The 904,009-nt window shown below is 33.0% G+C and overlaps 17 protein-coding genes and 1 long non-coding RNA gene across 36 annotated transcripts; 8 read left to right on the forward strand and 10 right to left on the reverse strand.

The window, feature by feature from the left end:
• Positions 1-10,915: 10,915 nt before the first annotated feature.
• Positions 10,916-51,751, reverse strand: w (eye pigment precursor family transporter white). Its single transcript, XM_085957843.1, has 13 exons — positions 51,128-51,751; positions 44,859-45,156; positions 42,922-43,160; positions 41,866-41,937; positions 41,567-41,746; positions 38,239-38,396; positions 32,750-32,930; positions 29,581-29,745; positions 28,710-28,841; positions 25,442-25,670; positions 13,588-13,693; positions 11,259-11,430; positions 10,916-11,164 (listed from the first exon to the last, which is right to left on the reverse strand). Exons 1-13 carry the CDS (start codon positions 51,206-51,208, stop codon positions 11,063-11,065), a joined length of 2,115 nt encoding a protein of 704 aa, XP_085813969.1. The 5' UTR covers positions 51,209-51,751; the 3' UTR covers positions 10,916-11,062.
• Positions 51,752-76,111: 24,360 nt separating this feature from the next.
• Pi3K92E (phosphatidylinositol 3-kinase 92E) lies at positions 76,112-109,720 on the reverse strand. Its single transcript, XM_085957840.1, has 18 exons — positions 109,085-109,720; positions 103,587-103,818; positions 100,546-100,775; positions 94,110-94,356; positions 93,393-93,592; positions 92,530-92,757; positions 91,987-92,186; positions 85,385-85,594; positions 84,457-84,663; positions 81,902-82,045; positions 81,399-81,523; positions 80,168-80,312; positions 79,890-80,078; positions 78,134-78,276; positions 77,883-78,034; positions 77,621-77,797; positions 76,459-76,578; positions 76,112-76,375 (listed from the first exon to the last, which is right to left on the reverse strand). Exons 1-18 carry the CDS (start codon positions 109,226-109,228, stop codon positions 76,247-76,249), a joined length of 3,222 nt encoding a protein of 1,073 aa, XP_085813966.1. The 5' UTR covers positions 109,229-109,720; the 3' UTR covers positions 76,112-76,246.
• Positions 96,524-97,655, forward strand: LOC147064628 (leucine-rich repeat-containing protein 23-like). Its single transcript, XM_085957620.1, has 3 exons — positions 96,524-96,690; positions 96,825-97,422; positions 97,503-97,655. The coding sequence occupies exons 1-3, from the start codon at positions 96,524-96,526 to the stop codon at positions 97,653-97,655; spliced, it is 918 nt and encodes a 305-aa protein (XP_085813746.1).
• An 8,622-nt stretch (positions 109,721-118,342) lies between the features above and the next one.
• LOC147064629 (uncharacterized) lies at positions 118,343-119,820 on the forward strand. 2 transcript variants are annotated; one of them, XM_085957845.1, is made up of 4 exons: positions 118,343-118,504; positions 118,964-119,075; positions 119,170-119,313; positions 119,549-119,820. In XM_085957845.1, exons 1-4 carry the CDS (start codon positions 118,494-118,496, stop codon positions 119,594-119,596), a joined length of 315 nt encoding a protein of 104 aa, XP_085813971.1. In that variant the 5' UTR covers positions 118,343-118,493; the 3' UTR covers positions 119,597-119,820. The 2 variants fall into 2 exon arrangements, 1 of the variants encoding a protein (XP_085813971.1); XR_015071907.1 differs by lacking the exon at positions 118,964-119,075 and having other exon boundaries at positions 118,358-118,504.
• A 3,096-nt stretch (positions 119,821-122,916) lies between these two features.
• Nsun5 (Nop2/Sun-like domain containing protein 5) lies at positions 122,917-130,858 on the forward strand. The gene is made up of 6 exons (XM_085957842.1): positions 122,917-123,112; positions 123,509-123,776; positions 125,340-125,599; positions 126,408-126,521; positions 127,940-128,114; positions 129,482-130,858. Exons 1-6 carry the CDS (start codon positions 122,987-122,989, stop codon positions 130,786-130,788), a joined length of 2,250 nt encoding a protein of 749 aa, XP_085813968.1. The 5' UTR covers positions 122,917-122,986; the 3' UTR covers positions 130,789-130,858.
• Positions 130,859-187,306: 56,448 nt separating this feature from the next.
• DCX-EMAP (Doublecortin-domain-containing echinoderm-microtubule-associated protein) lies at positions 187,307-267,254 on the forward strand. Its single transcript, XM_085957681.1, has 18 exons — positions 187,307-187,315; positions 188,976-189,512; positions 236,686-236,901; positions 237,724-237,840; positions 241,629-241,899; positions 243,714-243,852; positions 244,590-244,739; positions 245,967-246,138; positions 254,982-255,077; positions 260,074-260,211; positions 260,296-260,427; positions 260,543-260,671; positions 262,106-262,234; positions 263,255-263,546; positions 264,449-264,631; positions 265,666-265,761; positions 265,909-266,023; positions 266,765-267,254. The coding sequence occupies exons 1-18, from the start codon at positions 187,307-187,309 to the stop codon at positions 266,916-266,918; spliced, it is 3,075 nt and encodes a 1,024-aa protein (XP_085813807.1). The 3' UTR covers positions 266,919-267,254.
• A 10,005-nt stretch (positions 267,255-277,259) lies between these two features.
• LOC147064632 (zinc finger CW-type PWWP domain protein 1-like) lies at positions 277,260-283,875 on the reverse strand. Its single transcript, XM_085957682.1, has 5 exons — positions 283,771-283,875; positions 281,365-281,483; positions 280,861-281,048; positions 278,552-278,748; positions 277,260-277,706 (listed from the first exon to the last, which is right to left on the reverse strand). Exons 1-5 carry the CDS (start codon positions 283,873-283,875, stop codon positions 277,260-277,262), a joined length of 1,056 nt encoding a protein of 351 aa, XP_085813808.1.
• A 558-nt stretch (positions 283,876-284,433) lies between these two features.
• On the forward strand, positions 284,434-291,726 carry LOC147064633 (alpha-ketoglutarate-dependent dioxygenase alkB homolog 4). Its single transcript, XM_085957460.1, has 4 exons — positions 284,434-284,606; positions 284,721-284,939; positions 288,728-289,152; positions 291,403-291,726. Exons 1-4 carry the CDS (start codon positions 284,511-284,513, stop codon positions 291,614-291,616), a joined length of 954 nt encoding a protein of 317 aa, XP_085813586.1. The 5' UTR covers positions 284,434-284,510; the 3' UTR covers positions 291,617-291,726.
• A 161-nt stretch (positions 291,727-291,887) lies between these two features.
• On the reverse strand, positions 291,888-305,455 carry LOC147064634 (CD63 antigen-like). The gene is made up of 5 exons (XM_085957461.1): positions 305,276-305,455; positions 302,427-302,615; positions 298,388-298,558; positions 294,211-294,435; positions 291,888-292,293 (listed from the first exon to the last, which is right to left on the reverse strand). The coding sequence occupies exons 1-5, from the start codon at positions 305,351-305,353 to the stop codon at positions 292,099-292,101; spliced, it is 858 nt and encodes a 285-aa protein (XP_085813587.1). The 5' UTR covers positions 305,354-305,455; the 3' UTR covers positions 291,888-292,098.
• A 9,273-nt stretch (positions 305,456-314,728) lies between these two features.
• Tsp29Fa (Tetraspanin 29Fa) lies at positions 314,729-335,532 on the reverse strand. Of its 3 annotated transcripts, XM_085957475.1 has the most exons (6): positions 335,397-335,532; positions 326,621-326,812; positions 321,687-321,860; positions 320,219-320,461; positions 317,975-318,057; positions 314,729-315,132 (listed from the first exon to the last, which is right to left on the reverse strand). In XM_085957475.1, the coding sequence occupies exons 1-5, from the start codon at positions 335,463-335,465 to the stop codon at positions 317,998-318,000; spliced, it is 738 nt and encodes a 245-aa protein (XP_085813601.1). In that variant the 5' UTR covers positions 335,466-335,532; the 3' UTR covers positions 314,729-315,132; positions 317,975-317,997. The 3 variants fall into 3 exon arrangements, with proteins under 3 accessions (XP_085813601.1, XP_085813602.1, XP_085813600.1); XM_085957476.1 differs by lacking the exon at positions 317,975-318,057; XM_085957474.1 differs by lacking the exon at positions 314,729-315,132 and having other exon boundaries at positions 317,740-318,057.
• A 19,217-nt stretch (positions 335,533-354,749) lies between these two features.
• IP3K1 (inositol-trisphosphate 3-kinase-like protein) lies at positions 354,750-523,992 on the reverse strand. Of its 10 annotated transcripts, XM_085957469.1 has the most exons (8): positions 522,531-522,971; positions 519,137-519,223; positions 373,348-373,456; positions 371,388-371,538; positions 357,491-357,667; positions 356,730-357,002; positions 355,849-356,424; positions 354,751-355,380 (listed from the first exon to the last, which is right to left on the reverse strand). In XM_085957469.1, the coding sequence occupies exons 4-8, from the start codon at positions 371,496-371,498 to the stop codon at positions 355,315-355,317; spliced, it is 1,203 nt and encodes a 400-aa protein (XP_085813595.1). In that variant the 5' UTR covers positions 371,499-371,538; positions 373,348-373,456; positions 519,137-519,223; positions 522,531-522,971; the 3' UTR covers positions 354,751-355,314. The 10 variants fall into 10 exon arrangements, with proteins under 10 accessions (XP_085813594.1, XP_085813595.1, XP_085813591.1 ...); XM_085957465.1 differs by lacking the exon at positions 371,388-371,538 and having other exon boundaries at positions 522,531-523,992; XM_085957470.1 differs by lacking the exons at positions 519,137-519,223; positions 522,531-522,971 and adding an exon at positions 421,240-421,448.
• A 12,677-nt stretch (positions 523,993-536,669) lies between these two features.
• On the reverse strand, positions 536,670-554,355 carry LOC147064637 (uncharacterized). Its single transcript, XM_085957463.1, has 14 exons — positions 554,050-554,355; positions 552,236-552,471; positions 550,060-550,216; positions 549,483-549,622; positions 549,194-549,305; positions 548,891-549,113; positions 546,717-546,886; positions 545,372-545,560; positions 544,897-545,265; positions 543,537-543,917; positions 542,919-543,097; positions 540,514-540,763; positions 539,179-539,285; positions 536,670-537,834 (listed from the first exon to the last, which is right to left on the reverse strand). Exons 1-14 carry the CDS (start codon positions 554,081-554,083, stop codon positions 537,691-537,693), a joined length of 2,691 nt encoding a protein of 896 aa, XP_085813589.1. The 5' UTR covers positions 554,084-554,355; the 3' UTR covers positions 536,670-537,690.
• Positions 554,356-555,449: 1,094 nt separating this feature from the next.
• Positions 555,450-572,758, reverse strand: LOC147064638 (rotatin-like). Its single transcript, XM_085957683.1, has 18 exons — positions 572,595-572,758; positions 572,301-572,488; positions 570,550-570,749; positions 570,086-570,226; positions 569,804-569,996; positions 569,501-569,626; positions 567,989-568,234; positions 566,101-566,270; positions 565,306-565,516; positions 564,236-564,718; positions 562,976-563,120; positions 559,840-560,001; positions 559,543-559,661; positions 558,794-559,020; positions 558,007-558,152; positions 557,336-557,563; positions 556,423-556,697; positions 555,450-555,467 (listed from the first exon to the last, which is right to left on the reverse strand). The coding sequence occupies exons 1-18, from the start codon at positions 572,635-572,637 to the stop codon at positions 555,450-555,452; spliced, it is 3,321 nt and encodes a 1,106-aa protein (XP_085813809.1). The 5' UTR covers positions 572,638-572,758.
• Positions 572,759-573,089: 331 nt separating this feature from the next.
• LOC147064639 (spatacsin) lies at positions 573,090-601,280 on the forward strand. Its single transcript, XM_085957715.1, has 14 exons — positions 573,090-573,228; positions 573,312-573,488; positions 574,075-574,492; positions 575,612-577,443; positions 577,542-577,700; positions 579,583-579,783; positions 583,345-583,639; positions 587,379-588,323; positions 590,138-590,469; positions 592,041-592,595; positions 593,417-593,708; positions 595,333-595,762; positions 596,614-596,781; positions 599,237-601,280. Exons 2-14 carry the CDS (start codon positions 573,312-573,314, stop codon positions 599,313-599,315), a joined length of 5,883 nt encoding a protein of 1,960 aa, XP_085813841.1. The 5' UTR covers positions 573,090-573,228; the 3' UTR covers positions 599,316-601,280.
• Positions 601,281-603,020: 1,740 nt separating this feature from the next.
• LOC147064640 (diacylglycerol lipase-beta-like) lies at positions 603,021-675,523 on the reverse strand. Of its 2 annotated transcripts, none has more exons than XM_085957478.1 (14): positions 674,757-675,523; positions 625,344-625,439; positions 620,036-620,260; positions 617,506-617,618; positions 613,724-613,945; positions 610,669-610,818; positions 610,303-610,471; positions 609,264-609,387; positions 608,885-609,134; positions 608,710-608,802; positions 608,468-608,622; positions 606,447-606,599; positions 605,531-605,643; positions 603,021-603,907 (listed from the first exon to the last, which is right to left on the reverse strand). In XM_085957478.1, the coding sequence occupies exons 2-14, from the start codon at positions 625,436-625,438 to the stop codon at positions 603,736-603,738; spliced, it is 2,034 nt and encodes a 677-aa protein (XP_085813604.1). In that variant the 5' UTR covers position 625,439; positions 674,757-675,523; the 3' UTR covers positions 603,021-603,735. The 2 variants fall into 2 exon arrangements, with proteins under 2 accessions (XP_085813604.1, XP_085813605.1); XM_085957479.1 differs by lacking the exon at positions 674,757-675,523 and adding an exon at positions 636,487-636,533.
• Positions 675,524-691,359: 15,836 nt separating this feature from the next.
• LOC147064641 (uncharacterized) lies at positions 691,360-835,899 on the forward strand. Its single transcript, XR_015071877.1, has 3 exons — positions 691,360-692,701; positions 834,630-834,960; positions 835,394-835,899. It is a non-coding gene; the product is annotated as an uncharacterized LOC147064641 (long non-coding RNA).
• baz (par-3 family cell polarity regulator) lies at positions 750,624-894,502 on the reverse strand. 6 transcript variants are annotated; one of them, XM_085957489.1, is made up of 20 exons: positions 838,752-839,051; positions 837,407-837,782; positions 776,007-776,210; positions 770,767-770,919; positions 770,110-770,315; positions 769,822-769,947; positions 768,999-769,099; positions 768,018-768,220; positions 766,985-767,185; positions 766,509-766,778; positions 765,903-766,078; positions 765,421-765,572; positions 764,066-764,741; positions 763,336-763,514; positions 759,445-759,576; positions 758,765-758,882; positions 758,089-758,455; positions 755,336-755,400; positions 753,204-753,290; positions 750,624-752,306 (listed from the first exon to the last, which is right to left on the reverse strand). In XM_085957489.1, exons 2-20 carry the CDS (start codon positions 837,527-837,529, stop codon positions 752,168-752,170), a joined length of 3,678 nt encoding a protein of 1,225 aa, XP_085813615.1. In that variant the 5' UTR covers positions 837,530-837,782; positions 838,752-839,051; the 3' UTR covers positions 750,624-752,167. The 6 variants fall into 6 exon arrangements, with proteins under 6 accessions (XP_085813615.1, XP_085813619.1, XP_085813616.1 ...); XM_085957493.1 differs by lacking the exons at positions 837,407-837,782; positions 838,752-839,051 and adding exons at positions 790,451-790,726; positions 809,297-809,410 and having other exon boundaries at positions 750,624-752,303; XM_085957490.1 differs by lacking the exons at positions 837,407-837,782; positions 838,752-839,051 and adding exons at positions 790,451-790,726; positions 809,297-809,410.
• Positions 894,503-896,679: 2,177 nt separating this feature from the next.
• HINT1 (histidine triad nucleotide binding protein 1) lies at positions 896,680-903,649 on the forward strand. Its single transcript, XM_085957367.1, has 3 exons — positions 896,680-896,809; positions 897,158-897,269; positions 903,119-903,649. The coding sequence occupies exons 1-3, from the start codon at positions 896,693-896,695 to the stop codon at positions 903,274-903,276; spliced, it is 387 nt and encodes a 128-aa protein (XP_085813493.1). The 5' UTR covers positions 896,680-896,692; the 3' UTR covers positions 903,277-903,649.
• Positions 903,650-904,009: the final 360 nt, after the last annotated feature.

The raw sequence follows: 904,009 nt of genomic DNA on the forward strand, positions 1-904,009 counted from the left end.
ATGTATTCAAAACATCTTATCAGTAATTATTTACATGAACTACTTACCAAAATTGTACAATTTCATATTATTATATTGTTAGTTTGATTAAGTTATATAATTTGTTGAAATTATGTTTGTAGAACATAATGAACCAATATGTTTTGTTTAATTTAAATTAAATACATTATATGATTTAATTACGAATCCATTGGCTAGTTTAGTGACGTAGAGGCCAGACGCACTGACTGATTTCGAGGCCAACTATGGAAAATAACTATGATCGAATTTTAATGTTCCAATGAATCCATACATCCGAACAACGTATTATTTTTATTTTGTATTAATTATACAAACATAGTTTATTCGCATTTTATTAAATTTATTCGAGTAAACAGACTCTTTTTACCAATCATAACAGGTAGTAATTTAATTATAATTTTGCACTTTTTACTACACTTTACGCCTTTTTGCTTGAGTACCTCGCATAAAATTAGATCAAATGATATTCACTAATTGTATCAATATTGTAGTAATAAATAAATAAATAGATAATACATAATATAAGTACCTATGTAAAAAAATATTTTTAGAATACATTACACCACTGTCATCGTAGAGCTGGAGTGCAAAGTTGTGGCAACTCTACATCATTTATTACAGAATTATTCCTACAAATTTAGTATGTAAGGTACAAAGTATATTATCCCATATAAATCTTAACAGAAAAGTGCCTACTTTTTCCAGAAATGGATATAGACATATGGAAAAATGTAAGAATAACCCTAACTTCAACGTAGGTCAGTGGAGTTCAGTTTTGTAGGTACATACAATGTCATACGAGTGGCGAAGGGTGGAGGTAGGCAGTAGAGTTTCGCCATAAACAGTGTAATAAACTGTGTTCAATAACTAAGAATACAAATTGCAAAGATGTTGTTTTTTAAATTTAATCAAGCCCTACCCGAACCAACCAGCTTCTGCACATGTATCAATACGACCTTTGGTAGTATACCTGCGCTCCATATCGATTAAAATTAAATTTGTTGTTTGCGACTCCAGCTATTTTTTTCAAACTTAAGTGTCGCATTAGAGCTGTGTTCATTAGGTTATGGTTATATGAGATGTGCTACACATACAGTGCAGAGACATTGACATTTTTTAAATAAATGCGTACATATTGGTTCTAACATGAAATACGTCATATAGATAAAGAGCCATTTCCTATTAAAATTAATGGAAAATTGTGTATATAAGATAGGATTCTTGCTATTGTATATTATAACGTTTTTCCCCCAAAATGTTGGTTGTTTGACGTCAATCAACCAATCAACATAATTTTTATGTTTAAATCTTTCTCTCTTCACCGAGACCATAAATTCATCAATAAACTTCACCTGACTTGGTATTTTTTTTACTGTCTCAAAAATATTCTTACATGTAGATAACGTTGTTTTACTTTGAGACATCTAATTTATGTCCAAATCTGGTTGTTTTTATTACTTTTTGGTGTTCGTTTTATTAAATGTATAAATCATTTCCTGAGATTTTATCTTCGTCAAAATAGTGCCATTAGCATAAATCGCAAAATTTATGAAATATATTTAATAACTTAATCTAGGCTGTTTAATTTATTTTGTATTTCTATTTTTTCACGTAGCTACTGACATCGTCTTTTTATGACGGCATCCACCTAGAGCAGGGTTAGCAAACCTATGTCACGTCTGAAAATTTAGCAGGCACAAGATCGATTTACTTATTGTTTTTTTATACATAGTTTTTCCGGACTTTCCATTTATATTTCATCTTTCCATACACCTACATATTTTTAAGCTGACAATACTGCCATTGACATTAAATGTCAATGGCAGTGTAGTCAACAAATTTTGTTATCATTGGAGGTTATAATATTTGTTATTGGTGCTGATGACCTGAAACTCTTCATGGAAGTTGTCACCTTGGACGATTGTCGTCAACTCCAACTTGATATAGATAATATATTAGAATGGGGCAGACGTAACAAACTGGACTTCAATATTGAAAAATGCAATATTTTATCGTTTACCAGAGCCTCGCGAGTTTATTTTTCCAATATTCGATGCATGGCAGAGTTCTTTCGCGAAAACCATCTGTAAGGTATCTTGGCATTACGTTTGACAGTAAGCTGTCATTTAATGGTCATATTGCTATCATTTGTAAAAAGGCGCTACAAATGTTGGGTTTCGTCTTGCGTACTTCCCGGGTCTTTTCAGATGTTTCTGTATTAAAAATTCTTTACAGTTCCTTAGTGAGAAGCCGGATTGAGAGTGGGTCGATTGTTTGGGCCCCGCATCAGTTGAAATATGACCTTATGGTGGAGTGAGTTCAAAAGAAATTTTTGAGACTCCTTTATTTGAGGTTATATGGATACTATCCGTGGCTTTTTCCAACTGACTTTCTCTTAGGTATGCTTACATACTGTAGTTAAAGTGCTAGAAGATATCAATATTTGGCCACGTATTTTTTTCGACTTATACGTGGTGTGAATGAGAACTCTGCCATTCTTGGTAGTATCGACTTGTGTGTCCCTGATAACTATCTTAGAAATCGGGAGCATCAGTTGTTTGTTCTCCCGAGGAGCAGAACTAACCTGCCATTGGTGATGCCAATTGGGAGGGCAATAATTCTGTTCAACCAAATCGCTTCTGATGTTGATATATTCCATCTACGTGAAGATGAGTATAGGTGGACGTTATTTTATAAATTCTTAAAATATTGTCTGCTTAACTGATCCGGTGTACTTCCGTGTACCTATACTTACAATTTTTTGTATTTACACATTTATACTGTAGAATCTATCTCTTTTATTATGTACCTAATATTGTTTTAATAATATTTCGTTGTTTCTAAATGTCATGTTGTGAACGTCTTAAACTTATAATTTGTAATGTCCACAATATGTAAAATAAATGAATTGAATTGGTTACAATAATTATTACACCCAGCTGATGTTCGCCTTACCAAGTGTCAGTGAAGACAAGCGCATGCATTTTATTTTTTATTTCATTTTATTTAACATGGCTAGTGAAAATTTAAAAAAAAAACAAAAAGTATTAGAATCAAGCAGCAGAGACTTTCAGAGACTTAGTGGACTTAGGAGTATATATTTTGTATTCTGAGACAGTTGTATGTAGAACCTCGTCAGTAAAACGGAATTATGAGACAAACCATAAATCACTCCTTGAAAAAATCAAAGAAGAACAAAAAGAATCTATTGGTCGCGCCATTAAAAATAAAAATATTCAATCAACAACCCCAAAAAATGTATCAGCAGTCAGTCAAATATAACAGCTGGTTATTATTTTACCTGAAACATAATTGCTAAAAATGGAAAGCCGTTCTGTGATGGGGAATATATGAAAGAAGCGTGGTTAAAATGCTCCCACGATCTTTTTGAACATTTTTAAAACAAGGAAAAAATATCCAAAGAATAAAAGATATGCCTTTGGCTAAGAAACACGTTGAGAGATTTTAAACTATTTCAATAGAATTCTTAAAAAAAAAACATCCCCATGAAAAACTGCTCAGCACGTAAGATAACCAAAACATAATATTTGGAAAATTTTGGCACGCTCATGTAAAAAAAAGTTCGTTAACCCTGACCTAGAGGGATCCATCTCCACTATCGTTCGTAGTACTGATTCGCGACCACAGAATAGATTAATACTGAGTTCCTGTTCGCGACGCTTTTTGGTTTACGATTTGTACCCCCGATACTTGAATTTCATTCCCTATAGGAACAAGAGGGTTAAAATTAGTACCGATCTCCTTATCAAAGCAATAAGACGCGTTTTTACCTTAATATTTTTCCCCACACACGCGTTGTGTAGAAACAAAATATTAAAACATAAATTTGTTATTTTTACTTAGTCAATAAATCAGTTTTACCACATCAGTGTCCACCGTGACCATGAAACATTCAGCCTCTTATTCACTGTATTCGTCCGGAGTGAAAAGGCGGTTTGTTACTATAATATACATACTGATTTCTTTGGCCGTGAATAGAAACTTAATTTGCATTATGTAATAATAATAAAAAAAAATATAAATTAATAAAATAAATAAATTATAATAATATCGTTGCAGTTACATTTGACTATTACTTACTGCGTTATTGATTATTTTCATCAAAACAAATTTCGCAATTAAGTTTACATACTTATTTACGTGTACGTATCAATGATTACACAACAATACTTGGTGGAAAGACAATTTATAAAATCTCCCATTGATTGAAAGCACGAAAAATAAATTATAAATTACCAATGTAGTAGGTAGTTACCACTTTTATAAAACAAAATAAAGTTCAAGATACTATTTATTGTCATTTATTTTAGTTATTATCTAGTATTATCATTTTTTTTAAATCCTATAGATTGTGGATTTACTTATGGAGTTAGTGTCTGAAGAATAAAAGGGCTCTCGTAAACAAACACCCCTTAAACAAGTGGGCTTGTTCTTCCAAATTGCATCCCTTCATAATACAAATCTGCGTTCATGCATTGACGTCCCGTGGGGGTAGGCAGATTGAACGTCGCTTGGGGGCTGCAGTTACTCGAAGGGCGGCAAATCGATGAAAATCATTTGGAATATATAGATATAGCTACCTAAACTTAGTATGTAATAACGAAAATATCTTTACATTATAAAATTGAAACCACTGGTTTTGTCGGGTTCGCGATATCTGGTTTACTTTCGTTGCTCTTCGACGTCCTTGGTGACCAGAAAAGACACTTGCAGATTTGCGAATAATTAGTTTGATATGTTGTTAATAATGTAACCTCCAACACATCTCTTAGTTATTGGACTCAAGAAAGGATGATAAAAATAATGTATAAAAAAAATGAGGCGGCATTTTGGCGCTGCCTAGGGGCGGCATTTTATCTAGGGACGTCACTGCGTTCATGTGTCAATATTCAGCAGTTTTGTCATATTATACTGACGCGGCCATATTATGTGTTTGCACGTTGAACTGTACAAATTTGATTGTATGTAGGTAGTTAAAGTCCAGACTCTACTACTCAAATTTTAAAAAGGGCAATTATTATTATTGAAAATTCGCTTTTGTGTCATTGACATAATATCATCTGCTAGTGGAACTTTGAACTTATATAATAAAAAAGTACCAGCTTATTGATCGACATTTCTATGAAAGTGTTTTCAATTACACGTCCTCGCACAAATTTTGAATATATTTAAAAAATATAAAACCGTAAAGTTACTTTTATTCGTTTTGCAAAAATGTCGCTTGTACTATAACGCCGTCTACTATGCCATCTTAAATATTTCAATAAATAGATATATATAATTGCCGAACCAATAATCAATTGCAAAATTTAGAAAAATATACTAAATAAACGTTTTGCATAAAATAGCTATAGATAAGAATAAAGTTGTGTTGACAAACCAGATTCCATTATTGTGGTGAAATGTTCAAGGCCATAAAGAATTATCCATTTACTTTATTACACATGAATTATGTGTTAATAATTCGATTGATGTGGATTTTTGGGTTTGCAGGCTGTGTTGTCAATTGTTATTTAAAAAAAATATCATGCACATTCTCGTTTTCAAGAGATCAAAAATATTGAAAAAGAATTCATTGTTTCGTAACTGACAAATAATCCATACAACTAAAAATTAATGGGGGTACAAAATTTTCATCACTTAAATATTGTACCTAAGTTACATTTCGCACCCTCGCAACTAAACTGCCACAATCCAAAAACGTCAAATAGAGAAAATCAGCTTTGAAGTTTTTTGAAATATTTTTAGATATTGAATGAAGTTTTGACTTGAATTTGATGACTTAGAGACATAAAATTGTCGGTACATATGCTATGAACGATAGACAATGAAACGTAGTAATTAACTCAAAACACGTAAATTTGGACTTGTGGCGGTTAGTTGCGAGGTGCGATTTATTTTATTGCTACGTTACCAGTGTGTTAATTTTCAATCATAATATACCGTGTAATATTCTAGTATTTTTATGATAATTTTAAAGCTATTTGCGGTGTCAAAACAATCTAGATTTAACACCATGTGTTAGAAGCATAATTTTTAAGCTAAATACCTATTCACAAATACTAGATCGGCTTCCAATAGCATGCTAGTTTACTGGTAGAGTTACTACTATGGTTTCCTATTTGTGTTTTTCTTCTCTTGACCAGAGTGCATTAGTAAAATTATTAGTCCCTGGACGTTCGCCTTGCACAATTTTCCATCTACTACAGAAATATTGAGAACTGAAATACCTAACTAAATATGTGATAAACTTGTTAAACGTGTTAAGAATACGCTTGTATTTCGTTCAACTGCTCTCGTTGTATACACTGACACCCATTCAGCATTGGCGTATTTGAAACCGCAACACACACTATTGTATGTCTATAATGTGTGGCTCATTTTTGTAGGACACTCACACATTCAAAACCCTACGTCAAAATGTAGTGTATTGGGTTATAGCCTTTCAGAATTATATTTATTAATTTGTTCTGTGACTACAGCCCATGTTACGCTACATATTTATTAAAAATTCAATTTGATGACGAAATTGTACCCAACAAAAATCGAAGATTCTTGTAGGGCAAGTGATTTAGGAATAGACAGACATTATTGACAATTTGATAATAAACAATGCGGAGTCGGATAACAGCGATGATTATTATTTTCAGAACAGAATTGTGAATCAGATAATATGTCGTAATAATGCGCCATAAGTAATTTAATAATTCACATAGAAAGTAATTTTAACGATTTGCTACGTGTAATACGGGCTGCCGTTTTCGTAACTGACCGAAAACTTGAGAACCCACCTGAACTTGAAAAATGTTATGCTTATATTGTAGTTAGGTTAGTTAGTTAGTTAGGTAGGTATAACGTAAATGTATGAAAAATATCAACGCTTGTTATAATGAATCTAATTTAGTTATGTTAGAGCATAAATAATTTCTTATTATCTTTGGCATCCAAAAATATATACCTAATTACGAGAGCTTCGAATTCAAATGTTTGGATTGTAAAAAAATGGTATACATATTCCCATTTTACGCTATCAACATATTTAATGAACTAAATAGTGTACTTACTGGTGATAAGGACTTCATCAGTAGTTACTATAAAAACAAATATTGTATATTGTCTTACATAAAATACGAGGTAAATATTAATTTCGTCATGTTATTTCTCTATTCAAACATAGCGTTGACAGAAATACGACGCGTGTTAAGAATTATCACTTGCTGCTTATCAACTTGTATTCATGTATTCATCTCGCATATAAATGTTATAATTGGTTCATAAATTTACAACAAATTCAAGAGAAAAATGTTAAATATATTCATGCGATGACACTCTTTCAAATATTTGTCTTTAAGTTGAAATCTAAACCGTTTTGATATTTATTAACGCGCTAAAGTTGATCGATAATCACTTACTTACATCCTACATAATGGATGTCCAACAGTAGTTTCTCACTCCTGTGTCGATACAAAAGTATCCAACTCATGCATTGATTTACTATCTACGATAGGCTTTTAGTTAAATCCTCAGAAGTTTGGCGCACATACCTACTTTCATTTTTTGACGTTTCGTTCAGCAATCGGGCCAGTTCATTAGTCAGCCTATCGGTATTAGGTTGTAATGGTTGTATGCAACTAATGTGTTGTCGTTATTGCTAATATCACTAAGGTGCAGGTGAGCCAAACCTGAACGTTTTACCTTACACGAGATGTTTATAAGAGTCTGCAGATGTCCTACAAGATAATAGAGGTAAATTTATTTAATTTAAATAATGCATTTATTTGTTATTAATATAGGTACTAAAAATAGTGCCCACCACCACCCGTCATATATGCACAACCGTGGATATGCACGGCCGCTTTCTATGACGCTTTAAACGTGTCTGAAAGAAGTGATTTTAAGTGCTCATTCCGTCCCGAGACGGAGCCGCACGGGACTGATGCTGCAACCATGCACCGTAGTGCTTAAAGAAGAAAGTTAAGAAAGAAAATGTTTGTTTTTGGACTGGCTCTGCTGTCCGCTGACGTTAAGCGCTTTGTGTACCCGCATACTGAGTGTCACGAATTGAAATGTTTAAATTTTAGTCATACTCGTAGCATAGCTTTTATTCAAAAAAATATATTATTTAAAAAATAACGTCGCTCGTTTGAATTTAGGCACTCCAAAACCAAAATTCACATGTTAATTGTCAATGTATGCTTGGACCCAGAATATTGGCGTAATAGGTTGAACAAGAGGCCAACATCAATTTCTCGTAAAAACAATCTGTTAATACAACATCCACTGTGTGGGTGCCCAAGCGTTTTTTTACGATCGAACATGGTTTAAAAAATCCAAGTATAACATTAAATTAATATAAAAATTAATTAAAAATAAAAGCTACACGCTCTTCCCGTATAAGGAGAGCTAATTTTGAAAGACTATATATATACAAACTTCTTGTGTGTATTTTTCCCCTACTACATTTTTTAGTTTACTTGCATAATGATTATTCTTTAGAAATTTAATAGATACGAATCTCGCTTATGACGATTTGTATCCTGGATCTCAATTTTATTGATTTTAACAATATGTACGTTACATAACATAATAATATATTATCATGTAAAAAATGGCTAATTTACTATTGTCGGTTGTATTGGAGAAAATAATGTATAGTTTGCCACTTATATTGATTTGCTTTTTTGTTCGGTATAACAAATTGGTATCTTTAACAATTGATTTAATTCCAACAATTATTAATATTTCACGCATTAAATAATATATTTAGATATTATTATGAATATTTCTATGTACCATAAATATATTTAAAATGTATTTAAATTAATACAATATACAACTAATACACATCGATAGTAAGTGGGTTAAATATATAAAATCGTCTCTGTTCTGGCAGAACACACTAACTGGAGAATACTAGTTTTAAGTAATTTGACTTTGAAGTTGTTAAAATGTTTGAATTAATGGTCTATCATGTGAGTTTATTAAGTAATCGTAAAAAGGATGACTTTAAAATAAAGACTGTTTATTTATTAAGAAGGTTTCCAGACGGTAAAGTTTGAAAGAAGGAACATTTAGGTACTAACTCAATATGTATTTTTTTCGAATTAGTGTCTTCTGCCAGAACAATGACGAAATGTTGTATTTTATTTTAACAGAAATACCACTTTGGATTATGTTTAGTATGAAGTTTTCTTTTTGGATTTTTTTAGTTGTTATTTTATATTGACAGCGCATTTGCAATTCCTTTCGTGTATATAAAACGTCATACCATAAAAGGGAGGGGTCGAATGTAATTGATGGTTTGTAAATATGGGGTTTAAGAGAATGTATAAAATGTGACCGTAACATAATTTAAACAAGGGGGTTAAATAATTTGTAACGCTGAGTTGGGGAAGGGTGTAAAAAGATGCCAAAAAATGTCTGTAAAGTAATTTATGGAGGACCCCTAATTGCCAAAAATTATATACCTATACATACCTATAAACTATTATTAAGCATTTGTTTCGTGTAGAATACACATATAAAGGCGGTTCTCGTGGTGGCCTTTCATCCTGGAGCTCCGGGTTCGATACCAGGTGAGATCACAACATACTTAGGCGATTTTTCTCAAATTCTGGGTGTTCGTGATTATTTCACTTCTATTGCTAAATACACTACTGTCATTGAGCCTCTTGGCCTGCTGTAGTGTTAAAAAGATTATATGTTATATATAATTTTAATTTTAAAAATGATTTAAAAAATAGATCATAAGGGAGTTAATAATATAAACAACAAAAGTTTAATACGACAATTTATTGATACAAAAAATATAGATAAGTATATAATATAAATGTATTATATAATGTAAATTAAAATCTTAAATTACTTCACAATTTTGATTTTAACATCCAATATAACATATAGGACCACTCTATAAAAGTGATTTTAAAATTCTAAATGGAAAGTTTTAATTTGTCAAATAAAATTGTACTATAATTAATAGTTTATAATTTATATTAAGGTAAATTTAAATGTTTAACTGATATATTATTATTTTTAATAGACTAGAAACAATTTTCCGAATACAAATAATTATAATAGCCTTCTCGCACTTAAAATCTTGCTATGTTTTTTTTAATCTAATATACAATAATTTCATTATTTTATAAAATGTTGTTCTATATTTTAATCCAGAAAACAGCGTAATATTATAGTTTTCATAATAATTTAAAATACCTAACATTTAAGTTTTGAATTTATCATTAATATTATAAAGTATCGATGAACAAGATTTTTTCAAAAACATATCGAAGAATGACTAAGATTTTATTGTTTTGTAAAATATCGGTTTGTATAAAACATGTTATTTAATTAAAAAATGGACCCCTTTTTTAGTAGTACCTATTTAATGCGGCCCTCGTAAAAAGAAAGATTACTCATCACTGCTCATCACTATAAAGGAATAATTATTCTGATCTTTGAATGGATTCGGCATTTTTTTGATAAACAAAATTCATGTTTATGATTATTCACTATTTATTCATACTTGATAAATATGTATATAACGTTAAAGAAAGTATTTCAAATATAGCAAATAAAAAGTAATACGTCAATATAATTCTTCGCACATTTTGAAGTAATAATAATATATATAAATATATATATATACCTACTTACAAATAAAATATTGTGAATTATTGATTTGAAAAACGTATTCGGCAATGATTGGGAGTCGCGAGAGGGTTACGAGGGAGTGCCGAGAAAATGTCTCCCGTAAGCCCTGAATAGTGACTTCCACATCTCGCCCTGCCCATTCCAGTAGGCTATCCGATACTGATAATCCAATGCAATTAGGTTAACGTATTTTACGCTTTTGGCATAAATCATTATCGTCAATCGCAGATTATTATCATCATATTATAATAAAATGTATATAAACCATGCAACCTTGCGTTCAAAAAATCGATTCGATTCATAATGATGTTACGTCTTTGGTGTCGTAGTGGTCATTAAATTACTGTTCCGGCAGACAACGTCACGGTCACTCTTTGCGGTAAGTCCTCGAGAGAAGTGCCAAGAATGCCAGCAATCTGAATCCAATGATGAGGGCAATCAAGCAGAAGATGTCAAAATAGAAATCATCCTGAAACATATAATTAATGTAGGTACTTATTGAGTTTTTAACAAAACAATAATCCTCCAACAAGATGCCATACATATTATTATATTTGACATACCGGTGTGAAGTTGAGACTCTGCAGGACTATTTCACCAGATCGAGGGCACGTGGAATTTGAGCGGGTGCATTCAATTGTTCCCACTCCTTCCCATTGGTTGATCAGCAGAGCCTCGTTGCCGTATCTGAACCACGAGAGCTTTGACAGCCATTGAAAGTAAACCGGAACTGACCTATAATATTACACAAACCAAAAAAAAATAGAGCCTTTGATTATTTGGATCCTACACTTCGGATACAAATTATTTATGTGATTATACTCCTTTTTTTATTTATGGTGCAGAATTCCATATTTCTTTATTGTAAAAGTTAAGTACATCATAATATTATAACGGAGGATATAACAAATATATTTTTGTAATATGTTTAAGAAACATATTGATTAATGTATTAATTAAATTATGAAAAAAATGTCTCAAATTGTGAGCTTTTAATTTTTCGCCACGTGCCTCTGGTAAACGGGACATTAATCTCGGCGGAAAATTTCTTGGTTAAAATTAGAATGTACAAAATATACAACCACAAATATAATAACCACGATAACTTACTAAACCCGATACTTGAAAAATACATACTGAATTGGTTTGCGTCCAAAATATTAGTTTTATTCTATATCCATTAATTTTGTTTGTCGAGTAAATTATGACGGTTTTTCATTCATATCAGCGAGATTCACGCTCACAGAAATGTACGTTACCTCGCGTAAAAAAGTTTTACTAAAAAATAAGACAGCTTAATAGAAAAAAAATATATTGTAAAGATATATTGTATTCTTAGATACATATCGCCCACAACAGCCTAATGGTAGAATACTTGCTTTTAAAGCCATCTTCGTATTATATTTAGAATCCCGGAGCTAGACAAATCACGGACTGTGGATAAAGAACTAGGATTTAATTTATTGAAAAAATTGTTTATGTACCTAATTTGCCAATTTTTTTTCGTCAAGAGATTTCAGATTATAATGAGAGCGAATGCCGAATACTGATGAGGTAGCTTACTCATCAGGCAATTAAAAGATTTTAAAGGTTTGATATATGGAAACAAACCCAACTAATAAATAATTATTAGTCAATGATTTATATTTTTATAATGGGTCGTGTATGTAGTAGTATTTGACCTTACAACATTTCTTTCAAAACTAGTAGTAATTTATCTTGGAATGCTGCATAATCACGAAGCGGAATCGATTAATTTCAATAAATAAAAACAAAATAAAAATTAATTATTTAATGAAAAAGAAGACATCTTTATAGCACAGATTATAGATAAATAAAAACACGTTCATTCTTAACATGAAAAATATTTTAAATAAGCCGCATTTTTCTCATTAACATGCAAAGTTATGTAGCGTGTGTATAATCGCGACTATTGACGAAACCTTGTAGGTAATAATTATTAACTATCTTCATTCGTTGTAGGTACAGGTGAACTTAAAAAAATACCTACTTATTATTAAGTTTTCAAAATTTTTAATTAACATATAAATCACTTGGAGGAGCTTATAAAGAACAGAAATAATGGGAAGTGTGTTGCCTTCTTGGTGATGCTGTTTAGGCTTAGATATATATAACACTAAACACGTGTTAAAGAATATTATGTTATTTACAATAGTTGTGTTTGTATCATAATTCGCAATAATTTACAACATATTTTAATTTTGCTCCTCTCTTTTATGGGCAATTTTAACTTAAAGTCATGTAAATTCAGTCAACGCACACTTGAGTGCATGGTGACCTCAGTCTTGGGTAACTACTCCTGAGACATTCCTAGTCACATCAAACGTAGAGTTTCGTGATACGCCTGATTAAGACCGGCTGTGGTGCGGGCCGTTAACTTCAACGTTATATGGAATCTCTGATGAAATATATTCATAATTCATTTAATCGTCATAATTTGCCTAAATCTATCCACTGCTGTGTGAACAATTCCCCAAGCTGACACCACTCTTCGCGGTGTTATGCGTTGCGTTGCCACTTACTTGAACCTAACTATTTTGTCAATCTACCGGCGCCTAGGTATACATTTTGGACATCTTCTACGTATTGGATACCACTGGATGACTATATATTATTCATTCAGTTATTGACCTTTTATCGAAAAAATTGTCCAACATATTTATATTTGGGGTTTTTAGCGAGCATGCACCTCTCCATACCGTGTTCAAATTCATGTAGGTAGGTACATGTACAGATGTATGTCACACTGATTAAAAAACAAGATAATCATTAAAGTCCAGCTCAGAATATTACACAATATGTTAATTATTGAAATATTATTAGTAGGAATGTGTATATAAACCGATCAACGGTGAGGCAAACTTTACTTACGCACTATTGAGGAAGAAACCACCGAAGAGCATGAAGGGGATTATCACAGGGGGACCTATTGACAGCGCCATCGACACACTTCGACTTGCGCAGGATATCAAATAACCTGGGAAACAAACAGTGCACATAATAAAAATATATTATTTTTCAATCGATAAAACCTTTAGAGTGCATCTACATACCTATAGACATATGTAAAGAATACGCTGTCCTGCAAACACATTGTAGTAGGTATATTAAAAAATACAATTTTGAGTTAACTGTAAAACTTTTCAATGCTATATCTAATTTAAGTTTCACATTCAATTCACAAAAACTTCCATTGAAAATATACGTAATACACTGGAGTATACCGTAATTGCCGAATTAAAATATACATCTTCAATATAATTTATTTTATTGTAAATATTATATCGTACTTGCACTTGCTAATGTTTAAATAAACCATTTTTTATTCAACAAATAATTCACACGATATATTCGAATAACATACATAATTTGAACTTCTAAGAAATATATAAACACAAAAAAAAACTTTTTGAGACATTGTTACATTCATTAATCTTGTGAGTTATTCGTTGAATAAAAAAAAAGTTTGTTTCAGAATCATTACAATGTAGTTATACCACGTACACACTAATTAACAATGTACTTACGGTAATAGTTTACCCGATGGCAATTATATCGGTGTAATTTTTTTTTACCAAATTTTATATTCTTTTGAGCACTACAACGATGATGATGAGGCCCAATGACAGTATTGTAGTGAAACAGTAATATGTAATAGAAGCGAGAAAATCACAAATATTCAAACTACATGAATATGTATAGTGACCTCACCGGAAGCGAGCCTCGAGCCCCCGGATGAAAAGCTAGCGCCTTACGCTCTGGATTACGAAGGCTGCCAAATACTATACTCATTGTTTAGTGGATTGTTTTCCCGAGACTAAAATTATCTCAATTATTATCTAAAAAGTATGATTTTTCACATACAGGCTTAGTTCCTGGACGGCGATACAGTCGCAGTGACAAAGTCATCTATTGTCTATTTACCAAACCCATGCTGCTATTATACGGTAGCTACTTTACTAATGTGGCTGTGTGAAATCTTAGAGCCGTTTCACACGGGACACCTGTGTCTAGTGACAGGTGTGTCGACCGGCTGCATTTGCACATAACTGAATGGGCGCGTTCAGACGGGGACATACGAGTGTCGCGTTCATTTATTTATGTAAATGCGGCATCTTGACACACCGGTGGCTAGACAAAGATGTCACGTGTGAAACGGTTCTTATTCTTTCCCCTGCGTACCTACTGTACTTTAATTCTTTTGATATAGACACCCCCTCCCCTGAATTTAAAACAACTTTGCCGGGAAACATAAAACTTATTCATGAATATAAGTAAAATGTTACTGATTACTATGTTTAACATGATGAATAAAAACGAAATTATTAATATAACTGTTTGGTTTCTAGGACTACTAAAAGTACACATAAGCAATGAAAACCACAAAAATACCTGTAAGTTGTGATCCAATTAAACAAGATACGAGTACAGGTAATGGCGACTGTGAAACATTTTGTGGTTTATGTTTGGATCATATTTGTAAGTCCGGCTAGTCGTGTTAATCAGTAATACGGTTAGACAAGACAGTGTCAGATTACGGAAGAATGTGTCACATCATTTTACGTCTAACCAATAGATAAAAAAAACACTACTTGAACCGCCTATTATAATACAGAAGTCTTATAGTTTACCTGGACAATTACAATAAATATTTTGATATAAGTATTTTGAAGTATATATTGAAAATTGTAAATAATTTCATAGGTGATTACAAAAATATCGCACTGTTTTCATAAATTAAAAATGTATTGAATAATATTCAACATTGTACCGGTCTACCTATCTGTATTTTATTGAATGAATATTTTATTTTATAATAGTATCGTTAAAAAAAACTATCAATGATCTATGTTAAATTGTAATTTTACTCCAGCAATAAAATGCGGTAAATACTCACCGGCAAATTTCACATTTTTTTTTCGATTTCACGATTTTATTTATATTATCATTTTACTCATTTTAACAAGTATAAATTATTGTCGAGAAGCTAACGACGGTTGTGGATTTTGTCCAAAACGATCATCCGTATAGGAAACCAGCCAGGTTTTTTTTACTTATACCATACATTATTGATTATATGATCCCTTTTTCTCATTCCCGAGAAGATTACGAAACGGCCTTCGACAATCCGCACCTTTTTTTTTCTCTGTTGGATGTACATTAGATCTCTCCAAAGACCGTCGATATAATCAAATCCTTGCATGGGAATAGAAAATGACGTATCTGAATCGATGACACATATAGCGAGTTCACAACAAATGACGGATCGTCACATCATCTTCATCGACCCCATACTATAGAAGTCAATACCAATTGACCGAGGTAGAACTATTTCCATACTGTGAATCGGTGCAGCTAATATCGCTATGTTATTCTACAGTTATATCATAAATATTCAAGGTACAATCAACAGACTGCTTAATATGCAATAGCATATGTCTCGATTCAGAATTACTAGGGAACACAGAATTAATGGGAACTGAAATACCTCACGAGTGTGGTGTAACAGGCAACCGATATCGAGTGTGGAAGAGTATAGGAGAAACTTAAACACGTCTCAAGAATAGGTCATTCTAAGCTTTTCCTTCGTTCTGACAACTTCTCTCGGTTTATGGACTGACGCTCATTAAATATGTGTTTAATTTTCGTAGAACACTCACACATTCAAAACCCTGCTTCAAAATATAGTGCGTTGGGGTATAGCCCAGGGCTCGAAATGAACCGGAACGCACCGGAGCGCCGTTCCGGTTCATAAAATCTCCAAAATTATCGCTCCGTCTCGTGGAAATATTAATTTGACCGCCTGAGCTAGATATATCATATAATAGAAAATCTAATAGACTTATTTTTATAAAATACATGTACAATAATTAGATAACAACGTTAATATTTTCATAAAATTATCGAGCGTTCCGGTTCGTAAAATTTTCCATTTCGAGCCCTGGTATAGCCTATATGAATTTTATTTATTAATCTGTTCTGTGAGATTTACCCTTCAGTTATGGATTCACATCACGGGGAAAGGAACTTTGCAAAGAGAGCTAGCCATCCAAATGGAAATGGCTGGAGTAGCATACAACTCAATGGGACTCTCAATTGTATTCGGACAAAATCCGCCTGTTCAACGCTAACATTTTGACGGTGCTGTTTTATTGTAGCGTTTATGTAATCTTCTAACAAAGGCATCAATAACAAATAATTTGGACAGATACTTGACCTGGCGTGATATGACCGAAAGAAACGGGGAACCATGCAGCATTTCGCGGCCTTGCCATAAATAACTACTTCGACGTGGAATGATTTTTATTCAAGCCAGTGAGACGACTAAACGGCCACCAATACCATACGTAGGGTGTTGGTACCTATACGATGTAGCTACTCAGTGAGGTGCCTAGGCAAAGTGCTACCCTTAAGCACACTTAAGATACCGTCCCAATTCATTTTTTGTTACACAGTTTTTGCAAATCGGTCATTTACCTATTGTATTATTTCTTTTCGGCTATCTTAAACAGACAAATAGGCAACAATCATTATATTGACATACACGAAGCTTACTGATAATTGGTGCATTTCCACGAAATCTACTCTCAAACAGTGATAGTTTTAAGTACATGGAGGTTGTGGGATTTACGAGTTTAGACGTTTAGAGGAACTCTTGTGAAAATCTTGCCTGTGCGATAAACCGCCATTACAATATGTATGACACTGGAAATGGGCATTACAATAAAACAATTGTTATGCTTTCAGGAGAGACAGATTTTGATTCTTTCTAATGAAGCGACCGCATCGCCTGACCTAACCTAACCTGAAAATCGTCACTCTTACAAGGTCCCACGGGACACCACTGTAGCTACACAATGCTAACGAGACCGGAGAAGATGTAAGACGAGGCAAGACTGGAAAGTGACAAAAGATATTATATATTATGAGGCCTTATATCTAGAGAAACATTACTATGTGGGGATGGCGAACCTGTGGCATGCGAGATGATTTTGCATGGCACGCGAATGTTTCATGTTGAAGAGAAAATAAGTATTACTATTACCTATAGCTTATATTTAAAAAATATTTTATTTATAAAAAAAATTTACAAATAAATATATATTTACCTAAGTTGGTAGTTACTTACTTATACATATAATATAATATTAAAAAATAATGACGACATAGCTATGCGTACTTCCTTCGGTTTTTCATAATATGTTTAGGTACCAATCGATGCGGAAACGGAAACGATGAAATTCAGGCATAAATAATGACAAATCGCATTGTATAAAAAACTGCAGGCAAATCATTACGTTTAATGTAAACATACGATTGCATAGGTCGGTCCTTAGGATTGGGGAATTAAACATAAAAATATACAATCAACAAACCTTATGAAATTAATTATTGGCAGTCATTCAAATATAATAACTGCTTGTTATTATACCTCAAAAATAATCTCTAAAATGGAAAACCGCTCAATGATGAAAGAAGAATGGTTTAAATTTAAATGCTTCTACTATTACTTTGAGTAATTTTAAAACAAGGGAAAAAAATATTCAATGAATAAAAAATATGCATTCGGCTAGAAATACGGTGAAAGATAAAATATCAATAACTCGATTGTAATTTTTAAACCTTTTTAATCGAATTAATTATTTTTTTATAAAACTTAAAAAAAATTGCCATAAAAAAAACTGCTTGGCACGTCGAACAGTTGAAAAATATTTTTTTGGGAAATTTTGGCACGCGTACGTAAAAAGGTTTGCCATCCGTGTACTATAAGTAGGTACTTCACTAATATAAATGTACGTATCGATTTCAATCAAGGCGACATTGACAAAAAACAATAGCTTCTGTAGATTGGACTTGCAGATAAATAAACATTTTACCTGTAATAAATACCTGCACTACGTATGCACACATATTATACTGTAGGTGTTTTAATATTAATCAAGAATGTGAGTGCTATTCAAGAGAAAATGATTTTATTAACAATGTGACGTCTCAGGTTTAATCCACTGATATCAATACGATATGAAAATATGAGAATTATCTTGTCAATACAGCTTAGTTAGTTCAGCAAACCATCCAGTGTAGCTTTCATGCGACATTTTCCGAATGGTCGCGTGTTATCAAATACAACAATCAACAGAGCCGAACTATTGTTTTGCAATAGTCATATAAATAGTCCCAGTTTCCATGTGTATTTGAAAAGATTCTGTATTGCTCAAAATACCGCAACTTTTTTAAATTTGTGGAATAAATTTTATATATTCATTTTCTTAATCTAAAATAATACAAAGATTATTAATAATTCACATTTAAAACTAAATAATAGAAGAAATATTTAAAATGGATATTTTACGATGTACAACGATACCTACTTTAAATTATTAAGACGTCTCTTAAAGAAAAATTAAATTAATATCTATAAAATTCTCATCAGAATCAAATTGATATGTAGATTGGAGTACTGGGCCTTATCAATAAAGATGGAAGGAAGTTAGATATTTTTAAAATAGTGATGCCATTGAGAAGAGTTTTTGAACAATATACGACAAATATGGCACGTGGCGAGTACTCAATGAGAGTTCAAAGATCTTCCTGTCATCTCCCATCTGAAAGTAGATTGACTTCGGTGGAAAGGCGTTGTCTCAAGGATAGAGGACCTCCAACTCCTGTTCGTAGATCGGACCGTAAGGCTAAGTCTGGGGTGGTTGTAATAATGAAATATATATAAATATGTCTCTTGTCTACGTCCAGCACCTCGGAGACCAAGTTGTCAGCATATGATCTTGCAGCAAACATAATAATGTAGAGTGGTTGGATCCATCCAAGATGCACATTTAATTTTAGTGTCGATGATAATGATACTAATAATATATTACTGGCGAAAAAATAATGAGTTATTAAGAATGTTTTGTTCTCAATATCATTGTAGGTAATGAAATTTCGTGGTTATATAAATTTTAAATATCTACATTCTCAACAAAGACAATAAAATTGCAACTACGTTTAAACTAGGTAATTAAAACTATAATTCATTTACTATCTCGCACTCTTTTAATATGATAAATTCTTGCAGTGTCGTTATCGCTCCCGTTACAGGTTTGATGCCCCCGAAACTAACGTAGTGTCAGCTCTGTACCTGAATTCGACCCTGTTTCATCTGATGTCTGTTGATGTGAAACTATTTGCTGCTGGGTGTTGAGTGTTGAGTGGTGTCTTGGATTCTCAGATCTTTCTCTGTCTGGTGAGCAATGTCACAAGCCTCGCGTGTAAACGACACCATGCGAAGTCGTGGCGTGGGATTGCAAACGGGATTTACAATACGATAATTATATTAAAACAAAACCACTCCGTGAAATTACTTAAAAATTAAACCCATGGATATGAATATACGAGAGTTGTCCAAGAATAAAATTAAAGACCTTAATTATTTTAAAAATCAGGAAAGATTTATTTTTATAAAAAAGCATATGAAATTTTAGATACATATCCCCACTATTTTTCGACGTCATCTCCGTTGTGATCGATACACTTAGTGAGTCGTGGCACTAGGTCCTTGATTCCCTTGTCGTACAAGTCCGCCGCCGCGGTCTTCAAAAATGTTTTCACGTCTTCCCCCACATCCTCGTCGATCTCGAAGCGTTTTCTGGCGAAATGTTGCTTGAGGCGAAGAAAAAAATGGAAATAACTCGGCGCCAGGTCAGGGCCATGAGCATGATGATGGAGGACATCCCATTTGAATGAGTCCAAAAGGTTCACCTTAGCGCTTTTCACACGATTTTCTTTGTGAGCTTCCTTCAGCATTCTGGGCACCCAATGAGCACACCTTTTCATACCCCAATTTTCCCCTCAAAATCGTTTGTATGGTAGACGTCTGGAATCAAAATTACGAGCTCACGGACTGTCAGACAGCGATCTTCACGAAATTTATCATTGATTTGCTTCAACAAAACGTCACCAATTGAGGACCTTCTTCCTCTCCCCTCCTCATCATGAAGAATCGTTCTACCACTCGAAAACACAGTACACTACTTCTTGACATTCTGCTAGTTCATCACACTAGCATAATTGGATCTGAGACGATGATGGATTTCAACACGGTGGACTCCCTCCTGGTTGAGAAACCAAATGATTGAATGCCCCTCGCATTCAGCGGGATTCGACAACGGAGCGTCAATCTCAAACGGACGCAAAGGTCATACTGAAGCAGCTACCGAGCCGGCTCGCCACTCGTTCTGGAGAGGGAAGTCTACAGTACACGCCAGAACTTTGAGAAATAACATCCGCGTTGCCAAAAATGAATAAAGCTCTTTAATTCTTGGACAACTGTCTTATAATAATTAAGAAGATATTATTTTAACCTTTTTGTGTACGGAGAATCATTGATTCGTTTCCCCGAGATGGATTTAAATACTTCCGCGTGTGCATTTTTGTCTATGATTTTATAAACCACTCGCTCCTCTTCTCGTAGTCGTTACTGTAAATGGATATTAAGAGGTAAAAATTTGAACAATACGTAGCAATACACACCAAAACCATATGAATTTTTATCAGCCGCTTTCAGCGATTCAAAGATTTAGAGACGAGCATATTAATTTAACTTCATCCATTCGGGCATTTAACTCCATGCATTAAACTTCAGCATTTAAGTAGGCCACCATGGGTTTTTATTCCTAGATGCCTTTATGGATACCTCGCATTTGCTATCAAGGTTTCTGTAAGGACTTTGCCACGCAAACTACTCTACTTGATGCTAGTCAAATGAAAATTGAGCCGGCTAAGACAGATGTTAGATAGACATAGTTGAGATTTTATGATTTTTTCTATGTATTATTCATTAAGTATTCATGCTTTACAACAAATCCATCTGAGTGAGTGAAGCGAATATAATATAGCAGTAATTATAAATCTACAGTAGGTACCTATCAGTGGCGTGTAGTCCATAGATGCCGTAGATGCAGAGTATGCCCAGAAATAATCAACAAATATAATATATGTAATAATATAATATTATGAAGTTGAAGACATGTCTTGTGCAATCATGTGACAAATTTTACTTATATCGTTCCTTTTGTAAAGATTAAATTGTTTATATTATATAAATATTTTTAGATTAAGTATATAAATTCAGAACTACCACGCTGCAACACAAGACACGATACTACTTCATCGGCCACCCGCCAGAATGCAATATGTTACAAAACCCAAACATTTAGTAGGTGTATAATATATAGGTATTACAGCAGCATCCCTACAAGTAAAAGCGACCGAATAAATTGCAGTTCTTTAATAAGTTGCAATAATTTTAACGGCTGAATATATTAACGGCCTGCCGTGGAATTCGTGGTATAGCAAAAATTTAATTTTCATTAATATCAATTCAAGTTACCAAAATGTCGTAAAACGTGTGACATTTCGTATAGATCAGGCCTAGCAAGCTTGCAGGCCAAAAGCTACTTTTTATAATTATGCTGGTGACGCGGTCCACCATATATTTATTATAGTATAATATAAAACAGAATAAGAACTATGACAGTGTACTCGAAAACAAACACTCATAAAGAACATAAATTTAGTGCATTAATATAAAATAATATTATATAGTGTGAAATCTTGAACTTTTATTGTCTTACCCCCGTTTCGGACGGGACACCGGTGTCGCGCTCGTATATAATAAGGAGGCCATTGTATTCGAATAAAGGGGCCTTTGTATTATGTTTATGAACGCCCAGAGCTAATGAGTCAACGCATAATTTCGCGATATAAATTAGAACATAAAACTGGCTGCGGCCATAAAAACATGTGTATCGGCGGCTTGAGAATATAGCGGCCGACGGAAAAGTATACCATACGCGTTTTGAATCATTAGCTCGGGGCGTTCATAAACACAATACAAAGACCCTTTTATTCGAATACAAAGGACTCCTTATTATATACGAGCGCGACACCGGTGTCCCGTCTGAAACCGGCCTTACCGTCATTTAATTTTGAATATTTTGGTACATAATAATCACTAACTGCTACTTTAACTTAAATATATGTATTTGTCATTAAACACGTGGGTTTACATCCTCGGGCGAAAAACGATTGTAGTGATGAGTGATTTGAAGAACATTATTTTTAACCGAAGATTTATTATTTATATTTTCCGTCGTTGATGTATCATGTCAACACTTCTGAATAGTAACACAACATTAATAACTCGTAACGTAGACGTAACAATTGGTTATAAGTTATAATATATTGAATTTAATAAAAAACCCAAACACATTTCAAAAGCTACAAAAGTACTCACGAAAAATAAATTATTGTGTATCTGCCAATGCTGCTTGAATTGCCAATTTTCATAATTTGAATTTGATATAAAAATGTATTTCGATAACATTCTGAAAATAATTTTTCTTGAACGCGACCTAAATTTTGGCCTTACCTGGTATAGGTAATAAAATTAAAACCCACATCGGTATTTGCGAATTTTCTGAAATTTAAAGGTCACTAGTATATCGATAGAAAGTCACTTATTATATAACACATAATATGAGCTTTTACAAGGTTAGTTGGCAGGTTTTCAAATCAATTAATAATCAGAATAATTATAGATTCTTTGATATTGAGTGGCAAGTTATAAAATCCTGTAGTTTTTCTCTACAATTACAATATATTTTGGTAGTATACTCGTATATATAAATGAACTTCAGTAAAACATTAAATTAATTTTAACATTTTTTTTAAAGATTATATTTTTTTTAAACCTGGCAATCTTAACTACACATAGAGATAATAAAATGTGTTTTTTTTAATTCCATAATTTATTGCTATACTATTACTATACATATTATTACTATACATATTGCTATACATATTAATGATAGCATGGCCCCCACATCCCGAAGTCGGCCCTCAGGCTAGGATCTTTGGCGGACCCCCTACATATCGCTATTTTTTTCAATTTGTAATACACCTACTTTAATCATGAAGTTGTAGATACTCGATGCACAATAATCAAAAATTACATTGCACAATCATGTAATTTAAAATGTTAATGGCCATGACGTATAATAGCGCCGCAGGTGACTTTTTTTACTATTAAAACAAATTCGTGATGTGTGTTTATCTCACTCATCTGATCAACCTTCCGGGCCGCCAGGCTAGAATCCTGTTAGCCCCCCTTGTGGGGACCATGAATGATTGTATTATTGGAAATACTAGACTGTGACTACAATTTTTATGTGAATGCAAAAAGCTAATAATTTTCAGGCGATTTGTATTTTAATATTTTTATCACAAATACCTGTAATATATTAAAATCGCCATATATTAAATTCATTAACCCTGAATTATTTCGATACATAACATAAATTATATAATAATGTCAAGTACATTCCTATGTAATAGTAGATATAATACTATTAATGTTATGAATGTTTATTGTAATCTATTTACACATTATGTGTTATAGCATTATGTACACCTTAATTGGGAAACCCGCGAAGAACTTAAATTTGACAGTTTAGCTACTTTATGTAGAATAAGCCTAAAATAAGATTTTTATACAATGAACTGAATATTTAGATGACCAAATATTATACGAAATCACAAATAAAAATAAGTATGCAACCAAAAAAACAGCAATCAACATGTTTATTTTTAAAATATATTCGATGTAACCGATGCAGGTTGACTTTTGTACAGTTACAAAATGCTATCAAATAAGTTGCAAAGCAAAACGTTCGTGTCTGTACTAACTCTATCACCATATCTATATATCTATAACTCTATCACTATATCAAATTTTCTTTAGTCAAAACGTTTGTTTGATACATATAAGAAGTCATAATATATGCAGAGTCAGCGACGTGTTTAAGGATATGGAGGCTCGAGGCACTGGCAGAATTAAAGGCCCAAAACGGTAAAAAATAAAATAAAAATGACAACTACCAAATGTATCTAGTAAAAATATCAACGCGTCTCTTCTAGAATCACATCCTTATTCTTTTTCTTCTTCGACCATATCCGCCCCTTAGTTGGAGCATATGGACACTACGCGGCGCCTCCAAGAAGGGTATGACTTTAGGAGCAACGAGGAGATAAGGGAACGCACTAAGCAGCCTCTCATTACGCTGAGAGTGAAGAGGCGACGCTGGACCTGGCTCGGCCACGTGCTACGGATGCCAGAAGACAATCTCAACCTGGCTTGCCTGTTCTTCAAGCCGACCGGATCCCGGCGTTCTGGAAGGCTGCTAAATACTATCTATAGAGTGTATACGGCGGATCTACGGCATGCTGGTTTAACCTGGAACGAAGCAAGAAGACTGGCGAGGGACAGATATTCTTGGAGGTGCCGTGTGGTGTCCATATGCTCCGACTAAGGGGTGGATATCGCCGAAGAAGAAGAGTATTATATTGATAATATACCTAAACCTGATAAACGTTCTTGTTTCGTTGCTGATTTAAGGTAGTGCAAAAACTACACTCAGCCAAAGCTACTGAAACTGTTAACGAGTTTAGTAAATTGTCACTGATTCTTGACAGAAGTTTTGATTTGTTTTTTCATTCGACTACGCTTTAGTTTTGCGCCCCAACCTGGACGGTGCCCAATGTGGATGCACACCTCTTGTTTCGCCGCCGAATGCAATGTTTATCGGTGTAAAACACTATAATATATAATGAGAGACAAAAACAATATATGATTTAATATTCATAATAATAGGGTATATGTTTTTCTTACCGAATGATGTTGCGACCGTGGCCACAAGAAGGGTGATTAAAGCCGCAATGAAGAATCTAGGTTGGGCAGGGTTCATGCCAATCATGAAGTAGACTATAGTCGTGAAGACGATGGGAATTGCCGCAAATATTGGTGTATCAGCCAGCGTTTTGCTCAGGAAATACACGTCGGTCCTGTACATCCCTGATCGGTGTTCGCGGAGAAATATCGGCAGCTCGGAACAAAATACCTTTGGAAAGAAAATCAGCATTATGCTATCATAAGTGGTTACGTGTAAATTTTACGTAAAACATTTAACCGTGGTACAGTTCACCGTGAGCTTTCTTATCAGAAAGAGATGTTCGTACACTATACGGTCTCCAATTTTATTAAATTTAATATGAACATTAATTTCATTTTCATAGCTGCTTTTGGCAACATTCATGAATTCAAGAATGAAAACTTAACCTAACCTAAAAAATATTCAAGTATATCGGCTATTTTCAAAATTTGTTTGTTGCTGGCTTCCTGTAAAGTGTAAACCGACAAGAACCGTGTTTTATTCAGACATGAAATTTATGTCAGTATCGTACGACCCAAAGTGGTTGGATGATCTTTAATATACGGTAATATATTTCCAATACAATATTTCACGGTGAAGTGTGATACGGCGAACTGCATACGTACAAGTTTCCGGACGCGATCATAAGTATAGGTGCTTTAAACTTTAATCGATGAATCTATGTTGGTTAACTATTGGTTTGAGACGCACTAAATACACAAAAAGTTTTAATCACTGGATAGATTAATAAGATATAATTGCGAAAGCCAGTTTCTATTTACCAAGATTTTAAAAGTACGTTTGGCTTATGAGTTAATGACGATCTGGTTATTAAATGCAAGAAATACAAAGGCTTTTTGAATCTGTATGTAGTGTATTCTTTCTTCGTCTTTTGACCTGAAAATATTGTCATGATAAAAGGACGAATACACGATAATGGGTCAAAAATTAAATGCAAATGGTAATAAAAAAAATACAAAATTATATACATAGTTAGTTTGAAAAGTGCAGTACCACAGTTCACGATATTTCTTGAATGCTCTGTTTATTTATTTTTTTGCTAAACATAAGCATCTTCAATCGGAATAGTCAACATAATAAAATTCCATCTTTATCATATTATAATAAGTTGTTAATGTTTTACAAAAAACAAAAAATCACACTATGTAGAAATCTACGAATTTTGTGCAGCTTCTATTTTTAAAACAAAATAAAAACCGAACATAAAAATAATATTATTATCAATCATTCGCGCTTGCATTATTAATTGTATAAACACGGAAATAATATTATTTGATGAAAGAAAAATTTAACGAAATAATAGATTAAATTACATGAAAATTCTACAGTATGCACATTATTATATTATTATATAGTATTATGGCAGTAAAAATAAAATATTCATAAATATAATATTATAATGGCATTAGCGTGTTATATAATACATCTTTTCGGAGGTTATTCGCCTTGCAGTAAATTTATTTACATTGTTACACAACACGTCGTTTACCTTGTGTAAAGAGTTAATACCTGTCAGTTGTGGAAATTTTTAGAATAATGTAATTTAATTAAAATACAATAAAATAAAGTGTGCGTACTTAATCTACTACCTAAAGTCAATTTTCTATATCTATAGCATGTCACTTGCCGAAACGAATGTTCTATCTCACGTTCACGATGAGAACATAATATTATGTAAATAATTAAATACTATAGGTGTTTTCAAATAATATAGTAGGTATCCTATTTCTTACGTCCATTTTTTATGTCAAATAATCTGTGGAGGGAAAGCGACAATGATATTGGGGTTCGCGAAGTGATAAGTTATTCTATGGGTAGACTCGATACTCGACAATATTATTATCGTTACTCATAAAAATGACGTAATTACCACGAAAAATGTGGATTATGACCCGCATAAGTTACCATCACGTCACGTGCTGTCATGTGTTATCTCTATCACATCGTGACATCACGTGACGTGAGGGTGGTGTGTTCTGGCCATTATGCTAGAAAAACGATCACGTGAACACACGGTAAGTTTGCATCATGGGCATACAATGTGAAACATTGGTTTACATGGTATTTAGACATAATTTTATCCTCCTATCCCACTCGCACACTTTAAAAAATCCGCCAAAATGTATACAAACCATATTAACGTCACCTCACGCGTATCACGCCACACCACTAATCTCACGCATGATAGATATTTTTTTTCTATTTCAAGAAAAAATGCATATTTTGGAGTCACGTGCTCTCACGTATCTTTGATTTTAGTGGTTTGGAAAGTAGTCACAGAGGACAGATAGTTGACACAATAAATAGTTTATCAATTTTTACCCTAGACACCTTTAAATATTATGAAAATAATTTATTGGCTCCGTAAAAAATAAACTGAACTATATCGACACCTCGTGCATAATTAAAATATTGTAATGATAATTTTACCTCTTGATAATAACCAGCCTGGCCTTTTGAATGCAAAAAGCCATATTTTCATAGGTCTATAACCCTGGTTGATTTGTACTAAAATACAAATCCGGACCACTTTGCATATTCCAGTTTTAAGAGTCATTAGCTAGTTTTTTTCAAAATTGTTTCTATAAAAAACCAGCATCTCTCGAGGAATCCTTAATTGTGGATACCTACATACATTGACGGATTCCAATTCCGTTATTCTGAAAATCGGGATCTTGGCATTTATCGATACCAGAATACCGGTGTTTTAATCCAAAATACCAGTACTTTTGGTATTGAGACAACAGAAATATTGAAGAATAGCCATGTCTAAAATGACTAAGTCATTCGACAAAAGTGATAAACAACAAAAAATCCACCAAGTACATATTTATTTTGAGTGAAGAAAAGATTTAGGTTTCGGTTTTGGATGACACATTTTTTTTGAAGGAATTTGGTAAGAGCTAAAAATGCTCTCTATCGAATTCGGTTACTGGACAAATTCTTCTTTCATTGTTTGCGAAAAGTTGACGGCACAGAGAAAAGTAATATTGCCATGATGAAATGTTTTAACGAATACCGGTATTCAATATGAAATACCGAAATGCTGGTATTGATAGTTTTATTTGGTATTGCAATCCAGTATGCCTATCAGCGAATCATAAAATATTCAAAAAGTGCTATGCATGCTGCTGTTGAATATCTGTTTTGTAGAAATTAATGGATTTGTATGAGTGATTTATGGGGAAATTAATATTTTGTACTTACGTTTGTAACAGAAAAAAGATTTTGGAATGTCATATTTGTCAGGAATAGGAAAATGGCTCCGTTGATGTTCATGACACCATCTTGATTCAGTTTTTGGCCGAAGTAAATCACTCCAATCAAAAGCGCCACCATCTAATTGAACAATTAAATTGAATTTACAATCAAACGTAGTTAAGCAATAAATCCATAGTTCAAGCTACTTTTTCCATTTCAACCATTATTCAACCATAGTTTGCCTTTCGATTTCTTTATATTATTATTATAGTTCAAGATATAGGTATCATAAGCTGTTATCAGTAAGTCATTTAAAACATATAATTTGAAAACACTTTCTGTGCTCTGATCACTAAGCTATACGTGTATTATCTAATTGCGACAAAGTTAACTAGCGGTTTTAACAATACTCTCTGAAGTGCTTTCTAAATTACGTTAATTTTGTACTTATATCTTTTTATTAAAAGTAGGTACTAAAATTAAAAGATTTTTTCTAATGGTTACATATTTCTCAGAAGTGTTAAATACACACATTAATATTCCAAGAAACGTTCTTATTTTAAATTCGCGTTCATTTATATTTACCATATTCTAACATGTCCACGTCAATATTGATTTTGTTTATCTACGTAATCATATATGACTGCATTATACATACAAATGGATTCAATGAACTATTTAAAATGTAAAGGAATTTCTTAACTGTGTATAATTGGTTATCTGCTAGAAATAAAATATTGTGCAACTCGAAAACAAATATATTTTGGAGTGATACCCAAAAAAAGTTCCCCGACCCCTGATGAAATGCTATATCAATGTAGTCAGTGTTTTAATTTCCGTTATTACTATGTAACTATAAAAGAATTTTCGTACTTACAACCGTTTGTAATATTCTGACTTTCATAAGCATCGGTTCTTTGATAACGCTTAGCCAAGAGCGCCACAAAACGGCTCGGAATTGTGCCCACCAAGATGCTTTATACGGTGACCTTATTTGGTCTTGTCCTTCCCACATCACGTCGTACTCCCAGGGCATCTTCTTCTACAAATAAAGTAAACATTATAAAGAAACCATAATTTAACGACTTCCGGATCATAATTACTATTTTTTCTTCTACAGGGTTTTAAGCATTGCCATTTTCACATGCGAGAAAGTCAAGTCGTAGAGAAAAAATAATCATTTTTTTACCGCCAGTCCTCCAGTCATAGTTTTAAAATTCAATAAATAAGACGTTTTGTTTAATCCACGATCAGCATACGTCTTGTCAATCTTGTCATAGTATAATTATTGTGCAAAAAGATGAAGATTGTTTATACAAATATACTGATCATTAGTTGGTAGCAGTAGCGAAGGGTAGAGGTAGGCTGTTAATATCCGCTATAAATAGTGCCTAAACCAAACCATAATAGTTTAGGTATACTTTGGGCGATACGACAAAATTGTGCACACTTTTTCATTCATTTTTCTGTTTTCAGTTTTCGTTGAATTAAGAATACATATTACAAATGGTGTTCGTTAGTTTTTTAAAATTCATTAAACTCTGCTTAAACCAAACTATAATAGACAAAAAATATTATTCTATCTATAAAATATTCAAAAGTATATATCATTTAATTGCATAATTTTAAATATTTTATAGGTAGACGAGTATTTTTTGACCATTATCTATTATGGTTTGGTTTTCGCAGGGCTTAATTGAATTTAAAAAACTAACCGACACCATCTGTTGAGTATAGTCTTATTTCAATGAAAACAAATACGTATGACTGACATTGTTTAATGTGCACTATTTATAGCGGATCTTAACAGCCTACCTCCACCTTTCGCTACTGGTTGGTAGTACTGTATCTAAATATACCGCAGGACCCTTTTTCTGCTAAATGAGGCCTTTTGCGGTTTCCATTTTAAAATTGCTGAAGTATATTACAAGTTCAATTTTTAATGCAACATTAACGCGAAACCCATTAAACTTCGTTTTATTACATTTAGACGTAATACCTACAGCAAGTTTCTTCATCATATTTGACAATATGATGTTATAATTGTTTTGTATACATTATTTAACCGAGGATTCGTGCACGTGCTTGTGTAAAATAATATTTTTTAAGTTTTCCGCAGATGACAAAACGCACCTAACACCAGGTATATTGAATTAACTAGCCTCATTAGACTCACACACAAGCTGATAGCTAATCACGACTCCTGGTGAAGTCACAATATCTTTTTGTAATTTCCTCAAAGCCTGGGTGGGTGTCTACTGTATGTGATTGTTTCACGTCCATCACTAATTACAGTACTGTCATTGAGACTCTTGGCAGGTTGTAGTGTTATAAAGAATATATAATATGTTTGTACGAATATATATTAAGGGGGTACATGCTCAGCGTACGTCAAAATGGAGCTTTTACGCTATTTTCAAAGCATGATCCTGGACATTACTTAAACGTTGTAGATAATCTATTTACATAAATTTGAAGCCTTATTATCCTTTATATTTATTTTAAACATTTGATGACTTCATAAAGTATTTTTATTACATAAAATAGTATTCTTTTAAACCTCTCGCTCTAATGTTTTAGATTATAGTCATATTTCAGTACGTCGATGTGAAGTGGTGTTAAGATTTTGATCCCAAATTTGACAAGATTTAGGCATTTTATTATTCAAAAAATGGGCAAGATTTATACATTTAAAGACACTGATTATAAGCTATGTCTTTGACCATTCAAATGTGATAAACATTCTATGAATAATGTATGCTTTATAATAATTATTGACCTAAGATTAAGGTAGATTTTTTTGAAATACGCCATTTCTATTGGCATTTCCCAGTGGCTAAGCTACAACATACGGCCGTAGCCATCAATTGACAAACGATAAAAAATGAAGTAGGGAGTAAGATCATGGTAACGCGCATGTTTGAACATGTACCTAACCGTTTTTTTTAAACGTTATATGTTCAAACACGTGCGTTACCCATGATCTTACTCCCTGCTTCATTTATCGTTTGTCAATTGATATGGCTACGGCCGTATGTTGTAGCTTAGCCACTGGGAAATGACAATAGAAATGGCGTATTTTAAAAAAATACTACCTTATTCTTAGGTCAATAATTATTATAAAGCAAACATTATTCGTAGAATGTTTATCACATTTGAATGGTCAAAGATATAACTTATGATCAGTATCTTTAAAAGTATCATTAAATGTATAAATCTTGCCCATTTTTTGAATAGTAAAATGCCTAATTCTTGTCAAATTTGGGATCACAGAGATTATCAATATATATTTTTTTTGTAAATATCTCACTATAATAATGTCGACATAAATTTTACTAATGGTTTTATAAATGCTTTTAAAAATTAACAAATATAAAAAATCTTAACACCACTTCACATGGACGTACTGAAATATGACTATATTATAAAACATTAGAGCGAGAGGATTAAAAGAATACTATTTTATGTAATAAAAATACTTTATGCAGTCATCAAATGTTTAAAATAAATATAAAGGATAATAAGGCTTCAAAGTTATGTAAATAGATTATCTACAACGTTTAAGGAATGTCCAGGATCATGTTTTGAAAATAGCATAAAAGCTCCATTTTGACGTACGCTGAGTATGTGGGCCGTTAACTCATTCGCTGCTGACTATATAATGAGATTTTAATTAGAACCTTTAAAATGCACGTTAATTACATCGTTCGGCCGCCTGGTCATTACGCGCATGTGCGTCTTCAGCGTCCAAAGTATTAATATATTAAAATTTACAGAAAAGTGTTTTCGAAAACAAAAATAACTAAACCCCACTTTTCATCAAATTAAAAAATAAAATAACATAATATATTATTCCGTAATTAAATGTTATAATAAAAAACCTTAATCAATAAATATAATTATTAACACTGATATATTTTTGAAGCATTATTTTTTCTGCAGCAGTCTGTTGCTGTTCGTGTGGCCAAAAATATATGTATTTATGTTTAAGTGTGTTGCTTTCTTCATTACATAATATACATAAATATGCAATGTTATCCACTTACGTTTTTTGAAATTTGGACCTCAGCTTGTAGCGCTAACCGCGATCCAATGTCTGATTTGTGGAAGGCATCGCATATCATTTCTATCGATTGCCTACTGGTTTCTTCTTTGGTGGGTATTACAGCTAAAAGTTGGACAAAGAAATCGGCGGGATTGTAATTAACAGGACATGGTGCTCCCAACCTAAAAAAAGATTGATCATAATAATATTTTGAATGGTTCAAATAGACTATATGACGATCGGGCACATATATGCTAAGAGCGTTTTAGTGTCTATGATCAAATCTATGCCATTCTGACATTTATACATACATATTGTATGACAGCTATGACTTCATATTTACACTCTGTGACACCCTGTGACACAGGACGCCAACATAAGAAACTGGTTTTTCGACATATATATGACCGATCGTCATAGAGTGTATTTGAAGCATAGGCTCATGATTATCAATGAATGCTTCAAACGTCAGAACTGAAAACTGGTTATACGGTATTTCAAACATAGAAACACAAAGTATTTTAAGTAAATACATAAAGGAGACGTTTATTCTTGTATTAGTTTCATGATAACTATGCGATGATGTAACTGTCACTCACATAGTCATCGTGTATGGAAGCGAATCACAGACGATAACTGTAAACGCAACAGGACTGATTGACGCCTTTGAGATGAATATTCTGCGGCGAATATAAATATACCCGTAAGTAAAGTTGGAGTCTAGAAAACAATACCACATTCGTAAAACTCCTAAAGCTGAACTAGATAGGCGAATGCCAGAGAGACGAGTATCAAAAATATTCCTTGTTGGAAATTCAAGTGGAACCATTCAAGAGCGCTTTTAAATGTCAAAGACTAAAAAAATAAGGGTCACAGCTAAGGATTGCGTTGGCTAGATGTGGCGGAGGAACTCATCGCTGGAGTTGAGCTGAAGCGCCATCTAAAGGATGAGAAGAAGCAAAGAGACATTGCTATAAATAGGTTCCTACTCACCATTGAACTTATTTGATAACTTTTTAGATACGAGGGTGGGTCAATAATTCCTTAGAAAAAAGCATTAAAACAGTTTTTATTTTTGTATTTTTTTTTTATTTCTCAACATAATCTCCTTGGAGCTCAATACACTTGGTTAGACGTTTCTCAATTTTTTTTAAACCGTCAGAAAAATAAGTTTTCGGAAGGTCCTCAAAATAAGCATTTGTCCGATCGATGACTTCTTCATTTGAAAAAAAACGTTGTCCACTTAGCCATTTTTTTAAGTTTGGGAAAAGGAAAAAGTCACTGGGGGCTAAATCTGGCGAATACGGTGGGTGGTCGACCAATTCGAACTTCAATTCTTCAATTTTAGCCATTGATCGTAAACATGTGTGAACACGGGCATTGTCCTGATGAAAGAGGATTTTTTTCCTGTTTAAATGAGGCCATTTTTCTTCAATTTCGTTTTTTAGCTGGTCCAATAAAGATGCATAATAATCCCCTGTTATTGTTTTTCCTTTTTCCAAATAGTCAACGAAAATAATTTCACGTGCATCCCAAAATACAGTAGCCATAACCTTACCAGCTGATTTTACGGTTTTTGCCTTCTTTGGACATGGTTTGTCTTCGCAATCCACTGCTTTGACTGTTCTTTCGTCTCGGGAGTATAGTGGTGTATCCATGTTTCATCTACAGTCACAAAGCGACGAAAAAAATCATCTGGATTGCGTTGCATGAGCGGCAACAGGGCTTTAGAGGCAACCACCCTATTGCGTTTATTGTCGACTGTGAGCAAACGCGGCACCCATCTTGCAGAAATTTTTTTCATGCCCAATTTGTCATGTAAAATAGAAATGACGCTACCTTTTGAGATCCCTGTAACCTCAATTATCTCACTGAACTTTAATCTTCGGTCACTTAACACCATATCGTGGATTTTATTGATCATTTCTGGTGTAGTCACCTCTACAGGACGTCCTGAGCGTGGCTCATCCTTTGTTGATGTACGACCACGTTTAAATTCATTTAACCAGTTATAAATAGTTGCAAGTGAAGGAGCAGATATGCCGTGAACTAAATCCAACTCATTTTTTATTTCCTTTGCTGTTAACCCTTTTATATTAAAATGTTTAATAACAGCTCTAAACTCAATTTTCTCCATTTTCCATTTTTCCATTTTCCACAAGCAATTTTTTTTTTTAAATGTACGAAAAACACACAACAACCCGACCAATCTGATTGAAACTTCGCAGCATACTGAATCGGTAGTGCCGCTGCATGAAAACAAACCGCTTACAGTACTAGTCGCGCCACTTGTCGGCTTTTCTAAGGACTTATTGACCCACCCTCGTAGTATTTTAAAAGTTGCCTAATCGATGCATCTATGATGCAGGATTACCCACTGAATAAAATCAACAGACACCATTGATTTGAGCAGAGTTCGCATTCATACATATACTTAGTACACTTTGGTAAGTTATTCGCTTGAGAATGGTTCATCACGGTCCTCATCTAACCACTATATTCATGGTATCTGACCATTCTACCTATTTGTAAGAATAATTTCAAGTGCTTGATTGTACAACGGTTGGGTGAAGGCACGCTTCTCTCTGCCCACAATCACTTTACAATTTCAACGTTGTTATCTGTCTACAGTGCGTTATTTTCGAGAAGTTGTACCTATCTTGTAACTTACTACTACTAAGAACCTTTTGAGATATCAAAATAAACTCTATTACACTTAGGAAATATAATGTAGTCTATAATAGTTTAAGTAGTGCATATGCCCCAACTGATGAGCGCACATTGACTAAGACTAAGAGGAAAGAATAAGTTTTTTAGTTATAAGCTGAAAAAACGGACAGACAGGCACTTTTTCGTTAGTATAGAAAAGATAAATTATATGACAAGACAAACAATGACAGAATTATTTTGAAAACATCTCATGCATATACACACTAGAAAATCATTTTGTAGAAAAAATATGACACCCGACGGGACTTGAACCTGTATCTGCTGGATTCGCTCCAGTATGCTTTTTACAATTAAGCTACGGGCTTCTTACCGAACTACGACGATTTAACTAGTAGTTGTTACATGAAATGCTTATCGAATTGCGTTATAATGTTGGCTATCGGTTTTAGTATATTAAATTAAGGTAGGTATCAATTAATTCCTTAATAAATTCACTGCTGACCAGATAATAACTAATTAATTACCTCATTTAAATATCATGTTAATTATATCGAATGGCCAACTAATGCAAACGCGCCAGTCGCGTTGTCAGCACAAAATGAGTTAATTACTAACCGACGTCGTGGATCACTCCATTTTTTAGTTTTTATAACGTACTTAGACTTGCTAATAATTTTAATAAACTATTTCTTTTATTCAACGAATAAGACACAAGATTTGAGTAGTTCAGTAAGATGCCCGTAGTTTAATAATTGGAAAAGCATACTGGCGCGAATCCAGCAGATACAGGCTCAAGCCCGTCAGGTGTCGTATTTTTTTCTACAAAACGATTTTTTGTAGTGTGTATATGCATGAGATGTTTTCAGATTAAGTATATATATATATTCAGTATATAGAATGTTCTCGATATAGAATGAATAAATCTAGTGCCTTATTCGTTGAATAAAATAAATAACATATAAATAGTTTATAAAACTTTCATACAATCGATATATTGGCTTTCAAATAGATATATTATAACCGAATGCATAATGCATTACAATGAGAACTAAATTCAAAACGTTTAAGTCATTATTCGATGACAATAAATAACATAATGATAATGTCATCATCCTAACGTTTTTTTCGTGTAGGTGTGCATTATTAATCATTGAAACAATAAAAATATTCGTGATTTTCCACTTATGGATGCCTCGTGTTAGTTTATCAAAGTCGTATGTATTTGATACTGTTAGATATACGCATGTATTTAATGTAATCTTGAATATATTTAAATTTTAATATACAAGGTTAGAAGATTTGGTATTCAGTCAGACTACTTTTATCGAAAAAAAAATCTGGCACCAATTTAAGTCAGAAAAACTTTCAATATAATATGATAATAGCATTGTAAAAATGCAGGTATATTTCCCATATTAGAAAGTAATGTGAATCGGGATATTCGAACGACTTCGTGCATTGATAGAGCGACAAAGTTATAAAAAACCGCGACGATAACCTTTTAAATAAAAAAATAAAAAAATTAAATAAACAAATATATTTTTTAGAGTTTTCAGCTACACGTAATCGTGACCACATTCTAAAGCCAATAATGTCAACGTCGCGTAAACGTTGTTTGTCCTACAAGTGCACAACGCGATGTGTTATTTATTTTATAACAAAAAAAATGTGAATGACCTACAAAAAAGTATTTATGCAAATCCCTTAATCAATGCACAACCGTTTCATCAATAGAGCTTATTATTTATCTCTTTTCTAATAATAAGTATTCGCGGGTCGCACAGGGTACAAGAAAGTGTCGCGGATAATGATTTATTATTATATTCTCTCTCGAGTCTAGACATGTTATTATTTTGCTCTATATTACAAATTGAATGTAGGTACATATTTATAAGATAAAACTAAGTGCCAGACACTGCATGCTGGTAGCAATCGACTCACATGCATCACTATTATTATTTATTATAAACCATGCACTACGTTATATCGAAGGAAATATGTATACATCTACACACATGTACTATAATGATGCCCTATCTGCCGTTATAATGGGAATCAATATTAATTTCTTGATTACATAATATACTTAAGTATTTAAAATTAAGAAAATTCATATAGGTGCCTATTTTGTCTTATAAGATATTCGTGATTATAGATTTCACTTAGCTAATTATTATTTTTTTTACAATACGAACGTTAATTTTTTATTTAATGTTTACTTAACACACATATAATTTATATCGTCACCTCAAAACTAGAACTAGATAACTTTGATTTAGTCATTGTTGGGAAAATGAAATTTAAACGTTACTTGATTAACATGCTATAATTATTATTATTTAAAATAAAAATAGAAAATTGAGCTTGTCTAATTGGAAACAATTAAATAATGTTCAATTGTATTAAAAAATATTGTATATTTATTATTTATTTAATGCATTTATGGTTTTAAAGTTATCTAATATTTTCAAACATAAAATTAATACAGTTCCCATTAACTTCTGACTTACCTAGTTTTATCGTTTTGTAGATAAGACCTATCTCAAAAACAGTGAAAATCAAGTTATCTAAGTGTAGTTTTGAGGTGATGATATATATTATAAAATATATTCTGTAAAACCTTCCATTGGAGTTTAAAATTGGGTCGTAATTTTAGTAAAAATCCATTAATCTCCATTGAATAAATTAGAAAACCTACGTCATCATAATGACATATATCTAGAATTGTCTTACAAATCATTGTTCTGACTTGGCAATAGCAGATAGCAATAAATGTGAATAAACATAGACAGTAAATAAATTTATAAATTTACCGCTTACCCATTGAAAAAATCAGTTGCCTGATCAGGCGTTCCAAGAAATGCGACACGTCCTTCAGCCATCAGCAACAATTTGTCAAACATCCCAAACAACTCCGACGATGGTTGGTGAATTGTGCATATCACTGTTTTGCCTTGCTGGGCCAAGCCTTTGAGTACCTTACCAAATAAACATCACCAATTAATTTCGTAAGTATTACAATTAAAATTTTGTTTTAAGATGGGTGGCTATTGGATCCATGAGTCGCGAATTCAAACACTACGTCTGTAAAATGTAGATGTTTTTAATGGATATCTAGGGACAACGCATGAATCTCATTGGTTGAGCGAAAAGATAGCACGCATTCTAGTGTAAAAAAAAAACTTGTTACGTTACCTATTCGGGAGGCGACCATGATCCATACCGAATGTGAATGAGAATAACATAATAAACTTTTTTTTTTTATTCGACAAATAATTCACAAGATTTAAGAATGTAACATTCTTTCTTGAACTATTGGGCTCGAATCCGGTTGGGTGTATTTTTGTTATAATCTTTTTACATGTGTTTTCAATTTATGTATGTGAATAATATAGCCAGAATCGTGAAATACGGGGGATATAAACTAGCATTTTTCGTTATGAAAATAAGTTTAAATATATTTTGTAAGCACAAATATTATAAAATCAAATAATAAAGATTTTTTTTAATGTATTAGCTATTTAAATTCAATTCTTTTGTGAGTCTCGTGGTTGAGGGACGAAACCGCTGTGTTGGGGGGGGGGGGGGGGAGACCAGGAGGTGGATATGGAGAGTCGTCAGGAGAAGAGATGAGAAGTCGAGATTTGGTGGTGGTTGCTCCGATGGATCCAGGAGCGAGTTTTATTTGCAGTGTAAAGAGTTGGTACAATAGTAGGTATGTTACAGTGGTTATGTTACAATACTTATGTTATATATTGTCCCTAGGTCCGAACTCGTGGGACAGGAGCGACTTACACGAAGCTTACTGATCGGACGGAGATTATGATTGATACTAATAGGTATTTAAACTGAGCAACGAATCAACTATGACCTGCTAATTATATGCATGAATATTCGGTAAATTGCGAGTCATTGCTGATGAAGTTTGCAATTGAGAAATCTGCTGGCCTCTGCATTATTGCATTTCTGAGTATGCTGACTGTAGATGCGACTATTGTGCGATAGTTTAAATGATTTGGTAATTGTTATTACACTGTCGAAATAATGCTGAGAAGGCACGAAGTCATTGACCACTGCAATTCTAATCACAATTAACGTAAGGACAATGTCCCTTTTTTTAGAATTGGAAAAAAATATATCTTTCTGGTGGGATTTATTTAAGAGTATCAGAGTTACTGGAGTGTTCTTCTTGATATTTGCCTCAATTTATTTAAAATAACACTGGAGTTAGGGGTATATCTCGTTATATATATTTTTTAGAGATACGCCAGTGTTATTTTGAGATAGAGAAAAATAAATGTAATTGAACTGCATTCATAACTCAAAACAGCAAAATTCAGACTTACGTCAGTGCAGGTCTAGGGGTGCGACATGTATGTACTGACAATATTAACGCTTCGAAAATAAGTATACTGGTTTGAAAAATTATTTCAATAATATCGCCACAATTTATTATTTGCATTCAATAGAAAATGCCTTATTTATCTCAGGAGCGCTACCTACAGAATATGATACGTTCATATTTCAAAAGAAACATTTTTCATTGTTAATATTTTTTTTTTGTTAAAATAAATTTACTATAATAACGCCGATGAATAAAGTTTCTAATAATATAAAATAATTTTAATCGTAAGTGTGCAGCTATTTTCATATTAAGTATTCTGTTTGAGCATTGTATTGATAAAAGATTATTTACGGTGCAATAATTTTAACATGTAAATGATTATCGTGTGGCGATCATTAATTTACATAATATCATTATGTATTATGCATTCATTATATTTGCATAAATCGTATTTTAAATATTTAAGAAATACAGATTGTCAACACCTCTGTGATAAAACTATTTTGCATTCAATAAAAATTACACATGATTTAATGTAGTAGGTATTGGATTGGAATATTATACTAAAGAAACATAATATACATATTTTTAAATATCGAATTGCATCTAGCGGATTTCATAAACAATAAAGTCACAGAAAAGTATTGCCAATATTAACAGTGTTTTTAGATAAACCTCGTACGCATAGTTATTAGTAAATTTCAGCATAATTGGTATGGCACATTTTAACTGGTTGGCAAAGCGAATTGGCCGGAATCTGATGGATGAAAGTTTGAGTCCTAATCGGTACTATCCATTTTTTTTTGATAGGCATGTTTCTGCGGTATTACAAATTATGTACCTTTATAATTTATAAATAGATTTCACATAAAATAAATCTACAACATTATCATGTGAAATCATTACAAGGTTCAGTGTAGCTTGTAATCTGTAAGCTATAGTAATCACACCACTCAGCATTACAAGTGTGACACACTTTAATATTTATGTTTTGTTGTCAAAACAAAACCAGAAGTGGCGGAAGCGATTGTCAGCATTTCCTCAGTCATAACCTAGATCAACAGCATATATTATGATTTATTTAATTGTCACAACGTCTCTTGTAATGTATGGACTACATTTTTATGTATGATGATCCATAACTCGCCACTCATCATATGTCCGTTACTCCTCTACCACTCATATCGAGTCCGGTCACTCGGCACAGTCACCTGCTTAACAGTAGATCGGTAGTCGTCGCTACTTATATCGCGGCTCGGTCTAAGCACCTAGCTCACCGCGATCAAGACAATAAAAATTCGCTTCCATCTCCACTACCGCTGTCTCAATCAACTCATCACCTTCTCCCTCACTAACTTACTTACAATGTTTGGGGATGCAAAAAATGTATTCAAACATTAAAGTATCGACACTATTTGTCTAATATTTTGACACATTACTTCAGATGATATACTCGTTATACCGCATTGACACTTGAATCACACGATACTTTGGTTTTTGATAGTTAAAATTTAAAAAAAAAAAATGATCTTGTGATGAAATGCCTGTTTTGTGAGAATCTAATAAGGAGATAAGGGCGTCGAGGACAAATTACCTTTCGTAAGGATAAATACAAGTTCTGATAGATGTCGATATCAATACTTCACTTTACAGTACTTTACCAAATACCTATCGATATTCTTCATTCGATATTACACTACTTACTATACTATCTTATAAAATAAATTAACCATAATGGCAGTAATCCGAGTAATTAATGAAAACTATTATTATATTAATGTTTTTTTTTATATAAACACTTACTTGGATAACATTTAATGCCATAAAAGAATCCAGTCCGGAAGTAGGCTCATCACAAAACATCAATGGTGGATCTGTTAACACTTCTGACGCAAATGAAAGCCTTTTCATTTCTCCACCTGAAATTCCTTTCAGTCTGCCTGGGATACCAATTAACGTATCCTGACATTTTGTAAGGGCCAGCTAAAAGCACACCCAAGCGATCTTCGGTTAAAATAGTTTTTTAGGGCAACTTATTATTATAATACATATTGTCAATTTTTTGTTGTAAAATAGTTATTTTTATTACTGATTATACTCACTTCCGAAATTACACTATCCACCCGCTTTATTCTTTGGCTATATGGAATACCTCTATCCATTCGAACAAGTGCCTAAAAAGTTAAAACTTGTATTAAAAATTATATTATTTAAGCAAGTATCCACTGAGATTTAATAATTGAAAAATCTAATAATTTATTTGTAAGTAGTTAGATATTCATCAGATGAAAATAACCTCTGGAATTGTACGTGTTTGAAAATGTGTACGTATGCAGTTGGCCGTATTACAGTACACCGTGAACGGCTATATCGAAAATATACGATCGTATAGTATTTAGATCAAATTCATTTCTAAATAAAACACTTATAAATACGTAATAAAAACCACCGGAATACAAAGTTAGGACAGAAAAAATAGGTAGGTAAGTAAATTATAAATATATATTTATATTTTAAAAAAAATTGTAGGTACTCGTAAGTATCAAGTCATTCATACCTATCAAATATGTGATGTTAATGACAGCGTTATTCTCAGATATTTTATATCAACCAATATCAAATTAATGGTCTTGTTGAATATAATAAAATTAATAACATTGAAATATAAATGTCTGTAATGATGCTCGACGAACATTGCGTGTTTTTATCTCAATGCTATACGGCCATCTCTTTCCTGTAAAACAGCTCGCGGTGAACCAGATACGGTGAAATGTAAATGTAACCACTCTGACATTAAACACGAGTAGAATAATAACTATAGTAGTATAATAATTAGTAATTATTACTAGATTGTGCCTGGCGTAGCAATTTATTGAGTATAGCGTAGACTTTACTTGGCGCAGAGACTTACAACGTTATATAGTTTGTTAAATTTTCATTATTCCATTGATGTTCATAATATAATATTTACATATTTTTCGTAACATTTATTATGATAAACAGTTACTGTATAGGCGCCCGATCTCATTACATATAACAGTTTCACCTTTGCCGTAGATCTTCTATAGACGTATAAGCTCAAAATTATCAGAAAAAACTGACAACGAGAATTTATAATTTACAACTTTTATTTAATGAATAAAGGTTAATTAAAATACCTGAAAGATAAGATGCTCTCTAACTGTGAGGGTGCCAATAAACAAGTCATCTTGTTGGACGTATGCAGAAAGTGGTGTCAGTTCTTGAATTGAGACAGGGCGTCCGTTAAGCAACCTTGCACCACCCACCACTACACCACTGGCTGATCTGAACGTCAAAGCATTCAGAAGGGTAGTTTTTCCGGCTCCCGATGAGCCTATAATGGCCAGGATTTCTCCGGGTTTTGCTTCACCATTCGCTGTAGGCATAAATTTATTTACATTCTAAAGATATCGATTGAATCCATTTGATCCACTTTCAATATTAGTTGAGGATCAATTCCTAAACTAAAAAAATGGGCGGGCTAAAAATGTTCAGGGACTTGATTGCATTGTTGAAATCCTAAAATTCGAGCTGAGAAAGAACTTTCTTTGTATGCTAAAATAAAAATGATATACCCAAAGAGAGTCGCAAATACCGAGAAGTAAAAACATATTTTCGGTATTTTATCTAATTTATAGTCCTACGGAGAAATTGTACCCAGAAATGGACTGATTTTCTGTATGTAACTATTCGAAAAAGCACTACACAGTATGAGAGTCCACGTGGCCCCCACAAGGGTGGGACTGACAGGGCTCTAGCCTGGGGGCCCTGCATGAGGGTTCGACTAATTAAATGAGATAAACAGACACCACACATTTGCACTAATAGTCTTAAAATATTATCATTTCAAAATATGTGATGCGTGATGCAATTTGATGAGATATGATTGATTTAATTAAATGATAATTCACGTATCGAATTCTATTTTATAATAATGTGTGTTTCCTGACTAATAAAATTGGCTATTTATCCAATAAAGCGAATGGTCGCTTACTTTACTCTTTGAACTCTACTAAGAACATCAAACTGTCCTTAACCTTGGCGATAGGTAGGGGGGGCACCAAACATCATGGCCTGGAGGCCCGCTTCAGAATGTGGGGGCCATGGAGTCAACATCCTATGATACAACACAAAATGTATATGGTGAGCTGCTGTTCTCGTAGGAATATTGAGAAATACATAATGTTAATGATAATTATTATGTGTAAGTTGTACTGCCATGATAACGTTGCTAAAAACACTCAAGAGAACCGGCTGAGTGTGATATCCGCTGCAATATTTTGAAGTATTTTTATTACAGAAAATAGCAAGCAAGTGACAATAATAAAAAAATGTATAAAAAACTATCTATCAAGGTACACATTGAATGAAAACTGACTATACATTCTCGGCGCCATCAATCGATAGATTATAAATAATTAACAATAAATTAAGTTGAAACTAGAATTTCAACCTAATGGAATCTTTTATGATAGGCGGCATATTCAAGGTCAATCCAACTTAGACAGGCACATTGTATTGTTTGACGACTCTGAGATGTCACAAATTATACAACATTTTTGTCTTTCGTTATCACAAAGAAATACTCGATGTCCCATTCGCCGTGAAAATGGTGTTTTAGCTTCTTTTGGACACAATAATTTTGTTATCCCACTGTGCAAAGAGCTTACTGCCCGACGCGAAGTGGAAGCTGACATCTTCTATTTATCTCTCTCCTCCTGTAGGCCGCGAGTGTACGGATACAAATTAAATTATACGAGGTCTCACGAGGCTCCTCGTGGCAAATTTTAAAATTTCTTTTACGTAAGCCGGTTAAGAAAATAAAAATAAAAATTATAAATGAATGCTTTCCCTTCAAATTCTCAATGAGATCATATTATATTATTAGAGCTGAACGTGTGTACACGGTTTTTTTTTTTATATTTCCACGACTTCCAGTTAAAATTTAGACCTATTGTCTGATTGACCAAAATCCATTTCTCGATCGAAGCGTCTGACATGCCTGGTATACGATTTATGTGTAAGTATTGCATTATGACGTGAAAGTAGATACTTTTTTTTTAAATCAACTCACCACTTTTTAGTATCTGTTTTCTTTCTGGCGGCGACTGTCTTTTACTCTTGCGTGTGAACATATTAAAAAGACGATTCCGCCGTGCCGCAGGAGGTTCCGTAGAGAAGACATTCACGTCACTCCATGTGTATGTGATTTCCGATGAATTCCGAATGGGGCCGTAAGGCGTAGGCGCCATAGCACCATACCCCGATCGCCGGAACCCCGCATTGATTATGACCGGCTCCATCGTCGGCGCTTGAGTTCCCAGTTCAAAATCCGATCCATTCTGATCTCCTTGGTGTTCGAGATCTGGTGACTGTTAAAAAATAAAGTATAAAGCTTACTCCATGATATATATAACATAATTAATGCAACGTAAATAATATAACAAAAAGCGAGATTGGGAATACTAATATATCAATAACTTTTGAAAACAGTATTACAGAAATCTTAAAATAAATAGAAAATATAGGCACCCACGATGGATGAGACATGTCCTATGAAGTCGCGGGTCATAGCATCAAATACTGGGTCTATAAAACTTACACGTTGTTCCAATTTGTATTTAGATGGAATATAGAGTAAGTGGCTAATATCCATTTCTCTTTTTAAAAAATCCGGAAATTTCTTTATGAGGCGGCAAAAATCCACATCAGATAATGGAGTCAAATATTTGCCGCTTCCCTGCACCTGAACCACTCACCTGACCGAAATATATATAAGAATATAAATAATCGTAAATATAATTAAAATTACATATTTCAAAGTAATAGTATTAAAACTCCCGTAAAACTTTTCAGGTAAAGCCATATTTTTTCAACACAAAATGCGTAAGCCGATCGTCTGCGATTGCCCCCAATAGCGAAATGTAATTTTGGATCTTCTGTAAAGTCGTGGTCAAATTATAAAAACTCACATTTTTTGCGCATAACTCAATCTACTACTGAGAACATACGGTAATCATCCACCGCATCCACCCAACCGATCTTCGATTGTAAAAATGATCAACATTAATTTCATGATCGTGGACGATCAACGCTAACGATCGGTGTGAGAATTTGCAAGTGTAATTGGCCTTAAGATACTATATTCTTTAATAAAAGGAATCTTTGAACAAAATAATAACGAACATTGTAATGCAAATGATAAATTGACTAGTAATAATTTGAATGTGCAATATTACAACACTACTATGAAACAATAGCAATGTGACAGATTCAGTGCCGGAAGTCTCATACTAATCTCGAGATTGGCTTCCTAGTCATTATCATACTTTTATATAATATTATTACTGCTCTTATTATTATTGTCTCTATATCGGACCCTATGCGAGTTTTTTTCATACGTAATATCGGTATTACGTAAGTACTTCGTTTTACAATCTGTAAATTGATACCTCAATGAATGTCTAAGGCTTCTTCGTTTCGGCACGCGCCGTCAGACAATGTTATATTCAACATTCATGGACAATTTATAACATATTGGTTTAGTACTTACTTCCGCAAATACTCAAAAGTATTGCTGAACTGTACCTACCTTCCTTACCATAAAATCAACGTGAATAATATGTAGGAACATCGCATGATAACACACTGGATTCCCTACAGTCTAAGGCTGGGTTTGCCAAAATTGATTTTAGACAAAGAACCATTTTGTAATATGTTATCCATGTACAATATAACGGGACTACATACATATTATATCTTCAAAGAAATCCATGTTAAAAAATACTTAATCATATTTTTATAAATAGCTGAGATTGAAAATTAAAACTTACGATAAAGTAAAAATGTTTTAATATTTATGTTCTTTTTCATGGAGTGATAAACATAATATATAGGTTATTTATTCTCACTTAATTTTGTAAATATTTCGATAAAATATATAATTCGTGAGAACCTTGCTACATCCACCACCTTTCCGCCAGTTATGCTGACGTATACCGTCCTTAAAATTCAAATGTTCAGAGTGTCACAGGAGCACTATACCTAGTGTGTATGATTCCTATTATGATTTCATAATATGAATCTATATTTATATATTATTAAGCCATGTTCTTCAACTTCGAAACTTTTGTTTTAGGTTGTAGGTACTTGTTTTGTTTATGCGAATTATCGCGGACAATAATGGTCTAATAACGAGTTTTTTAAAATGAAATTTACCTACTCACGGCATACTGAACAGAGCGCTAAAACCGTAATTTAAAAAGAAATTGTCTCTATAAAGAGAATAAAACATAAGCATTAATGTTTTGTTTCAGAAAATATATAAATAATTACAAATAATTATCATTTTGTTATAACATAGTATATTTATCTGTGATAACAAAAAATAAGGCCACAATAATGTTTTCTATTTAGGCAATAAATATAAATAGGGTAAGTAATTAATGATATGATAATAACGAAAATACATAATAAAATTAAGTAACATGACTATAAATAATGAGCATTATCTTACAGAATTTTGATATCGACCCTTAAGTTGAGTCCACACATGCGGACTCAACTTTAGGTCCGTTTCAGACGGGACACCGTGTCGCGCTCGATATACTATAGGAGGCCTTTGTATTATGTTTATGAACGCCCCAGAGCTAATGAGTCAACGCGTGGCCGGTGCACTTTTCCTTCGGCCGCTACATTCACAAGCCGCCGATACACTTGTTTTTATTACCGCAGTCAGTTTTATGTTCTAATTTATAACGCGAAATTATGAGTTGACTCATTAGATCTGGGCGTTCATAAACATAATACAAATACCCCTTTATTCGAATACAAAGGCCTCCTATATTATATCGAGCGCGACACCGGTGTTCCGTCTGAAACGGGCGTTAAGTTCATTGACAATAAGAAATCGGCGATTGCCGCGCACACTCAGGACGATAATATTTTGCCTCGCTTGCTCGCATTATTTGTTAAGCTGATTCAATAATTTTATTATAAAGTAACTGCAGATGGCTTTGGGACTCGCAATGTTCCTAGAATACACGAATAGGGGTTTAGGGAAGATGTGTGAAGAAATATAAGCCGGGAAATGAACCACTCCGTAGCGGATCTGAAAAAGAAGATTGAGTCCTGTATGGGATCATACAGAAGGGAAGAATCAAGTCAACTTTCATATTTTTTTTACGTGTGAACGAACAAGTCGTAAAATAATAAAATTTGTATATGCGGGGTATAAGCAACAAATTAATGTAAATAAGCAATAGTAATGAATTATTAAGATTTACTATCAAGTAATTCCTGAATTCATTCAACATAATGAAAATAATATAAGTACTTACGTCAATTCAATAATATTAATAAACGATTTCTTTAATTCAACGAATAATTCACAAGATTTGAGATTGTAACGTTATTTTATATTGCCTACTAGAAATTTTTTTCCAATCTTGAGAAGTTGATAAAAGAAATATTTTATTAAATTATAGGCAAGTGTAATTACGTCATCACAAAAATTTAGGGTCCTTAATTATTGGTTCCTTGATTTAAAACACACAAACCGATAGCCAAAAATTAATGAAATTTGATAATCATTTAATGTAAAAACTACCAGTTAATTTCTTTGTAATTAGATTGGACGCCCGTAGCTTAAATTGGTAAAATACATTGGTGTGAATCCAGTGAATACACGTTCATGTCCCGTTGAACGTTGTATTTTATATTATATATAATATTATGTTGTATTTTCAAAAAGATTTTTTCTAGTGGGTATATAATATCTGAGATGTTTTCAATGATGTATGTTCAATAATATTAGTTATTATAATATAATTCGGCTAAAAGTAGCACAACTATAGATACTATATACATATTTTTTTGAAGTCATTGATAGTTTTGTTGTTTGTATAATAATAAAATTTATCACAAGTAAATTGAACCAAGCCAATATTTTATGGGTCCACTGCAAGACCGGTGAACGTTCAACTAAAGTGATTTTGAGATATCTGCATTTAAAAGTTTAAAACGGTTGCAAAAAAATACAGGTGTCGAGAAATAAATGAATGTATTTTTAATTTTTAAATATCATAATATTCCTATGTTTCAAGTCGGCAAAATTTCTTCAGGAACTGCAGCTCATTGTATTTTGCAGTCGATATCGGTAGTCTGTTGTTGTATGCTGGACCAGGTAGTTGGAATTCACCTGCATTTAACCTAACCTAACCTTTAAGGTCGACAGTTTGACAAGTTGACAACACTGACAGCTGAAATGGCGAGTAAACTATGGGACATTCAGTGGTATTCCTATGTAGACGCGTGACTCTCAGCAATCTAGCCGTGTGTCGCTTTTAGAAAAAGTCGTTTTTCTCAAAACTGTGAGCAATATTGGTTGGTAAAAAATGCAGAAAGTTGCCCTATAAACTAGGCTATCGAATGGCATACATAACTAAAAATAAAACATTCTGTGACAATCAACGGTCTTGGAGTGGACCCTTCATTTATATTTGATATCTAGCACTTACCTATATAATTTAAGTTATATTTAATTTTAATTTTTTTTAAATACACCAAAAATCTTAAATTGTCATAGGTACACACCATCTAGTGAGAATTATGAGCATTTCCACAAAATCTACTCTCAAACTGTGGTAGTTTTAGGAGGTATTGGTGCTGACAGGTTTGAAGGCACCCTTATAAAAAAATGCCTGTGCGATAAACCGTCAATGTAATATGTATTACAATGGATACCCTACGCCTACTCCCATGGAACGTCACTGCTCGCAGTGGTGTAATACTAGAACACCCGTCTCCGAAACCGTGGGTCGCGATCTCGAATCTCGCAGTTGGGTCAAATTCATTATAATGTTTCATTTTCATATTGTGTTATTCAGAGGAAGAACCATAATCTTGAGCGAGGGGATAACCACTTTGCCTCGTGAGTTTGCTCCGCATTAGTGCGAATATCTAAGGTGTGAATAATGCATCACTGTACGTGTCTAGGTAGATTATTCATTGACTTCCGTCAGAAGCACGGTTTTTATTTCACTCACGGAAACGGAAGTAACAGGCACTCATTCGGGGGTAGAAACAGCTTTAGGATGCATTGAGTGAAATATAACACCAAATAAAAACACATCATTGGCAACAACCAATATCGAAACACCTATATACCTAATGGTTTTAAAACAACGCTAGTTTTGTTTCAAAAACATTATAATGCACTACCGCGTAAACGCCGGTTCAATTAATACATTTATATACCTGTACATAACGATGAATTTATTATATCAGTAGGTAATAAGCAATGATACATTATACCTATTTAATTTTATTATTAGTATTCGTAATTGTAATGTTATGTTTTCATAATTAGTTAATGCAGTACCTATATTAATTTCTACCATTCCAGCTTGTCCTACGTGCCAATTTTCTATGGAACCTCAACGTACTATTAACCATTCTCTATCTACAGAGTGTGTATGAAAATTGAGTTGAAATTGTAAATAATTATCAAAAAAATGTCTGAAATTGCAAGCTTCGTATTTTTCCGCAAGGTGCCTCTGGTAGGTAAAGACATCGTCTGAAACTCCGCTTCTACTTAAGAAACTGCTAGCTGTGCCCGAGGTGGCTGTCCCTTCGCACATCCCTTGTTACGCCACTGACACACATCAACACATTGACAAAGAAATCGAAATATAGATGATAACTGAAAAATATTTTTTATTTTGTTGTTTTATCAAAATCTCGTTTAGTCCTTGTAGAATGTAGAGATTTCTCATGCTATTCTGTAATTTTATTGCCTGTTGATTTTTTCATTTTCTTTCGAATGTATTTTTTCATTATCAAAGAGTCCGCGGGCCGAAGTTCGGCGACCTCCTACACATATCATCATCATCGCCTTCTTTTTATTTTGGTATTTTATAGTAGGTATATAAATAAAATACCTGTGCGGGATAATAGAATACACATAAACACGTAGATATCTTCTTGTAGTAAGCTAGTGATAACATATTATGGAGTGGATGTACGTACACCTTGATATTACCATCGGATCCTTACGATGGATCAAAACGCAGGATACGAACTCGCATCCACGGCTTCCATGACAGGTACTACTCTACCATCTGCCTTACGATGAGTATCAAAAAATCTTTTATTTTTATGTGTATTATTCCCATTTTTTTAAATTTACCAGTATTGCTTCCATAGTGGATTTCTGGATGTAGGTAAGTAAGTATTCACCTATGTACCTACTTTAACTGTCGATATCAATTAATAATTAAAGCAAGATGCATTGAAATATAATAAACATGTGCATTATAAATTAATAATAATTATAATACTAACATGATTTGCACTGTAGGTTGCTCTTTGGTGCTCAGCCGATGCACTCAGTAAAGGTTCTTGCTCCTCGTTTCCAGCTGTCATATTGTTTTTATTAATTAAAACAACACCAATTAAAAAAATAGATATGTTTCAATCACACTGCACTATAAACATCTATGACATCGGCTAGTGAAACAATTTATAATTTTAACAATAAAACAACACTACGTATTAAAGTGAAATCACACCAGGAACTAAAAATTTTTATCTTGCTTTTCCATAATTAAGTCAAATATTTGCAGTCGTTGTCGTCACAATCAATCACAGAAAAAAGTTTTGTTATAAGTAGAACAAAGTAAATTCAAATGCACGCTTATTATGACAACATAATATTTAGAGATAATATTATAATATAATCTGGTCATAGCTTTTGTTGTGGATGAAATCAATATTTTAATCATTCATTGTTCAGAGGACATTACGTAACTGTATTTCGTTTTGAACAAACATGGCCACACTGCGTTTGAATTTCGTCGAACTTATTTGAATTTGGAATTTGCCCGCTCAAATACCGATTCAGATGGAAACTCGTGTCATGAAAAAGCGCGGTTTATTCGATCGTGCCTGTAGCCGGCAAGCTACTGCGGCCGTTTTTGATAAAGCGCTTTTGTCAATGTGGTAGAGGTAGGGGAAACTAACTGCGCTAAATAATGCAATCAAAAAGTAATTATCGTTATCATAATGAACATTAAATTAATGCTTACGTTCTATATATAAGATTTATAAGCTATAATATGTCACCGCTAAACAGTCAAAGAAAAATGCACAATAAAGATACATTTTTAAACAATATATTATTATAAAGCCATAATAATTAATAACAAATCCAAAAAATTAAAACTTTCGAGCATATCGCTATCGGGGGGGGGGGGGGGGCAAGGGGCCCTGGCACCAAATTATCAGAATGATTTTAAACATTGAAATTGAAAGCCAATAAATTATACCTTGGGCTTAGACAAATAAAAACACGACAAAAAAATGATTTGTAGTTCTCCAGCACCCTTTTTAGAAAAATTTCTTAGATTTTAATTTCTAACACAAAAATTTCGAAACAATAATGCCGGGTTTTTTTAGAAACCCAATCCCTAATGGAACTGTCAAAAAAATCTCGGTGTCCACCCGAATTCCAGAGTGGTGTAGGTCATGGCTGGGGAGGGCTGACAGGACTCTAGCCTGGGGGGGCGGGCTGTGGGGGGCCCGGCGTGTCGGGTTTGACCAGATAAGTGAGATAAACACACATCATAAATTAGTTTTAATAGTAAAAAAGTCGCCTGCGGCGCTATTATACTTCATGGCCATGTACATTTTAAATTATATAATTGTCCAATATATTTTCTGATCATTATGTGTCGATACTCGACAGCTCCATTATTAAAGTAGATGTATTAAAAATTGCCAATCATTCACTTTATAAGTACCCTTAATTGGAACTAAAACACAATTTGAAAAACGTTAATGTAGTGTTTCACACTGTCTTTAATTTTAGCGGTAGGTAGGGGCCCGCCAAATATCCTAGCCTGAAGGCCCGTTTCAGGATGTGGGGGCCATGGTGTAGGTACACCGAGTGCAATAGACAAAAGACCGATAAACGAGAAATTAGGCTCTGTTGTGTTGAGTAGGTTTGTGTATAAGTTAAATGCAATAATACTTTTTTTGTCCATTTTCAATTAATATTTTGGAACCTCAATATTAAAAAACCAAAAATCGACGATAAACATTCGGCGAAAAGAACGGCTACACCCACTATAGTCGGTGGTGGTGTAAATCAAAAGAACATTTTTTTCAGTGGAATTCGGCATACATATCGTAGCTCTCCAGACCAAGCGGGTAGCACAGCCGATATTATTTGAGTAATGTTTTAGCATACTAGGCACACATGTCCAGCACGATCGATGTTAGTCACTTCCAATCCGCCAGTCATTGTTGACACGCTCAACGGTTACCGCCACTATGCCTCCAATTTAATAAAAACTAGGAGAAACTTTACAAAAATATACCGCCGTCTATTGTGAAAATATGTAAAAATAATTATATGAAGAAAAACAGCCTAACGGTCTAATTTACATTCTCCTCTTTGGGCTCCCCCCAATATTAAATCCTGAGTGCGCCACTGGGTATCATCAATAATTATTTATTAATCTAGTTAGTAAAGGTTGCAATCCCGGATAGAATTTCAATTTCCGGATTAGCGGTACCGACCCCAATTTCGGGAATTGGGAGTTACGATGGTGGTGCTACTAAACTTATTGATTATCTTCAAATGCAATACGGTAACCTGTCCCCAGTACACGAATGAATATTTCACAGTTAATTAATGTATTGCGTACCATTTTATAACAGAGCATCTTTTACAAAGAGTTTACCCACAGAACAGATTAATAAATAAAAATGTAAAAGCCATCGCCATGGACCAAAGTTCTGAAGCAGGGTTGTTTATCGCCTGACCGCCATAAAAACCGATTAAAAAAACAGCGTCGACTGTTCCCAAAGATTGAAAGCACGTTATATGACATATTCTAAGTACCGACATATTATTATTAACTATTGAAAATATCATAATCGCATGTTTTTTCCACACTCGAGATATACCTGTTATACCACATCCAGTAGGGTACGCCAGTACGCCAAGCAACTGCGATCGAAATTCACAGCTTCGTGCCCCGGCCTCTTGGAAAAGAACGTAATTAAGGTGAGTCGGGGTAAGTGTGACATAAAATTCAATGAGATGAATTTCAACCTGGTTCATGATGAATATGTGTGTTTTAAACAGTTGAAAACGTTACCGTAGGATTTACAAAAGCATTACAATTAATATGTACATAAGGAACCCACTGTATTTCTGACTATAATACGAAATTTTAATATTTTTTGGTCACTAGTCAGTTTGTTACACTTACGCCAATATTGGGGTAAGTGTAACTAAATTCATCTTTATTCCAAAAGTAGTTCAAAACCATAACGTATTACATGCATAGAAAGGTAATATTTCATTTAATGGATATTGAGTCTTGAATTAAATTTACAGTTTATAATTTCAACAAAAATGGACTAAAACATATTTTTGAGGTAAGTGTATCATACTAATGTATGAAGCGCTAGTGATGTCCCGAAACAAAAACGACGTATTTTTTATTAACTAACGTATCACAGTTGACGGAAATCCGATGCAACTAACGAGTTTACTTTTTGAAAGATCATGGGAAAAACTTGTTATGTCAACATTATATCTGTGGCGTTATGGCAGAAGTTGATATGTCCGTTTTACCTTAGTTTACAGGATAAGAAATATAAACTTTGATAGGCTATTAAAAATCAGAATTAAAGGATATTCTTTTAATTCTTACACTAAGGCCATCCTCCCACGGCGCAACTGAAATCTGATGGAACTGGTTTGTGAAGGAACTCATAAACTGACCAATGTGATGCTTCGCACACGGCGCTACTGAAACCCAGTTGAAATAATAATCACATAACCTCAAACTATCAAACTGGACTGTCAGCTGTGTTGTACAAAAATTGACAATACGCGCGCTGCAGCGTTTACAATTATGTTATTTTAATTTTCCGATTAATATTTACTTTTGACGTCTCTGGTTGTTTTGGTTTTTACGATATGACGCTAGCGGCTTTACGAAGTGCTACCAATTTTGGTAAGAAAATATGATTCTTCACCGAAATCTAATGATGTTGGTACTACTGTTTTACGGTGACTGGAAACTTCAGAGACCGCGCGACTAGCATGTCGCATCTCTTCGCGACCGTTTTGAAGCTGAGAGATTCCAGTCTCGCCGTCAGCGAACCGCCATTGAAATACATTAGCTAGATACTGGCTGGAATTTTAGTTTCAGTTTCGACGGACATAAGTTGCGCCGTGGGAGGATGGCCTAATTGGTGCCTCACACATCTGGTAATTAACTAAACAATTGCACTTTGGTATAGTTTACATGGTTAAGCTGTAAATGGTGGTTTTGTGACAAAACATGTTTTGCCACCATATGCATAGTTTCACACCTCTTATAATGATGAGAAAAAGTTTGACATACCATAAAAATGAATTGCTGAATTTAAATTAAATTAGATAATTCGAAAGGAATTCAAAGTGGCAGCGTAACAGTGTAAAAAAAACAATTTTTCGAAAATTTACATTCTATTAGCACACAAAGTAGGTAATTACATCATATTTTATTATAGTGTATTTGAAAAATTATCGAAGTAGTCAGGCATGACATTAAAATATGTCAATTTGTTGTTTTTTTTTAATAAACCAAAAATTAAACATAATTAATTATTAGTTAACATAATATTAACTCTTTCACTGCTGAAGAGATAATGAGATTTTAATTGCCCCCTTTAAAATGCACGTTAATTACATCGATCGGCCGCCTGGTCATTACGCGCCGTGTGCGTCTTCCGCGTCCAAAGTATTAAGAACGTATAAAATTACTCATTATTCATTTAAATTTGATCGTCTTCTCCTTCGTCTTCGGATAAATCAACTTCAGGGCATGTGTGGCTTGTTTTTAAGCTGTTATAAAAATAATGAAATTCTTCATTTATTAATGGAAAGAGATCAATTAAATCTTTCTTTTTAAAAGGGTTAACAAGGAGATGTCCATCATAGCGCTTTTCTAAATATCAATTCACATTAATAGGTCTGCCTCTTTTACTTCGCCGCAAATCTAATGTTCTGAATGGCTCAGACTCTTCTAATGTGTACTTGAAACTAAAACCACCAAATGTTTTCTCGTACCTTATCCACCTTATTTTCATCCAGTTAACTTTTTGGCCGCCAACATCGATAGTTTTTTTTTTATAAGACAAGATCGGAAAATATTTGAAAAAGCCCAGAAATCATCTTTAGTCATCTCAATAACTGTAAAAAAAATTTTCCTCTCACTGTTCGAACAAATTGAAACCAGTCTTTGGGAACCATAATGGGAATATCACAAAGTTTTTTGGCCCTTTCAGTCCGAGAATGATCCACGTCACATTCCAATTGGGCGTGGCCAGGTAAAAGAAATGTCTGGTCAATTATTTCTATTGAATCGTGACAACTTGTTACCAGACTAAACATCGCAGCCATATTAATGTTACGGTTTTGGCCACCGCACGTATCCGAATAGGTTACAATTCGGGTGACACTTACTGGTAAATTTTTAATTTTTTTGTACAAGCATGACGCAATATCGTCGGATCCTCTTTTACCTATTGCTTCGTGCCATATGTAACATTCTGTGTTGCTTTCTACAGAGCAGTCCCTTATCGTTAAATTATATGTGGAAAACAATCGTCTGTAAAATGCTACGTTCGATGTTAGTGATATAGTCAAAAACCAAAAATCTGGTGTTCTGATTTTCTTCTGCAAAGATTATATCTTGTTTCTTTGTATTGTACCCTAAATCTGCCGTGATTTTATGACTATTGAAGTCTATTTCCAAAAGTTCGCGTTCGGCTTGAACTTTGCATAGTTTTAGTTTTAAGGAAAAACTGTCGCATGTTTTACAAGTATCAAGCTTAGGTTGCTTGAATTTGTATTCAGTTTCCTTGAAAACTATTTTGAACAAATCATAGGATCCACATTTAATATTGATATCTTGATCTTTCAATTTTTCATCTTTGAATAATTCATACATTTTTTTTCATATTTAAATGACTGGGTAGATATGTTTTAGCTGTGTGTTGACGTGAATAGTGACTCACATATATTTGGGAAACTTCTGAATAAACTCTTTCATACTCGTACATTGTCTTTCCGGTAACATTTTATTGAAAGGTTCGTGTTTTCCACGGTTGTCACCATCAGGTATAATATTACCTGAACTCTTAACCTTCTTGAGTGCTATATCTATTTTCCCATGAGAGATTCCTTAAATGCATTGATACGCCATTTTTTTACACACAACAATTCAACTACCGCTTGCCTGAACAAAATATGTAGCCGTAATATAACGGGAATGCTCTCCGCCATTTACAGATTTTCCTTTTCTATCTTCTTTCTTCTTGGCAATTGCTATTCCACTGCTGATGATCTGATTTTGTACATCCCTAGTTTTCGTATAAAAACTGTCAAATATCTGTTTTTGATCACGAGAAGAACACAACATGTGACATTTTTTTCTGCAACATTCATCTATTGGTTTGAATGTTTTAGCAGCGACCATATTCCCTTTCCGGTTTACATACTGCTTCCCTCGACACTTTAATTCTTGTTGCTCCTTACGCTTAATCGTTTTTTTTTTTTTTTTGACGAACCTCTAAGGAAGATGTTTCAATCGGCTCATTATGATTCCCTTCGACCACAGTGGCAGGGCTAAAATCCGTGTTTCGCACATCAGCAGAATCAAGTTGCATAGGTACGATGTTCTCCAATTCATTCGATGACTCTTCCTCTGAAGTTGGTAGTATGTAATCAATGTCTTCTACAGAATCATCAGAAAAATCTATTGTTTCCTGCCTATTGCTCCCAGCATTCTCACATATGTTGTCAATTGAGGATTCATTTTGTTCTGAAATGCAAAGAAAACCGCTATACGCATTCAAATAATACTTTATAAGTTTAAATAAATACTAACCATACGATTTACAATGTAAATAACGCAACAGCACATAAAAATATCCATTTTTATCCATGTTTACCATGATCTGTTGTCAAGTAGTGTCAAACAAAATTGGAGTTATGAAACAAAAAAGTTAAACGCATACAAATACATACCTTCTTTACAGCGCTCGAAATGGAAAAGTTTACGAACCGGAGCGCTCGACAAATTTTCTGAAGATATTTACATAGTCATCAAATCGTATGTGTATTTTATGAAAATAAGTGTGTCAGATTTTCTATTCTATGGCCTATCTAGCTCAGATGGTCAACATATTTTTTCCACTAGACGGAGCGATAATTTTACAAATTTCACGAGCCGGAACGGCGCTCCGGTGCGTTCCGTTCGATTTCGAGCCCTGCTTCTTTATCTATGAAGTTCCTTTTTGTCAATTACATTATCCGACGAGTTCGGTTTGAATACATGTTGTATGTTTTAACTTCTTTACAGTGTTTTCACACAAAAGAAAGCAATATTAAAGCATTGACAGTGACAACAGGTCCATTGTAACTGTGCAATGTTCACACTGATTCAAACTTTTCACAAAAAGTGTGAGTTGCCAGAAGTTGATAAGTATACATATCAAGTATTGCCGTCACATAGTATGAATAATGATGCTGTACTTGTGTGATGCCAAAAACGATATGTAACATAACATTTTTTGGCTTCTTATCCTTTTTAATAAATTGACATATCAAGATTGTTCACACGCTATATCTTTCGCATGGATAATGACTAACATACCAAATTTTGCCACCACATGCCGGGGAATATTTTCTATAAATTGTGAGAATAAACCCAAAATGACAAAAAATGGACATATCAACTTCTGCCATAACGCCACAGATATCCTTTGTGGACAATCTTCTAAATTCAGGTTGATGATTGTACTGTTTAATAAGACAAGTAGTTATAGTACCAATTGATTAAAAAAGGATCGCAAACTTTTTTGCGAACATATTCCTTATGGTTTTTAGCGTGGAACATGCTTTTGTCTTGACCACCCGGGCGGATTCGTTTCGAAAACATCGCACAGGCGGCGGCAGTGTTGCCAACTAAAATTTTCAAAATTCAGTAGATTTTTTGATTTTGTCCGGGTACTTCGTTTTTTAACGGTGGGTTAATATTATTTTCTTTAATATACTGTCCAATTAAGTTGAGGACTACTTTTTTGTGAGACATGCTTTTCCAACGTATGCAAATATTTTGCCAGAGATATTTCAATCTCTTTGGGTAATATTGTACTTTTGTTAAAACTGTCCTCTTTTCTTTCGTAAACATGAGCAATGATTGTAGATCGTGGATCCCGTATTTTCTCGCAGCTTCATATCCTGTCAATAGATTGTTTTTTTACACATTCAACTGTTTTTTGTAATTTTCCTTGGTCGTAAGCTCCTTTATCTGTATTTCGTTTATATTTACATGTGGGCAAAATGCACATTAATAATTTTCACGTGTAAGATAAGCACTTATTTAAAAAAAACTTATGTATTAAATTGAAACACATGCACTCTTCCGAGCGCCCACTTAGCTAATATAAAACTAAAATAATAAAATTATAAACATTTTATTTCAATTACGAACATTTTTTCGATCAATATAAATAATGCGTCGTGTCCCATCACTAGTTAAAATAATGACTATGCGAATTCATAGAAAATATATGGGGAAGTGTGACACAAAACAAAGGTGCACTTACCCCACGCTTTTACTTTCGTGGGGAAAGTGTGTCTACTCGATTAAAGCTTTAAAATGCTTAAAAACAATAACAACACGTGAAGCAGGGTATCAAAACACATATAAGGTGAGTTAGGGTAAGTGCGTCTATGGGGGAAGAGCATCTAGGTCAGTGTTGCCATATTTTGAAAGTGGAATTATAGTACAGAGCCTCCAAAATTATAGTATTTGGGGATAAAATATAGTACGCGTTGTCATCTGTTGAAAATAAAAATTTTCCCAATTTTTCATGGTCGGCTCGTTTTTTTTAGAAAAAATATTTCTTCGCGGGCCGCAGGTTCCCAATTTTTCATAGTCGGCTTGTTTTTTTTAGGAAAAATATTTCGTCGCGGGCCGCAGGTTCCCAATTTTTCATGGTCGGCTCGTTTTTTTTAGGAAAGATATTTCGTCGCGGGCCGCAGATTTCCAAATTTTCGAAGACCACTCGATTGCGAAATGGCAAATGCAAAATTATAGTACTTTTATATGAAATTATAGTACGATTTTCAAAATTATAGTATTTTGGGCGTACTGTACATATTTTATATCGTACATAGTACGCGGACCAAAATTATAGTACAAATACTATAATTATAGTACGGTTGGCAACACTGATCTAGGTTAAATAACTTTTAAATGCAATGAATGTAATTACTGCCGTTGATAGGAATCTATTAAAAATACATAAATGTATGCCAACACCCAAAGATGGCATCATAATAATGTTTGATGTGCCCAGTATGACAACTAAGAGTTTGACGTTCGTTTGAAGTCAAAAATCAAGTTGGACATGTTTTTTCAATCGATCTGTATCTCAACAATCTTTCGTGCTAAGAAGGTGATATTTGGTGAGTACCTTTGTTTAAAATTGTGATTTGTGTTCCGACTGTAAGATTTATGATTAATGCAAATGATTATGTTTTATTGAACTAGATGCACTTACCCCGCCAAAAATATATCATGGGGTAAGAGCGTCAGATGCTCTTACACCTTATTCTCTATTTTTTTGTGTGGACAAGTTTTTGGTTAGTGATGTTCCTTGAAATAAAAAATGTATTGAATTTCTAAACATTTTTTAATACAATCTCTAGATTCATACAGTACATTACTTAAAATATAGAGCCATAGATTAAATACCTACCTTGCAGTGCATATTACATATCGACATGACCGATTACTTCATGGAATAACACACCAAATCTAAAATGTTAACTTTTCAGTAGAGCGAAAACACTTTTCTTTTCTTTCAGAAATAGGAGCATCTCGGCCTGTATTATTGATTTATGGGGTCATACGTCACACTTGACTGTCAGCTTAAGAAGCAAGAAAAAATAATGGCACAATTTTAAAATTGCCTCCTGAAAGATGCTTGGGATGAATCATTGGTGAAATGGCAAAGACTACATACTCGTAGGCTCAAAACTGCCTAGACTTGACTACCAAATAATCAAAAACAGATGATAAAAAGGGAGGATTCAGCCATTTAATCGAAATGTTATAGGCTAAGACAAGTTTGACCCTATGATTGACAGTAAACATATGACGGAAACTCTAATTGATTATGAGCATTGTATTGATCAGGGATCATGTCCAATGACACAATCTGCGGATGAATTAACACATCAAAAATCAACAGATTCTTCAATTAATATTTGGCGAGGAAAATAACATACTTATTCAAGCACCTTCTACTTCTAATGAATGAATGACACCAGTGAAATCTACTAAACGAATACAAATGTTGGATTGTCAAATAATAAAACCGCCAGTAAGAACTACTGATATAAAAAAAAACTGTTGTTGCGGATAAAAAGAGAGGTCTTGTAAAATTTAAAAAATCAAGCAGCAGAAATAATAATTACTTATGACGATGTTTTGAACCGTCTGAAAACATCCGTTAACCAAAAAAATAGTTTAAGAAGATAGACAAAAATTCAAACAAAAAAAATAGTTTTTACAAAAACTAAGAAATTAAAAAAAAATCAGTTACAACCAGTGGATCAGACGAGAGTGAGTCTGAATGGAAATCCTCATCCGAAGAAGAAAATGTTGACGATTTTTATAGGTAAAGATCTTATATTCGAAGAAGATTATTAGAAGATTATTAGAAGAATTTGCTTGACGATTTTGAAATTGAGGAAGGGGTTGTAATTACTAATGAAATGTGGAATGCTCATATTTCATTAAATTCCACCAGTGAGTCAACTAAAAGAAATGATATACTTAAACCAAGAAAAAGTTGGGCGAAATGGGTGAATGAAATGCCTTGCGAAAAAGTGTGAAAAACATTTTATAGGAAAAAATATTAAATTGGACGAAAATAAAACTGTAAAATTTGTAAGAGAATCGCAACGGGACTGGTGATGCAACCTTGCACCGAAGTGCGAATGCATGATGTTAATTTATATGGCAACTATCAGAGTGACTTTAATTTGAAGAGTCGCAAGGGGAGTCGAGAGTGTCCCGCCCCCCGTACGCTCTGGCGAATTTAGTAAAGGCCGCAAAATTGGCCTCGGTTGCCACCATGTCCGCGTGTCCTATTGGGCCCGAATGGGGTCGGACCCGGGCAAACAACTCCGCTCGTTCAGGGCCCATAAGTCGACAGTCCCACAGGACGTGCTCTGCGTCCTGCTGGTCGTGTCCACATGAGCAACCCGACCCATGTCCTGCCAAACCAAACCCCTGCAGTTTGGCCGCAAAGTTTCCATGGCCAGTAATGAATTGACTAGTCCAGTGGGTCGGCACCAGTCTCCTCGTCATGTGTCTCACCGAGACATCTGGAAAGTATAGAAAAGTCTGGCGGCCCTTAGAGGAGGCCACCCATCTCGCCTGCCATGCCGCATATGCGGTCTTGTAGACCAGCTCAGATACAGTCTTTCTGTAGCTCACGCCCTCCACTCTCGATGGCGGTGTCAGAGGGACACCGGCGAGAGTTGTATTGATCCTCCTCATAATGCTCCTGTCCGCTAAGCAGAGCCCTCTTCACAATTGTCAGCGAGGCTTTGGTGTGCCACACGCTGGAGGCATAGCCAGCGATGCCCATGAATATAGCCTCGTAGGCGATTCTCAGGGCCCGAGGCTTTAGGCCCCAATTGTTGCCCGCCAGGCGAGAAACCTTCTGATAGGCTGAGTTGACCTTAGCCACAATTACTTTAGCATGCTTCAAAAAGGTCTGCTTCTCGTCCAGAACGACCCCCAAGTAGGTCACCTCTCGAGAAAACCTTATAGCAGAGTCGCCGAAGCGCACTGCGGGTGATCGCTTATTTATGTTTATCCTTGAGCTGCCCTTGAGGAGGATAGCTTCCGTTTTGCCAGGTGCAAATGCAAGCTTATTAAGCTTACCCCAGTTAAGGATTCTCGATAATGCGTCCTTAGCTACGCGCTCGAGTGTCGGACGGCTCGACGAGCCAACTAGTAAAAGAAGGTCATCAGCGTACGCGACGAGCGCGCAGCCCGGTGGCAGAGGTAACGTCAAAACATCGTCAAAAAGTATATTCCATAGCAAGGGGCCAAGCACGTAACCCTGCGGACACCCCATGGTGGTCTCCCTGTAAATCAATTCAGTGCTAGAGTCGTATATAACTTCCCTTTTATTAAAATAGCTTTGCACTAGGGAAAAGAGGTCCCCCGGGATCTGTCGGAGCCGAAGCTTAGATAGAATTAATGGCCACCATGCGGTGTCAAAGGCACCGGCTATGTCCAAAAAGAAGCCTGCCACAATGACTCCTTCTGAGTCCTCAACAAATTTCTGTGCAAATCTGATGGCGTCCTCAGTAGACTTGCCGGGTCTGAAGCCAAATTGCCTCTCCGAGTTAGGGTAGATTCTCTCAAGGTGGTCCTCCAGCCTTCTGCTGATTAACCGCTCCAATATCTTACCCAGCACTGGCAGAAGAGTGATTGGACGGTACACTTTTGGGTCATGCGGTGGTCGTGTGCTCATCTTAGGTATAATCCTAAGGAGACCCTTCTTCCAACAGTCCGGGAAGATGCCCCTGCTCATGCAGTCAGCATACAGCCCGACTATCTCATGAGGTGCTCGAAGCCACGCCCTTCTGGCAATCACATTGCTGATCCCATCAGGTCCGGGGGCTTTGCCCGCCCTGAGGCCATCAAAAATTAATCCCACATCCGACTGGGTAAGCTCAGGAGAATGGTGAGTCTCCAACGGCAAGACTGCAGATAGTCTTAGTTGACAGGTTCTGTCATCTTCATGTGCCGTAGGTATGTCCTGTGGAATTAGAGCTTCCAGCAGTATGGATGCAGACTCTGCGCTGTCCATCGCAAAGGTGCCATCGGGGCGCCGCATAGCCGCCATGACTTTACCAGGCCTTGAGCCCAGCTTTATCACGCGGAAAGGCGGTCCCCACGGATCATAGCCCCCCATTTCAGAGACAAAATCCCGCCAGTGCTTTTTCTTGGCATTATTTAACTCTTTTTTGAATTTTGCCCTTGCGGATTTATAAGCAATCTCCGTAGGTTCGTCATTACTGGGTAAGTCGTTCTGAGGTCTTCTAGCTCTTTGCAATTTTCTTTGGGCAAGTCTCATGGTCCTTCTCAAAGACGTCAGTTTTGGTATCCACCATGGCGCAAGGTTGGGTGGCCTCAGAGAGGTTCTACCTAGCGTGGACTCCGCAGTTTGAGTAATGAACGCAGTCATTGGCTCTTTGATGGAGATCGTCAGCCGACATGGCAGAGGCCAGTCCACCAATTTTGACGTCAAAAGCATCCCAATTGACACCGCTCGTCCGAAAGTGCCTGGGAAGTAGTACGCTCCCGGTTTGGCTCAATGGGGCCGCATCTCCCGCAACTCTGAACAAAAATGTGATCAGACGGTGATCGCTAGCCACCGCGTCCGTGTGGACCTGCCAGTCCACGGCGCGTCTGGCAACGCCACTGGATGTCAGAGTGACATCAATATGTGACTCACCATTTCTGGTGGAGAAAGTGGCCAGCCCATTAGGGTCATTTAGCACCGTCAAATCAAAGGCGGCCAAGAGCTCCTCGAGTGGCTCAGGTTTGTCCTTGTTACGTCTGGGCCCAGAGGGGGCCCAGAGCAAGGACTGGACGTTAACGTCCGCCCCAACAATTATCTGCTTGCCTCTGCAAGCATATAAGATTTTCTCCAGTTGTTTTGTACAATACAGGGTAGAAGAACTGTACTGAAAATACGCAGATATAACTGCAATGGAGAGCCCCCTGTTATTAGCAATCTCCGCCACCGCGAAGAGCTCATTGGATAGATGCGAGAGATGCAACACAGTCAGTGCGGTGTCAATTACAAATATGCAAGCTAGAGATTTCGGGGTAGCTTGTATGATACGGCCACCGCTCAGGCCCCGATTGGGACCAAAGGCGTATGGTTCTTGTATCATAATTATGTCCGTATTCTGATCCCGAGCAACCTCAAGCAGCTCGGCAGATGTGGCTCGACCTCTGCCCACGTTGATCTGAGCGAAGGAGATCATTGCGGACACTAATCAGTGCGGCTTCTTTCCTCCTCAATAGCGTGTAGGCGCGCGGGACAGTCGGGATCGGTGGCCAAGTGGCCGTTCGGCTTCTTGTAGCGCGTGCACGCAGGGCACTTGCCCGGTTCGTCAGCGGTGGGGCAGTCTGCTCTGTCATGCCCTTCTCTAGTGCAGTGGCCGCACGTTGTAACCTTAGCGTTGCAACCCTTCGCCATGTGTCCCTATAAGTGGTACTTTGCACACTTGACAACTCCGCAAAAGTCACGCACAGGGAACGAATTCCACCCCATGAAAAGTCTGCCATCATTAAGCAGCGCCTCTCGAGCCTTTCCCGGGATCGACATTATCATATGACAACGTTCGGTCTTCGGTCCCGCCTTGTGGCTCAGTTTAGTTCCAGCGTAACCCTCAGATGCAAGGCCAGACGCCTCCTGGGTATTGTTTATGATTGTCTCCTTGAGCTGTTCTTCTGTCGTCTCAATGGGTACATTAAAAATTATGACGCGGGGAAGCTTTCTCCCCGCGACTTGGGCCTTTAAGCCGGCCTCAGTCAGCCCAGGGGCAGCCATGAGCCGCTTAGCCTCGTCGTCACTTTTGGGATGCACGATGATCCCGCCTCCCCGGATCTTGCGTACCCCGGTGATGTGCACTCCCAAAGTTTCAGGCACAATAGTTTTCATGACCGCTTCCTTTGTGGCAGTCGATTCTTGGCCCTACTTAGTCGGATAAAACATCACCCCCGGCCTGGCGACAGTTTTCGGAGGAACTGGTGGCCATTCGGAGACTCTAGTTGGTTGAGCCTCTCTACGGGTTACGTCACTCCAAAGAGCCCTGGGAGGAGCATTAGAAGGAGCCTGGATGATGGCTCTCGTTAAGGAGGCACGATCCTTCACAATTGCCTTGTGCGCCTCCAGCTCTATCGCCATGGCCCACGTTTCAGTGATTGCCATCTCAAGCTCCTCGGCTACTGCGTTCACGGTTGCTCTGGCAATACGACTGTCCTTCTCGATGGTGGCAAGCGCCCTCTTGATGGCAATCGTCGCCCTGGACGCACTCTCCTGAGACTCAGAGAGAATACTCAAAGCCACGGGACTGATCTCCTCGCAAGATGCTGAGGCCGAACCAGCCCTTGCCCTTTGAAGTGGAAGCGCTCTGCTTGTCTTTCTCTTTTTCTTTCTCAGGCCTTTTATCCTTGACCTTGGGGGCCTGCTTTGGGTCACCAATACCCTCAGCCACGTCCGACTTCCGCTTCCTAGTGGACATTCCTTCCACTTGCATGGGGTCCCCTTTGTTGGGGTTGACCATGGCGCTAGGTAACACTCGTCACACGCCACTCACTCAACACAATTTATCGCACAATAAATATTATTGTTACAATAATTAGGTAACTATTATTAAATGAATTAAAAGTCACAATTCCCGGGAAAGTCCAAGGGGAAAACACACAAAAGTTTCACAAATCGTATTCCAAGGGCAGGCGAAGGTATTAGTAAAGAAACGGGATCAAAAACTTGTGAATAGCAGGGTCAAAATTGAAGATAACGAAAGCGAAATAATAGCGATGCAAAAACACGTCCGCACGGCTCGACAGTTCAGTCGCAACCCTTATTGGTGAACAGTCAATAAAAATTTCGAAAAGATATTAAGTACAATCATTTTAAGTTCAACATCAGCTTAAAGTTCATCTAGTCAATTTATATGCCGCACTTACCCTAACTCACCAAATTTTACAACCACAATGTGCAGATTCCTGTGTTTTAAAAAATAGTTAAGTAACAGCTACCATCTCACTTGTCGATCAAAATGTCGTCTGGAAAATAATCCATGTAGTCACCTCAAAAAACATGGTATCAACACCATTTCTGATTATTTTTATAAATCAGTGACTTTGTTATCACCTTTCCATAGACGGCATCATCCAATTTGTAGTAGATACTGAGATATCTTAGTAGCTACACTTACCCCGATTCACCTTACTATAACTGTGGAGCTTGTCCTTCTGTTAATTTGGGTCAGACAGGCAGAAGTTTTAATAATAGGTTTAAAGAACATAATTTGATTCATCGAAAACAGGTAGGTAAAGGCTATTTCCTAATTGTCATCAATATCCAAGCATCCTATGCCGTTTCTTCCTTTTTCATCCTATGCTATATTCTGGAGATGAATATTAGTTTTCCCAGTGACGTCCCGTGGATGTAGTTAGGTCATGCGTTGCTTAGGAACGGCAAATGAAGGTACAACTACGATCAATACAACAGAAGTGGTTTTCCATAAAACTGACGATGTGGTCGCTTTGTTAAAAATACCAACACCTTTATAGGTGCCTCCACACCAAACTTGTCAGCGCCTCAAACCTATATATACATACCTGTAATTATTACTGCTGTTTTGAGTAGATTTTGTAGAAATGCTGTAGTCATGACATTTTTTTTTTTTAAATATTCTTGTTGCATTTGTCTTTAAGATAATAAAATAGGAAGGAATTCACCTATCAATTCTGTGTAGTGTGCGAAAGGAGGAAGACATCTAACTATGCGAAGATCTAAAATCACTACTTTTCAGGAGAACTAGATAGGATTGATTTTTCAACCATTTTGTATGGGAATTTCAATGTTTCTGTGTAGAATTTAATAATTCAGAGATATTGATTTGACACATCATTTTTCTCATTATTCATTTGGCATATTTAACTCATTTTCCGTTTAAGAGTTATCGGCCTCTACTTTTACAATTTGAGAATAAAAATAAAAGGGGATGGCATTCTAAGTCTGCCCAGGGACATCACTGAGTTTTCCAATGATTTGTTTCCACCGTCGTTCCACTTAATTGCTAGATTGTCCCCCATCTTTTCACCTGGCTTTTTAGATTATGCTTTCTGGTCTTCGACGAACAATACATCTAAACAACTGAATGATGGATTCATCGTGTAGGTAATCAAAAGTATAATAATAGGTTTATAGATAATAAAAAGAAACAGATTAGATAATACTATTTTTATTAATATTGTCCCTGTAAATATTACAATAAATCTACACATAATATTTTTATAGAGATGACATGAAATGATTTTTTTACAAATGCTTATAATGTGGAAGCAGGGTTAAATAACTACAGATGACCATAATATGTATAGAAAATATTCATTAGACCTAATAAACTATGAAACCGGTGACTATCACTAGGTATTCCTCATTTTCTTTCGAGGATTCAAGAATTTCTGGTGGCCTACCATAGATAATATTGTTGATTCATTATGTTTCACAACGAAAGCATTTCATATTGTATCATATTGTCATATTGTATTAAAGTCCTCCTGAGGGACATAATGCATGATGCATGATGCAGCCTCTGTTTAAATGATTATTATGCAGATATATTTTTAAGCAATAATAATGGTTTGGGTTAGAAAATTTCGTGGAAAAAATATAAACATAGCAATGTAAATTAATTAGGAAAACGAATAACAAAATAATATCGTAAAGCGTGTTCAATAGATATTTTATAAAAGTGGTGTAATATTATTCGATTTTTCATATCATTTGCTGAGTATTGTTTGGAAACAATTTTTTGATTCCTAAAATATTATGCAATTTATGACAGTACAGTTACAGTAGTGTTGGAATTAAAAAATATGGATTAATTTAATTCCCCTAAAAAATATGAGTGTCCATTAAAAGGATAAAAATATCAACACGGGTTTTATTGAAAAACCTGGTAAAATATTTTTTTTGCCGCGATTATGTGTACAAGATTTAAAAATCAACTTTATTTAGGCCAAGTCATTATAACTATATTAGACGTCTTAAAAGGTTGGGTGGGTACTTTAGCCAGCTCTCGCATCTAAACTCGCCTCGTCTGCCGCACAGCCATAAATCAAACCTTCTAAGAACACTACTCCGACGTTGCATATGAAGACCGCACACATAGGCACATAGCGACAGTCGTGCGTAACCTCTCGGAAGACTCGAAAAGTGAATATATTCGGCGAGCCGGTATAGGAATGACATTGATCCTAGGTGTGCGTATGCGTTTTGTCGGCTTCGATTCGCAGCCCGAGACGCATGCGATTTGTTGCTAACAGCACTAGATTTTTTTTTTCAGACTAAAAAGTTGCATTCCACCAATGTGCGGAGCTCCATTTGGCAACGTGTGTTTTTGTGAATAACGATGACGTCACATCGACGTATTCGACACGTTGCAGACGAGACGAGTTTTGATGTGCGAGCCGGCTTGGTATCAAAGGTACATAAATATAAATATCAAAATATATCCAAAACAGAAAAATAGCTGAGACCATTACCATTTTCATGGAAATTTATAAGGATTAAGTTAATTTCTTTAATTCAATAACTTTGTAGTTTTAAAAGTAAAAAGAGAACAGATTTGGATCAAAATATCTAAGAAGTTGAAAAAGATCACAGAAATAATTAATAAAGAGAAAAGTGATACATAGGGGAACAGATAATGAATAAACAATTAATTGTTTCAAAAGAATACTGCAACAATTACATTAAATTAGCAATCCAATATGGCCCTGGAGTTTATACTGTATCAGTAAAGTGTTGATTTTACTTATTCGATGATCGCAAACGAATTGAATGTAAACGTTCAAATTAGGCTGTTTTTACTTGGGCGATGAGCGCACTGAAAGTCTTTACCGACCCGCTGTGCGATCATCGCATAAGCGAAAACACCACTTTGGATAAGTAATTTTGTGTTTAGTGTTACCGAAATATGTTAAATTTTATTTTAAATTAGTATAATTGTTTAAACGGTAGAAAATTTTCCTTTGAGGACATCAATATACTTTCAGAACATTGGAAGGTATTTGATAATGTTGAAAAAAGCTAAATTGTGTATACACAAACACTTTGTTGTAAAAAATAAACAAGTTATTACATTATAATGCTACTCAATTTAATAGATTCGTATGCAAGGAAAGAGGAACTAACGTGAGCGACACCGGCAGATCTTCAGTCCAACATTTCTAACAAAACTTACAGCTCAATAGAATTAATATGAACTTTAGACCTATCCGATTTCGGGTCTTTCACTATACACGAGATAGACATTGAATGATAAAGGAGACTTTATACATTGAAAACGTATCATCGATATAAAGTTATCATCTATATTTATAATGAGTATATACATACACATATGTCTATAAAATGGAGGCTAAATTGTGTATTACAAAGTACAAAATCATTGAATATGGGTATATTATCTTAATACTATATAGGCTTTTATTCGTGACAGTAAAAAAACAACTTGTACAGTTTATTTATACAAACGTTGGCCATACAAAAAGTTACAATATGGGCCCTACTGGTTATTCATGAAGATTGGTCGACATTTGTTTAGTAGAAGAGAGATATATATATATCATATTATATATATATATATATAAAGAGAGAGGGCGAGGGAACGACAATGACAAATGACAAATTTTTATAAGAAAGTATTCAAGCAAACGCCTCAAAATTATACAGATAAGTTACAAAATGACCACTTCTACATACCAATCTGTGAGGTTGCTACCAAAAATTCGAGAATAAATCCCAAGAAATAATTAATTGAATGAATAAATGAAAAATAGAATAGAATATTTATTTACATAGGTAAGGGTTTTTGGCGAAATGTAAAGAGGTTTTATTTGTTTTTGATGTGTGAATATGGCGCGAATATGGTGACACAGAAATAATAATGGAATTCGATTGTGGTAATATTATGCTAATTCCAAATGAATCAAACCAAAGATATTGATGAAAACCTTCTTCAAAGAGGACCTCTGGGCTACTGATCAGGTTAGCTACAAATGGCTTTGCATTTCAGGTTCAATTGAAGAGAACATCACACTTCTAATATGACATTTATTTGCCAGTTTGCAGGGCATATGAAACAACACATTGACATTATAATTTAATTGAAAAATCCTGTAAAATCGTCGTCATGCGGATAAATAAATAGAATAAAAATAATATATATCAAAAAGTGACAGCCATTGTTTGCATTTGGAAATCAGAAATGCCTACATAATGATGTTAATATCTGTGAAGTTTACCAACCGTGCATTAGTGGTAAATGTCATGATAGAAATAGTGTAAAAGACTCTTTCTATAATTATAGCAGTGGCGAAGGGTGGAAGTAGGCTGTTAAGATCCTACATAAATGGTGCACACTAGACTTTGTCAGTCAAACATACTTGTTTTCATTGAACTTACGACTGCAATGTGTAAATAGTTTTTGAAATTCAATGAAACCCTGCCTAGTCCAAGCCATTGTAGATAATAGTAAAAAAAATATTCATTTATCCATAAAATATCTAAAATTATGCTATTAAACTGTACATAATTTTAGATATTTTATAGATAGAAGAATATTTTATATCGATTATGGTTTGCTGTAAGCAGGGCTTAATGAATTTAAACAAATTAACCGACACCATCTGCAATATGTATTCTTATTCCAACGAAAACAAATAGGTATGACTGAAAAAATGTGCACTATCTTTATCAAATTGCCCATAGCATACCTAAACTATTATAGTTTGGTTTAGGCAGGGTTTAATTGAATTTAAAAAATTAACCAGCACCATCTGTAAATTGTATTTGTAGTTCAGTGAAAACAAATAAGTATGAATGACAAAGTTCAGTGTGCACTATTTTTATGTTGACCTACCTCCACACTCGCCAATGCTATATAGATAATCCAAATTATTTGGATCAAACGCATTAAATTGCACTTTGAACTTTTTTTTAAATATTATTATTTATGACATCCCACGAGTGTTTTATGAATGAAAATTATATACTATTTGATGATCGAAGAAAATAAAAATAATGATGTTAACAAATTTTGATGTTAAGAGATTCGTGATCTTTAAAATACGAATGATTCCTCGGTATATAAATACAATAATATCGATAAAAATTCATGTTTTACAATAATGGAATATGCTGGACTGTGTAATTGCAATAAGCCATCAAGTAAAAATCATAAATTTTAACAAAACATTACAAACAATTGACAACATTTTTAATTTATTCATGCACGGTCAATTTAATTTACTTACAATTCTTGTTATTTTGAGCTTAATTAAAGGAAATGTTTGACAGAAAAATAATACATTATACACAAGATAAGGGGCCAGCGAGTGTATGGGCAATGGGCATTATCTCATTTGAGGTAGCAGCTGTTGTTTGAGCAAAGTCTTTAGCTTTAAATCATCAATATTCATTTCGCGGCACGACTCTTCACATTCAACCAAATAAATCATCAATTGCGGAAGAAGTAAATTCAGTTCACTAGACTGCGTCGACATCCTTCTTTCACAGAAAGAAACAATAAAAATGGTAGCAAACTTAACTACAAATGTCTTTGTTTTTCATAAGCGTAGCGGAAAAGTCCCCGCAACTTAAATATTATACCTAGTTTACATTTTATATGCTCTCCGGACACTAGGGTGACCCCGTTCCGCAGATCGGTAGTATAAATATCTTATTATTATGCTATCATGATAACAATTGCAATCCATACAATAATGCGATTATTTGATGACACATCGGGAAGGAACTGTTGTAGACTTATCATTGTTTAATAATCTTGCGCAATCTCAAGGTCAAAATTGACTGAAATATGTTTGAAAATAATGACAAAAATCAATATGACACCGCAAGAAACACCATCAGCTATCCATTTAAAATTCCAAGATAGACGGTAAAATATTAGTTCAATCTTTAAGTGACATTTAATCAAATAAAAATATTTCAATAAATACATACTAAATTACATATTATATATGAAATATATTTTATTGCACTCTTGAATGACTGTGGTCAACGGGAAATGAATTAAAATAGGTTTTATACAATTTATAGAGCGGGCATGTCCGACTTCAAGTAGGCTGGGATCTCACCACACTTCCATTGTTATTCTTTAAATTAAACAAGCATATTATATTTTGCTGACGACACTGAGACTAGGGATTGCAATACCGAATGAAAATATCAATAAGGGTATTTCTTATTGAATAGGTACCGGAATTCATTAAAACACATAGATAAAAAAACAGGAGTACCAATCAATAAATATAGCAATTAAAATCTTTTTAAAACATTACTTTATAGCAAAAACCTACAGATTTTTAAAACCGGTATTTCGATATCGATAAATACTGGAATACCAGTATTGCAATTCTTATGAGGCGTTACAAATTATACAAAAACCCATGTCTTTCACCATCACAAATAGTCAATTTTCCATTTGTCGTAAAAATGATAAGCTTTGGTCATCGTCATACCATTCTTCCACATCCTACTGGGTGACAGTAAGAGGACTATGCCTCAGTTTAAGAGCGGGGAGTCACCTTTAATTCATGCCGTAAGCTGTCAATGATGCAATACGACGAGTTCATGTGGGCTTCATCGCGGTTAATTTGAAAATGACTTGCTTTTTCGTACAAGGTGGTTGTTAGTAATTTTGAACAATCACAAATACCCAGACTTTGAGAAAATCACATAAATATTGTGTCCTCACCGGATCAAACCCAGAACTTTCAGGTGATTCATTCAATCCATCGATCCCTCGATCCGGGTGGAGTTGCTAAAAATTAATTACTTAACTAAAAAAAATTAATTAACTAATTAAAAGATATTCCACCGACCGTCTGGTGCGGACGAATCGATTATGAAATTGAGAAGGCGCAATATATCGACAATCATCAGGCAATGGATAACCGGGAGTCTCTCGCCCAAAAATTATACATTTAGTCACATTTGTGAAAACAAATAAAACAAATTAATGCAAAGTATTAAAAACAAATATCACACTGACAACTCAAATCAAATCCGACAAACCTGACAAACCTGACCAGTTCTGTCTTGATGTCTTTCTTGACCCTAACACAAGTAACTCACTCCTCTCTTCATTGATTCATTATTGCTGTAACATTAAAATACTATAATAATAATAATAATATTAAAAAAAAACAATCAGTCCTTTAATGTCTATGAAATTCAAGCAGACATGCCTAATGATAAATTATAAAATCTGCATTAATAATGATTTATACACTTGCAACACAGTATGCAGTTAAGCCTACAGAAGTTTGTTATTCTGAATATCACGAATCTTATTTGAATACATACTTTCAATCGATGCAGTGTGCATGCATTGTGTTTAACCTAAACAATTACAATGTGTGAAATAATATACGAGACATACTGACACGATATCGGATATAACTTAACCACTATGAACACAGCAAAAGGCCAATACCACGGCTTATGCCTTATACCCATGCATATGACCATTTTCAAAGTGGGCTGCGTATCATTTAGATTCTTGCGATAATATTCAAAAATAATGCATTCATATCTATAATAAACGCTGCAGATTTTATCTGTTTGCTCGACATGGGTTACTTTGGTTATCACCTTATTATAGTATCTTCTTCCTTCTCTTTAGACGTTTTGAACTTCTGGAAAGAAGATACTCTCGTGAGATGATAATGGGCTCTGAAATGAGCCAGTCGAGGAGAAAAAAGTCAGTACTTTCGGTGATAACCCGATTACCAAAAGACACAAAAAACAACTGTGAAAGTCGGAAGCGATACATGGTACTCCGTTTACTCTGAGTTGTGCTAAAACCGGAAGTGTGCGATGCGTCTAAATTCAATTAAAGTAACTCAAAAATTGCACGCCTTCGATTTGGTGCTCGTATTCTACCACACAACGTGAATCATAGAACATATCTGACTCGAGACGAGCGAATTTTGAATCGCCTTTATATTCAATACTTCTTGAACTGAGGCTCATCGCATATCTACAGTTTATACATACAGTAATATCTTCTTGCCTTTCTCATTACAATTGACAGCTCGGTGTTACTATTATACCGCTCTAATAAAATGGATAAAAACCTTTCACTTGAAAGAATTATTGTGGAAGGAAAATATTTATGTCCGGTCATCGCATTATAATGCAACGTTACCACTGATCTGATCTGAAATCTCAAATCTGGCGGACTATACATACATACATATTACAATACACTTCGAGCTATTGTCTCTATATCGTTGTGATAAAATTATTAACAATGTTTAGTCTTACAGCTTTTTCTCTTAGCAAACTTAGAATAAAAATTGTGAAACTCAAAACATTATCTTATCTTAAGAAAAGGAATACATTAACAATGGCTTGTATCGGTACGAAATGACAATTTTCTTCGACGCAATGGATTTCGCTTCTCATTTTATGGTAACAATAGACTGCCGAGTGCAAAAATGTATGAACATAGTTGTTAAAAAATCTATTAAATTATTTTAAAAATTACAGACACTTTCCGACGCGAAGCTGTGTTAATGTTAATACATATTTTTATGAACAATTAAATTTAATCATTATCGCTAACGATTGATGTATAAATTATTAAAGTACTAACTACTAGATAAAAGCCCTTAGAAAATATTCTCCGAACATCAATCGAACTTAGTCAACTTCAAATATGCGGTTTCGATGACTTCCTCTCGTAGACAATGTAACGCTCAATTATATACAAAAGTTTATCCACTACAATAATGTTCATTCTCGCCTTCAATTTCTTTCGAAGGTTAATTATTACAAATATGTACACAAAACAAAATTAAATGTGTCAATCAGTCTAAATGCATACATAATTGGCATTAATTTGTTAACAAGAAAATGAAACAACATTCATCACTGGAAAATCTTGAAAAAATCTTTTACATACTAGTTTACAGTCAATAATAGAATAATCAATGTGCGTTAAGAGTCTCACTTAGCAAATTTTATCAATATATATTTGCGAATAAATTTGGTAAATTTGCAATATTTAAAAATCACATTGCGTCGACTGATGCCCATCATAGTACGTTTCGACGTATCACCGCAGCGGATACAAAATATACACGGAAGAGTCCACTCGCATCTCAACTATTCTAACCTCAAAGTGCGCGCGCGTCTACCTAAACATGATTTACATAATTAAATTTATTCTAGAATATAATTATTAGATTGAGAGTAATTACAGTCAAAGAGTAAGCGGAGATACATGATAATATTAAATACACTCTCTTATATATTCATACAAAACGCTTACGGACTAATGTTGACCGCTCAGTCGATGACGTGTCGCCGGCGGCAATCACAAAGTGTGGGATGTTAATTTAGCGTTAGCTTTTCAAGTGAAAACATAAGCACTCATGGTTTGCGGGAGGGGGTGGAGGGGGTATCTCAGACTGAGTTCACGTGCTTTCAGTAATACTTGACTGCGAGCAAATATCACTGCTTGTTGTTCTTCGCCATGTTATGCGACGCCCAGTTGAGGGAGGTCTTCCACGAGTTGCTCAGCGCCTCGTCGAACTTCGAACGGAAGTGTGCCAGGGCGTCTTGCTCGGATAAATCCAATACCTACGGGGGGGCATTCAGAAATTTAATAATACTCTATATACTTCAAACGGTGAAAGTCCAAATATTGAAAATTTAATACTGACCAGTGTTTCGCGGAGATAAGCTAAATCCTTCTCTGAACTCAACTCTGGAAGACCTGTCGATATCATCATGGCGAAAAGGGAAAGAAACAAGTATCCGTGTCTTCTTAAAATCGTAAATGCCTGCAAACAAATACGAAACATTAATACAATGTATCGGCAGAGGGAAGGTACTTGATGGAATTTAAATTTCAACTCTTAATTGATTTTAGTTTTGTACTATTCCAATTGGCTTATTTTTTGCAATCCGGGTTTCGCCTTTCAATATCTTCAGGCACTGTGCACACTCACCAATGCCAAATGCATACTGACAAAGAATACAATTAATTCTAGTTTATATATCGAGGGTATACTGACAGAAACCATTAACTCATTAAAACAAGTTCTGAGATAATCGCAAAAAGGACTTTCATTTTTTTTTCAAAGCGTTCTCCCATGTAGATTTTTTTATGATTTAAAAACATTTTTTCTACATTATAAAGACTAACCTTTATGGCAAACACAATATACGACATGTTACAAGTCCTGCATTTTGTATACACAGAACGCATTAGGTCATTATCATGCTTTCTATCAGAATAAAAAAGTAACAATGTGATTTAATAATGTTTCTATTTTCTCACCATAATATCCTATGCCTTTGTGCGTTTTACCAGGACGTAGAGCGTAAAATTGTATACATTTTGGCATTTAAAACAGAAAAACAGCAAAAACTGAAATAATGCGTTCTGTCAGTATACCCTCGATATTAACAATTATATTATTAACCCTTTGATAAGTATGGTCTTACATGTACAGTAAAATCAAAACGATAAAGAAACCCGGGTCGCTAAAAATTACTCAAACAGACGTAAACTTAAATTAATTAGAATTTAAATACAAAACATGTTCAACAAAACTTCTGGAAGAATATTTTTTAAATCAGTGGTAAAATTAAAATATTGTCTAATGAGATGAAGTGAAGCGGCGGGAGACAGGCGCCTGTGTTTATGTCAGTCAGTGTAAGTTACGATCTTTGAATGAAATACAGTTTCAGAGAATGGGCTGCAAATTTCCAGGTGTGCATAAGAAGATGAATTGAAAGGTTTCTGTAAGTATCATTGTCCACAATTTTGGGACATAAATGTTGATTGGATTAAACAAACTAAGAAACACGATATCATACAGTCTCGCAGTGTTTCTGGAAAATCTGAAACTCCAGAGCTTCTTTCTTGGCATCCTTTTGCCCTTTGTTGATGACATTCACAAAGTCGTGGGTCAGCACAAAAGGTACCCTCTCTCTGCGGAAGCCAAACTTTTCTTTGAAATGCCCCAGGATATGACCAAAGTCAATGTGAAACAACTGGAAGAAAAAGAAGCCATTTAAAAAATGTAACCTATATGTAGATTCACATCATCCATTTATGTATTAAGAAGTATAAATTTACCTGTCCACTTCTCTTCACCATGATATTATCTGAGTGTCTATCTGCAACGCCCAAAACATAAGTGGCGACACAATAGCCCGCGCAGCTCAAAGTAAACTCTTCGATCGCTTTATTCAAGCCCTCTTCTGTAGGATTGTGATCTCGTAGCCAATCTGTGACATCATGAAAATAATTTGTGTGAGTCAATTTAGAATTTATATAAGTAACCGGTAGCGATGCTTACGTTGAAAGAAAATCAAACACAAACTCACTAAGCAGTGACCCTTTCTTGAAGGGAGACGTGGCTGAAAAAATACCCTTTTCTTTTTGAATATTCGCAATCGTTTCAGCGTTCAGAACAACCTCAATCATGCCGACTCTGTGATCCATTGAGATGCAGCCGTAAGGATTCATTCTGTAAATAGAAAAACACATTAAACCTCTATATTATATGCATCAATGTTACAATATTGAATTGCATACTGGAGAAAAAAAGATCGATAAAACATATATGGAAGTATAAAAATGATATGGAAATAGTCAGGATAAAATACTGCAGTGTAGTGCATCAATAAGCACATAACTGATATGGGGTAACAATGTAAATACTTGCTGTACCACACAATAAATAGTATGAAGAGTTTAGACTAACGTACATAAAATGCTACAGATTAAGGTGGGCAGGTAGTGGCGCGTTTCCGTAACGCAACAGGATTCAATTGAGTCATCACAAGATTTAAAAGGGGGCCTCCAACATATAATAAATTATTAAAGTATACAAAAATTTTATTGTGAAATGATTTTTGTTTTAATAATAAAAAAATAAAATATTTTCCGTAGGAGTGCCGTAAAATTTATACTCAAACGAAAATAATAGAGGTGAGTAATATAAACATTTTTTTCTTTAATTACAGCTGAAATAATATATTTGCCTAACTGAATTTCCAATTTCTAATACCTAATTGTTTTTAACATTTCATAGTTTTTTATTATTAAACAAATTGTCTTTAGGTAGGTAGGTACCAAGGCCTGAATGAAAATGAACCATGAACCAAGTGCAAGTGAATAAGCATTTGGCACTCTTGTCTCCACACTACGCGTTCGAGTAAAATAGAATTTCTACGGCAGAATTAAATATTTTTCATAAATGACGGTAAATATGGTTTTGACTGATTACATTTATTTAAAAACTGCGAGCATGTGTTGCGGAAATTTATTGTTTTTTGGTTAAATATAAAGTTAGTGGTAATTATTTTTAGTTATTTTAGTAGAACATAATATGGTTAACTATGTTGTATTTAAATTTGGTAGCCGTACTGAGAAGCAACACGATAGTTTCATAGTTAAGTTGATAATAATTAAATTGAGGTTCTACTGTGCGTTATACGCAAGAAACACAGCATGTTGCTGAACAATAGACGCTGTCTATATTTCATTACTCTGAGGTAGGTTACCCATTTTAAAGTAGGTACATAATATGAATTTAGATTTCACTGTTAAATCATGATAAAATCAGTGACATCCCATGGGACTAAGCAGGCCATGCACTGCTTGGGGACAGGAAATTGAGGCAGATAATTCCAATATTAAATTATACATCTTTGATAGTACATAGATTCCTTGGACATAAATTTTATTAGTGAAAGTATATTATTAAGATATACTTATATTAAGTAGAAATTCAAACTTTTAAAATATGTATATAATTATTTATTTTAAAAAAATCAAAATTAATGATTTTTTTTGCTAAAAAACGCTTGGGAATTTTCACAATTATACTAGGCTAAATCGGGCGGGAGTAAAAGGGTCACCAATAATTCGCAATATCGATGAAATAATAATGTTTAGTGGAAGTATATGGCAACGAAAGACTAATAACTGAAAAAAGTGGAGGCAGCACTGAAAGACCTTCCATCCAGCAGAGGATGAAAACTGGCCGAGATGATGATGAAAAGTGAACGCATGTTAAATAAACAATTTTAATTTATTCAAGAAAAGTCTACATTATATTACAGAATATAAACATACCTAAAATCGTAACCTTCATTTTTCCATAACCTATCCATAATTCGTAACATTTGCAGAGCGAGCATGTCCTGCCTTAGATCATCGCCGTTCTTTAGAATAATAGAAATTTCATCTCCGAAGACGTCTTGGTTTTCAAAAACCAACCACAACGGACGCATTTTGCTGTCCATGACTCGGCATTTCTCCACCCTACAAACAAAACAACAAAGAGTTTAAGCTAAGTATATGAGAATATAAGACTATATTACCATAACTAATATCACAACCGTGGCACTCACTTGATACGTTTGCATTTAAAGCTGGGGTCGAGGGGGCTGGCCAATGTGCTCAGAGTCTCTTGTGAGTGTGGCTCGGCAAAATAGTTGGCCAAGAATGAACGAGCTTTGTAAACATCTCGCCTCAGGCGGACCTTCTCACTTGTACCTGAAGAGTTTCATAAAAATTATTATACGTACAGTAAAACACCGTCAATTTGAAATCGACGGGACCGAAAATTACAAAAAAATTCGAAATACAAAATATACAGTAAAAGTTGAAAAAAGTAGTTTATTTTTGTAGCAATTTTGTAACACTTTCTATTTCCAATACAATTTCTTTCAGATAAATATCAGTGGTGACTATTATGGTTCATTCATTTATTAGTGGAAATCGCTATAAATACATTTTGGCAAATATTTCGATTTATGGCAAATTTCGAATTAACCATATTAACAGGGTTTTACTGTTGTACTGGTCATATTATGAGACAAGGCAGGCTACTACTTGCAGTAATCCATCATTATTCACAGATTTTTTATATATCAATCCTTCATCTCATTTATCATCATACATGTGTACGCAAAGAATTCTCGATGTGTACTGTACAAAGTTCTTGTGCGGTAATATATTTAGATGTGAAAATCCAGAATTGAGATAGCATATTATATAATTACTAAATACATACAAAATATAGTCTCTGATGGCGGTCAATCATACCCATTCCCATTACATGGTTATATAAAAGCAATGTGTTCCAATTTAGGTTTTTAACTAGATTGTATGGCAATCCATTTCTTTTGCGGCAGCATCAAGTTTTGTGATTAGGGGTCGTCTATAAACGACATTACACGATTTTGAGTATTTATTGATCCTCATCAATTCTCATCATCATATTTTGTTACAAAGTTTTCTGTTACTCTGTTTAAATTATGTCATATTATTGAACCCCCTCCCCTGATTCGTTGAAAATAATTGATTTCATGTTTCCACAGAATATTTAATTCTTGGAAAAACGAGTTTAAACTAATGACATCACAAATCATCACATTATATCAGATCCCACAGCTTTAGTATGCTGTCATATATGGACGACCACTTAAAAGAAAAGGTGAAGGAATTCTTGAATTCCATGGTTGTGACAGTTTCTATCCGAGATACAGCGGATTTGAAAATCATAAACTCTCTGGAGGGGGCCAAGATCTGCATTGGGAGATACAATACATATAAAGTAAACAGTGAATTATTTCTTACCAATAAGTTTGACTAATGACTCAATTTGTCTGGAGAGAATGGGAATATGTTCGACACAGCCTCGGCAGTACGCTTCCAGGATCAAACCAAAACGAACAGACACCGAAGCCACTTGCATCTCGGACCTGCAAAAAAGACATCAAATATAAAAATACATATTCACTAGATTCATTAGTATTGGTGGGGGTTTTGAGTAACAAAGGGGAATACTGTTGCCAGACACCAGACGATACTATGTCATCCAATGTGGTTTAACTTTGTGTTTCACTCAATCGCAAAATTTTATCTCCATGAGAATTCATTTACTTAATTTTGAAAATATAAAAAAGTGAATTACCATGTTTGCTCCTAAGCAGAGCAATGGTTGTCAGCCATTCTACCAACCGATTGGTATTTTACATTGAAAAATAACATGCATGTACACGGACGCTCTACCAACCAGGCCACCGTGGGTGTTATTTAATTATTATGTTAATAAGATGAAATAATATCAAAAATATTACCTTAAATGCCAAAAGAGGTAGTGGCCGATCTTTCTATTGTCGAGAGCTCGCTTGAGAAGGAATTCAACCAGGTCGCACATGTAATAGGACTCGTGCTTTAACGCTTGCACCAGTTGCAGTAAATATAAAGACAGGTCCTCGTCACTGAAAACAATACCAGTAACAATGAAGTATGATTATTCTATTTCATTCAATTCAATTTGTTTACTTTACATAGCTTATGACATGAACTATACAAACTATTCATTTAAGACATTGACATTTAGATAACAAAAGAGAACATGTAAATACGAGGGTGGGTCAATAAGTCCTTAGAAAAGCCGACAGGTGGCGCGACTAGTACTATAAGCGGTTTGTTTTCATGCAGCGGCACTACCGATTCAGTATGCTGCGAAGTTTCAATCAGATTGGTCGGGTTGTTGTGTGTTTCTCGTACATTTAAAAAAAAAATTTGCTTGTTTACAAAAATGGAGAAAATTGAGTTTAGAGCTGTTATTAAACATTTTAATATAAAAGGGTTAACAGCAAAGGAAATAAAAAATGAGTTGGATTTAGTTCACGGCATATCTGCTCCTTCACTTGCAACTATTTATAACTGGTTAAATGAATTTAAACGTGGTCGTACATCAACAAAGGATGAACCACGCTCAGGACGTCCTGTAGATGTGACTACACCAGAAATGATCAATAAAATCCACGATATGGTGTTAAGTGACCGAAGATTAAAGTTGAGTGAGATAATTGAGGTTACAGGGATCTCAAAAGGTAGCGTCATTTCTATTTTACATGACAAATTGGGCATGAAAAAAGTTTCTGCAAGATGGGTGCCGCGTTTGCTCACAGTCGACAATAAACGCAATAGGGTGGTGGCCTCTAAAGCCCTGTTGTCGCTCATGCAACGCAATCCGGATGAATTTTTTCGTCGCTTTGTGACTGTAGATGAAACATGGATACACCACTATACTCCCGAGACGAAAGAACAGTCAAAGCAGTGGATTGCAAAAGGCGAACCATGTCCAAAGAAGGCGAAAACCGTAAAATCAGCTGGTAAGGTTATGGCTACTGTATTTTGGGATGCACGTGGAATTATTTTCGTTGACTATTTGGAAAAAGGAAAAACAATAACAGGGGATTATTATGCATCTTTATTGGACCAGCTAAAAAACGAAATTGAAGAAAAACGGCCTCATTTAAACAGGAAAAAAATTCTCTTTCATCAGGACAATGCCCGTGTTCACACATGTTTACGATCAATGGCTAAAATTGAAGAATTGAAGTTCGAATTGGTCGACCACCCACCGTATTCGCCAGATTTAGCCCCCAGTGACTTTTTCCTTTTCCCAAACTTAAAAAAATGGCTAAGTGGACAACGTTTTTTTTCAAATGAAGAAGTCATCGATCGGACAAATGCTTATTTTGAGGACCTTCCGAAAACTTATTTTTCTGACGGTTTAAAAAAAATTGAGAAACGTCTAACCAAGTGTATTGAGCTCCAAGGAGATTATGTTGAGAAATAAAAAAAAAATACAAAAATAAAAACTGTTTTAATGCTTTTTTCTAAGGAATTATTGACCCACCCTCGTAGTTACAGTGAGTACAGATAAAGGTTTGAACATGTAGATACCGAACCGAAAAACAAAATCGATTTTTATTATTCCTAAGACGTGTTATCACATTTGAATGGTCAAAGACATAGCTTATAATCAGTATCTTTAGAATTATCTTCAAATGTGGTAATCTTGCCCATTTTTTGAATAATAAAATGCCTAATTCTTGTCAAATTTAGGATCACAGAGATTATAAATATAATTTTTTATCGTAAATATTTCACTATAATAATGTCAACATAAATTTTACAAATGGTTTTATAAATGCGTTTAAAAATTAATAAACCTAAAAAATCTTAACACCACTGCACATGGATGTACTGAAATATGACTATATTCTAAAACATTAGATCGAGAGGTTTAAAAGAATACTATTTTATGTAATAAATATACTTTATGAAGTCATCAGTTTAAAATAAATATAAAGGATAATAAGGCTTCAAAATTATATAAATAGATTATCTACAACATTTAAGGAATGTTCAGGCTAATGCTTTGAAAATACCATAAATCCTCCAATTCGACCTATGTTGGGCATATGGGCTGTTAAGAGTAAATTTATGTTTTGTTGCATCTGTCATCCTGCCATGTTTATGGTGTTTTCTTGTTGTCTTTAAATTATCAGAGTTGATATTTGAAAATGTTAATATATGGGAAAATTCTCCACAAGATGGCATTAATATTAATGAAAGAATGATATTATTTCTTTGGGTCTTCAAATGTAATATTTTATGGAATTGACTAGTTGAGTGATTAATTGAGCGATTAATTGTCACAAACTAAAATACAATGCAAAATAACTTAATGCAGGTTAAGTTACAGTTACAACACCTTTTTTAGCTTTAAATTTATGCTTTTATATTTAGGTCTCTCTATTGCCATACATGTATTTCTTCAACGTCTTTGGCAAGTACACAATATGTAATAACCATTTCAGTCAGTCCATACCTGATATCTCTGAGGCAGTGGACAGCGAAACTCCTGACAGGCCGATCGGCATAGGCGTAGTCGAGCAATTCAAGTGCGGAGGCGGGCGCGAGGCAGGGCCAGCGGGAGACGAGAGTGGCAGCATTGGCCGCCTCCCCTCGTTCGTTCCACTCCACACAGAGCAGCAGCTTGGGCAGCACAGACGGACGCTCCTTGCAGAAGAAGTCTCTGCGAAGAAAACATGCATTGAGGCAAAAAGAATATGAAATACAACAATTACCTTATTCATATCATTCATTTGTGACTATCACCAAAACTCGTAGGACACATAAAAACCCCAGAGCCCTAACTAAAAGATAAACACATTTCCCTCAAAAATAAAGACTTGAAATGAGAATTTCGAATGACTATGTTGACCAAGCGAAGCGCAATATCAATAATTGCACTATTGTGGCTATGGCAATGTGAAAACTTTTGAGAACACTTCATACATATAACTACTCAACAAGATGAATTAGGTGATTGTCTTTGATTAAGAGTCGGCCGGCCAACAATGTAAATCACTTTACTCTCATGCGGTTCTGAAAATTTTAACAATGATAAAACAGAAATCGCCCGTCGACGCTTAAATTTAGTATATCATGTATTTGAAACATCAAAGATAAACCATAATACATAAGACTATGTAACTGAAGAATAATTTTGTGAACATGAGGAGAATTTCAGTGGAAGTGAAGATGGGATGGATTATAATAATGACGTGAAGTCCGTGTAGTTGGCATATATTTGACTGCGACAATGTTGAAGACGGAGAGAAGTGGAGCAAAATATAAAGTTTCACTTGTGCCACATACAGTCACCACACGCAATCTTATTTTTTTAACTTCTATTACAGGACTGACATATGTACTAACAATGTTGTAACCAATCAAAATAGAGTAGCAGTCACCTGAATGCCCAAATCTCCTTCCGTTCCTGTTCATGCATCTCATAGATGGGGTCCTTTTCAGCAATCTGCAGCAACTGCGTCATGTATTCGGCGGAGGAGGCCTCCATCTCCAGGCGGGAGTAGGTGGGCGATCCACAATCTGTGTTCTCCTCTGCGAACTTGCGCACCACATCATCCGAAGGGTATACCACTGTCAGTTCCTGATTGAAACTACACACAAAGTGGGAAATAAACATAATTAACAATAGGAAGGAGTTTTTTCTAAAACCTTGGAATTAAATTATTACGTAGCAAATATTAAAATTAAGTTAATTATTAATTACTTAATAGCAAACATTATTAATTAAAATTACTTTTAGAATTAATCATAATTAAACACATTGCGAACTGGGAATACATTGAAAGACATCACTTTAAAGCTAATCATCTCAGCTAAACAAAAATGTATAATTTATAAAATTATGAGATATTTGTATTTTCTGTATTTGAGGAGCTCGGGAGTAAATATTAAGCGACAAATGCTAAGAGGCTATTCACATTTTTTAAACAACCGAATTGAATGAAATAATAATACAAAACATCATTCAACTCTTTATTTAGGTATATTGAATAAAAAACGAAAAATGTGAAATACAATTATTTTAGAAAAATCAGTAGCATGATGTATGTATCTATCTTTATTTAAAGATTTGTTGCAAATATTATTTACTCGCAATGCGATGCAAATATCATCTAACTACAGTAAATACAAGCCGATCAGTGGTATGAGTTCCTTGTAGGGATTCTATTAAAAAAAAAATATATATATATGTATATTGTTCCCATCATTATACGAGGTGCCCGGTTCCAAAAACCGTTATTTACATTTTTTTTGAAAAATCGTATGAACAAAATCGAATGTGTTGCTTCAGGAGAATCGATCCATACATTTATTTCATTCCTAAAACCGCTATATACCACCATTTTTACTGTTCAAAAACATGTCAAAATCCGTTATATGCATGACCATCATGTTTCCAAAAACCGTTATTTGATAATCGTTTTATTATATACAAGTTGAGAAGCAATAAGATGATACTGTTCCAGAATCCGCCATATTCATCTTGTTCTTAGAAAACAAGACGTAATGACTTAATGATAACAAATTTCTATTGTATATATCGTCTCTGTTCTGGCAGAAAACACTAATTCGAAAATACTAGTTCTGAGTAATTTGACTTTGAAGTTTTTCAAATGTTCGAAATGATTTATCATGGAAGACTTATGAATAATCGCAAAAAAGACAACTTTAAAATAAAGAATATTTATTTAATAATAATGTCAAAATGAAAAATAAAGTTAAATTTAATTTTTTTAAGTTTATTTTCTTATTTGTTTATAAAAAACACTAATTTTGCCAGAAGAGATTTTGTATCTTACAGCGTCACTGATTAAACTAAGTGGTGTTTAGTGTTTTCTGCCAGGACAAACATGCCAATATTCTAAAACCAACTTTATCATTTTAGGGAACAAGTTAAGCAGGTAAAAAAATATAGGTATTTTATATGCATTTATTCATTAACATAGCATGATGTATAATAATATATTTACTGCATATTAAATATTTATAGAGCGTAGAGATTATACAAGTGTCAAAATGGTTTTATTTTTGTAAATTTATATAATTTAGACATTTTTATAATGGAAATTTTATATCTTTGCTTAGTGTTACAGTAGTTAGTTACAATAGTTATAGTATTTGATTATACATGTGTCAAAATGGTTTTATTTTTGTAAATTTTTATTTTTTAGACATTTTTATAATGGAAATTTTATATCTGTGCTTAGTGTTACAGTAGTTAGTTACAATAGTTATAGTATTTGATTATACATGTGTCAAAATGGTTTTATTTTTGTACATTTTTATTTTTTAGACATTTTTATAATGGAAATTTTATATCTGTGCTTAGTGTTACAGTAGTTGGTTACAATAGTTATAGTATTTACAACAGTACTTGTTAAAAAAAGACTTTTTTAAAAAATACTTATTACAATAAGATAAAAATAATAATATAAAATAACATTGACTATTTATCTAGGTACAATATTGCTATGTAAATCCTACTCCTCTTCATTGTCTGAGTCAAATTCTGATGGTTCTGGTACAGTGTTCATTACTGAAGATGAACTAGGCAAATTGTGATACCAGGGGTGTAGTTCATTTGGAATTATTTTCTTCTCACACATTTTCAGGAGGTCTTTCTTTTTATCTTCTGATATCAGAAGTTGAGTTGTATATGCCTTTTTTATAATACTCATTTGTGGTTCGGTACTTCTTCTTCCCCGACGATTTCCCGCTACAATTATTTGCTTATATTCGCTAACATAATCGTATCGGTACGAAATAATTCCAGGCAACTCTTTCTCATACTTTAAGCATTTTATTTTTAACCAATTGACTTTTTCGTTGGACTCATTGTGTGTTCTATTTTTTATGATATCCTTTGATAATTTTTTTAAGTCCAACATATCTGAGAATGCCATTTGAATTGCTTCATATGGCTCTTTATTATTATGGCGTTTTGACCGGCTTATTTTAAAAATATTTAGCCAGTCCTGAACGCTATAAACGTCCATGAATTTTTTTTGGTATTCTATTGCACTATGCATGCTGTCTGCTTCCATGTATGAATGGCCAGATTCTAAAAACTTATGTTCTATGACATGCACACTGGTGACAGACACTAGATGTAGAAGTATTGCAGAAATATGAACATTTCTGTTCTGGCCACCACAAGTATCGGAATACATAACGAGATGTGTTGTAGTTGGCAGAACTTTGTTTGTAATGTAAGAAGAAAGACACGAACCTATCTCACAAGCTCCTCGTTTTCCATCTACTTCACTCCAAGCATAACAAATGCCTCTGCTTGGATGACTTCCTTCGTGTATCGTTAGATTATACATATTTAGTTTTCGCATATAATATAATAATGATACTTGAGAGGATGGTATCTGGAGTACCTTTTGGAGGTCAAAGGTGATGAAGGCATAATTTTCATTTTTAACTGCCATATCTTTATCACTACGCTTCGATTCCTCTGCCGCCTCCTTTCTATCAATGTGTTCGTTGTATTTGCTTTCAATTAAAATTTTCTCCTCTGATGTGGCCTTTACGTAATTTGTACAAGTGATGCACTGATCCTTTTTGGGGTGGAAAAAACTCATATTGTATTCTGTACAAAAGATCCTCCTATATGTCACTTGGCTTACTGGTTGTCTTTGATACTCTGCACATAGTATTTTATATTGAGAAAACATCTTACTTATGGAAAGACCACTATCCAAGTATTTTCTTTTGGACAATGCCCTCGTGTAATGGCTCTCCATAGTTGGGTAGCTCTCAATATGACTTTTTATGAAATTTACGTCATCTAAACATTTTTTATTTAATGGAGCATGTGAACCTCTCCTATCACATCCGCCGAAACCACCTTGGCCATCTCTATACTTAAATGCATTAATGATAACAGTGTTAGAAATGCATAATGTCTTCATAAAAAAATTGTGGCATACTCTAACACTTATTTCATTTTTTTTAAAGTAATATGATTTAGCATTACTTCTGTGAGATCCTCTTACAGTCAAAATTTGAGTCTTTGGCTTTTGAATGTCTACATGTCTTATAATAAAATCTTTTTTACGTTTATATGATTCTAGTTCCCAGTAAATTTTACATATATTTTTTCTGTCGTCAATTGTAATTACATTGCTGCAATTGTATTTGCAAGTCGAGCAATCAACTTCCTTGGGTACTTTGGCGTTTCGGGATATGCCTTTTCTATCTTCGTATGGCAAGCATTTGCTTTTTTTAGCCTCTTCAATATTCCTTTTCTATGATGCTGGATTGCTTTTCTTCCAACGAGTGCTTGTATTTCCAATTTCACCTGTATCACTTTCTCTGTCATTTAATGAAGGATGTTCATTTTCTGTTGACAAAATAAACAAATAAATTAAGAGATGTATAGTCCGTTCATTAGTAGATATTTAAGATATAAATATCAATATGTTACTACCTTTGGTATCGTCAGGAATGAGAGTACTCTGATGTGAAATGAAAACTCCTTGAAATTCATCTAAATACATGTTATCCATATCGGCGTTGATTGGAATATTTTCATTCATTTCTGTGAAAAAAAACAAAATGAATTAGATAATACAATACATGGATTATTAATCTAATGAATAATAATTCATGCGCACTAAGTGTGTCTGTAAAATTACCTATTTCATAATGACGTGTAGATAAGTTTCCATTCTGATGTTGATGATGTGTATCGAATGATCCCTCGCTTTTAACTAAAACAATAGACCCCTCTGTTGTATTAACTTCACTGCGCGGCTGTACTGCATTATTGCGATCTGAATATTAAAAAATCAACAATTATAAAAAACAAACAAACTCGTGTGCGTCATAGTAAAAAAATATTATTTGAAGATATACCTGAATCATGTTCAAACGAAACATTTTTTAGTGTGGTAAAAGTGCCTTTCTCGACGTTTAAAAATTCACAAATATCGTCATCTGATTTAACACTGATCTTAATCGCTTCAGTTCCTGTAAAAATGAAATCAACACATTAACTTACTAAAGATACATACACTAATAAAATTATTAGAAGTTAGTAATGTCTTGAATCAAATAAATTTTGAGGTGGGAACTTACCTGACTGATGATCTGGACTCTGTTTGCACATGTGCATAATCCTATCAATGCATGTTTTATACATATTATTTGTCTTATATTTGATATTAAATATAAAATAATAAATGTATAAAAGGATTGTGTTGATTAAAAATAATATGTAAATGCAAATCACACTCTGTCGATGTGTCAAATTCAGTTGATGTACAGACCATAGACACTAAGTCGCTTGCCAGTACAATGAAATAAGCAAAAATGTTTCTGGAAGAAAACACTAAATCATTTAGTGGTTATTTCCAGGCAACATTTTGTATTTTTTCATTTAGTGCGTTTGCAAAAAATCGTTTTTGAGTAAAAATATATTTTTTAAAAATTAGTGTGTTTTTCCAGACAGTAGAGTTTGAAATAAGGAACATTTTGGTATAACTAACTCAATATGTCATTTTTTTGAATTAGTGTCTTCTGCCAGAACAGTGACGATATGGTTGTATCCTACAGCTGAATACTTTGTTAACTTATATAAGTTATTGTTATTACACTAAATTTATTAGGCATCCTACAGCAAGTCAAAACAAATAGTTTTAATACATTCCATTCTTGCAGTAAACATTTTTAATTGTTTTTGTGTGAATCACTTATTATTTTTGTATAATGAACACAGTTATTGAAACAATGCGTCCCATTGATTCCCATTACTGTAGAATTAGTCTACCAAATTGTGCTTGTCGTGTGATTTAAGCATTGGGAAACTTTGGAATGAGTAAAATAAATTACCAATTTCCGCCAATTTAAAAGTCAAATAGGAATATTTTAGAAACATTTTCATTATTGATAATATATCATTTAAGTCACCGGGAACTGACTTGTGCTCAGAATGTAGGTAGGTATATCATCAAAAGAACGCGTGAAGGGACCGTCATCAACATGAATTATTTCAAGATTCTAATAATTCTATATTATTTACTCATAGTGATGATGATGATGTTATGATTTTAGGTATATTTCATTTATAATATAATATATATAATTATTTTGTAATAAAATAAATTATAGTAGGTATACCTTGAAGTTGATTTTTCATTTTGCTTCCAAAAATAGTTATTTGTTACATTACAGTTCCAAAAGTCGCTATATGACCAATACTGTTCCAAAGTCAGTCTTTTGATTTTTTTAAATTCATTTATTGCTTAAAGTATTTGGAGTACATATGAATTTTGTTTTTAATTAAGTAGGTACTATATTGTTTTATACAATGAAGTCTTTAAATAATTTTTTCAGTTACAAAAAACAGTCAAAATCGTTTTTCTCGGTTTTCTCAAAAAGAGCAAAATGAAATAAGGCAGATTTTGGAACTGAACGCCTTATATGTATTATTGTAATAATTGTTAGTGATTGACCAAGACACAGTTTGATTTTATTTGAAATTGGCGCATTTTTAACAAGACCAACCTTCTTCTTGCGAAAGCGGTACCTAACATAAGTACTGCGACTTCAGGCGGGTACTTAAAATAAGGTTAGCTGCCAACCATCTGTGGTAACAAGTACCCAATATAAGGAGCAAAATAAATGTTATTTGTTCAGTTTATTGCAAAGTTATATTACTTTTATTTTATGTATAACGTTAATAATTAATTAATCTATTAATTTATGAAGTGTTTTCATATTTTAAATACTTTTTAATCCCCCGTTTATTGTGAAATTTTGTCCATCCAAGACTGTGCCCAAAACATATCCCACGTGTTCAACCTATGTTCCTTTATTCCTAAATCTGTTCAAAGCAATGTTGGAAAATAGACTTAGGTACCTACTCCAGTAAATCGCGAGTTAGCTCAATTGGCATTTATCATCAAATTGTCATAATGACACTTCACAATATATGTCCTCGAACCAGGATAAGGTGATTAAAAGTGTTTCTTACTCGCTGCATTCAATGGTGAGAGCCGCACACTTTTCGATATTGGGATTTGAGACCACCGTTCCCAGCGGATGCAGCAGATCTTCGTTCTGCATGTCTTCCGCATACGTCCACATGTACAGTGTCATGGCGCCACTCTTCAGGGCATTCTTATAATCATATACGGTAGTGTTGACCCACGCTAACGGATTTATGTATAATTCCTGTTGATTTCAAAGACATTAGCCACAAGAGAAGTAAGCAAATGACAAGATAGATAAATTACTGCTCCAACTAACTAACTAAAAGATAACTAACTCTTTGTAGCTGGAATTGAAGATTTCGATTTGGAAAACATGTGGTTCCAAGGGATGGGTAACACATGTCATACAGCTTGTGAAACACCAGATTTATTGCATGTAAATAACAAATTCGTGCCAGAACTTCTATAACCATTTATATACACACAATATCCGTGAAAAGTCTAAAATATCAAAGTGCAAAATCGTGATCACATATGAGCGTAAAATTTTTTTTCGAAAGAATTATAAACAAAATTATATTTACCTTATTCGAATCTTTCATCCGTCTGCTCTTGAGTCCCTTAGCAGTCTTAGATATTTCGTAAACTACGAAACAAATGCGCGCCATCCGCGGCATATTATACACTTCCAACGGAAATATGAGGACCTCCTTCCAACTGGCTTCTCCTTTGTCGTTCACCAGCCGCTCGCTCGTCTTCTGACATTCGCACATGGACTTCCCGGCGTGGAAAATTCCCGCTTGAACTCCAACCTGTAATTACAGTCAAACATTAACACTAACAAAGGTATGAAGGTATGTATGAACACTTTTACTTTTGTGTCTATTAAGGGCCATTCTACACGAGCAGATAAATTTTGCAAAATACACATGACTGTCAAAACGAGGGTAATCTGAGTGCGCAGAACACCACTGCTGCGAGATAAGCACTTGCTATCGCCTCACAAAGTGTTCCGACTGCCACCCGCTCCGAATACCTCCTCCTGCGATCAGTAAAACATTCATGTAGACAGGCTAATTATAAATAAATGGTTCTGTTTGATGGCGCGGTCGGTATTAGGTGAACCGCGGTGTTTTACCTGCTTATGTAGAATGGCATCATAGTGATCATTACATTAACGTAAATGTTCATATTGCTTGTACCGAGACAAGTGTCTGTGAGAGATGTTTGATTCTATTGTTAGTAGCATTTATAGCGTAACACCGGATGACTATTATTTGAAAGCCGCTTTTAAAATCCTTTCGACATATTGTTGACACAAATTAAATACATAAAAGTTAACTCAACAGTTTGTCAGAATTTATTTGACGGCAAGCTTTATAGGTTCATTTAATGTTGTCTCTACCATGGAAGTTATGGTTGCTTTGATAATTAAAACTAATCTTACCTCCACAGCCCTGGTTGTGTCAGTGTTAAGTTTGTGCACTCCCAAAATTGTGATAGCGAAGTTCTCATTGATGTCCCAGGCTGATATAGTTTTTCCCTTCTTGCGCAGAGTAAGCGTCGAAAAAGACGGCATAGAGGAAAAAGAAGGCCGCGTCGGTTTATCTTCATTGTGAGGGGTACTGTACAGATTCTCACGGTCCACTGTTGAGAAAAAAATGATAGTATTTCCTCGCTACAATACCTTTGGTCGACACTAATTCACCTACATAAATTATCATTGGGCCGAGAAGTAATACAATAACCGACCAGATGTAGCGTAAGATGTGGAACTTTTAATTATTCATCCACTACTGTCGAGTTATACAGTACTTATAATTGGGGGTTAAAGGACTAGGTGCTCTAAATAGGCCTAAAATGTTAAATATAACTCAGTTATGGTATAAAAATATAAAAACTTGACTACAGAACTCTATGTTCACTCTCGAAAAAGAGAGTATTCCATCAAACACTTGTACAAATATATGCGCATTCTTAAATCTGTACATCTGCATTGGCGGGGAATAATGCCTCAGTTCACAATTAGTGAACAGCTCCAATATATCAACATGTTTGAGATGCAAAGCTTTGTAAGTTTGAGTTGTAATTATTTGTCACATCACGTTATACGTCATGCTCGGTCAACTTCATACTGTCAGTTAGGTTACAGGAGATAACAAACCTGGGACACTGTCCACGGCCATGGTGACGACCGTGGGTACCCCGTCTCCCGCCAGAGTTTCTTGCACGTAAAGGAATTGTATAACTGGATGCTCTCCGATGATGTATTCTTCTCTGCCGCACACTTTCAGCACAAAATCAGACACTTGCTCCCCTCTCGTATTCAGAGTGTTGGCCTTTTTCTTGAGGATCGTAGAGAGCAGCTGCTGTGGCAGTATGGCATAGTGTACACTGAATGTGAAAGATGTCTGAAAGAAAAATAAGTACCCAATATGCAAACATTCTTTCTATATGCATATTATACATTTTAATTTATTTAAGTAAACAAAACATCAGGACATAGCAAATCTAAATTCAAGATGTTCACAATATTAGATTTACAATATAACAAATATTACCCTCACAAGAGAGAAGAAAATATATAGGTATAATAAAAAAAAACATAAGTACAATTTTATACAGAAAAATAAAATTTCCAAAACAAAATACATAGCATGTCACTGAAAATGTCTATGTCTTTGGGAAGCGCATTGACTAGTCTTGCAACCCTCGCTAATGGTGCCTGATAGGCTTGAAATGAGGAAATATGTATTTTAGTTAGTCACGTTAATATAACGTGATTTCAATTTTTGAGAACAGTCGACGTGATTTTTTTTTACTTGGGTTTTATGGCGGTCTGGCCATAAACTACCCTGCTTTCGAACTTTAGTCCATGGCGATGGCTTTTACATTTATATTTATTAATGTTCTGTGGTGAGAAACTAACGACATCTTTAAGTATTGCAGCGGTAACGTGTAGACTTTGTACATCCTATATACCCTACTAATTTTATGAATAGAATGTACATGTATAAAACTCCCTGACTAACAGACAGTCTTTGCCATCGGTCTCCGGTGTGTACGAAACAATGGTTTACGATGATTCAGCTGACCGTTACGGGTAGATTTGCCATAATTTGATTCTTCATTATCTTTTCACTCGCATATAACCTCTACATGCAAGTAAGCTTTTAGGATTCATCATGCGACAAGCCAAACCATTCAAGAATATGGGTCGATTATCTGGTTTCCTATAAGCCTATTTTAGAACGCGTCCAGAAGAAATTTCTTCGATGTCTTTATTTTAAGACAACTATTTTTTTTCGATAATTTGTCAAATCATTATTTTCCGACTGCCTTTCTACAAGGCACGCTTACTTTTCACTCTCTTGAATCTCGTAGATCACTTTTGAGACATTTTTGCCTGTTTTCGCGCGGGATTGGGGTTTGAGCGATGAGGCTTTTTGCGAGGGAATTTCCAATCCTGGTGTCCTAAAGAATTTGAATTTACATGCGCCTGTCAATTACCTACATGGTCGCAGCCATGATTTATTCTGGGTCGGAACCGTTTCCTCGTTTCAAGCATATCAGGCACCATTAGCGAGGGTTGCAAGACTAGTCAATGCGCTCCCCAAAGACATAGACATTTTCAGTGACATGCTATGTATTTTGTTTTGGAAATTTTATTTTTCTGTATAAAATTGTACTTATGTTTTTTTTTATTATACCTATATATCGAGGGTATACTGACAGAACGCATTATTTCAGTTTTTGCTGTTTTAAATGCCAAAATGTATACAATATTACGCTCTACGTCCTGGTAAAACGCACAAAGGCATAGGATATAATGGTGAGAAAATAGAAACATTATTAAATCATATTGTTACTTTTTTATTCTGATAGAAAGCATGATAATGACCTAATGCGTTCTGTGTATACAAAATACAGGACTTGTAACATGTCATATATTGTGTTTGCCATAAAGGTTAGTCTTTATAATGTAGAAAAAATGTTTTTAAATCATAAAAAAATCTACGTGGGAGAACGCTTTGAAAAAAAAAATTAAAGTCCTTTTTGCGATTATCTCAGAACTTGTTTTAATGAGTTAATATTTTCTGTCAGTATACCCTCGATATTTTCTTCTCTCTTGTAAGGGTAATATTTGTTATACAGACGTAACTATTGAAAACAGCATATTATTTAACACGTATAAGTTTATCTCATATTTTTCTACACTCGAGATCTCTATCTCTAGCTTGTTATACCACACCCAGTAGGGCAAGCCAGTTCCCATCAATTTTGTGTTCCCTGTTTCTCATGTTATAACTTCTATACTTACAAATCAAAGAATAAATCAATTACACTGTTTTGTGGCGATTAAATTACATGTTAAATAATAAAATAGAGTATAATACGAATCAGATAATATCGTTGCACAGACTGGCATTCTTTAATCGGAAATTTTAACTTCTGATAGGAAGAAACTTCGAATCTGAGTCTTGTAAATAATTAGAAGAGTTTTTAAATGTTCCAAACAAAAGAAAAAACCTTTATCAAATTTGACAGATTATTAATTCAACAAAAATCTCAAAGATAATGGATAATCAAAGTGAAGATGAGTTAAGTGAACATGTTGACTTAGACAATTTTAGTAAAGAATTGGTAACAATTGACAATGCTGCAACCATACTTTCTCGTATTCTAAGCAAAGAAGAAGCCGGGCAACAATTAAACACAATTGGAAAAACAGAAGCTTATAACAGGTAACTCTCATGAAAAAACTAATAAATAAAAATATTAATGATGCGTTATGCAAAGTCATGATTTATATCAACATCATTACGATAGAAATACTGCAATACTGACAAATTCTCATTCACAATTTTGTTTTTTTCAGCTATGCATATTTAAAAATAAGCATAGTAAACATGAATCTGACAAATATTGATGTGGTGGCGGAATTCAAACACTTGCAGTACATCGATGTCTCTGGCAATAATTTAAAGCTGGAAAACATCCAAATTCTCTGCACAATGAAATACGTGCTCTCTATTCAAGCGGACAGAAATCTCATCCGGTCGGCGTCGCTCGGTGAAATGCCATATCTTCAAGTGTTAAAACTTAACCAAAACTCAATCACAAATTGTGAAGGCATCAAGCAACCGCTGTTATTTCATCTGGAGTTGTCTCAAAACCAAATCGATAGCATCAAGTTCGATTGGCCTCTGGAGAATTTAAATTCACTGAATCTGAGCTATAATTCAATATCTACACTGAACGTGCTCGACTTTCAGAAATTGGACAGTCTGTATTTAGCGGAAAATCAAATAACTTCGTTGAACGGGCTGCAAAGATTGATCAACTTGCGTATTTTACATTTGCGTTCGAATCCGATTGACAATTTGGATTATTTCCATGAAGCGATGTCAAAACTTTCTTATTTGAACCTGCGATCTTGTAACATTCAACACAAAGAAGAATTTATAAAGCTCAGAGTTAGTGTTAATATTTAATTTAAATGCAGATTAAGGATTCCAATATGTTTTACAAATTTTGACACTTCTTTTACATCTAGGTATTAGGATCATTAGAAGAGTTGATAATAAAGGACTGTCCGATTGAAATAGAAATGGAAGAAAACAATACGACACTTAGAGAGGAAATCGTAGTGTGGATTAAAAATATTAAAAGAATAGACAAAGAAATTGTGACAGAAGACGAAAGGTGAATATTTTACATCATATTGAATTCTATGAGATAATTGAGAAAAATTAATGACTTATGAACAGCACAGCAGGTAACTTCATACCGAAGTTGAATGATTTCATATTTTCTAAATTTCCTTTTTCTACAGATACATTTACTTACATAAACTAAATTAATATGAAAAGATAATGGAATTTTAAAAAAATGTTTCACTTATTGCAGAAGTGTTGCATACGATATCAGAGAAAATCTCACACACCCTGATTTAAATGAAGACAACAATAACTATTGATCATTAATGTTGGATAAAAGAAACAAAGTTTTTACATAATATAATCAAGATAATCAATCGATTTTGTTAAAATTTTGTAAAGCAAATACTGACCTTTTCTTCTTTTATATTATAATACTTAATATTGTAACATCACCTATATCATTATGGACCTGAGAGTGCTGGTAAATCGTAAACGATGAAAGCAGCTTTTTGAGTTGCAGCAATACATAATAGGCTAGTTGAGGTTGGACTTGTGGTCATCATCCAAGTTAGGCAGCTGAAATTTGTCACCATGTAACCCTCAACCTCCCAATTAACCAAAAAAAGTTCAGTAATCCCGGGTTGAACACGACCTTTTCTTATTTGGATGTTTATGAAATATATCAAATTAAAAGCTAATGAATTAATAAATCTTTACCAACAGGGCTTCGAACTGTTTTTTTTTTATTTCAGTTTTCGTTCCTGTTCAATAAAAAAGATATATATCGGTTCGGTTTCGAAAAAATTACGGTTTTTCTGGTTTTTGGTTCAGCTCTGACTGGTTAATTTTTAAATGTTTTTATATGTGTTAAAAATATATTTTATACCATAATTTAGAACATTTTATCGTACTTGTATGATAGCCCAAAGCCACGCTCCGAAACCAATGGTTATGCTTCACCGCACGGCCCGTAGCCATGAATTTTTTTAATATATTATAAATTATGAGAATTATGTCGAGATGCATCACACGATCGTGAATAATTTCTTTGCGCCTTGAATTTGACACACATATGACCTACCTGCGACGACTGCATGACAACTGAAGTGGGGAGTAGGATCATATTAATGCGCGTGTACCGAACCAAAAAAAAACTGATTTTTTTTTCCCGGTTTGGTTCGGTTTCAGTTTTCATTCTGACAAAAATATCAGTTTTTCCGGTTTTCGGTTCAGTTCCGGTTCGAAGCCCTGCTTAACAATGTATATTTGAAAAAAGTTTGAAATTAATGATTAATCCGGATGAAATTTCGTAAAGATCAAAATAAGGAACTGAGCTGCCCCACAAAAGGCCCGGCACCACATAAAACGTTTCAGCTCACTACTTCAGAAGGCCACCAACCCATACATTGGTTTCAACCTAAAACTAGCCTATAAAAATGAATTCCTGTCATCGTTTTCATTTGTTATTTCTTTATTTGCCAATGATTTAAGGTGAGGTTGAACAAGATAATTTGATTTTTTGACATGACTGAAAACGATATGCTTTTCACCATCAAATGAATTTTTTGTATAAGGAACCATGTATTCTTCCTTCTCCTTTTTTCCTCGGTATTTCAGACCTGTTACAAAGGCTATTCTGAAGAGATACTGTGGTAGTGTATTGTCCGACAAGAAGATCTAGGCAATAACCGGAAGTCGCTAGTTCAGTTAAAAGTAGGAGGAGCTTATTAAGTTCACAGTTTTAACAAGTGGACAAATCGTCGCTAACCGGAAGGCGCTATAATCAAAGTGCGGTTAAAAATAGGAGGAGCTTGTTAGTTCACAGTGTTAACAACGTAGCCAAGAAGATCTTGTTGGACAGTACTGTACTGTACCAGCGTTACACTTTACTACTTTAACATAACAACAAAATATACAATAAAAACTAATAAAAGTAAAGTAAATCGGGGTGAATAGGAATGTTTTCAGATTTCATATTTAATTTAAATCTGGATGTCTGGAAATCTGGATATAAAGCTGGATGACTGAAAAGATAAATTCGCTTGCCAAAAGTTGTGTTTGCAATTCAGCAGAATGTTTTGGTGAATGGGAATGCTCATTATTCACTCGCTATCAATATTTTCCCAAAATTACGGTCTGTTCCAAGGCCTGAACAAAAACGATACATGAGTGCGAGTGAGAAAGTATTCGGCACCCTTACAATCTTTGCGACACGCGCTAGAGTAAGATAAAAGGTCTACATATCTGTGAGCTAGTTTCCAAAAGTATCGTCATCAAATCGGGGCGAAACGCTTCACAGAGCGTCGATAACTTGCGAGCTCGAGTTGCTAAAATTGATATTTTTTGTGTTAAACATAAAGTCAATGGTAAATATTTTTAGTTAATTAAGTAGAAAAGATGGTTCTGTGTGTTGTCTTAAAATGTGGTAACCGTACTGATAAGCAAGAAGATGATATTACGTTTCATAGGTAAGTTGATACATATTCGTGATAATTTATTTGTATTTTATTATATATTTTAATATCAGTGACCTAGTGTTTCTTTAAAATAACTTAAATTATGGATATCTTTACCTAATGGTTGCATTTTGACCGCTTGAAAATACTATATAACGTAAAAAAATAGAAAATTATATTTTAATTCTAAGCGTCTAGTGCGAGCACTTTGGGCGAGCACTAGCGAAATGGTCTATGGCCTCGAACATTTGTAGATGAATGCGTTAGCTTGCCCACAAACCAAACGCAAGGCACACGGCTTCATTTAGCAATGCAACGGGTGGCGTCTAGATGTATCTATAGTCTAAGGTCTGTTCCTATTTACCAGCACAACAGGGTGAATAGGAACACCAAATAAATAGGAAGAAAAAACTGCAAATTTTAATAAAAAACAGGTCATTGTGCATATAACAAAAACATAAAAGTAGTAAAGCAATCTTACCTCAGTATTTTCAAACTTGGCAATGAGGACAAAGTGGTTATTGGTGAGTCGGTTGGCCAGGGTCTGCGGCAGGTTGGGCAGGTTGGCGAGCCGCGGGGGGAACTGATAACAGACTCGCTCCATCCACCCCGCCGTCCGCCGCTCCACCGCCCGCTCCTCCCCCAGGATCTTCATCCGCATGCGGAAGTCGTTCACCTCCGAACTTTTCAGTGAATCAAACTCCTTCAGACCTAACATACAAATTTAACTATTGACAAAGTTACATGTTAAAATGATTCATCGTCACACTTTCTTTTACAGTCAACTTATTCGGCAGGTGACAATGGTGCAGGTGTTTTGCAAGTAACATTTGACCACTTACACAACATACGATACACACTAATACCGCAGAGCACACTAGGGGCTGCTTGGCTATACGTGGTGCGGGCGGTCCGTATTATTGCCATGGGAGATTCGGTTAAACGGCAGGTTCTGTGCCCAAGCCAGAGAGAGAGAGCCCACAAAAGGCGGTGTGAATTCATATTTGTGTATACTCAACCATCTCTGGACAGATTTTTAAAGTAAAAATCGCATATTGAATTTATTTTGTATAGTAAAGATGCACATATCCAAAGGGTGTCCCCGGTGCTTTGTGTTTGGCTGTGACATGGCACTACAATGGCGGGAGCGGTAGGAAATGTTGTAATTTCAGATGATGACTCTTACAATAATTCAATTTTTAGGTATTGATATACAGGCGGACCTCGACTTACGAACGTTCGACTTTCGCACAATTCGCTATTTCGCACATTTCAAAAAAAATCGTTTTTTTAAAACGTCGCGCTGGCCGTGGGGTTAAGATATCCGTGGGCGTGTCATGTTGTGCAATTTGCTAATTTTATTCATCTGAAATATTTCACCCTAAAAATTTATAAACATGAGTGAGAAACGGAAAAACTGCAGTGTTGATACGAACAAAAAGAAATCAAGGACTTATAAACTTCACACGACGTTCTAATTGCGGTGAATCTTTTTCTTCAATCGGACATTCGCATGATACAAACAGGTCTACTACGATATGTTCAATTTTGAAAAATAAAATTAAGGAATACATTCAAAATTGTGGAAATATATCTTTAAAGGTTGTTTCCAAAAGACACGGCATAGTTATGGATTAAATGGAAAAATATTTGTCATCATGGATCGACGACCAACATCAAAAAGATGTCCCTCTGAATATTTCAATTATTCAAGCGAAGGCTCTTAGTTTGCACAAAGATTGGAAGGCTAGATTAAAAGAAGATTCTAACACGATTTTTCAAGCAAGTAACGGTTGGTTTATATTAAATTCACTGGAGAATCGGCTGATTTTCGCGGAGAATTTATTTCCTCATTATCCAAAATTATTGAAGATGGAGAATATTCCTCTAGCCAAATATTTAATGTAGATGACACAGGTTTATTTTGGAAAAAAATGTCTAGTCGTACATTCTTATCTAAGGAAGAATCAGTTGCCCCTGGGCATAAACCTTCTAAAAACCGATTGACATTGCTTCTTGGTGGAAACTTGGCTGGTGATTTAAAATTGATGCCAATGTTAATTTATCAACCAGAAAATCCCAGAGCATTGAAAGGGAAGGATAAAGAATTGCTTCCAGTAATCAAATAAAAATAAAAAAAAACCTGGGTTTACTGCGTTAATATTAAAAGATTGGTTCACTTTACATTTCGTGCCAGCAGTTAAGCAATATTGTAAAGTTAATAATTTACCATTTAAAATATTTTATTTAAAATAAGAAAAAGAAGAGTGGCATACAGTTAACTCTTGATAACTTTTTAAGGGAAACACCCGCAAACCCCACTTAAACATGTCTCTTAAACATCTTATATTTACTTGATAAATACATATTTCAAAATACACACAATTTTTTTTTTTTTACTTCCCTCTACTTTCGAACATTCAACATTCGCACACCTTTTCAGGAACCAATTATGTGCGAAAGTCGAGGTCCTCCTGTATTTTATATGAAATGTTAATTTTCAGGATAAGAAACGAGAGAGCATCATAATAATACGACATACATCTTGCAGTGGCGACGGGTGAAAGTAGGCTGTTAAGATCTGACTTAAATAGTGCACAATAAATAATAAGTCATACGTAGAGTTGGGTATTTCCCGAGAAAATCTCAATCTCGAGATTCGGGATTTGCCGAAATGATGAAATTTTGAATTCTCGAGATTCGGGATTTCCAGAAAAGAATTCTCGAGATATCGGGAAGTTAAAAAAAACCTGTAAAAAATCCTAAAAACAGTGTCAGTGTAAAAACAGACAGATTCCAAAAAAATGTTTTCTTTTTTATTTATGTAAGATCAACAAAAATAGAAGTAGGAAAACAAAAAAAATTACTTATTTAAATAGAAATTCAAAAAACACAGACTGTCAATCGCATACGTTTTTGGGACACAAAGTTCCCTGATGTTGAAAAATTGCGCTCATTTTGAGTTGAAGTTGGCTTAAGTGTGTTAAATGCCCCGATCAGTCTTTGAACGTTTTATGTTTTCTGAGTACTTTTTTCATATAGAAAAATCGTTTTTTTTTCAATTAATATTTGATAATAAAGAAATCCCGAATCTCGAGAAAAGATTCTCGGGATCCGGGATTTCCCGAAATGTTAAAAATCTCAATTCCCGAGATTCGGGATTGAAAATCTCGAAAATTTCTCCAGAATTCCCATCGGGCAATTCCCGAAACCCAACTCTAGTCATACATATTAGTTTACATTGAACTAAGACTATAAATTACAGATAGTGTTGGTTAGTTTTTAAAATTCAATCAAACCTTGCGTAACCAAGCCAACACAACTGGTCACTAAATTCAAAAATGTTAGCCCCGAAGTAAATTTTTTTATTCTAAAAGATCGTATTATGAATATATAATGGATAAAAGTGGATGAATACATCACAATGCGACTAATTTCACCAGTAATTTCTTTTACGAATTAATTAAACCGTATTTCCTTATAGAAAGCATAAACAAACGTAAAGAAAACATAAAAATAAACCTTTTCCTATTAGGCGACTTATTTCATTGCTTAATGCTATGTCCCCCTCATTGTCTGTCCGCCGTTCGACAATCCTCAAGACACAGCAGTTGGGTTGCAGGTCACACAGTCGCTTACTCTCATCAAGTACACCTTCGATAACTGAGAGCGAGTTGATATATTCGAAGGTGTACGCCGACATGTCATGCAACATGCCGTAGAGTGGATATTTTGGCGCCGTATCCCATAGATCCTGAAAAGTTAATTGAACGATCAATTATAACATAATAAAATATTATACTCCTCTGTGGAGTACTTCTCAACATATCTCTCAAGAATATCTCAACTCGTCCTGCCTTTTCTTTGAACCAACTGAATTCCGGCATCCTGGAAGGCCGCTAAATACCATCTACAGGAAATCTGCAAGTACTAACTCCTGGAGCTTCCCTTGAGAGGGAGAGGGAGGGAGCTAAGAGATAATGTAAGCTTGTTCAGTTTGCCTCACTAGAGTATTCTACCGAATGCATCCGTAGCAATGCACTCGAGGCCCGTCCGGTTTGACGCTCTCACAAGAAGCGTGTTGTCAGCATAGGCCACAATCGTGCAGCGCAGCGGCAGTGCCAGTGACAGAATGTTTCAAACAGGATCTTCCACAGTAGAGAACCCAGGATAGTGCCACGAGGGCAGCAAGGGTCACCACGTAATATCGAGAAAGATTCCAACAATGAGGATTTTCCTAAAAAAATTTTACTGGGTTTTAAACCCAAATTGTCTCTTTGAGATTGAAGATTGGGAGTTTTCAGACAGGTAGGACACAGCTCACGATGGCCGACCGGTTTAGACGTTGGCTTATGTCATAGGTCCCAGATTCGAATCCTGGGTCTTCTTTTTTTCTTTTGACCATGTCCAATCCTAATAGGATCATATGGGCCATAACAGAGTGGAGGTTTGTATTAACAGATTTTATTTTTACGAGAAATGGATGTCAGCCACTTGCTCAACCTATTAGGACCATACTCTGACTCATGCACAAATTGAAAAACAATATGTGAACTTGCCAGACCCAGGATTCGAACCTGGGACCCTCGACACTATAGACCGGCGCTTAATCCACGCGGCCATCGTTTATGTTTAGAGTCAGAGTATGGACCTAAGCCGACTCACACATCTAAACTCGTCCCGTTTGCAACATGTCAAATACGTCGATGAGAGGTAATCCTTATTCACAAAACACATGTTATCTCATGGACCTTCGCAAACTGCTGGAATGAAACATTATAGCAACAAATTTCATGCGACTAGACCTGCAGGTCACTCGCCGTCAGTATTGCAGTTCTGCCTGCGCAAACCGCCTTCCGGATGCCATATGGCTGGCATCGGCAGAAAAGTAGCCCCTAGGGATCATGTCCGCAATTTCAATTACAATGGTAAACGGGTATTGTGGTAGCTTGAGTAATGTAGGGTAGGTGGGGCATGGCCCCCACAAGAGGGGGAGGTGGCTGACAGGTCTCTAGCGAGGGGGCGAGGGCTTAGTGGGGGGGGGTCGACCAGCTAAGTGATATAGACACACATCCCAAATTTCCTCTGATAATCTAGTTGTGTGAAACAACTTGATGTGATAATGATGTGTGATATAATTAAATGATAATTGACATGTAGAATTTTATTCTATTATTGTTATTAGTGTGTTTCCTGACTTAATCTGAATAAAAATAAGTATTTATTCGCATGTCACTTGGCTACCGGTTACTAAAAAACCGGGTCGCGATCAGTACTTCATATGATGCCGAGTGTCGACAAGTCAATAATTTTAAGTGGATTTATTTAATACAAAAAATCGGTAAAAATACATGGAATACCCTTAATTTTACATTGCGGAATCCTGGGGTTCGACTGAATACCATTTGGTAAACGCTGCTGCAGAGCATCATACTGCCCTTAGCCTAAGCGATAGGTAGAGGGGCCTGCCAAAGATTCTGGCCGGATGTGGAAGCCATGAGGCGAGGCAATGGATTTCGAATTCTTTGATGCCCGGCGAAATGCTCTATGCCAGAAAATTATTGTAGGATTCGAATCCTTGACGGTTTGCAGTAACAACACATCACTCCGATATCTCACAGAACTGACCACCGCAATAAAAACAAAATATCTTGTTGTCAGTCATTATTTTATATGTGAAAAAAATATACATGCTTGATAAAAACAACCAATGATTCATTAAAAACTAACAATGTTTTAATAATACAACATATTAGGATTAAAAATGAACTCACTATTTTATTTGTGATCCCTTATAATAAACAAGTTTAAAGTGCTGATATAATTTTATAATAATCACAACAAAATGACAAATCGAGGAAAATTTTTTGAATAACAATATAGTATTGCAGATAAAATGTGGAGGAAAAACATTGGGACATGCAATAAAATAGAAAGAAATAATTTTAATCATACTATGTAATCATTCAGTAGTGAAAATAAAGCTTATCAATATTGATTAAGGTTTTCCTCATAGACCTAATGTTGAGTTGTAGATTCAAAACAAAAATTTGATAATACTATTTATAATTACTACTTACAAGCCCAGATTATTATGACAATTCTAGGAAGGGTTAATTTTTATTTTTATATACTTACTCACCTACCAATAGTAAAAATAATTACTTAACATTTATCTAATAACCAATAATTATTTTTGGGACTAATATTATTAGTGCCAATAATAAGTAATGCATATAGATTAATTTGTATATAATTGAAATTAAGCAAAGTGACGTCTATGTAATTTCATTGGTTTATTCAACTGCAATCCACGTGATTGAAAAATATACGGTGGTAAGAAAATTATTCGCAATTTTAAATGCCTCGGCAATAAATTGCTTGCGGACATGAATAGAGTCGCTAGAGAGAGATAAATAGTGTGCAATAGGTAGAGATCTAATGAATAGTCTTAAGACAATTCAGACACGTTCGGCAATTTTCATCATTACCAAGAGAACGGAAATTGTTTGATGAGAAAATAAGAAATGGGAAATCAAAACCGTCTGCACATTAGTATTGATATTGAAATATGCATACACGAAAGTACCTACATCAATACAAAAACAATAAAAAACACATTCTATAGGGCATAGGCACATATATAAATTTAATATATTCACTTTTTCAAAAATGTTATTTATCGATGGGTATAATTTCATTTAGTGAGTTGCCACTGTCAAATGAAGGGCTCTTTATAGACAAATTAATTGTAAAATTTGTTACCTCCGGAAGATCGTCTATGACTGACTCTCTCAGAATCAGATGTATCAGATGGGTGGAGGTAGGCTGTTAAGATTCAATATAAATAAAGCACACTAAACTTTATCAGTCATACATATTTGTTTTCATTGAACTAAAAATACAATTTGCAAACAGTGCTGGTTAGTTTTCAAAATTCAAGTATTCTTCTATCTATAAAATATCTAAAATTATGTATGGTTTAACGGCATAATTTTAGATATTTTATAAACAAATATTTTTTTACTATTATCTAAGTACTATGGCTTGGGTTAGGCAGGGTTTAATTGATTTTTAAAAACTAACAAACACTATCTACATATTGTTGTCTTAGTTCAATGAAAACAAATATGTTTGACTGACAAAGTTTAGTGTGCATTATTTATGTCGGATTTTAACAGCCTTCCTCACCCTTCGCCACTGATATCCATATACAGTACACTTTCAGTAATCTGCCGCTCGATTATCCGACAACTACTATTTTTACTAGTTGAAAGCGCAAAATCAAGCTCTATAATTCGCCGGTATTCGATTTGTCAAATTCAGTAGTCCGCTGCGTACAAGTATACAACGCAGATGAGACGGGTTTATTTTGAAAACTTCTCTTTCATAAAACTTACGTTCATCGCGAAGAAAGTAATGTACCTCGGAGGAAAGTGCCCGAGGACCGCATCACAATAATTATGCTGTTCTCCAATGCAACCGGGACACACAAAATGAAGCTTTTGGTCATGAGGAACACCAGATATCCTAAGCCATTCAAGAATATCTGCCTCACTGGTTGTGTCAAGTGATTTACTGTTTAATATTTAGTTAATAAAGTTAGTTTATAAATATGTACTTATAGTTTAGTAAATACTTGATTTTGATTATAAATAAAACCGTAATTTGCTAGTACAAATTTCTCAAAAAAACTATTTTTACAAAATACTTAATTTTTACCATATTTTGTATGTATGCACTATAATCCGCCGCTTTCACTAATTGGACACTTGTCTCGTTTTTGGGGTGGCGGATTACTGAGAGAGTACTGTAATCATTGACACACGTTAGTCAAGTTCATCTTTCCCCAGCATCCCAAATTACACCTCGTCTATTGACAAAGCTCAAAAGTTTACAAATTGAGCATATCAATGAATATAGATGAGTCTTATTACTAAAAACTACTGGTCCATATGGACATATGTGCTGTTTTCAGAGCAACAGACATGCAACGAATTGCTTTCAGGTTTTAACTATAATGGGAAAACTAATCATCAGGTAAGTATATAATTTATACCTATACAAATTTAGGTATTTATTTTTCATATTGTGCACTTTACAAATTATAAATTCAAGACGTTCACAATATGACATAGGGAAAAATTAAAGAAATGTGTAACACTACTATAATAGCAATGCTTAGTAATTAACAATGTTTATACAAAATAAAAACTAGGTATGTACCTAAATAAGAAGAGCAGTTAGAAGAGTAAACAGTAACAACATAAAAAAGGGTATAGAAAGTAGGTACACTGAATGAATTATGTAGACCATATTGAGAATTTAGAAAACATATCCACCTGAACTCTTCTCATGCAAATATATTAATATCTTAAGTGATTTGGTTGTACAACACTGTGCTAAACCAATCCTGGTGACAATTTGCAACTTTACAAAAGACCAACTTTAAAAAAAATAATCTTGGATTCTACATATTTTTCATTAGCTACCCTACTAAGAATACTCCTAACTTCGTCACCGAATAACTCTTGCTGACACACTTTTGTGACACTGTAAAATTGCAGATGAATAACCCATTTATTATCATTTTTCTCATAATACCTATCCCTAAAGCCGTTTTGGCTTCCGACAGAATGTCAAATAATATCTGATAGTTATCGTATTCACAAAAGTTTTTTGGAAGTTGTGTGAAAAATGAATGAGGTCCTATTTATGTCAATTTTACCCAATAAGTAACTACCCACTTGCCCAGTTAGAAACATTACTTTTGATCAAGAAACAGCAAATAGCTACTTATAATCTCTACACAAAGTTTGAAAGCAAATTTTGAAATGTAGGTAGATATTTCATTAAAATATGTACACGCTGCTTTATTAAAAAAAATATCGTCTTATTATTATAATGGAATTCGACAGGATATCATAATAGTTATTCATTAACGATGTCAAATTTGCATATTTTCTAAAGGATATAAGAGATCGGAAGACTTTCTCTCACAATAATAATAGTGTACTAACCTCTTTAACATCGCGTAGAGTTGCATTTCTATTCGCCAAAAGAGGAATATAAGAGGCGTTTGGCAAAACGCAATGTAGCTCCACATTGTCCGGCGGATTTGCCCAAAAGTTGTAAGTAAATGGAGTATTTGGTGCAGGAACCATTGTACTTGTCTAGATTTGTTGCCAAACTTCAAAGAACCCACATTGTCGCGGATGCAAATTACACGTTCAATACGATATATGCTGAAAAAACGGTTCCATGTCCCATTTTAAGGATTAAACCTGGTTTAATCGACAAATATCCTTATTAGTCATTGTTTTTCACAACGTTGAATCATAGCATTTCCTGGTATTGTAAAAGCCAGGGTCAGACCCTGTCGGTTCAATTATAACTGTCAGTTGATACACGGTTTTAGAATGATGTGTAAAAAATACTAAACACTGGAAAATATTTTGAAGCTGTCGCAGCTTAAAAATAACTGCTCTAATTAATTGAAGCCCATGAAAATTACAAACAATCATAAAAAGTTATTACGTGCAACAACCATAGGCAACAACTGAAGTCTGAACCATCAACCATAGAAATGCACAAACAACCGACCGGTCCGACTAGCATCTGTATGGTCTGGTCTGTGGTCTGTCCTAGACATAGATAATGGTACGTTCTAGAGAGTACCTATAAAAGTTTCAGCAATAATTTGGTGTGTGGTTGTGGTGGCTAAAAAAAATTATAATATTATTTTCATAATTAATATAACATTGCTCAACTCTTTTGTGCTTATCAGTTATGGCATTTTGTTTTTGGGCTATGACAACGAATTATCCTTCCTTCTCATTCTTTCTAGATGTTTCATGTGGCTTTAGAGGCTATCCTCACGAATAAAATAATATGGATTTGATGGTATTGAAACTTACTTAAACATCTACAATATTATATTATCGACTAAAATACAACACTCTAGGAAATTGTAAAAGGAAATTCTACCGTGACGTGTGCATCTTATACCTCGTTTACACGTGCATGGATTTATTGCTTACAGTACGTACTTACAGTGACAAAATGCACGTACAAACACCTATTATCGTGCAAGTTGCATGATTGCATGCATGAATCAAAAAAGTTCAGAAGCTTCTGAATTTTCACGCGACAATTGGACTAGGTAGGTATGCGATATCTACGCCTGCGCAGTAGAACGGTAGTGGCGAACCTGTCGGGAAAAAACTAACTACACCGCGCAGACACTCATTTTGAGGTTAACAGATTTTCACGATCTGTCAAATAGTACCTAGGTACCATAAAATGACAATATCGTGTCTCGCTTACTCTTGAAGAATGATACATATCACGATAGTTTAAAATACACACTATTGGTATAAGTAAATCTATGCACGTGTACAGGCGCTATAAAACTATTATTATATATTATAGGTACTGTGTGTATGCTGGGGGTCTAACGGGGTAGTGCATGCGTACCACACGACACTGTATCCTGATAGTGTCGCATAGCCTCTCCTACTCAATTCCTATCTCTACCTCCACGTGGTGAACCCTGGAAACCTGAGCAACTACACCTAAGATCAGGTAATCAACCCTGGTGGAAGGTGTAGTCAGGGCTAACGGAGAAGGAAGAAATGGCCCTCCGAAAAGGGGGTTGGGCGTGGGGCTAACAACCTCATCCCGTAAAAAACACATTGTTACGAAACCACAACAACAGCCTCGGAAACCGGACACTAAACTCAGACAATCTGGCAAACGCTTTAAGGAAATATGATTTGGAAGCACCAGGAGCACTTAAACTCCTTACAGAACAACTCAGAAAATACCAATGTGATATTACGGCCCTACAGGAGATGCGATGGACAGTGACGTCCCTAGACAAAATGCCGCCCCTTCCTAGGCAGCGTCAAAATGCCGCCCCATTTTTTTATCATCCTTTCATTACTCCAATATCTAAGAAATGTGTTGTATGAAGCATGGCCCCCTCAACCTGAAGCGGGCCCCATGTTAGGATCTTTGCCCCCCCCTACCTATCGCTAAGGATAAAAGCAGTGTGACGCTCTACAGTAATGTTTTCCAAATGGTGTACGCGTTAAAATTGATGTGTATATTTAGTGTTTTTTTTGTATATTTTAATACATACACTTGAATTGTGGAGTTTTTGAGTATCGCTACACAATTATAAATTGTATTGTGTAACCTCATAATTTTAAATAATATCATTATTGAAGGAAAATAGCGCCGCAGGCGAATTTTTTGCTATTAGAGCAAATGTTTATCTCACTTATCGAGCCCGAGCCCCAGGTTAGAGCCCTGTCAGCCCCCCCCTTGTGGGGGCGGGGCCATGGTTTGGATACATTACTAATAAAATATACACCTACCACTAAGCTGAAACATACAAAATTAAATTTAGATATCAATAAATAAATAAGCGAATAAATATAATATTAGTTAGACACTTACCCAAATCACCAGAGTCTGAGATGCCATTTGGTTGATATGTCTGACACATTTGGTTTGTATCATTTAGTAATACCTACGCAGATGTATTATTTTCACACCATTTTTTCTATGCTATTATTGTACCCTACGACATGTAAACAAAATAATTTTCCTCATTATTTTTTTAATATAAACCAAAATTTAATCATAAATACACTATTAATTAATAGTCTCAACATTCAACCGTTGATGATTGAAATAAACTACAAATCCACACTATTATCAGCAAAAATATGTTTACAAAAAAAACGACTTAAAAGAAGGTATTGCACAGTATTGTATTCACAGCACGATAAATATGATATAATCTAGGTAGATACCTACTAGTGTACATTTTTATTACAATTAGCTGGTACTTAACGTAAATACTCTACACTATACTCTATAGCTGCCATGATAGTGAACATCACTTTGGGACTGGATTCATCGTAAGCAAACGAGTGAAACATTTAATTATTGGGTTCGAACCAGTCAACCCAAGGATCATGCGACTGCGAATAATTAAAGGAAGTTTCTTCAATTAATCATGTACTGAAATATGACTATATTCTAAAACATTAGAGCGAAACGTTTAAGAACACTATTTTATGTAATAAAAATACTTTTTGCAGTCATCAAATGTTTAAAATAAATATAAAGGATAACAAGGCTTCAAAATTATATAAATAGATTATCTACAACGTTTAAGGAATGTCCAGGATTATGGTTTGAAAATGCAATAAATGTTCCATTTTGACCTACGCTGAGCATGTACCCCCTTAATGTCAAATCGAATATACACAGTGATCGACGGACGAAGTCTAGCAACTCGTCTATTTGAGCCACTATACTTTTAGTGCTCAGCCGTAGTGGTTTGGCGGGCGTGGCGCGGCGGCGTCTTGCGAAACTCAAACGTATAACCGTGTGTAAAATGTTCGTAGACAGTGTCTTTTTTGGGGCATAATACACACGGTTATATGTTTGAGTTTCGCAAGACGCCGCCACGCCGCGCCCGCCAAATCACTACGGCCGAGCACTTATACGTTTGGGCAGCGCTCGAAATGGAAAATTTTACGAACCGGAGCGCTCGATAATTTTACAAAAATATGAACACTGTTACTTATCTAATTCTATACATATATGTATTTAAAAAATGACTGTGTTAGATTTTTTTATATTATATGACATATCTCGCTCAGACGGTCAAATTAATATTTACATGAGACGGAGCGATACTTTTGGGGATTTTATGAACCGGAACGGCGCTCCGGTGCGTTTCGGTCCATTTCGAGCCCTGCGTTTGGGTTTCGCAAGACGCCGCCGCGCCGCCCCGCTAAGTGCAAGAATGTAGTGGTCGCGCGGGGGCGGCGCGGCGGCGTCTTGCGAAACTCAAACGTATAACCGTGTGTAAAATGTTCGTAGACAGTGTATTTTTTGGGGCATAATACACACGGTTATACGTTTGAGTTTCGCAAGACGCCGCCGCGCCGCGCCCGCCAATTGACTACGGCCGAGCACTAAACCACTACGGCACTGCCAATTAGTCTATGGGCACTGCTATCCGACCGCCTTTGATTTCTGTTGTCCGTGGAAATCTTCAACGAAAATTCACAAAAAAAAAATAACTTTAACATTTGGAAAGTGGTTTTCAATATATTGAATGATTTCACAAATAAATAGATGAAATCACATAAAATAGTTTGTTTCACAAAACAAAAATCATAAATCACTCATTGTAAATATAAGTTCACTCAATTTTGACAACTGCACACATTTGTAAAATTGTTCATCACAAAGAAAAGGTAGAAATTCACAAATGTCAAACTAATAATTGTAGCAGCAATACAATTTATTAGAAGGCAATCGCAAAAATGATGCTTAGGTGTCAATATAATTAATGTTTAACGCAGTAATATAAATATGTGTATATTCGTGCTGCTATCGTTCATATATTATTTGATGTAAATCTACAACCAAATAACACCACCTAGGTACTTATATCTTTTTCGGTTCATCGATATAAATTTTGGTAAATGTGGCGCAGATGCCGTCATGAGATTGTATAAGTATCATTTTTGAACTAAACCTAACCTAGCCTATTCTAATGTAATCTAACCTAATATAACTTAACCTAACCTAACCTAACCTAACCCAACTTAACCTAACCTAACCTAACCTGACCTGACCTAACCTAACCTAACCTACCCCAACCTAATATTAGGTAAGTACCTAATAATATAATCTTAGATTGTGATAATGAAGTATCAAAATCTATGAGCATTTCAAATTTTAAATTAACAATTATTGGATCGAAAAACCTATGTGCCGACAGAAAAAGGTATTTATTATAATTGTTTACTGGAATAAACTGTTTTCGTAAAAAAAATCATAAAAGCTCATGACGGCATCTGCGGCACAATTACCTAACTTTTAATTAACGTCACTTTCTAAATAGGTATTTATAGTATTATTTGAATCTGAAAGTAGGTGCCTAATACATACTTATGTTTTGCCAAAATATTGTTTAAAATCATTAAACCTAATTTTCATAGTGTTTGTATTCTTTTATGCCAGCGCTCCATTGGCGAGCCAAAAGTCCGACGACAATAAGTCTTCAGATTTTTCTACGTTCTGCTACTGGCCAACAGACGTTCAACGAAACGAGTATATAATTAATTTGACGAGTAAAACAGTCGACTTTGACAGCATAGATAATATACGTATATCTGACAGTTAAATCGTGATGGCGTTAAATGATACCGACGTTTTATGTTTTTTGGGTTATTGGGTGGCAGATAATGTAATAACGAAGCAAAGGGTACACAAATACTGGGTGAAACATTGGATAATGAAACGAACGACATTATCCCACACAAATTTAATACGAGAATTGCGTTTGCAACCGAGCGATTTCCGCAATTATTTGCGAATGTCGGAGGATGTATACACAGAACTGTATAATTTGGTCTCCCCATTTATTAAAAAAAAAAAATACTATGATGAGGGAAGCTATTTCTCCTCATGATAGATTATGTGCAACCCTGCGATTTTTGGCTGCCGGCGGAACATTCACTGACTTGCATTATAGAACTGCGATTGGAAGACAAACTCTGGGCAAGATAATTCCCGAAACTTGCCAAGTCATCATTGACGTTTTGAAAGGAGAATATTTCAAGGTGTGTATTATATTATACGTCATCTAATAAAGTTGGGCAAATTTACAAATATATCATTAACAAGTACACATTGGTTGGTCTTATAAAGTGAACGTTTAGTGGATTGTTTTACCTATATAAATCATAGACGGCAACATCATAAGAATGGCAGACAAGATGCATTTGAGATAGGTATATATATAGTCACAAATAAGGCCATCGTTGACATGCTAAATATTCAATAGACCATTAGAATGCTGTACCTAGCCAGGACTCTCCATATAGGCTGTAAGCAAGCTGCTTAATTATTCCTGTTGAATGTATTGTAATACTAGTCATATTCTTCGAAAAGCAAGCATGGAATTTGATTTCTAAATGAGGCCACATAATAATATAGGTTTGCTAACATAGCTCAAATACTTACCATTTGTTGTATCGCTTAAGCTAAGGTTTATAGGCATAAAAACAAACAAAAAAACAAATATTTTTACAAGATATTTATTCATACAAAAAACATTAATTTATTATACCGGCTTTTGTACATTTTTGCTTAATATACGATAAACTGGTTGAGTATGAACAGTAGTTGCTGGCATTATTTTGTCACTTTGTCCCATAAAGGCAACTTCATGCATCAGCTTCTCGGCCAGCAATCTTTGTCCCTGTGACATCGATCGTAGTTTCATGGCCATCATTTTGCCAAAAACATCAAATTCATCTTCAGTCTTGCTTAGTTTGTCGGTGATTAATTCTAACACTTTGTTGGCGCTATCATTCGATTTTTTTCGTTTGAACGATGGGGGTTCTGGTGCTCTATTGAGATTCGACCTTGGAGTAGTCGACAACGTGGATGTTGAAGGCGAATATTCTATCTGTAAATAAAATGTTGATTATTTTTTGTTGCAGTTCCCTGATACGCACGAAGAAATGGAGACGATTGCAGAAGAATTTAATAGTAAATGGCAATTTCCAAATTGCCTGGGCGCAGTTGATGGGAAACACATTGCAATCGTGCCACCTGCAGGCGCCGGCTCCCACTTTTATAATTACAAACATTTCCACAGCATTGTTTTGATGGCGATTGCAAATGCTAATTATGAATTTATTTATGTTGATGTTGGAACAAATGGACGTATTTCTGATGGAGGCGTACTGAGAAAATCTGATTTTTTCAAACGTTTAGACGAAGGCAGATTAAAAATACCTGCACCAAAAAAACCTACTGCTAATTCTGATGCACTGCCATTTGTTTATATTGGCGATGAAGCCTTTGCATTACGTAACGATTTCATAAAGCCGTATTCACAAAGGCAATTAAATCACAGTAAAAGAATATATAATTATCGGACATGCAGAGCCAGGCGAATTATAGAAAATGTTTTTGGCATTTTAGCTGCTAGATTCCGCATTTTTCAAGCTCCAATAAACATGAAAATTGAAAATATCAATACAGTTGTATTAACTTGCTGTGTGCTGCACAACTTTCTTCGTCGCAAATCAACACATACTTATACTCCTTCTCATGACCTTGATAGGGAAAATCCTGAGACAGGTTTAATAGAGCTCGGACTGAGGTCACAGGACACCTTAGCGCCTTTGGAAGCAACGACTAATCGGAACTCGACTGCCAATGCTAAGAAAGCGCGAGGAGATTTCGAAAAATATTTTAATACTACCGGGGCTGTCACATGGCAAGAAAGTATGATAAGCAATAGATAAATTAAACCAATGTAACAATTTAGTTAAAATGTTTTACCTCAATACAATCTTCGTTGTTTAACGAGTTGGAGTAACTCTCATCAGGAGACATGTTTTCCAAATCGTCCACCATGCTGGATATTGAGCTCGATTCTGTAAAACAAAATGTAAATTGTTAAAATACAACATAATACTCAAACTTGTTTTTTATTATCTCTCCCCTAAGTACCCATTCCTTCATACGGTTAATATTGATATTGGTATAATTGGTGTAATCCAGTATATCGGGTATTTTCAAAATGTGTTTTCCGCTGTATTCCTCATAACCAAACTGTACCATTAATTTTGATTGATGATTGACGATTTATTGATTGTCTCTGAAGGAACCTAACTCGAGCGATTTTTGATTTTATGATCATTTCTTTTCTTCTTCTTTCGACCATGTCCGATCATAATATGGACCTCCACGGAGTGGAGGTTTGTATTGACAGATTTTGTTTTTACGAGAAATGGATGTCAGCCACTTGCTCAACATATTAGGTCCATACTCTGACTCATACACAAATTGAAATTCAATGTGTACTTGTCAGACCCAGTATTTGAACCTGGGACCCGACCACGACTCAATAAGCCGCGCTTCCACCGCCATGATCGTACCTATATATTATTATTTCTTACCTACCTCAGCAAAGAATAAATAATTTTATTGTGACTAGAAATGATTCATAGCTGTATGTTTTAATTGCTTAATAGTAGCTAATCTAATGCGATGTCACTTTCAGAGATACGACAATGTCATAGTCTGCACGTGTATAATAAATAGCTTTAAAGCATTCCCTCGTACCTATATATTATTATTATTTATTACCTACCTCGGCAAAGAATAAGAAATTTTATTGTGACTAGAAATGATTCATAGCTGTATGTTTTAATTGCTTAATAGTAGCTAATCTAATGCGATGTCACTTTCAGAGCTAGGTACGACAATTTCATAATCTGCACGTGTATAATAAATAGCTTTAAAGCATTCCTACGTACCTTCCATTTGGTCGTTCAAGAACTCCAAATTTTTATAGTACCACAGTTTGGGTAGATAAACTGCGTCTGTGCCGGCTCCGCTTCGATATGATGTCCTTACTTTATTTCTCTCCTTTCTGTAACCCGACCTCAATGTCTGTATTTTCTTTTTAACATCGTCGACCCTTGCCTGCGGCTCCACCTTGATTAAAATCTCCAAAAGTTCCGCATACGCCAAGGACTTGGCATCACGATTCTTGTATAGTGGGCTGGTCGTCTTCCACAACGATGGGTTGTCTTTAAAACAATTAATAAAATCTTCCAAGAAACTTTTCGAATGCACTCGTAGATCTACCATTGTTGTTATCGATGTGAGATGTCCGAACACTTTGAATGACAGTAAAATAATGATGGCGCTGTCGTCCGTCGGCATAGATATAAATAATGTGACGGTAAAGCGTGGTGAACGTACGAATTTCAGCGGCTCGGCGAGTAAAATATCAAACATGTTTGAAATCCAACGAGCCTGGTCTGCGGATTAAAAAGTCCGCAGACCTGGGGTGCTCCACGCGAAAAAAAAGTCCGAAGACTCCCAAACCAAAGCGAATATTCGCAGCGAATTCGCAACGCCCTCGCTATCGCTGTCGCTACCGCTTGGATTTGATGCGAATTTCGCGTTTGGCCCCACACCAAAGCGTCAGCGACGCAGCCATAGACTAAATAATTTTATTTACGCGCCAGATTTAAAATTGTAAATATTATTAATATTTTACGCCAATTATTCTATAATTTTTATGAATTAAATATAAAAAATACACGTACACTATAGCGCTTTCAGAATTGCTACAACTTTTACCCACTTTGCGTAAAGTGTATTTTAATTATCTGAAACAAGGTGGCAGCATTGGATGCAGCCATAGACTAAATACATATACGAATGTCAAAGTGACAGTTGTGTGTTGACAAAATGTACACGTCTTCTGAATGCTTATTACACGCTGAAGATATAATGAGATGGCGTGCGACAAATTACATCGACATTTAATATAACCTTACTTTATGACAGGGCAAGATTGCCATGGCTCATAGGTAAGATAGATTTACTCAGTTTCATAACTGCACATATTATAAATAAGCATTTACCATGAAGGGTTAACAGGATTTGAAGGTAATATGCTATTGAAATAACATGTCTCCGTTATTTGAATTGTAGGTTTTGACTATTTTGCGTTTCTACGCAGAGGGAGCGTACCAAAAACGGGTAGGCCAAGTCTTCTGCGCAATGAGCCAGGCATCAGTAAGCAGATGCATAGGAAACGTGTCCGATGCTATAATAGCAGTGCTTAGTAATACTTACATACAGTCGCCATACAGCGCTGACAGTCTTTAGTGTTGTGTTGATACCCTCTGATCAATTTATACAATATTACAATGTACATGTCATGTAACTAGAGTAACTGCGCATAGACACAACAAGTAAATTACCTACTCAATAAGAATTTAACGGGAATATTATTTTGTGTCGGTAAAAATATTTTTTAATTTCAGACTTCAAGAAAGGGCAGGTTTCCCGAAAATCATTGGGTGCATTAACTGCACCCATGTGCGAATATACCCGTCATACTTGGAGACTTTCAAAAATGAGCGCAGAAAATTTTCTGTAACTGTGAAATTCGTAATAAAATCTATGTTGTTTCTGATACATTCATATTCATTACGTATAATATCATAACATGACATTTATTTTTATGCAGGTATCTGACATGGACATTCTGGCAGTGAGTGCCAGATTTCCTTTGAGTGTTTATGACCAATTCATATTTAGTGGATCGTTGGTAAAAACTGAAATGAAACATCTACAGAACGACAAGAATTGGGAATTTTGTTTTATTAGGGAAGTATGTTAAACTTTACTTTACTATGGCAGTACCAGTAACAAATATTTTTGTTTGGTTTATATTCATCCGTATTTTGTATAGGTACTTCAAAGGAATCAAAATTTTGCATAGGTATGAATATGATATTTAATGAAACAGTTTTTTAATTATTTAAATCCTGATTTCTAATATTTTTACAACTTTCAGTCGAAAACATATTCAAATTAACAGACTGTGTATATTGAAATCATTCTAGTGCCACCATAGGCCAGCCAGACTCACTACACGGCTGCCCGCTGTTTGACCAGGGATGTGATTGAGTGTTTTTGGATAATGGACCACACCAGATCGCATAGCTACAGCAACAAGTGCAAGACCAACCGTGGCTATACATACAGTATACATGTATATATTAAATATAATTTATGTATATTTATTTATGGCTTATACACCGAAACAAAATATGTCACTTAACTGTACTTGAATATTTTTGCAGGATCATTCAATAAAAAATACTTGGTTTAGGTTAAGAAAGTTTTAATAATCATTTTTGCACAGAATACAAGAAAAATATTTATATAATTATTAGAATTACAATGAGCTTTAAAAGTAACACGATATTGTAATAAAATGGACAAATATGAAAAAAAATAACAATAAATTGTATATAGATAGGTAGACAGGGTTCAGATGATTCTGGCAGTGCAGGCGACTCATTTAGGTGTCAGTATTGTTACTTTCAAATGACAATAACACCGTTCCAATGTGATTCGGTCGTGCCAGAAGACTCTGTCCTTCCTCTATTTAGTAACCGGGCGTTTTACAACTTTAAATGAAAATTAAGTGGGTATATAGATAGTATATTTTTTCTAGTACAATATTATTTAATTAGGTGACTTTTTATTTCTTTATTACTTGAAATGGTGTTTATATGGTAGATGGATTATAATTGTTTTGAAATATAGTTATTTTTGTTAATTCTACTTTAACTGAGTCATTTACCTTGACAGCTGTTTCGGCACATAAACTCATTTTCGGAACATTCAACAATAATTTGTGATTATAAAAGAGCTACAGGTCACGTAGCAAATTAAATACGCTTAGTTATATAATAAATACGTACCAAATATATTACAAAATACACCACATACATCCATCGAATATGGTATATAAAATACAGATTCAAGTATCAAATAATTCTTGGATAAATAGATGTTTATGTAAGTATATGTTTTTTTAAATACTTACATGATACTGTGTTGTATAACATTTAAATTTATATTTTTGATTTTGATTTACATACTTAAATGTACCTACATAAATTTGTAATGTACAGTAGGTACTTAATTACATTTTTAACATTAGGAAATTACCATTATTCGATTCTATCCACCCGCCATGTCTATAATCACCCCAACGCTGGATAGAAAGAGACATCACACAAAATTGGCTGTTTGATAATAAATGGTAGTTTAAAAATATTTTAGAGTATGATTATGTCCATAGAAACAGGTTTTAAGTCATTCATATTTGTCCGAATAATGTGTAGCAGAAAAATAGAAATTTTAAAAAGGGTCTATTCAGTATTCACCCCATTCTACGGCAAACATTTTTCTTAATAAAAATAGGTACATCAATAGAGGAATCATAAAATGGACCTTGGCCCTCGCCCACGCCTTATTCATCCTTGTATATTATATTATCACACTTAATGTTTTGGAAAATTCATTAACATTGTGCACAAATGCCACTTTTGTTGATTGACACTTCACTTAGTTGATCTCTTTGTTCACGTGAAGTACAATAAAAGTATGTAGCAGCGAAGAACTAGAGACCGAAAATAGTAGAAGGAGCTAGAAGAGGCTTTCATCTAGCAGTGGAATGACCCCGACTGATGTTTATGATGAAATATTATTTTATTCCTGTTAATGCCGGGGGTTTCATTTTTAATTTCTTCTGGTGCTTTGTACCTACGTTGAAAGGTTGAAGATCTTTGCGAAAATTAAATTCATCACAAAGCATTAGTATATCTCCAACATCATTCAGGTAGGTATCCATGATGATAATATAATATTATGTACTTAGAGGAGGTATCTGACCTTTATATTTACATGCACATAAAATTATTAATCTTATTGCCTAATGCAGACCAAGATATACCTACCTACATAATATTACATGAACAGAAGTTTAAGAACATCTCAATTAAGTTTAAAATGTTTGTAGGTATACAAATTAATGTGAAACAGAAAACATTGGTTATGTTAGATAGGTACATGGAACATGTAGATATTATCTTGGTTCGCGGTCGGCACTGGGCAAAACCAGTTTATTAGCTCAATATACCTATACATAATGAAGGAAATATATACCTAGTAGGTATATAGGTACATAATATCGTTTTTGTGATTGAGGTCTCTTGAGATCAAAAAACAAACACAACCTAGGTATGTCCTACTGTAAATAACCCGATAGTAAGTAGTATGTAAGGTTTTTGGTCTAAAACCTTACAAAATACCACAATGACGACATGGAGTACCTACTTATCTACCTATATGTATATTATATCTTTAGCTACAATAGAAATGCTATGCTGCATAATGTTAGATGCAAAAAAATAATCTTAAAGACTAGGTACCTATCTAACCTAAAAAAATATTATCAACGAATATAACATGGGTATTTACGTGACCGATACCGAATATGATTGAAGTAGGTATTGTAAATGATACCTAATTATAACATTATTGATATGACTGCTCGAAAGTCGAAACCAAAACGTCAAACGATCGCAATAAGTTAGAACTGTCAGTGCACTAACAATCAAAGTTATAAAGTTTCTGTTATTAAAGGCTGTGTATGACGCAAATTAATATGTATTTTTTAAATATCGGGACCTTAGATTAAAGTTATTTATTTATAATAGCGTATTCATCCTGACAAAAAACTTTACATACTTTGGTTAGACAAAGATACCTACATAATATTATTATGACGACCTTCATACCATTTTCAACAATTTCCCTGCCAATTTCATCCCATATCTTATCTTTCTTTCTTATGTTTTGTAGTCACTGTCAGAGAAATCATAAAGGATTGGATATTTCCGGACCAACTCGATCAGCTGCTCAATGTCTTCGCCATTTTGATTTTACTAATTCCCTTGGCGAAATTGTCCGCCGCGAATAAATTCGCTGTCGACAGAGTTCCCGAAAATCGCAGCGAATATTCGCTGCAAATTCGCACTCAAGACGCAAGGCGGTCGCGCAAGCGTGCTCTGTCCCGTAAGCCAATACGAGCTTGATTGGCGAATAATTCGCTGCGAATATTCGCTTTGGTGTGGGGGAGGCTTTATCGTCTGACTTGCGTGCCAATGGAGCGCCGGCATTACGATTAATTGGTTACAATAGTAGGTATATTGATACGTGAAGACTACTTTTTCCTTAGTGCAAATCGATCATTTGAGTGTTGTAGTTGATTTGTGAATATCATCCATTTCCGATGTGACGAACATCTTTTTCAATGTTGTCAGCGCTTTGTGAAAACAGTCTATTCAATTGTGCGAATATATATTCCCCATCTTCAACTTGTCATCATAGACAATAAAAGTATATTATGTAGTCTATGGATAATATTATACTTTGACATGCTTGCTGTCTGATTTCGTACTCACGAGGTTTTTCGAGATTGGGAAATGTTTGAACATTCTGTTAAAGTTCCAAGAGTGTATAAGCTAGCTGGGAATATTATTCGCCAAGTAAAGGAAGAAGGTGGAAGCTTGAAGTCCCTTGTATTTCAAGAAAAAAACCAAAAAAATAACGTTAGTATCAGTCTACTTGTAGACATTACTATTATTAAGATAATATATTAATATTATTAACTCGCAAGCCAGTTTGTCTGTGTATTGAGATTTATGAAACTATTTCATTTATGTGCTGTAAACCATAGTTCACTAATATAGGAATAGTAGATACCACGGCAAATATTATTTTATAATTCTCCCAGCTTTTGCACATGCCTATTGATAAATTATTGTACTCTTATTTGGTTTTAATGTAGGTCTCCAAAGGCCACGATCACCAAGATAATATGGAATACTGTATCTTTACCTCTTGTTTCTGCCGTTACAGTGTTTTACTTTCAGTGTTACAAAATGTATGGTTACCCACATTTTTTGTTTTCCGCCAAAACTCATTGTAAAATTGTTACTTTTCAGAGAATACAAGCTCTTTTTGCGTTAGTTGTCGAAACAGTCAAACATGAAAGTCATTTAAATGACTTGTTCACTAAAACGGGCTTGCTCGTCAATGAACCCCGTCTCGATCCATGGCTGGCCCGAGTTCTTTTAACAGAAGTTCTATGGGGCAAACAAAAGCTTAGCGGAGAAAGCAAACCCGTCAAAATAGTCCTTCAGTATTTGGATCAATGTAAAAAGTTAACCGAGAGCCTGTGCGGAAAATTGCAAGAAGTCGATGTCAAGAAAGGTAACTAACACAATTTTTTTTTATTTTTTTTCAGAATCATTAACTACTATTAAACTTCTGAAACATGGAAACCAACGATGGAAATAAAGCATACCTTCCACCACATACCAAAGCGGCCGTCTGGGCGATCTCATTCCTTTTACTCTACAGTGTTGCCATGTTCACATTGCCGTTTGCTGCATTTTACGGAACAAAGCATAGCCTCAGAGAATATTTAGGCATTGAAGACTTTCGAAGTACAGTTTGGTCGGTTGTTGCTTCAGTGGTCATGGTTCACATTATAATTTTTGCGTACGCCTACCAAGGTTATTGCGAGAAAGAGTATGACGATGATGGAAATGAAATTGACCAAAGTATTTGTGAGCCACTCATTAATCACAGACTGGAACCAAATTTAAAAGAAGATTAAACATTGTATTATATAGTTCTCACGAAATTATCAAATGTATTTAAACAAATTTTATATTCATTCTGCGTGTTATTTGTATTTTATATTTATCAAAACTTGAACCACTTACTGGTAAAATAATATCGATGTTTATTATCAAGAGTACATTTTAATATTTTGCTAAAAAGATAAAATTTCTTTAACAAAATTGAAACTGGTCATACGGATATGTACAATAATAAAAGTACGACATATTTTATAAACACTATTTGAAGCGCGTAGTTTCAAAAGCCCCTAAAACGGTTTTTGAAAAATTTTGAGTTAGATATGTAGTTAGATGGATATTTTTGTGACCTATATGATGGCCTAAGATTGAACTTTAAAAAACGCCAAAATTCGTCAATACGTATGATCAAAAATGAGGGTAAGTTTCAAAACCCGCTAAAATGGTTGGGTGTGCTTTTCAAATACCGCTAAAATACTCTTTAGAATGTAACGAATTAAAAAATAAATACATAAAGTTCACAGATTTAAGAGATATGATTTTTTCTCATTTTTCTCAAAACTACCTAAAATCGTTTTTCTCATTTTTCTCAGAACTACCTAAAATTGATTTAGGGGCTTTTGAAACTAGGCGCTTCATTTGATCAATTTTATTCTTCCTATTATGAAACGGCATGAATGATTTGAATAACATTCCTATTTATACAATATTTTTGAATGAGTTGTGTGTTTGTCAAAGTAGATAGTAAAGTGTTATGTATATATTAGTAAAAACAATAAAGGAATTGTAAAAAAAAAGCTAGTTTGAGTTTATCGTTTAATCGGTACCATTCTCCCAAAATGTTTCTCCCAAAGTCTTTCTACAATTTGTAATACAGATTATTAGCACATTAAATACAGTTTGCTTAAAAGTATGACTGTAGAGATCGATATATTGGTTCTTTTCATTGCTCATATCCTAACAATTGTTTTGATTTCAATATCAGTATAACTCAAACTAAACTTATCAAAACTAATTGTTAAATTTCACGATACTTTATACTTAGTGGAAAATAAACTGGTAGATCTGACGAAGAAAAATGTACTGTATCATATTGTGAGCCTAACAGATTTAGTTTAACATATCTGTAAATATTCGTCTATTTTTGAAGCACGATTCTAAATATTTTCAGTCCTCAAACCTCGCTATATCAGGATAAATTCTCTTCACTTGACGGCCGCCGATGCTGTCAGAAATTTTCAAGACGAAGGATGGAATCTAGTGAGATGTACCTCGGGATCGTACGATGACTATCTGAAGCAAGTGGAAAATTTGGGGCAATACGATTTCTTGCCGGACTACCATGTTAAAGTTGTCTTTGCATTCGCTCCGAACACTCCATTTTATGATTGTCCTTTATACCACAATGGAGAAATTTTCCTCCAAGATAAGGTAATTATATACTGACCCAAATATCACTGGAGTTCAAAAATTGATAGTGAGATATTACTTGTGAAGTTTACACCATTTGGCTCAAGTATGTGTTATTGACAAATAATTATTTAGACTCTAACGTCGCCAAGGGTTTTCTGTGGGTTCGCCGGCTGGAACAGTAAACATTAAAAAAATATTGATTTTGAACCAAATCGCACCAATATGTTGTATGACTAGGTCCAATCAACAAAATTGACACTTTGAATAATTAGTATTGTGAAAGTATTTCTCTTATCCATAATTACGGCATATTTTATTTTCAGGATTATCTACTGATAATTACGGATATACTATTTTTACAAGGTTCCAACTGCATCGGTTTATACGATTACGACACGTTAGAACGAAAATTAACACTTATCACAGAATATTTATTTTAAATAATATAATTTTTACTTTTATTAAATTTTAATGTAGCCAGTATTCCCGATGAAGTACAAGAAAATTTCAACCATTACATTAAATATGTACTAAAGTCAAAATTATATTTTACTGAAAAATCTATTTTCTATTTGATCTATTTGATTTAATTTTTACACGTTAAAAAGTCAATGGTAATACCAAATTGAAAAAATACACATTTTTGTGAAATAATTTGATATGTATATTTTATATCTTTGATCAATTTGTTTTATTAATAATATGGGATCGATATACTGTACGCTGACATTTTGTATCATGTATTGAATTTATTGGTTAGCATTAAATGATGTAGTAAGTTATCTAATTGTTTAATGATAATAACGTAGTGGTTTTATTTATTCAGGCTACGTGTCTTGCTGCATTTCTTCTTTCTCCAACTCCAGGAAGCACGGTGCTGGATATGTGTGCCGCACCAGGCATGAAGACCACACATCTGGCTGCAGTCATGAAAAATGAAGTAAGTTACCATGTACATGGAAGCGGAAATGTTAATTGTATTTCATCGTGAACAACTGTAAAAACTTCAATATATAAATTTGACCACATTCTGTATGTTAAAAGTTCCTAATGGGAATATGGATACTATAGTGAACCTTGAAAAAGCTCAGATTGTGATTTCTTCTACTGAGCACGAATTACATTGGGTAACCTTGTCTATTGTTACCGTTATTATTTCTGATTGCTCTTGCATGAACCCTATGACATCGTTTTCTCTCACTCAGCATCATATGACTATGTCATATTTTCTGTCAAAACTTTCGAACTTCACACTTATGTGGTATGTTTATAATATAGGCTTGGTTGTTCTTTTTTTTTGAAAATTTCTCTTGATTTACAAATGCATAATGATATTGAATGCTTTGTCCCTTTTTTGAGGTAATAAGATTGTAATGCATTCGTCGCCACTATTAAATATAATTTAAGCACATCATGATTAACACAATTGAGGCGTCTAATTACAAAAAGCGACAAGTCCACAATTCAATATTTTCAGTAAACAACATTTCTATGTTTCAAGCTTCAATTATTTGTATTAACATGAGATTATTTTTTCCATTGTATTCTATGTCGAAAGTAGAACCAAATGGCAATTTGTTTCAGCCGATAAACTCTTAAATGTAATAAATATAGGCAAAATTAAATTGGATGTAGCGCTATTTGTATCTCATTTTTAAATTTATTCCGCATAAGGTACATATTTCCGTTACACTGTCATGAGTTTACCAGATGCTACAGAATGGGAGACGCCCTTTTCAATATTGAACGTTCCCTTATTGGTTGACTTAAACACGCGCGAAATCAACCAAGCTTTATATATTATGAAGCACGGACTTGGCGCTTTTTGTAATAAATCGGACTTAAAATATTTTTTTTCGTAGGGTTATGTTGCATTTTGGAATTTATAGATCAATACATATTGTGTAAAATTATACAAAGAATATGTGCGTATTTTTTTCTCGATTTTGACCAAATGTGGACTTCTCGCTTTTTGGAATTAGACGCCTCAATTATACTAATAATATTTTAATTGATTAATAATGTCAAGAAATAACCAAAGCACTTAGGGATTTCAAAGTATTGATGTTACAGTCATAATAGTGTTGGAACGAATAAGAAAATATATTCTGTCTCTATCTATACGTATAGTATTTAAGCAAAGGCAAACGGCCTATCTGAATAGTCTTGATAATGGTGTTACAACCGAAATAGCTATCGACAAAACCTTTTTTAAAAAAACCTGTAGAATTTAATATTATTTATATTTTCATTTCTTGTAAAATGGAATTCTACCAAGTAAATGCTAACTCAATTAATAATAAGATTGTATTATTTTTTTCTATTCAATTTTTCTAAATATTCTTTTCATTTATTCAGGGAACAATATACTCTGTGGAACAGGATGAACAGCGCTACAAAGTACTCTGTCAATTTGTTGAAAGTTCTGGAGCGACGTGTGTCAAAGTTCTAAACAAGGATGTCGCAACAATTAAAAAAGATGACTGCCCAAATGTGGACTACATTTTACTGGATCCCAGCTGTAGTGGTTCAGGTATAATTAATATTCATACATTTCATTGAAGACATTAAAAGATTTGTTAATGATTCACAACATTAAAATGACATGGTACAGAAAATATTTTACTAATAATTACAGTACAAGTCTGTATAATAATAAATCTGAACTCTCGTAAAAATAATAAAAGCTGTTTTATTTTGGAATAAGTATGTTTGAAATTTTCAATATTTATCCGTGCCTTTTTCTGATGTTCATACCATTGATAATATGTTGCGCCTAGTTTCAAAACCCCCTAAAACGATATTAGGTAGTTTTAAGAAAAAAAATGAGAAAAACTCATTTATTAAATCTGTAAATCGTACATTCTGAAGACTATTTTCGCTTAGCCATTTTAGGAGTATTTGAAAAGCACACCCAACCATTTTAGCGGGTTTTGAAATTACTCTGATATTTGATCATACTTATTGACGGTTTTTGGCATTTTTTAAAGTTCAATCTTTGGCCATCATATAGGTAACAAAAATATCCATCTAAATACATATTTAACTCTAAATTTTTCACAAACCGTTTTAGGCAGATTTGAAACTAGGCGTTTCATAAAATAGTAGTCAGGATTATAATAAATAATTACCTTTGTGAATCAGACAATTATTAATTTGCTGTGTAGTGTGTAGCCTGAGTATATACATGATTTCCTGGAAAATCTCGGAGAGAACATTAGAAATAAAATGCTCCAAATGTGACTTGAACTCTCAACCATGCGTTAGTTATGATTTCGTCTCTCATTAGCTGCAAATTTATATATTTTTTCGAACAGGAATGTTATAGAAAATTATGAATAAATAAATCACTTTCATTTTGAGCCAGTAAGATATTGAATTCTGAAGATATTGATAGTTTAAATCTCTATTATCCGTAGGGAATTGACAGTTTTTCAAATATCTTGAAAATATAATTAACAACCTATGTAACATGAAGATTTATTTCTATTTTTTAAAACTCATACTTTAAGTTGAAGGCCTGAGTGGACGGCGTTCGTCGGTTACGTGAGCAGCATGCGCAACTCAAACATATAACCGTGTGTGAAATGTTCGTAAACAATGTCTTTTTTTGGTTATACGTTTATAGTAGTTTTTACATGCCTATTATTTAAAGCAAAAATCAATGCTCTATTTTGTTTCAAGATGAAGCATATAGACCGCCAAAATGTTGAGTTTAATACACTTTTTTTTCTCGAGCATTGGGTTGGTTCTATGACCTCAGTCTGAGCACACATATTATTTGATAAAAAAAACCTTATTCGAATTCATCTCATACCGATCAGAAGGCAAAAATTTTATCCTCTGTCATGGTCAGTGCCCTTCTATGACTGGAATCTAAAAATGTTTTTTTGTTCACAGGTATCAATAGAGCGGAGTTGAATGACTTAGACTATGATCTAGATTCTGGGCGAGTTGGTAAACTGGCTGCATTTCAAGCCAAGCTCTTGCGTCATGCTCTTAATGAATTTCGGACTGCTACCAGAGTAGTTTACAGCACATGTTCTTTATATCCGCAAGAAAATGAAGAGGTAATAAAAGATGTCATTCGTAGTCATAAAGGCAAGTTCAGATTAGTATCAGTCAAAGAGCGATTGAATAACAATTGGAACAATGTTGGTGACGCCAAATATGATATCGGAGATAAATGTCTGTATGCCCGACCGGAATCCGATTACACCAGTGGATTTTTCCTTGCTATGTTTGAAAGAGTTTTGGACGCTGAAGGTGATAATGCAGAAATTAAAATGGAATTGAATAACAAATTAGAAATAGTAAATGTCAATTCAACTATTGAATCTTCGACTGGTGACAACAGAATAAAGAAGAGAAAAGATTCCGAGATTGGAAATGGGAAATATGAAGCAGATTGTATCAAATCAAATGTAGGCAATAGTGTTCAGTATATAACAAAAAGAGATAAAAAGGAATCTAACCTAATTGAAGAATGTCAAGAGAACGATGAAATACTTACAAATGAAATCTGTAAAAAGAAGAAAAAGAAATCTAACAGTCAAAGTAATACGTTAGATGGAAAAGATGTTGAAGAAGAATGTCCAACATCTAAATTGATTTTTGAAGATCAACAGAATGAAATTAACAAAACAAAGAAAAAGAAGAAAAAAGAGTCATCTGAGCAGTGTGCAAATACAAATGAATCGGAATTAGGATTGAAAAGAAAAAAAGACATAAACCATAAGACATCCAGTGAAGATAATCAAGATCTAAATATCAAAATGGACTTGGAAAATGTTGAGGTAATTAAAACAAAGAAAAAAAAGAAAACGAAATCTACATTTGACAATGATTCAAATATTGAACAAGAGTCATCGATGAATAAGAAATCCCAAAAAAGAAGAAATAATATTGTCATGGAAACTGATGAACGACCATCTGAGTCAGTTGCACAAGAAAATGACGGACTAAAAAAATCTAAAAGGAAAAAGTTGGCGAACACCGAAGGTGCAGAGATTGTTGGAGTGATCAGCGAGATCGATGTTTGTAAAAAGACTAAAACATTACCCGATGATGGTAATTCAGACAACATTAAAAAAAAGAAGCGTGATAAAAATAAATTTGTTGAATATAGTGGTGATGTTTTGGATGAAAATGTTCAAGTTGACAATCCAGAATCGTCTAAGAAGAAAAAGAAAAAAAAGAGTGTTTGAATTAAATTGTGAATATACCCTTCATATTTTTTATATTTTTCATACTCTTAATAAATTCTATTTTCATTGACATGTTTGTATAATATAATACCTATAATATGTCCATTCTGACTTACATCCAGTTATATCCTCTATTAGTGTTCCAACTTGATAAGTTTTTTTCTTCCATTGCTCTAAATTTGTGGGGCCATGTTATATTTTACTATGTGAAGCGCATGGAGAAAATTGAGTTTAGAGCTGTTATTAAACATTTTAATATAAAAGGGTTAACAGCAAAGGAAATAAAAAATGAGTTGGATTTAGTTCACGGCATATCTGCTCCGTCACTTGCAACTATTTATAACTGGTTAAATGAATTTAAACGTGGTCGTACATCAACAAAGGATGAACCACGCTCAGGACGTCCTGTAGAGGTGACTACACCAGAAATGATCAATAAAATCCACGATATGGTGTTAAGTGACCGAAGATTAAAGTTGAGTGAGATAATTGAGGTTACAGGGATCTCAAAAGGTAGCGTCATTTCTATTTTACATGACAAATTGGGCATGAAAAATATTTCTGCAAGATGGGTGCCGCGTTTGCTTACAGTCGACAATAAACGCAATAGGGTGGTGGCCTCTAAAGCCCTGTTGTCGCTCATGCAACGCAATCCGGATGAATTTTTTCGTCGCTTTGTGACTGTAGATGAAACATGGATACACCACTATACTCCCGAGACGAAAGAACAGTCAAAGCAGTGGATTGCGAAGGCAAACCATGTCCAAAGAAGGCGAAAACCGTAAAATCAGCTGGTAAGGTTATGGCTACTGTATTTTGGGATGCACGTGAAATTATTTTCGTTGACTATTTGGAAAAAGGAAAAACAATAACAGGGGATTATTATGCATCTTTATTGGACCAGCTAAAAAACAAAATTGAAGAAAAACGGCCTCATTTAAACAGGAAAAAAATCCTCTTTCATCAGGACAATGCCCGTGTTCACACATGTTTATGATCAATGGCTAAAATTGAAGAATTGAAGTTCGAATTGGTCGACCACCCACAGTATTCGCCAGATTTAGCCCCCAGTGACTTTTTCCTTTTCCCAAACTTAAAAAAATGGCTAAGTGGACAACGTTTTTTTTCAAATGAAGAAGTCATCGATCGGACAAATGCTTATTTTGAGGACCTTCTGAAAACTTATTTTTCTGACGGTTTAAAAAAAATTGAGAAACGTCTAACCAAGTGTATTGAGCTCCAAGGAGATTATGTTGAGAAATAAAAAAAAAATACAAAAATAAAAACTGTTTTAATGCTTTTTTCTAAGGAATTATTGACCCACCCTCGTACATAGGTACCTAAATATACCCGATCCTCTTTTTGTACGGTTTCAAAAAAGTAGCGATTATTTTTTATTTACACTGATTTTTTTGCTTTAACACTGTTTAAAAAAACTAAAAAGAATAAAAATACGTATGTATTAATACTGAGGGAAGACGATGAACTCACTTGTGATGATTCTGTTCAGGTCCTGGTATTTTGGTGGGTTGAGAAGACATCGCACTTCAGGGGTTCATGTTACTCATTTTATAAGAGGTACAGATATATATATTGATAACACAGATTTTTAATTTGAAAGCCTGCGCAGAGCTAGGTTTATTTACGGTTATACAAACATTGTCATTATATTTTTTTTTTTCTAGATGCCTTTATGGATACCTCGCATTTACTATCGAGGTTTCTTAAGGACTTTGGCACGCAAACTACTCGACTTGATGCTAGTCAAATGAAAATTGTGCCGGCTGAGAGAATGTGCCTTATTGAAAACTATTCTTCTACCCGCATCGGGTATTGCTAATTTGAATTCGGCCAGGGCCTATGAAACCGCCTTGCAAAAACCCTAGAAAATTCTTTGTAGCGCAAGGCGGTGGTGATTCTGATGAATATTTTGTCGTATTCATTGGGAACTGAGGACTACAATTTGTAGCTGAGTTTTTTCCCGTGGTAAAAGAAATGTCGCATAGGACTGATATTCTGAGCATATACTTATCCTATCTTATATGGTTGCAGTCACTGGATCTGAAAGGCATGAATCATCGTTATATGTCACCATTTATTATTTTTATCCTTTTTATTACATCAATACAGAAATTAAAAAGTGCATCTCTTCCGGCCTCGTTTGTCATGGTCCCCGGAAGGTCTCGAATGTCTGCATCTGCCATCTGTAATAAAAAGTTCAGGTTGTGCCGCTCCTTGCTAAAGATTTGACAATTTAGGAGTAAATGTAGGACGTCCTGGTCGCTTCCGTAGTCGCATGGACACTTTCCATCAGATGTTATTTTAAACCGGTGCAGGTATGCTTGCATGACTCCGTGACCTGTAAAAATCTGAGTCATCTCAAAACACAGCCCCTTATGCACCCTGACGTCTCGTGCTGCTGAAATCGAAGGTAAAAACTTTCGGGTCAACTCCCCTGTCGATGAGTTAATGTATCGTGAGTTCCATTCGCTTTTCACCATATCTGAAATTGTAATTTTCGCGTAGCTCAGAGGAAATTTGTCATAAGCTATCGCGGTCTTAGGTTCAGAGGTACCATGCCGAGCCAATTTGTCGGCTCTTTCATTTCCTTCTATCCCGGTGTGTCCCCTTATCCACTTGAAGTGCAACTTCGGGGTGGCGCCGTCTCAGTATTGCGGACTCGCTGTGAATAGAAAAGACAATTAGTAGACAAGGGATCTCCAATTGCTTGGATTGAGCTTTTGGAGTCAGAATAAATACAAATACTATGGTTTTCGGTGAGCTTTCGTTGTATTGGATCTGAGCCTGCCCACTCCAGAGCGCATTGGATGGCATAGAGTTCGGCCTGCATTACCGTACAATAGCTAGCAAGGCGGTACTTACGAGCCGCTATCTCACCGCCATTAATGTATGCCACAAACTCTGCACCAGTACCGCCATCAATTTTGCTCCCATCCGTGAAAATCACGTTTCAGGATAAGAAACCACTTCAGAAAATAGTCTAGCCGGGTGTGGCAGCCTTCTATAGTCCACCAGTTTTTCGTAAAGCCTATCGTCTGGCAGAAAACCTGCGAGGCCCTCCTCGCCCTTAGCTCTGTAAGTGAGAGCGATTTGTTTTAAACGTAAATCTAGAGGCATAAGTCCTGCTAGACCTTGCGTTGAATTTAGTGAAGCTGTGCGGTAAGCTCTGCATATTCGTATCGCTAGTGCACGCTGAACCGTATTGAGTTTTTTTGCTATGTTTTTCCGTTTGGCAGCTTCATACCATATGCTGGCCGCATACGTGATCATAGGCTCAATAGCACAAGTGTAGAGAATTCTAAGAGCTTCAGAAGATACACCCCATGTGGGTTTGGCCATTCTTGCTAGTTTGAGCGAAGTCACCGCTGCTCTTTTGCAGATGCTATCCGCGTGCTTCGACCAATTTAGTTTGTCATCGATTACTACCCTTAAAAGCTTAAAATCCCTAGAAAAAGATAGAGGTTGCCCATTCATCACCAGCGAAGGAGAAGAGACACGTCTCCTAGTAAAGAATAAGGCCTTCGTTTTCTCCGCGGAGAAAGACAGTTTGACCTTCCTTCCCCAGGCCTCGACGCTCTCCAACACGCTGTTAGTCATGGTTTCTAGAGAACCAAGTTCTTTGGATTCCACAATCAGCAATACATCATCAGCAAAGGCCTGTGTGTGTACACCATCAGGAAACGGCATAGAGAGAAGATCGTCAAGAACTATATTCCACAGGACAGGACCGCAAGACGAACCTTGTATGCATCCCTTTGATGTCTCTTTGGTAGCAGATGCTCCAGCATATTCAACGAAAACTTCTCGGTCAGATAGATAGTTTTTGATGAGCCTGAAAATGTTAGCGGGACAATTTTTAGATTTCAACTGTTGAAGAAGATATGGCCACTATGCGTTGTCAAACGCGTCTTTGATATCAAGAGATACCGCCACTACGAGCTGACTATCGTTGTTAGCCCCCCTGATTCTATCAATTGCTGCATGAAGCGCGTCTTCAGTACTCTTGAGGGGTGAAACCGTACTGGTATTCGCTGAGCAGGTGTTTAGTTTGAAGTTTCCAGGAAACTCGATTAATAAATAATTTTTCGAGTACTTTGCCTAACACGGGCAGCAATCCGATGGGCCGATATGACGAGACGTTAGCGTAGTCGTCCTTTTCCGGTTTGGGAATAACCACCACTCTAACTACCTTCCAGATTTTTGGAAAATGACCTTTTCGCAAACAGGCATCATAAAGAGCGACAACTATGCTAGGAACAGTTAAGAATGAATTGAGACAGATATCCGCCGTGAAGCTGTCGTGTCCCGGAGCTTTAGCTGGATTGAACAGCCTCATTGTTCTTTCGACCTCCTCGAGAGTGAAGTTCTCGTTGTCATCTTCCTTTGAAGGAATCGAGGCGGCATTTCGGATTAATGTCTGTTGCTCCGTTTCGTTCGCAATATTGTCGTCTGGAAAAAAATACGTAAGAAGAGCCTCTGCAGATTCGAGGGCCGAAGAGGTCATGCGACCGTTGATTGTCAGAGTTACAGGCGGTCTGAACGCCTTACTTTTGAGCATTCTCTGAAGACTAGACCATACATTCTCTTTTCCCTGAGCCGAGCAATGGCTCTTCCAGCTTTCTAATTTCGCTTCCGCAATCGCAGTTTCATACTTATTCTTTGCGGCTTCAAAAATCTGTTGAGTGAACGGCCGTCAAACCACGCCTGAATTCCGAAATTTTGTCCTTGCTGCTAGGCGAGCATTGAATTTATTACATTATTTTAAAACAACTCAACGGGGATTTTCGCTTTTACACGACAATCGCATTTGGGGGGGTAGATTAACTTTAGATATCTAACGGTACTATTCACTTTGTATTAAGTTCACGTCACAGTATTTCGATCTTGTGTAGCGGGTATCACACAACAATGTATGTCATTTATTAAGCAGGAGATTTAATTTTTTTCACTTTGTAGGGGAGTAAACGCAGGAAGTTAGCATTTTGAAGGGACATTGTCCGAGGCATCGCGCCTTACCCGGCAGAGGGGTCTCCGCAACTGTCTCACAAAACTATTTTTCAAAGGGGATCTTTGCACCTCGGGGTGGGGGATGAGAGGAAGTCGCTTGACAAACTTTCTTCTCGACAAAATCTTATGGTAATTTTTGGCCCGGGATCTTCAAGGCCAGATATCCTTTCCAAGAAAAAGGGGGGTCAGGTAGTTGTTTCTGGGTTCGAAGGCACGCTGAGAGAGCGCATTTCGTTTGAGAAGTATATTTTATTTTATAACATTTATCGGGGGGTTGCAAACTTTTGCAGGGCTAGTCATTTAACGTTGTCCTTAAATTTGTGGTTAGATTACTGATTTGGAATTTGAAACGTTCTCGTGCTAGGGGTTTCGTTTGGTAATAGTATGTACATATTTATCAAAAAATTGTGTTTCAATGGACTGCACGCCACTGGTGCATACATATTATGTTGTCACCTGATGCCGCCCAGATATACATACGTAAGTACATGGCGCCACTAGTCAGTCACTTCGTGTTCAATACGAGAGACACGGCGTGTGCTTCGGTGTCAGCGTCATTAAATATTTCCAGCGATGAGAGTGATTTTTCCCCAGGGAAAAACGGCAGTAAATGGGTACGTTTATTGTCAAGTAGCGACATTGAATGAATATATTTCTCTATGCTAAATTTAATTTAAATCGAAAACTATGTATTTTTATGTATAAAATATTTTTTATGTATAAATAATAAATTCTATTTATTTTTGAGTTCAAGAATTTCGTATTGTGAGTTGATTTTAAGTAATGGAACCTATCTACCATTTTTGTATGGGCACCTTATCTTTTTTTACACGGTTTTGTTTTGCACGGTAGTCTTTGGAACGTATCCCCCATGCAAAAAGAGGATCGGGTGTACTTGAATAATAATAATACTTTAAAATATGTGATTGTGCGATGCAATTTTTAAATTGTTTGTTGATACTCGACAACTCCATAATTCCAATGAATGTATTAAAAATACACCTTAATTTTACAGCATTCACCATTTGGAAAACACTACTGTAGAGCGTCACACTGCCTTTATTTTTAGAGATATGTAAGGGGGCCAGCCAAAGATCCTAGCCTGTGGCTCCTTGCCGTGCCATGCCGTATGGCGTATACCAGTGGTGGCGAACCTATGGCACGCGTGCCACTGGTGGTACGCAAGATGATTTTGCATGGTACGTGAATGTTTAATTTTGAAGAGAAAAAATATACCTTTAAGAATAATATATGACAGATCGCATTGTAATAAAAATAGCAGGTAAATACTCTTCAAGAATAAGCATTACGTTTAATGTAAATACATATATACTCGTAATTACATAGGTCTGTCCTTAGGATTTATGCGTCAGATATCGCACTAACCTCATTGCCTAATGAGGTTAGTGCGATAATATTATATCTGAGAAGTCGCACCGCCAACCTCTGATTTTGATTGATTTACAGCGCTTTACTGTAAATAGCCAAGCTAAGTAATATAATAACACAACATTTATTTTTTACCCACAAAAATAGTTGTACCAACTAAGAAACAAAAACTTGGTGGAGCTTGTAGTAGTAATTCTGGCAGTTTAAAAATTGGTGGACCGAAATGTATGGCGTAATTAAAAAAAGAATAAAGCTATATGTATGCTATGTTCTATGTGATATCTATAACATCATCATTTTTAATATAATTTTCTCCATGAAAAACTGCTCGGAATGTCAAACAGTCGAAAAATAATATTTGGGAAATTTTGGCACGCGTGAGTAAAAACGTTCGCCAACCCTGGCGTATACTATACGGTCATCTTTATAGCACCGAGATAAAAAAAATTACGCGTTCGTGGAGCATTACAGACAATAATGTTCCAATTTCATTAGATCCTAACCTAACAAGTAATCCAGTATATCAGCAATTTTCAAAATTTGTTTGCCGTGGCTTCCTGTAAACCGAAAAGCGTAATTTATCTCAGTACTATACGACCCAAAGAGGTTGGACGGTCTTTAATATACGACTATATATTTCCGATACAACATTTCAAGGTGAAGTGTGATACGGCGAACTGCATACGCAGTGACGTCCCGTAGGGGTAGGCAGATTGAGCGTCGCTTGGGGCGGCAGTGACTTGAAGGGCGGCAAATCGAGGAGAATTATTTGGAATACATAGAAATAGCTACCTAAGCTTAGTACCTAATAACGAAAATATCTTTCCATTAAAAAAATTCACTCACTGGTTTTATCGGGTTCGAGATATCTAGTTTACTTCCGTTGCCCTTCGACGTACTTGGTGACCAGAAACGACACTTGCAGATTTGCGAATAATTAGTCTGATATTTTATTAGTAATGTATCCCATACAACACATTTCTTAGATATTGGACTCATGAAAGGATAATAAAAATACTGTATAAAAAATGAGGCGGCTTTTTGGTGCTGCCTAGGGGCGGCATTTTATCTAGGGACGTCACTGTGCATACGTACAACTTTCCGGACACAGCGACACGGCGGTAACCATCCTTGGCGCGGCTTTGATTTTTGTTGATACCTTGATCAAATAAAAGCTCTGCCTCACATCGGTTTCAAAATGGCCGTTTTTCATAAGTGCTAGTCTACGTAGCTCCATCACCGATGGACTTTTCAACATTACGTCAGTTTTGCCAACCGAATGACTTCGCGAAAAATGTATAATAGTATAATAGGTACTGTTCGGTTATCAGGAATACAGCGGAAAACATATTTTGAAAATAGCCGATAAACTGGATTATTAGTTAGGTTAACCTAACCAAACCAAACCTAACCTAACCTAACCCAAACTAACAAATAATCCAGTATATCGGGTATTTTCAAAATGTGTTTTCCGCTGTATTCCTGATAAACGAACAGTACCGTATAATATTATAACTACAATTTTAAACAAGCCAAACATATATAATCTTGAAGGATTCAAAACGAAAAATGCTCTGTAGGTATACTATACAGTGACGTCCCGTGGGGGTAGGCAGATTGAGCGTCGCTTGGGGGCGGCAGTTACCCAAAGGACGGCAAATCGGAAAAGCAATGACACATGCATACCTAATTTAAAATTTATCCAAACATGTTTGCCAGTTACACGCGAGTTTTGGAAGTTGCCAGGTGTATTTTTAAATGTACCTATCTGAAACCGTAGACTCGTAATATTGTCTATTAAAGCAAAGATGGCATTTAAGCTAGATTTAGTGGTATACCTATATTTTGTTAGTAGTATCCATACAACACATTTCTTCGATATTTGAGTCATGAAATGATGAAAAAAATGTGACGGCATTTTGGCACTGCCTAGGGGCGGCATTTTGTTTAGGGACGTCACTGATACTATAGTTTTTCAAAATACTATATTTTTTACATGTTTGTATTAAAATCAGCATTATAAAAAGTGGAGAGTTAGTAGGAGAATTTGGTCTAGGACAAAGAAATGATCGAGGAGAAAGATAACTGCAATTTTGCCAGGAAGAGAGTATGGTTGTTTGTAACACATTATTCAAACTTCCAGCAAGGCGATTGTATACATGGAAATCCCCACAAGATGATGGCAATAACATTGTAAGAAATCAAATAGACTATATATTAATTCGCAATCGTTACAGAAATAGCGTAACATCTACTAAAACTTATCCAGGTACTGACATCTCATCTGACCACAATTCTGTTGTAGCTACAGTAAAAATTACATTAAAAAGATTACTGATGGAACCACGCGCAACCCAACGTGTTTACATTAATCAACTGAAGGATCCCGAAGTCAAACAACAAGTAAAAAGTGCACTGAACACAGAAATAGAACAAATAAAAACTTCAGTCATTACATCCTCTGACATAACAGACAAGTGGGACAGGATAAAAGATGTGTTCTCCTCCATATCTAATAATCAATTCGAATATAAAAGAACAGCTAAGAAGCAAAAATGGATGACAGATGAGATTCTGTCTTTAATGGACGAAAGAAGAAAATGGAAAAATAAAAATGAAACTCAATATAGGAGAATTTCTAATACCATACAAAGTAAAATTCGTACAGCTAAAGAAGAATGGATGTCCGACCAATTCAAAGAAATTGAAAATCTCCAACGAAAATACGATTCCTTTTATATGCACAAGAAGATAAAGGAGACATTGGGAATTACGAAAGGAACCTCATCAACTATCTTGAAAGACGAAGATGGGCGTATTATATTATATAGAAAAGAAGCTGACTCGTTGGAAGACATATATTGAAAATCTGTTTGATGATGATAGGGGACCTATTGGCTATACTTTTAATGAATGTGAACAAGCCCCATGCATAAATAGGGCAGAAATAATAAACGCAATACGAAATTCTAAAAATGGTAAAGCTGTCGGCCCTGATAATATTTACAACGAAATGATAAAATTATTAGAAGAAGATCAATTAGAAATTCTCGTTGATTTGTTTAATAAAATTTACGAAACGGGCATAATTCCCGATGATTGGTTGAAATCGACATTCATCACTCTACCAAAAAAAGGCGAATGTAAAGGAGTGCAGCGAGTTTAGAACAATAAGTTTGATGAGCCACATGTTAAAAGTTTTATTAAAAATCATCCATAATAGGATTTTTCGAAAATGCGAAGAAGACATGGATGACACACAATTTGGCTTCAGAAGTGGTTTGAGCACTCGCGAAGCACTTTTCAGCTTGAATGTTCTAGTGCAACGATGCCTAGATGTTAATGTTGATGTTTATATGTGTTTCATCGATTACGAGAAAGCATTCGATACTGTTAGGTTAGGTTAGGTACAGGAGAAAGGCATCGATGCAAGAGACATTCAACTGATAGCTAACTTATATTGGAATCAAACAGCGAATATTAAGATTGAAAACGAAATAAGTGGAGAGGTAAAAATTCGTCGCGGTGTAAGACAGGGGTGTATATTGTCACCTTTGCTATTTAACATGTACTCGAAAGCTATTTTCAAGGAAGCCTTACAAGGTAAATCGGTGGGTATTATGGTTAATGGCAAACATATTAACAATATACGATATGCCGATGATACTGTGCTGATTGCTGATAGTTTAAAGAGTTTACATCAACTGGTAGAAAAGGTTAATGCGGTCAGTAATTCTTATGGTTTAAAAATTAACCTCAAGAAAACAAAACTATTACTAGTATCAAAAACAGCGACACCAGACACCAACACAAATTTTGTCATAACAGCGAACCAATCGAACGTGTGACCCATTATAAATATTTAGGTACATGGGTCAACGAGAAATGGGACCAGTCTCAGGAAATAAAAACTAGAATTGAGATCGCTAGTGGTATGGACGCTAAACCAAGAGATGTCACGGAGACTTGAAGCTTTCGAGATGTGGCTGTATAGACGCATCCTCAAAATTCCTTGGACTGACCGGGTGACAAATGTTGAAGTTCTCAATCGAATGGGGAAGGACCGAGAAGTTCTACGTAGTATCAAAACCAGGAAACTACAATACCTCGGCCACATTATGAGAGGACAAAAATACAGCATTCCCCAACTCGTCATTCAAGGAAAGATCAATGGGAAGCGTAGCAGAGGACGGCGCTGCATTTCGTGGCTTAAGAACCTCCGTGATTGGTAAGAGTGCAGCTCCACCGAACTGTTCCGGGTAGCAGACTACAAAGATAAGATCGTCTTGATGGTGGCCGACCTCCGCTAGGGGATGGCACAATAAGAAGAAGATTATAAAAAGATGACATCACTGATTCCCGTGAAAATTTTGAAACTATTTGACGTACAGAGTGTACACAATTGACGCGGCGCATAACACGCTTAAAACATGAAGCATGCGCAAAACTAGGTACTCAGTGTTAAAACCAGAATTAAAATGTTGAAGTGAAGTGGAAGATGAAGTGAAAGAAAGATGAAATGTAATGTATAATAAGTACCCACATACGTTTTGAAAGGTCCGTGTCCCCCTTCGAATTTTAAATTTTCATTTCTGTAAATTTGTATTATAATATTATGCTAATAAGGTATTAATTACTTTGTGCATAATATTTCCAGCTAGCTGCTAGACGATCCAATGACATGAATTTTGGGAATGAACGGGCTTGTTTTACTTACTTAGAGACCTACATTAAATACGCCCTTTCTTCTTCGGACGAAATCTTCCATTGTGGAAAAGTGTTTTAAAAAGTTGGTGGCGGGTAGGGGAGGGGTAATTTAAATAATTACAAGATAGAAAGAACTTTTTATATACAACGTTTTTAAATTTTCTGTTGAATCATATAAACTTGACTTGACTAGCTTAAACTATCAAAAAAAAATACTTGATAGAAATAATACTGAAATATCAATTTGACATGTCATATTGATTTCCATAGTAACGCACCTGTATATTAATAATTTAGTTGCTAGGACCCCAGACCCCTAGCAACCGATAATGGTGTCGAAATAACTTTTCATACAAAACAAAATTAACTGAAAATGAATTCAATTCTACTTAAAGATGGCTAAAAGTATTAAAAAAATGCATTGGCATCGTGTTCTGATATATTCTAAAAGTTTCAAATGTCTAGCCAGTCGAGAAGTTAGTTAAAAATCGATTGCAAGATTTGTGCCGGATAAATAAGAATACGAGCTAAGAAAAACGTTGTAAAAAAATGTTGTAAAATACCTCGCGAACACCGCGGTCCCAACCTCTGTCGTAGAATTCAATATTGACAAGCTACACCACAAAGAAAACATAGAGGGATGTTCAGTTCAAATCATTAAATATTGAATAATTATTTAATTAAATACAATATGAAACTTAATACAATTAAAATAAATTAAACGTAGCTGTGAATGACGCTTAGCATATTATATTTTTTAATATAAATTAATTGTATTGGTGACGTCAATAAATTATGACGATTTCTTCGGAATTTCAGAACGTTTTTTTATGGTCCAAATAACTGCTCAATTTCATTTGTAGGTCAAGTGATATTATTTAAGCTCTTAACCTATCGATCTTGAGGGCTGATGCCATATTAGGTATAGTATTTTTTTTTAGTAAATCGAAAGTTGGCGGCCGTGCGTGCGGTTTGCAGCCAACAATCGGGACAAGCACGAAAAGGCATACTCACATGATTTTTTTTGACTTATAAGTAGGAAAGGGTCGTGAATAGGTTATACATATTAAGTAAATGAATTACCCACTTGAAACGTGATGCTGGTTCTAGGAAGTAGGTTTACATCGTTATATTTTAACACTAAAAACGTTTATAATTTTGCGAAACAAGTGGGAAAATTACAAGGAAACACTGTACTTACGTTTTATTATTTAAATTGATATTTTACAAAAAAAAATCAACGGTAAGTGTACCTATTTTATGTATTCATATAGGTAGAGCAGCAAACTGTTGGTAGAAATAAATTATATTTTAACATGGCAGTGTCACGTCACGATGGGGCAACCGGTGTTTCAGTATGCTTGGGGTGCCGAATTGGAATGCATCCATCTTTGATAGGGATATTTTCCGGGTGATTTCGCTTTAATTTTCGCCGCTGAGCTGTCGATCCGGTGGAGAGAGTTCTCGGAGGAAGCCACGACATAATATATACTAATATGTCACGCTTCGTTCTCATCATATTGCATACAAACAATTGTTCTCCAACAATACAACCATTAATTTATTGTGATTTTTATTACTTAGATAAGTTACGGCTATTAAGACATATTGTGCAGTGGTTCTCAATTTTTTTCGTCTTGCGACTCCCTCATGTAGTAGCCAAGTAGTCTGCGACTCCCCGCCATATTATATCAAAAGATTTTTTTTAATAGAATACGAAAATACATTAAAAATAATCATAAAACAAAATCATTCTCCTAGATTATTATCTATCTATATAACTAAATACCCGTGGAAAGATACTTTCTCGTCAATTGTATATAGGCAGCCAAAGCAATATTATATTGACGTGGTTTTGAATCAAAAATAACTTTGTTTCAAAACCATTTTGAAACCAAAAAATTGCGCTTTTTTATTTTTTCTCGACCCCGTAAATCGAGGGATGAGTGTACATTATTTTATAAATGAATGAAAACAATGAAATTTGTTTATTTACGCGTTTACGCTATAAAATGTATACATACATCATATATTATAATATACCTACTTACTTATATTTACACGGATATAGTAAATATTTAAAATTAGTGAAAACTATTCATTAGTTTGACAGCTTTTAATGACTGGGTTGTGTCTGCTTTTTCTTGGAAAGCATTGGAATATTTGGGTGCAGCATAGAGAGCCGCAGTTTCAGTAGATCCTCTAAATTGGATTCACTCCTTTGATACTCCACGGGATTTCATCATATTATAAATTTATATGTAAAAATGCACTAAAATTATATAAAAACAATCTAACATTTTTTATACCTAATAAACAAAAAGTTATATAGAAATAAAAGGATTTATTTTGTGAAATTTGGATTCAGTAAAAAGGCCGCACTTGAGGCTCGCACATCAGAACTCGCCGCATGCGTCTTACGACGAATTCCTCGATGTGACGTCATCGTAAACCAAGAAACAAACGTTATCAAATGGAGCTTCGCAGATTCGCCGTTGCAACTGCAACGCGAGACGATCCGCAGATGCAACATGTCGAATTTAATACAGCCTGCATGTCGTATCTAAAAAAAGTCGATTACGCGCAAGCGCACAGCCCGCGGCCATCGGCCATTTCTGTCTCTATCTCTGTCTACACTGTCACTGCTCGCTCAAGGCTGGTCAACGCGTTTGACGTTTGTTCATACAATCAACACAATAAAAATGGCAGACGAGAGACTCTCCGATGCGGCGAATGTCGATATCGCTAGACAGATGTGCGAGGTTTTATCAAGGAACACCGCCTGCCCGTTCCCGGAAGCTTTGATTTATGGCTCTCAGGCACACGAGGCGAGTTGCCGCAGATTTGTCACCCCCGCTTTAGACCATTTGGTTTTCGGGGTTGACAATAGTAGAAAAAAATAATAAACTGGTTTCCAATACAACTACACGTAAAATCATGTCTTCAAAGTTCTTAATATAGGGTATCTATACGACCTCTTCTACATAGAGTTTAACTTCTTTGTAGGTATGTAATACGTATGATATATATATCATGTTTTTTTTCTTTATTTATATATATATATATCATGTATTATTTAATCAAAACAATAGGTAGGTATTTAATTAATGATAATGATAAATACAATTCAAATTACTGGTTGAAAGAATGACCTACATAAGATAAACACGTAGTGTAAAATAAATTATTATCGCGATTTATTATTATTCAGTTAACTGCTTATTTAAAAATACACGAATTTATGTAACGTTCCTTAAAATTAATTACAAATGGGCACAGTTTGCAAATTTCACGCGTGTTAATATACCGGTTAGTGGGTACATAAATATAGATAGGGTCGGGCCTAGGACATTGGCCATACGACCGGCTAAAACAAATCAACAAAATTAAGTAGGCGAATAAATTAAACATTTGTGAAAAAAATCATAACCTCATTAAGCTATTTATTCATATTATGGTCAAATACACATTCTCATTTATGACGATGATGAATTTACGATGGCTTAATCTGTATCCAACGTGAAGGGACAAACAACTCTATACTAATGGTTTTGAAAGAAAGTTTTTGTTAATTCTACGTTATTTCAGTTATTTATGTTGACAGTTGTTTCGGTCTATCAACCCATACATAGAACGATATAAATATAACTAATTCTAAAAATGAAAATGGCGAACGTTAACGATACGCAAATCATGTTGGAAATACAGGACATATTACATACTCTATTTAATCGAGAGTATCTCTTAACCTAAGGGGGCGGGGGGCGATCCCTGATACAACACAACGCTCGATGAATCTTCACATACAGAAGTATATAGCAACAACTGACTGGTTCAAATGAGGGTCGAACCGAATCGAGACTACAGAGTATAATATTATCGGCATCCTGAAGTTATATTGGGTCCACTGGGTCCGATTAAAAAAGGTTATTCTACACCATGGCTTCTACGGTATCTAATTCTAATTGAAAGTCGGACGTGTTCATTGGCATATTGTCCAACCAATGCATCAATGTGGACAGATTGTGAATTTATTGTTACGTCTGAAAAAGCAGATTTTACTTATATGAAAAAATAATTGGTGTCTATAAGTTATCGAGTACTCACACATTGTACCCAGCATGAACCTTTCCATACCATACCTCTCGGTGTAACTCAAAGTTTCTAGACCTCTCTTTTCAGTACAACAGTTTCAGTAAGTACAGTAAAAATACATGTTTATCATGCACACGTGATAACCATGCCCTCAAGTCATTGAAATGAATCAGCTTGGAAGCTGTTTCACTATCACGAATTTGTGATTTATCGAGATTCGAAATCCGTCGTACGTAATATGCATTTGTTATTCGACTCTGTTCACATGAGGTTGCCAATGTGAATTTTGGGCATGAATGCATTTTATGGGTCATTAATTTGATATCAGTGATTATGAGAAGAATAGTGGTTGACTACTTAGATGCGCTGTTCAATATAAATATATTTATAAATTATTTACGTAATATTGTTGATCGTTTACGTTCAACCCTGTTCTTCAGTAATGGTTTTTTTGTTCTAGACAGCCCTACCGACCCGTTACTTGTAAATACATAAATATCATGATAAGCCGCCGAAATTCGAAACGACAGGTTGCTCTGAAAGTGGAAAATAAGGTCTCGCTTTAACATGCACGAGCGCGTTGGCACACTTCTGTTGGATTTTCCACAATTTTTCTTTCAGGCTGTTACCTTTTTGGGCGTTCGTTTGGACGTCAGTGTTGCTATACAACTTTTATTAACGGGGTGATTGGCCAATCTACACGCATTTTATTGAAGATAATCTGAAAACACCATATTTTGTATTAAATAACATTCGTTGTACTTATTGGGTTTTTAGAATAGTACGCTAATAAATGAAATGGTTGATATTTTTACGATTTCGTATGATATTGTTCGGATTAAATTATTGACATACTTAGAATAATGATAAGGAATTTATTCCAATATATTTATTGGAATATTATTTATTTACCCACATTTATTTTCGGTTATTGAACATGAATTAATTCGGTGCACTACTTTAAATGGGGATGTATTGGAAATTATATTACAAATATGTATATATTATATAAAATATTTTTTAACTAATTTAAAGATTCGTTCTCACTATCATTAGCCATATTTGTTGTGTGCCCATCTCTAGAGCCATTAGTCACGGGTTCGATCTGGGGGCTCACAAAAAATGCATGCTATTTTTTCAATGCGTTTTTGATCCAATGCAGGGACCCAAAAGGTTTAGCGAATGGCTAAAAACCATAGAAATAATAGAACGTACGTTACTTTCTGGATGTAGTAGTAACAAGATGTAGATCTCCAGTGTGAAGACATATGGGACATACTTAAACACGTGTTAAAGAATATGTTATTTTGAATAGGTAAGTACGAGTATGTATGCATTAAGATTAAAGTTAGTCACGTGTAGAGTTGGGTTTCGGGAATTCTCGAGAAATTTTTCTAGATTCTCCATCCCGAATCTCGAGAATTGAAATTTTTAACATTTCGGGAAATCCCGGATCTCGAGAATCTTTTCTCGGGATTCGGGATTTCTTTATTATGAAATATTAATTGAAAAAAAGATTTTTCTAAATGAAAAAAGTGGAGAGAAACAAAACGTTCAAAGACTGATCAGCGCAATTTTCAAGTTCAGGGAATTTTGTGTCTCAAAAGCGTACGCGATTGTCAGACGCAGCCATTGACAGTCTGTGTTTTTTGAAATTCTATTTTAATAAATAGATAACGTTTTGAATCATTTTTGTTTCATTACTTAAATAAAAAAAAACATATTGTCTTGGAATTTGTCTGTTTTTACACTAATTTTAGGATTTTTATAGGTTTTTTTTAATTTTCTCGATATCTCCAGAATTTTCGATAATTCTTTTCGGGAAATCCCGAATCTCGAGATTGAGATTTTTCCGGGAAATACCCAACTCTAGTCACGTGGCCGAAACGCGCATTAAATATTTGTTATATTTGAAGACGTTCCGGAGGCTTTTATTTCAAGAATTTTATGGCCTTATCGTCATTAATTCATGAAAAAAATTCGGCATCAAAATATTGCTATATGACGACTGGCTATACATTTTTATATTATTAATCTGTTCTGTGCTAATAATCATTTCTAACAACAACAAAAAATGTTCATAATATCACGTCTATTATATGGATGTCCACATGCTTTATTTAGGAATGAAAATGGTAATTTCATTTATTTAGTTAATAATTTATTCGTCAGAAAATCCTATGACCTACAACTACTTGGGTCTACGCCGCTACGCTTCTACGGCTCTACGGTTGTTGTAGGCCGGCGCGTAAAAGTGAGATTATGATTTTTTACTTACAGCAATCGTTTAAATTGTAACGCCAAATTTTAGTCACAGTAAGTACGTACTTTGAACTTATATTGTATATTCCAGTGGTATTCAAACCGTGCGCTGCGAAGCTGTGAAAATGAAACGTGCTTTTTTATCGTAGAGTATTAATTTATTATTGGTTTATTAAAGGTATTTGGAATAATGGAAGAGCTTGCTATAGCAATTAGTTAGTCAGGTTTGACAGAAGTATGTTATGAAGAAAGACTAAGGACCAAGAAGAGTGGAGACAGCAGAGTGAGGCCTTCATCCAGCAGTGCATCAAGACTGGCTTAAATGATAAATTATTACATTACCCATATAACTTTAAAATGTGTGTTATATATAATGTTATGTTCAAATGACATTAATTTTATTAGATGTTAAAAAATACTCAGGAGGTGTGAGGGTGTCATTTATAAAAAAATAACTAGCCTTTTCTAGAAAACTCATATTCATGAATAATACATGCAACACCGAGAAATCGTCAAAACAATTATTATTGTAAAACAATCTTTCCACGATTAATAACTCACGTGTTCCAAGAACTCTCTTCGACGTCACGTATAGATTAGCAAATGACGTCATTATAGCGTACTGTAGGCAGTTATTACATTAACTTTGTAAGTACATATATGAAAATACTTAAAATTATTGGCATTTTCATTAGTAGCCGAATGCTCTCAAATCAATAATCTTCTAATTCTATAGTATGGCTATCTATAACATTTAATTATGATTGTTATTTTATTATTATTATTCAATCAATTCGTTTTGTCTTTGTAAAATATTCGATTGAAAAATAATAAGAAGGACACAATAAATAAATTGTAGAGATATTGCAAAAAATAAAAATAAAGTACTAAAGTATTTTTTAAAAATCCCTCTTTTCACCAAGAAAATAATGATAAACAATTTAGTATTAAGTTATTAGTTTAATGGAAGTTTTTGTTGATTTTTTACAAATGAAAACAAATTTTGAATCCTGTTTCTATCATTAATAATAAGTTCATCTTTGACTTAAAAAAAAAATCTTTTTCATGTTTTTAGATACATATTTATTAATTTTGTTGGAAATATGTATGTATTGAAGATACTTTTTTTTTTTTTTTTTAAATACTATTATATATCTCAAATGTTAGGTATGCAGTGTTTTTTTTTTAAACTATGCGCACTTGCACCCATTCAATGATCTGCTTCTGAATTACCATGTTTATAATACTATCGTATAAAGTAGCCTGCCTTTTAAATATATCAATGAAGAAAAATAAGAGAACTTATGAAATATTTTTTTAATACATTTAGTGGACGATGACGTGCAAAGAACGATTAAAACCAACCCCGTTCTATAATTAATTTATGTATAATGTTTATAAATAATTTGAAATAGATTTATAATTAAAACAAATAATAAACGTTATATTCTTCAATTGTCTCTACAATTCAACGTGGATCTTGGCCGCCTCACGAACACGAACACGAAGAAGATTTTTTTACGAGAAATGGAAATTATCAACTTATATAATTTCCATCATCTAATACAAGGTCCATTATCTAGTCTAGTGTTTCTCAACCTTTTTTGTCCTGTGACCGCCCTTTGAATAAAATATTTATAAAATGATTTTTGTAATAAAAACTATTATACCATATTTTTTTTATTATTTACGTAATATTTAATAAAATTATAAACATGTTATTTTTTATTGTAATAAATTGACGTCTCAATTAACTGTAATCTTGTGAATAAAGTAGACTAGCAAGTTTTTTAATGTATGGTTGCAGTGTTGTCTCCCCTCAAGAGTTACTTATACAAAAGTTTTCTTAATATTTAACTTAGGCTCTTGTAGATATCACTTTGCAGCTCTATGCAATTATATATTTTGCACTTAATTTAATGTCAGCATCAATTCGCATCACAAGTGTAAAACCACAGTAATTGCAAATGCCAAAGTTTAATATTAGGGTTGAGCTCTCGGAAGGGTTATCGGTAGGAGGTAATAATAGTAAGATCAAATAAATGTATTGGACATAATATAAACTGTAAAAAACTTGAAGTTTCAGACTCTGTCACTTGACGAACAGATCATCGCTCGAAAAATTTCATCAGCCAATGACACGGAAGATGTATTTAAAAACCTAACGGGATATCAAGAGAGAATCAAGTTTAAGAATAACATGGTAACGAAAGACTAAAGAGCAAGGAGGAGCCTTCTTCTAACAGCAGACATAGAGTGGACTAGGTCAGTGGTCGGCAAACTCATTAGTCAAAAGAGCCAAATATCAACAGTATAACGATTGAGATTTCTTTTGAGAGCCAAATTTCTTATACCTTATATATGTAGGTACACTGTTAAACACTTAATATCAATTTCCTTCAAAAGTTTGGGGAAGTCAGGTTTGTATGTTGTTGTTTTTAATTTTTGGCACAATTCCAGGTTATCATCAATAAAATAACTTCTCAATTTACTCTTGATAAGGTTCATGCTTGTAAAAGATTGTTCGCATGAATATGTAGAACCGGAAAGGGAAAGTCCAGCAAACGCTAGTTTTTTCAACTGATCATATGAGTTAGGAATACTATTTCAGGTGTTAAAAATCATCATGTCTTCTTTCTCCAGGTCTTTCAAAGCAGACTATTTGTGCTGTGAAACATTTTCATATTTGTTTTTCTCCAATATGTCCATATCAGCACAGAGACGTTCAAATTTAAAGCTCCGTAATTCTTTATTTTTAAATCCAGCAATTGCATTTCAAGGTTTCCAATGTCAACATTAAGGGGAGAAAAAATTATTCCTGTTACCGTAGCATTAAGAGATTTTTTTAAACAAAGACTGACGTCGCTTTGCTGTTTCTGAATTCCTGAAACCTGTTGAGAAAAGCTTCTCTCTTATTTAAAATTGTTGTTTTGAAATTGGAAATGTCAATATCAGAATGATTTTCTTAGCAATATTTCAGCAGGCTTAGTTAGCAAAGATTCTCTTTCGAAATCTTGAGGAAACGGGGCTATTTTGTTTTCGAATGAAATAACTTCTAACATCGAAAAAATGTGTTTCCTTCTCCCTGCAGTTTACGATTATGCTGATTTAGATAAGACGTAACGTCTACCATGAAATATTTTTTTGGATCAACTGATCGTCCGTTATTTCTGGATAGTGAACACCTTTCTCAAGGAGAAATGCTTTAATTTCTGTTAATAAAGAAGCGAAATATTTTAAAACGTTTCCTCTTGATAACCGACGTACCTTGTTATGCAGCAGAAGATCTGCGTACTCACTATCCATTTCAACTAAAAAATCTTTAAATTGGCGATGATTAAGAGATTTAGCTATAATGGAGTTGACAATCTTAATCACAAATTACATAACTTTGCAAATTTCTTCGCATAAAACGCTTCTTGGCAAATGGTGCAATGGTAAGCAAGTATCTCGTGATTATTTTTTCTTTCAAAACAGTAACAAACCTTTTTATTATGCCGGTCATACTTTTCGCACTGTCTGTTGAAATTGACATAATTTTATCGAGTGGAATATGATGTTTTTCCATGCGCTCAATTACAGCATTTGCAATATCCTCTACACGTGCTTCACCTTTGAGTGGCAATAATCTTAAAAGTTCTTCTTTAAGACCAGTAGACGAAATAAATCGTACAAATTTGTGCTGTTAACATGACTCGTCAACTGCTATTGATAAAGCTGAAACCAATTTAAGTTTTTCGATTTGCTGGTTGGTTATATTCGAAGACATTTTGACTGTTCTATCTTTCACTATTTTAGTCCATACGTGGTCATTTGTGGCAGAGCCACACTTAAGGGGCCAAAGAGCCACATGCGGCTCGCGAGCCGTAGTTTGCCGACCACTGGACTAGGTGATAATGATGATGCATACAAAATTCTTTCAATAAAAAAAAAATCGGTCTTTGTACTTATGTATGCGCGTCAGAAGTTATACTTCTTTGGCGTAACAAAACAAAAACAAAACTTGTGATAACATAGATTCTTCGACTAGCTCTTAATTATCTTGTTAAATTACACACTCAAGAAAAAGGACCGCTTATTGAAACGCCGTTGGTTTATTTCTATACACTTTAACTTATATAATTATTTATCGTTGTTTTTATTTTTAAAGTAACAACTGACACTATGACGTTTAATAGTTTGTTTACGTAAGGAATTGCAAATGGCCGACAATAATAAATTCGCTGCTTAGGCAACGGAATAATTCTAAACTATCATAGTATACTATATAATCGTCACGATTGCAGTATCATACTGTGGCGTAATGGTAGTGCGTTCGGCTGATAAGCGAACACTCGGTGGTTTGTATCCAATCGTGTGCGTTTATTTTTGTGTGAAAAATAAATTATGTGTACATGTCACACGCCAAAAATACACTCTGATCTGATTTTCCAAACGCGCCCAAAGAGTCAGTAAATAAGAAATTAGCAGTGAGTTTTATAACTGTCGTAAAAATTAAATAGCTACCAACAATCATAAAACAATGAAATATAATCGTGAAAGTTTACATTAATAAAGACGTGCTACTTATTGTAAGTATCCTAAAATAAACAATATGAACGTACGATTTAATCTGTGAGTATTGAGTTCACACAAGCAAGGACAGACTTAAGAAATCACCAAACAATCAAACACAAATGTACACAGCAGTTTAAGAAAAAGGGGTAAATTATCGACAAACATGCGACATTAATAAATCAGCTCATAATAAGGTGGAAATCTGTTAAATCAAATATTTTTATGGATTATGCATAAAGCATTAATGCCTTTTCATGAAGGCATTTTTTTTCTTTATATTATTATATGATTCGGATTAAAGAAACTGCTCATTTTTTACGGGTGTAAAAATAAATTAACAGTTATTTGGAATAGTATTTCACAAATGAAATGCAAATAAGTTTTTATGTACCTGCTTATGAAAAATTGGGTTGAATAAAAATAATTATAATTATGTGGCACGCGCGTAGTGAATTGGGTATATACTTTTAACAATAGCTTATGCATTGAAATTAATTTCTCAAATCGAGGGAACGATTTAATTAAAAATAACCTCATGAAAAACACACAATACAGCAGTCCCGATTATCCCACCTAAATGAAATTAACCGGAAATGACAGGAAATTTGGAACTGCCGGAAATCATTTATTACCTATATTAAGTACTTATACAATTTATGTATTATAAAAACTACGTTTATTAGATATGTTGACAACTATTTCGGATTACTGTCCTTCTAAACTGCACGATTAAAAAAAAAACATGAATATAATCTTTTTTTCTGTCCGTGCGAGTGAGCGCCTAATTATTTTCGGTCTACACCATGGCCACACTGACTTCCAACAGATCATCACGGGGTCTGCGGTTTCCTCAGCGCCACATTCATAGTATCCCCACTTCCTGTTACTTTATTTGGTTCTGGTTATCATGATCTGTATGCATTAGGTGTATGTAAAGGCATCTATACGTAGCGCCCATCGCACAGAAATCTGCGGGCTGATCTTACCGATTTAGATACGCATAGGGATTGCAATACCGAACGAATGTATCAACACCGGTATTTCGGTATTTTTTATTGAATACCAGTAATAATACCGGTATTTGTCAAAACATATTATAGAAAAAAATAAGTACTTATCAATAAATATGACTATTAAAATCTATTTAAAACACTATTTTATAGCAAAATAAAATACCTTTGTAAATATGCATACATCATAATATTTTACAACTGATAATTTTTACAAATACAATAAGTCCGGGTGCAGAAAAATCTCTCTGAAATTCAACGTTTGTTGGATATACTATCAACGTTGGATCAATAGTTATAAAATAATTGGGAAATATTAGCCACGAATGTTATCTTTTTTTGTCTATGAGTATATTTGAGAGATTTTGTTTTTATATTATTTAACCTTTGTTAGTTTCAGTTAATATATTTGCATTTTGATAGCATAAAACTTATACATTAGATTTAATATATAATATAAGTAGTAGTAAGTAATGTCAAAATAACATTAATTTCAATTTCGAAAAACATAAATGTGTACGTCGTTGATTCTACAATACCTGCTATTAATACAAAACCAAATTGTTCAGGAGACAAATAAAACTGTTTTAAAAAATAAGTAAATATGTTTTTTTTTATATTAATGACCATGCCCTTGCTTTTTCGTAAAAGGTGTAGTCGGTTGACTATACAATTTGATGACATTAATAGTTTTACATTGATTGAATAATAATAGAAAAAACATTAAAAAGGAAGGAAATAAACAATAAACCTTGATTATTTTCATTATTAGCATATTATGAGAGATATTGTCAGCATCTTTTTGATTACATAACAGGTATTTCTTGTGAAAAAATTTTCATAATCAATTTTAGAAAAATGAAAACATCCATGAAAAAATATTATACATAGTATTTTTTAGTAATCAAGTTTATAGAAAATAAAATGAATCAATTAAAGAAAATACGTATGACAATCAAAATTATTTTCATAATATGTTTTTATGATAATACGAGGGTGGGTCAATAATTCCTTAGAAAAAAGCATTAAAACAGTTTTGATTTTTGTATTTTTTTTTTATTTCTCAACATAATCTCCTTGGAGCTCAATACACTTGGTTAGACGTTTCTCAATTTTTTTTAAACCGTCAGAAAAATAAGTTTTCGGAAGGTCCTCAAAATAAGCATTTGTCCGATCGATGACTTCTTCATTTGAAAAAAAACGTTGTCCACTTAGCCATTTTTTTAAGTTTGGGAAAAGGAAAAAGTCACTGGGGGCTAAATCTGGCGAATACGGTGGGTGGTCGACCAATTCGAACTTCAATTCTTCAATTTTAGCCATTGATCGTAAACATGTGTGAACACGGGCATTGTCCTGATGAAAGAGGATTTTTTTCCTGTTTAAATGAGGCCGTTTTTCTTCAATTTTGTTTTTTAGCTGGTCCAATAAAGATGCATAATAATCCCCTGTTATTGTTTTTCCTTTTTCCAAATAGTCAACGAAAATAATTTCACGTGCATCCCAAAATACAGTAGCCATAACCTTACCAGCTGATTTTACGGTTTTCGCCTTCTTTGGACATGGTTTGCCTTCGCAATCCACTGCTTTGACTGTTTTTTCGTCTCGGGAGTATAGTGGTGTATCCATGTTTCATCTACAGTCACAAAGCGACGAAAAAATTTATCCGGATTGCGTTGCATGAGCGACAACAGGGCTTTAGAGGCCACCACCCTATTGCGTTTATTGTCGACTGTGAGCAAACGCGGCACCCATCTTGCAGAAATATTTTTCATGCCCAATTTGTCATGTAAAATAGAAATGACGCTACCTTTTGAGATCCCTGTAACCTCAATTATCTCACTCAACTTTAATCTTCGGTCACTTAACACCATATCGTGGATTTTATTGATCATTTCTGGTGTAGTCACCTCTACAGGACGTCCTGAGCGTGGTTCATCCTTTGTTGATGTACGACCACGTTTAAATTCATTTAACCAGTTATAAATAGTTGCAAGTGAAGGAGCAGATATGCCGTGAACTAAATCCAACTCATTTTTTATTTCCTTTGCTGTTAACCCTTTTATATTAAAATGTTTAATAACAGCTCTAAACTCAATTTTCTCCATTTTCCATTTTTCCATTTTCCACAAGCAATTTTTTTTTTTAAATGTACGAGAAACACACAACAACCCGACCAATCTGATTGAAACTTCGCAGCATACTGAATCGGTAGTGCCGCTGCATGAAAACAAACCGCTTACAGTACTAGTCGCGCCACCTGTCGGCTTTTCTAAGGACTTATTGACCCACCCTCGTATGTTAATTAATTCTTGGAATCTGACGTAAACCGCAAATTGTCATAGAATAAGTGATGATCCTTTTCAATAACGTTTTTCAGCTCTTGGAGGTGACGATATTTCGCACCCCCAGTAAAATACTGTCGTAAGTCTGAAATGGGCGTTTTCGAGTTATGGATGTGGTTGGATTCGTATTTTTTTTTGCTATTTTAATAAAATACTATCGTATCTCAAACTCAAAAAGTGTCGGAGAGAAAGCAATTAATACAGTACATTACTTTCCGAAAACTGTTGAATAGATAATAAAATAGTGTTGTAACTAAGTTACGACAGTATTTTACAAGAAGCTTTCTAAAAAACTAAAACAATACTTTTCAAAAAAATACTGTTGTAACTCTGTTACTACAGGAAAATCTTGATATACAGCGTAATTTTCTCACTAATTGCATGGATATTATTGTTCCAAAGTATTCAAACAAAAAAAACTGGAAGCAGCAGAGGCAACAATTTTTGTTATCAACAATTAAATGGAAGTAAAATACAAGAAGTATGCAAAAAATACTTTATCAACACATTTGGGGTGAGTGAAAGGTACTGCTCCACTGCATGGAAAACAAGAGATCTTCTTTCCGGAACGCCAATTCCAGAACAAAGAGATCACAAAAATCACAAAAAAATTAGTGATGTTTAAAAAAATGATATAAGAGCTCACATTAAGTCTTTCCCAGTGATCGAGTAACATTATTTGCGTGCACAGACGTCCAAATTGTATTTAGATGGTAAATTAACAATTGTTGAAATGTATCGGTTATACAAAAAACAACAAGCTGACAGCAATATGCCATTTGGAAAAAAACACTATTATACGCATCTATATTTAATGACGAATTTAATATTGGCTTCTTTAAGCCTAAAAAAAGATTTGTGCGTTGAATGCGACCTATACAATAATTCTTCACCACCAGATGAAAAAAAACAACTTCAAGAAAAATATGAGACACATCAACCTGGAAAAAAGAGGCAAGGGATGAAAAGATCAAAGACGTAGCAGAGTCCCGAACTAATGGCCAAAATAGCGTCATTAATGTAGCTGTATATGATTTGCAGGCTGTTTTACCGCTTCCTTGCGGAAATGTGTCAACTTTCTATTATAAACGAAAGTTTGGCAATGTACAATCGTACAGTCTATAATATCACTGAAAATATTGCAAACTGATACATGTGGGACGAGAGTCAAGCTGCATGAGGATCCAATAAAATTGGTAGCTGTGTACTCGATTACAATGCATGTAAAAAATATCACCACAATGAGCATTTTATTTTTTACAGTACAATTGTGCCGGGCAGAATAAAAATAAATACATTGCTGCAATGTATTTATATGCCACCGGGAATTCACAAAAAAATACAACGATCTCTCATAAGTTTTTGGTCACCGGGCATAAACAAAATGAAGGCGATATCGTCCATTCTACAATTGAGCAGCAGAAAACCAGGGCTCTAAAAAGTGGACCAATATTTGTGCCCTGCCAAATGATTACCATTGTACAAACAAGTAAGAAAACAGGACAACCATACATAGTTAAACCCATGACGACAAATAATTTTCTCAACATGAAAAAACTAGCAGATGAAATCGGTAAAAATTACAACACGGATGAAAATGGAGAAAAAGTTTTGTGGCAGAAGATTAAAGTTATAAAAGTAGACAGAGACTATCCATACATTATTTTTTTTAAAACCAGTTATCATGAAGAATGTAGGAAATTGAATGTTCGACAACAGCAAATAGGCAAACCGTTACCAATGGATGGTCTCAATATATCCAAAGCATATCAAGAGTGGCCAAAAATAACGACAATTAAAAAGAAGGATTTGCTTTCCTCTGCACCGCTAAACATCGTGAATTTTATTATGATTTTTTGCTTCTCTTCCAAGTGATGTTTAAAAATTAAAAATCGTATGTAAAAAAATTATTTTCCCATTAAATTAAATAATTAAGTATTTTTTTGTTGTTTTGAACTAATAATTGTATTTTTCTTTTTTTTTTTCAATAAATCTTTAAAGATTGTACCATAACTTAATATTTTGAAAACCTTCCTTTACAGTGCCCAACAAATTAGTTGAAATTATTAGAGTGATGGTAGGGAAATTTACATAGAAAGTATTGAGTTGATTCAAATTTTTCCATGAAATTGTCAAATATCCTAATAAAATACAGTCGTAACTCAGAAATATTCAAATATCTCCGTTTGTATATGTTTTAGAGAAAAATGATGAATACAGTTGAAAATAGATCATGTTTTTCCATAAAAATGAGTAATAATTTTTACATTCAGACTTTTCCTGTATTTACAAAGAATATTTGAAACTTCAAATGGCTCTCCTGCAAAATGCCAATTTTTGACTTACTACAGTATTTTACTGGGGGTGCGATTTGGATGTAGAAATCGGTATATCCTCGATATACATTTTTTTAGACATGCTATTGCACATAGACATATTATTGCCTGATTTTCTTCGTTGAAAAAGAGGTAGCCATTCACTTGAATAGCACAAACAACAGTTGATAAAATCACCATTCGGTAAATATTTAAATTGACGAATATCATTGACAATAGGGTCTCTGGCTTTCTTGCCTGGTCTGAATGATGTGAGATTTGTTTGTAACTGATCATATTATAAAAAAACAATCAAAATTTAGTACTTTCACCTTGTATGGTTACTTCTGTTGTGCTAATCTCATCCATACTATGTAATCCGATGGTGAATTTATTAGTGGTTTAAAATAATGTTTTGATTATCGCATGAACACTGTCTGCCTCCATCATAGTGTGTCTTTTTTTCCAAAATCTGTTGATAAATTGTTATCGATTTTTTCTTAGCCATATCGTTAAGAGCACTGGCTAACACCTTACTGCGATTCTGGTAATTACATTCATCAAATATAAGTGCCACTTCTTTATAGCTAGGGGGTAGATTTTCTAAGTAATCCATAACGCATGACGTAAACTCGTTACTTGATACACCCCCATTTGCTTCATGCCATACGTACAATGTCACTTCTTTTTTATTTAATTCGTATATGGTGAAGTTATGAACTTGGAGTTTTTGCTTGTAATACATGGCAGAAGCGTCTGTTTTGGGGCACAAAAGTACACTTTGGAGATTCATTGTCAATACCAGTTTTTCAGAACTAGCAATCTCCTTTGAAGCATTTTTTGCAGCCCTCATTTCGTTTTTTTTTTATTTCATGGATTTTATATTATTCAGCACTTACCATACCAGTTTTAACCCTTTATAGGACAACTTTTTTTTTTAAAGATATGTGCTTAATTATTTTTTTTATGTATTCTATATTCATTTTGATGAACAGAAAAAATATTTTTTTTTTTGAAATGTATATAGTTTTTTCGTAATTATCGATTTCCCAGCGGTCAGTTTTCTGACCAGTGTCCATTTAGGTAAAAAAAATATTTGTTCACGGAATTTTTTTTTAATAATAAAAAGACAGTTTTTTTAGGAAAAAATTATAATTTCATTTATTTCTGTAATAATAATAATTACTTTATTAATTTTATAGAAGTTTCTCAAAATAATAAACATTTCTAAGGCCTTGTTGGCTTTTTCTTTTGTTCAGATAATTGATACGGCATAAAACACGGTATGCAAAGGGATACTTTGCAATTTGTTACTGAGCTGCGTATAACTTTCAGCGTAGTGCTGCAATAACCTCATCTACGAAGTGTACATTTTTCTGGATAATGATTTGAATTGATATCGTCAGGAAATGAAGGTCGACCAACCCTTTTTCGTGAAGTAAAAGATCCTATCAGCTGATCAGCCAACTTGTTTCTAAAGTGAAGATGTGTAATAGGTTTTTTTTAATTATCCTACACAGCTTCGTATTCTGTAATTCCTTCAAATAATCTCAGGAATGCGTCTTCACCCATGTCTTCAAGGTCTTTCGCACTAAAACCTCCGCTTCTCCCATTTTCCATCCTCAGACAATAAAAACAAAATTTTGTTCGGCAATATAGGCTTTTACTTATACATATAACATTCCATAACTATTTATTTCATTCTGAGATATGTATTTCAAAAAAATATTACAGTTTGAATGAAAACAAAAACAATTATTTTTACCCGCGATTTTTATGGAAAACATTTTTTCAAAGAATGACACATATCATCAAATAACTCGATAGCGACTAATTATCCACAAAAAATAACTAATAATTGTGAAAGTTCTCTATATTGTTATATGAAATTAGATGTATTGTGGTTTAGAAATTATTTTTAGTGTTTATATTATGTAAATCAAAAAGAGTCCAAATTATACAATTTGAGGTTAGATTTTCGACATGCCACTCAATAATTTGATATTATTTTACTATAACACATACAATTTATAGGTTAAATACAAAAAAACTATATATTTTTATGTATAGTAAAAATGTACATACTTTGTTTTCAGTAAACAAGTCACAATTTTCGAAAAACAAGAACTTAAAAACACTGTTGTTGAAAAACTGGCAGCTATCATGTCGCTAAATGGACACTGGTCAGATAACTGACCGGGACACATTTTTCGTAATATACTCAATATGTGCGAACTTCAGGGCGATTGGTCAGATTCAAGACCTCTGTGCATTATCTGAGAATGATTAAAATCCATAAGGGTGATTATAACTTGTAAAATTATAGAAATATAGACCTTAATGTTGCCGGTCTCAAAACTATCCGTTTTTCGCTTATGACCTATAAAGGGTTAAAGCTACAACACGTGTCGCACTGGTATTTTCTTGGATGATGTATAGAAATGTTTAGATTTTTTAAAACGCGTGTAAAAAGAGCTCTTCCAGCGAATGGTACTGTCATATCATTGCACCACTCTTTATATTATGTTAGATAAGAGAGAAATTTAATACAGACTCGACATAATTTTTTTTAGCAGATATTCGACAATAATGACTGGGAACTTTTGGAAATAAACAAGCCATTTGTTGGGTCACTACTGTGGTGTTCGATGTGTAGATTGAGGATGATGATAATGAAGTCTTCGATGTAGCAGGGTGAGATTTATTAGCAGCGTATCGGTACAATAGTATATTATACAATGATAGTTACGAGCTAAGTACTTGGATTCGAGTGACATTTAGATAAATTATTCTTCGTTATTTATACAATAAAAGTAATACATTAACATTAAATTCTATTACATAATCATATTGGACTAATTATAGAGTCAGCGTTTTAACTCGAGTAGCGAAATGAAATAGTATCCATTATTACAGTAAGTAAATATGATACCATAAAAAATGATTATTCGGCTAATACACCGTAATGATATAATGTGCTGTGATATGATGTAATCATACACCATCTCTAATTTCGCCAACCGACTTGCTGATCTAGCTCAGTTGTTTACTGGAAATGAATTCGCTGGGAATATATTACTGCAGAGGAATTTGAAACCTTTAAACAATAGATATTTGATCGCTATTACTCTGCAGCTACACATTCTTTAATTTTCTTGACTTTATTCCCAGATTTATTCTGTTGAGAAGAGACTTTAAATTCCTTTACTTCTTCAATGTCATTCATAGTGATATTCTATGTTATTATTCCAACCCAACGAAGATATGTGTCACGACCGAGAACCAATGTATTAAAGAAAAAGTTGCGGCAAACCCTTAATTTCTCATTGTCTTCGTTCATTAAAAATATGGAATATATAGAATGAAAGTTGTTCCATTATTTGTCTTTCTTCTTGTAATCGTATAAGGAACAGAAATTCCAATAATATATGCTTTTTTCTCCTTGCAAGTGGGTAGATTCAACCAAAAATTATTACAAATGGTTGTTCTGACAGAATCAGAAAATTTCCCGCGCATAAAGATTCGTCAGATTTTTTAAATATAGATGTATGAGCACAGCAATCTCCCACTTTTCTAGAGTTTTTTTCGCGTTATGTGTAATTTTCCCGTTTGAACTTATTCTGTTATAACCAACATAACACTTACCTTGAGCTCTTCTCGAATATGCTTTCTTTCTTTTCCCTAAAAGAGTGTTTTTTCGACGAGTTTCAACCGAAGGTTCCAACAACTTAGCTTGTTCTATAATATCTGAAGACACGGATGTCGTTCCAACATGTCGTTCTTGGATGCCAATATATTATTCATTGACGACCGTAGACGGATCATTATGTGTGTGTATAATATCATGTTGTTCATCTGAACGGAATGGTCCATTTAAAATATGAGTAAGTCCGTCGTCAGGGAGTAGCAATGTAATTTTAGAAATTCAACGGTATCTGCATCTGAATTTGTGAATTCATTTAAATTTCTATGAACATCTACGGGAGTTAAAATAAGATCTCTAACACCTAATACCGAAATGTATATACATGACTACTGTGATTACATTATGATGCACGTCGTGTACTGTCAAATGCTCTCATAGTAAGCTGCCGAAATCACCAGAACAACAATGAGGTAACCTCACGCGTACCATCGACACCCGCATGACTCAATGAAAGTTTTTTACCATTTTTTACATGTCTACATATTATTGTACACGCATGTCAAATTCGCGTGTTTTTTTGTTTTTAGCGGTTGGTTATGCATTTTCTATAAGAATGTTGTCCATTATCTATGGTCTGTAGGTTTAGTTCTGTTCAAATATTATCTATGGATGCAATATCGCAAGTAATTGTAACGTACGCACACGTAGAAACTGTTAAAATTAATTGAAATTAGCATGAATAATGAAAAATAATTCAAAATATTAATAGATTATGGTTGGCACTCTAGATCATTGAATTTATTGAGATAGTGATCGTTCAAAATATTATTCAGAATGACGAAACCATAGACTAAATTTGTCGCCTTGACAGTATGACAGCATGACAGTACGCCACGTGCATCATAATGTATTTGGACATTAAGCGATTAAGTGCAGCGCGCATGGGAGGAAGCATAGTGAGTGTTCAATTTGTGCAACTGCGCAACAAAGATACAAACTATTTCACATGCAAATTTACATGCGTCTGAGAGAGGACGTTTATGCGTTACAGACAGACATATCTCACCTTATCGCTTTTAATATACTCTTTCTTTATCCTTCTCTAACACACATTTACATTAATATGTTTTCATTCGCCTTAATCCTTTTAATGTATTGTTTTTTTCCCAGACTACGTTTACGTATGTATTCTGTCGTACCTTATCACTATTAATATACTCTTTCTACCTCTAATTCTAACACATATGTTTACGCACGTTTCCTTCCCGCATAGTTTCGTAGATGATATATTCTCTCCTTCTGCGTTACAGACAGCAAAACAGATAAATAAAAACACATACATATAATGCATAATATTATTTTCTCCCTCGATATTTTAAAGTTTATAAATGCATGTAAGTGTATGATGACTATATACTTATTAAGTATGCAACTATGTCTAGTATTGAAAGAAAACTGTCTCGATAAATAAAAATAAGCTATTTCCAAAAATCAATGAAAGTTTTTTTAATCGTTAACCTTCGCAGGTTGATTTTGATTGGTAAAGTGGCTTATACAATTATTTGAAACTTTTACTATAAAATTTAAAATGCGGCGGACGTTCATTATATTATCTACCTCGAGAACAAGACGATGAATTACCAAAACGATATATTTTTCAACATATATCCCTGATAGATAAATGCACTCCTACAAGAACGAACAAAAATCAGGCCGTTACAGTTGAGCGTGAGCTTTCTAAGACGGTAAGACTTCCGCGAAACGGTAGCTCTATAAGAATAATTGTCTCCTGTTATGGTTGTCTTATGACGCACGAACTCCACGAGAAAAAGTCCCAAACAGAACAGAGTTGCTTTAGCCTTAACCCTACTAGCAGATTTTTCCACTTTGAACTTTATTTAGAGGAAGTATTGAGTTTGGCTGCATCTATACTATTTTTAGACCCACCCTTTCTCTCCAGTCACCAAGCATAAAAAATACTGTCGCTTGCGTAGTAATTCCAAGTATTCTTATCAAAATTAGTACATACGGCCTAGCGTCATTCTAAAATGATTTCAACATTCATAAGATATATCTAGCGCCAATCTCGGACATATTATTTAAATTAAACTTTCAATTTTCTCACACATTTCTTCAGATGTTGGTTCCGTGGGTCGGCCTGTGTGTAAGTCATTTTTAACGGATGTTACAATAAAATATTGCTGCAAAATTTTACTTACAGTATATAGACTCCCTATAAATTAACGCAATGCGTTCATCAATCTCCTTTGGTTTCCCCACTCCCTTGCTATTTTCACCATTGATTTGACTGGAATTTCAAACCGAGCAATGATTGCCAGGTTTGCACTGTGTATACATACATAGCATCTCAAAACAAGTTCCAATATATGCGGATTTGTTTGTTTCATCGGTCTCATTATTTTTTTTCACACTGAGGTAGGTAATATAATGGATGCCCTACGTAAATCGTAACGTGACTACTGTCAGTTTATTTCAATTCGCACGCTATCAAATTATTGGTTTTGGAAATGAAAGCATTCATATGGCTTGTATATTTTAATGTTTAAACTACAAAGAATGCAAAAATAAAATTCTCTTTTTGTTGAAATTGTGGAAATTTTTAAATGAATAATACTCTCTTGTTGGTAAACGTAGTCGAGTAGCCTTACTCAGATGTGTAGGTTTTGATCTAAAATCTACATATTATACTAGACAGAATTTTTACTGTATTAATAATATACCAGTAGTTTCCAAACGTTTTTGTTTCACGGGTTTGGATAAAGATTTTTTCACCGGCCCCTAAAAATTAAATAAATAATGAAATATGTGAGCCTATTACGTGCAAAGTTTCTCAAATATTTGAAACAAACTAGATATAACTAACTTCGTTTCCAGTACCACGTTGAATTTTGAAAGATTTGGTTTTGTTTCAGTACTGCCGTTTCAGTACAAATTTTGTTGCATGGAAAAATGTTCAATATTCCGTGAACATTGAAACGGTTAGGTTTGGTTATGTCACGTACTCCAAATTTTGAATAGAGACATGGGATTTAAACCGTATAAAGTTCAGATAATGACACTTATAATAAATTTTTGTTTAACCTAATAAGCCTATATTTCCTTATAAAAAATGTTAGAACCAATTAGAGTACCCAATATAAATATAATTCACTGTGCTAAGAATATTTACCAATTACTGATACCAAAACTACACCAGTTGCATATTATCGACATCATGTTCTCCGTGCGTAATATTAGCAGTAAGGGAAGAGCAGTAGGTATACTGCGATGAAATTTTGATATCGGCTGAAGAAAATAACTTTAAAACAGAGGGTTAGAGCGGACCATTTTTTGAGTTGCTCCGCTCCAGCTCCACTTCAGGGTCTGCTCCGCTTCGGATAAAAAGTTTCAATAAGTATTGTATGAATAGAACAATATATATTATTCGCCATTTTCATTGTTAAAAAAGGTGAGGTATCACTCGGCAGTGTTGCCGAATTTCAAATAATTCCAGCGTTGCAAAGTGTCAAATATAATATTTTCATTGGATTTTAGGACGAAAATTTAATAATAATAATATTAAAACATCCGGAGCAGTGGAGTACTACACAGTTTTGGTGCTCCGGTTCCGCTCCTGCTCCGGGTAAAACCCAATTGCTCCACTGTTCCGTTCTCCTGCCCCGAGCTCCGCTCCAACGCTCTGCTTTAAACATCATGGACGTCGTGAAATGAAAATGTTTTAAAACTACCTACATTTTAATATACTTTTCTTATATCATTCGTTCTAAGTAGTGGTTATGAATAATGTACTTATTTAAAAATGGTATGCAAGAAAACGTGGAAGGTTGTTATAAATATGTGAAATTCGATTTGGGTACCTACTTAATTAGCACGCGGAAAATGTAACGCAATATAAAGATAAAAGAAAATACAACATCTACACGATATAGGCTGAAATATCCAACACTTCCGTGAGCAACTGTAATCATGAAAAAACTAAATTAAAAATAATTATAACGCCAGTACTTATGACTTTATATTGTATTTATTTTAAGTACTTTTTTAATGATACGTACTATCTTTTTAAGAAAATATAAGGGACGTCAATAGATGTGAAAAAATATGTTAAGGATGAAACAGTAAAATTTTAGATACTTTTTTTTTATTCGTGGTAGTACCCACTATTGATACCTTGAATCGAACTCCAATAAATGTTGATTGCCAATAATTTTTGTTTGCTTCTAGTTGCTATACTAGTTGTGTACTGTACTATAGTAGTTGTATGTACATCGAGCTACCTAATCTCGTCGTAATTAGGTATAGCGCAGGTAGGTCAATTGGTAAAGTACATTGGCAGAAAAGGAATGGGGGCGGTTTCGAGTCCCACCCGGCTTATTTCTAGTAGGTATATTTCTAAGATATTTTCAAATTATGTATAAAAATATTAAAATTAGAACAACGAGAAAATAAAGAGTTGACAATAAATAGATTAACATTATATAATTTGAAATATGTGTAAGTAAATGTGGCCATTACCATCAACATAATCACTCTGGATGAACGCCTAAACGAATCTATTGCTCTAGGACCTGTAAATTTTGTTATATTTGGCCTCCATGTACTTCTTAGGTAGGTAGGTATCCACTAGGTACAGGATGATTAGACATTTTTAGTGATTTTTATTCGAGATTTGTGCCCTGCCCATTTCCATCGGAATATTTTTATCAAACTCTACTAAGTATATCGACTGCGTACGCTTATTTGTTCATTTATTAAATTATTCCGTTTCGGTCCTTACGTGCTATATCTGTCATGCACCTCTCTACACCACGCTGTGCTATCTTCAGTTTCTGGATATCTGTTGAGAGATAAATACAATATGAAATTTGATTAGATGGCCTATGATCAACTTACTTTAAAGTTTCATCTAGTCATTATAATATTATAATATATATATAGGTATACCTATATAATCTTGGTTGTTATATTTTTGTACATGTTTATAGGGTAGGCTTTTAGCTAATATCGCATAGGTTTAACATGTAAGTACCTATGTATTTTTTGACATTTCAGAACCGGTGATTTATAGGCATCTATTAATTGGTATTAGGTAGTATGCAGCCAATGAGGTGACAACTGATTGGTATGGAACAATGAGGTTTTATATCGTTAAACCGCGGTTAAATGTTAGTTTGAGGCTATTGCTATATTGGTAAAGTCGATTGTTCGGATTTAAGTGGATGTGTTCAAGTTCCGCTCGATCTAAAATAAAATAAAGATTTTTATGTGTGTTTCTTGGGTTAATAGCAATTCCATTCCACTGTCAAAAATTATGTAATAGTATTGCCATGGAATAAAAAAGCTCTCTAACCGAAACGTCAAAGTCAATGCCTGAGGTGGCTGCCCTCCCCTACTTACGCCGCGAGTTATTATTCCAACGTAACCTAAGATGAATTATTTTAATTTTTTTTAATGAAACGTCCGAATAAATCATAGCAACCGAAAATTACATTACGTATCGCGGCGAGATTGTGAATAAAATTTCCATCAAAACTAAAATATTTCTCCATGAATATTCAGGCTAGCTATCAGAAGAAGGCGTATGAGGTGTAACCTACTTATTTTAATTTCCTACGTGAAACGGAATGTGGCAGTCGATTATTATTTTTTCTCTCGCCGGAGAACGATCCTGTTTTAGTTCACGAAACGCACGCAAGCACTCTTTATCTTGTGATTATTTCCGGAATAATTTAAATGCCTACCATATTTGTAATGGCGAAACACAGAAAATAAATAAAAATATATTTTTACACTTCGCTGGAAGGAGACATAAAGTGAAGTGCGATTTATATATTATGGCCAATACGCCACGAGCGCTGTATGAAGATGTTGAGCATGGCATGCAAATATACATGAAAATAGCGGAGGGCATTGAGATGTTTCCGAAATTTCGACCAGAATATATGATCCACACTTTACTATAATATAGTAAAATGTGAAAGTGTAAAAATATGAGTACTGTAACCTTTCCACTGTGGATTACCTTCCAATAAGCGACAGAGAGTTATAGGTTGTGATTTCATTTCAAATGTGGTCACGTGGTAAATAAATTTATGTATGGCGGAGATCCCGAACGTATTTTTTTGGAGAATGGAATGTTAACCGTAAATAAAAAAGGTAATCAATATGGTTGAATATTTTTCGAATAAAACAAAAATATATTGTTCAAATAAATTTGTTTTCCAGTTTTTATTTCGGGAGTGTTGTTCGATATAGACTTGCGAAAAAATGTTCAGGCAGTCGGGTTTGCCTTCCCTCTACGATTTAATCAAACTTTGCGTTTTCTAAAACCGCGCGAAATATGAAATTTAAAAATCAAGCTGACTGTTTTGTATGACTGTACAAGAAATGTTTTTTAGTTGCTGGTCGATGAAGCTTTAAAACATTGTTTCGGATTAAAAACGACCAAATCTGAAAACAGCCGAGGCTATAAAATTTAAATAGTAAATATATGGAGGAAAAAGTACGATTAATATGGTATTTGAGAAATATAGAAGACTGTGTCTGTTGATTTTAATCATGGTTGACAAAATATACGTTTTCGTTGTGTCAGTAAACAAATGAGAGCAATCCTTTCTAAAAAATAGATTATTCATGTGTTTTCTATATTATGTTAAATGAACTTGCTGAATTGTTAACTTCGTATAAACATTAATAGAATATAATGTGAGTATTATACAAACTGTTAAAATTTAAAATGTTGTAGTTCAGGATTTAGTTATCGTAGCTGCATAGTATGTGGGTAAGTACCTGTATTTCAATTTACTAGAAAAATGCTCGCATTATTTTATTCATTCTTGAATAAGCACAGAAATTTCTTGACGATGTTGAAATATAAATAGTTTTTGAATGAAATTTTCAATGCCTAAATAGCATTCCACAAAAACAATTAAATTCAAGGTTTTCTCTTTAGGGTACCCACATACCTTAAAAAAGTTTCTAGAACCAAGATGACAGTCATTAAAAAAAGTAAAAAGGCACTAGGTGTGGGGATTTAATTTATTTTTATTTTTGATTGGATTTTATTGTATTTATCATCGTCATTACTTGTGTTGAACTGTGGATCTGTGATAACTATTTAATAACGTTATTAAATAATTAAAAATTAAAAATATTAAACAAATTTTGTTTTTCCAAGATGCAGAACTAACCTGCCATTGGAGGGTAATAACTGAGGGTGAAGTTAGGTGGACGTTTTTTTAGTTTTTTTTTTTTTTAAGAAATGGTCTAGCAATTTACTCTATGTCATGGGTGGCCAACCTTTTCAGCAGCCGGGCCACCGGGCCACCGGGCCGCACAACTGATTTTTTTTATTATACAAAAAAAGAAATATATATTAATAAAACAAAACAAAAATGAGAATCAAACATATTTATTAGATTAGACTTTTTTAAATAATAAAAAATAAACAAAATAATAAATTTTAGTGAGAAGTTTGATTTGTGTGGCAGAACTAAGTGCATTAATATCGATATCGAGTGAGGTTGTTCCTACACGCAAATAGTTTTCCAAATGCACATCAGTGACTCGTGTTCTCACTCGGGATTTGATATGCTTCATCCGACTAAAAAGCTGTTCACACTTGTAAGTGTTTCCAAATAGCGAAGTCATCATTAGAGCATGTTTGTAAAATGCAGGATATTTCTCCTTGTCCAAATATGTTTTGTAAAACTCTTCCAAATCAACCTGATGGAATTTCTTCTTTAACTGTTCATCGCAACATATTCCACAATATTCCATTTGAAATTTCCCGGTAATAAATTCACGGAGAATGGCGTTGCAAATGCAGCAAAAAGCAGACGGTGCTTTGAAAATCTTGAGCCAATATCGAATCACAATTTGCGAAATTAACACAACTAGCGGCAGCATTTGATATTATTTTTATTTCCTCACTGCTCCACGGGCCACAAGCTGACACCCAGTGGGCCACATGCAGCCCGCGGGCCGCGGGTTGGCCACCCATGCTCTATGTGCTTTGTTTTACTCATATTACCCTGTATTTTATTCAAATATTGTTAACAATTATTGTTCTGTCGTAAATGATTTAGATTTGAAATTTGTCATGTTTAATTTATGTAAAATAAATAAATATGAATTCTAACAAGCTAAATTCTAATCATTTTTCCGCACTATAACTCTTGATACGTCTTGACCTCCTTCAGAAGCTTTCTTCATACCAAACGATTCAGTGCTGCTGCTTTGCATTTAGTTTGCTCGAAGATCGTTAAACGCGGCATAGCCCTACCATTTTAGTTTATTTTCTTGCCCACAGAGAGTGCATACATATACCACATTTCTAATGGCTTCTCTGGAACGTGGCTGATACAGCGCAGTCTTTGCATTTTAATATGCCACGTAATATTTTCATCCTTATAAAGTGAGAACACCTCGTCATTATACCTCGGCGCAAAAATATAAATTTCTTTAAAATCCCCAAAGTTTTTTCACGGAAAACTCCTATCACAGATATTCATCTTTTTGTCATCCTTTTTAGTAAGTGTCCAACATTTTGATCTATATTAAAGAGTTTCATAGAGAGGTGTTTTTGTTTTCTTTGAGAGGCCTCCGATATTCAGAAGTTTTTGGTTATCAAATTACACCTGTTAGCGACGTTGATATTGCGATTTATTTTATCGCTTGTATTATTTGTGCTGAAGACAAAGCACCCGTGATAAACAAATTACTCAAGTCTTAATATCGTTAAAAGATTTTATAATATTATTAACTATATACGAGATACGAGGGTGGGTCAATAATTCCTTAGAAAAAAGCATTAAAACAGTTTTTATTTTTGTATTTTTTTTTTATTTCTCAACATAATCTCCTTGGAGCTCAATACACTTGGTTAGACGTCACAAAGCGACGAAAAAATTCATCCGGATTGCGTTGCATGAGCGACAACAGGGCTTTAGAGGCCACCACCCTATTGCGTTTATTGTCGACTGTGAGCAAACGCGGCACCCATCTTGCAGAAATTTTTTTCATGCCCAATTTGTCATGTAAAATAGAAATGACGCTACCTTTTGAGATCCCTGTAACCTCAATTATCTCACTCAACTTTAATCTTCGGTCACTTAACACCATATCGTGGATTTTATTGATCATTTCTGGTGTAGTCACCTCTACAGGACGTCCTGAGCGTGGTTCATCCTTTGTTGATGTACGACAACGTTTAAATTCATTTAACCAGTTATAAATAGTTGCAAGTGAAGGAGCAGATATGCCGTGAACTAAATCCAACTCATTTTTTATTTCCTTTGCTGTTAACCATTTTATATTAAAATGTTTAATAACAGCTCTAAACTCAATTTTTTCCATTTTCCACAAGCAATTTTTTTTTAAATGTACGAGAAACACACAATAACCCGACCAATCTGATTGAAACTTCGCAGCATACTGAATCGGTAGTGCCGCTGCATGAAAACAAACCGCTTACAGTACTAGTCGCGCCACCTGTCGGCTTTTCTAAGGACTTATTGACCCACCCTCGTACATGCTGAAGTATAAAAAATGACGCTTTAATTTAATATGAAGTTAGTTATTATATATTATATAAAATTATTGCATAATAAAAATACTGATAGTGAAAAATCAATGATTTATTTGCAAAAATATATTGCCCTAGGATCAAGGTGTATGGATAGGTATGTAGGTATATGGGAAAGTGTTTCTCATAATAATATTTCATCGAGCTTTTCTAGCCAATGTAACTTAGTGCATACCTAATATAGAGGAAACGAGCTTTAGAGTCAATGATAAAACAGTCAGCAATAAAATTTCATTTACCATAATAAATATTCGGACCTCGGCGAAAAAACAATAAAGCTTTATACACTCAAAGATTTATAGTAACGAAGGCTTTAAAACGTACACATTTTATTTTAAAGTAAAGCACGATACAAAATAAATAAGGACCTATAACGTAGTCGTAATGGTACCTACATATTATATTTTTTTAATATTTGCTTGATTTAATTTAAATCATTAAAATGATAGTACCGACTAAATCATTTTATAGGAATATTAAAAATTAAATTAAAAAATAATTGAGGTCTATGGTGAAGAGTGTGATAAATACAATTATGTCACAATTTTATTTCAATCTGCCAAAAACTGCCAGAATCATTTCATATTTTTTTATTCTTTCATAATAATACAAATAAATACAGATAAAAGTGACGGTAAGATGAACTTTAGCTGCATTGTAGTAAGGATCAATTTCCAAACTTCACTAATTTGAATAATTCTACTTTTACCTAAAATAAATTAAAATAATTAGATTTTATAAAAAAAAAGAATTTATATAACCTACATTGTGAATGTATTTAGAATTGAACTTAACTTGGATTGCAATTGGGGTGACTATTACAAAATTTTGTCAAATGTCTACCTATACTTTTATAAAATAATATACCCACTGTTCTGGTCAGATATTGTATGGAATGATGTATCCTGTCGAGCCAGCAATGACTGAAGTAGACTTCTAGAGTTATTAGAAATTGTAACAAGTCTAAAGGACATACGTTATTAATATAACAACATAAATTAGCGCCCACGGTGGCCACGCGGCTTAAGCGTTGGACTATCACGCCGTGAGTCCCAGGTTCGAATCCTGGGTCTGGCAAGTACACATATTGTTTTTCAATTTGTGCGTGAGTCAGGGTATGGACCTAATGGGTTGAGCAAGTGGCTGACATCCATTTCTCGTAAAAAACAAAATCTGTTAATACAAACCTCTACTCTGTGGAGACCCATACGATTCTATTAGGATCGGACATGGTCGGGGAAAAAATATAAATCATTCGTTGTTCAAATTTTAAACTAAGCTCACTATAGTTAAAAAATAGAATGACATTTTTAAGTTTTTGAACGTCGAGCATGGACCTAATATATAGAGCGAGTGGCTAACATCCATTTCTCGTAAAAATATTACGAAACCTCTTAGCGAGGTAGCCAAGATCAACACCAGAGCCAATGAAAAAAATACAACCGTAAAAGTATATATTACTTATACTTACTATTACAAAATGTTAGCGAGTTAGTATTTTGATCGTCGTTCGTTTTTAATTATGATCACTGGAAGTAGTTATATATTTTGGCATCTACCAACAGCAAAAAAAGAAAAAGGTCATATTAAAAAAAAAGTATTTAGTTGTAGCCCAGTGAATTCAACGTAATTATCTTTAAAACTACCCGCCATCAATAACTGAAAACGTGTTCTAAATCGCTTATCTTGCCCGTACGTTTCCCTCTAACGTAAAAAAAAAGTATCCAAAGAAAATGTCGCAGTGACATAATAAATATGATAATATACACGGACCGGAAATCGGCCAATCAAAAACAGACTGACACGGAATCCACCGCACAGTTTTACGCCGAGCGAAGATCTGATAGGCGGAGCGATGTGGCCCACCCGACCAATGACAATCGCTTAGCGGATAGCGGAATTTTCCAGTCATTGGGTGCGGAAAATTTCACGGCTTTTCCGAGTCACATGGGACACTTGTTATTGATGTTATCATGACAACGAGGTTTTTATGTCAACACATAACTCAGCATATGTACCATGCACACGCCCAAAACAAATAACGTAACTTGGTTACGTTATCCAATCAAATAAGTTGAATCAACAAAATTACTTATCGTTTTATTAATAGCTGTCCTAGATATACTCGACGACAAAATTTAATCAATATTTAGGGCACGGCTTGTAGTTGTATACCTACCTACTCAGTTCAACAGTTTTGGCTATTAATTTATTGGAAACAAAATTTTGCTGTATGTAGCAATGTAATATAATCGATATCTTAAGTCATATAAATTGAACCATTATCAAAATACACAATGAAGCACAGCATACCTGTAAGTAACTAAAAAAATTGTCATATCATGATAAATTACACATATTCAAAGCAGATATTTTTGTTTGAAGATAATTATTAAGTTTAAAAACAATACAATTTAAATTACAAAATATTTGCTAGTCCTAAGTACTCACAAAATCTTACTGAAAAAAATCGGTAACTGTAGAGTTTTTTTTATCATGTTTCGAGTAAGACAGTCAGTAGCTGCGGATTACGTAGGATTTTCACTAGGGGTGGTCAATTTATTACGCACTCTTCCACCCCCGCGTATTTTATTGAAACCACTAAATTGGTACGAGAAGATATGGTCAAGTATTATTTTTATTGTCTTACCAAGTGCTTGTTATGGACACGTTTTGACGAGGAGTCTATCTTTGACGGAAATTATACTTGGTCTCATGGTTCATGCGTCGAATTTCTATGAGAATGCTGTTAAAAAATATCACATCCAGATGGTAAAATTCACATACTTCTTCAAGTAATTTATGAAATTCAACTGCGATGCGTAGGATGTTTTTAATCAATATGTGTATATTGTACATGCGAGTACAATTAAAAATTGTGTCATTTGTACATTAAATAAATAACCCAAATTCATATATTTTTTTATTTACGGTAATTTATTGGCGGAATAATAGTTATAAAAAACAACGTATTATCTTGAAATCTTTTCTTTTTTTCTCAAAAATATGATGTATCTCGTAATATGTCGTTAGTATTGCGAAGTACTTATTGCAACATCAATATTCGGAGAATCACTCTTAATAATAATAATAATATACGAATCACTTTTTGAATATCCTCCAAAAGTGAGAAAATTCTAAAAACCCACTGGAGGTGACCAATCCTTACCTCCCCTGCTGTTTCTTCAGCGCATGTGAGTTTTATTAATAGCAGTCATATATTTTTTTTAAAGTAAGTAGGTAATTATTTGTCTTTTTCGCATTAATCTTAATATTATTACTAAGCTATATTTTTTATTTTGAGAATTAACCGAAAAACATTAGTTAATACATTCACTGCTGACCAGTTAATTACTTTTTAATTACCACATTTAAATATCATGTTAATTATATCTAATGGCCAACTATTGCAAACGCGCCAGTCGCGTTGTCAGCACTAAATGAGTTAACTCTTGGTTAATTGTTGTAAAAGTATTTTTTTTTAATAATTGAAGTTAAAGCGCCTATACACCTGCATGGATTTACTTGCACCAATAGTATGGATTTTAAACTGTCGCAATAATAACTGTTCACACGTAAAAGTGCTGACTGTCTCCCCAATCTCCTTCTACAAGCGTAAGCGAGACGCGATGTTGTCATCGTGTGGTGTTATTTGACAGATTCAGACAGGTTCGGACAAGTTCATAAATAATAGGTAGATGTCAAAATATTCTGTGCGGTGTAGTTCGTATTTCTTCTGGCAGGTTCGCCACTTTCGTTCTTCTGCGCATGCGCACTGCCATGCAAGAACCAGGTGTTGCGTGAAAATTCAGAAGCTTCTGAACTTTTCGGATTCATGCATGCAATCTTGCAACTTGCACGATAATTCGTGTTTACACGTGCATTTTCTTTTTATGATACTATTATTACGATAATACACACTGTCAGCAGTAAATTCATGCACGTGTAGACAGTTTATAAAATTAAAAAAAAATAATTGAATTGCTAGTTATTTTTAATTGTTTTAAAATAACTCATTACCAGATTCGCGGGTAAAACATTTTCAGCAGATATATCCACTTAAAACGTTTATTAAATTACGATTCCCTGCTTCGAAAGATTAACAGTACCTAATGACAATAAATTGAGTAAGTATATATGTGAAATACAATATTTATTGGTAGATCAGGTGTAAATAGAACTATAGTCCTCTACTGATTATGATTTAGAATATTATATTTCTATTAAAACGATATTACACTCAATCACTTTTATGATATTATTTAGTGTAACTATGATATTGTTGTGGTAGGTAAACTTTTTATAACCAATTCTTAATAATGATAAAATTACTATACAACTGTTGACGAAACACTTACTACCAACTCGAAGTATTTATTTTCCCATTACTACGTAGAATGACTCGTATATATTCCACGTCATACGTTATACAAGTCGACGATTTCACAAAGCAGATTGCAGGTTTCATGATGTGTCATACTTATGGCGTTTCGCAAGCCTTGTAACTTGTATTATTACGTACAAACTGGCCAATTCACCTTAAGATTCCAGTGAATTTTACATTTAATTCATTCTGTAATCCAATAAAATAAAATTAATTAAATATATTTTTCACAAATATACAATATTACTTAAGTCGTTATATTTTATATTTAAAAGTGATTAATATAGTTTTATTTAACAAAATTTAGATGGTTATTTTAAAAATCATAAACGAAATAACTATGTGAATCCTAAAGTCTTCAGAGCTTTTAAAAAATGTAAGCTTTTTGCACGATGCTTTTCAGAAATTTGAACTTTACGAGTTGGTGGTAATCTGCAGCAAGAATTATTGCACTTGAGAATTTTATATTGCACCAGAGTTATTCCGTTTAAATTAAATTAAGTAGAGTATCAATGTAAATATTGTAAATGCTACTAGTGTAAAAACACCGATGGCGAACCTATGATATTCGACCATTTTTTTTTGTGTAAAAACTAATATTTTTGCATAATTTACTTTTAAAATAATTGAGTATATTATCAGATAAGTTCAATTTAATAAAAAATAGCAAAACCCTATTTTTACCACCTTTCGGTAAATGTATGACTGAACATAACTATTTTCGTCGATGAAATATTGAAAATAAAACATCGTCACGTAGGTGGGTCTAGGACGATTTGGCACCGCGAACTGGCCTCCGCCGATTGGCCTCCGGTAATTGGCCGCCGGTACAATCGGACGCCGGCCCAATTGGACGCCGACCCAATTCGACGCCGACCCAACTGGCCTCCGGGAGATTGGACGCCGCACAGTTGAATTAAATGCGCAAAGGAATAGACGTACGTTACGATTTGTTGGAGTAAATAAGCAAGTCAGTTTAATATGCTTCTATCTTCTCAGTAGTCGTACCTTATACATTTCGCGCTTGACACATTTTTAATATAGATTGAGAAAAATTATTATGCCTTATGATGTTTATTAAGGTGACGCATCAGTGAAACGCCAAATAATGTTCAACTGTACGCGCGACGAAAATTTGTACTTGCTTCGCATTCATTGAGAGAACGTGGAGTCAGACGCACGTCACTTTGCTGCGTGATGGCGACGGGCCAATTAATTCTTAAATCGTGTAAAGATGACTAAAAACTTTACCCATTTACTTTAAAAAGCAAACATGTCAATGAATATATTATTATTGATACTAATAGAATAATAAACAGAACATAAAATGGACGTATGTTGGATTTATATGAGAAATAATATTTCGTTTGACAGGCGTCATTCTCACCCGCGACCCGCAATCCGCACATCGCCTAGCAACGATCTTTTTAGACCGTGCCTCAACTAATGCATGGCCTTAAAAGAAAATAATTCTTCCCTCGCTAAAACTTAAAGATGTGCATAATCAATTAATTTATTGTCTATTCATGGGTACTTATTTATATTTACAACAAATATTAAAAATAATGTTAGATGTTAGAATGAAAATTACATTATATTTCAGCGTTTTATCGACTTAATATTATAATAAAGCTTAAACATGTATATTATTATGCATAAATGCGTATTTTAAGATAGTATGAAATTACAAACAAAATATTAAGTAAGTTATCTGCTAAGTATAAATGTTTTAGTAGTTTGATTGATAAACTACTTAGGTACTGGGTGCGGGACGAAATCTCGAAGGCCGAAATCCCGAAAGCCTAAATCCCGAAAGCCGAAATCCCGAATATCGAAATCCCGAACGCTGAAATCCCGAATGGCCGGAACCCCGAAGGCCGAAATCCCGAAAAATAAAAAAAATACAAACATCAATAATTGCGCAATTTTTGCAAGAGACACGAAACCCATTTTTTGTGGAAATATAAAAAAAATGTAAAATACAAATATTAATAATTGCGCAATCGTAAATTGCGCAATTTTTGTAAGATGCACAAAATCCATTCGTTCTACAAAATGGTCTCTCCTGAAAAAAATTGCGCAATCAGAAAAACCCATTTTCCGAAAAAATGGGATTTGCCTCTCTTACAAAAATTGCGCTCACGATTGCGCAATTATTGATGTTTGTATTTTACATTTTTTATATTTCCACAAAAATGGGTTTTTGTCTCTCTTGCAAAAATTGCGCAATTATTGATGTTTGTATTTTTTCATTTTTCGGGATTTCGGCCATTCGGGATTTCAGCATTCGGGATTTCGGCCTTCGGGATTTCATCCGGCATCCAGTACCTAAGTAGTTTATCAATCAAACTACTGAAACATTTATACTTAGCAGATAACTTACTTAATATTTTGTTTGTAATTTCATACTATCTTAAAATACGCATTTATGCATAATAATATACATATTTAAGCTTTATTATAATATTAAGTCGATAAAACGCTGAAATATAATGTAATTTTCATTCTAACATCTAACATGATTTTAAATATTTGTTGTAAATATAAATAAGTACCCATGTATAGACAATAAATTAATTGATTATGCACATCTTTAAGTTTTAGCGAGGGAAGAATAATTATTTTCTTTTAATAAACATCATCAGGCATAATAATTTTTCTCAATATATATTAAAAATGTATCAAGCGCGAAATATATAAGGTACACCTACTGAGAAGATAGAAGCATATTAAACTGACTTGCTTATTTACTCCAACAAATCGTAACGTACGTCTATTCCTTTGCGCATTTAATTCAACTGTGTGGCGTCCAATCTCCCGGAGGCCAGTTGGGTCGGCGTCGAATTGGGTCGGCGTCCAATTGGGCCGGCGTCCGATTGTACCGGCGGCCAATTACCGGAGGCCAATCGGCGGAGGCCAGTTCGCGGTGCCAAATCGTCCCATTCCCCACGTAGGTATAACATGTTGCATAGGATTATCTCCTCAAAAGTTTCCTCAAAAGAGGTCTCCGATTATATTTTATTTTATTATATTATATTATATTTCGATTACATTTCGATCATATTTTTGTAGTTGTTAAATAAATTGATTTCAGATAATCAAGAAATACGTATTTCATGGAATTGTAAAAAAAAACCATTTTTATGAAGTGTGCAAATTTATAAAATATACGTAATATTTTTTAGTAAATTTACAATAAACTATTGTTTCAAAAGCTATGTATTTTAGTTTTCCATTATATGTATCTGACACGCGATTAATTTTATTTTCATTACATATAATTTGACACATTGAGGTTCGTCATCCCTGAGTTAGACCATACATATTATAATAAAGCCGATAGTGTTTGTCGATAGTGGCACGTAACTATATTTTTATAATACACAAGCAATTAAGTAATTAATATCAGCATCATGATCAGCCAGAATATATCCACTATTAGATGAAGACCTCCCCTATCTCCTTCCACTTTTATCGGTCCCCAGTTCTTCGCAGTCACGTACATCTACCAAATTTTATGAGCTCATCGATTCTCGTCTTCTATGATTATCCGTCTCCTTGTTTCTTCCGGGTTATTCCCAACATAATATATATTAAGTTTTTGGAAATCTCTTATATTGACAGTCTATGTTTAAAACGTATATATTTTTCCAACACATTGATTGAACACTGCACTTTAGGCTTGTGTATACAGTGCCAGTTATGTACAGGGCGGTTATAATTATTAAGAAATTTAAATGTTATGTAATCAAAAAAGTCAATTTAATTACAGGTGCGATTACTATGCATGCATAAATTTCTATGGAGGTTATTATTTCAAATGATAAATGGATCAAAATACGTGATCTGAACAAAATCTGATACTGATAGCAGAAATATACAAGATTAAAGAAGCTTCACAATTCTTCACAAATAGTTTTATTACAACGGGGAGTAATATGGAAACGAGGAATAGAATAAGGCAGGGCTCGAAATGGACCGGAACGCACCGGAGCGCCGTTCCTGTTCGTGAAATCGGTAAAATTATCGCTCCGTCTTGTGGAAAAAATAATTTGACCGAATGAGCTAGATAAGCCATATAATAGAAAATCTAATACACTTATTTTTATAAAAAAACATAGAATTTGATAAATATGTGAATATCTTTAGAAAACTGTCGACCGCTCCGGGTCGTAATTTTTTCCATTTCGAGCGCTGGAATAAGGAAACCGATCGAATCGCTGTTTATGTAACCAAGCCTCAAAACCTGCCAAAGGTTTCTTTATAATGCTGTACAAATTATTATTAATGTCCTGGTAATTGCACGTTTCAGGGAATTCAATGTAGGTACCTAAATAAAAGGAGCGCTGATTTTACGGATATGTATATATTTTGTAATCATGTTTTAGTGCAAGGAAAAAGGATTGAGGAACTCCTCATAGGATATTCTTTGGGAAAACTGAAGAACTTTGCTTATAGGGATCTGGTGAAAAATCATATATATCTACTATCAGTATTATCAACTGTCATGCATAGAAAATTGCTAAATAGGGTAAGAAAATAAGCTAGATACCAGAAAAAATGCTAGATATATATACTCTAAAATATAAATTTAAATATACAAAATATAAAGAACGAAGTGCGTACTTGGCTGTATAAGAGTCGACATGAATTCGATGTTCCAAACTAGAGGCTTAGAAAAACGACTCGGTCATCATCCTCCATTAGAAAGGAGACCTCTAGAATTTAAACGATCAGTCTGTTGCAAATTCTCTACAAAGCTTTAACAAAAATACTCTATAACCGCCCATAAATTATGCTACGTGTAGACAACTCGTCAGATCAACTGAGAGAGCAAGCATGATTCATAAGAGGTTACATTTTAAATATATCATAATATACATTGAAGTTAATAGCGCCACCAAACCACACCTGCCTAGCATCACATCCGGTCTTAATCGGGCGTATCACGAAACCCTAGGTTTGAATGTGAAGCATATTTTTCTTTATGACTGGAAATGTCTCGAGAGCAGTTACCCAAGACTGGGCTCGCCATGCGCCCAAATGTGCTTTGGCTGAATTTTCATAATATCGTAATATACAGATTGTTATAGAGTTATCAAGAAAATATACTATTACTCTACCTGGGTTTCATTGATTCCATTATGAAATCTTCGATTATAGACGCCTCGTGTAAACAAGGAACCTCCTGGTACTCTATAAACAATCTCAAAAACGTAATATACAGTAGTGTAACAGCTATCGTAAAACTTTATTAACAGCATACTTCAGTAAAACGGCAAATAATTTTCAACTATAGGTGCGACGAAATTTCAGACTCGCTGCCAATCGGAGAGCGAAAATCGAGCTGTGAACACATCAATTTGTTTTGTGATGGTGTCGGGGGAATTAATTCTTAAATCGTGTAAAGATGACTAAAAAACGTTACCCATTTACTTGAAAAAGAAAACATGTCAATTAATATATTATTATTATTACTAATAGAACAATAAACATAACATTAAGAGCCGAGCCACACCGGGCGACTCTGGTCTCGAGACCAGTCGCCGAGACCAGACTGATGCATGCAGTTATATGTAGGATGCCACACCTGGTCGCCCAGTAGTCGCACAAGCAATAGAGTCAGGCGACCAGTAAAATCTCGTTCGTGCCCTCGGTCTGGTCTCCCAGTCTCTCTGGTATCTCTGGTTGGGCGATGGGAATGGGACGATTTGGCACCGCGAACTGGCCTCCGCTGATTGGCCTCCGGTAATTGGCCGCCGGTACAATCGGACGCCGGCCCAATTGGACGCCGACCCAATTCGACGCCGACCCAACTGGCCTCCGGGAGATTGGACGCCGCACAGTTGAATTAAATGCGCAAAGGAATAGACGTACGTTACGATTTGTTGGAGTAAATAAGCAAGTCAGTTTAATATGCTTCTATCTTCCCAGTAGGTGTACCTTATATATTTCGCGCTTGACACATTTTTAATATATATTGAGAAAAATTATTATGCCTGATGATGTTTATTAAAAGAAAATAATTCTTCCCTCGCTAAAACTTAAAGATGTGCATAATCAATTAATTTATTGTCTATACATGGGTACTTATTTATATTTACAACAAATATTTAAAATAATGTTAGATGTTAGAATGAAAATTACATTATATTTCAGCGTTTTATCGACTTAATATTATAATAAAGCTTAATTATGTATATGAGTACCTTGGTATCAAAGTGGGACATAAGCCATTTACAAAATTTTACAGGAGACTGGCAAACATGTGTGAAAAGTGACCGTTTTTCATATAACATACTAACTTTAAACTCAAAAATCTCTATGAAAACTACCGTTTTTGATACTTTTAGTGGATTTTTTGAAAAGAGCATCACTTGCACTACCATAATCAATTAAAACATGAATTTAGTGAGAGGTGGCGTATGTCCCACTTTGATACCAAGGTACTCATATTATTATGCATAAATGCGTATTTTAAGATAGTATGAAATTACAAACAAAATATTAAGTAAGTTATCTGCTAAGTATACATGTTTCAGTAGTTTGATTGATAAACTACTTAGGTACTGGATGCCGGATGAAATCCCGAAGGCCGAAATCCCGAATGCTGAAATCCCGAATGGCCGAAATCCCGAAAAATGAAAAAATACAAACATCAATAATTGCACAATTTTTGCAAGAGAGACAAAAACCCATTTTTTGTGGAAATATAAAAAATGTAAAATACAAACATCAGTAATTGCGCAATCGTGAGCGCAATTTTTGTAAGAGAGGCAAATCCCATTTTTTCGGAAAATGGGTTTTTCTGATTGCGCAATTTTTTTCAGGAGAGACCATTTTGTAGAACGAATGGATTTTGTGCATCTTACAAAAATTGCGCAATTCACGATTGCGCAATTATTAATATTTGTATTTTTTATATTTCCACAAAAAATGGGTTTTGTGTCTCTTGCAAAAATTGCGCAATTATTGATGTTTGTATTTTTTTTATTTTTCGGGATTTCGGCCTTCGGGGTTCCGGCCATTCGGGATTTCAGCGTTCGGGATTTCGATATTCGGGATTTAGGCTTTCGGGATTTCGGCCATCGAGATTTCGTCCGGCACCCAGTACCTAAGTAGTTTATCAATCAAACTACTAAAACATTTATACTTAGCAGATAACTTACTTAATATTTTGTTTGTAATTTCATACTACGAGTATCTTAAAATACGCATTTATGCATAATAATATACATGTTTAAGCTTTATTATAATATTAAGTCGATAAAACGCTGAAATATAATGTAATTTTCATTCTAACATCTAACATTATTTTTAATATTTGTTGTAAATATAAATAAGTACTCATGTATAGACAATAAATTAATTGATTATGCACATCTTTTAGTTTTAGCGAGGGAAGAATTATTTTCTTTTAATAAACATCATAAGGCATAATAATTTTTCTCAATCTATATTAAAAATGTGTCAAGCGCGAAATGTATAAGGTACGACTACTGAGAAGATAGAAGCATATTAAACTGACTTGCTTATTTACTCCAACAAATCGTAGCGTACGTCTATTCCTTTGCGCATTTAATTCAACTGTGCGGCGTCCAATCTCCCGGAGGCCAGTTGGGTCGGCGTCGAATTGGGTCGGCGTCCAATTGGGCCGGCGTCCGATTGTACCGGCGGCCAATTACCGGAGGCCAATCGGCGGAGGCCAGTTCGCGGTGCCAAATCGTCCTAGACCCTTGGGCGATCGGTAGAGATGTATGAAAACATATAACTATGTATTGAGCGCTGCCACACTAGGCGACCAGTCGCCGGCAGCCACGCCGCGGATAGAACGTATTTTTGCATACTTGCGTGTACATTCATTATTATTATTATTATTATTATTGGCTGCCTCTCTGGTCGCCGGCAAGTCGCCCGAGTAAATCGCCCGAAGAGACCAGTTGCGCGACTGGTCTCGAGACCAGAGTCGTCCGGTGTGGCTCGACACTAAATGGACGCATGTTGAATTTTTATGACAAATTATGTTTTGTTCTGCAGGCGTCGTTTGCATAATCTTCGCGTCGCCTAGTCACGATCGTTTTAGACCGTGCCCCAGCTGAAGTATAGCCTTAACAATTTTGCAAGTTTTCAATTAGCAATGGTGTTCGGTAAGGCGACACGATATCACCTTAACTATTCACGGCTACTTTTGTATTGACTGGGAGATTGTATTGTGATTTGACTGAGAGAACAGAGAAAATATCACTCATAGCAAATGCATCAGCCACCTAAACTTTCCGTTTGTGAAATACCTAAAAGATGGAAGACATTCACAAAGAAAGAAGACCTCCAGGATGGGGTGCAGAATCTTGTAAATAAAAACCGTCCAGTAGTGAGTTTTGGTAATAAAAAGTAATAGTAAGAAATAAAGGCTTAGAAAGTAAATAAAAATGAAAAGTTTTCTCTAGAACTATGTAGAGTCCGTCACGCAATGCTAATGTTGATATTAGTGGATACATTATAATACTCTATGTATAAAATAAGCACTGCCTAATAATGTTGCTAATTTTCAAAAATTAGGTCCCTATTTGAACCTAATTACGAGGAGTTAAAAATTGATTTGTTCCACAATGCTTTTGCGCGATAACATCGCGAGAAACGCCCGATTTATCCGGAAACGTGTAAACATTTTACGACTTCCCTCGAATATATTATTGTGTGTGAAGTGTTTTTAAAGTTAGCCTTAATGATCGGAAATACTAACCAAAAGGCTAATAACATTTCGCAAAATAAAAATTTATTGGATTGTTATTTTTCTGCGATTGTTATTCAGTTAAGGCTCCTTTCTTTAGCTTGGCGATAATGCACTTAATATTTAGCATTCGGAATGTGTTATTAATTAAATGTATTTTTTATTAACGTATCCTTACATAGGGTATGTAATATTATTTGTTACTTTTATCCCAGCATCCATTAAACATGTCTTAGAACCTGCTACATGACATGTCAACGTGAAATTAACATAAATTTAATAGCAACGTCATTAAATATTACGGAATTCAAGAAAATATAGTATTTTTCATTCTCTTGTTCAATGAATGATACACAAGATTTAACAATGCAGCATTTTTTATTAACCGTGTATATTTCGGAATACTTCAGATATTTGTAAATAAACAACAACGTGTAAGTTTTAACGAACGAATGAAGTATGGTTGGAATTTTCAATTTCCTTACTCAACCAATGCTACCACTTGCAAACCTGCAATGCAAAATCACTAATTTATTGTAAATAACCTTATCAGTAAACCAGGGGTCCCTTTTCGCTTCACTTTCGTAATATGTTTAGGCACTACCTGTATAGCAGAAGGTTTTTTTTAACCATCTTTAGAAAAAAGCAATATTTTATTCTAAATTGTATGTTTATAATGTGTTTATATAGATTATAGACTATTCGTGAAGATACAAGATTAAATGAACCTATATAATATATATTAATTTATAAATGAAATAGATATATTACCTAGGTACTTTACATTCTCGACAATACATTTAATTATTTTGACAGCTGTCACGTGTGTTTATCATAACTTTATCTATTTACTGATATAATTATTCGGTAAACGACCGTTATTGTTAGTATGACTAAGCATCTAGCCTGTGGACAGATTGATACTTGGATACTTACTTTCGATACAATATTGATATCAGGGGTCTAGGACGATTTAGCGCCGGGACAACTGGACGCCACGGAATTCGAAAATAAATAGACGTTAGGTACTTATAGGTACTTTAAAAAATATTTAATGTTATTATTTATATTTAAATGATTATATTATGATTTAATAGTTGGCGAGAATGTAAATATGCAGACGTAAATAATGATTTAATCGTGCATATGTTTAAGTTCCAACGAAAAAAGAGTTTTTTATTTTAAATAAAGCCTTAGGCATGGTGATTCTCTATCCGCAATAAAGAATACATTATGTTAAGAGTAAAATGAATTAAAACTACTAGATAGAAACTGGTTACAATACCTCGTCTACGTTATGTATACGTGTCTACGGCAGTGCGGCGTCCAATTGTCCCATTCTTGATATCAGGTATCGTTTTCATTCGGATATGACAGCCCTAGTTACCTATCTAACAAAACATTTGAAAAACCTTTATCCATATGTGAATAGGCAATTGAAAATAATTATTCAGTTATTTTTTAGTATAATATTATAAATACTTAATATTTAAATTTTTAATATTTATCGATATAAGCTTTCTTATCATAGTTCAAGTCCGTAAATATAATATTTTTGCATATTTCCAACTTGAAAATGCACATTTAAATAAAATCAAGAAAATAGTTTTTTTCTGTTGTTTTTAATATCTGCAATAAAAAGTTTATACGGGTATTATTTTATTACTTCAATTCATTAAGTCACTTAATCTAACGATTTCGATAAAAGAAAGTTTCTTACGTCGCGAAATGTAACACAAGTTAGCTATATAAGAAAACAACCTAAAAAGTCAAGGGTGGCGTTTTGTTTCAATTTGCCTTTATTTTACCAACGGACTCCACGCGCCGCTTTAGCGAAGAGTGAAATCGTGAGCTTTTAAGTAGGTTGGGGCTATTCAGCGAATTCGGTGGCGCTTATCGACGGCTGGAAAACTCGGGTCCGCCGGCTCGCGTCAAACGATATACTCTCATACCGTACCGAGAACCGACGCGGGGCGCAAGTCTCTCGAAAAACAAACCTCGCCACCAAAATAAGTGTGTCAAATCAAAACAACCGGACAAAATATTTCATAACTGATTACAACATCCGCCATTTGTCGCGCAATCTGTCAGACTTCGTTGTCTATTGGTCGCGCGTTCGATTTTTTTTCAATTTTAAGTTTTCCGGCGGGAAAACAAGCGTGAAAAGTTGTCGCAAACACGATGCATCCTCGCGCGTTCGGACACTTGTCGAATACTTTTTGGAAACCCTGCATAAAATGTAAATATTTCTCAAGAAATATTGCAACCAAAGATTTGTGAAGTGTCAACATTTAAATAATTGTATATTTTGTATAACTTTTAAAACATTTCTGTGATTGTTTATACGTGAATAACTATTGTGAAAAATAAAAGAATATAAAAGCGACAGACAATTTCTCTCTACAGTATTTGAACAATTTCAAGACGGATTTACATTCTTTCAAGATGGCTTTAGTGAGTATATTGTTTTTAATTTAATTTTACAATACATTTTTTTTAATAATTCTAAAATGATAAATACGGATAAATTATTTTAAAGATTTTATGCAAATGTTGCAACTCACTCGTATTCATAGTACAATAGGTATACTTTATTGCCGATACTATAATTCACTTTATTCTTGACAGTAAAAATATAATATATAGTTCAAAGCGAATAAACTATAATCCTTAGGATCACGCACATTTCCAGAATATGTAACACGTTTTGATACGTTCAAGGGGAGAAGAAAGAAAAATAAACGGGAAACATGGCAGTGTAGTTAAATGCGCCGCTATTAATTTATTTACATGCATAATGTAAAAAAGGCAAACGTCTCGCAAAGTAGGTCAGCCGAGTTCATAACCCTATATAGTTCGTAGACGCGGGAGTAAGGGTTGAGCGATTAGCATAAGATATGGTCAGCAATCGGGTGGTGGCGAATACCAACTGACGAAGGAGGTTGAATTACTGCGCATGTCACCAACAATGTCGCCAATTATTTCCCACCTAATTTCAAATATGGACCACCATACTATAAATTAAAATGACAAAGTAGGTTTTTTATACACCGACATAACAAATATTATAATGTTTCTATCTAGTCTTCTCATCAAAATATATTATAATCTCTCAATATGAGGTTTAATATATAATTATTAGTACAATTTAATTTTGATTTGATATTAAGTATGTAATTAAAAAAAAGTATCTTCGAAATAAAATTATTTTGTATTAGCAAAACAAATTCAAAATATTGGTTGATTTTTCCAATTTGTTTTCCAAAATTGAAAGCGCCACAAAGAAAATGTTTAAAAATTTTCAGTTTATACGAGTGAGTCGACACTCTCTGCCATCTATTGAAAATAGTTGAAGTTATTTTACGTATGTACTTTATCACAAACAACACTAAAAATGGGTTAAAAGTTTAATCATTTGGTAGCAAGAAAAAGCTTTGAATTTTTTGATAAATTTTATACGAAATAGTATTAAAGTTTTACGATTTGAAAAATTAAATGTACATAATTGGGAATACTTCAGATGCTTTTTAGAAAAAAATATGTGTACCTACCGAATTGGACCGTAACCCATAACCATCAACATCCGGGTGTACTTTGAAAATAATTAAGTGATGCAAATAGTTTATATATTTCTCTAATAGGTGTGAAATATGTTTCTGAGCTATCCAAATTAAGATTAATAAATAATGACCTTTTTGTATGATTAATTGAATAAAAAAAAGTTTAATTAAATAAAAGTTAAATTATTATAAATAATTACGATGCTTATCAATCTGGCAGATATATATTTTACTGTTTAATGACAATTGATATACGTATACTTTCAGATAGTAGGTAATAAAATAATTTTGAGTTTACATTCCACGTATTCTATTACAATTAAACTCTTTCAAATAACACTGTTATACGTACAATGTATTAACATTTTTATGGAATTTAAATCAAACGTTTATCTTTGATCAAAGAATGCTTTTGGGTTTTAAAAATTGAAATTTACTAAAATTTATCGTTTTAGTGGGATAATAAAAATAAATGCGATTTAAATCTGGGGCCGCGCCGCGGGTGGCGCTGGAAGTTGGAAAACATTCGCTAAGTTGTCGCCATTGTTGTTTAGGTGGCGTCGCGCGCGCCCTCTCGCCACGACAACGAGAGTCCGTCGAGCGTGGTCGGGATGGGCGGGGGCGGGGGAATGAACGGGCTGGCAGGACAGGAGGGCGGATCGCCGCCTTCTCCCAGTGGCGCCCGCGAGGTCGAGCCCGCGAGCCGCAGCCTAGACACGGACGAGGAAGAGGAGACCGAGCCGCGGACGGGCGGCTGGCGCCCTTCCCGCCCGGCGAGTCCCGCCCCCCCGCCGCCCGCGCAGAATGCCGCAGCCGAACCCTCCAGCCGGTACGCTAACCTCTCCTTCTGGAAGGCCAGGAAAGTCACGTTCTACAAAAATGGGGACCCCTTCTTCCCCGGCGTCGAGTTCCGATTCAGGCCTGGACGAGACCTGAGCACTCTCGGAGCCCTGCTCGACAGGTTATCAGCGCGAGTGGAGCTGCCGCGAGGAGCTCGTTATGTCTTCTCGCTGGACGGTGACCGGAAGATGCGTCTGGAAGAGCTGGAAGATGGTGCCTCATATGTCGTCTCCTCATACAAAGCTTTTAAGGTAAAGAAATTTTATTACTTATTTCTATATATAGATTTCAACTTGTTGATATAAACACTTTCTTTATATAAAAAATACGTTTATTAGAAAGATGTTAGATTCTCGCTTATTTAACTCTGTTGGTACATATTTTTAAAATATGACATAAAATTATACAAATGAGTCCCTTAAAAAGGGTTATCAATCAAACCCGTCTGTCAATTTAGCCAAATCTTACGATAACAGTGTTACATCAATTTCAATTATTTATTGACACGTGGGGGTGTGAAAATGTTCGATTAGTCAGATTAGTGGATAGCACCTGTGTGAAATATATTAAAATGTGTGTGAAGGTCGTTGTTACGACTTACTTTGGGAAAACACCGTCAGAGGGCGTTTTTGGCACAACTATCATACTTTACAGTTTGCATCCATTAGTGTTGTTCATTATAATAATTACTTTTATTAGTAACAAGTTATATATTATCATATTATGTCATATCGGGATTATTATGAAAATTATTTTTTTACGGCATATTTTATATAAACATAAATTTTCTGTAGAATAGAATGTTTGAACGAAAATAGTTTTTACTGAAACTGTCAAATATCAGTTATTTCTTAAATTGTTTTTTTAAATAATAAAAAAGTGTAGGTACTTACATACCAACTTTCAGAATAAACAGCCATGCTATGCTAATTTACGGAAATAATTAACTGTTGTTTTATTAATGATTATAATTTGTAGTTGGCTATTGATATTATAAGTTAATAACAGTATATTCGTTAGCAGTAAGTACTTTGGTCATTTTTTTTATATAAATTTGTAAAATTCATGAAAAGGGGTTAAAATTAGGTATTGTATGAAAAAAATCATAAATGCATATTTTGTTTATTAAATTGATAGATGGGCATTCTTAAACATTGTTTTTGAGTAAAAAAAGGAATAATTTATTAGTCACCAATTGAAAAATGTCCCGCTGAGAAGACGAAATCGAAAACTGCGGAATGAGTACCTAATACAATATAGTTTTACTTTATTTTCATTGAAGAATTTTACTTCAAGTGCAAGTTATTAATTGTTTAAGACCAATTCACATCAAAACATATATTATATTCTAGGGATGAAGTATTGGCTTGTTTATAAATACTTTCAAAGTTTAGTAGCCCCCTAAGTATATCAATATATTTAATTATTAAACATATCGGTATGTTACAATTATATAATTAGTAGTGAAAGATTAAAATGTTTTATTATAAAATATGAATTACGTTCATTAATTAATTGAATGATTATAGTATTAGTAAGTATGCCACTCAATGCAATAAATTGTGGTTTTATCAATGTTAGTATCATAAAATGAATATTGTAAAATAAAGACTTTTCTATTATTTTTTTTGATTGCAAATTAACATTACAAAAAAACCTTTTCATATATTTTTTATAATGCAGGTAAGCGGGAATAATACGTGATTGTTTTTGAATTATACCAGTAAAACGTTGAAAACGATATGGCCGACACCAAATTCAAAAACATGCTAATTATGTATGTCAAACTAATTTACATTTCTGTTAATAATTATGCGTGAAACTTTTGCGATACTGAGCACGTCATACAAAAATATTTAAACAAAAAAAGGAGTTCAATTTCATACGATACGTTTAATATGCAAATTTACAAAATGAGAACAATGGTTTTGAATTAAATCGGGGGGTTTAAATGCGCCAAAAATTATACAAAAAAATAAAAGGGGTTGAAACTTTGACCGTATATTCAATAAATTTTAACATTTTTTTATAATCTTTTAAACTCTTACTTAAATAATATTGTAAATAAAATAAAGTTAATAGTTACGTACTCACATTAAAAAATAATATGTCTACTCACGCATTTATAAAGTATTAAATATAAATGCAAATGAAAAATTGCCATTTTAAGTTCAAAGTTCATTAGCTTAAATTTATATTAGGTAGTAATTATAACTCTGTAAATCCATTATAATTGTGATCTACAACGTAAACGCCGGTTAATAAGTAATTATTATTGCTTTACCAATCAATATTGTGAATGCACTAGAAGATTAGTCGGTCTATTATTAATAATTGTTGTAAATATGAATATATTATACATTCATCGAAATTAAATTACTTACTTATATCATCGAACCTTTTTGAGGAATTCTTATTAAGCATTTTTCAACACATTGGACCATTGCGCCTTATCAAACATACACAAAGATATCAATAAAATGTTTAATCATATATATAAAGAGCCATTTTTTTATATAATAATAAAATTATAAATTAAAAATTATTAAGTAGTACAATCCATATGATAAAAATATCATTATAAATGATAATAATAGGCATATAGTTGTTAATAGTTTTAATTCAATAAGGCACTTCTTAATTTTTTTGAGGACAAAGTCTTTTCTCTCATTTGTTGGCTGAAACTAAAACTTTTGTTTGAAAATCATTTTTTTATTCTGGAATATTTTTATGTATATATTTAAGGAATTTTCTGAAAATATTTAGAATGTGTATACACAAAACATACCAAAATCGATTCATACCTATGTACACGCTCTATTACTTTTCTTTCGGCTATAGCGAATTGAGGTCAGTAGAAATCTGTGACACATATAAAAAAATATATCAATTACATCGAATAAAAATAATATATTACGTAGACAAATTATGTTTGGTACAATAGAGTTACGACACCTACTATAAATTACCTATAATACGTTTTTTATATAATTGAATATTGGATGTCAAGACGTGTATAAAATCAAAATGAAAATATTCCATATATAAAATATTGTATATTGAAACTATTAAAGTACATACTTTTGAAGTTTTCTTTTGTATTTTGTGAAACATATTAAAAAAAATATATGTATGCATAATATTATGCTTTCATAGGAAACACGCCATAAACTTGATCGTATCATTATGTACTGCCCTATATATGGAAAAAAATCTCCTTAAAATTATTTCATTGTGAACAACACTAGCATGGATTAATCCACTGCTGGATGAAAGCCTCTTCAAACTGATTATAATCCTCATGATTATGTGCGTTGCGCTGCCACCTAAATATCTTGTGGATTGAGACGATTTCGGACGTTTTGTACGACTACATAGTGAACTGATTTTTCTACTAAATTTGTTCAAAGGTTGCCTCTTTTTTAAAATACCTATTACCAAACTTTATAACTTCACATACCATTGTTTGTTCCCATATTTAATTATGTAGTGTTTTATCCTTGAGGTGCAAAAATGTCATATTATTATATAACTAATAATATACATTATACCTAATATTGTTAAAAATACATAGTACAGGGGAAAATTTAGCATGTGAACTGATATTATGGAATGGTTTTTTTACTTTAATTAAAACCGATTAATTTGAGGCATTTAAATATTAGATAGGTATATTTTATTTTTCACACAAGACATATGGCATAGTTACTTATGTAGGTAACAATAAAGTAGGTAAGTAAATAATTGTCAAGATATCACGATACTTTGTTATGAGGGGTGAAACACAATTTATTTACTTTATTCACTGACTTTTGTTGGGCTTAATTATTATTTTTTTAAATTTCGGTGTCGTAAAAGGTTCGGACGCGCCTAGGCACTCAAGGGATAGTTGCCGACTAAATGTTATCTTTTTCTTCAAGTAATGCGGGGATAGAAGTAACTGAACTTTTTCTGTTGCTTCAAAATTCTTGGGATACTTTATTTTGTTTTTGTACATACCGGTCTAGCATTACTCAATCGTTACGTTTAAGATTTATTATTAACAAATATTATTACGGGTCAAATATGTATTCCCCTAATTGTATTGATTACAGGATTTTTGATAAGATATGTAGGCATTTATTACGTTAACTTTTATCAGTACTTACTAATAAGTATCTATGTGTATAAATATGTTACTATAAAGTAGAAAGTAAGGTGCATATTATGGCTGAATAGTCAACCATACACAAATTTAAAATTCCGTCATTTATTAAAAAAATAAATTACACCGTAAATCGTAAATCGCAAAGCAACACTTGCGTTGGTATTTTTTTCCTACTGGCGCCCTTATTATTTAACAATCCGTCGTGAAATATCTACATATATACATGAAAATAATTCCCGAGTTTTTAGTGGCCAGCCAGTATACATTCGTTTACTTCATCGTATAATTTTCCGATAAGGCAGAGTAAGCCAACCATCTGGTTGCATTTACAAGATATGTCATAATTCAAGAGCAATATTTTCGAGTCACTTATGAACTATAAACAATGTATTACAGTGCAAATAGGTTCATTGAAAACATAAGTAAAGATTTTCAAAATTATCCTTTAAAGTATGAATAATATTTTAATGTAAGATTTTTCAAAATAGCTAATAGATTTTGATATATTACATTCCTCCTCTTTAGACAGTTGACGATATAAATATAATATAGGATATTCTTTGGTAATTTACAAGACAGAACAAAAAATAATAATTATGTACTTAATCTAATTTAAACAAATCTATATGACATCTAAACTTTTTGTCTATACGTACCTACTACTTACTTCATTCTGTCACGTAGCAGTATTGGAGTATAGGGCAAATACAAGTTCCCGCTACTTCCCTCGGTCCATAGCCAAATCTCAAGCCTTTATGAATTTTTTATTATTCAAATATTACCTAATAGTATATGAGTAAAAGGCAATATTATTGATAAACAAAAAAAGAAAATGGCGGGTAGTTTAGATTTTTTGTTGCTTACTTACCTATGCTAATGTTCTATTCAAATTAACACTAATTCTATGAATCTTTAACTCATGACAGTCTCGGTAAGTAAACCTAAGATCATAATTGGAAATTTACTAATAATCTGTGAAATCTACAAAATCATTTGGAGCTAATTTATTCATTGGATGTAGTAAAAATTTTAATTATTTATTTCCTTATTATATTATTAGGTTTAATAAATATCGTAAATATCAAATTATTTTTTAAATACCAATAACATGTCAACTCGATTTAACTAATACTATAGGTACCAGTGGCGAAGGGTGGAAGTAGGTTGTTAAGATCCGACATACATAGCGCACACTAAACTTTGTTAAAGGTATTTGTTTTCATTGCATTAAGACTACGTTTAAGATTAAGTTTGTTAGTTTTTAGTCCAGCATAGTAGATAATAGTCAAAAATTATTCGTATGTCTATAAAATATTTAAAATTACGCCTTTAAACCATACATAGGTTTATATATTTAAATTGAAGTAGGAAGTAAGATCGTGTTAACGCGCGTGTTTGAACATGTACCTAACCGGAAAAAAAAATCTTTTTTTTTAAACGGTACATGTTCAAATACGCGCGTTAACATCATTTTACTCCTTACTTCAATTATAGTTTGTCAATTTATGGCTATGGCCGTATGTTGTAGCTTAACCACTGGGGGATGACAATAGAAATGGCGTATTTCAAAAAAACACAACCTTATTCTTAGGTCAATAATTATTATAAAGCAATCATTATTCGTAGGATGTTTATCACACTTGAATGGTCAAAGACATAGATTATAATGAGTATCTTTAGAATTATCTTCAAATGTGTTAATCTTGCCTATTTTTTGAATAATAAAATGCCTTATTCTTGTCAAATTTGGGATCACAGAGATTATCAATATAATTTTTTATCGTAAATATTTTACTAAAATTATCTCGTCATAAATTATACTAATGGTTTTATAAATGCGTTTAAAAATTAATAAATGTAAAAAATCTTAACACCACTGCACAGTTATGTACCGAAATATGACTATATTCTAAAACATTAGAGCGAGAGGTTTAAAAGAATACTATTTTATGTAATAAAAATACTTTATGCAGTCATCAAATATTTAAAATAAATATAAAGGATAATAAGGCTTAAAAATCATCTAAATAGATTATCTACAACGTTTAAGGTATGTCCAGGATCATGCTTTGAAAATAGAAAAAAAGCTCCATTTTGACCCACGCTGAGCACGTCCGCCCTTTAATATAATATTAAATAATATTATTGATCCTGTAATAAACGATATATTTATGGCGTTTTAACTTCATAATATATAAACTGAATAAGGAATTATTAAATATCTTATAACAAATTCTTAAGGCTTAAGCGCCGGTCTATAGTGTAGGTTCCCAGGTTCAAATCCTGAGTCTGGCAAGTACACATATTGTTTTTCAATTTGTGTATGAGTCAGAGTATGGACATAATAGTGTTAAGCAAGTGGCTAACATCCATTTCTCATAAAAATAAAATCTGTTAATACAAACCTCCACTCTGTGGAGGCCCATATGATCCTATTAGGATCGGACATGGTCGAAAGAAGAAAAACAAATTCTAATCAATGTGTTTTAAATATGTATATTATTAAATTACTTACCTTACTCGGTCACTTTTCATTCGAATTAAATAAATCGAAAGAATAATATGGATTAATAATTAGAGTCATTTTTAAATATAGAAAAATATGTTCTCATTCCGTTGGTTTGCAACATCTGCATTGGAAAGCTCTGTGACGGTGGCTTACTCGTTAAATAGAAAATTCATTTATGTTAATTCATGCCATATCGTGTGTCCGCCTAGAAAATACGTGCATGAAATAACGATTTCTTACGTTCATAATGTCCGTACGTATACTAATACTAAATTTTAATTCTTTCGGCACAGATCTTTATGTATGTTGGCAAAAACGGAAAGAAAAAAATAATGCCTGCAATCCGTCAATTAAGTCAGTAAACTATATACAACGAAGCTCGCCATTATTGCTATATGTTACTAGCATGCATTTCTGAATGAGACTTGTATCTGAGTCTCAAGGTGGTATTGTAGTGGTTACATATTATAGTACTAGTGACATCTAGGAATACACACGAAAATATAGGAATAAAATAATAGTAAAAAGTACAACGTAAAAACAACAGATGTCACAAACAGTACTATCGGTAAAACAAATTTATTTCTTTATAACTCGATTCGTTAATATTAAATTACTGTTTGTAATATTACTGACTGTATGGAGTTACAAATTATATTACATCGGAAATTGAATGAGAAATAAATCAATACGATACGCTTTGTATTTATTTCTAAAATATTACTGTTCTTAGATCATCTAATAAAAGTTAAAAAAAAACATATCTTGGAGAGACCACCATTCAATAATGGATTTATCCAGTAGGAGGATGATGATGATAATTATATTCTATTCTGACAACTGTTCTGTCGAGCGCCATTGCCGCAAAAAGTTGAGAAGCTCACTGGTTTTTAATGCACTTAAAACCGCGTGGTAGACAGCGTCATAGATTCTTGATACTTCTAAGTCATCAAAGTCATCACCGCTCGTTATCCACCAAAACAAGCGACATATTATACTAAACATAAATTCTAATTAAGACATTTAAATTCAATAATATATATTCTCTATTGATGTGGATTTTGACAATATTTTTTGGAGGCATTTTAACATAATCATGTTATATTGCGAGGAATTATTATTATATAATTAAAATACCGCTCATCTTTACGACACAAGAAGCTACATGGTCCGTTATGTTAGGTATTTTATCACTTTTGACATAATGCATCAAGTATCCATCGCAGGTTCTATTATAAAGGCTTTGCGTATGGTTGCTAGAAGACTTCATAAAATAAAGAGTCATAAATCGCCACCGTAAAAACAGGACTGTTAGAATGTAATACAATCTAATTAGGCAAAACTATAAACCCACATTTAAGAAAGATTTGAATTAGACGTCATTGTATGGATTCGTCAGATATTTAAACTAATCTTTATAAAAAATAATTACAGTCCACTGATAGCTTAGCTTGATATATAAATCAACACGTCAGTGCATACATTATATTGTTGCAGGTACGAGTATGTATAGTTTTATATTATATTTTGAGAGAATTTAGTTTAAAACTTTGAAACAAAATGTACCTAGTCTTCTCATTTGAATATACACGATATTTTTATAACACGAATTTATGATAGAGATGGGCACTTCGTGAAGAATAGAGACTCAATAGTAATCAATCATACACACAATATATTATGTACAATAATCCACCATAATGTTCTAACTGAGTGCAATAAATTGTATAAATTGTAAGTAATACTAAAAAATAATGTAAGGTACAAATGGTGCAAATAGTTCAGTATACTTGTGATAATTACATATTATAATAATATCTGCCTACTATTAATAGGTAAATATGTAGGCATATAATATGTAAGTGACCTACAAGCTGGGACGTTTGTAGTTATTTATTACTTTTGCATGACGTTTACTTAACATAAATTAAACATTACTAAAATTGCAAAGAAAGTGTAATACATTCCGTATTATTCCATTTGGATATAAATTATATTATTATTCATTATATTGGCAACCCATGTTCCACTAATTCGGTGAATTATCGCAATCGAAATGGGGTCTCAGTTTTCAGACTTCGATTAGGTTTCATGGGCCCGTGTAGTTTAACACAGCGTTTAGACGTGGCCAATAAATCTGCATCGCGTGCCAACGAGGCACACTTTCGGCGCGCGTGCCGCGAGTTCACCATCCCTGCGCAGGATTATCAAGATTTACTCAATTCGCGTACTAATTCGATATACACTAGAGTATTTAAATTATAGTAATTGCATTTCTTTGTACAAACATTAATTGAATAACCTATTTGACATTGTTTTATAATTACTAATTAGTGTTCATACCTAAAACATTTTGTCGAATGACAGAAATAAAAGTTAAGGATATATTATTTAGTTTTATTTATTATACTACCATGTTAAAATTATTAATCCTAACTAACTATTAGATAATTAGAAGCTCTAACACTTCGCAAATAGACATACATAGTTGTTATGTGTTCAGCAACCAATATCCTTACCAACGACCCCCAATCCTTTACGTAGTCTAGTGGAAGGTGTATGTCGGTAATAAGAATCGGTGGATGTTATTCTTCAGTGTTGTTTATTCGTCAATTAATCTCAAAGTATAGTTACGTGCAGTAAATAAAAGGGAAAGAACTCAAAAAAGTTCGACCCGCAGTGAAACAACTCGGAGAGTAGAGCTGAGTTAAGTTTGAACAAGTTGAATGGTCCGAGTTGAATGTGATTAGAATCAATTACAATATTATTATAAATATGAAAAAGTAAGTAAGTAATATTAGTGACATTTAGTTCATGTACAAGGATTTATATGTGTGTAATAGCACTGATAGATAGGATGGATAAATTGTGGTTGATCAATAATATCGTCACCTCAATACTACAACTAGATAACTTGATTTTCACTATTTTTGAGATAGCTATTGAACATGATTCTACATTTCCTTCTCTACAAAATTATAAAACAAGATAAGTCAGAAGTTAATGGGAACTGTATTCATTTTATGTGTGAAATTATTAGATAACTTTAAAACCATAAATGCATTAAATAAATAAAATTATATATCTACAATAATATATCTTCATATAATTGAACATTATTTAATTGTTCCCAATTAGTCAAGCACAATTTTCCATTTTTATTTAAAATAATAATTATAGCCTAGATCTATGTTAATCATGTAAAGTTTAAATTTCATTTTCCCAGCAATGACCAAATCAGAGTTATCTAGTTGTAGTATTGAGGTGACGATATAATATTGAGCAGGTACATTACAATAGTCGAAATTACACCAATCAGATATTATTAACAATAGGATGGCGACAGTCGATGAATCAAATAAAAGATAATTTATTGTCATTGGGGAGATATCATAGAGAGGGAAATTATGGATACATAATACTGTAAATACATTAGTATAATATATACATATAATAACATGGCAACGGCAGAGCAAAAAAAATATAGTATATAAACGAAAAAGGAAAATATATAACGGAAAATAAAATAACAAAATCACAAATCTAGTCGTATAAAAAGTCACAGTAAAACCAGCAAGGATTCTGATTTGGCTTAGTATATGACTGAAACTCTTTTTTTGAAAACCATTGACGTCGTAGGACTTCACGATATGCTCCGCGAGGTATCGCATCTTCCATTACATAAGTTCATGTGATTGCTTCCAGCCACAGTTTAAATGTGTGAAATATAGTTTATTATTTTATATTTATGTATTTATACTAATTATGTTAAATATATTGAATAATTACGATCATGAACGTCTAACATATTATTTTATCATACAAATTAAACATGCATAGAAAAGTCAAAATAGCGTAGACCTGTAGAGCAGTATAACCGTAGAGCCTTTTCGTTCAACGTAGCAGTTAAGATACATAGCAGAAATACAATGTAGATGAATTGTTATGGAAAACTAGTGTTAATATATTATATTAGTTGATAAAAAATTATGTAGTTTGAATATTCTAATAAAATATTTACATATTGTATCGAACTGATCATATTATAGAATTTCATGCAATATTGAAAATTTATGGAAGTGCCTGCATTTTCGGACCAATTACTTATTTCTTATATGTGACACTGCTGAATTTATGGCTAGGTTTATTCTACAAGTTTCCGTTAGTTACCCGGAAGTCTTTCAGTCTTTAGTACCTAATTAAATCTTGACACTTTTCTTTGTAAGGTTCTCCCGGCAATTCGCGACTTCCTGATTGGCATGTCCATATAATTCTATACGTGGACATTATTGGCATTAGTACTATAATATATCAAGTATTTAGTTAATATATAGAACATTAATAAAAATAAAGAGTTTTGAATCTTGATATAAGAAGTATCTCACGATTATTACAACTTTTGCCTACCCAATTATCATTCATGGGTCCGCATATCGCGGCAAAATATTTCTCTACAAAATTCCAATTATTTGGAACTGTTATCTTAAGTTAACATGATGTTTTCCCCGTATATTTTTACGGTTTTATAAATCTTACTCATTGTTTTACTGTGTATACGCTTAAACTTAATTCCAGACAAGTGTGTAAGTAGTACGGGTTGTACGATATATTTGCGATAATGATCTTAATAATTGTTAATTCCTACTGGAAAGACATTGTATTAATTAAAATAAAACACAATAATACTATACTTATCCCACATAGTTTAAAAATCAAGACCGGTTCCGTCGTTTGCCATGGGACAATTTTATCATTTTTTTTAATAAATAAGTACTTATAAATTTAATTCTTTATCATGTACTTATTTAATAAATAACTATGTTTTTAAGATTTATTAGTTTAAATAGCTGTAAAATTTTATATTTCAGTTGGCAGTGTCCGATTGAAGTGGATGAAACTGATCCTGGTGATTAATAAACTATATGGAATAAGTCTATATTGTGTTAAATTTTAATTAATGCCAAAATTTTATGTATGGACTATTGTAATACTTTATAGCCATTTCCAACCCAATGGTTAACTAACTTAACCATAATATTATAAGTACAGAAAATTGGTTACGTACATTTTACTATTTTCTTGTACGAAAGTCGTTCGCAATAAACTTGACCTTTCAAAATTATAGCCGTTATTTATCAGATAGCCGTTCCAAAAAATTATGACGTAGGTAAAGAAAAATTAATTTAACATCTCTCACAATTTTTTTCTTGGTTTGCCATCCCCTATTGGAGGTTGACAACCATGAATACGGATTTTACTTTTTCATCTTTAAAATTTAAAAAATTAAAAAAAAAACAGTGCGAGATACAATAATGATATAAACACATTACCATCACATCACGTGCGTTAATGTGCTAGAGCTAGAATCATCAGAATATTCAGTAATAAAAACCTTCAAAAACACTGCCAATTACTTGATTTATGTCTACCTCTCATCCAAACCACACAAATCAAAGATGCGTGAGATCATTTCTCACAATTTCTACAGATTTTTTCAGGAAATAAAAAAGTTCTAACACACTTGAAATTGGTGATGTGCCGAGACACCCGTGAGATGTTCCTTAATATGGTACTGATAGACTTTGATTGATACTCTATTCATTTTGGCTGGGACCATCATTCTTTATAAGAGAACAACAACATTGTACGTGCTCATGATGCAAGCTAACCGTGAGCTCATGTGCTCTAACATGACGTATGGCACTGTGTTTTCAGCATAATAGTACTACATAAAATCATTAAAAATTATTACCGTGGAACAGTCAGGATAATATTATGTAATTACCAATTTGTCATAAATCAAAAAGAAACTGTACTTAGAAATTGCAGCAAGTTATTTTGCATAGCTTGATTTCTTTATCTCGTGTCGCTTGCATGACGCTATCAGAAAGAAATGGGGTGCAATTAGTTCGCCGACATGCCGTTTTTTTATTGCTGTGATATTAAAACTTCCGCATATACGTGTATGTTCTTTATTACTGACAGTTAATTCTGAAAAGTCATTTACTAGATTCTTTTTAAGTCACTACTAGGTATTTGTTCATTACATAATATTGAATCATGTAACTGAATATTAAAAAGCATCAAATAATTGATTCTAAATTACTAGTGATCATCATCACCATCATCATAAATGATTCAGTAACTCAGGGAGGGTTCTAGCTTCCTACAATAACTCCCTTTATCTCTCGCTATTCTAGGCCAATATCTTCTACGCTTATGTATATTTGTTGCCACCGTCCAAACACTGGAGTGTAGGCCTGCCAGTAGACCTCTGACCGTCCAGTATTAAATCCATGATTCCACTCGGTGGTTGAGGATTGTCCATTTTTCCTATATAGTCCGCGAATCGGAATCTATAAAGCTTAGCAAATGCGGATATAAATTCTTCTTGAATTGGAGAGGTTATAGAGCTTCAGGTTATGCCGAATAAACCGTTATATAATACGCAACAACTTTCTCTCAAATTCATCAATCACACGTTCTTCGGCCTTGGTGAGAGTCCAACACTTCGACCCGTATGTCGGTATTGGTCGGATAAGTGTATTATACATCAGATTTTTTGTCGAACGGGAGAGGATGTGAGACTTTGGCTAATTTTCTAGATCAAAGTAGCACCCGATTGCTGTTATGACTATCTGTTTTATTTCCTCGCTTATGGCATTGTTTTGGTTTTAACAGGGTACCGAGGTAAACAGAAGTATCGACATGCTCGAAGAGGTTATCGTTAAATCAGAGATCTACTACACTACTAAATTAAATTAATAGTGACGCAATTATTTATTAAACCACGTGATAGATTATTTTCAATCCATTGGTTAAACTTTTTTGTAATTTCGAGCTTTATGAATGAATGCACTCGATAAATTGCATAGCAGTTGAAATATTCGATTTTTTTTATTATTGTTGATAATATGTGCCTCTCATAACCAGGACGTTAATAATTAGTTAGAGATGAGGAAAAGAGGGCGTTAGAAGTGCGTTTCTTCTTGTGAGGTAGACATTAGTGGGAGAGAGTATATTATTATTTTATTATATTAGTAGGTACTACAATCTGATGTGGATCTTGGCCGCCTCAAGAAAAGGTTTCTTAAAATAGATTTTTTACGACAAATAGAGAATGACCACATGCTCAACGTATTGGGTCCATGTTCTGGGTTCAAACACATATTAAAAAAACACGTAAATTTAAATAATAAACAAACGGTATTATTATGTACGGCATATTATATTATTTTAAAAATATACATTTATAATAACTAATAAAAAAAAATAATTGCACTAAATAGAGTTCATGATTCTCTACGGAAAGAAGGTTGTATTAATAGTCTTTTTGTTGCACGGATTGAACTCAATCCATTGTATTTTTGTATACGATCAAACAACACACGTTAAAAAAATAACATGTATTTTTTTCTATCCAGTCGCGATATCGAACATTTTCAGAGACGGTTGGTCTACCAACCAAGCTACCATGAGTGTTATTGATAGTTAGGTGTAACGAAATATTTAAGGTACATTAGTTACTCAGAATTACGTATATGTAACTAAACAGCTTGGTTTATTCACTTAGGTAAATATTTGAAAAAAAATCATTGTGGGTATTAAAAAAAACCTTTTTAACACTACAACAAGCCTTGACGCTCAAAAACAGTAGTGAAATTAGTAGCAATGAAACAATTACAGGAATACTCCGATTTTGAGAAAATCAAATAGATGTACGTATATCGTATTGTCACCTCACCGGAAATCAAACACAGTGCCCCGGAGGAGTAGGCAGTGAGTGCATTATGCATCGGACTACGAACGCTGAAGGGTGGTGTAATATTATAATATCCAATTGATTGTACGCGATACGATATTGAGCCAAAATTAAACTGTTATTTAATTACCGTTTATTATTTAAAAGATATGGTAGTTTATTTTTGTATTCGGGAGGCAAAATATTATGAAAGGTTTTAAAAAGGTTTCAGTTTGTATTAGTAAAAGAATTGCTGGCATTGTAATTAGGTATATCTTGATATAATATCTCTTATATGAGTAGGTATACTATTTTATATTTAAAATATATAATTTACAACAATTCTGCATATTATTCTGTTATAAAATATGACGTATTGTATTTAAATCCATATAAGTATATAAACAATCGTACCTACATATTTATTGTAAATTAACCCAAAGTACAGGAGTGTCGCCATTTTGACAGTAGACTTTCCCGCCGCAATGAGCATCGAGATTGTTAAATGCTAAGTACGAAAAATCATGGACGCGCCCAGTGGACGATCGATGCCATAATCTTATTACCTATGTCATATAATTATAGTATAAAGTAAGTATCCATGATATACTATCATAAAATTTTATAATGAATAGTATTAAATAAAATTTGAGGAGATAATGACGTATATTATAAAATATATTATGTTCTAATAATATGGTAGATTGCTACATGGGGTAATACTGTATGTTGGAATATAGAAAATCTTTATATTTTCACTAATAGAATTGTATTTAAACTCATAAATAATATAAACTGTTTCAGAGAAATATTTAAATTGTTTTAAAAATAATTATAGAATTTAAGGCGATTTACTATTGCATATCATTGGGTAGAAGTCAAGCTTTGAACTTATCATTTTTCTCCTTCATTTATACATAAAATGAGGTTAAATCTAAACAATGGTCAGTACTAAATTCGTCCTTGAAGGTACCCTGGATTTATTAGAGGATCTATTTTTGTGAAAATGAAAGTAAAAAGATATATATTTAAAAAAATAATACTCACTGTTATTTGTGTACAAAATAGTATTATTTATTGAAAATTTAATAAATTTAACATGCTTAAGTCTATTGAACAGAAATAAACTTGGTCTATGTTTTTCAATTATGGACATTCTTCTTGTTTATGAATTTACTTGTCAGGCTTCTGCTAATTTAGGGCCCGGAATTATAATCATTCCATACACAATTCTGAAAATACTCATGAGAAAATATGTGACATCGGTTAGTAATTAAAGTACTTAATAAATACTTTAATTTAGAATAAAAAAAACCGATCGCCTACCGTAATTCAATTTGGAGAGCGCTTATGAGCATGTATTAAAAAGGCAAATAGTTAAAATTTGTCGCAATTAAGCATACCCAAGAGACGCAGGTTCGATCCCTGCCGGGTGTGTTACATTAAAAAAAAGATTTTTGTCTATTGGCTATATTTTTTCATGAGTGTTTTCAGAATTATATATGTTCAATAATTAGAATGGTACATTCTTAAAATCTCGTGAATTATTCGTTGAATAAAAGAAATAGTTAATTATAATCATGGCGTTAGTTTTATGGTACATTTATTCCTGCTAATAACTGAGAACAGTTCTTGTAAAAGAACTATCTATATACATATAGAATGTGATGAACGTATTATAATTACCAAGAAAGCATAATATTTTGAGGTTAATAAAAATGGTTCCATTAATAAAATATATTTAATTCGTTACCGATTTAAGTATTCGGATAATTATTTTAGTAGATTAAAATACATATCCAATAAAAAATCTAATATGGCGATAGACCTACAAAGTAATAATATATTATGTACTTAAATAAGTGTTAATGATAAATAACAAGTGTGAAAGTATTGTAAAAATGTAAACGATGACTAGCAAATTTCTTTTCACACGACTTGCATTCTCAACACTAATAAATATCGTGTCGTTAATGCAACATAATGATGCCACAGTATTCCTAGAAAGTCTTTCGATAACATTACAACAATCCAAACCGAATGCGTTGATTTTTCTTTGTTGCGAAAAATGAGGTCATGGATCGTAAAAGAGTGAAAAACTCGTGGCTAGTTAGAACCGCCGAGTCATAAATTCGCCGAGTTTTCGGTGAAAATATGCAAAAATAATATTACTTTGTTTTCTAGACAAAGTTGTAAGATTAATTTAATAATAATTGAGTTAGTGTATGGTTCCGTCGTAAAGGTCAATAAACTCATGGATTTGACTCGAAGAACTTTTTGATTACACATCGACACTGGAAATTTCAGTTATTGTAAGCAGTTAAGAAGAAAATGCGAAAGAAAGTTTTCGGGCTTCCGTATATTATTTATGAATATTGTTGCTTGTTTTTAAAGTTTTGTGTATTTATCTCGTTAGCTCAAAATTTAACTAAATGTCATTTTGCAAGGTTTGCATATATCTAAACACTGAAGTCTAGGAGTAGCACATTTCCAAAAATTATCTTGTCCAGTTTTGACCAAAAATGAACAGAATATGCATTTTTATTCTTTATTTAATAGAAACAATGCTTAAACTATTTTTTTGCAGACAGTATAACGGTTGAAAAACATCGTCCAATTTAATCATCTAGTCTTGTCCATCTGGTGGCCATTTTCAAATATCATCTTTTCCAGTAGTGAGTATTTTCAAATTTTAACTCGATACGGGAAAGTATATCAAGTTCCGCAAAACTTTAAAGCGTTTAATTGGAAAAGCTCTATAGTTAAACTATTAAAAGCACCCGCCCAATGGCACAAGAAAAAAATGGTTATTTTTTTCTATGTAGAGTTTCCGTATACGTTTTTTGTGAATATCACAAAACAAAACAAAATGGTCAACGTGAATTTTGGAAATGAGCGATTAAAATTTATACTGACTATACAAATATTGAGGATTAATTATTGTTTTGGCATGTCAAATTTAATATTCTAAGTTATCTACATTTTTTAAAAACAATCTGTTCTTAAAAACAAATATAAAACACGTTAAAAAATAAACTAAAAATATAACTACTCACAAAATAATATGTAATAATAATCTCGGATCCTCATTTTACATCGTTTCATTAATTGTAAATTTATCTTTGAATTTTTTACATCTTTTGATAAATTAAAAAAAAAAAATTATCGACCATGTCCGATCCTGATAGGATCATATATGGGCCTCCACAGAGTGGAGGTTTGTATTGACAGATTTTGTTTTTTACGAGAAATGGATGTCAGCCACTAGCTCAACCTATTAGGTATACCCTGACACACACAAATTGAAAAACAATATGTGCACTTGCCAGATCCAGGATTCGAACCTGGGACCCACGGCTTTATAGTCCAACGCCGAAGCCGCGCAGCCACCGTGGGTGTTAAATTAAAATTTACACTATTAATAAAATGTTTTCAGCTGCAAGCTTCATATTTTCCGTTTGGTGCCTCTAATGGGCCAAGCATTAACCTAATGAAATACTTTGTATGTAATATTATTAATATAACCTACACTCACAAGAAGCCCATATTATACTCACTTAGTATCGAAATGTTATATTTCCTTTTTACTAAATTTAGTTGAAGAGTACCATCTACGTTTTTACAAAAGTCAATTTTGTTAATATAAAAATAATAAAAGAATGCTTAGTGCCCGATTGCAATAAATCATTTACCTAAAAACTGGGCCCATAAATAAGCGGTGCTGCTTTTTTGTATGTAACGTTTTTAACGTTAGCCGTTGTTTTAAATCAACGCGCACCCTAAAAACCCATTTTTGATACGTTTTTCCTGACACACTGCCACCGAATGGCCTATTTTCCCGCGCACGCCATGTTTTCTTAAAAACTTTCATGTCAACAGCAATTCATTTCTAACTTCACGTCACGAGATTTCTACGAGAGCACATAAATATCACAAGTACCAAAGCCAGCATATATTTTTATTACTACCGATTTATTCGTATGGGCGTATAAAAGTTATCATATACAAACAATGTTGTAATGTATCATATTATTTATTTGCACCAACATGCAATACAAATAATATACCATTAATTATTGCATTATGTAAAGCACGAACAGATTTACAAAAAAATGACATACTTATACGTAATTCCTTATTTGAATATATATTTTAAAAACAATTTTATTTAAATCTAATCAATGAACATTTTATAATGCGTCAATAGAATAGTAGCGAACACTTCAACAGTCATACTTACGAAATTTCATCTTCATTACTGATTAACATTACCGCATTAAATAAAACAATATTGATGTTGTATAGATATATTTTTTTTGTTTGCCAAACTTCAAGCATTCGAGTCTCAAACCAAATATTGAATCACTACAAAGATAAGACTGCTGTTGGACTCAGTATCATGCTATCATATTAATATATTACAAATGTACAGTCCTATTTTTCTTGTATGGTGTAAGATAGTCTATAATATTCCTGTTTTCTTTGATATTTTTTTATTTTTATTATGTTATTTATTGCGTGATCGACATGCTTGTTTAAATTTCGAACGATTCAAATAGACATGAATAGTTTCGATATTCTTTTGCGATCAGATAGATGTCACTTATAAATAATCTTATATGGATCTGGGCCGTCTCATAAAGATGATTGTGTTAAAGCCGTATCCACATTAACAACAAGTTGCTGGCAACCTCATTAAATTTTACGATATTTATCATAATTTCTTAAGAAAAATTAAATTTGCTGAAGTTGCCAGCAACTTGTTGCCAATGTGGATACGGCATTATACTGCTCAACTTATTATTCTGGGTCCGAAACACATTTAAAGATACATACAATTAGGTAAATTTAACATTATTTATTTTTTTTAACACTTATTTTTAAATTATCGTTTATTGTCAAGTCTTCGCCACTGGTATATGATAGGTGTTAAAAAATGCTTAGTTTTTGTTACTGCAGGATTGTACATTTTTTGAACCAGGCTAAAGAAACAATTGATTTTGATGATTGCATTGATTTTTATTTAAATCTTAAATATATTTTATGCCTTTATTGTAAATTTTCCAAAAAATAAGCCTTACATTTGCACCGGTCTTTTGCGCCGTTCCAAAATGAATTCCAAAAGTTGATCCCAGATAAACATAATAAATGAAAACAGCGTTTGCTTCATTTGCTTTACTTTATGAAAAAATAGTTTTCAATACAATTATATCTGCATTGTATAATTGGGGTGGTTTCTTAAAATAATGAAAAACATTTTGTAAATCATGAATATCGATTTAGAAGACATTCTGATCATTTGGATGACTTCGTTAATTATTGATTATTATACAAATAGTACTTTGACATAATATACAAGATATTTTCCTCAGCAGTGGTTAAAAACTAATGATGATGGCAAGAGGTACCAACTTTAGAATATATTTTACCATTATTTTATATGGGGAATGGATGTCAGCATAAATTTTCTAATAGGTAACTAACGAGAATTTAGAAATTTATTTTACGCCTAGTAATATAAAAATGAACTAACCTTAATTTAGAGTGCTGTGTATGATGTAGGTATTTTTTTGTTTTATAAGGTTAAATAAATTTAGTACAGTCTTCCATTAGCAAATGGCGAAAATTCTAAAGATGTTTAAAATTAAGTCTGAGGAGATCTAAGATAAAACACTGCCTAGTTGCAATACTTTAAGAGCCTGTACTTTGTTCATTTCGATAGCACTTAGCACGGTTTCAAGTCATAAACTCTTGTTAGAACACAATCCGAAATGTATGTTATATAAATTTAATACTATTAGAGCGAAAGCACTTGAATTTTTTGGGATAGGCACTGCAGGCTTTTGCGGATAATTTGCAAATGGATGCCTACCGTATCACTTCCACTAACAATCATTTTACCGCATTTTTACATTAACGTTATGGGGAAAATGCAGAAGTCTGAGTTTTCGCTCGGTCACGAACTCGATCGGGAATTTATTGATGATTGCATTATGGCTGTGGCTAAGGGGTGTGGTTTGACCCTCATTAAAATAGAAAGTTGTCTATAACATATTGGTAATATAAGTGAAATTCTAGGTTAAGATTTAATTAACCTTGTCTGTGGCTAGAAAATTACCACACAGTATCGTATCTACCTACATCATTATCTAATACAAAAACTCGATCCAATCATTGATGGTTGAATATAATTTTTCCTTTTCTGTAGAAACTCTACAACTACTTTTCCAATCTATTTTTACTAAATGGTATTATATTACAATATTACATGATATTGCTCTAAAATATTCTTTATTACAAATATTTTAATTAACATGGCATATAATCTATCTTATATTGGAATGTTATATTAAGTTAAAGATAGTGCATGGTTTTTTATTTAACACGACACAGATTTTAATAAACCTGGAAACATTTGAATATTTCTTATTTTTCTAAACTATAGTACTAGTTAAATTTATCAAAATATTAGTTACGCTACGATTATAAACTAATAATTTTAAACTTTTAGTAGATGTCAATTAATTTCTCACGTTGTAAATGATTTTTAAATCTACCTTACGCATAGGTCGTGGGTCACTCAAAGAACATATGTTGTTCCAGATTTTGGATCTAGCCAATCTTCATTTTCGGAAAATCGTAGATTGGCCTCACGTGTGCCTACTTATAAATTCCGACATTCATGCCTAGTAAGCAGTGGTAGATCATTTACTTTACGTGGGTCGGGAGATGCGGGTTTGGCAACATACACATTTTTTTTCAAACATGTCTTTAATCCAGCCCACTCTGTGGAGGCATATTTTCTCTACACATGATTAAAATGGTATCTTATTATCTTTACATTATATTATCTGCAGAAACTACTGTAAATACTATTTTATTATAATATAATCCTTGCGTGTGTTCCACTATGTTATCTTTAAGTAGTGCTAATTCTAATTAAAATAATTTTCGGTAATACATTATTATCCTTGCTATACTTATTTTTATTATTTGAAAGTGGAAGTAAAAAAAATATTCGTAGTAAATTCATTTTAGATGATTTTTTTAGCACGATTTTTAGTTCTTTTTCAAGAATTTAAATGTTGGATAAAGCGGTTTAAAACATTATGTATAAAATATTCAAATTTATATGAGACATATGACCCAAATACATAAAATAATGGGACATGTTTTTATGACCAGTATGAGAAAATGTTGAGGTGGTTTAAAACAAAAAGAGGTAAATAACACCTTTTTGGGTACATTTATAAATATAATTGTGCAGCGAAATGTATACAAAATTATGGGCAAACTAAAAATAGGAATATTAAAAAACATAAATTATATTCTGAACGTATGTTCTATTGATCTACTTATTTTTGAAATATTTTTGATTATTTATTTCGCTTTTTGACCTCGCGACATAGTTCTAAACATAACATTAAATAAAAATCGAATTTTCTCACTGAACGCCCTTACTAATAATATATTCAATTTATGTTAATACCGAGCATTCATCAAGGCTGTTTTATTGTATTATTATTTTGTTATGAAAATCGCGCGAATTATATCATTTAACCCAAATCAAATGAAAACGTTTCAATAAACGTCAAACTAAAAGCCCGTGCGATTGGATAACAATACAATTATTCTAGTTGGTTGTATCGATAATCTCACACATGTTTGGCAAATGAAATCAGAAATGGGGTAGAATAGTTCACCTGCTAAGTGGATAAATTAATGGAAAGGCATTGCAGATAGATCAATATAGCATTTATTTTAATTGAGTGTCAAAAGTTTTCTTTAATATGTACCTATATGAATAATTTATATTGACTAATTATTGCCATTAGAGAATATGAATTTAAATTGTAATTAATTTTATTTTCTACTATTATATTTAAATTATTTGTTTTCCTTCTGGCATCTTCGGCATATTTAAATATATAATATTTCATGTCCGTTTATTTACCTAATGTCCGAAGATGCTGAAAGGCAAAACTCAAGGAAATATAATGATTTACATAAAATAATAAAACACTTAACTCAATTAGAACTTTCATGGACAACAAAAACCTATAGTATTAGAAAATTATAATAACTCCATTGAGAAGAAAAATTTGTAGAACATAATAAATACACAGGGTTTAATGAAATGAAATGTTTAATGTATTAATGATAGTTTAGTTAAAATATTGGTTAAAATTGGTTAAAAAACCAAATATTGGTTACGAACTTTTAATTAAAATGTCTACAAGTATTTATAATTCCAAATTAATTTGTAGCACACGTCGTAATACTTATATTCTAAAAAATATTTGCCAGAACTGCAATGAGATGAAAGTTGCAGTATTATTGTAGTAGTATTACAAGCTAAACGATCGAGTAAATTTAAAAAAAATAGTATCATAGTAACCAAAATAACGCATAAACGACAGGCCGTCATTGATTGTTTATTTAAAAACAAAGTATTCAATGTTGCCAAAGTAGGGTATTCATATTTTTAAAAATTATCAATTATATTATTAAAATTTAATTGAAATCATTATCCAGTGTTTTTCATTAAAATTTTTTGTATTACTCCCCTATATGTTATTATTTTCTATGATAATTAAATCACTTTTTATTGAATTAATAATTTCTAGCTATATGGTAGCTAAATATATTTCGCAAATAATGGTTTATGCGTCATGAAACCGCATGAAAAAAATCAGACATTTTATATGTAATAAACTCGATAAGAAGATGTTATCAAGTAATCATCATAACTACTCGTTGAAAGAATAATCATGGAGTTTTCAATATTCCTACATAATTTTGTTCAATTAACAGAAAATCACACAAAGCATGATGAATGTGTTTTAATGTATTTTGTATTAAAATCAACCATGAACCCTCCTTGGTCGACCTCTGGGAGGGACAGAGTGAAGGTCAAAAGGGTTCATTCTTTTACACTCGGCGGCAGAGGCGACTCGCACTTTTAATGTAAAATGTATTATTTGTCGTATTAAAATAATTATGAGTAATATTTAAGCAAAAATAATAATAATAATAAAGGTGGTAAATTTATCATTATAAATCTGTAAAATATTTAAACATTCGCAACACGCCACACATTAATCAGCTTTGATTGCTTTTATCTTGAAAATTTCTCCTATAGCTTCGCCAAGTTCGGCATTTGATTTGCAGTAAAGTAAAAGTATTTAATCAGTTTTTTTAGTTTCCATTTATTTGATATTATGCATTATTTTGTAGTAGTTATCCCAATAATGCACTTGATACTTGATTCAAAGTATTTTGTAGTGCTACAATGGAAATTCAATTCATACAATTTACTGATAAATTAATTTACAGGTGACTTATTCTAAACATACTCCAAATTTGGTTTTAGAATGCATGATAAATAATTGAAGGCTTTAATTTTATTTATATTTATTATTTATATATTTTATTTTACCATGTTTTTCTTAGCTCGTATTCTTGTTTGTCCGGTGGTTGTTTATCCAGTACAAATCTTCGAAACTCGATTTGTAACTAACTTCCCGACTAGCTAGACATTTAAAACTTTTAGAATATATCTGAACACGATGCCAATGCATTCTTTTAATACTTTTAGCCATCTTTAAATAGAATTGAATTCATTTTCAGTCAATTCTGTTTGTATGAAAAGTTATTTCGGAAGAAATCCGTAATACAATCCACCATTATTGGTTGCTAAGGGGGTGGTCCTAGCAACTAAATTATTAATATATACATGCGTTACTATGGAACTCAAAATGACATTTCAGTATTCTATATTTGTTTGTTTGCTGCAAAATAGCAAAAAAATGATTTTTTGACAATTGCTTTATTTGTCCTAAATTATTAATACATAGAGTTTATATGATTCAACAGAAAACTTAAAAACGTGGTATATAAAAAAGTATAGTTTGATACGTTGTTTTTATGACATTGGAGAGTTTTTTTTAATAATTTATAGTTTAAATATATTTTTATTTCATTTTAATAACATCGGTGTTTAACGTTCGAGCCTTTTTATACCAGTGGGTAACATTAAAAACCATACGATAGACATAAATAAAAAAAATCGATAACTATTTCAGTTTTTTCACTCCCTCCTTCCAGCGCATTTTAACACAATCACTGCTGACCTTTTAATTATCTTTTAATTACCACATTTAAATAACACGTTAATTATATCTAATGACCAACTGCTCTAAACGCGCCATTCGCGGTGTTAGCACTAAATGAGTTAATAGTATGTCAATTATTCGTCCCTTTCTGCTCTTTGTTCTCAAGCACGGATCATTTTCCTAACCCGATGCTCTGAATATGGCATGTCCAATTAAATCTCAGAAAATCATATGAGTGAATTTTAAATTCTGATACATGTGGCAAGCTTTATCCCTGATCATCCACACTCAATATTCACATGCGGATCTATTTAGTAAGCCGATGTTTTCCTTTAAATACGTCAGATTTAGGTACCACTTTCGATGGCTTTCATTAACTAAGTCAGTCTATTTTTATTGTGTTAATTTAATCACAATGAGTAAGTCAGATACAAAATAATATATTTAATACGTTTCATATATACTTTTAGATTCTTCTTCTTTCTTTTGACCATGTCCGATCATAATAAAATCATATAGATATCCACAGAGTGGAGGTTTGTATTAACAGTATTTTTCCCAAGAAATAGATTTTTGGCATTTGCTCAACCTATTAGGTCCATACTCTGCCTCCAAACAAAAATTGAAAATCAATGCGTAGGTATTTGCCAGACCCAAGATTCGAAAGATTAGAAGCTGACGCGTAAACCGCATTACAAAACTTACATTATTTATAAAAAAAACACTCGGTGATGGATTTATAAAACAAATTAAAATATTGTTGCTGTCATTCACATTTAAAATCCATTACGCACTGAAAAAATATAAATATATTTAAAAAATAATCTATTTTACTGTTGATTTAATTGATGTATTACGTATCACGTATTTCGATTATTGTCGCATGTCTTTCGCTTGTTTATTATAATTTGTAATGGATTTAAATATTACTTCAGTGAAATAATATGGTATATTATCATATTATATTCTATTCCATTGACTATGTGTCAACAAAATGGTCAATTAGTTTTTCTTGTAGTAGGCACTTGAAAATAAATATTTAATTACAAGCTATCACTGACTTATGTGCATCTTTTACCAACAAAGCACCCTACTTAGAATCGCCCGTAGACGCAAGATTTTATCGTAGCATAACCGTAGAGCTACATAGAAGCAAAAGCGTAGAGGCAAAAAAACAACACCGGTCACGTGTCGGCGGGAACAATTTCGATTGTTTCGAGAACTCGGTTGCTTAGTCATACACAAGAAAATTTAAGGAGGTTCCTTAACTTATCAAAGAAGAATACCATCAACTTTCGATAGATTATATCCTTCACCTTCAAGCCTTTTTTTATTTACGCTTGTATCACCATCATTAGGAGCATAGATCGATGGATGAAAACATTTAAAAGTTTATTCAATTCCTTTTATTTTTATACCATTGGCCTTTGAGTCGGTATTTTGGCTACTTTGTACCTCTTCATTGGATGTGATCAGTTACTGTAGTTTTTTAGTCAATTGATATCTATATCTGTTATTACATACGAATTTCCATTTTATTTTTGGTCTCTTGTTTCCTTTTTTATAATTATGCTTAAAAAGAATATAGTATATATTCTTTTTCACACTACACCAGGCCATGAAGTCTAATGACAGTAGCGTAATTAGTAATATAAGAGAAAAACAAATACATAAGCTTTGAGAAGATTACATGAATATATTGTGACTTCACCTTACGTACTAGACTACGAGGGTAGCATTGAGACAAAATATAAGTAATTTTATAGTTTATAACAATAATAATATTAATATATTTATAGTATTTAGTAAAAAATAAATTTTTATTTTGTCTACTTCTATCACTCTTAAGTTTGAAATAAATTAAAAGAAAAGTTTTATTTTTTCCCATTCCTATATTTTCAACTTATTAACTCAAAATAACAGAAACTATCCAATTTTTAAATGGTGTTAAATGTCAATTTTATTATTGGTGGAAATAATATATTGTATTATTATTAGTTTTATTATATTAAATAAAACACGATGTGTATGACTTATTTCACATAATTTAATAATCCGGTTTGATATAATGTCAATATCCCATTGAAACGGATGAAACCAGTTGATTAATAAATTGTATAGGAATAAGTACAGCAATAAACATAATAGTATTTATTTTAATTATTCTATATCAAATATAGTTCTAAAAAAAGTTGAATTATATTTTTATTTCATGTTCAATAATGAACTTTGTAATATAAGTATATTAAAAAAATGTTAAATGATAAAATATAAAATATAAATATTAGTTATCATGTATGTTTATTGTTATAACCAGTTGATTAATAAATTGTATAGGAATAAGTACAGCAATAAACATAATAGTATTTATTTTAATTATTCTATATCAAATATAGTTCTAAAAAAAGTTGAATTATATTTTTATTTCATGTTCAATAATGAACTTTGTAATATAAGTATATTAAAAAAATGTTAAATGATAAAATATAAAATATAAATATTAGTTATCATGTATGTTTATTGTTATAAATTTCAATAATATATATGATATTGTATCCTATGTCATATTTATTTGTAATGCAATTTTCTAATATATTTTCTACCGGTCCTAGCCCTAAATATAATGCGTTTGTTTTTTTCCCTTAAACAATCACCAAATATTAAGTACCAATACCTTCTGGCATTCATTAGAAGAATTTAGCAGCTGGTTTAGTCCATTAGTGGGTCACGCTCTACGAATTGACCAAAGTGTATATCCAATGGTAATTCGACGCATGTGCGCGGGCGTCCGCACGTGGATTAGACCCGTCCAAGGTTTTTGCAAGAATGGCGCGTGTTCTCCCCGCGAAAGTGGGCGGAAACCGGACGAAACGGCGTCTGATTACTATTTTCCCTTTATGATTTATAAGGGACACACGGAAATTACGACGCCGAAAATTGCCAACGCAAAAAACACACACGTTTTTATTTTGGCGGTAGAAAAAATAATTCGAATAGGTATTTTAATATTTTGTTTTTCATTTTGAAATATTTGAGCGTTCAGATTATCAATGAAAAATTAATCAACCATCACTTTTAATTCGAAAAAAAAATTATCAAATAGATTCATTATAATAATTCTGAAGAAAGAATAAGAAATTAATATATATCTCGGGCATTTCCTAATGGAGGTCGGCCACGATCAGGGAAGTCCTTTGCTATCTGTAACAGTTTGGTATAACTGGACTCATAACAATCACGAAGGTTTTTAAACCACGACATGTGGTGTCGTCCTTTGTTACGCTTACAGTTAATATTTTCTTGGATGACAATTTGGGGAATGTTGTACATTTGTCTTCTCGTATAATGTGTCTGAGATATTGTATTTTTCTAGAATTTAAACTATAAAGAACTTCTAGGTCCTTGGAATCACCGGTCAGTCCAATGAATTTTGAGAATTTGTCTATACAGTTATATCTAGAAAGCTTCAAATCTTTGTTATCCAAGATATGTCACGGATAGTTATGTTCTATTTTCAAAATAAACTGAATAACATATTTATTTTATATGAAGATAAATGGTATTTTTTATCAATTACATTGAGTTTAATATGTAATTATTGCATTTATATCTAAAAAACGATGCAGATAGGCAAAGTTTGCTGTTCTAATATGAAATATTTATTTTCCGTAATTGGAAATGCATCAGATTTATTTTAGCACTTACGATCATTTTTTTTTGTGATGGTTGTGTGATATTTATTGGCTATGCAAAAAATAAACTTCGACAGAAATGTCAGATAGGACATATTGCCGAAATACCCGCTCTATAGTTTTCTATTGTATCCCTTAGTTCTTCCAGTCCGTTGAAAACTCAATTATACCTAAACATTAACTGCATTACCTCTTTGGATGGTTATTTATTTGATGTTCAGGTACTCAAATGAGCGACACTCACATATTCTTTCACCGTTCTCAAAACGGAGGATCTATAGGTTGAATGATAAAAATTGGCAACTGGAAGTTGTATTTTTGCTTAATTTAATCATAATAATTCTCACATTATAAATATAAGGTAATAATTAATATCAAGGAGATTGTATTGTGAAATGAAAAAATAATTATCGGCAATTTGTAAAGTTTTAGCATGTCAGCGTATTATTATTAATATTAAGCGTGTCGAAAGAACTTGGGTTTACCTTGACAGTGGCGACAATTATTGTATAATTAATACTTACTGGTTTATATTGTTATATTAATTCATCTGAGAAAATGTATTAACACTTCTCCATCTGTTCGAATATTGAATTTATGAAAAATAGTTTATTTTTAATTTCATTATTACTAAACGCAATTGAATACATACGCTATCGGAATAATTAGTTTATTTTATTTGTTTTGTAGAAATTTTATTTTGTTTAAACTATTTAAACATTTAAATAAATAAGTATGAATTGTTCATAATAATAAACCTAATGGTAGAGGTAATTATTAAAAAAAATCTTACTTATGGTCAACTACTATACTGTAAAAATATTAAATAGAAAAATTTAATACTTAGGTATATTAATTTTATATTATAATAAATAAACATATAATATGATATTCTACAATTCAAAAAACGTAAAAAAAGTTCTATACTTCATTAAACATAAATATAATAATATGATTATAGGTATTATCTGTTAGTAGTTCAATAGAATTTTAAATTCACTCAGTCAATTATAATATGAGGTATTTAATGTAAAAATATTACCGAAAAAATAAACACTTCAACTTGATTTAGTTACAAACACTTGATATTGTTCTATTAATTATTACATACTCTGACCATTTCGAATTTGGAAAGTGTTTGGTTTGTACCAAAACTAATGCATTGATATTATTATACAGATAAAAAAAGCTACCTGTGAAATTACAGACTGAATACATTACATAAATGGGCAGTCAAATACACCGGAATATTTGAACAAAATTCATAAAAAGTCGTGTATATTATACGTATATAATAATGAAATCTCAAAACATGAAGCGCCAAGTTTCAAAAGCCCCTAAAATGGTTTTTGAAATTTTAGATATGTAGTTAGATGGCTAATTTTGTGACCTATATGATGGCCTAAGATTGGACTTTAAAAAACGCCAAAATTCGTCAATACGTACGACCAAAAATTAGAGTAAATTTCAAAACTCGCTAAAATGGTTGGGTGTGCTTTACAAATACCACTAAAATGGAAAGCCAAAATACTCTTTAGAATGTAATGAATTAAAAAATAAATACATAAAGTTCACAGATTTAATACATATGATGCTCTCTCATATTTCTCAAAACTACCTAAAATCATTTTTCTCATTTTTCTCACAACTACCTAAAATCGATTTAGGGGTTTTTGAAACTAGGTGCTTCGCATGTCGAAGATTTTGGCTTTAAACATAATTTTTCATTATACCGAGGTAGGTATATAATATTATTTCTATTTCTACCGATTCAAATACAATAAAAGTTTGCGCAATCGCCTTATCGAGTATTTTTTTAATAAACTGTGATGAAAATATTTTAGCTGGACGTGTTTTTACTAAGCTTTTAATTATTAATGTTTAATTTTGAAGTGAGAAAAAGTCTCAATTTCCTGAAAATACGGCTGAGAGTCATAATTTTAAATTGCTGAATATGGAATGTGTTTAGCACTAACATTAATTTATTGCCGCTGTGTGATATTAACGAAAGTTATTAGGGCAAGTTAGACTCTTGTAAAAAAAAATAGCACACACTAAGCGGCATCCAATCACGCCATAATAACAATAAAGTAATTATACTAAGGGGCCATTTTCCATTACACATATTTAAAAATGTTTTATTGGTGTAATATCAAGTGTTTGTTTTTTATTCTTCTAGTTTTCCGTATCGAAAAGCGTGAAATTAATAAGGTGTGACGTCTAGATGGGGTGTCTTTGTAGGTGGCACGCAACCCTTGCCCGCAAGTTGGGGGTTGAAATAGTGGGTGGAATAAGTAGGGGCTAGAACCGCTTAGGGTTGACCTCGTTGTTTCCGTATTTCAAGGTCTGCCGAGCCTCTACGTTTTACAGTGACGTCCTAAGATACACAAAAAGAGACAATGTTTAACCACATTAAAATATATTCAACTAAAAATTTCGTATAGTATGTTAGTTTAATTTTTATTTGACACTAAATTACAGATTTCATAATTTAAAAATCGGATAATTTTATAATGTAATGGAAATGGATTAAACAAATTATGATACCTTGTCATTTTTATATAAATAACATACCATAACTAAGGAAACTTAATACATAGGTTAATAATATAGTATTATGTCTTCTTTTTATATCTCTCAATTTATGATATATCTCCTAATATGTAGGAGATATTGTTAAATATGTGTTGTACCGTGAATCTCCAGAAATAGTCCTAGTTAGAATATGCCATCGGTATGGCGTATGCTCATTTGGGTCATTTTTTGGATTGCTCCCAGTAAGCGAACAATCCTCAACCTCCTCAGATGTTGTTTATATGTCAGAACATATGGCACAATTTCGGAGGTTGAAATTATCAATTACTATTATATTAGGCGCGTATTACTACCAATTCAAGGCTGTTTCTAGATAATTATTATGTCACGAAGTTCCGGTTATATGACATGTATGTAACCAGGATAGTCGCTTTTTGGATTACATCCAGTAGATTAAAAGCTTTCTTTACTAAGTTGATTTACCTCTATTTTTATTCTAAATGCCATGTTGTGAATGTCTTGAATTAATAATTTGTTATGTGCTCGATGTGTCTTTTTTTTTAAATAAATAAATAAAAATAAATAAAAGTTCTTAGCTCAACCAGTTTTTTTTTAATATACGTGGCACCAGCTGGCTCCACTTAATTATTTTTATTCGCAATAGCTTTCAGATTATTATTAATAAATTAATTAATAAAAATAAAGTAGGTTAATAAAATAAATAAATTATATTATTAAATATATATATTTTCTTTATATTAACCAACAAAACAAACACTTTTTATTTGTTTTGGCATATGTACTTCCCTACTTATTTTTTTGTAGTTTATTTATATTTTACTACTTTATTCGATTGATTTGGTTAAGATTATCACATACAATTTTATGTATTATACTCGTTGTTGATCGGCTATTATTTACAATCGAAAATCTAGATTAGTTCAGGTTAAGTATAGTAGATTTCAAATCTAGGTTAGGTATGTACCCATTTATTTTTTAAATAAACAATTCGATTATATTACTAACCCACTACAGTATTTTATTCCGCATACATCATTCGCAGGATGTTAACGTGCTGTGCGATTTATTGGGAAAATCGCGAACGCCACTGATATTATATATTATTTCATAATATCACACCGAAGTTGTCGAGTCGGCGGTACATTTCAGCTGCATTTACGAACAGTGCCGCGTGCTTCGTGCAGTCGTCGGGTCGATCTTAATCGAACAGCCAAATAAATCGAAATCGCGATCTTCAACCGAAAATTATTCACCGGGTTATCGTCGTCACTAAATCTACGTGTAAGAAAAAATACATCCCCTTGCGTAGCTTAACGTTTTTAATTGACGCTGAAATGTGTTCGCCTGAATAAATTAAATTAAATATTCTTGGAATTTGGGGCTTTGGTTTTGCATTTTAATAAGCAGCCATTATCGCTTGATTGTATTTTTTTGCATAATTTAAATCATGTGATATTTGTACTACTGGATGACTAACACACTTCTTATTACACTTAAAATTTAAATATCTTTATTTAAACAAAATAATTACCAATACTGAAAAATATATACCATGCATGGGTATAAAAAAAAAGAGAATTATCTCTTATTAAATTATAAGAAGGATGCTATCCTATCACTGGCTATTATAAATTTAATATAGAAATATTGAATATAACTCAATAATTTCACAATAATATAATCCATGATTGTAGAAGTATGTGTTTGGCAGTCTTTTGGTTTCTATTTTTTTTTATTTGGTATGATACTATGAGTACTTAACTAAATTTTCAAACAGAACTTTTATTCAAAATATACACACTTGCATCACAATCTGTTATTAATTCAATTTTTTTTATATTCAAGATTAAATAAATAAGATTTAAGAATGTAGCATTCTTAATTAAAAATAAATAACGAATGAGTTAATTTAAAGCCTTCGCCTGGTATTACTAACTACGTTAAAAATACGATATTATAAAAGTAATAAAACTTTACATAATATTGTAGTATTTAATATATGGTGACAATAGATATTCTGTGTTAAGAAATTCATGTTGATGAAAGATTTGAAGTAAGTACGTGAGACCTTTTCCCCATTCAGTTGTATATAAAACGTCTTTATGAATATACATAATATATATTATATATTATCATAATGCTATTCAAAAAATATTATTTGCTGCGTGAAGGAGCACACACGTCATATTCAGTAAGTTTAAAATTTGTTAGTTAATTCTTTAGTATATTAATTATATTCTTATAGTACATATACAATGTCTAGGTACGTATATTGTTTTCATGTTGTGGTCACGCGTGTTTTCTTAAAAACTCACACACGTTGGTGGTGGCATAGTTCACTGATTTCTCCAAATGACCTCTTTACGTTTCGTACTACTAACATATATTTTTAATAAGTTACATTTTCTATGTTAACAGTTTTCATGCTTGTGGCCAATGAAGGAACAGATTTATTTATCAATTGATCGAAAGATATTGTTAATTTCTCCAAAAGCTCAGTACTTAGGCCGTAAAATGTAAACAATCTTGGTTTTTGATAGCTTTATCATTTTTCAACGCTCGTAAAAAATAGTAGAGTATAATATTATGCTAATATAATATATTTACATTGTATAAATATTGGTACCAAAATAGAATAGAACGCTTTATAAATTTGTACCTATTATATTATTAATTTTAAATTTGATCAACATGTGTAATAACTGATGGGAAATTACTCCCTATGAAACAATTTATAGGTACCTACTAAATTTCAATACGTTTATTGATAACTTTTTAAAATATTCAGATGTTTCCGTTGTAGTATAATATATAAAACAACCAATATCTCAATAAATGTGTCACAATGTCTTCAATATATGATTTTTATGACTTTTAAACCATTTTTTCTACGATCTTTTTGAATTTTTATTAGAGTATATTGAAGTTTTGGTCAGCTGAGAGTGTAGTACCAGATTGTATGGTAATAAGTATAGATAATAGTAACTCTAATTATGTAATTATCACAAATCTAACAATACGAGAAATTTGATGTAGGGATATTCCTTTGGTATAGCACCAATGATATGAGAACGTCTACAAAAGAAAGTACAATTTAAAAATATGTTAGTAAATCTAAACGTACATTCTGGTTTAAAACAACTAAGATCGGTAAATCTTAAAATAATCAATAACTACTTATATTTAATTTAACTTAGTAAAAATTCTGGTATTCTCTTTCCATACATGAAGCTTATAAGATTGAGGATATAGTTAATAATTAATAGTAAAATAAATTTCTTTTATTTTGTTAACTGTCAATTCATGGTGGAACTGCATTGTATTGATGTTTTTATTTAATAAAACGAATACACAACAACTGAATACATTTTTCAAACCAGTCCAATCTATTATATAAAAGTGGAATAAGTACTACAAAAAAAATGCGTTTTATTAAATAAAAACAACAGTAAAATAAATTATATTTCGTCTAACTATACTAAATAGTTGTTTTAGAAAATAATGCTGTACTATTTACATATAAATATATATATACGTAATATTAATCAAAATTAAATTCATCTAAAAACTATGTGCTATTACTACATCAGAACAACTAACAGTGAAAATTAAATGATTTATGTTTTTAAATGACTATGATTTTGTTTCCAAAATATTTTGAATATGTGAAAATTTACCACCAAAGAAAACATTGTACATTTTTCAATATTCTTAGAAAATATTAACATAATTTGCGTTAAGCTGACGTAATGGCAAACGCAAAAACAAACGTGATTCATGAACGTTATTAGCGATTTGTCGAAGTACTCTACGGCGTTCAAACAAAACCACTCGAAGTGACCAAATAGCTACGGATTAAGGAAACGTATTATTTATCATCATTCTGGTTTCATTTATCACTTCGATATTCCGAAGACACGGCGGAAAACAACACAAAGAAGTTAACTCCTAGTGCGATTTCCTAACACCATTTTCTCACGCGACCGATCCACTAGCGAAATGCTCACACCCTCCGCTCTCTGCCAAGCATAATGAAGCGCCGAATATTAGTTATTTTGTTCAACTAATGATACCAATATCGAGGTGCCAAATATTAGATATTAATTTTAGTTATCTACACTCAAAGGAATTAATACTCCCGCGCAGTTTCAATACAGAGTTCAAACAGTATGAAAAATAGTGTTCCTGAAATGATCAATTGTCATCACTTGTGTACTGTATTGACAGTGATAGCAATGAATATTGGTGAATAACCGTAGAAACATAATATGTCTTAAATTCAATGTACCAAATGTTGATTTAACTTTCCTTCACCGCAATCCGAGCAGTGAGCTTTGCCGACTAAACTATTGATTCTGAGCTGTTTCAAATAATTTCATATATTTTAAATATTGTGTAGAATTCATTGATTTAAATTAAAATATATTGGCGATTTCAAGTGCTTTAAAACTAAAATTTGGATAGACCCCGATGTTATATAGTTAAAAGTCAAAGTTAGTATTGTTAGTAGGTACCTAGAATTAAAATTAGAAAATATGGTTGCATTAATATTAACGGAATTTGAAATAATATCTCAAAATAAACTCGTTATGAAATATCGCATAGATTGTGGTGGATGTGGGTTCAAGTCCCATTAGGTCCATTTTTTACTAGGATTTTCTAATAATTAGATATGTTTCTGGCGTTGTTCCAAATTATGTATCTTAAAATCTATTTTATTTAAGCTTGGACAGAGATGGTTACAAATCATACCTAGTTAGATAGTAAAAACTTGTGCTTACAATTTTATATGGATCAGAGTTAAGATTATGTGAATTCCAATACTTTTTGAAATCAAGACGTCAAACATTTCAATTTTACTTATATTGTAGAATAAAAAATTGTAGATGTTCTTTTTCATATAATGAAATGTGAGATCCTTAATTATTTATAACAACATTTATCATATTATTATTTGGATTATATCTTCAAGCTTAAGAAATGGAGTGTCGATTTGTAATAATGTTTTGCGCGCTATACCAGCGATTTACCACACTAGTTACTTGTATAATATCAGACATGATTCATAAAAGACAAGCGATAAAAACTAATCATGGAGAGTTGTAAGTTGTTTGTCATTGAATTATCGGTAATACCGAAACATTTTCTGCATGCCAAAGTTACATAATTGCCTGCAGTTTTATTGGCGTTTCCGTTTTCCATGTAGCCTCGCAGTATATGGACTTATAGACAGAGCTTCTTCGTTGCCAGTGCATCGAAAGTGTATCATTATAAAGCTGGCAAATATTTGAATGCACTACAAGCCTTGACACGGCGTGGCATATTGATTTGGGTTGGAGTGTTTGTGCCTAATTCCCTGCCGCTGACCTTCGCAGCTGTAAGAAAATGAGCGATGGCTGTTAGCTAAATGATTATTAATGTAGCTGTGTAAAACACACACGTGGAAACGGTTTCAGCGAGACGTACGGAATAATATTATATATGCAAGCATTAAAAGGATTTTTAATTAAAAACGTTGAATAGTAACCTTGCTTGCTTTTAACCACCGTTGTTGGAACAAAATTGGCTGATCGTATAAATAATTGAAAAGTTCCATAATCAAATATCATCAAGTTTTTTTTACTATTATTACATAATAATTAAGTGGTGAAAACACATTACTCATAACTATTAAGTTAAACGCTTCTTTTGTCTTTTAAAATACCTAGTTTAATTACAAGAAGTTGCTTAGTTGCAGCACGATTTATTATTGTATACAGTATACATGAATATTGACAATGCAGCATAAAAAACAGATCATATATACAAATAATAAGTAACAGAATTACCACATACCAATAAATCGTCGCTGCATATTCAATAAATCGTATGTGTCATTTGACACATTCTGAGATAATCGAAAAAAACTGTTTTAAAAAATAACTAAAAATATTTTATACATTTTTTATTTTTTTTAAATTCGACCTAAATATTTCACATGTTATTTGAGTTTGGAAAAACAAAAAAAAACAACTATTTCAACATAAAATACGCGATTTTCCGATTATTTTGCACATACGACTTATTCTATGCATCATTTTGTGCACATACGATTTATTTTATACTGACACAATTTGTTAGAATTCATACTAAAATAGATTCATCTAAACATTAGAATAGTGCATTTAAGCATGAACGAAAATTGTGTGTGATATTATTATAATATTATTGGTGTACCTATACTTATAAAAAATATTAAAAAATAAGTCACAGAGTAGTGGTTATATTATTAAGATTTTTTAGGAGAATTGTCTTTAACCAACAGCCCGACCTATTGGGTCTTCGCTTTCGATCAAACATACATTGAAAAAATAACATGCATATTTTGCCAGCCGAGGGATTAAACCCTCAACCCATGCTCCAGAAATTGACTACCTGTGGGTATGCTTATGTAGCAAAAGGAGCTTTGTATAATCATTCAATAAAAAAAACTTTTTGTGGAAAGATTTAGTAATTATTTTTTCACAAAAACATATTAATATAAACGAACAAGATAAGAAAACATTGGGCCGATATAAAAAAGTATATACTTAGGTAGTTATTAGAAATACCTACATTGTTACAGTTATAAAAATAAGAACAGGATAAAAATATTTTTTTATAATGTCATTCCGGTCGTCTTCCGTAACTAAATGGCACAAATATGAGGTATTCAATATTTTATTGGGTAGTTTGTGCTGACACCATTCGCCCAATATTTTTCTAGGTTTCACAGCATCGAGTACATTTTTATCATTCACTTTTCTGTACCCAATGTATGCCTCTCCTAACGTTCTCCTTATTTTATTTCGTTTCATCAAATGCGTAACAGGAATGTCCAACGACAATGACGTATAGTCCATACTGTTCATAGTATGTAATATTTCACCAGTATTTTCACAAAGCACAATATTAGTAGTTATTGTCTTCAGATGATGATGATGGAGGCATTACGTTTTCTTTTTCTGCTTCTTTTTATAATATTAACTCTCCTGAAGTTTCACATAGTATATCATCATCATCAGCCGGGGTCAATCCACTGCTGAATGAAGGCCTCCCCAAGCATTCTCCAACTCTCTCGGTCCTGTGTCGTTCGCTGCCACGTATTTCCGCCGAACTTTATCAGTTTGTCAATCCAGCGGCTTTTAGGGCGACCCTGTGGCCGTTTCGTACCCCTTGGGTACCATTGGATGACGGAATGTGCCCCGCCCATCTCCATTTCAGCTGTTTGGCAACGCCTATTACATCGCGTACTCTTGTCTGCTTCCTAACCCATTCGTTTCTCTTACGGTCCTTTCGCGTGATGCCCAACATGCACCTCTCCATGCCTCGCTGTGTGACTCTTAGCCTTTGGACATCTCTCGTGTTGAGGGTCCACGTCTCGCAGCCATACGTGAGCACGGATAGCACACATTTGTTAGAACACCCTACGCTTAAGACATAATGGTAGGTCACTCTTGAAGATACTATTCAGACGTCCGAAAGTACTCCATCCCAGCTTTGTTCTTCGAGTTCATCATGCATGCTTCCGTCTATGGACACCTGCTGTCCGAGATAGACGTAGCTGCTGACTTGCTCGAGTTGGGTGCCAGAAATACAGATAATCGCAGGGTCCGAAAAACAGTTCCTCATCACTTTTGTCTTTTGTCTTTGAGACATTTATCTTAGTATATAGTTTGATAATATACCTTTTCGCAGAGTGTGGGCATATTTTAAATTTCCTCTGGTTGATATGATGATGATGTAGGCATTTAGTTTTCATTTTCTGGCTCTTTTTGTAATATCAATTCTCCTGCAGTTTCACACAGTATGTTATTACAGTTTGATAATATACCGTCTTTACAGAGTGTGGGCATATTATAAATATCCTCTGGTTAATATGATGTTGAAGGTTGAGGATTAATTTCATTACATTGCGAGGGTGGGGTAAACGTTAAAAATATATCGTATTTGAAACATTTTTTACTTTACGTGATACTGACGATTCAGTGTCTTCAATTCCATTTTGTTGCCTCGAAAGAAGTAGGTACCTAATATTTTATACCCGCGACTCGATTCTTACCTACACCTTTATTAGTTCCTTGCATAAAATAAGAATACTACGTAATGTTGATGTATTATTAACAGTTTATATGTAAAAATAAAATTTTTCCCTAATTTGAAAAAAAATATTTAAATAATACTAAAGAAAGGCCACTACATTGTGATAAACATGACATAATATGTCCCGAGCGCTTCAAGAACATAATCTAAAAACGATGCGTGAATATTTTCACAGTATTATTGACGAATTAATGGATAATAAGGATTTTATAAAACGTCAATACGTAAGTATAATGTATTGTAAATTAAGTCTTTGAAAGATGATAAATAATAATCGATAAATTGTGATGTCTTTAGTCTGAAACAAAACCTTCAACGGCAACGAAGTCGATTTGTAGCAAACCCTCAAAATCATAGTCAGTGTGAAATAAATCGGATGTGCTCTACGGTAAAAAATTTGTGCGAAATGAAATGATCGTATGTGCAACATTGCTCACATACGACTAATTCAGATGCATTTTTAGAATAGCTGCACATACGATTTATTTAATATGGTATTCATGCTGTCTCAGATTTTTTTTTAAATATGAGCATACGTTCAGATTGTGGGGAAAAAAAATCCGCTTCGAGTGGTATCATTAACTCATTTTGACCAAAAACTGCACATAGGTCATATTGAATATGCAGCGACGAAATATAAAACTATTTCAAATATCCGTTTGTGAGGTATATTTTCTACGATTGCGATATATCTTGTATCACCCGAATACTTCCTAAAATTTGTATCTGTTTATTTATCATTAGCAAATTAGTTTTTTCAACATTACCAATAATATAATTTTGTGCGTATTTTTGTATTCATTTAAAAAAAATACACAACTTTATATTTTAACTGTGAGCTTTTGAAATTTTATAGAATTTGTATATCGTACTTACTAGGTAGTGTGTTTACCAATAATAAGATGCATGATTATTACTATTCAAGTCTGCACCATTCTTTTACCCATAATCTGGCAGCTTTCACCAACGGTAAATTTGTATTCGTGGCACGAGATTTACGATGTTCTGTCTCATTCTATGTTTACTAAACAAGAATAAACTGAATGGTAAATTAATATGATTACTGATCTCCGTAAATTGTATACGACAAAACCATTAAATAAAATATGTTACATCAAATGATTTTATTTACTTATTAATAACGCTCTGGGTATGATAAATAATATATTATATTCTATTGATAGCGTCATTTTATTGTATGAAAAAACTAATCGTATATTTAATTTTCTTAAAGTCTTTTATAGAATATATTATCATTTTTTATGGATAGTATTTATTAGTAAAATAATGAAGAAAATATAGCGCAATCACCTTGCTCTCATAAAAACACACATTTTGAAATCTTATTGAAAAATAACCAGTTATTCAACAAGAAGAGATTTTTTTAAAAACGAACAGCTACTTTTTTGAAAAACGTTTTTACCCAAAAGAAGGTGATAAACTTTTTGTTATTTATTCGATTGAATTAATTTTATCTATACTTAAACATTATCTTTCTAAGTAATTAATAGTCATTATGTTATCATGTTGGTGATCAAATAAAAAAAAATGCTTCCAGTAGATTTGATTGTGCTTGTGAGGAGATAGAGAGTCATTTGAATAATATAGCGATAAAGAATTTTGATTTAAATCCCAAAATGTCTTAAATTGAATTCCTCAAATTGTTTCAATTTAATCACCTAGATACCAAGTTTTAATTATACTAGCAGTTTAATTCAAAATAACACGTTTTAATACATACTCCTGGATATATAAATATATAATATCTTTTTAAGTAAAATATTAATACAATAATAATAGTAACATTATTTATATAACTTACTATATTCGCATTGATTTGGCAATGTATTGTTATATTAATACTGCGGGGAAATATTTGTAAGTATTTAAAAAGCTTTATAAAGCTCAATAGTAGTAGTCAAAAGTGTTGTTTTGTAACATAATATGATAGTATAAGGCCTTCAATCAGTTGAAGCGGGTTCGATACTCGCATGATCTTTTGTGTTTCATCCACAGTATGTACCCTATATGGGTTTGACAAATGGCTATCAGTTATTTGTCGTAAAAAGTGTGTTACTATTACATTAATATTAATATTATGTATATAATAGATAAATATTATCACAGTTGTATTATCAAAGTAATTTACTTGAATTGAAGTATCGTTTCGTTTTAATAAATCCAGTATTTTTTGGTCAAGAATTGACAGTTAACACCATTAAAGTAGGTATCGTTTTTAATTATTTAAATTGCCATATGATTCAGACAAAGTTGGTGTACACTGGATATGAAAAAAAATAATTGTATGCTATTACTATTAATGAAATTGACTTTCCAAAAATCTGTTCGCTGACAAGTTTCTAGTTATTCATTAAATCCATTAGTAATACTTGGTTGGGGGGGTCAAACCACTTAATGTATTCCACGATAGCATTCTGAATGAGCCCCACCCGCCGTGTGACATCCCCCCGCCTCACCTTACCGCTCGCCAAACGGCTAACCTTCAAAAATTACCACCCCCTCTTGGAATCCTACCCCAATGGCCTACCCCCAGTAGGGTTTTCTTAATCATGCATTATTAAAATTCTAAGCATCGCCCCGTCGACGTATCGCGTGTCGACCTGGCATGAGAATTTCGGCTCTCCGGCCAGTGTGCTGGGTATAATCGCAGAGGTCACAATCGCGAGCGGATCGCGGACTTCGACGTAGAAATTCGCAGCGCGCTTTGGAGAAAATACCAGGCATAGGCCAGTCATTTGGTAGTGAGGCGCCGCGAACGACGTATACCCACGTCGAGTAGTTGCCACCCACTACTCGAATACCAATACGCACGATTAGTATTATTGGTTCAATATTTATTATATTAGGACCGCGGCCGCGATTTACTAGTAATGAATTATTTATTTGCTCGTTTTAAAACACTTTAAATTTAGAATTAGATCGTAAACTAACAGCCGCCAACAATGCGGGGTGTTTTATATTGTTTTAAATTTGAATGTTTTGAGTTCGGTATGTATTTTTTCATTTTATGATCGGTGATTTTAAATTTAACTTTTATTGAAAACCAAGTAGAGAAATATTAACGTGAATATGCCAACAACCGATTTATAGCGAGCTAATTATTGAGTTAAAATTGTGTGTGATTTTTACTTAATACAAAAGAGTGAAAATAGAAATTGCCAATCATTTCAACTACGATATTTTTTGTTATAAAAGCTATTAACTTCAGCTTTGGTCTGACATGAACAAATATTTGTATAAAAATAGCCACTTACACCATTAGAACATACTTTTGTAACTAATATAATAAGTACATAGTTTGCCGTTTTAAATAACTCAACCAAATTTTATATCATATTTAAATAATAACTTTATCTGAATGACTAAAACGTATGTTTTAGTGCATACATAAAGGCGTTAACACTCGTATGAGTTTTATGTGTTAATAGTAAAATAACAAATAAAAAAATAGGTCAAGCATGCTAGCACAATATTAACATTGTTCATGATTTATTCAAAAAATAATATTACACATACCTTTCTTAATAATGTTTCATTTCTCGATGAAAAATAAACAATTCAAAACGCGAAATGTGATTCACAACTTTATAATGTTATTGTACTTTTTAAAGATTTAATATTGTCCCGGATATACCTTTGCAAATTTAAAAACAAAATGTAAAAACATGTACAAAGAGCTGTTTTGAAAGATTTACATATTGTATCCACACGAGCGTAAAAACGATTTAGCCGTGTTTACCGCAACTCGAGGTAGGTCGTCGCCGTTGACGTAGAGGCATGGGAGCTACGCCGTAGCAACTCATTTTATATCCATATATCTTATGTTTAAAGCATTGGCTAGACGTCATAACTTATGGCAAACGAAACAATACATGTGAGCATTAATTGCCTACCTGCTAAATGAGAAATATTTATTATCTTTAACGTTTAAAGTATCTCAAAGTTACTATCGAAGATTTTTAATACCTGTTACATATTATATTTGGCATTCAGTTATTAATTAAGCAGGTATTTTTGTAATACAGTTGGGAAATAATAACTTTTCTTATTTTTACCGTAATTTTGTCCATTAGAACGGTATAGTATTAAAAAGACTGTATTTTACGATATTTTACATATTGAAATGATTAAACACAACAACAAAATAGTATTGTGTGTTCAACATTTTTTTGTGCTACCGTTTCTGTAAAAATTGTTAAGGGGGGACATGCTCGTCGAAGGTCAAAATTGAGTTTTTATTGTATTTTCAAACCATGATCCTGGACACTCCTTTAACGTTGTAGATGATCTATTTATATAATTTTGAAGCCTTATTATCCTTTATAGTTATTTTAAACATTTGATGACTGCATGAAGTATTTTTGTTACATAAAATAGTATTCTTTTAAACCTCTCGCTCTAATGTTTTAGAATATAGTCATATTTCGGTACACAACTGTGCAGTGGTGTTAAGATTTTTTACATTTATTAATTTTTAAACGCATTTATAAAACAATTAGCATAATTTATTACGAGATAATTTTTGTAATATATTCACGATAAAAAATTATATTGATAATCTCTGTGATCCCAAATTTGACAAGAATTAGGCATTTTATTATTCAAAAAATCGGCAAGATTAACACATTTGAAGATGATTCTAAAGATACTTATTATAAGCTATGTCTTTGACCATTCAAGTGTGATAAACATCTTATGAATAATGATTGCTTTATAATAATTATTGACCTAAGAATAAGGTAGTGTTTTTTTGAAATACGCCATTTCTTTTGTCATTCCCCAGTGGTTAAACTACAACATACGGCCGTAGCCATAAATTGACAAACTATAATTAAAGTAGGGAGTAAAATGATATTGACGCGCGTGTTTGAACATGTACCGTTTAAAAAAAATTAAAAAAAAATTCGGTTAGGTACATGGTCAAACACGCGCGTTAACATAATTTTACTCCCTACTTTAATTATAGTTTGTCATTTTATGGCTACGGCCGTATGTTGTAGCTTAACGACTAGGGAATGACAAAAGAAATGGCGTATTTCAAAAAAACACTACCTTCTTCTTATGTCAATAATTATTATAAAGCAATCATTATTCATAAGATGTTTATCACACTTGAATGGTCAAAGACATAGCTTATAATAAGTATCTTTAGAATCATCTTCAAATGTGTTAATCTTGCCGATTTTTTGAATAATAAAATGCCTAATTCTTGTCAAATTTGGGATCACAGAGATTATCAAAATAATTTTTTATCGTGAATATTTTACAAAAATTATCTCGTAATAAATTATACTAATGGTTTTGTAAATGCGTTTAAAAATTAATAAATGTAAAAAAATTTAACACCACTGCACAGTTATGTACCGAAATATGACTATATTCTAAAACATTAGAGCGAGAGGTTTAAAAGAATACTATTTTATGTAACAAAAATACTTCATGCTGTCATCAAATGTTTAAAATAACTATAAAGGATAATAAGGCTTCAAAATTATATAAATAGATTATCTACAACGTTTAAGGAGTGTCCAGGATCATGGTTTGAAAATACAATAAAAACTCAATTTTGACCTTCGACAAGCATGTCCCCCCTTAATAGTTTAATTTTTACTGTTATGTTACCTATCACATGCGTAAAAATGTATGTAGTCAAAACCACATAATAAATAGCTCAAAAATCCTGAAATATTTATAAAACGGTTATTACATATTTGTAAATTGATTATTGGTATATTAAAATAATAGTCATTGTGATAATTTATAGAAAGAACTGACTTTTTTCATCGCATTAATCTAGTTGTGAAGTAAATTAATACTACGTCAATATCATTTGAAATATAGCAAAGGACACTATTAAAAGAAACTATTTTGAAAGGATAAATAGTATCTACGTGATTGTTGTAAAAGTGTATAGTTTCAACTATTACGGTAGTATTTTGAAGTAGTTTAAATAACAAAAAGTGCCTGAATTTAGTTTGAACTCCTGAGTTAAAAGTTCAGTTAAAATTGCAAACTTATATTTCGGAACGTTAGAGCTGGGCCTGTTAAAAGTTCTCGGCAGTGGCCGAAAGAGCAGACCGGTCTCTGGCCGAAGATCCGAGGGTCCAAGTATTACGCATTCACTGCGTAAGTCGCACAGTATCGACAGAGAGTGCACGGGCTCTGCGAAGGCTGTGGCGGCCTATTGGGAGGACGTAGGGGTCTGGGGGGAGGGGGCTGGACGCAAGCTGTGGCTGCGCGGGGAAGGGCCCGGCTACCGCCAGCCGGACCCGGAAGACGAGGACTTCATGATAGACAGTGACGAGGACGCCGCCTTTGTGGTTGTCTCGCTGCCTACGATGCAGCCTCAGGTATATCATGTGTGTATTTGGCGCAGGAAAAAATCTTTGTCGTGTTATACTACCCTGATATATTTTAATTATTTTCATGAGTGTTTTTTTACGCGGAAACTAATTTCTCGCGTTTTGTGCTGTGTGCGCCAGATACTTTGTGAATACTTTCATGTGTTTAATTGAAACGGGAGTCAGCATAATATTGTGATATCGTGTTATATTATAATATTAACCCGATACATTTTTAAAAACATTTTGATAATTCATATTATCTGATCTTAATTTATTTATTTTGAATAACAAGTGTTAGATAGTTTTGTTGATAAATTATTTTAAAACGTAATTTAACTGTTATCTGAAAATTTATCTAATGAAAATAAGTTTTCTGAGTTTTTCATTTGCTAAATAATAATACCTATAATTCATAGATTTGATTGTAAAATAAAAACAATGAAGCTTTGAGATGGTAACGTAATGTTTTATAGAATATATACTACTTCATTCCAATCAAAACATTGTGAGGATTTACCTAAAACTCATTTCATACAACATATTAGTGGTTTTTACAATATTTTTTTAATATTTTTTTTAACATGTCGAAGCTTGAAATATTTCTATAAAACATCTAACATATTATAAACATTATTTATATAAACTGTGTAGATAACACATTCTTTAATCACGAATTCAAAATATTTCAGTTTTTCCATGGCTGAGACCTGTTGAACATCAAGACAAACAAATGATCATAATATACCATAACAGACATTATTATTGTACTTCTTTCATATAGACCACAAATGTGACAAAAAAAACATTCATTTTATTATTTCATTCAACATTCATCAGACATCAACAAACGAGTGCATTTTTGTAAAATATTTGTTAATCGGATATAAGTGATCAATGATGGATCGCTGGTACTCTATGTGTACTACCTTATCAAATAATGTAAGTACATATTTTATCATACACCACAGATTTAGTTAAAGCAACAAAATAAAATAATACCTATACCATTCACTTAATTTTAAAGTTTTTACACAAATTATAACAAATAGTAGGACAATTATTACAACAACACATTTACAATTATTATTAATACTTTTAATATTTATAACGACAGTGAGGCATTATTATACAAACGGCTCCAGTTTGTATAACAGGTGGATTCGACAAACATATAAATAGTTTATAGTAATATTTGGAAAAGTTTTCATGGACGACGGACCACTAAAACTTTGTCAATTTTGTTGTGTTATCCAAGCACAAATCTGAATATCGACCGACTTAATTTACTTAAGTCACACTGTGTGTAGGAACTCAATCTTTTAGCAGATAGTGAGATTTATTGAGATTTTTACACTTAAGTCAATATACATTGAAATATATCGTAAAACAATAAATCAATTATATTGTAAATATATTAATATGGATTTAAAATTACCCTACAAATATTTTAATTAAATCAAACCAAAGTTATGTTTATTTTGCTATCACCAATCATCATGTCATATTTCAACTGATATTTATCATGTTCTATGTATTTATTGACAAATTTAAACGACATGTTTTTATCATTGATCGAGGGAGTAAGGATAACAAACAATATATATATATATATATATATATATATCGCCACTTCGATACTACAACTAGATAACTTGATTTTCACTGTTTTTGGGTTAGCTATTGAATATTCTACATTTCCTTATATTTCCTTATATATATACAACTAGTTTAGTCAGAAATTGATGGGAACTGTATTAATTCTGTGTTTGAAAATATTAGATAACTTGAAAACCATAAATGCATTAAATAAATAAAATAATATATCTACAATATTTTTTCATATAATTGAACATTATTTAATTGTTCTCAATTAAACAAGCACAATTATCCATTTTTTTTAAATAATAATTTTAGCCTAGATTTAAGTTAATCAAGTAAAGCTTAAATTTATTTTTTCCAACAATGACCAAATCAGATATATCTAGTTGTAGTATTGAGATGACGATATATAAATTGATATGACTTGACAACTGCATTTATATATTATATCCTCTTCACCCTTTAATTCTTTACTTAATCTTAACGGTTATTTATAAATATTAAGAAACATTATTATTTTTATCAACAATTGTACTTTCACTTTAATAATATGAGTGTGTGTCTTTTATTTTGTTGCAGGCTGCAAGTTACGGCAAGAAAAACGGCGTTTGGTATGGAGCTCCGGGCGCAGGTGGTGGCGGTGGAGGTGGAGGAGGAGGAGGTGCAAGCCAAGGATGGGGAAGAAGCACCTCCCGTAAGGCTTCTGTCGTCGAAACAGACTTACCAGCGCCGGGAACCAAACCTGGAGCTGGCCGCGTCATACGCATCATTAATAATATGGACCATTCCGTACAGGTCAGTTTTTTTTGTTGGCTAATAATTGTATTTGATACCCTCCCGTTATTTTCCAATTTTAGAGAAAAATACAATGATATAGTGAATGTCGGCTTTGACAAGTTGTACAAGTAAGCGTATATTTTTCCAACTTACATAAATCATTGGATTTTCTTAAAATTAATTAAATTCAAGTTTAATATAAATTATAGAGAGATTTACCTAGAAATTTTTAACATAGATTATACCTTAGGAATATATATTTTTTCATACTTCTTTACCACCCTTATTCGATGATCGAAGAACATAAAAAATAACCGCGAAAGTCTCAACCAATGTATATCCATGGGTTTAACAGGAAAATCAATCCTTTTAAATATTTACACTCTGCATAATATATCTTTGTCGCACAGATTATACGGAAAATAATCAAAGGAATATGATCTGGACTGCATTCAATTTATTCTTTCCTTTAAACAGTCTATATTATCACAAGTTAATATATTTATGTCAGCAAAATTTCATTATACTTTAAAAACAAATATATATATAAATTTAAATAAAATCTAACGCTGCATGTATGATAATAAATTAAGATATTATATTGTGTATATATTATATTGCTATCTATGATTTATAAAATTCATTCAGGTGATTTTATTATGATAAAAATCAAATCAATTAAATTAAACTAATCTATGATTTCCTGTATACGTTTGACCTTTCGAAAATTCATTCATAGGAATAATTATTCAAACTGTGTATTTATTCATAGTAAAAAAATGTGTAATCAATGTATAGGATGAGCTATCGGTTTCATAAAAAATATTTTATATTTGGCAGTGTCGAGTTTTACTCAACCTACGGACAACGCAACCGTTCGAAGAAGTTTTGGAGGATTTAGGACAAGTTTTAAAAATGAGCGGAGCCAAAAGAATGTTTGCTGTTAACGGCCAAGAGGTAAAGTAACATTATATTAATTATTATATTTACTAAGTAGGTACGTTTTACTATAGAGATTAACATAGAGTTAAAAGACTTTGCTCGACATTTTTATAAATAAAATAAGTGACGTAATTGAATTACATTTTTAAACTATTGCACAGACTAGTTGTTTAGCAAGCTCTGTAATAAGATATGGTTTGTTAAAATACTATATTATTAATTAAAATTGGTAATGAAAAAAATGTTATTAAAATAATGTAGTTAGGTACTCCCTAAACCTAGTGGTAATTTTCTATGAAACATGTAAGGTGGTTGTTTTGTCAGAAAGTAAGCAAGTATTAAAAACCTACACATATTTCACAGTCAGTTAAAGTATAAAAAAAATATCAAAACATAACTATTGCTATATTTGTAACACTGAAATCTGGTGTATCTAAAGGGCAATCTTTTCGCTTGGGGCCTCCAAACATGTCTGTGCTTGGGCCTCCGTGTGAATAAAACCATAACTTTTTATAGCATGTTTAAGAGAATATAATATGGGAACATACATAATTTGAAAACACTTCTGAGAAAATATATAACCAATAGAAAAAAATACGATACCCAGCAGGAATCGAACCTGATTCTCTCGGGATTAGCGCCCACGCACATCGACCACACTGATATAGGCATATTATCTAATTGTGACAAATTTTAACTAACGGCTCTTAATACTCTCTGAAGCGCTTTCTAAATTGAGTTACTATTAGCAATCGGCTTTTGTATTTTAAATCAACGTAGGTATTAATCACATTAATTACTAACCGACGTGTAGGCGCAAATCCCGAGAGATTAAAAAACTAATTTTTCTTGGTTATATTATATATATTTTCTCGGAAGTGTTTTCAGATTATGCATGTTCAATAAAAATAATGTTTCATTCTTAAAACTTCTGAATAATTCGTTGACTAAAAAATATTTAATTATATAATAAATGTGACTTTTTCACAGACAAATCACTTAAATAACATAAAGATAAATCGCAACCGTTTTTAATTATATTTCCATAATTAGCTGAATTTTTACTCTTTGACCGATTTCTTTTTTATACTAATACAGTTTCAATTTTCATTCGACTTTCTTTGTTATTAAATTTATGGGTTTCAGTTTTGTTGATTTCTTTTAATACAACAAGAACAAAATATTACGTAATTATATTATGAAGTAGAAAATATGATATTATTGGAAGATAGACCAATAATATTATAAAATATTGCATAAGCCAGATAAATTAAAAGTATAGATTCTTCAAAATTTGTTTTTCTCTATTTTTGAATAGATGAATAATTGATATTATATTATAATATAAACTAACCACTGTTTAGTCATCAGTGTGTATTATTTTACTAAACTACAAAACCTCAATAATATTATTTTGTGTGCGAAAGCAACTCTGATTTTAGATTATAATATGGGTTAACGTTTACTAAATAATTGATTACCGCGTTAGGAAAACCTCGCGGTTTTTATTTCTGTAATTAATTTATGCATTGACGACCAATTTAACGATATTTTCAGACGCTTAGTAATAATGTATTAATAATATTTATAAGTATGTAGCTACACACATATTGTTATTTAAAAATGAATTTTTACTACGCGAGTATTTGAACGCAAAAAAAGGATATAATTATATATGTATATAAGTATATTATTTAAATGTGGAGCATTACAAATCTTGATAATTGTCTTGAACAAAAACAGTTGACATCTAGTCAACTTTTAATTACCGTCACTTTTAATTAAAACGTTTGTCTTAAAATATTTGTTGGACATAATATTATAATGTCCGTGGAAGTTAATAAACCAAAATTCAAATTGATATTTGAAAGATCGTAAATCGTAATTTTTCCCCATGTCATTATTTTGAATATCTTCAATTTGCATTGTTCACTATCTAAAATGAATTAATTTTTATTTGAATTTTTATATATGTAGGTATTTGAGGTCTTCACTATTATTTTTTTAATTTAAATACTATTTTTTATTCTATAAAACTATAATAATATAAAAATATATAAATACTCCTATACAGTGACTAATAATATAATTATTCGCTTTTATACAAGTAGATATACTATTTAGGTCATTTTAGTGTGTATTTATTAATGATTGTGAAAAATAGCTTTAATATGCACGTTCAACTAAGTATATACGTTACCGGTGCCCGCATATGAATTTAATGATAGTAATTTTCTGAAAATTATACAATTTAGCATGCATTATGAATTTTTAGCGTTTTATTTTGTGTTGCAAACAGGAAAACACGTGAAAATGCGGTCAGTAGGGACAAGAAAATTCCACAGAGTTTTAAAATAAAATATTCTTGCCCCAGATAATTTTGAATATATTAATCTCAGACTGTTTATGAAGCCTCACAATATCGCGACGCGGCAAATTTTTCTACCATTTTTTAAAAAACATATTAAATCAGATTATTCTAGTTCCTTTGCATAAGTTAATAATATATTACTAATTAACTCGAGACGTAGTAGACCTACTGTTGATCTTGGTTTGATGAAAATCTGCATTATAATTATGTCGTACGATTGGTATGATTACACACTGACCTCAAATTTGGAAAATTTAATTAAAATCTGATTGAAATGTTTTTCTTTGGCATGGAAATCTCTATGGAACGATCTGTAATAATATGAAAATTGTAAACATGCGTGAAAACTTGACATTGTAACATTTCATATTTAGGTAAACGGCAAGTAACAAAAATAATTTTAGTTCAAGCAGCTATGATAAGTACTTATGTTTTGTAGAGCAGTAAATTATTTGCTAATATTTATTGTTGGCTTTTCTAATAAAAATCAATCTAGTTATCTTATGACCTGAAATATATTACAAAATGAATTAACAATAAACATTAAATGAGTTTTCTATTTTTTTGTAGTTTAACAGAGTATATAAACCAATTAAGTAATTATAAATATCTTTATAATACAATAGATACTGAGGATTGAACGAATATAAATTTAGCGGTGAGTAATTTGAGTAAATCGATTTCAAAGTTAAATGTACGATTGTAAATTCTACATAATTGTATTAAATATTCTGTGAATTAAACATCGTTCTCAAATAATCCACTATTTTTAACATGAAACAATTATTAATGATATATGTTTATATATAGTTTATGATTTTTTTTAGTGTTTATGACTTAAATTATATACATTCTACGAAAAGAATATTGTCATTCATGGGATTTAATCTAATGAGAGGAATAACATACGTCCAACTTTTTATAAAAGGCAGTTAGCTGTTTTAATATTGCTTCACGTACAAATGGGCTTGCGTTAGTGTGAAATTTTCTGCTTCTGACCTAATTTTTTAATTATATGTCACATACATAATAATATACGTTTTTGTTTATTCATCAGATCATCTTTATTATTAAAATTTTTATTATATCAATACCATTGTAGTTTGCCCCATCAGGTACTAATAAGTTAATATATTATGTACTAGTATTACATTATAAATATCAATATAAATAATGATTTGATGACAAGAACTCTTCATACAGAATTTTGAAATGTTACAATGGAACATTTACACTGAAATCAATTTATTCAACTTGGTTGTCATGCACTACCATTTAATCATCAACTCAACAATACTATTGTATCAGTTTATTTATTGAGTAATTGGTTTTTAAAATTTAGTGTTATATAACTGTTGTCATTAGCTTGTACATAAATTTTAAGGGATGCATGCGAGATGGATTATATTGATATTTACCTTTCACTTACTAGGTTCGTAGTTTTTCGCAACTACGCAACGAGTTTGCAGACGTGGAGACGTTCTACCTGGGCGTCGGCAGCGTCGGCGCCGGGGTGGGTGGCGGCGTCGGCATCAGCGGCGCGGTGGGCGGGGGAGGTGTCGCGGCGGGTGGAGAATCTCCTCTTCGAAGGTCGAGGTCTCGAGCAGCCCTCGCCGAGGACCCGCCCAGAGCGAGAAGAGCCCGCAGCAAAAGCCGCCCAAGAGTGCTATATGCGCCGGAAAGCGAAATCCTGAGGAGTTCGGGTAACTAATCGCTTCTATCAAATATTATAAAACTTAGAAAGTCTAACTTCTTATTACACTGAAGAAGACTTGAATCCACAACCATCGTAATACGAGCATATATTTATTTTTTCAATGTGATTCAAATTATTTATGTTCAATAATAATTATTAATAATCCTATTTTTCAAATCTTTTGGATTACTCATTGAATAAACAAATATATTAATTTTATTGGAAACAATTTTAAATGAGATGTCCTTGTAAAAATATTCAATCTAACATTTATTCAATAGAATAAAAAATATCTTACTGCATACTAAGACAATTTATTAGTCGATAACAATTTTCAGGAGAATAATTTAAAATTAAATTAACCACATATGAAAACTGTTGTAGGCTGGTTTTTTAATATTATTATTATAATTATTTAAAAATATGATAGTAAAAAATAGTTAGTTATAATTTTATAAAATTATTATAGTTTCTATTCAGAAACCTGATCCATTCTCTATAAATTAGCGATATCAAAAATCGCCGATCTTGAATATTATACTATTAGTTTTAGTTCCATAATATGTAATTATGTAATGAATATTAAAAAAAAGTAGTTTTATACGTGAACTCTTAGTACGTAACATAAGATATATAAAATAAACTACACTATTAGCTCAAAATAAATATACAATATTTAAATATGTTTATAATTATTTTAACTCTAACGAAACATAGTATAGCCAAACCACCCGTGTGAGTGAACGCTCTGTGCCGCAACGTTATACCCAGTAGATATACGGTTTCCGGTTTCCCCCTTGTCTATTCATTCAAGTTTCTGTCCCCGTAGCACTGCGATCGGCCAAAGATTAGGCGGGATTTTAACGTTCATTTTACGCGCGAGTTTTTATTATTATCTCGTTTTCACTTTTCATTTGTCAACAACATGAAATGTTTTATGGTTTATTTGTCTTTCAATCTAGGGTGATTAACCTTATAAATATGCACGATTGAGGTTCCTTGAAACGCAGTAGGTAGGTACCTAACTATACTATGAAATGCAATTTTTGCGTAAGATTTATATAGAATCATTAAATTTTATATTATTTTTATTCAAACAAACAATGATATATAACGAATACTGTGAAGTACCTAAATAATGTAATAGTAATTTAATACATTCAAGCCACAAATTCTTTTTAATTGTTTATACTGCTTATACTCATACTTTTAATATATTGTATAGTTTACTAATGTTATAAATAATATACATGTGAGTTTTAAATTTGTCTAACATATTTTTTTAAACTGTGACAGAAAATGGAATACGTAGATTAATTATATAAGTACTGACAATAGTATTTTTTTTATTTCTTAGAAAAAAAATGTATAATGGTATATTCATTGACGTGGTAAAATTATATGGTAGCTCAATACGTTTAATGTGGCAAAATAATTTAAATCCTATAAACATTACATCAAAATTAAAAATTATAGTAAAAATATTAAAATATAGTGGTAATAATTATTGTCTATCTATGTGGTAATATAATATCTATATTTTGATTTACAAATTCATTTGTAATCGATTTAAAAGTTTGCCTTTTATCTCTCGTAAAATAGTTATATGACATTAGAATTAAATAAAAAACATTTCATAGATGATTTTGACTAAACTGTGTAATAAGATTATTTAATTTTAAATAAATTAAAAACCTACTCACATTAATTGTAAGCATATAAAATTATAAAGCACTTTTCGGCAATTACTTAGGTAGGATTTAAATTGCATGATATTGATGTGTGTATTAAGACCAAATTTCGTTATCTTTTCTAATTTAGACTACACGCTTTTAGAAGTTTTAAAAGAGGAACCGGTTCGAATCACAATCCGGGGACTTCGAAGGACCTTCTATCCTCCCATTCATCATGCTCCTGTAGAAAACTCACCACCTGACAAGAAGCTGCAGTTGGAGTGGGTGTATCCTTTGATGACGATATTTCAACTCAGCATGTAAAAAATAAGTTATACCCTGTTTACACGTGCACGGATTTACTGGTGACAGTACATATTATCGCGGTCATAACAAAAAAATACACGTGTAAACACGTATTATCGTGCAAATTGCAAGATTGCATGCATGAATTAAAAAAGTTCAGAAGCTTCTGAATTTTCACGCGACAATTTGACCGTACAATATCTGCGCCTGTGCAGTAGAACGATAGTAATGACCCTGTCGGTAAAAAAACAAACTACACCGCGCAGATACTAATTTTGGGTAACAATTTTTTTACGACCTGTCAAATAGTACCATAAAATGACAACATCGCGTCTCGCTTAATCTTTGGCGAGACAGTCAGTACTTTTACGTGTAAACAGTCATTATCGCGATAGTTTAAAATACACACTATTGGTGAAAATAAATCCATGCACGTATACAGGCGCTATTAATCTATGTATGATAATAATACTTAAAAGTTTATAGTCTTTATATATATATATATATATATATATTTATTTATTTTACTTGCGTCACAGTGTTTGATCCAGAAATAAGACAATGGATTGAACAAATTACTAATATCCATTCTTGTAAACCATTCTTGTAAAAGATTCTCTCAATGCGGAGACTAGTATACTTAGGATTCAATTGGTAATTTACTTCAATATAGTTGCGAATAGAAACCAATCAACCTCCTTAAGTTGTGATAATTCAGTTATGGTTACCGAGGAACAGACTCCCGCAGGAATTTGTGGGTACTGCCGACCGGAGAACTTCTTTACTTCGTTGCTGCTGTCGCCATCATGTACGATAGGGATGAAGAAACACAACGGCATTACATTGGACACACTGAGGATATTCAATGGTCAGTATTTATTACTCGAATTGTCGCACTTTCAAAATATCTACTCATCAAGATGTAAAATAACTACAACGTATACAAATCTACTGAAGTGTTGTATTTTAAAATTGGTCGAATTTCACCTTTGACTTATAATTTATATAAAATATTTCGACTGCTAATTATCGAACTAAATGTCTTTCTTGTGACTAAATCAATCATGCACATTCAGAAATACTACTGGAAGTCATTAAATTTAAGTACAGTTTAATAGTGTTAATCCATTGACCTCTTTAATAGTCAATCATTCAAACTTAAAAATAAAAGAAATTAGTGGCCTTAATTAATATTCAGTGGAATTGAGGCGAAAAAGATTGATCATTTTAAATTTATGAAACCTATGATATTAAATTTTGACTTGAATACCTTATTAAGTTATATTTGTTTCAATCAATATCAAAACACATTGTACCTTATTTATTACCACTAATATTAATAAATTCATCTTAATATACACAGTATCTTGAAGTATATTGATATCAACAGATAATTATTATGTGTATTTTTATAGAAATAAGTACCTAAATACAATGCTAACTTAAAGAATGTATACTTACATTAAGTAGAGTATATTATATCTACTGAGTGTAAAATATGTATTTTAATCGGTACTGAATATAGTTGGTTTAGGTTTGCATTCATTTTGATAAACTGTGAATTTTGTTAGACAAATTCGACCTAGATTCACCAGATTTCGTACAGCTGTACGTACGTTACTACAATAGAAAAAGAATCATTTTAGGAAAAAAAAAAACACGACACCCGATGAGACTTGAACTTGTAACTTACCGGATTCGCGCCAGTGTGCTTTTTAAATTAAGCCACGGGTATACGACTTAATTACGACGATTTTAACTAGTAGACCTTAGAGGAAATGTTTATCAAATTGCGTTAGTAAGATAATAATATGTTAGTTTGTTTTCAAATTATGTGTGTTCAATATATAGAATGTTACATTCTCAAATCTTGTGATTTATTCGTAGAATAAAAGAAGTAGTGAATTATTACTAAGATTTATTTAATCTTTCAAAAAATCTACGAGCATTAATTATTCAATATCGTTTGGAAGCTTCACCGTAAATATGACAATCCTAATTCTTATTAGAAATCTGACCTAACCTAACCCAACCCTCCATTAAAACAAGTCGTCCATGAATGTCTAATTAAATGGGTATTTTTGTATCTTTTTAGCATGGAACTGCATCCTTCACGGGAATTGGTGGCGTCTGGTCAACGAGCTGGTAGGGGAAGAAAGACTCAAGCACATATTCGCATCTGGAGTACGGAGACATTACAGACACTTTATGTGTTTGGGATGGGAGAATTTGAAATTGGCGTCGCCGCCGTTGCATTTTCTCAGTTGGTAAGTAATTTAATTAGTTCGTTTAATAGTATTAGAATTTTATTTAAATAATTATGGTGCATTTATATTCATATTATTAGCTTTAGTAATATGAATATAAATGCACCATAATTGGTAAATTCTTCAAAAGAGGTTCATGTATACTTTTGTTAAGCTCTGTGAAAGAAAGTGTTGAAACAATGGAGTTTCTTTTCACGGTTTACACGGAGAAACTTAAGGATTAAACTTGTGGTAGTAATGGATGGTGGATGAAAAAGTCGTGATTTGGTGGTTGCTCCGATGAATGTAGGTAGAATTTTCAGCTTAAACAGTCGGTACAAGAGTATGTTACAGTTGTTATGTTACAATACTTATGATACTATTCCGAGGTCCGAGTCTCGGTAGAATGAGATATTGTGCGGAGCGATACAGAGACTGAGACAATAACAGACCGGGAACTTATATTCGAGTGACATGTCTAATGAATTATGATCTGCTAGTTATTGACGTACTCACAATAAAAATAATATTTAGGAAATAATTATTATAATTGAGTCAGCTACTATATGGAGTTTGCATCATCGGATATAGCTGACTTTGTGGAAAAATGGATATGGCGGAAATAATCATCGCAGTCAGCTATTTACTGGGCTTACCATAATTGAACACTACGGGAAATGGATATTACGAATTTGTAATTTCGGTTAGTTATTGAATATCGCTGATCAATATGCTAACACGGATTGAGTTGTTTATCGCCATAAACTCTCATAATAAAAAAAAATATCAGTTTTTCACTCGTCATAATTTGCCTAAGACGACATATTATATCGACTGTGTTTAGGAAAAAGGAGGTAACCCTCACTGAACAAATTTTACAGGAGAGGCAAAAAACGTTTTTTGAGAGTTTTTAGTTTAACATTTTTTTTTTAAATAGCCATATACATTGGGTGCATGATGATTGATGATTTGGTGTAATATATTTTTGATCTAATAATAATTAAAGAAGTTATTACAGAAAAATCATTAAAATTGTGGATAAATGCTTTTTTCCATAAATTAAAAATTAATTAATCTCAATTAAAACCTGAATTTAGATATTAATTCGGCATTTGTGGCTTACTTCCTTTTTATAGAATGTGTATTTAGTTGTATACATTGTTAATATCTAATAAAAGCACTTTTCGAAAAATTGAGGGTTACGCCCTTTTTCCTAAACACTGTCGATATTTTATTTTTGCACGATGTATGCAATATGAAGTATTCTGATTAAAAAAACATTTTTTTCAGTTCATATTATTATTATGTCTTCTATTTATAATACCTTCTATATAGGGGATTGAACGAAAGTCTAATAGCCTGTCCATATATACCTAGAAATTGCGGAGAACAAAAAATAAATAAACAAACAAACACGTATTTTCTTTGTGTTTTGTACAAAAATAGACACTTCCGAAGCCAATAATAATATTATATTTTGCGAATATTATTACTGTGCGTAAACCTGGGCACAGACGTAAGGCTCTCGTTAAAAGTTTTCAATCAGCTCCCTACCTATATTAAATGGAAAAAATAATGACCATGAGGTTGCTCCCGCGACCTTAATTATAGTATAACGTGCTTTTAGCCTGTTTTGCATACTTTTTCATTAAGTCACGTGCATAAAATAAAATTGGAGAAAATAACAGACCTTCATGCGCGACTCGATAAACAATTTATCGACATCGTTATCAACAATTTCTTAGCGTTATTAATTGTATAATTAGCCATCGAATTATAAAATATTAATGCATTTATTTACATATATATATACTAATACTATCATATCACTAATCACTTAATTGCATTATTTAATGTATATTTTGTGAGGATTATTTAAGTTAATCAAATCCTTATAGCTGCACATAATAATATATAGATATTATGATAAATCCAGGGAACTCAAATACCTAACGGGTAAGGAGAAGCAGGCAACTGTTCTCGAGTGCGGACGAATTCGGGATAAACTTAACTCATTTGGTGTTAACGCTGCGACTGGCGCGTTTGGAGTAATTGGCCATTAGATATAATTAACATGTTATTTAAATGTGGTAATTAAAAGGTAATTAAAGGGTTAGCAGTGATTGTGTTTTAAACACGTGTGAATAATACGTCGTACATCGAATACTGACAACTGCTCTCGGTTTATGCATTAATGCTCATTTAATATTTGTGTATTGAAGGTTGCAGCACACACTATAGCACGTCCATAATGCGTGGATCATTTTCGTAGGACACTTGCACATTCAAAACCCTGTATCAAAAGATACTGATTGGAATATAGCCTATCGGAATTATATTTATTAATCTGTTCTGTGGATAAATCAATATAAAAAACTTCTATATTTATACATATAAATAATCCATCCATTAACTGAAAATATAAAATATTTTTTATAAAAAAAACCTCCACATTTTCTCTCATATTTTTAGCAGTAAGAGATATTTTGTTAATATTTTTTAAATATTTAAAAATGATAAACTTCAGATTTTTGGCACGCGATGTTTTTCAACAGCTACCAGATGCCATTATAACACTGTTTTGTAAAAATATTTTCAATACTATATAAACGTACACATACAGCTTTATTTTTACAACGTTTTTCTTAGCTCGTATTCTTATTTGTCCGGTACAAATCTTGCAATCGATTTTTAACTAACTTTTCGACTAGCTAGACATTTGAAACTTTTAGAATATATCAGAACACGATGCCAATGCATTTTTTTAATACTTTTAGCCATCTTTAAGTAGAATTTTCAGTTAATTCTAATTTGTATGAAAAGTTATTTTGACACCATTATTGGTTGCTAAGCGGATGGTCCTAGCAATTAAATTATTAATATATTCGTGCCTTACTATGGAAATCAATATGAATGTCAAAATGATCAAGTACATATTTTTTTTGATCATTTAAGCTAGTCAAGTCAAGTTTATATGAATCAACAGAAAATTTAAAAACGTCGTAAGTATATAAAAAGTTCTTTTTATCTTGTAATTATTTATTATTTCTCTAGTGCGTATTATAATAATAATGTGATACTTACTCTTAGCGTTATAATAAAATTATTCATTTTAGAGATATTAGCGATTTGACACGACATTCATAATATGATACGTGCTCCGCATTACCACTCCAATGGTTGTAGTGCCATCAATTGTCGATATTAAATAATGATTTTTGGCTGATATTCAAACACATTTATGACACGTCATTTTCACTCTCTCTAAAAACTAACTTCTTTAAGAGTGAGCGAGACGCGATGTTGTTACTTTATGGTACTATTTCGTACTATTTGACAGCTGCTAGTGAAAATCGGTCAACCTGAAAATTCGTTTTTTTGCCGGCAGGTTCGCCAATATTGTTCTACTGCGCAGGCGCAGATCGAAAAAATCTTACTGCCACATAAAAATTCAGAAGCTTCCAAGCTTGTTTGATTCATCCATGCATTTTTCCAACTGCAGGATAATATCTACATGTTTACCCATACATTTTCTTACTGTCAATGCACGTGTAAACGGGGTATATTGTAGAAAACCCATTTTACTTGATTATTTTATGCTAATAGAAATGTCACATCATTTTTCGATGATTTCCGCTAATTCTAAATTTGAAAATATGCTGATACGTCAAATAAAATATAATCGGTTAGCGAAAGAAAACAAATGACAATCAGACTCCTATTAGTTTGGCAGATAAGTGGCAGTGTCGTGTTTTCAGATTATATTTTCGTAGTAATTAGTGAGGAAAAATGCATTTATTTCTCATTAAAACTACGTACACAAATGTGGCGATTTAATAGTTTTGTAGAATAATAATTGTGATTTGTTATATATAGATTATATAGAAAGTATTAAGCGACATTATAAATAATTTGTGGTGATGGATAGACAACGCGTTTTTAAAAGTGATATTATCTGTAATTATGGAAGTAATATAAATATTGTGGTCTACTCAAATTGAAGTAATTTGGGGACTCAAAAAATCGGAGTGAAAGTGCTAAAAAATAAAAAAGTGTCACTTAATACATTCACTGCAGACCAGTTAATTACTTTTTAATTACCACATTTAAATAGCATGTTAACTATAACTAATGGCCAACTACTGCAAATGCGCCAGTCGCTTTGTTAGCACTAAATGAGATTAAAAAACAAATTGCTGCGTTTTCAAAAATGTTTTAGGATAATAATAGGTGATAGCATAAAATTTAACTGTTTATTGGGTTGTTCTGTAAAATATCTGAATAATGTTTATAATTTCGTCATTAAACATACGTATACGTGTCTTTAGCGGATTAGATTTCTAAAAAGCATTTATCAAATAAGAATCTTTATGTGGGAGGTATATCAATCATTCGTAGAAATAAATTTATTTTATGATTTCGCGTAGACCCAGTTTACCAGACGTTTGAAATAAAATGAGGTCAGAAGAAAGGCATGTATTTCAACACCGTGAGCAGAACATAAATATTCATTCAAAAAGAAAAATATACCTTTACTCTAATTGTATCAAATTATTAACTGTTAAACTCGAAAGATTTTTTAATTATTAGCACGCATCTGTGCGTAGATAACAATTCACTGGTATTGTACAGGATATATTTTAAAAATTTATATGTCTTTTTTTTTCTTAAATGGCATAATATAATTAATGAACAAATTAATAGTTACGGTATCCATAATAATGTCAAAAATATTGAAGTCAATATTAAATGAGACAACGTTTGATTATGGTTTGATTACTCAATATACGTAAATAATTATTAAATTATTACCATCTCTCGTTTCCTCGGCAAACGTTATTTAAATCAAATTTGTTTATTTTATAAGATGTTATTTTGTCAAATAATATAATAATAATAGTATAAGTCAAAAAATAAATAAGAGATTAATTAGTATAAGAACGTGTTGCGAGAAATCAACCCAATGAGTAAGAAGGACATTATTGTAAGAAATTATAAAACAACGTCTACATAAATTCACCCTCGCATAAGTGAAATATATGTATATACAAAGCAATTTGATCGAACACTGATATTGTCCTCCCAATTATTATCACCAATGATTAGTTATATACTTTAGAAGAATCAACAGTTGATGCACAGGTATCAGAAACAAAAACAGTAAACGAAAAGCTTAAATTTATGCATTACGATAGAAGCATTAACGGCCCACATGCTCAGCGTAGGTCAAAATGTAGCTTTTCAGAGCATAACCTTGGACATTCCTTAAACGTTGTAGATAATCTATTTATATAATTTTGAAGCCATATTATCTTATACTATAGATACATCTTATTATCCTTTATATTTATTGTAAACAGTTGATGACTGCACAAAGTATTTTTATTACATAAAATAATATTCTTTTATACCTCTCACTCTAATGTTTTAGAATATAGTAATATGTCAGTACATCCATGTGCAGTGGTCTTAAGATTTTTTAGATTTATTAATGTTTAAACGCATTTATAAAACCATTAGTAAAATTAATGATCCCAAATTTGACAAGAATTAGGCATTTTATTATTCAAAAAAGGGCACGATTAACTTTTTAAAATAGGTTTTTTCGGTAATCTAAACAAAGATCTCTTTTAAAAAGAAAGCTAATTGGATAAAACCATTCATAATATTTTTGATCAGCTCTTTAAAAAACTACTTTTATATTATTATAGAGTTTTGTTATTAATTTCGATTTGTGTTACTAATGAGAAATATTTATGAGGTCATGGTAAGTTGATACACAATTATTATTAACATAATTGTATCTAATGCCATTATATAAAATATATGCAACTCATTTCAGTCCCGATTAAATTTGAACTTTCAATTTATTTCCTAAGGAATTACCCTACACAAAACAAGACCACCGCGTTGAACGATATGTTTATGGAAATATCAATCCTTGCATTTAAATTTATAATGGACTAATTTGGTGTATTTAATAACTTTAAATACATTTTAAAGTGTGCCATTTTGAGGGCACCGTGTGGGCAACAGGGTGGCTAGTTGACACGATCAGAATGTTGTGAAATACCCCGACATCACGCAAGTCGTGGTCCTAGACGTTTTACTTAGCTTTCTTACACATGAACATTTTCGTATATAATATAGAAGTGAAGTGAGCTTTCGACTTTGTGTATTTTAATAAATTATGAATATGTGTCGAATTTTCTGTTATAGTTTTCATTTAGCCTATCTCTTCTACATACTATTTGAATACCCAAATTAAATAGGTACTGCAACCGTAATAAATTATAGAACTGTAAAATATAAATAAAATAATATTTTTTTAAAGATATATATATACCTACCTAATATCAACGTTGTATTTTAAATATTTTCAGAAACAGAGAACCGCTATAAACCATTTTTAGGCATCTGAAAGTTTTTTTTATTAATTTTGTACTGATGATAAACACAAATAATTTTATTTTCGAAATAGTAGCAATTTAGAAGTCTTCAAAAAAACAGTTTTTTACGTGTACTAAAATCAGATAGGTAGCTAATTCAATTTTTCTAAGTTAATAATCATATTGTAAGTAGACGTCAGAGATGAATATGTAATTGCATATTGTATATATTTTTGATTAAATATTATGTAAATTTGTATTATTTATAGTCGATTGTAATATGTATTATCAAAATATTTAAATAAATATATATCCATAGCCTTCAAAATAATATTATATTTAGCAAGAGTATTTAATTGGCGTTTTTTGGAATATTATTTGTGTAAATAATTCATTGCAATATACCTACATTTTTCATGACATATTGCAGTAGGTATCAAATTAATATTATTTGATATTTGTAACGTAGGCATTTACTTATTTTTTGGATCGAAATAACAATAAATGACTATATTAACCACAAGATAAAATAATATGCCATATTACGAATATACAATATAATAGTGTTAATAATTTACTCATATTGCACCGCTACTGCACAGCGCAAGACTTTTCGTTAACCCCATGTCAGATGGGACACCCCCCTCTTTGCGTTTACATATTATGCATCCAGCTCCCAGGTGTTTTTTTTTTACATCGCTCTCCCTCTTTAAATTTTCTTTATCTTGGCGAGGAAATCGCTCAGGCACGGAATCGTGCTACGACCCCATTATAAATAACGTGCGACGTTTTCGGATCGCAGAAATGTCACCCACAACCGACGGTTATATAAGTGCCATAATTGGGCCAAAATCAATTTAAGAATATAATATAATCTTGACTATTAATTGGTAAATAATAAACCCCCTAACAATAAATTCTGTACATGCTTTTTGATGAGCCCCGTCAGAAGTATCAAAACCAAAACACTGCAATGGGCCGGCCATGTGACAATTATTAGTTTCAAGCACGGTCTCAAATTTAGTACACCAGTGAAACTATCCTATATACAAGGCGGCTATCGGCGGCTATCGATAGTAGTTTATCATATTTATATATTGACGCGGTTAATTGTTACAATAAGTTAACCGAGTAAACTGTCAAAAAGTGCTAACAGCCCCTTTCTTGTCGGTGTGGTACTTTTAGAGCGAGATATACAGTTTTACAATTTAGACGGCTAACTTATTGTAAGAATTATAATACCTCAATACATAAATATTATAAAGTGATAATATTTATCACTTTAGCCGTCAATAGCTGCCTTTTGTATAGAATAGACCCACAGAAGGAATACGAAGTACGAGAAGGTTGCGAATTCGGTACCTTGATGGCCTACAAAGAAACAGAAGTTATTGACCGAGGACTGAGCGTGAGGAGACATCTACTTGAGTAGGCTAAGGTCCACACAGGGATATAGTATCAGAGAAAAAGAACAATAAATCCAAACAGTATGTCATATAATAATATGCATATATTTTCAAAAGTCTATGCGACGAAATTTTCATTCTCAGATATCATCCTATTAGATGAATTTGTTCAACATATGAAGATAATCAGACAAAAAAAAGCACCAGCCTGTCTCTTGGTACGGCGTTTGCACTGCACATAAGGGCGCGATGCCCTTTCTGACGCATACAGAAATAAGAGTTTTTATAACCACTTATTTTGTAAAAGTATCTACCTACCTAATTAGTTTTTAGTAATATTATTTCAAACTTCTTTATTGTTTGAATTGTTTTAACCCATTATAAAAAGGTACAGAATTTTGATAAACCTCATAAACATAATATTATCAAACCAATAAATATTAAATAAAAAAAAAAAAAACAGATGGGATTTGAAGATTTTTCACTTTACTGGCGAAGGGTATTATCATTAAACTACTAGTCTAATTTAACTAACTGTCTGTCTTGCGAATAATTTCTGTTAATTACATCATCTGAGGTGTTGAAAATTACATAATATTATAGACACGACTTTGATGAAAGTTCTTTGTTATTTAAATCAATCATTTATGATATATTACTAACATGATATGACATTGCTAACTTATAGTTTATGATGTTAAAGGTGTTATTTTAAATAATATTTAGTTATTACATATTACATTGTGTGTTTTAATCGAGAGCGTGGACTTAATAGGTTAAGCAAGTGGCTAACATCAATTTCTCTTTCCAAAGATTGTAGAGCCAATTAAAAAAATATAATTAAATAATAATAAAAATATATAAAAAATAATATACTATTTTATTATTCAACGAATAATTCATAATATTGTAACATTCTTTATTGAACATACATATTGGCATGTTTCAGAGGTTTCTGAAAACTATTTATTTTCATTAAAAATAATATTACATTGCAAAATCTTTGCGGATTCAGACTTAAATATAAAATAATTGAATCAATAAATAATATTGTTTACGTTTTTTTCAGAATGGCGGCAGTTATGTCTTGGCAGTTGACGGAGGTCGGGAGAGTATTTTGTCGGTTTGGCAATGGCAGTGGGGGCACCTCCTTGGAAAAGTTGCGGTAAGTCGATATAAATACATTTAATATACTTAATACAAACCTGCAAATCGATGGGTTTGTGCACAAATATGGTAAGTCCATCTTTTAAATTTAGATATTGTTAAAGATGTTGACAAAAATCTGCACATCAAGCATTGAATACTTACATTATTATTTGACATTTCGCATATTGCCGTTTCAAAGCAGAAATTTGAATATACAAATGATATATAAATAAACATAGAAAGTTTTTTTTACCATGTTCGATCCTAAGATCATATAGACTTCCACATGGTGGAGATTATATTAACAGATTTTTGTTTTTACGAGAAAATGATGTTAGCTACATATTAGGTCCATACACTGAATCCAAACACATGTTGAAAAACAACATGTGAATTTGCTAGACCCGGGATTCGAACCTGGGACCCACGATATTATAAGCCTGACGCATAACCGCTCCACCATCGTGGGGAAAATAAAGATATTCCTAGTCAGTTTTATGTAAACAGAGCAACAGACTTCAAACCAGAATGCGAGCCGTCACTTTGTTTTTGGGTTGCCAAATAATGAACTTGTTACCAATCTGATCACACGTACAATCTTTCGATTCTAAAATCGAACTGCATACGGAGTTGTACAAGACGATCCACAGTCTAAATTCTTTAGTCGCAGGACATGTACATACACGACAGTGTCGTCTTTCTATTTTTTTTCCCTAGTGGTTGTATATTTCTCAGAAGTTTTTAAAATTATGTATGTTCAATAAAACTGATATATTTAACTCAACCTTAATGCTGTTGATGTAATTATAGTATATAATAATAAACGTCACAGCACTATTAAAATAAAACACCAGCATTACATTTATTTTCATATGATTTATTACTATGACAAAATGTTCACATTTTCTTTAGCAGAGCCGTGTGATGATTTTTATTTATCGGGTTTAAGAAAATCTTTAAAACACAAGTATAACAATATCAGAATTATATTACAATGCGATACGACTTGAGTTTTGGGCAATTTTATAAACAATAACAATGAATGACACTATATATCCGAGTATTCTGAAAATACTATTAAAAATAAATACTTACCTAAATATGTATGTGGACACATACCTACATATATATTTTTTTTAAATTCAGTAATTTTTAAATTAGCAAAATTATTTTGCTACCCATATTATGTTTGGTCAAGTATTTGGCCATTTAATACCTACATAATGGTTTGTAATTCAGAAAATCTACATAAAAAAATATGTAAGTACACCGAATGGGACATAAACTCATAACCTTTGCATTTTTCTAGTATGTATGAGGAAAAATCATGTATATTATTCAATAACGGATGCAACATTCTTAAATCTTGTGTATTATTCATTTGAATAAAAAATATTTAAATACATATAATAGGTATAAAATATACCCCCACTATTGTTATCGACGACCAAATCAATAACTAAAATATTTCATAAAGCATATTAATATGAAAAAATGCGATTACATGAATCGGCGTTGGAAAATGCAGATATTTTTTTTATGTATTTATTCACAGGGGCGTTGAGCTTGCCTCTGCTGACCGCAAGAGGTCATGGGCGGGTGTGCTGACGTCACTTGAACCCCTGCCCCTCTCATTTATCCACGCCATTCACTCACCCTACTGTATACACTTTCTGCAGTCATACAAAAGCGAAACAGTTTGTGGTGTTGAATTACAATAATTTACTATAATAAACTTTTCAGTATAATTGTAATTATTGAGATATTTTAGAGTAGGTACTTTTAATGTCAAGTTGTTTTGAAATTGCACACTTAGGTACGTATTTTTGTGTTTATCTATTTAATAATTGATAACATAATAACACAATTATTTAGGATTTTCCATCTATAATCTGATGTGCATCTTGGCCGCCTTCCCAAAGAACTTTCTTAATACTAAAAAGAGTTTAGAACATAATTTATGGGAAATCTTATAAACCTTTTATATTACAACATTCAACAAATCCATTAGAAAAGAAAACCACAAAAATAAACTGCAAGGCCTCCGTTTTCAATTTTCCTCAGTAGCCTCCGTTTTGACCTGGTGTATGCCTGAAACTCCTTCGGTGAAGGCATACATGCTGCATGCATGACTTTTTAACTTATCTTAACTCGTAACTGTATAAAAACTATTATTTAAGAGTTTAACAATAATTGGAAGCGTAATTACTTCAGTGGGGCCTTGGCAAATAAATCTATCTGCATAAGTTTAAAACCTGATACTAATAAATATGATTACAGCAAATTTAATTATTAATCTGACACATACCGTAAAAGTTGCAACTTATAATAACGACAGTCAGTACCTGCCTACATTATATGTTTCATAGTTATATAGTGAACCGGAAAATATAGCGAAGTAAACTGGTTAAATGCCCGAAACCGCTCCAACTGTTTGGAATGTATGGCCGATTATTGAATTTGCTTAATAATATTGTAGTATTGTTTTGCCTACTGGTGTGGAACTTACCCCCCCCCCATCTCGGATAACAAAACTTTTTTTGCGAATTCGCGTACTTTCTTTGAACAACAGGGGTAAAAAACACTATAAAATAAAATTATTAAAAGAGTATAATATCATCATAATTTGGTAAGTCGAAGGTCTCGGTTTCAAATCCCGGGTCTACCAGTTGTTGAACTAGATTTCTTTCTTTCTTCATTTTGAATAAGCATCTAGCTTGCAAAATTTCCATGTGGCATATGGCGTTATATCTAGTGATTTTCAACACCGTACACAGCTTAAAACTCCTCATAATAAAGCTAGAACATTATACCGGATTTAAAATCAACGTGCTGGTCTTACGTATTCTATATTATCTCACTAGGAAAAACACTAGGTGGCAGTGCCACCTGCCAACAGATAAATATACATTAATATATTCGTACGTCTTATAATTAATATACTAAATGTTACACAAAATGACGACCAAATTTTTTACCTGCATTCATTTTAAATTTTGAGATCGGTTCTATTAATTGTAAAATACTAAATTCTTTTTCATTCCTTGTTCTTGTAAAAGTGTTGTTTATATATTTTTTTTAAATGCTAATTTCTAGACACTTTTTCAAATTTGAAAAATCTGTCATTTTATTCTGCCATCTGGCTTATTTTCTTACCCCTATCTGGCCTGGCATATTTTTGTAAATGACTGTTGGCAACACTGGTTGTGATATGATAATTTAGTTCTTGAGTTTACTTATTTTTTTGAAATAGGCGCCCCACGCACACCACCCTCCCCCCACGTATACTACGCGATCTTGCGCAACATTGTTCTATCACTGCTCTAATTACGATACAAATTATTTGCTAAACAATATAGTATGACGTACGGATATTTATTTACCAATATCACTTCATCATACTAACACTTGACATTTACTATAAAATCCCCGCCTTGTTTGTCCGCAAACATTGAATATTAATTTAAAAAAGGAAAGTGTTACATTAAAACAATACACGATAACAGCGTGCATATTAAAGTGTCCTTGAGCGAAAAATTCGTGATATTTCGCAGGATACATTTTTGGCTGAAATTATTCCGCTCGACCTTACGCCGGCCGGTTACAATAAATACCTTTTAATTGTACGCCATTGTTGTTATTTTTTTAATATTCAAGAACGCAGAAATAATGTCCGCGCCTGAAAGAAGGTCGGATTTGACGGTTTTACGGGAAACGCCGGCCATTATGTTCGTGCGTATTTGCATACTTGTGCCACACAATTTGAAAATGGCTACATCACTACAAATCTTGTGTGAAAGCAAATGAATTAAGCTATGAATTGGAAGGACGTAAATTTGTATGATAATTATCAATTAATACTATTCTTAACATTTTATTTCATTCCTTTCGCTTCAAATTATTATTCGTGAATACCATCCATTATAGAAACAGACTGCCTAAACCACAATTTAAGTATACAATCAAAGTAGTTCAAGTTTAACCAACTTCATTAATTGTTGAATTAATTATAACCATTATTTTAGTATGTTTATAAACTTATTAGAAAAAATATTATAATTCCGTTAAATCTTTTGGCGTATTGAATTTACTATAAAAAATAAATGGCGCTTGTTAATTCACTAATCACAAAAAAGAAAAGTTCTAGTTTTTTGAGTAATTGACAAAATTCTTATCTTACATAATCCGCGTCCATGATGGCCGAAAGGTAACATGTCGACAAAGTCACATGCTATTTTTTTAATGTGTGCTTCCATTCATGGACTCATGGAGCATGCACCTAATATATTGAGCAAGTGACTAACATTTATTTCTCGTAAAACAAATCTATTGCGAAAACCTCTTCGTAAAGCGGCCCAAACCCAAAATCGGATTGTAGATGCCAATTCACAAAATAAATATCAACCAGAATTCTGCTAGCTCATACAGAGTTCAGCCAGAATTTCCAAAAACTTGCGGGTGCACTCAAATTAGGTGCAGAATTTACAAAAAGATTTATTGACACAAACGTATATCAATAATTACTATATACACGGTGAACCCAGTAAGTACGAGAACATCTAAGAACCGAAGTGTGCTCTGGAATTGGAGAAGACGTTAGAGCTCGGTAATATCTTAAAATTCTTGGAGAGAAGCCTGAACGATGGATCCCCACTCAGAGGAGAAAAGGCGATATGACGGTGGACTGCAGTCAAAGCCTAAAAGTATATAACAATAAACAGTAACCTAGACGTAAAGTGAAGACGATTGTCATTTTTTGACTCCATCAAATTCGGTACCCTGAGATTTTACACTACCTATCAAATTTGGATGAGTTGAGAAAATTTGTCTAGAATGTTGACAGACATTTCAAAATTTTACACAATTTTCCTTCCTCAAGGTTTTCTGCTGTTTGCTCAAACCAAAGGGCTTATAAATTTTCCCGGTTTCTAGAGTAAATGCATCCCGACAATATTTCAGAAGTGAAAGTAAAGAGTATCACTATTATAATATAATAATTGTTTACCTTTCAGACATTACAAGAGGAAATGGCAGGTGCTGCCTTCCACCCGCTGGATGATAATCTTCTGATCACTCACGGAAAAGGACATTTAGCCTTCTGGAATAGACGAAAAGATGGATTCTTCGAGCGAACCGATATAATTAAGCCGGTAACACTCTTGTTTACACTACATGCATACAATTACGTGCATTATTGGTAAACATATCCTCAATTAGTAAAATTTTGTTTTTAGCCATCAAGAACGAATGTCACTAGTCTTCAATTTGAACAAGATGGCGACGTTGTAACAGCTGATAGTGACGGATTTATAACAATTTACAGTGTGGATAGCGACGGTGCATATTTCGTTAGAATGGAATTCGAGGTAATTAATATAAACAAATATAAATAGTATATAATTTACAATAATACTATTTTTAAATTACTCTTTTAATATTTAAAACCTAATGTATATTTTTTACTCTATGTATATATTTCAGGCTCACAACAAAGGAATTAGTTCTTTGATAATGTTGTCAGAGGGAACACTTTTGTCTGGCGGCGAGAAAGATCGGAAAATATCGGCCTGGGACTCTTTACAAAACTATAAAAGAATTACTGACACAAAGGTTAGAATAATATCTTAAATGGAAATACGAATTGTTCCTTATTTTGTCTGAAATTGATACGTCATGTCACAATTCCCTCCTCTCCACACTACCCATAAATAATTCATAGATAAAAATCGTTAGTATCATTTTAGAAGGTCTACTTTAAATTTACATTAAAACAAACCACAAATCATCTTTTTATAATACTTATAATGTATGTACTGTAACTGTTAAATCGACACTAATGCGATGCGCAAAGGAAATCTTTCACATCTGACAATTTATATTCCAATTATTAATGTATCTATATCTTAATATTATAATATTAACATAATAGTTTGTGATCATAATCATACGTAATAATTCAATGAGCGATGATCGAGTACCCTTGTTTCAAGAACTTTATATTTTATGAGGCATTAATCCTTGATTGTTTTATCTTTTTTTTACGTGAATTTTGTTAAGCCATGATATTTTTCAATTTTCCAGGAGAACAATACTTTAATTAAAATAAGAACTTTCGTTTCGTCGTATATTTGTCACTAACTAAACTACAATAATAGCAAGATAAAAAGAACTTTTTATATAAGTACAACGTTTTTAAATTTTCTGTTGAATTATTATGCTTAATATGCTCAAACTTGTACTTGATATGAAGTAAATAAAAAAAATAAACAAACAAACAAATATAGAATACTGAAATGTCATTTTGACATTTCATTTTGATTTCCATAGTAACGCACGTATATATTAATAATTTAGTTGCTACGACCACCCCCTTAGCAATTAATAATAGCCTTTTACTTTTTACGGATTTTTCTGAAATAACTTTCCATACAAAACAGAATTAACTGAAAATTTATTCAATTCTGATTAAAGATGGCTAAAAGTATTAAAAGAATGCATTGGCATCGTGTTCTGATATATTCTACATGTTTCAAATGTCTAGTTAGTCGGGAAGTTAGTTAAAAAGAATTGTACTGGACAAACAAGAATACGAGCTAATAAAAACGTTGTAATAATAAAAAAGTAGTTGTAACTTCGTAACGGTTTGCCTAACTCAATAATAATATATTTTTGCAAAATTTTCCCTTACGCGTTTTCTTTTGGCAACCCTTGATTTAAATAATACAAAAATAGTATAATCAAAGCAAAAAATGCTGAAATGCTTTGCAGAAATATTGTTGTGGAGATTGAATAATATAATCGTTGGCAAGGACTTTCTTTCAAATGTTGAAAATTACTGATTCATAAAAGCTACACGAACCCAGCAATCTCCGTAATAAAATATAACCTACTTATTGATTTAACTCCACGTGTCGTAATTTAGTTTTATGGCGCCAAATTATTAGTACAAATATCCACGTTTCGTGTCGGCTTAAACAATTTCTTTTAGATAATATATTTTTTAATTTAATTATTATTAAATTCGTGTAATATTTCATGTTTTAGCTCCCAGAATCTGCAGGCGGCGTTCGTAGCATTTATCCCCAGAGGCCGGGAAGGAATGATGGAAATATTTATGTGGGCACAACTAGGAATAATATTATGGAAGGATCTCTGCAAAGGAGATTTAATCAGGTATAATATTTATTGTTTTGTAATATAGGATAAAAAAATAGTTATTCCTTTGAGCATATCGAGTTCACGAAAAGTATCGCAGAACATGAAATTGTGGGTTGTTATATAACGTATGAAACCTTTATATGTGGTTGTTTATCACTTCATAGATATTTCATATTTTATTTTTAGAAGGAGTCGGTATTATGTTTTATTTCATAGTAATTAATGAGAATTTATTTAATAACAGTTGTTGACACTATTAGAGTTTACTTACAGGGCTCGAAATGGAACGGAACGCACCGGAGCGCCGTTCCGGCTTGTGAAATTTGTAAAATTATCGCTCCGTCTCGTGGAAAAAATATGTTGACCGTCTGAGCTAGATAGGCCATAGAATAGAAAATCTGACACACTTATTTTTATAAAATACACATACAATTTGATGACTATGTAAATATCTTCAGAAAATTTGTCGAGCGCTCCGGTTAGTAAACTTTTCCATTTCGAGCGCTGAGTTTACATGTTTTTAAAGGAAGGTTTATATGCGAGGAAGGAATTTATGATTTACTATTGTTATACATCGTGAATAAATTTAGAACAGGCACCCGTTGTACGATGGCTCGAAATTACAAGATAGTGAATTTACGCGTGGTAAATAAGGGTTTGTGGAAAATTATTATCGGACAACTATATATCTGTTATTATAACTGATTGTTACAGTTGAAGTGAAATGCTATTTATAGTCGATATCGACTAAACAGCAATATTTTAATTAAAAAAATACATGTAATGTGGTGTTTTAAATATTTTCCATTAAAAAAAAATGAGAATTTATACCACTCTATCTACTGCATATCAAATACAAAATAAAATAGAGAGGGCCAAAAGAGATTTCGAAAAATACTTTTTCTTTTTCTCATTTTTTTTACTTTTCTACATTTCTTTACATTTTCATAATTTATTGATAGCCTGTCTATATGCCTTAAAATTTAATAATCAGCACATTCACTGTATAATATTAATCTGATACTTAATGTTCAGGTGGTATTTGGGCACGGTCGCCAACTACCGGGTCTAGCAGTCCACCCCGATGATGAACTCTTCGCGACAGCCGGTCACGATAAGAGCGTCGCGCTCTGGCGCCGGCACCAGCTAGTCTGGTCGGCGCAGGCTGGCTACGAATGCGTGTCCCTGGCCTTCCACCCCCTGGGCGTGGCGCTCGCTGCTGGAAGCTCTGAGGGCCATCTTGTCGTGCTCGCTGCGGAGACTGGAGCCGCCGCTACGACGGTCAGGGTCTGTGGATCTCCGCTCAGCTGTGTAGGATATAATCCATGTAAGTGAAATACTGAAACTATTTTCTCCCCCTCACCTACGTGTTCTCTTAACATTAACAATAGTTAAATAATATCAATCACATCTAAATCGTGTTTACTGATATTTTGTAAGGAAATGTTGTATTAAGACCAAATTTTAACGATTGTGATATTTTATTCAACCATGAAGTTCGCTCTAGCTTCCTAGCTACTTTACATACGATTCCAATCTTGAAGTATTTCATATTTTCTACTTCAATTTCAGACGATATAAACTACTTCTAAAATATGTGGAATTGTACGTGTGACGTTCATGTACGACCGATTTAAACTACATTAGTCAGAGCATGTCAGTTAATCGGTCATGCACCATCTTCCAATACTTCATGACTGACTGATGACGGCATTACTAAAATCTTACATTTTCATAGTCAGATGCTGTCTGAGAAACAATCACCATTTTTTATACGAATGCAACATACAACTTTTATGATGAAGATTAAAAAAGCTTAAATTACGATTGCCCAATACGTTAATTTTTCCAAATGACTCAAATACCTAATGACCTAAATGAGTTAATAAGTCAGAACAGATCATTACCTTTAATTAAACGTAATTATCTGAGTCACTACTGAGCCCAACCCAACCATGAGACAATATTAACTAAAACAATTTATTCGTTTTTTTCCGTAAACTAACTGGTGAAATAACAAGATTCGAGGTTTCACTGTGAAATTTTATCTGTAAGTTAAACCATCGTTAAGTGTCAACAATATGATAATGGAGTTGTGCTGCATGAGTTTTACACATAAGCCTCAAATTGTTAAAAATACTACTAAAAAACTATTTAAGGTTTGAATTTTAAATTTGAAATGTTCTGCCGAAACCAGCACATCCTAATTTAATTACATTTACTTTTCAGCTGGCGATATGATAGCCATAGGATCCCAGAACGGAAGCGTCTATCTGTTCCGTGTGACACGAGACGGATTCTCATACAAGAAATGCAATAAGATCCGAGGAACTCAGCCTCTCGTCCAACTTGACTGGAGTGCTGATGGAAACTACTTGCAGACTGTTACTGCTGATTATGACCTTGCTTTCTGTGAGTTAAACCATAATAATATGATCAGCGTTGCCAACTGTAATTAATAAAAATATGCTAGCTAGGATAAGATAAAATAACCTAGATGCCAGAAAAAATGCTAGTTTCTCACAAAAATTAAATATCTAGAAAATAGCATTGTCACAAAAACAATGAACAAACGATCTTATGTTAGATGAATATAAAACATATCCATAAAATAATAGGTATATAACTATCTATCTATCTTTAACGAATTTACATTGTACCTATTCATTATTGACGTTTTTTTTTTCTTTTAATAGTTTTAGATACCTACGAATAGGATAAATTATTTTAAATTGCAAGCTTTGTATTTTTCGCCAGGCGCCCTTGGAAGATTTAAAAAATTTTACAATACGAGAAAATATCAACATTTTTTCCTGTTTATATTAAAATTGTCGCTGGAAATAAAATTGTAAATTATCATTTCGAATCAATCGATTCTATCAAAATAGTGTACGGCATTGCACAGTAAAAAAGGTCATCATTGATAACGCCCACAAGAAACCCTGTCGCGCGCCAGTCTTCTTGCGTCATTCCAAGTCATACACTCTATGGATAGTATTTAGCGCCCTTCCAGGACTTGCCTTGAATAATAGGCAAGCGGAGGTTGAAGTTCTCTTCTGGCATCCGCAGTACGTGGCTAAGCCAGATCCAACATCGCCTCTTTACTCGCAGCGTGATGAGAGACTGCTTGGCTCGCTCTCTAAACTCCTCGTTACTCCTAAAGTCATACCACCGCACACCCAGTGTCCGTCTTAAACATCTGTTCTTGAAGCTCGTGAGTCTCAGATACCCCGCATCGACCTAAATGTTACTCCAGCCATTCCCATTCGGATAGCGAGCTCTCAGTAACTAGAATAATTGAATCAAGCTATCAATTAAATAATCAGAAACCAACATATGTTTTATCATATATTTTTTTTAATATTTTACATTGACAGACATTCTATTAGAATATTATGTAGGTATTGTTTATAATATAATGACTGTTATTATTTTCTTTTTTACAGGGGATGTCAAGTCTCTTTCACCAGAAAAGAGTCCGATAGCCATGAAAGACGTTAAATGGTACACTCACTTCTCAACTGTCGGGTTCCTTGTTGCAGGTATGAAGCATAGATATACATATTTGGATTTATATTTTAAATGTCAGGTGTGATCATGCACAATCATAATATCAATAGTATAAAGAATAATCTACACCTACAACAAATTTATTGTCATATTATTCTTCATTACATATTTTTCTATAGGAATGTGGAACAATCGATATTATCCGATGACATCTCTGATAACGACGGCGAGTCGATCTTCGGCGCATGATCTCCTCATCAGCGGAGATGCAGATGGCCATCTTCGACTATTCAGGTATATTTAATAATTATACACTCAACATACCTACCATACGTCATCACTAACAAAACGAATCTATTATTTCTGCATACTTCTAACTGTAAGCAATATATAGCATTATTAAATCTGTAAGTAGGTATTCAGTAAGTATATTATAGAATAATTATTAGAATTGATTAGAATAGCTACCAAGCTTAAATGTAACAATGGCATGGATTCTAAAATTTTAATGTTTTCGTTTATACATTTTTTTAAGTGATAGACTGTCAGTAGATAACTTCATGTTATTGGTTTTCATTATTGAATTACCATTAGGTACTGACTTAAATGAATGACTTGACTTATATTATTAATAATAACCTTTTTTAATCGAAACGTATCGTATGTGCTATATTATAATAATTCTAAAATATACAAGTGACCTGTCATTTTTGACAGTAAATTAGAGTGCAGCAGCTGTTAACCTACTACCCAAGCGAATTATATGTATATCGTATTATATTCCACTTAAATAGAATAAATGTTGCTGTTGCTTTATAATTTCTTAAAATAGTGTCAGTTTAACTCTCTCAGTATACCTACTCTTAGTCCTAACTCACCTTTTTGTTTTCATTGCCGACCCGTCGTATTTAATTCTTAACATTTATAGGTGTTCATAAAAATCTAAATATAACGTTGTAACTTGTAACCCCCTTGAAATAATATTTTGCTATGTCAATATGTTACACATAAATAATCTTTAATTGAATATCCTAGGTATCCCTGCGTGAGTCCAAAATCCGAATACACCGAGCAAAAAGTGTATAGCGGGCAGGTGGCGAGTGCCAGGTTCCTGTTCAACGATCGCGGTGTGGTGACGAGCGGAGGAAGTGACGCGGCCCTGATGCTGTGGGAGCTGGTCGAGGACTAGCAGACGGAAGTGGAGCGTCGCCCGCGCCTCTCCACGGACGCGTCCGCCTTCACAGTCCTGCACATCACCCACTGAAGGGACCTCAGTCCCGATCACAATTACCCGCCGACCGGCGGACCGAGACCGGGAAAAATCCCACGGTCCTAATCCGGGGATTTACCCGAGGCAATTTACTCTCACGGTGAGATAATAGAGAATACAAAATGCAAAGCTTACACTGAACGTATTATTCGCTCCGACACGGTAGAGATTTTGTAAGAATTGCAAAAGATTCATCGAGCCAAACCAATAAACAATATTTATGAAACACCCACTCCCTGATATGACCTTATTGAGAAAAGAAAAAAAGAAAAAAAAATCCCAATAAATTTGGAATTGGACACTGTTCAAAAGTTTTTTTTTCATAAATGTAATTTCTTCTTATATTAAAATTTTATAATATCTAAATTAGAAATTTTTGTATATCATTGTAGAAGAAACGAATAAAAATGAGTATCGTATTTTTGATTTTGAATTTAGACTTTGTTTTAAATGGTATATTATACCATCTTTCAAAGGTACCTACCTATATTACCATATTATCATAGATACTAGCATCATCAGTATCAACATTTTAATGTTAATAATTGTTAACATCAAAAGTATGTTTTCCCGCCAACCTATTTATTACCTTTAGCATATTGCAACTTTAAAAATATTTTTTTCCAAAAAAAGAACTTATTTCATTTTAAATAAATTAATGAATTAGAGAAATTTGTTACCGTTTATGAGTATGAAGCTTATATTATTTTATAAAAAGAAAAAAATAAGAAGATTATTGTAATAAAATCTACTACGTAGGTACAATATGGTGTTGGAAAGATCTGAGAAGTTGGTAATAATAATTTATTAATGTTAGAAGATAAATTTAATTATAATACCTATAATTAAATATTAACTTTAAAAATGGCCTTGAAAAATCTTGTAATACTATAGTTGTTTTCAGAATTCCCATATCTTAATCCTTAAAAATTATGTTTTCGTTTAATTACTTGCTATTTCCTTCATAATTAGCTGGCAAAATTCCAAATTAATATTATTTAACAAAAATATCTACATACTGCGCTGATTACCTATAACATGATAAATGAAAAAAAAACTACTAATATAATATTTGTCAGCCTACACAATATATGAAAAACTACTATATAGTTTCAAAAATTATTACGCATATTTTGAATAACCTAATTGTTGAATTATCACATTTTGAAAATTAATATTTTATATATTGTATTTTTAAAATCATATGAATGTCAATAACTTAGATTTTTTTTTAAATAAGTATGAGTATTAGGTATATTGAGTAAGATTTATTTGCAATAACAGAATATTGCCTTCTTAATTTCAATATAACCCTAAATTAACAGTGGCGAATTAAGACTTTTGGATACCCTGAGTGCAAAATTATTGTAAACTTTTTCTTTGATTAAATGTATGGTCGTCACAAAAATCTAAAACCGACCGTGATTTTTTCGGGGCTAATGAATCGCTATACTGGTGTCAATCACATTCATGGGCTGTCTAAGCTGTTCTAGGTTTTTGCGAGAAATTGTTGGTAATAATTTCGTAAATTGTTGGTAATAATTTCGTTTAAACTTGATTCACTATATTATTATTCAAGGCTTATTCACCCAGGCCAATACAGAAAAATGAAACGAGGACCGAGTCCATTTGCTCCAAAAAATATAACAGTAAAACAGACAAAACAATAATATGCAGTATTCGGAATTTTTAAGTTTATTAAATTTGTATGTTTTTACTTAAACCTTTGATGAAGAATTATTGTTCGAATAATAATTCGCAACTGCAAAAGAAATAGATACCAAACCATTTTTGATTTTTACTTTGAGCTAAAGGTAGTGACTCTATGATGCCAATATTTACAGAGTTTGGAGGTTATTAGCCAAAAATAAAATATAGAAATACTTGAAAAGTTAAAACTAGTCAAATCTACGCAAAAATTATTTTGAATAATCAATAAATTCAATGTGTTTTTACAAATCACATAATAACAATAATAAAAAACATTATAGTATTTATTTGAAAGCAATGATGGGTAGTTAATAAATCTATATATTATCATTATGATACATTAATGATGGGAAATTTAATGTTGAAGCCGTTTGAAACATCCCTATAATCAGTTATTTATTTTGTTCAACTTCTATTGAACTATTATCAATCCAGTGCCTACCTTAATGGATACTAGTAATTGAAAATTAAGTATTTTATAAAACAATGTACCACTATTTAAAAAAAAATTATAAAGATATTTATTAAGACCATAATATTCTAAAATAATATAAATGTATCTGCACTCTTCGTTAAAACAATCTAATTAAATATAAATTAAATAATATTGACACGTTTTAAAATGAATATGGCGGGCCATATTAACTCATGTGGTAGATTGGAGTTAAAAAGATATTATAATATACTATTATAATAATTAAAATTTTATAGACAGCGCCCCCAACATTGTTTTTATTTGTTGTACTTATTTACTAATTGGTTAATTAGCTCCTTTTTTAAATAATTTACATAAGTACTTAACTTCCTTTAAAAACTTTCGATTGTCGTATTATTTTCCTCCTCGTATCAATTGTATCGCTTTGTGTAAATCCTTTGGATCTTTCTATTATACCTAATATTATAACATATGTATTTTTAGTAATATTAAACTAGTGTATTTGAATTTTAAAAAAAACTGCCAATAGAATTATGTCACAATATCATTTCCGATATTATAATATGTAATATTCACTAAAAATATTTAGAATAATATAGCGAATATGTATAAAAGCCATACTTTTTAGGTATACCTAACTGTAGCTAAATAATAGTACGAAATCATTGCGGTTTATTTTATAAAAAAAAACCTATTTCAATAAGATAATAATATGTTTTGTTTATATGAGTATTACAATAATTGAAAAAAACTAATAATTGTCCAATCAGTTGTCCTCTTCTGTACGTTCATGATAAAATATTGCATTGTGAATATTTTATTATTTATAAGTACCCACTGAAAACCTATCTAATGAAAATGGCAGTATATTGCTATAAAAATATAGTTGTCTATATGAAAACTTACAGCAAGGATAACATCAAATCTACACAGTATGGTGAAATCCATTTTGCAATCAATGTAAACTATAAATTAATATGATAATTATTGTTATTGTTTCTGCCTAATTTGAAATGTTCCATTTGTTATCATTTATGATAAAATATCCTAGATTTAAGATTAAATTTATAAGTAGTCAGTGTTATTTTTGTTAATATTTGATAACCTTTTGTAGTTACTATAGTTTAATAAATTAAAAATAAAATTATTCAAATTAATCAACACATCAAAACATTTAAGTACTGCAAGATTTATAAAATTCTACGAAAATTTCCTAATGTCGCAATTTGTGAATTTGTTTGTGAAAATACATATTATGTATTATTATGTCACACTTGCATTTAATTTTTATTATTACAAATAATTTACAAGATTATTAATTTTATTATATGGGTACTAAAATGTATCAAGTTACTCGCCTATCGTGTCGATCTATCCAGAAGAATAACCTGAATTACTATCATTAAAACTAGTCTATTATAAAGATCATCTCAGATTAAAATGTACTCAGTTCTCTTTTTATGTGATTGAAAGAAATAACATCATATCATGACTTCAATTGAATTTTTATAATAGTAACACATATTTTAATTTTCTTTCTATAGATGTTATGCAGGTAATATAATATTATGTGCCTATACGCATTTTATTTAAGTATTTATTAGTTTTTTAATTGCTTAAATTACATGCCAGCAATAAATACCTATCTATATACCGTACCAACAATATTATGCTATTCAGGGGTGGCCAAACTTTTAACCACTATGAGCGACCTACTTTTGAAATTTTTGGCGGCGGTATACTAACATTAAAAGTTAAATTTAAAGCCAAAAATAAGTCTAAATTGAAAATAAACATTGATAATGTCAATACCAAGTTATTTTAATAATAGCAATTAATGATGATTTCAGACAAACATAAAAATAGTATGTAAATAAAACAAGATGTTCTTTTATTTTAGCAGAGCCGAAGGGAGCCGATTATAGCGGAATGTCACTTCTAAACAATGACATTATTAATGGACAACGCACTCAATACAGTAGCTAGCAAGTAAATTCGCGTATAGTGACGTTTGCACATGTATAGATAGACGTCACGCAATTTCCATTATGCGATATCACGCATCGGCAATTTATAGGAATATCACCTTTATTGTAATGGCGTTAGAACAGTGTTTCTTGTGTCAATGTTCATTTAAGCGAACCCGTTCGAACCGAACCATTCAGCAGACCCGAGAAAAAGCATCGGGAATCTATAGCAATATCATCTTTATTGTAATGGCGTTAGAACAGATTATGCCATTCGGCGGACCCGACAAAAAAGTGAGTGTCATTTTTTTTCCCAGATGCTTCGTCCATATTAATGTCATTGCTTCTAAAACCCGAAACGGCCACACACACGAGTCCGCTATGTATTGCGGCCGCCACGTGAGTTACCTACAAGTCAACTCTTGTTTTACCCGTCGAGTTTTAGAGAGAGACTGTCGTCGATAATCGGCTAACTTCGGGATTGTAGCGCGTTGTCTCTGTCGCACGGCTTGTCTCGCACGCTGTGTGAGACAGGCATCAGAGATGTGTACAGATGTGTATAGATATCAGACAGGCGGGCGACTAGGAATAGTTACGCGGTCGATCTTTTGGCCACTCCTGCTATTCATGAACTCTTTCCTCATCCTAATTTTATTGATTATTCAAATAAGTAAAAGTAGAAAGGTACACATTGGTCTCTTTTATAAAACTAATAGATACTATGCAATGTAGTTTACAAAAACGAGTTTTTTTTTGTTCTTTTAGAAAAATTATAAACTTGGTACTTGTAGGTGCAAATCATTTTTAATTTATATCAATATGAAAAAAATATGAATGTCACTCAAAAACGCACATGAGAATTTTATTGTATCACAAAAAAAATATTAGTAACACTAAACGATAATGATATGTATCACTTTTAAAATACTCTTCTATTCATATAAATTATAAATTATTAAAAATAAACATTTATTTCACTTCTAGTAATCACTGGTGTTTTAGTAAATCTATTACATTCCCATTCATTGGTGATGATAGTCATAAATGCTCATTATCCGCTCCCATGAGTTTGTCTCCATTCCCAATTCTACAGTAGGTACTTATTTTTGAAATATGTATGTACTCTTTCATTTGTTATATATTATCAACGTGGAATATGTTATTTGGCAGGACCAAAGAGGTAGGTACCTACCGTGAAAAAACAGGCAGCGTCACATAAATTTGGTCCATATAATATCACGACGAGGAGACTATGCGGACGAGTTTGCCGTTCTCCGTCCACCATAAACTAAAAATATACATACTAATACTATTATACCGTCGCTGCATATTCAATATATTGTTTGTGACGTTTGGCACATTCTGAGATAATCGAAAAAACTGTTTTAAAAAATAACCAAAAATATTTTGTTATATATTTTGAAGTTATACTTCCTTTGGCGCGTTTGGAAAATTAGATCAGAGTGTATTTTTGGCGTGTGACATGTAACGCATAATTTATGTTTTCACACGAAAAAAAACGCACTCGATTGGATTCGGACCACGATTGTTCTGTTATCAGCCGAACCCACTACCTTTATGCCACAGTATGATATTGCAATCGTGACGATTATACAGTATAACATTATAGTTTAGAATTGTTCCGTTGCCTAGGCAGCGAGTTTATTACTGTCGGCCATTTGAAATTCCTTACATAAACAAACTATTAAACTTCAGAGTGACAGTTGGTACTTTAAAAATAAAAACAACGAGAAACCATTATATAATTTAGTAATATAAGTTAAAATGTATAGAAATAAACCAACGGCGTTCCAATAAGCGGTCCTTTTTCTTGAGTGTGTAATTTAACAAGATAATTAAGAGCTAGTCAAAGAATCTAGTTTATCACAAGTTTTGTTACGCCAAAGAAGTATAACTTCTAACGCGCGGACATAAGTACACACACCGATTGTTTTATATTAAATTAGACAAAAATATTTGACTTGTTATTAAAGTCTAATTTATAAAAAAATATCACTATTTCAACGTGAAAAACTCAATTTACAGATTTTCAGCACATCTGCTTACTCTGTCCATAATTTGTGCACATAAGATATCTTCTAGACTCTAGAGTCTAGACTGACAATACTAGATAATAGACAATATTTTGGGATCCACATTAAAATGGGTTAACACTAATATTACAAGAGTTTATTTTACAATAAATATCTAATATTGTCTTTGTTATAATTTTAATAATATGGTGTATGCTTAATAAAATATTATAGGTAAGTACCAAAAAAATATTTTCTGCGCTACGTGGAGAAAATTATGGATGTCTACAGAGTGAAGGTTATATTCACAGATTTTATTTAGGATAATGGTTGTTACCCAATATTGTGTCTTCGCATTGGACCAAATAGATTGAAAAAACAACATGCATATTTTGCCAACCACGGCACTGAACCCACAACCCACTGCTCAGAAATGGGTGTTTGCCAACCAAGCTTCCACGCATATGGCTTTATACATCAAAATAAAATTCATTAATTGGAGACCGTATAGTAGGTATATGGTCATCTATTTCCGAGAAGAACGCTCATGGCGAACTGTACTACGGCGAAATGTTTTACGTACAATCTACATGTAACCTGTTAGTTGGACTTCTTACGAAACTTTAACCTACAGTAAGCAAAATAACAATATAACAGATGCGTATAGGTAGGTAGGCGCTGTTTCGAAAACATTAATACTTTTTTATATATAATAAAGTAGCCAGTTCACAGATCTCAAAAACAAACACCATCAAACGTCATCCAAAAAAACTATGGATTATACCAAGCCTTTGCTTTTATGTGTTATTAGGAGATTCGATAGACTTGGATACAGCATATCGATTTAAACCCTAAATTTAATACTTAAGAGACGGACGGCTCTGTTGCTGATGCAAAAATTTTATGCACTGTAGACAATGACATCATTGACTGTAGGACCCTAGTCGTCCAATGGGTAAGTTTCTCTCTCGATATACAGCTAGTATACAACATCAATTTCATAAAATCATGTTTCGTATGAATCCAAAATCTGTTTCTATAGAATATATGAATGAGGTACCTAAGTAATATTTAGCATTTACTTGAAAATGTTTAGAATTGACAAATCTTGAAAAAAGGTTGAGCGTCGTCCCCAAGCGTTTTACAGTTAAACCAGTGAATGTGAAGGTGCAAAAGATTACATTTCACCGCGCAAAGTAAAAAAAGTTTTATACAACTTTCGCATACTATTTATACAATATTTTTGTTCACGTACAAATGAATCTCAGTTTGGACTGGGCATATTCCTTCTCGTTCATGAAATTTATCTCAATTTCACAATGGCCGATATATTTTTTTAAATCTTCAATTTACATCATATTCATTACATTGTACTTACTTAAAAGAAAATTGCTGTAGACACATCATGATGTTTATGAATATATTATTATACTTGTAATAATGTCATTCATATGAGGTGACATCTATATCAATAATAATTAAATTGCATCTGACACGTCAAAACGCTATTTGTAGTTTGGAAGAACGGAAGAGGTGGATTTTAAGATTCCTAGATCGCAGTGATGGCACATCAGTCGCATATCGATCTCACGCTGTAGATCAATTCCCAATAGAAAAAAATATATTATAGCTATTGAATGCGCCATTGTTGTTTAGATACATACGATCTTAAAAGGAGTAAAGCGGTAGGTATATTATGGAAACTTGAGGGAATTATTTAGGAAATGTAAACTTATAAATAAAACCAATTTTGTTCACTTAGATTAAAAGTATTTTTTATTGTTATATAAATACTTAATAACCAAAAATAAAACTTTACTGAGTAGATAACTATATTAGTAATATTGTATCCAGTACGAATTTATATTTTGACATTTAAAAAGATAGTATGAAACCTAACAAATTCTTTTCTTTTATAATATATCTATTATAAACAAAACAAAACTATTTATTTTGAATTTACTATTGACAGTTTACGAGTTTAAATTTAAAATAAATAAATTCTAATTATATTGATAAGAACATATAATTTTAAAATGTGGTTAGAGAGGATGTTTTATTTTAAAATAATACATAAATCCTGATCATATTAACTAACCAATTTATAGTTTTATACACAATAATATTATTATATTTACGAACATTTTTTAGGATACAATTTAAGAATGCATATATTTACTTAACATAAAAATTATTAATGATTCTTTTAAAATAAACAACATAAACTATATATTTTTAAACTATCCGCACAACATGAATGACAAAATAACGTTATACTATTTTCATTCATATACCTTTTTTGAAACTACGGCCACAACAATTTACAAAGTATTTGGCTTAATATTATTTAAAATATAATAAGTAATATGATTTCACATTACAACACATAGATATTTTAGTAAAATAAATTTTAAGATGGGCTACATCCATCTACATCATAATCCGAAGAGTTTGCTTACACAATCACTGCTGACCTTTTAATTACCACATTTAAATAACACGTTAATTATATCTAATGTCCGAGTACTCCATGCGTGCCAGTCGCGGTGTTAGCACTAAACGAGTTAATAAGCAGGGGAATGGAAAAAGGTTAAATCGTTATTAAGATCATCTTGAGTAGACGGAACGACGGAGTCAGAAATTAGCAAGTCCGACAGGTTGCCACTATTTGCGGTCGACTTTCGGGCTGATCGTCGTAAAACAGCAACATTCAAATATTCTGAAATAAAACATCCATTATCATTGCTTAATCCAAGTAATATAAAATAAAATTGTGATAATAATCGGTTGAAGGATCTATAAGTTTTCATTTAGTTTTTTTTCACTTATGAAGTAGCAAGAACAGTAGAAACTATACAATTATCATAAATTACCACCAAATACATATGCTGAAGTTGACAAATATAATCTTAGTGAAACAAGATGTATCAATCATCAAGCTTATTGGACCTTTTTATCAAAATAAATTTTACTTGAACATATTATGTAGGTAGCCAAAATTGGTCTTAAATGCCCCTAAATAATAGCTCCGATATAAATACACCAAATAATTTAAGCTCGAGATAGAAGGAAGCAGTTAGATTTCCAGTCAAACGAGTATATGGGCGGTTGTATTGGTAACAAGTTCATTATTTTCTTCTTCTATTGACACCCCTGGAAACAAAATGGCGACTCGCTTTCCGGTTAGAAGTCTGTTTCTCAGTGTTTTACGTGATTATTAGTTTTTAAAATCATATTGATTTTTGCTGTCTACATAAAATTGACGAGAAAATATCATTCTTCGGGTGCTTACAGTTAAATTTTCTTATCTTATTTGTTGAATATCTACTTTTATACACCAATATGTGAGACGACGAAATGTCAAATTATTAAGTCTAATTTAATTATACCCAATCCTAATTTCAGTATTCCAGGCTTTTTTGAACGTAGGACATATCTGCAAATAGAATCATGTATGTATGTAATTAACTGATTTGAGTGACTTTGAAATCATAGTGGAATCCTAGCAAGGAATCGTTAGAGACATGAGCGTGCGCAGAAGTATTTTACTAAAAGTAAGTATTTTTTAAAAACTATTTTTTTTGTAGCCTAAAATATATTGTGTTTTCAAAACGTTTCTTTTTTGAGATTCACCATCAATCTAAAGTAAAGAAAGAAATAAAATTAAATTACATAAAATGTTCCTGTTTAAATAGAATACTAATTTATTTTTGAGGTGCTTTTATGCCTTAGTGTACACGGCCTGAGTGGACAGACAGCAATTGGCCGTGTGTGAAATGTTCGTAGACAATGCCTTTTTTTGGTTATACGTTTGAGTTGCACACGCCGCTCACGAGCCGCCGAACACTGTCCACTCAGGCCGTACACTTAGGGCATCCCTGCACATTGGCAAACTAATATCACAGTAGAAGTGTGAAATTCTTATCAAATGAATCAGCAATGCAGTTGCTTGTAACTAAGTTCATCAGTACAACAGAGGTTCTATTCATGCTTCAATTTCATACATTTCTTACAGAAGATGTTTTTCTCAACATATTTGAAATAAACCTTATTTTAACAAGTTAAAAGAATGTATTACCATTATTTTGTTTGATACATATATCCGTTCCTAGTTTTAGAGAGTTCCATCTGCCGTATCACTGTCGTAACTTATCGAAATATCAATAATTATCTCACCATCGGAATCATTCCTATCGATATCTGAGTCAGTCATCTCGCTTGATAATGACTCAACATCAACTCTCAACGGAGGCTGCATAGGAGCAGGAGCATTCTTATTTTGGAGAAAATCATCATCGAGTAAGTTTATTGAGGGTTCATTTATCGATCCTTTATATCGTTTGATGAAGGAATATTTCTTCAACCTCTCCATTGTTGTGAGACCGATTGCATTGTCGGCCATCTGAGTGGCTGCAGACAGACGCTTACGGAGTTCTTTTGGTACAAATGATGTTTTATGTTGTATCTTTTTTCCACAGTCTACATATGGACGTAATTTACTTGCCTCTATCCACCCTCTAGACACTTCTTTGTCATCAAAGAATGTCACATTATAATACACCTGAAAATAACAAAAAAATCAAATGTAATCAACTGAAAAACTAAAAAAACAACTGTTTACACACAAAAGTATTGACTGTCTCGCCTAATCTCATTCTCCAAGCGTAAGCGGGACACGGTGTTGTCATTGTATGGTGCTATTTGCAGGTTATGAAAATTCGTAAACGTCAAAATGCTCTGTGCTAAATGTGAGTATTTTTTCTGCCAGGTTTGTCACCATTGTTTTACTGCGCAGGCGCAGATATCGTGTAGGTACTTTTTTTGATCGATGCATGCAATCTTGCAACTTGCACGATAATACGTGTTTACAATTGCATTTTCTTGTTATAATAAACGCAATGTGATTTTTACATCTTTGTATGATAATCAGCAGATAAAAAATGACAACACTGCTTATTATTATTACTATTTTGACATAAAAGTGTAGACAGTAAGTTGATGGAGCGCGTCCAAGACATTACATTTAAGGCGTGCGCAAAACTACTTGATAAAAAGTACTTTAAAAATATTATTAAAATCATCATGAACACAAACAAGTAGCTACAGTAAATTCGAAATCGAAGGGACAGAAATTTGAAGAAGATTTAGGAAATACAAAATATATGGCAAAAACACAGAAAAACTAGTCCCAATTGTAAAATTGTTCAAAATCACTAAGTACAAATAGATTTTGTGAATTTTCGCAAAAGTTTCAATTTAAATGTTCGTATTAACGGGGTTTTACTGTAACCGTGAAAACAATCACGAAAAGAAATCAAGAAAAGGCAAGCGATTTTTCTTGACTAAGCCAAAGTCTACCAGGTGGGAAGTGGAGTTAATGTTGACTCTATTTAAATGGGACATTACTGGAATATCGGAGAATCCGTTTAGCCAGTAGAACTGCTCCGTGTCTGGACAGTCGTCAACAATAGCCGGCCAGTAGGGATAGCCGTGTATCTGCGCCCACACCACTGAACCCGCCGAGTATATCGAATGAATGAGATCTTCTTCCTCCTCGACTTTGAGTACACTTTCTCTTACATCGCAATGGTTGGCGGAAGTATCTGTAATGTCATATTCAACAATTCAATTAATTGTAATAAGCTTATTCACATGAAACGTGAATAATTGTAATTTGGCTGTTATATTCCATTGGTATAATCAGACATATCTAGGAATATGAATATATAAAAGTATTAATAGGTACATATTTTATTGCTAATAATTTTTCTCATTGTTTTTTTTTTAAATATAATTTAGCGATCAGTGTTTACCATTTACTAGCATTATTAATAATATAATTTAAATGAATATAGGTATTAATGTTTTCTCATTATTTGTGTGACGCAACGTCATTGGCTCTGTGTCTACATAATGCCTTGTTCGGACTGTGCCAGTGATTTAGTAAAGTAGCGAGTGATTTCATAAAAAACCGTGTCTGAACAGACAAATTTAGTCGAGTAGTTTAGTAAAATAGTCAGACAATCCGATCCATTTTATTCTATTATTTCGGGCGACTAGCGATCACCACCACCTCTCACTATATACTAAACAAGCCACAAAACAAGTCTGAACAGGCGAGCGCAGGCGAGTGCATTAGTTGTCGACTGCCGTAGGAATGGCACAGCGTTGAAACAAAGATTACTACTCGAAAAAATATAACTTATATTATTATACTTCAATGCGACAAAAAGTCGCGAACGTGTGTTGATAGATCCGTAGATAAGTGGCGATATTTCACAGAAAGCTTGTTGATATTGAGGATAGGTAAAGAGGTACACATTATCTTATAATTATTATATATATTATATTATTATATATAATTATTATATTCATTTATTATTCCGTTTAGGTACATTGTACACTCAGTATGAAGGATATTATGTCATGTCGGTAGGTAGTGTGGATAATTTGTTGATTAAAACTTTGATAAATAATGGAAATATTTCACAGAAAACTTGTTGTTATTGAAAGTAGGTAAAGACGTAGGTAGGTAGGTACACATTATCCTAGTGTTCATTAGAATAATTATAATTTATAATTATTCATTTATCATTCTGTTTATATTTTATAGTCAGTAAGGACAATGGAGCATAAAATCAGGGGCGGATCAAGTCAAGCGGAGGCCCTGAGCGGTAAAAATTTCGGGGGCCCCAAATTCAAGTTAGAAAAAAAGTTTTATACGTAGAAACACTCATTAATTTATTAACATAAAATATAACAAAGCTAATAGAAATAAAATAAAAAAACATGTTTTAAATAAATTTTCGTCTTGCAAAATCGTCAATTATTTGGCAGTGTCAATTCGGTTTAAAATTTCTTGCTCTATAAAATACACGTACGTGCAACCTGTTTATGGTAATATGAATCATTGATTTTGCTAGGACACAAATGTCGCATCGGTTTAATAAAGGTGCTACCTACATTCCAAGGCATTGAACAGACACTTAAAGTGCATCTTGTACAAAACACTAATAAGAGTATGGTTCGGAGACATGGTGCATGACTAAAGGCATGGAAAGAGTGTTGGGCTCATTTGAGTGGAGTGTGCTGCGTGGTATTTTCGAACACATCACACAGTTGGGTTGTAGACGAAGATACAATTACGAGCTGTATGCTTTGTACGTGGGCCCGCACATTGTACAGTCCATCAAATTGGGATACCTTAGATGGCTGGGCTATGTACACATGATGAACGAGTGAAGCGTGTCAAAGAAACTGACATTCCGGAAGACAAACTATGACCTGGTTGATCTCGTATAAGATATAAGGATAGTGTCGAGCTAGATGTAAACACCTTGAGTATCCTAAATAAGAGGGAGCTTTGGAGAGACCTATATGGAGGCAGATGCTGGAGAAGGGCAACACCCACATATGGTTGTAGCGCCAGGAAGAAGGACATGCAACCTGTCACAGACTTAAGTTGTCATATTTGCTCTAAGCGTAAGATTGCATGAGTGTGTTGGCCAAATCTCATGCATTACATGAATGACATTAATGATAAAGCAAAAATAATTATATAGAGCAATCCAATATTATTATGTGGCAGGTCAAAAATTCACTGGCTAAATAAAGCCACCGATGACTGCCATATGCTGGTATTGAATTAGATAGCGGTCCAGAGTTATTATAGTATTTCATAAGTTATTTCGTAGCGCGTACAATAATATTCTTACCTGGATTCATTTCGCAATACCATTTCTCTGGTAATTCTAGTGGGTCGAAAACATTCGCTAGATAGCGCCATTTATTGCAATCACCATGAGAACAATTGACCCAGATGCCGACTGCACGACGTCGCTGAAGCCATATCAGCCTCTCCTTGTGAGACAGTTTGGGGTTGGGCTGGCTTAATGTTAGTTTCCTGGAACGAGGCAATTTTTTTTTCTCATTTTTATATAGTCATAACTCGTAATGGTGCATAGCTATCAACAGACATATTTTAGATAAATTAAATATAATCAACAGTCACCTAAACAAAGAATAAATTAATATGCTAAGACTGATATGAATATCGTTTAAATAACCAAAATTGTTAAGCATCACAATGCTAGGTCCACACTACGATTTTCTTGATAAAATTCATCGGCAATATATTCCTGTCAATTCGACGTGATCGTGTGCCAGATAATTACATACTTAGGTATTGAGTGAAAAAATAAACATTGTATTGCTCTTACATAAATGCATCAGAGTAACCACTCTGACTGTTATTCCTCTTCTTTGCTTTGGGTTTTTTAACCTTCGAAGCGGAGAGTGATGTTTTCTTCTTGACGTTTGCTTTATTTTTCTGGACATACTGCAATTGAAAACCGAGCGGATTAAATAATTTTAGTCTAGCTGTACATAATATACTTTTAAATGAATATCCTATGTTCGTGTGAAGAATAAATTGTAAACACTGCGCTGTATATTTGAAGCATAATTTCGAAGATAGACCAAGGCAGACCCAAAATTGAGCGTAGTTATACGCAAAGCAGCCAGTCCACACAAACCTCAAACAGAGATAGAAGCACTTTTATGTAAATTGTGTTTCTTTAAATACACAAAGCCTCTGTATACTGTTTATACCTTTTGAATGATAGATATTATAAATATACCTATATGATTTTGTGTAACTTTTAAAGAGATAAAAGCATAAAATCTATGAAATTTTGGTGTTTTAGCAGTCCAGGCTGTCTTGTGCAAAACCGTTTTTTTAGAATGTTCATTCTGGAATGCAGCCAACTCTTATTTTTTAAAGAAAAATCTTTATTTTTGCATCTATTTTCTTTTAAAAAAACCTTCTAAGTTACTCTAGTATGGGAATTTTAAAGTTCTAAAAATAATTCGAAAAACTTGTAAATTATAAATTAATATTTAGCTGCCTGGCACTAATTTTTACATGAAAAATCTATATATTATATTATATATAATAAAATGAAAAACATACACAGTCAAAACTTTAATAATTACATAATATTATCATGTGGTTGCTTTATGCAGACCGAAAATGGCATATTTTTAAAACCCATTTATATGACATTGTTGTATGACAGCAGCTTGGTCGCTTTATGCAGATCGAAAATATCATATTCTGCGATTCTTAAAAAACTTTAAAACGCATTTATATGAGATTTTTGTATGATAGCAGCTTGGCTGATTTGTGCAGAACGTAAAACAAATCTGTGGGATTATGGAAATAACAATAACTCATTTTTTTTTCAAAATTGTGGCCTGACTGCTTTGTGTATAACTACGCTCAATTTGCCCTACCTGTTACGGAGCTTAAATTTTATGTTAATTCATCAAATTATTATTATGTTACTATATTGTATCATTTGTATCTATTATAATATGGAACCTTTTTTAAATAATAATAATTACTATAAAATATAAAACATAAAGTTTCTACTGCATTTAAAGGCTCCGAGACGACGAGCTGTAGACCACTGAAATATTTACTGAAAATTCCACGGCTAAAACGCAGATCATCAGAAGAAAGATTAAATGAATTTGTAGTTTAATTCATGAGATATTAACAACAATTTGAAATTTTCTATATAATATAATATATTGATAAATTAAATTGATAATCTCCACCGTTGATCCTTTCAATAATTCAATTGTTTCGTATAATGGACATGGATCGAATTTTTAAATGTTATGTTTTTTTCCTTCTTATTATTCTCTTTTTCTGTTCTATCTCAGATCACCCATATTACGTATAAATTTCAATAATTCATAATATAGATATACTTATATAGTAGATATAGATATATTTTAAAAGAATGTTATTTTTTTTGTCTATAATTATTCATTATTCTTCCTCATTTTTCTTATGTATTTTCTTTATAATATTTATGTTCTTCTTACTTTCTATCATGTTAGGCTTAACTTTATTGTAATTTATAGTATATGGAAACTTTGCTGGTTGCAATAACTTTTCACTATTCTATTTTAAAACATATTTTTGTAATCATAATGTAGCTAACTGTTTGTTTCCTTAATAAATAAATAAATATTGTTGTCAATATTTTAATTTATAGACATTTACCTACTTTATTTTATATTTCTTAAACAGTTGTTAACCTTGGTAAAGGAACAAAATTCTCCGAAGACATTGTTCGACACTAAAAATATTATGTATATTGATTTCAATTCAGAATTCGATGATTTCTCAAGTAATCAAGTATATAATAATAGATGACTATAATTACATATTATTTATGTGGAACCCCAACGTTTCCTTTGTCCTTTATTTAGAAAACCACACATTAATATTGTCGATCCGGAGAAAATATCTGTCACCGCAAAAAAGGTCTGCCTTGGAAAAATTTTGGGATTACAAACTAAAAAAAGTACGTAATTTAGGTTTTGCGAGATTTTTTTTCTTTTGGAAAAGCCCCTGGTTAGGAAAAGATAGTTTTACGAAAGAAAAGCTTTTTTTCTGGGCGGAAAAAATATTTTGGGGGGAAAATAGCGAAAGACGTAATAAAAAAAATGGAATGCTATCAAAAGCTCTCGAGACTTTAATTCTGAATAATTTTAACAGTTCACATCATGTTCAATTCAAGAATTTCACGGGAAAAATAATAGGTACATACATCTGGCTGACTAGCACCTTCCGTTGGTTCGAATGCCTCAGCGATCTGATGAGAATCGGCCTCTGTAGATTTTCCTGTTCCCGTTGATCTCGCCGATCTCGCCATTGGGATTAAAGGAACTTTCGTTTTCTTTATGCCATTCGAACATTCTTCGGTTCGAACAGAATTTGGTAAACATTTACCAGTATCCTCATTTCCTTTATGACTTTTAAACGGAATCACAAAATTGGGCATCTTCGCGCTTTCATTTAATGTTTTAACTTGATATTATAATATACTAGGTATGTTAATACAATGCCGTCCAAATGCAAACAAGAACAGAAAAATTATAGCAATGGTTGAAAAGATCCCGCCGATGAATAGTTTTTTTAATGCGTGTAAGGCTAAAACCAGCATGTTCAAGTATAATTACATGATATTATGTATACACACGACTATGTGCAAAATTTAATAAAATATGCATATTCAAAGGCATATTAAAAAAATATAATACCTAGATATTATGTAATTCTAATATTTATCCGTCAGTATTACTAATATTCATTGCTTCGTAGGTATAAAAAAATATTGCCTCAACTTCGATTCCATGAGAATTAAAAAAAAGTAATGTATAATGTATGGGGAAATCATTTTTAGGTGGTAAGGCAACATTTTAGGACTGTCATTCTTCCGTAGAGTAGAATCATTTTCCATCACAATATTTTTAGCTTTTAAGGTTTTGTAATAGGATTTTTAACATTATGAACAAAACACGGCCCTGTGGGTGCAAAGGATGCAGGACATGCCTTATTTGTGAAAGTGATTTTAATATTGATGGAAAAAAAAATTCAGAAAATGTATGTTTGCGATATAATTTCACTACTAAAAATAATTCCAAAAATTGAACATAATACACACTGTTGTTTGTTATTTATATTCTGAATTAGGACTAAGCGAATCTTTATTTTCAGAGGGACAATTGCTACACATATTGCCCTGAATGCAATATGGCATGGAAAGGTTGGGACATGAGCTCCATATCAGACCACCCTAATCATTCTGGCGACTCCATACGTTTTCCGGGTGTTTTTATACAACTGGATTTCATCACGGAAGCTCAAGAAAATACAATAATGAAAGGAATCGATGAAATTCCTTGGGATCTGTCACAAAGTGGAAGAAAAAAGCAGGTAAGTGTCCTTAGGTACTTCGTTTTAGTTATGTTTTGAATGTCTTCTAAATGATTAGAGGTTACATTATAGCAAAGTAAATGGATGGTATTACAAACTTACTTATAATACCAAAAACAATCAAGACAAATGAAAGGGCACATATTAATGACAAAAAGAAAATAAATACCCAAGTACGTCCTTTAACTTTTTGCATAATTACCCCTCCCCTATTAGAAATATTTCATGAAGATAGACTATTGCTAACTTTCTCAACTATGTAGATTTATCAGTAAGTAATCACATTTTTTTGTCTTATTAAGGGATGGATTATGTAACATAATCTTATCAATTACCTACTCAAAAACCGAAAACCTGTTTTCCAATCTTTTAGGTTATTACAACGTTTTTATTAGCTCGTATTCTTGTTTGTCCGGTGGTTGTTTGTCCAGTAAAAATCTTGCAATCGATTTTTAACTAACTTCCCGAGTAGCTAGACATTTTAAACTTTAAGGCATAAAGTCCACTAAAGCGGACTTGCGGGGCGCTTGCGCATATTCTATGTGAATCATCGAAAATACAACGTAATCAAATACGCCAGCGCACACTGGATTTGACGACGCATTGTGCCTGCCTGCCCCATGATTCATCGTTTTTTGGCTTCTCAGCGATTCGAATTAACGAAAATACAACGTAGTCCATTCATTGAACACGGCAAGCAAAATCACGCTCCTGGAAGCGTTGTCGATAGACGGGCGAGAAGCCATTATTTAATAACAGTGAACTCTTTGTTTAGTTATTGCGTGTCCGATATTTCGCTGGTATAATGATGTCATCGTGAATATTAATTACAAGCCACGAGAAATTTAATAATATTTTTATTGCTTTGTTATGAGAGACGCTGATAATAATAATTACTTTGTGCTCCTTGAGCCCCTTATTACATAGGTGAAGGGTAATGCGCGGGTGGGAGGGGGCCTACTTCGTAGAGAGCGCACCGAGCGCCGCGTTGGTGGGCTTTATGCCTTAGAATATATCAGAACACGATGCCAATGCATTTTTTAATATTTTTAGCCATCTTTAAGTAGAATTGAATTCATTTTCAGTTAATTCTGTTTTGTATAAAAAGTTATTTCAGAAAAATCCGTAAAAAGTAAAAGGCTATTATTGGTTGCTAAGGGGGTGGTCCTAGCAACTAAATTATTAATATATACGTGCGTTACTATGGAAATCAAAATGAAATGTCAAAATGACATTTCAGTATTCTATATTTGTTTGTTTTTTATTTACTTCATATTATCATGTACAAGTTTGAGCATATTGAGCATAATAATTCAACAGAAAATTTAAAAATGTTGTATATAAGAAGTTCTTTTTATCTAGTAATTATTTTTATAATTAGTTTCAACTAGGGTCATTAGGGCTAAGACATACTTTGCTGCAAGGTACCGCACCGCGTTGGCGCTACAACTTTCAGCACTGCACTGTGTGTCTTAGCCATAGGCATTCTACAAAGCTATCTTTTCTTCTTTGAGCCTTATTTATATTTTTATTTAAGATCGGTGAATAATTTACAGTATATATATTATGACTTATTTAATGTTATTATCCGAGTTATCATCATCGTCTAAATAGGGTGACAACCCGGGACAGGTTTTGGCTTCCTCACCTCCAACAACTCTCTCCCTATCCAAAGTGGACCGGTGAACTTTTGGCTTGTCTCTATTTCTGCTTTGCTTGACTAAACTCTTTTGACTAGCTTATTGTCTTTCATACGGTGCACATGACCTAAAAGTATGCATTTAATTTAGCGAATTTCATTATGACGTGTCAGCCAGGATTGGTACACTGGCGGATAAAGGTCTCCGGCTTTTTCCACTTTTCTCGGTCCATAGTTTTTTGCTGCCACATATATCTGCTGTACTCGGTGAGGTCATCGATTCATCAGGACGGCCTTGTAGTCTCTTAATACCCCTTGAATACCCCTGTATGAATGCATTTGTACAGCGGTTGTCCACTTACCTAGCATCATGTCAGGCACACTGCCATTGCCATGGGCTAGGCGACATCTATCACATCATTTTTGTATATTCAAAGAATAATTTAAAAGATGTATGAATATAAATTTCCTTATTGAACATGCCTAATTTGGAAAGACCACAGAAACAACAATTTGAAAAAATATAGGTGCCGGGCGGGACTTCAATTTTTAGCACTTTTTACCAATTTAGCCACCAGCAAGGCGGGTTCGAGTCCCAACTGGCAACTATATTTTCTAATGACTATATTTCGAATTATGTATACGAAATAAGAAAAAAATGGCAGGTAAAAATATTTATTCACGCTATCTCATTGACGTTATAATCAATCGAAATGCTTAGATTGCGTAAATCTGTGACAAATAACACATCTTCTTTTAAGGTAATACAATTGCACTATTGGTACTGCGTCCTTTTCCATTTGTTTATTTTGTTGTATTTTCATGTTCCAACATGGATTTTTCTTACATTAAGAATTTTCATATTTTACATTTCGGATGATACCCCAAGTATATGACAGTCATCTAACTGTTGAATTTTTAGAGTTAATGCCTAGTACAAGTGTCTTATAAAGCATTCGTTTAGTTTGACGAATTTAAAATATCTTCATAAATCGAAGTAGCATTAAATGCTACTATGATACAAATGATACAAATTTTGTTTGCTGACATGATTCACTTGTTATCTCCCTCTGTGATATCATTATGCCCGTTCACAAGAGAGCCATCATAGACTGTCGACTGTATCAATTATTATCTAAGTAGGAATAGTGATACGCGAGTACTTATACAATATATTATGACAGTATATTTGCGAACGAGTAATACACAGAAATGCATTTAATCAAAGCAGTGGCTTCCGTTATTTTCTAAAATTCTTTGAACTGGGTGTTCACTGCAAAAATTAGCACATTTAAGGGGGGACGTGCTCAGCGTGGGTCAAAATGGAGCTTTTTTTCTATTTTCAAGGCATGATCCTGGACATTCCTTAAACGTTATAGATAATCTATTTATATAATTTTGAAGCCTTATTATCCTTTATATTTATTTTAAACATTTGATGACTGCATAAAGTATTTTTATTACATAAAATAGTATTCTTTTAAACCTCTCGCTCTAATGTTTTAGAATATAGTCATATTTCAGTAAGTACATAAATGTGCAGTGGTGTTAAGATTTTTTACATTTATTAATTTTTAAGCGCATTTATAAAACCATCAGTATAATTTATGTGACATTATTATAGTGAAATATTTACGATAAAAAATTATATTGATAATCTGATATCTGAATAATGATCCCAAATTTGACAAGAATTAGGCATTTTATTATTCAAAAAATGAGCATGATTAACACATTTGAAGATAATTCTAAAGATACTGATTATAAGCTATGTCTTTGACCATTCAAGTGTGATAAACATCCTACGAATAATGATTGCTTTATAGTAATTATTGACCTAAGAATAAGTAGTGTTTTTTTGAAATACGCCATTTCTTTTGGCATTCCCCAGTAGTTAAGCTACAACATACGGCTGTAGCCATAAATTGACAAACTATAATTGAAGTAGGGAGTAAAATGATGTTAACGTGCGTGTTTGAACATGTACCTAACCGTTTTTTTTTTTTTTTTAAATGGTTTGTTGTATGAAGAAGCATCAATATCAAAGAAACCCATTATATGTACCTCCATATCTCCAGGATTACTTACTACTACTAAGTTGTTGATAATATTGAGGTGAAAGTGCTTACACATTTGAAATCATTTCCAGAATTTCGGCCCAAAGACAAATTTCAAGATGAAAAAATTAAAGATCGGAGATTTCAAGGGTTTCCCTGAGTTTTCCAGGTTCATTCAAGAAAAGTTCCACCAGATTCCTCTACTGAATAATTACCGCACAATAGAACAATGCTCCCTAGAATATGATCCCACGAGAGGTGCCTCGATCGATCCGCACATCGATGACTGTTGGGTTTGGGGTGAGAGAATAATCACCGTCAATTGTCTCTCCGACTCCACTCTAACAATGACTCCATATGATGGAGACAAGACCAAGTATAATTTGTCTGAATGCTCTACTTATAAGAGAATTGTTAATAATAATGGCCAGCTGGTGGATGAGCCGGAATCAGTTCCTGAACATTTAGAAGAAATTGTATATAATGAAGATATTATTGTAAGGATACCCATGCCTAGGTAAGACCCTCTTTCATTTCACAATCTATAATACCTATTTCTCATCATTTAAATTGTATTCGATAAGTGCTACACCAGTGGTGGCGAACCTATGGCACGCAAGATGATTTTCCATGGCACGCGTTTTAAGAGAAAAAAATACCTATAACAATAATAAATGACAGATCGCATTGTCTAAAAAATAGCAGGCAAATACAAGAATAAGCATTACGTTTAATTTAAATATATAATTGCATAGGTCGGTCCTTAGACTTTATGCATCACATATAATATTATCGCACTAACCTCATCAGGCGGCGGGGAATGCCGTGCCGCGAACCTCTAATTTAGATCGATTTACAATGCTTGAGACCACTGTAGTGAGAGAATGCCTCTTCTGATCGGAGCAATTCTGGTGTCAATTTGTGCGTAAATGACCAAAATAATTAAAACATAAAAAAGCAATTTCATTTATACCCACAAAAAAATGACTGCACCAAATAAGAAACAAAAACTTGTTGAAACTAGTATGTAGTAGTAATTCTGGCAGACAGTTTCAAAATTTGTGGACCGAAATGTATAGCGTAATTGAAAAAAGCTATACTTATGTGTGCCATGTTCTGTGAGTGGTATCTAGTATCATCATTTTGTTAATAGAATTTTTAAAAACTATTTTCCTCCATAACTGGTCGGCATGTCAGACAGTTGAAAAATAATATTTAGGAAATTTTGGCACGTGTACGTAAAAAGATTCACCAACCCTGTGCTACACATATATTGCAGTGGGTTAGTGCAAAGATATCCTTTGTCTAGTTTTTACCAAAATGTTATTATTATGTACACACAAATTGCCAGATTACATCATTAACCAGTAATTTGCGTTGAAATATTTTGTACTTCTTACTTGAGAAGATATTGTCTTACTCAATTTGTCAATTTTGCCTTCAATTTTGAATGGATTAGAATCATTAAATTTTGAGTATCTCAAAATATACAATATCTGTGCACTAAAAACCATTTTACACGTGCATGTAAAATGCTGCAGTTCACTCACTACCGACTGATATCTATCTACACAAAACTTTTTACTGCATGTAGAATTCCTCTAAACCAGCTCTATCCAACTGGCGGCCTGCCAAATTTCTTTTGCGGCCCGCGAGCTGTACAGCAAATTTTTCATCAAACATTGGGGAGCGAAACTTTGTCAGAAATAATATTTGACGTGAAATCTTCGGTGAAAGAAAATATAAAATTGTGTTCAGAATTAACCATCATACATTAAAATATGAATTTGCAGGAAAATAATTTATTTCATTTTGAATCTTGCAAAGAGTTCTATGAAGAAATGAAGGAATGTAATATAGAAGTGAATTTCGATATTTTTTTTTACCTAAATTAGATATCTTGATTGAAGATTTTAATACAAGATTTTCTCAATTTGATGACCTTAAGCTGAGTATTAATTTATTCAGTGATCCATTCAATATCGATATTAGCTCTGTTGATCCTAAATCCTAAAACGTAATTAATTTATGATGAATAAAAAATTTTACAAAAAAAAATTAATAATTAAATTATTATTAATTAAACTAATTGTTTTTATTATTTCTAATTAGGTATGTGTTATTTTATATAAAAAAATAACTTTTGAATTGACATTAACTAACTTTTCATTTACCTATCCTCTTTGGCCCTGAAATGTTTGCTAAAGAAAGAATGCCCGCGGCCTGAAAGAAGTTGGACAGCGCTGTTCTAAACCATTGAAATTTATTTATTTTACATTTAGTGAATATGACAAATTACACATTCATAGGAGAAAAAGAATAATAAAATTTCTTATTTACACCACGTAGTATTTGGGGAAAAAAAGTAGCTAAGTATATATGTATAGATTTCTTCTAAATTTTAGACTACACTATGTGAGTATATTTAAAAGAAAGTCAGTTGATCGAGCTACAGAGTCTCAAAAATATCCCTTGAGTCCTCCACCATAAGGCCGTACTTCAACTGATGGGAGCCCAGACAATAGACCGACCTACTCTCAGAGCTGCTTCGCACTATGGAAATATAACGAACTTTCTTGTAAAATAACGACACCGATTTAAATGATTTTTAAGTTATCTATATATAATACACAATATTATGTCAAGTCATTCATAAATTCGCTCATTATATACAATTAACTAAAATGTGTTCTACACCCAAAGATGGCATTGGAAAATTTGTCCATATTTACACCCACACTTATAGGTTTTCTATTAATGTTTACAGGCGGTCTTTGCTAGTTCTCTACGGCAATGCCCGTTACAACTGGGAACACTGTGTCTTAAGAGAGGATATTAAGGAACGGAGAGTCTGCCTTGCGTACAGAGAGTTTACCCCGCCTTTCTTGCCTGGTGGTGACTGGGAGAATGAAGGAAGTGAAATTCTAGATGCCGCTAATTCGTTCTGGAATCACTTATATGTAGATAAGGAATGCTTATAAGTCTTAACAATTTGCATTGACATCATGTTATGTATTTTACTTACAGTTATGTACATTTTTACAAAAAAAAATGAATTTTTTGAATAATAATACATTTTTTCAATTAAAGATTTTATTATTTTCATATAAATTACACTTTCAATAGCTTTAAAACCCCACTTCTTACACATCTTCTAGTTAAATAAATTTGTTTATTCAATATTTTGTATAAATAATAGTAGTTATGCTATGTATTTATGTTGAAAATTATCTTATAATATTTTGATCTCAAATAAAATGACACAATTTTTTCATCATTCATTAATAACAATTAAAATTTATTCATTTAACATAAATCTACAAAAACAAAAAGCAATAGTTATAAATAATATGGAGTAGCCAATAATTAATTAAAAAGATGAAGTTACTCTAAGACATTCTAAGTAATATAACACTAAACTTGGTATTATGATTGTAGTTTAATACTTTTTCTAATTAGATGATCACGAATCTGATGAGCCGATAGTTGGGACATATATAATGGGAGCTTGATGGTCAATCTTCTTAATCTGATTGGGCTCCATTTGTGTGTAAGCGTTTGCAATCTGTTCTCGGATTTCCCACTTGCGCCGTTCACGGTCTGATTTCGCCTGTCGGATTGTCTTGGCCAGCATCACGGAAAATATGATTCCAATAAACTGGAAAATTGAAATTGGAGTAAAACATCTCAATTTGATACAATCATAGCTATTATAATTTTTAAAAGCGGTTCATTTCTCTAAAAATAAAAGATATTAATTTTTACAATTCTGAGGTGCAAAATAATATATAATATATATATAATAATACAAGACAAATATGAATTTTGATGGATAGTCAATAAATAGAAATGTAATTTCAAACATAACCCTTAATACTATATTATAACAAACAACATGTACCACACCTTCTACATATTGGATACATGAGGTCCTACCCGACAGCTTTGACACATTATATAAGACTGACTTCCTAGTCATGGTTATTTTATTTATCATGAAGTTTTTGTACCATACATTTAATTAAACACTGGAAATACCACTCGCAGTCTCAATTGATGAACAGAGGTGGTTTTACTTAAAACATAATATAAGTCATTCGATCCATCGTACTATTCTCAAAGAGGCCCCTAAAATTGTCTGTAATAATATCTATTCATTTTATCTACGATAAACATTCGCAAGGTGATGAACATACAATATAAATTTCATCAAATTAATATCAATTTAGATTATGCACAAATTAGATCATGATCGATCAATAATCATTTAACAATATTGAAATCGGTGAATCAGGTAGACCTTGCGTTGCTTAGAGACACCATATTAAGGCAATGACGGTAATACATACAAGGAATGTACATCTTTCGATAATAGATTACGTAAATGTGATATTCTTTCGCATGCAGCAATGTTCCATCTTACTTCAATCATGGAAGATTTTATAATAAATTTAAAGAAGTTGTACTTCACCCACTATATTTGTGTTTATGGTATGCTACTGTATGTCTATTGCAGTAGCAAAAGGTGGAAGTAGGTTGTTATGATATGCCATAAATAGTGCACATTAAACTTTGTTAGTCATATGTATTTGTTTTTATTGAACTAAGACTACAATTTACAGATGACATTAGTTAGTTTTTAAAAATCAATTAAACCCTGCCAACCAAACCATAATATTAATACTATCGACCGAAGGTACTTGATGGAATTTGAATTTAAATTCTAATGGATTTAAGTTTTATACTATTCCATTTAAGTCGTTTTTGCGACCTGGGTTTCACCTTTCGAAACACCTCTCAATACAATCAGTGTGTTTGCCTTTGGTGAGTGTAGAGTGCGCCTGAAGATGCCGAAAGGCGAAACCTGGGTCGCAAAAAACGACTCAAATGGAATAGTACAAAACTTAAATCCATTAGAATTCAAACCATAATAGTTTTGGTATACTTTGGGCGATACGACAAAATTATTGAGCACAGTTTTTCATTCATACTTATTTGTTTTCGTTGGATTACAAATATTGTTGGTTCATTTTTTTAATTTCATTAAGCCCTGCCTAAACCAATCTATAATAGATATAAAATATTATTCTATTTATAAAATATCTAAAGTTATGTATGACTTAATTGCATAATTGTAGATATTTTATAGATAGACGGGTATTTTTTGACTATTATTTATTATGGCTTGGTTACGCAGGGTTTAATTAAATATTAAAAACTAACCAACACCGTCTGTAAATTGTAGTCTTATTCCAATGAAAATAAATACGTATGACTGACAAAGTTCAGTAAGCACTATTTATGGCTGATCTTAACACCCTACCTCCATCCATCGCCACTGGTCTATTTTAATTTGAAAAAATCAGTCTGATTATGCCATTAAATTTTAAACCAGGTTTTACAATTTATATAAAATCACTAAAACCACCACTGTTGATTGATATTAATTTTATCTAAACATCAGAATAGAATATCCATAACAGTTTCATTGAAAAATATACAATTCGGAACCAATATAAACATGACAAATATATACATAAATATATAATGTCACTGTAGTAAACTCAAAAATTACCTGAATAAAAGCGATTGTCATTGCCCCAGTGCCCAACAAAACTGAACTTTGAGCGATAAGTCTCACGAGGTTGTTCATGCATCCTGTGGTATAATAGCGTAACTCTCCAAATTCGATGACACCTGTTTTGTAGCATGACATAGGCAGGGTCGCATTATCAGCAGTTTGATTGGTAGCTATTATATCTTTCCAATCCATTGGGTCATCGATACCGCAACACTGGAGCTATAATATTCCAAGAATACAAATGTACAATAGTTATATTTATATCAGCGGTCTAATCAGAGTGACTTCGGTGGCTCACTAGTGAACCATCAAGGGTTATCAAGAAAGCTGTGGGATATTAATTTACTAGTAAACCAATTAAATCGTTTGAGGAACTGATCAATGCATCCTGAAACACTATGTCACAGTCAAGAGGCTATTACCTATTATAAATTTGGCAAATTACAGACAGAAGACGGAAGAGAGAAACTAATAAAATGCCAAAAAAAAAACACAAAAATGAAATAATACTAATAGAAAAATAAAATATACCATCCTTGTGTACCCAGACTGTATTTTTCATTAATTGATATTTTGGTGTGGTAACCATTTTTGTGTTACAGATTATTAATAATTATGGGTTACATTTTAAAATGTGTCAAACACACATTGAAAAATATAACTTGAATTTGAGTCAACAGATCCTACAGATCAACATGTGGGCGTTCTGCCACTATACTGTGGGTGTGATTTAAATAATAAATTAAGGAATGGGTATTTACCAGTGTTGTCAACCGTACTAATACTAAAATTTTATGCCAAAAATATGAAGGATTGATTCAAAACGAAAAATGTTCCGTGTTGTATAATTTTTTTTTTTTAGAAATACTGTAATTTTTAGACATCTGTACTAAATCAGTATAAAATAGATGGCAACGCCGATATGTACTAAAAACCCTTATCATTCGTATAGGTATTGTGGTTTTCAGTCAATAGGGAAAATATTGTAATAATAAAATTAATTTAATTAATAGAAAGCAATAATTGTACATTTGAATAGAGCCCCATTTACTTAAATAAAATATGTGGAATAGTTGTGGTTTCATTGTCTATTTAACACAATATGAATGCCATTGACAAGTTGATTAGGTAGGTACATGTGCATATTAATCAAAGATGTTGAAGAGATCCTATATTTTACGCAACATCAAGTGTCTATTATGCTTATACACAGCAGTTACTTATTTTTGTACATACTTTTTGTTGTTTTGGTATTTTTGGGAATCATAAATAGAAATTTCATATTAAGCATCATACCAACATTGGTGCTTTTGATGTGTACGTGACCATCTGCTCTAAAAATGCCCAAAATCAAAAGCAGCTATGTTTATAAATGATGTTTTATATGTGATTTCTATTTATGATTCTTCTAAGCATTGTGTTATTCACTTATTGTATTAGAAACCAAAGCTGTATTGCTCGCTGCGAAGAAAAACGTTTTAAAGATGGGCAGATGAGAAAAATAAGTTATCATTTATATTTAATAAAACCAATGTATTTATGGTAGGTATGCATAAAATTAATGTAATTATTTTTTTTTCCGAAGCAAAAAAAATTGAAGAAAACGGTGATTAATACAGACAACATATTTATATTTTCTTTCGTTATCTTGCATTAAACCCAGTCGGGGATGATACCTACCCATAGTCCCATAATATAGAGCCGCCCCTGGCAACATCTTTGATATTAATAGGCATTTTTGAACATAACATTAATTGTTGAGAGATAAAACATTTTTAATCTTATCATAATTGAAGCTATCTTAATTATTATTATAGCGCACAAAGCTTATCAAACATGTAAGGTAAGATAAATGCAATAAACATGTGTTAGGCAATTTGTGAAAAAGTACTAACTACAGTACTATCTCAGTAATCCGCCACCCCAAAAACCGGACAAGTGTCCAATTAGTGAAAGCGGCGGATTATACTACATACATACAAAATATGGTAAAAATTAAAACAGGTATTTCGTAAAAATAGTTTTTTTTTTGAGATTGTACTAGCAAATTACGGTTTTATTTATAATCAAAATCAAGTATTTTGAGATACCCGGGGTTCCAGCGGCTAGCTCAAGTGTGCATCGAACCCCGGATTCACAAAAAAAAAGATATAAACGATTGGAGTGTAAATAAAACACGGTCTTTCGTGCTCGTAACGTGGTCTTCTTATATTTTACATTTTCTTTACACGTTTACATATTTTGTTTTAACAATAAGTTTCGCAGGTCCGTACACGTTGAAAAAAGGACGCTCACTAGCTTTTTTTTCTTTTTCAAACTTCGCGTACCCACGCCATCCAACAAAAAGGACTCTCGTGATTGGCCAAATTTTATCGCGTGATGTTTTTTGATTTGACGAATCACGAGGACCACCCCGGCGCAGGCGCGTGGAAATTTGGACGTTGCCGGCAAGCGCGGCAAAATTTATTATATGAATACTTATATTTAGTCTTAAAATTATCTCTTTCATCCATCATCATTTATACTTTTTAAATTAAATTAAATGTATCTTAATTGCACCTCCGCCCAATATGTGATTTTCACACACCGGACGAAGGCCTTTACTTATGAATAAAAAATACTTACGTGGTTGAGCAAGGAATCAGATTAGATGTTTTATGAAGCCGTTTCTAGAGGTCAGGGTTACGTTTCGACTTATAGCTACTAAATGATTATTTTACACCGGGAGAAGCCCGCCTGTAACAGGGGTGTATCAATTTACTAAATTATACATATTTATAAGCTAAGTTTATTAACTAAATATTAAGCAGTAAATCACCTGACACAACCAGATGTTCAGTGAGGCAGATATTCTTGAATGGCTTAGGATTCCTGACTTTCCCTATGACCAAAAGCTTCAGTTTGTGTGTCCCAGTTGCATTGGAGCACGGCATAATTGTGATGCGGTCCTTGGGCACTTTCCTCCCTGGTACATTACTTTCTTCGCGATGAACGTACGTTTTACGAAAGAGAAGTTTTCAAAATAAACCCGTCTCATCTTAATTGTATACTTGTACGTGGCAGACTACTGAATTTGACAATCGAATACCGGCGAATTATAGAGGTTGACTTTGTGCTTTCAACTAGTAAAAATAACGGCGGATTATAGTAGTTATCGGATAATCGAGCGGCAGATACATAATATTATGTACCAGGTGGTGAGCATTGTGCCATTAATCCGAATGGTGTCCTTGGGGTTCGTCAATAAATTACGTCTGACTATTTTGGGTACCCCCACTGTCACATATTCTTAATTTAACCCTCCCCCCTATCCCGTCTATGCATTCGTTAAATAATAAATTGGTTTCAAATTATCGATTTCAGTAGGTATAATGTTCTCACGGATTGCATTCTCAGATAAAATGAGTTTATTTTTGTTGCAACGTCATATTTCCTATAAAAATGCCAATCTCTTCATATTATATCACTCTCACTGTGAGGTAATTTCTATCAGTATTATATCAAATAATATTTATAATACTGATAGAAAAAACTACAATGTTATTCAAATTGAAGTTCCATAATTATGTTACATGTCACAGAGAAATGGGAGAGGCCTATGTCCAGTGACGTCCCGTGGTGGTTATGCATTGCATAGGGGCGGCAAATGAAGGATCGAATACAAATATTACAACTTTTGGATGCGGTGGCGGTTTTCGATGAAGCAAACGATGCTGTCGGCTTCATTAGAAAGTATCGAGATCTTAGTTTATAAATTAATCTAACCATAAAAATCCTGACAACAACCGTTGTTGTATTGATATTGCATTGTAATAATATGTCATATTATTGTAATGGCGGTTTATCACACAAGCAAATTTTCTTCCGCGTACCTAAAACCACTACTGACTAGATTTCTCAGTCATGTCATGTAAATGTCAATGTCAATGTAAATTTGATGTATTTGTTTGTTTAAGATAGCCAAAAATAAATAATAATATAGGTAAGTAGGTACCCAACAAATTTTTAGACAATTTGAAACTAAAAATGAAAGGAGGCGACGTTCTAAGTCTGCTTAAGGGCAGCACTTTGCTTAGGGATGTCACTGCCTATATCCAGGAGTCGATGAAATTGGGTGAAACCGAAAAATAAACAATTTAATTATGATGAAGATATATACGTTTCTACTTACATTCTTTTGTAAGAAGTCCATTGCTTCCTTCGAAGATATGCTTGTATTATATGTTTCCAAATTGTATTTCAAATTATTATGGACGACCTCCCTAAGTCCATTCTGAAGACTATATGCTGATATAGTAGCTGCTATTTCCAACAAAAATACCAGAGACAGGAGAACTGCAAACTGAAAGGAAAATATGCAGACATTTTGTAAAAAATAATACACTAACATCTTCAAAGTTATATTGTGTACAAATTCTTCTTCTTTGGTGCTACAGTCTAGAGTGGAAGTTGCCCATCTCACCCTGCCCAGTTCTCCAGTCGATCACTCCTAGTCTAAGTCTCTGCATTGGCCATTAAGCCACCGAATTCGTTAACTAATGTAGTGAATAAGGTGATAATATTGGGAGGCATCATCATCATCAGAGCTACAAACAATTGTGACTCTTGGTCACCTCTGTCTGCTGCAAACTCCTTCCAATGTCTTGAATCTTATGCACTGGAGGTTTTCCGTGAAAAAAATCCCGGCAACATGACTATTGCTGTATTATAACACTCAGTGGCGGTTTATCGGGTTTACGGAAAATTCACCGTAGCCGTTTCACTCCGTCCATTTCACCGAAACATATAATTTTTTTATAAATTTATATATAAATAGTATTATGACAGTCATAATTTATAAAAAATATTGAAATGACATGCAACCATTCTCCTATTGTAATCATAATAAAATGGTTTAAAATTTTTCAACTGTTTTTAAACATAAATTAGGTATTATTATTTTGATTAGACTTACATGGCAACAATGTATCAGAGTTGCCTACTGGTGTGTCAAAAACGATTGGAAAATGTGCAGCAAGATGTTCTTGAGTAGGTTCAGTCAAATTCAATCATCTTAATTATTGATAAGCAAAGCTGTATCAAGATTTTATAAGTTGAAAGAAGAATATTTGATATCTACATTTTTATACAGCACATTATCGAATCATAATATTATATTTTTTTTTAAATAATGACAAATGGTTTAACTTGCTGATTGGGCCAAACGAAAAAAATACTAATATGTGGTATATATTATATTATGGTGTGTATACAGTCAATAAATTTAAACGTAAGAATATAGTTTAGTTAGGAGAAGTTAATAGTCAAGTGACAGTTTTCCAATGTTTTAGTAGATGTTATTTCCAACTCGTCTGCAATGAACGAGTAGTAGAATGTTCACTTCTGAAGTCGTGGATTTAAGCCGCCTCTCACATCTAGACTCGCCTCGTTTGCCGCACAGCTATAAATCAAACCTTCTAGGAACATCGCTCCGATGTTGCATATGAAGATGCGCAGATAGGCACCTAGCGACAGTCGCGCGAAACCTCTCGAAACGTGGGTATATTGGGATGCGACGACCGGCGAGTCGGTATAAGAATGACCAATTCGTAGGTGTGCCGGGTGTGCGTATGCGTTCTGGCGGCTTCGATTCGCAGCCTGAGATACATGCGATTTCTTGCTAGCAGCGCTAGATGTTTTTTTCAAACTAAAAAGTTGCATTCCACCAATGTGCGGATCTCCATTTGGCAATGTGTGTTTTGAGAATAACGATGATGTCACATCGATGTATTCGACACGTTTCTCATTTAAATTATATTAAGAAACCTCTTCAGTAGGACGCCAAGATCCACATAGCATTATAATATTTTAGCCTTTTTTACAGGAATAAGACAGGAGAATTGGTATAATTTCATTTCAATATTGTTATAAATTTTGATTGTTGTACAATAAAATTTAAAAATATTTTTGTGTAAACCCTCAGTGAATTGTCCTTATGGTGAATTGGTCAAAGTAAATAAATTGTCCATACACAGATGTAACGCATAGGCAAAATTTTCATAAGCGGCCTCCACACATCTAGAATCGCCACTGGTGTCATGACCCATGTGATGTTATATCACTTTCAACACAGTCCAACTACGTAGGTTTAGGTGTCCCATCCTTCGTTCTTTCTGGTTTAATGAAAAGGAGCCTCACGGGTGATTGGTAAGATGTCAGTATTCTATTCTTGAAACATGGCCTGCCCAATGATGTCGACATATGAGAGGATATAATACAGTGCCCAAAGACGCTAAACCAGAGAACACAGAATTAATTAATGGGAACTGAAATACCTAACGGGTCTGGAGTAACAGGCATCCGATCTCGAGTGTGGAAAAATATGGGATAAACTTAAACATGTGTCAAGAATAGGTCACTCTAAGCTTGTCCTTCGTTCTGACTGCGCCCGGTTTATGAACTGATGCTCATTCAATATTGGTGTATTTAAAGGTTGCAACACATACTATGGCATGTCTATAATGTGTATTTCATTTTTGTAGAATACTCACACTTTCAAAACACTGCTTCAAAATGTAGTGTATTGGGGTATAAGATATCTGAATTTTATTTATTAATTCTGTTCTGTTCGCTAAACCTTCCTCACAATCGTCACCGTGTGTCTTTTTCACATACAACTCTCAAGACTCTTCTCTATTCCTTTCATCAGTGAGTAAATGCTTCTAATAATATATTAAGACAGTGTTTCCCAAACCGCGGTACGCGCACTCTCATGGCTTCGTGAGATTTGAAATGATATGCGTATCGCACGTGTACTTTTTTAGGTAGGTTTTAAATAGGTGTAGTATGACAAAAAAAAATATATAACTCTCTCTGATAATGATAACAGATTGGCTGCTGAGAGACCTAAACAAATATTTAATACTTTTTTATATTGGGAAACACTGCTGAAATCTGTAATACTGTACTAAGAACATTCAATCGGCTATTTTGTAACAATATTATATTATGTAGTACTTACTACCTACATCATGGCCCCCGCAAGGGCGGGGGGGGGGGGGGGGGCTGACAGGGCTCTAGCCGGGGGGCGAATACAAAAATCGCGTAAAAATAGGTACACGAAACACTCTTAATTTTACCTCAAAGAACCCTGAGTTCCCTGGAATACCATTTGGGGAACACTAATGTGAAGCGGAAATAAGAAGGCGCACACAGATTGCAAAAAATGCGATGACATGTCTTACCACTATATGGAAGGATCGAGGAATTTCGATTGCCACAAAAATGATACTTGTGCAAACATTAGTGTTCTCGATATTTTTATATGGAGTCGAGTCGTGGACCCTGAATACAAGGGAATGGAAGGCAATTGATGCCTTTGCGATGTGGTGTTGGCGCCGAATGCTTCATATTTCTTGGACGGAGCAAACGACGAACTAGTCAATCATTCAAAGACTGCAGATAAAGGAACGGCTCTCGACAATATATTGTCTGAGACGAATTCTGCAGTTTTTTTGGTCATATTGTCAGGCGCGGACCGGACAACCTGGAGAGACTGGTGGTTTTGGGTGGACTCCAGGGAAGGCGAAGCAGAGGAAGAGCGTCTGCGCGCTGGAGCGACCAAGTGAAAGAGCTGACTGGTGGCACCATCCATTTTGCCCTGAGAGAAGCGGAAGATCGAGAAGGATGGAAACTCTTGGTCGCTCAAAGGATGACGAAATTCAAATGTGGTCACGATCCTCAGCCATGAGTGTACGACCAAGAAGAGAGAATGTAAAAAATTACACTGCCCTTCGCCTTAGCGATAAGTAGGGGGTGCACCAAACATCCTGGCCTGGGAGCCCACTTCCAGATGTGGGGGCCATGACCTACATTATATTGATCTGAAGATAAACACATAAACTTGTCAAATCGACAGTGAGAATATGTTGATATAAAGGAGGTATACCTGTTACTTAATATGTTATTTTTCTTAAAGATTCTTTGTACATTCAATAACCCATAAAGCATTATCAAGACAAGTGGATTGCTGGGACAATTGCCCCAATCTAAGGTTAAATATTGACCTTGTCCGCTTGCTTAGCCAATATTTTTTTTAATGAATTTTATTTCTTCACTCATCTTTGGACGGCTTTCATTCAACCGATCAACCACCAAAAACTATTCAGTGGTTTTTGCAGAATTTCATGTAGCGTACAGAATTATGTCCTACTGTATGATCTTTAGCTCACCACATTGACCATTGCAGTACTCTCTTTAGCGGCCCCGATGCATCCAAAGAACGAGACAAACAGCATGATCACACCAATGGCGATGAGTAGGCTGGCCGGAGAAAAATAGCGAACATGGATGAAGTCTTGATAGTCATAGTATATCGCGTATATAATTGTTCCAACTGATATTATTAGTGTCGCTGTCAACTGTAAAAAAGAAAGTCTTTAATGTGGTTTGCTTATAAGCCATACGATAGCAAAGTGGTAAGTACATAGGCACTAAAATGTAATTAGAGGCTAGATTTGTTAACCATTATTAATAAGCAATAGTACTATTCGTAGACCAGTATACAGTGGCAAATGCCACCATAGGCAGTGCAGTAGAATGCAGTTTACGCGAATTTGCATCACCATTTGGTTTAACTCTTAGCTACTTTTTACTAGAGTGTCTTCTTATTGGGCCACGGCACCGGCGTGACTTTGACACATCGTCTGGAGCCGGCATAAGAATATCGTAAGGCTTTCTAGGATTATAAAAGTGTAATTAGACGTTTTTTTAAATGGCAAATGTGCCACAGATTCTGATGATTGATGTGATTGATGTGATTGATTGTCAGCCAAAAATATAACATTTTGATACCATTAATTTAATATTAGTGTGGCAAAACAATAAAATGTATCCGGATAACGACCAATAATCGTATTAAACTGATAAGAAGTTAATCCTTTCTGCTGTCATACAAAGATCTTAACCCTGTCTAAGATCATTAACTTTTGTACTTACCAATAATTAGCTACAACATGAATTCTATACCAGTGGGTTTATTCTATACTTTTATCGACCGCTAAAGTGATAAATATTATCAAACTTAGGGTAGGTTTGTAATTAGTATTAGCATTAGCAGTTATTATAACAATTACAATGAGATGTTTGTAATTGTTGCAATAAGTGCTATATTTACAACAATTACAAACATCTTATTGTAATTGTTACAATATGCGCTAATACTTTGATACAAACCTACCCTAAGTTTGATAATATTTATCACTTTATCATTTTAGCGGTCGATAAGTATAGAATAGACCCACAGTATTATAAAATTATTATTGTACCATGTATTGTTACACGAAAATATTCATGAACTAGCCCAGTAGGTATTTGAAATGCGTACATGTCTATATGCATCCCACATTCGCTGTTAGGTCGATTTCTAAGTAAGCAGAATGAGTCAGTCTACTTAGGGATGGTTGATATGAGGGTGGGTCAATAAGTCCTTAGAAAAGCCGACAGGTGGCGCGACTAGTACTGTAAGCGGTTTGTTTTCATGCAGCGGCACTACCAATTCAGTATGCTGCGAAGTTTCAATCAGATTGGTCGGGTTGTTGTGTGTTTCTCGTACATTTAAAAAAAAAATTTGCTTGTTTACAAAAAATGGAGAAAATTGAGTTTAGAGCTGTTATTAAACATTTTAATATAAAAGGGTTAACAGCAAAGGAAATAAAAAATGAGTTGGATTTAGTTCACGGCATATCTGCTCCTTCACTTGCAACTATTTATAACTGGTTAAATGAATTTAAACGTGGTCGTACATCAACAAAGGATGAACCACGCTCAGGACGTCCTGTAGAGGTGACTACACCAGAAATGATCAATAAAATCCACGATAATATCCACCATAACACCATATTATGGTGTTAAGTGACCGAAGATTAAAGTTGAGTGAGATAATTGAGGTTACAGGGATCTCAAAAGGTAGCGTCATTTCTATTTTACATGACAAATTGGGCATGAAAAATATTTCTGCATGATGGGTGCCGCGTTTGCTCACAGTCGACAATAAACGCAATAGGTTGGTGGCCTCTAAAGCCCTGTTGTCGCTCATGCAACGCAATCCGGATGATTTTTTTCATCGCTTTGTGACTGTAGATGAAACATGGATACACCACTATACTCCCGAGACGAAAGAACAGTCAAAGCAGTGGATTGCGAAGGCAAACCATGTCCAAAGAAGGCGAAAACCGTAAAATCAGCTGGTAAGGTTATGGCTACTCTATTTTGGGATGCACGTGAAATTATTTTCGTTGACTATTTGGAAAAAGGAAAAACAATAACAGGGGATTATTATGCATCTTTATTGGACCAGCTAAAAAACAAAATTGAAGAAAAACGGCCTCATTTAAACAGGGAAAAAATCCTCTTTCATCAGGACAATGCCCGTGTTCACACATGTTTACGATCAATGGCTAAAATTGAAGAATTGAAGTTCGAATTGGTCGACCACCCACCGTATTCGCCAGATTTAGCCCCCAGTGACTTTTTCCTTTTCCCAAACTTAAAAAAATGGCTAAGTGGACAACATTTTTTTTTTAAATGAAGAAGTCATCGATCGGACAAATGCTTATTTTGAGGACCTTCCGAAAACTTATTTTTCTGACGGTTTAAAAAAAATTGAGAAACGTCTTACCAAGTGTATTGAGCTCCAAGAAGATTATGTTGAGAAATAAAAAAAAACACAAAAATAAAAACTGTTTTAATGCTTTTTTCTAAGGAATTATTGACCCACCCTCGTACTTCCAAAACATCTATTCTCGGAATGGATTCGATTAATACTTATATAATAGATAACACATTATTAAAAGCCCTAAAAACGTCATCTAAAAAGGAAACTTTAAAAACGATTAAGTAGGTAAGTATTTGTTTCTATTAGATTCCTTTACTTGATTAAAATCTATAGTTATAAAAAACAATTGAGACTAAAAAAAATATCTCCCAAAGAATCGATTTAATTAAATAGCACCCGTTTACAAAATATTGATGGACCGACATTACGAAAATTAAAAAAGAATAATAAAATTATGGTACTCGCCACAAACATCATGTTGATAGTCAAAAGCATGTATTTGATGCATTTCATCCCCATCTGAAGATCCCCCGACATTGTCATCACTTTTCCGAATGGCTTGTCACTTTTTGTGGAATATTTTCCGTCAATATAGGCACTTCAAATGTATAAAACGTCGAATCTGAAAATGTATTTTCTCCGTGTGTTTATTCGTTTTCCGCTTTATCAGCTATGATAACGATAACAGTCCATAGCGTAATTGTAATTCCACCGGCCGTTGATAACGATTGTTGATTAGATTAGGAGTATTTTAGCCGAAGACGAAGTTCTCTATTGTTCATTGTTTTAATATTTTCGAAACAGAGCCGGATAGATTTCTGCGCGGACACGGGCTTTAAGACGGGAGGGGGGGGGACCGACAATAATTAAAACTCTTCATTTTTTATGATTTAGTCCATCATCAACTAGGATTTATCCAATTTGTGGTAAACAAATCTTCACGGCTCTTTCCATTTACTTCGGGCCCTTTGACTGATTTTGAACCCCCCCCACGATAAAAGAATAAAATAAAAACAATTAATACCTACCAGTAGTAAAATATCGATGTATCTCTTTCCTATTCTAGAGTCACAATTCTGTCATCCTGTGACTAAAAATACATATTATTGAATATGACGGACACATAATAATATTATTAATGGTTTATTTTTTTGTACCAATACGTATCTGTTTAAGGGCCCGCTGAAGAGCCCGCCGTTCAAATATAATTCAGTATAAAAAGGACCTCGGCGTCGTAACTACGTCAATTTAAATCGATCTTTTCGCAAAAATCACTAATCATCGGAGATTTTATTTCAAGAAATATTATTATTATTACTGATAATTTCTGCCGCGCGGAGAATTATTATTATTTTATGAACACCTGCGAGATGAAGCCGATCAGAAAACAGGGCTGTCAAAATAATATTAAGCATTCATATTTTTTAAATGTTAATTTCATCATGGTTTTTAATCAAACCTGTGCAAGTACCTACGTACTGATAACTTGGGTGGATTTTGTAGCAAACATACTATTGATATATATACGGGTATATTATTATTATAACCCAATTCAAATTGAACATAGGTTGATACTCAAATACTATTATAGTATGTTTATGATTTCGAGAAAATAATACGATGGTATAATTAATCCATATCAATTATTTGAAAACATTACATTCGCACTTTGCACAAAATTACAAACACATTCGAAGTTTGCCGCACACGTACAGACCACGTGATATTTGTTTACGCAAAATCGTCGCTTTTCAAAATGGCGAATTTGATTACCAGATTTTACTGCGATGAATCAGTATGTTCCTTTTTGTCTTTTTTTATTCGTAGGTTTGTTTACTATGTACACCGAGAAATTTCCATTTATAAACTCGGAAACGATTTTTACAGAAGAGTTTTGGAATATAATGCAACCAAAACTGGAAAAAATTCTATCATGGGTGTTGACTTCCTGAATTAGCTAACCCCAGGATGCCACTACGTGAACCACAGTGGATATTAAGCCATTTCCACACTGGCAACAAGTTGCTGGCAACCTCATTAAATTTTACGATACTTACCATAATTGCTTAAGAAATTTTACAATAATTATCGTAAAATCTAACGAGGTTGCCAGCAAATTAACTTGTTGCCAGTGTGGACCCGGCATTAGATGCACAAAACTTAAATAATATATATTATAAATAAAAATTTAAAATTATAAATATATATTATGATTTATGTCTTCGACAGACCTGATGAAATAAATGTGAAATATGAGTCGGATCAGTCACAGAGCAAATTTATTAACACAAACAACTTTGACACGACCTTTTTATATTAACTAGTAGACCAGATATTATGGACCACATGTTAAAAAATCATATTTTCAATTCTCAAGGCCAATTCTGTAGAACGTCCTCTTTTAAGGCGGTGTCTTTACCTACCAGAGGCACCTAGCGGAAAAATACGAATCTTGCAATTTGAGACATTTTTTTGATAATTTACAATAAATATGTATCTGAAAACATTAAAAAGAAAAATATATTTTATTTTAAGTCAAAGATAAACTTACAATTGTAAAAAAGAAATAAAGTGTGAATTTGTTGAATTGGACCCCATCTTATTATATTTTATGGTCATATTTAAGTTTTTTTTAAATAAATATAAAAAATAATAAAACTATGAATTAGTTAAAAAAACTCTTAGGCGATGCGACCATAAAATACCTATATGTAATAATAAGTAGGGGGTCCAATTCAACAAATTCACATTTTATTACATTTTTTACAATTATTGTAAGTTTATCTTTGACTTAAAATAAAAAATATTTTCAGATACATATTTATTAATTAAAGCAGTTGAAATTGTAAATTATCAAAAAAATGTCTCAAATTGCAAGCTTCGTATTTTTCCCCTAGTTGCCTCTGGTAGGTAAAGACATTGCCTTAAGTGGTTATGCGCTATGCTATAATTATAAGCCTCTTTGATATTAGTTATGTTTACGGTAATATTGTATCTAATCCTGTTTGTGAGAAATACGCGTATTTTTATAATTTTGGTATAATTTAATAATAATTGCATGATTCGACCCCCCCCCCTTTTAAATCTTCTGACTAAACGATTGCGTCATCTGCGTCAAAGAAAATCGCTGCTTTTTGTTAGAAATTATAAATATCTTCAAAATATAAATAGGTATATTTTTCAATCAATGAAAAAAACAAGTGACGTATTAACTATTTCTATATGTTAATACTAAATACCGGTTTATTGCATAAGCAACATTTTCGTAATGGACCTTTAAACATGTCAGCGTCCCATATCTCCACGTAGCTAAAACTGCTACTGCTTCGGCTCCTTACAAAGCCGCTGAGTATTTTCATGGTAATTAACCATATTTATAAAAAAAACAATCTTGTAGTTACCTAAATTTAGTGCCTTCACTAATTGTTTCTAGCTAGGTAAGTACATAGTATGTAAGTAGTTTCCCATAATTAATCCACTCGTGGAGTGACGATGACATGTCCAATTCATTACATTTATATTTATAAAATATATATAATTTATTTAAACATCGAATTGACAGTAGGTAATCTATCAACATTTAATCTACAACCCTTGGCGGGTTTTGGCCTCCTTCAAAAACTTCCTCCATTCTGGACGATCCAGCGCTGATACTCTCCGGTCGCTTTGACCGAGCATTTTTAAATCTCCCGTGGCGCAGTCCAGCCATCTCAATTTCGTCCGTCAGGTCTTCTCTTGCCATCGGGGGTTGCTTACATAGCCCGCCTCTCTAGTGTATTCTCCAGCATTCTATGCATGTGGCCGATCCAGCGCAGTCTCTGCATTTTCATATGCCACGTGATCTTTTTGCCCCCGTAAAGTGTGTAATCTATACAAACCAAAAATAATGAGGAAATTGAATTGACCGAAACCGGTCCCCAGATATTAAATAAAAGTGGAATAAGTACGATAAAAAGATTTCGTTTTATTAAAATAAATTAATAATAATATACATATTTTACTTACGAGATTTTGTTTATAAGTTTAAATTCACCTAACCGAAAATTTTTATTTTTTTAAACGGTTCATGTTCAAACATGCGCGTTAACATCATTTTACTCCCTACTTCAATTATAGTTTGTCAATTTATGGCTACGGCCGTATGTTGTAGCTTAAGTACTGGGAAATGCCAAAAGAAATGGCGTATTTAAAAAAAAACACTACCTTATTCTTAGGTCAATAATTATTATAAAGCAATCATTATTCGTATGATGTTTATCACACTTGAATGGTCAAAGACATAGCTTATAATTAGTATCTTTAGAATTATCTTCAAATGTGTTAATCTTGCCCATTTTTTGAATAATAAAATGCCTAATACTTGTCAAATTTGGGATCACAGAGATTATCAATATAATTTTTTATCGTAAATATTTCACTATAATAATGTCGACATAAATTATTCTAATGGTTTTATAAATGCGTTTAAAAATTAATAAATGTAAAAAATCTTAATACCACTGCACATGCATGTACTGAAATATGACTATATTCTAAAACATTAGAGCGAGAGGTTTAAAAGAATACTATTTTATGTAATAAAAATACTTTATGCAGTCATCAAATGTTTAAAATAAATATAAAAGATAATAAGGCTTCAAAATTATATAAATAGATTATCTACAACGTTTAAGCAATGTCCAGGATCATGCATTGAAAATACAATAAATGCTCCATTTTGACCTACGCTGAGCATGTCCCCCCTTAAAGCAAATTCTATTGAAATCTTAACAAAGACACTTATTTTTTTGCCTATATAAAAATGTCATAGCACACCTCTTATCAAGTACTAATGAGTACCTACATTGAATGACTAATGATTATTGATATCGATTTTGTCATATCTACAATTAGGTAACATGTAAGATACTAAAATAATACCCTCCGCATTTTTTATGAAATTTGTGTAAGTAGGTATATTTATTTCACCACAGCTGATAATATTACCAACAAAGCAAAAACAATAAGAGATAAATAATATGTACCAATCTATTATTATAATATTTTTATTATGCAATTAATTTAACAATAGTACTTACCTATTATTTTAGGTGTTAGTAACAGTTCTCACCCCTACTTATAAATCTCTTATTCTTAATTATGTCATCCCCAGGGAACACAGAATTAATGGGATCTGAAATACCTAACGAGTGTGGAGTAACAGGCAACCGATCTCGAGTGTGGAAGAATATCTTAGACCATGTCCGATCATAATAGGATCATATGGGCCTCCACAGAGTGGAGGTTTGTATAGCTTGTATTTGTATAATATGGCATAAACTTAAACATGTCATTCTAAGCCTAATTCTAAGCTTATCCTTCGTTCTGACAACTGCTCTCGGTTTATGCACTGACGCTCATTATGTTGGTGTATTTGTAGGTTGCAACACACACTATTGCACTTCTACAATATGCGATTAAATTTTCATAGGACTCTCACACATTCAAAACCCTGCTTCAAAATGTAGTGGATTGGGGTGGGGTATAGCCTATCTGAATTATATTTATTAATCTGTTCTGTAGTCATCCCTTATCGGAGGTCTTTTTTTTATATATTTTTATACAGTAAATTTAGCCGACACTAATGTAATATGTCTGTAAAATCTTAATCTAAGACAAATAAAATATAATGTGATTATCGATACTTTACAATTTAAATTGTTATTCATCTTGATTTAACTGCGATCGTAATTCGTACCTATCAATGCAATCAGCGAATATAGTCTCTTTTGGTTTTAAGCCGGCTCGCACATCTAAACTCGACATCGTCTGCGGCACAGCCATAAATCAAACCTTCTAGGAACGTGGCACTGATGATTCATATTGAACCGCGCACATCGGCGCCTAGCAACAGTCGCCCGTAACCTCTCGAAACGTCAAAATATACTCTGACCAGTGACCGGCAAGCTTGACGTCTGTAATGAAGAAATGACCGACTTGTAGCCTGTGCGCATGCGTGACCCCAACACTGCCATCTTCGACTCGCAGTGTGAATCGCATGAAACTTGTCGTTTGAAACACTAGATGTTTTTTTTTCAAACTAAAATGTGCAGAGCTCCATTTGGCAAAGAGTGTTTTGTGAATAATGATGTTGTCACGTCAATGTTGCAGACGAGACGGAGATGCGACAGCCAGCCTGAGCCTCAGCATGAGACAGCCAAAAGCTAATCAATTTTCATGATTGTTTTTCGCGGCATTAGATCACAAACTACCGCCATCTGCCTGAACCGGTCTGACTCTTTACTCAATGTTCTTAGCAGAGACCCGCTCCCCTAAACCTGATAATATGGACCTTTGATTCATTTATCCATTTTTGTTTTTCTTGTTCTTTTTCTCTTCGTAATGCAATTAAGTCTCTTGTAATTAAATTATAATAAATATAATTAGTAATATTGAACCGATTGGAATTATTTGTGGGTTGGAATTATTAAAAGATATTATTATTGTATTTAATGTTGTCCTTTATTTCCACTTTATAACACAAAATCATATAACATATTTTTACTGGTATAAGCCCTTTACTGCATAGTGTCGCAAATTTGCGACATTTCAAACTATTTCGATATAGCCAATGCCATCTGTGTAAATTATCAAATACTATCCTTTTTCGATGCCTAGAAAACTGTTTTACCATAAACATCCTACTTTACCGATTTTGTTTGGACATTTCAAGAAATAAAGCATTTTTGCATTATAGTCCCTGCATTTCTGGTTTGACAGTTGACGAATTAGTATGTACGCAAAAATCCGTATTTGTAAATAAATAAAAAAAAATATACAGAAGATTGAAATTGGTTGAATAAAAATATCTACACATCAAATAAGGTGTGTACATTAGTTTTGTATAATTGTTTTCATTTGGTTTTGTATTTTGTCATACTAAAATGTAAGATTTCCAAATGTCGTAAATCTGCGACACACGCAGTAACATACAAAATTTAATGAAATTTTCGAAAAATATTTTTTTCATTATTTTTCCTTCATTCACAAGGCATTTTAACACCAATAAAAAATAAAATTTTTCAAAAAAAAAAAATCATGCAGTAAAGGGCTAATATAAGGTTTGAATATTACTATGTACAATATGTGTTTCTTGTTAGAAGTCCGACTGAAGAGTGTTGATACCAGATGGAAGTCTCCCACAGGAGACTACCTCAAAGGGCGGACCGAACCATCAACTTTCCCAGAACACCACAGCCTACGTCCACTCTTCGCGGTTCTCGGCCGAGCGGAGCCCGCCTCGAAATCAAAAATCGCAAATACGATAAAAATAAACCAGCCTTGACAACATACACCGTGCGTTTCTGTCCCCCACCCCCGCTTCTTGGCCATGACATTATCACGGTCTGCCATCTCCGCATAAGAGCGCTAGAAGGCCGGTGATAAGCTGACGCCGATAGCGTGGGGCTTGTGGGCACGATTGTGTCCACCGGAGCCAGCATCGACCCTGAGATACGCCAGCAGAGTGACTACAACTGTGAACTTTCTCAAACAGTGAAATATGCGAGTACTCACTCTACCGAGGGAGAAACACACGTTGGCTGATGGAAAAGACGACGGTTCGGTCGTTTCCCGGAGAGGTCGTTTGATACCAGATGGAAGTCTCCCACAGGAGACTACCTCAAAGGGCGGACCGAACCATCAACTTTCCCAGAACACCACAGCCTACGTCCACTCTTCGCGGTTCTCGAAGGCTGTAGTGCTCTGGGAAAGTTGATGGTTCGGTCCGCCCTTTGAGGTAGTCTCCTGTGGGAGACTTCCATCTGGTATCAGTGTTTTATATACTGGATAACTACTAGGCAGGAATAATATGGATGATGCAATAAACCAAAAAATGTAATAAGATTCAACATGTAAAATAATGAACTCAATATTGTTCCAGCCAGTCGAATCTACTGGAATGCTGACTCACCAATAGTTACGTAATTTGAATGGCACATAACATAACTATCCTGTTGGTTTATAAGTTTATTGTTTTTGTAGAATAAGAGAATACAGATCTCAGTTTGCCCAGGTCGGCTTGGATCGATAGAATTAATCAGACACGGCCCGAGCCCAGCTTACGACCTTCCAACATTCGTCTATAAATTAAAAGCAGTCTGGTGCAAACCACTACTGCCATCTGTCAAACATTTAGGTAAAGCCACTTGCCCATATTATAAACTTCTTTTGCAGAATACCACCAGGCTTCAAACCTCCTTAGACAGAATCGATTCGAGAGTTGGAAGGTGGTTTTGGGTAGTCGAGACCCTAAAGTTTCAACCAGTGGTTGTCTAAAGTGTAAGCTACCATCCTTGGACATTATTCAATTATTGTTCGTAAACTAAGTAATCTTTTCACTTTGTTTTTTTATAAATTATCCGAGATAGTTGAGGTACCGACGCCACATTTTATTAGACAAGAAATCAAGTAACCTATTTTCAAAGTATTGATTATATCCATTTTGTCTTTTAATGATAGCACGTACAACACATTTTCACTTACGGAGGTTGCTTAGCCAAAAGAATCTTAGCTTACACTTCTGCTGCCCTCTACCCACGATGGCCGCGCGACTTAAGCGGCGGCCTGTAGCGTCGTGGGTCCCAGGTTCGAATCCTGGATCTGGCGAGTACACATATTGTTTTTCAATTTGTGTATGAGTCCAGAGTATGGACCTAATAGGTTAAGCAGGTGGCTGACATCCATTTCTTGTAAAAACACAATCTGTTAATACAGACCTCCACTCTGTGGAGGCCCATATGATCCTATTAGGATCGGGACATGATCGGAAAAAATACCATGCAGAGCATTTTTGACGTTTACCAGCTTTCACAACCTGTCAAATAGCACCATACAATGACAACACGTCACGCTTTCGCTTGAAGAATGAGATTAGTGAGACAGTCAGCACTTTTACGTGTAAACAATTATTATTGAAATACACATTATTGGTGCCAGTAAATCCATGCACGTGTACGGGCGTTCTAAAACTATGCGGTGCAAGAAAAGTGGTTGAAAATGCCTTTGGCATATTGGCTTAGGAATTCCCAATAGACATGAAGGTAACCACAATTCTAATTGTAAAAACAACATCTGTTCTGCATAATTTTAAAATGGGATGATCAGTTTTTTGAGTTTTCAGAGGCACCGGAGCGTAAGCGAAGCTTTTATTAATTTAGACGACGATCCGAGACGGGTGGTGAGGTTAGAATTTTCTACTTGAGAAAAGTTTGTAGACTATTTTAGAGTTCTATAATAAATTACAGGTATAGCCGAAAAGCTCCTTCCATCTAGAGTGATCTTTGCATTTTCAGCAATAACCGTGAGGCACAGGATATGAAGAGTTTTTAATAAAACTTACCGTCACTACGTATCGAATATCATTCTCATATGTATATCCAATAAATTCAACCTATTATTATATATTTCAATACTCAATTGTTAAAATATAGCATTTATTGCAACAATTATATACATCTTATTGTAATTGTTACAATAAGTGCTAAAATGCTTTGATACAAACCTACCCTAAGTTTGATAATATTTCTCACTTTATCGGTCGATAAGTATAGAATAGACCCACTGAAATAGGTAATATGTTTATGACGACTATAATTTTCCCCTTATTTATCTTAGCTTATCTGTATTAACACACTTACCCTAATTTCACCAATCGATTTATTTAGGTATTTCAAAATGTCTAATACACGACCATCTGAAAGGTGCTACAGCCACCGCTGTATCCATCGTATGGTGTAGGAGACGATAGAGTACATCAGCTAGAACCGAAGTTAGCACCGCAAGGAGAAGACGAAGAATAATTATTATATATTATGCAATGTACCTACATATGCATGATTCGCTTTTGCAGTCGATGAAAGCTCCGATTAAAAAGTTCAGTTTGTAATAAAATAATTTTGTATTATATTCACATATCATATTCTGCAAATAGTAGATACAATAATATTATTTATATAATAATCCACTGATTGAATTAGGCACATTAGACAATAGTTATAATAATATAATATGTATAAATAGGTCCTAACAACTATAGATTTTGTACAACAATATTTTAAATAAATTAGTTGATCTGATATCACAATATGTTTAGTATATTGGTGACCACTTTTAAACCTATTATTTATAGAATACATAATAATGTCTCATTAAATCTATTTTTTGGCTGTTTAACGTTACAAAGATGTAGGTACCTATGTTCATACAAAATAACTACCACTTTCTTCTGATTATGCGTATTTTAGTTTCTTCGACAGATGACACGCGAAAATTATGCTCAATCCCTAAAAATAAAAACATTTGTTGAATTAATTAATATAATAATCCAGTGCAATATTCCAATAATATTGGTAGGTAGTTTAAATCCTGGTACATTTATCTGCCATTATTATAACAACCGAAAAGTTCTATTGTTCGGCACTTGAAATGGAAAATTTTAACTACCTACTTAACTCAGACCGTCAAAATATTTGTTCCAAGAGATGGAGCTTTAATCTGGGGGACTTCTTGAATTCAAGCTGTGCTCCAGTTCATTTTGAGCCCCACTATTATTATAATAACAGCAAAAAGTAAAAATAAAGGATACTTTATTACAATTGAGGCGTCTAATTCCAAAAGGCGATAAGTCCACATTTGGTCAAAATCGAGAAAAAAATATGCACGTATTCTTTGTATAATTTTACAAAACGCGACATAACCCTGCGAAAAAAAATATTTTAAGTCTCGATTTATTACAAAAAGCGCCAAGTCCGTGTTTCATATTATTTAAATATTGGTTGTTTTGCGCGTGTTTAAGTCAACCAATAAGGGAACGTTCAATATTGAAAAGGGAGTCTCCCATGCTGTAGCATCTAGTAAACTTATGACAGTGCCATGGAAATATGTGCCTTATGCGGGATAAATTAAAAAGTGAAGTACAAGTAGCGCTAAGTCCAATTTTATTTTGCCTATATTTATTACATTTAAGAGTTTATCGGCTGAAACAAATTGCCGTTTGGTTCTAATTTCGACATAGAATACAACGGGGAAGAAATCTCATGATAAAACAAATAATTGAAGCTAGAAACATAAAAACGTTGTTTCCCGATAATATTGAATTGTGGACTTGCCGCTTTTTGTAATTAGACGCCTCAATTAGTTATGGCAGCGGACATGGATTCACTCATTACAATGTTGTCACCCTTTTATGTTCATTATAGTATACTATTAAATATAAAAATATAATAATGGAAAAGGTTATACGGATTTTTTCTTATATTAAATATCTATTGTTCAAAATTATAGTATTATATCATTATGTTGCGTGACTCAAAATAGTAGTAGGTATATTATGTAATACTATTTGTTACAGTACGGTTGGCCAGACTGCTTCACTGACACTAAATTAAAGTGCAATGCGATTATAGGATTTGCAGTGATTAGAAGAACTAATCTTTGCCATTTTACTATTCCAATTTTTCTCAAGCGTGTCGCAATATTATGTAAATTGGTATAAATAATTTATTTGTAAAAAAATGTTTATATTTCTTACAAATATGTTTTAATAATTACATACGGTGAAAGGTAGAAGCTATTTTGTATTGTATTTCGTTTTCCTTAATACAAACTGTAAAATATAGCATTTTAAATAAAACTCGTTGGCAGAATAATATAATATTATTTATTATATTTTAGATAGACCGGAGCGCACCGAATCTAAGAGTGCTGATTTTTTTGTATAAACAGTTAATAAAATAATGCTGAAACAAAAAGCAGTACCTAGTGTCGTAAATTTAAATAACATGAATATAAAGAAAGCAGACAAGTAGAGGAAAAATAAGTATTTTGACAGGGATATTTTACAGAGGATGCGTGATGTAGTTGAATATTTTGATTTTATTTTTAATGCAATTAAATAATTACCTACTCGTGCCTTTACTACTACAGATGTTGTATTATTTTTATTACTTCATTAATTTGCCACCCATAAGCAATGCATGACTTGCCTACCCTCCCAAGACGGCTATAGATACTAATTATTAATTAATATCTACCTAATACTTTTGAAATAAATAGTACCTAATTACCTACACTTCAGATACGGGTCTAGGACGATTTGGCGCCGGTAAAACTGGACGCCACGCAATTCGAAATTAAATAGACGTTAGGTACTTATAGGTACTTTTAAAAAAAAATATGTAATATTATTATTTATATTTAGGTAAATTATTATATTATGATTTAATAGTTGGCGAGAATTTAAATATGCACACGTAAATAATGAGTTAATCGTGCATATATTTAAGTTCCAACGAAAAAAGAGTTTTTTATTTTATATAAAGCCTTAGGCATGGTAATTCTCAATCAGCAATAAAAAACATTATGTTAAGAGTAAAATTAATTAAAACTACTAAGTAGTAGATAGAAACTGATTAAAATTCCTCGTCTACGTTATGTATACGTGTCTACGACAGTGCGGCATCCAATTGTCCTGGCGTCCAGTTGTCCCATTCCCTCAGATACTTATCTTCGTTTGAAAAAGGTCTCAACATGTACTTTTTACACACTTTCAAATATTCTCGCAGAACCTGGTTGGGAATCACTGGTGCAGGTATTCAATTTTATGTTGTGTATTATGTTATAATAATATAATTTACCATTTAGTTTGCCAGACAAAGGGCAAGAGAACTTATTTATTGTAAAATTATTATTATTGGGTACTTTTGTATCTCTCCCCATTCCGTTTTTAAGACCTTTATCCATGTTCAACTATACCTACCTTAATTAAGGTGTTAACAATTAGTATCATTATCTATTATTATGCAAGTATTATATCTTATTATTATCTGTTATTATTAATGTATTTACCTACTATGACCATCCGCTGAGAATTAATAATAAAAAATTACACATACTTTATATACATAATTTATATTTTATTGTATAAACTACTATATTTTGTAGTTAGTAGTTAAGTATGTAGGTTACATTTCATTGTTCAACAATGTTTTTTTTACATTTATTTTGAAAAGTTATCGATGTAGGCATATACATTTCATTTAAATAATTATGAAGGAAAACGATGCTTCACAGTTATCTTACACAAAAACACTTTTTAAAATAATATTTTAAATATTCTGGTGGTACCTAGTTTCTTTTTTTTGTATTATTTAGGATGTTTCGAACTTTGTCCTCTTCGCTAGATGGCATGCGAAAATTATGCCCACACCCTAAAACAAAAACATATTCATTTTTTTAAAGAGTAGGTAGTGTTTATAATTAATGTAAACTTCTACCTACAGCGTTTTATGACTTTCCGTATAAAATCTTCCTGTGCATTTATTCCATACACAACGTTGCTATCGGCGGCTGTTGAGGGTAGTTTATCATATTTATAATATAAATTTATACTTAATACAATTTAAATCTTTTTTTTTCTTTCGACCATGTCCGATCCTAATATGATCATATGGGCCTCCACAGAGTGGAGGTTTGTATTAACACATTTTATTTTTACGAGAAATGGATGTCAGCCACTTGGTCAACCTATCAGGTCCATACTCTGACTCATACACAAATTGGAAAACAATATGTGTACTTGCCAGACCCAGGATTCGAACCTGGGACCCTCGACTCTATAGCCCGGCGTTTAAGCCACGCGGCCATCGTGGGTGTTGACAATTAAAATACTTCAATATATTATAAACTGTCTATCTCGCTATAAAAGTTAACACAGGCAAGAGAGGTGCTGTTAAAACATAGTACTTTTTGACAGTTCAGACGGTTAACCTATAGCAACAATTAACCGCCTCAAAACATAAATATGATAAACTACCCTCGATAGCTGCCGACATCCACAGATAGCATCCTTGTGTATAGAATAGATGCGCCGGATATTAATGAATACTATTGACTGAAGGTGCTTGATGAAATTTGAATTTTAATCAATTAGAATTTAATCCCTTGAAATATCTGCAACTATCGCAAAAAAATGTCTTTATTTTCGTAATTTACACATTTACAAAGAAAACATGTGCAATATGAAGAGGGTGTGGATAAGATAGGGGGAGAGCTGATAAAGTATATTATTCATTTATAAAATGATATGATTATGCAGCCTTGTCAACTTAACGTTTCTTGCTAAATTTTTGCATTTTTGTGATTAAGCTAGATTTTCTCGATAATCGGATATTCTGGCCATTCTATATTGTAATAATAATATAAAATAACTTACTAATGTCTAACTAAACGATTTACAAAATACGTAATATTAATAGTACCTACTTATGTGACATTATATATATTATGTAAGTATATAAATATTAATGATAATTGTACTACTCACTAGTCACCAAACAATAAACACGTGTTGATCCAATAAAAGAACATTGAATATTCGGTCTCTAGGCGTTTTTTTTAATTTTGATAACGTATAACATTTTTTGTTAATTATTTCTTACGCTGGTTGGTCTGATTGGTACATATTTTTGTCAACAATAGTTGGCAAAGCTGCAACTGTGTAACGCTCAGAACTATCTCAGAAGTATTGTGAAAGAAGTAGAAAAGTGTGAAAGGATCTTTGGAAAATCGAAAAGCGATAATTGTACCTATTTTTAAGTGAATAAGCGAATAAGCTATTAATAATTAACAGTATCTTCTATATATAAAGCCAAAATTAAAAAAAAACCCCTATTTTGGTCTTCTGCAGAGTTAAGATTTTGTCAAAAAAACTTTTAAATTAGGAATGGTTGTTAAAGTACCTACCCGTCACGTAACCTTGCAATTTGGAATAGATTTTTTTGATTTATTTTAATTATTTTGAATACTAAAACGTGAGTTAAACCAATCAGGCGCCTGGCATTTACTAATACAATCATACTGAGTACGTATTGCACACAAATCCTTGTCATTATGTGCAATTGCAAAGTTATGTGGAGGGTACTATACTTTTGTTAGCCATTCGTATTCGAAACCACATTTATAACGGTTGCCGTGGGAGCGTAATAATAAAATGAATACATTCTGGTTACACAACAATAAATATTATCAAAATATTGCTGTGAAGTTAACAGATTATTGTGTAATATTTTTTTAGGATGTAAAAGTTGGCACGGCAGGTTAAAAAAACAACAGCTCAAATTTAATATTATTATGTGCGGCGTTTAATTTCGCATAAATTGTTATATCTAGCCAACAAGAGTGCCTTTGTTATGTCATAACATAACGTTTGGGTGTACAGTGTACACGGAATTTCTGAAAGTAGCTCACATCCTTAATGAGTTTGGAGACCACTGGTGTATACTATTAGTTCAGTAGCTCGGCGCTTTCTCGGTATAATTAGCAAATTCGACGACAGTATTATGTGAGTAAATAAGCATATTAATTAGGTACCTGTATTATGCCAATGAGCAATCCGGCGGCTCCCAAACTGCCCGCATGAGATCGAATGAAATCTGACATTAAGTCTAAGCATCCTTTTTCAAAAACAAAATCCTTAGAAGTTATTGTACAATTTTTAGGTTCTATCGTGCCATCTTTTGGCTTACAGCACGACATCGGAAGTATACCATCGTGAAACGATGTGGGGTCTACCTCTTCCCAATTTTTCATCCCATTTATACCACAGCATTCAAACTGAAAAAAAAAATAGTTGAGGTACCGATGATTAAAATGGTGCATTGCCCTGGTGATCAACTTTAGTAAATCGACTTAAAACAAATATGCATTATTATTTTCAACATTCTGTAAATGTCTCATTCTCAAACGATCCATTATATTCAAAGTACATAGTTAGGAGCCAGTTGCTTTGATACGCGGGAGTCCATGAAATGTAATCCAATATTATTAATAAAATGCTTTTAACTTTTCGTGCAAAGTTTTTACAGTAAAAACAAAACAATGATGCATGCTTGAATCCTGTTTCACGCATAAATATGTAGGTATGTGGTGATGTGAAAACTGCATCCCAATAATATCTTATTTATATAAATTTAAAAAAATATTATTCTTTCTAACACTGCAACATGCTATGACTACCACTGACAGTGGTATAGTAGCAGCAGTGAAACAATTACAGAAACACAAAGTCACATATTATATTGTGACCTTACCGGAAGATAAAACTGGACTATGAGAGTCGCATTCATATAACTTGAAATCCTTTTTATTTATATCGGCTATAAATTTAATTTATCGGATATAAATAAAAAGGATTTCAAGTTATGCACATTTATATTTTTATAAAAATTATATAAGATATTAAATTTTATAAGAATTAGTGAAAAATCTAAACCACAAAAAATTGAAAACTTAATAAACTAAATTTTAATAATAAATATGACCATAAAATATAATGTAATAATAAGAGGTGACCTTGCAACGAATTCAAATTTTATTACATTTTTTTACAATTTTAAGTTTATCTTTAAATTTAAAAAAAATAAAAAATCTTTTTAATGTTTTCAGATACATATTAATTAATTAATACAGTTGAAATTGTAAATTATCAAAAAAAATCTCAAATTGCAAGCTTCGTATTTTTCCGCTAGGTTCTCTGCAGTATTTCTTTCCTCTACAGGATAACATTCATCAGGATCAGAATATGATTTGATCATTGATGAATCAAGTATACGGCACCTTGTCCCGATTTTACATTTGGAACAAATCTCTTAACTTGCCACGAATAGAAATTATTTTGTGTGTATGTTTTTTTCTATAATTTTTAATGCAGATGCCTTCCATTTGGAATGATGTTACGTTCCAAGTCCTACACAACCTGAATTCATTTAATGCTTCGTCTATATAATAACACCGATAAATTATTGTGATATCGTTTGTTAGAATTTTTTTAAAATCTTACATCCCTTTGCATGGTATCCCAAACAAATGCACTTCCTTTGATATCGGTAGTATACTCTGTCATCGACTTGTTGAGGGCTTTCTCGAGGACTTCGTATGTTCTTCCTCTCAGAACGTATCCGCTTATTCCACCAGCCAACTCCATAATGAATACCAAAATCAGCAAAATCGCAAACTAAAAACAGAAAAATCCATTTACTTACATATTTTTTATTTGCATTTATTTGGATCCAACTGACAGAATTATTTACAATGGTGTATGTAGTGTGAAAGTAGATTTATGTTCCTATTATTAGTAACGCGCCAAGGGTGATTGTCGCCCGGGTGCCAGTCCAAAATTTCCTCCCCCCCCCAACATAAAAAAATCTAGTGAAAATATGACAGAAGTCAAAGAAAATTCGAAACAATTATTTTATTATCATCATAATACTTATAACAAAAAAAAATATGACTTATTTATAATAATATAACATTCTGAATTCTAGTGTAAAGCGTTTATATATATATATATATATATTATGTATGTATTGGTGAAGCACAAAGCACAATTTGTAAAAAATGTATTTTTCATATGGATAAAAAATTGCGCCGTAGTCAATTTTTTCAAAAAAAATGCCACCCCCTGCATCCCGCCGCCCGGGTGTTTGGCACATCGCCGCTTGATGCGACACTGCCTATTATTGTAATACTCTTGTTTTCAGATTATTAATATTCAATTAAAAATAAAAGATGATAAGTAAATAATATAACATTGCTCAGTGGCGCACCCAGGAATTATTATTGGGGGGGGCCCAAGAAGGAGAATGTAAATTAGTCCCATAGGCTCTTTTTCTTCTTCATATAAATATTTTTACATATTTTCACAATACATGGCGATATACATAGGGACATTTTCAACTAGTTGAAAATGTTCCTCTGAGGCGGACGAAACCGGTCCTAATCTATTTAATAAAAGTGGAATAAGTACTAAAAAAAAATTACGTTTTATTAAATTAAAACAACAATACAATATTTATTCCGAATTCCACCGAAAAAAATGTTCTTTTGATTTACACCACCACCGTAGTGGGTGTAGTCGTTCTTTTCGCAGAATGTTGCGGATTTTTGGTATTTTAATATTTAGGTTCCAACATATTATTGTTGTTTTTATTTAATAAAACGCAATTTTTTATAGTACTTATTCCACTTTTAATTAATATATTAGGACCGGTTTCGTCCGCCTCAGTGGGACATTTTCAACTGAATACATTTTTTTTTTATTTTAAAACAATATTTTTCAAACAAAATTCAAAGCGGTAGAAATAATATAACAATAGGTACATAATAATTATCCGTCCAATAATACCTTCCCAATAACAGACTAATTTAAAACTAATGAGCTTGGACATTAATATTTCATACTACGTCAGAGGCATTGAACAAATTATTTAAAATATTAACAAACCACAAAATATGAAACAATTACACTTACAATAACATTAATATCAACAAATAATTCTAATTAGTCAAAATTAACAATAATTTTTTTTTTTTTTTATAAAAAATAAAATAAAATTATCAATTGAAGTGAGATGAAATAAAAAACAAATACAACCAAAATATGAGTCAGAATTCAATAAAAATAATAAATAATGTACAATATATAAAGTTATGTTATGACAATCCCAAATATTAAATAGGGTACAATAATGGAGAAGACACAAAATATAATTGATCATTTAACAAATTAGAATTTGGCAAAAATTTATACCTATTAATTTCTAGGATTTCCTGTTTATCCAATTTTATAGATTTCTCATTCAAATGCAGGATTTTAAAATTTTTACTGATATTAAAAGAGTGATTATTTAAACTTAAATGATTTCCAAAAGCTGAAGATTCATTACCATTTTTGGCACAGGCTAAATGTTCTTTGATCCTAGTATTAAAGGATCGTCCCGTTTGTCCAACATATTTGGCATCACAAGAGTCACAACTTAATAGATAAATTTCACTTTGGTTAAGTTTATCTAATCTATCTTTAGTATTCACCAGTATATCCAACATATTAATTGAAAATGGACAAAAAAAGTATTATTGCCTTTAAATTATACACAACCTACTCAATACAACACAGCCTTATATCTCGTTTATCGGTCTTTTGTCTATTGCACTCGGTGTACCTACACCATGGCCCCCACATCCTGAAACGGACCCTCAGGCTAGGGCAGTGGTCGGCAAACTGCGGCTCTTTGGCCCTTTGAGTGCGGCTCTGCCACAGATGCTCTCTGTCATATTTGACATGACTACAAAGAAGAAGCAAAGAAAATAGAAGAGGATATCCGTAAATGTAATGTTGAGTAGACCGAGACTTCGCGTTTATTCAAAACTTAAATGGCTTCCCGACCTGTATTTATGTGTCGGGAAAAATTGACGCATTCAAATAATTTAGAGAGATACTACAACTAAAAACTAGTAATTTTGCGCTAAATATTCTGTCGATGATGCAAGGAAGAAAGCAGCTGAGGAGAAGAGTCAAGAAAAATAAAGTTCTGTATTTAATTAGGTACTGAATAAAATCTTTCAACAATGTAAATATTGCAAGTTTTGTGGTTAGTAAAAAGATTTCCAAGAGAGGAAATCAAGAGTAAATTGAGAAATCGATTTATTGATGAGAACCTGGAATCGTGCTTAAAATTAAATCAACAACATACGAACCTGACTTACCCAAACTTTACAAGGAGATGCAAGGCCATTATTCACATTGAAATTGTCAGTCATTATCATGATTCAATTGTATGGATACCTTACTTACAATTTAATTTTTATTAATAAATAAGATCATTATTACGTATGATATTCAGTTTTATTCAGTGTACCTACCTATAATTTAATTAGGACTTTAACTAAACTACCTACGTATATAATTTAAGTTTAAGAAATTTGGCTCTCAAAAGAAATCTCAATCGTTGTACTGTTGATATTTGGCTCTATTGACTAATGAGTTTGCCGACCACTGGGCTAGGGTATTTCTATCCACCGCTTAGATTAAAGGCAGTGTGAAACACTACATTAACGTTTTTCAAATTGTGTTTTAGTTCAAATTGAGGGTACTTATACAGTGAATTATTGGCGATTTTCAGTACGTCATATACTTTAATAATGGAGCTATCGACACATAATAATCAGAAAATATATTGGACATTTATATAAATTAAAATGTTGATAGTCATAAAGTATAATAGCGCCGCAGGCGACTTTTTTTACTATTAAAGCTAATTTATGATATGTGTTTATCTCACTTATCTGGTCAACCCGACACGCCGGGCCCCCCACAGCCCGGGCCCCCAGGCTAGACCTGTCAACCCTCCCCAGCCATGACCTATACCACTCCGGAATTCGGGTGGACACCGAGAATTTCATTAAGGAACGGGTTTCTAAAAAAACCTGACATTAGTGTTTCGAAATTTTTGTATTAGAAATTAAAATCTAAGAAATATTACTAAAAAGGGTACTGGAGAATTACAAATCATTTTTTGCCGTGTTGTTTGTCTAAGCCCAAGGTATAGTTTATTGGCTTTCGATTTCAATATGTAAAATCATTCTGATGATTTTCATATTTTGGGGGGGGCCAAGGCCCCCTGCCCCCCCCCCCCTGGGTGCGCTACTGACATTGTTACAGTGGATGCGGGTTTAAGTGCCGCTCTGTACCTACCTACCGATGTATTGTCAAAAATATTTTTCTAGTAGGTATATTTCTGAGGTGGTACAATTTACATAGATAAATATATGAAATTTAATATTTTATTCTAAAGCTTCATTCACCAATCCCGGGACTACGTGGTCGACATCGAGAATACTAATAAATTCTCTTCGGGATTGCAATCCTAGTTTTTACATAAATATACTATAGAACGCAGACTTCTACATGACGTGTTGAGTATTGTTGATGATTATAATGTTGATTAAATATTATGATACTACGAAACAGTAGCGCGTTAAGTGACGTAGAGGCCCGACGCACTGTTCTTTTTACAAATCTTAAAACATACATTAGCAGTAAACTTACCTAAAAATTTAGTATTTGGCAAAATAGCTTCCATGATTTTTTGTCATCCGCTTTTTTCTGAATTATTTCGGTAATATTTTTTTATATGGCACGTGAAAATATCTCGCTCTACGACGCGTGAACGATGATCATAAATAAAGGTTTTTTATTATCAAAACAAATATCTTTTAACATTACAATTTTAGTATACCAATGTATTGTATGTTCGAGGTCCCATTTTAAATCGTGTAACGAATAAATAATTGAGTCATTTTGCATTACAGAAACGCGTACCTATCTGCTACGAACCAGCGTTGCCATGTCTTCTGAAATTTCAAGAAATCTACTGATACTTTGTAAACTGATGATTATTATTTTAATACTTGAAAAATGATTAACGCACGCCTTTTTTATGTATGACGCTTCTAATGGACAAAGAAAGCATTTTAACTCTACTCAAGAGTGCCATTTTTCCCACTGACATCATCATTGTTTATAATAAAATAATGTTATTTATTAGGTATTGTGTTACATATAAGCATAACAACATTAACAACATACTTACTAATCTAATCTAACATTTATCAACAAATAAAATCGAAGTTGAACAATTATTATTATAACAAGAGGTATTATTCAAAGGTTTACAAAAAGGGCTCATGTCTACTGAATAGTTTTATTGTTGATGATTTCATAATTATTATACGAACATATAATGAAGTGCACGAAAGTCGTTATCTCCACAATGTGAGTGTTCTTCATATTTTAAAATCATATCTAATATGGTATTGCATTTTCCAAAATCTACTGATTTTTTTTGTCAAAATCTACTGAAATTTTAAATTTTGACTTGGCAATACTGCTACGAACTGTTATATTAATTAAATAGTTGTTTTGATATCACTCACCGTTAAGGTCATAAAATAGCTTTCCTTGATTGCGCCACAGCATCCAAAGAAGGATATGATGAATATTATCACTCCTATGGCTATAAGAAGAGCTGGTACTGACGTGTACGCAGAATCCAACAAAATTGGCTGATACAGCTTATATTCACCAGCAACAGCAGCGCCAACTACTATCAGGATAATCCCACTGATCTGAAACACAAAAATAAAATATGCAAAACAACACTAATCCAAAGATTCTTCTATCTATACCATGCATGTCCAACTTCAACTTGTCTGTGATTACTATTCCGGTATCAATCTACCACAATCTCCTTTTGTGATTTTTCAACTTAAACAAACGTATTATATTTGTCTGAGAACACACGCATTACATACTATTAAATAACAACACTTGCTTTTACCACAACAAATAAATACTCAATGTACCATTCGTCGTGAAAATGATACGTTTCGATTCTGGACACTAATCGTAAAACAATTTTACTATTCAAAGAGCCTACTGCGCGAAAATGCTACGCCTCAATTTGAATTGTGCGGATTCACATTAAATGTGAAATAAATAATAATAAATTGAATCATTCAATACGAATTGAGTGAGATGATGAAGTCACACAAGTTTCCCCGTGGTTACAAAAACTACTTCCAAGTTGATTGACTAAATAAAAATAGGAATGGTTAATGCTTCCCCTTTAAAATCTCAATGAAATCATATTTAACTACATATGCGCGTCTATTCTACATACACGGCTGCTATAGGCAGTTATGGGCGGTTATCAAGGGTAGTTTATCATATTTATGTATCGAGCCGGTGAATTGTTACAATAAATTAACCGTATCAACTGTCAAAAAGTGCTATGTTTTAACAGCATCTCTTTTGACTGTGTTAACTTTTAAAGTGAGATAGACAGTTTTGAAAACTATTCTGTATACCTATAAAATTATTCTATATATTATCTATATATAAACTATTCTATAAAAATTCTAAAACTGAAAGTGGGCTATGTACGAGTAAGGACGTCTCCACGAGAAAAAATCAAATCTTTTTGACAGCAACCATCAAGCAGGTAAACACAGTAATATTTTTGAAAAAAATCTAGAATTCAATTATTCAAATAAGTATCAATTAATAATTACAAAAATTACACGTCGCCGCGCATTTTCGATAAAACCTAGATACCATAGAGTCAAGTAACTATCTCCGTCACCGATTCAGTATTATTCGAACGCGTTGACTTACTAATTAATAATGTCAATGATATTACCATATTAAAAAAAACTGGAATTGCGATGATAGTCCCACTTTATAATAATTTACTAGATATCGCGGCACGCTACTGTGCAGTCTATGTTCGACTCCAGCGTCTCTCAAACGGGTTCCATATTTTGTTTTTGTAAAACATTATTTTGACAAAGGAATTATTGGAAAAAACGAAATGTATGGTTTCAGACAGGGTGGTGATATTCAATATAGAGCTCAAAAAAGTCACCAGACACTCTCAAATCCAAACAATATTACCTATTATACGATAAAACCGTGCCACTCCTCGGATATGTCGATGATATAGATCCGACCCAGATCCAAAAGAGACTGCTTTTGCACTGGAAAGGGCTACCAAGGAATTGTACTCCAGGAACCCCATGAAGCTCACGATCAATGGCTACAAATTTTCTAAAGTCTATGAAATTATATACTCGAGATCACCTCAATACGAAAGCTGCCAAATAGTGTTAGTAGAAGCATTTATTACTCTGACAAATAAGCTCCATTATGGTTTTCAGAAACACTTCAGATCACAATTTCTCTCAAGAAAAACATAAAATAAAGTTATACAAAACCCCCATTAAGCCTATTTATATTAGTATATAGGTCGGAACGGTGGGTCTTTTGGAAAAATATAAGAGGGTATTGGACTTTCGGAGTTCGGAGTAAGATGCAAGAAAGGTGTCACGTGGCTAAGAAAGCTCAAATGGCGACTCCAGGGCATGCCGTCTCAAGAATGGAAGACAACAAACCACCAGAGGGCTCCTCTTCAACAGACCAGTAGGAATAAGAGAGACCTAGACTGCGGTGGTTGGTAGAAAGAAATACAGCATCCTTGTGGCCAAGGCGATGGAGGGAGCTTGTGGCAGACAGAGGTGAGTAGAAATGTTGGAATTAAAAAAGACTAGCCATCAATATTTCGATCTCACTTAATATTGTATTAGATGAAATGCTCCAACTATTAATTTTGTTAAGAGTCGACATACACGCGATAATTTAAATTTACGAGTATTTGTGTAATGTGATATGTCTAATACCATTTGCCCGTCGTTTTAAAATCATCAGTCACCAAATAAAGTCCACGTTAGAACGCTTGAAGTTCGTCAACAATTATTGTTGGAATATTTTCTGAATCATATATTTATATTATGTAACTGATCAATACATATTTTGTGAATTTCCAAAATTGTCTCTCTTCACAAAATTTATTTTTAATTCGATGATGAAATCTACTCATTGTGTCGTAAGTTACAACTTTGGATCTAAGCTGTGAAGCAAAATTATTTGTATTCTTTTCAAACACCTGCGCATCTATTCTATACACAAGACTGCCACAAGCCGCTATCGGTGGCTATCAAGGGTAGTTTTTCATATATTTACTAGCTGACCCGGCAAACATTGTTCTGCCATATAAATTATTTCTAGCACCAATCAGCACTTTCGGATGAACGGAATATTCAATATCTGCCTCTTGCTCGAATGCGAGACGAAGGAACGAAGCGGATATAAATGCTCGATGTACGTGTTGGCGTTGTCGGTCATTTGCGTCATGGTCGTTGTAGGTAGATACCATCTCGTTTGATTGCATCGTATCGCATCTAATCATATATTAGTATCTACCTAGTTTTGATTTTTTCTTATACTTCCATGATAAGGCTATAATTATTAAAAAATATCATTTAATCAGCATATATTTTGCAGAATATACATATTAATATTATAGATCAGTTCAGTGATCAGATGACAAAACCTGATAACTCGACTTTTTGACGAAATTGAGTTATCACTATATTCAGACTCCTCTCGTTGAGATCTATAAGATGACAAAACCCAATATATCGTAGACCCACTAGTATTGGAGTTATGAGCGTTGGCATTTTGTTATATCCCCAAAATGTTGATTTTCGAAAGTTGGCAGAAGCTTATAAAGCAAAATATCTGATGGCTAAGATGACAAGATGGTTGGAACTAACGAAGAACGAAGAACGAAGAAACAGCAGGATAAAGAAAACCCTAATAAATCTACTGGAGGAATACTCTCATAGGTAACGTAGTTTTAAAAATACCTCTCTCTCTCTATATACCATCAGGTGCAAATATTGATGCGGAAATCGGTGTAAGAATTAATTGTCCAGAAAAATCCGTCGAATCTGATCCTCAAACGTCAGTTAGTGGTGTTGAATTAACAGATACTACAACAATTCATTCTGACAAATTCATCACCAGCTGGCTTTCATGGACATGATTTAAGAGGAAGCCATCCACAAAAAAAATTGGTTGATGAACATTATTGATGGCATTTACAAGAAAGGGTCCAAAACACGAAAGCCATTACGCATGTGAAGATGTTCCTATTAAAATATGCTTACCAAGTCATTTAAATATTAAAATTATGTAATGGTGAATATAACACAATGAAGTTGGAAAGTGGAAGTGTGAAAACTGCATATTATTATGTATTTAACAAAACGGGTTTCAAATTCAATAAACCTTATTTAGATACATACGGCGATGAATATATTACAATATGTAAACGTTACAAAGAGGCAAGGAATGAAATCTCCAAATAACACAATGCACATTCCATGGGTGCACATAACGGTTATTACAGTAAATCAGGAGATAAAACTACAGCTAAGGAAAGATCAAACCAACTAGTTATAGTTGTTTACAACAGGTTCTACCATGTCTGCTATTATCCACAAATACTGTGTACTATAAAAGATTATTGTTTGTGTGCAATTTAACCATTAGAGAATGTTCTTCTCAAGTTTTCTCCGAAGGTTATAATGTGGCACAAGTCAACCGGTGTAGAGGTTCAAATGACATCGCATCATGTGTATTTAATAAAAGCATGAATCTTTCACCTGAAATCAAACACGTTGTCACATACTCAGATGCTGCAGATGGACAGAACAGAAATATTAATGTGGCATTTACTTATGCATTATAAAAAATACCTCGGTGAAGAAGCTGATTGACCAAAAACTTCTTCTATCCTATCATACTAGACTCGAATATGATAGTGACCATTCAAGAATAGAGATAGCAAAAAAAAGGTTGACGACAAGAACTTAAAAAATATGGTACTCCGGGATTGATTCCAATTTGTAAGAGTAGCCAGAGATCGGAAGCTGTTTGAAGTGATAATAATGTCCCAAAATCCTTTTTTTGCTTTTTAAAACTACTTACAAATTCACAAATTCATCGCAAATAAGATAAAGAAGGTAATAAGTTGAAGTTGTTAAAAATTAGATGGCTTTGATGGCAAGGAACTTGAGGGTAATGTAGACGTAGAAGATATTGTTGAGGATTAAAATTTAAAAAAATATATACTTAATGATTAAATCGTTTCTTTATATTAGTATATCTACCTGTAAGAACATACTTAATATTGAATTCATATTATTTCATGGAACGGAAAATTCTCATTAGGAATTATTTTTGCTACCCTCTGAAAATATTTGATGCCAGTGTCTGTATCAATATGTACCTATGTAACATTTTTAATTTGTGTCAAGCATTAAACATATAATATATTGTTAAGCTATTTATTGAAGTTTTATTATCCAATTACCTCACATATCATGTTAGCTTATCTTACCATATAATTATAACATATTGGAACATAAGATGGCTAAACATGATAACTTGGAAAATCTGGAAAATCTTTTTTTCTACCAAACGTGGGGAATCAAAACTTTGAAATACTTATTCTATATCTAAAACTCATTTCGAATACATCGTTACATTATATTATTTTCAAAAGACATATTCGCCAGAAAGATTCAAACAATCTCTAAATTTAAAACAGCTCTCCTGCACAATTAACAAAAGTGCACATATCAGGTTCTGTCATCTGATCACTGAGTTAGTATTGATGAGTAAGGTGAGTAGATACCATTTCTTCCAGCACACAAGAAGTAGGTGAGTTTTTTTATATCGTCGCTACTGCTGACGGTGTTCCCATCGCTTCAGTCGTATTGAATTTTATTTACAAGATGGTGCATTTATGTTGTTTCCACAAACTACGAAGAAAGTCATTATGTTATTATTAGGGGGCGGATTTATATGCAACAAAAAACATGTTACTTATATGCATGCACATAATATGCACTTAAAATCATTAAAATATGCACTAAAATCAAAGAAATATGCAGTTAAAAATTTACATTTTTTATGGAAAAAATTGTAAATACCCACTTCATCCAATATTACTTACTGATAAAAAATCGAATAACAAATTAATAATCTCAATCAATATACAATAACAAAAAAACACAAATAATCAGTATAAAGTTAATCAATTACAAATTTGAAATAGTTTGTTTACATGTACAAAATAATTGAATAAGTAAACTATAGGTACACAACTTTAAAAAACAAAAACGACACACAACTATTCCTAAATAGTAAATACTATTTACTGTTTTTTTTTTTGTCCGAAAAAAAGTTAAGTACAATATTTTTTGCAATATTGTGCTCTGGCATTAAATTTGTCCGCATATCCGTCAGTATTTTGTTTATATGCAGGAAACGACCTCTCAACGTCCACAGTGGTGTTGCGCAAAAATTAAGTAAAGGTGCCCTAGTTTTTTTGATAAATCCACAGCTCGGGGATGCCATTAAAATGCAAGTGCATCTAAACTATCTACCTACCTAATTTAGTTATATTTCGATAAAATAATTAAAAAAAAAATATATATATAAATGCAAATATCCTAAAATATGCATTTATTTACGAAGTATGCACTAATATCGCAAATATGCATTTATATGCACAGTAAAATTTTATTTTTGGATTCTGCGTCTTTCAAAACGGATTTCTGTGCATTTCTCATAGCTGTGCATACACCCTAACAAAACATGCAATAGCATATAAATCCGGTCCCTAGTTATTATACACCTTGCTCGAAAGTAACCAAACTAATATAATTCTAATAAACTATTTATTTTAATTCAACGAATAAAATTTCGAGCGATTGTTCCCTTGATTTAAAAACACAAAACCGAATGCTTAAATTAACTCAATTTAGTAAGCATTTCATGTAAAAACTACTAGTTAATTTCGTCGTTATAACATGCAAGTATTGGTAAAGTACATTGGCGCGAATCCAGTGATAACAATAATATGTTAATGTCCTGTCGCGCGTCGTATTTTTTTAAAAAAGATTTTCCTAGTAGGTATACCCATGGCCCCCACACCCTGAAGCGGGCCCCCAGGATAGGATTTTTGGCGCCCCCCCTACCTATCGCTTAGGCCTTAATGACTTGACGCGCTGCAGTAGCGTTTTCCAAAATGGTATACGCGATAAAATTAAGGTGTATTTGTAGCGATTTTTTGTATTTTTAATAAGCACATCCATTTGAACTATGGAGTTGTCGAATATCGGCACAGTTAAAAATTGCATCGTACAATCAATTTGAAATTATTAATATCATTGAAGTAATATAGCGCTTTTTTTTAAGCAAAATTGTGATCTGTATTTATCTCATTTATCGAGTCGACTCGCAACACCGGGCCCTTCCTGAGCCCGGGCCCCCAGGCTAGAGCCCTGTCAGCTTGTGGGGGCCATGGGTTTACCCATCTGACGTATTTTAAAATTATGCATGCTTAATATCATTCTATTCTTTCAGTTATTTTTTCGTTTCTAGGGCAAATTAGGTACCTATGTCAAATGGGAAATATAATTCTATGTGGGTAGGTACCTACCCTACCACCCATTAAATTAATAATAGGTGTTTGTTTTGATATTGGTGACACGTCCGGTCTTAGAGCGAATGGACCGATTGGGCCCAATCGGACCTCGCGCCGAGTCGTAATAAAAAAGCGACAAAAAACGATTGATTAAAGTTGGTATTTTTACTAGTTAAATATTTTAGTGAGTATAGGTACAACATTTATAATACGGGTCCCTAGTGCAGTAGAATCGTAGATTTTTGGGAAAATCGAAATCGCCATGTCCCTGATGAATTCAGGAACACAATAGAATAATTAATAACACATTCAAAATAAATTGGGACCATGGGAGATAATAATAGTACAAAACAAAATTGTTAATATAAAAGCAGCCAGTATTTTGCTGTCTTCCATATTTTTATCTGTTGATTAATAATTGTTGCCGAAAGAACTTCATTTTTCAATAATAAGGATTATTTGTCGATAAAAATGTTAGTAAAGTAGGTACCTATAATTTTGATTAGATAAGCAGTTTTGTTATATTATCAAAATACCTACATCGTAAACTGTTATAATATAGATAGTATATTAGGAAAGTATATCCATGCAGAATTTTTTGAAATGTTTTTCAACACACTAATAATACCTACTCCCTTGATATATTTTTGGAGTGGAAAATAATATACTTTGGGCCTTTTAGGGCCTCGCGTTTGCGAATGCCGGCCCTGATTGGTGAGCCAATATATTGAGTATGCTCAGCAAATCTACACCAGCCTTGAGTTGATTTTGATAACATTAAGACGTTTACGCACAACCTACATAAATCCAATTAAATGTTGTCTGGCAAACAGGTTAGCGATGTTTCGAGACCTTACGCATTTTTAATCTGTCGAAATTTTGTGACATGGCAATAATAACTCTTTAATTTGACAAAATACGAACTGATGTTATTAGCCAAAATCAAACACAATACCAACCTGCCGTATGTTTATTTACAATATAGGTAGGTACCTACATACATTGTTCATTGATAGTTTCACCGAAACAGGCATATTATTTTAGTTCTTGAAAATTATAATGTATTGAAATAACAATGAACGATTGCAATGGGATTGGTATAATTTGCCTAATAATGATTAGTATAATATGAATATGTAATAATAATAATGTTTGATGGTTTACTAATCGGAGCCTACATAGGTACGGATAATATTGATATGAGAACTCAAACGCGTAAATCCTCTAATTAGGTAGGTATTTCAAAGAGATAATGATTGTCGATTAATAATTTCAATTTGTCTATCAAAAATCCGGTATAAAGAACTACTAAATAGATTATTGGACGTTTTATAATTAAGTATTTATTAGAAAAGCATGTATTCATAAAAAAAACAACACAAAATAAGTTTATTGACTTTGTGAAATATTCATTACGTAGGAATGTAATCACCAAGAATTATTGGTTTTAAAACATGAATTTTATCGAAATTCGATTTCACGTAAGGTAATTCTTTGACCAAGAAAAGAAGACTGCTTGTCTTATAAACATTTATTAGTGGTATTTGTATATTTTCATCACGTAGATGTCGTAGATGTTATTTACAATCATTCGCTTTACTTGACAAACAGTAGTATCATGGTATTATTACAAATACACAAATATCATCAGTCACATACGGTGTGTTTTATAGAATCGATTGGTACTAGATATTATTAATTCAGCCAATTTATATTGATAGGTATATTGATTTTTATTATATTATGCAATAATATTGCATATTACATAATATTATATGCATAATATTATGTGTTTCAAAACGGTAGGTACTCACCACAAACAACAAATTGAACAGAAACAACATGTATTTGACACATGACGTTAAAAGTGACAATGTGCCCATTTTGATTGCCTTTATCGTAACACTTTTATGGTAAACGTATTAACACGACACCTGTGCAAACGCAACTATTTGAATCATTCTCGTCGCAATCAGCATGCAGCTTATCTTATCGCGCTCGTCAGCGATGGTAGGTACTTAAGCCACAATATTATTTTATTAGTGTATTGGCGGTTTCGCCAGCCATAATACTAAGTAGGTACCTAAAACCTAATAATCAATAATATTATAGACACTTCTGACAATACATTTATTATAATTTGCGTTCGTCAATAATATGCAAGGTTATAAAAAAATAGTGCAGTTTGGAGAGGTGTGATTGAAAAAGAAATAATTATTAATGGATACATAATGCAAAGCGTAAAAATCTCGAGTTAGTGAAGATATCGCGTAGATGGACAGGCCATATCGCTCGAAGAATTATTTATCATTGCTGAATATGTATATCTAATCATTCTTTGGTATTCAAGATAAGATCTGAAGGAGACCAAGAGCCCGCTGGATTGATGAGATAATCAAGTACAGCGAAAGGACGTGGCAACAAAATACTAAAGACTAACAAAGGTGGCATCAAGTAAATAGATTGATGCCTTCATCTACCATAGGATCGATAGTGGCTGAGATAATGATCAAATTCAATGGTTAACGTTATTTTGAAATTTCGCGCGTTTTTTTTTGTATTGTACGACGTTTCAAGACCCCCTTTTTAATCTTTTGACTAATTGATTGAGTCATCTGCGTCAAAGAAAATTGCCACTGAGGAAAACCACAGAAAACTCTATCTTGAAGAAGATTCAACGTCTTTGGTCATGATTCATTCTGCTATTAATAAATTGTAGAACGTAGGTATAGTTAGTAGGTACCTATATATAATTGACCACGTCCTGTGGGGCTAGGCAGGTCATGCGTTGCACAGGGCAGTACATAATAAAGGGCGGTGAATTGAGAACGAGTATAAATATTACAACTTTTGAGAGCAGTGGCGGTTTTCCATAAAGCAGACAGCTGATATTAGTATCGATATCTTAGAAATAATCGAAGAATAAAAACATCTTACTACATAGATGATTTGTAATAATTAATACTTATTGTTGTGGCGATTTATCTTACAGGCAAATATTTCATAAGGGTACCTCCAAACCCGTCAGCGTCACAGATCACGTAGCTACTACTGTATGAGACTAGGTTTCGTGGATACTTTAATTATTAGTAGGGCGGTGTGGATGGCAATTTAAGATTTTTGAAACTAATTATAAAAGTGGACGGTATTTTAAGTCTGCGTCACTGACCATCACTATCCCTACCTAAAATACGTCGCTTGCGAAATTTCATACAAAATTGGCGACAAGTTTTCGGCTCGCTGGGAGCATATAGCTTTACTTTCACTTTAAATCTGAATGCGGCTATATTATTATATTATGTATCTACACGTCACTACGACTACACACATTTGACGATAATAATTCCGGTCCAGTGTGTCGTTACGGTAACTGTAGATGTATGGATCTGCAAATAACTTATACCTATTATGGAAAACTGGAAATGCAAGTACATATCATTTTATTAATTAAACAATAAATAGGATTGTACGTAGGTACACTATACGTAATTACTGTCAATGGGGGGGGGGGGTGACAGGGCTGTAGCCTGGGGGCCCACGCTATTTTACTTAGAGAGTAAGTAGTGGTTGTGCGATGCAATTGTTGATTATTGTGTATATACTCGACAACTCCTTAAGAGGGGGCTCAAGAGAAAGAAATTCAATTATAATTTAGTATGAAAGGGACCTCGGCACGTAAGCACGTTAATTTATATCGATCTTTTCGCAAAAATCACTAATCATCGGAGATTTTATTTCAAGAAACATTATTATTATTAATATTGTCTGTCGCTGAACATTATTATTTGATAAATACCTGCACGTTGTCCGCCAATCAGAAAACAGGGCTATCAAAATAATATAAGCAGTGCTCGAAATGGAAAATTTCACGAACAGGAACGCTGTATAATTTTCCGAAACTAAGTACTTATGCTAATCCTTTCTTTACGTACGTACGTACTTTTGATATAAAAATGCAACAATAAACTTTAAACTTCTTACGTGGATCTATATTGGGCAGGTTGGTAAGGATTGTCAGCGCCGCAGGCGAAATAATCTTGTTTTAACAAAGTATACCGTCAAAAATTGTATTATTCTTTATTTTTACTTTATCTACCACTATAACCAGTGCATGATACCTCTACCACCACTCGTCACTGATTATAACTTACTGTCTCATTTGGGATAGATAAGTTTGTAATTAATTAGTCATAACAAACAACATATCCACATAAGTACCTTATAGATTCAAATTAAAAAAATATTTACGTACTTATAGAAAATTTTACAAATTCCATTTAAATACGAGCACAGAATATCAAACATCAAGAAATAGTATTAAAATAGTGTTTAAAAAATAAAGAAATAGTATTAGAAAAAACAGTAAGTGCCTACCTATACCAAGAATTTATAAAATAGCGTTCACATAAACTCGTTCTCACGCAGGTGGAATATACGATTATCCGAAGCGATTTGGTTGAACATAGTTATTTCCTGCCCAATTATCATTAGCAATTATTGCACCTTGGCAGAACAAACAACTTAGATTATCAAGAAAGTTATAAAATAATATATAATAAAATCAATACTAAGTACCAATAATGGCAGAGTTCTCATTTGTACTGGGTAGATATAAGTTGGAAAAAGTACGTAGCCTAAATACCTAGCTCTCTTTTTAACTTTCAGAATACAGTATGTAAGCATACGTCTTGAGAAATCAATCGGATAAAACCATGGATAGTATCCACTATCCACACAGCTTTAAAGGATTCTCAAAGATTTATTTTGAACCTTCTCCACTATAAGGGGCATAAGGCCGTACCTACATCTAATAAAAGTTTCAAGTCATCCAAACAACGTAAACATAGCATTATTTGTAATTAAATTACCAATGGTGTGTCATTTTCATTTATATAAGATAAAACATGACGGAAGGTGAAACTCAGGTTGCTAAGCGCGATTCTTATAGAATAATATAAAATTGTCATTAATTAGTACCTACTATATTCAACATTATAAGGACTAATATTGTATTGTATGCATGTTATGTTACAATGGTGATGCTTTGGTTACCATTATTGTAATATACATCTACCACCGTATTTATTTAATAATCTATGACTAACACCACCTAAGATAATTAGATGTCCGCACTGGACACATAGGTACCTAATTTGTTAGTACCTACTTATTCTAAACGATTCAATCTATGTTGTTTGTCCTTCCCTACTCACATTATTATTGCCATGGAAATGATAATAGGTACCTACATAGAATACAGATATTATGATAGCCGTACATTTTTATTAAAGGATATTCCTATATTTTTTTTAAACAAATTTACAAACAAAAATTAAGTAAAAGTTCTCTCCACACTACCTATGTATTATTTCTATTATTTTTAAAGTCACAAGCTACAATGCATGTAATAATAATTGTAATACAATAGGAACGTCCCAAATAAATAAACTCTGCAGAAGGCTATTCAATATTTTCTGCCCAAACCATCAATGGCCCAAACACATTTTTGTAGAAAAAATCATTCATTATTCATTGTGAAAATTGGGGTTTACGACTTATCATAAATATTTTTTTAACACAAGTCAAGTTGTTGAGATGATAATAATTATTGAATCACAGAACAGATGTTGCCACTGTATTGTCCACCGGAAAGAATTCCTAATGTTTTAGCAGATTTACACGAAGTACCTACTACGTAATTAAGCCTTCATTATTTTTATAAATATCCACAAAATTATCAAATTGTGCGTGTGGCCAGAATTATCTTAAATCAGTTTGGATACCAGCGACAATAGTATATAGGTATATATGTAATAATATAATTATGTAAAAATGGCGAATTTGTATCCCACAGGAAAGTACTTATTAAAAACGATAATTGTAAGGGTGATTATCCACTTAGTGTTACGAAGAAAAAGCGAATTTAACATAATAGACTTTTTAAAATATTATATTATAAAGCCTATTATAAGGAAAGTATTCATCCACAGGTAATTAATAAATAAATATCAAAGGTTAAAAATTCTCCTCCTGTAATAGTATTTTGGTTAATTCGCCATTTTTACAATACACCGACGATATAAAGGTATTCGTATCGCCTGCTGAGAATTTTAACTAACTTTTAAGAGAACAAATTGTTATTAAAAAATATGTTCAACACAAAGTTAAAATTAAAACACAAAACTTACCAGAAGCAACAAAATTCACTTACAAAAAAGTATACTCATCATGACCTATGGCAAATAAATGAATGAATGTAGTAGTTATATCACAAGATTTATTGTACTATAGTCGCAATTCAACAATAATGTAAATTACAAAACAAATGTAAACATCGTAAAAAGAGGGGTTTACGACACGTCATAAGCTTTTTTTAACAAAAGTTAATTGTTGAGATGAATACCATCTGTTGCCACTTCAATGGTTATTGGAGTGAATTCCTAATGTAATGTAATGTGGTTTTAGCAGATTTACACGAATTACCTACTACTTTATTATACCTTCATTATTTTTATAAATAACCACTCAATATCATTTTTTAAATGATCAAATTGTGTAGGTATGTGGCCAGCGTTACGTTACCTGCGACAAAATATTTTTCAATAGTTTCGGTTAACACGTTTCGCTTGATGACATTTTTGACCAACTTTTAGAACAATTTTTTATTAAAAAATCAAGTTAAACACACAGTTAAAATTAAAACACAAAACTTACTAGAATGTAGCAAAAAAACACCAAACTAATAATATAAACAATTTTGTTTAGAAACGTATTTATATCTTAAATAATACCAAATATTTTAAAAGGCAACTAATAGGAATATTATAGCGGATTGCACGAGTCAAATTATCAAACTTTTTTGTACTAATTTAACCATCGAAAACACAATTCATTCACCCGAAAATAAATGGCGGAGTAATAATTTTTGTCACTCCGAATAAAATAATATAATAAATTAGTAGGTAAGTAAATTAACAATGCGTAAGTCAAAGGCAAGATTGTATTGAGATTTTAAATGTTTCATCCTTTAGAAATTATTAAACAATGTATACTTTATTTTTTAAGAGTTTTCAAATAGTGTCAGCAAGGCACATTTTTTTGGGTAATAAAGTAATTTACGCTTGCAGCTGGTTGTTTCTTGTTATTTAGACAATGCATTTAGGCATGGACATATCGACACAAAATAAGAAGGTTGAAAGAAATTTAGGGATGTCATAATTTTTATTTTTAACCCTTGCACGCCCGGCATAACATAACTTCGTTAATTTTTAATTTTGAGAAAAACTTTAAAAGATACATTCATATATAATTATCTCAATCTAACGAACCGCAACGCAATTTTAAATGAATCCACGAGCCGGAACGGTATATTTTGGAATTCCACGAACCACAACGGCGCTCCGGTGCGTTCCTGTCCATTCCGAGCGCTGAATATAAGTATGTATTCATATTTTTAAAATGTTAACTTAATCATAGTTTTTAATCAAACCTGTGCACATACTGATAACTTGAGTGGATTTCGTAGCAAACATACTATTGATATACGGGTATATTATTATTATGACCCAATTCAAATTAAACATAGGTTGATACTCAAATACTAGGTATTATAGTATGTTTATGATTTCAAGTAAATAATCCATATCAATTATTTGAAAACATTACATTTGCATGTACATATTATAGTGTAAAGGTCAGATAACTGTTTACTTTGCAAGATAACATCAACATGTGTATATACTTATCTAAATGACGAATAACATTCATGAGTGAGCACGGCTGAAAGCTTGGAAATGTGTTTTTTTCTATTTCAAAATCTTTTAATTGTGTATTATTTTATTACAGATTCAAGATCAACTTCATATAACTAATAGAAAATACTGTTTGTTTCTACGAATAAAAAAAGATAGGAAGAAAGATGTGTACACATCACGGCAATCAGAAAGGCCGGCAAATATGACCGACAATGCGTGATACACAAACATAAAATACACAAAATTACAAACACATTCGAAGTTTGCCGCACACGTACAGATCACGTGATATTTGTTTACGCAAAATTGTCGCTTTTCAAAATGGCGAATTTGATTGCCAAATTTTAATACGATGAATCAGTGTGCTCCTTCTTGTCTTTTTTTATTCGTAGGTTTGTTTACTATGTACACCGAGAAATTTCCATTTATAAAATCGGAAACGATTTTTACAGAAGAGTTTTGGAATATAATGCAACCAAAATTGGAAAAAATTCTATCATGGGTGTTGACTTCCTGAATTAGTTGACCCCAGAAAAAACAGGTCCATGCCACTACGTGAACCACAGTGGATATTATGCCATTTCCACACTGGCAACCTCATTAAATTTTACGATACTAATCATAATTGCTAAGGAAATTTTACGATAATTATCATCTTGAGAATTGAAAATATGTTTTTTTTATATGTGGTCCGGAATTGTTGGTCTACTGGTAATATTCAAAGGTCGCCGACAATGCTTGTGTCTAAAGTAAACAATGATCTCTTAATTAAATTTAAATCATAAACACTGTCGAAGTGAAGAAAGTATGGGGTGACCAAAAATGATATCTTCTATTATACGTAAATTTTACTAAATTCAATTTGTTAATCAGCTGTTTGGTGGGAAGTATTGCAACCAATATGATGGATAGCCACGATATAAACTTAATAATATATTAATAACGTTTTAACCTGAAATTGTCCGAGAACTAAACATACGAAGGATGTTGAAATACATATTATCTACCTACATTTTTATTTCATGTGCTATCCAAAAAACATTATTAATGAATAGTATTTATTTTGAATGTGTAGGACCTATTACATAATTATTGAAAAAATAGGTACTTACATATTGTTTAATTCTAATGCATATTTTTAAAAACGTGGAATATAGTGATGTCTGTTTATTATAATAAGAAAGTGACTTTTTATTACTTACCCGATTGGTTTAAATTTAGTCTGACACTTTTACAAACAATTAACGCTACTTTACTTTTATCCTAGTGAAACAATAGGTATGTACAATAATTATTGTATTTTGTTGGTAAGTAAAGCCAATGCAATAAATAATTTACTTATATCAAAAATGATTATTAATGTGCAATTTTTTAAATAAAAAATATTTTTTTTTTAATTGAATGTTGTTTTTTAATAAAACGTTATTTTACAAAGCGACGTTTTTGCGTAAACAAATATCACGTGGTCTGTACGTGTGCGGTAAACTGCGTATATGTTTGTAATATTGTGTATTTTATGTTTGTGTATTACGCATTGTCGGTCATATTTGCCGGTCTTTCTGATTGCCGTGATTTGTACACAATAATATGTTCTTTCCTGACTTTTTTTATTCGTAGAAAAAAACAGTATTTTCGATTAGTTATATGAAGTTTAAGTTGAATCTGTAATAAAATAATATACAAGATTTTCAAATAGAAAAAAAACACATTTTCCAAGCTTTCAGTCGTGCTCACTCATGAATGCCATTTCTCATTTACGTAAGTATATACTTACAAATTTTGATGTTATCTTGCAAAGTAAACAGTTTTCTGACCTTTTCACTATATTATACATGTACCTACATGCAAATGTAATGTTTTCAAGTAATTATTATGGATTATAGACAATCGTATTATTTTCTCGAAATCATAAAGATACTATACTATTATTTGAGTATCAACCTATCTTCAATTTGAATTGAGTTATAATATATTATACCCGTAGATAGGTATATCGATAATCCACCCGAGTTATCAGTATGTACTGTGTTAATAGCAAGTTTAATGATACAAGTTCATATTCCGATATACCTACACCTACTCATATCAAAATACACTTCATCACATATTATGTGAAATATTTTGATAAGCAAATAAAAACAAAATACAAAAACGCTTGGAAATGTGTAATTACATATTCCATCTGTACAGTATGCTATTATTAACTTTCAATTATTTGTAACTCTTTAAAACGTAACCATTAGTTGATAAAACCAACACGAAAATCGTTACTTATTTGTGATTGATTATTAATAAAAAATATTAATATATTTTGAAAACCCTGTTTTACAGTCAGCCGATAGATGCGCAGGTGTACATGTTATTTGAGGCTAATAAGAATAAATCCATGAATGACAATAATAAAATAATAACATTTCTTGAAATAAAATCTTCGATGATTAGTGGTTTTTGCGAAAAGATCGATTTAAATTAACGTGCTTACGACGCTGAGGTCTGTTTACGAATGATATTATGATGTATAATTCAATATCTTTCTCTTGAGCTCACTCTTAATTCAAGCGGATGCAGGTATTCATAAACACAAAACATCGCTAAAATACACTGAATACCCTTAATTTTACCTCGAACAACAATTGGAAAATGCTACTATAAAGCGTCACACTGCCTTTAAACTTAGTGATAGGTAGGGGGGTAAAAATCTTTAGAACATCCATGCAAAAATGTGAAAATGCTGGGTGCCATGCAGTTGCATGTTACGCCTCTGGCAGGAGGTGCACTTACAAACTATTCATATCCACCGTTCCATTTTATTCTGTTCAAATTTTATTAAGGGGGGGCTGAAGAGCTCGACATTCAAATATAATTTAGTATAAAAAGGACCTCGGCGTCGTAAGTACGTTAATTTAAATCGATCTTTTCGCAAAAATCACTAATCATCGGAGATTTTATTTCAAGAAACATTATTGTTGATATTGTCTGCCGCTGAACATTATTATTATTTTTTAAACACCTGCAAGATGTACGCCGATCAGAAAACAGGGCTGTCAAAATCATATTATGAATTAATGTTTTTAAAAATAATGTTAATTTCATCATAGTTCTAATCAAACCTGTGCAAGTACGTACTGATAACTTTGTATGGTGGATTTTGTAGCAAACATACTATTGATATATATACGGGTATATTATTATTATAACCCAATTCAAATTTAACATAGGTTGATACTCAAATACTATTATGGTATGTTTATGATTTCGAGAAAATAATACGATGGTATAATTAATCCATATCAATTATTTGAAAACATTACATTCGCACTTTGCAAGATAACATCAAAATGTGTAAGTATATATTTATCTAAATGACGAATGACATTCATGAGTGAGCACGGCTGAAAGCTTGGAAATGTGTTTTTTTCTATTTCAAAATCTTTTAATTGTGTATTATTTTATTACAGATTCAAGGCCAACTTCATATAACTAATAAAAAATACTGTTTGTTTCTACGAATAAAAAAAGACGGGAAGGAAGATGTGTACAAATCACGGCAATCAGAAAGGCCGGCAAATATGGCCGACAATGCGTGATACACAAACATAAAATACACAAATTACCTATTTAAGTTTACCGCACACGTGCAGACCACGCGATATTTGTTTACGCAAAGTCGTCGCTTTCCAAAATGGCGAATTTGGTTGCCAGTTTTTATTGCGATGAATCAGTATGTTCCTTCCTGTCTTTTTTTATTCGTAGGTTTGTTTACTATGTACACCTAAAAAAACTAAAACTGGAAAAATTCTATCATGGGTGTTTACTTCTTGAATTTGTTGACCCCAGAAACAACAGGTCCATGCCACTACGTGAACCACAGTGGATATTAGATGCACAAAACTTAAATAAAATATATTATAAATAAAATTTAAAAAGTACAAAATAATTCATTGCGTCGACAGCCCTAGCGTCATTTTTTATACGCCCGCCAGTCGGATGTGCGAATAAAAAAATAATGTCTGTAGTGACTGTATGTTAATAATTATTTTTAGGCACTCATGCTATAAATTATTTCGCTCATTGGCTTTACATGCAATAATGGTACTACCTGCCACTTGTTTCACTAGTATAAAAGTGAAGTTGCGCAGACAATAAAAAGTCACTTTCTTTTTATAATAGGCAGACACTAAATTCTACGTTTTTAAAAATATTCATTAGAATTAAATACCTATTATTTTTAATACGTAGGTCCTAAACATTACAAATAAACACTATTCATTAGTAATGTTTTTTGGATAGCACATGAAATAAAAATGCAGGTAGATATGTATTTCAATATCCTTTGTATGTTTAGTTCTCGGACAATTTCAGGTTAAAAAGTTATTAATATATTATTAAGTTTATATCGTGGCTAACACATAATCAAAAAAGTTATCATATCCATCATATCAGTTTCCCACCAAACAACTGATAAACATATTGAATTTAGTAACATTTATTAGAAAGTACTATTTTTTGGTCACCCCATAGCTTCACTTCACAAGCTTCACTTGGACTACTTGGAGGGAGTTTATTGAGACAAACATTGGCGGCATCCTTTTTATATTAACTAGTAGACCAGTTATTATGGACCACATGTAAAAAAATCATATTTTCAATTCTCAAGGCCGATTCTGTAGAGCGTCACCTTAAGAATAATTGTCATTATTTCTTGATTTATTACTGTATTAGCTATTTCTGTATTAGTATTAGACATTATTGCTGTATTAGCTATTTGTGAATATCTTTATCCAGTGAATTATCTAAAAAACAGTCCCTATTGTTTTTCAGCAGAAAAATGATGACAATAGGTATCTACCCAATGATAAGATAAGTAGTGATTAAAAAAGATAATAAATTTAATGATTGACAGGAGTGGTTAATAAGTAAGTATGACTGATGAATGATGATAATTTATTATAAGTACCTACTGACTAAGAAATATAAGTACTGTATTATTTGAACTAGGAGTTACGTGATTTTCTTGTTCATTGTCGAGACCTCATGACTTACATTTTTGTGACTAGGTAGGATGATTTAGCAATTGGCTCGGTTTCTTCACTCCTCGCAGTATTCAGTAGCATGCAGGTCCTGTCCAGGGAACTCAGAAATAATGGAAACTGAAATACATAACGGGTAAGGCGATAGCAGGTAAACGACTCGAGTAAGGAAGAATTCGGGTTAAACTTACACCCGTGTCAAGAATACGTTTTACGTCAAATACTGAAAACTGCTCTTGGTTTATGCATTTACGCACATTTAATGTTGGTGTATTACACACACTATTGCACGTGCCTAATGCGTGCTTCATTTTCGTAGGACACACACATTCAAAACACTGCATCAACATGCGGCGTATTGAATATAGTGATACACCCCTGTTACAGGCGGGCTTCTCCCGGTGTAAAATAATCATTTAGTAGCTATCAAGTCGAAACGTAACCCTGACCTCTAGAAACGGCTTCGTAAAACATCTAATCTGATTCCTTGCTCAACCACGTAAGTATTTTTTTTATTCATAAGTAAAGGCCTTCGTCCGGTGTGTGAAAATCACATATTGGGCGGAGGTGTTATTAAGACACATTTAATTTAATTTAAAAAGTATAAATGATGATGGATGAAAGCGATAATTTTAAGACTAAATCTAATAAATTTTTCCGGCAACGTTGAAGTCTCCGCGCGCCTGCGCCGAGGTGGTCCTCGTGATTCGTCAAATCGAAAGGATCACGCGATAAAATTTGGCCAATCACGAGAGTCCTTTTTGTAGAATGGCGTGGGTACGCGAAGTTTAAAAAAAAAAAAAGTTAGTGAGCGTCCGGTTTTCAAACGATACGGACTGACGACTGTAACTGTAAAAAACTACAAAAATAACCTTGTCAAACTCAAGATTAAAATATATACCTAATACCAAGTTACGCACAAGAAAGTCTTAGTGTTTTATTTAACCACAAACATAAATATATCGTTCCTTTTTTTTTGTGAATCCGGGGTTCGATGGACACTTGAGCTAGCCGCTGGAACCCCGGGTATTTCAATAGCCTATCGGTATTCTATTTATTATCTGTTCTGTGGTCCTGTCCATCGGTGTAATATAAAATGAATTAGTGTCGGAGCACTGTCTACTTTTAATATAGACCCCCCAGATCCCGTATTTCTCTGTCAACATTTCAACTTTTCTAAAGCAATGAATTTTAGAAGTTTACCATGTGGTCAGTGAATCAATGCAAGAGTGGTAAGTAGGCTAAACAGTGTTCTTCCACCGGTGGTCCGCTGACCAGCGCCGGTCTGCAAGAATCTATTACCGGTCCGCGAAAGCTTTCACCATGCTATCAACCGACTATATCGCTACACGATTCGGGGAATTCGCATTATATATTAATCATCATAAGCCAACATTTAAAAGCGTTAGCTGAAAATTTTAATAAATATTTCTCTGAAAATTAAGATCTACATAAAGGCGGACCTCTAACCCTTGGATTAATAATCCCTTTTTGTAAGATATTAAATCATGCGCACTTGATCATAGTGAGAAAGAAAAGCTGATCGAGGTATCTGCTGATGTCACTATGGTGCCCAGAGAAAATGCAACCATTGTCTCAATTTTGGGTATCCCTTGATAAAGAATATTCATCTCTGAATTATAAATTCTTCGTAATTTTTTCGACCTCCTATTTATGTGAAAAGAATTTTTCATCTATGTCAGTAATAAAAACCAAACGGAGAAATCGAATGGATGTTAATGCAGCTCTTCGTCTCTCAGAAACAATACTGCAACCGTATATCAAATTTGCATCCAAACAAGCAGCAGCAGATGTGGCACTAATCAAAAGTTGTAATTTTGAAACATAAAATTTAATTAACAAAATTCTATCTATAATGATTATTATTTCAGCGAAATATTTCTCATATTATGTTCACCGGGCCGCGGGTGTTAAAAGGTTAAAGCACACTTGGCTAAGTGTTTGAATGGAAAATTGATATATTATATTACTTACCCCATTATCACATTATTATCATATGGAAACAGATTGCATGTCAGTGGCGAATGCTGCCTGTTGAATTAATGTAGGCTGTGGGTAGATAACTGAAAAAAGTACTAGGCTAGCCAAATTTAGGTTTAGGGCTTAAATTTGAATTTTATTTCATCTTACGTATTTTACAGATACATATAAAATAAATAAATCATAAAAGATATTTTATGAAAAAAGTGAGGCCGAACTGGGAATTAAACTTGCGCTTTGTTAGTTGCGCGTCCGGAAACATGTACGTATGCAGTTCGCCGTATCGCACTTCACCGTGAAATGTTGTATCGGAAATATATGGCCGTATATTAAAGATCGTCCAAACCTCTTTGGGTCGTATAGTGCTGACATCAAATTCATGTCTAGGTAAATAAAACACGGTTCTTGTCGGTTTACACTTTACAGGAAACCAGCAGCAATCAAATTCTGAAAATAGACGATATATTGTATTATTTGTTAGGTTAGGTTTTCATTCTTGAATTTTGCTAAAATCGGCTATGAAAATTGAATTAATGTTCATATTCAATTTAATAAAATTGCAGACCGTATGGTATACGGTCATCTCTTTCCGAGAAGAAAGCTCACGGCGCGCTGTGCTACGGTGAAATGTTTTACGTACTTACAATTTACATGTAACCTATTAGTTGGACTTCTTGTCTGTAGGCCACGAGACCTTAAGAGCATACATAAGTGAAACGGCAAATTTATTAGTCGCAGTACATACATATCACAAATATACATGCACCAAACGAAGACAATACTCCAATGAATCCAATAAAGTTTATTGACAGGGGTTGTCAACCTTTTTATGCCTACCGCTTACTTTTGCTTATTTTTCATGGTTAAAATTTCCTTACCGCCCACCAACAACGCTATATTTCAATCCAGTATATGGGTAAAAAAAATTCTAGAAGGAATTTAAGAGATTTGAAAAAAACAAGTATTTATTACTAACATTTTATTGCAACAAAAAAAGAGTGCGTGTACATATTATATTGAAAAAAACAAGAAATTTTAAAAATCAAATTCATTAACTAATGAGAACCTTGAGCCTGGTGCGGGAAAGGGTATTAAAATATCTTTCATTGTTTCCCACATTTTTTGATACAAACCAGGCATTTTTTTATTTTGCCAAAGTTTTTGGCTTCCGGAAATATTGAAAATATTTTTGCTCTCCTCGTCATATTTCAGTTCCGACAACTCTTCTCGATAAATTATATCAACCTCATCCAAATTTGCGGTGAAAGGATTTATCATCCAACCTCACGAAATATAAATGCTGAAGAATGCTTATCATCTTGATTTTTCTTAATTAAATTAAGTAATAGATAAATTTATTATTTTTACACTCTTTTATACCACTATGGTAGTTACCTGACAACACCTTATTTTGTATTCTACCATCTGTTGAATTCAAACTAAGTCTTTGGTTTAGATCTGAAAAAATGTTGTTACTAAGTAGTAAACTATTTTGCGCATTGATTAACAGATGTCTCAATATAAATATAATAAAATTGTTTTAACAATCAATGTTCATATTATCATAAAATCGCTTTAGATGCACCAACTATAAATTGATATTAAATTAGTTACAGGGTTTACCGTCTTTCATCCAACAATCTCCACCTGTGATACAAAATGGCCACTCATCAATCCGGTACTCGAGTACGAGTAGCTCGAGTGAGCAGATTTGCCTGCCTATTCTATGCCCTATGTCACTCTTCGCTGGTTCATGGTGCACAATGTGACAATGACTTACGTCCATTATTGCTTATGTTACTACTTTCTGTCCTGCTCTGTCGAATGATTTGACGATATAAACTGTGTTTTAGGATAACGGTTGTCATCCATCGGATCTTGCATTGAAATGTTTTACGTTTTCTCGTTATATAGAGCAATTAGTGGCGCGTTTGGATGACGCAAATTACTCAAATGATTCGTCAGAAAATTCAAAATGGGATGGGGCCTCCGAAGAGTTAAAACCAGTCACAAAGTTATTAAATCATATTTAAATTTTTAAAGAAGATGCGCATTTCTAAGAAACCGTGTGTGAAATATTACCCAAAGCATAACAATATTTATTATTAACATTATTATTTATCTTATGGGACCTTTAAATCAGTCAGTGCGTCGGGCCTTTATGGTTACTAAACGCGCCACTGAGAGCAGTGATTTCCAAATAGACGGTAAGTGGTGGAATGCAATCAGTGGCGTTGCTAACTCATCGCAAGAATATACAAAGCAATGGGGCCCAGCCAGATAAAAATTACTCTAAATCTCACGTCGATAGTTGTTGATGAATTTTCTATTTTATATTATCCTGTAATACAGTAAAAATATTGATAATAAATAAATAGCACGGAAATCTGTAAAAAAAACATTGAAAGAAAGCTAAAAAACGCTCATGGACAAAAAAAATTGGGTGTAAAATCTGTTGTCGGAGAAAAATTTTGGAAGGAAAAGTAATGAAAATTTATTCTCTACTTTGATTTTGGATGATTTTTGTAGCAACACTGAGGGGCCCCTTGTATGAATTTTGGACAGGGGCCTGCCTATAATACTTCTAGCTAGTACAAGTATGTCACTGAAAGCATGGGCACTGAAAGAGGTACTAGGTTGATCAGAAGGGGCAAATAGGACAAATTGACATCTCTCACCCCACCCTTAGTTTCACTGGTATGCGAGATTTTATTTTGTCTGTAAGCAGTGAAATTACATTCTGCTTGTGTAAAAACAAACTTGAATTTAAATGGTTTTTCACCTGTATGTATGTAATTGCATGTGTTTTAAGTGCATATACGCTCTGCCTTTTAAATGGATTTAAAATGCTGCTACATTCTGTTTGTATAAAAACAAACAGCAATTTAAATAGTTTTATAATAAAACCATTCAACCTTGAATATGCGCAGATGCAATTTCATCTAGTATGTTGCAATTAGGCAGGGCAAATATCATTATTGTCAAAGTTGCAATTCTTGACTAACACTTAATTACATCAAACCTATTGCATCCACGGCGCCACTCCGAGTAGGTCGTGTTTCTGTCAGAACTATCAATCACCGATGCTGTGGTATCTATGGTTTTAACATAATATGCATTTAACCAGAGTCGAATTTATGCTTGGAGGGGTCCTGTGTTAAAACATATTATTGCGGACACCAGAAAAACAGCTTTGATTTTGATGTTTGTTGCGTGTCAACATCTGAAATCTACAATGGCTTCCTATGTACAAATGTGTGCATAGTTAACATTAGGTACTTATGGTGGCATATTTTGATTTCTACAATATTATATTTTATAGTTACCTACTTTGGTCGAACTTTTGGACATTCCTTTTGTCGAGCATTTGGGCAGCTGACTGATTTGCCTTCAAGTTTTTGTTTTTCATAATGTTTTAATATTTTTAAATTCGGACCTAGAGGCATATACCAATTTGGGAGCCCTAGGGTACAGCCCATATTATGGTAAATCTGGCCGTGTGTTGAATGTACGTGCCAAATGACTGCATTGTACCATAAAACTATAAGATGAAACAGGTGGTACCAACATTATTTAGAACTTTTACCTTTATTTAAGATTCTATTACAATTACATTAATAAAAATTTTAATAATATAAATTTATTTAAATGGACATGTAGAAAACAGGGAATGTCAAAATTTCAATCAAAGCTAGTCTAATTCTATGGCCAGGGTGTAAAATATTTTTTTCTTTTTCAGTAGAAGCGTTTTTGTGACACCAGAAATTTAACAGAATGAAACAAAATTAGTTGTCATCCAATAACTCATAGGTCATCCAATGTTTCCATCCTTTCAATGTTTGGTGTTAAATTTGTTGCTGAGAGTAGCAGAGAGTTCTTCAAATTTGAATCAGTTATTCGCGACTTGTTTTGCTTTTAATCAATTTCATGGATGAAGATGCTTGTTCACATCTGTATGTCGATCCAAAGCGACATATAAAACTTTTCTTAGCTCTGGGAAATGTTCACAGGGTAGGTAATGAACACCAGAAATTAATTATGATCTGGAAAAAGCTCATCAAAATTCATTTTCAATAATGAATTTATTTTTAAATCAATCAGTTTCATTTGTATTGATACCAGATGAAGGTCTCCCACAGGAGACCACCTCAAAGGTCGGACTGAACCATCAACTTTCCCAAAACACCATAGCCTACGTCCACTCTTTGCACCCCCACTGAAATTTTCGACTTTAAAATCCGTCTGCCCCCGCCAAAATTCAAACAGACTGACACAAGCTACCGAAAACGGCCGTTCGAAGCAGCGCCGCCAGGAGACAAAGAAATCCGTCGGTAAAACAGAGAGGTTCGCGACCGACAGACCAACAACAGCGCCATGACGCCGCGTATCCCACACTTTGATGCGCGCGGAATGCTCTGTCTTTCGCCTCAGACGTCGAACAGCCAGCATCTCCAGCCAGAAAAAACCGCGTCGGCAACCCGCCGAGCCACAAGCATCTCCAGCCAGAAAAAACCGCGTCGGCACCCCGCCAAGCCACAAGCCTCTCCAGCCAGAAAAAACAACACGGGAGGTCGCCAAGCCACAAGCATCTCCAGCCAGAAAAAACCGCGTCGGCTGCCCGCCAAGCGCAAGTTCTTCTCGCCTCGGACGTCAAACAGCCAACATCTCTCTCGCGTACCACAGTACAGAGCGCCATACCGCCGCATCCGCCATTTTTGACTATTCGCGCATCACCCTCGAGCCAGCGGCGTACCTACGATCCAGCCAAGCCGTACATCCACTGCCGTGGCTATCAGCATCATTGTCTTCCTTAATTGCTCGACTTGGAACTTATAATAAACCAGCATAAACAGCCTACACTTTGTGTTTCTGTCCCCCACACCCGCTTTTTTGGCCATGACATTATCACGGTCTGCCATCTCCGCCTATGCGCGAAGAAGGCCGGTGATAGTATGTTACTAGGCATCTGTATTACATTTTGTTCACCAAGTGAAAATGGGTTTATAAATGCGAGCATGCGGTTTTCTTCTTTTCTTGAACGACTTTCAAATGACCCATGCAATATCTTGATTCTTTCAATATATTTGGTCAAATTGCTATTATCCACAGCACATTCATTCTGATTTCAAGTGTGGCAATTGACTCAAATCCTCATTTTCTGACTGAGAGATGAACAGTTTTAATTTCATTTTGATTGAACTGATGCTATGAGAGCACTCAAACTCAGTTGAAAATATGAAGATGGATTCAGTTATGGTGCCTACTTAAAAGGAATAAGTAGGCGCAGAGATTTGTAATCATTTAAATACAAATCATTAAAACATTTGTAATCATCCAATGCGCCACGGTTTGGCCACCACTGTGTTATACCTATTGAATGTGTTGAAAAGTTAACTCTACCATTGCAATTCAGAATGCATATTGAGTACATTCATATCTGACATTTAATTACTGCCGCATATAATATATTTACCATACATACATAATATAATATTATGTCTATTGGCAGTGGAGGCTTTTTTCAAAGTGCAGGAGTCGTTTGTTTCACCAGAAACTTCCAAAATCTTATTCAAATGTCTATTTTTCACAATTTAAGGCTTTTATGTAATAATAAATTATTAAAAAAATCCTTGCAGCCCAACGCTATTACCGTATGTTATTCAGTAGTGTATTCTCACACATCCTACATTTCGCAAGGGGGCCCACATGTACCTTAAATCACCACCGCCTAGTGTATGTTGTTGAAAAATAAATTTGACTTTGATTTCAGTATGGGTATTTCAAATTCACATTTTTATCATTGATGCTCATCAATTCTGCAAACGTGTCCACTTATTCTACAATCAACATGACGTCATGGCTACGGTTTAATTATTGTGCTGTATGCATTACAACGGACTGAAGCAGAGAGATATATACCTGAAAGTGAATCTGTAGTTCCACAGATCGCCGCTAATGATAAGTCGATAAATATTGAGAATTTGAGTCAATGACACGACAGTGTTAGAATTTGGCACCTACAATATAAGTTTGACGCCCACTATGGCTGAGTGGCTTACGCGTCAGCTTATAATGTTGTGGGTATCAGGTTCGAATCCTGGGTCTGACAAATACATATTATTTTTCAATTTGTGTTTGGAGTCAGAGTATGGACCTGATAGGTTGAGCAAGTGGCCAACATCCATTTCTTGTAAAAAAAAACTGTTAATCCTCCACTCTGTGGAGGCCCATATGATCCTCTCAGGATCGAATATGGTGAAGTAAGTAGTAGTAAGCAATAGGTTTAAGATGATTAGAGAGATCTTCAATTAAATTTGGTAGTATGTAAAAGTCTATAAGACAAGTCTAGTCCTATGGGAGATCGGGATAATAAGATACTTCATGAAATGTTTACAAAATTTTATTAAGAAACGACTAGAGTGGTTGTTTATAATTATTAATTATTGGTAATATGTGATACTATTACATACTATATATACATGTATTTCACATATTATTTATTGTTTCCTTTCTTCACAAACTAAATTGTTTACTTTTTAATGTTACCATTGAGAAATGTTCAGTTAAAATTTATAATAAAGCTTGACAAAGTAGGTGATTACAGACAATAAATACACAAATATCTTGACAGATTTTACTGATTGTTATAAAAATATGGTGTAATAATAAATTATACTGGGATATTCTTCATTGTTATGTTAGCTCCACGTGTCCAGCTGCTTCCATGAATAGTTTCCACCGGTTATAGTTCCTTCAAAACTGCCAAAAGCTTCCGACAAGTATTGTTTAACTCATTCTGCTCGGGCCATTTCATGCGATGGCTCTTTTGTATCTTCAAAATCAAAGAATGGATACGTCCGTCCATAATTTTATTAACTGTTATTGCTCATGCGTCAGTAAGCAATGGTATTTTTTACATTTACCCAATGTTTATTGCGTACTTTCGTTCATCGCTCAACGATCGATGTGGAATTTTTCAGGGGCAGGTGATCCAAATCTTCATTCTCCATTGCCTGGGAACAAAAGATGATGCAAAAGTTAGTACATGTTTTCTATGAATAATACGTTGTCAAAAGACATGACGTTAAGGGAAAAAAAAGAATTTGGTGCCTGATGTAAAGCGTATAAACTTGAAGACTGTGTAATGTGTGACACAGGATAACAAGGGCACTAATAATCAGAAATTTTACACAAGTCAGTATTAAGTGCCACAAAATAATAATAATTACTTAAAATATAAGATTCTGTGTCGACAGATGTTACTGATTTTCAAAGTAAACTAACTTTCAATTTATAAGATTATTTAAATGAGAGACATGGGTCTGTGGAACACACTTGTGGAGGAGACCGAATTCCGCTATCGGAGTAAAGTCGAGAAAGAATGAAGACTGTTGACATCTTATTATAACCATATAATCTCTTAATGCAAATTCACTACAGGAATAACAAATTTTACTTGAACTGTAACAACATGTACTCACCACTATAAGTCTATCCAGGCCGTATAGAAATCCCTCTTCGTAGTTCCCCTGTTTCCAAGGTTTTTTGTGTGTGACAGTGTGACCATCGGGAACAGTGCGCGTCTTGGCGAAGTCGATAAGCCATGCACCGACAGAATTCTCATCAAATATCATAAAGATGCTGCTGCCGACCACTTCGTGGGTCTTGAAATATTCGCACTGCTCGAACATTGACCGGATCTCCCTGAGCCGTTTGACGAGTTTCTGCCTCACTTGACCTCGTCCTCCCAGGAACTTGGCGATTGTCGCCATGACTTGCGATTGGGTTTTAACTTTTTTCAAATCATTGATGGGCGGTTGGCCTGCCATTTTTATTCCTTCGATTCTGAACCCCTCGCTGTTGGTGGAAGACTGCTGTTCTCGGAATTGCATGTAGCGCAGTTTGGTGACGGCGCGTGCTACGTGTTCGGATTCACTGGGAGCAGTCGGGTCTACGGCGATCATCTTCTCGTAGAGATCCGGGCGAGCTACTGTGTTGGAAACTTCCGATTCCAAGAAAGTTCTCGTTCCCATTTTGATATCCATCACATGAGGATCCTGAGAAATAAACGGAAAGTTCAATTAGACAATTTTAAAATAAATAACCTTAACTCCATAATGATTTCATAAGATAAATAAATATTATGATCAGGACTTGGATTTGTCCAATTAGAAAGAAAATATGAATTAAAGTTTTTTTTTTCCTATATTGATATTTTAATAAAACTACATAAACTTCCCAATCTCATGAAAAATGAGAGAAGACTACTTAAGTACTGTTATATAAAATTTGTATCTAATAAGAAAATGAAGTATTCCTTATCAATTAGATTAAAAAGTTTTCCATAATGACATCTTCTTACCTCGAATCCATATAATAAGTCCTGCAGCTCGATGAATCTGTCAGCCCTGTATTCAACTTCTCTGTAGTATTTGGGGACAACGTTTCGCATGTGGGGGCAAGAGGAGAGAGCTTCGTATGCGCATCGTTCGGCATCTTCTGCTCCGACTCTCCGCTTCCAAACGGTTCCAGGACCGGCTGGAGCCAGACTGTCGGGGTGCCCGGAAAGCTGGAACCATTGGACGCGGCCTTTCAACAGGACATCACTGGCGGGCGCTGTCAGCTCTAGGGCATTCTACAAAATTCAAAATAAATCTGACATTAATGACAATTCAAAATTCTCATTTCTCATAATTATTCAAAAGATGATAAGTATCAATAAAGTTATTAAGTAAGTAAGTAGGTACCAAAAACAATGTTAAAAATTCTAACTAAATTTAATACTTACATAAAATTAAAAAAGTTAAGCCAAAATTATGACAAGAAATAGATTAATGGATTATAGATTAATTAACCTACTCGTTACCCAGTAGAACTCCATTATGTTATTATTGATTATGGTCATTGGTCTAACAAATTAAGTTTTATTTATAATAATCAATAGTTTTATTTCTAATTTATAGCGTGCAGACATAACATTATCTAAATTCTTTGTTATAACAAATTTTATTGAAAAAATGATCTAGGTAGGTAAAAAAACAATTGCACTGTCACTAAATACCTATTGCATGAACTCACAAGGAAAAATCACTAAAATAAAAATGCGGGGAGGTGGGTACTTACAATAGCTAAATATTGTAATCTTTCTGATGGATGACTGGACGGCGAAGAGACGAGTCCGGGACTCGCTCGTCTCCAACGCTTGAGACTAGAAAGTGGAGAAGCATCTTTTCGTGGAGCCATCACTCCTGCTTGGGTTCTCCATTTGTCATTGGATTCACATTTTTCAGCAGAAGGGGTCTGTAAAAAAGAAAAAAAATACTGTCAAGATTTATGGAATTAATATACCTAAGTGGAGAAAATTGTTATTTTAGAACAGCTAACAATGACAAAAATGTTTGTGTTTACATTGTAATGAAAATCAAACACTGCATGGGTACGAGATTTAGTTTGACAGTGATTGGTGTTTGTTTAGATGTCATTCGACATTTATTTTATTTGAATGCAACCATAATGAAAATTTCTTAACCATAAACACGCAGGGCTAAAGTAAAAAAAATCAGAAAGATATTTCCATTTAATTTAATCTGAAATTATTTCAATAAAAAAATATCAAAATAAAAGTATTAATTTAATCATCGCAAGAATGAATAGCTACAATAATATTTATTTACGGTAGAATTTTCAAAATAAAATTTAGAGATGGGCCTACACCACGTTGAAGTAACGAGTACGGATAATCGAATACCTTTATATATATTTAATTACATTATTTTTCGTACCATTGCTTTAACTGAATATGTTAATCCTCCAGGTCCAAAACGGCCAACGACTGATTGCCGAGCCATGGCATTCAAAGTACTGGTCACAGTCATTTTTAATACGTAAATTTCACAAACAATAGTATCTCAAAACGCTTATCAGTCCACAATAATAACTAGCGAAATCAGATTGTTTTTTAAATGCAGTTAGTTAATTAACCACGATGTAATCAGTTTTATCACACACTTCCTTCCGCAGAAATAATTCACAATACAATAATTCGATAATAATTAGGTGCGAACACAACCGATGATAAAACTCAAGTAAAGCAAAGTAGGTAACGCAAGGCGGAAGACAACAGCACTAGCGAGTGACAAGTTCTTGACTGAATCCAACTGGGAACGAAGTGGGGATTTTAAGTAAAACGAGTCGTATGTTCTCGTATTCCACTTTCGCGGCAGCCAATGTATGACGTCAATGAAAGACGTGAAGTCGCGATGATTCCTTATATATTAGCAAGAAAATTAAGTATGTAGTAAGCGTGTGACAGGAGATACTTGAACCGCAATATCTGATAAAGGAGCCAATTTCCATCACAAGGGACATTTATTTACATTGCATGCGTAGACAAGAAATTGAATTCCAACACGCGTCGCAATTTGGAAGATTTAAAAACATTTTTCAATGTAATTTATTCTGATTAGGTAGGTATATCGATTTCATGCATTCGTGAACGTCATCAGTTGACACTATTTGAATAAGTAATAATAACATGTAGTAAGTAGTATTTAAGTAGCGATAAATAGAAATGCAGAAAGAGAATACACAATCCAGTTATGTTGGTACTATCCGTACTATCCGTGTTCACTAAGATATGAAAATAATCTTGATTTACAGTATCCTTTAAGAATGGCCTCTCCAACACTAGACCAGACCAGAACCAAGTTCAATAGTCAGGCCGCATCACTAAATTGCGATTTCCTATGATAGTGGTAGTCATTACTTGTCTTCGAATGATGCGGTAATAATATTAATTGAGTTAGCATTTACTTGGTAGAATTCCATTTTACAAGAAATGAAAATATAATTAATATTAAATTCTACAGGTTTTTAAAAAGGTTTGTCGATAGCTATTTCGGTTGTAACACCATTATCAAGACTAAACGGAAATAGCTATCGCCAAACCTTTTTAAAATCCTGTAGAATTTAATATTAATTATATTTTCATTTCCGGTAATAATATGTGCGCAGTAAATGAAGATTTTCGATCGTATATTTCGTTCATATTAAATAAGGTACTTACCTATTAACGTATTAGCAAGTTCAGTATTATAAAATAATCATCATTTTTGTACCATATTGCATTCGAAGTATAAGCGATAACTAGTGTTTTGAATTTGAATCAATATATTGATTCAAATTAATTGTAATCAAACCTCAACTAATATGATAACCATTTTGCATTATTGTGCTTAACAGCTATTATGGATGTAACTTTCACTAGGTGAGTCACATTTACCCCGCCAACGTACTATTTAATTGTTTAATATATAGCTAGTCGTTGATTCAACCGCGGACCCCTGTACTTTTCCGGGTACCTACCTACATATCCCATATCTAGAACCCCCACCCCCTTGTGTGCGGGCCTGGACATCATCAGTCACTATTGAAGTAAGTATGTATTTTAATAACGGTATTTATTAAAAACTGGTACCTACGTATTGGATTTCAACATTTAGGCATTCTGTTTTAGATTTGATACATTTACAAAGTAGGGGCAACGTAAACAGTAAATACTTGGGTATATGACAATTGAAAACAAAAAAAATGGCACAAACAAACGCTCGATACACGTATGTAAGTTTCCGCTTATGCGGTTACTGTGTTAGCTGCCAGCAATCTGCGACAATTTGCAGTGTGGTTGAAGCTTACATGCATATTATTAATTTATAATAGATTGCCTGAGAACTCATTTGTTAGGCACGTAAATAATATATGTTGTTATTTAGATAGATGTATCCTGCAGGTACCTAGGTACATACTAAAATTGAATATTATGTGCCCTACCTACTAACTGTGCAAGTAAATCAAAAAATATCAATGTTGCAGGCAAATTTCTATTTCACCGTCTCGATAAAATAATTCTGGCCTCCGACAAATAACTATAATATTATACCCATTTGCATTTCATACCATGATCGATTTTATTTTAAATCGATTTCTGTGATTAGCCGTCACATACGTGTAGAAGTTTTTCAAAATGCCAGTCACAGAACAAAACAAGTGCAGGAAGCCAACCGAGCTCCGCGTCATATAAAAAAAAATCTCGCAAAAGGTGAGGTTTCAACTGACGTCAAAAAACAGAAAATCGTGGTCCGTAACACCTTGACAACTCCAGTTACTAAAGAAACCAACGGTCTGTGGAGGCTTTGGTGCTCAAAAGATACATGATATGCGTAAGTATACCATTCACATCAAATCTGACTGACGTGCGCGTGTTATTGAAATCCGAATTAGAATTAATTTGTTTGTGTTTTGCATCTCAACTACATGTGTGAATTTTTTATGGGACAAAGAAAACATGTGTACGATGTACTGAGATCTTACCTAAATATACTTTAGGTACCTACTACGTGAGGACAACACTAAAACATTTTTTTATAACTTATAAGACTTTTGTAAGACTTACATAGTTAATAGATAATATTATATTAAACTATTATACGAAAATAACACAATTTTCGGAATATTTAATATATGAAACATTGTCACATGATATTTTTCAAATGTATAATAGGTAATCACGTCATATTTACCAAAACAGGACTAGTGAAAGTTCGAACTCTTCACCTAGGTGAGTAAACTGCTGAGGTTGAATGCTAAAGGCTGTGGTGGAGGAGGTCATGGCTCGAGTATTATAACAGTAGCACCATGGTAAGAATAGAGTGCAAAACGTTGCCACAATTGACATACGACGATGACGATTTTTCGTTACATATTCACTCCACAGGTAAAATTGCTGTAGGTACATACCGTGCATTAAAAGTTTCATTTCATTAATATGCGTATTTCCGAGAAGAAATGTAAATCTTTATGTCATCACTTATCACCATTCCAATTTCCTACGAAAACATTAATGGGTTGTTTAGTTATTGCATAGCAAATAATTAAAGTGTGTCACTTGCGTCGGATGATGAAATTAAACAACCCTTAATTGATTTTATAAAATTTGGCAGGTATGAAAGTTTCTACGTCACGACACGATATTAAAACATCATAAACAAACAACAATAAACAAGATTTCTGATCGAACGCAGAAAAAAATAATACCTATCTAAGTAGTGAATTAGCATAAAAATGTCTTTGGTTGCTATGGTTTGGATTACCTCAAGCTAATCTAACCATACATACATTTAAACTCAACTAGAAAACAAAATACATTTATAATAATTGTAGGAAAACCTAATACCAAAATGTATGGAAAAAAACAATAGGCTTATTCAATATTTATTAAGACTATTCGACGTTATCTTATCGCAATCATTGTATAAATAATTGGTAAGCAATGGCATTAAGGTAAACACACCATTTGCATAATGTGTTAATTGGTTTTAGAATAACAAATAATTAATGTAAGCATAGGTATTGAATCTAAGGAGAATAGCGCCAATTTATTTTAAAAGTATTTTAATATTGTTTGTATGTACTATGCGTGTTCATAGATGATACCAAACTACACGCTGCAAGTAACCCACCCTTGCATAGGTTTATAATAATTAAAAAAAAAAAAAAAAAAAATATCAATAACGCATGTTTGTTTGTCTGGTAAATGACCCGTTGACTTCAAATATAATATGAATAAAAGGTAATAATACAAAGAACACTTCGCAGTATTTACAGGCACTTTACTCATGCCTACACAAAAGATTATGCTTATCGAATGGAGAAATTATATTAATTTTATTATAAATAATATAGATGCCAAATCCTTGCAAATGGTGCAAATGGTAGTGAGTGTACATTCTAACTTCGAACGTAAGATTTAAAAAAACATGATTACGGTTTGTTATAGTGACGGATTGCAATTTGCAATACTTACTTAATTAATAGCGCCTGTAAACGTGCATGGAATTACTGTCGGCAATAGTGCTTATTTTAAACTATCATGACACAATAACTGTTTACACGTAAAAGTGCTGATGTCTTATGCACGCAATCTTGCCAGCTGCACGATAATACACGTTTCCCCATACATTTTATTACTGTGCACAGTAAATCTATGCACGTGTAAACGGGGTATAATATTTGTATTTAGATGGTATCATGCAATGTCTTTGACTTGTGAAAATGTTTCGTAGGCAGCGCTCGAAATGGAAAAGTTTACGAACCGGAGCGCTCGACAAATTTTCTGAAGATATTTACATAGTCATCAAATCGTATGTGTATTTTATGAAAATGAGTGTGTCAGATGTTCAATTCTATGGCCTATCTAGCTCAGACGGTCAACATATTTTTTCCACGAGACGGAGCGATAATTTTACAAATTTCACGAGCCGGAACGGCGCTCCGGTGCGTTCCGTTCCATTTCGAGCCCTGTTCGTAGGTCAAAGACAAGACGGGTATCCTAGGTCCTAGGACTTAGTTAGATGAAAGCAGTGGAGGAGGCTTAAGCAGCTAAGCTCAAAGATGTTGAAGAAAACCTTATTCTAGCTATATCTGCTTAGTACTTTGAGACAAACCCTAAATGAAAGTGAAACTGAAGAGATTCAGTGTTTACCTGCTGGTAAATAATAATAATTTAGAAAGTATCAATTTTTATATGTGACCAAATGATTTTTCTTTATTTAATTTATTTTATGACTTTACAGTAGGTATGTATATACTGTTAAAATCTAGAATATATATAAAACGGATTATGAAAATAGGTATCTATATAAAGGGTTGAGATTTGAAGGAGCAGGTACAAGTAACTAAATATAAGTACAAATTAATTAGGAGGCGCTTTCACTGCATACGACATACCTACATACGAGAAAACGGATTCATCCACGTACAATAACTGCGTAGTATGAAAAGTTATAAGCATTTTAATGATTGGACTACACGCCTTAAAATCTTAAAATATTAATTATTTTCATATAAACGTACGTAGGTACCTGTAGGTGCCTAATTTAAATGTTTTGTGACACATAATATTTACCATTCTAAACACTAATAAATAAATAAAAAAAATATTTTTTTGATGAAATAGTAATCAATAATAAATAATTTTGAGAATAAGGTCCCATTTACAAAAAAAAGAATGTAGGTCGTATATAGGATTTATAATCATATCTTAATTATTCAACTCTGGATGTTGATTTACCCAACATGGTCAAGTATGCACAATCTTAAATTTCTCTATTGTTTCTTTTAAACATTTTGGTATAATTTTATTGGCACCACTGACTGGGCTTTCTATCGAACGTTTTTGAAAATATATGCATGTGTTGGCGGCAATTGTAATAATTGAATGTTACAACACTACTGAACAAATGAATGGAAAATTTTATCGAAGTTGTCAAAAATAGTTGCCGAATTTATGAAACGGCAATGACCATTAGTATGGTTAAAAGATTCCACTCGTAAACAATACACTTAGTAACGTATTGTGAATATGACTTGCAGGCAACATAATATAGTACTAATCACTCGAAACTTCTTTCCTACAGCCATCTGGGCAACACTATTCAAATACTCATTAGTCGTTACTACTCATTACCAATAATAATTAATTGTACCGCAATGTAAGTATAAATAATAATCATTTACCCTTTGGCAATATCGCAATTTAAATGTTGAACACGTGGTTTATTCATAACCAGTTTTAATTAAATTAGGTAACCAGTTAATGTGATATTGTTTTCTAATTTCCTAAGGCTATAACATGATTTGGAAATTCAGAATAGGATCGTCTTGTGTAGAATATCATCATTCATCACCATTAGCATTATGATGTTTAAGCCGGAACAAATACCATTGAATAGGTTTACTACATATAGAACAGATAAACTATTTTAGATGGACGTAGGTGGGTACATACTAAAATTTTGATTTCAATTATTTCCAATGCCAAACAGCCTTCGACCGTTTTCATCTCATATTCTCGGTTGCACATTGACCATGAGCATGCATTCGGCCCTTGGTTTGGTCGTGTGTCTGATATAAATAAAGTGTCGATAGTAGCTATAAGTATATCGGAGGTTCACAAGTAGCCATCGACAATAATTATTACTGTAGATTTCAAAAATACACAGCATGTACCTATGTAGAGGAAGGACATGTTCTTCTGGCATTGCGGCCCCGACAAAATCACTTTGGAATTGTGTTGGTGCCATTTTAAAAGTAATGATACCAACACCTAAATGAGTCACCTGCACTGTCATAAGAATCTGACATCAGTCTACCCACGTGGGATAAGATTTCTTAATTTTGTAAACAAATAATAGCGATCGCCCGCGTTACTGTCGCCCTCGTACATGAGAAATACGAAAATAAAAAGCAGACAAATATTAGATATATTATACACAATGAAGAAATAAATTGATTCAATTTTAATATAAATTTTATCCACTTAGTTGTACGTGTGCGATTCGACAACGGCTGGATAAAGGCACGAGCCAATAAATCCTCAACTCATCTCACCATTCCACCGCTGCTATTTGACTACATTACCACCACGCCATGAATTGTTACAATATTTCGAAACCATACAATTACATTTTATTTATTAGTAGATAGGTATGTATATTATTTGGTACTTACCTATATAAATAAATTGTAATACTTGATAAAAAATAAATAAATAAAAAAGGTGACATATTATTACTAAATTATAATAATTTAAAAACGATTTCTAAATGATAAATCGACATTGGGATGTCGCGATATAGTATGTACTTCCTACCTGTGATGATGCTATGATTCTCATGTAAGATAAATCTATTTTCACTAGGTGAAGGCCAAATGCGCTGTGTCTGAGCACGCGTGGCCTTTCAATCCTAGGTCCCACGTACCTATGAGTATCTGCCACAGACAAATGCCATCTTCGCCAACAAAGCCTCGTAGATACAGTATTGCGTTTGAAGAATCTACCGACTTATTTACGTTTTAAATATACTATAATGACCTCCAGCACCTTTGAACAGGTGTGAACAGAGAAGACATGGAGCGAAATCAGTCTACAGCCGATGCCAGAATACAATTTCACACAATTAGTCAAAAACATAATGTTAAGTTTAGGTATTTTATTAAAATTTAATATAATGATTGAACAATATAAGATTATGAAATAAAGGTAATTGGCAGAAAATGGCAGCGAACTGGACCCGTGTCGTTAGGTATATATATATATATATATATATATATATATACCTATATAAAACTGAATTTAGAGTTTATTGATATTGCGTATAGGTATTTCGAATGCAATATGGTTTGACTGTAGATGGTCTTGGGTAGGTATTATACGATACACATAATAATGATACCTCGGGGCGAGCAACCCTGACGTGGCTTCGCTAGTTCAATCATACGTGAGATCAATGATAACGATGATGTAGGTATTGACGACTCCGGGTCATAAGAACAATAACGGGGTGTATAGAGAAGGGCGAGGTTTATTGAAGGGAAGTTACAGTTGTTAGATTATGATTATAGTGTTATAAAAATGTACAAATTCAAGTAACTATGTATGTAAAATGTAAATATACATTTTTCGTGGAACTTTTTCTCGCGTGATATCAAAAGTGGTAAGAATTATGGTAAGTAGAGCTGACGAATTGATTATAGGGATTTACGGATCCTCGGAAAATACCCTTATTCTTGTTTTGTTTACTCTAAATCAAGTCACTGAACTTGATTGGTTTATGGTATTTTGGATTGAAGTGGTTGTCCATGGTTAACACGAGTGATACAAGATAATAATATGGTAGATACTTACTAGCCTTTCAGAAATTATTGCGCATGGAATAATATTTTACCCGTTTGGAATATTTCCCGGTATTTTTCATTCATTCTAAAAATATAATCTTTTTCTTGTTATGATTTTATATAGGTATCTACTTAATTTTTAATCCAAATAATGTGTATTCAATAACGAATGTCACATTCTTAAATCTTATGTAATATTCAACGAATAAAGAATAGTTAAAATTTAGAAAGTGCAAGTATGTACGTTACAATTAAAATTTGGAGAATCCCGATGACACCTAGGAATCAAGTTAAAACCTTCATTTAAGATTACAAAATATGGTCGCTAATATAAACGGTTATAGGTAAATCATTCTACAGAGGCACCATAGGCGATTCGCGCCTGTATTGAATTCCTTGCGACAATGCCTATTTCAATGCTAGCAAACAATACCACTACAACTGCAAGCCGCATTTGCCGTACCCATGGTGCAACTGTAAAACGATTTACCTATACTTTGGATGCAGGTTTGAGTCCCGCCAGGTACAATATTTTTTTTTAATAGATAATCAGTGAATGTTTCTGAGGTTTTCAATCATTTGAGAACGGTAATATTTTACTCAGAAGTGAAATTTTCATTAATTAAATCATTACCTTTATTTTTGATTTTTTATTATGTATGTACATGATGAAGCCGCAACATAGTCAGGCCGCGACTCGTTAGGTATATGTCAAGGCTCACTATATTTAGGTCGCCGCACGAAACTGTAGACTTTGATCGTAGTGCTAGTTATCGCAAACACTTCGAATGCAATATGGTAAACTGTTTGCAGAAAATTATGATTGTTGCATAATATTGAAATAGATTGTATTAATTTGAACGAAATATGCAATCGAAAAGTTTTTTTTTATTGCAATCAGGTTACCTTACCGCATTGCATTTTAATATATTCAATAACTGTAAACATATTTTCGAATTTTGGGAAAATCTAATATGAACGATGTTTTAAATCGCAATCAAGAATCAGGCAAACATTAGATAATTCCTTTTGAAGTTTGGTAATGGTGATTTTAGTACCTTCTTCACACGGCATACTTCTTCTCCTCACAATGTCCCAAATCAGGCAAATTTTGGCGATCTTTCATGCATGTTGAAACACCGACACTGTATCGATAGACGGTACACATTTGCCGGTCGTGAGCCACACGACGAGTATAATAATATTAATAATTATCTCCTTCACAAAGTTGAGCACCACGTGACCACGTACATTCGTCCGAATTGTGAAAGTCAGCATAATGTTGCTTAGATATACCTATATCTACTTATGTCAAAGAAAAAAATGTTATAGGTAGTAATTCAACGAATTTAATAAGAAAAAATGGGTACGATATTTCATCGTATTTGGTAATTTATTATTTATACTAATTACTAACACCGTTTAGCAGGGATAACATTATCGATTTGTGTGCCATCGCATAAAATAAAATGTGAGTGATTTTTTGCCATCGCATTATGTTGTTTGTTTCGGAGCCGAGACCCTAGGGTAGTAAGTACCTCTACAGTCAACGTACTAATAGCTATATCAATAAATTAGTTTGAAAATAAAGAGTGAGATCTCTATCTACACTTCGAAGCTTTAAAAACGGCTGTTATTGTTACGCGTGTCATAAAATCTGATATGATAATAAAGTTTCCTTCAGAAATAAAAATAGCTGACCCAGTTTTGTTCTGAAGGGTTTTTGGATCAACACTATCATAAAAATAAATCCGTAATGATCTGACATAATTTTGAAAATAGGCCTACTTTTCCATATAAATAAATCACCACAGACAATGCTCAAGGCAGTGGTGATTTATTTAAATGGCAAAGACGTTGACATAAATGGTTACGGTGGACGAGTAGTTAAATGATTCTTATTTTAACCTTTTTTTGTATCAACATTATATTTCGATTCTCATAATATGGATTTTTGTACTATTATAATTTATAATAATTATGTGTTTAAGCAAACAATAATCTCTACGTATACTCACGGTCATGAAGTGAAGATCTATTTATTGTAAATCGTTACAACTGAAATATCAAAGTTGGTAATTTGCAGTTTGCCTAACAATACTCGTAGTATGTATAATGTATCAATAAGGAAGGACTTATGGATTTGTTTAAAAATACAATTTTACAGTAAAGCAAAAACTAAGTTAAATCTTGTATTTTGTAGTATTTTTTATAGTAAGTAATAGAGATTATATTATTCGGCATGTATTAGATCAGTGGTTTCAAACTTTATGCTACGCCTCCCTTTGTAACTCTCCGCGCCTCCCAGTTTGAAAATCGCTGTATTAGAATGTTCATTACTTTATAACGAATCTAATAACATTAATAAGTAATAGTAACAAGAAATTAACCATTTTTTGTTATAGAGTAGACAATATATTGTACATTATGTTCAGGCCGTGGCACAAAACTGTGCGTGTCAGTCGTAGTAATAGTTATCGCTTATACTTCGAATGCAATCAATACAAGTGATGATTGTTTCATATTGGGAAAATGGTGATTTGTTAATTATTAAATAATAAACAAAATGTGAAATCAAAAATCGTCATGTACCCACTGCATACATGTTAATACATTGCATTCGAAGTAATGCAATAACTAGCGCTATCATCGGAACTCGCCAACCAGTGCCGCAGCTTGACTATAGACAGACATACATTACGGCTTTGATATTGTATAAATCAGCAGAGTTGGTATAGAAAAAACGTACTCTTCACGTGTAGGTACGTATGTATTTACATACGGGTAAGTAAGTACCTATTAAAAAATCATTTCAATTGAATTCAACAAAGTTAAATTACGTAAAGGTGACTTATTACAAAAAATGCCGTTACCTGTAGGTATTACAGAAAACTGTAAAAAAATACCACATTCATTTACATATTATGACATATTATAGACATATTATGCATAGCCAAAAAAATGCTAATAAATAGACGTGCCATTAAATCTGTTGATGGAGTGTAGTAATGCTGATTTTAGCGTATTTTTGAGTATTTCGTGACTAAAAGGAAAACTATCTACATAATCACATTAAATGTGAATCAGGGATTCCGTTTGAAATAGTCACATTAAAAAACAATAATGGATAGCAACATTAGTTGACAGGTATATCTAGCAAATTAAAAAAGAAATTATCAGACAAATTATTATTATATGGTAAATAAAAACTGTTAGAAAACCACTCGGAAAGACGGCCAAGATTCACATTAGATTGTAGAGCCCAATGCAAACAATAATAATGACTATTTTGTACAAAAGGCTGATCATATAGTTTACCACAATGAAATACATCTGGTACAATGATTATAACCATTTTCTACCCGTTTTGTCCACGATCACCCGAATATTGATCGAAAACGTGTGGTGTGAATTATACCCACCAACATGGATTCAAAGCAATAGGCACGACCCGATCAGTGCGTATCTACTGTGGAAGGCGCGGGCCTTTCATCCGACTGCCTGAGTTCGACTCGGTGAGGTCACAATAATATTTATGTGGTTTTCTCAAAGCCCGGGTGTTTGTGATGGTTTCTTTTTTATTCTGTCATTGGGGCTCATAGCTTGTAGCAGTGATAAAATAATCAATCAGTAGTGCATTTCGTTATCCATTCACTGTAGGCATGTAGAAATCCATTAGAATGGTTTCAAAATAAAGTTTTTATCGATTCTACCATATTTAAGTTATTTATGTTGACAGCTGTTTCAGGCTATGAATCCCATCTTCATAAAGATGATAAAATAACTGAACTATTATTACATTCACACAAATTTTACATTTCAGACTCTATCGACATTATAGGAAGTGAACAATCGACATTAACCAGTATGTCTGTGTATAATGGACAGTGGTGTCTTTAATTTACGGCAATCTGGAAAACGAATATATTGTGTTCTTGTCGTTAGTTAATTTATTTTTGTATATACTATATATATACACATATAAAAACAAAAATGTATATAATATTGTACATATATTTATTTAGCTGTAATTAGCTAGTCTTACGGCAAGTATTATAGCCTAACAAATTGACTCCATAATGCAGAAGTTGAACTTGAATCAGAATATGCTCGAAATGGGGATGGGGTGGGTACGTACCTACAATGCTACAAAACGTAGAATATATTAATTAAACTAATCCACGTTTAATTATCTGGTCTATTTATTTTGCGTAGGAGTTTACAAAAATAATAAACATACTAAGGCAATATAAATTAGAGTAGATAGCTATCGATATTACCAATATTAATAAATGCTTAAGAGCGTACTTCAGTGAAACGGCAAATAGTTTTCAACAGTAGGTGCGACGAAATTTCTCACTCGTCGCCAATCGGAGACCGACAGTCGAGGTGTGTGCACGTTGATTTGTTTTGTCATGGCATCGGATGAAAATATTCTTAAATCGTGTAAAGATGACTAAAAAACTTTACGTATGTACTTAAAAAAGAAAACATGTCAATGAATATACTATTATTATTAGTAATATAACAATAAACATAACATTAAATGGACGCATGTTGGATTTTTATGACAAATTATATTTCGTTCGGCACGCATCATTTGCACAATCCACGCATCGCCTAGCCACGATCTAAGACCATGCCTCAACTGAAATATAGCCTTAATATATTTAATCATAGTTGTATTGAAAACATCAATGAAAATTATAATTTATCAGGTCATGGTGTAAAAACTTTTTGGCAAACAGCGCAAAGAAAACTGGTTCACACCCCCCACCCTTCACCCGCCCTCTCTTCGGACATTCCCACACGTGCGTAAGTATGCGTAGACTCTACGGCCTACGTAGTACTACACATATGCAATCATTTTCCCACGTGCGGACGCGCACATGATAGCAAGATATATAATATATAAATATATACAATTTAGGGAAGTTCCTGCAAATCGGCGAATATAATATAATTTATGTTCACTACCTGACACGCCGTACATTAATCGTATCATTAGGTTAACACAACACGACATCGTGCAAAATGCGTTTATTTATTGTAAAATTAGTATGTTTCATCCGTGATATCATGAAATTATTATCCGTTGCAACGTTGCATGGTTAATGTTTCCAATTAAAAAAGCTCTGAATCACTCTTAATTTCACGGTGTTTTTAGGAAGATTTGATTAGAATACAATTGAATAATCTATGGTTGTTACATTCACGTCTGTTTCTATACGCATGTACTGTCAATTGATTATTATTTTATTCATAGATATGTAGTACTAGAACTTACATTATTGTTGTTCTTCTTAAACCGTCGTAAATCCAAAAGCTTTTCATATTGATCCAACGCCCTGAGGTAGAACCTGGCTGTCAGTTTCTCCATACGTGCTGGTATGGTCATCGTTTGCGGCGATGGTGGATGACGGGCTTCACAAATGCCACTGCTCATCGTAATAAATCCAATAACAATCACAATTATTCGCAGCACAAAACTGAATATTATGTTTATTTTTGTTTCATGCACCAATTAACACAAACATGTCAAAATGTTTAAACCGAAATAGGCGCGTACGTCGGAAAAGTGATAAGAATTAATCGGACGAGGAAATGTTATTATTATAACCACATAGTATTAATTCAGAGACCGTTTCTAACGTGAAGCGATATCGATAATACTGTATTTTTTTCACATCGTTGGAAATGTCGACGACTCAAGTAGGCGGCCATACATTGACTGAGTAAAGCTAAACATTCTAGTATATGAAACTGAATCAAACGGCAGGCAGTGTTCGACTGGTTTTGTCGATTCGCCAAACAAGCGCATGCGCGTACCACGGGAAAGTAATGTCGACAATAATTAAAAGTAAATGTTTTACGAAAAGAGAACAGATTCACAAAAAATATGCCAAATAATTGCGAATGGCGGAATGATTTCGCTTGTCTTTAACGTCACGTAAAACTCGGAAAATCTACACAATTCTATTATCCTTGGACAGATAAACTTTTCCATTTAGATCTTGACCACGTAGACTTTTTATAAAATGACAAAATAATATAAAAATTTGGCATACTTAATGCAAAAATGCTTTAATCAAAAAAATGACAATGACTTTAATGATGTAATATGGCAGCTACGTAACATCATTTGAAAACCATAATCAACACTGTCTAAATTAGGGATGGCGAACCTATGGCACGCGTGTCACTAGTGGCATGCGAGAAGGTTTTGCATGGCACGCGAATGTAAGAAGAGACAATAAATTATACAATGTAAAAACGTTTTACAAATAAATATACCTATAGGCACTTAAGTAGGTAATTCTATAAGTATATTTATTTGTAAAACTTTATATGCTAAAACTATATAATATTAAAAAATAATGACGCCATGCGTATTTTCTCCGGTTTTTCATATTATGTTTACTAATCGATGGACAAACGGAAACGACGAAATTCATCCATACATGACAAATTGCATTGTATAAAAAATAGCAGGCAAATAATCCTTTGAAGAATAATCATTACGTAGGTCGGTCCTTAGGATCGGGCAATTAAAAATAAAAATATTAAATCAACAAACCTTATGAAATTAATTATCGGTAGTCATTCAATTATAATTTGCCTCAACATAATCTCTTAAAATGGAAAACCGTTTAGTGATGGAGAATATAATATGAAAGATGCGTGGTTTAAATGCTTCCACGACCTCTTTGATAATTTTGAATAGATACATGGAAAAAAATATACAAAGAATAAAAGACGTGCATTCGGCTAGAAATACTATGAAAGATGGAATTCTTAAAAACTATTTTTTGAGAAAACATTAAAATAAAATATAACATAAAAAATAAAACATTTGCGTCATAATAAACTCCTTGGCACGTCAGACAATCGAAAAATATTATTTGGGAAATTTTGGCACGCGTACGTAAAAAGGTTCACCATCCCTGGTCTACATACTACCAAATTCGACCGTGCTTCGTTAGGTTAGGTATCACTAAGGCACTCACGATTAAGGACCGTGAGCTCTTCATCAATATGCATACAATTATTGCGAATTCTAATTAATTTGATGATAATATAAGCCAGTTTGGCCTCGGTGTCTTATGTTTGTAATCGAAAACGGTGAAGGAGTTCGACATACCGAAATTAAATGGGTAACAAAAGATGGTGGTGAAACAGCCACCTCACGGAATAAAAAAAATATTAAACCCAAAACCAAGACGTAAAATATAAAACATAAAAAATACTTCTCGAGGGCATTGAATCGCTCTGCTAGCGCCAGCCAGAGATCTCAGCGTTGACCGCTTTTTTGCACGGACAGTCCGAGCCTGGATTGCCCTATCTTTTCTCGAGGACCTGGATAATAACATATGTTATATAGTTACTAGTTGATGTATGCAAATAATGTACGAAGTACACCAAGCTTAACCACCCAGAGCCCTGCAGATAAAAGTTATATAGGCACATCGCAGGTGCCACAAAATAATAGTAAACCCACACATACATAAGTAAAGTACATGACATGACACCAGAGGCGAAGGGTGGAGGTAGGCTGTTAAGATTCGACATAAATAGTCGACAATAAACTTTGTCAGTCATAGTATTTGTTTCCATTGAACTAAGTCTATAATAATTGATAGATGTGTTGGTTAGTTTTTAAAAATGAATTAAACCCTCCCTAACTAAACCATACTAGTTGTGGTATATTTTGGGCGATACGACAAAATTGTGCACACTTTTTCATTCATACTTATTTGTTTTCGTTGGATTAAGGATACGTAAATTACACATTCTTTTAAAATTCATTAAGCCTTGCCTAAACCAAACTATAATTGATAGATAGAATATCATTATATATACAAAATATCCAAAGTTATGTATGGTTTAATTGCATAATTTTAGATATTTTATAGATAGAGCAGTATTTTTGACTATTATCTATTATGGCTTGGTTTTCGCAGGGTTTAATTAAATTTTAAAAACTAACTATCACCGTCTGTAAATTGTAGTCTTATTTTAATGAAAACAAATTCCTATGACTGACAAAGTTTAGTTTCCACTATTTATAGCGGATATTAACAGCCTACCTCCACCCTTCGCCACTGCATGACACACTGCCCTCATAGTCACACAGGTTGTAGTTAATATTCACAAACGTAAAGAGCTTCATGATTGTTATTTTTGCAGTCGCTGTCAATTATTGATTGTAGGGATTTACGGATCCCTAGTGCAGTGGCGCACCCAGGGAGGGGCAGGGGGCCCTGGCACCCCCCAAAATATGAAAATCATCAGAATGATTTTACCCATTGAAATTTAAAGCCAATAAACTATACCTTGGACTTAGACAAATAACACGGCAAAAAATTGATTTGTAATTCTCCAGCACCCTTTTTAGAAAAATGTCTTAGATTTTAATTTCGAAACACTAATGTCGGGGTTTTTTAGAAACTAATGAACTGTCAAAAAATTCTCGGTGTCCACCCGAATTCCAGAGTCGTGTAGGTCATGGCTGGGGAGGGCTGACAGGGCTCTAGACAGGGGGCCCGGGCTGTGAGGGGCCCGGCGTGTCGCGTTGACCAGATAAGTGAGATAAACACACATCATAAATTAGCTTTGGTAGTAAAAAAAGTCGCCTGCGGCGCTATTATACTTCATGACCATGAACATTTTAAATTATATAATTGTCCAATATATTTTCTGATTATTATGTGTCGATACTCGACAGCTCCAGTAGATGCTTAAAGTAGATGTATTGAAAATCGCCAATAATTCACTGTATAAGTGCCCTCAATTTGAACTAAAATACAATTTGAAAAACGTTAATGTAGTGTTTCACACTGCCTTTAATATAAGCGGTGGATAGGGGGCCCGTCAAATATCCTAGCCTGAGGGCCCGTTTCAGGATGTGGGGGCCATGGTGTAGGTACACCGAGTGCAACAGACAAAAGTTCGATAAACGAGATATTAGGCTGTGTTGTGTTGAGTAGGTTGTGTATAAGTTAAATGCAATAATACTTTTTTTTTGTCCATTTTCAATTTATTTTGGAACCTCAATATTACATAACCAAAAATCTACGATAAACATTCGGCGACAAGAACGACTACACCCACTACAGTCGGTGGTGGTGTAAATCAAAAGAACATTTTTTTTTTCGGTGGAATTCGGCATAAATATTGTAGCTCTCTAGACCAGTGTTCCCCAAACTTTCGAGATCTGTGTACCCCTCGTCAAAGAAAAATGCATGTAAGTACTTTAATAACAATCAAAATATATTTATATTTCCCTTTTGTAGTACATAAACAAAATAATAATAAACGAAAAATAAATTCATTCATAATAAAATATAAATAAAAGTTATATTATAAAAAATAACATTCATTATAATCAATGAGAAGGATGAAATGTTTATGTTGAAACGACAGATCATCGTAATTTGGTTCCCTGGTTATTAATTTTAATCTGCGATGCGGTTCCACACCATGAAGTTGGAAAAGGCAAGATGTATTTCAGGAATTACTCTGTTAAAACTAGATACACATGTTGCATTTCAAACCTAAATGATTTTTAAGTACACTCCTTATATTTATTTTGAAAGAATCCGTCTGAAGCTAATAATTCCAACAATTGCTCTTCTTCCGCATGCGATAAACATTCCAAGCATGGATGTTGTATTAATGCTTGTTGCACCAGGCGCAGCCATAGCCCGGTGAAGCGCATCCCCCACCAAACCCTTCCCGTACCCCAGGGGGTACGCGTACCACACTTTGGGAAACACTGCTCTAGACCAAGCGGGTAGCACAGCCGATATTATTTGAGTAATGTTTTAGCATACTAAGTGCACGTGTCCAGCATGGTCGCTGTTAGTCACTTCCAATCCGCCAGTCGCTGATGACACGCTCAACGGTTACCGCCACTATGCCTCCAATTTAATAAAAACTAGGAGAAACTGTACAAATATATCGCCATGTATTGTGAAAATATGTAAAAATAATTATATGAAGAAGAAAAAGAGCCTATGGGACTAATATACATTCTCCTCCTTGGGCCCCCCCCCAATATTAAATCCTGGGTGCGCCACTGCCCTAGTGTATTGGCTGCTTCCAGTGATCACGACTGAAAGGGAATGACAACGACAACATTGAAAAACGTTGAGTTCATGTATTTATCACATGCTGTGCATTAAAAACATTTTGACATTAAGATGAGTCGGTAGGTACCTAACGATGCAACTCCGTGAAAAGTAGGTACTTTAAATCACTACGCCACAGGCCTGGTTACATGTTGCATTCCTTTTTCTAAATACTAAAAACGCTGTAAAAAAATTCCCTCCCAAATAGTCGAAGCCCTTTATCTAACATGAAGGTGAACAGGTTTTAGTAAAATAATATAATAATGTAATCTCATTAGTGTTAAGTTTTTGAATTTTATTACTACAATAATAATTATTCTTGAGGAAGGTAATAATAATAATAATAAACTAGCTGCCTGGACAATGTTTAGTGAATTAAATGTTACATAAAAGTGGGATGTTTTATTACAATATTATTATATCGTTTTTGATAAATAAGTTGATACATTCAATTATTTTGAATATCTTCTGCAATAACTACATAATTTTTAATTTGTTAGTAGTTTTTCTCACCATTTCCCTCCATTATAGACAAAAAGAAACGTGCAATTTTCTTCATCATTGATAACGTCTTGAATTTTTTATTATTAAGTGTATCAGCCCTTTCGCCTGCGACGCGGCGTTTATTCTCAAGAAATTCGCATAATACGAGTATACTATTATTGTGACTTGTGACCATACACTATCGTTTTCTTATAGTAAGTACACACGCACGTTCTTGCTCGATGGTTTCACGCTGATTCCAACATGTCTCAACGTGTGTACCATCTGGCTCGATGGTTTTTTGTTCAACATGGAACAAATTGCACTATCCGAAAAATATTGAAGGTCTGTAATTCTTGCTCGTAGTAATTTGAGTGAGGGAGTGAGGACGCACCGGCAAGGCTAGTGGGGCCTCGCTGTCGCTCGTGGTCGATGTCGTAGCGGTGCGACGGTGGCCTCACAGCGTCTTGTGTCGAGTTGCTCGACTGTGTGGACGCAACGACAAGCATGCTTCCAAGTCAACATACTAGATCGAGCAAAAGAGAGACTTAAGATTATATTGTCGAAATCTATCATTTTGTGTACTAATAATATAATAAGTCAGTAACTGCAGGTTTTCTATAGCTCAGCTATATAATCTGTGATACAATAACAGTTGTTAGAAAATTCATTATAATGAAATAAATTTTGTGCTAGTTTTTGAAATATGATATACTTACCACAGAACGGGTTAATAAATATAATTCAGATAGGCACTACATTTTGAATGTGTGGGTGTGCTTAGATAATGAACCACATATTATAGACGTGCAAAAGTGTGTGCTGCAACCTTCAAAAACACCAATAGTGAATCAGCGTCAGTGCATAAACCGAGAGCAGTATTATCAGAACGAAGGACGAGCTTAGAATGACGTATTCTTGACATGCCGTGTTTTATACCCCGTTTACACGTGCATGCATTTACTGCTGACAGTGCGTATTATCGTGGCCACAACAGAAAATGCACTGTGAACACGTTATCATGCAAATTGCAAGATTGCATGCATGAATCAAAAAAGTTCAGAAGCTTCTGAAATTTCACGCGACAATTGGACCGTGCAATATCTGCGCCTGCGCAGTAGAACGATACTTGAAAACCTGCCGGTAAAAAAACGAACGTCACCGAGACTCATGAGACTCAGAGGTTAACCGATTTTCTCGACCTGTCAAATAGTACCAATCAATGACAACATCGCGTCTCACGTACTCTTGAAGAATGAAATTGGCGAGACAGTCAGTACTTTTACGTGTGAACAGTTATTATTGCGATAGTTTAAAATACACACTATTGGTGCAAGTAAATCCATGCACGTGTTACAGGCGCTATAAGTTTATCCCATATTCTTCCACACTCGAGATCGGTTACCCGTTACTCCACATTTCAGTTCACATTAATGCTGTGTTCCCTGTGATATACCTACAATTGACTAGAGAAAAAATACTATTCATGTAAATGAATCTCAACCTATTTCGTTCTGTATTATGTTGATTGAGCTCAAATGTATTAATATAATTAAGAGTTTTTTTGCAATAATACTAATAATGTACGATGAGGAGACTAACTTGTAACATATTATGCTGAAGTACGGCGACGGATTTAATAAGTACCACAAAAAAAAAATCGCAAAATCCATCGAAATCGAAAGATAATATTGATACAGACCTACAAACTTATCTTAAGAATGGATGGGGAACCCGTATCCGGAAATTTGTACGTAATCAGTTATACGTAATGCGGCCAGTGTCCAATAAGTGTCCCACGATGAACTGCATACGTACAACTTACATGTAACCGGGGGAGCCTAGTCGAAAACTACCCAATCAAGACTCGCAACTGGACAGAATCTGACATTCGAATGACGTTTTCAAAATGGCGTCCATATGGTAGTTCGTAGTTTATAAGTTTGTAGGACCGTACCTTTTTGACGGCCCTATCTGTATCCGTAGACTAGACAATACAATATGCACATGATTATACCTACACTACGTAAGGAATAAATTAGAAAAGATGATTCAATAATTTTATCGGAAAACGTGAATATTACACATTTTAGCACATGAATTAGATTGGAACAAAATTTGAAATATGACTACATTTTATCAAAAAACCGCAACTACGTTTTCGTAAAATTTGTCACTCTATGTCTATACCACGAAATATAAAGAGGTAGTTATTGCGTTTTACTATCAACACAAAAATCTAAATAATATCATTATAGCCATTTGATATTGTATTATCAAAATTACCAGGTCCATATCAAGTGGGGATAAGAGATTTTTTCATCAAATAATACAGATTTATGACGTATATCCTCCTTAAACGTTTTTACTGAATATATTAAATTTTTTTTACATGAACAAGATAAATATGAGACTTCGAGGATACACTTATAAGAAGATTTCTCAAAATGAGTCAAAATTAGTATACTTGTGCAGAGGGCAAAACCTTCAATCAATATTCGGTATATTTTAACGGCCGCGTCATAATATTATCTTCTCTATTTCAAAGTTATTATGACACATTAATCTGATTTATTGCCAGGAACAACTTCAGAAACATACATATAAGAAAAAAATGTGGCGATCTAATACCCACGATAGCTGAGTAGTTTAAGCGTCGGCTTATAGTGTCGCGTGCCCTAGGTTCGAATCCTGGGTCTGGCAAATACACATATTGTTTTTCAATTTGTGTGTTGAGTCAGGGTATAGATCTATTAGGGTGAGCAAGTGGTTAACATCCATTTCTCGTAAAAACAAAAATCTGTTAAAACAAACCTCCACTCAGTCGAGACCCATACAATCCTATTAGGATCTGACATGGTAAAAAAAATGCTCTCCGCCTGGAATGCGATGGTCATGTAGCACTAGGTATAATTCTTTTTGGGATTTTGTTTTAATAATATATAATATATTTGTATGTCTGATTGTAAATTATGAATGATTATATAGTTAAGTATATATTATATAAACCCATTTGAATTTTTGACATATACGCATTTTAAAATGGGCGAAAATACTATTTGCGTCCGGCATACAATTTATGCGGACAGGCACCGGTTGGGAAACAATGTTTAAAATTGAACCCAGGCGTAGATTATTCTTACCGTCACGCAGTAAGCTCTTTAACCCATTCCAGACAGAATTAATTTTTCAGGATCACTTAAAAAGGCACACTGATTACTAAAATTGATATAACGCATGTATTATTCATTCAATTCAAATAAATCTTTTAAATATTTATAGGTTTTGAATTTTTCTATTAAGTATTTACATTTTAAGTAAACTTTGTGTATAGGTGGAATGAAAAAAGCATGTCAAATATAGTTTTTTGGGTTTTTTTTGCCTATTTTTATACAAAATGACATAGATAAAAAGTCCATGATAGAAGTAAATAATAAAAGGAAGATATAATAAAACTAGAGCTAAATATAATACTTTTCAAGATATTTAGAAGATGGATAGCCATTTTATGTTTTTTACTGTCTCAAACACCTCATACCTAGCGAACTGATCATTATTTTGACAAATTTAAATAAAAATAGATTTCATAAATCAAATATTTCTAAAAAAATATATTGGACTGTATATAACTAACATCATAAAATGAGAGCTACATATATTATTAAGTAATTTCAACTTAACCCATAGCTTACGGGCCGCAAAAAATTGTGTTTTTGCTAATTACTTTTCAAATGCAAATTAACACGTTAATTACAGAATTAATTAAAAGGGCCCGTAAGTATTGTGTTAAAAAAAATCTAAATATGATTATTTTTTTTTGATTTTCATCGTGTCCTGTATCCTGTAACACCGGCGCCAAATTGGCGCCGATAGGGCGCGATGGGTTAAGGAAAATAGTTTGACGCTAAGTGCAAAGAATGACAAGTGCTCAAAGAGAGCCCCAGAAGAGTTTTCTCAGGCAAATATAATTTGTTCGTTCAAATTTATGAATGACAAAGAGAGAGTGTTTGTAGTAGATCTCTGCCAGTTTTGATACTGTATTATATAGTTAATAGTAGATTACAGTATACCTAGGTACTTGAAGTTACATACTGGTGTTACAAAATAAATGTCATCAATTTTCTTGGCAGTAGGATAACTCTTGTAAAACTCCTGAGAAGATTTAAAGAAGTTTTTGTTTCTTTTTATAAACCAGTAGCTATTAAATTTGTAAGTCAAGTCCCGCGACGACGTCGGGAAGTAAATTTTACTTTTAAATTGAAACACTGGCGCGGGTCAAAACGGTTCACGAATAAGTGGATATACTTTTATTGTCTACGATTCACAGTCATTAGCCGCCAAATAAAACATTGTCGTGCGCACATAAATACAATAATTGAATACTGTGTGTGTAACACCAGTATATTAGGTTAGGTTAGGTTCCGAATATTAAATTAGAACGAATATGGAAAACGTACAGAAACATGGAAAATCTAAAATAATGTTAACTACAATTTTAAATGCATGACGATTCACGTACTACATACATATTATTATTACATAGTTTGCTTTGTAAACTCTGGTCACACAACCAGGGTCAGATTTACACTCGAAGGGGCTCTGGTCTAATACATATCGGGGGCCTCCTGAAAACAACGTAATTTTTTAAATAATCGCACCTTGTTTATCGCGGGCTAAAGAAAGAAAAAGGTATGAATCACTCAATTTATCTAAATATTCTAAATCAGGGGAGGGCAAACTTTTTGGATGGAGGGCCAAATTCAAGAATTCAAAATGACCGGCGGGCCGCAAGTAAAATACCATTTTTAGATATACACTATTTATTATTACGAAAAATAAACATTTCAAAAAAAAAAAAATGAGAAGAATGAAACTATTGTTTATTTTTTTTAATTCAGGTGTTAATTTTGTAGTTGATATTCTTAAAACTGCTTTTAAATGGGCATCGTCGATATTTGATCGTATAGAATTTTTATTGAGGTTCATGATCGAAAATGTTTGTTCACATATATAAATTGATCCAAAAATAACGAACATTTTTCTTGCATAATCTTTAAGTTGGTCGAATTTGTCTGAATTAAAAGCATTGTAAAATTTGGAGATTTCTTCACGACGATGCAATTCTCTTAAATCAGTGTCACACTGCAGATCAATAATCTCAAGTTGTGGGTTTGTCGGTACACTATCAATATCTATTGAAATCGTTGTTCAACGTAGAAAATAGTAGTTACATAGTGTGAGACGAGACGCAAGGAAGACGTACTGAGATAATACATTTACGAAATAACAAATTCTTCAAATTTTTCATCTATTGTCAATATTTTTTAAAAAATATATAAAAAAAGTTATTCGTAATCAGAAGTACAATTAATGATGGCGGGCCGCAAAAAAATACCCGGCGGGCCACATGCGGCCCGCGGGCCGCAGTTTGCCCTCCCCTGTTCTAAATAATAGGTAATGGGAGCGCATTATTATCGAGTGTTTGTAATAATAATAATGTGATGTATATTACGTGAATCGCACACGGGTAAAACAAGAAATGTCACAAAACCAAAAGTTGTCGTAATTAACAATTTAATTTTTGGACACATTGGACATTCCTAGTTTTTGTATTGGTGGAAAAGAACTAGTTTTTTGTATCTTTCGCGTAATACTGGTATTGCAATTTTCATCTATATCGAACATTTTAATGCAAAAAAATAAAAAATACCATAGGTAGATAGATACCATTACCATACTTAAGTAACTTTTCACTTTTGTGTGACATTTCCTGTTTTACCCTTGTACCCTTCACGTATAGGAAAAAAATAAGATTGTAAATGGAGCTTTTTTAAAAATTATCACCAAATAACCTTACTTCACCAACTCCGCCTGTAGCCATAGGATTCACCTAGGTTGCTGCCGGTCCCAAGCCCGGATGAAGGAGGAGGGTTCATCGTAGGGCTAATCACCCTACATGGTAAAAACACCAGATTACGAACACGAACACAAGCGCCTCGGAACACAGGACCCCTATCAATGAAAGACCCCAGCTACAAATTAAGGACAAACGATTTTATTTACACTGCGGAACTTGGAACATAAGAACAATGTTGCAAGCAGGAAAGATGGAAGAAGTTGCAAACGAACTTTATAAATATAATATGGACGTAACAGCTCTGCAGGAGATAAGGTGGAAGGACAGTGGCTGCATTAATAAAAGGAAATATTCTCTGTACTTTAGTGGAGCACTGAATACACAAGGGCGTCATGGAACTGGATTTATTATCAATGCTAATATACGGAAATCCGTGCTGGGGTTTGAGCCAATAAATGAGTGACTTTGTAAACTCGGAATAAAAGGCATATTTTATAATATTACTTTCATAAACGCCTATGCTCCAACCGAGGATGCAACAGAAGAAATCAAAGATAAATTTTATGACGACATACAAAGTGCATGTGAAGCTGTCTCAGCGCATGATGCATTAATTGTAATGGGAGACTTCAATGCCAAAATTGGAAAAGAACAAATATACGCAGAAATTGCTGGAAAACATAGCATGCATGAAACAACCAGCGAAAATAGAGAGCGTTTGTGTGGCTTTGCAGCGGCTAACAATCTCGTAATTAGTAGCACCTGCTATCCACATAAAATGATACATAAAGGAACTTGGAGAATCCCAGGAAGCACGGAGTGTAACCAAATTGATCATTTACTTATATCTAAAAGAAGAGCCACAACAGTTGAAGATGTACGCTCTTGCAGGGGGGCCAACTGTGATTCGGATCATTTTCTTGTGAAGGCGAAATTGAAGCAAAAAATATCAAGAGCTCAAAAAAGCGATGGAAAGAAAAGAATAAAATGGAATCTGGAAAAACTTATGAATTCAGACCCCCTGAAAAACTACCAACAAGTGCTAGATAGCAAATTACAAGTGACACCAATTACCGATGACGTAAATGATGATTGGGAAAACACTAAACGCTGCATAATAGCGAGTGCCACTGAAGTACTAGGGGAAAGAAAGGTACAAGCAAATAACGGCTGGTTCGATGATGCTTGCAAACAGGCAATTATAGAAAAAAATAATGCAAGAAAAAAATGCCTACAAAGAGAAACACGCCAAAATGCGGAAATTTATAAAGAAAAAAGAAAATATGCAACAAAACTCTGCCGTGAACGAAAACGCGAAATGTTGAGGAAAATGGTGGAGGGTATGGAATCTCAGAGAAGGTGCAATGAAACTAGAAAATTCTACAAAATTTCCGGGATCAAACTAAATCATACCAACCCAGAATGAACATTTCCCGAGACTTAAATGGAAAATTTTTAACTGATAAAGAAGATATCATGGCAAGATGGAGAGAATATTTCTATTCACTGTTAAATCATGCTGGCAATGAACAAGGAGAACATGACGATGAAATGGTATATCATACAGCGGAAGAAATCATTGAAGAACCTACGCTGAATGAAGTAAAGCAGGCACTAAGGGGGTAAAAAAATAATAAAGCTCCCGGTGTTGATATGATAGCTGCTGAATTAATCAAAAAGTCGACCATGTCACAACATTGAAAAAGGAAGCGGAAAAGCTTGGATTAGAAATAAATGCCTGCAAAACAAAATACATGGTATCCACGCAAGAGCAGGGTCCACCTCGAAATATCTGTGTGGAGCAGCAGGTATGGGAAGAGGTTCAGAGCTTCACGTACCTGGGCTCTAACCTAAACACACTCAATAAAACAACAGAAGAGGTGAACATACGACTCATAGCTGCTAATAAGTGCTTCTACGCCTGTAAGGGTCTACTGAGTTCGAAAATCCTAAGCAAGAATAGCAAACTGCTTATCTACAAAACAGTTATTCGACCAGTAGCTACCTATGGCTGTGAGACATGGTGCCTCATTCAAAGGGAAGAACATAAACTGGCCATATTCGAAAGAAAGATCCTCAGGAGAATTTTCGGGCCCACATTGGAAAATGGAAGTTACAGGATAAAAATGAACCGCGAATTAGAAGAGTTAATAAAACATGAAACGGTGGTAAATTTCTGTCGATCCCAAAGACTAAGGTGGGCTGCACACGTTGAGAGAATGCCTGAGCACAGGACGCCAAAAATCATGACCAAGTGGATCCCACAGTGGAAACGGTCTAGTAGGGGCAGACCAAAGAAGAGGTGGGCTGACTGTATCGAAGAGGACTGGAGAAAGATGGGGAGAGCTGGAGACTGGAGAGGAGCAGCCAGGGAAAGGAGCGTGTGGAGGACAATTGTAGAGGAGGCCAAATCCCGCCCCGGGATGTAGTGCCGAGAAAGAAGAAGAAAGAACCTTACGTCACCCTACAGGACGTATTTTACGGTCTTATTATAATAAAACATTTTACATCTGAGACGTATGTATAAATTTTGGTGGTAGGTACCTATATAGAACATTGTTTACTAAATTGTGAGATCTAATATAAATGAACAGAATATATATTTAAAAAATGTCACATTTATTCCAATTAAATAAACTATTTATTCCGAGCCCTGATTGTGTAATCAAGAAAACAAAATGAATACTGAAAGAAGAAAAACGAACACAGACAATAATTATGTATATTGATTCAACACCAATCTAATCATACGTCAATGACTATAAAATAAAAATACATACTTACCAAATATTGATTTAAAAAAAAAGTGTTGCTAATGTCATTCATAGGGTACACCGACCCTTTCCCATTGATGTTACCTTGTCCTCAAAGTAAGTCTTGCTACTTGAAATAAATCTATTGAAATACCTCGTATGAAATGATTTCAGTGAAAACTCCAGCTGTAATATTGCGTTAAACGCATAATATAATATAATAAATGATCGCGTACCACATAATATAGTATACGATCGCGTACCACATAGTCGTACCTATTAAAATCTTTAAGTCAGGTACAGACGTAAGTGCATACTTCAACATATTTTTTTTGCACAATTAATACAAGTTAGAATGTTAGGTGAACGTGTGTATGATAATATTTCGCAAGTCTTTCAACTGTGTAAATGTTTTTTTTTGAATTCCTATACCTACTATATACCAGTGGCGATGGGTGGAGGTAGGCTGTTAAGATTCGACATAAATAGTGCACAGTAAACTTTGTCAGTCATACTTATTTTGTTTTTATTATATAGTATACTATGGGCGATCCGACAAAAATAATGCATACTTTTTCTGTCATACTTATTTGTTTTCGTTGAATTAAGAATACATATTATTACAGACGGTGTTAGTTATTTTTTTAATATTTATTAAGCTCTTCCTCACCAAACCATAATCGACAAAAAGTATTCTTCCATCTATAAAATATCTAAAATTATCTATGGTTTAATCATTAATGAATGGCATAATTCTAGATATTTTATAGTTACATGAATATTCTACTATGGCATGGATTATGCAGGGTTTATTTGAATTTTAAAAACTAACAAACAGTAGGTAGGTATCTACACATTGCAGTCTTAGTTCAATGAAAACAAATACGTTTGATGGACAAAGTTTAGTGTGCACTATTTGTGTCGAATGTTAACAGCCTACCTTCACCCTTCATCACTGCTATACACTTACGTATGTCATTTCGTGTTCATTATATTTATGTTAAATAAATAAATTTAATATTGTCTTGAATTGTAGTTTCCCGGGTATCCTTTTCTGCTAACAATATCTTATTGTGTAAAAAGACTATCAACTATCACTAAGCAGAAATTAAAACACAGTGTATAATTATTTCGTTTAAAATTCTAATGTTATGTTGCTTATTTTTATTATAATACCACTAACGCATAAAATAAGTACTTACGTCTATAATGGTACACGGTTATATTCGTTACGTTGCCATATTTGCTTGAAAACATTAACTATTGTTTGTGTTGTTTCAACTGAAGACACAAAGTTCGTGATCATTATTATCAACGTATGTTCTGTTTGTAAAATTGTATGACTGACAAGCATTGAAGACGGCAGCAGAATAATGTAACGTAATGTTTACTAAGCCTTGTTTTTTAATACACCTGTTCAATTAAAATGTGTACAAATGTAGCGACATAGCAGATAATTTTAAATGAAATATAAGTGCACTGTCATGTGTAGTACGTAGTTTTAGTACCTACTCACAATATTCGCAAGAAAACTTGACAGTCTGTAATAAATAAATAAATAAATCAGGACATCATAATATCTACAACCAATTTATACTGCTTACATCCATGTCATTTAGTATGGCAAACCGAAATGGGAAAACTCTTAGCAAATTTTTATGGTATTTTCCATTTTTTCGGTGAAACGTTGTAAAACACTGAAGAAAATACATCACTGGACTAAATCTAAATCTCATGTTGTGTACGTCTTGAATTTAGATTTGATATGTCCACAATGTTTTGTATTCTTAACACAATCACTGCCTACCTTTTAATTATATTTTAATTACCACATTTAAATAACATGCTAATTGCATCTAATTGGCTGTTTAACGGGGACACGGCAGCCGTGTCGTCCGCGCCGAACGATAAATATCCTGATATAAAGTTAATTAACTTTGTACTATTACGATCACGGTTCTACGCATGCGTATTCGTCATACATACAATGTAGATATATAATCTGTATATTCAGATAAAGTAATTTTCACTAATATGCCATGCGTTGAACGCAATAGCGAAAACTGGGATTATTATGATGTTGTGTAAATATAAACTAATTATGGCAAAATATTATACTAAATAATTAAATTATGATAGAATAAAATATTATATAATATATTTAAAATAAAATAAAATAAATTAAATTACGAAAAAATAAAATATAATAAAATTAAAATAAAATACAATAAATTAAATTATGATAAAATAAAATATAATATAATTAAAATAAAACGAAATAAATTAAATTATCTTGTCATAAAGTCATAATAATAATATAATGCTCGCCCCATTGAATAGTTTTAATAATAATTACTGTCGATAACAGACTCTTGAGGTCCAAGCTTCTGTCAAATGCAACATTCCGGGTATACAACGTAACCGTGAAGTCAATTACTCTGAATGGGTGTGAAACCTGGAGCCAAACGGAGAAGTAGTATGGAGAAAAGAAGTAAAACAAGTACATATTCGAAAACAAAATTAGCCGATTAATATTTGGATCAGTTAAAGAAAACCATAGGTATGAATGCTGAACTCTGTGAACAAATTAAGCCCAATATAGTGGAATGAGTTAGACTTAGATGGACCGGCCACGTTGATAAATGCGATGTAGAGCTCTCCTTAGGGACTCCTGTAAGCACTCGGCCCTGGAGGAGATGGAGAGAACGTGAATATGGAATTTGTGACCGACTAGAAAAAGAAAGCTCGGGAAAGAGATTCCCGGAAGCGGGTTGTGCAGTCGGCCGTGGACCTGAGCGATAGGGCCAGGTTAACTAACCAACTAACTAGGTGATTATTGTCGATGAATTTAAACCCACCGTATGGAGTGTTTTTTTGGCACTGAGGCAAGTGGGCGCCCCACTGTCAAATGAAATAAATAGACGTTCGTTACGAATTTTTTTATGGTGGATTGAGAATTATTATGCCTGACACATTGACAATTGGAATGATATTATTATTGTTTTTTTTTTGATAAATGAAAATGATGAAAAATTATAGTTAAGTCGTTTTGCCCACGCCATTTCATTCTTTTTTTTAATTGCTAGCTAAATTTAGATAATAAATCGGCGTTTGCCGTTTACGACCTTCGGACACAACGTGTATTATTTAGTCGCGTACAATGTTATGCAATAAAACCTATTTTGAAAAAAAACTGAGGATTACGCCTTTTTTCCTTTCTACGGTCGATATGTATTTTAAAAGTAAGTACCTAAAATTCACGAACGTCTATTTATTTTCAAATTTCATTCGATTGCGTAGCGCCCAGTTGTCCCGGCGCCGAATCGTCTAGAGTCTAGACTCTAGACCCTTTTTTAAAATACATTTCAAAACAATAACTCATTTAAGTAATTCCTCGAATGTAAGATCGGCATATTATTTGGCATTATGAATTACCCGTGGCGTTGAATATATTTTTTCCAGAACTACGAGTATCAAAAATATATTGTCTTGTTGATAAATATTTTTTTTATTTTTTTTTTATTAAAATGTAGATACTATGGCAATGATTTCCAATCAGGTTCCGTGGAAATCTAGAACTCCGCGAATAGTGTCAGGCGTTCCGCTAAAGATTTTGGAAATAAAGGTTTTACGCGTACATTTAAGTATTCTGAAAATGTTTGTAGATTCGCATCAAACGCATCATTATTAATTATTTTAGAGACATCACATTATAAGCAGTGGCGCGTTTAGTAACGTAGAAGCCCGACGCACTGATTGATGTAGAGCAGCGATACTCAACCTGCGGCATGCGGCCCTTTAAGCTTTTATGTGCGCCCCGAAACATATTTATTATCAGGAATTTCGTATATCTTAAGATTCGTTTCGACTTTGACGCACAGATAGTGACACCCGAAGAGGATTGTCATTATGGTCCACATCAGATCTGGTATAAGAGTGTTGCTATTGCACACGATTAATTTTAAAAACACGCATAATTTTTAAAATCTCAAAAATGTTTTGTAAAAAAGGGAGGTTTTTATGATTTTTTTCGTCACACCAGTTAGTAGTGATGCGGCCCGCGTTGCTTTACAAATATATGAATTTGGCCCGAAGAAAAAAAAGGTTGAGTATCATTGATGTAGAGAGTAGATACCCCCCTAATTCCATCATTAGCTGATTCTTTCCAAATAGAAAAACCATTTATATCTATATATTTTTACTTACGTTATGTTGTTATAAGTTATAATATTATAATATTCATTAAAACATTCTAAAGTCACATTTCTATTCTAATTAGATGGGAAAATTTTATTTGTTTGCATGTCACTGACGTCGCATCGACGTAGGTAAATGTGGCAACACGTAATTAATGAAAAAATAAACAATATAATAGAACGCACTATTCTATACTACATCCGGTCTTAATCGCCAGCTCACGAAGCGCAAATGAGTGACGCGGGCGTCTGTGTTATTTTAGTTCCAGGAACGTCTCGGGAGCAATCACACAAAACCAAGGTCGTCGGGTACTAAAACGTTCGTTGATTGAGTTTTCTTTAAAATGCCCATTAATAAAGAAAATTTAGAAAATACAATCAGATTGAGACTACTAACTATCCAACGTTAATATCAGTGACATCCCATAATACAAAATAATATGTGGAAACGTTAGCCAAAAAAACATTTATTTTCTTCTTTTTTTGATTGCATCCATAAGTAAACATTTCGAATCGAGAAATTTTCCCGACTGGTCTAATGGTGGTACGATTCATGCAGTACATAAGCTCAAAATATGTATTTGCCTGCATTATTAAATGTATCGTAAGCCAAAGTTATAAGCGCTTTTTAGCAACGACCAGTGACAGCAGCGATGGGAAAAATAAATCAGCAATAGTGACACGATTTGCATTACTTTGGAAACATGAAGTTTAATCGAGTAAGATAGATTATTGTTTACTGTCACAACCAATTGACTATACAAGAAAGCGCACTATCAATTTTATTATAAGTACTGACACGCTGTCGAGTCGCTTCGCAATATCTATTGCTGATGACGTTAACGTTAATGTAATAGTAGTATTCCTAGCGATATATTTTTAAAGAATATTTATATTTTTTAAGAAAACAATTGATACCAACCTAATATGTCAAATTAGATGAAAAATTGCATTTTGTAATATATGATCAATTTCTTAAAATATGTACATATTATAATATACTTAATGATTGTCTTGTTACTTAATACGTTAAGAATCAAAGAAAAATAAAAAAAAATAGCTATGAAAGTATCTTGTAATCATGCATAATTAAATTTTATCAACAGAAAAAAGTTATATTTGAATGTCTGCACTCTGCAGGCAATAAAGCTATTAGAAAAAAATGTAGAAAAACTTGAATACAGTTAGCTACCGACCCGAACCAGTAGCTTAATTGGTTGCAGCAGTATTTCCCAGCCAGTGTATTGCAAAAATAACCCAGGCCGCGAAAATTTTCCGAAAACTATAATAAGCGTGTAACAATCTTAAATAAAACTCTCCTTCGCCCAGTTGAGTATTAACGTATTGACCAGAATACTGGGTACCTACATAGCAAATAAGATGAGAGAGATATGGACGTCTTTGAGAGGAAAGTTTTGAAAAGAATCTTTGGAACTGTTTAAGAAAGTGGCATTTGGAGGTCAAGGTACAATGAGGAGCTTTACACACTTTATAGAAAATGCAGAGACTGCGTTGGATAGGCCACGTGCATAGAATGCCGGAGGATATACTAGCAAGACGGACAATGTACGCAACCACCGAGGGCAAGTGAAGACGGCCGAAATTGAGATGGCTGGACTGCGCCACACGAGATTTAAGAATGCTCAGTGAAAGCAAATGGATAGTGTCGGCGCTGGATCACCCAGCATGGTTTCGAAGCAGGCTAAGACCCGCCAAGAGTTGTAGTGCCATAAATTATGATGATAATAAGCGCAAATATGTTATTATTTCAAGTAAAAAATTTTAATTTTATGATTTCGGTTTGTCGGTAAATCCTAATGAGTGTGTCGCTAACGCAAAAATGTTGAAAAATACTGGGTTAGAGCATGGCGAATGTACGCTACAATAAGCGACACACGTCTATGTTTCTCAGTAGCCCTAAGCTTTTTTTAGATTTTGTCTAATACCTAAGTGTATTTCCTGAGATATGTATTTGAAATGAAAAATGCTGCATTCTTAAATCATGTCGTACTAACAATTAACCGCCTCAATACATAAATATGATAAACTACCCTCAATAGCCGCCGATGGCAACCTTGTGTATAATAGAATAGATGCGCATAGGGAATCCAATCCCGAGCCAAAATTCTGATCCCGGGATTTCGGGAATACAATTTGACAATCCCGGGATCCCGGGACTGGTCCCGGGATTGGCATTTTTTTCCATTGTTAATATAAAATTTTTATATTTACAAATAACATTGATAAAATCGGTCAAAAATAAATCTAGTATAGTTTATACTATTTAAGACATTTATTATTAATATTGTATACGTTCAATCTTGGAAATACACAAGTTCAATGGAGTAAATAATATTTTAATATAAATAATAATGTGAATTTAATATGAGATTGCTGTTTCTGATAGTAAAAACATAATGAATGGATTAGCGAGATTTAAAATAGTAAAGCAAATAATCATGGCGTACTTATGGCCTTTCCGCATCATAAATCTAATTAGTCAGCCAAATATGAAACTGTCGTAAAACGTATGATATCATGGTAGAATTACTTTGTTAAAAGTACGAAGCATTGTTTTTTCCAATCTTTCTCATTTTTAATAATTCATGTGAAAAAATAAAATGAATCGGCAACCTACACATGGGTATAAATCAAACTTCAGTCAAACTCAGTTTATTTCTAATGTAGTTATTTTTTATTAAGAGTATTTTTTCCGTTTTATTTTCGCTTTTATTTTATTTTCCATAAAAATTGATAAAAAAATCAATCCCGAAATCCCGGGATTATGTTTATCAATCCCGGGATTGGAATCCCTAGATGCGCAGCATCAATACAATCGTTCCACCGCGCATTCGCACATTCAGAAGCCGCTAAACTTTTTGGATTCATGTATATTGTAGTGTTGCAACTTTCACGACAATAAGTGTTAACATTTTCATTTTATTGTCATATTCACAATAATAATCACGATAATACGTATTGACAGTAATAAATCTCGCATGTCTAATTTGAAATATTTTAGGAGTGTCATGTTAGTTTTCGGCCCAACTCCGCCGGAAAATCCGCCACTGCGTTCTATACCCGCATAGATACGATGAGATTACTTAGTAGTTAGACAATAGTGCGGACAACAATAGGCAATTAATTCTTTTATAAAAATAATAAACAATTATTATTGTACTTAGTTTTAAGCAGCGACAAAAAATAATGTCACTCCAACCAACACAAGACCACACAATACTTTTTGTCATATTAAATTATAATGTGTGGTTTACCATACACAGGACAGTAACGTATGTAGATAATCGATTTATCGGCCAACTACTCATTTCATTATTCACAGTGTACGTATCATTTATGGCTGTCATCTAATAATTTTCATTATTGAAGTGATATGAAAATCGCATTCAGAACAATAATAAAATTCTTGGTACCTACCTACTGTGTATGCTATGGCCCCCACAAGGGGGGGCTGATAGGGCTCTAGCCTGGGGGCCCCGGCATGGCGAGTCAACTAAATAAGTGAGATAAACACACATTACAAATTTGCTCTAATAGTAAAAAAAGTATCCAACGCGGAAGATATAACGAATATTATTCTACAATGTGCAGAAAAAACAGGCGTAAAAAGCTCAGAAGTTACACCTTCCACCAAGCTTTCGAAGGCAACATTGAATCTTATGGAGCAGAGAAGGAAAACCAAGAGCGATAGACAGGCGCAAAACGATATGGAGTTTTCATCACTTTGCAAAACCCTCCGAAGGAAGATTAGAGAAGACCTTCGTAAATTCAATGTAAACCTCATACAAGCAATTGTGAAAGCAGGCAGAAATTTAAACAAAAACAAGCAATGCTTGTCGATAGGAAAACGTCAAATCACAGCACTAAAAGCAAAAGATGGTTCTATCGTCAGAAATTGGGAACACTTGTTAAGCCGAGTTGAAGAGTTCTACAGCGATCTCTACAGTGATGACACTGACAATACGACTATAGACTTAGATCTTCAGAGAAATGGAAATTCGGAAGACCATACTCCCGAAATTACATCCTGGGAAGTAACCCATGCTTTAAATTACATGAAAAGTGGGAAAGCCCCCGGGGAAGACGGTTTAACGATAGATATCCTCAAAAAAGCAGGAAAGGATGCAAATGAAGTACTTGCACAATTGTTCACAGCCTGCATATGCAAAGAGGATGTCCCAGAGGTATGGAAAAATGCCAGCATTGTCATTCTTCACAAAAAAGGTGACAGAGAAGACCTAGCAAATTATCGTCCAATAAGTCTACTCCCTATTCTCTACAAGACGTTCACAAAAATTCTCTCAAACCGTCTGCAAAATGTACTAGACGAGAACCAACCGAGAGAACAAGCCGGATTTAGAGGAGGATACAGCACTATGGACCATATCCAAGTCGTCAGAGAAATCATAGAGCAGTACCAGGAATACAAACTGCCACTATGCATGGGTTTTATAGACTATGAGAAGGCGTTTGATTCGATAAAGAAATGTTCAATACTCGACGCACTCAGAAAACAAGGAATCCCTGGACGCTATATAAATATTTTCAATAATATATACAGTAGCGCAACAGCATCTGTAAATCTCCATAAACCATCGCGCAGATTTCCTATCAGCAAAGGAGTCCGACAAGGTGATACAATCTCACCTAAACTATTTACAGCTACCCTTGAAGACTTATTCAGGCAACTTGACTGGAATGACAAAGGGATCCCCATAAATGGAGAATACCTGAGTCATCTGCGCTTTGCCGATGACATAGTAATTTTCTCGCAAGACTCAGAAGACCTCCAAAGCAGAATGCAGGAACTCGCTGAAGTAAGCAACAAAGTAGGTTTGAAAATAAATGTAACAAAGACGAAAGTCATGTTCAACTGCTTTGCAGGCCAAAAAGAGATCCTCATCAATGGCACTCAGCTCGAACAGGTGAAAAGCTACATCTATCTGGGACAACAAGTATCTATAGATGGATGTATATTTGATGAAATTGCTCGCAGAGTAAAGCTAGGCTGGAGTGCTTTTGGCCGCCTGAATAATGTCTTCAAAAGTGACCTTCCACTGTGCCTAAAGCGCAAAGTGTTCAACCAGTGTGTGCTTCCCGTGATGACATATGCGTGTGAAACATGGACCCTAAGTAAAAGAGAGATCCAGAAACTTAGAGTAGCACAACGTGGTATGGAGAGGTGCATGCTGGGCATAACGCGAAAGGACAAAAAGAGGAATGAGTGGATAAGGAAGCAGACAAGGGTTTGCGATGTAATAGAGTTTATTAAAAGCCTTAAATGGAGATGGGCTGGACACATAGCTCGAAGAAGAGACAATCGTTGGACAAATCTAGTCATCCAGTGGTATCCAAGAAGTACAAAACGTCCACAAGGTAGACCTAGAGGCCGCTGGATCGATGAAATGATAAAGTTCTGCGGAAGTACGTGGCAACGCAATGCACAGGACCGAGAGAAGTGGAAGCAACTTGAAGAGGCCTTCATCCAGCAGTGGATAGATTCAGGCTGATGATGATGATGATGATGACTGATTATATTTTTAAATATCTGATAGTGCGATGTAATTTTGAATTGTGTCATTACTTGATAAATAACTCCATACTTAGAGTGGATGTAAGTATTAAAAATACACTAAATACCCTTAATTTTACCGTGAACGCCATTTGGAAAACGCTACTGTGGTGCGTCACACTGTCTTTAACCTTCGCGATAGGTAGGGGGGGGGCGACAAAGATCCTCGCCTTGGGACCCGCTTCAGGATGTGGGGGGCATGGTGTATGTATTTCACTTAATTTGATGTACCTATTGTGTTTACAAAAAACTGCATAAATTCAGTAAGTGAATTCATTGTACTTACTTGATATTAATGTTGTAAAGTGGAAAACAATGATAAAATCACAAACATTAATCCAATATGCATCAATACGTAAGAGACTAAGAGGCCATCCATGGACTCAAACCGTATGCGGTTTAGATCCATGTGCCATACTATACTTATGATTTTTGTTCATGAAAATATTATATTTTCACTCAATTTGTAAGAGGAAGTGTATGGTATAAACGGATACGTTCAGATGCTTATAATATACTTTGTGAAAATATATTTCCATGAACTGAAAAGATAAGCTTAGTATGGCAGGCGGTTCGAAACCGCATACAGTTTCAGTCCATGGATGGCCTATAAACAACTGCATTATTATAACGAAATATTTAGTTTTTGTAACATACTCGTACCATCCGCATTTACTATGTAAGATTCATACCACAACTAAATAACCCTGCAATTAAAGTAACCAAACCTATGTAAATTCATTCTGCCAAGTCTCCGGGGCGAAGGAATGAACACATCCGCATCAGCTTTTTTAAATTAATAATCGTAAAAACTATACCTATGCGTTTTGTATTTAATTGTCAAATCCATGTAAAAAAAATATAAGTTTGCGTTAGTAAATGCACCCAACGTCTAATTAGTGGAATCACGCTTAAGGTGATACATCAGTGAAACGGCAAATAATTGTCAACTATAGGCGCGACGAAATTTTGGACTCGCTCGCATTCTGAGAGAGAACGTCGAGCTGGAAACATGTCACTTTGTTTCGTGATGGCGACGGGCGTATTAATTCTTAAATCGTGTAAAGATGACTAAAAACGTTACCCATTTTACACCTCACACGTTACACACGTCAATGAATATATTATTATTGTTACGAATAGAACAATAAACAGAACATAAAATGGACGTATGTTGGATTTATATGACAAATTATATTTCGTTTGGCATTAGTCATTTGCACCTGCGACCCGCAATCCGCGCATCGCCTAGCCACGATCTTTTTAGACCGTGCCTCAACTGAGGTACAGCCTTAAAGGGTTGGGAGGTTACACAACACATTGATAAAACAACATACAAATTTCAACCAGTCGCCATGAATCGAGCTCGGACTTTCCGTATGCTAGCTCGCACCTCAATCAATTGCGCCACAAGAGGAAGTAGCAAACGGAATAATAACTTATAGTGAATGTTTATACTAAACAATAACATTAAAAGAAAAAGTAAACATGGCGATAATTTATCAGATATAAGATCAAATTGCAAAAATACCAATAAAATTTGCAAATTCCTTTGTATTAATGTTACCATAAAATTATTTTCCATATATTTCCATTATAGCCATAAAGGAACGATTAGATGGATTAAAACTAACCAAACAGAATCCGAATAATACAAACATTAGGAAAAACAGCATTGTTTTATTTGCTGGATACAAAAACACCTTCTGTGCAAACGGCAAACGAATATTTGCCAAGTATCTTATAAGACAAATAGTAGGAAAATGTTGAAGAAGATTTACTTTAGAATATTAGCAAGGGCTGTGGACTCATTATGAACATAATATTATATACAAAAAAAAACATGTCAAAAACGTATAGAATATCATTAGTCAATGAATAGTGTTAAGTGTCGTTTACTTCATTCCGACAAAGCAAAATTATTTTGAGTATTAATTATCTACGCAAACACGAAAGACTATCAATGTTACAATTCATACATATTATAATATTGTTTATATGTCAACTCTAGATTGACATATATTATGCGAACAGATACCATCTTAATAATATCTAAAATATCATTGCAATGTCAGTTAAAAAATAATTACAAGATAAAAAGAACTTTTTATATAGAAAGTTTTTAAAATTTCTGTTGAATCATATAAACTTGACTTGACTAGCTTAAACGAACAAAAAGATTTGTATTTGATAGAAATAATGCTGAAATGTCATTTTGATATTCATATTGATTTCCATAGTAACGCACGTATATATTAATAATTTAGTTGCTAGGACCCCAGACCCTTAGCAACCAATAATAGTGGATTGGATTACGGATTTCTTCCGAAATAACTTTTCATACAAAGCAGAATTAACTGAAAATGAATTCAATTCTACTTAAAAATTGCTAAAAGTATTTTTTTTTTAATGCATTGGCATCGTGTTCTGATATAATCTAAAAGCTTCAAATGTCTAGCTAGTCGGGAAGTTAGTTAAAAATCGATTGCATATTTGTACCGGATAAACAACCACCGGACAAATAAGAATACGACCTAATAAAAACGTTGTAATATATATAAATGGTGAAGCCTCTGTAGGTATAACCAGTGATAAAGCAATCTAATAATTTAGATTTACTATTTCAATTCTATTGTCGAGTTTTAATATTTTTACGATTTTAGGTAAATATTTAATTAATTATCAGGCAAACGAAATTAATAAAAAATCCAAAAATTTTGACTGCGGAAAGTCTATGTGTGCCGAAGTGTGTATTTTATAAGTAAAACAAAATTATATGAAATTTGACGACGCCCTCAGCTAATGGTGCATTGTAATCAATGTAATCATTTTGCAAATCCCAACATTGTGCTAATTCACCACCAATCGTTACCATAAATTGCCAACAGGAGTGCGACAACTCGGACTGGGTCCTGACTGGGAATGGGACAATCGCCGCCACTTGTACGCCTAGATAACTGAACGATTCTAATCTTGGCGCCAAGAGAGATGAATGAAATATATAAAAAAAAACATTGGACATTCAAGATAATACGCTAATTGAATCATTAGTACATTGTGGCTACTTCAAGATTTGAGTCGTAACGTAACATAGGTATATATTTTTCTTCACGAATTTCATTCATTTTTACCGGCGTTAACATGGCAATCGTCTAGCTAGATAGCGTCGTTGACTTATTCCAATAGCGAGTGACCACTCTCTTATTCGGTACCCACAAGTAAACGGCCGGTATAGGTAGTCGCACCTAGAGTTGGGTATTTCCCGAGAAAATTTCAATCTCGAGATTCGGGATTTCCAGGAAAGAATTCTCGAGATATCGGGAAATTAAAAAAAAAAGCTGTAAAAATCATAAAATCAGTGTAAAAACAGACAAATTCCAAAAAATATGATTTTTTTATTAATGTAAGACAAACAAGTAGGGAAACAAAAATAATTGAAAACATTACTTTTTAAAATAGAATTTCAAAAAACACAGACTGTCAATCGCTACGTCTGACAATCGCGGACGCTTTTGAGACACAAAATTCTCTGATGTTGTAAAAATTGCGCTCATTTTGAGTCGGCGTTGGCTTAATTGTGTTAAATGCCCCGATCAGTCTTTGAACGTTTTGTGTTTTATGTCCACTTTTTTCATATAGAAAATCGTTTTCAATTAATATTTGATAATAAAGAAATCCCGAAAAAAGATTCTGGAGATCCGGGATTTCCCGAAATGTTAAAAATTTCAATTCTCGAGATTCGGGATGGGAAATCTCGAAAATTTCTCGAGAATTCCCGTCGGGAAATCCAATCCCGAAACCCAACTCTAGTCGCACCTAGACAACAATTTTCGGACTGCTTCTTCTCTTTTCCTTTTTCTTTTTTTACCCAATTTCTATGCCTCCACCACCGAAATTAAAAAGGTGAAGGTATTATTATAGTAGACCATCCCTATGATAATGTTTTAAGTTACAAGAAGATGTGTACGTGACTTTGGTCAGATACTGGTCCGACAAGTTACTAGGAGCTAATGCTTAGTTTTTAACTGGTGTGCCCATGAATTTACCATACACATTAAGGGCCCACATGTCGAACGTAGGTCAAAATGGAGATTTTATGGTATTTTCAGAGCATAACCCTGGACATTCCTTAAATGTTGTAGATAATATATTTATATAATTTTGAAGCCTTATTATCCTTTATATTTATTTTAAACATTTGATGACTGCATAAAGTATTTTTATTAAGTACTTATATAAAATAGTATTCTTTTAAACCTCTCGATCTAATGTTTTAGAATATAGTCATATTTCAGTACATCAATGTGCAGTGGTGTTGAGATTTTTTAGATCTATTAATTTTTAAACGCATTTACAAAACCATTGGTAAGATTAATGTTAACATTATATAGTGAAATACTTACGATAAAAAATAATATTTTATAATCACTGTGATCCCAAATTTGACAAGAATTAGGCATTTTATTATTCAAAAAATGGGCACGATTGACAAATTTTAAGATAATTCTAAAGATGCTGATACAAGCTATGTCTTTGACCATTCAAATGTAATAAACATCTTTCGAATAATGATTGTTTTATAATAATTATTGACCTAAGAATAAGGTAGTATTTTTTGAAATACGCCATTTCTATTGGCATTTCCCATTGGTTAAGCTACAACATAGCCGTATCCATAAATTGACAAACGATAAATGAAGTAGAGAGTAAGATCAAGTTAACGCGCGTGTTTGAACATGTACCGTTAAAAAAAAACGTATTTTTTTCGGTTAGTTTTTAGAGATACCGGTAATATTACTGATATGAATATGCACATTTTTAAAGGTTATTTATTTAATTACGAATCGAATCGTTGATAAAATTTTTGTCAATCAACTGATATTTTATCTGTTATTTATATTTTATCTATTATTTCATTATATAAAATCGGGCCTCACGCCAGAGACGTCGGATTAGCATTAACGGTTACCTAGTTAAATTAATCTAATTGAATATTATAAAGTTTATGCTACCTGTAATCATCATACCTAATATGTAAAATAAAATCCGTTCTCCAACCAAGTTCTTGTTTATTGGTTTCGGTAAGTACCTACTTATTTTGATATAATAGAGTCTGTCATAATGCCATACATATAATTGAAGAATATATAGGTAATTAAGATTCCAGCATGTCCATACTTTAATGGTGGCACATGTTTTACCCATCGTTAGTCACACACGCAACATAATATTCACAAAGTTACTGCTATTTAGAACGGATGCAGTGACGTTGTGAATTTTCCGGAAATTCACATTTTTAAATGCGCACTTACAACAATGCTAAAGCAATAATACAATCGGTAATTTGACTCTCCATGTTGCAAATTATCAATCCGTTTTCGGCTTTGATAGATTCTATACTACAAATTTATCCTTCAACGATAAAATAATCAAAATTGAAGTTACGTGTGCATTTGAATAGTGTCAAATAATAACGTTTCTCCATCAAATAGGTACAAGAGACGCGTTCCCAATTCTTTATTCACGTGGTAAGAAGAGTGAATATTTTAAGTATTGAAAAATGAAAAAAATAATTATACTTATATTATATTCACTTTAACACTACAACAGGACTAGATGCCCGATGACAGTAGTGTATTTAGTAATAGAAGTGAAACAATCACAAACATACAGGCTTTGAGAAAATCACATAAATATATTGTCTCCTCACCGGGAACTTGAACCCGGAGCTCCAGAAGGCTAGCGCTTTACACACTGCACCACGAGAGCCACATGTTTAAAGTTAGTCGTAATACATAAAAATTACGGCTGTAGTTTTGATATTTTATGAATACACATAATATTATGATAGGAAAGTACCTAAAGTCCTTACAGAATCACAATCAAGAAAATTATCAAAAAAGTAAAATGGAGGTTACCTACTTTGAAACTTATAGATAGCCCATAGACCTATAACATGTCCGGTATTGCAGGTGCTCAGACTAATATTTTTTTTCAGTATAGTTAGCTGCTTACAACCCACAATGTAGATACATACATACATACTTAAAGTAAAATGTATTATTCTTCCGGATATTTGACTAATGTTGCATTAGTATTCAATTAACGAATGGCAAAGTGATTTCTTTGAATGCCGTACAATCGTTGATATTTTTAGATGAGTCGTAAAAATAATAAAATTGCATCAATATGCATCACATGAAAATGACGTAAGTACGAGATATAGGTAAGTATCTTTAGTAAGATTATTATAATTAAACTCAGTACTAACCTGTAACAATATTTATAATAAACAATTAACAATACTACAATATTATTGGTTCATAAATTTGTCCGGTTACACGTTACAGTGGCGTAGCTAGAAAATTTGAGGGAGTGCAAAAAATAAACACGCCCTACTTCTCCGTTTTTCTAATATTGGGTGCCAGGTAACGAAACTGTGAATTTACATCGTAGTGCTATGCAATTTTGTTAACTATTTGAATAAAGTGAAAATTGTTTCATATTTAAAAAAAATGGTACCTAATATGAATTTGAACAAAATATGCAATCGAAAATCGTCATTTACTGCGAACATATTGTATACATGTTACGCGACATTTGGAGGCAAATTGGGAGTATACGACAAATTTAGAAGTCTAGAAGAAAATTATGGAACCCAATATAAACAAAATTCAATGGATGAACCTAGGTGAGTTAGTTAGTAATGTTAAGAGCATACTTCAGTGAAACGGCAAATAATTTTCTTCAGTAGGTGGGACGTAATTTCGCCCGCGTTGCCAATCGGAGAGCAACAGTCGACCTGTGAGCGCGTCAATTTGTTTTGTGATGGCGTCGGAGGAAGTAATTCTTAAATCGTGTAAAGATGACTAAAAAACGTTACGTATTTACTCGAAAAACAAAACATGTCAATGAATATATTATTATTATTATTACTTGAATAACTATAAACATAACATTAAATGGACGCATGTTGAATTTTTACAACAAATTATGTTTTGTTCGTCACGCGTCGTTTGCAAAATCTGCGCGTCGCGTAGCCACGATCTTTTTAGATCATGCCTCAGCTGAAGTATAGCCTTAGCGAATGGATATTTCACATTATGTAGATCAACCAACACCAATTGATATAAAACCGTCTGACCGGAGGAGTTTTGCATGCCCAAGTTACGATAGTTAGATGCAGTACATATTGCCAATATGTAATATGTACACAAAAATATGTCAGACAGCGTGAGAAAATAAGCTAAATGTCAGAAAAAATGCTAGATATTCTAAAAAACAATAAGTCATAATTTTGAACATTGTTTTGCGAGATCAAAATATATACAAGTCACGCAATCAACAACACTTGGCCATCATTTAATATCGTATGTTAAATTTAATTTACTTGTAATATAGGTATTGCATAGAAGGTACAAGACATCAGCATATCGATTTTCAAGCAAATTGGTCTAATAGTTTAGCTCTTTTGTGAGACATTGTAAGCGATGTCGAAAAACGCTAGATTTAATGTCATACGCCAGATGCGTATATGCAAGCTAGATGCATGTTCAAAAATGCTAGCTCTGGCAATAAAACGCAAAGTTGGCAACGCTGGGTAGATGACGTAATAGAGGATGCAAAGGCAAATGACATCCTGGATTGGAGAAGTATATTAGAAGATAGATTGGAATTGGGCAAGGGCCCACCCGGACTGTTGCGCAAAAAATGATGAATATATTCCGAGTAAACAATCATACTAAGCACAGTAACGTTGTCACAAAGTTTCGGTCATGGCGCACAGTTAAATCTTAAACGGGGGATTTAATTACGCCAATAAACGATTTAATATCCATTTACACAATTACATATGCGATTGCACGTTGCAATATTGATGTTATGGCCTAATTAATATACTTAATCAAAAAGGTCTAATGTCGTGAATTATGACCGAGGCGCCATGTCGTATCATGACATTGGACTGTCTCCCATCTTGATTGCACCGGTTCAAGTCAGATCGGCTTCTAAAACGCCGTCACAATATACAGATAATAATGTAATAATACAGCCATTGTCAAGGCGAAAATAATAATGTACATTTCTTGTGTAACGTCGTCTGCAGTTGTAATACTATGTACCAACCTACTGCGAAGGACACAGATAAGAATATTTAAATTAATTTAATAGAATATATTATTATGAATGTTTTGTGACGTTATTAATGTTAATGTATATATGTGTAAAATTGTCTGGAGCAGTTATTGAGAACTATCCAAATTATACATACAAAAATCATCGAAATTACCATTAGGTAAAGGTTGGTAAGTGTGAACATGAGGCAAGTGTGAACACATATCATAAATACATAAATGGATTATAAAATAATCTTTGATAATTGACCTCTATCGTATTCTGTTGAAACAACAATTGGATAAATGAATCAACAATTCACACATGTATCTGCTTTGCCCCCCGTCACCAAAATATTTATATTCATCGACTGGCAGAAACACATGCGAAAGACAATTAAACATTAATCACGGAAATTTCCGGGTCCGGTATGATAAGGGTGCGTGCTCATAGAACTGCTTAATAATTCATCAGTAAAAACCAAGTGAGTTATTTTTTTTTAAAACACTTGTATAATGAACTTATGTGTAGTATAAAAGTCAAAACAGCTATAAATTCTATTGTTATATTGTGTAAACATTACGGAGAAGATTACGAAGGTTTACCGATCCGTTGATCGGATTTGTACAGGCTGGCTCAAATTTTCATGTTTTTCCCCAAATAAAATGTATCATTTGTTAAGATTCACGGCATTACAATATACATATTAAAAACAAGGGTGAAATCATATTAATATATAAGTATATGTATATATCATATGTATATAAATAAAAATACTGCATTGAAACCTTTGCCGCTACGACATAGGTATACTGCACTTCTACGGGCGTACGATAGACATCTAGTAGTTATCAATGTACTTAGATCAGGGAACACAATATTAATGAGAACTGGCGTACTCCACAGTCCACCACGTATGGAAAAGTATTTGATAAACTTAAGCACGTGTTAAAGAATATGTTGTTTTCAATAGTTATGTAAGTATCATAATATGCATTATAGTTTGTCACGTAAGAAACGACCGTCGGCGCGTTTTGTGTCCCTTGAGTTTTATGACTTAAATTAATAAAGCGAATCCTGCTTCAAAACCTTGGCCCATGGTAATTGGCTTTCACATTTCTATCTTATGAGCCTGTTCTGTGACTTACATAATATAATGGCGCTTATTTCACTTTTGTTTATAGGAAGAAGGGAGATTCGCAGTAAATTATGGATAAACCTGATAAAAAGTGTACCTCCGGGAAATTTACCTTCCGCGGACGTGAAGGAATTAAATTCAATATTGTGAGTGTGTTTGTGATTGATTACTAATTATTCTTCGAGGGTTGAATAGATAAAAATGGGAAAGTTACACGATCTAACTAACGATTGGCATAAAATATTAATCTTGTAATTTGGTTATTAATTTTTGTCCAACTAGGTATGTCTACTAGAGATGGGAAAACTGGTCGATTTTGAAGACTAAGTATACTTATTACCAGTATAAAAAAATACTTAGTACTGAAACTTGTTCCAAAATACTTACTAGTATTTGGAATACTACGTAGAGCGTGTGGCGTGCGTATGCGACAAAAGTTTCATACTCAACTGAAACTAAAACCAACTCCATATTAGTATTTGAAATACGTATCGGCTCAGGGAACTTAGACCGTGTATCGGCTTCTTTAGAATCGCTAAAAATACGCTGAGCTCCGCTTGTCGAAAAGTCCCATTTATGGTATTTTAGGTCATATAACAAGCCAAAGCCTGTGCGTCATCTCACCACTGTGCTGCGATACAAAATTTATGACCTATTTATTCATACATTCGAACGCAATAGACTAATAAATTAAATTATACCTATATTCAAGTGCTATTTCGTTCGCGCGCATTTAATGTCAATAGTGTTGAAAGTCTACCAACTAGCGAGTGCACAGAACAGCGACTCGCGATGATATCATCACAAGTTTTTTTTTGAATAAGTTTATTGGGCCACACATACTGAGTATGGGTAGTTTCATCCGAAACTTGAGTACACAAACTGATGCCAGTATTTCTGACTCACCTCTAATGTCTACTGTATATTGGAGGGGAAATACAGGATGCCAACCACATCCTATGGGAGTGTCTGAGTATGTGCTCCGAACGAGAGGAAATGCTCAGGTCGGTCCAACCAGCTGTTGGACCCATCGGCCCGTCCGACCTGGTTGCTACTACGGCCAATTATCTTGCTTTCAAAAAATTTGCGGCGTCTTACTACGGGCGTGAAGATCTTTTCACATAAATTTTGCTGCCTGTATGATTAGCTTCGTTCTTTAATTTAATAAACAAGTAGCTTCATTTTCTTTTTAGTAATTTCCATGTGCTTTTTCTCTCCCTGGCAATTTGCATTAGAGTAAACTCAGTCAGAGCTCACTTTGAGCGTAGCAATCTAAGTCTTGGGCATCTTCTCCCAGGACACTCCCAGGCCAATTCTTAGATGCTTCACATCACCAATTGATGGGTCCCGTGATACTCTCGATTAAGACCGAGGGTGGTACGGGGCGGGTTTGGTGGAGGGACTTTAACTTCACTGTATATTTACAATATATTATCTCTTTCTGCATACTTATTTCAAAATAAATGTAATTAGGTACTTAGTATTGTACTAACTTATCAGTTATCACTCATATACCTAGTATACTTGTGTAGATGTTTTGTGGTTAAGATATTTCTTTATTATTTTATTATTTCTCGTGTATATGGAATTGAAAAAGATAAACGTTTGTGACGACTGAAATAAATACCTACATACATTCAGGCAAAAGGGAATTTAAAAATGTGAGTGTAATTAGCATTTATTATTTTCCGGGTGGGCATTTCATTGAACCATCGCATGATGTCGTCTAGTTTTCAGACAAGCGATTGATTACACAGAAAACAAATTCTACGTCCGTGTAACTGGATGAAAAAAATAATAGGTATCTACGTATTATTTTTTTATCTACGTTGTGTAAATAGGGCACATTTCGTCTGTTCCAAATTATATTCGATATCATGTTTATATTCTAAAAAAGTGAAACTAAACAGGCCCTTTGTGTTTATATTTTTTAAATTTCGTAAACGTACATTGATATTATTTCGTAAATGAGCTTTTGTAAATACCACAGATAACATAAAATAACATTAAGAAAATAATATTCAATGTTGTTTGTTGAACATAGTCAGGTCGATAACATTTTCCAATCGGCTAAATAATAAATTGATTATACGATGGATTTAGTATTGAAAAATAAACCAGATTTATATCGGTAAATTAAATCTCATTCTGTGGGTATATATTAGATTATTAGACATCTACTTACCTGAGTCTATTATTCACATGAAAAATATATAAATTGTGCGAACAAAAATACTTACGAAACATTTTTATTTCAGTTTTCATAAAGAACAATAGATACCTACTACCTATAGCAGTGGCGAAGGGTGGAGGTAGGCTGTTAAGATCCGCCATAAATAGTGCACATTAACCTTTTTCAGTCAAATGTATATGTTTTTATTGAAATAATACTACAATTTACAGATGGTATTGGTTGGGTTTTGAAAATCAATTAAACCCTGTCTTAACCAAACCATAATGGTATTGGTATATTTTAGGCGATATGACAAAATTGTGCACATTTTTTCATTCTTACTTATTTGTTTTCATTAGATTAAGAATACGTATGACACATATTGTTGGTTCATTTTTTTAATTCATCAAGCTATGCCTAAACCAAACTATAATAGATAAAAAATATTATTCTATCTATAAAATATCCAAATTTATGTGTGATTTAATTGCATAATTTTAGATATTTTATAGATATACGAGCAATTTTTTACTATTATCTATTATGGCTTGGTTTTCTCATGATTTAATTGAATTTTAAAAACGGACCAACACCATCTGTAAAATGTAGTCTTATTTCAATGAAAACAAGTATGTATGACAGACAAAGTTTAGTGTGCAATATTTATGGTAGTTCTTAACAGCCTACCTCCACCCTTCGCCACTGACCTATAGTGGTTGATTATCAAACTACGTAATACATAACGGAAATTATACTTTACTTTTCATATCTCCACAGAACAGATTAATAAATAGAATTCTATAGCCTATCCTATACCCCAATACATCAGTGGCGAAGGGTGGAAGTAGACTGTTAACATTCGCCATTAATATTGCACATTAAACTTTGTTAGTCACACATATTTGGTTTTATTGAACTAAGACAACAATTTACAGATGGTATTGGTTAGTTTTTAAAATTCAATCAAACCCTGCCAAACCAAACCATAATAATTTTGGCTTTTTTTGAGCAATACGACAAAACTGCGCACACTTTTTCATTCATACTTATTTGTTTTCATTGGATTAAGAATACAAATTACATATTGGTATTGTTGGTTCATTTTTTTAAATTCATGAAGCCCTGCCTAAACCAAACTATAATAGATACAAAATATTATTCTATCTATGAAATATTCAAAGTTATGTATGATTTAATTACATAATTTTAGATATTTTATAGATGTATACAAGTTTGTATTTTTTACTATTATCTATTACGGCTTGGTTTCGTACGGTTTAATTGGATTTTAAAAACTTAGGTACCTACACCATCTGTAAATTGTAGTCTTATTTCAATGAAAACAAATACGTATGACTGACAATGTGTAGTGTGCACTATTTATGGTGGATATTAACAGCCTACATCCACCCTTCGCCACTGCAATACACTACATTTTGACGAAGGGCTTTGAACGTGAGTGTCCAAATGAACCACACATTCTAAATCTAGACGTACAATAGTGTGTGTTGCAACCTTCAAATACACCAATATTGAATGAGAGTCAGTGCATAAACCGAGAGCAGTCATCCGAACGAAGGACAACCAAATTCTTGACAAGTTTATCCCATATTCTTCCACACTCGAGATCGCCTACCTGTTACTCCACATCCGTTAGGTATTTTAGTTCCCATTATTTCTGAGTTCCCTGAGAATCTGCGACGCGTCGACCGCTCGGCCATCGTGGGTCAGTCAATCTCGAATATTTAGCAATAGCAATGGCTTCTACTTCAATTTTATTTTTATTTGTTTGTTGTTTTTTTACATGTACTATAATACTTTTACCTACTTAAACTGCACATTAAGAAATCTATTAATGAGTAATGACTATAAATAAAATATAGGAATGATTTAATGAATCAGTACTACAGGTAACGTAATATCTGACCATTCACGACATTTACGTCACGGTGGGAAAAGTACCTACCTATATCACCATTTTTGTTTAGACAAATTAATAAGTACATCTATTATTAATACTACTTAATTATTATAGATCCAATATTAACTATCAAAGTCACCACTTGCGTACGAACGTATTTTCCAAATAATTCGTCATTTATAACAATGTTAAATACATTAAAATAGAATCTAAAATCTAAATCGACGTGGCATCAATAATGTATTTTTCTTGTGACGCATGGCAACCCTGGTTACGTGCATTTTTCAAAACGGACACTGACCCTAGAATAGACCGGTCGTTCTAAATCCAAATTTATTGTCGATGAAAAACGTCAATGACCATAGAAATGAAATGACGTTATCATAAATTTAAGGGTCAACTTCGTCGCTCCAGACGGCGAGTAATTGAACTCTGCATCCGATTGTAATCCCAGCGTGACGAATTTCTGGTACGATCTATGGATTTATCACAAGGATAGCTACATGCTACACATTCTTCCATATTATTAAAAGTATCAATACTCTTCTTTCGATATTGCATCCTATCTACAGAATTATTATAACCTGGTATAATTTATAAAATGAAAAAATACTATACGGGTATGTACCTACATACAACATAATAATATAATAGTTCCAAAAAAAGCCTTTGCATTATTCCTACTTCATAACTGGTGCATTTCTTGTGTTTATCATGAAAGGTCGTCAAAACCTCAAATACTATAATTAGATATTATGTATCATAGAGCTATCATAAAATTAATATGCTGAGTGATTCTAACATGATTCAGATTCACAATATTATATTTTAACGTGGGGTTTATTTTATTTAATAGTTACTCCTATATCCGCTTGTCGAGAATACATTCGCCTGCGACGCACGATGTGGAGAAAGAATGATACAGCAAACGTCATCATAACTATATTACCGCGATAGTCATTCATTGCGAATTATATTGTTATAGTTTTACTAATTGGCTACTTTAAAATTAACAAAAATGCATAAAGTATAGTTAAAAATATAGTATTATTGAGTTTTATTATATATATATACCTAGGTACATTAACTATATTACAATAATATGTACGAAGATTGTTTAGTTAGTGAAAAGATATTATATTATGACGAAAACAATATAGTTCTTATTTCAAATTATTCTCATTTACTTACTCTATAAAATTATCTTTTATGCTAGAAGTACATTACCATCACGTCACGTAAAATTACGATAAAGTCAGGGCATGAGCAAAAAGTGTATAATGTCGTTTTACTTGATATTTAACAGATAAATTATGATCTCATGCCGTAGCACATTTTAGGCGAAAACAAATAGTGTCATTACTGTCAAAATTTGCCAAAATGTATCAAAAACACACAAGAGCAACTTACGCGTATCACAAGAGAGCAGAATTATTTCTGAGTTCCCTGTGTATCACGTTACCGTTACACCACCAACCTCACGCGTAATAGAACTTTTATTTTCTGGGAATGTAGGTACACATTTTCGAATCACACTCACGTATCTTTGATTTTATTGATTTGAAAGGGAGTGTAAAGGTTTTGTATATAACCCTACAACCGACATGTTATTGCCTGTGGTCATTTATAGATCATAGAAAATAACACAAACGGAAATGCAACAGTTGTCATCGAGCCTTTCTAAGACACAGTTGTCTTTCAGCTTTCCTACAATGTAGTCGACACGCCCCACTGTTCAGTGTCTCTCACCGTATCTAAATTCCAAATTAATGTAAACCTTTCAACTCAAACTAAAATACCAACATGTGTTTCTCTTTATCACTGCCGAAATATATTACCTATGTCACACACACTCACGCAAGCAACCTTCTGAACTTTACTTAATACTTTGATACAAAAGTTTGATAATATCTATCACTTTAGCGGTCGATAAGTATAGAATAGACCCACTGGTAAGAAAAGAAAAGAATTTCACCACCTCCAAAGGGCGACACTAGAGATTGGCTTAAGAGTAAATGAAAAAAAAAACTAAAGTCATGGTACAAAGCCGACAAAATCAGAGTAGGCTGGTGACACGAACAAAAACGCCGACCTTCAGTTAGTGTTTGTGGCAGAGTATGGTTTAACGACATAACTATACAAATCTAGCCTTGTAGTCAATTCTACTTCTCAATAGCCTTGCGACAACCTCACGACACGGTTCAGACAGGATATATAAGTCCCATGGTTCTAAACTATGGAAGAATCAAGAATGAAATGGTCAAAAAGACCATGAACAGGTAACCACTAGCGTAATCGTTTAGTATTAGGAAGTAAAATGTATGTTGTTAACCTTTTCTTTGTAAATGTAATAAAATTTTACGTAAAAAATTTCCGCCTCCGAAAATCAAGAGTGCTCCAGTGTAATTGGAACGCTGTGACCACAGACCTCGAGATGTCACACCGCGTAAGCTCAGCGCGATGTATTTTTTAATATAAATTTCCGGGAAATCTCCATTAAACTTAGAAAATAAGTTATGGAAGAGATTGTTTACGTAAAATTTAGCAAGTACATGCTTCAATAGCTTTTATAGCAATAATGGAAGTGTATGAAAATTGGAAAAGAAAATTGAATATTTATAAATTTATATACTGTATAATTGTGAATAAAGAATTTTTATACTAATTTTATCAATACAAGATAGAAGCTAACTACTGTTAAAAAATACTGTAAACGCGTACTTATATTTATAGACGCGTAATTATAATTATAAATTTTGTTAATGCTATAACTTGCTGACTATAATGAATATTGTAAAAATAACAATTGGAAAAGCTTAAGATTCTGGTATAGATGGGTTTCTACCCATAAACAATAATAAATCTTAATCGCATCCTAAGTAATAAAAGAATCAAATACTGCGACTAAAAATACAAATTGGCGTGTGACCTTGAACTTTAACTGAATTCTGTCCGACTAGAATTTACGATCCAGCTGTACTGGCTCGCGAGGTAAAAATAGATTCAAGGTTACATCCATATTACTATATAAAAGTCACTATGCAAGATTAAATAAGTTAGTAACTACTTATGTATAACATCTTGTTAGGATTAAGCATTTATATATTTAAGTTGAAATGTTAAGTATAATATTATAGTATTTTCTCGTAATAATATTCGCCCCAAAAGGTAGATATCGAATGAGAAAATTTCTGCGGCTCCAAACAGTTTTATTAAAACTTAGTAAAATTCTATTGGCCTAAAAAGGCCAAGAGTGGTGGAAAGGACTAGTACGTGGGTGTCAACCTTTCATTTTGACATTTTAAATTTAAAGACTGCCATTCCCTTATTTAGTACCCGAATACTTATTCCGATACCTCGTTGGAAAGCTAGAAACTTTCCCCTTCGTTTAAACACGAAAAATCATATAAAATCAACTATTTTGCTTACGTCACCCCAACTGCGCATTTAAGGGACATGTTCTAGAGGGTGCTTAAAACACCCCTATTAAGTCTTAATTTTGCGAAAATAAAGTAGAGTAAATTTAACCCGACTAAATTAGAAGATATCTCTATTAGAAAGTTGCCAGGAACGGGAGATATACGTAAATTCATCCCGTGAGAGAAAGATATACATCTGCTATCCCTTACGGACTGTTTCCTGTTAAACCTCTATCCGAAGGGTATAAAAGGCGACCACTTTTCCCGTAAAATCATTAGTTTCTACACTCTTCACCAGCGATCTTCAACAAGCAGCAGTCCTCACTGCAAGCTTGTGAGACATGGTTCTCAGTACATTCGCGATTCATACGTACCAGTAAGTCCCCTTCGACGGGCAAAACGTAGCGCGAATAACACGTATCTGTCGGTAGTGACGTCGGCCGCTAAAACGCAGCGCGAATAGCACGTATCTGCCGGTAGTGACGTACACGCGGAGTAATTTTATTTTTCATTACTCATCCTACGAGGTGACGTAATCGGGATAAATTACGCGATCGGATTTGTTTTATAAAAACAAATTAATAAACTCAGTCTGTAATAATAAATTTTACAAATCTTTTCGGGATTATAAAATAAATTTTTGAAACTTTACTAAGTAAACATAATCATAAAATAGATTTTAGTAAACAAATTCATAAACATAAAAACAAATTTTAGTAAATAAATTTGTAAACATTAAGCAAACCTTTTGTAAACAAGTCTGTAAACACAAATAAATATTTGTAAATACACTGTGAACATAAATAAACTTTATAAACAACAATAAAATAATTCTATTCTTTTATAAACCTAATACTGTGTGACCAAAGAATAATTCATATTTTCTTTCTTATGGGAAAATATTTCATGAATCAAAAATATCCAAAGAATATCTGCGTATACATTCTCTGAATTAGGTGTGACTTTTTGGGAACTTGTGAAAGATTTCACAGAGATCCTATAGTGAACAAATAAATAGTTTGCTGATACTTTAATGAGATTTAATTACGGGAACAATGACAGTTAACCTTATTGTGTGACCGTGAACTCTAGTACCTGAATAAATTCGGCACCACACCAGCTGAGAGTTTTATTCGGGAATTCAAAAGTTGTGATACTACAAAGGAGATCCGCCCCTCCTAATTCATCACTAGTCTCCTCAGTGACGGCCCGGTAGCATTATTGAGCTAGCCGTGAGCCGGGTCATGTCACTGGACCAAAGTTCCAGTTTTTGAAACCATCAATTTGAGGTTGTCAACCGGTTCACAAACCTGGGTTCCAATATTACAAAAGAGAACGAGGAACTGGAAGAAATAAAACCCCGAATAACCGCTGCAAATAAATCGTAGTTCTCATTGCTGCCCATATTCAAATCCAGAAATGTCCACAGAAAAACTAAGACCCGGCTCTATAAAACCGTCATACGCACAGTCGTTGAATACGGGTGCGAGTCATGGACGCTAAATATGAAAGCAGCTGAAATGGTGGACCGCTTTGAGAGAAAGATCCTGAGGAGGATATACGTGCCCACGAATGATGGTGGAGAGTGAAGAATTAGGAACAACATGGAACTATAATACCGCTTATACCAAGATTCAAAACTCTCCACCTTCATAAAACTCCAGAGGCTAAACTGGGTAGGCCATGTCCAGCGCATACTGTCACGGATACCGAAGAAGATCCTCGAAGGAAACCCAGGGGGAAAAAGGTCAGTGGGAAAGTCACGCACACGATGGGCTGATAACATTACAAAAGATGCCAACCAGCTGCTAAAGATCAGGAACTGGAAAAGACGTGCGGAGGACCGTTCCGGCTGGAGGACGACGGTGGAGGAGGCCAGGGCTCGACTTGAGCTGTAGCGCCATCGACAAAGAAGAAGAAGGGTAAGAAAACAACATCGTCATCCCCCCCGATAGAGCTACAAACGACAGGTTATTGACATAATGTGTTTATAGATTGTCAGTTTTTATTATTGAATACTCTGATGGTTGTAGCATATGCTTGGTATTAGTTCTCGGCAATTTCCGTAACTTATAAAAAGCACTGCTATACGTGATTGAAATATTAAAACTCAATGATATGGGAACAGGAAGCATTCATTGTATAGGGCCCTACTTTCAGCCGGATATGGTAAGAATTATTAGGAATGCAGGTCAACAAGCTAAGAATGCGGCAGATCTCTTCATACAGACATCGAGACACCTTACTACAAATTACAATGCAGGTATACTCCATGCTGGGCCCGCGGCAGAAATTTAATAAGGCAATTAAATGCATATTGAAAAGATTAATATGACCATCCCAACATATTTACAAGAATTTGTGTGTTTGATAGATTTCAGATTGATACGGATTATTAGAACATTTTTTGAGAGTGATAAGTGAAAATCAAAATTAGCATCTTTGTAGAAGATAATAATTATTATATTGGTTTCGTCCATTGTATGTGAAAGACGTGTGAAAATGACAATTTTAGTCTTCCAAAATTTCATAGATTTCACAGATTTTATAATCATTGCATATTTTTAAATTCTTACATAATAAGCAGAAAAATGAACTCTACCCACATTGTAATAAGAGTTAATTTTCAAACTGCGTTAATTTGTATACTTACGTCAATTTTATTGTAACTTGAATTATTTAAAATGAGATAATTCAATTATATGGGGTATTTTTAAAATCGACTTATTGTATGTACTTAATGAACTCTACCTACATTGCAATAAGGGTGGTTCTTACAGACTTTTATCAGATGTCTACTAAAGTAATTTGAACACGTCACGATGTGCGGTAATATAAAATAGGTAGCACTTTATCATACATAGACAGAACTCCAGGAAAAAGTGGTCCGGGTAGAAAGGGAATATCAGGACTGAAGAATTTAAAGCCATTCCAAAAGAACAATCTCATTGCTTAGGCATGTGTACAGAAAATAGTATTGAGGGAGGGGTTCATTTCTTTCCAAAAAAATCCATAATAGTTAATTATGCGGTGGGAGGCGTTGAGGTTAACAACATCTAGCAAGTGTCACTAGCTTACGCATTTACTCCACCTACTAGTTATAGCATCTCGTCGCTTCAACCGTGGAACTCCGCACTTTGCAGGGCACATTCCCCATACCCAGGCACTCACCGCTTTCTCTATAGCGATGAAGACCTGGTCTGCAGCTGTATGGTGCTTACATATCATCAACCTCGCAACCACAACGAGCATAATTTATTAGGATCGTTAGTGATAATTTGTGTTTTTTAGACATGCCGTGTCAGAATAATAAAGCAAACAATGGATGCCTCAGATGGTTGCACAAATTCATGAGTGCCACGGGTCTTAACTTGTACGTTTTGTAGAACACCTAGAGGACATTGGCTAACCCGTTGAGAAGGCTGTTCGACAGCCAAATCATCCGGGTCACGAATCACGATCCTCAGCCATGAAGTCCTGACGAAGAATAGAAAGTGGTAATATTCCATTCACAAAATTGTATAATATGTATTATGTTTCCTAACAAGTGAGAGTGGCCCGGAGCCGAAACCCCCCCCCCCTCTTGTCTACGGGTTTAAGTACGAATATATTTCGTATAACTGCATGCCAATGACATTATTAATGGACAACGCACTCAATACAGTAGCTAGCAAGTAAATTCGCGCATAGCGACATTCGCACATGTATAGGTAGACGTCACGCAATTTCCATTATGCGATGTCACGCATCGGGAATTTATAGCAATATCACCTTTATTGTAATGGCGTTAGAACAGTGTTTCTAGTGTCAATGTTCATTTGAGCGAACCCATTCGAACCGAACCATTAAGCAGACACGACAAAAAGCATCGGGAATTTATAACAATATCACCTTTATTGTAATGGCGTTAGAACAAATTATGCCATTCGGCAGACCTGACCAAAAAGTGAGTGTCATTTTTTTTCCAGATGCTTCGTCCATATTAATGGCATTGCTGCATGCCTTATAAAAAGTTGAACATTTCTGATGCAATGCATTCAACGATGTTCACCTTTCCGTACATGCCGTTATTTAGCTTTCATGCAGATTAATAATTATTCTGAACACGTGTTATAAATAATTATTATAAAACAACTTGTTTCGCATCTTTTAAAATTTTATCAGCGTGGTGGCTGATGAAACAAATTACAACTCACTTGTGCGATGTGAAACGTCAAACAAGGTTGTCGTTTGAAACAACAATCGATGTGTTAATTATAGTAAATGCGAGTGACATATAATTTAAACTGATACATAGGTATATATTTTGCAAAGCTATACACAAATCGGCTAGCAACGATAGTTTTTATATGTATGTATTGAGGCGGTTAATTAATTGTGACAATAAGGTAACCGTCTATCAAGTTTTACTAAAAACATAAAGAAATATAAATATTTTTCGTGTAATTTAGAAGGGTCATTAATTGCAAATGAGACGTCATTTACAGAATGTTGAAATTACAATCATGTATTTTGTTTTGATTTACTCAACTTGGTCACTAATGTACTTTTACTCGTTCACAATTGCAATGTTGTTTTTTTAATTTAAAATGTTATGAGACACATCCCGTAGAACACTTTGAATCGAAAACGAATAGTGTCAGTTAGCAAAATCTCCCAAAATGCATTATAACCAGACTAAGGTCACCTCACGCGTATCACGCCACGTCACCAACCTCATGCGTCATTATTGGCTTATCAAATTCTAATGATATTGATAAAAAGCGAACGAAAGGGTATCTTTTTCGATTTAAACCTATCGTTTGATGTATCAATACTAGACGGACTTTTATCCTTATCATTGTTAGGAATCGCAAGGGTATGCATGTATTTATAGACGACGAGCACATCATGGCCTTTGGTTGTGGGTCGGAATGGGAAAAATTAATAGGAAAGACATGTTGTAATAATTTACATTATGATTTATTTTTAAATCGGTTTGCCCTCCTTTACCCACATAAATATAATAATAGCGTGACTGAATCAGGGTTACAGTGGGCGAGAATACCTACTTACTGACTAAATTACTGAACTTGTATTATTAAAAGAAATTCTTTCACCACAAAATTTATCGTTTGCGGCTTAAAACGGAAGTAACGAAAAGTTTTAGCATGTGTGTAATGGAAATACAAATCGATGCAATGACACCACAAGAATTACATTTTTTATGTTTGGTTGGTAATCATTTGAAGTTAACCGCTTCTACGTCATGCTGTGCCGAAATACTTTCTATCATTGACAAACTTAACAGTGAATATAGTAGAAAGCAGGATCTAAGAAAAATAATTACAAAAGATATTCAATTGTCCGGATCCGTAAAGGTAATCGAATGGAATACGGAGCAAATATTTCTAGAATTTTACTTTATAAATTTCGGTAAATCAGAAGGTTAAAACAATGCTTGTTCTGTTCTATCCGGGTCAACATTCTAGCCATATCTCTCATTTTTTTTTTTAAATAAACCTGCAGAAAAATAGATTGGGCATTGATCTAGTATTTTTAATAGCTTTAAATCTTCAAAAAAAGTCATAGTGTGGAAGCATAGACACTAACGAACACGACTGAAGAAACGATGCTCAGAAAACTGGAAGTTTTTGAAATGTGGATGTACAGACGCATGCTCCGTATCAGCTGGAAAGACAAAGTTACAAATGGTGATGTAGAAGATGAAAAAGACCAAATAAATAAAAACACGAAAGTTGGCATATATTTTGGCCACGTCGTGTGGCATGCCGAGAGATATCAAATTCTGTATCTTATCATTGAAGGGAAGATCTCCGGTAAGCGAGGCCCTGTTACATAGAGATATCAAATAAACCCTGCTATATGAAAAACGTCCTTGGGGATTGTTTTGAAATCAGCACTTCATCCCTATTTAGTGTAGCGATAGACAGGGGGGAAATGGCCGAAATCATCGCCGATGTCCAATAAAGCAATATTGCACAAAAATAAGAAGAATACTACCCAATAGTAGTAATACACACCAGTGGCGCACCCAGAGGGGGGGGGCAGGGGGCCCTGGCACCCCCCAAAACATGAAAATTATCAGAATGATTTGAAACATGGAAATTTAAAGCCAATAAACTATACCTTGGGCTTAGATAAATAAAAACACGGCAAAAATCAGCACCCTTTTTAGAAAAAAATCTTAGACTTTAATTTCTAACACAAAAATTTCGAAACACTAATGTCGGGTTTTTTTTGAAACCCAATCCCTAATGGAACTGTCAAAAAATTCTCGGTGTCCACCCGAATTCCAGAGTGGTGTAGGTAATGGCTGGGGAGGGCTGACAGGGCTCTAGCCTGGGGGCCCGGCGTGTCGGGTTGACCAGATAAGCGAGATAAACACACATCATAAATTAGCTTTAATAGTAAAAAAAGTATTATACTTCATGACCATGAACATTTAAAATTATATAATTGTAAAAAATATTTTCTGATCATTATGTGTCGATACTCGACAGCTCCATTATTAAAGTAGATGTATTAAAAATCGCCAATAATTCACTGAATAAGTAGCCTTAATTTGAATTAAAACACAATTTGAAAAACCTTAATGTAGTGTTTCACACTGCCTTTAATCTTAGCGGTGGGTAGGGGGCCCGCCAAATATCCTAGCCTGAGGGCCCGTTTTAGGATGTAGGGGCCATGGTGTAGGTACACCGATCGCAGTAAACAAAATACCGATAAACGATAAATTAGAGTGTGTTGTGTTGAGTAAGTTTGTGTATTAGTTGAATGCAATAATATACTTTTTTTTCCATTTTCAATTAATATTTTGAAACCTCAATATTAAAAAACCAAAAATCGACGATAAACATTTGGCGAAAAGAACGACTACAATACAGTCAGTGGTGGTTAACCAAAAGAACATTTTTTTTCAGTGGTATTCGGCATAAATATTTTAGCTCTCTAGACCAAGCGGGTAGCACAGCAGATATTATTTGAGTAATGTTTTAGCATACTAGGCGCACATGTCCAGCATGGTCGTTGTTAGTCACTTCCAATCCGCCAGTCGCTGATGACACGCTCAACGGTTACCGCCACTATGCCTCCAATTTAATAAAAACTAGGAGAAACTGTACAAATATACCGTCGTGTATTGTAAAAATATGTAAAAATAATATACGAGGAAGAAAAAGAGCCTATGGGACTTATTTAAATTCTCCTCCTTGGGCCCCCCCCCGCAATATTAAATCCTGGGTGCGCCACTGATACACACATCCATCACTTCTAATGTATATGCATCTGAGGTTGTTTGTTCTAAGTTATTCATGGTTGTGTCACTTGTGTGTATTGTAAGCAGCATTGTAAAAATATAGAAAAAAAAAAATTCCATCTCTTCACTTCAATGAAATAACGCTATGTACATACTAGTATTTAAACTGAACAGTGGGTTATCTGAAAAAATACAACGGTGTAAAATCATTTTAATCCTTATCTCCATGTTCAAATAACACACTATCGAATAATATAGCTCTTTTTCGGACGAAATAAATATTTTTTTTTAGGAAAACATAATATTGCTAGAAAGGAAATCGACATTCGATTAACATCCGACATATGAATTTTCGGCTGAAAGCGGGGACACGAAACGCGCGGGAAACTAATAAGAGTGCAACTAACAGAACAGAAATATTGAGTTATCGGAAGAAAGGATAAACAAGAGAGAAAAGTCCCGTCGGGGTCACCATTTGTAGTTGTTTGGTATTTTAATTTGGTGTGATGTCCAAATACTAAGTTTAATTTTATATGAATACATATTTGATTTTTAAACACAAGAACAGTTTTTATGGTTGATTATTGTTTTATATATATTTTAATATTACGTGATAGTATGGTTTTATTATTTTTATAGTGTATATTATAGACAAACACAGTATGCGAAGAACGATTATTTAATTGAGAGATTATTTGTGAACTGCTTGATGAGAGGTTTGATCATTATCTAATACAGTGTATTATGATAAGTTCGAGCGAAGAGTACTTAATTATCTATAATAGATAGTTAGTTCTATTTTATGTTGATAGATGTTACTATACTAGAGAAGGTATACTATTTGACATTAAACAATCAGTGAATAATGAAAAGCACTAGTTGATAATGGAAAGAACAGTCTGAAAGAAAATGCGATGATTACGAATTCACGTATAAACTTAGACAAAATCAGAAAAATATGACGATTGATAATCAAATTGTTAATTTTTTTTTCCATTGGGAATCAGTGGTATATAACTGTAAAAAGTAGGCCATTTAATGTCTCAATTTCAAGTAATATATTAAAAACACACTCGTAAAACACAGCTATATTAAATTTATGTTTGGATTACAGACTTCTACTGCATTGCAGACTGGCGTTTAACCACTGCCTTCTTGAGTAGTTTATTAGAGTTAATAATATAGAAGGCAGTAATTGAAACATATATCGAAATTGGGGGCTGGTTTTTTATTCGTTACTATCAATGTGTATGATCACTGTTATCGTGTAGTAACTATGTTATTTTTATCTTTTAAGTTACACACTTTTATCAGGTTGCTAGGCAAACGTAAGTATGTAATACCAAATACTAACAACAGTAAGTAAATTTTTGTCTTATTTATTCAGTTGAATAAACGTATTTTTAGTCGGTAAATTTAACGATGGTGTCAATAAAACACCTTACTGCTGTACGCTAAACACCATCTTCCACTTCCGTTTATTTTTCTGATGAAATGATAACGTATTCTTGTTATATATATGCACAATGTTTTGCTGCTGAGTTCCTGGATCACACTCGATTGGTCTTATCGTGGAATCCCGGAGTATAAGAATTTACTTTTATAAGTGTTTTATTAGAATTCGCATATTGTTATTATCTAAAAATCTATAGGTACCTAACCGTAAAAGTGTGTTTCGTCAATACCTAAATCAGAATAAAAACATAATATAATTGGGTAAAAATTAAACTACGTGTATTCATTTTCTTACCATTCAGAGAAAAAATACATCTATCCTTTCATATTTTAAAAGTACCAAAGTTTATTATTTAAATGATGCATATTGTTTTTTTTATTTATTTAAAATATCGCAGACAATGTGTTATGGACACTAAAACAAATACGGTGACCAAAATTCACATAATTTCACGGATTTCGGGATCCCGGGGTGCGTATCCACGTAATCTGGGATTTTTAATTCCGTTCGGAATTGCACTTTCACTAACACCTACGTACCTACACAACTTAAATACATAAACGTGTTAATTAACGTAACTATTTTAAATACACTTTCTCACATTCAAAATAATAACATGTTATTCACTATGAATGTAGGTAGGTACTTACGCTGAATTGGAGCAAGCATCTGCCATAGGTATTTATGTGAAATTTAGTATTTTCTTTAAACTCAAAATAAACAAATAAAATCGCCGGCAACGTGCTTCAGGAAAGAAAATGCGGCACTATAATTTGAAATGTAAACATATTGGTTACCACATGCGTTGCTGTTCTCCTAATACAGCTGTGTGCTTAGAGCTTATAACGATAATCTTACTAAAGGATTTTCTGAGAACTTGTTGTTTTTAAAGTCTTTGATGCCACCACATTTCGTTTAATAGGAAGATTAACATTAATAAGCGATATATAAACATTCATTTAAGAGTAGTCAATTGATTACTGAGATTATATTTTATTTATAACAGGCTCGAAATTCGTCGTATATTATTATAATCTGGAAAAACAACCACAAGCAAGCAGCATTAGAAAATAATATACTTCCCCCATTTCCAGAGAATAATTAATTGTCTGTCTGCTAAATACCGGATATAAAGACAGAATACGAGAAAATTGGGATAAGTACCTGCCTACTAAAAATTTCAGCTTCATGGGTAATAAATAATATCCTTATACAAGCCCTAGATTTTTTTTAAACAAACATATTCATCAATCGCACTTTTCGGCAATTATATTTTTAGATAAATATAGAAAGAGTCTCTAGGTACTTTAACTTTAAGCAATTTCATAAAATACTGAAACAAACACTTCGTTTTGATAACCCAAAAAAAAATTAAGTAATCTTTCATAATAAGCTTAAATTTGTATACTTATTTTAACGGAATTGATATTTTTTTTTTTCACAATTATCTATCTAAAGTTACTAATCTAGCAGTTTTCTTACCAGATCTATCATTTTGAATAGGAATCTTGCAAAATACGCATCTTGCGTATGGTGCTAAATTTATTATTTTTCGATTCAGATGAAATTTAAAAAAAATCAGATAAAAAGGTTAGAATAAACAAAAGTTTTTTTAAGGTCAACATGCTTGCTTTTAATACCGTATATATCAATAGAATAATGTTACATACAATAATATGTAACTGATGCCCATATTTTATATCAACGCTAATTTTTAGTTGTACGACTTATTAATTGAAAAAAAAAAAATTTTTTCATTCTTCATTCTCTAGAAACCTATTGTTCATAATAAGTACGGTTTAATGTTAGTTTTTAGTTATTTTTAGAAACTCATTTATTTGCCAACTGGCCTATTTTTTTAGCCAATCTTTGGCAATGATAAGTATACAACATTGGACAATTTTATCTCTCTACCAGGTAAATAATACATATTCTAAATATATTTCACTAGCAACTTGGGTGTATCTTTGATCGAGTCTAAAATCTGAAAAATGAATACCTAAACAACCTTACAACGTTTTAGTTTATTGATAATCACAATCGATTCTTTATGTGTCAAGCGAGGACATTATTTTACGACTGTCATAGGACATGCATCTTAAATCAACTTCCGTCGTATAATATAACCTTTTATACAGGAAATACTCATCTTCGTGCGCCGTATTACTTTTATATAACTATCATACTCGTACCCATGCATAACAGTTAACAGTGTGATGTGAATACGGTGTCTCTAATTAAATAATTCCTGTGAATGACGTTAAAAATGACATTGTTAATGTATTGTGCGTCCAGCTCAATATAATTAGTTATGGACACGTAGGATCCGGATGTAGCTACCTACCACCTATTGTCTATGGTGGAATAGATTTTGCTACATGAGATGACATGACTAGACTAGTTAAATAATTTTAGCTTGTTCCTATTTCGAATTCATAAATTAAATTAAAATGTATCAAAGTATTGCCAGTAAGAAAATTATAAAGCCAAAGAGGTTTTATTTTTATTTCGTACCTATTACATGATAAGTATTCATTTTCTATTTCATATGCAACAACATAATATTAAATAAGGAAGAAGAAAAGATATATTTTTATTAAAAATTGATCTTTGAAAAATGTCAGGCAATTAGCTTTCAATTTCCTGAAGAAATAATAATAATATGTTGCATAACAATATTATTTCATCAATAAAATAAATTCATTGTTGTCATAATAAATGTATGGAAATCTAGGCATTTGCTATAATATATAATCGATTATTATAATACGAATATAAAAAAATATATGCACGCAAATAAATAGGAATGCATCAATAGGCAATTAAAACGAAGACATTACTACTGTAGCCTACTTGTAGCGATATTTTTTTGAGAACATAAAATTAATTTATTATGAAATATTAATAAATTTAATTATTATGATAATTACTTCAATTGTATGGATGCATAAACATATTTTCACAGGTATCTCAAGCATAATATTCATTAATTAATTAATTACATGCGAGAATGTTTAATAAATATTTTAAAATCTTGTTTTATGGCTATAAAATTTTACCTGAATAGAATATAAATATCTAAGTATTTCAACTAAAAAAACTATTTAATAATTCATTAGGATAAAAAATAATTCCTATGATAATTAATAAAATGTTGATCATGTTGACAGTGTTTAGTAACGACTAGAAAGCGTTGAATTAATTAGATAGATAAGTCAATGTGTCCTCGGGTTGTTGTTATTTCTAAATGGGTATTCAGCAGTATTCAGTAACGTCCCTAGGTAAATTGTCGCACATAGCCCCGTTTCGCGCGCTTAAAATTTCACGCGATTATTTTTTTCCAAACAGTTGCGATGGATAATGGATTCACTGGATAAAATAAATTCACATAACACTGAAGCGGTCTTTTCCGCGTCGTATCAGTGTAATTAACTTGCAGAATTAACCGCACTAACATGTAGTGCAGGATCCCATAGACTTTTCGTATACATAATATGCGGAACGCATTCTGACAATTGGAATAGGTTTTAGGGGTCATAAAGATATATAAAGTCGATGTTGCCAGGCGATATTAGCTGCCATTTTTTTTATTGAGGTTTTAATTTTTTTTCTTATAACCCACCAAAAATTGTTCTGAGTTCTTCAATAAAACCAAGACCGAATCAGGGATTGATTGAAAATGCAATAATTGTACCATGCCATCGGCATGGTCGTAGAACGGTTCGTCCCGTTTGAAAAAAATTAAAATAGCGGATAGTGCAATGTGTTCAAAATTATCTTATACTTATGCGCGTTAGAATTGATCAGTGACGTCCCGTGGGGGTAGGCAGATTGAGCGTCGCTTGGGGGCGGCAGTTGCTCGAAGGGCGGCAAATCGATGAGAATCATTTGTTATATATAGAAACAGGTACCTAAACTTAGTAATAGCGGGAATATCTTTTCATTAAAAAAATGAGCTCACTGGTTGGAAACAAAATGTATTAATTAACATGAAAAGTTCAACAGGAATGTAATTTTTTTCGAGTTTGCGATGTCTAGTTTACTTCCGTTGTTCTTGGACGTCACGTCCTTGATGACCAGCAATGGCGCGTGCAGATTTGCGAATTATATTTTAATTATATGTAGGTTATGTAGGTACACAATAACCTAATAAATGTATCCAAATATTTTTGCCAGTCACTAGCGAGTTTTGAAAATTGTCAGATCTATTTTTAAATGTATCCGAAACCGTGGACCCGCAATATTATCTACTGAAGTAGAGATGGCATTTAAATTAAATTTAGCGGTATGTATTTTGTTACTAATGTATCCATACAACACATTTCTTAGATATTGGAGTCATGAAATGATGGTAAAAAATACTGTATAAAAATGGGGCGGCATATTGGCGCTGCTTAGGAGCGGCATTTTGTCTAGGGACGTCACTGGAATTGATACTTGATACTAGACCGCTTATTGGAACGCCGTTGGTTTATTTCTATACACTTTAACTTATATTACTAAATTATATACTTAATGGTTTCTCGTTGTTATTATTTTTAAAGTACCAACTGTCACTCTGACGTTTAATAGTTTGTTTACGTAAGGAATTGCAAACCGACAAGGCCGACAATAATAAATTCGCTGCCTAGGCAACGGAACAATTCTAAACTATAATATTATACTGTATAATCGTCACGATTGCAGTATCATACTGTGGCGTAAAGGTGCGTTCTGCTTATAACCGGACAATCGGTGGTTCGAATCCAATCGAGTGCGTTTTTTTTCGTGTGAAAAAATAAATTATGTGTTACATGTCATACGCCAAAAATACACTCTGATCTGATTTCCCAAACGCGCCAAAAGAAGTATAACTTCAAAAATATTTAAAATTCTTGTATTTATATCCACTAAAGTTAAGGTGGTACATACGTTATCAGTGCTGCATGCGAAGAAATCTCCGTTCCACGAGACCTAAATCGAAAATTGTATTATTCTCTTTTCTATATCTATGTATAACAATACTTATTATTGACTTAGGGGCCCGATACATCGGTTTGCTTAAATTCCCTCTATAAGCAGACATGTGTATTTATTTACACGTAGTAAAAGAACGCAGTAAACCAACAACAATAATCAATTATTGATATATGTATAATAGTTATGCTTAATAAAGCATAACTATTTTACTTAGATTTTTAGCTATTATACGTAGCTTTGACAAAAATATATTATTTAGTGTGTGGGTCCAATATTTATGGTGGTAGGCGAAATATCTGTAGGGACGTTTTTACATGAAGTGTCAGTTCCAAACGTACTATAATTATTATAGCAGGTATCTGTACTATAATTTTTGTCAGCGTAGGTATGTAAGTACGATAGGAACTATGTGTCAGTGGCGCACCCAGGGGTGGGCCAAGGGGCCCTGGCACCCCCCAAAAATGAAAATTATCAGAATGATTTTAAACATTGAAATTGAAAGCCAATAAACCATACCGTTGGGCTTATACAAATAAAGACACGGCAAAAAAATGATTTGTAATAATTCTCCAGCACCCTTTTTAGAAAAATTTCTAAGATTTTAATTTCTAACACAAAAATTTCGAAACACTAATGTCAGGTTTTTTTAGAAATACAATCCCTAATGGAACTGTCAAAAAATTCTCGGTGTCCACCTGATTTCCGGAGTGGCGTAGGTCATGGCTGGGGAGGGCTGACAGAGCTCTAGCCTGGAGGCCCGGGCTGTGGGGGGCCCGGCGTGTCGGGTTTACCAGATAAGTGAGATAAACACACATCATAAATTAGCTTTAATAGTAAAAAAAAGTCGCCTGCGGCGCTATTATACTTCATGGCCATGAACATTTTCAATTACTTATATAATTGTGCAATATACTTTTTGATTATTATGTGTCGATACTCGACAGCTCCATTATTTAAGTAGATGTATTAAAAATCGCCAATAATTTACTGTATAAGTACCCTTAATTTGAACTGAAACACAATTTGAAGAACGTTAATGTAGTGTTTCACACTGCCTTTAATCTTAGCGGTAGGTAGGGGGGCCACCAAATATCGTAGCCTGAGGGCCCGTTTCAGGATGTAGGGACCATGGTGTACAAAAGACCGATAAACGAGAAATTAGGCTGTGAAGAAGAAAAAGATCCTATGGGACTAATTTACATTCTCCTCCTTGGCCCCCCCAATATTAAATCCTGGGTGCGCCACTGCTATGTGTGTACATTAAAAACAAAATAATGATCCGGTTCGTGGATTGTATGCGTACGAATACGTATTCCGTCGTCAGCGCTACAAGTACATTGGCTGCCAAGTAATTAGTAGCATTAGTAGAGGTAAACATCCTCACGCACATCATCGAACAACCGAATCATTGTTTTGTTTTTACTGTATTACTCCAAAATTACTATCAATTTTGAATTTACGCACTGTACTTTGAAAGGAAACACTATAATTTTGAAAATCAGAAAAGTACCACATATGTGAAAAGTACCACGTGTCAAAGTACACGAGAAAAAAAAGATCATTTCTATCTTAATCTGAAAGAAAATTTTTCAATTAGCAGCTCATAAGATAAAATTGTATTTACGTATAGTTCGTCAAGTGGGGTAGATACGCCGGTAAAATATATGTCAATAAAGAGGTACGCTAGTTTGCGAAATACTAGGGTACCTACCAGTAGGTAAATAAAAAAGAAATTCTTTTGGCATTATTGTGATATTTACACATGTGTTTCCAATAAAATAATATTACATTCTTAAATCTTCTGTTCAAAATTAAAAATTAAAAATCCAGTTTTGAATATAGAATAATCAATTAGAATATGCACTTATTTATTTATAGATAAACTGTAATAATTATTAGGTATTTAATCAATTAATCTATTGAATTGATAATGCATTATCAATGACGGAAAATATACATATTGTGGATAATAATATAATGATTGTATTTCAACCAGTATTAATATAACATTAAAAAATTACAGTGCTCTTGGGGTAAAGAAAAATCCTCTGTAATTTTCCTATATTGTATGTGACCCAGGGCTAGATTGGAAGATTCTGAATAGTAATTAATTATTAAATTAACACATGTTTAATTAGGTACCACAATTAACATAATTCGCAGATTTATAAAACAACTAAATATTGAGTTATGCGCTAAGTGGCCTCGTGCTATAGAGGTATTGTAATATAGTATAACCGGTATATTATTCGGGTTTAATATCAACCGACATCTTTGATAATGATAATAAACACCTCAATATAAATTCTTGATCATCCATACAATTATCAAAATATAGACAATGTAGTGCGACTTTTTTATTGTAGCTGCGATGTCAAAGCGGCGATATAACGAACTGAAAAGAATCACCCATTTTATTTCACGTACATCTCTGTACCCCGCCTCCTGTTTCCGTCAGTTTACACGGCATACAGTGCTGGAACGTGTTGGTTACAACTAGGGATTCCAATCCCGAGATCCCGAGCTATTTTCGATACCTATGAATCCCGGGATTGGTAAACATAAGCCAGAAGATTTCGGGATTGATTTTTTTATGAATTTTTATGGAAAATAAAATAAAAACGAAAATATAACAGAAAAAAAACTTTTAATAACAAACAACTAAATTAGAAATAAACTGAGTGAATGAAGTTTGATTTATACCCATATGTATGTTGCCGATTCATTTTATTTTTTCACATAAATTAATAAAAATGAGAAAGATTGGAAAAAAACAATGCTTCGCACTTTTAACAAAGTAATTTCATCATGATCTCATACGTTTTATGGCAGTTTCATATTAGGCTGACTAATTAGATTATGAAGTGGAAAGGCCATACACCATGATTTGCATATACTATTTAAAATCTCGCTAACCCATTCATTAAGTCTTTACTATGAGAAACAGCAATTAAATTCACATTATTATTAATATTATTTACTCATTAAACTTATGTATTTTCAAGATTGAACGTACTCAATATTAACAATAAAAATGTCTTATATAGTATAAATTATACTAGATTTATTTTTAACCGATTTTATCAATGTTATTTGTAAATATAAAAAAAATATATTAACTATGGAAAAAAATGCCGATCCCGGGATTGTCAAATTGTAATCCCGAAATCACGGGATCAGAATTGGATTCCCTAGTTACAACAAAGAAGTAGCATACACCTATTTTTGAGACATCTCATTTATTTTTCGTAAATTTAAATTTACAATCATACCCGATCAGTCTACGTTGTGTTTTGTGTTCATAATATTTTGTTACTACATATTATATTTTTCTGTCTGTTTATTTAGATACATATTGTCAATTATCATATTATTTTGTTATTGAAAATTCTCTTTCCATGTATTATATATAATATAAGTATATAATAATATAATATACATATGGGATTAAAGACAATATTTTACTTTCTGTCAATTCTATCTGTGTACTAATTTGTTTCTCAAAATAATAAATTGTAACTACAATCTAAGATTTGTAAATGTAAGCACAAATACGTCGAAGAATGCCGTATCTATATAGACGGAGTCTAAATATGCGAAAGTGAAGCTGCAAATATGATACTAAGAATAATGGTTATAAGCTGCAAGTTAGTTATCGCCCACAAGTGTCCACAAAAGCATTTTAATACAATTTTAGATTAATCAGTCAATAAATATGATGAATTGCCAAACAATGCTATAAAACTTTAATTGATCTTTTTTTTTTCTTTCGACCATGTCCGATCCTAATAGGATCATATGGGCCTCCAAGGAGTGGAGGTTTGTATTAACAGATTTTATTTTTACAAGAAATGGATGTCAGCCACTTGCTCAACCTATTAGGTCCATACTCTGACTCATACACAAATTAAAAAACAATATGTGTACTTGCCAGACCCAGGATTCGAACCTGGCGGCACCTCTCTGGGGTTTCCGCGAGTCAAAATATAATAAGTATGAGAAAAAGAATATGAAATGTGACTGCAGTTGACATCAATAAGCTAGACTTCGACAAATTGTGTAAAAAAATGCAAGCACACCCCAGTCACTAAATATAATGCAAGGGTAGGAGACAGCTGGGGAACGAGTTGATGCTAGTAGTGAGTGAATTACATTAATTTTATGTTAATTTTTTTTAATAAAAAATACAATAATTGTCTTTAAGGGCCCACACGCGCCACGTAGGTCAAAATGGAGATTTTATGGTATTTTCAGAGCATAAGCCTGGATATTCCTTAAACGTTGTAGAAAATCTATTTATATAATTTTGAAGCCATATTATCCTTTATATTTATTTTAAACATTTTTGATTACTGCATAAAATATTTTTATTACATAATAGTATTCTTTTAAACCTCTCGATCTAATGTTTTAGAATATAGTCATATTTCAGTACATCCATGTGCAGTGGTGTTAAGATTTTTGAGATTTAATAATTTTTAAACGCATTTATAAAACCATTAGTAAAATTTTTATACCTATAGTGAAATATTTACGATAAAAAAATATATGTATAATCTCTGTGATCCCAAATTTGACAAGAATTAGGCATTTTGTTATGCAAAAATAGGCACGATTAACACATTTTAAGATAATTCTAAAGATACTGATTATAAGCTAAGCCTTTGACCTTCTTTTGAAATAAGCCATTTCTATTGGCATTTCATTCCAGCAAAAGAAATGGCGTATTTCAAAAAAATACTACATTATTCTTATGTCAATAATTATTATAAAACAATCATTATTCGTAGGATGTTTTATCACATTTGAATGGTCAAAGACATAGCTGAATTTTATTATTATTATTAACTTATCTATGAAATGTTATACCATCATGTTGGTTTTCAGTATGGCTACCAAATTTAAACACGACATAGTTAACCATATTTTCAACTAAATTAATTAAAAATAATTACCACTAACTTTATATTTAGCACAAAAACAATAACTTTCTGCAATACGCGCTCACAGTGTTTGAATGAATGGAGTCATTGATACGACTAATAAACATTGTCTTAAAACTACTGTTTTTTTTTTAAATTCTTTAACATTTGTATATATATAATACTTTTTACCCGGAGCGGAGCAGACGCTGGAGCGGAGCTTGAGCAAGTATTAGGTCCCGAAGCGGAGCAACCCAAAAAAGTGTCCGCTCCAACCATGTCATTGGCTCCAACCCTCTGGTTTGTACAGCTTCGAAACTACCAACAGGTTTGTTTATGGGCACCAATTCAAACATATTGAAATCGTTCTGATATGCTATCAAAACTCACAATACAAAGAGTGCACAGTGATCCCTAGGTATATTCCAATTTATTTAGTGGACAATTTATTATATTACTCACGTTTTAAATATTTTTCTTTTAAATTTAGTTTAATGTACAGACGTACAGGATGTTTACACGCAGTAAGTAGGTAGCACGTAATAATCATTGCAAGCGCAAGTAATATTCTTTTTAACATTTTCTTTAAATATTTGTTGTTAAATTGTTGTTTATTAAGACTTTTGGATACATTTTTGCTGTTTTATTGAAGTTAAAACTATTAGACGTCATGTAAATTAGAATCAAATATTTACACAGATTGTTTTACAGTGGATGGCAACTTTAAGTTTTTAATATCTAAATTATAATTAAAAAAATGGTCTAAAATCTGTTAAAATAATGTTCCTTGTATGAGACCAATGCTTTTTTGTTATTAGGAAGAACGTGCGGTGACAACCAAGAAGTATATTAACACTCCCGTCACTGTAATGTCACCTTAGGTTAGGTTACCCAGCTCACTAAATTACAAATATTTCAGTTAATATGCACTCATCTTCATATTTTAGCTATTCCTAGAATCATCGATATCCCAATTAAAACGTTATTATTTTCAAATCGATAGCATTATCCAGTAAATACATATAATTGATAGATATCCGTCAGATTTAATTTATCTATAATAAATTAAAAATGCACATTAAAAATAGAGCATCACATTCCATTACAAACAAAAGATGATAATATTATAATCTAAACGTAACCATATGCGACAAAGAGAAACATTACAACAATACGACTTAATATTGAGAAACTATCACGACCGGACATCTTGTAGACTTCTTTGTAGATCTTTACAGATAAAACAAAAAGCATTATAATGATGACGAAATTATTACAAAAATAGATATTTTGCTTTTTATTACTGCAATATTGTCAATATCGTATGGTAACCTAAGTTGACATCGCCGCAATGGATGGTATTTTTGAGCATCGTAAAGAGAAGGTTAAGGTATGCTCTTATTATTTAGTAGATATAATTAGACAAAAATATAATATGTACAGGTTCAACTTTTCGTTTGATGTTCCACGTTAGGTACTAAGCAATTACGAATTACATACTTACCTACAACACAAATTTTAGTGATATAGCACGCTATACTAATAACTAATAACAATAATTATTATGTTTTCATAAGAGCCGACTGGTTTTGAGTTTATAAGCACTGCATACAAATATAGCTATTTGCGATACCTGCCTGATTACTGATTGGTTTTCGACGAATGACGCACGTAGATCAGGTGTAATTCAAGATTTACATATTTTTCCATGATTGTTTGCTTATAGATTTACAAGTAAGTGTGGAAACATTTTGGCTTTTTCCTACAAAAACACGTATTATAATTATAATAATAATAAAATTTAAAAGGTAAACACTTTGATAGGTGGGAAATCAATGGAACAGCCGAAAGGCGCTACCTACTTGAATATCATGTTATCAGTCGATTCACACTTGGAAGTCAAGGGTATACCAACAGTTACTTAAATACACATTAATTTAACTAATAAAAAGCATCATAATTAGTATGTACTTAAATAAAAAGTACAGATGTATAAAATATAATCATTCGTTTTCTTGCCAGTGAAGAGCCTCCGCTCATTACGACGGCCAGCCACTGACACACGACGCAACGGCTGGTGGGTGAATAATATAATCACACGCAGTCCACTTAGTTAGATTTTGTACTGTCTTTGTATGGAGAGAGAGGAAGCTGGATAAAGCGGAGACCGCTATGGAAGTGATAAGATGAGGTAATATAAGATACGCATGAAGTGGCACGGGGGTAAGAGAATATCGCTGTGCGTCGAAAAAGTTTGTTTGTTCCATTATAACTCAAAAACTACTGGACCAATATCGATGAAAGTAGACTATACAGATTATCGGTTACTTTTTTGATAAAAAATAGTATAATTCATTATTAGTAAGTAAATTGGTCGGATAGCAGCAGTGGAGTGGTGAGGTGAGCCATTCACATTCCATCCAAGATTCAGCCATTGTTGATCGCATGTGCTAAAAGTTATACACTGTATAGATTAACGTTTACTTTATTGTCACAAATTTAGTACAATTCATTATTAGTAGGGAAATTGCTCGGATAGCAGCGGTGGAGTGGTGAGGTGAGCCATTCACATTCCATCCCACATTCAGCCATTGTTAATTGCGCGGGCTCAGCCGAGTGTGATACTGACGTACCTACGCGTCTAAAGGCACTGACTGGATATGGATTGGAAATTGAACGGCTGTTAGAGGTGCGCGCGCCTATATCCAACCACCGTGTCGGTATTTCATTGATAAAATATAATTATACATTAAATAACTAATACATTATAGGTAAGGTAATTTAGAGTATCTACATAATATCATTATATATAATATTATAATGAACATAACGAAAGGAAAAATCCGCTACGGTTGAATACGATTGCATTTAGTGAAAAATTTAATTAAAATGGCATCAGAAAACAATCATTAGAAACGCACACACGTATTTAATGTACCTAGTAGTTGTGGAAAATATTCAAATAATTAAAAGCTATACCTAGTAGAATAGATACTAAATTTAGGCGCCTATATAATAAAATCTCATATCATCATTGTACCTCGTGATATTCTATATATAATCAATAATTATTTTATAACAGTCATGAAAATTTGTACGTAATTTAGTATGCATTTCCCGGTATATTAGCATATTTTATTAAATGTTTTCCTCGCATCACTTTCGCTCATTGGCACGGTGTGTATATGTGTAGCACGCGTGTACCAACTGTTTGAAGCTACGTTTCCCAAAGTTTTTCTTACTGTGCGCCTACACCACAAACGATAATTACATTAAGTACCTATTTATAAATGTATCTTTATTTATCTGTCTGTAACTCGGTGTAATATAGCGCGCGGACATTCACATACATACACACACTCCCACTCTGTCTGAGCAATGTCTGTTAAAAGTCTGACTTGACTAGTTCAAACGATCAAAAAAAAGTTCAGTTTTATTTATTATTTTTATTTATTTATTTATTAGTTTCATTTTAGTTTCATTAGTTTCGTTTTATTTATTTATTAGTTTCAGTATTATTTCTATCAAGAAATAATACTGAAATGTCATTTTGACATGTCATATTAATTTCCATAGTAATGCACGTATATATTAATAATTTAGTTGCTAGGACCGCAGACCCCTAGCAGCCAATAATGGTGTCGAAATAACTTTTCATACAAAACAGAATTAACTGAAAATTAATTCAATTCTACTTAAAGATGGCTAAAATTATTAAAAAATGCATTGGCATCGTGTTCTGATATATTCTAAAAGTTTCAAATGTCTAGCTTGTCGGGAAGTTAGTTAAAAATAGATTGCAAGATTTTTACCGGACAAATAAGAATTCGAGCAAAGAAAAACGTTGTAAAAATACAATGTTATTTAAGATGACTAATTATTTATTATAACCCACATAACCTAAGATGTATTATGATGTTATCGCATGTTATTAGCAACATTCATAATTTTTGTATGAAAACTTTGATGAGCACTAGATCAGATCATGATGTAAAATAATCAATTGAAAATTAAACGGTTTGACCTATTAGAGTTTATAGAACCATGTCGCTAAAGGCAGTAAGCAATAAAATAGTTCAATAATGAGCGATTTTCCCCACATTTATAATAGAATATTTTGATGGTAAAGAGATACCGAGTTTTGCATACGTGATGTATTTATTTGTTTCATAAAAGCAACGTTCAACTTAGATAATAATATATTATTATATAGCATTATAACACTGACCACGTTTTTAAAATAAAACCTGAAACTATATTATTTTCCGTCTGCCTTTCTACAAGGTATGCTTACTTTTCACTATCTTTAATTAATCTCGTAGGTCATTCTGCTCTTGAAACATTTTTGCCAGTTATCGCGAGGGATGGTTTCCAATCCTGGTGTGCTAAAGAATTTGAATTTACATGCGCCTGTCAATTACCTACGTGGTCGCAGCCATGATTTATTCTGGATCGTAATCATTTCCTTGTGTCAAGCCTATCAGGCACCATTAGCGAGAGGTGCAAGACTAGTCAAAGCGCTCCCTAAAGACGTAGACATTTTCAGTGACGTACCATGTAATTTGTAATGAAATTTAATTTTTCTGTATAATAATATTGTACTTATGTTTTTTTATTATATAACATATTCTCTTCTCTCTTGTGAGGGTAATATTTGTTATAATGTAAATCTCATATTGTGAACGTCTTGAATTTAGATTTGTTATGACCACAATGTTTTGTTTTCTTAAATAAATAAATATCAATCAATAGGTACATCATAAGATCCATAGACAGTACGTACCTAGTTTATATTATTATTATAATGCATCTATTAAAAAAGCAATATTGTGATAATTGCTTTATCAATTTTACAGTGGTGATTTTCTCTGAAGCAGATGACGCAATAGATTCGTCAGAAAATTTAAAAGGGGGGCTCGAAACCATCCAAATCAGTCATACAATTTTTATTAAATACTAGCTGAAGTACCCGGCTTCGCACGGGGTCGCTTCGTGGTTATATTTATCTTAGATATTTGAAAAATATTAAGAGGTAATTATTTCTTTAATATTAAAATATCTGTGTAATACAATATGGCAATATGAAAATAATTATAATAGGAGTAAAGGTCAAACATAAGAACACTAAATTAAAATCGAATCCAAAATATGAAAACGTTATTAATGTTATAAATATGTAATAAAAAAAAATCAAAATTGGATGGAACAAACAAACAACAAACTTTGTATGTTATATAATAATAATTTAGAAACTGCACACAACTGACAAAAGTTTCATCGCAATCGGATGAATGGTATAGGAACGCATACGAATAGTAGAAGAAGATGATTTTCTAATTCAGAAACCTTCGTGGGCATGCGCATGACAACTCACCAAAGTTTCATTGCAATCGGATTAATGGTATAGGAACGCATACGAATAGAAGAAGAAGAAGATGGTTGTACTAATTCAAAAACCTTCGCGGGCTTGCGCACAACAACTGGTCAAAATTTCATCACAATCGGATGAATGGCATAAGAACCCATACAAATAGAAGAAGAAAAAGATGATTGTAGTAATTCAGAAACCTTTGCGGGCAAGGGCACAACAACTCACCAAAGTTTCATTGCAATCGGATGAATGGTATAGGAACGCATACGAATAGAAGAAGAAGAAGATGGTTGTACTAATTCAGAACTCTTCGCGGGCGTGCTCACAACAACTGGTTAAAATTTCATCGCAATCGGATGAATGGTATAAGAACGCATACAAATAGAAGAAGATAGAATAGAAGAAAAAGAAAATAGTTGTAACAATTCAGAGACCTTTGCGGCGTGAGCACAACAGTTGATCAAAATTTCATTGCAATCGGATGAATGGTATAGGAACGCATACGAATAGAAGATAGAATAGAAGAAGAAGATGGTTGTACCAATTCAGAAACCTTCGCGGGTGTTGGCACAATTACTGACGAAAAATTTGTTGCAATCGGATGAATGGAATAGAAACGCATACGAATAGAAGAATATAGAATAGAAGAAGAAGAAGATAGTTGTACTAATTCAAAAACCATTGCGGGTGTTACCACAACAACTGACGAAGGTTTCATCGCAATCGGATAAATGGTATAGGGACCATACGAATAAAAGAAGATAGAATGAAGAAGAAGAAGAAGAAGATGGTTGTACTAATTCAGAAACCTTCGCGGGTGTAGGCACAATTACTAACGAAAATTTTATTGCAATCGGATGAATGAAATAGGAACGCATACGAATAGAAGAATATAGAATAGAAGAAGAAGAAGAAGAAGAAGATGGTTGTACTAATTAAAAAACCATTTCGGGTGTTACCACAACAACTGATGAAGGTTTCATTGCAATCGGATGAATGGTATAGGGACCATACGAATAAAAGAAGATAGAATGAAGAAAAAGAAGAAGAAGAAGATAGTTGTACTAATTCAGAAACCTTTGCGGGTGTTGGCACAATTACTGACGAAAATTTTATTGCAATCGGATGAATGGAATAGGAACGCATACGAATAGAAGAATAATAAGAAGAAGAAGATGGTTGTACTAATTCAAAAACCATTGCGGGTGTTACCACAACAACTGATGAAGGTTTCATCGCAATCGGATGAATGGTATAGGGACCATACGAATAAAAGAAGATAGAATGAAGAAGAAGAAGAAGAAGATGGTTGTACTAATTCAGAAACCTTCGCGGGTGTAGGCACAATTACTAACGAAAATTTTATTGCAATCGGATGAATGGAATAGGAACGCATACGAATAGAAGAATATAGAATAGAAGAAGAAGAAGAAGAAGATGGTTATACTAATTAAAAAACCATTGCAGGTGTTACCACAACAACTGATGAAGGTTTCATTGCAATCGGATGAATGGTATAGGGACCATACGAATAAAAGAAGATAGAATGAAGAAGAAGAAGAAGATAGTTGTACTAATTCAGAAACCTTTGCGGGTGTTGGCATAATTACTGACGAAAATTTTATTGCAATCGGATGAATGGAATAGGAACGCATACGAATAGAAGAATATAGAATAGAAGAAGAAGAAGAAGAAGATGGTTGTACTAATTCAAAAACCATTGCGGGTGTTACCACAACAACTGATGAAGGTTTCATCGCAATCGGATGAATGGTATAGGGACCATACGAATAAAAGAAGATAGAATGAAGAAGAAGAAGAAGATAGTTGTACTAATTCAGAAACCTTTGCGGGTGTTGGCATAATTACTGACGAAAATTTTATTGCAATCGGATGAATGGAATAGGAACGCATACGAATAGAAGAATATAGAATAGAAGAAGAAGAAGAAGAAGATGGTTGTACTAATTCAAAAACCATTGCGGGTGTTACCACAACAACTGATAAAGGTTTCATCGCAATCGGATGAATGGTATAGGGACCATACGAATAAAAGAAGATAGAATGAAGAAGAAGAAGAAGATGATGATTTTTCTAATTTAGAAACCTTCATGGGTGTGCATACAACCACTTGCCAAAATTTCATTGCAATCGGATGAATGGTATAGGAACCATACGAATAAAAGAAGATAGAATGAAGAAGAAGAAGAAGATGATGATTTTTCTAATTCAGAAACCTTTATGGGTGTGCATACAACCACTTACCAAAATTTCATTGCAATCGGATGAATGGTATAGGAACGCCTACGGGACAGACACACAGACAGACAGACATACAGACAGACAGACATTCATTTTTATATATTAGTATAGCCTATACTCTTCCCGCAAGTGCAAGCAATAAGTTTACAAAGTTTTATCGCAATCGGATGAACGGTATGGCCGCGCATTAAATACGAACAAACAAACACACAAATATTAATTTTTATATATTAGATTACCCAAAGCATAACAAAATACCTGAAATTAACATTAATACGATATAATACCTACTCGAATAGATACGTACATGTATATAAAAAAATAAACCACTAAACTAGTTACGTCTCATCACTCTCATCTACAATAATAAGTGTTTTTAGTTATTGGATGAGATTGTAGGAATAAGATATATTGATATTTTTACTAGGTACGTGTATGCATGTCAAAATATCCTGCTTGATACGGTTTGTTTTATTTTATTTTTATATCGGGCCTAAACGGCCTAAACTAACCACTAATAATTTGTGAACTGGGGAATAGGCATGATACAAATTGAGATATAAGAAGAAATTTAATATTCTGATGTAGGAATAAACATTGGTTGTATTGTAACTAAAATGAAAATAACCTTTTTTATCGCTTTTAGGTTACAATTTTATTGTCATGCACTTATAAGACGAAACTGAAAACCAGCGAAATGAAAATTAAACGTCTCACTAAGATCTACAATTATATTTTCTTTCCATCTGACGCTTTATTTTATTCAGAACAGTTCAATACAGTTGTTTAAAATTTACAGCGGAGCTACGGGATGCTGGTTTGACCTGGAACGAAGCAAGAAGACTGGCGAGCGACAGGGATTCTTGGAGGCGCCGCGTGGTGTCCATATGCTCCAAGGGGCGGATATGGCCGAAGAAGTTTAAAATTTAACCAAGAGTATCCAAGTATTTTGAAAATATTAATACGAAATACGGTCTCAACAATGTATCTGAATATTGTCCACAGTGGAAGAAAGTTTAGTAGGTAATACATTTTATATGAATAAATAAAATAAATATTGTTATTAATTGAGTTTGCATTTTCTTAAAAAGCTGAAAATCCATCGAATTCCAAAATAAACGATTTGTCTACAGTTATTAAGTATAAACCTCATAGAATGAGACAGGATCATCTTTTTTCATCACTTCGGGAACTGTTTTGAATAAAAACGGTTGTAGTAGATACCTATTATTTTTGGGGGAGAGAGATGTTATCATCTCATTCTATGAGTGAGTAGACAAGTCGTTTATTTTTGTAGTCTAAATAATGATATAGCTATATACTAAGCCACTAAGGAATTAACCTAATTTATATAATCACTTGTAAATATTATTTATTATATTCATAGAGTTTTCGATGTGTTTTGACAAATATTTAGAATTTATTGGGATATATTTATAAAAAATACAGTGGCTAATATCATAAAATAATTATATTAACCCATAACCTACAACCCAGGAAACCCAGAATTAATGGGAACTGAAATACCTAACGGGTGTCAAGTAACAGGCAGCCGATCTCGAGTGTGGAAGAATATGGGATAAACTAAAACACGTGTCAAGAATACGTCATTCTAAGCTTGTCCTTCGTTCTGACAACTGCTCTCGGTTTATACACTGATGCTCATCCAATATTGGTGTATTTGAAGGTTGCGACACACTAATGCACCACTATAATATGTGTTTCATTTAACACATTCAAATCCTGCTTCAAAATGTAGTGTATTGGGTTTTTAGCCTATCTGAATTCAATTTATTTATGCTTTGTGCCATAACCATTACGAACGCATGTCTCTTCGATATAAAATTATGGAAAAGTAAAATTTAAAATAAATAGGGAGGTACTAAATAAATAAATAAATAAGATTATTTGTATTCGATAGGTACCTAAGTATTTAAAATGTTCAGAAGCGATTATTTATTGCGGAGACATTTTAGGTATTCGAATAATCTATACTCTATCATATTATAGTATATTCATATTTTAAAGCCTGCTTATGGCAGATTAATACGTTACCAATACCAAGGCATCTATTTTGAAATTTAAATAAAAATAAATTAAAAACATGCTATATCCAGTATGTCTATTTTTAGAATAAAACTACACAATATCAATTTTATAAATGGCTATGATATGCTAATATGTTTTTTAGTCAAAAGCAGTATTTATCGGTTTAATTGAATGAAACGATAAACTCTAAAATCCAATTGAAAACAGACGTCATTCCACGGAGTGAATCTTATTTTCCATCCACATTGTAATAACATAGTAATTTTTAGAAAATCAAAGTTATTGGTAAATACCTTAATATTATTTTCAAGGATAAATTTAATTGTATGGCATTATGGAAATAGTATACTGATTGTAAAACGAATGTGGGCTGAATGCGGTGTGAAATGTGGATAAATTAAGAGCGTACATAAGTGAAACGGCAAATAATTTTCAACTGTGTGTGGAACGAAATTACGGCCGCGTTGCCATTCGGAGAGCGATAGTCGAGGTGTCTGCACGTCGATTCGTTTTGTCATGGCGTCGGATGAAAATATTCTTAAATCGTGTAAAGATGACTAAAATTAAAAAAGAAAACATGTCATTGAATATACTATTATTATTACGAATATAATAATAAACATAACATAAAAAGGACGCATGTTGAACTTTTATGACAAATTATATTTCGTTCGGCTTGCTTCATTTGCACCCGCGACCCACAATCCGCGCATCGCCAGGTCACGATCTTTTTAGACCATGCCTCAGCTGAGGTATAGCCTTAATGTTATGTCATATAGGAAAAAAAAACATATCTTAATAGGTATTAAGGTAGGTACGAGTATGTAGGCATATAATAATTAGATGTCATGATTGCACATTGAAGATTGTGACTGTTATAATGTTATAAATATCTATAATATTTTTTTTGCGATTTATTTTCGCACCATCAATGTTTATTTTTCTGATTTAGGTACATATTATTTCGATTTGAGCAAAAATTGAATGCATTTAAATGAGTAAGTATCGAAAATTTATTAACTATAATTCTGACCATCTAATCATTACACGGCGTATAAATAAAGCATACGCTAAGACCCAGGTCATTGGCGAAAGGTGTTAAAATAGGTTAAAATAGAGGGAGTTCCGGTGAAAATTGTTATTTTAACTTAAGTACTTACATGTTAATTTTAACAAACTCTTAAAGAGCGTTTCATCAATGGGTTCTGCGAAGAAAAAATTAGGGTTGTGCGAAAAAAAACACTTTTAAAGTGAAAAAAAATGTAGGATGTGTTTTTTCTGACACAAAAGATCTGAACTTGAACTTATAGAAGAATCACGGCGAAATTGGTGGGCTCCAAACATTCGCAATACAAATTTTCAACAATTAGGTACACTGGATAATTATTATAAGAAAAAAAGATGTCAAAAAAGGAAAATATTAGGTAGGTACCTACACTACGCCTATTAATACGTGGTGACATTTTGTATTTTTAGTTAATAATAATAAAAAAGGAACCATAATAATATTATTATCATTTAAGTAAGATTAAAACATTGCGAATGCACGGTGGCTTCATTTTATATTATATAAATATAATATAAAAGAGGACAAAATGACGTGCAGATACTTACCTTCTCCTGGAAACAAGCAACTTTAAATTAAAAAATAATAACCCTGAATCGCGATATATTTCGCCTGCGGACAATTGATTTTCTGTAATAAGTAGGTACCTACAATAAAAATATGTAATAGGTTACTTAATCTAAATTATTGCACAAAATATAAATGAGGTTCATGGCTAAATCTTATTATCTGCTCTCAAAAATGATTAATCTAACTATTATAGAGTTTGATTATGATATTATGTAGAAGCCGTCTGACAACGCGGCATTTAAATATCTTAAAAACAATATTTACGTAGATACGTGCTATAATTAATTAATTTATAACAGAGGTTTAAGTAACTACATTGCATTAATCTGCAGTTTTTTTTAAATTCATTAATAAAAATAATATTTCATTAGATTGAGTTTTTTATATACCTACTCAAGTATTGAAATTGCAAAATATATCTGATAATGCTCACTTGTGGACGCGATATTCTAAAATCAGCCCCTGGTCGAATTGAATCGTTTATATCGGATGAAAAACAAATTGAAATTTGGTTTTCTAAACAGCACATTTACGTCACGACTATCTTACCATAGATTGTGTTGAAAAATAATGATAATGTTATTGTAACCCCAGTCTAAAAATGTTTGAATTATATTCGAGAGATCTTGGTCACTGGCCTGATACGGAGTGAGGTGACAGTTTGGCTGACGCAAGTCATTTAGCAATTTCGGAGAGCTTTTTGTGATATAAGTACATAACATTTAAATAGAAATATGACTTGCTGGAATCTTACATAATGTTTGAAGATAAGATTAAATAACACGTAGATAAGCTACTTTAAGTACCTACTAAATGACGATCGAATTATTTTAATTAAACCTATCGGTACCTATCGTATTTATATTAAATCACTGCATTTATAATAATTATTTAATGTAGCTATATAAAAATAAAATACCCACTACACATTTTTACAGTTTTCTGTTTATAATAATTGCATAAAAAATAACAATTTTGTCAATATTAAGTAAGTAGACAGGTACCTACCTCATATTATGTTAAATAAACAGGTGGATGTTTTGTACAGCCAACCAACTATTCTATTTTTTCCTAACGGGCACTTCGTATCAGTCTGTCAGTGCGACTGCCATGCTAAAAATTACCTCATATTCAATCGATCTATGCCTCGGACATGGTACCTAAGCAATTACCTAAGCTATATTTTTATACTACTTAAGGCTATACCTCAGCTGTTGAGGCATGGTCTAAAATGATCGTGGCTAGGCGATGCGCGGATTGTGCAAATAATGCGTGCCGAACGAAATATGATTTGCCATATAAATCCAACATGCGTCCATTTAATGTTCTGTTTATTGTTCTATTAGTAACAATAATAATATATTCATTGACATTTTTCTTTTTCAAGTAAATGGGTGACGTTTTTTAGTCATCTTTACACGGTTTAAGAATTAATACCCCCGTCGCCATCACGTAACAAATTGACGTGTTCACAGCTCGACTTTCGCTCTCCGATTGACAGCGAGTCCAAATTTTCGTCGCACATTATAGTTGAAAATTATTAGCCGTTTTACTGAAGTATGCTCTTAAACGTATTTAAATTCAAAATTTAAGTATAAAGAAGGAATGACGGATTTAAATTTCGACATGTTTCATTGAGCAAATCTAATAATAGTATAGTAGGCGGCTCTCGTGTTGTAGTTAGTAAAGCGCTTGCCTTCCACCCGAGAGTTCTGGGTTCGATTCCCCATCAAGACGCAATATTAAAATTCATGTGTTTTTCTCAAAGCCTGGGTGTTGGTGATTATTACAAAATAACAACCACCTTGTACGAAAAAGCAAGGACATGGTTATTAAAAAACAGATTTTTGTGTGCATTTACCATGACCATACGTTGTGTTTTGATAACTTCGTAATTGAAACTGACATATATACCTAATGCATATTATGCAGATGGAAGCCCTCATTTATGCTGATGGCATAAATATTGTGGATTGGTATGTATTTGAATTGATGTATAGTAAACCAGGGTGTTAGATACATTATTTTCTAAACATAAGCATACATAATATAGTTTCTATGACCAATGGTTGCTGTTAAATCAAACATCGTTCTATTTTGGTAGTGTTTTGAAAATTGTATTTATTTATTTTCCATTGTGAGAGAGTATGGACATAATAATAAATAATAATATTACAGAAAGTAAATCATAAAACAATTTCTGTATTTCCCAAAACATTAAAATTCGATAAAATATTGATAATATGGAATTATCAATAAATAACTAACTGGCAACGCTATTATAGGCCATAGAGCTCGCTTTTGCGTCAATGGCCGTTATCAACATGTCAGTATAACATAACTTGATTAGAAAATTTAAAAATAATTAAATATTTTTGTAAAGCTAAAAATAACACTCCCTTTTTGAGATTAAACAAATATACCAACGCACATAATATGCGTTATTATTGTTTTAAAACATCAATAATAATTAAAAATAAATAAACGGTGACGCGTCAATTATATATAATATATAAACTAAAAGAGTAACAGTAACAAACTAAAAATGAAACAATATTTTTATGTCACTAATTTAATCATTTATTTATGATGATAACATTGATAACAGACGATGTGAATATAGTTTCATCAAAAACATGTCGATAGATATTTCGGCGTGTGAACCATTATTTATTCATTATTAATTAGTAACGTAATTATTAATAATTATATTACGATACTTGGGGCAACGTGCAGGAAAATATGAAGCTTGCAATTTATCGATAACTATTTTTTTAATTGTTTTATTTTAAACAATACGTGGGTGTCTAAAACAATCACAGATAATCATAATATATGTATAAACAACGTTAAGAAATGTGAATTCGTTAAATTATCCCATATTATAAATAATTATAAGAAGTTTCCTCTTACCTGTGTACTAAACATATTTTTGAATAATTCATAGTTTGTATTATTTTTATATATGTATTTTAAAAAACATCGAATTAGAAAAAAAATGTGTAAGTATAACTTCAAATACTTTTTCATTTATATCAAATCGAGCTTCAGTGTTGTGATCAATCTTCGCTGCATTAGAGAAAACTAAATTTTAATGATCAACATAACATGACCATAAAATAATAAAATGTAATAAGTAAAAAGATGGCATTTTTAACGAATTCACATTTTATAACTTTTTTGATAACTGTAAGTTAATCTCTGACTTTAAGAAATAGTAAATTATCAATAAATAAATATTGTCTCAATTTTCAAGGTTCATATTTTCCCGTTAGATGTCAAGGTCTGAACAAAAACGAACAATAAGTGCGAGTGAGTAAGCATTCGACACGCTTATATCTCCGCTCTATACTTTAGACTCGTTAGAGTAAGATAGAATTTCTACGGCTGAATTTAAAAACAATTGAAAACGTCGCCGGAAAAAAATGATTTGGCTAATTACATGCATTTAAAAACTGCGAGACGTGTTGCTGAAATTTATTGTTTTTGTGTTAAATATAAAGTTAGTGGTAATTATTTTTAATTATTTTAATAGAAAATATGGTTAACTATGTTGTGTTTAAATTTGGTAGTCGTACTGAGAAGCAACACGATGGTAGGCATAACGTTTCATAGTTAAAATGATAATAATAAAATCGCTGTTCTTTTTTTTCCCAACCATGTCCGATCCTAATAGGATCATATGGGCCTCCACAGAGTAGAGGTTTTGTATTAACAGATTTTGTTTTTTACGAGAAATGGATGTCAGCCACTTGCTCAACCTATTAGGTCCATACCCTGACTCACACACAAATTGAAAAAACAATATGCGTATTTGCCAGACCCAGGATTCGAACCTGGGACCCACGGCGTGATAGTCCAACGCGTAAGCCGCTCGGCCACCGTGGGTGTCTACAATACTCGCCGGTGTCCATCTGACACCACCGCAGAGATCCGAGGACGTTCCTTACAGGAAGACTGTAAGTGACATTGTGTACAAGACCGCATTTGCGGCATGGCAGGCGAGGTGGACCGCCTCCCCCAAGGGGCGGCACACTTACCGTTTTTTTCCAGACGTATTCTGCAGGCACCAAACTAGAAGACTCCAACCTTCGCACTGGATTAGCCAGTTCCTCACCGGCCATGGCAACTTCGCCGCCAGACTCCACGAGTTTGGCTTGATAATAGATGGGCCGGGTTGTACCTGCGGGCATGACCACCAAGATGTTGAACACATCCTCTGGGATTGCCCGCTTATGGAATTCGAACGAGCGGAGCTGTTTGCCAGGGTCCGTCCTCACACGGGCCCAATTGGTCATGGAGATCTGGTAGCAACCGAGGCCAACTTTGCGGCATTTGAGAAATTTGCAGCGTCGTATGGGGAGCGGGATAGTCCCGACTCTTCTGTAGACTCATCCATTTCAATTCGTGACACTCAGTATGCGGGTACACAAAGCGCTTAACGTCAGCGGACAGCAGAGCCAGTCCAAAAACAAACATTTTCTTTCTTAACTTTCTTCTTTCAGCACTACGGTGCATGGTTGCAGCATCAGTCCCGTGCGGCTCCGTCTCGGGACGGAATGAGCACTTAAAATCACTTCTTTCAGACACGTTTAAAGCGTCATAGAAAGCGGCCGTGCATATCCACGGTTGTGCATATATGACGGGTGGTGGTGGGCACTTTAACGTATGACGCTGAAATCGCTGTTCTACTGTGCGTTATACGCTAGAAGCTTCCGAAAAATAGGCCCTCTCTAGTCTCTATATATTACTACTCTGAGGCTAGATGCCTTGAGCATGTGCATTCAATGAGCATTTCAGCAATTCCTTTCAAACATCAGAATTTCCGAAGCGCTTCTTCCAGAGTACCAAGTAATGATTGGAAGTTAATATTATTATATTTATGTTTTATTTCCAAATACACATTGAAAATGAGCTCCGTTTAATGTTTTTGTTTTACAAATTTATCTCATTTCGGAAATGTAGTTCTCAAGATTAGCAGGTTAATTGTCTTCAATTAAGAATTAATCGGTTGATAATTTGCGCAAAAAATAATATTCATTGTCAAAGGTGGCATGGTGACAATTTCGTGACGAGGCTAATGGGCATATTACAATTATTATCATTAATAAATCATGAGTATATTATGAAACAAGACAGGCGAATCTGTGAAGTATTAAGAGTAAACAAGTTAATTGTTATCATTTAATTATATTTCATACAACAGTGTAACCAAGTTTGAGAAATAATCATGTGATTGATACATGATTCGTTTTCACTTTACCAGCCACTATCTGCGAACCATTGACGAGAGGTGGGGTCGATTTAGATTTAAAAAAAATCTTAATGAAGCAATGCAAGTATTATTAATTGATAAAGCAAACGACTCATCGGCCCTTGTGTATTTGAACGTAGTATCTGAGCCACAACTTAAAAAAAATAGTATATATCGTTAAAATTCACTTCAATTAAGTGGTATGCGCATATTACACACAGTATGGATCTTGTCCAGCAGTTTATCTGGGTCAGACAGACAGAAGTTTTAATACTAGTTACAAAAAAGAGGGAAGGTAAGAAAAACTGGCACGTGTATAATGATAATTTACATATTACAAATAAAGCTCAATCATTAGCATAAGATATTCAAAAATGCATGTAAAACATGGACCCTTAATGTAAGATAAAGGCCACTAAATTACCAATGATGTTATATAAATACTAACCACGGAGATACGGAATGCTGGTATGACGAGTCTAGGACGATTTGGCGACGGGACAACTGGACACCACGTAATTCGAAAATAAATAGACGTTAGGTACGTGTAGGTACTTTAAAAAAAAATAATATTATTATTTAAATTATTATATTATGATTTAATAGTTGGTGAGAATTTACATATTATGCACACGTAAATAATGATTTAATCGTGCATATGCTTAAGTTCCAACGAAAAAAGAGTTTTTTATTTTATATAAAGCCTTAGGCATGGTAATTCGCAATCCCCAATAAAAAAAACATTATGTTAAGAGTAAAATGAATTAAAACTACTAAGTAGTAGATAGAAACTGATTAAAATTCCTCGTCTACATTCTGTATACGTGTTTACGACAGTGCGGCGTCCAATTGTCCTGGCGTCCAGTTGTCCCATTCCTGGTATGACTATGCAAGAAGACTGGTGAGCGTCAGGGATTGTTGGAGGTGTCTTGTGGTGTCCATATTATGCGACAACTAAAGGGCGGGGGCCAAAAAAATCAATCTCTCTAGTGAAATAAATAATTAAGTAAATGACACTATATACCCTCTTTTTCTGTCATGACTTGGAATTGCGAGCGTTTTTGAAAATTAGTAAGTATAGGTAGGTACTTATACCCCGTCTACACGTGCATGGATTTACTGCTGACGGTACGTATTATAGCGGCCATAACAAAATAAAATGCACTTGCAAATTGCAAGATTGCATGTATGAATTAAAAATGTTCAGAAGCTCCGAAATTTTCACGTGACAATTTGACTGTGCAATATCTGATCCTGGGCGGTAAAACGATATTAGCTAACCTGCCGGTAAAATATAATCTACACAGCGCAGAGTCTGATTTTTTATGTTAACCGAATTTTACGACCTGTCAAATGGTACCAAACAATGATAACATCGCGCCTCGCTTACTCTTGAAGAATGAGATTGGCAAGACAGTCAGCACTTTTACGTGTAACAGGTTATTATCGCGATAGTTTAAAAGAACACTATTGGTGCAAATAAATCAAGTAAATAAAAATCAAGTTTATAACCGTAAACACCTGTCAAAATAACTCTATTTTTTAAGATTTAAACGGTTATGAAAATTATATTCTTAGGCTTACTTTCCTACAATAGTGATACTCGCCACCAACTATTAGTGATAAACATGTTTTTAATCGTAGGTGTCGTGTCGTCGTGACCTTAGATTTCCTAACAGACGAAATCAAAAAAATAGGAAAACCACAAAGCAAAATATGATTGTGAAAAAACTAAGTAGTATTTAGGTAGTCACTTTTAGCTTTCCAAGAAACTAAATTAATTGATGTCTCTGTTCGTGGTGTATCTCGAAGCATCGATAAATTTTAAAGTCGTCTGAACGAGCTGATAAAAATCCCCTAATAAGATTTTGCACGATTTTTATATCATTCTTGATTAATATTTTGTTTTTAAATTATCAGAGTCGTATGACATAATAATGGAAAATTACACAACCATTTTAATTGGGCTAACTTGAATGTAAAATAATAAATAAAGTTTTTGTCGAATGGAGCCTAATTATGTTTTTTTTAAATGAACATAATATACATTATTATATAGGTACTACCAACAAATAATATATGAATTCTAATGGAATTAAATTCAAATTCCATCAAGTACCTTCGGTCAATAGTATTAATAAAAATTATATATGAGTATCTACTTAACATAATATCATAATTATTAGATATAGCTATTCTACACGTTTTTTTTACATGGTGATAATAGAATGTGCAGGTAACAAAGCCGTTGAAACAAACTTTCTTGTATTGAGATGGAGCCTTGTATGAACTTCAAGTAAAAATATTATGATCTTTGGTCCTCTGATTAAGATGTATTTAGTTGAAAAATCCTGTAAAACCGTTTCTAACTGCACCCCAGTAAGTAATCACAATAAAAATTAAAAATAGCAGCCACTTTGTGAGTAAGAAAATTGGAATGGCAACTAACTAATGTTAATATTTGTGAAAATTACCAACTTAACCATGCTTCAAGCGTTTGCTAAATAATTCCAAATATCATAATAAATTATTTGGCCTATAAAGATTAATATAGGTAGGTACTATATTGTATCTGAATGATAATTATTTTAATGTAAAAAATGGTAGAATATTCATTTTAATAAGTTGAAAGATAAGTATAAAATATTTCTCCGTGGTGCTGGAAGCCTTGAAAAAATAGAAATATCTATTTGTTTTCTATATTGGAAAAATATATTTGACGAATTTGTTGCGGCCATGACATGGACTGCTGCATCAAACAAAGTTTATTTTCGCGTTCTTTCTATAAACAGAATATGGATAAAAAGACGTGCGTCATTACTTTAGGTATATAATGGTATTTATTGAGATAAAATGTGCTTTGATGATTAAAAAAATAAATATTGATCAATTTTAACAATTTTACAAAATATGTGCAAAATGATCAACACATCAGAAGGTGCATATGCATCATAATATATTATATATATTTTTTTAAATAAATATTTATTTTATTCAACTAATAATTCACAAGATTTAAGAATGTACCATTCTTATTATTGAACATACATAAGATGGTACATTCTTAAATCTTCTGAATTATTCGTTGAATAAAAGAAATTGTTAATTAAAAATTATGCATGTTCAAGTAAGTTGCACAGAAAATATTTTCAGGAAAGAAAATGGTGGGTAAACCTGCATTACATTCTAATTTGAAATTCGACATATCGTATATCCATTGAAAATACACGTTATCTGGAAATATCTATGGGCCATAAAATCAGCGCTTGAAATGGACCGAAACGCGCCGGACCACGGCTCCGTTTCGTCAAATCCTCGACGCTACCGTTCCGTTTCGTGCATTTGTTTTTATAAATGACGCACCAGGTCGCGAATCAATATAAAAACCGGGAGTAAACTGCACTGCTTATTTGTGGGAGATAAAGGAAGGAAAAATAATAATACCATTTTTAACAGTATATTTTGTAATAAATAGATTTTTTCGCCTGTAGCGCTGAAAACGTTCCCTGCACATATCTTTAGTAATAGTGCGTATTACATATTCTAAATTCTGTTATTGCACTTGTCCGTCTAAGGTAGAAAGGTAGGTATATAACAAAAAAACTCACACACTTAAAAAATTGGAAAATTATTCAATTTATTTATTTTACATATTGTGGACATTACAAATTATAAGTTTAAGACGTTCACAACATGACATTTAGAAACAAAGAAATATTATTAGCTTTATCTAGCGCTCCGGTTCATAAACATTTCTATTTCGAGCGTTGCAGAAAACGATTGAAAATAGGGTAATTTTTAGCATGCCATTAGCACAGTTGTATGACGGTTTGTGCCTTTAGAATAAATGAAAAAATAGTAGGTATCAATATGGGTTCAGCATTCGCTTATTATCGATTTAGCAATACGTTTGTATAGAAACACTATATTTATCTATGCTAGGAGCCTAAAGCTTATAATCTTTATCACCTACGTCGAATTATGTAAGTTTTTCCTTGGATTACTTTCAAATGATTTATATTTTTAATAAATCAATATAAACGACTATTTCTGCTTGATTTTTTTTTATTTGGGGGCCCCTTGTCGCCCATTAAAGTACCTTTGGTCTTGCGTATGTATATATTACACATTATCCCAACATGCTCAATCAATATTTTCTTAAATATATCATTAGATCTTCGTTTTCAAAATGTGCAAAACTGGGACTCTTTTCAAATAACCTCGTCCAGCGATCTCTGCATTCCGTCTCTTCGCTCGGTTGGACAATGGAATAGGAGAATACCATCTTCCGTGTCAACCCTTGATGTTTTTATCGACGATGATGAGCCTCTCCAATTCATCATTTTCCATTCTGCCTATAATATGACCAAAGAGCTGTATAACTATTCTGGAGTGTGGAACTATTCTATTTTACAACGTATTTCTTAGGTCGTATTCTTATTTTTCCGGTGGTTGTTTGTCCGGTACAAATCTTGCAATCGATTTTTAACTAACTTCCCGACTAGCCAGACATTTGAAACTTTTAGAATATATCAGAACACGATGCCAATGCGTTTTTTAATACTTTTAAACATCTCTAAGTAGAATTAAATTCATTTTCAGTTAATTCTGTTTTGTATGAAAAGTTATTTCGATACCATTATTGGTTGTTGGGGGGTCCTAGCAACTAAATTATTAAATAATATTTACGTGCTTTACTATGGAAATCAATATGAAATGACATTTCATTATTCAGTATTTCTATCAAGTACAAATTTTTTTGATCGTTTGCTAGTCAAGTCAAGTTTATAGAAAATTTTAAAACATTGTATACTTACCTATAAAAAGTTCTTTTTATCTTGTAATTATTTAACTTTAATTTCTTCCAAAACGGATACTCCACATTGTGTCAATATTATTTTCAAAAAATGTTTGTTAACATGGCTGTTAATACTCATGTAGATGTTGCAATCAATAATATTGCGTATTGCTGGATTTGTGTGCGGATTTAATACGATATACCTACTGTTGTTTTGTTGAAAATATTGGCCGTATAAAGATGCCTTAATGAGAAGTTTATTAATATAACTAAATATTTATCCTACATATTTCCTTCAATATTGAAAGTTGTGGTAATATTAATATAATATCTACGGTGGAAGTACCTACCAACTAATCTACCTACACTAGTGGCATGATTCATGCAATCATGCATGACTATCGTGAGATTTAATCTAAAGCAATTTCATAGTCGTGGACGTATTTTCAGTTTTGACATGATTTTGCAAACCGTTTACTGTTTGGGCGAAGCATTTTTCTCATAGAAATTCCTCTTCTCTGACGTCAATAGATATTTTAGCGTGTCAAAACAACTTTCTTAAGACTATTTCATAATGTTGGATCGGCAAACATTAAAAAAAACTGTTGGTGACAAATAAACCGCAATGACTTTTTATGACAAGTAACATTTCACTTCCTCGATTTGCAAACTGCAATCAATATAAACAATTATTTTCATTGTATTGTAACGTCAAGTCACAACCAATAAATTGAATGTATATGAATAAATTAAACATGAAATCTATAAATTGTCACTCATGTATAAATATTTAATTTAATTACAGAACTAATTTTCACTATAAAAATATGAAATAATAATGGAAAATAACACAATTAGGTCTGAGCACCTAGCTCACCGCGATACTCTGTACCGTTATCTTTTACTCTGATAATTATTAAGGCTATACGTCAGTTGAGGCATGGTCTAAAAAGATCGTGGCTAGGCGATGCGCGGATTGCGGGTCGCGGGTGCAAATGACGCATGCCGAACGAAATATAATTTGTCATATAAATCCAACATGCGTCCATTTAATGTTCTGTTTATTGTTGCATTAGTAACAATAATAATATATGCATTGACATGTTTTCTTTTTAAAGTAAATGGGTAACGTTTTTAGTCATCTTTACACGATTTAAGAATTAATACCCCCGTCGCCATCACGAAACAAATTTACGTATTCACACCTCGACGTTCGCTCTCCGAACGCCAGCGAGTCCGAAATTTCGTCGCGCCTATAGTTGAAAATTATTTGCCGTTTCACTGATGTATCGTCTTAATGTAACTCCCTGTACTCTGTATGAAGACAATAAATAACTACATCCATCTGCACTACCGCTGCCTTTATCACCTCATCGACCCCTTCACGATTGCTAAAAAAAATCAAATGCCATATATCTGAAATAAGGCTTCTTCTATTTATAGTCCAAATTCTTTGGGAACTAACTATAATAATAATATGTTTTTCCTTTCTCCTTATTTGTATTCTTTATCAAGGTACTCGTATTTATATTGTAATAAATGTGCTATATGTATTAAAGTAACACATTAATTGAAATTAATATAGCTAATTACGAGGGTGGGTCAATAATTCCTTAGAAAAAAGCATTAAAACAGTTTTTATTTTTGTATTTTTTTTTTATTTCTCAACATAATCTCCTTGGAGCTCAATACACTTGGTTAGACGTTTCTCAATTTTTTTTAAACCGTCAGAAAAATAAGTTTTCGGAAGGTCCTCAAAATAAGCATTTGTCCGATCGATGACTTCTTCATTTGAAAAAAAACGTTGTCCACTTAGCCATTTTTTTAAGTTTGGGAAAAGGAAAAAGTCACTGGGGGCTAAATCTGGCGAATACGGTGGGTGGTCGACCAATTCGAACTTCAATTCTTCAATTTTAGCCATTGATCGTAAACATGTGTGAACATGGGCACTGTCCTGATGAAAGAGGATTTTTTTCCTGTTTAAATGAGGCCGCTTTTCTTCAATTTTGTTTTTTAGCTGGTCCAATAAAGATGCATAATAATCCCCTGTTATTGTTTTTCCTTTTTCCAAATAGTCAACGAAAATAATTCCACGTGCATCCCAAAATACAGTAGCCATAACCTTACCAGCTGATTTTACGGTTTTCGCCTTCTTTGGACATGGTTCGCCTTTCGCAATCCACTGCTTTGACTGTTCTTTCGTCTCGGGAGTATAGTGGTGTATCCATGTTTCATCTACAGTCACAAAGCGACGAAAAAATTCATCCGGATTGCGTTGCATGAGCGACAACAGGGCTTTAGAGGCCACCACCCTATTGCGTTTATTGTCGACTGTAAGCAAACGCGGCACCCATCTTGCAGAAATTTTTTTCATGCCCAATTTGTCATGTAAAATAGAAATGACGCTACCTTTTGAGATCCCTGTAACCTCAATTATCTCACTCAACTTTAATCTTCGGTCACTTAACACCATATCGTGGATTTTATTGATCATTTCTGGTGTAGTCACCTCTACAGGACGTCCTGAGCGTGGTTCATCCTTTGTTGATGTACGACCACGTTTAAATTCATTTAACCAGTTATAAATAGTTGCAAGTGAAGGAGCAGATGTGCCGTGAACTAAATCCAACTCATTTTTTATTTCCTTTGCTGTTAACCCTTTTATATTAAAATGTTTAATAACAGCTCTAAACTCAATTTTCTCCATTTTTGTAAACAAGCAAATTTTTTTTTTAAATGTACGAGAAACACACAACAACCCGACCAATCTGATTGAAACTTCGCAGCATACTGAATCGGTAGTGCCGCTGCATGAAAACAAACCGCTTACAGTACTAGTCGCGCCACCTGTCGGCTTTTCTAAGGACTTATTGACCCACCCTCGTATTATAAAACATATCTTATAAATGTGATTTTTCAATTTGAAATTTTAAGCTAAGCACAAAATATTATCTTGCAAAAAAAACATTTTGTTAATTCAAATAAATGACGTATCTCAAAGAGATTGAAATCTCTTTGACATATCTATTATGTGCCAATTAATGCAGATCAAAACTACGCTCGAAAGTTTATATGACAAAATTAACATAACGTGGATATTTTGTGTGTATTGTCACAAGATGTTCAAGTAGTTACCTGCGCATTAAAAACCGCTATTTCTACTCATTGTCTGGAGCCGGCATCTAGCTTAATAATTATGTTACTACTTTCAAATGGTTTCATTTAAATGTTAAGTAGATACTAAAATGTTAATCTATTACTTATGTTAATTAATTTATAATTTGCGCAGTATAAAAAAATCAGGTTCAAAATTACTTTTATATTAAATTTATGAGAAATATTGGATTTAGTAATTCGAAGGCACCCGGCGCATTCTTATATTTAAGTTACGGAGAATCAAAAAGATAAGTAACTGAATCAATTTAGGACTCGTCTTGTTAATAATATATAAATGTATATCTATCAATAGTTGAGGATGCTTGAGGAGGTATGTAGTTTGTCATTGTACCGTACTGTCCACGGTACTGCATCATCACGGGTCTACAATTGAACAATTGAGGTCCAGTGGGTCTATTCTGTACTTATCGACCGCTAAAGTGATAAATATTATCAAACTTATGGTAGGTTTATATCAAATTATTAGCACTTATTGTAACAATTACAATACGTTGGTTGTTATTGTTGCAATAAGTGCTACATTTTAACAGCGCCTCTCTTGCTGCTGTTAAAATATAACACTTGTTGCAACAATTACAATCCACTTATTGTAATTGTTACAATAAGTCCTAATACTTTGATACAAACCTACCCTAAGTTTGATGATAATATCTATCACTTTATCACTTTAGCGGTCGATAAGTACAGAACAGACCCACAGGAATTACATCGCCTTTTTATGACGGCACCCATCTGGACGCATTTCAATCCACGCTTCCGATTCGCAACGCATTTGGTTTACGATATGTATCCCGGATCTACGAATTTCATTTCCCCATAAGAAAAACGTCAGACTCAGTATCGACCTTCCCATTGAATTAATTAGATGCTTTCTTTAACTCAACACTTCTCCCCGCACACGCGTTGTGTAACAGATTGTTAAACTTACTTAATTATTGTCACAATGCATCACTATTTCAAAATTAGTGTTTATCCTGACACAACACTCTTTCACCAAAAACATTCCACCCTTCTTTCCGGCGATTCTCCATCGTGTTTGATCGAAGAAAGAAGACAGTTTATTAGTAGATATTATATTAATTGGTGAACTTTCCCAATTTTAAGAATTAAGTACTTATAAGTATTTTCTTGCAATTAAATATGAACGGTTAAGCATGTCGCATTCATTATTAGTTTAGTTTTTTAATATGTAGGTTTGTATTCAAAAGTTTAGAAAAACTTCGATAATTGACCTACATCTACCTACCTCCCTACACATTTTGTCTCTATTCACCTTCCAAGTCTCTATTCACCCTCATTCAAGTTAAATAGAGACATCGAACAAAATTGACTGTTCTTTAATAACCTTAAAGGATATTTGAACAATATGTCCATAAAAATGTAGAAGGACTATAGAAAGAAGTTTTAAGCTATTCATGTTGGTATAATTTGGAGCAGGTATGCAGATACACAGTCGTCAAGGGAAAAAAGTGTCTCTATCCACCCCATTCTACGGTACCTATCGCAACCAATCGATTTCTGTATGATAATCCAATTGTTTTAACTGTTGAATGGAGACAAATTAAATATAAATGTTTATCTGCATAATAAATTGACAATTCAATATAATATGAATAATATGATGAAATGTGACGCAAATGATCAAATTCTTACAACAGTTAAATCTCTAAATATTATCAAATATTCCAGTTTAGGGCAGTTTTAACAGCGGTTTATAAAACGTGCTCATTTGTTATACGCGTGAGTCTTCTTGCATGACATTATAATTAAAAAAGAAAAAAATCCTAAATAATCAGTCCAAAAATAAATTTAAGTATTCATTAATTAATTACTCACGGAAAAATGTACCTACGAACTAAATTATTTAAAAGTTTCCGCCATGTTACGTCCAGGAATGTCCAACATCATACAGACGTTCAAAGTGTAAAAAAGTTATCAACATTGCTTTTCGTAGTAAACGTCGCAGTCGTAAATAAAAACACCTAAGTACCTACTATCTGTTATCATTTGAGGGAATGTTTGTTTTTTTTATATTTTGGGGGAAAGATATTTAAATAAAATATTTCCTCAATTATATCTATTTAATTAAATTACGATGTAATAAATAAAAAACGGGAAAATTTAATAGCCTTCGTATCTATTTCAACCCAAATAACACAATTACATAATTTTATTATCTATTATTGAATCTTTCAAATAATAAATACCCAATATTATCAAGCTGATAACGCGATAACTGTTTGTTTCTCTTGAAAGAAAGGTTCGTTAAAATCAATGGAACCAACCGTTCAATATGTGTATTATGCAGGATTTCACAGTTTCGATGACAATATACCACATTCGAACCGGAGTAGGGAAACAAAATTTTAAAAAAAATAAGAATGCGTAGATACTCCGATGAACCCACAAATTGCGGAAGTAGAGTTGAGGAAACCGGGGAATAATATATAGTGGTTTGTCCGATCTATACCTACCACCTTCAGTATTTTGGGAGCCAATGACGTGGCCAAACGTTTAAACCAGGGGTCGGGAATTTTTATTTACAAATATAAAGAGATAACATTATGAAAAATTAAAGAGTGTTCAAATTTAAAACATCTAATTGAAATCATATGTACGGAGAGTAGAGACTACAATTTCACAGTTGAAGGGATTCACACATTGGCGGTGTGTGAATTTATAGAGTCTTTCTCATTCCCAAGATTTCCCCGAGCTCTGGTATACACGAAACTCTTCCACTGACACGTCAGAAGAAGTATATAATGATGTTCGTAATTAACAAAAAAATCGTTGCAGAGCATTATACAAATAGAAGGTAAGATCTATCGCCGATTATCATTTGGAACGACTGACGTAAGTATTTTTTACGGTGCCTGCGAGTCAGTGCACTTTCAACAATGAAAAAATGCCCCAATCATTTTGATATCTAAACACTAAAACGATTCTATATTCGCACGTTAATTGGTAATGATATACAATAGGAATCCGAATATAAAGATCCGTAATTTTATACAAAGCATTACGGTTTTTAGGCACTATTCTTTCTTCCCATTTAACTGGCTATGGAATAATGATCTAAACACCCGACAGTAAATCCGTAGGTAGTGATATCGCCTTTTTATGACGGAATCCCTCAGGATGCATGTCAAGCTACGCCATCACTCGTATAGTCAATTCGCGGCGCATTTGGTTAATGACGTTTACCCCGGGTGACCTGAGGTCATTCCTCCATAGGAATAAATAGGAATATGAAAAAGTATTATAAACTTTATAAGTCATACTGTAAGTACCTCCATAAATCAGTACTTATATCATACTCAGTGTTCATCCTGACCATCCCCTCTCTACCCTAACGAATACATTCCACCATGTCGCTCCAGCGATTCCACACTAACCGTTTGTTAGCAGGTAACGGTTTCGGATCTCTTTCGCCTAGTAATGTTTTCCAATGCACGGTGTATTCAGGGCAATGATTCAAGGAATAAATCCAACGGGTTGAACGAATGGAAAATGATAAAAAGTCCGTTAAGACAACCCACACTCTGTGGATGTTCATCTTGGAGTGAATATGTTAATTTAATCATCACTGTCTATCATAGGCATCGTACATAGTTCTGCTTCAGCCGAAACGGGATTTGAACGGATTGGAAAAAGACATTCAAATTTAATTATCTAACTTTACAATACATCTGAAATTAATATCGTTTTTCCGGTGTTAATATTTGATTAACAAATGAAGCGCATACTAAAATCTCACGTACCGATTTACCTACATTTCAATTATTTAGCAATTGAAGAAATCTTCATTGTGGACTTTTTATTCTGTTTGTACAGTTCATTTCAAACTTGAAGAAAATACCATTGAAAAAGGTTTGCCAGATTTACATAATTATTTTCCCATATAATCGTAATATATACAAATAATTAATACAATATCTTCATCTGCTTTAGTTTATCTCCGAAAAATCAGTTATATGTTACAATTACAGTATAGTGATAAACAAGAGATTATTTATTATGAATATACAGGTGCTTAGTGAACATAAATATTCATTGAAATTAAAATTTTAACAGTGAATTTTGATTATTCTCGACAGTGCTCGAAATAGATAGTTTTACGAACCAGAACGCTCGATAATTTTCTGAAAATATTAAAGTGTGTTCATTTTTTTAGTTATATACCTACATTGGGCGGATAAATGCAACAACAGTCTATAACCTTCTGACATGAATACTGTTAAAAATTGACATGCATTGATAATACTGACCACCTTGTTTGAGATTATTTCTTAGTCTTTTATATTTTTCAATCTCATTTTTTTTTTCACAAACGGAGTAATAGGCCGGAGGGTTTCACAAACCGCAGCTGCGCTCCGGTACACTCCGGTTCATTTCAATCCATGATTCTTAACAAAAAAAAATGTTTAATAGTTATGGAAGATAATAATAATATATCCTATTTACAATCTAAGTTGGTTTTGTAACGAGAAAACATGGAAAGTAAATTTGTGTAACCCGCGAATAAGGAGGAAATCGCTCTGATTCATGGAAAATTTTCTTCCACTCCGTCGACGAAGTATAAATATGAGTGAAAAAGAAAATATGAAAATGTGTAGTAGGTTTTATGTTACGTAAAGGTAAATTAAATACGTATACACCCACCTAACAAGTTAAGGATAATAATAATAATCGTCAGCGGAGTTTCTTTAGATACGCATCGACTATGTGGTTCAATATTTACGGAAGGCATGTTGTGATTGTAGAGTAGAAAACAATTATTATAAAATGGATCGTATTGAATCCGTTCAAATTTATAATATTTTACTAATATTTCTATGACTAGTGGGTTATGTTTTCCCTAAAATAGGGGAAATGCTATCAGCTTGGCAGCCCCAGTCACAATCAGAGTATTGGAATGGAATGTAATGGCAGCATCACGTGATTCTTCGTAAAGCCTGGTGGGGATCCATTGACGTCAATGGTGACCTCGGCGACCGCAGGCGGCCAACTGACTTCCAGCCGCAGAGCTGAAGTAGTGTTGTTCCCCACAAAAAAATAATCAACCGGCTCTAAACCTAAAAAATATTCACGAATGAGCTATTTTTTAAATATTTTTTTAGGATGCAATCGTCTTTTTTCTATTCGTTTCTATCAATACAGTGTCAGTAACAATCAATATAAGTATATGACTGGTAATCAGGTATGTATCACTTTCTGACATAAAACAAGATGAAGAAAATACGCTGGTATGAATGTAGGCTCTGCCAGTGCGTCTCCAGTTTAAAATATTATTTTTGCAATGTGATTTTGTGTTGGTTACTGTATTTTTAATTCTGAGGATATTGATACAGTGTTATATACAAATAACCAGTGGCGGCTCGTCCATTTGCACTTCGGTACTGCAGCAAACCCAAGCAAATTGAGACAAATCTAATATTATAATATCCATAAATTTGCGCTTGCCGCGCATCGATACATTCAATGTCCAATAATATTATCATACATCGCGGTAGGTATGTTGCACAGTACCGATTTCAATAGAATATTCTCGAGTGAGCGAAGGAAGGGCGCGGGCAGCGGTGCTCGCAGCTGTAAGCCAAATCGGCACTGCGAATCAGACAGACCGATTTCAGTATTTCTCCGTTTCTGCGTCGCGCGTGAGCAGGCGCGCCACAGCGAGGAAAGAAATATAGCTATAATGATTTATTAACATTGTTAAAATTTATTTATGCAAGCAATTTATGCAAAGTTAGTTGTTTTAATTATTAATATAATTAATTATTTATATTTATTTTTGATGTTAATAGTAAAATATAATCCAAATAAACATTTATTTTTATTTTTAATCAACCGCAGCACCCCCAAATATCTTATCCACGAGCCGCTACTGCCTATAACCAACCGCATTACCAGTGAATGAATGATCAATGATACATACAGTGTCATTTTAGATAACTAACATAACCTCCGACATACGCAGAATGAGAGAGACATGACACAAAAACGAGTTTTTGCAATAATATTCAATAAACAACAACCGTCAATATAAATTAATATGGAAGACCTAAAGTGATTAGATTGGATTAGTAGTAAACACCAGTGGCGAGGGGTGAAGGTAGGCTATTAAGTTTCGACATAAATAGTGCACACTAAACTTTGTCAGTCATACTTATAATTGTTTTCATTGAACTAAGATTACAATTTGCAGATAGTGCTGGGTAGCTTTTAAAATTCAATCAAGCCGTGTCTAAATCACACTATAATAGTTTATAAAATAGTTCACACTTTTTCTGTCATAATTATTGGTTTTCGTTGAATTAAAAATACATATTACAGATGGTGTTAGTTAGTTTTTTAAAATTCATTAAGCCCTGCCTACCCAAACCATTACAGATAAAAAATATTCTTCTATCTATAAAATATCTAAAATTATGTATGTATGATAAACGAATATTTTTTACAATTATCTAACATGGCTTGGATTCTTCTTCTTCTTCTTTCTCGGCACTACATCCCGGGGCGGGATTTGGCCTCCTCTACAATTGTCCTCCACACGCTCCTTTCCCTGGCTGCTCCTCTCCAGTCTCCAGCCCTCCCCATCTTTCTCCAGTCCTCTTCGATACAGTACTTCAATACTTAGGATTTTCGAACTCAGTAGACCCTTACAGGCGTAGAAGCACTTATTAGCAGCTATGAGTCGTATGTTCACCTCTTCTGTTGTTTTATTGAGTGTTTGGATGGCATGGCTTGGATTTGGTAGGGTTTAATTGAATTTAGAAAACTAACAAACATTATCGACACATTGTAGTCTTAGTTAAATGAAAACAATTTCATTTGATTGACAAAGTTTGGTGTGCACTATTTATGTCGGTTCTGAATAGCCTACCTCCACCCTTCACTACTAATAGGTACAGTAGGTACGGACAGTACGGTCATAGTTTGGAATAAGACGAGGAATTGAAGATATTCCCTAGAATGAACGTGAATAAAGTTAAAAAAAAATATGGCAAGGGCGCACGTGTCGTTATGCGGAGTATTGCGAGGTTATTGTAGTTCTATAAATCGTCATGACTTTCATTTAACATGATGCTAATTACTGTGTTTAATAAAATATTTTTATAATTTATAATAAATTTAGAAATGATGCCGTCCGTATTATCAACGGGTTCCCGCGAACTGGTGCGAACCAGTAATACACCACTGAGCCGAAGTTAAACTGGAAGATTATTATCGCCTAACCAGCACCGCTTGTCACGTACACAACTGACTTTGGCCATATTATATATTTAATATATAAATTATTATTATTATAACACCTGTCAATTCTGCGACTCCATTATTTATATCACAAGTTTTACCAACAGACGTCATCATGGCATGATATTGATGTCTCTTATATACATAACTACATACATATCGTATATTATATTATTGGTCGAAAGGATGAACGACTGATTATGTTTGAAGAGTATTCAAGACTAGAAATCAGTAAGGTTCAGTTCAGAGTGTATACTTACCAGTAAAATTTTGGTAAATGGGACATGTACCGGACTTACTTCCACTTTCTGGATGTTATATCATCATCCTGTTCTAACGCGAGTTTATTGAATTTAAAACACTCCAGTTTAAAGATTACACAATTATTTGTCGAATATTGACTCAATAATAATAAATTGTATCCTGCAATCGCATGTTTTAAAATATCAATACCAAATTTACGCAATAAATTTGTGTTTATCTCACTTATCTGGTTGACCTGTCACGCCTCCCCTGAGCCTGGGCCCTTAGGCTAGAGCCCTGTCAATCTCCTCCCCTTTTGGGGGCCATGCACCAAATTAGATTAATTAATGTTTTTTATTTGATAAATAATTAAATATATACAACTAAGAGCAACATAAAGTGCAACCCGAAGTTATTGGTCAAGACCCTTCAAGCCAAGTATGCTAATTATATTTAATGATAACTTGAGTTGAAAAACTTTGCTCACCTAGATAGCAGTAGAAAATGGGAGCTGTACTGCGATAGCTTTGTCATAAATCCGAGGATATTCTTTATTAACCGAAATCCAGAAAATAGCCAGTGGAACATCGGCGAAGTTCAGTTTTAGCGTCCCGTCGTTTCTCAATTATTCAACAAATTCCTCTCGAATTTATAGGGGAAGCGCTTTTATAGAATGTTTGGCATTGGTTGCAAAAGGGTTTCGAATCCAGTCGTATTAATTGTAATGATGAAATTTCTTTTGCAGCAAAGTTAAATGTTTTTGAGACAGATGCAAAATTAATTGCTTGCTTTCAATGGTGGTCGGGTAGGTCTTTTGGTATATTTGTAGACATCCTTGTCTTAACTCCTTCTAATTTATCAGAGCACGTAAATATATTTTCATTCTGACCTTGCATTATGTTATTAAGTTCATGCAGGTGCTCAAATATATTACCAGCCATGTACGCAAAAAGTATTGTATAATATACAAAATTATTTGTTTTTTTTTTTGGAAGCAATGCACTGCGGCACACCGGTTGCAGAGCACTGACCTACAAGAAACCTATGGCACTAGACAAAATATGTAACTACCGTGCACAAAATATATTACATATCAGAAGCCGCCCCATGCCTTGTAGAGCAAAAAAGCAATTAATAATATTAAATAAAACTTTATTGTAATGCGTTTGGTGGGGTAAAATAGCGCTCCTTCAAGCAAAACCCAGTACTGGGGTAAACTAGAATTCCGATGATCAAATATGACAATGCCTGATAAAGAGAACTAAAACATAAACACAACTGTGATCACCGATGGCAATTCTAATTCAAATTAAACTACATATTTATATATTATAGTATACTTCCAAATTACAAATTCAAGACGTTACCAACATGACACGAAAAAACAAAGAAATATTATTAGGTTTTTTCTCTTGCAACAAATAAGAAATGGGGTAAGACTCGAACTTCATAATTGTGTACCTGTTAATATCTTTTGTAAATTTAAAATATAAATAAACACACATAGTCTCTCTTAAAAAAACGCATATTATGTGCTAATGTGTATCTAATGAGTTTTACCATTATTTGATTACGATTTCATCTTTACATTTTAAGATTGTCGAAGTGTATAATGTTTTATGACAAAAACGTAATAAATAATAACATGGTGTTACATCCTAAGTATTATTTTTGTTTGCAAGGCTCTTAAAGGAAAGGCCGCAAATTAGAGTCGAACCATCGCAAGGTCAGGTTTTTATTTGAGAAGTAAAATCTACATGCATCACTCAACGCGGAAATAGATAAAAAAATCTATTAGCGCCGCATTCAAATTAGGCATATTATCTACATTAGTGAAGTTGTAAAATTCGAATTAGATTATTTATGTATGTAGAAAAAACTTTTGTTTTGATTTTCGTGCCAATATATTTCCTATTTTTTTTACTAAATATTTATTATGAAAAATTGCGTAATTTTCTCAGGATTTTTTCGTTTATATTATTCTATTAAGGTACTTACTTACTTTTTCCTGTTTTTTTAACGTAATATAATCACACTACAATAATAATAAATTAATGTGAATCATGATTAATTATTGATTATATTTCAAAATTAGTAGGTATGTAGGTATATCATAATATCTATTTTTTTGACATCTTGTTGGCAATAATTATCGGATTTCTTTTTAAATGAATATATTTTTAATTAACTACCTATTTCAGGTAGGTATCAATATTGTTAACTTTATAGTAGAGATTCCCAGATTTACAACATGTACTTCATTCCTTTAAAACTATAGATTTTATGTTTATTATATTGCTCTTTTTATGTCCTGAACAGCCAGTGTGCTTTTCCTTTAGGGTGTTGGATGTTCTATCCAAACCAATAATTAGAAATTAACTAAATAATGGGTGGCATTCTCAATTATTTTAAGGCAACTCAATAATAAAATACAATATATAAAGATTACATTTAATTGTTATAATACATCATAATATTATCAGACCATATCAAGGGGGAGGATAGGATTAGCTGGCATGGGCCTGACATTTTTAGGGGACTCAATTTTCAACTCATGTTAGTACTGCTTAAATTATTATAACAATTTCCATGTTTATAAATTTCTGCAAGATGCACGAATTTCTTGCCATGTCAATAAAAAATATACGTAGCTAGTACACCAAGTGTCTTACTAGGTATACTATATTCAAAATGCATCAATTAATTGAGTTAAACACTGATCAATCACCGATTTAACTATTTAAAGTTTATACTATTAACTATTGTTACTGTAACCACCTATATTGTGCAGTTTTCATAATTTCATCGTGATAAGTAGGTACGTCAATTAAAAAAATATTATAATAGTTATCGGGAAATCGGAATTTATAAAATGACAATACAGATAATTAATATTGCTGAACGCAGTTGGAAAGTCACTAGTCACTAATAGGTCCTACACATTAAAAATAAATACTATTCATTAATAATGTTTTTTGGATAGCACATGAAATAAAAATGTAGGTATATATGTACTTCAACATTCTTCATATGTTTATATCTCGGATAATTTCAGGTTAAAAAGTTATTAATATATTATTAAGTTTATATCGTGGCTACCACATAATTGAAATTGATATATTGGTTGCAATGCGGCCCACCAAACAGCCGATTAAAAAATCGTATATCAGAAGACATTATTTTTTGGTCAACCCATACTTTCTCCATTTCGACCGTGTTTATGATTTAAATTTAATTTAGAGACCATTTACTTTTGACACAAGCATTGTCGGTAACCTTTGTATATTATTAGTAGACCAATAATTCCGGACCACATATAAAAAAATCATATTTTCAATTCTCAAGGGCAATTCTGTAGAGCGTCCCCTTAAGAGTTTTATCATTTCGACTAAATACAATCTACGCATCTCGGGCTTAGTTTAATTATTAATCTCATATTAAATTAATTAAAATTGAGTAGGTAGATACATATATTTCTACAACATTGTATCTAATAATATTATTAATAAATAAACTACGTAACTTTTAAACAATAAAAGGTGTGTCACAGGTAAGTACTAAAAAACAATAACACTCGGTATCGAATTATGCATAATATTTAACATTGTTTGGCCTTGAAGCATTATGAATTTATATTATACTAATCTCTACCTAGTGCGTATGGTCTGTAACGCTAGCATATAATTGAAACTCAATCCAATTAAAGATAATGATATTATTAGGTTTTTAATATATTTGACCTTACAGTTGACTTTAAAGTTTACCAAAAATAACCGACGTCGGGCATTTCATTGGTTTCAGTAATTATTTTTATTCCCTATTACAGAATAATCGATAGCTGAACTGGATGCTTGAATAATGTGATTGAAGATTGTCAAAAATGTCTTTTTTTCAACTTTTCTTTTATTCAACAAATAATTCACAAGATTTGAGAATGTAAAATTTCATATATAGAACATAAAATCAATTGCGTAATTATCGATTATCGTTTTTTGTGTTTTAAATCAAGGAATATTAATTGCCAATTACTAACCGACGCCCGGCTCTCGCCAAATATTTAGAGTTATAACGTCTACTTGAACTTGCTAACAATTGTCAATAAACCATTTCTTTTATTGAATTTTAATTTAGGTAATCCTTGATTTATAACATAACACAAAAACCGATGGTCAATAATAACGCAATTTGATAAGAATTTCATGTATGACCTACTAGTTTAAATTATCGTAAGTAAGCATGTATGTACTCGTAGCTTAATTGGTGAAAGCATATTGGCGCGATACCGGTGGATATACGTGTTCAAATCCCGTCAGGCGTCGTATTTTTTTTCAAATGTGATTTTTTTCTAGTAGGTAGGTATATATATAAGGTATTTTCAAGTTATGTATGTTCAAAAATACTTAAATACGTAAAAGGAAAGCTTTAATACCTACTGAATGGTACTCTTTAAAAAAATATCATATGACAGTATGAGACGTATTATGAGAATATAGAATACCTACAGCACAAGAAGTTGTTACACTAGAGCAGTGTATTTTGTTGTTCTCATATTTAAAATAAAAGAAAGGGACGAACTTATGCACAATTTTAGTTCTTATTATTATATTACGAATTTCAAACACAAATAAGTGTCATTATGATAAATAAAGTATCGACACATTTTTGATATCCCTGCAAACTATGTCTCAAGACATTAGTAGTGTTTTTAACTGTGTTAGCTGCCAGACGGGATGAGAAAAGACAAGATTTCATGGGGAAAAATCGTAGTAGACTCGAGACCATGTGGCCTTGTCCAGATGGCGCGATTTGACTCGCGCGTAATAAGTCGCGCGTTCTTCAGATACAAGTGACCTGATTGAGTCGTTCACATGCACTCGTGGGGTGTTATCTCTCGCGCGATAAGCGCAAGCGATCGCGAAACTCTCGACAATGCGACGTTTATAGAGATTTCAAAATTAATTACGACCGCATCGCGCTTGAGGCGAGAGTTTTTATGGTCATTCCAAAATAAATTACGTCACATAGCTTATACACTGTCGAGAAAACATCTTGAAAGTTACTCGGCCATACAAAAACCCAAAAGGAACTGTGTACTTATCACAAATGAATTGTCGGGCTTTCTTCCTATACTCTGTATGCCCATTCAAAATGTATTACGTCTCCTTACTTACTGCCAAATGAAATGCGTCATATGGACACGGTACATTTTTGGTACTCGCGCGTAAAGCGTCATCTGGACATGGTCTATGACAGAATAGTCTTTCTAGTGGTAATCATGAACCAGACTGACTAAGAAATTCCTGTCATTGATCGGAGTTATGTAGTTTTTTAAAGGCATCCACAAAATTTGTATACATTTTAAATTTACGTGGAAACATGTAAGAATTTTAAAGCTATTTGTTACAACAAAAATTGCCACATGCCAGATGTAGTTTTGCAAGTTATGTTCCTACTCAATAATGTAAGATCTGGCAAGAAAATCGTTAGGATGGTGACGTAAGGCCCTCGTGTTTCAAAGTCATGGCCCCCACAAGGGGGGGGGGGGCTGACAGGGCTCTAGTCTGGGGGCCTGGCGTGGTGAGTCGACCAGATATGTGTGATAAACACACACCATTTGCTTTAATAGTGAAAAAAGTCGACTGCGGAGTTATTTTTCTTCAATAGTGTTATTATATTAAAATATATGGTTGTGTGATACAATTTTTCATTGTGTGTCGATACTCGGCAACTCCATAATTCAAGTGGATGTATCAAAAATACAAGAAAACACTACTGTAAAGCGTCACACCGACAGGGGGGCCGCCAAAGATCCTAGCCTGGGGGCCCGCTTCAGGATGTGGGGGCCATGTTCAAAGTACTGCATAATTAACCTTAAACTAGTTTTCCGTTCATCAATCACAATTTGATGTCTGGATATTGTCATTAAAATAAAACTAAAACGTTTTTCCATGAACTTATTTATTACTTTATGAAATTGAAACGATATTTTGTTGACCGGCACATTTTTTTCCATTTCATTTCGTTTTTCGTGTTATCGCCATTATTGAGTTAAATTAATTAATGCTGTTAGTATATTTTAATTGATAAGCAATTGTTTCGCTACACATGATGATGTTATGTTACTAATTAGTTATTTTATTACGTGGTAATAAATGAAACACCTTCCTAACATTATTAGCATTTATTAATTATTGCATTATCAGATTTACATTAAAACAACAATGTAAACAGTGATAAGCTCATTGAAAAACAAGAAGACACACCTTCTGAATAACAATTGAACACATTCACATCCAGCGATGCTGATTAAGTGTATTTCTTGCCAGATCTAGCATACTTAAATAGGCATCTTGTTTGAAAAATACGTACCTGGTGAATAGCGTTACATTTAGCGTTCATCGAAAACAGCTTAAAATTACTCACCAAAAGCTAGAATATGAAGCAGATTTGTTTTAAAATCAACATGCTGGCATTTTTGTAGGTAGGTGTCTTATATTATTATCTAAACAATAACAATAATTATGTAATATGTATAAGATATTATAATTAAGTACTAACGGTATTTAAGCGAGCACCAAATTTTGTACATAGGTTAAGTTTTAATTGTGTTAAATGGGGTACTTACGCTGAAAAAATAAAAGCACTATTTAAAAAAGAGTACGTTCCTAGTGCTGTAGAACCAAGTATGTAGATACCTACTGAAATCTGAAATGTAATGGTACCTATCAATCGAAGATACTGGTCTTCTTCCATTTCACAAATGGCGTTATTAACATTAGGATGCTTTTATTTGTTGAATTTTAAATTCAGCGTAAGGACCTACCTCTAAACTCAACTATATTAGCTTGAATTCTGTATGTCCACATATGTCTAACAAGACTCACACTATTTGGTGACGGTGCCACTTACTTTAACTAGGCTAATTTAATGGCGACATCTTTGCATCTAACCGTTTATATCCTAAATAATTGCATAGCACCTAATTAAACTATAGCTAGGTATTGTAAAATTTACCTACATAATAAAATAATTGCATCCGATTTTTAGATTGATTTAATCATATTATTACATATTATTATTAATTATATTCAGAAAAATAAATAAATACTCAGCTACTTACTTAATACTTAAAAATATTATTACTCATACGGTGAATCTGCAAGATTATAAACATAGGTATATAATATTGAAATGATTTTCATTATTCATTCATAAAAACAAAATTAAGGAGGTAGATAAAATTGCAGAGGTATTTTACACGAACGTGAATCATCTAATGCAATAAAAATCAATTCGACGAAACTTATGTATATTTTCAAGAAATTATCAGCAAAGGCTGACTAAGTATTCGTGGTGAATCCATAATCACGTGGTGCAATGACGTACGAGTAGTCAAGAAATTATTATTCACAATATGCACAATGTGCAGTAGGTACGAACTGTTGGATAATGTATACGTGGGTAATCCTAATCAGTAATCACTGACTAATCACTAATCAGGTAATCACTAATCATCATCGATAACTTTTTCAATTGTCTGCTAATAAAAGCCTTAACAAGCTAGTGTCACTAGAATTATTATTAATTTCCCACCTAAATTGGTAGTACACATTTTGTAGATCTTTTACTGTCCAAATGTGTATTTATATCATAGAGGTATTAAATAAAAAGAGGGGCAAAGAATCGGCTTTCTCATACAACTGAATGAAGCAGGCCAACAATAGCCGAAAACTTACGAGAAATAGAGACGCGACAAAAGTAATTATGGGCATCACGTAGGATTTATTTTGGTCATTATAACGTAACCATATAAAATAATGTTAACGCGGAAATTTTGCCGCAACTTGATTACCAGCCCGCCTCACCATACCAGCCTTCTTCACCATAGTTTTATATAACCTGCCGCCCCATGATTTATATTATAAGAAAATACAGATGCATTGTAATACCGGGTCTAGGACGATTCGGCGCCGGGAAAATTGGGAGCCACGCAATCGCATTAATGTTTAATCTGCCTACCCCAGCGGGACTTCACCATGACGAATCTTCCATTGAAATTCATTTTGAACGATTTAATTATGTATGTCCCTATTCTAAGTAACCAGTTTTTTCTCATTGACTTTATAGCGGAATAAATATTACTTATGTAGATTCACACCAATGTTTAAATCTTAAGATTATTAACATTAACTATTCAATATCAAAAGTATTAGTATGTACAATTATTATTTTCAATGCATTCATCTTCACACTGCAAATGTTATTAAAAACTATAGGTACTGTTATTAAGTAAATTGTAAATTATACCTACATCTTATAGTTATAAGTTATAACTTATAACATAACTATAAGTCATCGTAAGTAAGTAATACGTAATTCTAATATAGAATGTGTGATGCTGTTATGTTGGTACTTACTATTATGATTAATAGAAACTATGAATCAACATTCATTATTATTCATAAATTAAATATTAAATCATATCAATACAATTAATTTAATCATTTTTGTAATGACGTAGATATTTTAATATAATTTGCACCTTGCAAATGACCGCGTGACACACCTCCATATTGATATCCTGCTCAATATTTCATTGATTTCGTTGTATTCCTAAAACATTTTCAGTAGATACTAATAATTGTCCATTTGTTTTACATTTTTTTTTATTTACATTAGTTTAGAAGGGTTTGCAGAAAATGTTGAAAAAATATTTGGCGTAGGTACCTACCTATATGTATTTCCAGACAAAACAAAATAGACGTAGGTATGTATATTATATATATATATTACATCTATAACCTCTACAACCTAAACCTGTTCAAAAACCCTCAAAAATAAGTAGATTACCTATACGATGATCGGTTTTTGTTTAATATGTTGAAGAAATTCATCTTGTAGGGAGATAGAGCCATAGTGAAAGTGACCTCTGTGACTTCTAATTCTGATATAAACTCTCAAAGTTCACCACCATTTCTTTCTTCCATACAAAATGGCACGTACGTCAAACTGAAACGTGGTTCAGTGATTTTCATAGGAAGGCTCCGTGTGAAAGAAGATTCCTTTGGGCAGTGATGTCCCTAGACAAAATGCCGCCCCTGGGCAGCGCCATAATGCCGCCCCATTTTTGTATACTTACAATATTTTTATCATCCGTGTTCGTGTCGTTTCTGGTAACCAAGGACGTCGAAGGGCAACGAAAGTAAACTAGACATCGCGAACCCGACAAAAAAAATACAGTCCTGTAATGCATTTTGTTTCCAACCGGTATTCGTTAAAACATATAGAAATATAAAAAAATAGTACCTACCTATCAATAAATATAGCTATTAAAATATATTTAAAACATTATTTTATAGCAACCTAAAGTACGTACCTAAATTTATTATGTTGACCTTTATAAATATGTATAGATCATAACATTGTGGAACTGATGATTTTTACAAATGTGATAAGTCCTAGTGCAGGAAAATCTTTCAATCTCGACGCTTTTGGATTTACTATCAACGTCGGATCAATAGTCGTAGAATAATTGGGAATATTTACCACGAATGTTTTCTTTTTTGAAAGATGTTTTTTTTTTTAGAATTATTAATAACCATGTCCTTGCTTTTTCGTACAAGGTGGTTGTTAGTAATTTTGAACAATCACAAACACCCAGGCTTTGAGAAAAACACATAAATGTTTTTGTCATGACCGGGAATCGAAATAATTCATCGCGAAAATTCTATAAGTACATTTGAGGGATTTTTCTTATTATAATTTAACTTTTGTCGGTTCCAGTCGATGTATTAGCGTATAAAACTTATACATTAAATTTAATATACAATATAGAAATAAGTAATAAAAAAATAACACTAAATTCATTTCGGAAAAAATAAGCGTGTCTGCTTTCTTAAAAGCTTCAAACTTACCGTAGTGCAAGCATAATTCAATGGAAACTGCCATGGTCCCCACATCCTGAAGCGGGCCCCAGGCTAGGATATTTGGCGGGCCCCCTACCCATCGCTAAGGATAAAGGCAGTGTGACCCTCTACAGTAGCATTTGGTACACCAAATGGTGTACGCGGTAAAATTAATGTGTACCTATATTTAGTGTTTTTTTTAATATTTTAATACATTTGAATTATGGAGTTTTGAGTATCGATACACAGTTAAAAATTGTGTCGTACAACCACATAATTTTAAATAATAACATCATTTTTTAAGGATTTTTTTTACTATTAAAGGAAATTTGTGATGTGTGTTTATCTCACTTATCTGGTCAACTCGCCTCGCCGGGCCCCCAGGCTACAGCCCTGTCAGCTCCCCCCCCTTGTGGGGGCTATGGAAACTGCCCTGCAGGCGACTAACTATTAAGTAATGACTTTTATGTCAGAATTTACAAGATTTAAAATAAATCGCATTCTTCATGTTAAAATGCTGCCTTTCTAACCTCGTCTTGCATAATATTGTTGACGAAAAACACTGGTGATTATTGATAACTAATTAAATATGAATATTACACATAGAGAGCTGTTACTTATACAAATTTTATTTTTATTTTCCATTCACAGTTAAAATAAAAATGTCATATAGTAACCAAAGTAACAATAATTGTATGTATGTATTAAACTACGCCTAAAGATCTATATGACAATATTTTTAAAAGCACAGTATTTAAATGTTCCTCCTTCAATTGGATTTTTCTGCAGTCGATCGATACGCATTGAAATGTAAATGAAAATAACATGTTAAGTAAATTAGAATATTAGACCAACAAATGCCAAGGCGAGGTATTGTTTCATGTACATAATTAAATTATAATGTATTTTTTACGTACGTAATAGTTACCGCTTGAAAATAATACTATCATCACGAGATATCATTTATTTAGTCAGCCACAGTCAGTGAACCGTGAGAAGGCACTCATTTGAAAGGAAATCGTGAAAAAATAATTGCCTTTCGATCGACATGATTATAATATTGTCGTTTCAGAACTAGACGTAGTACATATTGCAGAAAATCCTAGGAAAGATATAATATTACATCAGTTAGATTCGTGATTGTTTCAAATAAAATAACATAAAGAGTATGTCATTTATAATGTTTAATACATGGCTCGAAATGGCCGGAGCGTACCGGTGCGCCGTTCCGGTTCGTGAAATTGGTAAAATTATCGCTCCGTCTCGTATAAAAATTATGTTGACGATCTGAGCTAGATAAGCTATATAATATAAAATTGTACTTTATACACATACGATTTGATAACTATGTAAATATCTTCAGAAATTGTCGAACACTCTGGTTCGCAAACTTTTCCATTTCGCGCGCTGGACTTTAATATTAAAAGGTTGGAAAAGGACCAAATCAAAAATACGTTCTTGAAGAGTTCTGCAGTTTTGGCCACATAGTCAGAATGAAAAACAATAATTTGGAAAAGGATATCGTCAAGGGAATCATCGAGAGTCAACGTAAAAAGAGAATGTTGCTTACACGATGGTTCGAACGCTACGGGTTTTTCAATTCCTTCAGTTATGTGAACATTGGAAAGCAGGGATTGTTGGATATACAATATAACTTGGCCATTTTAAACGAACCACAATCCTCAACAATGCCGAACACGAATACAAAGAAGAATATTTTATGACTTATTTAACAATCATGCAACCACTCTGCCCAAGTTGATAGAGCGGTATATGAAATCGCAGGACGCCGGTTCTAGCCTGCGGCTGAATAAAAATGCATATTGTTTTTCCCATTTCGTAAAAATCTTCCGCTTCTGTAAATTCTAATCCTTCTATGTTTTCCATTATCAAGTAAATTTAATTAAAGCAGTTAATCCCTTTAAGTTAACTCTTTGAACAAACTACTAAATTATCGAATGGGCACTTTCTGCAAGTATGCATGAATATTTTGTTTATTGAATCACTTGGTCTATAATGATTAATATCAAAGTGAACAATGAAACAATGTAACAGGATCTTGTAATATTAGAAATATTGTATTAAAATATTATATTAACGTCATTATAATACGTGTTATGTCACGGCAAATCGATCATGCTTTGTTTTATTATTAAGGATATGCCAAGGATAAAAAAAACTATTACAAATACGGTGATATACCAACTGATAACATTAAATGTCAAAATATCACACCGACGTTAAATGTACCTACGCTGTCATGTACATATTCCTATTTATTTGTAAGTAGGTTTTACACTTTATATTTTTATGTCTATGTCTAGACTTTAGCAGGTAACGGCATTATTTGACTAAATGACGCAAACCGTTCCGTCAGAAAATTTAAAAGAGGCCTACGAAGAGTTAAAACCAGTCACAAGGTTATAAAATTATGTTGAAATTAATAAAAAAAAATATGCGTATTTCTCATAAACTGAGTGTAAAATATTACCCAAAGTATCACAAAATTCCTGGATTTATAATTTAGTAATAGCAAAATGTCGCACTTCGTTATTCATTTTGGCTATTCCCGCCATTGTCTCATCTGTGCGATTGTGCTTTTAATTTTCCAAATCGTTGCATCTCAAAATGTAATTGTCGTTATCTATTTCGTCCTAAGCAGATAGCTCGATTGTCTGGACCCGCGTTACAAACCGTTACACCTAACAGTTCGTGTCCTAAGATAATTAACTCTCGGAATACGACATAGCATAATAGTTATCACTTTTTAAATTAACTTCGGATTCAAGAGATATGTTGTAATAACTGGTAGTTTAGTTGAGTGTACTAGCAACATTTTTAGGGGAAAGCTGCACCTGAAAAAAACACCAAATTAGCATATAGTAAATCTCCACAGATAAACCCCTAAAACTTACCAAAAACACCCTAAAAGTCCACTTTTGGTCCTTTTAATGATTTAAATGCCATCTGTTATATTTTTTGTTACATTTTCTAGGCAACTCTTGTATCTCCATGATAATCATAAGTGCATCAAAAATGCACTAGTAAATCTAGTAAGTCCATTTAGTAAAAACACAAAAGAGAAAATCTCGTAAGTCCATTATCTATGGTCATTTTGTCTGTAAGAATATCAGTCGAGCTGTGTTGCGGTTGCTGCTCGCGTTAAAACTTATTAACACATTGTAGGTAGGTACCCACATATTTTAGAATATTTCTTGCGTCAATTTAAATCATTAGGGTGTGTATATTATATTTTTATAATTATACTATAATAATATAAATTTTATTTTTTATTGCATAATATATGCCTACATTGTTGATTTTGGATGATTGAAATATTTGAACGGATATAGAAGTTTTTAAAATCACTAGATGAAAAGATGGAGTCTCATTATTGTAGGTCATTAACTAAAAATATATACTTCCAGCTGCAGTGGACTTCAAAAGCAGAGCTGTAGGTATAAGAGACCAGGGACCACGGCATGCTCTATCAATTGCATCTTTCCACAAAGCCTAGGATAAGGAAAATATTTCCTTGTATCAGAGGATAAAATAATGAATGCAAGGTTTGCGTTGATTTCAGGGTAAGCATTAATATAATTCAATTACAATATGATCTCCATATTCAAAAGAAACAAGAAACAAGAGATGAGAAAATAAAAGACAAAACTAAGGAGAAGTATGTCTTTACAATGGACCTGCAGGCGGTATTACTCTGCCCTAAAAGTACGGTGCTTAGTCTGTATTATGACAAAGTTAGTGGTCCATATTCTTTGTGTTTTTGATTTTAAAAAATGGATTTTGCTTCTTGTGGAAAGAGACAGAGGGTGTATTAGATGGAGAAGAACGTGCAAGAATATTTTTTTAATTTATTTAGAATATAAGTCAACTGAGGCCATAAAATTTGTATTCAATTCAGATGGATGGACATACCAAAACAGAAATTGTATACTGAGTAACGTGCTTGTCAATGCAGCCTTTACTTTACTTTTCATACTGTTTTTGTGATACTGCATAGGTAGGTATATCAATTTCTTCTTTACACCGTTTCTTTGTTTTTAAATGTCATGTTGCGAACGCCTTAAGTTTATAATTTGTCATGTTTACGGTATGTAATAAGTAATAAGTAAATAAATTTGAAATAGCACATTTCATTATAAGTTAAGATTTATCAACGATTGCGATTGATTACCAAGATTGGCGCAGCTTTTTTCCTTACTCAAGCGACTATTTCTTTTTTTATAACGTTGCACGTTGTTTTAAACCAGGGGTAGTCAACCTTTGTATACCTACCGCCCACTTTTGTATCTCTGTTAGTAGTAAAATTTAAAGTAGGGAAGTAACTTTTATAGTAGTTTTTAAAACCACTAACGCCCACCATGAAAGCTGGAACGCCCACTAGTAGGCGCTAGGAACCAGGTTGACTAACCCTGTTTTAAACAGTTGAATAGGTACTTACCTAACTAACAAGCAACCAGTTTCATGAAAATTTATGTATAATCCAATTAATTGTTCAATTCTGTATACTAATAGTAAAAGCATACATGCAATCAAGCATGTCGTTCGGCGAGTATATAACCGAGGATAGATGCAGTCATATATTGAAACGGTGCCCAAAGGATAATTACTGAACAGACCCATAGTCGCCCTCGCAATAATACCCGCTTCATCGACGAACACGCTCCTCAAATATTCGTGCCAACGGAGAATAAGGGACTGAAAGTAGTTGAAGGAGTTACGGAAACCTTGATTCATCATTGGATCGACCCCGACCGATGATGATAATGATAAAGGTACACATATATTGTTTAGATAAGTTCAATGTTTTGAAGTCATTAATCATTAATCAAAAATTGCGGAAAACCATTAAACGGTTGTCGTAAATATAATAGTATTCTAGTAATCAGTCATTAATATTCTGGGGTTGAATGACAGGTATTGTATACATAAATAGTATATAGTTACCTACGTATAATACCTCGGTCACAATTAATAAGATGAATGGAAAACAAATTTATTTATCATTGATAAATCAGAATCAACCGCATTCGGCATTGTTATTGAATGAAACTCATTTTAGTCAATTATTTTTACGCTAACCACATTTTTCATGAATAAAATGCAGCACCTACCACAGAACATTACTTATTAACTTATTATTAATAAGAAAGACACGAAACAGCCAATCGCCATATTATATCAACTACGAAGGCAGTTTTAGCTTATGTGTTAATGGCGGTCAGGCCATTAAACACAAGAAGTCCATGAGAGTCCTCAAATATTCCCAATATGGAACGCGTGTTTCGTTTATGTGACAAACTTTAACGTAAATTATGATACAGGTACACGTGAACACATAAAATAACAAAGATATTCTTTAACACGTATTTAAGTTTATCTCATATTTATCCACACTCGATAACGTGCCACTTTCCTTATTTTTGTTCCCTTTTAATTTAAAATTAAATGAATAAAAAAGTATTTTTTATTATTAAAATAAAACCAGCATACATGCGTTAAAAAGGGAAGAATACATATTATTGAAACAATGTATAAATTCAGACTTTTTATAATTTGATTTTCGTAAATGTTGTGTGATAGCGACTCTAGTTACGAAACTAAAGTTATCTGAGAATTTGTTACATTAAACGCGTCATTCCATTGTTGATTTCTTAAGGGGGGACATGCTCGTCGTAGGTCAAAATTGAGTTTTTTTTTGTATTTTCAACCCATGATGCTGGACATTCCTTAAACGTTGTAGATAATCTATTTATATAATTTTGAAGCCTTATTATCCTTTATATTTATTTTAAATATTTGATGACTGCATAAAGTATTTTTATTACATAAAATAGTATTCTTTTAAACCTCTCGCTCTAATGTTTTAGAATATAGTCATATTTCGGTACATGAATGTGCAGTGGTGTTAAGACTTTTTTACATTTATTAATTATTAAACGCATTCATAAAACCATTAGTATAATTAATGACGAGATAATTTTAGTAAAATATTTACGATAAAAAATTATATTGATAATCTCTGTGATCCCAAATTTTACAAGAATTAGGCATTTTATTATTCAAAAGATCGGCATGATTAACACATTTGAAGATAATTCTACAGATACTAATTATAAACTATGTCTTTGACCATTCAAGTGTGATAAACATCCTACGAATATTGATTGCTTTATAATAATTATTAACCTAAGAATAAGGTAGAGTTTTTTTGAAATACGCCATTTCTTTTGGCATTTCCCAGTGGTTAAGCTACAACATACGGCCGTAGCCATAAATTGACAAACTATAAGTAAAGTAGGGAGTAAAATTATGTTAACGCGCGTGTTTGAACATGTACCTAACCGAATTTTTTTTAATTTTTTTTTAAACGGTACATGTTCAAACACGCGTGTTAACACCATTTTACTCCCTACTTCAATTTTTTTCAGATGCCTTTTTGAAAATGCATTTTTAATTATTGGAACTGCGGATTTAAAATTAAGACAACTAAATCATGAAAATTAAAATATTTCAAAATAACATTAAACACAGGGTGCATCTCTTCACAGAATGCACTAAATTAGGTAAATAATCACAGCGCAATTATTGTGAAACCAATGCATACACGCGCCAGTACATATGGATTCACATGCAGAAATAGTGTGTATTTTAAACTACCGCGATAAACACTTATTTTTTGCACGTAAAAGTGCTGACTGTCTCGCCAACATCATTCTTCAAGAGTCGAGACGCGATAATGTCATTTTATAGTACTATTTGACAGGTCGTAAAAATCAGTTAACTTCCAAGTGAGTCTGCGCGGTTTTTTTACCAGCAGGATCGCCACTATTGTTCTACTGGGCAGGCGCAGATATCGGATAAATCTCAACTGTCGCGCGAAAATTCAGAATCTTCCGAAGTTTTTTGATGCATGCATGCAATCTTGCAACTTGCAGGATAATACATGTTTACACGTGCATTTTCTTCTTATGGTCGTGATAATAGGTACTGTAAGTAAATCCATGCACGAGTAAACGGAGTATACTGCTCATGTTGAAAGTACATAGTTTGTGATTTAAAAAAACAGCAGGACATGTTGCGCGGAAAGTGGGTTGCAATAATAATTAAAACAGTTCTGTATATTAAAGAATGCATGGTCACCGTAATTATTATATACAATGAACGAATGTAACGAGATTGTTCAATTAAATTTAATTACACACATTTGATTCGTAAATTGGTTTGTGGCATGTCGAGATAATTTATTGATGTAATATGCTGTAATTATTCAATTGAAGGAAATATTGTCACAGTTTTAAACACCAGTTCTACATGTGAATTATTGTAAGTTTATTGCTGGTATACAATTTCATTGATTAAATTGAACGGCAGACACAATTAAAATTATTAAAAGCAACGCGAGCGTAGAATTAGAATACACATTAAAAATCAGGTTTACAGCGATTACAATTCTACAATTTAATTAATTAATAATAATAAGATATCTAATTATTGTTAACCTATGCTACGAGTATTAATAACTTTTTTCGATGAGTAAAAAAATATTTATTATTTAGCAATTTAATATATTTATAATTATTTTGCCCGCTACTGCGTAAATTATCAATGAAGTAACTAACAACTTGAGAAAACCATTTCACTCAAAGTATGAATATTCGCACAGATACAATGTTTCAGAAATGGCAAAATATGAAAGAGATTATTAGAAAAACACCTCTTGCTCATTTACAGACCAATTTTTATTTCCTTGAATCTTATTGCTCTACTAACGGAATGCCTCAGAAGTGAAGAATACTGATGTGTAGTTTTACTTTACATTACAATCATGCAGTAGAAATAGATTCTTTGGACAGTATGAGAATACTTTGACGATGAGTGCAATGAGTGTCTAAAAGAAGACTAAATCTCACCATTTTCCCGACGAATAGGAAACTGACTATTTCTTTGTGATGCTAAAAGATAAGTGTTGTTGGTTAATTTGGAATAGTTACCTCAGTGTCCTCAGGTAAATATAATACGATTATGAAAGTTGAAGAATGACATTGGGTAGTGTGGTAAATCACTGGCAGTTTTGATACTGTGTGGTAAGTAGACTATACCCAACTTGAAGTTGGACATGGCTGTTATAGCATAATATAATCAAAATAATATGAGGTTTACTGTGTTGTCATCTAGAGAAAAGTATATAATATATATATATAAAAAAATACCTATATAATTTGATAGTACATAGGTATTTACTTTAATAGTAGGTTATACTTTCATTTGTCCAGTTATTAATATTCTATTTCTGGCTCTACAAAAACCTTCAGGCAGACGTTCGAAAGCAAACATTTTCCATGTCATGGACGTAACGCATTGTTTTTTACAAAGCGCATTTATGGACAGGACGTATGACCTAAATTATAGACACAATACCATATTATTTTTCGATCCACTAGTAATTAATTACCTTATGGATCAAGCATTTTTACCGGCATTGATAATACCTATCTAATCATTAAATTGGTGTTATCTTCTTTTTTCTCATGTACATATGGCGCTATAGGTACTATAGTCATACGAATATGTCTACCCCTAGCTCTATAGTCTAGGAGCGGCATGCACAATCTAAGATTTCGATCCTAAGGATAAGTCGCCGAAAAGCATGACTTAACTATAGACAATCCTGAGTATAGAGTTAAGGAATCCTTAACCATATACTACTTTTGTTATGAACACGCCCCCTTCTGTATTACCATTTACCACTGACAGCTGCTGCTGTCAAAATAAATTCGCATGTCTATAAAACAGTCCATACACTCAAATTCATTTAACAATGTATCTCAATATGGATATTGATAGTATTAATTCGTTTGGCATGTACTTGCAGAATATTATTTTACTTTTATACACCAGCCCGCAGAAATACAAGATGCCAGATGATAGAATGACACTTGACGCTAGTGTTACCATGTTTAAAAAGTATCTTGCGGTGCCTGTGGAATCACGTATAATGACTTATAACGGAAACATAAGAGTATTAAAATTAAATATTAATATGTATTTATAGTTATTGCATTTATAAAATGCAGTTCTCATATTTTTGTCATCGTTTAACAATTATAAAATAATTTACCTAAACTATAGGAAAGAGAATTTTTAAATATGGTATTATTTTCAATAGAAATGATCTTAACTAAGGACAATGTTTCTGCATAGTGTTTTCTGCTAAGGAAATTTTAGTTATGACAAATGTTTCTGCATTCCGCTCTGTCTCTAGAGCGACAAGAATAATTATATAAGACAGTCATGGGGCATAAAAACAGTGGGTATGGTGCACTGCGTAAGGCGCTGACCTTTTACCCGGGAGTTCCGGGTTCGACTCGGTTAGGACACAATATATTTACTATGTGATTTTCTCAAAGCGTGGGTGTTTGTGATTGTTTGACTTCCTATTACTAAATACACTACTGTTAAAACGAGTGTCACCACAATATCTAGTACCTATACAATATTTCAATACCTACCTACAATAATAATATACCAAGTCGCTTTTTATGTTTTCGGGTGGTGATTTCATGGAAATCATGAAAAGTATCTACTGTGAAAAATTGTGTTTTTCGAATAAAGATCTTTTAATATAATTGGGTCTTAGCTCTGTCGCACATACAAACTCGTACCAACTGTAAAGCGTCAATTACATTGAGCTTTTTTACGAGCTGTTAATTGGCGAATTTAAAAGCGGGCGGTTCAGCTACTGCGATTTGATGATTACACACAAAACTTTCCATTCGCTGATAAGCCACAAGCCAGCGAGCGATTTTGACGGAACGTAGTTCGTTTTTTTACTGGGAGGTCGCTACGCTCTACTGCGCAGACAGTGTTGCAAACTAAAATTTTCAAAATTCAGTAGATTTTTTGATAGATCTACTGAAATTTCAGTAGACATGGCCTCATCTTTTGTGCCTCAATTTCTGCTTTTCTTTCCTTTCTAATTCCTTTTTGATAGCATGAGCTAAAATAACGACTCCCGCGCGAATTACTTCCGTCGACATTTTGAAAAGGTACTACTGATTGTATATAATAATTATATAATACTGTATGTAATGTATTGTATTCAACTGCTTGTAGTTATTTAAAATTAGCAAAAATGCTTGCCGAACAATGTTTCCATTAAACGTCAAAACGGTAAATTTCAAAATGAGTAGTTCGTTTTTCCCGCCACCAACGCTCTACTGCGCAGACGCGGTACGCCCACAAGCCGGCGAGTAGCATAAAGTTGACCGGCTTTCAACTTTTCTCGGTGGAGTGTTTACAACCTGCTTATTAGCTTGTTCGATGATTACACTGGGCGAATTTACAGGCAGATTATAAATTCGCCAATAAACAGCTCGTAAAAAAGCTCAATGTAATTGAGGCTTAACACAACGAATTTGTTTATGTGATTTTGGTGCCAAAAAACATCTGCTTGTCGCAGGTAGAATTTTAATGTTGCATCAGCGCATACGCAGATGCTGCTTTTAAGGTCGATCATTCGTTTCGGCTAGCCACGAGACGTTACTGTCCTAATATGTTCTCACCTGTGAGCGTGGAAGAGAGTTACAGCATTGTCGATCGTTTTGATTTATAAATAATTTCAACCAAGGTGTTTGAAATACTTATGGAGATGTCCTATATGTGCAAAGTCGTACAGACCCAATTGCCTGACAGTACTACCGCGAAGTGAGTTGCATAGTATTAGTATAAAACCTCAGTGGCTACAGCCCCATTTGAATGGAAAGCCCCGATTGCCTTTTGGCATAATGCGAAACGTCAAAACACAGCTATTATTGGTCAAAATCATTCTTTAATGTCAAACATTATTAATACGTCCCTACGTAAGACATGAAAAATTAGGTAAAAGTGTGTCATATTATATTACAATACCATCAATGGTTTCAACACTTTATCTTCTCACTCATATTTTTTATTATCTTTAAGGTTGGTATGCATAGAAAGTCTGTTAGAAGTTAGTCTGTTAGAGAAAGTGTGGGGCGAAATTGTATTCATTCATATTTAAATGATTTTTATCGATGGTGCCCATAGAACGCGTCGAGCGGGCGAAGTCGGCGTATGAAGTGTTTATTCATAACCATAATCACACGTCTCTCGCCGCGCATTACCCTTCACCTATTTAATAAGCGGCCCAAGCAGCACAAAATAATAATTATTACAGCGCCTCTCATAACAAAGCAATAAAAATATTATATTATTTCGGGGCTTGTAATTAATATTTACGACGACATTATTCAACCAGCGAAATATAGGACACGGAACAAAGAGTTCCCTGTTATTAAATAATTGCTTTTCGCCCGTCGATCGACGACGCCTCGAGCAGCATAATTTTGGTAGCCGTGTTCAATGAATGGACTTCTTTGTATTTTCATTAAATCGTATCGCCGAGAAGCGAAAAACGGTGACTCATGCGGCAGGCGGGGCGCAAGGCATCGTCAAGTCCAGTGGGCGCTGGCGTATTTGATTACGTTGTATTTTTGATGATTTACGCGCCACTTGTAGAAATTTTGCGCGAGCGCCGCACTCGCTGCGTCAATGGGCTTTATGCCTTAAAATGACAAATTTGGAACGTCATAAATTTATCACAAAAATTGCAACGGTAATATTATATTATAATATATTGAAATATTGTTTAATTCTATTAATTAGGTTTGATTTTCGTTCCACCTCGGCGATGTAGCAAAAAATTCGTATACGTATGCATGTACTTATATTACACAATATCTCAAAACTAGTCCAATTTTATTAATTATTTATTGGTGACGTCCCAATGACAACTTTAGTCGGAAGTTTGGTACATAGGCAAGCTTGGAGATATATCAGACAGTATTACGGTATATATAATTTGTTTCTAAATCATAATGAGGCTAATTGCAGTACTATGATAATCTAATGTTAGAATACACTGCATGCAAAATACAATTTATTGATGATTTACATTTTAAAGTATTTTAATCAATCAATACGTTTGTGTCTAAAACGTGTACAATTAAAAAAAATACACAATGTTATAATTTCACGAGTATCTAAAAATTACGCAAATGTGGCCGTTAATCAATTTTTAAATATCAAAAAATTTAGAATAAAATAGCAACACTGGATTACTGTTTGACAGGTGGTTTTAAAATGGAAGACGGTACGAAATTATTAGACAAAATGATTGCTTGTAAAATACGAAACATTTTAAACATTCTATTATAATTCTCGCCAACCAAATTATAAACATGTAAGTAAATAAAAGACTATACAACATCTTTTATAATTTATAGTGTCAGTCTAAGAATTTATGCTATGTCCCCGAAGATCTACAAGTTTTACAAATTCTATGACAGATACTTGATACCACGGGTATTATTTTGTTACAAAAAACATTTTTTTTGTTTACCTTAACGTCATCTAATCAGATTGAATCATTTCTGTGTAAATATAAATATTTTAATAAAACCGGTTTGTTTCCGTTACACCGCTTATTGTTTGATCTTTTTGATGAATCATGTTATGATGATATTAGTACTGATCGAAATATTTTTGAGTAAAGTCTTATTCATTTCGCGATTTTATGCGAATTTAAAGAAAAATATGTAAAGTTTTATTAGATGCCAATCTGCAACGGACGTCACAAGTCTGGCAGGATGTAGAAAAGGATTCTGTGAAAATTATAAAGATTCGCAAAAAACTAAACATGCGAGGCGTAAACATTATCACTCACAGCAACAGGCTGAAAAAACTTGTAGTAGGTATTTGATCAAGTCGGAGATCCCACAGGACAAGGAAGAACTTCCTCCAAATGGACGGGCCAAATGAAGAGTGCGAAAAATTTTAGTATTACAGGCTCCAGGTGCTACTGAAGGTTGTATGACGGGTAAATTGACGTAACGACCCTCAGTCATGATTTCCAGATGAAGAAGAAGACCTAAACAAAGTGTGGTGTGAAGGTACAATGTAACCGACAAACTTCAAAATGTAATATAGTGAGTCATTTCTAAAAAAGATTCGCCATGGCACCTCTAGAGTTGGGTTTCGGGAATTTCCCGACGGGAATTCTCGAGGAATTTTCGAGATTTTAATCCCGAATCTCGAGAATTGAAATTTTTAACATTTCGGGAAATCCCGGGTCTCGAGAACCTTTTCTCAGGATTCGGGATTTCTTTATTATCAAATATTAATTGAAAAAAAACGATTTCTATATGAAAAAAGTGGACAGAAAACACAAAACGTTCAAAGACTGATCGGGGCATTTAACACAACGTCGACTCAAAATGAGCGCAATTTTTGCAACAACAGGGAACTTTGTGTCTCAAAAGCGTACGCGATTGTCCGTGTTTTTTGAAATTCCATTTTAATAAGTACTTAATGTTTTGAATTATTTTTGTTTTACTACTTCTATTTTGTTTGTCTTAATAAAAAAAAATCATAGTTTTTTGGAATTTGTCTGTCTTTACACTGATTTTAGGATTTTTACATGTTTATTTAAATTTCCCGATATCTCGAGAATTCTTTTCTGAAAATCCCGAATCTCGAGATTGAGATTTTCTCGGGAAATACCCAACTCCAGGCACCTCCGTTATAATGGCCTCAGGTAAAGGAGAAAGCCATCTATGAGCGAGAGAAGGTGAATATGAGTTATCGTCACTTGCCGCTCACATGGGAGCGCTGTTAAGGGTAGTCAGATCGGGCCTCTCACCGAAGACATCTTACTAATATTACGCTTGCCTAGTTTCAGATGGTGCCCGAAAGCACCGTTGATTCACTGCCGCACGGATTCCGTCGCCATGGCTAACCTCCCACACATTGCAGAGATGCTACAAAAAGGATCTACGGACTACAGGTCACTAGTGGTAAAAGGCGTGGGAGTGGCGTTTGAGGGAAAGTTGTAATATTGAGCTTTCCCTAAGCAGGGAAGATGCAATATAATCATATAGCATCTATATTGATAGTATCTTATATTGATAGTATCAAGTAACTAAGTAGTAATAATATGTGGCTGAAAATGGATAATTCTGCCTAGATTCCATAGTACGAAGAATATTGCAAAACCGTGTTTATTACTTTGACCGATTCAACTAATGTGTAAATATTGCATTCGCATTGATTAATATAGATTGTTATTTGAAAGAATACAGATAGTTTTATGCAATTTTCATTTTACTTTCTTCTCTCGGTTTAGAGGGAAAATTAAAGGTTCAAACTCCTTCCATTAATGATGGAGCAATCGGAGCAATACGGTTTTTTTCTACATGGATTTATTGAATGAAATGTGGTGGTAAACAAATTTTGATGGTCTTTTTAATCGAGCATTACTTCTATTCTATACTGCAATACAAAAAATTTTTGCCCATGGCCTCCCACTGCCTTCGATAATCACAATAATAACAACAATGATTGTCGTGAAATTAGTTTCGTTTTGGCGCGCAAGACATTAACCCCAGGTGTGCTTGCAAAGGTCATCCGTGGGAGGCGTACAGCGTATCGAACTCGCGCCACCGGCGTCAAACGCTTCCTGCTCAGTGACAGCTGAAAGACACGCCGATGAATGGCGGGCAAAGCGGAAATACCAACTTAACCATACGAAAGAACCGACCATTTTTAATTACACGTTTATCATGCTTCTATTGTAAGTATAGCTGAACAGTCTGCGACCTCGCAAGAGGTCATCTTTCAATTAGCTATGGATATCGATCGGAAGTTATGTTATTAAATAAGCTGTTTGGTTACTCAAATAATTATAATAATTAAGGCTAGTTTGGCACACTAAGATGCGACTGATTCCGACTGGGTCTAGGTCATACTTCCGACATATATGTTAAGATGTTAACCCTAAAGTGGCGTTCCCATATTTGACGATGATAAAAAGAGAACATATTTCATAATTAGCAGCCGCCCCAAAATTCAGTGCCTTACGGGATCTCCGGGTTCGATTCATAGTGATCTCACAATACATAATGTGATATATTTTGCCACTGCAATTGAACACGTGGTAACGGTAACCCCAGCGCTCGAAATGGAAAAGTTTGCGAACCGGAGCGCTCGACAAATTTTCTGAAGATATTTACAAAGTCATCAAATCGTATGTGTATTTATAAAAATAAGTGTGTCAGATTTTCTATTCTATGGTCTATCTAGCTCAGACGGTCAACATATTTTTTCCACGAGACGGAGCGATAATTTTACAAATTTCACGAGCCGGAACGGCGCTCCGGTGCGTTCCGTTCCATTTCGAGCCCTGGGTAGCCCAATGATTGCTAGACCTCGATAATTTACCCCGAAATGTATTCATCTAATCATATGTATTAATAAACAAGAAAGTACCTATAGAGTAAATTACAAATAAGGAATATAGTAAGGGTACCATAATTCTTTCAAATAAATGAATGAAAAAATATTTTGTCAATCAACTTTACAAAATAGGATCATACAATGTTCATAGCGGAAAAAGAGGACATATTACGCATTATTCAACAAATTTAAAAAAAAAATACCAGACACAGACAATGACCTCAAAAAGAGGACTTGTCCGGGTAAAAGAGGACGTCTGGGAACCCTACCATGAAGAGCAACACTACATTTGAAAAATCTTTATTCACTCAATATGTGAGTTGTTCCAAGAAACGTAGTAACATTTTTGCCACTTCCTTGAGTGATTTTTTGCAGTTTTTTTAATTCTTAAAGGATGAGAGATCTGTCATGTTCAGAGATTCCACGCCTGTTTCAATGTTGAAAGTTTCTCTGCTGATTCTTCAGGCTCAGCTGGCATATCAGGAAATTTAAAATCGACAGATGTATGATATATTTGTATTGTATAGACATTTTCGCGTGTAAATTGTTGCCAGTTGCCATAGTGAAAACTGAACTCTTAGTTTTTCATTATATAGCCATTAATTTTATTTTTTTTGGAACCTTCATTAGGTAATAATAGATAAAAATTTTCATTTTTATCCTATTTACCCCAGTTTCCCGAACCAATTCCATTGAAACCGCTTTTCTAGATTTTTGTATTTTTTAACAACTCATTCATTGACGAACAAAAAACAATATCATTACCTACATGCCAGTGAAGTAATTACATAATTATACTATTTTATTATTAACGCATTAGACACGGAAGGAATCGATGGAGATGAAATAATCATTTGAACGCGTTCTTCGTGCCAATTTCTACCAATTTTAGTGGTCCAAGATTTTTTTTGACGTACAATGAGCCAAGGACATTTTTTATGACATCACCTGATTTGCAGTAATTTTAAAAACCATCAGTCAATTCATTATTTAAAAATAATCTCTTATAACACGTTAGAGGACAACTACACGACCTTTTCAAACGGATATTTTTTAAAATGCACACGTTAAAATCGTGCGTCTGGTAAAAACTACATGTTGTTTTTAAATGTGTTTGATCTAGGTTAAGGACTCAGTAGGTTGTGCGCATAGAACAGATAAATAAATATAAGTCAGATAGGCTATACCCCAATACACTGTATTTTGAAGCAGGGTTTTGAATGTGTGAGTGTCCTACGAAAATTAACCACACATTATAGACGTACATAGTGTGTATTGCAAACTTCAAATACACCAATATTGAATGAGCGCCAGTGCATAAACCGAGAGCAGTTATCAGAACGAAGGACAAGCTTACAATGACGTATTCTTGACGCGTTAAGTTTTTCCCATATTCTTTCACACTCGAGATCGGTTGCCTGTTACTCCACACCCGTTAGGTATTTCAGTTCCCATTAATGTGTTCCCTGGTTGTGCAAATATCAAAAACAATCACACCTCTCAAAGAAGAATGTTATCAATGATCATGATCAATATAACCTCCATTCTTTTGCTCCGTTCAGTGACGTCCCTAGGCAAAGTGCCGCCTTAAGCAGCTTTGTCCCACTCCCATTTTATTTTCAAATCTTCAAATTCGTTATGTACCGATTCTATTGTATTATTTATTTTCAAATACACCTAAACTTTTTAAATTATTGGTATACACACCATCTGCAGCGAATTGGATCATTTCCACGAAACCTCACAAACAGCGGTGTTTTATCTACGAGTGTGTGGCGCTGACAGTTTTGGAGGGACCCTTGTGAAAATGTTGCCTGTGAGATGAACCGTCATTACAATATTATGTATTACAATACAATAATAGTTATACTACTGCCATCATTTTGTATGCTATTTTTTAAACAATAATATCGATATTTTTGATGAAGTCACAGCATCATCTGCTTTATGGAAAACTATCACTGCTCTCAAAACTTGTAATATTCGACGCCTTTTATAATGTGGCGACCATATGCAACGTATGACCGGCCTACCACCACGGGACGTCACTGGCACTGATTATTATAAAATAATTAGGGAAGCAAATAAAGGAATACTATAATTGAGTCGAAATTTAACATAATGAATACTGTCATTGTCGATATCAAGTAGGTACTTCCACTGTGCGTAAAGCGCAAAGTGTTCAACCAGTATGTGCTTCCCGTGATCACATATGCGTGTGAAACATGGACCCTAAGTAAAAGAGAGATCCAGAAACTTAGAGTAGCACAACGTGGTATGGAGAGGTGCATGCTGGGCATAACGCGAAAGGAAGCAGACAAGGGTTTGTGATGTAATAGAGTTTATTAAAAGCCTTAAATGGAGATGGGCTGGACACATGGCTCGAAGAAGAGACAATCGTTGGACAAATTTAATCTAGTCATCCAGTGGTATCCAAGAAGTACAAAACGTCCGCAAGGTAGACCTAGAGGCCGCTGGATCGATGAAATGATAAAGTTCTGCGGAAGTACGTGGCAACGCAATGCACAGGACCGAGAGAAGTGGAAGCAGCTAGAAGACGCCTTTATCCAGCAGTGGATAGATTCGGGCTGATGATGATGATACAGAAATAGAAGAGGAACTGATCCACCTAGACAGAGAGATTACATTTACATTGTACGTATTAATTAATTTACCGTAGCACAGTTCGCCGTGAGCTTTCCTATCGGAAAGATTCTTACATACTATACGGTCATCTCTACGGCACCGAGATGAAATAAATACCCGTTGTTCGTGGAGCATTTTCATAGCCGATTATGACAAAATTCATGAAGAATAAAAACCTAACCTAACCTAACAAATAATCTATTTTCAAAATTTGTTTGCCGCAGGCTTCCTGTAAACCGACAAGAACCGTGTTTTATTTAAACATGAATTTTATCTCAGTACTATACGACTGCATACGTACAAATTTCCGGATACGAGACACAGATGCCTTCACCAAAGTAATTGCTAACGCCGGACACATAAAAGAGGAATGTCCACTTTGGAAAGTAATTTATACATATTTATAATAGTATAAGTTGAATGAGGTATTATTAATAATAGAGTCCGCAGGATGTCCTTGAAAAAAATGTGGCATTAGGTCAGTTCGAAAGTGGGAGAGGACGATTAAGAGATCAGATTAGATTTACAGGCTAACTCAAGACTGCAATTTCAATCGCAATTAGAAAAGTAGTACGGCAACATAGTAATTTAAACATCAATTTAACTGGAACTCTAAAAACGGATATGATAAAGGTAAATCGTTTTACAGTGGCACCATGGGTACGGCAAATGCGGCTTGCAGTTGTAGTGGTATTGTTTGCTAGCATTGAAACAGGCATTGTCGCAAGCAATTCAATACACGCGCGAATCGCCTATGGTGCCTCATCTGATCCTGTCTTGTCGAAGTTTCGGTTTCAGTCGGCCGCTTCAGTTTTGCATTTACGCGTCAGTTTAACTGACAGCTCGACTGAAACGGAGACTGATCGGACAGCAAAACTGATCGTTTAAAAGCACCTAATCTAGCCAATGCTAATAGGCTTAGGGATTCAATCTAATTATTACCGTGAAGCATGCTTAGTTCAAATTTAGTCGACATTTACGTATGAATACTACTAGTGAATAATATTATATAGATAGTGTATAATTGATGGAAATTTTATTTAAAAAAATGTTAATTTATTAACGTCGTACATAGTTATTTTTAGTAAAATTCATACATTTTTAAAATTTAAATTAAAAACATTAAAATTAAAATGTATTGCGAATTCTTTGCTTTGTTTGCGAATTACGATTCAAATTGTTTAAATAAATTACATAAATTTAAAACAAAATCACTTCTGATTACCATACATAAGTAAATCACACGAAAAACAGACAATGTAATTACATAATAATATGTATAAATAAAAGTTTCCAGAGACTCGAATGGTAATAAAACTAATAAACTAATTTATTTAATACAGAGCGTTGGAGCGGACCCTTTTTTGAGTTGCTCCCAGTTCCGCTCCGAGACCTAATACTTGCTCCGGCTCCGCTCCAGGGTCTGCTCCTCTCCGAGTTAAAAGTTTTAATAAGTATTATATGTATACAAATAATGTTAAAAAAATATGTAGTTTTAAAATAATCGTCATTTTCATTCGACAGCAAAACGTCTCTCATTATTTGCCTCTTCTGTCAAAAAAGTGAGGTTATTTATCACTCGGCAGTGTTGCCATATTTCAAATAATTCCAGTGTTGCAAAGTGTCAAAATATACTATTTTCATTTGATTTTAGGACGAAAATTTAATAATAAAAAAAAACATCCGGAGCAGTGGAGCACTACAAATTTTCGGTGCTCCGGGTAAAATACCATTGCTCCAGTGCTCCGAGCTCCGCTTCAACGCTCTGATTTAATACCTAACGTGCCTATGTAATACGTAATATACACTCAATCTAGGTACACCAAAGAGCTTGGAATATATCTAGAGAAAGTCTCATGAACTTTCAGTATTTCTGCGTTTTATAGTGTTTCTGGAAAGTTTATAATATCTGTTGAATTGCGAAATACAGATAAGATAGTATTTTGTAAGCAGGTAGAACTATTGTTTATAGCAACTGTCTTTGGCTGTTGATGTCTCGGACCATGGCACCGACAAGAGGGGGGCTGACAAGGCTCTAGCCTGGGGGCCCGGCGTGGATGGTCGAGCAAATACGTGATATGATATAGGTAACACACATCACAAATTTGCTCTAATAGTAAAAAAGCAATTTATTATAATATATATGTAAGTATATAAAAATATGTTAACATTAAAATACATATAGCGTTGTGCGATGCAGTTTTTGAGTATTGTGTGTTGATACTCGACAACTCCATAATTATCCAAGTGTATGTAGGTATCAAAAATACAAAAAATCACTAAAAACAGTGAATACCTAGGTACCTTTAATTTTACCTCGAACACCATTTGGAAAAGCGTCACACTGCGTTTAACCGTAGCGATAGGAAGGGGGAGGGCATGTCTCAGTCATGTCATGTATTATGAATTATGACAAATGTAATTATGTAATTGTAAATAATTATAGATATGCGTATTTGGTTGCATTATAACATATACGTAACATAACTACATTTGCATCGTAATATGAATGTTTTGGTTTCGGTACAAGTAAAAAAATGCATGATATTTTTCAATGTCTGAGCCAGTTCAAGGACCCAATGTGTTAGGTTAGGCGAATGTCAAGCAACAATTGCTCGTAAAAATGCCTATTAATATAGCCTCCACTATGTACCTAAACATCCAAATGCTCCGCATAGTTCAAGCCTAAGTTTTTCTAGTGGGTTAATGCATGAGATGTTTTCAAATTATGTATGTTCAATATAATATAGAATGTTTTATTACAATCTTTAAACATAATTTTCCTTTTCCTGAATCCTGTTGCTCGGGTGTTTCTTACCCCTAACAATATGATCATTCCACGTAGGTATAATACATAATAATTCAATTAAAATTGTGTAGAAATGTTTGAGGTTGAAAAATAATTATTTAAATGATACCTAATTCATTAGTATCAGTTTGAGCTTGACTTTCATATACATTTAGGCTTCATGAGTCCTAGATGATTTTCTTAAATGCCTTTGAGGTACACAGTACAATGATGTACAGATGCATATAAACAAGAGTATAGCGAAGGTCGTCATATCATCGGGGAATTCATGAAACGGTACTTACAATTAATATAAGCGGAGTATAATTACGTTTTTGCGCAAATCGTTACAATCAGTGAAAGGGTATTCCAGATTTAATACATTACGTGTATCCTAAATCGTGGAAAAGTTGAATTCCTTTAATCCAGGTCTGGGAAAACTTTTTGGATGAAGGGCCACATTAGAAAAAATATAAAATGACCGGCGGGCCACAAATAAAATACTATTTTTAGACATACCTACAATATTTATAATCATGAAATAGATATTTTAACATGAAATAAATGACTCTCTAATAGCCAAAAATTTAATGAGAAATAATTATTACAAGATAAAAAGAACTTTTTATATACAACGTTATTAAATTTTCTGTTGAATCATTTTATAAGCTTGACTTGACTAGCTTAAACGATCAAAAAAATTTGTACTTGATAGAAATAATACTGAAATGTCATATTGATTTCCATTGTAACGCACGTATATATTAATAATTTAGTTGCTAAGACCCCGCAACCTATAATGGTGTCGAAATAACTTTTCATACAAAACAGAATTAACTGAAAATGAATTCAATTCTACTTGAAGATGGCTAAAAGTATTTAAAAAATGCATTGGCATCGTGTTCTGATATATTCTAAAAGTTTCAGATGTCTAGCTAGTCGGGAAGTTAGTTAAAAATCGATTGCAAGATTTGTACCGGACAAAGAACCACCGGACAAATAAGAATACGAGCTAAGAAAAACGTTGTAATAAAATGAGACTGTTTGACATTTTTTTTAAATTTCATAGTTGAGATTCTTAAAAGAGTTTTTATTGATATTAATAATTGAAAATGTTTCTTCAATTAATATGTAGGTTGATGCAAAAATAACCAACATTTTTCGAGCAGCATCTTTTCTTCTTCTTCTTCTATCTTTTCGAAAGTTTTTCGAATTTGTCCGAATTAAGAGTGTTGTACAACTTTTTTCAGAAATACGATTAAAGTTCGCGGGCCCCAGATAAATACTTGGCGTAGTTTTCCCAGGCCTGCTTTAATCCAACAATATATATGTTTTTATGAACACGCCTGTTAAGGTATTGGGAAAATACCACTTATTCTCAGTAAAACGATCAGATGTTGATGTTGACTAATATTGTATGTAATAATATAGTTATTACGTTACAAGTGTGGACACCTCTAGCGTTTGGGGTTAACATACGGCGGAAAACTAAGTGTTGGGATTTTCATACAAGGATTGAGTGATAAAATGTAACACATATTTAATTACAGTCGGGTCCCGAAGTTAGAAATTATTTATTTTAACTTTACAACTTACATTGAATGCGGAACGTTAGCTAGGTGGGTGGCTGCATAAGTACATACATACCGATCATAACTTACAAACCAACGATTTGTTCCGAAGTTGGGCCCGAAATGTGCACACGTATAGGGATAATCTGATTTGACATAATTTTGAGTCGATTGGATATATTTTTTACCATTTAAAGTGTTTATGGAACATTATCACATCACGTACTCTTGTACAATATACACTATGATTCCATATTATGAAACTGTGATCATGTTGTATACCTAGTTACTAAAAAAAATATGTTTGCTTGACATTTTACTTACGGAGTCAACATCGGATAATATGACTTCACGCTTGACGATTTGAATTTGTAATTTGGCATGTAGGTACTAATAATTATGTTATATATAAATTTTATTTTTATAAATTTCCAAGGCAAATCACAAATCAACATATCTCAGAAAATCTTAATAAAGGCCATGAATCTGAATGTGATGATCTGATGATAAAGCTTTCAATTAGGTACTCAGAACATATATTATAATAAGTATACAAAATATATATTTTAAGGGACCATGAAAGGAAACGGCTATGCCACAATAATAATATAATATATTAATAAATTTGACGTTTTACTTTAAGAATATATTAAAAAAAAAACAATGGAATATCCCAAAATATGTACGGAGAGAGAAGAGCTGCTCCAGTCGGTTCAACCCGATGTTGAGTTCATCCGACCACCCGACCTGGTCGGCACAAAGACAATTTTGTGTTGTATTTAGAAAACTTGCAGAATCATATTATTTGTCAACATGAAGATATCTTTACTTATATTATGCGGCAATTAGTTGTTGCTTATATTATTAACTACATTCTTTTATTTGTGTATATGTGTTCCTCTTTTCTATGTGAATTCATAAGTTAAACCTAAATGTAAATTTATTTATAGCGTACTTCAATGCATGGCGATACCAGTCTTGAGTAACTGCTCCTGAGACATTCCGAGTCATAAAAATACTGATGCTTTACATCTAAAATGTAGGGGCGGATGTGATTTGGTTCTGGTTTAGTTCAAACTCGCCAAATGGAAAGTTTTCACCATCATAAAAATATAGTAAACCAGAAACAATAAGGTTCTTAATATTACGATTTTAAAATCGTTTCTACCTTTGTCACTCAGAATAATTATGTTTAAAATAAAACATTTAAATATCTAAATAATTAATTTAATCATACGTAAATGAGATATATAGATAAAACGACCGTGTTATGTTGTCAACAGCCATCAGATATTAATAAAAAAAAAGCATTGACGTCAATGGTTTACGTTAAATAATGAGTAAAAAATAATACAATCTGTAAAAAAATTGGGTCGCTACTAAGTTACTAAAATAAATTATAAATGCCGTATGATTCGCATGTCTTAAATAATAGTTCAATGAATTTATAATATTTTTCGAACAGAGTTGTTGGTTTCATCTTCCTACTTTTATCGTATTACTTCTGCCTAAATGCATCTAACTAAATTAATGCAGTGCTTTTCAATCGAGGTTGCCCAGAACTCTTGGGTTCGGCGTGCTGTACCAACGATTCCGCGAAAATTCAGAAAAAAATACGATGTGAATCTTTGGTTCCATGAATAAACAGAACATGAAGAAACAGACCAGCCAGGGGAAAAATACAACATTCATTTTTGTCGTATCTATTTATTAATTAAATAGTTATAAAACTTAAGTTTATACACGAAATATATATAAATATTTAGTATACATATATATAATCACAGCATGTCGGCAATTTGTCGTAAAAACCAGAAATATGTGTGTTGTTACCATTGGGTGTTGGATATAAGGGTTTCCTATCAAGATGTATGTTGATGTTGAAATGAATAGAATACAAAAAATATTAACTCGAAGAAGAGATAATCGCAGCCTGACGAAGACGTTGTATCGCCGAGATAGTGATTTTCTGCGGCAGTGCATGTCAACACGACGCACATGACCGATATTAATGGAATCAGCTAGGAAATACCTTCATCCAGAAGTGGATTGATCTAAGTTTGTTAGGTGCTATCCGCATAATTAATAATATTCCTTCATTAAAATTTCATCTTATATATTTACTTTATACATTCACTGAAATAAATGCAAATTTAAACATGCGCAATCGATTTAAATCTAATTAATAATAAGCACATTAATTAAAAAATCATTTTTCAAAAATATTTACATAACTAAACTTAAAGTAATTTATAGCGGCAATAATAATTATTGACTATATATGTAATTAAAATAAAGAAACCTGCTTATTGAATATTTTCCACCATATTACAATACTTCGCTATTTCTTTAAGGTTTTATATTTTTCAAATAATTAATTAATTTTACGCTTTGACGTTCATGGGTAATGTGTCGCCCTTCTACAAACCGAAAATTTCACCTCTTCCGTTTTTTTTTTACTAAACCGACCCTATTTAGTCTTTTAATACAATCTTGTCAGCATTTATATATTTTTGAGTCTTCTCCATACTTAACAGTAACGTTTTGTTTTATTTTTCTGTAATTTACCGTAGAATTAATTGCGTCTGACCAAAAAATGGACTAGGTAGTTATTGATTTATTCCCAAATATCATATACGTTATTTAAGGATTTGGGAATGACTTTCAACATTTAGTTGAGCATCGTTAATAGCGTTAAATTGAATTTATTAATACTTTTAATTAATAGGCGGCCGATCGATGTAATTAACGTGCATTTTAAAGGTGGTAATTAAAAAACCATTATCTTGTCAGCAACGAATGAGTTAATAAAAAAATATTCGAAGATTCATTCTCTTTTGAATTTGACGCCCTTCGAACAACTGCCGCCCCTGTGCGTAGCATAATCTGCCTGCCCCTACGAGACGCCACTGATATTAAGGGTTATTATTTCTTATTTATATCATTATTCTTTATTACATTTAGATACTTACACCATTTTAATACAATTAAATTTATTATTATATAACACCCTGTTTTTTTTTCCATAAAATCAACGTATGATTTTAGCAACTTTTATAACAGGTCATAGGTATTATTGTTATGATTTTTTTACCAATAAGGTTTTAGAGTCTCAATAATTAATAATATAAAATCATTACTGGGTACAAAATATTTAATACGTAATATTTTTTGTTTACGTAATACGTCATACAATGAATAAGAATTTAATAATGAACTAAAGAAATTATTTTATTATAAGTATTCAGAAATAATACCTAAATAATAGGTACTAAATTTAATCAATAGCTTTAGTAACTTTCCAGCTCAACATTCATAATAATATGTAGGTTCCATCATCGCTGAAAAAGGTTTTCGGCATAATCTTCGATTAAGATCGTCTGGAGGTGAATAAATTAATGTTGTCATATTAATAATTATGGCGATAAAATTAAGATATCGAGTAGGTATACCTGCGCATCTATTCTACGCACAAGACTGCGGTAGGGTAGTAAAGAATCCAAGTATTAGCACTTATTGTAACAATTACAATAAATTAGTTGTAATTGTTACAATAAGTGCTATGTTTAAACAGCACCTCTCTTGGTTGTGATAAATTTTAGAGTGAGATAGACAGTTTTGACAGTTCAGAACGCTAACTTAGGTATTGTAATTGTTACAATAAGTGTTAATATTTCGATACTTTCCTACCCTAGTTACCTGCCGTAAAGGCAGAATGCAGTCTTGTGTACTTATAGAATATATGCGCTGCTATAGTAAAATTACATTGTTCCATATCAGAAAAAAACATTTATCCATAGATACAAAACTTGTAAGAAAATTTGTACATGGCTACACTACAATTAAATCAGTATAAACACAATACACCTTGATTTATAACAATTATGTAAAATAATGTAAAGAAACAAAAAATAATTGTGATCTGATGATAATAGTCGATGGAAATTTTATTAATAAAAAACGTTATTTCCCCGAAGATTGTATTACAAAATGACTATATCTGGGTATAACCGTACTCGTACATGGACCCGAGAATGATTGATAAAAAAGCGCGTAAACAAAGCAATTAGAAAACCACAATTAATTTATAACAACACAACAAGAATAGTGTCATAATTCGTTAATTTGCAGGATTATTGTCATAATAATATCTAATAATGTTAATTGCGTGTTTAAAATGCATTGCATACAAAGAGATTTAACTGCTTGTCTAGGTCTACATACATCACGTTAGGCCAAAGTTCAGACCAATCGTCAACACGTTATGGTAGGTAGTGTCATGTTATTTTATAACATAACACACTAAGTCAAGGAAGTCTTTACGAGGGCAACACTACGCAAAAGTACGACCGGATCGCGCCTGCGCACGGGATAGTTTGTACGGAGTTCGTGACACTATTTCCGGCGCTATCGGAGCCAGCGGGCTTTTTACACGAAGGCGAAGCGGGAGTCGATCTCTCAGTCTTGATCGTTCGAAGGAAGCAGACGTCTTGGCCAGTTCCGGGCCTCGGGCCCTGGGCACAGGGCTTTCGATTTCCTGACGTTTTGGAGACGTGGACGATGGCCATCTGAAGGACGTCCCCCCCACGCCAGGAGATCGGAGGAACTCCACGGTCCCCACACGTTCGAAGACGCACTCCTCGATTCCGTCCTGGAAGGAATCGAGGGCAGCGAAAAGGCTGGAGAGCCTTTTGTGTAATCGGTATTTATTGTCATTTTATGTTACGGTCCACCGACCGAATTAGCTTTTGGGTTTTTGTTCTAATTTATCTAAATATTGTATCGCTTTAGGTGCTCGTGATTCACTTAAGTAATTATACATTTTTATACACTGTAGCCCGCAAGTTATCTTATTTATTAATATACAATTGTTGCAATTTCTCTACTTGCTTTTCATTTAATTATCCTTCACTATTGTCTCTATGCATCATCATAGAGTGGCGCTCAAACCGAGATATTTATATTTATTCCATATTCATTATGCTTTTTATTAATCTAGGAACCTACACGAATGAGTATAGTAACCGGACAGGTAACTGAGGTCTTAGAGGTAATAAGTCAAACCACCCACGACCCTGCATCCCATTTCCCCGAGTCTCATGCTTATTCCTATATCCCCAAACCTATCCCTATCCTATATCCCGTTCCTGATCCCATCCTTCCTAAACCCCCATGTCAAACCAATACATGACATTGGCACCCAACAAGCATCGTGTTTCTTTTTGAATATTTCTTTTCCAAAACACGATGACTTACCTCTTAAAGACTCGCAGTTATTTGTTTCGGATTATGAACTCGTTCGTTATTTTGTCCTAATTTGCTAAATTTTATTTGTTCCGATTATAAAACTTTAAATTTTGCTAGTCACGATTTCATACAATAATTGTTACCGTAACGGTATTTTGTTTTCAGAGTCATTAGTTCTAATTATACCGATTTTTGCCGGCTCACTTTTAAATTTTTTGGTTTACCGTCGTGGAGTTGCAAGCGAATCCGCACGGCGTGATTTTAGACGCACTTTGATAATTATTCTATTTCTTATAACTTATTAAACTTGTAAATTAATTAATGACAAATTAAAACGTATTATTTGCGTTATATTTTTCTTAAAATTTTCTGGTTCGGTGGTCGTAACTATGTGTGTTATATTTTTCTTATATTTATATAGTCTTTTATTGACTTACGCGGTACTTGCAAGAGACGGGAGACTAGTCGATGCTGTACGCGAAGAAGGACGGATCTAAATGATAGAGATCAATACGTCAATTTTATCATTGTCCTTGTGGAATTTATTTAATTTTGTGTTGTAAGCTACAATTATTCCTTCGCAAATTAATATTAAGAGTGTTTTATATGGTATACACCTAATTTTGAAATACAATTTGCACATTTATCATCAATACATATTTCTTCTATAATTTATGTGATACCCACATTATTGGTATGGAAATGTCAATATTTGGGCATCGGAATTTGTGTTAACCATTGATTGTTTCAGCAAAAAGTTTGTTTTATGTTTAGTATGGTGCTATAAGTGATTTAATAAAGTTCCAAAGGAGAAGGAAGGATGTCAAACTTGGACGAGATCGACATGAACATTTATATACCTACTGGATGACAAGAATTATTAACCTCAAATTTGACAGAACCATTGGATTGAAACATACTATGTGGATGTAACACCAAATCAATTGGACAGCTGGATGAACCTTATTATGGAATGGAGTTTACAAAAGGTCCTTTCGTTCCATTTCTATATTGTGAATAATTAATAATTTCTATATCTCGAATAAAATCATTATCGGGTTATTCCACAATTTAGTAGACAGTCGCGCTGTCATCGATTATTTGAGTGATATATTTTCATTCTTGTTAAAATTTGACACTAAATTATTCTGAATTCATTTCTTCTTAATTATTAACTTTCTATTCATTTTATTTTGCTATTACAATTAATTATTTGCGACGGTAGAATACATTTATTTCGGATAATATGTTTCTACATTGTTTTTCTTACTAGTTTGACAGTTCGATATTAGTTTTTCAAATCTGTTCTTTTTATAATGTAGACAATTGAAATTATTAATTTCGCGTTCATTATTGATAAAATTGAAGTAATCTTTCATTCATTAAAATAGATTTAGTCATTTTTAATTCCTATTCAATTATTCATATTTCAAATTGATTTCTGGTTAAAACTTTAAACGTCAAGCGCGCTTACATTTGCAGTCGATAGATGACACCTTCGTAGAATTTATTTGAAATATTTAATTTCAAGATTCTGTTCTTTCGTAAGAATGATTATTTATTATACATAAATATTTATTTTTACAGGTGAATATTTTTGATAAAATTTTCCTTCTCGTTTCCTTTATAAAACTTCCGTCTACATATTTTTTTGAATCAATTTAATTTTTTCTCTCCTGTCAATCCTTTCTAATTTAAAGACATATTTTTTTTAAAGCTTTTTGATTTCATTCTAGATGCTTTCACTCAACTATATGCAACTTTCCGTCCTCTCCTAATTTTTTTAAAAGCATATAAGCTAACATTAATTAATATTTTTAAATTCTTTTTTTCTCTTTTCAAATCCTAGCATCCGCTATTTATTATTCATAAACATTCAATTTACTTTCACTAAAATTATTAATTACATTCTTTTTGATTTTGCAATTTTTTTATATAAATAAATAATTATTATTTAAAACTTCTTTATATGCATTTAGAGTACATTTTAATTTTGAATATTCTCTTTCATTGAGATTTAAAAATTTTCTTTGAGTATTAAAATATTTTTCTTTCAAATACAATCTTGAATTGGATATTTAATTACATTTCCATTTGAAATAACTAAATTATTTTTTCTTTCAATTTAACTTGAATTTAATAATTGATTATTTTTTTTGCTTGTTCACCATGCTTATTTCAATGGGCAAATTTTTCTTTAAAAATGCTGATATTTTAATTTATTATCAACTATGTTTGAAACTTTTAGGAGTTGTCAAACCTTCATTCATTATGACACACACTCTGTCAAATATTTTTTCTTTTATTATTATGGAAAGGTGTGTTTCCGTGCTAGTCACACTCAACAAATTATTTTGAATTTTGTCAGGGCCGCATTTTAATAATGCCTATTTATTAATATTCAATTTTTTTGTGAAGGAATTTTTTACTGTTTTGTCTTTTGTCTATTACACACCTCAGATATTTATAAATTATAATTATTATTTTTGCTCTTTTACAAGCTTCTTTTTTGGATTGATTTTCTTTTTATCGAATTAATTATCGCAAATTTTATACATATATTATGTCATTGAGTAATATTTTCTATTATAAAATTCTATATTTCTTTATTTCAATTTCTTTGTGAATTTTTACTCACCTATGGTAAACTATTTCAGTTACTGACTTCTTTCCTGCACATGGCAATACACCCTTGTTCCGGTGAACGTCCATCGCAAAGGTGGTGGTTGCAGACCTTTCGGGAAGGAGGCCTACTCAATTCATACCACACATTCAGCATCTGGACCTACTTTTGGTAAACAAGCACAGTTCTAAATACTACCATAGTGCCAGGATGAGAGTTATGGTGTTCCCGGAAGACGCAACCGCTGTCTTGGCGTTTGGAAGGGCCTGTCAGTTTAGCTACCTAGTGATAAAATATCTATATTTAAAATTACCTACAATTGTCTAATTAAGTACATCGCGCTGGTGATCGTGTGATCTTTATTTATACCAGTTGCCTTTGTACTTGATTTTGCGTGACGGTTTTGTTTGCTATTTTTATTATATATTTTTTTTTATTGATTGTAGTGATTGGTTATACTTGTTCTGTCAATGTATCTTTGTCGGTACAGGCTGCGGGGAGATTTTATTATTATTTGTTGGCTGCTAGCTCCTTGGAAGTCGTGGGAACTGAAGGTGTCTCACTTCTGTCCGGTGTGTTTTAGTGATCCGGGGTGCCGAAGATGTTCCTCGGACGCGTCTGATTTTTTTTCTCTAGCAGTCAACCCTCTTGGTATTTGGGTTGAACTATCGGTGCTGAAGACGGTCCCGTTAGTCCCCTCTCTTTTTGGCGTTGGAATCTGCCGCTGATTGTGTGGATTCCACCGCACTCTGATGTTTATGGTGGTGAGTTGGCAGGCGTGATGCAAATAATAGAAGCGATCGTCTGTCAACACTGATGATGTTGTGCAGCGGCCTGGACTGTATGAAGGAAATCAACCTACTTATCAAAATTCCTTGAGGGAAGAAAGTGGACGTTATTATACGATCTCTTTAGCCTTTCATTTTTTATTTTTGCAGCCCCAACTTGAATGTCGGACCAGTTGCGAACCATGTTGTTCTTTAATTACATTTAGCTTCCGATGTGTTCATGGTTTCCTCGTCGTTGCCTGGTTTTCGTGTGGTGCTTCCTTAACTTCGTTTTCTAGCTCATCCGGATCAGTTCTCTTCTTGATGGAGCTCAAACAGCAAGGAGGGAGTTGTCTCGAGATGGCGTCTCGGGTTTGGCGGGATTGAGTTGGTCCAGAATCTGCGGCGGAGTATTTTAAGTAGTTAGCTTTAAGTGTGTATGAAAGGGATATGGCTAGTTTTGCTATCGCGAGGTTTTAGAGTAGTTTGAAGCAGAGCCGTATATTCTGGAACGGACGATATCTTGCTACACCATTGTAGACTTTAACGTAGTATACTAAAATCGATGATTAATTTTAATGTTATATTTTGTACTAGGAATTCTTTTCTAGCTTAGTTTCCTCCTTGTTCGCGTTATTTTATTTGTGGGAGCGCTGCTTGGGATCCGGACCATGGCTTGGAAGTCCATCACACGTCATTTGTTCTTTCAGGCTTAACAGAGAATCCACATCACAGCTGTTGGTTGTTAGCCACACTGTTATTTTTATTCAGATTAGACATCTGAAAGTAGTATATTTTAGTAATGTTCCTTTTAAATATTCGGACGGTGCTTGACGCACAGTATTTATTACTTTCCGACAGATACGCCCTCACGCAAAAGCAAACTGGTACTCATTGTTTATTAATTAATATGTTATTTGTTCGAACCAAGTTGGTGAATTTATTGTATTTATTATTATTTTTTATTATGTATACTTGCCAAAAACCACGGCATATACGATTGAGAATTTATATTTTTTGCTTTGTGCACTTTATAACTTTTGCCAACTATTAAAGGTTCATCTTTTTTTCAATAACTTAATATCATTTGAAATCAATTTATTAAATCATTCATTGATCTATTATTATTTTCAACTTAATTACTCAATGCTTATATTATTACTCAAATTATGGAAGCAATTTTAATTTCTATTAATTACTTTATTATATTATACTATCTCTGCAATTTTATCAATTTAATGAATTGAATTAAATTTCTGGAACCAAAATATTAATTCATTTATATACAATATATTAATTTATTATACCATTTTATATATTATTATCTGAGGTGCATTTATGTAAATTTTTTGGCTATTATTTCAATTTTTTATACTGATATCAAATCTTTTCAAATTAATAATTATTATACAACTCTTCCTATCCTTTTGGAAGCGATATTTAAAAACAATTTTTATACATTCTGAATATTGCAGTTTTACACTGCTGGGTTGAATCCCCACTATTTATTATGATGTGAATTATCTGTGATAAATTATTATATTTTATTTATTTATTTCCATGTACACGAGCTTAGGTGTTTTTATATTTATTAGATCTTTTTTAAAATTTATAAATTATTGGTGGACCGGTTAGGTAGGGTAAATCTACGAGACCTCTCCCAGCTCTTCACTCTTCAGCAAATAATCTTCTTCGTTTTTTGGATTCTTCATAAGCCTCTCCCTCTGTCACCAAATAACAGAGTGGAAATTTCATCTATATGTCTCCTTCGCTTCGCCTGTAGCCGCGCTATCTCTAAGCATGCCGTCCATGATGCCCAACCCCTGGGAGGATTGATGCTATCAGAAGACCCCCCCCGAGAAGTTGACAGTCGAAGTCCTCGCTATGGCTTGTCCTTCTCTTACCGAGGTTGGAGGTAATGTCATGTTATTTTATAACATAACACACTAAGTCAAGGAAGTCTTTACGAGGGCAACACTACGCAAAAGTACGACCGGATCGCGCCTGCGCACGGGATAGTTTGTACGGAGTTCGTGACACTATTTCCGGCGCTATCGGAGCCAGCGGGCTTTTTACACGAAGGCGAAGCGGGAGTCGATCTCTCAGTCTTGATCGTTCGAAGGAAGCAGACGTCTTGGCCAGTTCCGGGCCTCGGGCCCTGGGCACAGGGCTTTCGATTTCCTGACGTTTTGGAGACGTGGACGATGGCCATCTGAAGGACGTCCCCCCCACGCCAGGAGATCGGAGGAACTCCACGGTCCCCACACGTTCGAAGACGCACTCCTCGATTCCGTCCTGGAAGGAATCGAGGGCAGCGAAAAGGCTGGAGAGCCTTTTGTGTAATCGGTATTTATTGTCATTTTATGTTACGGTCCACCGACCGAATTAGCTTTTGGGTTTTTGTTCTAATTTATCTAAATATTGTATCGCTTTAGGTGCTCGTGATTCACTTAAGTAATTATACATTTTTATACACTGTAGCCCGCAAGTTATCTTATTTATTAATATACAATTGTTGCAATTTCTCTACTTGCTTTTCATTTAATTATCCTTCACTATTGTCTCTATGCATCATCATAGAGTGGCGCTCAAACCGAGATATTTATATTTATTCCATATTCATTATGCTTTTTATTAATCTAGGAACCTACACGAATGAGTATAGTAACCGGACAGGTAACTGAGGTCTTAGAGGTAATAAGTCAAACCACCCACGACCCTGCATCCCATTTCCCCGAGTCTCATGCTTATTCCTATATCCCCAAACCTATCCCTATCCTATATCCCGTTCCTGATCCCATCCTTCCTTAACCCCCATTAAATTCTTTTTCCATGACAGTAGTTAAGATCACGAAACGAAGACATCAGGGTGAAACGACCGTACTATGTTAGCTTTAGCCAGATAGATTCACCAGTAGGTATAAGTTGTCAACTAAGTAAGTGCGCCACATGCTAAAATTTGACATATTATTCAATACTTTTTATACTGTGATGACTGATGAGCTTAGTTCTATATTCGAACACCGGACGATTTATGATGGTACCTATATATATAGTGACATTCTGTAATTTGTATTAATGTGTCGGTGGTAACATGCTGTTTGCAAAAGGGCGTGCAAATATACCTGGTGACACGCTTTTTCCCTCCATCATAACGCTCCATCTTTGTCCCTCCAGTGGATTCGTGGCCATCGTTTGTTTAATCTTCTAATATATAAAAAATAATATTTGTGTGTTTGTTTGTTCGTATTTAATGCGCAGCCATACCGTTCATCCGATTGCGATAAAACTTTGTAAACTTATTGCTTGCACTTGCGGGAAGAGTATAGGCTATACTAATATATAAAAATGAATGTCTGTCTGTCTGTATGTCTGTCTGTCTGTGTGTCTGTCCCGTATGCGTTCCTATACCATTCATCCGATTGCAATGAAATTTTGGTAAGTGGTTGTATGCATACCCACAAAGGTTTCTGAATTAGAAAAATTATCATCTTCTTCTTCTTCTTCATTATATTTTCTTTTATTCGTATGGTTCCTATACCATTCATCCGATTGCAATGAAATTTCGGTAAGTGGTTGTATGCACACCCATAAAGGTTTCTGAATTAGAAAAATCATCATCTTCTTCTTCTTCTTCATTCTATCTTCTTTTATTCGTATGGTCCCTATACCATTTATCCGATTGCGATGAAACCTTCATCAGTTGTTGTGGTAACACCCGCAATGGTTTTTGAATTAGTACAATCAGCTTCTTCTTCTTCTTATTCTTCTTCTTCTTCTATTCTATATTCTTCTATTCGTATGCGTTCCTATTCCATTCATCCGATTGCAATAAAATTTTCGTCAGTAATTGTGCCAACACCCGCAAAGGTTTCTGAATTAGTACAACTATCTTCTTCTTCTTCTTCTTCTTCTTCTTCTTCTTCATTCTATCTTCTTTTATTCGTATGGTCCCTATACCATTCATCCGATTGCAATGAAACCTTCATCAGTTATTGTGGTAACACCCGCAATGGTTTTTTAATTAGTACAACCATCTTCTTCTTCTTCTTCTTCTATTCTATATTCTTCTATTCGTATGCGTTCCTATTCTATTCATCCGATTGCAATAAAATTTTCGTTAGTAATTGTGCCTACACCCGCGAAGGTTTCTGAATTAGTACAACCATCTTCTTCTTCTTCTTCTTCATTCTATCTTATTTTATTCGTATGGTCCCTATACCATTTATCCGATTGCGATGAAACCTTCGTCAGTTGTTGTGGTAACACCCGCAATGGTTTTTGAATTAGTACAACTATCTTCTTCTTCTTCTTCTTCTTCTATTCTATATTCTTCTATTCGTATGCGTTTCTATTCCATTCATCCGATTGCAACAAATTTTTCATCAGTAATTGTGCCAACACCCACGAAGGTTTCTGAATTGGTACAACCATCTTCTTCTTCTATTCTATCTTCTATTCGTATGCGTCCCTATACCATTCATCCGATTGCAATGAAATTTTGATCAACTGTTGTGCTCACGCCGCAAAGGTCTCTGAATTGTTACAACTATTTTCTTTTCCTTCTATTCTATCTTCTTCTATTTGTATGCGTTCTTATACCATTCATCCGATTGCGATGAAATTTTGACCAGTTGTTGTGAGCACGCCCGCGAAGAATTCTGAATTAGTACAACCATCTTCTTCTTCTTCTTCTATTCGTATGCGTTCCTATACCATTCATCCGATTGCAATGAAACTTTGGTGAGTTGTTGTGCCCTTGCCCGCAAAGGTTTCTGAATTACTACATTCATCTTTTTCTTCTTCTATTTGTATGCGTTCTTATGCCATTCATCCGATTGTGATGAAATTTTGACCAGTTGTTGTGCGCAAGCCCGCGAAGGTTTTTGAATTAGTACAACCATCTTCTTCTTCTTCTATTCGTATGCGTTCCTATACCATTAATCCGATTGCAATGAAACTTTGGTGAGTTGTCATGCGCATGCCCACGAAGGTTTCTGAATTATAAAATCATCTTCTTATACTATTCGTATGCGTTCCTATACCATTCATCCGATTGCGATGAAACTTTTGTCAGTTGTGTGCGGTTTCTAAATTATTATTATATAACATACAAAGTTTGTTGTTTGGTTGTTCCATCCAATTTTGATTTTTTTTTTACTACATATTTATAACATTAATAACGTTTTCATATTTTGGATTCGATATTAATTTAGTGTTCTTATGTTTGACCTTTACTCCTATTATAATTATTTTCATATTGCCATATTGTATTACACAGATATTTTAATATTAAAGAAATAATTACCTCTTATTATTTTTCAAATATCTAAGATAAATATAACCACGAAGCGACCCCGTGCGAAGCCGGGTACTTCAGCTAGTACTAAATAAAAAAGACTGGCTAAGATATTCCGGCATTTATAATATAATATACTTATATATAAACATATATTATATTCTATAAAATACTACACATTACAAGAGGCACAGTGACAGTAGTGTATTTAATAATAGAAGTGAAACAATCGCAAACACTCTGTTTTGAGAAAAATCACATAAATATGTTGTGACCTTACCGGGATCGAACCCGGAACTCCCGGATGAAAAGCCAGCGCCACACGCACTGCACCACGAGAGTCGCCGAGAGATAAAATGTGTTCTCAAAATGTTTACTACCTTGGACGTTGGGACTTGGCAGTGAGGTACCTTCACTCCACCCTCTCCCATCGTTTTTAGGAGTGCCGGAGCTGATAGGTATCAGTACATACTAAATTCAAATAAAATATACACAAAATATTTTTTTAATTTACATAGATAATATGCATGAGTTGAGTCAAATTTCATAACAAGGAACAAGGATCAATTTGATGAGCAATTATTAGTGCCTTTATTATTTTTTGAATTTAAAACAGTAGATACCTTCCAATAAACGTTCTAAAAGGTTTTAATTGTAGTCGAACCTTCATGTGTACAATATTTTACATTAATATATCACAAAACATCAAATGAGTTTTACATTTATTTATTTAAATAAAAAAAACATTGTGTACTATATAACAAGTAATTATCACGTGTACACAGAAAAAATGGCATGAGGGGTCCATTTCGAAAAAATATTCATAAGAATTTATTATTGATTTTTAAGGCGGCGGGTCTGGTGGCGTTATCAAAATCTAGCAGGCGATGCACTGCATTTACTCCGCATACTACTTATAGCTTCTCGTAGTTTTAACCACGGACCCAGTAATTTTCCGGGTACATTCCCCATATCCAGACACTCCTAATATTCCATTCGATTAAATGATTATGTTTGTTCCTGGGGAGAGGTCCAGACCGGAAAACTCCCTCCTTGTGTGCGCGCCTGCAATTTATGAATTCAGGATGTTCACATATTGACATTTAAATTTAAAAATAATAATATAAATGAGACTAATCTCGTAAGAGCAAAAGAGAAAAAAGGTAAATACTTCATCTTCACGTCAGTTTCCTGTTCGTAAATAACTTTAAATCTACATAACCTTACTTTTAATTACCATTTCTACGCTGGTTTATTCATGATCCATAATGTTTACATTTTGTCTTTAACTACATATTCAAACTTTAACGAGTGTTTTATATTTTATCTTAACCCATAATACGCATGTTTTGAATTTTTCTTCAGGTTTATACCTACCGACATTTTCGCGAAAAGAGAAATATAAGAAAATCGGTCTGCCGAGAGTTCTTCTGTTCATGGTGACACGATTTGAAGAGGCTCATCATTGGCAAATACACCGTGGACGGACGCAAAAGAGGGATGTCACCAACATGGTAAGACAAAGTAAATGAGCCTACGGCCTCTCAAATTGAGCCTTAAAGTTTAGACGCTGATATTGGCGTCGACAAATGCTAGCTTAACACCATAAGCCAGTGACTAATACTTGAAATTATGCTTGGAAAATATATGAATAACGTTTTCCTCTTCAGAAAATCCGCTTGCATTATTACGTCATTGTTTACCTGTTACAAATCGACTAATATGAATTATTTAGCGATACAGTACGTGAGTAGAATTAGTATCACCATTATTAACTATAAAAGGAATGTGGCTACGATAGACATGGCGGAACCGCTCCATGTTCCATGAATCATTTAACTAAGTACCTAGCTAACAGAATAAATAATTCACTCTAGCAGTATGTCAATCAATTAGTTCGATCACAGATATGTTGTAAATTAATATTCGCTCACAACATGGGTTTTCAACCTAACACTTATATTCTTGAATTGGGTAAATTTTTAAGAATGCCTGCATGAGAAGACTCCAAATTATAAAAAAAAATTGTGCAAGTCTGTTTACTTGAAGCCAGACGGGAACAGCGTCAATTTTCATAGCCGATTTCGGGAAAATTCTTGAATTTAAAAATGATATCCTAACCTAACAGATAATCCAGTATATCAGCTATTTTTAAAATGTGTTTGCCGCTGGCTTCCACTAATAGAGAACCAATAGTAAAATCTTTAGCAATCTAGTATGAAAAATATCCAAATTCTCTTCGTACAATACCTATGATTCTTTTTTATGATTTCGCACATAATTATTAGATGAGCGTTTTCATCTTCAACTTCTTGTATCTTTAGGGGATGCAGTACGTCAAATAGTTTATTTTTTCTCATGGAAAGAAGTGTTGCACATCTTTTTCTATGCTGATTATAATAACAATGTGTAAAAAATAGTATTATTTCTGAAAAAAAAACTAGAGTAGGTACCTACAATTTCTCGTTAGGAATACTTAACATTATAGTATTTTTGGCATATTTAATTATGCATTTTTCGCGGAATCATTAAATTTGGTTCGCGACACTGCCATGATTTTGGTGAAACTACGTGCGCTATTCTAGCACTTTCGTCTCTAAAATCGGCGATCATGCACTGATTTGAGGCAAGCCTTATGCATCATAATAAATTTGATTTGATTTGATCATCTGCTACACGCGAACAAAAAATGCACAAGTGTAGACATAGCTAATAGGCAGTAATACTTTGTTGATTCAGTTGAGATAGTGATAGATAGTTGTCACTGTGTCATGTGTGTAAGTAATATAATATTCGGTACTGTTCGGTTATGACGAATACAGCGGAAAACACATTTTCGACTGATTGAGATGAACGACTGATTGAGCACACCTGGTTTACAATGTTTACGTTAACATCGTTGACAACAGGCCATGACATTCACACTGTATGAAAAAACATAATAAGTATTATATTAAATTCTGTATCACGAAAACGGTATATTAATCGCGTGACTAACAAAACTATGTTGAAGTTATTGCTTTCCTTTCGAGGAAAACTTCAGTAGGTATATCAGATATTACGGTAAATTATTGACAGTATGTAGAAAACATAACTTCCTAATATTTCACTACATGTGTTTTGCGAGGGGCATTCAAACAAATATTCGATTTTTTGCCGGGAAAAATACGCGGACGTCTTGGGGCCAAGACACACGGCATGCATTAATTTCAATTGTATACATTTGGCATCAAGTAAGACCACGTAGTCACATGCACATGTCTTGGCTCTTAGCAGGGCTCGAAATAGACCGGAGCGCCGTCCCGGTTCATAAAATCCAAAAAATTATCGCTCCGTCTCGTGGAAAAAATAATTTGACCGTCAAAGCTAAATAGGCCATATTATTATAACAAAAAATCTAACACAAGTATTCCTATAAAATACCCATACAATTAGAAAAATAGGTTAATATTTTCGTAAAATTATTGAGCGCTACTTGCCTATTTAAAGGGCATTAATGTAGGTACTCACAAGACCCAACCCTAGAAATTTAATATAAGTTAGGAAACCGAGGTCTGCGTCTCAGACTTCACAAGGTGTCGAAAGGTGAAGAAAAGGAGAGAAAGGGAGAGAAAAAGTCGATTTCTCTTCTAACTGGAAAGACGATACAGTTCATAAGGCCTTAACCTTTGTCGATCGGTGGCGATGTCAAATTATGTCACACATAATTTAAAATAGGTATTTTATATGCACCTCGTCTGTTCTATATTTTAGCTACTTCATTCATTCACAAAATCATTCACAAAACAGATAACAAACAACTATAAGGGAGAAAACAAAATGTTCAACATAATACAACATGTCCGTTTGATCATGAGTGAATCAAAAGTAAAATTACGTGGCAACGAAAGACTAAAGACCGAGAAGAATTGAAATAGCGAGGAAAGGCCTTCATCTAGCTTTTGATGATTGTATAGGTATAATGTTAGTAAATCCGGCATTTGCACCTTAAATCCTATTGACATACCGTGAAATAAGTACGGTGACGCAATGTGAAAGGGCAGAGCTCAAAAAAGAATTTATTAATTAACAGTAAGTACCTACCTACCTATAATGATAATATATAATATTATACAAACTTATTAAAAATTGCCGCTGTGCGCATTTATTTCACAAATTATCTAAAATATGGTTTTGAAAAATTAAATACATCACTGGCACTCAGCTATTAGATATTATATTAAAATGTTACCAACCGAATGAAAGCCGCAGTGACGTCAATGAATCAAGGATATTATCAAAAATTCTTTCTTTTACGATATCAAATAAAAATTAACTGTGCGCATTTTTAAAGAATGGCCCCGAATTCTTTGATGAAAATTTTTATTTAAGATCTTAAGAGTTTTATAAGTTTTATAGCATAATATATTTTTTATTTGATTATCACGAATATAATGAGAAATACCTCGTCAACCACACGCTTTGATCGGCTATTGACTACATTAGACCAGCGATTTCCAAACTGTTATTAATGTAGCCACAGGTTTGCAGTTTGCAAATGTATAGTTTATAAAACGGCAGCTAGTTATAGGTATAAACATAAACTCCATAAAAAACAGTCATATAAAAGGTTTTTTGCAAACCTGTCTGAAAATATGGAGACTAATTTAATAATAATAATACATTCCTCACTTCTATACTATTGTGAAGCGCGCTGGCTATTTCGTGAAAAAATGAAATAAAAGGGTCAAATCCTAATGTTGAATTTTGAGGAAAATTTGTTTTGGAACGATAATTTTGTTGTTAAACTTGTCTATTTGGTTGAAATTTAAAAAAAAATGAGTGAATAAATCAATGCAAGGACCACTAATGCATTCACTGATTTAAAACGACAAAGTTAATGAATTCATAAAAAATTGGAGCTTTGGAAATGGAAATTACAAAAAAATAAGTTCGCCATGTTTCCACTTTTAAATGATTTCATCGCCAGATATATTGAAGCAAACAAAAATCTATTTACTGAATTCTTGGAAAGTTTGCTAATGCACTTTTCACATTATTTTATTAAAAGTAAAAAAAGTCGCCTGCGGCGCTGCTTCGTTTCACAACTATTGAATATGTGGTTGTGCGTTGCAATTTGATGTGATACCTATATGATGATTGATATACTTAAACGATAACTCCCGTATATAATTATTTAGGGAACTGGAATGGATTGACTACTATTAAAAATGATTGTGCTAATAAACAAGCACATTCGTCACATGAAAAACAAATTTATTTAAAAATGAATATAACATAAGTAGTAAAACCTTGTTAATTTTTATATATATTTTTTCATTCTTGTATTAGTACTTGGTGTCTGTATTATTTAATGAAATAAAGGGGGGGAGGCGCCAAGATTAGATTTTTTTTAAAAGAGGGGCATAGTAACATAAAGTTTGGAAACCACTGCATTAGACGATAACTATATGGAGAATGATGAAATTTGGTCAGTCTTACGTCAGCTTAAAAAGTAAGTGCCTACACAAAGATCAAGTTTTACTTTGTGAGGGGACTTCTTACTATCCACCAAGCTGATGAAAAATCCTACGCTCTGGCGGCATCCAAGCCATGTGAAGCGTATTTGCGTGACGATCGGTGTAAAAAAACAAAACGAAAAAATGTATTGCAAAGATTATACACACAATTAAAAGCGACAGGTTGTAAAAAATACGCATCGCTTCAAGATCTTGGAAGTTTCTGACTAAACGAGAGCTTCCTGCGATTCAAGGAAAACTGACATTGGTACCTCGGGATTTCAGCGACCACATACTCTGCATGTTACTGAATTCCAAGAATGGTAGAACCGAACAACAAAAAAGGTTACCCGAGTGACGATCCGTCATGAACAAACAGATGAGGTCCTGACGAAGAGGAAAGTCGTTTGTCGATGTTTCCTAGAAATTATTCATTGAAAGACAAAATTAATTTATACATTTGTGATCACGATCACTAATCATCAATAATTATTGTCGTTTACTCTCCATTCAGAGTAATTCAATCAGTACCCTCAGCCAGCTGTCATTATGTACTTACTTCATTACAATTTAAATGGTCATTGAGGATGACAAATGGTCTCTTCTATTTTGATTTGTTGTCGGCCAGTGGGCGCTATTCATTCATTCATAACAATCGTAACTCAGGCACACTTTTAATAAATTTATTGGATGAATGCATTTCTATTTGAGGATAACTTTGCCACTGATTAGAATGTGGGCTAACCTGCTAACGTAAACAGGGGTCGATTTAAACAATCGGGGGGCCCAAACCGCAACAACAAAATACACATTTCAACAAATTTTCAAAAAATTTGGCACAAATATTCGCACCGCATTTCATAAAAAAATTATTACCTACCTTATTTGTATAATTGAAGGGCTGGTAAGTAAATAATGTTAAATGACAAAAGATGCTTGAACATAGATACAGGTCACTGATTTTTCAAAAAATCGGGTTTCATACTTGCTTTAACAACCAAATTGGATAAAACGGGTCTAGGACGATTTGGCACCGGGACAACTGGACACCACGCAATTTGAAATTAAATAGACGTTTGGTACTTATTAGGTACTTTTAAAAAAAATATTCAATATTATTATTTATATTTAAAATATGATATTATGATTTAATAGTTGGTAAGAATTTAAATATGCACACGTAAATACTGATTTAATCGTGCATATGTTTAAGTTCCAACGAAAAAAGAGTTTTTTATATTATATAAAGCATTAGTCATGATAATTCTCAATCCGCAATAAAAAAAACATTATGTTAAGAGTAAAATGAATTAAAACCACTAAGTAGTAGATAGAAACCGATTAAAATTACTCGTCTACGTTCTGTATACGTGTCTACCACAGTGCGGCGTCCAATTGTCCTGGCGTCCAGTTGTCCCATTCCCGATAAAACAATATAATAAAAAAAATCATCCCTTTATTTATATTCAATGTTAAAAGAAAAATATGGCATTCTATTTTTTTTACAATCAGTACTTAGTCTATAAATCTCCTTAATAATATAATTATTTTATAATATTTAAAAATCTATTTCAATTTAATTTTAAAATCTAACCTACATCATAATTTTATATAATTAGACATTCTTCTTTCCACATGAAACAAAAATTTATGTGAAAATCTTTAGGGACAATAAAGCTGCTATCCTTGCTACGTTATGTAAGTTTTTTCGTGAAATTTTGTGAAATGATTTAAAGAAAATGAAGCATTTAACTATAACTATTTTCGCTGAATATTGTTTTCAGTGCGGGACTCTGTCTTGCGTGTACAGGTAAATCCGCCCCTGATTAAATAAATAACACGCAATAAACAGGAAGACCTCCACACACTGTTCTTGTTTGATATGGACATTAACTGTAGAGCTATTTACCAGTATTATTTAATAAATCTATTCTAAAAGTATAATATCCTGGTAGGTAGATATCTAACTAATAATTGTATTTATTAATACAATACATTTCAACCATGAATTGAAAGTTGACACAATTAAATAAATAAAGAATTTAATGTTAAAATATAAAATATTTGTTGTTTTTATTTAATAAAACGCTATTTTTTTGTAGTACTTATTCCACTTTTAATGTTAAAGTTGAAAATGTCCCTCTGAGGCGGACGAAACCGGTCCTAATCTCTTGATTAAAAGTGGAATAAGTACTACAAAAAATTGCGTTTTATTAAATAAAAACAACAATACAATGCAGTTCCACCATGAGTTGACAGTTAACAAAATAAAAGAAAAAAAATATAAAATATTATTTAAAAGTAAACATACTCTTGTACCGATTATTTACGCTGCAAATAAAACTCGCTCCTCCATCCATCGGAGCAACCACCAAATCTCGACTTCTCGTCTCTCCTCCTGACGACCTCTTCATCCACCACACCATGACTCCTAAATATATACTAGTGTTGCACTACACTTACTACGTTAACACGCGTTAATCTCTTTACTTGATAGCATTATTAATAATTGTTCTATTCAGCTAATTTGTCCTCGGAACTATTGTCACATAAATTGTTTATTTAAGGTGGTCATATTATTTGCTTAGTACCTACATTTCTTACTGAATTATTCCTGTGCGTCAGATTTAGCTTTTCTTGCTAATGTTATAATTCACTCCAAACAATCCACTCAGATTCATGTTTGAGGCCATTTTAATGCTTTTCTTGGCAATGGAAAATTTTCATTTATTCAAAGAAAATCTCCACAGAATCAAGTTTTCGACCTCATTTTTAGCGTTTCTTGACAATGGAAAAGTTCTAGATCCAAATTTTCGATATTGTTTACATCAGCGATTTCCAAACTGGGAGGCGCGAACAGTTTAACACAATTAATGTAGCCACAGGTTTACAGTTTGCAAATTCATAGTTTATAAAACGGCCGTTGGTTATAAACTACATAAAAAACAGTCCCATAAAATGTTGTTTGCAAACCTGTCTGAAAATATGGAGACTAATTTTATAATACATACCTCACTTATATACTATTGTGAAGCGCGCTGGCTATTTCGTGAAAAAATGAAATAAAAGGGTCAAATCATAATGTTGAAATTTGAGGCAAATTTGTTAAGGAACGATAATTTTGTTGTTAAACTTCTCTATTTGGTTGAAATTTAAAAAAAATGAGTAAATAAATCAATGCAAGGACCACTAATGCATTCACTAATTTAAAAAGACAAAGTGAAGGCGTTAATAAAAAAAAAGAGCTTTGGAAATCAATTACAAAAAAATAAGTTCGCCACGTTTCCACTTTTAAATGATTTCTGCGTTGATTTTTGTATTATTAGTAGATACATTGTTGACTATTTAAAAAGGTGTCTGTATCATTATTTAATGAAATAAAGGGGGGGAGGCGCTAAGATTAGATTTTTTTTAAAAGGGAAGCGTAGTAACATGAAGTTTGGAAACCACTTGTTTACATGTTACCAATTTATACTTTAGACATTAATTTTTTGCTGAACCAAAATCAACGTAAGGAGTTTTGTCTCCTGGGATTGCAATAAGGGGTGCATATTGAAAATTCTCAATTGCAATGTTATGTACCTCCAAGGCGTTGACAGATTTGAATTTTAAAATTATTTTTCCTCTACGATAAACTGTTATTGAGCGTTCAAAATCATATAATAGCTATTTTATCATGATTTTAAAATACCATGATTGATTTTCTTTCTCGTTGATATTGTGGTATTTACATGGGATTGTGAAAAATTACCATGGTTATAAAATGGTGACACTTTCTACGAATCTACCGCAGCATCAGCTGCACAGAACAGATTAATAAATATAATTCCGACAGGCTATACCTCAATTCCTACACTACATTTTGACGCAGGGTTTTGAATGTGTGAGTGTTCTACGAAAATGAACCACACATTATAGACGTGCAATAGTGTGTGTTGCAACCTTCAAATACACCAACATTGAATGAGCGTCAGTGCATAAACCGAGAGCAGTTGTAATAACGAAGGACAAGCGTATTCTTGACACGTGTTTAAGTTTATCCTATATTCTTCCACACTCAAGATCGGTTGCCTGCTACTCCACACCCGTTAGGTATTTTAGTTCCCATTATTTCTGAGTTCCCTGATCAGCTGCTTCATAGTAAACCGACACATCAAAATTTTCGGGTCTACGACGATTGTCGAAAATTTTATATTAACAATGGAAAAAAATGCCAATCCCGGGATTGTCAAATTGTAATCCCGAAATCCCGGGATCAGAATTTTGGCTCGGGATTGGATTCCCTAGTTATGGCAATAATCATATTATTTTCATTGAATAATGTCGTGTTGATGATCCCTCACCAGTCACCATTCAGCATTACGTCGCATGTTATAAAATTATATCATATGCAAATTCCCATGTACCTAACAACTAATTATATCTATATTTCTTACAATATACCTATGTATAATTATGTTTCTGACGCACATTGGTGTAAGTATTTATTTTTTTTGCAAGTCAAATCAATGGATTGCAAAAAGAACAATAAAAACTTCAATATTGATACCGACTACAAATAATTTTAAGAATTCAGTTCTGGAGAAGGCTCTCCAAAGTTAGACACTATACTATTAGCATACATATTATATATATATACTTAAACAAAATTTATTCATTTAACCACCTACATATATTGCAATTAATAATTCATTGATACTCGCTCTTAAAAAAATAAATAATTAAATTTTAGATAGAATTTAAAGACAATTATATAACAATACTTGCGTCTCGTAAAGTAGTATACACATCGGAGTTGGCAACATAATAAAAATGGCAACACGGAATAAAATTCTCCTAATAAAGTAATAAAAATGAAGCTGTTGTAATAACTTGTTACATTTGTTGTAGGGCTGTCAACTTTTTTCTGTGTAAGAAGTCTGGACTAAAATGAAAGACTTACGAATGCGCAGCAGCGAAGAAGTTTATGTAAATGGTTCCCTCCGTTTGGGGTGCTGACAACAGGACGTGACAACTCCGTCTTAACCACCTGAAAAATAAAAATCGAATGCTTCATTATAATGATTTCTTTGACTACTATTACAGAGTCCGCGTACCTTGTAGGGCAATTTTAACACGATTGAATCTGTTGAGCAAGGCTTACCTAATGGTATTTGATCAGGACTATTTACATATACCTACCTAATGAAAAAGAAGTGGCGGGCATATACCTACTCGTATTATTTTCTCAATAACACTGTCATAACTTTAGTTAGAGAGTGAAAATAATAATACTTATATTGCTACAATTTTACGAATAACCATTTTATTTTATTTTTGATCGAGCTCACTTTTTAAAAAGCAAGCAAAATTTCACGCATGCCAAGTTGTTCATAGTACATAGGTACTGTAACAGAAACGAGTAAGAGCAAAAACAACGTGTTTTATCAGAATTTTTAAGATTTATGAAAGAAATAGGTTGCCATTATAGATGTTCTTCTCCATTTTTTTAACGCAGGAATTTAGAAACTTTCGTTCACAATCAAAGTCAAGAGATTTTTTTTTAGCTCATTTAGCCAATATAATTGAGATATTTAAAAAAATCTTAGGCAGTTTAACTTAGTGACAATTTCTCGATATTGATGATTTCATCCCATTGATGATTTTTAGGCAAATGAAAATTTTTGAAATTTCGGAAAATTAACTTTTCGGGATTTGAGATTGGCCTTTACTGATTATTTCTTGAGACGAGATTTCTCGATCACAACCACTAGTCGCGGGGCGGGTCCTTTTTCAGCGTTTTCTTCCAAAAACTTCTTAAAGTTTTTAGAACGATGTTGTACATTTGTAACGTATCGTGTGTTATAAATATAAATTATCTCAAAAATAGAGTTATTGTTGAAAATACTATATGACCCACACAATGCCAAGCGAACGGCCTTAAATATAAGTAGGTAGGTACCTACTTGAAATAATAATTTCTTAGTAATCTCGGATAAGTATATTATTTGTCAATTTGAAAAAAAGGTAATTCTTGAGCTTGATGGTACATTTGCGTGTATAAAAAAATATTCCAGAGATTAAACAAATATTTTGAGTCATAATTAAACCAATATTTGAGAAGACGATTGACCCCAAATTGAATATCAGCCTAGGAGGGAATTATTAATATTTAGCGTAGGTATTTACAAAAAAAGATAAGATAATCTGAAAATTACATTCTTGCATACAAGCAACTAAAGAAATACATACCTAGATTATTATTATGTAGTTATAAATGTGTCTACCACTTACTACATAATAATATTATAATATATGTAGCAATGCCCACTATAGTCAGGCCGTGACACAAAACTGTAAACTTCTATGGTAGTGTTAGTGCTCATACTTCGAATGCAATATTATGGTAACATGTTTGTACAAAATGATTGTTGCGTAGTGAAATAAATGGTTATAACTTAACAAAATATGGAATCGAGCATCATCATTTATTGCGAATAGGTTACCGCATTGCATTCGAAGATAATCAATAACTAGCACTACGATCGTAATTTAAAATTCGGTGCCACGGCCTAAATATAGTCGGCCTTGGTATGTAAGCATGTATTACATGTACATATCGGAAGAAGCGACCACGAAGAAAGTATTTCTGCGCGTCTATTCTATACACAAGGCTGCTATAGGCGGCTATCGAGGGTAGTTTATAATATGTATGCATTGAGGTATTTTAATTGTTGCAATAAGTTAGCCGTCTACAGTCTACAGCTACACTGTCAAATCTCGCTCTCGTGCATAAATGTGCTTTGTATATTTAATAGATACGCAGGTGGATTTTGTTGTTATCGAAAGATGAATAATAAAGTTGTGGTAGAGGGGATGTACAAGGTATCTACATAATAATGGTAAGCACGAATTATTAATAAATTCTATTCTCGGTTTTTATCAAATAAAGCGAAAAGAATTAATAATAGCTACCTACACACTTATTAATTAATATCCTTTCCGCCAAAAGTTGAGCTAGGTATATTACAATTTTTGTTTTTAGTATGTACTGCTGATGTACCTAGTAATCGCACTCATTGAGACAGAATATTCATTGGTGTCGGCTAAAATTGCCAACCGCTGGAGAAGAATCACCTGCAGAATAGGAACAGACGAAACCGATAGGTACCTAGTTAAGTAATGAATCTAAACTATTAAATATTAAAAACACAATTATTTTATCCTCCTTTCTTCAATTATACGTTTTCTCATGTAGACTAAAGAATTTCATCATCCTTATAGGTAGGTACCCAAGGCCAAGATAAAATTTGTACTACCTACAGTAATAAAATTACTGTTTGTAATTTTTTACTGCTGCACACATGCACGGGCACAAACATTTGTTTGAAACACGCGTCCACATGTCCAAAAATTTCTATAAGTACAATTTATTGTTGGTTGGTTTGGACAGTCCACATCGTATAGGTTTGTACGCTTTCATCAAAACAATAAGAGCATGTTACAGTTAATAAAAAAAAAAAAAAATAAGAGCATGTGTTGCTACTTTCGGTAAAACAGTAAAAATTTCTTCTACACTACGGTTTCGCCATGGTTTTACAGGTATTGTTACTGTCGTTACCTACCAATCTATATAAGGTATATATAGGCATATTATACTGGTATTGGTTATTGTTATTATATTATAAAATATACATTTATACCTATATTATTTTTAACACTACAAAAAGCTATAAGGCCCAATGAAAATAGTGCAGGGAAACAGTAGTTGAAGCGAAACAATCACATAAATACCCAGGCTTTGACAAAACCACAAATACCTATATGAAGACCAGGTATCGTACCCTGAGCCCCAAGTGCTGTCTTCCGCCTGCGTGTTTGAGGTATGTTGTACATGCCTACTAAAAATCATTAAAATGGAATAAAATAACATGTACCATGCGTCTGGATTTCAATAACAAATATACCTAGTTAGGGAAATTTAATTTTCACTTAAAAATCCCTAGGTACCTACCTAATATTTATTATATTTTTTACAAATTTAATGGGCCGCTAATTTGTGATTGTTAATCGTTATTAGAATAAAAACAAACATTGATATTTTTTTAGATAGCGAAGAGGTGGTGGAGGCTAGCTTCTAGCTTTGTTTATTTACATTTACAGGTCGGCTGAATAATGTCAACAATTCGATCGAATTGCAACATTGCGATTGCAGCTGTCATTATTTATTTTTTGGAACTGTTTCAACTGTCAGTTTGAAAGAATGAACGGCATCACGCTCACGCTGGAATGCACTATGTCTGGATATTGTGGCCGATGACCGTTTCATTTGTGGTTATCTTTATCTACAGTCTTACATCAGTAGAAGTCTTCTCCAAAAATGGCGAGACGGAGTATTTTCTTGGAGGGAAGCGTGTCGTCGGACTCTCCATGCCGATGCCGCGTGCTCCGAATATCTAACTAAAAAATTGACACTTCACCGACACACTAATCACTCCAACACGAAAAATACAACTGAAGATTTTTTGTAACCAATCGGAGCGCCACATCGAATGTCAGCGCGCTTCTTTAATCTTTAGCACAGCCGTAAACCCAGGAAGCCGGCTTCAGTCTCGATATTAAGTTAAGTAATTAACTTAATTTACAAATATCGACGGATTACGTATCGCCGCAATTTACCAGTTCGTTCATTATTCTCGTCTGCCAACGAACTTAAAACATGCTAGATCTATACAAATGCTGGACGATTTAAAATTTAATGCCGCGCCGTTGTTAACACAGCTACAATACACACTATTGTGATAATAAAATGACGTATCGAAGTACAATACTTTTTTGTGCAGATTATCCTCATAAAAATTTCTACATAACCTCAAATACTTGTTTGAATAGTTAATAGGCTTCGTTAAATTTTCAAGCAGTTCTCTACAAAAAAAACTTGCACCACATGATTATTTTGGTATAAGACAGTTTACAGGAAGCCAGGCGGAAACCGCGCCAATTTTGGCAAAATTCAAGAATGAAAACCTCACCTAACTATTAATCCAGTATATCGGCTATTTTTAAAATTTGTTTGCCGCTGGCTTTATTTAAACAGACCACCAGAGAAACCATTATTTTATTATGTATACATGAATAATTGCTAACTTTTTTTAATATCTCTCTCACTAAAGCCTAGTCCAGACGAATATGCATTTGCCTGCATACAAATTATACATAGGTTTGTAATCTTTTGAAGTTACACAAACGTACATTAATTTGTTTGAAACTTCGAAACGCACATCCACTACCTGCATATCTATAGAATTAAACATAGTTTGGACAGACCATATTTGCACGTTTTAATAAAAACAACAATCCATATGACCACGCATTGCTACTTCCGGTGAAACAGTAAATATTTTCCCTCATACATGTATATACACTAGTTTGTGTCAATACATTTGAGTTGCCTAGAGTCATAACTCACATATTCCAAAAATTTAGTTTTGATATAATCGCAAAAGACCCCCAGAGCACTGTTTTTTAAGAAAAGTATTGAACTCCATTAAATATTAATGAATGAGTGAGTGAGTTGATTTGATTTACATTTTTTTTTAAAATATAAATTATGTCTTATGCGCCGGCTACACGGCAGCGACTTGCCTGTGCAAAAAAGACGGAACACTCTCGCGTGGTCACACGCCACAGATAAAACTGCGCAAACCTCATTACGTTACTACAGAAGTCGTCGTCGTGAAAACACTGTTTTTCGGAATCGCAGCAATGTTGTGTCAAGTGACAATTTGTTTTTGTCACAAGCGCTTTTTTATTGTTTATTGGTTAATAAAAGAGAAATAATCCTCCAGATCCAAGTGGACCAAACAATGGCTATTTAGAAGAAACATACACTCGCATATAAATCAGCATTTTTTGCTTAAATATAATATACTAGTGGCACTGACGTCCCGTGGGGGGTAGGCCATGGCCCCCACATCCTGAAGCGGGGCCCCCAGGCCAAGATCGTTGGCGGGTCCTCCTACCCATAGAGTTTCCCAAATGTTGTTCCGCGAGGTAAAAATTAGTATTCAGCGTATTGTCGAGTACCTACCTACATCTACTCGAAGTATTTAATATCGACAAACTATAATCAAAAATTTGTAGGTATTCCACAACCATATAAGTATTTTACACTTTTAATAATCTTGAAGTAAACTTGTGCCGCAGGCGACTTTTTTACTATTAGAGCAAATTTTTGATGTGTGTATAGATATAGTATAGTACGCGGACCAAAATTATAGTAGGTACGTGGTCCCAAAAATTATAGTATTTTGTCCAAAAATAAAATAGTAGTTAGCTACTTACTCATTATTTTCGGTTGAAAATGTATAGGTTTTTAATCATATCATATCATATCATTTCAGGTTAAAGTACAACAACGATGGTGTATATATGTCGTCAGTGCCAGCGCCTGATCTTTCAGATTCTTTCACCTTTTTCATTTCTTTGCGGTATGAGCATCTGGTTCAACCTCTAACGATATGATAATATTAGTAATATGTAATTGCAGTTACCTACATACACTACGTCATGGCCCCCACAAGTGGGGGGGCTGATAGGGCTTTAGCCTGGGGGCCCGGGCTTAGGGGGGCCCGGTGTGGCGACTAGCTAAATGAGATGGACAGAAAACAAAGAGACTTTATAAAATAGTCCGGGTTCAGCAAACCAGCGAGCGAGGGGATCCTGTTCATCTTGGCTTGCTTTGACGAACTGGTGCACAAATACCGGTAACAATAACTGAATGTGATTATTGGCGCTGTGCTACGGGTCTGTTCCCCGCTCTGAAGGCTTCAGAAGAGTTCTAAATCATTCGGCTGTCGATAACTATCTTAAAAAAGACTATTAGTGGTGGCAGAAGTTCGTCAGGAATCCTCCGGATTGGCGATAATAACGGTGATGCAGTGTCTATAGGTGGCAGGTTGAAACGGCGAAAATGGCGAAATCGTTTCAACGAAGGTCGCAGGATCGTATTAAAATCAAATCGGCGAGGGTGGCAGAACAAGGTGGCAGAATACAGTGACGGAGAAAAGTGGCGGAATAGTATCGGAATTATTTACTAGTATCGGAGCGCGAGTATGACTGTTCGCTGAATCGATATATTAATCTTCGAATATACAGCGGTGGATAATATTATTGCTTTATTAATAAATCAAAATAATTAATAAAAAACTGAAAATCATAAGATTTACATAAAAAATCTAAATAAAAAGAAATATGTATTTCATTGATTTTTCTCGGCAAATTTTTAAAAGTATCTTAAGCCAATAAACCCCACCATGAATAACTAAATACCATCGCATTAGAAATATTCAACAATTATTGGATTAAGAACAGTGACGTCCCATGGAGGTAGGCAGGTAGAGCGTTGCTTGGGGGCAACAGTTTCTCGAAGGGCGGCAAATCGAGGAGAATCATTTCGTATGTATAGAAATAGTTACTTAAACTTTGTAATAACGAAAATATCTTTCCATTAATAAATTCAGCTCACTGGCTGGAAACAAAATGTATTAATTAATGACTGTATTTTTTGTCGAGTTCGCGATGTCTAGTTTAATTCCGCTGCCCTTCGACATCCATGGTGACAAGAAACGACACCGTGCACGGATGGCACAAAATACTGTAGAAAAAATGGGGCGAGATTTTGGCGCTGCCCAGGGTCGGCATTTTGTCTAGGGACGTCACTGACTAGTGGCGAAGGGTGGAGGTACGCTGTTAAGATCTGTCATAATTGGTGCACACTAAACTTGGTCAGTCATACGTATTTGTTTTCACTGACATAAGACTACAATTTACAGATGGTGCTGGTTAGTTTTTAAAATTCAATTAAACCCTGCGAAACCAAGCCATAATAGATAATAGTCAAAAAATACTAGTCTATCTATAAAATATCTAAAATTTTGCAATTAAATCATACAGAAATATGAATATTTTATAGATATAATATTTTTTTTTATCTATTGTGATTTTGTTTAGGCAGAGTTTGATGAATTTAAAAAACGTACCAAGAATAATATGTGTAATATTAGGTATTCTTAATCCAACGAAAACAAATAAGTATGAATGAAAAAAGACCGTAACCGTCGACGAACTGAGCGCGGCTTGTTAAACTCTGTTTTGCGCAGTTAAAATTTCAAGCAAGTTTTTGGTTTGCGCTGTGTACAGTTTTGCCGTCCACACGCACGGATTTGCTACAATACTGTAGTGAAGCATGAGCGTGTGGCCGGCCTTTTAGGGCTGTAGACACAATACATTATGAGAAATAAAGCTCCCTGATTGGTTAGAAAGACCTTGGTGTCATAACTCACATTAGTCATTGAAAAATGTGAGTTATGACACCAACAGTCAACTTTTTCTCATGGAAAAATTAAAGTGACTTGATACCCAACAATTTTTTTTAATGTAGATTAATGCCTTTAGAACAATGACATATTAAATGGACAACTCACTTCATACCCGGCGCGCACGAGAAATTGTACATGAAAGTCATTCACAGATGTATAGGTAGATGTCACGTGACCATATGACGTATCGGTTTCCATTATGCGATACAAGCTTCGAGAATTTATAGTAATATAACCTTTATTGTAATGGCGTATTAGTGTCATGACTCATTGCGTTAGAAACAGATTCTCGGTTACTTACGACTTCTCGGAGATTAGACGCAAGTGAGCCCAGCGAATCACAGGCGACTGACTGTCCAATGGTTCCTGTCATTCAATTGCATTGAATAAGCATTCATCAATATCTTAAAATGGCATTTTATAAATAATACTAACACATGAAAAGTGATATTCCATCTTTCTTGGAGTGTTAAGTAGATTTTTTTACAATCTTTAACTAGGCACATTGGCATTTTATAACACAATAATAACGGTGGAGTCGAAACCTGACAGTCAGAAATTTTGTATAGGCAGACCCAGCGGTGTCGCCAGACCGCTTACAAGCAGAATGTTCATTTGAGCGTAGGATACCGATATTAAAATATGAATTTCGCCATCCGGCAGACCCGACTCAAAGTGAGTGTCATTTTATTTTCTAGATGCTTCGTCCATATTAATGTCATTGCTTTAGAATCATTTGGTATATTTAACTCAAAAAAGACAAAATTGCAAAATGTGAATTATGACTCTAGGCCAGGGGTCGGCAAACTCTTGGACCAAAAGAGCCAAATATGAGTAGCGGAAAAAAATTCGAGAGCCATACATATATTTTTATAAATATGATATAGGTATTTAAGTGAATTAATTACATGTTATAATTGTTGATTTATTGATTTCCCGAATAAAACTAACGAAATTTATATGTTTTTTATTGTTGAAATTATAAATATAATTTTTACAGAATATGAATTACAATTAATTTTCACGCATTCCTTAAAACTAATGTGAATAATGGCCTACCTTGCATTTCTTTTGAGAGTTTTTGTATGTTCGGTATGTAACTTGTAGTTTTTAATTTCAGGCGCGACTCCAAAAAATTCTCATCGGTTATTTGGCTTCTCTAAATGCTATTTATATTGTTCATGTTTGATAATGATTGTTCACATACATATCATGTAGACTCGAATATGAGTTCGGAAAACTATTCCATAATATGTATTAAAAATCGTAGTATCTACTTTATGTATCTTTTAGAGCGCCCCACTTGTGTTGTGAAATTAAATTACATTTTTCTCTCTCCAAATCCTCAATTTTGGTGGCAAGACCTACAAATTTGGAGCTCCATAACACTTTGCTTGTTAAATCCACCAATAAAATTGTATTTCAAAAGTGCTCGTGTCAATATCAAATGGAGAAAATTTTATTTTTCGATTTTTGTAATGGGCGGATTTAAAACAACAACAACCATACCTTTGGCATCAACCATCAGGGAGGAAAAATTAGGCTCGCGATAATGTCATTAAGTATATAATATAATAAGTGTACAAATAATGACAAAAAATAAAAATTGTGAATTTTGCAAAAGTTTTTGTAAAAATTTTGAATTGGGAATTTGGCAAAGAGCCGCACGCCAATACCTAAAGAGCCGTATGTGGCTCGCGAGCCGCGGTTTGCCGATCACTGCTCTAGGCCAGTGCTCCGCAACCTTTTCTCACCCACCGCACACGAAAGGTCTTCCCAGAATTCCACGGCACGCCAGACGTAAAACAATTTATACACCAAAACATGGACCCCCACATCCTGAAGGGGGACCCCAGGCAAGGATATTTGGCGCCCCCCCTACCTACCGCTAAGGTTAAAGATAGTGTGATACTCTAAAATAGCGTTTTTCAAATGGTGTTCGAGGTAAAATTAATGGTATTGATTGTATGTTTAGCGATTTTTTGTCTTCCACTTTTGTACATCCACTTGAATTATGGTTAGTTGTCGGGTTAAGAATAATTATTTGTTAAATATTGACACAATAATAATAAATTGTATCCTACAATCGCATGTTTTAAAATATGAATATGAGCGAGCAAAATAGCGACTTTTTTTTACTATTAAAGCAAATTTGTAACTTGTGTTCATCTCACATATCTGGTTGACCTGCCATGTCGGGCCCCCAGGCTAGGCATGCACCAACATTAGGTACATTGATTTATGTTTTTTTATTTGATAAGTAATTAAATATACATAACACACGACGAAGAACTAAATGTACATACAGTCGAACTTGGTTATTATGATCACGGAAATAGCGAGATCTCGGATGTAATGAGGAAACATTCGTTGACATTTTAGTTTATGATTTTCTCCAGTTTCTAACGAGCTACTTCTCGGGTATACTGAGCAACACTGTTAATGTGTCGATCGTTTAAAAACGACATTTTCGACCCTAAGTAATAAAATCCGACCAGGAAGTCAACTAGACCGATGCCGCAGGGATCGGTTACGTTTATGACATGAGTTAAGTGTCTACTATCTACAAGAAGATTTAGGCACTAGCCAAAGGCGCTGTCGTTGACTAAACGGGAGGAGCTTGTTAGTTCTAGAGCTTGGAAGTACACACTGGTTGAACACTTTGCACTTTAGGCATTTTCGAAGAAATTATTCAGGCGGCCAAAAGCACTCCAGCCTAGCTTTACTCTGCGAACAATTTCATCAAATATACATCCATCTATAGACACTTATTGTGCCAGATAGATGTAGTTTTTCACCTGTTCGAGCTGAATGCCATTGATGAGGATCTCTTTTTGGCCCGCAAAGCAGTTGAACATGACTTTATTCTTTGATACATTTATTTTCAAGCCTACTTTGTTGCTTACTCCAGCGAGTTACTGCATTCTGCTTTGGAGGCCTTCTGAGTCTTGCAAACTACTATTTATTGTTATCGGCAAAGCGTAGATGACTCACGTATTCTCCATTTATGGGGACCCGTGTCATTCCAGTCAAGTTGTCTAAATAAGTTTTCAAATGTAGCTGTAAATAGTTTAGGTGAGATTGTATCACCTTGTCGGACTCCTTTGCTGATAGGAAATGCGCGATGGTTCATGGAGATGTTGTTGCGCTACTGTATATATTATTGAAAATATTTATATAGCGCCCGGGGATTCCTTGATTTCTGAGTGCATCGAGTATTGAAAATTTCTTTATGGAATCGAACGCTTTCTCATAGTCTATAAAACCCATGGATAGCGGCAGCTTGTATTCCTGTTACCGCTCTGATTTCTCTGATGACTTGGATAATATGGTCCATAGTGCTGTATCCTCATCTAAAGCTCGTTCTCCTGGCTGGTTCTCGTCTAGTACATATTGCAGACGGTTTGAGAGAATTTTATCTTACTGGATTATTGGATTTGCATCCTTCTGCTTCTAAGGTAGGTATGGCATTTGCATCTTTATGCTATGCATATCTTGGACTAGGACTTTCATCTCTCTGCCACTAATAGATAAAGCCTTTAGCATGACGATTCTTAAAAAAACTCATTTTCCCCAAAAACGGAGTTGCATCCGTCTGCCTCTGAGGTACAGATATTATATAGACTATTACGTACTGTAATTTTTCTCTGTTAAATTCGAAGTCTAGTCCATCTAAATCCAGGTTTTACTGTATCATAATTTTTGAAAGAATAACTAGTTTATTCTTGGAAAAATAGAATTAAGTAGTAGTAATATAATATTCTACAACCATATTTTATTTTATTATTAATTTGTAGTACATAGTATGTAGAAAAGAATTCTGAAATAGTTGTAAAGAATTATCTTTTCTCTAAAGGAGAACAAAAACCTGCAACAGACACATTGATAAAAGAATCTTTATACAGTGATCAAATAATCGCTGGAAAACATTATTTCGATTGAGAGATTGTGGATAATGCAAAAACTAAACCTATAAGCCGACATATTCATTTAAATGTATACAGCACTTGAGGACCCTTTTTTATCTATGTATACTTACATAGCATATAAGACGCTGGATAGTTTTCCCTATGGTGAGCCTGTGAAGGAAATGCCGTGGTACAATAGTCTTGAAGATTATAAATGCCGATTCAGCAATCGAAAACCGACTCGCTTGGGTGATTTACTTATCGTTAGATTAATCCCTAAAAGTCTGCCACAACATTTTAACTATGAACCGTTCCGAACCAAACTGATCAAATGCAATTACCGAGAACGTAAGAAGCCACTTTGGTTATTTAAAAAGTTGTCCAGTAGTTATTTAATATTTATTTTAATTATTTGAGTATAATTGATTTTATAATAAATACCTTCTCTTTAGATATTTTATATTACATTATTATTTTTACATAATTATAATGCATAGAATATAATATGTAGTCATTGAGATTTTAACAGTTGAAAATGAATTTTAATAATTACTAAAAACTGAAAAACGAGTTTTTGATGTCAAAAAAATCAAGGAATTTTTTCTCTATCGTTGACAAAAACAACCAATGAGCTATATCTCGTTCTGGTTGAAAGTTATAATCTCCAATGTGATTTATACCTACCAAATTCTATGATGAAAATAACTCGAATGTGCACATCGGAGAAATTGTGCACCCACTCGCATGATTAATTGTGGCACATTTGAGTTATTCAAAAAAGTCATGCTAAAAGGTGACCCTCTAAGCTGCGACAATTACCGAGGCATTACGCTACTCAGTGTTCCGGGAAAGATTTTGGCAAACATCATTTTGATGAGAATAAGGGACCCAATAATGCACGTCCTCAGGAAAAACCAACCCGGGTTTCTACCTGGTCGAGCGTGTGCAGACCAAATCCACAACCTTCGATGTCTTCTCGAGCAGAGCCATGAGTTGAACAGTCCGATGGCTTGCTGCTTTGTGGATTATGAGAAGGCTTTCGACAGTCCGCACCGCCCCTCCCTCTGGATGATACTGGGAGCATACGGGATCCCTCCCAAGATCATTGCTATAATCAAAAGCCTGCACGAGAATAGCGAATGCTGTGTCAGAATTGGAGACACTGTCACGGAATGGTTCGGGGTCACGACCGGAGTCAGACAGGGTTGTGTCCTTGCACCGTTTCTCTTTATCATTCTCTTTGACTTTATACTACGGAAGTCAATACCACCCGACCGAGGCATACCTGTTACCCCCACGGTGAAGCGATGCTGTCCTATTCGACAACACAATCGAGGGCATTCAAGAGACAATCGACAGGTTGCATAACAACTCCTCTTGCGTTGGTTTGAAAATCAACGTCTTGTGCAATAGTACCTGTCCTGATCCAGATTTCCCTCTGATTAGCGATGGACAAAACATCGAGAGCGTCGACAGCTTCAAGTACCTGGGGGTACACATCACGGGAGATGGCATTTTGCAGAAAGAGCTCGCTATCCGAATGGGAATGGCTGGAGCAACATTCAACTCAATGCGAAATGTCTGGGACTCACGATTGTACTCGGTCAAAACCAAATGCCGCCTATTCGACGCTTGCATTCTGACGGTGCTGCTTTACGGTAGCGAATCATGGCACCTTACGAAGGCTCAGAGCAACCGTATACTGAGCTTCGAAAACAGATGTTTGTGACGAATACTGGGTGTGCGGTGGTATGACTTTGGGAGCAACGAGGAGATAAGAGAACGTACCAAGCAGCCTCTCATCACGCTGAAAGTGAAGAGGCGACGTTGGACCTGGCTCGGTCACGTGCTGCGGATGCCAGAAGAGAACTTTAACCTGGCTTGCCTGTTCTTCAAGCCGACCGGATTCCGGCGTCCTGGAAGGCCGCTAAATACAATCTACAGAGTGTATACAGCGGAGCTACGGGATGCTGGTTTGACCTGGAACGAAGCAAGAAGACTGGCGAGCGACAGGGATTATTGGAGGCGCCGAGTGGTGTCCATATGCTCCAGTTAAGGGGCGGATATGGGCAAAGAAAGAAATAAGAAAGAAGAAGAAATGTATATCCAATTTTTTACAGACTGTGCCAAATATACCTCCAATGTAAAAATATCCACGTTTAAAGCATTTTCTGCAAAACTTATGAACAAAATCTTTAATTTTATTATCCTAAATAGTGTAAATAATATTACTCCACTAAACTGCATTATTATTTATTTAATTATTATGTTCTAGATTTTTTGAAACAGTTTTTTATCTCCTAAACATGGTTTTGCCACATCGGAGGTAATTGGCGTGCAGAGACAATATGTAAATAGTTACATCACAATTTTATTGCTGCAACCGACAACTCCTCCATAGTGTTGTATGTAACACAATAAATGCATCATCAAGGCGTGAAAGACAATATATTATTGTGTTTTAAGAGTAATTTAACCTAAACATGCCAGGTTAGTTTTGGTAAATTTATATTTCGCGCAATTCACACTGCCAGCCGACAGAACAGTACACATGGACCCCGAGAGACCATTCAAACTGTTGCTCTTGGTCTCTTAGATACCTGTAGTCAGTTTGCTAATGTCTCTCACAAACAGTATTAGTGAAACATTAATAATTTTAAAATATAACCTTTGCCACTTTGTTGTTTTGTAGGCTAGGAGGAATATGCAACCATCCTGTAATTAAAGTAAACCAGTCTGTAATTAAGTATGTTGTAATGTTAAAGTTTTGATAAAAATAAATATGATCAGGAGGACTTCGACAGTGTATGAATAAATTACGTGTTATCATTTATTTCACCATTCCCACAAATGAAGTCACAACTCATAGCTTTCTGCTGTCTATTAAGGTAACCTAAATCTGAAGGTTACACTGGTTATCTACGGAAAATTCAGGATCTCAAAATATAACAAGACTAAGTAGATAGAAAGATCATTATCAGTTTTAAATTTAGAAGCACGCCACTTTATAGTTCACGTCATGATTTACTGTGAGATAGCATTACTCATTTTGAATGGGCATTGGATAATTATACATGTTAGAATTAATGAAAACAATATACTAGGTGTACGGTAGAGCTTCCAAACCGGTTTAAACCGAAACCAGGTAACTGCGGGTTTCTAAACTAACTGAAACCTGGTTAATTTTACGCAGTTAACCGGATAAATTCTTAGTAGGTATTTGTATGATGAAAAAAATAGAATTATGTAAAAACCACTGCGAAGCGTGGCATGACAAACATGAAATTTAACATTACCTACTAAATAATTATTTATCACCCGACGATTAACTGATAATCCCTCAGAGCAATATTGCTGAGGGTTGCTAGTATTATACCATAGTGGTCACTAATACAGCTTTGTAGAATGCAAATGGAATTTCCATAAATCTCACCGACTTCGCTTAAAAATAAAATTGAAATTGTAAGTACCTATACATAATGTTATTAAGTGTTATGGTATAAATACCTAGTATTATCAGTGATCAATATTTTCCACCATTTAGTTTAGATAATAGGTAGGTATTATTTTAAATAATTTGAATCAATATAATAATAATTGTACTATGTATGACATGCTGTCAGCTGTTTGTTAGTTAAAATTTTGTAATCCTACGTAAGTACCGAATTAATGTTATATGTTTTATTATGGCGATGGGATACGGGAATTGAAATAATATTTATTTCTCATTAGTATTTTTAATAGTACCACAATAACCGCGCGGCTTAAGAATCGGCCTATAGTGTCGTCGATCCCAGGTTCGAATACTGGGTCTGGCAAGTAAACATATTGTTTTTCAATTTGTGTATGAGTCAGAGTATGGACCTAATAGATTAAGCAAGTGACTGATATCCGTTTTTCGTAAAACAAAATCTGTTAATACAAACCTCCACTCTGTGGTACTGCCGCACATAGCATCGGTGGGACATTTTTGGTAGAGAAAAACATCTACTCGTAGCATGTATCAAATTTCACTTGTCATTGGGCGCACGTATAATAATGCACAAATGTAATATGTGCAGAAGCTGCTTTTTCATTAGTTTTCACTAGCTGCGTGACGTACCGGTATGGTCTCACCTGTGCGCATAGAAGAGAGTTGCAGCATTGCGCCCCCCTGTTTTGATTTATCACTTTCAATGTACGACCAGGCTTAGAGGCTCTCGTATTACTGAATGCAAAGACGGGTAGAACCAAGCCTTAAAAAGGCTAGCTGATAGTCAAATGATCCAAGTCGCAGTCCTTAATCATGACAACGAAGTAGAATATAAACTAAAACTTTTGATGCTTACTCGAGGAACCTTCTTTCATGACATTAAGTGGAATGTTTAGGTTAGTTTAGGACAATGTTTGCTATGCTTTTCTAGATCATTATCATCGATTGATTCATTGGTGGTCTAAAAGAGTGAATGATATGGATGGCCTTGTGACAAACGACAAACACTTGCACTATTTTATTGATCACTTTCGAACATTCAACTGAATCAACGCATAGTCTGGAACTGGCAACTTTTGCATTTCACAAGATTTCAAATTATCAAAAGGGTGTAAAAATCAAAATATCCATTATTAAAATAAATTGGAATCGTTTTATTAGTTTGAAAAATATTTAAATCTAATCAGCACTTACTTAATTAATTATAAACAGTCTCTTATTAATTCTATCAGTAGATAGTGAGTATGTTTAATCCAATTATTCTAATATTAAAACTTAAATTAAATAATGCAAAATTTTCAATAGTAATTAATATAAATTAATAATATTATTATAGGAATAGGTCATGCAATTAATTGATGACAAATATATCATGCTAGTGAATTGTGAATAGATCAATATTTCAAAACAATATCAAAATTGAAACAAAGATTAGTACAGGCTTAGAACACAGGTTGAATAATGAAACAGAAGACATTATTTAGAAGGTATTTAGTAGTAAATCAGTAGTATTTGGTATGTGACGTGATTATTTAACATTAATCGCATAGAAAATATATATGTATATTTAATTACGAGCATTTAATATGACTAGTAATAATTATTTATGTACCACGAATTTTAAAATAGTTTGAATATTTTTCTATAATTATTTAAATATATATGTTTCTTAAGTTGAAATAAGAATATATAAGAAATAAGAAGAATAAGTTAGGCATGTTCAATGAAGAATGTTACATTCTTAAATCTTTAATTCATTCAATAAAAAATAATTACCTACATAAATATAAATATTAACCACTTGTAACAAGGCACATTTATTTTAAAAGTTTGATATTTCAAAAAATATAGTTAAATTCATCACTCAATTTTATATTGTCGCGCTAGTTTCTTAAATTTCATCAATTTCGTATGTAGTTGTCATTTGTATGTAAGTACCTAGTCATCAAATGTAATATAATATTATTCCGCAATGATGACTGTCAAAGTTTGCACTATTCTTTTCCATTATCCATCGTTTATTTCCCCTCAACGTGTACTCTTCACCACTGTTATGTGATATACTTCAGAGCGAAAGCATGCTAATACAAATTATTGAGGGAAAACATCACGGTAGTTTGAATTGGTTAGCTTTGTCATCGGGACAACATACAGCTGAGTCTAAATCAAATACAACACATTGCTTATTTATTGAATTGGTGTTTTTTATGTAGAACTTCATTATCAGTCCGAGTCCATACGTCTTTGGTAGTTCTACATTTTTGAGCTGGAGATGTTGACAGGGCCTACGATGGCCGTGTGGCTTAAGCGTCGGCCTATAGCGTTGTGGGTCCCAGGTTCGAATCCTGGGTTTGGCAAATAAACATATTGTTTTCCAATTTGTGTTTGTGTCAGAGTATGGACCTAACAGGTTGAGCAAGTGGCTGAAATCCATTTCTCGTAAAAACAAAATCTGTTAATACAAACCTCCACTCTATGGAGACCCATATTATGATCTTATTAGTATCGGACATGGTTGGATGTTGATAGCCATTATCAGAATATTCAGTCCCAAATGTAACTTATAATTTACCTTTAAAAAGTAGATTACTATTTAGTCCCTAAGTTGAACATATAGATTTTAACAGAGCGGCATAGGTTATATTAAAAAAAAAAATAATAATTGTTAGCCATTTCCCTAAGAGCCGCCCGAGATGTAACGACTCGCGCGCTTCAAAGGTACAGGTTACCCAATTCAGCAATCTACATGCACTCGTGGCGTATTACTTCTCGTGCGCCAAACGCAAGCGCTCGCCATATTCTCGAGTACACGCGAGTTGAGGTACTGTAGTGGCAATTGTTGCGCTCGGTAACTACACGATTCGTCAGCGTGTGTGGGTGTGTTTTGTCAGTCAATCGGGTATGGACATTGTTTTTTGGAGCATGGAGCGTAAAAATGCATAAGCAACGCAGTATTTGGGCATAGTATACATTTCATACTCGGGCGTAAAACGCGGCGAGACACACGCCAACTGGACAAGCTCTAACCCATTAGGTCCTTGCACTGGACTTAACACGTAATGAAAAAAAATCCTCAAGCCTAACTTATGACTGCAGAGATGGGAGATCTACTGATACATATAAATAAAGATGTCACAGATAACCTTCTATATAGGTGGAGTCTAAACATAAAAATTAAGCAAAAAAGTCACCTCTGGTCTACAGTAAGTTAGCTACAAGCCACTCGCAATGTAGGTTCATTTGAAGAGAACTTCTTACTTGTATTACATTTATTTGCCAATTTGCAAAGCAAGCCGTCATGATGAGTAGATAAAGCCAATAATAAACATTTCAACATTATTAATCAGTTGAAACCATATTAAACATTGATAACTGCACGCGGGTAAGTAAATAGCGTAAAAAACTATGATGAATATCAAAAAGTGACAGCTATTACTTGAGTAAGAAAATCGGAAATGCCAACTTAGCTGTGTTAATATCTACGCAGTTTATCAACTTAACCATTCGTTCAGTAAGTGCATTCAAATTTGTAGTAGAAAAAAATAGTGTATACTCCTTCTATTATAGTCAAAATTCTTTGACTATAGATAATTAATATCGTATTTTAAAAACTTGGAATCAAAACAATTTGGAATCATCACAGTCAGTATTTTGTTAGCACTTCGTTGCCTAGTCGAAGATACTGTCTGGTCGACCAATAACAATAAAAAATAAATGTAATATGTAAATGCTTAAATATTATGAATGCAATTCCTAATTAAATGGATATCACTTTAACTACGTAAGTCATAATCTGGATTGCTCGTAGGGTCTCTTCTGACTCTTCAGATGTGTATTTTAATCGGTGCAAGCGGTTTATTAATTTTGTCGTCAATCCAGCAGTTCTCAGTGATAATTTACTCTGTAATAAATAAAAAATATAAATTTTACAAAAAGTTATCAATAATCTTCATTACCTATGTGAAGGATCTATTTCCAAAAACTGATATGTCCCATTTAACCAAAATCTAAAAAAAAATTATATTCTATAATCTATATCATCATTGATACTGAAATAATACATTGTACAGTAGAACTTCGATTATCCGGACTAATTTGGGATGAAGATGGTCCGGTTAACGAGAAATCTGGAAAATCGAAAAAACAAGAAACCATCTATTTAACTTCCAGAATCAACCTTTTCAATAGTAATTTTTGAAAAGTTCACTTTTTTTACTAATTGTACATTTTTCTAACAATCACAAAATTAATGACAAAAAAGGAATCCGGATAATATTGAGGTCTGAATAACAGAGGTTCTACTGTATATAAAAAAACATCAAGTGTTTTCTTTTGAATTAAACATGTATTCTTACAATTTATATTTATATTATAGTGTTTTATAAGTAGGTAGTCTTTATATTATCATAATATATATATTTTTTTTAGAATTATTAATAACCATGTCCTTGCTTTTTCGTACAAGGTGGTTGTTAATAATTTTGAACAAACAGAAACACCCAGGCTTTGAGAAAATCACATAAATACTGTGTGTCCTCACCGGGAATCGAACCCAGAACTCTCGGGTGGAAGGCCAGCGCCTTACACACTGAAAAAACTAATGTTAAAACCAAACATTTACGCATGAAATACAAAAATTTCGTTTACCACAAATATTCCGTTTTGAACATATCGGTTTTTTAAAATAAATTATTTCAGCTTAAAAAATTTTAATTCTTTTTGAAGAATAAAAGTATTTTACACAATAATTTGCACTGCCTCTTTGAAAAAAAATCTTTCTGCCAGACAACCATTCTTCAAGAGTAAGCGAAATACGATGTTGTCATATTTGATAGGTCATGAAAATTGGTTAACCTCAAAATGAGTCTCTGCGCGATGTAGTTGGTTTTTTTCCGGCAGGTTCGCCTCTATCGTTCTACTGCGCAGGCGCAGATATTAAACAAATCCAACTGTCGCATGAAAATTCAGAAGCTTCTGAACTTTTTTGATTCATGCAATCTTGCAACTTGCATGATAATACATGTTTACACATGCATTTTCTTGTTATGGCCATTATGATACATACTGTCAGCAGTAAATCCATGCATTTGTAAACAGTGTATAACAGATCGAAATCATGTAGATCTTTCAGATAAATTTCAGATTTATATAACATTCATGTCTACTTCATGCTAACAAAATTGTAAGTACTGCATATAGTACATAGACTCTACTACGGTGGGTAGTATTAACTGCGAGACCTCACCTTGTGATGATTTGCTCCTAAAGCCCAGAGTGCTCCGCACACAATCAATTGGTTTGATAATGAAGAATCTGTTGTGAGTATGCCAGACAACAATTGAAGAAATTCAGCTGTAAGTAATTAATTTTACATAAATGTTATAAGATATTTATTCCATCAGCATAATAATAAAAAAAAATATTAGCCAAACAACTGGCACCCAGGTTTTGGTTTCCGAATTGCGTAGGTTTCGATAGAAATTTACAAACTTACGATAATCAGTGTAATTTGGGATTTAATCCGTTGCAGCTGTTAGTAGAGTAATAACTTAAAATCTTTTAAAATATTTAACACAAAAATAGCCGATAATACATTACATACGGTTTTGGTTCGGGCAGTTTTGTCGGGACCCCGAACAACCACAATAATATCGTATAATATGTATAGGTACATATCATTACCAAACGTACACATATTTCAATATGACAATTTACAAAATATTAATTTTATGTGGCTACTTTCTACCACACTTCCAGAAATTCTATACACAAGGCTGCTATCGGGGGTTATCGAGGGTAGTTAATCATATTTATGTATTGAGGCGGTTAATTGTTACAATCAGATAACTGTCTGAACTGTCAAAAAGTGTTATGTTTTAACAGCACCTCTCTTGGCTGTGTTAACTTTTAGAGCGAGATAGACAGTTTAGATGGCTAACTTATTGTAACAATTATAATCCTCAATATATAAATATAATAAACTACCCTCGATTGCCGCCAATAGCAGCCTTGTGTATAGAATAGATGCGCAAATGCTGTAATACTAAAGTTTCATGTCGCCCTCTAGTATAGTCCAAACTCTATGGTGCCATCACTAAAATCCTAATTTATTTTTTTCTATTCCATACATCTCTCGACCATATCCGATCCTTATAGGATCATATGGGCCTCCACAAAGTGGAGGTTTGTATTAACAGACTTTGTTATTACGAGAAATGGATGTCAGCCACTTGCTCAACCTATTAGAGGTCTATAATAAATAATATCATATTATTTAATAATGAAATACGATAAAGTGTAGTAAAGGATTGTGCATATATATCACACCGCGTCCTAGTGTGGGAGAGGAAGTCTGGTATAATATGACAGAGGATAGAGGGGTTTAAATAAAATATTCCAAGATAAGGTATACTGAGATCGATCATTTTCAACAAATATTTTTTGTGGGGAGGGACAACAAGCGGAGACAGGGGTTTATAAACGTGACGTAATTTAGACATGCCAGTAAAATATTATGTCAATTATCCAAAAATGTTTGATGTCATTTATAGATGATCCATAAAACAGCATGTTTCTTTACCTGAGCCTAGCAACCTAGGACGGTTTGCAAAATTGAATGAGCAGTTTCTCAGCACCTCCAGCATGAGGCCATTCGATTGGTGAACGAGGGCACATAGCACGCCCATATGTTCACCCATTTTAAGTTGACCCTCGGGATATTGAGTCAGCACATTGATAAAACTCTCCCACATCACCTCCACCTGCTTCCAATGTGGTTGCCTCTTCGTGACAGCCGGGTGGATTTTATTCAAGTGGTTGAGTATTTCACTCTGAAATGAAACAGAAAAATTAAATTGTAACAAACTGAATTTGAGAGGCCTAGGATAAACAGTGTCGACTCTCATGTTCCTTTTCAAAATTTGATCATTAAAATGTACTATCTGGCATTTCAATTTTTTCAATACTGAGCATTGCAAGAGCGGTCAGTCTATCTTGGCCTATCGTATTGAGTAGAAAGGTTTTTATTCTTTTGAGAGTGGAAAAACATCTTTCACTTTCTACTGCTGTCATTGGTATGACGCAAATAAATTGGAGGACTTTGATCGATTCAGAAAATATTTCGTTGAAATTATTGCTGAGTAAAAAATGTAGAAGAGAAACTGCACTATTCGCGCCTTGCAAATCATCTCGTTGATAAAACACCAATAATTCATTTTTTAACTTGGTTATGTTTATTTCTTTTAACTGTTTTACCAAATTTACTTGACTTGTGAAAAAATTATTTTTAAAATCAGTGTAATTTTCTTTATTGAACAAATCGGATATAATGAGATGATCGTTAGATGTGAATCGTGCTTCCATTTCCACTAAAATTGTAACTTCAACTGCTACTGCTTGGTTATTGTCATCTATCTGTCGCTTTTTATGTCCACCCGCTGCACAGCTGGAATTCGGATTAGTGTTAGCTTCATTTTTGATTTCGGAAATATTTTTTTTTAAATTATCTATGTATGTTTTTATCTTAATAGCGTCTAAGTTTCTTTTTTGCATTTGTTCAAATAAAATTTGACAATGAGGCATTATTTTGTGAAAAAAAGTCAACCAATAAATTTAATAAAAGTGTTTTTTTCCAAATTATTTATTAAGTTTTGGGCTTGACTTAGGGTATTGGTGTCATTTTCTCTGTGCAGTATTGATTTTAAACACTGTAAAATGTCTTCTCGGTACAGAAAAACTGTCTCCACACATTTAGCATTGAAGCACCATCTAGTTGGAGCGGAGCTGCTTTCGGTAAACGCACTTTGACGAATTCATCTAAAATTTTCCTTCTTTTTGGTGATCTCGAAAAAACGACGGAAAATGATTGGACTGTGGCAAAAAAACAATTTCAGATCGGTGGTTGTGGTGGATGCTTTCTGCAGAACTAAATTAAATTGATAAGCATAACAGTGGATATACTGAGCTAGTGGAAAAGTTTCGCGGACTCTCGTCTGAACTCCTCCAGTTTTCCCACTCATTATGGCAGCTCCGTCGTAGCTTTGCGCTATTAGCTGTCGGGGGAGAACTTCCAAGATTCTCAGCTCTTTTAAAATTTCTTCTGTTAATCCTGTTGCCATGCACACCTCTGGATTTACAAACTTCCAAAATCTTTCACACACTATATATTGTCTTTTAAATATCTTAGAACGAAAACCATTTGCATTTTTTTGGAAATGTCTGTCGTTTCGTCAACTTGAATTGCTAGATAATTAGACTTTTTTGTGTCACATCTAATTTCTTCTTGAGTGACTTTTAATATTGAATCTAGTAATTCATTTTGGATAGTCTTCGAAATTCCTTTGAATGAAATTGACCTTTCTAAATGCTCCTTCAAAACAATATCTATTTCCTGCATGAACTTTATTAATCCACGAAATATACCAGGATTATCGGACTCTTTAGACTCGTCATGGCCTCGTAAGGCCAGCTCAAACGATCCGCAAAATTGAATGCACTTTAAAATTTTTGTTAAAATGAAACGATTTTTATTGATGGTTTCATTGTGATCAGCGATCGATCTATGGTAAGCGCTGTCTAACTGAATTCGTATATCCGTAGTTCCTAATAAAACAAAACTCATAGAATTATTTATGTGTGCTGTAAAATTGCTATGCTTTTTTATTTTTTATAATTGATCGCGCTGTGCGAGCGAACGTGAGACATGTGTATGGTAATTACACACACATGTACATAATAAACATTAGTGTGTTTTCACGTTGACGTTTTAGCTGATAATTATAATTATATATGACATTGTACATGTTATGTAGATTGTAAGATATTTATTTTTGGAGGGTCATTGACCATTTGACCTAAAGGGCCAGCCGCCATTGTTGGTAGTACAAAATTACTAAAGAAATTGCTCAAATTAACATGAAACCTACATAGCCTGTTGTATGGCATCACATTTCATAGTTCCGCAATGTATAGAAAATAGAGGCATACCTTTAGGATGACTGTCCTGCAGTGCAGATGGGAGCTGACATTCTGCAGCAATTTCAAACATCCCTGGAGCGTAGCAAGCGACCGAGTGCGACACAAGAGGTTCATTTCTTTACCAATGAGGTCTATTATCTCACATAGCAAAGAGCGGGGTCCAACGGTAACATGCATTGACTGGGTGGCTGAGAAATCAAAATATATCAAATTTTTGTATTCCAATGGTGAAGATTCAATTTAACGTTTATTTTTACATTATCTAGTAAAGATAATTATATTATAAATATAATATTATAATGTAATTGACACAAATTGTGTAAATTGGATTATTTTTTCATTTGTTAATATGTGTGGAAATGACAATGCAAGAAATTATTGCCATCTTTTATTAAGTGTGAAATTATTAGCCCCATAATCCTAACTAAATTTTGAATGAAAACAGCTACTACTAGCTTTGGTAAAATATAAAAAGATTCAGAAATTTCTATACAAAATTAATATGTAAACTGAACATAATCCAGTTTTATGAATTGCCATGTATCACTTGGTGTCTGTTGAACAGGTCTTTGCCACTGTTATATTCATTTGGTGCGCTTTTGAAATAAAATATATTTTATACTTTACCTTTCGGACAAGAGTTTGTAAAAACACAGAGCATCTGTATTGTGTGAAGTCGTAATTTATTAGTAGCGATGCACCAAGGCCACAGTTTATTGAGAGGAACTATGAGACTGCTGTCGACACATAAGTTTTTAGCGGTTGCACAGTTGCTCATAATGTTGCACAGCAGTTGTATAGTCCAATCCAAATGATTCAATACGGGATGATTGTTTTTGTTTTTTAAGATCTCCATCGGTTTCACAGTTGTCGAGAGGGTGTATTGTATCTTTGTCAAGTATTCTATTTGTAGTTGCACGAATCCTGAATCTGCAGCTAATATCTTTGCTTTTAAGCTCACTCCCAAAAGGCCGCACAGAGCCGATGCTACAAAATCGTGATTGTATTCTAAAATAAAATAAGAAACAATATTATCGTGTACCGAGTTGGAAACCTGTATTATTCATACTGGCAATACTTTCCATATGGCAACTAGGAACAGCGTGTATGCCAATTATCCATACCAGAGCACGCTACTTCCTTCGCAGCCTTCAAGAAGAGCAGTTCTCTTCTCACTCTATACTTTTACTTTTTTTACTTTACTATTTTTGCATTACATATTCTCACACGTGAAATTAATATACTTAACCAAATCATTGTTAACTTAAATTGGGATTCTAAATTGTGTAAACGCAAAGCCTGTATCTCGAATGAACAACTCATCTCCTATAATGAAATATCCCATAACCGTATTAGGATTTTGAGTTATCATCGTATGTTCTTCCTCCTTTTTTGTTTGACGTTGCGGGCTCCTTGCAGAAACCATTTTCAAGAGATAATGTTTTGAAGTATAGTGTTAGGCAGGGTTTCGAACCGGAACTGAACCGAAAACCGGAAAAACTGTTATTTTTGTCAGAATGAAAACCGGAACTGAACCGAAAAAAAATCGGTTTTTTCGGTTCGGTACATGTTCATTCACAGTCGTGTGACACATCTCGACATAATTCTCATAATTTATAATATATTATTTTAAAAAAATATGGTTAGGGCCGTGCAGTGAGGCATAACTATTGGTTTCGGAGTGTGGCGCCGGGGTATCATACAAGTACCATAAAATGTTCTAAATTATGGTAGAAAATAAATTTTAAATACAAATATGTAAAAACATTTAAAAATTATTACTCAGAGCTGAACTAAAAACTGAAAACTAGAAAAACCGTTATTTTTTCGGAACGAAAACCGGTACCGAACTGATATTTGTTTATTTGAACCGTAAAGAAAACCGAAAAGAAAAAAAATAACGGCAAAAATAACATTTTAGTTAAGGCTAACTTAACGTAGACATCACTGCATTTGGTCATTAGATTCTATAACTTGATAAACTCACCATATCCTTTTGTGTATAAACTCTTATGAGCGTAGAGGCTTTTATAAAGATTCAACAGTGCCATACATAACTCTTCGCTGAATACTGAACCATTTAATTTATCAGACTTCACAGATATATCACTGACTATTGGTATCCTTGGAAATATGCCAGTCACAGAAGCATATTCACTTTTATGTTTTCCATTTCCAGTATATAGATTAAGACTATCAATTTCTTCGTTCACTGTGTTTGTTCGGGAATTATATTGTATCTCTGGGATGGTTGTTTTATCTAGTAATGACTCCATACTGTGAATATTGTCAGTTTTTACTGTGCTTTGTGAACTCAGCATGTTTACTAGACAATACAAGGCTGATGGATATACATCTGCAAGATAATTCATAATTTAATTAACTATTAATCAAACGAGTTCGGAATACATTCTGTTTTAAAGAGAATAATCCTTTCGTTGTATGTATAAGTACATATTTACCCTTCATGCCGTGGTCTGTAACAGCTATTAAAACACTTTCGATAAGGGAAATAGCTCTGTCCTCGGATAAAATGCCCCAAAGAATTTTGAAACCTTTACTTGTTTCAATGAGACCGCCGAGTAAAAGAAATGTCCATTTCCACAATTCTGAGAGAGAGTTTGAAAGATGAGTGTCAGACAATCGCAAAGCTGAAAATAAAATAAAAAAATTAACATATCGACCAGTACCGTAGTGAGAGTAGTATGCGCAGATGCCGTTTCTTCCCATGTACAAGATTAATTTGTATATTATTCATGGTCGCGATCGCCGACAGTATTAACTTTGCTTCTGTCATATCTCATGTTATCTGCTTGCACTATTTAACCTTACTTATTATGAAAACATTGAATTTTTACGATCACTGGCATTTTATATCTTCTTTTTGACACGTCATAATGTATGAGACAAACTCATGGGCCATGATGGCCAAGTGGTTTAAGCATCGGTTTATAATGTCGTGGGTCCCAGGTTCGAATCCTGGGTCGAGCAAATACTCATTGTTTTTCAATTTGTGTTTGGAGTTAGAGCATGGACTTAATAGGTTGAGCAAGTGGCTAACATCCATTTCTTGTAAAAACAAAACTGTCAATACAATCTCCACTTCGTGGGATATGATCCTCTAAGGATCGAACATGGTGAAGTAGTAATAGTAGTATGAGACAAAACCTATGTAACCAAGTATGAATTGTTGTTCTTTTAAAAATTATTCGTATAGTACGTTATAGTATTATTAAGATGCACTTTCAACCTTCTCAGACATTCTGATTTCGTTGGGTGATATTTTGTATATGGTAATCACCACGAAATCGGGTGATCCATCCAGACATTTTGATTTTGTCAGTTGGTCTTCTGAAACAAAACTGATGGAACCTACTTTTTATTGAAAAACCTAAGAATTGGTAGCACACTAGCAGCAATGTTAGCTATTAATGTAAAAGATTTAGTATAATGTGGGCAAAAAGATGGCTAATGGAACGAAAAATAATATGTACATCTTGGCACGGATGTGCAAGTCTGACTGATGAAATACCACCCAACAACACTACAAACATCTTGATTTGGTTGGCACGTCTACAAACATGCGACACGCCCACAGATGTTCCAATACCAACCAAATTGACGCCACCGGCCAACAAAATCAAAACGTCAAAACAACTTTTTCATTAAGTATCGTATTTTATTATTTCTCCCTGAGTATCTCCAAAATGCAATAGAAAAAAATAATTCCTTTGTATCTTAATACTTAAATATTATTACACTTTTTTTCATGTTCATCTTCACTATGTAGAAAGGATTTACACAAACCTTTATAATCGGATCCAAACAAATCAACAAGTGCACTGAGACAATCCTGCGTGTCTATTAATATTGAGTGTACTTCATCAGATATGGTAATGGCTCTGTACAGAACTCTGCATACTGCCGTAAGCATGGAAATTTTTGCACCGTGTAAAGGCAATTTTAAAGTAATGCACCTGAAAATAGTTACTGTGATGAAAGCTCAACCCATGTTTTTTTCAATAATATTTCAAACAGGTATTCCCCGACATATAACATTTCACGCTTTTTTCATAATATTATGAAAGAAGTCAAAAAGTCTTTTCAAAATAATTACTTACTTACGATAAAAACGTAGGAACATAATTCAGTCATAATTTGAGGAATAGCTCTATTATGTTCAGATGAAAGCCATCATATGATATTGAATGCTATCGGTATAAACCAAATAGTTATAACTAGAGTAAAATTAGCCAAATTAACTTTTTATATTACACCATTTGATAGCAATTCCTCAATGTTTTTAGTGTGATTGAATTGGTAGTCTTGGAAAAACTAAAATTCTGTAAGTCGCTCTGCATTGAAAGACGGCGGCTATAAACTTTTGTTGATAATCATCCTTGGTGGTTTATTTTTATGTTTCATTATTACATATATGAAAATGATACACACGATTATTTGTGATTGTTTATTTAAATATTATAATAATCATGGTTTGGTGTATTTGGTTTCTTATCTATCTGTATACAATAATTAATGCGGTCTGTCCTTTCACAGGCAGTTGTAAACTACAATTGTATCACAATATGAATGCTTAGTTCCAGTACAAGTTAAACATTTTTGTATCAAAATTATCTACGTACATAATAATTAATAAAACAATACCCATATATTCATAACAAATTTAAGATTCATGGTTTTTTTTTACCAATATCTGTACATTTGATAGTTTATGGAATTTGCTGATACTTTACTGAGTGAATCTAATAGCGCCTGTACACGTGCACGGATTTACTAGCCGCAATAGTGTGTATTTTAAACTATTGTGACAATAACTGTTTACACATAAATGTGCGGACTGTCTAATTAATCTCGTAAGCGAGACGCGATGTTGTCATTTTATGGTACAATTTGACAGGTAGTGAAAATCGGTTAACACCAAAATGAGTCTTTGCGTGGTGTAGTTCATTTTTATGCCGGCAGGTTCGCCATTATCGTTTTACTGCGCAGGCCAGTGTTGCCACCTTTTTGTCATCAAATTATAATACGCGGCCCAAGAAATTATAGTATTTCGCGATATTTCGGCAAAAATATACGCAATGCTATCAATTGAAAATGTATAGGTTTTAGATTTCTCACAAAAAAATGCCGGAGAATTTATGATATACCGAGGAACTTTTTATTTAGGTATGTCTCTTCCGACCGAAATGCTTACCGGTGAATTCAAGAAATTTCATTTTAAATCAAAGTCAAAGGCTTTCCAACCTCTTTCGAACATATTTTTCTCAGATCGTCAAAATTTTCTTCTATTACGAAATTATAATACTTTTCATGAATTTATAGTACGGAAATATACAAATTTCAGTACTTTTGGCGTATTTTGTAATGTCGAAATTAAATCTTTATGATAATAATACATTTTTCTTCGATATTCAAAATTATAGTTTTTTAGGTGTACTATACCTTTTTAATATCGTACATAGTACACGGACCAAAAATATAGTACAAATACTATAAGTATAGTACGGTTGGCAACACTGGCGCAGGCGCAGTTCGTAAAAATCTCAACTGTCGCATGAAAATTCAGAAGCTTCCGAACTTTTTTGATTCATGCATGCGATCTTGCAACTGCAGGGTAATACATGTTTACACATACATTTTCTTGTTATGGCCGCGGTAATACGTACTGTCAGCAGTAAATCCATGCCCGTGTAAACCGGGTATAATGTTGTGTTGAAATACTTGCAGTTTTTGATTGCTGTAGGAAATAGTGTGACGATTGCTACAAAGAAATTCGCAATGTGAAATGACCAATTTAAAGATTAGTTTAAGAGTCCTTTTTTCAGTTCCACTTTCATATTTACAGAGGTTTCTTCAATATTATTATTAGTCTAAACTATGTAAGTAAATTCTACGTTAGATCATTATTTATTATACCTTTACTTTATATGTAAAGGAATCTATGAACCAAGTCTACATACCTGAATAATATCCTAAATATTTCCGAGTCATTAATTGTTTCCGGTATCTCATCATGATGCAAGAGTATGTTGTATATTACGTCAGCGATTGCTGTCAGTAAACCGACGGAACATTTTGGAGAACAGCTGGTTGACAATTTTAACGGAATGTCAATATCACTTTTTGACATGGCAACTTCTATGCAATCGCGATTTGAGAAAAAGTCTAGCGATATATTGTCACCTAAAATAAGGATTTGATAAATATTTTTTTTCTTTCTATAATGATGCATTAGATTTTAAATGTAGAATGTATCTTTTTACCTGAAAATAGTTCTTCATTCTCGTTTAAACAAACTTTCGTTATGGTGGCACAAATTTTGTTGTAGAAATCAGTATTGAAAATAGATTGTGAATCAAGGTTGGCTCGACAATTCTGTAAATTTAAATAGGAACAACTTATATTAATCTCAAAAAATATACGAAATAAATAAAAAACAAAACATAAACATTTCGAATGAAAAAAAAAGAGAAAAAATGAAAGATAAGAAAATTTATAGGCTTGAAATTATTACTACGTCATAAGAAATAATAAAATTATGTATGTATTGACCTTGAAGTATGATGAAGTTTTGTAAGCTAAAAGGTTCCCTAAAAGAATTGCTGCTTGTTCTCTTAGAAGACTAGCTTCTGTCAGATCTGTTAAGCTGTTGGTTGCTATCTCGAGAATTCCTCCATCGATTTCACTGGTTCCTGAATAAATAATATTACATAAAGCCGTCACAGTATAACATAAATAATTAAACACTAATCATGACATGTACTGAAATATAAATCCCAGCGCTGTGATGTCGGTCCTGATTTATGGGACTTTTATCGGAAGTTTTATAGTTCGGCTCTTTAGGCATATCTCAATTTTCAACAATTTTTAAGTTTCGTATGGTAAGTACTGGACATTTTACGTTAAGTGCAAAGTGACTAATCAAAAAATTCAAGAAATAAAAGATAGTTCAATACACATCTCCTGAAAACACTTTCTTATTAACATCGATGGATTGTAAATTTACTTGTGTTTGGAGTCTCCTGTAAAGTAGAGAAAAATGAGATAGGCATGTTTCTTTGACCCAAAGGGGCTGAGTTATTATTTATTATCTTTACATGTAATCATAAAAATAATATTATATACTTACTGTCATGTAAATAGATGACGTTTGATTTGTGGGTTGACAATCCTGACAACAATTTGAAAGACAGACTTCTGATGACAAGATGATGCGACCGATACCATAAAAGACATCCTGTTAACACCGTTTCTCCATCATCAGACATCCAATCCTCTGAGCAATACTAAATAGAAAACATTTTGATTAACACGCAATTTAACAATGAAAATCAATATACCTATTATGAACATGCTGATGAGACATCTACTCGAGACTCTAGAAAACATTCTAGAAAAGAAAGTTGGACAGAGTGGGACTTAAAATTACATTTTTCACTGTCCGTGTGAGTGCTACCACCCTTTAAACTTCTGATCCATAATTAATCGTAACGACTATGTAATGAGGTTTAAAATACCACCAATAGAATAGAAGGTCAGGCCATTTTCATTAATAAGAATCAACATTATAAATTTTTGTGTAGTTATATTCAATTACATAATATAAAAAATAATTTAATTAATAAAAGTCATTAATAACAATATTTTGAATAGACATGTTACTTACATAAATGGAAATCAAAAAATCTGTGGTATTCGGTTAAAACTATATTATGTTTGTCAAAAATGAGTTCAAATGTTTAAAGTATGGAAGTCATTAATACATTTTAAGCTGTTAAAAATCAATGTGGAATACTGCATAAGAATTAATATTTCATGTTGAATATAAATTGACTTGGTTGTTATTACCCATTACAACTGAATAAACAAAAAACTTACTAACTTAATTTTACTGGTATACGAGGGTGGGTCAATAAGTCCTTAGAAAAGCCGACAGGTGGCGCGACTAGTACTGTAAGCGGTTTGTTTTCATGCAGCGGCACTACCGATTCAGTATGCTGCGAAGTTTCAATCAGATTGGTCGGGTTGTTGTGTGTTTCTCGTACATTTAAAAAAAAAATTTGCTTGTTTACAAAAATGGAGAAAATTGAGTTTAGAGCTGTTATTAAACATTTTAATATAAAAGGGTTAACAGCAAAGGAAATAAAAAATGAGTTGGATTTAGTTCACGGCACATCTGCTCCTTCACTTGCAACTATTTATAACTGGTTAAATGAATTTAAACGTGGTCGTACATCAACAAAGGATGAACCACGCTCAGGACGTCCTGTAGAGGTGACTACACCAGAAATGATCAATAAAATCCACGATATGGTGTTAAGTGACCGAAGATTAAAGTTGAGTGAGATAATTGAGGTTACAGGGATCTCAAAAGGTAGCGTCATTTCTATTTTACATGACAAATTAGGCATGAAAAAAATTTCTGCAAGATGGGTGCCGCGTTTGCTCACAGTCGACAATAAACGCAATAGGGTGGTGGCCTCTAAAGCCCTGTTGTCGCTCATGCAACGCAATCCGGATGAATTTTTTCGTCGCTTTGTGACTGTAGATGAAACATGGATACACCACTATACTCCCGAGACGAAAGAACAGTCAAAGCAGTGGATTGCGAAAGGCGAACCATGTCCAAAGAAGGCGAAAACCGTAAAATCAGCTGGTAAGGTTATGGCTACTGTATTTTGGGATGCACGTGGAATTATTTTCGTTGACTATTTGGAAAAAGGAAAAACAATAACAGGGGATTATTATGCATCTTTATTGGACCAGCTAAAAAACAAAATTGAAGAAAAACGGCCTCATTTAAACAGGAAAAAAATCCTCTTTCATCAGGACAATGCCCGTGTTCACACATGTTTATGATCAATGGCTAAAATTGAAGAATTTAAGTTCGAATTGGTCGACCACCCACCGTATTCGCCAGATTTAGCCCCCAGTGACTTTTTCCTTTTCCCAAACTTAAAAAAATGGCTAAGTGGACAACGTTTTTTTTCAAATGAAGAAGTCATCGATCAGACAAATGCTTATTTTGAGGACCTTCCGAAAACTTATTTTTCTGACGGTTTAAAAAAAATTGAGAAACGTCTAACCAAGTGTATTGAGCTCCAAGGAGATTATGTTGAGAAATAAAAAAAAAATACAAAAATAAAAACTGTTTTAATGCTTTTTTCTAAGGAATTATTGACCCACCCTCGTATCATACAAATAATTTTAGAGATGCTCAACACGTGAAGTGTTATTTTTCGAACCTTTGATTTTGATTTGATTTTTGACTAAAACCTACCGAATATAGAATTTTTTATAATTACCTGCTGTCCTTTATTATTTTCAAGTGATATTCTAAGCAAATGATTGAGTGTCAGTAATGAATTCTGGACGAGAGCAAAGCCTTTATATCCGGTGTAGCCGTTACCAATATACGACAGATTGATAACGTGTGCCAAATTTTTTACAAGGACTGATTGTAATTCATCTTTATCTGTCAATCCGTGATGGCTGGTATATGTCAAATGAGACAAGCATTCCACTATCTGTCCAACATATGCTGTAAAAACATGGGTAAGTACATTTATTTATAAATATATTATTTAAATATAAAAACTAATCAATCAACAAAGGGTGCCATATCTTATTTGTAAGGTATCGTACTTGCATGCGGAAGTGTCTCAGTGTAAATCACAGTTGGATTAAAAATTTCGTGTTTCATTGAGGTTTTAGTTAAATGTATGCATGGATCTAAACCAAGAACGTCTACGATATTTCTCTCTTCCTGTAGCATCCTTATGCTTCTCCTAATACAGTTTCAGGGAAAGTCATGGCGCCAAATGTTGTAAGACTGTGTAGATACGTTTACAATTTGGTGATCAAATCCTAAATCTGAGAGTGGATGTATTAGAAGCTTTGTATAACCAGAATCGTTAATAATATCGACTGACGGTACATGATGGGAATTGAATTCAAATTTATTATAGATTCCATGAGAATCAGTTTTAGTGAACCAGATTTCACCTTCTGGCATCTTCAGGCTCAACCTGTGGTTAACAAAATAATTTAAAAAATCACATTATTTATGTACATAACCTTTCCAATATCTAAGCCATTCCTTTAGATTTATAAATAATGTAATTTTTACGATGGTTTATTCTCTATAAACCTTAACTTTTGTCACTTTTATACATACTTCATTCGTATCAACCTCGTTGATAGGAATTCCACGGGACGGAAAATCGAAAAAAAATCGAATTACGAAATATAAACTGTATGGGGGGAAAAATAGTAAAATTTTGAAAAAACAATTGATTTTCATTAATTTCATTTACGATCATAGATGTGCCTACCAAATTTCCTATATAATTCTTTCAAATTAAAATCTGTGCAAATATAATGCAAATACAAATATAATCCATTAATTGAAGTTACCAAGTAATGTAGGTAGGTATTTCATAATTATAAAAAAATACGAAATATTTTTGATTTTTCCAATTTGTCAACACAATTGTTTGGCATTAGTTCTCTAGTAAAATTATGTGAAAATCCAATAAACAATTAACAATTAAATACCTACAGCTCTGAAATATGGAGTTATTGTTTTTCCTTTGAGTGGGTGCAGTTGTGCCACTGATGTGTGATGGGTCATAGAATGTCAGGATTATTTTTATTACCTTCATTATAATTTATGATGTTTTAAAAAAAGTCTGTCACAACTTTCAATGACTGACTCATGAAATAGTGTACTTTATTACGATTTATTGAATAATTTTCTATGCCAGGACTCTGAAATCGTTTCGTATTACGAAATTCGAATTAATGTATGCTTTTATATGAAAATAATGTTAAAGGGACTTTTTTTTCGCGAAAATTTCGATTTACGTTGAATTTCGAATTATCCGTGTTCTAATTAACGAGGTTTTATTGTCTGAAGAATAGAGTCTGAAAGCAATTAGGTCATTAAGCAAGAGTCAGGTGGTTAAAACTGACTCCTATAAAACAGTATAAGACTTTTGTAAATTACAATATATACATTACCATCGTCAATGATAAATGTGTGTATTAAATGTTGAAGAAAATCTCTGCAGACTACATATTATTTAAAACATATTTAATGTCATAATATATTAATTACCAAGACTGTAGAAATTGTACATGTCAACTTCCATGAGACACTGCGTCAAGAATTCGGTGACATTGCCCCAGGATAATCTTCCACCTCTCTTTGACCGTCTGTCATGAAAATTTACATCCGGTATATTGTCACACAGAATACAACATTCTTTGAGTAAGTTCAGAATAGTCTGTCGCAATTGGGAAGGGATCTCATCATGACTGTCGGTCCAATTCGAGTCAGAGGGGGTGTATTTTAATAACGATGTTATTCCTCGGGACGTTTCCGTTACTGATTCAAATATCCACAAACTGATAGCGGGATCATGGCAACCTGTAATTTATTATTGCAAAATTATAAACAAAAATAAATGGATTAAATAAATTGACCAAAGTTTATTACAAACGTTTGTCATTTATTTATGTCCCCGCTAGACGTGCGACGTTCATGTACGACTGATTAAAACTACATGAGTCAGAGCCTGCCCGTTAATCAGTCATTCACCATTTTCTACGCGAATGAGTCATGACTGACTCATGACATCATTGTTAAAAAGTTATGTTTCCATAGTCAGTCAGACTGCCTGTGAAACAGTCACCAGCTTTTATGCTAATGCAACATACAGTTTCATGACATCATAAGCAAGTTTTCATGATTCATGACTTCATGACATGATTGTTTCTTCGTAAGTAAGAAGTCAGGAATATTAAAAAACTCGCAAGTTAAAATGCTATTGCGCAATACGTTAATGTATAACTGACTGAAATACTTAATGACACAAATGAATTAACCGGTCAGAACAGATCATTACCTCTAATTGAATGAAAGTCAAATTACCCATCTGCAAGGTATACCTGTAAGCTTTTTAATAAAAAAAAATATACACACCTACACGTGATAATGAATGTAGAAATGTCGATAGAAACTTTGTTACATTCAGCAAGAGCAAGGAATCCTTTGGACTTGCTGGTGGTGAGGTTAGAAAGCGATTTAATGTGCTCCGCAACGGTAAGGACCCAAAATCACTCATTCCTCGTCCACTGTCGCACACCAAAAGTACATACCTGAAATATTTATAAAAAGTAATATTGTAAATTATGATAATATGTACATTAATTATTTTAAACCGCTCTTTCTTAATTATGACCATGCAAACTATAAGAGATACGGATAAAAACAACTAAAAGGCACCAATGAAATGACCTGAGCAAGGCCTGAAAAAAACGAACCATAAGTGCGAATGAGAAAGCATTCGGCACGCTTATATCTCTGCAAGATGCATTAGAGTAAGATAGAATTTCTACGGCTGAATTAAATGTCACCGGTAAATATTGATTTCAATGGTTACATTCATTTAAAAACTGCGAGCATGTGTTGTTGAAATTTATAAAGTTAGTGGTAATTATTTTTAGTTAAGTCGTTCAACGCTGCAACCGCACCTGACACGTAGCAATTAACATTAAATGTGGTAATTAACTGGTCAGCAGTGAACGAGTTATTAATTTAGTAGAAAATATGATTAGCTATGTTGTGTTTAAATTTGGTAGCCATACTGAGAACTAACATGGTGCTATAACGTTTTATAGTTAAGTTAATAACAATAAAATTGAGGTTCTACTGTGTGTTATACGCGAGAAACACGGCATCATTTTGTCGAACAATAGTCACTCTCTTTATATTATTACTCTGAGGACATGAGTAATGTTGATTCCTACTTTAAGTGGATTTGTTTTAAGAACCACCTATATGTATTATACTTTTTAACTTTATTATGGCATCATCAGGTTTATATTTAGTATATTGTATAGTTATTTAATCAAATTGGTAATCATAATAATGGTGTAAGTGTGGTGTGGTCAATGACATTATTAATGGACAACGCACTCAATACAGTAGCTAGCAAGTAAATTCACGCATAGGGACATTCGCACATGTATAGGTAGACATCACGCAATTGCCATTATGCGATATCACGCATCGGGAATTTATAGCAATATCACCTTTATTGTAATGGCGTTAGAACAGTGTTTCTAGTGTCAATGTTCATTTGTGCGAACCCGTTCGAACCGAACCATTCGGCAGACCCAACAAAACGCATCGGAAATTTATAGCAGTATCACCTTTATTGTAATGGCGTTAGAATAGATTATGCCATTCGTCAGACTCGACAAAAAAGTCAGTGTCATTTTTTTTTCCAGATGCTTCGTCCATATTAATGTCATTAGGTGTGGTAGATGAAATCATAAATTAATATTAAATGATCCATGATTGGACTTATCCAATCAAATCATCTGTTAAAATATTTATACTAGATCGTTTTGTATGGATGTTAAATTTCACTTTTTAATTTTCAATTTCACTACAAAACGATGATTGGAAAGTTTGAAAAAATACTTGCCCGGTAAGAATATCAAGGGCATTGTTGACAGCCATGTGCGAAGATGCATTCTGCACCTGGTAGAGAGCAGACACACAACCCTGAATGGGACACGTCGCCTTTAAAATGCTGAGATCCGAGCTAGTCATCATCAAAGTCTGACTGAATGCTTCGGATTCAGACGGTTCGGGAATGTACGGCCACCGGACCACTTTGTCGACTCCGCCGTACCAAGTTACTGTCCAATGTATTCGCAAGTAGCTGCTTAAAGATGGATCGCTCATTAGCCAATCTGTAGATGAAAAATACAGTTCACAAATTCAATCCATTTTATCATTCAAAGAAAGAGTTTGGACTATATAATAACTTGACAGAAACTCATGAATTTGTTCTATTACCATACATGATGACGATATTTTGACAATGTTTTTAGTGTGATGGGATTGGTAATCAGAGCTAAATGTATCTTTTGTATGGTGACGCATTGAAAAATTGTAGCTATAAAGTCTTAATCCATAATCACCGATCTTTAGCGGCTTTTTCATATTTTGTTACTATCATCATCATTTTTGGCACTACAATCCTTGGCAGATCTTAGCCTATTGCAAAAACTTTTTTCATCATGAACGATTAAGTGCCGCCGCCACTTGTTTTGGTCAAGCATCTTTAAATATCTCATGGCGCAGTCAGCCTCCTCAGTTTGAGCCGTCATGGTTTTCTCTTGTTCTTAGGTGACACATGTAAGTCCACATTACTGGTAACTCCTAAGTAATTATGTGTATGTGGCCGATACAGCGCAGTTTCTGCATTTTCATATGCCACATGATCTCGTCGCCCCCATAAAGTGTGTAAGTTCCTTATTGTACTTTGACGTCCACACGCTATTTAGTTTTGTTATTATTCAAGTGACTGTGTGAGATATCTTCTTACCTTTACTTTCTTGTCTTCTATGCGAGCTGTATTTTGAATGAGAACTACATTTAAAAGGTAGCTTCAGTCTGGTAACAATACAATGCGGCAATGACAATTCGCTGAAGACCTGTTCATCATTTGAAGGCACTTCGCAAGTATTGACAGTTACTTGCGCAAGTGACAGTAAGCACAACACTTGAGCAGCTGAAGTGGTGAAACTCTCATCATTCGGGAACAACAATAGTGCTGAGAACAAAAAATACATGTACTTCACATTTATCTTGAGGAAATCTTTTTTTTTTAAATTATGGTGGCTTTATTAATAATTTTATTGAATGTTTTCTACTAAAACATTATCAATCAAGTAGGCATCTTCTTCTCATACCACCCCCCATCGGAGGTCAGCCACCGACCTTCGCTCTATCACCCAATACCCGGAGCTGTATTCCTACTAACCACAAATGCGGTGTCGTCCTCTGCTACATTCTCCGTTGATCTTTCCTTAGATAACAAGTTAGGGAATTTTACCTTTGTCGTCTCGTAATATGGCTAAGGTAGGAATATTATTAATTGTCACTCTTTATTCAAACAGGTATATAAACACTCAACTAGGTTTCAATTTCTAGCTAGTAATTTTGTTACGAAATATCATACAAATCATTGTCATAATGTAAAATAAATGCCCATACCTCTGATTATATTAAGAAGAATGTCCTGTTGTTCTGAAGCCCAATTTCTAAAACTGGAACTGCTGTAACATAAGCTGTTTAAGATCGACACACAGCTCATTGCCGATTCTGGAAATGTTGTATACTCAAAAGAGGTAAGGGAAGCCCTGAAAAACAAATTCAAATATATATATTATTTTGAAAAAACACTTTCTGAGAGAGTATATTATAACCAATAGAAAAAATCTTTTTTGAAAAAAAGTAAGTCACCCCGACGGGGAATCGAACCCTGTATCTCCCGAGTATACGCCTCATCCGTCGCATTCATCCATTATGCTAAGGCGTGACATGCTAATAGCGACAAATTTTAACTATTGGTCAAAATTTTCTATTGGTTATAATATACTCTCTCAGAAAGTGTTTTTTCAAAATAATATATGTTCAATAATCAGAATGATATATTCTTAAATCTTGTGAATTATTCGTTGAATAAAAGAAATAGTTAATTATAAATTCAAATATATTTCAACACCCATAAGATAAGAGCATATTGATTTTTTTCATTATTATTCATGAGTATTTTTTTGGATAGAAATATTAGGTATATAAATAAATGTAATTTGGTTGTAAATATTGGTCTGTTACATTTCGAATTACCATTACCCACCAAGGATCAAAAAGTAAATAATTTATGGAAATATTCATTCCTAAGCCACTCACTTTGCTAAAACTTATGTCACCTATATTAATATAATAACGGTATGAAAGGAATATGTATGAATATGACATATTATATTTATGCACTTACTGTAAATAATGTGTAATAATTTTACGACCACCATTATCGAGGAATGTTTTGTGCAGTGTCGGTTGTTGTAGCATGACCGCCAATTGTGCAAGAGCAGATCTTCGAAAAGACGGATCGACTTCTGGTAAATTTGGTCTCTCTTCTGCTCTACTGCTTGTCTGTTTACTTGATGGTTGAGATAGAGTATTGATTTTCAGTACGTTTAAAACTTGCAGCATTGCGCCTTCCTATGAAAATAAAAGAAACCCAACTGTTGAAACGAAGCATTAAAAAGTGATCAAGAGACAAAAAATAAAATGAATAAAGACGTAATCATTGTATCAGACTTTTTTGAGAATAAGAAGAATTTAACATTCTTAAAGCTTGTGTCTATTCAATATTGAATATAAGTATAATGATGTCATAAGATAAATTTGGCTTAACCGACTAACGCCGTCTATGAAATCGTGTCAGTAACTTTTGTAAAATTTACTTTGATTTAATTACAAAGCCGGCCATTATAACTTGGCAATTATGGTAATACCTCATAGTGTGAATATGATATATAATTTGCATGCATCATAGGCAGGTCAATAGCTCAGAGAATAGAGCAGTCACCCGGACAGTGAAAAGATGTGAGGTTCGACTCCCACATGGCCAAACTTTTTTCATAGGATTTTTTATAATAATATGTATATTTTACGAGGTACATATTTCCAAATTATATATTTTCTATAATAATATAGGCATATTGTAATATAATCACTAACTTCATAAAATGATGGATCACCTATCTTGGTGACATTAAAATTCTTCGGAGTCAATTGTAGTGCAGAGCAAAGTAAATCTGGTCGGATGCAGTCTTGTTTTGGTAATAAGTTTTCCGAGCCTGCAAAAAAATAACAGCTTTAATAAAAATAAATAAATGCAAATATACTTTATTTTTTCAGGTTTATGAGATTGATTTCAGTTTTAAATATTTTAGTGTTACACAACCTCTACGATGTTTTTTATATATATAAATATTATAGCAATATGTTATATAACATTTCCAAACAATGACATACCTTCCAAACGACTTAGAAGTTTGACTAGATTATGAGATCCTTCCATTTGCGCAGTGAAACATTTTGTGAAGAGTAGTCTCACGTTTCCCCGAATCAAATCGACAAGCGGGATCAGCATGCATTGTCCAATTTTCACATCCAAAGTCTTAATTATTGATTTTCCTGTAATATACCTACAATTTATATCGTATTCGGTATTTTTTAAATAAAACAGGACTTTTAACAGTAGGGTAGATAATCGGTTACTTAACACTTCCAGCTTCCACCAATGTGGTATACTATAGTAGCCAAGCGTTACGAACTTCACACACCACATTGGCATATTTAGACACATACAAAATAAATTCTAAGTGCAATTTTTGTTTTAAAGATTTGTCACGATAAAATAAATACAACGTGTTTCATATTTTTTCACAGATGCCAGTCAATTTAGAAATTCGTTTTATTTGAATTAATTTACATATTGTTCACACTTTTACATACATATTTTTATCTGTGAAACTCTGCGGCACGTTTTGTGTTGTGTTTATATGACCTCTCACTCAGTCAGATATATAATTTTTTTAGTACAGTTACAAATGAGATTCCAAAGTGGCAGCAAATCAAGTGAGTCGCATCGTAAATAGTACTAATATGGTCAATTGAAGCGCCTAGTTTCAAACCCCACTAAAACAGTTTTTGAAAATTTTTGAGTTAGATATGTATTTAGATGGATATTTTTGTTACCTATTATAGATGGCCAAAGATTGAACTTTAAAAAACGCCAAAAACCGTCAATACGTATGATAAAAAATGAGGGCAAATTTCAAAACCCGCTAAAATGGTTGGGTGTGCTTTTCAAATACCCCTAAAATGGATAAGCCAAAATACTATTTACAATGTACGAATTAAATAATAAATACATAAAGTTCACAGATTTAAGGAATATGAGTTTTTCTCATTTTTCTCAAAACTACCTAAAATCGTTTTAGGGGTTTTGAAACTAGGCGCTTCAATTCTTCCTTATTTTTTTGAAATCTTTGGTGGTTTTGTGTATATGGTGGATATTACAGTAATAACTGTACTTGGTAGATTAGTGAAAATAGATGTTAAAAAATTGATTGAAACATAAAACGATTCAAAAGTTAGATAATTTATAATTTTACAATTAAAATTTTATAATTGTCAGTACAATAAATTCATGACATATAAAGGTGTTCCGTTGCACAGCTAAGGACGTAAGTCTAGTTGTAAGTCGAATTTAAAAAAACATAACAGTCAAGGTTGGTGGATGGAAAAGTCATATTATGGATGAATAATCGAGTAGCCGAGTATCAAAATAGGACATAAGCCATTTACAAAATTTTTCAAGAGAGTTGATGCTTTGTTTCGAATACACAGAAAAGCAATTTCAAAAATATTTTTTTTACTGAATAATGTTTGTGAGTAGGGAATCACACATCATACATTATTTTTCATATATTGATATTCTTACTACATAATTTAATTGTTTAAAAATGCTTATGTCCGCTTTTGATAAGATAACAGGCAATTGTCCGCTTTTGAAACCGATGAACCTGTAAGTGTCCATTTTGAAACAATGTTTTGACAAGGTCAGGGACCATAAGAGATAATAAAAGGTGGTTCAAGTTCAGTTTTTTTTTTTTTTTTTTTTTAAATGATATAAAGTAGGTAAAAATATAAAACAAGTTAATATTAAAGTAGCAATTCAATGATTGCATCATCATGATCCATTAATTATTATCAATTATGGTTTTGTACCACGGCGATGATCGCACTGTGAGTGTAAAACCAAGACATCTGCAAAAGACATATTTTGGATATATTAGGGTTTGAAGTCTTCGTTTTGTTAGGAGAAATAGAATTTCTAAAAAAAAAACCATAATATTTGGTTTATATCTACATTATATTGCATGTTCTTTGAGTTACTTCACTTTTACATTATCAAGTTCACGACTTTTGCAGTTATTTTGCATTTAATCTCGAAATTGAAAAATTTGCAGATGCCTTGGTTTTACACTCACGGTGCGACATTTTGGGTAAGTAGGGAAGCCTTTTGATGAATACCTAAAAAAGTAAAAAAAAAGCTATCAGTTTTAAGACGCATTCAAATAAAACCAAATATAAGATTCTAGTTTAAGGAGATTAGGTTTATGTCGGTATTATTTATACAAAAATAAGTAGATTTTTTTGCATTGCTTAATGTCTTTCATACCTATGTCGCAAATTAATTGAACCACCCTCGTTTACCGGACATGTCGGGTGAACAAAATGGTAAGGTTATAAAATCAAACTATAATACGACTTTCAACTAAGACAACACTTAAATTTTTAATCATATTCTTCAAAATAATTTATTAGTGTTATTTACATGAGAGTCGAGGTTCCAACTATCATATTTAACTAAGAAAACTTTATTGAAAAGATGAAAGTTTTGTATAAACATTATAAGTGAACAGACTTACTTTGACTTCTTTTCTTTTGCTCATTTCCACTCTTCAGGGTTGGCTGTCCGCTTGTGAGTATTAGTTATTTCTATATTAAGGTGTCTTAACCAATATTATCCTTCCAAAACTTCAGAAAATCGCAAATATCTTTATAAAACAGTCGGCGAACTATCACTTTCGGCGGTTCGCATCAAAAAACGGCCGCCATGGCACTTTTAGTGACGCTTATGTATGGTAAAACGTTTTGATAAATAGACAAGTAGTAAGTGTCCGCTTTTGAAACAAAGGACAAACTTTAACAAGTAAATTCTTGTAGTAACTGTCCCTTTTTGATACATTTATTTAGTTATTCAATAACATAAACAGGTATACCACCATAATCAACCAAAATATACTTTTTGGCAAAAGTGGCGTATGTCCGTCTTTGATACTAGACTACTCAATTTTTATTAAGTGAAGCATGCAAGCGGGTATTTTGTAAAAGCCCAAAGGAGAAAGAGAACAGAGGACTTTTCCTTCAATATGATAATAGTGTCGGGGCCAATGCTGGGTGTATCAGAATTCAGGACCGGGACAGGACAGGATTCAGGGTGGAGATAATAGTTTGGAATGTAATAGATACTTGAGGACGCGAGTTGCGGAACTAAAGATTTTGATCAGAGCTTATGTTCAAAAATAGTTTGACCTACCAAATATATCATCATGAGCAGCATATGCGTGCAAATATGGTAAAGCTGGAATCAAGGCTTCCAACAGAATCGACCACGTCTTATCTGACATTAATAGTTTTCCGCGTAGCAAATGCTGCAATATTTCACTAGCCAAGTATTTAATCTAAAATAAATCAAAAACACTTCATAAATTTCTCATTCTCAAATCATTTTTAAATAATTAATTTTGATTTTGACATTGCCAATTTTCTATGTACTTATCATTGAATGCAAATTAGTATCCATCAACTCTATTCAGACAGCACTCAAGTCTAAAATCAACAAAAATAGTGATAAAAATGGTATGACGTATTCCAAGAGAACCATCACGAGGTGTAAACTGTCAAAAGTAATGATTTTAACGGCATCCTTCGCAGCCCCGCTAACTAAAGTAATATTTTTTTTGACCATGTCCGATCCTACTAAGGTCATATAGGCCTCCACAGAGTGGAAGTTTGTAATAACAGATTTTTTTTTGTTTTTTACGAGAAATGTATGTTAGCCACTTGCTCAACCTATTAGGGACATATTCTGACTACAAACATAAATTGAAAAACAATGTGTATTTGCCAGAACCAGGTTTCGAACCTGGGGCCCACAACATTATAAGCCAAAGCGTCAAAAATAGAGGACAACAATTATTATAACTTGAGTTGTGGCGATTTGGAAAAATAATACTACTAGCGTTACTGTACTGCAGCCCTCAAGTTACAGTAATAGTTGTCATCCTACACGACCACGAGCTGTCAAATGTGATTGATTAAGTAAAGTATTTTCAACTAATTACAAAAACAATATACCTTTGTACAATATTTGTATGATATACAATGTAATACATACAAAGCAAATGTGACATAATATTATAAATGTGATATTATGTGACAGGGTGTTAACATGCAAATTAGATTTATCCACCTTGTATACAGAATTGATTCAGAAGTTATTCGAGTTATCTTGGATCAAGAAAAATATTGAAAAGAAGTTATGGAGTTACTTGTTGAAATAGAGCTGCGTAAAAGTATTGCCATTAAAACTCTACAAAACACAAGCACTTACCAAGTGGATTTCAATAAAATTATGTTCACTAAAGAAAACATTATAAAATGTGTCAATATTTTTTTTCAAATAATATAATAGGCAAGATCTACTAAATTCTTTTATTAAACTTCAAAAATAGGATCATTTAAATTTAAAAAAAAACAGAAAAAATATTATTCCAATATACATAAAAATATATACCTGTTCTACATCAGACGATAGACCATAACAGCATATTTCAATCAAAATCGGTGAATCCAGCAAAAAGTTAATAGACATTTCATTGTAGGTCGTTGAACTTTCTGCGGATTTGAGATTTCCACCGAGCACTTCGGATATTATGTCACTGATTTTGGAATAAGTCGAAACCCGCACCCAATCAGAGCTGTGAGCCAAAAGTGAAAGAGTAATCTCTCTTACATCTTTCATGAGCTTCTCATTCAACTTCCACTTGAATATCTTCATGGAAAACACGTTAAGAGCTTGAATAATGATATTTTCAGCAGACTGGAACTCCAAAGCGAGCAGTGATTCTTGGATAATACCGATAATTTTATATGAATCACAAAGAGTTCTATAGTTCTGAAGAATATTTATTGATGCATCGAAGCTTTTACAAATTTTTACAGCATTCTGATACATTTTGAGCTTTTCTTTATCCTCCAGAGTTTTATTTTCAAAGTTCTGTAAACGAATGTTTATCATTATATTGTTTGATTTTATTTAAATTTAATATGAAATACATATTTTATACAAAAGACTTTAACATTCTTTTTATTAAAAATACATGACTCAAAACAGCCTCGGAACCCCCAAGTGAAATTCAAATACACCATGTTTACTTGCCAGGAAAATGCTTTATCGATCAAAAGTCACACAGAGATCAGAGAGAAAATATATTTCTGAATAATGTTATTATAATAATTATTGCCATCAAACAAACTGTATTTTTTTTTTTTTGAATTTTGCAACATGAAACTAGATATTACATACCTACAAACTTATCTGAAGAATGGCCAAAAATGGAACTACGAACTACCATAAGACGCCATTTTGAAAATGTCATTCATTGAAAATGTCAGATTTTGTCCAGTTACGAATCTTCATTGGGTAGTTTTCGATAGTGGCTCCCCCATCCCATTCTTCAGATAAGTTTGTAGGTCTGTAACAAATTTCAATAGTAGACAATAATAGATCATAATACATGACATCAATAGACATTACACATTTAATGACAAACCATTGATGAAATATTTTCTAAACCCACTTACCTGTAATACTTCCATGAGTTTTTCATGTAACTTTGAATGTAGAATTGAACAGGAAACATCTGGCAAAGAATTGTTCAGATTTGAGCTGAATGTTGGAGGAATAAATGGAGCACAGTTACACCATTTTGCTAAGTAAATGCAAAAAGCAAGTAACCGGAGATATGTCACTCTGTATAGATCCTCAGTCATATCAGACATAATAAATGACAATCTATAAAAATAAAACAATACCCAAACAATTAGACCTCTTCAAAGCAATGCAAGATGGTTTATAAATAATTATTAAAGTAGTAGTGAAAAAATTTCAGCTTTACTAAAAGCGTATTAGGAAAATAATCAATTTTTGAAATCATCCAGTGTATTATTTGAATTTAAAAACCACATGGTTTCTCAACGAAGAAAATGAAAGAGAAGAATTAGGAACCCAAAAAGACCAATTTGGATATTTTCTATAATTGAATGCGTCCCTAAAAGGGGAAAACTGAATTCATCACCCGCTAGGGTCGATTCACTGCCGGATGAAGCTTCCACTCTTCTCGGACCACAGTATTTGTTGCCATTGATATCCACCGAACCTGGCGAGTTCGATGCGTGTGATTATGGGGTCGCCCTGTGGTCATTTAGTGCCCCTTGGCTAGCACTGTATGACTGCATTTTTCCAGTGATCGTCCACTCGCCGAGTGACACTCCGGCCCATTCTCATTTCATTACAAAACAATACTTTATTTTGAGATTTGTGATAAATTATGTAATATTAAATTAGTGAGTACCAGAAATAAATCAGCACCATTTTACCTATATCTATTGAGTACATCTCCACATGACCTAAGAAGTATCACTGTCTTCTGTATAATTTCTTGAATAAATTTATGTGGATGTCTCTTCTCTCTAATTGGATGTTTAACAGTTTTATGTAAAATCTTTGCCAGTTTAAAACACAGTGTGAGGGCAATGTTTATTTCTTTCTGGAAATTAAAGATTATTGTATATTATAATGGTACACTTTTTCATTATGTTTATCTTAATTTATGTTTCAGTTTTTATGTACATATTGATTTAGTCTTTTTCAATTACAGGAAATTCTGTATTTCTTATAGCATGCTTGTCCAACTTCAAGTAGGCCGTGATCTACCTACCACCCTTCCATTGTCATTCTTCAACTTGAACGAACGCATTATACATTATTTGGTTGAAAACACTCAGGCGGCGCTAAAAATTAAACAAAGCTTGTCTTTTATTATCACAAGGAAATATTCAATTTTCTATTCGACACTCATCGCACACATCGTCAAACTATTCTCCTAAGAACCTCTTGCATGACGGTAAGGGTAAATTATGCCTGAGCTTAAAGTCTTGGGATTTACATAATATTCTTTTTCTCTCACTCCTACAATGTGTGATGTAATTAATACAAATCAATTAATATGAGGTGGCAAAGAATTCCTCGTGGTTAATTTGAAAACGATATTTACAAAAGCTGGAAATAAAAATAGGAATGGTTAGTGCTTTCCTTTCAAAATCTCATTGAAATTATATTCAATTACAACTGAACATACATGTTTTCTACATTTTCATGACTTAATTTTTATGGACCTATGATGCCTGCCTTTATTGTATGTACAGGGCTAGTTAGTAGTTAGAGCTAGGACCCATGGCCCCGACAAGGGGGGGCGGGGGTCGACAGGGCTCTAGCCTGGGGGTACGACCAGTTAAGTGACATAACAGACAGCACAAATTTGCTCTAATAGTAAAAAAGTCGCCTGTGGCGCTATTTTACTTAAAAATATGTGACTGCAATTTGATGAGATATGATTGATAAAATTAAATGATAATTCACGCGTCGAATTTTGTTTTATAATAATGTGTGTTTTCTGACTAATAAAAATTGCTATTTATCCAATATAGTGAATGTTCGCATGTTACTTGGCTACAATAAAAGGCAATTGCGATTTCGAGTACCGACAACTCAATAATTTAAGTGGATTTATTGAAAAATGAAAAAAAATGCTAAAAGTACACAGAACACGCTTAATTATACCTCGCAGAACCATTGGGTTCCACGGAATATCATTTTGGGGAACTCTACTACAGAACATCAAACTGTTCTTAATCTTGGAGATGGGTAGGGGCCCCGCCAAACATCATGGCCTGGGGACCCGCTTCAGGATGTGGGGGCCATGGCGAGACCCGATTGGTGCGAGAGGTCCCTGTAAGCCTCGGTTATATTTCCCCCAAAAATGGTTAACAGCAGTTTACTTAAAAATGTATTTTTTTTAACAATTTACTGGATAATAGATACATAAATAACAGAGCGACTAAAACAAATAGAGATCTTATTTTTCTTGCCTTTTATAGGAAAAATCAGAAACATTTTTTTCAAATTTTAAATTCTTAGCTGTGTCATTAATTGTGCAAAATGTTTCCTATGACACAAGGCCCGATAGGGCCTAATCGGTCCAATCACACTAACTAAAACCAGGCCTATGTATGTACACACAAATCATGAATCTGATTCATATCTTTTAATTTTCATTAATTAGTACGTAAATATTTAAATTTGTCACAACTACAGATGACATTCACAAAATATCCTGTTAAAATAGGTAATAGATTCAGTAGTATGTACGTAAGAAGCCAATAATTACGATCTGACATTGATATGTGAATTAAAACATAACCATACCATAGAAAACATGACATCCTTTTTTTCAGTTTTGGAAACGAGTGATGTTCCTTGACCCAATGCGTTTATGACAGAATAAATGGCATTGAGACAAAATATCGGTAACGGGACTTGTTTTAAAGTATTATTCGGGTGACTGTAATTATTTCCGATCATCTTTTCTTTTTCAGTAGGAAGTAGATATTCTGGTAAACTTCTGTCAAAGTTGAGATGACCATCGTAATCCGTATCACTGTATTGAATTTTCTAAATATAAAATAAAAAAAATTATACATGTAGTAATTACAGTTTTGAATAAACAATATTATTATAAAAGCAATAAACAATATATCTAGTGGGGTGAAGGTGAAATGAATGAAATTGAAAAATGTGATCTCTAGCGATATCCTTGGGAAACTGTTCGTTTGATATCTCGAGACAGGCAAAAATGATGGCTAATTATTTGTCAATATGAAAATTTACATTAAAATTTTCAGTATGATGGAAGATTGAAAATGTACAAATTTTCTCATACTTCACAGTGTTTCCAGTAACTCCAGATTGCAGTCATACGACAATTCTAGCAATATATGTGGCATATATATACTGGTTGGTTTATAAGGCAAAAAAACTCCTCATAATTATCTTGACCCCCAAATGCTATTTATTTTTGTTATTATACATAGTTATACATACCTAGTTCATGTTTTTTTAATATTGAAGTCTTGATATTCATCACAACTTTATTTAATTTTAATGAAACAAATTATAAAATATTTTTTATAGTTATGTATAAAGAATAATTCACAAAATTTGAGAATGTAACAATCTATTTATTGAACATACCTAATTTTAAAACATCTACTAGAAAAAATGTATTTTTGAAAAAAATACGGCGCCCGACGGGACATGAATCTGTAACCACTGGATTTGCGCCAATGTGCTTTTATTCGTTGAATAAAAGAAATAGTTTATTAAGAATAGGTTTATATGTACATATATCTATACTATACAAAAATATAAAAAATTATTATGACAGTGTGGTGTTAGCTAGTAAGTGTTCGTGACACTATTGGTTGATTATCTCTAGTCTGCTGCGCGTTTCACTCAGAATGGAGTATGTAATTGAAATACAAGAGCGTAGAAAAGAAATGGAATTTCAGTATCAATTTGAGAATACTGCACAAAGTGATTTCTAAAAGGGTACCGACGGTAGATCTAGTGGGAGCGTGTAATTTTGACTGATAATAGCACATGTAACTTAATGTTTAAACGGCTAGATTAATTTATTCTTTTTACCATGTCTGATCCTAAAAAGATCATATGGGCCTCCGCAGAGTGGAGATTGTTTTAACAGATTTTTGTTTTTACGAGAAATGGATGTTAGCCATTTACTCAACTTATTAGGTCCATACTCTGGTCCAGATAACATGTGAATTTGCCAGACCAAGGATTCGAACTCGGGACCCACAACATTATAAGCAGACGTGGTAAACATTCGGCCATCGCGAGCGATTCATATTAAGCACTTACTTTGCAATGTCTGAGAGAAGGGTCATATAGCTGATTGATTCTTCTTTTCAACGCAATAGATAAAGACAGCAAAGACTCCAATGATAAAGTACATAACTCTGAATTGTTCACCATTCCAATGAATTCCTAAAAAAATCAATAAAATAATCAATGATAACCTTTTTTCAAGATATGTTCCAATTGAAAAAAATACTGAGAATTGTGACCCTAGGGTCAAGATTACTAACAAAAATGTGCCACAAAGTTATAGTATCCAATTAAATAAGTGAATTGATAATGAATGTGCACACATTCCAGACTTACTTTGATAATAGCAGGCCTGTTAAGAAATACTTCGGGTGGAAAATCTTTCAGCAGAATATCTATAAAAAACCTGCCGGAACGATTAACTGCCTGCCCGATTCGCAGAGAATCCTGTATCAGTGAAACGGTGTGCATGTCAGAATCACAAAGTTGACACCATGGCAAAAGATATATTTTCACACCATCTTCTGATCTGAAATATCAAAATGTCGTATTATTGGATACTCTTTTAACATAATACTGCAATCGTGACTGTTTATTATGAAGGGTAAATCTTCTTACAAATCAAATGATGAACTTTCTAAATTATTCCACATGTGTACTGATGAAGGGTTATTTATTCTGTAGGTTTCACTAACTTTTGAGTTACTTCTTCTCACATTTGGCTCACTCTCCGTAAGATCCACATCTATTACATCAGATCTGTAATGTTAAAACACAAATTATAGTGGAACCATGAATATGCACAGATGTGATTTATTTTCATACGCAGAAATTAGGCAGGGCTAATGTGATTATTGTACGGTTGATATTGTCGACTGCAGTTGCATCAATCCAATTATATCACTTTCTCTTACTCGGCACCCATCCGTCTATGTTTTGTTTTATGCCAAAACTATTGAACCTCACGGTAATGTGGTATGTTTATAGTCTAATTATGATAATCTATCTATGTAGTGGCAATAGTTAGATATAGAAATTTAAAAAAAAAATAGATATTATGTTGGTAAAATGTTGTCACTCACTCTAAGCTTACGGGCATATTTAGTCTGGGAATGCTCACGCATTGGTCATCCACGTCGATGACACCCGATCGCTCTACAAATTGAATAATATCATTCACCATCTTTAAATGCTGCAATGATACAATCTTTTTAATCTTGTTTAAATCTTCTAGAAATATTTTAACGCCAACGTGTTTTAGTAAAGTTCTGCCACAAGGTGCCTGAAAAGCATAATGAGCCATTATGAGTATGTAATCATATTTATCTGTGATGGACAAGTGGTATAGTGTTCGTTTACGAAGTTCGTATTCTAGATCTGGAAAATTCCCTTGTTGTTTTTCAATGTTAGCTTGGACCCAGGTTACAGACCCAACATGTTGAGCAGGTGGCTAATATCCATTTCTCATTAAAATAAAACTGTTTAAAAACCTCTTCGTGAAGCGCCCATGAACCATATTGGTTTGTGAAGCCACTGAGCAGAAGTGTTATTTAGTGACGAAAACAGTTTTACGGTAAAATATTTAGATTAAAAATTTTGGTGACAAAAATACATTGAAAAGGGTGTTAACCACAGAACAGAGTAATATATAAAAATGCAGAAGTCAGTCTCCATAAACCGAGACTAAAGTCAGTTTTGGTTTATGACAGTCAGGCCATAAAATGCAAGAAATACAAAGCCTGTTGGACATCTTTAAATATTACCGATATTTAATGCGCATTTTGTTTACATGAAAAACTTTAATGCAGACGAAAATACATGTATTCAAATTTATCCCATATTCTCCATACTCAAAAATCATACTATCTTACAGCGACACCCGGAAGGTAACCCACTTCCTTCATTTTTGTATTCCATGATCAGCGTTGTCGACTTAGCGTTATTCTTGCTAGATCTATCATTTTTCAATAGGCATCTAGCTTGCAAAAAATGCATCTAGCTTATGCCGTTTAATTTTAAGTTTAGTTAACAGCTTTAAATTTGCTGAAAATAAGCTAGACATTTAGTTTTATTTATTCAGATATTATTTATTAAAGGTATGTCGGTACTTGAGAAATAAAACAACACAATGAAACAATAGGAGCATTCTTGGCCTTATAGTGATACAATGGTATCAGATATTATAATTTAATGTGTGCTTAGGCATGTGGCATTGCATTGACGATTATCGGGGATTTCACTCACTGGTATTACCTAATTATTACTTATTGTTGGTTGTCAGGTTAATTTAACTATTTTTTGTCAATTTTGAAATTTCTGGAAAAATGTGGTGTGAATTTTTTGTACTTTTTTTTCGATATGCAAAAAAAAGGTATTGAAATTTTATTTTCTAAAAATCTACACAAAATAAGTAGGTACAGTGCGAAATCTTTATGGTGATAGGCGGCAGCTTGGAGAACTACATCCCCGGTCCTCTCGTTTTTTAGTACTTTCAATACTTCGAAATCGTAAACCATAGACAAGATACAACACGAGCGCCGCCGCCAGGTCTCACATTAAAGATTTCGCAGTCTAGGTACCTATATATTAGGTATGATAACTTTAGATATACATATTTTTGGTAAACTTCGGTTATGGGGAAGCCGGGCGGGAACTGCGTTAATTGACATAGCCGATTTTGACAAAATTCATGAATTCAAGAATGAAAACCTAACCTAACCTAAACTAACCCAACCTAACAAATAATCCAGTATATCGGCTATTTTCAAAATGTGTTTGCTGCTGGCTTCCCCATAACCGACTTGTACCATATTTTTTAACAAATATACTTTACCTTTAAAACAAACAATATTGTATCAAGGACTTGTTTGTGGTAATCCGGACTATCCAAATTAAACCAATTCACCAATAAATTAAGTAACTCTTTAGTCCTCACAAGTTCGTCGTCGAATGTGTACCCACACTTTAACTTGGTGAGTAAACCATTTAAAGCTCGCTCTCTTATTTCCTTAATGTTATGACCTGAAATATTAAATAATATCATATTATACCTACATACATTATCAATGGAAGGATTTTAGATTGATGTTTTATTGAATTACAGAAAATAAATATTATATGTACATACCTATTTTATAAAGGTGCACCGCTGTTATATAATTTTCAGACATATTTGCGTACTAGTGAACCTACATTAAATGAAATAATTAAAACATGTAGTATTTTTTTTCAAATTTTAAATTAACGTTAATGTCAAAATCAAAGTTTACAGTTTGTATCCATAGACAATTTAGTTTTGGTTTCGTTTCAGTGCTGCCATCTTAATCTACGCTGTCGAACATAGATAATAAGATATACTCGAAGGTGTCAAAAAGGTACCTATTAAAATTTTGAAAAGAACTGTACGCGGAATACTTTTTGTTTTGAATTTGATATGGCTTGAAAAGACTAATGAATGACATGGATTTTTGCAGACTTGTTCATATTATATTGGTAATAATATGCTCCATACAGCTAGAGATAGGTAGGTAAAGTAAAAAGAAAAAATGCATAATAAATAGGTCAAAATACTTTGACGTCCATAAATATGATTTATGTATTTTTACAGGCAACATCGATGTTTAATGTTTATGTCAGCTGAAAATGACAGGTTCGAGGTTCATGTCATGAACATTTCTACTGAATCATAACAAAGAGTGATAAAGTTAATCCTATCAATTACATGATTTTTAAAAGCCTTGACGGCTTCTGCGTTTTACGAGGTAATTTATTGGCGTTATATTCTTGATTCAGCTTTAGTTATATTGGAATGTATTTAATAAGGTGTCTTTTTTACAAATTATAGATGGAAGGTCTCACCCAAAACGAGAAAATAGTATGGTCTTGTTGGGAGACTAAAACTCCTCGCGAAGTTGTGCGAGAAGCAGCTGCTAAAGGAACGCATGTCAACCTGGCCTATCGATTCCTGCAACAGAAACACGCATGGGATCTTAACACCACTCAAGAATGGTTTTCTGCAGAGGTTAGAATATGCATACCTACCTAACTCTAATTTTATCATTTCATTGATTTTTAAAGCATCTGTAATAATATAATCTATTTTAAACCTGTATGCGTTTGTTGTAAAAATGCAATAACTACATAATATAAAAAAATATTGAGATTATCGCCCATTTTGTAAAAATGATCCAAATATTGAAATTTTATCTACTAATTATACCAATTTACCATAGAATAGTAAGCCTATCAAAATTGGTGATGTAATTTCTGTATTTTATGGAGATAAAAAATAACATCGCTTATTGCAATTCATTTTATATATAGAAAAATAATTAAAGGCACAACAGGTGTGCTGTCTGCGTTGAAAGGATTAAAGACAGCATGTTGGAAAATCCCTTCACTATACTCGATGTCTATTAAACATGTCTATATGCCCATCTACGATGTAATATATATATATATAACATATTGACTCAAAATGCGTAATGTTGCCATAAGAATGTATGTTAAACACCACCCGTGCATATCTCATGACATATTACATAATACAGATGTAGTCGTTGTCTAATTTTTAATAAATCAGTATAAATATATATATATCATTTTAGGTCTTTTACTGGGTGCTGCAATTATTATTACGGAAGCAGTATTTCAAGGCATCCCATGTCCTAAACAAGATCAACATCCCCCCTCACAAGCACATGTTGGGCATAGCGCAAGAGTCTTTGGACGACACTCTTCGTGATTACATAGTGGAGCAGCTGAACAAGACAGCTGATGACCTGCGGAAAGATTGCCCTGATGTGTGGAAGCTTTTCATCGACCATTGGAATTTACTTAAACTGCTGAAGAAATCTTTCGAAATGGACGAAGGCCGTCAGAAGCAGAATAAGGCGTTCGGTATCGGAAGAGATTTAATTGTCGTCACCTTGGTAGATGTCAACTGTTTGAGTATAGAGAAAATACAGAAATATCCAGATGATTGGAAGAAAAAAATAGCGACATTTTTATTTTTGGATACCTTGGGTAATGCTTATTCCAATTTATTAAATTAAATGAAATAAAATTAGACTAATAATAATATAAATGCCAAATTTCTAAGCATTTAGCCAATTTAGTGTACATTAATAAATTGTAATTAGCTAATGTTTTAAATTTTTTTTTTTCCGACTATGTCCGATCCTAATAGGACCACATGGGCCTCCACAAAGTGGCGGTTTGTGTTAACAGATTTTGTTTTTACGACAAATGGATGTCAGCCACTTGCTCAACCTATTAGGTCCATACTCTGGCTCATACAGAAATTGAAAAACAATATGTGTACTTGCTAGACCCAGGATTCGAACCTGGGACCCACGATGCCATAGGCCGACGCTTAAGCCGCGCGGCAATTGTCTATGTTTTAAATAGGTAGTTCTAATTCAGGCACCCACAGTGGCATGGTTGGAAGAGTTAGGCACAAAAATAGATGTTGTTCTCTTCAATGTGTGTTTGATCCAGTGCGTGGACCCAATGTTTTGTGTGAATGGCTAACAACTATTCCTCATAAAAGAAGTTTGTTAACATAACCTCCACTCAAGAGCAAATATGGGAATTTACTTAGTTGAAATTCTAAAATTAATTTCTACCAGTGAACAGTATGTACTAATTTTACATTATCAAAAAGATTCAGATAATTTGATTCTATGCATAACTAATTTCAGAATTACCTTTTTTAATTTGTTATAGTATTTTATATTTCAACCACAGTGGCTTCACTGGAAGGGATTCCGTCTCGGAAGCTGTGGATTAGTGTTCCAAATTCGGTGTCTCCAAAATTCACATGCTGATTTTATAATGTGTGTTCTAGATCGAGAACACAATACTTTGGATGGATGACTGACAACTATTCGCCATCCAAAATAGTCTGTTAATATAAGATACACTTTGTAGAGAGAGGTCTATGTGCTTCACTTATAAGCGAAAATGTCAATTTACTTTTTTTTTATGATTTAAAAATTGGGGTGAAGTCTTAAATGTACTCATGATTCAAGATTTTTGCTACAAGCTTTATAATGTATTCTATACAAAATAATTTATACCTGTATGTGTATGTAGGACAATTTCTGTGTGAATACAATATTATATTGTATCATTTATTTACAGATTTCTCGATTGCAGTATTTCTAAATGGGGATTTATTCTGGAAAACGTTACTGCAGCAAAATAAAGCTATATTATTAAAACGATGGATCAGTGTTTATTTTTCAAAAGATATAAATGTTGATCAGGACTCTGCCGCAGAAGATTTCACGTTAATAAAGAAAGATCTCAAATCGCTAGAGAGTCCAAACATGCTAAAGCAAATTGACAGTATGTTTTTGACTTGGCCTATAACTCAGGAAATGATAAATTTTGTCAGCGGTTTCAATTGCTTTGATTTTACCAGGCAGTGTATATACGATACCCTCTGCTCATACGGGTATATCATTAATGAAGAACAAACCGATATAAAGCTTCTTCTTCAGCGTTTGTCCAGGACTTACAATCTTGGAAAAACTGATCAAATATTTTCGAAACCCAATTCGATAATAAAAAAATCAGATTTCAACAACATGTTGGCTAAGTATTGCGTGGAAAATAATGAATATCAAGCTATGACTGCGTGTATCGATGATACTCTTCTAGAAAAAAAAATCTCGACAGATGGCTCTTCGGCTACGCTTAATTGTTTAGATTTATGGCAACTATTCAAAGCTACTATATCAGAAAAAGATGTGACAAAATATCTTCACGCAATCTATGAAACTTGCAGACATCTTTCCAGAGGGGATATGAATAAATACCTCTCTGAAAATCCATTTGTTGTTGTAGTTATGTTGGTATTTGCCAATGAGAAAGCCTTATTTGATATATTTAAAAACGACAAAGTTTTACAAATACAGAATATAACAATAGACTTGGAAAAGCCAATGCAAAATAGTTTACCTCATTTATATTCAGTATTTCAGCGATTTAATGACAATGCTTTGATTATAGAAAATGATGTGAACGTTTATCAGTTGTTGGCTAACTTCAGAGGTCTAGATATATCTAAAATATTTGAATTTCAACTAATTGACCAGGTAACTAGAATGAGAAAGTCATCTGATAGAATGTCACATATTTCTGTTGACAATAAAAGTGTGGAAAGTCTTGATACGCTGGAAGATATGCCACACTTCGGTAGTCAACAATTAGTTAGAAAATACGGCTACGTGCGAAGACTCAATTACATTTATTATTTAAAACAAAATAGACCATGTATGGCCAGTCAAGCTTTGTTTGTTGAACAATATCAAAATTTCAGTAGACGAAATGTCAAAATGATAAAAGATGCCTGCATGAACGCTCACGTGATGGCCTTACAAAACTGGAAAGACGCTATTGTAACGGCGTCGTGCATTTCATTTATCTCGATGATCGGCTGTGATTCAATAAAATGTCGGACACACATAGCAGCCATTACCTTAATCGCATCATATTTAGAATCAATATCTGATCAAACGGACATCAATAAAATGGCAATGACTTTGGCAAGAAATAATTCGGAAAATACATTGGAGATTCTACAATTATTGGAGAGAGCAGTTTTTACAAATATAAGCAATAAAAGTAATAATATGAAGCCAAAAACTTTATGCATAAGTCATATTCTGCACGAATGGCAAACGGTTGTAAGGTTTGCAACTCTACATAAGCTTCCTCTACCTGATACTCAATTGAGACATTTTGTATCGGAAAATCTTTGGATGCCATTTCTGCTGTTTGGGGATGTATTCAAATATCCCATCCAAACGATGATCACTCTGAGTAGAGGCTTTTCTCACAACAGTTTGGTTGAACATATCCAGCATGCCATATCACATCAGATCTTAGATGATAGCCACGATTTGACTGACTCTATGAAGTCACAGAAGGATGATAGGAGGCCATCCCGGGAAAGTTCAACGGAAATGGTAATTCAGTCACTTCATAATGTTTCAATTTGTAAAATGATATTATGATAATTTGAAGCATCTAAGATCATCTTACCATGTATGTATATGTGTTTTAGTATTCGTCGTATACTAAACCAGAAGACTTTTCACTGATGGGGGATTTGTGGGAGGTTATGGCGTATTGTCATGGTCCTGAAGACCCACCCGGAGCACTTTTACGAGCGTCAGCTACTCTGCAGTGCCCGCTTTTGGCCCTCTTGGCAACATGTTACGAGGTAATTTTTCAAATTTAAGACCACTGTATTAATGTTCATCCTACTACAACAGTCTCTCTCTCCATCTCTCTCTCAATCAACTCTACAATATTATACTTTATTCATGGTAGTTAGGTATGTGTATTTCTATTTTTTCCATATGTAGTGGCTTTGTTCGAATCTTTTATAGGTACCTTATAACCAACGTTCCCTCTGATTGTTCTATTATGTGTGCGGATGTGACTGTAAACATGTTTCATTTATTTATTTTATATTTTACTTGAGTAAATTAATTGTTTGCCTTTTTTATTTTTCATAACATTTTTTATAAGTCGATAACATGTAAATAAGTGTTAAAGTTATAATTATATAATATATTAGAACAAGAATTTTAAACTATCGTGACAATAACTGTTTACACGTAAAAGTACTGACTGTCTCTCTAATCTCATTCTTCAAGAGTAAGCGAGACGCGATGTTGTCATTTTATGGTACTATTTGACAGGTTAACCTCAAAATTAGTCTCTACGCGGCGTAGTTCGTTTTTTTGCTGGCAGGTTCGCCACTATCGTTCTACTGCGCAGGCGCAGATCGAAATAATCCCAACTGTCGCATGAAAATTCAGAAGCTTCCTTGCAACTAAACTAAGCAACTTGCATGACAATACGTCTTTACATGTGCATTTTCTTGTTATGGCCGCGATAATACGTACTGTCAGCAGTAAATTCATGTACGTGTAAATGGGGTATAATTTTCACAGCTGCTGCCAGCAGTCAAAGACAAACAAAAGAACATCAATTTAAATTCAAATATCCAACTTTATCTTAAGGGCGGACGTGCTCAGCGTGGGTCAAAATGGAGCTTTTTTTCTATTTTCAAAGCATGATCCTGGACATACCTTAAACGTTGTAGATAATCTATTTATATAATTTTGAAGCCTTATCCGTTATATTTATTTTAAACATTTGATGACTGCATAAAGTCAATAATTATTATAAAGCAATCATTATTCGTAGGATGTTTATCACACTTGAATGGTCAAAGACATAGCTTATAATGAGTATCTTTAGAATTATCTTCAAATGTGTTAATCTTGCCCATTTTTTGAATAATAAATGCCCAATTCTTGTCAAATTTGGGATCACAGAGATTATCAATATAATTTTTTATCGTAAATATTTCACTATAATAATGTTGATATAAATTATACTGATGGTTTTATAAATGCGTTTAAAAAATAATAAATGTAAAAAATCTTTTTTTTATTTATTATTACAGCGAGAGGTTTAAAAGAATACTATTTTATGTAATAAAAATACTTTATGCAGTCATCAAATGTTTAAAATAAATACAAAGGATAATAAGGCTTCAAAATTATATAAATAGATTATCTACAACGTTTAAGGTATGTCCAGGATCATGCTTTGAAAATAGAACAAAAGCTCCATTTTGACCTACGCTGAGCATGTCCCCTCTTAATGTGTGTTTCATTTCATTCAAAATTTCATAGCTGGAAGGAACTAACAAACATACTTTGTATGTAAGTTAGAGGCAAAGTAAAATAGAGTAAAACGAAATAAACCAGACTGGACTACCTGTTTTAAAAACTAAAAGGAATGTGATGCCAGAGACTGCTGATGTGTGTTGTGTCTGTTAGTCTCGGTGTTGCCAGTCATATTCGGGATACCCGCTTAGGAAGTTTTCTTCTCCAACTTGTGCAGTTAGATAGAAGTGATCAAAACAGCAATGCTAATAACTTGTTACATGCCAAATATATTTCCATAAACCTAAACCTTATTAATATTTAATTTAAATCTTTGACTCTTAATAAAATTGGTCATTGCTTAACCGCACTCAGTTTTTTTTAAATTCTATATATTGTGACGTGATTATATTGCTTCAGCCTGATGCAGTAGACACGTGTTGGGCTCAATGGATGCTCAGCAGTTTGGGAATTACAAATCCTGAAGTTGTATTCAACGTGGACCGCTGGGATACATCCGACATGCAGCTAACTGACGAGATTGTCAAAAACATTATGGAAATATGTTTACAACGAGGATACTACACCACACTTTATAACTCATTGACAATATTTTATCGAGTAAGTAAACTACCTAGTTCTAACTAAGTATTAAATTATTTATCAATTATTTTGGTCGACATATATCATATCGACTGTGGAAAGGAAAAGGGGCGTAAGCCTCAGTTTTTGCAAAGTGGGTTTTATTTGTTATTAGCAAAGTATTCAACTCAATACATGGTATGCCCAGAGGATTTAAGCTGCAAATGACGAATTATTATGAAAATTTAGCTTTTAGTTTTTAGAAATGAAGGGCGTGTGAATTTTACGTCCAGGAAAAGGGGCTCAAACCACATCAATGACATTATAAGTCGTTTAAGCAATCTTTTGTGGTAAGGAAAAGGGCGGTAAGCAACTTAATCCGTAAATGTATGAGGATAATGGCAGTTTTACTAAACGCTGACGGCCGGCTGGCTCAGGTATGAACCATAATGAAGATTAAGCCACCTAATAGTTTCGCTCGCTCGTTTGACAGTCCAACACGTTTTTCGACACTCTCTCCATTAAAATTCATTTAAAGTATACTAATCCAGTGAAAATGGCAATAGAAAGAAGTTAAAATATTCTTAAAATGTGTGGTGTTAACATGGATGGAATAAACAACACAAAGAAAAATGGTAAGACCTTAAAATTACGTCTTGAAATTTTTATGCCGCACAAGTGAAGCGTCATCGTTAATTCTCTGTAAATTGTTATAAAACATTATGTTACAACTTATATTGTGTCTTAATCATTGGTTAATGATCTCTTGTTCATATTAGATGATAAAATTAATAAAATATTTGCTATATTTACTTCAAACACCGCCGTGCGGTTTATAGGTTATGTGACATGTCAAACACAATTCTAAACTGAACTTGGTCCTATGTACACTTATATTTACGATTAAAATCATTGTAATGGACAAAAATAATAAATAAATGGAGGAAATGAAAAAATATTAAATAAACACCTAGTGAAACACTATAAAGAAATACATTCCCAAGAATTTAATTAAAAATAAGTGTGAAAAAAGGCTATTTGCTGCGTAAGTCCACTGTATTTTATGAATACGACATTTGAAATTGGTAAGGAAAAAGGATGTTACCATCATTTTTATCGGTTTTTCTCTAATAACTTACGTAATTAATGTCAGATTGGGAAAATAATACACCAAATTATTAATCATTATGCACTTTAAGTCTGTGTACCGTAAAACCCCCTAACTTCGCCCGGTTTTTTTAACAGAAATTCGTTTTGCCACCAAAATATCCACCAATATGAAGTTTTATAGATCTTATGTAATGCACAATGATAGTGTTTAATTTTATTTATATTGAAGTAATACCCTTTTCATACTAAATAATACAATAAATCACATTTTTTTATATAGACGAAGTTACGGCACGATTCCCTAACTTCGCCTAATGTGTTTTAGTAGGTACACTAAAAAAATATTGTCTATGGATACTCACGAAATCTATTAAAAAATAGGCTTAAGCAAATTCAGGTCTTATGCTAGAGACAATTTGACATATTTTAAAGAAATATCTACGTTGGCGAAGTTAGGAATCACTTCAATGACTGTTTCATACAACCTACCAATTTACGCTAGGGCTGCCAAAACCCAAAGCATTATAGTATCATTTTTATGTGTTGATTTACATAGTAAATTTTTAATAAAGAAAATATGAGAAAAATTGCTAACTTGTGATTCAAAGTGATGAATAGTTTTTAGTCTAAAAACCATAAAAATAAAAAAAAACACATTTATTTCAAGAAAATCGTTTTTTTGTGACAACCCTAAAGCCAGGGTAAGTGTAGGAACAAGTAGTTCACAAAACATAGTCTGACATTGCATAGTCAAATAATTGATGTTTTATTATAAATATCGGAAATCGCAAGTTATATTTGGCAAGCAGACTATATCACTATATTATAGTAAAAATATGAAGAACCTACCTCTACAAGATTCGTAGAAATAAGCAAAAGTTCAGAGGTATTCCGAAAAAATCTCTTCAAACCGGACTCGAAAAAACGGTACTAACACAAACACGGCGAAAATAATGGCGGTTTGAAAATTGTGTGGTGACAGGACGAATATTATCTTTAAAATCGCATTAGTGGCTTAAAGTGGTGCGATAGTAAAAACATGAGTTTTTAGTGTTTAATTGATTTAGGTGAAGTTAGGGACACTTGACGAAGTTAGGGACACTTGGCGAAGTTAGGGGGTTTTACGGTATATTTTTTATTTTGATTTTGACAGAAAATCATTGAAAAAACGTTTTTTGCTCCTCCTGTAAAATTTGCTTTGTGTGGATTACGCCCTTTTTCCTTTTTACAGTCGATATATTAATTAAATGAAATGAAATATATAGTATTTACCTACCTAATCTATTTAATTTATTGATAATCAGGATCAGTTTCGTCTGCCTAGAGCGCTTGTGCCCAACCATAGATAATAGACGTTTGCCCAACCCAATGGTTTGCAACCCCCCTGACAATCCTTATGAATATGTTTTTTTAAATTTTTGATTATGGTGTGTCTGTTTCTCTAATGTACAATGGTAATTGAAGATAATCACACTGACTTATGACTACTACACCAGTAAATTTTTGACAAATGGCGGCTTCGTTGGAGATCTCTATGAGTTTGGACTTGTTACCCAACTAGGATGTCCATGTGGCGGAGAAATACTAGTTTGCAAACCATATCTTCTAGGAGTTACCCTGAAATGTGTACCAAAAAGAAGAACTGCGTCAGTCTTCAGTCTAAGTCAGTCTAGCAAAGAACATCAGCCCATTGCTTTTTAAAAATTGCGGCGTCTTACTGCAAACATGAAGATCTCTTCACTTAGATTGTTGGGCAGTGTCATATTAGTTTATAATTTATTATTTATTTTTGTCTGTTCTCTGTGTTTCTTTCTCCGATGGGTATTCTTAACTTAAATATTATGTAAAATCAGTCAAAGCACGCTCGAGTGTGTGGTGACCTCTGTCTTGACAACTCCTGAGACATTCCCAGGTATAAACAATTGGCGATGTTTCATATACAAATGCAGGGCCTCGTGACACGCCTAATTAAGATCTGGTGTGGTATGTGGCGGTTTGATTTGGAGTGTCTATGTTTGTGTTCTCGATAATTGACCATTGTTAATCTGGCTAATTTTATAAGCTGAATTACATGTTAATCTTGAACTACCTAATTGTGTGATTTTACTTTTCTGTTAAGGAAATTCTCTGAATTCTGTGTTTCATGACTAATTATTATGAATTATTTCTTTTATTCAACAAGTAATTCACAAGATTTGAGAATGTAATATTCTTTATTCGAAATTGACGCATTTCAATATTTTATGTAAAAACTGCTAGTTAATTTTGTTGTAATTGGATAGGATGCCCATAGCTTAAAGCATATTGGCGCGAATCCAGTGGTTACAGGTTCAAGTTCCGTGTTTTCAAATGATGTATGTTCAACTATTATATTGTATTATGTTTCTTTTATGTTACCTTGTTCATTTATTTCTTTCGTGGGGTTTTCACCTTATATCCGCCCTTGCAGGTTGCAGTTACTATCCATTATAAAATATACATAATTTTCAGGAGAGTCCATTATGCATTTTAATGAGTGTCATAATTGAGGTGACAAAGAACTATGAATTCGGTGAGGAAATAACGGAGCTGTTGCGGACTTTCAATAAGCAATGTGCACGGAGAGCATCCGTAGTGGGCGGGGCTGACGGGGCTTGGCTGTCGAGAGTGCTGAGGCCGCGGTTCATGCAGTCCGTCTCTGTCAGCCTCATCAAAATCGCGCTCACTCATGGGTTGAAGAGTTCATCACACCAAAGGGCGTTTCTACAGTGTCTTTGTGATTCACAATTTTCAAATAATTTAATGGGTAGGTTATTTTTATCGGCTAAATTTTATTTCAGTTTCATAAATTTTCATCCGTCATTGAAATTAAATTGTATTATCTGCTGGTTTTGACCACATTGTAAAATTAATGTTTACTACATAGTAACAGAACATCCACTTCTGAAGCTGTAGGATGCTTATAATAATGTAGATGCTAATAAATCTCACACTTGGCTAGTTTACATGTTGTGGAAGAAGAAAAAACTTTAAATTATTTTCTTGCGGTGATGCTGATAGCTAGACTCTACAGCAGTATTCTTTAATCTTTTTTGGTTGGCGAAATCTGGATACCAGAGAGATAAGAGAAAAGTGAAATGTGAATCAATATGCAGTGACATACGTTATCAAAGTGCTGCCCCTTACTATCTGTTGTCTCAAATGTTATGTACACAGTTACTTTCTTCATTTTATTATTTCTACAAGGGGTACATGCAAACCCGTTGTATTCATCGAATATTTTGATACCCCCTATGTAGGTATAAGGTTGGAACTGCAAAATGGTAACCTTTCAGTATTACGATTTCAATAAATTTTAATGACACCACAACTTTAATTTAAATGCTGGCATTATAAAATTTTAGTTATGCCTATAAAATATTGATTAAATTTTGTTTTTTCCACCAAGCACATCATTCATATCATGTTCATCAAGTCAAAATATCCAAAAACGTAATTACGACCTTTTACGTAGGGGGTGTCGATTTGTGGACACAATTGTATCACAATTTTTAATGTATTGGGTACATAATAGTGTTGCAATACTAATGTTGAGAAAAAGAAAGTAAATTATTCTCACAATCAAATCAGTCGATATTAAACCTTTCAATGGAGCAGTACATAATTCGACTGTGTTTAGGAAAAAGGGCGTAACCCTCGGTTTTTCGAAAAGTGCTTTTATTAGATATTAACAATGTATACAACTAAATACACGTTCTGTAAAAAGGAAGTAAGCCGCAAATGCCGGTTTATTATCTAAATTCAGGTTTTAATTGAGCCTTAATTAAGTTTTAATTTAACGAAAAAAGCATTTACCCTCAATTTTAATGATTTTTCTGTAATAACTTCTTTAATTATTATCAGTAGATCGAAAAAATATTACACAAAATCATCAATCATCATGCACCCAATGTCTGTGTCTATTCTTTCATTAATATTGAACCAAAATCGTTCAAAAAACGTTTTTTGCCTCTCCTGTAAAATTTGTTCAGTGTGGGTTACGCCCTTTTTCCTAAACATGGCCGATATTATAATCTCTCAATTGAATATTTGTTTCACGCATAACGTGTTTGTCCGCAATAGACATCGGGCCCCCAAGCTAGGATCTTTAGCGGGGCCTCCTACCTATCGCTAAAGATAAGGGAGTGTGACACTCTACAGTAGCGTTTTCCAAATGGGGTATGCGGTAAAATTAATGTGAAGATTTAGTGTTTTTTGTGTATTTTAATACATGCATTTGAATTATGAAGTTGTCGAGCACCAATACACAATTAAAAATTATATCGTACAACCACATAATTTTAAATAATAACATTATTGAAAGAAAATAGCTCCGCGGGCGACCTTTTTTACTATTAGAGAGAATTTGTGATGTGTGTTTATATCACTTATCGGGTTGACTCGACACGCTGGGCCCTTCGTGAGCCCGGGCCTCCAGGATGGAGCCCTGTCAGCCCCCCCTTTGTAGGGGTCATGCATAAAACTACCAAAATAATAAAGTCATACTATCATGTAAATTTTTACAATACTACAGTGTTTTAGTAGCAACGTTCTTGTCAGATAGAAAGAATAAAATTACAATCAATATGAAGGTTAACAAACATAAAATAACTTTCATTATCGATAAATGGTGACCCCTTCGTTTGCTTTAAATATTTTATCATCTGCACAGAATTGACCATCAAAGTTGTATTATTCTCATTGCTTCCTTAATTCGCTGCTCCCTTACAACAACATTGTGCTCCAATAACGCATGATCAACCTACCTCCACCAGACTTTACTGGCGATGATGATGACGTTTGAATACATGACTATAATGATTATATAATATGATTATAACACTTCAATGTAAATCAATACTTTGCTGAAATTGTAATGTTATGTACATACAGTCGAGCTCGATTATTACGATCACGGATATAGCGAGATCTCGGATGTAATGAGGAAACATTCGTTGACATTTTGGTTTATGATTTTCTCCATACATTCACTGTTATAACGAGCAACTTATCGGAATTTTCAAATCAAATATCAAAATTTTCTTAAAACTGTTAATGTGTCAATCGTTTAAAAACATTTCGACCCTAAGCAATAAAATCCTACCGGACAGGATGCCGCCGAGATCACATTATGTTTATGACACTAGTTAAGTGTCTAAGTACCTACCTAATTGGTGTTTTCGCCGACAAAATTGTTGAAATGCTTGTTTCAGGGATTTTTACGATGGTTTTAAAAAAAAATATTTTCGACCTTTTTTTTTCTTTTCCTACCATTGCTCGCGATGTTTTAACATTGTAATAAATCTAATTACATGTTGTCGTATTGACTATTGGACTGACAGTGATTCATGTCTGAGCCGTACTTGAATTGGTAGAATAATTTTAATGTTGTCTGATGTAAGGCGTAAGTGGTGACATCGTCTTTGATTACATGCTTCAGGACAGCTGCCACAGTTCATTTCCTATCAATGAAGGTCGTAAGCCATCTCCTTCCATGAATATCTTCCTCTACCGACTACCTGCCAATATGTATACCGATTATAAATAAATAAGAAATATTGGCAGTCGAATTATACTAAATAAAATATAAATATTTGTTGATGTGACCGTATTATTTATCTTTGTAATTTTGTTATTGATGTTTATAATATCGATAATGTTTGTAGGTCAATGTCTGTACATTGATTTATTATGGATGCTTTGAGGAAATATTGTCACGAACTTGCGGGCTATACAGCGATATAAATTATTTTATAGGTAATTCATGATGACCTGTGACTGTATATTCTACAATCGGTCAATTAACTTTATATTATTTGGGTAACATTCCATTTTACAAAATGATAATGTAAATTACATTAAATTCTACATGTTAGTTTATAAGTCTACAGCTTTTTCAGTTGTCACACCATTATCAATGCTACAGAGGTAACCGATTTGACTGTGCTTAAGTCGGTACTTAACTCTCAGTATTACAATATAGTATACTTTGCCACCATATTACCATAGTTTATTTCACTTTATTCATTGATTTATATGGTGACAGGGTATTGATTCACTTCACATGGCAAAGCGAATCATTCACAATCAATCAATCAAGCATTAACATTAGTAGATAAATATATGTAAGTAAATTATTCAATGAAAAACCACATTATGTCTCCGCCACGCCCTATGGGGTAGGGGATTTTACATAATGCGATAATTTGTGGCAAAGGGATCGCCAAACCGTCAAAGAGTAAACTCATATTTTTTCTGAGAATGACATTATATTCCAAAAATACAGAAAATGATCCGATGTCATTTATGGACGACCCCTTTGGTAGAAGATTTGACGGTAAAAGACATCATTTATCTGTGTTGTCTTGATAATTTCGTGAAACTGAAGTAGCTATCGACTAATAAAATTATTTCAATCTAATATAATTTATATTATCATTACATTATAGTATTGTACCTACTGTGCTGTCGATAGATTAATATTTCTTTTTTCATTCTATTTTCAGTTCCTTGTCCAGACTTTAATATGTTATCGATGCTGTTAAACATTTCGATGGAATGCAACCTCATTGTTGACCTAAATGACATACTTGGAGAAAATTCTAAATCTGCTCTGCACGGTTATATCGATAATCTCATATGTAATCGTAAATTTGATGACGCACTGCGTTTCGCCAACTCTTGCAACATTTCAAATGACAGTATACTCATCGCCGAATGGACCGAGAAGCTGAACACGCAAATGAGTTCGGAAGAAAATGACAGTTCCGGTAATTGGTTACTTAAGTTTTGGGCACAGTGCAGCCGAGCTTTCATGCATGCCAATGTTAATCCTGAGGCGACAGCGCAGTTTATGATGAAACACCGCAATGATGTAACTGACTCGTATCAAAGGTTCTACATTCTACGCTTTATCTACGGATGGCTTGAGAAATCCACATCTAATACTCTATCTGAAACAGATTCAGATAAAAATTTAATCGAATACGAAATGTGGACAGTCTATGTATCATGCGATTCAGGAGAAAAAATTCAATTACTGAGTGTGGATGCCACTTATGATTACATTTTAAGTAAGAATTTTGAAGAGGAACCTCAAAATGATTATACTTCCATTATTAATAACACGTCAGAATTCCACTTCAATAAACTATTGAGAGAAATCGAAGAAGACTCTAAAGTAGAATATATGACAGTCGGACGGAAAAGTTTGAATGTGGAAGAAGCCGACAGATGGCACAGGGGCATGTCGAGATTGCTGGCCAACGATCTGGTGCTGGAGGCGTGGCGCTTGAGCCGGATGTTTGCGGCCCCACCCGACCATGTGCCTCGACCCGTTTGCTCTTTGCAGCTCGTCGATGCTTGTCTCCGATTAGCGGAAGGATCAACCAGGCCGCATGAACTGCCTGTGACAATACACTCAATTTTTCCATCACGCTCTTGGATGTCAGGTAATTTTATAATAAATTCACTACCTACATTTACTCTATCTAACATTAACCTTTTTACTGCCGGTAGGTGTATGTATGACGGTACCTTGTACGCTGCGAATTTTATTGCAAAAATAAAAAAATTAAAACCAATTTACATTTCAAGTGGTAAAAACGAATTCTGTTTCAATTTTGAGTATGTGATGATATTCCCAATATATTATGTCGTTGTCTGTTCAACATATATGTATCTTTAAAATAATTGATTTACGTTAGTAAAATCCCGTTTAAAGCGGGACGTCCAAAGACGTCATTTTTGTATAAGCGGCGTTCTGTTCACAGAAAAGTTCACGTCTAAAGACGTCATTGGCAGCCATCCGGTTATTAACTAGTAACTTATTTTAGCACAGTACCAAATTCCAATATTTTCTGTGTACTGAAGACTATTGGACTATATCAGGGTTGGCAAACCTTTTTATATACGCGTGCTAAAATTTCGCAAATATTATTTTGTGACTGTCTGACGTGCCGAGCAGTTTTTTATAGAGAAAAAATGAAAAATAGTTATGAAAATTCTATTTAAAAAAGTTCAAAAAATATAATTGAGTTCTTGAGTATTGCTGTATTACTTAGTTTGGCTCTTTACCCTCAAACTAACGCCAGAATTGCTCCGATCAGACGAGGCATTCTCTCGCTACAGTGGTCTCAAGCATTGTAAAACGATTGTAAATCCTGTTGAGGTCAGTGCAATAATATTATGTGTGACGCATAAAACCTAAAGACCGACATATTCAATTTAAATTAAACGTAATGCTTATTCTTGAAGAGTATTTTTTATACAATGCGATCTGTCATTTATGCATGAATTTCGTAGTTTCCGTTTGCGCATCGATTGGTAAATATTATTAAAAACCGAAGAAAATACACACTGCTAAGTCGTCATTATTTTTTAAAATTATATAATATACTTTATATTTCTTTGTAAAACTTTTTTTTTCAGTTATATCTATTTTTTTTCTCTTCTACATAAAACATTCGCGTGCCATGCTCAAATCATCTCGGGTGCCATAGGTTCGCCATCGCTGGACTATATCATTTTCTCGAGAGTTCTAAAATATTTTACCAATGTTTTGTGAACTTCCTATGAAGATTTCCATTAAGATTCAAAGTCGATAGCATTATTTGAAGCCTTTCTGACAATTTTAAAGTTGTTTGTGGTATTGAAAAACAGTAAATCAACCATACTCATGCATTCTCAAAAACGCTAGATCTGGTAAGAAAAATACTAAGTTCGCAACGCTGCATCTGAATCTCATTTTTTTTAATGATATAGTCTTGTTAAAAAAATCCCGAATTCTCGAGATTATTGATGATTTCTTGAGAAATCTCAATCACAATCTCTGGGTGTATGTAGGTGACAACATATGAATATCCATAGGAAAAAAACCACAGTCCTCAGCAGAAAAGAGTATCCAACTCACATGTATAAAATGGAAGTGATTCAAAAGTTTTTAATGATCAGCTTGAAATGCTTGGAAATAATAATGATCCAGTGGTTGTACTCAAATAATGCTGTCAACAATAAAACTAATTTTTTTTTGTTTTCATGTCCCTCACTGTTGAGGATTGTGACTCCTATAAAATGTCTTAGTTATGTCTCCAGTGATTCCTGCATAGCTGACGGACGGTATAGATTACTGATATGAACTATATTAACACTTTTTAAATAATTCACAATGCAAGAATTGTGACAAAAATTTCCCAACTTTATTAAAATATTAAACAGAAAATGATTGAATGGGGATTAACGATTAACAATACCGTTTTCTTTGTAGGTGCAGAATCGCAGTGCTCTCATGACAGTTTCGAAGAATTGGTGCTGATACCCGACAAAAACGAAGAGTTTGCAGAAGACGCCGGTCAGGTGGCCGGACGGCAAGAAGCTGACTGCCTCTCGGCTCTGGAGGCCCTGGCGGTGAAGAGCGGCTCCAGGATCGCCAAGCAGGTCGCCAGTTACTATAGAATATCGTTGCAGATTGGTTGGCCTTACGAGAGAGTGCTCAAGTACGAAGGGAATCCGCTTGACCTGATTAACTATTTAAGCGGACACGCCAGGATGCCATTGGCGAAAGTCGTCTTTCGCACCTATAATATTCCTAGTGAGAAGGTATGTTTTGTACAAATATTTTTACAATAAAGTAATTCTCTTATGCAACCTACGGTGGTCGCGCGGCTTGAGCGTTGGACTATCACGCCGTGGGTCTCAGGTTCGAATCCTAGGTCTGGCAAGTACACATATTATTTTCAATTTGTGTGTGAGTCAGGGTATGGACCTAATAGGTTGAGCAAGTGGCTGACATCCACTTCTCGTAAAAAACAAAATCTGTTAATACAAACCTCTACTCTGTGGAGGCCCATATGATCCTATCAGGATCGGACATGGTCGAAAAAAAAAAAAAAAAATTCTCTTATGTAGACATTAAAATGTTACTCCAGTGTATTGGAATTTTTTTAAAGTATAGTAATAAATTGATTTTTTGGCACATCATTTTTGTAATGTTTGATAAGATATGTAAGCATTCCTGTAAGAATCAGACGATAATATACATCCAAAGAGATATGTAACCTGAAAAAAAATTAACACACGCAGTCAAATCTGAGGACTTTACTGCCCAAACAACATACAACCGTGTTATTATGACTGAATTTGTGCCCATGGTAGTGTAGAGCAGCGGTTCAATTTTGGAAGCTAACACCTCAATATTTGGTTCACAGTTTGAAGTTTTTAATTTCTCATAATGTCTCATAACACTTGAAGTAGGTACGTGCTACAATTATTGCAAAACACAAACAACACGTTACTTTTTCTCCTTGTCAAATGCAAACCATAATTTATTTTCTAATCGTCTTGAAATAGTTGAATTTGTTTTGGGTTTGACATTTTTTCCGATTCTAGCCAGACATAATATATTTTTACTTATTCACATGATCTTGGTTGCTGCCGAACACACACAGACCAATTTATGTACATATGTACTGTACATACACACAATAAGATGCACCAGTCGCAACTGACTGGCAGTGACTGCAGCAGCGCTCGGCTGGAATGATCATAGAAATTTTGCTATATTCCCATCTCTTTCTTTCTCGTCACCCATCTCACTCGCGGCACAATCCGACCGACTCAATTAGTGTCCGCAATCATCGGCTCGTGAAACGGCGACCACTGTACCATCACATAATATTACGGTACAGTTTTTAAAGTACCAAAAATTTTGAATAAATCGTCATTTTCGAGGCGTGCCACCAAAAATCCTTTTGCGTACCACCTAATAGCACGCGTGGGATAGGTTGCCGGGCGTTGGTGTAGCCACTGCAATTTTTTGATTGTATGAAATATAATAAAACTACAAAGATATGTATGACTATAATACTCTAATCATTACACTCAAAAAAGAATGCTTTACAACCAATATTTGTCTCACTGTAAGTAAGAATGATAAACTATGCATAGTTTGAATTTAAGACACCAAATAAGTATATTTAATTATGACAACACCACTCATGTATTTGCATCAACAGGAAATTACAGATCTTTTTGTAAGTCACAGCTATAGGTAAATTCTAGTAGGTACTTTAATATGAAATTTCATATACATTCAATATACATAATATTAGAATTTAATTATTGGATTCACTAATGTACGTAATAATTTTATGTTATTGTTTTTGTTACAGATTGTCGAGTATCTCTGCACTGAGATCGTAGGCGCTGTAGTATCGCCGCATTTAACAAAAACATCCACGTTCCGGCACAGAGAACACTTTCACAACACACTGTGGGGATATCCCTTGGATTCAGACTTTGAGATGTTTTTAAATCTGCGCCCGGATGACAACTCAACGTTGGGACGATTAATTTTAGAACATCTGAGTGCCTTTAGAAAATCATATAAATCAGACGGTACACCGAGTATGCGCGCCGAAGAAAAAGTAGAAAATTTTGAGACAGACAATATCGATTCTGCTTATAATGATCAATATGATGACATTGAAGATGAAGTTCAAAGTCAATATAGCACCGATACTGCAACTTCTGGAATGTTCGGTAAAATTCCATTCGACAGCCAGTCTATTGTGTCTGGACAGTCGAGCATCTACAGTTATTCTCGGAGAACGAGGGATAAGAAGCCTCATCACGATGTTATTTCTTGCACAAATATTCAGATAAGTCGGTCAGTGAAGATAAATATGAAAGCTATTGTAAAAGGGACAAAGTTGGCTAGCAAACAGGTACATATTATATGATTAATAGTATCGCCTTCTTTTATATTGCAGATACCGCATTGAAGAGTTGTAATAATAATAAGTCAAATTCTTTTTCATAAAGAAAATAAGAAATTAAATAAAAACATTAAATTAAACCAAATTATTATTTCTTATTTTATTGGTTTGTTCCAGCAAATCAAACCAAAATGGACCAAACCAATCCAGTTTGTCAGATAGAAGTGGTTTGACAGAAAATGCGATTTTCAACAACCAATTAGTGTTGCTAGTACCCAAAATTAATTCATGTTTTTCCAGCATTAATAACAGCAACACAATGTCAATTTTCCAACCAATCACATGAAAATTTAACCTACTATAGCTTGTTGTCAACAAAAATATGGCTGTATTCATTTATTTTAAATGTATAAATAATGTTTCATGAATACCTTCCTTGCCAAATCGCCCATTAAATGGTAACAAAATGACAATTTTTTTTTTTTTGTAATTTTCATGTCGACATAAAATTTAGACAACAAGCAAATATGAATTTATTGAGGTAAATTGATGGGTAGTATTAATTTTTTTTTAAAACCATGTCCGATTCTAAGAAGATCATATGGGCCTCCACGCATGACCTAACCGGCGCAGTCTCCTAATCTCGATTGATTGAACTGCACTGCAATCTTCATACAGACCATAAGTGTTAATGTTACCATCCCTGATTTGCCCATAAGGTTTTTCTTTCTATTGATGGGGCATGGGCTAAAAGGGGTTATAATTTAATTTAAATCAACAGAGGCTATAATTTATAAGAGTGGTTTGTTAAAATAGGTTTTTACTTCCAGGTGAATATCATATCAATAGAGCTTCTAGTGTTAGCTCACGAATGCTTCTCATCGGTGTGTGACACAGAAGGGATCGCGACGACTCTTCGCTCGGCGCAGACCCTCACCACATATTTGCTGTCAGCTCGCTCCTGGCGTCTCATGGTCCGTCTGCTAACGGGAATGGCTCGCTATACTGAGATGGCTTACGTCTTCCAGATGCTCAAAGACAACAATCAATTTGAATTCTTGCTTGGCCAATTCGATTATATGTTGGGACAGCATCAAGATAAAATCACCAACTTCAAACAAGGTAACATGCAATATTTCTATGTTAATGAGAATGGTGCCTTTGATAGATCTAAAATTAAGAATTGGGGGTAAATTCACCTTTTAGCCAGAACAATATGAGAACTTGGTAGATACGAGCGTATTGATTTGACGGGACACCGGGAGAATTGCCAATAGGCTGATGAGTCCTGAGTGAACTTATTATTGCTAATTTTTTAAATGCAAGTCATGAATAACACAACAAATATTATTTTGGAAACACATTGGTTCATAACATAAGCCGGCTCGCACATCAAAACTCGTCTCATGTGCAACGTGTCGGAATACGTAGATGTGACGTCATCGTTATTGACAACACACACTTTGCCAAATGGAGCTCCGCAGATTGGCCGAATGCGACTTTTTAGTCTCGGACTGCGAGTCAGTCAGTACTGACATTAGATGTGCGTGGTCTTCATACGCAACACCGGAACAACGTTCGTAGAAGGTTTGACTTATGGCTGTGCGGCAGGAGGTCAATTCTCGACTGAAGCATTATGAAGCACAAGTGACCAGTTGCGCAAACTTTACACAACTTGCTTCAACTGTAGCATATTAAAAGTCAACCGCTGGGTGTCACTAGGCCAGGCTTTGGTAGTACACATGCTTTGACGGTAGGGGCGCTCGCAACTCTCCGTTTGACATAATAAACGTCAGATTTCGTATCGTACGTAATATTGGAGAAAGCTGTTGATCTATTGTTTTACATTTACCACTTATTACCACATATTACCGCTAAAATTATTATTTCGTGTTTCAATTCTCATTTAAGGATGTATTTATTGTGATTTTGTAATACAGAAACACACATGTTTGTTTGCAAAATACAACGGAAATTCCGTGTTGTAATCTTGTTGTAATATTGTTATATTGGAGACGTAACTAGCGTGTTTAAAGATTAATTGGTTACGTACTTCAACAATGAATGATTTATTCATGCAACGTTAACGGTAAGTACTGATTAAATATGAAGTCATTACCAAAATGGATAAAAATGTTATTTAATTTCCATGTCATTGACAATAGTTCCGTCTTGACATGTTTACTTTCTATCTTACTCTAACGCATGGACATGAGGTATAAGCATGTTGAATGCTTTCTCACTCGCACTTATATACCGTTTATCCGTTTCACTCGAAGCTCTGTACACACAATATCTCCTGTAAAACTAAAAATTTTACGAGCTTCAGTTGAAGCGGTTCGGTGACGTGTTTTGCACTGCTTCATTCAGGAATTGTCGTCCAGGCATGGCGAGTTTTAGATGTAAGAGCCGGCTAATATGGTGTTTTGTGTAGGAAATTATAGGTAAATCAAAAATATTTACTGGTCAGCTCGGTGGACGCACTAAATAGTCTTCCGTCATATTGGTGGAGATTATTTTTGGACAAATAACAAGTTTCAAAGCAATCTTTCACCCCAATCGTTAAAAAAATTGATCGGGCTATAGTAGAATCATCGCTCATGATTCAATGAAAAGATTCAAACTGGCATTTCTCAGTGTGAGTTGTCGAGTCTGTTTGTATTTGGGCATAACAAAACCTTCACATTATCCTTTAGTAGATTCTTGACAAATACTAAATCCATTAATGAATTTAATTCTTTTATAGGTCTTCTTGAGTTCCTTCGAAAACAATGCCCAGGCGATACCAAAACATATTGCCTTGTGGCCCATCGTTTTTCCATGTACACTGAAGCCGCCGATGTGAAAAGAAAGCAGGTAAACGATCTCATAGTGTCCCTGACGCAGATGACCCTGGACTCCATGCAAGCTTTGAAGAAGCGGGCTGCTCAGCAGCCGGAATGGCTCATCTTGGTGAACGGCGACAGCACTCGCGTGCTGCTGGATAAGGCCCTCGAACACTGCTCCATGAGCGCCACTTTCTATGCGGAGGGCGAGTGCCTGGGTGCCGCCAGACAGATGGCTGGCCTGGCCCAACTTATTGCTCTGCAAATAGCGCTGCTTTCTAACCCTCCCACCAGACTTATATTAAAACTGAGCCAACAGAAGATGGTGACTGTTATCGATTCATACTTGAGGTAAATTAAAACTCTTCATTAGTGCTTCCAATCATAACCACAGTTTTTTACAATGTGCATCCTCAGAATTAAAGTAAATCTATGAAGATATCTTCGTATATATAAGGCAGTGGCGAAGGGTGAAGGTAGACTTTGGAGATCCCACATAAATAGTGCACACTGAACGTTGTCAGTCATACTTATTTGTTTTTATTAAACTAAAAATACAAATTGCAGATGGTGATGTAGTTAGTTTTTTAAATTTCAATTTTTGATAATTGTAGTCTAATTTGATTAATTTTCAATTTACATAATTCTAAGCTAAACTTTATATGTACGTATTTTGCAATAAAATTTCATAAAATACCAAGATGGCAGCCAATTTTGGATTTTAATATAATATCAGAATCACACAATTGTGAATGAAATTAATACCGACTTAATAAAATGTGGTTACTACTAGCCCACGACTTCGTCAATGTGAAATTAGAAAGAAAAAGTAGACAAAAATACATTAATGAATAAATTGACTGATTCGTATGATTATTTTTTTAACGCCCTTCACCTCATTGTTTTGAAATATCGAGAATCGAGATGAATGTCTACTAAACCGGTACTGATGATCTTTGCAAGTTTCATCAATATTGGTCTAATAGTTTTTCAGTTATAACCGAACAAACAGACACTCCAAGTGTGCTATAGATTATTTATTACAGGAAGAAGTCGTGGGTGGACCACTAGTACTTAATTCTCATAAATTATTTGGTATGTATTAATTGTTCTCGTTTTGTTGTGATTCTAAAATATTTACTTTTATTTTTAAATATTGACCGACATTAAACTTAATTGTTAAAAATTATCTTCTGTTGTAGCTTTATGGAAGGCCTTGTCTATGCTCACGCGAGTGACGGGGGAGGTGGAGGATGGATCACTCGGTGGAGGGAGCTGGTTTACCAGAGGGCTTTACGAGGAAATGACACAGCCTTTATTAAAGACATTGCTACTCATCGACCGGACATGGCTTGCTATATAGTTGAAAGGTATAAGAATTTCATACATCCATATTGGTCCTATTATAAAATGAAGCTTAAGGGTCAAATGCTGTGATATCCATTATTTAGCCAAAAATCGGCCACATAACGAATGACTCTCTGAACACAATTGCAGACTTTATACAATTTATGTTTCATACACTGAAATCAATAAAATATAATATTGGATGTAGTTTACTTATTTCCGATAAAGAAAAATTGTTTTGAGCACCCATGATCTACGCAAACGCAAAAGATGATCAATATTAAAAATGTGACTTATTATATTGTTCAAACTATTGAAACTAGTAGACATTTTTTATATGCATCTGCTGATGTGGTTTTGCCAATATAGCAATCTCCCGATTATCCATGTGCTGATTATCTGTGCATGAATTTTTTTTTTTTTTAAATCGCTCCGCTTTCCAAAACATGATGCTAGTTTTCATGTTTACGGGTCCTATAAGTGCCAACGTATCACAATCATGTGCTGCGACAACGTGGTGCACACAAACGTCCATCGACCAATGGGAATTCGAATATAACGATATAATAGCTCTTAGGAAAATTCTAACTGATATTAGAAAATCATTAAAAGATTCCTGCAAACAAACCAAAATCACAGATTTTCGTAATAAATAATGAGTATTAAACATGTTAAAATAATTGTCTGCTTTAGAAATGTGTATGAAGTATTTTAAAAAGAAAAAACCATAGTTCGGATTATCCGTGTTTTTCGTTTATCCGTGCCGCCTCTCCCCACCATTAGCCCGGACATTGATTTGATTGACCTGAATTCAAGAGATAATGTATCCGCACCGTGTACAATTCAATTAAAAGCAACGATTAAATTATTTCAAGTTTATATTAACTATTAATGTACACGTATTTCAGTTATGTTGTACAGTTTTCATACTTTTACATACCATTATATTATGTCAATTTAATAACATTTTTTAAATGTAAGGTAAATCGAAATTTAATAAATGGCAACAACTATGTAGCATTTCAACATAACTCTCAATTATACGAGTTCATAATTAGTAACGTTGACATCTTTGTATTGACCCTCAATCTAAATGAAAGTAATTTTTTTTCTACAAAAGATTTAATTTGCAGTGAGCAATAGACGAAACTGTAATGCGCAACGTTTTGGAAAAAAAGTTCCAGGTCGCCGACATTTTACATATTGTAAATCAGTGGTAAAGTGTGTTAAGACTAATTATTTGTTTTCATTGAATGAAGATTACAAATTGTAGATGGAATTGGTTAGTTTTTTTAAATTCAATTTAACCCTGCCTAGATCTAACCATAATAGTAAATTTGTTTTCATTGAACTAAGAATGCAAATTGTAGCTAGTTTCCAACCAAACCATATTAGAATATAAAAGAATATTTTTTATCTAATACAGTGGTCTCCAACCTTTATGTTACTACGCCTCCCTTTAAAAAAAATCTAATCTTGGCGCCTCCCCCCCTTTATTTCATTAAATAATACAGACACTTTTTTAACACACAAGTTTTTACTATTTACTTATATCAAATTCATTTTTTAATTAATTTTTTTTTCATGCGACGAATGAGCTTGTTTATTACCACAATCAATTTTAAAAGAAGTCAACCAAATTCATCATCGTTCATTGACAAAAATTAATGGATTCTATCATGAGCTCCACATAGTGAATAGGGCCCACAGGCCAGGATCTTTCACCCATATATTAAAAATATTTAACAGCTCTGAAACAAAGCGAACAAACTCTGAAACAAAACAAGGCGACTTTTTTTACTATTAATAAAATTATATGAAAAATGCATTAGCAAACTAACCAAGAACTCAGGAAATAGATTTTTGTTTGCTTCAATATATCTGGCGTAGAAATCATTTAAAAGTGGAGACATGTATTATTGTTATATTATATTAAAGAAATCACGTCAAAAACAATTTAAAAAAAAAATATCACACCCTGCCTACACGCTTCAGTTGACACTTTAGCTACGAGTGACATTTAAATTTGAGGTTATTGTTTTCATGCAACCAGCGGTCGTTTTGTGCATTACCGAAACAGAGCGTTTGCAAAAGCGCCATTTTTAAATTTCTCCGCTCCAAATATTTTTTTAATAGGATTTAAATATATGTATTATATATTAAAATAAACATTCATGCACTGAATTTTCACTGTTACGTTAAGATATGAACTTTTATTTATTTGTAGATATTATGGTATAAAAAATAATTTATTCAAAAATTTTGGCGCCTCCCCTGGCAATAGATCGCGCCTCCCAGGTTGGAAACCGCTGATCTAATAGTTATTATGGTTTGCTTTGCTTTAAAAACTAACCAACACCATCTGTAATTTGTATTTTTATGTCAGACAAAGTTGTGTGCACTATTTATGTCGGATGTCCCACAGCCTTCTCCTTTTATCCAGCTATTCTCAGCCAATATTTATTCATTTTATTTCAGATACGAGCATGAAAAAAATCATCGAAAGACTCCTCAAACCGAAGCAATCTTATCAGAACTTCGCGCCTTTTTTAAGTAATTATTTTTATTTTTACATGTATGTATTAATCAAAATATTTATTTCTCTCTCACTGACATTATTAAATTTATTAGTATGTACGTATCATGAATAGTAATAGAATAGTAAAAGAATAAATAGAGTAATCAGGTCTCAATATCCAACTTCTCCCCTCAAAATCTTCTACCTCATTAATCTCTTTCTGTCTACCATTATTAATGTGTATGGCTATTGATCGTTTACGCCAGTTGTTTTCTAACTATGATTTTATGGTGCCGTTAGTGTAGGATGATTCTTTCACTGCGCTTTAAAAAATTATGTTTCGAGCCCAGACATTTTATTATAGCTTAAACGAACCAGCCACCGAAACATACGTATCTTTCAGTGTGATTATGCATCAGCGCATTGAAGTACAAATGTGAAAATTGCTTACGTCACACAATTTTAATACATATATCACTAATATATATTTTTAAGGTTTTTTTTTTGTAACTGACGATGTGTCACAATGATTTTTTATATTACTTTAATATCTATTAAAAGACCTGTATAATTTTATGTCTTTTTATAATATCTGCTATCTCCATAAATATGAAATGATTCAATAATTTTATTTTAATTGTTACAAAGAAATTAAGTTTTCTTAAGGAGTCATACTATATAAACGCCGGTTCCATAAAGTAGTTCTCTATATTGGTGAATATTTTGAAAATGTAATTCAACGTTGACAGCAAATACTATGTCAACTAGATCTTCCTTCTTAACCAGCTTCCACATCAAAACTCGTCTTGTCTGTAACGTGTCGAATACGTCGATGTGTCGTCATCGTTATTCACAAAACACATGTTGCCAAATGTTAGTCTGAAAAAAAAACTACAAATCGCATGCATCTCGAGCTGCGAGTCGAAGACGCCAGAACTCATACGCACACCTACGAATTGGTCATTCCTGTAACGGCTTGTCGGTCGCCACATCCAAATATAATATATACGTTTCAGGAGAACGCGTGACTGTCGCTAGGTAGATATGCCTTCATATGCTACATCGGAGCGACGTTCCTAGAAGATTCGATTTATGGTTGTGCAGCAGACGAGACAAGTTTAGATGTGAGAGCCGGATTAGATGTATGAATATAAATGTCGCTGTGTCGAAAAAGGGTTTATTTAGCTGAGAGCAAACATTGGTCAGAATATAAAGGGAGTTGATAATACACTGTACTGTATTATTGTTTTATTTAATAAAACCCAATTTTTTTGTAGTACTTATTCCACTTTTAATCAATAAATTAGGACCAGTTACGTCCGCCTCAGAGGGACATTTTCAACTCTGAGGCGGACGAAACTGGTCCTAATTTATTGATTAAAAATGGAATAAGTACTACAAAAAAATTGCGTTTTATAAAATAATACAATGCAGTTCCACCATGAATTGACAGTTAACAAAATAAAAAAAGAAAAAACCACTACTGTGCCGTAGTTTAGATGTGAGAGCTGGCTAAACCGTACTTTGGGTTTGAGTGACTAATATGATGGCATAGCTTGTATATTCTTTATGTTAAGACTCGATTGCTATCTGAAAAATTCAATAATACTAAAATGCAATAATTGTGTTCTGTAGAAGGTAATTGGTAGATATATAAACAGTAGATATGTTATGAATGTATATTTTTTTAAATAAGAATAATCAATTACTTATGTACTTTGACAGAATAAATATATTATTATCTCCAAATATAAATAGCTATTTCCTAAAATTAGATTATTGTTACCGACAATAACATATTATGTTCCTTTTTCTTAATGACAATTATTACAGAATATATTTTAGTTTCCAACAGCTTTTGGTTTTTACACTGTCTTCAAAATATCTAAATAGTAGAAATCAATATGGAATTTATATCAATTAATGAATTAAAATACAATATTCATTTTTGTGATGATTTTCTTCTTGCATTACGAAATTTTATTGAAGTGCAGGGTAATTAATGTAAGCACGAGTTGTCAAATATTATGTTTTTATAAATTCTATAAATCATTTTAAGTAAATCTCATGCGATTTTTAGATAAATCAATACAAATCAAGATCTTACAATGTGCTGTAGATAAATTTACAATTTACAATATTTTTTGGTAATTATGATAAATTACCTCTTGTGATATTTGAGAATTTTTAGCAGAGTTATAGCTGTCATTTTTGTAAAATGAAAATATTATTCATGCCAAAAGTGATATTGTGATATGAGAAATATTATTTGTAAGTGATCATTATATTTTTGTATAATCATAGATAATAAGAAAATAAAGAGGTATTATTATCTTATGTTTTCCGTTTCATTTTAATACCTACCTATCTTACCTTATAAACTTTACGTTACTACGCCTCCCTTTTAAAACAATCTTATCTTGGCGCCTCCCCCCCCCCCCTTTACACAAGGTGCCTTTTTTCTACTAAACTGGCTCGATATATGGATTTCATCGCATGTAATGCAGAAAATTCCATTTCGCATAAATATGATGTTACGAATGGTAGCAGTACCTACTTGTATTGCTTTTCTTGACAAAGTATTATATTATTCTTCAGTTCGGTTCATCCAAAATTGAACAAAGGTTTTTGTTTCCATATAGCCATTTTTATTAGTCAGGAAATACACTACAAATAATTATAAAATAAAATTCTACATATGAATTATCAAATCACTCACACCACACAATCACATCAAATTGTATCACACAGACACATATATTATAAAATGTTAATATTCTGTAACCGAAACAGTGTCGCAGGTGACATTTTACTAATATAATGAATTTGTGGTGTGTTTATCTCACTTAACGGCCCCCAGGCTGGAGCCCTGTGGGCCCCCCTCTTGTGGGGGCTATGCACAATAGTATAGAAATGAGGTGTAATAAAATTAGTCTCCATAATATCTTCATACAGGTTTGCAAACAACCTAACTTTTATAGGACTGTTTTTTATGTAGTTTATAACTAGCTGCCGTTTTATAAACTATGCACTTGCAAACTGCAAACCTGTGGCTACATTATTGTGTTAAACTTTTCGCGCCTCCCTTTGCAACAGTCCGCGCCTCCCCAGGGAGGTGTGCGCCCCCCAGTTTGCAAATCGCTGCCTTATGGAGAAGAAAGTTCAAAAGAAACCATCCCACACTTCATTAAATAAGTCAAATTCTTATACAGAAATTCTAAATTTTCAATTATTTTCAAAATAAACTTAAAACTAATTTTAAGTATAACTATTATAAATTGTAGTGCATTTAAAATAAATACTATACAAAAACAAAACAGTTATCACACATTGTTGGATTTTGTGGGATAATTCCTTTCTGCACATCACCCTTTATTGTGATCATCACTTTTGCCAGATTTAGTATTTTTTACCAGTCAAGTAGCTTGCAAAAATCGCATCTGACAAGTGACGTTAAGTCTAACATTTTTCATTTCACGACTAGCTTTATAAATTTTATAAAAATGGAAAATTTTTTCATAATTAAATTCACCGATTGTGTTGCCATATCAATTTCAATTGAGGTTTTCTACAATGAAATATGATACGGCATTATTTTTTTTAATTTTCTCAATATCCAGCAATTTTTCTTGTCTCATAGCTTTTCTTACATCATCTGGCATATTTTTAACGTTGGCATTGAGCGTTAGCAACACTGATGGTAATGGTTATGGTAGAAGTTGCAGATAAAAGTAAAAAAAAAATACATTTCTTTGTTCTTTAATTATTGTATTAATAAAAAACAGTCTATAAAAGTAATTAAATATTGGACTCGAATATAACATGTTATTTCCATAAATCCATTTATATTGTTACTAAACATGGTACAACACTTGCATGGTAACCCTTGCAAACACGATAATAAAGAGATTCATGTGTTTATAAATAAATAAATTACAATTTTGGTGTCTCGTTATAAACAAATATTTTACTATACATTTGGCAAGTTTTCAAATGCGCTTTGAACGGAAATAGTCAGAATTATAACATCAGTTTGATTTATCATAAAACATTTAAATACATGTCAAAAAAAGATGTACTTATGTTTTCACCTGGCAACTTATAATGTAATTATTATTTTATTTTAATTAATCAAAACCATACAATAATATAGGTTTCTTAAGAATAATGGACGGAAATGTTTGTTCTAGCAACACTCTCAAAAATATAAAAACACTTATCACACTATTTTTTAATAAAATTGTCATTATACTATTAACTATATATAACACCGTATACTTTTTAATTAGCAATTCGGTGCTGAGAATACTATTATTATATCATAGATTTCTATATTTATAAAAAAAATCACAGCTTTATTTTTGAGCTACACAATAAATTTCATTCAGCAGTATTTAATCAGTTTTTATCGGTTCAAGGAACTCTTCATCTTTCGAAAAATACCCGAGATGAGGATTCTTCACATGTGGGTGATTTGATATTGTTGTCTCTCTAGTAATACTGTTTCTAACGTGTCATGCACGTGGTTCGGAAAATGGTCTAATAACATTTTGGGCATTACGGATAATTCAATGAAGTCTTCGGGACACGCCCATCTCATTTCGTACGTGGGCTCGTGGATTTTGACTTTCCTGTAACAATAAATCATGTTTAATATATAGATATACAATAATGTATACAAGTTAATGGCCATAGGTAAGAAATAAAACCATTTGATTATTCTGTATGGCGTTAGGTATGTATGTAAAAAGAATAGAAAGGAAGTTATAATACAAAGAAGGAATGTAATGTGTATTCAGGAAGAAGAAAAAGTTGATCAAAGACCAGACACCGTATAAATATCGTAAATGACTTATTTTGTTAGACATTGTATGAAAGATGTATAATAGTGGCGAGGAGTGGAGGTAGGCTGTTGAGATCCAACATAACTAGTGTACACTAAACTTTTTTAGTAATAGTTTTCGTTGAATTAAGAATACTTAATAATACAAATAGTGTTAGTCAGTTTTTTAAATTCTTTTAGCCCTGCCTAAACCAAACCAAAATAGATACAAAATATTCTTTTATCTATATAACATCTAAAATTGTATATGATTTAAGCAATGCCATAATTTTAGATATTTTATAGATAGACAAATATTTGTTTACTCTTATCTACTCTTATTATTAGTTTGGTTTGCACAGGGTGTAATTGAATTTTAAAAACTCACCAAGACTATCTGCAACTTGTAATCTTAGTTCAATGAATTTATTTTTTATTTTATTTATTTATTGAACAAATTTATATCAGATCTTAACAGCCTACCTCCACCCTTCGCCACCAATGTATAGGTACTTTTATCATTATTATTCCCTATCTTTTCTTATTTCATCACATCTTATCTTATCACATAAAATATATTAACACTATAACAGAGCTTAACCATATTATTGCAAACATCATCATTTTAAAATTGAGAATAAAGCCATATTTCGGTGACTATAGCACATTTAAAATTATTCTTTCCTCAACATGTACTTGCATTATACATTTAATTTAATTATTGTCTAATATTATATTATGGTAAAATATATGCGGTAACCATTTCATTGGAGTTTGCAATTTACTCGTAATTAGATATTGAGAACATAATATTGTATCCTGTATTTATGTTATGAATGGACCTAAGAAAACAATATATTATCAAGTATATTATAATATCATGGCAATCGTAGATTCAAAAATCAGATTTCATAAAAGTGTATTTGCACCATACATCTCAGATAATAACATGAATTTCAAAAACTTTGGAGACGTTTGAGTTTATTTACGCGTCGGCGTCATGAGTCTCATGGGTCCCAGGATCGAATCCTTTGTCTAACAAATACACATATTGTTTTTCAATTTGTGTTTTCAGTCAGAGAAAGGAGCAAGTGGCCGACATCCATTTCTCGTAAAAACAAAAATCTGTTGATACAAAAACTCCACTGTGTGGAGGCCTATATTATGATCTTATTATGATCGAACATAGTCTAATATAATAATACCTAATAATAACCAATTTTCAAATTTTATGTATCAAAGGAAGACTTACTGTAAAATTAATCAGATTCACTACACGTGATTATTAATTTAACTGTTAAGATACATAGAACTATTGCCGGTGTAACTTAAAAATGCAACAGGTATCTACCTAGCTGAGATAAAATGATTTTAATCATTTCTTCACACCTTGATGTTATTGCTAAAAAAAAATCAGTTAAACTTCACTTACTTTTCAATCCCAACTCTTTTTCTTCTTACAATATGAAGAATTCTTCCAGGGCTATACAATCTCACTTTTGAAAATCTTCTTAGAAATACATTCCTCGACAAAAGGGCAGCTTCCTGCAAAAAAGATTATCCAAATTTATTTACACATTTCTTCATATTGACACCGTTGCCTGCTAAAATAACTATTGTTGTTGATGATTGGTTCAACAAACATCACGGACTACCGAGCGCTATCGGTTGCGTGTAGAGTTGGGTATTTCCCGAGAAAATCTCAATCTCGAGATTCGGGATTTCCCGAAATGATGAAATTTTGAATTCTCGAGATATCGGGAAATTTAAAAAAACCTGTAAAAATCCTAAAATCAGTGTAAAGACAGACAAATTCCAAAAAAATATGATTTTTTTTATTTATTTAAGAAGACAAACAAAATAGAAGTAGGAAAACAAACATAATTCACAACATTACTTATTAAAATGGAATTTCAAAAAACACGGATAATCGCGTACGCTTTTGAGACACAATATTCTCTTATGTTGCAAAAAATGCGCTCTTTTTGAGTCGACGTTGTATTAAATGTCCCGATCAGTCTTTGAACGTTTTGTGTTTTCTGTCCACTTTTTTCATATTGAAAATCGTTTTTTCAATTAATATTTGATAATAAAGAAATCTCGAATCCCGAGAAAAGATTATCGAGATCCGGGATTTCCCGAAATGTTAAAAATTTCAATTCTCGAGATTCTGGATTGAAAATCTCGAAAATTTCTCAAGAATTCCCGTCGGCAAATTCCCGAAACCCAACTCTAGTTGCGTGTCCATAAGATTATGTGAAACTAAAATGGTTAGATAATTATTTTATTTTAACAACACACCTTGTACACATCCATAGAAAAGATTAACAGTAATATAATTTACTTACACTGGACACTTGAAAAGTCCCAACCAGAGGAGACTCTTGTCCGTTTTCACTTGACGTGCTCTCCAAATCTTCAGGATCTCTCCACGTTGACTCCAAGTCTCTGGCGGGTACTCCAAAAAGTGCATAGCCAAATCCGTTGAGCATTATTCGATACTAAAATTAATGTAAAGCGTAAAATTTATTTATAAACAAAGAATTAAAAGTATTTTCTAGCTTTAAGCAATATCCTGTGTCTTAAAAAAATTACAATTTTGTTCTTGTAATTGTCAAAAGTCCTATGGTTCAAAATCTCATTTTTTTGGACATATTATGTACTTAATCATCAAGTGGTACTATATCGTCATACAAGAAGCTTGATGAATTTGACCAAAAAGAGATGGTGAAATTTATAAAATTAATAGATAATCGAACATAAAACTGCCTTTGACATAAAGCACTCCGAATTCACAACAACTAACAACAGCGCCGTCCCTAAATACGACAATTGTTTGAATGGAAATACAAATAGGTACAGGGTCGAGCAGAGAGGTGTCATTAATAATAAATTAGATACAAATTAATGATGTATGGACTCTAATAATTAATTATTATTTCATTCATTATGTAGTTTTTAAATTCTAACGGATTTAAGTTTTGTACTATTCCATTTGAGTCGTTTTTTTGCGACCCAGGTTTCGCATTTTGGCATCTTCAGGCACTATGTGCAGTCACCGAAGTGCAAATACACACTGACAACGAATACAGTTAATTCTAACTTATGTAATACAATAATGTAGGTAAAAACTTTATCACCTTGGTACCTATTAAGTCAAGGATCACAATAAAAAAATATAAAAAACAAATTATAAATAGTTGAAGTGTTTGTAAAAAACCCCTATCACTAATAATGCAATCAATAGGAGTATACATCATACAGGATATAACAATGGGCTATTAGAAAAGGAAAGTTGATAATTCAGGATAGGTAGGCTTTGCAACTGTGCTCTAATATTTCTTGGTAGAATAATTTATAATCATTCGTATGACTGTGAGGTAATTTTGCACCATTTTCAATGTCAAATAAAGTACCTAGTAAATATATTACACAAAATTAAATTTGACATATTGCCATTTATTTATATCATTTTAATGAATCAAATTCTCTCACTAAATTATTAAACATACTAACTAAATGTGTTTTTCGTATGGTTAGATCAGTACGGTAAAAACGAAACAATAATGCGGTCGGTCGATAGTGTGCGTGCTTATGGGGAGCCGTGATAAATGCCTGGCAGCCGATGACCGCGTATTCGTACGTATACGTACATAATATACAGTCGACGAACCGCATCATTGTTTCATTTTTACTGTACATATGTATAAATTGTGTGAAATTACCCATAAAATATGTTTTATTTTGTTAGATTTTGACCAATGTTTTTGGAAATAGACACCTCAACTAATAGTTTAAGGGATAAGGGATCCTGAATCGAGAGAAGATTTAATAACCAATATATTTTAGTTAAATACATTGGACCATTGCTGACTAAAGTAGAAAGCCGATACATTCACAACGACTGGTCCTACTTTTTCCGCCCCTCCCGTTGTTGTCTATGTATGAACTGTCATTGTTCTATAGAGTGCTCATATTGACGTGTCTGTCGTGTTCACACAGGGAATGGTTTGATTTGAATAGACAAGTTACATGATAAATAATACACTAGCATTAACACACCTTCTACAAAATATGTAATGCATAGATCAATGTTACATATTTTTTGGAAACCGATATTACCACCGATTTTGTGTGAAGGACTAGTCTGACTTTGACAGCTGATGAATAACAGAAATGTACCTAAATTATTTGTAAATAACACTGATAGTTAATATATTTGATTTGAGAAATTTTTTAACTTCAATTTTAAAGGAGAAAGGGTGATCTGATGTTGACAGCTGAAAAGTGGACCACTCGTTGCTTGAGCAAAAAGTTATGCTCAGGCTTTATTAATCTAAATATGGCGGTGATTGGACTCGTTCATTACCTTGGGTAATTTAGTTGCGTGTATGGTTTGCATGACTTTTGTTCTGAGGTTTTCCGCACTCTCAACACTCAACCGCATCACGAGGTCATCTCCAATTCCAACCGTGAAAACAAAACTTTCAGTGTAACGGGCTGCATCTCTGCTCAAGATTCCAGCTGAAGAATTTAAAACAAACATTTAAAAAAAATATTCTATAATATAGAAGAAATAACGTGATTGTTTAATTGATTTGTAATATGTACCAGGAGTAGAGAAAGCGTAGACTCGCAAATCGGGATATTTTGGACGGAGTTTTAAAGATAATAATACTGCCACTCCAGCACCCAAGCTGTGACCTGTAAATAACAAAATAACATAATATAATAAAAGTTTGAAAATCTTACAAAATAAAATATATTGTATGTATGTATAATTCACCTGTTACAATTAGGCTGTAACGGGGGTATTGGTAGAAAGCTCTGTCTAATAATGCATGGAGTTTGTGAAGTATCTTATCGGCTCCCATGGCCATGCCTTTGTGAGCTGACGTATCCGGCGGAAGGCCTTCCGCTTCGAACCTCTCAGACCCTGCCGTCAGATCTGTAAAGATGTCCCGCAGCGACATCGATCCTCTGATAGCTACCACTATACTCTTGGTTTCGTGGTCAGCTATCACACAAAATGGCAACTGAAAGATAATGTAATAACACAATGTCAATTTATTTTGCATGATTTTTTATTACAAAAATAGTAACGTGTACTTCTGGCTCGTCTTTTAGGATATTATAAGTATGTTGTTTAAAAATGTATTACGTACCTCAAAGACAGAATTTTTGAATGATGCAAATAATATATCCTCAGATGGCAATCCTGCCAAATATTGGACTGCAGCCAAATTGCACATACAGCAGTTGTCATCAGTCACCACTCTTGATTTTGGCCTGAAATTAAATATAGTACATTTAACAACAATAATTAACACAGTACCTATTTATTCATAACAAACCAAATTTAATATAAGTATTATACTGCAATCTATCATTTTCAACAATTTCTTTTTTTTAATGAATGGGGGAAGTTCAAACATTTTGATGTTCCTACCTAATTTAGACAGTTGGGAAAAAGATTTTGTGATGATGTCTGACGATGGAGGAGGGTGGGTCAAAATACCGAAAATTTTACCATATATGGACGATCCTTAACTTAGTTCAGTGGATTTTTTCTGGGGCTGTTCAAAAGCCATGTATTTTATAAAATTTTACGTTTCATAATCTGAGTCGCTTAGAATCATAACTCACATATTCCAAAAATCAAGTTTTGAGATAATCGCTAAAAACCAACAGAGCACTATTTTTTGTAATTAGAAGAACAGTATTGAACTCCCTAGAATATTAATGAGTGAGAGAGTCGAATAACTTCTTTTTTTTAAAATATATATAAGTACCTAATACTCCTAACGTTGCAGACATACAGCATACTATGAGAAATAGAGCTCTTCGATTGGTTAGGAAGGCGTTGGTGACAAAACTCTATTCTTTGAAATATACGACATATTACACCAACAATGAACTTTGTCAACGATTTTCACATGGTTTAAATTGACTTTTAATACTCAACTATTTTTCGGTATATAGATTAATTCATTTAGAATCACTTGGCATATTTAACTAAAAAACGACAAAATTGCAATATGTGAGTTATGATTCTAAGCGACTCAATTCTGTAGATATGATATTACTATGAAAATATTTTAGGCAAATTTTTATCTGAACACCTCTCCCATAATGGGATGTAAATATTATATTATGGATCGTAATGGCCACTGATTTTAGTTTTCAAATTTGTTGATTCTTTACCTGCAACATCCACAGCAAGTGACGTATCTTGCCAATTTGCAAATACCCGTAAAGCAGTTAATAAACATGGCGTATGGCCAGCCATAGCACGACGTAGAAAACTTTAAAAAATGAAAAGCTGCCTCCAAGTTCATCCATGTTGGCACCTCTGAAAACACCTTGTCGATATCTAGAACAGAAATTATACAGAGTAAATTGAAAGAATACTAAATACTTAAGAAAACAAGATACTTTCTATTACAATAGTCATAATAATTATAATAAAATTATTAATGTTAATATTACTTGCAACAACCCTGCCGAAATCAGGAGATTATATTTTGTCATATTGACTTGTATTTTAATCTTTTAGTTAAAATGAATCACCTGTTGAATATATTGGTTCTTCCTCGTTGATCATTTGTATTCTCCTCATTTCCCTGGTCTCCCGTTTCTGCCTAACCCTAAGCAAAATGCAGCCCGCCATAAAATCTGATGGTACCAGGTCAGTAGTACGAAAAATTGCGCTGAGTAGAGCTGAAATCAAATTAATTTGATAGGTAGGTAATTAATTAATTAAATGATAATAAACATCAGTAAAAGATTTAAAAAAAAAAAAACGCGAACACGTCGAGTGCGAATTTGTTATATTACGATCGTTTTTTAATAATATGTTTTTGGTCCCGCACTTATTTTGATATGCACCACGTGCCAGGAATCGTCAATAGAATCACGCGCATACGATCAGATTATTTGACAGATATCGAAAAAAACATAATAAATGCAGATATGCCCAAACAGTAGCACAAACTATGTACTTACCTACATTCTTATTTGCAACGTGGAACAATATGAGTGTTATGTTTTTCAATTTATTTCAGAGTTATATTATTTTTATTTTATTAATAAACTAGTGTTTTCATAATATTATTTTGAATTGTTTTGTTTTTTATCGAAATTTCGCTTATCGCGGCCGTGTCCAAATCACATCCCGGGCAATCAACATTAACTGCAAATTATAATTGATATAGTTTTGTACTATTCCTTTTAAATCATTGTTATTGCGATCCGGGTTTCGCCATGCACACTCAAGTCACTCGCCAAATGGAAAAGTAAAGAATTTACATAGCAGTTTTGCAGAAACCTTGATGAAGTAGTATAATTTATTATGTTTGTGACACAATTACTAATTGTGTTGTTTGGTATCAAATGTGGAACTATCCTGTATATCAGGATGGTGAACACTTTCATGCTTGCGTGCCAAAATATTCGTAATAATGAGTGTCGTGCCAATAGCTAATATTGGACGTAAATTATAAAATAGGAACCACATTATGTGTATATTAGTAGTATTAATTGATTATTATAAATTTGGGTAAATATGTACATTTTTTATTTCTGCCCCGCCGTCTCCATAAAGTGATAGGTATTAAAATTAAAATAATAAAAAACAATTTTAAATGCGATGTTTGTTATTATGCAATAATATGACACACATTGGTGACATCTCAATTAAATGCGATGTTTGTTCTTATACAAGAATCATTATACAAGACTAGTTAAACATCATTAAAAACTGCAACAAATAGATACGATATTTCTGACTTTACAAGTATAAGGTATAACCACCCATAAATACAATGCTGGTGAGAAAACTGATGACACGCGATTTACATCAAATACTTTGTTTTATTGGAAATTTAACAACTTAAACGCTCCAGTGAAAATCTATTAAATGCGACTGTCATGCATTTACAATTTTAGAACCCAAAAACATTTACCGGTGACAAACCATTTCAGCCAAATTGTTGTTCATATTACTACAATGACGACAGTCCGGTCGACCCAAACGCCATATTATAATAATTATTGTGATGAAGAATAGCCAATATTTTCTTGTAAAAATGCAAATTTATTTTATAAAATTGATTTCATCTAAGATTTATTCGCGTGCCATAGGTTCCTGACCGCTGATATACATATATAGGATAGTTCCACGTTTGATACGGGTGGTCTCAATTGTCCTATGTTCATATTATAAATGGTATTGGGTAATTATTATTTCTTAAAATCATATTAAGCAAACAATGTGAAATTGAATGCATGAAAATTCGCAATAATACAATAAAATGTTATTGCAAAATTGTGCATGAGGCTGAATTATTGCAATAGCAAATATTTACTTACACGCTTTGTCAAGCAAATTATTGCTAATGGGACAATGGCCCAATTTGGTTGGTCAGTAGTATAATCAAATCATAAATGCCATCATTACAGTAATTTGACTCTTCGCGGGCAAGAGAGTGTACACCAGCGGATTTTATTATCGCAGCTAAAGACTTTTGATTACCATATAATAATTTATACCATCTGTATTTTTATCTCAGTACAACCCTTGGCAAATAAATTTCAGAGATGCTTACTACGCGTGAATCGGCAATTTGAAACTACTTACATATAATAAATTAATTAATTAGCCTTAGTAACCCTATCTCAGGGGGGAAATGGCCAGTGGGAAAGTCACGCACACGATGGGGTGACAACATTACAAAAGATGCCAACCAGCTACTAAAAATCATGAACTGGAAAAGACGTGCGGAGGATCGTTCCGGCTGGAGAACGGCGGTGGAGGAGGCCAGGGCTCGATTTCAGCTGTAGCGCCATCGAAGAAAAAGAACCCTTTCTCAGCTTCACTTTCATATATAAATGCGCAATCTTGTAATAAAAGTATTTACGATTTATTTTTATAAAAACGAATTTCCACAGAGCCGATATTATATTAGCAGACTTTATACGAGGAATGAGTGTTAGCTATTCTCCCAATCCATAAACTGGACCAAACACAGATTTCTAAACGACATGTATTTTTATCACAAATCGGTATTAAGCCGCATTTAAGAGCATTTGAATAATAAAAGTCATCATTCAAATGAGTCAACCATTAGCAATATACTATATTAATAGATTTTATTTATTTTTTGATGTTGCAATAACAATAATTATAAGAGGAATTTCAATTTTCGTTCAACCTAAAAAATGACGTAGTCTGAGTAAAAGTATCATTTGCATTCAAATATCCGAATAAAATCAACATCAGTAAAAATTAGATCTTGCGATCGACGACTAGCAGAAGTCAAAAGCTAAGTCGCTTGTATGAATATCACGTCTGGACAAACATGTATTGTATTGTTTGAAGGTGTGTTTGGATCCATAATATGGTTATAATAGGTTGGTGAAATCAGAGAATTGAGGGAGTAGTGGTTGACAACCCGATTTCAACTACACTTCCGATTTTACAAGTAATTTCATATAAATTGCCGAAAAAGTCCCTTTGTATCCTCTCTTCTATCTGCTTCCCTACCATGAGTGAATTATTATGTGTATATTGTAATAAAGAATATAGGTACTTAAATTAAAAGATCATAATCAGTGGAAGTGTAACCTGCAACCTGTTGAAAAGCTTCGTCTCCATATTCATCCTTCTTCAAACAGCAGCACGCCCAGCGAAACCTCCTCGACCAAAGGCCTGTCACCTTCTTGTGGTGGCGAGACTGACTTGGAGTATCCAGGATCTCGCCGTATCTGACTGAACCCAGAGGATCAAAGACTATGAACAGCCCGAATATCGTCAGGGCGAATAATACCCAGTTAAAGACGACGATACCTAGAAAATTTAAAATATATATATTATTAGAGAATTCTCTAAGATAAGATTGTGGCAGTTATGCAATTGAGTCTGTTTGACTTTTGGATTTATTTTTTGATTTTATGACACTATCGCAAACTGGGTAACCGGACAAAACAGAACATGGAGAAACAGAACAGTGACAAAACAGAACATCCAGTGGAAAAATAAAACATTCATTTTTGTCGTATATATTTATTAATTAAATACTTAAATATATTTAATAATAATCACTGCATGTTGACTAGTTGGCGTAAAAACCTCAATGTATCTGTTTGATTTTGATAAGTATGCACAACTCACACACATAATTATTAAACTCATTATTTCGTTGTACCTAGTCACCCAAGCATTTATATATTCAGCTTGCCGGCAACACCGAGTTGAGTCCGTTTAATTGAGGCTTTCGCGAATGCAGAAATTATATAGGTAATTTGATTTTTTACGGCATATTGAAAACCTGTGTACATTAAAAATTTATACACTATATACGACAATATCAATTTTAAATGTTATATTTTTTTTTGAAATGTCATAGTTTTGTTTATCGCTGTTCTGTTTATTAATGTTCTGTTTATTCATGGAATCATCGCAAACATTATAATTAAATAATATATACCTACCTAAAAAAATTCTAGTAAAACTAAATACTCACGAGATCAATAATTATTCTTTCAATTGAACTTCAACCAACCAGCTTTTGAAAATCCACTTTTGAAACGAGTCCAATTATGTAGTTTTTTTTAATGTAGGTATTTTGTTTGTAATATATTATTATATTTGTATATTGTTTCTAAATATTGTTCGATATCTGTAATCTGTAACTTGTTATACAAGTAACTGCTATCCCATTTGACGTCATTGCAGATCTTGTTATTATCTATATTTTAATGTTTGTAAATGTCCTTCAGAATAAAAGTAGTTTGTTCAGATCACGAACACTGATGGACAATAATAATTAATATATGTAAATGGGTAGGTATGTTCAAATTGGTATTTTAAATTAAAACCACAAATAATTATTCATGTTGACGCCAAAGGTGGTGAACCTTTTTATACTTAGGTGCCAAAATAAATTTAAAAAAATGTACCATGGGAACACTAACATAGTGGGAAGTAGGATGCATTCTGGGCGAGTTTGTAAAAAGGTTTTAAATTTCGTGTGTGGAAAATGTGTGATAAACTTGTCTTAAACATGTGAATATAATTATTACAATATTAAGAATGTCCTGCAAATTTCCTCCTAACGTTTTTGCAACTATGTGGATGGATTACGCAGTGTATGCAAAAAAATATAACATATTGAGTACCTACTATGAATCTATAATTATGTTATTATGGTAGGTACTATTGAGCTTTATTTTATTAATTTTCATACAATTTTAATATTTTATTTTATCTATGGCCCCCCTAAAATTTGATGTGCCCCCCGATTGAGAAACGGTGGTGTAAAAGACTGAAGCGGAGGTTGGGATATAAATATGTATTTGATAGTGCGAGAGATTTGTAGTTCCGTAGATCGTAGATATATTCAAAACATCTACCAATGGCTTTACACGTACATAATAAGTGTACGTATTAAATAAAGTTTGAATATTATAATATAATGTTATTTCAAGATGAATTCGTGTGTTATTCTGGGGTTTTAAGTGGATAATAAGTGTTTCATTATGTTGGCATCTACACTACAAATTACGTATTCTTGTGAGTTGAAATGATTAGAATAGATACATTACTTAAGTATGTTCGTACACGTTTACAGTATTGCCAACTTCCATTGACAAAAATATGTCGGATGGGATAAGAAAATACGATAGTCGGTAGAAAAAAATGGTAGATATTCTTATAATTAACAAACATCTCTAGAAACTAGTAAAATAAGTCATAATTTTAAATGTTTTTTTGAAAAAAACAAACTATATTGAAGGAGAATTAATTGTTTCGCAACTAATAAACACCAAAATCATGTAACCAAAACATAATCAGGTACGAAATTTTGTCTTCACTTAAATATTGTATGCTACATTTTTAATTTATTGGTGTGATGACATATTTACAAGAGGTTGATTTTTTAAGCAAATTAGAGAAAAACTCTAGTTTTTTTTATGAGAACTTTTCAGCTGTTTTCGGTGTCTAAAAATCTTAGATTTAACTCAATTCGTCAGATAAGTAAGTATTTTGCAAACTAGTTGTTTATTATAAATTCTAGGTCTTGCAAGAAAAACGCTAAGGTGGCAACACTTCATTTTTACCTACTTTGTGATTTGTGAACAGGATGTGAGCACGTTGTACAAAATTGCAATTTTGCAAGATGGTTGGTCACCTTAACAATTAACCGATTGATTATAAAGTGACTCTTTAATTAAATAAATTCATCATCTGATCATTAAAATACAAACTGTTTTGAACAGTTAGTTGCTGGATAACTTCGTAAGCATCACAGTTATGAATACGCCTATTAATTGTTTTAACGATGATTTTCTTCTAATGAAAAGAACGTTATTTTCACCATAATTTAACATGAATAATTTATAATAAAATACGTAGACAACTATATAACTGAGTGTTCTTGGAATGAGGTTCAACCAATATCGTTTGGTACCTGGCACTGCCACATACAATATATTATGTACCTAGAAAACGAGGTAGGTATCTATAACTACGGAGAATATATTGACACTCTGCAACAATATCTAATCCTAATTCAATAATTAATATTTACAGTGCCCGCAGACACGGTCTTTAACCACAGACCACAGTCACCCTTGGTCACGTTTCCCAAACCGTTTGTATGGGACGTTCCCACGTGCCGTTGCCACTGATATTCCCTCTTATCCCGCAAATTATCATGCTTCACCCATGCACATTTTCGTGTGCATCCTGCATACCCGGACAATCTGCGATTTTCATGCCGTGGTACTAAATTGCTGATTACGATAGTAGTGTTAGTTATCGATTATCTTCGAATGCAATGCGGTAAGTTCGCAATAAGTAAAGATTTTTGATTGCATATTTCGTAAAAGTCATTTCACTGTGCAACAATCATTATTTTCTACAAACAGTTTACCATATTGTATTAGAAGTATGAGCAATAACTAGCACTACCATCAAAGTTTACAGTTTCGTGTCACGGTTTGACTATATAATAATGGGACTTGACGCTTTCGTACTAATAAATATACACTTAGCTTGTGGATAAAAACGCGTGTAGGATGATCATTTCCTGTTAGTTGTTGCCAGCGGTGCATTTATTTGACGGAAAAGACGCAATCGATTCGTCAGAAAATTTAAAAAGGGCTTCCGAATTAATTTAAAACAAGAAAAATATAAATGGTTTCTTCTATAGGTATATGACTTCCCTTCGAAATAAATCCATTGAATAAAAAAAATCAACCTGATGAACTCATCATATATATTCTACGAGTGTCATATACTATCTCAGTAAAAATACTTTTCGATACTATTTTTATGTTATTATCAAATGTAGGTAACATATTTTAGTTGTCCTACATGAGTTAATTAATTTATTATTTATTTACCTTGTATAACGATTTTGGAAAATTCGTCATCTGGCGCACAGGGGATAAGTTTGCAAAATATCCATACAGTTCCCATGATGTTCAACAAGATTTCTGGTATGATGAAGGCCACTCTAGAAAATAAAAGATAATATTTATTGAAACTAAACAGTCAGTTGAATCTCCGCGGCTTAAAGGCATCGTAAAATAACATAATCCATGCTTAATAACGGTGTCGTGTGCAGGTGACGACGAGAATTAGGTAGGCACATATTTGTTACAATTCAAAAAAAATTCAATTCGACAAGATGACCAATTGAAGTGATCCAAAACACAAGTTTGTAGAGAAAAAAAAAGATTTGATTAAGTGTGCAGGATTCAATGATGTGCTTGAGAATTCTACAATCTTCTTTCTCGCGATTCTTGAAAAAATATTAGCTATATTTTAGAAAAAAAATGACATACTTATATATTTAAGTACCTATATAAAAATTTAGGTTTAGGGAAAAATTAACTGCTCCAAAAATTTCGTTCTGAAGTGATATTATGTATTTTTACCACGTTTTTTATTAGCTCGTATTCTTGTTTGTCCGGTACAGATTTTTTCTTGTGCAGTACAATTTTTTTCTTGTTTGTTCAAGATTTTTAACTAATTTCCCGACTAGCTAGACATTTGAAACTTTTAGAATATATCAGAATACGACGACAATGTATTCTTTTAATGCTTTTGTATTTTTTACTTAATTCTGTTTTATATGTTTCGGAAAAAAATCCGTTAAAAGTAATATTTACTACTCACTATTATTGGTTGCTAAGTGGGCCCTAGCAACTAAATTATTAATATATACGTGCGTTACTGTGGAAATCAATATGACATTTCAGTATTCTATAAATGTATTCAGTATTTCTATCAAGTACAATAAAAAGTTTTTATTAATACATAGAATTTTCAAGTTTATATGATTCAACGGACAATTGAAAAACGTGGTATATAAAAAGTTCTTTTTATCTTGTAATTATTATTATAAAGCTAGTCTCGACTGAGCCTTATTTAGCTGTACATTTTATACATTGTAATTTTCGTATGTTTAAAAATAACACATAAGTATTTATTATTTCCACGTTGGCTTCAACCATGTGGTATTTTAATTTAGAATAAGCTTTGTAATTGATCAGCTGGAAAACCTGTACCTCAATTTAAGCAAAAAAATACAAGAACAAGAAACCTAAAAACCGATCTCAAATCAATTCCCTAATTCTTGAATCGAATCAAAAATCGAAAAACCTCGGCTATTAGGTACGCATATACTGTATTTATTTATTTGCCTTTCATATTTTTAGCTATTTTATCAGAATGTACTATGAATCGACTGTTATGTTGTTATGTATAAATGGGTATATTTTTAGATATAAGTATGGGTTGGTTACTTTACTTCCTTTCATCACAATACAATCAAAATGTATAAACAGGCAATTGATAATAAGCAATATAACAATTACCATTATTTAACTACTCCTACTAAACGTGAATAATATTATATCAATTAATTATTGCCGGTAGCTTATTTTTATTTAGTTATCACTGTTATCACGTTATCAGCTATCAGGATGATTTCGTGTTCCTTCATAATTATATCGCCAAAAAAATGACCATAGCCGTTATATTTGATTAACAACTTGATTATTGATTGAAAAGGCTTCACTTGACAAGCAATAAAAGGCATTAATAGAATACATCGAGTACACATAGATAATTTATTATTGTACATAATTGAAGTACTTATTCTTATTTTATACTACGAGTATTACCAATACTCCCTAATCAATTATTCAATTCGATATATTCATTATCTGGTTATCATAATTCGTTACTATTATAGTTACTAGTTTACTTATAACTAAGTAAAGCAAGGAAAGATTCTTCTGGCATTGCGGCCACGACGAAATCACTTTGAAACGGTGTTAGTGTCATTGCCTACACTGCCACAAGAATCGGACACCATTCAACGCGTTTCGTTTTTTTAAGGTTGTTTGTATAAATATCTGTTAACAATGTCTTTCTGAGCGAAAAGGCCGATATTATGGATTGTTCAATTGTGTTTTATTTTAATAAATAAATAATTTAATCATCATAATTATTACATTTTGTGACGACCATTTTTTTGAAAATAAATAATTAAGAGTCGCTTAATTTATTTTTAAAGGGGTAAAATAGGTAGGACAAGAAGCTGTCAGACATATATCTGAACTCTGTTCTGTAACGTCTGGAAGTGTTGTCAGGGTAAATCAATCATTTTTAGTGACGCCAAAAAACGAAATTATTTTATTTAAAACGCATTTGCTATTATTTCTTATTCATACTTTGGTCATTTTAAATTTTAAAATGCGCTATCATGCTTGTTGAATTTAAAGACCACTGCTCTATATTGTGGTGATCACTGGAGGGCAGATAAATAAAATCTCTCTCCAAAAGTAGAAGCAAAGTTTCTCTTAACGTGTTGTTACCTATATTTTAAATAATTAATGTGATAGTGACAAGAGATATTATTACTTGATAGTGAGAAGCGGTGCCACATATTTCCTGGAGTCCGTGTCTGTCATAGTGCCTTTTGAAGAGTTGCAGGCCAGCGCCCCCAGAAGCACCAACAGGAAGCCTTGGAGGGCAACCACTCCACCCAGGTAGACACGGACGAAGGTGCCGCCTGACCAGCCATCCACCGGGCAGTTCCATGATATCGGGAACGTCACTTCGCATGCTAGGGCCGTAAGTACTAACCTATAGAAAAGAAGCCATTAATAATAAATCAATTTGTTGAAACACAGTTAGGTCCTAAAATAGTTATTATTGAGGGTTTTCTAAGCTTTTTCAGGGTGTTCAAATGAGGGGATGAAAACAGTATTATGGATTAGATACAAATTTCTTTGAATGAAATTTAGAAGTACCTATTGAAAAGCCCTACACCCACGATGGTCGCGTGGCTTAAGCGCCGGTATGTGGTGTCGAGGGTCCCAGGTTCGAATCCTCGGTCTGGCAAGTACACATATTGTTTTTCAATTTGTGTATGAGTCAGGGTATGGACCTAATAGGTTGAGCAAGTGGCTGACATCCATTTCTCGTAAAAACAAAATCTGTCAATACAAACCTCCACTCTGTGGAGGCCCATATGATCCTATCAGGATCAGACATGGTCGGAAAAAAATGGTTAGGAAATCTTACTTATAAAGAAAGCACTCCAAAATGATCTTCACGAAAAACCGTTAAGTATTGAAAACGACATAAAAATATAAAACGGTAAGTAGTATGAAGACAGTTTATTTTTTGTATTTCTTTCACTTTTTCCTCCATTTTCCACAATCTCGTAACCAATTTCGTCTTACAATATTATCTCATTGTTGTGTTTACCATTGAATACGTGTATTAAATAAGGCTCTAAGTACCAAAATAATAAAAACTGACATTTTTATAGAAAAATGTTCTACACACCAACGTCAATAACTTCAAATATAGTCTAAGTGCCTCAAGCAAGTCAAAAAAATACAGCAAAATAATTAAACCTGTCGACGTTGTAAGTCCGTTGGCGTGTTTTATTTATAATGGTGTAAGTAGCACTGCAGTGGTCAACGGCATTCAATATAAAATAGCTGACGATGGTGTGTTGACACTTGCGAGTTCTTAATACCTAAAATTATAGAAGCTGCCGCGATTGCTTCACACTGTAAAACTACATTTTTCAAAAGGTCTGCTTCATGAAATTTTACTGCAATGACTCGGTATTTTGTAACTACAGGCAATACTACTTTTTGGTACTTAGAGCCTTATTTAATACACGTATTCAATTATATATATCAACATATTGTGTTTCCCCGAAGAAATGACAGTAAATAAAACCATAAACTATCGTCATCAATCCACTATTGAATTAAAATATTCTTAATGATTCTCCGTTATTGTTTATTCGTGATCTTGAATTACGACGTATTTCCGCCAAACTTATATCACAGATCCGGTGAGCTGTAGGACGCCCCTTTGGCCACCTTTTACCGATTAGATATACCACTGAGTAACCGAATTTGTGAAGCGATTATTTCGTCGTCAACAAACATTTATATATTATTTTATATTATCTTAGTTTGAAAAAGTCCCTCTGAGGCGGACGAAACCGATCCAGTTATTTAATAAAAGTGGAATCAGTATTATTAAATTTTCGTTTTTATTAAAATGAATAAATAATTAATAGTCGACAGTTTCAAAAGTTTCTATATCCCACTTAAAGTTGTATTTTATTTGAGTTTTAAGATCCAATCCAAAATAAATTGCAATTAAAAAAAATGTTTCATGAATATGACGAAAATATTGGCAAATAATAGGTAACTTCGTGAAATAAATATGTCCACTGAGTTTTAGTGCAAGTCTATTCACATTGCCTGTATACTAGAGATGGCCATGACCTAACACATTTAAAGCATTGTCACCGAATGGAAATAGTCATATATATTAGTTAGCATATTTGTATTGACTTGTAGAAGAATATTTATTTTCCCATTTATTCGTGCGTTCTTAAAATTTGAAAACACAACATTAATGATAATATTATGGGAAATATTCTTCTACAAGTCATTCAGACAGTGATAAAACCATAAATAACAATAAATTGGTATCTATCTATACAAATATGCTAACTAATATATATGACTATTTCCATTCGGTGACAATGCTTTAAATGTGTTAGGTCGGTAACCGGACAAAACAGAACAGTGACAAAACAGAGCATGACAAAACAGAACATGACAAAACTGAAAATGACAAAACAGAACAGTAACAAAACAGAACAGCCAGGGGAAAAATTAAACATTAATTTTTGTGGAATCTATTTAGGTTTGGTTAGGTTAGGTCATTATTTCGTTGTACCTAGTCACCCAATCATTTTGAACATATTATATTGATTAAGATGAGATATCCAAAGCTTGCCGGCAACACCGAGTTAAGTCCCGTTTATTTGACGGTTTCTAGCGATTAGGAATGCAGAAATCAGGTATATAATTTGATTTATTATGGCAATTTCAATATTAAATTTATATTTTTCCTGAAAGGTCATAGATATTATATGTATCATTGTTCTGTTTTGTCACTGTTCTGTTTTGTCATGAAACCGTTTTGGAGTAAAGTCAATGCACTATATATATGCACTATTGAAATAAGACTGTATGAAAGAAAAACGCTGAAACTTTATGATACTTTCTTTGATAAATTGTTACAGAACAACATAATTATTGTATACGTATTCAAAGATAACACAATAAAATATTTAAATAATTCTTAATTGTTGTATATAGCTAATAATTATAAAATTTGTCTGTTGGTAACATTGATAGTTGGTAATGACTCAACATAGTTTTGTTTTTTAAATATTCAACAGCACGATATATTTTTCTTAATAATCTTACAAATTATCTTAAATAAATAATATTATCATTCGTATAATAACCTTTCCCACGTTTATGTGGTAATTATTACAAAAGTATTTTCGTAGATGGTAAATATTATTATGTTGCAAAAATGTATTCACATGTGGCTTAAAATACAGACAATTACCACATATTATTATTATAATACATAAATAAAACAAACGAAATAGTAAAGTACTCATGAGTCGTGATGAAAAGAGTATACACAATCAAAATTATTACACCATGATCATTTTATCAAGATTACAGAAATCGCGAAAAATATTTCGGTTTTGAACTAATAACGAATCGTTGTTACTAATAATATCCTAGCGTAGTTGGAAAATCGTGTTACATTTGTGTTGGATGGCGACACAGCTCATAAATTAAAATCACCGCTGGCAAATATCATTCTTAAAAGTACTTCTATCAAAATTTTACTTATATCCGACACCTAACGCTTGACAGCCATCTGAATCGGAGGTACAATGTTTTCCGATTTGTCGTTAACGACTCAGTCGACTATCGGTGACAGATAAGTCCACGATTACCGAGAACATAGAAATCGTCAAACCCTAGGGGCGGCAGGTTATATGAAAGTATGGTGAAGCAGGCAGATTATATTATAAAAAAGTATGGTGAGACAGGCTGGTAATCAATTTGCGGCAAAATTAACGTTAACATTATTAATTCTATGGGTACGTCATAATGACCGAAGTAAATCCTCCGTGATGCCCTGCATTTTTTTTTATCGCGTCGTTATTTCTCGTAAGTTGTCGGCTATCGTTGGCCTGCTTCATTCAGTTGTATGAGAAAGCCAATTCCTTGCCCCTCTTTTTATTTAATGCCTCTATTGTTAAACCAGTGTCCGGAAATTTGTACATACGCAGTTGGTCGTATAGTATTGAGATCAAATTCATTTCTGAATAAAAAAATAAATAAAATCCTACTATCAATAACGCTGTCATTATTATCAGATATGTGATACCAATCAATAGAAAATTTATGTTCTTATTGAATCTAATGAAATCTGAAATCTCGTAAGTACATTATACGGCCATCTCTTTCCGGTAAGGTCACATTTAACTGTGTTACGGCGAAATATAGTACGTAAATTTGCATGTAACCCGTCAACCCAACTGTCACCGATCGTCTATTTTGGTCACGACTTCAGGTAATAACCAAACTTTACAATCGAGAGCAATCGATGTAGACGATCGTGAAGGCGATTGGGGAGACTATCGACTTGAGAGTTTGACAATGTGATTTGAGTTTAAGGGTACCGTGAAACGAAAGTGTTTCTACATACTAACTCAAACTACTGCCCTAATCATATGGAGGACGGAACAATTCCGATCCCTCCTTAGATTCATTTCCGTCAACTCCTTACTCCTCTGTTACGGCAGAGTTGCAGTACACGGGTACAGATGACACTGCATGTCATTAAAGATGGGTTTGGGTCGAAATCCCGGAGGCCGGAATCCCGAAGGCCGAAATCCCGAATGCTGAAATCCCGAATGGCCGAAATCCCGAAAGCCGAAATCCCGAATACCGAAATCCCGAACGCTGAAATCCCGAATGGCCGGAATCCCGAAGGCCGAAATCCCGAAAAATAAAAAATTACAAACACCAATAATTGCGCAATCGCGAATTGCGCAATTTTTGCAAGAGAGACAAAAGCCCATTTTTTCTGGAAATATAAAAAAACGAAAAATAAAAACATCAACATCAATAATTGCGCAATCTCGAATTACGCAATTTTGCAAAAGAGACAGACCTCATTTTTTGTAAAAAATGGGTTTTTGCAGATTACGCAATTTTTGCAGAAGAGACAATTTTGTAGAACAATTGGATTTTGTTTCTCTTTAAAAAATTGCGCAATTAATGTTTGTATTTTTATTTTTTCATGTTTCCACAAAAAATGGGTTTTGTCTCTCTTTGAAAAATTGCGCAATTATTGATGTTTGTATTTTTTTATTTTTCGGGATTTCGGGCTTCGGGATTCCGGCCATTCGGGATTTCAGCATTCAGGATTTCAGTATTCGGGATTTCGGCTTTCGGGATTTCGGTCATTCGGAATTTCGGCCATTCGGGATTTCAGCATTCGGGATTTTGGCCTTCGGGATTTCGTCCGACACCCATTAAAGATAAATGACGGCAGAGCAAGTCAAGATTCTTTTTTATTTTCTAAAACTATTTCTTTAAGCGCCAAAGTGCATAGTTGCTACATTTAGTCCCGTGCAGCTTCGTTTCGGGACAAGGAAGTGTGACACTAAAATATTTTCATTTTGACACTTTTACAGCGTCATGGAAGGCGGCCGTGCACAAATCGCGGCTGCATATACATGGCGGGTGGAGATGGGGTAACTCAAATCATGCCCTAATTTAGATATTGTTGTGTTTATTATATTTACCATATGAATCGGAATAGTAATTCGAAGATACTCGGAAAGACCAGATCATCGGACGCTGCAAGCCATTTTCTCCCCAGCAGACGAAGTGCGGGCATCCTGGAAAAGAAAATAAGAATTTCATTACTGATAACAAGCTTAAGCAAAAAGAAAGTCAATAAAATAAATGAGGAATAAATGCATTTAGGATCTACACAATCATATCTCCATATTAAATAAATAAATACAAATAAGTATGGTGCGATTTAAAAACCTAATCAGATCGTATTGGTCAGTACATTATCTAGTGACTTTATGTGATTGATAATCTAATTGTTCGTTGTATAAGTAGATATATATAAATCGTCTAATGCTTCAAATACACTCTATGACGATCGGTCATATATATGTCGAAAAACCCGTTTCTTATGTTGGCGTCCTGTGTCACAGGGAGTCACAGAGTGTAAATACGATGTCATAGCTGTCATACAATATGTATGTGTAAATGTCGGAATGGCATAGATTTGATCATAGACACTAAAACGCTCTTAGCATATATGTGCCTGATCGTCATATAGTCTATTGCAAATCTGTTAAATAAATCTTATAGCACAAGTGCAAAACTTAATAAAAATTAGCCTGGTATTACTGATGGAAAAGGGGGAAGGGTATCTAATAAAATAAATAAAATACTTCTATATTGCGCATATAAATTTAATGGCCGACGCATTGTTGTAAAATAAATAATGTATACTGCCCAATGTAATGACTGTGTGTCTATAACAATGTAATAAAATAGTGCCAATAACAAATTACACACGGAGTAGTGAGGAGCGTACTACTTTAAGCCCTCTCTACCCTAGTAACATTTTTTTTTTGTTTTAATTATATTTAAATCACTTGTATTTTTTTTATTAAATACTGAATTGACATAAGATTCAACAATGATAGATTCTTATTATTGAAAACAATTAAAATTTTGAAACACGTCAGAAAGGGTACATACTTATTAGAAAAAAAATCTTAGAAAGCAAAGGTAATCACCCAAATAGTAAAAAGATGTGAGGTTCTAGTTCCACTTTGTCCACCTTTTGTTCTTTGATTTTTCTGATGTGTTTCAAAATTTTGTGGTTATTATAAAATGTTTTTATAATCGGGTAGGTACATATATTATTTACGGACGTTATTGTATCCAATTATGGTAGGTACTAGGTATATGTGGTCAATATCATGGATGTATTAATTTAAACTCCAAAACAAATTATCCAAATTATAATTTTCTATGTCGTCGTATTTATATTTAGACGTAAATAAGTCACGTAAACTCTATTTGACGTAGTCATTCCTACATAATTATTATGATATATCAATAGCCAATAGGAAACTTGTTACGACGAAAATATAATACAGGTAAGTACTCTTGGTATTGCCAAATCATCAGACATTACAATATCTGTATTATTTATTACGATCCCATTATCTAAGAATATACATTCTTACGACAGCAAAAATCTGTGTGCGAAAGACAAGCTGAAAAACCAGTTGAATTTTCCAAATTAACCATTATACTTGAAAAACCAAAAAAGAAAAAATCTAATCAAAGCTTCTGAATTAGTAAATTTCGTACAGAAATATAAACAATCGCGATTTTTTTTTCTAAAACCTGGTTTTACTGACCAATTAATTTTCATCATTGCACACACAGAAAAATACGATTATAAATAGTATTACGTTTAAAAGGAATTATTTTAAATGCCGACAACTAATTATACATAATTATTATTATCGAATAATGAAGTGTATGTATACTATACTTACGTTTGATTATTTGGATTTGAATAAAGAAAGATATTCATGAAAAATATGAATTTTATTGTGCATACCAATTATGTTAAAAAATCAATTGTTTTTAATGTAATTATGTAATGTTAGTTGACCACCATGCCTAGTTTGATAACGTGAATAGATTTTATATGGACTTTTAAATCGGGTAAAATCTTTTCAATATTTCTATATTTCAATCAAAGAAGTTTGTATCTAATACATAATACTGTTTTCATCCCCTCCTTTGAACACCCTGAAAAAGCTTAGGAAACCCTCAATAATAACTATTTTCGTCGAAATCAATTAACTAGGGCTACTGTGATATTAGTTTTTATTAATTAAATGAGAATTGTGTATAATATACAGCAGGGAGTGAACAGACTATATGTGATAATTCACACAAGTTCTAGAAATGCAATTAGAGGAAATTTCGTAATATATTTTTGAGTGGTTACAACGTGTTTCTCCTTCTTTTCTCAACGTTTTGGACTCGTTGCAGAGACTATTCTCTAAAGATAATGTATTGAAGTGTACTGTTAGATGTATGAATGTGAACGTCGCTGTGTCGAAAAAGGGTATATTTAGCTGAGAGCATACGTTGCTCAGAATAAAAAGGGGATGATACTATACACTGTACTGTGTTAGTCATCACTACCAGAGATACCCACCAGATTTTATGTTGGATTTTGCCGATATTTTTTTTCATTTTTAAATAATGCCCATCTTTTTTATTAATTTTGTCAGGTGTGATTTTTAATAACCCCTTTTACTAAATACTAAACACATCTTTGCTGCTTAATTCTGGCTTGTAATCTTGAGCACAAATATCAAATTTATGACCTGTGTCCATTAATTATTTGGAAATCACTGACATTTTGTAGTGTTTTGATTATTTAATTTTTCTAGATCTGTTGAAAGATGGTTACAATTTCGTCTGGAAGATCATTTTAAGAGATTGGATTTTTTAATGTTTGACATGACACTTTTCAGTATGTAAGTCTAAAGGTTAGTTTGCATTGATAAAAGGATCTGATTGATTTAGCAGATACGTGAGATAGGTACTACGTCACGCGTCAGTCACTGGTACAACAAGAAAATACGAGATGCGTTGTCTTGTTACCTTATATGTATGTCATCATTAATCATGTCTAAAATTATCTTTAGATACTCATCATTATTCCACTTTCAAGTCACGGAGGATTGCAAGTCTTATCTCCATTCATGAACCTTTAAGTTGAAATCCGGATAGTGACTACTGACTACTATCCAAATAATGGCCCATGATGGACGACCATCTCAATATAATATGCATCTGAACCCGTGGGTCCCGGATTTGAATCCAACATCTGACAAATTGTTTTTTTATTATATATTTGAATCGGGACTATGGACAGTTTAAGACAATTGTTCAATTAAATTCTCTTTTTAATAGAAAACGTAAACGACCGATATTTACATCAGATTATAGAACTAATGACAGAATATGTAAAAGAACGTCAGTCTCTGGGATCAAAGATGCGGGCATGGTAAAACTTCATACAATTTTTTTAATGCATCTTTGTTCTAAAATATTTGACTAAGAAACCAATGAATTGAACGAATTTGTTACAACTTTTCTTTTTCAAAAAGTTTCGTAATTAAATATAAGCTTTACAGGAGCCCATTCATGCTTGGAGGCTTATAGTGCCGGTACACGTGCATGGATTTACTTGCAGCAATAGTGTATATTTTAAAATATCGTGATAATAACTGTTTACACGTAAAAGTGCTAAATGTCTTGCCAATCTCATTCTTCAAGAGTAAGCGAGACGCGATGTTGTCATTTTATAGTACTATTTGACAGGTCGTGAACATCGGTTAACCTCAAAATGAGTCTGCGCGGTGTAGTTCGTTTTTTTACTGGCAGGTTCGCCACTATCGTTCCACTGCGCAGGCGCAGATACATAACAAACCCCAACTGTCGCGTGAAATTCAGAAGCTTCCGATTTTTTTTGATTCAGGCATGCAATTTTGCAACCTGCATGATAATACAATATGCTTACACGTGAAATTTCTTGTTATGGCCGCGACAATACGTACTGTCAGCAGTGGATAAATCCATGCACGTTTAAACGGGATAAGTATTAGTTCGTGAAAATAGTGTTTTATTTACGTACTGTATATATATCAATATAATTATCATGCCTGCGAACGTTTCAGTGATATAAAACATGACATTATGGTTGTATACTTATTAAGTGGATATAATACACTGTTCGTATATTTTGTCACGCGAAGGATAGAGTGGTAAGGGCATTTTGTTCACAGCGTTAATCAAATGTATAGTCACCAGTCTCCAACATGGACTCAATAAATGAAGTAACAAAAATAAAAACGCCACAGGCTTTCCTCTTTCAAACAGCAGTGCAAACTAAAGAATAGAAAAGCCGAGGATAATGAAGTAAACAATTCAGATCATCGGTGGCCACAATCCTTAAATACATGACTAGGTACACAAGAAGTCAATTACGATTTTCTAATTATTGTTTACTACGTTAACATCTGGTTTCAAACTCATGCCGTTAATTATATTGTAATGTGCCATTTTAAACATCTGGAGGGTATGATAATTCCTAAGCTAATTTCCAATTTCAGGATTATGAGATTTGTGATCTGGGATTAAATAAAGACAGAATATTAGTACAAAATACAGCTATACTCTTTACAACAATTTTCAGGATTACTTTTATCGATCTTTAAACTACTTTTAAGATTACGGTACTATCTAATGAAATGACTGACTCGTGTAAAACCGCCATTGTTTCAACTGTCAATTCATGGTATAACAAAGAAAAATATAAAAACTCCAACTAGAAAATTTTTATTAGTATTTATGTTGAAAGCAGTTTTTATAGATCAGCTGTATATTTTTTCCACAGTCACAATTTGGATAAATATTATAGAGAAAAATAGTATTTTCATAGAATTAAATAGATTTTATTTTGTCGATTATTAAAAAAAACTCACATTTCTTTTATTGAGAGTGTTATTTATGAAAAAAAATCAGGAATTTTTGTGTTGTCAATCCCGAGATTTGAAACCGTAGACGAAGAATACAATAAGTACCCTAATCAATGACCATGAAAATATCGCCAGAAATAATTTTATCTATAGGACTACTTACCCGTAGATAATATTATACAACACTCCTATACTCTATGGCAGTGCTTCTCAAATTTTTTTATACCACGGTCCCCGAAATCAGAAAAAAATATCCCCAAAAATTTTAGTCTTCAGTAACCAACAGTAATTTATTTACCATCAATTATTATTATACGTACATTTTTATCATGATTTTCTAGATCTATTCTTTTTGTGTCACCAAAGTTCCCTACAGAAAAGCAAATCATCATGAATTTGGGAATCATACCGATATCTTACAAAAACCATTAACTGTGCGTAGTTTCTAATATCAGTGGATTCATCGAGTTGTATTGCAAATAAGGTACTCTGTTTAATGCTAGATATTAACACGTTTTATGTTTTTTTCTTCAAATACAGAAATATTTCACGGCTCCCTGGCAGGAGGTCCAGTCCCCTCTAGGGGGCCGTGCCCCTCAGTTTGAGAAGTACTGCTCTATGGCACGCGTGTCAGAGGTGGCAGGTATGAAAATTCAGCTGGCACGTGAACGATTTACAAATTCAAATTTTTATGTATAGCATTTCCTGGCGACACTTAGAGGTTACAATAATTAGTTATTAGATCCAGCGAATGTTCGCCTTAGCGAGTGTCAGTGAATACAAGTGCGTGTATTCTATTTAATTTAATAAATCCTATTTAACAAAGACAGTAGAAATAATAATAAAAAATATATTAAATTTATATACAACGTTTTTAAATTTTCTGTTGAATTATTATGCTCAATACGCTCAAAATGGTACTTGATCCCAAACAAACAAATATAGAATACTGAAATGTCATTTTGACATTTCATTTGGATTTCCATAGTAACGCACGTATATATTAATAATTTTTTGCTAGAACCACTCCCTTAGCAACCAATAATAGTCTTTTACTTTTTACGGATTTTTCTGAAATAACTTTCCACACAAAACAGAATTAACTGAAAATGAATTGGATTCTGCTTAAAGATGGATAAAAGTATTAAAAGAATGCATTGGCATCGTGTTCTGATATATTCTAAAGGTTTCAAATGTCTAACTAGTCGGGAAGTTAGTTAAAAATCGATTGCAAGATTTGTACTGGACAAACAACTACCGGACAAATAAGAATACGAGCTAATATTAACGTTGTAAAAATCAAGCAGTAGAGCCTTTCAAAGATGTTGGACTGAGGAGTATGGCGTGATTAACGAAGGCAATAAAAGCATTATATATTTTGTATTTTGGGAGAGCTATATGCAGAACGTCAGTAAAGCGGTATTATGAGACAAACCATAAATCATTCCTTGAGAAAATCAAGTAAAAAGACTTTTTGTTTTATTGATCGGACAATAAAAAATAACAATATTCAATCAACAAATAAATTTATTGGCAGTCATTCAAATATAACAAGCTATTTATTATTTTACCCCAAACGTATTCGCTAAAAATGGAAAACTGGTGGTTAAAATACTCCCCCGATCTCTTTGAAAACAAGGAAAAAAATATTAAATGAATAAAAAATATATGCTTTCGGCTAGAAACACGATGAAAGACAGAATCTCAAGAACTGAACCAATAATTTTCAAAACTTCAATCATAAAAACACTTTTACCTCCCTTTTCCCATGAAAAACTGTTCGCCATAGGAGCTCGGCTCGGAAAAATAATATTTGGGAAATTTTGGCTCGCCCACGTAAAAAGTTCGCCAACCCTGCTCAGTATGATCTTGTATAAGATAAAAAGAATGATATATATATATCATTCATTACACATACCTACGTTAAAGATTGTAGATAGGTAAGTACGATGCAGATTGCAATCAACATAATTACATTTTGATTTTGATTGCATTTTACGATATAAACTTTCGTTGTATAGATAAATATCTATATATAGTATATGTATCTACCTACATAAAAGCAGTGGTATAATTTAATAACGGGAAACTCTATGGTATAAAGTTATTTCATATTTTCATATGGTATTTCATCGCTACGCTATAACATGAATTCACGAGACTGTAGGTTCAATTCCTTTAAAGGAATTCATGCTGGGAATTTCATATATGTACTCAAAAATGAAAATGTAAGTACATCGGGCTAAAAACAAGATTGACAGTACGAATAATATAGCATTTTTCAGATTTTGGGATCAAATATCTATAAATCATTATTATATTCCAGTATAAAGAAATCACTTTCCACTTAACCAAAAATGCTTCCATAAGAATTGAAACTAATATAATAATATAATTTGCATATCTATTATTGACGACGGATTATATTCATGCCTCCCACATCCTGATACGGGCCTCAGGTCAGAATATTTAGCCATAACAATTACGCCAGCTGAGTAACCGAAAAATCGATAACATCAAGAAAACTCAAAGATTGGTACCCAATTACGAAATACCCAATCGATTTCGAATAAACATTCGTACATTATTATATCCAGTGGCGGCTCATCCATATGCACTGCAGAACTGCAGCACCCCCAAGCAAATTGAGAAAAGTGTAATATTATAATATACATAAATTTATGTATATTATATGAAAATATCAATATTATTTAAGCGTGCTTAGCTTGCCCGCTCACCGATACATCCAATAATAATTATCGTAACCGCAATGAAAGTGATGCGTCGCGTGATTTCATGCAGTATCATTTTCGATAGAAAATGCTCGAATAGACGAAGGAGGGGCGCGGGGAGCGGGACTCGCCGGTCAGAGTTTAGTCTGGTACTGCCGCTTATGCAGTATTTTCGTGTTGCGAACGTTGTCGGATACAGCGGCGCGAGTCGCGACAAATGTAGAGAGCAACTAAAAGGTGATAGACCTTATTTCAAGGAAAAAAGACAGAAGAATCAATTTAATAATGAAATAAAAACATTTATAATATTCAATTTTAATAATTATGATTTTAATAGTGAAATATAATCTAAATAAACATTTATTTTTATTTTTAATCAACCGCAGCACCCCCAGATATAATATCCACGAACCGCCACTGATTATATCTCCGTAAAATACCATTGTCCAATTTACACCAAACCAACATAAACTGTACGATCAATCATGCATAGTGATAGTACAATGAAAATACCAATACAAAAAGAATTGAATGGCACCCGCAACAAAAGTTCAATAAGTGAGACGTAGTGATAAAAAATTCTGTCATTTTTTAAATGTTTAATGTTCGGTAAACCTGTCATACTGTCACGTGTAAAAAGTATATTCAACTATATTATGGGTATAAGTTTATTGGTATATCACAAGTAAAACTCAACTGTTAAAATATTATGATATATCCCAACTACTACACAATATGACATATGAATACATAATATTATTGTCTTGGCTCATTCATAATTTAAGTGGCAATATCATAATAAATGTTATATTAGTATCTATTGTGCTACTATAGACAGATCAATTTGAATGAATTAATAATTTTGTTGCACAAATGGAAATAAAAAATAATATGATATTATTAATAATAACTAGTGTTATTTAATTATATTATGTACAATAATTGTGTGATATCAGTAGCTGACAAATTGATTTAAAATCTATGTACGTGAAACTAGATAAATATTAGATAATTAGAAACCAGTTTCACGATTGTAACAATAGAGAAAAATAATCCAAAATACGTCGTCTATCCGTACATGATAAGGGATAAGATATTACCTAAACGTGTTGATTTAATAAAATTACTCATTAGGAAGTTATGACTATTGGATTTGTCTATTATTAGATATTAATGAATAGTATACACAATAAGATAGGATAGAAACATAATATGTATAAGTACATTATCGAATTTATCAATGTTTACATGTTACATTATTATATCGAACAGATTTCTGTAAGTATATCTGCTACGGTAAAGTGTGGGGTTGCTGCCAAAAATCATTAAGTCGCTAATTTAGATATTTAGTGTTAACAAGGGATTAAATTATGTCTATATATAAATAAGCATGCTAGAGAAAAAATCAACGTCATCCGAAATATTATTAAACATGCACATAAAGTACAAAGAAATTAGCAATACGCCTGATTTTACAGGACATGTCAAACTTTCAAATTGCAATTACTCCATAACATGATTTCGAGACTTATCAACTTTCAGTAGTAACACCCTACAAAGTATAAGATTTAATAACTTTTATTAGTAGATATGTGTGAAATTCATGTCATCTTTTACACACTTGTGTGGAATTATTTAAATTATAGGTACATCTGTAATCAATTTGACTTCAAAATTAATGGTTAATTGAACTTCCAAAATATCGAGTTGTTAAAGTCAAAAAAGCATAAGAGACACTTTGACAAAAATGAGTTAAAATGATAAGATAAATGCATGGGTACTTACTTATTATAAAATAGGGGTTGATATTTTAATATTATTGTCCATGTCCGCGTCGAAATTAGTGCTTAGCCATTATAAAATCATATTTTAAATTGAAAAATATATTTTCTCTATATTCCTCCATTGAATATTTTGACATTTATTGAATTTTAAAGAATGTTTCTTCTTCAAAATCACTTACACAATACACAATAGTAAATATATAACAAATATTGTTTTTTTATATTACGAGTAAATTGCATATTCTAATGGAAAGTTTACTGAATATTTTGTTTGTGTACCTACAAAGGAATTTATAAATAAAATTTTCGGTGCACGTGTTGACAAAATAATTGTAAATTCTAATTGATTTGATTTTTGTACTATTCCATTTGAGTAGTTTTTTTGAGACCCGTGTTTTGCCTTTCGGCATCTTCAGGCACTATGCGTACTCACCCTTGATAAATACATACTGACAACGATTACAGTTCTAATAATATAATAAATTAGTACAATGAAATAAGATAAAAACCAAATTTCCTACTAAGTCAAGGAGCAATTAGAATTTAATTTTAAATTCCGTCAAGTCCCCTCGATCGATAGAATCGATTTTCTAAAAAAAAAAAAAAATGAACAAGAGAACCATGAAAATCTCATTCACGAAAATACGGCTTTAATCACAATTTAAAACGACGTTTTTTATAATAATACTATTATATCGTAATAATTTATTTATGTGATCGTAAAATGTTAACTTCTAGAATTATAAAAGACCGAAAATCATAATGATATATAAATCTTTCCTACAAAGTCTACAGATTTTTCAGGCTTACCTCCCAGATTCTTCATTTTCGACTAAACTTAATTCGATAACATATGCTAAAATTTACGACATCACGTAAAAGATGCGACATGCAATAAGTCAGCAGATATAGATGTTTTCTTACATATTATGTACAGTCTGTACACATAAGATTATTGAAGAACTGAACATTATTTTTTTGTAAAATTGAGATAATTATGAAGTCAAAATGTATCTACACAGATTCTTTGATATTGAATTCCGCATTTATATTGACTCGTTTAATTACTTGTTGAAAAAACACAATATGTAGTCGGCTGACATTTATGTAACATAAATTTAAATAATTATACATTTCCCCTCTGATATGAACTTTGAGAGCAAAAAGAAAATCGAGTTTTGGACAATTTTGAATGCGATCTTCCATGTTTATACCTATAATTAACGAATTCAGCGGAAGTAATTTGAGTCTTCTTTTTGCTTATTTACATTGCATTATGGTTAATTTATAATATTTAAGTATTTTTTTTTCAATTTATCATCCTTAAATATCACATTTCTACATCTGCGAATCTATTCTATATACAATGCTGCTATCGGCGGCTATCGAGGATATATAGTTTATTATATTTATGTATTGAGTTATTATAATTGTTACAATAAGTTAGCCGTCTAAACTAAACAATCAAAACTATCTATCTCGCTCTAAAAGTAAGCACATCCAATAGAGATGATGTTAAATTATAGCACTTCTTGACAGCTTAGACCGTTAATTTATTGTAACAATTAACCTCCTCAATACATAAATATGATAAATACTCTCGAGTCTCGATAGCCGCCGATAGCAATTTTGTGTACAGAATAGATGCGCAGATAATAATATATTTAAAATAAACATGAAAAATAATAAGACAATCACACAAATTAGAATGTCACACATAAAACAATTTAATTTATTATTAATATATTTATTATAGAATAAATGAAAAAGGTAACACTTGATATTATTATGTATCTTTCAAATCAATTTAAAAAAAACACTACGCACCTTGCTACGACATGCACCGGCACTTTTAATTACGATGACACTGATCATATTTTTTTTATTTGTGCATGTCCATTCTAAATAAAATATGTCACTTTAGATAATTCAACGGCTTCTCACAATATTTAAATTCAACAGATAAGAAGATAATGTAGTAACGTAATATAGATTCAGCAGTATTCAATATTAATTAAGTTGATTTGTGAATTCTCGTGACACGTGTGTGAAATAATAAATTAAATTCACTCGATTGTTAACTTTATGCTATGTCGGGCAAAAATAATATTGAAATTACTTAATATTGCGAATTACTTAGTTGGTCTATTTTGCATGTAAATTATTGCCAATGTTTTAATTCAAATATGCTGAATATTCATTATTTAACATCAGCCGATGTTATTTTTTAGTACGAATTCAATAATCCACAGTTTTTTTGCAACGTTAATATTTTCAAGAACAGCGCTGTAAATGAGGTTGCATTAAATTTAACGCAGCGATTTTTAAACTTTTTGCGTCTTTGATCGTCTCAGACTATGCAGAGGTTATTTATAACAACAATAACTAATACACCTAAATATTTTATCATAAAGGTAAAATAAATTAATAAGCTATTTTTTAGTATTATTCAACGAATAGGACACAAGATTTAAGAATGTAACATTCTATATATTGAACCACATATTTTTTATGCACTATAATCCGTCGCTTTCACTAATTGGACACTTGTCTGGTTTTTGGGATGGCGGATTACTGAGAGAGTACTACGTTAAAGTGCCCACCACCACCCGTCATATATGCACAACCGTGGATATGCACGGCCGCTTTCTATGACGCTTTAAACGTATCTGAAAGAAGTGATTTTAAGTGCTCATTCCGTCCCGAGACGGAGCCGCACGGGACTGATGCTGCAACCATGCACCGTAGTGCTGAAAGAAGAAAGTTAAGAAAGAAAATGTTTGTTTTTGGACTGGCTCTGCTGTCCGCTGACGTTAAGCGCTTTGTGTACCCGCATACTGAGTGTCACGAATTGAAATGGATGAGTCTACAGAAGAGTCGGGACTATCCCGCTCCCCATACGACGCTGCAAATTTCTCAAATGCCGCAAAGTTGGCCTCGGTTGCTACCAGATCTCCATGACCAATTGGGCCCGTGTGAGGACGGACCCTGGCAAACAGCTCCGCTCGTTCGAATTCCATAAGCGGGCAATACCAGAGGATGTGTTCAACATCTTGGTGGTCATGCCCGCAGGTACAACCCGGCCCATCTACTATCAAGCCAAACTCGTGGAGTCTGGCGGCGAAGTTGCCATGGCCGGTGAGGAACTGGCTAATCCAGTGCGAAGGTTGGAGTCTTCTAGTTTGGTGCCTGCAGAATACGTCTGGAAAAAAACGGTAAGTGTGCCGCCCCTTGGGGGAGGCGGTCCACCTCGCCTGCCATGCCGCAAATGCGGTCTTGTACACAATGTCACTTACAGTCTTCCTGTAAGGAACGTCCTCGGATCTCTGCGGTGGTGTCAGATGGACACCGGCGAGTATTGTGCTGATCCCCCTCAAGAGGAGGGTGATCGATCCTCTGACTTGGACGTGCAGATCGAGGGGTAGCACCCCCGCGAGTACGGCAAGCGCGTCAGTAGAAGTTGTGCGGTAGGCTTTGGTAAGCGAGATCAGCGCAAGTCGCTGCCCGCTTAATAGTGCGCGTCTCACGAGAGTTAAGGAGTTTACTCGAGAATGCCAAATGCTGGAGGCGTAACCGGCAATTCCCATGAAAATTGCGCCGTATGCAACCTTAAGGGCTCTAGGCTTAAGTCCCCAATTGCTGCCCGCCATTCGGGCCATTCTCTGATAGGCCGAATTGGCCTTAGAGACGGCCGTCTTGGCGTGGTGAACGAAAGACAGCTTGTCATCAAGAATTACTCCCAGATACGTAACCCTTTCGGAGAAACGCACTGAGGTCTGGCCAAAACGAACCGTGGGCGGCCGTCGAGTTATGTTGACCCGAGAACTACCCCTGAGGAGGACAGCTTCCGTTTTGCTCGGGGCAAAGGTCAGCTTGTTCAGCAACCCCCAATTAAGGATTCTGCCCAAGGCGTCCGTGGCTGCACGCTCAAGTGCCGGTCAGCTGGTCGCCCCAACAAGCAGGAGCAAGTCGTCGGCGTACGCAACGAGCGTGCAGCCCGGAGGCAGTGGCAGGGACAGAACGTCGTCAAACAGAATGTTCCACAGAAGGGGTCCCAGGACGGAGCCCTGGGGACACCCCATGGTGGTCCTCCTGTGAATCAGGCTGGGGCCGGAGTCGTAGGTTATCTCCCTATTGCTGAAGTAGCTTTGAACTAAGGCAAAGAGGTCCCCGGGGATCTGTTTCAGCCTAAGCTTTGCCAGAACCAAGGGCCACCACGCAGTATCAAACGCGCCCGCTATGTCGAGAAAAATCCCGGCAACGAGGTCCTTGCCAGAGCTCTCCACAGAATCGATCACAAAGCGAATCGCATCCTCGGTGGACTTTCCGGGTCTAAACCCAAATTGTCTTTGCGAGATTGGACAGTTTTCCGACAGGTGGGACTCAATCCTGCTGTTTATCAATCTTTCCAATATCTTCCCGAAGACGGGAAGGAGCGTAATCGGTCTATACGCTTTCGGGTCACAAGGAGGGCGACTGCCGGCTTTGGGGATCACCGTGAGATGACCCTTTTTCCAGCAGTCGGGGAATATGCCACTACTCATGCATTCTTTGTAGAGTTGCGTGATCTCGTGTGAGGCAAGAGACCACGCCCTTCTCGCTAGCGCGTTATCTATGCAGTCAAGCCCCGGGGCTTTGCCAATCGGGAGGCTGGCAAACAGGATCCCTAGCTCGGACATGGTAGTGGCTGCGGATCGCGGAGTGTTTAAGGGGAGCAGCGCATAGACGCGAAGCTGCTGAAATCGGTCGTTGTCAATGTCGAGCGACTCGTTGTCCTGCGGGATAAGAGCATCCAACAGGACTGTGGCGGACTCTTCAGAGCTATTGGTGAAAGATCCGTCGGGGCGCCGTACCGCCGACATGACTTTTCCGGGCCGTAAGCCCAGCTTCATCACGCGGAAGGGGGGGCCCCACGGATCATTGCCACCCATTTCAGTGACGAACTCTCTCCAGTGCACCTTCTTAGCCTTACTGATTGCCTTTTTGAACTTGAGTCTAAAACACTACATTTTGACGCAGGGTTTTGAATGTGTGAGAGTCATACGAAAATTAACTACACATTATAGACATGCAATAGTGTGTGTTGCAACCTTCAAGTACACCAATATTTAATGAGCATGTGCATAAACCAAGAGCAGTTGTCAGAATGACGGACACGTGTATTATTGACACGTGTTTAAGTTTATTCCATTTTCTTCCACATGCCTGTTACTCCACACCCCTTAGGTATTTCAGTTCCCATTATTTCTGAGTTGTCTGCATTGAACATACATAATTTGAAAACACCTCATGCATATACCCACTATAAAAAAAAACCATTTTAGAAAAAAATACGACGCCCGACGGGACTTGAACCTGTAACTATTTTTTTCCGACCATGTGCGATCCTAACAAGATCATATGGGCCTCTACAGAGTAGAGGTTTGTATTAACAGATTTTTGTTTTTACGAGAAATGGATGTCAGCCACTTGCTCAACCTATTAGGTCCATACTCTGACTGAAAAACAATATGTGTACTTGTCAGACCCAGGATTCGAACCTGAAACCCACGACGCTGTGTACCATCGCTTAAACCGCGCGGCCATCATGGGAAACTACGCCTGTAACTATAACTGACGCGAATCCAGCGGCTACAGGTTCAAGTCCCGTTGGATGTCATATTTTTTTTTCTAAAATTGATTTTTTCTAGTTGGTATGCATGACATGTTTTCTAATTATGCGTGGTAAAATAAATAGAAAAATTTAAGTTGTAAACTTGGGAAACCATATTGTAAAAAATATTGTTGAATAAATTCTCAATGGTGTCTGACACAGGGCTACCATCCAAATTCTAAAGCTAAAGGTCCGCAGGATTTGGAGGTTGAATAATAACCCATGGATCACCAAACTTAAGTTGAGGCATTCAGTTTCCTCTGTAGTTAATGTAATAAAATCGGTACTGACCTCAGAGTAATAATATAAAGATAGTGGGTATTATTATATGTGTCGCTAGATTTCAAAATCAGCCAAATCCATAATATATGAATAGGAGAAAACAGCTTTTTGTTTTCTCAAATACACAGTCACAAGGGTGAAAGTTCATATTATTTTGAGTAAAGAATATTTAAAATTAATAAATTCCACATTTTGATAATGCAAAAATGTTAGAAAGCAGTAGTTTTTCAGCAATTCACAAAAAAGTCAAAAATACCTAAAGGTGGACTTGGCTGATTTTGAAATGTAGCGACACATATATAACGCACAGTAGAACCTCAATAATTTATTATTATTAACTAACTATGAAACGTTATACCATCATGTTGCTTCTCAATACGGCTACCAAACTTAAACGCAACATAGTTAACCATATTTCCTACTAAATTAATTAAAAATAATTACCATATTATTTACCTAACACAAAAGCAATAAATATCAGCAACAAGTGCTCGCAGTCTCTAAATGACTGTAGTCATTCAAATCAATATTTACCGGTGACGTGTACAAAGATATTTAATCCAGCCGTAGAAATTTTATCTTACGCTTATTGCAGATAATAATATATAAGCGTGCCAAATGCTTTCTCACACGCACTCATGGTTCGTTTTTGTTCAGGACTTGGTACTGACTCAGCCAGTGTCTGAGATGATCCAGGTTTGAGAAGCTGTCCCTTAAGGCAGGGCCGTCAGACTTTTCTATACTTTCCAGATGTCTCGGTGAGACACATGACGAGGAGACTGGTGCCGACCCACTGGACTAGTCAATTCATGACTGGCCATGGAAACTTTGCGGCCAAACTGCAGGGGTTTGGTTTGGCAAGACATGGGTCGGGTTGATCATGTGGACATGACCGGCAGGATGCAGAGCACGTCCTGTGAGACTGTCCACTTGAGCCCCGAACGAGCGGAGTTGTTTGCCTGGGTCCGACCCCATTCGGGCCCAATAGGAAACGCGGACATGGTGGCAACCGAGGCCAATTTTGCGGCCTTTACTAAATTCGCCAGAGCTTAGGGGAGCGGGACACTCTCGACTCCCCTTGCGACTCTTCAAATTAAAGTCACTCTGATAGTTGCCATATAAATTAACATCACGCATTCGCACTTCGGTGCAAGGTTGCATCACCAGTCCCGTGCGGCTCTGCTCGGGACAAAATGAGGGCTTAAATCATTTGATCTGGCACACGTAAGGCATAAAGCCCACCAACGCGGCGCTCGGTGCGCTCTCTACAAAGTAGGCCCCCTCCCACCCGCGCATTACCCTTCACCTATGTAATAAGGGGCTCAAGGAGCACAAAATAATTATTATTATCAGCGTCTCTTATAACAAAGCAATAAAATATTATTAAATTTCTCGGGGCTTGTAATTAATATTCACGATGACATCATTATACCAGCGAAATATCGGACACGTGATAACTAAACAAAGAGTTCACTGTTATTAAATAATGGCTTCTCGCCCGTCTATCGACGACGCTGCAAGAAACCGTGTTCAATGAATGGACTACGTTGTATTTTCGTTAATTCGGCCGCTGAGAAGCCACACAACGATGACTCATGGGGTGGGCGGGCACAATGCGTCGTCAAATCCAGTAGACAGAACAGGGAGAGAAGGCAAAGACGTATTTGAATGTTGACACGCGGTATTGCTGCTTGGTAATATTTGCTAGTACTACTAAATAAAATAAACTACAGGTATCGGTAGTTATCTACGCATTTTTAATATTATTATAATGATTACATGTAATATTTTCTATGTTGTCAGTAATGCTATAACTTTTAAATTATACCCACGTAAATATTATAATTTTGTTTCGACCTTGGGTCAATTATGTACAGACAACACGAAAGATAAAGCCAAACAATATAAGTAGTTAATTAATAACAAGTTGTTATCGGATAGTTGGTATATACATAATAACATTATCTACCTACGCAGTAACTAAAAACAATAGTATTAGTTAAACCTATACGATCAAAAGAACTATCAAATATTATAACTTGCGTAAAAATAACTAATGATAAGATAAAATTATAAATAAATAAAATTTAAAATTGAGAATTGAGAATTGATATACAGTTAACCATGGCTCCCACATCTTGAAGCGGGCCCACCTACCCATCGCTAGGGTTAAAGGCAGTGGGACACTACATAATAGTTCTAAATTTTGTTTCAGGTAAAATTAAAGGTGTTCGGGTATTTATAGCGATTTTTTTGTAGTGTTGAATAAATCCACTTGATTTATGGAGTTGTCGAATATCGACACACAATAATTAAAAATCGCATCATACTAGATATTTTAAAATGTTAAATTCTGCAAGCAAAATATTTGTAATAAATATTTTTCTTCCCATTTTCCTCACTTATAAGGTCGACCCGTCTCGCCGGGCCCCCCAGAACCTGGGTCCCAGACTATAGCTATGTCAGTCCTTCCCTTGTGGGGGCCATGGTTAAAACATACCCTCCAGTGTCCACGCCGCCCCAAGTGCTTCGTTTCACCGGACAGTGAATGTATTAATATGTCTTTGGATTTGCATGCTCTTCCGCCGTTCAGACACTCACCCGAAAGAGTTTTTTAACTAACCGACGTCCAATCATTGACACCATACAATAAGAATATAATATAAACCACGCCTTAGACAGGAGCGAAATATAAATTTCTCTTAGTCCGATGCAATAGCTAAATAATTGTGCACTTTTGTATAAAAGCATGAAATTTGTCATGATGAATAGGAATATTCTAAGAGTCATTTTTAATATATTGAGCCACTTCAAATTTTACCCAATACTAACAGTGTAAGCTGCGCAACGATCATATAGAAATAAATATAATATCTATGGTATTTTGTATGATAGATACTCAGTTTTATGGTTTTTATTAAATTAATGTTTTTTTCTGATATTTATTTTATGTGAATATTTTGGATTTCAGTAAGGATGTGCCGCGTCCGCAGCATCTATGAACCGCACACCACTGGATTATAGGGATGGGTTGCTACTGGTTGCTACGCTCAAACTGGTCTACGATTTTTGAAGCAGAACATTGCTTACAGGAAATCTTCACTTTCTCATAAGACGCAGAAGTTAATACTTCTCGGAAAATCGCATCAGGTGGCCAAAGTATGCTAGCTTTTAGTCCTATCTTAAGTTATTTCTTTCTCCCCTAGAAGTTGTTAGATGTGTATACCTATTAGATACATTTAAGTTATTAGAGACACTTATATTATTATTTCAATAGCTTTAAGTTCTTTTATCGATGTTTATCTAAGTGTCCAAGAAGGACCGAAAACACACTTTACCATACGCGTTAGCTCTCTTCACTCTTCTCGGTACCTAGCTCTTTGCTGCCACGTACATCCACTGAACTTTATGAGTTCGTCTATCCAGCGGGTTTTCGGGTATCCCTGTGGTCGTTTAATGCCCCTTGTATGTCGACATTTGTCCAGCGATTATCCACTCGCCAAGCGAAGTATATGTAGCCCATTGCCATTTCGTCGTATACTCTTGTCTGCTTCCTTAACCATTGGTTTCCTTTGTGATCTCTACGCGTTATTCCCAACATGCACCTTTCCATGCCACGTTGCGTCACTAATAATTTTTGGATATCTCTTACATTAAAAGTATATGTTTTATATGCATTGATTTCGTGAGCGTTGGTAGCATACATTGGTTGAACACTTTACGCTTAAGACACAACGGAAGGTCACTCGTGAAAATACTATTCAGGCGCCCAAATACACTCCATGTCAATATGGTTCTGATAACAATCTCGTTATACATACCACTACCGTCAATTGACATTTGTTATCCAAGATAGAAGTAGTTGTTGACTTGCTCGATTTGAGTGCCATTGATTAGGATTGCTTTTGGTTCAGTAAAGCAGTTTATCATCATCATGTATATACCTATAAATAATATTTTTAAGCGTTAATAAACGCACATTTTTACACGTGCTTTTACTATTTATTTTTTCCACTTTGTTTTCATATATGAATAAACAACTCAAAAAACCAAACCAGTTCAATAAGGCTTTAAATTCTAATGAAAAAAATATTAGTTATACATACTACATATTAAAATATGTTTAATCCCATGTCAATATGAAATATATATCCGTAAATAGTCGGCCTAAAACACAAACAAGTTGTTCACTCACTTGTCACATTTATGTTATCATTAGATTGCTTATCGATAACCATTGTTTTCTTTGAGGTATTGAGGATTGAACGAATACAAGTAACTGGTAAAACAGTTGAGTAAAACAATTTTTAATTTAAATATGCGATTGATTCTACTTACATAATATCTGTTATTATATTAATCTGTAAAGACTATCTATTTTTATTACTATTTCACGAAAAAACTATTAATATTTCTATAATTTAATGAAGGACAAACCAAACTAAAAATTATAATAATATTTGCTTACTATTAAAATAATAACTACATTTTATAAAATACACTTTTTATAAAGTCCCTAAATCACAATGTTAGGTCAAGAATACAATTTTTACTTCTTTTCATAAAAAGCAGTTAAATGCTTTTCAAACTTTCCAATAATGCCAGACTAATAAATTTATATGAGGTGTTGTGAAAACTGATTTTTTAATTACATGTCACCATAATTTGTTTAATCCCTAGCACTACAATAATTTTTAATTGTCTGGAATTTCTAAAGTAATTTACAAAAATATATTTCCTTGGAAAAAGTATATTTATAAAATATCGATAATCATCATTCATCACTCTCCTTTTGATCAGTTATAACCTAACAGAAATTATAAATTTTACTGAGAACGATAATAGAGACAGGTTATAGGTACTTATCCTGAAACCATATAATACACATATTACATTATTAAAAATTGATAAATCTCTATTCCAAAATACTTAGTTGTTTTTAACACAGGACAATCTAATCTGAAAATGGGGAAATTAAAATAATTACGATACACCCTTAGACAATGATCAACGGGGTGGCCAAGTTATTTGTTGTTACAAATAATATAATTGAGAACTACCAAAAAAATCTCATAATAAATTAGCAAAGAACGCATAGTTATGATTTTAACCATATTATGTAGACTTAGGCCCATTTCATACCGGACACCGGTGTCGCGCTCGTATATAATAAGGAGGCCTTTGTATTCGAATAAAGGGGCCATTATATTATGTTTATGAACGCCCCAGAGCTAATGAGTCAACGCGTGTCCGGTACCTTTTTCCGTCGGCCGCTACATTCTCAAGCCGCCGATACACTTGTTTTTATTACCGCAGCCAGTTTTATGTTCTAATTTATAATGCGAAATTATGCGTTGACACATTAGCTCTGAGGCGTTTATAAACATAATACAAATGCCCCTTTATTCGAATACAAAGACCTCCTATATTATATACGAGTGCGACACCGGTGTCCCGTCTGAAACGGGCCTTATCGATGTTCGCAGATAATATCTTAATTGTGTGGTCTGATTACCGTTTAAAAATATGTACGAAAAACCAACGTTACTGCGTCTATTATATTAACAGTTAAATACATAGTAAATTATTAACTACTGCATATTACAGTATATTTAATGGAAAAGCTACGGTCAACTGATATTAAGCAAGTAATCATATTATAACTGTTTTAATTTTAAACTTGGTGTAGAAAAATTTAATACGTATGGATAATACATGGTATAAATCCGATATAACAATAAGAAAATATTCATTCAATTAACATATCATTAGTCAGACTAGTTATAAAATAATATAATATAAGTGCCTAAATAAATCATTTTTAATCAGATAGTTTTATTGAATTGTTAACATAATTTTCTTTGTAGACCATAAAAATTTACTTCAAACAAATACATAATAACTTAATGTATTTATTTTAATCTAGTGTATTTGTTGTATTATGCTAGTAAAATACAGTAGCTAGTATGCTATTAAAACCCTCTTCGCCTCTACGCCAAACCGTAGACCTTTCAAAATGATTTCATACAAACTATAACGATTCCTTGATTTAAACCACAAAAGCCAGTCGCCAACATTAGTGAAGTTTGTAAGGCGCTTCAGTTACATGATTAACTATTATTTTTTTAGATATGATGTAGGTGGCTAAATTTGTAAAGCACATTGTCTGTAACCCGATAGATACAAATTCGATTCCTATTTCACGTCATATTTTTTCAAGATATAGTTTATAATATGGTGAATGTGAATGACTTCCCAATTAAAAAGCCTCAGTTTTCGAAGGTTTTTTGTGCCGTATGAGGTATTGAGTTATTGTGATGAAAAATTTTACATCTTCCGTGTATGGCATATCCATCACATTTTCTTGACGTGGTATCGTAAAATTAACATCTTTTCCACAGTCTACAAAACCATATTGATGGGAAAACGGCTTAGTACAGAAGATTATGTCCGAAGGAAACTGTCATCTCAAATTCAAGAGAATTCTATCGCACAGGAATTGAAAATTAAAAGGATAGCTGGAAAAACATATTATTTTAAACATTCTTAAAATACCACATTATTTATGAGATAACCTAATATACATATTAAACAAATAACAATCCAACAGGTATGACGAGTTCCCCATGAGAAGAACGAGTACGGCGGCTTGTTTAGAATGGAATTAGCCAAGTCCTGCTTGTCCACTTGCAGCTAATGGTTTGCAAATCATGCAACTTTGCGCACACAATACCTACAGATTGTTGACCTACTTTATTAAATGGAGACTATTGAATGCGCCTCACCTTGACTTCACAGCTACTTCTCATTGTCATCAGTTTCCATTTACAATGTAAACACTAAACTAGGTAAGTAACTAAATATTCTAGAGAGTTAATGCTGTTCTAGATTGAGGATTCAGTGCCATGATCATTCACAAATATAAATAAAAAAGATTTAACTGACTTCAGAGACGGGCACTCAACCAAGTTGATTTTCTCTCCACCACCCGTCTCGTCTCCACACACAGTATGGTAATTTCATATTTCAAAAAACCTGTTGATACAAAACTTTCATTCTGTGGAGGCCCATATGATCTTATTAGGATTGGATATGGTCTAATAATAAACAATAAATAATTTGAATTTTGTACAGTTTCGTTCGGGTCAAGATCACTAGCCCCCAACCCCCCCCCAATAATTTTCGAATCTTGAAAAATGAAAAAAGTTCAGAAATCACAAACTCTAATCCGTGAAGCAAGTGGTTCTAATTTTGTTACTCACTTAACAGTAGATTCATCATTAGATGCCATCAAACCATGAATGCTGTACATTAAAATACGGTATACGTACGAATAATCAGTTTTTTAGTTTCTCATATATTTTCCAATTGATTATTGAAAACAAATAGACAATGTGACAGAATACATATTTGTTTCAACACGAATATATGATGATTTCTATTTACAAAACTTGAATAATGTTGAGAATAATTATATCGAAGACATATTATAGAAAAGACGAAATGTCGATAAATAAAGAATGACGACAACTTTCATCAGTGAAACATTACATATTTAATATTGAACAAATTAATTGAATATTAGTTATATTATTAAAGTAGTTATAACCAGATACCTCATAATTGAAATAATATTTAAATTTGCACGCTGCTAAATATAATATAATTATTAAACAAGAACCATTTTTAATCCGGGTCGGAGTTAGTGAAAGTGGTAATAATAATATGAAAGAGTTGTTTTGTGTTTTTTTTTTCTCTTCATTTATGCTTCATTTATGCCAATGAGTGACAGGGACAGTTGTCGTGGCATAGGTACTATTTGTACACCGTACGATTAGCTGTAAAAACTGAGCTTAAATAGTAAGTACATACACTATGAAAGTGAAGCTGAAATTAGTAGTAGGTAATCATAGAGTAAGAATTAGAATAGAGACAGGATATTGTTCGGATACATGCGGTCCTTTTCTATGCATATTAATACAATTAACTTAATACGTACATGATGTTGGGTATAATCTCAATTTTCCGGAGTAATTGGGGCAGCCGAGAAATAATATTACTTAAATCAATTTATTTTCCAGCAAAACCTCTTTCCATTGGACTTTCTCTTTTAATGATGCAGTATTCTTATAATCATATAAAACTGGAGGATAAAAGTGGTATTATTTATTCCAGAGAATCTACTGACATAAAGCATTAACCGTCTTGGTCTCGGGTCAGTAATTAATTTTCGATACAGCACAGACAACAATGTTTATTAATCGAACATTCAATTATTTTAATTCTAGACAACAGATATTAAATAAAATAAAATCACGGCAGTGAAATCTACGCTTACGTTCCAGCTTAGGAAATGGGATAACTGGGCGCCAGAGCAATTGGGCGCCCCACTGTCAAGTGAAATAGGTACATAGACGTTCGTTACGATTTTATACACAAAATAGACGAAAAATTTTAATCAGTTTCTATCTACTACTTAGAAGTTTTAATTCATTTTGCTCTTACACATGTTTTTTATTACTGATTAAGAATTATCATGCCTGAGGCTTTATATAAAAATAAAAGAACTCTCTTCTCATTGGAACTTAAACATTTAATCATTACGTCAATTCAATTATTCAATTTAATTTAATTTGTCATTATTCAATTTAATCATACGTATGCATATTTAAATTCTCACCAAGTCTTAATAATAATATAATAATTTTAACATTTTATACAAAATAAAAATCTTAGTAATATATATATATATATATATATATATATATATATATATTATACAGAAATATAAAAAATAATAATAATTAATATTATATAAACTAGAAAATAAGTAGATAATACAATCATAGATAGATATATATTCATTAGATTAGTTTGTAAGAAATAAAAAGGTTTTTTTATTTATTTTATAATATAAATAATAATATTATACATATATTTTTAAAAGTACCAATAATTCTCGAACGTCTATTTATTTCCGAATTTCATTCGATTTCGTGGCATCCAGTTGACCCGGTGCCGAATCGTCCTAGACCCCCAGTTTATGTTAGATTAGCTTCAGTTCGTTTCGCATTGAAGATTCATTTACAACAAACTTCTTTTCAAGTTATCGTTTGCATAAATCGTCAAAAACGTAGTGGACACTTTCTGCCGTGACTCATCTGATATTATTATGTCCACACGTGTTTATGATAGATAATAATTAATAGTTCAACGACCTTATTTTTGCATTGACTTAATGGTATTACAATATAATATGTAATTATGCAATACATTTTTGTATGTAAACCACCTTGAAGCATATTTTATTAAACATGAAAAAACTGTAATACAAACACTCATTAAATTTCATAAGGTCAATAAAAAATTAAGTCGCTGAACTTATGCTAGACAATGAGGAAAATTCTGAAAATGAAAGTTTTTTCGGTCCGTTGATTTTGATGTTATTGAACTTTTGGGAATAGTCGACCTTTTCGAAAGGTCAATATGAAGGCAACGGCGTACCTAAAATATTTAAAAAGGGTGTTATTGAAATAGAATTTAACAATGTTCATTGATTACTCTCACCTTACGGTCAAGCTGTTATTGATCCGCCTCCATCAACGGTTCAAGGGAAATACCCATCAACAAAACTCGCTATTATTAATGTATATTTTTTATTATTTTACCAAATGCAAAAATAATAAAATAAAACATTAGTTAGAAATAAACGATTAATGATTGTCCGGATAATATTTTAAGGGCAATAAATACGGACATCTTATAACTTTAGAAGGAAACGGCTTATCTTATTTTATATTATCATTATTTACGTATGACGGGAAAATATTTAGCATCATAATGGCACAAATATTTTCCCTATATAGTTTACGAACAGTCAGTCTTAATTAAAGCCCTAAACGAAAAATCTTTTTTTTTTTTTACTTATTTAAAGCAATTTCCAAATTACAATTCTTAAATTAAAGTGTTATTTGTATAGCTAAAGAAAAGATCGAATGGTTTGATTATTTTTTTAAATTTTTATCCTTGTATGCAAATGCATAATGAAGCTAAAATTAAATAAATATATATTAAAAAAGATATGTGCGTATGGAAGTAGAAGGTGTAGTTGTAGGTGTGTACATTATTTACAGTAGATAGTTCGATTGTATTTTTTATACTAAATATAAGTACGATACTACGGTCACTCGGACTCTCTTATAAATGTTCTCTGAGATTTTATAATCATACCTACGAAACATTAATAATTTAAATGTTATCAATTTCGTTGGTGCAGATAATCCAGGAGGTAAAGAGTGATGGTGAGACAGATATCTATAACATGATATGTTTGTCGATAATACGTAAGATAAAACATCATGCCATCATTTTGTCGTATTTATACATGTACAGAGTTTTTCAAACTATATTATATTATATGATGCTATGACAGGTGTTTTATGAGAAAAACTTACCTAACCAACAAAACACACTAATCCATTACGTGCCATATTTTAAGAAACGGAATAAAAATGTTTATGAATTTTCCTTACAAATTCATATTTTCTTCCACCATAAAAAACGCCTGTGTCTTGTTTCAAGTGAAAAAAAAATTTGTATCGATTTAAGCCAGTAGTACACAACCTATTTGAAAGAAAAGACAATTTATCCATTTTCATGGGCAACAGTGGGTAAAAGTGGGTAAAATGCAGTGGGAAAAATAATGATATATCATTTACTAGACGAAACATACATTTTATTATTTTTAATTTAATAGTTACATATTATCAGTTACTCATATCACTCTCCTCTCTGCATTGCGGATATTTATGTATTTGCACGATATAACGATGTACGTATGAAATTAGAATTTTGTCGTATTCAATAAAAAAAAAAATGGTCATGAAGTAGGTACTTGTTATTTCGGACCCTGGTCTGTGCATAACTGATTTTAAAACAGAATGTTTTATATCTGAAATAATTACAAATTAAAGGAAATGTATAACATTCATTTCCAACATGTTTCATAAATAAAACAATAATTGTATCTACTAAAAACCGCCAAAAACTGTTAGTAAGTACTACTTGGAAACCAACCAAAATCTACCAAAAAGAACGAGATGAACATAGAACTTGCACGCAGTGGAAACAATGCGTTATTTGCACTGAACAGTCAATCAGGTCCAAGCAATGACATTATTAATGGACGACGCACTCAATACAGTAGCTAGCAAGTAAATTCGCGCATAGCGACATTCGCACATGTATAGAGGTCACGCAATTTCCATTATGGGATATCACGCATCGGGAATTTATAGCAATATCACCTTTATTGTAATGGCGTTAGAACAGATTATGCCATTCGGCAGACCCGACAAAAAAGTGAGTGTCATTTTTTTTTTCCAGATGCTTCGTCCATATTAATGTCATTTGGTCCAAGCTATTTCACAAAAAGACAAAATTACGGGTATACAGCGTCACCGTGAAGCCAATCGCTCTATATGGATGTAAAACCTGGAGCCCAATGGAGAAACAAGAGAAGGCAATCCAAGTAAGTATTTGAAAACCAAATTCTCCGAAGAATACATGGTTGTATCGGGAATAGAGGATTTGGGTAAAATCCAAATGATTTTTTCTCTGTTGGTAACCCTACTATTTATACAATAAGTTAGATATACAATATACCTACATATAATATATTCTTGTGATAAACTATTTTAGCTTGTACTGCTAGAATAATTTAAAAACAAATTACTAGGCATGAAGTGACATTTAGTATTATAATAACAACTAGGTACATACAACACGCACCTGAGTAGTTATAATTTAAAAACTCAAAATGTTAAGATACGAAACGTGTAAAAGTTATCATAATACCTAATAGTCATATGTAGATGCAGAGCGTGTATTTAAAAGCATTATTAAAAAGCCAACACGAACGAAATGTCAAGGGAAAAGACTCTGCAAATGCCAAAATTACATTGAATACAAAAACGGGCCGTTTGATTTTTATAATATGCATATAGAAAAAAGAGGGTTTCCGTACTATACTTATCTAGTATAAATACGTATCTAACCATGTTTAATACAGAACAGTGTAGTGATAGCACCTACATTTATAAAGTGACCCTTTGTTTTTTTAATAATTTCGTAAAATAACATTTTATCATCATCAGCTTGAATCACTGAGTACGGCCATCTCCAAGCTGATTTCACACATCCCGGTACTTGAGTTGCGTTATCACGTATTTCCGTAGAACTTAACTTCTTGGGTTTAGACGACTAGATTTTTGTAACGATTTTCCTTTCTTATAGCTATGTGCCAGCCTATATCTATTTGAGGGTTTTAGGTAATTCTATTACATCGCGTATTATTTATTGTTGCACTATCCAAACATCCTTTTTTTAATTTTTTCGTGATATAGTGAGAGTTCATAGTTTGGGAATTATTGGGAATATTCACGCACATCTTTATACATGCCATGTACAAAGTTTCGCGTCAAAACAAGATGGTTCTACTTTATTGCTGCTAATTATCAAATTATTTAAATCACATCATATAAAGCAGAATATTGTAAAAATTGGGTGATGATAATTGCTGATAATCTAACATTTAGCCAGATTCTTTCAAATCTGCATTTAAAAAAATAAACGTTTTAAATCTCTCGTAAAAAAATCGGATAAGTAGATAAGTCGGTGTGGTATTTTTTTATGTTTGTATTTATAAATTGCAAGCTAAAACCCACTAAGTGTATAAATTGAATTTATCAAAATCAGGTCAATTTTTATTGTGACAGCTACGAAGTAGGAAAACAAATTTTGGCGCGAAACTTTGTATATGGTCTGTATAGAGATGGCCGTGGCATATTGCAATATCATATGATTCAAAATTGCACATTTTTTTAAATTGACATGACGACTAAATATTCATGTTTCGTAATAGCTTGATTAAATATTTGTCTATAAATCTCGAAAAATGTGCTTGAACTTTGTTATTGATTTTCACCTGTCGCGAGCGAAAAGTTAACAATTTAAGCAAATAATTTTCTGAGAATCAATTTAAGAGACACGATGATGTTACGTGTTAAGTTATTGACGTATTAGAAGTGTGGAAAATCAATAAAATAGTTTCGATACAACAACATGTATGTACTTACGCCCTGCCCTATTCGATATATGTCCACAGTTTTAATAAGCCCTAAGTAAACCTACAAATTTCCACTTTTTTGATAGTTACGAGCACGTCGGTCGATATATACCTATCATGAAATATACACACGTACTATGTTTCAATTAAACACATGAACCTTTTAAACTATGAACTTATGTTGCTAGCTGTTAATAAATAAATGATACACCCTTAATATATTGTATTACTAATTATTTCATAGATTAAGTTTTATTATAAAGTACCTTAAATTAAGGGCATTGCATTGGTGATAAGTCGACGGTCAGGTAAAAGTCAAATTGTAATTTTGTATCAATTGGATTCGATGTACGGCTAAGTGAAGGAGTCGCTAGTAACTGTCACCCTTTTCAATTTATAGTTATTCGCTGGCATGTACACCCACCAAACTATATGTGTTCGGAGATACATCTGGTTTTAGAGTTGACTTATAGTTGTTTAGTGCCCATAGGATATTATCATAATATGACCAGCGGTTATCCACTCGTTGACCATCGTGTTCACTTTCTTCAGCTTAGCGACTTTTATCTAAGTATGTACTCTTGTCTGTCAGCCATTAGTTTTTTTATTATCTTTACACATTCTGCCTAAGGTGCACTTTTCTGTGTATTTGAGTTAAATATAAAAATGCCAATTAATTACTCACTAGCTGGGAAAAAATGATAAACATGCTATAAATACATACCGCAATAGCATGAAGTTTGATAGTTTTGACAGAAAACAAACATAATTAGAGCGGCGCCGATTGAGAAAAACCGACGTAAGTGTATCGAACAATAATCACATTCGTCTTGCTGATTTATACGCATTAAAAGAAATCGCATTTGATCCTGTTCATGGTTAAATTACGACTTTTTCCGAAATGGCAACGATATCAATAATATCTTTCAACACGTATTTGAATCGTAACATGGGCTGAAGAGCCTCGAGGACCTACTTATGGTCAATCTTTGTAAGAAACACTTCTCACGGGCTTAAATACTCTATTTGCAGGCTTAATATAAGGATGCTTTTTTTAAATATTTATAATAAGTACTTAGGTATGGGGATAATGTACTTATGTGTACGATGCATCAACGAAAAATAAACTAATGTATTGGGTACTATGAGGCAGTTATTGGTTTCGACTTTATTAGCTTTATCACGAATAAACCTTCGTGATATTTTCACATTTACGTGCGATGAGGAAAGGCAGCATAACATTATTTTAATATATTCTGTTTCACAACATATAACTTAAATGATTCGCCGTAAATGAATAAAATTTCGATAAACCCTCCAATTACGATCACATCAGCTTACGCTTAACATACATTTCATGATTTTCGCCGAATTTTGTGTACATAGTACATACAGAAATTGAGAAAATGTGATATAACGGATCCTATATATTTATAAAATACTAATAATAATGCATTCGAGATGTGGCTCTATAAGAAGTATCTATCCTCAAAATACATTGGACTAACAGGATGACAAGTCGACGTCTATAGACGAATGGTAAAGGACCGATAATAGCTGCATACCTAGTACAAAAGGCAAAAAAACACAGCAAGTATATCGGTCGCATTATGAGAGGACAGCTTACAGTAAGTACAGCATTCATCATTATCCAAGGAAAGGTCAACGGTAAACCTAGCTGGGGACAACGCCACGAATGTCCGTAATTGCTACGAGTGTAGCAGACGCTAAAGTACAGATCACTCGGGTGGCGGCTGCCCTCTGAAAGGGGATGATGTGAGAAAAATAAATAATAATAGATATTTTGATTACAACATTATTATGACCGGTGGCGGACCACGACAAAAGCCGAAGTAAATATCGACTAAAACTACTTTTCTGACATTTTATTTTACTATCTATTCTCTGTAATAAATTGTAATTCTACGTAGTAAATTACTCCTATCGAGGTTATTAGTTTCAAATTCGGTAACCACCATTTTTTTTGTATTTTTGAAATTATGATTAAGTATGTATGTATTTTTCCACCATATTATGTATATTCATAAAATATCAATCGAGATTTGTTTGTTAATTAAATAGAATTTAACCGAAGGTAGATTGCAAAGTCGTTTATCAGCTGCCATTTTTTATATCTTCCGGCTAAATTTAAACCGGATTTTTTATTAATTTGAATAATGTGAAGTACATTTTATGTCGCTATTCCCCTTTTCTAATTGTTTATTAATAGGTAATGAGATGTTAACTAACTGTTAAGCAGAATTTAAGACTGAAAATATAATATTTATTTTTTACAAACTGAGTGTAAAAAATCAACCAAGCCATACATAAATTAAAGTGTTAGAAACCTGACAACATACGAATCCCAGTATTTATATTGTAACACGTATATTGTAAGTATGCGGTTTACCATGAGTTCTCTATCTTACCGGAAACAGATGACTGTATAGCATTAGGATAAAAAAATAACGCGCTGTGGAATATTTTACAAGTACGTACTTGCTAACCTACTTTTGAATCATTCAGAATTCTATATAAATACGAGTACATACGATATGATTGTATTTCTATTGTACGTATCTACCCAGTTTCTTCGATCTTTCCTTTGTATTCCGTTGGTTTTTATTACGTCTTTTATTTTGAGATGAATTTGATCTCATTACTACATGTTACTATAATTCCTATAATTACGATACTGCGAATTGCATACGCACAATTTTCTTGTCGTGAGTATTTTTAACACTCAATAGAGATTTATCGCTCAAACATTTTTTGTAATGAAGCCTCCGAACCTGTAAAGGCCTCGAGTATCCATGTATCTACAAGCACTACGGCGTTTAGTCTTAGGATATCTTAAGTGTCACCGGATGTCGTTTTCCCAGCAGATGTCTACTCACTGAGAGTGGCATATCCGGCTCATTCCCTTTTCAGCATGGCGTATTCTTGTCAGTTTTATTATCTATTTTCCTCTTCTTTAGCCAATGTTTACTAATCTTCCCCATGCTACTTTGCGCTAGTCGACAATTTTGGGTGGCTCTTATATTGAATTCCTATGATTCACATGGTAGAACAATGAATCGGAGATCACTTTTGAAATAAGTACTATATAGCGCTGTCAAAAAATTACCCCATAAGAAGTTAGCTAATCAAGTAGGTATAGGTTAGTTTTAAATTACTATGTTTTTATTCTTATTCGACTGAATATGTACATGATTATTTATTATATAGATAAATGTAGCATTCTTTATATTGAAAATACATACAGAAAAACATACATTACAACAATCTTGTACTTATTTTACTTTATGGGTAATAACTCTGCTTTCGAAAAAATCTATACTACTTACAATACTTATGTGAGGTGCTACAAAAATGTCTACTACTATTGTAATTTAAATCAGGGTAGTTGATGACCTTTACTAATTTGATTTATAGATGATGACAGGTGTAATCCAAAGTTTAGTTTTGACGTCGTCCCATATGCTAATACTCGTACCTACTACCCATTTAATTAAATTATTTGTATTCAATACCTGAATAGGTATATTATAATGCACAATATTTTAGAATGTACAATTTGATTACGATAGTTGTTGGCTCCAAAAATAGGAAACATGATGAAACAAAATGACTACATTCGATTCCTCTGTACATAGATGTTTTAAGCATGTTTGAAATTTGTCCATTATCAAAATATACTTAGCTATTTTCTAGAAAAAAATACTAATTTCCTTCTTGTGAACAGGTTTTTTTATCGGCGACGAGTAAAATAATTAACAAAACACCAACTTTTTTAAGCATGGCGTGTATTCGTAATGATTTAGTAATTTTGCGAACACACCAGGATTGCGAATCGGAAAATGTCGCATGTCGTTTGATGAAAAAAAAAAACAATGCACGCCTTGACGGATATCACATTGTGGAAATCATGAATACAACATTTCGTCACGAAAGAGTTGGTTTTAATTCAAAAGAATGTTAAAAAAAATGTATATATAATTATTGGTATGTAGGTACCTACATATAATATACACACCATACCATACACCACAGATTCAACTTTATACGGGGATTTCTATGGGTATAATCCATGGCCCCCACAACGGGGGGGCTGACAGGGCTCTAGCCTGGGGGCCCGCATGGCGCGTCTACCTTATATAAGTGAGATAAACACACATCACAGATTTGCTCTAATGGTAAAAAGTCGCCTGCGGCGCTATTTTTCTTTTAGATTATAAACATAAAATATGTGATTGTATGATGCAAAATTTTGATTATTGTGTGTTAATACTCTAGTGGATTTATTGAAAAAAATATAAAAAAATCGCTAAAAATACACTGCATACCCTTCATTTTACCAGGAACACCATTAGGAAAACATTTCTGTGGTTTAGAGCGTCACGCTACTTTTAACCCTAGCGATAGATAAGGGGGCCCGGCAAAGATCGGGATGTGGGGGCCATGGTATAATAATTATATTATAATATATCACTGGTATACCAACTTTATATAATCTAATAGTATGTTATGTAACGTACAATTAAACATAAAAATAAGGGTAATTTCATAGTACATAATATTACCTACGGTATTTAAAAATATTTTCATAACAAGACACGCAAACGGCAGCATAACTCTTTTTTTAAAGTACTTCCTATAAATTTACATGTTCAGTTATATATAAAAATATTAGTGGGGAAGTAAGGAAATGCGTTAATGTTTTACATTTATTGTAAGATTATTGCGAAGCAACAATGTATGTATTGTTAAAAAAAAAAAAAAACACAGAATTAATTTTGTATTACCTGGCTAAAATCATCAATAATGTATGTAAGTAATATATTTTCTTACATGTTATCTATACTTAATGTGGGTACCTATAAAGTTTCCTAAGTTATAAAATTTAAAATATTAATGAAACGTGACGAGCTATAGGTAATAAACATGCAGTGACAGATGTTTTGAACGTGTTAATTAAGAATAGATATTTAATTTACCTAATGTTCAATATTATTTATCCAAACAAAAACAGGATAAACATTTAATTGATTTATCTCACTGCCTGTCTAGATAACCCAAATGTAATATTGGATTTATAATTGAATTGCCAATAGTATTTATATATTAGTAATTGCCACCAGGGATTAAAAACTATCTAATAATTTTATTGTAAATGCGAAATAACTCAAGTAATATTATAATCAATTAAATAAATAATTTTTATTTAATACACAAGATTAAGTACTTACTACGTATAATCATTTTCACTGAGAAAATATTAAAAATGAAAACTTCAGATGGCTTAGTTACTAGTCGCAAGAATGGAATATGCGTCGATGATAACTTAACACAGCACTCACATCAGAAATACAACTCCGTCCATTTTTTTCTAGGATATTTTATGCACTTGTGATTCTGAGGTTTTTCTAAATTATGTATTTTCAAATATCATAACTTCATAACCCATTCAACGACGTATGAATTTTTGGTGATGAAACAAAATTTAACATGTCTTTTAGATATAGGCAGAAATTAACCTAATTAAAAATGTAATACAATTAAAATGTTAAATTACTTAATATAATACACATTAATAACATAATATTATTTTATTCTCAATGTATAATTTTTTTGAAGCTAAAAACAATGGTAGAGATTACCGTGGCACGAAAGAATATTTTTTTTAGTATAACTTTTCATATTTGCGATATTTACGAGTAAATTTTATAATTTTCCTTTTGCTTTGAGGACATCAGTACAATGTCCCATGTTAGACATTACACATTACCATAATGACATATTATTACGAATAGCTTACCTGGATTTTTTAAAGTTGCTCTGTAGTTAAGCTTTTGAGAGAACACTCCGTCAAGTGGACGTTCGACAATCGATAACGAATTCCGAATAGAATTTTAATAAAATTTTCCCAGCGTATTGAAAAGTATGAAGGGCATTTTCAATATTGGATCGGTATTTTTTATAACACGCCATCACATTCAGCCTCGTACAATAATATTGCATACAATAGAATTGGTAGGCACTATCTATGGGAAAATATTAAATAAGAATTGTTTTTAAAATATTATTAAAATACAGAGAAGCAGTTTTTAATCGATTATAATAATAAATTTTTGAAAAATATAATAATAATAATATTACTGCCTAATTAGTTATTAATATGACGTATCTATATCAAATAAGTATAATAAAATAGAAGAGAAGAGGCGATATGACAGCGAGTCGCAGTCAAAGCCTCGGTAAAATCACAAAAAAAAAAAAAGTATAATAAAAAAAAATTAAATAAAAAGTTTCCATGTGTATGAAGGCGATTTCAGAATGTGTATACCTAACGAATAATTAACGTATGGGAAATACATCACCGCTATAGATGAGGACCGTTTATTTCAATGAATTGATAAATTGTTAAGATAGTAAAATAATTCATACGGACGATGGGACGCACACTTATATTTTATTAAAGTATAATATACAGCGGTCGCCAAACTTTAGGACCTCACGGACTACTAAATTCATAATTTTAAATCCCGCAGACGAATAATAGGATTTTTATATAATCAGAAAAAAATGATCAAAGAATACGTAAAATACACCTGGTTAATAAAATAAAACTATTAATTGTAGCCAAATTATAAAAGCTGTATTAATAAAACAACAAAAAATTAAAAAAATCAATTAAAAGATGGTTTAATTAAGTAGGTATATTAAACTTTTAGCATTATACATTTCTAGTGTGATGGATGTTCCGGTTTGCTTGAAATAAGATTATGGATACTTGGCTCCAATGATGTTACTGGAAGACAGAGAACTGCGTTCATTTCAAGCCGAGATTAGTTTTGATTGCTGTGAAATGAAAAAATCATTTCGCATAAATAAGTTGTGTAGAATTGAATCAGATTTTCATCGCATTTTCACTAAGCAAAGGGTATTCACCAGGGAACTCTGAAATAATGGGAACTGAAATACATAACGGGTAAGGCGATAGCAGGTAACCGAATCCGTTAATCCGTGTTAAACTTACACACGTGTCAAGAATACGTTTTACGTCGAATACTGAAAACTGCTCTCGGTTTATGCATTTACGCTCATTTAATGTTGGTGTATTACACACAGTATTGCACTTGCATAATGCGTGCTTCATTTTTGTAGGACACTCACACATTCAAAAGCCTGATTCAACATGCGGCGTATTGAATATAGCCTATCGGTATTCTATTTATTATCTGTTCTGTGGTATTCACTTTCTCTGAGGACCAGTGAAATTTTCTCGCGGACCATCAGTTTGGCGACCGCTGTAATATAGATTGTAAAATTCCAGAACAATTTTACGAATATGTTGATGTTCCCATACAAAATAAATGATTACCACGTGTTCTGTGAGTACATGTTATTCTTGAAAGTAGTGTGTGCCTAATCGAAATTTACGTGGCCGTGATAGACGAAAAATAGGCACAACGTGTCTTGTGCTCAAAGTATTTTGTCACTATTCTGTAATATAACCCGAGGCTTTTTTCAATAGACCGCGTACTTGCGCGTACCACTGGCCCACTCTAACCATTGAGTAATGGATAAACCTCTGACTAATTCCAAATCCGGTCCACTAACATTAAAAGTAAACCATAGCTCAAAATGATGCAGAGGGATAAGTACCTTTAAGGCTTGCAGGCAGCTAGGTGCTGCATGTAACAAGATTCGAACTACGTGACTCAACATAAGTGCCTATTACAGCCGTAGATAGATATCTGTTCACTACTTATAATGGTAATGTTATTCTGAAGAACCAAACCACATTATCGTGGTTTTGTTTAGGTATATCAAAAAACCGCAACTTTCTACCAATTATATTTTACAGTATTTTTAAATATCTGAGACGTAGAAATGTGTGGTACATTAATAAGTAAGGTAGATACTCGAATATGGTCAGGCACATACATATGGGGAGGGGGTCCTCGGATTCGGACCAGATATATAAGAATGGGGATACAAAATAATCATAATAATGCTTTCAATATTTCCATGCGGCAGATCTAAAAGACGGCACGGTGAAGATGACAGAACAGGACACCAACATTGCCTACAGCCACCAACTCATCAATACCCTGCAAGCCAAGTGTTAATTCGCTATAATTAATGCGTGTTGTATCAAGGCATGGAACATGTGGCCGGAAAAGAGGAAGAGTTCGCAGTGGAAATGACGATTAGCGGTACCGTAATTCCGATTTTGCCGAATTGCTAATTATTGAGGAATGATTCTTTTGAATAATCAAATTATCATCTCTTAAGGCAGTGGTTGGCAACCGGCTGTTCTAGGAAATGGTTGACCATACTAACATAATTGGATTAATAATAAATTTGACATGAACACAAGAAATGCGCAGTGTCCCAATTATTGACGCAACTCGAGTTAGTAACGCTAACTATTATTGTCAGAAACTAATATATCGAGATGCGTAAAATTGCAGATGAAGTACGAATTTTTAATGAAGAATAGAACAGTAAATAAGTAACGATGATAGTCGCATTGGAAGCACATTTCTTTGTGAACAAGCATTTTCTACCATGAGTTTTAATAACAATACATTTTCTTCTCGACTGACAGATGAACATTCGCTTGCTTCAATTCGCATTTACACATAAATTACATTAATTATTGAACATACATAATTTTGAAAACACTTTTTTTTTTTAAATACGACACCCAGCTGGAATCGAACCAGCATCTCTCAAGTTTCGCGCCCATGTATGTTCCCAATTATGTATGTTCAATAATTAGAATTTTACATTCTTAAATCTTGTGTATTATTCGTTTCTGAACGGAAAATAAGTACAAATATAACGATAAGCAGATAGACAAACTTAACAGAGACTTGTACTTTTTCTATTCGTTTCGATTTTATTAAATACCAGATTTGTTCCATATCGGGAATTTTAAATATTTCTGTAAGATTGTAAAGATTGTGAATTACTTGCACTTAATTGTACAACTCTGTAAAATTGATAAAATACTAAGAAGTCCGGTGGCAATTATCACGTATGTGCAAAGTTGATATTTTTACAATATTAATATGGGTTACAACATCATTTTTTTTATATCATCATCCGACCAAAGTTCTACGATAAAAATAATTAATATTTATTAAAGATTAAGAACACACCGCGAAAATTATTGTATTAATTATTTTTGATAGTTGATGCAGAAAAAAACTTGAGAGACTTCGATGACAAAGATTTAGTTGTTGAATAAAGGAAATTCTAAAACGTAATTAAAAGTGATAAATTTATAAAATTATTAAGTGTTTATTAAGTACATAGGTATTATAAATCAAGGCTGATCGTATCAGCCAGCCAGCGTTATGATTTTATAACATTTAAAATAATTACAAGATAAAAATAACTTTTAATATACAACGTTTTTAAATTTTCTGTTGAATCATATAAACTTGACTTGACTATCTTAAACGATCAAAAAAAATTGTAGTTGACATGTCATATTGATTTCCATAGTAACGGACGTATATATTAATAATTTAGTTGCTAGGACCCCAGACCCCTAGCAACCAATAATGGTGTCGAAATAACTTTTCATACAAAACAGAATTAACTGAAAATGAAATCAATTCTACTTAAAGATGCCTAAAAGTATTAAAAAAATGCATTGGCGTCGTGTTCTGATATATTCTAAAAAGTTTCAAATATCTAGCTAGTCGGGAAGTTAGCTAAAAATCGATTGCAAGATTTTTACTGGACAAAGAACCACCGGACAAATAAGAATATGAGCTAAGAAAAACGTTGTAAAATAATTACTATGTCAAGTCTAGCAAAAAATAATAAGCATTGTAAAAGTAAATATCTTTCGTTTTTTGTGTCACGTTACTTATTAGCATAATAGGTATTATACGTTTTATTACTTATAATAGCGCATGTACACGTGCATGGATTTAATGGCGGCAATAGTGCGTATTTTAAACTATCGTGACAATAACAGCTTAAACGTAAAAGTGCTGACTGTCTTTCCAATTCATTCTTTAAGAGTGAGTGAGACGCGATGTTGTCATCTAATGGTATTATTTCGCACTAATTGACAGGTAGTGAAAATCGATCAGCTTGAAAATTCGTTCGTAGTTCGTTTTTTTTGCCGGCAGGTTCGCCACTATCGTTCTTCTAAGTAGGCGCAGATTGAAAAATTCCTACTGTCGCATGAAAATTCAGAAGCTTCCAAACTTTTTTGATTCATGCATGCAATCTTGCCAACTGCATGATAATACATGTTATTACTGTCAACAGTAAATCCATGCACGTGTAAACGGGGTAGGTATAACACTGTCATATTAAAAACATAAATATTATTAATATTAAAAAAATCTCTTCAATACGTAGGTAGTATTTGAGACATATCATTATTTTCCATTCTGTCTTAATTTTTGTGTACTTCAGTATATATAAGCCACCAGTATGAAGCAGGCAAATTAGGGGTTTGTTGGAGAACAACCACGAAAGCAAATAATATCCCCCATAAAATTACTGGCACCATGCAATATGCCGATGTTATGCCGGGTTAATAATTCAGGCCATGGCATTGAATTATGATTGACGATGATAGTACTATTTATTGTGCTGAGTACGCTACTACGGTGAGTGTTTGGGTATGGGATACGCACCTGGAAAAGCGGACGTTAATGGCACCTGCTAACCCCGCCCCTTAAAAAATCAATAATAAATTACTATAGATAATTTTGTTTTATCCCACCCCCCCCCCCTCATATCATTATTCTGTGCCAGGTGCCTGATTAACAAAATTATATGGACTCTATTACCCTCACAACTAAATATTTAACTCGAAGAAGCTTTTTGGTACAAGAATCACAAGGCACTGGGACAACTGGGCGCCAGGACAAGTGGGCGCCGCGCTGTCGAATGAAATAAATATGCGTTCTTTACGATTTGATACAGAAAGTAGACGAGAAGTTTCTATCTACTACTCTGTAATTTTAATTCATTTTGCTCTTAATAATATAATAATCTTATTACAGATAGAGAATTATTATGCCTGACGCTTTATATAAAAATAGAAGAACTCTCTTCTCGTTGGAACTTAAACATACCTAATCACAATTAAATTATTATTAAATTTACGTGTGCATATTTAAATTCTCACCAAGTTGTAAATAATAATATATAAGTATTAAATATATATTTTTAAAGTACTTACCTATAATTCACGAAAGCTTATTTTCGATTACGTAGCACAGTTGTCCCGGCGCCGAATAGCCCTAGACCAGCGATTTCCAAACTGGGAGGCGCGAAAAGTTTAACACAATTAATCATATTGCCACAGGTTTGAAGTTTGCAAATTCATAGTTTATAAAACGGCCCCTAGTTATAAATTACATAAATAAAACAGTCCCATAAAGGGTTGTTTGCAAACCTGTCTGAAAATATGGAGACTAATTTTATAATACCTCACTTCTATGATATTGTGAAGCGCGCTGGCTATCTCGTGAAAAAATGAAATAAAAGGGTCAAATCATGTTTAAATTTGAGGCAAATTTGTTTAGGAACGATAATTTTGTTGTTAAACTTGTATATTTGGTTGAAATAAAAAAAAAATGAGTGAATAAATGAATACAAGGACCACTAATGCTTTCACTGATTTAAAAAGACAAAGTGAAGGCATTCATAAAAAATTGGAGGTTTGGAAATCAAAATTACAAAAAAATAAGTTCGCCATGTTTCCACTTTAATGATTTCTGCGCCAGATATATTGAAGCAAACAAAAATCCATTTACTGAGTTCTTGGTTAGTTGGCTAATGCACTTTTCACATGATTTTATTTTTGCAGCTTTGTGTCAAGTCTATTAAATATTTTAAATATGTGGTTGTGCGTTGCAATTTGATGTGATACATATATGATGATTGATATACTTAAATGATAACTCCCGTGTATAATTTAGGAAACACTACATTAGAGCACCACATTGCCCTTAACCTCAGCGATAAGTAGGTGGGCCCGCTTCAGGATGTGGGGCCCATGATAGAATCCATTTGTCAATGAACGATGATGAATTTGGATTGACTACTATTGCAATTGATTGTGCTAATAAACAAGCACATTCATCGTATGAAAAACAAATAAATTAAAAAATTAATATAATATAAGTAGTAAAACCTTGTTAATTTTATATTTTTTTTTTCATTTTTGTATTAGTACATTGTTGAATATTTAAAAAGGTGTCTGTGTTATTTAATGAAATAAAAGGGGGGAGGCGCCTAGATTAATTTTTTTTTAAAGGGAGACGTAGTAACATAAAGTTTGGAAACCACTGCCCTAGACCCAACCACAACGATACAAGTACGCAACGACAACTGAAAACCGAAGGCTAAATTTGTATTAAATAGTATTGAGGAAGTGGGGACACAACTAATTAAGTAACTGATTCAAATTAGTAACATACTAAAATATATACCTAAATAGAAATCATTATTTATGACGCAGAATAACTAGTACCTATATTATTCATCGTATTTTTTCTCTAAATTATCGTATTTTAAACTTATAGAAGCTATGTGCATGACCAACCACTCAGAACCAAACCTGTTCATAAAGCAGTAGGTTTTTAAGTACACAACACAACAGTCAATATGCCAGTTATAATATACGCAAGTAATTCGATACGTAAGAGAACTTTTGCGTATTACATACATTTGACAGCCTTGTGTTGAAAGGAGCCATCCCACAATAAAACTACAATTCTATAAGGTTTTTCTTTTTTAATAAGACACATACTATTATATATTATTATTATTTGAAGAGCAAAGAGAGATCACTAATTTGAACAAAAAACAATTCTGAGATAACATAATGGTAAAGTGGTTTAGTCAAAGTTCACGACGGTAACTATTATAATGTAAATGCCCAATTAATGTGAAGATACGTTAAATTTATTTTAAACTTAGTTACCAGGTTCTCTTAGTATAACAACGATATTTTATTTATGTATTAAAACATAATACGATGGTCGAACTTCTGGTGCCGAGGGACCGGATCTGGAAAAATCCTAATGTTATTTGGCAATGTGACCGAGAAGTTGAGAAAGTAGTAATTTCGCGTAAAAATCCAAAATCTTTTTATACAATGTTCACTCTGTGGACCTTATACACAGGATCGAAAACGGTATTTAAAAAAAGTAATGCTATGCGCTGACTACTGAGATGAGGTTCTTCAAAATAAATGGTTTCATTTATTAAACAAGTTGGTACCTACTTTAGGAAATAACGATTAAAACTATGTCTTATAGGTATATTAAATATATGATTATATGAATATTCTTAGATAATTGAGAGATGCGCCGCCTCCACAACATATATTGACCGCACGCCACTGTATCCCAGCTTAACAATGTGGAACATTTTGTAACCTTAAATAATATGATTGATTCAAAATATAAATGATACAAAAAACGATTTTTCATTAGTATAAACTACGTATATAATTATTAACATTATTACAATATAATTATAATGGATGAAAAAATATGTACAAAACCGCAAAAATAACCCATCAGTGAATAATGTCAACATCTATCTCCATTCAGTATGATATATATATAGTACATTAATTATCAGTGAAATATAATATATTTTTGGTAATTTTTGAAATTTTTTAGAAGCATCACTTTGAAAGTACGTCGAATAATTATTTAAAAAATATTCGATCAAGGATTTCCTATAAAATTAAAAACTCTGCATGCTATATTATTTTTTATAACATACCCAACGAATAACGATTTTTTGTCTCTCTGTGTTGTTTGGAAACTCATTTTTTCAAAGTGTGGGTTGGTTTCTTCCGACACAATGTCGTTCAATCATAGTTTAGTAGTTAAAATTTTTAAATAGGTACATAGTGACATAAATTACATTACTTGACTTCAACGTAAACGTTGCTTTAAACCAGTTTATTGTGAAATACATGACACGGATATCCCTTTGCAAATAATAGGAAATTGACTGTGCTAGAAATTATACACATTGCATAAGAATTAATTTCAATCAACAATAATCGTTTGTTGATTTTCTATAACAATTGAAGTATTGTACCTACGTTAGTAAGTTAGTTATAAGACCTACTTGCATAAATAGGTACTACGAAACAGTGATTTAAATTTTCCAATAGACAGGTAAGTAGACATACTAGTTTTAAAAGATTAAGAAAAAATGCTTTTTGTGTGAATAATATGTCAATCGTTCAAATGTATTTAAAACATAATATTATATTCAGCGCAAGAATTAGGTGCAAAGTTCTACGATAATCACCGATTTCTATGGATTTCCGCAATATGAAGATAATACATTATTTAATTTTACGATTCTGGAGTGTGGACAAATTCACAAATATAAAATAAACTAAAACATGTGTTAGAGAACACGTTATTTTCAATATTAATATGCATTAAAGTTTGTCACGTAAACGCAACGCGCATTCATTATTGGTATTGTATTTATTGTGCTTAATGGCTTGGTCTTCATTAAGTCATAAACTAAAACCGCCGTCATTGGACAATGGCAACTGGCTTTCGCATCTCAATCTTCTTAATCTGTTCTGTGGTGAACACTTAATTCTTATTAATAGATAGGTACATCGTATTTTATGGATACTTTATCATTTAAATGCAGTTTATTTCAGTGGCGAAGGGTGGAGGTAGGCCGTTAAGATCCGCCATAAATAGTGCACCTTGTTAGTCATACGTATTTGTTTTTATTAAACTAAAACTACAATCTGCAGACGGTATTGGTTCATTTTTAAAAATGAATTAACCCCTGCCAACGCCAAAACCTTAATAGTTTTTGTATATTTTGGGCGATACGACAAAATTGTGCAAACCTTTTCATTCACACTTATTTGTTTTTGTTGGATTAAGAATACATATTACATAAATATTATTGGTTAAACCAAACTATAATTGATAAAAATATTATTCTATCTATAAAATATCCAAAGTTATGTTTGATTGAATTGCATAATTTTAGACATTTTATAAACGTATAGACGAGTATTTTTTGACTATTATGGCTCGGTTTAATTTAATTTAAAAACTACCCAATATCATCTGTAAATTGTAGTCTTATTTCAACGAAAACAAATAGGTATGACTTCCAAAGTTTAGTATGTACCATTTTTGGCGGATCTTAACAGCCTACCTCCGTCTTTCGTCACTTTTTTATTTAGTACTTTTGAAGTTCATAATGTGAAGCTATTTCAATAGTTCATAGGTTTAAATTCTAAAAAATATCGATTAAAAAATGTAATCTTTATATTGACTCGATCTTCAATACAGTAATAATACCGAAGATCGATTCGATTTAATTAAAAAATTAAGAAGAATAAATTGGTAATACAAATTAATATAGTCCATATTAAGCTGTGCAAGTGAATATTTTTTAAATTACGAACGAACAAACGGACACCCCTCCAATTTTATTAGAAACACAGGGTGGACGAGTCACGCATGGCAAAACAACGGACAAGAAGTATGGGCAAAACACCTGTAATGAAGGATAATTTGTTCGACTAAAGTAGGCACTGGAAGTATATAGATAACTGCACAGATCTGGCATTCTTGGAATTACGGATTTTGGAGGAGGGCAATGGGATGTACTATGTCAGTATGAGATAAAGTTGAATATATACCTATATAAAATGAGTACACAAAATCCTTTTTTCACCGTTAATTAATTAAGAATTTAATTAATAAAGTGGAAGAAACTCATGTTTCTAAATAGATACGACAATGTCTGATTTCGTAAATATTGAACGGTATTATGTGCAAAGCGTTGGAGCGGAGCTCGAAGCAGGAGCACGGAGCAGTGGAGCAATGTGAGCCTGGACATTCGGACCACCAAAAATTTATAGTGCTCCACTGCTCCAGATGTTTTTTTTTTAATATTAAAGTTTCGTCCCAAAATCCAATGAAAATATTATATTTGACACTTTGCAACACTGGAATTATTTGAAATAGGTACGGCAACACTGCCGAGTCATAAATAATCTCACTTTTTTTACTGAATATGTAGATACAGTCCTACAAACTAATCTAAAGAACGGTGAAAAATGGAACTGCGAACTACCGTATGGACGCCATTTTGAAAACGTCATTCGAATGTCAGGTCTGTCCAGTTGCGAGTCTTAATTGGGTAGATGTCGACAGCGGCTCCCCCATCCATTCTTTAGATAAGTTTGTGGGTCTGTATTGAAAGACTATTTGTTGTCGGTTTTGTTTAATAAAATTAATAATGAAAAGGACGAATAATAAACCTCATTTGAAAACTATTTATTTTTTATTTTTTTTAGAATTCATATACATAATAATATTATAATACCTATGAAAACTTACACAGAGCGGAGCAGACCCTGGAGCGGAACTGGAGCAAGTATTAGGTCCCGGAGTGGAGCTGGAGCGGAGCATCTCAAAAAAGGGTCCGCTCCAACCATCTGATTATGTGTGATAAGAATGGCTGGTCCAGACCAATGAGGTGTTTTCAAATTATATATTAGTTCAATATAAATAATATTAAATTCTCAAATATTGTAAATTATTCATTGAATAAAAGAAATAGTTTAATATGTTATTACAATTTTTACAGGTGCAATAGTATCAAATAAATGATTGTGTATGGAAATTTGTGTAGGGTTGAGACAGATGTTACATTCATTTGCATATTTTTTTCATGGACAGATGTGTAGGTCTGCTAAACTAGAGAATTAGGCACTCTCCTTGATTACTGCTTACGATTCAGATACCTGCTCCGAATTATTGAACAGGGCGCCAAATAGTGAAAGGACAATGCATAAAATAAATCGGTGTACCTACTAATACTCGAATTTTCTGATATTATCATATGTAGACTAAAACAGTAATAACACACATAGAGCTAATAAGATTGTATTGTTTATGCCCATTATTCAATTAACTTAACTTATACCAGACATAATAATATGCAGTTTCAACTCTCGGGGTTCACAAATCACACTGCAATAACATTTGTTTGGTGAGATAACTAAATAAATTATATGACTACGAAGATGGGCAAATGGCTAAATACCATTTCTTGTAAAAAGTTTTTTTAATATAACCTCCACGAACTTTATGCTCCGCTTATAATATAAGCACCTAATTAATATCTTTAATAAAAATTCAAAAGAAAGATTGACTAGGTACTTACGTAGATACCTACTAATAATAACATTAACAGCCCGTGATATATTCATATTATGATGATACGTAAATTTGATTAACATTTGACTAATAATAAGTAAAATATTATTTAAAAAATGAACTCATTAGGGTGTTTTTTTTTCTCCTACAATAATGACAACACTGACGATATTTTTTGCGCGACTGCATCGACATCCGCTTTTAGCCAAGATATAAAAGTTCTACTGTAGTATGTATTTCTGCAAGTCTACAATCAGATTTGGTCAAAGATATCAAAAAAGTATTTACTTTGGTCAATTTATAATATGCGCTATACTAATATTATTTTCACTGGACATGTGTCTGACAAAACAGACATTGCAATGGATTTTTATAAACTAATCATCAAAATAGTATATTAATTATTGAACTACCGTTTACGTAGTAAAACTCCATTATAATGGTTTTAAAACAAAGTTTGTTATGAATTCTACAATATTTAAGTTATTTATGTATAAACCCATCTTCAGATTGATTCTTGGATAACTAATATGAATGCTTCAACGCGCAAAATACACATCAGAAATAAAGGTTTACCTATTATGTTAAACACATCTTCTTTTCTTGTACGAAACAGTGTTTCTGTTTCATTTAACTATTGTGTTTATCTATTACCTATATATTAGTAATATATTTGGTGCAATTCAATTTGCTATAATTGGATTCAATAACAATATAGAAACTCTAATGATGAGAATGATGTAAACGGTTTTATTTTTGATGACTAATGAGAAAAGTGATGAGTTTACAAGGGTGTGTTCCAGGTGGAGGGTGACAACATCTATCAAGAAAGCGATTGAATCAACAATAACCGAACCAACAGGATCAGAAGTCTAGATGCAAGGAGACATTTTAGTGATTACCATCCTCAGTAATGAATGAGGCAAAGAATACGACAAATGAATAATAAAAATCAATGAAAAACATATTTTCTTTTTATGATGATACCTACTGATTGTGATTCCAATTTAAAATTATATTATCGACCGCTGTATATCCAAATACAAAAATATATTGGTCATCTAATTAATAAATTTTCTTATATATAGGTTTCCGTAATTTAAAAAAAATACGTCAACGCATTTTTATATGATTTTGTTGACAAGCTCTTATAGTGCATGTTTACTTTATTGATAATAATAATATTATACCAATCATCCTAACCTCGTCATACTAAAATGCTGAGAAACCTGTCACAGTAACTAAGCTTCTGCAGATCATATATATATATATAAATAAATGAATATTTTTTGTGTACTTAATTATTTACTATACAATTACTTAGCTTCATTTGAGTATAAATTGTATAACTCAAGGACGAAAAATAATTAAAATATCAATAAATCAACAAGAGATTGAATGTCGACCTACAGGAATTCCGCGAAGTCGCTGGAAATATTATTAAACATGGAATGTTAAATTAACGCATGGCGTAAATCTTAGCAGATTGTACCATTAAAAAGATCATTTTTATATTGTTACATAGGTACCGATTTTTTTAAATATAAATACTATAACTTTCTTTAATATGCTGTTATTGTAAAAATGAGACTTATCACAAAATTAGGAACTATCACGGACTGTTTCAACATTTCAATGGTTTCGATTGACCAAACGATCTATCGGCACAGGTGTTATTCTACTTATTAAGATCTATTTTATTCAATGGGTTATGGTTATGGGATAAAATCGTGCAGGTAATCCAAATATAAATATGGTTTTTTTTTTTTTTTAAATCCACATTAATTATGGATGTCCAATTGTCCATATTATGATCCATTTTAAAGCGGAAATGGTGATATATACACCGTTTCAAAGTAGGTACTTATTGAAATGGATTCTCAGCACGTACAGGTATCATTAATCATTCACAAAACACATTCTGAATTCATTATTAGCGTAGGTATAAATGAAGTGTAATAAATACATTTTTTTGCTCAGGATTTCCTGAATAATGTGAAATAAATTATACTTACGTAATTAATGGCGGTTACTACGATGAAAATTCATAGCATACTTACGTATATACTTAGGCATGAAGTATTATTACTGGTTTGTTTACTTTGTGTTTGTGTAGCGACTATTTGCAGACCATCAATGTGTTATTTTGGCTCCATCTATTTCAAGCTAGATAATTTGTGACTAAAGCAAACACTTCAACAATCATCAATCGATAGCACGATCGAGTTGGAAAATCCGATAAGAAAATCGAAAGAATCTTATAAGAGTAAATTTATTGTTTGCTAATTTATGCATCGCATAATGAAATTTACATTGCAATGCAAAGATGTAATGTTAGCTAGGGTAAGGTAAGGTTAGCTAGTTACGGAGCCAGGGGATACCATTATGTGTACTATATTGTCCTACTGCAATATCCCCTCAGTTATTTCAGAACATAAATATCATATAAATCAAGGAACTGAGCTCGAAGAATTTTGTCAAATATAAGATAAAAACAAAGGATTTTTTTGTATACTATTTATTCTTAGATATATAGACCATTATAATATCACTTATTTTATATGATTAGGTTTGCTTAACCCGTGGTGGGATGCTACAATAATACAGCGTGTGTACTAATTAGGCAATCCAAAATACACCTAACTTATTTTAAGGCTATACTTCAGCTGGGGCACGGTCTAAAACGATCGTGACTACGCGACGCGAAGATTGTGCAAATAACGCGTGCAGAACAAAACATAATTTCTCACAAAAAGTCAACATGCGTCCATTTAATATTATCTTTATTGTTCTATTACTAATAATAATAATATATTCATTGACATGTTTTCTTTTTCAAGTAAATGGGTAACGTTTTTAGTCATCTTTACACGATTTAAGAATTAATCCCCCCGTTGCCATCACAAAACAAATTGACGTGTTCACAGCTCGACTTTCGCTCTCCGATTGCCAGCCAGTCCGAAATTTCGTCGCACCTATAGTTGAAAATTATTTGCCGTTTCACTGAAGTATGCTCTTAATCTAATTATACAACAACGTAGTCTATGAGCAATTCTAGTTCACTATTGGTTTAGTAGTTTTTTTTTAAATTATAACCCCAAACAAACGGACAGATAGACATACACTTCAATTTCATTATTATACTTACTATAATTATTATTCGTTTTATCGAAACATTATACTTTTAAAACTACTTTTTTACAACATAATAATCTTATTCAACCAATGTAAATACCGAGTGTTTGCTTAAATTTAAATGTTGGTAGTTTTTTTTAATTAAAAACATTACTGGGGGCACACAGTATCTAAAGAACAGGCGATTAAAAGTCTTAACGCGGCCCTGCAAACATGTATCACTTTTACATAAAATATACACCAGAATTGTGTTCTTGATTTTATGTAAGTATCTTGTATGCAAATCTGCTTCAGTTTGTATTCGAAATAATAATACGTTCTTATTTTTATCAATCTTAAAAGTTTGGACAAAGTAATTTATCAATATTACGAAACATGTTTCGCTGTTGTAAATTGCACGTCATAAATATTTTTGAAATCGTTCATCCAAATCAGACGGTGTTCATTGATTCAATGCAATAATTTTATAACCCATTTTAATAATTATTGAGCCATTACGCGTCGATCGATTTGAATATTTTGTACATTTTCTTAAGACTTATAAAATATACCTACGCAAAAACTTAGTTTTGTCATCGACCACTAAGAAACACGTACTTATAATTTATTATCTACTAATTTTGTATATAGAGTTGTATATTATAGTATATTATGTAAAGAATTTTAATATTACCTTATTTAATACTAGAAACAGCTCTGTAGTTATTTCTTAACAGGCATAAAGTTGGACTCTTTCGGTCACGAAGTTAGTAGAAACTCGAAAAGTATTATCAGCTGTTTGTGTTATTGTTTCAAAAACTGTTACTGTGATTAACAACAAAACAACAACTTGAAGATTTTATCACTTGACGATTGGACCGTGTTACCGTACCGATTGGACCGTACGGTTATTTCACTTGAAAATGCACCAATTTTTTTTGTTGTTTATTTTCGTAAAAATCAAGTGGATATAATTAATCATACACTAATTTTATTTTATTTCACTTCTGTGGACAACATCGTCCGAGGCGTAAGCAATCCTCTACTCCCGATGCCTTTTCGCCCTTCCTGGCTCGACGAGAACAAAATATCTGTAATGTCCATAACACCTGTGTGGCAGTTTATTTATTAGAAAGTACGGCGCTAGAATTTCACCGTTACAATCCGCGGCCCTCCGAACACCCGGCTCCGGCGATTAACTCTGTCCGCACAATAGAACTATGTATTACTCAATATCACCACGGAGTTAAACAATCACAAAACTTACTTGTCAATAAATTACTAGTCATTTTATCACACTTTCGGGTAATGGTTTTAACTTTGTTTTGTTAGTAGCACTGTTTGTGTATATTGAAAGGCCGCGCGGGAAAGTCGGTCGATTGTTGTGACGGTGTGCCGCGGCGGGCGCGTGCCTTGCGGAGAGCGTTCATGCGCTCGCGTCTACCTTCGGACGGTGACTGCAGACTGGAGTCGGCCACCATAACGCCTTCGATAGCGCCTCGCGATTTCTTCATTATTCTCTTGACAAAATGGCCGTAAGGAGATTCTCCCGAGGACGGTGATGCAGTTTAGCAAGTTTTTAGCAAGCACAATTTCCATATTACACAGAAAGTCCCAACTCAATTATAGTGACATATCTAGAGACAAACAGATTGCACAATTCTATCAGTATCTGCGGCTTTGGTAGTACAATGCATCAAACACTGGCTTCGTTTCGTGGAGCTCCGTTTTCAATCCCCGTCAAGGTCACAATTCATCTACGTATTATGTACATTTTTCAAATTCTGGGTATTTCTTTTCATTACTACTACAAAACTACTGTTATTGAATCCCATGGCTTGTATTGTTAAAAATTGGAAAAGGGAAGAAAATATGCATTGTCTCAAGGATAAAACTTGGCCTGATCATGCATATATTTTTACCGTGCCCTTTATTAAAGACTATCTTTTATTATGAAGCGCCTCGTTTCAAAAGCCCTTAAAACGATTTTAGGTAGTTTTGAGAAAAATGAGAAAAACTCATATCGATTAAATCTGTGAACTTTACATTTAAGAGTATTTTGGCTTTCCATTTTAAGGGTATTTGAAAAGCACGCTGGGTTTTGAAATTCACTCAATTTTTTGATCATACGTATTGACGGTTTTTGGCGTTTTTTAAAGTTCAATCTTTGGCCATCATATAGGTAACAAAAATAGCCATCTAAATACATATCTAACTAAAAAAAATCTAAAACCGTTTTTTTTAAACTAGGCGCTTCTTCTGGATGTTTTGGATGACCATCTTATACTTGGTAATTGCGAGTAGTTTATTAGATATTCCATGCCGCATACACATTGTAAAACAAGTGACTTTGAAGCCTTTCAGCGGGATTTGAATAAGCGACCTACAGATAGGGAGCCATAAGTGCAAATCTAATGTCGACGGCGGGCAGGTTCCATAGCTTTGCGAAGATGTCTGTTGATGGACCAAACACTAAAACATCATGGCTTCTTATTCCCACAATGTAATTAACACGGAATTGTCATTGCACGCTATTTGAGTGGTGTATTGTAGTTTTACTAAATTATTTATTTATATTTATTGTACCCACGGTTATCTAATCTCTATATATTTACAATTCTATGAAAATTGAACAAAAACGTTACTACGAGTATTATTATATTTTGTAACAGTATCATTTTTGTTGTTTTTATGCGGGCAACGAGTAAAGCCGATTACATCTTAATTTGACACATTCGCTAACCTTCTTTAAATGATAAGAAAACAAGAAAGTGTATCAGCATTTAATTTTGAGGTTATGTCAGCAAAACTGTGTGTATTATAATCGTATAAGATTCATATTGGGATATTGTAATCTGTGTTCTCTGAATTAGCTACATTCAGTTACTACCTAATAGACACAGAAAAACAGTGCTATTGTAAACCAACTTAACATCGGGATGAAAAATTTACTATAACTTGGATACTAAGGGATAAGACATGCGGCACCCCAATTGGATTTAAAAAAATAATTGAATATTCTAATCAGATCCACTTGGAATCGACGCGCTCGAACTGCAGTGCCGTAAATTGAAAAAATGTGAGTATTACAAATTCGCATTCGTGTATTTACAACATCGTTGTCCTTTTCTGATAACGTGTTCGCAGTTCTCCGCATACTGTATCGAACAATGCATTAAATGAACTATTCTGCAACTTCAATTTCATATCTCATTTATCTTGCTAATGTGTTCAAATTAATATTGAGATTTACTAGTGTAGAAACTAATATTTTTCTATAATGCAGATGATAAACCGGGTCTTTCGGTGTGATGTAGCCGCAGTGAGGTGAGGTGTTTCAAAATCGCGCATTTCGCATGCGCTACGGTGTCCTCCCTCCCCTCTTTGCCGCAGTGTCCCTCCCTCCCGCGCCCTTTTGCGCGATCCGGAGGACTGCAAATGCGAATGGCAACCGTCATGCTGCTTGCGTGTGCGCGCCTCATTCTTAGTTTTGTTTTGTCGGTCTATTTCTATTTGTACAGCGATGGATTTTAGTGAAATCAATTGCGGAAAAAAACAAAGGCCAATGAAGCATTTTGCTTCCATCAAACTATTTCTAAAGCAACAATTTTCATTTTATGAAAACAAATGATTACGCATCCATAAATAATGTCACTCATATTTTCTTCTTTTGTGGCACTATAGCCGGACCCACATCGCGGACGTCTCATTAGGCTGCATACACACGGCATTGCAGTAGACGTGCGTCGACGCAGGTCTTATTTGATTCCAATTGCATACGATTAGAATCACCAGTTAGATTTGTTTTATCTAATTGGCGATTCTAATCGGATGTGAATGGAATCAAATAAGACCTGCGTCGACGCACTTCAACTGCAATACCGTGTGTCTGCAGCCTTATAATATGTCCTTCACCAGTTATTTACCCCTAGATCTTCATTCAAAGATTCGTGGCCTACGCGAACCACGGTTCTTTTCATACTCGTTAAACGTAGATAAATCTAAATTCAGAGCTCGAAATCGAAAAATTTAGTTTACGAACCGGATACACTCGATAATTTCTCAATAACATTGAAATGCTTCCGACTTTTTTCCAAACTTTCCGAACAAATAATGCGAAAACTGTTTAAATTTCTGACAATTTCTTTTTTCTTACAAATGAAGATTAGGAAGACAGGTAGTAGGTATCATCTTCTCACCCTTTTTTACAGCCTATACGCAATAGATACCCACATGGTTTAGCAGTAGCTAGCCCCACGAAACCCCATATAAAATAAATTTAATTATAATAGTATTTATTAAGTATTATTTTCATAATAATTCTCAATCCGGATTATACATAATACCTATGTATATGGAAGTGTTTATGTAGGAGAGTTTGTTTACGTATATTTTGCTTTCCACAAGAGTTATAAGAGATATTGATTGAAGTAACGAAACTTTTGAATTACATGTTAAGATTATGTATGCGTACTTTGGCGCAAATAACAGCTAGCGATCTAGGTTAAGCGGTTCAAGATTACTTCCCGACTACCTACCCTCTATCCTTCCACCCACACAGAGTCAAGCAACGGTACTTTTTTCACTATGCCACGATTCGTGAAATTCTTTATTTTGTTATGCATCCCGGTCTAGCATTCCTCGATCGGTTCATTTAAAAGTTACAACTATACTACCATCATCAGAGTTAGCTATAATATGTTTCTTCATAATTCTGTCGATTACAGGATTATTTGTCGTAGATTTAGGCAATTATTAGGATAATTGGTATCAACATACATATATCTTAATAGTTTTTACAAAACGAGATGTAGCGATAATCCCAATGATCCATTTCGAGCTCTGAATCTGACAAGATCTGAGCTACCAAAAAATCGAATTAGTTCAATTTTTACTCATGAATTTCTGAGGTCACCGTAGGATTGACAAGCTTCCTCCGCTTTCCCCTATCCTCTGCAAACCGTATCGCAGATACTAAACCCCTTTTACATGACATCTTGCCTTAAATAATAATATTAGCCTTTCTGGCATCTGCACTCTGCATCGGCAACAGTGTGCCTAAAGAATCACATAATACTTCCCAAACACCACTTTTACACAATTCGTGCAGAATGGATACATCATGGTAATGCAATACCAACTTTATATTAATTCCGGGAAATCTTGAAAACTGACCATGCGGCAAACTTTCAAGTACCATATCCATAATAATTACTTACACATTTCATTCAATGTATGAAAAATCAATTTCCTTCCGATATGGTACCGACATAGGTGAGATATTATCGTTCATTGTTGCAATACGTCACGAATACCTGATTTGCTATAAAATAAAATAATAATAGTTTTAATTTAATGTATATTCTTATATCGATAATAATTAATGATAATGATTAAACAGAAAGTATTACAATCGTAACTATGTGATGAAAAAGAGTACGTATAATATATTTCTCTAAAAAAGTTATATCTTATGTTACGATCAACGTAAAAGAAATTTTTTTATGAACAATTAAAAAAAGCTTTTAGAATTTACAAGTGTAATCATTTTATTATTATCTGAAAATGCTGAGCAGTTTTTTTTTGTGCAGTACACTTAATGGATTCGAGTACTTAGTCACTTTCGCTTGTCTGTCATCAATCATCAGTGGCGTCAGGTCAATATATCAAGGACATATCAAAAAGGGAGAAAATATTTTAACGTAAGTGGTAGCTTTCATAATGTCTTTAAAATCCAATAAAAATGAACTTTCGTTGAACGTCTCAAAAATGAACGTCTCACTTACTCTTGAAGAATGAGATTGGCGAGACAGTCAGCACTTTTTTGTGTAAAACGTTATTATCACAATAGTTTAAAATACACACTACTGATGCAAGTGAATCCATTCACGTGTACAGGCGCTATAAGGCTGGTCCAAAATATACACGTTCAATAAAGAATGTTACATTCTAAAATCTTTATATTATTCAATCTTGAATAAAATACATATTAGGTACCTACCTACGTAGATTATTAAAAACTCGTGTAATAAATTTTCGAGTGGTATTAGTGTAAATTGAAAATAGACACGATCAAGCACAAAGTGTTATTATAAATGATTTTTTTTTATTATTAGACATGCTACTATGTCTATGGTAAGAGATTGGTGCTTGGTGGTTGGTCACGGTAGCGTATTTTATAAAGCGTCTATCTCTGTTTTTTAGAGAAGCACAATAGTACAGTAATATCTGTGGGAAAGACTCGATACTAAATGATTAGGTGGGTACGTACTTACTTTTTATATTTTACTAATTATAGGTGAGTTTACATCCACATACCGTCATATTGAAATAAAAAGTAATGAAACAACGGTCAAACATTATGGATACTTTTTTGATGGCCCTACATCCATGCCGTGGTGGCCTAGTTGGTAAAGCTCGTCTGTAAAGCCGCGGATGCCGGTTCGATCCCGCGTCTGGAAAAAAATACGATATATTTGTTTGGTCTTGTTAGATTCGATTTCATTAACTGATTTCAATGTGTGTTTGATCCAGAACAAAGCTACACGTGGGTTGGATAGTAAAACTAAAAAATTACTATGTAGGTGTACCTATATTATTTATAATATTTAAATATACAAAAGTATATCATAAAGTTATCTATTTTATGTCCAGCAAATTGTATAAGTATTAAGTAAAGACTGACCTAAAATTTTTTTTCGGTTACCCATAGGCCATAGCCCACATGGCCTCTCCTTCGAAGAAACATTGTTTGCCACTGATTTACCTATAACAAAGCAGTTAACGCCGTATCGACAACTAACCACAATGAAACTTTAAATTTGTACGTATTTATTTCGCCTATTAAATGTCTCTATGGGGGAAAATAACATGAAAACGTGACCTTTATACGGTGTAACTATTTTAATAGCGAATATAATCGGCGCTGATAAATTGTGCAACACTGTTTAAAGCTCAATAAACGAGCAAGTTCGACAAACGGCCTATGTAGGTGGGCATTCATTAAAACATTCCAAAACATTGCACATTCCGTTTAGTCATAAAGTCATACATTAGCTGCTATGTAGATTTTATATCCGACACAATCTTGGTACAGAATCGATACCGATCTCTCTATATTATAGCGCTTCTCAAACGGTGTTTCACGAGTGTTATTGGTTGTTGTAAGATATAATTTAAACAAATGGATTTTGAGGAACCAAGACAAGACAGCCCTCATAGTCCAGTGCGTAAGGCGCTGGCTTTTCATCCAGGGGCTCTGGGTACGATTACTATAAGCCTGGGTGTTTGTGATAGTGATTGTACACTCTCTTGAATCTCGTAGGTCACTTCTGCTCTTGAGTCATTTTGTCCACAAGAGGGATGGTTTCCAATCCTGGCATTCTAAAGCATTAAAATGTATATGCGCCTGTCAATTAACCTACGCGGTCGCAACCGTGACCTATTCTGGGTAAGAAGTTTCTTTTTACTTCTTCTTGGGTTCATTTACAATCCGTATATACTTGCAAATATTAATTGTCATGTTCCCACCAATATCACTCGTAACTCTACGGTCTTCAAGATACCTCGTCGCAGGACAGATGTTATGTTTCATGATGCTATGTATCGTGCGATTAACTTATTTAATGACACCATAAAGGTTGATTTATTTTTTATTAATTATATAATGTTTGTGGACGTGTTAAATAGGTTAAATTTATAATTGTATATAATAATTATCATGTTTCTTTAAAATTTACTTTTCTACTTTCTTGTTATATTAGTTGTTATTTGTAATTAAAATATTTTTATAATTTTGTATTTATTATGTATTATGACGCATTGGCCAATCGCTGTAATGCCGTAATACTCTTTTTCTAAATAAATAAATAAAACTGTTTCCTCGAGTAAAGTTTCCTATCAGGCACCGTTAGCGACGGGTGCAAGACTAGTCAATGCGCTTCCTAAAGACATATACATTTTCAATGATGTGTTGTGCATTTTGTTTTTGAAACTTTTTTTACTGTATAAAGTTGTTTATTTTTTATTGGTACTGTACAGCCGATAAACTGGATTATTTGTTAGGTTAACCTAATCAAACCTAACCTAACCTAACATAAACTAATCCAAACTAACAAATAATCCAGTATATCGGGTATTTTCAAAATGTGTTTTCCGCTGTATTCCTGATAACCGAACAGTACCTTTTTATTTTTTCTTCTTCTCTCTTATAAGGGTAATATTTGTTATAATGTAAATTTAATTGCTGTGAACGTCCTAAATTTTGATGTGTTATGTCCAGTGTTGTTTTCTTAAAAAAAAAATTACGTAATTAATTAATACATTAATTTGGCGTATGTATCCTGTAACAGTTGTGCACCTTCGGTTAGTATGCATAGTCTTTGAAGATACCGAAAGGCAAAACTCAGATCGTAAAAATACTCGAATTAGATACAATACTTAATTCAATTAGAATATAAACCTTTTTAATTTAAAAAACAAATTATTTTTTCTAACCCGGTTGCATTTTTATGTCTCCTTGGGCTGCGGGAAAAAATGTACATTCTGCACATTTTACAGTACTATGATACAAATATATATAAGGGGTTCCGTTACTCAAATTTATTGTAAAACACTGCTTTTTTTAAATAACATATTATGTTGCTACTTATAATATTATTTATAATCGAGTATTGGCCTTACTAGTTTGAGTACAGATAACTTCCACTGACGATAATAACCTATTTTAATACCTAGACTAGTATGTCGATGCTGAACGTACAACAATGGCGAGTCGAGACATTTGTTGCTTTTTGAGGACCTACATTGATAATGCTACCAGCAAGATGAGTTACGCCTCGCCTGAGAGCAAAAAAAGACCTGGAAGGGCAATCCTGGTATTACTGGAATCGCTACAAGAAATTTGATGATGATCGACGAAAATCTTCCGGGACGCGTCTTGCCAAACTCTAATTGTCAGAAAACAAGGCAGATACAATTTTCCCATCGACATCTATATAGCTTTTGGCAACCGCATTTCAACGTCACCCATACTGACTACAGTTCCAAAGCCTGCTTATTGGAAATCAGTACATCGCAGTAGCCTTTGGGGTGAACGCTGTTGATACTTCTTGGGCATTACGATTTGTAACAAGGTAGGTAACCTGCATCAAAAACGCAATAAATCATATATTCATTTTTTTCCAAAATAATACTATAACTAGGATTATTGTACACGCGTAACATGTATACATAAGTATTACAATTTATTATTAATACATTATTAGAATAATCTACATATAAGACCTGTTTTGATGCATTTAAAAATAGCTAAATACAACCAAAGAACCAAAACCTTGACATATTCTAATATTACCTTCTGATTATTCGTCCACATTATTGATGTAGTACAACTGATCATAAAAAAAAAATAGCTTATGTTGAATTCTATTTCGTCATATACCTACATAAATATCAGGTTTAAATACGTACATGTTAAATATTACCTCGTCTTGCATCCTTGCTCGTGAGCGGGGATGACATTACGGTATATAGGAGCAGAATAAGAATGTGGCGGCATTCGTGCCAAAGGCTACGGCGTTGTACTGATCTCCATCCAATAAGTAGGGTTTGTAGCTGTGTAGCCCGTTTGGGCGACGTTGAAAAGCGGGCGCCAAAAGCTACATCGATCTAGGAGCGAGCATTGCCCCTGCTTTGTTTTCTGATAAGTACCTAACGTTTGGCAAGACGCAACCGGAACGCGAAAACTTTCCCGAAGATTTCACAACAGATCACAGGTTGTAGCACCAAAATAAATGATGATGATATATCACTGTACAAACGAAGTAAGCCATAACATGTTTCTTTCAAGAGAACCACTTTGTATCATTTTTTTTACTTATATATGTAAAATTTTCGAGAACTTTCAGTCCTTGAGGCCAACAGCTACAGGATATGTCGCCTAATCCGCCACTGGACATTTGCATCTGATCTGAATATATTTAAATATGCTGTGACTAATAGTAATTTAGATACATCAATACGATCATTTTTTATTGCTGAAAATACTTTTTATAATTATCTGTAAAGCGACAAAAAAAGTAGGAACTGAACTATAAATTATGCAGCTATGCAAATCAGTATGTATTTATTTATAGACTGGATGACACACATTTTAGAATAAAAAATATATAAGTACCTATTACTTATTATATATAGGTACATATTATATGAATAAACAATTTTAACAGCTATATTTTAGTGGTGTCACACCAAAATAATAAAGTAGAAATTGTTTTAATGTCTTACCAAAAAAACGTTAGAAAGAAAATAGTAATGTTAACACCATTTTCTATTTTCCACGTTCCCCAATTAAATGTTGTTTCGATTTATATTATTATGATTTGATATTAAAATATTATACTCAATAATTGAAAGAAAATATCTAGTAGGTATGTATTTTTTTTTTTATTGAAATAATACTGCGTATTCAATTAGTTTGATTATTCTCACCGAATAATATTGTCTTTCGCCACAATAATAAATAATAATATTAATAATTATTATCATAATACGAACTACTGACCTATATAATTATGTAAAACAGTAGTATAAAAAACATGATAACAATAAATTTTGTTAAACTATAAATTTGATAATAAGATTTGTGCCGCCATATAAGTAATTAAAAGAATATTATCAAACTCTTCGATATATATAGGTATATTATGTAACATAGATATTTTTGAAAGCAGCGGAGGATAACCTAAAGCAAAAAATCGATTACAAATGGCGCTGAATTATCGACGCTTTGCAAAGAAAAATATGAAAGGAAAATCATAATTTTAACTTGCACCAGTTATACAGGCAACTGTGTAAGCAAGGAAAAGTCTTAATTAATATGTTAATATGAAGAAGACAAATCACGGTACTAACGGCGGAAGACAGGGCAGTTTCGCGAAACTGAGATCATTTGCGTTTCTGTAGCGCTCATTACACGAAACTGACAGTGTGATGGCTGCAATGGCGAAGGCTGGATATAGGCTGTTAATATCCGACATAAATAGTGCACAATAAACTATTATCAGTCAAACGTATTTATTTTCATTAAACAAAGATTACTATGTGTAGATATTAATTGTTAATTTGTAAAATTCAATTAAACCCTGCCTCATCCAAGCCACGGTAGATAATTAATAGTAAAAAAATATTCAATCATCTGTAAAATATCTAAAATTATGCCATTTAACCATACATCATTTTAGATATTTTATAGATATCGATTATGGCTTGGTTTAGGCAGGGCTTAATGAATTTGAAAAAACTAGTTCGTTTGTATTTCGTTTCTTTAAGCACCAAGGTGCATGGTTGCTACGTCAGTCTCGTGCAGATTTGTTTCGTGACAAGAAAGTGTGGCACTAAAATCTTTTCATTCAGACACGTTTATAGCGACGTGGATGATGGCCGTGCACAATAGTGACTGCATATACATGACGGGTGGAGATGAGTGGTTTTAGCTAAAATAGTGTCATTAGTTTGCCGTCAATCCTGTTTAAAATTTTGACAAAACTAGTATTTACCTAATAGTTTCTTCCAAACCAACCGCCCCGCACTATACTCGGTCTTAATCAAGCATATCACGAGGTTCTAGGTTTGATGTGAAGCATCAGCAGTTGTTTACGCCTGGGGAAGTCTCAGGAGCAGAACCCCAACTGAGGTGGCCACGCACTCAAGTGTGGTTGGTGGTGGCAAGTATACTGAGATATATTTTAATAAAAAAAAATAACCATGGGAAAGAAACGCAAGGAGAATCAACAATAATAAATGATTCTAATTAATTTACATATACCTACTATTTAAAAATAAAGCTAAAACAATATGAACATTGAACATACAAAAACTAAGTGAAGAGATCTTCACGTACGCAATAAGATGACGCATTTTTTTAAAAGCAACGATCGTACCCACACCAAAAGGGGACGGATTTGGGGAGGTTACAGCATTATGTGGGTCACATACAAATAGAGTTGGGTATTTCCCGAGAAAATCTCAATCTCGAGATTCGGGATTTCCCGAAATGATGAAATTTTGAATTCTCGAGATTCGGGATTTTCAGAAAAGAGTTCTCGAGATATCGGGAAATCCTAAAATCAGTGTAAAAACAGACAAAATTGCGCTCATTTTGAGTCGACGTTGGCTTAATTGTGTTAAATGCCCCGATCAGTCTTTGAACGTTTTGTGTTTCCTATCCACTTTTTTCATATCGAAAATCGTTTTTTCAATTAATATTTTATAATAAAGAAATCCCGAATCCCGAGAAAACATTCTCGAGATCCGGGATTTCCCGAAATGTTAAATATTTAAATTCTCGAGATTCGGGATGGAAAATCTCAAAAAATTCTCGAGAATTCCCGTCGAGAAATTCCCGTCGGAAAATTCCAGAAACCCATCTCTACATACAAAGTTGTCAAGGAAGTTATAGAGCGCTATTAGATTGTTTATGTACTTAAAATCCTTTTATAATTACATTTCTTCGGTACAGAGATTTTGGTATTGTGACCATACCGGAGCCGGATACCAATAATTCGGATGTCCACATAAATAAAAATACCTTTAATTCATTTCTTATATTTTTAAAGTCAATTCATGTTCTTATCATAATAAATTAAACGTATTTACAAAAAAATAACAGATACACTAAATTGTCTAATATCTATTGCAGTTAAGCTCGACTGAATCACAATTAATTAAGTTGACCCCGAACTACTTTGCTTAAATTCTAGGTATAAGTGTAAGATTAATCGAAGTAAAACAAATACTGTGTACGTACCGTCTAAAAAAATAACCAAAAGCCTTCGCACCTGTTGCATTGCATTATAGAGCCCTATCGCAGCTCTAATAAAAAGTGTTGCAATGACGCATTAAATTATTCATCCGCGTTGTGTGTAATTGGTAATGAATTGCAATACCAAACAGTATTAATTTGGATTACATAATTCGTTTTTTCAATCATTAAAAACCATTAAAATGATGTTGGTACAATCTTTTGCTATAAATACCTACTGAGTAGTAGTAGGTAGGTAACAAAAAAACATTTAAGAACCTTTCTACAATTTATTACTTACAACGACATTGAAGCAACCTTTCTTATGCACGCTTGAGTTTTTCATAAGTGCTATTTTTTGTGCAAACCACAAACCTTTCTAACGCTTTACAATTTGTGTGAAAATTAGTAGAACATGAATATTTTTTACTTTGTTTTCCATCTTTATAGAACAGTGATTCCGTGGAAACCTGGGGCTCCACAAACAGTGCCAGAGGTACGGTGAGAATTTCCATAAACTCTTTGCCGATATAGTAATTAAGATATATTTTTAAATAGGTAATAATTTTTTTTTAAATAATATGACTACAGATATCGCATCAAAAAAGTACCTAGCGATAGTTTTAGTTAATAAGAAATTTTACAGTAATATAATATCAATGAGAGGATATGAGCGTCGCCAACTAAATTATCCATTACCCGTTTTTTTCTGTAAAACCGTTAAAAATATTTAGGTAGGGTATGCTAACGTTACAGTTAGAAGAAAGTGTTGAACTGTATTTCAAGTGTTAAGATAACCCGTGTCTCCGGAGTGTAGAAAATAAATATGTTTTGCAAAAATATTAGTAACTTACTTATCATTTACAGATTACATGTATGTAGATCATTCGTTATTTAGGATCAACACATTACAAGGGGATGGAAAATTAAAGAAATGTGAATAATATCTACAACTACGAAAATGACAAAAAATTTGCCTGCGGAGTATTTGAGTATTTTTATGAATAAGCATTTAATAATTTTAATGAATTAGTTTACATGAAAATTATAATTAAAATATCGAATCCAGAACCCGTGAGTGCGTCAATGGGATATTTTGAGATTTTAAATTTGAAATAAGAAAAAAAATCTCTAAATTTCTGGATTTACTAAATTCTAATCCGTGGATTAAGATATCAAGTTGGGTTGCAAACACTAGTTAATACTTATATGGATTAGCTCCTCATAATATTGGTTAAACTCAATCTACAAAATTCAGCTTCTACGTTTCATTGTATGTAGGTACTTATATTATACCATATGTTGCAGAGTGATTAAACTCCATCTGCAAGCATTTATTTTATTTTTTACATAACTTCTTATGTATAAAAGATAAGGGTTTGGGTCGAAATCCCGAAGGCTGGAAACCCGAAGGTCGAAATCCCGAATTCTGAAATCCCGAATGGCCGGAATCCCGAATGGCTGAAATCCCGAATGGCTGGAATCCCGAAGGTCGAAATCCCTAAAAATAAAAAAATACAAACAGTAATAATTCTCAACTACCAACTCGGAAGCAAAAAATTCCAAATCTTGTAAAATTTGCGCAATTCAAGATAAGTGTTAAGATTGCGCATTTTTTTTACAGGAGAGACAAAAACCCATTTTTCTCAATAAAATGGTTTTTGTCTCTCTTATTAAATTTGCGCAATTTAAGATAAGTGTTAAGATTGCGCAATTTTACAGGAGAGACAACAAAGCCATTTTTTTGTAGAAAAATGGAAACTAAGATATTAATAATTGTCAATATATTATATATTTATTGCATTTTCTTTTATAAAAAGTAGTATTTTTGCTTTCGAGTTGGTAGTTGTTGACAATTATTACTGTTTTATTTTTCGGGATTTCGGCCTTCGGAATTCCGGCCATTCGGGATTTTGGCCATTCGGGATTTCAGCATTCGTGATTTCGGCATTCGGGATTTAGGCTTTCGGGATTTCGGCCATTCGGGATTTCGGCCATTCGGAATTCCGGCCTTCGGGATTTCGTCCGGCACCCAAAAGATAAACACATAACCTAAACGGTGAAATAATACTAAAACTATGAATATAATAAATTGACTACTATAAATATATCCTGACACACTGCTTCCTTATTTTTCAGAATTTTTACCATTTAATTTAATGTATTAAAAGATAATTACAAGTCGAGTTAGACAAGATTAAATAAACATAAAAATGTAGGTCAAAATCCCCCATAAAACGCCTCGTGCCACTTGAATCGATTGGAATTTATTTATTTATAAATAAGAAGGTTTAAGGCTACATTCCTCCCAAATTTCAGCTCCTTACATCGAATGACAATCAGCCACTACATTTTTGCCTCATCATCATTTTCACGCTCACGAGGATTGTCTAGCAGTTAAATAGACATCATGCATTAATACTTCATATTCGGTAAAAAGTAGTTACGATATTATTAGCTTTCTAAATTATCGATAAGTGAACTTCATGTTCAAATTGTATCATTACATAAATGATTAAATGTGCATTCGTAGCCTATCAAATTTTACATTGGAGGTTGAGTTGAGATTTCAAATAATCTTAAACTACGTAAAGATCGTACATTACGTATAGTTATCGTAAAGCATTTAAAACATTGTCACATATGTATCCCAAAAACTGTTTCTTACGATAATTGCGCTCGCCACAGTAAGTAGTTATTGGCGGTTACAATATTTGACATCAAATGTTCACAGATTTAAAACGACAGCTTTCCCGTTGCGAGTGGCCGTGAGAAAACGTTACTACTTCTAGTATCCCTTTCTCTTTATAATACCTTCGCCCGGATTGTGCAATTATCAGTTACTCTGGAATGTACCAATTCCGCGTCTCGGAAAAGTATTTATTATATCCAATATAATTCGGACAAGATTTCGATTGTGATAAGAGCTGTATTAGTTTTGGTTTATTTATTATTGATTTATAGATTAGTTTATAGTATACCGCATAAGCGGTAGTGATAATGAAAACTACATTATATCAATAATAATTATCAGACACATATTTTTTACTATTTGGTATCTCTAAATAATTTATGGTGCGTCTGATGATCGATGGCGTCTTACAATCGCTCCCAAAAATCTTGATAGTTTGTCGTGTGCTTTTAACTGAACAAAAAATAAAGAAATATCTATATTAAACTATTTTTGAAGTTATACTTCTTTTGGGGCGTTTGGTAGAGAGTGAAATTGAGAGCTGCGCGCACACACCGTTACGAAAGTGCGCGACAGTATGAAGTTAGCTGCGAATCAGTCAGCTGTATATAAACGCAAGTTGTATAATAGAATTGTTCCGTTGCCTAGGCAACAAATTTATTATTGTCGGCTATTTGCAATTCCTCGCGTAAACAAACGATTAAACGTCAGAGTGACAGTCGTTACTTTAAAAATAAAAACAACTAGAAATAATTATATAATTTAGTAATATAAGTTTAAGTGTATATAAATAAACCAACGGCGCTCCAATAAGCGGTCCTTTTTCTTGATTGTGTAATTTAACAAGATAATTGATACAATCACTGCTGACCTGTTAATTATATCTAATGGCCAACTTACGCAAATGCGCCAATCGCGGTGTTAGCACCAAATGAGTTAAGAGCTAGTCGAAGTTATCACAAGTTTTGTTTTGTTACGCCAAAGAAGTATATATCACTTCTAGCGCGCGTACACACCGATTTTTTTTTATTCAACGAATAATTCCCAAATTTGAGAATGTGACATTCTTTATAGTGAACATATTACATAATTTGAAATCACCTCAAATACCTATATACTTACCTACTAGAAAAACTTTTTATTTTATTTTTTATTTTTCAATAATACCTATGAGACTCCAAAACCTACTTAAAAGGCCAAATAATTATTATGTTTGTTTGTTCTTTCAATTTTGAATTTTTTAATATTTATTATTGGATTCGATTTTAATTTGATGTTCTTTTATTTAACTTTTACTGCTGTCAGAATTATTAATTTCATTTGACAAATAATTATATACAGTTATCTTTACGTTGAAAAATCTAATTAATTACTATTATTGTTGTGTTAAATAATATATATATATATAAGTATAGGTATATCGATATAAACGAGGTTTTCCATTATTATTTCATCCAATTTGGTTGTTAATAAAAATATGAAACTTGATTCTGTTGGAAAATCAGATCTGTGAGTACATATCTATATTCCACCAATTATTGCATAATATTATTTATTCCTGAGACAAACTGTCAATTGTTATCTTGTTAAGTCTTATTAAGGAAGACACTAAAATATGTTTATATTCCTCATTTTTACCCCCATCGAACAGTATGATCAAAAAAACGCATAATACGATGCAACCACGCGGATGAGTCTCTCACTGATGGGCAGCTCTTGCAGTTTCGTGATACGAGGGTGGGTCAATAATTCCTTAGAAAAAAGCATTAAAACAGGTTTTTTTTTTGTATTTTTTTTTTATTTCTCAACATAATTTCCTTGGAGCTCAATACACTTGGTTAGACGTTTCTCAATTTTTTTTAAACCGTCAGAAAAATAAGTTTTCGGAAGGTCCTCGAAATAAGCATTTGTCCGATCGATGACTTCTTCATTTGAAAAAAAACGTTGTCCACTTAGCCATTTTTTTAAGTTTGGGAAAAGGAAAAAGTCACTGGGGGCTAAATCTGGCGAATACGGTGGGTGGTCGACCAATTCGAACTTCAATTCTTCAATTTTAGCCATTGATCGTAAACATGTGTGAACACGGGCATTGTTCTGATGAAAGAGGATTTTTTTCCTGTTTAAATGAGGCCGTTTTTCTTCAATTTTGTTTTTTAGCTGGTCCAATAAAGATGCATAATAATCCCCTGTTATTGTTTTTCCTTTTTCCAAATAGTCAACGAAAATAATTTCACGTGCATCCCAAAATACAGTAGCCATAACCTTACCAGCTGATTTTACGGTTTTCGCCTTCTTTGGACATGGTTTGCCTTCGCAATCCACTGCTTTGACTGTTCTTTCGTCTTGGGAGTATAGTGGTGTATCCATGTTTCATCTACAGTCACAAAGCGACGAAAAAATTCATCCGGATTGCGTTGCATGAGCGACAACAGGGCTTTAGAGGCCACCACCCTATTGCGTTTATTGTCGACTGTGAGCAAACGCGGCACCCATCTTGCAGAAATATTTTTCATGCCCAATTTGTCATGTAAAATAGAAATGACGCTACTTTTTGAGATCCCTGTAACCTCAATTATCTCACTCAACTTTAATCTTCGGTCACTTAACACCATATCGTGGATTTTATTGATCATTTCTGGTGTAGTCACCTCTACAGGACGTCCTGAGCGTGGTTCATCCTTTGTTGATGTACGACCACGTTTAAATTCATTTAACCAGTTATAAATAGTTGCAAGTGAAGGAGCAGATATGCCGTGAACTAAATCCAACTCATTTTTTATTTTCTTTGCTGTTAACCCTTTTATATTAAAATGTTTAATAACAACTCTAAACTCAATTTTCTCCATTTTCCATTTTCCACAAGCAAATTTTTTTTTTAAATGTACGAGAAACACACAACAACCCGACCAATCTGATTGAAACTTCGCAGCATACTGAATCGGTAGTGCCGCTGCATGAAAACAAACCGCTTGCAGTACTAGTCGCGCCACCTGTCGGCTTTTCTAAGGACTTATTGACCCACCCTCGTAATATAGTTGACTCACAGATTATTCACAAGTTCCGACATACTTTACCTAAGTAAATTTACTTTTATTTAATTGGTTTTTAGAAACCAACTTACATGATATACCCATATTTGATTATTGTGTCATTTTAAAGAAAATTTTGTTGCACAATATTTAAATAATTATGTTTTTATTGACATATTTAAATATTTTTCTCTTGAAAAATGATAAATTACCAAACCCAAAATGTTTCGGTTTTCCTTGTACAAAATAAACAATATTAAAGGAAAATTACTATTGTAATCTAAAAGTCAGAAGAGATATATACTTAGTTAGCTTATTTTTTCGTACTTTTTCCGACTTACACGGGGTGTAAATGTGAACTCTGCCAATTCGGGAAATGTTGGCATGTGTTTCCCTGATAACTATCTTAAAACAAATAGCATCAGTTGTTTGTACCCCAAGGTGCAAAACTGACCTGTCATTGATAATTCCAGTCGGGTCGATAATAACCAAATCGTTTCGGATATTGCTATACTCCACCTACGTAACGATAAGTTAAGGTAGGCGTTGTTTTATGAATTCTTAAAATAATGTCTACTTAGTAGATGCGGTATACAACCATGTTCTCTATGTGCTAGAACACAGTGGTCGAGCGGGCGGCTGGGCGACAGCGGCGTGCGCAACTCAAACGAATAACCGTGTGTGAAATGTTCGTAGAAATGTCTTTTTTTTGGACATTCACAGACGGATAACCGCTTGAGTATAATATGCTCGAGTTTCACGCGCCGCTGCCGCCCCGCTGTCCGCGCGTTCACTCTGGCCAAGCACTAAAATATCTGTAATTACTCTTTATACTGTTTGCTATTTGTTTGGTTTAATACAGTTTTAATAAATTTTTCCTCATATAATGTTGTGAACGTCTTTAATTTGTAATTTGTAAAGTTCACTATATTATTTAAATAAATAAATTTGAATTTAAATTATATTTTATTCCCAATAATACTGTATTATTAATTATACACAAACCCGTATTAAACTTCTCAAGTCTGAGCTGGGCAACCTAAGTCCAGCGAATAAGAGAAACACGGGTAACAAAGACGGTCTTCATTGGAAACCCAATAGGAAGGACGCCAGCTGGGCCGGAAGGGGATGAAAGTCGACGCAAAAATCCTTCTCAATGTCTATGACCGAAGGACATCGGTGAATGAAGCTAGGCACTGAGCTGAGGTGTGACGCTATCCAGTGGCGCCAGTGGCGACTTTTCAATGTAGCAGAAAATTTGAAAATCTTTAAATTATGCGTATATTTTTCACAACAATGTAAAAAAAACTCTGGCAACATTACTACGTACCTATTGCTGTATATATGTCACTCGTTGGTATTTTTCGTAGAATATTCAACATTTCACAAGAGGTCCTTCAAACCTGGAGTGGTTATCGAAAGAGGAATAAGTATACTATGTAAACGTAAACAATATAATTTCCGCGCTAGTTTTAACATAATTACATAATATTTACTTACACAATGTGGAATTTAACTGCTCGTATAAAATATAATAGCTTAATTATTACATCAATCTAAATTAATCAATTATAGGGTGGAGATTATGTTGAATAAAAAATATTAAGATGAAAGTAACTTTTTATTTTCTGATTGCATCATAGTCGACTACAGTGCGACTTCTATATCAAGACGACTTCTACGGTACCACGCTTTTTTCTGGAACTAAAACCCTCCCACTACTACATTCCCCGCGCCCATAATTTAGTGTGTGTTCGGTATCGCATCGAGTTTTATCAATATTAAAATAAATGTAGACGTATTGTGACGAGGAGAAACAGAAAAGAAAGCTTTTAATTCCTCTCAATAATTCCAGCGTATCAGTACCCACCAGTATCTGCTATGACAAGTCAAAATGCAAAGAGCACGTGACGTAATAGTATCAGCGCGCAAAAAAAAATCACTTTAATGCATACTATTATGATACAAACGTACCTAATTATTGAAAATAATACGTGTTTAAGTTAATTCCATATTTCTCCACACTCGATAATTAAACTTTGTTTCAGCATCACCCAGTACGCATTCCACTTCCCATTATTTTTGTGTTCTCTGTTATATATACATGATATTAAAGTATATATATGACACAAAAGAAAGAAACCGGTTTTAACACAATTCTGTTTCTCATCCTCATTATTTAATGAATACAATAACGTGAATTTCTGATAAAACTGCAATGTATTTAATAATAGGTTACAAGCTAATGACATTATGCAATTCCGGAAATAGCGAGGTATAAGTTACCTATCGTTAAATTTCCCGTAATTTGTTATCCTACAAACGCGTCATTTGAAAGGTCTTCTGTAATGATACAACTGGATACGATAATTTATTAAATGTGGTCATTTGCAGCAATGAAATCAATTATATATAATTATTTTTTTATAATTGGGTAGCGTGAATTAATCGACGATGAAATCGGTTTTTTATACTTTGATGCAGTACAATAGGTACAGAGTGTTAAGGAAAACGGTATAGGGCTGCGCCAATGGTGGTTGCCGCCCGGGTACTAGTCGAAAATTAGATCCCTCCCCAAATAAAAATTATTATTTTCTTTTTGTGAAAACATTTTTTATTATAACAAGAATTTCTGTGTACTTACATACAAAATTTAAGCTGGTACTGTTCGGTTATCAGGAATACAGCGGAAATACATTTTGAAAATAGCCGATAAACTGGATTATTTGTTAGGTTAACTTAACCAAACCAAACCTAACCTAACCTAACCTAACCCAACCTAACCTAACCTAAACTAACCCAAACTAACAAATAATCCAGTATATCGGGTATTTTCAAAATGTGTTTTCTGCTGTATTCCTGATAACCGAACAGTACCAAGAAACTAAAACATAACGTAAAGTGAGTTGAATCGATCAATATATTGTAAAGATGGAAGTCGATGGACTTGAAAGCACAATTTATCATAGATAATTACTTTCTTGCAGATATATTTTATTTATTTTACACTAACGCATCCTATTGATACTTTCGAAGAATACTTTTCGCTATTTTTTATCCAACTATTATACTACTATATCAGTCACAGACCAGAGATTTTAAACTCATAAATAACAATATTATACCTATTTATATATTTTTTTAAATATCCCGCGTTAATTCTCTAATTTGCCAACCAATGGTATGTGCCGCTCTTTGGTTATAGGCGACATACTTAAGTAGGTACATCAAATATTTAAACAAGATTTATTTTTTGTACCTACTTGAATATTATAATAATACATTTAGCCACTCCGCTTGGCATGCCCTTGTCCGCAGATACATAGGAAGTTACTATTTAAATATTGTACGGTTTTTTGCAATTACAGTATTATTTTAAAATATTCTCTCTGAATTGTTTTTTTTTAGCTAACTATTTTTAGACAAAGTATGGACAGACGTGGTAAGTAATATGAAGTATAATATTTTACTTAATAATAATTTCAAAGTAAATTCATATGATACGCCAAACAAACAAATGAAATTACACCATATTGTTAAACAAAAATGATTTTATATTTATTGATTTAATTTCAAGTTTATTATATTTTTTCAACATTAGAAAAACCAGTAGTGGGCGACCAGTTTCTCTTTACGCGAATTATTGCGGGTCTAGGTTTTCAGTAAGTATGGCTCAGTAACTTTGGTCGCAGCATCTATCATTGATTTGAGCAAACAATAGGTAATATAGTACATCTCGTTGTAAAACAAACTTACGAAGAAATATCTACAACAATATCATCTCCTATCTCCTATATATTATTATCCTAAGAGATTTTTGAAAACGCACCAACAGCTCATTTAAGCGACATTTTAGTGTTATTTTTATATCTTCACTTCGAAATGTGCGCTACCGATTCATCTACCGATTGAATTGAAAACATTTCAGAAATTTTCCATGATTTCACAGGTACGTGACGTTTATATCCGGTATTTTCTTACATACCGTATACGATCGCCATATTTACTGTTGACGCCTAACACAATTACATGTTCGTCGCTTAATACCTTCTAATCCTTTATTGACAGATAGAACTAATTATTTTTATTCAAATGTCACCATGTACACATCGACGCACTTAATTTTTTTGCGGTGAAAAAACTATAATTTTGGAACGATTCGAAATCCTCGCATTGTCTGAAAACGCCCCCACTGAAATTATTCCATAGATAATGTAATTGTATTCCAAATTTGATTTTTTTTAAATACTTTTTTGTGGCTGTTCACACACTTTTTTTTTTTGAATAATTACCTAAATATATTTGAGGCTATTACAATAGTCCTAATTGTTTATGCTTAATTTGAATCATTGCAAAGAATGAAACAAATTTGAATATTTTATGAAAGACATCATTATTATTATAACAACGGGTGATATTATAGTATTGTAATATCTACATATTTATTTCAATCCACTACGGGATGAAGAGCTCCGCAGTCTGATTTTAATCTTATCGGTTATACGAATTTGTGATATTATATCTATTATTATCGTCCTTATCATCATCGACCTGGACCAATCCACTGCTGGATAAAGGCCTCTTTAACCTGATTATACTCCTTTCTGTCATATGAATTGCTATAATCATCATCATCATCAACCAGGATCAATCCACTGCTGGATGAAGGGTTTCGCAACCTGATTCTACTACTATCGGTTTAACGAATTTGTGATATTATACCTATTTATATCGTCATTATCATCATCGACCTGAACCAATCCACTGCTTGATAAAGGCCTCCTTAGCCTGATACTACTCCTTTCTGTCATATGAATTGCTGTATTTATCAAAATCGGTGATATTATATTTATCTACATACTCATATCGTCATCATCATCATCAACCAGGATCAATCCACTGCTGGATGAAGGGTTCCGCAACTTGATTCTACTACTATCGGTTTAACGAATTTGTGATATTATACCTATTTCTATCGTCCTTACCACCATCGACCTGAACCAATCCACTGCTGGATAAAGGCCTCCCATAGCCTGATTATACTCCTTTCTGTCATTTGAATTGCTGTATTTATCAAAATTGGTGATATTATATTATATCTATTTATAATGCCATTTATCATCATGAGCCTGAATCAATTCACTGGTGGACGAAGGCCTGAAGTTGTTTGTATTTCTGTCGGTCATATGGATTGCTATATTTATCAAAATTGCTAATATTATGTTAGCCCATTCATAATATCGTCATTATCATCATCAACCAAGATCAATCCACTGCTGGATGAAGGTTATCCCAACCTAATTCTACTCTTATTGGTCATATAAACTACTATATATTTTTTTTAATTGGTGATTTTATATACCTATCCATTTATATCGTCATCAACCTGTATCAATCCACTGCTGGATGAAGACATCTTCAACAATGAAACAAAATAATGTTTAAATTTATTTTTTGTACTGCTAACCTTTTTCTATTATGTAAATGAGACCCGAAAGAGATTAATATTCGCGACATATTGGATCGCTATTTATGATAATCACATATATTGCTGTATATTCGAATGATTGAAATGTCTAATTATTTATCATATTTAAATGGACATACCTACACATATATTGTATTAAAATTAAAATGTCAGTGGTAGCAATCGGTGATTGCCAGCTGTTCTGGTAGGCCTAGCAGCCTGAAGTGGTGTCAGACGATATTGTGAAGGCCAGACACCAGAATAGACTACGCATATGACACCAAATTTCTATTGGCAGTGACGACATGCAAATCGTAAAACTGACAAATCAGCGAAATGTCAAACTGTCTGACGTGAATGAAAATCCATGCCGAAGGGAAAACTATGGCGCCGTCTATACATACTTTAGAAGAGGCAGGCCAAAGGTTCGCTGGTTGGATGGAGCTGCCAGTGCCAGTACTGAATTGGAAAACGGCCACACTGGATAGGGACAGGTGGAGGGAGCTATTGGAGGAGGCCAGTACCCACACCGGGTTGTCGCGCCCCTGATGATGATGATACATACTTTACAATTACATTAAAATCCAACACCATGTCATTAGGACGCCAAGCCGTCTTCAAAACCTAGCGAGACAGACTGGCGACCGCCGGCTGGCTCTGCTAGTACTTAATTAATAACACCGCATTATAACCAGTAGGTACAATTTAGTTGGATTTGTTTAAATCAAGATAGGAAACATTTTGACAGAAGAAAATTTATAGACGCTTGAATACGGTATCAGTAATCTCACTAGCGCTAACTCTGAGTTTCATAATATTATAAATATATTATATGTAGTGCAAAGTGGAGAGTGACCTGACTATCTGATATCTACCTATGTATGTAATGTAATATCGCAATAATACGTTAAAACTCGGAAGAGGATATCGTCGGTGTTTTGTAAAAAGGGCGAATTAACCAAAATGCTACTTTACAGGAGGAGGATTTTTAGCTTTTGACATTTATTTGTTTTTTACCTGTAGATGATTATAAATATCTAACAAGTTTATAATAAAGCTTGGAAAAAATACTGTCATTATAATAGGTATTATTCTATAATATTTTAAAAGGCCTAATATGTCACATTTGCTTTTTATTTCGTAATTTTAATTAATTTAATTTTAGTCGATTATCGTTTTTAAGTACTTTCCTGTGGAGATACAAATTCGCCGTTTTTACACAACAAAGCTAGTGGGGTACATATTGTATTTTCATTAAAATCTCGATTTCGCCAAAATGGTTGATTCGCCCTTTTTACAAAACACCGACGATATAATTATCACTATACGAGAACAATTAGAAAATTAGTAAATACGCCTTACCTACTATTAAAAATGTTGAGCATCGCTGACACTAGAGGTAATACATCATTATTATTTATTATTACCAATCACTTGTGTTTTAAATTAATTTATATTAAATTTAAAATTATTGTATTCTTTAGTTTTCATTAATTAAATTTATACATTTTACGGTATAATTAACAAGTCGAGTTTTTCCATTACGTAATAATAATAATTAGTGATAACTATTGTTGAAGCATCAATAAAACCGTTTTACTATCTTATTATTTGTCAGTGGTGAAGAATACAAAATGGCTTTCCGCATGTCATTGTTTTCATGTGGGGAACACTTGGAAAAACCATCGCATGAGAGTTTTTTTTAATTCTGTACCAGTGGCATCACTAGTAAACACACTAATAACACATTCAGTGGCAGTGTTCATAACAATTCGCATCCGGTTATACTCGAATAGACATATTATATTATATTCACATAATGTTTTCTACTTTAAAAACTTGAATGGATAGATTTTTCCAGATGGAGGAATTTTTGAAAACATTGCCCGGCGATCATGGCATCATGGAATGAAGTGCACTTGGACGTGTTAATGAAATATTCAATAGTGACCACTGACCTCGCATTATCCTTGAATCGTAAAGTGTTTAAGGTCTGCATTCTTCTGAAAGTAACGTATGGGTGCGAAACATGGACCATAAATTCAAAATGTGTGCAAAAACTAAGAGTAACCCAACGTGGTATTGAGTGATTCATGTAAGCGCAATGCCGGGTCCACACTGGCAACATGTCGCGCGACAACCTCGTTAAATTTTACAATAAGTATGATAATTACCGTACAATTTAACGAGGTTGTCGCGCGACATGTTGCCAGTGTGGACCCGGCATAAGGCATAACGTGCAGCGATAATAATAAAGGAAACAAAATTCTTGAACCGAGAAGTGGAGACGGACAGGCCATTTCATCAAACAGATCTCATCATTCAGTTGCACCCAAGAGATTTTAATAAACCTTAGAACCAGGACAGAATTTACACTTGAGGAGACCTCGGGTACGTATTGGGACCCCCATAATCCCAACTTATTAAAACGTTATTTAAAAATGTTTTATTTCATATTTAATTATAGTTGCTTACCAAAAATATGCTATATATTTGCTTGATCGTAATTTTTACTACACATGTTCAAGGTGTAAAAATAACAAATGAAATGTAACACAAGATTTTCTCAATATATTTCATTTGATTTGCTTACAAATTAATAGTATCTCAACTCAATGGTCGTATAATTCCGTGATATAATAACAATTCACAATCCTCTTTTAATTCGGAGGCTATATGGTAACTCCGGTCCTGCTAAGGATGACCGGGATCGATGAGATAATCAAGTTTAACAGAAGCATATGGCAACGAAAGACTATAGATTGAGAAGCGTGGAGATAGCAAGGAGAGGACTTCATCCAGAAGTGGATTAAAGTGACTGAGATGACGATACTCAAATTAAATCCAAGAAATCTCGATGTGTCGTCATGGAAATTACATGTACATGTGAGAAATGCGATGAATTATCACCCGAGCTCTACTTTCTTGTAAGTGCGATATATTACTAGTATTCAAATAAAGATCAAACAAATGCGATGTTGGAATATACGGCTGAGTTGAATTAAGGGTAGCAAAGATTATGGTTATGTCTACTGAAGAAATAACAAAACTACACATATTTGTAATAATTTCCCCTTTACAAGATGTTAGAAATGGGGTTAACAAAATATAGAAAATGCATAAATACCTAATATATTTTTTGTTTTTTTATAATGTTTAATATTATTATACATTATAGTGACATATATATATGTATTATTATCTGACATTTATATGGTCATAACATAAAAAAATCCAAGTCTCTGGAGGAAGAATACTTACTATCCATACCTCAACACAACCTAGTACTTGATTACATATTTCTAGGTTATTTTAAAATTAAATTGCTAAATAAATTTCAAATGACCATATAAAATATCGAAAGTCTGTATATTAATTAATTTATTGCACAAGTACCATTATTTTCACGCGTGTAGTATATTTATTTAATTTATAGAATAATGAAATCGATAATTGGATACAGTTAAGAAACAAATAAAACTGGAAGGCAAAAGGAGAGTAATGGAGAAAATACACTCCCAATTTGACGTCAAGAAAAGATTCAGAAAAGTTACGACCAATGTGTTTTTAAATAAATTATCATACGAATATAAGCTAATTGTATAGATAAGAGGAAAATGTTAGTATTATAACAGAGATAATAAACGCCTAAAGATTTAACAGTCATGTTCTTGGGCTTTCGATCCCGAAATCTCAGTGTTGAAAATGGTGGAATCCTGGATTTTTTTTATTAGCTTTACATTATCTTCATACAAATAGTGTTTTTGTTAAAAAAAGTTTCATTTAACTAAAACAAAAATGCTAGTTTCTCTATTAATGGGTAACCTAATCATACATAATTACAAGATAAAAATAACTTTTTATATACAACGTTTTTAAATTTTCTGTTGAATTATTATGCTCAATATGCTCAAACTAGTACTTGATATGAAGTAAATAAAAAACAAACAAACAAATATAGAATACTGAAATGTCATTTTGACATTTCATTTGGATTTCCATAGTAACGCACGTATATATTAATAATTTAGTTACTAGGACCACTCCCTTAGCAACCGATAATAGTCTTTTACTTTTTACGGATTTTTCTGAAATAACTTTCGATACAAAACAGAATTAACTGAAAATGAATTCAATTCTGCTTAAAGATGGCTAAACGTATTAAAAGAATGCATTGGCATCGTGTTCTGATATTATATTCTAAAAGTTTCAAATGTGTAGAGTCGGGAAGTTAGTTAAAAATCGATTGCAAGATTTGTACTGGACAAACAACCACCGGACAAACAAGAGTACGAGCTAATAAAAACGTTGTAAAATAATATACAGATATAGTTATTAAGCTTATTGTAGGTACATTCATTTTTATTGTCATCGGGAAAATGGCGAAGACTTTTGTCATATTTTACTATTTTAACGAACAACGTTGACATTAAAAATAATAGATACTTTGTTACGACAATTTATTAATTAACGACAGTTAATGCATTGAAAAAAATACATAAATATTAAATTATTCCTCATTGTAAAAAAATATATTTTGTACAAACACTGAAAAAGTGGCAACATTTTATATTATTTCATCATTCCATTAAGATTCTTGGATAGGGATTGAAAATACTTTTCCGGAAATCACGAAATTGACCCTGGGATTATAATTGCCGAAAAATCATTTATTGCAGTACGAAAATGTAATAATTTTTTGCATTACTTCTTGTTCTTTATTTTATGTGCACTAAAAAATATTTAGTAGTAAGGATAATTCTACTTTATATTTATAAACAATGACATGGACACTAACTAGCTACGGCATTAAATCTTTATTGTATACAAGAGCTATCGAGGACTTTGGATTGTATTGCTCTTTTGTGGCGTGATATCAATGGGTTGACTAAAAAAAGCATGACTGCAGAAATTTCGAATTGCATTAAGCTCGCACGTTCGGAGACGGAAAATTTCCGCATTACATCTCCGCACAACAACAACTAACAAGCGGCACCATTTACTTTAAGGCTATGCTTCAGTGATTTGCTAAAAATCAGCAAAATAAATCTACTACATTGGAACGTATTTTAGAAACCACATGTGTTCAATATTAATTTAATACATTTAAAAAATCGAAATGTTCGTTATAAAAGCCTTGCATTTCTTCGAATGTTTATTCTTCTTCTTCTTCTTCTTCTTCTTCTGCAGATCAACTCGAGGTTAGAATCTTTTTCACCGCTTTAATTCATACGGTGAGATCGTCTGTGGCACCTCTCCAGTCATCAACGTTGAGAAAATACCTATTACTCTCTCAACTGACCTCTTTCCCATTAGGTACCCAACGAGGACCAACATCGGCGGTACCGCCCTAAAGCAGACTTAGAATTCTATCCCCTTTCATTTTTATTTTTGAACTTTCCGAACTGAAACCAAAAAATAAATAAATACACATTATCTATCCAAGAATAAGAGCATTTCCACGAAATTATACTCTCAAATAGTGTTGATTTTAGGTGGGTACGTGGAGGCCTGTGATACTAAAACAATGTGACAATACAACGATAGTTATGTTTTCAGGATTTTTTATGCTTAGATTATTTTTTAAGATAATAGGTATGTCAATACTTTCAAATTAAGCGGCCGCATCGTCTGCTTTGTAGAAAACCGCCACATCTCTCAAAACTTATATAAACTTATATTTATATTCGTTCATTCATTAGTAACCTATTACGTGCTGCCCCTATGCAACGCGTGAACTACCTACCCCCCACGGGTCGTCACTGATTTTCGGTACCCGTGTCTCTGGCACACATTGAAGATGGTCTGCACAGTTCAACCGTGGGAGATTTATGAAGGTGTAGAGCCTAGAATCCATTATATCCGATAGTCCACATCTTGCTAGTTTCCGCTTTCGTACGTGATACAGCAGTGAGCAGACGAATCTTCGCTTTCGAAAAGACGTCCATTCTTGAAGCTAATTAGTATCAGCGCCAGTAAGAATTGTAACCTGCGGAGGATATCTTTTGTTCTGTGTCTCCAAGTTTCTCATTTCTTATGTTATATTGGAATACAAGGAAGTGAAACGGCCGACAACTTTAAAATCGTAATGTCAGATTTCGCCGGCTATCATTATCTGGTTTTGTTGACTTTCAAGTAATGCAGTGCTAATTACTTTTTTTTCTTTCTAAGATATCTTCATATTTAAAGTGTAAATAAAAATGTGAATGTTAACGAACGGCAAAGCATTGCCTTAATAGAATACTTAGAATTATCAAAGTATTACTCAGTTAGTTACTGCATGTTGGAAGATTTCCGCAAATCCGAACGGGGAATTTTTCAATTATCGACACCACCATAAACGTGGTCTCATAAAATCGCGTTTAATACTTTCTATCAATGAGCATGACGCAGATGAATAAATGCAATGAACTGTATCTAATAATGTTCAGTCAATTATTCATGCTATAAATGATATTGCTTCGATGATAAATGATATTTACCAGATATAAAGATGCGTTCAGTATGAATCGTCAAAAATAACACTTTTAACGGTGGTCCTGCTGGGCACGTTAATTAGATAACACGTCTAACTTTATTATGACGTTAGCGATAGTTCTTTATGCGAGCGTGACATCGCACGACTTCGATCAAAGCAGATACGAATCAGACACGAATTCGATCTAAGGGTGAAACACGGGCAACAACTCAAAGATTCGCCCTTGAGACAACCGCAAACAATCGTTCCACTGCATTTTGCACACATAATACATCCGCAACATATTGGGGTTATTCCAGATCTCGGAAATATAACGACACATTACTATCGAGTAGTATACTTAGTTGGAATAGATCTGCTTCGTGCACGAATCATAAATTTAACGTTGTAAGAAAAAAACTTTATCCCGACAGATTCCACTGCTACTTCTTGATAAATCATCCTCTACAGATAAAAACTGGAGTTTCCTTCCACAACTTGCAACCCTTTTACAACAATTGCGCGGCCAAATGTCGTGGCATAACAAATGTTATGCTGAATACCTTTCCAGGAGCAACTTCCTATGCTGATTAAAGCCCGATTAAACAAATTTCTCGCTGACAAGTGAAATGCCGCAAACTTTTTGAAAGCTGAAAAATTCAGTCGACATAATTTGGGACATTCCGATAGGTAAGATTTTCACCCAACAATTCACCACATAAGTAAGTTGGAGATTCGAGCATAAAAATAAGACTATGAAGGGTGGGGGCAAACTTTTTGGATGGAAGGCCAAATTCAAGAATTCAAAATGAGCGGCGAGCCGCAAGTAAAATACCATTTCTAGATATACACTATTTATTATCACGAAAAGTAAACATTACAAAAAAATTAATGAGAAGAATGAAACTGTTGTACATTTTTGAACATTTTTTATATTCAGGTGTTAATTTTGTAGTTGATTTCTCAAAATTGCTCCTAAATGAATGCTCCTTCTGAATTAAGGGCATTGTAAAATTTGGAGATTTCTTCACGACGATGTGACTCTCTTAAACCAGTGTCACATTGCAGATCAATAATCTCAAGTTTTAGCTCTGTCGGTACACTATCAATATAATCTATTGATCAACATACAATATCTACATCCAGAGCGAGATTACAATCCAAAATTTCTTTCCATTCATTCCCAATCGATGTTCAACGTAGAAAATAGTGGTTACATAGTGTGAGACGAGACGCAAGGAAGACGTACTGAGATAATACATTTACGAAACAACAAATTCTTCAAATTTTAATCTATTGTCAATATTTTTTAAAAAATTATAAAAAAGTTATTCGTAATCAGAAGTACAATTAATAATGGCGGGCCGCAGTTTGCCCCCCCCCCCCTGCATAGACAAACCCCAAGTTTTTAAAAAAATATTCTAAAGTAAACGAATAATCAATTTAGAAATCCTTTAATATCGTGTATTTTTCCAGACATACGTATTACATCGTCGGACTATTTCGCAACTGGTATACGTACTGGGATAAGACAACGAATGTGTGAAAAATTCATAGCGGGGAAAATATAGAATATTACCCTTATTAAAGTTACTATGATTTTATATCAAATATACCAAAAGACGATCCGTGTTCTGTATACTATAGTTTATCAGAAACCCTCACGATTTCTAGACCTACATGAATGAGGACAGAAAAGACGTTAAAACTAGTAATTAGTCTATGGTCTATGTCATTTTTCAACGTCGGACGTAGCAGATATACGTTATCCGTCATCCGGATGGAAATACCTCTCCGGAGACTCGGATCGGACCGTGGAAAAGCGCCGATACTATATATTAATCTATATTTCTTTTTATATGTCAACCAACATGATCAATCGCAAAGTATAAGTACTTATATAGAAAAAAATAATATGTGATGGTCCCAATAACAGGCGAACACAAAAAGCATAATAAATCAAATTAAATTAGATCAAATATTAGGTATACTTAGCTGTATTGAATATAATTGGAGTTGTTAAAAAAGAAAATACATCAGTAGTAATCATAAGAAAAATCGAGATAAAAAACAGAAAGAAATATAGATAAGATAGAAAAGCAAAATATAATTTTTAAAAAATATAAGAAAAATAAGCAGTAGTCCAGATTCAATTAGTCGTAGATTTTGGAGCAACTTAATTTGAAAGAGGCAATGGAACAAAACAAATCCACTCGATCACTGTGAAGATATAAGGTTCTGCAGAGTCGAGCCACCGGACAATTGTAACCTGCATTGGTATATATGTATCAATGTATAAAAGTGAGAAAATGTGAGGACTAATAATATTGACTCTTGGTACATTAAATTCAATATATGACAGTAGTTGTGGGTAGGGAATCCAATCCTGAGATTCCGGACAATTTTTGATACCTATGAATCCCGGGATTAGTAAACATAATACCGAAACTTTCGGGATTGGTTTTTTTTAACAATCACAATCAATTGGTCTGTGTACAAAATCGTTATGCCAGTGACGCGTTACAAGCAGGGGGATCACCGGATGCTCACGAATAATAAATAACTATTTTTGCTGCCATACGCAATCGTAGCAACATCAGAAAAATAACTAATTCGTTTATTTACCAGTTAAACGCCACGGACGTGAAGGCACGCACTTGTTTCTACGCCGAATTTTATGAATGTATGTTTTAATTTTCTCATTGAAAAAACACATCCACGAATGAATAGCAATTGTCAAGAATCTCGGAATGTTTGTTAATTTTATTATAATATGTATTATATTTATTGTTAGCACAATATGTTATTTTTTATTTTAATTCAACTTGTATTTGTTTTCTTTTCTTAACTTATAAATAAATATAACTGTTTTACTTTGACTTTACTATTTATATTACAAATGTATTTCCAAGATCTAACTAACGTAAACAATATTAACAATAAATGTCTTAAATAGTATAAATTGTACTATACATTTTTACTGATTTTATTATTATTCAATGCTATTTGTATATTATATAAAAATAAATATTGCCTATCGTAATTGTAATCCCTAAATCCCGGGATCAAATTTTTGGCTCAGGATTGGATTCTCTAGTTGTGGGAAATCTGGATGGTTATTAATAATTATTTGAAATTCAGAAATAGTACGCCGTGTTTTTAAAGATTGGATTTTGAAATGTTCCATTGAGGAAGAATAATTGGGTAAGTTGATAATATTAAGGTGAAAAATAGATGATTAATTAAAAAACGTTCTTGCACTCGTTCCATTCTGTTGACATGAATAGTGTACTGAGGGTTCCATACTGAACTGCAGTATTCGACTGTATTGAAATACTTACTTTTTGTACCTTGCATGATATTATAAATTATTACCTACTCGTAATGATAGATTATTTCAATGGAATAGTGCGATACAACGATATAATTTAAAAGTTACGAGAAACGTCTCCGTCTTCCAATTATTATTTTATACGCTTGACCGACTGTAATATAAAATATTGTGTCTTATTATTATCGTAAACATTTATTAATTTATAAGTAACCGTAAACGTAAGAAATAAAATGAACCAGAAGTAGTACTAATGACTATATAATTCCATTTTATTTAATGCCATTGCAAAACTTAACCACAAGATAGTCATATTATAATATATCTATAAAATAATATCTTCAATATAATCATATTTTAAATAACTACTATATTTATTTTTACGTTGTATGACGGTGTTTGGAATTATTGACGTTTCGTTGGGATACGCAAGTAATGCTTAAGAATTGCACACTCCCAATGCAACCAAATGAATCGTTTAAAAAATGAAAATATTGATTTTCCTGTGGATATGTAAAAGTTATGTGAGGCTTTTCCATTCATATTTTAGATCCGATTAGAGATAATAATGTACATATATTGTCCATATAGGTCTGTTGGGGACGGTACGTCTAAAACTTGTATTTTCTCGATTTTTTTATAAATTCAAGAATTCTCGAATTCAAGAAAAAAAACTCGAAAATTCGAGATTTGTTAGTCGATTTCTCGTGAAGCTCTAGAATTTTAAAGAATTTCTTTTTATAACTCACCCCGGCCAAATTTTCTTTCGGTCATATCATTTTTAGACCAAATTCATGACATATTTTTAGGTTATCTTGTCAAAAAAAACATCCCCGACGAATTTTAAAAAAATCCGTCCCGGTTCAAAGTCGAGGGCTTCTTTTAGCTTTTCTTACAACAGAATACCGGGTTTGGGTTGAAATCCCGAAGGCCGGAATCCCGAAGGCCGAAATCCCGAATGCTGAAATCCCGAATGGCCGAAATCCCGAAAGCCTAAATCCCGAAAGCCGAAATCCCGAATACCGAAATCCTAAACGCTGAAATCCCGAAGGCCGAAATCCCGAAAAATAAAAAAAATACAAACACCAATAATTGCGCAATCTTGAATTGCGCAATGTTTACCAGAGAGACAAAAACCTATTTTTTAGGAAATGGGTTTTTGTCTCTTGTAAAATTTGCGCAATTCAAGATTAAGTCTTAAGATTACGCAATTTTTTTCAGGAGAGACAAAACCCATTTGTTCTACAAAAAATGGTCTTTTGTCTCTCTTGAAAAAATTGCGCAGTTCAAGATTGCACAATTATTGGTGTTTGTGTTTTTTTCATTTTTCAGAATTTCGGCCTTTGGGATTCCGGCCATTCGGGATTTCGGGCATTCGGGATTTCAGCGTTCGGGCTTTCGGCATTCGGGATTTCGGCTATCGGGATTTAGGCTTTCGGGATTTCAGCCATTCGGGATTTCCGCCATTCAGGATTTCAGCATTCAGGATTTCGGCCTTCGGGATTTCGTCCGGCACCCCAGAATAGCACAAAGTCGAGAGCTTTCCGTCGCCAACGAATTTAGAAAATTATTTTCCGGTTCATTAAAAGTTTTTTTCCGGTTCAAAGTCATCAGCCTATTTAGGTACCTAGCTTTTCTTACGCAATAAATATTAGCTGCCAAATTACCTTTTTTCGTCCAATATTTTTATAGACGAATAACATAATATTCCGTTCCGGTTTAAACTAAAGTGCATCGATCAAAGTTGACGGCTTTCTGTTTCTATTTCACATTCATTTTGTTATTTTTCATTTTAGTTATTTTTCCTAATAACAATTTCTCGAATTCTCGAGATTGTCATTGTTGATATCTCGACTAATTAAAATTCTCGAAATTTCAGGATTTTTTTGTCGAGATTCGAGATTCACCTTTTTTGATTAATTCTCGATAGGGGCAAAAGAAGTGGAGAATGAGCCACAATACGCATAATTACTTTGAAGGCAAAGGGGATTATTTGTATTGTATTGAAATTATTCGTTTATATGTGTATACCATTTATATAATATGATTTTATCCCACACACATGTAGTGAGTTCATTGTGCGAAAAATTCTATAATTATTTCTAGAATATAACACGTAGTTGATCATCTATAATGTGGTTGCATATTCTAATTATTGACTATTTTTTTGGTTTAGGTTCGTGTGATAAATCTTGAAGCGAAATTGTTTTTTATTGATTTTGACATCATGCGGTTTCGATTTGACAATCTTTTCTGCCTTCCAAAATGTGGTTTTAAGTTTGATAAAACCATCCAACACGTCAATCAAATTAAAGAAAAACCTTGCGATGGGCATAAGCTATTTTATTTCCTTATACGTAGGTAGGTAACTACCTATATTTGATTACACTTTATTGCTGAAAAAGATTGACATTGTGTCTATGGCAGTTCTAGAATTAGCAACACTGCTTTGCAAGGATATGAAGCTCTTTTGTTTCTTTATTCCAATCTTATTTTTTTTTGTTTTCTTATATCGATTGTTTTTTTCTCTTGTCACTGTTTGAAAACTGGAAGTACAAGTAACAAAATAATGTGATCTTGTTATCTCTAATAATAAAAGCATATTGATCAGCAATCAATCAAAAATATACTTTAATATATTTTATAAACTAGTTATTTAGTTAGTTAACTTAAATTAGGACTATTATTTACTTTTAATTGTTAGAAATTGCATGTTAAAGTGAGAAGTGTAGTTACTCTTTGGAATACAACAAAATGGCTTCCATTGTATCTGTTCTATAACCAAAAAATATAAAAAGAACCTGCATCATTTATCAAACAACTAATAATTCTGCAAGTACCAATAATTATTAATGCTTACGGTTGCTAAATATTTAAATTTCATCTTTCCATTTGATGTTTCTTATAAGTATAATCTTTAGTACCAACGATTTTAAAATAATATTAGATACCTATGTATATACGGAAAGATGGTTTAAAATAATAAAACATATGTGGTGCCGTTTTAATCTTAGTAATCCGTAGCCGTAAAATCAAACTGAAATGAATAATTATATGTGATGCTATTTATGTAAAATAAATACATAACAAAACCCAATCCAAATGAATAGTATATTAAAATACTCATCAAATTGTTCTTGTTGATTTTACTGTTTCTAATATACTTATATGACTTTCGCAATAAGGAAGGCCATATAAAGCAACCTTGCCAATAAGTATTGTAAACATCAATTACCCAGAATATTCAGGGGTACTTTCTATTATTTCTTGCATTTCAATTGCAAATTCACACGCAAGTACGACCTTTGCAACGATTCATATATCTGACATCTTTTTTTCAAATATTCATCTAACAGTTGTAATCGTTTTTTTTTTCATAGAATATTGAATTATCTCACCAGGGGTCAAGTATTTTATTTGTAGGGAACCTCGGTGAAAGCATAAATCATGCTGGATTCGAATAATGAGAGTCTCATGAATGGCCACGAGTACAAACTAGACCAGTGTCTCCCTAAGTGAGCGATACCATCCCCTGCGCTAGAATAAAGCTTTGAAAGAAATTGGGGGCCAGTGGAAGCAAAAAAAAAGCTGTTTGGTGAGAATCTTAGTATGGTCGATTTCAATAAATTACTTCAATAATTATTTAAGCATCGAGTATCTCATTTACAATAATACCATTCTTCGATAGGTAGAAATTTACTATAGGTGAAGGTAGGTACATTAAATAACACTAATTTTGTCACTGCATCTTTCTGTTTATTCGTTTAAAGAAGGGGGATTTCCAGGGGGGAGCGTTGAGTGTTTTTGTTTGAAAAGAGGGCAGTGGATCAACTAATTTTGGAAATTTTTTAAATAGACGAATTTTCAACAGTCACTGCAGACTGCCATCGATTTTCCTATAGCAACCCATTTAAATTGCACGATTTTAATAAAGAAAACCAGAATGACTAGTAGGTAATGTTTTCAAATAAATGTAATTTCTTAAATATATGTTAGGTAGGTACTTATTTTTAGAATTCTTACAAACTACCGGTTCAGGATAGAGATATTCTGTGAAAAATCGATTCGGTTAGAATGATTTTATGCCATTTGTGAATCGACCTGATGACTTTGGCTTAATTTCGTTCGCATGAGTATTTTCATATAAATTACAAGAAAAAATCAAGTTCAGCATATTTATACTTTCATTAAGTAGGTACCACAAGTTTTACTTATATGTGAATGCCGATATCCGTGAAACTGTACTACCGTACTGAAGAAAACTATCAATGATAATTATTATAAATTATGTATTGGTTTATCCAGGAAAAAATTATTTCTATTAAAATCAGTACACATTTTATGAGTAAAAATACAAAACTGCCAACCTTAATTTCTTGGGGCCAATAGTTCATCATAATCGTGGCCATACCTACATAATGAATGGCTATAAATAAAAATCTTTGAGAATCATTCACTAATTGATCAATAATTATTGCACTTCATTATAATACCAACAGTTTCTTTTTGATAGTAATTTATTATCTCTTCCGTGTATGAAGGTTTAGTCGTGTCGATGATTTAAAACCAATTTACTGCCGAATTTCATGGTTAAAATGGGAACTCTCCACATTCAAGGCGATATAAATTATTTCTTTCAAAAACAAAACACTGAATAAAAAATGTATAACAAATGTCAACAAGTCGTTACGTTATAAATATCTAATTGTATATTTCTTGGTTTGTACGTCATACAAGGTACGGTTACGTTCATACACTAATTTGGTTATAGTATTATTCATTTTATAACTTTGATAATCTATGTATGTTTGTTGAGTAAATAAGTGACGTTGAACCTGGCTCGGTCAAGTGCTACGGATTCCTCAAGAGAATTTAATCCTGGCATGCATGTTCTTCAAGTCAATCATATCAATCCTGGATAGCCGCTAAATACCATCCACGACGTGTATAAGGCGGAGCTACGACATTCTAGTCTGATCTGGGACCTGGGAAGATACAAGAAGACTGGCGAGCGACAGGAATTCTTGAGGCACCGTGAGATGTATATATGTTCTAATTGAGGAGTGGATATGGTCAAAGAAGAAGATGTATCCGTTTCGTATCAGATCCGTTAATATACGCATTTTATAACTGAATTATAGTTAATATTATAGCAAAATTAAAAATCTAGTTTTCTTTCTGTTACAGGTAAATCAGCATCAAACCTCAAATTGAGCTTCCCTCTTCAACAGAGGTGGGAGGTGTGTGCGCTTCGCTTATGATTAATGGGTCACGAGTTTGAAACCCGTTGGCTAGGAAAAACAATTCACATCCATGTTATTCTCCAACCTTCAGTCTTTATTTCGATGCAAGACTGAACTCTAACCGTAACACGATTGGCCTATAATCAATTGTAGTAGAAATCGACTAAAACATCTGCACAGTCTGGGTATTGGAGTGGAAATAGTGATAATTTAATTTATATGATGATATAGTTAATTAATAATTAATTGTTTCGAGGAATAAGATACATTTTAAAAAAAATAACTAGGAAACATATTTCAACCATTATATGATATTTTACAAAAATTGTAAGTATGTAAGTGTAACATGAAATGTGTACCTACGTCGTACAGTGGAGAATCTAGGAAAATTGGTATCCAGTCGACTGACAACCCCAAATTTCGACGGTTGGACTGTGTCGACAAGAAAGCAAGTAATTTCGGTGCAGACACCTGGATGATACCTGCGTATTAAATTGGTAGAAGGTGAAAATTATTGCAGCTGAGAATACTTCACAGGGAATGAATGATAACTTACATAACCCGAGCTTAAGCTGATACTGCGGCTAAGAACAGGGCACACAATGGGTAAAGTAAAAAAATTGATATCCTCATGGGAAGAAGCAATTCCCAGCTCTACAATGAATGTGATGTTTTGGAGGACATTGTACATATAGCAGTACAATGCCCTAAATATGAACGACACAGAGTACAGCTGCGAATTGCGGATATCTTTGAGAATGTCGACGAATTGAAAAGTGCCCTGGCGATGAGTAAGGCGGAAGAGCTTGGCAAAATTGTAGAGTTCTTTAGCAGAATTGGAGTAAGGACCTGATCGGCGGATTCTTTTCTAGATGAGAAGAGGCGATGTGACAGTGAGTCGCAGTCAAAGCCTCGGTACTCGGTATTAATATTATATGTGTTGATTTATGCTTTAATATCGTTATTTTCTCATAACTTACCATAAACTTTTGCGTTAAAAACGCATGACAGCTACTGATAACAAAGTTGTCCGATATATTACTATCAAGAGAGACATAATATATAGAATTTATGACGTAAAAGACAACGATATTACGACCAAGAATAGTGACAAACCAATATGCTAAATTGATGGGTGAAAATTTTCCCGTATTATAGGAAATCATCTGTACTTTGTTTTCGATTATACAACGATTTAATTACGATACTGGCAAGTAGGGACATCCAATTCTTTACGTTATCAGATTTGTTTATGAGCCAAGGAAAATGAGCATGTTTTGACGTTTTGATTTGTTACTTACTTGCCTTTATTTGCAATTTTTCATTAAAAAAAAAGTAGTCGGCAAAGTTTTCAGACAATAGAGCTACTTTAACAAAAACTCAGGTCTTTTGATTTACTGACTGTTTAACTTGTGAAGAAAAAGGTAAATATATTATAAAATTATAAAAAACGTAGGTTATTAAATTTATTATAAAAATATTTACTAATTTAGTAGTATTCAAACTATACACCGCGTTTTTCGACCTCGATCCCGGTCAAAATTTCCATTTGGGATGGAAAACCCGACAGTACCGAGAAAAAATTGTTTGAAAGAAATAACTAAAATATAAAAAGGGTCGTATCCAATTGTGAATTCTAATTTTTCAACTCTAGGTCCAAATTGTAGAATTTGCTCGAATTAAAAAGAAAACATTCTTTTTACCTAGATCCTAAACTGCTATTCTTAAGTATTGTATAAATAATCACAAAACTATAATGGTTTTGAAACAAAGTTTTTTTTTATAATTCTATCTGATTTATTTATGTTGACAGCTGTTTTAAGCTATGAACCCATCTTCACTCAGATACCGAAGAATCTAAGATATCGTAGAATTAAGAAAGAAAAGCTTTATGTCGAGACCATTTATAAACAAGTTCTTCGATGTAAACCCCAGTTCAATTAATACAAAATTAATGTGCCTATTTTCCATTTACCAAAATATTTTCATTTTTTCCAAAGAAAAATACCAATTGTTTGAAGTTTTCTCGGGTTCGGAAAAAATAAAGTTGGTACGATTTCAAAAATAAAGAACCTAACCTAACCTAACTATTCTCAAATATGTACTTTTAATCGATAACTGACAGGTATTCACCGAAGCTATACACCTATTTTATTCAAGCAGAATTATAGTTTTGTACAAATTTAATTTTTACTTATAAATAGTAATAATATAATATGTTATTATATTGAGATACAGGCCACGTGCCAAAAACTTTAGATTTTTTTTGTGAATACCTATTTAAACATTTCTTGGTGTAGTTTATTGCCCCGATAATAAATAATATTTTTCAACCATCTCAATCCAGTTTTTTCAAAATTATTTTGATATTTCGCCTCATCTTTTGTATCGTCCAAACGGATTAATATAATTACCTGATATTTCGAAAAGTCATTAACTTATTATTTGTATTCTGGGACCTAAAAAAAGTATGTTGTGTGATGACTTTATGACGCACGCGTACAGCACGTCTCTGAGGTATTAATTTTTTACCTGTGTTTTTGCGTCAAAAATCTAGAATAGAAGAGTCATTAGTACTTTGACCTGCAACATTAAATATTTGTATGGAGTCTGAATCATTTTTCGATTTGCCACATAACAATATCATTAGTTTTAATGAAAATGACCACGAAATCATGGTAATCACTAACATGCTATATAAACAATACTGTAAGTATTCCTACCTACAAACAAAATGGGTTACAACTGCACTGAGACATAATAATATATTATAATTCTCTTATATCATAATATCGTGTAAATAAATGCATACATAGAAATAGCGTTAACTACATTATTCTAACGACATTGCTGACAAAAGCATGTACTTAATAAAAATTGTTTAAAATTTATCTACAAACACCCACACCACACAACGTATTAACGCCGCAGGCGAAAATTTTATCATCTTCACGGAATTTAACTTCAATAGTTGTATTATTAACATTCTTTCCTTAATTTGCATTCTCTCTGTATTGCATAACCTGTATCCATGTTACTTAAAAGCATACATAAGTGAAACGGCAAATAATTTTCAACAGTAGGTGGAACGAAATTTCGCAGTCGACGCCGATCGGAGGCTGACAGTTGAGGTGTGAGCACGTCAATTTGTTTTGTGATGGCGTCGGAGGAATATATTCTTAAATCGTGTAAAGATGACTAAAAAACTTTCCGCATGTACTTGAAAAAGAAAACATATCAATGAATATACTATTATTATTACGAATATAATAATAAACATAACATTAATAGGACACATGTTGAATTTTTATGACAAATTATATTTCGTTCGGCTCGCGTTACTTGCACAATCCGCGCATCACCTATTCACCATCTTTTTAGACCGTGCCTCAGCTGAAGTGCCTTAACTTTTTCTATGCCTCACAATATTACTATGGCAGGTCGCAGATTTTTAACGACACACGTTGAATGTACAGCAAAGCTCTTACTACAATCGCTCTAATACCAATAATTTGTGGCTTAGTATTTCATAATTATTCAAATATGTTAATTTTGTTAGATTATGCAAATCAATCGAAAGTGGCTAGTAATTAGAGTTTTAAAGTCGGGCGAGATAACTCGCGAAAATTGTATGTGCGGCCTGTCGTACACGGCCTAATAGAGCAAAATAATTTGCTGAAGGCATATATCCGGTTAAATTAGAAATGCGTCCTGGTATCTAACCAATAAAAGTTTCAAAATTGAAGGCGTCCCCGGAAAAGAGGTCTATATGCAAAATCAAAATCGTTCAGGAGAGGAAAAAAGCGTTTTATTCGATTATGCGGACTTTTGGAGTATAACTGAGATAATAATTATGTCCACACTCGCTCTTCACTCAACACTCTTTATCATTGACATTTTTTTTTTATTTTGGATAATAATATAATCATAATATTTATATACCTACCTCTTTTCTACGGTAAGCATTTTAGTGTTGCTAATATCTCAAAAAATGTGGCAGTTAAAATAATAAAACTTTCCAATAACGTGAGCAATGCTATACAGACCCGTTTTAGTCAATAAAATCACTTTTTGACATGATGTATTATATAGACCCCTTTTCCTGGGACGCCTTCTCTTCATTTTTTGGTAAAAAAGTCTGTAACTGTCAATGCAAATGCTCAACTGTCCAGAGGCACCTAGCACGGAAAATACGAAACTTATCTGATAACATTAAAAAGAAAAATATGTTTTTTAAGTCAAGGATACACTTTAAAAAAAAATGTTATAAATAATGTGAATTCGTTAATGATCCATCTTATTACTAAATAATATAAATATTTTAAGGTTATGTTCATCATTATAATAATATGCAGTTTATTAAGTTTTCTCTTATGCAGCAAAGATATGTTTGAATAATTTATAACTTAAAATATGATGAAAATATCAAATATTCTTAAAAATAATAATGCGTATAAGTAACTTGAATTCATTTATATTTATCTATATCGAATCTAATTTCAGCATGGTTAGAATATTGAAAATCGATTTTATATAAATATAAAGGATTTCAAGTGACTTTGTTATTTGCGTTATTATTATTGACGTAGAATTAATATTATGAAAACAGGATATTATGCTGAGGCGTTGCCATTTTTTTACGTTTTTCTTATCTCGTATTCTTATTTGTCCGGTGATTCTTTGTCCGGTAAAAATCTTGCAATGGATTTTTAACTAACTTCCCGACTAGCTAGACATTTTAAACTTTTAGAATATATCAGAACACGATGCCAATGCAATTTTTTAATACTTTTGGCCATCTTTAAGTAGAATTGAATTCATTTTCAGTTAATTCTGTTTTGTACGAAAAGTTATTTCGACACCATTATTGGTTGCTAGGGGTCTGGGGTCCTAGCAACTAAATTATTAATATATGCGTGCGTTACTATGGAAATCAATATGACATGTCAAAATGACATTTCAGTATTATTTCTATCAAGTACAAATTTTTTTGATCGTTTAAGCTAGTCAAGTCAATAATTCAACAGAAAATTTAAAAACGTTGTATATAAAAAGTTCTTTTTATCTTGTTATTGTTGTATGCTGAATTATAGTAGGACAAAGGTATAAAAAATATAGGGTAATCCTTCAAAACGTATTTTAGTGTTTTTGGCATATTATATGGAGTACATTTATATAAGTATATTAAGTACATAAAATTAATAGTAGGTACTAATATGCCACCACTCCACCCTATATGGACAATAATATTGTAAATTAAAACTAATAATATAATAAAATTTTATCTATAATGGCATTGTACTATTGGGCAGTTTTTGTCGTTAGTATATGTCGTGTACATTAACAAACTAATAAGTATCGAAATTTAGCAAACGCATTCAAGTTTCTCATAAAGTTATAATATCCAAATGGCATGTTTGCGGTTAATCGCATGAAATTATTTTGGTGAAAATTTTGCAACACAGAATGTTTCACTATTTTCTCACGATTGGAGATGTTTTTAGCAAAAAAATAATTAAGAGAATAATAAGAGAAGACGTTCGTTATGTTTTGTTGATAAATAAAAAAAAACATGACAACACTGGTGGAAATATTAAAATTACCTAGAATCCTTACATATTGACCAATTTTAGAAGCGCCACAAATGCCGGTTTGTTGTTTACATAAAGACCCGGGTATTTCAATTTATTTTTTAACTTATTGTGTACATTACAAATTATAAGTTTAAGACGTTCACAACTTGACATGAAACATTATTATATAGAAAAAAGTAATAAAAATGAAAATATTAAAAGAGAACAATATAAACATAGAAAAGCAGTGAAAATACAATTTTATTATACATCATTCTATAGAAGTTTCAAAGAAGTACACCGAGTTTGCCAAGGAGACCCTATTTTAAGGATTTACACTAAGCCACATAAACTTACCCTCACGCAAGTGGAATATATCGTCTCTGTTCTGGCAGAACACTAATTGGAGAATACTAGTTTTTGAGTAATTTGCCTCTGAAGTTGTTAAAATGTTTGAAATTGTCTATCATGTGAGTTTATTAAGGGGGGACATGCTCGTCGAAGGTCAAAATTGAAACATTAGAGCGAGAGGTTTAAAAGAATACTATTTTATGTAACAAAAATACTTTATGCAGTCATTAAATGTTTAAAATAACTATAAAGGATAATAAGGCTTCAAAATTATATAAATAGATTATCTACAACGTTTAAGGAGTGTCCAGGATCATGGTTTGAAAATACAATAAAAACTCAATTTCGACCTACGACGAGCACGTGGGCCGTTAAGTAATCGTAAAAAGGATGACTTTAAAATAGACTGTTTATTTATTAAGAAGGTTTCCAGACGGTAAAGTTTGAAATAAGGAACATTTTGGTATAACTAACTTAATATGTCATTTTTTCGAATTAGTGTCTTCTGACAGAACAGTGACGATATCAACACCCGAAGCAATTTGGTTGAACATAGTTATCGCCCTCCCAATTATTGCCCAATTGGCATTACCAGTGGCAGGTTGATTCTGAACCTTGGGAAAATAAACAACTGATGCTTTATTCTATTTATTTTGTAACGCTTCTGAAAACGCCTATGAGGAAGAACACGTAATGTACGCCGACTTTTGAGGGTCATAATAAGTATTTTTCGTGGAAAGTAACAAACTATCTCTTATAATGCATGTTATAATTATATATATTCCGCAATGACCACACTAACCGGATGATTACCTACAGTAAAGTAATGGAACATTTTAATACATACCTATTCTGGTTACAATGCAAAAGTTTACTCCACAGAATAAATAGAATTCAGATAGGCTATACCCCAATACAATACATATGACGCAGAATTTTTAATGGGTGAGTGTCCTCCGAAAATGAAGCACACATTACAGACGTCCAATAGCGTGTGTTGCAATCTTCAAATATACCAATATTAAATGAGCGTTAGCAGTTGTCAGAACGAAGGATAAGCCTATTCTTACCGAGATCGGTTGCGCGTTACTCCACACCCGTTAGGTATTTCAGTTCCCATTAATTCTTTGTTCCCTGGTCTACTCACACAGAAAGACTACTACAATTATTATTGAAAAATGTATACCTTTGATTTAGGTACATCAATGTACCGTTTATCTTATCCTATACATTGATGTTAATGTCTCATGTTTTCAATCTACTTTCATTATTTTAAATAAATGTAATACTGTTGTCTTGTATTTTTCAATATTATATTAGTATGCGGATCGTAAATTTCGATTTAATCCTTACCGCGCGAACGCCACAGCTGTTGTGTCCTGATTAGGGTGCTATTAGATATAATTAGCATGTTATTTAAATTTGGTAATTAAAAATTAATTAAATGCTCCGCAGTGAATCGGTAGATGTAACTAAATGATGAATCAGCTGTTATATTATACTATTATACAATAATACCAACTGCAACTGGAAAAAAACACACATTTTTCAGTGGCGGCAAAATGTTATCTTCATTTTGTAGATGACAGTTAAGTAAATACATAGTAATATTGTTATGATTATACAATCGCTCTACTTACATTATATTATATCATAGTAGGTTTTTGTTAAATATTGGTTTACAGTATTATGAAAACTTTAGAAGAGACAACACGTCAATTTTATATACATTGTTACCAAAAGAAAAAGGAAGGCCCCGGTGCCCGACAGTTTCAAATTCCAGATCAACAATTTAACAACAAAAATATCCAGCTCCCCTGAAGAATGTTTAGAGCCTCTGACGTACACGAAAATATTAGAAATAACATTTCGTAAACGGTCATTCACAAAGATGCGCTTTATTACCCGGCCCGAGGACAGAAGCGGCCGGTACCAAATGTTTGTCCCGTTAGTCAGTGACCTGCCCCTTTCTCTTCCCTTCCGTAGAATAGCCCCCGCCAAAATTAAAAGATGCTTTTTAAAATAGCGTCAGCTCAGATTTACCATCTACCGATCTACCCTACAATGAAGTGATAAGATAAAACAAGTGTTACGCCGGCGGGTGGCGTCACCCGCGTAAATCGCATAATCAACAGTGCTTCTAGCCAATTACCAAACCAATTTTTAATTATCAACAAATATTGCGATGAATATCAAAGTGCTCGCGTAACTAAATTAAGTGTAACCAATACTGTGTAACGCGTCACAAACCAACCTGCCCTTGAATGTCGGCGCCGTGCGAGGTGAAAGCTCTCGGCATCCTATTGAAAAATGTTTATCCTCCTGTAATGTAATCGATGTCTGTATAATTTAGTGTAAATAAATCCAGACTGCGCAGAGCTGATAAATCAAAAATATGTGTTATCTATAATTATACCTCGTGATGTCACACTCCCAATCGAAGTGATGCTTATGAAGAATTCTGCCAGTATACATGTGAGTCCCTCCATCCATTCTTCCCGGCATCAACATATAATATAAAATACTACCGTATACTTAAATTAATAATGTCCCTAACAGCAGTGATGTCCATAGACAAAATGCCGCCCTTAGGCAGTGTCAAAATGCCGCCACATTTTTTTATACTTACAATACTTTTTATCATCCTTTCATGATTCCAATATTTAAGAAATGTATTGTATCGATACATTACTAACAATACCACTAAATCTAATTTAAATGCAATTTCTGCTTCAATAGACAATATTGCAAATATACGATTTCAGACAAGTACATTTAAAAATACGCCTGACAACTTCCAAAACGAATAACTAGCAAACATATTTGGATAAATTTTAAATTAATGTAAGTATGTACTTACCTACAATTCAAATATTATTTGCAAATCTACACGTGTCATTGCTGTTCACTAAGGACGTGACGTCCAAGGCCAACGGAAGTAAACAAGACATCGCGAACCCGACACAAAAAATAAAGTCCTTTTAAAATTTTTATAGTAATAATTAATACATTTTGTTTCCAAACAGTGAGCTGAATTTTTTAATGGAAAAATATTTCCGTTATTACTAAGTTTAGGTAGCTATTTCTTTGTATAAATAATGATTCTCCTCGATTTGCCACCCCTCGGATAACTGCCGCCCCCAAGCGACGCTCAATCTGCCTACCTCCACGGGACGTCACTGCCTAACAGTAAGTTAATGCAAATTGTATAATACAATTCATGATATTGACAAAAAGTCGGATTTAACCTATGACCTTTTTGTTGTTTATACTTTGTGAAGTATTATCCATAGTAAATCAAACAATAAATTGAACGTACCTATATGACATGTGATAGGTACAAAATTGATACAAAGAAATCGATATTTCAACGTCGTGCTAAAGTTGTGACTTCCATAACCCACGGTGATCTTAACCTTTGAAATGTATTAAGTATAAAAATCGTGCGCTTCTCATCACTATAAAGAATTATTTGTATCATCAACTTACACATCAACACCGTCAACCTTTTGAATATTAATTTTTCCATCAATCTCTGTAAGTAGTCTCGCACACACAAACTCGACCCACCTTCTATATACTTCTTCGATACTTCTTTGTTCTTACGTGAGGAACGTAAATAATATCAGCATTTAATAGACTGTTGCTACACATTCTTCTTCTTTTCTTTCGACCAAGTCCGATCCTAATAGGATCATATGGCCCTCCACAGAGGTTTATATTAACAGATTTTGTTTTTTTACGAGAAATGGATGTCAGCCACTTGCTCAACCTATTAGGTCCATACTCTGACTCATACACAAATTGAAAAACAATATGTGTACTTGCCAGCCTCAGGATTCGAACCTGGGACTCACGGCGTTATAGTCCAACGCTTAAGCTGCGCGGCCACCGTTGGCGTTTTACACATGCCACTCAAATAGAGCGAGTCAACAACTACGTCCATCTTGGACAACAAAATAATTTCAATTGACGGTATTATGTATGACGAGATTTCTCGCAGAACCAAATTGGCATGCAGAGTGCATTTGGGTGCCTAAATACTTCAAAGGTAACCTTATATTGTGTCTGAAGCGTAAAGTATTCAACCGATGTATGCTACCAACGCTAACGTATGCGTGTCAAAAAATAATAGACTCTCAATGTAAGAAAAAATCTAAAATTACGGGTGGTACATGCTGAGCATAATGCGTAAAGATCACAAAATAAACCAATGGATAGGAAAGCAGACAATAGTACGCGATGTGATAGACGTCGCTAAGCAGATGAAATAACAATGGGCTGGACATGTTGCTCGGCGAGTGGATAGCCTCTGGACAAATTCCGTCATATAGTGGTACCCAACGGGCATTAAACGTCCACAGGAACGCCCTTAAACCCGCTGGATAGACGAACTCGTAAAGTTCGTTATGTGTACTAGGGACTAGGGAACTAGGGACCGAGAAGAATGGAGACAGCTGTGGGGAGGCCTTTATCCAGCAGTGGATCGACCACGGCTGATGATGATGACATACAATTAAACCTACATATTGTGATTTTCTACATTTTTGGGAACGCGTCGTTTCGACGGCTGCCATCTTGGAAAATTTGTCAAAAAAAGATTTTAAAATGACAACACGTAAAAACGCATGTTTTTCAATAATGCATATAATTAACATCATTGTTTTTACACACGAATACAACATATTATTACCGTAATACATTTTCATAATTATGTGACTTTCTGAATGTCGAAATTTGAATGACAATCAACATAATTATTGCAATCAACTCAACGAAAGCATGATTAAAAAAGCACTTTTTTGTATTAATGCAAAAAATTTTGCACATTAATTCCATATTTAAATATTTCGACGATATAGTTAAAAATTCTATATAACTATAACTTATAAATAATGCTTTTATCCATATAATATATTAACTGACTTTGACTTTGGGTATTTATTAGACGTGAGTAAACTTTGTTATATTTAGATGTGAAAAACCGGTTTCAGATGTGAAAATAGTTAGATGTAAACAGGTTAAGATCTGAAAAAATACTATAAACTACAAATAGTATACTAAATTTATTCAATGTTTAATATTTCTTCATTTGACACTTTTTATAATAACAATAAATATATAATATTGATACATACATTTTCGCTGTCTCATTTTCAGCTATCAGCGAAAGTATGGCAAGTTGCCATAATATCTATTATCTATTAGAAGATACTCTTAAAAATACACTTTTTAAAATAATTTTAAGCTCTCTCAGTAATGCGTAAAATCACTTTATAATCACTGTAACAAGTCATTAATGTATTGTTCTTAGACAAATATTAAGATAAAATCACACATTAGGGTAGTGAATATTATTCAGTAACTAATACAATGACTAACTGTTGTATAAACGTATTTATGTTGAATTTAATTAACTCAATAACGATACTTCGATTACTTTCATTTGCCTAGTCTTAGACTTAGTGTATCACTGGCCAAGATCACCTATGATCTATATATAGAAAAAAATCAATTTAAGTGTCAGACTAAAATGTAACTACTATTGCGTTGGAAGGATATGATAAAAAAAATACTTTTCTTATTCAAAGTGTAATTTTGTTGAGTAAGTTATCGTTTTCGCTCCCAAGTTTAGCAAATGAGTCCGCATAGAGTGGAGTGGATGTAAGCCATTCGCTCAAACCCACGTTGATCAAATCTATATTGAAAAATAATATTTGTTTTTTTTTGTCAGACGTGGAATTCGACCCCGCACATGTCTTCATAGACGGGCACTCCGGCTTTACGCCAACGGGTTATTGTCTACAGCTCCTACACTTACATTCAGTACACAAGAAATGTAAATTTTAAAAAACACTCAATTGAACTGGCGTGGAAGAATTCATAAAATTATATATATATATATACGCACATAACCATTATATGAGGAAGTCTGTTTATTTCCATTAAGGAAACTTAATACCTATGAACAATTTTTTTATCTGTGTAAATTTATTTGAAATTATTGAACCAGCATGCATCATACAAATTATAAAAATAGTATTATATATAATACCTACTTATGTGGGTACGTGCTGTCTGGCGGGAAATTAGTTAGGTACCTACCTATCATTTTTATTTAAATACTAGCTGACCCGGCAAACTTCGTACCGCCTCAGAATCAATAATCTTGTGTTAACTTATTAGCTGAATTAAATTCAGTTTTTTATTATGTTAAAATGAATACTCAAAATGAATAAGTTCAATAAATGTGCAAAAATCAAATCAAAATGAAAAGTATTTTAATTATATTGAACTATACACACTGTACACATACGATGACCGCGTGGATTAAGCGCCGGTCTATAGTGTCGAGGGTCCCAGGTTCGAATCCTGGGTCTGGTAAGTTCACATATTGTAATTCAATTTCAATTCAATGATAACTACTGAGCCAACCTTCAGTCGTAAATTGTGCGGTGGCAAGCCAGGCAGATCCAATGAGTTTAAAAATTCAGTTGGATAGTTGGTTGCTTCGTCTTCGTTTGTTACACAGTCTGTTATGTATACGCCCTTTTATACTATATTTTATTCCTTGTTATATTATTCTTTGTTACCCCTGTATAATATTGAGAAGCCCTGATGTATAATTATCAATACTTATCGTATTTACTCGTCGCGACATTATTTAAACTAACTAAGTGCTTTCCATTGTAATGTAAACAAACAATACTAAATTTCTAGCTAAATTACTTACTATCATAAACATACATCCCTGCATAATAAGTGCAACGTCCAAAACTTTCCTTTGTCTCATTCCATTATAAATTGCTAGATACTCACAAGTATCGACACCTCAGAGGCCAGTAATAATCCTAAGTTCCGACTGTCCAGGTCTATCCAGACTTCTCCGTATTCTGACTTGTAAGTAATGTAAGTGAAAATTATTATAACTGTACGTGTGATTTGTGTTGTGAATTGAATAAATAAACATAAAATAAATTATTAGTGTTTAATTATATTAAATCCATAACATAAAATTTGGTGTCAGTCGTGGGATTTAGCTTAAATAACGTGAAGTGTATTAATTAATATTACTAAACGGTGAATTTTATTCTTTAAAACCAAGCAAGAATCCATTAAAAATAAAAATAAAACACGTAACTATACATAATAATAAATTTTAAAAGTACATCGATTTAGAATCGAACGGAAATTAATCTTACACATTACTCAAGTTTTTAAGTCTTCTTCATTTATAAATAAAACTGCAAGTCTCCAAGAAGCTTCCAAGTCTCCAAATCTCTACATCTTCAATCTTCAAGTCTCCAAGTCTCTGCAAATCTCCAAGAGGTCTCCAAATCTACAAGTGTCTGTGTCTCAATCTCTCGTGTCTCCAAATCTCCAAGTGTCTGTGTCTCAATCTCTCGTGTCTCCAAATCTCCAAGTGTCTGTATCTCTAGCTCTTGTGTCTCCTAATCTCCAAGAAAGCTCAAACCTCCAAGTCCGGAATCACCTACTCAACAAGATCTACAATGAATCTTTTCCTTATAATCTGTTTGTAAGTAATAATATCTGTTATTATTATAAGTATTATTTTTGTCATAATCTTACTCTCGTTACACAGTGAAAACACACACATAAAATGTCTACACTTACCATTGACACTCTCATGAAATTCATTTCAACTTTTGACGGAGAAAGAAAAAATCTTTATCCATTTTTAAAAGATTGCGACTCTGCATTTGAATTATGTTCCGAACCATTAAAAAATACATTATTAAAATACATGATTCATAGAATAGAAGGTAAAGCCAAATATACTATTGCTAACTTTGCATTCGAAACATACTCAGAATTCAAATCATTTTTAATATCTACATACGGTGACAACAAACATACCTCACAATTAGAATTAGAGTTAAGAAATTGTAAACAAAATTATAATGAACCTATAATTAATTTCATTCAACGAGTAGAAGCATGTACTAATAATTTGATAGGCGCAACGCGATTCTCAACTAGTGATGATAATGAGTTGAAAGGTCGAATTAAACAAATAGAAGATAGCGCATTAAATACATTTATTCTAGGTGCAAATACACAAATATCAATGGCGGTCAGACTTTCTAAGCCAAAGACTTTAGTTGAAGCTACAAATATAGCGATAGAAGAGGAAAAAGTATTAAGTGCCATTAAGGAAATGAACATTAATAATTCTAGAAACAATAACTATCATTCTAGACAGCCCAACGTAAATCCTTTTAGAAATTCTCAAATAAAACGGGAACATAACATTAATCAATTTATAGCTGACAACAGCACACCTCGTAATTACGCAAATAATGTAAAATTCTGTAGATATTGTAAAAAATCAGGTCACATATTAGAAGAGTGTAGAAAACGCCAATTCAATAATAAAAATCAAAATTCGCGAAACTTTTCTCCGAACGTTCAGAACAGTCATAACGGTCAAACATCTCAAACCCCGCGAAGTCAGTTTCAAAATCGTCAATCTCCACACAATACACAGAATAATCCTCAAAATAATTTAAACTCCCAGCACTCCCGGAATCCTGCCAATTCCAGGAACGTGCGAAACATTCAGGCAGAATATTCTCACTAGAACCTATTACGGCATATGTGGAATTACCATATGATAGTATAATAAGGAAATCCCTTAGGCTATTGCTTGATACTGGTGCAGATATTTCATTAGTAAAGATGAATTCCCTTAACGAGGAAGAATTGGTCAATGAAACCGAAATAATCACACTTAAAGGTATCGATAACTCTCCAAATCCTGTGAAAACTCTTGGCATAGTTAATTTGTTATTTCCATTGAAATATAAGCAATTAGAGCATACTTTCCATATGATTCCAAATGATGTCACCAATGTTCCATTAGACGGACTATTAGGTCATGATTTTTTCCTAAATAACCACGCGAAAATCGATTATGAAACGAATACGTTGATCATCCACAACGAAATCATTCCTATTTTTAATAATAATACTAATCCTATCTTTTCTCTTAATCCTAGATCCGAAACCCTTATAGAATTAATTGTCCAAAATCCAGAAATCAAACATGGTATAATACCAGATGTCCAAATCCTTCCAGACGTATATCTATCACGAGCTCTTACTACAGTACGTCCAGGAAATAAAGTCTATGCAACTATTCTTAATAATAGTGAAAAGTCAGTTAATATTTTATCGAACGAAATAACTCTTGAACCATTTGACGAGCATGAAAGTTTTCTATTTTTTACAAACACATCTAGTAAAGATTCCTCTCGCAATCAACGGGTTGAGAAAGAATTACGGCTATCTCATCTGAACAATGAGGAAGCTGATTCAATTATATCATTATGCCACGAGTATAATAATATATTTCATTTAGATGGTGATCTATTAACCCATACCAACTCAACTCATCATAAGATACCTGTTACATCTCAAGTTCCAATATACACTAAATCATATAGGTATCCAGAAGTACATAAAATTGAAGTCCAAGACCAAATAGATAAAATGCTTTCTCAAAATATAATAGAGCATTCTACTTCACCATGGTCCTCACCACTTTGGGTCGTGCCTAAAAAGGACGATGCCTCTGGTAAAAAGAAATGGAGGGTAGTAATAGATTATAGAAAACTCAATGACGTCACTATCAATGATAGCTATCCAATACCTAATATTTCAGACATCTTAGATCAATTAGGTCATTCAAAATATTTTACAACGCTTGACTTAGCCTCCGGTTTTCATCAAATCCCTATGTCACCTGAAGACGCAGATAAAACCGCTTTCTCCACAAATCAAGGACATTATCAATTTTCAAAAATGAGTTTTGGTTTAAAAAATGCACCATCTTGTTTCCAAAGGCTAATGAACAATGTTTTATCCGGTTTACAAGGAATTAAATGCTTTGTGTATTTAGACGATATAGTTATATATGCAGATTCAATCGAATCTCATTCTCGAAAACTGCGCGAGATATTTCAGCGTCTCGATCAACACAACCTAAAGCTACAGCCAGACAAATGCGAATTTATGCGTCACGAAGTCGCATACTTAGGTCATATTATTTCCGAAGAAGGAGTTAAACCAAATCCCTCAAAAATCAATTCTGTTACCAATTTCCCTAGACCTAAGAATCCCAAAGATATCAAATCTTTCCTCGGAATGGTAGGATATTATAGGAAGTTCATTCCTAATTTTTCTAAAATCTCTCAAAATCTCACATGTTTGTTGAAAAAAGATGTAGTTTTCAATTGGACTAAGCTGCAGGAAGATGCTTTCCAATCATTAAAAACCAAATTAACAACAGAACCTATACTTCAATATCCCGATTTCACGCAACCGTTTAACCTCACAACGGATGCTTCTAACTTTGCTATAGGTGCTGTATTATCTCAAGGATCATTAGCAAAAGATTTACCAATTGCATATGCATCTCGTACATTGAATAGAGCTGAATCTAATTACTCCACGACAGAACGAGAACTATTAGCGATCGTATGGGCATGTAAACACTTTAGACCTTATCTATACGGTAGAAAATTTAAAATATTTACTGATCATCGCCCCCTTTCTTGGCTTTTTAACGTAAAAGACCCAGGTTCTAGACTCGTAAGATGGAGATTAAAATTAGAGGAGTATGACTATGAAATTATTTATAAACCAGGTAAACTGAACTCTAATGCTGATGCTCTATCACGAATCGAAAATCAAGGTGTAATCTTAATAAATAACCCTTCTACCTCCACTAGTATTCAATCATACAATGACTTTCTTGAAAAACAAAATGAATCTTTTAATACTAATTTAATTGAAATAGATGAATCAATTCTTAATCAAAAGCAATCCATCGCACACTGTATCTCTAATGATAAGTCTATGTCCAAAGGTCTTGCTCTCGAAATTAGTACCATGATCAATAATTACGATGAATTGTTAGATACACACTCTCAAATAGGTGATGTACTCAAATCAATAGTATCTAAAAACAACATTTACCATTTAATTACGAAACAAAATTTTTGGGAAAAACCAAGTTATATTTCTATTTTTCAAGCAATCTCTAATCTTAAAACTATCCTAATAAATAATAACGAACCATGTATCTCTTTTCCACAACTTGGGTGCGGTTTAGATAATCTTAATTGGGAAAAAATTAAAAAAATTATTCAGTATATTTTCCATAATGTAAATATAGATATCACGATATGTAATAACAAAATAATTAACCCTAAGCATGATGAAATACCCTCAATATTAAAGGAATATCATGACTCTCCTCTTAGCGGACATTCAGGATATCATAGAACTTTAAATCGTGTAAAACTAAAATATAAATGGACCAATATGCAAAAAGATATTAAAACATACATTAAACAATGCGAATCTTGCCAGAAAAATAAAATATCTCGTCAAAATCTTAAACAACCGATAGAAATAACTACAACTAGCCAAAAACCTTTCGAACGTATTGCTTTAGATATAGTAGGTCCCCTTCCTTTAACAGAAAATGGTAATAAGTACATATTAACTCTTCAAGATGACTTAACCAAATATTCTCAATGTTATCCTATTCCTAATCATGAAGCCGTTACTATTGCAACTCAATTGACTTCAAGGTTTATTTGTCAATTTGGAATTCCAGAAAAAATACTTACCGATCAAGGAAAGGATTTTACCTCTAATATTCTTAAGGAAGTAGCCAAACTTTTTAAAATAGAACAAATACAAACAAGCGCATATACTCCTCAAAGCAACGGTTCTTTAGAGCGCAGTCATGCTACTTTAGCTGATTATCTAAAACACTATATCTCTCCTAGCCAGACTGATTGGGATGAATGGTTACCCTTTGCTATGTTCAGTTACAACACTACTCCACATACTGCTACAAAATTTACACCATTTGAACTTGTTTATGGAAATCAACCTAAGTTACCAACAGCTATTAAAACATCCGAATTTAAGTACACATACGATTCATTTTTAGACAATCTTAAACTCAAACTTACAAAATCACATGAAATAGCAAGAAAAAATTTAATAAGAGAAAAAGAAAAAACACAAATTAGGCATAATAAAGACAAAACCCTACGAACATTCGAAATTGGCGATAAAATATATCTTACGAATAATGCTTCTAAATTAAATAAATCTAAAAAACTGTCCCCTAATTTCCAAGGACCTTACGAAATCATAAAGGTCAATGGTCCTCTAAATGTTACGATTAAGATAAATAATAAATTAATTAAGGTACATACTAACCGAGTGAAACATGCTGTTTCAGATCCATCACAGTAAACACATACGCATTAGATTACGACAACCAAAATATCAACAAATCTCCTGGTCTTCTCTACGATAATTTGGGAAAACTTACATTCTACGACTCCAGCTGGAAGCTCATCACACATTACAACATAACCTTTTTAAATAATAAAATCAACCTAGCTGAACAGATCTATATCAAAACGTCTCACATTTGTCATTTCATATCTAGAAAAACCGAAAATAATATTTGCTCTTCTAAACTAGAATACTTAAAAAATAAAATTCCTGTTCTAATCAAACTGGAAAATACTATATCTCAATTGGTAGGACATTCTCAGAACCACACGCGATCAAAACGCGGACTCATAAACGTCATTGGTAGCATTAGTAAAACTCTCTTTGGAACGTTAGATTCTCAAGATGCCAGTTACTATGATGAAGCTATAAAAAAAATATCTAAAGAAGATATCGAAATCTTGCATTTGCTTAAAGATCAAACTCAAGTTATAACAACCACTATCAATAATTTTAATCAAACTATTTCTAATCTTAATGATAATGAAAAAATATTCAATGCTAACATACGAAATTTTAACAAACACATACATACTATTCAATCAACTCAAGATGAAATAAAAACAATAGAATTAGTTTTATCACACTATACCTCATTAACATTTTTTATTAACGAATTGGAAATCGAATTGAATACCATTATATCATGTATCCTTTTTGCTAGATCAAATCAAATCCATCCATCTATTATCTCCCCAAATCAATTACTAGAAGAACTACGTAAAACTCAATCGCTTTTACCAGAAGGTTTTAGCTACCCCGTGTCATTAGATATCGAAAACATTCACTATCTATTAACCATTATTAATATAAAATTATATTATATCAATAAAAACATAATCTACAAAATTTCTATACCATACACTAATAACAATGTCTATGACTTATATCATTTAATTTCTTTACCTGTTTACACTCCAAATGGTTTCATATCTGTTCATCCATCTCAAAAATACCTAGCTTACTCCACAACAAAAATTCAATATACTCTATTACAAACACTAGAAAATTGTTATGAATTATCTAATCAAAATTTTATTTGTAAACAAATGAATGTAATACATACTAGCAATTCCAGACCTATTTGCGAAACAGAGTTAATAAATTCCAATATAATACCTAAATCTTGCATAGTTCAACAAACTTTTGAAAAATTAGACATTTGGTATAAACTATCAACAAATAACCAATGGGTATATGTCTTCTCAGAACCATCTACAATTACTTTAAGTTGTAACTCTAAAATAACCGATGTAACTTTGTATAATGTAGGAATACTATCGTTGAAACCTGGATGTAAAGGTTATACAAAAAATGTCATGTTAACCACTGAAATTGTACAAACATATTCTAATTATAATGCTTTTATTCCTAATATAAATATACTAGATGATGATTGTTGTAAAGAAGAAATAAATAAAACAATCCCTTTTCCTCCCTTACAGCCATTACACTATGCTAACGCAGGATTAGAAAATCTGCACTTAATCTCACACAAAATAAACTCTATCTCAGATAATATAGACAATCTGTTAGATCAACCTAAATTCAAACAACAAATGAATACATACCAATATTTCATGTATATTATCTCTATATGTATTGTTATTTACCTCTTGTATAAACTGTATAATTTATGTAATAAGAAATGCTCTAAAATACTATCTATAGAAGGTGCCAATGACACCAATAGACCTGTCAATAATATATTCAATGTCTGCTTCAATAATCAAAATCCTCCAGATGATGTTGAACTAAGTGAAATAACAAGTTTAAACCTAACTCAACCAAATGAAGTAAATGTTCACCCATCCACATCAACTGTTAGGAGAAGCGCAAGATTAATAAATAAAATTAATTAATATTATCTAACATAAACTCATGGCAAAATTGTCAACCATAAGTTTATTCTTTTAGGAGGGAGTTGTTATGTATACGCCCTTTTATACTATATTTTATTCCTTGTTATATTATTCTTTGTTACCCCTGTATAATATTGAGAAGCCCTGATGTATAATTATCAATACTTATCGTATTTACTCGTCGCGACATTATTTAAACTAACTAAGTGCTTTCCATTGTAATGTAAACAAACAATACTAAATTTCTAGCTAAATTACTTACTATCATAAACATACATCCCTGCATAATAAGTGCAACGTCCAAAACTTTCCTTTGTCTCATTCCATTATAAATTGCTAGATACTCACAAGTATCGACACCTCAGAGGCCAGTAATAATCCTAAGTTCCGACTGTCCAGGTCTATCCAGACTTCTCCGTATTCTGACTTGTAAGTAATGTAAGTGAAAATTATTATAACTGTACGTGTGATTTGTGTTGTGAATTGAATAAATAAACATAAAATAAATTATTAGTGTTTAATTATATTAAATCCATAACAAGTCGATAGATTTGAAGGAATGCAGTGGACCAACGATTTGATTTTGAATTGTGAAGTTTAAGTGATCCACATCTTTGTTCTTTACCGCAAGAATGCTCGTTCACTCAACCAATTGTCATGTTTGTGATTAGCAATGTTTGGTAACACTTTGTTGATGAGTTCGTCCTTAGTTAAATTTAGAAACATTCAGCGGAAACGAAATCAATCCGCTCGATTCATCGACAGGAACACGGCCGTTACCGATAGTCAGCAATTGCTTGGAGAAATCTTCGGCAGATGGATCGTTTAGCAATGCAACTCGCATGTTTGTCATCAGCTGAAGTGTCTTCACAAATAGTACCACAGAGTCGATGATTTGGGGCAAGCATTTATTTCATCAGCAGCGGTCGATCTTGGAATGACTGGTAGTGTTTGGCGAAAATCGCCAGATAGTAGAATCATTGTGCCTCCAAAACTTCTTGAGTCATTGCGCAGATCTTTCATAGTTCGATTGAGTACTTTCAATGCGCGTTTGTGCGCCTTGTGCATTCATCCCAGGTAATGATTTTACTTGCTAACAAAACTTTGGCCATTGCTGAGTATTTCGCAATGTTGCATGTCGGTTTTTCAGTCGGCAATTTCAACGTTGAATGAGGCATTCGGCATCCTTCTATCCCAGAAGAAGCAACTGCTACAGCATTTTCGGATCTCGCACGAACAGTAGCCAAAATCAATGACATGAGGAATGTCTTCCCAGTTCCATCGGGCGCGTCGAGGAAAAATAAGCCACCATTTCCATCAATTGCTTTCATTAACGTATCGTACACTTCCTTCTGGTGAGGGTTCAACAGTGGTACATTCGTTCGAACTGATTGGTTCAATGCATCTCGATCATATTCACGATCACGTTCCAATTCTCGATTGAAAGCGTCGTTCATTCCACGATGTGGCGTTGGCATTCCTAACTTGACTAAAAAACTGGCGCACATGAGGTAACACATGTATTCGATCAAAAGCAAAGCCTGGTTATGTATCTCCTCATTCACCTCGAGATCGGGATTCCCTGAACTGACACGAATTCGATGTAAAATGTCTTCTGACATGTCATCATTGTATTTGTTTTACAGTTCAGGTGGATTCGATGGGAAGCATGTCGAAATAATGATAGTAAATAAAGTGCGTATCTGACTTAGAGATGCAGAAACAATTGCTTCAGCGATTGTCATATCGCAATGAGTATCGTTTTCAAGCAAATTGAGCTGTTGACATGAAGCACGAAATGTTGGGCACACCACACCATCGTCAGTTAGACATTTCGACTATCATTCTTTCTTTTGTTTGTTAATTTCTTGTTTATTGTTTCTGTCATGTATCAGAGATGGCATTGTATACGGATTTAAATTTTTTGTGATTTTCTTTTATTTTCGAATGCGCGAATGGTTCATTATTCAAAATGTCAAAATGTATGAGAAAATTAATTTTATTCATAATTTTCTTTTCCGTAATTTTTTTCGATGTTTTAATAGTTATTCTGATATTCGGGGCTGAGACAAATCCAACAATGCAAAGATCGTAAAAATCAGTCCAGCCGTTCTCGAGTTATAAATGGTGTAACTAACCCGACTTTCTTTTATATATTATATATATATAGATTTCTAACTGTCAAACTATTATTAAGTAATCAAAATTTGTACCTTTGCATCAATGTCAGTAGATTTACTAAAATTTAGATAACAGTCTATGATTTTCACGTTTTCTCATAATTCGATATTTACAATCTAAAAAAAATCTGAAATAATTATAATATCGTACCTAATAAGTGGCTTCAAAACTATGGTATGTTGGCTTACTTACTAAATACACATTAACATTATAAACACAAATATCATAATTTTCCACTAAAGTAACTCGCAAAATTATGATATTCTACAGATACTTTCTTTCACGTGATTCTGTCTACCATGCGGTTGATATGTATCAGTGGCATTTGTGCGCATGTTAGATATTCGAATTTTATATTTTAGATAGTGATTTCATAATCTTCTTCTTTAGCTTGTATATATAATTGAATCATCCTTATGTATTAATTTGTATCTACTATCTACTGTATATAATAACACATTCGGTAGCATAACAACATTCACGACGCATTCGCCAAAATCTGAAAGCAATACACAATTTATTAACTGCGTTGTCATTGCCCACATCCCGTCGCCAAAGTAAGTGAACAATGAAAGGTACCTATGCAGCCTTGCTTTCTGTTTTAATACAGGAATTTGAGAGCAGGTTTTCAGATTTCCGGAAAAATGCATATTCAAGGTCGAATTCTGGTGATTATCCGTTCTTTATTTATTATCACAGTCCTTCGCGTGAGCATGGTGTTGTTGAAAATTATTTTATTCTGAAAACGCAAATTTGGTTTTTATTTTGAAAATCGCACTTTATTTTTGCTGAACCCCTAGAAAGCATTCGACATCTTAACACAATGCTTACGGGCCCTTTCAATTAATTTTGTAATTAACGTGTTAATTTGCATTTGAAAAGTAATTAGCAAAAACACAATTTTGTGCGGCCCGTAAGCTATGGGTTAAGAGAGGAAATGATTTTAAGTAAAGATGAAAAAAAAGTAATACATTTTTTCTGGAGTGCTAAAAAAGACTTGGATTGTGGAGGAAACTTCATATTTTGCTGGAAAAACTAGATAGGCGAGAAAAATGGTAATGGGAGCTAAAAAATGGCAACATAACTCGTCTTCATTTAATTATTTCATAATTTAATTTTCATCACGATTCAGCAATTTTAATTTGATTAATATTCATTCACAAAATAAAGTGCTCGATTCAATGTCATGGAGCACACAGCAGTAATTAATAATGTTGTATTTTTCAATTTGGTCCTGTCTTCCAGTTTAATAATGTACATTATCTAATATCTATACAGCACATTAACTCAATAATTTTAAATGTATTTTTAATTAATCGTTCATTCTGATTTCCGATTGAAACTTGAAATTCCTTTTCAACGCAATTGTACAGGTAAAGGTTTTTAGCACATAAAACATCGACAGCACCTTTTGCCGTGAGCTGAAATAATATGTGAACTTAATCAGTTTTGGTGGCGAAATCACGCACTCAGTATAATAATATTAAACTTGGAGTGGGCATTGAGGCACCTCTCACACGGAATTTAATTACCAATGTAATAATATGGTCAAACCTCAGTCAAACTGTTATTATCGAAAATACGACTTGTATACAATACAAACCACTGTAAATATTGTTTACTTATAGGTAGGTACTACGGTTTGCAATCCTGTGGGTCTATTCTATACGCAAGGCAGCTATCGACGATAGTTTATCATATTTATGTATTGAGGTATTTTAATTGTTACAATACGTTAGCCGTCAAAACTCGCTCTTAAAGTTAATACAGCCAAGAGAGGGGCTATTAAAACATTGCGCTTTTTGACAGTTTATACGGTTAACTTATTGTAACAATTAACCGCCTCCTAATACATAATATATATATACATAAATAAGATAAACTACCGTCGATAGCGCCGATAGCCACTTTGTGTAGAGAATAGACCCACTGGGATCTAAAATGCTGGAATTCGGGATTATTTTTAAATAACCCCGAATATAAAAAATAAAATAGGGTATAAAATAGAAAAAAATATAAAAAATAAAATAAACACCACGGACGTAAAGAAAATTACTGTTCCTAAATTTTAAAAATATTAAAATTTACGTAAATGACAACTTATGGTCTTCATAATAATGGCAAAATATCGACGACCTCATATAAGATTTTATGAGAAGTTTGTCCTAATTGGTATATTTTTAGTTTATTTAGCATTTTTCATAATAATACGGATTGCTGGTTAAAGAATGTCAAAAAAAATTCGAAAAAATAATGAATATTAGTTTGGTAAGTACGTATATTTTAGTTTTTCCCCATTTCGGAACCGGTAAGTTTTTTTTATAAAACTGTTTGAAATTCACAAATCGAATCATGGGTACCTACCTATCTAGAAAATTATTCCGAGATTTGAGTAACTCAATGTTTTCTATGTAGGTAATACGTGCAGATGTAGTATACGTTAGATGTATGAAATATTTCTACCTATTTAATTATAAAAAAAAATTATGTTTTGTAAAATTCCATCTCGATATTCCATAAAACAGCAGATATTTTTCCAGAATTGCATTATGCTAATTTAATATTTATGGCTGTGGTTTGTGGTCGCCTGACGGATATGCTATTTGATACAATGTACGCATGTAACAAAATTTTTAATACAACAAAATATTATACTCATGTGAACAGAACCTTAGAATCAAAGTCATACCAAAGAGATTGGACTCCTCCCAGTCTTCAATCTCTTGAGTCATACGGAATAGGTGGGATTTAGAAAAAAGTCTTATGTGCATTAAGGCCTTAGTTACCGCTGCGTCAAAATCTTCTCAAAATGTTCCTCGCTAAAATATGTTTAAATACACATTTTAACAATATTTTAAGGTGTATTTTTAGCGAATTCCTGTATTTTTAATTATTAATATCATTGTATTAAAATAGCGCCAGCAGGCGACTTTTTTTACTATTAGAGCAAATTTATGATCTATGTTTATCTCACTTATCTGGTCGACTCGTCACGCCAGGCCCTTCCTGAGCTCGGGCCCCCAGGCTAGAGCCCTGTCAGCCCCCCCCCCCTTGTGGGGGTCATGGGGTGAACTTATCATTTTTTTTAACTCACGTGGTGCAAAATAATTAACGTTCGAAAACGATTCTTTCAAAATCGGTAGTTGCTTCGAATTTGTAAATTTTACCAGTTTTCTTTTAAAGTAATTATTACCTGTTTAAACATCCTACTATACTTTAAACTAAATCTTGATAATGCAAGAGTCTCTATTTATTTTTAAAAAGTCCAAGTTCCAAGTGTCTCCATTTATTTTAAAATTTTATTAATTTTATAGCTTATTTATCAACCTAAAAACGAATTTGATCCATAGTACATAATATTAATTATGTAATATCAACCTGAATGTTGATTTTATAACTTAATGGCAATTAGTAATAATTATTATTACAAGTGCAATGGTGCTAAACGTCGGAATGAAATTAAATTAAAATTGTACTGTAGGTTAGAATAGCGTCGACATTTATTTTTTAAGGTTGTCTAAAATAATATCGTATATGTCATTATGTACATTGTATTAATTTAATATTAAAATAACTTACTGTGCAATCGATCATCAAGAAGGCAACATTATTAAAACTATGTAAATACTGACGTTCACGGAATTGTAAATATATTAACACTAAAACTCGGTCAGACATAGACTATTATTTATAGATAGGTACACATTATACCTAGACGGGTACCTACAACTATTCAGTCTGAATAGCTGAATGCTTGACCAAAAGTGAGTTGTTAAGTTTAGATTGAACCTGAGGTTCATAATTATTATTAAATTAGCTGTTAAAGTATTTGTTACTATCAAGCATTGATGTTTATTGTGTTTTTTTAAATTTATTAAATGGTATGTGTATATCGCACAAGCGTAATTTTTTTAATTTAACATAGCTAATATTATTTTATTACTTACCACCCGGGCTATTCTAGATTACAGCGAAACTTAATACCAGTATTGGCACTCGCTGCGGGCTTAAGTCGATATCGCATGTACGAGATAGCGATTTCTCCCAAAACAGTGGAAAACTTTCCGAAAAAAACATCTAAAATAAGGCCTCAACTTTTTAATTCTGGAACGAATTTGTTGAATTTACCGGTGATTTTTGCCAGTTGGCCTAAAAAAGCTCTCGACTTTGAAGTCTAGACGGGAAAATAAAAACTCGAAGGAAATTACAAAAAAATGCTATGTAGCGTAATACCTTGAATTAAAAATCTCGAAAAATCAATAAACCAATACCGAATTCTTGAGAATCAAATATTTAAGACCCTAGAATCGAAAAAAGTAAATAAATCATAATCAAGTTCGCTTCGTAATATTAATACAATAATTGAGACGCCCAGTTCCAAAATCCGTCTTATTACGTTTTGCTCTCTTTGAGAAAACCACGAAAAACGATTTTGACCATTTTTTGTCACTGGAAGTGTTATTTATAGACTTTATTGTACGAAACAGTATAAAACCTAAAACTTATTATATTAAAAACAATATTTACATAAACTCTGAATACTTTAGGCAATAACTGAATTAAAAAAGGCGGATTTTGTACAGTTTAGTTTCGGAACAGTATAATATATCAGCAATAGGTATAAAGGCTTTTGGAACTGTAATTTAGCAAATAACTCTCCATGTCCTGTAGGATGTTAAGTGCAATAAGGTAATCAGTAAGAATTTGCCCGTAGAAAAATAAAAAAATTCAATTCAAATTTGATATTATGATGTGACGGATTTTGTGTATCATAGTTTCTCACTTCACAAATTGTATTGTAGGTATGCAATAAGACCGTTTTTAGTCATGACGACCAAATAACGGTTTTCGGAACCATTAGGACCATGCATATAACGGATTTTCAAACTGGACATGTTTTTAAACAGTAAAAAGGGGCAGTAAATAGCGGTTTTATTAACCAAATAAATTTAGGAATCGATTGTTCTGACGCAAAATTTTATTCATAACATGATTTTTCAAAAATAATAACGATGAGGCTTACACAATAATGTCCCTTCGTGGTAGTAATATTATAGTATTTTAGATGACCATCAATAATGTTAATTTCTAGGATAAGAAAAGAGAGGACAAATACCACCCAAAATTCTAAATTTTTACCTTAAGCTAAAATCATAATGTGCGAGTATGATATTATGTGTGACTGATGACAATTCAGCAAAATATGTCATATTCCGTTCATAAGTTAACGTGACTCTTTGAATAAACATCGACTATGAATGGTGGCTGTGAAATCAAATGCAATAGCTCGCACCACAGTTGGTAAGGCCTCGTTCTAGCGCTGCAGGAGTAATAGCTAGGTAGCACGGCGGGCAAAACAAACCAGTTGGCCTTGCGGTCTTTCATACACACTCGCCGAGAGCTGCCTGTTAACTGCTAACTGCTGACCGCACCAGTGACGTAGCTATCACATGTCACATGAAAATCACACAAATAAAATTACATAAAAAATCTCAATATTAAAGTAGACTGACGTTAGCAGACTAGATGGAGTCCATTTCTCAACCAGTAAATTGACTTTATTCAAGCGAACATGTTAGCAGAACAGAACAACAATTATATAAAAACATGCAATGGTAATTTTCAACGTGTAAAGAATGGAATATTTTGTATAAGCGAACCCAGATGTAGGTACTTATATGAAGTTTGAGATTAGTAAGTTAATGGCAAAGCATACGCTTGCGCACCCATTACGAGAGCCGGTAGTTGAACATAACCGAACGTAGCCCGTATGGCGAGGTAACGTACACACGGGGATAAGAGAAAAATACTGTGCGTCGAAAACGTCTGGTGGTTAGCCCACCGACTGGCCATTGATGGGCTATTACGTCAAATTGCAGCGACTGACCGGTTAATCGGCGCGCATGCTAAGTGTCCTAAATTTCTAATAATTTGTCTTCATACATCGGTTTAATGATCAATGAGCACACATGAAAATGCTCTATTCTTTTCCTGTGTCTTTAAACTTTGATACGTTACAAATATTAAATACCGAAAAGGTGTAAATAACGTCATTTGAATCATTAATAATTATGTATTAACCCTTACCCCAATTTATGGTCTAGGTAAGAACAGTTTTTGATCAACCCGTAGCTACATTTGTTGATTATAATGAAGTACTTACTCCTCACCTACTTCTTTTCCACATGGAATATGTACATCTTCAGTTCCCTGTAAAATTATGGAAACACGATGACGCAGCTCTGGAACGATAACATAAAATAATAAACTGTTGTAAGTGTTTCCACAATGCTCCGAATTTCCTGTTCCATTGCAGTCATCCATTGCCGACTCAAGTAGAAAGCCGATACATTCACAACGACTGGTCCTACTCTTTCCGCCCATCCCGTTGTTGTATATGGATGACCTGTAATTGTTCTATAGATAGAGTGCTCATACTGACGCGTCTGTCGTGTTCCCACAGGGAATGGTTTGATTTGAATAGATAAGTTCCATGATAAATAATACACTAGCATTAACACGCCTTCTACCAAAATGTAATGCATAGATCAATGTTACATATTTTTTGGAAATCGATATTACCACCGGTTTTTGTGTGAAGGACTAGTCTGATTTTGACAGCTGATGAATAACAGGAATGTATATTATTTATAATACATTAATATATTTGATTTGAGATTTTTTTTATAATTCAATTTGAAACGAGAGAGGGCGACTCAATATGTCAAGCAATCTGGGATCTGATTTTGACAGATGAACTGTAGACCATTCGTTGCTTGTGCAAAAAGATATGCTCAGGCTTTATTAATCTAAAGATGGCGCTGAGTCATTCCATTGGTTATTGGTTTTATTTGATGGGTTGCAGCGAGATCTCGCCATGCCACATATTGACACTTGTTAATGCAGATTGCTTAGACACCCTAGATTCTAGTGATGCAAATAAAAAGATACGAAAGGCTGCGTGGCAATTTGATCAGACGGAAGACATAATAAAGTACGTATTCAACTATTCAAGTTAGCTAGCACAAATTTTCTTTAATATAAAGTAAAAAATGAAAGTAAAATACTCACTACAAAAGTTTACTACAATAGAAAATATTCTTTTTGCTGAAAACACAAGAAAAGATTAAAGTACATAATTTAAATGTGAGTATTTTTCTATGTGCGCGTCAATCGGATCAACGGTTCATCATTATTATGCCGCAGTCCAGTAGTGGTAGAAGCTCTTCGCTCAAAGTCATTGGCACGCAACGTTACTTAAATTATTGTCTTATAAATTAGACTAACCATATTGTAAATAATTACAAGATAAAAAGAACTTTTTATATACAACGTTTTTAAATTTTATGTTGAATCATATAAACTTGACTTGACTAGCTTAAACGATCAAAAAAAATTGTACTCGATAGAAATAATACTGAAATGTCATTTCGACATACATATTGATTTCCATAGTAACACACGTTTATATTAATAATTTAGTTGCTAGGACCCCAGACCCCTAGCAACCAATAATGGTGTCGAAATAACTGTTCATACAAAACAGAATTAACTGAAAATGAAATCAATTCTACTTAAAGATGCCTAAAAGTATTCAAAAAATGCATTGGCATCGTGTTCTGATATATTCTAAAAGTTTCAAATGTCTAGCTAGTCGGGAAGTTAGTTAAAAATCGATTGCAAGATTTGTACCGGATAAACAACCACCGAACAAATAAGAATACGACCTAATAAAAACGTTGTAAAATTGTAAAATATGATGATGTCAACGTTATTTAGCCATACATTATGAAAAATCAGAAGATATAAAATCACATTTCATATTTCAATTTTGTTTTCGTTTGGGAATTAACAATCATTGAATTGTATTTATTACGGCCAAGAAATAAAAGAACTTACTCATCGACTGCTTAATCTTCAAATCGGCCGGCTAACTCCATTTGGGCAAATTATTGTTCAGGAAGGAGAAAAAACTTAATAGTTTAACTTACTATCGAGCGGAATTTAACAATTCTAAAAATACACTTGGATTTTTTTTTACAAATAAGCTGCAATATGAATTAATACAATATTTCAGCTTTCCAAAAGGGAAAAGAAAATTTATATAAAGAGCGGAGCTGTTCCATTTATGATATTAGAAATTTGGCACCTGCAATTGACTGTTTTGCGTGAATAACGATAACGCATTTCATTAATAGGTTTAGGAATTTAGATTAGAAAACATGCTTTATAACAAATAAAATGTCATCAAAATATAATTTTTGGTCAAGAATGCAGTTAGCTGGTTTGCAGATTAAGTAGTCGTCGTTTTAGTAAAAATACAGATAAAACTGAATCCCGGTATTCTTCCATTTACGGTCGCGGGATTCCGGGATTAAGTAATCGAGCCCGAGATTGCAAGACCTATCTAAAGAAAAAATAATCAGCTCAATGTTTTTTTTCTACGTGGCCCAGTAAGTATATCTTTAATCTACACCACTGGCCCACGCGAATGTGATATTCGATGTCGCAAACGGAATTATTTGCAGACAACACAAACTGAATGTTTGCCTACTTTTCTCAATCGGTTTCGACACTTCGGCCCGTGATTCCGATTCCACGGACATGAATTTATTAAAATGGCCGTTTCGCACCGCGAATTCTGAGCCTACACTAACAACTTTAACAGTTCAATCAACATTAATACCCTATATTTAAGTTGATTATTTATTCATTAAGCTAAAAGACTCAAAGAAGTACTTACCTATTATGTATAATATTATCCGTTCCTATCTATAATAGTTAGGTTAGGTACCATATCACGTGAAATAAAGGGCAAATGCGATCACCTGTTCAGATGAATGCGCTTAGCCGATTACAATAATTCGAGATAGGTACTTACATAATGTTATTATCAGGGTTAACTCACTTCACTCACATCATATATTTGAATAAAAGTATATAGTGATTTCCATGGTCCCCACATCCTGAAGCGGCCCCCCTACCTATCACTAAGGTTAAAGGTAGTGTGACGCTCTATAGTAGCGTTTTCCAAATGATGTTCAAGGTAAAATTAAACGTAGGTATTCAGTGTATCAACAACCAAAAAATGCAATTACATATTGCCAGTGTATTTGAAAAGTGTCAAAGTTGGTCCGACGAGTTTGATGACCAAAAGTGCCGAAACTGTTTTGGTCTTCAACGAAGCTCTTATTGGGGTAATAATTAGATTAATTTGTGAAAATTCGCGTTCACATTCACTCGAAGAAATGGTAATAGAATTCAATGCATATATCAAACGCGATTGTTTTTCAGGATAATATGTCTTTTCATATGAGATGATTCAGGAAAATTAACTTGTACTATGTAAGCGCAAACATTGTTTTGTCTAATTGCTTTTGAGAAATTAAAAATACCGGTGAAAAAATGTGCCGGAACGCCGTTGCACCGCGTTACATGACAAAAAAAAGCCCTGGTTATTATTATTAACAACAATTATAGCTATGTAGAAAATTAAAAATGCTATAAGTACAAAAGAGAGAATGATAATTATTAATTACATTTTTAAAATGGTACTTAAATAAATACCTATCGTCTTTTATATCGCAATCAGTCATTTACACAGGTATTCTTGATTGCCTTCACCCTTTTCGCACGACATCAGACATGATACTTAAAAATAACATTGTAATATTGGTATATAATGCTTAGTCCAGACCAAAATACATATCTGTACGTAAACAAATGAACGATGTATAAAAACTGTTTGTATACCTAGGTACTTAAATACCTTTGAAATGGATTTATACATATTATTATGACAATGTTTTTGTATTCTGCCGCGGAAGAAAAACATGAACAATTAATGTAAGCAGGTACTAGCAAACAAGCGAATGTGGCCAAATTTGTGAGATTTTTTTTACTGTTTTATTGGAAGTAGCGACGCATAGTTTTGTGGATGTAATCAAAATTGAATGGTGCGGACTGTTCAAACTAGATTTAATTCGATAGCAACGTTTGCAGGTGTGGGTTTTTGTATTACTTATATCATTAATTGGTACCAATGGTTGGCATATTGTTTGCATTTTTTTGTAAATAAAAAAGAAAACGGAGGCCTGCTGTTGATGCTTAATTTTGGTTAGTTGCGATTTCACATGATTCTTTACCTCAATAATGATTGTATAAAAAAACTTTTTCTACCTATGTATGTAACATTCATTAATAGTCTCAGTGCCTTTTACTGCAATATTAAATGACTTTCAACGAATTTAATCGTTATCTTTAATAACCCTTTTTCAAATTATCTTTCATATAAGTACTTACTTTATTGTGAAAAAACTGTGGTGCTCATGTAGGTAGGTAAATCTATGAGTCCCCGTAATTTAAAAGTAATATTGTAATTTTTCATAAAGGTGTCAAAGAAATAATAAAATTTTGTATTGTGTAGAGAAATTTTAGAGTTCAACATTTTAATGTTGTGGCATTTTAAGTCCGATCGAGCTAGTTACTGCATACTTGAGCGGTATACTTGCGCAATTTTTTGCACAAGTATACATGATAGCCATTATAGTCTCCACATGGCATAAGCATACGTAAACAGGTCAGTTTACACTTGCGACTTGCGCAAGACTCTAACTGAACATGTTCCGTTAAACAATCATTTTTATGTCGCTTATACGTCAAAATACTTGCGCAATATACCATACAACGTGTACGTATACTTGTGTAAAAAAATATGCAAGTAGGTACCTACCTACCTATAATAGGTAACCCATGAAACATCACTGATTTGTAGAATTTGGGCAGTGTCAGGAATACCCAATTCCTAATGTGACCAAACGTCCCGTTTTCAAGCGGCGTGTCCCGGTGTCCCCGACCACAGCTTCGGGACGCCAAAATGTCCCATTTGATGACTATTCACTTTTTTGCAAAAAGTGTCTGAATGGAACACTGGGAATGTTTCAACTGAAAGTCGTTGGGTGGAGTTGTTCAAACACTTTCGCGCCAATAATTTGGATCACAAAAATATTCGTATTATTGAATATATATTTTATGTCTACCCGGCACTAATGCACCAATAGAAAGGGTCTTCTCTCTTATGAATAAGTTGTAGATGTAGACGAGTGAAAAAACACAGTTGAAAGTAGATGTCCTTATTGCAATGTTAATTATAAAAGTAAATTCGGAAAAATCCTGCCAAGAATTTCATTCGTTTTTGAAATCAACACCATATACCTATACTAAATTTGTTCTTCGGAAAAATATAACAACAGATAAATTTTCATGTATTCACCTGTGTGTACTTTTCATTAATAAATAAAATAATATGTACTATTACAAAATATGTAGGAAATCAAGCGTTGTATGCGCCTACTCAAACATACCTACCGATAATCTTAAAATAAATAATTAAAATAGGTACTTAACCTAATATGACATGAAAAAACATTACTATCTTGTCAATTGTATTGTATGAAAGTGTGAGGCGCCTAAAATGGATAAATACCTACCTTTTTTTAGGTGTCCCGGTTTGGGGGAAAAAATACATGGTCACGTTAGGTATTCCACAAATCATATGATAAAAGCTCTTGTGGGTCTATTCTGTACTTATCGACCGCAAAAGTGATAAATATTATCAAACTTAGGGTAGGTTTGTATCAAAGTATTAGCACTTATTGTAACAATTACAATACGTTGGTTGTAATTGTTGCAATAAATTTTTTTTAATTAATTAATTAAAACATTTAACTTTATTTATTATTTTTATTTATTATATTATATTTAATTTATTTAATCATTAATTATTTTTGACAAAGTGCAGTCATGATAACTGTATTCTGCGCGAAGGTTTTAGGCTCTGCGATAGGAGCCTACTTTATTTCATACAATTCGATAGACTGACTGAGGTTACGTGACGTAATGTCCATATGATAAAAATTCACAATTCCTTCACACATAATCCGACCTTTATTCACATCGAGACATGGCTGTGGTATATTTTTTTAAACCTTTGCAGATTGTTTTGTAATCTGTATAATACATTTCTACATATACGAAATCTATCATTGGCAAATTAAATTATTTTTATAGAATATGAATTAATAATAAAATGATTATAATATAAATATGTGATAATGCAATTAAAAAATATTTTTCTTAAGAAGGTAGGCTTTAAATAATCGCCTAGTATGAAGTCTTCGCCACTGCTATGTACTGTTACATTAGATTAAAACCTTTTCTCACCCATGCACACCAAAGTTCTTCCCAGAATTCCGCACCTAAAGTAAAAATATATAGGTGTACAAAATTGCATACCAACCAGTGTTGCCATCTTTTTGTCACCAAATTATAGTACGCAGTCCCAAAAATTATAGTACGCGTAGTACGTCTTTGGTTGAAAATGTATAGGTTTTTGTTTCTCACAAAAACGTAATGGACAATATGAGTCGTATTTTTTTTATCTCTTTCGGTCAAAATTTTTTTACCAGCGAATCTGAGACAATCTGTTTCATTTTGAGGACTTTCTTTTATCTCTCAAACAACTTTTTTTTTCTCAACTCGACAAATTTTCCTCTATTAATTAGAGTACTTTGCACCAAATTATGGTACGTAAAATAAATATCGAAATTATGATAGTTTTAGTGTATTTTTTAAATGTAGAAATGAAATCCTTAAGAAAAAAATCCTTTTTACAGATATTCAAAATTATAGTATTTTGGGCATACCCTTTTTATATCGTACATAGTACGCGGACCATAATTACAGTACAAATACTATAATTATTGTACGGTCAGCAACATTGATACCAACACAAATTATTCAATTGTTATTTATGCATAAATAACGTAAGATTTACAGCCATATATTTACTTGTATGTAGGTCATGATAATTGCTATAAAATAATGACTAATCAATTATTAAAATAATAAGATCTGTTAATACAACCTCCACTCGGTTGGTTCTCCCAGTCCTCCAGGCCCATATATAATCTTCTTAGAATCGAATCGGGAAATAATATATAAAATATATATATATTGCTTTACCCATAGCTTATGGGCCGCACAAAATTGTTGTTTTTGCTAATTACTTTTCAAATGCAAATTAACACGTTAATTACAAAATTAATTAAAAGGGCCCGGTAAGCATTGTGTTAATATAGAAATAAAATTATATGAAAAGTGCTGGATGGGTATTTAAGGGAAAATTCAATGAAATAAATGTAGTAATGATCACTTATTGTATATTTTCACATTGGTACAAAATTATAATTATAAAGAAAAATCGTATTCAATGCATGAAGAGCGAACTTATAAAATTTACAGTATAGGTTTGAATGAATGAAGCCAACTGATTTTTAACATATTTTTTTAAGTAAATGTTCAACTAAGTTTAACATTGTTTAATTAATCTCATCGTCAGATATACATTTTTTAAAAAGATAATATTTTATTTACATACTTAGATTAGCACCTTTAAAAATAATAGAGTAAATGCAGCAATAGAACTAGATTAGAGTTGATTATTCACTATTTCTTTTGAATATAAATTAATTTTAATTGAAGCAGTACCAAAAATAATAATATATACACTGAAACTTATTATAATCGTGAAAAAAATCATTTTATTTTTATAACTAAAACCTAAAATAATCTAAAATATTATATTCTATTGATTCAAATAATAAGTGTTGATCTTAAAAATACAATATGAAGAAAGATGCTAATTTATTATTAAGTTTGTTTATCATGGTAATTTATCTTTGGAATCAATGTTATCCCATAGAGAAAAATGGGATTCAAAAATATATTATGAAAAATCAATTCAAAGATACTTCAATTATAATCAAAAAAATACATTAATTTTATTTAGATTGAAAATATGAGAGAATAATCACATACCCTTTGCATCATTGTTTTTTATCAGTTTAAAAAAAATATTCATATAATTTTTTTTTCTCAATGAAATTATTATAAAATTCATTGAAGGGAGGCGGAATAATTGAATATAAATATTTTCTACCAAAAAAAATGTTTAACATGATTACAGGTAAGTACTACATTAATTTAATGATAATATTAAAATTGGACTGTGTTATGAAATATTAATAGATCAATAAACATGAAAATCTTATGACTGGCTGTAAAACTTTCAAAAATAGGTTAGATTTTTATCATGATTAATTGTATTATTACAAATATGTCAGTTTACATCTGCACTGGTTGTGAATACATTATTTTTCATGATACTAAGCCACGCCAGTAGTCTAGAGGCAGAGCGAGCAATTTTGGCTAACTACCTGCGAAACATGATTTTAAAACCCCGCTGTCGCACCAAAAAAAAATATATCATTTGTAAAGTAGATGAACAAGATATGTGAAAAATATATTTTTTTAGGGTAGGTCCTGTCCGACCAATAGACGTATTCTACATTTAAAACTTTGTAGCTTAAATACAATTTATGTACCTACATATTATATTGAAATACTTGAACTGAGTTATTATTCCTTCAATATACAGACGTGACAAAATAAAATGTATTATGAATGCCATTTACTAATAAAACCTTCACCTTAAATAAAAAGGAATTTTAAATCGGCAAAAATACATTACATTTCGTCATCTTGGTGAAAAACTGACCTATTCCACAATTGTGAATTTCATAGATAAACAGGTTTCAATTAATATGTATCAAAACATCACTTGTATATTTTCACCACTTTACATTTTGGTATTTTTTAACTTCTTTGGTCAAATATAACCATTATTTTATTAAATACTTTGGGAGTTCACCACCGTTTTAAGTAAGGACGAATAGTTATTACCAATTATTTCAGCTTAAACATTATTTGATCCATAAAAAAACATAACACCGTCCATTTTATCTACAATATAACTTTATAATTAAAAATTTAGGAGGCACTTTAAGGGGGGTCGAGGACCATTACTTATAATTTTGACAGCGAACCTTACAAAAATAAATAACTGTATGGGTATTTAGATTGGTGCAGTTTCACTAATGTATATATTTTCATTTTAAACATAGTTGAATATAATTCTAACCCAAAAAATCAGGCAGTTAAAGGCACTATGTTCGCTTCAATAAAAAATGGCACTTGGATTTTAAACATTTAAAAAAAATCAAAGAATTTTGAGATTTTTTATTGTCGAATTCCTAAAATCGTGCATGGATATTACAGTGATTCATTATATTAAAAAAAAAACTCTCAAATGTATTTTTTTTTACTGTTTATCGACATAAGTTAGAAAAATATGGTAAAATCATACAGAAGAAATATCGTCAGACAGATTATATCAAATTAAAAAAATAAGTGCCAGATATTTCATATAATGTGTGATTATTGATTTTAAAGCACCGCATAGAAACTCATATATTCACTTTTTATTTTATAAGTACAACTAGTAGAAACAATCATATATAATAAATATTCCAGTGACAATTACAACAACTGATCTAGATATATTTTTTAATCTTAGAATAAATTGGAATAAGACTGATAAGTTAATAATAAATACATCAAAATATTTGATGGTTAAGTTCATAATATTTATCACAATGTTTCCTTAAAAATCTTCATGTATATAAAATTCTACTAGCTTTCTAAAAATCCAATATGAAATATAGCTGCGTAGACAAAACCTAAAAGTAACATTACATTAATTTATAATAATACTTCGACTTGCTTTTTAAACAACAAATTTATTATAATGAGACTATCAGGTTTTTAAATCAACCATTGTTTTTAGAAAATGTAAATAAGCAGTTCATGTAAGTTTTATTTAACTTCTAACAATTAATGATTGCGATATTTAAAAATAACTACATATGCAAATAAAATTTTAAAAAATTGTACGTGAACAATCTAGAAATATTTGTATTTGCTGAATAAAGTATTGAATGGCTACATGTTAATGTAATTTCATTAAAACAATATTTGTGGAATATTCAGATTATACTGAAATATTTAGCTGTAAAAATCATGTTTGTTATCTGTCAATTTTTGGCCGAAAACTATTCAATCGAAAATGTTAATCTGTGCAAACAAAACTAGTCATATTATATTACATATTATTACATTAGGACAAATTAATTTTCATTTTCATTTCACAACTGTTTCATGTGATTCCATAAAAAACTGAGATTAATAGGAATAAAGTATTTTTCTTAGAAATGGTACTGACAATTAAAAGAAAATCATTTCAATGAAGGCCAATGAAGAATCATTTTATTATAGAGAGATGAGGTTTATCAATACAATACAGATTACGTGCTTAAAAATTTAAGAGACTTTCTGTCATTTTTCTACACAGGTAAGTTTAAATCACATTTACTTAAGTTAATTAATCATTACGAATTATGGAGGGCCACAGGTAAGTTATAATTTAAATTTTAATTAAATCCTAATAATACAATTTTTGAGTACAGTAAAATATACACATCATAACAATCTATTGTTGTATGAATAATGTTTACTACCAAGTCAAGATTTAATGAGATTTAAATTAAAATAATTACTATTAAAATTTAAACTAATACTTTGTCATACCAATTATTCAACATTGTTCTGATACAATCAATTCAGTTCGAACCAAACAAGTAGGTAGCCAATAATTAGTATAAGAAAGTATTAACATTGACCGATATAGACTAGTGTAATAATTAAGTTAGATTATTCTAAGACAAATCTCAAAAAAATTAAATACAATCGATATCGATATTAAACATTACTCATTGAATTAAAATCTATTGTTTTTTTGTTGTCTAATAGCTACGTTAATTATAAGGTGCTACTTTAGCATTCACGGGTCTGGCGTGTTGTATACTTTCGTATTCGTAGAAATTGGACTGCGGTCGATGCGATTCGCCTCTAGGGGATCTCTGAGAATGGTAGTTCCCGACAACTCCTCGTCTGCTATAAACAAATGTTAAAATTTCCTGACATTATCAATAAGAAAATGAAGTAACTATAGAAAAATTAATATTTTCCACATTGGCAGCATTGAATGCATTCTTTGAAATTCAAAATGAAAGCCTTCTGTTAACCCCTTCAACCGGCTACTTCCTCACATTCCTATAGTTATATGATTGTTCATCTAAATAATAATGGATCACTAAAAATGAAGTTAAAAAAATCATAAAAGAAAACTATGGATCACCAAAGATTCAAACACACATTTTGTGCTTGCTGTGCAAACATTCCAACCACTACGCCATCTCTCTCGCAGATTTTTTTCTTAATACCTGTGATAACTGAGGATGTTTTCAACCGGCGTTGACTACTTTCCGCTATTAGCTTTGTATTTAAAAAATAAGTAAACAGACTAAGAGATCATGGCTGTGCTGTCACAGCATTGTGTGTAATGCAATGAGAGAAGCGGGATTCAGGGACATACATAGATATGTGTGTGAAAGACCAGGGAGATTTTTAGTTCCATAAATGGCCGATACTATGACACAGCCATGGTTTTTGGGCTATTTCAAATACTGAGCTTTCCAACTGTTATATAAACGGTACTAAGCGGCCACACTGAGTACCCTGTTTACTATATTTTCGTATAAATTGACAGTGTTACAGTATTATCACATTTCTGTAAAAAAAAAAATGAAGAAGATTTCTGTCTATTAGTAATGTAAATATTATGCATGTGATGAAAAATACTATGCATAACACATCTTTTCTATCGCTTCTTCAATGAATAAACAATTCGCTGACTGCACCGAAATGACTTACTTTTCAAGATTGAACAAATAGACAAAATAAATTTAAAACGTTTAGTAGGGTAAAAAAAAATGTTATTACATCGCTAACCTTTCTTCTTCGGCTTTGAGCCTCTGCGCGTGGACCTGCCTCCTCATTTGACCAATTTGCACCTCACTCAATCTTTCTTTGCGCGCGCTAAAAGTATAAACAAACAAAATCAGCACACCAATTCCAGGAATAATGATATAAGCATGAAATTATGCAATAATTGCTAAGCGACAGACAGCTTTACGATGATGTAAGGTATTTAACTCAACTCTCAAATTTTAACAACTTTAACAATAATAAAAGAAGATCCATCTATATAATATGTACACATTGTGTAAAAACTAGTTTCTCAATAATCGTGTGTTAAAATTTAATCAAATGTATTTGGTCTTTGGGTTGTCATCGTATATTCATCCTTCTTTGTTCCTTGACGTTTTGAGTTCGTTTCTCTTTCTCTGTGTTTTTTCCCCATTGGTTTTACAACCTGATGTGGATTTTAGCCACTTGCACAATCTATTTGGTTAATGCTCTGGGTCCAAACACACATTGAATAACAACATGTGAATTAGACAGAGCCAGGATTCAAATACAAGATCGATGACTTCATAATTAGACATGTTGCGGCTCATCAATGGTGAGTGAAAAACTGTTTATTGTTAGATTTAGGAATGTGAATGTTTCTCCAAGTGTGCCGATTTAAGTGTTCAGTTTAGCTGACGGGTGAACGTTGCACAAAATAGAAAAGTGATAGTTTACTGCATTAATTGCAACCAGAGATGCCAGAACGGCCATTTGATTTTGTTGAAAAAGCCAGAAGCCACAAAGTTAAACATAGCCCATAGTTTCTATTAATATAGTGAGGGTTTGCTATATTTTGATACCTCTTTTTACCAAGCATGAGAAGTATACCTTGTTCCAGCAAACAGCAAATCAAATGTGTGATCTGTCATCTGAGGTCACAATTAACACAATAAACTATCACTAGTTTTACTCTGATCAATGTTCACTGTCAGCCAGTGTTTCCATCTTTTTATATGCTAGTTATATTATAGTAAGGAGATGCAAAAATTATAGTACACTAAATCAAATTCTTCAAAAATATAGTTTTTTGGCATAAAATTATAGTACAACGTACAAATTCAAAATTATCGTATAGGTATATGTACTACTATAGTAAAGTTACAGTATGGTTGGCAACACTAATATCAGCTAAACTGAATACTTTTCAACAAACTTGAAGCCCCATTTGCATTTTAGACCTAACAGTATTATACATTACCTATTGAGAATGACATTTGTAATGAACCTGATATGTTGAGGAAAGAAGAAGAAGAAGGAATACACGGGACATCCCCAAAAACTGTGAAAGTCTCCAGCAATACAAATTTTATAAATTGAATGGGAGAATGAATGGAAAATAGTATATTATTTTGAAAATATTGTAAAAAAGCAATTTGAATAAATGATTCAAATATTAATGGAATGAAATTATTTGACCGCATTTACAATGAACAAAATAGTGAATATAACTAATGTTCCAATCAAATATATCACTTATTTTGTTGTATTTACTATTTGCTCATAATGTCAATGCAGCACTGCTTAAAGTACTTAGTATTTTTTATCAAAACATTTTGTATTATGTAAAGTGTATTAAACATTATTTTTGTGATACACACTGCTATCATGGATATATCGACAAGTTTTAAAATAAATTAAAGTTGTTAAAATTTTCGGACTCTGAACATAATAAATGTTCGTAACATTTATATGGATGAATGAAATTCAATGATATGCAATAAACAAGGAAACCTACATAATTGTTACGAGACTTTCAAATAATACAGTTAAAGTACGTTGAGTACTCTTAAAAGAAAAATCTTGTACAATTATATAAATCAGTTTATTGAATATCACATAATATAATTACACCTTTACAGTTAAACAATGAACAAAAGTTTAATGTGTAGGTATCTTTGCACATCTGAAGTGCATGCGTTTCTGTATGATCGAACCATCAACTGAACTGTATACTAATTGTTGTTACTGACATACTAAAAGAAGACCATTTAAACTTTTGCTCTCTGTCTAAATGTTATATTATTTGGGTATGTTGTAAATTTCTGTAGTACGTGTGAACGGTATTCTGTAATACAAACGATTACAATAGTAATGATATAAATGATATTTACTTGAGATTTTGCTGTATTTCTTCATAGTTGACATAATGACCACCACCCCAAGGACCCTCCATTACCTTCAATAAAGAAATTATATATTCTTGTATAATAATTTCTTATCATATTTACGCAACAAATGTAAATGCTTACTGTTAGTATAATAAAAGAGTTTCCTAATAGAAGATGTATAATAATATATTGTTGTTATTGACAATTAATTTCGAGTGACAAATCTTTGTGGTACATAAATAAAAAAAAGCATACTAGAAATGTCACATAACTATATGGACATCGTGCACTGTATATAAAAACATAATCAATCTTCCATAGAGTGCATTCAATTTGGAGTAGGTAATAGTTTTCGATAATGATAAGAGTAACTTTTATCATTTTTCCAAGGAAAATGGAAAATTTTTTAAAAGGAAAATCTCTATTACATCTAGTGCTTGTGATAAAATCGTGACAGTATCGGTTTAAAAAATAACAATAATAATTTGACAATGTTCAGTTGCAACCGTGATCCCAATAAAAAATGTCTTAAAAAGAATTGTCCACTTTCAGAATATCCAATATAATACTGGATTGAATATTCTGATGTGCGTTTATCACCGGAAAAGCTGTGAATTGTCTAAAACAAAATTGTAGAATAGCCATATTTGTTTTTTTTTTGCTATGAAATTCTACTAGTTTAATATAAGAATAATTTTCAAAAAATATACATCAAATTTTAACTCAGAGCTGAAAAATTTTAATTTTAAATTAATTTAATTCCATTCACAGTTAAAATTTGAACTTTGATCGCTTTTGAAAATCAGCCCCTCCTACGTGTTTGATTTGTTTTCAATAACAATGATAAAAAAGCAAAGAATCTTCAATAATAAACAATAAATGGCTATGTTAAATTAATCTACAAAAATATTATTTTACTAAAGATGTGGAAGATGAATCAATGAGGTTGTAATAACAATAGCAATGTATTTTAATTGTTGAAAAGTGGCCGGAACTATTCTGGTAGAAGACTTGTTTTCATTTGTGCCATACTCAATTATGCAGGTATGTATGTGATGATGATTGATAAAAACAAGATCCACGAAGAAACTTTGATCGGAATGAAGCAAGATAAAAAAAATGTGTGTTGTATGAATTTGTATGGTAATCATAAAATCATGCTAAAGCTACAAGCGACAAGCTCATTGGATACATCATGCCAGATAATGGATATGCGCAGTTTACAATATCTTTTATATTCGTAAAAAAAATAGCTCATGAGAATAGGCAAATACATATTAATAAAATACATTGTTTCATGTGGCACATTATGGTATGTACTACATAAAACATTATGCATATCGTCATTGCGCCTTCAAAATCAGCTATGTGTATTTCTCAAAGCTTCATAGGAGAGGCTAAAGACAATGCGAATTACAATGCCTGTCGCCTACAACATCGAAATATTTATTAAAGCAATTCCAGAATACATTTTATCATAATTATTATATTTTTTCCTTGGTATAGAAGGAATTATTATAAAACTTTTGGTGCAAAAATCCTGTTTTGTGAAATTTATGCACATAGCCGATTTTGAAGGCACAACGACGATATACATGATTGATTGAAGATTGTTTTCTTAATCCACATTATTATGAAATCAATCTTCAATAAACTGTGTGAAACAACAACATAAAATATATGTAGATTCAAACTTCTCGATCAATTAAATAGAAAGTTGTATTATTTGAGTATCTCACAAAGATGCGTCCCCTCCCCGCCGACCGCAGTTTAATTATTTTGCTACTGCAAATCCTGGCTAGCATAGTGGGGATGTGCCTCCGTGAAGTAAAAAAATCTATACGAAAGTAAACTGACATTTCTCCGAAGCAATGCCCAGAAAATGTCGAGTTTAATTTTGTACTCAATTGAAAGTTGTACTAAACCAAACTCACATCTTTCCTAAAGTATGCTTTACTAGGGAATGATTTGAGTCTGTTTTTGTATGCAAATATCCTAAATATGATAAATAATAAATTCATATGAAGCTCTAATTGATTAAAAGAGCTACAGCAGTTATTTATTTAATGAATGTTAGGCTTGGAATAATAAATATTTATTGTGTGGATATCGTTAAATGTGTCTAAATTTAATTAACCCATATATTTCTATTTTCACAACATCTTATCATCAGTTTATCTTGCTAACCTTTAAATCCAAAACAATTTTTCTTCCAGTGGAAATTAAAAACTATCTAATTTTCATTTTCAATAGTTTTGACGTTCAAAAAACACAAAACTCTTGATTGAAGCATTAAGATTCCAGGAATTTACAAAATTTGAATATTTTTCCTTTGTATGGAAGGTTTGTATTGATTTTTGAAATGATTAGATGTGTTAAGCCGCATTTAGACCAAGCGAGCGAATATTTGTTCTTCCCCCACTCCAGCGAAATTCTATTGACGTCAACGCATTTTGTTAAGCGAGCATAAATTATTTCACTGGAGTGGGGGAAGAACAAATATTCGCTCGCTTGGTCTAAATGCGGCTTTATGGACGCGTGAATCTTACACAGAAGTACATATTAAATAATACTATAGACTGTTCAATAAAAGTCTCATTTTTATACCAAAATGAGATGAGTTTTACGGGATAAACTGATGATGTGTTTTGAATATGAAATAGTAAAACGAATCACAAAATATTGACTACAATATACACACATTAAAAATTATTGAATAATATTGAAGGTGTAATAAAAGCATATAGATAGAATACCTGCGAGACAGTATGCGTACTCGGAGTCTGTCTGGTGGGCGGATGTCTATAAGGAGGCGCCCACTGCATCCCCCTCACCCCGGCAACCCTGTTGTCATCGCCGTTACCAAGTCTATCACTGCTGGACTGGCGACTGTGCGATCCATTCTGCATGTTATGCGGTTCCCCATTCCCTTTAGCCTGGGCAACGGGTCCATTGTTGTTAAAAACTTCCACATTTTTTACTGGAGCCTCGTGGAGTCTTTCGGCGGCATCGGATTTAGACAGAGACTTCTCCGATGCCCTGCCAGGTTGGGAACGACTCGGAACACTGCTGCTGTATATTTCAGATCGAGTGTCTGGTATTTTCGGTCGCGGTTTACCAAACCTAAAACAAAATCAAATATTAATTGATATACCATCATAAATCGCCAGGTGTTCGAATTTAGAACTAATCTCATCTCAGTATAAAAAGTATTAAATGATATGTCAAATGTTAGCATGTGGCGCTCTCACTCAGCAGACAACTAATACTGGTGGATCTATAGCAAAGTAATTCGAAGTGACTTATACCGAGCATATATGGCTATGGTGTTTGGATTTGTGCAACATCTCTAAATAGTATCCTGTAGGAGAAGCCGGTAATGATGAGCACAGATAATTTAATTAAATATATGATTTAATTTATTAAGTTTACCTTAGCATTGTTGACAATGATTTCAATATGGAGGGTTTTTTGTGAGAGAGCGATGACTGTGTGGGAGTTCCTCTAACGATTCCATCCTGACCATTATCCGTTAACCAGTGCTTCAGTGCTGCGAATACAAAAGATAATAAATACAATTGTTGGATGATAATTCCATTTCCAAGTCTAATATTGGGTGAAGAAACCAGAGTCCAATCCCAGGCAAGAAAATAATACTGGGTAATTGTCATAAATTGATTTAATGAATCTTGTGTTTTCAATTTAATGTTGATTGATGATTTTTTGTCAAATTTTTAAATGCAATACAACTAATTATGTACAATGTACAGTAGAAACTCAATTATCCGAACTAATTGGGGATGGGAAAACAATAAATCTGGATAATCGAAAAAATAAAAAACATTCATTTTACTTCCCTTTCAAAAATTCACTTTTTTATATGATTATATATATTAATCCTTTCCAGGCGGATGGCACACCTGTTGTGGCCTCATTAATTGGCCATTCGATATAATTAGCATGTCATTTAAATGTGGTAATTGAATAGTAATTAAATGCTCCGCGGTCAACAAGTTAATCTGTACATTTTTCTTATAATCCAAAGAAAATTACAAATACCTACATATTATAGCACTATGCAAAATGGTTAATAAATAAGCTATGTCTCTTACGTTGATGTGCTCTGCCATAGATTGGATCATTCTGTCTGGAATTATGGTGCAGAGACACTTCTTGTATGGCAGTCTGAAGAGATTCTAAGCTCGATGATTTACGCATCCCGAGAGCAGGTCCAACTTGTACACCTATTTACAAAAAAACATTATTACTTAGATAGAAGAGGCAATCAATTAATTAGGACATAACAAAATATATACCTAATGATCAGCGTCTGTTTCATCTGCTCAGAGAGAGATACTAAACTGATAATTTTATGACAAGAATGGACAGTTAAAGCAATCACTGACTCCATAATGGTAAAACTTAGGAAACGACCAACACTAAAAATATGGGTAGGAAAACACTCGTATGTCAGTGAGCCATATATGTATGTATGTATGAGTCAACAATTTCCAAAAATCATCTTGTCCAGTTTTGACCAAAGATGAACTGAATATGCAATTTTATTCCGGTGCACGCACATATTCTATAAACATTTCCAAAACTAGTCTTTTGCAGTCAGTATAACAGTTGAAAAACATCGTCCAATTTCAAAATGCATCATGTCTGTCTGGTGGCCATTTTCAAATATCATCTTTTTCAGCGTTGCAGAGGGAGTATTTTGAAACTTTCGCTCAATACGGGAAAGTATATAACGTTCCGCAAAACTTTCAAGTGTATGATTGCAAGAACATTGTTTTTTTTTCAATGTAGTGGGTTCTATACACTTTTTTTGTGAATATCTCAAAATAAAACAAAATGGACAAAGTGATTTTTGGAAATGGGCGACTGATACATTATAACGAGGGTATACTGACAGAAAGCATTAAGTCATTAAAACAAGTTCTGAGATAATCGCATTAATAGCATATTTTTTTTTTCAAAGCTTTCTCCCACGTAGAATGTTTTATGTTTTATATATTTTTTTTCTACATTATAAAGAATAACCTTTTTGGCATACAAAACATAAGATTTGATGTTGATAGGTTGTATGGATATTTTTTTAAAAATGTAAATGTAATGTGACCGCTGACATAATGCATTCTGTCAGTAACTATTCGCTAACTTTGACATATTATTAGATAAATGACAATGCATTATTGTTATATTTTTTTATGTTAATGATTAGATTGGTACATAATAATACAAATAAAAATAATATTTTTAATGAAAATAACATTATTTATTTCAAATTAGAGAAATATAGAAAAAATACAATGAAAATAATAATAAATCACAATAATTTTTAAACAGATTTTTTTTAAATTAAATTATTCACCGTAAACTACAATAACATTTCTCTGAAGGGTATGCAGATTGGATAGTATGCTACATATTACGACTAGCCTTAATTCTGATTGACATTCTTTGCATTTCCTTGCACTTGCACATTGCACTTATTCATGAAAACAATTAGATTAGTATCAGTATTAATATTAAAAAAAAGAATGTTCAATATTATTTGTCGTTTTCGGCATCGGAATCATTTATATCGGGCTCCGGAAGTAAGTCTGGATGGCTGTTATTCTCGGCAGATAATTGTTGAAACCACCAATGAAAAATGTCCAGTATTACACTTTTTTCACACAAATCCTTTTTTTTGGCAAAACTTATTTTTAATGGATTTTTATATTATAATTGTGGAATGTTTTCAATTTCTACAAAACAAATTTGGTTGATACGCGAAGCATTTCTAATTTTTAAAATGCTTATTGTTTCGTACACATCACTAAAATTATATTTATATTGAATGGTAAATGGTTTTTCCTTTTCATATTTAAGACATTTCATTTTTAGCAAATTTACGCCAAGTTTTTATTAACTGATTCGATAAAAATTTGAGGTCATAAAAGTCAGTATATTTTAGCTCGTTTGCTTCGTATGGTTTCTTTTTTTAAATGAAACGAGACATTCAAAAATCATTTAGTCATTGGCACAATAAATCGACGCAAACTTTTGCCTGTTTTCTATGGCACTATGCATAGAATCGCATTCCATAGATTCAAGAAAAGAACAGATACTTGCAAATTTCTATTATGGCCTCCGCATGTATCGGAGAAGAAAGATATTTCAGTTACACTCGATGGAAGCTGCTTGAGATACCACATGAGACAACTTCCTATTTCGCAACTCCCTCGCTTTCCATTTATTTCGGTCCAAGCCAAACAAAATCCTTTATTCGGCTTTGGACCTTCGTAAATAGTTAAGTTAAACATATTTAATTTTCTTTTATAATAGAGCAGTGAAACCTCTGTGGATGGTATATGTAACACACTCTGAAGATCGTATGTTACAGTCATGAATAAGGAATCATCATTTGACATATCCTTATCTTTTTCTTTTTCAGAATGACATTCATTTTTCCTTTTCAAATGACTCTGAAAATCCCCTTAAATTATGGAAGCAACTTACTTTGTATTTATAACAAAATATGCACTGGTCCTTTTTTGGTTTGAAAAACGATAAATTATAATTTTTGCAGAACACTCTATGATAGGTTATCTGTGTCAATGGTGATACGCCTTTTTCTGTGCAATAGTCTTTACACAGGCTATACATTTTGCAAATTGTTAATTTACTGTCTAAATATTACCTTATATATAATACCTATGTCCTTTCTCGTGTAGTGACTCTCCATAAACGGGAAGGATTCTATGTGAGACTTTATATGGATTAAATTCTCATTGCTTGTTTTGTGAATAAGGGGATGTTTACCTCTACGATCGTGTAACGTAAACTGTACTCCCACGTCTTCTTGTCCTTTAAATGCGTTAATTACTGATCTATTTGAAATGTGTAAAGTACTCTAAAAAAAAAATTCAGACTCTGACTTTTTGTCCACTCTTGAAAAAGAAATAAGTAACTCTTTAGTTTTGTCTGGATTTCCTTTTTTCATTCCTTGGTTTTCTATCAACGGGAATTTTAATCTCCACATTTTTTAGAATGTAATCTTTTTTGCGATCATAAGAACACATCCAACACATCTTTAATATATTATGTTTTGCTCTTTGAGACGAAGCCATTCTAATAAATTCTTCAAATGGTTCATTGTATTGTTTCACTAATCACTAAAGACAGATGAATTAAAATTGCAAAGGTATGGCCTATGCCCTATGGTGACATCTATTGACAAAATTTGTACTGACAGAATGCATTATGTCACACTTAATGCATATGCCATGTTACAAGTCCTGTATTTTGTACACACAGAACGCATTATAGGTCATATAATGCTTTCTGTCAGTATAAAAACATAACAATATGATTTAATGCAGTTTCTATTTTCTTACCAGTATATCCTATGACTTAGTGCGTTTTACCAGAACGTAGAGCGTAAAATTCTAAGAATTTTGGCATTTAAAACAGAAAAACAGCAAAAACTCACTTAATGCATTCTGCAAGTATACCCTCGATAATATGTACATTTACGAATGGAAATTCGAAAAAATTATAATCAACTTACAAAATGTTATTATTAAATGAGATAGCATTTACTTGTAAAATTTCATTTTACGATAGTGAAATATGTATTGTAGTATTTTAAATTACACAAGAATATAAAAAATATTTGTAGCAATAAACGATTAAGACTGGATTGTACTTACAATGAAATTAATAATTTGATAGATTGTATCTTTTCTCTATGTATGTATGTTTATTTAATGCAAATACACTTCTTTCAAGGGATATTTTGTATTAAAATCAGTTAAATTGTAAAAATCAAAATATCATTAACACAATATAATATCCTGTTGGCACGCTCAGTACAAAAACCAGACTGACAAAACGGAAGAAAAGTGTTAACGTAGATGTCTTATAAGGCTCTAGTAAATGATATGAATTCTAATAAGCAATACTAATATGTGGCACACTTTCTAGGTCACATTCTTGAGCTAGTGTCATACCATTATTGGCATTCTTCTGTTCTTTGATTTTCTTGTATGTGCCTGTGTTTTTGGCATCCATGGCTGCGTGCCGCTTCTCCGACATGGACCTTCGGCCGATGGCATCTCGCGAAAAGCCTCCCGTGTCGCCACCGCATCCGCTTTCGCTTCCTGACTCCCATACGCCACCTGGTCCACTCCTGAAGAGAAAATATGATTATATTGATAACATTTCCATAATTTTATTATTCATATCAATATTCATTAAAAATTGGAAAAAATTTTAGTATGCTAATCATCATCGGTCAATACATTATTGATAATGGAATGTTGTGTACAATTATTGACCTACGAAAAAATAATTGTTTTTGGCAGGTATCATTTATACTTTCACAATTTTTTTTGACCAGTCTAATCCTATGAAGATCATATGGGCCTCCACAGAGTAGATGTTTGTATTAACAGATTCTTTTCACGAGAAATGAATGCTAGCCACTTGTTCAAACTATTAGGTCCATACTCTGACTCCAAACACATATTGGAAAACAATTCTATGTGTGTTTGTCAGACCCAAGATTTGAACCTGGGACCCACGACATTATAGGCTGACGGGTTAGCTGCTCGGCCTTTGTGAGCATATTACATATGGGTATTTCACAAAATATGTACCTATATATATATGACAATATTAAAATAAAAAGACAAGGAATGAGAAAGCTTTTCCAAATTTGTATTGATTTATGAAACCTACTTGTTAGAACTATAATCCTCTTCAATGATGACATTATGATGCGTCGGAGTAGGCCGAATATTGTTATGTCGAAGCGAATTAGGAAGATGCATCGATCTGTGCGTGTGCTGGCCGTGCTCTCGGCTCCCGTTCACCGTAGACGTGTCTCCTTGCGTCGCTATACAATAACTCTCGTTTCGAAGACCGGTCAATCGATCGATCACGGGATTCCACCCATCCAACTTCCCCCACTCAAAGCTGTCACGCTTCATTTCTCTGTCGCTAGATTCTCTCATCTTGGCATCCCTATCGAGAAACCCTCTCTCGTCCGTTTGATTGCTTATCCAACTCGTGTTGTTATTATTTATGTTCACGATGGAAGAATGCTTTTTAGAGTTTGTGGAGTGATTGCTCGTGTGGGAGTCACTCAGTTTATTCGAATTCGTATCGAATTGGTGGGAATTTTTGTTGTAGTTATTATCTAAAGATACAACAGACTTATGGCTACTGTTCTGGTCTCTGGTGGAGGACATGTTTGAGTCTAAGGACTTGTGGGGGGAGCTAGGGTTGAATATCACAGTATTATGGGACGGGGAGAATGAGCGGGAATGAGACATATTGTTATCGCTAGTGTTCGACGACTCGTTGACACTGGGAGGCGTGTCGTCTTTCCATCTGGCTATGCTATCCATGCTATCTGTAATGACAGATAAAAACATGACATTAATAATATAACTGCCGATTACATGGTTACACGCCAATTTAATGGTGAAGAGCAAACTTTTCTATTAATTCTACAGTTAATGATGTCAACACCTGTTTCAGGCTAAAAACCCTATTACATACATAACTCTCCACCATAGATCGCAGCAACGTCATCAAACAGAAAGCAGAGAAGGAGTCACCCATTCAGTTATATAAAGGGCCGCTTAGACCTTCATTATCATTGAGTTCAGCTCAGTCTAATATCTAGTTCGCCAAGTGAAGTACATTAAACTCGCTTGACCACTGAAAAGGGATGCACTGTATTCATCGCACTATCACAGTCAAGCAAGGTAGTCGATTAAACCAGGGTACATAATAAGACTCACTGTTCAAATTTTACTATACAGGGTTTTCTTAATTGACTTTAATTATTTTTAATTACTTTAAAATTTTAATAAACTATATAAACTTCGATCACAACCCACGACTTTATGGATGAAAAATCTTCCCCTTAAACACTTTAATACTAGGTTGTGTTTACATTTCTTTACATGAAATACTATTGATTGACTAATGCAATATATGTATAGAAATAACAGTTGCGTTAAAGAATATTATTGCAATAGATATTATATTGTGTAGATAAAATATAATAAGATGGCAGTTCTTACCAGTTCTACGGGCTATAGTTAAAGATATGTTTCCTTGAATATTACTTCTAGTGTGAACTAAGGCTCTTCTCAAGTTTTCCATTGCTTCTGCATTTGACTGTCCGACTAATGATACACCATTGATATTAAGCAATTGATCATTAGTATGTAGTCTGGAAAATAGAAAAATTACATATTATTTTAGTTTCGATACAAATTACATAATATTAATTAGTCATAATAAGGATGACACGAAGATGAGTTCATTTATAATAGAAATTAATGAAATAAGTAATGAAACAATATCCAACTATTGTGAAGCAAAAAATACTAGCTCTGCTTTTGTTTTATCATCATGGAAAAATAAGGGATATCAAAATGCCTATTACAGAAGCACTTACTGGCTGGATAACATTCATATTCATAGCTGGGCAGGTACAATAACGATATCTAATCTCAGTCAGAAGAGGATGATTAAGATAGTGGTGAAAATAATTAATTACCTTCCATCTCTGGATGCAGCGCCGCCATGCAAAACAGACTTGATGAAAATTCCCAAGTCTTGGGGATTGGAGCCGACCGTGACCTTTCCTTTGACACTGATTCCAAGACCAGCTTTTTCGGAATCGTGCACCGGAATGTCTAATCTCATCACGGAGCGGTGTCTTAGACCCAATACCTATAAATAATAATGATAACATGTTGACATTACATCTAGTCTTTACAAGAGATTCAAAATTTTCTTGTTGGTAATTCATGATAATTACTGTGTGCAAAAGGGAAAGGGATATACATAAATCTAAAATCACTATTATCCAGGAAAGTTAAAAGATTAAGTTTTGCATGACTTTGTATGTCTGTTTTTGTAAAAATTACTAATTCAGCAGCATTGATTCGACTCACCCTTTACTTCTTTACTCAAATATACATTACGGTGGATTAGACACATTCAACATTTTTTTTAATTATAAGACTTATTTCCCTATTCCCTTCACACACAAATTTATCACTTTTGAAATACAAAAAATATTTTATAACACAAGTTTCACCTACAAAATATGTGTGTCATTGTTGTAATCAGACGGTTTAGTATAAAAGTCTGAACTTACCGTATTAGAATTGTTAAGAGCATCTTGCAGCGACTGATCTGATTTATTGATGTGATCACGGTGAAGCAGATCCTCTTTGGATGAACTCTTTTTGACGTGTCCTCGCATCGAATGATTGTGATTCTGGTTGAAGACATTAATTATCGACGACACTCTTCCAGAGTCATCTTTATTGGGGACATCCTTCATCATAGAATTTAGACCAATGCTGTGTGGTTGGCCGATATTGTTCTCTTTATATTTTGTAGGGCTTGGCTGGGGTTCAACTCGCTAAAAAAAATTGACATTGATATTAAATCATTTTTCCTACTAATAAGTGAACAAGTACAAATAAACAAATGTAAAACACTTGAACAGGTTGAATTTTTTAAATTGCTTTAACACCGTTCATAGCTGTGATAAAGTGATATCATACGAGTCAAAATTAACTATATGTTACCTTACAAAGATGTAATATAATGTAGAGTTTAGTTTACCTGAGTTCTGGTGTGGACAGCACTAGCTGCCTGTACGGGAGCGGTCTGAGGTCGATCGACAACAATGGTGACGGTGGACTGGGCGGGAGTACTTCGAAGAAGAGCCACCACCTGCTGCTGTGAAAGACCGCTCACCGCCACGCCGTTCACGGACACCATTCGATCCCCAGCTCGAAGACGGCCATCGGATACGGCGGCACCCTATTGGCAAGGAAAAGTAAATGTGAATGATATAAAAACAAATCAACAATACTAATTCTGGTGCAAGAATCATAACGGTGATCGGTAGATGATGATTGAGATTGTTCCTAGATTAGATTTGGACAAAATTATTTATGACTATTATAATATTAGGTCGTTATAGTAGGGCATGGGGATATTACTCAAATCATTTTATTTTACATCATTAACGTAAATAACTTGACATATATTGAATCTGATACATGTGACAGCGACACGTCGTACTGTAGACAGTTTTTTTTCCTTTATCCTAAAAATGGAATTTATTGTTTTTCTTATTGATGGACTCAATTTGCTATTTGACAAAATCATGCTAACAGTATTGCTTGTGAATAGATGTTGTTTGAGATTTCTCATCTCAAAAATTCTTAAGAAAAAAATAATGAGAATAATTTGATTCTGTTTATTTTTCAAAAATTTCATAATTCTCAATTTTCAAGAAATCATCAATATTTCAAAAATTCAAGATTTTTTTATTGAGTCTGGGTTGAATTTGACTGATATTTATTTGATATAGTTAAAAAAATATATCAGAATCTGGACAAGTGCAAATTTCTCGAGAAATCAATAAACCGAACTGAAATTAAAGAGACTTGAATATTCTTGATTCTCGAATATTAAGAGTCGAAAAAGTTGAAAAATCATAAGCTCTGCTAATTTTTATAAGTTAATTTGTATAATGTACTGTATATAATCTGTAAAATGATAAAGATAACAAATGCTCAAATAGAATGAAATACACTGCAATGAATTCAAAAACATTTTAATAAACCAACAATAAAATAAATTTCACCTTGGGTAAGATATTTTTTATGTATATGGGGCAAATGCCTCCTGTTGGATTATCTCTTGTCGTGATGGTGAAACCCAAGCCTTTCTCTCCTTTAACAAGAGCCACTGTCGTCATCTGTCCTCCTCTAACTGACACTTTCCCTCTCTGTCCCACTCCTACCTCCACACCACTCCCACCGCTGTCTGTAGTATTTGTGGGGCTCACTGGAAAAAAAAGTGATCACATTATTATAGAATCATTTTTTAGGTGTCCTGTTTAATATGACAGACAACCACAGATGACCGTTACAATTAATAACAACAAAAAATTATCTAATTCATTTGAGTGTTAAAAAAAAATCAGTTGCATTACTGGTAAGAATGAAAAATATTTGGAACTACTTGGAAATACTTTAACAAAACTTACTTTGGTTAAAATTAGCCAAAACCAAAAAAAATATATTGTACACAAAACGATTGGCATTAATAATGGAACCTTACATCACAGCAACAAAAGATTAGGTATGATGCATTACAGGTTACGGTTACAGTAATACTGCAGAAATAAGACAGCAATACTTTTATAAATTTAGTTTTCATAGACACAGGATACGGATTATGGTTTACAATAATATAATATGTGACCAATGACAATATCACTAAGTATGTATTTCATCACACAGAATGTGGGAAGGTGTGGTAAATGTATTTCATTAAGTAAACAATGAATAATTGAAGATTAGATTAACTTAAAAGTAGACATGTATTAGGTTTGACAAGGATAAGAAAAATTACAAAATTTTCACTTTGTTACTATTACATAAAGAATTGTGTAGGTAACATAATTGTTTTTTTTTTATAAACTTGTCCAATAACATCACATTAATATCTAACTATGCTAAATTTTTAAATTGCTAGGTCAATAATAACAAAAGCTTTTAAAAATGTTCAGGGAAGTCGAGAATCATATAGGTAGGAATCGTAAATAAGGTAAAAAAATTACTTGGTAATAATTCTGGTAATCGGTCCAAAGGTCTTTCATGTGCATGTGCTGGTTGAACTGTGCTATTTACACCTGACACCCATCTAAGCATGTCCTCCACTCTGGAATATACCATCAGATTAAATATAATGGTAAATTGAACAATTTTTTTGTTGTTATTTACACACAGTTATAGATAAATACACATTATTTATCCTCTGTTTTAATGTATCTTGTAAGACACTTGAAGAAATGGCAATAGTAGATTTTCAAGAGGTTTATAGAAAAACTGAAAACATGAGATGTTTGATCAATAAATTAACCATACAAAAAAGTATCATTGGGAAAGGTTCAAAATTCTCTGAGCAAGATACAATAAATTCTGTGGTGTTCTGGTAAAACTATGGAAGTCTACTTTTGTCGAAAATGAGCTTTAAAATCAGTTTTGGATTAAAGTATGTAGGTGATCAGTGAAATTTGAGGATAACACTTGATTTAGGTGCAAATATTTTTAATTAAGTTTTCTGTAATAACTAATAACTGTAATAGCTTCCAACTAAAACATTTCGGAACACACAGAAATATAAAGAGATTTAATAATATATGAAAATACTCACAATATATGTGAATGAGAGCCAATCCGGAGCAAGCTACGAATATTGTATACATTTTATAGTACTGCTATAATTATCATCATTAGTATCATAGTCTCGTCTCAGTCAGACATTTCAGATTATAATATTAATTTTTATTCATATAATATAATATATTAGATTCTTTAATTCAAACTATTTTTTTCTTTCTGGAAATGTCAAACAATAATAAATTTATGAAAATAATTTACCTGTGATTTTGACTATTAATTATACTAGTGTCTTGTCCTAATGGCTCCTTTCGTGCAGAATCTCTCGGTAAGCTTTTCGTATTGCAGACTTGTATTCTTTCAGCGGCATCTGTCCACCCCCCACTTCTGAAATAAAAATTAAAAATTAACCCTGTCTCGAGTACTACTTCATAACTTTATTTGAAGTAAAATTGTATGTAAATAAAATAGTTATATACTATGATCGACTATGTCTATTTGGTCAGGAAAATCCCTACAAAACCAAAAAAAAAAAAAAAACATCCTTACCCGGGGCCTGAAAATTGCATAGAAAGCCTATTTGACTGCCGCTGGAACGGTTGTGCAGCGTTGGGCATAAGTTTGTTGGGATCTGGGTAATTCATCATCTGGTGGTGTTCTTGAATCTGTGGAGACTTATCATTGGAATGTGAGATGATGTGAGGACTAGGGACATCCCGAAAGACCACAGCGGCTGACCAGCGTTTGGATGCCATCTGTAAGCAAATGAAGTTATTTTATATTGAATGATATATTTCTAGAAGCTTATAATAAAGAAATCTCACAGATGTTGCCCAATGGTTAGTGAATCCAATCCTGAGAATTTGGGATTTAATTTTGACCCGAGATTAGGCCTGAAATTATAAAATGCAGAGGAGCGGGTAACATGTCAGCTTGCAATGCCCCTATGGGTCCCGGGATCGAATCGCAGGTGTAGCAACATATAACTTGACATGGTTAAAATTTTAATAATAATAATAACATCAAGATTGTAATAATTATGCAATTTAAATTAGACCAGGATTCCAGATGCAGGTATTAGATTCCCTGTTTATAGGGCTGATATTAATTACTATTTCAATTATTTAGCCAATTTGCTAGTACTTGTATACGTCGAAATAACCTAATAATACCAAAATATACAGAATGTAAAAATGTATTATTGACCTGCGGTTGATTGAGGGGTATATTGTCTTGGTTAAGGGTGGGTTCACTTCCTCTCCGAACCTGCAACCCTCCAGCAGCGAGATCCCCTCCGTCGCCAACACCCACGTCCACACCGCATGCATCAGCCGCACCAAGCCCCAAGCTACTTCCACCCTGGAAATATCATACACATACTGTTAGTATTGAAAGCATATTTTTTACTATAATTTATTTTGCCACATCCACTCTCAAGACAGAGAATATGGCCAGGCAATGCAAGGACACATTTTTACCAAAACTATGTACTTTTCTAATCTATGAGCTTAATAACTTTTTAATATTATAATTTTTTTGAAAGTTTTTTTTTCTAGTTTTGTCATAAAAAAAAGAAACATTGCTTTCTAATAAATATAAATTTATATAGTTCCAGAACAGAAAAAGTATCATGTAGCGGCGTAACTTCAAAAAGAGACCAATAGATGGTGCTGCCCATTGACAACATTTGATACCACAGATAGTTGTACTAATTTATGAGTGTCAAGTCGAATAAATAACATTACCATTCGAGGTAGAGAGACTGTGGATATTCCTGAGTATATAACTGTCTGCGAAAGGAACGGAGATAAATCTAAAATCCCTACTTTTCAAGACAGCCAAAAGAAGATTTAAAAACCTTACAAAAAAATTGATTCTCTGTTTTGCTAGTTTTATTATTGATCCATTTTTTAGTGATAACAAAATATGTGAGAAAGATTCTGACAAATAGATTATAATTAATGACAAAATAAACTCACTGACTAAATCACTATTATGGAAGTTTCCCAGCGCTTTAATAAAAATAAATGGTCAATAAATTCGAGAAATGCACTCAAGATTAAAACAAAATAACAAAATAGGAAATTCCATAAATTGAGGCATTCTAATTGTTTTAAAAAAAAATCACATGTTTCGCAATATTAAAATGTTACCTAACATTATAATTTATGACATGAGATCATATTCGTGACTTTTGCATGTTCAATTTTAGATTTTTAATCGAGCGAAAAAATGTACAAAAAATGTCGACAAACGTTTTGGGAGTGCACATCAACAATGCACATATTACGATAAACTATTTTATACAAATAAAAGAACAAGGATATTCCCACATTATTGGCATATTTGTTTTTTTATTATCATTATAAAAATGTAGCCAATGGAACCACCATAATTTATTATAAACAGTTTCAAATCTTAACATCCATCTTTTACACAGAGAATAGGTAATTAAATATATATTTTTTTATTATTGCAAATATTTGTCATAATCATAAGTACGTACTGTTAAAATACCAGTTTTAACCAAACAGGCATTTAGAATTCAAAGGACAAATAATTATAAAAGCTGTTTATTGATAAACATTCTGACTCACATTAGGATGGTATACATACGTTATGCAAAATACAAGACAAGAATGATCAATGTTGCTTTGTGTGTTTCATAAAATATGAGAACCACGAAAATAATATAATATCGCGTTTTATTGCCATTAAGAAAAATTAAGATAATTAATTAAAAATAATATCGAAAACACCCAAGACTTTTTTTCTGAAAATGTATCCGGAACGCAAAAAAACAGATAAAACGAGTTACGTGTAGGACAATTTCCGTATTTCAAACGTCTGCTATGTGATCTTGGCCGAATCCGAATGTATTATAAAGGTACGTAAAAAAAGAACGTAAATTAAAACACGATAGCATACGGTATTTACAATATTGTAATTTGTAATAATAAAAAATGTCAATACAGACACAAAATTTATAACACGAGTAAGACTTATTATAATATGAATATTATGTCAGACGTCTCCCCACCTAACCAATTTTGATAGAATTAATTAAATTAAATTTTAATGAAGTATTTTCTAAACTTTTGGGGTGTCCAGGTAAGGTAAACTATCTCTAACATTTACATTCACATACTGATACTGATCAAGTGTGTGAAAAATAAAATGACAGCAAATTTTATATCTGTCCTAAAATAATAATAATACCTGTAATAAATAGATAAATACAGGTGAAAGTGTCTGTATCTGCATTGCGGCATATACAACTGAACTCTACCTGCAATGCAATAAGCACGACCCTTACAGATTGTTATCGAATGAATTTTTATAACAAATCATTACTTAGTCATGGGCACTGAAGCCGAAGATAGGAAGAGTGGACGACCCTGTTCATAAACATATGAGTATGCTCATACAAATGTCATTATTTCGTAAACAGACGGATGCGGATGTGGTTAAAAAAATAAACTCCACCTGCATTGCAATAATAGTGCACATTGCAAGTCCGCGTTCGTGTAGTTGCATAATTGTTGACATAAATGCTGCCGGAGTGTCCACACGCGTCCTCTTCTTAATTATCGACACATACCTATATTAATACAATGCATATTGTATGTATGTACTTAAGAAATCTACGCACATTGGAATAATGGTACAATATATTGAAAATTCGCGTGCATGTCCTTTTAATAATCAGATTTTGAATGTAAAGCAATGTCCATTACGTCGATGCAATGAGTATACCTATGACATGACCCGGCTCACGGCTAGCTCAATAATGCTACCGGGCCGTCACTGAGGAGACTAGTGATGAACTAGGAGAGGTGGATCTCCTTTGTAGTATCACAACTTTTGAATTCCCGAATAAAACTCTCAGCTGGTGTGGTGCCGAATTTATCCAGGTACCAGAGTTCACGGTCACACAATAAGGTTAACTGTCATTGTTCCCGTAATTAAATCTCATGAAAGTATCAGTAAACTATTTATTTGTTCACTATAGGATCTCTGTGAAATCTTTCACAAATTCCCAAAAAGTCACACCTAATTCAGAGAATGTATACGCAGATATTCTTTGGATATTTTTGATTCATGAAATATTTTCCCATAAGAAAGAAAATATGAATTATTCTTTGGTCACACAGTATTAGGTTTATAAAAGAATAGAATTATTTTATTGTTGTTTATAAAGTTTATTTATGTTCACAGTGTATTTACAAATATTTATTTGTGTTTACAGACTTGTTTACAAAAGGTTTGCTTAATGTTTACAAATTTATTTACTAAAATTTGTTTTTATGTTTATGAATTTGTTTACTAAAATCTATTTTATGATTATGTTTACTTAATAAAGTTTCAAAAATTTATTTTATAATCCCGAAAAGATTTGTAAAATTTATTATTACAGACTGAGTTTATTAATTTGTTTTTATAAAACAAATCCGATCGCGTAATTTATCCCGATTACGTCACCTCGTAGGATGAGTAATGAAAAATAAAATTACTCCGCGTGTACGTCACTACCGGCAGATACGTGCTATTCGCGCTGCGTTTTAGCGGCCGACGTCACTACCGACAGATACGTGTTATTCGCGCTACGTTTTGCCCGTCGAAGGGGACTTACTGGTACGTATGAATCGCGAATGTACTGAGAACCATGTCTCACAAGCTTGCAGTGAGGACTGCTGCTTGTTGAAGATCGCTGGTGAAGAGTGTAGAAACTAATGATTTTACGGGAAAAGTGGTCGCCTTTTATACCCTTCGGATAGAGGTTTAACAGGAAACAGTCCGTAAGGGATAGCAGATGTATATCTTTCTCTCACGGGATGAATTTACGTATATCTCCCGTTCCTGGCAACTTTCTAATAGAGATATCTTCTAATTTAGTCGGGTTAAATTTACTCTACTTTATTTTCGCAAAATTAAGACTTAATAGGGGTGTTTTAAGCACCCTCTAGAACATGTCCCTTAAATGCGCAGTTGGGATGACGTAAGCAAAATAGTTGATTTTATATGATTTTTCGTGTTCAAACGAAGGGGAAAGTTTCTAGCTTTCCAACGAGGTATCGGAATAAGTATTCGGGTACTAAATAAGGGAATGGCAGTCTTTAAATTTAAAATGTCAAAATGAAAGGTTGACACCCACGTACTAGTCCTTTCCACCACTCTTGGCCTTTTTAGGCCAATAGAATTTTACTAAGCTTTAATAAAACTGTTTGAAGCCGCAGAAATTTTCTCATTCGATATCTACCTTTTGGGGCGAATATTATTACGAGAAAATACTATAATATTATACTTAACATTTCAACTTAAATATATAAATGCTTAATCCTAACAAGATGTTATACATAAGTAGTTACTAACTTATTTAATCTTGCATAGTGACTTTTATATAGTAATATGGATGTAACCTTGAATCTATTTTTACCTCGCGAGCTAGCACAGCTGGGCCGTGCTTTTGCCAGAAATAGATTTTCTTTAAAGTTCAAGGTTGCGTGAGAATTCGTAATTTTAGTTGTAATATTTGATTCTTTTATTACTTAGGATGTGATTAAGATTTATTATTGTTTATGGGTAGAAACCCATCTATACCAGAATCTTAAGTTTTCCCAATGGCTACTTTTACAATATTCATTACAGTCAGCAAGTTATAGCATTAACAAAATCTATAATTATAATTACGCGTCTATAAACATAGATACGCGTTTACAGTATTTTTATAACGGTAGTTAGCTTCTATCTTGTATTGATAAAATTAGTATAAAAATTCTTTATTCACAATTATACAATATATAAATTCATAAATATTCAATTTTCTTTTCCAATTTTCATACACTTCCATTATTGCTATAAAAGTTATTGAAGCATGTACTTGCTAAATTTTACGTAAACAATCTCTTCCATAACTTATTTTCTAAGTTTAATGGAGATTTCCCGGAAATTATTTTCAAAAAATACATCGCGCTAATCTACGCGACGTGTCATCTCGAGGCCTGTGGTCACAGCGCTCCGATTACACTGGAGCACTCTTGACTTTCGGAGGCGAAAATTTTTTACGTAAAATTTTATTACATTTACAAAGAAAAGGTTAACAACATACATTTTACTTCCTAATACTAAACGATTACGCTAGTGGTTACCTGTTCATGGTCTTTTTGACCATTTCATTCTTGATTCTTCCATAGTTTTAGAACCATGGGACTTATATATCCTGTCTGAACCGTGTCGTGAGGTTGTCGCATGGCTATTGAGAAGTAGAATTGACTACAAGGCTAGATTTGTATGGTTATGTCGTTAAACCATACTCTGCCCCAAACACTAACTGAAGGTCGGCGTTTTTGTTCGTGTCACCTACCTAATATAAATTACTATAATATTTAAATACTATTTCGCATACACACAATCAAGAACAATATACGTAATAGAAACTGTGTTACCCTGAAGAGATCAGGACTGGCCGTCCCAACAGAACTCCCGCTGGCCCCATCTCCGCCGTGATGAAGAGGAGCGTCGTGTCTTCCCTCGAGGGTGACCACCAGGGTCTCCCGGTCGTCCGCGACGTCCTTCAACTGGTCGTCCGGGTCCAGAATGCCTCCTGTCTCCGAACGAAGGTTCCGTACTACCACCCATGACTCTGAGCCCTGAAACAACACAAAAAATGGAACATTAGAAACATATTTTTTTTTAATTCAAGTTGGAAAACCTTCGCCGTCATCGTGGATTTCATGGGGAAAACAACCCTTGCAAAAAATAATAGCGCAAGTAGTTGGCACTCCTTTACTTGAAATATCAAACCATCTCACAATAAATATATTATAATATGTCAGTACAATAATAATCCAATGTTTATGAAATGTACGTAAGTACCTACATCAATGACAAATTAAGAGTCGAGCAGGTTGATTCAGTTATAGGGGTTATCGACTAGGGTAAAATTCTTACAATGCTGTTTCTGTAAATAATCCGTATATAACACTAATAATACATCCATCCGTATGGCTTCATAGATAATCGATTTTTACAGAAGCACAAAAAATAATTCTACCCCTAACGTTATCATAATATAAATAATTACAAGATAAAAATAACTTTTTATATACCACGTTTTTAAATTTTCTGTTGAATCATCTACACTTGACAATTCTATGTATTAATAATAAATACTTTTTTTGTACTTGATAGAAACACTGAATAGATATTATAGAATACTGAAATGTCATTTTGACATTTCATATTGATTTCCATACTAACGCACGTATATATTAAGGTGATGTCTCTAGGTAAAGTTGTTATCGAAAAATAGCTAGAAAAGTTTATTAATCGGTAGATATATATTCAAAAGTAATGAGAAAAATAAAATAAAAAATTAAGATGTATCGTGGAGTTCTATATACCAAAAATACGTGTCAAATTCGGTACATTTCTATCGGGTGGTAAGAATGAATGACATAAGATTTATTATCAAAATTACGATAAAAATATAAGTACCTAAATCTATTACCTAGCGAAACGCTAAACGTAAATTGGAATTTATTATATCCTTATATCTTTTTTTTTAAATTTAAAAAACATCGATTTAGAGGTTAGAAAGCATGCAATTAAAATCGAAATATGTCGGTTTAGACGCAATTTATCGCAAAAAGCGATTAGCGTTTCTATTAAAAATATTATTTATTAATTTTTACGGCAGTTATTTAAATTTAATCTTGTATTTTTGTATATTAACAAATCGATAGAAATCGAAACCATAATAATTGCTCGAATTGGCAACATGCTGACCGTATAGTGCTGCCGTCGTGGAATTATTTGGAAACAAAATATCTTCATACAAAATACACACACAACCATAACATGACGTTGAAAATGAAACTCACACATAGACAAGACAAAATAACATTTCTCTGCATTTTGACAAAAATCAGTTTATTAGTTTGAGGCGAAATTGCCATATGAATAAAAATAACTTGATAATTGAAATTACAATATTAACTTAATTTACGTAGAAACCTGCCTATATTCAAAATTTGAAACTGCGAATTATTTGCAATTAGTATTTGCTTAAATTACAACTGTTTTTTATCATTATTTATGATAAAAATAATAAACAAATCTCGCATTTTAACATATGGTAGCATTCGTGCTCTCGATCGAATATCGGGTTTATGACAATTATTCTTCTTTATTTTGCCATTATTAGGTATATTGTTTGAAAACAGGAAGGAATCGACTCATCAGTAACATTTTTGTCAAGTAAGTAAACTTTTCAGTGTATAATAAATAATATTATTATCGTACATCAAAATGACAAACTATGTCACGCAGTTTTGATTGTCAAACAAACATTCAAAAATTATTGAAAAGAGTTACATATACTGTATTTTCAATCACCATCATGCATTTATCATCAATATATATTATTTTAGGCGTAGACTCATCGTTTTCGTAGAATTATAAATACTTTACGTTAGTTTGAGGTTATGTTTATGACAAATGTCATCGAGCCCATCTTGTACGTTTTGTAAATTATCTAATAGATAGTGAATTTCTTTCATTCGCATAATATGATTGTAGAACCGAATTTACTAAAATAATCTTCCCTGGCTCACAAAATGGTAGGTTTACAATTTTCTTAATAATATATTTATTGGTTTTATAGACCATCCGGTCATACACTAGATTCATTTTCATTACATGCTTTGGCATAAAAACAAGAATTCATTACATCTTGTACACATGATGTAGCGATTGTCTCGAATGAGGAGTTGACATATTATTGCCCATCATTATTTGTATTTTTACTGCTAAATACTTGAATTAATGAGGAAATATGGATAATGTAATAATATTTTTTTCCTATTGTTTCAGTATGCCGAATGCTGGTCCGGAATTGGAGGAAGATTTGTTGGTGAGAGGGCATGTTGCTGACAATGTCCTCAGCTCCTTTTTCGAATACTTCAACCTCACTCTCTTCGAAAAAATAGCTGAGCAGACAAATTTATATTCAGCACAAAAAAGGGACTTGTGGTCGGTGAATACGAATTCGAAATTCGTATTCACCGGCATCAAAATTATGATGGGTACATTAAGGTTTCCGCAGACTCGAATGTACTGGTGTTATGATCTAAGCATTCCAATCATTAATCAAGCAATGCCCAGAGACGGGTACTTCGAACTGCGGAATCACTTTCATTTTGCAGATAACACTGCTGACCGCACGGGCTGCACAGATAAACTTTGGAAGATTAGTCCCTTTTTAAGTGAGGTTCTAAAAAAATGCCATACTTTGCCCAGACCTGCTCATAACTCCATCGATGAGCAAATGATGCCGTTCACTGGCCGCTGTAGACACAGGCAATTTGTGCTTAACAAGCCAAATCCTGTAGGCCTTAAAAATTTTGTTCTCGCGGCCAGAGATGGATTAGTGATAGATTTTCACATATATGTAGGGAAGGGAACGGTATCAGATGGAGATATGAAGCAGTTCGGTCTGGGCGCAAGTGTGGTCAAGTTACTCTGCCGGACTCTCCCCAATCCTCCTGCATTGTCTATACTGATCGTTTTTTCACTAGTTTGAAGCTCGCCGATTCGTTACTTCACGACAAAATGTTCTTAACTGGAACTGTCAGAAGTAATAGACTCGGCGATGTGATTAAGAAATTAAAAAAACGATAAGGCAATGCAGAGGGGAGATTGGGATGAGAAGGTTCGGTAGGATGACAAAGTCTGTGTAGTCAAGTGGAAAGAAAATAAATCCGTGTTATTATTTTCCACTGCGGTCGGCAGTACTCCTGTTGGTACCTGCATGCGATGGTCGAAGGAAGTAAAGAGGAAGATCAGTGCCACTCAGCCGGCCATTGTAAAGCACTACAATATGTCGATGGGTGGCATTGATCTTTGCGATCGGATAATTACTTATTACAGGACTGCGATGAAGACATGCAAATGGCCTGTGAGGGTTTTTAACCACTTTGTGGACTTGGCGGTGGTAAACTGTTGGCTAATGTATATGCGGAATTGTAAACTAGAAAATGTACCCCGAAAGGATATTATGGGACTGTTGTCGTACTGAATCAGATTAGCGAAAGCTATTATTCGGTATGAAGATCGGGTAGCCAACATTTTAACACTGCCAGCACGAGGTCGGCCAAGAAACATGTCGACATCGCAGGTAGACACAGAGCCACCAGCTCGCAGGAGAACGGTTGCCCCCCAACCGATCGCTGAGGTATGTTTGGACAGCGTTGGCCACCATTCAGCATCCGTGTGCAGATACCCTGGATGCAAGTGCCGCACCAGGTATATTTGCATAAAATGCAATATATACGTGTGCACACAATTTTGCTTTGAACTGTATCACACAGTATAGGATGCAGCTCAAAGCAATTTTAAAGTACATATTTAGGGTTTTATTTCATAATTTTAACTAATTTTAAGTGTAAATATATTTAATTATCCTATTTATAAGGTTTTTGTATTATTTTTATTGTGTAATGTTCTATTAAAATTGACCACTCCTATGAACAAGTTGTTTTCTTTACCTTCCCTAAGTTTATAGAGTAGGTAATATTCATCTGCAGTGTGACCTGGTATGTGCATATAGTATATTTTACTTTATAAAATAAAAATAAAAAATTTGTCAATAGACTAATACTTCTCTTCCATATTTTCATTCCTTTGGCCCTATATTGGCCTTTTGTATTCTAAATTTCTATTCAAAATGAAAAAAGAAGTTGGCAAGTATAAATTGATTTAAAACTTTTCTTTTAAATCATAAAAATGTCAATACGATATAATAAAATATTGTACTTATTTAAAAAAAAATATAATTATTTGAATAGGTATATATATATAATAATATTATAGTAGAATATATTATTATATTCTTATAATATGTAAATGAATTTTTGTCTAGCGATTTTTTTCATACTTGCAACATATTATGGTAACTTACTGCCATCTGGTTAGAATTGACCAAAGTTTTTAGTAACAGATTTTTAGAAATTCATGGTAGATGCCTTTAAATATAAAAAGATGGCGTAAAAGTCACATTATATGTGTTATTTAGGCCAAAGACATCGCCTTAAAAATTTAGTTGCTAGGACCCCTTAGCAACCAATAATAGTGAGTAATAAATATTAGTTTTAACGATTTTTTTCCGAAACATACAAAACAGAATTAACTGAAAATGCATTCAATTCTGCTTAAAGATGGTCAAAAGCATTAAAAGAATGCATTGCCGTCGTGTTCTGATATATTCTAAAAGTTTCAAATGACTAGCTAGTCGGGAAGTTAGTTAAAAATCTTCAATCGTCCAATACAAATCTTGGACAACAAGAAAAAAATTGTACTGGACAAATAAGAATACGAGCTAATAAAAACGTGGTAATACTATTTATATGAACGAGTAAACGGGTAACCGGTAAATAGTTCACGGCTCTAATAATATGATTCAAATAAAGAACATAACAAAAACATGACATTGATTATGCATGCTTACCGATTAAAAAAAAAAGAACGCGAATCATAGAAAATGGCGTCGAATGACATAAACATTTTTTAAACTTCCTTGTATCGGTTTAATAATATTTTGTCACGCTTTCTTGGTTATCTTGGGCGCCACAAATTGATTGCGATTTATTATTATACGCCTTTCAAACATCCATTATTGAATTCATAAATGAATGATCGATGAATTCGATTTATAAGAGCGAATTAGCTGCATCTCGTGTCATGGCAATAAATTATGAATAATATTGATTTGATTAGAATAATAACCAGCCGTAGAATATTAATTATATTATGGCCCGTTTACACGTGCATGGATTTACTGCTGACAGTGACATGACAATAAAATGCACGTGTAAAAGACGTATCATGCAAGTTGCAAGATTGGCGAGACAGTCAGCACTTTTGCGTGTAAACGCGATAGTTTAATTTACACACTATTGGTATCGATAGATCAATGCACGTGTACTGTGTAACAGATGACATTAGGTACATTTTCATTTTGCATTTGCCCTAAACACCTAAACACGCGCACAACAAGTGGAACAACAAAAAACCTTGAAAGTGTCCATATAAAATATTCAATTTTTCGTAAGGCGACCATATTTCTCCCGATACCAAAACGAATCAAATGGCTAATAAATATCCAATAATATGGGATCCAGTACAAAATTCTATACAATCCAAATACTAACCCAAATATATTTGGATTGTTATACTTATGATGTTATGAACATACTCAAGTATGTAAAGAATTATAATGCACAAACAACGAAACGTGCGCGCTTATACGGATTGATCCACGTTAATTAACAATTACTGGTATATTTTCAACAAAATCCGGTATCAAATCAAAAAGCTGTTTTATCATTTTATTCGGCGGAGTACTTTGTTTAGTAGGAGATAGAATGAACAAACGTTCCGTTGAAAATGGGACGTATAGACAGCCTACCTTATCGACTAAGCAATCTTTATATCCATGCATCTTCAGAGTATTTTGTGTAGGATTGTTTGTGATTGGTATAGAATTAATGAAAGACTTATAAAGAATCAGATATTATAATAATAGTGGCATGTTTACACTGTGTAATCGTGTGAGTCATAAACGGCGTAAACCTATTAATTTCGTTTTTTACGAGAAATTCGTACACAATCATTTACTACCAAATCAAAGTCGACACGATAATAATATGAGTATGAAGTTTGCAGTTATTGGTATCGAAATAGCGAACATACATTTATTATTCATAATCATAATTAGACACCGGATATCTGGAGTCCTTTTTTTTTTGGGACGGACTCGAATATTACAACATTTTTTAATTAAAAAATGCGTTAATAATTTATGGAACCTATGTTTTTCAGAAAAATAAGTTGTGCGATGTAGTAGGTACAATGAAATATGAAATAAATGATATTGATAATATGTGCAAGAGACTTTATCGATACTTAATTATATAGAAACGCTGCTATTAGTAGGTAGATATACTATACTATTTAGAGAAATTAATGAAGCGCTTACGTATAGAGTGGAAAAATTAGTTGTTAATAGTAATATCTATAATATTTAATAATATTCCACTTTTTATATACATACCTATTATTGTAATCAAAGTTTAAAATTTCTACTAAACTACTTTTATTTTCACTATCAAATAACAAATCACACTTGCTCCCATAATGAGAAGGACCTGACAGCTAGTGTATTATTAAAATCGTACCAAATCTGAATGATTTCGTATATTATGTTGATACTACGAAAATATATAATATGAAAACATATTATTATATTATATGGATTTATGGATGGGTAAAATGGGGAATATCGGACCTATGTGTTTAATGAAACCCTTTAGAAAAAGTTTCGTACGAAAGATACTTCAAATCGTACTTTTGTGTTTCAAGCAAGTGGTTGGACATATTGAGATATTCAATTTTAATATATAGGTACTGATGTTGTAATGTTTTTTTGACATTTTATAGGCCATTTTCAAAAACTTTATATTCATCATGCAAAATATGTAAGTACATGCGTTTTCTGTTAATTGCTACTCCCTAATACTATAAATTATATATCATAGTATTATTTCAATGAAATATATAAACCCGATATAATTATTTATTTCGGAAGTTATCAAAATGATACAATCATAATTAGTCGACATTGATACATTGTGTATATATAGTACCTAATACCATTGATAATAAATTATTTTATCAAGAAAATATTAGATATAAATAGGTATAACACAGTTGCAGTGCCTACCATTTGCCTTAACAAGTTGACCTTGGTTCTAATAGTTCATTGATTTATCCAATCTGGGAGTTCACACATGAAACTATAATTTGATGTTATAGTAATATGGTAGAAAAAACAAAAAAAACTTAACCTGCGCGTTTGTTAACTGATCTACGTATTTTCTTAAAATCCGAGATCACTTCAGTTTTAACGATTATGGATTATAGCTTAAAATTGTTTATTTGTTTTTATTTAGTGAGTAGGTATATTTTGTGATATTTCACATTAGCTGGTTCCATTGTTTACGGGAAATGACGATTTAACGGGCTTACCTATTGAATGTATTAATAGTATGTAATATATTCATTACGAGTTTTTCACAAACACTTCAGATAATCAAAATTTGTTTTTTACTTGATCCTTTACTAATAGGTAAGAAGGTTTTAACAATCTTTTATTATGTCAATGTGCATTTACGATCGGTGAGTGCGCATAGTGCACGAAGAAGCCAGAAGGCCATAAGCCAGAAGGCATAAGCCGGGTCGTAAATAATGACTAATAGAATACCTAGTACAAAACATAAATCAATTAGAATTTATTGATTAATATTTTTGCCACTCGTACCCGTTAGATATAGGGACCATTATACCACTTTCCTCTAGAAGGTGTATAAGGTACTTTTAAACACTTTGTACATTTTGCATTTTTGTTTATTGTTATTAAATCTTAGTTGATATTATTCTTTTGACTTATTAACTTAAAAATAACAACAATGGATGAAATATAATATTCCTAAATATTATAATATGTCACATATATAATATTGTGTAAGTATATAATATATAATTATCAAGCCTCGATAGCGAAGGCTGCGTGACTAGCAAATGCACTTACGACCTATGTAAACCTGCCGCTTTGTAATTTTATTCTTGTAAATCCACGGTATTATAGATGGTTGCACTATTATATCTAAAATGTAAACATAAATTTATATGCAATATTGGTATATCTATACTACAGCTGATGATGATACATACTATCGTATGGAAAATAATTCATTTTTAAGTTGTGGGTTTCTTGTACGTATCATGCGACAAAAGCAATAAAATCGTCTTCAAGTTTTTGTCATTGGTCGGGAACCTTTTTTGATACATACACCTACGGCAGGTGAATTTTAAACACAGCAAATTTTTCACAGTTTTGAAGTTACGCTATTTCTTAATGTATATAAACCAGTCATTTAATAAATAAGGACAAATATCACCAACAAGTTAGTTCAAGTAAACAATCGACTCCCACGTCCTCTATACTTAATTGACTTTTTATGCAATAATATGTACCTACCTATATTTTGTACTGTTATTCAATTGAAAATGTCCATTAGGATAAAATCGGTTGAATATCAACATTATGGAATAAATGTGGAAAAAGTACGAAAGTACATATTATAAAGTGTTTTAATGAAATATGTATCTAGGTACCAGTCGTTTTATGTGATGAATAGTTCTTTACACTTTATAATATGTAAGTATTTAAATCAAATACATAATATAATCATATATCAGATAATTTCTTTTTAATAACAACATTTAAATATAATGCTAATTATGTCGAATGGCCACCTAATCGGCGCGCCTTTAGCGTACAATGTATTAAATGGGACGGCGGGACTTTTTTTAATGTTACACACCTACAAACTTACCTGTAGAATGGCCAAAAATGGAACTACGAATTACCATAGGACGCCATTTTGAAAATTTCAAACGAATGTCAGATTTTGTCCAGTTACTAGTCTTGATTGGGTAGTTTTCGACAATGGCTCCATTTTTTTTGTAGTACTTATTCCACTTTTAATCAATAAATTAGGACCGGTTTCATCCGCCTCAGAGGGACATTTTCAACTGAATCTTCCCTTGTTCGGTTGAAAATGTCCCTCTGATGCGAACGAAACCGGTCCTAATTTATTGATTAAAAGTGGAATAAGTACTACAAAAAAATGCGTTTTTTTAATTAAACAACAATAAATATTAACGTAATACAATCACTAAGTGAAAATCTGAAGTATTACATGGGACGGCGGGACTTTTTTTTAACGTTACACACCTACAAACTTACCTGTAGAATGGCCAAAAATGGAACTACGAACTACCATAGGACGCCATTTTGAAAATTTCATTCGAATGTCAGATTTTGTCCAGTTACGAGTCTTGATTGGGTAGTTTTCGACAATGGCTCCATTTTTTTGTAGTACTTATTCCACTTTTAATCTATAAATTAGGACCGGTTTCGTCCGCCTCAGAGGGACATTTTCAACTGAATCTTCCCTTGTTCAGTTGAAAATGTCCCTCTGATGCGAACGAAACTGGTCCTAATTTATTGATTAAAAGTGGAATAAGTACTACAAAAAAATGCGTTTTATTAAATTAAACAACAATAAATATTAACGTAATACAATGACTAAGTGAAAATCTGAAGCAATATTATATTGCAAAACCTTTAGAAGAATGCAATTACGGCTTACGCAATACATAATATTATAATAGTAGGTTCAAACGAATATTTTCAGGGATGTCTCGCATCTTCAGATGTACGCCACTGGTATTTTGAAGATGAAATTTCTTACGATCGATTTGATGAAATTCTTCAATGTCAATAGTTTATAATCAAATAGACCAGTTTGGGCAGAGCATCCTCAAAATACTTAAATATCTAAAGAAATAAACAAGTAGGTATGTGACTTTTTTATCGATATGTAGGTACGGTATTGTTGCTTGTAATACTAATAGGTATCAATATCATACATTTAGAACATAAAACGGGTCAGCGGACAAAATCTTCCAATATTTGTATTTATATTAGTGGTAGGTACGCAAAAGCTATTCGATATTTAATTATGAAAAAACATATTCTACACGCATTTTATAAAAATGGTTTACCATTACTTACCTGCAATAAAACAAACCATCAATTTTGTAATGCGATCTTTTTAATTGCATTTTGCGAATTTGAATTCGTTTGTCGTAGCCGCAAGTCGCGTTATAATATTGGCAAGACGATTATCTTAATTACAATAATTACCATCGCACCTGAGCTGCCAGAAAAAACAACTGACAAATTGTAGAAATCCATACTAAGAATCATTTGGGCAAAAGTCTCCTTAGGATATTGGATTCGTCCACCATTTTAATGTGTTTTTTTATGGGTTGACGGTTAAAAACTTGAAAGATCCGGCCTTTAATCATAATATACCTACCTAAGAAGTACGTTCTAACAATTTAAGAGCTTGTTTTTTTAACAATAAGGTGTTTATTATTTTAAAATATATAGATAAAAACGAATGAATGTTTTTAGAAAAAATATAAAAAATGTAATAAAACACATTAGGTACCAAATACATTTTTTTTAAGCAAAACCGAATGATGTGGTAGTTATAGGTATGTTATCTTATCACTCTTATCACAATATCACTGACATTATTATACGTAATTGCGCCTGTACACGTGCATAGATTTGTGTAGTGTGTATAAAGCGCTGACTGCCTCGCCAATCTCATTTTTCAAGAGTAAGCGAGACGCGATGTTATCATTATTTGGTACTATTTGACGGTTCGTGAAAATCGGTTAACCTCAAAATGAGTCTCTGCGCGGTGTAGTTAGTTTTTTAATGGCAAGTTCGCTACTATCGTTCTACTGCGCATGCGCAGATATTGCTTGGTCCAATTGTCACGTGAAAATTCAGAAACTTCTGAACTTTTTTGATTCATGCATGGAATCTTGTAATTTGCACGATAAAACGTGTTTACACGTGCATTTTTTATTATGGCCGCGATAATACGTACTGTCAACACTAAATCCGTGCACGTGTAAACGGGGTATAAGATTAGTATTTATAGTATAGAGTATAGACTTTAGCCCGGTCGATCGCGGTATGGATTTGGGCCCATATGAATCAAGTCGTGAAAATATAATTACATTCAGTTGTAATGTATGTAATATGATTTCATTGAGATTTTAAATTTGAAGCATTAACCATTCTAATTAGTCCCAAACGAAAATCAAAACATATCATTTTCACGACGAATAGGAAATTGAGTAAGTACCTACTTATCTCTTTAGAAGTTATTGATTATCTAACTTCTAACTTCAAATGTGGTAAATTAAAAGAAAATTTAAAACTCAATAATTATTCTTGAAAAGGTGGTGAATGATGATAACCCTGGCCTATGCCTCCCTGTTCAATTCAACTGTGGGAAATAATCATGTCTTTTGAAAAAAATCGCACAAAAGGATGGGCACCTTTCAAAAAGTTCTAAAAGACGTTTTGAAAAGCGACATCCAGAGGCCAGCTTGCTTTGAGCGTTTTGAAAGTAAAATAACGTCATAATAGTAAGTTGACAGGTTGCCTTTCTGGTCTTAGTATTAAAACAAAAATGACAAAAGAAAGGTAATATCTTAGATAATAGATTATGGTAATATCACTTTATAGAGGGAAGACTACGTCCTGATCATTTAGGTTTAGTGGGCAAGTATAATTTTGACATTTTTATCATATATTTAAGCTCAATCTACCATAATAACGTTAACATAGAATACCTTTTATGGCTTGCAATAATTTGAGCTGTCCGTCAGATTCTTTATCCAACTTTTCTTTATTGTCTATATTTGATGTAAGAATTTAACTGATACAATAATATATTAAAACTCCTATTACCTTATTAGACACAAGCCGACATGAAGCCTTCAATCCGGCACGCGGTAATTGCAATAACACGCAGATCTGAGGCATATCTCAAATGTGTGAAAGTAAAACACCCATTAAACCGAATATTACTAATATTATCATGTTTCACGAACAAAATTGACGGATCACATCAATTATAATATTATGAATCTGAAACATTCCATAAAAGAATTGCTATTAAATTTATATTGAACAGTATGAATTTTCGATGAATTGATTCGAAAGTAAGCAGCAGTTTTTATTTGAAACCAGCTTATATCCGGGACATTCTAAAAAATTCATTCTTCTTAATGAAATTTATTATCACACTACCGGTGTGGTCTATAATAAAATTGTATTCAAAATAATTATTATAGCTAATATTAATTTTAATACCCGACTCCGTTACGGATGGCGCAATATATTTTAATTTTACTACCGATGTCAAATGTGTAATTCGAAATGTACGATTCGCGTGGGTTTGGCAAATAATAGAGAAACACAGTTCATTCTTGGGTATTCGAAAGTCTCATTGGAGTTGTATTAGTTTGAAAATATTACGATTATTCTGTAATTGTGCTCTAAAATGCCAGCCATTCCAGTCTATGTCATCAAATAAATTACCGTATTCACGACCGACCACTGTTAATAAAATGTTCATAATATAACAGACCCATGAAGAAAATAACGATTATTTACTGTATTATAACGGAAAATGCACTATATTCAAAGAATGGCATGTCACCCAGATGTATATTACTAAAGCGGGGAAGTATTACAAATATTATAGTCTTTGGTAAATTTATTGAGTGCAAAACTTTCATATTTTTCATTAGAAGAGTTTGAATCTTAATTTTCTATATGTAAACCGAGACAAGAAACTGCTATGGTAAACTTTACAAAACTACCCATCAAATACTATTATTATTTCAATAGTTTAGGTTGACCACACAAAAAGCTCAGAAGGCTTTACAGCAATCAAACATAAATCGATGAATTTGAGTGTTTACTAAAATGCACCAACAAAATTATGCATATGTGTACTATTCTGAATCGGTCTTAACCAAAGTTGTTGAATTTTCTTTCAGGTGTAGTTAGTCTATTATGATAAAAATCGCTGAAAGCAATTTTAACTTACGTAGGTTCCAATTTTGTATGGAAGAAAGAAAGATAACCAAGTTATATTGTATGAAAATTAGTTTGAGCCACAAGGTTCATACGTTTGAGCTCCATTTCCAAGCAAGCAGGTTTTCTTCGATATTTTTTTATTTTAACACACTTCTATTATAATATGTACTTATATCTATCAACAGTGTCTACATAATTGACAAAAAATGTAGTTTGTAGAGATACCATAGGTGTCATATCACGCTCGAAGGTGAATACCTGGGTTGCGACACTATGAAATAGTACAAAACTCCCATTAATTAGAATTTCAATTTAAAGTCCACACAGTATGTATCCTTAGTTTAATTGTACAATTAATTTTCAACATAATTATGAACAATTATTCATATAATAATACATGCGTTGGTTTAATTAAGTACTTTTCTACTTTACATATCTTAACATGGTTGCAATTAATTTAAAACATATTTTTTCCATCAAAGATAGAAAAAAACACTCTCCGTGAGCTATTTTCTGAAAATTATTGATCGTTGTTTTATTAAATAGATACTTACATATTATTTTCTACTACCAATCTTATATCGTGGTTTATTTTTTATGGGTTTCATATTATGAAAAGCTATAAAAATAGCGCGGTAAATAGTTGAGTTCAGTATCCGTGACTAGACACTGAAGAATTTCAAATGAGGCATATCAGTATAAAGGTAAAGTATCGATATATTATGTTATTTTGAACATTTTTTATTCTAACGGCAACACTTAATTTAGTTATAGACTGGTGTATATGCGGTAGAACTCCCTCCCCTAGGAAATGCAATATTCTAAAAATGTCAAACAAAGTAAATGCGGTTATTGCTATTTGCTACGGCATATGTGTATATTAGTTAAACCATAGATATTAAGCATAATATAGTCTCCTCACATCCTCCGTGAAAGAGAACCACATATGGCGAACAAATGTAATAAGGGCGCGAACGCTATGATGGGATAGGATGTGAGAGCATCAATGCTCTACGCTACGGAGAAACCCCTGAGCCACCGTCACAAAAAGTGGGCGAATATGAAAGAGGGTGCATAAATTCTGAATCTGTCCTGCTGGAGATAGAAAGCACAAAATTGAAACGTTAGCGTTGGCCAGTCGGCCATGGACCTAATAAAATAAATTCAAAATAACATCATAAACCCACCTTTATTTACCCTAAAAGATTACCAACAAAACACACAAGAAATTGATTGCATTATTAAAAACGTAATGTCCAATTCATGAAACTCATTGGCAAAAATACTCACCGTTTGTCGTTTCTGGGCTGCAGCGAGGCGAGCTAGTCGTTTCCACCTAGGAGGAGGGACAGGAGGCATCCGCTTTATCATCAGCTCACTCTTCACCTCCACACTTTCCGACACCATCTCGAAAACATCTTGGTTCAGTGTGAACAATTTCACCTCACTCAAACCAGCCAAACCATTTTGCGCCGATGGGCGTCGGATCAATTATCTCGAGTTCGTTTTAAGTCTTTTCTGTGTGCTTATTTATTACTTAATCATTTTTTATAATCTAAATTTAGGCTAATGAAGATGGATGAATTTACATTTTTCCATTACAGTTAAATTCAAAAGCATTACATGAATTATAATTTTTGCAAGGTCAATGTCACTCGATGAAACCAGCTCTGAGTTAAAATAATAACTATGTATGTATTGGGTGACCGAATATTAACTTTAATAAGATTTGTGAACTCAGCGACCATTGGCGGTCGAGAGCACGCTCAATTATATAAGTACTTAAATTGCACCCGGGATGATAACTGGGATCACACCACTGAAGTGAAATGCCGAGTCGAGAAAGCCGGGGCAGCATTTACACGACTGAAGAAAGTCCTATGTAAATTGTAGATATAACCTAAACTTCAGTATCATAGCGAGAATGGTAAAATGCTGTCTTTTCCTGCACGGAGCCAGGGGCGGAAGCATTGTTCCACGTAGAAACAACTCTGAAAACTCGTGAAGCTTTCGAAATGTGGATGTACGGACGCATGCGTCTCCGAATCAGTTGTACGGTCAAAGTTACGAACGTTGCCGTGATGTCGTAAAAGTTAGCATAGTTTGGCCACGCCATATGACATCCCGAGAGTATCAACTTATGCATTATTAAGATGCAGTTATTCAAGGGTAATTCAATTTAAACGGTAAGCGATGGTTTGAGCTTGGCACTCAGGTTTTCAGAGAAACGGAAGAGAAGGAAAATATTGAACATCATTGCCGACGTCTACAGATCAGTGGCGAAGGATGACTTTTGGAAAGAGGTAGGCTGTGGAGTAACCAAGCTTGTCAGATATATTTACGGGAAATAAGAAGATAACCCTATATTACTACTGATGAATAGGTACACTAAATCGATGAAATTTCAAAATCTCAATTAGTTTGATATAATTAGTTTATAAATAAGCAATTAGATTGAATTATGTATTTTCCTATAAACGTAGCATACGCTCAAAATATATTATCTATCATCTTTGAAAATATCCGTTGTTGTGTATAATATGTTCCATAACAATTTATAATTTAACCCGTAAAACTAGACATTTTAAAATACTTATATATTCAAAAGACAGACATAGGTATAAATAACTGATAAATAAAAATCGCGAGATAAATTATTTTATATTTTTAACAACAATCAATATTTATATGTGATTGAAACCCATAGAAATTATTTTTTTTAATTATCTTATTAATTATTTTGAATAAATGTGCGGATGTAAGCGCTTACTAAAAAGCCTATGATTTCGGAATAAAAAGCCAGACAGAGACTGGCGTCAGTGGTGTCACGTGACTAAAACGCATGCAAGCCACATCTTGAATTCCCATCGAATATTTCATAACATAGTTGAATCCATGCGGCAGTAGTTATGGTTATAAACCTTACTAATTTATAAAATAAAGCTATGTATTTCTGAATTTTGACGATAGATGACTATCAATTATCTTGGATTTTTCAGTGTATTTTTTTTTTAAATTAAATTATTTGCTTGAAGATCTATTTTTCTTAGTAGGTAGGCTTTAAATAATCGCCTACTATGGAGCCTTCGCCACTGCTACAGATATGGTACAAAAAGAAGATGCCAATATAATTTAAGAAACTATTCTTGTTTGTTTTAATTTACACATATATAAATACTCTAACCGACCGATTACTTCAGTGACATCACCAAACAACAGCGGTGATTTTCTTTGAGGAAAATTACGCAAACCGATTCATCAGAAAATTTAAAAAGGGGTTTGAAACAGTTCAAACCAGTCATAAAACTATACCAAAATTTATAAAATGATACGTATTTCTCACATTTTTTTAACAATATTGATTTAGATTTCACAAAAAAACGCTTAACTATCATTTAACAATGTTAAAATCGCCGAGGTCACGTGCGAGTAGGCAGATCATGCGTTGCTAAAAGACAGCAATTGCAAATATCATATACCTACATCTTCTATTATAGTATGTTTTATGGAGATATTTTTATAGTTGGGTGCCTCAAAAACAGTCATTGCATCAGGTCTCTACGTTACTAAACGCGTCACTGCCAATTAATATTATATTGATTACTTTATGTAGTGTCCACTGCGCCTAGTTGAATGGTAGGGGTGGAAGAATTGCATGCACATCAAAACACAAACAGCACGTTTGATTGGGGCTGTCTTAAGTGGCTTTTCTAGTTGCAGGTGGGCAACTACACCTGATGCGATGCAAAAGGTTTCAATTAGTGGTTCACGTGGAGCGAATCGCATCGGCACTTTGCGGTCTTTCCCCGCCTGAAAATGGCTGCGTAATGCGACCGCGGTATGCTCATCTCAATGGCCTTTTGGCTAATCTCTTCACGCTACCGTTACTTCGCATATATAGATTACAAACCTTGCGACTGCCGATGCAGAAAAACTACACTTAAAATTGAATACATTTTACAACTCTTTATTATACCTAATACGAAGATCGTCAAAGAATCACATTCATTCGGCATGACTGTTTCATTGTCATTAAAGTAGACAGCTACATATTAACTTAATAATACTATGTGTATTCGTGTAAATAAAAACAAATCAAATCAGTCTAAAGGCCGGCCTGTTGGAGTTTTTAACCGTCAACCCATAAAAAAACACATTAAATTGGTGGACGAATCCAATATCCTAAGGAGACTTTTGCCCAAATGATTCTTAGTATGGATTTCTACAATTAGTCAGTTGTTTTTTCTGGCAGCTCAGGTGCGATGGTAATTATTGTAATTAAGATAATCGTCTTGCCAATATTATAACGCGACTTGCGGCCACCACAAACGAATTCAAATTCGCAAAATGCAATTAAAAAGGTCGCATTACAAAATTGATGGTTTGTTTTATTGCAGGTAAGTAATGGTAAACCATTTTTATAAAATGCGTGTAGAATATGTTTTTTCATAATTAAATATCGAATAGCTTTTGCGTACCTACCACTAATATAAATACAAATATTGGAAGATTTTGTCCGCTGACCCGTTTTATGTTCTAAATGTATCATATTGATACCTATTAGTATTACCAAGCAACAATACCGTACCTACATATCGATAAAAAAGTCACATACCTACTTGTTTATTTCTTTAGATATTTAAGTATTTTGAGGATGCTCTGCCCAAACTGGTCTATTTGATTATAAACTATTGACATTGAAGAATTTCATCAAATCGATCGTAAGAAATTTCATCTTCAAAATACCAGTGGCGTACATCTGTAGATGCGAGACATCCCTGAAAATATTCGTTTGAACCTACTATTATAATATTATGTATTGCGTAAGCCGTAATTGCATTGTTCTAAAGGTTTTGCAATATAATATTGCTTCAGATTTTCACTTAGTCATTGTATTACGTTAATATTTATTGTTGTTTAATTTAATAAAACGCATTTTTTTGTAGTACTTATTCCACTTTTAATCAATAAATTAGGACCGGTTTCGTTCGCATCAGAGGGACATTTTCAACTAATATACCAGTGGCGTACATCTGTAGATGCGAGACATCCCTGAAAATATTCGTTTGAACCTACTATTATAATATTATGTATTGCGTAAGCCGTAATTGCATTCTTCTAAAGGTTTTGCAATATAATATTGCTTCAGATTTTCACTTAGTCATTGTATTACGTTAATATTTATTGTTGTTTAATTTAATAAAACGCATTTTTTTGTAGTACTTATTCCACTTTTAATCAATAAATTAGGACCGGTTTCGTTCGCATCAGAGGGACATTTTCAACTGAACAAGGGAAGATTCAGTTAAAAATGTCCCTCTGAGGCGGACGAAACCGGTCCTAATTTATTGATTAAAAGTGGAATAAGTACTACAAAAAAAATGGAGCCATTGTCGAAAACTACCCAATCAAGACTCGTAACTGGACAAAATCTGACATTCGAATGAAATTTTCAAAATGGCGTCCTATGGTAGTTCGTAGTTCCATTTTTGGCCATTCTACAGGTAAGTTTGTAGGTGTGTAACGTTAAAAAAAAGTCCCGCCGTCCCATTTAGTACTTCAGATTTTCACTTAGTGATTGTATTACGTTAATATTTATTGTTGTTTAAATAAAAAAACGCATTTTTTTGTAGTACTTATTCCACTTTTAATCAATAAATTAGGACCGGTTTCGTTCGCATCAGAGGGACATTTTCAACCGAACAAGGGAAGATTCAGTTGAAAATGTCCCTCTGAGGCGGACGAAACCGGTCCTAATTTATTGATAAAAAGTGGAATAAGTACTACAAAAAAAATGGAGCCATTGTCGAAAACTACCCAATCAAGACTAGTAACTGGAAAAAATCTGACATTCGAATGAAATTTTCAAAATGGTGTCCTATGGTAATTCGTAGTTCCATTTTTGGCCATTCTACAGGTAAGTTTGTAGGTGTGTAACGTTAAAAAAAGTCCCGCCGTCCCATTTAATACATTGTACGCTAAAGGCGCGCCGATTAGGTGGCCATTCGACATAATTAGCATTATATTTAAATGTTGTTATTAAAAAGAAATTATCTGATATATGATTATATTATGTATTTGATTTAAATACTTACATATTATAAAGTGTAAAGAACTATTCATCACATAAAACGACTGGTACCTAGATACATATTTCATTAAAACACTTTATAATATGTACTTTCGTACTTTTTCCACATTTATTCCATAATGTTGATATTCAACCGATTTTATCCTAATGGACATTTTCAATTGAATAACAGTACAAAATATAGGTAGGTATATATTATTGCATAAAAAGTCAATTAAGTATAGAGGACGTGGGAGTCGATTGTTTACTTGAACTAACTTGTTGGTGATATTTGTCCTTATTTATTAAATGACTGGTTTATATACATTAAGAAATAGCGTAACTTCAAAACTGTGAAAAATTTGATGTGTTTAAAATTCACCTGCCGTAGGTGTATGTATCAAAAAAGGTTCCCGACCAATGACAAAAACTTGAAGACGATTTTATTGCTTTTGTCGCATGATACGTACAAGAAACCCACAACTTAAAAATGAATTATTTTCCATACGATAGTATGTATCATCATCAGCTGTAGTATATACCAATATTGCATATAAATTTATGTTTACATTTTAGATATAATAGTGCAACCATCTATAATACCGTGGATTTACAAGAATAAAATTACAGAGCGGCAGGTTTACATAGGTCGTAAGTGCATTTGCTAGTCACGCAGCCTTCGCTATCGAGGCTTGATAATTATATATTATATACTTACACAATATTATATATGTGACATATTATAATATTTAGAAATATTATATTTCATCCATTGTTGTTATTTTTAAGTTAATAAGTCAAAAGAATAATATCAACTAAGATTTAATAACAATAAACAAAAATGCAAAATGTACAAAGTGTTTAAAAGTACCTTATACACCTTCTAGAGGAAAGTGGTATAATGGTCCCTATATCTAACGGGTACGAGTGGCAAAAATATTAATCAATAAATTCTAATTGATTTATGTTTTGTACTAGGTATTCTATTAGTCATTATTTACGACCCGGTTTATGCCTTCTGGCTTATGGCCTTCTGGCTTCTTCGTGCACTATGCGCACTCACCGATCGTAAATGCACATTGACATAATAAAAGATTGTTAAAACCTTCTTACCTATTAGTAAAGGATCAAGTAAAAAACAAATTTTGATTATCTGAAGTGTTTGTGAAAACCCGTAATGAATATATTGCATACTATTAATAGATTCAATAGGTAAGCCCGTTAAATCGTCATTTCCCGTAAACAATGGAACCAGCTAATGTGAAATATCACGAAATATACCTACTCACTAAATAAAAACAAATAAACAATTTTAAGCTATAATCCATAATCGTCAAAACTGAAGTGATCTCGGATTTTAAGAAAATACGTAGATCAGTTAACAAACGCGCAGGTTAAGTTTTTTTTGCTTTTTCTACCATATTACTATTCCTACATCAAAGTATAGTTTCATGTGTGAACTCCCAGATTGGATAAAGCAATGAACTATTAGAACCAAGGTCAACTTGTTAAGGCAAATGGTAGGCACTGCAACTGTGTTATACCTATTTATATCTAATATTTTCTTGATAAAATAATTTATTATCAATGGTATTAGGTACTATATATACACAATGTATCAATGTCGACTAATTATGATTGTATCATTTTGATAACTTCCGAAATAAATAATTATATCGGGTTTATATATTTCATTGAAATAATACTATGATATATAATTTATAGTATTAGGGAGTAGCAATTAACAGAAAACGCATGTACTTACATATTTTGCATGATGAATATAAAGTGTTTGAAAATGGCCTATAAAATGTAAAAAAAAACATTACAACATCAGTACCTATATATTAAAATTGAATATCTCAATATGTCCAACCACTTGCTTGAAACACCAAAGTACGATTTGAAGTATCTTTCGTACGAAACTTTTTCTAAAGGGTTTCATTAACCACGTAGGTCCGATATTCCCCATTTTACCCATCCATAAATCGATATAATATAATAATATGTTTTCATATTATATATTTTCGTAGTATCAACATAATATACGAAATCATTCAGATTTGGTACGATTTTAATAATACGCTAGCTGTCAGGTCCTTCTCATTATGGGAGCAAGTGTGATTTGTTATTTGATAGTGAAAATAAAAGTAGTTTAGTAGAAATTTTAAACTTTGATTTCAATAATAGGTATATAAAAAGTGGAATATTATTAAATATTATAGATATTACTATTAACAACTAATTCTTCCACTCTATACGTAAGCGCTTCATTAATTTCTCTAAATAGTATAGTATATCTACTAATAGCAGCGTTTCTATATAATTAAGTATCGATAAAGTCTCTTGCACATATTATCAATATCATTTATTTCATATTTCATTGTACCTACTACATCGTACAACTTAATTTTCTGAAAAACATAGGTTCCATAAATTATTAACGCATTTTTTAATTAAAAAATGTTGTAATATTCGAGTCCGTCCCAAAAAAAAAAGGACTCCAGATGTCCGGTGTCTACTGAAATCACTATGCATAATAGGTAAATTTATAGTAATTTATACCGATAATAAAAGTAAAAAAATATATGGTTGTACCTACTATTTTATTAATTAAGATAGTATTTACTCGATAGAGTTCCATTTTGCAATAATATTAATTTGCACATACCTACATATTTTTTGTCAATGTGTAAATTACGGTCATAACATCCTTATTTTAAATACTATAATACGAATTAACTGTGTCTGTCTTTGCACACGGTGTTAGTTATAGAATGACAATATATAGGTACTTACCTACCTTCTATTATAAGGGATCGTCATACGATTTTGGTTATTTTTCAGCCCCCCTCCCCCACGTCACATCTAGTGACATTTTTTATCCCTTATCAAATTACCTAGGCGCGTCCGCTGTCTTGATGTAACTAAACTTAACTTGCAATCTCGGTCTACTCATGAAGACCAGTAACTGATGGTGGCCCTGGTCTTGCGACAATAATAAATAAAGATTCGAGTTAGGTGGGAAAATAAGGAATGACGGCCACCCAAATTGGCCCAACCATTTTCAACCCCCACATATTTGTTAAAAACGATAAAATTTTAATTCATTCAATCAACACATTTAAATTCCAGTGGGTATTTACCTACTTGTAATATTACAAGACCTTTGCTTTGCTCGTGTGATTTATGAATCGTGAGGTCTCGAAGGCAACGAGTATCTAAATTAAATTATAAACTAGACATAATAACGAATCCATCAGATCGGCACCTCAGTCAAATGGGCGTAATCATCTGAGTTCTTAATTCAAACGAAATCGATGTTTTTTTCATAATATTGCTCTTACAATAAAGTTGCCGGTAAATATATCCTTAAGTGGCAATAATAATTACACCAATCTAACCGAATATGTAACACAAAGTAAATAAACATTTCAATAATAATTACGAATTCAAGATGGCCGAAAGTATCTCGAAGTATTGCTTTTTTAATCTAAGGCGTGGGTGAGTCTTTACGGCGTTTTAATTAACAGGAGTGTATAATATTGATTAGCTTTTGATTGCATAGAAGTGCCTGGTAGTGGTCCAATGGCCATCTCAATACGCTAATTGGTACAGCAACATAATATTCAACCAGAGTTGACTCAACGCGTTCTGTAAAGCAGATTTTACCGCAATGCCTAAATAGCATAAGAACTGTACACAGTCCACACTAATGTTACATATTATAAGTTATAAGATACAAGAATGTAAATAATTTTCAGTCGCATACGTATACGTACATCACTCGAACATTAGCCAAAGCCAAAGATTGCCAAACGCCAGGACTAAATGTAATGTATGTATAATTTCATAAGAAAAAAGATATTAATATTTAAGGGAAGAACACTATCCAATTGTATAGTCGCTTTTATTAAAACGTCTTCAACGTGAATGACTGGAGAAGGACAGTAAGGGGTGCGGAAAACGTTGAAGGGGGCAAAGCTCGAATAGCACCATCAGAAGAAACTTTATACAAAGCCCATTTTGCTTTTACCAACATGAGCATAATAAACAAATAAATTTGCAGATTTGCACTTAAGATGTACAGCTTTAGAAATATGCTGATTTATATACAACTTCGAAATGGATGGAATGCACACATCGCAAGGGATGTGGGTGCAAGTACCATAGATAAATACATATTTGTAAAAGTAATAGTAGTAAATATTCTAAGTAAACGATTTACAAGACTACGACAATGTCCATAGTCAAAGATATAAGCAATAGGACAATATGTTAACATAAAGCAAACGATGAATTAATCAAAAATAATAAATAGCTGTGGACTTTAGCGGTATGGTGAAAAATCATTTTAGGTTATTTCCCATAATATGCGGCAAATTTTCTAGTATGTCGTTACGACATAACAATAATATCCATACATTTAAAAAAAATAACAGATTGGTTTCATTTGATTGATTATTGATTAACATTTATTTGATCCTGAACATTATTTTAGTGCATGCTGTTCACAAGCAGAGTTTCGGCAAGCTATTCGTGGGACTCTACCAGGGAAACTTTGAAGGGTAGTACTCGTACGTTACAGGTAAACCATTTTACAGTAGCACCATAGGCGATTCGCAGCTGATACATGTTTCAATGCTAGCAAATTATACCACTATAAAAAACTGCAAGCCATTTTTGTCATAACCATTGTGCCACTGTAGTTATAATGATATAGGTACCACACTATTCGTCAGAAAGGGTGTGGAGAAGTGGCGGGTGTTTGAAGGGAATGCATGTGTTTATTTGAGATGCATGCTGAAAAAGCGTCTTGTACATACACAATATTATAATTCACTTTATCTCGCAGGTTCAAAACTATTTAGGTACTTACCGGGATATTTGCAACCATGCATGCCAACAGAATCGTTAAACGTTTAGTAACTTATTAACAACATCCAGTATACGCTTAAATGGGTATTTGCGTGGAGAACAATACGTGTTTTAAATGCATCTAACAATGGGGCATAAAAATTTTAGCCATGTATTCACTATGCGTCTTACCGATTATTATTTTAGGAGCGCGTATAGCAGAAATCGAAATCCGTCACGTAACAAAATGCATCAATTGAAACCTTTCGCTAATGTGTGCGACATTATGCATGCATTCACGTATATTGTACATTCACGTCAAACCAGTTCGCACAAACATCTAAACAAAACAACAATCTATCAACGAGTTCAAGACGCACTTTATTTGAAAATCAATATCAATAAAGTTTAGCACATTTCTTTATATAAAAAACTGCCCCGCTCGCAGAGATGTTAGTTATAAAAATTTCATTATTTCGTAGTACAGATGAATGCAGCCAAAAAAAATTTCTACCTATTGTGCAATAACATTGTGGGTGCATATTGAAATTCCGCGTTCATGTCTTTACACCGTCGTTGTCCTATTCCACTTAAATATTGTCATATACATATTATACAATATACATTGTAACGAGCGTAAAGTAAATATAGCAAAGTTGCATCCATGTCGACACCCTTACCGTGTCCACTGAGGGCCCAACATATTGTGTAAAGATCTAAAATGAAGAATGTGAGGTATCTTCGAGAGGCAACGGTATTCTTTAACACGGATGATGCAGTCGACTCGACAGAAAATTTAAAAGGGGTCTCGAAACAATTCAAACTAGTGATAGGATTATTAAATTATACCAACAATATTTTCACAAATCGAGTAAGAAATATTACCCAAAGCATAACAAAATCCATGTAACTAACAACAAATGGCTCCAAAAATTTAAAAATAGTACATCGGGATTACACGTCCCTAAATCCGAAAGAGCTGTAGACTTTGTAGGAAAGGTATACTTACTTATATTATTTGTATGTTCTCTATTTTCTCAGCCTTCTCTCTAAATTAATAATTTAAAAATAATATAGTAATGCTATAAAAGGCCGTATGTTCGGCAAGTTTACGAATGGATTTTGCAATTGACTAGTGATGTTGGAAAAATTGAATCATTTTACGTTCTGTAATGACTATATTGTATAATGTGATTAGTATGATGATAGTTTTAATATATTACTATCTCAAGAGACATTCAATCACACCAATCCAATGTGCTTTGAACGTTGGCTTTTTCATAGTTGGAATGTCATCATCACCCATCGGAATGGAGAGACAAACGATGCTAATTTTATCATGAACAACAACAATCAACAAAAATTTATTCGATAATTATGCAATTTCGGCATAGACGTTATTTTTCATACAATCGAAATATTGGCGGAAACAATACGTGCAAAACAACATTATGCTAATAACTATTAAGTATAGAGGAAATTGAATAATAATTATGAATCCGAGGATAATAAAATTAATATTATGATTTAATTGAAAAACGCAACATTAAATTATGTCATTGTTGTAAAATGTAAACCAATAAATAATATCGGTACCTACGTACTAATTAGAAACGGTAAAACAGTGTATGCAATTCATTTAATATCACATACGTTTAAAATGAAATAAATTAGTTTTGAATAAATTAATAAATTGAGACATCTCTCGGCCCCCCGAAATCTTCCCATGATTTGGTTTCCTTCTTTCTAAAAAAACAGTTCCTCACAAATAGGTATGTATTTTTGCTTTTTAAAGTGAGGCATTGTTTAGCAATCGCCGTACAAATAAAGGTGTACCTGCATTTTGAACGGTGTAACATTTTTTTTAAATAATATTGTTTGAGTAGTACCAACTCATTATGTTTGCACAGGAAGTGAGGTGTTAGTTGGTTGCCAAGTGTATTTTCTGTACACTTTTGACACTACAATTGAATTAAATTCACATGTGAAGCTGTCAAAATGAGCCACAGATTATTTTTTTAGAACGTCTCAAATTCGGTTTAAAATATCAGAGGATTTCCTTGAAAGGTGTTTCGCTTTCAATACCGGTAGAAATCGGATCTAACATAAAATTCACATGAAATAGAATAACGTAAATATGTAAGAAAAAAACGATATTTTAAATCAGACACTTTGTGGTTACTGATTTTGAAATTAACTCATTAATTATTTGTTTCGATACCCAAGTACCAAGTAGGTACCTACTTAACTATACAGTTTCACTGACTTGCTTTATATTATTAAAATATCACTACATATACATTGGGTGCACAACCTTCACACTGTCATTTTTTTAAGTTTTGCATTGATTGATAGGCATCATTCAAAACGCAACAAAAATGATTAATGACTTATTATTGTATTGTTTTGGGGACAACACAACACGAGCGGTTCCGCTTGCAATAAAAGCGGTATTTTAATACAAAGCCACTTGAACGAATTTTATTCTGTTAAAATTTCTTTTACGTATACGTTGAAGGTATTTTCCATTTTCCGAAAAGCATACTAAAATTTCCGCAGTTTTCTTAAATAAACACGTTCCGTAAAAAGTTGTTTAAAGATTCACTCGCGGTATATTATGTTATAGAATATATTATTACAACGACGAAGCCAACATTCGATAACAACCACGCAAATGAGACTACTCGCCTTATAATTCTGACGCCGACCAGTACCTTAACGAGTATCTACCAGTATAACATAATAATCTACAGCCGGAGTAAATAAGGTGCCGAGAAGACAACCGATTCAGGTGCATCGATGTTAGATACTATTGCCTAAATCCACTTCAAGCTAACAGAAGCAAATTATACATGTCAACCTTGGTGAGTTTTTCACATTTTTTCAGAGTGGACTTAGATTTTCGGTTGTTACAGGTTTTTTTCCAGGTATTTTTTATACGGTTAATTAATATTTTGGAAAGAAAACAAACTTTAACTAGATGAAAACTTAATTTTAAAATAAGATCAAGATCTGTTGTAAATATTACAAAATGGTTACCATGTCCACAAGTTGGACATAAAGGCAGCATTCTGAATTATCAAATTAATGCCAATATTCATAAAAAGTATCAGTGTCCAACCAAGTTTGATAAATTCGTTTATAAATTGTTGAAACTAAAAAATACTTAACTATAGATACAGTGAGGTGAGAATTATTCTTATATCTTCAAATATGAGATTATAATTATAAATTCTACATAGCTATTTTGTGAGATTCTATAAATGCGGTAGTGCTCAACAAGGCCTTTCGAATTACATAGGTACGTCGCTATGATACCTTCCTACCTACAGCTTTATCCAGAAATTAATTATACACGTGAATCTCTTTTCGTGCACACACTCACTGATCTATTTTTTAGTTGGATGTTACTTGTATCGGTTTGGTCTTCGACCCCTCGTCCGTATGCAAGTACATATCGATTCGTATAATTCTAAATAAATTATTCATTCCGTTATGTACTGACAACGGTAAATATTTGCGCGGGAAAACTTCACATTCGCAGTAATGACAAAAATACAATGTATGTATGTAAACATATAGGTAGGCTGATGCTGTGATGCAAATTCCGGTTTGACAGTTAAGTAATTGAATCTGTTGAAGTGTTGTGTGTTGACAATATGAAGGTTAGCTACTAAATGTTTATTTTTATACTAGAATTTTAATGTAGGCAATTGAAAAGACCGGGTATAATACTAAGTACGTCACAATAGCGTGGTTCCAATATCGGGACCATACCTAAATAAGATTTGATATAGGTAAGTAAATAAAAAGGATTTCAAGTTATACACATTTATATTTTAATAAAAATCGATGTTTTTAAAATAAATATAAAAAATATTAAAACTGAATCAGTCAAAAATCTCTTATGTAGGTATGTAATAATAAGATGGGATCCTTTAACAAATTCACACTTTATAACATTTTTTATAACCTAAGTTTATCTTTGACTTAAAATAAAAAATATATTTCTTTTTAATGTTTTCAGATAAATGTTGAATAATTAAGTAATATAGTTTAAATTGTAAATTATCAAAAAAATGTCTCAAATTGCAAGCTTCATATTTTTCCGCTAGGTGCCTCTGGTAGGCAGAAGTATTGCCTTAAGCATGGAATTCCAATAATATGAGGTAATTTTAGGATACCGAAACGTCCAGTGGTAATAATTATTCAGAATATCTTTATTATTATAACAATCAGCAACGACTAGTACGCCCTCCCATCGAAAAATTGGCAATACCAAAACATCCCGATAAAACAGAATCTATACATTACAGATTGATGTCATACGGTCAATAGATGGTGATAACTGGGTAAAGCTAAACGATTTGACCTAACCGACTAGTTTAAAATTACTATTGATTATCAAGTTTTACTAATACCGTAGTATCAGCTGTGAACACGGCACATATTGATCATTTATTATCCTAGCTTGTTCAGCCTAAGCCTGATTGCTGTCCACGTTTTTGAATTAGAAGGGCGATGCCCTGAGGAAAACTGTGAAGGTACAGCGATAAACCAATTTAGTAACACTGTAAAATTACATACGATCAATGTCATTCAGTAAATAGTTGAATGTTATCATGGTCGTTTATTGCATGGACTAAAATATAAAATAGATTAATAATAATCGCTATCGAACTATGGAAAATCGTAGCAACCCTGACAATATTAATAGGGACGATGGGTAAGGTTTAAAAACGTAATGTCTCCATAGATTATTTGGGGGTTTTTGATGGCAAGAAGGTGGTATTTGGAAGTAAATGTATAATGAGGTGTACATACTTTATGGGGGCGAAAAGATCACGTGACACATTATAAAAATGCAGAGTATGCACTGGTTTGTGCCACGTGCATGTAATGCCAGAGGAGATGGACTATGTACGCAACTTCTTTTGGAGGAAGTTGTTCAAGGAGGCGAGGACCAGTGTTGCCAAATGTCGTTGACAAAAACATGCCAGACGGGGTACGAAAACAAGCTATTTGGCAGTTAAAAGCGCTAGATTTTGTGAAAATGAAATTTTCTCTACCAAAAACGAAATCAATATTTTTTAGACCAATCGAGAAAAATTAAAAATTTCATTTAATAATTGGCTATACCTACGGGAAATTTTTACACTATATTTTCCCAGAAACTTATCTAAAATTTTACAAAAAATCGCATTCTATCCTATTATCTGTATACATTCAATAGGTACGAATTTTAATGAAATTGACACCTACTATATTTATATTATGTTGTTTTATTTCTCATGCACCGATCTACATTCATTAAGTACTTACTTATCTGATGGTCAGAAAATTGATATGCGTGAAATTATATAAACTAAATATCTAGCGTATTTTTAGTATATTTAAAGCTGCTTGAGGTATCAAAAAACGCTAATAAAAACGCCACAAGCCAGATGCGTTTTTTGCAAGCTAGATGCCTATCGAAAAATGTTAGATTTTGCAAGAAAAACGGTAAGTTGGCAACGCTGGCCAGGACCCACCGAGGGTTGTAAAGCTATAAATAAATGATAATGAAGAAATTTCGTTTCAATTGTATGTATTGTGAGTTGTGACACGCTTTATCGTTGACCATGCATAAAAGAAAATATGACACCTGTAAAACACCTGTATGTATTATACATTCAGTTTTGGTTGCAAGGAGCTACGAGCTTTGGTAGTACGTACTACCTATATTATAAATTTTCTAATTAACTACAAAATATTATTTTAATACTTCATTTATCCATCGCCATTTCGAGATGACTAATAAAATACAAATGTCACATTTAATTATTTATGAATTATCATTTATCATAATAATCCAGTAAGATCATGGGCCCAGGTGGAGATGGGCGGCAACGTCATGAGGGACGCATACAGTGTGATGACTGAAGAGATAGATTTCGGAATAGAGATACCTGGAGGACGGTTATACTGTCGGCCATGTACCAGAATTGTGTGTAGCGTCAAATTAAATAATTAAGTTAACAGAATGTTAGATACTTAGGTGCCTACTAGTTTTAAAAAGAAGCGATGAATATATTTACTTTAAGAATTTGATATCAAAGTATGTCCCATAAAACTCTTTAATTATCCAACAATCAACACATTTTCCGCAGGATGTAGGTTACAATAACCAATGGATGGTCTAAGTCGGCTATGGCTGTAAAAACACAACGCGAAAGTGGTCACGTTTTGTATGGATAACAAAAAAACATTATGCCCAAAAGCAGTCCGGCAGAACGGACCGCGATCCCATTGTCAAACGATTTCATTGCAAACACACGCACACCAATAAAAAATTCAAACACTGACAACATTACGTCAAGCATGCACCTACGGAAAATCCAAATGAATTTTCCAAGAACATTAAGATCAGGAATAAAAAACTATATAAATTACATTTACTGTATTTCGATAAAGAGTGGCTAACTTCGCCATACGGTTGCTCTTTTTGAGCGGACCACACATGTAAAAACTGCATGGTATTGTATCGGTCAATAGTTCCCGACAAATTAGTGCATATGCGGCAGGTTTTAAAATATAATCACAATCACAATAGGTCACGTTTGTATTGATTTCTTGCAACAAGCGCTATTTCAAATTAGGAATCAAAATTTAATCATCTGTCTGACTGGCAAACGAATGAAGCCAAATAGAATCTATTTTAACGACGTGACATCAACTTCGCTAATAAACTGCGCAAATTATTGCAAAATATGCACAATATCGGTATTCCATATTCAAAATTGATAGCAGCTCTTAAGAAATTATCATTTGAACTTACATTCTATTTTCAAAAATCCTGCTTTTAAAAACATACTACTTAACATACTACAAAAATACAGATTATTAACTCACACATGGACAATAATCTTAGAAAACATGTTCGATGAAAAGAAACGCAACTTTAAAAATAACAAATATAATAATAATATATGTAAGTCGATAATAAATACTTACATGTTTACTTTCTTATCAGGCATAATCGCATTTGTTTAGGCGGATTACAAAGTTTACACGTAGCACCTGTAAAGAAACATTATTCAATGCTATAAAGACTAAAGAGCATTGTTGTATGCCCATACGTAGGAATTATCATAATATATTAGATAATCAGATGCCTAGGTACAACTGTTTTTGTTTAGGTACTATCGATTTTGACGGAAGGATAGTGTGACAGAATAACAACAATTAGTTCTAATTTCACATTTTCAATACATCTGAATTGTTTAAGATACATATATCATATATTATATTCACAGGCATTTACAAAAAACGACAACGGAGCAGAAAACTGAGAACGGTTTCACATTACAAAGAAAAGCAACGCCGAGCAACATATCGATTCATCGGTGTGTAAAATTTTCATTTAGAAAATACACGCATTTGTAGAATTCTGTTTCACTTCACAAGTGTTTCCCTGTTGGATATGCAATGATTTCACTGATTTTTTTCACTGCAACGCAATATAATGGTTTTGATTACTTTTAATTATGTAATTAAATACATCAAACGGATATTAAATCAATGGATCTGATGACGAACATCACAATAATGACACATTCACAATTTACTGTAGATGCATAATAAATCATAATAATATATGGCGTCAACTAATTGAAATTACTTATTTCTAGTTATTTTAAGAGATTCAGTGTTTGTGGGTAAATTATCCAACAGTTGTATTATACCTATGCGATTCACGGGTTTATTGTAATTGTTTGCTACAATAATTGCTGTTTCAATGCTAGCAAACAATACGTACTACTAAAACCGCAGGCCGCTTTTGCCGTACCCAATGGTGATACTGTCTAATGATTTACCTATACGCTATGCTGGTAATTCATAATAATTTATATTATTAATTAATGTCTACATATCTTAATATTGACCACCCATAAAAAATATTTTACGACACGTATTAGTTGTTTACCATGTCAACGAAACACGTTCATTTTTTTAAATTAAATATAAAATCTTAGTGTCGTTCTGAAGATATTATGTTCACACCCAGAAACAGAGCTGTCTACATGAACAACTCAAATACCATTAGAATAAGTGTCAAAAAATCTTTGTTTTGAATCCATTAAATACTTCCACATTACGTATTATAATAATATAATAATTTATAGGAAAGTACCCACTTAACTCATTTAGTGCTAACAACGCGACTGGCGCGTTTGCAGTAGTTGGCCATTATATATAATTAACATGATATTTAAATGTGGTAATTAAATATTAATTAACAGATCAGCAGTGATTGTGTTAAGCAGTCAGATTGAATATGAAGTTATGTTCGAACAGTAATAATTATAAATGTTTTTGGCCACAGGCTGAAGTATGTATGCCTTTATAACGATTTTTATAATAGGTACTAAATAGGTCATCTTCAGAAACTCAAAACAATTCCACTTATAACGGGACAAACTTTTTTTTAAATCGATTAAATATAAATAATAATATACAGTGTCAATAATAAACTTAAGTGATAATAAATACCACAGGCCATAATAACATTTACATTAAGTTTCACCAATGTGGTTTTCTATAACTATTATGTCTATTTTTTTCAGTACGGTGATTCTATTTTTCTGTTATGTGCAACCTGTCGCCATACGAGGAAATAAAAACTATCATCGAATTAAATTTATATTTATATTATTAAGTATGTCGCAGTTTGTATTATAATTAGGATAAAATACTCATGACAGTCATCATGACAAAACAAAACTGTAATATCAACCAATGCATAATATGTATCTATGTATTTTTTAACATTGTCAAATGAGGATATGATGAGGTAAACAAGGTATTATTAGTTTATCATGAGAGATATCATTATGAACACTTCACCCAAACAGTTTATTTACATATCACGTGCTTCGATTAAAACAAGAATAATGATTATTTTTAACAGCAGTAGTTATCGATAATGTTTAGAACACAGAACGGTTTTTAATTTAAACAAAAAATAATGTTGAAAGACAACCAAATCAAGCAGTCAGTAAGACGCAACTAACTAAATATTTGAAAATATTATTTTTAAATTGTCCCCGCACTTTTCACTATAAAAAAGAACATTGTACATTAAACGGTCGATTATGTGAGAAATCCGTAAACATGTGCATATTGTTTTGAAAGCGAGGCAAAATAAATAACACAAGGTGACCCCATACGTTCGGAAGGTAACAACTGCAATAGAACAGCGGCAATAGAAAATGACTTGGACGTATGTACGGCGAATCGTTCGGCGCGGATTCGTTCGAGTCGGTGGCGTTCTGACACTGACTGCTTGCCGAACATCATTGAAGAGGCAACCCGTGCCGGAAAATCATTACCCAGGCGTAGTCAAGCGGGGAGACGGTGATTTTGACATTGAGATTAAAATTATCCAAATTAATCTTTGGAAGCGGTCAAGCGATCGTCCGCCGTCAGTGCCTACACAACGGCTAATGGTAAACACTATGACACATTAATAAAGATCGATCAATCACGATTAACAAAACAAAACAATGCCGTATTTATAGTACAACTTATGGAGATAAATGCAGCTTCAACGTGATACAGCTGTCAATTATATTATAATTGTGTACATATTTATGTATATGTCTGTCAGTTTGTCTGTAATGCAGCGTAACATACACACTGTCTCTCTGCGTCAGAACAGTCGCATAGCACTGCATAGTAATGAGCCCGCGTGGTGGCTCTCTCGTGCGACTGTCTAATAGATAAGTTACTACAATCATACATACTTTTATGAACACAAAATTAATGGAAACCAGCTTACCCCACCGGGTGTGTTATAAAGGGGTACGGATCTCGAATGTGGTTAAATATAGGATAAACATAAACTTGTGTTAAAGTTGGCCTAAAAGCCGTAAAGTAATAAAGCAAATCCTGCTTCACAACCTTGGTCTATTGCACTGGCTTTCACATATCTATTTTATTAATATTATTTTCTGTTGAACGTGAAGAAAATTATATTAACAGTGTGGCTTAAAATATCAGTAATTTATTTTTGTCCCTAATCTATACTACCAATCTTTAAAGGAAACCCATGCTAACAACGAAGTTCAAACAACGATGAAGGCAATGCGGCTTTATTCAACCCGGAAACGATTATAAAATCTAATAGATTTTAATTGTATAACATTTTTGTCAGCTTAAAGTTAACTGAGTATATAAGTAAGTAAGTACCAGTCAAACTGTGCTTTAATATTTCATGTTTTTTCGAAGAACGTTAACTAAACCTTACCTTCTTACCCATGTGTATTGAAACTTAAGCAAAAACAAACATGTCATTTCAATTTATTAATTGAGTATCATTTATTTACTAAGTCAAGGCCGACTATATTCAGGCCGTGGCACTGAATTACGATGATAGTGCTGGTTACTGATTAGTGATTACCATTGAATGCAATGCGGTAACTTGTTCGCAATGAATGAAGATTTTCGATGCATACTTCATTCAAATTATTACCATTTAATTTCAATATCATTTTCTACAAAGTTTTGTGTCAAAGCTTCATTATAGTGGGGATTGTTACTATAAATTAACACATATATAATTGATGATGTTTTATATAGCTATTTCGTCTGTAACGCCATTATCAACACGGTTACAAGTAAAACACCAATCGTACAAAAAAAAAAGAATTTAACGAAATGCCCGCGATAGTCATCATATACAATAAACATAATATCACCTCGACGTTCTTCCTGCGCGCGGAAAAAAATGGATCTATGCAACTTAATTGATAAGGGCTGTGTCGGTTTTTGCTTGATTACAATTGAAGACATTTTGAATCCGTACCGCAGTCTGCGTTATCTATCCCTATAAAGCGAATGAAATAAATTGCGAAATAAAAGTTAATATAAAGTTTTCATCGGCCATATGTACCATACGAAACCGGTTAAATATACGCACATATTATTACAAATACATAAACCACGAAGCATTTTAGAGTATTATCTACTCATCAAATAATAATATCAGCAACACACCCACCGGATATTCATATACCTATATTACAATAATTATAATGTATTTTTTTTAGAATAAACTGTTTTAGGACGCCTGGCCGGCGGCATGGACGAACTCCTCCCCTCTTCTTTATGCGATCAATCGGCAATAAATATCTACTGGGTGTTCAATATTGAACGTTAATCACAGTGTTATATTGGGATGCACTTGCAGCTGGATCACTGTCATTCTTCACTAATTGTTCCCGGAATCGAGTATAGTCAGCTAGTCAGAAATGCAATCCAATATACGGATCGATTCAATTGAGGGATAGTATTGTGATGGAATGTTCTTGGAATACTTAGTTTCGATCAATTAACAAGAAAAAATATTTCTTTAAATAATTATCATAGACTTTGTCATAAAAAAACCTTTACATTTAGAATATTTTTTGATTTTTTTCCAAAACACCTTTACCTACCCGTCTAATATAATAGTTAAAACGGCGAAAGATGGTTTATAAAAAGATTATGGTAATTTTTAACTCTTATAATCTCCATAGAAAACCCCAAAGATATTAATAGGAAAAGACGATTTATTTCAATCGATTAAATCGCTGTAATGTGTGAATAAATAATCGTTTTAAAAAAATCAATTAAACAAGTTGATTTCGTAGTCGAGTTTAATCCCATAATCCTAATTATATAATAATAATATACTAAATTGCATTGCACTCCCTTCATGAGACGTCAATGATGACACTATAATAGTATTAATTTAATCCGCATTCAAGTACTTGATACAATTCCATTTTACAATACGATAATACATAATAAATAAATAAAATATTCAATTCCACAAATTTTGATTTTTTTTCAATAGCTTTTTAGTAACAGCACCATTATCAAAACTTAGAGAGTATAATATTATGTATGTAATTAACTGGGCTGATCAAAGCTATAACGAAACATAACCAGTTTAAATATTATCGTATAGTAATTAGAACCCAATGCTTGGTGGTAATAATTGTATCATAGTTTACATACTGCCATTATATTATATTAATACCTTTTTATAGATACCTGTAACAAGACGTTTATAATAACTGACGATTGATAATAAATGTACAAAGTAGGTTTTACTGAATTTTAGTCGCGATTTACCACTAAATTTTGACCGACACTGGTATACTTACTATGTACGAGTTGAATGCGTATTTGAGGTGTGCACCAAAAGGGACTATGAGTAATCTCTATTTCTATAGCTAACACAGATATAGTGGTACGAATAACAGTAGACAGATAACATTAATAACAATAATAACCAACATTAATAATTAAGAAGAACGATACACAAAAAAATCATTACGATTGATGACCTTGACTGAAAAAATCTGCATTCCTGAAAATCATCATTTTACAAATTGCATACAATAAAAAATACCGAACTTTACTATACGCACAAGCATTATCACGATAGTCACTGGCTGGTGTCATTTACTGAAAGTCTCTTAAATTTACTTTGCATAAAACAATTCAAGACTACTATTAATCTTAAGTCTTAAGTCTTTAGCCAACTAACGGAACTTAATTATTTATGACTGGCATGTTGATAAGATACAACTGAAAATCTATACGATATAGTTTATGGTGAATCATGATGATCCTAATACATAGTGTATCTTCCTTCATACAATATTTGAAGATGGTACGATCAACGACTGGCGTCTGCAACGACCCCAACAAGTCGGGAAAAGAGAGATGTAGAACACACAGTGACAGCCGAAAAACCAAAGACGTTAAAGAAACATTTCTTCTGAAGACAGATCGTAAATACATATACGAAAGTGAAGCTGAAACTCAATTACAGATTCATTTACAGCAAATACGTTTATTGAACGCATCTGTCAAAAACCGTAAACATATCTACACAATTTTAAATTCACTCAGCCCACATATTATTAGGTAAGACAGAAGGTAAGATGATATTGTTTTATTAATTACGACATAGTATGAATTGCGTCCATTGAAACATGATCGATTTGTACCGAAACCAAAGCATTCACATAATAATATAAATCTAGTTATAGAAGACAGACCGCGTAAATTATAGGCAGTTAAATATACCGAACCAGCAGTATGTATAATATTTAGACGAGCTATCACAAAAAAATGCGGGTACACAATACACAATAACGAAACACGTCAAAACAGGCCGTCAGAAATAGCGGTTATAAACAATAAATACCTATTTAAAATACATACACTTAAAATATCTATGGCTACCAATTCAACCACACTAAAAATTTTAAGAAATCCAATTAGTGTTGCAATAGAAAAAGATTACAAAACTCCCTCTAGTTACAGTCCAAATTCTATGAGTGTGTTGTTAGCGTACCTCGCGCACGTCAAGTAGGATTTGCGTCGATCTCTATGATTATTGGCAATTTAGGCATGATTAAAATCAATGCATAATGATTATTGTTGTAGCCGTATTAAAGCGATGTAAAAACGAATAAAAATCGAGTTGGAATGTTCAAATTGCACCTATTAGATACCTAAGTTTATCTCATTTTCCAGACGAACTTATGGTGCTACCATTATAAGTCTGTATAATATACAAAGGTAAATCATTACTTCCGCTCCAAAGCGAATTACATGGGCATATATTTGCTAAGATTCTCAACCCCATGAGTCTAGATAAGAATATTGTAGTGATTGAAAATTGACCACTTAAATTTTCATCCAGAAAAGTTCAAAACTTGTGACCCACCGAGGTTATATTATAAAAACATGTTTTTACGAGTTTGCGGTTACACGTTGGGGCATTATGGATCAATGTAATGTGAATTTTGTCAGACTCCCTTTTATCCCTTAAAGACTTAAAAAGTTTGTCACTTAAAAACTGTGGGTTACATTTATCTTCCGATTAATCAGGATTTTTCTACATCCAGATGCTCTCGAATCTGGTTCTGAAATTTTGTAATTGACAACTAAAAAAGGCCAAAAAGAGATAATTGAGAAATCACAACGTATAGGAATGAATAAGCAAGTATCTTCGACTTCTCTAGAATCTAATTGGGGAAATACTGTCAATCTAATATAAATACTGTGAACTGTAAAAAACTAAAAACAGGTTAAATCACATATTGATTCACCAGGACATAATTATTATGAGTATTATGACAGTTCAGTCAAGTAAATTTATAGAACGCATGACATATGGAGGGAGGGTAAGATGTTTCATTAAAATCCTTACAGTTTAAATAATCTTATAAATCCGCAAACACCCGTTAATGTTGACACATAGCCGGGAATCAACATGGCAAGCATCGGGTATTGTTTAATAATAAGACGTCTAGATATGGCGACTTCCTACACACATATCTCCATAATTTCGGAACATCATCGGAAGTGCCATAACAGAATAATAAAATGGTTGCCTGCCGATCAAAGGTAGGAAATTTAAATATTTGTGTTTGAATCACGAACGCAAAAAAGAGACGTAGGTACCTAAGTGTGTATACGTTACACCTGTAAGCAATTATATTATATATATGCAAGGACACGTAGGTATACTTCGTTTTTTAGATTGATTTCATGCAGTGATTTATATGTCTAGGCTGATCGTCAACGATAGAGTAGATGGACAACGGGATACAAAGTTGCCTGCCCGAATAAATTATCAAGTGAAGAATGCTAGTGAGTCAATGGTTATCGCGATCCTCATCGAGTTGTGAATAAATCGGCAGACTATCAAGGCCGCGGCACAAAACTGTGAATATCGATATTAGTGCTAGTTACTGGTATTTCTTCGAATGCAATAATAATATGGTAAACTGTTTGAAAAACTTGTAATTGTTTCATATCGAAAAAAATAAATAAGATAACAAAACACACCGTGACAACAATTAAGTATAATACATTATATAACACAGAAAATAAGGGTATTCGGTAAAATTGTAAGAATATATTAATATTGTTATATATATATATATATATAAGACAATAGGTGATTACCGACATGCCTAATTTTTAATTAGGTATATAGATAACTAATTGTATAATTCTTGTGTTACATAATATAATTTAATATTTCAGCAAACTATATTTTTTTAATTAACTTAGTATTTACTATGTGTACTAATAATAATAATATTGTGATTATTAAACGCTTACTTTGCATAAATAAACATCGGAAATGGTAATGCAAGCCGAGAGTCGTGCATTGAATTAATCTGCAGCATTTAAAGTAAGCAGTTTTATGAAAGTGATTGATTTAGCAATAAATAATATTGATGAAGAAAATTATGCACTCATCAACTTTAATCGATAACCAGTAAAAGAATAAATAATGAACTGTTGCCAACTCGAATAACAAACATTCATATAGAAGAGTTTAATATAATAAGGGTGACATTATTTTTTAGAAAAAATAGAACAAAAAGGTTCATTAGAAGAAAATTTGTTTAGCGCGAGCGACATACGAACGATTACGAACAGGGGAGAGCATAAGCATGTTTCCAGATTAAATTAATATAGTTCATAAAATAGAAATTAATTTCTAGAAAGAGACTAGTTTTTTGAGGTTTGGCGGCGGCGTACGTGTTGTTATCGATAATATTGCCAGTATTCGATAACCATTCCCAGTAATAACAGAATTAATATAAAATACAATGATAAACGGCAATTTTCCCCATTGATTTGGATTATTTTTTATTTTTAGTTTTGTCATAGCAACATTGAAATGTCAAATGGTTTGTCTGTCATCGCGCGATTCTTTCACCAACGTTGTTTATGGGCTGAATAAGCTATTTTTGTTGTTTTTCTTCTTCTCAATACGACTTAAGTATAAGAACTTTTCAAAACTTTTTGCATGACATACCTACACATAAATAAGAAACGTTAAAATAATGGTTTTATGGTGAGTGAATCGAATAGGTAAGCGTGAGAGGGAATTTTAGAACACCAAGCTGCCGCACATCAAGTTAAGCTTTTCGCATTCTATATACCCATATTAATCAGATGTGTGGATATTTCGATTATTTTGGACTATAATTAGTAACAAATGAGATTTACTTCCTTGTGTTTAAATTAGACTGTCCCGCTTGTTTTCCATAAGCATTCGATGTGGGTGTAATATTATTTTAAAGACATTTAAATTCGATATAATATTTGCAGATACAACCAGAAGGTTTTACGACAACTTTAAAATAAATTAAATATGAGATGGGTAATGTTGAATACTATTTACTTACATGCGAACTTCTTTTATACGCGAGTAAAACATTGAACTTAAAATCCTAAAACACATGAAATAACCATATGAAAAGGCATTTAAATCTAACCATACAACCAAAACTCTAGAAATCAAATTAAATGCTATGTGTGTTCTACACAAGTAAAATACTTTCATCAACACTTTAAAATATATGTAAAAACAATCGCTGAAAAGATGTGGAATTTGCAAATATTTGTAATCACATAAGTACGTTGTATTTATACAGTTTGTCGCCACTGTGAATTCTGTGCACCATTTAAGTCTAAACGGAATCAATATTTAAATGGCAAAAGTGGATTTTGGAAAATAAATCTAAAAGACAATGTCATAACTAAAATAAAGGAATGTCCTCTATACTGAAGGATGTATGGTCACCACTATAAGATTATGCATAATATATTATGGTATCCTACACTGACGACAAATGTGCAGATTATAGAGTGATATTGTTACGATGTGAATGACCGTATAAATTAAATTACAAGTTGGTATACCTACACTTGAATATCTCAATGCATTTTCTATGCTCGGATCATGTCTTACTTACTACCTGCAGACTTGGGTTGCATATGTAGAATGTAGATACTTGTTACATATTAAAAAGCTTGGAAATACCGACTCGATTCCAAAAAAACAGTAGAATCGAATGGTCTCGCAGTAAACGCGAAGAGTCAGTATTGTCGATGCAGTCCGCTTTCAGTTGCCAATATCACTCACTATAATCAGCCAATAACCAGAGCAATCAATAAATTGGTTCCGACCGAAGACAATAATTTAGTATTTTACGTACACTTTGTAGCCTATGTCGAGAATCAAACCACGTTTGAGATCAGGCAGACGAAACGCTTTATTCAAAACGTATACCTACTAGGTATACAAGATAAATATTATGTAAACTATAAACAGTGAAGTGCGCTCGATCCAAGTGACGTATACATAAATAAAGTCGATGGAATCTTTGTTCATGTTAAATTCAGTTATATTGGAGAGTAGAATACAATAATTTATATAAGGACTAAATTTAATATAAATAGGTAAGACACGCAGAAGATGGTAGTATAATGTCTAGAAATATCTAAAAACATTTAAGACAGAAACACATACTAAAAATTAATAGACAAGTAATTAAATTCACATAGACTGGGTACATGCAAAAAGTTTCGTGGGAAAAGATTGTATTTCAGGAAGACAACGTTGCATAATAAGATTAGAGAAATGCAATGAGATAATTTCTGACTTACATCATACAACTATTTATTACACAGACTACAATCTAATTCTAATACCAAAAAGTGAATGTACAGCAGAAGATGAAATTAACTTAAAAATATTCAAATTCAATATCGACTTAAATTCCATGTCAGCGAGATGACTTCCAAAACATTATCGTATCGTCTAATTCTATTACATTAAATTCGTAGGGGGCATTTTCCAATATACAATTCCAAATTCAAAACGCGGTATTCTGATATCCACTCATTTTATACAATACTAGCTGAAATACCCGGCTTCGCACAGGGTCGCTTCGTGGTTATATTTATCTTAGATATTTAAAAAATAATAAGAGGTAATTATTTTTTTAATATTAAAATATCTGTGTAATACAATATATCAATATGAAAATAATTCTAATAGGAGTAAAGGTCAAACAAAAGAACACTAAATTAAAATCGAATCCAAAATACGTAAACGTTATTAATGTTATTAATATGCACTAACAAACCAAAATTGGATTAAACGAACTTTGTATTTTATATAATACTAATTTAGAAACCTTTGCAGGTGTGCGCACAACAACTTACAAAAATTTCATCGCAATCAGATGAATGGTATAAGAACGCATACGAATAGAAGAAGATAGAATAGATGAAAAAGAAGAAGAAATGGTTGCCTCAATTCAGAAACCTTGGCGGGCGTGAGCACAATACTTGATCAAAATTTCATTGCAATCGGATGAATGGTATAGGAACGCATACGAATAGAAGAAGAAGAAGATAATTGTACTAATTCAAAAACCTTTGCGGGCGTGCGCACAACAACTGGTCAAAATGTCATCGCAATCGGATGAATAGTATAAGAACGCACACGAATAGAAGAAGATAGAATTGAAGAAAAAGATGAAGAAAATAGTTTTATCAATTCATTAACCTTTGCGGGCGTGAGCACAACACTTGATCAAAATTTCATTGCAATCAGATGAATGGTATAGGAACGCATACGAATAGAAGAAGATAGAATATAAGAAGATGGTTGTACTAATTGAGAAACCTTCGCGGGTGTTGGCACAATTACTGACGAAAGTTTCATCGCAATCGGATGGATGATATAGGGACCATACGAATAAAAGAAGAAATAATGAAGAAGAAGAAGAAGATGGTTGTACTAATTCAGAAACCTTTACGGGTGTTACCACAAAAACTGATAAAGGTTTCATCGCAATCGGATGAATGGAATAGGAACTCATACAAATAGAAGAATATAGAATAGAAGAAGAAGATGGTCGTACTAATTCAGAAACCTTTGCGGGTGTTATCACAACAACTGACGAAGGTTTCATCGCAATCGGATGAATGGTATAGGAACCATACGAATAAAAGAAGATATAATGAAGAAGACGAAGAAAATGTTTGTACAAATTCATAAACCTTTGCGGGTGTTGGCACAACCACTGACGAAAGTTTCATCGCAATCGGATGAATGATATAGGGACCATACGAATAAAAGAAGAAATAATGAAGAAGAAGAAGAAGAAGAAGAAGATGGTTGTACTAATTCAGAAACCTTTACGGGTGTTACCACAAAAACTGATGAAGGTTTCATCGCAATCGGATGAATGATATAGGAACCATACGAATAAAAGAATACATATATAATAAAGAAGAAGAAGAAGATGGTTGTACAAATTCAGAAACCTTCGCGGGTGTTGGCACAACCACTGACGATCGGAATCGGATGAATGATATAGGGACCATACGAATAAAAGAAGATATAATGAAGAAGAAGAAGAAGATGGTTGTACTAATTCAGAAACCTTTACGGGTGTTACCACAACAACTTATGAAGGTTTCATAGCAATCGGATGAATGATATAGGAACCATACGAATAAAAGAAGATAGAATGGAGAAAAAGAAGAAGATGGTTGTACTAATTCAGAAACCTTTACGGGTGTTACCACAACAACCGATGAAAGTTTCATCGCAATCGAATGAATGGTATAGGAACAATACGAATAAAAGAAGATAGAATGAAGAAGAAGAAGAAAATAATGATTTTTCTAAGTTAGAAACCTTCATGGGTGTGCATACAACCACTCACCAAAATTTCATCGCAATCGGATGAATGGTATAGGAACCATACGAATAAAAGAAAATAGAATGAAGAAGAAGAAGATGATGATTTTTTTAATTCAGAAACCTTCATGGGTATGCATACAACCACTTACCAAAATTTCATCGCAATCGGATGAATGGTATAGGAACGCATACGGGACAGACACACAGACAGACAGACATACAGACAGACAGACATTCATTTTTATATATTAGTATAGCCTATACTCTTCGCGAAAGTGCAAGCAATAAGTTGACAAAGTTTTATCGCAATCGGATGAACGGTATGGCAGTGCATTCAAAACGAACAAACAAACAAACAAACCCACAAACAAATATTATTTTTTATATATTAGATTAAAAAAAAAAAAGAAAAACAAACGAATACCTATTCCATCTCCTGTCACTTACATACAAACTATCTTTATATGACAATTATTTATTCTCGAAGTGTTATTTATTGATCGCTACAAATTTAGAAACCTATTAGAACAACACCTGGGTGCCCTGAGAGTTTTTTAAATGTATTTTCTCCGTTTACGTATGATAAATTTTCATTCAGCCCTTTTCCGAGCTTAGTAAGATCTAAAAAATATGTCTTATCAAACAATATTACATGTGGAGCAGGCAAGGTAAACAAGCTGTTTCAAAGAATCTCAAATGCATTATAGCAGCATAATATACAATTATTTTGGCTCAGCAGAATAACTTTGGTGCCTTCAGAATTTTTTCCAATGTATTTTCTCTGTCGACTTATACCATTATACATTAATTTTATATTCAGTTTTTTTGGACAGTATAGATCAGGGTTCACGAACCTTTTTACGTACGCGTGCCAAAATTTCCCAAATATTATATTTAGACTGTCTGACGTGCCCCGAGCAGTTTTTCATGGGGAAAAAAATAAAATATCTATTAAAAAAGTTCAAAAATTATAATTGAGTTTTTGAGTCTTGAGGTTCTTTACGCATACATTGACGCCAGAATTGCTCCGGTCAGGTAAGGCATTCTCTTGCTTCTAATAAATAATACAATACCAAATTTACGATATAGAAAATAAACGTATTTATTGACCCGCTCGATTTGAATGCCATTGATGACGAGTCAATACAAAAGATCCGAAATACATACATACAGGATGAGATGCAGAGACTTGCCATGATGAATGCATGCCAAAAAAGGTTTAAATATATGACGCATTGTGATAATGATGAAACTGCTTAGATTACATAGAAGATACTATTGGTTTCAAAGTCGACTACCTCAATTAATGTATTTTTGATATTTCTCTTGATTCTGGTTCTCTACGTGCATTTCCATCGAATGTATATTCATAAACTATCGAATTCCAGCTCAGTTTGTTAGTAAAATAATATTAAACCGAATGTTGATTATGTTCATCAGCCACCATTGTTTTATATTCTTCAACTAACATTAAACATGATTTTTTCATAAATTTTAATGACTATCTCAAAATGGCGGAATATGGAGGTAACCGACATTGAAACTAATAGTCTGATACACTAACAGATAAAAAAATATTGCCTTGTAGCAAGCTTGTGGCTATGTCAAATACTTTCTCGTGTCACCATCAAAAAATATGATAATGTAATAGATACACGTGGGATTTATAAGTTACTATTATGTTACAGAAAACACTAAAATTATACCCGGTATTCCGCAATGACATATAAAAATCAAGTTTATTTCAATCAAATAAAATGATATGACGTCTTGATATCGATAGATGTCTTGCTGCCTTCATATTCATAATACGTAAATCTAATCGCTACGTTCGTCCCACGTACATATTTCCCAAAACATACATTTTGTAAATAACTATGGGTATATAATGGGTAGTCGGTATTTTATAACAGATTATGCGATTGTGTTTAATAAAAATATAAATGTATATGATGCATGTGTCATCCAAACATTTCTTTTTACACTGAGGGAAAACTCAATAAATATAAGAAACCGACAATTCGTTCTTGTGTTCGAATTTGAATTTACATAATCTCTAGAAACTTGAAAACACATTCTCCGAAAGCATCTGAAAACCTCTAACTTAGGTTTAGAATTCTTTTCACTAACTTCACATTGCCAAAACGATTGATGTATTTAGTTACATACGTGATTTTAATTGATTTGATTTTTATACTGAACCGTAAGTAACATAAAAAGTTAATTCGGTACTATTTACAGTTCCACAGATAAGCGGTTAAAATAACAAATTTTACGAGGAATAATATTGTTGTTACACAGTCGTCCAACCAATTATTGTATCCTAAATCTGGATCAAATACAGGTTGAATAAACAGGCTGCAATCCCAGTGCGCTGCACCAACTACGCCACAGTGGAGACAAGACGATAATACAGCAACTTACAAAATACCGACAATTTTAACAGGTAATTAAATAAAGACAAAAAGGTTAACGAAAGAATAGATAATTATTATAAACATTAAAGTGACTTCAGCCTGTTAGAGGCACAGTCGATGTTTTTCTTGGTCTGTGGTTAAAATTATAATTATTATATTTTTTACCGATTTACAGAAATGATTGTCGGAAGGCCGTCTTGATAGTATTAAGGGCAAGGTTAATGAAGCAATCGATTACTGTGTTGATTTTTTAAACGTATACTGATATTTACCACAACAGAATAGAACTTTCAATAAAATGCAATAATTATTAACTTCACGTCGCAAGTGTCTATAGCAGGGAGGAGCAAACTTTTTGGATGGAGGGCCAAATTCAAGAATTCAAAATGAGCGGCAGGCCGCAAGTAAAATACCATTTTTAGATATACACTATTTATTATCACGAAAAATAAACATTACAAAAAAATTAATGAGAAGAATGAAACTGTTGTACATTTTTTAACATCTTTTTAAATTCAGGTGTTAATTTTGTAGATGATATTCTCAAAACTGCTTGTAAATGGGCATCGGAGATATTTGATCGTAAAGAATTTTTATTGAGGTTCATGATCGAAAATTTTTGTTCACATATATAGGTTGATCCAAAAATAACGAACATTTTTCTTGCATAATCTTTAAGTCGGTCGAATTTGTCTGAATTAAGGGCATTGTAAAATTTGGAGATTTCTTCACGACGATGCAATTCTCTTAAATCAGTGTCACACTGCAGATCAAATTGAAATCGATGTTCAACGTAGAAAATAGTTACATAGTGTGAGACGAGACACAAGGAAGACGTACTGAGATAATACATTTACGAAACAACAAATTCTTCAAATTTTAATCTATTGTCAATATTTTTTTTTAAAATATATAAAAAAGTTATTCGTAATCGTACAAAATTCATGATGGCGGGCCGCAAAAAAATACCCGGCGGGCCGCAGTTTACCCCCCGCTGGTCTATAGCCAAAGTATCTAAATAATAAGAATTGATTCAATCAAATCTATCATCTTAAACCATTAATAAAATCATAAAACTCGTCAGTCTATCAGTTTATCAGCCGCGAAAGAAGGAAAATATCATTTCAGCAAATTGAAAATGGTCGCCGACAATTTATGTAGAACTGTGGACCAGAACACTTAAAACACAGCTCGATTACGTCCCAGCCGTAGACGTTTCCGCAAACAAATCTTGTTGGAAGTGCAGAAGACAATTGAAAATTTCTCAGCATATTTTTCGTCACTTGATGATAAAATATACGAGTTGGTCAAAAATCCTTTCACAAAAAACGACGGTGCACATTTGAAAATTCAACCAATATTCTCTATTCGCTACTACGATTATTAGATCTCTTTGGCTGTTAGGATATAGTCATATCTTTGTTAATTAGGTTCGGCAGCTCTCATGGAAATGTAATTTAAAAAAATCGGGAACTATTACAGATAGTAAGTAGATGGAGGAGTTACGTGTTTGTTTATCTAATTTTGACGCGCGTTGACATAATTTTATTCTTTCTCAAAGAAAACCAATTGAATCTTACTGATAAAAATATTATTTACATTTTTAATTACCACATTTAAATAACATGCTAATTGTATCTAATGGCCAACTAATGCCGACACTGCAGCCGTGTCATCAGCACTGTATGAGTTTTAAGGGCATATTTATATCTAATATTAGAAAATCTTTTGATCCAGATTCATCTATTCACGTTAAACGGCGCAACCACGTTGTTTTGAATGAGGTACCCATTTCACTTTTCCTTGACTCCAAATATAAACCCGCAGTTGATTGGTTGTGACCGCAAATAATGACGTATTGTTACTTATACATTGCATAACAGGCGGCTCCTAAGTGAAACGAGAAAGGTTTTGATTCAAAATATATAAATATTATCATTATATAGGTAAGTACCTATATCGAGGCGAAGTCAACCCCAGTGATGTAGAACGCTGCAAGTGTCAGTATTTAAAACGATATTAATTGCAAGATGTATAATACCTACCTATTATGGGGTAAGTACATACAGTTGAGCAATTTCCGTACAATAGTAGATATTATGTAGGCACTGAAAATCAAGTCAACGAACCTGAGATACACATCCTTTAATCGAAAAGCAAATTCCCTGTATCAATATTATCGTTTGTGAGAATTGTTTGAAATAATTACCTAACTTATTACACTATCTTTCACTTGCAACACTATTATTGTATCACGTAAAAAGCCAAAATTACAATAATTGAATGGATTCTCGTGTACCTAGCTTCGATTGTTGCGTCGTAGGCGAATTCTTCGGGTGAAATCGCTAGTTATTTTGAACCAGCGTGATAAAACTTTATCACGAATATTCATTTCGTAATAATATGTACCATAGGAGAGGGTTGTGTAAACGTTCGTGTCAACAAATTGATAATGTTACCAATTGAGTAGGTATGCACAAATATCTTAGAGTCGCTATTTGAGTGAATACGTCACCGATAATTTTCTGTGCGTGTATTTCCTGGATATCATTTCTTTATCCCATTATTTGTATTCGGTTTCAACTACCATCACTAGAAGCAACCCTTATCTTGTCCATTGGACAAAATAGACATAATATGAGTATTCATTTTAATCGTAATAAATACAGGAGGACGCAAGAAAACTGGTGAGTGACAGGGATTCTTGGATACGCCGAGTGGTGTCCATAATATGATGGAAATAAGTAGCGGAAATGGATTTTCTTTTAAATAAAAAGAATAAATACAATATTTATAAGTTTATAACATCATGATTTAATATAATTTCCGACACATTTTTTTAACTACAGACATGAACAGTCAAAGCGGATTATAATGAAATAAGCATAGCGCGCTTGAGATGGTATGGATTTATAAAGACATCATAATAATATTATGTCATAAACGTAGTAAAATTAAGCTATTGTTTATTGAAATAAATGTCAGTTATCGACATGGACGCACTTGATGGTTTGGGAACTTGGAGACCCGAGGCACTAACCGATTTTGAGATCCCCACGATACAAATAAAATAACAACCATAAATTCTAACTACAAACGTAGTAAAAATATTAGCGTATCTCTTTCCTAGATTAAACTATAATTATTTCATAATGAAGATGACAGTTGACCTACTACCTGTTTGAGTGGTTATGTTAAAAGCCCTTTTGATATTAGTTGCAGGGATTTCTTTATGCTTTGGGACAAGTTTAGGAAATAGTTTATACTCGATTTGTGAGAAATACACAAATTTACAAGATTTTGCTATCATTATAAAACTTTTTCGAGGCCTCCTTTTAAATCTTCTGATGAATGGATTGCGTCATCTGCGTCAACGAAAATCACCGCTGATGTTCCCTGGTGTATATAGATATTTAGATTCTTATGCCGTGTCCACACTGGCAACAAGTTGCTGGCAACCTCATTAAATTTTACGATGTATATCATAATTATCGTAAAATCTAACGAGGTTGATGGCAACTTGTTGCCAGTATGGACCCGGCATTAGGAAGTATAAATAAACATAATATATTACTAAATACTTTCTATTATTTCTCACGTGCACGCTAGATAGCAAAAAAATCATAAAAAACCGTTTTTTTTTTAATAACATAATATAAATCGGAAAAGTATCCACAACGTGAATCACCGATAATAATATTACAATAATAAAATTATGAATATTTTATTAATATTGACGTGTTTGCCACCACGACGATTCACGTTAATGAAATACTTACGATTTTATATCGCATGCTATTAATTTCCTGCATATTTGATTTCTCTTGCTAATAATTATTTTATGACTTGTACGAAACACAAATAAAACTAAATTTAACACTTAATTTATGTCGATAGTAGTCGCTAGGGGAAAATGGCAACACCACTAGGATAAGTTGCGCTTATTTATACTAGAGCCAGAGTGTCGTGTAGTTTTAATATTTCTGTAGCAACCGTGAATAAATATGTAACTACACGAGAAAGAACTTTCCAGGGGAACGATTTAAGTTCTGTTGTTTTATATTTAATTATACAATAATCTATTTATTTAAAAATACAAACAAAATATAACGATGTAGTTTTATAATTTATTCGTAGTTGACGTATTTTGCTAAATATTTAATAACTTATTTAATTTAGAAGTTATGACTTATGATAATCTGAAAACAAGACTTACTTACTTATTCCCGGTTGGAAATAAGTAAGTCTTGTGCGACAAAGAATGGACTACTTCTGTAAATCAACGTATTTGCTTAATTTTATAAAAAACGGGGCCTTTGAGTAGTGCAATATTTACAATACATACTATGTTATGAGATGTGCAGTGTCCTTCCTTGACTCTATGAGGGAAAGTGGTTCATCAGAGAGAGAGCCGTAAGGGGCGAGAATTAAAATATTGTGTTGTTTTTATTAAATACCAGAAAATCCATCAAAGTATTTTATCAAAAACCTGAAGCAATCACGGGGGGTTACTTAAATTAGGTTCCAATTGCACATACAATAATTTACCAATAAATGAAGATTATGCACTTTTTTATGGCAGAGAATTATTATGAATCAAAATAATGATGGTATTAAAATTAATAAGGGCAAATTTTGGTAATAAAGTTGAGCAATTTCCTACGGAGATACGCACTGCGCAATGAAGCACTGATTTCAACTCAGCGTCACAATAGGAATGTGTGGAGATGGGTACTCGTAGTATTAGTTTTTTTATCGAAACCTATGCCGCCTAATTATAGGAAATGGTACGATTCATAAACTGCACGAACTGTATGACGTACAGAGAGCAATACATTATTGTTAGCAGTCACTACCAATTCGTCGTCTTAGATAATGATAGCATGTCGTAAGTAAATGTTTATTAATTTTGATTAAATCAAGAAGAATCCCGTGATAGAAACTTTAAATTAAAATAATATATAAGATGGTTGTATTTGTATAGGTATGCGGTAAGGTAGAATTTCGGGTAGCAAAAACGTAAGTCGATAGATCAAAATATAGCAGTGCCATTGAAGAGAAACCCGAAATACTCGAATTTCCCTTACGACAAGATGATTCTATGGGACCATACAGGTATTTCCTGCTTCCAATGATGATATTGATAATTGCGTTCACTTCTGGAGTATGTATTAATATTTGTAAATAGTTGTGATCTATAGACAACACAGTAATCTAATCGGGCACGGGCGACGGCACTGCGTCTCGAATGTGTATGAGTGATTCCAAACATTTTCTATTATTTTGTAACCTCTCATGTTTGGTTGACACATGAGTTCGTCAGGGGTAAAAAAAATTATAAACATTTTCATTTTACGTTTGGTTTACCGATTACAAACAAACGTTAATGCATTATTTTGTGTTGATATAAGTAAAAAAATTAAGTAAAAGAAAGTAAGGAATGTAACAACGGAATTCGTCACGAAAGTGTCATAAAGTATCAGACAGCGTAAGATGTGTGGTGTCCGATTAGATTCGAATATATTAATGCCGAATCCACACTGGCAACATGTTGCGCGACAACATCGTTAAATTTTACGATAATTATCATAATTGCTTAAGAAATTTTACGATAATTACTTTACTTATCGTAAAATTTAACGAGGTTGTCGCGCGACATGTTGCCAGTGTGGACCCGCTATAACGAACACAAAAATACTTATTTTTTAATATAGATTATAGAACATTCTACACGAGCGAAATGATTGCTCAAATAATCGCATTAATTCATAAGGTATTGCTTGCTGTATTGTTGAGATAACAGCTCTGCTTGAAAGAAAGGTTGAGGAGTGTGATGACTGATGACATACCAATATTATAATCACAATTTTATTGACAGTTCCATCTCGCAAGAGGCACACGGACTGGTTGATATTTTGGACAAGATATTTAATTTAAAGAGATTCCAGTTTTATGAATAGGTTAAAGTGGCAAGTTGTACTTTTCTAAATTCTCGCGGAACTGGTTGTTAATCACTGGCCGAAGTAGTATATCACAAATCAAAGTTCCCAACAAGAAGAAAGAAAGTACTTTCACAAAGTTACATCGCATCCGTCACTTGCGCTGTCGGGAGGCAGCCGGCACTAAAATTATAATCACTTTCCGCAAAAAGCGTGTAATTCGTCTAATTGTCGCGGGCAACATTGCCCGCATTCCACTACCTATCTACGAAGAAACGAATCAATCCGTTTGATTTTTTTGTGTGTGTAACGGAAAACTTGTATTTTGATTGTTAGCTGGGATTCGCACGAACGGTGGCAATCAAATAATGTAGGTATCTACCTTTTCGGAATTAGAATCTGAATTCCGCTCAGTTTTGTTCCTTCTCCTATCTTCGTAGAAAACTTGTTTTTTCTACGCGAGTTCGTAATACAACAGTTCCCACGAATATTATATTATTAATGACATAAAATTAATAATATAAGGAGTATGTACCTACCTATCCGGCGTTTTACGGTGGTTTATTGCAAAGATGATGTAAGTCAAGTTTTGCATGTTTTGAGAAAAATAAATAAGATTCGAATCGGTTGAAAGCATAATTTATAGGACATTATGTTTTATTCAACGAATAATAATTGTTTAGAACATTCAAGAATGTAACATTAGTTATTGAACAGATAGATAGGTACAAATCGAAAACACACAATAAACATAACATAATATAAACTAATTAGACACCCACGATGGCCGCGTGGCTTAAGCCAGGTTCGAATCCTGGGTCTGGCAAATAAATAGGTAATAGGTTAATATAATAAATAAATAATAGGTTGAGCAAGTGGCTGACATCCATTTCCTGTAAAAACAAAATCTGTTAAAACAAACCTCCACTATGTGGAGGCCCAATGATCTTATTAGGATCAAGCAAAAGGAAAAGTCGAGAAAAAAAATAACTAATTATACTACATATTAAAAAAACCGTCTAGGAATCAATGTAAGTACGTATCATTGGTAAATATCTACCTTGATTCAAAACACAAAAGCCGGTCGTCAATATTAACGAAATTTGAGAACCGCTTGATTACGAGAGTGGCATGATTATTAGTTAATTTTGTCGTGATTAGTTAGGGTGCAGATGGCTAAATTGGTCAAAGTATTTTGGCCGAAATCCGATGGATGAGGGTTTGAGACCCTCCTGGCACGATATTTTTTAAGCCCGGATCAATACATAGATACGTCATGTTGAATTTAATCTTAATAACCACAAACAAAACAATATTATTTCTTTGGTTCCATATGTATACTCCACCTAAAAGATATTATAAATAGGTATGCATATTACACATTATGTAGCTATTTACATCATAAAAAATATAGTATGGTAAGGGTTTGCCAAAGAAGGCGTTGTTAATTAATTATATAATTCCAAAGTTTATAACCATTAATTAATTAACCAACTCCGTAAACCCTGCATTTAAACCTCACATAACAAACAGATTACATATTCACAAATATTCACTACTTACCTAAAAATAATTCTGTAATATTAATTTACGTGAAAAAATGGATAGACGGAGAGACCATCACCTTTCTTTTGACTTTCATCGACAACATTAAACGCCCGCAAAATAAGCTATGAAAATACTTTTGATCGCAGCCAGCGATTGATTGCCGCAAAGTGGGTGTGTGTTTAATAATTAATTTTCCATAGCGAAATTTACCAATGCGTGTTATGATTATTTTAGCATCTGCATTCTTCGCCAGTGTTGCCACATACATTGGCAAGGAATGCAGAACACGACAAGAGATACTTTATTATTAAACCAAATCAATGAGTGAAAGTTTGTTATAAGTTCGATGAACCTATAGACGACTTTGCTTGTGAAAATTTTACGTTTAAACATATAATATTCAATCCACCCCCTGTAATTTACGATTAAATATAATTTAAGTACAGTAGAAATAACATGTGCAATCATTTGTTACAGGGGAAACGTCTTATTTTGTTAATGAATAAACATAAAAATTGCCTTATCAAGAACTTATGTGAGGGGACGGACCTCTATTATATTATACAAACACCAGATAAGTCAACAAATAATCATTATCAGATAAATAAATTATTATATTATGCTATGTAGTGGTGGTTGACAACACATTGACGTGACTCAGGCCTACATGCAAAATCACAATATTAGGGTGGACACGTTAGCAGAATATGTCTAATGCCGGGTCCACACCGAAAACAAGTCGCGCGACAACTCATTAAATTTTACGATAAGCATGATAATAATCGTAAAATTTAACAAGTTGTCGCGCGACTTGTTGCCGGTGTGGACCAGGCATAAGGCATCAACGCGGATAATAACACTTATCGTAGTGTACCTATATATGTAGATATTGTACGAATATTGTACGCAAGAAATGTAAAATAGTAAATTATACTATATATTTACAACAAATATGCAATAATTAATATAATTTTGAAGGATTTAACACTAAAAATGTCTAGCGTATTAAACTAATGTTTTTTTCTTCAGAAATACTATATTTTTACGCCTTTTTACTATATAAATATATAATTACCATAAAAAAAGATATAAACTACGAAAAAATGATAATTTTAATAGCGTGATCATTCACGGTGGTCCTTATATCCTGTGTACACAAGTAAATCAATAACCGAACAATAAAACATTGTAAAAATGCGAAGAAAATTACGCCGCAGTCGAAAAAAATCAATGTTTTTTTCATGTCACATTCACACCGATTTCTAAAACTCTAAAAACATATTTTTAATGATCATAATGAATGCTTTCGATGATTTTAATACCTGAATCAATTAAATAAGTCGGCTGCTGAATATTCTATTTAGTCAGCAAGTAAACCACAACATACTCAGCGTGACAGTGTACTCACCGAATAAAAGGTAAATTAGTCATATCATAAAAGGATTAGCACTATCTGTCATATCTGATTTTTTTCAGGTTATCACAATATGCAAATAAAGTACCTAATCAAACTATTCAGTCAGTAATGAAAAAAGAAAAACCAACTTCGCCGTCGACACGATTTACATTACAAAATATATGAAATATTGCTAATAGTAATATACAAATTATACGTAGAAATGTGTCTGTTCTCTAAAAACCATTTTCTTCAGAGAATGATGCAACACGAAAATTCACATTGCTGCACCTGTTTGAAACTAAATCAAAGATATTACTTATAATCTTTATTTTATTTCAAATGAGTACCTACCGACTAAAATGTGATATATTTAATCATTGGTTTCTTATGTTTTATGTTGTGGGAGACTGCACTGATGTAATCTACATATACATACATCATCCACAGACCTACGCATTGCGTTAAGAAAAAACATCCATTCGACATAATTCAAAGACGTTATCAAAGAAATGATTCCAACTAAAAAAACTAAATAAATTGCTTGGTTAATTTTCGTGATTTCATATGAGTCAGTTCAATTTCACAGTAGAGTTCATAGACTGTCACGTGTAAACAGGTGGCTGCTGTGCAATACATTATGATGATTTAGATATTAATATTGTATTGATTCTTGTATTGCTTGATTCTAAGAAATTATGATTCATAATAAGAATGGAGAAGTACCTATGTAGGTAATAATAATATGTATTATTCAATGTACTGAATCGATTATTACATGTAATTACGAGAATAAAAAGGTAAATAATATTTTGTAATTGATACCAATATACAAAAACACACATACAAATTCCTAACGTGTGCACCTGTGAGTTAATTAATAATTGCTTGGTGATATTGCAAACACCAACATTGTAGATTTACGAACACCTGAAAGTCATAGTACAGTGGTAGGTACTCCCAAGTCTGAACCTCAAGGATGTTTGAAAAATACAATAATAATAAATCAACAATTCACAATTATTATTACAAAGATAGATTCGTATGCCTAGAATTAGATGGCTGTTTTCTTCGGCGATAGCAAAATATAAACTTCTCTTTCCATATTGTAGATTAGTTTACGGTGCTAATTTAAACGTAGAAGCAAACCCAGTGCACAAAGTGTATTATTTGTAACTACTTGTAACTAAACAAACACGTCATACCACTAAAGGGAAGCCAAATGAATGGTCGTAAAACTAGAAGCAAATTCACTCGTGAAATTTAATTGTAAAGTGTCGCCCTCCCAAAAATTTATTTATAACATCCTGGGGATCGCAGGACTCGCAGGTTGCATGACTATTTTAAAAGGCTGTCGCAACTCAAAAAAGGTTGGACACCCGTGCCATAATAGAAACAAGTAATAATTTATGTCGACAATCTGGCATCCACACAATATTTGAAAATATTAAAAATCAACTTTCTGAAATTGGTAGATACGTAATTTAATTTAGAGTTACATACGTTTTCGCCGAAACAGGTCAATGACACTGATCATCTTTCTAGCGATAGAAATTAGGTAGGTAGGTACCTACATTTAACGTAAGACGTGTGATAAACGAAAATACAATAAGATCTTCGTAGTGAATAAGATAATGAATTAATATTGAACCATTTTAAAATAAAGAATACAAAACCCATACAACAATGCTTGCATTACATTAATTGTTTATGGGAGAATAGTCTAAAATGCAAAGCACCTTCGTAATTAAATACCTAAATTATTTTAATGAGCAGGTAGGTACAACAATGCATTTAAGTACATAGTTTGCTCGTATAGAATGAGACATCTTTACAACACACGTTATAATTTTATTATTTTGAAGGTGGGAATTTCTTTATTACACTAAAAATAAGATTGCGCACATAAAAATAAATTAAGTATATAAAATATGTACGTACTTATAATAGTAAGCATACATGCTTCATAATGCATATATGTACAAGAAATTCCACCGTGTTATAGCTAAGTAATTAAAGATTCAACATGGAATACTTACATTAAAAATGTATTAAAATTAAACAATCATTATTCGTACCTATCGCAATAAAATATACCTACTCTAGTGAGAAGAAGTGCATGCAAATTGAATTAGTTACTTACTAAATAAATAAATTTAAGTAGGTATATGATATGAGTAGCTACTGTTGTGGGAATATTCTTGTTAATAAAAGTTGTTTCTTGGAATTGATTTTATTCTAGAAATAAAATAATGATTCTAAAAAAAATCAAAGTCAAAAATATTGATTATTTGAAATCATTTTTTTTTATCATATTATCGATAGAAATTTATTTTTATACACAAATCAGCTGCAATAATTTAATCGTTGAAATTGAAAAACTTTAATTCTATTTTAATACATGCTATAAAGAGAAAATATACAATGAAACGAAATCAGTATAAGTAGGTACCTACCACATAATATTCAGATTATAAACATTCGCTACGTACAACAAAAAAACTTGAATATTCATTTCCATTAAATAAAAAAAACAAACATGAATCGTGAAGAAATTTAATTACAATGTTCAAGTTAAGTTTACTGTGAATGAATATAATAAAATATAAATGAATTCTTCTTCCGAATGGTATTTATTATAAATACATATCAGAGAAACGTGACTAATTGACGTACAAATAACACAGGTTTTCAGCAAAACGAGAAAAATTAATTACGCATGTTGATATGCTCATGCCACAATCAATTGTATACTGCGTAATTCAATGATATTTGTGTACTTGTAATATTATTTATAATATTGAGATGATAAGACTTGTAATAAGTAAATGGAGAATGCAACGCAAAAAATTTTAAACATCTAAAATATTCTTATGTCCATTTCGCTTCATAAAATAACGAATAAAAAAGTTATGGGGCTATAAAATGGTAGTTTTATTATGAAGTCTGTGATTTTTCACTGTTCACATTAAGAAGACAATAAATTCTTCAATGAAAGAAAAACCGTAAATATGGGTACCCGCCTACTACCAAGTTCAAATTGGTTAATTAATGATTTTATTTTGTTCATTTTTGCCGGTCAATGTGCCTATATGCAATAATATTATTGTATCTAGTGACAAATATAGGAAAATAAACAAATAGTGTCGATCAAAGCTAAAACAAAATAAATGGACCAACATTTTGTGACATCTACATGTTTTACCGAAATATTTAATATAATTTTATTACAAAAACAAAATTATATCCATATAGGTATAACGACCTATTCCTGGGTTTTGATAAGGTGAGCCGGTCGCACATTAAAATACTCGACTGTTTTTGATGTCATTCACAAAATACATGTTCTGCCGCACATAGGTGGGTAGAACAAAGCATCTGCATGTCGCGTGTAGCAAATTTCACTCGGCATGGTGCGCGGGTCGAATGACAAAATGTCGCATTGGCGTATGTGCAGAAGTTTTTTTCATTCGTATCGGCTAGCCGCGTGACGCCACGTCACGGCACGGAAGACAGTTGCAACATTGCGCCCAGTTTTGATTTTTGAACATACCCCATTCGAGACGATTTTCAATGTGCGACCATACTACGGGAACTCACAAAAGTAGCGGAAATAATATCATGCGTCAAGATATCGACATTGAAAACAGCTGGACAAATCGCACAACCCAGAGTTATTACTTATTAAAAAAAAACCTAATGGATGACAAAGCGCCATTGTATCAATCAGCTAATCAAATTTAGCGGAGGAACGTGGAAACAGACGATTAAATACCTAGATAAGTGAGGACAGTAGGGAGAAGCCTTCAACCAACAGAGGATCGAGAATTGTTAAGATGAAGATGGTGATTAATCTTAAGAGGTTTTCTTTTCCTCAGTGTAATGCTGCTGCTAAGTATTTTTATTATAACGTAGATAAGCTAATAGTATTAGAATAAATTATAAAATGATGGAGCAAACAAACTACGCGGTCATTGTATTCTTCAAGGATTAGATAATATGAGTCGCTTAGAATCATAACTCACATATTGCAATTTTGTCGTTTTTTAGTTAAATATGCCAAGTGATTCTAAATGAATTAATAAATATACCGAAAAATAGTTGAGTATTAAAAGTCAATTTAAACCATGTGAAAATCGTTGACAAAGTTCATTGTTGGTGTAATATGTCGTATATTTCAAAGAATAGAGTTTTGTCACCAACGCCTTCCTAACCAATCGGGGAGCTCTATTTCTCATAGTATGCTGTATGTCTGCAACGTTAGGAGTATTAGGTATATATATTTAAAAAAAAAAAAAAAGTTATTCGACTCTCTCACTCATTAATATTCTAGGGAGTTCAATACTGTTCTTCTAATTACAAAAAATAGTGCTCTGTTGGTTTTTAGCGATTATCTCAAAACTTGATTTTTGGAATATGTGAGTTATGATTCTAAGCGACTCATATTACGTATTACTTTTTTCACACAACTATAGTACATTTTACGAAACATGGATTAATAAAAGGTGTACAATTTGTGAATTAACGACGATGTTCCATAATGAATCTTTCAAAATTATAATATTTTTTTTTCTTATTTGGTGTAGGATTATAGTAGGTACTTATATCTTACTATTTTACATTTTACACGAAACGAATATTATAGTACTATACTCTAAAATACTACAACAGTTGGGAACACTAAGCTGAGGTGTGATTAGTGTTGATAATAGACAACGATAGCGCAGTTTTTCAAGTAAGCCGTGAGCAGCCAAACGTTACATCAATTATTTGGCTTTTATCACAGTTCAAATCGGCCTCCACAGCCGGCGATCATAGAAAAATACGGATTCAAAGCAATGATGTAATTTAAGTGATAACCAAGTAAAATAAATGAAGTTAACAACCGTACTCATCTTCATAGATTAATCTACGAAACACAATTCGTCGATTTTTTTTTGTCCATTATTCCAACTTCGTAAGTTATGCCACTTACAGTGCATTGAAATTGCGCATATTATGCAATCAAAGTAAACAGAAAAAATACCATAGTAACAGTTGAAAAATCAACTGAAGAAAATGAAACAGATATCAGAAAAACATTGTCAAAAGAACTAGGTATTTCAACCTGCAAACGACATCCAACCAAGAAATTATATGCAGCTACAAAATTTATTTAAAATTCAATAACATATCATATGACATACCACCGATAATTAGTGATACATTTTATTAAAAACTTGACACTTATACCAATGTTAATGCTTGATATAAGACAATGGATAGGTTATTATGATTTATAATAAATTTTATATGATAGATAGATAAATAAGTTACATAGATACCTATTGCTTTTATTATTTTTATTTTAATGTAAGATTTGCGGTTAAGAAACGAACTATCCGTGGTGTTTATTGTAGTAATTGATAAAAAAAAACAAAATAAAAATCTTTAACTGATATAAAATTTAATAATACACATATAAATCATATAAATACAAGTACGTACCTACTGATCGACCTATATAATATCATTAAGAGCCCTGCAATGTAATCAATAAATTTAATAATGATTTCGGGATAAGTTAGTATATCTGCAAATCTATAGCATTTAAATTATTTGCAGGTAGGTACCTACTATCAATCACATTTTAGTGGTTTCAGGCAACAATAGTTGGCTAGCTGTTTTTTTAGTTCCAATTTCGCCCGGTGGTCAAATTATATTGGTAAAAATTGTTATTGCAAAGTAGTGTTTAATTCCATGTATAATGCGTCAATGACATTGAGCTACTTTACAAGTTGTTTGTTGGCGAATTTAAAAGCGGGAGATTCAACTACTGCGATTGTGATGATGACACACAAAACTTCCCATTCGCTGAGAAGCCAAAAAGTTAGCGACTATTTTGACAGAACGTAGTTCGTTTTTTTACCGGGAGGTCGCTACTACGCTCTACTGCGCAGACGCAGTAGACCCATACGCCGCGTGTAGCGTGTAAAGTTGACCGGCTTTCAACACTTTTCTCGGTAGATTGTTTACAATCTGCTTGTTAGCTTGTTCGATGATGACACTGGGCGACTTTACAGGCAGATTGTAAATTCGCCAACAAACAGCTCAATGTCATTGACGCTTAATAAAGAACTGAGCATCAGTAAAATGCTATATTCTGTGTACCTGCGTAATATTTATTATATATGTTATAATTCTTCGGACACGCTGTTCGCAAGGGCCAGAGGGTTTCGAAAGGTTTATTATTTTGGTTAGTCTGTCAAATCTGGGACTGAAAGCCGATATGGTAGACTGGTAGTGACGAAGGTGGTGAAGGAATTCATTGGAAAATCTATGTCATCCGCTAAAATGTTTGCAAATAATAGGGAAAATGGGGAAAGCCAATCCAAAGTTTGGACAGTATTCCAGTATGCTCACTTTGAAACGGAGAATAGGTATATTTACGAAGTTTTAGTGTATCTTACCGAGTCTCTCCTAGGCTGTATGCTCCTTTGCAGTTTCTCCACAGGATAGCTCTGCCTCCATCCAAACAACCTGACAATCTTGTCAGTAACATGGTCACTGCAGCGCGGTCCTGCCTCACGCATCTCCTGGCATTACACTCCGAAGACTAATAATTTGCAATATTTATCAGAAAAAATGTAAACACTGTACACGCTGTCTGCCTTTCACTGGGGAGACGGGCACTTCAGGTATCAATCACTCTGACAATTTGCGATAAGAAACGACACTCACAATCACATCGCCGAGTCAATATTCTGACGTGCAACAACTGTCAAGTGTCATACACGTCATTATCTATCTTAATTAATTTACTGAAAGTTCTCATACCCCATATATCTGCACAAAAATGCACAGAATAAAAATTAAATTAGGAAAGTATATTAAGTAAAGTATACAGATATATTTCGTCTAATCAGATCTGAATTAACCCCAAAAAACGCCCCTGGACTAATATTAAACCGTGTAAATTTTAAAAGTACCCAAGTACCTAGGTACATACTTTTTTGCTTGTTCGAAAAATCACTCGTATGATAAAGAAAAATATTAAATTTTACATTCAAAACTCTACTGACATTGGATTAATTAGTCTTCGTGAACATGATGGATGTTAAGTTAACCCATGCTGTTTTTAATGTCGGTGTATTTTAATCTTTCAATGAGATTTTATTTGACACGTATGTTGTCAAAATAACTACTCCATTCAATAATTCGATATGGATCTATGTTTCGCTATTCTATAGGCAAATTGGCTTTACAAATTATTATTATAATTACAACGACATTATATATTATTATATCGACTCAGTTGTATTGTACTGTGTACATCCTACTCTGAATACTGTCACTTGAAATTACCCGTCTGCCATATCGGACAGAGTCACAATTATTATTTTGAATTGAGGTGCGCTGGGTGATACTTATCAAGTTATCACAACAGAGCGGTATGCCAGCGGCAGGTACAGAGATAACGCGGCTTTCAATGCATAAAAATATCAACAGGAATGCAGGTGGTGTAAAATTACAAGCCACAACTGGCCTCGCGCTTGTTGTCGAATGATTTATTTTGTTCTTGTACCACGACTGGTGATTTGCAAGTAAACAACCCGTTGCAGTAAGAAATGCACTTTATTTGCATATCAATCGCAATCGCATATCATCGAACACAATCATAATATAACACTTTAAGATAAAAACAATGCAGTAAATATCTATATAAAAGCCATACAAACATATTTTTAAAAGTTTAAATCAAAAAACAATCACAAAATAAACGAACACAGTTTATAATTTACACTTTTCCTGTACCTCAGTAAGGATTTTCGTCGGAAAATCGTCGACACTTTACACGTAGATCGTAGAAGATCAGGTTTAGTCGTTCCGACATACGATCGCGATATTTTAAATATGGAATATCTTTCACTTGATTTCGTTTAAATTTCGAATTCGGCCGTTCGTTCGAAAGTGTTGTTCGCGTGGAACTGTCGTTTGAATCGAGTTCGAAATTCGAAAAGAGCAATAATAGAAAGGCGCCTGTGTGTTTCGTTTCGGAGGCGATTTGAACAATAACAGAACGAGTGGAAACTCAGGCGGTGAACGCGCGGCCGCGGCGGAAATGCGCGGGGCGGGGGGAAACGGCGCCGGGGCCGGGGGGGTTGCCTTGCGCCGCGCCGCCAGGGGGGGACCGTGCGAATTGAGCTACCTGTTGCCGCGGTATTACAATAAGAAAAATCTGTATACAATGCAATGAATTCTTTATGATGAAAAATTATAACGAGTAAAATTGCAGATTTAGTTGAGAAAATAATTAGTTTGTATTTTGAGAAACAGAACAAACTAATAAATTGAGATAAAGTCGTAGATCTAATCATCTCAATTGAATTGAGAATTATACGACATATAATTAATAATATAATAATTAGTGGAATACGTGCTAATTTGAACGTTTGTACTATAGGAATGGGGAGGTATCAATTGCTTCCCTTCTAGAGTCTAGCTGTATATAAAAATACAAACAAAATCCTGTTTACCTATTCGTTTTCGGATGATATAGGTATTCAAAGACACCCGTTGTGGAGTGACGTTAATGTTTGATGTCGACGCGCTTGCTTTCGGTAATCCTACTTTGAAAAATTACAAAAATGCATGTAATAAATATAGTTGAATTTTGTTATTTGAGCTAGCAGCTATGCTAGACTGGGATATTTACAGACTATTTTCAAGAGCACGTCTGATACATATGTAGGTTTTAAAACAACCAATATTTTTCTTTACATTGTTTGTTTTTTTTTCAGTTAAGTAGGTAAGTACTATAACATTTTTAATTAATAATAATACATGGTAAGTACGTACTTCAAAAGTTATTACTTGTATCACAAAACATTGACCAGATGTTACACAAAAACTCAATAAAAAACCAAGGTTTCAAAAATAATTACTATTTGTAAAAGTATAATATGCATTTGAGATAAGAAATGAAATTAATAGAATGGAATTCAAGTATCATTCTTATCAGATAATTCTCTAAAAAATGTTAAGAGTAGGTATTAATTTTACTTTGATCTAGATTTTAGATAGATAATAATGACAAATAGATTTAACGAAAAAACCACGATACCTAGATAAGATTATGGTGGTTTTTACTATTTATCATGACATTACTATTTTTACCAGAACAGTGGAGTAATCTCACCTATTTGTTTACGTCTGCATGACTTACCTACGTATCTATATATTGTACCATTTTAATATTTCTTTTAAATCAAAATATTTAAATAATTATCTTCATCATTAAAATAAATCTTCGCCACTGATGCAACTATGTAATATATCACTATGCAGTATGCGCCAATGAGAATGTCTCCTGAAATATAAAGTACCTACTGTAACTGTACTGTAAATCACTAATGAGATTAATACATTCGTAAATAAAATGTATAACGTATTTTGAACGTGCTGTACAACTAAGCAACGAGGCCATTATCCGTGAGTTAAAACATCAACTATCCTTAATTATGAAACACGTTAAACAAAATAACGACTAAAAACCATGCAAGTTAGAAAAAAGTTTAATTTACTGGTTGCAGCTGATACCAAAGCGCACGTCGAAATACCCGGGATTAATATAGATAGATAGCTTTCCTAAACGCATGAATATTTATTTTTAAAATGCGTCGAAAGTTTTAACCACGAGTTTAAAACAAAGCGTGGTGGGCGGCAACCAGGGATTGGAATCCTGGAAAGAATTTTCAATCCCGGGATTAAATGTAACCCCAATAAATTCTGGCCCATTTTTTACTGTCAGATACTAACATAGTAGTATGAATTTATTATAACAAAAACAGTCAGATATATCACATTAATTAACATCTTCTTGATTAATAAATAAGTAGCTCCTATATATCTACAAAGTCTCATAACAATGTATGTTTTTCCAAATATCACTATCCCATTGGGTCTATTCTATACACAAGGCGGTTATCGGCGGCTATCGACGGTAGTTTATCATATTTATGTATTGAGGAGGTTAGTTTTTATACATCCACCAGAATAAATTGTCATCTGAGTGAGGACGTCACATCCAAACATTTGAAATAGCATTCAATACTTTTTATACTGGCATGAGCTTAGTTCTAAATTCAAACACCATTTATGATGTTATACCCATACAATAAGTAACCGTCTAAACTATCGAAAAGTGCTATGTTTTAACACCCCCTCTCTTTAACTTTTAGAGCGAGATAGACCGTTTTGACAGTTTGGACTTTAGACGGCTAACTTACTATAACAATTATAATACATTAATACATAAATATGATAGACTACCGTCGATACCCGCCAATAGCCGCAGAATAGACCCACATAAAATAAATAATAAAATAATACTACAAAATCATATAAAACTAATCGAAAGATTAAACATTTTCAATTCCGATACTTCGATATCAAGACATCGATGGATGGACACGATTGAAAACCCTAGCTGCAACTAAACAGATACCAATGCGTGTGATAATTACATATAACACTAATTCTTATACAAACATCAAAGCAAAGCAGTTTCTGGAAAATTCAGTGATGAATTTAAATGTTTAAAATGTAGTAATAGTAAAAGAGTCCAACACAAGAACGTGAAGCAATATTATTTTGTGTAAAAACAAAAAAAGAAAAGGCAAAAGACATATTAGATGTCTCAAAATCTTGGTAGGTACTGGGTCCCTAAATAGTTCATTGTGACAAAGAATCACAGGCAGACCATTACAATAGATTAGTGTCAACTGTCAGTAAGAACAGATTCAAAGTAAAAGGGACCATATTATTAATTCATTGTCATTCAAGCGAGACAGTGTTTAATTTTAGCAGAAAAATTAACTGATTTATCTTATTAAAATTATTAGTCAATTCGAAAATATTTCATTAATTTTTCGCTTGACGGATAAAAAATCATTATGTATACATATTATTTGAAATCAGAAAACACTCCACCCATGATAAGTAGGTAGGTATAAACAATCAGTGAGTAGTGGATGGGAACTAGCAACAACAAAAGGTCGTCGGGGTGGAAGGGGCAATGAAAAGAGACGAAAACAATGGCAGTGATAGCGAAGCTTCGGCCAAATTAAAATTAGATTGATTAGGTTAGGTAAAGAAAATAAATTACCAAAAACCACCAATGGTGAACATTAATTTACATGGAAAGCCAAAATTAGTCAAATGAAAATATTAGCAACTCGATTCATGACAAAATATATTTAATTCATACAAAGATTTAATTAGATTTAAAAAAAATAAAACCTACTTAGGTACATCAATTAGTTTCAAAATTCTCAAAAACCATTCTGGCTGTTACAAAAATTAGAACATAGTTGATTATGTGAGATAAGTATAAATAAGATGTAGAACCTACGCAAAACTGAAAAGACCTCAGATGTTACAAATAACGAGGAATTGAAGGGACCGGGATAAAGTAGTGTCAAACAATATTTTGGCTAAAATTGAATTTGGTATGCCATAATATGAGAATTGCCTCTAACGAACTCAGAGAACATAAAGATTAATTAAATTGATTAATTAAATAAAATCCCGACATGAAATTCAGCTGATAAGAATGCTTTTGGTCAGTTTTGGACTATGGTATATTTTCTCCGATAAAAATTTTGAGGTTTAATATTGATAACTACAAATAATTTATCATTTGTGGGTGACAGGTGAAAATAAATGGCAATGCGACAAAATTTTGCTGAAATTGATTTCCCTGTGAATTGTTTTAAAATTTATAAAATTTACTAATATGTGAACAAATTTTTTAATAGTTATTTTTTTCAAAGTTGACACTGTTTTTTTTTACCGGGCCCGTCACTACTATACATCTATACTTCGGTATTTACATAGTATGTGTATGCATTTTTTTAATATAATATCACAATGTGTACCTACTAGCAATTCAATGCAATCTGTATTTCAACGCGTATGTACGTACCGACCGTGCAAACACATATACATCGAGTAGACTCCGGTGATATTTAATATTTTATCGCATTGCTATTACAAAATGATGTAAATATATTGATTTAGTTAGTTATCAATATATTTATTATGATAACAAGAATGCGGCCATATATTCAAACAATCATCTGTATGTAGGTAGGTGTAGTAAATAGCCGATGTGCATTCTATGTTACTTATTAATAATTTCAAATATATTATGTATAATTAATCCAAATATAATAAATACAGGAGACGTTTCTTTTGGTGGCTCACTTGCATTAACATTGGACACATAATAAATCATTACAATACTACCAGCGTTGACATATGAATACGTGTATTAATTAAGGCTCTAAGTACCAAAAAGTAGTATTGCCTGTAGATACAAAATACCGAGTCATTGCAGTAAAATTTCATGAAGCAGACCTTTTGAAAAACGTGGTTTTACAGTGTGAAGCAATCACGGCAGCTTCTATAATTTTAGGTATTAAGAACTCGCAAGTGTCAACACACCATCGTCAGCCATTTTATATTGAATGAAGTTGACCACTGTAGTGCTATTTACACCATTATAAATAAAACAGACCAACGGACTTACAACGTCGACAGGTTTAAATATTTTGCTGTATTTTTTTGACTTGCTTGAGGCACTTAGACCTTAGCTGAAGTTATTGGCGTTAGTATGTAGAACACTTTTCTATAAAAATGTCAGTTTTTTTGTTTTTGGTACTTAGAGCCTTAATTAATACACGTATTCATATTATGTGGGTAATATTATGGTATACGTATGTACTTATACAAGCTATACGTATAGGTGCACACAGCGGCGAAGGGTGGAAGTAGGCTGTTAAGATCCGCCATAAATAGTGCACATTAAACTTTGTCAGTTATACGACGTATAACGTAATACGTCGTATTTGTATTTATTGAAATAAGATTAGGTATGTATGTACATTAATTTACAGATGGTGTTGGTTAGTTTTTAAAATCCAATTAAACCCTGCGAAACCAAGCCATAATATATAATAGTCAAAAAATACTCGTCTATACGTAAAGAATCTAAAATTATGCAATTAAATCATACATAACTTAGGATAGGTATTTTATTGATAGAATAATATTTTTTTATCTAAGTACATATTATAATAGTTTAGGCAGGGGGCTTAATGAAATTAAAAAAATGAGCCAACAATATGTGTAATATAAGTATTCTTAATCCAACGAAAACAAAGTATGAATGGAAAAGTGTGCACAATTTTATCGTATCGCCCAAAATATATCAAAAATATTATGGTTTTTAGGCAGGGATTAATTGATTTTTAAAGACTAATCAACACCATCTGTAAATTGTAATCTTAGTTCAATAAAAACAAATACGCATGACTAACAAAGTTTATTGTGCACTATTTATAGCGGATCTTAACCGATGGCTGCCAATGACGTCTTAAGACGCGAACTTTTCCGTGATCGGAACGCCGCTCATACCAAAAAGGCGTCTTTGGACTCCCGCTTTAAACGGGATTTTACGTAAACGTTTAACGTAAAACAATTATTTTAAATATACAAATATGTTGAACATACAACGACATATATTGGGAATATCGTCACATACTCAGAATTGAAACAGAATTCGTATTTACCACTTGAAACGTAAATTGATTTAATTTTTTTATTTTTGCGATAAAATTCGCGGCGTGCAAGGTACCGCCATACATACACATACCGGCAGTAAAAAGGTTAACAGCCTACCTGCACCCTTCGCTACTGGGCTACATAAATGCACGTTAAAGACAGAGTTATTTAAGTACGTCGAATTAATAAAATATAACTTTGTTTCAAAACCATTATAATGGAGTTCAATCAATTAATAAATGACTTAATTATAACATAACTAGATTTTACGACATGAGTAATTGTTTACCGTCGCTGTAATTAATGGCTTCCAAAGTAATGATTTATGAATCAGAATTCCTCAAACGTCAAGAGAGATAGAGAGATAAGGAATTCAGTGCAAAAAGACTGTTTTAGTATTATGATTCCACGGTGTAAGTTGTAAGTCGACACCAATGTTAATGAACACCATTATGTACTTAGCAGGATATTTACACAAAAAAATACTGGTAGGTGTTAACATTATCATAACACGAATGAGTGAGCATCAATGAGCAGAAAATCAACAAACAGCGCTTCTTTTATTTTTGAAGAGCCGTAGATGATTTCAGGGGCATCGATTACGTCAAATTCGATCTAGCAGATATAAACAAATATAATAAGTGGACGCAGTTACGCAAAAACGTATAAACACACATTTTTTTTGTTCTCAGGTCGCCAAAGTAAGGTACATAATAAATAATTCTACATTATACTAATATGTACTAATCCATATTAAAATTCATATAAGCACAGTTGTTTGAGTCATATACGAGGGTGGGTCAATAATTCCTTAGAAAAAAGCATTAAAACAGTTTTTATTTTTGTATTTTTTTTTTATTTCTCAACATAATCTCCTTGGAGCTCAATACACTTGGTTAGACGTTTCTCAATTTTTTTTAAACCGTCAGAAAAATAAGTTTTCGGAAGGTCCTCAAAATAAGCATTTGTCCGATCGATGACTTCATTTGAAAAAAAACGTTGTCCACTTAGCCATTTTTTTAAGTTTGGGAAAAGGAAAAAGTCACTGGGGGCTAAATCTGGCGAATACGGTGGGTGGTCGACCAATTCGAACTTCAATTCTTCAATTTTAGCCATTGATCGTAAACATGTGTGAACACGGGCATTTTCCTGATGAAAGAGGATTTTTTTCCTGTTTAAATGAGGCCGTTTTTCTTCAATTTTGTTTTTTAGCTGGTCCAATAACGATGCATAATAATCCCCTGTTATTGTTTTTCCTTTTTCCAAATAGTCAACGAAAATAATTCCACGTGCATCCCAAAATACAGTAGCCATAACCTTACCAGCTGATTTTACGGTTTTCGCCTTCTTTGGACATGGTTCGCCTTTCGCAATCCACTGCTTTGACTGTTCTTTCGTCTCGGGAGTATATTGGTGTATCCATGTTTCATCTACAGTCACAAAGCAACGAAAAAATTCATCCGGATTCCGTTGCATGAGCGACAACAGGGCTTTAGAGGCCACCACCCTATTGCGTTTATTGTCGACTGTGAGCAAACGCGGCACCCATCTTGCAGAAATTTTTTTCATGCCCAATTTGTCATGTAAAATAGAAATGACGCTACCTTTTGAGATCCCTGTAACCTCAATTATCTCACTCAACTTTAATCTTCGGTCACTTAACACCATATCGTGGATTTTATTGATCATTTCTGGTGTAGTCACCTCTACAGGACGTCCTGAGCGTGGTTCATCCTTTGTTGATGTACGACCACGTTTAAATTCATTTAACCAGTTATAAATAGTTGCAAGTGAAGAAGCAGATATGCCGTGAACCGTTTTATTTCCTTTGCTGTTAACCGTTTTATATTAAAATGTTTAATAACAGCTCTAAACTCAATTTTCTCCATTTTCCATTTTTCCATTTTCCACAAGCAATTTTTTTTTTAAATGTACGAGAAACACACAATAACCCGACCAATCTGATTGAAACTTCGCAGCATACTGAATCGGTAGTGCCGCTGCATGAAAACAAACCGCTTACAGTACTAGTCGCGCCACCTGTCGGCTTTTCTAAGGACTTATTGACCCACCCTCGTACCTAGAATTTTTTTGAACTAGGTACAACTCAATTACAAATAAAACACAATGCTGCTTAAGGGGGGACATGCTCGTCGAAGGTCAAAATTGAGTTTTTATTGTATTTTCAAACCATGATCCTGGACACTCCTTAAACGTTGTAGATAATCTATTTATATAATTTTAAAGCCTTATTATCCTTTATAGTTATTTTAAACATTTGATGACTGCATGAAGTATTTTTGTTACATAAAATAGTATTCTTTTAAACCTCTCGCTCTAATGTTTTAGAATATAGTCATATTTCGGTACATAACTGTGCAGTGGTGTTAAGATTTTTTACATTTATTAATTTTTAAACACATTTATAAAACCATTAGCATAATTTATTACGAGATAATTTTTGTAAAATATTCACGATAAAAAATTATTTTGATAATCTCTGTGATCCCAAATTTGACAAGAATTAGGCATTTTATTATTCAAAAAATCGGCAAGATTAACACATTTGAAGATGATTCTAAAGATATTTATTATAAGCTATGTCTTTGACCATTCAAGTGTGATAAAAATCTTATGAATAATGATTGCTTTATAATAATTATTGACCTAAGAATAAGGTAGTGTTTTTTTGAAATACGCCATTTCTTTTGTCATTCCCTAGTGGTTAAGCTACAACATACGGCCGTAGCCATAAAATGACAAACTATAATTGAAGTAGGGAGTAAAATTATGTTAACGCGCGTGTTTGAACATGTACCTAACCGAATTTTTTTTTATTTTTTTTTAAACGGTACATGTTCAAACACGCGCGTCAATATCATTTTACTCCCTACTTCAATTATAGTTTGTCAATTAATGGCTACGGCCGTATGTTGTAGCTTAACCACTGGGGAATGACAAAAGAAATGGCGTATTTCAAAAAAACACTACCTTATTCTTAGGTCAATAATTATTATAAAGCAATCATTATTCATAAGATGTTTATCACACTTGAATTGTCAAAGACATAGCTTATAATAAATATCTTTAAAATTATCATCAAATGTGTTAATCTTGCCGATTTTTTGAATAATAAAATGCCTAATTCTTGTCAAATTTGGGATCACAGAGATTATCAATATAATTTTTTATCGTGAATATTTTACAAAAATTATCTCGCAATAAATTATGCTAATGGTTTTATAAATGTGTTTAAAAATTAATAAATGTAAAAAATCTTAACACCACTGCACAGTTATGTACCAAAATATGACTATATTCTAAAACATTAGAGCGAGAGGTTTAAAAGAATACTATTTTATGTAACAAAAATACTTCATGCAGTCATCAAATGTTTAAAATAACTATAAAGGATAATAAGGCTTCAAAATTATATAAATAGATCATCTACAACGTTTAAGGAGTGTCCAGGATCATGGTTTGAAAATACAATAAAAACTCAATTTTGACCTTCGACGAGCATGTCCCCCCTTAAGTTGCTGTAGGATTTCAAATATTATCGTCGCCAATACTGCAAGAACACTTATCTTGAATTGCGCAAATTTTACAAGACAAAAAACCATTTTTCTACAAAATATTAAACTTGGAAACATAGTTTCTCTGGAAGATTTATTTGTAAAAAAATGGTTTTTGTCTCTCCTGTAAAATTTGCGCAATTTAAGATAAGTGTTCTTGCAATATTGGCGACGATGTATTATTTATATTCATAAAACTTTTAGCAAAGACGCACGATGTTGCAAAATATATCAAAAATCACAAAATCTTTTTTTTTTCTAAATTTGTATATTGTATGTTTGTGTGTTTTTGTGTAACTAAGATTAATTATTTTTATCTATACAATGCTGTAACTGTATCTCATGATCAATACTCATGTTGTAATTAAGATAAATTTATTGTTAAATTAATAATTACAAAGTTTTTATTAGGTCGTATTCTTTTTGTCCGGTGGTTGTTTGTCCGGTACAAATCTTGCAATCGATTTTTAACTAACTTTAACGAAACTTTTAGAATATATCAGAACACGATGCCAATGCATTTTTAGCCATTTTTAAGTAGAATTTAATTCATTTTCAGTTAATTCCGTTGTATGAAAAGTTATTTCGGAAGAAATCCGTAATCCAATCCACTATTATTGGTTGCTAGAACCCTAACAACTAAATTATTAATATACACGTGCGTTACTATGGAAATCAATATGAGTGTCAAAATGACATTTCAGTATTATTTCTATCAAATAATCAAATACATTTTTTTTTATCGTTTGACCTAGTCAAGTCAAGTTTATATGATTCAACAGAAAATTTAAAAACGTTGTATATAAAAAGTTCTTTTTATCTTGTAATTATTTTTATTAGGGTTAATTTACTGAACGTTTTACTTATTCTCTATAGTGTTGGTCCCCCAGTTGTTCATCAGCAGCAGGTCCTTGTCACCCACCCCTTCCCCACAACATCCTACCACAGTCCAAGTCTTGCAACGGTTAATTCCCCCGAACATACCAAGCCATTTATATGCATAATAAACAACGCGAAGTGACGTCTCCGGATGGCATGGCGTCAAAAAGGCTACATTTTATTTTCAGTTCAACTGTGTCTTGCCTAAGTAATTGGGATTACATTTATCCAGATAAAAAATACTTGCACAGAAAATTATTGGAAGGTGTAATATTTGTAATAACCATGCCCTTGCTTTATCGTACAAGGTGGTTGAAAGAGTTAATTACATTTATGGTAATATTGAAAAATTTACTCGACTAGTCTTAGGTGAAGTGGGCACTTAATTATATTCCTACATAAAATGTCTTTAATTTTCTTTATGGCCAGAATTAAATATTTTGTTTAGTGGTCTTGTGTTGTTTTGTTGTTTAATATTTTGTGAGGTGTTTGGGGATCAATTTGATTATTATGTTGTCTACATATTATAGTTCTGGGAGGCCATCGCTCCTTTTGTAGTATTGGGCAGTCGTTGATGACATGTCACACAGTTTGAGGTGTGTAGCTGTCACGTGAACAGCAGTCATCGTTCCTCAATTTAAATCTTGTTAGATAAGCTCTCAGTGCTCCGTGGCCTGTTATATGTGAGTTCGTGATGTTTTTTTTTATGTTCCTGGCTGAGATTATGTTTGAAATAAATTTCCGCGTTATTGATCCTGTGGCGGATGTTTTGTATCTGTTGTTCCATAGCTCTTATTGTGTCTTCGTTTAGTTATTTTTTCTTTGGGTGTAATTATTATATTATAATAATATTAGACAGTTTACATTTCTAGCTCACGTAAATCCCAATTATTTAAATATACCCCCCCCCCCCCCACCCTCCCGTTCGAGGGCAGATGAAGTAAACTATTTCTAGTTTAATTACAGCCTTCGGCATATTATTTTTTAGTTATGCATGAGTGTAACATAATTAATCAATTTTATTATTAGACTGTCGCCATCTCGTGACGGCTATCTAATGTTATGAGTAGACACCGGATATCTGGAGTCCTTTTTTTTTTGGGACGGACTCGAATATTACAACATTTTTTAATTAAAAAATGCGTTAATAATTTATGGAACCTATGTTTTTCAGAAAAATAAGTTGTACGATGTAGTAGGTACAATGAAATATGAAATAAATGATATTGATAATATGTGCAAGAGACTTTATCGATACTTAATTATATAGAAACGCTGCTATTAGTAGGTAGATATACTATACTATTTAGAGAAATTAATGAAGCGCTTACGTATAGAGTGGAAAAATTAGTTGTTAATAGTAATATCTATAATATTTAATAATATTCCACTTTTTATATACATACCTATTATTGTAATCAAAGTTTAAAATTTCTACTAAACTACTTTTATTTTCACTATCAAATAACAAATCACACTTGCTCCCATAATGAGAAGGACCTGACAGCTAGTGTATTATTAAAATCGTACCAAATCTGAATGATTTCGTATATTATGTTGATACTACGAAAATATATAATATGAAAACATATTATTATATTATATGGATTTATGGATGGGTAAAATGGGGAATATCGGACCTATGTGGTTAATGAAACCCTTTAGAAAAAGTTTCGTACGAAAGATACTTCAAATCGTACTTTTGTGTTTCAAGCAAGTGGTTGGACATATTGAGATATTCAATTTTAATATATAGGTACTGATGTTGTAATGTTTTTTTTGACATTTTATAGGCCATTTTCAAACACTTTATATTCATCATGCAAAATATGTAAGTACATGCGTTTTCTGTTAATTGCTACTCCCTAATACTATAAATTATATATCATAGTATTATTTCAATGAAATATATAAACCCGATATAATTATTTATTTCGGAAGTTATCAAAATGATACAATCATAATTAGTCGACATTGATACATTGTGTATATATAGTACCTAATACCATTGATAATAAATTATTTTATCAAGAAAATATTAGATATAAATAGGTATAACACAGTTGCAGTGCCTACCATTTGCCTTAACAAGTTGACCTTGGTTCTAATAGTTCATTGATTTATCCAATCTGGGAGTTCACACATGAAACTATAATTTGATGTTATAGTAATATGGTAGAAAAAACAAAAAAAACTTAACCTGCGCGTTTGTTAACTGATCTACGTATTTTCTTAAAATCCGAGATCACTTCAGTTTTAACGATTATGGATTATAGCTTAAAATTGTTTATTTGTTTTTATTTAGTGAGTAGGTATATTTTGTGATATTTCACATTAGCTGGTTCCATTGTTTACGGGAAATGACGATTTAACGGGCTTACCTATTGAATGTATTAATAGTATGTAATATATTCATTACGAGTTTTTCACAAACACTTCAGATAATCAAAATTTGTTTTTTACTTGATCCTTTACTAATAGGTAAGAAGGTTTTAACAATCTTTTATTATGTCAATGTGCATTTACGATCGGTGAGTGCGCATAGTGCACGAAGAAGCCAGAAGGCCATAAGCCAGAAGGCATAAGCCGGGTCGTAAATAATGACTAATAGAATACCTAGTACAAAACATAAATCAATTAGAATTTATTGATTAATATTTTTGCCACTCGTACCCGTTAGATATAGGGACCATTATACCACTTTCCTCTAGAAGGTGTATAAGGTACTTTTAAACACTTTGTACATTTTGCATTTTTGTTTATTGTTATTAAATCTTAGTTGATATTATTCTTTTGACTTATTAATTTAAAAATAACAACAATGGATGAAATATAATATTCCTAAATATTATAATATGTCACATATATAATATTGTGTAAGTATATAATATATAATTATCAAGCCTCGATAGCGAAGGCTGCGTGACTAGCAAATGCACTTACGACCTATGTAAACCTGCCGCTTTGTAATTTTATTCTTGTAAATCCACGGTATTATAGATGGTTGCACTATTATATCTAAAATGTAAACATAAATTTATATGCAATATTGGTATATACTACAGCTGATGATGATACATACTATCGTATGGAAAATAATTCATTTTTAAGTTGTGGGTTTCTTGTACGTATCATGCGACAAAAGCAATAAAATCGTCTTCAAGTTTTTGTCATTGGTCGGGAACCTTTTTTGATACATACACCTACGGCAGGTGAATTTTAAACACAGCAAATTTTTCACAGTTTTGAAGTTACGCTATTTCTTAATGTATATAAACCAGTCATTTAATAAATAAGGACAAATATCACCAACAAGTTAGTTCAAGTAAACAATCGACTCCCACGTCCTCTATGGGCATTTTCGCCAAAGTTTGTACATTGCGTTTTTGGCATGTCCCATGACTTTGATTGATTTTTTCATAGTTATTATATTATAAAATATTGGAAAGTTATGTATTTTTAACATGCAAATTTATTAATTTACTCTATTCAATCAGTTAAATACAACTATCTGACCTGTATATATTTTTAATTGATTATTTAGATCGAAAGGTAGTGCGTTTTTACCATGTCCCACCCCTAAATTCAAATAAACAAAGTCTGATTTCGTCATTAATTTTGAGTGTGTAAAATTAAATTCGTAGTGTTTTCAACAGCTTACATTATATATTTTTGGAAAATATATAGTTTTTTCGTAAATTTGTACCAATATTGAAAAAAATCACGTTTAAAGTGTGTCCCAGGATATTTGAAAAAGTGGAACTCCACATTCCGTTACCACGATTTTAGCATGAAGGCGAAAAATTTTCACTATAAATATGTTTTTTTTTAATGTAGCAACATTTTTGTATAACACTGATCGCCATGTACAATTTAAATTGTTGGTGTGTGTCGGTATCGCTATCGGAACAGGTTGCTTTCTGGGTTGGTCATTTAAGAAGTTCCACTACTGTTACCACGATTTATAAGGTAAGAAAACACATATTTCTATTTCACATACTATACATATGGAGCTTATCTTTCATACTACAGATATAATAAAACATATCGCAGGTTTAACAATAAAACTAAGCTAAATTTTGGCTTCAAACACTTCTGAAACAGAATCCGTTACTTCCATTCCGAAACTATATTGGTGGTAACGTATATGTGGAATGTAAAAGTAACGAAATGGCATGCATAAAGTTGGGTTTACAGTGTGTGTTTAGTTCTTCATAGATTATAAAAAGTTTTATTTTGTCTGTTCGTATGAAAAACAAAAATATTTTCATTAAAAAATATAGAAAATAACCTGACTATAATATATTAATATAATAAAGATTAAAAAAGTATGTGATATGTCTGAATACGCAAAAATAGCGCACATAAAAGTATGGAGATAAAAAAAAAACAACAGAAGGAAAAGAAAAAACACCAGACTGAAATAATTGCGAGACAAGCACTGGCTCTGTCATACTCTTTCTGTTATACGCCACCAAAATTTTAAAACTTCTCCATACATTTTAGGCATAGAAATTTATAAAAATGTATGAAAAAGTATTTTTTTGTCACGTTTAACAGAAATGTGTACTCGATTAGATTTAATACCTAGAACTGTAGGTATTCACGAAATGTCAGAAAAGTACGTCTTGATTACAATCAACCTGTATAGCTACATTTTATGTTGATGAATACAATTAAATTTCAAGACAACATACAGTCGAACTTGGTTATTACGAGGAAGATGGGACCGACTGAATTTGCTTGTTATAAGCGTTACTCGTTATATCAGAGAATAGGTATTTTTAAATGAGCATGTCACATTACACAAAAAGTCGAAAATAAAAAATTTGGAAACCATCGTAAAAATCCCCGAAATGAGCATGGCATTCATAAACTACAAAATAAGATGTTTATTGTAATTAACGCTGGTAGGTACCTACGGACTTCACAAACCTTGGATTTTTCAACCATATGCGTGGATACTTTTTTATTATTGTCGGCGAAACACCAATAAGGTAGGTACTTAGACACTTTACTAGTGTCATAAACGTAATCCGACCCCGGCGGCATCCTGTCCAATCGGATTTTATTGCTTAGGGTCGAAATGTTTTAAAACGATCGACACATTAACAGTATTTTAGCTCGGTATATCGGATAAGTTGCTCGTTATAACAGTGAAAAAATTAAATGTATGGCGAAAATCATAAACTAAATGTCAACAAATGTTTCGTTATTACATCCGAGATCTCGCTATGTCCGAGATCGTAATAACCGAGTTTGACTGTAATTATTGTCGTAAAAGTTATATACTCCGTGCCGCGCTAGGAACTCGCGTCTGAATCCCTTGCTGATTTTTTTTTTCATATATTGTTAATTTGCTTAAAAATATTTTTTATCTGAGTTACAAATAATATAAATGCCAAATAAAAGTTATGGTAATGTATAGTGTGTCAAAATTATTACCTACCTTATTTTACAAGTATTGTGAAATTTATTATAAAATATGTCTATTTTAGTGATTAAGTTTGATTTGTTTTGTTATTTTGACGCACGTTGAATATATATCTGTCTATCAAAAAATTCAAATAAATTTCATAAAACAAAAATTTGTTTTTATGGTAACATGTAACTTTAGCTTTACAAATTACACTCCGTTACCATTTCGTTCCATTCCGAAAATGTCCCCAAAAACGTTGAACGTTAACTATTTTTCATTTGATTATTAAATAACGAAACTTATTTATTTTTCCAATAAAATTTAGTAAAAGTGATTATTGTCTTTAAAAAAATAGCAGAACGAACATTGATTGGTTTTTTCAAATACTAAAGGAAAAATGCTCTGCCATTATAGACATAGGGTAACGGAGGGGAACGAAATATGCCCAAGAATTAAAATTCAATAATATTTTAATAGAGCTCTTTTAAGTGATAAAAAGTGTCTCATTCATGTTTTAAAAGCTTAGTTTCGTAGTCACGGAACGGAAACTTATTATGCCCAATTTCATAATAAAAATGATATAAATATTGTATTAATCAATATTTTGCTGAAAAATTGCTATCACCAATTCAGCAATAGAACAAGGAATCTGCTAGCTATATAAAAATGGTTAATTTGAGTGAAAAAATAATATTACCCAAATTTCAAACATGTACAAACTTTGGCGAAAATGCCCCTATACTTAATTGACTTTTTATGCAATAATATGTACCTACCTATATTTTGTACTGTTATTCAATTGAAAATGTCCATTAGGATAAAATCGGTTGAATATCAACATTATGGAATAAATGTGGAAAAAGTACGAAAGTACATATTATAAAGTGTTTTAATGAAATATGTATCTAGGTACCAGTCGTTTTATGTGATGAATAGTTCTTTACACTTTATAATATGTAAGTATTTAAATCAAATACATAATATAATCATATATCAGATAATTTCTTTTTAATAACAACATTTAAATATAATGCTAATTATGTCGAATGGCCACCTAATCGGCGCGCCTTTAGCGTACAATGTATTAAATGGGACGGCGGGACTTTTTTTAATGTTACACACCTACAAACTTACCTGTAGAATGGCCAAAAATGGAACTACGAATTACCATAGGACGCCATTTTGAAAATTTCATTCGAATGTCAGATTTTGTCCAGTTACTAGTCTTGATTGGGTAGTTTTCGACAATGGCTCCATTTTTTTGTAGTACTTATTCCACTTTTAATCAATAAATTAGGACCGGTTTCATCCGCCTCAGAGGGACATTTTCAACTGAATCTTCCCTTGTTCGGTTGAAAATGTCCCTCTGATGCGAACGAAACCGGTCCTAATTTATTGATTAAAAGTGGAATAAGTACTACAAAAAAATGCGTTTTTTTAATTAAACAACAATAAATATTAACGTAATACAATCACTAAGTGAAAATCTGAAGTATTACATGGGACGGCGGGACTTTTTTTTAACGTTACACACCTACAAACTTACCTGTAGAATGGCCAAAAATGGAACTACGAACTACCATAGGACGCCATTTTGAAAATTTCAATGTCAGATTTTGTCCAGTTACGAGTCTTGATTGGGTAGTTTTCGACAATGGCTCCATTTTTTTTGTAGTACTTATTCCACTTTTAATCTATAAATTAGGACCGGTTTCGTCCGCCTCAGAGGGACATTTTCAACTGAATCTTCCCTTGTTCAGTTGAAAATGTCCCTCTGATGCGAACGAAACTGGTCCTAATTTATTGATTAAAAGTGGAATAAGTACTACAAAAAAATGCGTTTTATTAAATTAAACAACAATAAATATTAACGTAATACAATGACTAAGTGAAAATCTGAAGCAATATTATATTGCAAAACCTTTAGAAGAATGCAATTACGGCTCACGCAATACATAATATTATAATAGTAGGTTCAAACGAATATTTTCAGGGATGTCTCGCATCTTCAGATGTACGCCACTGGTATTTTGAAGATGAAATTTCTTACGATCGATTTGATGAAATTCTTCAATGTCAATAGTTTATAATCAAATAGACCAGTTTGGGCAGAGCATCCTCAAAATACTTAAATATCTAAAGAAATAAACAAGTAGGTATGTGACTTTTTTATCGATATGTAGGTACGGTATTGTTGCTTGTAATACTAATAGGTATCAATATGATACATTTAGAACATAAAACGGGTCAGCGGACAAAATCTTCCAATATTTGTATTTATATTAGTGGTAGGTACGCAAAAGCTATTCGATATTTAATTATGAAAAAACATATTCTACACGCATTTTATAAAAATGGTTTACCATTACTTACCTGCAATAAAACAAACCATCAATTTTGTAATGCGATCTTTTTAATTGCATTTTGCGAATTTGAATTCGTTTGTCGTAGCCGCAAGTCGCGTTATAATATTGGCAAGACGATTATCTTAATTACAATAATTACCATCGCACCTGAGCTGCCAGAAAAAACAACTGACAAATTGTAGAAATCCATACTAAGAATCATTTGGGCAAAAGTCTCCTTAGGATATTGGATTCGTCCACCATTTTAATGTGTTTTTTTATGGGTTGACGGTTAAAAACTTGAAAGATCCGGCCTTTAGTTATGAGTGTTATGAGTCTAGACACCGGACATCTGGAGTCCTTTTTTTTTTGGGACGGACTCGAATATTACAACATTTTTTAATTAAAAAATGCGTTAATAATTTATGGAACCTATGTTTTTCAGAAAAATAAGTTGTACGATGTAGTAGGTACAATGAAATATGAAATAAATGATATTGATAATATGTGCAAGAGACTTTATCGATACTTAATTATATAGAAACGCTGCCATTAGTAGATATACTATACTATTTAGAGAAATTAATGAAGCGCTTACGTATAGAGTGGAAGAATTAGTTGTTAATAGTAATATCTATAATATTTAATAATATTCCACTTTTTATATACCTATTATTGAAATCAAAGTTTAAAATTTCTACTAAACTACTTTTATTTTCACTATCAAATAACAAATCACACTTGCTCCCATAATGAGAAGGACCTGACAGCTAGTGTATTATTAAAATCGTACCAAATCTGAATGATTTCGTATATTATGTTGATACTACGAAAATATATAATATGAAAACATATTATTATATTATATGGATAGGTAAAATGGGGAATATCGGACCTACGTGGTTAATGAAACCCTTTAGAAAAAGTTTCGTACGAAAGATACTTCAAATCGTACTTTTGTGTTTCAAGCAAGTGGTTGGACATATTGAGATATTCAATTTTAATATATAGGTAGGTACTGATGTTGTAATGTTTTTTTTGACATTTTGATAGGCCATTTTCAAACACTTTATATTCATCATGCAAAATATGTAAGTACATGCGTTTTCTGTTAATTGCTACTCCCTAATACTATAAATTATATATCATAGTATTATTTCAATGAAATATATAAACCCGATATAATTATTTATTTCGGAAGTTATCAAAATGATACAATCATAATTAGTCGACATTGATACATTGTGTATATATAGTACCTAATACCATTGATAATAAATTATTTTATCAAGAAAATATTAGATATAAATAGGTATAACACAGTTGCAGTGCCTACCATTTGCCTTAACAAGTTGACCTTGGTTCTAATAGTCCATTGCTTTATCCAATCTGGGAGTTCACACATGAAACTATAATTTGATGTTATAGTAATATGGTAGAAAAAACAAAAAAAACTTTACCTGCGCGTTTGTTAACTGATCTACGTATTTTCTTAAAATCCGAGATCACTTTAGTTTTGACGATTATGGATTATAGCTTAAAATTGTTTATTTGTTTTTATTTAGTGAGTAGGTATATTTCGTGATATTTCACATTAGCTGGTTCCATTGTTTACGGGAAATGACGTTTTAACGGGCTTACCTATTGAATGTATTAATAATATGTAATATATTCATTACGGGTTTTCACAAACACTTCAGATAATCAAAATTTGTTTTTTACTTGATCCTTTACTAATAGGTAAGAAGGTTTTAACAATCTTTTATTATGTCAATGTGCATTTACGATCGGTGATGCGCATAGTGCACGAAGAAGCCAGAAGGCATAACCCGGTCGTAAATAATGACTAATAGAATACCTAGTACAAAACATAAATCAATTAGAATTTATTGATTAATATTTTTGCCACTCGTACCCGTTAGATATAGGGACCATTATACCACTTTCCTCTAGAAGGTATATAAGGTACTTTTAAACACTTTGTACATTTTGCATTTTTGTTTATTGTTATTAAATCTTAGTTGATATTATTCTTTTGACTTATTAACTTAAAAATAACAACAATGGATGAAATATAATATTCCTAAATATTATAATATGTCACATATATAATATTGTTTAAGTATATAATATATAATTATCAAGCCTCGATAGCGAAGGCTGCGTGACTAGCAAATGCACTTACGACCTATGTAAACCTGCCGTTCATATTGTTTTAAAAGCACATTGCAAAGATTATCCTTTGCTTTGTAATTTTATTCTTGTAAATCCACGGTATTATAGATGGTTGCACTATTATATCTAAAATGTAAACATAAATTTATATACAATATTGGTATATACTACAGCTGATGATGATACATACTATCGTATGGAAAATAATTCATTTTTAAGGGGGGACATGCTCGTCGAAGGTCAAATTTGAGTTTTTATTGTATTTTCAAACCATGATCCTGGACACTCCTTAAACGTTGTAGATGATCTATTTATAGAATTTTGAAGCCTTATTATCCTTTATAGTTATTTTAAACATTTGATGACTGCATGAAGTATTTTTGTTACATAAAATAGTATTCTTTTAAACCTCTCGCTCTAATATTTTAGAATATAGTCATATTTCGGTACATAACTGTGCAGTGGTGTTAAGATTTTTTACATTTATTAATTTTTAAACGCATTTAATAAACCATTAGCATAATTTATTACGAGATAATTTTTGTAAAATATTCACGATAAAAAATTATATTGCTAATCTCTGTGATCCCAAATTTGACAAGAATTAGGCATTTTTTTATTCAAAAAATCGGCAAGATTAACACATTTGAAGACGATTCTAAAGATATTTATTATAAGCTATGTCTTTGACCATTCAAGTGTGATAAACATCTTATGAATAATGATTGCTTTATAATAATTATTGACCTAAGAATAAGGTAGTGTTTTTTTGAAATACGCCATTTCTTTTGTCATTCCCCAGTGGTTAAGCTACAACATACGGCCGTAGCCATAAAATGACAAACTATAATTAAAGTAGGAAGTAAAATTTTGTTAACGCGCGTGTTTGAACATGTACCTAACCGAATTTTTTTTTATTTTTTTTTAAACGGTACATGTTCAAACACGCGCGTCAATATCATTTTACTCCCTACTTCAATTATAGTTTGTCAATTTATAGCTACGGCCGTATGTTGTAGCTTAACCACTGGAGAATGACAAAAGAAATGGCGTATTTCAAAAAAACACTACCTTATTCTTAGGTCAATAATTATTATAAAGCAATCATTATTCGTAAGATGTTTATCACACTTGAATTGTCAAAGACATAGCTTATAATTAGTATCTTTAGAATTATCTTCAAATGTGTTAATCTTGCCGATTTTTTGAATAATAAAATGCCTAATTCTTGTCAAATTTGGGATCACAGAGATTATCAAAATAATTTTTTATCGTGAATATTTTACAAAAAATATCTCGTAATAAATTATACTAATGGTTTTATAAATGCGTTTAAAAACTAATAAATGTAAAAAATCTTAACACCACTGCACAGTTATGTACTGAAATATGACTATATTCTAAAACATTAGAGCGAGAGGTTTAAAAGAATACTATTTTATGTAACAAAAATACTTCATGCAGTCATCAAATGTTTAAAATAACTATAAAGGATAATAAGGCTTCAAAATTATATAAATAGATTATCTACAACGTTTAAGGAGTGTCCAGGATCATGGTTTGAAAATACAATAAAAACTCAATTTTGACCTTCGACGAGCATGTCCCCCCTTAAGTTGTGGACTTCTTGTACGTATCATGCGACAAAAGCAATAAAATCGTCTTCAAGTTTTTGTCATTGGTCGGGAACCTTTTTTGATACATACACCTATGTGGAATTTTAAACACAGCAAATTTTTCACAGTTTTGAAGTTACGCTATTTCTTAATGTATATAAATCAGTCATTTAATAAATAAGGACAAATATCACCAACAAGTTAGTTCAAGTAAACAATCGACTCCCACGTCCTCTATACTTAATTGACTTTTTATGCAATAATATGTACCTACCTATATTTTGTACTGTTATTCAATTGAAAATGTCCATTAGGATAAAATCGGTTGAATATCAACATTATGGAATAAATGTGGAAAAAGTACGAAAGTACATATTATAAAGTGTTTTAATGAAATATGTATCTAGGTACCAGTCGTTTTATGTGATGAATAGTTCTTTACACTTTATAATATGTAAGTATTTAAATCAAATACATAATATAATCATATATCAGATAATTTCTTTTTAATAACAACATTTAAATATAATGCTAATTATGTCGAATGGCCACCTAATCGGCGCGCCTTTAGCGTACAATGTATTAAATGGGACGGCGGGACTTTTTTTAATGTTACACACCTACAAACTTACCTGTAGAATGGCCAAAAATGGAACTACGAATTACCATAGGACGCCATTTTGAAAATTTCATTCGAATGTCAGATTTTGTCCAGTTACTAGTCTTGATTGGGTAGTTTTCGACAATGGCTCCATTTTTTTGTAGTACTTATTCCACTTTTAATCAATAAATTAGGACCGGTTTCATCCGCCTCAGAGGGACATTTTCAACTGAATCTTCCCTTGTTCAGTTGAAAATATCCCTCTGATGCGAACGAAACCGGTCCTAATTTATTGATTAAAAGTGGAATAAGTACTACAAAAAAATGCGTTTTTTTAATTAAACAACAATAAATATTAACGCAATACAATCACTAAGTGAAAATCTGAAGTATTAAATGGGACGGCGGGACTTTTTTTTAACGTTACACACCTACAAACTTACCTGTAGAATGGCCAAAAATGGAACTACGAACTACCATAGGACGCCATTTTGAAAATTGGTCAAAATTTGAAAAATGTCAGATTTTGTCCAATTACGAGTCTTGATTGGGTAGTTTTCAACAATGGCTCCCCCATCCCATTCTTCAGATAAGTTTGTAGGTCTGTAACATGCATTTTATATACTCAAGGTCTTATAACTAATTTAATCACGGTGAGTAGTTTAGTGTGTGGCATTGCGGATTAGTAGCTCTGGAATATTCTAAATCTAAATATATTAACGTAATACGTAATATTTATAATAAACCTATTCAATAAGTGAAAATCTGAAGTAATATTATACTGCAAACCTTTTAGAAAAATGCAATTACGGCTTATGCAATACACAATATTATAATAGTAGGTATTTTAATTATTCAAACGAATATTTCCAGGGATGTCTCGCATCTACATATGTATTCTATAGACCGTACGCCACTGGTATTTTGAAGAGGAAATTTCTTACGATCAATTTGATGAAATTCTTCAATGTCAATAGTTTATAATCAAATAGACCAGATTGGGCAGAGCATCCTCAAAATACTTAAATATCTAAATAAATAAATAAGTATATGACTTTTTTATCGATATGTAGGTATTGTTGTTTAATTTAATAAAACGCATTTTTTTGTAGTACTTATTCCATTTTTAATCAATAAATTAGGACCGGTTTCGTCCGCCTCAGAGGGACATTTTCAACTGAAGGCATAAAGGCTGAACTCATTTCCCTCTGAGGCGGACGAAACCGGTCCTAATTTATTGATTAAAAGTGGTACAAGTACTACAAAAAATTGCGTTTTATTTAATTAAACAATTATACAATGCAGTTCCACCATGAATTAACAGTTAACAAAATAAAAGATATGTAGGTACTTTTGCGATATCGGTATTGTCACTTGGTAATACTAATAGGTATCAATATGATACATTTAGAACATAAAACGGGTCAGCGGACAAAATCTTTCAATATTTGTATTTATATTAATGGTAGGTACGCAAAAGCTATTCGATATTTAATTATGAAAAACATATTCTACACGCAGTTTATAAAAATGGTTTACCATTACTTACCTGCAATAAAACAAACCATCAATTTTGTAATGCGATCTTTTTAATTGCGATTTGCGAATTTGAATTCGTTTGAAGTGGCCACACTTCGCATTATAATATTGGCAAGACGATTATTTTAATTACAATAATTATCATCGCACCTGAGCTGCCAGAAAAAACAACTGACTAATTGTAGAAATCCATACTAAGAATCATTTGGGCAAAAGTCTCCTTAGGATATTGGATTCGTCCACCATTTTAATGTGTTTTTTTATGGGTTGACGGTTAAAGACTCGAAAGATCCGGCCTTTAGTTATGACATAGAACCAAGAATGAATGCATGAAATTCAATATCAATCATAATGTCAGTAAAATGCAATCGTTTTTTTTCTATTAGGTACCTGATACCGAATCACACACCGGGGACAATTAATAATACGTTAGCCTTAAGTAATAAATAAAAATATATTTTAGGTAGATGTACGAATTAGTAACATGCACGAATGGAGAAACTTTAAACAAAATTAATTAACTATTATGAATTCACAAGATACAGACTATGCGTAGGTACCTTTGAAAACTTTTATCATCGCCGCAATTGTCTCTGCAAACCGGTGTGAATCTTAGTCACCTCACCTCCCGAAGAAGTTCGTAAATTTCACTTGACAAAAATCACACGCACCATTCCAAGTAATTTATATCTTTACGTAAATAATAGAATAATATAACTACATACTGTGTAGATCGGAATTCACTGGCTGAAATTTGTATGCGATGCGAAACGAGATGTTTGATTAGTGATATGTACTTATATAAATATAATCGGTTGACCTGAACAAGTAATTGACAACCCTTTTTGGCCTATGCCCCCAGGACACTAGACATAACATAATAGTCAGAGTCAGGTACTCGAAGGAAAGTAATAAACATTAATAGCTTCAGATCATTAAAAAAAAATATTTAGTTATAACACATTTTAAAAGTGCGATAAATTAATGTTTCCTTTATATTTTGTGTTCGTCGTGGCTGATGCAAACTAATACAATTTAGTACCCCATTACAATGTCAGCAACGAACGAAAATTGCCTCTTCAGAATATGAAGGTTTTGACAATATGAGATTTTGAGACGAAATTCAAATCCAAAAAGATAAAATGTGGGAAATGCAATGAAATGTATAATAGTTCTCTCCCAGAACTGTGGAAATGTACTCGCCAATTTACGACTTATCCAGAAATTATCCTTGTTTTGATCTTACATGCTGTATTGAAATTTCATATCACTTTGCAGCTTCGTGAGATTTTCTTGCTATAATGTACCTATGTTTCTGAGGTTTTTTAAATTTGTGTTTTTTTATAATAAAAATCTGACATTCTTAAATGTAGTAAATAAAAAAAAAATAATTTCATTATTCATAAGCGCAAGAACGCCGATAATCAAATTTAAGCATCAGACGTATGTTACAGTTACGTTAGTTAGATCATAAAACAGATTGATTCCTGATTGGTGGAATTTGAGGTACCTCAGATGAAACGAAAATATAAGAAATATTTCGTATGAATCATAAACGGATCGATATCTTAGAAGCGAAAGCACTCAACTGGAAAGTGAAAGACATGAGTTCCAGTCCCACTAGGTTATTTTTTTCTAACATTTATGCTTCTGAGGCGGCCACTTGCAAGGGTTGATAAACACTAACCTACGAGACCCTATTGGGACAAACCATGAAGATCAGGCTCCGCTAGACTATTGTGCAATTTACATAAAAATATTTCTTATAGATAGGTACTTTCTTTTTTGGAATAATAATTTGTTTATCTACGTTCATTTATCTGCACAAAAAAATGAAAGATATTGGCGCACATTAATGTCATATATTTTCACGATTGTAAATACCAATCAGGAAATTGCATAAACACAAATAAAACCAAAGATACATTGATTCATAATCATACTGACAGAATATGTACAAACCATTCTTTTATTTACTGATATAATTATGTAGAGCAGATATTTTAAATTATTTATTATAAACCTCCAATCAGTCTTCAGCCCACTGAAAGGGAAAGATTTTCGTTTACGAGAGACATGCGTCGCTGCATCTGACTAGTGAACGTCGCGACGTCGTATATTACACATACATACGACGCCCGGGGTTGGAAATAGTTTTTCTAAAGTTTTACTTGGATCGTGAAGAAGAAATGGGGTCATAGAATTTTAAATGAACGCTGAATGATCATTCACACGATGCAGTATTACGTTCGGTCTTTGATAGTCTCAGCCAGCTAAAAGACGGAAAATCTGTTTGCCTTAAAAGTAGATACCTCATTTCAAAATCGATCTGTAATAAATGTTTAGAAAAGAACATAATTTAACCCTACGCATCATTTACTTTTCTTTTGCAATAATTTCGTCTACCTATTCATTGAACGTACAAAAAATCGAACAAATCTTGCAACCTCAAAAAGAAAACATTGGGAAATTCATTATATTACAATTCTTAATAATTAGCGATTCTCTTTTATAAATATGGATGTTAATGATCGACCCAATGAAAGACCCAATACTAAAAGATTATATTTAACGTTTGTCATGACTCGTAGAATTTTCTAAACAATTCTTAAATGGAAATTGGCGCAAATGGCCAAAGCGATAAATTTAAATACTAATAAATAAATGTGTTTTAACTAATGTATGTAATGTAATGTATGAACATAGGTAATTAGACCCCACCCCCCACAAAATAATAAAGATCAGTTTACGTATAAAAATAGTATTTCAAATAAACTGAAAATATCCAGTTTATTCTGATTTTTTTATTATACTGAATTTGATAGAACAAAATTGTCTCGCGTAACTTGGCGTTACTGCGGGTATATTATATCACAGTGATCACTGTCTAAGTGTGTATCATTTTCCTCCATCCAATAGGAAATCTTGATCATTACAGGTAACCATCGAATGATTGCGCTGCTGTAACTTCGCCTTGGACAAATTATTTTGAACAGATCATAATATGAATTATTATACTTAAATAAATTGAAAAGAAGTTTGCTAAAAATGTACACTATATCATCGCCTGAGAACTGTAGTGGAATATCTAAAAAAACGTCTTTTTTTATTTGCTTATAAAATTCATTATTTTTCATAGTGTTAAATGCTGTACTGAGATATTTGGGCTTACTGGTACAATTTCTTTGTATGAGAAATATACCATTATAAAATTGAAAAAAAATCCGACTATGTTAAATGTTAAACTGGGATAACATACATGTCTTACTATTACACTCAAACAATCTAATAAAAATATTTTACTGACGAAATATATAGTCGTATAATGCCTTTGGATTGTCTTTAAATATTTCCTTTATAAATACATGAGATGATTAACAAGTTCTAATTTTACAAAGAAAATAAAATAATGAATTTCTTTAAACCTCAATATCTCAATACTATGTTTTTTAGATGTTGCAGTTGTCAGGCGACGATATGTGGGACTAAGATTAAAGTTTATATGCTAAGATACTTATTAAATAAAATAAAAAACAATGATAACCACATCTAAATAGACCACGTATATATCACGTACCTATTATAACTATATTTTTGCTGAGACCGACCATTTTTGAGATATAAGCGAAAAACCAAAAAAAAAAACCAAAAATTGGCGGTTTTTGTCCGCCAAGAGTTGTGCCGAAGTCATCCGAATTGGCAAAATCGTTTTTTTCGTACTCAATCATTATATACAAGTAGGAAAAAAAAATCTTCCACCCCACCTTTTGCAACCAAAAAGTACAGATTGACTGGACATAGGCCACATTTTGAGCTTATTGTAGCAGCGTCAACTAAATTTGATAAATTTTTTTGGCATTTGTAGGTAGGTATTTAATTATGAATCAATATTTTTTTAAAAATCGCAACTTTATAATATCATAATATAGTTGACACTGGTTCAACAAGCATAGGATAATGCATAAGAAAGACCCCAAGTGACGTCAATATAAATTATTAAGTAAAAATACTTTGAAACTTCAATATGAAAATTCTTGATGCCCTACTTGTGCAGCGTTACTTTATACGAGTCCTAAGTAAATATTGATATTATCTATCATAACCCAACATTCATTAAAAACATAATTATAAATTATAAAAATATAATTAAGTACCTACGTATATATTACGTAGTGAACCAGTCTGGCGAAGACTTTACCAACACGCTAAAAAGAAGATGGCCGATAAACGTAAAATATGTACTTACCTATCTAATAAATAATTTGATGCGGGAATGAACCCCATGTTCTGTCAAGGAGACAAAGAGCGCGATATTCACCGGACCATGAACCGGATGTCCGGCAAGCAACCCCTACGCCACAGGCCGCAGCCATCGGTCCGAGAAAAACGACCCAATAAAACAGGATTGCTTGAGTGTGGTTGTATGCTACACTGTGATTTGAAACGAATCGGACCATTTCGGAGTGGAACAGGGTTCAGGGGTTTCTGATTTGTAATAATAATATGCTGTATGTTTATTTTTCATTTCGTCAGTTATTTTAGTACAGGTTCTCATCAGAAGTGCGTTGAAAACTATATAAATGGGTCCATAAAACGTCACCGAATCCGAATGTACTGTTATGGCAAGATACGGTGCTAAAGAAAAATAATGCAATCAACTATAATCAACAATACTTATAATTATTATAAGTTTTACAAAAAAGTAATTCGCTTTGTTCAAGTCGAATCAGTACAATTATTAAAAATACAGACGATTACATGTCGAATTGCCTCGTTAGTCTCATAATATTATCTACTCATCTATTGCTCAAACTATAAATCTAAACAAATACCATTACGCTCGAGTGATCTTCAGGTCGGTGGGTTAGTGTTCCGAAATAACAATTTATTATAGGTGTATACGTTACAACAATATACTAGGTATGTAGGTATATAAACTAGGGTCTACTTAATTTATTCGGTGTATCAACTATGTAGTTTTATGTTTTCTTCTATTTACTTTTCTAGTTTATTATTATTTTACTTAATAATTATTTCCTCGTTTTTTTTCATGTCATTAAATAATAATTTGTGAAGTTCACTAAGTACTTACAATACCTATATGTAAAAAAAAATTAAACATGTATCTTCGCCATTACTGTACCCACTCAAAAATACAGGCACGCACGCATAAGGATCCGAAAGTAGGATCCCTCAAACGAAAAGATTAATAAATACATATACAGGTAAGTACCTACACACTTCATAATAGCACAACACACTGCTTTGAATATGTCACAATATTAATGGAAATATAAAATAATACTGTCAAAAATTAAATAGGATTTCTACTCTGAAGGGATATTATATAGGTAGGTATCTAATAATTATGAAACTCCACAATATGGATGCATCCCAACGGTCGAAAATAATTTACGACGATTTGTTGTTGGTTATTTGCAAGGTTATACCTCAGTTGAGGCATGGTCTAAAAAGATCGTGGCTAAGCGATGCGCGGATTGCGGGTCGCGGGTGCAAATGACGCATGCCGAACGAAATATAATTTGTCATATAAATCCAACATGCGTACATTTAATGTTGTTTATTGTTATATTAGTAACAATAATAATCAAGTAAATGGGTAACGTTTTTAGTCATCTTTACACGATTTATGAATTAATACCCCCGTCGCCATCACGAAACAAATTGACATATTCACACCTCGACGTTCGCTCTCCGAATGCCAGCGAGTCGCATCCTATAGTTGCAAATTATTTGCCGTTTCACTGAAGTATCGTCTTAACTAAGTATATTATAACAACAAAATTAACCTGAACGTGTTTTATTAACCAGTTCCTTTGTTTGATTTATTTAAAATGCATAAAAACTCGTACCGCCCCAACTATTATAAAAATTATGTGCGAGAGCTTACGTTTTATTATGGATAAATAACGGATACCAGATACCCGTTTAAAACATTGAACGTCTCTGGAAAAGTGACTTCGGTTAAGACATTTATAATGAGTTCCTGGGAACAACTTACTGCCTGCTACTTTGAATACAAAGAAAATCTCAGAGATACGCAGGCAGGTAAGTAGACGACTTGCACCACTTCAAAAACAATCAGTTTCAAAACACTGTTGATTTAGAATATTTATGCTGCAATTTCAACAATATCTATAAAAGGCAATAAATAGCAAATACGTACTTAATGAGGCCCATTAGACTAATGTTTTTTTTTTAATCACCTGGTGTAACCAATAGGTATAGGTAAATCCTACAGAGGCCTAGGCGACTCATGGGTGTATTAGAATTGTTTTCTGCAATGCTTGTTTCTATGCTAGCAAACAATACCACAACAACTGCATGGTGCTTTTACCGTGTCTGTGATGCCATTCTATACTGATTTACCTATATCAGGTAGATATTATAATGCATCATTAAGTATAATATGACCATACATACCAGGGAACTCAGAAATAATGGGAACTGAAACACATAACGGTAAGGCGATAGCAGGTAACGACTCAAGTAAGGAAGAATCCGGGTTAAATTTACACACGTGTCAAGAATACGTTTTACGTCGAATACTGAAAACTCCTCTCGATTTATGCATTGACGCTCATTTAATGATAATTAATTTAATATTACACACACTATTGCACGTGCATAATGCGTGCTTCATTTTCGTAGTACACTCACACATCCAAAACCCTGCATCAAAATGCGGCGTATTGAATATAGCCTATCGTTATTCTATTTATTATCTGTTCTGTGATACATACATATTTAGATTTATCTACATTCTACAATTACGCTAAATTACATGTATTCCTGTTTACTGTCGTAATATTCTTAATTCATTATATCTTAAATATGTAATGCAAGACGTTCTCCTCTTATCCTAGTCCAGACTCCAGACCAAGATACATCGGTTCGGTAAACAAATAAACACTATATACCTACAACTCGTTCGAAAGTTATATCAAAAATGGTTCTGAACATGTACGTATACTTTCAAATATTTAAGTAATGTGAAAATTCTAGAACCTACATATTATTATTATGTCAATGTGTTTTTGTTTTCCAACTCGGTTGGAAAACATTCTTCACTTACAGATGTTCTTGATCTGAACGCTTGAGGGAGCTTTTGAATCATACAGAAAGATAAAATAATGATGTCAGATTTTTGTGGCTGTACAGACGACTCATTTAGGGGTTGGTATTGTTACTTTCAAATGACACGTAACACCATTCCAAAGTGATTTCGTCGTGGCTGCAATGCCAGAATAATTTATCCTTCATCTACCATTCTACCACAACGTGTTTATCTGGATTTAAATGAAGCTGACTTCTGAAAATAAGCGCATTTTTATCTAACATTATTTATCAATCATTGTTTTATGCACAACTAATAGGTATTTAGTGAAATAATAATACTCTGTTGATCTTCAAGTGCAATCCATCCAAGTCAAATATGTGTATTGTAAGTAGCACGTATTCAAATCGACCATACCCTAACTTCAGTGACCACGCTTACCATATCGTCGCTGTAGATTGGTTTGTCGAATAGACCAAATGTCAAATGTTCAGGAGACGAAAAACAAATTTCATAATCCTATATGTAAATACATGGAGGTATTTAAATTGTTGTTTTTACAGCATATGAATACTGTATTCATTACAGTGTAATTTAAAGAAAAGGATGATTCTGGTCCATTTAGATACAAAAAATCATTCTGCATTAAAAGGTCAATTTCGACGAAAACAGATATTCGACAAACCAATCTATAGCGACGATATTTTGAAATAAATACCGACCGCTCCCTAATATTATTTGCTATTCGGTATTGCTAATATTTTTGTACAATTTTATTGTTTTCGAATTTATCTAACATAAATATCATTTTTTTATATTCTCCGAAGTCAAACGTATGGCAACTTAATAATGAAAATTCCAGTAAAATATACTAAATTAATACGTTGTACAATGGAAGTTTTTTTCTTGACTCCGCAGCATTGTTTGCAATTAAATTACTACACACGTTTACCAACATACATAATAATAATATTATTGTCCCGTGTAAAGATTAATATTATTTTTTAGAATGACATTGTAAACATAATGCACATACATATATAGGCAGGTACTGTAGCCTGATTGTTAGAGTAAAAAAATGTCCTACGCAATCCGTTACAGTTTGTGAGAATAGGCACACGGTATGCATTTCGTGATACCAAACCTAATGAATGAAAAACATTAGGTATTGTGTAGAATGTAAATCTAAAAATAATAGGTAACGGGTAATTAGATACCAATATTTACGTCACTCGTATCACGTTCCAGCCTCAAAGATTAGGGCGAACACAAGGTCACGCAAGTTCTCTTGGCCCAGCAGCGAAGTCCCATGTATTTATTCATCTGTGCAGCGCGTAGATGCCCATTATGGAATCTATTGAGTTATAAAATAGCAATATGTCGCAATCGTCCGTGGAGCGCCACTTCACAAGTGAACGACTTGCACGTTTGATCTCGAACGACCACATGGTAGTACCAGTGTATTCCTTAATGCCTGATACCAATATTGTCAAAACTATTAATTATTGTATTTTATCCAAGTCTTTTAAGAAGAAACCAATGTAAAAAATAAATAACTTTGCAGTGCAATCACTAATTTCATTTTCAACTCATTAATGAATTGAGCTAACATTTATTTGGTAAAACTCCATTCAATTATTCAACAGATTACGACAAAGTCTCCTGGTCTTTATGTTTAATTAATTTTTGTTTACATTTAATTTAGAATAACATATACTTACATATATTACCATCAATGCCTCGATTATAGGTAGAATAATATTATATACTTACAACATTATTAATATAATATCATTAATATATTATTATGATATTCGTGCCTATCATTTAGGTTGGGACAGCATTATTTATCATGAGATATTGTATACCTTTTACTTATACTCATATATTGATATTAAATACCTAGTTAGTAGTTACGTAACTGGATTTAAAAAATAAAACTATCAATAAAATTACTTGCCTGCCGTTTTTATTAATGTGAACGATCGTGAAGAAGTCATCTAGCGGTTCACCGCTTAACTAAATTAGCAAACACCGCCAGGTAAAACAGAAATCGATCTATCTCAGTTATAAACAGGTGCAGGTAATTATTTACACAGCGAAAATCGAAATATAATATTTTGTATTTATACATAGTCAATTTGATGATTAATATAATATGCCTATATTATTTTACAGAGTGTACAAGTTGTTTAAACGGAAAATACAACAATTTATTAGATAATTAAACTGGTGCCTAACAAAATTCACCGATTTACCAATTTACCGATTTTAATGTGAAATACAGTGATAATAATGATAGACAGATATAAAAGAAATTTAGAACCTGATATAGGTACATTATATATGTATATAATATTTAGAGCGACATTATTTTGAAGAATTCAATTTAAAAAATTCATTCAAATAAATTACTTATTAAGTACCTACACAATAAATACTTTAGGGAATTCTATAATATATCATTTTGGGTAATCCATTTAGAAAGTATCATAATTAGAAAGTACCTACTATTTATTTACTTAAATATATATAATTATCCCAAATTTGTGAACATCTGAGTATTCTACACAGCAATATAATTTGTGAGATTACTTCTTAATTTCACTGGCTTTTGTTCCATTATCATTTAAGATAATTTGTATTATAATAGCAATCATCCATACTCGATGAAGTCGATAGTATTCATTACTGAAATATCAAATAAGTATGTGTCAATTTCTTGGTTTTTTAACAATAATAGGTACAACTTTCTTGTGTGTACATTTAGAATTTAGATATTTAGATAACAATATGCGCGTATCAATTAAAAAATACCCAATGATAAACATAATAATATGTACATTACAAAAATGATTATCAGCTTTATATAAGTACTTCGGTACTTAAATAGTATTTTCTTACATTAATAATAATTAGTTCTTAGTCCATGTTCGATATTCTCTTCCATTAATTGGTCAATTCTGACTATTGAAATAATGAGCATTGGACGGTTTCTTCATTTTTCACACCTTTACACTGGACAGTGCGAAATTTAAGTATTTTAATAAAAATAGCAGAATTCCACTTGTCAAAAATAATCAAACGACAGAAATGTACACAGAGGCCAGTCAGAGAACCATCATCTATTTAACGAAATCAAATAATACAAGCCATTGAACGATTAATAACTGTTTATAAACACGAAGACGATAGACCCAATTTTATTTTTCTATTGTTACACAAACAGCATGCTAGCTTGAAATCAGGTGAACTTAAAAACGGTGTATTAATTACTTATTATTTGAACGGATTTCCCACGTGGTTACTTCTTAAATACCTACCTGCCAACTTACATCAATATAACGTTCTCACTACAAACAGGTATCTACCTACCATCTACATGCCAAACGCAGTGGTAGCTCATTCATTCAAACTTAATCGAATTATCCATATTTTTAGTATATACTTATTTATAGTACATACATATTGTCACAATTAAGTAACTATTGAACTAATTCACGCACAGGTAAGTAATATCATAAATAAAGTTACTCAACCTACACAGCTCGTTGGGTTAACGGTTAACCAACGTGTAATAAAAACAATGGATATTATTTTAGTCAGCGGAATGTAGTTAGAAATGTACACGGTGATACTTGCCAAACTGCAAAATATTAATAATAATTAATTACTTAAGTGTTTGTTTTTTGTCGAATTGCAATTGCAACAAAAAATTGTTGAAAACATCACACACGCATTCTAATGTCATTAAAATCAATTTGCCACATCCTCAGGTACTTTAGATACGAACAGTCAGGGTCATAACGATGTAAACATTTATATTGTCACGACTGAATTATTATTAATGTTGGTAGGTAATTTCATTATTAATTTTTGAGCCAATTTCAAAAAGATAAAGCACTTATCTTATTTAAAACAAAACAAAATCGTGAACGCAGTACATGGGTAGGTACGTAACTAGTACTATGAACATAGATATACAGCAGATATGCACAGCTAAAATGCTAAGGGCGCGATGCAGACACAATATCTTGATTAACTAAGTCGCACTTCACAATAAACACCATCCAGAGTTGCTAATTTAGCTCGACTTCGTTAGACGTGTCTTGACCGTATTTTAAATGGTTCCGTTCTGGGCTACTGCCTGTTATAGGATGTACATAATGTATGAATACAGAAGGCGACGTAATTTCAGATATCGTTTTCGGCCTCAAAGATAGATGCGTATCTTAGGGACTAATGCATCTAACCATGGTTCTGTATCGCGCTCCAAGATGAATTGATATTTTAAATTGAAAATATGGTGAGACGCGATAACTATATGTATGCATTCATCTCTAGAATCAAAGCGTCTGGGCATGGGGAATACCTATACCCGGGAGAGTTGAATTTATACAGTGGTGGAATTGACGAGACGTGGTAAGATAAGTAGGTGGGGGGGTACATATGGTGCTCAGTCACGTCGGATAGCTGTCGATTCTCGCAACTCTGTAGCATGTCGCATTCGGCTGTCACACGGGTATAATAACGTATCCGTCAATTTTGTGATGTCTGCGTCGCAGACATTACAAGTTGCCTGTTAGCTGGGATAATATTATGAACATAAATCAAAACCGGGCGCAATGTAGCAACCTATAGATACATCAACAACTCTCTTCCGTGCGCACTGACGAGGACAGGCCATGACAGTGACATGCGGCTAGCCGAAAAGAGTGAAAAAGCAGATTCAGTACATACGCAATTTTGTTAGTAATTGGTTATGAAGTATAGCATAGTATGAATTACTTCATTACTTATAATAAAATAATTAATTATGAAGTAGTAATTGCGATACTTAATAATTCTCCACCGTTGGTCCATTTAACACAATCACTGCTGACATGTTGATTAATATTTAATTACCACATTTAAATATCATGCTAATTATATCTAATGGCCAAGTAACTCAAACGCGCCAGTCGCGGTGTCAGCACTAAATGAATTAATAACTCACCCACATCCTTTAAACGCGTCATTTCTAACACATTATATTCCGTAAATGAAATGGATGTTTTTTCTACGTTTTCTGTGTTAATTCTCACACTAAGATGACGAATAAACTTCATTAACATCACTGATGTATCTATCTAGATTATTATAAATATGTCAATTTATCCGTTTATAATATTATTCTTTTTTAATTATCTTCTTTGATGTATTACAATTTTCTGTTATCAGTGTTATCACTATTCTCTATATACTTTTACTATCATATTAGACTATATTATTATATTATCTTTTATCTATGTAAACTGGTTGTAATACTTTGTTTTTTTTATCTATTTTGATACGAAAATATGAATTTAAAACCAATTTAAGTACCTAACTATTTTGATTTCCTCAATAAAATAATATAAAAAATAAAAATAGTCGTAGTATACCAAAATGGATAAGCTCAAAGTTACTACATCAAAATGGTAGAGTTATATAACAGCATGTTACCATTTTATTATTGACCAAAAAGTACCAGTAACTTCTGGGTAGCCCTATGTGCTAAACAATGCAACAAAATTCATATTGATATTGCAAAACTATATCGGAATGATTATTAATAGAAAGATAATATCAAAATTTGCAATTTTTTATCTGAAGAACCCGGCATTGTGGTTGCGCAGTGAAGCATTCTCCATGTGGTGTGGTGTTTCAATCTCATAACAATATGAAGCACACGCGCAACGATTCATTTTTTACCACAGTAATTTACTTCTTGTCGCAATGTCCTTATGACAAATTGCTGTATCCAACATGCAGAGAGCAATAATGTTACGCAACAATGTTGCCAGGTGAAATTTTCAAAATTGTGCAAAAGGAAAAGTGATAAATCTAAAATTCCTACTTTTCAGAATAGCCATATTAAGAACGTTATATCTATGTTCCGGTGTGAAATTTTCTAATTGGATTCGTTTGGTTCTACTTGTTTTCCTCGTGTGCTTTATGGCTAACGATATTGAAGTAATTTTTAATTTACAGATCTATTTCTCTTTTACTTTCGCACACGGCATTAAGTTACAGGCCTACCCCGGTGGTATTTAATTAGTTGTCTACCTCATTATACGATTGCTTGAGACTATTATCAGTTATCACATCACGGATTGGATGGTAAATTGTCTTGAAGTTATTTCCATTTTTATGATATATCTAATGATCTCGATGCTCTAACATTGACACCTCGTATCTGAAGTTCAATATTTTCGATAGGGGGAATTAAGTTATCTCAACCAGAGGGTTTGGACCGGACCCTTTTTAGAGTTCTCCGCTCCAGCTCTGCTCCGGGACCTAATACTTGCTCCAGCTCCGCTCCAGGGTCTGCTCCGCTCCGGGTAAAAAGTTAATATATATTTTATGTATACAAATGTTAAAAAATACGTAGGTACCTAGCTTTGAAATAAGGTTTATTATTCGTCCTTTTCATTATTAATTTATATTAAACAATGCCTCTTCTGTCAAAAAAAGTAAGGTTATCAGTATTATCACTCGGCAGAGTTGTCGTATTCCAAATAATTCAGTGTTACAAGTGTCAAATATAATATTTTCATTGGATTTTAGGACGAAAATTTAATAATAAAAAAAAACGTCCGGAGCAGAGGACCACTACAAATTTTCGGTGCTCCGGCTCCACTCCTGCTCCGGGTAAATCCCCATTGCTCCACTGCTCCGTGCTCCTGCTCCGAGCTCCGCTCCAACGCTCTAATATCAACATCGAAACTAAATTATTTTAGCACTAGGTATATTTTTGATTTTATTTAATTTCATAATATTTTTTTTTTGTATAACATTTTAACTTCCCACTATCGAAAATATTGAGGTGTCAATGTTAGGACATCGCTGTTGTTATGCATCTGAATCCTCTTTTAGTTTGTGAATTAAAATTGTATGATTCGATAAAACAGAAAGATATTAAAAATAATTTTCGTTTATTATAACAACCAACTCCAACCAACCAACCCCTCATCCCCATACCTAAATTTGATCGTTACTTTGATTTCAATTAAAAGAAACTAATTCAATTGTATGGACTATTTTAAAAGAGAATTGTTTTAAATACATGGTGTATTTACTTAGAACTGAACTCGACCTAAATTGCAATAAGGGTGATTATTACAGATTTTTTTCAGATGTATAGAAAAAGTACTTACCCATTTTTTGTTGGATATTGTATCGAATGGTTGGTGTATTCTGGAGATATTATCAATGCAGTTGTGTTGCAGATGTGGTGGTTACTTGATTAAATATGTACCTATTTACATTGTTTTAATAACGATACACAATGAGGTCAATACTATATATTATATTATTATGTAAGTTTAAGTAATTATGTAAGTGAAGGACTAGTAAGATAAGCAAGATACCATTAAATTATTCAAGTGCAATATCCATCATGTTTGTATTGAATTACAGAATAATTACGCATCTCGAGGAAACCGTGTTTATACGGAAGAATGCAAATTGATTTACACCGCAAGGTTGTGGGTAAGACTTATCGATATTATGAGAATCAGATCTGAATACAGATATAATAAAACATGTGGTGTGCCATTGCCCATTAGTGTGAGTAGACTTGGAGGCGTGCGAATCATATGATTCAACATACCTTATAGGAGTACAAGGCATAATATTATTATTCATTTAGGTTTCTTATATAATTTATCTATGATACCTATACTCGTATAATGAATTTACTTACCTAAATAATAAAAATTAAATTATATACAAGCAGTGTATCGCTTCAGTTTTGCGGTAGGTAATAATTGGTACTAATAATAAATTTCTTACATCGTCCACCCCCAAAGCCGACTTAAGGGGGGACATGCTCAGCGTAGGTCAAAATGGAGCTTTTATTGCATTTTCAAAGCATAATCCTGGACATTCCTTAAACGTTGTAGATAATCTATTTATATAATTTTGAAGCCTTATTATCCTTTATATTTATTTTAAACATTTGATGACTGCATAAAGTATTTTTATTAATAAAATAGTATTCTTTTAAACCTCTCGCTCTAATGTTTTAGAATATAGTCATATTTCAGTGGTAAATGTGCAGTGGTGTTAAGATTTTTTACATTTATTAATTTTTAAACGCATTTATAAAACCATCAATATAATTTATGTCGATATTATTATAGTGAAATATTTACGATAACAAATTATATTGATAATCTCTATGAACCCAAATTTGACAAGAATTAGGCGTTTTATTATTCAAAAAATGGGCAAGATTAACACATTATAAGATAATTCTAAAGATACTAATTATAAGCTATGTCTTTGACTACATATTCAAGTGTGATAAACATCCTACGAATAATGATTGCTTTATAATAATTATTGACCTAAGAATAAGGTAGTGTTTTTTTGAAATACGCAATTTCTTTTGGCATTCTATATACTGAAATATGACTATATTCTAAAACATTAGAGCGTGAGGTTTAAAAGAATACAATTTTATGTAATAAAAAATACTTTATGCAGTTATCAAATGTTTAAAATAAATATAAAGGATAATAAGGCTTCAAAATTGTATAAATAGATCATCTACAACGTTTAAGGAATGTCCAGGATCATGCTTTGAAAATAGAATAAAAGCTCCATTTTGACCTACGCTGAACATGTCCGCCCCTAAGTATCTTAAGATGACGCTGTCCACCCCTAATCATACCTATTATGACAAAATCAATACTCTTCAAACCGTTATTATGAAAAAACGTGTAAGTAGATATCGGTAAAACCCACCAGTCACGAATGTGGGAATCAGCAGAGGCACCTAGCAGAAAAATACAAATCATGCAATTTGGGACATTTTTTTGATAATTTACAATTTCAACTCTATAAATTAATAAATATGTATCTGAAAACATTAAAAAGAGAAATATATTTTTTAAAGTCAACGATAAACTCACAAATTTGTAAAAAAAATCTGAATTTTTTACATATTTATGTCCACAGATACGTTATATAGTATTTTATGGTCATATTTATTATTAAAATTTAGTTTATTAAGTTTTCTATGTGTTGACCATATAGATTTTTGACTAATTCATAGTTTTAATATTTTTTCGATTTTTATAAAAAATATAAATGTGTATAACTTGAAATCCTATTATTTATGTCAGATCGAGCTTTAATATCGGGAATCGGCACCATACCTAAATAAGATTGCAAACTAAATTTACGACATAAGAAACTAAATTTGAATAATAAATATGACCATAAAATATATGTAATAATAACGTAACCGTGGACATAAAATAAATACCGTCAAACCCCCTAACTTCACCCGGTTTTTTAACAGAAAGTCATTTTGCCACCAAAATATCCACCAATATGAAGCCTTATAGACCTTATGTAATGCACAATGATAGTGTTTATTTTTATTTATATTGAAGTAACACCCTTTTTATACTAAATAATACAATAAATCACTATTTTTTATATAGACGAAGTTACGGCACGATTCCCTAACTTCGCCTAATGTGTTTTAGTAGGTCCAGTACAAAATTATTGTCTATGGATACTCGCGAAATCTATTAAAATATGACGATAAGCAAATTTAGGTCTTATGCTACAAACAATTTGACATATTTTAAAGAAATATCTACGTTGGCGAAGAAAGGAATCACTTCAATGACTGTTTCATACAACCTACCAATTTACGCTAGGGCATGTAACAAATTCAGATTGTTTTACAATAATTATTGTAAATTTATCTTAGACTTTAATGTTTTCAGATACATTAAATAATAGATACAGTTGAAATAGTAAATTATCAAAAAAATGTCTCAAATTGCAAGCTTCGTATTTTTCCGCTAGTGCCTCTGGTAGGTACAAGCCTCCCCCTGAACCCTACCCAGACAACCGATCTCGCGGGCATTTTTAATCGAACGTGGCGGTAAATTTTCCCTGAACCGAATGAACTTATGTACTTACAGGCGCGCTCACAGAAAGATAGGGAAGTTCGGGTCCGGACCCTCCCGCCTCCACCAGGAACGAAAAAAAATTCACATTATTTAGGTGAATGGAATATTTCTTCTTTTTCAGGACCATGACTGAGAATCATGACCCGGAATAGGCAATATCATAATATTTTAATACATTCTCACTTCTTATGGCCAACGCAAAAGCGAAAATAAGGAACTAATAAAATAACCAATGAAAAATAGTAAATTTGCACATTAATTACAAATATCTAATATAAATTAAGGTTAATAAGGATTTTTTCCGTAAATATGTAGCTGTTATAAAATATTTATTTAATCTATGTGTAGTAAATGTCTTTTTGTATTGGCTGTAGAGTCTATCTGGGCGGACGAAACTGACCCTGAGCATTCTCAAAACCTTGTGGATAAATTAGTAGCTACCTCAGCAGGTACCATACCACCTATATAATTTGTCTCCATCTATCTTTAATCCTAGATCCTAAGAAAATGTTAAGTGGTCACCTAATTCTGTGGATAAATCATACAACCCTTCTCTAGCCACTAGTATTTTCACCCAAGAGGCTTTTATTCGATCTCTTCTGAGAACTCATAAAACACCTGTTGCTAAAGGGCAAGTGGACAGGATAAACAATATTATTCAAAATGCTTTCAACAGGTGGATTTCTCAACCATATACCTGCCCTTGTTTATTCCACAAAAGGACAGAACATCGGGAAATCCACATGTTCCGAGAAGATTTTTTTTTTTTTATTATATTGTAAACCTTTTATCTACATGGAAAAAATGGACAACATGACAATGTCTATTCTAGGAATGAATTATAAGGTCAAGTAAAACAGAATATTATTGCAGATAATATTTAAATAAAACCATCGACATTTAATTGCTTGTCAAAAATATTTGGTTTTGGTTATAATATGTAGTATTTTGATAAATTTGACAGTACAGATTCACGATACATACCTACTTACGTATACATGATGCGCCTAGTTTCAAAAGCCCCTAAAACGGTTTTTGAAAATTTATGAGTTAGATAATATGTATTTAAATGGATATTTTTGTTACCTATATGATGGCCAAAGATTGACCTTTCAAACCGTCAAAAGCCGTCAATACGTATGATCAAAAATTAGGGTAAATTTCAAAACGTGCTAAAATGGTTGGGTGTGCTTTTCAAATACCCCTAAAATGGAAAGCCAAAATACTTAGAATGTAACGAATTAAAAAATAAATACATAAAGTTCACAGATTTAATAGATATGATTTTATCTCATTTTTTTCAAAACTACCTAAAATAGTTTTTCTCATTTTTCTCAGAACTACCTAAAATCGTTTTAGGGGCTTTTGAAACTAGGCGCTTCACATTTAATATCGCGTTTAAATACTGCTTTAATAGTATTATTATGCATATTCATTCAATAATAATATTAAATCATTTTAGATTAATGGAACATAATTTGTATTAAGGATTGGCCATAGTCAGACAATGAAAAATGTATATTTTCATTCCTTGAACACCTGCATAATAATTATGCACGCTGCATCCTATTATGAATATGTGGATAAATTGTTCTGAGTATTTCGTTTATATTGAGCAGATAATATTGTTTAACCATTGCGATGTGCAATCAATAACACAGTCTATCGTAGAATATGGGTGTCAGTCAGATTCATGACATGACTGCATGATGGGGGCGTCTATCCTTCCTTATCTTGAAAATTGTACCTACTCAGTATTTCATGTAGCACCATTTCCACATTATTAACATTAGCATAATTTGTGTCACGTTTGGGTGAGGAATGGTTTTTGTGATTCATGAATCACGCATCACCTGTCATCAGTCATGTAAAATGTAAATCATAACCTGTGTATCTCACGAAGGCGCATATAGCAGTTTGAAATTATAACGCCTTTGCACTGTGATAGGTAGCTCGGATCCTGCTTAGCAGTGGAGCCTTCGTGAAGTAAAATATCTTTACATCGATTTCGTAATATTGTTAGTTAATATCGCAACAAAAGACGTGCAAAGATACATTCTCTGTGTAGCCTAAAACTATGAGAATGACAAATCGGTTACTAGGAGTAATGATTAAATTAATTCCGAGTTGTAAATTAACTAATGCACATCGTTATAGCACGCAATAGTCAAAAAACAGTGCGCATTTCACGACTACGTTGGATACACTTAATAAGTTATTAAATTTATATATAAACCCTGTAACTTGAATTTGTTTTAGATGGGATGACATCATGTTTTATTAATTATATTGATTATGTCGAACACGAAACATGTTCATCTTATATAATGTATATAAACCAAAACATTTAATTTGCAATATACCTAATAAGTACCTGTGAAAGGACAGACATCGTCATTTATTGTCACATAGATAGGCAGCCCAATACAATATTAGATGAACAATCATAAAACTCAGATGGACGGATAACGTCGAGAGGGATGCAGTGAGGCTGGATGTGACCGACCGGAGAAAGATAGAGCTCGGGATAGAGAATTTTGGAGGACGATTGTGCAGCCGGCCATGGACCCGAACGGTATGTAGCGCCAGCTTAAGTAAATATGTAATTATTACACAACTCGCGTATGCCACACGTCGATTGCCGAAACGTCAAAACAGCTGCCGAAGATGGCGGCTATAAATAATGGTAAAGTACCGCCATGTTTCAATGCACCAACGTACACAATATGATTTTTTTATATGGCTAAAAATTCAAATAAACAAAAAACGCTGCGGAATCGCAAATACAAATCGTCCACAACGCTCTCTCTGGTAATTAAAGTCACCATTTCTTTGTGACAAGACTAAAAATGGCGTCAGTGCGAATTAAATCTCTACTCGCCGTACAAAATGCTTTGATACCTTAGCTTTAGCTATTTGATATCTCTCAGGAAGATTACCCGGATTAATACTCGGTTGAATTGTCAAAAACCGAATAAATTAATGTGGCATACTCGCGGGTTTGGTTAATCAGTATTTTATAAGCGGATTTGATGAATTCCGCTGTTGATTCTTGACAGATAACACAATCGCGGTAACGCAGTTTGCCCACCATTAGTTTTTATATTATACAAATACATATTAAACATGTGAATCATATTTTTAGAATACCCTAAGAAAAAAATAGACTGTCAGAATACTTGGTTATGCAGTAACTTCGTAATACAATACATACATTCATACTTGATAATGATTTTATTATACTTAGTAAACATTATAATCTGAAAAAAAAACAGATAACAATATTATCTTGCTATTATTGATAATGGTAAGATTTTTAAAGATAGGTTATTGAATGGCTGTACTATTATTTAGGTAAACGAAATAGTTAGAGTTATATTAGCTACCACCGACATTAATTAAGTAGCTATGTATCGCACTACACTGCATTCAACGACCAATAGCACCAAAAAGTGGTCGTAATTCGTATTTCACATAATATGGAATTTCGTTGGATGGCTGCCTTATGTTCTGCAGTCTAATGTTTTATTATTTGTGTTTGCTTTGCTGGCCTCGGTATGCTATTATACTTATATATTTCAACTATATAGGAAGGAGGCTAGTCATTTTTATAAAGGGGTTTTTTGGAGCTTTTTGTGATATAACATTTTAATTTTTTTAGAGTTTTTAGTATAACTAAATTGGCTTACTACCTACTTACGGCATGTTTGTCCTGGCAAATAAAATAGATTAATCATTGTCTGTTAAAAGAAGTTTTTTTTAAATATAAAATATATACTTACGTACCTACTTAATATTTAGATATACATAATATTCTTTTTAACGCTATAACAGACCATATGCCATAATGGCAGTATGAAGTACAATAGTAGAATCGTAACGATCACATAAACACCCAAGCTTCGAGAAATCCACATAAATATATTGTGACCTCACCGGTAATCGAACCCGGAGCTCTCGGGTGAGAGCGCAGTGCCTTACGCACTGGCTTTAGAGGTCATCAACATCTTTGAGTAGGTGGGTACCTACTGGACGACGTGTTTACTTGAACACAAAATTATACCAGACAATGAATGACATCTTAAAAATTCAAATGAAATACTTTCATCGGTCTGTTGATCACACTTCGTGGATCAAGTGTACAAGTAAGTACGTAAGTAAGGCCCGTTTCAGGCGGGACACAGGTGTCGCGCTCGTATATAATAAGGAGGCCTTTGTATTCGAATAAAGGGACCTTTGTATTATGTTATGAACGCCCCAGAGCTAGTGAGTCAACGCGCGTGTCCGGTACACTTTTCCGGCGGCCGCTACATTCTCAAGCCGCCGATACACTTTTTTTTATTACCGCAGCCAGTTTTATGTTCTAATTTATAACGCGAAATTATGCGTTGACTCATTAGCTCTGGGGCTTTCATAAACATAATACAGAGGCCTCTTTATTCGAATACAAAGGCCTCCTATGTTATATACGAGCGCGACACCGGTGTCCCGTCTGAAACTGGCCTAAGTATGCCTGCCTTACAAATTCTAATTAAGTGTCTATTAAATTTATGATGGACGCCGGGTATAAAATCATTTACATGTGAAATATGGCGCTCGAGGAATCTCTCTACTCAATAATCGTGCAAAACTGAACACGGAAGAATAGATAATGGGCCCATTGTCTTTGATTAAGCGTGATCGGCGATCGCCCTTAGTTGGGGGGGGGGTATGTGTGACGTCACACGCCTGCTTGAAGGTTAAACTAACTAATGATACGCAAACTTTTACGCCTTAATCCTATTATTAGGTATTTTAAAACGTACATCGATCAATATTGAAATCGGACCAAATATTGTTAACCTGCCATTTCCTATTTTGTCACATTTAATATTTAAAACTAAAAATTCATAGATTCATAATAAAAAAATTAACAAACTAAACTTGAATTTGTACTTATGCCCACTTTAATGAAAAAATAACTATACTATATAATAATATACCGGGAACTCACAAATAATGGGAACTGAAATACCTATTGGGTAAGGTTATGCAGGCAAACGATCTCGAGTAAGATATATTAAAAATTGAAAATGGCAATCTGCTCAGTAAAAGGTTGCGGTAATGATACGACCATGAAAAATAAATAATAAAATGATAATATATCATTGGAATTATAACACACCGTGGCACAGTAGGTATAGGGATTCCAATCCCGGGATCCCGGGATCCCGAGCTATTTTCGATACCTATGAATCCCGAGATTGATAAACATAATCCCGGGATTTCGGGATTGATTTTTTTATCAATTTTTATGGAAAATAAAATAAAAGCGAAAGAAAATATAACAGAAAAAATACTTTTAATAAAAAAATAGCTACATTAGAAATAAACTGAGTTTGAATGAAGTTTGATTTATACCCATGTGTAGGTTGCCGATTCATTTTATTTTTTCACATAAATTATTAAAAATGAGAAAGATTGGAAAAAAACAATGCTTCGCACTTTTAACAAAGTAATTCCGCCATGATATCATACGTTTTACGGCAGTTTCATATTTGGCTGACTAATTAGATTTATGAAGCGGAAAGGCCATAAGTACGCCATGATTATTTGCTTTACTATTTTAAATCTCGCTAATCCACTCATTATGTCTTTACTATCAGAAACAGCAATCTCATATTAAATTCACATTATTATTTATATTACAATATTATTAACTCCGTTAAACTTGTGTATTTCCAAGATTGAACGTATACAATATTAACAATAAATGTCTTAAATAGTATAAATTATACTAGATTTATTTTTGACCGATTTTATCAATGTTATTTGTAAATATAAATTTTTTATATTAACAATGGAAAAAAATGCCAATCCCGGGACCAGTCCCGGGATCCCGGGATTGTCAAATTGTAATCCCGAAATCCCGGGATCAGAATTTTGGCTCGGGATTGGATTCCCTAAGTAGGTACCTATTTCATTCTCCGGTCTGCGTTTATTTCTGTCCCATTTTATAATATTCATTTTGAACTAAATTAAACGCCAATAATAGGTACCTATCCAACGAAAAACGCTGAATATACAGAAGAACATCGAAATGGTAAATAAAAATACTAAACACGTATTTTTATTAATTTATGTAACCTAAAAGAACACACTATTGAATATTAAAAAAAAAACATTAAAAGCGATAGTCACGAACAGGGAACACAAATTTAATGGGAACTGGCTTACCCTACCGGGTGTGGTATAACAGAATACAGATCTCGAGTGTGGATATGAACATATGGGTTACATTGTAAACGCGTCTTACAGAATATGTTATTTTCAATAGTTATGTGAGTCTCGTAATATGCATTAAAATTTGTCACGTAAACGAAACACGCCTTCAATATTTGACGACAGCCGGTGCACTTTTTGGCTATTGATTTGATGGCCTAAATGTGTGCTTATCAAACGTTTTTGTTAAGCGGTACCCCTACCTGGATGAAACCTATTAAGGTCCAGGGCGATGATTGCGAGTAGCTAGTTAGGTGAATGATTATTGATAATTACAATATGTACTTAATGCAATTGGAGTATCAGCATTTCTACATGATTATTTAATTTTTTGACCGCCTGAATAACGTTATCTTCAAGTTTGACCTCGAATAATTGTGCTGTTAACTTTGTGTGCTCAACCAGTGTGTACTTCCACTAATAACAACGTGGTACGGAGAGGTGCATGCTGTGAAAGAACACTACGGAATAATGAGATAATGGAATACGGAATAAAGAGAGATGTAATAGTAGTTCGCTAAAAATCTCAAATGTACACGTAGTTCGAAGAAGGAACAATCGCTGGACAAATAAGAGAATAGATGTTTCTAAGCTAATGATGATAACATGATTAATTAATGATTATCATTAAAAGAAAATCAATATACTTAATTAGATTTGCTTTCTTTATTCGAAATTATTCGGCTCTCGAAAAGGTACAATTTGGCGTTTGAAATGCGCTAAATACTAATAATTATAGACATTTTTTACTATAAATTCCTGCCACTGGATATTGTTAGGTATAGACATTCACTATAGTAAAGCAATACTTAATACCTATATGAGCAATACTAAGTACAATATAACAATCAAATCTCTCTTCATTTATTCTTTACGCCATTAGGGTGGAGATTAATGAAATTTTCATTAATTCAGCGATTTCCCGGTTCCTTTCTGTAATCGAATATGTATACATACTGGTATACGACATATTGTAGAAAGGGCTCCTCACTGTTGAATTTATAATTATGAACGTCGCTATGTAGTGTACATAATTATTTAAATACGAACAAAAACCAATCTCATTACTTTTATGGCACAATAATTATTATACGTTGCCATTAGCAATTTCTCATACTAAAATATAATGGTAAACGATAATTTTATTATTCAGTATAGAGTCTTGGCCAGTCATTGAAGGTAAAGACAAATTTGATAGCACGCCGCCATGAATGTGTGCAGTTTCAGCTTTCGAAACTGAATCACGCGGTGTGTAAAAAAAGTGAAGAAAAGTCTATACATATTATGAAAAGCGCGCTTATTAATAACAATTAGTAAACCGGGCTAAAGAATATAGAGCATGGGAAAATGTGAGTGCATATTGAATGAACGCCACCGAGCGGATTTTAAAGCAATTAACATTGTATTGATACGTTTATAATGCAAACAGATTCAGGAGGAAGTGAATAATTATAAATATTATGTTCAACGATTAGACAATATACCACTATGCTTCATTGTTTTGGTGTGTAATTTTACAAACAAATTAGAATTTTCGACAAACGGTTTATCAAAGAAAAATACTTATTTCATAGAAAAATATACTTCGGCAAAGTTTGAAGACACGATTGGCTGTTGATATATTTTGTTATTCGGAGAATTTCTTCATTTTACGAGTTTTACGAGAACGCACCGGAAAAAACAAAACCGCGCGGACCACCCAAATTGAAACCCGGCACATGAAAAATAATTAATTAGTATTCTTATCTACAACCATGAACTGTGCGTATTGTATTGCACAGTGATCCGGGACTGATCTCTATATCGTCTAAAACTCTAAAATGTGAAAATGAGACGATGTTCTGGGTATGGTCTACTCAGAAAAAGATAATATGCAGCTCAGGGCATGGTATAAAAAGGTACCCTTAATTCATCCCACAGGATACAATAATCAAAAAATATCAGGTAAATACTAAGTATTACCATTTTCGTTCCAGCTTGGAGTAGGTATGTTGAGCAATAAAGGGTGGAGGTCATATATTCACAGACTTGTTACGAGGAAATTTTGTTAGCCATTCGCCCAAACCATCGCGATCTTGAACTGAAATGCACGACATTACTTTTTACCAATAATTTGGTAAATTATCATCAAGAACGTTCTACGAAATGTGAAATACGGTATCGAACAGTACTTAAATTTAATATAGGTATCCACGGATTGAAAAAAAATACCAATTTTATAATCCAGTGATTGAAAATACGGCAGTCGAATAAAATAAAACGCCATAACAGTAAGTTGTTTCTTCATACATCGAAAGGAAACGGCATGATTGGTAAGGAATAAATTAAAACAATATCGTATTATAAGCATATCAGAATATGTAAACACGTCGAAGCCTTCTGCATTAAGTTTCAGATCGGTATGCAAAGAAAAAAGGACGTAGAAGAAGCAAGAGCTGACCCGCACTCGATTGAAATCCTCAAAATGACTTACCTGCTAGACTTGTTTCGGTGAAAAAAAAGAAATAAATAAATTGGTCGGGTATGTTGGACCCTCCCGAGGATAAATAGAGGAATTTTCTAACCCGCGCCTCCTTCATTTACACACAGTGGTGTACCTACCCAATTATACAAAAAAAAAATGTTATAGTATGAAACAAATGGTACTACATATCTAAATAGATACTTAATTATTAAACCATTAAATATATAGATATTTCATAAGTAGGCAGGTATCGTATCCAAGATTCACTGAAACGTATAAGATTGCATTTAATAGAAAATTACCAATACTTATCTACTTACTACTTTTTCAGTTGAGTTTCTCAGCAAAAAAACCATTTAGTAAGTTACTTTATTAAGTAGATGATTACTCAACCAAGTAGATGATTACTGAACCAAGTAGTTGAGTAAAAATCAGTAATTCGGAAACAAATATATTCATACATTAATAAATAAAATCGCTTGACCAATATTTTCTAATCGGGGAAATAGGTACCTACAAGAGATTTGAAGAAACGTACGTTTTTGAAGATATGAAAAGTAATATTAAATAATATAGTTAAGAGGTACATGTTACATTGACATGAGAAACGTAAGATCCCCATATTATTTTATATATAAATTAAACTCGAATTTACGTGGTAGACCTCCATTATAATGGTTTTGAAACAAAGTTTATTTTTATTTATACGATATGGTCTGTTTTATAGCATTTTTCACATACGTAGGTACTTATATGTCCCGAAAGGTGTTCTGGCATATTGCAAGCTTGAGAAATGTTAGTCCAAGTCAATTTTAAATTTAGACTCAATTTCATTTAACAAGAAATAATCACAATTGAAATTGAATTCCCAAATCAATCAATCAATCGTGTTAGAAATACTTAATAACATAATAATCGCAAGTACAAAATAGTTAAATATTTGAAAATACATTATGTCATTGTAGTTGTAAAATAGTTGTTACGCGCGTGAAACACCCCACATGAAAAATAAAATTATTTTTTTCATCATAAATGGGTAAGTTGAATAAATACGCCACGAGTAATTTTTACTCGATCAAAAAAAAATGTTTTTCTAGGGTTGACATTGTTAGCCACGCCACTGTGGGACTATAATAGTACATACCTGTGTAATAGTCTTTCTTACCTTACCCCACCGCACAATGTCATAATGACGATTATTACCGCGTAGGTAAGTCTACGCATAGTGAATAACTCAGTCGTCGGCAACCTTCGAGGCGAGCTTTACACGTCATAAACCAAATGGGTGAAAAAAAAGTGAAACACAATTTCCACGCATTGTATGGCAGCATCATATCAGCACACAATGAATTTGCAGCACACAATATGGAGGTTTAGAACAATACAGATCACGCTTGTTTTAATGTGAAAACTGCAAAGGATTTTGAAATTACATACGTATCAAGTATACTTAGGTAAATCATTCTACAGTGGCACCATAGGCGATTCGCGCGTGCATTGAATTGCTTGCGACAATGCCTGTTCCAATGCTAGCAAACAATACCACTACAACTGCAAGCCGCATTTGCCGTACCCATGGTGCTACTGTAAAACGATTTACCTACTTACCTACCTATTATACGTGAATCAACGAAGATGGTGTAGCGCTTTGCAACAAGAATTGTCTACTCTTATGCACTCTTGACAACAAAGTAAATAGGCACTTACAAAAATCCGTTGGGACTCCGAAGACAGCACCCAATTTTTCCGACGTCAATGTTGTTCAACCAAAAATAAAACACATTTTTTTCAAAAATGGATATATTTTAAATAAGACGCATCAACTACTCTTAAATCCTTTAAAGTTTAAAATATGTAATGTTATATTATAAGTAATATACACATATTACGTATGTACGATTTCTATGTATGGCCTGACCATCATAAAGTAATAAACCGAATCTGGCTCCAAAACGTTAGTCCACGGCGAGTGGGTTTCACATTTCTACATAATTAATATAATCTGTGATTAGAACCCTTGGCTGTGTGTCCATCGTTCCATTATTTACATCACTTATGTAGGTATGACGGTTTGAGAAATAACACATGGCCAGTGTCGTCATTCCCTTCCCTCAGAATGCACCTCACCGTGTTCGATCGCGTGATGCTTTTGTCTATATAATAATATAATAATCACTATTAAGGCACCTTTTGAAATGTGGCATTTGCGCTCACGGGTCAAAGGTTAGCAATCTATGGTATAGGTAACTCTACATTCCGATCTTGTGAGCATAGCTAAGCTAGACGCTACCTAACCTCGACAAGCCGAGCCGCGATATCGCCCACTCAGATGATAAATACAAGGTGGCTGAGAAATTTATGCGACATTGTCAATGGCTTGCTATCGCACGGCTGAGACATTATTTACATACAATATACAATCAATAATTATTTATTGATTCACATATTATTATGTACTAGATAGAACTGGCGCACAATTAAAATAAATTCACCGAGCATACTAATCCAAGCATGCCAATTATCTGTTCACACCTATCAGGTTTTAATTTAATAACTATGTAGGTAATGAATTTTATTCTTATAAGTATACCTATTCTTCGTACATAGATGAGCTTCAGATCTCTCTTTCGTGGAGTATCCCACAGCGGAACATTAATAGTGTATGTTTCAATTTATTATTACTAGTAAATATTATTATATCAGAAGACATGATTTGATAGGTACCTACCCCGTGACTGGTTTTACTGGCTCATGATAGGTAAAAAATGGACGATTATTTTGCAAAGAATATCTGTATTTTGTATATTGTAAGCATACTTGAAGCCCTAAACGTCTAAACATTAGGAGCTAGGTATTCTGCTGTTTGTGGAATTTATAATAAATGTAATTAAACTGTGACTTACGCAACACGAAATGTATTAAATCCATGTAAAATATACCACTCATTTTCAAATTGAAATTAAATACATATATTATTATACTGCATATTCAATTATATAATCAGATATATATCTGTGTTACATATGCCCTTACATAAAATGACCCAAAAGACCATTGAAATTCAAAATAGCAATATGCACGTGAGTAACAGAAAATAAATTAATATGCAAACAGCAAATTAAGTCCAGCGAAAGGTAGCAGCTGTAGCTGCCGTGGCAGAAAACTCGCGATCAGAAAATAATTTATTGTAAAAGCAAAAGTGGTCCATTTATTTATCAGCCGCCTTGTACTGGTACATTCATGTCCAAGAAAGTCGTCCCGATACGATACCTTCACATTTGCATTCGTCATTCAATAAACTGCAGAATCAAAATGCCCGCGAGTTCTTATTCTTATACAATATTATTTGAACCAAACCGATTTCCGCATTCTTTTTTCGAATATTTATTAATTTTGTTTTTTTTTTATTTACATAGGTAATATAATATTTCGTTTGGCCAACAAAACATATTTTTTTTCAACCGACGAGGTTAATAAATATTTTTTTAATTTCTATTTATGTTTTCTTTCTTCGCATAACTGAATATGTATTATCCATTCCTGTAACATCTTACATTTGGAACCATAGTTCCATAACATGTACCTAAGTAAAGCTTTTAAAGGATTATTGAAAAAGGATAGGTATTAACTGCACCATTGATCATTCATTATTAAAATATAAAAATACCTAAGTACTTACTTGAGAAACATTTTTGTATAAAATAACTACAATAAAAACAAATATAGGTACCCAAAGAGGAAGTACGCATGTACCTACTTATCTGGAGAAATTTCATTAATTGTATTTGATCAACGATTAGATTAAATTTAATAATTCATAGGCACATACCCGATCATAAGGAACATCGGTGTACACGTACACTGTACACTCAATGACATGGTATGTATGGTACATACAGGAAAACTAGATTATAATAATTAATTAAGTACCTACCTATCATTTAGCAAGGTATAATTTATATGAGGCTTGCTGTTTCAATTAACTTCACTAATTATTAAGTAATATTGCATGTTGCAAACGACAAACCCAATTTAATACGTAAAATCCACATTCACAAAAGAGTTAGGTACTGTAGTAGATGAGTTATAATTACGAACTTTTTGTACTACAACACTAATAGTAATTTCAGAACAACGTTCGTAAGTACAGTTAAAATGGTAGCTTATAGGTAGTAAATGTGATAACCTCTGCGGTGGCAACATTGAATAGGTAAGTAGGTACCTACCTACCTATACTGTTTGCAAATATAAAAATAAAATAGCAACAACTAGGTACGCCTTGCTTAGGTTTGGTAATTTACGATTTTACGTGATTGTTTGTCTACATAACGATGGTTCATTGTACAGACACAATAATGTATTTTTTTCAGTACGGCCCTAGTAAAACTCTCCGAGTAAACGTGTGAAGCTTCCAACAAACAAATCTGCAATGTGAAATGACATGCAGGTAATTTAACCATTGGCCCAATAGTAGATATTATTCAGCTGCAGTTTCAGAAAGAAAAGCTCCACCCACCTATACTTAGAAAATAGGTTTTCTTTAATAATGTACTTAGCTACTTATCCTATATACATCTGTAGGAAAATGTACATCTTATTTAGCAACTATTAGTAGGTACCTATAACGAAAAAATGTTGACAGGTAAATATATGAGCTCTTTATTAAAGCTCAGCTAATACGTAATGTCTTCATTAGCATGGTAAACCTAATAACAGTAATAACACTGGGATTACTGGGAAGGTGCAATATCATAATCATAGCCAAAGGGTTGCTTTATCTGTAGTAAGTAGGTATATACATATTCGTGAAGTTAAACTAAATGGAATTTAGTTTGTTTAGGGGGTCGTATTTTCGAAGTTATTATTTTTGCATAGGATTAAATACGTAATTGCGACATTTCGCTCACGAGGCTCCGTTCGAATGGCAAAACACTGCCTTGGTATTTTAATATTTGTATGGCTTCACCCACATCGATTGAGCGGCGCCGAGAAAAAGTTTTCTACGTGGGTACCTACCTTCGTTCGTACTTACTGACTGACAATCGACATGCAGGTGTGCGCCAACACAAACAAACTACGACGACAGAGCAAGTACGGAGCAACTTCTCTTCTCACCACCGACAAAACTCTCGATTTCGTTGGATATTTCGTTCCCATGGACGAGGAGGACAATTTTTATTCGCGTGAACCTCTTGATAATTCGATCGACGAAGTCTCTTCGCGCCAGAGCCCACTGCAGGAATTTAAAAAAGACAAAGAAGCGTTACGTGCTCAGAATATTTACAACTCGAGCATACCTGTTTGCATAGTAATAGAAACGTGTAGACGTGAACAGGGTTTTTATACATGTCATAACAATTTGAGAAGAACCACTTTAGTGAAATAGACATAACCAGAGGTTGAATAATTTTATTATAGCGTTACTCACTTTTCCGGTGGCTTTTCGATATCGATTGGTCGCTTCTCTGACCAAGTCTCTGACCAGTAGATCTCCTTGGCCGCATGGCACCAGCACCCGAACGTCACCGAAGCATACAGTCACCTTCATAATATTTCAAGACACTGAACCTCACAGCGTGAATCACATTCCGAACAAAGCCAATTGCAAACAATCTCGACACCTGCGATAACTTTAATTCAACTGATCCTCACTGACATGTTTAAATCACTTATTAAACTACACTAAAATCTTCACTGAACACTTCATTACCTGTTACTGACTTCGGTTTTTTTGACAGGTAAAACAGAACACATAACACTTATTAGAAAAGAGAGCACAACAAGCAGTGGTTGTGACATTTCTCAGGTAGCACTTAATATCGAGTTTGAGAATTAACGGGAGGTAGAGGAGGTATGCACTATCACTTCACAGCCTATCAATAAAATAGAAAAAAAGCTTACACGTGAATGTTTTGATTGAGTTTCGACATTACGACGGAGCAACAAATCGAATATCTCGCAAACCACTACAGCTACACTCACCATAATAATTTTTGTTTCAAAGTTGTTTCTGTTTGTGCCCCCACTAAACTAAAGTGCGCGTACCGGTTTTTTCACCAATCAACATCAACGGTGGCGTCATGCGCGCCTTTGCCGTAAATCCATTCGTAGTAACATTGTACAGGCGCGTTCCTCAATAATAATCTCGTTATTTGTGTGGAAGGTATGTATATATTATCGATGATTTTATGTCAATCATCAAAATTAATTATTGTAGAATAATAATATCAAAATTCATAATGGAATTATATGAAATATTAATTGCTGTGTATAAAATATACTTTACATGATTAATTAATTTAGCACTCATGTACTTGAAGGCAATGTTCCCTGTAAATGTGTAACCTACCAAAGTGTGTCCCCACACATGTCTTCATCCTCCGCACAGTCCTCACATAAAAATATTGTAAAAGAAAGTTTCCTTTGCCAGATTTTAGTTTTGCTCGAATGCACGAATTCATCACATGTACAATCGTTGTTAGTGCTATTATTATATAAAATCACTGAAATTATTAAATACCTTAAAATATAAGTTTCAGTGAAAATTGTATGTGTGTGTTTGTGGGGGGGGGGGGTGAAAGTTTAACACACCGGGTGACTAGTGACACCAACCCATAGTTACGCCATTACCTACGTTGGTCATCCGCACATACAATATGTAAAAAAAAAAGGAACGTTGCTCGAAGGGTGTATCCAATTTTCACGGCTTCATCACTTAAGGCATCATAATATTATAGTTTTCACCAAGTGAACACGTTAAATAGTTCAATAATATGTAGCTACATACTAGATTCGTCATATTGTCGTTGCAGCCATTCATTACTAGACGATTAACCGCATTAAAGGGTGATTGCTTTTTTAGTGTGTCGCAATACACATCATTATTAATTACTATGATGGTTAATTTTACACAGTATAATATAAGTATAATATACATAGTTTACTACCTATCAATAAAAACCTAACTCAGTATATACCTACCTACCTTTTACTACAAAAAGGATTACACGTGTCGTCAATCAACACAATTTCCGGTCGATTCATTAAATTAAATATCAACAAATTAATAATATAATTACATTAACCAAAATACTATTAAATAGTGTTACTACTTATATTATTTTAATCTGTAATTATTTTAGTATTTACGTTTTGACGCGTGTTCAAAGTATTTTATCACCTTTTTTGTTAGCTCAATGTTGCCATACCAACCAACGAAATACAACAATAAGATATGAGTAAAGTTCAGAGCTGCACTCTTTTGAGGTTTACCACAAAGGTACCAATCGAGTCTAGCAGCAAAGAATAAAATACAGACCCTATAAACTCTACAAACTTTTTATTTTATACATGGAAATGATTTACTTACAGTATGCAGTATCATACTAATAAACGACCTTCCACAATCCGAACGACCGTTAAACTTTGAATTCAAATATGGCAGGTGGGAAAACAAATAAGTTGATATACCTAGTAGGTATACAATAATTATTATTAAGAGGTATTGATAGTAGCGCAATTTTTGTTATTATTTAATGGAAGATTGAATTGAATGTACATAAATAAGTAATGAAATGATAAAATAATATTAAATATTATTTATTACGTCATATTATGCTATCACAAAAACAAAACTATGCTACATAATAGAATAAATAATAAAGTAGAAAGAGAGTAGTATTTTGTTATTCGAAAGTAGGTACATATTATTATAAATAGCCATTTATTACTATAATATCTATAATCTATTTCAAAATTTTGTATCTATCATACCTTGGATAGGTATAATAATTTTGAACTAGCTATCTAAATAGAAGATTTATATGTTTTGCAAATAATAATATATTAGTTTTATTTAATATATAATATTATAAATTAGTTTTAAATTGTTTGAAATCTGTCTTTCTGAAAAGACTAAATTTATAATAATTAAAATTATACTTCACAGTCACAAATTTTATATTTGGTAACTCTGTGTTGAAACCAGTGTTGCCAACCGTACTATAATTTTAGTACAATACTATAATTTTGATTCTGCAAAAAATTTAAAATACTATAATTTTACGCCGAATATGCCAAAATACTATAATTTTTAAGGATTCGAGCCGAAAAATGTTCCTGTACTAAATTTTTTACAGAAATAGTATAATTTTTGCGCCTTTGTACTATAGTCAGCATAGAAAAATATGGCAACACTGGTTGAAACGTCACTTTTCAAAAAAATGGCGAACGAAGTCGAGAAAGCGCAAGTTGCGGTCGCCGGCTCAGGAGGAGATACGATATTCGGGAAGATATTACGGAAAGAGATTCCGTGTAATTTTATCTACGAAGATGACCAGGTATACTTTTATTTTAAATACACATAATTACTGCCATAATCAAGATCACAAAAAATCGAATGATCAAAAATCCTGTAAATTAGGTTACAAATATCATGTTCCTATTATTAATATTGTCTGTATGAATTATTCACTAGTATTGTATGATATTAAATGCCGGGTGACTTTACTGAGATTAAACATTTTTGAACTAGCAAAGTGATCGGCTAGAGTACCACCTGACTCAAGTATCCTGTTGAATCTAATCATTAGTGTTTCTTTTATTTATCCCCCTTCACAGTTCGTAATTAAGCAACGAGCTTAATAAGTTTATTATTGTTAAATAATATTATGTTACGTTATTTTCAGTGTGTGGCCTTTCATGATATAAGTGCCCAAGCTCCCGTGCATTTCCTTGTCATACCTCGGAAACCGATTGAACAGCTTTCAAAGGCTGAGGATTCTGATGAGCAGCTCTTAGGTATGAACGTTAATACAAACACCTCAATATTAGAAAGTAAAAATTATAAGTTTGTCTAGCTCACATTATATTAATCGTAATTCCGAGACCTATACGGATAAATTATTATTACTCATAAATCAAGTGACTGGCGAATGTGACAGTTTAGATATCTATCCATTTACACTATCGAAATCGGGAAATTTATAAATAACAAAATTTATCGACTCTGTTTACTGAAAGCCTACCGAGGATTAATATAAATGTCATCAGTGTCTATACCTGAAACCATCCAATCACCACTTTTTGAGCATAGATAACCATGCCAAAACCGCTATTATAAGCGTAGACAATAAGTACGGTCACAGAGAACAGTGAAATATTATACATTAAGTATTAATTATCACAATATGCCTAAATAAATTATACATATCGTCGTTGAAACTAGAAAATTGTGTAACTCCAAAAACACTACTTTACAGGAGAGACAAAAAACATTATGGTTTCCTATACAAATGTATGGTTTTGGAGTGAAATCATCCATGATTTAACAATGATACAATTTTTCTGGAATTACAAAATTTGCAAGACGGATAGATATTATCAACGGCCACTAGATGGCATTCAAAGTCAATTTTCGATTAAAACGGAGTTACACAATTTTCTAGTTTCAACGACGATATTGCGTATTGTGGTTAATATTATAGTATTATAAAATAGTGGTGTGAGCCCTTTTATCGAGGCTGTATTGACCCTGCCATTTGTTTGTGGTGCGAAATGTTTTTGTGGGGCTAATAATTTGCCTTATAATCAAGTGACAATAAACTTTTTTAACATTGACACTATATTTTGTTCGTTATTTTAAAATTCAATTACTATCATGCGGATAGTTGAGTACCTAGTTCTATTCATTATATTTTTAGAATAAAATAGACTGACTACTTACGAAGAAATTATGCGAAGTCGACAGTAAAAAATTAATGTAGATTTATGTACGAGGCATCCGAGCCATTTTCATTCCCATACCTTATTAACTAAATATGCATTTTCAAGTCAACTTCAACACATTTAAATATCTGAAATAATAACACAATAATATAATAATTTGAATAGTGATGTGGGTTGTTTTGTCAAGACTTGTTTTGGAATCAAATGACTAGATATTTTTACCACGTTTTTATTAGCTCGTATTCTTGTTTGTCTGGTACAGATTTTTTTTTTTGTGTCCAGTATAAATTTTTTCTTGTTTGTCCAAGATTTGTATTGAACGATTGAAGATTTTTAACTAACTTACCTACTAGCTAGACATTTAAAACTTTTAGAATATATCAGAACACAACGACAATTCATTCTTTTAATACTTTTAGCCATTTTTAAGTAGAATTTAATTCATTTTCAGTTAATTCTGTTTTGTATGGAAAGTTATTATTGTTGGTTGCTAAGTGGGTCCTAGCAACTAAATTATTAATATATACATGCGTTACTATGGAAATCAATATGAAATGTCAAAATGATATTTCAATATTCTATATTTATTCAGTATTTCTATCAAGTACAATAAAGAGTTTTTAATACATAGAATTGTCAAGTTTATATAATTCAACAGAAAATTTAAAAACGTGGTATATAAAAAGTTCTTTTTATCTTGTAATTATTACATTATCATTTTTATCATTGTAAATACTAGGTAGGTACGAATTAATGGAGCCAGTTTTATTTATTATATATTTAAATGAATACGGATAGGGATATATTTTATAAAATCACTAATCAAAGAGTAAAATTGATTTAAATAAAAGGCATCCAAGCCATTTTCACTCGTATATCCTATTTAATTGATAAATTTGAGTCAGAATTATCTAAAATAATAACAATATTGTTTAGTTAACACGGCTAAATTTTATATAAATATTTTTACTTATAACATTATTTTGAACAATGTTCCTTATTTTCGCCTGTTTAGAGCGTTTTTACACGTGTCTTATGAGTGTCTTCGTGTCAAATGTTACAATTTATTTATTTCAATTTTATGAAATGCTTTGACAAACTCTATTATGCTACACTAATCTTTGAAAACGGCGAATTTTATTCATTGTAAATGATTTTTATATTTGTACTTATTGTCTACACTTACAATAGCAGTTTTGCCATGGTTGTCTGCTCAAAAAGTGGTGATGGATGGTTTCAGGTATAGACACTGATGACGTTTACATTAATCCTCGGTAGGCTTTCAGAAACAGAGCCTATTTATCTTGAGTTCGTTGGATCAGCGATATTCAAGATTTTTGAATTTGTGTAACTATAAATGTACTATATTTTATAACAATAAATCCTTTCCTGAGATCAGTGACGTCTTAAGGCATAGTGCCGACTTTGGGCAGACTTAGAATATCGTGCCCTTTCATTTATAGTCTCATATTGTAAGCAAATTTGTTTGGTAAATACCTACCTTTTTTACTATCCTTTTTTCCGGCTGTTTTAAATGCGCAAATGCAATGAAAATCTTGAAAAAATTGACATGCACAATGCCATTCTAAACTTATGATTTCTGTTCATGAAAATATATTTTGACAAACCATGCTTAATTCAAGCTATAGTATAGTAGATTATAGTCAGACAATATTTGTTTATCTATAAAATATCTAAAATTATGCCATTACTTAACACATGATTAGTTTTATCATAATTTTAGATATTTTATAGATAAGTAGAAGAATATTTTTTATCATCTATGGTTTGGTTAGGCTGGGCTTAATGAATTTAATAAAACTTACCAACACCATCTGTAATATTAAATATTATTATTCTTAATTCAATGAAAACAAATAAGTATAACTGAAAATGTGTGGACTATTTTTGTCGGATCGCCCATAGCATACCTAAACTATTATGGTTTAGGTAGGCAGTGCTTAATTGAATATTAAAAACTAACCGACACCATCTGCAAATAGTATTCTTAGTTCAATAAAAACAAATAACTATGACTGCCACTGCAATCTGGTGAGGTATCAATCTTCACACTTGAATTCTTAGTGCTTACAGTGAGTTAAATTTCCTGAACTAGACCTCTTTTAAACATATTGTCTTTTATGTTGCGTGACGAATAGTCATGCATTTTTGTAAATCAAATCAATGGAAACAAATACTTCTTAATAATTTTTATCGACATTAGGTTTGATTGTTCCAAAATATGTTTGTTTCAGTAAATCTCTTGTGTAACCCTGAATGACATGGTTTTGGACGTCCAATTTTCTATTCGTTGCCGTTTTTCAAACTATAGTTCTGCATTATTAACCATTACTTAGAATGCTGCTTTACATATCTGTCAAGTTCATTATGAGCCTGCAGACCATTGATATACTACTAGATGCAGTGGCGAAGGGTGACTTTTGGGAAGAGGTAGGCTGTAGAGATCAGAGAAAAATAGCACACTTGTAAGGTATACTTACAGGAAATAAGAAGATAATACTTGCGATATTAGTACTGATGAATAATAATATGTGCACACTAATGACAATGACACACTGAATCGTTGAAATTTCAATAGCTCACCGACGGTATAAAATTCAGCGATAAGTTTAAATTCTGTATTTTCATAAACATTCATACACGTAACATACGCCCAAAAATATATCATTGGTGGCTTTGAAAAAAGCCATTGTTGTCATTTTGCCATTCAAAACACTTCAAGATATTTCAGTAGGTAATTAATATAAAGGCTTACTATAAATGATCATTTGTACTCTAAGTCAATTCGTCTGTTTTTCTGCAGAATTTTTTTTAAAACATTATAAAATGTTTGCCCACGTTTTAATTTAATTAATAATTCTTTTTCAATAGCTATAATTGAAAGATTCGATAATCTAGTTTGATTTTGAGTATTGTGGACACAAAAACGTCAAACTCGAAAACGATATTTTTAAAATTTGATCTGTACTACAACAATGACCAATTTCAATTGGAAAACTAGACATTTTTATAAATAATTTGTATTTAAAGCACTGACGAATGACTTAGGGTACAAAGCAAGATAATCTATCCACATTCAGAACACAATAAATCACTAATATGTCTCACAAAATAAAACTATACTACCATGTTTTGAACAACAATCTGACTGAATTAAAACGATATAAATTATGTTTGTCTATGACTGAACTAATCTAAATAATTATCAAGAGATACAATTATTTGTTATTTTTCAAAACAAATAATAATTATATCTGATTGAACCCAATAGACATTATTTTTTTAAATCATCTTATTTATTTATTATTTTTTAAAGCGGCAGGCATAGACAATAAAATTTGCAAAAAGAGTTAGAAGCGGGTCTCTCGAGCGCTTCCGAAACGCGACAAAATTTGTAGACTTGCTTGAAGAGATGAGTCATCATAAGTATAGAAAACAATTTTCGATTATGATGTCAATCATCGTCATTCAAAGAACAAAAACAGATGTCGCTACTCGCTTGTAATTTTTTGTTTGATTCTAAACTTGACTAATTTAAACAGTCGGGCCAATCTACATTCAAATTCACACCATAGATGACTCTTAATATTTTAAAATATTCCATATTTTTATTTATGTTTATTGTATTTAAATTTGAAATAAATACTTGAAGATATAGTTTTCTTAGAAGGTAGGCTTTAAATAATCGCTTAGTATGGAGCCTTCGCCACTGACTAGATGAGGAGTTCCCATACAAGTGTCATTTTAAAAATGTACCACAAAAGAAGATATCATGAATATCGTCTTATAATATTTCCTTGTAGGTATAATGTGTTAAGACCGTTAACATGGATTCCCGAATTTCACCCGTATTGCCCTGGCTGTAAAACTAAATTTGCGTTCTTGGAATAGTGACCCTAAGGGTGCTGCAACCCAAAGCGTGTCTGCAACCCAAAGCTTGCAAGCTACCAAAAATTCATGTCTGAGCGGACAGAGCAAGTCGTCATGCGCTGACTATTAGTTAGAGTAAGATGCAAGCTAGATCGGGCATACTCATAATTATTGCCAGGTCGTTTTCGAGACAAATATTAAGTGAGCTTATATCGAGTTAAGTCCGCTGATATTAAAAAAGTAAGTTTTAACACTGGCCGAGTCGTTAAAAATCTGACGTCATTTTAAGAAGCATATGATTCATCCAGTAGTATATCAATGCTGCAGACCCACTGGTAACGCAAAAAACATTGCTAGATTTATCTATAATAAAATTCAAAACCCTATCGACTTAATGTAATAATAATGTCTGTGTAATTTACAGGACTTGTAATGCTGGTTGCTTTTATTGTTTCCGAAATGGGCCTAGTTAATAATTATTGTTAACACATTCGCGGACACATGTTAGTGATGTGACACTGTGTTAATTTTTTTGGCCACATAATTTATTTGCTATAATTATAATAATAAAAACATGTGAATGATAAAACAAACAATATTTGCTATACTTTTTTTATTACATTTATTTTTAAAATAACATCTTGTAATCTTTTCATCAATTTTTCAATCAAAAAAAAAACACAAAAATTGAGTACTTTGTACTTAACACATTCGCGGACACATGTTAGCTAATACAATGTTAGTGATACGACACATATTAAAATTTTTATTCTTTAAATTCTCAATTTAGATATATAGAAATGAGTTAAGTCTTGAGATACAACACTATCACTAATGGAATTATGTTCGCACCGTGACACAAGTAGCAGGGAGCATTTTGTTTTAATCCAAAATACGACTTCTATAAATGTCGTGCCGTATTCCGTTCCACAGTACAGGACGTCAATGGACGTCATGTCCGCAAATGTGTTTCACCAGTTATTATGACAATTACCAATACTTCAAATAATTTTTGCTTAAAATTATTTCAGGACATCTGATGGTGGTTGCTAGGAAAGTGGCTAAAGACCAAGGCTTAAATGATGGCTTTAGATTGGTTGTGAATGACGGACGGTGCGGGGCTCAGTCAGTCTATCATCTTCATCTTCATGTCCTCGGAGGAAGACAATTGCAGTGGCCGCCAGGATAAAAAAATTGTCGCCCATATTTGAAATGAATACATATTAAAATGGTTTATATGTCAATACATAACAATTTCATCAACCTGACTAGTATTATTATTAATGCAGTTAAACAATATACTGTGTCTCAATGGAGAATTTAAAATCAGTTCGCTATTATAACATGCTAATGTTAGATTAGTTTACATTCTTTTGCATTACATTATTTGAAAAACCATTTACTGATGTATTAGTTAAATTTTACTAGCCAGGATGATGATGTATTGTTATTTGAATAAATAATTATCTCATATTTCTTTTTTGGTTTGGTTTTTTTGATTATTAAAAATGTTTCTATTATTATAATGGATTTTTTAATTATAAATCAAACACCACCCAACTACTTATTATTTTCATCGGCTCTACAATCCTCGCCAACTCATGAAGAGATTTCTAGATTTGCAGGAAAAATGTATGTTAGCTACTTGGTCAACCTATTGGTTCCATGGTCTGGGTCAAAGCAAACGTTGGGAAAAAACGAATTTTTTAGACCTGGGATTCGAACCCAAGACCTACAGCCTCATAAACGGAAACGTTAACACATGTCCACCCTACTAATTGGTATTGAATTTAAATTCAGCAATAACTAATAAGTAGACAACGCTATGAAGTTATAAAATAAATTTTTACATGCCGGACTTTTTTTAACATAAATAATTGTATATTGCTGGACGTTTGCAGTTCAATTCACATTTTTGTGAA

Source organism: Rhyacophila brunnea, unplaced genomic scaffold, assembly GCF_057557595.1.
Source record: "Rhyacophila brunnea isolate RB1 unplaced genomic scaffold, BYU_Rbru_1.0 scaffold_7, whole genome shotgun sequence".
NCBI classification, from domain to species: Eukaryota; Metazoa; Arthropoda; class Insecta; order Trichoptera; family Rhyacophilidae; genus Rhyacophila; species Rhyacophila brunnea.

Coding starts and splice junctions, on each gene's coding strand:
- Pi3K92E (XM_085957840.1), bottom strand. CDS start 109,228: ATGGTTCCTGCACCAAATACTCCATTTACTTACAACTTTTGGGCAAAT. Junction 82,046..84,456: donor CACTGCCTCAGAGATATCAG/GTATGGACTGAC, acceptor TATTGTTTTCAG/TGACGAGGACCTGTCTTTAT. Junction 78,035..78,133: donor CAAGAAAGGGTCACTGCTTA/GTGAGTTTGTGT, acceptor ATGATGTCACAG/ATTGGCTACGAGATCACAAT.
- LOC147064632 (XM_085957682.1), bottom strand. CDS start 283,875: ATGGCGAGATCGGCGAGATCAACGGGAACAGGAAAATCTACAGAGGCC. Junction 278,749..280,860: donor GTATTGCGAAATGAATCCAG/GTAAGAATATTA, acceptor ATGACATTACAG/ATACTTCCGCCAACCATTGC. Junction 277,707..278,551: donor ACGGATTCTCCGATATTCCA/GTAATGTCCCAT, acceptor TGTTATTTTCAG/GTGTATTATAATGTGACATT.
- Tsp29Fa (XM_085957475.1), bottom strand. CDS start 335,465: ATGGGCACATTGTCACTTTTAACGTCATGTGTCAAATACATGTTGTTT. Junction 320,462..321,686: donor GGGATACCATGCAAAGGGAT/GTAAGATTTTAA, acceptor TTTTTTTTTCAG/TTTGAATGCTGTGGTATAAA. Junction 318,058..320,218: donor TGCTCATTGGCATAATACAG/GTACCTAATTAA, acceptor TTTTTGTTTTAG/GGTGTGGGCATAATTTTCGC.
- LOC147064634 (XM_085957461.1), bottom strand. CDS start 305,353: ATGACAATGTCGGGGGATCTTCAGATGGGGATGAAATGCATCAAATAC. Junction 302,616..305,275: donor CTATCAACATGATGTTTGTG/GCGAGTACCATA, acceptor TCTTTTTTACAG/TTGACAGCGACACTAATAAT. Junction 292,294..294,210: donor TGACAATCGCTTTTATTCAG/GTAATTTTTGAG, acceptor TCAATTTTCCAG/TTTATTGGAATCATATTTTC.
- DCX-EMAP (XM_085957681.1), top strand. Junction 241,900..243,713: donor CGAAATCCTGAGGAGTTCGG/GTAACTAATCGC, acceptor TTTCTAATTTAG/ACTACACGCTTTTAGAAGTT. Junction 260,212..260,295: donor GAACCGATATAATTAAGCCG/GTAACACTCTTG, acceptor TTTTGTTTTTAG/CCATCAAGAACGAATGTCAC.
- IP3K1 (XM_085957464.1), bottom strand. Junction 357,003..357,490: donor GATTACAATATTTAGCTATT/GTAAGTACCCAC, acceptor TGAATTTTGTAG/AATGCCCTAGAGCTGACAGC. Junction 355,381..355,848: donor GCCTGGATAGACTTATAGTG/GTGAGTACATGT, acceptor TTTTGTTCCCAG/GCAATGGAGAATGAAGATTT.
- LOC147064637 (XM_085957463.1), bottom strand. CDS start 554,083: ATGGAAGTTGACATGTACAATTTCTACAGTCTTG. Junction 546,887..548,890: donor ATATTTAGGATATTATTCAG/GTATGTAGACTT, acceptor AACTATTTTCAG/GTGCATTACTTTAAAATTGC. Junction 545,561..546,716: donor GTTTGGATCCGATTATAAAG/GTTTGTGTAAAT, acceptor TTTTATTTTCAG/CTTTGCGATTGTCTGACACT.
- LOC147064628 (XM_085957620.1), top strand. CDS start 96,524: ATGGATAATCAAAGTGAAGATGAGTTAAGTGAACATGTTGACTTAGAC. Junction 96,691..96,824: donor AAAACAGAAGCTTATAACAG/GTAACTCTCATG, acceptor TGTTTTTTTCAG/CTATGCATATTTAAAAATAA. Junction 97,423..97,502: donor AAGAATTTATAAAGCTCAGA/GTTAGTGTTAAT, acceptor TTTTACATCTAG/GTATTAGGATCATTAGAAGA.
- LOC147064639 (XM_085957715.1), top strand. CDS start 573,312: ATGGAAGGTCTCACCCAAAACGAGAAAATAGTATGGTCTTGTTGGGAG. Junction 574,493..575,611: donor TTTATTTTTGGATACCTTGG/GTAATGCTTATT, acceptor ATTTATTTACAG/ATTTCTCGATTGCAGTATTT. Junction 577,701..579,582: donor TCTTGGCAACATGTTACGAG/GTAATTTTTCAA, acceptor ATATTGCTTCAG/CCTGATGCAGTAGACACGTG.
- w (XM_085957843.1), bottom strand. CDS start 51,208: ATGACAGCTGGAAACGAGGAGCAAGAACCTTTACTGAGTGCATCGGCT. Junction 41,938..42,921: donor GAGAGCATCTTATCTTTCAG/GTATTTTAATTA, acceptor TTAACTTTTTAG/GCACTTGTTCGAATGGATAG. Junction 25,671..28,709: donor ATCTTTTTTCTGTTACAAAC/GTAAGTACAAAA, acceptor TTCTTTCCAAAG/GTATTTTGTTCCGAGCTGCC.
- LOC147064638 (XM_085957683.1), bottom strand. CDS start 572,637: ATGTCTGAAAATTATATAACAGCGGTGCACCTTTATAAAATAG. Junction 564,719..565,305: donor AACTCATGGAAGTATTACAG/GTAAGTGGGTTT, acceptor ATTCGTTTACAG/AACTTTGAAAATAAAACTCT. Junction 563,121..564,235: donor TATCGTCTGATGTAGAACAG/GTATATATTTTT, acceptor GATTTATTTTAG/ATTAAATACTTGGCTAGTGA.
- LOC147064633 (XM_085957460.1), top strand. CDS start 284,511: ATGAACAAAACACGGCCCTGTGGGTGCAAAGGATGCAGGACATGCCTT. Junction 284,940..288,727: donor AAAGTGGAAGAAAAAAGCAG/GTAAGTGTCCTT, acceptor AATCATTTCCAG/AATTTCGGCCCAAAGACAAA. Junction 289,153..291,402: donor GTAAGGATACCCATGCCTAG/GTAAGACCCTCT, acceptor TAATGTTTACAG/GCGGTCTTTGCTAGTTCTCT.
- LOC147064629 (XM_085957845.1), top strand. Junction 119,076..119,169: donor ATGAGCGCAGAAAATTTTCT/GTAACTGTGAAA, acceptor ATTTTTATGCAG/GTATCTGACATGGACATTCT. Junction 119,314..119,548: donor AATTTTGTTTTATTAGGGAA/GTATGTTAAACT, acceptor AAATCATTCTAG/TGCCACCATAGGCCAGCCAG.
- Nsun5 (XM_085957842.1), top strand. CDS start 122,987: ATGTTTGAACATTCTGTTAAAGTTCCAAGAGTGTATAAGCTAGCTGGG. Junction 126,522..127,939: donor CTGCAGTCATGAAAAATGAA/GTAAGTTACCAT, acceptor TCATTTATTCAG/GGAACAATATACTCTGTGGA. Junction 128,115..129,481: donor TCCCAGCTGTAGTGGTTCAG/GTATAATTAATA, acceptor TTTTGTTCACAG/GTATCAATAGAGCGGAGTTG.
- LOC147064640 (XM_085957478.1), bottom strand. CDS start 625,438: ATGCCCGCACTTCGTCTGCTGGGGAGAAAATGGCTTGCAGCGTCCGAT. Junction 620,261..625,343: donor TTACTATTCCGATTCATATG/GTAAATATAATA, acceptor TCTTTTCTATAG/GTTAGTACTTACGGCCCTAG. Junction 606,600..608,467: donor ACGCAACTAAATTACCCAAG/GTAATGAACGAG, acceptor CATTAATTTTAG/TATCGAATAATGCTCAACGG.
- HINT1 (XM_085957367.1), top strand. CDS start 896,693: ATGGCGAACGAAGTCGAGAAAGCGCAAGTTGCGGTCGCCGGCTCAGGA. Junction 896,810..897,157: donor TTATCTACGAAGATGACCAG/GTATACTTTTAT, acceptor CGTTATTTTCAG/TGTGTGGCCTTTCATGATAT. Junction 897,270..903,118: donor TTCTGATGAGCAGCTCTTAG/GTATGAACGTTA, acceptor AAATTATTTCAG/GACATCTGATGGTGGTTGCT.
- baz (XM_085957487.1), bottom strand. CDS start 894,018: ATGAAGGTGACTGTATGCTTCGGTGACGTTCGGGTGCTGGTGCCATGC. Junction 766,079..766,508: donor CTCTTAACAATTCTAATACG/GTAAGTTCAGAC, acceptor TATTATTTATAG/GTATTGGGTCTAAGACACCG. Junction 758,883..759,444: donor CTATGGCAGAGCACATCAAC/GTAAGAGACATA, acceptor TTGTATTCGCAG/CACTGAAGCACTGGTTAACG.